We start from the raw sequence: 1011990 nt of genomic DNA, 5'->3' as shown, positions 1-1011990 counted from the left end.
CTCTCAGCCCCGTCCCCTGCTGAGGAACTGAGGCATGACAGGGTCTATTTGGGGTGGAACCATCACAAGTAGCCTTACGCACTTGGCTCTTTGGACAGAGACTTCCCTCTGGACCGCTCTAACATGGTGCCCTGTTAATGCCACTGCAGGGAACGGGCTGGATGAGTCACCACTTCACCACACCCCAACTGGATGAAAGACTATAGGATTCCACCCAAGACCTAAACCGCCAAAGCTGTGACCACAGCAAAGCCAGGCTAGCCGAAAAGAAATGGTTAGATCGGTAATCAACTATTAATGAAGGGAGGGAAGCATGGGTGACGATCCCAGCCAATGGGATGCTGTGCTGAGTGGTCAGCCAGGCTAAGTAGATGGCCATGCCCCTCCCCAGGGCCGCCACGGATTGGCTCATTTGAAGGATGGGTTAGGCAGGAACCCATGAGCCTCCGTAGTGGCTGGAGGGGACGACAACCTAAAATGGTGCTATGCATTCGGGAGGGAGAGGAGGCACCATGTTGAGCCTCACCAGCTGCTCACCAGCATGATGATAAGCAGCCATTTCCAGCACCCTTAAGAAAGTCTGATGCCCAGAATTCTTTGAGGGAGGGGAAGTGCTTTGAATGTGCATGACATCATGGAAACCAAAGATCGCATCTGAATCTCTACTACAATAGTGGAGAGCCTTGGGAAACTAAAGAGATGTCAGTGCCTTATCACTGAATAGAAGTAGGGGGTAGCAGAGAAGGAGAGGGGGGAAATCAGAATTTACTTACATTTGATAAGTCACACATATGATAACATATTAATGTGGTTGAGTCTGGTGTTATTTTCTATTTACCCCTCAACAAGCTATAATTCCCAGCACCCTTAACAAACTACAAATTTCATTATTATTATTATTATTATTATTATTATTATTATTATTAGGGGGTGCTTTAACTGTATAGCATGCATGCAGCAACAGAAAGGGTAATGGAAACCTGAAGAAGGCAGAGGCTGCCTACTGAGGCAGGACAAAGAGCTAGGGTGGAGAGACAGTCTGGTTTATCTACCTACTCCCTATGATCATAGAATCATAGAGTTGGAAGGGACCATGAGGATTGTCTAGTCCAATCCCCGGCAATGCAGAAAACCTTTTGCCCAACATGGGGCTTGAACCCATGACCCTGAAACTAAGACTTTCATGCTCGACCAACTGAGCTGTTCAGGGCATCTCTGGTCTGATGGGTAGATGGAGTGCCTACTATGTTCTTGAAGGATACAGAGAGCAGCTGACCGAAGCTCTGTGCGGTTTGAAACCCCAGAATTATGACCACCACTTCCCCAGCACCTCAGTTAAATTTTGCTTGAATATATATTCTTAGTCAAATACATTACTCCAGTATTCACACAATAGCCTTTCAGCATTTTTATATTGTCTGGATTGATATTAGCACCTAAAATATTCACATTTTATCCAAATAATTCCCAAATCAAGTACCTGAATCTTAGCTTGCCTGCACTAGGTCTAGTTCAGCTGTAATTTTCCACTATACTTTGCATATATTTAGTTGGGGGGTGAGGTGGGGAAACATTAGCATTTCTCTGCACTTGTGCATATCTTATCTAAACTATTTCGATGTGGCGAGGGAATGGAAATCTACAAAATAAATCTATTGTGTATTGGACTGGAGGAAAGACCTATGAGCCCATCAAGTTAACCAGACCATTAGCCTTTCTAGCCCACTGCCGTTGCTCACACTGAGTGGGTATTAGGAAGAGTCGCTCTCATCCCTGACTGAAATTCATTTAGTCAGCGATGTGGGGCAGCCTTTGCATGTTAATCATGCACATGATGACTCAGCTACAATCACTGGAGCCTAGTTTGTTAGGGCAAATAGGGCACTGCCCCACCAAACTCAGTCTGCCCTAAGCCACCACCCATATACTTTTGTTTAAAAACCAGTCCAGGGGGTGGTACTGTCGGTCAGCTTTTTGCTCCTTAGTGTTGCCCTAGTAAAAATCAACAAGGAGGAGGACAGGGACAAACCTAAATTAGTTGGCTCTGCCTGTCATTGGCTCTACTTCTACAGACAGCTTGGGCTCCCTGCTTTCTGCCCTACCAGTCGCAATGGGAAGAAGCCACCAGTGGGTACAATCCCACCTAATACATTTGCCAAAGCACTACTGTTGTACACCTGTAAATTGTAAAAATAAAAAAGAAAGAATGAAAGAATGAGTGAGCAACTTCCAGCAATGGCATTCTACTTTGATTTAGGATCTAGTGTTCTGGCTACACTGCCAATTAATGTTGCCCAGTTCACCACACAATTCCCAACACCATCCTTGAGCAATTGCTGTGATTTAGAAGTCTGTTAATCCCTTTTCTCAGTGCGCCTATGGCTCTATGCTCTTAACACATTTATTTACTTATTGCATTTACACCCCCATCTCAATGGAGCTCAAGGTAGTGTGTGTGGCTTTTCCCCTCCCCATTTAATCCCCACAGCAACCCTGTGAGGAAGGTTAGGCTGAGAGACAGTACAGTGGTACCTCTGGATGCGAACAGGATCCTTTCCAGAGCCCCGTTCGCATCATGAGCAGAACACACCCCGCGTTTGTGAGTCTGCGCATGTGCGGGTCACGATTTGCCACGTCTGCGCATGTGCGTGACATCATTCTGAGCGTCTGCGCATGCACAAGCAGTGAAACCCAGAAATAACCCATTCTGTTACTTCCAGGTCGCTGCGGGACGCAACCTGAAAAGATTTAACCCGAAGTGTCTTTAACCCAAGGTATGACTGTAACTGGTCCAAGGTCACACAGTGAGATTCCTGGCTACGTGAGGATTTGAACTCTGGTATCCTAGGTCCTAGTCAGACCCTCTAAGCCAGGCATCCCCAACCTGTGGCCCTCCAGATGTTTTGGCCTACAACTCCCATGATTCCTAGCTAACAGGACCAGTGGACAGGGTTGATGGGAATTGTAGTCCAAAACATCTGGAGGGTCGAAGGTTGGGGATGCCTGCTCTAAGCACTCCATCAGATGGGCTTTCTGTGTATATCTCCAAAGCGTCCCTTATTTCAACCACAGTGATGCTCAAAAATGGATTCAAATCCTAAATTTAGAGACAAGAATCAGGGCATGATAATGAATCGTGTTCAAAGGCCCTTTTTTAGACACGTCACAAAAGCATTCTGCACCTTCAGCTCCATAGTATGCTTGGATTTTGTTCTGCAATCAAATAAATATAGCTAGCAGACCTTTGTCTTGGGATGATGGAAAGGCACCATTGTTTGACATAACAGAGTTCCATATAAATTAATACCAGCTGATGCCCTAATTTTGATATTGATCTGTGCTATATCTTACATAGCTTTAACTTAATTCAACTTCCACCATCTACCCTGAACTAAAGCAAAGTCAGCAAGTGTTTGTTTCTTGAAGAAGCAAGAAAAAAAAAGAGGAGCTAGTTTTTCTAGCTATATTTCCTACTCCTATATGGTTTATTAACATATGGACATTCTGCTTTCCATGTCAACTCAGAAAAGGTTTGGCATCAACCTAGGAATAGTGATGTTCTGATATAGATGTCTAGACCATGCATATTTGAGGCATGAAGTAGTGGGTCAAAGTTTGTGACTTCTTTTTTTGACAGGAAGCAAACTTAGATTAGTTCTGAGAGTGGGTGTTTTGTGTGTGTGTTGTAACAATATCTAGTTTAGATCAAGAACTATTAGAAACTGAAATGTGGAAGGAAAAGTTAGATGACACAAAAATATTGGAATGGTTAGGTTTAAAAATGATCAAACTAGCTCATTGGACAAATGTGCTGTCACAATTTGACATTGTGTTGTACAAATTAATTCCCAACATTATTTGCCCTGTCAATCCTGATCCAAACAAATATATTGTACACCACTATATTTTGGCAATTTGAACAAGATCATCAAGCTTGCTCCGGGCATGATTTATTAGCGGAATGTAGGGGAGGTACAAATCTTGGAGTTGAGAGTGGAGAATACTTTATTACTTCCTATTCCTAAAAGATGTCACTTCTTAAAGCTGTCTATATTTGGTCTTTCTTATTACTGCAGGCAGCATGAGATCGGCACATGTCAAATTGCCTCCAGCTAGGAGATATATTTGTGGGTTACATAATGTTTTAAACAGAGAACATAAGAACATGTCTACAAGCCAATCTGTCTACAACTAATAAAGTATTCATAGCACAGTCCTGGCGAAGGATTTGAAAAAGAAGTGCCTGTCACTTATGTACAAGCATCCCGTTAGATTGTATGTATGTCGTCAAAATTACCTGTAATGTTTTGTTCCTCGCATATAGTCACTGTGGCTGCTAACAACATAATTATCTTAGGACCTATTCATATGACCACTGGGCATAGTATAACCACAGGGACAGTGCTTGGAAAGCTTGCCCATGCTAGCTTCCAGCCCATGGCGAGCCATTTTGTGCTTCTGCCACCATGCACAGGATTCAGCTGTTGGCATGCTGCCACTGCTTGATAATTTGTGTTGGCATTTGAAAAACTGAATCATTTGCATAGCCTAGTATGCAGAGGATTTCCCCAAACCTACACCACATTCACATGGGGGAAAAGACACTTGGGGAAATGATTTTGAGTGGAGAGGTAGCAGGTGTGAGAGAGCTTAAGCATCCCTCCTCTTGACATTTGTTCACTCCAAATTCTCACTCCCCCAAGCAGTATTCATCCCATATAAAGTGGCTGTGTGCAGAGTCATGTCCAATACTACTGCATGATGATACTGACACATATAGCCACTTCAAATGTGGTAATTTATTATATGCGTACATACACTTATAGGTGTGGAAACCACTGCAGCTGTCTCCACTGACCACCCAAACTGTATTTAAACATAAAATTCATTGCATGTTTTTTAAAAAATGTTTTGGCAGAACAAAATAAAAAAGAAAATGACCCAGTGAACAGGTCACTCATATGCATACACACTTCACTTAGCAAAACTCCATTGATCTGAATGCCTCTCAAACAGGGCCAGATTTAGGTTTGATGGGGCCCTAAGCTACTGAAGGTAATGGGGCCCTTTGTATTTCTAGCTGTTTTTTGTGTTGAATATATGCTGTATGGTAATTTATGGACCTAATAGGTCCATTTGCACATAACAAAATATGTATTTAATCAAGGGTTGTTTTTTTTATCTTATATTTTGGAAATGTACACCCAGTTGTTGCCTTTCCTTCCACCAAGATGGTGGGGCCCTAAGCTCTAGCTTGTTTAGCTTATACGTAAATCCGGCACTGCTCTCAAACTTTCCCCATATTCTTTCTTAAGTAATTGGAGAGAGTGACTTAAATCTTCCAAATCCTTCAGAGAAATGAGAATTCTCTGCATGTAATGCACAGGACCATTCTTCTAATCTAGACTGTTGCTAATGAAGTCATCAGAGCAATTTAAGAATATACCATCTATCAACTGCTATTCAGGTTTTGGGGGGCTTTTTTTGCACTATTTAATGCAAAATGAAACATTGGTCAAAGTGTTTTGATCTGATGTCACTGACATCTTTCCCACATCTTCCTTTCATCATTCCTTTTATCTCTCACCAGTTTTGCCACTCTAATATTCCTCTTTCACCCGTCATCTGTCTGGAATATGTTTATCCATTCTTTTTCAACCCGCAGGGGGATTCTGATAGAATATTCAGTACTTATGAAAATCGGCCTACCTTTGTAAGCTTCTCTTTCTTTGAAGAAAGCAACTGCAGAACGTTCCATATCAACTCATGAACAACAAATGTGTGTGGACACCTTGCCAGGTTTTGATTATGAAGATGTATCTGCTTCCTGCACACTTGAGGTTCTGATAGCTGTCTTTCTTCTTTTCTTTATAGCAGTGCAAAAATCCACATATATATAAAATATATAATAAAGCTATTCAAGTGGCATATTGTGACTAATTCGACTATATCGAAACAGATTACAAAAGCATTTAGCAGAAGATTTAGAACTGCAATAGTAAATGTGATGAGCAGTTAAAGAGGTATTGTCACAAGTGTAAGTATTATTAATAAATATATTGATGAGACCAATTCTTACAGAACAATGTGGGAGAAGGAAACAGGGCTGTTTATAAACTTTTTAAAAAAAAATGAGAAAAACATTTGGATACAATATTCAATGAAAATATTATCCAGAGTCCATTTCAAAAGTTGCATGTTGATTCCAATTAAAATGAAGTTAATATGACACGGCAATGTAAAGTCTAGAGAAGTTCTATATGTGATGGAAGTAGCAGAAAAATAATAGAATAAAAATGGGATGAACGAATACTGGGATTTCCACAGAAATGAAGAAGATCCCTGCATACACCAAGACAAGAAGATCCCTATGTACACTGTCCAGACTCTCTGACATGGTTATGGTGAAAAACGGGATCACTGTTGGCAGTGTCAGCAATTCAGCACCATTAATGCAAATGAAAAATGCTTTATGTGCCAATTCACTTTAATAAATATGTATTAAAATGCTGAGCAGAGATATAGCACCTAAGATTGAGCTGTTCAGTGTTGCTCTGGATCCACTTTCCCCCTAGTTTTTCCGCCCACTGGCTTGGCTTCAGTTTTAGGATGGCTGGACTTTGAGGGCATCTTTAATTATTCTTATTTTTGGCAAATGTAAAGGCCACATCACTTTTGCCCTCATTGCCACCTTATGCACAGGCAATCTGTTTCTTTAATGCTCTGCCTACTTCATCTGTTAGAGCTTGGTTAAATGCTGACACCGTGAAAGCTAGTAATGAACTCAGCTTGTGAGAGATAATATTGTTTATCTTATTGACAAAATGTATAGGCTTATTAATAGGTTTTGTATGAGTGAACAACAACAAAGACATCTTGCAGAAGGTCTTCCTTGAAATTTTACGTCTGGCAGCCAAAGAAGATAGCAGTTATACTCATTGTGATGACAGACTCATGAATCTTTGCTAAGATATATAAGGAGCATAAAGTAGGAAAGTGGAAACATGTTCAATCAATTTCAAATTAATCCGTATATTGAAAGATATCACTGGCACACACCTTCCATGGGAAAATAAACTGACAATAGCTGAAGCTGGTAAAATATTGATCTTTCTTCATATGTCTGTGGAAATGTGCTAGTTCCTTCTGGGGGCTGTTTTGAAAACTCTGTTGAAATGGTGAGAGAAAAACAGTAGTGGCCTATGGTGCAAAATATGGAGATGTGCTTTTGTGTGCATAGACACTTTTTTCTGTATGCTCTTCCTCCGCATATGCTTGAGAAGCAGAAGGGAATGTAGTCCGAGAGACTCATGGTTTCTTCTTCCTGAGAGTTGTGCTTCCCCATCCCACCTCTGTGAGAAATATAACGAAGCCTGTGTTCACACTTATGGGCTGAGCACTGGGACCTTCAAGAGGAGGTGTGGGGTTGAGGTCCAGAGCACAGCAGCAGATTGTCCTGGGACTTGGAACCAAGGGCACTAGTCTAGCCAGACTTCAGAGCATTAATCCATGTCAACAAAGCCTATCTTCTACCCCCCAGAGACAACAACAAATTATGGGAACCAGCATAACAGCAAGAAATAGGCACAGGGCTGTCACCTAGCATGAGCATACAGGGGCTGATGCTAGTTCCATTCACAATATCCCTTATTCTTCTTCGTATTTATTCTTCTTCAGGTGACTGGGAGCAAGGTCCTCAGACACTCTGGAGAAATGAAGATGGTGGAACTATCTGTAGCCTGGACCAAGGCCTTGCCATTGTTCAGTGTAAATGGTTTTTTGCGAGGGCAACTGCTGGAGACATCGGAACAGCCAGAGTGTGGTTTGGAGAAAGCAAGGGTGGAATAGAGACCCTGGAGGGAACCCTGAACGCCTTCAGGAAACACTGGGTCATAGATGAAGGACCAAAGCCTTGCAGATAACCTAGAAGCTGACTGAGAAGGACCAGCTGTGTCCACAACAGCTAGTTCTGGGCTGAGGAACCATGCCTCTGCTTGTCTTTGTTGTCTTGAAGCAATTTTACCTTCTACAACTTAATGCTGAATGTTAAGGTTCATCTTGATCCTTAAGAACACCTGAGAAGGATAAGAGACTACAAGTATGTCTCCTTTCCTGAGGACACGGGTGCTCTTGTAATAATGCACAGTTACTATAAGAGTTAAAGAAAACAAATGCAAAATTCTGTTTTGGTGGGAAGAGGGATTCAGTCAAGAGATACTGGATCTTCATCATCCCTGCCAAACGTTTTTTTCACAAGCAAGATCAACAACGTCTCTGAAAAAATTCACCTCTGTGTGAGGTGAAATCTATTTAACCTACTGAAGACTTCTATATTAGTCAAATGCATCATCCATCAGTGCAGACACAGGGCGGATTGGCCCCCAACCTCCTAACTTCCTGACTTTTTATTGATATATGCCAATCTTTATGTGTCTCAGTTGGGCTGCCTGTAAATCCACATTAGTCACTGAAAGAAAATTTTCCCTCTTAATGACTTCAGAGCGAAGAGAAGAAATTGCACAACTTCAATGGATTTGCTATTGTATCTCTTTTGATGTACATTCCTACCAGTTTATCCCACTGGATTTTATGTAGCCTAATGCAGGGGACTATAGCGTACACAAGGATCAGCAATAGGATGAAGGGTTGTTGTTTTTTTAATATGAGGAATCAAAGCAGGAGGAAGGAGAAGATCAAGGAAGAAGAGATAGGAATACCAAAAAAAGCAAAAATATATATTTTTTAAAAATAATAATTAACAGTTTATATTACTGCAGAACAGAATGACCAACAATGAGAGCAAAGGAAGGGATTCTGAATACTTTTCATTCATAATTATAACAAGTCAAAACAAATGTGTTCTGCCGCTGCACTTTCAGCATCTCCAGCAATTTTCTTTCACTGCTGTTGATCTTCTTTGGAAGAGGGAAGAAGGAACTAGCTGTAAGCTGTCTAGCCAGGGTGAGAGGCTCCATCCCCTCTGAACTGTCTCTAAAACAAATTTCTGGGGCTCCTAGGTTTGCAATTAGACCTGCACTAGCAGTTTTGGCTTTATGGCTTGTTAATTCTTATTTCACTCTATACATACGTGTTTATGTCTAGATTGTTCATTTTGTAATATGGTACTGATTCCCCTCCCCCCATGTTTTCTAAGTTGCTGGTTTTTGCCCTATTTGAATGTATTGATATGTTATTTTGTAAACTGACTTCTCTTCCCCAACCTAGTGCTTTGTACTTTGATAAGCAAATGTTTGTTGTAAGCTTCTTTGGACATGGCTCACTGTAGAATGGAGGCATATCAATAAACTCAAACAAATCAGACATACCTATCTGTATTTTTTTATTTTTTTATTTGCAACAATAACAAGAAATAAACACTATTCATTTTGGAAAATGGCAGTGCTAGCAGCATTTATGTTATATAGCTTGCTATATTTTTCATTGCTGCTACATCCCCCAAACCTAATCGACCAGCTCTTCACATTTGTTATGTTAACATCCTCTGGGTGAATAAGTAAATTCCAAATGAATAAATAGAATTTGTAAAGACTCGATTTCTCAAGCATTCCTATTTAAAGGCCAAATTGGACAGACCTGGGTCACCTCCAGAATGTCAGGATTTTGCAGGAGAGATCCAGTCATATACTGGAAATTTAGGTTTGCACTATTAGGCATGTAAGTAGTGTATAAATTTATTATTATTATTATTATTATTATTATTATTATTATTATTATTATTGCAAGAAAACACCGTTGTAACAAATCCACTTTTTAAGAAACATACGTTTCATAGTGACCTATTTAGGAAATGCTCTAAAAAGTGTGGAATGAATGGTGGATCAGTGGGAAGATGTATAACCACTAGGCAAACAAATCGAGATAAATGTCCATTGTTATCCAACTGTTGCAACAAATCCTCAATCAAGACGGGATATCACCTAACCTCTGCATAAGCTTTATGTGAGCAAATCAGAATGTGTGGTCAGTGCTAATGAATGGACATGGCCTAACGTCCCTGTAAGCTTTGTGAAATCTAGGATCTAGGATTCCAGTTTGCCAAAGTTGCAGGGGACAGGGCTGATGTTCAGCACTGCAGCAGGGAAGTGGCAGACAAGTTACTGTTTTGCCCTGGTCACCTCCTTCCACAGCTTTTACACACACACACACACAACACGATAAACATAGACATCTAGGACCCAAGTAGAACAAAAGCTGTTAGAATGAAGGGATGGGTGGGTCGCAGAGCAGAAGCAACATGAAAAGGAATGATTAAATGCCCCCTCCTATTCGCTGCTTCTTGCTGCTCTTCCTCCTGTCAATCCGCAGCTCTTTTCTACCACAAAAAGCCTACCCCGGTCCTTCTGAAAAATGGGACCTTTAAGAAATGCTAATATCTTATTGATTGTTTTCACCAAACTTACTCCACATAAAAACATTCAACATATCATTCATCACAAGTTCGTTGCTGAAGATGCTGCCGAAACACATTCTTTTGTCACACCAAGTTCCACCTGTGGAACATCTGCAAGTAAAATGCTACTAATTGTATTAAGATAACTAATAACAGAAGCAAGCCAGGACTTTATAGGAGGAGGACAAAGCTTTGCCAAATATTAGTATATAAATGACAGGTTTTAGCTGGGCCTTGAATTGCCATAGTTGATTATCTTAGTGATTTCTCAGTGGATAATGCTTGGGGGGGCAGGTATTTAATTATTAATTATTAAATAAATAACTATGCAATGCTTTGGAAGTTGGAAACACAAGAAAATTTGCATGGTAGAACTTGGAAGTGAGTTAAGGTTACAGGTGATAGTTACAAAAGGTTACAAGTAACATTGCACATGATAGTTGTGAAAGTGCCCCGCCAAAATGAATGGCAGATGTTGAATTCCCTTGGAGAACATTGCGGCCACTATAATTTTAGGCACATTGAGCACACCTTTAAAGCAATTGGCAAAGGACTCCTAAGAGAACCATCATATTGAACAATCATTATCCATAAGCACATGTTGCTCATTGTGGCATTATAAACAGTTTTCCCAGCAGCAATCCACAATTAATGGGAATGGGTGGATAATTACTATGGCGGATAATTACCATTTACACATGCTTAGTCTGTTTAGACAGGTACAAGGGAGACTATTCGAGAGGTGTTAAAACAGGTTTATTGGACAGTGAAATCCCTGTTTGTAAAGAGTATAAAAAAATGGAAGATTTTTGTGTTTAGAAAGCAGATGGAACAATTACATCAGAACTTGTAGATTTGTCTCTTCTGAAATCCATGATCTGAACCCCATCATAAGACTTACATGAAGATCTGGATTCAATTTCTCTGCCCAACAGTGGCAGAGAAGCTCAACCTTTCTTAAAGATTTTTTAATTCATATAAAATATCCATAATTTAAATGTGGATTTGGATTTGTAACATTTGGGACTAGGCGCAAGGTTCAAGATCCAGCTGTTCCTGCGTACTTATTTGCTGGTTTGTTTTATGTTACCAGAGTACCCTGATTCATCCTGATTCAACCAGGGGTGGCTAACTAGTGGCTTTCCAGACATTGTCGGAACTCCCAGCATCCCTCACTATTTGCCATGCCGACTGGGGCTTATAGGAATTGATGTTCAGCAACCTGGATATCTCAGTTGGTTAGAGCATGGTGCTGATAATGCCAAGGTTGCAGGTTTGATCCCCGTATGGGACAACTGCATATTCCTGCATCGCCGGGGGTTGGACTAGATGATCCTCAAGGTCCCTTCCAACTCTACAATTCCCTTTCAACTCTACAGCTCTATAATTCTATGAACATATGGAGGCCATAGACTCCTGAGCCCAACCATGAATTTCACTCGCTGTCATCAATGACTGTTAGTGAGAAATAATCTTGTGGCTTTATCTCTGCTACCCTGTGGAGATCTGAAGCAATGCAGCACAGAGCACATCTTATATTTTAATTTCATTTTAAGGGGAAGGATGATAAAAACTGGAGGGGGTATTCGCAGCTTGTCATCAGCGACACTGAGGGGACCAGCAGCCAATGACTAACCTTAACAGATCGGCAATCGCAATCTATACTGCTGTCATGCTCAGACAAAATTGTTGACCAAAAGAAGCAAACACTGAGCAACTTGACATGGCAGTGTTTTCTTTGAAAAATATGAAAGGAAATGCTTTTTTTCATTTTTTTAAAAAACTAGATCTTCCCCCTTGAAAACTTAGCAACAACTATATTTTCAACGTACTAAAATAGCCTGGTTCTGTTTCTTTATTTTCTGCTTGTAAACAAAGCAGTATGCATTGACAAGAATACCTAAGGCACAGATTAAACTGTTCTAATGACCACTTGTATAGGGCCTCATGTTTACTGGGGGAAGAGTAATTAGAATAATTTCCACAGATAGGTTTAAATATCCGCTATCAGATTTGCCTGCGATTACTTAAACTGTTAAGCAATTAAATTTCCACTAGCTGGGAAATGGAGAAACAAGTCTTTTAAAGCCTCTTTCTATCTGGCTTAAGGAATAAAGATAATAGGCTGCAGTTTTCTGTGACCCACTAAATGGACCATAAATATACTTTTGTCTTGAGCAAGCCACATTATTCTGATATGTATATTTGCTTTTATACATGGTTGCAACCATTCTTCCCAAATGAGAAACTGACAGCTTAATTATATATGATTGATATGGCTATTTATGGTGAGCTACTACCAGAATGAACACTAGAACCATTTTTCTTATTAGTATTTACCCAATTCCACAAAAAAAGACAATATAAAAGTAAAAGGCTGGGCTGGAATGTGTGCTTACTCCCATAGCTTGCAGCGGGGCAACTGTGAAGTTTCTAGAGTGATGACTCATAATTTACATTTTAGGCTGAATTTCTAGACCCGTGTAACTGGGAGCAAGGTCCGTTGAACTCAATAGTTCTGAGTAGACACATGTAGGATTACATGATTAGTGCTGTGGTGTGTTTATGCAAATAATTTTAGGGAAATCTATTCAACTGTATTGAAGATCTGAAAGTGGGTGTGGAATTTCACAGGGGGCTTTTCCATTTATTTCCCATTTTTCTCATGTTTCATGAGATCCCTTTTGCCATCATTGTCATTTCCATCACTGTGCACCAACTCTGGCTAAATATTGGATCCTGAACTGAATCGGACTATGGTTCCCTGGAGGTTTCCCAGAATCGGATTTAGGGCAGTGCGAGTGGTATAGTCTCACCAGAAGGACAGACAAGGAGGGAGCCTTTTCAAAGCCCGGTAAGGGAAGGAGACATGAGGGCTCTGACGGGGTCCTTTCCAAAGCCATACAAGTGCTTACTGGGCTTCTGGAAGAAGGTAGGAGGACTCTAGGATCCTGCCAGAGCGTCACTCCTCCTTCCCAAAGCCAGCTGCGTCAAATGGCCTTGCACAGGGTGACCAAGGTCCACCCTGGGTCTCCCATTCAGTCACTGATCAGCTCCAGCTCAATATAACTTTAGCAAGGTGGCATCTTCATTTACCTTCAGACTTTACCCTATACCATCCATCAGATCATGATGGAGAAACTGAAAAGTAGAATGCACTTCCCTTCCCCCTTCTTCTCAACATGATTCAGGGAAGTGTCATATATTCTTATGGCAAGTCTTAATGAGGTGTTCAAAACACTGTCTGGTTAGAATTTCCGGCATGCCCGCCAGGGCAAACAGCAGATCCCACATTAGTGGGTGCCAGCCAGGGCTGGATTTAGATGAAGAGAGGGTCTAGGCTACTCCACTTGTGAGGCCCCTCCCCACCCCCCACCCTCACAACAAGAAGAAAATGGAAGAGTGTTATAAACAAAATGGAGAGAAGCCAAGGATGATGATTGGTATTTAAAATTCTGCAATTCATAATTTCTCCTCTAAAAGACATAAGATATTATTGTTAAATACCATGGTGATGTTAAAAAAAATGCATAAAATTAACACTGAAAAACTTTTGCACTAACTGAACTTTGTAAACCTTTTGTGGAATAAGCATTATTTTTAAGAAAAATAAAGTTGTAATGTTATTCTTTAAAAAACCGCGGGTGAAGGCCTTGCCAGGGCAGTCTCTCTCTTATATACCTGCTGGGATTCTGAGCCTCTGGTATCTGACCCTCACCTGACTGTGAATAAAAGGTGGCTGGGCTCATTGTCTCGGGGTTTTTGGGGGCGGAGGTGGCAAAACTGATTTCCAATAAGTGCCCCCCGTTTATTTCCATAACCAGTCCTTGAATCTGTACTCTGAATAGTGACACCAGGGACCTAAAAGTTGCAGGGCTTGTCAGTCCAACCCCTGCACAGTCTCATCAGGGCTGACCTTAAGGCAATCGGAACAAATTGGCCAAATTGAGCCCCGTGTGCTGCTTCTAAGCCCCCCCCACACACACACACCAGGGCAATCTAGATGGATTTTATTTACAGTGGTGCCCCGCAAGACGAATGCCTCGCAAGACGGAAAACCCGCTAGACGAAAGGGTTTTCCGTTTTGGAGGTGCTTCGCAGGACGAATTTGCTATGGGCTTGCTTTGCAAGTCGAAAATGCCTTGCGATTCCTGGGGGTTTTTTTCCCCTCCCAGCCTTTTTCCCAAGCCCCTAAGCCACTTAACAGCTGTTCGCTAAGCCGCTTATCAGCTGTTCGCTAAGCCGCTTATCAGCTGATCTAAGCCGCTAATAGCCTTTTAGCAGCTAATCCGCTAATCCCTTAAGCCTTTAATAGCCGCTAATAGCTGCTAAACCGCTAATAGCGCTAATAGCGCTAATCCACTAATGGGCTTGCTTCGCAAGACGAAAAAAACCGCAAGACTCGCGGAACAGATTCTTTTCGTCTTGCGAGGCACCACTGTATATCTATAAGATTTTGCAGATTTTGGCTGTGAACTGGGGCCCTACAAAAAAAATTTAAGTTGTGCCCCACTGCTTCAAACTGGGCCCCACTGGCTAGCCCTGAGTCTCATAGCTGCTGGGCCTGAGTTACCCTGCCCTTGCATGAAATCTTTGGTTTGCAATTTTGGGAGAGGGGAGACTGTGGCACTGGGGAGAGGGCAGGCTGGCAAGGTTCCCTAGATTTAGAGGCCTGAGTTGCCCTGCCCTCGCATGAAGTCTTCGGTTTGCAAATTTTTTTTGCTGGGGAGCGGGCAGGCTGGCAAGGCCCTCTAGATTTAGAGGCCCTAGGCTTCAGCCTACTTAGCCTATACATAAATCCAGCACTGGTGCCAGCCATGCAGTTAATTAAGGCAACCCTGGAATATGGTGTGGAAGCTGTATCTAATTCAGAATGCCACAGCCAGGTTGCTGCTGCCTGGGACTGTGAGGTGTGATCATATAACACTGGTCCTCAAAGAGCTGCACTGCCTGTCTGTATGCTGCTGGGAGCAATTCAAGGTGATGACATGGATATAGAAAGCCCTAAACGGCTTGGATAAAAGATCACATCTTCCTGTATTTGCCAGCCTGTGCTTTAAAACCACAAAGGTTTTCCAGATATGTTCTAACATAGAGGTCCTGCTTGTGGGCCTATCAATAGAGATGGGGCAGTGATATAAAGCAGGGCCTTCTCTGTGGTGGCACCTCTGTATGTGGAACTCTCTCCCTGGGGAGGTTTAGAACTGCATAATAGACTGGATGAAATCCAATAAACGGTTAGTGGGTGGATCCCTCAACCAAATTGATAAAATGTGTCCTGTCCTAGATGGGGTTACACTGCCCTCTTTAAAAAAGCAGGTGAGTAGCTTGAGGGTATGTCTTGATCCAGGAAAATCAAACAAGCCCTGCCCTCTGTCCCCAAATCCAAATCCTGCTCACCCACCCTCCAGCACGGTAGCTTTTAAATAAAGAATAATATATCATACGTAGGTTGGCCCTAAGCCCTTGCTGGATAGGAGAAACTTCTTAATGGTAACCAACTGTATTGGGAGGTAGAGAAGTTTTCTTTTCCTGGAGATATTTAAACAGAGGCTGGATGGCTAACTGCCAGCGATTCTGTAGATTCCTTCCCTGAGTAAAGGTTCAGATTAGATGACCTCCAAGTTTCCTTTGAATACTAAAGTACTATTCGTTGGTACTATTTTTATATTGTCTTCTCTATACATAGTCTCAAAGGACAGGATGCACCATGTATGATTTTTAACAGCTTACACATTTTTATGTTTGTTTGGGGAGTTTCTGCATAATGTGGGGAAACAGTTAAGGAAATGAATTTTAACAACACTTTAAACAGGGAAGGCTACCTGTCTGTCTAAGCAAAAAAAAAAATTTAATAAAAATTATTAACTATACTAACTGCTTGAATTTTAAGTTGTTTGCAAGCAGCTGCTCTAGTCAAAACAATTGCACCGGAACAAAAATTGGATTCTTAAATTGTGTTCATCTTTTAACTTTATCACTATCTCATCCTCCCCCCCCAAAAAGAAACACTGATAGCAGGATGACTTTAAGGCATTCAAAATATCAACAAACTGTGAATTTCAGTAAACACATTTTCTATTATTATTCATGCAACAGCTCAGCAAGAAGGAAGAAGAAAACAGAGAGGTACAAGACAAGAAAGAGCCTGAAATAGAAAGCGCTTATTCATTTTCATAGATAGGAGAGAGAACAATTTATTAAAATCTTGATATTGTACTGAAGAACTAATTGTATGGAATATTTTGCATCTTAAAGAAAGCCGACTCCTCTCACATATTAAAGCATGTACAAAATTGTACTTTTTTGTTATTTTAATGTAGCAATATCAAATATCTAACACAAAGTGCCATAAAATACAACATATTCTGTTATTTTGGGCCTTTCCAGTCATTTCCTCTTGTTGAGAAACTACCCCAGTGGGTCTGGTTTTTGTCACATTGCCTTCAGCTACTACACATTGCCAAATAATGCAGCGTCTTTTTGCTATTATGGGATGTATCAGCATTCCCAAGCTGAATTCTGGACTAAATGCAAAGTAGTAAAGCCACAAAGTGGGCTGCACCTTTTCATGCAAACTCACTGTCATCCTGTTTGAGGATTTTTATTTCTAGAGCAGAGATGTTGATCCTTCTGTTGCTATGCCCTGCAGTGTATGTGTTTGGGGATGCCTGTAGCCTCAATGCCTTCACAAGAACTTTCCAGCGAATCATCCCTCTGGCCACAAGTCAATTCAGACTCTCTTGCTCTTGTCCTGCTTGGACATAAGGAACAGCTGCAGCTGTGGTCAAGTGACTTGCTTGTGTCAATCAGTTTGTCCCTGGAGGCATCAGGTGCAGGCAGGATTTCTGGATCTCCTGCTTGCAATGGCGTAGCGTGGGGGGTGCAGGGGGGGCGGCTGCACCAGGCGCAACATCTGGGGGGGCGCGCTCGCAGCTCTCTGCCCCTACCTGGCTCACTCACTCTCTCTCACTGCAGTGCTGGCTGTGCGAATCCGATCCGAGCCGCCGGGTCGCCGCCCACTGTGGAGGGGAGGGTGCCAGGCATGCGGTGTGGTGCGGAAAGAGAGCGAGGGACTATCTGGGGGAGGGACAGTGCAGCGGGGGGGGGCGCAAATTACTTGCCTTGCCCCGGCTGCTGACAACCCATGCTACGCCACTGCATGCTTGCCATCTCAGTGAGAGAAAAGGAGGGGAAAGGGACAGGAAGAGGGACGCAGTGGCGTAGGAAGGCCGGTGTGGTGGGTGCAGGCCACCCCGGGTGTCATCACTGAGGGAGGTGACAAAGTGGCAAAAATATGTGTTTTTGAACAAATAACTCCTGCACCCACTGCAGGCCCCTTCCTACGCCACTGCAGGAGGATTTCCAGAAACCAGAAGCATTGCTGCCTCCAACTTTGCAGGCAAAGCACAGCCTTTATGGCTAGTAGCCCTCGACAGCCCTCTCCTCCATGAATCTGCCTAATCTAGAGGCGTAGCTAGGTGAGGCGGGGGGCACTGGGTGTCACACTACAGGGCCTGCAGTGTGCCTGAGCCACTCGTCTCTCCTGAGGGGAAGGCAGTGGGCCGACTGTCTGCAAGTTCTGCGCTACTTTTTCGAGCAGCGTGGGGCTTGCGTCTGCCCACTGCCTCAGCCGCCCTACAGCTGAGGGGGAAGTTGTGGAAAGGCTCCACGCAGTGCACCCTGCCTTGGCTCATCCCACCCCCATGGACGGCTCACTCCGCTTCTGGCTGCAGGGCGCATGCACCCGAGTGGCTAGCTACACAGTGGAGGGAGGGAAGTATCCTCTCTTCCAGAGGTGACTTACTAGGTGGGGCATAGCCACAAGACTAGCTTCCCATGTGTGTCACTGCTGCTTAGAGGAGGGAGAGGTGTGAGGTGGCAGGGAGGTCAGTGCAGCGCGCATGCACTGCAAGAACCAATTCAGTGCTATTGTTAGTGCACCTGCACTGGGCCAAACTTCCTGCCACTTTGCTCCTTTCCCTCCCAGTAAGCAGTAGTGATTTTACCTTAAAATCCTGCACTTTCATGAACCTAGAATTCTTCATGGCAAAGTACTCACCTTCTCAGCAAGCTTCCAAACATGAAATAATCTGCTGAAATACACATTTGTAAACTTCATAGTTACCCTAGCCTCCTTCCTGTCTGATTCATCTGCAAAGAAGACGTTGTCCTTCTCCGAAATCTTACTGCTCCTTGCAGTGGTGGGTGATAAGATTTGCTGTCTCACTGAACAGTCTGATAAGGCTTAGGGAGGTGCAGACAAAATAGCTGGCGCATGGAGGCTGCTATATTTGCTTCAAGTTATTTTTCTCCATATGGCAAGCCAGTCATGTGCTGCAGCATCCCCACTCACAAGACAAATCAAGAGACTGGCCAAAATAAAAAATAAAGAATGCACTGGCTTCTCCTAATAAACCATGGAGACATTTAGGTTTCATTTAGAAAGCACTTTATTCCAAATGTTCCCTTACTTGATAATTGACATGTTTCATGTGATCTTTTGAATGGTGGGAAAACCATTTCTGGCAAACGAGTAGAAGTTTAGTGCTCATTTCCATGGTACTTGCTTCCAGGAACGAAATCCATTTGCAACCCTGTTAACCCGGAAAATCACGAGTGTTTTGCACTGTAGTTTCTCTGCAGTTTTAATGGATCCCACCACAGCCACTCGCATGATGAAAATCCAGCATAGATTTCTTTCCCACCGTCTTCACGGGGGAACAGAAGCATGCTTGCACATAAAGGGTTGCAACACATCTGACGACATCCACTGCAGTGTCACACCACAGCCACTGGTGTGACTGAAATCTGGCATGCCATGACAGTATATTGATCAAGAAGCCACAGTTCCATAATGCAACAGGTAGTGCACTGGAAAAAGAATGTTAGAAACCAGAACAGAAGTGCTAGGGAAGTGAACACAATAACTCTCATGTCTGAATGGACACAGGAGCAGAGGAAGAGGCTTTTATACCAAGTCAGACCATTGCTGACAATGGCTAGCAGTGATTCTCCGTGATCTGAGGCAGAAGATGCCAGGAACTGAACCTGGGACCTTTTGTATGCAAAGCCTATGTTCTACCACTGAGCTAGTGCCCTTCCCCAGTTGAAAGCAGCCTCCATTTGGCAACAGTGTTGTGTACATCAGTTCTAAATCTTGGACCTATTCTAACAAGAAATTAACTACTGTTGCTTATGTACGCCACATTGTTCCTGTAACAAGCTGGAGCAGGAAGGATAGTAAATTGCTTGTTTTGAGCTGTAAACTAGAAATTGACCATTTTGTTTGAAATTTTGTTTCTGCATCGGCTGAGTACAATGATTTGTGCTAATTGAAACGATGCCTGGAAATTAGCTTCTGTTTCACCCAGAAAACTAAATTTAGGACCTTATCTCTTGTCAGATTCAAAAGTGGGTGAAAATATATGCTTGTGTGGCTATTTCGATGCACCAAGAAAGGTCTGCAAACTTGGGGTTGTGGAGACAAGGACACTGGTGCTGAGAGTTTACTGCTCTCTGGAGAGAAGGACAAGAAAATCAATAAGATGAATTTAACCTGCCTTTTAGCCTTGGCTTACTAATTCCTTTGAACGAATTCCAGGGTAGTATTCAATGCTGGTCCTACTCAGAGTAGACACATTGGAATTAATGGGCATGACTTAGAATAATAGAATCACAGAATGGTAGAGTTGGAAGGGACCCAAAGGGCCATTTATATAGGTTCGTCATTCCAAGAGATGAACTGTGAATAGGACTTATTTGAACCTCCAGTGTCATGTTTTGCTTTGTGGGATGTTCTCAATTGTTGTGGCTTCCCTAAATGAATCAGGGTTTTGGTTCTTAGCAGTGGAGGCTGACCTTTAGGACAAGACCACCCTCTGCCTGCCCTCAGGCAGACCCCACCTGCTCCCCTGTTTATGACCAGGTTCTACCTGTCATTGGCTCTGGTTCCAACTACTGTTGGTTTTCCTGCCTTCTACGTTATGAGTCCCAATGGTCACCAGTTATCACTGTCATGTCTTTGAGACAGAGACCAAGTAAGAGCTGTGGCAATATGTTGGACACTGTGTGCCGTTAAGGGTGAATACAATCTCCTCCAGAAGCAGCAAGGCAGGAAGTGTCACTCCCATGTTCCTAGATCATAGAATCATAGTATTGATGAATTGTAGAGCTGGAAGAGATCCCAGTGGTCATCATACTATAGAACAATGGGATAATATGTCACTATATACAGCTTCCATCTTCAGATGTGACTTAGAAGTAGAGGAGCAGGGACATAAGAACACAATAAAGTGCCTTTGACCAAGTCAGATCTATTGGCCACCTAGCTCACTACTGTTGATACAGACTGGCCTCAGCTGTCCCAGGTTTCAGACATGATTCTTTCACAGCCATACCAGGAGAAGTTGGGGAATGAACCCAGGAATGTCTACATACGAAGTGCGGCCCTTCCTGGGACACTGAGCCACTCACACATCTCTTGTTGTCACTTCTTCAGAGCACCTGAAGGATCCCTGTGTGGGGTTAAACTTCCTTTTATCACTTGACCCATGAAAGAGGATTAACTCCCTAAGCTAGGACCAATTTCAGGTCTCCTTTTGGGCTTATTTTCGATCCATGTTGAAATTGTTGGTTACAATGGACTTAAGATATAATACACACTTGAGCATCCTACTCCACATGCCAAGGTCCCAGTTTATAGCTCAAAATCTACTCTAGAGCCAGGCTTCATGAACAGCAGAATCACACAAAGGAAATGTGTCTAGATGGTTTTATTTCAATGACAGTGCTTAGCTTTCTCTGAATTGCAGAGAGAGAGAGAGAGCAGTAAGATTTATAGTGCCAGTTTGAGACACTGTCCCCTGCAGATCCCTACCACCCCTACAATCTTACAATACAGAAATTTTGCTACAAACCCTGATCAAAACTATCTCTTGATACGAAAAAAATGACCACAATTTTCTAAGAAACTGACACGATTATCCTCTTCAATTTAAAGCAATTCTAGCAGTTTTTCACTTAATTTAATCCCTTTGCTTGGAGATCTCTTGATGATACTAGAACTTCTACCTGACTGCATTATGCAATATGATATGAGCCACAGAATTGCCTTATTTAAGAGCCCAGTTGCTATAGGGAGTATATGCTATATCTGTGCATGAACTAAGCGTAATATTGCTTTTGGTGCAGAATTGCTATTTCTATCTGCTGTAAGTAAAATGATGTGATGAGCAAGTTTCCCCCAAATCTTGCCATGGGCAAAGTAGCATTTGACGCATCTAGCTTTTTTTCTTACCCCTGTACCTGTAGTAGGCATATCCTATATACTATGAATGAGAGCCATAGAGTGGTTAGAGAGTCATGCAGTGGTTAGTAGGACTTGGGAGATCAGGGTTCAAATCCTCACTCAGCCATGGAGCTCACTGGGTGTCCTTGGGTCAGTCACTGCGTTTCAGCCTAACCTATCTTATGGGGGGGTGATAGTGGTGATTATTTATATTCCACCCTTCAGCTGAATATCACAGGGTGCTTTACAAATATAAGAGTTGCTGTAGGGATTAAACAAGGAGAGGCAGAATCATGAATACCACCCTGAGCTCCTCAGAGAAAAAGGTGGGGTATATAGTCATTAAAAATAAATATATACAGGCATCAACATTCACCTTGTGCATTTTTAAAAATTCTATTCTGCTTCTGTGCTCAGTTCACTCTGATCTGTGTTTTGGGTTCCAAGCTGCTCTGTATAAAACAAAGCTCTGGGTATAAAACAAAGCTCCATTCACAATAATGATAAATCTAAAAATTGGTATAACTCCTTCCCTTTGGGCCAAAATGGATAGAATTTGCAGGCACAGGATTCCCTCTGCAGTTTCTTAGGCATGAAAAACCACAGACAAATAGGTCTGGGGGTTTCATGGGAAAAGTGAAAAACAGTCGCTTTCCTTAATAATCCATTTTAATTTCATATTTTTGATGCAGTCTTTTTATTTTTACTTTTTAAAAAAATGGTTTGATGTTCTGCTTTAATAACAAGAACTAAAAATCCAGAGCTCTTCACTATTCTACAGGTAACATTTTCGACTGCTTCACTTTTGCCAAGCCCATGGACCTAGAGAAACATGGAGATATATACTGGAAAACATAGAGCTATGAGGCATAGAAAAAATAGAGTTGCACGTAGTTTTGTAAGTGCTTTGATCCAATTTGGGGGGTATTGCCATTGCACTTTGACCTAGGAGGGAGTCAAAGATCCCCAAATCACCCCAATTTGCCTTGTTATTTCGTCCCTTCCATAGAGTCAATACACACCCACAATCAGGAGTGCCAACTTGAATAAAATATTGGGGGCCCAGGTAAGCCCCGCCACAGATAATTAATCATATGACACAGTGCATGCACATCATTTGAATGGCAATCCCCATCACCTTTGGGGGGCAGCCCTCTCAAATATTTTATTGGAGGAGGTCAAAGGGACCTCTGCCCCAGGAGTTGGCTCCTATGCCCCCAATATGTGTTGCACTTTAGAGTATAACAATAGTTTCCTTTTTGCATCCTCATTTATCCATGTTCTATTTAATTTCCTTATTTCTGGAATTAAGGTAGCATTATTTGGTTCACCTCAAATCCTTATGTGTTATTACTATGAAAAAGTGGAATAAGTTTGTAGCTTCTAAGGCAGTTGCTTCAGATTATTTTGAAGACAAGATTTTTGACAGTTCCAGTGTTGTCTTTTCTAGATTTTGGCAACATTAAAAATGGGTTTGAACAGGAAACAAAATGGAATAGCCCTGCTTCTCTTCACTGCTTCTGCTCTGCAGCCTGCATAGGAATACAAAATTGGACTTATGGTATGCATGAGAACCTTTCCAGATCTTGACTTTGCTTTAGTGCCAAACCAAACACTGCCCATCCCAGAAACTAAGATGTGGCCCAAGAGAACTCTAGGCCAGCACTAGTTCCCCTGAACCACTCACTCTGACAACCGTTGTCATCACACCAGCAATCCCAGGGCTCCAAGCCTTCTTCTCTTGGGGTTCCTCAGCTGGTGCCTCCCACAAACCGATCCAAATAGGCTCCCGCTTGTGAACCAGACTTTAATGAATTCCTAATCCTCTTTAGGGGAAAAATACATGTTCAATGTTTCTGTGGTGCTAGGCAATTGGTGAGAGAATCAATGTATCCGAACCAGGCACAGGTGGCTGGGTGGTAGAGTTCCATATATAAGCCACAGAATTAACTGGCAACACTTTTATTATTTTAATAGTTTATGTTTGCCTTGGAATCCTGTCCTCCACCCCACAACCCATCATCCATTCTATATGAAGCTAACAAATGTTGTGTTTGCTAGAAACCTCTATTGAAAGATAATCACTGGCTTTCCTGATGGTGATCTGAATAGTTCTGCTTCTGTTGTTTATCCTTCCCTCTGCCAACAGTTGACAAACATTATTGGAGTTCTGCTCCATTGCAAACAATGGAGGTTGTCTTTCCCTTGTATTCAAACAGAATTGCTTTCACTGGGTACATTTTTGAACCTGTTACTAATTTAGATATTAAATTCATCTAATGAAAATCAGAGGTGAATGACTTGCCAATAAATAATTTATTTGACTAATTTAGCTTGACTAATAAACAGAAGCAGATTGCATTTTTCTCCAGTGTATTAGTTATTCAAATATATTTGACAAATTTAGCATCTTGTATGAAAAATTAAACTGCATGCAGTTTATGAATATTTAAAATATGAGCTGTTTTGGTTATAATTGGGTCAGTTCCAAAGAACATGTGACAATTGGGTCGTAGATAGTCTTGACTAACGGTGACTTTGCGAGGTTATTTGATGCAGGATGAAGAGCAGGCAGTTCACATGTTTTGAGAGATTTACTAGATATCATTTCTTCTACTGAGTTAGGTTTTGAAAGGAACACATAAAACAGATGGAGCCCACTTCATTTTCAGGTCTGGCACAAATAGTTTACTATGCTAACACATGAGAAAACAGGGTATAAAACTGTTGACATATTAGGTGGCCATTTCCCCATGAATCACAGAGAGGTTCCAGGGAGAGTGAGTTCTGAACTGAATTGTACATTCCCAGCACACACTTTTCAGATCGCTGCTCAATATATCTGGTGTAGATTTTTTTAATGATTTGCTTGTGCAGTTTTCTGGTTTTGTGCAAATCTGAGGGGTGCGTGGGCATTCTTCTGTTCAGAAGCTCACCAAAAAATAGTTATGAGCATAGATGGAAAAGGAATGAAAGCATTGAGGAAGTAATGGGCATGGTAAAGGAAGTAACAGAAAATGACAATTGACCCAGCCATCCAAAAACACCCAAAGTGTTTATATATGACCGCAAGGGAAGTAGTTTGGAGCCTGATTCTCCCCAACTTATCAGACTATTCCTATATTGGGAAAACCCAAACTTACAGGGGGAAAGCTTCATGACTGGTGTTGCTTGAGGGTAATGTCATATCAACTAGGTACATTAAATGGGAATGCAAGAAGCTGCAAGCACATAGTAAGCTGCTGTTGAAAAACCCTTAGTGCTTTAATTGTTAGTGATCTCTATGTCTATCTCTCCTATACAAATAAAAATGTAAGGCTGTTGTCACTCTGTGGTTGGCAGTCATGCCAACTCCTGTGTGATAAAGGGCAGGCAGCCAAGCAAGCAGCCCTGGTGAGAGGTGGCCCAGGTTTATTAAACCACTCTGTGAAGTGCTCTAGTGACATTTAATGAAGGGGGGGGCACTTCATAGATAGGTTTAGCAAGCTGCAGCAAAGTTTAATGGATGGGAAAGATGCTTTACACAGTGGTTTAGCAAGCTGTACTGTGAAGCTCCTCCTTTAAAAGTGGGTGGGGCTTGGGGTGAACTGTGAGAGGAGGAGTAGAAGCTAGGGCCAAGCTGTGCAGGAATGGGTGGGGCAAGCTGTGAAAGGATAGGTGAGAGAGTGGGTGAGGGGTAGAGGAAGGGGAATGATCAGGCAGGGGGAAGGCAAAGGGACTGTCAGGTAGGCAGGGTTTGTGAGCAGAGCAAGAAGGCTTAGCAGGCACACACACACATATAATAATGTACAAATATCTTTAATAATTCAACAAACAAAGTGATCATTGTCCCAGTTTCCTGTCTATCGGTTCTTTGAATCACAGCCTATGCTGAAAATACTAGAGGGTACCAGGAAATTCTAAGGTCAGTAAGAATTCTGACCAATGGTCACAGTTGTGGACTCTCCTTCCTTGGAAGTTTTTAAGCAGAGGTTGAATGGCCATCTGTCGTGGGTGCTTTAGCTGAGATTCCTGTATTGCAGGAGATTGGACTAGATGATCCTCAGGTCTCCTTACTTCTCTACAATTCTATGATTCTATGATATCTGCCCATCCCTTGTTCTTTCCCAGGCTGCTATTTGGCAGTACAGATTTAGGAAGCATGAGATTTAGTAGACTCAGTTCTCCGAGCCGAATCTTCTGTTCCTGACATATTTATGTTTCCAGTTCTCTTTTTCGGTATATATGCAGGCACTTTTTCATGGAAATTCTGAATGCCTTTACTAAAAGGTACACTTTTGAACCATAAAATGTGACAGTGGAATTGTTTTCTATTTGCAGATACAAAATAATGGGCATTCCATGGTGTCTTATTTCTGTAGGTCCCTGACAGTTCATAATACATGCATTTATACTGAGCCCAAGCAAAATCTCATTTCCATAAAAACATGTTTTCCAGATCTTTTGTTTACATGCCCAGCAACTGAATTTTCTGTAACACTTTTGTTCAGTTTAACAATCAGCTTTGACCATGCTTACCCTGTACAATATGATTATAGCACTTCTTATAGAAAATGTAATTGACAGTCTTTTCCTATGATGATAATGATTAAGAAATCAGGATATTGTCAAATATTGTAATCAGTGAATTCCCTTAAAATTCATTAAAGAATCCTGTTTCTTCACCTAACTTTTTAATTTTTGAGTTTTTATGGCTTGGGTCTCCAATCAAAAAGCTGATTGATTTTTGCCATCATTTATGTAAAGGGTTTCCATCAATGTCAATAGAAAATGCATGGTCAGACATCATGGATTAAGTCTGACCTTTCATAAATTCTACTTCCTCCATGTTCAAAAGGGATATTCTTTTCTGGAACATGAGAAAATGTTTAGATGCTTTCATCCATCAAAAATATTTTGTTACCGTATGGTTTGTTTGAATCCATATAGACCTGTATTCAGTCATTTTTTTTCTAGATTTCTGTTCTTTCAGAATATAGTAATATGACAGCAACTTAATCTAGGTTGCAACCTAATCTTACTCCACCCACAAATGCTTTTACTACATATATCTCAGTTTTTCATCCAGAAGCTCAGTTTTCTGCATTTCCAGTATATTTAACTGCAAAGAGAGAGTTTAACAGCATCAGGGGTTTTTAGTGTATTTCTGTGGGATATATATCTATAAATATAGAGTGATATATATAGAGAGAGAGATGTGTAACTAGAAAGAAGAAAGAGACATAAAAGTTTTCAATTTACATGAAAATGTTGTCCATATATGCATGAATCTTTTTGCTAAAACAGCTTTGTTTTTTTGTGAAGCTCACTTCTTTGGAAATATATTCTGTGGTGTCACAATGATTACTCCATCTTGAAAACGTCCAATAGACTCCATTAGTTTCGTTTCCAGTCCTGAACCGGCAGGCCCTTTTAAAAAATAATATGTAGACATGAGAAATATTTTACATTGGCTTTACCTATCATTTTACTTGCCCTTCATAAATATATGTAATATACAAAATTGTTAAAATCCCTGCTGCTAATCTATGGGTGGTCTGACCATCTGTATAAACTCCTTAAAAGGTGGTACCAAAAGAAAATGCCAGGTTGATCCAGCCTCCTGTTTCTAACCTGGTCAACCAGAGATCCCAGGTGTCTCTAGGTAGGACTGGAAACTTCTCCTGTCTGAAACCCTGGACAGCCACTGCCAATCAAAGCAGACAGTATTGAGCTAGATGGACCAATAATTTGACTTGGCTTCCTGGTTTGCACGTAACACTAAACCATGGTTTATTAAACTGTGGTTTATTATACCATGCCTTTGTGCTATTTGTGAAGCCAGTCTTACTTTGGTTATTAACTATGGTTCAGCCCTAGTTAACATTAACAAATGTTTAGTGAAATGTGTGACCCTGAACCCACACCTTCTACTTAAAAGGAGCCGTTACCAGCAGCTACATAGCTCCAATTTAAGAACAGCATAATACTCAAATGGCTTTCAAGACTCCAGGATGTAGAAAGCCAGGGTTTAACTATGATTTATTAACTATAGTTAATGTTAACTGTTATTTAGGTATGGATGAACCAAGCCAGTATAAGGCAGCTTGCTATGTTCCTGGAGATCTTTGTAAAGCAGGTCATAAAGGCGACAGATCCTCCCACTTCACATCTCTAGCACCTACTGTCTTGTCTGCAAGTTCATAGAATCATAGAATTGTAGAGTTGGAAGGGACCCCGAGGGTCATCTAGTCCAACCCTCTTCAATGCAAGAATCTCAAGTAAAGCATTCATAACAAATGGCCATCCAATCTTTGCTTTAAAACCTTCCAAGGGAGTTGAGTCCACTGTTGAAAAGTTATGTCTTGCCGTTGGAAAGTTCTTCCTGATGCTTAGCTGGAATCTCCTTTCTTGTAACTTGAATCCATTGGTTCATGTCCTACCCTCTGGAGCAGGAGAAAACAAGCTTGCTCCCTCTTCCATGTGACAGCTCTTGAGATATTTGAAGATGGCTATCATAACTCCTCTCAGTCTCCTATTATCTGTGCTAAACATACCCAACTCTTTCAACTGTTCCTAAGCTTGGTTTCCAGACCCTTGTGTTAAAAAATAATCAGGAAATGTTTATGAGACTGAGTATAAATGGATGCTATGTATTGATCATGAAATAAGTAGTTCAAAGTCTGATCTCTTCAGCAACAGAGTGTTCACCTGCTATCAGGTGACAAATGGGAGCTGCTGTAAAGTACATGCTTACATTCCTCTGCTTCTCAAAGCTGTAAGTGTAAAATAACCTGGTTAATGGGATGCTAAAACACCATAATCATTTTTGGCTTCTTCTTTTTTTATAAAAAGAAAAAAAACTTTAGCTAGCTTTGTCGAGATAAATTGATTTACAGCTTCATTCCTCAAGCACATAAAAGTATGGAGACACATACACTTACAATCAGAACAGCAGCAGGGCCTTTGAATACATTTTATTACTATTAAGAGTAATAGTTTTGCTTTTAGGCATCAAGCTTGAAGTATCATAGCAGAAATAAAAAATTGCTGCACCACTTGGGTGGCCAGATAGAGAAGAGGGTGGAGCTCCTGCAGCTTTAATAGTTAAGTGGAAGGGGGAAATTCAGCAGGCATAGCTAGTCATGCAGGCTATGCCTGATGAAATTCTCTTGCGTACGCTTAGCTCTTCAAGGTACTTGAGCCCCATTCTGTGCTTTTTAGTATCTTGCTACACAGGCAAAGTAAACCATTTATGCCTTAGGCTTTGTATGCATCATAGGTTTAAAGCACATTTCCCTCCCCACCCTGCAAGAATCCCAGCAACTGAAGTTTGCTAAGGGTGCCGAGAAATTTAGAGGTTCTCAGGATTCTTTTTTGGGTGGAGGGGTGCTTTAAATGGTGTGCACACACTCTTGGACACTGTCAATTGTCTAGGAAATAACTATCAAAGGAAGTGTTTCAGGCTGGTAGCATAAAGTCCTCCAGCATTATCACCATCTCCTACTTAAAAGGAGGAGTGGAGATTTATTCACTAGCAACTTTATGTTCTTAGTCCTCTGTGTGTTTTTATTGTAACCCTTGTCCATTTGGGGAGCACAGTATATTATATGTCTACTCTGAATATTTATTCTTCTGCTACAGCACAACTGAGTCGATTCTGGATGTTTCCAAACTCTCTTCATTTGTGTCTCATAAAAATAGGAAGATGTAGGCTGTTAACAAGTTGACAGTATTATTGACGTATTTGGCATCGGTATTAGTACACTTCTGTCATTTGACAATTATTTCCCTTAGCAAACCATATGGTAAAGAAAATGTTTTCATTCACCCACACATGATGAACGTTTTCTTGAAAGACACATGCTGTGTTTGCCATCCCACCACAGTTTGTGGAAGTCAGGAGCCCAGAGCTCCCCAAACTCCCAAATACTAGCAAGCACCAAATGCCTGTTTCAAACTTTATGGAGCTCCTAGTTTGCCACTTCCTCCTGACTCAAGAGATGTGTCTGCAAAGACAGCTGGACAGGCGTGCTCTGTTGGCAGAGTTCCTAGACTCCAGCCTCTGCTATTTCAGCATCTCATCATCTTTTACAGTGCAATCCTATGCATGTCTGCTCAGAGGTAACTGGCTATCGTACTGCTTCCTTAATGTTGTTGGGTTTTTTAATATAACATTATAGGTAATAAATCTGAAAGTCTCTCATCATTAGTCTGTAATTTTTGTAGACATGTTTGCATTCATCTGGCTCCCTCGTTGTGCAAGCTAGCAACTAAACAACGATGCAGTGGATGATGTTCTTTTGGTGCTTGGAAATTATGGAGTAAAGCACTGGTCCATAGAAGTGGTTTGTGCCCCCATCCTCTGAGTGCTGTTTTGGTTGGTAAGATGCTTGAGAAGGTCCCAGGCCCAACCATACTCCAAGTCAATTCCAAAAATAGTGTTCAATATGAAAGTCAGCAGTCTGATATCTCAAGGGCAAATATATTGGGCTTGGTATGTTATTGACCTCTTTCTGGGTTTTGGAGCTTTCAAGGTCAGAATTAAGCTGCCATGGGGCATTCCTAGGCCATCTGAAGCTTCTTCACATATACACAGAGCAGAGGCAGATTTGGGGCTGCATAACTAGTCCCCCCCACATGGAGGAGAGTTGAGAGGGCGCCTTCCTGCCTCCTTTCCAAAGCCACTTGCTTCAGGAAGGAGGTGTGAGGGTATTGAGAGGGTTCTAGAGTCCTCTCTCCACCTTCCCAAAGCCAGAACCTCCTTCCTTCTTCCTAAAGCCCAGCACCTTGCTTACCTTGATTAGAGAACATATGGGCTGTGGGGACATCAAATTTTGGCCTTGCACAGGGCTTCGTATTACCAAGGTCCACCCTTGCCCAGAGGCTGGAATGGCAAGCAGTCAGTGGTTTCACTGATTTATCTTCATATTAGAGGCCTTAGGGCAGCTCCACAGCCACCACAAATGTTGCAGTGAAGTAGGCATGAGCCAAAGGGAAAAAAATAAATGCAGAAGACCCAGACCAAATACAGGTGGCCAAATCAGTTTCAAACTATATAATACAACATACGCTCCAACATTTCTCCAGTGAAAATAGGGACACCCCATTCCATAATGATAATTTTACTATTTATATCCCCCACAACTTACTGGGTTGCCCTAGCCATTCTGGGAAGCTTCCAACATATATAAAAACATAAGAAGATGTTAAACATTAAAAAAGGCTACTCTATACAGGATTGCCTTCAGATGGCTTGGGGGTCAGATAACTCAAAATCTTACAACATTTCTCAGATGAAAATAGGGAAATCCTAAAATACCCTCCAACCAGCGTTCAAAACTCCCATTGTTCTAGGCGCATTTAGCAACAGGGAATTTCATTAGTGCAAGCAGTTTTGGAGCTCTTGGCGTAGTATTGCACCTAAGATTTCAGATTAAAACTGCAGAGTAGAAGGAAAGAAGGACCTTTTTCTGCCTCCTCACTTCCAGCTACTCTCTGAAGACTGGAGAAGAGACCCTCTTAAGAATATTAGGGGGTTGGGCAGAGGAAGGACTAGACCATGTGAAAAATGAACATAATATTTTAGCTGCAGTTCATTCCTTTTCAGCTTTGTATTCTTGATATAAAAAAAGCACTCCTAAACATTCCATTGTTGCGCCCATTACCTAGGTTTAAGGCGCCATTTAGCTTCTAGCTTTCATATCTCAGTTCCTATCACTGCTTCCACCATTTCTCCAGTGAAAATAGGGACATCCTAAGCCTGGCCCTCCAGCTGTTTTGGGACTACAGTTCCCATCATCCCTGACCACTGGTCCTGTTAGCTAGGGATGATGGGAGTTGTAGTCCCAAAACAGTTGGGGGGCCAAGTTTGGCCACGCCTGTAGGGAAAGCGGGACATTATGGGATCAAATCAGAAACTGGGACGGCTTCTCAAAATCAGTGATGTCCCTGGAAAATAGGGACACTTGGAGGGTTTGATACAATACTGAGCTACGTATCTGAGCTGTAACATATCTTCCTGCAGCTAAGGAGTAGCTATAGCTGTTTGCTATACAAATGAATTTATGGCCTTTTTACACATTTGGTGGTCCAATGCTCTCCTCTAAGATTGGGAGGCCTGGAAAAATGACTGCTATAGGAAACAGTTACCAGTACAAACAAATGTTGAATAGTCTGATTACAGTACAGGTGGAGCACACAAGTCTGCCTTTCATCAAAGGGCATAATTTTAGCTTCAGCCCCCTCCCCAATCAAATGTCTTGCTTCCTTCTAGTTAGTAACTTACCCAGTTTGTGAGAAGAAGCCTCTTATTGATCTCTGCAGTAATTATTTTTGAAGGATTCTTGAGATGCCAACTTGTTTAATGCCAAGTAGGGAGGAGGGAGAGAGGGGAGGGGGGAGGAGAAGTGAAACAGCTGCTTTGTGAGGTTTCTCTTCTACCCTGTGTATGTATTCAGGCATGCAAAGCAAACTTCTTTGTTGCCTTCAGACTCCTAGAAAACAGATCTGGATAAAAGAGCTCCGTCTCCAGAACACTATTGATTGGCATAACTGCTATTGACTCTTGACCTGCACTTTTCATTGATCTGAAAATGGCCCCCAATAGCAGGCGGATGTGAATCTTAAAAATGAATGAAATAAAACATTTCCTCTTCCTCTTATTGTTATTGTTGATCAAATGTCCAAATAACTCTTGGGGAATCGAACATGTATTATCGTGGGAAATAGCAAGATACTGTAGATGATAGATAGATAGATGATAGATAGATAGATAGATAGATGATAGATAGATAGATAGATAGATAGATAGATAGATAGATAGATATTCTTACCTGGGCCAATCGTACGCATGTTTCCTGACAGCTAAGTTCCATGATGCTCAATGAGCCAGTTGTGTGGGCATAGAATTGCAGCCTCAATGAAGGGGAAATGGAGGCTGGGGTGAAGCTACTCATTCATTTCCCTGTTTTCTCTGAAAGTGAAAAATGTCATGCTTCCTTTTGTTTACTGTTTATAAATTACTACTCACATCTACTCCACTTCCCACACATACAAAAAAAAAAAGGCCAATAATCATTTTAGTATGTTTGTTTGAATTTGTAATGATCCAGCAGAAAAGCCTGTTGGATGAGGCCAATGGCTCATCTAGTCCCATATTTTATTCTCAGAGTGGCTAACCACATGCCTATGGGAAGCACACAAGCAGGACTGAGCACAGGATCATGCCCCCTTCCTGTGGTTTCCAGCAACTGGCGTTCAGAAGGATGCTGCCTCTGAGTATGGAGACAGAGCATAGCCATTGAGAACCTTATCCTCCATGAACTTGTCTTCTAATCCTTTAAGACCATCTTGAGTTGGTGACTATCACTTCCTCCTGTGGCAGGGAGTTCCATAGTTTAATTATGTGCCGTTTAGAGAAGTGCATTCTTTTATCTGTGCTGAATCATCCAACATTCAGCTTCCCTGGATGTCAATGAGTTCCAGCATTACGAGAGAGAAATGGTTAGGAGAAACTAGTACAAAAAAAAATTGAAGGAAAACACATTTGCCAATCATTTAGACCAAGAGCAATCTTCCTCAGAAGGAGGGAATGTGACTATTCCGTGGAAAATTCCGCTTCCTTGAAAAAGGTTTTCATACTGAAAAGTGAAAACCTGAAAAGTGAAAAATGATTCTGTTTAATTCCTGAAAACACTAAAAATAATATAGGAATACAGGAAAATGTAATTGTACACATAATAACTTATACTGCAGTTAGATTCTGCTGTCAGAGTTCCTGGGGAAACCCAGCCAGATGGGTGTGGTATAAACAATAAATTATTGTTGTTGTTGTTCTCTTGGCATACTCATTTCATGATATCTGAAGTTCCTAATGTTAATTGTTTTATACTTAAGGATTCAAAGCATTTAAGCCTTCTCTTGCCTTATACAACTTCCTGAGTTGTTAAGATTAAAATGCTTGATTCCCATCTGTTCCCCAGCCGTCCTCCATTTAATCACACCAACGTGTACCTGCAGGAAAAGCATGCAAAATATTTCATTTCTCTTTAACAAGTTTATCAATGAGCCCCTGGGAGGCGGGGAGTGGAAAGAGGCAGACAATTATTTCTTGTAGTTGTCTGTGATCTATTGACAAATGCCTGTATTAATATATAGTCAGCTTGCATCTTTATACCACAGGCCTTAGAATTTTTACTAGGAACTGGGAATCAACATAAACATGTACAACTGCTGCTCTTGCGTCATCTAAGTCCCAGCTTTGCTTACCCCATAAGCTTTCCAGGTGTCTTAGTAGGCCTCCATAGAAGATGGAGCATAATCCCTGAGGGAGGGATCAGACTGAATGTCCATCTAATCTAGCATCCTCTCACAGTAGTAAGCCCAATGTCTATGGGAAGCCCACTGGCAGGACCTGGGCAAGCAGGAAGGACTCCTGAGGCTCAAGAACAGGAATGGGGAAACTCTGGCCTATGGATCTAATTGGGCTCACTGGGCTTCCCCATTTCACCAAGCAGGTACTGCTGTACATGTGACATCATCAGGCATGGGACATGTAGTTCCAACAATATCCAGGATTTTGAATACAAACTGCTTCCTCTGGAAAGGGGAAAGTACTCTGTTTTGGGGAGCATTTCCCCCTTTGCAAAGTCTTTAAAAGTGGTCCCAGGGAGTTTCTTTGAAGTGTGTTCCTAGTGTCAACCAGCTGACTGAAGATACTCTTTCATTGCCAAAGGAGCTTGTTGTGACCACCAGTCAGTTGTTCCGTGCTTACAGCAGCCTCCTTTGGACTTTGGCAGGTGTCAATCACCTGGTGTCATTATGATGACAGGTGATTGGCAGGTAGTCATTTCGACTCACTTGTCAAAGTTAGCCTGTGTAGGATGAGGGAGATACCAACCAGATTCCTCACCCTTATGCAAGATATATGTTACTCTGCAGTTGCTGTTTTTTATTTCTTCTTCTCCTTCTTCTTCTTCTTCTTCTTCTTCTTCTGCTGCTGCTGCTGCTACTGTTGTTGTTGTTTAAACAAAAAACAAAGCTATTGAAGCAGTTGTGAATGAGCAAAGGACGTATGGAAAGAGGCTGCTTAATAATCCTTTCTCTTTTGATCCTTTTCCTGTTAAAATCACTCTTGTATTAGCTAATTCCATTGGGGAGAGAACATAAGGCTTATCCATATCTTCCCTGGATCTTTCTTGCTATAGGTGAAAAAGCAGCTAGAGAGAAAGGTAATTCTGAGATGGAAACAACTGTAGGAAGGAACAGAGCACAGTCTTTTCCTGTTTAGATAAAGCCTGCTCCAGGCTGCTATGGGTTTAAATGAAACTTCTATGGAGGAAACAGACAGAAATCTAGTATGCGGTTGAAGCGTCAGAAGAGAAGATGGATGGGACAAAATACTGAGCATGATTTCCCAAATATTGACCATGGTCTTCTAAACACTGACCATGGTTTCCCAAGCTTCAGAGTTCTTGGTGAGCTTACAAAGTTGTCATCAACCCCAGCCCAAATTCCTAGGAATATAAATGAATATAAAGTCAAAAAATATAAATATATTACCAATGTTTATTAATCATCAATCATTGTCACTAGGAATCATAAAATGAAAAAAAAAAAATCATTTTAAATTCCCAAGGAAGGTACACTCTGTACATGCCCATGCCATTTTTGAGGCCCATAGCTCCTAATGAAAATTTTCACACTATACCTCATAGTGGCAGAGTGACCTGGAATTAAATCTATTTTAATTGTACAAACCTAAAGTTTTGGTAGGATCTTGAAACCCTCCTGAAAAAATACAAGTAGTCTGGAGATGCCGTTACTTCAGATCAAATTGTTGCCCAGCTGTTCATCTGGTCACAGTGCAAAGAAGGGCCTAACTGGTAGTATAGCACCTATCCTGTGGATCAACTTTCCAACAGAGAATATGCAGGCACTGGTGCTGGATGGCTTTCCCTGAAAGTGAAAAATGCCCTATTTTAACAGGCTCACCCCCCCCCGCCCCCTGTTCTGCTATTAACTCCCACCTACTGTTTTGATTTGGGTTTTTGGATTTTATAGGATTATATTGTATTGCATTGGGTTTTAGATGTAAACCGCTTTGGTAATGCATAATGGAAGGGAGGGGAGCAGTATAGAAATCTTGAAAAATACAAATGAAAAATACAAACCAAGTGTATTCCCTGACTCATTGAGTCCCCAAGTACAGTGGTACCTCGGGTTACATACACTTCAGGTTACATACGCTTCAGGTTACAGACTCCGCTAACCCAGAAATAGTGCTTCAGGTTAAGAACTTTGCTTCAGGATGAGAACAGAAATCGTGCTCTGGCTGCACAGCGGCAGCAGGAGGCCCCATTAGCTAAAGTGGTGCTTCAGGTTAAGAACAGTTTCAGGTTAAGAACAGACCTCTGGAATGAATTAAGTACTTAACCCAAGGTACCACTGTATTGATGGGTTGCACACGCTCAATTGTCTCCACTTCCAGAGTTTGACACACTGACGTTATTTGTGACTTATGAGAGTGAGACACTTAGAGATGTGGTACTAAGGGATAATAAGCAGTGTGAGTGTGTTAATATTAAGTAAGAGATCAGCAAGGGTGGGATGTGGTCAGTTTTAGAAGCTGACAGCAACAGTTCTGCACATCTTGATTCTGCAAGAAGATCTCCCCACGATCTCTCATTGACTTTTCAGGGGCCTTCAGTTCCACTGGGGTGAATGATCCCCTGTTGAATTGAGCAACATCAAAGGGCCCTGCAGTTCAAAACCCACATCTTTAAGGCTTTCCCTTCTGCCTTCTGAACTTGGTTCTGCAGCCAGAGAGTCCTTCCCTTTCCTGGTGTGTGCATGAGGGAATTGAGGGATGGAGGTCTGCCAAAGGAGAAGGGCGACCCCACATTCAAGCAACCTCCCCCCCCCCTTTTTTTTAAAGAGATGTCACTTGTGTGAAGGCGATCTGGTGAAACCAGAGCAAGGCAAGAGTGGTCACACTCACCCTGTCCCCCAAATTCAGAGCGGGCTAAGTTTTAAAGGGAGGGGATGTTCAGAGAAGGAAGCTTTGAGCTTGAATGAATGGAAAGGAGGAGATGGAAGGGGGGGGAGAGATACAAGCAACTGGAGCTCTTGAAAAGAAAATCGGTGTTTTGTGTGTGTGTGTGTGTGTGTGTGTGTGTGTGTGTCTTCCACATAGGCGAGCTCGCTATCTGGCTGCAATCAATGCCTTTAATTGGTGCTTTCTTGCCATCGCGGTGCCCCTTCACTCTCTTCTGTTGCTTGCGTGTGCGTGTGTGTTTTCTTTTCCCCTCTGCCTTATATATTTTGTGTGGTGTGTGTGTGTGTGTGATTTTCCCACCAACGCCACCATCCCCTCCCCTCTTTCCCTCTCTGCTCCAGCAGCACCAGCACCAGCCACCAGGACAAGTTGCTACGGAAACGGCTGCATGGCAACCGGCTCAGAGCCTGGGGTCCGTCTGCTGCTGCTGCTGCTGCTGCCGCTGCTGCTTCTGCCGCCGCCGCCGCCGCCGCCGCTTGTGTGGCTGCCTCATTCTCCCGCGCGCTTCCCTCCTCGCTAGATGGTGTGCGAGACACCCGAGACTAGACACGCTCCGGACGCGGGCAGCGAGAAGCGGCGAGGAGCGAGAAGAGGAGAGGCGGCGCGAGGAGCGGAGGGAGGCGGCAGAAGGCGAAGGCGAAGCCGGCACAGGCAGCAGCGGCGGCCGGACGAGAAGAGGCGAGAGGCGACGAGCGAGTCCGGGACGCTCTGCCGCTCGCCCGGGACCTGAGGAGAAGAAGAAGGAGAGGAGGCGGAGGAGGCGACGACGATTTCCCGCCCGCCCGCGCGCGCGCGCCTTTTTTTTCCTTCTCTTTTTCCTTCTGAGAGGAGACGAGCCCAGAGCCCGACGCCGAGCCGGAGCGCAGCGCAGCTTCTCCCTCCGAAGCAGGCATGGACATGATGCCTCTGGTCCAGGGCGCTTGTTGCTCCAACCAGTGGCTGGCCGCGCTGCTGCTGAGCCTCTGCTGCCTGCTGCCCTCCTGCCTGCCCGCCGGGCAAAGTGTGGACTTCCCCGGGACGGCCGTGGACAACCTGGTGGTCAGGAAAGGCGAGACGGCGGTGCTGAGGTAGGGCTCGCCTCAGCTGCCGCTGCTCTCCGGCTCAGGGCGGCGCGCGGCGGGGGGGGGGGCAGAGGGCGGGAAAATAACATGTGAGGGGCTGTGTGTCGTGTGTGTGTGTGTGTTGTTGTGTTTCTCAACCCCCTCATGCTCAGCTGGAGAAGTCCTGGCTGCACCAAAAAATGGGTCCGAGCCGTGGAGTTGCTGGGCAAAGAGAGAGGAGGCTCCATCCCATTTGGAAACTAATGGAGCCCCTCTGAGTTTTGTTCCCTCCTGCCTCTCCCCCCCCCCTCAGCCATGTCTCTCCCCCCCCCCCCTCGCACTTGTGGCGTTGAAAGGTGTCCTCCTCTCCCCACCGAAATGCCCCTCTTGGTGGGACTTTCAGCGGAACTTTAGCATCGCCTTTTTGTTACGCGGTGGGCTCTTTGGAGTGAGTCTTCCTCCCTTGCTCCCTCTGTGGTGTGTTTTTTTATTTATTTTATTATTATTCCCTTTCTCGTGGATTTGCAATTAGCTCTCTCCCCGGAATTACTTCGCAGCTTCTTCCTCAGGCGGGCTTCTTCTCTCAGCTCCTTGTTAAGCCTCTGAAAGCTGTAATGGCTCATCAGAGAACAGCGAACCCCCCCCCTCCCCTCGCACGCTCTCCCCCCCCCCCCCCGCCGCGTCCCCAGCTTCGCAGGCGAAGTGGCTGCAGTGCAGACTCTGGTGTGTGCGTGGTGCGCGGTGCGAAATATCTCCTTTGAGCTGAAATGTTGGAAGTTGGTGCCCAGCAGAGCGATCCGAGTGATGCTTAAAACGCCACCCCCCGTTCTTCAGAGCCTCCCTCCCTCTGGCGCTTGAAACTCCCGTCCAGATGCTTGCTGCATTATCACTGACAGTGCAGTTCCACGCATCTGACTGCTACGGTATGGGATATGTAGATTTCTCGAGAGATCTGATCCAGGGATCCATCTGTACCAAGTACCAAGCAATGCATACCGCAGTGTATTAACTAACACACGCACTTCTCTTTTTTTTTGCCTGGGAGAGGTGCCTGTATTCTGATGTTTAATTGGACCATTTCCCCCAAGCCCTGATCTATGCTGCAAAATAAAGGAGCTCCTGTTCTTCCTTTTTTTAAAAAACAAAAACAAAACAGAGAGAGAGCTTTGCGTGTGGAGATGATTTAAGAGCACACATTGCCACTTGTCTTGTAAATGCAGAGCCCCGTGCCCAATTAGTTGACGTTGTGAAACTGTAGAGAATAAGCAGACAGTTTGGTAACGGAAAGATCCAAAGGGATGCGGGGCGGGGTGGACTCTGTACCTCAGCAGCAGATGAATGCAAAAGGTCCTTACTTGCCTTTGGAATGCTAAGTTTGTTCAAAGAAGTTGGAATGGGAATCACTGATGCTCGACTAAATTTCTTTGGGATAGGGCTTGATGTTTGTAACAGGATCTGCAGTGCAACCTTCCTATGCCTGCTATATAGCACTGCTCAGCAGTAACAGTTCACTGAGGATACAGATACACTCCACTTCGGGTTCTTGGCATTTTCATGGCGATTTTCATAGGAGGATGTTAACGATGTGTATTAATTACTTTTTCAAGTATACATATTTCTGCCACCAGAAGATTGCACGGTTTACAGCAGTTTTGCAATTCCTTCCTTTTTAACAACGTTTCCATTTCATAACAACCCACTTGGCTAGTGGAGAATTTGTTTACCAGTAGCAGTCTATCGTCTATGCATCCCTCCCAGCGCCCCCCCCCCCAACTGGCTTAATTAGTCACCTGTTTTAATTTGTGCCTCCCCAGCCCCCAGCTTAATTTTTAGTGGTCGCATTTTGCACATTGCTAGGACAATTCTCTAGGGTGTGTGTGAAGGGAGGGGAGCGATTGCATGGTTTTTCTTACTACTTAGAATAAGTACAAAGATTCCTACTTCTTGTTTCTTACATGTTCATAGGTTAGTCTCTGCAGCAGTTTTAACCATGAACGACGTGGTTATAAATTGTGTTGCTTGCTGATAGTGAATTAGATTCGTAAACTAACTTCATCAGAATCCTTGCTTTTCACTTATACTGCAAAGCTCTTGCCATATATTTATTGCAGAAGATACTCTTTCATTGTTTCAAACTGTGGCAGGGGCAGCCCAGCCCTATTTATTTCCCTGACTGTTCTCATGTGGTGGATGCTGAGAACACATTCAGTGTTTATGCACCACTGGTTGACATATTTTTCATCTGTAGTAATATGCTGTAGTTACAGTCCATGGTTTTAGAATACATTGGAATTTACTCTTGTTGGTTTCCCATGCTGCAGACAGAAAGTAAATGCAACCCTAGTCTCTTTCTTTATTTGCATTGCCTCCAATGTAAAGACAGCCAAGGATCAGAGTTGATGAGCTGACTTTTCCCATTCATGCTAGGATGCAAACCAGTGCTAGTGGGCAGTGTGAATCCTTCATACATATTTTTAAAGAAACCCAATGAATTCAGAACTAAGCAACCGATGGTGCCTTTTCTCACCTAGAATTAAATGTGTATGTTATCACTGTAACATATGTATTTCTCCAAGGCCTGGCTATGACGCGGAATACATTACATAAATGCAATAGGACTTTTATGGCAAAGCGATTCTTCCCATCTTGTAAGTGGGGGAGCATGAATAGCAGCTTTTAAAACAAAATTCCACTGAGAATTGAATGCACTATACATTATTTTACCAGAGAAAGCAAAATGCATTACTGATCTACTGGGCACAGAAGAGCAAAGGCAATATTAATGTTGTTAAAATTCCTTGAACGTTTCTTGAGGAATGGCACATTTTGTGGAATGAAATACATTCCCCTTGGTATCTGTCGTGCAAGCAAAGTTTACTTCAGTGGAGCCCAATTTTCAAGGAAAGTTGATAGGAAACAGAGGAGCAACTTAGCCATTTGATGCAGACTTCCTAGTCATTCTCTGGCATCTTGTCCCTACGGGTTATGCACAGCTTTTATTTAATGCATAAAACCCAGAACACTTAAATTAATGAAAATCTACAAGAAAATGCTTTTTAGGTGTCATATTCGGGAAGCAGCCTTCTGCAAACACAGACAAGGAATGCAGAGTACATATTGCAGCTGTTTCAATGGCTCTGTTGATTTGTTCACAGGTAGTAGCTAGTGTATTTTCTTCCACTTACCCAAGACTAGAGTGTGATGGTTGGGATTAATGCATATTGCTCTGCATAAAGAAATGTATATAAATATAAGGTGATATTGTATCACATAGTTTTAACACTGTGATTCTGTATACAAACAACTATGTTTTATAAGGTTTATGCAAATATTTTGATTCTCAGAGTCAAACTGTATTTTCATGTTTAAAAAGAAATATTTTGTGTGGCCAGGGGTCCCCAAAGGAACCACACGCTTAAAATATTGCAATCAAGAAACTTCTAATTTGAAGACTTAAATCATCCAGTATAACTGCTGGTGGCTAATATTAAAGGTCAAGTGTTGGGATCTCTGAGTCATCCTTTCAGTGTTTGAGTCAGCAGTTTTGTTTTTTAATGAAAGGACGATTATGTTAATAAGGATGATATACAGGTGTTTTAATTATCTGACTGCTGAACTGTTGATAAACGTTATCAGTTAGGCATTTTAGCTGAGATGCTATAGGGATGTAATTGTGGAATGGTGGTGGAGTCTTTCTCTGATAAATCCACAAGCCAAGTGAAACCAGTAATGTCTGCGGTTGTGTCAGTGGTAGCAAGACTCTTTCTAGGAAGCAATTCTTGTAATCACCATTAGTGGAGTCCAGTGCCAGACTTCCATGTGACTTTGCAGTGTCCCATGTGGGGCAAAATGTGATGGAATAAGGATAGCTTTCTTCCAGAAGCTTGGGCTGCAATCCTATACACAGTTACTAGGGAGTAATCACCATTGAACAAAGGTGGGGTATATTTCTGAGTACACATCTGTCTAGAAATTCACTGATGAAAGGTTTAAAGGAGGGATGTGCTATATATTGTAAGTATTATCTGAGAAATTTGAAGTATTATACTTTCTACGTGCAAGCTTCAAACATCTTATGTCTGCCAGCAATCTATATTTTAAACAACTTGCCTTGTTTTATAGGGTTGGGCAGCAAGCTGAAACATAATAGCTACACAGATTGAAATAAAATCGTAGGTCTACCAAATAAAGCCACAGCTTTACAGCACCTTTTATCATTTTGTATATTTGGGTATCACAGTTCCAGTGTTGGAATACTAATATTATTGGTGATGTACACAAGGGATGGAGAACTTGCAGCCCTCCAGATGTTGTTGGACACTAGCTCCCATCACCTGTTGCTAGTGTGGACAATGGTTGGGGGTTATTGAAATTGTAGGCCAACAGTATCTGTGAGCCACAAATCTCAACCTCTGATACAACCTTGCTGGATGAAGATTATCGCTGGGAGCCATGATCTGTTCCAGCCAGCCATTTTTCTATAGCAGCCTTTTCCAACCAACCAAGTGCCATTCAGAGGCTTGGGCCTGTAGGCCCCACCACCCCTGAGAGATAGCAAAGTGCAGAGTCTTGCTCCCCTACCCCACCCCACAAGGCACACATGACTGGACTCACATGAGAGTGCCCAACAAGAACTATGGTACAGTACAGGGTATTCTGACTACAGGCTTGGATGATCAATTTTTGATTTTCATTACAACCCTGAGATCTACCGACGGGTGCAAAATGAGAACAAAATTTGGGAAAGGCTGGTGAAAATTGCTGCCTCCAAGAAAATTCGATCACAGAAAAGGATTTAGCTTCCACACCAGCAATGTTCCTGAATATTTTTAACTTTCTCCCATTTAAATGAATGGCTATGACCCACCCCATGGAGAAAAGAAACTTGTAATCCCACCCAGGCATATGTCCCATTGAATTTATTATGGCTTATTTCTGAATAGACATATATAATATTGTACTACCATACTCTGTCATTCTGAACTGACTAAAATGAATCATGACTTAGCAATAAGCATCCTGGATATTGGTTTTATGTTAGGATGTATCTCTGTGCTTCTACAATATATCATCCAGACCTGATAACAGCCCAATTGCTTCTGTGGTATAGACGCTGTTGTGATTCGGGGCATGGCCTTTGTTGGCGTACTTCAACAAAAATGAAAACCACAGACGCAAACACAGTGAATTAGTTGAATAGAATGACACAACTTCTTAATATATGTCTTAAAGCACTTACACAGTTTGTGCTAGTCTGTTCAGTTCAACAGATCTGATCTACTGCAAGAACGTAGTTATAACTAAGCAATGAGTAAGTCAAAGTTTATAGGTACCATTTTAAAAATTGGACAGACGTGCTTAGGCTTTCCATGGAGCAAGGTGTGAGGACACATGATACAGTCATCTCCCTGAATCTATGATGCTCTGGTCAGTGCCTAGATGGGAGATCAAATGGAAATCCCATGTACTCCAACTTGAGTTCCATGATGGGAAAAGTTATTCTTTCTCCCTTCCTTTTTGGTGAGCTACAACTGCCATTTTTTTTCATTTTCTACATCGTAAGTCAATAGACTTCATTACTTCCCAGTGTCACAGTGTACATAGTGGAACATGGTAAACTGCCTTATACTGAGCCAGCCATTTGTCCATCTAGGTTATTATTGCCTACACTGATGATCAGCAAAATTCTGGGAATCCAGGCAGAAATCTTTCCCAGTCTTACCTGGAAATGCCAAGGACTGAATATGGGAACATCAAAATGCAAAACATGTGTTCTGCTACCACACTATGGCCCTTAAAAGATTGTTGGGGGAAAGCTTGACTGAATTCTTGAGGGGCAGATTAAAATTAACAATCTGGTTTTGAAGTGGGACTGAAATGAAGGTTTGAAGAAAGTAGCAAATGCACCAAAATGCATATCCGCTTGGAATATGGAAGAGACATATGCTGGAAAATGGAGAACTGAGTTTCACAAAGATAACTGCTTGGCTGTGATGTTGAGGCCAAGAGGAATAAGAAAATTGAGAATCAAGACACTGCAAACAAGAAAGTCCCTATGTGATTATCATTAAATCGCACCTAATGTGTTGGTGGATTTGATTTTGGAATCGCCACGTGGTTGCAAGTTGAGCAATGTGAATTCGGACAAAAATGGAAAGTTGGATGCTAGGTATAGTAACAGGGCCATACTGATTTACTGAAGGCAGTCTTATATCTGTGGGAACATCTAAGAGAAAATATGATGAGTTTATGGCCGATTAAAATTGGACTTAGATGTTTAATTGCAGGTTCAAGTCCTGCAGATTCACTGGAAAATAACCTTTTCTGAAGTGTATCCTAAAGATATATAAGAAAATGCTAATTTTTTCCCAGAGTTGGCCATAATAATTTGTGGTGTCAGGCAAGAATCTTCGATGAAAGTGACTCTTGGCATCTAGGGATGGAAAAATTAACCAATTTCTGTTCTATCAGTTTCACACTCTCCCCTCCCAATCTTAAATTCACTTCTTCACATTTCTTCATTGATTTTCAATGATAATGATGATGATGTTGATGATGATGATTTATTGATTATACCCTGCCCATCTGGCTGGGTTTCCGCAGCCACAGGGTTTCGTCAGTAAAAAATCCTTATGAAATTATTCAGCATGTTAATGTGAATTTCTTCTAAAACCACATTTTCTGTATGCAGTTTTGACTAATGTACACATTTTGCACACAGTTTCTTCTAATGTAATGCTGGATTGCACAGTTGGGTTACCAGTTAGGGAACTGCATTAAGGTTTAGTAAGAAAGATGAGGACATCAGATGGGCCCAGGATACATTTTAGATGGATGTAAAGTTGTGTATGTTTTGTTTATATACTGCCTGCAGTATGTAATGTTGCATGCTGTTGGGGGTGTGTTATCTCACTTGTAGTTTATAATGATTCTATGGCAGTATAAGTGGGACGTGGGTGGCGCTGTGGTCTAAACCACTGAGTCTTGGGCTTGCTGATCGGAAGGTTGGCGGTTCGAATCCCTGTGACGGGGTGAGCTCCTGTTGCTCAGTCCCTGCTCCTGCCAACCTAGCAGTTCAAAAGCACGTCAAAGCACAAGTAGATAAATAGGTACTCCTCCGGCAGGAAGGTAAACGGCGTTTCTGTGCGCTGCTCTGGTTTTGCCAGAAGCGGCTTAGTCATGCAGGCCACATGACCCGGAAAAACTGCCTGTGGACAAATGTCAGCTCCCTCAATCAGTAAAGCGAGATGAGCACTGCAACCCCAAAGTCGTTCATGACTAGACTTAACTGTCAGGGGTCCTTAACCTTTACCTTTTATGGCAGTATAAATAGATCTAATTTCTCTTTCTAAATGTCTGGATATATTTGTGCATGAACATAAATCAGCATTTGGGTCAACTTCATAGGGAACTATTGGTCCGGGTAGTTAAGTATAGTACAATTATTGGCAGTAGACTGGTCTCCAGGGTTTGAGACAGCCATCTTTCCAGCTATTATATTGAGAACCTGGGGACTGAACTCTTCAGCCCTTCCCACAAAGGTAGCATTTACCAACTCTACCTGCTGTAGACTATTCCAGCTTCTTTTTCTTAAACCCTCAATAAACTTAATTCTATATCAGTCCTAAGCAACTTGTTCCATTACTCAAGTGTTTTTTTGTGGCTTAGAAACCTTTCCTACTGTCAAATTAAAAAACCTGCCTTTTTGTAATTCAATAAATTGAAGTGCATATTAGAGACGATTTAACCACAGGCTCAAGTGCCAGGTGTTTATCTGTTAATTGGCATAGATTTGAAATGAAGAAATCTTCCATAAACAGCTTCTTAACTTTAGACACCTACATGTGGCAAAAAAATGTATTAATATTTCAGAAAGATCCGCATGAATACTCACTTTGCAAATCATTCTACAAGTATAAAATAGAGGAAAGAAATTGAAGCCATTAATAAGGAAAGGATTTACAATGGAGGAAAAGACAAGATTAAATGTAGGTAGAGGAGCTAATATATCCAGGAGCATAAGAGCATGCATCAGACTAAAGCAACCTCATGGACTGCTGAATAAATGTGCATAGTTATAGGAAGATTTTGCTTGCAGCACACAGCAGAAATTTCACTTCTCTAGATATTTGATCTGGAATAAGGACCTAAATAGATGAGTCAATAACCTTCTAATCTGCATAACATTGCCATTCCACTTTTACAATCCAGTTATTTATTGAAAGAAAAGTTATAGTGCTGCTTATATCACAAAAAAATGAAAGAGCTATACTAGCATTAAATTAATGTCCTCCATATAATTTGGATTACCGCTGCCATCCTCTCTTACCATTTGGCCATGCTCGCTGGGTCTAACATAAGCTGGGAGTCCAATTTATTTAGGGGGTAGGATCAAGGTGTAAAGTCTTTAGTAGCAAGTCAAATAGTAGAATTTCTTTGAGGCTTGGTGGTGGGATGCATGCTGAAGACATATTGGAAGCTTATGGCTTTTCTGATAATTGTGTTCCCTAAATTTTGACCCACACCTTTTAGCGGTTTCTGGAATTATGATTGTCAACAGACACAATCCTATAAAATGAACACAAAAAATTGGCCGCCTGAACTGCTAGATCATACCTGTTCTTTTCTTGCATTCCTATAGTATTTTACCAGGTAAATGTCCTATACTCTGCCAGGGTGATTTTGGTAGACCAAGTAGCCATTGAATTATCCATTGACAAATAACATTTCGTATTGCAATAAGCAAATACCAGACCCTCCAAGTTCACTTTTCCAGATTTACAGAAGCTGTCACAGTTTCTTATTTGATCCCAGAGTGTCCCACTTTTCCTTAGGACATCCCTATTTTCACTGGAAAAATGTTGGAGTGTATGGAGTTATACGACTCCCGAGCCAAGGAGGTCCACATTTAGAAGACATCTGAAGCCAGCCTTGTATGGAGAAGTTTTTTTAATATTATGTTTCTATATACTTTTGTACCTTGGTTTTCGAACAGCTTAGTTCTCAAATGTTTTGGCTCCCAAAGCTGCAAACCGGTTTGCAAACAGTTTTTGGAAGCCGAACGTCTGATGGGGCTTCTGCGGCTTCCAATTGGCTGCAGGTTCTTACTGCAGCCAATCAGAAGCCGCACTTTGGTTTCCGAACGTTTTGGAAGTTGAACAGAGTTCCGGAACGGATTCCGTTCGACTTCCAAGGTACGACTGTATGTTGGAAGCTGCCCAATGTGGCTTGGGCAACCCAGTCAGATTGGTGGGGTATAAATAATAAAATTGTTGTAGTTGTTGTTGAACAAGATGTCTCTATTTTCATTGGAGAAATGTTGAAGGGTATGAAATAGTAGAGTGCCCAAGAGCTACTAGAAAATATACATATTGTAAGGAATGAAAGTTGCTTCTGTGTAGGATGTACTGTTGGGACAAAAAGATTACCTTAGGTTTTTTTCAATTACTTTCTTCTCACTGAATGGCATTAAGTGTCAGTGTCCTAAATGTTAGCAAAATAGAAGATTCAGCCTCCAGATTAAGTCTGCCTGATCAGCTGACATGCTTAAACTGCAGTATTCCCAAGGACTACAGAGAATGAATTACACTGGTTTTAATCCCATAAGGATAAGATAATCAAACTCTGTATCAAACCTGCTTTTTAAAACAGATGTGGTTTTGGCATTTTAATGCATGTGCACTTGCTGCACCAAGCACATATTTTGGTTTTCAAGTTACTCTGTAGGCCAAGAGATATCACAAGGGGGGGGGCTCTTTTAGGCCAACAGCCACCTTTCCTCTTGGGTTATTTTCCAGGGACCATGTGTACAAGGTAGGCAGAGCCAGAGGCAAAAGTGGGCAAAGCAATACATGCAGTTTTTACAACAACAACAACAACAACTTATTATTTATACCCCACCCATCTGGCTGGGTTTCCCCAGCCACTCTGGGTGGCTTCCAGCAAAATATTAAAATACAATAATTCATCAAATCTTAAAAGCTTCCCTAAACAGGGCTGGCTTCAGGTGTCTTCTAAAAGTCAGATAGTGTTTATTTCTTTGACACACTGTCATATGCTCTTAATCCCTCGTTTGCCTGGATATGGGACTATCAGAGTTCAGGGACACATTTCTACCAAGCCAAAAACACTTAAGAGGAATGTGAAACAAGGCCTGTGAGCTGTGTGCCTGGAAGGGGTATGGCCGAGGAATATGGGATAGCCAGCCTCATTTAGCCAACATGTTACAGTCTAAATAATGCCTGGAGGGGTTAAGACCGTAGAGTACGTTGTCCTGCCAGGCCTACTCCACCTTGGAAGGAACTAGCTACAGTTCCTGAACAGCTCCATTTTGGAATGTTTCAGCTCCCGAATGCCCAAAACCTGGAAGTAAGCGCTTCAGTTTTCAAATGTTTTTCGGAAACTGAATGTCTGACACAGTTTCCGCTTGACTGCAGAAAGCTCTTGCAGCCAGTTTGAAGCCACACCTCAGTTGTCGAACGTTTCAGAAGCTGAACAGGCTTCCGGAACGGATTACATTCGACAACTGAGGTTTGACTGTAATCAAGGCAATTGTTCACCCCCAATCTACCTGAGAAGCTCAATGTGTAAGGAATTCTGAGCAGGTTGCCATGTTTTACTGCCTGCGTAACATTTCATGAATGCTGAATGGAAAAGGACATGAACAAGACCTTTGAAGTGTTTGTAAGTAAACCAATTTTTAACTTACCAAACGTGGTCTTTTCCTATACTAGGGGAAGAGGGAACTCACAAGGGTGTATTTTAAAGGCCCAACAGCTTATATTTCCTTGCTTTACTTTGTTGCATATTTTGTGATTTTAAATCTCTTCTGAGTTTCTCTCATGAAAGATTACTTGCTTTAAACTTGGATCTTTTGGCATCCAGTAATTCTCCTTTCTACATACCATTTCCCGCCACCACCAACAAAGAATGGTCCTGACAGCAAGATAGAGGGACATGGAGGGCCACATTCAGACTCTGGACCTGTGGTTCTTCACTCTGGATGTATGAAGGAATGCTAAGCAATCACTTTTGGCAAAGGATTCCAGAGATGGGGTCTTGCTGTCCCATTTAACGTAAACAGTAGAGGGAGGAAATGAGAGAGTCATTTGCCTTTTTCATTTGAGTTGTGAGAAACTCTGGGCTTATTCCTGGCCCTTAAATGGCAACGACTTGGTCTGCAGTGTACAACCCATGTCCTGATAAATGCAGTAATAATGAATAAATCTCTGAATGATGGTGTGCCTTAGAATTAAGCTCTGCTTCTGTTTTGGTGGAAGTCTTCCCTTACATTGTAGGCTTTTTTTCAGAGCATGATACAGCATGAGCTGTTATCCCAGCAAATCCGTTTAGCCATCTGGACCTCTGCACTGTGTCTTTTTCACTCTCTCTCTCTCTGGTAACAGCAAGTCCCCAAGTTCTAAATATATGTGTGTACCCTGGCAACAGAATACAGAATAAAGCAACTTCCCATCAGTAAACAAGAACTGGAGATACTTTTTTTATTTGTTACCACAGCACAGCAGCCACACCAGCTGCTGCCAAAACCATTGCACAAGCTGTTGAGTGAATAGTTTAGCTGGTTGCCACAAGCCTGTGTTCACTTCCTTTGCTGTGTGAGCTTAATGAAAGCCCAGGTTTGCAGAACTTCCAATGTAGTCGTTGATTAGATTTTACAGATGGAATTTCATTAATGGTGTTCCAGTTATTTGCTTGTTACTTTTAATTGTTGACCTGTGAAATAAAATACTTGGCAGAGGATGCTGCCGAAACTTCCTGGAATCTTAGATTAAAAAGGGACACGGATTTGCCATTATGGCCCTAGTCAAGTATTGGGGAGGGGGACCTGGCATCTTCCAGATGTTGTTGGACTTCATTTCCCCACCATCACAATGTGGTGTAGTGGTTAGAGTGCTGGACTAGAGCCTGAGAGACCAGGGTTCAAACTCCTACTCAGCCATGAACCTACAGCCACTTTCTTACAGCCTAACTTTCCTCAAAGCGTTGCTGTGAGAATAAGATTGAGTGGGGGGAAAGTCTTTGTGCCACCTTGAGCCTTTTGGAGAAAAGGTGGAATATAAATACATTAATAGATAAAATAAATGCCCAGCCAACATGCATTACAAGTGGAAGGGCCACAGCCCTATACATTGGGGATGCAATACTGTATATTAGGGACATGGGTGGCGCTGTGGTCTAAACCACTGAGCCTCTTGGGCTTGCCGATCAGAATTTGAATCCCCATGACAGGGTGAGCTTCCATTGCTCTGACTCATCTCCTGCCAACCTAGAAGTTTGAAGCACACCAGTGCAAGTAGATAAATAGGTAACGCTGTGGTGGGAAGGTAAACAGCATTTCCATGCACTCTGGTTTCCATCATGGTGTCCTATTGCACCAGAAGCGGTTTAGTCATGCTGGCCACATGACCCAGAAAGCTGTATGCGGACAAATGCCGGCTCCCTCAGCCTGAAAGCGAGATGAGCGCCGCAACCTTTTTTGACTGTACAGTATATTAGCAGTAGGGAACCTACATGACCTACCATTTGTTGTTGGACTGCAAGTCCCATCATCCCCAGCCAAAATGCATAATGGTTCAGGATGATGTGCAGTTATAACTGAGTCCACAGGTTCCCCTATTTCTCTAGCAGTGCATAATCGTTGGAAAAAGAAAAAAAGCTCACCTATGTTCTCCCAACAGTATAATCTTCAAAAGATCATTTAGTTCTCTGCAAACCATCCCAGTAGGCCTATCAGTCCCCAAAACATGCTAAGTCATACTTTGATAAGCTATTTTTTTCTCCACAACATGGTATGCAGAAGCAGAAGATTTTTCTGTTTGGAAACTAAATTGTTCTTCACCTGTTCACTGCCTGCTTAGCAATATCTGCTTTGAACCTGGCTGTAAGACTGCAATTGCCAACAGGTCCTTTGAATAATTTTAGGAGAACTAGCTTGCTAACAAACCAACCCATTTCCCTATCTTTCTGCCTAGTGGGTAATTTTCTCCAGAGGTTGCAACCATGCCCTCCCTACATCGTGTACCAACACTCAATTGGGGTCACCAATGGCCAAGGATGATGGGAGTTGCAGTCCACCATATCTGGAGGGTGTCCCGTTCCTACCCATTCCTTTTAACATCAGTGCAGCCAATGAAGGTGTATTATCTGTATTTGGCTGGAGATGTCTATTTATCTGGTAACCCTTTTCTTGTAGTTTTTTGTTATTTTAAACTTCTCTATTGTAAGCTGATTTTGGCACTGGAAAAGTAATCTCTAAACACATACATTTACTCTTTCAATAAACTTTGAGAATATGATAGTGTAGGTTGTACGCTCTCATTAATTTATGTATGCCTGTCTTGTTATTTAGGACTTCAAGCTTTAATCTGTTGAACTGGTAGATCAATCAACCAGAGCTTTTATATTGCAGTTTAATGTGTGTGTCCCAATTAAGTGGAGGCAGCAGAAACTGAAAGGCACACAAGCTGCATAGACATGCCAGCTTTATTCTCTCTCTCTTTTTGTCATCTTACTTGGCATGTAAAAGGTGGCTCTTCTCCAGTTTGGTATTCAAAGCTAGTAGATATATTGCATTTCAGGGAGAATTCACTACAGTTCCTTCTAGCAATAAGAATCATAGGCAACCCAAAGAGGACAGTGTTCATTTGAAATCAATGTCAATACATCTTTTAAATCTGGGTCTTCTCCAAAACTAATGGGAAATTGAATTTGTTCATTTCTATGACTTTTTTGTGTTGGCAGTGTTCCTGTGATAGGGAAAACACAAAAATCTAGGTTTCCACATCACATTGAGGAAAAAGTAAGTATTAAAGATGGCCTTTGCTTCTACGAGCTTTTGTTTCATTTATCTTTGGAGAAACTGTGCTATTCAACAAGATGGAACATATGAAAGGATAACCTGAATCTGCAGGCTTTAAGACTGGGAATAGCTTTCCCAGTCATCACTGTAAAGATAATGAATATTCCATATTCATATACTGTAGGCGACTCCTGATGTCCTCTCTCTAATTATATACATAACAATCTAATTTTTAATACTTAAATTTTTGATGTGCTGGCGTTCTTCTTCCTGTCAATGATCTACTAAGGGTTTTTGGTTCCTTGTGCCATTAATTTTCCAAGGTAATCCCTCCCTGTTGGGGATTATTGCTTTAATACAATATTTGCAGTCTCAATAGCAATAATTACAGGGAAAGAAAGTCCTTTACCCACAATGAATTTAACCTCTTAAAGGAATATCAATTGAGCTACACATTGAGCTGTTCTACAGTTTCTGCCAACACTAGTGATTGAGTTACTTAAACATTGCACAATATTTGGTTTCCTACTGTTTAATATGTAATTATGATTTTACTACTTTGAATAATGAAGAATGAAACTATGTTAGGGGAATGAAAATCTAATAATGAAATGTAAGCTATTTGCTTTTGGGGTTGAACAGTCTCGTTCATCTAAACAGTTGATTGAACCTTATTTCTTAATTTAAGTAATGAGTGAAAAATAGTATGAAAATACACTAAGGGTGTCTGTTGCTAGTCTTTCAGATAGATGCTCATGGTGTGAAGTTAGAAGTGTGCCACACCAATTTAAGTTAGATTTACTAGGAGACAGGTATGTTTAGGATTGAAGCCTTGGGCTGCAGTGCCAATACTGTTTTCTCTAGATCATGGGATTGCTCTAGAATAAGTTTTCTGTGGCTGGCAGCATTAAGGAATCATTGGGACATTTTTGGCTTTCAAACAGGCAGCTTTTTTGTAGAACTAAGGCATGACACATGAAGGTTGTTATCACCTGTGGAAGTTTGATTGAAATTATACATAAGATGCTAACATAAATAAAGAACTTCGACAGGTAGAGATTTGACACACACTGTAATCAATATGCTGATGACACTCAACTCTTTTACTCTATTATATCTGAACCATTTGGGGCTGTGACTGGTTTCTGGAGGCAGCAGTGGGCTCAGTAAACTGAGACTAGATCCCTACAAGACAGAGGTTCTGCAGGTTGGTGATTCTCATGTCTGGGAACTGGATAGATGGCCGGTTCTGGATGGGGTTGCACCCCCATTGTAGGAGCAGGTTCCAATCATGGGGTTCCTCTGGATTAGCATTGTCCCTGTGGTTGTGTTAGTTGTATGGATTGGTTGTTTCCAGTCTTAAGGATCTCTAGTTGAGGGGTAGGATTTTGAAGATTTCTTCAGGCACTGTTCATGAAAACACCTCCAACACCCCACCCCAGTGTAATGCAGTGGATATGCTTCTCCATGGTTTTGACCAGGAAGCTGCTTTGAGGAGCTGTCCATCAGGAAACTGGAGTGGAAGCCCACAATCATGAGAATTCTGAGACAACAGAGTTTTCCATGCAAGATAGACATTTGCTCCTATGTGCAGTTTTCCTCACAGTTCTTCAAAATAGTCCCTAGACAGAGCAACAGAGATGCTTCTCTTGGTGGAAATGTGGGGACCTTTTTTGAGTCTTGGATTTTTATGTTCTAAGTGATTATTTGGGTAGACCTTGAATCATTTCTGACAATTTGAAGCAGGTGAGAAAGCTCATTCATTTCCTCTGAAGTGTAAATTGTACTGGGCCAGACATATATTGGTGAAAGAGGCTGCAAACACTTTACAGCAACTGTAGTCTATCATTGTATTTTATTCCTTCAAAATAAGATATAAAATCTTTGTGTGGCTACATGGAAATATAATAATATAAGTCAATATTTTAGCTGAAGAGAGGTTGTTGAGATTCATGCTACTTTTGTAATTTTCCCCCAGGGTGATATTGAACCTATAATTGGAAGTGGTCCAATCCAGGAAAAGTTTTGCCACTTCATTTATTGTATGTGTGAATTTGGCCCACTGATATAAGCCCATGTTGATGGATTTGCTGACCACAGAACAAGGATTATTTGTTCACTACCTCTACCACTCTGCATCACAGTATTATTGGGTTTTAATTTAGGAGAAACGCTCATTGAAGGCATTTGGCTTCAATACTTTGTCAACACTTTGTGATATATTTCTCAGATGGTGCCATGGGTACTTGAAGAGCACTTAGCAGTTATTAATTAACAAATTATGGGATAATCCTTTATAGGAAAAATGGGCTCCCATTTGAAAAGTGAAGCAAATGCCATGGCAATTACTTTTAAAACAAGTTGAAACTATGTAGGTATATACTTAAATGATGCTCTGAATCATTTCCTTCAAATAATTATATCTCAACATCGATTCTATTAACACTGAGAGATATCAAGTTAATAAATTAACTTTACAAAGATAAATTGACTTTAGCAGTCCATTGATTTCATTGAGTCTACTCTGAGTATGGTGTAGCTATCACCTGCTTGACAGAAAACACAACATTTAACATAAAAATAACACCTGTTGTTTTTGTGGTCTATGGTAAGGGTCATTGATGAATTTCATCATTTTGTATTCTGATCCAGCACCTTCCAGACTTAGTTCTGCAATAGCTTTTTCACTTCCCATAAAGACACCTCTGCTTCAGAGGGTTGACCTTAGAGGATTGGATCTAGAGAAACTTGACCAATTCACACAGTGGGACCTTTCTACATCCACACTCGCCCATTCTGGGCCTGCACCCTCGGCAGGGGTGGTTTTGCCAACACCTAAGTACAGTTCTGGATATGACTCTGGAACAACACATTGAAAAGGAAAAGGAGTAGCCCTTTGAGAGATGTTGTTCCTACACTGCCTCTCAGTAAGCTGGAAATGGTACAAAAGAACTCTTCTTTCAGTAATTTCAGTAACAGCCAGCCATAGTTTTGTCATGCAAATCCTTTTAAATAAATGTTAAGTTGTTGTGCAACAGAGCTGCATAGTTTTTGTGCATTAGCACGTAACAAATAGGAAATATTTTAGTGTGTTGTGCAGATGTTGCTACTCTAGCAGTACAAATGCAATGAAAATAATGCCATGTAAATTCAGTAATGATGTAAAAGTAATATAGATATCAAATTTCACCACAATGCCTGCTTTGATTACAGTAACTCTACACACACACACACACACACACACTTCCTCTGAGCAACAAAGCAATAATCTAAGGATTAAAACACAAATTAACTGAAGGCCCAAAACAGCAGAAAGCAAAAAGACAAGGAGCAACACAAGTGCATGAATTAGCAGCAGAATCAACATTCATGAAAAATGTGTAAGAAAGGTTGTTGTAAGAAATATCATTGAGATTACATATACACCATACATTTAAAGCACACTCAACACACATTTAAATAACACAACTTTCCCCAAAGAATCCTAAGAACTGTGTTTTGTTAACAATCTTGTAGCTCTGTGAGAGGGAACTACACTTCCCAGAGTTCTTTAGGGAAAGCTATGTACTTTAAATGCATGGTGTGGATGCAGAGCTTTTATTTCAGCTGGAACTCACCAGAACTCAGTTCTGATACCTCTCAGGTGGGCAGCACTGCCATTCTAAGAGAACAACGGAGGTGTCCATAGTGAGTTCTGGAACCTATTTTTCTAGAAAAATAGCACTATGTGGATGTAACCAAAATATTCCATCTAAAGCTGCAATCCAAAACATGCCTACCATAGGGGTTCCAACTCCCACTGAAATCAGTGAGGCATACTTCTGAACAGACAGGATTGTACTCCACATCCTGCAGGTAGATCATGCAGCCAAGAAAAGGACTGACGATCAGGTGTTCCGAAATGTGCAGGCACACTAGTAGTTAAGTTGCATATTTGTTTATCTCTAGTAGAACTAATAGGAAATGCTCAAGCTTGAATATAAAAACTTATTTGACTTTTCACGCTGCCCATACAAAACCGTTGCCAGATAAATTGACTGAATAAAAGAAAACCCTGAAATACAGACTCTGGGATTACGGTGATATTTTTTAAAAAATATGTTCCATCATATCTGAAGGAAATTGAGGGAGGAATTCTGAAGACAGTTAAACATAGGGTTTCATTTGGTATTGTGATAGGTTGCAATCAGGCAACATAGAGGTAGAGTAGGAAAAGGTAAAAACTTTGGTAATTAAAAAACAAAGCAAAGCCCTGCACCATAAACATGTTTCCTGTGCTTCCAAAATTTCTTGAGATTCTACAACTAGCCTACTCTTACTGAAAGAATGCTTTCATTGAGTGCCAAGAACAGCCTTTCAAGCTACTGGAGACTGAGTTATTGAAAGGCCGCCAAAGTCCCCCACAAATGTATCCCTTCAGCTACTGTATCTTTGGGATCTAACAAAGTTATATATTTCTCTAAATGAAGAATTCCTATATGATTGCCATCTTGATGCTCAATTCAGAAGGACAAAAATGCTTAGAGTATTTTCCTTTGCAATCTTCTGCTGAATATAATTGCTTAGTAAAACACCTTTCATCCTTGTACTTTCTCCCTCAGCCAGTGTAAAATGGTCGGATCTGCTAAACAACAAAATATTGTATTGTGTCAGCATTTAAATGCCTCACCTAAGCCTTTAGTTTATTAATATGTATACATGTGTAAAACCTGTTACTCCCTGCCACAAATAATTTCTTAAAATAAAATAAAATAAGGCGGCAACACCTTCACTGTGAATACAGGAAAAAGACTGGGGGAAAGTCTGCTTGCAGTTGCAGGTAGAATATTAAGACTTAGAAGGTTGAAGGTCTCCAACTGTGCATCAATTATATAGCTACATCCTACTGCCTTTGAACTTAAAGCATTCACAATTAATCCTTATTAGCATAAGGGTATTCCATGTAGCTTGGGAAGATGAAGGCTGAACTTATTAGCTTTGTATCCTGCTGCCAAGGTGCCATGTCAGGCTTCTACATACATGTCCTGTGGAGCTGCCTCTACCCCAAAAGCTTCAAAGAGTACATTTTCAGCTGCATATCAACTTCACCTTTAGAATGACAGGACTTCTTGAATAAACTGCAGATGTGTGCTAGTTTCACAGTTGCTCTTTGGAACCTTTGCATGGGGAGTAGTTAATATGCATTTAGGGTTGATCTTCAAGAAATTCCACCAATGCACAAGACAATGGACTTTCTTTGGTAATTCACGTCCAAGGGGTAGAACAATAGGAAACTCCACATGAATAAATTGAAGTGTCCTGTACATTCCTAATAATTGTGACCACTTACTGTTTAGTTTTGTTTTGTTTTTATTAAAAAAAATCTATTTAAAAGAACCATCCTATTTTTCTAGCAAAAAGTCTGCAAAGGTATAATAAGGGTTTCAAACAGATTTAGAAACAAAGGAGATGTAGGCAGACTTTCAGTCAGTACAGTTCCCAAGTTGTCTTTTGTCAGTTTCATTATTCCTATCTTGCATGTTCTGCTGCAGCCATGTTCTGCTTGGGATGAACTAAATATACTCAACAACATGTACTTGAGCTCTGTTGCCATTCTATAAAATGAAAAGAGAATGGAAATTTAGATTTGAGAAGTGATGGAAGAAAATATGCTTCCACAATTCTCAACTTCAAGCTGGCTCTCCAACAGCCCCCCCCCCAAAAAAAACCATAAAGTTGCAGTGCACATTCACAGTTAGTATCCAGTCTTTGACAAACAACATTAGGAGCATCAAAACTAGAACTGTGTGAAAATGAATTTCTTTCAAACCATGTGAACTTTAAGGATGTGGTGTGGTAAAGTTAGCTGTAAGTTGCCCACAGAATATGTTAATAAATAAGTTTAGCATAAAAGTGAAGATATGGATTGACCAAAACCCTTTAATTCGCAGATGGAGTGCTTTTGTTTATGGAAAGGACTGTGATTCAGCATAAGCTTTAGTGATCAGAAGGGAGCAATTTTTTTTGCTCATTTTGCCTCTAAACCCTTGCATTGTGCTGTTTATGAAGTTATTTCAAGCCTGCAGAGAAGATTTCCGGTGAGTGCAAGGGGGAATTGGCAAAACTCCCTCTGCCCTCCTTCCATTTGTGGGAGCCAAGAAGGTCCTGGATCCTACCCTACAGACACTCCATGTATAGATACCATTATATTTTACACAGATATACTAATGGTCCTAGTATGTATATGTGTGCATATTATTTTTTATTTTATTTTTTGGTGTATTCAGAATCATTTTATAGGCTTATAACATTTGAACTTGTCTTGCAGGCAAAAGCTAGTGATCGATTTTCTTTTGAGTCTTTCTGCATAGATTGCCTTCTAAAACAAAATATATAATCCGCAGTCCTTTCTCAAAACTTTGCTTGAGAGAGAATACCAACCTTGGTTCTTGACCTTTATTGTGCAGTGTGATCTATGTGGAAATGCACTCACGTTCTTTGATGTTCCTAGATCTCTGCATGGATGAAATCTCCAACCTATGCTGCAAAAAACCCACATACATCCCACAGTGCTATTTTTCTGGAAAAAGAGGTGCCGGAACTTATCACGAACTTCTCCCTTGTTCTCTTAGGATAGCAATGGCACCCACCTGAGAGGTGACAGAGCTGAGCTCCTGCTGGGGGAAAAAAAGCATTGTAACCCCAAATGCTGCTTTTATTTTTCTGAAGAAGAAAAAAACCGCTGAAGTTTACTGAAATTCTATCATTTCTTTGTAAACAATTTGCTTCTCTTCTCTTTCTCCTTTTCCTCTCAAAGCAAATGACAGATATAAAATTAATCTTGTATGTGTGTATTTTTTAGGGGATATTTAAACAGCAATTTCCATGATAAACAGCACGTAATGGATCTTGCTGAGTGGAGTGGGTGTTTAAATATTTCAAGGGAACAAGAAATCCATGGCACATACTGATAAGATTTTAGGAACAGTGTAAATAATTAACATTACTGGATAAATGACATTTTAAATTGTAGATAATTGAAATAACCCTCTAGTTCTACTATCTCAGTAGGTCAAGAGTTCATCTCTCTGCATATCTTAGTTCAGTGTTAATTGTTACCATGGCCAAGCTATTAATGCTCGAGGAAACATTTGCCAAGCTGTGGAAACAACATACTTATAATTCTGAAAATTACCCATCTATTATGGGTTTTATTCAAATGATGGTATTAGAAACCTGATATCTGCACAGCGTTTAGCACGGACCTTTGTTCAGTTATTATATAAAGAGCTTACATGTGTACATCTAATCATAAGATTTCTTGACTGTTATTTAATATGTCATTAGCATTACAGCTCTCAGATGGAGTGAATTTATTCCTATCTTCCAAACAAGATCAATAGCAACTGCAGTTTTGCAAGTGACATCCCAAATATTCCTGGGGATTTTATCCAGAAAGTATCAGAGGTGGTAGTGGGTGACCTTAGATCACCGATTTTCAAACTGTGTTTCAGGAACCCTGGGATTTCTTGGAAACTTATCAGAGGCTCCTCAGTGAGAAGATCAGTAATAGCAGACAAGCTACCCTGGATGATAGCTTGCCCATGCTCTAGATCTTTCCCTGAAATGTATAGCAGGATAACACTGAGTGTGCTTGGGATGATGCACTCACCTCACTCAAGGCAACAGTGAGTTCCTGTGCTCTGTACACACCAAGTGCACCTCAGAGCCCTCTGTCATGTGATTGTGCCTTTGGCAGATGAATTGATATGGAAAAAGTTATCTGAAGTTAGAAATGTTTTGAATACCACTGCCTTAATTTGTCTGCTCAACCTAAGGGGTATAAAAACAAATGTATACACATAAGATACATGCAACAGTTATGGAGCTACTTAATACCACTCTGTTTTGGATAAAATGGATGGCAACAATCGCTGTGCTTGGGCAAGAGGAGATTAGTTCATTCCATGAACTAATCCATGAACTAAGTTCATTCCATAAACTAAGGGGGAACTGAGAATCCTGGCTTAGTTAAAAAAGTCAGCTCCATCACTCCTGGTTTGTACTTGCCTTGTTTTGAAACACAGAAGAGTGTGTTTTCATAACTGCAATGATTCCCAACATGTAGAAGATTAATACACCACACCACCACTATTGTTGTTGTTGTTGTTGTTGTTGTTTAAATGTGTATGCTGCCTTTCCTCCCAAAGAAGTCCAGGATGACAAACAACAAAGAAAAACATTAACTAAGTCTCCCATGATATTCTCATGAGCAAGCTGGTAAAACATCCTGTGAACCTCCCTGAGTATAGGGAAGTATACAAATTATGTTGTTGTTGTTATGTCCAATTTTTGGAAGGTTACAGCACCTGCTGTGGCTGTAGAGACCAATATGGGAGAGACATGTTTTGTTTACTTTCCAGATTGCTTAGGTGCATGTTTAGGTGTGTGAAAGCTTGTGAAAGGACAGAGACAGTGATGCTCCTGATAGTGGTGGCACTGTGTTCACTGGGACAAGAAAAGGATGAGACAGAAGCAGTAAGGTTGGGAGACCTCCAGGTTGGCAGTGGCAGTCTCCCAGGCATGTGTGCATTTGTGAATCCTCCACCTTGGAGCTCCCCCAGCCCAGCCCTGGCCCCATGAGTGCAGCACTGCCTCTTCCTACCCTTCTAGATGCATAGAGTTTCAGTATTATGGTTGAGTTCACCGAGTGATGTTCTGTGGTAGCAGTTAGAATTCCCTGAAGAAGAACCCTTATTTTTATTTATTTTTAAAGTTTTCTTTTTTAAACTAGAAATATATTGCTTTAATTGTGTTTCTTCAAATTTCCTACATGTCCACTTATCATGCTTAAAGGTGTGGCAGAGTTGCAGGCCAGTACTGGCTCACCCAGTACAATCCAACATTAGACAGCTGCTTGTGGGGGTTTCCTGGCCAGCATGGAGTTAAATCGTCCTCCATGCCAGTTGGGAATTCAGATTCAAGCGTGGCTGCTCAATAGGCCAATGGCAAGCAGTCTGAGGGGTGGGCTGTTCCCAGGGGGTGGGTCAACCGAGCCAGCAGGTTTCACTTGAGTCCACTCCTTGGGTACAAAAAGCAACCTGCCTATTCCCCACATACAGTTCCTTGTTGGATCTCCTGCCCACCCCCCCCCCCATGTTTTTGTCAATAGTGTACTGTGCTTGACCTTGCTATGGACAATGTTAGTTGCCTTATTTGGGACTTTTCCATCCCATGTCTGGTGCTTTTGGCTACCTCAAAGTAATCATCACAACTTCTGGCCGTTTAGGCATTGGGTAAGCCTTAGTCTAGGGATGCAGGTGGCGCTGTGGGTTAAACCACAGAGCCTAGGACTTGCCGATCAGAAGGTCGGTGGTTCGAATCCCTGCGACGGGGTGAGCACCCGTTGCTCGGTCCCTGCTCCTGCCAACCTAGCAGTTCGAAAGCACGTCAAAGTGCAAGTAGATGAATAGGTACCGTTCTGGTGGGAAGGTAAACGGCGTTTCCGTGCACTGCTCTGGTTCGCCAGAAGCAGCTTAGTCATGCTGGCCACATGACCCGGAAGCTGTACGCCGGCTCCCTCGGCCAATAAAGCAAGATGAGCGCCGCAACCCCAGAGTCGGTCACGACTGGACCTAATGGTCAGGGGTCCCTTTATCTTTACCTTTAAGCCTTAGTCTTGGTTGGATGGGAGGTTGTATTTAGCCTTTGCCTGTCCTTCCAAACATATGGGTTATCCCGCTAAAGGGATCCCAGAGGAGTTGTTTCTGTCCAGATGCCCAGGCTGGGGCTAGGGCCATGGTACTCCTCAAGGCAGCAATCCCACGGGAACAATCCTATTTGGTGTAAGTCATAGGACCTCCTCACTTCAGGGTTGACCCCAAAATAAATGCTTCCACCAGGCACGCTAGATGTTAATGGTTATACCCAATGCCTGTGCTAAACTTGTTACATCTGTAAGCGATAAAGATGTGGCCTTATTTGACTCAAAGTATTTTGTTTTGGTTATTCTCCAATAAAGTTAGGGTGGGGATGGGGAGTGGTCGGCACCTGAGTACGCAAGCAGGATTGGCCATATTAGTTAAATAATAAATCCATGTTTTGCAATCTTCGTTGTTGTTTAGACTCTTCGTCCTCTCTCTTACACACAATAACAGGAAGTGGTACAATAATTTAAGACATCTTCTCTCATCAGTGTATATTAAATAGAACTACTTTGAATTATTCATCAAGATACTGTACTTTGCAAATGTATTATCAGACTGCTCTGTAATGGCTTTTGTAAACACCACCAGCATCAGTTTGCTTCAGTGGCTGAATATTTAAAAGAATGTGGGCTGTTTGATTCTTTCAAATGAACAATTTGCACACTAAATATATGAAAACATTCTGTCAGTCTGATGCTCAAAATCGCTGTGCAGATTGGAGCTCCACATAGATTTTAGACTGGGCATAGCTGGGCCACCAACAGGTAAAATGCAGTGATAGAAATCTTTCGCCTTGCTTCATAATTGAACTGAGGTTTATTGGAGAAAACATTTTGTTGGGATTTTTTCACACAGTGCTTCTAAAATGAATCATAGAATTGTAGAGCTGACAGGTATTCAAGGGTCATCTAGCCCAACCCCCTGCAATTAAGCAAACTGTTGGGACCTCCCCTATGGTTTTTTGTTTGTTTGGTCCGCATTTCCCTATGTTTTTCCACATGTTCCCAAATTACAAATTGATAAGGAGAAGGGAAACCATCCAAAAGTCCATCTATCATAACCTTGGTCTCCTACTGCCTTCAAGGCTCCAGAGCATGCTTAGAAGTTCCAGTGCTTATAAGAATTCCCAAAACTGTAGTTCCCATTTTCCTGTTCACAAAAGTTTCACTCAGCAGTAAAATGCTTAAAGCATACTCAGAAGCATTAATGACAGACAGGAATCATGGGCACTCAGGTCTTCTTTAAGCCTTCTTGGCTACTGATTCCCCTTTTGCTTTAGCAAATTCAGGAGGAAAGGAACGAGGAAAGCCAGCTGTGGGAATGGCTAATAGAGAGCTGGCACCAAGTCATCCTGAGTAGAACATGACTCTAACAGCTTGGGATTTTCCAAACTGCTGGACTTCAAATTCCAGTCACTGTTCCCCCCCCCCAAAAAAAAAAACCCCACCACTTTGTTATTTTTAGGAGAAATTTTATTTATTGTCAGCTGAAACAGTTTCTACAATCAAAATCCATGCAAAGGAATGCTGTGGGGATTTGTTATTATGAGGGTAATCACTTTCTTTTTGGGCACTAGCTTAATCTCTTTCTAAGGTATGGAGTGTCTTCCCTTTCTTAGTTCACTGCAGTGAACCAAGGCACAATACTCCAGCAATTATGAATGAGCTTGATGCCTCCACAATCAAACTCTAGCACTCTTTACTGCACTGCACCAAGGCCTGATCACACATAAACTCTAAGTCGCAGTTTACTTAACAAACCACAATTTCCCCACAAGTTGCCCTACAGATGACCAAAAAACCAGTGACTTGTTTCTCTAAGGTTTGCTTTGTTTCCAGCTGATCTTAGGAGTTTGGTAAGTGGGTGGGGTGGTCAAACAAATCCTGGAAGTGTGCTAGGATCCCATGCAAGGCCAAACAGAGTTGAAACAAGCCAAGCTTCATTCGCCAACAACAAACCACAGCTTCAGATCATGGTATGTTGACAGTAAACAAATCAGTTTACCTGTGGGCTGGTTCTATTCATAACACTAAGCCATGGTTTAATGAATACATAGTTATGTGTGAACAAGGCCTCGGAAAGTGCTTTTGTTATTTAGGAAAATATTTTTTGTTTGTGGCTTTGAACATTAGCTAGGTGCATAAAAAAATGTGTGGACATACCAGAATGGAAAAGGTGAGGAAGAGAGCAAATTTGAACCTGCCTGCCTATAAGATAGAGCACACATGACTTTATCATTATACACTCATCCTATCAGTTAATCCTATTTAAAATTTAGTTTTATCACAAAATTTCAGACCATTTTAATTTTTTTAAAAAATTAAACAACATACACTTGAGCACTAGGTCCTGTGGACTTGTTCCATTTCCATTGTTTTGCTTTTATGCTGTGCAGTTTTACCTGTGTGCCACATATGCTGAAAAGTTGCTGCTACATCTATATATTTTTATGAATAAATCCACCACTTTCCCTTCATTCTGCTACTGCCTTGTTTCTGTCCATTACTGTAACCAATTTGCTTTGTGATTTGCGCTAGGCATTTTCTCAAAATGGTTCGTAGGCTGTGTGGATATGACACCTATTTTCAAAATTGTTCCTGGATATTTTCAGTTGTATGGAGCTGCTGAAAGGCTTTTGCAGTGGCCCAATGCAACAAAGGGAGAAAAAAAATTTGAATGGTGAAAGCAAACTGACATATCAAACTATTTCTAAACGACTATGCAATACAGAAGGGGGGGGGGGGTCTGCAGATGGTTTTATCTGAAAATCCTGGTGCAAGTACATGAAACTAGGCCACAATGCTTGACAGTGTTAAACATAATACTTAAGATTTTGTGCAAGGACCGCAGAGACAAGTAAAAAGATAATAAGGAGACTGGTGAGATAGATTAAATATTAAGAAAAATGTTGGGGACTACACAAAGGGAAAAAGAATGCCAAATAAATCTTTTGGCATCGGAGAATTTTTTTATGTCACTGAATTTAGCATTTTAGCCCAGCCCTCTGCAAGTGAACTTTTTGTCAAATCAGCAGCACAACGCTACACATATCTTCCCTAATGAAGGTCATATTGAGTTCAATGTGTCTTACTCCCAGGAAAATGTGCAGAGGACTGCAATCATGGGGAATATGTTTCCTGTTTCTGTTGGACTGAGGGTGTACACAATTTGAGTAGCACAACTAGTACAGAAGCACACTCACCCCACTCTGTTCAAATGCACCAACCTCTGTCTCTGGGTTCTCAGTGTTTGCAGCATAAAGCAACTGTGCACACTTATGCTTGGGTGCGATTGGTGACATCATGGAACCACCCCCCACCCCCCACTGTGGAACAGGTTTTTTGACTCTCTTAAAATTGTGTCCATGTCTTTTATTCATGGATAAATAATAAGTATATATACAGCACTGGATTTTACTTTGTTTTGTCTAAGTGCATACAGCTTGCCTGGAACACTGAGAAAAGGTGCAAGGCAGCTGATTGGATCTGTTCTCAGGTTTCCTGCTTTCTTACATGCTCAGTTTAGGAGGGAACTGAGCTCAGCTCACTTCACTGCAGCAGCGGTTGGGGTGGCATGGCTGCGCCACTTACTTCACCTCCCTCGGGCCAAGTCACTGCTGCATACTGGGATGGAGAGGCAGAAGTGCAAGGTGCTACGAATTATGGAAGCCAGGCTATCTCTGCTGTGGTAGAACGTTAAAGATTTCTGACTTCCAGCTGTTAAAGGATTCCCACAACATAGCTTCCCCTCCCCACCACCTGAATTAGGCTGTTAAAATGAAGAAAGCTAGCCTTCTGTGTGAAATGACTGTGAACTCAGTTCAGTTTTGGCCCCAAAAACAAATTCCTAGGCTTAGAATATACTCAGACATAAGTTCTTCTGTAGTAGCGATGCTGCAGTGGTGCTGCAATGAGGGTCCACCAATGAGCATATGAAGATTAGAACCTCAGCAATACTTCTAGAAGTGTTTCACTGATGTAAATAGATGGCTTGTCATATGTGGGAACATGTCTACTTCACCATGGGCACCTACAATAAATCAAAAGGTTCATGGGAATTCGCTTTAAACCTGCTTTAGAATACAATCATTTTTAAAAGCAAAAGCAATTTCTGATCCTGAATTCTGGTAATGGCATAAATTGACCTGACATATACACACACACAAAAATCCACAATTGTTCATGAAAATACTTTGGATATGCCAGTAAATATTTCTCATGGCTGTGCATAAGTGGAAGGCAGAGATCAGCATCCAGAAAGGCCTAATCAATTGGATAATATCATTTAGGGATACTGAATAAATGTATGAGTGGCTGCATGCAGGCCCTTTCTCGGCAACTAGGATCTGAAGGTCATGCCATTTATCATTATGAAGCAGTTTTCCCCCTTCTGAGATGCGTCATGATGGCATTATTATAATTTGAGTGCTCCTCTACAGTGATTATAAAGGAATATTGGTATTTGAATATAATTTTCCTTATATTTAAGAAAGTTAGCATGTGCTGCTGAATGTCACAAAGAAGGGAAGGCTTGGGTAATTATTGTGACGTTCCCTTTACTGAAAGTGCTGGCTTATTTTATCAGTCCATCAAGTCAGATTTAACATTACTTGATATTTACCTATCACCTATGCTGATGCACGTTGCAGCTCAAATATTCTTTTTCTCCTTTCCTGCTGCATTATTATGATTCAGATTTTGTCCATCTAACAGAGGCATTTGAATACGCATGACTATCACTAATTGTGTGTGTCAGTCTCCCAGTTCATCTTACTAAAGATGTGTAAATGATTTACTGTTGGAATCTAGTGTGCCATAACTTGTACCAGTTGTTTTCTGTGGAAAAGAATACTTCACAAAATAATTTTCACATGTTTGGGGCTATAATGGACTCATGATAAATAAATAAAATAGTCTCATTGGTTTATAATTTGTGAAAAACAGAACAATTTCCACACTATCCCCATGCTTCCTTGAGAACTAAAAGTTGGCTTTCCAACTTTGCCCTGAATCTTAAGTGTAGGCAACCTATGGTGAATGAGAGTGAAAGGGTCTCCTTACTGTATATCTTCAAATATAAGTGAGGTCAGTTTGACAGTGAGTCCTGCTCCTTGTCAAAAGATGCCACATGATCCATTGATAGCTGGCCAATGAAAGCAAAAATTACAAGTGATGAAACTTAAGAGTATAGGAAACTGCTTTTGCTGAGTCATACCAGTGATCCGCCTAAACTCAGTATTGTCCACATATTGACCAATAGTGGCTCTCTAGGATCTGTCAGGAATCTTTTCCCAGCTGAGCCTGTACAGGGTGGATCCTGGAGCATTCTGTATATAAAGCATGTGGTTCACCACTGAATCACAGCTAGGGATGGGATATGCAGTCAATTCCATATCGCTGTCACTCAGTCAGAGGTCTGACTGTTTAATGACATTTCATCCTCTTTCCATTCCATTATATGCATTTTATATGCGCTTTTCTGCAGTTTTAAATAATGCATTTTTTAACATTTCAATACATTCACTAGTAAAATATGCATTTGGTACACAATCTTTGGGGAAAATATGCATTTTTGTGTGGACTTATTGTGCACACAAAATGCAGGGAGCCTTGAAATCTGACTTTGAGTTGCATTCTAGACCACAAGCATGCTCGAGAAAGGCAGATCAAGTTGGCCCATTGTAAATAGCAGACCAAATAATTTTCTCCCCCAGTTTTCTTTTCCCTTCCCACTTGGTGGTCTTGGGTCTGGCAGGCAGTTGACCATCCAAGCCTTATTCAGAGAGGTGCTGTGGTGACCCTTTGAGCACTAGCTGAAATAAGTCTCTTACATGGCAAGGTTGGAAGCATCCTTTAATTTGTTACACATTTGGTGTTCTTTACATTTTGATCTCATGGTAAGTTACTGCCAGAAGCAATAGCTGTATAGGTCCCATCACACAGCCCAGTTTAAGGTTATTATGTAGTGGTAAGTCTTTGAAGCACTAGATATAAAATCCAATCATTGCTGTAGCACATGTGGGATTTGGTCCTTGGGAAGTAGAGGGGAATCTTTGAACTTCCTTGCATAGCTTTTGTGAGAGGGAAATATCCTTAAGTTGGTGGTAGATAATGATGCCTCTCCTGGTGGATTTGGAACAGGGTTTCCCAAACTTGGATCTCCAGCTGTTTTGGACTACAGTTCCCATCATCCCTGACCACTGGTCCTGCTAGCTAGGGATGATGAGAGTTGTATTCCAAAAACAGCTGGAAGCCCAAGTTTGGGAAATCCTTTACTAGAAACAGTGGGGGCAGTGGGCTAAGTTAGGATTTGTTTGTTTGTTTTAAACACACTAGCAAACACATGATAAGGTACATTAACATAGTTCAAGGACAGATCTCAGCAAGGCAAAAAACACTCAAGGGAAGGGTTGGGCTGGTGAGGGACATGGCCTGGCCTGGGGAGAGTCCTAGGGGCCATATACAGAGGCTTGTTGGGGAACCCTTTTGGCCTTTCTGGGCCTGTGGTTCTCCGCTCCTGTTCTACATTGCCTGATCTGTCACTTTCATAGAGCAGGCATTGAATCCTAGAAGGCCATTTGCCAAGGATGTTTGCTCTCTCTTATCCAATTATATAAATTATTCTCATAATTACAAGATTCCAACCACTGCACCAACCATCTTTAGCTATGATATATGTGGTGAAGTCTTACAGCTCCAGCTCTGATTTGGTGAATGGAAGGCAACCCCGACACTCCCATATTTAGCTTCCTTATACTATTCAAGGTGTCCTGCTCTATTTTCTATCATGCTGATTCTCATAAAATGTTACAACACTTCAGTTTGACGGGTTAGTAATGTAAGCATTTTGATCTACCTGGTAAGAAACACTTATGGGGTGTTTGCAGAATAATGAACAAAGCAATTGTTAGATGTTTAGCTGAATATAGCTCCCATCTGTATTTGAACAGCATGACAGCTTTCTCTTATGCAGAGGTCACTAACCCTGCTTCCTGAGTGGTGCAATATGCTGAGTGAACACAGTTCCTCCCTTTCTAAACAACTTTTGCATCACACTACAAATAAAATAGTATTTGTTTATATAAAATAATGTATCTAAAATATTTCAGAACACCATTGTTGTGTACTGTAAATAATAGTAACAAAATTAACTTTTCTTGAGAAGATGTTGGACTATAGGTCTCCTCACTTGAATCTTCCACAAGCAAAAACATCTTTGTAGCAATGCCTGTAAAATATTGATTCTGGATTGGATTATTAATTGACATAAAGTTAGGCATATGCAAGCTCTTACCCCTTTATTTCCCTTGTTACTCCAACCCAATTCGGACATTATCCTCCATGCATTCATAATCACATAGAATAGGAGGGACAAGTTGGCAGGAAGGTTGTTGCAGTGTGGGCACACCAGCAGAGCCAATATGCTGCTCCTACTGCCTGCATCACGTTGACCTTCCTGCTGCCTCACTTCTCCCCTTCAATCTCCTGGTAAGCAGCAGCAGCACACTTGCCAGGAAGCCACCCTCATCCAGTGAGCCACCTTCTCAACACACATGTGAATACACATTTCTGCATGTGAGAAGCAGTGGCTGGATTGGAGTATTTATCTGTACCTGCCACATTCATTGTTCAGCTTTGCAAGAATTAAGATTCAGTTTTGATGTGCCTTCAGGGGAATGAATGGGAAGTCTGCCATGATGTTAGGCTTTCAGATTCTAGCTCTCTTTGTTATTTTCCTTCTACCATTTGATAGTGGAAGTAGAAAAATATTTTTCCATTCTTCATTATTTCGGTATGATAATGTGTCCTGGTCATATTTGCAATCTGGCTAATCCCAGATGAGTTTTAATAACTTCATATCAATGCTTTGTCAATCAATCACTGTCCTCCATTTTCTCAGATGTTTTCTTCTTCTTCTTCAAAAGAGGTTTCCATTTTTCTGCTTTGTTCTCAGGGCACTCTATTTGGCATTTTGGTGGGTACAGGCTTTTGATCTTACCTTATTGTTGCGAGGTGTCAAAGGGTGGTATTCCTTTAAACATTTCTCCAGCCCCTGTAACCTCCCTGGCTTCCTCAACTTCCTGATCCAAGAAAGCCTCATGGGAGGAGTTACTTCCTGATGGGCTTTGATTGAAGTGTGGCAGCAGGGAAGGCTGCTGATGATTTGTAGAATGAAAGAAGGGGCACTCGCAGACATCCCTTGGCCACAACAAAAGCAAGGTAAGCAGGCCAAAAACCCACCCGTGAGAATTTAGCTGATTTCCCCCCCTCTTCCCTTTGATGATTTTTGAATGCAATTCCTTTCCTCATTAACTGATGGATAATGAGTTGAGGAAAAATGTGGGAGAATTTTCTGGCACACTGCTACTTCATGTATGCTGTGAGAAAATGTGGCCATTGCTGCTAACAGCCATTTTATAGAGATGCATTTTCCCCCCCTGAGTTCTTTCGCAGAGAGGAAAATGCTGCTCTTGGATCTGTTTCAAGAGCACAAACAACATGGTTCACAGCAAATATATAAAGCACTCACTGCATGCTTGTTTGCAATCCTTGACCAAAGAAAGGTTTATAATTAGAGTAATTGTGCAGGAAGCCTTGACTTTGTCACTTATCTGCATAATGCATGTAAAGGCTGTAGTGTACTGCCGCTGTTAAGTCGAGCTGATTAATTGGAAGAACTGCATTGGTAATAATAGTCAAAGAAGGTGCAGTGGAGCAAATCAATATCCTTCAGAGGACATTCCTTGTCCTTTGGGAGTCTAGACCTTAACCAAGCTGTCACATTGCAAGCAAGGTGATTAAAATATCTCTGATTTGAGCTGATAATTTTATCCACTCATGCCTCTAATTCATAGCTGCAACACATCACATTTCAAAATGATACTTTACCTCCCATACTTATTCTAAGCTCTGCATCTTATAATCGAAATTCTGCCTTCGTGCATTTTTACAATCTCCTTCTGTAAATGTGTGGTATTTGCATGAACTTTACTTGCTGGTTGGTGTCACAGTTACTATGAAGCTGACTTATTCTCATGCTAGTGCATCTGACCAGGGATTGGGCCCTTTCTCTTTTCATTAATAGAAGCTTTCCTAATAAGAGCAAGTGTTTCTGTTTAGATGCGATCCCTCAAGATGCATTTCACCAAATATCCCTCCTGCGGTTTAAGCGTTCTGCTGATTTACATGACAGCTTTCCCCTGGCTGAACAAATGGGGGGAAATGCCTTAAAATATTCATTCTTATAAGAGATTGGTCTTGGGCTTATTAAGATTTATAGGGAAATCACTAGAAAACACTCTTGGGGTACTATGTGTATTACGTAGCAGAAGATGACAGTTCTGCAGTCAAGTGGCATTAGGTTAGGTAGAATTTGTCTTTCTAGCCCCAGGGAGCTCATAATGCTGCAGAAGGGTTCCCCACAGTTCTACATAGAATTCCTTCCTTAATGGCGACTGTACAAAGCTTAGGGCTGTCTCTTGAAATATGTATTTTAAAGCACCAACCTAGCGTGTTCAATTAAGGATAAGCAAACATGGATAAGAGGTTTAGCTGTGAGCACAAAGCAAACACAATGCTCCGCCCAATTATTTTGTCACTAGCTAGATGCAGAACTGTTGGGTTTTTTTTTTAAAAAAAGAGCTGCACTTTATCTTTGAAGGAAAGACTGCTTTTCTGGTGAGCATGTGGAAGGCCTGCATGAGAGAAAGGGATTGATGAGTAGCTTGTAGCTTGCTGCATTACTAGACAGTGAGACCACAGGGCTGCCATTCTTGGTACTTTTCTGAACTTTAGTTCCATCCTTGGACAAAATGTTTAGTAATTGGTTTGTGGGGTTAGTGACAGGCAGCATTCTGTATATTAGGTGGAATGTAAACTGAAATCCATTGCCATAATTATCTCAGTTTAACAAAGATAGCCCTATACTGTTAAGGGCCTAATTTACTAACCTGTCAATGTTAATGTCATCTCATAGAAGCAAAATTCAGAGTTTGACATGAATGTAGATCCAAAGAAAAATGTATTCTGGCCAAGCATGTCCAGTGGCCTGCTATATAGTTATCACAAGTAAACGTATTCACTAATAAAAGTGTGGATTAGTCTTAGACAGGTAGAGAACTCCCTCAGTCTCTTAATTTACTGGAATAATTCATTAGCGAGCACTTTCCACCCATGACAGTCACAGGTAAATCCCAGACTGGAACTGCTAATTAAAGTTGCAAGATGAAGGGGAGCTACTAATGAAATGCTAGACAACTGATGGAAAATGCAAGGGTAATCTTGTATTTTTTTTAAAGTGCCATTATTTATCTTCACAAATTCATAGATATATCCTGCAGACTTTGCAGTAAAATGTGCATGTAAGGATTAAGATAGCAGTAAATCTGCTACAGCTGTTGAATATTATGTGGTTTGCTAATTACAGTGGCATAGAAAGTACAGGACTTTTAAAAAAAGTATCTACAGCACTTCACAGAACAGTCATGGACACCATCCAACTGTTATTAGACATTACCGGTTGTAATATGCAACCCAGTGTGGCTCATCCTTGTTTTGAGAAGGAGCAGCACTAGGAGAAATGAAGCTAGGCATCGGACAAAATGGTGTTGGGCACAAAAAATGATGGATGCCAGCTTCATACATTGCTGATGACTTCAGCTTTGTAGATGACAAAATCATGCATTCCTCACCACTGAATGGCAGGGCAACTATTGAAAACTTCTTCCTTTAGTTGCTTCCTCTACCAAGTCAATTCAGATGTAAGAACTCCGCTGAAGAAAGTAATTCCTAATGTGATTCATATGGTAGCAACAATCATTTGTAACCCATGTAAACACTGTAGCAAATCAGTGCTAAGAACTCTCTCTTTTTTGGCTCTAGTTTGCACCCTAGATGCCTTTTATTTCCTTTTTCGTTTAGTGGCAAAAAGAGAACCTGAAGTCATGATCATCTTCTTTCCTTTCCTCTAAAAGGGCAGAACTTTTCAGATGCTGAAATTCAGTGTCCCAGGGGACAAAATGGAGCATAGCATATATTTATACATTTGATGCTTTATGTAAATACAAGCCATTCTCATGTTCCTCTCTTGCTGCTGGCAGAAATAATAGCGTACAGATCTTTAGTTTAATGGAAAAAACATAAATATTGTGAGCTGCCTTGAGTCCCTGACAGGGGAAAAGGTGGTTATAAAATAGAAGCAGCAGCAACAACAACAACAACAACAACAACAAATCTATTACATGTCACGATATTTCCAGTGAAAGGCCAGGAAATGTACGGTTAACTCATTGGAAACTAAGCAGACCAGAACTACTGTTTCGATTCTTCAGAAAGATGATGGGCCTGGATGATTAAGAAATGGACACCCATATTACAGGATAACATGGGTGATTTGCTTCTGAGTCGACATGCTTCTGAGTGGGCTGTTAGAAATACATCCAGTGTATGTTGTGGCCTTCTATCCCTCACTGCAATTTAGGTACAGTATTAACTTTCACATATCTGCTCCATGTTATTGTGAGCACCGTATGCAAGCTGCTAATTGTAAGCCAAGTGTTCATACCACAGTAAATCTTGTAAGCTTGTTTGCAACACCTAGCAAATATTTATTTCTAAAGCTTTTACCGTTTAAGGACTAATGGCAAGGACTGTGCCTACAGAATCATTAGCAGAAAATGTGATTATTGCAGCTTACACTGAAAATGATCTGAGCTCATATACTTGGCATATAAAGTAGCTGACCTTCTATTAAAAGTAATGATTGGTGGTGGTCATTAAAACAAACCTGATCAACTGCCAGGCATCTTCAGAATATCCTGGAAACAATTTGTCTTTTAATTCCTTTTGTGTGTGTTTGGTGTGTGTGTCTGTGTCTCTGTGTGTGTGTGATTTAGTGACACTTTCTCCAATGTTCATCCTCTCTCAGCTCTTTGTTAGAAAGTTCTTTATTTTTTTTAGTCCAATGACCTTAATCATAGGAGCGCTTAGAGATATGTGGCTTTTTCATAAGCACAGGGATCCAGGGTTTTTTATAGCACTTCTGTCACATCAGAAATGTTTGTTGGTGTTGTCTTTGTAAGGAGACCTTATCAAAGACTGTATTTGAAAAATCAGTTGATACATGGAAGCTGTTATCAGCAGGGGAGAAAGTGGATTTCCCCCCTCCTAGGTGTAATATGTTGTACCGTCTTGCTAAAGCATGAGAGACCTGACAAAAGTGCTTTATGTCTTGGGTATGTGTAAGCTGAACACCTCTGAAGCGGAGTAACAGCTCTTAACCTGAGCAATCCCTATTTTCAATTAGATCGACAAAATGGATAGTTGATAGCATCCAAATGAGACGGGTATGGGGAACATGTGGTCCTCCAGATGTTGGTGGACTGTAACTCCCTTCACCTCTGACCATTGGTCATGCTTGCAGGGACTGATGGAAGCTGGAGTCTAACAAACGCTAGAGGAGCACACATTCCTCATTTCTTATATAAAGACTTGTGACTATGTTGCTGGACTACAAATCTCATTGTCCCTGACTATTGGCTATGCTGGCTGAAACTTATGGGGACTGGAACTCCAACATTGGGGGGGGGGATACAAAGGGTCCCCATCCCTGATTTGGCTCCATTGTCAGGAGTATAGCTTCAGTAAATTAATTATTATTTGGTAATATTTTATTATTATAGCAGAACAAAAAACATTTGGTGTTCTGATCTCTGGTACATACAGTGTTCTGTGTGGGTTTTTTTAATGTATGAAGTGATAAATCAAATAATGTAGTGATAGTTGCAATTATCAGTTAATAAATGTGATAAGTGAATAAGTTGTTCATTAGGGTCATTTTTTGAAAGAAGCCCAAAGGTATTTGAGACATTAGCTTAATTTTGCATAAAAGAGGGGGGAAACAATTAAATATTGATGTCTAATGGATTAAGTGCTTGTGAGGAGGGGGTTTTTCTGCTTCTTCATCTTATTCATGTTCCACTCCCCTCTTGAGTGAGCTTTGGGGGGGGGGGGGGACAAAAAAATTAAGAAGAGCACAACTAAAACAGTTACACTACACATAAGCCTGATAATATCTTTGTTAACTTATGATCCAGGGCTTGAAAACATGTCCTGAAAGCCTAGGTGAACTAAAAAAAAAAGGGTTTAGTTGACCCCTGACACTTGTCAATGTGGGTGATCACCACCCTTCTTAAAGGAGGAAATTCCACAGTTGGAGTCCTGCCACCCAGAAGGCTTTTTCTCAAGGCTATTGCACCATCAGCTATGCCTGTTGGCAAGATCACAAGGACCAATTGGCCCTTGTATAGGCCAATTGGCATTATGAGATGCCTCAATCTGTTAATACCTCCCGCCACACTTTACTCATGGGGTCTATCATTCAAAAGTTTCTTCATATACATACCTAAAATAAGAAGGGTCACACCCAGTCACCTTTGGCATTTGTATTCTTAGTCTGTTTTTGGATCATTAAACCTGACAGAGCAATCACCTGCATATTAGTGGTCAAGCGCCGAGGGCTTTCTGGCGGTTCCCTCACTGTGAGAAGTGAGGTTGCAGGGAACCAGGCAGAGGGCCTTCTCAGTAGAGGCACCCGCTCTCCCATCAGAAGTCAAGGAAATAAGCAACTTTCTTTCTTTTAAAAGACATCTGAAGGCAGCCCTGTTTAGGGAAGTTTTTAATGTTTAATGCTGTGTTATGTTTTTAATATTCAGTTGGGAGCCGCCCAGAGTGGCTGGGGAAACCCAGCCAGATGGGTGGGCTATAAATAATAAATTATTATTATTATCTCCCAGCCATGCATCTTTGAGGTTTGTGAAACCGCCTTTTTTGCAGTGGCTGCCAAGCTCCAGAATTCATTCCCCCTGGATGTGTACCTGGCACCTACCTTGTCCATTTTCATTGACATGCCTTGGTGCACCTTTTCACCCAGGCTTTAGAGGATGGCTGAATGTTAGCTTTTATTTCAGTATCTGATGCTCTACTGTTTTACCTAGAATTAGTAGGTAATTTATGCTTTTCAGTTTTCTATACGATTGCATTTTTATTGTGTTGTCTATGCTCTGGTAACTTCAAGGTTAGATTACTGCAATGTGTTATACGTAGGGCTGCCTTTGAAGATAGTTCGTAAACTTCAACTACTGCAGAATTTTGTGGCCAGGTTGCCCACTGGAGCAAGACAGTTTGAGCATATTACACCGATCCTGGTCCGACTGCACTGGCTACCAATTAATTTCTGGGCCCCATTCAAAGTCCCGGTTTAGACTTATAGAGCCTTAAATGTCTCAGGACTGCAATATTTCAAGGATACCATTTCCCATATGAACCTACCTGGACCCTGAGATCATCTTCTGAGGCCCTTCTTTATGTGCCTCTTCCTCGAGAGGTCCAGAGGATGGTAAGATGAGAATGGGCCTTCTCTGCAGTGGCTCACCGTCTATGGGATGCTCTCTCTAGGGAGGTTCTCCTGGCACCTTCATTATATACCTTTAGGCACCAGGCAAAAATGTTCCTTTTTAACCAGGCCTTTGGTTGATCTGTTTGACATCCTTTTAAAATGTGGCCCTTTTCGGGGGGGGGGGCGGTGTTATTGGGTTATTGTTCTTAGTTTGATTATATATATTTTGATCTTTTCTATGAACCACCCTGAGACCTCTGGGTATAGAGCAAAATAAGATAAGATGATAAGATAAGGTAAGATACCCATTTTTTTGGTGAATACTGGGCAACAAAAAATATAATAAATAGTAAGCAAACAAACAAATGTTTAAACAGAGTTAGCCCTCATGTGTTCCACGGGGTCTACTTCCTAGAGAACATGTTTAGAATCACATGGTTAGAAGACTTTGATCCTAAGATAAAGTAACTTAAGAAAATTCAGACTACCCTGCTGTCCCAGACAAAACCCTCTCCAGGAAGGTCATGTACCATACTAAACAATCAGTGGTGCAAGGGGCAGCGGAGGAAGGGGAAGGAATCACCCCAGTTGGATGGATGGAGGTTCACTCAGGTTTACACACTTCTTTCCACTAGCAGTTCCCCTATAACAGCAAATTGAAATAGGGAAGTCTACTGAAAGTTTTTCATTCCCACCAGGTTCAGTGTGTGCTCAAGGCCTGTCAGTTTAACAGTCTCCAATCAAGAATTTTATACTGTGGTGAACAGTCAATTCTTAAAGACCAGGCTGCTCTACTGGAGTCCCTTCCCACTTGTGCTAGGCCTGCCAAGAAAAACTTTCCCATTGCTGTGTTGAGGCTTCTGCAATGAAACTGTGTGCGTGAGTGCGTGTGAGCACACAGCTGGAAAAGGTAGCATCTTCCCAGAAGATACAGCCTCAGCCTGATGATTATGGAGTAGCCTCTGCCTGCTTCGAGTGTCTCATCGAGAGCCCGTCAAGCCTGTTAACCCAGTTTCCAAAGGCTTCAGGCTGGGTAACATTGCATACTGCTGATAAAATAATGGAGAGGGTAGATAGAGACGGTGCCAACCAGGAAACTTTGAGAGACGAGGCGAGGAAAAATGCCAGCTCGAAAGCAGAACGCAGCCAGCAGATCACACAAATGGAAAGTGTTTTAGTATGGGGGAAGGTAACCTCCTGTCACAAGGGAGAGAATGAGGCTGAAAGAACAGTTTTTAGATGCAACGTAGTGAGGAAAGTCAGCGAGGAGTCTTAACAGGCTGAGTTACTCGTGTCCTGGTATAGCCTGCCTGTTCATTGTGAGCTGCCAAGAAATATTGGGTGAGAGAATGAGCACACAAGGGAACTGCTGTGAGAAGGTACCATAGAGAGAGGAGCTAATTAGAGACTTGGAGAAACAAAGAAGTGGTGTGATATATTGAGTGCAGGGGGGGAAACTCGCTTGGGGGAGCGAGTGGACTATAAAGCCTCCTGCTGCGAGGTAGAGTCCTGGATTTGTGCTGGACAATGAAGTCAAGAAGGTGTTGATGCATTTTGTGCAAGGAAAGGCATTGAGCAGATCTGTTGCTAGGATAAACCCTTCTGTGTCCTACACTGGTCATGTCAAGCATGCCTTTTATTCTCTGCTCTCATTTGCCCTTTTTCTCTTTTATCAATGGAAACCAAATGGTCTGGCCTGTGCCAGCCCCTCCTCTGTCTATGACATATGTCTCACTGTACCCTTTCTGGAGTCACTGTCACTTTCTCCTCTGTATGCATAACTCATCCCAGTGTCCCAATGTGAGAAAACATGGGCATCCCACTGGCAGGGCTTCATTTCACTGTACAAAGGGAACATGCACAAGCCATGCACAAGCTTCAGGCACATCTAAAACCATGCTCAGGTCATTTGCCTGGCTGTTGAACCAGAACACTTAGGTGACATTGCGCCTCTATTTTCTTTCACCTCTCTTTTCAAAAACTCAACCTTCTTTTACTTTTATTTCCTCCTCCCCTTGGCTACAAAACTTTTTTGCTAATTGTGTACACATATCTCATTTTTTTTTTTCAACAGGGGTCACCAATATGTTGCCCATGGGGGCAGTGGGACCCTTGAAGACTCAGGCACGGCCAAAGTCCATTTCGGGGGCCTAATCCAGCCCACTAGTCGATTTAATCTGGCCCCATATGTCATGGGGTAAAATCCTTAAAAAAGCTCAGCAACTTCAATCCTAGAAAAATTGGGGAAAAAACCTGAACAACTTTGGGATTAAATCCTAAAAAAAATAAATCTGGCCCTCTTTGAAAAAAGTTTGGGCACCCCTGCTTGAATTCTTCCCTAGTTCTCATGAAGCCCCTGGTACTCTCCCCTGGCCACACCCTTCATTAGGTCCTGCTCCATCATCCTTGAGTACTTTTGCATGGCTGGAATGCGTCATTGAACTTTTGCCTGGCTGGGAGGTGAAGAGATGTGTGTGGCTGCCAGACTTATGCATGCTTAGAGTATAGGCTACTGCATAAAGGTAAGGGCCACATCTGTCTCTCTTCCCATGGCTTCCTCTGGTTACACCTACCAATGGCATGTATATCTCAGCTTTTGTTTTAAGACTTTAATACCTGTGTTATGTTAGTTACTGCAGTCAATATATCAGTGGGGTTCATCTAGCAAGTCCCATTGGCAGAAGCCCTGCACAAGTACTTCCACTTGCATAATGGGGCTTTCATGGCTCTCTCCTCTTCCCATACACCCCCAAATTGACTTTAGGCAGGGGTGGGAGAACCCACAGAACAACGTGTAGGGGAGGAGGACTCATTCCATCTGGGAAGCTGAAATGCTTGTATAAATAAATTGTCAACCATAGTACAACACATAATTCCACCCAGGATCTAGAAGAAACTAATGAGTTGTCTACCTATTTTACACTAGAAATCTTATGCAGGACTGTTGTTAGGCACTTACAGTGGCTATGATGGCTTTGCTTTCTCTTCTCTCAAACCATAGACACAATGAAATATGTGTTGATACTTGGCTTTGCAATAAAAATTAATGATGCCAATGATATTGTGGTATTAATCTGATTGTGACACTGACCTAACCATCCTTTTTCAATGAAACCAGTCAGAGGGCAGTTAGTAATCTGTTCATCAACAAAATGTGTCCTTTGAGCAATTGATTGCTTTTGAACCTTTTTAACTGAGAAGACTGAGTGCTTCTCATGCCTCCATATAGGGAAAGAATCACTCTGCTTTATCTGTTGTTTAAAGATGGAAGGTTGATTTTGAGTTTTCTGGGGTAATTTTCACTTTTTTTTCTTTTGGAAGCTAAAATTGTTGAATTTGGATTGCCAGTTCTTGAAATATGACGCCCTAGTGTGGCCTGATGGCATGGTCCAGAAGTGGAGGACGCCACCACTTTAAGGAACTCTGTCCAAGAATCTACTTCCTCCAAGTCTTCCTGCAACCCTGTTAACTCATAAAATCATGGGATGAAATTTGGAATGGGCCATTCCCCCTTCTGCTTGCTGAATGCCTATGCAGGTGGAAGTGAGTTTCAGCTCCAGGTATGATGTAAACAGCACCTGAAGATTCAGCTAACCAGTAGGTCTCTATACTGTGTATACTTCTTACACAACAACAACCACACTTCAGGCAACCATGCATTTCAACATACATTATTTCAAGCCTTGGGACAAGCAGTGCCAATGTGCTTGCTTCTCATGTGGTCCACCCACCTGAGGACATTCCTCAAAACATTATGGAGTGATGAGGGATCCAGTTATGGAAATCCACCTTTCTTCACACCCCTGGGTGTGAACTGATTCTCTGCCAAGCTCACTAAAGCTATGTGGGAGATAGTATCTATTTCCGTGCCCTAATTTCTTCTCTTAGTTTTGCACCAAAGAGGCACCTTATGGAGCAATGTGTGGCCGAGATATGGGAATCCAGCATTTTTCACACACCCCTGGGTGTGAACTGGTCCTCTGCCAATCTCATTAGAGCTATATGGGAGGCAGTGTTTATTTTTGTGGCCTTGTCACAAGTGAGAATGGTGAGGACCAATGCACAGCTGCTCTGCCCACTGCAAAAAAAAAAAAAAAGTTCAAAAATACCACTGGAGGCACTGAAGATGGACAGCATTGGGATGGAGGAATAGCGTTCAATAGTACTGAATGCAGACACTATAGCTTTTCAGTAGAACACATGCTTTGTATGGAGGAGGGCTCAGGTTCAACCTCCAGCAATAGGTCAAAGGGCTGAACCTAGCAAAGACCTTGGAATGCCACCTCTAGCAGAATAACCAGCACCAGACTAGATGGTTCAGTGGTCTGACTCAGTTCAAGGCAGAATCATGTGACTTTGAACTTATGAGCCTGTTGTATGGGTCCCAAAAGTAGGTCCATAATGGGCTACTTATGAAGCTGTCTGCACAGCATTCCTTTTCATACTTTTAAATTTCCATATGCTTACTTTGGTTCCGGAGCTGAGCACCACTCATTTATTCCCTTCCCAACTCATTGTCAGTGGCCTATCCTGCCTTGTCTATAAAATTGCTCCCAGCTCTATTATTAAATAAATCAAACAGATATACAACGAAGTATGTTCAGCTTTTCTACACTCGTTCCCCTTTTGGCTTTCAAAATGAAAGTGGTTAACTCCCACAACGTTCCATTAGTGCGAAACAATGGTGGGATAAGATTAAAATGCCTTGTACATTAGGCACAGCTTACAATACACAGGATAGCTCTCAGAGGCTTATTGCAAACAGCAGCCATAACAAACTGCCAGAAAGACCTCCCTAGAGTCCTGGTACAGATCCCTAAGCTCTGTCATTGACATTACTGCCTGTTGTTGAGTTGCAGTCAAAGAGGGCCGTGGCAGGTAGCTGTTGCACATAATGATGCTTGGAAGGTTCAAGCTGTCATTAGGAGGCTGCCGCTCCTTTCATTTGTGGTCCACTGAGTTGGGAGCAAGCTGCCAGCCAGCAGATCTGCAAAACGCCATGCGGTAGCTACACAGCCTCCTTATTAAATACATAAGTCTTTTATTGTTTGGGGTGTCCCAAATCAATTATCATCCTGCTCTTTTCTTTTCTTCTTCTTTTTTTAAAAAGGTGCAATTTGTGGTGAATACTAATAATAAAAACACCCTTCTGTACTATTTCTTCTTACTCTTTTTTTTTTTTAAAGAAACACTTTAAAAAGTTTAATCTCCTTTCTCACCTGAACACTTTGGGGAATTTAAAACTACTTTGATATCATATTATACCAAGGCAAGTTATCACTGAATAGTCTGTTCTTCTTAGCAATAATAGTGTTCATGCACCAGCACCTGCTTCATCACTGATGGCAGCAGCTGTTTGGGTTGGGGAAAAGGAATGAAACCTTGATAGTCTCATTGCCTTTGCTATTGTGTATTCAGTTCAAGCAGCTGCTGTAACCTGGTCTACCTGGGGAAGGAAGTGGCAGGCTCCAGACGCCGTGCTGCTGTTGATCAGGCCGATCTTACAGATTTGGTTCATCTATGCAGCAGCCCCGTGCCAGGATTTCTCAATGTTTTGGGAGTGTGTGGGAGTCATTTGTCATGCAGCAATGCTCCACTCCCACAAGGCACCAGTTGTGTGCAATGGCCCCTTCTGTATGGGTGCTATGTGCATACAGCCACTGCAATTTGTCTCTGACATGAAGGCACAAAACACAGTGGGTATATAGTGGTACCTCTGGTTAAGTGCTTAATTCGTTCCGGAGGTCCGTTCTTAACCTGAAACTGTTCTTAACCTGAAGCACCACTTTAGCTAATGGGGCCTCCCACTGCCGCCGTGCCACCGGAGCACAATTTCTGTTCTCATCCTGAAGCAAAGTTCTTAACCCGAGGTATTATTTCTGGGTTAGTGGAGTCTGTAACCTGAAGCGTATGTAACCTGAAGTGTATGTAACCCGAGGTACCACTGTATACATTTATGTTATTTAACCCTCAAAGGAGCTGAAGGGTGGCATACATGGTTCTCCGTCTCCTCAATCAACTACCACCACAATACTGTGAGGAAGGTTTGGCTGAGCTTCAGTGACTATGAGCTTCATGACTGAGTGTGGATTTGTACCCTGGCCTCCCAGGTCCTTGTCTAACTCTAGAACCACTGTGCCACATGGGCTCTCACACAGCTCCCATGCAGACATACTGGCTTTCTCTTTGTGCGAGTATTGCCTGGGGGTGATCCCAGTGGCAGTATGTATGTGCTCACCAAAGTGCTCACATGGGGACCACTGCAGGCAAGCACTTGGCCTAAAGCTACAGCCACATCCTGTCTACCCACTATTGTTGTTGCGGTTAAAGAAGTGGCTTTCATCACTGTAATTCCTGCCATGTTCTAAATTGGCAAGTAAAGGTGGAGTTGCCTTGCTGTGCTCTCATAGATATTCCTAGCTATGCAGAAAGCAATGTTCTGGTTAGCCACTGCTAAGTCCTGTCAAACATTTTGGTTTCTAGGGTGTTCATATTTCTATTGCACCATCCTGGCTCTGTATAGTAATTTGTAGTCTGGTAAGTCCATAGAAAGGTGAAGCAAATGCAGACAGTTGCCCAGTTTCAAACAATAAAAGATGACAAAGCAGCAGCAGTTTCAAAGCATTGGAACACACATAAAAACAAGCAAATTAACCATGCTGTTGGCTCATCATGAGTTCTTTCTATTTCTTCAGGTGCAATGACGGTGGTTTCATGTGGTACCACTTGTGCTATTGCATTCAGTTCAGTTATGTTCTTCCCCTTCATGTGATTGTGTGGCACTATGTACAAGGGCATAATTCTGTGCATGCCAAACTGGGGCTTCCCATACTATTAATACTTCCATACACCTCTTATCATTTGTTCACTACAATTACCCAAATACTTAGCTTCTACTTGTATGGAAGGGGGTTCTACTCCTTGGTCATTTTGATTGCTTGTCTCTGTAAATTCCACAAATACATATATACACTCACAGTGCTACAATTCCTTTTTGGGGATGGTGCAACCAAAATTGTGTGCACATAGTATTCTAAATGTAGCTGCATTGCAGATTTTTAGAAAGGTGGCAGATTTATTTTTAAATTTCTTTAATACCCAGCATTAAGTTTGCCTTATTCACTCCAAGTTCACTGGCTCACCAAGACTAAGATGTTTTTCTGGATAATGACTGCCAGTACGGAACCCATAAGTCAATATCTTTTTGGCTGCTGCGTGCATCACTTAACACTTATATGTGATTTTCACTAGCAATTTTGTTTGCTATTTATACAGTTTGGGTAGTTCCTTCTGGAGCTCTTTGCAGTCCTCTTGGGCTGTCATCATCCTGAACCATTTGGTTTAATCCTCAAGTTAGGCCACTTCATTGCTCACCCATGACTCAGGATCATTTATGAACAAATTAAATAGTAGCAATCTCCGTTTCAGATCTTTGGGGATACCACTGTTTACTTCTCTCTGTCATGGGAACTTTCCATTTATTCCTACTCTCTGTTTAAGGTTGTTTAACCAGTTACTGAGCCATAAGATAATCTGCTGTCTCATCTTATGATTGCTCGGTTTAGTGAGGAAGTTTGTCAAGGCTTTTGGAAGTCCAAGTGTATTATTTAATTAATTAACCCCCCCCACCTGCCCTTCATTGCAACTGGAGCATGGTAGAATCAAATCAAATCTCCAATACACAATACAAGCAAAAAGGAAGAAATAAAAACTTTACAAGGTCAGTAGCAGCAAAAGCGATCAAAGCCCATCTTATAATGACTACAGGATTGTTCCTACCTCCATATTTTGTTATGCTCTCCAAGAAATTTAGCCATTTGGTGATACAGAACACTCTTTGCATAAATAGTTGTGATTCATCACAACAAGGCTGGTGATTCCCTGAGTTAAACAAATATAGTTTTAATAATGCTCTCTTATCAATTTATTTGGTACAGAAGTTAGGCTTGTAGGTCTGTTCTTTCATGAATCCCCTTTTTCAAAATTGGTGTTGTGGCAGTCTTCAATTCTTTGGTAAGGACACATATTTTAGTGTCTACTATATTTGCATATGAGTTATTTAAGCGCGTTTAGGGGAATATCTTTCAGCTCCTATTACTTGTTAATTCACTCTAAAACTTCATCCTTATGTTTCACATAGATCTTGGGGTACCCTTCCCACAAACTATGGTTGAGAAGTGAGACTCTATGCAACATATTCCACAAATGTGTTCTTTCCGCTTGAAGAGGGGCTTCTAATTATACCTTTTGGTGTTTCATTTCCTAGTGAATGGAATCTGAAAGGGAAAAAGAGGACTCTTCGCCAAGCCAAACATCCAAAGAATATTGAGTTAAGCCAACAATGTTTCTCAGGAAGGTTCCACATGTCTCAAGCCTAGTCACTTACTATCATCATACCTCTAAACCACTGGGTTGTCCCAAACCGGTGCACAATCGCCACTAGACCTTCTGCAAATAACTAGCATTTAGAGGTATACATAGACAGCATTCAACTTCCACATTGGATTCTAGCAGAGAAGCTGTTCTGCAGTTTTCTGCCCACAGATTTGTACTCCTAATGCATGAACAATTCAGTTCAGGGCTCATAAATGCTTGCCCTAGTATGCCAAAGCCAATCAGTGTTTTAAAGTGCAAGAAACAATTCTGGCAGACTGAACAATTATCCATATAATACTATTTCACAACAAATGCAATCATTTAAACTTTGGTCTATGTTGATTATCTGTAGAATAAATGTCAATTGCTTTCAATGTTCTGCACATGAAATACTTTCACGATCATCTGTTATTATCTCAGCAAATAATACATTTCTCTGTCAGCTATTAATGGGAAAAACCACAGATACATGACAGAAATTAACAATGGGTAGTGTTTTTCATGCACCATATGCTTAATCAGAGTCTGGTGCCACAACTGGAAACAAGCAAAGGGCCAGAACAATTCATATTAATATCATTCTGGAATGTCAGTTGATTTTCAGGAGTTACCAGCTTTTGTGTCCCAGTGGACACATTTGAGGAAGTGCCATGGATGCCAGTCTCAAAAATGGCTGCTGATATGGCATGGCATCACACAAGAAGGCAGCTATATAATAACTGATTTAAAAAGTACACAGGGCAGCCATCTTTTTCTTTGTACAATTCCCCCAGGAAAGGACTACACATTGTGGTGCACAGTTGCTTTCTGAGAGCATTTCAAAACAGCCAGAAGGGGTATTACTTGCTCTAAGCAGCTGGGAAATGGTAAAGAAATAGAAAGGCAGCCCTGGACTACCTCACAAGTACTTTTTCTTTTTAAATAAAGGTGGGTTTCCCCCGGAAGTGACACACCCCAGAGCTGGTTTTGGACACACATGACACACATGAAACCAGCATGGGACCCGAAATGGTTGGATCTGGCCATTTGTAGCTTCCAGTAGTGTGGCAGGAACAGGAGAGGAGCTTGCTTGTGCTAAGCCATAATTTGCCACAGTGTTAAGTGTGAATCAGGCCACTGAAAATAACTACAACCATTTCTGCTGAGTAGGTGGGTCTGGCTTTTTGTCAGCTGCAATGAAATAGTTTAGGAAAGTGGTGACCTGCAGGAGCTATATGAATTGCCTATTGAGTACAATGAGAAAGCATGTAGTAGTAAGTGCTAATCCCTGCATAAAATGAATTATACACACAAATCCCCGAGCAACAGTACAGTTCAAAAATCATTATGCCCTTGCATCTTACCCCATAAGCTCTCTTTATTGCTATCAAAGAAAAATTAAAGTCCACTTTGAACAGTTTTTAACTTCATTTTTCCTTCTAAAAGATTTCAGTTGTCTTTTTTTCGCTTCATCTAAGGCTGTTTCTTATACAAGCACAGTGTGTTTAGATTGCAGAGTACTATGGGAGACTTCTTAAAGAATGAAGACTCAAAGCTTTCCATAATAAGAATAGTTTCTAAACAGGATGCAGAATATATAAATTTCATTCACATCATACTTTATTTCATTGTCAATTTACATTATACGCAGTTAGCAAGATACAAATTTTTGATTTCAGCCATCTTTTGAGAGCTGCAATGACTTATATTGGTGGAACCTGGAATCATTTTATGACTGTTTCTTAGACACAGATAAATAGTAATATTAACTGAGAAGAGACCTTTTTCCTTATTCCTGTTATCCCCTTCCCTAAAGCTCTATGGATTTAAAACAATTCCAGGGAACAATTGTTTCATGGAATGGAAATATTGCTTATCTTTTCTGGCCAAACCTTTGCCGTGTTAGAAAATGGTTTGGGGCTTTGAAGTGAATATTTTATTTTGCAATTTCAACCTACCTTCACTTCTTCTTTTCAAAGCCTGTTCAGCTTATTTACTGATAAAATGTGTCACAGCTGGGGAAGACATCTATGAGTTTTTAAAGTATCCAGGAAGGCCAATGATCAAAACAGTAGAAAGATTTAAAACTCACCTGGAGAGTGCCCATGGGAAATAAATCCATGAACAACATTGTTAAGCAAATGATCTCTGGGTCCATCTATGTTGGTTTTTCACTGGGAAACTAAAGCAGAGGCTTTGGGGAAATGCTATGTGATCAATTCATCTAAATAAAATGGATTCAATGGTATAATACTTGAAAAAGAAGTGGAGGTATCCGCAATTTGATGGCTAGATTTATAGCTTCCCCTGATATTGTTTGAAAGTATAACACCTGCTGCTCAAGAACCAAGGTGATCTATTTTATTTACTTAATAGTAAACGTGCTGTTTAAGTTTAAACATCTGCCCATAAATTTCTTTGGATACAATTCTGAGGCAAAATGGGAGATACAAACAGTTGGTAAGAGATCCTGGCAATTGTTCCCAATGTCCCATCCCCACCCTGGGATATACAGTATTTTGTGTGTGGGTCACTCTATATTTTCAAAGCACCTCCAAGACACATTTAAAACACATGACTGTCCCTTAAGGACTCCTGGGAACTGTGATTTGTTAAGGCTAATGGAACTGTAGCTCTGTGAGGGGGAAAAGTTTCCAGGATTTGGGTAAATCGTGTTCTTTAAATGAGTGTTTGATGTGCTTTAAATTGGTGCAGATCTGTATTTATTAGGCTATGGAAGAATAAAAGAATTACAACCACTTCCTGCAGTATCCCAGCCAGTGTAAAACAGGCAAAAATGTTTGTAAAATTTTGTTGAGAGACACCCAGAGTGGCTGGGGCAACCCAGTCAGATGAGCGGCATATAAATAAATATACTATTCTCTACTTGTGCATGTGCTGCTGCAGATCAGTGGGGGTTTTCTCCCTTCTGTAGGGTTAACTGTGTTCCCATCCTAGATATCTTTAAAGCATGTTGAGCAGACAAACTCCTGCATTCTTAATTGCATGCCTTAAAATAATAATTTAAAAATACCCAAAATGTTTTCTAATTAGTTAACCATTTTAAATGACTTTATTAGTTGACTTACATACTAATACATTGTTGGCATCCATCTGTCTCAAGAGACAATGGAGTGCACCTTCGGGGGTGATGTTAAACTGCTATGTTAGCAGCACCAAAGTGACCTCCCCAGGACTCAAGCCTGGGCTGCATGTATGAAGGTCCTGGGCTTCCCAGATGACAAGCTCCACCCTAGCCTCACTTATGTGGTTCAAAGAAAAGCAGAGCAATATGTTTGGCACCAGCTTGGCTGCTGGAGCTGCTGGAAGCATAAGATGCCACCCAACCATCTTACGGACTCAATTCCAGATTTGTGTAGAGTTATTCTCCCAAAGATGCTCTACAAGGCAGCAGAGGTTTAGGATCAGAGTTTTCATTGCTGGACTACCTTCCCAGGTTGACGAGACCCATCATTTCCTATATACTGAGGATTGCAAAATAAATAATGCTCAGAGCTAGAGTAGAACTTAATCCGTTCCGGAAGTTCGTTCTTAAACCAAAGCATTCTTAAACCAAGGTATGCTTTCCCATAGCAGCAGGGGACTCAGTTTACAAATGGAACACACTCAACAGGAAGCAGAACATGTTCTGCTTCCAAGGCAAAGTTCACAAACCAAAACACCTACTTCCAGGTTTGCAGCGTTCTTAATCCAAGTTGTTCCTAAACTAAGCTGTTTTTAAACCAAGGTACCACTGTACTGCTTTGACTACCTTGCAAATGCTGCCTGACTACAATAGCAGCAACATTATCTTCATGCCAACTTCTAGTTCTTAGCAGTGTCGTGACCTTACATGCACATGGTTCTGTTTCCTGAAGCACCCTGTTAGCAGCATATGCATTTGAAATTACATACCACTAGCAGCATTCTAGCGTGCTTTCTGACATTAGGTTTACAGATGAAAGCCTGTTTCCTAGTGCCATTACTTTTTCATATTGAGTAGAATATTATAATAACTCTTGGTTTTTATTTTGCTTGCAGTGCACCACAAGTTGTCCTACACACACCCCAGTAGCTCTGTCAAACAGTTCCTATTCACAGGTGATTTGTAGCTGGCATGCTTGGACACTGACTATTAAGGGACCTTCAAAGGCAGCCATTTGGTGCCCTTTGACCCTCCCTGGTCCATATCGCAGACCCCTTCTCAGAAATCCAATGGTAATCCTTAAAATTTGCAGTGATCAGGCATCCAAGTCAAATGAGACTTTGAATTTTCTTCCAGTATGTTCTCAGCAAACTTTGCCCTTCTAATCCGATCCTCTTTCTCTGCAGCTATTTTTAACTATAGTTAGTGCAAAGATATTCTGTCGCAAATACTTAAACCTCACACTCATAATAGAGGCAAAGCTCAGAGTTCTTTTCTCATACTATTAGTATTATACATTTTATTTTATTTAAAAGAGAGAGGGAGAGATGAATTGCATTTTCTTCTCCAGTCAGCATGTGTCATTTACAAATTCACGATACCTTTCCAGGTTGAGAGGCTTGTTCTCCATGACAGGTGTCAGGATTGCTAGTGATTTAAATTAATATTAAAAGACAATATAGGAATGGCAGGAGAAATCTGCAAAATCTCCTTGGCCTAAGACACTCGGCTTTGGACCTCTAATGCTTATAAAATATGAATCGCTCCGAGGCAAATTATTGAAGGATTCAGAGCACTGATATGTGAAAGCACAACAAGATACAGCTGACAGTCGCTCAGAATGCAGATCCAACTCTTTTAGATACCATCTGGACACATAAGTAGCTTCCATACAAGAAGAGCACCAGGGAATTGAGTGAAGATGTCTGTGTGTTTATTGGCTTGTTTGTTTTTGTGATGAAGGGGACATTGTGCAGGGGTAGAACTTGTTTATTACTTTCAGTCGTCAATACCAGCATTTATTTATTTTTAAAGCAGCAGCATTTCTAAATACGTGTTTACAGGGGCAATTCACCCAGCGCTGCTGGTGTGCAACTGCCATTCATTTCAAGGAGTCTCATGCAGAGTACCTGTGCAAGTGCTGCTGTAATGAATAAAGTCTGTGCACCTCGGCTGGATTGCTCTTATGTTAGATAACCTGTGCATCATCAACAACAAAACCCCCTGAGGGTAATAATGGTATTTCCAACAAATAAGAGAACACTTGTACCTCCTGCAAAGTTAACTCAGGAGAATTTATAGACACGGGAAGCAAAAACAAAGTGTATTAACAAATGTTGCAGAGTGGCATGCTGATGTTCATGGTGCCAGCTTGGCATCCATGCCTTCTTTAGGGAAACTCTTTTCCATTAGCCCTCTTCCCTACATCCCCCAACAACAAGTCATTCTGTGGGCCCTGAATGTTCTCTGTTCTCACTTGGTCATTTGTGGGGAAGGGTTGCAAATTTGGGAGTTCCCTTGAGCCTTCAGATATTTCCTTCTTGTTTATATGTGGCACGTAAATTCACTATGTGATGATGGGCCATGAAATCATTCACTTCATAGAGGAGCATTCTCTTATCTAGATGGGCTTCCCACAGTTTTTTGTCTTTGACTCATTATGATTAATGCAAATATCTATGTGGTCTTTTGTTTGCATTTCCTTGGCATGGTAAAAAAAAAAGTTCCAACTGCTGCAGTGCAATAGCTTGTTAATGACGAGCCAGGTATGCTGGAAACATTATATACATAGTATGGATATTTAGCATAAAGGTTCACCATGCTTCATGCAAAAAAACCAACAACAACTTGCAGAATGATAACATAGTATACATTAACCACCAACCACTCTATTTTAAAAACATAGTAGTTAACTAAACACACACATGTATCAAAACAAGAACAACAACAAATCTAGTGGCAACAATGACAAAAACTGTTCATAGCCTAAATCTGATTTTCCTAAATAGGTAGTGTGTGGAGCAAGATCACTGCATAGAACCTCATAGCAAAAAGTTCTGAGCTAAATAAATGCCGGTAACCCAGGATCTCAATAACCACTTAAACCCACATTTTGTGCAAACTAAAGAAATTAATTCTGAAAGAATGCAGGTTACCCCAAGTATTGGGGGGGGGGGGAGGTTACCTCAAGTATAGTGGTCCAGCAGCCACAGTGAATGATTTTTGGTTATTAAAAAAATGAAGCCTAGTTGTGCTTACAGTTGCAAGTTACTGTTGTAGATACCACAAGAAATAAGTTACCTTTAAAGCCCATGGCAATCAAATTGCAAAATCTCTTCAAGACTGTGCTTCACAAACGTTTATTGCAGGTTATTTTCTCCCCCCTCAAAAAGAAAATAATCTGCACTATAGCCTGGGGGCCAATTATGAGTGTGCTGACAGCAGCAACAGATTATAGTATCATAGAATGGTAGACTTGGAAGAGACCTAGAGCATCATCTAACCTAACCTTTTAAAATGCAGGAATCACAACTATATCATACATGACAGATGGCAATCCAACCTCTCCTCGAAAACCTCCAAGGAAGAAGAATCTGCCATCTCTCATGGTAGTCTGTTCCACTGTCGAACAGCTCCTACTGTCAGAAAATTCTTCCTGATGTTTAGTTAGAATCTCTTTTCTTGTACAGTCATACCTTGGTTGTTGAATGCCTTGATACTCGTAAGTTTTGGCTCTCGAATGATCGAAACCTGGAAGTAAGTGTTCCGATTTTTGAATGTTTTCTTGGAAGCCGAATGTCCAGTGCGGCGTCCGCTATTGTTTCTGGCATGCCTGCGCAATTGGAAGCCAATCGGAAGCTGCGCCTTGGTTTCCAAACATTTTGGAAGTCAAACAGACTTCTGGCATGCATTTTGTTCAAAAACCAAGGTATGACTGTATCTTGAATCCATTGGTTTGGGTCCTAGCCTCAAGAAGAGGAAGAGAGGAAGAAATGGAACTTATCCCGGGTGCTGTAAAGTTAGCCATTGGTCAATTAAGTTGCCAACTAGTGAAGTGTACAATGAATCAGTTGCCATTGAGTTGTGTGGTGCTGCTGTATTCTTCAAGGCAAAAATCCCTTACTATCAGAGCTCATTCTGGGATGAGAAACCAAAGGACCATTTACTTTCATCACTGACCAAACCATTTTCACTTGTAAGCATTATTCTTACTCTTATTCTTTATTATTTTCCTAAGCCACCCTTCATCTGAGGATCACAGAGTGGTTTACAATATAAAAGCCCAATAGATTGGGCCAACCCATCCCAGGCATTCATGCTATCTACTTTGAGAGAATGTTCTCACCCCACCACTATCCCCCGCAATCCCGTCTTGGTCTCATTTAACTAGAGATGATGGATGTGTTTCAGATGTGCTCGTAGCATTACTGTCAGTGTTGCTATGGAAGGTCCCAGTTTCCCTAGGGACGCAATGTCTAGAAGACAGGCTTCCATTTCATTGCCTCCAATAGGCTTAAGAGGTCTGTTTACTCTTTGATACACAGATGGTTTCTAATAGAATGACTATAGTGCATACTTATTTATGGAGATGGTCCCTATAATGTCTGCCTGAAGTTAGTTCTTCCCTTTTTATGAGCTACTAGTCTTTTTAGTATCCTTTTGCTATAAATTCTCAATTATTCCTTTTAATGATATAAGGGAGGAAAGCAACTCTTCATTTTACAGTCAGTTCCTAGCTCCTGTTTATACAGATTTATGGTACTTTAATGCTGTTAAATAAAATATGTTATGTGCCACATGGTAAAGAAGTTGCAAATGCTGTCCAGTTGATTTGGGGGGGGTGCAGGGGAGCCAGGCAATGCACCCATGACAGATGATGCAGACAAGTTGTTTGTTTAAGATTCTTTAGAGTTGGATGCTTAAGTACCTTATTCATCATGTAAGCAGTGGTTTTCATTAACCAAAACCTGCAGAGCTCTATTATCTCTTTTCTCATTACCTGTGCTCTGCTGCTATTGTTTAAGGGTGAGAATACGTTTATTGACAAACCAGCTTAACATTGATTAAAGGGCATCCCATTTTGTGTGCAAATTTTATTACTGCATTTAAAGGAAAAGTATATATCCTGATGAATGAGCCCAATCTCTGTTTCTGCAGAGCTTTTTGTTGATATAAGATAAGGGCTTTAAGCATCTTGCCAGATCAGCTGCTTACAGCCATGCTAACTGGGCCTAGCTTTTGATTATACATGCAAATCAGGTAATTATCTTGTGGTTTGAAATCACATGCACATTTTTTACATGGATAATTCTGGGACTGAGACCTCAGATGTCTGCAAATCCTTTTTTATACATGCATGCCATTCACTTTGGATTCTTCCTTAAATCCCCACCATACCCTGATGGAATGTTAGCCGGAAGCTAACAAAGAATTAGGTACGCAGAATTTTCAGTCTCTCTGTGGTGAGAAAACAGTAGCTCCCTATTAGCTCTCTTTTGCAACATTTTGGTTTGTTGAGTAATAGGAATAATCTCTCCTGCAAAAGAGTAGCAATAAAAAAAAAGCTTGGAGATTGATTAAGTGCTTTAGCTTTGCTTCATTCATTAATCAAACTTGGCAGCTATTTATTGCCCTGGATAGTGCAAAGCAGTAGAGATCATTCTCCAAGCATAATAAAATGTAATATAAATAAGCGTATAGTAATATAAAGGTCTCTTATCTCTGGGCTCTAATATCGTAATAACGGGTGGTGTTACTAATATTCTTGGCCTGGATGCTTTCAAAATATGTATGTTGCTGACCTTCAGGGTACAAGTAGAATTCTGAGAATAGATTCTAAATTTACATTTGCATTAGAACAAGAAGAAATGATTGTTTCAAATATAAAAAAATGGGTTCTGATGATAATTCAACTTGATGACTAATTAAAGTTACTGTTACTGTTATATGTCACTTGGGACCCCATTAAAATGAAACACTTTACAGAGCACATAAGCAACAGAGCTGTATTCTGATCCATTTATAAGTTACAAGGGAGAGCCATCTAGGAAGGATAGGAAGGATTAGAGATTGAGCATGAGGAAATTTTAATTACTCATCTGCTTAAAAAAAGAAAATCATTCTCCCTCTGCTCACTATCTCAGCAACATCTATCAATTATTTCAGACTGGGGTGTTTTTCCTCCCCCACCCCAATCATTTCTGTTACTGAACCACTCAGAGCTTCATATTTTGCCTCTGATCCATCATGTGGTGATGCACAGGCATGGTCAAAACCTTCCTTAGTATTTTTATACGTATTTCCACTTTCCCAAAAATTACCACTCTGTGTCTGTTACATTTACCCACACAGCAATTCCACCATTGTTTCATGGGCAGGAAGTTGCAATGTCTTTACTCAACTGTTAGTTTGAATCATTGTTTCCCAACTTTTATATAGGTGCAGACACTTTACAAGGCTAGCCCTGATTTTACAGTGGGGGTAGCCAATGTAGTGCCTTCCAGATGTTTTGGACTACAACACCCATTATCCTCCATCATGGGCCATGCTAGCTCAGGCCAATGACATTTGTAGTCCAAAACATCTGGAGGGCACAATATTGGCTATGCCTACTTTACAGGCTAATGCCCTGCACAGGCACACTTTTGTAGCCCTTTCCCCCTTCCTATTGTATATAAAGCTGAGCAGAATACATGTTGCTGAACGCAACACTTGAGCTTGATTGTGGAACAACTAACAGAAGGGAGTCATTCTCCCACCCCGTCTCACCAGAAAGGAACAATAACTTTGGGGAAAACCTATCGCTATGTTTGTTATTCACAGCTGCAATTCACTACTTCAAGTGAAAACTATGGATATTCATTACATTCTTAGGGATGTTTCATTAGCCATTAGGTTTCTAAGATTTCACAGTGAAGAGGTGGGGGGAGCGCAGCCACTTCAATTGAGTTGCTTTTAAAATCATTCTTCACAGGGCTATTTTAAGAACTAGGAAAACTTTAAGCCATTGGGGATAAATGCTCAATTTCTCCTAGCTCAAAGCTGCTGTATGATACAATTAATGCATTTTTACTTTTAAAACAGACTTCACATTTGCATGTAATACAACACATGGGATGGAAAAGCTTCTGCAGTTTAGGAACAGAGCAATCATCATTCTTTATCTTAGAGATGATCGAATCCTGGGAAGCCTAGTGCTGATTTCTTCTGAATGGCTTGGACACATTGCCTTCCACATTTTTTTAGGTGGAAGTAGTGAGCTGGATGAATCCCAAGCCAAAATTAAGATTGCAGGAAGAAATATCAACAACCTCAGATATGCAGATGACACAACCTTGATGGCAGAAAGTGAGGAGGAATTAAAGAACCTTTTAATGAGGGTGAAAGAGGAGAGCACAAAATATGGTCTGAAGCTCAACACCAAAAAAAACTTAGATCATGGCCACTGGTCCTATCACCTCCTGGCAAAGAGAAGGGGAAGAAATGGAGGCAGTGAGAGATTTTACTTTCTTGGGCTCCATGATCACTGCAGATGGTGTCAGCAGTCACGAAATTAAAAGACGCCTGCTTCTTCGGAGAAAAGCAATGAGAAACCTAGACAGCATCTTTAAAAGCAAAGACATCACCTTGCCAACAAAGGTCCCTTTAGTTAAAGCTATGGTTTTCCCAGTAGTGATGTATGGAAGTGAAAGCTGGACTATAAAGAAGGCTGATCGCCGAAGAATTCATGCTTTTGAATTATGGTGCTGGAGGAGACTCTTGAGAGTCCCATGGACTGCAAGAAGATCAAACCTATCCATTCTGAAGGAAATCAGCCCTGAGTGCTCACTGGAAGGACAGATCCTGAAGTTGAGGCTCCAATACTTTGGCCACCTCATGAGAAGAGAAGACTCCCTGGAAAAGACCCTGATGTTGGGAAGATTGAGGGCACAAGGACAAGGGGATGACAGAGGATGAGGTGGTTGGACAGTGTTCTCGTCTACCAGCATGTGTTTGACCAAACTGTGGGAGGAAGTGGAAGACAGGAGTGCGTGGCGTGCTCTGGTCCATGGGGTCATGAAGAGTCGGACACGACTAAAGGTCTAAACAACAACAACAACAGTAGAGAAATAACTAATGTAAGAGATGGTTCTTGAAAACTCAGTTTGTTATTCAGTTTTTCAGATGGCACCTTCACTGCACTGGCAATTTTCAATCTGTCTTTTATGGTGGAATTAAATGTGCATAGATAAAATATGGCAGCCTTTTCTAGATCATACCATCTGAGACCAGGTGGAATTTTGCTTTTTTGCTTGCTCCTTTAAGACAGTGTAGGGACGCGGGTGGCGCTGTGGGTAAAACCTCAGCGCGTAGGACTTGCCGATCTCATGGTCAGCGGTTCAAATCCCCGCGGCGGGGTGAGATCCCATCATTCGGTCCCAGCTCCTGCCCACCTAGCAGTTCAAAAGCACAATTAAGTGCAAGTAGATAAATAGGTACCGCTTTCTAGCGGGAAGGTAAACGGCGTTCTGTGTGCTGCTCTGGTGCCGGTTCGCCGGAGCAGTTTCGTCACGCTGGCCACGTGACCCGGAAGTGTCTGCGGACAGCGCTGGCTCCCGGCCTCTAGAGTGAGATGAGCGCACAACCCTAGAGTCTGTCAAGACTGGCCCGTACGGGCAGGGGTACCTTTACCTTTAGACAGTGTGAGGCCACTGCCTTAGATATTAGGCAGGGGAGCAGTGGTAAGGTATTAGAAGGCAGAGCTGTTTGTGTCACTCATAGAATGCCTTATGCTATTTTTTTGTCCTCTGTTATGGTGGAGGATGCTGTCCCACCAGCAGTGTCGAAGTTAGATTCACCTGCTAATCCAACTAGTTTCTCTACATAGAATTGGAGAAGGATGCAGTCTTGTCCTTTGCCTCAGGTAGCAAAATTCCTTGGGCCAGCCCTGCCTTTAGATAATTTCCACCACTTTCTCCCTTCTGACATCTGTTGTTGACTGATTTAAATAATCACTTTTCAGTCAGCATTGCGAGTTTGGAGTTCAATATGTTTGGCAGGAACGTTCTGGGGCCTTGATTGAAGTCTCTGGGCTGGAACAGCTGCTCATTAGTTTTCCTATGGAAGTCTAAAATGACTACAGTAGACCTACATTGTTCATCTCTATTGTATGGCCGTTTTGTTTTGTTTTCCCTGATTGCTGTGCATATTTGGAGCTGAAAATATTTCCAAGGCCTTTGTGGCTGGATAATATTTCTTTACTAGCTAATAGCATGTCATTGTGATAGGAGATAGGAGGTGGTGGTGGGAAAAAGGAGGCCCCAGCTCTCCACCATTTGGCCAATCCTCAGCATAAAAATGCCACATACGTTTCCTTCGGCCACAAGGAAATTTCCATTGGGCTTCCCTATTGGAACCCCTTAGTGGGGAATGCTTAAAAAAAAATATATGATTGTCTTCCTACCAGGACCACTCCAAGCCATTTTGATTTCTTGCTCAGGGTGTACCGTTTGATCCAAGGGACATACCCAAGGATTCCTTGCATCATTACAGATGGATGCATTGCCGCAAGTGTATCGGAACACAGAGGGCTTTGTTTTTATGCCAAATGAGCTGCTTCCTTAAGTGACTGCTTTTTAAAATACTGTTGTATGCCACCCCAAACTGGAACCAGCTACCATATTTTTTTATTTTTTTATAAGAATATTTATATATTGCTGCATCATAAAGATATATCACTGTGGTTTGCAACAATATAAAAATAAAAAATAAAACCAAACAACAAAATCATAAAAAGTAAAAAGCCTAAAAAGGCCTTTTAAAACAAATGCCAATGAACCATTGTGAGGGATGTACAGGTATTCCTAATAGCCTGCATGGCCTGGAAGAACAGAATAGTTTAAAGCAGGCATTTAAAAGTTGGCACAGAAGGCACCCGCTGTGTCTCTTCTTAGTGACCTCTTCAAATAATTGGAATGCAGGGCAACAACTTCTTCATTTTTGCCTCATCCAAAATGTTTTTAAAGGAAATTCTATTTGGGGATTCCTAATCTATCAAACAAATTAAATGAATCCAAAAAAGTTAATAGCATTGCTTGAGGTTTGATATTTTGCAAGTGGGAACATGCACATTTTTTTTCCTGAACGAGCACATAGCAATTGATGTATTTTTCTTGCCTACTGTTTGGCTGGCAGGAGACCTGTGTTTAAAGCTAATCATATTAATAGCAACTCCAGAGAACTGGGAACTTAAAGAGTAACCTTGCTTATGATTCTTCATTTCTCACTGACAGTGCTAGAAATGGAATTACAGTGTTGGAGGAAAAATAATATGTAATTTGGCTTAAGCCCTGTGGCTAGGGTCACTAATTTTAGATGTACTGTGTCATTATTACTGTAATACTTAGAAAAACAAAGCCCAGAACAAAACAAAACAGCTGTTCTTCCGAATGTCATCAGTAAATATGGTACAGAGTTAACCTTCTCCCAAATCTGCTAAGTGTATCTGCCTGTCAAAGAAAGTGAGTCCACAACTACTTAATTTCATAATGACCTACAAGTATAGGAGTGAAAACAGAGTAAATGTCAGAGGCACTTGTAGCATGCTGATGATTCAGCTTAGGTATAACCATGCCCCTTGAAACATGAATATTTAAATCTGTTACCTACTGCCAAATGTTGATGTTATTTTTTATGGGCTTGTTGTGGTCCAGTTTGGCTATCATCTACCAGTTTCCCCATTGAATTTTCATATTTGGAGGCATGTATTGCAGAGATCCAATTTAAAGCTTTGATGCCTCAAGATGTGGAATAGGAAGACTTGCGATATGATAACTGTATCAGTGGATGTATTCAGTGCAAGCACTAAGTTAAAGTAACTTATCCATATGCTTGTTCCACTGGTGAAATATTTTGCAACAATGAAACATTGTTATGTAAGAGAACGCATAAGCAGATTGCTTGGAATTTTGTTGCACAATATTTTCAGGAGCACAGCTGTTGCATGGAATTCCTTTGTTGCACAACGTTAAAAGCCATGCATTTCCTAATGCAAGATTCATTATGCAAACAGACAGAATGTTGGATGGAACCCAATATCTCTTTTTTGTGGTCCTTTACTGAAGTGTGCTGCTAACATGAGTATGACCAAACTGCGGGAGGCAGTGGAAGACAGGAGTGCCTGGCATGCTCTGGTCCATGGGGTCACAAAGAGTCAGACATGACTAAATGACTAAACAACAACAACAACTGAAGTGTACCTGCATCATTATACAACCCTGTTTGTATGGACACATCAGTAAAGTGGGGAGGGGAAGACATAAGTGAACAGGAGAAACTGAAGCTGCTGTAGTGAATTACGTCATGCACAGCACTGTTAGAAAAGTTGGGAATTATTATTTTTTTTTAAACCCAAAACACATAGGATACTATATCTATTCCATTTTAAAAACAAGAGTAGAAAAATCCTGGAGGAAAATCAGAGGATTTAGCTGAGTTTCTCCATGCTATTTATTATGCATGGCAGAACCACCGGAGTGCAAGACTAGGTGTGAAACCCTTATTTCTATGGATGTTTCCACCTTGCTGTATGTCAACAGCACTTGTTTGCAGCATTTGCCCACAAAATGAAGTGTGCTGTTTTTGCGAGTACATTCAAACACCATTGTGCATTGCCTGCCTATTATTAGTATCCTCCAGTAGACTTAATCACATATGTTTCACAAGCAAAATCAGTGACATTTCCCTAAGTAGTGGTGTAATACAGATCTCAATAGTAGCTGCACTTGCATGCAGAACTTGCTTGAAGGTATTTTGTTTTGAGCAATGGCCTACAGCAGGGGTAGGCAACCTAAGGCCCATGGGCCAGATGCAGCCCAATCGCCTTCTCGATCCAGCCTGCGGATGGTCCGGGAATCAGTGTGTTTTTCCATTATTAGAATGTGTGCTTTTATTTAAAATGCATCTCTGGGTTATTTATGGGGCATAGGAATTGTTCATTCCCCCTCCCCCCAAAAAATGTAGTCTGGCCCACCACATGCTCTGAGGGACAGTGGAACAGCCCATGGCTGAAAAAGGTTGCTGACCCCTGCCCTACAGCTACAAGACTTCATTGGTACCCTGGACAGCTCCATGAAAGCAAAGGCTGGAGACCTTTGCGGCAAGGAATACCTTTTACCAGCTCCATCTAGTATGGCATCTGTGACCATTTCTGGGCATGGATGGCAAGTAGTCCAGCCACTTGTAACTTGTAAGATTAGACTGCCACAACGCATTTGCCTTTCTGTTGATCTGGAAACAGCAGTTTGTGCAGAATGCTGCAGAGCAATTGCTGACAGGAATGTGACCCAGTCATCATATTACACCTGTGCTCAGAGATCTGCAGTGGCTGCTGATTCAGTACTCGGCAGAGTTAAAGGTTTCATCAGTAGCTTTGTACTGGTTTATTTAAAGGACTAGCTGAGGTGGCGAGCTGGTCAGAGGGGCACCTCCACCTAATCCAACCCAGACCTTCAGTAATGGCGATTTGGATTGCTCTGTCTCACTTTTTTAAAACAAACAAACAAACACTGCTCTTATTTCAGCAACCCTGTCCAGATACATAAGTCAGTTATGTATACCTATTTTGTGTGTGTGTTATTGACAGGTATTTTGTGGAAACTGCATGGATTTTTTTTTTTAAAATTAAGCAGTTTAAACAATTCTTCTGAATGAATAAATAATGCACTGCACTTTATTACCATGGTGCTGGTACCGTTACAGCAGAACTGACATTAATGTTTGCTCCAGTTTTTTAACAAATGTTTTAAGTTGTTGTGGGGGTTTTCTGGTAAGCTGCTTAAAGGATTTCTGTCGAAATGTGGTATAATTTTTGTTAAATAAATCAGTTGAAGTCTGTTGTTTGGTGCCATAATTAGATGCCTTGTGAGCGTCCACAATATGCACTTTGGAAATTATATTTCATGAAACCGTTTCTTTTTAACTCCCTGAAGCTGAGGGTTTGATATCTGAGAAAGAAAACATTTGACAATGTGTAGCCCATTGGCTGTCAAATTATAAGAGCATGACATTTACAGTTGTTGTCCAAACCCATCTTAAAGCCAGGAGTTCAAGACTTTTTTTTACTTTCAAATAGCAGTATTATTCATCTATATGATTTGTTTGGTTAGCTTCATGTTATTGGTGATGTACATTGCTTCTGATTATATTTCAGCTCCAAATTATTACTGGCAGATATGACAAATTCTTGGCATCTCAGTTTATTATGTTTTGCACTCAGGACACAGCAATTCATTTTCCCTGTTCAAGTCACTGTGTCAGTTGTGTAGGCTTCATGATTTATTGCTGCACTTGCCTACTTTCAGTTTGGAGTGTCCGACTCTTCCCCAGATAATTTATTTTTTATTTTTTGCCTCTTCGTGTTTTTTTGACAATGTCTCAGTTTCAGAAGAATTTAAATCTTCTGGAAACCCTTTAATGTAATGCATCACCATGATCCAGTGTGATTATATTATGTAATCGTGGCCGCTTATCTTCTTTTCTTTTCTTGAGCTTTTAAGTATCTATATCCTATGTTGGATGAGAAATATTTCATGCCTTCCTAAGTTAGTTTGAACATCAAAGGAAGTTCAGATTCTAATCCAGATAATGTTGAGGTCAAGACAAATAATTTTCAAAGATAAGGCAAACAGTGAATCATACGCTAAGGCCTTTTGTAAAATGGTTTGCGTTTATTCACATTGCTTGTTCTGCAGGGATGCATGCTTTTCATGTTATACATAAAATCTGCATAGTTATGAAATAGGTTTTCGGAATCAGTCTCTGATGCTGGTTATGCTGCCACCTGCATATAATGGCTTGCTGAAGAATGCTGTTGCCTGGTGTTCACTCCAGATGAGAAATTTGAATTAGGTGTCTGTGTGGATTTAACATTTTTAATTCCTTGAAAGGAGGAAGGTTTAACTAGGTGCACTGGGGTCACATAAAGTGTGTTGGTAGAACCATTTAGCAGTTGATGTTTTAGTTATATAGTAACGTATACACTTTACACTTAAGCATCTGTTTGGGATAATGCTGGAAATATGGTTGGGAAAGGAACACCCAGACTGAGTAAAGGAGTACCTTCCTGCTTTCCAAATGGTAAGCATTAGACATGTGTTTGTAATCCATTGTGATAATGGGGGGGGGGCAGCTGGCCTAAGTTAAGTCTTTATCATTCACTACCAGATTAATGTGCTTTGTGACAGGACCCATCCAAGTAGTAATGTTCAGTGTCTGGGTACTGCATCACAAAATGCAGGGGGAGGGGTTTGTCTTAAAAAATATATATGTATCCCCCCCCCCCTTTCCATTTTCACTCCTCATTTTGCTTACTTTTCCACAGCTCTGTACCTCCACACCAGCTGGAGCTTTCATTGGGTTTATCCTCCCCTTCTAGTGGTGGTAGTAACTTCAAAATACTGTTTGTTTGTGTGTGTGTGTGTGTGTGTGTGTGTCCATCCCTCTATATCATAAACGCCAGTGTGGTGTAGTGGTTAAGAGTGATAGACTCGTAATCCGGGGAACCGGGTTCGCGTCTCCGCTCCTCCACATGCAGCTGCTGAGTGACCTTGGGCCAGTCACACTTCTCTGAAGTCTCTCAGCTGCACTCACCTCACAGAGTGTTTGTTGTGGGGGAGGAAGGGAAAGGAGAATGTTAGTCGCTTTGAGACTCCCTAGGGTAGTGATAAAGCGGGATATCAAATCCAAACTCTTCTTCTTCTTTTTTCATGCTGTAGTTCACTTGGCCACCAATAGATGGCATAAGCCCTGCAAACTATAGCATGATGACAAGTAGGAGGGCATCAGTGACAGAACAAGCATTAATGACTGTTAAGTAAGAAAAAAGCGGGATGAGAATGGGGGTGGAGACAATGTTGGGTAAGTCCTGCCATTTGGGGGAGTTAGGTGAAATGGAGGAGGGGAGAATATAGGGCTGAGATGATTTTGCCAGGAGCTGAGGCCACAGAAAGGAGCAAGAAACTATGGGGCTGAGATGATAAGGGGATGAAGAGAAAAAAAGAGAGTGAGAATATGGTACACTGAGGCAATTTGGGGCACGTGGAGAAATGGGGAGAATGAAGCAATGGAGGATAAACTGAAGCCAGAGGGAGGAATCAAGAGAGTTTAAGGTGAATGGTGACTGAGGAAATGAAGAGAGAGCCATAATATGGGAGTGGGTGGCTTGTGTGCAAGAGAAAAACCAAGACTTGATGTGCAGCAAGAGTTGAATTTTTTCAGGAGTGAACCCCAGTAATAAATAGCACACTGCAATTTTTTTGTATCAGCTAACATATTTTGTGATACTACATAGAAGATAGTCTGGGCAATCTGCTTGCCTCAGTTAATCAACACTGGTGTTCTGCTGAATTATGCCTGCTCCAGCATAGCTATAGCTTGCTACCACTTCATAACCCCAGGAGCTGTTTTGAGGGTAGGTTGAAAATATGATTGTGAAACCGAGGCAAAGTCAGCCTGTTACTAGGGTGCCTTGCCCTTCCTAGTGACATTTGTCTTTGAGCTGTGCATAATTTGCTGCATTTGTATTTTTGGAAATAAGGTCAGATGCAAATTTCTTACAGTTTCTGTGAGGCACTGAATGGAAAATATTTATGCAGCTTGGTGGCCATCTATGTAGCAGGAAGATTTCGATGCAAACACTTGCTTTTCATGGGCCAAAACCCAGACACAATATTAGAGCTCGAAAGCCAATGATATGAAGAAAAAACAGCAAATATAAAAATATTTCTGGCCTTCTAGACAAAAGCTAAAACAGCTGATGCAGTTTCGTCCAAAGAGATGTGAACATTCCTAGATTCACAACATAGCCCATACAGTTAAAGTTGGAGGTAAATTATGTGTTAGTATACACATAAATAAAACAACCAGTTGGTGTGTTGTTGTTTTTAATTGTACAAAGTCTGCACATATATCCATATATTTTGTGGCAGCCTCTCCTCCTCCTCACCTTTCTCCAACAGCCACTACATGTTGCCCAAGGGAGGAGGCCAGCAGCAGTGGCCATGGAGAGTCAACTGCTACTGCTGCCATTGCTTGGGACAAGTGCCAGCTCATCCTCCTCCCTGAGCTTGCTGGTACTGGATCTGGCAGAGGAATCAGGGACCAAATCTGGAATCAAATCAGAAACCAGGGGGGCTTTTGTTATTCCAGGACTTTTCCTGGAAACTAGGGACACTTGGAGGGTATGCAGCCGGGGAAAGAATGTGATCTTGATTACTGTGAAAACATCTTCATTCTTTTGGTAGATAATGATTTGTCTTTGTTTTAATACTCTGTAGTCTTTCTGCTAATGTTATTTTGAAAAACTTTCGTGGAATTGGGTAAGGAAAGTTTATCCATATCAACTCAAATGAACATTGATTCCTTTTCTCTGAGCAAGCACAAAGTTGTTTACAAGAAGTGGGAATAAAGTCCACAATCACCTATGCCAAATGTTCAAACTGTACATTTTTGCATGCTTATGCAAAGGCTATTTCTTTCCGAATAGTGTCCTAAGGGATTTTTGAGAACAGATGAAGCATTCTGTTAATTTACCCACACTGGGGCTTCTTATTTTGCAACACTGCAAGAGTATTGTATTATGAATGAGAACAGCTTGCTCAGAACCATGCCGTAATGTCTAGAAATAAATGAAGAAAACATGTTTGAATCAATTTGTACCCAAATCCTAGAATGGTTAGCTTTATTGTGCAATTCTTCTGAATGAAAGGAATTGTTAATTGTTGCTGGGAAGAAAGAAATTGTAAGAAAGAAGGAGAAGAAAAGTATATTGCAGGTGAAGGTCTTTTCAGAAATGAATGCTGTGGTTTGAAGAGAATTTCCATGTAGTGTAACAGAAAATTTTCAAACTCTGTTTTTCATCAGAGAAGGGCTGTTTTGACTGTCTTGTTCCACCCTCCAGCCCTAGGAGCCTTAATGGGGAGCTGCTGCCTGAAGAAAGGGCTTTGTGACCTTCAGGGTCTAGGTATTAAAGTTAAAGTGGGGGTTCCTAGGCACAAATTTGATGACCTGTGCCTACTTTGGGATCTCATACTGTTGAATTTTATCAACTAACCTATTGGTCAACTGTTATGCTCACCATGTTCGACAGTGGAATTTGCTGCCAAGGAGTGTGGTGGAGTCTCCTTCTTTGGAGGTCTTTAAGCAGAGGCTTGACAACCATATGTCAGGAGTGCTCTGATGGTGTTTCCTGCTTGGCAGGGGGTTGGACTCGATGGCCCTTGTGGTCTCTTCCAACCCTATGATTCTATGATTCTATGACCATATTTTAAATGATGAGTTCGTTTTCTAATTGTTAGTCTTATGTTGTACTAATACTAATATTTTTATTATGTGATCTGGTTATTGTACTTAAACTTTTAAAAATGTGGTATGTAAATAAACACACAATGACTATGGCCTCTGATTATAGCTATGCTTTATTCAGCACTTAGTACCATTACATTTGGGTTTGCAGGTATAAGCAAAGTCACATTCTATATGTTTAAGGAACTGGTGTCCTTTGAAATCTGAATGATGCTGTGTGTCAAACTAACACTCCATGAAACTATGCAGCCATGTTCTTAGTTAAAACAGTATTGTAGTTTAAAACCATGGTGTTTCCACTCTGCCCCAATTTTCATTTGCTTGTGTTTGTTCAAGGCTCTGCAGAAATTCACCTGCTATCTATAACGTGTTTGGTAGCACAGCTCCTTATTTCGAATTTGGCACATAGATTGTCCAGGTCAGAGCATTATTTTCAAATCTGCAACCATTTCCCCAAAAGTACCTTTTCTCAAGCCATCTGGAGATAGAGGACATTGAAAATGGTCTTCAAATCCATTTTAAAGAGTACCATTCTCTCACATCTTCTCTAGCCCTTATCCTGTGTAACGGCAGCAAGGCGCATACATGTACAATCAATTAAAAGTTGGTTTTATTCCAGAAAAACAATGCCACTTGTCTGGAGCTCTCAGCCCCCATGACTTATGGCTACCCTGATGATGACTCAACTAAATCCTCAGCGTTGTTCCTCTTCCTCCTCTTCGTCTTCCTCCGGAAACAATGTGTGAAAACGAATCTCTTCTGTCGCTTCTGTGATGTCAATTTCCCCTTTTTTTGTACCCCTCCTCTTCTGCATTCTTGCACACTGAGAGGTTTGCAAACTGGTTCGGACAAGCTATCGTCTACTAAGTCCTGTGTTTCTCTGGGCTGTGAACTCCCCCCTGCCCTTTCCTTTGATCTTCCCATGAGAAACCTCCCTTCGTCCCCTGGGCTGCTGTCCAAGTCTGGCAGCTGCTGCTGTTCACTTGCTGGCTCCAGCCTTACATCCAGGTGTTCAAAGCTTGTGATGATAGTCATGCAGGAGTGGCCTCTGTCCATTCAGGCTGCTACACTACAGACATGCTTCCAAATTCCTAGACAACACTAGGAAAGGGTTGGGGTCAGTGGGTGTGGTCCTGCTCTCTGGACTCATGTGATTAATGTCTTAACCTCCAAAATAAGACTTCTGTCACTCTGTGTACTATTGATTTGGAATTGACACCTGCTTTGTAAAACACTCTTTTTCTAAAATTTACTGGCCTATGTTTTTCTAGTTCATATTATTTTGGCCTTTCTGCAACTGTGCACTTTTCCATAGGGGCTGAAACACATTGAAAATATATTGTTGGATTACTGAAACATATTAACTAATTTTATCTTTAACCAACATGATGCTCTCCAAAGTTGTTTGACTACAACTCACATCATCTCTCTTGAGTGGCCATGTTGGCAAGGACTGATGGGAGCTGCAGTCCAACAGCATCTAGAGAAGATCACATTGGCTACCCTTGATATCATCTAAATTCTCAAGTAGAGAAGAAGCCCCAGTCTCTACTTTAAACATTATGTTTTTGGAGCAGAAAGTGGCAAGTTCTGCAGCTTGACAATTCCTATGTGACTGTGTGTCCTTGTACGGATTCTGCTATCTGATTTAGCAACGCTCTAATTTTTAGCGGGTAGCATCGCATTTGTTTTGTAGGCTTCTTAAAATGATCTGACCGTGTCGTATTTTTATTACCAGTGATTTCATACTTGATCAAGTCATTGCCCATCACCTAATGAATCTTTTATAAGTCATCCATTTTTCATTCATCAAAGGGCCCTGACATAACTGAAGCAATCCACCTGCTCCAGGGTAACTTCAGCTGTAATGCATGATAAGATGTGAAATATACCATGGCAGTGGTTATTAACATAGGTAGAGGCTACAATTGATACTGCCTTTTTATTACTGTATTGGTTTTTGAAGCATTTGGTAACCTGCATTACTACTTCTGGTTTGTGCCAATGAGAGCCACAGTGTAAGGCATGTTTATTATGTTATTTCCCTATCTATACTACTTTCAGAAATAAATTGTTTGCATGTTTCCATCCTTCTCTCTTCTTTCCATCATAACTTTTTGAAAAACACATTCAACACCAGAAGAATGCAATTCTTTTGGAAACACACTGCAGTTCTTACCCATTCTGTTTGTGTCTGACTGTTGGGTATTGCATAAATGAATATTTTCATGATTCTTATAATGATTTTCTCACAGCATAACATTAAGGCAACTTGGGCTGTTGTTGTTTTTAACAACAACAACAAACCCAAAGCAGAGCAGCCTTCATTATGCTCGGTAATTACTATACCTAAGAGCAAAAACAAATATTAATCCTTTTTCCTTGGGATAAGTAGCAAAAGAAACTGTAATCCTTACTTACACTGAAGTAATGAAACATACAAGGTTTTCAGAACAATATTAGGTGATAAAACTGTTTTTAAGGAAATACAAAAAACAACACCTGTATTGTGGGGTTGGGCAATTTAGTATTCTGTGATATTTAAAGAGGTTGCTGTATTTAAAAGCAGGGAGTGGATGGGTTTCAAAGCATGGGGCATCACTTTCTTTAGTACAACAGAAGTCTATTTTTAAATAATCTAGAATTCAAACTGTTGGGCTGCAGGCCTACATACTGAGTAAATATTTCAGTTCCTGAGGGTCCCCAGCAACCGAGTGCCTGGGTTTTTTCTAGGCCTGCTTGCATACCTACATCCTTATGGAGCCACAGTTAAGTTACTGTAGGAACAGTTGACACATTAATGAGGACACCATTTGCTGAACAAGTAATTCACTTAAAAAAAAGGTGAAAATTCAAGAAGCATCAACAAAACACAAAACACAACACAACGCAACCCAATGTTCTGTTGGTATGATATGTAAAAAGTGATATGTGGGAAGCAAACTATAATTTTGGTTCCCCATGATGGAATGCTGAGGTCAGTCAAAAATACTTAGGAGGGGGTTGCAGTCCCGTCATTGATGTCATGTACAAAACAATTTCTTCTGACAGTGATAACTATTATCCACTATAAGCAAAGTGAAAAATATTCATTTCCCAAAGACAATACCTGAACCCTCGATGTTTGTTGATGTGTGTGGTTTTTTTTTTAAAAAAACCTACCATTCTTGTGCTATGTCCATGCCACCTGTAGACAGAAGGGTCCTTTGCTAAATGTGAACATGTTTTAATAAAGGGAGAAGGGAGAGGCCTCTCCATCCTTCCTCTCATTATTAAAAAAAGCTTTGGTGCATGATTTATCACTGTTGTTTCCCTACGTAAACATTTTAGCATGCCAGAAGTCGCAGATGCAGCTGTATGCCATTTCTCAAAGAACAGAAATAAGCACAAACAATGACAACGTACAGTATGGGCAAAGGAATTAAACCACTCGTGTGAGTTCATGCACACCTCCAAGATTACTCATGCTTGTTTCTAGAGGTGACTTGAGATTTCTAAATGGCTTAATTTGACTCTTGAGTTCTCAAACTCCATATTCCTGATGCGTTGGAACTTGTCTCCTCAAATTAGCATAGGAAGCAGAGGAGTTCCAGAGAAAGTTCTATTTCCTGTGTCACCTGATGCAAACCCCCCAGGACCAGTTTAAACCCATTGCAGACAGTGAAAATGTGTCAAAATGGCACTGTGGAGGCAAGGTTCACACTTTCATGTGTTTTAAATATCTGGAGAGAACCACTGTGCATTGGGAAGGGGCAAAGTCTGCCAACATGCTCCTGTACCCAGTATGAACATCTATAAAAAGATTGGTATGGGTTTCCCATTTTGCATTCAGTAAATCAGATATGTGAATAGAGGAGTCTGTGTGTGTGTGTACACGCGCATAGTTTACAGGCTGTAAGTCCATGTGCCTATTTTTTTAAAAAAATTATTACACAAGTTTCATATACTGCTTGATGGTAATAAAACCTCCAAGCAGTTTAGAAAAAACAACAAAGCAATCAAATTATCATTAAAAACAACTACAGTGGTACCTCGGCTTAAGTACTTAATTCATTCCAGAGCTCCGTACTTAACCTGAAACTGTTCTTAACCTGAAGCACCACCTTAGCTAATGGGGCCTCCTGCTGCCGTCATGCCGCCGGAGCACAATTTCTGTTCTCATCCTGAAGCAAAGTTCTTAACCTGAAGCACTATTTCTGGGTTAGCGGAGTGAAGCGTATATAACCTGAAGCATATGTAACCTGAGATACCACTGTATTTGGAACATTAAAAAAAAAGTTTAAATCAACAATAAGTTAGAAACCAGATTAAAACACACATAAACATTCTACAGGTGTAGATAGGCCTGCCTAAACAAAAATGTATTTAGCAAGTGCTGAAAAGAGTACAGGGAAGGGTTCGGCCTGCTGTCAATAGGGAGGGAGTTCCAAAGTATGGGTGCTGTCACACTTTGAATGATTTGGTTCCCTCATGCAGAATTAGTATTATGTAGCGCCTGTAACTGTGCCAATTCAGTTCCATAGACTGAAGTGGCTGAATGGGCATATATGGATTATCGTGGTTTTGCAAGTAAACTAGCCTCAAGCTATTTAGGGCTTTATATGCTCATATGCTGTGGTCTAAACCACTGAGCCTCTTGGGCTTGCCGATTAGAAGCTTGGTGGTTTGAATCCCCACGACGGGGTGAGCTCCCATTGCTCTGTCCCAGTGCCTGCCAACCTAGCAGTTCGAAAGTACGCCAAAAAGTGCAAGTAGATAAATAGGTACGGCTCTGGCAGGAAGGTAAACAATGTTTCTGTGTGCTGCTCTGGTTTCATTGTTCCATTGCACCAGAAGCGGCTTAGTCATGCTGATCACATGACCTGGAAAAACTGTCTGCAAACAAACGCCGGCTCCTTCAGCCAGTAAAGCAAGATGAGCACCGCAACCCCAGAGTCGTTCGTGACTGGACTTAACTTTCAGGGGTCCTTTACTTTTAGCTTTTTTATACCTTCACCTTTTTTATACATTGAATAATGATATTACTTTTAGTCATGATTAGCATGGCATTGAATGTCTGTTCATCATTTCTCAGCCTTATCAGGGTGCCTCTGTCTTGAAATGTGACATTTCCTCTTCCAAATGAAGTTGTTCCATTATTTCATCTTCCAAGAAGTTCCTTTAATTTCTTATTCTCTTATTTAAGGTTATCTTAAACAACTTGGGAAGTCATGTAGAACTCAGATTTATTTCACTCGGACTTCTAATTAACAGTTATAACGGATTACATTAAAATTTGTAATAAAGCTTTCGAAAAATACATGAACACCACCCTGAGCCTTTTTGGCAGGAAAGAAGCAATACAAATTGGACCACCACCGCAACAACAACAACAAAAATAATACATGAGTATATTCAAAAAATCTCCAGATATATTTATAAATAAAATAAGTATTTTTTAAAAAAATGTTACTATACTCCAACATCAATAATAATATTTTAAAACAACAACTTTCCTTGGATCATGAATTTTGTTGTTGTTTAGTCGTTTAGTTGTGTCCAAGTCTTCGTGACTCCATGGACCAGAGCACGCCAGGCACTCCTGTCTTCGGGTCATGAATGATAAAACTCAAATTTGTATTTGTATACGTACTTAATTTTTATTTTAATTCAATCGTCTTGTTGTTTTTTTCCTTTTTGACTTGTGTATATGTTGCATATATATTGACTTGAAGTATATGTTCTTTATTAAATCAATAAAAATATATTTTTTAAAAAAAGTAATTCAGAGACTCCTTTGACAAAAAAAAATCTGGGTTTTTTTGTGGTGCATTACACTGGGGCCATCAGATGGTTCTTGGAATGTCAAGATATGTTGATAGCTCACCATAGGAGCTACTTTAGATCATTTCTGGAGCTGTTGCGTATGCGTATTCTGCACAGTGCTCTATTAAAGTTTAACTGATTGATGATTAGAAAAAAATGTATTGAGCATAAAATGCAATAGCAAATATTATTAAAGCCTGTAAATGACCTAGATATTTCTCATCGGCTGTATTACTGATTGCTTTGTTTTCATATTAAATGGAATCTAGATGTCTGGCTGTGAAGAAGACAAATTTCATTTCTCATTTGCAAGCTTTACTGAAATGGTGACAGCTATTTGAACTGGGTGATAAAGCAGATTGCATTAGGAATGAAAACCAAAGGGAGCTAAGCAAAATCAAAATATATCTTGTTTTGGACAAATATTACACTGTGTCCATAAACTTGTATTGCAGTTTAAACTAATAATTTCAAATTATGTGCAAGATCTAAGCAATTGAAAGGGCAGGAAAAAAGACTTTTCTTTGCAATTATGCTTTGCTTGCCAACAAACTGCAGATACCATGGATCTGGATGAAATCCAAAATGTTAGAATAGTCTGAGCAGAAGTCCTAGGTGGACGAGTATTGTACAATGAGTTGGGAATAATCAGGAGACTGAGATAATCAAAGGATAATTGGTGGTAATCAAGGCTAGAATAATTCCACAAACTGTATGTCAGATAATTTCTTATTCTTCATGGAAACAGTACATTCTGTTTGCCTAATTTTAATGTCCTTGTAATTATCACTGTGGTTCTTCCAACACCTGTCTGGTTGGCACACCTGATACAGACTAAATTCTGAACAAAACTGGTCATATTCAGTATGCATTTGGTGGACTATTATGTTCTAGTTTGTTTTAAAAATCTCCTGGGCACGTGTAATACTATTTTATGATTATATGTATATTATTGAGCAGCAGCTTCTGGATAGTTACAACCAGCTAGTGGTTTTCTATTTACGTCTAAAATTCTGTGTGGAACAACCAACAGCCTAAATGCTATTAGTTGATTTTGCTGGGATGTTGTTATTGGTACTGGGTGATCTCTAAGTCAAACTCTGAGTTAGTCCATTGATTTCAATGGGCTTACTCTTTGTATGACTAATGTAGACTTGTTCCACCTCACCAAGATTACCATCCTTCCACTTCCACCTATTTCCATGCATCTGTTGAGGGGTGTTGCTCAGGGCTTATGCGGTAAGACTTTTAACAATGAATGATTTAGTCATCCCCAGTTCTCCGAATCTTTGTAAAAATGTCTGCTGAATCAACTCTAAGCATAGTCAATTAAGTTCAGTGGCTAGCTGGAAGGTTATGAGGTACAAGGAAAGCTTCATATCCTTTACAGCATTGACTTTCAACTACGGGATACAATCCACAAGAGAATGATAAAGATGGAACATATATTTGATTAGTGCCTGGGTGGGAGTGTGCCTTTGAAGCACATGTATCCTACCTTGGGTTCTATGACAAAAGAAAAGTGTGAGTATAAATAAGAAAAATAAAAAAATATTGCACAATGTCTCAAGATGTATACTTACACCAAGGCCATGCTGTTCATAGTCTTTTGCTGGCTCTTGTGTGGTTTGCAGATCAGCACTGATCTATTTCTGGGTTTATCCCTGGCATTCCATTTTATCATGTTTAGCAATGGAAGCAGACACAGTTTTGTATTCTATCACACAGATGTAAAAATGGTCCATATTTTATGAGGGAGGCTCAGAAGAGAAGGCTATACATTTGTGTGAATCCATTTAATTTAATTTGCCTTTCATTGTTTGGATGCAAATTTGTTAACCTAGGCAATCAGAACAGAGCTTTGTTATCTTCAGAGCAGAAAGTAGGGCATCCTTGCCCCCTCCTGCTTAGGCCATTCTTCATGGAGTCTCCTTCAGGTAAGAGGGTGTTGGAGCAAACCTGCCCTCATTTATGGTGGGAACACAATTATCCATGCCTTCTACTGAAATCAAGGGAAGGGAAGGAAGGGGGGGGAGCAAAACAGCTAAGCATTTTTGGTCCATTATTAAGACAAACCATCTTCTTTTTACAATGGTAGTTTAATTGTCCACACCAGCTATTTCCTGCTGTTCAGCAATAAGAGCAACTAATGGCAGTGAAGTGCATTTTGAAGTATGCCATCATTATTTATGTGGCTGCTGTGGTAAATGAAAAGTACAATTTAACCTCGAAGTACAGCATGCTTATTTAATTTCTCTCTTTCCCTTAGAATTTGACCTCAGATAAGCTTAACATCTGTTCCAAAGATTTTCTACAACTATTGGCACATATGACTACTTGATCAGTGGCTCAGGAAAAACTTTAGGACAGTTCCTCCCCCCCCCCCCCCGCCACTGTGGGATGTTTGGGATTGATCTATATCATCTGTACAAATTTTCCAGTGCTGCTCACACAGCAACTTCTGTAGAGGTTTGTTTCTGCATATCTACTGACCTGTGAGATGTTCCTTCCAGTGTGCAAAGCAAATTAATTTAAGAGCAAGTATGTGACTTAAAGCTCTTTGGATGCTAACGTTCCATTTCAAAAAGGGCAGACCAACTGAGTTGGCTAGCTACTACTCCAGTGCAAAACACAAACACACACACACACACACAGAGAGAGAGAGAGAGAGAGAGAGAGAGAGAGATGACAGGGGAACAGAATGATGAATTGTCAACAGCATGAAAAGATGAGCTGGACACAGAAGGGTGAAAGAAAGGGAATGTTTCTTTTTTGTGTCCTGTGCCTGGCTTTTATGACTCACACGTAACACAGTTTCTTTGTAAAGACAGAAGTTGCTAGTGGTAGAAACAGTATTGCATGCCCAATGCCATGGGTTCAGTCACTGGCATCTAATCCAGGGTAGCTACTTGAAGGCTAGCAACTTCAAATGAGGGTAGATGGTACTGGACAGGTGATAGTTGGTCTGATTTAAGGGCTGTCCATCTTTAAACTGGTGTACAGTCAGCATGCCTGCATGTGGGAATGTGCTCACAAACTCTTCCTCACCTCCATGTGCGATAAGCATCAAAAGCCTATGGCATAGACACACTATGTCCATTTCACAGGGCTGCCAGTCATGGTAGGATCCTTATGTATATAGTCCATCCCTGCATAATCCCTTTCTTAACTGAACACATGAAGAGAAAGACAAGAGCTTACTGGAACAGTCACTCTACTGCCTGTATGCATGTTGACATTACAATGTAGCATGTGGCACTCCTTTAGTGATAATGTATTATGATGCATTACACACAACTAACAAACCACCAATTGAGAAGCAAACTAGATGTGAAGTAACACAGTTTAAAACTAAAATAAGTATTTGGAGTTACTCATTGTGTTGTCTGTTTTTGCTCCAGATGTAAAGCATGTGTAACTCCAAAGTGATTGGGGTGCATAATTCCATAAGCATTGAGTGCAGCGGGAAATGGCTTTCATCTACTACTTATTTGCACGCAGACTCAATGGCTAGTGTGGTGTAGTGGTTAGAGTGTTGGCATGGGACTTGGGAGACCTGCTTTCAAATATCCACTCAGTTCATTATATTCATAGGACCACTCACTGCCTCTCAGTCTAATCTACCTCACAGGGTTGTTGTGTGGATTAAATGAGGAGGATGAGGAGAACCATGCATGCCACCTTGAGCTCCTTGAGGAAAAAAGGTGGAGAAGAAATTCAAGAAATAAATAATCTCAAAGTGTGCACCTGCACCCTGTCTGTACAGACATTTCCCAATCCAGGAAAGGAAACCACTCGTGCATATTGTTTCCACTTGGCTTAACACCATTGCTGGGCATCTGTTACATTAGCTGCATCACATCTCTTCACTACTTTTAATAAATTCCTGCATATGCATAGAAATTTTTATAGCTTTCTGAACAATAGATTTATTGCACATAGATGGCTTGGAATTGTAAGCTAAATATAGAGGATTAAGCAAGAGAAACTTTTTAAATCAACCTCTCACACTATCCACCGTAATACAGAAATCAATTTCTGAATAGATAATATGTTCCATAATTGAAATGAAGAGTGGGAATTTTCGTCAGACTGGAAGCATTTTCTTGTATCAGGCTTACAATATACACAACAGAACAGTTACCAGTTTTGTGAAGCTGGACTAATTTTTTCCCCTTTCTCTAGGGGTGGGGTGGGGATATTCTGTACAATTAGATTCTTCCCAAAGATGTTTCAGATATGGCAACTTGCTAATAAACATAATTGCCAAAATCTACGAGTCTTTTGATGGTGATAGTTTATATTTCTCATATATTTCCAATCACATTAGAGCATCAGTCAATACGTTCCTGTGCCTTTTCCATTACCTTTTAGATAACCCAGTACCCCTTAGATAACCCAATAAAATTACAATAGGCCTTAATGGTAATCATGATGTCCTTAATAAGAACACCACTACCTGATGACAGTTCCACTATAAGCACATGCAAATCTGATTACATATCCAGCATCTAGTTTGTTTAACACCCCAGTTCGTTTTCCTTTCTATACCAGTTTCACAGAGTATGGGAGTACCCCTTCCTCCCTGTGCTTCAAAATGTATATTATTATTTCTCAGGGGCACCTAGATTTCTGGACATGTCACTAAATGTCAGTACTTAAATTATTAAATGGAGCTGTATATTAAGTATACATGCCAAACGTATAATTTTCTTCCCTTAAAAGATTAAAAAAGAACCAAGCATGAGTGCTTGTGTTGACAACACATGGCTAAGAATCATGGTCTGCTCTGCCAGAGAAATCTTTGCACTCCTAGTTCTTCTTTTGCTAACCTAGTGCCCTCCAGATGTTCTGGATTACCACTCCCAACAGCCCCTGCCAACACAAGTTGCTCTAGTACACGGATTCCAAAGTGTGGTCCATGGGCCACTAATGGTCTGCAAACTTAATTTAGGTGGTTCGTGGCACATCTGTGGGTTTGTGGTTCAGGGCAGGAGGTGGCACATGCATTGCATTAAATATTCATATTGGCTTTTTTTGTATTTTTGCTTCTTTTAGTTTTCTTTGAATTCTATGGAATTCAAACTGCACTACAACAAAATACAATATATAAGAAATGAATGAAGCAATAAAGATACAAGTAAAAATCATACAGAACCTGTCACAGTGCATTACAAGTGCAACAACAAGCAGAAAAATCATTAAGTATTTGGCCAAGACCCTCAGCAAGCTTTAAGTGGTCCATGGGAGTGGGGGATTTTGAGAACCACGGCCCTAGTGAATTTAGAAATTATGCCCTCTTAGCTGTGCTTTTACAGTTCAGTGAGTAATCATATAGCTAATAAGGCAGAAGTTTATAAGGGAAGTTTCTATTGTTATCCTGTTGGTTTGTTTTTCTTTCTTTCAGCATAAGAAATGCAAAACCTATTTATTTATTTATTTATTTCATTTATGAATTGCTTCCTATGCAACGTCTAAAAGCAATTTCACAATAAAGAACATCAACAATTAAAGCAATTTCATATATAAAAACAATTCCAAATCCAATACAGATAGAACTGGGATGAAAATCTCCACTTAAAAAGCTTTTTGATAAAGAAGGTCTTCAACAGGAATGGAAAATACAATAGAGGCGCCAATTTTCTAATGGGTCATCCGCTGCTGATATTAAATTTTTAAAGCCAAATTTCTCTCAATTAATAATGCACTATTAAAAAGCAAAGACTTAAAAGTGCCACAGTCTCACTCGTTCTTTCCCATTGTTGGCAGCAGCCCACATCTTTCCTTTTAAGACTGTTTTTGTATATATAAAAAGAATAAACAAACAAATCTTTTATTATTTTCAAATTGGCTACAGAATGCTGAAACAAAACTGAGTGAAATAACAGAATGCACTGCAGCTTTGGTACCCTTTATGTCCAGAAAGTTGTGTTTTAATATTTATATTGTTTTAATATTTAATATTATAGTGCTTTTAAATAAGCTTGTTATTTGAGACCCTCCAGTGTCCTGCCATGCCAGAGATCTGCCTAGATGGTGTGATTATAGAATCATAGAATTGTAGAGTTGGAAAGGACCCTGAGGGTCATCTAGTCCAACTTTTGTTTAGTTTTAAAATATTGGTTTCTGAATTGGGGAGGTCAAATATCCAGGGCGGAGGTTTCTAATACTTGTGTTGTTGTTTTTCTAGAAAATCAAACCCTTTTCTTAAAGAATGTGAGCAGCTTGTATGTGTAGCCAAATGATGACCTTCTTGCAGTTGTTGTGTTATCAGTGTCAATAGCAGAAGAGCGTCTTACACGGCAGCCGCAAACTTACTTACCTGGGAATTGGTCCCATTGAACTCAGTTGCGCAGTGCCATCCTTTGAAGGTGTACTATGAAGTGGTCCCTACTGAGTTTCATGGCATTTAACTCCACAAAAGTGTTTATAGGAATGCAGTCTTAAGTGGCTGTTAGAATAAGATATTTAGCCAGAGTTGATTTAGGTGAGATCAGATCATTTATTCCTGGGAGGCACTCTGATTGACTGCCCCTTCTTGACTGGCCATAGCTCATATTTTTGCAGATGTCATCCCTGACATTTTTCTATATTTTTCTCTTATCTGTGTAACATTCAATACAGCTGTTGCCAACTGGCTTGTCATCTTTCTTTTTGAAATCCCAACTCTACCTACAGTGCCTACCATCTTTTTCATACAGTGCTGGGTTACTGAGATACCTCTTACCTGACTTTTCTAGGGAATTCTAGTCCTTTTCTAAATTGAATATGGTATAGACTAGGGGTCACGTTTTTACCTCCTCCTTACCACTCTTTCCTGACTAACGGCTGATTGGCACTGTTGGAGTCTGAAAGACTCACCAGGTCCCCATCCTTCAGTAAGAGGAGGAACTGCACAGTGGAACCTTTTTTCTGCAACCAGATTGCGTTAGTGTACAATCTAGGGTACACAATCTGTGTAAGTAGTCCATATTTTTGTATGCACATTTCCTAAAGCAGAATATTTGAAATTGGGAAGGGTCTAAGGTCAGTGGTAGAGTTGAAACTGAGTTTAATTTTGCAATTTCCAATTTAATGGATCTTGAGTGTCCTACTTTGCAGAGGACTGTGCTCTGTTGTAAAGCCTGTGATACCTATATATTGGTCCTCTATCTGAATAGACCTTTATTTTGAAGGACTATCAGGCTCAGGTGCAGTTTCATGGAATCATAAAATTGTAGAGTTGGAAGGGACCATGGGGGTCATCTAATCCAACCTTCTGCAACGCAGGGATCTTTTGCCCAATGTCGGGCTCACACTCACCACCCCGAACTTAAGAGTCTCATGCTCTACCGATAGTACTTGAAACTGCCCTTCACCATTGATAGTGATATAGTGACTCAGGGCATTTGAATACTTTAATTACTTTTCCTCTGTATAATAGAGTTCATGTCTTATAACCTTGTATTGTTTAACCATTATGTCTATGTTATGAACAGTTCTAGTTGCTACCTTCCACACAGTCACATACCTGTGGTTTATTTATTTGTGTTTTATTTTATGTCTGTATTTCTTTGACAGTGATCTATACAATGGTACCTCGGGTTAAGAACTTAATTCGTTCTGGAGGTCCGTTCTTAACCTGAAACTGTTCTTAATCTGAGGTACCACTTTAGCTAATGGGGCCTCTTGTTGCTGCCATGCCGCCGCCACGCGATTTCTCTTCTCATCCTGAAACAAAGTTCTTAACCCAAGGTACTATTTCTGGGTTAACGGAGTCTGTAACCTGAAGCGTCTGTAACACGAGGTACCACTGTAATTGGATATGGACTACATGTCACCAGATACTGTTTGGTAACATTGTATTTTGCAGAATCTTGTAGAACCCTTTTTGAAAATTAATAAAATTAATAAAATTAATAAAATTAATAAAATTAATAAAAATTAAAAAACCAGCAACATCAAAGCATGACCCTACAGGTCGTAATGCAACATTCTCAACCCTATCTTCTCACCCAGATTATAAATTAAGTGCCTTTTGGCCCCCAAATTCTTCATCTTGGAGAGAAATCACAATGCCTGTGACTCCCTCTCTGGCAGCAGCTGAGCATGCTCAAGAGCCCTGGAGCATGTAGTTTCCAGAGTCCCTGGTATCCATTCTAAGAACTTGGGACTCCTGAAAAACTACAGGGACTATGGTCCTTGGCATCTGGATGCTGCCACTGCAATGAAGGTATATCTGTTGCCATAAGTAGGAACAGAAGGACACAACATTATACAGGATCTTACAAGAGGTTTCAGACCTTGTGGCACTCCTGGTGGAGATATCAGAACTGCAACAGAACCATAAAAAAACAAACATATCACGAAAAAGGTAATGCAAACATAATGACTCAACTTCCAACAACAAAGCTACCAACTACAAAAATGGGAATACAGTGCATAACAAACTAAAGCATATTACAGGTTCTTGTATATATTACAGAAACCTGGCTACAGCAAGAATTTACATCCGGTCATTTCTTGAAAATGACTTCTGGGATATCGGGGATTATTATATTATTATTATTATTATTATTATTATTATTACTTCTTAAAGTATTTGTACCCTACTCTTCAGCCAAAATGGTTCCCAGAGTAGCTTACATACAATAAAAAACTAGAGAGTCCCTACCTGCAGGCTTACAATCTAAAAAACACACAACACAACACACAAAGGGAAGGGGACAGGGAGGGAAGGGGGGGGGATCAAACTCGGATACTAATTCTTAAATAGATGTTCTTATAATAACCAACTGACACAGTTCAGGGGTAGGAGATGCCTGATGGATGATGGTGGAGGGTGCTTTGCTGAACTGAACTGACTTGGCCACCACTGATATCAGAACAAAGGAAAAGCCCTGCTGAATCAGGCCAAAGGTCCATCTAGTCCAACGTCCTGCTGTCACAGTGGCCAACTTGATGCACTGCCCCATTGCTAATTCCCAGCAACTGGCATTCAGAGGCATGGTGCTTTCAACAGCGGAGGCAGAATGTAGACATTGTGGCTGGTTAGAAGAGATAGCACCAGGCATGCTGGACAAATGTCAGTCTAAGGCAGATGCTAAACTTTATTTCCTCATATATCCCTTGGCAAATGCTGGTTCAAGCTTCTTCCAGCGGTAAACGTTATACTGTATAATATTTAGTATCCTTGCGAAATATCATGAAATACTGATTTTTAAATAATATTCAGACCTTCATCTCCAGGGTCACATTCAGGTTACAGTTGTTCTCCTCCTCCTCCTTCCCTGTCTACCTCATTTCATAGCTGTCCCATAGAGGAAATATGTAAGAGCCCAAGCATATTAAGCCAATATATTCCAGCTAAATCTCTTGATTCCTCTTCATTGCAAGAAGCCATACATGCAAAGAAAGGATTTTGGATAAGTGGACAGTGACATTTTCTCATTCTTGTTGTCTGGATCACTGCCTGCTGAAATTGAATCTGAGTGCTTGAGCACATCTCTGCTTTTAACTGTGATACGGAACAGTGTTTACAGGGAGTGGGGGGAAGTGTGCTATAAAATTCTCCTAGAGAAAGATGCTTTACTTTCCATCCCCCCTCTCTCTCCTCCCCAGTGGTCAGAGATAACCTAGTATAGTATGAAAAAGATTGGCTTTCCTTTGGTGCCTGACCAACTTTCATTCCTCATTGCCTTTCCAATCACTATTCCTTTTGTTTTCTTTGCATTGATTTACAACTGGTCCTTTGCTAGTTGAACTCACTGCTTCATTTGGTATGTGTCCTTAAAATGCCTCAAATAGGCTATCATTAGCAAAAGTCACGATCTATTTAATTATAATTTACTGGGAATGAAATGCTGGCGCTGACCTCTATCTGACATTTTCTGGGCTTGACTCATTAGAAATGGTTTAGAGATTTGCATTTGGGTATTTTTAAAAGACATATAAAGACAAAGTGGTATCAAGGACAAGGTGTCCTATGGAAGAGTTCTAGAAAGTTGCCATTTCCAATGTTTACCAAAAACGTTGCATAGAAATTCCAAGGAAACATACCCTTTTTGCTTGCTCCTGACTGTGTGTGAGTAAACTCAAGCAACCAACATGTTCTCTCCATCTCCACAAAAAAGAAAAGATGGAAGATTTTTTGGGGATTGCTGTGAGGTGCCATAAAGAGGTAGAGACACGTCTGTGTAAAAATAACCTAAAGAAAAGTCACAGAGCCAAACCAGGTTGGTGCTTATTACAACTTGTCAATATCCTTGTTAAATTGTGGTGCCCAGAAATGAACACAGCATTTCAGGTGTGGTCTGACCAAGGCAGAATAGAGTGGTGCTATTACTTCCCCTGGACATGGGTGGCACTGTGGTCTAAACCACAGAGCCTAGGGCTTGCCGATTGGAAGGTCGGCGGTTCGAATCCCCACAATGGGATGAGCTCCCGTTGCACAGTCACAGCTCCTGCCAACCTAGCAGTTCGAAAGCATGCCAAAAAAGTGCAAATAGATAAATAGGTACCTCTCCGGGAGGAAGATAAATGGCGTTTCTGTGCGCTGTTCTGGTTTTGCCAGAAGCGGCTTAGTCATGCTGGCCACATGACCTGAAAAACTGCAGACAAATATCGGCTCCCTCGGCCAGTAAAGCGAGATGAGCAACGCAACCCCAGAGTCATTCGTGACTGGACTTAACCGTCAGGGGTCCTTTACCTTTTTATTACTTCCCCTAATCTGAACACTATACTTCTGTTGATGCAGGCTAGAATTGCATTAGCTCTCTTTTTCTTGCTTCTGCTGCTGCTGCTGTTGCTGCTGCTGCTGCATCACAGTAGTGACTCATGTTAAGCTTGTGGTCTACTAAGACCCCTAGATCCTTTTCACATGTACTACTGGTAAGTCAAGTGTCCCCCAGCCTTCTATTTGTGTAGCTGGCTCTTCATTTCTAAGTGAAGGACCTTACTTTTGTCTCTATTTAAATTAATTTTGTTAGTTTTGGCCCAGCTCTCAAATCTGTTAAGGTCATCTTGAATATGTGTGTGAGAGAGAAAGCTTTTCACTTAAAACTGGTATGACATGTTTCAGCCAGCAATTCAAAGCATTTTAAGTCAAATATATGAGCTCTGGACTTACCTAGAAACATCTTCAGCCTTTACACAACCTTCAGAACACAATCTTTAGATACTCCCCATTGGTATATGCTTGTTTCATCAGGAAATGGAAAGAGTTATGCAAATTAGTGCATTTTGCTGGTTGGTATGTTAATTCTTAGATTTTCTTTCTGAAAAGCCATTAGAACCCTTCAGAATAAATCTTTCTCTTTTACTGAAAGAACAAGTGTTAAGACAGTCTTGAAAAGTGAAAAGCTGTCTTTCCCTTGCTTTTCTTAATAATACATTTTCTGTATACAAATACTATTCTTAAGAGCTAGCATATTGGTTCCATTGTAATTTTGTGTATGAGTTCTTCCACATCATACAGCACCACTAGACACTTGGCTGTTCAGTAATTGACACATCCCTTTATGAACAATTGATTTTGATTGCCTTCTCCTTGCTTTGCAAGCACAATTTGCATAGCATGCTGGTTTCAGCTTGGAAAATTATTCTGCAGGCGTTAATTCTGTGTTCTCTATAGCTTCTCAGCCTTTGGTTCTGGATTGTATCAATAGCTGTTACTTAGACACCCACCCACCCAATTTATGTGCTCTTCCCACCACAGTGGCCATGAAAGACCAAGGGCCCTGTGAGAGACAAGGTAAGACAGTGGTCACACATGTAAAATAATTTTAAAGCACATGGCTCCACCAAAAGGATTCTGGGGACTCAATTTTGTTAATGAAGCTGGGAAGTATAGCTCTGTGTAGGGAAAACCACAGTCCTTTGGATTCTTTGGGGAAACTGCTCATTATGCTGAATGCACAGCATGACACAACACTTCCTCCCCCCTTAATTACAGGCATGGGGTGGCATTTTTTGGGACCATAGTGCTGGGGAGGGTCAGTTTATTCATTCTCTTGCCCATCACACTCAAGATGGCAAGAGGTAAGCTATGAGGCTTGGCAAAACAAACACAACGTTTCCGAATAGTGCTAGTTTTGTAGTGCAGGGGTGTCAGCCTGTGGTCTACAGGCCTGATTCTGCCCAAGCATTTCCTAATGGTCACCCATCCCAGCAATCCAATTTACCATTGGTGGCATTAGCAACTGCCAGAGGAGTTGTCTTATGGGGGGAAATTGCACGTGTGTTACCTGGTCACAGTCTAGGCCACTGTGGTGAGATATAATTCTAGTTAAATTATGTCTATAAATTATAATTATATAAATTAGCACATGCAAATTTTATGCAAATCTGAATTGTCTTCTCTTTTTTTGCTGATGCTTAATGCTCCCCAGTGCACCTGGGATGCATTGTTCTGTACCTTGCCCACATTCACAAACCTACTAGAAAGAAATTATGCAAGCGCTGCTGAAGTTTTGCAAAACTCTTTTCTTTAAATCAAACATTTATATTGTGGACTGGTTGGTTAAATGGCATGAAACATGTTAGGGAGGGAAGTTATTGGCAGTAGATGTTTGTAAATCAAACCTATTTATTTATTTATTTATTTATTTATTTATTTATTTAAGTAAGTAAGTGACATTTTCATTTTCAGATTTATGCTAAAAATGAGTTGTTAAAATGGGGAGGGGGGAAAGGCACTGAGAGCAGGTTTGGGACAGCAGAAAAGAAACAATTTAGAGCGCTGGAGGTGAGGGTAAAACTGGTGTCATCCCATTTCAAGGAGAGAATTGACAGAATTTGTAATTGCAGTGACTGTAATGCAGCCACCAAAGAGACTGCCCATGTCAAGGTCATTCGTGTTTTGCTGGGATTGTCAGGTTTTGATTCATCCTCCATTGCGGTGGTATGTGACACTAGGATTGTCAACAACAATTTCATAGCAGCCTCTTGACCATTGTCATAGTATTTTATCTCTCGGTGATTCTCAGAAGTCATGTCTTGTCTAGCCGAGACAGCTTTCATACTTCAGTTCATGCTAGAAAATGATTGATATACCGCTTCTTTATTTTATCTGAGAAGCTGGTTTGCATCCAAGGTCATTTAAGGCTTCACTTTGAGGAATATTTCCCTGTTGTTTGGAGTGTGTAGATATGTGTGTGTGTTTGACATCAGGCCCGCTAATTTGCTGTCTGTTAAACTCCATTCTTCATCTATTGGGGATGCTTCCAAACCATAACAAGCTTTATTTGCAACTATGTACATCAGGCAGAAGGTGACAGTAAGCCCAAGGGGAGAGGGCCATTAGCTCAGTGGTAGAGCATCTGCTTTGCATGTAAAAGGTCCCAGGTTTAGCCTCCAGCATCTCCAGGCAGGGCTGGGGGAGACATCTGTCTTTCATCCTGGAGAGCCACTGCCATTCAATGTATATGATACAGAGATAGATAGACGAATCACTTGACTCAGAATAAGGCCATTTCCTATGTTCCTTGAGCCCACTCACACTATTGCATTTATTACCTGGCTGCGTTTTTCATGCTGCTGTTAATTTATTGAATGCTATTATTAACAAGAATGTGATGAAAAATGAAATGAAAGCATTTTGTAGAGCACTATAGAAATGATAATGTCTTCCATGTTGGAATGTATATAAAGCCTCTTTTCAAGGATGCTCCCGAGGGCAGGACTAATGGGTGGAAATTGCAATGAGGCACATTTCAGCTGAACATTAGTTACCAGATCCTTGACCCTATAATAAAATTTGTATTGTATTATTAAACATTAGGAGAAGCTTTCTAAGGGGAAGAGTTGTTTGATGGCAGGCTACTTTGGGAGGTGGTGGGCTCTCCTTTGCTGGAGGTATGGAAGCCGAGGCTGATCAGCCATCTGTCAGGGATGCTGTCATTGCAAGATTCCTGCTCTAAGCAGGAATAGACTAGATGTCCTTCAACATCATTTTCAGCTCTACAGTTATATGTTCCATATTGTTGAAATTTCACTGCCTTAAGCTTCTTGTTAGATTGTGTGCTCATATTTATGTATTGACTCTCTCCCCACCCCTTCATGCTTCCAGGTCTATCCTCAAACATTATTTTTTTAAATTGTCAGTGCAATTTAACAATTCTGTTCATTTTGCAAGTTGATAAAGATAATATGGACATGGAGTCTTCAGCAATCATTTATTCTAAAGCAGCATTCACAACATACATCGAAAGTGCTATGATATCATTTTAAATAGTCATGGCTTCCCCCAAAGAATTCTGGGGGCTGTAGTTTCTAAAGAACTGCCAGCAACCTTGTAAGACCTCTAATCCTTTCACAGAGCTACAATTCTCAGACTTCACTCCGTGAGGGGAATAAGGGTTTCCTAACAACTCTCATCACCCTGAACTAAACTCCCAGAATTTTCTGGGGGAAGCCATGGCTCAGTGAAGCTCCTGGTCTACTGGTGGTTCATAGAACACAGTTTGGAAGCCCCTATTCTAAATCACTTATGATCCCTTATATCAACCTATATGTTGTTATTATGCATGTTTACCTATTAACAGATAGAAAGCATTAATGTCCCAAACTGCATCATGATCAAGAGCCATTTGTTTAGAAATTTAATTCTCTCCTGGTTTCAATCCAGCACCCCCTTAACACCAATTGGCTTACATTCTTCTGCAGGACTGAAAATGAGATGATAGCTTTCCAGCAATGCAGTCGTACTGTGTCTGGAGATGGAGAGAGATCCATGCACCACAGGATAAAGTGTGTTTGAAACCAGCAGGATTTGAATTAAATTTCAAAACCTGCAAGGAATTCAGCTCATCCAAAGCAAAAATGATAGTTTTATTATTCCAACCTCTTGCACATGAGTGATTTGTGGCTTTTAGAGCCTGCCAATTTGCATTGACTAATCAATTGATCATAGTGATGCCACAGCCAAAGAATAGAAATTACAGACCATTAGGAAGCCTGAACAGATCTCAGAGATCTACATGTAAAAAGGCAGATCAATAGATATATTTTGAGGAAATGCAGCTCTGTAGGGGAAAATGTATTTCTTGATAGATATTGCAAGGGGCCTACAGTTAGGGTTGCATAATGTGTCTTCCAATTTTTACTCTTTTTCATTTGGGCGATCAATTTAAATCCAACTGAGGCTGGAATGTCACATTATGAAGGCAAATGTTGCTCTCAATGCCTGACCACTACCTCTGTGCAGCGTTGCAGTGGGTGGGTAATTTGCAGGCATCAGGGCTTCCACTGTTCAGCTTTCTTCCTGTAACTATTTATCTTCCACTCCCATCTCTTTTCCCCATGTGTAACTTTAGGAATGTGTGTTTGCAACAGAAGTCTGAGAGTGACTTCTACATACATTATTTCCTAAAGGAAGTGGCCCTGCCTTGAGACCTCATATTGCATGATGGATAGTCATGCAAATTATTATCATTATTATTCCTATAAATAAATAAGTGAAGTGTACATCGTTCTCCCCTTTTTGATCTCACAACAATCCTTTGAAGTAGGCTAGCCCTGAGAGGTGGCTCAGGGTCATCCACTGAGCTTCATGAATGAGAGGCAATATAAACTACTATCTGACACCTAAATCTGTTTCTGACACACACATATGCTTTAAACGATGGGGTAGGGTGGGGGAAACATTCTAAGAGTGAGGGCAGATTCTAGCCCTTCCATCCCCAGACACGCATCAGTAATGAGAGATCCCCACTGAAAAGACTTTTTTAATCGAACCTGGTAATTGTCAGTCCTAAAAGTTATCAGTAATTTCTGTCCTTTAGCTGATACATCAGTCAAGCAATCAGTCAATCAACTGATTAATGAGATATTTAAATATGGCATGTTTTAATTGGGCCTGATCCTTCTGAAAATCATTCTAATAAATGTTCTGTGTACACCTTTTGATTTTAGGCAACATGTTTAACCTTTCGTTTCAGAAGGCTTTGCCTGACAGGTTGATTTTAATGCACTGTCAATTTTTTGGGCTGGTTTGGTGGGTGTTTAAATATTGTGTTTTTATGCTTAAAGTTTAGTTTATGGTTAACAGTTTTGTTTTGTTTTCTTCAAGTTGCCTTAGTACCTTTTAAGCAATGCCTTTTAAATGGAGTCAGGTTATATACTCAGCAACTAGTCATCCAGGATAGGGGAGTCAAAGCACATGTGTAGACTAGATCTCAGACTTCAGTCTTGTACCCAGGTACTCATGCAGACATTTTACTGAAATTAATGTGAATCACCAACAGACAGCATGTTACAGGAGTTCAACAAACCCCCTGTATCCATGTTAATCTGGGAGACTTATCAAGTCAATAACCTTGAAAATGTCATCTGATCAACTGAATATTTATATTGACTTATTGATTCCTAGAGAAGAACCTACATCCTCCACCCTTTGCTTCTATTGTTATTATGAAGACCAACTCTGAATTTATTGATTTATTTTATTGATGGCATGCATCCAATAAATTAAGAAAAGTTGCTATTTTGTGTCTAGAATTGCTATTGTGTGCCAGATCTTCTTTCTTAGGGGAAAATCAGTTTTTGTTCAGAAAAAAATATATCTATTTTTTCTGCTTTATAAACAAATCTGTGACAGCAGGAATTGTTTTTAGAATAAAGTCATTGTTCTATATAACTAAAACCTAATGCAACTGTAGTACTGCAGAGTGATTGCTATAGAGTAGAAGGAATAAAAATGATTGGATGTATAATAATAATTTAAATATTTCTCAGCACTGATGAAAAAGAATCATATTGTTACAGTGAAAGACCTGGGAAAGGGCTTTGTTGTTGTTGTTTTTGGAAAACTTTCATGAATATACTCTCCAACATCTACAAAAAAATCAAGTTGATATGAAATCTACTTGAACAACCATAAACACAGTAAAAGAAAGCAAATGGGCTGAAAAGAGGATATCATTGCCTGGCAGAAATATCATTTCTCAATATGAACACTGATAGGATTCCCAGGATTAATATAACATAATAGTGTTTGTTCATGTTAATACAGGGAAAGAAATTATAAGCACTCTTTGAAAGGGAAAGGGCAGTATTCTCAAAGAGTTATGGAACTTGACTGTGCTATGTTAAGGTCCCACATTCAATATCAGATATCTAATAGTTGGCTTGGAGGATGTCTCCATCAATCAATTTTTGTAAGATCTGTCAATGAAAATCTCTCACTGCCAAAGCCTCACATTCCCTGTATATAATAATATGCCATGAGCTATAACAATGAAGAAACAGATCCTTATCCTATCCAACCTAAAATTTTATTGTAAGGGGAGGGAACAGAGGGACGGTAGGAACCTGAAGATGGCAGGAAGCAGACCAAGAATGTGTTTTCAGTTCAATAAAGCTGCTTAGGGATGGACTTGTCAATTTCCCATCCATAAAGCTATGGTTTTCCCAGTAGTGATGTCTGGAAGTGAAAGCTGGACCATAAAGAAGGCTGATCGCCGAAGAATTGATGCTTTTGAATTATGGTGCTGGAGGAGACTCTTGAGAGTCCCATGGACTGCAAGAAGAGCAAACCTATCCATTCTTAAGCCCTGAGTGCTCACTGGAAGGACAGATCGTGAAGCTGAGGCTCCAATACTTTGGGCACCTCATGAGAAGAGAAGACTCCCTGGAAAAGACCGTGATGTTGGGAAAGATTGAGGGCACAAGGAGAAGGGGACGACAGAGCACGAGGTGGTTGGACAGTCTTCTCATCTACCAGCATGTGTTTGACCAAACTGTGGGAGGAAGTGGAAGACAGGAGTGCGTGGCGTGCTCTGGTCCATGGGGTCACGAAGAGTCGGACACGACTAAACAACAACAACAATAGCTTCTGAATGTGTCCACCCACAATTCTTTTCCACACCCACATTAATCAGCTTCCAATGAAGATTTGGGTTTTGAGGATAGATTTGAAGGTAGAGGCAGGGGTGTCACAAAGTGAACGAAGACAAGAGTGAACGAACTGGAGACTTCTGGACAGAAAAAGGCCATGCATTACATTAAACAACTAGGAAACAGCCAAAATGCTGTGTAACAAACCACGCAAGTTGGAGGGAGACAAAAGTTAAGCTGTAGTTTTCCCCCTTGTGTTTTCTGCTAGGCTTGATTCTAAGCTTTATTTATATGTGTTGAGATGCATCACCTCCCTCTTACAGTATTTTATATTGACTTGTAGGAATACACAACCACCCACGCAACTCTTTTCCTTCTGTTTTGACAGAGCAGCATAAATGATCTCTGTGCAGTCTTTTAGTCTCATTTCCATTATTGGTGTTCCATTTGAGAAAAACCTTTTTTTTCCTGGGAATTCGGTTTTGTTGTTTAGTTTGGCGCAGCTTAAGTGTGTGTGCTTCAATTCCCCTTTCAGAGGGATGAAGGGTAATAGTGGTTCTACAAAGTAGGGTTTCCATAAGAGTCCTTGAGTGCTCCCAAAATGATTGTTGTGAAGGAGAAAAAAATGAAGTAGCGTCCAACATGCATTAGCCTCTTTCTAATGTAAGACTCCTCTCATTGCGAGCTAATTGCTGCTAATTGGTGAACATTTCAGCTTGCTATGAGATTGTGCCCTTGTACCTAGTTTTAGGACTATGCCAGATATAGTTATGTATGCCATCCCAGAAATATGTACATCAGGGATGGGTAACCTGTGGCCCTCCAGATTTTGCTGGATTGCAATTCCCCATCATCCTTGACTGAGGACCATGTTGGTTGGGTCAATTATGGAAATTGGTGTCTTAGCTACATATGCACTCCAACTTCCCATCCAGCACCTAATACCTAGTGCAGGCATAGGCAAACTCAGCCCTCCAGATGTTTTGGGACTACAACTCCCATCATCCCTGACCACTGGTCCTGTTAGCTAGGGATGATGGTAGTTGTAGTCCCAAATCATCTGGAGGGCCAAGTTTGCCTATGCCTGACCTAGTGTATGTGGTTTCTTTTACACTCCCCCAACTTGTCCCAATTCTCACAAAATACTTTGTTGCGTAATTCCAGTTATACAGGCTCATGTACCGGTCACTCTTTACAGCGGTTTCATTTATGTATTGTGGTTTTGGATAGAGGTGAAATGGCCAAAGAGGTTAAATGTTTCCCTGGTGCATTTCTATCAGTTCTTATTTTTATGTCCTGTTGTGCTTGTTCAATCTCTCATGTAGTGAATTCACTGTTTGCTTTGGCCAAAGTACACCACAATATGAATTGCTGACAGGTTGACACATATATGACATTATCAGGTGTGTGAGAGTGAGCTTTTGATAATATTTACATATTTCATTATTTGTAGGTAATGAAAAATCCATAAACTTATTTTACAGAGCTCAAAGTAGCACTTGATACAAAAGCATTTAAAACACTTCATCAAATAAAGAAAAAACTATAAGCAAATTTAAACCCCCATATTATAGTAAAGAAAGGAGAAACTACAAGAGTTTAATAGCTATGCAGCAGAACTGAAAGCCTGGCAAGACAGAAATGTGTTTACTTGGCATTGAAAGATTGAGAAAGATGTTGCCAGATGAATCCCCTTGTCAGAGAATTCCATATGTGGTGCCACTAGAGTAGACTAGTTCTATTTTGAGTGAATCTAACATGCTTAAACATAGTTGAGCACAAGTTATTTTTCTCTGAAGGCTTCAGAGGAGCCAAATCCATTTTTCATGTTTGCCAAGTTGTATCTGTAATGTTTAACATTAAAAAACAACAACAATTGGTCTTGGAAAAATGAATAAACACCATGTTCATATGCTATTCTAGGAAGCTGTTTAGTTATTGTTTCCCCCCATGTAATTTTGGTGTGTTCACTCCAGTCTCATGACACTGAATTCATGGGGATATTCACAACTTTAAGGTGCACACAATTAGGAAAAAGGTAGATCAGCACTATTAATATTTTTTTATTAATTTGGACACTCAATCAAGTCACCAAATGCAACACCATCCATTGCATACTAGAATGCTAGTTTTCTATGAATTTGTAAAAATGCCTTTAACACACACATGGTTTGCAATTTTTTGTTGTTTATACAAGAAACTTCAATGATTTTAAACCAAAAATAATACATATGCATGAAACAAGAGAAATGATCTTATTTCTTCCTTTTGCCAATTAATTTCAAAGTGCCAAATACTTTTATAACAACCAGCTTTGACTATAATTACTTCTACATAAATAAAGATATTTTAAAAGCAGAGATTCTTCTAAGAAGAATAAAGAAGACATAGGATTGTATCCATATTTGTGCAAGTACAAGTCTGTTCTCAGAACAGGACTTGTTTACCCTCTTCCCACTGAGTACTTCTGCACTTCCAAAAGCCTCTCTTGCAGGTAAGGGGGCTTTCAAGAGAAACCTGGGGTGTGGTATGAAGGCCTGTAGTCCCATAGAGGTCAAGGAGCATCCAAGCCAAGGTCCAGCAACATGGGTAGTTGAGCAGGCACATCTCTGCATCCCTTTTTTATATTTTGCATGCTGATTGCAGCATCTGGGCTGGATGAGGCATGCAACTTTCACCTATTCCAAGCCTACTCCAGCTGAGGAATCACACACTTCCTCCTAGAGCTAGTGAGCCCCACCTTGTCAGCTAGGGAGCTGAGCTGTGGGCCCTCAGGCTCCTAGAGTATCTCTGCTGCTGCTTCCTACACCTCAGAGCCTGCTGTCTTCATGGAGACAGGGTCCACTCTGGTGATGCTGCTCTGGTTCCTGTGCACTGATCCCCATCCCTTTGCCATCCTCCACCAACCTGTGAGTATTTCTTTCCCTATCTCCTGCTTGCCTCAGTGTGTCCCAGACCCAGCTACGCCCCTAGCTGGGATCTTCCTCCTACTCATCATCCTGCCAGTTCATGACAGCTATATGCAGCTGAAACCTTCAAGGAAACAGCTCTGAGCATGCTTAAAGCAGATACATGATTCTGAACAGTCTACCAGACTAATGGGGTTTACAATGGCAGCACTCCTGCTAGTGTTGTTTACTATGGCTGGATTTCTTTCATGACAATGGGAGGGAGGGGAAGCCTGCAAAACTATGGTTAAAGAACATTCATTTCTAGTAAAATATGAATTTATCACATTTTTTTTCTGCCTGGAGACACATGAGATGAATATCTAGGTTATAGCAATATATTTGGATTGGGAGTGGCTGAGTGACCCAGAGAGGTACTAGCAACTGACAGAAATATCTCCAGGAATCTTTCTTAGTTCAGATGGAATGATACCAGTGGGGAAGTGGGCAGAAAAGACTGTGGCTTTGAGATGTTTGGAATGCTGTAAAAACATATTTTTTAAAGTTTTTATTTTCACTTTGTAGAGCAATGCCCCAGTTTGCTTTAATGGACAGCTATTTATTTGTCCCTCTACATCAAACGCTTACATAATCAGACATCAATGTGATGGCAATGCAATGAATCCATTTATAAAAGCTTCTGAGTGTTTCATTGAAAGTCTGTTTGCTGTTGTAGGGTATACATTTTAAGGGAGAGTTACTACAGCAGAATAATATTTCATGCTATCAGTGTTTTCCAAAATCTTAATGGTATTATTTCTACAAAAGCTCACTTCCTATTCTTTTATTAATCCCAAGTATTTATTTTACTGGAAACTCTCCTATTGCTACCTAGAAGTCTATGTTTTGTAGGACACAACAATATTTTGCGCAGGAAGCCCCTCCTTCATTCCTATTGGTCAACTTCAGGATTGCTATCCCATATAATTTTTTGTCACCTTTTGCAATTTCTGTATTACCAGTTAGCTATTAGGGACAGTCCATTTGTGCATAAAAGCCATTGTTTGAATCATTCCATTGTTGAAATCTTTCTTTTTCCATTTGCCATATTTACTTGATACCTAATAATTCAGGAGAAATATGCCTACGCATTTTCTTAAACTGGTCCCTTTTTCTCATTTGAATTCCTAATTTGGCTCTTGACTTAAACTTTCCTTCAATTCTTAAAGCTCAGCTGAAATGCCCCCCAATCCATTTTCTCTACCCCGGTGAAATGGATGAATGAAAACAAAGATGGAACAAAAAGACTACCTTCCTGGCAGTGGTGGCAGTGCTTATTCTTAAAGCCATCATAGAGGTGTGTGGGGGGGGGTGAGAATTGCCCCAAATCTCAATTGAAAGGACACTATAGGTGTTCCCACATATATTCAACAAATTGCAATCTGTGCCCCACAAATAACTGGCTTCTGCACTTGTAGCCTATGTACACAGTAGTTGAGCAATACAAATGACAACTGTGCCCACTCTTCCACACAAACAAGACAGACAGTTGGCTGGGGAGGAGGCGGTGAGAGATAAGCTAACTCCCGAAACTTAAAACAGTTGTTAGGGAACATTTGGCTGATCCCTACAATTTACCCCTCAACACTTCAAACTTTGCATCCTGATATTTTACCAAATGTATCAAATATTAATAACTCATTTTGAAGTGATGTCAATATCTTGACAGCTAATCATTGAATAATCTGTGCATAAATATATATTTTTTTAGTTCCTCTTGAAATAAAAGCTTTTCGAGTGTTCACTTGGAACACTTGAAAAGCCTTGTCCAGTTCTAGGGTAGTGGGTGAGCAATCACACATTCCTACTTGGTTCTCACCTCTAGAATTTTTTACTATGGTTGTTGTATTAAAAATGTGCACACGATCTCTGCTGATAGTTTAAATGAAGCAGCTTTAAGAATGCCAGATTTGTAGTAAAGGCTTGTTTGGCTATGGAATTGTTATTTCTACATTCAATATATTTTTTCTTTGTGTATGCTATTGAGTTTGACTGTGCCTTGCCTTTCCTTCTTCCCATAGCAGCAGAGACCTGGATATTGTTTTACCCTCGCTGTTTTTAAATATATACCTGACAAATGGCAGAGCATTAGGTTCATCATTCTCAAGTAATTCTATGACAAGTGTTTGTTGTGGCAACTTATTTCTTTCTAACTTACGAAGGTTACATTTTATAGATACAGTTTGGAAAACACCAAAATGGATTCAATACCCACGAATTCCTTTAGAATAGATGATTTGCTAGCTTACACTCAAGGGCTTGAATGCTCAGATACAGTTTGGGGGTTTCTAACTAGGCTGTTTTAAAATATCCCTTTTCTGAAGCCAATCTAATCTCCAGAGAAGACAGGGCCTAAAGCAAAGCCTTCCTAGAAGATGCTAACCATTTGATAGGCCCATACGGGGAAAGCATCCCTGGGCTGATAGGTAACGATCAGCACATTCAGTGAATCCCATAAGTGAACCAGCAGCTAGTGTAGAAAGCATGGAATCGGTATAATATCTCCTGCCCTGTAACTGACAGCAGGTGCACCACCTGAAATGTCTTAACTATCTTCAAAGAGCTGCCTTGCAACATCACAGTAATCAATCTGAATGTGTATGTACAGCATTGCGTATTAATTTCAACAAGTCTTCAGTAACAACACAGCCTCGTGGTAACAATTGTTATTGCCAGAGATAGTGGAAGTAACAATATTTGTGTCACTTGGCCTTACGTAAAAATAGTTATGTAAGCTAAGTAAATATTCTATTTACTTAAAAATAGAATATTAATATCCACCTATAATTGATACTTACCTTTTGTAGACTAAGGGTGTTATCAGACTTTTTTCCTGCAACATGAATAGATGGCTACATCTGCCAGAGGCAGTCTTGCTAGACAGTAGGGAGTTTTTTTTAAGTCTCCCCCCCCCCGCCCCTGCCGCCCATGTTCAAAAGAATTCAATATCAAAATACTATTCAGCAAACAGCAGGTGGCTGATAAAGCATTTAGTACAATCCTTTGTCTTTCTGTTCCTCACTGTTGCATTTTATGGCTTTTATCCTGAAAAAAAAGTATACATTGTGTTGAATGCATCTTGTTATGATTTTTCCCCCCAGTTTGCTATATATGTGAAACCAGATGGTTTGGATATTTTTAATTGAAGCATATAAATAATGTAGCAGAAATCTGTTATCCTCATACCCTTAAGGTATCAGGTGTTTCTCATCTTCTCCTGTGGAATGTGATATTCCATGGAGAGTGGTGAAAATAGAGGAAAGCGAGCATACAGCAGCACTTGAATATAGTTACAACCCCCTTTATCTATATATCCAGGGAAGAATATGAGCTACTTGGATCATCAGATGCACATAATAAATGGAGTGGCACCTGCACGGGGTGGCATTGAAGTACTGCATCCAAGCAGAAGAAATTCAGCTCCCCACCCACTTTTCTTTTTTGCATTGTTCTCTGCTCTAACGCTCCCTGTCCTAAAAATCTTGGGTGAGTGACAATATTGTAAAAACAAATGGGGGGGGGGAATAGTATGTTTCAGGAATGCTCTTCAGTACAATTCTATACATGTCTGCAAAACTGCATATATTAACAGAAACGTACATGAGAATTCATACAATTCTTGGTGCAGATTTTTCGTTTTTAGTACAAACTGAAGCAGAACAGGGAATAACTGGACTTGGGTTAGAAGAGTGAGAAACTGAGATAAACCAAAACTGACAGATACATCCATTGCTCCATGGGAGTCACTTCCACTTAACACAGTGGGAGTTAATTCTGATTTGTACATAGGAAAGCATCACATAATGAGAATTTGAAGGTTGTTGAACACACTGGTGGAATAAGCATCTAACTAGTAAGTTGTTAACCTGGCACTAATGGCCCCAAAAATGTGGTTGTCACACAAAGTGAAGTTACGGTAACTCTTTTTTAGGGAAAAATGAGAATCTGCACTGGAGTGCCAGGCTTAATGAGCTCAACAACTCTTCTTCTTTTTAATAACTTTTATTAGGTTTTTAATAATTTTATACATATAAAACATAACCTTTTCAAACATTCAAATACAAGGTTCATTTGAACCTTCGGACCTCCCTCCCTCCTTCCATGGGAGTTTCCCCAAGCAATCTGAGACTGTGTCAACATAACACTAATTTCTCCCCATCTCTCTTAATGCCTCTTCTGGTTCTGGGAGACCAGGGGGGAGGTGAGCTTGTCACAGCAGGATGAAGAGACAACCATACTTCTTCACCAGCCTGACCCATCTCTCCCTCCCTCATGCCACTCTTCTGCTTCAGCTTCTGATTCTGGACTTCTCTCTGCCACAGACTCTTCCTGCTCACCAAGCCTACCGTAATTTCCTATTGCTTCTGACACCTGCTCCTCTGACTATCATCATCCCACCACCAATCCCCAGGGTCTGAGCCTTCTTCCCTTGGGAGTTTCCCAGCTGGTTCCTCCCACTGTTCCTCTGCATTCTACCAGCCACAGACAGCGGTATTATATGGGTTTTCTGCTTGGAAAGAATGAATTGGGGTTTTTTGGCAGGGGGCAGATGAAATTCTGGCCAGTCACAGGAATGGAGTGAGTCCTGGAAACTTACATATTGGGTGTCATTGACAGCATTTTTCTCCTCCTCTCTTCTGTTGTTTCTTTTTTATTGCAGTCTTCACAGTGGAGGAAACTGTAAAGATTTTATTTTGACAGCTCAGACTCACTTTTGTTTCACTCATAGTCCAGTAGTGTGGAATCTCTGCCCCTGGGGACTAATTAGACCCAGCAGGTCTCCCAATTTTTGGCCAAGCCATGCCCACCTGTTTTACATATATATGTCATCAGATGCAGGACAGGTAAATTCATTGTCACATCAGGTGATTGACAGGTGGACACCCTGACCCATCTGTCAGACTGGACCCACTGGAAGTGAGGGAAATAACAATCTGGTCTGCTGCTAGATCCAGGTCCCAACCCCACCCTTGCCCCATTGTGGAGTGGGGCCAGTAATGGCCATCACAATGACATGTAATGTTGCTACATCTAGTGGCAACAGCAAAAAATAACAGGAATGGATGGAGATATGAGAACATTGTAATAGTAAGGTCCCAAAAAAGATTTTGGCAAAAAATAAAAATAAATCAAAGTTTCCACGAATGGGATGGCAAATTTTGAGTGAGAGATTTTGCAGCATTTTGCCAAAATCCTGTGACTGCAGCCCAAAATCTTTTGACTTGATGATCCTCTGAATAAGAAGCATTTGAAAGGTAGGAGTTGAAAAGGCCTTTTAGAATATGCTCCTTCCGTGCAGCTTGTATGGTTATTTAAGCCTAGTCTCATTTAGCACTGTGCACAAAACTGTTCTGTTTGATTTTTTTTTAAAAGGTTTAAGTGTGCTGAACTATCATCCTCGTAAGCAGAATGAGCAAAAGAGGATACTCCCACCATGTTCCGCCCTAGTTGCTAGTGTTGGTTTCAGATGTTGCACCAAGCTCATATAAAATTGTGTATTAGCTGAAAAATGCAGCATCTTTAATTACATAAATATTTTATATTTGGGTAGATACTGTACCAGGCAGTTGGAAGAAGATGTGGAAACATTATTTGTACAGCACACTTTAGTTTCAAATCAATTCACTTTCTCTCATGTGTAAAATAGATCTTGCCGTTTTATGGAGTTCTGTTTGTCTGGCTCCATGATAAAATTCCAGACTGGTGCTGTGTTGTCTGTGTCTCGTCTTCCTTCTCTGCATTTCAGGAACATTTATTTGCTCATTATTCCTGCAGCAAATTGTTACATCTCAATGATCTTGTTAGTATCCCTTTTCATAGTTAAAGCGACAGTGGTATATAGGCCGTGTACAAGAATTTCCACAAATTGAAATCAAGACTGTCTAGAAAACATCTATTTATGATTTAGTCTTCAATATTCAGTAGAAACATTTTGTCTATTAAAAACACGCCACCTTTTATACTCCCACTTTTATAGAAACATGGACTGAGTTTCTTTACATGAAAGGTTTTATGGTAAGATGGCAAGACATTATCTTTGGCAACTGTCATTCTTGGTTCCATATAGGAACACAGAAAATAAACCTTTAATAGTCAGAAAAATGTTTGATTGATTATTCTTAAACCTCATAGGCCTAATCAGTATTAATTCATTGAGCACAGTGACATCAATGTTACTAACAGTCACTCTAGATTATTAATTTCTGAATATGCTATAACAAAAACAGAATGCTGAAAATCAAAGCAGTTGCACTATGTTATTGAAAAAAGCAAAATTATTCAAGGATGGTAAGCTAATATACTGAACTAGCCAAGGGTCAGACATAAGGAATGTTGAATGTTACATTGTGAGATCACAAAAAGATCAATTTGCTGTTGAAATGCCAATATGTTATTAAACAGAGGAGTTGTTTAATGTTGCTTTGCAAGAGTAACTTTATATCCAAATGATATAAAATGATTTCCTGCTCTGTCACTTGTTTACACATGATCATACATTGTTTAGAAACAGTATTAATAAGAAAAAAATCTGCAAAAGTTAATTTGCTCAAAAAATGCATTTGAGGAAAGCAAAAAAGGGGATATGAATACAAGTAGTTACTGATCCTGTGTTCATGACTTTACAAAATTATGTTTTTCCAGAGTCTTCCATTGGGATGTCTGCTAGTGTCCACAAACAAGCATTCTGAGATACGCAGTGATTTTGGAATCTTGCACTAGTGTTTGAAATGTATCTAATGCTGTTCTTTTAGATGTGTTTGGACTTGCACTGATGTACTCCAAGTAAAGTTAATAGAAACACATGACTTCAAATGATCAATAGATAATCCCTATGGTATAAATATAAGCAGTTTTAATAATAACTTCAGCTTGGATGTAGAGCTGGGTCTGGAAATTCATAAAGGTTCTTTCCCCCGTCCTCTCCTCCCTGAAAGGCCCATTGAGAGAGTCAGCAGACCCTCCTAAGCAGCATGGAATGTAGCACCCAGGGTTTTTGGGGTTGAGGAATCAATCAATATTGGGCAAAGACACCTCACAGACACACACAGCTCACACCACATGGTTCAATATTGTCCTCTTTTTCTTCTAGATAAACTTTGGGGGCTAAAGGGGGTGGGGAGGAAAGGAAGAGGGCCTTTTTCTGAAAGCATCTTATCCATTCACAGTTCTCAGGAATCAAACCAGAATTTGTAACAAGAGTTTTTCTTCTACCATGGGCCCCCATTTGTGGAATGTTTTCCCCCTGGAGGCTCACCTGGTGTCTTCATTACATATCCTTAGGCACCAGGCAAAAACGTTCCTCTTCAACCCTGCCTTTGGCTGATTAAACAATCTATGACCTTTAAAATATGGCAGGGGTTGTTTTTTTTTGGGGGGGGGGGTTGCTGTTGTTTTATCATTACGTTATGTATTTTGTGTTTTTATACTGTAAACCACCCTATGATCTTCAGATGAAAGCCAGTTTATAAATGTAACAAATAATTAAAATAAGCAAACATGCACTTTGTAGAAATGAACCAAAAAAAACCCACAACCCTGTTCTTGCATTGATTTTTGTTGTTCTTTCTCAGCATCATTGCTTGATGTGTGGCAACCTCACAACTCAAATGAGGTTTCTAGGAGTGTCTTGGGGAAAGCGAATGGAGATAAAGAGAGCCATTAAGTGGGGAGGGGCGGTCAATTTCCCAAGGCCTAGGGGAAAAGGCATTAAGTTCCTCTTTTTTTGGGGGGGGGAGTTATTAGAAGCTTCCAGAATACTCTACACCAATTTAATTAATGCACCCAAATTACTTGATCCCTCACTTCCATGGAAGAACAGCAATCAGTATAGTTTGGCATTTCAAGGGTAACTGCAGAGCTGTATTTTTTAAATCTATATTGAGTGCAAAATACAACGAAAACTGCTCATAAGTGTCACTTTCGTGTTCGTGGGAGGAAAGAATTCTGTGGAACATAATTTTTTGCCATGTGATGCACCGTTTCTCATTATCACACAAAACAGCATTAGGAAATGTAAAAAATGGAGCATTTCCCACACTTGGCCATGAGTAAAATGAAAGGAATCTATTAAATGTATTGTCTTAATGTTATCAGAGAGCAGGGGAAACCATGGAAAGTTGAGGGAGGGAGGTGGGGAAACAAATTAGTACTTTCCAGTCATGTCATTACATGTTGACCTTGTATGTAATGTCTCTTTTTGTTTGCACTACCAAGTTGGTTAATGCATACTAAAAGTTTATTTATTTATAAATTCAAAACCCTTTTGGTTTAAAATGTTGGTTTTAATGCTTTCCATGTTCCCTCAACTGCCAAAATGTGGAGCCATTACACCTGCTGTTAAAGGCCACATTCAAAAACCATTTCTCTTGGGAGGCATATGCTATCATCCTACCTCATGCTTCCCATTCAATACCACTTGAAGCAGTTGTTCCCTCATTATTTTCACAGTATTCCTGAAGTTCAGCTCCCATCTTTTCGCTTAGTTTTCTTAATTTTATTGTTCAGAAGTGAAATGTTCCTAAGCATGTTCCTATCATGAACCAGAGGTTTAACATCATCATTAACTGCATAGCCAAAGATTCTGGAGCATGATCTGAAACACCAGTTGTATCAATGTAACATGTAAAATGTATGTAACAGCAGAAGTATAAGCATGTGCCAAATTATCTGAATTGTTCCAATATGGTAGTTTGAGGCTGCCTATGTATAACCTCTTTCTGTGTACACAACTCTGCTCTTAATGAAATGTCAGCTCTGGTGCAATCTATGTATTTATGGTTTGTTTGTTTGTTTGTTTCTGTTTTTTGTCCTTAGCCTTTAGGACAAAGTGGGGTGTCTGTTTAATTAAATGGGGAACTCCAGACCAGTTTATAAATTTCAGTCATATATCATGTTTTATTGCTTTTAAAAAAAATCAGTATGGCAGCAATATTAAAGGAGGACGAGCAGATGGCATTGCCTAGTGAAAAGTCTTCACACAATATGATGTCGTTCTACATGTGCCTGCTAAGAATTAGTAATTTTGAATGTATTGCCTCTCTCACTTTCTGTGACTTGCTCTGTACTATGGTATGTTTGGATACATTCAGATGGAAAATAGTCTGTCAATTTTATCACATAAAAGAACAAATTTCCAAATGTTTTATCTGAGTGGGATTCTCTCCCTGCCGCCTGCAATAGTAAGACATACCACTTTTCATGACATGGGGATATTAAAACAGTTTCAAGTGACTACATTATTGGGTAATAAAGCACAGTTGTTGCCTCAAAGGGACACCAGCTAAGATGGCGTCGTTAGTGGTAGCTTTATTCTGTGCTCCGCGTTGATATATAGTTTTATCAGTATCTATCAGCACTTTTAAAGCCTTTTTTTTTTTTTTTTTCCTCTTTTTTAATCGAGCTTAGCAGTTTTAAATTATCACTCTCTTTTATTAAGTGCCAAAGGCCTATTTTTATCCAAAAGAAGCTCAGCAAGCCGCCCTATCTTCACGAAGCTGGTAACTAGCAGACGGGGGAGGCCAGCTACTCCTCTGGAAGGACGCCGAGCTTTTTATCTATAAAAAAGGAAGGAAAAAAGGAAGGAATTGAAGCTGCTATAACCCCAAGAAACACAAGGCAAGTTCAACCCGATAATTATTCCAAGGGGCTTTTGTTTTCTTTTTTCTGCTTCGTCATTCTGCCTAGCTACTTTACTGGTTACGTCGTGAGGCTGTTGAATGAGGGAGAAAGACCTAGCTGAATTTTAAACTAAACAAGGCACAGTATGAAAGCTTAAGACCAGTAATATTTTCTAACACTTTAAATGACTGATACTTCACAAGCCCCGATGTAAATTGCCGAAGAAACTAACAAGTTGGAGAGGTTGGAGAGGTTTAGGAGGCAATTTCCACAAATCGGCACTTCTGCTACTGTTTACTCCAGCTTAGAACAAAAGATAAGCCGCCGTTAAGCAAGCACCCCCTACCATACACCCATATATACCCATATACCCACTATACCCACTATGGTCCTCACCAGGAAAAAATACAAGGACCAAGGAATTTTGCCTGGGTCACCACAGAGCCCGTTGGAGCGACGAAGGAGACAAAGTAAAATTACCAGCTACTTTCCTCAAAAAGACTCGAGCAAGAGAACTCAGAATGAGAGTATCCTAGATGTAGCTATGCCTTTGCCACTCACAGTGTTGGATTGGTCAACACAGCTAAAGGACTTGCAAACAAACAACAAGAGGACAAACCATCCAACAAATCTGGCCCAAGAACTTGCCATAGCAGAGAACGCTACAAAGGCTAACACAGCCAACACACCTGATGTCAATCCTCATTTGTCACCGCTGGAACTTGGAGGTAATCTTTCAACCCAGTGGTTGAAAGCCAATGACTGCGGAACAGAAATGTGGGGTGATTATCTTCAGGAGCAGATATACCAGATTTCTAAGGATCTCCTTAACGTTAAAAAATTTTTAGCGATAACAAACGGGCTGCTCCTGACCCTAGTGGATAATTTCAAACAACATGTGAGCGCTTCAGACCAGAATACAAATCCCCTAGCCAGCCCGGACCCACCACTCCCCAGCAAACCCCGGAGAAAAAAAGCTGAGCCTAAGATGAAGAAAAGCAAAAACATGAGAAATCTAAGGCGGCTCAAGACAACTCACCGTACCTGTAAAAAATATTGGCAGAAGCTCTTTAACCTTCTTCCATCCCTTTCTACAAGTGGAACAAACAAATCCAACTCGAGTGCCATCAAAGAGACACGTAAAGTAGATACACCCATAAAAGAATCTAAATCAAGTCTTGAAGAATCAACACCGAGCTGGGACAAAGGAACTAATCCATCTGCAGTTATACCGCTCCAGAGTCCTCTTATGGCCAGCACAGAATCTGTAGACAGAGGTGAGCAGGCGACCCAAACTATTGAGGGGAACCACTCTTCCCAAGTTCGACAGATGTTGTGTCCCAAAAGAGAATGGAGTTTAGTCCTAATCCCACAAAAGCTTGTCTTTGCTAATTACCCTAAACCGCCTAGATTTTATGCAGGGTTGGACCGTATAGACCACTTTTTGTCCATTATAAGTGGCATTTTACCGGGGGTAGTAAAAGCAACTGATATAGCCGCTATAGAGTATCTACATCAAGATGATTGCTCGGTACGAGCATTGATTACTTTTTTAGATCATAATCTGGCTAGTTTCATTTTTAGAGCTAAAAACCTATTCAAAAAAGAAAGAATAGTCCTATTAAGAATATTTGAAAATAGAGCACCTGCAACCTCTCTGATGGGGCCCAAGAGCATAGGAATGGAAGTTCACAATAGGGAAAAAACCAACCACCAAAACCATCGAAATAGAAAGCATAAGTTCCAGCAGGATCATCCCCACCAAACAGCACCAAATGAAAAAAAGGAAGCCTCACATCCAACTGGCGTCGGGCCTCTCACGTGGGATAGTGAGGACTCCGCTTGGGAGGAAGAACTCTCGCTGATAAAGCGATTCTGGTCATTGCATTCTCCAGCTCAAACTGAGATCCTGAAAAGACTGGATTTACTTCGAAGCAGACTAGAAAAAAAGGATGATCAAGGTGAGACAATGAAGGACCCTTATGTGCAGCCCATATCTCCCAAATGTCTGGTGGATAAGAAGACAGTGGGAGGCACCTTTAAATGTGTAGACGTGGAATTACAATCTGAGCCCCCTGTGATGTACAATAAAGTAAGACCAAATCAAGGTGTGAAACCTCAAAGCTCCTGGCACAGCTATCTTAAATTGTCTCCGAATGAATTAGCTTCCCCCCCAACTCCAAAATCTAGCCCCAAATCACCAAGAAAAGAGGATCACTACACTCTCTCCAAGCAGTCAGCCTCGAAAAGAGCCAACGGGTGTGTTTTTTTAGACACCAAAGAATTGCTGGACATGGTGGTAACATAGATCCAGCTCCCCGAAGGGCCCGGGGCCTAAAAGTGCTGTCTTGGAATATCGCGGGTTGGCACGCCAAGAAAAATAATCAACAATTTTTGTGTTACCTTAAGCAATTTGACATCATCTTCTTTCAGGAGACATGGCAGAATGACCCTATACTTCTTAATGGGTATAACTGCCACTACCTGCCTGCCTCTCCATCTCTAAGGGGCGGCAGATCTAGTGGTGGCCTAGCTTGCTTCATTTCCACGGAGCTGGCGCATTCTTTAACAGCCCTACCCAGCTGCAATTCTTTAGCAACAGCCGCTCTACTTAGCTTCAAGAGAACTACTCTCTTGCTGGTCAATGTCTATATTCCCCCAGGTCAAAAAAACCCCGTTGTCAAGGCTACATGGGCTGAGCTAGAGGCGTTTTTAGAGCCTCTCGAATCTACTTACCCGTCTGCCCTGACTATTGTGTGTGGAGACTTTAACGCTCGTATAGGAACAGATGACAACAGCCTATACACTCATTTCAACCAATTTATGGACCCTGAAGAACAGGCGGATATTGGCGCGACACGACTGTCCAAAGATAGTAGAAGTAATTTCCCAGGTCTCTGCTTAGTGCAGGCTGCCAGACGGAGGGAACTGCTGATACTAAACGGCAATATAGAGGGGGACCGTCCCGGGGAATATACCCATTTCTCCAAGGCTGGGGGAAGCGTTATAGATTATATCCTAATCTCAAGATTTGCTCACAGCTTTGTAAGGAAGTTCCAAGTGGGCCACAATACTCTGAGTGATCACCTACCTCTAATTTTAGAGCTTGCAGGTCGGCCTTTTGACTATTCTATTGCCGAGCCACAATATATACCTTCTGTAAATTTGGATATACCTGCCCCCAAAAGACTCAAATGGTCCCCAATACTGAATGAAAATCTAACCCTCCTTCTTCAGTCAGTGGAGTTAAAGCTTATTCGCTCCGCTATTGTATCAGGCAATTCAGTAGCTGTGATTATGGAACGCTTTAAATTACTTTTGGAAAGATTGAAACCCCATTTAACAACAGTGATACATAGCTCCGCTACAAAGAGGGCAAAGGACGGAGCTAGCTGGTTTGACCTGGAGTGCAGGCAAACAAGGAGACAAACGAGAACAGCCTACCGGAGATACAGGAAATCAGGGACTGCCCTCCTACTTAATGCTTATATTTATCTGAGACGGTCTTACAAACAATTACTAAGGAGAAAGAAACTGGAAGCTGAAAGAGCCGCATGGCACAGTTTGGTTAAGGCATCGCACGAGAAAGATACTACTTGCTTTTGGCGAACCATATCTGGTCTACTGGACCAGGAGCGTACTAATCCCATCTGTACAGTGGAACCAATGGAGTGGTTGCGCCATTTTCAATCTTTGTTCTATGACCAGGAAGCCCAACATTACAAACTATGCATTCAATTGGAGGACCTACCCCATTGGCCACCAGTAACTGCGAAGGAAGTTGAGAATTTAATCGCACAATTAAAGAACAACAAGGCCCCAGGGAATGATTACATCCCTGCCGAACTTCTGAAGTCCAACATTGGCTGGTGGGCCCCCCTGCTGGCGTCTTTATTTTCTTGGATCGACTCAACGGGTTTACTCCCAGATGGTTGGACTGAGGCAATAATTATCCCAATCTATAAAAAAGGACCCATGACAGACCCGGCGAGTTATAGACCAATCAGCCTTCTGCCTATACCCAGCAAATTATATGCCAAACATCTTTATACCAAGCTAACTAGCTGGCTGGAAACTGAAGCTATTCTAGCGGAAGAGCAAGCGGGTTTCAGGCAAGGCAGATCCACCATAGACCATTGCTTCACCCTAGCCTATTTAATTGACAAATATGCCAAAAAATCCCGTGGGGTGTTATATGCAGCCTTTATCGATCTAAAGGCTGCTTTCGATTCAATTCCACGTGTAAGACTCTGGGATAAATTGAGCACATCAAGTATAGACAAAAGACTATTATTTCTGATCAGCTGCTTATATAAAGACACGGTGCTGCATGTAAGAACCTCGTTAAATGGCCATCTTATAGGACCAGTTCCTGTCAGTAAGGGGGTCAAGCAAGGTTGCATCCTGGCCCCAGTTCTATTCAACATCTACATCAATGATATGGTTAACTGTTTGTCATCTCCGGACTTCCACGCCCCCAAACTGGCTGACAAAGCAATATCAGTGCTTTTGTACGCTGACGATGCGATACTCCTATCTCGAACAAGAATAGGCTTAAATAGGCTCATAGGTGAATTCTCAGCATACTGTAGGAGAGAGCAACTTGCAATAAACTATCAGAAAACCAAAATTATGGTTTTTGCAAGGAAACACAGACAGTACAGCTGGAGGATGGATAACCAGACAATTCAACAAGTCAAAGCCTTCAAATATCTGGGTATCGTTTTCCAGTCGACCGGGTCCTGGGATGTCCATCAAAAATGTGCCAAAGAAAAAGCAGCTCAAAGTACCAAGATGCTGTCCCGCTTCTTCTACACGAAGGGGGGCAGATACATCCCAGCAGCCCTTGAAGTTTTTCAAGCAAAACCTCTGGCGCAGTTACTGTACGGGGCGCAAATCTGGACGGGGAACCACTGCTCCAGTCTTGAAACTGTCCAGTCTAAATTTCTAAGGCAGATATTCGGCGTCCCCTCCTGTGTTCCAAACGCAGCATTACGACTTGAGGCCTGCCTTCCATCTGTGGAAACTCGGACCTGGCAGAGAACATTCAACTTTTGGCTTCGTCTTAATCTGAATCCACCTGGTCTACTGCCTCTAGTAATGCAAGACCCTTACAAAAGCAAGTGGTTCAAAACTGTGCATCAAAAACTCCTTACATGCGGTCTGCATCCACAGTCCCTACTATCAATGGGCCTCATTAAAGCAAAGAGTCTAATAGGCCAGCGCCTGAAAGACATTGAACGACAAAACAACCTGACTATCCTAAAGAAACTGTGCCCATGGTATACCTACTTCCCCCCTTCTCATTTTGACTCTCCAGCCTCATATTTGTCTAAACTAACCATCCCAAAATACAGACGTGCCTTTACATTGGCTAGATGGGATGTTCTTCCCTCTGCTGTACTCGAAGGTCGTTACCAAAAGACTCCATTTGAAAAACGACTCTGCCCATGTGGAGATGGTAACACGGAAACAGTGTCCCACGTCCTTCTTTCTTGCCCCCTTTACAAAGACCTAAGGAATGAGATTATTACTCCACTCATTCTCTCCAACCCCGGCCGTTCACCAGACATTACACTGTATTTTCTATTATCTGATACGGATAGTCAGATAACAGAGAAGGTCGCGAGGTACATTGAGAGAGCCGCGAAATTGAGGACCACCATCTGAGTGACAGACTTGTTCATCCGACGGACCTCCTTTTGCCTGTTCTTTTCTTCCTTTTATCCCTATTTTCACTTTTACCTCTTGTACAGCTGTGGTCTGTTGGCTTTGCTAATAAAGTTTTGATTTGATTTGATTTGTTGCCTCAAAACCATTTAATCTATTCCGCAGCAGCTGGAAGTGCCAGCAATATTGTGCAAGTGTTGGGTAATGGGGCTGGTTGTGCAAAACTTAATTGCAAAATTATTAATGTGCTCTAAGTTGCAAATTACTGCTGACATGAAAGAAAGCCCAATACTGATTATTTGTTCAGCTGACTTGGCATGTGGTGCTGTATAACTATATATATATATTTACTCAAGGAACGAAGTTCTAATAATCAGAAATGACTTCTGTTCTTACTATGTAGGAACAATACCAAAGCAGCTGATTAATTAGTGAGCAATGTATTTATGAGTGAATTTCTGAGAGGCTAATGAAAGACTAATAGCAATGTGTCTAAAATGATGTGTAATTGGGGAAGGTTCTCTTTAAAAAAATAACACTTGGCCTTGTTTTAAATTATGCCCTTGTAGTTCCCTAAAATAATATTGATTTATACATCTTGATGCCTGGGATTTTGCAAGATAGCATTTGTAAGAAAAACCACAACTTTGTTTTGTGGGCTGGGGAAAGCACTGTATTTACACAACAATATATTCTTAGGCTATAATGTCATTTATGCAGCAAAGGGAAAGAGAAGGCAGAGCAATTTGCAAGCACATGTTGAATATGGGTAAGTTCTTTTTTTATTTAATGTCAGTGTCATTTTACTCAGCAATGAGACACATGCAAGCAAGTGAAACAAACGCAGCAACAAGTCAAATGCTAAAATAAGTGATACAGTCCATTATATATGTGTTCATATCAGATGTGAAGCACTGACTGATCCTGTAATCCTAATTGTAACGAGCTACTGTTGGCGTGTGCTCATCCATTAGAGTGTCTCCTTGTGCTTCTGCTGTGGCACATTCTGTCGGTGAATTTGCACTGGCATAGTTTGTTCAGGTGGGGAACAGTCAGTAGCTTAGCAGTACAGCATCTGCTTTGCATGCAGAAGGTTCAAGGTTCAGTCCTCAGCATCTCCAGGTGGGTTGGGACAGAAACCCCCCTGAAACCCTGGAGAGCCACTGCCAGTCAGTTTTCGGACAATACACAGCTAGATGGATAAATGGTCAGAATCTGTACAAGGCAGCTTCTTATGTCCTAGGTAGCTTTCATTCTGCTCAGGAGGTTGTAGACTCTCCTATGTTGGAGGTTTTTAAGCAGAGGTTGTGTGGCCATCTGTCATGGTCATGAATGTTTTAGCTGAGATTGCTGCTCTCCATAGTCACTTGAGCCCTTTAGGTATAAGGGACTTGAAAGGAGCTCCCTGTACGGAGATCATAGCTGTCAACAGTTCCCCTTTTTTAAGGGAAATTCCCTTATTCCGAATAGGATTCCTCGCAAGAAAAGGGAAAAGTTGACAGCTATGACAGAGATGGTGATATTATGCTGAAAATCTATGAACGGCTATGATTGTATGGCTTTATCCAAATCACATAACACATTCCTTGGTGGTGGGTAGTGGGGTGTTTTTCTGTAGTCTTTCTGAGGTACCAAGACTAAAAACTGGTTGCAGCTTTGGATTTGGACATCATGATGAAATTGTTTGCTTATCTTTTGCTCTCCTGATAAATGACAAATTTCTTCATGTAGCCAGTTCAATGGCTTAGATTCATAGCAAATTTATTTTCACTAATGTTGATTATTAGGCTGACCATTCAATGAAGATGTAGACTAAGATGAGTGGTTTTGGTAGTGCATCATTGCTGATTTAATCCATAATTGTAATTATTTTATTTTAATTAATCTTGAAGCCACAATTATTACCTTGGGAGAATATTTGGTCCTGTTTGAATTATTATTATTATTATTATTAATGCCCCGCCCATCTGACTGGATTTCCCCAGCCACTCTGGGCGGCTCCCAACTGAATATTAAAAACACAATACAGCATTAAACATTAAAACCTTCCCTAAAAAAGGTCTGCCTTCAGATGTCTTTTAAAAGTAAGAGAGTTTATTTTATACCTTTAGGTATAAGGGACTTGAAAGGAGTTCCCTGTACAGAGATGGGGATATTGTGTAGAAAATCTTAGAAAGTCTACTCCAAAGTAACTCCAGCTGAGATCAACAGGTCTTACTTCCAAGGAAGGGCATATAGGATGGCAGCCTTAGTATCCCTAGCAGATTGGCCACTTGCAAACCACAATCAAGCACCTTGCCCTGCCTCAAGTGCCTGCAGGGCAACTAATTCGTCAGTGAAAACAAATCCAGATGGCTCTAACAAGTTAGGAGGAGGGAGCAGTAGGAAAGCATTAAGGTATTTTAACGATACATGTTCATGTTAAGGATTATTTGACAACCACAAACAGCAATATATTTTAACAAGCACAAACTTTTAGACATCTTAAACAATGTGAAACCATTGCAATATATTTCTGGGGAGAGAAAGAGATGTCTAAACAGCAGGTTATCTAATTTATGGCTCTGGTCTGACTCCTATTTACAACACATTTGCAGTTCTTCACTTATGTTTTGCTCCCTTCCACAATCTTGTTCTCTTTTTCAGAGCACTGACAGTATCTCAGAGTACTATTTGCACAACTGAGCCCTCCTGCAAGCTGGTGGCTGGAGTATATTAGCCTACCATTCTTATTGCATTTTCTAATTTTTCAGAGAAGTGTACAACTGCAGAAATATTCAAAAGGCCTACCCTTGCATTATTATTATTATTATTATTATTATTATTATTATTATTAATCACCCTTTATCAGAAGATCCCAGGGCAGTGTACAAATATTAAAACTACAATACAGAACATCAGTGATGAACACAAAATAAAAACATAATATAAAACATAATGACAGACAACCTAATAATAAAATAGTTATAATAACAATCCACTCTCCCACAAATTCACTGACCATAGGTAATTTAATAGCTATAGGCCAAGGTAAAGTGGAATGTTTTTGCTTGGCACCTAAAGACATGTAGTGATGGTACCAGGTAAGCCTCTCTTGGAAGATTAGTATTCAAAAATTGGGGCGCCACCACAGAAAAGGCCTGTTCTCTTGTTGCCACCCTGTTACACCGTTTCTGTATAATACTGGGAGTTAGGGATTGGAAAGGGCCAGTCAAAAATGGATAATACATGGATATGCCAAGACTTGAGCCTGGGACCCACGGGACCCACTGAACAAAACCTCCCATGCTTTCCAGGGCTAATGGGAGCTGTTGTTCAGAAATAACTGGATGTTCAAAGGTTTCCCACACCTGTTCTGTATGATCTATGGTCCTGCCCATAGTAGTGAAGCACAAAACATCTGGTTGGTTGGACAAAACTTCTGGTGTCATTCTTTAAATACGGCAGGGCATATTTCTGAAGTCTTCACATGAAAGCTATTACACTCAGTCACAGTTAAGATAAGCTTTCATTTAATGAGTGTAATAATGAATAATATAGTTCTTTTCTGTATTATTATTCTGTTGAGTAAAAATATGTAAAAGGGATACTGAGAGTTATGTTTCCACAAGGGAAGTTTCTGTCACATCCTTTATGTTGGAAATCCCCTCCTATCTCCACAAAGCCAATGTGGAATGAATGGGGTGTGTCATGAAGGGCTATTCCTAGAGGAGGAATTGACGGAAATGGGAGACCTTCTTGCATGGGTTGCATTGCCATCTGCTCAAGCAGAATGTCCTCTGGATCCTACCAATAAAACCCCTTAAACGTCAGTTTGCTTCATCTTCCTGGAGCAGTAAGTTGCTCTTTAGAAACAAAGCACTAAAAATGGAAAGATAAACTAATATCCCCAGTTCATGACTGATAAATACTGAAATTATTTTAATTACATTAACAAGCCAACACTAGCTCATTTCTTTTCTCCTTTACCAATAAATAAATAAATGAAATTATGCTACATGGAACAAAAATTAGAACTTACAATTTATTGAACATTGGGTACAATAATGGTACTTTAAAAACAGGAAATGTAATTGAGCTAAAAAATATATACCAACCATCTATTCGACAGCCGTATCCCAAAGTGTACATTGATTTCTGTGCAACAGAATACTATTTCAGTTGTAGTTTATGGCAGATTTTCAGTCCCTGTTGTTCTTCTGTTCTTGTATCTCTTTGAGAGTCTTTAGTAAAGCTTTGCCAGGGGAGTGTATTTGAGAAGAGGAGATATTCTTTTCTGTAGAACTCGGTAGACATTTTGCTTTATGCAGACATATGGACAAGATCAGAGCTTTTTTTCTGGGGGGACGCAGGGATACACATACCCCTAAACATTTTGTGAATCAAAGTTTGACCTCATTGAGAGGCACTATTTCAATGTGAGTAGGAAAAGTGAGTAGGAGGAGAGTACCCCTAGACTTTAAAAAAACAAAACAAAACAAAAAAAGCACTGGACAAGATTGTAGAATATTTTGAATTTATGTCCATCCACATGCCTTTCTGGAGTTGTTCCAATTGTGTCCATTTAGGAACTAAGTTCAATACCAAAATAGTCTTGTGTGTTGGGCTGAGGTGGGGGTCGCCTTGGTCTATACATACTTGTTATTCATACTTCTAGTCTATTTCAGTGCCACTCTTGACTGTTTTTGTCTTGTTTTGGGAACTTGGAGCAGATTAGAGATTCTGCTTTCTCTGCTGCTCTCCAGTCTGCTTCCCTGAGGTGAAGAAGGTGGTCTCAGATATGATCAGGACTTTCATGATAATTGTCTGAGGAAACTTTGGTTTCAATGCCAGGGTGACTTGGGACCTAGGCTATTGCCATTGTGACAGTCAAGGGGCTGTCCAGACATGTTATTGGACTCTGGATCTCGTTTTCCCAACTGGATAGGAAAGTGGTCTGAAAGTGGAGGATTCTGTTATCATGACCAGTTCACTGGTCAGTGGTAGAGGACATGCTTTAGGTCAGTGGTAGAGGACATGCTTTGCATGCAGCAATTCCCAGATTTCACACCTTAGCATCTTCTTGTAAAACAGTTCAGAAAGCTGGGACATACTTCCACTGAAGGCAGCCTTGCTCAAACTGTTGCCCTCCATATGTTTTGTACTACAAAGCCCATTAGCCCCAGCTTGCATGTCCAGTAGCTGTGTATTATTGGAATTGTAGTCAAAAACATCTGGAGGGCATCAGGTAGGGGAAGACTGACCTACGGCTTTGAAGAGCTTTGCAGTCAGGCAGTTGCAGATGGTACTGGGCAAGCCATTATGGTGTGGCCTCAAAGAAAAAACACCTGATGGGCACCAGAAGTGTGGAAATATTTCTCTCATACACTTTACGGATAGCTGAATATGTGGGGTTGTTTGGGAGTAGGGAATGGATTTGTAATTTATTTTCATTTTTGCCTCATTTATTGTTCATGCAATGCCTAGAGCATAACTTTGTTATAATGAAAGAAATGCATTCATTCACCATTCAAAGTGACATCAACAAAGCAAGAGTTTATCATTGTTAACACTTTTAAAGAAGAAAATAATACAAAAGATTGTTAAAATTGGATGTAAAATGCATGGATGTTTCTCCTCTTCTATTTTTTGCTAGGTTACAAATTGTATGCTTTGACTAGAACCAAGTTTGTTCGAAATCTGTGGAACTTGATTTCCAGCAAACGTGTTTAGGATCAGAGCACTACTGGGAAAAGATTGACATGGCAAGGTTTAGAGGGTAATTGTTTTGCATCAAAAATGTAATAAGTTTGTACCCTTTGGCGATATGCTCAGCCAAGGTTCATCTGTTATAAAAATCTTAATTTTTGTGAACACTGGAAAGCCAATTCATGCCCTTAGAACGGCTAGTTAAGAAGATAAATATCTAATTAAACAAGCAGTGTTATCTACTTCAAGCAATAACTTCAGTCATGGGTGAATATATAAAATAAAAGTTTTCAAACCATCTTTATTAATTTTTTTAAACAATATGAAGACATCTGGGGAAATAGCCAAGGTTGCAGCTTTGAATTTCATTTTAGGAAAAAGCCAAATATTTAACAGACAGAGATCTGGGACTTGCTTTTTCTTTCCCTGAGAGATTATTTTTCTTCATTTCATTCTCTCCCTTGGACCGTGATGGGGGAAGATGCCTACACATCAGGGAAAACCCCTTCCTTCTAATGTTAGGTTTTTTGTGTGGATATATTTTTGTATGGAATAATGTTGAAGTGTGAGGGGGACCCCCCAGCTGTAGTCTAAAGTGCTACATCTAAGAAAAGGTTTGTCACATCACTTAATACTAGGCCCTAAGTCTTACCAGGGATGAGAAATATGTGGCCTTCCAGATGTTTTTGGATTCCAACTCTTATGCATTCCAACCTGCATGGCCAATGATTGGGGGTGATGGGAGGGCAACAGGTTCCCCATCTCTTTTGGAAACAGTGTAACTATTATTGTGGAAGTTGCAGGTGGAAGAGGCACATTTTCTGTCAGACCCACCTACTCCACACACACATAAAAGTCAAGTGAACACAGAGCATGCTTTGCTCCTTGCTTACAATCTGTATCAGTGGTCGTTTCTTTGTAGGACTCAGTAGTTCTTATCTGCTACACAGTAACCAACACGGCAACCTAACAGCCTTTGATGTAAACCCCAAATCATTGATACACTGGTGCAAGGGCTGTTGGATCCTCCTGAAAATTATCTGCCAATTCTTGCTGCCTCATCAAGCTTGTGCTGCCAAAATGGGTGCATCTGGAACACCAGGCTTCTCCAATATTCACCAGAGAGCTACGGTGTATCAGGACAGGCCCAGACTCTTTCTTTACAAGGCCTGTAGTTTACTCATCCTTCCTTCTCCACCACTTCTCTCCATTTATAGCAGCTGCTGCACAAGCTCCATAGTCTATCAGTCCATAACATTTTTATTGCTATGTAATATGGTTGTTCAAACATGATAATGTGTGAAACTGAGGCCTATCCAGCATCTAGCCTTGACTTGAAGCAAGCAGTTCTTGCACCACATGTTTTCGAAAGTGTTACTTGTGGTTAAAGGTTAAAGGAAGTAATTGGATATTACCAGCACTATATATAAAACAGCACAGAAATGGATTAAAGGAGGTCACTTCTGTCTTCCAAGATTCCCACTGGTGCCTTTGAGGGACACAGGAATACTGTGTGAACAAAGTCAGGGTGGTTTTTATACTCCATATTCCAGTGGATTGGAAATATAAAATATGTATTGCTCATCACTACTCTTCAGTTTGGTCTCTAGTGGGCTGAAGATTTCAATCATGCCTTTCACTGAGCTGACTTTGAACCGTTGTTTTTAAAAGGCACTCTCACATAGCATTCATAATTAAATGTTCCTTAATATGATCATCAAAATAGATCAACCTATGATGTGTTCAGCATTCATTTGAAATGCATCCTTATCTTTGCTATGCCCTGAGTGAGACACTTCTTTGCTAATTTATAGATTGCATTGACTTATTCAGAGCACCCTAAACAGCTTGAAATGCAGCAGTTCTTAATAAATTGATACCATAGAAAGTGGCAATTAAGTGAACAGTATTTTACTTGGAGTTCTAATGTGCACATATATATCAAAATATTTAAATTTGCCTTTTAAAAAAATAAAGCCAGATGGTTATGATTTTGGCTGTCTTTCTGACTTAGATAATGGTTTCAATTTTAGCATAATTTTCTAAGAACTAAATCCAATTGTGTAATCAATAAAAAATATGCTTTGGTAAACAAGTGAGGTCAGTGATATCCATTTAATTACACTGCTTCACCCCTACATAAGGAAAGAAGGAATATGAATAAAGTGGTGGCTCTTAAACAAATGTTGAGTGCATTCAAGATTGCAAAAAAATGTGTTTTTTTAGCTGTATTTTTTTTTAAAAAAAAGAACTCCCCTTGTTTGGCATGTGCAATTGCTTAGTATGAATGGTTTAATTTGTGCCTTTCTTAGGCTTGGTTGATGGATGGGTGAGAGCTTGCTTCAGTAGCACAAAGCCGATAGCACCGAAACCACTGCTAAAATGGAGGAAAATAGTTCTGCTGGTGACTAGTGGATGTGCATTTTGTGCCAGCAAATGAACAATTAGGATCTCACTTTAAACTCTCAATTGTTTGTGGCCACATTGGTTCCTGCCTTCCACCTGACATCATGTGGGGTGGGTGGGCATGGTTTGGGGAGAATGTCCTCATGGGCCAAACTGGGACCCCTTGGTGGGTCAAATTTAACCCGCAGGCCAGAGTTTCCAGAGTTTTGAAAAGAATTTTATGCATTTATTTGTACTGTCAATGTTAAGAAAAATAGCATGGTGGTTAATAGCATAAAAACAACATAGTTTCATCCATAAAACAAATATAAAATAAAGCACACATCAGTAGGTTAAATTAATACATCAACATCTCTAGATCACCCCTCAGAGAAACTCTGCATGAAAAGATATCAGAAGGAAACTACATCTGGAATTTGGGTCAATTCATGCCTGTCTTAAATAGTCTACTGCAAGGGCTTGGTCTGAGTGACCATACTACTATTTGTAGTACTGTACAGTTACCCTGTACAGCAGTGATACTATTAGAATATCAAAAAGGGTTCCTGCCCAAGGGTTTATAACTTATCCTTTTTTGGAAAGCCTTCATATCATATTTGAAATTAACTTATTCTGTCCAATCAATTCCATTTTGAAAAGGAACAAGGGGTGTTCTAGAACAGGCTTCTCCAATATGTTACCCTCTAGATATTTTTTGTACAATTCCCATAATCCCTGATGATTAGCCATGCTGTGTGGTAGTTGGTCCAAACCATTAACAGCTCCAGGTCAAGGAAGGCCAAACAAGAAGATTACTTTTAGATTATCCAGGTTGTGGTCTGAAGGCACATGAAGCCACCACTTTGCTGAACCTAAGAAAGTCTAGCCCTGGTCTGTGCCTGGATTGGAGACCACCTGGGAACCACATGTATGCCACATGGATCCATGATGGGAGAAAATCAAGATATAAGTGTGAGAAAAAGCAATAAATGAATAGAATAATATTGAGCGAAGGGATGTTTTAACTCAACCAGTAGAGGTTCTTCAGTGTACCATTGTAGTGTGGTGCAGTATATCTGTGGTACTATCATACTTGTCAACTGTGCTTATTTTGGACCACTGTTCAGAGAACAGCATGTTAAAACATTCCCCTCCCTTGCCAGAATGTCCCACAACACAAACTGTTTTGTAGGCTTGACACAATTTTAAAAGCCATGTGCAAAGTAGTGCTGTCTGAGAGGGGATATTTTACATTGGAGCCATTTCACATGCACCCCAAATCCATATCACTTCTTGCTTGCATGCTTTGTCTGTTCCTGATAAAAACAGAAGTCTGCCACTTATTTAGTGCTGCATTCCTTAGCATAGATAATATCTTCTGTAACCATGGTTTCACCTATCTGCATTTGCAATCTATATATTTAAAATATAGACTTTGCAGTTGGCAGACTAGGATAACACCATCTTTGTTTGCAAAAGAAAATTGATAAATTTAGGTCTAAAATGGGAGGCATTTGTCAGAAGGCCAGATGCTTATCACACTTAAACAAAAGTAACTCCATTAAACTCAATAAAGTTAATCTGGATTTATGCCAATATTATGCAGAGTACAGTTTGTTCCCTAAAGCAAAAACAGTTAAAGGGTAAAGCATTTCATTCTTACTCCCTTTCCTGGATATTATCGGTTCCTTTCCAGTTTACATTTCAGAAGTTTTCTTTTTAAAGATCGCTGGTAATTGGGGAGAAGGAGGGAGAAAATGAAAATAGAAGGAACAGAGGAATGAAAAGGGAGCAAAAACTGCAAGGCAGTGTATTGGAATGAAGAAAGCAGGTTGTACTTCCTTCCTTTCCGTGAAAAAGAATGATCTTGGACCCTGGAGAGCTTCTCAGGATTCTACACTTGCTACTATCTCTGTATGGAGTTGCTCCTGGCTGTTTCCATCTGATAATAAAAAGTACAGTATATCTCTTCTTCCATCCTGCTTTTGAGCTGTGAGCCTGAATGATGCCACAGGTTCTACTCTTGCCTTTCCTCCTGCCTAAGCTTTTGGGATCATTCAGTACCATGGGAACAATGAAAGTCGTCCAATAAGTTATGTATTAGCTGTTAGGATCGTCCTACTCTCATGTAGGACCCTGGTAGAGACACATGCCCAACTGGCATGTTCTCTCCCTCCTGGTCGGTCATTCAGGAGCTTCAAAAGCTTTCTCCAGCCTGAACATCACAGCGACTGATACCAAAAGGCATTAGCATGCTTAGGGATCCTTCAGAGTATTGGTGGTTCAAGTAACAAGACTCAGTAGCTCAGCAATTTGGCTAATCTACGTTTATTTACATATAATACACTCAGAGCATTCTGACTTAGCTTTTTCCTTTTTCACATCAGACAGCAAAGAGAAAGAAACAAAGGACAATAGTCCTACATTCTGGAACACAGTAGTACAAAACATCCTGTCTCCATCACTTCCCACACTGTGGAATGAAAACATACACCGTCATGTGATAGACAACAATCCCATGACTGCAAACACGGAGCAAGAATCCTAACATTAGCTATAGAAACATTGCAGAATGGGAAGAATAAGTTCTACTCGTGGTCTTGGCCCTGAAGGCCAGAGATATTTCACATTTCTTTCCACCATCAAGGATTTGGTGCAAAGTGCCACCCCATATTAAACCATTGTTTGTGGATTTGCTGCCTTTATAGATGGAGGTGACTGGGGGGGGGGCTCTGACTCTGCGGGGGGGGGGGGATAAATAATTGAACTTGTCCAAGGAAGGGAGAGTGCTCTTCACTATGTCACTTTCTCTTCCATCAGATCAGATGCTTCAGACCCGGTAAAGGTATGTGCAAATCCAGAAAGTCCCCACCCCCCAAAGTGAAATACCTACTGCAGATGCCCATTTGCAGTCACCAGCTGTCAGTGCTTCTAGTATGGGAGGAATCCTTATTTATGTGTATTTTAAATATGCAAGGAATGCAATGAAAATGGCATTTTCTTAAAGTCGTTGGTTTATCAAGTTTCAGATGTTTCTGCTGAAGATGAGAAGGAGAACGTTGTGTGGCAACTTTCTGCCCAAATCTTCCAGGGTTTCTTCCTTAAAAGCAATGAAATTAGGATACTAGCTGGCTCACCTTTCCTCCATAACGCTATTTAATGCCCATTCTGTTCTGCTTGTTGCTAAATTTTCATTACTATATCCTTCAAACATATGTCAAATATAATATGAAGGGTTTCCTTTAATCATCATAGGCTATTTGACTTCTTGCCTTTAATACAATGCTCATAGTGCTTGTGTGAAAGTGTATATAGCCCAAGAGGTTGTTTTCATACTGTGATAATAACACCAAAGAGAATTTCCAATAGATGTAGACACAAACAGCATAGAACCAGTCCTACTAAGTGCAGAGAGAGCCCATTTAGGAATGTGTGCTGCATTTCTGGGTATCCTACAAATACTTGTTAGTTTCTCTAAATGTGTTTTCTCCCAATGAGTCTCTCCCATTGTTCTTATCAGGCTAATTACACAATCCATATGTATGTCAGACATTGCAACTCAGACATTGTTGTACAACAGCAACACTTTATTACAGTTGTAGACCAGCATAAGGAGAGAGGGATACAATCTTTTAAAATCATTTAAAATCTTTTTTAAAAAATTTAAAAAAACAAAGCGCGCATTGAGTGTGTGTGACATCATGCATGTTTGATGTCACCACTTCGGGAAGAGTCCAACATGGCACGGCTTCAATAGCCAGTGGCTCCTCCTATCATATTCTCAGGAGGAGCCGGCCATTGAACCACACTGCTCTTGGCTCCACACTTGGCCTCCTCCACCACCTCAACATTGAGGGGGCCTGGCCCCCTCCCCACAGATACTGAGGGGTCGAAGATACCTCAGCCTATAGAGTTCGCACCAGTGCTCAAGGTCATGATCATATGGAATGATTGCAAACAAAGAAGGATGATCCTTGCCTTTTGCTCTAAAAAAATGATACATTCAGGAAGAGTTGTTGTCAGTGGAAGGGATAAGTCAGAGAGGGAGGCAGGGAAGTCATCTCTGATGATTCCAGAACTTCAATATGTATTTTCAAACTTCAGGTCTTATTGAGCTCCTGGCAGGTAATTGTGCTTCTAAGTTTGCTAAGCAGCTTTATTTCAATTTCTAGAGTAGGCTAGGCAAGTTAGCCTGCCTGCCTGGGTAGTGAGATGGGATCTATCCCACACTCACAAATATAAGATGCACTTTTCTACCTTCCCTGCTTTCTACCCTTTGCATTGAAAGGGGATGGAACAATGAATATATTTATGGAGGAAAAGGCTCTCAATGGTTACTGGCTGCGATGACTATCCTTTGTCTCCATGGCCAGAGGCAGTAATGCTTCTGAAAACCTGTTGCCTGAAACCACAGGAGGAAGGAGTGCTCTTGTACTCGAGTCCTGCTAGATGGGTCATTGACTTCATTCAGCAAGCTCTTCTAATGTTATTATGCCATTTTGTGACTAATTGCAAGGGCTGATTCAGTCTCGCGTGAGTTTGTATTGTATTTTAAGATTTTTTCCTCAGCATCTTGAACCCTCTACCCAATTCAAATGCTAGGATCCCTTTTTAGTACACTTCCAGGATGAACAGAAACTATACATTCCACATATATTTTAGGAGCTTGGTAGCTTATTTAGCCAGTTCTAATCAGTTCTCTGTCATCATATAACAAAATATGAAGAAATCTAAGCATCTAGGAAAGTTTTAACATCTAGTAGTAGGTCTGTGTGTGATGTATACTCTTGTGATTATATCAGAATGAAATTCCCAGCTTCTGAAATGGATGGAAAGAGAGCTGTAGACACTGCAGAGCTCAGGCAGGCAAACCAGGGAAAAATCCCTCCCAGTTCGAACCACATGGGATAAGATATGAGAATATTGTGTAAGATAGGCAAGCAATTATTTTCTAGTGCAGGTAAAAAGAATTTCATCCCATCAGATTATATGAAACAAGCAGAAATTGCCATGTGCTTGTAACAGCTTAGCTAAGCTTGTTAAAGAGAAAGATAGTGCCTTTAGCAAAATCTTAAGTGAATATGGCTGAAAACTGAACAGCTGCAGAACTTACCCAAGACAATGATGGATAGCGGCTGCCTACCTTGGGTACTATCGCAACCCATGCTCAAGCTAAACTAATGTATAAAATCTGTTACTTTAATGGACTGATTTAAAATGGACACCCCAAAATACAATTATGTACAACAGTATATTGGCAATGTCACTCATTCATCCTATATATTAAAAACTGAACATTTGCAGTTGGCATACAGAAATAAAACAAACTCACTAATGTGGAGAAGCATTGAAATTGATTCATTTTTCATAAAACTAAAAGACGAAATGCTAACAACTGAAGCTGAAGAGGATAAGAGCTCTGCTGGAGCAGACCAAAGGTTTATCTGGTTCAATATCCTGGTTTTACGGTGTAGAATCAGATACCTCCAGGAAGCTCTCAAGCAGGGCATAAAGGTAATACCTCTTTTTACACACTCTGCCTGCTTCCCCCAAAACTGGCATTGAGTGGCATATAATTTCAGAATATGGGGGTTCTGTTTAGCTAACCTGGCTATTAGCTGTTCATCCACCTGTGCCCCATTAATTTAACCAATCCCCCCTTTAAGCAAGTGGCAGTGTGCCCCATACATTATGTATTGCCACATATACACATCACCCTAGATTTGTGTAAGGCATGGCCATTTTATTTTCAGATCCTTTCCTAATTATTCCTAGTTTGGAATTTACCCATTTATGTTGCTACATTACTAAGCTATCGACTACCCAAAGTTTCTTTTTGTGTTTTGTTGTTGTCGTTTAGTCGTGTCCGACTCTTCATGACCCCATGGACCAGAGCACGCCAGGCACTCCTGTCTTCCACTGCCTCCCACAGTTTGGTCAAACTCATGTTAGTAGCTTCGAGAACACTGTCCAGCCATCTCGTCCTCTGTCATCCCCTTCTCCTTGTGCCCTCCATCTTTCCCAACATCAGGGTCTTTTCCGAGGAGTCTTGTCTTCTCACAAGGTGGCCAAAGTATTGGAGCCTCAGCTTCAGGATCTGTCCTTCCAGTGAGCACTCAGGGCTGATTTCCTTCAGAATGGATAGGTTTGATCTTCTTTCAGTCCATGGGACTCTCAAGAGTCTCCTTCAGCACCATAATTCAAACGCATTCAGTTCTCACCAGTGTGTATGTAATGTTAGATTTTTTTTTTTACCCAACGTTGGTTGAAAATCTCAAAACATCCCCAAAAATTGATGAGGCAGGACTTGCTGCTACAGAAACCATATTGATTCTTCTTCAGCAAGTCTTGTTCTTCTCTTTATCATTCTGGCTTTAATAACACTTTCCATCAGTTTACCCAAGGGTTGCATTTTCCTTCACCCCTCCCCCCCACAGGTCTTTTTTCTTTCTTTCAAAATTGGTGGCACATTAGTTATATAATATCCAAACAGCAAAGTCATGTCATGAGTTGGAATATACCCTATCCAGCATTTTTTATTTGTTTAAAACATTTATTGATTCAAAATAATAGTACGGCGCATGACTACCTAACCCCTGTTTCAGTTACTTATCTTAAAACAATGAAATATTTTTAAATCAAAGTCAATCAGTTGATGAATTATTGGATTAAAACTATTTCAATCAGCCACATTTTGCATATAGTATATTGAATTTAAAAAATAGTGGGAGTCACAAACAGGAATTATTATCAAAACCTTAATGAAGGTATAATAAATTTTATTTGTAAATTCAAAAAAACAAAACACATGGTCAAGTTTCCATATTCACACTTTAATCATATTAACCACTAACATTTATAAAATGTCATTTCCCACAACCATATGAAACCCTCAATTAAGTTCTTGCTCTAGATAACTGACATTCATATCTAACTTTCATTCCATTGTAAATTGCAATTTTGTATTGTTCTGGCATAGCAGTTACTATTTGTCCCCTGAAGCACTTCTGTGTTCAAGCATCCAGATGAGGCTGTTCATCCCGTGTTCATTCTGCCTCTGGAATGTGGATTTCATATGTTTCAAACAATTGCTAGTTACATGATTGTGAATCCCTTTAATAAATAGATAGGGGTGCTTAAAATAGCAAGGATAAGCCATATATACAAGACTAGATTATTCAACAATGGAGAGCATGCACTAACAAAGCCAAACCCAGAAACTGGGACCTGTGTATATTGTTGTCAATGCGAATAATACAAAATTATTTTAACAGATGGTGTCTTTCTGATTCCTCATGTTTTTTTGGGAGGGGGGGAGCAAAATGCACAGTAATTTATTTCCCTGGTTTCAGTTTACTTGTAGAGTAGATTTTGGCAGGAAACCCACAGTATAAACTATTTCCTATTGAAGCCTATGATAACCGACTTAAAAAAATAAAAGAGAGCGCTGGATTGCACCCATTCACTACAAAGTGAACAGCCTGTAAATTCCGTTTACTAAACCTTAGCTGTGTTGTCTGCCCTACTTAGCATCAAAACAAAACTATCATTTTGTGAATAACTGGATTTGAAACCAATTTGGAAGTGGCTGTGAATGCTAACAATCCCCGCTTCACATGCAGGAAACAAATTGTTTGCATGGACAAGGAATCAAGAGGCAGACACCACCAAGCACCAGGAGTGAATTGACCAAAAGGGTATTTAAACATGACATACACAGCTAGCTCCAGTGCAGAAGAGAGTTCAGTTTCCTGAAGTAAAGTACTCAAGTGAGTCAATAACCAGTCAGGACAACCCTGAACCAGAGGTAGAACTAGCTGCTCTGGCACCTGGAGCGGCGCACATGCTGTGCACTCAGGGGCGGGGCCATGGGGGACAGGCAAGCACCCCAGGGGAGCGGGGCGAGCGTCCAAGGGATGTGCCGTAGCGAGCGTTCTGGGGGTGAGCCGCCCATGGGTGTGGAGCGAACTGCCCAGGGGGGATGGAGCCAGCTGCCCATGGCGGACTGTTTCCTGGGTAGCGGGGGGGGGGGGAGCTGTGCCGCTTTGCCAGCAGCCTTCCTCCCTTCCCTGTTCCTTTTGACAGCTTGGGGGAGGCTTCCTCCCCCCCGGAAGTAGCCCGGGAGTGAGGGGCAACGGCGCACCGCCTGCCCGCGACTCCCAAGCCTCTCCTGAGCTGTCAAAATGAAGGGGGAAGGGGGGAAGGTAGATGGCAAGGCAGTGTGGCTCCGCCCCTTCCCCCGACAGCTCGGGGTAGGCTTGGGAGTCACGGATGGGCAGCACACTGAATGTCACTCCCCTCAGTGATGACACCTGGAGCGGGCCACCCATACTGCCCCCCCTTCCTCCGCCCCTGCCCTGAACATACCTTCTCCTGTTCTTCCCTTCTACTACCACCTGGTGTGAATTTCTCCTTCATCATGCTCAAAACTCAATTGCTACCCTGGAAGCATCTCTCCATCCATCATATTTGCTACATATCCTTCTGTTTTTTATTAACAACACATCACTGGTCTTCCTGCAATGAGGAACAGCCAGTTTCTTGGGAGAGCAAAGAAAATGCTCACTACCATCTAAATGTGAGGTCATCAGCACATGAGTCACAGGTGACAAGCTATTGTTGCCCAAGAAGTGACTGACACACCAGCCAAAGTTGCTGGTAGGCACTCTTTGCTATGGAGGCCACCTGGGTACCAAGAGCATCCTTAAACTGCATACCTCACCTTTCTTGCAGGAGGTGTGCCCTTTTCACATTCCCAGTATTTGAAACAGGCTTCCCAAGGTAAATCTGTTTGTGAGGCCTAACCTGGTTTTTTATTCTGGCCAAGATTTGCATAGTGGTTTTGTTGTTGCTGGAAATTATATTATGGGATTTCTGAATTGTTCATCACTTTGAACTTGAAAATGGCAAAGTTGTATCCTTTTTAAAGTATGGAGTAAATGCCAGCAGCTAATTTGATAGCAGTCATTCTCACTGGCTTGCATGCATACTGCATACATAATAATGCTCCTGCAATAAATGGGTAGCTTTCCCACCTCTTAACTCATCTGAGAGTGCATTTAAATGATCAAAATTCTACTAGGCTTGCTTTCCTTAGTCCTATTTGGGACTTTAAAGACATTCACATGGATAACCTTACTCAGCACAATTTGGGGATTCCCCTACCCTTGGCTCTCTGAAATGACTACTCTTTTTTGTCTTCTTGTGGATGGCTGTTTGTACTGGTGTGCCTCCATGGCACTACAAAGGTTTAATCTGCTGTGCCATGTATCATGCTGTAAGGAATCATTTCTTAGCCTCCCCATTCCTTCCTATTTTGTTTTAAGTGCGAGGACTTGATCTATAGATCCCATGACTTGCAGTTTCTCTGTTTGTCTATATGGTTAAAGCTGTGTACTGACCAGAAAAATGACAACTAACCAATGAATTTCCATCCATGGTAGTACAGTTAGAAGACATCAGAAGACTTCTGGTGAACATACATGATGAGCTATGCAAAGCTAAGCCATATACATTGATTGTGTAAATTCGCCCTAATTCATTGACTTGAGAATGGCAGCATGACCCATCTTGTAGACTAGTAGCAGCCACTTGAAGTCCTTGAAGAAAGCTGGTATCTCTTAGGGATGCTTCACAAATTATCAGTCCAAAGGCAGGCCTGTAGACTTCATAGACTGGTGTTTATGGCAATAGAATTGGTTCTCTCAGACACTTTAGTTGGGTGGGTGGGTGAGCTGCTTCTCTTGAACAACCATGAAAGAAAACTAGTTCCTGATCAAGGCTGCAAAGTCATAGAAAATAACTCTGTGAATCCATTTGAGATGGACTTGAATGACCCTTTGCATTCTTTGGATAGGTTTCTTGTATGAATGGAAAAGTTCTTCAGTTTAGGTTGTACAAATTTTAGCCTACATCCCTTTGACAACATTGGGGGCCATTTTAAAGTGCACACCCCTCTGCCTTTCACTCCATAGCTTGGCATGTGTTATTCTTTATATATGATGACACCCATTTTCTTGAAATCTCCAGGAAATTGTAGCAAACTTTTTTCCCCTTTTCTTTTTGCTATGCAGGTAGAAGGTTTTGTTTTTTAAAAAAAGAACTGCCTTGGAAAAAGCAAATAAGCATGTCATTTCCTAAATTTGTCGCTATTTTGTTTCATTTTCCCTTCCCCATTGTCTTCTCCCTCTATGACTGGTTGCTGAGAAGTTCACTTTGAAGGATGGATGGCTCACCAAGCTTTCTTTCCCTGTCATTTGCCAAATGTTTGTAAATGCTGAAAAGCCCAGCATTGCCAGATTCTAAAGTGATGAAACCATCTTTCAGTTCTATTTGAAATCACTGCTTAAATCCAAGGTTTTAAAAGTTCACGAATAATCAGGGGCAGGTTTGTATCATGGTTTTACCTTCAAAATACTTGTTAATGTTCAGATTTATAGAGGAGGATACCTATGTTTTGATAATTTTTGAAGCATACTCATTTCTGTATTTGAAATGTTAAGTTGCTTACATTGACCATGCTAAGCTCTGCCAGATGGTGGAGTTAAAGCACATCTGTTTCTATGGCACATGACGGATTGATGACAGCAGCACTATATTCAACTCTCTTTGACTTTTTCATCCAGGTACATTAGGTTCCTAATTTTCGCAGCTGAATTTAGCATAATCATCTGGTGTGAAATTAGCACCTTCAGGATAAACATCACCCTTCAAACCCTTATTTTTGTCCTTTGGTCTCAGTTTGTCCCCTGTCCTTTTCTTTTCTTTCTTTTTCCTTTTTTTGACAGCTAACAATACTATGGGCCAGCTTTTGAAAGCTGTAATACACAACAGGGATAGCCAATGTGGTGCCATCTCAATCATGAGTCCCAGCCAATAAATTATCTCCCCCGTGTTCCATGTAAACTGATTATCTTAAGCAATATTGTATGTGTAATCTTCAGATACAACACAGGAGGGATGGCTATCAGGTTGTTGTTTTTCCATTTCAATGTTTAAAAAATCCCAATGTTTAGTTCTGTTTCAAACTTATTTGAGTGGAGAAGATCCCTCACTAGTTTCAGACGTTAGCTGTTGGGTGATAATATAGCCAAGAAATATGCTCAGCTCTTAGTGTTGCCTGCTCAGTAAGGGATCAGCTGCTACAAGACAGAAATAGAGCACTCTTTTTCATGTAAAGTAAAAAGGTCATGAGAATCTACTCATGTACCAAAGAAAATCTGTAGTCTGTTTGAGTTGCCCTTCCATAAATGGAAGAGACTCCAGTCCAGCAAATGGTTCCATTGCCAGTAGAATTGGGCATGGTGTGATTTTTGCCAATTCTGCCTTCCTCCTGCAGCCTCCAGTGCTATTTTCCACCCTTGCAGAGCATCCCCTAGCTGTCCAGAGCAGGTTTTTGTGTGGTACTGGTGGCTGAAAGCTGGTGGAATAAGTGAAACCATTTTGTACCCCTTCTTTTAGTAGGAGCATCCCATGGGAACTTAAGATCCAAGCTTACATCTTTACACTGGAAAATAGCTTTCTATCCATCAAAATACTATTAAGTGGAAATAGACAAATTACTAATCAATCATTAGGTAAAGGTAAAGGTACCCCTGCCCGTACGGGCCAGTCTTGACAGACTCTAGGGTTGTGCGCTCATCTCACTCTAAAGGCCGGAGCCAGCGCTGTCCGCAGACACTTCCGGGTCACGTGGCCAGCGTGACGATGCTGCTCCAGCGAACCGGCACCAGAGCAGCACACGGAAATGCTGTTTACCTTCCCACTATAAAGCGGTACCTATTTATCTACTTGCACTTTGATGTGCTTTCGAACTGCTAGGTGGGCAGGAGCTGGGACCGAACGATGGGAGCTCACCCCGCCGCGGGGATTCAAACCGCCAACCATGCGATTGGCAAGTCCTAGGCGCTGAGGTTTTACCCACAGTGCCACCTGTGTCCCTTAATCAATCACTAATTTCTGTTAAATCAGAGTGTGGTATGGCCTCATATATTTTTCTGGTACTGAGTAATGTTCCTTGCTATTGTTAGTGTCTGTGTGAAATCATTATTGTGTGCTCCCCACAACCAGGACCAACAGAATATAGCTATCTCTTTGATTTTGTGCTAGGCCACATCCCATAGAACCCATTTTTGTGACAACAACCACCGACTCTCTCTCAAAATTCAAACTGTGCTGACAGGTCTAGATGTCCCCTGGGCTAGAGGAAGGCTAAGTGAAAGAAATTAGGAGCAAGTTAAATCAAAATATGTTGGGTGGTATTCATTTCAATGTTATTCAGAGTGGTCCTGCTGAAGTTATTGTTATTGAAGTTATTGAAGTTCATTGATTTCAACAGGTCTACTCTGGGTAAAATATAGTTGAATACTACCTGTTAAGTCTATTAAAAAAAAACATTTCAAAATGCACGTGTGCATACATGTGGGGTGGGTGGGGGGTGTACAATAAAATGTTAAATAGCAGTCAGATTACTTTCATGAAGAGTCAGGTCATAGAACTGGACTAGGGTACAACCTGTGGAAATAAGCATGAGACAAAAGTGAAATGGAGTTGTTTTTGCCAGGTGGTGATGGGAAGCATAACACACTCAGGCATGAATAATTAAACAAATATTCAAAATGGCATATTTAGAGAGGATTTACAACTTTTCTGCATTCATCAAAACCAATTAAAAGTTACAATCGCACGCATTGCTATTTTTTTTTTGTGGACATGGAAAAAAAATCTAGAATACTTCTAAAATGCAATTCAATTTCACTTCATGTATTGTGTTCATTAATTCATTTATGAAGCCTGTGCAGTTAATTCACTTTATCCTTTAAAGACTTATAACTTTAAAATTTTAATTACATTTCACTTCATATACCACATTCATTAACTTATTCATTTAAAAAGCATTTGTAATTTATTGACTTTATGATTTGTACAGTTACCAAAGGAAAAGTTAGTCTAATTTGTCTTCCTGGAATAACAGCCACAATCGCCACAGAGAATGAAAGGTTATTTTTTTTATTTAAAAAAAAATCTCCATGACCCCCTTTCTATTTATCTCAACATTTTAACTGCCTTATCACAATCCACCACTGCTGTAGTCCTCATCAACTCCACAAAGGTATCGTTCTTCACAAGATAATGCCATTGACCCCTGTAAATGTTCTTGAGACCACCATCTGAAATCCATTGCTTAAAGCCATGCAGAGTTGTGACACAGGAGAAGACTGTTGTTTCCAAGAGGAAGAATTCAATGGATTATTTTAAATGTCTCTTATTCCCTAGAGTTTTAGAATTTTGGCTATGTACCATTCTGTTAAGTGGTGAGATACTGTATCAATTCCAAAGCATTCTGCATTTGGCGTCCATCCTAGATTTATCACCCATCATTATTAATGCATTCTGTATTTTATAAAACAATTGTATCATGGAATGGAAACTGCCAATGTTTAAAACAATTACCATTCAAATTATAGCTACATGAGATTTTAGCATATGGTAAACGCTGTTAACTGCCACCCAAATAACCTTGCTAAGCTGAATTTTCACATAACCAGAACTTTGAATGTTTACAAAAGAACGAATAGTAAGTGAAAAATATATTAAAAGTTTGTATTTTGTAAATGGACTGGCTACAATCCAGCAAGTAAGGATAGCTGGGGATTTTCCATGGTTTCCTGTGGAGTAGCTCGCACGCATGAGCCTACAGCTGCAGGCACCATTCTCTAGATTGCAGTCATAGCTATAAGTGATCCAAAATGTGTGATTCTGTTTCAAAGGAATGCTTGAGCTTTAGAAGACCCTAAAGTTCCTGCAATGATCATCAAACATAGATGAGGCACATAAAACAGGCCTTTGACAAGCCCCAAGCCATTTCATACATGCTAACATCAAATACTCATGGCAGAAGTATTGCTTCACAAGCGAAACAATGGGAACTAGTTGTCATAGTATGCCTGCTGAAACAAAGACCAGAGGTTATTATTTTGTCCATTGTAGAGAATCAGGTATTGAGATCAAGGGTACTGGTGGGAAGAGAGCCACAATGGCAGTCTGAGGCATTATAGGTTTGTAAGCACACAAGGAGGCAGCACCTATAGCTGCAGGTTGGGGGGGGTGCTCATGTGTGTCCACAGGGATGGGTGGGTACACTTGGGTGAACATGTTGCTGCAGGGTCATAGTGTAGATGCTCAGCCCTCATACACCAAGGTCCACTTAGCAAGGGCATCCAATCCTAGGCTAGGAAGCCACTGAGTGCTGTGGCTGACATGCCTGGTAGATGATAAGTGGGATGAGAATAAATTGACCTGCCCTTACTTATGTATTGGCTCTTGATTTGCAGATCTAATTTTGTTATATTTCCATATGTATATATAACAATTCCACCAATATGCTGGCTCTTGAGTCTTCTTCAGGGTGTAGGGGCAAAGGCTACTGTTGGGAGGAGCACCACAATGACGATCATTTACTGGCTGAGACTGGCTGTCCTGTGGGGGTGTTACCTATAATGAGAGTGCTAATTATTCTGGTGTATCAGAGATTGCAAGGAGCCAATAGTGTAGCCCCATAGAACTGCTAGCTCTTCCTTGAGTCTTCGGGCTAAACAACTGAGCTGCAGGTTGAGTTGCTCATCGACTGCCTTTCCTTGCTTGGCTCCCTGATGAATTGCCTGTCAGCTTCAAGACCACCAGCCCTGACACCCATGAGTATTCCTATGGTGACAACTCTAGAATAATTCTGGAAAGAAATATTTTTCCTGCACATATGCTATTTCAGCAGCTTCCTAGATCGGCATATCCTCCATTAATCTTATCCTGCAAGCTGAACAAACTAGGCTGGAAAGAGAGAAAGACAGACAGATGCGCTTTCCATGAACATTTTTCGCAACATCAGAATGTAGTTGGCAATTTTGCAGTGATTGCTTTGAAAGGTGGAAAGTGTTTGTCTGTTCAGCATGCCCTGCCCTCACTGACAATCGGATTTGGTTTTCCTCCATCACATGTGGCATTGTGACATCACCCCATTCACTACATGGTCCCTGATTAGTTAGAATTGCCCATATGACTAATCAAGGAAGAATTTTCAGGATTAGAATCATAGTATCTTAGAATTGTAGAGCTGGAAGGGACCCCAAGGCTCTTCTAGTACAACCGTAAGCAATGCATAAATCCCAACTAGAACATACATGACAGCTGGCCATCCAACCTCTGTTTAAAAACCTCTAAGGAAGGAGAGTCCACCAATCAGCAGAAAGGGGAAACAATGATAGTAGAATAGTTAAAAATGTAATTTAGATTCTCCCCCCCCCTTTTTATGTGAAAGACAAAACTCAGACCAAATATTGTGTTTGTTCTGCAGTTTTAAGAGGCGGTGATAGAACAACCAGAGAAAGAGTCATCATAAAAGCATGTGTGTCATTCTGATTTTTTAACAACAAAAACAAAAACAACCTTTATAGATAAAATAGCAGCTTAATGTAAAGTTATTTAAATGCAATGTCTCTCTTTTTTGGAGGGAAAAAACCCTCTTGTTTTATTTTCTGATGGTGCTGGGTGGTTGTTTTTGGTTTGTGTCATGTAATAGACCAAAATAGAAAGGACTGAAGTGCTAGAAGCCCAAGGACATGATATAATACAATTGCTGGCATCAGTTTGATCACTACTAACTGGAAATTAAAATTAGAAACTTTATCCAGGAAGAAAGGGAGACAATAATCACAAATAATGATAACACATATTGCCATATTTCTGCAGTAACGTTTGGTCCTTGTACTTCTGAGATGTCCTGGTCCTGCAAAAACTCCCAAATGAAGCATGTGTTTATGTTGGCCAGCATTGGTAGATCATATACTTTATAATAGCCATTCTTTTTCTTTCTAAAATAGCACTTTAAATGTGTATATTGTTTTACAGTCTGTCTTACCTCGAGTGTTCACCTCCTCCTCCTATGCAAATTTATGCCCAATTGGGCACATGTCCAGCTCTACAAACCCATGATTCTATTATTCTATGTGTTCCATAATTGTGATCTCCCTACTGGTATATGGTGCCAATTTCCTTAGGAAGCGGGAACCCGGAAAAGATAGTGGCCCACCAGAACTGTAGAAGTGGACCATTTCTGATTCTCTATATAGAGCCTTTCTAGTGCCATGTTTACTCAGAAACCATTCTTTGATACTGTATAACCTAGGTTATAACTGCTACAAGGCAAAAGGTTGCTGGTTTTGGAAATGCAACAAATAGTTTGTGCCATCTTCTTTTAATTCCAGTATTCCATGATGAATTAAATGAATTACAAAATGCAATCTAACAGTAAAAATGTTCCCTATTGCAGGTTATTTGGTTTATTTGGCAATACTTATGCTGAAAGAGCCCTTTCTCCCTCTCCCCATATTTATGCAAAGCTCACTTAGTCTTGTCTGCTTTGTGTAGCTTCAGGCTTGTTTACTATGCCTATTATTATTTTCTTTTCCTTTATACCACTGAGAATATCTCTTTCACTTGGGGAATAGTTTGCTGGGACATGTATTTATGTTTTTAAAGGAATTGGGAAGCTATCCATCTCACATCCTGCATTTAAAAGAAAGACATTAAAAAGGCGTACCTTTCTTTTTATGATTGGTAGATAAAAACAAACCTTATTTTATTCGCTTTTACTAATAATGCTATCACTTTGTTACATATCACACGTGGGGAAATAGTCACTACAAGAAAATCCTTGCCTCAGCCTCATTTACAGAACATGAGACATGGTTATAATAAGAAATAAATGAAGAATAATTGACTAAACATTTGACTTCATGCTGAGATATTTGTTCTAAAGTGTAAACTCACTCTTGTTAGATACATCAGGGTAAAGCACAGCCTTTTCTTGACATTAGGACACCCATTAAAAGAAAGGGTGATTGACAGAATCTGATTTTAAAAGCTTCCTGATTATCCCATCTTGCCAGAGTGAGGTTAGGGCAGATTGATTTGGCTGACGTAGCAGCATGCCATCATCACGTAACTTACATGATCCCTGATTGGCTAGGTTTATCTCAGGGAGAAGCCTAAGTTTTTTGGAGGGCGTGATGGATCTTAAATCAGAAAAGAAACAGATCAAGTGACAAAGGTGTGAGCAAAGGGTGTTATGAAAGTCTCCTCCATAACTTATCCTTTGCCTTCGCCACATGTTTTTTTGATCAAAAGTAGGTGTGGCCCTAATTTCCATAGAAATAATGATGCTGTATTAGTGTATAAAAACATAGGCCAGGATCCCAAGAACTGTGGGATGTGTTCTGTACTCATCAAGGGAGCTTTAGACTTGTTTTCCCCTCAACTAGCACTGCCACTTGCAGGAGTTGCAAGGTGCTATTCCAACCATCTTAGGGACTCCACTCTGGATTTGCATAGGCTTTACTCCTTAGCCTTTTCTTCTTCAAAAGATACCCTGCAAGGCAGAGTTTCCCTTCTCCTAGAGGAGCTACCTTCCCAGATTTATGAGCCCCATCTGCTCCTCACTTCCCTCTGCACCACATGCAGAAATTGAAATAAGCTGGGCACTATTTGTATATAGCAGACTTTTTCGCTGTTGCTGTGGAGGACTAGAACCAATGGAGAAAACTGAATTTTAATTGAATTTATATTACATGCCACCTTGATAATACTGCAGGTGAACCATTAATTTCCATAGGACATAAAAGCACAATATAAAATAGTCAATACATTTAAACAATATTGCTTGAAACAAGCAAAATTCCCTATCTCTCTTGATTTAAGTGCTTTAATACTTCCTGTGTTTTTGTGTGTCTATATACATGTATTTTAATGTATGCTTTTAATAGGGTTTTTAAATGCACAAAAACTGTAGGTATGTTTATTTTTCATATTTTTGGGGTCCACTGTTACTTCAGATGTCACTGCAGATAAGCCACCTTGAAGACTGAGAATAGAAGGTGGGATATGAATATTTTAAATAAAATAAATAACTGTCCCCTTATAATCAAGTAGCACTAGGAAAAATGATGTAATGGTTCTTACTCAAGAACATTTCATTTTAAAATATTGAGTAGATGTACCGTAATTCCATGTACAGATGGAGCAAGGCTTTTGCTTTATGGTAAATTAGGAACGGGTCATAAACAATGTATGAAATCTGAGAGGCTAGCTAGAGGACAGAGAGGAATGATTGTGAGTATTTAATTATAGGGCCACTCTGTGATGTATAGAGCTGTCCTTAGCTGCTCAGGAAAGAACCTGCCCAGCATCACTTCCTTCCTACAGTAAGTATTGGTTTAACCAAGAATAAAATACTAAAGCTTCAGAGTAGAGGATATTGGGAAGGGAAATAGCCCAGTGGTATAGCATCTGCTTGCATGCTGATGATCCAATCTTCAGCCTCTAGTATCTCCAAGTACGGCTCAGAGAGAACCCAAATTGAAACCCTGGAGATCTGTTGCCAGTGAGTGTAGACCAGGGGTAGTCAACCTTTTTATACCTACCGTCAACCAATGCATCTTTCTTGATGGTAAAATTTCCTTACCGCCTACCAGTGCTCAATGAAAGGAGGATTCAGCTTATGCCATAGAACTTCTACCGCCCACCTAGAATATTGAAATGCCCACAAGTGGGTGGTAGGGACCAGATTGACAACCCCTGGTGTAGACAATACTGACCTAGATGGGCCACTTGTCTGATTTAGTATAAGAGAGCTTCCTAAGTTCCTAGTACAGGAGCACATTAGTCAGGGTCCACCCAAGAGATTTTGCTACCTAAGGTAAACGGCCAGCTGGGCCCCTGATTCCATGGATAGACTGTCTTACTTCAGCACTAGCATTTGGACAGCACCCTCCACTGCCACAGAGAGCTGCAATCTAGCTTAGAAGATGCAGAGCAGGAGGTGTGGTACATATTCTTTCCTCTGAGAGGGGGGGATGTCTGGGGCAGGGAGACACTGAGGATGAACAGCCAAGGGACTTTCTGTTGCACCCTAGCATCTGCTTCCTGAGTCAGCTTCTTCACTTAGCCTAATGCTAGGGTCAGGCCTGGTATTAGTGCACATCTGAAGGGTGTTAGGGTTTAGTGTCTAGACCTCTTTTCAGGACTCGGGTGCTGCCCTCATGTTGTTATAAAGGTTCTCCATAGCAAGAAGTATGACTTTAATTAAACCCGAGTCTGGCTCCTCTTCTTTTGGAAATTAAGCACCAAAATATCCTGCATGTGTGCTCTGTAGGACAGCCACCATAACCTTCTAAACTGGAATAAAGAAATCTCTGTAAAGTCAGTTCACTGGATTGTGACCAGACTCCAGATGAATCGTTATCCTCACTGCACTCTGTGTTTTCCACCCTGAGGATAAAATATCTCTGTTTCGTTTCTGAATGTAGCGGAACATACTACTGTTTAACTGCCTATTCAGTGACTCATTTTTGTGTAGCTCTGCCAACCATTAAAGTGTTATGGTGTTGCTTCACTTCAGGGATGCTCATCAGAGATTCATAATTTCATTAAAGAAATGTAAAAAGTAGCTAAGCTCTTGCGGTGGGGTGCGGAGTAAAGGCAACGTCATCATAACAATATGCACATTTCAGAACAGTGGCTCAGAAGTGCTTTCGCTTTGCATTGTTACACATGGCAAAAGTCTCTCTTCTGAAATAAACATCCTTTTCTGATGTTCCACTACAGAAAAGAACACAACGACAGTTCTCAGACTGACATGCCGTGTGATTAAAGACATATTGTGTGGCAGGGGAGGGGATGGAATGAATCACTTTTGGGGGTTACTCTTTTTATGTTTGTTGACAAATACTGTTTAGGTCCAGAGAAGTGCAAGAGCAACTTTGCTAATGCAACAGAGCCCTCTTTCCCCCAGTACCTTGGAAAATGTAATCCTGAAGGTCAGTAGACTTGCTGGAATGACACATAGTTCTGTGGTGGGAGGGAGAATCAACAAAAGGTAGAAGTGGCTGCTATTCATAATTAGGCGTTACTTTGGATCCATTTGTGCTAGCACAGTCATAAGACTCTTCATCTCAGAGTCATAGGTTCAAGACCCATGCTGGGCAAAAGATTCCTCCATTGCAGGGGGTTGGACTAGATGACCCCCGTGATCCCTTGCAACCCTACAGTTCTATGGTTCTATGAAGTGTGATTTTTAGATTCAGCTCAAAATATATTTTAGAGAAGTATCAGCTGCAATGGTAATATATGCAAAGTAGTGGAGACAAGGAAGGTTTTTCTGATGGCTGACTTGATATGTTACTTATTAGTAAAGTTAACAAGTTCTTTTGCAGTAATAATAAAAAAGGAGAAACCAGACCCTTTTCTTGAAAACTGGGTATATATGAAAATGCAATAGCAAGCAACAATCAAAATCAACAGTAAATAAAAGAACAATATATCCAATTGTCTAATTACATTTAAATGAAGTTTGGAGAAACCCATGTATATATTTAATAATTCCCTCAATTCAACAGAAACTTATTATGATAGACCTTATGGTATTTAAATGGATGGATACACAACTTTTCTAGAGGTATATGGTTCTCACCTCAAAATAGGAGGATAATTTTATACAAATGGTTAGTGGAAAATCCTATTTCCAGCTGTAGAATGCCCAGTTAAATGTGCAAATATATGCTTACGGTTGAGCAAACAAGGTGAAATCTGTCTAGAAATCCTTTAATCAACTAAATGTCTACAGCTTCCATTTATTATCTTTTCCAGTCACTTGAAACCTAATTGATTTACTGAAATTATTGCATATATATATATATATATATATATATATATATATATATTGCAGGGAGGCTTCTTGTCTTAGCAGAAAAATAGTGAGCCCGTCATACACTATGATTGTACCTGAGTTGAAGATGTTGGGTGCTATGGCAACTAAGTTGGTTCTAGCGAATCACTTCTCTTCTTGAGAAAAACATGCTGGATTTTTCAGTCTTCATAAAGTGTGGCTGGCTGATCATTTGTTGATGTGAAATGGTTCCTTCTTCTCTTTTCTCCCTAACAGCAATTCTGTTTTATGTGCAGAACAAAATAGGGGGGGGGTGAGTTAATTCTGAAGTTGCATTAAGGAAACTTGCTGTACTGAACCATTTCCTGCAAATCCATCATTTTCTGTTCATCGAGATCTAGGAGGTAGCTGTGCTTACCATGGATTTTAAACAATGAAATGCACAGTGTTTGGATTAGAGGCGGACAGATTGATTTTTTTTTTCTAGTTCAAAGGCAAATTATTCCAGATCACTGTGAACTCTTGGGTTAGTTTACATGTTAGCTAGAAATGGATGGATTAGTCTATTTCCAGTTCAGCGACTTTCACATGTGTTCATTCATAAATCCCTTTCATCCTGCCTGTTTCTGCATATATTTTTAAAAAAAGCTCTGCACAAAAATAAAATATTTAAATATGTATCATATTTTTTTAAAAAGCTCTGCACAAAAATAAAATACTTATGTTAGTATATGCACTTTAAAATGTATTTTATTCTAAAACACACAAAATTTTATTTTATTCTAAAATACTCAATTTTAATGTGTTTTGGTACATTTTTGGAAGGGGAAAAAGTGGTGGTGGTGGTATTGCAAAATCCAGAGTTAATTTTCAGAATTAAGTCCTGAAAAGGCAGATAAGAAGAAGAAGAAGAAGAAGAAGAAGAAGAAGAAGAAGAAGAAGAAGAAGAAGGTGGTCAAGCCACACTGGAATTCACAGAGATCAAATTCCTCAAGCATCCTACCTTAGATAGATAGGACAGGTAGAGAAAAGATAAATGTTTGATTGATAGATATTGGAGAGTTTTAAAGTTGTAGTTCTTTTCCAGACACCGAGGGCCAAACTAAACATAACAATAATTAAACAACTGGCAGTTGCATAGTTACAGAGAGGATCAAGTTCAGTGGTGGAGCACATTTTTCAGCATACAAAAGGGAACACATTAAATCCCCAGCATCTCCAGAGATGGCTGGGATGGACCCTGACCTGAACACCAGGAGACTGGCCATTGCCAGTCCTTGTCAGCAGTACTGAAGTAGATGTCTATGTTCCTATGGCTATTTTTTGCTTACTAAATATCAACTGTGAATGGGGTGGGGAATCTGGATCAGGACTTTGGTGGAGGGGTAGAGAGGGACTTAACCCTTTGTTCCCACTGTGGTCCTAATTCAGTGGCCTCCCACCCCACCCCATGGCTGCTATTTATATCTGGCAGAAAGCTCCCACTGGCACCTTTGGGGAAGCTTTGTCATGGGGCAAACAGCAGCTGTATGGGGCAGGTGATCTGGATTGGGACTGTGAATGGGGAAAAGGATTAAACCCCATACCACCCTCACAACTATTTTGCTTCAGATACCCACACATATGCACACAAACACACACCCTGCATACAAAGCTGTTGCACACTAAACAAGACAACTCACAGAGTTTATTTTCTCTCTCTCTTCATGCTTCTCTGCTTGGTTACTTTTATGATGTAATCACGTGTGTGTGTGTGTGTTGAATTGCATATTTGTGGGAGATCTGTCGTCTACTTGTTTTGCTCTTTGGTTTTCTGTAACCCTATGTATAGGTATGCATGCTCAGAAGGTTTTCATTGTTGTTGTTACTCTGTTTTTCTTCGATACATAAAGTTTTAACAAACTATTCCTAAAAAAAATTGCAGGAATCTGAAATAAGGCTCCATACATGGAACAAATGTGATCTTCCCAATCACCACAACTCAGAAATAGAACATAGTGAGAACACCCACCCAAATCCCAGCCAATTTCTTTTATATAAGTTTTTGTCCTTGTGAAATGTGTTGTTGCAGTCTTAGCAGTTTCGGCCATCCCATCCTGAGTGATTATTGGTACACCTACTGATTTTGGTCCAGCATTTTTCACGAGAGAGAAAAAAGAGAGAGCCTCTGCATCTTGTTCATGGCTCACTGGCAATAAACATCCCAGACATGCTGAGACCACTAATATTTCCTGAGCTCTTATATTATTTTGTGCTCCTTCCTTCCGTGATGAGCTGGAGTATTCATCAGAACCTGCTGTGCAAAGATTGATATTCACTGAGATGCCCAAGATCACCTGGAGGGGAGTTTATGAAATAATAATAAAAATTACTGGAGGGAAATACAGCCTCTTTATATCATGTATTTTTCTTGTTCACCTTGGTTTTCAGCTTCCGTACTAACTATACAAATAGGCACCCTTCACAGCAGCCCACTGCTATAAAACATGCTATGGCTTGGGTGAGTCAAAGTGATATCCCATGGATTTCCACATAGCCTGCGTGGGAATGACGGGAAGGAGGTTCGAGCCTAAAGACTGTGTGCTCTAGAGTTCAGTAGCTTAGCATTATGTAACCAACCACCAAGGAAGGATTATCTTTTTGCATGTGACCTTTTTAAAGAATTGCACAAAGTTAACTCTGCATCCCTCTTCGCCCTACTGCGCTAGTAAATATAAAGTGTTGCATTTTAAGTGCCACCAACGCCTCCCCTTTTGCAGTGTGGCACTTTGTGAGTTTGTATTCATTACCTCCTGCACCACTGAAAAATATAAATAAACAAGAGATCTTAGTATGTGGGAAAATATTGTGGCATTATATTGAGTGGTGGTGGTACAGATTGGGACACCCCAGTAGCTTTACTATGAGCAAGATATTGTGATCCAAATGTACTTTTTCCTGAGTACTGGTGTAAAATAGGCCTAAGTGGAGGATCCATAAACTAATGGGCAATTACAGGTGTCTTAACCCAGATTATTTGAATTTCAAGCATAGTCCTAAACACACCTGTTTTAGCTACCCTGGCTGTAACTGGTACATCAGAGCAGAAAATTTGGCCATAGCAATTTCTTTAAGGAAGGACTTACCTCTTTGTATTCTTTTTGAAAAATGAGTAGCTCCCATAGAATGAGGCAAAATATATTATTATTATTATTATTATTATTATTATTATTATTTAAAATGTGTGGCCTGCATATGATTAGGGATGGGAGGATCTGTCCATTTTAGATTCTCTTTCTCATTTTCCCAGTCTTGAATTAAGTTCTCTACATTTCTGCATCAGTTTGCAATTTCTATTTTATTTTTTAGCCCTCGTGAAAGTCCATCAGCCAATTTATCCTAATGTACATGTGACTATATGCAATTTTGCCAGCTATGCAAAACTTTTGCAAAGCAGTTTCCCCATATTTAATGCATTTTAAACCATTTCCACAAATGTTTGCATTTTGCCAAGATTATACCAAGTAGATGGTGCAACATTTCACAGTTCCTAGGAACTCTTCCAGGAAATGCTGCTGGGCCAGGAGGTATGCACAAACCCCCATTCCCCGCTCATCCCAAACATTTATCTGAAGTTATTTCTCCCACAAAAGCAGTCTCTCCATTCTGTATTTCTAGCTAACATTGTTCCTTTCCTCTTCCTTTACTCTTCTTGCTCCCCCTGCAACCCCCCCCCCCCCCGTATCCTACACAGAGACTTGGTGGTATATCATTTCCTTTTTATGTCCAGGTTCAAGATTCAATCCCAGGCATCTCTAGATAGGGTTAGGACCGTCCCCTGTCCAAGACCTGCTAAGCTGAGGCCACTCAGTGTTGACCAATGATCTAATATGGCCTAAGGCAGCTTCACATTTCCTTTCTTTCTGCATGCAGGTCAAAGTCGCAGATCATTATCAAGAGTGTAAGGTGGTGATGTCTGAATAGTACTCGACTTTATAAAAGCAGACAACTAAGATTTGTTTTCCTTCTCCAACTCTTTGGAAAAATCAAATTTGCACAGTTTCAGAGGAGGAAATATGAGGCTATTCCATTTGTCAGGTGCAGTTCCTAGGCAGTAGAATTACAAGTTTTAGTGAAAATAGGAGTGAATGGAGGGATAAGTACTGTTCACATATCTGATCCTATAGCTGTCTTGTTAGAAATGCATGTCATTGAATTCAATGGGTCTTTAGTGTCCCCCCCATCAGAGGTACTACCACTCCCCTAACACCCCATATGCGAGTGCTGTAAATAAATGTGTGGTGTGGATGTGACCTAGGTTTGCTGTTGGAGAAAGTGACATTATATATAGAACAGTTCCTTGCTGTTAGTGTTTAATCTCTAAGTATAATTTATCCATTGGCAAATATGCAGAATTGCAAGCTGAGCTCTGTCTGTCTCCCAGCCCGCCTCACACTCCTCATATGAAGGAGCCTTTCCTTTGCTAAAGTCGAATGAACTTGAACTTTACATTGACTGCTAATCCACTGCATTAATTGTTTCAATGTTTTAGGTGTTGTCAGAACCTCATTTCTGCAACACTCTTCAGATTTATTTTTTGCTATTTTCTCCTTCAGTGCATTATGGTGCAATTATGTACTTTGGATAATTGCTGTTTGCTTACTGTCAAAATGCAGAATGTGTATGAATTTTCTTGAACTATTTCTTTGTTAATATCATAAATGAGCGCGGGTATTACCGACCCCTGCAATTTATTGAGAACCTAACACAATTAAACTAAAAGGAAGACGCTTATGGAAGCGGCAGCTTCTGAGACCGCCTTGGTCCATAATGAATATAGTTATCCGGCATTGTCAGAGGTAGGGAGGAGACCCATCCTCACATAAATAGCTTATTCTCCTACAGTAGCAAATAAGCACTGGAAGCACGGTTGCCATCCATAAAGCTTGATCAATGTTATTATTCACAAACAAAGCCTTTGGTTTTACATTTTGTAAAATATTTTTTTATTACCATTGAGGTGGTGGGAAAGGTTTGAGCCTTCTGCAGATCTGTTTCTTTTTAACTATCTCAAACATGATCTGCTGAGCAAGAAAGTAGATGTTGTTCAGTCAGGTGCATGTGAGGAAGTGCTCCAAAACTGGCCACAAATCTGGCAGCTACAGCATGAAGAAATGTATACCTGCTGAAGGGCTACTGACAACCAACATTTGTGGATAATCACGATGGAGAGGGGGAAAGCAGGCTCGCTCCCATTACTCCATCTTCCATCTGATACATGGTGATCAGGACTTCTCAACAGAAACGTGCATACATTGTTTGTGAGCAAGGGCAGGGGCTATAACTTAGAGGTAGAGCACATGCTTTAATCACAGGAAGTCCCCAGTGAAGTCCCCGAGATCTCTCGCTTAAAAAGGATCAGGTATAAAATGATGGGAAAGACCTCTCCCTGGGATGCTGGACAGATTCTGCCAGCTGGAATAGACCAGGGCTTGGGAAATTAATGAATGAAGCCTACTATGCCCTGCTTTACACCCCCTGGGTTTTTGCCTATCTGGAATGTGTCCTTGAACTCCAATAGTACCTTCTGCCTGTCTGGATGGATTGAGGGCATGGAGAAACTATCCCACAGTAGAAAGGTACAATCTGCATTCTTTGCTGTACCCACTTTTGCCCTGCCCACCACTGGCATGTGGACTTCAGAAAGTTGCTTGGAAGAGAATGTTGCACTCATCTCTTGGAATAGACAATACTGGGATAGTTGAAGGAATAGCCTGACCTTGTATATCTGAATAGATTGATGCAGAAAAGAGGTCAAAAGACACTTTCCTTTTCCCCTTTCCATGCATTGACTCTCCCATTTTTGGTTGTTTACCAAGGACTCTTATTTGCTCTAGGTGGAACTGTTCTGAGCTACCTAAATGCTTTGGGGGACTGCTGGGATTCTGATGAAGTTTTCTATTTTTAACCCCCCGGTCCTTGCAAATGCTTTACTCAGGACAGTCTGACTCTGGCACTATGGATTGCTTGTTTAAGGCAGCATTAATGGGAAGCCCAAGTAAAAGCTCACATAAAAGAGCAACATGAAGAGACACTTCACTGCATTACAGTTTTTTGCAGCCATAGCACTATTGCTTCCAGGGGCTAATTGCTTTTCATTATCCTTAGTCCTACCATTTCAGCTATGCATGTTGCGGGGGGGGGGGGGGCATGCACACAGACAGCCTGTACAAGAGAGTTTTCTTAAAATAAATTAGGCCCGTTGTAACAGACAAATTACCAACTCAAAACCTAACTCTAGAAAATTGGTATGGTCTAGAAAGTTATCAAAGCATATTTAAATGTATCTGCGTCCTGCACCAGAAATGTGCAAATGCTAGTTGCTTCCACAACAGCCATGCTAGCTTGGTGGAAGTACTTTATATGATCCCCTACTCCAAGCAGAATCTTGCAAAAAAGAATTCTTTCAACACATACACACAGACATCTATACACTAATATCAGTTTGAATCTTCCTATGCTTATGATTATGTGGACCAAACAGCATCACCCATGCATGGCAGAGATCTGGCAGACCATTCTAACCCTGAAGTACACACAAACACAAATACATATATAGAGGGATGCTAATTAAAGAAACACTCCACCAAGCCCCATAATAAATCAATGGCACAGAATATTAAGAGATTGAGAAGATATTCTAGCTTTCTTTTTTTTTAGGCTTAATTGCCAAAGGTGGGTGATCTACATGGAAATTGCAGCTGAGAGAATTTGGAAAAGGCAGCTGCAATCTCCACTAAGATTGCCTCTCTGATGCAGCTGTTGGGCTTTGGAGCAGCCTCCCCTCTGGCACTGCACCCTCTTTGAGAGCATTTGCTTGGCTGGAATGTTGTCCTTGAACTCTCAGAATGCTTCATGTTTGCCTAGATGGAGGATGGAGAGGGATGTGTGAATATAGAAAGTAGCCTTGCATACAAAGGTAAAATTCACATTTGTTGTCCTGACCACTTTGGCCCCATCTGCTGCTGACATGAGGCTCCCCAAAATGTGGTCCTCAGGCTGAAACAGGTTCCACATCCCTACAAAAGAACTTATTCAAGATTCACAGACATAACAAAGCATTCTTAATTTGGTAATGCTTTTTCTTCCTTCCTCCTGGATTATACAGGATAACTTCATATAGTTAGAATTGTATTCACTTTCTTTTCTATATGGTAGCTCCCCCACCTCCAGTAAACATGCATAGGATTGTGTGGTTAAATCATTTAGCCCATATCTTCTGGAAATCAGGCTTGATCTTTTCCTGTTCTCCAGTTCTTCATCCCTCTAGGATGATGATTGTTCTTACTTTCTCATTTGCCTCGGGTCTGATTGCCCCGGATCTGATTACTTGATAGGCTTGTTGATAGGCAAGAAGTAGCTTGCAATTTGCTCCAAGTACAAAGATATTGATATTTACAAGAATATACAGGATTTTATTTTATTATTATCATTATTTTAAAAATCAATACTGCATTAGGAAGAGCAGCAGTGTAGGGAAAGTAATCTTATGGCTTAAAGCTAGAGAAAAGGTTCTAGAAAAAGGACAGAGAAAGCCTTTCGGTTAAACTTGTATATATATTAAGTCTGAACTTGTGTTCTAAAATAAACCTAGTCTAAATAGTGCTTTGCTGACAACGTGCTAAAAGTCTGAGGGCGGGGGAGAGAATTTGTTTAGCTTTTCCAAATGAGAGCACAGCAACTCTTGCATGGCTGATGTTTAACTCTGACAAAATTCCTTGACTTTTTTGTATTTTGTTTAATTTTTGCTGGAAATATTGAATATTAGACTTGGGAAAACATAAAGTTGTGTACTTTGGGAGAATCATCATGTCAAGCAGCTGCAGCCTGACAGCTGCAGACACGTCGGGTTTTCTGTTCTCTAATTAATAGCAGTCAAACTCTTGATGACTCCAGAGGAAAAAAAAAAGTTCTGGCTAAATGGATTTTATTTCCTGTCTTAAAAGCTATCGCAAATAGAAAAATTGACACAATAATAAGAGAGTTACCAATAGGCATCAAATGCTTTTCCTAATTACTAAATTGTTTCTTCCCGCAGCAGTTAGATAATCAATGTGGAATAATTGATTAGCAATAGGAAGCTAATAGTGTCTTGGTTTTAGTCATTGATAAGCTACACTTTAAAATGCACTTGGCATTTAACTGCTTCTCTACAGCTTCATCAAATGTTCACCTGTTTTCAAAATTCAAAGTGAAAGTAATGCATTAAAGGGCTAGATAATGTTTTCCCAACTAAATATGCACCCATTTCTCCCTACCCACATATTGCCCTGGTTGTGGCATGTTTTTTTTCTTCCCATTTTGATACCATTAACCAGTGAATGTGATAACGTATAACTACATAGTCAGTTGGATCTTGCTAAGTGCTGACATCACCAAGAATGAATGAAGCTGTTAGAATAGGGAAATGACACTAGTGATTGGAACACTTTTGTTACCTTTCACAACTACACACCCAAACAAATTTCAAAAAGGAGAGGCACCCTCTTCACTGATCAAAGTGTGACCCCCCCCATTGTCTTTTGGAGGAGCTCCAGTTTTATTGTAATATATTTTATTTTGTTTGCTGGAGAGTAGTTTTGAAGCTGTTTCAGTAGAGAGCATGGTTATTTAATTACAGGTTTTGTATGATCAGTGCCTGTGGATTAAAGTTTAAGGTGTAATTTGCAACATTGACACTGAAAACATCAGGGTTTTAGTGGAAACCACAGTAATCCCTGTTTGCCTGGTGAAGTGAAGGACATGAGGCAGGAGTTGATAATGCAGGTGAACTGCTAGCAAGCTGCTGGCCAGCTCTGTGGAGACTCCTTTTATTGACACAATATGCAAACCCAGGCAGATATATTTTGGGCTGTGACCTTTACACGTCTTCCAGTCCCGAGATCGTGGGGTGGTACAAAGCTATTTTGGCACCTGTTTCTACCGCGTCATTTTCCCCTTGCACAGTGTATGACAAAGGAGTCAAAGGTCTCAGAGACAAAGGTCACAGACAGGACACAGCAGACTACTGAGATCGCAAAAGGTTAGACAGAGGGCAAGATGTCCAGACAGCTGTGGCTTTATCTGTGAGGGAGAGTGTGCCCCGCTCCCCAAGGTCACGCGTGCAGACAGCTGATGCTGCCTGCGGGTGGGGAGTGTGCTCCGCACCCAGTGATCATCCCTACAGCCTGGGACTCCAAGGAAGCAGTGTTCACCATGCTGCATTGCTGAAACCCGGTCCCAGGGACCATCTTCTTCCTGCACAGCCATGGGGGTGGGGGGATGCTTGGTGCCTCCCCGCCCCCAAGCCATGCTGGCCTGGCAAGAAGGCCTGTTTAAACAGACCAAGCAGGCTGCAGGAGGAGGGGGCTTAACCAGGTCCACCCCTTTAAGAGGCCTCTCACCCTCTTGGGAAACTGCTGTGGGATTCACCACACACCCACCCAGGTTGTAAAACCTACTGGTACTTACATCTGTTATCAATGGAAGTTGTGGCCTATTTCAACTCAATACAAATCTCCTATGGTTCACTGCTGTGATGACAGTAACCTGAAAAGGATATTTTTCATATTGGGTCCTTGAATTTAGGCCCAACCTGACTTTTTTAAAAAAAAAAAAACAAAACATTGTTTATGTCCCAGGCAGCTTATTATTTTGCTCTTCCTCTTTCCCATAGGTGCCTGACTGCCACCTCTGTGCTATTGACTCCACATTCAACATTGCAATAGCCCCTGTTTGTTCCCTGCTTAGACAAACTTTTTTCCCCCTGTCCTTGCACAACAAGTAGAGTACTTAGGCAGAAACTTTGTCCTATTCTTGAAAATGCACCAAGGCAGAGAAAGTTCATCATTCTCAGCCGTGGGCATTTATAAAAAGCACTGGTAGCCTGCATTAGAGTAAGGACGGCTGGGATCGAGATAATCCCATACATCGAAAGTGACTTTGAATATGTGTTCCACTGACAGCAGCCCCAATGCTGCATAGTAAACCACATTTGAAATGAGGGGACGTTTTGTGGATCTGCTGTTCAAGGGTGGGGCTGGGGGGGTGAATTAAAGGCAAGTCACAAAGGATATATAGGTTCTTTGATAAAGTAGGTCTTTGGATTCCAAGCCACATGCCTGTTCTATACATGTGGGTTTATAAGGGCAGGCAGGGATTTCAGATGTTGGTTCAAATATCTAAGGCATAAGATATCCACCCAGTATATCCCCATCCATCAACTGTGTTCTTGACAGGGCACTGCTGAGGGTATCATAGGCCCTAGATATGTGCTTAGACCAGTCTTCCTCAACCCCAGCCCTCCAGATGTTTTGAGACTACAATTCCCATCATCCTTGACCACTGGTCCTGCTAGCTAGGGATCATGGGAGTTGTAGGCCAAAAACATCTTGAGGGCCGAGGTTCAGGAAGCCTGCTTAGACTATTATAGAAAGTGGGTCTTTAGTGTTGCAGCCCCTGCAGTCTAGAATCAATTACCAGCTGAAATCATATAGGTGCCTCATGTCACAATGCTTAGGCAACTACTGAAGACATTATTGTTTAAGAAGGCTTTACCTGAGGTGTGGTCCAGTCATGCATAAAACATCAATTTTATATCTGAAGAAGGTGTGTGTGTGTGTGTGTGTGTGTGTGTGTGTTTGGAAATTGTAGGAATGGTTTTATTGTATTTAGAGTGTGTGGAGTTGATTTTAATCTTTTTAGAGCTTATTTGTTTTCATGTTTTATTCTGTTTTTACCTTGTACACTGCTTCAGTGGCTTTATGCTATGATGTGATCTAGAAAGTTGTATAATAGTGATTAATAATCATAATAATATACTGAGGCACCATAATAATGACTAAGATTGAGACCCACCATGCCATTGTGTTCATTGCAGCTAGCATATCCAACTATGTTTGAGCAATGGAAAAATATCGGCCATATAATTTATAGTGTTACATTACAAGTTAACACTTGCAAGAGCAAGTGTGTGCTTTGGGTTGAGGAGAACAATATTATGTTTATATTTTGCTACAAGTACATAATAGCAGCCCAGCACTAATGGTTTTACAAGTGGGGTAACTGTTTCAAATTCCAGCTAGGAAACCTTGATACCTTGTTGTTTTGGGATAGGCCCAAACGTAAGCATTTCTAGTAATAAGAGCTGTGGCCAGAAATAGGGTGATTTATTATCTCTATGTGTTAGAGAAAGAGGTAGTCTTTTAAAATAAGAGCTGTGCTTCAAAATGATTGACATTATCAAGGGCTAAACCAGGCATCCGAGATGAATTAGAGAACAGAAGAAGTACAGTGGTACCTCGGGTTTCAGATGCTTCAGGTTACAGACGCTTCAGGTTACAGCCTCCACTAACCCAGAAATAGTACCTCGGGTTAAGAACTTTGCTTCAGGATGAGAACAGAAATTGTGCGCCGGAGGCGTGGCGGCAGCAGGAGGCCCCATTAACTAAAGTGGTGCTTCAGGTTAAGAACACTTTCAGGTTAAGAACGGTCCTCCAGACTGAGTTAATTTCTTAACCCGAGGTACCACTGTAACTTGAAGCAGGATCTTGAGAACCAAGTGTAAACCAGCAGGGTAGCGTGCAAGCAAGCCAGGTAGGATGCAGGGATTAGGGCAGAGCAACTTGAAGGAAGTAGAAAGAGGACACACTAGGCTCAAGTAGAGACATTGCTAAGGAGCTCTAAAGAAGAGCCACTGGACAAAAAAAAAGCTACTGGCCTAACCTGAAGGTCCTGGCACTGGGATATAAAGGTTTATACAGTTTGGGATCAGGATACCTAAAAGATCATCTCACCCATTATATATGCCCAACTGATCACTACATTCTAAAGGAGAGGATCTACTGCATATACCATCTCATCAGGAGTAGAGGTCCCTGCCATATGGTGGTGGCATCTATTTTTTAGAACTTCATCCCATTCTGTATTGGGCAGGAACTGCCTCTATTGTCTTTTTGACACTGAATGAAGACCTTCCTTTTTCTCCAAGCCTTTTAAGTAGAGTTTGTTTAAGCCCAGCAGAGGTGCCACCTTGGGCTGAAGATTAGAGGGGCAGCGGCATGTGGTGTACGCGCACCTGTGATATCACACAGGTGATGCATGGTGCACACATGTCATCAGGAGGAGAGGCATCGTTGCGAGGAAGCGTAGCCCAGTGCCATGCAGTTTCAATGGCCACAGCTCCTCTTCTCTCACGCTCAGGAGTCGTCTGCCTTTGATGCTGTGCCACACTAAGCTTGGAGGTTCAGCCTTCTCCACCCCCTCAATAATGTAGGGGGCACCTCATGAGAAGAGAAGACTCCCTGGAAAAGACCCTGATGATGGGAAAGATTGATGGCACAAGGAGAAGGGGACGACAGAGGACGAGATGGTTGGACAGTGTTCTCGAAGCTACTAACATGAGTTTGGCCAAACTGCGGGGGGGCAGTGGAAAAGAGGAGTGCCTGGCATGCTCTGGTCCATGGAGTCACGAAGAGTCGGACACAACTAAACGACTAAACAACCACAACCTGTATTAGTTACAGGTAGGTAGCCGTGATGGTCTGCCGTAGTTGAAACAAACAAAAAAAATCCTTCCAGTAGCACCTTGGTTGGTCTCTAAGGTGCTACTGGAAGGAACCTGTATTAGATCTGACATTTTTAGAATTGTTTTCATATACAAAATAGTTTAATATACTTTTTTTGCTTATTGATATCTTTATTGCTAAATGGCTTTGAGAGGCTTCACATGAAGAAATTCATAAGTGGAATCAAGCAAACAAAAAACTGTAGCTAGTTTCTTTCTTTTAAAGGGGTTTCTGGGGAAGTGAAGCCAAAGAGAAGGTCAAGTGGTCTCAGGTGGGCTTGCATTCAAAGGCAGAAAATGGCTAAGGCATGACAGATACCTGGCCATTCTGCTTTAGGACTGTATCTCCCCCTTGTGACATTTGTGGCGGGTTTTTGTTTGTGTGAGAAATATTAATATTGATGTCACATAAGCAGGGAGGCAAATTGAGTGAAGCCTGACAATTTTCTAATATTTTTTTATTCTGAATTAGGGCTAAAATATTTCTAAATGCAAGACACATCTCCAAAGCTGTCCTCTGGGGGCAAGGCTGTGACAATTTTCTGCATCGCTGTCCGGATCAAATTCACTTTGTCTGATTTGTAACAGGAGTGTGCATCGCTTCAGCTTGAAGCTGCCAAAGGAACACTTAAACTGAGACATCACACACTTCTCTTAATTTTCTCAGAAATTCATATTCAAGAATGGGTGTCTCTTCTCTCATTTGCAACAGTTTATATGAAAATGAAGCAGGAGAGGTCTATCCCAATTTATGTTGGAGTCCCATTATTTGAAAAGCCAGGGTGATATGGAAGACTTTCCACAGAAACTTTATTATCTTGGCAATTTACTCTGCTCAATATGCTGCTATTTCCCTCATGTGGCCTCTGTTTCCTTCTACTTTTTAAACATAAAATATGCTCAATTAATTCTAGCCATGCATCTTCTGAAATGTCAAAAAATTGCTGTAAGTTCTGGCCATTTCACCAGTCTCAGCTGTATGTGCCACTTTATTTTTAGCAAAGCCATGGTAGGGGAAGTGTGGGACCTTGCAGCAATTTGAATGTGTTAAGTCTGATTAGCTTACCTCTCCTAAGGGATGCAATAGATGCCTTGAGCATTAATGACTAAGTTCAGTGTTCTGTACTTAAAAGTAAGATTCATCACCTCCCTAGCTTGTACTCTAAAACTAAATGGTAATGATTAATCCTTCTCTCTCTCTCTCTCTCTCTCTCTCTCTCTTTGTTCCCAGGAATGGTAAAGGTTACCTGGTCTTTCCACAAACAGTGATGTGTGATGTAACAATAAGCAACATGTATGATCACACAGTTTATAGATTTTCTTTTTACTTGAATAAGCTACATAAATGACTGTGCCATTCATTTAAAAAAAAAATCAACAGCAGCACAATCAAAACAGAAGAGTTTGTTTATACCATGGTAACCACTGAATGCAAAATAGACCTAATGATTATGCTCCATTTAGCAATATACTAGAGTGAAAAGCAACATCTGTGGGGTGTGAAGATAGACTCTCATCAGGGTTTGGGAGGGGATTTGAAGAAAGAAGAATTTTGCTATTGTGGTAGGAATAATCCCTTCCTCTTGTGTTTCAGCAAGGCTATCATAGTTTGAAGGGGGGGAATCAGTTGATTCTCCATCTTCTTTATGCCACCGTGTGCTACAAGTTGCATCAAAGCATAGCCTGGGAGCAGAGAAGGATATGGTCTGGGAGCAGAGAAGGATATGGTCTGTGCCATTTAGCTTGTTCTTAATTCATTCCTTTCAATTCTGTACCTGCAATTTAAAACACACATGCATTCTTTATCTCAATAGGTGTATGTACATTTTGACTTAAACTTCAAAGCACTTTCTTGTGGTAGAGTACAGCCAATTCCAATGGATACCTAAGTTCTGACCCACACATCAGACTTACAGGTTTGTGTTAGATTCCCTTTCTGGATGTCAGGGTATTCTGGATGACAGGGTATTCTCATGCTGTGCTTGGTGAAAGAGGAGGAGAATCAGGTGATCCTCTCTCCAAGCAAATGCTTGCAGAACTGTACAGAAAATCTTCCTATGCAGAGCCAAAACTAGACTCTTGCTAGACTCAGAGCATGCAGTATCTAGTTTCTTTCTTACTTAATTACAGGTGGGAGTGGGATTCTAACTGGAAATGAAGCATGCGTCGGTGGGGCGGGGGTCTTATCTTTTTACTTCCCACTGTGACTGAAACAGATTTTTTTAATACAGCTTTTATACTTCCCTTCATCAAATGTTTTGGGGACATGAGATACATTGGAATTTAGCTTGGGATAGACTCTCCCAGCGCCCCCCTCCCAAACCCTATTTGTGTAATGTTTTTCAGGATTCTGGATTAGTGTTTATTCTCATTACTTTCAGTAAAGTTTAGTTATGACTGCTATGAGCTACACACAGATCTATATTTACCAAGAAGTTGCTCTCACAGGACAATTCACATGGATAATGTAGTATCACAGGGGTAGTAACAGTGGTGTTTGTATCAAACTTGAGGCAACTATGGCTTTTGTGTACTGTTCCCCATAGCCTTCCTGTACTTCTACATCTTCCTTCGCTCAGCAAACCCATTAAATTTCAAAATTGTCTCCTACTAACTTACCAATAGAATCCCCAAAGCTTTTGCTTTATTGCACTTTCCTTCTCACATTGATAAAGCTGATAAAACTTTAATTCAGAAAATCTAATTCAGAAATATCTGTATCCTTTCTTAATAGGCCTAAAAATTCAACCCCACTTTTCCCTTGTGACTTATAAATCAGCCTGAGTTATTGATCTGCCAAGATGTCCTAATGGAGTATCTATATCTTAGCTTCTGCCTGTTTCAAGCTCTGGGGGGCTGACTGTGTACTAGGTGTACTATTTATGAATTAGTAATTTTTAAAAAAATTCTGCAACTGTTAATATTGTCTATGAGTGTCAAGCCAATTAATCTCAATTGTGCAAGGCTTTCAAAGATTAATAACTTATTTGTGATTTATGCTGTTTACTGTGCAGCTAAAATATTTTAAAAAACATTATTTATATAGGAATCAGGAGCTCAAGGAAGCCCTTTCCAATCAAGCAGTATGCAACCCTGTTCCCTGTTATTATATCCAGTTTCCACAAACATACTGTTTCAGGCTTTCTACCAGAGTCTTCTGAAAAGGACTGTCCTTGGGTTGTTCTGAGGCAATACCTGAACAGAGCCTTGAACTTGACAAAATATTGGTGATGTGTTTCCATGAGAACAAAAGCCCAATTTGGGCATTCACTCCCCTCATATGTAAGCAAACTAGTGAGGAGATATGGGGACATGCTGCCATGCCCACTCCTTTCAAGAGCATCATCTGTATCCACATAAGAGCCCACCACAACTTTGGGGGTGAGGGTCTGAAGCAGGGAGCCTCCTCTATTCATGGAATCTCCTCATGAGATTTAGAATCCTGTATTGTCAGGGTTTATCCCCACTGTGGGTCAACCCATAGGTAACATTCCAGCAGCAGTTGGGCCAATCTATCATTCTTCCTTAACATGCTGAAGGACCAAAGCACTGAATAGAAAGGATGCAATAGAGCAAATGTTTAGCATGCATCAGTCCCAGATTCAATCCCTGACAATCCCCCAGTGCGACTGTCTGAAACCTGAACAACTGCTAGTCCATATAGACAATATTGAGCTAGATGCTCTGACTTAGCAGCTTCTGATATCCCATTGAATGTCCCTGCTATTTCTTAGACATACTGAGTTTGAGACCCTGGCTTGGAGTCCAACAACATCTGGAGGACCACAGATGCCCTTGTTTATACTTAGCATCTGGCTCATAGCTGTCAACATTTTCCTTTTTCTTAAGGGAAATTCCCTTATTCCGAATAGGATTCCTCGCAAGAAAAGGGAAAAGTTGACAGCTATTATCTGGCTAGGTTAGTTAATTCCTGCCAATGCCTTGTGTGCACTGAAGGAGATCATAAAGTTTGCTGAGCTTTGGCCTACATATTGCACTTGCATGTTTTGGGTAAAGTTGGTATGGTAGGCAAGCTGGTGATTGAGAGAAACCATTAGTGGTCTTCTTCCTGGAGATCTCCTGATAAGCATTCTGGGAAATTCCCTCTTCTTCCACCCCATTGCAGTCAGTGTGAAAGCAATCCTTGAAACATATCATTTTCATATACTCCCTCTTTTAAACCATCATCTGTTTTAAAGACATCATCTGTTTTAAAGACATCATCTGTCTTAAGCCTTTCTAAAACCTTGATCAAAGTAATAATGCACTTGTCCTTATCTTTTCACATGTGATTGATGGCAAGGACATCAAAAACTCTGTGGTCCAGCAAACGCCACATGAATTTAAGGGTTTGTGGGGAAATGCCATTGTAGAATTCTTTTCCTGCTTTCACCTGTGAAATATTTAGGTTTCAAGACAAATAGCTTAGTAAATCCATTTCAATCCTTCTGCAGTCATCCAATACTTTGGTAAATTATTTGCATTTCATATATAATCCCTAGCAATAAAACTCAGCGTATCATAAAAAGTGGCTCATTTGGCTTCAGCGCTGGACAGTGTAGCTCATTGTTACCATGGAAAATGGGCAAAGTAGGCAGCCTAAGCTGCTAGTTCTCAAAATGAAGGTCTGTTATGCAACTGGAGAGCAGAAATATTTTCCCAAGTGGGGTGAAAATACTTTAAAAGCATAATAAATAAATAAGGTTAGAAATTATCAGTAGTAGTGCCACTAGCCTTGTTTTAAACATGCACATTACGAAGTTTTGAAGAAGTGACTCATACAGTCAATGGAGGAGGGAAAGGGGAGCATATTATTCAAGTTGACCAATTCACTCCATTGCTTAGGCCCCATCTACACCGTACATTTAAATCAGCATTGTACCACTCAGAACAATCACAGTTTCCCCAAAGAAATCCTGGGAACTGTAGTTTGTTAAGGGTGCTAGTAGTTGTTAGAACACTCCTGTTATGCTTCCAGAGATATTATTTCCAGTGTTCCCTGGGAAGGTTGACTAATTGATTGATAAACCACAATGGTTAGGAGTACAGTCTCCTAATAACTCTCAGCTCCCTTAACAAACTGCAACCCCCAGAAATGTTTAAAGTGGTATAATACTGCATTAAATGTATAGTGCAGATGGGGGCCTTAGTCTTCGCAATGAAAATGTTTTATTTTGGACAATGACATACCATGGCTCCTCATTTCATTTGCTTCTGGAATTTTTGTTTTACGTTGTGTTTGTGGACATACACGAGAAATAGATATTTAAAAACAAAGAACGAATGGACTGATGGTTACAGTACTTTGCATTTCACTGCAGAAGGAATAAAAGGGAATGCCACACCTCTGAGTAGTGCACTTGCTGTTCATTATAGTGGGCCTTAGCAACACAAATTCAAATAAGGGCAATGTTCTATCCACTGGGACACAGAAACTAGTTAGGATTCTGGGCTTCTGCTCTTTTAATTTTCTCATAGTAATAGATCAATCTATTTATCACATAAGCACATTCAAGCTTGAAGTGAGCCCAAAGATCTGTTACCCCTTAAGTGATTAAACTAATCATTTAAATAAGCTTTCCAGATGTGATATCATATCACCTTCCCCACATTTCATAGGTAGGTTGATCAGATACAGAGAGGTTACCTGAGTTGCTCAAAGTCTCATAATGAGATAAACAATGGACTAAGTCCTAGCCTGCCTTGATTTTGATTCATTATCCTATCTACTAGCCAAGGCTGCCGTATGGTATTTAGCGATAATGACTATCCGGTTGAAAATCTATATTAATCCTTTCATAGTTTTCCCCTCAGGCCCTCCTCATCAGAACCATTAACTGTATTAAGATATTATGCAAATGCTGATCCTACTGTGGCAGTATTGTTACATCATAAATTGTGAAATCTGGAGAATAATCAATTTTCCTTCCAGAGGGATTTTTGCATTGAGATATCAACATATATAAATATTTAAATATCTCAGGGTACTGCAACATATTTTCTTCCACAAGTAAACTGGAGATCTGGTTACAGCCTTCTTCTAAATCTATTATCAGAATGTCTCCCTCAGATTGAATTGTTTCAGTCATTTGCTTATGGTTGTCAAAGGCTTCCTTATACGACGATGTCACTTTGTGTCTGTGCTTTGCCACCGAGTGTGGTCATACTATGCACCCATCACCCAGATGTTTGCAGATGTTATAAACAGTTCAACAGTTTAAATGTTAAAACAGTTTGATTTATGCTTTCCTCGGTTTTTCACATTATGCTTTACTCAAGGTAGACTATTTCAATCCACCATTTGTGCGGCTACCATTGAGGACTGTTCTGAAACTACAGTTAGTATGGCTGCTAGATTACTAACTGGGACTGGGCATTATGATCATATTACCCATGCATGGTGTAAATTGTACTGGTTCACAGGACATGTCCATGTCTACTCAAAGTGCTGGTTTGGATCTTTAGAGTTATTCATGGCTTAGAACCAGAGTATTTTGAAGTCCACCTGACTTCATATTGTAATGAGTTTGGGTGGGGAAAAGTTGAGATCCTTCTAGCCCCTGGATCCAGCAAGTGTTAAACGGTAAACCAGACTAGCTTCCTGATGAGGTGAACAAAGGAAAGGGGACTCTGCGCGAAATGACAGGCGGGGCCGCTCCCCCCAGCTTGCAGATAGTTAGAAGGACAAAGCCTGAATTTAGAGTTGAGTTGCAGTGGTGTGGACCTAGAAGCATAGCAGCAAACAGAGAGAGAGCTAGAGAGAGCCATGCCAGATCTATGCTTGAATCCAAGACTGTGGCTATGGGAGAAACATTTCCAAAAGGAAACACAAACCCTGGGTAAGTGCCTGGAACTCCATCTCACACCACTCAGAGATTGAGGTGGCAGGCAAAAATATGTATACAACACAACAATAAAATCTTCAACAGGGGCTAAATGATAAAAGCAGGGTTGTTATCAGGGGAGAGGACCTTCTAAGTAGTCATGCTATGATCCTCAAATCACAACAGTTTTTAGTTAAGGGTCTGCCCTGTCAATATCAGATAAAGGAATAATAGAAAATTGGACCAGGAGCAAAACAGGATGGGAACTGTAGGATGTTAGGAATTTTAGGAGAATGGCAATATGGAAATGAATTGAATGACACAATCGTTTGTGGTTTTATGGTAGATCAGATTGGGGGGAGATTATGCTAAGGGGACGCGGGTGGTGCTGTGGGTTAAACCACAGAGCCTAGAACTTGCCGATCAGAAGGTCGGCAGTTTGAATCCCTGCGATGGAGTGAGCTCCTGTTGCTCAGTCCCTGCTCCTGCCAACCTAGCAGTTCGAAAGCACATCAAAGTGCAAGTAGATAAATAGGTACCCCTCCGGCAGGAAGGTAAACGGTGTTTCCGTGCGCTGCTCTGGTTCGCCAGAAGCGGCTTAGTCATGCTGGCCACATGACCCAGAAGCTGTATGCCGGCTCCCTTGGTCAGTAAAGCGAGATGAGCGCCGCAACCCCAGAGTCAGTTACAACTGGACCTAATGGTCAGGGGTCCCTTTACCTTTACCTTTATGTTAAGTTTTATCAGCGTTTTGCTATTCCCAGATTATAGACTAACAATGAAAATGACATTTCAGTATGTATAATTTAAGCATTTACAGCCTAATGGTTTTCCACCACCCCCTTAACCCCCTTAACCAAGCATCGTATTACATTTGTATTTTGAGAGGTTAAGCGCAACTTTGTTGCTATCCTGCAGTTGCCTGGGTGACTATATAAATTGGATCCTTGAACATCAGAAGGCCTCTCCCAGGTTTTTCAGTGGATTGTTTAATGTGAAGGAAATAGCTGGATGCTTCATTCACCTCTGAGTTGCTCATGCAAGTCTTTTGCCTTCAGAGTTAAGGGTGACTCATTTCTCTATTAAATTTTTAAAGTGCAACAGCTCACTGGAGGGCCATAGAAAATTAATTTGAAATACACTTTGCCACCTCCTCCTTCATCCACAAACTTGGTTATTAAGTAAAATGCTCTCTCCTCATTCAAATCATTCATGTTGGGAGTTAAAATAATATTTGTTAATTAAGATTTATTGTCCTCAGCCAAAGTTGTTTGCAGCTTGAGATTTGCCCACAAGTCTCCATGGACTTTGGATCAGGTCCTCCTGAATAAGAGGCAAAATATTTATGCAAATGTAGTACATTATATGCATGTGTACTATTATTACAATAAATCACTCTTCACCCTGAGGTCCCAAGGCAGGTTACAAAAATTAAAGCACAATGTTAAGAAACAATTTGAACAAATTACAAACACGGAAATAAGGTGGGTGCTAAAAGTTTACCTCTCAGGTGCCAAAAAGAGGGGCACCTTCTGCGTTCACTGAAACCTCAAGCTTCACTTTGCCTCAGGCTTCTAGTTCTCCTGTCCTGACTGCAACTACGCTTAAGCACATTGTATTTACCACCTTTTTTACTTATGTCCCATTTCAATATTCTTTCTGTGTGTCAAATTTAATATAGTAAGCTCCTTGGCGCAAGGACCAATCCTCTTTTGCACCATATAAAGCACTATGCAATACAAACAAAGAAATATTAATAATGGCCCACAGTAAGATTTGTTTGAGTGCCCCTAGAAGTGTGTGTGTGTGTGTGTGTGTGTGTGTAAGAGAGAGAGAGAGAGAGAGAGACCCTAGTAGCTTCATATCTAGTGTTGTTCAGGAATTCTTAGTCATCAACAATTAGTGCTGTTTTCAGTTTTGAAAGCAGGGGTTAAAATCAGTTCAGTTTTGGAAGGTTCATTTTGCCATCATCATTCAAAATGGTGTCCAACTGCATCAAAACTGACATAAACCTGCTCCTTGATCTCACAAAGCATCGTGTAAAATTTGGTTGTTATTATAATTTAAGAGGTGTACTAATGTGTAAAGAACAGACAAACAACTTTATCATACAGTGGTAAAGGTAAAGGTAAAGGGACCCCTGACCATTAGGTCCTGTTGTGACCGACTCTGGGGTTGCGGCACTCATCTTGCTTTATTGGCTGAGGGAGCCGGTGTACAGCTTCCGGGGCATGTGGCCAGCATGACTAAGCTGCTTCTGGCGAACCAGAGCAAGCGCACGGAAATGCCGTTTACCTTCCCGCCTATTTATCTACTTGCACATGCTTTCGAACTGCTAGGTTGGCAGGAGCAGGGACCGAGCAACGGGAGCTCACCCCGTCGTGGAGATTCAAACCGCTGACCTTCTGACCAGCAAGTCCTAGGCTCTGTGGTTTAACCCACAGCACCACCCGTGTCCCTGCTCATACATTGGTACCTTGGGTTAAGTACTTAATTCGTTCCGGAGGTCCGTTCTTAACCTGAAACTGTTCTTAACCTGAAGCACCACTTTAACTAATGGGGCCTCCCGCTGTCGCCACACCGCCACAGCATGATTTCTGTTCTCATCTTGAAGCAAAGTTCTTAACCCGAGGTACTATTTCTGGGTTAGCGGAGCCTGTAACCTGAAGCATATGTAACCTGAGATACCACTTTATATGTCTCTGCCCCCACAAAAAATCACAGTATTTGTCTTAGTGTGATTTACAGATGGGCTTTCCTTTTTACAGTATGTTCTGAACACCTAGAAAAGTTTTGAGGTCCAATCAGGAAAGAAAGGTGTGTACACGTGGGTGGGTGGGTGCATCCTAATGTATAAGAAGCTCCATCCTAATGTGTAAGAGAGTGTGTGTAACACCCACCCACACCCAAATAGGCTAGAACTTCCAGGGAGATCCAATAGTAAAGAAAATATTCTAAAGAATCTTGGTAAATCTCATAAATAATACAACTATAAACTTTCAGTGAATTGTCAAAGGAGCTACTCTGTTCCTCCCAGTCTTTTCTCTTGTATATAATGTATAAGTGCTGCATTGCACCATTAATTTAAATAATATTTCCTTGGGTTGGTACAGTGTTCTCAGCAAAGCTCTTAAAACTGCATTCAGGGGTTGCTTGTGGCGCATTCCAAGGTCCTGTTCTCAGATAGATGAAACAGTGTATAATCAATGCAGAAACGAAAAAAGAAGAATAAAATACTGTCTGTGGTTTTTGTGGCACTGAATACATGAAAGCTGGTTGAACTCAGACCCATTGTTTTTATCAATCCAAGGATATGATAAATCAAATATGCAGCAAACCTTGAATATGAATAGAAAGATGGGGATTTTTTCTGAGGGAAGGAGGAGGTTCCACATTTCAGGATATATGAATGCAGAAACTTGTTTGTAACTAAGTTGCTGTAGAAAAACTTCAAAATGGATCTGAATGAGGACAAGTTGGCCTTGCCAGCTGACCATCCCAATAATATTTTTTAAAAGTGTAATGCATGTGTACTGTACCGGTTTTTTCAGGCTGATTTTCTGGCTCACTTAACCTGAGTAATCTATGTGTATCAATTCCAGAGTCCCGGTATACATCTTTGTTTGACATGTTGCCAAAGGAATTTGCCCTATTTTTGAAAGGTTTGTCTATTTACATGACTGTGCAGTCCAAATCCAGTTTAGCGAGAGGGAGGGAGAGAAAGAAACCCATAGGAAAGGAGAGCATGGGGTCTTGAAGTTTCCCATCCACCATTAGCACTGGGGAACAGACTGAACAGGCACACAGGAGGTCCCCTAGTCACACTCTTCCCTGCAGTGGCAAGATGGATTGTACGTCTATATAAATTACAGTCATTATTTCCAAAATTGCATCTATACATATAAATTGGCATATGCAAATGTTATGCAAATCTGCGTCCTCTTTCGTCCTCTCTTTTGGTGATGTATTTCTTCTTTCTCTCTTTTCATGTGTGGTAATGCATAAATGGCCACCCTAAGCAATGTTGTATTTCTCTTTGCATTTCGTGGTGTTTTAACTAGCAGCTAGATCTATCCGGCTTTGATCTGTGGTATCTTTGGCTAAGCGTAATTTGAAATAATAAAGCTGTTTGGCTTAATTACAAGTATAACTGAAATAATTTCTGAAGCCATATTAGAGCCAGATCCCTTGAGAACCATTTCAGCTATGAGTTTTCATACTGGCAGCCAGCAGAAAGCCTGTTTATTTGGCAGAGTTCTGCCTATAGATTGTAATATTGTATTTATCTTTTTTGTGTGTATGGGATCTGATCTGCATCCACTTATGATGATAAGCCTCTTGTTTTACAATAAGGACTACCAGGCTTAAATATTCCTGGTGGATCATGTACGGATGTTTCTGTCAGTGCTCTCGGTACAAGGGTCACCACAACACAGAGCTGAGGTCAGTTTTGTGTGTGTGTGTGTGTGTGTGTGTAAGTGTAACTTTTAAAACTAAGCCATAGGTACTTTTGCTGAGGGGACGCGGGTGGCGCTGTGGGTAAAAGCCTCAGCGCCTAGGGCTTGCCGATCGAAAGGTCGGCGGTTCGAATCCCCACGATGGGGTGCGCTCCCGTTGTTCGGTCCCAGCGCCTGCCAACCTAGCAGTTCAAAAGCACGTCAAAGTGCAAGTAGATAAATAGGTACCCCTTACTGGCGGGAAGGTAAACGGCGTTTTCGTGTGCTGCGCTGGCTCACCAGATGCAGCTTTGTCACGCTGGCCACGTGACCCGGAAGTGTCTCTGGACAGCGCTGGCCCTCGGCCTCTTAAGTGAGATGGGCGCACAACCCTAGAGTCTGTCAAGACTGGCCCATACGGGCAGGGGTACCTTTACCTTTACTTTTGCTGAATGTCTCTCTTAGCAAGTTGAAATCAAAGTCCTAACCATTCGTGCTGTTCTTCTAAAAAAAATAGAAGCCCATGTTTGCCTCATACAAAAACAGAAGTTCAGGCATCATTTATTCCAGTTGTTAATGTACGCTTGCCAGTCAAACAACCAGAAATCCTTATTTGTATGGTCTCAGCCCAAGTATGTGTATTGCACTCATATTTTCTTTTTTAAAAGGTATCATACAGATGTGTGTCTCTAGCTCTTGTTCTCTTCCTCTTGAGAGACTGTGGTTCCAGCCTTTAGTCAAAGCACATTTATTTCTGTACAAACAAAGGAAAAGAATACCTGTAGTATGGGTTCTTTTCTGTGAGGCTGCCAGATTCTTCCTGCCTTCTTTGGCAGATGTCTTGGAATGAAAAGGGGTGGGATCCAAAGCAAACTTACCAGTAAATGCCCACTGGAAATCTGTAGTTCTTGCCTTCTGCACAAAGACAGGCAGATGTTGCTAAAATGGAAGTAGGATTTGGAGGTAGCAATTGGACTATTTGAGATTTTAAGGCAGAAATTGGGTTTGGTCCCCATTTTAACACAAACCTACCTATTTCACAGTTCCTGAAACAATGCATATACTGAAATGCAACTGTCCTTTGAAATTTGCTTCTCTGGATTTTGTGATACAGTCCTCCAATAAGAAATTTGTACAGAACTGCACTTATTACTGACAATAACACACCAAAATGCATTATATTAGGGGAAATTGCTTGGACAAACGTACATATTAGGGAAAACTGCTCACAGAGCTGTGCACACCAGGAGAAATATACACTAAAATGCTGGATTTTTAAAATATAAAATCACAAGTCAATGAAACTTGAGATTGCAAAAATGCAGAAGTCACTGATGTCCATTGGGTCTGATAGGGCAGGTGTCTAGCAGTAGGCAAGTTCCCTCTTTTGACAATAATTGTAATTTTCATCTTTCTCACAATAGTTATATAGATGGATCTGTCACTTAAGCTATACTCTCTCACACCACATCTCATGCTTTTGCAACACACCTGGCACTGACATTATTTCAGGGAACTACTAGGATGGTGTGGCCAGCTTTGATGAGGGTTGTTTTACCTATCTTTCCTGGTTTACAGTCAGTTAAGAATCCAATAAATATTTAAATTTGCACACTGGATAACCTTAGTTTTAGATATCTATATGTGTACTGTTTTATTTTAGTGTTTGGTTACATAAAAATGAGAGGGCATTCCCCCCCCCCTTTGGGTATTTATAGTAGAAATTGGTTTTTTTTTAGAATTAATTTGCAAATTCTAACGCTTTCTTCCATCCCCCATATGCTCCCTTTTGTCTGTTTTCCTAAAATAGCTCCCCGAAGAGTGAAAAGACTGTTTCATTTCTATTGTGAAAATAAGCCTTATTTGTAGTTTTAAGACCTGGCAAACAACATTGGTAAATACACATTTGGGATGCATTCCAAAGCACCTTAACGTAATAGAAGATAGTAGAGAGATTTTTTTTTCCTTGTGAAAAATCAGCATGTCAGAATCAATAGCTGTGATTATCCTGCAGTAACTATGTTTAATGTTCATGGGCCATGTTCTTTAGACTGGATTACCGAGGCAACCAAGTGAGTATCTGCTGAGAGAAGATAAAGAGCACCAGTTGAGTGGAGATGACGGTTTTGCTAAGTAATCTACTTCCTTGACTGGATTCTGTAAAAAGCTAAATTCCTCTGGTAAAATTTCTTTTTACAATGAATGAATCAAATGGAAATACAGCATGAAAAATGAGAATAGGCTCCTGAGGTGCTCGGGAAAAATAATGTTCATCCTATTAACAGTGCAGGGACAGGAAATCATAAGGCTAGCTGCTAACATGCGAAGCTGTTATTAAAACCTTTGATGCAACCTTTTGGCTTATAATGCACCATTTATATCTTAAGCCTCCTGCCCCACTCCCTGCAAAGCCTGGTGGGGATAATAGGTCCTATTGTTTTATTAGAATTATGATAACAGTTAAGAAAATTGCACGTGGCTTGAGGCTTCCTGTGCTGGCTATGCTAATTTAGAACCTGAGTGCAATTGGTAGGTTTTTTCCATATCTCACAGCAGCAGCTAAAAGTTGTAGTAAATATTGTTTTACAAAAGCCAGATGATTTGAAACAACTACTAACCATTTCACTCAAATGCCTAACTCCGGCTGGGAAGTGTGTCTTGTGCATAATTTTTTGCTCTTGACGTCATTTATGCTTCAAAAGTACATAAATCTCTGTTTACTGAAATCTAGCCACATTGCTACGAGATACTTCCTAATCTGGGGAAGCTGCTGGTCCTCCCCATTCTAGCTTTTGCATACTATATTTAAACCCTTAGCAGTCCTGGAAGTTGGTGTAGTGGGTAGAGTGTTGACTTTTGACCAGGAACACCTGGGTTCAAAACCCTGCTCAGCCAGGAAGTTTGCTGGGTGAAGCTGGACCAGTAGCATTCTCTCTCAGCCTCACCTTTGCATGCCAAGGCCCTGAGTCCCACAGTTCCCCATGGATTAATGACACACAGACACAGGTATTTAGGATTATGGGCTAAAACAGGCCACAACTTTATTGGTTACAGACATGAGCAGTTTGGCTTATGCATTTGGCGAAACCAGACTATTTCTTGACTCCCACCCATCTGCAGGGAATCAAACTAAGGGTAAACCACCAGAAGGAGGAGCCCTGTGACTTACATCAAATAGGGGACCCCATTAGGGTTGTGGCATGCCCTAGTCCACGCCCAGGCTTCAGACAGGATCCACACACCCAGATCCCTTTAACAGGATACCCTTATCAAGGAGGGGCAGGTGGAGGCTACAACCTCCCCTCCATTAAACAAAGGCTTATTCAATGCCTAAGCTTACAAAGTTGTGACGATTGAACAAGGTAGGTGAAAACCAAATGGCAGGTGCATATTCGCCAAGTGGAAAAATTCCTACCCAGCTGCAACAATAAGGCGACTGACATTTCTCTCTCAGCCTCACCTGTCTCGCATGGTTGTGAGCAGGGGTGGCCTGTGCATGAGGCAAAGCGAAGCCATTTGCCTTAGGCATCAGACCCATTCCCCACCAACGTTACACTGCTGCTAGACCTGCAGGGGCTTTCTGCACCACTGACACAGCACTGTTGCCCTCACCATTGCCTGGTGGCAGCAGGACGGGCACAGCTCCAGTTGAGTGTACAGTTGCAGTGAGAGGGCTGGCAGCATTGTGGGCACAATGGCAGGGACAGGGAGGGAGTTGGATAGGGGCCAAATCTGTGAGGTGGCAGGCATTGGGTTGTGGAGGCAGAAGCACCTGCCCTATTTGTCAGAATATAAAGGGGACATATATCCTGCTCTGAGAGGAAAGGTAGAATAAGAAAAGTGCCATAAAACATAATAAAATAAGCTTTGTTAGAGCTTACCTCAAAAGATTTTGTGTATGTACTGAGACATACCAAGATCCAGGCAGAGATGTTTTGTAGTGCAATCTAGCAGAGTGGCTGAATTGAGATGCATACCAATAAGATATTTGTCCCTTGTCTTGTGGGCATTGTTTCACTAAAATTTGAAAGTGAATATACACACTACAAAACAACAACAAAAAGACCCTTTTAATAGACAGATTCTGTGTATGTGTGTTTCAATGAAATAATGTGCTTCTGGGTAACAATCCATATTCAAATTACACAGTCATAATTGTTTTGAAGAAAGCCTTGCCTTGTAGGTTTCATTCTCTATAATTTTTGAGAAGATTTGAAAAGATCAGATGACATTTCATTGAGCTGTGCCGTGTTTCAGAAGGGGGCTGGATATGTAAGTGTGTAAATGAGAGAAAGAGAATAAAACTTAACCTGTCAGTCCTGTTCGTTGTATAGTGCCATGTGGCTAGGTGGTGTTGTAGTACAGTGGCGTAGCGTGGGGGGTGCCAGGGGTGCGAGCCGCACCGGGCGCAACATTTGGGGGGGCGCAAGTCCAGAGGGAAGGGACAAGCAATCGAGGCTTGGTTGGGGGGAGGGATCGTCGTCTCCGTTTGGCCGGAGGAAGCGGGAGGGAAAAGAGCCGCGCAGCAGCTGCACCAGCAGGGAGGAGGAGGTGGAGGAGGAGGAGGTGGAGGAGCAGCAAAGCCGGGAGGAGGAGGGTGGAGGCGCCGCCTGCCTGCCGCAGGATCCAATCCGAGCCTGCTAATCGCTTGCTCAAAGAGGCAAAGGAAGAGGTGGAGGCGGAGCCACTGGCCCGGCAGGGAGGAAAGTTGGAGAGAGCAGCGCACCTGGGCGCAGCAAGGTTGGGTAGGTGCGTGCGCCCTGGCTGGCTGCCCGCCTCCCGGGCTCAGTGCCTCCATGACCCCTCCAGCGGCGATGGGAGAGATCGGGGGTCTGGGCTTCCGAGATACCCTGGAGTGAAATCCTGCTTCACCTTCTTGGGAGTCCCTCTCTTATGCTTTGGGGGGGGGGGTAGCAAGGGGGAAGAATAATGATTTCCTCCACCACCAGCCCCAAATTCTATAGTAAGAGAAATTGGGGGCCAAGCCAACTGGGGAAATGGTGAGTCTCTAACTATAGAGCTCAGGTATTTAGGAGCAAGCTGGCTCTGCCCATAGGGAGGAAAAGCACTCTGTGCAAGCTCAGAAAACCCATGCCATGCCACTGCGCGCTCGCACTCGCAGCTCTCTGCCCCTACCTGGCTCACTCACTCTCATTGCAGTGCTGGCTGTGCGAATCCGATCCGAGCCGCCGGGTCGCCGCCCACTGTGGAGGGGAGGGTGCCAGGCGTGCGGTGCGGTGCAGAGCAGAGAGAGAGCGAGGGACTATCTGGGGGAGGGACAGTGCAGCGTGGGGAGGGGGCGCAAATTACTTGCCTTGCCCCGGGTGCTGACAACCCATGCTACGCCACTGCTGTAGTAACAAATACATAAATGGCAATTACCGGTAACAAAATAAATAACTGCAGCATATAAGTGAATATTGCTGGGTTGAAAGTCCCTTATTGTTCCTTAGTCAACCCTTGGCTGAGAATTTTATAAGGGCCTGTCCAACTCACAAGCTGCAACTCACACTCTTTACTTCACACCGCTATATTAAACCAGCTCTCAGATTTAAGTTGGGTTGGTTTTACCAGAGGACTAAAGCACATACTTGACTCCACCTGAAAACAACAGGACTTAAGAGTGCTTCACTTTGGCCTTCTCTGCCTTGATGCCAAGTGGGGCAAAGTGCCCTCTCTTCCTTTTTATCAAAGGTTTGTGTGATAATTATTGACCCATTGCTTGAAGACAGGCAATGCATAAGCAAAAGCACAAGTAATTCCTCTGGAGTGCTATGAAAGAAGAGTGAAGCACGGACAGAGATGCAACGAAACTGTAAGGGATGAATGAAGGGTCTTAACATGAGAACGTAAGGAGAGCCCTTCTCAATCAAGCCAGCGATGCCATCCAATCCATAATCCTGCTCTTACAATGGCCAACCAGATACCTATGGGAAGCCTGGAAGAAGGACTTGAGCGCAGCATCAGACTCCCCTCCTGCAGTCTCCAGCATATTGCTTGTGACAGTGAAGCTCTTTCTTTTGTATTTCTCTAACATTCATTCTCAACCCTAACAGAATAGAATTAAGTCCTTCAGATCTAGTGATTGGATCATTAATATTTGATTTGTTTATACACTGTATAGGAAGCCATTAGAAAATACCCAGACCTCTTCCCTGGTGATTTTATCCCTGCTGTATTTTCCCTGGGTAGTTATATTCTTGATAATAATGACAAGTGGAGATGCTACATAGATTGAAAAAAAGTAACACTACAAACTGAAAGAGGCCAAAGAAGACCACATACAGCTTAGTTTGAGGTTGGATTGAGGTAGCTTTGTAAAAATAAGAAATAGTCATATTTAAGAGTAGGGTATAAATCCTCTGATAAATTGGTAAATGCACTGTTGACTCTTGATCATCTAGAGAGAAGGGAACATTTGTTCTTTCTGGACCACAAGACTTATTTGAGGGTTTGTTTTACAATCAAGTGGTGTATATATTTTATGAACTAAATGAAAGACTGGATTTAAGCAGTTTTAAATTTCCTCCTAGAAGTTAAATACATTGTAAACATCTCAGCTAAGCACAAAATACCACTTTGGATTAATTCAAATCTCACCCCATAACAATGTTATAAAACATGGCAAAGCATAGATAGCAGTTCAGTATTTATATTCCACAATAACATATGCTGTTCAAAATAAGCCATGTGCCTGGAACAGGTAAATATGAAGAGGAACAACTTAGTGCACAATTAATTCAGAATATCATGCCAAAAAAAAGAATGTCACATAGTTAGTGGAAGGGAAATTCTGAATGAATGAGCAAAATAGCTCCATTCCCCTTACCTGAAGAAGTATCTGATAGGAATTTTCTAAGGGAAGGAGGCAAGAAGGTCACTTGGAGCAAGGTAACCAATTGTGTGGGAGGTGGACCTGGCCAGTTTAGGGTCACTCCAGATAAACTCATCTCCTCTCACTTATTACAGTAATTGGCTCTTGATTTGCATATCTTCTTATGTTGAGTTTCAGTAAATTCACCAATTAACTGACTCTCGAGTCTTCTTCAGGTGTGGGGCAATGTAACCTTAATGGATAAAATAAAGTTACCTTATTACCTTATAGATCCTTGAATTTGCTTTGATTGATCCTAAATGTCAACCAAAACACTGTTTAATGGCCACTTAGACACTTTATTACAATCAAGGAGCATACACGTTTTGTTAAATAAACAAATGTTTTACATTAACAATGAAACACCTTTCAAACATTTTAAAAGCCATATTTTGTATTAACTGTTGTTCATTTAGGATGTGCATCACCTAGCCTTATCTAAGTCATTCCATATTTTAAGATCATTGGAATGCTTTTTGTAATCTTGTCTCAGGTTATATTGTATTCTGCATCCAGTTACTGTTTTCTTCAGAACAACCCCTGGCAAGATTTTCCCAATATACTGTTTGTTACCATGTTACATATCTTTGTGTTATTATATTGTAAACCATCCTGTGATGCTCGGATGTAGGGCATTATTAATTAATTAATAAGATATAACCAAACAAATTGGCCTAACAAAGAAAGGATTTTTGGAGCTCTGGGGAGGTGAGATTGTTTCATGTTATTATGTGCCTTTTCAGTTGCAGATTGCACCAGTTTGAGCTGAGGGCAGCTTTCTAAGTTTGAATGCCTCCTTATGTGATGGCAGCTCCTGTGTCAGGTGATTCACAACCTGCACATTAAATAAAAGATAAAATTCCGTGTATCAACTGTTTGTGAATGTTGAGCTAGCCCATATGTGCAGTCACATTAAGGCAGCCATTCTAAAGCCATTCTTCAAGAGGGTTGCTATGTAACAGGCAGGTTATGTGTCTGATTAGTATTTTTGTTACTAAGCTGTATCTACAGGTACTGCAGCGGGTTGGTTATTTATGTATATGCCTGCCATCTCTAATATAAAAAGCTTTGTAATGCCTCAATAATAAAATGCATTCATAACCACATCTTCTGTAATCACTGCAGTTCTTGAGCTGCTATTTCGCACTCATTAGCTGAAACTGCCATTCACCTATAATTTATGAGAAGCATACAATTATGTGTTATCACTACTTCAAGTGATTATTACACTGTATGTTTTTGAGATAATGGCATGCAACACTCCATGATGAATTATACCTCTATGGGTAGCTTTGCTTCTGTCATTAACTCTATTATTTTCCTAAAACCATCCTGGAGAGAATTATGTTACAAGGTTAGTCCCTCTTTGAAGTAAGAGACTTGGGTCACTGTTGATCGAATAAAAAGACACGATGTGGCATTTTATTATGTATACCCATATATCAATTATAATATCCCTATGCTTGCCATGTGCCTATAAATTTGCATTCTGTTTAAAGCTTCTGTGCTTAACACAAAAACCAGTTAAAGGTTTTTGTGTAGTACTTGTTTATTTACCAGATTAGAGTGGGGTTAGTTATTATGCAAAGAATGCAACAATGCACCGTTCTTACTGTGTTCCAATAATCTGAGAGCACTTTTATAGGGGAATTGGGGGTATTTATGTCCCTGGTTATTCTGTCCTCCTTACAGTGTTCAGAGTATGGTGAGTGCAGAACAGGACTACTAAAATGATAAAAGGATATGACCATTTTCCTGCCATAAAATGGTTGATGGCTTTGCATTTGGGAGGGGGACTTGTCTCCAGAAGAATGGTGTGCATAGGGTGAACCGAAAGAGAAATCTCTCTCACACACATGCAGATACTGACAGAACTTAGTTGGGCTTATTCATTTAAATGATTGGCAGTGGATTTAGTAGATGACATCTCTTCTACACAGAAATATCTGTTCACACAACTTTCCTCTGCGTTTCTCAGATTCACCATAATTGATTTTTACATAAAAACAAGGTGTTTGGTAATGAAAGGAAGTTCCCAAGATGAATGGTTGATTAAAGTATTTGTAAATCCATCATGCATCTCCAAGCTTTTCAGATTTAACTCATTTTCAAGTTTGCGAAACCTGAGCTGCTGGGTAGCTTAGATTGAAGGTCTTGCACAGTCACATTAGATCAGAGCTATGCAGTGATACGATTTTCTAGCTAATTATCTGATAACATATGAACATCTTAGATGAACAAATGGCTTCCATCTTTACTTGATGCTTAACGCAGATTAACAGGAAGAATGTGAATGCTTTTATTTCTATTAATTTATTTAGGGATGCATTCTGAATGCGTTCTTGTTTTCTTACCATTCCATAGCAGGTGAGATCATGGAAGAGGATACTACACACTTTTTAGTAGGAAAAAGGAAACCAATTCTCTCTTGGTTTTTCAGTACTTAGTGTGAGGCTCTCTCAATTGCGAGGGACTTTTTGAAGTCTGTCTTAAGGGGACATTTGGTAGAACCCTCAGCAGCACACTGTGACAAACTCGCAAGAAACAAACATGGCATAGTAACTGGAGTTGTCCAAACCACTGTTAGGTCTGGTTTTGTTGGATGAATTTTAGTTACTGGAACCCGATGGTATAGATATTTTAAATGTGAACTGTGAACTGTTTTATACTGCTCTATGCAAGGATGTCCCTCTACCACCTGTGTTCTTTAAAAATAAATAAATAAATAAATAAATAAGAGTATTTATTAACTTCAAGCTCATAATAAAAAACTATATCGACCATATACAATAAAGTCAATAAAATACAAATTGATTACATAAGAAAAATTTGGCTATTAATCAATATATTTGGCTTTTAGTTATTATTCTGTGTTGTTTCTTAATATTTTGTAGTGTGCCATCTAAGGAAGGTTCATTAATGGGCAGCATTGGATAAATAAGTATCAAGAAGTTGATGTGATTCAGGAATGGGGTTCTGCCCCAGCTGCCCCAGTGTTTCTGCTATATGCATGTTTTGTCTTCTCTCTGTGGCCCCACATCATTCTGTGGCTTCCTTGGCTGTGAAACACAAGTGTCTGTTCCAGTTACGCATTGTTAACTGAGATGCGCAAAGAGAAAAAAGGGCCTCAGTTAGTATGAGTGGATGATTCCAATCCTCTTGACCTAAGTCAGGCATTTGGTGTTAAATTATACAAGGCAGAGTGAAAATAAAAGGTAATTACATTAAACAGCACTCTTCAGGATTCTTTTGAAAAATAACTAGATTCCTAATCCGCATGCTACAGTGCATGTACTTGAGATAATGACATTAGCCCTGTAAATGTGAACCAGATTTCTATTGTGAAGAATAGCCTTCCTGTCGCTGCAGGAATCTTTCCATCTAAGGAGATTACAGGCCTGATCCTGAATTCTTCATCAGAATGAAAAAGCTCCTGCTGTGCCAATGGCAGGCTTGCTTTTGAACAAGGTTTAAGTCCCTGTGTAGGGTTGCCAACTTCATTTTTTTTTTCCTCCAGGGCTTCTGCACTGCTGAAGGCAGCATGTCATAATAGAAGTATAGCAGGTGAAACTTTCCTGGCATAAAGTGATTGGAAAAGGTAAATTTCTACATGCCAGGCTGTTGATAAAGGATCAAAATTAGGATGGTTGCTTTTATTTATTTAACCAAGATAATTTACTTGTTGAAGAGGATGATACCCTGAAGGCAAGTAAAGTTTGTTATGCTTCTAAGTCATGTAGAAAGGGAACAGAGCTTTGGAGAAAATGGAAGCTATCTGTTATTCCTTCTGGTTTACCTCTGACCACAGGAGTGACCCAGAAAATAATGAATACACAGAACACTTTTACAGTAGCAACAAAAAGTTTCTTAAGGGTGCAGAACTGGCAGGCTGCAAGTCTATAGAATTTTAGTGTCACAACAGCAGCTTCACTCTGTTCATTTCATGGGTTGATGTTTGTTTGTTTGATGGGATTGATACACCACTCTATATAAACTGTATGTCTCAAAACTGGTCACACAAAAAATCTCTGGACAGGGATTAAAACAATGAAAACCATAAACATTAGAATAGCATGCAAACGGCAAAGGCCTCCTGATATGAAACAGTTTCAACCTGGGCTGCATTCACATGGCACTTTATTCAATTTTCACAATATTTCCCTGTTATTTTCCACTTTATATTTGAACTTCCACACAACATAAAAGGCACTTCCAGAACTATAGTGGAACTGTGGTGAAGTATAGTGCAAGTTTAGCACTCATTTCCATTTTATTGGGAAATATGTTTCCTGGAATCAAATAACATGGAAATGAGCAGTAAACTTCCACTATATTATAGTGGCATTAGTGGCATTTTTTTTAACATGAAAGCCCAAATATAGCAAAACTTAACTGTTAAGGGAAAAGCCATGGAGATGGAATGAACTGCCATGTGAATGCAGTGTCTGAAACTTAGCAGGTATATTGTCACCATCTTCTTTCGAGGATAAGGTGAATATGTTATCAAAAAACTTAGATCCGAGTACCATGCTGCTGATGTCTTTCACTGCCTGTGATAATTGCAGTCACTCCTAAATCTGAGAAACTGCCATCCTGGCTGATCAGTTGCTGTGTCTCTTTGCGTGGAAAAGCCCACAAAGCAAAAAGGTGAAAAATAGTGATTTGGAAGATGCCTTGTTCATTGACACCAGTGGGACTTACTTCTGAGTAAACACATTAAGGATCAGGCTGTCGATGTGGCAGTGTAAGGGTGTGCCTTTGCTAATGCAATCAATATTTAGATGAAGTGATGGGGAAGACAGGTGCTTCCACAAATTAGTTTTGTCTGGGTTTACCGTAATTGGTATTCACTATTGTTCTAGCTACAGTTCAGCTTAGATTCTGAGTTTATTTGTCATGCATGTTTGGCTTTAATGGTTGCTGTCCTTAATGCAAAGTATTCTGTTGAGTTCAAGATTCAATTTCATGCTTAATTCAATTCAAGTGGCTTCGGTACCTGTCTCCCTGCTAGAAACAGACTGGGTTGGGAGACATGACATTATGTATTATGGTAGTGCTATCTGATTGTGCTGTTGCGGAAGATGAAAAATGCGCTTTTTGTTCAGTAATATATATTTTTTCCCTGCCCCCGCCCCACACTAGAAATCACTGAAATATTCCTATTATCTGTTGATATTCCCTGAAAGTCTACACATCCTGGCTGTATAGCATAACTGTCAACAAATGAAATCTTCCAAGGGGTGGCTTGCATGGTCATGGGTGAAAGGATGAAAGATGAACATGGGCATGAGTGTCCAAATTGAGAGAGGGGAAGAAGGCCCAAAAGGTCAGTTTGGAGGGTGTGGTGTCTGAGGCTGCACTGAGACATGCATTAGTTTTCCTGATTATAATGCTAGCATTTCTGTTCCATTTCCTAATGACCCTTTTACACTGCAGTACCTGTTGTGTTATGGTAACTGTGACTTTTTACCAATATACTGGCCTGCCATGTTACATTTCATTCATACCAGTAGTTGTGGTGTGACACAACAAACAACATTGTTGAACAACATAAACACCCCATCATCCATTCCACAGATGTGAGCTTCCATTCCCCCACAAAAACAACAGGAAAGAATTGTATGTAGGTATACTACCCTAAATTCCATCACTTGACTTCTGTGGTTCTTCTGGGTTAAGGGGGCTGAAATGGATTTTTTCTAGAATCAGATGACATGGAAATGGGGACTAAACATGCATTATTATCCACTAGTTTTTCAGAAGTAGCTTTTACAATTGTGGGAAAGCTCAAACATAATGCAGAAATTAGCTGTCAGGGAAACAATGGAGAAATAAAATATAGGGTTGTGTGAATGCAGCCTCACTTAAAGCAGGTTTGTGTTTGTGTGTGTTGTAGTTTCCAGCTTCAGGCTGTGTGATCTTCTGCACTGTTTAGAGTCTCACTGAATAGGACAGGCATAGGCAAACTTGGCCCTCCAGATGTTTTGGGACTACAGCTCCCATCATCCCTAGCTAACAGGACCAGTGGTCAGGGATGATGGGAGTTGTAATCCCAAAACATCTGGAAAGCCGAGTTTGCCTATGCCTGTAATAGGAAGGTGACCTGAGGTTGTTCACTGCTGTAGTTTCAGCTCTTAGGTGCAGAAAAGCTACACTGGATGAGATTCTAGTTTCCTTGCAACTCTCCAAGGTACAGGAGCCCTCTCAGAAACTGGACCTACAGATGTGTGCCAACCAAATGGCATGCAGAGGAGAAGGTCATCTGTTGTGGACAATCTTCCATGTGGAAGTATTGAACTTGCCCCCCTTTTTCTCAAACTAACCTGTGAGTCTCTTTAAACTAGGTGTTTCTAGGAAAAGTGACATCTTAAACTGATCAGGGACAGCCCTTGAGGACACTTCTCAAAACCACCTTGATGTTTGACACATGGATGATAGCATTAAAAGAACACTATCTATTGATCTCTGAGATTGAACTGCTACACAGGGGAAGAGCAGTCCCATTCAGTCACATTGTCATATATAGTGCCCTTTCCCCTTTCTAACACTGTCCAAAAAAAAAAAAGCCACTGCACTCATTGCAGTTGCACTCAACCTCAAATTCAAGTCTCCCAGTTCCAGAATTTCCCCTTCCTGCTTGAATGAAGCACCCGTAGCACTCATAAAAGAAGTCCCAAATTCTGTCTCTGGCAGCCTTCTACTTTGAGACATCTCCGCCACCTCACTTGCAAGCTCCCCTTCAAGTTCTCCTCAAAAGACTACCCTTCACATAATACAGTGACACTTAGGATGATAGAGGAAAGAGGGAAAGATGTTTTCCTCTTCTTCTGTTGCCAGTGCCACTGCTTCTTCTCTCAAATTTTCTAACACACAGAAGATTTCTTGAACTTGTCGTGATTGCAAGAGGGGAGAGTCTGGAAAGTTCTGGTAAAAATCCAAGGACAGCCTCATCTAGCAGAATATCTACTCACCTGGGGCTGCGGAGGGAGGGGTGTTTGCTGCATAGTGTGCCTATGGATGATCTGAGGGGGGCAGCATCTTCCTGCATGGCTGGGGGAAGGCATGGTCACCTGGTGCCACCCATCACCAGGCATGCCAGACCCTCCATTCTGGGCGGGCCTCACCTGCAAGGCCAATTGGGTCAGGGGCATGGGGGCTGGGCTCTGTCCACCCCTGCCATGTTTAAGAGCAGGGCCAGGTGCAGGCCGCCCTCTTTGCTGATCTTCACAGAATTTTCCACCCACCCAGTCTGTTAGGGGCCCACTCGGTGGGAAAATGGGTGAGTTGACGTATGGAGCTTACTATAGTTGACTAGTCACTGTATTCTCGGCCAGGGAAGAAGATACTTTTGCAAGCAAATTGGCCGGCTTGCAGCTTTTCGCCTACCTCATAATAACTGTCACAACTTTAGTGGATCCCATTAGAGGGGTTCAGGAGGGGTGACTCTGCCCTGGGGCTGGGGGATATATCAATATATCATCCAAAACTGGTTTGGAGTTCACATCGTGGTAACTGTTTTATAATATCTGAGCTGGCAATATAATGTGAATCACAATGTGTGGAAGGGCTCAGTGATATTTGAGCAGAGGTGTTATATGCTGACAGAGTCTCACTCCTATCTGGAACCATGCTGCAGCATTCTGTACTAATTGCAGCTTCCAGATCAAGAGCAAAGGAAGTCCTAGAGAGTGCATTGCACTAATGCAATTGTGAAGTGACTCATGCTTGAACTACTGTGGCCAAACCTTCGATTTGTGGAACTCCCACATTTAACATGCACTTGACGCCACCTCTCTCCTTTTCTGAAAAACCATCTGGAAATTAAGGCTGAACAATTAATCCAAAGGCTGGATTAACCTTTACTGAGAGGGTTTTGGATTAACTGCTTAGTCGTCCTTGCTAACTGTAACCAAGCATTAATTCAGTAGCTGCATTTGCCCAATTTCACCCCTCTCCTTTTCCCTGTTTATTTTACATTAGAAGATCTTTGCAATTAGGGTTATGCCTGTGTGTGTGTGTGTGTGTGTGTGTGTTTGCTGTAGCATGCTCCATACACAAACTATCACGATGTATAAATCATAAAAAAGTAGTGAAGAGTATAGCCATGAAATGTCTCTTACAAGATCAAAGACTCTGTGAGTCATACTATTGAAATAATAGATTCTAGGTCAGAACTGTGGTATTCTTGACTTCATTATAAATCACACATGAATATGTGCATTTTTTAAATAAATAAATCAGAGGCTGTGACCTTATTTCTATACCCAGGGGGGAAAAGAAAGCTGGGCCCCCACTGGACTTCCTTAGGCAACTTCAGCCAGGCCCTCATATTCCTGCCCACTCAATCTCTCCCATATGCATATAGAATATAGAGTCTTTGGGGTTTCCTAGTTTTTCTTTTAGATTAAACTCCTTAACATGGCTTTTTGATTGCCCAAGGAGATCCAAGATAATATCGCAAAGCCATATGATTCTTCTGAAATTAAACTCCATAGTATAAGCCAGTCCTTGATCTATGGGATACGTCTGAAATAAGTGATATCTCATTTTTCTTCTATTTGTTGACAGTGGGTATTGAAACCCTGCATAGGGTTTGCCAGTCCAATTGTAATGGCAATTGTAATGGCACTGAGACACTTATCTGAATGTTGTAAGCATGATAATTCTTTTTTTCCCCACCCATAGGTGCATCTTAGGGGTAATAACCCTCTGTTCCCAGCTCTGTTTTGTTGTTTTCCCTTTTTGACAGTATGTATTGCTTTTTTTAGCTTCATTGTAGATTTGGGGTGGGGAGAATGTTTAAAGACTAGAGTAGTGAGCATATAATTGTACCGGTAGTGTAGCCGATTGCTTCTGGAGTTATGTATTCCCCTTTTTTTAAAAAAAGGGGGTGGGCAAATTGACTACAAAGCCTTAGCCAAAGCCCATGATATTGAACATTTTGGATATAATCAACATTTTCAAAAGCCTGTTATTTTGTATCCTCTAGGCATAATCTACTGCTTTGTGATGGTCTCAAAGCTTCTGTTGCTTTTTATTCCTTTAATTTTGTGTTTCATTGTCACATGGCAGGAAATCAGGAGGGAAAAATTGTACCATCTGGATTGGCTATGATCACCAGCAAAAATGTTTGACTCTGTACAATGTAGAGATTCTCACAAGTTTTTCATTTCCATTGATCCTGCAGTGCATGGTTTAAAAGCAAGGCAGTCACTTTTATTGCAAAAGGCTTCCTACTACGAATATCGGGATTGTTGTTCTCACAGTGGGACTATGAGTATATTAAATGCTTTAGATCTGAAATCTTTGAAACTGATACAACAATGTGCTTTGAAACAAGAAGGCAGTATATAGTTTGGCATATTAAAACAAAACAAGTCCTATATAGAAATATACCCTCCGTTTTTCATTTTGCTCCCAAATATACTTCCAGAGTTTTGTGAATATTCAAAATATCATGGTCCCAGACAAATGCATGAGCTTCCTAGTCACAGTGGTTTTCAGTTTCTAGAAATATGTGGTATCACAGTTTGCACCATAAATACATGTTTTAAAGTGTTTAGAGCTGCAAGTTTTAATAGCTCAAGCAACTTAAGTTTCCATTTTTAGCTTTAAGTGATTGTACTTATTTTCTTTGTTGAGGGATAATATTGAGGCTGAAAATTAAGGCCACATGCTTGATTTTTTTACACTTTAGACTATTTTAGAACTGGTTGTTTATCGTAGTAGGAAATGAAAAATGAAATAGTAAGGGTACAATCCTGTGGCCTTTGGGAGTATTTCACTGATCACAGTGGAGCAAGCTTTTACATAAGCATTCTTATGGAGTAAGAGATAGTATAGGTTCTCCAAAACTGCCATCTTGCAGGAAGCTTTTCTGAAATAGATATCCAAATATGCATTTCCTCTGTGTTATCACAAACATGTTAGCAGTAGCTCTCAAAAGTGGCATAAATAGTTGGGTGTTTAAGCATTTCCTCCTTCTAGGAGGGGAGGGGTTGTGAGCGGGAGACGATTCCCACGTCATGCAGGGTTTTTGGCTCGGGTGGCGGTTAGGCATTGGAATGTGTTGTTGGTGTTTTGGGGGGCAAGGTGTGGCCATTGCCTTCCCCAACAATTTTGGGTATTCCGCTAAAGGAATCCGGCGGTCATGGATCCTGTCCGATGCCCATGTGGCGGGGGGCCATGGCACGACCCTCGGTGACATCAGGGGAGAGCCTATAGTTAGATTAGCATCAACATCCTGGTGGTTAACCCCTCCTCAGACTCACCCCTCTTCGAGTGGGTGGAGTCTAATGTTCCATGGTCCAATGCCTAAGCCAAGACCTTCTCACATGCTGTAATCAATAAAGTTGTGGCCTTTACCTTACCCATTAACCTTACATTCTGTGTCCACGTGTCTTTATTCCCCAAGCTGGGATCGGGTCCTCGAATCACAACTGTGTTATTTTTTTCCTGATATTATAAATAAATATGAAACTCCATGGAGAGGGAATACAAGTTCTGAAATGTTTCCTATGCACAGCTGATGCTAGCCATAGCAGAAATAAATTGGACATTTAAGCATTATGCAGTAGTATTATGTTCTATGCTTTCCCCGTTCATTCTCATCTGCTTATCACAGCAGATTCATCAGAGTCCAAGAAAACCAATTAAAGGTGAAATCCAAACCCCTGCCAGAAAGCAGTTGGTTTGAATAGAGCAGTAGATCCAGCAACACACATGGAGTCCTGCTGGATGTGTGGTGAGATGAGGAACCAAGAGATCCTTCCTCTCCATTCTGAAACACAGTCTGGAGAGTATATGCTAGCAAATTCAGCAGAGATGCTGCTGGCAGTAAATTCCAGTCACCCATAGTTTGGACAGGTACAGTTGAGAGCTCTGTGGATGCAGAGTCTCTTGCTGGCAGAACCTACCAAAGGAGGGTTGGGCTGGGCAGGGTGACACCTCTTCCTCCTCTGCAACTCCTCTAGTGCAGCAGATATGGGATTGGGGTTGCTCTGTAATTGAAACCCATTTTTGGTTGTCTGGGATATTTCTATGGTTGAAATTCAAGAAGTAACATTAGCTCTAAGACAAGTGGTGGTAGTTAAGAAGCAGATCTACGTTTATTGTCTGTGTATAATTGATACAAAACTCTTGGTGGAAATTTGGTAAATGGTTTAGTGCAACAGCTCCCCGCCCTTAGTCTAGCTGTTATGCTTTGCAGTGAATGCGTATGCATTAAAAGTTCCTGTTAAACTTTTGCTTTTCAAGCAGCAAGGAGTGGTTGAACAGAAAGAAAGGAGAGAGAGAGAGAGAGAGAGAGAGAGAGAGAGAGAGAGAGATTCTTAACACCCCATCTTTCTCTAGGCTGCTTTCCAATACTACTTTGCAATGTTTAATTTTGTGTGTGTGTGTGTGTCTGTCTGTCTGTCTGTCTGTCTGTCTGTCTGTGTCTGCACACATATGCACATTGCCATCCAGGACAAACCAGCACTATACATAAAAACCAAATACCAGTAAAGGTGCAATACAAGTTCACTGGGTGAACTTGGGACGATCAATGCCTCTCAGTCTAAACTACCACACTGCGTAATTGTTGGATTAAATATTCACTAAAATATTTAAGTATTGGGACATAGAAAGCATGCCTGGGGTGGGGGGAGTTCTGCCAAGGTAGAAATGGAGCAGAGGATGCTACAAATTGTCTCTTCTTCCCATCATCTTCATATGCAAAGGTCGAAGTCTGGGGTGGGGAAAGCCTCCATTAGCCATCATATTAGGTTCCTGAGAGCAAATGGTAGAGTTTGAATGCCACTTGCCCTCAGAAGTTGCTATGGTCTTTGGAGACCACTCTAGGTTTGCAGGAAGATACTTGGCTGCGGAATTTTACCAGTCTACTTGACTGCTGCAAAGCTGTCTCCCTACATTTGCTGCATAACAAACCCCTTGTATCTGTTGCAACAGCAGAGTGAAAGTAACATGATACTTGTCAGTTTCCATTCACAACCTTAGAAGAGGTAGTGCATCTTGCCAGGTTGCCTTCTCCAATGGTTAGGCCGGTCTCACAATCAGGAGCAATGCAAGATTGAAAAATACACTGGAACGTCTGTGCTTGACCTTTCTCTTGCCTCCCTTCTTTTGTAATAGCATCTGGTTTGTAGGTGGCAGACTAATTTCTCAAGCCTGCCATCAAGCATAATAATAATGTGGTTTGCACAGCCCTTACATTTAATAATCCATATACAAAATCTCCAAAGTACTAGAGGTGACCTATGAAAAATTCATGAATGGTAATTATGCTAATTACACATAAAAATTCAGGTAGCAAGTAAGCATTTGATCCATTTATTTCCAGCAGTTTGCCAATTAAGAAGCACATGCTAAAAGCTATGTCTCCTGAAAAATCTATGATTCGGCAGGTACCCCGGGGAGAGCTCTTACTTCCTCCTTAAACATTTGCACTTCTCTGATTTGTAGCTGTCCATTCACAGAGGAGTGCAATTATTGCTTTATGGTCTGGTGTTTTGGTTTGTTCATGGTAGGTGGTAGGTGTTTTTTAAGTTAAATTGTATGAGTTTGTCTAAATACTCCAAAAAAGTGATGTGATTGTCTTAGTTTACATAGCAAATTTTCAGCATTCAATTGTCGTCTAAGAGTAAAGGGGGAACTGCAAGAGGAGACATTATCTGTTTTGTTGTAGTTGTGCACATAGAAGCAGACTTACGCAAATCATGATTTTGGGCTGAAATTTTAGCAACCAAAACAAAGGCATCATGCACAATGAAATCAAGTTTCCTGTAGGGGTATTGACAAGAGCCCCATATAGTATATGGGGTATATAGTAAAAGCAGGGAGCAGGGAGCCAGAACCCCATCTTACCAACCTCAGTCCTAAAAGCCATGCATTGAGCAAAATAGCAAGAGGGCTGGAATTTGTGCACACATGGCTGTGTAAAGCAGAAGAAATGTTCCTGGTCCATGACAGCAATAAACCGATTGGTTGTGTAATTGGAGATCCTACTGAGATAAGTGTACAACTAACTATATTCACATGAGCCCTCTTTGCTTACGTTCCTCTCAAGGAACAATTTTTGAAGGGGACAGAGGTCATAGATCCACTGCCTTTCCAGACATCGGCTATACACACAGACTAGACGCTCATGAAGTGGGCTTATATTGTCACAACATGATGCCATAAATGTCGGAAGTCTCCATGCCTCTGTGAGCTGTTATTGTCCATCACTGAGCATTGTAGTAGGTTGCTATGCAATGATGCCAGCTCCTCGAGCCTTGGCAGTAGCTTCCCTATCAGACCCAATAAGAAATGTGTGGTTGTTTCCATTTAATAACCAGTTTTCGAGCATCTGAAAATATTTGATACAGGAAGAGCACGGCTGCATTTCTAGGAAAGGGAAAGAAAGAGGGAGAAAATATATGTGTAAACTGTGTTTTTCATATATATATACCCAGGAACGAGTGTAAAAATAGCAGCTCTGAGGAAGTCAACAGGTCACTCTGATGCACAGCAATGAACTGCAAAATCAACTTGAATTGAAATGAGGTTTCCAGGGTGTAGCATATGTTGTGATGAAGGTGCCAGGGAAGATAAAGTAGGCTACACTCTTTCAACCTGTTCAGAGTGTGTTCCAATCATTTGGAACCAGAATGAACTGCTCCCACACTGCACAGCCCAAATCAGAACAAATTAAAACAGGGCTGCTCTTACAGGTGCATCCATTAATCCCAGCACACCGTCTGGGCTGTGCTCAGTGTGTGTAGGGAGAGAAAAAACGATGCCAGGCAAAATGGTCTTTATAAACCCAAACGGAATTGCCAGAAATGGATTCATTGCACAAAGCATTGAATATTATTTTGGACCTATACCAAAAAAAGATAGATTGCATATTTAAAAAGCTCCTGTTTTATTTGACTCGAGGGAAACTGGTTGTGAAGGGACCTATCCTATTTAATAAAACAGCTCAGTCTCCCTCTGGTGGCTACTTCGCTTTTACTGACTCACACTGATAGTAAACCTGTGCTAGTCCCACCCAATATAAAAATGGAAGAAAATTCACATTTTAGGCTGTGAATTCTAAGTAGCATTAGTGAGATTAATGCACTGTAAATACTGCTGTACAGATGACGTGGTTACCACCCACAGCTATTAAGCTAACAGAGGGAGTGCTTCCACTGAATACAAATAAATAACTTTCTGAATATTCTGGGAATTGAGGTTATTATGTTTAACAGGTAGAGAGTGCAGTTGAACCTGATACAGCTCCACAATAAATTCTGTAGATTGTCTGCTTAGTGTGTTGGTGTGAAACCCAAAATTAAGCCTAGACTTATTTAGACAGAATTTGATGGATTACTTCTGCAAATGATGCATTTTGATTTCATGATTACAATCACCCTAAAGATGTAGATTTACATACAAAGTATTGCATCAAATGCAGTACTAAGTAAACATCCCATCAGTGTGAGGATGGGGAAAAGCATGGAGGCACATGGAGAAAAGAGAGGGGGAAGGTCCCATTGCACAAGCGGGAGCCCTTTGTAGATGAGACGCTGTATTGGATACCCACCAAAGTTCCCAAGTAGAGGATAATTTATTTGTAGCTAAAACTTTGCGTTTGGATGCTGCTAAAATTGTATCCTAAATTTGAGTCTAGATCTCAGGCATATCCACTCTGGTCCATTCGGACTACTATTTCAAGACCACCTAGCCTAAAACAGAAGAAGAGGGTCTGTAGTACAGTACTTGCATCGTGTATCTTGAAATCCTATAAAGATCCTATATTTAGGCTCAGCCATTGCTGCTTCTGCCTGATCCTGCTATGAGCCCCGAGTGGAGATGAAAATCAAGTGAGGAGTGAAAATCAAGTGCAGCTATAATATCTAAAGGAGCAAGCTACCCAAATCGTCGTGATCCGTCACATGATCGTGCCTTATATTGTGTCAGACTATCTAGCTCAGTCTTGCCCAACTAGCTCAACACTGACTCATAGAATTATAGAATTTTCTGGAGTTGGAAAGTACCATGAGGACCATCTAGTCCAACTCCCAGCAGTGCAGGAATATTTTGTCCAACATGGGTCTCAAACTAAAGCATAGAGGGTCTCATGCTTTATCAACTGAGCTATCCCGCATTTCCATTGAAGACAATGGCAGGGTTTTGTTTTGCCTTTTGTTAATTTTGACTGTGTAAATAATAAAATATGACTCACCATCATCCTAACTCTATCCCCCGCCCCCTGTGTGAGAGAGAAAGGGAGAGAGAGAAAAAAAAATATTCCATTTTAGAAATGTGTGAAACTGTTGCTAGTGGAGAAAACAATAAGCTTGTGGAACACAGGGCTAGATTCAAAGAACACAGAGCTCTGATGCTGCTTCAGCAACAATAAAGCTGAGCCCTGGACTACTGCAATGTACTCTACATGGGGCTGCCCTTGAAGATGGTCCAGAAGCCAGAAGCTACATGTAGTGTACAATACAGCTACTAGGTTGGGAAGTGGGATAGTCCCATGAGACCATGTGCAAGTGGTAAGTGGGGTATCCCCGTAAGACCTTGGTTCACTAGCAGCCAGTGCAGTCCTCAACTGGGCAAAATTCAAGGTATTAGTGATAGCATACAAAACCGTAAAACAGGATTCAGGTGCCTAACAGAGCACCTTTCTCAGTATCAACAGTCTTCAGCCCTATGATCAGTAGGGGAGGTCCTGTTGGTGGTACCGGCACAGGGGACTGCCCAGTTGGTGGGGACCCATGGCAGGGCCTTGTTGGTAGTGGTTCCCCTTTTGAGTCAGTCTCCTTCACGATTACATTTTAAGAGATTTTTTTTTTAAGTGCAGGTGCTGTACTCTGTGTTAACATTTTCATTGATCTATGCACAAGGGCCCCAAGTACACACACACACTGCCTTTGATTGGTCACCACCAGTTCAGAACCCATCAGTGTATACATGAAGAAATAATCTCATATTAGGGTTAAAATGTTTCATGAAACCAAGAGAATAAACTCACTGGTAAAAGAAATAAAGAATTTTCCAATCAGATATGATAAAATTGATGTCAGTAAATGTATTTTAGAAGCATATGGCTTAAATAATCACAACAGAAGGGTTTTTTTAAAAAAAACAAAACCCAGAAACTAGATTTTCTGCTGTTCACACACAGTAATCTTTTCATAAATAGAAAATCAACTTTAGCTGAACTCCTGCTCACAGAAAAGTTTCTCAAGAGACATGAGAAATATAAGGATTAATGTCGCTTCTGTCTAATGACTGTAGTGCTGGGTTTAATTAATTTTGCTGTATAGTCATTCTTTATTCATAAGGAATAATTGGTGCTTCATAGAGATTTTTTTATTAATAAATTGCATTAAGTATAATCTTCTGGTGACCAGCAAGAAGCTGAAACAACTGAAAGGAGGAAAGATGAAGTCCATAGTAAATGCTCAGTGAAAATGAATGTATAATTTGTACTTAAATATAACAAAACAATTGCACTAGGAGATATTTCTGGAAACCAAGTGATCACTTTTTAATTAATTGCGACATAACATTTGAATTGCCATATAATTTCTATTGAGGAGGATACATTCCCTTTCAGTGGTAGGTAATCTTTGTCTACTCATCCACATGGAATATGTGTCATTACATACATACTACCTTGACTTTTAGGACTATCTTGGCTATGAGACTTGTTCCCTGCCTTGCAGACCTTTTTCCAACTGGCCTGGGCAGGCAGAGCCCTGACTGACTCCAACTACAAAAGCTGAGGTTGCTGAACAGACTATTGGGCTGGGGTATTACTTGGGGCAGGGTTTGCTGCTGTTTTTTGTTTTAATGTTTTTTTATTGTATCTTTAGTATGATTTATGTGGAAATTGCTCAATTTGGTTGTAATTTTTTAAATGTTTTATTTATTGTTTATTACTACTTTTGTTACATTTTGAATTATGTAATCCCCCCCCCCACGTTTAAGCCGCCTTGAGCATAGTTTTACCTATAGAAAGGCAGTATACAAATAAAATTACATATGTAGCTATCATGCCCATTCCTAGATCCCATTCCAAATTCAAAGACCACATTCTAAAATTCTCAAGCTGCCAGAGAAGAAAGCTGCATGTTATGACATATTCAATTGATGATGATGATGATGATGACACACACTCAAGCAAAATCTACATTTATATGACAACAACTACATACATTCCTAAAGGGTTGTTTGGGATACTCCAATCTGAACAGCCATAAATAACAGCAAGTATGAATGATGAATGGCTCCCAAAATCTATTCTGTGAATTAGGTTTGATGCCCTACATTTAAAGTCCTGGTTATAGAGATCAGTTTATGGGTGGCTTTTGATTAACTTTATTTACACCATTGGATTGCTTTATTAATGTGTAAACTCCTTTTGGACAAGGGCCCTTATTCATGGAGAAACTCGTTTTAGATTGGCCAAGTAAGCAATACTGTATTATTGTGACTTTTGCAAATTGTTCTAATAAGTGGCAAGAGAGGCTGGGAGAGAGGAGAGAATGGGAACTCCAGCAGATAAAACAGCCTGCTGCAAGTCTGATGATTCCTCCTTCTAACTCTGTTTTATCTTACCCATTTCAGCTTTAAAGCCTTGATGTCCAAAGAGCTGGTTTTTATTTATTTATTTATTTATTTCATGAAGAGCAGAGAGGAAACTCTGCAACTTTCAAAACACATGTCACAGCATCTGGCTGCTTTATAGTCTTTTGAAGACTCTGCACTCAAAGCTTCAGAACTGTCCATTTGGCTGAGGAGACAGCTGTGAAAGTACCTGGCTAAACCTGTCTGCTTGAACATAGTTTTCATACGAGTTAAGATTAAATATGAAGGGAGAAATGCCTTTAATCTTTAATTTAATTCCCATCTCATGCATTGAGATCTGACTTCATTAATTTAGTTATTTGGGGGGAAGCTTCTTCAAAAGCAATGAAATGCATTGTTGAAATTGTTTTATAGTGCTGACATGACATGCTTCATTGAAAGAGAAAATGCCATATTCTTTGGCTCTAAGTATATATGTAAGATATAACTCTAGAAACATGTGCATTTAAGTCCAGGTTATCTTTGCCAGTATTCGTAGAAATGAATATGCCAAGATGATACCAGAAGGATAAGAAATCAGTGGTCCTCCTGATGTAGTTGGGCTACTGTACTCATAGCCCCAAACCATTGACTATGCTGGCTGAGACTGAGGTCAACATCTAGAGGGTCACAGTTTCCCCATTGTCATGACCATGTATCAGGAACCTTTGGAATCAGATTCTTCCTACAGAAGTATATATAAGGAAGAGATGGATCCTGTTCTTTTCCACATGAACCCACTGGCACTGTAACCTGCATCTCACCCCCTAAACCCTAATGAGATAGATCTGTCACTGGACATCGCAGACTCCTTGGAGGATCAGGGAAACCTGAGGTTCCTACAAAGAAGGCCCTGCAGCTTGAAACTCTGCTGCCTAGAAGCCCAGTGGCCACAGAAAAAGGAAGGCATTGGCCCTTTAACTAGCTAGCTGCAGCACTCAGGAGCAGACCTTTCATTTTCACTCTCCTGTCTAGATGACAAAGCTCTGCCAATTTCTTCAAGATTCTGCTGAGAGAACTTGCTTTTTCTGCTTTCAGGTAAACTATGGTCCAGGGCCAACACCTTGGTAATAGTCTGAGGTCCTAACCTTACCTTACCTTATCTGCCCATTAGTTCCAGAACCTCAGCTCTACTGACCTCCATCTTGCTTCAAAAATCTAATCCTCTGGGCAGGTACCCTGATATGAGCCCCAAGAAAAACAACAACACATAAGATATTATCAGAGAAACAGCACTGTTCCTAATTATAAATACATTCATAGTAGGAACATATGAAGATGCTTCATGTTGTATCACAAGGTTGGACCATCTAACTCACTGTTGTCTCACCATGAATATGGAAGGATGGCTCCTGTCTGAAACCCAAACATTGGGCATGCTATCAATGGCTGATGGGAGTTGGTCCAACCACATCCTTGGTTTACACAGATGACAGCAACTTCCTATTGTTTCAGACATGAATCTTTTCCAGCATCTTTGGAGATGTTAAGTATTGAATTATGTGCTCTGCCACTGACTTATGCCCTTTCCCTAAACTGCACTGGCAATTTATCACCTCTTTCTTGCCATGCCTTTTCTCTGTTTTCCTAAAATGCCTTTGTCATCTGTAAGTGTTTTGATAACATTCCCCATTGTTCTGTACTTCTTTTCAGTTTTTTTGTCCTCCCTTGTTGAAAATTAATATTATATTTTTATTCCACACTGGCTTTTCTTACCTGTGTTGGCCTATGTAGGGGGCTTATTAAGTTAGCTATTAGGTACATATATTCTAGATTCCATTCTAAAACCCAAATTCCATCTTGAAGAGCATATCCTGCCTGATTCCTATTGAGCAGGTTGAGAAGGCATTGATTCTCAAGCAATTGGATGAGCATGCTTAGGATGATGCTTCATGCATTTCCATGAATCATGGTTTTTAGAAGGCCAGTTCCAATATCGAGGTCAAGCTCAGAGCAGAAGATGCTTATGAGCAAATGCAAATTAGTCATAATTAGTCAGAAGTACCATATGTTACCCTCCATTAAGGACCTCTTGATCCATGCAGATGTATTAGGAAACTTCCTATGCATGCTCGTGCATAGATTTGATGTTCAAGGCTGGCTCAAACTGTCCTGTAACAACAATACTCAACAGCGCCAATTGGCACATAATGATCATGAAACAGACAAGGGTGTAACAGTAGAAAAGGCTTTGTTCTCAATATGCAATTTTAAGTAATTATGTTACCAATTCATCGTGCAATTTTTTAAAAATGTCTCATTCCGTACCACAAAGGCTGAACCAATGCCCTAAGGGTTGGACACTGTGTACGGAGCACAAATAATAAACTGATGGTGAGCTAAAAGCACTTTAGCACTCCATTCTTCTTCTGCATGAGTGCCTGCTACCCCATAACACATTCCTTATCCATATGGGGTTTGACTTGTCTCCCAGGATTTGATGGTGGTCTTTCAAGGGCCTCAGCCTGTTTCATCACTTGATATATCAACATGTGCTTAAAAGTTTGATGAAGTGTTGCGTATCCAATTCCTTAAGTTTTATTTTCAGAGAAAAATGATGCTCTTGAAAAAATGATGGCTCTCTTGTATGTATATACTGAAGAGTGCCTGGGGAAACCCAGCCAGATGGGTGGGGTATAAATAGTATTATTAATATTAATTATTATTATTATTAGTAGTAGTAGTAGTAGTAGTAGTATATGAATTTAAGCATGACTTTGGCAATAGACAGTGTACTGCATTTTCAGTCCATCATTCTGCACCAAAAAACCTAATGGCTTTTTCTCTCTCTTGGGAAGCTTCTGCCCCATTGATACTTTGCAAATACTGTATCCACATTTCACTTAAAATGCATCATTAAGTGAGAATGTTCCAATCATTCCATCAAAGGTGATGGATTGAATGATTTAATAAAAATGCAATTAGTCTTTTTTGCATATTTGTCAAAAACCCGAGAAATCCTTTTCAGTTTTCTGTCATTAATTAATATAATCTTTAATTCCCAATTAGCATGAATAGATTTCTCAGAAGACAGTGACATGTTGAATATCCATTTTTGAATGTTTGACCACATACCTTAACATCATAGTCACATTTTAGGTGTTTTTTTAAAGCTATATTTCTCTACTTGAAAATATATATATGGAAAGAAAGTATTTCTCTTAATACAAACCTTTAAAGACTCCTCCTGTTTTTTCCCCGGGGTGGGGGGGGGGAGGGCAGGATTGGTTTGGCAGGAGGATGAAACTGGCTGCAAATTAGATTCTACAATATACCATGTTCCTTATTTTTCAACTGATTAGTTTCATACTGTTGGCAGTAACTTACCCTGTTGAATTCAGCTTGGGATTTTGTAGCAATCTTCAGCACGGTGTTCAAACCCCTGAGGGATTGTGTAGAGATTCTGTCAAACCCTTTTCGGTGGATGTGTATTTCATTCTGTGGCTGTACTTTGTGCTCATTTAAAAGAACCACTCTTCAATTTGTAGCTGAACATTTTCAAAATGAAGTTTAGAGAGGCAGAAGTCTGTCACAATGGCCTGAGTATCGCTACTTCCCAGCATTTAATGGTCTCTATTAGTATGAATAGAGCTCCAGTTTCATCTTCTCTTGTTGCAATACCCTACGGTTTCACAATTTGTTTTCTTTTTTTAATAAACCTGCAAGATCTATACATGATCTACACATACTGCTAAACTCATCAACAGTGTTTCACTACTGAACCTTTTTCTTTCTCTATGATATGTCCATAGTTCAAAAGTTCTATCACATTGTCTAAGGGAGGAAGATTTTGTTCAGTATATAAAAATATATCTAATGTGAGTGGCATTTTGCTGGGTTACAGTTAGGTCTATTCATCCCAGTACTTTGTTTCTGAACCTTGGAGAATGTAGACAAGGTGCATCCACAACATGGATTTCTTAACCTGCAGGAATCGCTCTATTTATCTATTCAACTTTTCAAACATCTACATTATGCAATCATGGGTTTTCCTTTGTTATGGTTGCTTTGCCTTATATTGTTTTGTGTGCACTGATTGAGTTATTGCATTTCACTGTATATTTTGTCTGTATATCTTTGCCTTTGGGGACTTTAACTGTAATTCTGATACCGCTACTGCTAATAATAACTTATCCCCCTTTGGCGGAGGGGGTGGCATTCAGAAAATAGAAAGCTACTCAGCAATAGATCATCAGGTGTCATTTGCACTGGCTTGCCATTTTTGTGCAAAATTAGACTCTTCCATTACAAGTTGTAGTTCGGAATGCATCCAATTCAAAATATGTAAACATTAAACAAGTATATTATATGCCAAAAATTTAATTGCTTCTCTCCTTTGAAACCTACAGGTGTTACTTGGAAGATGGAGCTTCAAAAGGTGCCTGGCTGAACCGATCAAGTATTATTTTTGCAGGAGGAGACAAGTGGTCAGTAGATCCTCGAGTTTCAATTGCAACAGCAAACAAAAAGGAGTACAGCCTCCAGATACAGAACGTGGATGTCTCAGATGATGGTCCCTATACTTGTTCGGTGCAGACTCAACACACGCCGAGGACAATGCAGGTGTACTTAACAGTAAAAGGTATTAGTCACCCATTATATAGATATATACATCATAAGCAATCTGCTTTTCAAAAGTAAATCTATTTGGCATTCTTATGTGCTGCAACGTCGAAACGTTTAATTTACTCTTGTTTGTCTATTTGTGCCCTTCAGTTCACTCATTGACTGTCTTTCTGATGCAATTAATGTGATAATTGGCTTCTCTTTGAAAGATGATCCCATACGAATGCTGGCAATCCCAGAGTAATACTGGGGAAACGGATAACTCTTCCCCAAGTTCTACCCAATTCCTCAGGCACACTTCAGTGAATGCTGAAAATTACATTTGGATAACTGGAGCGCATACATCAGTGTCCCACCGAGCTTGGGGGCAATCACAAAATGTGTCTGGGTTTGCAAGCAATGGCTTGTGAATCCTGACATAAGCATTTGTAAGCTACTCAGTAAGAATAGGACATGTTCTGGAAAGGTGGTAAACATAATCTCTATACAGGCACTGAAGCACATGACAGGGAGGTCAGAGTTTAGTTTGCTAGGCCCACCTTCACTGGCATGCTCCCAGTATCATTGTTGTCCATGCTTTGGGACTGAAGATCTGAAGTAGGGAGACAGTGCATAGATGCCTCACACAGTTTAGAACCCTTATTATAATTATATGGGCCATAATGCCTCTGCTTGTGGAAGAATGCAAAACAATGTCTCTATCAAAGATCTGCACAAGAGGGAAGAATGATGTGGGAAAACATGGTCTTTCAATTAATATTGTGAGTGTACAAAGCACTAAATGGCTTGTTGTCCTAGTACTGAAAAGAGCACCTATCTCATTATTTTGAGCTTTATAGTTAGCAGGGGAAGCTCTGTTGCTGGTACAGCCTAGTTCTCAGCAATCTGGGACAAGTGATGGTTCCCCATTTGTGGAATGACCTCCCTAGTGCTGTCTCTCTCATTATTAAATTTGAAAATTCCTGTTTACCCAGACATGTGTTGGCTGAAATATGCTGTTCCTGGCAACCTTGAAAAAACTATGAGGCTCCTTTAGGAGGAAGGGCAGAATATAAGCTTAAGATAAATGAGAGGAAAGTGGCGGTTTTAAACAAGTACTCTAAGGGTTTTTGTTTTTTTTAAGTTTCAACAAGTTAATTGTTGGGCAACACAGAAACTAACACAAAAAGCTAACAAAATAGAACCTTTCCCCAAACCCCACTTGCTGTATTCAAACTGTAGTAAAAACTACCACTTCCTTTTCCTGTGTCACCCCTGCTCACTCTACTCAGACCTCTGCTATGGTTTTAAATCATCATGGTTTTTCCCTCTCAGTGTCTCTTAATTCTCTGCTGTTGTTTGAAATGACCACTTTCCCCCTCCCAGTTTCTCTCCACCCCCATTTTACTCTAAGCTCTGTTGTTGTTTAAAACCACCATTTCCCTCTCAGTGTCTCTCCCTTCTTTTTCACTACTGACAAACTTGCAACAGTAGTGGCAAATCACTAGTGTGACAGGGATTAGGCTAGGCAGCAGAAAATCGTACCTCTTTTGATGAACTAAGTTAGTTCTTCTAATGTCCATGTGTAAATGTAATTATTCCTTTTGAAACTGATTGGCATTTAAACCATTACTTGGAAACATTAATAAAGTGCAAGTGGGACAGATATCATTACCACCAAACAGGGTCAAACTGAAAAGAGAGTAAATGTCACAGAAAACAATGTTCTTTTCAGAGAGATTATCATCATTATGCAAAAACAAGCTGTCAAGCATACTGTTCTTCTTCAGAAAAATCTCTTTCATCCTTGTCTTGTCAATGCAAGCTCAGATGCATATTTGAAGATTGTGATTTGCATGATAGGTTTGTAGATACAATGAAAATCAATTATTGGAAGGTCCTGGATCATTTCCATACTGAGCACTACTGATGCAGATATGGTGATGTGTTTTATTTAAAAGAGACTGCAGCTCTGTGTTAATAACCATCTCAATGATCATCCATTTCCCAATGCTTGTGTGCCCTCATTAACTATTCCGAGGGACAGGTGGTTTAGGAATTAGCAATGAGATGAGGGAAGCCTTTCATCTCCCAATCTGCAGTACAAATCCGGCCCTGCTTGGCAGTGACGAGAAGCTGAGACCATCTGATTGCTGTCCATAGCTTTCATGAAATGCCTCTTCATGCTGTCAACTCACTCTCTGTAGTTAAGTCCCAATAAAACACAAGCAAGCACAACAAAACAAAAATCCAAAACCCGCCACAAAATACCTCATGATTAGCAGGAGCCTCTGGATAAGAAATGATACATGAGGTGTATAAATAGACTGTTTACAAAAGGTGTCTATATATATATAAGGTGCTTTCTCATTTTGTGACATTCCACTTATTGGATGTGCAGAATATCAGTAAGTTACATATGAAGCTGCCTTAACATAAATCAGACCTCTGAGCCACTTTGTCCAGTACAGCCTGCTCCACCCTTCCCCAGTATGGTTCCTTCCAGATGTTTGGGGCTACAACTCATTGTCCCTAACCATTAGCCATGCTGATGAGAACTATAGTCCAAAACATCTGGAAAGTACAATGTTGGGAAAACCTGATCTATTCTACCTGAGTGTGGGTGGGTGCAAGAATGGAGAAAGGAATACCAGGCATTATATGTTGCTTTCCACATTGCTTTAACAATATGGAGCTGAGCAGGTCAGTTGTAAGGGACTAACAACATGGTTACCAAGGCTACAAGGAGAAGAAACCAGGTTACGGGTCCTCCCACGTGACTTCCACTTTCAAATATAACCACATTCTACACCATGCCACAGGGCAACAGAATGTCCATACCAAATGATTTCTGTAGCCTAACAGCTGGCCCTGAAATCCATCAAGGGACTGGTGCAGTTTGGTACTTTAGAGTATGTGCCATGATCTGAAAATCTCTGGTTCAAATGTTAGCTCTCTGATAAGCTCGCTGCCGTAGTCTTTTAGCCCGCATCTGCGTTACAAGGATAATTAAACTGGCATATCTTATAGAGCAGCTGTAAGGTTACTAGGATAATATATGTACCTTGAATATGCCAGAAAAGATGAATCTGAATTACTTTTAGTTATCATCTACATCATCAATATAGGAGTCATAGTAGTATAATTTTGGCCAGTTTTTAAGGAAACAGAAATACTGTATATTTAATGTGCTTTGTTTCACATGCAACATCTTCCCCACATATTATTTCAATAAAGTATATTGTGTGGGATGTAGGTTAATTTATGCAATTTTTAATGCCGGAGCCACTGCAATTTTAACTGCCAGATCCACTGACGGGGTGGGGATTAGGATTGATATGAAACTGCTTAAAGTCAGATAATTTTATACAGTTATACAGTATATACAGAATTCTACTTTCAATTTTACTTTTTCCTAAGAACGATACCTTTTAAAACATTATGATTAGGATTGGTCAGAAGTGCCTCTTTCTTCATAGAGAAAAGTTCCATCGCGTCCTGTTCTGGCCCTTTGAAGAAGTGCATAGGGTAAAGCAGGTCAGTTGTTACAGCACCACGGATAGCACCTACTTAGATGCCTGCTCTGACAAGCGTTGGAAGTGTCCAGAGATCTTTTAAGCCTCTGCTTCCAGCCCACCTCTCCTAGGCTCCATCCCCCTTTGGTGAACTAGAGCCTCTTAAAAGATCAATGCCTTCCACCTCCCTGCACCGTTGGACTGGTGAAGAAATGTGGGAGGTACTTGGTTCCTCAGGGTAAGGAAAAGGTGCTTTTGAAGGTCCTGGCTCTAGTTATATGGGCCATGCTGATGTGGGAGCTGGTTCAAGGAGATCCTGTCTGCCAGGTTCAATGGCCCCCTGATCACCAGCATCAGTCTGAGAGCCAGGAACCCCCTTGGACTCCATAGCTGGTGACACTATAGCCTCCAAGTCATTTTTCTGGTTGCCATTGTTCTCCAGAATCGTGACATATAGGAAACTGCAAAGTCAGACCGTTAGTCCATACTACTCAGGATTGTCTACATTGACTGTCAGTGACTCCCTCGGACTCTTGTTTTCAGCTCTGCCTGGGGATACCAGGGCTTTATCCTGAGAATATAAGAATTCCTTTATTAAAATACTTAGTGTCTTCAAATTAGGTGTGTATAAAGCATAAATGTAAGCTCAAGGATAATTAACCTTGCCTTCAAAAATAGGGGAGAAATGTATCATTAGGCATAATTATTAAGTGATAGTATTTATGTCTTCTGACATTCCAAGTACAACCTAAGGCTCCATATTCTTGGTATTTGGTGCAATTATCATTAGCACTTTTCAGTTGCCCATCATATCAAAGAACCGAACTGAAATATCTTTAGTAATGTACAGATATAGATACATAACTAAAGTGGTATGTTTGACAGGTTAATTGCTTTGCATCAGATTTATGACCATCATATTTTGTGTTAGGATCATATTGAAACTTTGGAAGGAAACTTATTTTTGAACAAAAGTATGGAAGGGGATTTTTATTATAGGAAGGTGTATATTTCAGTGGTCTGTAGTACAGATAGGAAGCTGCCTTATTCCAAGTCAGACCATTGATTCATCTCACTCTGAATTGTCTCAGCTGACTGAGAGTAGCTCATGTTCTCATGGTTTCAACAGCCTTACATGGAGATATTGGGCACTGAACCTTGGACCTTTTGCAGTCAAAGTAGATGTCCTACCACTGAGTCCTATAGCCCTTCCCCAATACATGCAGAAAATTGCAGGTTTACTTGCTGGCATATCCATTTTCATTTTTTTCTGGTAGCAGTGCTTGAGGAAACTGTGCCTGAAATTCTGGAAAGCCACAGATAATATGCTTACATATAGGCTAGGTGGGCCAGTGGTCTTGCTTCATATGGCAGCACATATGTAATAATATTTTAATTTCTTAGGCCCAGGCCATGTTCATACATGTGTATGTTTGGCATTTCCTTGGCTTTCTGAGCTTGGTGGGGATCCTCATGTTATACCATCGGTTGGCAACACAGCATGTGAAGAAAACAGTCCATCAGTCATCTTAGTCTGCAGTCCTATACTAATTTATTTGGAAGTGGGGATGCCCAAATCTGTTCTCATTTTTCCAGCCTTAATTTCAGTTCTGCACATTTCCACATTAGCTTGCAAATTTTTATTTTAAAAGTCCTGGTGAAAATCCACTAGCATTTTAGTGTGACTGTCTCCTAATATGCAAATTTTTGTGGGCAATTTTGCCTAACGTATGCATTCTTGCAAAGCAATTTTCCCTAACCTAATGAATTTTAGTATGTTTTCACTGATATGTGCATTTTTGTGCACACTTTACCTGGTACATGCATGGTTGTACACATTACTTGGTGGGAGAGATGCCTTGCAAAAATCAAATAAGTGCTTTCTTGTGCATCTTGTTTCAGATCACCTTTTAAATGACAACTGATTTCTTTCCTATCCCCACCATGAAGTAAGGCCCACTGGATTCAGTGGGATGCACTTCTGGGTAGACAGAACGAATAAGATTGCACAGTTAAGTCTACTTTCTTTAAGCTCCATGTACAGTGAAGTTTTATCAGCTGATAGTATTTTCTGCTGCATTTATTTATTTCTTAACTTCTCTTCTTTGGAGAATTATGCCGTCCCAGGTGAAAAGAAATATTGTTAAGGCATATCATGTGATCCTCAAAACATCTTGTCGGCTCTGCCTGCATTAACATGCTGATCAGTTACTCTGTTCATTAGGGAAAAAAATAGATTTGCAGATATTTTTTCCCTTTTAAACAAATGCACTCCAAGCAGATACAAATCATCACCAGCAGATATTTTCTCCTTACAGTTGCATTGCCTTGAGCTTTATCTCAAGTAATGACAGCATAATTACAGCTATGTTGGGAAAACCTTTCATGCTATTTGTCCAGAAACATCTTAAATCATTTAGTGACCCATACAACGAATATTATGTCATGTGGTTCATTCCCTCTGTTGATGCAAATGAATTCTTATAGTGATTGTGATTATTTTCTTTTTAAAAAACTTTTATTTAGGAACAGAAATAATCACGATGTCCTAGTTACATTTACTATGCACAGCAGATTAGGCTGATCGGTGCAAACCCCCCACCTTTTTGTAATCTAAAATCATCACCTCCTTCCTAATTGATAAAACTATGGTGCAACACTCATTAAAATGCTGACTTTCAGTGTAAACAGACAGGGCAAAACGATATCAGATGTGCACCAGTTTTATGACTGCGAAACTAGCCAACGAGAAGCCCGTAAAACACCCATTCTGCAGTCAAGCTGGCCATTTTCTGAAGTGGAAACTGAAGTAGGAAGGGGATAGGAGGGTGAAAAGACGAAACAGAATAAGAAGTGACATTTAGCCCTGTCTTGTCCGTTTGTCTAATGGGATGTATTTTGATGAGGACACTTAGTTCTGGTATCATCACATCATAGAAAACAGTTGAATCCAGGCTTGACAGAGACTACTGATTTTACAAGATTGACAAAGGGGAAGATCTGGGTTTATTCATTGTATTGACAACTAGTGTTGCATAGCAGTCCACACCAAATCTGGCTAATCAATGTTCTTCACAATCTGAAGCCAAAGCTGCCATTCAGAATTAGATATCCTTATGACATTTTCTCTGTCTGACTTAGCTGATCCTGTTTGTGGCATGTCACTGATGCATTAGCAATCTGCTATTGTTCTATTTTTGGATTCCAGACTTTTCCCAACTGTTGGGTGTAAGCGGTTTGCCGCTGCTTTCAAGTACCTTCTGTTCAGTGGCATTTTGTTTTTTTCTGGCCAGATTACCAGTGCACACAAGGACCTGCACACATTGATGAAACACAAATGGAATCTTGCTTCGATTCTTCACATAATCACATCAGTGTTCACCACCACCACCCCTCGGTTTTGCTCCATCAATGCTCACAGGAGCTTCTTTACATTGATAATCTGTATAGGCCCGGGGCAGGGAGGAATGCAACATAAATTATCTGAAAGTTGCTGCAAATTGCAGGTGTTCTAAATGCCAGAATTCGCTTTAGGTATTATCCATGTTGAATTGAAATGAAGAGAAAGTGGAATGTGCAGCAAAGCAAACCCACAAAATATGAAGAATTCACTCTTATTTCTAGTGGCTTAAAAAACAAATTGCTGTTTTGTGCTTATCTGTTTTTAAAGAGTTTTTAAAAAACCAATGTCTACCCACAGCAATAAAAATGCTGCAGGGGCAGTTTAGAATAGTGGACTAGATACCAACAGGTGTGCCTCTGCTGTGGCATGATTGGCCTTAGCCTATGCTCATGAGGAATGGGAATCCTAGTGGGGTCACTGGGATGGACAAGAAGTTCCAGTCCTATGTGCAAAGTGAGACCCACCCAGAGTTTGCTGAGTTCTGTAGTGTGCTGGGGATACATTCATAAGGCATCCTGAACAAGGATGAGGATTGTTTCTGATAACACCACAGTGAAAACTGCTAAACAGAATGATCCTAGATTGATTAAAGAGCCACCCTGAACCAAGGATGTAGATCCCATTGTTTTGAAAGAAAAAGGATCAAAGCCTTATTTTGCTGAAATAAACAGTGTTCACTGTTGATTGTGTGCACTGCATGTTCCAGAGATTCTCTGGGAGTTTGTAGGGGCCAAGGAAGATACCCTAGGAGTTTGTCAGGGCCAATAAGGAAGAAGTCCCCTTAAATCTTCTCAAGTATACACAGCTTTGCCACTTCCTAATTAAGAGCACTTAAGCATCACTCAATGCCAATGGCTGCAAAAAAGAGAGAGAGAGATGATCTGTCATGGCTGTTGTGGAGAACGGATGAAGCTCAAAGTTACAGAAATAGCACAAAACACAATACAGTGGTATCTCAGTTTACAGACGCTTCAGGTTACAGACTCCGCTAACCCAGAAATAGTACCTCAGATTAAGAACTTTGCTTCAGGAAGAGAACAGAAATCGCATGGCGGTGGTGTGGTGGCAACGGGAGGCCCCATTAGCTAAAGTGGTACCTCAGGTTAAGAACAGTTTCAGGATAAGAACGGACCTCCAGAACAAATTAAGTTCCTGAGGTACCACTGTACCTATCTTGAGAGGAGAAATTTCTTGTTGACTTTTGTGATAGAAAAACACAGTGAATAAGGAAGTGGCAGCTAACGGTTTCTACTTGCAATGCCTTTTGGTAGACTTGTGAGCATCTCCAGTGTGTGAGAGGCAACATAAGTTACTGGAGCCATCAAAAGTTACTGGAGGGAGTGTGCTACTGGATGTAGCATTAAGTACCCTGAATTTTTAATAAATAGTTGATATTTATGAATGCAATGGAGGTCCTTGATCATCAACAGCCATTCCTGGTGTGTGTTTGTGCACAGTTTGTGTTATGTATGTGCGGTGAGTGACATGTGCATGAACTAGTATGTGGCCCTCAGAGGGGTGGTCAACCGTAATTGTATTCCTTGGACCACAAGAGTTACCCACCCCTGTTCTACACCATTATGCAAAAAAAAAAACAAGACTTGGTCAGAACTTGTATCACCACCAAAACTGTTTATTAGGCAGTTTGTAGTCAAATCTATTAGGCTCATAAATGTGGTTTTCTACCTGACAAATTTCAATGTTTCCTTAATTTAATATTTTCATTATTCAGACAGATTGTGAGTTAATTTCTGCATTCTCTGAGTCCACATACATGTTGCATGATGATTCATCCAATGTTTAACCTCTTTGCCCATGCTCCAATGTTGATTGCAGTAACCCCTTACTTTCTGAACGAACTGCAGCTGTAGCATTTGCAACAAAGATAGAATGATTTAATTTTGTACTTCAGTTACTCTTTGCCAAACTAACTGATTTAAAGATTGGATTTGAAATCATATTTAAAAATGCAAGACATAAACATATCTCATCTATAGCCTGAAATTGTAGAGCTAAAGAAAATCTCTGTCACTTGATTCATACTGGCCCATATTCCAAGTGCCCTAAGGGACAGTGATTCATTGAAGCTGAAGCCTGCCATATTTTCAGTGGAACGCCCTCACATCAGATGTTGAGGAAATAAATTGACTTTTAGAAGGCATCTGAAGACAGTCCTATATAGGGAAGTTCTTAATGTCGATGTCTTGTTGTGTTTTAATTTGTTGGAAGCTGCCCAGAGTGGCTAGGACAGCCCAGTCAGTTGGACAGCATATAAGTTGTTGTTGTTGTTATTGTTGTTGTTGAGCATTGCAAGTTGTTTGGTTGGAAGTCATGGCTCCAGGATTCAGTCACATGCATTTAATCACTGGCACTATCCACCAAAACATATGGGGGTTGGCCAAAAGCAGCCCTTGATGAATAATGCAGTAAAAGTCCATTCAACAATTATTCTGCCCCTCAGATATCTTGACTTCCTCTCAAAACTTCAGGCCAAATTGTAAACCTTCATGTTTACAACTTTGTAAAGAGTATCTAAGGCTGTGTTATGTTTGTTATTTAAAAAAAATACTCCAATTGCCTTTCATAGAAGATAGCAGAAAGTTTTGAAATGTTTTACATTTCTAAGAAACTACTTTAAGATACAGTAGCTAGAAATAACTGTGGCTTTTATGGCATCAAGAAGTTATTGTTTCTAACAAATGTCCACTATTGAGTTACTTTGGCTCCCAGTGAGGGTATAATGCAAACAGAGGCAAGGAGATTTTGAAATTCCCTTTGGAATGGTTCATTCAAGCCTTTTAGTCTGAAATGTTTGCCATGGGTTGCACTCCTGAAGGAAACAAAAATGGAATCAAGAATGGGGAAAGTAGGTAGAGAGGCAGAGCAAAAACCAATGTATGCACACATTCTATTTTGTTTCGCATTGTGTGGGGGTGATTTAGATGAGGGCTGTGGCAGCACATGAAATAGTAAGAAAAGAACTGGATAGATTATTACATGTATAAGGTTTTAAATGTTATGCCTCCTTCCAGAATGGAAAAGGTCCCAAAATATATTACCTCTCTCATCAAATTGAGCCTCAAGTGCAACAAGAGATTATCAGTGTCAAATCAGTTAGACTGAAGCCCCTTCCGTTATGTGATATTTTCAAATGGTGGCTTCTATTTTCTTTTTTAGCTTTTTTCCAGTGCTATCATTACCTCCCCACCTCCCATTTCATTTATTATCGGTGTTCTGCCATAACAGCATGCTAGGAATCTCAGCAGCTGTTTGGATTCCTGTAGCGCTGGACACATTAAACACGCTGTATGTGCCAATGACCATTCACTGGCACATATATTTGCAGCTCCTATCCTTGGTATTTTTCAGGCAGGCTCTAAAAAGTTTATCTTTAGGACTGCATTATTTATTTGAGACATTTATATTCTACCCTCTGTAGTTGCTGATCCCAGAGCGGTTTGCAACAAAAAAAATATAACATAAAAAACAGAGCAAAGCAGGAGCAGATAAAAATACCTCATTAAAATATCACATATAAATACATGCTAAAACAAACTTTAAGCATGTAGGTTGTAGTATTAGTGAAGTGGTTAAATTGTGGCCTCTGTTTGTTGTTCCTACTCCAGAATACTAAGCTGTGACTCTACAGAAGGAATTTTCATTTTATTTTGCTGAATTGTACAAAAAAGAGCAAAGAAACACCAAGATTTGTGGGCCCAGGCACAGGGAACCTGAAATCAGTGGGGCCTATATAGTGGGAAGATACAGTAAACACACAATACAAGCATCTTGGGTTCAAATAGGTGACAACTTTATTGATTACAGATACAAGTAGGTTTGGGCATGTCTCCTCCATCAACCAACCTGACTGCTGGTTGATTATTTTGCAGGGTCAATCCTGGGTTAAGGATCCCCCTATGACATAATTCAAATAGAGCTGATTCCTTCTGGACCGCTATTTTGCGGTGGCCCATCAGCTCCCAACTGGGCATGCAGACAGAAGCACCTCCCCTGGATTCCTTTAACTGGGTACTCCTGATTCTCTGAAGCACGGATGTCGGTGGGCTCCTATCACCTCCCTCTGACTAAGGAACTAGTTTAGTGCCTTATCTGCCAGCAAGTTGCAACAATTGCTGTGAGGAAGACAAAACTCTCCAGACAGGCCCAATTTGCCTGTAGGCAATTTCCTCATTGGTCAAATATGGCAATCAAGTATTTCCATAGCAAGGTCATATGAAGAACCTGTCCGCTCACCTTCTGGCAAGTCAGTATGCTAGATAGGGTGGGAGGGTGGGGGATCTTGCATCAAATTTGCTGATGAGTCCCGGCAAAGCCTCTCTATCTACCCAGTGGGTGGACCTGAGTGAAGATCAGGGGCTGAAGTCGTCACTCAGGTTCATCATGAAGCCCCACCCACCCCCTGTTTTCCTGTGATAGGCCCATTCAAATGCATCTTGTCTGTGATAGGTCTGTTTGGATACAAGTATCCCAGCAAATGTAGTTTGCCTGTGATAACCCATTACAATACAAGCCTCCCAGCAACCTGCATGACTGGAGGGGTACGGAGCATCATTTCCCAATAGTCATGTGGGGCTGGAAATTTGCCCCATGCTCAGACCACACTCATGCTGGCCCATAATCGCTGCTCACCATCATACAAAGGTAAGTGGTCCCTACAGTTGGTCATTTCCCCTTTTTGTGACAAACCTAAATGCTATTATTTATTGCTGTTATTAATAATAAGTGGGCCTGTTAGCCATTTGTTGCACAGAGGTCTCCAAACAACTTTGCCATCACAGTTTTGTGACATTGCAAACATCCTTAAGAACATTTGACTTTGAACAGTAACCCGTAAATATTTTAAAAAGTTAAATAGTTTATTCCCACTTAGCCAGCAACCAGTTCACAATATAGGTTTCATGCCATTCATCTTGTAGCGTGCATTTATGTTTGTCTCTTACGTGATCCCTGTGTATTCATAAATACAAATGATTTAGGTGTGAAGTTTGAAACAATGTGTAATGTGGGCTCCTTGGCACTACAGCAGGTTTCAAAACAATTCTCCCAATGAAACTGTTCCCTCTCAGTCCTACATATAGAATTGCAGAGGATCTGAGAAGGGACATATGTACAGCTGTCTTTGGCTGCCCACTCATACACGGTGCATAGAGAATTGTGGTCTGGGTTCTCAGATGTCATCTTGGTGTTTCAGCCATCACTGGTGACTTGGAGACATTGCCAATAAGTGTCATCCAGACTGGTGGGTAGCAGTGGAATTGCCAGGGATATTGTGGCAATGGTTATCAGTGTTGGTATGATTATGCCATTGGCTGCTAGTTTGTTTCTGGCCCAATTCAAGATGCACACACTAGTGTTTAAAGCCCTAGGATAACTTTGACTTCAAATATCTAAGAGACTAAACAAGCTGAATACCCCTTACAAAAACTACCCCTCTTCTGACTAGGAGCATTTTGAGGAGCAATTTTGTTATACTTCTTTAAGATCACTATCTTCTAATCATTTTTGCTGCAGAAAATGATGCTGACTTTGGCATCTTAACTAGATGTATATCAGATACTTAAATCAGGATCGTTCAGACTGGATTTTCCTTTGCATTATTTAAACACATTTAAGCATATTTAGCATATTTATGTGAACTTTCTATCCTCCCTTTCTGTTCTCCTTGAGGATGGATTTCAAGATCAAGCTAAATATGCTATCTGCTCTCTGTATCTGAATAAGAGCCAATTCTAAATAAATGGCAGTCCTCATCTTATCTCGTGAGTATGGCAAACAAATAATTGAGAATTCCCATTGCCCACTCTAGCTGAAATGGAAGAGAATTGGACATCTACACAGGAGAAGGAGAGATCATAGTTCATGCTTTTCTGGTCACATTTCATCTCTGTGCCTAGCCCGTGTTCTGATTTTGTCCAAACATTCAGCCCTTTTACCATATCATGCATCAAAATTCATTTATCTGTATATGTAAATACAATTTATAGATTCAGTGCGTCACTGCAATTGATGCTTTTGAATTAAATATGTCCAATATTTCCAGTGCAACGTGTGCTGCCCTTTCCCACTAATAAACCTCCCTAATGCCTCCTAAATATTAATGTATTGATTCAGTCTCCTCAATGTTTGTGAAGACTAATTTATTTCCTAAATCTAGCCAAGAGGGACTTGTATTTGGAACTAACAAGATAAATCTTACACAAATTTATTTAAAGTGGGGCAAAATAAATATGCAGAAGACATCTATAATCATACCAGCAACCACTTCCCACTTAAAACTGACAAAGCATTGCTCTTTTAAATTGCTGCTACTTGAGATGTCAGTTTGTTATAAAATTAACTTCTTGGTGCCAGCCACTGTTATCATCTTGTCTTCTCTCTCAGAACAAAAAGAGCAAGATTTAGCAAATTTGTTCTGGATTCCAAAGTAGCTCAGCAAGATTTACAAAACAATAGGAAGGCAATCCTTCTGTAAAATACATATTTACCCTCTTTTAAGATGCATCTCATGGATACATGATTGCTGGCAGTACTGTGACTGTGACTCATTTCTCTGGTACTTTCCAGGATACAAAATGGTTTACTGTCATATGTCACTTAAGCTTACAAAAAATGTATGAGTATCTTTGTGCATCTATTATTGTCTCGAAAACTAGCCAGAACCCAAAAGAATAAAAGATGCTAGTTCCATGAGACCGACTGAAAGAGGCCTTTGGCAGCCCACGGTGGCATGGAATGGAAAATGAGACTCAGGGCCTATGTTCACCTATCCAATTTACACCATATCAAAAGAGTCAAGAGGCTGTTTTCGTGGTGAGGGTAGAAATAGCTGAAATCTAGCATCTACCTGTTCCTTGTGAGTTCTGGACTAAATGCAGAGATCTACAAACCCCCTTGTGGGGATGGAAACGAAGTCATCATAGAAACTAATTCCTATGTGCAGTCACTGACTGAGGAAGCATTTCTGTGTCCATGGATTCATTTATTTTTTGACAATTTATCTACCACTTTATTGTAATATTATCTAAGTAATCTCTTTCTGGGGATCACTTGCATTTCCAGAATTATCCAGAGACTGAATAGGGCCCAATGGCAGACCAATACTTTATTCACCATACCACACTTGCCCCCATTATTTTCAGTGATTTTTTTCCCCCCACATTAGTGGAATTCTTGCCATGGTTTTCAGAATTTCTATACATAATTTTGCAGTGTTTCTAACATATGAGTTCCTGTGGGACCTGACACCATTGGTTATAACAGTGTAATTTAGCAAGGATTCCACTAAAGCAAATGTGATAATTATGTAAAATTAAAGCTGGGGAGAGGGAGGCATATTAGGTCAGTGATATATATCAGGAAGGAAATTCTTATGCATGACTGCGGATACTAAATTATGTTTAGAAGACAGAATATATAGAAAGGGGAAATAAGTTGATTTTAAAAACAACAACAACACCTTCTAGTTTTTGGAGAATGGATTGGTAGAAATGGTAACCATTTAAAAATATTTTTGAAATACCTGAATAAAGAAGGTAAAATAATTTGCTCTTTGTTGAGAGTGTGTCAGTAAGTTGTACGAAGACATTTTTTGAACTCCTTGTTCACTTACTCTCCACACTCCACCAAGGCTCAGAGGATGTTACAATACCAAAATGTCCAATAAAACATCCAAATGAAATGACTATAAAATGACAATCATTTATTTGCTGGTAGTACATCACATGTTTTCTGATGGTCTAACAAACCAGTTAAATTGGAAACTATCATGGGGAAAACAAGTCAGTTAATTAAACTGAGATTAAACTTTGGAAAAGAAGAAAGCCTGGTATGAATAGAAATGCAGACAGTGTCACAGACATCATCATTAATCCAGGCAATGTTGAACTGATTCAGAACAGTGCCACGGGTGTGTCACCTTTGTCACATGGCAGAAATCATTTTGTGAGCTATATGCCTTTTGGTGAGGTTTTTCTGGCTGGAAGGCAAAGGTCAGGATTCTGCTCTTTGATGTAAAGTTAATAGTGTCTGACACATTAAGTATCTGCACTGAAATGTTATCATCAGACAAAACCTTTTGTCAACTTTGGTTAATGTGGTATAAGGTGAAATGGCACTGGAAATAAAATCCCATTGTTTCACCGAAAAGATGTGAAGATTGCTGAGAAATTGAGTGTATCAAGCCACAGTGGTGAAGAAGAGGTATGCAGGCAGGAATGTCAAAGGAAATCATTTGTACATAGTCAAAAGTCCAGACCTAACATTGGATTGATTATTGAGAGAATCCAAACTCTGTCACTTCCAGCGTATGCTATTTCAGTATGGTTTTGTGCCTCAAACCTTCTTACACGAGGATTTTGATTGGCAAGTGTCTCTTCCTAAAAGTAATGTAGTATCTATCATCTATCTATATCTATCTATCTATCTATCATCTATCTATCTATCTAATCTATCTATCTATCATCTATCTATCTATCATCTATCTATCTATCTCATCATCATCATTATCATCAATCATCATCATCATCATATATCTAATTCCATCTTGGTTTTTACGGTTCTTACTCACTTACTTAAATTCATTTACCCTGTTATATATTGCATTGTGTGCTTTACAGAGGTCAAAAATATTTGATTGGCCTTCCTAGTTAAGCCCAAAAGTGGTGACCCAAGTTTTCTCCCTCCAATGAATCTGTCCTGAACCAGATTGTGGGAAAGACAGGTGGGTTGCCTTGGGCACTGCTGGGCAGTATGGTTGCAACCACCCAAGGTCCACAGGTGTCTTCCATGCAAGGACGATAGCCATGAAGCTGGTGGTTGGGTCCCTCAAGGTTGAGACATGGCCTCCATGTCAAGGAAATCCCATCAGTGCCTTTAGATGGAAGGAGCAACTGGAAACACCATCTCTAGACATGGTGGATTAGCATACAGAAGAAAAACTACTATGATTACAGTTTCTCATTTAATAAAAACAAAAGAAAACAGAAATCCACTGAAGCTGTCTGAGCAAATAACAACTGTTCAAGACTCTTGAAAGCCAATGTGTTTAATTTGTCTCCTCAAATAGACAAGCAGTTTAACAATAGCTTTCCCTCTGTATGCTCTACTCTCCACACCATTCTTATAACAAGAGAGGCAACCCACCTCAGGTAGCACATCTTGGGGTACCACTGAAGAGCAGCAAATGTTGGCTATTTGGATTATTACTGTATTGCTGTTTGCTTGTTTGAACTGAGTGGCACTACGTGGATTTTGTACCTCATGAACCAAAATATGTTCATGCTTTGCTCAGTATCCACTATGCACTATCCAGTGTTCCATTTCATTGTGAGGATATTGTTATATGTTTGTGGTGTGCCTGGACTCCCTTTCTAATTCTGGACCTGAAAACCCCAGGATAAGGGGCCATGTGGGCAGTTGCATGGAGTGAGAATGCAGGGAGCCAGGCGCTTGTGCTTTGGAAAACTGTGCTTAATGTTTTTGAGGTTTGTAGCTGCTTTATGAGACTGTTTACTTTTGCTGCAGGGATTCTTCCTGCAAGTTTTAGCAAATGCTGTTGATCTGTGATTTTGTTTGTTGACATGTTTCTGGTGGTGGGAACTGGTTAATGATTTTAGGAAATGTTCTGATAACCTTGTGGGTGGGTGTACAACTGTGTATGACAGCAAGGGGATAAATGTGTGTTTTTGAAAGCTGTCTTGTGCTGCAGGAAAACAAGGGAAAGAAGGAAACCCTGGAGGGATCTTGAGGAACCAGGAATTGCTTGAATGGAATGATATGTGTTCTAAATGTCTTTGATAAGATTCCTGTTACCTTATTTATAAATTTGTGGGGTGGCTAGACTTCCCTTTCTAACTCTGGACACACACCCTTCTAATTCCAGGGTGCCAGACATTGAATTCAGCATGTTAAAAAATAAGCTAGGCTGGCTTCCCAATGAAGTAACTGCCTGGAGAGATGGAGCATTAAAAGAGCACAAAGAAATGGGTAATGACCCATTGAGCTTTAATGACCCATTAACAGAGGCTCCCTGGGCTGGACATCAGATGGCAAAAGCCCCTCCCTGAGGTGAGAGATAGTTAAAAAGGTAAAGGGACCCCTGACCATTAGGTCCAGTCGTGGCCGACTGGGGTTGCAGCGCTCATCTCACTTTATTGGCCAAGGGAGCCGGCATACAGCTTCCGGGTCATGTGGCCAGCATGACTAAGCTGCTTCTGGCGAACCAGAGCAACACACGGAAATGCCGTTTATCTTCCCGCCAGAGTGGTACCTATTTATCTACTTGCACTTTGACATGCTTTCGAACTGCTAGGTTGGCAGGAGCAGGGACCGAGCAATGGGAGCTCACCCCGTCGCGGGGATTCGAACCGCTGACCTTATGATCGACAAGTCATAGGCTCTGTGGTTTAACCCACAGTGCCACCTGCGTCCCTTCGAGAGATAGTTAGCAGAGACAAAAGCCCAGTGCTTCAGGAGGGAGGGGCAGAATTGCAGTGGGAAATGAGGTAGGCAGAATAAATAAATAGTTATGATTTACAAGCTGGCAGTTTGGGATCCAGCATGGCAGCATGGCAGAATGTCTGCTGGCAGTTTGGGATCCAGCATGGCAGCCATGAGAGCAACAGAAGAGCTGCTGCTTCACCTATGGCAGAAGCAGGGGACCCTTTTGGAGTGCAGTGCTGCAAAACTCCTCTCAGCAGGCTCAGGTTGTATATGTGCGTCAATGAACCATATATCATGAAGACACCACAGTCCCCACCATGCCTCATTGTCTGAAAGAAAACACAGCCCCTGGGTAAGTGCACCTGGTACCCCTGGAATCTCATACTGCTCAGAGATTGGGGTGCATATAACAATATCATAAAAGTAGCTTCGGAATTGGGCATATAAACTTGTTTTGTTTACTCCAAACCTAACTAAGAACTTGTCACATTCTTCCTTTTGTTCTTGGGAGCACCATTAGGTCCAGTGCCTCCTGCAACCTCGTGTCATGAGCCTTCAAGCCTCCTCTTCCACCTTCCTACCCACCTGACATCCTCATCTCTCAACTCCCCTTCCATCCCACCTGACCTAAGTCAACATGTGAAAGGAGGGAGGGGGACTAGAGCTGTATGCCAGGAACTGAGGATGCTTGCAAAGCAGCTGCTTAGGATGCTGTTGTAGCAGTGTGCCAGATGTCCACGAAGAGAAGAGTGAGAGAGATGCCTCTCCCTTTCGTATTCCACTGTTGCTGAAGCAGTTACAAAGACAAGGGAGAGGCTTGAAGGAAGGAAGGCATAGGGAGTTTGAGAAGGATGATTTAAGTTTAACAGCTAAGCTGGAGAAGAATATCTGAAGTCCCCTTGTATTGAGGTGAGCAATATAGACACCAAGAGATTGTATTGCAGTGAGAATTAGGAACCCACCAATATTGGGGGGGGGGGCACCATTGTTTTCAGATTTCAAGTAGGAGGAAGAACATCTCCTGTCTATTTTCAGCCTCAGATCCATTACGCATCACCCCACGAAAAAGGCTTATGGACGTTGGAGAGATAGGATGCACTTGGTCTTTATTTAATGATAACACCTACCCTTCACTGATGAGTTGCTAGTGAAGGCTCAGTCACTCAGAAAAGGAATGGAAGGAAAATGTTTTCTCCTTTAAATGCTAAACCAGACTGGACAAATAGTTATAAAATATGTCTTCTTAAGTCTGACATCCTGCCCCCATCCCTCATTCCTTAAATGCAAGCAATATATTTACTCTTATTTGTTAAACATCCGTTTTTGGTGGTAATTACATAAATCCCCGCATCTTTCCGTTTGCAACCTTGCAAGTTAAACAAACATAATTATAAACATGCAGAACATTACATGTATCAATAAAGGCAATTAAAATGCTGGGAATGTAATTAAGAAGAAAATTATAATTTTGAGAAGCAAAATGAATTTGCTCTGGGGCATTTACATTTTGAAACAAAGGCAAAAATAATTGGAACAGTCCAGGAATGCTATAAACAGTATTTATTTACAAAGAAGGGATATCAGGTGGAAGAATGGATTTATAGCTACGAGGTTAAAGAAGGTCTCAAGAGGTTGAGGCTGTTTCCACACTGCAGGCTTGTTTTCCCATGTGCCAGGCATAGCAATTCAGTGAGCCTGATGCCTGCAAGCTACATTAGAACTGTGATGGTCTTGACTAGCTCTGGGTTAATGTATTCAGCCTATTCCAGTGATTTCAGGGAGGATGGAACAAAAAAGAGCAGCCAACTAATGGCGTTATCGGGGGGGGGGCAAAATCCCCCAAGCATGGGAAGACATCTTTTTCACACATCAGTGTCCCAGCATATGATGGTAAAAAACAACAACAACCAAGAAGGTATATTTCCTGACCAAAATAAAAAATAAAATAAAAGCCTGTACATGCAACAGTTCAAGACTTTTAATACAAATCATTTACATTCCCTGAGCATGCAACTTTAAAACACATTTCATAAAATATTGTCCAACAATAGCCAATGTCTACATTCAATATCACATAAACCATTTCAACGTATTATACACTATATGTACAAAACTTATTAAATTTTTTCAGACCACTGGTTCATACTCCCTAAGGTATATTGACACATCCAGTTTGCCCTAGACTATTATCTCACATGGCTATTCTTCCATAATCAGATGCATTCTAACCCAATAGCCTTTCCTTAGTGGCAGTGCTGCTGCATCTAATATCATTTCCCAAATTTATAGAAGGGTTCTTTAGATTAAAAAGAAAAAGAAAAACAGCACTAGCCAAACTCAATGAGAATACAATGTTTTGCTGCTGGGCTGCTGACTGCAGCACCACAGACATTTGAAGTGACGCTAATGCATCTTCTTACAGCAACCAGAATCCTTTGCCACCCTTATCTCATAATGATATTAAGTGTTTTCCCCTCCCAAAAATGAATAGAAATGTCAGTCTCTTGTGAAGAGTAGTCCAAATGGCAAGCATGCAAAGAGAAGAATTTGACCCTTTGCGAGTCCCAAGTGCTCACCCAAATTGCACACTATCAAGTCTAGCAAGATGGTGGCACACTTCCCTGTACTTCCTGGTGGTATTTTCCCTCAATGCTTTTCTCTCCCCACTTCTGGTTTATCACTGCAGATGAGAGGCTGAAGATGAAAGGCTCCACTTTTAATCTTCTAAAATGAAGGAGAAATGATTATCCCAAGATGCTTCTCTTAGTGATTCTTAAGCAGCTAAATAGAGCAATTTGGGGAAGAGATAGCTACTACTTTGCTCATAAATGCTCAGAAGCTGTCATGACCTGCATAGGCAACAACCTACAGGGATTGTTAAGGGACGCCTTACTTATGTGTTGCTCACAAACATTTTAAATAAATAATAATAATAATAATAATAATAATAATAATAATTTATTATTTATACCCCTCCCATCTGGCTGGGCCTCCCCAACCACTCTGGGCGGCTTCCATAGAAACCAAAAATACAGTAAAATATCACACGTTAAAAACTTCCCTGAACAGGGCTGCCTTAAGATGTCTTCTGAATGTCAGGTAGTTGTTTATCGCCTTCACATCTGCTGGAAGGGCGTTCCACAGGGCGGGCGCCACTACCGAGAAGGCCCTCTGCCTGGTTCCCTGTAGCTTTGCTTCTCGCAATGCGGGAACCGCCAGAAGGCCCTCGGCGCTGGACCTCAGCGTCCGCGCAGAACAATGGGAGTGGAGACGCTCCTTCAGATATACTGGACCAAGGCAGTTTAGGGCTTTAAAGGTCAGCACCAACACTTTGAATTGTGCTCGGAAATCTACTGGGAGCCAATGTAGGTCTTTCAAGACCAGTGTGATATGGTCTCTGCTGCCGCTCCCAGTAACCAGTCTAGCTGCCACATTCTGGATTAGTTGTAGTTTCTGGGTCACCTTCAAAGGTAGCCCCACGTAGAGTGCATTGCAGTAGTCCAAGCGGGAGATAACCAGAGCATGCACCACTCTGGCGAGACAGTCCGCAGGCAGATAGGGTCTCAGCCTACGTACCAGATGGAGCTGGTAAACAGCTGCCCTGGACACAGATTTGACCTGTGACTCCATGGACAGCTGTGAGTCCAAAATGACTCCCAGGCTGCGCACCTGGTCCTTCAGGGGCACAGTTACCCCATTCAGGACCAGGGAATCCTCCACACCTGCCCGCCTCCTGTCCCCCAAAAACAGTACTTCTGTCTTGTCAGGATTCAACCTCAATCTGTTAGCCACCATCCATCCTCCAACCGCCTCCAGACACTCACACAGGACCTTCACCGCCTTCACTGGTTCTGATTGAAAAGAGAGGTAGAACTGGGTATCATCCGCATACTGATGAACACCCAGCCCAAACCTCCTGATGATCTCTCCCAGCGGCTGCATGTAAATGTTGAAAAGCATGGGCGAGAGGACAGAACCCTGAGGCACCCCACCACCACTTTCTGAACACTGCCCAGGAGGAAGGAGCGGAACCACTGTATGACAGTGCCCCCAGCTCCCAGTCCCTCAATACGGTCCCGAAGGATGTTATGGTCGATGTTATCAAACGCCGCTGAGAGATCCAGCAGAACTAGGAAACAGCACTCACCTTTGTCCCTAGCCCGCCGGAGATCATCAACCAGTGTGACCAAGGCAGTTTCAGTCCCATGATGAGGCCTGAATCCCGACTGGAAGGGATCCAAATGGTCCGCTTCTTCCAGGCGTGCCTGGAGTTGTTCAGCAACTGCTCGCTGAATCACCTTACCCAAAAATGGAAGATTTGAGACTGGGCGATAGTTGGCCATCGTGGCCGCATCTAAAGATGGTTTTTTAAGAAGCGGTTTAATAACCGCCTCTTTCAGTGGGTCTGGGAAGGCTCCCTCATGGAGGGAAGCATTCACCACCCCACGAAGCCCATCGCCCAGTTCTTCCCGGCTAGCTTTTATAAGCCAGGATGGGCAAGGATCCAGGAGACAGGTGGTTGGTTTCACTCGTCCAAGCAGCCTGTCCACATCCTCGGAGGTAACAGGTTGGAATTGATCCCACTCAACTTGACTAGACAAAACTCTAGCACTCTCCCGCCCCGGCCCTGCTCCCACGGTGGAGTCTACATCTTCCCGAATCTGAGCGATTTTATCTGCAAAAAACTTTGCAAAATCATTGCAGGAGAACATGTGGCCCGTACTGGGCCCCGATGTTGCAGGTGGTTCCGCTAAATTGTGAACCACCTGAAAAAGTCTCCTGCTGCTGTTTTCTGCAGATGAAGGTGTCTGGTTTTGTTGATGCAGGTGAACCATAGTGTTTCTTCTTTCTGCACTCCTCCCAGTGGTCATTTCTCCTTGGGTCACTGCTGTGGATACATGACCTGACCGATTGTGTCCAGGCACTGTGATCGTTTGCAAGGGATTCCCATATGGTGGAGTTAATGTTGCCAGCCTTCATGTCACATTTGCAGACATCTTTGTAATGCAGAGTTGGTCTGCCAATGGGCCTGGTGCCTGAAGTTAGCTCCTCATGGAGCATATCGCTGGGGATCCTGCCATCTTCCATTCTGGGGACGTGACCAAGCCAGCATAGATGTTTCTTGAGACAGGAATGTGAACATTCAGCCAGTGTAGGCTTGGGGGAGCCCAAAATCTTCCTTACGCATCACATGTCGAAGGCATTGAGGCATTGCTCCTAGTGGATGTAAGTTGACCATGTCTCACTACCATAAAACATTGCGCTCAATACTCAAGCCTAGTAGACTTTCATCTAGGTACTGGTCATTAGTATCACATTCTCCCATACCCTTTTAGTTCTGCTGGGATTCCATCCTGTCCTGGGGCTTTCCCACTTGCTTGGGAGTTGATGGTATTCTTCAGTTCTTGGAGGGAGGGAGGGAGGGAGGGAGGAAGGGACATTCAGCTTTCCCAAGACAGACAGAGTTTGGATGCTGATAACTGTTGTGCCAGTGATCATGTTTTCCCATGAGTACAGTTCTTGGTAGTATTCTGCCCATCGCCTCATCTTCTTTCTGTGGTCTGTGATGACCTCTCCAGACAAGGCCCAAAGGCTTTTTCATGCCTTTGGACATGTTGCAAGTGTTGCTGCTGTCAGCAGCAAGTTGAATGCTCAGGAACCCCAGGCTTTGGCCAAACAATCTGCTTACATGGAGATGTAAAAAAAGCTGGGATGATAGTCAATGCCATCTTTACTTTGGTGTGATTTGGGGCAAACTTTGTTATTCCAATACGGCAATTATTCCATCTTGTCGGGACCTGAAATTTTCTACCTGAGTGTCAGAGCTGGCGTCCCCCAAACAAAGAGGCCCCAATCTCCTAACTACCCTTTTGAAAATAATGGAAAGAAAAAAAAGAGTTAACATTTACTATGGGTTCATGTAACCTAAAGGCCAGGGTGCCAAAAGAGCATAATGTTTGAACAAAGCCACATTTCTCAATCTCGGGGAAGGACAAGGAGCCTAGAGAACAGGTTGACTATGCTGCACACTGAGAACAGGTTGACTATGCTGCACTCTCTCATTAAAGAGCTCTAAGGATGGCTGCTCACAGCTGGTTTCTTAAAGGTTAAAATATTTCCCTTCAGTTGTCATCCTTCATCACAGCATGCCGCTTTTTAAAATATTTCTTTCCCCCACCCCTCCTTCCTGTGCTTTGTACCACAGGAGCCTGTGAAAATGACTGTGTGTTGCTGAAACATGTCAGTAGTTGCTTCAGAAAATTGTTGCCACTGCCTGTATGAAGAAACTGTTGCTTTTGACACTGGAGGGTTACAGTGCCTGCTGTTTTCATGCCATTTGTGTGTGAAAGAGAAAGAGACACCTATCTTGGGATTAGGGATCCAATATACACTATTCAGGTAGATCTTACTACAGAATGTGGTTACACTTGTTTACAATTTCAGCAATGTCTGTAAAGCCATAAAATATCGCTAAATAATATCTGCCTCCATTATTTCCTTTTCCTAACTTCTTACATGTAATACACACTTTATCAGAAATTAAGGAAAAGTATAGAACCTGTAAAAACAATGCATGAAAAAATACCATGAAAAAAATACATTTTAAAAATCTCTTGCTCTTCTCTGGCTTGCCTGAATATACAGTATTTTATATTGTTTTGAGAAGGTGTCTCAGGCTTTGCCAGATCTTGGTGGGAAAGGAACCATGAGAAGCTATACCTTTGAGGTGTGTTCAGTTCATGTTGTCTGGGGTATTTCAATACTGGAAGAATTCAATTTCCAGACTCTGAATTTGCTAAGAAAACTACATTTGATCACATTAGTGCAATCTGTCACCAATGTAGGATACAGATATATTGTTCAAGACACAAGTCAACCAGAAGTTGAAAGCTACACCTTGAATTTTGTCTGAAAGATTTATGAATGCTACTATATATACTGGTGAACAACAAGTGCTATGTGCTCCTAGTTACACACCATTCCAGAATGCAAGACTGTCATTCACGACCAGGTTCACCTTTTAAACTTCTGTGGTAGCACTAATTATATCTCAAGTTTAGGAAGGCATGAATAATGTTTAATAAAGAGCAGGGTGTGAAGTTTTACATTTTACATGTGCAACTGGAAATGGTTGCCTACTTACAAGGAGTAAGTGGACTCCACCCTTGTGAGATTTTCTTCTCTTTTTGTTTCCTGGAATCTCAAGGTCCACCAACTGGAGCCTATGCTATTCAGAAGCACACTGCGTACTCTGACCATAGAGGCAGAGCATAGCCATCATCGCTAGTAGCGCTGATTGCCTTATCCTCCATGAATTTGTCTTATCCTCTTTTAAAGCCATCCAAGTAGGTGACCATTACTGCCTTCTGGGAGTGAGTTCCATAGTTTAACTATGACCTGGTGTGAAGTTCGGTTGGGACCCAGATACAAATAGTATGAATGATCATATATAATGGTGCTACACATACATTTCAGCAGTGTACACACACTGCCCTTGCTGGACTGGCATAATTTGCAGAGAGCTTTCCTTTATTTAATTTAAGGGGAACAAATAGATGCAAGTAAATCTTTCCCTTTATTATTTTCATCATAATTGACTGTTCTGAATAGACAGTATATACAGTGTTCTCTCTTCCCACCCCACCCAGCCCACTCTCCCAAGTTTCTTTTTTCCTTTTTCTTACAGCTAAAACGAATGCAGTAGTTGGTTCATTAATCTGCATCATTTAGAAACAACTTCACTCAGTAAAACTGAAGACTGAAATAATAATAAAAAATAGCAAACTTCATGGGGTTTTTTACTCATCCAAATCCTCTTACAAGTGCTTATGTTGCTAATCTGTTGTTTTTTGTGATGCAAGGGGCTGGGGAGAGAGTAATGGGCCAGTTTTACATATTGTAAGCAAAAGGGGGGGAAGTACCTAGATTAGAAATTAAAAATGATTTGAAAATTTTGCAAATGTTGCTGTGTAAGTAAGATCATTTAGGGAGCTTCTTAAACTGGAGTTCTGCATGATTGAACAGAATTGTATTTGATTCAGTCTACTGTAAAACACACAAAAAAACCTGCTTCTCACAGCAATAAATAAACCAGTAATTTATACACAGCAAATGGCAGTGTAGTTTAAGGTTAAAAACAAAACAAAAACCTGCTTTTGCAAGTGTATCTTTATGCTACTCTTTCCGGCTACAATTTTACCTTATAAGAGTCACCAATTAAATTCAGCACAGTTGGTGAGAGTTGCAACTCATGTGATGTGATACAACACCTTTCTGCAATATGGCAGGCAGGCCTTTACATTGCACATCCTCTGTAACTTAGCCTTGCCTCTCTTCTTTCATTGTGGACGTAGCACCGAGACTGCGCTTGTGCCATAGTCAGTGATCCATAGTGTAGGTAATGCCCACTGATCATGTTAAATCTTTCAGCAGCCTTTGACACCCCTGGTTATCAATTGTGGGTGCAGTTGTTGCAATTGTCAGAGGCAGTGACCATCTGAACAATCTTCCTCAAGTCATTCTAGTCGTTTGTGACAGGGGAATCTCGGGGATTGATTGCTCTTTGTGACCTTTTCCTGCAGGGTCTTCTGTTGTCTGCTGTGCTTACTGTGTATATGAATCACTGGCTGAAATTGTGCAGAAATATGAAGTCCCTTATTTTCTTTTTGTCTCCCCTGTGTCCTCCCATTTACTGTGATTACCTTACCTTTACTGCGATTATTCAGTGACTATGTTGGCAGGTTGGACATTAAAACTCAATAGAAACAATGTTGCTGATGCAATTATGCCTGTTTAATCTAGTAAGGTGTTGTCATGAAAGCATGGTGACCATAAGCTTAAGTAGCTCCATCACTTTGCTTGAAAGCCTGGGCTGTGGAGGTCTTCTCAATGCTTCCATTCCATGAAAAAGCTCCTAACATTTGTGTCAGATTCAGAAATATATTAGATGGAAAGGGTTCAAAGAGAAATGTTTGACAGTTCTTGTGTGGTCATCCCTTTTTCCTTGCAGTTTCATCAATACCTGCATAATTACTGGAAGTGTTGTAGTATTCTGTTGTTTGCTTAATTTGGCCAACCTGGTTGAGAAGTAGAATTTTAGAGATTTTCTTCTGTTTAGTATAGGGATGGGAAGAATGTAGATCTGAATCTATGTTTTGATCTCTGGGTGATTTGCAGTAGACTCACAAGCATTTCCACCTCCCACCTTTTTAACAATAACAAAATGGCACCTGAATTGAAGAAAACCACGAGTGGATTTTTGTGTGAAAGGACTGTGAGATCAATACTACCACTGAAAACAATTCTTATGTGAAACATGAATTCATTTGTGATGAAATCTAGGTGTCTCTGCCCTACACACACACACACACACACACACACACACACACACACACAGAGAGAGAGAGAGAGAGAGAGTCACTATTTTGCACCTGCTCATGTTGATGAATGATGTGGGTTCTGTTAAAAGAACAAAGTATATCCCACAAGTTTGAAGTCTGCTCACCCCAGATTTAGTTGATCTTGCCCAGATGTGTTATGTGCCTGCTTTCACCCAGCCTTAAACATCACTCGCAACATGTTATTTGTATGTATTCAGCCAATTTTTTTTATTTATTTATTTTTTGTTATTCTGAACCTCTGGAATGTGGTGGGATAGATCTGACCAGGCAAGCAGCCACTCTGCTCCATTGTGCCTTTTCATTAGGTATCCTCTTTGAGATCAAATTTTACATTTGCACAATATAACTGTTAATTACATTCAGGAAGTAGCACACACAACCAAAGTATTCTATTTTTTAAAAAGACTATTCGATTTGGATTCACTGTGAGTCCTCCTGACCTTCCTACGGGTCTTATCAAAAGATTGATTTATCACACAATCTTAGCTGATAAGACAGTTCCACCCACTTCCAGGTCTCCTCTGGGTTATCCTGAAAAGCATGCATTGACTTGCTGTAAATGTTCAGTAAATTATGTACTTACTCTTCAGAGTACTTAATCTATTTTTCTTTGATGTAAAAAGCCAAAAATTATGTCTGTTTTTTCAGTTGAATAACTTAGTATGGCTTTAATATTTAAGTAGAAGAGTCCTTTTTATCCATTGTATTTTCAAGAGAATAAATTTTGAATCTTTTATTATTCTTATGGGAAGTTGCTTTTACTTAGACCAAAAAAAAATTAAAAAATGCATTTACTGTATTCTTCCTCGTAAGATCTTTTAATTGAGGAAGTCTTTCTGCTCCCGATGTACATGGATAATTCCCATTAATAATGAAGCCCCTTAGGATATGAGGCATTCCCCTAAGATGTTATAAAAAATTCAGAATGCATAGAGGGAGTCTGATGGTAACAATTCTGCTATTTTTGGATTTTACTATAAGTTATTTGATGTACCATAAATGGATCTAAAGCGAAATTTATCAGCAGTTGCACAGGTGATTGAATTAACTGGAAACATGGAAATGTGTAAATCATTTCATTTAAATTCAATCACTGAAGCACAAAAGACCAACTCTACCCTTTTAATGATGTAGATGATGAAACATTTTTGTGTGTTGTGGTAGTACAACCCTTGGATGGAACAGAATTCTGTACCTTTGAAATTTAGCAGTAGGTAAACATTTAAAAGAATACAGCATTACAAAGTGGCAGAAGCATATAGAGTGCCTTTTTTGGTGAATTGGTTTCTTCTCCAGGCATGATTTCCCATGGGATCATTTTGAAGTGTACAAAGGCATGACTAAACGCCAGCAGGTGGTTTTGCAGTGATCTACAACCAAGCCTATCTGTACCAAACCAGTTGTACATGGGTTTTGGCTCCAATGGCGGTCCAGAACAGTCCCCACCCCATTTTACAATGCTTTTTTCTATATCTGTGACATGTCAATCATGACGCAGATAAGGAATAGTCCAGGAACACTTGATGCAGCACCATTGTTCATGCTAAGCAGGTGCAGATTTGATCAATACTTTCAGCCACTGTAAGAGTGGAATAGGGCTGATTGCACCGACTCATGGCATAGTAAATTGGTTCTGAGTAGCTAGGTTTGATTGACCATTGATAGCTGTTAATTTGAATTGTGAAACGCACATTGTGGCTGAATGAGTCAGGTCCTTCAGCCTTCCTCAGTCCCAGTCCATGTTGTTCAGAACAACCAGATGCACAGAACATATTTTATTGCTACATGTAGGGATGGGGATGGGGGATTTGCTTCACACTTTCTGAAACAATGCATGAAATCAAATGCAACAATGTGTAGGAAAAAATGTACCGTATATATTACAAAAAGCTGTGCATAAAAGGTGTTTATTGGTGGAAGTAATGTACAATAACACAATAAGGGATGCGGGTGGAGCTGTGCTCTAAACCACAGAGCCTAGGGCTTGCTGATCAGAAGGTTGGCAATTTGAATCCCTGCAACGGGGTGATCTCCTGTGGTTCAGTCCCAACTCCTGCCCACCTAGCAGTTTGAAAGCACATCAAAGTGCAAGTAGATAAATAGGAACCGCTCCAGTGGGAAGGTAAACTGCGTTTCTATGCGCTTCTCTGGTTTCACCAGAAGATGCTTAGTCATACTGGCCACATGACCCGGAAGCTGTCTGCGGAAAAATGCTGGCTCCCTTGGCCTATAAAGCAAGATGAGCGTGCAACCCCAGAGTCATCCATGATTGGACCTAACGGTCAGGAGTACCTTTCCCTTAATGTACAATAATGTATAATATTAGGAGAAATTGTTTGCAAAAATGTGCATGTTGTGCAAAATTGCACCAACAATGTGCATAGAAGGAGAAATGCTGACAAATTTTCATGCAGACTTTTAAAAAGAAATGGTGGTAGCTATTCAAAGTAGCCCAACTGAAATTAATTTCAGTTTGGTCTATTCTAAGTAAAACTTAGTTGAATACTAACCAAAATTCCCAAATCAGTGTAGAAATGTGGACATCTGAAACTCGCAACCAAGTGGGGACAGCAGCCATCCATCCATCCATCCATCCATCCATCCATCTTTCTTTCTTTCTTCCTTTCTTCCTTTCTTCCTTCCTTCCTTCCTTCCTTCCTTCCTTCCTTCCTTCCTTCCTTTTAAAAAACATACCACATCTTGGTCTCAAAGCAGCTTACAAAAATCAAAACACAGGATATACAGAATGTAAAGCGTATATTGAAACATTGAAGAATAAAGCATTGGAGCAGCATTTATGGTGAAAAGGCCTCCCGAAATAATAACATTTTATTTGGTTTTGCATGGCAGCAGATAGTCAGCAGAGGGCTATTTCCTTCTCAATGTGAGACCCTTTCAAAGGGTCATCTATCCTTCAAAGGGGTGCTTTTCTAATGGAAGTTCTGGTCCTTCATACCAGCATAAAACATTCCTCCCTTTAATGGCATCTCTTACGTAAGAGTGATGAAACATAGGATTGTCAGATGACTATATGTCTTCAGTTTATGAATGCATGGGCATGTTGACAGGGAGTGACTTGTGCATCAAGAAAGAGGGCAGAAGAGGACAGGCTTGCATAAAATTTGCACATGTAGCTATGCAAATTTAGAAATAATTGCTGCAATTTAAATAGTAATAAATACATTTCACCACAGTGGGGAAGATTGTGACCAGTGACCCGCATGCCTGCTCATTCACCAGGTGTTAGCTGTTGATGAGCAATTTCAAGGTCCCCGTTCTTCCTTCTTATGATGCTTGAACCAGGAAGCCCTTCAAATAGAAGACAGCTTCAACAGCTCTCTAACAGCCCTTCAAATACAAGTCTGTCCTTTGTAAAGTAGAACACATGGTCAACCTTAGATGCTAATGTGTAGGAAACACTCCCTCAGTTTACTCCAAAATGATCCTATAAATTCTGAAACTCTTCCTGCAAGGAGAGAGACTGGGCCTGTAACGTTTCTCATGAAATAGCATCTTCTGTCCTTATACCAAAAGAAGGCTGCAGCAGATGGATCATTAGGCCAAAAATTCTGCAAGATGTAGCCTCCAAAGAAAAGTTCCATGCCTTTTATTTCTACATTTTTCTGTGAAATAATACTCCCATAAGAAGCAGCGATTGAATTCCGAGATTATTCATTACTTATGGGAAAGTGAAAATGTAATGTTTATTAGGTTAATTAACTTCTTTTATTTTTGGCTGCATGCCATCCAGTGTACCAAAACTCTCTAAAAAGACCTCTAATGCCTCTACTAAACCGCAATTTATGAAGTGTTTCCATTTATGTAATAACAGAGAAGGCTGAAAATAGGTTTGCTAGATGTCAATAAAATACACTTCTACTATTAATGTAAAATTCCTGCATCTAAGCCTTTAATAGGTAGTAGCTATGTACTGATGAACAGTGAAACTATTTCAGGCACTTGCACATGGTATTGTAGAATTGAAATGGACCGACATTCATTTTTCCTGACCTGGCTTGCTCTGCGTTGCTCTTGTTTTGCATAATTTAACTTTTTTTCTGAGCAATGTATGGGGACAAGCTAAAAATAGCCTTTCAGCTTCCAGAAAGAAACATTTTGATTCCATATAATCAGTGCTATTTTTCTAGAAAAAAGGTGCCAGAATTCACCATGAACACCACCCTCGTTCTCTTAGAATGGAAATGGTGCCCACCTGAGAGATGCTGAAACTGCGTTTGGGTGAGTTCGAGCTGGAAAAAAAGCCCTGCAAGGGGGAAGAAACACAAAAATAGAAGGAGGTCTTCTAAGAGAACATTTTTCATTGTTAAAAATGTAAACACCATTAGGACAAAATGAAAACCAGCATACCTTAACAATTCTGTAAAATATGCTTTCAAATCTTTATTGTTTGGATATAAACTTTGCAACAGATCTAGTTGCGTGGGTTTGTTTATGTATGACCAGGAAGCCCTTCCAGGGGTGGAAGCAATCAAGGACAAATAAGTCTGGTTATTGAATCTCTGTAAAAAAATACACAATATTAACACATGTAGTACAGTTCCTAACTCTTCACCACCACTTGGACAAACATGACTTAATATTTGTACCACTGGTTTCTCAGCCTCAATCTCTGATGGGGGATAATAATATTGATTCAGCTTATAGGATTGTTGTAAGCTTTACAAACTAGGTAATGAATATGAAGTGCTTTAAAGCACTAGACCAGTCTAGACCAGCGGCTTCCCATAGGCCACCTAGCAAGTTCATCGTAGAAGTGAGATTCAAACCAGAGTCTTCCACACCTCAGCCTCTTAAATCACAATCCTCTACATGTCTTATTGAGTTCAATGGGGCTTTCTCATGTATGAGAAGTATGTATGGATGTGACATAGCTTGTCATTCTTTTTCCTCTCAATTCATAAAAGTAAATACCTGAAAACTGATCCTGCTCTCAGACAAGATTCTTTCAAATCAAGCGGATTTAGTTTTTTCTATACAAGATCTTAATCTCATATAAAATGAGAAAGGGTTAAAAAAGAAAGAAGATGAAATGAATAAGAATTTATTGTAGAAGAACTAAACTAAGTAAAAGGGAAAGATTCACATATTACCTGCTTGGTGAGGGAACAGAAAACCAAGACTTGGATCATTTTTTCCCTTTGATTTTATTACTCACAAGAAAAAGGTTAGGCTATGACAAATGTGATGAAAACATATATATGCAATGCAGAGTACACATCCATGCTAATGTCACCCGTACCCCGTTTCAAAAGGTTCCCTACCTAATACAATCCAATTCACATTATCTTAATTTCCACTGTGGTGAAACATTATAAATTTGTTTCTCAGTTGCATTGTTTTCAAACATAAGTCCCTATTATTATTATTATTATTATTATCATCATCATCCCTCTCAAATATTTCCTTATAAGGAAAACATTTAACGGTTTTAGATACAGAGTAACTTTATAATCTTCAAAAGATTTCCTGACAGTGAATAATGAGCTTAACTAACCTGAACTGTCTAGGGAAAGAACATCGCCCACTGCCAGAATCAAAGCCTTGGTTATTTCCGATGCAGGCATTTGAAATCCAACATACTGAGATTTAATTTAGGTTTAGCGTTTCTAAATTTGGTCTTCAAAAAATTCGCTTCTTTGTACTCTTGACTACAGTTATGGGAAATTGCCCCAGGGTGTTTCTACAATAAGGTTCAGTTCTACAACATTGGAGTGGGCAGTAGTTGCTTCATATAACTCCTAGCCCAGCGACAAAGAAATGGGATGGTCACATAAGTATTTGTGTGTGTGGACTCTCATATGAATAACTATTTCAGCATCATTGGCCCAGACCAACCCTAACCACAGGTGAAATCTGAAAGAAAGAGGCAAGGCAGCCTTCACCAACCTGGTGGCCTCTATATGTTTTGGACTACACTCCCATCATTTCCAGCCAGCATATCCAAAACATCTGCAGGGAACAAGGTCAGTGAAGGCTGGGGTAAAGAGACCCTTTTATACTATAGTTTTCCATCTTGCGTTATGACATATCCTAAATGGGTACACGTTCAAATATTACAGGATTCTATAAATTCTAATCCACCGTCTATGTTATGTGAGATTTCTTATTTGGATTTGTTACTCTTCATATGATATTGAACAACATGTTTGTCATCTATAGCTTTTAAAGTTCATACCTCTAGTTTCTGAAACATTCACGTATATCTATATAGGAAAGAATACGCAGCAACCTTTGAGGCATAGTTATACTGAAGATGAATGGTAGAGTATCTATTAAGGCAAAATCGTTGTTGACATCCATGTGTCTCGGGAGACAATGGAAGAGTGCGCCTTCAGGGCTAAAGTCAAACTGTTGGAGAGCTGTGGTGCTTGTGTGGCTGTAGAAGCCAATATGGGAGGGAGAGACAGGTGGGGCAGATGAATGAAAAATACTATGCTGCAATATTCTGTGATGTTACTTTTTTTAGTTCTAAAGCAAATTGACATTGAACTTCTTCACAGCTCCTGTCCTTATGCTGGGCGGTGGGGGGAGCCATGGATTTAAATGGAAAACACCATCCTTTAGGATAAAGGAAACAGAGATACAATCGGGTGAAATAATGCTAGCTCTAGATTCAAATCACGATTATCGGCTATTGAGGTCCCCACAATTCATTATAACCAGTAAGATCCTGTACAAGGGTCAGAGCCCAAGCCTGCGGATGTCAATGAGCTTTGTATAAAGCTTTAAATGTGGAGGTTGTTACTGATCTCTATGTGCCAGATTAATTTAATTCTAGCTCTGTGTATAAAACTTCACTGCAGGTTTTTCAAACTAGTTTAGAAAGTTCACATAAAGGCCTTTCAAGCACTAAGCTTAAGATAGTATGGGAGCTCGGTGACCCTTTTGCTCTACAAAGTGGTTTTCATTTCTGGTTGTAGGTTCAGTTCCATAGCAGTAGAGTGTGGCCTGTCATTGTCTGTGGTCTGTAGACAGAAAAGATACTGCAAAATACCCACCTCTCCCCATTTTATGAAGCATTGTCTGCTTTCGGATAAACTGAAGTAGAGATTCAAGCATTAAAAAGTATATTCTGTAACACGTTCACTGCAGAAGTGACCTAGCATGTGAACCACTAGAGGTGGGAATTGTCTCAAGAAATCATTCGGTAACTGGGAAGAAAAGGGAAATACCTTCTTTTACATCCACTGAAGAAGAAAGCCCTTCCATACATAAGGAGAGTTACAGTAATAAAACTAGGAACATCCTTTAAGGGTTGTCTTGAAAATCCCAGTGACTGAGTATATGTAGTAAATGTTCTAAGAACTGGTGGACTTGTTGAAGACAAAAACAGAAGAATGAAATGATGACCCTGCCACCAATTAGATATCAGAAACTGAAAAGGAGTAAACAAGAGACATACATGGAAACTGAAGAGGCCTGCAGGAGAATGAAGAGCTGTCAGAGACCCAGCCAGAGGCTGAAATACAAGTGAGATAGTATTTTTAAATGCACATGAACTCATAGTTTGAACCTTTTTGTACTTGGTTTGTTTGGTTTTTTTGCATTGGGGTGGGGGAAGGGAGCAGGGATGAAATGAAAATACCCTGAAGATTGAAGGACTGGTGAACTTCTCAGAAATTTGCAGGGGGGAGAATTGGGTAACCTTATATTGAACAAAATAGCCAAGGCTTATTAATTGTTTTGTTAATACTCTGACAAAAGCATCACCAGACGTACAAACATACACTGTTTTATTTGTCTGATGCTTTTCCATAGTTAAAACCATGCTGAAGGCAGCTTACTGTATAACAAAATTATAGAATTATAAATATAACAAAAATAGTCCTAAATAATAAATAAAACACATCAAAAAGTATACAACCAAACTGAACAATTTCTACATTAAATAATAAAATCTTAAAAACAACAACAAATGCACCTCAAAAAATAATATCAATAACAGCAGCAACAAAACTCCTAAAGAATTCTGCACTACCAGGCCAGTTGGAAAAGGACTGCAAGGCAGGGAGAAGGTATTCTGGAATTCCCTGCCAATATTAATGGCTCTCCACTAATGATGAGGTTCCATGAGTCAACATATCTATGGAAACGGCAGTATGTGATGCCGTAGCATAATTCCTAGAGGTATTCTGGGATTGTTGTTTTTTCAGATGCAAATAATTTTTCCTTCCTCTTTCATAGAGGGTAAACAGATCAGTGAAAATGTGGGAGTAGGGAGCTTGAAGATGTACACAGTTGCACCAACTCCCATGATCACAGCAGTTTGAAGAACTGCAACTGTGATCACAGAAATGACTGCTGGCTATCTATGTTTATTTACTGTCTCTTTCACAGGAATGTTTCTTTGTGGTCATGTTAGGGAATTGATAAATGAACTGGTCTTATAATATGAGCATGCTTTCCTGGGTTAATAGTACATGTACCCATTTTGCCCAGACCATGGCTTAGCAGGAAAGGCCTTCTCTGCTTCTCAGAAACAGACAATTCTCATATTCAGCCTTTGACCCTATGTTCAATGCTAATTTTTAGTAATTGGTTTAAATATACAAGTAATGGTGTAGTAGGTTTCCCTATTATTTGACATGGCTGAAATTCCATATGACTTTTTTAAAACAACAACAATGGTGCTTCAAGAAACCCATACAAAGATGATCAAAGGTTTGTTCTTTACTTCAAAAATACCAATGGCTAGCAGGAAATTGATTGAGTATTCATTTGAGGAATAGCTAGCAAAAGTATGTCAGGTAGTTAAAATGACAAAACAAGTCCTTTTTGTATGTGTCAAAGACAGTATGCATCAAATACTTTTTTTAAAAAAAGAATTGGTTTACTTATTATTTTGGTGGAAGAGAAAATAAAGTGAAGATGAATTATCAGCACATTTTCTCTACAGTGCAATGTCTCAAAATAACGGTTTCCTAGATTTGATATCTTGATAGCTATATTGAAAATAAATAAAATGCTTATAACCTCAGATAATCCTATGACAGGGTAATGTGTTTTAATGTAAACCCAATACATATATATTTATTATATACACGTCTCATAGATCTTTTATCTCCAGGTAGACATAAAAAACCTTGAGAAGCACAGAGAACTGAATACCCCAGTTCCTTGCTCCTGGGTTTGTTTGTTTATTTTTTTGCCATATTTAGAGAGAGATGTTCATTCAAAATATATTCCTTTGACTGGTGCATTGTATCTCTTCATGTTAGTGTGCTCAGTAAAGAATGAACAATTTTGTTATGAGAGAAAAGTAACCTTGAACTTGAGTGAAGAGGCACTTAATGGAGTAATCCTATATATGTTTGCTCATAAGTAAGTCATTTCCTAGTGAAACCTGTGTATAGGATTGCAGCCATAAGGAGTAAGTTTATTCACTCCCTTCATAGGTCTGTACTTTTTCAACCAACCTCTAGGCCACTGGGTCTTAACTAATTTTGGATCGCAGATCCTTTTGAGAATCTGATTAAAGTTATGGACCCTCTCCTGGAATCCCACCAGTCTTGGCGTGCAACAATATTTTAAGGAGCAGGACTGTTTTTTCACCCTAGCTAAATTTTAATCAGGCTATTAGTAATAACATCATTTTGTATTTCAGGTTATTGTCTTAATCTGCACTTTGCATCTTAATTGTTGCCATTTCTTGCTATAATGTGTTAAAGAAGATTCAGCAACCTATTCCTTTCCAACTTTGCTGACTACATGCTATTCTTTTCTGCCGCTTTGTGGTTTGTTATGTGATTCATAGGTCAGTCAGCGATCAATAGCTAGAGTATAATTATGGTGTTAAAATAGCAAATCTTTTTTTGCGGGGTGTGGTGTACACTTGCCCTTGAAAGGCCTGAAAACATTTTAGCACAGCTGAGTTCATGAAAGGTTGAAAACGGAGCATTACAGCATTGTCATATTATTTACTGACAAACTCCTTGAAGAAAGCCACCAATAGTCACCTTAAAAAAAACACTGTCTTGTCATATGCATGACAATCTACTGTAGGCACATTAGGGCCACTCCTCTTTGTTATGGAACAATTACTCTCTGCATTTATCCTGGTCCTTCCAGACACTAATTGGCTATCTATTCACCTCTTGTTTGGTGAACTCCTCTCCCTTTCCAACACACACACACATCCATGTCATTTCTTTAACGACAACTTCACTTTCAGAAATCACACATTATGTGCAAATAGCGAGCCTTCTACATTTCTGTCAGTGTAATCTGGTAAATAATTAATCATCACATTAAATAACATTACTCTAATTGCATTTCCCTGAAGGGCTTCTCTACCGCCTTTCAGAATTCTGATAAGATGGTCCCTGTGAGAATCTGGATGTTCCAATAGGATAACACCTCCTTTAGGTAGCAGAAGTGGAGGGGAAGAGGAGAACTTCCTCTCATTCCTGCTTGCCCAATATTTTTCTCGCTCGTCTTTCAGCCGACTGTATAGCAACACCAACAACCGCTTCTCTCTCTTTCTCATTAGCGCCTTGCAATTGTATCTATTTCTAAGCTTTTACAGCTTGTCCATAAAAAATTGCTGCAGGCTGTGCTTCCAACGTATGGAAGATATAGTCGTATTTCGGCATGGAGACATAACTTCCAGTAGAACTAATGGGAGTTGCATTCAGCTTAAGCTCTTAAAGAGACCTAATTCGCCTGCAGCTACCAGCAGATATATGTATTATGAAGTATCACACTCATTGCCTCTACATAAAAAAGGAAAGGAAATGTTTGGGGAATTTCAGATAACATGTAATGGCTAATGAAACTGGCTAGTGTATAGCAACAAAGTTCTTGTAAAAAAATAATACCTGAGAATGTTCATATATCAAAACTTTTATCAAAATATTTCTAAGGTCTCTGAGAACCTCTGACAGCTGTTCCTCCCAAGCAAAACTCTCCATATATGCCTCAAATGTCTCTCCACATGAGAAATCATGGAGCGTTAGAAATACATAAATACTTCACTCTGCCAAGAAATTTTACCTATCATATTTAAAGGAATCTGAGGAATCATCCGCCTCAGATTCCTACAAATGTTTTGCCCATGCATGGTGTTCAGAGCTGGCTTCCATTGCACCTGAAGGAAAAATTGGTAGCAATGGGCCTAATATTAAATATTTCAAAGTGACTTCTAAATAGTATGTTTGGTTATAACGTTTCACATTCACAGTTTTCAAAAATTAAAGATTTAGGCTCAGATTCTCAAATTAGGCCAGTTGTGAAGTGACCCCTGTTCTATTTACTACCCCATTTGCAGGTGGTAAAACTGGGAGGCCATTTTGCCAATGGGAGGATTGGAGGAAAGTTCCTGGGGGGTGGGACTTGCTGCTCATTATGGTGACAGCAACTCCTCTTGACAACTCTCAATTCCCTTCCAGATGCCACCATTTATCGTGTGGCACTATGCACATTGAGCATTAAGATCTGGTGAAATCCTTATTTTCAGCCTGCCATTCTTTGAGTTACTCTTGGAATGCACAAAAAAGCCTTTTCTGTGGTGGAACACCCTGTGCAAGGAGATTAATTTAGACCCCTCTCTGCCAGTGTTCTGCCACTGACTGAAAACTGTACTTTTCCAGTAGGCTTTTAGGACTGCTTAATACTGGTTTTAGTTGTTGACTTTACTATTCTAATTAGAGGTGCCATGAAAGGGTTGCAAATTTTTAGTTATTATTCCCCTCCTGGCATCCTTTTTATTTTGTGTTCATTATGATTTGTGCTAATAAAGGTATTGGGACTGTCACACATTACTCCACTATTTTTGCACATGCACAAGTTTTGGGGTGCTCACACTGCTTCAGTTTTAGTCAGCTCGTCTCCTTAACTTTCTCCTGAAATCCCGTAACTTTTCACACCACAAATGTTCTGGTTTATTTTTTGTTCAGTTTTTATTGCACTGTAGCCCCTCCAGACAGCAACAATGTGGTAGCACCGGGGCAGCATTACAGAACAACTAATGAAGCAGGATAAATTCACTGCTAATGCACTATTATTGAGTCATGAACATGTACACCCACAATAAAAAACCAGTCTGGAGGGGCCCATAGTTCCACAGCTGGTGCTTGTTGGACTTTTTACCTTAGGTACAAAACCTATTAGACAAGCTTTGGGTATTCAGGTTGACTTGGGTGGGAGACCATTTCGTACTATGTCTTGGGCAATATGCTGATGCCACACAGCTCTACGTTTCCTTTACATCTGCAAGTGAGGCAGTGGGTGTGCTGGACCCTTGTCTGGCTTGGTAGTGGACTGGATGAGAGCCAGCAAACTGAGGCTCAATCCATGAGGCACTGTTAGTGGGTAGATCCCTAGAACAGTTGGATAGGAGGTTGCCTGCTCTTGATGAGGTTACACTGGGGGTAATGCTGGATCCATTGCTGTCACTTGAGGCTCAGGTGGTCTCAGTGGTTTGAAGTGCTTTCCATTTCTTCAAAATTATGTGGTAGCCTTGTGCTCCCATCTAGAACTTTGGCCATGCAGATATGACTTTTGCTGGCAGCCATCCTGAACCCTGAACTCTCTCTTGGCATGTACAGCCCCCTATAGATTTCAGCTTATTCTTCTTCCTTCTCCCTCTGCCTGCATTTCCTTCCTGTTTTATGACCCTGGTCATTTGTATACCCCTTTCACTGCTGGCTGGCCAGCCACCCTCCATACCTCCGAGTCTGTTTCCCCAAACTTCTGCTGACGGTGCCTATGAGAAGATAGCTAGCAATAGCATCAAAGAGCCCTTCACAGAAGGATTTCATTTCAAAACAAATAAAAGGAGAGGAAATTAAATCACCATGATGCAGGGCTGTGGATGATTGTTCAGGAGGCATCCTTAGTTACGCCAGCAATGTTTGTATAGGCATTCAATTTTTAAGCACACAAAGGATCATTGAAAAATATACAGCAGGAATTTGAATTTGGCATTTGTCCTTTTGGGTGGTGCTAGTAATAATATTACACACTATGGAAATCTGACTGACACCTTTCTTCTCTCTCTCAGAAGACAGATGGAGGTACTATGTTTTTATTGTTACTATTTTATAAACAGGCTTTGCAGACAGTGAAAACACAGCCACTTTAATTTTTATTTACCAAAAGCAACTTTTTTTAGCTTCAGTGGTGAATATGTTGCAACATCATTCTGTCTTTTTTTAATCTAGCCATTTCCCCCCAGCTTTGAAATGTGTTGTGTTTACAGTCTTCTCAGTTCTAAAATGTTGGCCATAGGTAGAGTTTCTCACGAATTGTGCACTGTTATCTCTTTAAGTTCTCTAAAATGCACTTGCTTGGTATCTCCCACTGGGTTTCTATTATAATTTCCATGCCGTAAGAGCAAAAACACACTTTAGAAAGTGGGTGTCTGAAATACAAAGGCACTTCACCACTGCTTCAAAGTGCTTGCAGCAACTTCTTGGAAGTGCATTGCCTGTTGTGTTTTATTGCTTAATTTCCAAAGTCTTTTTTTTAGTATCCATTTCCAGTCATGGCAACTGACCTACACAAAATTATTTCTCCCATAAATCTATACAGAGCAGATACACAGATTGTTCTGTACTAAAGCTATTCTTTTGTCTGAAATCTCCATTTGTCTTTGTAAACAAGCAGCTTGCAGACTTTTAAACTCAACTGTCTTTCTTTTGTGGCAATAAAATGATGTGTGTTTCCTCCCCCAGTTTAACATTTAGCTAGGCTCTCTCAGGATGAACCACTGTCGCAGGAGAGATTATAGATCCCCATAGGGCAGGGATGAGAACCTGTGGCTTTCCAGATGTTGTTGAACTGTAGCTTCAGCCAGCATGACCAGTCAGAGTTGATGTGTGGTGTACCCCAGGAACATCTAGAGAACCACAGCTTAGCCACCCTTGCCTTAGTGCAAGGTCCTATATCACGGAAAAGGGCATTTTCATTTTTTCATCCAAATTCACTCCAGCAGACATGGATGATGTGAAGGGGAGAGGTATGTAAAACCACGCACAGAAACCATAACTGTCCCAAACTACTTGTGACATGATTTCACTAAATGTTTTTATCCACGTGTTTCTCTTACAAGTGTGGAAGTATTGCCTGTGGAAGATATGCATTGCCATGGTATATTGGGAATTACTATTATTATGTAATTATCATTGTCTGCTCCTTTTTACATTTATTTTCCTTCTGACTCCACTATATGCAACACCTCCTTCCGACCATGGGTAATATAGACCTATAGTACAGGATGACACTTCATGATTCTGTTGAAGACAGCAGTTGTGTTCGTCTTTAAGACCCCACAAGACTCTGTTATTTTTGCTGCCAGAGACTAACAGGGCTTCCTCTTTTGGAATTGTCACAAATAGGAATTTTATCATAACACCAGGAACAAACCACATAATAGATCCATCTCAGTTAATATGAGCACTTTTAAATGACTGATTACCCTTCTGGCAGCTCCACTGGCTCCCTGTTTCTTTCCATACCAATATCTCATAAAATCCTATTATAATACAGTGGTACCTCAGGTTACATATGCTTCAGGTTACAGACTCCGCTAACCCAGAAATATGACCTCTGGTTAAGAACTTTGCTTCAGGATGAGAACAGAAATCACGCGGCGGCAGCGCGGCAGCAGTGGGAGGCCCCATTAGCTAAAGTGGTGCTTCAGGTTAAGTACAGTTTCAGGTTAAAAACGGACCTCCGGAACGAATTAAGTACGTAACCAGAGGTACCACTGTATTAGGTTGGAGAAATCATAGTTTTCCAAACCAGAAGCAGACAGATCTAGCAGTCTCCCATTTAAAAGGAAACAGGAAAGCAGTGCTGGAGGCTCAGAGTCCAAACAGAAGAATGATAGCAGAGGGGCTGCGTTAAACCCTTTCCTTCCTGTCATGTTTCTGCTTACCATCACCACCCCACAGATATTTTCATCTTTTTCCCCTGCAGGTGCAAAAACAACTTAAAGTGGGACACATCTGAGGGGACGGGGGGCAGGAATACCCAGATGGAAGGCTGAGCAGACCTTCCATTCCTGTGTTCAAACTGGCAGCCTCATGCACCTGCTTTTAATTGGAGAGTCGGGGAGAGAATCAGGATAATATTACACATGTCTCCAGTACTGTATGAAATCTAATTTGGTGTCTGGCATCCTCTCTTTTCTGTCAAGACTCAAGAGATCTGTACATTTGGATTCATTTCTTTCTGTCAAGAGTCCTGTGCAGATAGTTCAAATGTGTAGAAATGTTTGGATGGAGAAGTGGATCAGGGTCCCATATATGTACATGAATTTAAAGCATACAAATCATGCGTTACACTGGAATGCATACATGTAGGCAGGGATTATTATTATCCATATAAGAAAAAGGTCTCAATTCAAAGGCCTTTGCTTCTCCAAATGTATATTTCTAACCACTTCAACTGGCACAGCACCAAGATCTATGTAACTTGAGTCTGTAAAAAAGTAAGCTTTGTAAGCATTTATAATATGCGTTTATAATCAGGCCCATGCAGGGGACAGGCAGTCGGGTACACTTGCCCTAGGGCTTGGTGGGCTAGGCTGGTTAGGGACAGGGGGTGCCAGGGACCAGCTGCTGTTTTGTTTAAGTTTATAACTTTATTCTAATAAGACTCCCGCCCTGGACCTTGGACAAGCTCTGCATGGTCTGCTTATGATTTACTGCATTTATGAAAAATAAGGAAATAGTTCAAGACCCTTAGCCAGCTAAAGTAATTGTCATTTTCCCTTTTGACCAAAGGTCTTGATCTGTTTTCTTATTTTTTCATATAGTAACTTATATTGTTTACTTCTTTGCAGTAAACCAGTAGCAGCTTGTAATTTGTAGTCTGCATTATACAGATCAATCTGGTCTGATAAATGGTGATGGCGCTGATCCTACTTTTCTGTCATAAAAGTCGGGAACATGCAAGGCTATTGTCCCCTTTATCCTCACAATAACAGTGTGACTTAAATTAGGCTAAGAGATAAAGCTACAAACATGAGTCTGACCAAACTGCGGGAGGCAGTGGAAGACAGGAGTGCCTGGCGTGCTCTGGGGTCACGAAGAGTCGGACACGATTAAATGACTAAACAACAATAACAAGAGATAGAGAGTGAGTGAGTGAGTGAGTGAGTGAGTGACAGACAGAGAGACACCCTCTCTCTCTCTCCCTCATACACATACACTTACTTCAGGTGGTCTGTCAATATTTTTCTGTGCTGAAAGATCTGTACTACTGTAAACAGATAAATTGTGGTGCTCTAGAGCTTGCAGGGGGCGTGGAGAGTCAATAAAAGCTAATCCATGCAGATCAATGCTAGTGTTGTACCCACAAGCCCCTTTAGAAATTGATATGGAATGTGGAAATGGTACTATTACCGACTGGGAATTGAAGGCTTCCATGATGTGATCACATGGTTATACTTGCCTAGTAGCATCAATGTTTTATGTGTTATGATATAAGGAAAAGGAACCATCTTTGATTTTAATTTCTTCTTCTTTATGTATCATGTCCCTGGGCCTTTGAGCTGTTTGCTTTCAATATTAGTGTAAATTTAAGTTATTAGCATTGTAACATCCAGATAGATTTTTTTTTTCTTTGTAGAAATACAGAATTATTTATTAATTCTATTGCAAATTACCATTAACTAAATCAACACAGAGAGTAGGAATCTATTAAACATTCATAGATGGGTAAGGGAAGTTTATTTTGGTATCCTTAATATCTGACTCTGAATGTATGCATGATATGATTTGCAAAAATTTAAGTACAACCTTAGGGGAGAAACCTATTATTGCCATTCTTTTTAAAAAGTTATTTCTGCATGAATTTACATGGTGCAGGACAACAAGTATTCATAGGTTGATGGTTGTATGCATCAATAATAACCAAAAATAGGTTGTGAACTTGCATTTTGAGCAATTAATTGCTATAAATTGTAGCTTTTCTTTCTTTTCTTCAGCAATCAATATACTATTGGTCACATTATGCTGAATGCTGAATTACCTCTTTTGAGATATGGACAACTTATATCTATAAATATATCTTCATGATGCTGGAATGCCAAACCACTATCTGCAACTAAGAGACTGTTCCTTTGCTTCTTAACCAAAAGGCTGACTCCTCCCGGCTCCAATATCTGAGCAAAATCATTAGCTTGCAGTTGAAATTCTAATTAGAAGGGATTTTGAATATTCATTGCTGGAAGTCAATATTAATTGGAGTAAGCTGGCTACTTTGAATGTTTATAATCCTTGTAATACCTTACCAGAGTACTTCAGATTTGATTTATTCCTTATTACCAAAGACTTTAATAATAATCACTGTGTTTCATGAAGTTATTTAATAGACTCTTTAAAAAAATTAAACTCAAATTAACTTTTTATTGGATTTCACAAAAGATTTTTTTACATATTTAACCATATATGTTACCTTAACCATGGTTTTTTTTTCATCCAAAACCAGTGCTTTTTTTCTGGGGGGACACATATGCATACCCCTAAACATTTTGTGAATCTAAGTTTGGCCTCATTGAGGGGCAGTATTTCAATATGAGTAGGAAAATGAGAGTACCCCTAAACGTTTTTTAAGAAAAGAAGCACTAGCCAGAACTCACCGGAACTCAGTTTCGGCACCTCTCAGGTGGGTGCCATTGCCATTATAAGAGAATGAGGGAGGTGTTCATGGTGAGTTCTGGCACCTCTTTTTCTAGAAATATGTAACCTCCTAGAGAGGCTCTCCAGTCTTTCTTACTTCTGTGCCACACAGAGGAAATCAAAAAACAAACTGGCTATTAGTTCATGGTTAGATAGAGCTTAACCAAGAGCTTGGGTTCAGGTGTCATGCTAAGGCAAACCTTGGTTTAGCTCAGCATGGTGAGGGAGCCAAAAAGGACCAGGAAGGAACAAAGTGAATTCCAAATCTCTTTTCTCTTGTGGTATCTCTCTCTCTCTCTCATGTGTACACACAGACGCACACACTTTTGCTAGCTATGATAAGTAGCAAAAACAACAAATAGCTGAAAAGCACCCCTGCCCTTTGTCTACTAAAACATATATGGTATATGGAAGACTTTACCTCTCTCAGGAAAAATGGAAGCCTGGGGGTTTCTAGCAGACAGGTGGTAGGAGGAACTTTTATTGGCAAACAGCAGGAGGGGGGAAGGTTAAACAACTCTTCCCCAGGTTCTTTTCTACTGCCAATGTATCTGTTCCTTGAAAGATTAAAGAGGTAGCTTCACCTTGATTTGCAACTATCTGGAAGATGACAGCCCCCCTCTCCATGCTTGATTCAAATAAAGTAAAAAAATGTTAACTATCTAGTGCTGGCTTGTCTGATCGGTTTTGCTGGTAAAGGAGATATAGCTTCTAATGGAGCTTCATCGTAGAATGTGAATGAATTCTTGTGGATTTATGGGACAATAACAACAGCTCCAGACTCCTGGCTCTTCTAAAATTTGATTAAAAGCAATCAATATAAGAAGAAATGTGGTAGTTGTCCCATAAATAAAATAAAGCAGACTATGAAATCAAATAACCAAAGACTAAAATGAAACAAAGGTGGGGCTCATGCTATTGTACCCACAGTTCCAAAACCTGTCTTTCATTGTTTAACTGAGGCATCCCCCCCCCCATCCTTCTGTTTACCATCCGTGGTGAAATGTCTGTTGTCTGCTACTGTTCATTATAAGTTGCCGAAGGATCATTTATTTACACAGTACTTTGCATTTGTTACTCATTTATTGCCTAGCAATCAGCTATCTTTCCTTGAGGGGGTGCTTCTTGTTGTTGGTCCCCAGCATGTCAAACCACAGTGCTTTATATTAGGGGATATGCAGTGCGCCTCCCCATTAACACATCATTTGATAACTTTGAATGCTGTGTGAACTGCAGGCAGTGTTGTATAACATCAGAGTGTTGGACTAAGACCTGGGAAACCATTGTTCAAGTCTGCACTCAGATATGAAGTTCACTGGGTGGTTTTGAAGCCAACCAAGGTTGCTGTGATAATAAAATGGGAAAAGGAAGAACAATGCCACCTTGAGCTCTTTGGAGGTGAGATATAAATGTAATAATAAACAAATTCAAGCAGACTCTGGTCTCCAGCCTGCTTACATCCTACTGCCCTTTCCTGTTTGTGACTTCTTACTTTTTCCTCAAATTTCATATTCATACCAATGGCAGATGGAAAAAGAGTTAAATATCATACTCACAGGGCATAGTCTCAGTCCTGCTCTGGCTCTTTCGTGGCTGCTGTTTTTGGCTCTGAGCTAAATAAAATAACTTGTCTTTTCCAGGCACGCTCCTAATCATAGACTATAACACCTTTAAATGTTAGTGATGGATCCAGATAAATAAATCATGACTAACTTAAATCTTGCTCATTTCTATGGGCCTCCTCTGAGTATGACTAAGTCTGGATCCAACCCCATGAGTATCTGAAGCTGCCAAATGAGTGTGCCCTACTTTCAGCTGTCACTTAGTTTAATTGTTTAAGCTTCATTCATTTCATTTCCTGGTGATCTCTCGGGTACATCTTGCTTGAATGCTGAGAACTGGACCATATTACTTTTGGGTTAACTTTATTCCCACAGTTCTACTACTCTATGAATAGCAATGCTCTGGGGGGTGGGATCTGGCTCTTTCTAGTTCCCTATTTATTGCCCCAATGCTTCATTGCTTTGGCCTCTGTGAGCAATAGCTTTGTGTCAAATGTGTCCCTTCCAACAAAGGGAAATATGCTCTTAAGTGCATGACTCGTTAAGAGCATTAAAGTGAGGGGAAAGGAGATTAATTCCATTCTGGCAGAAAAATTAACAAACAGCAATACTGAGTCTTGCCTAATTTAGGATGTTTCTTTTCCTCCTGTTCCAGTTGGCAGCTTGAATGTAGGCCTAGCCAACCTTCACAATTGCAACTTCTCTGGAAGATACTGGCCAGCAGATCATATGAAAAGCGTTCAGAAAGAGGGATTTAATTTTTCTCTCTTCACTGCTTTCACAGCAAGTCTGATTTTTGATGTCTGCTTATGCCTCATTGAAATATCTAGTTTCTTTTTCCCCACTCAGCCCAGATAGAAGATCCAATATTATTACAGTTTTAGCCCTGGGAAGACTACCACATGCAGAGGAAGCTGGCGCCGAAATCTGTCTCCACTGGGCAGGGATTCCTCCCTTAATCAAATTGAATCATCTAATATAGGATTTGGAAACATTTGTTTGAACTCAAGTATTCTGTGACCCAGGGGATAACACTTGAAGCAGTATTGCGAGGACCTTGCATGTTTGTTTCTTTAAAAATAATAAGACAGATATTCCTCTATGGGTAGAACTAAAAGTGTGGAAATGTCAACAGAGAGCATCACATTCAAATTACTAAGCCAAATACTGATCATAACATAGTATAGCCATGGTTCCCAAACTTCCACCATGGACCACTTGAAAATTGCTGAGAGACTTTGCAGACCATATAAAGAAATTTCTACCTTTTGTAGTGGCTGTAATGTGCTGCAGTAGATGCTGCATGGTTTTTAATTGTATCTTTATGGCTTCTTCTATTTCTTGTTATTGCATTTTATTGTATTGCAACATGAATGCCACAGAAATCAAGCAGTGGCATGTTCTTACCAGACTTGTGATATGCCACCTGAATGAAGCTCACAGACCACTGGTGTATACCATAGTGTCCTATAGCATAGAGGCTAGACTGAGCTGTCAGACAAAATGTTCCTGTTTCAGGTGTCACTTCAATGAACCTGCTAGGTGATCTCAGGTAATCCTTGGGTCATCCTGCCCTGCCCTTAAAGGATTGCTGTAAGAACAACTAAGTTAATGTATGTTCTTTCAGAGTGCTGTAGAAAGGATGACGGTGATTGTTTTAACACTTATAAAGCACTGAAATGTCAAAGGGCTGTACAGATTAAAACAATCCCAACCCAATGGTTCACAGTTTCATAGAAAATGTAAAGGTGAAGAGAAATGAGGAAACAAAGGTGAGTGTAAGCATTGCAACAGTTTCTCCTTCCCTGATTGATAGATGGGAACAAGCTAATTTTACCATGCCATAATGTTCTCCCTGAGAGGCAAGGGATGCAGCCTCTCAGTGGACCTAGGTGCCCTGACTAGTGGCAGACCAAAGCATGCATTACTTCCATTCCCTAGTTCCAGGACAACCAATGCTAAATATGATTATGAGAGAGCAGTAAACACATTTTTTTAAAAACCATGAAAGCTGTTATGGGCCCTGTGACACCAGCCAGAATGGCTTGGGAATGGCAGGAGCTGTCAGAGGAGAAAAACTCAAGGGTTGAGGGTAGGGAAAGCTCAAGCAATGATGGAGAAGGGGGTCCCATGCTGCTGTTGCAAGGGAGGGAGAGTTAGCTGGGCTGATTCCTACTCAGTCTCACGAGAACAAAATGACCAGGATCACCATAGAGGCAGCTGGCCAATTGGCTAAGCCAGCTGAATTGGAAGTTGAGGGAGAGTCAAAGGGCTGGACTTAGATCCTGTTGCCAAGGAAGAGCTGTCATCTGTGCCGGCACAAACAGACCTAGCAGCCCCACTTCTAAGGAGTACTTGCTTGCAAGCACAGTCTTCTCATTTGGGAAAGCTGCATGACTGACTTGTCCCATCTACCCTTTAAAAGAGGAGCAGAAGCAGCTTGTCAGGTGTTGGGACACTGATACAAAGCCTAGCTTTGTATCCTAGAACTATGCTTATGAACCACAGGACTTTTAGCTGATGCTGAAATGGTGTGCTGATTTTATCAATAAAGCTTTTGGGGCTTTCCTGAGCTGAGATTCTGAGTCTTTCAACTAAGGATGGAAGCCTGTCAAAAGCTGGCTTTAACAAAGAAGTGCAGCACCCGACTGTGGGAAGAAGAAGAAGAGTTTGGATTTGATATCCCACTTTATCACTACCTGAAGGAGTCTCAAAGTGGGTAGCATTCTCCTTTCCCTTCCTCCCCCACAACAAACACTCTGTGAGGTGAGTGGGGCTGAGAGACTTCAGAGAAGTGTGACTAGCCCAAGGTCACCCAGCAGCTGCATGTGGAGGAGCGGAGACGTGAACCCAGTTCACCAGATTACGAGTCTACCGCTCTTAACCACTACACCACACTGGGATGCATGGGTTAACACATTTTCATAATATATGGTGCAAGCGTCATTCTTACAGGTGGCAAATAGAATGCTTAACCAAATTTATTGAGACTTTTAAACTGTTTGTTGCATCACTGCAAAGTACCTTCTGTTTCTCAGAAAAAGAGATTACAGATAGCAGCAAACCGAAGGTGCAGTAGTTTTATTGCAGTTTTATGAGGGTGCCTTGAAATTTCTATTAGCGATTCCTAGCTTTCCAGATAGAACTGTGGCTCCTTGGGAATAACCCTGGGTAGTTAAACTTCTTTTTGTCTGTAGTGCAATTATGGTCTCAGTCACTCCCTTCGTGCTGTGTACTTTTTAATATATAGTCATAGGCTAATGGAAAAGCAAACAATGGTAACCAAACTGTAATCATTTCACAGCAATAAAGGGTTAGTTGAAAATGTTATTAGAATCAAGATGGAGTTTCTCTTGATTCCTGCCTGGGAACTGCTAAAAACTGGAAAGAAAAGTGAAACTTATTAAACTGACTGCTTTGCTTCTAAGTGGCCATGTCAAAATAACTATATAGATCTGTAAGGGAAAGTACCCAAATTCCCACAGTAGATATTCCCCAAGATAGAAGCAAAGCCTCAGAAAGTGGAAGAGCCACAGTTCAGTGGAAAAGCACGTGCTCTGCATGTTTTAGGCAGATCCCAAGTTCAATCCCTGGCATTTCTTCATAGAGGTGAAAAAGACCCATCTCTTGAGCACTGGAGAACTGCAGCCTTTTGGTGCATAAAATGCTGATAGATCAGCATTTCCCAAACTTGGGTCTTCAGCTGTTTTTGGACTGCAGCTCTCATCATCCCTAGCTAGCAGGACCAGTGGTCAGGGATGATGGGAATTGTAGTCTGGTATAAGGCAGCTTCCTGTGTTCTTCCAAGGAATGTGGTGGACTGAGGACCAGACTCTATGTTAAGCCCAATGCATACTTGAATTACTTGCAAGTGTGCATGTGGAGAGAGGGGATCTTTACTGGGAATGCAGCACATGGAAGAGGGAGTTTACCTCTTCCTGCTTCATTGTGGTCAGATCTGAAACCTACCCATATTCACACAACCATACATGTATGCTAAATATGACTAGAATATTTGGGAGTAGAGGTAGGGAACGCAGCAGCACCATCCCCATGCTATACCTGTAAGTGCTTAAGGTAAAAAAATGAACATGTAGCTCCACAGCTTCACATTGGGCCAGGGATTTGATAATACATTAATGTGTAGCTTAGGCTACGTATGCACTATACCTTAAAGCACATTTGAAACACACTTTCTCCCACAAAGAATTCTGGGCACCGTAATTTACACCTCACAGAGTTACAATTCCCAGCATCCTTTAACAAACTACAGTGCCCAGAATTCGTTGAGTTGGAAAATCTGCTCTAAAGGTATACAGCGTATACGCAGCCTTAATCCGAAGGTAAGCAAAAAAGGGGACAGGGCTCCTGAGTCCTCAACTGTTTTGTAGAAGGAGGAATTTCAACAGTTGAATTCGGGCAAGCTACAGCTAATAACCTTCCTTCTTCTATACAAACTATTAAGCCCTGTCCTCTTTTGCATGTGGTCACCCTACTAAGACTTCAGGTGCTGGTGTCTGAACTATTGTGGCACTTCCTGATTATTATTATTATTTGGGTGGGGGGACTTCTGTGGCTTTCATGTACCAGAGTGTGGCAATGTTTCATTGAAAATGCAGAAAGTAGAGTGAGAGTACAGTTTGCACCTCCATTTCACAACAGACCAATTACTTAAAAATGTGTGGCTTTGGAAATTATCCTTGAAAACGAAGTGCAAATGGATATTTGCACTCACAACTACAGTTTCCTTTTCAATGCCTGTAAATATTCCTAGTTGAGAATGAAAAGGTTTAAGGTCTTATTTAGGTACAAAAATGACATCTGTGGATAGAGTAATTAGTGAATGCTCCTTTTGAATGAATGTGATTTCCATACTCACACATATGGGTGTAAAAAAATATAATATATTAAAATCTGTTTGAACAGTTTACAATCAGTCAAAATAACGGGGTGCATCCTAAAAGCATTTTGTCATCCTGGGTTCCTCTGCCCCTTCCACAAAACCTTTCCAGAAATCATCCCTAGTTAAAGCATCTCAAGACTACATTAGCACAACTATATAGACTTGGAGGGATGAAAAGGGGGAAATGTCCTCTTTATCCTTTCTCACTCCTGCAACTCTTTCTCTTCAAGCCTAGCTTCCTTCCTAGAGACAATCTAGAAGGGGAGGCAGAATTGGTGGCTTTTCAAAGCTATAGGAAAAAGGGGTGTAGTTTTGAAAGAAAGGGGGTAAAGCAAGAAGGCATCATGGTAACCCCTTCCTGTCTCTAAAAAAAGTTTCACTGGTTCAGTGGTTGAATTGTGACCCCTAAAATAGCACCAAAGCAGCCACCCTAATTTGCTATGTGAGAATGCGGTTGCAAGTTGTGGGTGGTTATGTGATGACTGTAGTAATTTAGAGACATTTTGTTACTGGAAACATCAGGGAGGGAGTTTGGTGATGATTCCTGGAGAATACTGTGAGGGGGCAAAGCCTGAGTGGCTGAAGAAGCTCCAGCAGAAAGCTGGCTGTTGTAATCGCTAATTAATGAAACCACTATGTTAACGCTTGTCTGAAGATATTGAACCCAACCTTATTACATGGTGTCAGGAGTGGAGCCGCAAGGCTTCTGAAGGAGTGTGTAGCTTTCTTCTGCCTTGGGACTGCAGGGCACTGTGGGCAAGATAGGCCCCACCCAAAAATCTGTGGCCTGGTTTCCATCCAGCAATAGAACTGCCAGCCTTCTATGGAATTTTTACAACCCCCCACCCCCTGTAGATGTCTAGAAACATCACAGAAAACTGGAGAAAGTTCAAGCAAAGATTTGAACTCTTATCAGACAGCCAGAGGGGCTGAAGGAAAATCTGATAGAGTAAAATCATCAGTACTGCATGTGATGGGGGAGGAAGCATTTACAATAATTTCCAGTCTGCAGAAGGACAAAGCGGTTGCAGTAATGTAAGCATTTGAGGAATACCATATACCCAAAAAGAGACATTTGAAAGCCATAGATTATTTACATGCATGGAGAAAACGAATGAAAATATAGAGCACCATGCTACAAAAATCCTTAGCAAGACCTGTGACTTTGAGGCCCTAAAAGGCTCTCTCATCAGAAATAGACTTATTTGTAACGTTTGGGGGAATCTAAAGATAGGAAAAAACTCTCAAGATATGTAGAGCAGCAACAGTAGTGTGGGCCTAAGCAAGAGAACTGAGGCTAGCTGAAGGGGTTGCCCATGCACTAAAAGCAGCAACAAGCACAACAGCAGTGAAAAAGGGAGTGTAGTAGGTAGAAAGCTTCTGGGAAAGTAAACAGGGCTTGAGCCATCTTACAGAAACTGACATGCAGCATAGTCAAAAACAGTGTGCTGTAGTTAGTGAAGCCTGTTGTAACTGTGGCAAGCACAGCCACTTTGCAAAATATTGTAGATCACAAGTGCTGAACCCTCAGGTGCATGTTGCTGAGCTGATACAGAAGATGCAGTTTTATGCAGGTGGAGTAGAATTACACAGCGAGAAGGGAAGGGGGGAGGAACCAATGGTACTTCCTTCCCTTCTCGCTGCATAATTCTACTCCACCCGTATAAAACTGCATCTTCTGTATCAGCCCACGGAAGTATAAGTAGCAAAGGTGTCCTTTAAGGTTGACATGGGTGTTCAGGTTAATATGTCACTCAAAGAAGATTAGGAAATACACTCAAGTTAGGCCAAAAATACACCCAACAAATATTCTGCAGTAAAGGTACCAGTAAGAAGATGCTATTTGCCAGGATCAGAGATGAAGACATTGTGTATAACTTGGAATTTATTATAGTTCTTAAACAAGTGACTCCAATCTTAGGTTTGGCAGCATGTGAGAAGTTTAACCTTATTAAATGAGTACTGGCCATGAAACCAGCGAGGAACAGGAATATAAGGCATTGATTTTGAGTTATCAAGATATATTTGAAGAACTTGGCTGCTTACCAGACAAACATACCATCCAAATGAATAAATAAATTTCCCCACTGATCCATCCATGCGGAAAAGTGCCTTTTTCACTTGATGACAGAGAGGAGCTTTCAAGGATGGAGGCTTTACAAGTCATAGGAAAGATTGAGGAACCCAAAGAACTGGTGAGCTCTCTAGTCATTGTAGAGAAACCTAATGGTAAATTACCAGTTTGCCTTGATCCCAGAAGCACTTAACAAGCCTATCAAGGGGGAAGCATTTCAAACTCTCCACTAGAGAGGAAATTATTTCACAATTTGCAAATGCCTTTTCCCTCAGTTAACTTGATGCCTCCTCTGGCTTTTAGCAGTCAAAACTCACAGAGGATAGCTCCAAACGCTGCACATTCAATATCCCCTTGGGGAGGTATCACATTCTGCAGCTCCCATTTGGTGTCAGTTCAACTTCTGAAATGTACCATAGAATCATACACATGATATATTAGCACATAGAACAGACTCTTCAGTTGATTATATCATTGTGTGAGGTTCTGCGAAACCTGAAAATGATCTGAGGCTTTGGAAAGTTCTAAGTGCAACAAGAGCAGCAAATCGGAAATTAAATAAAAAGTGCATTTGGAATCACTGAATTTTTATATTGTAATTTTATGTTGAGAAGATCTGTGGATGAAAGGCAATATACAATTTTAATAAACAACAACAACTGACATTATTGGCAGTTGTGATGTGTAATGAGGAGGGTAAAACCTGACAGGCTGGGGGTATTGAAATGATGCCATAGATCCAGTCCGAGAAAGCTATACAATGATTCCTGGGCAGGTTTCCCCTTGGAAATTGATATTGAAATTGCCATCTAAAGCAGCACCACTCTGGGCACTTTGAAAACAAACAGATGATACAGGGTGCACCAGAGGAACAAACATGGATCATATTTAAAATGGAACTTAGCAAAACCCCTGTATGTATTAAAATTCTGTGACCCTGGTAAGCCACTCAAGATTTCTTGTGGTATCTTGCAGCTGGGCTAAGTGCAGTGATTATGCAGAACCATGGTGGTAACTGGCAACCACATATGCACAGATTGAAAAAGAACTATTGAATTCACTGACCAGATATTTCACCAGTTTTCCTAAAGACAGAAGGAGCAAGTAGAAACGAATAAACCTCTGATAGTGTTGTGTGAGAAGCAGTTAAATGACTGTACTTTGAGACAGAAAATGTGGCTCCACTGTGTCTTACACACCTGTTAAATTGATGTTTACAGCTGATGCAATTTCCAGGGCCACACAACCTTCATTGTACCCAGAGCATAATTCTGATATGGAAGTGCAGGCTTCTGATAGTATAGTTACTTCCCATAGCCGACAGAAAATTATAGCAAATCAAAACAGGAACAGAGAACTAGGATGCCACAGGAGTCCTGAAAGAACTTATACATGAATCTTGGCCAGAGGACTGATGCAGCTGTGATCCAAGCCTGTGGGACTATTGGAACTGCAGGCATGACCTCTCAGTAATAGTTGGGCTGATTTTCAAAGGCAGCAAGAGGGAATGTAGGAGAAATTCGATTCACTGTGCATTTAAAGATGAAGCTATCAAGTTTGAACTTTATGAAACAATAAGCAAACTGAAACACAGCTATTCTTCTAAATTCACAGCTATCCAAAGTTTGTAGTGCAGTTCTCCAACCAAACAATATTTCAAAAATATATATATGCATCTTTTAGGAGAAAGTGTGCATAAACATGACAGTATTGGTGAAAATAACAAACAATAATGCATTATATTAGGGAATTATTTTTTTTCAAAAATGCATAAATTTGCACTAATAATTTTTCATGAGAATTAAAAAAAAACAACCACCCACAAGTTCACAAACTGAATTTAAAATTGTAAAAATGAGAAACGGAGAGAACCGAAACTGATAGCTCCCTCCATCCCTATTAGTAAGGCAGTGTTTCCAAAGACTCTCTGGCATGAAATGCTCAGAAAAGTTCATGAAAGTCATTTAGGAATTGCAAAATGTAAGAAGAGGGCATGAGGGGCCATGTAGCCTGTATATCCACACCATGTATGATAGAGAGCATATGAGAAGGTAAGTACCAAGCTCCTTACTTGGAATCCACAGACATACTAGATAGTTATTGTTGTTATCTGCATGCAGATATCTGCAATCTGAGTGGTATAAGCAGTGCATCAGTGACAGCCTGCCTGAAGGCAACGTGCCTTAGTTTTCCAGTTCTGAATTTAAGCAGGACTGGCACTCTAAATCAAAGAACATCTAGTCCCCATTACCCACAAACCAGTGGCCCCACAGAAATGTCTGTCCAGACAGTTAAAACCCAATGAAAAAAGCAACTGACCATAGAGATTTATATATAAAGCATTATTGGCTTACTGCAGTACAGCATTGAACAATGATTGGTCCCCAACACAATTATTTAGAGGTCGAAGGATAAGCTTTATACTACCCATAGCTGAAGAATTACTTACATGGCATGGCCACATCGATGTATGACAGGCATAGGCAAACTCGGCCCTCCAGATGTTTTGGGACTACAGTTCCCATCACCCCTGACCACTGGTCCTGATAGCTAGGGATCATGGGAGTTGTAGTCCCAAAACATCTGGAGGGCTGAGTTTGCCTACTGATGTATGAAGCAAGAAGCTCTGAAGAAACAGCAAAAACACATTTTTTACAAAAAAGCAAAGGAGGGCCCTGGTCTGCAACCAGGTAACAAAGTATGCATGAAAAATTACAGCTCCGCTATCTGGGAATAGAGCAGCACAGTCCAGCAGCTAATTGCACCTATGATTTAGTTCAGAAAGATCAAGGAGTGACTTTCTAGAGTAATTGTAGGTATATCACTGCCAAAAAGTGATCCAGTCATTCCAGTAGATGGGAACAGGGCAGGTTGTACATCAACACCTTTTGCGTGTTTTCAAGAGCAAGATGGAAAACAAGTTGCTCTCCAGGACAACATGAAAGGAGGCAGCGTAGAGGAAAGTGACACGTCCCAGTGGTCAGGAAGGAAGGTGAATGTTCCACAGAGACTTACAGAACCATGCTGAGAAGCCTGGCATGGAGCAGGGAAGTAAGTAGTAAGATGTACTCCTGAGTGATGTGCAAGTAGCCTCTCCTGTCCAGAATAGTTGGCTATTGGTGCTTGTTACTTTTTGTTTCGGTAAAAGGAGATGTAGAGATTATAGTAATTTACAAACATTTGTTTACAAGAAACATTGTGAGATCCCTGGAGAAAGTTGTGAGGTGGGGGAAGCTTGACTGGCTGAAAAAGCACCAGCAGAAAGCTTGTTGTTGTTGTTGTTGTTGCTGCTGCTAATTAATGAAACCACCACGTTAACTCTTGTCTCAATATATTGAACCCAAACTCAGTAGAAGGCATTTGTTTTATTCTATCCTTAATGTGAAAAGCTTGCATGCATGAGGAGCACTGATCCCACAACCCATCTGAAATCTCCCCAATAGGCTTGCTACATTTTTAGAGCCCCCAGGGGGCTCACTCGTCTTTTGGAAGGCACCCCAGTGTTGCTGTTATTTCCACATAAAGTTTCTTTGCAAACTAGGAGAATGTAATATTGGATGCTAGTACAATGTAAAAGAGAGGGGGGCACCCCTCCCCAATACTGTCATTTGGTCTGTCTTGAGCTCAGCTTCAGAATGGATTAAATGGGGTTTTGTAGTTGAAAGAAAATGAATAAGATGCAGAGCAGAGTTACCGAATCCTCAAGACACAATCAGTTTGCCAAGAATTATGCTTTTATTAATCACTAAAAAAATTGATCACAAACATGTCAGTATATAATTAAATAACAGCTTGGTTATTTTAGGAAATGGTCTGAGTGGCATTATTGTGCCACAATGCAGGTAATGATTTTTTTCAGTAGAGGCTGTGCAAGGCAAACAAATCCTGCACAAAGAAGCTCACAATATAAAACTCAAAGTATTTCTAATTAATCAGTGGAAATCTTATCTTGGCCTTTGCAGCTGATTTTGTAAGAGGTGGGTAGGTGGCAAAAAGTGTACCAAGTTGCACATTTGTTCCATGACAGGCAGGGAACTGAGGTGGGTGTATATTTTCCTTCTATCCCTTTCTGGCAGAGGTTAGGCTTGATGGACTACTAATCTAATCAGATATGCCAAATCCTATGCTCCTATCACGTTAAAAGGCTTTTAGCCATTCTAATTGAGTCAGGAAACTGGAAAGGTTTGACTGATAAATTATCTCCTTTTACAGTGGTACCTCGGGTTACAGACGCTTCAGGTTACAGACTCCACTAACCCAGAAATAGTACCCCGGGTTAAGAACTTTGCTTCAGGATGAGAACAGAAATCACATGGCGGCAGCGGGAGGCCCCATTAGCTAAAGTGGTACCTCAGGTTAAGAACAGTTTCAGGTTAAGAACGGACCTCTAGAATGAATTAAGTTCTTAACCCAAGGTACCACTGTACTTCACTTTTCCTCACCTCACCCAGCCCTGAATCCAGTCTTTGGAAAACAAATCAACAGAAATGGCAGCCTTATTTTCCTCCCTTTCTTGCTTTTTTTTTACTACCATCAAGCTACAGGCAACAAATATATCTCCAAGGCTCAGTATCTACAGCTCCCCCCTCCCCATCTCTGTTTTCTGAGTGATAAATTGGGTACAGTAATGAAAAAATGTTGGAGAGTGATGAAAGGTCTGCTGAAAGAACAAGTGCTGGCCCTTTCTCCCTCTGAATTCACCAGGAGAACGGTATGAGTCACAGAAAATGGGGAAAATCTATGGCATCAAAAATTGAAGAATGATTATCTCCAGAGAGCCTTTCTCCTTCTTCATTGACGGGAAAATTGTTGCATGACAAAATAACTCTTGGTAAGAAATGAAGACCCTTTGATTTACTGACACACAAAAATGCTTCTAAGGTATCTTTCACAGAACCTCACCATGTCATGCAAGAAACTACCTGTGAGAATGTCATCATTAAATCTTATGTATATTACCTGCCACAAGAAACCACCAGGTTTGTGGAGAGGCATTCTTCTGACTTGATACCACAGCTTGAGACTCAGCAAAGAGGACTTAGGAAGCCTACATCCACTTAATAACTTAACCTGGTCTTGTGGAATTGTTTGACTTCAGTAGCACAGGAATGGATACAATGTTCATCAGCTGAAGCTTCAAGGCTGATCTATGCCTTCTGACTCCCACTTGGAAGATGACAAATGTTTCCACACAACCAAGGATGCCAACTTAAATAAAATATTGGGGGGGAGCAGATAATCCCCACCCTACATAATTGATCACATGGCGCACCATTCAAATGGCAATACCTACAAACTCGGGGGGGGGGGCAGCACCCTCAAATAATTTATTGGGGAGGCTGAAGCCCCCTCAGCTCCTAGGAGTTGGCTCCTATGTACACAACAGACTCCATTTAGCGACTATAATTAGTAACTTCGCATATGGATAATCCATATTCCTTAAACAATATTTTCCCCATGCTGACTACCACTTGTGTACTGACCCTCTATATACAGTAGAATCATAGAGTTGTATAATTGGACAGGACACTGCATGTCATCGAGTCCAACCACCTGCAATATAGTCCCCCATCCAATTTGAAAGCATACCGGAACCTGCTTAGCTTTGCAAGTTTGCTAGCAGTTTTATTGCTGTAAAGATAAAACGTGAAGGACCTCGGATGGTTAAGTCCAGACAAAGGCAACTATGGGCTGTACTACCAGGAAGACAATATGATTTTAAAGATGCTAACAATATTACCAAACAAGCTGAATGGGCATCAACATGCAGAAGCAAAGTCAGTATAAGCAATTGCCAAGTGATGTCCATCAGGCAAAATAAAAGGTTTTTTAAAAACTATATATAAATCTAACTTCACATATATTCTGATAGAGTCTGAACTGGCTTTTACCTCCCCAGGAAAGATCTTGGATTCATGGAGTGTAAGTTTTAAAACAAATCAAGCATATACATTTTGTATCTGCTGGTTTGAATGCTTAGTATATGAACCCAGAAGTTAATTCTATTTAGCCTGTGTGAATTGGAACATTTTGGACTGTGTTGCATATTCATATGTGCATGCTTGTGTGTCCTGAACCCCAAGCCAAGGCCCACCAACAAGGACAGTTGAGCACTGCAGCTCCACTTCCCTTTTGTACTTTTGCAAGCTGATTGCAGCATCTGGGCTTGATGAGGAATATGGCCCTCACCTGTTCCAAGCCTACTCTGGCTGAGGAATCACACAACTCCTCCCAGAGCTAACGAGCCCACCTGGCCAGCTGTGGGCCCTTGCCTTCCCAGCCTTCTAGAACGCCCCTCCCACTGCTCCATATGCCTCAGAGCTGGCTGTGTTCATAGAGACAGGAGTCCCTCTGGCTCTGGGTCCTGCTGCCCTGGTTCCTGTGCACCCTCTCACCCATCCTCCAGCACCCTGTGAGTACTTCTTTCTCCATCCCCTGCTGTCCCCAGTGTGTCCCAGTCCCAGCTATATCCTTTTCTGGTATCCTCTTCCTCCTCCCTGCCAGTTCATGTCAGTGAGAGAGAAAGGATGCAATATTAAGCAACATCCCAGCATTGTATGTTATGTGCACTTGTTTTGCCTCCCCATTCTTCAGTTGTAGCAGCTGTCAGTGGTTTGTTTATGTGTATCTCCTTCTGTCTGTGTGCATTCAATTATGAACATGAAAGTGTCGCTGATGTCAGCAACATCATAGCGTAGTTGGTTGCTAGATTACAGCCTAATGGCAATTCATGCAGCCATTTTCTCACACAAGGTAACTTTGAGTCAGCTCTCCCATGCAGGGAAATCTACACGAAACCAGGTTTTGTGAATGGCTCTGGAAGGTGTGCAGCACTCCTACAACCATTATGTGTCCAGCATGCCAGATTTTCTTTTGAACCATTCACAACAAAGGGCTTTCGAATAAATTTTCGATAAAAGATGACGCCCCAATCTTTGTGTTGAGAAATGGCTCTGCTCACTTACGCTTACTGGGGAATGTGTTTTTTTGTTTTTGTTTTATCTCATTAAGCATCACATGTCATGAGGTATGCTGTTATGATTTTCATTGTATAGATGGGGTAACTGAAGAGGAGTTTGTTTCATACCATAGCACCAGCAGAGCTGGGTTGAAAGAACTGGGGATCCATGGCTGAACCTGTATGTGGGAGCTACACCAGCATAGCCCATCCACATATTCAGCATTTCAATATGGTTGACAAAATGTGCCTGGTGATTTCCATACACCTCTAGTCTGAGATTAGAGATATGACATACACCCTTTTTGAAGACCTTGGCTATTTTGAAGTTTTTTACCTTTTTAAAAAAGAAATTTGCCAAAAAACATGGATTGCCATACATCTGGGTTTTCCTGGACATTTTAGTAATTTTCGGAAATTCCCCCCGGACGTATGACAGCCCTATTCTTGGCAGTAATAAGTTTCATTTTGGGTGAAATTCCTACTGTTCACTACTACTATTATTATTTATTAAATGTCTGTCTTGCCATATGCCCATAGATCTCAGGACAGTTCACAACATATAGTTACAATATAAAAACTACAAAATACACAATAAAAATAGGAACAAAAACCAATAATCCCCTCTTCCAAAATATATTTAAATATGCCAATCAGCCGAAGACCTACTTAAAGAGGAACATCTTCACCTGGCTCCTAAAGGTGTATATTGAAGGCACCAGCCAAACCTCCCTCAGGAAGGCATTCCACAAGCAGGGAGCCACTGCAGAAAAAGGCCTGTTCTCATGTTGCCACCCTCTGGATCTCTCAAGGAGGAGGCACATGAAAAAGGACCTCAGAAGATGGTCTCAGGGTCCGGATAGGTTCATATGGAGAGAGGCGGTCCTTGATGTATGGCGGTCCTGAGCCATTTAAGGCTTTATAGGTCAAAACCAGCACTTTTAATTGTGCCTGAAAACTAATTGGCAGCCAGGCCATGATTGGTATACTGTATATGTTCAAACCACCTTGCCCTCGTGAGCAACCTGGCCATTGAATTCTGCAGTAGCTGAAGTTTCTGAGGCGTAAACACATTGCAGTAATCTAGCTCCATGGTCCATGAGTCAATATCACCGATGTAATGCAAAGGTGCATTTGAGTCAGATAGAGAGACAGGAGCAAATGTGTGAGAGAGAAAGCACAGCAAACCCCTTTGAATACCTGTTTGAACTAATTATTCTGGATAGATATATAGGCCATTATGAGTTATGCCCCATGTTTAGCACTAACTAGGATGTGAAAGCTGCTGCCAGCAATTAACAATGATTAATCTTTGTTTTGAAGCGATAAAAGTGTATGGTGACAGCTAGAAGCAGGCCCACCTTGTCATAATTAACTCAGAATGTATTTTCTATTTGATGCACTTTATAATAATCTTTTAATTGCTAATAGGCCGTTAAAGGTCAAGGCTCTTAGTGGAGGCATCATCTGGTGAGTGGCACTACAGTTCTGACCTAGCATTATTCTGGTACCCTCAGCAAGTGCACAGTTCTATACATTGCTTTTGATATGCCAGCACATACAAATTTTATTCACTTCACCGTAGTTGTTCCCTCCTTGTCCCCCCGCACCATAAAGCTGACGTTGAAATCAGTCTGCAAGGAATCCATCAGCAGTAGATAACAACATTTACATGACACTAAATTTCTAGCTGAAATCCACGGGTTTGTTAAACTACATTATCTAAACACTTTGTATAATACCTATGGCAAGGAGGAAGTTTGATGATACAGGTTAATCAAAAGCTGGGAACAAGACTACTACTACTACCTCAAAGAGGCTTCATTTTTTGCCTCGGCAATAAATTGGAAGCAAATGATAAATCAAGACACAGCCATTTTTCTTTCCAGCACAGCCATCGCTTACTCTGTCAGGCAGCCCTAGGCTAAGGCTGAAGCTACCTTTGCACATAAGGCAAATGGTGCTTAAGATGCGATAGGTGAGAACTTTTCCAAGCCCTGGTTATCAGTAAAAAATTCTGCTAAAGATCTAATAATTTAAATGCAAGGGTAAAATGTATACTGTAGCTTTATTTGGTCAATGGCTGGTTTGTGCAGGCAAAAAAAGGAAGGAAGAAATGGAGCTGGAAAAATGCAGGAGATGATGCTTTCTCTTCCCTCCATGTACTAATACGAATAAGTAGATATTGGGTGTGCTCTGTGTTTAAAATGCTGTAGCTCTTACTTGATTTATTATTTGGCTTGGGCTACTGGCTAGCCCAGGCTAACCAATGAAGCCATTCATCTGGAACTGAGGAAGAATTTGACTCTTTGAGCATAGCCAAACTAGCATATCCACATTGGGCAACATTGCTTCACGCGTACACTGAGCAAGTACACACAATACAAGCATTTATCACAATACAAAGGACACCCAAGGTAATCAGAAATTAGCCATAGGTATCCTTTGTATGGTGTAAGCAGGCTGCACTCACTGGGGAAGATTGCAATGGCACAATCAATATATGCACTTGCATTCATGCGTGTTTTCTTCCTTACACATCTTCATATGTACTATTCTTCTAATTCATTTTATGTATGTTTTATGTATTGTGACCATGTTTTGTACCCTCATTTTTGTTTATAACATCCACTCTGTCTTACTTATGGGTCCTATTGACTTGGAGATTTTTGTGCTTTACACTGGTGGACTTCAAGTCCATTTCTGGGTCCAGCTCAAAGTGCTTGTTTTAACTTTGAAATGTCTGACTCACTTATGGACAGTTCATCACATACACTTAGTTTTTTTTGACACCTAGAGGTGACTTATAAATAGAATGAATATCCAGTACATGAGATAATCTTCTGAGAACCTTCTCCAGGTCCCTTTGTCAGGTAAGGTGTGGTGGGTGGCTACGTGGAAGGGGGCCTTGGTGGTAGCACCTGCCAAATATCCTTTGTACTCTTTTCAACCCTAGGTAAAGACATTCTTTAATATTCTCTCAGACTTTTAGAGATTAGTGGCTTTTAAAATATTTTGAAGGCTTTGGTATGTTGAGAGTGTTAAGATCTGCTTATGAGACTTATTGTGTTGATTGGTTTCAATTTTTTTCTGTCTTAAAAAAATGCTGGCTTTCTCTTTTTTATGGTTTGGGGCCATTTTAGTGCAAGGCACTCACAAAACCTTGGTTAATGAGTGGCATGCAAATATTTTTAGTACATAAATTTAAACCATACCTCAATTTGCTATTAGCCACAGGAAAAGAACATGTTGGCATATGAGCATCTGCAAATATTTTTAGTAAATAAATTTAAACCATACCTCAATTTGCTATTAGCCACAGGAAAATAACGTGTTGCCATATGAGCATCTGCAAGCTTTCACCTGAAGGGCAGTTTCATTTGGGAAAACAGCATGGGATAAAGAATTAAAGCACCCGTTTCCCATTACCACAACCCTGGCTGTACCCTGGATAAATTAGGCTGGATCTACACTGACTTGTTTAACGTTATTTCCTCCTATTAGAATGTTGTTAGATATGTTATTCTAAAATGTCACAGGGCATACTTGTTAATTAAAACATTGTTTTACCTTGGTTTGTTTTGTCAAATGTAAGTAATACCCAGCCACACCATTTTCCAAAACGCTGTTTCTTTCCTGGTTGCTCTGCTCCACCCCCAGGTGTCACATTTTAATTCTTCTTTCCTTCCATGTCCTTTGTTATCTGTGGCTCGAATACTATTGGAAGGAGGTCGGAGTTTGAATGAAGTAAAAAAATATAGGTGAAACACTACATAGGGACATATGAGCAGTGTTTCACCGATATAGCAGCATAAAATGTTTAAAAAATAAGCGATAAAAAAGATAAGGTAATAACGCGTTATGAACATAAAATGTAGGACATTATCAAAACCATTCTTTAACCCTTCCTTAACGTTCCTTAACGGGTGGCGCTGTGGGTAAAAGCCTCAGCACCTAGGGCTTGCCAATCGAAAGGTCGGTGGTTCGAATCCCCGCGGCGGGGTGCATTCCCGTTGTTCGGTCCCAGCACCTGCCAACCTAGCAGTTCGAAAGCACGTCAAAGTGCAAGAAGATAAATAGGTACCGCTTACTAGCAGGAAGGTAAACGGCGTTTCCGTGCACTGCTCTGGTTCGTCAGAAGCGGCTTAGTCATGCTGGCCACGTGACCTGGAAGTGTCTCCGGACAGCGCTGGCCCCCGGCCTCTTGAGTGAGATGGGCGCACAACCTAGAGTCTGTCAAGACTGGCCCGTACGGGCAGGGGTACCTTTAGCTTTACCTTTAACGTTAAAAACCATGAGTGTAGATCTGCCCTTACTCAGAGAATAAATCAATCATTCAGAGATGGTTCCATTTTCATGGATTTTGGTGTAATGTCTGTGAATGTACCTCTGCCCTTTGAAAGTGATGGAAGAAATAGGTTCTATTATACAGTGCTGCGTTATCTCATAGAGATAGGCTTTGAAGGGGTGTTGCTTCATGTGGGCCTTGCAAAGGAATTAGTGCTCTTCAGCTGAAGAGTGGAGTGATTAGATGAACAGGATCATGTGCTATCAATTGTCTGTAGCTAGTGCTCACTCCTTTGGTGTTTCTGTCTAATGTAATGTGGTTCAACTAATCACTGAAGGCTTCTTGAGCTAGAGAGGCTCATGCATTGAATACCTTAGAGTGCTGTGTAGGCAAACAATTCCCCCCCCCCCCATATCAACCACTTTGTGTTTTAAGGATAACACTGTTTTGCCCAGGACTGCAGTCTTTGAATGGGTTGGAAATTATAAAACAATTTCAAAGAAGTCCTCTTCATTGTTTGACACCAGATGATTTAAGTGGCCTACTTGAGTCACAGACTATATCTGTCCTAATCACAATTCCTTGTCAGGGTATTAATTTTCTTGAAAAGCAGGCATTTTGGGCTTGAAATAAAGCACATTACAATACACTATTTTCAGGGCTTTGCACCCTTCATTTGTTGATTTATTTTTTTAAAAAAAAACCTGCAAATAATGTTTTTTTTCTAAAGCAGTGTATCTAAATGCATAATTACAAAAAACCTTTGCAAAAAGCCCTATTTTTAATAATTAAAAATTATTACATACTTCTCAGAAGCTTAAAGAAATGATCTATCATTAGATGGGGAAAATTATACACTTCTATATAATAATGTGCTGGTAGACTATATTCATTAACTGCTAACCTGATGGTTGACAAGGAGAAGCATGTCTTGAGTGGAAGATGCTCTAAAATACTGGCAGCCTCATATACTAGAGAATAAAGTAGACATTATCAGGCTACTTGCCTTATTATTCTACGTGGCTGGATTGTATCCAGCTTCTTCCATGAGTGGCGAATAAAGGTGTCAGTGTGTGTGTGTGTGTGTGCGCGCGCACACACACATTTAAACCTTTGGCTTTGGTGTGCCTAGAATGTAGCCTAGGGTTTACACGTCCTCTTGCCCTGCTATTTCCCCCCATGGGAAACTACTCTTTAGCACTCAATCAGAGCAAACAGCAATTTGAGTTTTATCCAATTTAGCACTAAAGAGTGGGTTTTTCGGAGGAAAGGAGCAGGGCAAGAGGAAAACCAACTGGACCCTTGCTTTCTAGGTATGGGACCAGCACAAGTGTGGGCGAGTCCCTGCTGTCCATCTGCTGCTCCACCCACACTTCCTTCTGGTCCACCACTTTTGGCCACTGGTCCCATCCAACAGTGTCAAGCCCCCCAAATATTGTCCATGAGGGAATGTGGCCCTCTGGGTGGAAACGGTTCCCCATCCTTAGTTCAGATAAATACTACGCCAAGTGGACCAGCGGTCTTATTCGGTATAAGGGAGCTACCTATTGTTCTAGGCCAACTTAACATGTGAAGCCATTGTAGATGGCATATCCCTATTTTGTATTCTTTCCATCCCTGTTTTGAACTGAAAGGATGATGACAAATAAGCACTTGTGTTCACATCACACATTAAGGTTGCACCTAAAGATCAGGGCCACAATGCCCACACCATAGAGCACCGCCATAGGGACTAAGGCTGCAGCCCTATACCAAGGAATCAGTCTGAATTAACTCAGAGTGACTTATTGCATGTGCTAGTATGTGATAATGGATAAGAGACTGGGCAACAAATGGGGAAGTTTCATTATCAAATCTCACCTCCGCCATCAACTCACAGGTGACGGTAGACAAGCCATTTAGCCTTGGCATCCATCTGCAGAATGAGGATTATAATAAGACTGGTGTTCTTCACAGTGTTGTTGTGAGCATTACAACAAGGTCTTGCATGTGAAGTGCTTTGAATTCTCAATAAGGATAATGATTACTAAGAGCAATTCAATTAGTAGAAAACACCACATGTGGCTTTGTGGTTCTGCAAAACAACTGAATTTTCAGGATAAACTGTTGTGAAGGGTCCATTAATAAGTACCTTCTGCACTGGTTAAAACTGTTCAAATGTCTCTCCCTTCCCCACCTCTCTCTCTCTCTCTCTCTCTCTCTCTCTCTCTCTCTCACACACACACACACACACACACACACACTAAATTGGTTGTAAATCTTTATGCTTTTTTATAATGAGTCTTCAATGGATAGCCTTCAGTCTGGCCGGCAGAGGACTACCTTTTGGGCAGCATACAACATTTTATATACTGTAATGCTGATATAATATTTAATTGTCAAGTGCAATAAAACTGGAAATAAATCAGAACACAAACGCACACACACAAGTTTCATAGTATATTATTGACATTCCCATGAGACGTTTAAAAGAAATTTAAAAGAAAGGGAAAAGTGGAAAACCCTTGGCTGCCAAATAAGGTTAAGTAAGGTAAATAGCAACCTCCAAAAACTTTTAGGAAGGATTTTCATTGTTTCTCCCCTGAATCATTTTTTTGAATAAGCCCTCCCACTCAATGGATTATGAAATAGATCTATATCTATAGGAACACTTTTGACACATCTCAACTTTAGGATAAAATGAGTCCTCAGACAAGATGATTCAGATACTTCTCAAGTAAACAAAAATATTTTAGTGTCAATCTCAAATTGTTTTGCATTGAGGCTGCATCAACAAAGTGCCATGAGTGGAAGAGCCAAAGCTAAACTGTTTTAATTGTACACATTTTCAAGTCATTGGATAATTTCCATATCATTAGAGCATAACTAAATATTCAGCTCTTAAACCTTCTTACCCTGAAATATAAAGAGCCATTTAAAAAATCTAGATTATGGCCTGCACAGTTTTGAATAGATTTTTATATATGCTGTAAGCCGCCCAGAGTGGCTGGGGAAACCCAGCCAGATGGGTGAGGTATAAATAAACTATTACAGTCATACCTTGGAAGTCGAATGGAATCTGTTCCAGAAGTCCACTTGACTTCCAAAACGTTCGGACCCAAAGCTTTGCTGGAAGTTCGGCTTCCGAAAATCGTTTGAAAACTGGAACACTCACTTCCGGAGTTCAATCATTTGGGAGCCTATTTGTTCGGGACCCAAGGCGTTCAAGATCCAAGGTACGACTATTATTTTTGTTATTACTTATTATTATGAAACTGTGTACCAACTTGGTGTACTCAAAGAAATGCACACACATCACTGCACTACTAAAATGAATGAGGAGCTACATGTGTGCAATGGAGGTCCATGTCTAAAAGGAATCACTAAATCAGAGCAAAGGAATTTAGGCCTCTGCTCACTTTGCAGTTTTTGAAACATTTTCAAACCTGAAACTCCATAATCACAGGGAATAAAAATGTACTTTCCCGAGGAGAGCTGTAATTCTTGAGCTTCTACCGTGAGTTCCTTAACAGGGAAAGATGGCACAAGGACTGTGCTTTGCCCACTCTTGCCTATGTGATTAATGGGTTCTGATGGGCACTTATTTTTAAGAGTCACGGTTGTAGCAGGGATAAAATAAGACAGATAGAAAATATAAGCCATGGCTTCAATATTGTTCTTGGACTTTAGCTGCTAATATAATTCGCAAGGCACGATTTCCTGCCTTCTAATGATAACAAATTGCATTTAGCTGGCATCTTTCATCACAATGGGGCCCCAAGTGCTTTATAAACTGATTTGTAAACCATAAATAATCACCCACTCATGAAATGTGGCAATAGATTGTTGGCTCAATTCGTACTGCAGCATGAACTTCAGGGCAGGGCAATGACACAAGGCAAGAGCTTATTTAGTGCCTATGGTATTGGGCATGGAAATAATTTCAGCATGGAAGATGACTATTGGAAATAGAACTTTACTACAAAAATAGGCTGAGTGCAGTTACACCACTTAACATGAAAACAGCAACCTGGTATCTTATTGCAGGAAATATAAGTTCCTGCTGTAGTGTCGTGGCTGCAAACTGGGAAACCTGTAATTTTTGCCTGTTCCATCTCATCCATATGTCCGGTATACAAAGGAGCTAAAAATGTGTGGAGTGCATATGCACCTCCACTTCTACAGTCCACATGTCTGAAGCCACATCTGCCCAGGGGCCTACTTGCATACCATCTGTGATATGTGACATGCCCTCCAACATATCCAGACCCCAAACTGGGACACTCAGCCCTGAAAAATGCACTCAAAATGGATGCCGCAAAACAGTTGCGAGTTATGCTCTGACGTCCTGCAGAAATGAAAGGTGCAGCTCATACCTACAGAGCATTTGTCCTCTATGATATACAGTGGTACCTTGGTTCTCAAACTTAATCCGTTCCGGAAGTCCATTCCAAAACCAAAGCGTGCTTTCCCATATAAAGCAATGCAAAATGGATTAATCCGTTCCAGACTTTTAAAGACAACCTCTAAAACAGCAATTGAACATGAATTTTACTTTCTAACGAGACCATTGATCCATAAAATGAAAGCAATAAACAATGTACTGCAGTCACACAATGAATCAATCAGCAGCTGAACTGGATTCCACACAGTCACAAAAACAAAACAAAAAGAGCCCTAAAACAAAAAAGCAAAATAAATAGCAAAAACAGACAGACACTCAAAATGGAAGTGTGGCACTCAAAACGGAGTATGTTCGGCTTCTGAAAAACGTTTGCAAACCGGAACACTTACTTCCGGGTTTGCAGTGTTTGGGTTCCAAGATGTTTGAGTAGCAAGGCGTCTGAGAACCAAGGTACCACTGTATATCCCTGTGTAGATGGAATCTCAGCTGTGTGGAGATCATGGGTGGGGGGCAGGAGGAGCAGTTCTGACCCTGCCTCCGCATTTTCGACCATCCACCAATGAACATTTGCACAGGAACTCAGCCACTGTACCTGCCCACTGTACCTGCAATGCAGAGATAATAATACCGAGTTTATCTTACAGGGATATTGCAAGGATGACTACGATAACATATATGAAATACTGTTAAGTGTCAGGTATTGTTGTTGTTAATAAACAGTAATCACTTCTGGTTTGTATTGGTAGCCATGATCTGTAGCTTTTATTATTCTTTATATGAACTCTGCTGTGACCGAAGAATGACTTGCAAGCACTAAATCCTTGGTTGCCCAAGTATGAGATCAAAATCAAGTTGCTACTGCTGTTATTTCTATTGCTCCTGCTCACATTTGAGATCATTTGCAAAAGGGCAGGGTTTTGCTTGCACTCCGTAGGCCTTCTTTATTGAATCATTCTTTATCAGTTTTGGAAGCAAAGGGAAATTACACTCCCACTTACTGGAGAGCCTAGGGGAGAAATGACAATATTTTAATGTCCCCCTTGCCACCGCACATTGATTTGAAGCTCTCTAGAAAATGCATTAATTTATTTAATGATTTCTGTAGCCCCTGCAAGCCCCGGCAAATATTAAAACTGTGCTAACTGCAAATGAGCTAAAAAGGAAAGCAAGATGAACTTTCTTCATCAAGCGTGCCCTTGGTTCTGCTTTAAAAAGCAAAGCAGCCCACAAACTGTTGGGAAATTATCTATTAATGTGAAGAATTAATTCCTTGTAATTTGTAATACATTTTTCATCTGCCAGCCTAGTCGACTACAAGAAAGGGGCACTGAAATAGCATACTCAAGGTTGGGCAGGTACCTGGGAGGAGGGAGGCAATGGACCAGCATTTATTTAATTGAATTGTGACATTTATATTCTGTCTTTCCTCCAAGGAGCTAAACACAGTTCCCCCATTCTATCCTCACAACAACCCTGCGGTGTAGGTTAGGCCAAGAAGTAATGATCCATCCAAGGTCACCCAGAAAGCTCCATGGCTGAAACAGGAATTGGAACTGGGTCTCTTCAGTCCTCATTTGACTTTATAAATTGTGCACCACTCTGGCTTAGAGAGGCAACACAGCAGGTCCCATCAGTGAAAAGACACTCAAGTTAAGGAAGTATGGTAGTTATCAGGGCTGGCGCAGCCATTAGGCAGTGTGAGGCTGCTGCTCACCAGCACCAATTTGGGACAAGATCATACCAATTTCCTGAAAAATCTCGGTGAAATTGCATGAGATCTTGCAGAACATGTGAGATGCTGGTGTCGGAGGCAGCGGTGTGGGCAGCAAGGCAGGGTGGCCCTTGCCTCAAGTGGCAAAATGGGATGCACTGCCCCTGGCAGTTATGACTAGCTCTGTATCAGTCTGCATTTCCTCCGCCAATCAATGGTGGTACAGAGAATCAGTGATAAGCGATCCATAGTGCCTGGTAGTGTATATGTTTTTTTCCATGAGAAGAAACTTTGCGAAATCAATACTTTTTGAACCCCAGTTTGATACCGGAAATCAGGCTTATAACAGGTATGATCTAGACTAAGCTGAACTTAGTTCTCACTGGAATCAATCAGACTTAAGTCATAACTGACTTGTTTCATGGGCCTCAACCAACCATTTGAATCCAACCCATTACCTTTGGTTACCTTTTCACTTATGTAGGTTGTTATGCATCGAGTGGCAGACCTACATTTTGGGGGCCCTAAAGCTGGAACTTTAAAAGGCCCCCTTCGCAACCAGCAATGAGGTCTGGGTAACCACTGTTATCTTGGTCAACTGAGTTGTTCCATGATGGATCACCACACCTTTACAAAATCTGTGTTACTGACTCCCAAACTTTGGGATTGTTAAAATATGTACAATAACAATCAAATTGAGCAGTGTGACACAAATGGGGTCCACTAGACCCACAACTTTTAAGCAATGTGCACTAAAGTTGCTTTTGGGGCCCCTCTGGGATTAGGGACCCTGAAGCTGAAGCTTCATTAGTTTCAAAGTAGATCCACCCCTGTCTGCATCCAGATAACTTATGAGATGAGACGCACACTGGACATGAAATTTATATTGAATTTAATCAATTCAAAATTAAAATTTCTTGGATGAAAGAAGGACTTGCTTTGAATTTTAGCAGCAACTCTAATTGCTGCTGTGCTAGGACTGATCTCAGGAGGATCAGCATGGGGATCTCTGTCAAAACTACTATAAAAGTTACAAAAACAGGGGGGAAATGGGTTTATTCTAGCACCATGTACATCATGTAAAAAAATATCACAACATACTCATAAATCAAATAGTTTATAGGCACAACACACACACACACCTAATCAAGAGTAATTGCTCAGTGGGACTTGCAACCCAACCCTCTTTATGATTCTATGATTCTATGACATGCCTACTCAAGAATTCCATTGAGTTCAATAAGGATTACTTCCAGAATTGCAGCCTTAAGCACTTAAGTGCACATTGGTTTTTAGGGTCTGATCTTATTCATGTTTATTCAGAAGGAAGTGCTACTGAGTTCAGTTGGACATTCTCACAACCTTTTATGTGTAAAGTAGGCAAAAACTCTGTGTATTTACTCAAAAGTGACCCACTGCACACAGTGGGGCTTATCCCCTAGTAAGTGTGCCTAGGACTTCAGCGTTTAATATGTTCAATGTTCTCTGCTTTGCACCTCCTGAGAATAGAAGCCAGGAATACAGCACAGTAATTGTAATTGACAGATTTAGTGATCTGGATAGAACAATCCTATAACTGGATGAATAGCTCCAAATCCATGAACATTGAAAAATGTCCAGATTTTTTTTTCTCCTTTTGGGTGATTCATATTCAAATTAGATTCCCTGCAGATATTTAGAACATGACAGTTACTGTCAGTAGACAGAAATTCTTGCCAGAAGTAATTAAAACAAAAGGGGAGAGAAAGAATGTCATTGAGCACTGCCTTCTTCCAGGACACTAACGTGCTATTTCATAATAACTGCAGCACTAGCTTATTCTCTGATTGCTGTTTTCAATTACAGCAGCAACTATGTATCCTGCTGCAATTAACAGGTTGTATTTGTATTTACATTAGAAAAGTATTTTAAGAAGCTCAGACCATGTAGCCACTATAAATTTAGATGAGTGTGTGAGGAATGTCCCCCCCCCCCCCGCTCCATTAGTATGTAGTTCTCACAAATTATGGGACGTGGGTGTCGCTGTGGTCTAAACCACTGAGCCTCTTGGGCTTGCCGATCAGAAGGTTGGCGGTTTGAATCCCTGCAATGGAGTGAGCTCTCGTTGCTCTGTTCCAGCTCCTGCCGACCTAGCAGTTCAAAAGCACCCAAAAAATGTGCAAGTAGATAAATAGGTACCGCTGCGGCAGGAAGGTAAACACCATTTCCGTGCCCTCTGGTTTCCGTCACGGTGTTCCGTTGTGCCAGAAGCTGTTTAGTCATGCTGGCCACATGACCCGGAAAGCTGTGGACAAATGCTGGCCTTTGACTAGACTTAACTGTCCAGGGGTCCTTTACCTTTTTACCTCTCACAAATAGCAGATGAAGTCTCCTGTTTCTGGAGTGTACCATTTCAGACTGCAGGTGGAAGTTCATGTGGTAGAATGTTCTTCCATGTATGGATGTGTGTATATAGATATATATTAAATCCCTGAACACAGTAGACTAGTTACCAGTAGACAATCACCACTTGCTGTTTTTCTTTACATATTCCTTTATTGATTTTGCATGCTATCCTTTTATTATGTTCAGGGGGGAAAGCACCTGGAAAGTTGATTCATAAGAAAATGCAAATAACTGCCTTGTTTTTCCTATATTTCTATGAAGTAATGATATAAATATGTCATCGATGAAGGTGCCAATTTAGCTAGAATTTGTAGCTAAGTTAGTAGAAAGCACACTGCCTAGTGATTCAGAAAAATGCTCCATTTGGGTGACATCTTGCCTTTCACACTAAATTCCAAATTCTTATTGTGGTTTAAAAGTCAGCTCACACCAATGGCTCTTTGATAATTTTCTCATGATATTATCCACTATTTCCTTCCACTATATTCAAACCGTTTAGAAGTATAGATTTTCTGCAAATCCTTTTAATTAAACCATATCCTACCCTGAGGATCTTCTCAAAATCTTCCATACCGACTTTTCCATCCTCAGCTATCTGAACATTCTGTGCTCTTTTTTTAATTTGGATTTCATACCCTTTCTGGCAAAGATCCATGTCCTCCTGCTTGCACCGAATAACCCCAAGCACACTGATGATGCTCATTAAGGGAGCTGTGTTATTACTCAATTTTGATCGTAGGCTTGCTTTGGTAGAATGTCTATATTTTCATCATGCAGCTAAAAACGAGCTATTTAAATGAAGCATCACAGTGTGCCAGTGAAAGATGAGCCCATTTTCACTTATTGCATAGGGCTATGGCAGATAGATGCAAAGCAGTTTTGAGCCCTGTGGATCCCCTTATCTATATTAGGACTTTGTCTGGTTTTTCTTTTAACCTGGGTCTTCCTGAGCTGGCCAGACCAAAATGCCGGCCAGTGCAAAAGGAAGAGTGTCATGGGGATTAGAACAAGTTGTTTGCTCCTGGGTCTGAGAGAAGGCAATGTGACCTTTTGAAAGTAGCACAACGAGGAGTAAATATTGTATGAAGACGCAGGAAGATACTTCCACGCTATGCATTGGGAATAATGAGCATGCTGTGCAGATCACAGCTGTGCTGTTAGTGGTCTGCTCTCTACAGAATTGAGTGCAGCTCTCAGACACACCATGAAATGGTTAGGCCCATTGTACGAACACCTCGGATCTTCCCTTCCTTGCTATCCGGTCTGGGTAGGAAAGAAAGAAAAAGAGTTGGTTTCCAGTTCCAGCTATATCAAGGAACTCCTGCTCCTGAAGAGTAAAGGATGCTCAGAGTATGCTCTTGCTCGAGGCTACTGAGAGTTCCCTTTCCAGGCTTGTTTGGTGTTTTGTGAAGCGCACACATTTTGCGCTTGTTAGAGCCAAATCTGAATCTTACAAAAGCCTGACCTTTCCCCCTCTATGCCATTCCCGTGACGTTGTGCTTGCTGTTCATCTAGTGTACTTGGTACCCCCCCCCCATACACCCCCCCCCCAATGCTGCCTTAGGACATCTCCACTGTTGCTGTTGAATGATTTCAAGTATTTTTGACATTTGAACACAACAATTAAGTAGTGTTGTGGCAAACTGACCGTCAGGCTTTGAATTCTGCATTTGGCATGCTCTTGCCTTCATTGAGAGGTAGCTAATCACAATGATAAGGACCTATAAGCACTCAGCAGGCATACAACATGAAGGAGAACACGCTTTGTAGGTGTGAGACTGGATCCATTGGTGCCCTTCCAGTAACTGAAAGGGGAGTCCTGTTCCTGGAAGAGTCTTTTATCCAGGCCTCTGCTAATGGAAAAGAAGGGGAAACTGTTTCCCCAAATTCCCCCTTCTCCCTCCAGGTCTTCATTCTTCCTTTCACAGAAGGTCCACTGTATCAAAGGCTGCTCTGCATAGAGAAGGATGCTGTTAGCTTCAACCCACACTTCTGCCAGGCAGATTTTGAAGGGGGTGGCATTTGTGATGCCTACAAAAACAAAACTCCTGCAATAGCCTAGGAAATAAAATACCCCAACTCTAAGCCAATTCGGTATGATAGGAATAGGAGTTGATTTTATTCACGGGCTTGTAGGGGAAAGCTCATTCATCAGTAATTCATTGCAGATAATACAGTATCATGTCTTGGGGTCTTAAAGGATTACTTAATAAGAAGCAACTGTTGAGGATAAAGAGCTGTCCTTCAAAAATCTGCATTTTGACTATTTGTTTCCCCAGTTTTAATTATTATTAACTTACAAGTTTTTTTATTGAAAGATGAGAGCAGTTTTGGTTATTTTATTTTATTTTTAAAAAGTCAAATCGATTTAGTTTGGTTCATTTGGGGCTATATAGGTCACAGCTGTTCAGTGTTTTTTTTCTTCTTTGCCACAGAATAGATTTTTACAGAGTGAATTAGAGTAATGGATTCATTTCAGGGATCTACATGGGGAATCTGATTAATAAATTATCCTTTTATGTGGAAATAATACTTCTGGATGTTTCTAATCTTGAGGATGCTTTGCAACGTATGCCAGCCCTATGAGGTCATTAAATGAACTGTGTTAAGAGTGGATTATTGCCTTTGAGGGTTAGATTGTGACATATTTTGAAATACGTTTCTATTTTGGGGAAAATGTACAAACTCATTTCAAACTGCAAGGCAGAGTAATATTATACTTGGCTGTTCTAGGAAATTGAAAAGCCGGATATTTTTCTTTCAGCTTCTTTCTGACACCCAAACTACTTACAAAGGTTCTTTCTGCTAATTTAAAAATGAAAAAGGGAGAATTGAGGGAGGCTTAATCATCCTTAGGCACAAATCTAATATAACCCTCACTTTTAAGTGATCCCCCCCCCCCTTAAAAATAAAAAATAAAAATGGATGCAGGAAGCAAATCAAGGCCTGAGTATTGTTTTCCCCACAGTATTTGAATAGGTTGTTGGTCAGAATGGGGTGAAGATCTTTGAAGAGGGAAGTGAATTCTGCTTCTGGAAATGTTGGGTCAGGAGTGAATCACCTTATTAACAAAGTGACTATCTTTCCTCTTTTCGTGACCTCTTCTTACAGCCCTTGGAATGGTTACAAAAGCAGCCATACCTTTCCTCCTGGCACTTCTCCATGGAATGACACTGTGGCCCTATTCACACCACACATTTAAAGCACCACAATACCACTTTAAACCCCGAATCCCCACGGCGGGGTGCGCTCCCGTTGTTCGGTCCCAGCGCCTGCCAACCTAGCAGTTCGAAAGCACTCTCGGGTGCAAGTAGATAAATAGGGACCGTTTACTAGCGGGAAGGTAAACGGCGTTTCCGTGTGCGGCTCTGGCTTGCCAGAGCAGCGATGTCACGCTAGCCACGTGACCCGGAAGTGTCTTCGGACAGCGCTGGCCCCCGGCCTCTTTGAGTGAGATGGGCACACAACCCTAGAGTCTGTCAAGACTGGCCCGTACGGGCAGGGGTACCTTTACCTTTACCACTTTAAACAGTCATGGCTTCCCCTAAAGAATTCTGGGAGATGTAGTTTCTTAATGGTGCTGAGATTTTTTAGGAGACCTACCTATTCACCTCCCATCCCTTTTAAAGCCATCTAAATTTGCCTTTAGCACAAACACATACATATGCATATGCACATGCACATATACATATACATATACATGTAAATATACATCAGGGAGCAGGTAATGCTGTGATCTAAGCCAGTGAGCCTCTTGGGCTTACCGATCGGAAGGTCAGTGGGGTGAGTTCCTGTTGCTCTGTCCCAGTTTCTGCCAACTCAGCAGTGCAAAGCATACCAGTGCAAGTAGATAAATAGGTACCGCTGCAGCAGGAAGGGGAAAGGTGTTTCTGGGTGCTCTGGCACTGGTCACAGTGTCCCGTTGTGCCAGAAGTGGTTTACTCATGCTGTTCACATGACCTGAAAAAGCTGCCTGTGGACAAACACTGGCTCCCTTGGCCTGAAGCGAGATGGGCGCTGTACCCCATAGTTGCCTTTGAGTGGACTTAACTGTACAGGGGTCCTTTACCTACACATACACATACACAAGGCTTTGTGCTTACTTCTACTGTTTTAGTAAGCTATACATATATTGGATTTTGCTGCTGTAATGTAGGAAGGGGAAAGGTAATCAGGAAGGTTCTTGGGAGTATGGGGGAAGAAAGAATTATGGACTCAGCATTTTATTCTGAACATTCTGTGTAAATGTGTGGTCAAAGGCAACCAGCTCCAGAATTCTTAGTCTGTAAAGTGACCACAATTGCTCAATTTTTTCCTAATACTGTATTTTACAAAGCCTGTAAATTCTATTCATTGTAAAATCAAGACTCTTTGTCTGATCAGTATGGAATTTTGCATGGAGACCCTGTGTAGTGAATGATATAATCTGAGCAATTCCTGGAGGTTAGGGGGGGGGGAGTGTCCATTGAAAAGCAGATGTACTACACCTGTTTTAGCTTCCAACTACAGGGGATCACATTAGTTTTTTTGCAACTGTTCCCCACCCCCAGCATCCAAAACATAAGACAAGTTTCTCTTTTGCATGTTTTGGGTGTGCTAAAAATTAATGGATGTTGGAGGGGGCTTTTTTCATTTGTTTAATGAAAATCCATAGCATTATAACTTTTCAAACTTGCCATTTTAAATGAGAGTATTCTTAAGCCAAATTATGCAATGCATGTCTGATAGAAACCAAGATTAAATCAGCACATTTGTTCCTGAACTAATATGTGGATTGGGTCTTAGTTGTTCCCTGCCTTCCATGCTTCTGAATGTTCGGTTGCAGTCACAACCTCACAGCAATAGAATCAAAATACTTTCAAAATGGTGTGTGTGTGTGTGTGTGTGTGTGTGTGTGTGTCTTCAGTCCTATACACCTAGGAAGTCCACTGAAGTCAAGAAGAATTAGTTGTGTGCAGACAGGGTTAACAGTTTTGCACTGTAAAAGGACATGTATAAAGATGTACTTAAATTCAAATGTTTATTTGCAGACTACTTTGGAAATGGGACGGAGCAGACTTTTGGGTGCACTGAACACATGCATGTGATACAGACTGGAAACAGACTCATTTACCCATCTATCCATCCCTACCATAATTGTGTCAGGCTTTCAAGCTTTCTCTGCTCTGCTTGTATATTTTAACAAATGGGGGTGGCAGTTGCTTTGACATCCACCATCTGTACCCATGTGGTTTTGGCCCATGAGTGAAGTTTTAAGCATCTTAACTCTTGCTATAAACTGAAGGGTTGGGTTCCTTCACGGAATATAATACATTAACCTCTGATAATGGTTAGGTTTAGAGCATGTCATTGGCAGGTAATGGGGCATTTCCCTCCCTATGGGAAATTGTTAGTAGCAAGGAGGGTTCATTAGCAATAGAAAGAGACAAAGAAGTTTCTGTTACCAGAACTGGATTGTATTCTAGTCAGAGCACACCAATTCAAACTAATGAATCTAAGTTAGTCTTGCTCACTTTGGCCCTGAGCTTTCCAGCAACAGGCCTGCACTTTAGAGCTCCATTTCTGACTGCTCTTTTTTCTCCCCAAAGCTTTCCCTATGGAAACCCACTCTTTAAAGCAGAATTGCAACAAAAGTCCATTAAGGTTTTCTGCAGATTGCCATTTGCTATGCTGCGGCGGTAAATAATGGGGTGGTTTTTTTGTGTGGGAAACCTCTGGAGCACACACACAAAAAGGTGTGTTTGGACCCAGAGCTTTAAAGTTCAGTCCGTGCCTGAAAAGTAGAGAGGTAAAGTAAGTAAAATAAGCCCCTTAGTAGAACTAGTCTTGGGTACAACCAACTGTCTGAGTGGCATGCAAAATTCATGCAGGGATTTGTACAGTCCACCTGACTTCAGTCGCAGGTGTTTGTTGGCCTACAACGAGTGTGTATCTATTACCTTTTTAATAATGTTTGTGTTTTGTATCCAACTGTGTATTTGTTCAGAGACAGGGAACTAATAAAGTTATGTCTAATAGTAATAAGACTAGCCATAAAGCGAACATAGAATCCAAGGATATGGCTGTACCGTCTGTATGATATTCCAATTATATTTTCAGCAGTTTTGATTTGCATCGCTTACAAAACATTTGCCTCGCATCATCTGCTTCATCCCGTACTCACATGCCAAACGCATGTTTTCATTTTCTCTGTCTGCATTTCTGGAGTTCTGCCAGGGATGGCCAATTTCTGTATTCTTCAGACAGCTCAAGTCTCTGGACTGCTATCTCCTTATCGTTATAAACCCAGCTGCTTGACTAAGAAACTTTTATCATTCTTTACTATAATTGTTATACAGTGGTACCTCGGGTTAAGAACTTAATTCGTTCTGGAGGTCCGTTCTTAACCTGAAGCACCACTTTAGCTAATGGGGCCTCCTGCTGCTGCCACGCAGCCAGAGCACGATTTCTGTTCTCATCCTGAAGCAAAGTTCTTAACCAGAGGTACTATTTCTGGGTTAGCAGAGTCTGTAACCTGAAGTGTCTGTAACCCGAGGTACCACTGTAGTGTCATGAGTACTTTGCAGTTCTGCATCTCAAGAAGTTTACAGACCTCATCAGTCTGGGAGCTTCTGCAGACCAGTTCCTTCCCACACTGCAAAAGCAATGTCAGACGTTCTGGGCTATGTGGGTGAAGCACAAACCCTGGCTCAGGGATGGGGAACCTGTGGCCACCCAGATGCTGCTAGACTGCAACTCACATCTTCGCTGCCCACTTGCCTTTCTGGCTGGGATTGACAGGAGTTGTAATCCAACGGTATCTTGGGGACCACGGGTTCCAGTCTTTGCTCTAGCTTCTTCTTCTACTATCATTGCCTCCGCTGGAAAGCATGCTGTAAAGCTAATATGGAAATGGACCCTTAGAGGGATAGGGCATAGATTGTTTAATTAGCCAAAGGCCTAGCAGGAGGAGAAAAAGTTTTTGCCTGCTGCCTAAAGATATGCAGTGAAGGTATCAGGCAAGCTTCCCTGGAGTGAGCATTCCACAAGTGGTGAGCCATCATAGAAAAGGTCCACTCTCATGTTACCACCTTCTGGACAGAGGAGGCACATGAAAAATGGCCTCAGATGATGATCACAGGTTGATTCATTTGACCAGGATTGCCAACTTCCTTTTAATTATTTTTTCCCCTTTCCCTGTGCCTTATAAAATAAATAAAATAAAATAGCTGCTGCCTAACAGGCAGAAATTCAGCAGATGCACAGTCTAAATACTGTACCTGTTAGCTGTCAATCTGCTGTGCAGTTTTATAACCTCTAGTGCTCTAAACCCAATTATTTTCATTTTTTAAAAAAATCTATCCATGCTGATGCTTGTTCACAAACTGTGCGTCACAAACCATACTCAAAAGTATAATAAATACACAATTTCCCTCACTCCAAACAGAGACACTGTCCCAGTCGCCTGGAGCAGAACCCACTGGCTGTCTGCAAATGGATACAGCTTGCTTTTCACCCATTTGTGGATGAGCTGCTCTGTGGCCTTCCAAGGCAGTCGCTGCCAACACTGTTTGATTAGAATCACAGCTGTACAATAAACAGATATTGTGTCTCAATCAAAGCCACAGCACAGAGCTTCCTCTATACCAATGGAGTCAGCGCTTCCAAAATTGCGTCTGCTCTTTATGGCCTTTGGAATGCCTGCTTCTTGGGGATCCTTTGCAGTCCCATCCCTCCCGCATGTTATATGTGGGGCTGCCTCTGAAGACAGTTCAGAAACTTCAGCTGGTGCAGAATTTGGCAGTGAGGTTGCTCACTGGGGCAAGAGGATTTGATCATATTACACCAATCCTGCTTGACTGCACTGGTTGCCAATTAGTTTCTTGGTCCAATTCAAAGTTCTGGTTTTGATCCATAAAGCCTTAAATGGCTCAGGATGGCCATACCTCAAGGACTGCTTCTCCCCATCTGAACTAACCTGGACCCTACGACCATCATGTCATACCCTCCAACATTTCTCCAATGAAAATAGGGATGTCCTATTCTATAATAATAATTTTACTATTTATACCCCATCTATCTGACTAGGTTGCCCCTGCTGCTCTGGGTGGCTCCCAATATATATATAAACATAATAAAACATTAAGAGAACTTTGCTATAAAGGGCTGCCTTCAGATGGCTCTGGGGTCGGATAACTCCATATCTTCAAACATTTCTTTGATGAAAATAGGGACAACCTAAGGGAAAGTGGGACATTCTGGGATCAAATCAGAAACCGGGATGGCTTTTATAAAACTAGGACTGTCCCTGGAAAATAGGGACACTTGGAGGGTCTGTCATGTGAGGCCCTTCTCCATGTGCCTCTAACATGAGAGGTCCAGAGTGTGGCAACACGAGAATGGGTATTTGCTGTGATAGCTCCCTGCTTGTGGAATGTGCTCCCCAGGGAGGCTCACCTGGAACCTTCATTACGTATCTTTAGGTGCAAGGTGAAAACGCTTCTCTGTAACCAGGTATTGGGCTGCTTAACATTCTATGGCCTTTTGAATGTATTTGTGAGAGGGTGGTTATTGGTTTGTTTTTGTTATGTATTTTATGCTCTCATTTTGTATTTTTATGTTGTGAACTGCCCTGCGATCTTCAGGGGAAGGGCAGTTTACAAATTTTAAAAAGAAGAAAGAAGAAGAAGAAACATAGATATTGCATTGTGTGGAAAGTGTTGAGTAAGGGCTGTAAAGAAAATAAGACATAGCCCACATTTCTGCATGCTGAAAGCACTGATTGCCTGCCTGAACCTAGAAACCATCTAAACTCTGGGCTGCTAGGGGCTCCAAAGTGATGTTGCCCACAGCATGATTCCTCTTGAGTGTTTACTGTGTCATCCGCTGTTATGCTGCACTGGAAATGTTAAGTCTCCTCGGGAAAAATCAATAGCTGAAATTGTGCCCACATGAAAATAATTTGTATTGTAGAAATAAACAGGAAGCGTTTCTTTTTCTTTTTTTGTTTTTAAACTGCCTCCCATATCTTGGAAACAATCTGGAGCGAATCCCCTCCTAGCTAGTGAGAAGCAGAGTTGCTTTTTATATACCTGGAAAAGAAAAAGAAAAAGAAAATGCTGAAGAGTTGCTTTTCAAGGATGCAATAGTAGGCATGTGATGTCCCTAGGCCAGGTTCAATAAACATTCCATGCGCTCCCTCCATCCTGGAAGTCTGCCTCGAATTGATTGGTGTTCGTCCGTGCAGTCTTGCAGCAGCTCTTGTGAAGAGAGCTAGTCGGAATTATTTTTATCGATTCTGCCACTATGTAATTTTTATAGAGCTGTTTGACCAGTGCGACCCGATACATATCATTACAGGGCTTTTGCTTTGTTTTGTTATCCCCTGAATGTACATGCAAAGCATCAGAACCACGCCAAAACATGATTACTAACAATTTGAGTTTTAATCTTGTCATCCCCTTGAGATTTTGGGGGAGGCATTTCCAACTCTGGAACTCATAAATGATAGGTGAAAAAGGACAAATGGGCAGTTCCTGATTGATGTGAGGACAGACTGCTAAACTTCAAAGCTGCGAGTTATGTAATAAGGATTAGAGGCTCCTGTTACAATTGCTAAATTACCAACCACAACTGCTATGATTAAACACCAACTAGAAATGCCAGTGAGGCTTGCTAAAGCTTCTGGTGTTCTTTGATCATCATAAACAAGGCATTACACAGCCCCACATAATTTTCTGACTCAGATTAAAATATACAAGGTGGCGATGTAGTTCTGGTTGATAGTGTGATCCCAGAAGTCTCTGTTCTGGTGCCTAATGCCTTGTTTCACTTAGTTTAAATGAACCTTGTAAGTTTTTGATGCCTAAACAGTCTGCTCAATATCTTTGCCTCAGGATTGGATTGTCGCCTACAATCTTGTAGAAATAATAAGAGGGGAAATGAGAATATGAACTGAAATCATTTTGATTTATGCTGTATCCTCTCAGTGCAATGTGTACCTTTTACCTGTGACCTCCTAGCTTAGTGATTTCCAACCAGTATCTTCCTACATGGTTAAGACAGTTGTTCATCCACAGTACCTCTGCTTCGTTCCTATCCCCCAATATAGGAAAGAAAGGTCTTTAAGGCACATAAGGGAAAGGGATTTGGGTAAGCTAATATTGCTTGCTAACATGCCACAAAGAACACCTAGTGGAAATATTATTGAAGTTTCATAGCAGTTACATGAGTGGGGACTCAAGCATATCCTTTAGCCAGGTGTCTTGTTTGTAGAAATTCATCGCTTAGGTGATGCTGACATGTAAGTACATACTCTCCTAGTGTCCTGGTTTTCCAGGGACAGTCTTGGAAATATGAAAGCCATCTTGGCTTCTGATTTGATCCTGGAATGTTTTTATTTTTCATGCCTGCGCCACTGCTGCCAAGCTCAGGAAAGAGGATGAGCGGGTGCTTGTTCTGAGCAGCAGCAGAAGCAAGGGAGCATTCCAGGGCCTCTCCAGGGCCACTGCTGCCAGAATCCTCCCTTGAGCAGCTTGTAGTGAGTGCTGGAGAGCAGGTGAGGAGGACGAGAAGCTTCATCCACCAAGGCAGGCAGAGGGCAGAGTTGTCCTGGGCAGGAAGAAAGGGGGAGCAAAGTGGGGCACAAGGAGTCTTGATTAAAAAAAAATACTGCTTTGTCTGTCTGTGTCTAATCTTGCCCCTTTCTAAAATATATTTATTGCTGTCTGTCTGTCTGTCTGTCTCTCTCTCTCTCTCTCTGTGTGTGTGTGTGTGTGTGTGTGTCTCCCAGGGTAATGAAATAAGACTGGGATTAAGGGGTTTCCTCCAGACAGTGGAGGGCATGTGTGCTGTGTCCTATTGGTGTGGTAGTCCTCTCCTTTCTTCTGAAGGACATGTTCTGTGGAAGAAGATGGGCAAAAATGGGGCTTCAAGGAGGGTCAGTTGGGGGGGGGGGAGAGTGAAAATGTTCCATCTGAGGAACCTGGAGGGTATGCAAATAATAAAACTGATAGTTCAAGAGACAAGAAAGGAATATTTCTAAAGTTCAAACAGGTAATTATTGTACTCCAGAAGGAGACATGAAAACGAAGCAGATATTTTCATCCAGCTTCCCCCCATTTTTATCTCTCAGTGCAACACCTCTTATAACCCAAAGCAATGCTCTGAGGCCACATTCACACCATTAATTTAAAGTATTATGATATCACTTTAAACAGATACATCTTTCCCCAAAGAATTATTGGAGCTGTAATTCATTAAGGGTGCAGAGAGTTGTTAGGGAAACCCAATTCCGCTCCCCAAGCTACAGTTCCCAGTGCGGTTTAACAATCAATCCCTCTTCACAGGGAACAAACTGCAGCTTTCAGAATTATTATTATTATTATTATTATTATTATTATTATTATTATTATTATTTTGTACCCCACACATCTGGTTGGGTTTCCCCAGCCACTCTGGGTGGTTTCCAACAAAGATTAAAAATACATTAAAATGTCACACAATAAAAACTTCCCTAAACAGGGCTGCCTTCAGATGTCTTCTAAATGTCAGGTAGTTGTTTATCTCTTTGACATCTGATGGGAGGGTGTTCCACAGGGCAGGCGCCACTACCGAGAAGGCCCTCCATTGGGTTCCCTGTAGCTTTGCTTCTCACAGTGAGGGAACGGCCAGAAGGCCCTTGGCACTGGACCTCAGTGTCTGGGCAGAACGATGGGGATGGAGACACTCCTTCAGGTATACTGGGCCGATGCCATTTAGGGCTTTAAAGATCAGCACCAACACTTTGAATTGTGCTCGGAAATGTACTGGGAGCCAATGTAGGTCTTTCTGGACCTGTGTTATATGGTCTCGGCGGCAGCCCCCAGTCACCAGTCTAGCTGCCGCATTCTGGGTTAGTTGTAGTTTCTGGGTCACCTTCAAAGGTTGCTCCACGTAGAGTGCATTGCAGTAGTCCAAGCGGGAGATAACCAGAGCATGCACCACTCTGGCAAGACAGTCTGTGGGCAGGTAGCGTCTCAGCTTGTGTACCAGATGGAGCTGGTAGACAGCTGCCCTGGATACAGAATTGACCTGTGCCTCCATGGACAGCTGTGAGTCCAAAATTACTCCCAGGCTGCACACCTGGTCCTTCAGGGGCACAGCTATCCCATTCAGGACCAGGGAGTCCTCCACATCAGTCAGCCCCTGTCCCCCAAGAACAGTACTTCTGTCTTGTCAGGATTCAATCTCAATCCATTAGCTGCCATCCATCCTCTAACTGCCTCCAGGCACTCACACAGGACCTTCACTGCCTTCACTGGTTCCGATTTAAAAGAGAGGCATAGCTGGGTATTATCCGCATATTGATGGACACCCAGCCCAAACCCCCTAATGATCTATCCCAGTGGCTTCATGTAGATGAAAAGCATGGAGGAGAGGACAGAACTCTGAGGCACCCCACAAGTGAGGGCCCAGGGCTCTGAACACTCATCCCCCAACACCACTTTCTGGACATGGCCCAGGAGGAAGGAGCGGAACCACTGTATAATAGTGCCCCCAGCTCCCAGCTCCTCTAGATGGTCCAGAAGGATGTTATGGTCAATTGTATCAAAAGCCGCTGAGAGATCCAGCAGAACTAGGAAACAGCTCTCACCTTTGTCCCTAGCCTGCCAGAGATAATCAACCAACACGACCAATGCTGTTTCAGTCCCATGATGAGGCCTGAATCCCGGATTGGAAGGGATCCAAATGGTCCGCATCCTCCAGGCATGCCTGGAGTTGTTCAGCAACCACCCGCTCAATCACCTTGCCCAATAATGGAAGATTTGAGACTGGGCGATAGTTGGCCATACTGGCCAGGTCTAAATATGTTTTTTTAAAGAGGTGGTTTAATGACTGCCTCTTTCAGCGGGTCTGGGAACGCTCCCTCACAGAGGGGGAAGCATTCACCACCCCGCAGAGCCCATTGCCCAGCCCTTCCCGGCTTGCTTTTATTAGCCAGGATGAGCAAGGATTAAGGAGACAGGTGGTTGGTTTCACACGTCCAAGCAGTCTGTCCACATCCTCAGGGGGTAACGGATTGAAATTGATTCCATGCAACTCGACCAGACAGGGCTCTAGCACTTTCCCGCCCCAGCCCTGCTCCCGAGGTGGTTGTTTGGGGGGAAGCCATGACTGTTTAAAGTAGCACCATAGTCCTTTAAATATATGGTGTGAATGTGGTTTAAGAGGTACACAATCCTTCCTGATATTGAATTGCCTGATAAGGGACAGAAACCTGTCACCGCAATGTGGCTGTTTTGTGATACCTAGCTTCCATACAAACTCCATGTAAATGTGAGTGTGCAGAACCAGAGTATTTCTGAGTCAAGCAAGAAAGAGTAATCCATAAGTAGCAAGAGGTAGTATCTGGAGCAGGTGCTACTGACATATAACGATCATTTCCAGGTACTTTGCCAGTTCTTGTTTTAGGTTTTTGCTTACTGGAAAACAACAAAATCACTTGACTTATATTATGAGTCATTCTGACATGAGTGTAATTGTGGGGGGCAAGTGAGTTTCTCATCATTCTCTCCAACATTGTACAAGATATCATCTATCTAGAGGGTTTGCAATCTGATGCAAAAACCAAAGGGCTGGGGATATTCATGAGGGATTAATAAGTGAGTAATGCAGCTACAGTGGGAATAACTCAGGCGGCAGTAGAAGAGCAATTAAGGAGAGGCTAAGTGGCTCAGGAAAGGTTTTGCTGCAGAACTGGGTTCTCCAAAGAGACTAAACAAGAGGCTGAGGGAAGCAGAGTGCTGAAGACAGGAGAGAGAGGACAAAGCTGTTCAGATTCAGGAGTTCCAGTCCTGGTTCAACAGCTGGAACTGACATTTGGGTTCCCAAAAAACACAATGTTCCATAAATTGGTCCCCATAGTAATATCTCTTCGCAAGCAGTGCACTAAACCTAGAATAATTGGTGCAGGAGGGTTTATTGCAAATAAATACAGCTGCACAGCACAGCCTACAAAGCACTTGAAACAGCTTAATATCTGCAAAGAACATGACTGCCACAATTTTTATTTGCAAGGAACAAGGCCTTCTTGGCAGTGGCACCTGCTTTATGAAGCGCTCATGCTCATCCTCAGGAAATCAAAGGGATGAGCTCCTTTGCAGTCTTCCTGTAACAAGCCAAAGCTTTCCCTGATTAGCAGGTCTCTAAGGATGAAGCTGTTGCCTATGTTGTTCTTGGTGTGATTTATTGTGTTGGATTGTTTTATTTTAAATGAATAGATTTAGGACTTTTGTTTTTATTATTGTTTTTACTATTGTAAACCTACATCTGGAGTTTGATGGTGAAAAGATACATAGTATAACAAGCCAAATAACCACCATTAAGAACACATAAATTTAGATATTATTATTATTATCATCATCATCATTTTGCACTCCCTCGGCTTTGCGCCCTGTTGCAGGGAAACTACCACTACTACCCTAAATCCAGTGCTGGCTTAAGCTACCCAAAGGCTTCTTGTCATGAAGACTATATATTACCTTCAGTGTAAGGAAAAATGTGCCTCTGAATACTAGTCAATGTCAAACGTAACAGAGGGTGCTATAGCAGTCAGGTTCAGCTTCTTGGCTTCCTACAGGAATCTGGTTGGCTACTGTAAGAATAGAATGCTGGACAAGATAGGTGATTGGTCTGAGACTTTCTCATATGTTCTTATCTCTCAGGGTTGTTGCAATGATATAATGGGCAAAGAAAAATGAAATATAAATGCAATATTAACCTACTAGGTTTTTCATAGTGATGCTCCAAAATTCAGTGCCATGTACAAAGGCATTCCTTGTTGAGTTTGGTGGGGCTTACTTCCAGGTAAGTGTGTTTAGAATTGCAGCCTGAATGTTGTATCAGCTAAAAGCTATCAAGGAAATGTATTCCTGTGTTTGTATGCAGAGGTGCTACTTTGTAGAGATATTTCCCTATAGAAAATAGGCATATAAACTTAACCTTGCATAGTGCATTGCAGAGCAAGGGTGACTGTTGTTTGGGATGAAGCTGGATTCTAACGATATCAATATTGCATCTTTAATGACATCTCTAGTGGTTTCCCAGATTAAGGAAATCTTTAACTGTGTTTCATTGTGTCGTTTCAGTTTCTCCAAAGATAAGTCATATCTCAAATGACATTGTGGTGAATGAAGGAAGTAACGTCACACTGGCCTGCTTGGCTACAGGGAAACCAGACCCTTCCATTTCTTGGAGACATATCTCTCCATCAGGTATGCTCAAAATCCACTCAATTTGATTCTCTGTCACAATGTGCATGAGGTTTTGGTGTGTTTGTGTGCGGTTTGGGTTGTTGCAGCTGTTTTAAGTTACACACAAGTCTAATATGAATTCCAAGTGCCAGGTTGTTCAGGAACCTAGAAACTTGCTAGAAAATTTGAAATATGTTACAGAATTTGATTAAAATCACTAATTGGATCATACTGGTGGCTAAAGTCCGTGATATAAATGACAGCAGTCAGAGAGCAGCTATTAGCTTTAAAATGTTATATATGTATGTTTCTGTGTGTTTTGTTTTGTTTCATTGTTAACAGACAGTTTCTGGCTTTGAGTTCCTGCCAAAATCAGTACCCTGTGGAAAGGTGAAACTGGTTAATGAGAAAGGGGGGGAAACTGCACATTTTCAAGGCTTTCTCCCCATGTTTGAGTGCCTCAGGCAAGAGATCTGAAGTTAGTTTCTAGCTTTTATCTGTTCATGCTCCACCCTACACAGGCACCCAACACACATGGCTATTTAACTATTTAATAGACTCCACCCTGGTGTTTTCTTCTCTTGCTTTCCTGTGCAAGGGAGAATGCAGATTCCAGGCAATGGAAGTGGTGCAATACAGACAGCTAGGTTAACAGCCTCAAAGGAGGTGGCAGGGAAGCTGCAAGTGGAGATTCCTGTTCAGATGATGGAAACACAATTCTGCCTTCCTGCCAGAAGCAGCATGGTATGGAATTGCAGCTCCATTGCCGGAACAATGGAGATATACTCCCTTGTCTCATAGGAACATGGGAAGCTGCCCTATGCTAATTCAGACTATTGGTCCATCTAGCTCAGTACTGTCTACACTAGGGTTTCCCAAATTTGGGAGTTGTAGTCCAAAAACAGCTGAAGACTCATCAATCCTAGCTAGCAGGACCAATGCTAGGAATGATGGGGACTGTAGTCTGAAAACAGTTGGAGATCCAAGTTTGGGAAACTCCTGTCTATACCGCAGTGGCGTAGCGTGGGGGGTGCAGGGGGGGCTGGCCGCACCGGCCGCAACATCGGGGGGGGGGGCGCTTGCACTCGCAGCTCTCTGCCCCTACCTGCCTCACTCACTCTCTCACACTGCAGTGCTGGCTGTGCGAATCGGATCCCAGCCGCCGGGTCGCCGCCCACTGTGGAGGGGAGGGTGCCAGGCGTGCGCTGCGGTGCGGAGAGAGAGCGAGGGACTATCTGGGGGAGGGACAGTGCAGCCGGGGGGGGGCGCAAATTACTTGCCTTGCCCCGGGTGCTGACAACCCACGCTACGCCACTGCTATACCGTCTGGCAGTAGCTCTCCAAGATTTCAGGCAAGATGCTCCCCATCCCTACCTAGCCATGCCAGAGATCAAGCCTTGTATCTTCTGCATGGAAACCAGATCCTCTACCACGGAGCTGCAACCCTTTCCCGTGAAACTTGCATGTTGTATGGAATTCAAGGAGAAAAGGATGGATATGTGATCTTGGAGATGCACATAAGTGCAGGAGGCACCAAGACTAATAGAGAAAGAGAGGCCTAGAGTGAGCAGGGGCAGGTGGAGGCTGCTCATCACGATGCTATCTTTGCCATCCCACCATGGGAATTAGGTGGCCCTAGAAGGAGAAGGGCCCTAAAGGGAGTGGGTGAGTAGTGATTGTTTCTCCTCCATTCCCACAATGGGAGTTGGGCAGGGGATAGGCTCAGGCAGAGAGAGGGCTATAGGCTTTACTCAGCCCTGAAACCTACTGTGTGTCATTGGGCCAGTTGTTCTCTAGTTCAGCCCAACTTACATCACAGGGAAGGTTTGTGGCAAATTAAAAAAGGGGCTTTATTGAGCTTCTTGGAGGAAAGGTGGACTAGAGAAGTAAATTGGAGATGTTGATGGACTACAGCTTTTCGTATCCCTGTCTTTGGGTGATGCTGGCTGGGGCTGATGGGAGTTGTAGTCTAGAGAGCCACAGGTTCTGTTCAGTTTCATTTGCATCCTTTGCTTCCCTTTCTTCCACATTCCTTTCTCCTCTACATTCTTTTACTCTGTTTGCCTCTTTTCCCTTCCTTCCCCCTTAACAACTAATCATCTCAGGGTGGTGACTTCTTAGGCCTGCCTTCCCCTCTCCTCTTTTTGTTCTTGCTGTATAGAGTGCCATGCATGTTGGTGACGCTAGATCAGGGGTAGTCAGTGCTGATGGACTACAACTCCCATCAGCCATGAATGGTATTGGAGAGCACCACGTTGGCTATCTCTGTGTCAGATGACTAGCATTGACAAAATGGCCACCAACTGCAACTTCAAGGAGGAGAGTTTATGTTGGGTTTAAGAGCTTATTCTGGTAGTTAGACAATATTTAGATAGTAAATCAACCTCGTATGGATGTAGGCGCTGGAGCCACATCCTAGCATGCCTAAAAGAAAGGCTAAGCAGCACTTTGCTTTATAGTGGAGGGCTTGAAAGAATTACTAATAGTGACCTTTAAAAGAGCAACAATTAAACCTTTTTAAGTGACCACCAAGGGAGTAGAAAAATCAGTTACTTCATAAAGGTGGTCTTTAACTAAATGTCAAACAAAATTGTGTTGGGAACCTTGGGGAGTCTTCAAAGTGGGAACCTAGGACGTGAACTCTCCTAAAAGGCGACACGGGGCCTTGAGTTGCATTGTGAAAATGACATTAGCAGAACCTTGCTGCCACCTTGCAATTTCAGTGCGAAGAGAAATTTGGAATGTCCCCCCACAGCTGAATTTCTGATTAAATCAGCACAGGATTTATTTATATATAGAAATATTTATAAACTGCTCTTTCATAAGATATATCAAGGCAGTAACTTAAGTCTTTTCTTCAATCCTAAACACACTTACTAAAAAGTAAGCCCCATTTAACACACTGGGACTTCCTTCTGAGTAAACAGGTGATCCTGCTGATGAATGTGGCCAACTCATTGGATCAAGAGATTAGAAATGAATAGCTTACTCCCATGAGATAGCATCCTTTGATGAATGATGTCTTCATAAAAACTTCTATTTATCTACATTGCATGAGAATTGGGACTACTTAGGTAAATTGAAACTAAAAAAATTACCTTTGGATAACAAAATCAATTAGGATTGTGCAGAAAAGATCCACAAGGAGGAACTCTGGATCCTTCCCAGTCATGGCCACCCCTTTTGCATTCTGAATGATTGGTTGATGCATGAATGTTCTACAGGAAAAAAAATGTTCTCTAGTAATCAGCCACTGGGAATAATCAGCGGAGATGAATGCAAGTTAAACACTTGTTAATACCAGATGGTGCTGAACCAATAAAGTCTGATTCAAATATTTAGGAGTTCCTGGAATGTACAGCTTTAGAATGCATATCTGGATCCTTTTCAGTAAAGATGCCCCTGCATGTTGAGAGCTAGGATAACAGGGAAGTTTTGGGTGAGTGTTCCAATATGCTTCCCTCAATCTGCAGCCTGAATAAGTATAATCCCATGAAAACTTGTGGAAAAAGTTAAAGCTTAGAAAAAGGGCACAGCAAGCTACTGAGTTTGGTCCCCTGTCCTAGGGCAGGATACCTATTCGCTAAGGCATTATAGAGATGTTTTCCCAGTCTCCTAAGAAAAAAAATTTTCAAGACTCTGTTGCTGCAAAAAGTAAAATAGGAACAATTGGAAGGGAAAAGAAATCTGATGGGTAGAGAAATGGCTGAATGTTCTCTCCCCACTTTCCACTCTAAACCAACTCACCCAGAACACACTTGCCTCTGTCATGGATGTTTTAGTTGAGATTCCTGCATTTGGGTCTCTTCCAACTCTATACAGTTCTATGATTCTGCTACAGATAGGGGTCATGGTGTCTCAGTTCTTTGGTAGAGATAATATTTAGCTTCATTTGCACAACTGCAGCCATGCAGATCCATAGAACACTTGAATTACATTTTAATGAATGAACAAAATGAATGAATTGATTACACTTAACTGAATAGTGTTCCATTTGGACATAAGTATTAACTAGAAACAGAATCATTCATTTAAAATAAGGCCTGAGAGAATGCTCCAGTTACGTTTAAACCATGTACATTCTAGCACAGAAATGCTGGTGGATCTCTCTCCAGAGAGGCATAAGATGCTCGTGTTGTGTCAACGAGGTGTGATCATGAGGATGATTTCAAGCTTGACAAAATAAATGGAAGAAGTACACCTGTTAACTTTTTTCTGAGACTATGGCAAGGAGACTATTGTTTAAGAAAAGATGCATCTGCAGTATATTTCATGCCTTGTTTAAGGCACTGGCTTCCAAGTACCTACATTACTGTATCAGCATTACTAGAGAGTTTTTTGGGGGGTGACTGCTTGGCAATCTGATATGGCTGAAATCCTGGGTCACCCTCTACCACAGAGAAAATTATGCTAGGGTAAAATAATTTATAAGGAGACAGCTTGTAGGCATCCTAAAATAGAGTCTAGAAAAACACACAGAGAGAAGCTGTGGGGGAAAAATAGAACCTTCTAGTCTAACTAAATTATCAGATAGGTAATAAAAGAAGCTGAGCTTATAGGGGAAAGAACACATGGTTTTTCATTATGTGGTGCACGTTCGATTTTTGCTTTGCTTTTGCTTTTAGTTCACTTGATGAACTAAGGTTCATTGGCACTTCATGTTTCTCCTCAGTTTTCACCTGTAATTCACAGCAGCATCCATATAATTACAAAGACTGTTGCTCTGAAATAGGGTTCATGCCTTGCATTCATAAGGTCCCACAAGTCCATTTGAAGAACTTGGAGGTAGAGGACTGGCAAAATACCTGTGCCTGGAGATATGGAGAGCTGGTATGGTCAGGTTAAATTGGCATACCTGGGATAATGTACCATTGATCTGAGCCAGTATGAATTAGTGCCATTTTTCTACCTAATATGAGAGTCAATACAGTCTCTCTTTTTGTAGTGTTCCACATTCATAACACCGCTTCAGTACAATCCTATCCATGTTCATGCAGAAGTAAGTCCACAATGTTAAGCATGCCTACAAGGGAGCAGATTAGACACAGACTATGTTCATATTAGCGTCATAACATGCAGCAAGGTTATTGCTCTTCGCTGCATTTCAAGTTACAATTTCACATTGCAAAGAGGGGGATGGGCATGTTTACATATTACCTGATGCACATTACATGCTTGGTTTCCCCATGCATGTAACACCCCACCCCCCACCCCCCCCCCGCTATTCATGAGACTGCACATTGATATGGATTGCTGCTGAAATCATGTGTACTTGGCTTCAAACACCACTGGTGGGAGTGCACTGGAGCCACAGTAAATGACAGTGTGTATACGGCCATGGAATCGACACTTCACAGTGCAAACTATAAAATGCAGTATAATTTGAAGAGGGGGAAAATAACCACTTTGTATAGTTTCCACTTGGCAAAGGTTGGTACATTGCTTTTTGTTGAGGGAAAACTGTTAGTCTAATATGAATGAAAATAAACTGTAAAGTTATTTTAACTTAGTACATAAATTAGAGCATGAGTTTTAATGGGGCATGTTTAACTTGCAGTCATTATGTAAATTCATTCATTATTATAAATATTCATTATCTGAAGCTATTATGTAAATCCGCCAAATCTACACATTTAGTGTAACACTAGAAGGAACATGGAACAGAAGCTTGTAATCTGAAAATCTTATATTGTTGAAATGTCATCTGAATAAATTGCAGGTATTAGTTATTTTGTTCTGACATTTAAGAGCAAAGTGCAACATCAATAGCTGAAGAATGAAACTGGAATCTTAAAAGAATTTGGGGTTGTCTGAGACATAATTCTGCCTCCTAACACTTGTATGCACAGCATGCTTATTATACTTTCCATTTTTTGAAAGCAAGAGCTAGAAATGTTAAGTCAGAGGAGCTGCATTGCAGCACTTGCTCTCCAACCTTCTCAAAGCCCTCCAAGGAATGAGCTACTGCAATTTCTCTTCAAACCGGCTTACACATTACCTTTATTGTTCAGCCATGTTGAAATGGCCTCCAGGTGTGATGGTTTAGCTCTATCTCACTGCAACATGTGGAGTTAGTCACCGTTTTGCCCTTCTGATCCTATGTACCATCTCCACATAGTCCCTAGTTGCTTCTGGGACAGTATGGTGCTGGCATCAAGATGCTCCAAATAATCAGATCTAAGTATCATGGTGTGGTTTTTTTATGCATGAGAGTGGCAAGAATGGCGTTCCAGCATGCAGCATCCTTTCAAGTAGTTGGGTTGTTGTTTTTCCCCTGTGATGAAGGTAATGTAAATAAAGCCCTGGGGAGCTCACTCAGTTGCTGAGCCGTTCTTGCAGATATGGTGCTTTCCCTATAACTCACTTGCACTCTGCCTTTTGAAAGCTTAACTCCACTAATACAATGAATAAACAAAATTCAGCAGAATGCCTTGGTCAGACTGGCAGAGTAGGGTGTGGGGAGAGTCAGAGAATCCTCTAGCACCTTAAAGGCTGACTCTTTATCATGGTATGAGAACTTAATTGCCAATAAGTCTAATTAACCGGTGCATGAAGACTGACTTAGACAAAGGGAAGGAAGGAAGCTAAAGGATACGAATTAATCCTCCAGTTAAAGGCCTTTTCTTGCTTTACAAAGCAGGAAAAGGCCTTTAATTGTGAAATGGGTTAATGGGCCTGGAGAACGATACTTCAGACCTTTTGCACTCATATTTCACTCCAGCTTTAACTTTCTGGATGGGTTCTTTTTATGTCTCTTGTCTTTCGTTTATTCCCATCTTATCAATTTGGTTGGACTTCCAATGTACCTAAGTGAACATAAACTTGCCTCCTTTTCTGTAAAGCATTAAAGAACGAGAGCCCCATATGCATACGGCTAAAGATAGAAGGAGCCCTATGACCCACCAGTGTCCCTGATTATGAGGAAACATCCTGTGGGCATACAGCCTTTTCCTATTAACACCAAATATGTGGTCATGATAGGGGCAATAATAGACAATACATTAATGTACAATAATGTATATTAATCCTGCATGAATGACAGTAAGATCAGAAATGGCAAGAGAGAAAAGCAAATATCCCTCCTCTGCAATGTAATTCATCTAATGCGTCTTTCACCAAGCGTTCCCTGATGTGTTAGGGGTTTTTGAAATGTTTGTCCATTCAATTCTTAATACCTGATTTCGGTGTCCATTCGGTGTCCTTAGGGGCAGTCCTTTGTGGTCTGTGCAAATAACTGAAGGGTGTTGTTGTCAGATGAGGGAACCTATGGCCTAGAAGATGAGCAGGTTAAATTATTGGAATAATAAACCAGATGTGTATAGCTTGACTAGAGAACTGGCCCTTCAAGCCAATAAAAAAATGTTTGAGCATTTGTAAAATATTAATTTTAAAGTGATGGACATGTGTGTGTTTGGTAGGAGTTGATGGTGATATCCAAACATAGGCCACAGGCACCATGCTGCTTTAAACAGCCATGGCTTCCCCCCAAATAATTCTGGGAGCTGTAGTTTGTTAAATGTGCTGAGAATTGTTAGGAGATCCCTATTCCCATCACAGAGCTACAATTCTCAGAGGGTTTAACAACCAATCCCTCTTGCTAGCCAAGTCTGGGAATTGTAATTCTTAGCACCCTTAAAAAACTGCAGCTCTCAGAATTCTTTGGTAGATCTGTTTAAAGTGCTTTAAATGTATGACTGTTTAAAGTGCTTTAAATGTATGCTGTTAATGCGTCCACAGTAATATGACATGGTTCATATGGAACCAAATTGTGCAGCGTAATCACCACTGTTTGTAATGAAAATGATATTCTCAGAAGCAGTTTACTCAGGTGACTGTAACACAAAATTTCCTACGCACACACACACAAAAAGGGTGTTTAGCATTTGGCCCCATTCATGTGAAGGAGACTGCAAGATTTCTATTTGATGCTAAATCAGGCTCATCGTTAATTCGATAGCAAGTTCAAGGGGGAGATCAATGCCTATTAGAGAAATTAAGACTCCTCTTTCCAAGAATGAGTAAAAGGTATATCACTGCTGGTACAATCTGAAAATGTTAACTCATGCCCATTGCAGATCTCAGGGGTTTCTACCCTTACCATGCATTTAAGAATAGTAGTCAGAGGTATAGGAATGGGAAGAAAAGAAGGAGTGATTAGGCATATGTAGTTCACACCTAAATCCCGGGTTCACTTGGTTGCCATGCCTTTAGTCTCACCCAAAGCAGAAGTGAAAGCTGACCATAGAAAACAAAGGAGAAGTGCAGAATTTATCAAGAATAGTGTCAGACTATGTCATATTGAGAGTTGACCCATTGAAATCAACATAGTTGTTACTCTTTCAGCCTATTGAGTCCTATTATTTCCAATAGCTCTAGCACTTAACTATCACTGAGGATGTTAAAATTATTGATATCAAACTGCCTGGGTCTCAACATAAGAACTGAAGAGAAACCTGCTGGATCATCCCAAGGGCCCATCTAGTCCAGTATCCTGTTCTCACAGAGGTCAACCCAGGGGCTTGTGGGAAACCCACAAGCAGTTAAGATGAGCTGGCGAGGCCCTTGTTGCCAGTTCTGTCAAGCTGTGGTTTGTGGAATGGAGGCACAATACAGTGGTGCCTCGGGTTACAGACGCTTCAGGTTACAGACTCCGCTAACCCAGAAATAGTACCTCAAGTTAAGAACTTTGCTTCAGGATGAGAACAGAAAATCGTGCGGCGGCAGTGGGAGGCCCCATTAGCTAAAGTAGTAGCTCAGGTTAAGAACAGTTTCAGGTTAAGAACGGGCCTCCAGAACGAATTAAGTTCTTAACCTGAGGTACCACTGTACAGGGTCTTCTTTGTGGCTACCCCTCAGCTGTGGAATAATCTCCTGTATGAAGTGTGTCTGTTTCAGACACTGAGAACTAGTAACTTAATGCCCAATTTTAGGAGTGGTAAGATCATTTTGACTCAAAATTCTAGGGTTCTGTGCCCTGAAGTACCTCTCCAGTTGGAGATGTTGTTATTTCATCACGGGTACAGTGATGTGGTTTCCACGTTACATTAACCATAGTTGAACTATAGCTCAGTGTAACTGAGTAGTGTATTGAAATCATGGCCGCTTTGCTCTTCCTCTACTCCTGCTAGGAAACAGGCAGTGGCCTGACTTGCCACATCACTTGAACCCAGACTTATGGTTTGTTTCCCTCCAGACAAATCAGAAGAGGAGGCCAAGGTTTGTTCTGTGGCAGCAGGCACAGAGAAGCAGTTTGCCTGGGATTTTAGCTTCATGTACCATCACACTGCTCATTCCCATAAAGCCAGGCCAAGAAACTGAAGTATATTAGTTTGTATGCTGTTTTGTGGTCTCCCTGCAAGGAATCTATGTCACATCCTGCTTCTTCAACATGAAACACGAGATTGAAGATCTTGGTGTGTCAGAAATACAGCAGTGGAGCCCAGTGCCCCCCCCCCCCCCGAAAAATAGGTGCCGGAACACACTTTTTAACCAAAAAAAAAGAGAGGTGCCAGTATTGCATACCCTTGAGTGCCCCCTAAAGAGGGGGGGGAGCACTGGTGGAGCCCTATCTGCAAAGCAGCCTTTCAGTTTCTGTGATGTGCCTGTGTGTCTCTATAAGAGATTGCAGCATTTCACTTCCTCTTCCTGCCTGAATCTCTTTGTCCTCTGTGTAGTGTGCTAATAATGCCTGCCCCCAATAAAAGCCTTTCTTTTTCTGCAAGGAGAGCCTTCCTAAGCGCTGAATGGCAAGTATGTTTGGCCCTAAACCCACAGGTGACTGTATGAAAAAGCAGTTTCAGGAACTATTTCACAACATGTGAAAACTTTATGATCTTACCAAGAGGTTCAAGGTTTTGTTTTGTTGTCACAAAGCAAGGTGATGTAACACAACAAATGCAACACATGTAAAGGAAAAGAAAAAAGCTGGCAATGATTTCTTTGTAAATGGCTAAAATTAAAATACACCAAGCATATCTGAATCGCAGAGGTGTGGAGGACACACGGCTACAGCTGAAAATAACAAGGGACAGAATAATAACAGTGTGCTGGGGAGCATAATTGCAACACAGCATAAAATTCCCGTAATAACACTAAACATTTGCAGTTCAGTGATATCGCCAGCCTGTGCTTCAGGATTAGCTTTGTTGCTCTTTCATCCTGGAGGAATCCCCTCCCCATTAGCAAATTTCGGTTCTGATTCTCTCTCTCTCTCTCTCTCTCTCTCTCTCTCTCTCTCTCTCTCTGTCTCTCTGTGTGTGTGTGTGTGTGTGTGTGTGTGTGTACGTGCACGTGCCGTAACTGAACTCTATCCAATACAATCCCTATTATTTCTGGACAGCACTAAAGCTCTGAAGATGTATTACACTAATGTATCATCATAGCACTGTCATTCTGACGATATATTAGTGTAATACATCTTCAGGGCACTCAAATGATGGGGCTGTCTAGGAGTTGATTCAATTCAATTACTGGACAAAAGGCATTGCTAGTCAACTGAATGGAGAAAGAGAGAGAATACTTCCTGTAGAAGCCTTGCTAGAGCGCATTAGTGCAAAAATGTCATTATGAAGGCTGCTATTGTGTGAAGGCTGCTGCCATACTCCGCACAATGATATTGAGCACACACGCCTGTATTCATGAGGAGGAAACACAATTGTACGCTGGTGAGCTGGGTTGCACTAATTCCTACAATCATGCTTTCCAAAAACTACTGCTATGTGGTTTTGGGAAATTGCTATGATCACGTAACTGTGTGTGCCATACTTCTCTGCTAATTCCCTCTGCATGATCATAGGTATATGCGAGACAAGATCAAGGATAGGCATATCGGAACTCAATCCTATTGTATCAAAGAAATTCAGCAGCAGCAGCACAGCTATAAACCCATCCTTCAGGTGGTTATTATACTGGTTTTATTTAACAGCAATCTTCAGTATCTTGGAACACTGATGCCCACTTTGCATGTTAGAGAGAAAGAATGTACACAAAATGAAGTCTGCTTGTGAGGGCACATGTCATGTTTGAAGAACTTCCATCCATGTATGCAGACTGATCTTTCTACACTGGGAATCAGACCAGGATCAGGGAGATTTAAGCTGTGAAACCTCACTGTGTGACTATAGGTCACTGCTATGTTTCAGCCTAAGCTACTTCATAGGGTTGTGCCAATAAGAAAACGGATGTGGGGGGTGGGAGCTCCTTGCAGGAAATGCAATATAAAAAATATAATAAGTATATTAAATATTGCAACAACATGTGGACTAAACTAATAAAAATGAGGGATGGCCCTTAGCTCTGTGGTAGACCAAGTGGTTCCAAATTCAGTCCCTGCCATATGGTCAGGAAGAACTGCATGCCTGTGACCCTCAGAGGTGTTACTAGTCATAGGAGACAATAATGGGCTAGATGGACAAATTGGCAGACCTGGTGTTGAAAAGCACACACTTTGTATATGTTTTTTATCCATCATATGTCCAATGACCCTTAAACTGACCACTGAATTTCAGAGGTTCCTGTTGCAGAAAAATCTCTCTCTTCCCACGACTTCCAGTTTGTTTAGCATAGACTCATAGAAGAGTTGAAAGGGACCCAAGGGTCATCTAGTCCAACCCCTTGCAATGCAGGAATCTCAGCTAAAGCATCCTGTGGCCCAAGACACCATAATGTTGTAATAGCTGGAATTATGAAAGCTAGACGGAAAACATCATAGCTCCCTTCTTGGAAACAAAGGAAGGGTGCAACTGTCCCATGCTATAGGAAACAAATGGAACAATGTGGAAACTGGGACAACTCTGGGTTTGTTCTCTTTTAAATTGGTCAGCTCCAGATTCATATTCTCTTTGTAATGGTGAGATATACAGATCATAGTGAAATAGCTGAATTTTCTAGATGACTGAAAGAATTCGTTGCAGACGTTTTCATACGTGTGTGTGTGTTATGGGGAAACAGTGTAAAACAATTCAGTGGTTTTATTTGATGAGCACTGACATACCTCCCTTATGCCATCATTATTCTGCTGGCAGGCAACAGCTTGATTATGGGCACCAGAACTGCTCTTATCTTCCAGGTGAGAGATGAAGGAATGAGGTGAAACATCTGTTCCCTGCAGCTAAGTTGGAATGGGTCTGGAGATTAGCCAGAAATCCTTCAGTGGCAAACCACGGCAGGAAGAATCAACTCTGACTTGGCCAGGAATAGCCAAAAGCTCAGAGGACTCTCATTTTTCATGTAGGAAAATAGAAAATTGGACATTAGGCCATTATGAATAATTGCCCTGGCCTGCTGAAAGCTATTTATCTCAATCTCAGTCTGTGGCATGTATTTCATATTTACTTTCTTGTCTTAGTAGGGGGAGATGAGAGTACTGGATAGCGACTATTTCATCCTTTCCCAACAGCTTAGATTGAGTATTTGTAACTGGGTAAAACTCAAAGGGAGGATTCTGCTGGTAGTAGGGTCAGATTGATTCTGGGCAGCTCCCAACAAAATACTAAAACCACACAAAAAATCATACACAAAAAACTTCCCTATACAGGACTGCCTTGAGATGTCTTCTAAAAGACAAATAGTTGTTTATTTCCTTGGCATCTGATAGGGTGGCATTCCACATTCTGTGCTGTTTTATGCCACAATATCCATAACACATTTGCCATGTGGACATTTATCCTTCCTTCCAATGCCAACATCGCATGTGACCATAGGAACATCATGTGGCTTGACTATCATTCATTCATTCCCCACCCTTTCCCCCCTGACAGGGACTCAGGGACTTATCTAGTCTAAGTCTTTAGACATCTCTGTCACTTTCTTCTGTCCTGCTTTTACTGCTTCTTCTTACAACCTGGATCATGTGCAATAATGGGTAGGAACATGATATGAGAATTCTGCAGCAGAGATGTTGGTTAGGTATGATGACATTTTGGACACACCACCTACTTTGACGTTTTCATCCCCCAAAAAGTTTTTGATTTGAGTTTCTACTGAAATGAGGCTGCATTTTAATGTTGTATTTTAATCTTGTTTTTAAGTTGTATTTTAATCAAGTGTTTTTATACCTGGTGTTAGCCGCCCTGAGCCCGGTCTTGGCTGGGGAGGGTGGGGTATAAATAGAATTTATTATTATTATTTTATTATTATTATTATTATTATTACTGACCCTTTATTCTATTGTTCCTTGTTGTTGAGGGTGAGTTGCTCTTTCTAGGTTTGCATATATTCTGCTGCCATTCTAACGCTTCGGCCTTTTTTGAAAGGCTTTTCTTAACTATTAAAAAAACCCACTAGGCTTCAATGACAAAATAATTGTAACATTTATTTCAGCATCTGTAATGTTCAGGGACTTAAGATTTGTTGTGACCAAGTAATAAGGCTTCACAAGATCTGTTAGCTCTCCAAAGCCCTAAGAATATTCTTCATTCTTTAAAAGAGCCATGTTAAAAATGGAGGGACCACCACTGGAATAGCTAGATGTGATAAGTATATATTTAACTCAGACTGAATGCAAACTTTGAGCAAGCAGCTCATTGATAAGAATAATGGCAATCAGCCTCACAGGTGCTCAGTCTTGTGCTAGTATGATGAAGCTGCAACATGTGGAATAGGTATGCTTCTGGCTAGAGAAAATACTAGGAAGATAGGGAATTCAGTATGCAACTCTCCAGGATTTCAGACAGGAGACAGCGCTACCTGGAGATGCTGGGGATTGAACCTGGGACCTGCTGCATTGCAAAGGAGATGCTCTGCCACCGACCTACAGACCTTTCCTTGATCAGTGGCAGTAAACCAGGTGTGCTGCAAGGCTAACCCAGGCCTGTGTTAAAGCAGAATGAGAACACTGCACCGGTAATGGGTTGTGACTTTAGTATTCAGAGCTCCTAACACGTAGTGAAAAGAAGGGTCTTAACCCTTGATAGACTGCTATATATGTCTACTGGGCTTTATCTGGCATCAAATTGTGAAGCCTTCATATTTGGCTTCCTGGCTACAAGCTGCAGGGGGATATTTATTGAAAATGCTTCGTCCTTGGTTGCTGCGATCTTCAGCTGTTAGCAGGAAAAGGAAGTCGGCAATTAAGCCCACACTCCTATGCATACTTACTTCTCAGTACTCCCATTTGTACCCAGGAGAATGTATTTCAGAGTCAACATGCCCAGGATCAGAGTAAACATCTTGTCACGAAGGTGAAGATGGGAAGTCTATTTCTTGGACCATGCTTGTGACATGGGAGCATTCTGAACAAAAACACGGAAGAGAATTAACTCTGTCCCTGGCTGTTTTGTTGATCTCCGGTGAACACTAAACCTTTGCACCTGTAGTGTAGGTAGCCTGACTTTTCTTCTTCTTCTTCTTCTTCTTCTTCTTCTTCTTCTTCTTCTTCTTCTTCTCTTCCACAACAGAAGGACGTCTGACCATGCTGCTATCCATATAGTGTACAGATATCCATCTGGTCTATTTGTTTCAGTATCTTATGCTATTTCCAACCGAGAGCAGCTGTTTTTATCTACATCAAGAGTATTAAAATGTAGATAGACATCCTTTATATCAAGATTCTACCTCTAAGGCAGCAAAATCAATACCCTAATGTATCCTAGCACAACAGCTGGGTAAGGATGCCATGGTAAAATGACTGTAAAAGGAAAATTCAAAGTTACTTCAGTGTATGGTGACTTTATGGATCTCAGTTATATATAATTTAGCCTGACAGCAGTTCGGCTCAATGATAAAAAGTTAATATAACTTTGAGAGTGGTGGTGGGGAATTAAACCTGGCTTTTTCAGTTTTAAAACCAATATGTACACTAGCCTCAAAACTAGCAATTTTGAAACAGCAGTGAACTGGACACTGTGCTTCTAGGAAAAATATAAATAGTCCCTATGAGTCATTTTATCTCTGAATAGAACATAAAAATATACTTTTTCAATAAAGTGCTGTTTGAGGATTGCCACTTAGTATTAAAGGGAAACTGCAGTGCAGTTTACTATAATATTTTTGATTTATTACAAGATAGAGAATGTTCTCTGGAAATGGACAGCTTTATGCTGGCATTACTGTTACTTACTATTCTCGCGTCATTGTAGCAACACCACTTTGATGATTGACAGTAATACATCAATTTAATAGCCTTAAAAGATTTGTTTCTCTAATGATGCATTTGTGTAATGATGGACCATCATTTCATGAAACTTTTCTGAATCAGCACTTAGAGGATTTGCATGGTTTGTTTTAAAATCTGTGCAGAAAGTGACACCCAGAGATGATAATTTTGTTTTTTAAAAGTTGCTATCAATCTTTATAGATATAAGGGTCACCATTAGCTCTTTAGGGTTTATGGAGATATCACAGCTTTTAGGGCAGGAATAGCCAATGTGTTGCCTCCTGGTTTTGTGGATTACAGCTGCCAACATTGCTGGCCATTAACAGTATCGGCTGGGGTTGATGGGAGTTGAAGTCCAAAACATCTGGAATGCACCTCATTGGCTGCTATCCATGGCTTAGACCAGGCTTCCTCACCTTCGGCCCTCCAGATGTTTTTGGTCTACAACTTCCATGATCCCTAGCTAGCAGGACCAGTGGCCAGGGATGATGGGAATTGTAGTCTCAAAATATCTGGAGGGCCAAGGTTGAGGAAGCCTGGCTTAGGGATAAAGTACTTTATATATCAGATGGAATCCATGGCACATGGACCTCAGGGGTTGGTACTCTCAGACAGGTGCCAAAGCTTTAGCACCTCAGAGGAACACTGCTAATCCATGAACTGCTGCTAGTATCCTCTTGAGTACAAGCTGCTGGAAACTGCTTGCGGTCAGGTCCTGCTTACAGGTTCCTCACAGGAACTGATTGACCACTGTGAGAACAGGATGCTGAAATAGATGGACCATTGGCCTGATCCAGCAAGCTCATCATATGTTACTGTAAAGACAGTCCCTGCTTTTTATTAAAAGGATGTGACCATTTATTTTAATGCAGAACTGAGGAGGCTTCGAGCCTCCAACAACAGTCAAGCGTCTTACCAAAATACACTAACAAACTCCAGGGAATTCTTCCTTCCATGCTGCCTCTGGAAGCAGGTGGACCTTCCTGAGCTGTTAACCCTCTCAAGTACTGTTGTTGCATGAACTTTTATCACAGTGGCTACCACCTGGTGCAATGCTATAGGGAAATTCATTTTCCTAGCCTCTGCCCACAGAGGAGGATTTAAGGGAGTACAACCAGTTCCATCACACCGGGCGCCTCAGAGGTGCCACTGGGGATGCCATGATTATGATTTAGAATGGAGCACACAAAGTGATAAAGGGTCATTAAGTCCAGTCACGAATGACTCTGGGGTTGCAGCGCTCATCTCGCTTTACTGGCCGAGGGAGCCGGTGTACAGCTTCCAGGTCATGTGGCCAGCATGTCTAAGCTGCTTCTGGGGAACCAGAGCAGCACACGGAAACACCATTTACCTTCCCACCACAGCGGTACCTATTTATCTTCTTGCACTTTGAAGTGCTTTCAAACTGCTAGATTGGCAGGAGCAGGGACCGAGCAATGGGAGTTCACCCCATCGTGGGGATTCGAACTGCCAACCTTCCAATTGGCAAGCCCTAGGCTCTGTGGTTTAGACCACAGCGCCACCCGTGTCCCTACACACAAGGTGGAGGGGTGCCAATTTTTGGTGTCCCACAGGGTGCTGCTAAAATTCATAATTTTAACAAAGGCCCTTTACCCTCCAGTTCCTAAAGTGGTTCAGAGTTGGTGTCCTGGACAGTAAATGGATAGCAGGAACAGATTGCAATAAACTTTGCTGGAAAATATGAGGAAATTAAATTGCACTAAATTCTACAATGGAGCCCAAGTTTGCAATGCCCTACAGTGGTAGAAAAGTAATATAAATTCAAATAAAGCAATAATACATGATACAGAGATACATGTTATGTCATTTCAGAGCTATAGATCATCAGTATTCAAGATAGGAATGACTCATACTGCAGAGCAGAGAGTACAACCCGTGACATGGGCAAAATAAATAAATAGGGAGTTGTCTGTTTTCTTTGCTCAAAATAAGCATGTTTAAAGGCAATCTGATAATTAAAAAATGCAAAGGCCATGAAAGATCTTTAAGTAACAAATTTCACAGTTTGCATCATCTGGCAATAATACCAAATTCACAGGTATTACACATCTCTTTGGGCTATTAACCAGGGGTCAGCAAACTTTTTCAGCAGGGGGCCGCTCCACTGTCCCTCAGACCTTGTAGGGGGCCGGGCTATTTTTTTTGGGGGGGGAATAAACGAATTTCTATGCCCCACAAATAACCCAGAGATGCATTTTAAATAAAAGCACACATTCTACTCATGGAAAAACACCAGGCAGGCCCCACAAATAACCCAAAGATGCATTTTAAATTTTTTAAAAACACATTCTACTAATGTAAAAAAGCACTGATTCCTGGACCATCCACGGACCGGATTTAGAAGGCAAGTGTACCAGATCCAGCCCCTGGGCCTTAGTTTGCCTACCTATGATCTTAACCCTGTGCAGGCAGACATTCTTATATACTGAAATCATTCGTGCACAAGAAGCATGCATTTTTATTTTTTATCTGTACTTGATCATTCTCATGTTCATTCATTTGTAAATGTATGAAAATTCACAGATAATACCCAACGATGCCTTCATCATGTTTCCGAGGCCTCTGGGCAGTAATCATGCTACTTTATATAGTCATGGCTCCCCTCAAAGAATCCTGAGAACCGATAAACAATTCTTGTGACGGAAAACCATGTCCATTTAGCCTATGAATTTTTGGGTTCAAGCAGGACATTTAAATAATTTGAGGTTGGGACCCTATACACACTTACCTGGAAGTAAGCCCTATTGATCTCAGTGGGTCTTGCTTCCAAGTAGCCATGCATATAATTGAGCTGCAAATGGCTTTATTAGACAATCTCCTCTTCTTCAGCAAGATTGATTTTTCATGACTCACTCAAATATGAGCATTAATCCACATTTCTTATTTAATTAACTGCTACTGAGCATTTGCTTTTACTGTTAGTCCAGTTTTCTGCACAGCATTGTAAATATCAGTAAAGTTCAACTCAGTGGCGTAGCGTGGGGGGTGCCAGGGGTGCGAGCCGCACCGGGCGCAACATTTTGGGGGGCGCAAGTCCAGAGGGAAGGGACAAGCAATCGAGGCTTGGTTGGGGGGAGGGATCGTCGTCTCCGTTTGAGGAAGCGGGAGGGAAAAGAGCCGCGCAGCAGCTGCAGCAGCAGGGAGGAGGAGGTGGAGAAGGAGGAGGTGGAGGAGCAGCAAAGCCGGGAGCGGGAGGGTGGAGGCGCCGCCTGCCTGCCGCAGGATCCAATCCGAGCCTGCTAATCGCTTGCTCAAAGAGGCAAAGGAAGAGGTGGAGGCGGAGCCACTGGCCCGGCAGGGAGGAAAGTTGGAGAGAGCAGCGCGCCTGGGCGCAGCGAGGTTGGGTAGGTGCGTGCGCCCTGGCTGGCTGCCCGCCTCCCGGGCTCAGTGCCTCCATGACCCCTCCAGCGGCGATGGGAGAGATCGGGGATCTGGGCTTCCGAGATACCCTGGAGTGAAATCCTGCTTCACCTTCTTGGGAGTCCCTCTCTTATGCTTTGGGGGGGGGGTAGCAAGGGGGAAGAATAATGATTTCCTCCACCACCAGCCCCAAATTCTATAGTAAGAGAAATTGGGGGCCAAGCCAACTGGGGAAATGGTGAGTCTCTAACTATAGAGCTCAGGTATTTAGGAGCAAGCTGGCTCTGCCCATAGGGAGGAAAAGCACTCTGTGCAAGCTCAGAAAACCCATGCCATGCCACTGCGCGCTCGCACTCGCAGCTCTCTGCCCCTACCTGGCTCACTCACTCTCTCTCACTGCAATGCTGGCTGTGCGAATCCGATCCGAGCCGCCGGGTCGCCGCCCACTGTGGAGGGGAGAGGGTGCCAGGTGTGCGGTGCGGTGCGGAGAGAGAGTGAGGGACTATCTGGGGGAGGGACAGTGCAGCGGGGGGGGTGCAAATTACTTGCCTTGCCCCGGGTCGCTGCCCACTGTGGAGGGGAGGGTGCCAGGCGTGCGGTGCGGTGCAGAGCGGAGAGAGAGCGAGGGACTATCTGGGGGAGGGACAGTGCAGCGTGGGGGGGGGGGCGCAAATTACTTGCCTTGCCCCGGGTGCTGACAACCCACGCTACGCCACTGGTTCAACTTCAACTATATAGATAAAAGATATTTATCACAATGGAAAACCATGCCTATTTAGGATCTAGACTGCTTGCTTGTGAGTCCATCCTTACATTACATTGCACTTTTATTTCTGATGACAAATGAACTGGCAACATGAGTGAATGCAGCATCTGGACAGTTCCCTCTTTGCTTTGGACTTGGTGTATGTTCATTTATGTATGTTAAAAACACAGCATAAGACTAGGGTGAGGAGAGACATAAAGTGCTTGCAGACCCATGCCCACAATAAGAAGTCAATTCAGAGGAGTGAATGAGAGAGGGAACTTACAGGGCATTGGATTGAGCTGCAAAGCTGTAGCCCTGTGTCCACTTACCTGAGGTTTCCCACTGAACTCGCACTAAAGGTAAATTAGATTGTACTGTAAAAGAAGGACTTAGATTAACATCCTCCTAATGCTTATCTTTCTCTTACACTCAGCATTTCCTGGCTATTCTCTTTTCTGTACACTCTGAAGCTCTCCCTCTGCCTTGTGCTTCCACCAAAGGATGGGGAAGTTATATTGTAGTTCCTATGCAAAATTAACTTCTGAACATGTGGCTTCCTTCCTGTACCATAAAACACAAGAGTTTAAGGGTGAAGAAAGACGTGTGTGTGCCAGGGGTGGGGGACACACATAACAACTTGATATTTATAATCTCTTTTCAGACCTGTACTTGGGACAAATATTCTAGTTCCCCACATCCAGAGTTAGCCTTGACTGATTTTTCCTACCACCCAAATTCAGGATTTTATAATTGCCTTGTGCTGCCTAAACAAATCTGCTGAGCGTGATAGTGACTCTTCTATATGATGTTCTTTGCAGCACATAATTTTAATAGATTACTATGGCATCTTCAAATAACATACACCCACGTGCGTTTTTGTTCTAAGAAACTCTGACAGACACTAATAACAGCTCTAATAAGAACTGTTGCAGGCACTCTTGGCAACTTTTTTTTTTTTTAACATGCATTTCATTTCTGAAAGTATTTGCTATTCAGTGTCCTCTCGCTTTCGCGTATTCCTCCATCGGCACCCTTTGCAGTAGCAGTTTTTTGTACAAGGTACACCCATTTTCCCTGCAGTTATTGTTTGTGGTGATATTTTTCAACTGGACTGATGACTGCTTCCTCAAGCTGGCAAGTTACGCTGCTTGTGCGGTAGTGCTATGCTGGCCTCTGAAGCCTGTCACTTCTGTCAATATTGGAGTGGCAGCAGTATTGACCTTGGCTGGAGCCGAATGTTGCTGCTCTCAAGGTTGCAAAGCAAATTCTACCAGCATTACAATCCTAGAGGCAGATCAAAATTTGAAGGCTGGGAAAAACCCTAATGTGCAGAGTTGAACTGCACCATGTTCATTATTTGCTTCCCTCATTCAACGAAGTTCAGAATTAAATGTGCCACCAAGACCCCATTCTGCACTGTACATTCACAGCAGTATCATACCACTTAAAATAGTTGTGGCTCCCCCCCCCCCCCAAGAATCCTAGGAGCTGTTGTTTGTCAACAGCGCCGAGAGTTGTTAGGAAACACCCACCCACCCCTGAGATATAATTCCCTGGTTATGGGACTGTTACATCACTTTGGAAACTGTAGCTCTGCGGGTCTCTGCCTATTCCCACAACCCCCACCCAGTGTAAAGGGCTTTGGATTGCTCTGTAAATCCCCCATACCAACCTTCAGAGTTTTAAGAGATGCTTTGAATTCTGAGGTATGACATCCACTTCATAGGCTTCATTGCAAACAGTGTCATGCAATCCATCCTATTTGTAGACAGAGAAACTGGGAGAGCCAGCAGTTCCTCAGGTGTTGGGCTCACCATCAGCAGTGTGCTCCTCAGAGCAAGGGCTAATTCAGAAGACATTCACCTTTTATATTTTCCTGTCTTTTGTTGTTGTTGCTGCTGCCATTGAAACTGGCAAGACCAACAACTTGCATGTTGGCAGCTTGGACACATTTCACACCCTCCATTATTCCCCATACCTGCTTCCATTCCAGGGCATTATCAGGGGTATATAGTGGGTAATATTCATAAAATATTCTGCATAGGAACATAGGTAGCTGCCTTATACTGAGACAGACCATTTGTTGTTATTTAGTCGTTTAGTCGTGTCCGACTCTTCATGACCCCATGAACCAGAGCACGCCAGGCACTCCTGTCTTCCACTGCCTCCTGCAGTTTGGCCAAACTCATGCTGGCAGCTTCGAGAACACTGTCCAACCATCTCGTCCTCTATCGTCCCCTTCTCCTTGTGCCCTCAATCTTTCCCAACATCAGGGTCTTTTCCAGGGAGTCTTCTCTTCTCATGAGGTGGCCAAAGTATTGGAGCCTCAGCTTCACAATCTGCCCTTCCAGTGAGCACTCAGGGCTGATTTCCTTAAGAATGGATAGGTTTGATCTTCTTGCAGTCCATGGGACTCTCAAGAGTCTCCTCCAGACCATAGGCCCATCTATCTCAGTACTGTCTGCACTGGCTAGCAGTGGTTTTCCGGGTTTCAGACAGGGTTCTCTCCCAGCCCTACCTGGAAATAATAAGAATTGAACCAGGGACCGTCTATAACATGCATAGGCAAACTAAGGCCCGGGGGCCGGATATGGCCCAATTGCCTTCTCAATCCGGACCATGGATGGTCCAGGAATCAGTGTGTTTTTACATGAGTAGAATGTGTGCTTTTATTTAAAATGCATCTCTGGGTTATTTGTGGGGCATAGGAATGCGTTCTCTCTTTTTTTCAAAATTTAGTCCAGCCCCCCACAAGGTCTGAGGGACAGTGGACCAGCCCCCTGCTGAAAAAGTTTGCTGACCCCTGGTCTACATGCAAGGCTCATGCTCTGCCACTTAAGTCTGGCCTGTTCCTAAAGTTGCCTTCTTTTTCTAGGGCCGTGGGTGGGTGGGTGGGTTCTATTAAGAGAAAAATATCACATTTCCCCCACAGAAAAATACCATCTGAGGAATTTTGGATCCAAGCGTATTTTTTGCTTTTTCCACATACACACACCCATCTGCTGCAATTTAATGCAATGCAGTGCTGCGAAACTCACTTGCTACTTCTCAGTAGGAACCTGATACCAGTATAACATAGCAAAGTGTATTCAAATACTGCTGCAACGGCATATGAAAACAGAGCGTTTTTTACTAGGCCACACTACTTTCAAGCAATGCAAAATGTAGCTTTTATTCCATTCTGGCTGGTAACATATGCTTCATTTCAAATTGATAGTAAATAATATTTTCCTGGAAATTCATTCGCCCTAGCAGAATGTAACAGCAGCCAACCACATAAACAGGAACAGCTGGCTCTTTAGCAGAAGCTTACCTTTCATAATATATTCCTTCCAAGTGAAACAGAAAAGGAGAAAACAGCATCACTCCACTGTATTTTGTTGTATCCTATTAATTGATTTCCCTGCCTCTGCCTTTCCTCATTTTTAATTATGATTTGGCAGGCATATTTTGTTTTTTTTTGCATTGGTGCTCCCAAACGAGGTCCCAGTCCTGTGCTGGGAGTAGATATGGGGGAGAAATTCAAATAACATTTAAAGCCAAATCTATCAAATTCACACCTTCCAAAACAATATAAGAACTGCATGAAAGCTGCACTTACTTGAATTTTTTGATGCAGTCTTCTGAGCAATGTTTACAAAAATGCATATATTAGGGGAAAGCGTGCATAAAAATGAAAATAACATTAAAATGCATATTAGGCAAACACGCTTGCAAAAAAATGTGCACATTAGTCAAAAATGCTTACAGAAATATTCTTCTTGGAAGAAATTCACTCTAGAATGCTGGTGGATTTTCATGCAGGATTTTCCTTTGGAAGTGAATGTAAGTACAGTGGTGCCTCGCAAGACAAAAAGAATCCGTTCCGCGAGTCTCTTCGTCTTGCGAAGCAAGCCCATTAGCGGCTTAGCGGATTAGCACTATTAGCGGCTTAGCGGGCTTAGCGGATCAGCTGATAAGCGGCTTAGTGGATCAGCTGTTAAGCGGCTTAGCGGCTTGGGAAAAAGGGAGGGGAAAGGAAAAAAACCCCGCAGGAATTCGCAAGACATTTTCGTCTTGCGAAGCAAGCCCATAGCAAATTCGTTTTGCGAAGCACCTCCAAAACAGAAAACCCTTTCATCTAGCGGGTTTTCCGTCTTGCGAGGCATTCGTCTTGCAGGGCACCACTGTATGCAAAAATAAGAAAGTGAGAGAACCAAAATGGACAGATTCATCCCTACTGAGGTAGGGGATTGTGCTTCTGACTGGCTTGGGGAGGGAGGCATGATGCTCTGACGGGGTCCAAGAGCCCTTCCACCACCTTCCCTAAGCCTGAGGCACACACATACAACACATACAATGTCACACACATACAACATCTGCCCCTCCTCACTCTTGCAAGCCAGTGCCTATGGCCCTAAAAATTTCACCACACACCACTGCTGAGCCTCACCTCTTGTGCATCAGTGTGGTGTACATTGGCTGAAGCCATACCACATCTTGCCATGGTTGCAAAGGCCTGCTGTCACCAGAGCCCTTTGAGCCCGGCAGATGAGCATGAATTCTCTTGGCCTGTGTCTTGATTTTGAATGCAGGCATGTACAGTACAGGCTTGTATACACATTTAACCCTGGACTAGAACACATTGGACATCGGAGCTGTTAACAGAACATTGCGATTCAGAAGCTTTAGTCAAAACGAAATGCCTTTCCACAGCAAATATTTGAAACGTGTGTCAGCTTTTTTTCTAGGTAAGGCGGAACCTTATGTTTTGTAAAAGTCAATATGAACTGAAGCATAATGGTGAATTTTCATCTATCCTGCTAGAGGGCTGTTCAACTCAATTGCAAAATGGGCATAGATTTATTTGATGTATGCCAAGGTTAGGTAACTCTAATCAATTATAAAGAGATGGTGTATATCGCTTCTTGTGGTAGTCATTGTTACAGTATTGCTACCTTATGTGAGGCTGTGCAATGTGCAGTTGTTTTCAGCACCTGGGAGAAGGGGTGAAAGATGTAATCGTTTGTCACCTTGATTTCAGGAATAGTTCTGTCAGCAGTTTCCTGCAACAAGCTGGTTGTTTTTACCTGAATGGAGCTTCAATCAGCTCCAATGAAATTTCCTGTACACTCTTTTTAATCTCTCTCTCCCTCTCCCCTTTAATTTCAGCCAAACCATTTGAAAGTGGACAGTATTTGGACATCTATGGAATTACAAGAGACCAAGCTGGGGAATATGAATGCAGTGCTGAAAACGATGTCTCAGTCCCAGATGTGAAAAAAGTAAAAGTCACAGTAAACTGTAAGTTGCATGTGTTTTGGAGGGGGAAAATATTTGAAATGAAAGAGGTTGGTGAAAAACAGCGTGATGCAGAAGATGCATCCAGGTAGTTGTCAAATAGTGGCTATCTGTGATGTTAGCTGCGAGAGATTAGCACCATGGCAGCAGGTTCTGTGCAAAAGCAATTGTATCTGCCTTCCCTGTTTTAACTTCTGTATGCATCCCTGTGCATGCAAATGTATAGGTAGAAGATCTCTTATAATTAATGCCTGCCACCATGCTGCTGCTTCCATGGGCATTCATTATAACCAGTTGAATGACTGGAAGGGGCACATGTTGGAAGCCTTTCTCATTGGACCAAGAGCTTTTATCTTTCCTGGCAATCAGAAGGACTTATGTTTCATGCTGCTTCTCCTTTCTGACTGGAAAGGGGATCTGACAACTGAGCATACAATCCCTGGTAGCTTACCTGACTAGGTCCCAGTCTCAGAATTGGGCTCAAGTCCTCAAATCCTGGGAAACTCTGTAAATGGTCAGTAAATTGTCCGCTACTTTAGTGTATTGTGCTTTTGACATGACTAGCTTTATTTGTGCCTATTGGGTCCCGTCTTGGTGCAAAGACAGTGAGGTAAGCAGGACCAAGGGAACAGGTTTTGCCCCTTCCCTACTGAGTGTTAGCTCAAAACCAGGCTTCCTCAACCTCGGCCCTCCACATGTTTTGAGACTACAATTCCCATCATCCCTGACCACTGGTCCTGCTAGCTAGGGATCATGGGAGTTGTAGGCCAAAAACATCTGGAGGGCCGAGGTTGAGGAAGCCTGCTCAAGACAGATCCCTTTGAATGGTGCCCTTAATAGCTATAGGGCTATGTTAAAGATGCACATTGCACCACCTAGAGGCATATGGGCTCTTCTCCTGATGCTGCATTTCATGTCACAGTGGGCACTTCACTAGACTAAATTTATTATTCATATGTTCCAGAATACGATTTGCAATTCCATTCAGACTAACAAAATCATAATTTGGGTGCTTGGTGCTGCCTCAGATTGCTGCATTCCAGGTGGGGCTTTTACATTATGCCAATCCTGTGAGTTTTTCAGAGATACTACATCAGGATGTAGTAGGCTGAATGGACCCTTGATCACATCTCAGAAGGGCAGCTTTAAAAAAAATAATCTGTGTCCTTATAAACATCTGGGGTACCTAAGTAAGTTTCTCTCCTTGCTGAGCTCTCTAGTTCCTTATAACATACAACTTTAGTTTTTCTGCAAGGTGGACACTGGAAAGTTATTTTGGAAACAGGAACTAGGTCTGTTTTTTTAACTTCTCAGACACATGGTTTCAAGACTTCTGTTGCTTGGGGCTTTCTCTCAAATACCACTGTATTATTTCTTGTCCTTCTTTCATAGACAGTGTCACCTCGCATGTTGCTATAACTTAGTTTCAGTTCCTGGGCTTCTATTCAAAGGTCTGTATTGTGTGTAATATGCTTTCAACACTATTATTAAATAAGGAAAACAATAAATAGCAATCCCAAGATGATATTGGCATAAAAAAAATGTGCTGAAGAAGTGAAGGATATTCTTAGAAGGCTTTTTCAAGAGGCAGTTGTCTGTCTCTACCTAGCAGCTCCTCACCTAGCCATTTCGTGTGAAGTGCAGAAATACTGTCAACATCTGTTCCCTACTACAAGCAATGATTCATTCTGACTAGGCAGAAGAAGAACATTCAGCAGCATTTAAGGCTAAAGCTTACTTGTATTGGGAGAGCATATGCTCTCTATAGCTATAAAAACTACTGGTTGTATCTGATTTTCATTGGACTTTAAATGTAACATTAAGCACAACTAGAAGTTTAAAGCTGCAAAAGTGCTAACTTGGCTTTGGGAAGCAGGGGAATGGACTCTAGGACTCTGTCAGAGCCATCACAGCTCCATCCCAAAGCCCAGATTTGGGAAGGCAGCACGAGGGCTGGGGGCAAGTGTCAAATGTTGCTGAGGACCATGAAAAAAGGCCTCAAGGGCCATATGCAGCCACTCAAGCTGCAAGGTGGACCACCCTGCTATAGAATGATCTATGGAGCAGTAACAAATTCTGAGCATCCAGTGGCGTAGCGTGGGTTGTCAGCACCCGGGGCAAGGCAAGTAATTTGCGCCCCCTAACTTGTGGATTTGCGCCCCCTAACCCGTGGATTTGCGCCCCCTAACCCTAACCCCCAGATGTTGCGCCCGGTGCGGCCGGCCCCCGCTGCACCCCCCACGCTACGCCACTGTGAGCATCCAACTGCTATGTATTATGTTCTTGAGAGCAATTGCCTAATATTGTTAAGTGAATGTTGAACCTCTGATCTGGATCTGATTCTCTAAAATAGATGTTACCAAACTGTGGTCTATGGACCATCAGTGGTCCATGAGCTTCATACAGGTAATCCATGGTATGTCTGGCTAACTCAGCAGTTAGTGGAAACACACTCCATTGTCTCTCAAAACAGACAGATGCCAACAATATTTCTTATATTGTATTTTACTGCATTGCAATTTGAATTCTGTGGAATGCAAGCTGCAATACAATGAAATGCAATATAAGAATTAAAGGAAGCAATAACAAATGTAATAAAAATCAGACAGCATCTAGCACGGCACACTGCAATGGCTACAGCATGCAAGTCATCATTACCAAGGGGCATTAGCAACTTTCAAAAGATCTGCAGGGGGGACTTGTGCTTTGTGCTTTAAAGCATAGCTGGTGGTCTGTAAACACCTCAGAATGCTCTGCTTTGCTGGCAAGTATATCATACTACTAGCAATGGGCTATCTCTGAGGATTCTTTTGGTCAAACTTGTTTCTTGATTATTGCCTGAAGCTGGAATGGGAGCACTGGAATCCTCCTTAGATTGCCTTGAGCTGCCTCTGTGTAATTCAACTCTATGTTGGATTGCACAGCCTGCATAAATCGAATGGTTAGTACAGTATAGTGCCTCCTTATTTTCTGTTTGAATAATCCACAGCAGTATTAATGCAGACTATTATTCATATCCTCCTTCCTCTTCTGTGAAGTCTGTGCAAATTTGCTAGCCGTCCAACATGCTTAGGGTTCCTCTGTATTCAGAAGCTGACTACATTTGATTATCACAAAAATAATAATTAATATTTCTCACTTGGGAGCATCCAAGAGACATTGCTGGCCACTTTGGGGGGTGCAGTACTGGGCTGTAGTATTCTTGCTTAAATTCTCAGAAGATGGATATTGGCATATTTAGTCTTCATAGCAGACACATTGATCTCAAACCTCTTGAAACAGTCTCAGCTTCCATTAAAAACATGAAGTTCTATTGATTCAATTTCATCTTTTTCTTTTGAATGCATGCTATTGTAACAAATAAATTCCTCAGTATTTTTATGCACACAATCCCACCCAGAATTTCAGATCTGTTCAGCTATTTGTTGGTACAGAGGTGGGGCCTCTTAATGAAAAGTATTTGAGTATCCCTTCCCCCTCTCCTCACTGAATTTAAAAACTCCTGGTCTCTAAGAAGCTGATCAAATATATTCCAGTGTCTTCCATCCATTTTCTCTCTTTGCTTCTTTTACTCATATTGGAAAACAAAATCTCATACAGTTTGGCAGAAGAGTCTCATAACAGCACAGCATATTGTGTGTTCAGGTCTTGCACTTAAATCACAGTATATTGCTACTTGTATACCTCTGGTTCTCTGACACTGGAGAGTAAACTTTATTGCCTTGCCTGCTAGATGAAAAGAAGATTTTGAGTAAACTGCTGTATTAACAAGGGGAGAGAGTCCAACTGGGGGGAAAGATCATAGTCACTTGGTCCTTTGATGTGGAAATTGTGTATCATTTGCCACTCAGCTTCCTTTGGACACATTGAATAGGATTCTGATTTCATCTACACTGCTGTAAATCTGGAGTAACTGTCTAGAAATCAATGAAGTTACACCAGATTTATGGCAGCGTAGCAAAGTCCAATTTGTCCTAATGGCCTTGGTTCTACAATTGTAATTAAAGTAGCGGTAAATATTGATGGATGGTTGAGAGTGTACGTGTAAGCCATGATTCACTGACGAAGCTTCAACCAGCAGCAACTCCTGCAAGAGAGACATTGTGATCTCTGTATCATGCAAATGAGCATATGCCTGGCAAGAGAGTTAACTCATTAGGGTGGAGCAGCCATTACACCCACCAGATGTGCATTTAGCAGAACAGCTGCAGGCAGCAAAAAGCAGCTCAGAGTCGGAGAAATGATTTGTGGGTGTGTCTGCGTGTTCATTTTCAATGGATGTGTTTGTTTTCATGTTTGGAAACAAATTCCTATAATACCCCTAATCTACTTCATTGTTTTCGATGAGTCTAATTCTGAAAGTCATATTGCTAAAACTTGTGTGGTGGGGTATATTCCTGTATACTTAGCCCTTTGACACTCAGTTTGTTTGGTGGTGGTTGGAATAGAGTGATTCTTGTTTTTTATTATGCTCATGGAATTGAACATGGATTGTCATTTGAGTTGTCTTCATTGGGAGGTAAGTTGTTGAACGTTTGTTATGGGGAGATGCTGGACTTCTTGTTTCTATGCCAATGAGATCCCTGGCTGCACCAGATGGTGCTTCTGGAATTGTACCCAAAGGGACTGTCAGGTTGCAGGCAGACCTGGAAACAGTGAAAATGCTGACTGGCCCCAGGGTAGCAGAGGAAGAGCAGCCCAAGCTAGCTCTCCAAAGGAGAATGTGAAGGGTGGAAGGGAGCATGTTGTGTGAGAGGGCATATTGGCACCCCTCCCACAATATGGTTCTCCTGGGCTTCAGGAAGAGAGGCTGCCAGGGAGGAAGAGACTAACAGTACAAGTGGAGCCCAAGAAAAGGAACTATTCTGTTTCACCTGCCTCTGGATTCCCTGCTTCTTCAGTTCATCCATAGACTCGCTTGAACCTCATAGTCAAGCCAGACACCATAATGCAGGCATAGCCAAACCTGGCCCTCCAGCTGTTTTGGGACTACAACTCCCATCATCCCTAGCTAACAGGACCAGTGGCCAGGGATGATGGGAATTGTAGTTCCAAAACAGCCAGAGGGCCAAGTTTGGCCATAATGTTATTGTCATTTTAGCAAACTATCAGTATATCTAATTTGATTCAGTTCTGCTTTCAAATGACATTCCAGGCACCAAGTGACTTTCCTGATGGGCTTTATTCAAGGGAAACTCTTTGTCAAGTATTCTGAAACATACCGTGGGAGACTTCCCATTAGCAGCAATTGCCTCCATCCTTATTTCTTCCCATGGTTTACCATCTACTATGTCCAACCATGGGACACTATGGCGTATATCTAGTGTTAGTCCTATGTGGAGTAGACTCATTGAAATTAATGAACAATTTCTGTTCTCATCCTGAAGCAAAGTTCTTAACCCAAGGTACCATTTCTGGGTTAGCAGCGTCTGTAACCTGAAGCATCTGTAACCCGAGGTACCACTGTACTTGCAGTTTAGATCTTGCTGAATCTGGAATTATTATACTCCACATTGGCTTGGTTAGCACATAACACGATGCAATGGTTTAATAAACCATAGGTTAGTTTGATTATCCAAACCTGGTCCAGTGTCTTAACCATGGTTTAGTAATACTAACAAACCAACACTCGGGAGTCATGATTTGTTGTTGGTTTATAAACCTTGGCTTATGTTAACTATGGATTAGGGTTATGTGCAAACATAGCTACACAATCACTTTGTAAGGAAACTTGATATTATTGTATCCATGTTACAAGTAAGGTTGCTGAGGTAAGTGATGAGGACTTAAACCAAGGGCTTTCTGGTCATATTCTGAGCTGCTATGTCTACACCACCAGGTATGTTCATGGTAACAGTCAAAATATTTCAAAGGTTGCAGGGACTACTGGACCAGCAGATGTAGAGAGAACAGCAGGAGGAAAATAGCAGGAGTGGCCCTTTTAGGCCTAAATTAGACAAACAGGAGATGAGGAAGTAAAACTTTACCATTTACCATACCATTTCTGCATGATTTTTTTTATTTCCAATTTAAAAGAAAAGATGTCTGGACTAAGATGCAGTTGATAATTTCCTATCATTTCAAGTTTTTGCTCTGTACTGTACAATATTGTTAAGATGCATGAGAAGCTACACTGCTGAAACACAAGGCATATTTTTTAAAATATTGAATATTCATTTCATGTAGTAAACAGCTGCTTAGCCATCCAAATGTATGCAAGAAAAATTATCCATTTTAAATTGCTTTTCAAATTTGAAGTTTTGTGGATGGATTGCTTTAAATGAGACATAAACAAGGTCTGTGAGTGCTCTTGTAGCATAAATAGTATTATTCTTCCCTACATCTACTTTTATTGCATAAATTATGTTTTCTCGAAAAATAAATGTGTCATATGCTCTTTTAATGGTGACCTTAGAAAACATGGTAAGTGTGTGGGGTGTTTCAGAGAGAGAGAGAGAACGTTTTAGAAGCATTGTGAAGTTGCTCGTTTCTCCATGTGAGAATACTATTCCAAACTGAGTTAAGACAGATAAGACTTAATACCGTTTTATTTTCCCAGGTTTTTTTTATCATTTTCTGTCAGGGAACTGCCATCAGCTCAGAGGCGAGAGGTGGAAGGGCAGTTGTGTTATAGGGAGCCTCCAAAAATCTCACAAAGCAGTTCCTCCTCTGGCAAGGAGGGAAGCCCCACCTCCAGTGGAGAGGAGATGGTGGGACCAGGGGATGCTAGGGACAGCCTCAACACCGAGCCTGAGCAAACCGGAGAGGAGGGCAGTACCCCTTTTCCAGCGCCCATTCTGCGCAGTAGGTTTAGGTGCAGGGAAGGGAGGAGAAGGTTGGGGCAGTGGCGTAGCGTGGGTTGTCAGCACCCGGGGCAAGGCAAGTAATTTGCACCCCCTAACCCATGGATTTCTGCCCCCTAACCCGTGGATTTGCGCCCCTAACCCTACCCCCCAGATGTTGCGCCTGGTGCGGCCGGCCCCCCCTGCACCCCCCACGCTACGCCACTGGGTTGGGGGGTCACGAGACTGTTATGCTGGGGGAGGTACAAGGACCGCACACTCCCAGATTCTGCTAGCGACTGAGCCAGACATGAACTTGCGACACTCTTCACTGTAAATACTTTGCACTAATAATAAAGCTGGAAAAGACAGGTCGGAGTCTTGCCTGTTTGCTCTCGAGCAACCACCACAGCACCTGACATTTTCTATTATATTTTATAAACCAAAAGCTTATTTGTAGTTGATAATCTTAACCCCTGTTGAGTCATGTATTAACTAGATTTTAATATTTTACCAGAAAACTGGCTGGTTGGTTGTACCTACAGCAGTTTCGCTGGGTCTTCAGTCTTGTAGACAAAGGGCTTTTTTTAAATAGTGAAACTAGAAAAAGATTAAGTTCTCCTATTCCTAGCAGCAGCATCATTCTGAAAATTGTAAGTAAGTGGTAGGCACCAATGTGGCTGGAAAGAAGTCAGAAGGCTGTGGGGAGGGGGAGGAGAATCTCTCTGCAAAGTTCAGGCTTCTATCAGCTTGCAGCTTCTGTGCCAGTTCACCATGGAAATATGAGCTAGGCTTTGTTTCTTTGGTGATCTGGCACAGGAACAGCAATGTGGCCGGAAGGAAGTCAAAACAATACTACAGTGGATGGAGAACCTTCTTTTAAAGTGTGAAAAGGGGAAAACCTACCTCAGTCACCTCAACTGTAGAAGTATTTTTATAAGGTTCAGTTATATTTGATGGTGTCTTTCTGGCTTTGTTTTTTAAATAAATAAGATATTTTGTGTGTGCGCGCGCGATTTGTAACTTACACTTTACATTTCATAGTAAACTGAAACAAGCTGCTGTCATCCTGCCCTTGAGATTGCCTGAGGCCTTTGCTCATTCCTTCAACTTTGTCCAAACTATGTATGTCCTAGAGATGTGGACCACCTCTGCGGAATGTTTTGCTTCAGTGGCTGAAAATAATTGGTTACCAAATGTAGAATAATTTTGTGGCATCTGTTGTCCACTGTGAGAACAAGATGCTGGGCTAGATGGATTATGTGGCCTGATCCAGCAGCCTTGTTCTTATGCTCTTATGTAACAGCACAGAATCTTGTTTTGTTATCATCTAAGTCAATAGTAGTTCTGCAGAAAAACCCGGTTCTCACATTCAATTGTGTTTTAAATTCTGTGCCCTGTAGTTGAGTTGGACATGCAACCTCACTCAGAAATACAGTATATATTGTTGTGCACCACCCGAATGCCCAAGCAGGGTGAGATCCCAGAGGTTTCAGGCGCTTACTCAGGGTTCGAGTTCTTTTGGAATGAGGTGCATTGGAGATTGTGATGTCTGGTCCATTCACACATACCTGTATATACAACCTCAGCCTATGATGGAGTGGTTCACAGCATTAACAGCCTAAGGGGACCTTGGATTCCAGCAGGAATCAGGCATGGCTCTGACTCTCTGCCTTCCCAGCCTGCTGCCTTGCTTCCAGCTTCCACCTTTTAGCTCACACAAGTCAACTGGGCTTTGTCTTTCCAACTACCAGTGAGTTGAGAGAGTGGAGCCCACCCATTTGTCATCTGACGCAGATCTGCTTCCTTTTTTACCTTAACAACCCATTACCTCACCATGAAGCTTGCCAGGCTATTTCAGGAATTAGAAGGAACTCGGTATGTAGCCTACCTCTCCCCCACAAACTCAAAACAATATGTATGTTTCCTAAAACAAAGTAATAAACATTATATTTAAAAAAAACCTTAGAAATGTTCATAGCCAGAGAAAAGTAATTAAAAATAAATACCCCTAACTATTTAAAACAAGAAGAGAAAATCTTTATTATCCTATAAAACACAACCGTCTCATCAGTAAAACATAGCACCTGAAGTATCCCTACTGCCTACTGCCATTAAATGGACAAAATCCACCGCAACCTCCATCCCTATAAAATTTAAGAAAATCTCTATGCAAGCAACTGCAGCAGCAAAACCCCCAACCCAAACTATTCTAATGTGACTTTTTCCTAGTTCTTCTGTATAGTATTTTGAGTAAAGAATAAAAATGGATCCACAGCAGCTCCCTTGCATGTTTGTGGATCTGTGTTTGTGTGTGGGTGTAACATCCCACCCCCTGCATATGCCCTGTAGACCTGAGATCTTCATGCCAGCAGAACTTTAGTTTAAGCTTCACAGGACATGGTAAATCTCAGTATCACCACATGGAGGCGGTGGGGGGGGGGCATAAAAACTTTGCCGCATGAAAATGAGGGATGAAAGTCACCTTGTGCAGACTTCACTATAACCTTATTTTCACAGACAAGAATCAGAATTCTTTCAACAGAGAATGTTTGGGTTTAATTATTTATTTTTCTTGGATACTTTGGGGTGGTTGTTTGGGGGGAGATTTTTTATTTTTTGCAGAGCAGCTTAACATATTAGCATTTCTTAGAAGTCTGTGTTGCTGTTGCTATGGCAGTTTGCATAATATTATCTATAATGCTCATTTCACTTTGAATTCAGACATACTGTACCAGTTGCTTGAACTTAATTATATATGTACTCTTAAACCTACTGTGGAAGAAATTAGGGGACTGTGGTGTGTGTTGTGGCTTTTGCTGTCGAGACGTATCATTCTTGCTTTAATCTTTTGGAAGGCATGTTCCATTGGAACGAGGGTGTTTTTTTTTAAAAAAAAAAACAAAACATTAGAGAATGGTAAGAAGCCAGCTTGGATTTCTGGAATAAATTGCAGTACAAGATCCAAAACAGTGAACAAATGAAATCCTTCCCCCACCCCAGAAATGTTGAGTTCCCTTTCACAGTATTATCTAATGAACAAATAGCACAAACAATTTTGGTACAATTATTGGAACTATGCAGTTGTTGTACACTATTTAACATTAATGAAAGCCTAATATGAAATGTATGCAGATTGAAATCTGCCACTTGTTAATCATCCTACTATATGCTTGCAAGTTGCCTACTGAACATAATCTGCCTTTTCTGTCTGATTCTCTACCAGTTGTATGAAAATATCCTTTATGTTGTCAGCCACAGTATCGGGTTGGAATTTCAGTTGAGCTGCTCATGGGCATATCTTGAATGGAGCTTGCCCAGCGTTAGGTAACTAGGTAAAGGTAAAGGTACCCCTGACCATTAAGTCCAGTCACGAATTACTCTGGGGTTGCGGCACTCATCTCACTCTATAAGCCAAGGGAGCCGGCGTTTGTCCACAGACAGCTTCTGGGTCATGTGGCCAGCATGACTAAGCTGCTTCTGGTGAACCAGAGCAGTGCACAGAAACGTTGTTTACCTTCCCGCCAGGGCGGTACCTATTTATCTACTTGCACTTGACGTGCTTTTGAACTGCTGGTTGGCAGGAGCTGGGACCGAACAACGGGAGCTCACACTGTCGCAAGGATTCGAACCGCCGACCTTCTGATCGGCAAGCCTTAGGCTCTGTGGTTTAGACTTGCTAATTCCCATGCATGCACAAGTACATACTCGAAGGGACAAAATAATACTCTTCTCTCCACACTTCTTCTAGTCTACCCATATACTCTACACATTATGAAGAAGAAGAAGAGTTTGGATTTGATATCCTGCTTTATCACTACCCGAAGGAGTCTCAAAGCGGCTAACATTCTCCTTTCCCTTCCTCCCCCACAACAAACACTCTGTGAGGTGAGTGGGGCTGAGAGACTTCAAAGAAGTGTGATTAGCCCAAGGTCACCCAGCAGTTGCATGTGGAAGAGCGGAGACGCGAACCCGGTTCCCCAGATTACGAGACTACCGCTCTTAACCATTACACCACACTGGCTCTCCAATGTGGCTATGCCAATAAAGGCCGAATGAATGACTACACACTGCATGGAAATTGACTAGTTCTTGTACTATACATGCAAATCTTGCAAGCTAACAATGCAATCCTATTCATGATTGTTCAGTGCAATTTACTATTAAATGTATGTGCATAGGATTGCAGCCTGATTCACCTTATGGGTGAGCTGATGCAATTTTCCTTCTTGAGCAATTAAGAAGTGATGCAAACAACTTCTGCTAGGAAGATACCCTCCCTAGTGAAACCGTGGAATAAAATGCAGCTGTAACTCTATGGAGCAATTCCACTTACTGCTTTTCTGATGCTTGTAATGTCCATTGTCAGCTGGACTCCCTGTGCACAATATTGCCCTGATTAATTTACAATAAGGACTGTATGCACATTGAACCCAGCATTTGAAACGAAACCCTGCAATAATGAAATGCTGTAATTCACGCAAATTGCATAAATATTGTCATTCAAATAATCAGGAAGATATGCATTTTTATTATTTTGCACGATTTATTATCTGTAATCTGAAGCCGTTCCAGAAATTTGGCATTCCCCTACTCCCCCCTCAACTGGAAATGAATTGAAGTTTAAGAAAGAGTGGATATAATTGACTAGTTGGATTGTGGGGTAAAAAATCAGTTGCCTGGGGAAAGAGATAATAGTTCATGGTAAACGCTATACTATTTCACTGTCTGTTGTCATAGGAACATAGGAAGCTGCCTTATATGGAGTGATACCATTGTGCTATCTTGCTCAATGTTGTCTACACTGACTGACAGCTTCTGTCATTTTTTTATATTTTTCAGACCTTTCCAGATTGCTATAAGGATTACAAAAACGTTATTTTTTAAAAAATAATGTTTATTCAATTGCCACATTTTGCACCATAGCCTCAGTTTTGTGTTTGAAGAAAAGTCCTGTTGCTGCATAAAACACACACAGCCCTGTGTATTTCACTGCTTGTAAGCTGCATAAATCAAGAGCCCCGTTTTTTTTAAAAAAAAAGAATGAATCTTCTGAAACTGTCCAATATTCCTCATGAGAAGTGTGAAAGAAAGTTAAAAGCCACAGTAGAAATCTAAAAGGCCTTCACCATTCTACCGTTCACATTTCTGTCCACAGACTATGTTGTGTTATCATGTAGAGCATGTCATTTTAAGACAGCAGTCTGTCAAGGTGGGCTGTCTTCTGCTTCCATGGAGATATTGAGCTGATCAGTTGCATAAGCTGAGTAGGACAAGGGATACGGCTTGGCTCCTGCTTGAAGCTAAGAAGATACTGATGGCATAACACTGCTGTTGTCACATAGAACATATAGCTTTCTATTCAAGTGGCAAGCTTTACAAGTCAATCAGAATGCCAGCAAACACATAATGTTTCTGCTGCTCTAAGGCATAAGAATAGATGCATTTTTCAGCACGAGTTCCAGGCAGTCACACTGAATAATTATGGGGAATTTGAAAATATGTTCAAAGGAATTATTTTAATTGCCTTCATCCACTGTTACGTTTCAAACAGAAAACATCAATGAATTTCTGACCTGTGCAATAAAAAGAATACTTCCCCAATGGTTGTGAAATACAGATTGGAGTAATCATTACCCCTAGGCTTTTCTGCTCTGTGTTATTTCTTTGATGGCTAACTCTGACGACTTGCTGTGGAGTTTCTTTTTCTTTACTCGATGATCTGTCAAAGAATTGCAGGTGGTGTCTCAGGCAGGCAGTCCTTTGTTTTTAGCTTGTACTAGACATCTGAAATGTCCAGAAATCTAGGCAGTGGTCACTTGTTTTCCTTCCAGAGCAATTAATTATTATTAAAAGGGGGGGGGGGACACACAAGCAAGAGCACTAGTGTACACACACACACACACGTTTCTCCCCCAACAGAGACCTTGTACTCAGCTATACAGCTGAAAATAAAACATTTTAAATGTGTTGTAAAGTGCAATATACAAATGTGAAACTAGATGGCAACAGTGAGTTATGCCAAATTCAATGTCTTTTTCAAAACGTTTTTTAGAAAAGCATTTTCACAGCGTTTTTAATGTGTGTGTGGATTCCACCCCAAGCTGTTAATTTGGATATCAGCAAATACAGTGGTACCTCGGGTTACATACACTTCAGGTTACATACGCTTCAGGTTACAGACTCTGCTAACCCAGAAATAGTGCTTCAGGTTAAGAACTTTGCTTCAGGATGAGAACAGCTCCTGCGGCGCGGCGGCAGCAGGAGGCCCCATTAGCTAAAGTGGTGCTTCAGGTTAAGAACAGTTTCAGGTTAAGAACGGACCTCCGGAACGAATTAAGTACTTAACCTGAGGTACCACTGTATATAATTGTTGAGGGTTAAATTGATATTCAATAGCAACACTGCTAGCAATCATGAAACACACAAAAAAAGATTGCACTAAATTTGGGGTTAATGGCTTGGGTTCTTTTTGGCCATATCAAACATTGTGCAAACAGAAGGCAAAGTCATGCAGTGGAGCTTTCCCTGTCTCCCCCCTCACTTTTGTTTTAGGAGTTATATGTGGAGCTGGGCTCTTAAGGCAGATTAGTGCAATGGTTGGTGCTGAGGCAGCACCACAAAGTGGGCCTCTGTAACCACAAATCGCTCCAACACTATTCAAGAAGGGGGGCGTGGTGGAATCATTTCTCAATATACACAGAAGGTCCATCGTTCCAGGGCATGTTTAAAGGCATGCAAGTTCTCCAGTTACTAAAGCTAAGCAGGTCTGATCAGTGCTTAGCAATCAAATGTATGCCGCTTTCGATTCTGGGATGAGGAAAAAGCAGGATATAAATGTAAGAAAATTAATTTTAAAAATAAAAGATTATTGTCTTTTTGATTCAAAGCCAATCTGTACATCCAGAAAAGGATTGTCGTATAGTGTTCTGTGGTCTGTTACCACTTCAAGATATAGGTGCAGAAGAATCACATGAATGAAATTTCCCCATGTTAAAAACAACAATCGAAACCATACAAAACTAACATCAAAAAGAGATGGCTAGACTTATTTCTCAGAACATTGTAGGCAAGTTCATTTAATGTGTATTCAAAGTGCTTTTTTTCTTAAAAAAATATATATTTAGGGGTGCTCTCATTTTGACTCAAGAAAATCACCATTTTATAGTTCAAATTGGGAAAAATTAATACAATAAATGGACAAAAGTACAAAGATTCACAAAATGTTTAGGGGTATGCGTACCCCTGTGTCCCTCCAGAAAGAAAGCACTGGTTATACCTCCCTTGATTTCTGTATTCCTGGACCGAGTTCTTTTTCTACAGTGAGATGTTGTGCAATGGGCATCTTGATACTTGCTCTGTGTTTGTGCTGGTCTTCTTCTCTTTTCCTGTCCCACAGGATTAATAGAAATAACGGAAAATTCTTAAACCTTGGCAGGGGAGGAGAACAACTGCAGATTTATTTAACATTGCCAATTTCCCCTGCTTGTGGCCATGTTTTTCTATGATATCTTCCAGTTAGTGAACCTAGTTAGTTAAAAAATCTTATTTCTGTAGTTGTTGCATCTGTTTGGAAATTGATTTTTTTGTGTGCTGGGATAATGGCTTTTTCTTTCTTTTTAAAAGAAATTTACTAGTCATCAGTCTAATATTCTTTGATCTGTTTCTGTCTGTGTAGCTTTCCATAAGAGCATTTTGTAAACTTGGTTTATTTTTAATGTGGAGGAGTAGGCCCTACACTTCTCATGGTTACTTCATGAAATGTGCATGTATATCAGGTACAAGGCAGTGTCAGTGAACAGTGGCTTTTCAAAATTAATAAAAAAAAGAAAGAAAACCCTGTCAGTAACGCTGATTCACTAACAAGAAAGCTGTCATGCTGTGACAGCTGCTGTCTTCACAACTCCACAATCTGTTCTATGCTAACACTGGCTTAACCCTCCCATTCATTATGTGGTAATAATGAGCAATGTCCTGAGCAATATCATTTGACTGGACGTATTGGTCTGCTTTATTATGTATATATGCCCCACAAAATCAAAAGACAGCAATAGGATGCTGCTTCTCTGCAAAACCAGTTTGTTTATACTGTCACTTGGGAATCAGGGTAAATAAATTGTCCCAATTCAGAAACTGCTCATAACACAAACAGTTTAATTGCTATGGAGAAAGCACAGAACTTTAGTCTGCAATCTTATGCACCTTACCCAAGAGTAATCTCCAGTGAACAAAGTGGATTTATTTGTTAATGTACTAGGGTAGGTTTAACTTTGTTTAATTTTTTGAGTTCTTGTTGGTTACATTTATGGTTTTAAACTTCCATTGTTATCATTGCTCATGATCTTTCAACCCCACTGAAAAGATCCGGGTTCTTTTCTTCATTTTTCACTCTTTATGATGATTTTGTCATTCAGTATCAGAGACTGCAACATCAAGCAACGGTTTGCATGTGTGAAGAAGCCATTGCAGATGAAGCCTTGACATTATCTCAGACACAATATTTTTCCGTGGAAGCAGGCAACACTCTCAGCTGTTAAGGGGGCACACCAAGTGATAGAAGTACACGTACCAGGACCACTATGCTTTATATACTGATGGTGCACACAGTTTGTAGACCTGTAGCCACTGAGACCTGTTGTGTATTCACAGGAGTTGCCAGGGTCATGGTAGTCCCAGAGGTTTACAGGTACATGCCTCAGTGGATTGTAGATATCATGCATGCATTTTGTGAAGTACATTCCAGGTAATTTTCGTCTGATTTTATATTATATTAGAAGAAGGCTGCAGTTGCCTTTAGTGAATGCCTTCTATTGTCTGTTGAAAGACACGGCTTGCAGATATCTAGAAATAAATGAAGCAATTGATGGTTGGTATAGCAACCAAGGAGTAATGTAATGATTTTTTTTCTTTTAAAAGAAAAAACCCTCCTAATTGGGGTGTGTTGCTCTGTAATCGGAGAGTATTCATTGTCCTAGCCACGTTAGATTGGAAGCGATCCCCATTATTTTCAATGGACTTTCCTTCCCAGTAATTGCAGCAAGACTTGGTCTGCAGTCCTAATCATGCTGCAAATTACAATTAGGCCAAACTGAGCACAGCTAGACCTACTTGTAAGGGAGCATGCTTAAATTTAAAATATTATTATAAATTGTCAACATTTTAGCTATACATCTCAGATACTTTAGTAATACACACAACATGGTGGAGCAGTCTGTTGTGTGGCAAGTCCCCTCCCCCCATATGAAATGAAAACACCGGACACATTATTTAAGGTTAATGGGCATAAAAGGCCACAACTTTATTGATTACAGGAATTGGAAGGTATTGGCCTTAGGCATTGGCTCCTATCAACTACCCGGCATGGGGACCGGGAAGGGTTATCCACCAGCCATGGGAGTCCTGTTGAAGTACGCCAACTAGGATCCCACGGGTGTCACCGCTTGGGGGCGTGCCGGAGGCCCTCACCTCCCTAGGTTTCGGACAAGGCAACGCCCCCCGGAGTCTTTTACCGGACTACCCTTTCTCATTGGGGGAAGGTGATGGCGTTTCCTTCCCCCCTTCATTTGCATAACAATTACCCCTGCCAATGCCTAACTGCCGATACCGAGGAAGTTGTGACGTAGGCGAAAAAACCAGATGGCTGGAAGTGCGCCAAGTGGAAAATTCCTACCAGGCCCCTTGCGGCGACCAACCGGAGTCCATAGCAAGGTCAAAGCTAGCTAAGCCTAAAGGGTGGGTGGGATGGGAAAACCGGGCAGATGGAACGGGGCAAAGAGGGCGGTCCCCAGGGGCGCCTGGCCTTAAATGGGCTAGGCCATGCCTCCCCAGCCCACCGATTGGTGGGCAGGGTCGCAGGCACGCCCGGGGAGTCCCTCGTTCTCGCGGGGGCTAAAGCCAGCCCCCGCGGGGGTGGGAGGGGGTGGGCCCGCAACCCCACCTCCTCCCAAGCTCGGAAGTGGCTTTGCCCCACATAGGGCCCCAGGTCAAAGGGGTGCAAAACTGAGAGGGTCCATAGTTGAGAAGATCCATGGGGGGGGGCAAATTTTGACCTCGTTCAGGGCACCAGATTACCAAAGGTTACGAAAGTCCATCCCTGAGTCAGAGTGTCAGACTAGGAGCTGGAAGGCCCAGGTTCAAAACCAAAATCTATCACAAAGATCACAAGGTGAGCCTGGACTACTCACTGTCCCCCAGACTAACCTACATCACAGGGTTGTTGTGATAAAACAGGGTAAAAGAGAGAGAACTATGTATGCTGCCCTGAGCTGCTTGGAGGAAGAGGAGAATTAGAATCCCATGATGTAGTGTTAAGAAAACTTGACATTCCAAGTAGAGATTAATGGTTGCTGCCATTCTTATAGTAAGGTTGTCTTACTGTGAAAAAAGCTATGCTATAACAAAAGCGTGTGCCATCTGGTCTGGTGTCATGTATTCTCCTACTAAGCTACATTATTTGGGCAGGATCTTTCTGCACCAATTCTATGATCCCCAAGCTTTATGAAATCATTCTTCCCGCGTGCCTTTGCAGCCACTTGATAAGCTCCATTTCTCCCATCTAAACAGCATCATGAAGCCCTTCCAAATTTAATTAAACTTTCTATTTCTGTTGCATATGGTGCCTGGGTTCTTTAATTAAGTGCAGTATGTTTCTCCTGGCAGATCCCATTCATATGATTCAGACTCAAAGCTGAAATAATAAGGCTTGGTGAGGTTGCAAGTTTCACAAGAACACAGGGCACATAATGAATGGTTATTATTTCCTCCCCATTCAAGGCAATGACCATTTCAAAAAGGAAGTAATAGGCTCCTATGTGATAGTCATTGGTTAATCTATTTCCTGTTGTCTGGTCTGGAGCATCTCCAGAACATTTGGCTGTTACAATCATGGTTTTATCCAGTGCCAATGGAAGATGTAACAAGAATCTTGCTTACTCAGCTAACTTTAGCATTTCTTATGATGAAAAGCATACATTTCTCTTATATCTAAGGAAAAAACGTTTTGCCCTCTTTTTAATTTTCTGTGTCAAGGGTTGTCAAGGCAGCACCCAAAATCAGGGCTGAAATAAGTATTCTAATGTACGGTATATAATAAGTTGTTGGTTGCAGTGTGTGTGTGTGTGTGTGTGTGTGTGTGTGTGTTTGGTGCCCATAACAGTTTCTCTAACTTTCAATTGAGCCTATTGGCCCCCCAAGGTTGGCAGTTCCTCCTATGTATTTGTTCCTCTAAAATAGGAAGCCTGTCCTTTCTGCAAACTAGTTGTTTTGATGTTGCAGTCTGTGACCATTAGTTTTTACAGATATGTGAAAATAGGATGCTTACCTTCCTGAAAAATTGATGTATGTTCACTTCTCTTTCAGTTCTTCACTTACTTGCCTGTAATGGATAAAATGAACACATAGTACATTACACTCAGAGTATACCCATTTCAATTAATAGGCTTCAATGACGACTGCTTTAAATCCATTTATTTCAATGGGTCTACTCTGAGTATAACTTAGTTGGATACCACTAACCGCATTCACATAACACTAGAAGCAGCGCACACTTGCCATTTCCACCCATCTGTCACAATATTGGTGCATCCTTTGCTAACATAAGCATCATGGATTTGCACTTGAATTGACTTATATTAGGCTGACTCAGGACTGTTTTTCAAGTACTTACAGATTCTGAAGCAAAGAGGGCTAAGTTGATAGCCATACAAAAAGGGGATAATTTATAGGCTTAGCTTTTGTGAAGTGTTGGTCCTTTCCTTTAAAACATTAAATGTTTGGGGATCAATATATTTAAAGGCATATTAGGTGCAACTCTTAGATATACAGGATGGGGCCTTAAACTGTGGTGCCTTTGCTGTAGATCTCTCTATCTGGGAATGTATGCTTGTTGCCGTATCAACTGACATTTTCACATCTTGTGAAGTCTGTTTTGTTCCAAAAGGATGTTGATTATTATTATTTTGGTGCTGGCTTTCCCAAGGGGTTTTTGGCTTTGTTTCATTTTGTTGCTTCATTTTGTGTGTGTGTGTGTGTGTGTGTGTGTGTGTGTATGGTTTGTTACCTGACTTGGGAGCCTCACCTTGGGAATAAAAAAGTGGAATATAAGTATTTTTATAAAATATATTTAATAAATAAGCTTTTAGGACATCTGCAATCCCAAGAAAAGCCCCCGCTGCCCATTTTGTTCTCAGCCACATACTTATAAGTTGATGGAGGAACCCTGTCTAAAAGCAGAATGATGACCATGCTGAATCAGGTAGCTCAATAGTCCATTTGGTGTTCAGTTACCTCCCCACTACTTGCTACTATTTGGTATCTGGTTAGCAAGATACAGTCAGAATGGATACAGATACAGATGCAGGCCTCTGTGCTGTTTCTGCTGCCCAACTGCAGATTGTTGATTGGCAATATCAAGGTCCCAGCTCTCCCGTCTTATTATTCTTTATCTTCACAATGGATTTGGATTGATCAGCCTTTCAAATAGAGGACTGGCCTGTGACAGTCCTTCGAATAGAGTCCTGCCCTCTGCGTGGACCCATGGCTACACAATATTAATCATCAAATAGTATGAGGAAGAAATAGGGGTTGTTTTGATTGTAGTTATAAGGACAATGTTCCATCAGCACAAACATTCCTGTTTGCCTGATCTCTCTCCACTCCAGATTTGGGGAGGGAGCAGAAGAAGGGGGCCTTGTTGTCCTAGCAGGAATCATTGTGCTGACTTCCACTAGCACTGCGGAATACTTGAATACAGCTCATAATGTTCCTGAAGAAGAAAGTTTCATTTTTGCCATCACAACTTTCATCAATTATAGTTCAGACTTTGGCAACACTCCCATTTTGCTGAGTTGTGACATTATTGCTGGGAAATTACTGTCAAGAATCCTGCTTCTGTTATTATTTGAAGAAAAAAATGGGCACTTGCAGAAATGGTGAAACTAACCAAACACATTTAAATAAAAAATGGACAAGGAAAACACCTGCAAAATATGTACGGAGACCTGAAACAACAAATATATTAGTGCAACTTGTTTTTGTGTTCTTTATTGCAATCATAATTTAATACTTAATATAAGTTTGTTCTCTACATTCCTTTAAAAAAAAAAGCCTGTGGAAGTTCATCTCTAAATGCATGGGACTAAGAACAAACTCTTTAATGAGTTCTTTGTTCAGTTAATTTGCAAAGTGGATAGGGTCATTCTGTAATGCATGTTGTAAAGAAAATGGCTTATTATATAGTCTCCCATCAATGAACACATGCAGCTTCTTCTTAAGACAGATAGTCTGCACAATAAGTACAGGTGGTAGGGATGATTGGCTGTCTGGTGTTTGATTTCCATACCAGACAGACCCCTTAGAGAACTTGCACTGGCACACAATTAACACGGAGGGGAACGGATGGCAGGGAAAGTAACCATTGGGATGGCAGCATAGCATTTAACAAGCATTGTCTGTGTCCTTAAACAGTATACAAATATAACGAAATATTATATCAAGATACCAGGTTGTATACAATGGTGCTTTTCCATAAGTTTAAAGAGTCAATAAATTCGCAGAATAATATTTGATTTAATACAGGAATCACTAACATGTTGCCTTCCAGAACTTCCAGTTGGGGTTGGTGGCAGTGGCGTAGCGTGGGGGGTGCAGGGGGGGCCGGCCGCACCGGGCGCAACATCTGGGGGTTAGGGTTAGGGGGCACAAATCCACGGGTTAGGGGGCGCAAATCCACAGGTTAGGGGGCGCAAATTCACGGGTGAGGGGGCGCAAATTACTTGCCTTGCCCCGGGTGCTGACAACCCACGCTACGCCACTGGTTGGTGGGAACTATTGTCCAACATCTGGAGCCCATTGGCTACCACTGATCTAACAAATGCCTCTGCTAACACTAGATGTGGGCAAGCATATTTTGTTTACTATTTCTGAAGGCTTGATTCCACTTTTCATTGTTTTCTCGGGCTGATATTCTTGAACAGATTAGAGGGGTTCAGGAAACTGCAAGGGAGAGGCAGAATTGGTGAATATTGCCCCTCCTCTTCCATTAGCAGGGGCCTCCGGTGGATCAGAAATTTTTCCACAAATGGAAGGACTTCAATTCCTGAAGGGACACAACTAAAAACAGCTGTTATGAGCTTTTCCTTTGATGTTGGGAATGTTCTAGATTGCCCTCTTAGTTCAATCAGGACAGCAGCAGTGAGATTGAGCCAGCGTGGCTAATGCCTCATATGGATGGCATATGTGCCCTAGCACATTATCTACAATCCTCCACATGGTAAATGTGAAGGATTTTCAGCAGAGGACGAGGGTTCTTTATAGCCAGAAGTCTGAATATTACTGATATAGCCCATGATCAGCCCTACATTAAGGCGTGATTTTTGAACAACTCATATTACTCTCCTTTCCATGACTTGACATTATATCAAATTACAGCATTTGATAACATGGCATAACATAACACGATTGGGGTTGCATCTTGATGAAACTACAAATCTTAAAGCCTTGTCTTCATTATGATCATTTTATTTACCCCCTTCAAAATAAATTTAATAAAATAAACAGGCCTAATGTTTGCATCCTTCCTTTCCACTAAAAAGAACCATATTTTCCATTAATTTGCTCCAGGCAGGTTGGGGGAGGAGTTCCAAATTTTCAATATTGCAATTACAATACATTGAGATCATGACACAATAAAACGTTTGTGCCCCATTGGGCAATTTTTGCCTTCGTTTCTTCTAGAGGAATCAATGGGACTGAGCAGTATTTAATTATGGGTGGATGGATCATGCCCTAATAAATGGTATCTTTCAGTATAATCCTCATCTGCTGCTGGCATATTTGGAAACCGGGAGCCACTTAATGTGTATCACTGATTTTATAAGCAATTTTTATAAGCAGTTATAACAATCCATTAGGCGTACCTGTGGGAAATTCATATTTTATAAGAATCTGAAATTATCTAAATTATGCATAATTAAAAACACTGATAATCTGTTAGAAGGAATAATTGTGCCTCTGTTTCATCATCATATTATGAGGACTAATTGGAGGAAATGTGTATGAGCTGCTTGAAAGAGCTATTTCTCCCCAAATTATACAGATATCTAAAGCAAAGATCTTATCACTGTGGCTGAAATCCCATGCAATAAGAGCTATTGAAGGAAGGAAGGAAGGAAGGAAGGAAGGAAGGAAGGAAGGAAGGAAGGAAGGAAGGAAAATGACCAATCCAAGAAAAACCCTCCTCAAGACTCCCAGCTGCCATTGAGGGACAAAGTGATGGGCAAATGGACACAAAGTAGATATAAAAAAGACACAGACACAGAGAGAAACAAATAATATATGTGCAATGAGGCAAATAATTTTCAACTAGAGTAAGTTCCAGGCATTCCAGAATCATTGGGCAATATCCAACCGTGCCAGTCCACTTGTACAACATGAATTCTATAAATGGGAATGTACATGTCCCACCTAGTTGGCATTTTACACTTGTGAAGGATGTTGGGCGATGATGATGATGATGATATGCGGTTACAGTTTAGCTTGTGCACAGTATGTTCAACAATGCCAACTCTCCAACATCTTGTTCTAATGCTACATTGTTCTAATGCTACACACCCATTCTTGTTTCTCCACTTACTAGAAAGATCATTTAAAACAAAATAATCTTTGTTTCAGCACATCGACAAGCAAATTGCTAAAAGAACAACCTCAACAAAATGAAAATGAAAAGCACAAATAAAAAACAGGGTCCAAATATTGCTAAATAAAGCCGTATTGCTTTATGACTTTACAATTAATTCCACAAAATGTTTGTTTAATCAGACAATGTGGTTAATCACAAAGGTGAAATTGAAAGTTAGCACTGTTGAATGCTAGCGTAAAAGTTAATAAATTCAGCTCATAATCATTATGCACATGCTAGTTATAATAATTTACTGTCCATATCAAATCTTTATAAGCATTGTAATTAAATATAAAAATGCACATTAGAATTGTAATGAGTAATTAGGGCAACATAACTAATATGCATAAAAGTCCCAAAGCTCATTAAAATGTTAAAAGATGAAACCTGGTGCAGATAGAAGAAGGATTTTTTGCATATTTTTTGCATCTATCTGAATGCCAATATACCTCCTGCACAGCTTTATCTACACTTTCATTACCTGCATATTTAAAACAGAACAGAACTCAAACATTTGGGATGTGAACAAAATTTAGCACTACTCTACCTAATATACAGTTGGAATGACAGAGACAGTTTCACTTCTAGTGAGGCTCTTTAGCCCTTTAACATAGCTGTGAGTTGTGAAGAATGGAAGAAGAGGAGGCCATGCAAAGTAGATGCCAAAAGAGATTCCTGGACAAAGAAATTTTACATATTTGCTGAAAGAAATGCTCTCATTTGTTGTGCTAATGTGTCGCTAAATAAACCCTCAAAAGCATGAACATAAAAAGGTTTCAAAGCTCATTAAAATGTTAAAAGATTAAACTTGCTATAGAATAGAAAGAAGTTACTGTTTTTTTTAGATCTTCACATTTGTTTGTGAAGTTTTCTGGGTTGGCCCTCTTTATGCTATTGACGTTCTTATAGACTGCTCATTAAGCAACAAGACTTCCGTGTTCCTCATTGGCTACAGGCCCAGATGCAAAGATCCACAAGTGCTCCAGTATACGCCTGGAGTTCTCAGCAAGCAGAATGGAGCTGTGCATATAGACATTTTGCCAGGTATAAGGCTATTGCAACATAGTGATGGGAACTTGGACTGCAAAGAAGAAGAAGAAGAAGAAGAAGAAGAAGAAGAAGAAGAAGAAGAAGAAGAAGAAGAGAAAGAGAAGCGTTTGGATTTGATATCCCGCTTCATCACTACCCGAAGGAGTCTCAAAGCGGCCAACATTCTCCTTTCCCTTCCTCCCCCACAACAAACACTCTGTGAGGTGAGTGGGGCTGAGAGACTTCAGAGAAGTGTGACTAGCCCAAGGTCACCCAGCAGCTGCATGTGGAGGAGCGGGGAAGCGAATCCAGTTCACCAGATTACGAGTCTACCACTCCCTCAGTGTGAGGGAAGGCAGCTCAGATCAGCAGCGTTATCAGCTGAGATCATCAAGTGATATCAGCGGTGCCTTGAAATTGGCTGCCCTGCTCTCGCGCAAGGAGCAATATATTGCTGCGTATTGCCGGGTCAAAATTGTTATTGCGGGGTGATTTCAAATCCGATTTTGGGCAATATACTGAAAAATTGCATGGCGCTAAAACAAACCATAAAATTTGTGATATTACCATGCAAAAATGAAAAAAAGAAATTAGTTGGGGGGGGAGGCAAGGGACCCCCTGGGTGCATTCTGCAGGGGTCTCCAGACCACTAATTTGGAACCACTGCTTTAGATCCTTTAGCTGAAATTCCTGCATTGCAGGGGGTTGGGCTAGATGACCCTTGGATCCCTTCCAACTCTACAATTCTATGACTAGGGAAGGCTGTTTTAAAGTTGTTCCTCCTGCACAATTTGCTCAACTAAAATGTCATCCAAAGCTGCAAACATGCAGGTACCATATGGGCATGTTACCCTACACTGGGCAAACAGCTGCTTTGATAGGTGGGCTGGTTTCAACCTGAAAAACTGTGAAGGTAAACGGGTTGATCCCTCTCCCAAGCCCTGCTCTGATCATATTTTCATGCCCTGTACCAGACAGTTTAGAAAGAGCGGGGAGTGGGGTGGAATCCTGCAAGTATCTTGTTCAAGCAACTCCAGTCTCCTGTCACATTTGGTCCAAGCACAATACCTGTGTATTTCTGCACTGCATGACTGGGAAGGGTAACAGAATCACAAAGGAAAACTCTAGTGCTATATCTGTCTATCTTTTGGTTTACCACATTTTCCTTCTCCTTGCCTATTGTATAGAACAAACTTTTAAAGCCATCTATTTTTAAAAAATCTTCCTGACTCCTTGGTTTTTTTTAATCTCTTTGTAGTCATTGTTTTCTGCAGTGTCAAGACATCAAATTTTAAAATGTATATTTGATTAATGACTGATTTCATCATGATTTGTTTATCTTCAAAAAGAAAATTATGACAGTGCAATATAGCTTTCTTGTGGAACTGAAGCTATATTAATAATATCCAAATAAAAACATCTTATTTGACATAAAACGTTATTGAGTGCTGCTACAGTTTCAATAATTAACAATAATAAATAGCTAGCTTTAACAAAGTCTGATTGGCTGGTAAAAAATTGTTTGGAATGATGTAGTATTACTTACTGTGTTTGTTTCCAGAGAAGAATATTAATATCAATTAGAATATTTCTAATGGCCTCACAGGAAATTTGCCAAGAACATTAGAAGGATTATAATTGCTACTTGGATTTAGTAGAGTTTAAATCATTTTTTGCCAGCATATTTAAAGGTCTGGTTCCTCCTGGCTTAGTGCAGATATATTCTAACAATAATAATATAATGGCTTTGGTCTAGGAGTGAATCCAAGCGGTTTTTACAGGTTTTCTAGGTGTGCTATCAGTGGCTCTGAAGTCTAAACTACACGTTGCAAATAAATGTGTACAATTCAAAGTGCTGGCAAAGCCCTACATGACTTAGGTCCAAGCTATCAGAAAGACTGTATTCCCTCATATGAACCTGCCTGGGTTTTGAGATCTTTGGGGGAGTCCTTTCTCTCAGCCCTGCCACCCCCACAGGCATGCTGGGTAGGGAGACGGGAAAAGGACTTCTTGGTGGCTGCTCCCAGACCCTCCCTCCCCAGAGAAGCTACACCAGCTCCCTCCTTGCTGTCCTTCTGCCAGCAAGTGAAAACTTTCTTTTTCCAACAGGCTTTTGGGAACTGACTGCTTTTAATGAAAGGGCTGGTGCCATGCTGTTTTTATTATGATTAGTTATACGTTTTAAACAGATTTTATATATGTATGTAGTTTAAAGTCTGTCAGTGTTTAATTGTATTTTAATGACTGGTTTTTCTATGTTTTTAGTGGTTCTGGTTTTTATCTGTAACCTGCATTGAGTCAAGCCAAGTTAAAAGGGTGGGGCATAAAAAGGTGAGGTAACCCAGTGGCCCATTTAAATGAGGAAAAGCCACTTCTTGTGGAGCAATTGGGAGTAGAGAGGTGAGGTTCTCTTTGCCCGCTTGAGCCTTGCACATCCTGGCTTGTTTGTGCAAGTTGGGTGGGCAGCTCACTAGGTGGGTTCAGAGGGTAGTTAATGCATATTTGTTTGAGTGGGTTGGCCCCACCACCTTGAAGGAGGTGGTGGAAAGCCCATTCCCATTTTAAAAAGCCCTCCCTGGACCCTGAGGTACTTGGCAACTGCTGTCGTACCTCAGCTCCCGAACGCCTTGGGAGTCAAATGTTCTGGCTCCCGAATGATCGAAAACTGGAAGTGAGTGTTCTGGGTTTTGAACTTTTTTTGGAAGCCGAATGTGCAGCGTGGCTTCCGCTATTGTTGCCTGCACAATTGGGAACCAATTGGAAGCCACGCCTTGGTTTCCGAACTTTTCAGAAGGCGAACGGACCTCCGGAACAGACAAGGATAGTGTGACCCTGTTGCTGCTCTTGGATCTCCCACAGCTTTTGATACCATTGACCATGTTATCCTCCTTTCTTTGTGGGTTGGGAGTTGGAGGCAATGTTTTATGGTGGTTCTGCTCCTACTTGCATGGTCGGTCTAAGAAAACAGCACTGTGGAATTATGTTCCTACATCCTGGCAACTTAGCTGTTGGGTCAGATGCAGATTTAGAAGAGCACGACCAGTTTGGTCACGTTGGGTGCAGAGCCTTGGGCACGCCACACCTATTATTTAGAATAGAACACGAGAGGCAGGGGGCGTCAAATTTTGGCATTGCACAGGATGCTGCTGAAATTGGTGACCCAAAGGACCACCCATTGCTAGGTGCCACAAGACACTATTTCATCCACAATGACAGCCATAAGAAGGTCTTGGGCACAGTGCACCCAACTTTATTTTTCTATGTTTCTGATTTACACAGAACAACTGGAAGTGGTCTAACCACTACCTAGTCAATCTACATCATTTGTATGTTCTTGTTCCCCACTCCCCTCTCAGAATGACTCGTTGCTTCAGCATGGGTTGCCCAGTTTTCCAGCAAGTCCACTCATCACTTTTGGTGCACCAGCGTTGCAGGACTGGGGCCTTGACAAGGGAACCAGGGTGCATAAGCCCCCACCTTCTATCAGAAGCTAGATTCTGACCTGCATCCTGTTTTGGCTGATGGGGATGCAGGCTGGGGCTTGGCCTGTGCTGGGGGTGGAACCAACGGAGTGGGGAGGCTTCCCTCGGGTCTGCCCCCTGGCCATTTAAGCAGCCTGCACCTGGGGCACTACCTGTTTGGCCTTTGGCAGCTGCCTCAGAAGTGATGCTTTTTCCAGCATACAAAAGCAGTGGTGGGAAATCCATGATATTTTTGCTTCTCTTGTACTTTTTTTCAGAGAAACAGGAGCTCTGTTTCATGGTGGGGACTCGGCAATACAAATTTCAGCAAAAGAAGGGGAGTAGCATATATCTGTGGTTCATACAAGACACACAAAAGAACTATTTCTTAAAGTAAGGAGAGAGTTGTGTTGTAACTGGAACTTTTCTAGCACTATTTTTAAGGGTCTTAATGAAACCAACAAACAAAAAATAACCACAAAGCAGCAGATATTCTCAGGTGTAATTTCCTCCAGAATTATTCTAAGTCTTACACATCAGTGGAAGCAACAGGGGTTTCAGATTGCTAGCCTGGTAACATTACCAATAATCTAGCCAGGAATTTAGCTACACTCCTAAAGTCATTTATACACTGGTATGCGAGTCTTTGATGACTCTCCATTAAAGTAAATAGTCAATATTAGCTCTTGCAAGCCTGCAAACAGTTCTGCATCATAAAATTCTAGTCATTTCAACCACATTTTGAAAATAGATCTATTTATGAACCACATGAACTTTTCTCTTCAAAATGCTACAGGAAGCCTGAAAACATTTTTCCCCTTCCAAAACTGGGCTTCACATGTTGTTGTTTTTTTAAAAAATCTACAAAAAGCTAGAAAATACTGGCCTATGAAGTAGCTCCACTAAAAACTCCCAGTGAAAATGTCTGGCCCGAAATTGATGCCCCAGCCTTTCACCATTCCCCAAAACCTTCCCCAAAAATAATCTGATTATGGTGAGGACATTTATACATCAGGTGATTCTTGAGAACTTAACCATGGTCCACTGGTCCAGCATCATTTCTCCAGCCCTGCTCTATGTGCTTTACTGGAAGTACATTCTACTATTATTTTATAAGTAAGACCTAGGATGGTGAGATGAAAAGGAGTGCCTGTACTTTCAGAAGTCATGTTAAACAGGAAACTGCAGTGAGTTGCAGCACATCTTCTGAACCTGCCTGCCCAAGTAAATACCCTCCAATTTTTAGAAATATAAGAGCCCTTGTGTGCTCTTTTGCACCATCATCGCCATAGTCTTAAGTATTACTCACTTTTGTAAGAATGGCAAACACATATCCTTGGATTTAAGGTGCTGTGAATGGGGAGTAGGCGTGCTATAAATGCTATATATTTATTCAAATGAGAAAAATGTGTTATTGAATTTATATTAAAATAAACGCACTGATCAACATCATTCCTATTCTGTGGGCTGAGAAATGAAAAGGCGTTGTTTTCTTTATTAAATAATTTCAAGGGGACATGGAGATGTGTGACTGCATAATGGAGGAAGATAGACTTTGAATTGTCTGCAGCAGCTTATTGATTCTTGAATGATTTCAGGACAAGCATATTCCTTTTTGGAGAGAACTGTTTTAGGACCTAAAACTTCGAAAGCGAACAGAAAATGGTAGTTATATGAAGATATATCCTACAGTTAGTTATCATGTGTGAGCTGTTGTTGTTTTTAATAGAAATGGCACCTATGGTAAAATGGTAGGTGGGCGAGAAAGTTATCCTTTACTACCTCAAAAATAAACACATGAATCAGTCATTATATGAAATTCGTCAATATCTTTCTAATTAAAATTCTTTCGTTAGGGTGTATGGTTTATTCATATTGTGTCATCAGTGCGTCTTGGAAACCTTTTTCTTTATCTAGTTATTACACTGATATCTTCCTGCCTTTCCTCTAAGAAGCTTGGCTTACATAGGTGCCTTCTTTTCTATTTTATCCTCACAGCAACCCTATAAAGTAGGTTTGGTTGATGGATGATGGGTGGCACAAGGTCAGCCAATGAACTTCGTAGCTGAGCAGAGATTGGAACTTGGGTCTCCCTCATCCTAGTCCAGCACTCTAACCACAACACCCCTCTGTCTATGCTGTTCAAACTCACTAGCATAGGAACCAACTTCTAAGGGCCAATCTCCCTTCGCCCCCCCCATAAAATATTTGAGGGGGTTGCTCCCCCCAAGTTGATGGGTGTTGCCATTCAAATGGTGTGTGTCTGTGTGTGTGTGTGTGTGTGTGTGTGTGCCGTATCATGTAATCGATTATGTGGGGCGGGGCTTACCTCCCCCCCCCCCCCCAATATTTTATGCAAGTTGGCACCCCTGCTCACTAGATACTTTGGAAAAGAGAAGTAGTTAGATCTTGCAGTCTTGAATTGTGCACACAGCACTTGGGTTATCAAAGTGTATTTTGGGTTGTCTCCAGGCTATTCAGTAAACAAAGTTGCTCTACGTGTCTCCCTGAAAGGGAAATATCTCTTGCCGGCATATCAATTGGTTACATGCGCACTGCAATACTTGGTCATGTTCAGCAGTTTGTTTGTTTTTTAATATTCCATTTATATCTTGCCTTTCTTCCACCATGGAACCCAACATGTATTTTCCAGGCAGTCACCCATCCAAGCCCTGGCCAGACCTAGACCTGCTTAGCTTCAGTAAGGCGGAGCTCTCATGTGCCTTCAAACTATATCATGGGGCACAGTAGCTTGTATCTTTCCATTGATAATCAGTAGTAACGTTGGACTATTGTGGAAAGCACTTAATGCCAGCTTCCAATGTTTCTAAGAATTATTTGGGCACATTAAAAATCCTCCTACTTTTATACTTTAAAGAATCTGAACGTGATTTACTTGCTGTTGTTCCACTAGACATATAAAAATCATAGAGACACTGACCAGGCTTCTTGACAAATCCCCTCTTTAACGCAGCTCTTCTTCTTTGGGAATAGTTGGTATCATAAAAGATTATAGCCTCTTTACATGACAAGCAGAAGGATGGGTGTGATTATTGAAGAAAGAGAATGATGAGGAGTCATAAGTTCACACATGTACAATAACATTATATCAATGGGAATGTAGCCTGGAAAAATGAATTTGTATTTATAAGTTGAGTCCTGCTTAGATAGTATTTTGCAGAACACATACATTATATTTTAAACAGAAATTATAAAATAAATTATGGGAGAGAGAATGGTCATTGCTTATGCTTCCTGGTATTCATTGGGAAATGTATTTCCCTAAACATGGATTTTAAAAATCTTAGAACGTTTTTTCTAACTGTTGCAAGTAAATGAGCATAGTGAATTGTGGAGCTTACTGTATTCCAGCGATGGCCAAACTTGGCCCCCCAGCTGTTTTGGGACTACAATTCCCATCATCCCTGACCACTGGTCCTGTTAGCTAGGAATGATGGGAATTGTAGTCCCAAAACAGCTGGAGGGCCAGATTTGGCCATCACTGCTGTATTCACTCGGCTGCACCTTTGGGGGGCAAATTACGTCATTAGATTTGATGGTGCCAGCAATTACTTTTTTAGTTTCAAGGTTTTGAAAATTGAGGAGTGCACTAGATTCGATGGCGCATTAGATTCCCATAAATACGGCAATTTGTTTAAGTCACTTATGTGGAAGGACCATAGCTTAGTGGTAGAATAGACAGTGATTAGCTGGACTGACCAATGCTATGGCTTTATCTAAGCAGTGTTTGACAGCAGGGTGGGCTTGCGCTGTTCACCTGACATCATTCTGGGATGGTGAGGTAGAAGGGTGAAGTGGCAGTGAATAGAACATGACTATGTGAAGTGTTTTAGATTATTAGTACTATTTCCATTTAAATTATTTTGGGATGATACGCTTGAGCAACAAGGAAATGAAATGTAACACGGATCAACATGTTTTACATGGCTTTGTGACGAGTGCAACTTTCAATAACAAATATTTATGTTTCCTTGTAGTTGCCCCAACAATTCAGGAAATAAAATCGAGTGGAGTGACGCTTGGAGGGAGTGGATTCATAAGATGCGAAAGTGCGGGTGTTCCTTCCCCAGCTTTTGAATGGTTCAGAGGTGAAAGGAAGTAAGTTTGACTGTCAAACCTGCTTTCATTCTTACATGTGCTCTAGGATCTGTATATTACGTGGGCAATGAATCCGAATTTGGCTCCTCACAGGAAGCAGTCAGTCACTTGCCTGCATTGCTGATATCATGCAATTATGCCACCACAAATATCATAGATATCTGGTACACAGTGGAGTGTTGCTGTAATGCAGGTAAAGGAACCCACAGAGGTTAGTTATCTTAGACTCTGTTAGGATTACCAAGAGAAAGATTGTAAAGCAACTTGCATACTTGGACATTCTACATAAATAGAATATTTATGATCAGCACAGCATCTGGTTAAGCACAACTATATTCTTCTTGCAAATTAGGCATCATGAACGAGACAACACAAAAGCTTGAATCTAAAATATTATTTCCATTAAAACCCATGAAACAAGCAAAATGTACATTTCAAATAGCCTAATAAAGACTACAACTGTTATAATGGTCTAATATATTATAATATCATTAATGTATTCAAATATGAGCCTAAATATAGATATTTTTCAGGGCTAAAGCTGATTCGTGCTGTTCTCCAGCTTGGTCTTTCCCATTGTCTCTAAAGGACGAGTTAAATCTTGTAGTGTCATAATTCCTCTGTGTAAATAACACACGCACAGGCACAGAACATAAATGCTGCCTGCTTATGTTTTTCCTCTCTGCAAAGTGGCTGGTATGTGTGTGTGTTCTGGGGGTAGGGGAGGAGATAATCTGAAATTCCAAAAATAAAGGATGGGATTTTAGAAAGGGGAGTTTGACTTTCTATGCATTTTCTTCCTCATGTGTTCCATATAGAAAACATACACTTTTAAATTAGAGGTTGATCAAGTATAATTAGGTAATTTTATATTGGGATATGTTCCACTGGGTACAGTGGGGATGCAGGAGAAGGCAGGTTTCAAAATTCCCTGTGAGTACCTCGTGACCTTGAGGTGACCAAAAAGTATGCATTAAAACAGACTCAGCAAACTTAAATTTGGATTATACCACCAGGCTGCAGCTGGCTGAAGAAGGTTCATATCTGAATTCCATGTCTTTAGAAAGTTCATTGAATGTAAAAAAGAAAATAGCATGTCAGGGAGAAAGCTTAAGTAAACCATAGTCTCAATACGGTGTAGATCAATTCTATGATATGGAGTAAATCAGCCTTAAATTCCCTGTGATAATTCCAGTGATACTGGATATTGCTAGTGCTTCTATGTTAATTAGCCCTTAGAAGCAATTAGCCCTTAATCAGTAGCATTTTCAAACAAGGCAGCCTTGTATGGGGAAGCTTTTAATGTTTGACGTTTTATTATGTTTTTGTATTGGAGCCCCCCCGAGTGGCTGGAGAAGCCCAGCCAGATGGGCAGTAGTAATAATAATAATAATAATAATAATAATAATAATAATAATAATAATAATAATAAAGTCTACTGTTTTAAAAGCTGTTTTTATCGCTATTTTAATGAATATTATACTATTTTATGTAAGCAGCTTAAGATTTTTTGAATAAGCAGTATATAAAACTTTTGCAAAATAAAAAATAATATAATGGATCCTAATCAAGTAGCATCAGTATTCAATATTCACAATTATGTTTGTCTCATCATTACTCATTGCTTGCTCTTAAGTACTTCTGAATGCTTAATTTACACTTCAGCATTCGTGAATGAATCATCTTAATATGAATTGATTTTAGACTTCGGTAAACTTGTTAATATATTTATTTTTTCTTGGTTTGCTGCTGTACCACAGTAGTGAAAAGAAACTGAGAGTTTCCATCCCTTTTTGTCAAAATGAATTAAACAGCTTCAAACACTTGAAAATTACGCAAGTGAAGTTGAATTCACAACGTAAATCACTTAGAAAAAAGTAGATTAAACAAAGGTGAGATTTCTAGAGATAATTATTCAAACCTATAATTCCTAAACGTTCATGTTTGCTCAATGCAGCAATAACTCATGCTTCAGGGTTTTGAAAAGGACTATTTGTTTCCTACTAGTGTGTTGTCTACTGCTTTGAGATGACTAAACCAAATGCTATTTTATATGCAGGGCTGTGTACTGATTAAATAAAAAATAGGAGCATTAATGTAATGTAAAATATTAAATCATCAATATGCAGCTATACTATTAATAATGATAGATACGTATTTTGAGGCTGAATGCTGGGGAGGGAATTGTACCTCTCTCCCAGATTTATGATGTGCTGCCTCAATATATCAAAATTAAATGGTAACTTGTTGATATAGGCAAGAGTTCTGCTTTCAGGATGAAATATAAGCAATTCCCCGAGTAATCAAGCATAGCTAAGTATTTTCACATTTAACTATGCCTATCCAACTTCTGAATGTGGTTACATATGTCCTGAAAATAAATGAGTCCAAGAGAAAAATATTTTTCAAATTATCCACAGTGTTTACCAATTGCTCCTTCATCTATTTCTGGAAATTCCTATGCCAAGAAGTCTCAGCCTTTGGTCATATGAAGACTCTAAATGTCACTTTTCTGACTGATGGAGTCTTCCTAAATTTGGCTTTAAAAAGAGCTGAGCGAAATTGGCCACCCAAAATTCTTCACACTGCTCAACAAGTGGCAAAATTGACCCAACAGCTTGTTGGGAGGAGGGCCCAAAAGACTCAGGTGTGGTTTCATTAGCTGTGGCATAGCTTCTTTCTTCCCCTACCCAAATATTTTGTGGCCACTGAAAGCAGCATACCAGAACTTTTCTATTGACCATCCAACCACCATTTTGCATCTCCCACAATGCATTGGATGTAGTGTAATTTCAGGGCATTGTGGGAGGAATTGGCAGAGAATATTCAGACCTTTTTCTGGTAAAATGACAGTCCTTTTCAAGTCTAAAAAACAAAATTTTCATCAAAAAATAATCTCTTCAGATATTTTTCTTTCTGAGAAATAGGGATCACTGAGTTGATAGAGTTCACCCTTCTTCTAATAAGTCCAGGGTGGAACTAATAAAGGAGTAAAGGAAATCTTCTCGATCAATCCAAGATGGAGCAGCATGTCTGTTACATGAAGCTTTCTCCTTTGCTGGAAATCTCTTCCACCTCAGTATGCAGACCCAAACTTTGGACACTCGTGCTATGCATTGATCTGTTGAGTGGAAGATTGGCCTCTCTGTTCCGGTCCACAGCTTTCTGTACACAAAATTTTCTGCAGCACTGGGGGCACCTTTCTAGAGAGCTACTTGCCTGCTAAACTTATTTGTATTTCCAGTCCGATACAAGCAATCTTCCGCAAGGATAGGAAAGGGGGGGAAGAGGGGAAATAAGCACAGTCACTAAAGCAGAAAGTTACATTAAAGAAAATACTGCTTCCCTTTTGCGTAGCAAGTGATAGGAAGGAGCAACTTTGATTATCGTTTTAAAGAAATGAATCTGCAAAATTTCCCTATAGTAAAACGGAAAGGGGTGAGTGAGCTTTCTATGGATAATATATGTGCTCTTGATGAAAAGAGAGAGTACAATCTCTTTAGAATGCAATACTACATTCACTTTGCTTGAATGACAAAAAAACTCTGCTGTGAGACTTACCTTTAAATAAACACACATAAGGTTGAGGTCTAGTCGCAGTACATACCATATACTGCTGTGCAGGGATTAATATACTTCTGCTGGGATTAAAATGTACCTGGCTGCTTCCTGACCTTCTTAAATGGGCTTTTGCTTTTCATAAGCTGCTCATTTAGTGTGAAAAAGTGAGCAATTCATAGAACTAAGGAAAAGCCATTATGATGTTCAAAAATCCGTTATGATGTGTAGTCGATGACAAAAAAAAGATGGTGGATCATCTGCATTTACCAGGTCTGTTTTTAAGAAGTAATGGTGTTATATTGGATGTGTATTTCAAGATCGTTTGATGGGTGCACACCAATTGATTGGATGGCTATCAGTAGGAGGAATAAAAAGAAATGGGAGGAAAGGAAAGGGCTTACAAGAGCAGTGGTGGAGAGAGAACTTAGCACCACTACTGGCAATAGTGCTGGTGTAGGGGATCAAGCCAAATGTCTGGAATCAGTGCAGTCTAAAATAATATGCAAACACATGCTGTTCTTTGGAGAGGAGAGCAATATTTTGCATATGCAGAAGTAGCATTTGGGCTCGTGCAAGTGCTATTGATGTGTGTAAAATGGAACAAAGTTTAACTAAACCAAGCAGGTAATAGGAGCCTTTCCTGATGATGCAGGGGTTTGTGTTGAGAGCATCATAAACGAATCAACAGATAAATGTTCGGTGGACATATGGGTTCAGTTCCCAAAGCTGCCATAGACTTGCATGGCTCTTATAATGGTTCTTAGGGTAACTGATCATATGCAAAGAGTCCATGTAGGCTGTATGCAGGCATTTAGCTGAATGCAGCTATACAATCCCAGTCTTCCTTTATACACACATCCATTGCAACAAGGGCTTCTGAGAGTTCTTAGTTTCCAAATCATCATCTTGATGAACAGGAACAACATAAGACTATTGGTATCAGTCCTGCTTTGCTTTGGAATACAAGTTCACCTGAAGCCCTTTGACCTGTCCTGTCTCCTGTTGGTGCCAGTATTCCCTACTCCCTTTGTAATGCCCAAGGAAAGCAAGAAGAGCCTTTCCTTACTCAGAGCTCTTGGGCCTAAGTCGTTTGCCAGCTTTTCTCTTGATTGCCCACAAAATGCTCCCTGAACTGAGCATCTCTTTCCAGACTATTTACCTATGGCGTTTCCCCCATACCACCTTCACTACTCACAACTGGGCTTGTCCCCTGTCAATTGGTAGGGAAAGGAAAGGTACCTTTAATCTATTTTTGAGAAAAAATGGAAAGCCCTTTGCTGTGGCAAACACCATCATATACCCAATATGGCATCACTGCCATTCCTTGTCCATGTTATCCCATTCTCTCCTCCATCCCAATCAGGTAAAAACTATTGTTTTCCATCCACATGAGAGAAAAATGCAAAATATATTTGCCTATGCCTTCTAATTGAATATTTCCCTTTTCCTCCCTTCTAGACTGATCAATGGACAACAAGGGATTACTATTAAAAGCTATAGTTCAAGATCATTTTTAAATTTCAACAATGTGACGGAGGATCATTTTGGAAACTACACATGTGTCGCTGCCAACAAACTAGGCACAACCAATGCCAGCCTGCTTCTTAACCGTAAGTCAAAAAAAGATGGTGGAAAGTATTCTTGCTTAGGCTTTTTCTTTTACCCTCTCTACACTGAAGAGGTCCACCTGCTTCATGATCTCTTGAAAAGTAGTGTTGACTCCCACACATTTCTCTGAACAATTTCACATGCATTTCATTTGGCGGTAGGTCTGGGTTGAAGTGACCCAGGATACAACAAGTTCTGTTTTGTGATTGTTTGGCTTCGTTTGGTTCAAGCAGAGTGCAAGAACATTGTACCTGGGCTGACCTGGGCAGGAGAAATCTCAGTCTTAGGGCTGGATCATACATGGCCTGGTAGGTGAGTTGTGCTTTTGCTGAGTATGGCTAAGACAAGTGCCACCATGTTTCATGGAAAAGTCTTACTCTGAAGTTCACCATACATGCCAACCAGTAGTGAATTTTGTAGGCAAAGGTCGGCCAGCTTCATGAAGTGCTTTGCAAAGCACAAGTTCAGGGCACATGAAAAAGCAAATGAAAGTTTTAATACTTTGAGTAGGCCTCAGTGTCTGCCATCAGTTCCTACTTAAGATTAATTCATTTCCTGAAAGACTGTTGTTTGATGTGTGTTACTTGCAGGTCCTAATGTTCTTTCATGTGTGTTCCGTTTCTGACACCTGTCGCATGTATGGGATATATCCCAAGGTATGAGAGGAAGTTTCTGGCTTGTACATCATTCTCTAATGTAGGACGTTGAATATGAACTTACTGGGGTTCCTATGCAAATAGGCTACGATAGTTTGCAGCCGTCTCATGAGCTCAGGTGAACAATTGTGACTTATACAATTAAGAAGCAAGTCCAATATACTAATGAGATTGCCACAAGGTTTTGCCTACAGGAATGAACTATTTATTTGGGTATGTGTGTTCTGGGAGCTGTAGATGTTTGCCATATCATACGCCATGCATAATTCTTTTAGAATTCAATTAGCTGACAATGAGCAATTCACTGACATATTTTATTGAGTGTTACAACAAATAGAATCTGACAAAAAATATTGCTCACTATTTTTTTTAAAAAAAAATAGACTTTGATTTCTTAATTAAAATGTTCATGAATAAATAAAGAGCTGGTGATACATTAGGAAGATACAAGAAATAATTGAGTGTCTGGAATGGAGTAATTAGAAAAGCTGCCAATACTGACTGAGGATATGGAGCCCCTGTTGGCCAGCTATCTTCATTCCCCTGCAGGATTGCAATTGGTGTGTGAAGACACAGCGATTTTATCATGGTTCTGTAACAAAGCCTTACTATAGCATTGGAGCAACTGATTCTATAAATGTAGAAGACAACACACCTCCGCTTTTGCAAAATTCCCACTATTGCAGAATCCTTGCTAATTAACTGTAAATTTTTGTCCCTTGAAAAGGATTTGGATATGTATATGTATGGAAGACTTCTAGTGATGGCATTTTTTTTCAACTTTAGGTGCTAAAGTAGTGGAGGTAATGTGATCCCAGGGCTGCTTGCAGTGTTTAACCACTTTCATGGTGAAAAATGTAAATGAGCAAGATTGATTTACAAGCCGTATGTTTAGGAATGCCAACTTGTTTGTATGTTTGACTTGAAACTTAGACTTGGACGCAAGGAGCATGGCCAGGATTTTGGTTGGAGGGGGGCAGGGCTTTTGTTGTGGTGGGGGGCAGAACCTCAGCTTGCTATGTATTTTTATTGATTTAGTTTGTAGCCCCCTGCCCCCTTGGCTACACCCATGCTCAGATACAAGTTGCTTTGAACTTACAATTCATTTCATAGCAGTGAAACATGGGTGCATTGCTTAGAGTGGGCAGAGTAACAGGAAAAGTGTGCTTCAGTTGCCAACCATTTTGACCCATGGTGACATCTGCAAACCAGAGAAATTGTCATGGTCACCACACATAGAAGTAACTAAGCACACACCACAATCTTTTCTATTGGCTATAACAGAATGCTTCTTTCAAGCCTGGTATCATTGGGAGGCACTATGGTCACCAGGAAAAGCTTCTTTAAAATATATATATATATATATATATTAACAGGCCAATCACATCACATTATCCAAATCACATTAGTTCCAAATTATACAGCCAAATCTTAAATTATGTTGCCAGCTTCTTATTTCTTTCTGGGGTGGAGGGTTATTAATATCACATAGTGCAAAGAAAAGAAAAGTTTTTCCCTCCACCCCCTCTTCATTCCAAACATACAGTGGTTCATCAGTTGATTTACTTATCCATCCGTCACTCCGGTCACAGAGATCCATTAGTCAGCAGTCTTATCTCCTGAGTGTTGCTTGATGTATGTGCTTTAGCTTCATTCCAATCATATGTTTCCAATTATAATTCCGAGCTAAAGCAAATCAGCACGCGCTGATTGGAACCGGCATCAGGAAGACCCGACCTCATCGAGGGCTCGTGCCAAGTGACCAGCACCCCCATCTCTCGAATCCGGGGGTGCGTTGTGGACACCGCTGGCAAGGCAGCCCCCCCATCTCCTTGGGGGGGGGGGTAGGAAGACTGCATACTTCCCATAGCAGCGTCTTAATTACCTCGTATGGGTCGGAGAGATGTTATTGTTGGCCATCTTCCAATGCGCGACCTGGTGGAGGTCACCAGGAAAAGCTTCTATGGGCAAATGTCCACTAACAGATTCCATGTTGGGGACCCCTGATCTATGCTGTAGTAGTAGTTTGTTCAGGGGCACCATAATTCCCCTTCATGAAGGAAGATGTTTGTTTTGGAAATATGTTCAGAAAGACTTCTGAGAAATACTCATACTTGTGTTTACTTAAATAGTACAGTACTCGAGACAGCTATGCTTACATTGTGTGGTCTTGTAACATTAAGTATTTGTCACAGATAAGAATAATGATGAATTACAAGTCAAGAGTTGGTGTTATTGCTGTAATGATGCACTCTTTTGTCTTATTGGTCACACAACCCTTTTGCAACTTACCTTGAATTGTTTGTTGATCACTTGTTTCTCTATGGAACTGAGAAAAAGACAACAACAACTTTGCTTTTGTTCATATACCCACACACAAAAATGTGAGAAAGGTGAATCAAGAGCCCTTGTTTAGCTAAAGTATGGTTAGTTCAGGATAAGTAACCAAGTGAATATATTAAAACAAAACCAGTCTTAGTATCTAAACATCCATTCTCTAATGGATGGATTTGATTGTGCTCACATTTAAAGGTGAACCTACCTAGTCTTCACTTTCTGAAGCAATACACAAACTGAAATAAAACTACTCTTTAAAATTCACACTTCTCTGAATTTTGCAATGCAGGTCTCCAGCTAAGTAATGTGTACACATACTAGGGTAAAGTGTAAGTATAAATGACCTGTTAGTGAAAATAACATTCAAAAGTGCATTATATTAAGTCATCTCCAAGTCGTGCACTGGGGAAACCAATATAATAATTCTGAAAATGAGTAAAAACTATAAAATAAGAATGGAATTTAAAAGCCTGCTTAAATAAAAAAAAAAAAGTATTCAGTAAGCAGCAGAAATTCAACAGTGGGCCTTTCTGATGTCAACTAGAAGGGAATTCCATAAAATTGGGCCCACAGTTCTTAACACACAGCTCCTTGTGAATATGAGCTGTCTGTCTGAGCCATAAGAAACCACAAACCATGACTCACCTGAAAGCCTCAGGGATTGGACTGGTGAATGAGGACTTTTTATTTTTTAAAAAAAATCAGAAACAGATATGTAAATGTGGAGAACTGAATTTAAGATTGGAAAATTAGAGAAACTGAAATTGACAGATTCACCCATCCCTATTAAATAGTTAACATGAGCCTGCCTGGTCTTGTAATAATCACCCTGGGATCAGGGGTGTGTAAAAGTACACAGATCTTTGTTAAGAAATACTACTGCATATTTTTAAGGTTTTGTTCCCCTGCAAAAGAGGCTTTTTCTTCCCCATTTCTTCCTCAGGCTTTGATATTCCCATATTATTATTGCAGGGTGGTCAAGGGTGCTGTGTGTGCTTTCCTTTACAGTAAACACTCTAGCACTCTGCAGGCTCTCTAGCTGCCTCCACTTCCTGATATGAAAAAGCCCAGTGGGAGGGGTTATCTCATGATGTCTTCCCCTGGGATTTAACTAAAGTGAAAGCACCTGGGAAGGCTGCAGACTACAGACCACTGGTGAGATGACCTGCAGAATGAACATTCCACAAACATTCCTCAGCCACCTCATAAATAAGGTAAGCACAGCAACAACAACAACAACAAACCCTGCATCTCACCCATGAGAATTTCACCAAACTTGTCTTTCCCCTTTGATAATTTTCAAATACAGTTTCCTTTCTCGTTCATTGTTGGAGAAAGGTTCACAAAAAATATGAGAGACAATTTTCAGTACAGCAGTAGTATAAGAAGTTGATAAATGAGGGAGGTGACCATAACAATAATTGTTTCAAAGAAGTTATAGTGCTGTGGTGTAGAAGTTCCATTGGGGATGGGTGGATGGAACTCAAGTCTAGCTACTCAGTAATGTAATTGTTTGAAGCTAAACAGGTGTGTCCCCAATTATTTCCTAAATGATAGATCACCACATGTATGCTATGCAAATAATACTACAAATGGAATTGCTGAAGCCAGCACAAATGAGGATTTCTTTAAGGCGATGGGGATCTAGATGGCAGAATAGATTTTGTGAAATCTTTCTTCAACCTTTCCAGGTAATCAGTGTCTTGTGAATTTTTTGACCACATTGCCAAGAGCACCGGGGCACAACCTGTGGCTGAATAAACAACCTATCATCAGTAGACATGAAAAACGAAGCATCTCCCGATATCAGGGATAATATAGCAAGTCACAGAATTTTAATTATTTGTGATTAATCTTCTAGTCTATTCCAACAATATTATTTCTGAAGTATATATTAATATTTTGCTTCCAATACATACTGGAAGCTTTCTGAGATAACACTGTCACTGTGTGGGTGTGTATACTGTATAGTCCCATCCTGCCATCTAGGGGCCCACCTTAAGCATTTTGCATTATTTACTTGGCAGGTTTTTTGCACAGAGCTTCCTCTGCTTAGAAAGAGGAAAAACAAAGTCTTTGCTATAAGTAAAAGCATGCATTTTATGATTCATTAAACCCATTTTCCCAAAGGAGCAAGCAGTCTTACCATATGTACCCAAGATGAAAGGGCCCGTTTGCAGAGGAGCTAAGACACAGAGACAATGAAAAAAGGAGTTAAGCATATTTAAATATGCAAACCCTGCTTCTGAATTAGCACAGTGTTGAGTTGAAACAAACAAACAACATTCCTATTCCTTGAAAACAAATCTGGAGACTGCCAGAAAACAGGGACTAACTCTGCCTTGCATAATTTTTACTTATTTTCAAACCACAGAAGCAAGGGAGCAATATTGCTGCTAAATATTCCTAAACAAAGCTGCAAATTCTGTGTGGAAAAAGCAAGTGAAATACCCACATATCTTAAAATGTGTGTATTCAGAAACCTCATGTACCCAGGGGGGGGAAGTGCTAAGTAGGCTTACAATGCAGACCATATATTTGAATATTTCTGTTTATATTTCATCTGCACTTAATGGAAATTAATCACAGGTAAATATGCATTGGTTTGCAACTGAAAATATTTTGATCTGGGTCCAACAAGGCCTCAGTGTGAGCTCAAAGCATTGCTGCTCACTCAAAGCTGTGTCTCCAGATCCCATTGATGCTACCTGCAGCCTACTCCCCATTGAACAAAATTCAGGTGGCTCATCCAGTAGGTCAAAGGGAACCACTCCACTGATGTACCCATGCAGCACAACCTCACTGCCGTGCCTCACCCCTACTGGTAAATGGCAATGCTGCTGCTGCTGCTGCTGCTTGGAGGCTATAGCTGTGGCTCAACCTCACCAGGTGATCCACTCTTGCTTCCAGAGCAGCTTATCAGGAGGCTGTGTGGAAGGGAGGCGCAGGTATGGCTGAGTAATCTGCCACCAGAAAATAGGAACTGGGGCTCTGCAAATCACTTTGATTCTACCTACAAGCAACAGGCATCTAAGTTGTAATCAATTCAAAACAACTAGGAATAACAGGCTGGTTTTGCAGAATTTATGGAAGTGTCACTGTGAATGCTTTAAGAAGCTACTTCTAAGCCACCATGCTAGAAGTCAAGGTTGAATAGCTCACCATCTGTGTCTTATTGAAAGAAATCATAAGATGTTTGATGATAGTTTGAGTACTGCTACCATTTATCACCAACAGCTTTAATTTTACTTATTCTTAATTGTTCAACATTTATGGTTTAGATTTAAGATTATAGACTTGGATCCAGTGTTACATTGGTCATTCTGAAATAAGTGAGGCAATTTAGTCACTGCATGACATGAGTTCCACTGATTTCAATAAGAAAACGCAGCTAATACCATGCACAATTATTGAAGACAAAACAGATTGAACTCTATTGGACTTAGGCAATCTTTTTATTATTAGTTATTAAATTTATAGTTATTGAATTTATATACTGCCTCAGGGCAGTTCACAGAAACTCCTGGAGCTCCTGCCAGTGCAATCGCAATCTGCCAGTCCTGTTGCCATCTTGCCCCTCCCTTCTCTCTCCCAGTACGCAGGAGTGACGTGGGCAACACAAGGTTGAGTGAGTGCCAACTTTTCCCACTTCTGATTGCACTGTAACAAAGAAAAAAAAGATACAAATGTTCATGATTGCAGCAAATAGGTACTTAGACTATAAACTTGCTTTGAAATCATTATTTTGCTATTTTATATCTTTTTTAAAAAGAAAGCATTGGTGAAGCCATTCTGTGGCCTGCATGGTAGTTTTTTGGCCCTTCACTGTAAGAATAAAATAAAATTGAGAACTACTGCCTTCCTGTCAAGCAAAGAGAATTATGCATCATAATATTTTAAAGGGGACTCAGCTGCATATACAAAAGCTTCTATCATCGCTTAATGTCGTTAAGCAGCTGTCACAGATTCATCTTAGCGCTGAATTAAGTGATCTGTTTGTATACCTATCATATGTTTTCAGCTCTTTGGGGATGAAAGGTGCCATAGAAATGTTGAGAGATGGTAATAAGGATGGCGAAATGTAAATACCATGTTGTCTTGAACATCTGCTTTAGTGGCAGAAGAAGGAAATAGATAACAGCATATTTACGTCATGTTAATTCAGTAATAAAAGCAGAACTTTTTTTGCTGAACGGAAGTTTAGAGTGAACTTGGAAGTTGCTTTGGCCCTTCTGATGGTAGGAAAGAAAAGGAGGGAGACGTATGCATTCCATATATGGAGACAAGACATATATATTTGGGGAAGAGCTGAGGCATTATTTGGCCTTTATAAAATTTATGGCATAAAGTTGCATGAAATTTGCATATTCTAATTTATATGAACAGATGCAAGATCATAAGCAAAACATTAAAGCACAAAACTTTTTTAGAAGGCGGTAAAGGCACAAGATGGGATGCGGGTGGTGCTGTGGGTAAAACCTCAGTGCCTAGGACTTGCCGATCGTATGGTCGGCGGTTCGAATCCCTGCGGCGGGGTGAGCTCCCGTCTTTCGGTCCCAGCTCCTGCTCACCTAGCAGTTCGAAAGCACCCCTAAGTGCAAGTAGATAAATAGGTGCCGCTTTATAGCGGGAAGGTAAATGGCGTTTCCGTGTGCTGCACTGGTGCTGGCTCGCCAGAGCAGCTTCGTCACGCTAGCCGCGTGACCCGGAAGTGTCTTCAGACAGCGCTGGCTCCCGGCCTCTTAAGTGAGATGAGCGCACAACCCTAGAGTTGGACACGACTGGCCCGTACGGGCAAGGGTACCTTTACCTTTACCTTTTTAAAGGCACAAGAACCTGGGCCTAGTGCAAAATACCTGGAACTGGGTCCTCAAGACCACTCATTAAAAAATGATCCTTTGGTGGGTAAAGATGCATCTGGGGCAAACTAAATGTTAGCTAAATACCTGTGTCCTTCACTGCAAATATTTTATAGTAAAGCTTCCATTTGATGACCTTGGGGGTAACCAAAGTGATGTATGGAGCATGGCGTGTTTTGTAGACCAAGTGCTACAGATCTGGATTGCTATTGTGCATTCTAGTTTGCTATGTATTGGTTTATATCAGGAGTCCACAACATGGCCCTTGTGTGCACCAGTGTACCTTCTCATCCATTTAAATCCCTTGCCCCCTTCCAGTTTCTAATTGATGTTTTCTGGCTTGGGGAAACATTCTTTGAGATGGAGTTCCTGCTGGTTTTGCCTGTGTTTTGTTTTGGGATGAGTGTCGCATTTGCCTGCTTTTCAAGGAAGAGTCATGTACACATCATGACCATTGCTTCCTCTGTGAAAATACTATTTTATCATACCCACTACAGTTTTTTTAGGTTTCCTCTGGAAAACCTATTTTTCCAGCAAGTTGCTTGAATGAAGTCTAAATGGTGGCTAGACTTTATCTGGTCTTTACTGAGCATTTGTTCTGATTTGTTTACAGAGCAGTTCTATGACAATTTCCAGATTTGTTCGTGGGGCACAATTTGTTTGTTACACACTTTTCAGTGCGTCTCCCCATCACATTCAAACTGCAAAAAGTTTGTTGTTTTGTTTAAAAGTGAATTTGTTTCATTAGGGCAACAGTGTTTTTAATCCACACTAAAGTACACAAACAAAGTTTCGGTTTGAATCCCTCCTGCAGAATATTGACAAATTGGAGGTGCCCTTAGATTTCCAGATGAATTCTTGGGCCCCAAGCGTTGGAGACCCATTGTTTACCTAGACCTAGGTAAGGAGCACCTAGAATTGGTGAGTCATCCTCAGTCACGCCCCATCACAGCCCATCTGCCCTGAAGCAAAATTTGCAGGAAGTGAGAACACAGATTCTGCTGATAGTGAAACAAAAAACCCACATCAGATTAAAAATAATAATAATTCTTAAGCTGTATTGTAAAAAAAAAAAAAATGCTGCTTAAAATAAACATCTTAATTAAGCCTCTGTGATTAGAACACTGAATCTAGTAGTGCGTAATTACACATACTATTTGAATGCGAGGTTCAAATTGCCAAATGGGCACTTAGCATCATATGGAATAAATATTGTTCTATTCTACATAATGTGTGTTTCCTATATAGGATTTGTGTGCCTTTGACATTTGCTTTATCTGTAAACAAACATGTGATTGAATAGAAACACATCACAGTGGTACATATTCTAGGAGCAGGGGTGTCGTATGGTGTTCAAAAACACAGTATTAGCATTGTGTTCATTTTTGTGACTGTATTAAGGGCTCCCCCCCCCCCCGAGCTGCTAGTCAAGGGCTTAAAAATAAATTAGGCCCATTAAAATTTCAGTTAAGCAGCACTAAACATAGAGCTGAACCAACCACAGAATATTCATTGTCATAGCTTATATTTTATTTTTTAAAAAATAAACATACATAGGAGTATGTGTTAGTTCTTGTTGATCTAAACTCCCATTACTACATTTATGAATTCAAACTCTGAAACACCATAACTATAGGATTTTATTTTTAATGAAGTTTGCCTGTATGTATAATTTATCTGTGTGGCCGATTCCCATTGAGCCCATTCAATATGTCTCCTGTGTATATTTTGCCTATGCAACGATTTCTGGAAAACCAGACTTGGGGCTTAAACCAGTGATTCTCAAAGGGTGAAGAATGCAACATTGGTGGTGAGAAGATTCAATATTATATTTTGGGATATGATTCATGTTGCTATGTAGCTGCATAGTTTTTTTTACTTTCTGGATGTCCCATGATCATATTATAGAGTAGTTGTGTTCTTTGCTATAAATCAGGGGTTGATTCATTTTGTTTTTAATGTATTTCTTATCCATAAAAAGTTGGTGTTGCGTTGCAAATTTTTATTCTGAAAGGGTGGCCCAGAGAAAAAAGTTTGAAAACCACTACCATGACTGATAGCAATTTATTTGGCTTGAATGGGTTGGGTTTGGGTTTTTTTTCTTTTTAACTACATAAAAACAGACACAGACTGAGAACACTTAGAGCTTTGTTCATTATTCATCTACACACAGATGCTAGTCTGTGCAAGTCCACCTGTCAGAGACAGAAACAGGCTGTTTCCACCCTGTAATATATGAATATATGCTGCCTCTTCCCATGCTACCATTGGTGTGGACCAGAAAGCTGCTGTCACCACACCCTGTGCAGAAGGAATAGGAAGTGTGTGTGTATGTGTGTGTTTGGAGAGCTGATAACCAGAGGAATCATAGAATTGCAGAGGGTCAACTAGTCGAACTCCTGCAATGCCCTATGTGGGGCTCGAACCCACAACTCTGGAAAGATTCTGAATAGAGAAAAAATTGGTTTAGGCACATAGAAAATAATAATAGTTGTTGCAGTATTAAGTTTTGCTCTGCTACAAATGTGTGCATCTACAGCCTCTCCCGCTGGATAATAAATAATGACTTAACACTTCAATACTTTATTGATATCCTTTACATATGGTGTCACCTGCTCTATTGAATTGTTCTTTCAGCTCTTATTTCGCTACCTGTACTAAAAATAAAATGGGGGGAGGGGGGGAGAACATGGCCATTGCTAGGAAGATTCCTTAAGTTGACTGTTTTTACAGGGATCTGGAGAATTAGTTTAAAATGTTCGTTTACTTTGCTCCACAGACTGAATGAAAATATCGTGACTATTTTATTGGCTTGTGTTGTCGTTAAATTTAAAGGTGCTTTCTTTTATTGGCTGAGATATTGTATTTAATGTGTTTGGTTTTGTGGCAGATTTTGCTAGGTTTTAGCTCAGTAACACCACTGAGCTAGCCATTTTGTCATCTCTACAAAAGAAAGGTACTCTCCAGGGAAATTTAGTTTATGTTCATGCTTTTGCTTCTGTGTCAGCCAATAACCTACAAAAGGGAAAGAAACCCACCAAGCTTTTTTTCCCCCCTGCTAGCTCTGCTCAGTTCACAAAACACTAACCCTAAAAACAAATCATGATGATATCTGGCTGCTATTTGATGTAGCATCAGGTTTGGGCTGCAGAGAACTTTCCTTGCAATTTTTGGAAGGAGAAGCCATGACTCAAGTTGCAATTCTAATAAATAGGGACTAATAAACTTGGGAACAGTTGCAGGCTATTGTAAAGTGGGGTAGGTTTACATTTAACCTTAAAAATAGCCATTGTTATCTTAAAATGGTAAAGATAAAGGGACCCCTGGCAATTAAGTCCAGTCGTGAATGACTCTGGGGTTGAGGCACTCATCTCACTTTACAGGCCGAGGGAGCTGCCGTTTGTCCGCAGACACCTTCTTGGTCACGTGGCCAGCATGACTGAGCTGCTTCTGGCAAAACCAGAGCAGCGCACGGAAACACTGTTTATCTTCCCGCTGGAGAGGTACCTATTTATCTACTTGGACTATGTGCTTTCAAACTGTTAGGTTAGGCAGGAGCTGGGTCCAAACAACAGGAGCTCACCCCGTTGCGGGGCCTCGAACCGCCGACCTTCTGATCGATAAGTCCAAGTAGCACAGTGGTTTAACCCACAGTGCAGTTTAATCCTAAGAGTTCACACAACATTGCTTCTTTCTTTAAAAAAATATATATCCATGGAATATACGCAACACAGGCCATTGAATTATTCTAATAACAATCACCACTTACACAGCTCTTTCCATCAGAGCCCTAATGTCTTTTTCAGGGATTCTCCCCTTTTTTGATTACAACTATGTGACGTGGAAATGGGGCCACACTCAATGTTTCTGCTGTTTATCCTCATTGGCCCCATTGGCCCTATGTCAGGACTTTGCGCAATGTTGTGATGTCGTGCCGGGCCCCGTCAGTACTCTTCAGAAGATGGCACCTTCTGAAAAGAACATTTTCCTTTTCTGTTCTCTGACTAGCCAAGAGTGTCAGTGATACAGCAATAAGCAGCATTGTTTTGTGTGATCAGGGCTGAACTGAAATGGTCAAAGAGGTACGTTTCATGGATGTTTTCTGCCCCCATGAAAACTGCACTATTTTTCTAGTGTTTTTTCAAGGAAGACAAAAAAATAATAATAATAAGGGGAAGAAGCACACACCAAAGCAGACATTCAGGCATTTAGATGTGGCTGTGCGACATTTTTATATGCCTGTTGTCTTTGTCCATGGAGTTTTCTTGGCAGGGATACTGTAGTGGCTTGCTGGTTCCTGCTCCAGGTGGATCACGTTTGGTCAAACCTCTCCACTATGACCCGTCCATCTTGGGTGGCCCTGCACAGCATAGCTCATAGCTTCTCCGAATTATTCAAGCCCCTTTGCCACAGCAAGGCAGTGATCCATGAAGGGAAGGACGGAAGGAAGTTGAGGCTCCAATACTTTGGCCACCTCATGAGAAGAGACGACTCCCTGAAAAAGACCCTGATGTTGGGAATGATTGAGGGCACAAGGAGAAGGGGACGACAAAGGAAGAGATGGTTGGACAGTGTTCTCGAAGCTACCAGCATGAGTTTGACCAAACAGCGGAGGCAGTAGAAGACAGGAGTGCTTGGCGTGCTCTGGTCCATGAGGTCACGAAGAGTCGGATACAACTAAACGACTAAACAACAACAACATGTGACATTTATATTACTAGGAAGAAAGAACCATTATGAAAAGAAAAAGCTTGTGCTTCTTTCCAGCATTGGGGTAAAATCCGAAATTTAAAAGACTCGAAAAGAATGGGGAAAATGTTTGTCTAGTCATATTTAGCAAATTAAACCAACAAGTATGAAATCCATAGGAAAATTGAATGCTTTTGGCAACTAAGGGCAGGTCCACAACATATATTTAAAGCATATCCAATGCACATGGCTTCCCCCAAAGAATCCTGGGAACTGTACTTGGGTGATGGCAAAGAATTGTAAATGCAAAGAGTATTGCTCTGGATTCTATCCTTTATAGCATTTTGACATCCTGAACTTTCCTCGGTGAGCAGCCTCAAAGCTGAGAGCTCGATGATTTAAGTTACATTTTCTATCTTTAGTTATAATGCTCTGAAACAGGAAAAGTACAGGAATTATATCAATGACTCAGCTAAACCTAATGAATACGTTTGATGGATTCCCCACAGCAACCGAGGAGTGCACAGCACAGCAGAAATAAAATATTAAGATCAACAGCAAAAGGGTCTGCATTTGCTTCCACTGTTTGCTTTTGGGTTTCTTACTATACTTCTCTATTCTTTTAATATATTAATGAGTAATCCTGATCAGATCCACACATGCCCATTAAGTGTCTTATATAACAGGGATAAATCATGCATGCAAATTGCACGTCTAAGTCATGAAATGGATGGCAAATGCAAAATAAAATAAATAAAATATTCTAAAGTCGAGGCACCGTTTGGTCTAGGCTTGGCCCTGCCCACCAGATCCTATATATACCATGCACACTATTTGATAAATCGGTGGTGAAGTTGTACATTTCTTCTCAAATAAAAAGAAATCCCAGGCATGAGCACAGTGAGGCTGCACAGGCTTCTAGCTTTGCAAGTGGAGTTGAATTAAGAGGGAAAGTGAGGCTTCCATATGCATCCTTGGTTGATAGTGGTGGAGCAACAGCAGCTGGCATATCGCACAAGCGTCCCATTTTTAGTGGGACATCCTGGTTCACATAAGACAACCCCAGCTTCTGTTTGGATCCTGGAATATCCTGGTCTTTTGTTAGGCATGACCCTGCTAATGAGCGCTAGAGCACCTTCCAGTCCTTCCAGTCCTTTCAGTCTGGGGCTCTGAGACAACCCTACTGACGATCCCCAGAGCACTAGACCAGAAGATCCTGCCCCTCTTGACGTCCTGATTTTGGGGACAAAAATGTTGGAGGGTATGACCTGGTTGTGGAAGAGATTGCTTTGTTACCATCTTTCCTTTGCATACACATGTATATAGCAATCACAGGTACACAAAAGACATGAGTCTGGATCTTCAGTCTGAAATTGGAGTATGCTACAACATAATTGAACAGGACGCGGGTGGCGCTGTGGTCTAAACCACTGAGCCTCTTGGGCTTGCCAGTCAGAAGGTTAGCGGTTCAAATCCCTGTGACAGGGTGAGCTCTCGTTCGGTCCCAGCTCCTGCCAGCTTAGCAGTTCAAAAGCACGCCCAAAAAATAATAATAATCCAAGTAGATAAATAGGTACCACTCCAGCGGGAAGGTAAATGGCATTTCCGTGCGCTGCTCTGGTTTCCCCAGAAGCGGCTCAGTCATGCTGGCCACATGACCCGGAAAAACTGTCTGCAGACAAATGCCGGCTCCCTCGGCCAGTAAAGCGAGATGAGCGCCGCAACCCTAGAGTCGTCTGCAACTGGACTTAACTATCAGGGGTCCTTTACCTTTACCTTTTTACAACACAATAGGTCTCATAGATTGGCAAGAAAATAAAGGGACAGTAGACCAAGGTCTATTATACTTTAATACAGAGTTTATTATAGAGATATGTAAAGAAAAAACATGCAGAATTTCGAATTGCCCAGAAGCAACTGGGTTAAAACCACAGGGCCTTGGCAGACCAAACAGGATTCCTGCTCCACTGCCCAAGCTTGATTCAGGCAGCAGAATGAGGTTGCAGCCTGGACCTGAAGCCAGTGCTGCCATTCTGTCTCCTGGGGTGCATGCACACATTAGCATGTTAGCGGCTGGGGCAATGGAACCTTCAAATTGGGATTGGAGGTGATAAGGTGCAGTGTCTTTTCACTAGGCTCTTCTGGGTGACCTGGCTCTTCATTGTTTTGATTAGCTGATAGATTAATCTGGCCATGTGATTGTTCTGTTCTTAAAAATCGGGTCTCTTTAGGAAGAAGGTTCAGGAAGGGAAACTAGATTCCTCCTTACGCTCCTTTGGGGGTAATTTGGGGCTTCAAAGGCTTGCAGCTCAAAGCTGTAGGGTCTGGGGGCAAGATAAGGACTGCCTCTGTGGCCAACTTGCCACATCCCCCTAGAGTTTTCGGGCTCTATTGGGTGGTGATGCAAGAAGGCCTTCATCCTCATTTTTAGGATGTGGCTTGACCAAGCAGGGGATTAGTTGACTTTCTAGCTGCAGACTTTTCTGATTTATAATTGGTTCCTGTACCTATAATTTCCCTCTGCATACTTGGTTTAGCATTCAGTCAAGTGGCCCTTATTCAACCCAGCAATATGAGTCCATGTCTTTATTTCAGCCCTGTGCAACAAAAGAATAGCAAGAGGGAAACAACTGTCCAAGTTCTCCCTTTTCCCTGCACACTGCAAGTGCAAAGAGAGAAAGTGTGGGTCAGTTTTGTGCTTCATAATAGGCAAAGCCATCTTTCATGTTTATATCTGTGCATCAGTGGCCAAAAAGGGTTATTGGTGGAAGCTTGTGCTATCTGCAATCCCCGTGACAGGGTGAGCTCCAGTTGCTCAGTCCCTGCTCCTGCCCACCTAGCAGTTCAAAAGCATGCCAAGTGCAAGTAGATAAATAGGTACCGCTCCGACAGGAAGGTAAATGGCGTTTCCGTGCGCTGCTCTGGTTCGCCAGAAGCGGCTTAGTCATGCTGACCACATGACCTGGAAGCTGTACGCCGGCTCCCTCGGCCAATAAAGCGAGATGAGTGCCGCAACCCCAGAGTCGGTCATGACTGGACCTAATGGTCAGGGGTCCCTTTACCTTTACCTTTAAGTGTATCAGTGGGCCCCATTTTGTCATTCATAGTTGGTCAAGGGAATGCTATGGAGATGTTGCCTTGCATGCATGTTTCTCCTCTTGAGCAGGGAATGCCTACCCTCATTTTGCCTATGAAATTTCATTCTAAGGGATTATTCTTTTTGCTTTGAATGTAACTGCATTTCAGTTGCCTTTGTTGTTTTCACTGGGAGCAATTAGGATTTCCCATCATCTCAGTGGTGCTGTTTTCTTCTTTTGCTTGGCCCTCTGATGAACGGAAAGCCTAACAGGCGATTTGATTAAGAGTAAGTGATGAAAGCAGGCAGCTTACAAGCACTCAGAAAAACTCTGTGATGGTTTGGGAATCTTAAAGAACAATATGCTAAATAAAATTAACCCTTACCATGAAGTCCACTGATAGTTTCAGTTTTGATCATCCTCTTTTCTAGGTACGAAATGAGTGCTCAAAGTTTGTTTCTTCTTCGTTACATTATTTGAAAGACACACAACGAAATAGTGTGCATTGTAACTATCAATACAGCTACATATGTGTTATGCCAGAAAGACGGTTAATAAATGTTTCATGTTTCCTAAGATAATCAGTAGTTTTTAAAGTTAATTTCTTGTCTCCTTCTGCCCGCCCTCTCACTTTATGTAAGTTCACCTACAGCTAGATAGGAAGGAGCCTTTCCAATATATCAAACTGTGCCCACGTTGATTACTCATCATTTAAGCATTACAACAGCCATGTGGGAGCTGCTTTTGGAAAGGCAGCTGCAGTTTCAGTAGCATGGTACCATTGTCTTCAGTTTTTAATAGCTATGTTGTGAACTGCCCTGTGATCTTCACATGAAGGGATGTACATAAAATAAATAAAATTAAATAATAATAAAAAAGAAACTAATAATGAATCAAGGTTATTTTCTGATGTTCCTGCTGTCTGAACTGTGCAATGGGTAGAGGGCCTTTTCAGTGGTGGCTCCTTGCTTGTGCAATATACTTTCCAGGGGAGCCCACATGGCACCTCTATCAAATCTCTCTTCTTTTTATGTGTCAGGGATGTAACTGAATCAGACTCTAGAGATGCAGGAATGCCAGCACAGAGGGAGCCAGAGTCTGGAGACAAGGGAAAGCAGTCACAGACAGAGCAGGAGTGGGTTAGTTCGACCCACCTTCATCAAGAGTTCCCAGACTCCGATAGAGCAGCAGACTCAGATAGCTCACAGGCAGAGGGAGTGGAGGAGATAGACGGCATTGAGGGGGTTGCTATGCAACCAGGAGGGAGGCAGCATTTAGAGAGCTCTTCTTTTGAGAGCGGGGGAGGGGGAATCCACCTACCTTTTCCCCTAACCAAAAGAGCTGAAAGGGTTAAAATGCCACAGAAGTACAAGACAGGAAGGACTGGACTTTGGCACCCTTCGTGCTGCGAAAGGGGAGGGGACTCAGAGTGACCAACTCGTAGCTAAAAGCTTTCTGGATATTAATTGTAAATAAATGTATCATTAAACTGCCAGAGACTCATTAATTCTTATCGAAGCTTGCTTGCTTGCTTGTCTGAGATCATTACATTATACTTCAGAAGTTGTCCTGGATATTCTCACCCAAGGATGTTCTATGAATAGTAGAAAAAAGAAAGCTGCATGTGCTTTCTTTGAGGCAGAGGTGGGACACCTTTAAAGGGGTGGCCATTTAGTTGTTGAACTCTAGCTCCCAACAGCCCCTGCCACTATGGCTTATGATCAGGGATCATCAGATATAGTCCATCAGCAACTTCTGGAGGGTGCAGGTTCCCCGTCCCAGCATTAAGGAATCTTTAGAGTTGGATGTGCTTATATCAGATGTAATTTGTTACTTGTTTGGCATTAGATAAGAAACACCAGTACTTTGTTTCGTTGTTTACAACAGAAAGGCAGCAACGAAGCAAATGGAAAATTGTTGCAAATTAGTTCATATATGTTTTCATTTATTTTTCATTGGAAAGCACCTGATCCTATATTTTATTAGCAAAAAGTCTGTTCTTCCTGAATATTGATGATGATGATGATGATGATGTTTGAGGTTCTGGGGCAGCTTACAACAACATAAGTAATGAATAAACCTGGAACACAGAAAAAAACCTGCTTGTTCCATTTTTAAGCTAAGTTCAGTCAACAACAAAATGTTTTACAGGAAGTTGGATCCAAGAAGGTACAAATGTTTTCTTTCTTCCTTTCACTGTTTATATAATTTTATAGCTATAATACCATCTTAATGAATTTGTTTTTCTCAGAATTTTATCTGGTTTATGAATTTTACCATGAAGCCCATTTCACTATGCAATTTATACAAATTTGTAACGACTCATTTGAGGGACATTGACTGTGGATTTCAATTCATCATGGATCAGTAGCACAGTAATTACACAGTAATTATCAAAGAACTTATGTGCAAATTGCCATAGTGGCAGGAACATAGGCACAGCATGAGAAAGGTAAATTACTTTTGTGTAACATCTCATTCACAAAAGACTTTTTATTTTCAGATATAATCCATAGACAATGCAGGAACATTTGTCATGGAAAATATATTATCTGAAAGACAAAATTATTTTTGATCATGTTTTAAATGGTACCAATCATAGCTCCAACTCAAGATTTAATTGTACTCCAAAATTTAGGGGAGTAGATCAGTTTTTAAAGCTAACGATACATACATTGTAAAATTGTATATCATATACTAAGTTGTATCCATGAAATGGGGACTGGTAGCAGTGGTTTGACTACCATGTATGGCATGAGGTTCTGTGAATGATATTGTACTTCACTGTGAAGGAAACAAGAACCTTGGGTTGGCACCTAGAATGCCTAGAATAAGGAGTGCCAACTTGAATTTGCAGCCCTAACCTACCTACCAGTCTTCCCTCCCTCAAGACAAAATACCTTAGGAATGAAGGAAGATGAGGTAGGAGGTGGCGGACACTTGTATCAATGTGCGAAAAGTTGTGGTTTTTTTAGAGATACTCCAGTTATGCATCAGATTCAGCCAATGTGGGGGCCCTCCTCCTCAGCAGCAAATGATTCAATGAGTGGCTTCCCTGCTGGGAGATCCTGGGACTTGTAGTCAAGTCCCATTTGCTCATTGGGAAGATGCACTCTGTGTATCATTTCCCCTAGATGAGGAGGGTGTTGTTGTTTTGTGTTGGGGAAGAAGGAAGAACAGGAAGTGTTTGATGTGGCCTGGCTATGCCAGTGGGCGTTCCCACTGATGCACCACAGACCTGGGACGTTACTTCCTGTGGTTGTAAGGAAAGTGAAAGCGTATCTGATATATCTCATTTGCAATTTTATAATCCCTCCCCCATGACTTAGTTCAGTTATAAATACCAAATGGCCTTGGTTCTATTGAATATGCAGTCACTTCAGAGAAGAATAAGCTCATAATATTCTGTCCTGTCAGGAAATCCTTTAGATCTGTTTGTTTGGTTAAAAAGAAAAAAGAAAACAGCCCCACTTACATATCCTAAACTGAATTCCCATGGTTTAGTTCAGTGAACTAAAGAAACCTTTTTCAGCAAATGTATTCCAGATTCCTTTGCAAATGTAAAGGGGAAGGCCAAGTGCTATATATTGAAATGTGAGGGAAATTTAGATACTTCTGTTTGCCCCAAGGCCATTCCATTAAGCTTTAAAAGCTTTGCATCAAATAGGCTACACACGTTTTTTTTTTATCATCCACATAACTTTTTTTTTAAAAAAATATGCAGTAGTTCTGATCAAAATTTTGCTCTTAAAGCTGAAGCAGAAGTGACTCATATTCCTATTTGAAAAACAAGGAACGGAATTATTCAGGAAAGTGACTTGGTGAAGACCAGCCCTTTAACCCATGGCTAAACTGAGATGGAAGAGAGGTGAGGCAAGGCCAACCATTTTATCACTGGGTATCTATGACACTACTGTGCATTTCATGACTATTTTGTGTTATTCAAGTTCACCATAAATGACTAGTTATTAGAACAGGCAACCTTTTCTTTATAAATAAATATAATCATGAATACAATAGATAAATACAATGGTAAATACAATAGACAGATAAAATGATAGAGACACTGTACAAGCAGTTTTCCCTGACTTCCCTAAGATAAGAAATAAATGAGATAGATCCCCAATATCCATTAATCAGCATTTATTGGTCAACCTACTAATATCTGAAAAGTGTTACCATTTATGCACATCTTGGCTAAAGATTCATCTATTAAAATCCTTTTTATTAAAATGTTAGGTGCTCTGTGTCAAGCCTGTACAATTAATACGCTAAGATTTTCTTAATTATGTGATAGCAAGGTTGAAGCAAAATAAATAGAATCAATCCAATTAGTAAAGAAGACAAATGACTAAAAAGTAGTAATGGTTTTTTCCCCAAAAGCAGTTTGGTGATCTTCATAACCATCTCCAGAAGCAAATGGCTAGGCAGTTTTTAACAGTCTACATACAATTAGGATATGTATGCCTTGGCAAGAAGGAAACAGTGGTGTTCCTATTCAGGTGGTCATAGATAGGAAACATGGTGCACAGAGGAGAGGGGTAGGGTCTGGAGCGCTGTGGATCATACCTTTCTGATCCACCATCCACCTTACAGGTACTTGGTGGTCAAACTACTGAGTCATTTCCCCTGACTCATCAGATGCTTTCAAATTGTGCAGCTAAGCGTTTGCTTTTGGGAGGGGAGAATTAGGGTTACAATTGTAGGACAGCTTACAGCATTTGTACACACACACACACACAAAAAAAATAATATAGAGCAGGGTTTCTCAAACTTAGGTCTCCAGCTGTTTTTGGACTGCAACTCCCATCATCCCTAGCTACCAGGACCACTGGTCAGGGATGATGGGGCCTGTAGTTCAAAAGCAGCTGGAGTCCCAAGCAAGTAGAGAGAAGCAGCAATTAAAACCAAGCATAAGCTGTAAACAAAAACAAAAGCATGACAGAACAGAAGGGTCTTTGACAGCCAGCAACAAACGGTGCAGGAGTGAAACATGTATATTTCATAGGAGTTCCATAAACTAGCGGCAACTATGGTTATATTGACTAATATAGTTAATGTAAGAGAAGAGAAACAGAAAGATGACTGCTTTGCTCAGAAATAGCGTTCGTACTGTAGCTTGAAAGTACAAGAGTCATATTGGTATTTAATGGAGTTCATATTTGTTTATTGTGTTGATATGTATTTATGTATATGTACAAAGTTGGTATGAAATTCGTAGTATATTATGTATATTAATAATTTTAACTAGTATCAGCCATATTTTCATATGTGATGTCTTTATTATACACCTTTGAATCTATATTAGACTAACGCAAAGTCAAGAGGTGCCCCAGAGTGGAGGAGCAGCAAGTTTCAGTGCACAGTACTCAAGGTGTACAAGTTGTTTTGGCATCTGAGGCCATTTGCTGCCACTTCACGACAACCAGATTAGTGACCTGAAGCATCTACCTCATTCTGCAGATAGGTAGGACTAGTTCTCATAAATAAAAATGATTGTTAAAAAACCCAAGCATAACAGCAGAACTTATGCTGTTACCATTTCAAGCTAGAAATCTGTAGAAGACAAAACTATGCTGATTTATTGAACACTTCAGACATACATTTTTAAATAACGGGGGAGAGAAGGGTGGACAGCAACCTGGTTTTTTGCAGTAACTGAGAAACATGTAACTAAAAAACATCTAATTTGAAAGGAGTGCTGATTAATTTGTGTTCCAAGATGAAGGGGTTTTGTGCAGAAGGCATCCCTGTAGCAAGCAATGAATGTGTCACAATTCTAATTTATATGTTTGCCTTCCTAAAAACTTGAGTTATTCCCCTACATAACTAGTTATGCAGATTTGGAAAATGACCTCTGAGAACAAGGCTGTATAATTATTGGAGTAGTGCTAATCAGATGGATTTTTAAGAGCAAAACCGCAAACAATTTTTCCTATGTCTTACATTATTCATGGACTTTCTATTTATACATATTAATGAAAGAATAAGCTTTAACGAGCAGTGAGTACTTTGTCACTTTCTTTTTGTTCTGTGCTGAACAGCTGTAAAAATAACACCTAAGCCAGCTGTTTCCTCTGACTATTCTAAGATTAGAAATAAGGATTTTAATGCACATACTGCTTACGCTTGGGAATAAGTACTTTGGCACATCTTACACATGAATGTGGTTATAGCAGCACTACAGATTCTATTAATGCTTCCTAAATGCTTATTGAATACTTTTCTCTATTTGACATAGAAATGTACTGTAGAGACAACAGGCTGTAGTTCTGGATTAAGCGAGATGCTTAAATATATATATAACAGCACATTCATTTTCTTTACAAGGAATTATCACAGCATGACTTCACCTTTACATAACAATAAAATAATTGCCTTCCTATGTCCGACCGAAGGTACATGTAGACCTGGATTTTTTAACAGTGGCTACCCTGATAACCCATGGAAGTTCGTAAACTGGATCAAAAAGTTTACAAAGTGTTGTTTAAAAATAAGATGTATGCTCTAGGATTCCCAGAGTCCGCTCCAGTCAGTCTATTTTATCATAGACTTGTTGAGTTGAAAGGGACCCCTGCATTACAGTGTTTTCGAAGCGATTATCTTTTCTCTTTGTTCACTTTCATTGTTCATAGTCTTGTCTCTCTTCTGCTTTCATGGAATCGGTCATCCTGAATCATTCTGGGATCACATCTGTTTACTTCCTAGTAAGGCCAATTGAGAATAAGAAGAATGACACAGGAGAACTCTTTCACCAATTCATACAGCCAAGTAATAATTGAAAATATCACATAGAAATTTTGAATCTACTCACAGTTTTCTGTTCCTCTTATGTTTTGTGGCTTTAAACAAGCATCTTAGGCGTTTGTATTTCTTAGCTTCATTGCCATGGTCAGATAAAAGAGGTGGGTGATATTGCTAGGCACGAACTATTCACTTGGATTGTTCATTATCTATTTTTGTTGTTCAGCTGACAGTATGTAAGAATGACTGTGCGTTGCATTTGATCTAGACCATCTCTTCCATTTGTGGAAAGGCTCCTTGTTTGCAGGTAGGGTCACAATAAAGTGGGCTTCTCCACCAATAGAAAAGGGGAGGTGATTTCCATGGATTTCCTGTTGTTTAGAAGCAGTTTCTCAGTCCCCCCCCTACAATGTTGAAGGGCCATATTATATAATGCCAACAGCCAACAAACTCCCTGTAATGATGTTGGGTATTTAGAGCTCATTATACATCTCACCATGTCCATTGTTTAAAAAACATTTAAAATATTTTTAAAAATATTAAGACATCTGTGCATTTAGTAGCACAGAAACAATATTTTTCTACTTCTACAATGAAATAAAACAAGTCATTTCCTCCCATTTTTATTTGTGTGTGCATGTTGTAAAAGCATTATCCTTCAAAGAATCTCCCTTGCAGCTTTCTGCAAATGACAGATTTCTCCTGCAAGTTAGAATGGTCTGTATTTCAAAGATAATGTGTATATTCTGATGCAAAAGCTATCCTAGTAATTGATGAGTAAACTGCAGCATAAAATGTGACACAAATGGGCAGCTGAAATTAATGTAATAGTATTTCAAGGGAATCCAACTTTATGCTAACTAATAATACACACTAAATGACCATTTTCTTTCACTTGGATGTTACTTCTTCAGCTCTTTTCCAACTAATTTTGGCTGTCAGTCCACTACCTGAATTTGTTTGCAGACAGTCCTACGAAAACAATTGTGTGTCCATAAGCTGCCAGTTATGAATTCATGGTGTTTTTTACTATACGTTCTCCACATCCATTGCAGCACTGAGGGAGGAGCTATTTGTAGGAGACTTATTTCAGACTGAAAAAAGGAAACCATAGTTTTGCAGAAAGATCTCATTCTCAGTCCTGCCCTGCACTTATCTTGCACATTGAGAACTGACCTTCTGCAGTGTGGACTGCTGACGGCATGTTGGTGGTGGTGATGTGACAGTGGGGTGGAGCTCACACAGTGAAATCGCATGATGAGGAATGCTTGGAGGTTATAGGCTTTTAAAGCAGTTTATGCTTCATTTTCCCTGATGATAAGGGGGAAAGGGTGTCACATGGCAAAATCCAGTTCAGTTCTGTGAAGAGATTGGCTGTGAGTACGATGCCTCTGAAAAAAAACAGGTCATGCTGTGATATGTAATTGAGATTAGTTGAATTTTAGTCCTGTGCTTGCCTGTTTCCACTGTAAAACCAATAACAGAGCTGTAACGTTTTCTAATCTAGCCCTTGTCTTTCCTATAGTCTTCTCCTGAGGGGTTGTTTTTCTAGCAGAATCATCAGGGGGAACTTCTAAAAATACACACAGTCCAGCCGACAGCAGTTAGTAGCTGTAGCCAGGCTGAGGAACAATCTTCATAAAAATGTCTACAGTTCTGCTTATAAGCAGCATTTTGTCTGCGGTGAGTGATGACAGGACCATTCTGCATGTTGTCACCACGCATGTAACTCTTGCTATGAATATAAACCAGTTGAGACATTCACAGAAGATAAAAAAAAGACTGAACAAATCCTCCGGCATCCTGCAGTAGATGATCAAAACACTCAGACCTACCAGCATGTACGAAATAGTCTTTATTGGACATGATGTGCTTACTAATTTTTTAATTGTTATCGATCACATAATCTTTCCTGTTTGTCCTTTCATTAAGCCCTTCTTTAAAAATAGTAACACAGCTGTGCAAGTTACTCGAGCTACAATCAATTCATTTATATTGTTGAGCACCACCCCAGTCTCTGAGTGGTGCAAGATTCCAGGAATTTCAGGTGCTTACCCAGGGTTTGTGTTTATTTGGAAATGAAATACAATGGAGTCTGTTCTATCTTTATGATATATGGTTTGTTTACAAATATATACAACCTGAGCCAATGGACTCACAGCATTAACACCCCCAAAGGGCCTTGCTTCAGATGTGGATTCAGACAGAAATTAATCATGGCTCTGTCTGTCTGTCTGTCTGTTTGTCTGTCTAGATTCCCAACTTGCTTCTTTGCTTCATGCTCACATCGCTCCAAATTCTGCCCTCAACTCTGCCTTTGTCCTTCTAATAGCTGTGAGTAGAGAGAGGACCTCCCCACCGATTTACCATCTTGCACAGAGACACTTCTTTTGTTCCTCTGAATGGATCACCAGATCACCAGGAAACTAGCTTGGCTATTCCAAGAATTAGGAGGAAGGCAGGCATTCAGCCTGCCCCCCCCCAAAAAAAACCCTCATGACAGTATCATTGTCTGCTAGCATTGATCTAATTGCTACAGCTTTAGAATGTTGACTTAAGGAACTACAGATTGTTGAAGTTTCAGAGATGGGCAATTTTCTGATACTTTCCAACTTTTACAACAGTAAATCCTATAATCGACTCGCAGGTTTGACCTGTGTATAGCGTTAGATGAGGCAGTTGCTTCAGGTGGTATATTCAGGGGCATAGCTAGCTGCTCTGGCACCCAGATTGGCGGGGACGGGGCAAGCCGTCCACAGGGGCACCATGGCAATCTGCCCAGGGGGGTGCTGCAGCGAGCTGCCCATGGAGTCCGCCTGGTGGACGCAAGCCCCACACTGCCGTTTCGGGCAGCGCAGGCCCCTGAGCCACCGTGTCACTCCCAAGGGAGACGCGTGGCTTAGGCACACTGCAGGCCAGGCACTGCGGTAAGTGCCGCTCCCCGCGGTATGCCATTTTGTCACCCCTTCAGGAATGACACCCGGGGCAGGCCACACACCCCTTCCTACGCCCCTGGGTATATTCTTAAGGAGGTGTCATATGTCATAGCTTTGCCTTTTGCTTCATTTTGTGTGAAAAAGAAAAGCAGGGGAATATGTCGTATATTATGTTGTTGCAATATAGGACCGACATCACCCTACCCAACGCAAGACTTGCAGTTCAGAATTTCAGTGGCATTGTAAGGCAATGTTGCACTTCAACTCCGGTCTGCCTTTGCATTTTGGGCCAGGTTCCACAGTGCTGCGGATGCAAGTTATCAAGAGTATGCAATGAGAAGTTGGGAGCATGGAGTACAAATATTGGGGCTACCAATTCTTTCTGTTCTACTGCAGGGGTATTGGGTCACAGTGCTGACAAAAGGACATGTTTTTGGAGCCCATACTAGCTCACTGCTGCTCACTTCCCTTGAGGTTCTTGGATAGGCTGTTATGTGAAAGTTGATGGTTGCCTGATGCAAAATGTTAAAACTGTTAACAGTATTCTCTTTACTTCACTCAGATGATGTGACTTTTTCTCTATGATAATTGGCTGCATACTTTCCATCTTCTTGAGTGGTCTGAGAAAATGTTATTAAGTGGGATGCAGTTTAACCTTCCCACAGTGTGTGCTACAAAACTCCCCCCCCCCAAAGAATAGGAAATTTGTGATATGATTGCTGTATGATTACCTATGTTTCTCAAAATGGATAAAAGCAGAATCCTTGGGCGGGGGTTGTTGGTTTTTTTAAAAAGATTACTTTGAGAAGAGAAAACAAGGCTGCTTGTACCCACAACCTGCCCCATTCACTTTGCTGAAGAGGCCAATCCATGAGAAAGGAGTGGTGAAGTTGTTTCCGTATGCTGCAGTTTTTAAGAACCCACCATATCTGTGCTTTTAAATATTTTCCTCGGTGCAAAAATCCATTTCCTAAAAGGGTGGGAGATTTGTAACTCCTGTTAAAGGAAAATCAGACCCTCTTGGGCTCGTGGAAGGAGTTTGAGGGTTCTTTGATCCTGTCATTAGTGTGCATTTATTGATAAGAAGATTTCAAATAAGTAGCTGAGTTGGTGTACAAGAATTTTGAAAATGCTTAAATCTGAAGAAGGAGGTTTTTTCCCTGGCTTGGCTCCAGACTTCGTCATGCTTAGACTGAACCCATTGAAATGATAGGTTTTAAGTTAAGTTAGTACTCATGACTAATTTAAATTCCATAGATTTCAGTGGGTCTACTTATAAGCATGACGATAAGTCTCAGCCAACCTTGTTTCTTTTGAAAGAAGCTTGGTCTCTGTTTTAATGGAATAAAGTAGATTCCGAATATGGATCTAAGAATCAAGTTTGAGAAGATAAAATATTTCCTTTCAAAATCATCGTCCTCTGTCTCGTTAGGTAATAAGGGATGGCAGAATGGTATGAACAAAGTGAAACATCATCTGTGCATGGGGGACTTCAAACCCCTCCATCTGATGGCAGCCCCTCTGTTCCTTATAGATTATAGGACTTCTAGAGTGGGATACTCCCACCAGAAGAACCATGCGCATGTTTTGGGGGGAAGGACCACAGGATTTGGGGGAAGGGATGTAGCTCAATGGTAGATGCCTCATGCTTTACATGCAAAAGGTCCCAGCTTCAATCCCTGGTGTCCATGCGGGGCAGGAAAGATTCCTGCCTGGAGAGCTACTGCTTGTCAATGTTGACAACTCTGAACTAATTGGAGCAGTCGTCTGACTTGGTATAAGAGGGCTTCCTTTGTTTCTATGCTGAAGCTTTCCAACATACACATTGCGTTCTCTGGATCCCCGGCGGCGGCGGTGGGGAGGAATGTGTTTCCCATTCTTTGTGGCATAGTAAAAGTTGCCATGATGTGCAAAACTTGTTTTAATTTATTCATTTCATTTGGCTAAAAACAGCCAATGGCCTTGTAGTACTGCTGTATTGTGGGAAAAAGAAAGAGCAAAATGGCTACTGCTCTGGATTTTCACTGGGATATATCATGTAACAAAGTCATAAGTGGATAAATAGCGAGGAAAGATTTCTGAAGATGTCTACCACTTCTGCTTCTCCCATACAGTGTCTTTTGATATACTACCCTAAGGGCATGTGTGAGGGAAAATCATTACAAGGAGGCATGGATGGCTGTAATGGGGCAGTTAAAAATTAATTATGTTTCCCATTAAAAATCGGATAGAAGCCTTAACACATGACAGATTAGACATCATGACTGTTATGAACAACCTTTTGTTCTACTGCTGGTTTTCCTGAAGGAGAAAAATGCAGTGCCTTATGTTCACATAATAGTGATATAAAAATACCACCATTTCTTTGTCTGGGCATCACTCTTTTATTTGAAATATGTTGAATCTAAGAGCTTCTTATTACAGTTGCATGAATTCAGAAAGCTGGGCATCTTGTGTATGTTTGTGGTTTGTGGAAACTATTTCCCATAGATCACATAATCAAAAACTAAACATTTGTTTCTGAAACACCCAATGGAGTAATTGGTGAGGAAGCAGAATCCAGTATCTAGGTGTTTACTCATTCTAAACATCTCTACAGAATCTGAAGACTAGTCAGTCTATCTGTGGCCCTTTTGGCACATTACCAGTATATTAACTTTGGAATCTGTTTCCTAAAGCTTGTTTTTATTGATTTATCAGTGGTTAATTAAAAACATCATTTTGTATTCTGTTTCATAACAATATTTTAGGTCTATTCCTCTCACAAATTATACAAAGCAACAATATTTACTGAGTGTAGTAATGATATTTATATTGAGAATGTCTATATCCATCAACATCCTTATGTTCATAAAAGAAATCAGTTTGAAAAGTTTGTTTAGCTGAGATCATTGCGAAACATTTGCTTAAAAGCCAGAAACTTCATAGAGCTTATCAGGGTGTGGTTTATAGGCCTGGTTTTAAGGAAATAATGAAAGGTTTCCATTTTAAAGAGGCTTCTCTGAAAGCATCTCTCCTGGAAGGAGCACCATGTATTCTGTGCTCCGATTGCTTGGCCCCATAAAGAACACGGCAGCTTCATTTTGAACCAACGTGAACTTCCAAACTGTCTTTAACAGCAGCCTGATGTGGAACATGTTACAGTAGCTTAATCTGTATGAAGCCAGAGCACACGAATAACCATGATCAGGTCTGCTTTCGTGACATAGGGTCCCAGGTGGCAAATGAATCTGATAAAGGGAACTCCTGAAAATGGATGCCAGCTATCATAGGTTGATCCAGATCCAGGGAGAGACCCCCCCAAACTGCTAACTCGGGGGACTGTCATCCCATCCAGGACTGATCACATACCTCCATCTAGGGAAACTGGTTTCCTCACCCACAATGTCGTCATTTTATCCAGATTAAGATTTGGCTTCTTTGCCATCATCAGAGAGGTGAGGAGAGCAAATGTTGAGGATAACTGTATGGCAGAACCCTCAAACTGGTAGTGTTTGATTGATGCAGCAGTTGAGGTTTTCTATTTGTGAACAGAATTATTTGAAAGAGACCTCTGAGAATTCAGCCTACTCACTAGTAATGTGAAGGAAGGGAAATGTAATGTGAGGAAGGGGAAGAGAGTCCCATTTCTTGATCCTGAAGAGCAGATGTCTGCAGAAAATTCAACCCCTACCCTGAATTCATTGGACTTCAGTTGCATCATGCATGTCAGTTCATTCAGTATCAACTCCTTGTTTCATGTAATAGCCCAGGATGCTTTTGTGCATGTAGCTTTCGCGTGCTGCAGCACTGCATCATGCTATGTGGTATTACCGTATTTTTTGCTCTATAAGACGCACCTAGTTTTTGGAGGAGGAAAACAAGAAAAAAAATTATGAATCTCAGAACCCAGAATAGCAAGAGGGATCGCTGTGCAGTGAAAACAGCAATCCCTCTTGCTGTTCTGGCTTCTGGGATAGCTGCGCAGCCTGTATTCGATCCATAAGACACACACACACATTTCCCCTTACTTTTTAGGAGGGAAAAAGTGAGTCTTATAGAGCAAAAAATACGGTAATTGTTCTCTTGCACGTATGTCCTGTTCACAAGACTTCAGATGTTTAGCTGTGAACAGGTTAAAACACCCATAAACTGATGTGCAGAAAGCACGACAAATTTCGGGAAAACTGCTAGAATTTCTATATCAAGACTTGGCAAGAATGGAAACTCTGCATCAATCTTGATGATTCCTCAAAGGCTATGAGCTGTGACTTAGTCACATGGGTGTGAATGCACAGAGGCCTCTTTTCAACGATCCCATTTGCAGGTAAAAGCAAGCAATTTCTTTTCCTGGACAACCTTTAGAAACTGATTTTGTGGAAATTTTACTCTGAGATATATATAGATTATTATGGCAAGCAGAATTGCCTCCGTAAATATTGTAAGAATGGTGTTTGCTGTATTAAATGGACCCTATAGCTTCTATAAAGTGACCAAACGGGAGGGGGAGGAAGATTAACTTTTTCAGTGTCGGAATAACATGTTATCACAGAACAGCAAGAGAGAAAATTTATGTCATCATCACCACTGAATAATGCTTTTTAAAATAAAGATAACCACAATTCCTTGGGAACTATGGATGTATTGAAGGTGTTGTGTACATTTCTTGGAGCCCTAAATCAAAGTCACATATGTACCATGCATTTAAAGTACTCTTATACCACTTGGTACCCACCACCCACCCCCATGAATCCTGGGAAATGTAGTTCATTTAAGTGTGCTGAGAGTTGTTAGGAGGCTCCTCAAAAAGCTACAATTCCCAGCACTTTTAACAAACCCAACGAAAGTTCCTTTCTACTCCATGCTGGTTATTTGGATTCCTTCTGGCAACTGAATAGTTTTTCTTCCTCTGCTAATTTCACCTCTCTCTTTTTTGGCTTTAACAGGGAATTATTATTTTTTGTAAAACACTTTTCCTAATAAGCTTCATCTTCACTGCTTAAAATATTTCACCCTCCTAATAAATCATTGTCCCATGTTCTTTGCAACCACTAACCCTATTAGGTTTTTACTAGGACCTGGTTCAAATATATTATTTATCATTTTTAGGTTGCATTAGTTCCCACGTAGAGCTAGTCACATTAACTGCAGTGTGAAGGAAGCAGTTCTGACATGGAGAAAGTATGCTCACAGAGACAGCTTCCTGTGGGCAATTAAAGGTTTTTTTTGGGGGGGGGGGTAATCTCACCCACCACACACTTGCAAAATTGCAGCTCAGTATTTAGGATGAACACATGCCATGCATGTTCATGCCAGGCCAGATTATTTAATCCACAGCCATACTCTTGAGAGTTGCTTTTGAGCACATTTGAACCAGACCAAACATTCCTTGACTCATCCTGCTCTCCCATTCCACATGGGGTTTGTCTCAGGTTGCGTTAAGCCAGTGCCACACCCACAGGACAGAAGGAGGGGAACGCGGCAGTGGTCCCTTCACTGTGCATGTTTCCAGACCCAGGCCAGTCTCAATAACATCACATGATAACAGCACGGTTGGTTCATTATCCAGCAGACCCTGTGCTATTTCTGCCTCTTGTGCCTCGTCCTGTTCTAGGGATTTCTGCTGGCTGTTTGGAAAGGCGCACTGGAGCACTGATTTCTAGCAGGGCTTCCTGCTCTACCTCCACCCCCATCCAACCCCTAATCAAGCATGGTGGATCCAGGTTTGGATTGCTCTGTAAATGTGATAGGACTGCAGCAACAGGCAATTATGAACATCTTCAAGTTACTGTACTTTCATTTCTCTAATGGATATTAATCTGTGTGCTGGATCTGCTGCATTCACTACCACACTTGATGTACAATTTCGGCTTCTGGCAGCCATCATCACTTCCGCGAACGCATGTTGTTGGTGTGCCACAGGGGAGAAATAAAACTCCTGGTACTTGTAACTTTTGTCTTGATTTGCAGGGATATTTCTTCTCCTGAGATGTAGAAGAATTCCTCCCTACCAGTATTTATACATAATTCCAATATGTGCAAAGGGTTAGGTTAACTCCCCAAGAAAGCTAATGTGTTCTAAGTGTGAGTGAAAATTTAATGCTCCTTACTTCTTTTACCGTATAATAGAGTGATGCTTGAATTCTGATCTGAAGTAATGCCATGGCGTTTCAAGTCAGCATAAGAGCAACTACGAGCTGTCTGAGCAAAAGGGAGGGAGAATTAATACTGTGGCTTCAATCCTTGGATATGATTGACAGTATATGATACGAAATAATAGCCTTTCAAAGGCCATGCATTTTAGCTTCTCAAAGGAATTGTGAAGTTACTGCATAGCAGGTCAAGGTCTTCAAGTAGCATAATTATCAGAGAAGTGCCAATCCAAAATCGTTTTCCATTTTAAAAAATGTGCTAATTTATAGGTGAAGTTGATGGTGGCTTTTCTTCTTCTTTTTTGAGAGCTGAAAGAATATATTTTACAAAAAAAAAAAGTGCTTAGAATATAATGATACACAATTTTGACATGTTTTTCATTTCAAATACAGCAGCATTTTAAAGAAATGGTCATTTGAATTTAATTCTTTGAGTTGTGTATTAGCCTGGTTTTGATTTGCGTATGCTGTGTCAGGCAGAGAGTGACAAAAATATAGATGGAAATGAAAAGTGAAAAATGGTATGTTACAATCCATTGGATACTTACTTAAAAGTAACTTGCACTAAATCAGTGTGACAATTCCAAAGAAAAGTGTTTGTGGACAATTGGACTTTGGTGTGAAAATACTGCTTCTGGTTTGAAATACTGCTACTGGTTTGTACCTTATCTATATTTATAAATCTGATATAATTTGTTTGTTGGCCATTAATAAAAGTCAATGGGTGGAATCCAATGTAGTGCAAGGAAGTGTCCCCTTGAACACACAGGGGTTTTGTTTTCTCCCCTGAAACTGCCACCCATGTGCCCCAAAATCTGCTCCAGAGGGTTGGGGGACCCTGCGGAGTGATTTTCTGTGGGGCTGCAAGGGGGAAGGAAAGAAGTTTACATTCTGCTATGCAAGCAGATTTCCATTGTACAGGGGGTGGACATTATTGAATGCCACCAATTAAATGAAATTAAAGCTGGCCTGTATTGAGAAAACCTTAAATTAATGCCTTGTTTCATGACTCACTGAGCTGCTGTGAACCTTATTTTAAACTTTCCTTTCAAATTTACTAAACCAAAATGTATGTCTCCGTTTTTGTCCATTTGATGCATTAAAAAAAAAATCCTTGATTAAATCACTGAAAGGTATTTTGGACCTTTGTATGGACAGATGCGTTTTTTAAAAAGCCCAATAAATTTTTAAAATCCGTTGTGTGAGCAGATATTACATCTGTATTCACATTAAAAGATGGATATTAAGGTGTATTTTGTATGCTGATTTCAGTCACCTACCAGACAACTTTATCAGAGAACTTCAAGGGTAGGTCAGCAAAGGCAGTTTGGCTGTAGTTTGTCTCTCAGAGTGTTTTATTTTGACTCCTGTGTCTTAGTGATGCATGAATAAAGAAACTGATGTGTCACCCATGAACACAGTTTTTGCTTACTGCATGATTTTCACAGAAAACGCCAGTCTTGGTGGCTTTTGTTTGTTTTCCTTGTTTCCTAAGTTAACCTCATAAGCATTATCTGTTGCATGACCATGACCGATGACTGTCTCATTTTGTATTTGTCTTCCATATGTGATTAATATCCAAATGTTCTTTTTTTTCTTCCTTTTCCCTTTTTGTAGAAATTATTGAGCCTACTACTACTAGTCCTGTCTCAAGCCCAGGTCAGTATCCACATACACCCCCAAAGTATGCTTGGGTACTCTCTCCCTCCCTGTCTTTCCAAGGAATGACAACATATATGTTGCTGTCATGCCAGTAGACACGCAGTTGGTGTTGAGCAGTATTACTTCTATTACTGCTGAATTGTCTCTTTCCTGTCTTTGTGCATTCACCGTTTGTGCTGCTCTTTGGGCAAATGCTATTCTGCCTTGGTAGATTTCTTTTATGAAAGCGCTTCTCTGTTTCCCTCTGTCCCAAAGATCACACAGCAGATGCAGACAGCATTGGCTTAGTGGTGAAATGCCTTGTGCTTTTTATATTCTCTTTGTGGTATTATCTGTGCTAAATTGATTGTTGGCTGTTTTGCTGGAAGCAAGGCATTTGTGTGAGTTTTCTTTTCCCCCTGGCTCTTCCTTTGTGCATATTGTGTTGGAACATCTATGACCGAATGCAGGGCTGTGCTAATGATGGGCTACCTTTTTCTGTAAAGGTTGTTCACATAGCAAAGCTTCATGAGCAGAAGTAACACAAGATGAAGAATTTTATTAATTTTAGCTTACAGAGTCAGATCTTCAGAGAGAAATGCAGATTTTCCATCTCCCGATTAATAAAAAAGACAGAATCATTCCTTGGTCTTTGAGGGCTATTCTGTTATTTACTTCCTGCCATAATTTCACTGGACTAACACCTGCAGAGGTTACTTTAGCTCTAAAAAAACCCAAAAACCCTGATGGGTAGAATGGCTATATATATATATATATATATATATATATATATATATCATAGTACTTAAGGAATGTCTTTCTTTACCTAACCTCTAAAAAAATCAGAACTGTGGAAACAGGTTCTGTTGCCAAACCAGTGCATATTTCTACAAAACCATAGCAGTGTTTTGATACAGGCATGTTACAAATCTTCAGCAAAGACTTGGCCTACCCCTGGTAGCCACAACGCCGAGGGCAGATGCTGACACCCAAATTCTAGCTTCGCAAACTTTTGAAATATGGTAGTCTTTAGTGTGGAAATTTGCCCTGCGTTGAAGATGTATAGTTTGAACTATAAAGAATGAGAGTTCCCACTGCTTCTGTAGAAATTCTCATGTGTTTTCTGTGTCATTCATGCAGTGTCTGACACAGCTGTGCAACAAACTAATCTAGCAGTGTCTTGAAAGAAACACCTAAAAGCCGTGCTTAGGGATTGTCTGGTAGTCTCACTTGCCACATAGCTGATAATATAGCTCACTAGAATTTGCTTTTTCTTTTCATTTTACCACAGTGTTATAAAAAAAAGCTATGCTATAAAACATAATTCAGCCTAAAGTTCATTTATATCCAAGTTGTTCGTTGTTTGTTTGAAAGCGATCCTCAATTGAAACATTTTGCAGGTTGAGGAGCATGTGTTCTGGTGCACTTTTTCTATACTTTTAACATTCCTCCCCATACCTACTCGTGAGCCTAAAACTTACAGTCAATCAGTAGATTTGTTGCTCAACCAAAGATCATAACAAATCTGAACAGTATAGTATTGACAAGTGGAGATCCACAAAATCACACAGTGCCATCAGATAGATTATTCCCTCCTGAGCACTGTAAAGTATTGGTGGTTCACTGCAGAGGATTTTCCAAGTTGGTGGCCAATGCCCACATAAGCTATACTCCTCTCTTCCCAGAAAGGCTACATTTTATGTCTGCTTTGTGAAAAACAGGCACATGCAAGCGGACACTATTGAGAATTCTGAAGCTTTCCCCAGAAGGACAGGGCCACAATGGGAACATAGAAGAAGAAGAAGAGTTTGGATTTGATATCCCGCCTTTCACTCCCTTTAAGGAGTCTCAAAGCGGCTAACATTCTCCTTTCCCTTCCTCCCCCACAACAAACACTCTGTGAGGTGAGTGGGGCTGAGAGACTTCAAAGAAGTGTGACTGGCCCAAGGTCACCCAGCAGCTGCATGTGGAGGAGCGGAGACACGAACCCGGTTCCCCAGATTAGGAGTCTACCGCTCTTAACCACTACACCACACTGGCTCTCGTAGACATACATGCAAAGAAGCAAGGGTTGCTATCACCTTGCATGAAGATTTAGGTGGTATGCAGCAATGCTCCTTTCAGGACTAGAAATCCTGTGGGCCTGTGATCTTCAAACTCTTAATACTGTCTTTTTATTAGTATTCCGTAATACTTTGCTTCCCCATGGCTAGTTATGTGCCAAGATTCCTTGGGAACTTCAATCTGCTGGGTAAGCCTTATCTAGAAGATTTATCTTCTAGATAAAGGCAGGATCCAGTGGCAATACCTGCTGTAGGGAGTATCCATTCATCTTACTACTACCCGCCCAATGACTAATTGATCTTTCGCTGTAGTGAGAATGCATAAATATTGTCAAGGCTACTAACGTAACCCCCTATTGCTGATGGGGTTGCCAGAAACCACAGGGACCGTAAGCATAGCTGTAATGCTTTGTAGCTTGCTTTTAGCTGTTTAAGAAAAATATTTACCCTTTACCCCATTTGTATGTCCAAAATGAACCGCTGCCAGTTGGCAAAACAAGAAGTTTCCTTCTTCAGACCTTCAGTCAACTTGTGGGTGCAGGACTGGTCCCACTCCAGATGATTGTAATTGAATGGCTTAATGCTTGAAGAAGCCCACTGATTGAACAAGAAGGAATGATGGGTTCTTAATATGGTCCCCTTTTGATTTATTTCATTCACTTCTTCTATAAGTGTTCCACAGGCAGTGGGTGTCTTAGTGGCTTCATCTCTCCACCTTTGTTGTTGTTGTTGTTATACAGATTTATTGACTGCTTCACAGCATGAAGCCATCTGCACAGTGTAGAAACAGAAAAAAACACAGGTCCTTTTATGGGCTTCCTGGTTTTTGAGGAGATTGAATGGGTTTGGTTATTTTTGTACCCTTGATTTCTTTTTTGTGTGGCATTTTCTTATTTTAAGCTGCTTTGGATGGGCCATTACACCTACAAAACAGCCCTGAAACATTTCATGGTGATGGTGATAGTAATCTGTTTCCTTATCACTCCCCCCCCCCCACACAAATAACGCGCACTACAATCCAGTAAGGAGTTAATAACAGATACGAATGGGCTTTAGTGTGTCTGAGTTCATGCTGGATCGTGGCCAGTTTATTTTAACGTTAAACAAAACAGATATTGTATCATTTTGTTTTGTCTCACTGGCGATGTAAATTGCTTAGCTTTAATGTTCGAGTTCTTTCAACACTTTGAATGTACAACTAAAATGTAGCAATCTAGGGCTGTGTGTTTTTAATAGCTGTTTATTCCTTGTCAGCAAATGAAGTTGGAGTGCAAATAATGAAGATTTATGGAGTACTTTTGAAAACAGAAATGTTTATGGGTGGCCTATGTTACACTGTTTTAGGAGGCTTTCATGAGAAAGAAGGAATCAGTGATGACAGGGGGAAATTACAGCCTTAGAAATGAGTATAATGTGTTTAAAGAGCCTATCTTGGTCCCAGTTTTGATTCTGTTTTGCTGACATCATTGGCAGAACTTCCATTTCCCATTAGTTCATCATACCATACCCAACTACCTCTCAATGATGAACACTTCTTCTTGTCATGCTAGCTGCTAATTAGCCATTGTTCACTTTCAGTCAACATCAAAAATAATTGGAGAGGGATTTCCTTCACAAACCCTGAAAAATATCATCTGGACAAAAACCATAAACATAAATGTTTGACATTTTGAGAGGCAGGCAGTACTGATCAATGTTGTTGCAACTGATGATGATTCAGAAATGCTGGCAGCAATGAAGAGAGAGAAAGGGAGAGACGACAACAAATGAACATTTTCTAGTGAACTTCAAGAATTGGCTTGAAATTCTACATGAAGATCATTGACTGACAGGCAAAATTAACTATGACTAAATGAAAAGCATTGCAAAACATGTATAATCTCCACTGAAGATAGTGTTGGGTGGAAGTTGATGCAGTGTGGAAATTTACAGCTTAAAAATGAAGAAGTTTAACATTTGCAAGCAAAGGACTGCAGAAAGCAGATTGTTTTATAGTAGATTGGCCAAGAGGAATTTATATAATTGGGAAAAATATTAATAGGAACTAGAGAACTGAACAAGGGGCCACAGCTCAGTGGTGAGTACATGATTTGCATACACAAAATCTCACGTTCAATCCCTAGCATCTCCAATTAACAGGATGTCAAGTTTCAAAGCTGTGACTACTTGCATAACCTTGGAGGACTGTTTGCCAGCTGAAACAGGCAGTTGGTCTCACTCCACATAAAAGCAGCTTAATATGCTCATAGGTTCACTATGCCAGCTATATGCAAGAAATGAAAAAACACCATGTGATCAAGAGATTTGATCAGATGAGCCTCAAATGCAAGGACGACGAGCTTGAATAAATATTCATAATGTTGTTTCCTTGCATACGGAATGCATGTGATGTATTGATATACGGGTTTAAAAATCTATTAACCTATTTTATCAGATATTATTGTGAAAGGGTGGGCGGAACCCTCCAAAACTTCATATGTATGCTAATAGGATCTGAACTGGTAGCGAATGATCAGGGACCAGAACTTGAAGTCACAGTGCCTAGCTCAATGAAGATGTCAGTGCAGTGTGTGGCAAACCCACCCCCCCTCCAAAAAAAGGGTGAATTCCATGGAAATAAAACTGCTGCTATCATAATTCTGGTACGCAAATCTATGGTGTGACCACACTTGGAACACTGTGAATTTTCTCAAAAAGGATACTAAAGAGCTGGAGAAGTTTCAGAAAAGGGCAAGCAAGATGGTCAAGGGGCTTGATCAACTTCCCTGTGAGAAACGGTTAAAACACTGGGGCTTTAGGGGGGGGGAGATGCCTATGGAACGATGCATGGAATGGAGAAAGTGGATAGAGATAAGGTTTTCTCCCGCTCTCATAGTTGGAGAACCTGGAGCCACTGATGAAGCTTCATGTTGGAAGATGCAGGACTGCCTAAAGAAAGGTGCTTCTTCAAAGACCATGTAGTTAGAACAGGCATAGGCAAACTCCGGCCCTCCAGATGTTTGGGACTACCAATTCCCATCATCCCTGACCACTGGTCCTGTTAGCTAGGGGTGATGGGAATTGTAGTCCCAAACATCTGGAGGGCCAGAGTTTGCCTATGCCCGAGTTAGAACCATGCAGTTCCCTCTCACGAGATGTAGTGGCGGTCATCAGCTTGCCTGGTTTGAGAGAGGAATAGAAAAATTCATGGAGAGTAAGGCTATCCATGGCAACTAACCATGATGGCTGTGTTGTGCCACTAGGGGCTGGAGGCAGTATGTCTCTGAATACCAGCTGCTGTGAATCACAAGTAGCAAAAGGACTGCCAAATTAAGGTGCTTCTTGCAAGCTTTCTGTTTCCATTTGGCCGCCCACAGTGCGAACAGGATGTCGGACTGGATGGGTCTTTGCTCTGATGTAGCACAACACTTTTGTCCTCTTATATTCTCAAAAAACTATTGCCTACATCTAGCCATATTTTATGTGCCGTTCGTAATTATTGTGGGGAAATAAGGATTGTGTAGCGCAGACTATTGTTGAATATTACATAATGCTGTGATTTGGATTTGTGCACCCACTGGAAATCTATTGTTAGACTATAGTCATAGAGCATGACAGCCATTCAGATATAGTTTTAAAAGTGCTTAAGGCAAGCATTCTCTCCTACTTTACAGGCTGTGGTAGATACACACAAAACAGAAGGTAGATCTATATTAAGAATAATGTTGCTTGCATTCCTGTTTTGTAAAAAGAATCCCTAATTAACTGATTGTTTTAAAACAATAAAAGTGGCATATGTTTTTCATGAAAGCAGAAAAGGAACCTTGGCATTATATAGAACAGAAACCTTACAAATGTCTGCATACTTATATGGCTGAATTTGGGATCTCATATGGGAATTCCACAAGCAGGACCTGGTGCAGCAGTGCTCTCCCAATTTGTGATTCTTGGCAACTGTTATTCAGATGCATACTGTCTCTGTCACTGGAGGTAGAAAACAGACTTCGTGGCTAGTAGCCATTGATAGCCTTAATGAAGCACGTGAAAGTATAGATGGTACCCACTTAGAGTGAATAAGGATCAGGCAGACACAGCTTTGGAGAAAAAGGTGGTGAGGTTTTATTGCCAAGCAATAAGGACCTAGTTGGAATCTCTTCCAAAGAACTGGGACCCCGAGAGACAGAAATCCTGAGGTCTTTATACCTGAGCAAATCACAACAAATCATAGATCACGAGACAATCATGAGACAGTCACGAATTGCCAGCAAAATTAGCCAATTAGCGTGCTTCTTGCCATGCTCACGGCTCCTGGTCAAGCGCAGAGTTCTACTTCTAACTTCTGCTTTCCATCGTCTGCACAAATGACGCACAATGATGCACACTCTGACCTTTTCCCCAGTTCTGACAGAACAGGGAGTTTTGGAGTTTTTGTGGTTTGGCCCTTCCTGTTCTTGTAGATCATTTTAGCCTGCATCTGAGGGGGATTCTGTACCAGTGTCTCTGATTCATGTCTTCCCCTTTGTTCAGGGTACAAGGATGTTTTCTAGGGGAAAGGTCGGTTCTAAGTTGCTGTTCCAAGCAGTTTGCAGTTAGCTAAGGCAAAAGCTTTCCTTTGATTCAAAATGGATGATAAAAATACTGTAAGCCCTGATTATATGTGAGCATATATGAATATATTGATTACTGATAACTGATTATATGTATAGCATAAGGGTAGCCCTTCTTTCCTTGCCTCATTATGATCCAAATGGACATAGGCTAGATTCAGAGGTTCTATTAGTTCCTTGAATCTTTACTTACTGACTGACTTACAGCAATTCTGTGTCTTCCAGTTAAAAATAAATAAATTGCTCTTACACAAATGGTTTTTCACCCAGTTGAAGTTTGACAGGTGGAAAAAGGGGAGTTGGTTTTAATTGATTACCCCTTTTCCCAGCAAATACCCCATGCCACCCTCACTTTTTTTTCTGGAGGGTCCCCCAACCCCTTCAAAGCAGCTTTTCAGAGAACAGAGATTCTCAGGAAGATGGGGAAATCAGTGCAAATTGGCTCCCCACCTTCTGATAATGGGATCATCCACTCAAGGGGTTTCTTGACTCAAGTCTAGGCTGTAATTAAGGCTTGTAAACATCACCTGACTGAAACTATAATTGTGATTCTAAATAAAAAAATAAAAAGCAAGCAAACAAGCCAACAAACAGCCACCTCCCAAAAATGACAGTCGTGTGTGTGTGTTACATTGGGATGCCACTAGGAATTAAAGGAAATAAAAACAAAGAGTTCTAAATAACATATAAAGAAGACATATATATGTATTATTTAAGTAGTAGCTGAATTTAACAAATATATTGTGTACCATCTTGCATTCAATCTGTGGTTTTTACAGCTATGTCTACTATCAGCCTGCTATGAATAGAACTGGCAAATCAAGAAAACAAGGAGAACATTGGCCAGGCTTCATTACATGAATGACAAAATAATTCTCTCTTTCCCCCAATAAAAGGTAAAGGTAAAGGTAAAGGTACCCCTGCCCGTACGGGCCAGTCTTGCCAGACTCTAGGGTTGTGCGCTCATCTCACTCTATAGGCCGGGAGCCAGCGCTGTCCACAGACACTTCCGGGTCACGTGGCCAGTGTGACAAGCTGCATCTGGCGAGCCAGCGCAGCACACAGAATGCCGTTTACCTTCCCGCTGGTAAGCAGTCCCTATTTATCTACTTGCACCCGGGGGTGCTTTCAAACTGCTAGGTTGGCAGGCGCTGGGACCGAACGACGGGAGCGCACCCCGCTGCGGAGATTCGAACCGCCGACTATGCGATCGGCAAGTCCTAGGCGCTGAGGTTTTACCCACAGCGCCACCCGCGTCCCCCAATACCATACCATAATACCCCCATACCAATTATAATCAATCACTGAAATATTTCAGTTAACTCTGAAACATCCTTTTTATTGTGCATTCATAAAGATCACACAGGGAGAGGGAATTCTATTGTTGAGCTATAGCTTTTCGGTCAGCAGTAATGTGGTAGCATCGAGGCAGCCTCATAGAACGATTATTAAAGCAGGTTGGTGTGTGGACATAAATCTACTAGTGGTATAAATCCACTAATTTTTGCTGACTATTGCTGTCACAGGCATGATGACCACAGTCCGGTGTGGGGTAGAACATGGAAATGAACATAGGAGATGGGTATTGGGTTGAAATTAGGCCACAACATTATTGATTACAGATGTCAGTAGGTTTGCTTAGGCATTGGGCATGTATCCAGCATCAGAAAGCCCACATGTTGGCTGATAGGAACCTAGTGGGGTCGGCCGTGCTGGAGAGTCAACCCCAATGTGGACCGGGTGCCACGACCCAACACAGGCTGCCAGCGGAAGAGGTGTTTTGGCTCGTTGGCCGCTGTGTGGACTCCCAGACAAAGTCATCCCTCTTGGGCCACTTTAATGGAGTACCTGCTCAGCTAAAGATCCAGCCCCATGCTTCACCATTATATTTATATCCTGTACTTTCCTATTCCAGGAATCATGCAATTGCTTTAAAACAACGCAGTGTTCAAATTTACATGCTCAAGTAAAACAATAGGTGACCATCAAGGCTGTGTCTAGTGCCTAGCTAAGCAACTGCTGAGTTCTAGTTCTTGTGCTGTGGCTCTCAGGGTGGTATCTACTAGTGCTTCTACTAGTGCAACAACTTGGCTGTGCATCAGACCCCCTCCCCTCCTCTCTCCATATGCCCCCTTAATCTGTTCTGGGAGTTGCCCCAACTTTCTAGAACAGTTTGGAAGCAAGGGCACACAGGGGAAAGAGAGGGAGCAGTTCAGTTGCACAGGTAGAAAACCTTGTGCTAGCGGAAGCACTTCATCGACCACTCACTTCTTTTGGTCCAGGAGATTACTCTGCAAAAAGCTTCAAAATGTTGTTATAGATCTCTTGGAAGCTATGAACATGGCCTGGTGGAACCACCTTTTCTGCCCTCCCACAATGTGTGTGGTCAATTGCAGTGTTTATTGACAGAGTTTTGTTTAGGACCAGAGTGACTCTAGTTTGCATTTCCTTCCAGAAGGGTTTGAATACCGTAGGTCAGTTGGGTCTGCCTGTGGTTGACTACATTTCCAAAAGCTGCCCATGGGTATAATGCCCAGGTGTTTAAGGTATGTTGGTATCCAGTAAACTCAGTGAAGTATTTACTGTTGGATTGGACTCTGTCTGATGGCACAGGTGGCTGTTTTAATGTTACTTAGATCATTTTTCAATTCTGCAGGTGTTACATGGGTATTGTTGTTTGTTGTTGTTTAGTCATTTAGTCGTGTCCGACTCTTTGTGACCCCATGGACCAGAGCATGCCAGGCACTCCTGTCTTCCACTGCCTCCCGCAGTTTGGTCAGACTCATGTTTGTAGCTTCGAGAACACTGTCCAACCATTTCATCTTCTGTCGTCCCCTTCTCCTTGTGCCCTCCATCTTTCCCAACATCAGGGTCTTTTCCAGGGAGTCTTCTCTTCTCATGAGGTGGCCAAAGTATTGGAGCCTCAGCTTCACGATCTGTCCTTCCAGTGAGCACTCAGGGCTGATTTCCTTAAGAATGGATACGTTTGATCTTCCTGCAGTCCATGGGACTCTCAAGAGTCTCCTCCAGCACCATAATTCAAAAGCATCAATTCTTCGGCAATCAGCCTTCTTTATGGTCCAGCTCTCACTTCCATACATCACTACTGGGAAAACCATAGCTTTAACTATACAGACCTTTGTCGGTAAGGTGATGTCTCTGCTTTTTAAGATGCTGTCTAGGTTTGCCATTGCCTTTCTCCCAAGAAGCAGGCGTCTTTTAATTTTGTGACTGCTGTCACCATGGGTATATACTACATGGGTATATACTACTCTATTCCACTTTTCTCTGGCTGTCTCTATGTCAGGGATTTCTGTGTTGCATACTGCCAGGGAAAGGCATTTCTTAAGTTTTCTTGAGAAGTTTTGGGGCATGGGCTGTTTGCAGAAGATTAGGTGCAGCTGAACACCTCTCATACCAAATCAGACCAAGATTCTTTATACCCTGTCCAATGTTCAAGCTCAGCTGACTGTACACTAACTTTGGGGAAACTAATCAATGTAGCAAGGGTACTGGTGAAAGTCACCTTCGCTTTCTTTCATGAGGAAAGTGGGATGTAAAATTTTAAATATACAATAATAAATACGTGGATTAAATCTGGTTCTTTTTATGTACATTGTTGTCTGTATTTACCATTGTGTTGGGAGTTCTTTGCTTTACTAAAATTGCCCATAGAGCCTCTATAAGAACTGTGTTGGCGTGCTTTGTAAATTTTTATTTTTGTAAGTTGAAATTACTTTTCCATTTCTTACTGCGAGAGAACATTTATTATCCACAACAAAGAGATTTCAAATGACAATTTCCTTTGTTAAAAAGGGGGAAAAAATACTACATGGATGCTAATTTGAGGCAACTGACTTTCTTTTCTTTTTATACTTTAATTCCGCAAGAAGATGAACATATTAAAACAGTTAATAAAGTAGAGCCTGCATTAACTTAGGAACAAAAGGATTTTCTACAGCGTGAAGACAAGAAACTTGAAAGGTGGCAAGTATTTCCACTAAATCCAGCATGTTATATGAGAAACAAAAAACTCAATTACATCTAATTAAGGCCACATACAATGAGTCAGAGAAGCTGTGAAGCTTAGTTGCTTAGTTTCATGTTAATAACAGTAGAAATGAGAAGTGTAAGTCCACAGTTTAGCATTATATTTGTATTCAGTATTCTATACCATATTCCCTAGACATCTGTGTTAATATTTAGTTACCCTTACTGATTCTATAGATGATGAAATGGGTCTGTAGATTTGAAAACTGGGCCTGGCAGTAATATTCATACTTTTCAAGTGTTTCTAACTTGAAATTGATTAGGAGGAGGTATCTCTGTGAAGTACTGAAATAGGGAAAAGAGTTGAAATAAAACGCTAGAAAATCAAGTAGCAGTATTAGTAGGAAATAATTAGTGACCTTTCCTAATTGGCTCATTTCATGAAGTGTTTTTTTGTATAAGTTAGTTCAATGAGAGATGTTCCATTTGTGTCTGTTATTAAGATGAAAAGTACACTGTGTGCATTTTAGTAAATTGATTCTTACCATTTTTATTCCAATTACTACCAATTTTACTTCTTCAGTATATTTTAAAACATTAAAAGATACTAAAATAACAATTTTCAGAATGAACTAACACAGAAGATACATGTTTACTTCTCTTTTTAATGCCAATTTGGACTTAAGTAATTGTTTTCTGGACTTGGTATCCTTGAAATGTGGAGTCTTATTGTGGCCAGAAATATTCTGTTTAATAAATCATGGATTTGCTGTTATGGAGGAAGATTTGCATTTGATTTTCTCAGTAATGAAAGACCTTGAACAAACCATTATCTAAGTTTCCTGTTAAGTCATCTCCCCCCACCCTGGATTTAAAGCAAGACTTTACCCAGCTGAAATCCCATTGAATGAAATAAATGGAGCAACAAATGTCAGGATTTACCTAAGTTGTAACTTTTAGCCCATACCTCTCGCCTGGGCCTCACAGTAATATTCATAATTTTCAAGTGTCTCTAACTTAAAATTGATTAGGAGAGGTTGTTTCTCTGTTTGGCTGACTCATGGGATCAAAAACTCTCACAGAGATACATGACCCCACACTTCTGCTGGGGAAAGATTATCACAATCCAAAGAGATACTGAATGCATGTTTCATAAGGGACTGTCACCCATATGATCAAGTGGCAGTGATTTTGTGTTGTCATGTGCCTAAAGAACAGCTGTATCAACTGAGGTTGGACCAAAAAAAATAAAATTCTCCAACATCTCCCAAGTGAACAACCAAGTTCCTTTCATAGAAAATATTTTGTACGGTATCAACTCATTTTATTATTCTGCTCAGGTAGGTGTTTCTGTACCTGTCAAATTTGTAGTGATTTTTTTATTGGGGGGTCAGGGAAGATACAATTCTTATGTTTTAAAGCCCTTAGGAATGATTTATGTGCTTGGTGTACAACATTTATAGACTGCAGTGCTTCACTGATGTTGAATCAGTTTCATTGGCTTGAGTGCCAAATTGCATAGAACTCAAACCTACCCATGGAACTCCCCCTGATTCATTTCAGGGTTTGAGGTGAAGTCTGTGGGCACTTGAAAAGAGGGAATTATGTTGTTGGATATTAATGGGCATATGATTCACGCCATAACAGCAAGATGGCGTGAATCATGTGCCCATTAGTATCCAAGATGGCGTGAATCATAGAACAATGATATATTGTTAATGTTATTTATTTTCTGCTTTACAACGCTTTCTGTTTTAAGCGCTGAGGAGTCGAGTTCAAAAATAATGGAACAGTAGCTTTTAGAAGAATGACAAAAACAGTTGTACTGTGGGGACTCTGGAGCAATTTATTCAGTCAACACAGATGGAAATGTTAGTGGCAAATGCAGGTTTCAAAAAGGAACGTTCTAAAATATCCAGGGAAATACCAAAAATAAAAAAGATTGTGTGATAAATGTAAATGTTTCTATACTAAAGAGCTAAATGTTTGGCTGACTCATGGGATAATGCATAAAAAGACTGGATTATTCCAGGAGACCTGTTTGGTTACAGAGAATCATAACAATATAATTCGCTTGCTCAGTGAATAAATAAAGAATCAGATCATTTTCTATCAAGTAAGGACAAGATCTGAAACAGGTCATCTGGAGTTCATTGATTAACATTTTCTAGACCTGTGTATCAAATTGTGAACAATTATAATATTAATGAGCTTTGCCACAGTGAGTCAGAAAGCTATTTTGATGCATCTCTTATGCTGTGCATAGTCCAACACATGAAAGCCACTGTTTCAAAGAGAAATTAGAATACCCAACCATTTCAAGCACCTTATGCATTATTTTGATTGATCAATTTTGCCCAGTTTTTCCTTTTGAATTGTCTAAAGATGCTTCTGGTCTCTATTAGGACACAAAAGGCTCCACAGAGTTTTGAAGTTGTGATTAATAAATATATGCTTTTTTATTTTTTATTGGTTTAGCCTCTATACACATAAGTCCACTTTCCATCTCTGGGGGGTGCTTTTGCGGACTGCCATTCCACCATGTGCTGTGACCCGACATGGTGTGGTGTGGTGTGGTTTGCTTTGGTTTGGTTTGTTGGTTACTATTGGTTTGGTTTGTTGTTTAAATTTTCTGTACTGGTTGGTATGCTATAAATATTATTGTTGTTTTAAATTGTTCTTTTTGCTTCTTACTACTCTGATAAGTCTCCCTGGGAACATAAATCTATGCTGAATGTGTTGGAAATAAATTATGCAAGTAACTTTTTAAGAAATCTGATATTGTTTTTAAGAACATTTTTCTTCAGGAATAGTGCTTTTTTCTTTCAATGACTTCTTGGCAATTCAAAGAGTTATTTTCTATCCAGAAATTTAAATGGGAGAATATTCATCACAGCCCTTGCAAAATTACTTTTGGCCATAATCATGATGGTGCTGACGATTCATGCTTCAACCTACATATCTCACAGACTTTGTTGAAAATATGTGCCTAAGAATATGCAATTTTCCCGCTTTCCTCACTTCCAACTTCACATTATTCATTACCATTACATGAAGTGGCTATAATCAACCTGTTTAATTTAGACCTTTTAAAAAATAAATCCAACCAACAGTATTTTTCTATGTGCATGCTTGTTGATATTCATAAGTCTATGTGAAAAGGAAATGAGAAAATTGCTCAACAGAAACAGTTGTCACATGCTGTAAATAAGCAATCTGGGAGAAGATAGGCAAATGTTATCATTTTTTTTCAATTATAGTAATCTCAGGTATTTCTGTAATTACAGATGGGCATACGGTTTTTGGATAAAAATGCAGTAGTTTGGTTGTTTTCAGTCTCTTAAAAACAAATCACCATCCAAATTATCTAGCTTGGGCTTTCCATTTATTTTAAGAACACTGCATTACTTCAGTAACAGATAAGCATTTGTGTGCCAGGGAGGGAGACGGGCAGGCAGGAGAAAGAACCGAAAGAGGCTCTGTATGGGTGAAATCATAGCATGGGAAAACAATCCATTGTCCCCATAGGCACCAACTCCTAAGGGCCAATGCAGTTTCGACCCAATTTTATTTAAATTTTTTTAGGGGGCTGGCCCCCTCCATATTTAAAGCCCACGATCCTCTTGAGAAGCTGGTGCTTCTGATTCTCCCCAGGTAGCCTACCTGCTGGTCCAATTTTTCACTCAACCCATCTGCATGGCAACCTAAAGAGTTGCTATGAGACCATGGTATGGAGTCTCCCACAGTGACTTGGTTGTGTGGTGTTGGCACCCCAAGCTAGGCTTCACTGAAGATTCATTTTGGCTCTTTCCTCTACAGATGAGGATCCTTCCCAAAGCCTTCCCTCACCAAGTTACGACAAATACCAATAATATACTCTTGTTGAAAGGCAAAATCCCTACAGGCAAGGCCCCACATTGAACTGTTGGTAAAATACCTTCCTAGTTCTGTCAACCAGTGGCAAACTGATGTCCAGAAGCACTGGAGCCACCTCAGTCTAACTTCCTTTTATAGCCCAGGCATAGGTTTCATCTTTGCTGGTGGCCAGGCATTGCCCACCAGAGCCAACCAAGGGTGCTGCTGGGCTCCCTGAGATGGTGGAGGCCTGAAGCATCCCAGTACCACTATCTGAGTGGTGATCTGGTTCCTTGTCTGCCATGGCAGGATGCAATCCAGTTCACCACATAAGGGTAGTAAATGCATTCGTAGGGACTTCTGGACAGTCAAGTGAAGATCTACTGTATATAAGGAATATTTGTGGCCTTATGGAACTGTAGAGTATGCTATCATGAAAAGAGACACTGGTCTGCTTGCCAGCTGGGTTTAGAGGAAGAATACATGTTTTATCCATTCTTTTCTTTTAGATATTTCTTTTGAGAATGTGGATCTGTGGCCACAATCTAGAAATTATATAGGGAAATGGTCTAAGGACTCAGTGGATTGTATCCGTCACTTTGGCTCACAATATGCTGTTCCACCAAAAGGCAAAGCAGAAGTAATTTCTCCAGGTACTCACAAGCCATGATAGTGAGAATGATCTTTGCAAAGCAGCCATCCTTAAATTGATGATAAAAGTCTAGAGGAAAGTTAGGGTCCTTAATTAGTTGATTAGAAGGTTTAGGATAGCTTGAGTAGAAAGGGGCATTGTAAAGAAGTGTGAACCTTAACAGATTAAAGGGATATAATTAGGAATACGAGGTGGGTTTTTGTAAGGTGGAGCACCCGGTGATTAAGCATCTGGGTATAGCTTTGAAAGACCATATGTTCAGTGGGGAGAGTATTTACTGAGGAAGGGTGTAATAGTTATTTAAGAAATATACAACTTGAGATTTTGAAATTAATGGAATGACTGGCAAGCTACACTGATACCTCCCTATGGGAGAAAAACTAGAGATGAAAGAAGTGCCTTATATCAGCTTAGAATGAGCATGTTCTTTCTTAATCCCTTTGGCTCATCAATCACAAAAATAATTTGAATGTCCCTACCCAAACTCATCACCCATGTTTCACACTTAGACTGATTGGGCCACAAAATCATTAAAAGTTGGTGTCCTTCTCTTCCTTTAATAAAGCCATGGCCCTTTTAATTCAATATATTTACATCCACCTTTTTTATTTCCTTCCTGTAATGCATCTATTGTATTGCACAACTGTGCATATTAGTTAAAACTAGCTTTAAAACTCCTCAGGTCAAAAATGATGATTCACTTGCCAGACGTCTCCATTAGTTCCCCATTATTTACCTCCATTTTGTACACTATTATGCCACATACAATGTTCAGACCTGCTATTCTGAGAAGAGCAAATTTTGATAATGTCACAACCATTTGGGCAAATGTAAGGGAGAAGAACAGAACAAAAGAGGAAATTGTTTGAATGGCCTTTGATGATCTGATAACTAGTTTTTAGAATGTACCATATTGACATGTAGAAAGGACAGCATGCTCAGCACAGTGCTAGGGCAAAGAGCTCCATGAATTTATTACGCAGTCCTTTAATTCACTGCAACATTTGCTTCCATAGGCAAGATCATAATCCAGGGGTGGTCAGTGAGTTTGGACCAGTGTGGTGGGGTAATGGTGCATGGTCAGGTGAGCACCACCTGACCTCCAAACAGCTGGAGCCATTGCTGCTTACCAGGAAGGAGAGGGGCAGTTCAAACACACTGGCAGGAGCACCAAATTGGCTCTGCTGATATGTTTGCCTTGTGTCAACCTCTTTGTTGCCTCACCACCATGCCTTCCTAGTAAGCAGCAGTGACTCAGCTGTTGAAGGATCGGGTGAGCACCACCACCACACCATACTGTCTGGACTACAGTTCCCATCATGCCTGGCCACAGGCTATGCTGACTAAGGCAGATGGGTGTTTTAGTTCAACAACATTTGGAGCGTAGTAAACAGGCCTTGACTTGAACAGAGAGAACCATGTAGCGCATGCTTACCCTGTTTAGGCATTTGCCTCCATGTATTCTCAGAAATTGATGCAGATCTTAAGGAGATTCTTCACACATGCAACTTAGAATTTTCCATGCAGTTGATTACTAAAAGCAGAAAAAAACAAGGGAGGAAGCCCCCCCCCCAAAAAAACCCCCACTGGGTCACCTGATTAGATAAGGTAAGCAAGAACTGCCGCCTGAAAATTCCCCCCAACCTTTGAGAATGGTTTCATTTTACAACAACCCACCTAATGAATAGCTCTCTCTCTTGTATTAAAGGTCAGTACCAGAACTTTGGATAGGGTCTGGCAGCTAATTAGCTGTCGTAAAATTGGTATAAAATGATTGGTGTGACTGACACTGCAGTCAACAATGGAGTGGCAACATTAGACAGCTGTTCTGAACACTTCCCAATGGTAGCCCCATATAGAATGCATGACAGTAGTCCACTCCAGATGCAACCAAGGCATGAATTGCTATAGTCAAGGGTTCTGTTTCTTGGCTGCTCTAGAGCAATGTTGAGTCTCCAGCTGTTTTCAGACTACAATTCCCATCATCCCTGACCTGGTCTTGCTACCTAGGGATGATGGGGGTTGTAGTCCAAAACCAGCTGAAGAACCAAGTTTGGGAAACACTGCTCTAGAGTGAGATGGGATGTTGGACTACATTATAGGGAGAATGGTTTGTTTAATATTTGTTGCTAAAATCCCAAACAAAAAGCACTTACTCTACAGAGGTTCCATTGTTTTGGATTATTCTACTCCAGAATAAGTGCTATGTGGACTGCATCTTTAAAATGCTGATTTAAAAGCCACTACTTCAAACAGCACCGTGCCCTTCATACTTGCAGAAGCAAATCTCTATTCAGGAAGTCGTAACTTATTGAATGGCCCATAAGACACAATCTGAGCCATGTCGTTTGGAAGGAGCAGGTGTCATTTTGCCTACACTGGCTTGTTTTGAATTACTGTATATTGTACCTCCTTCAGGACATTTGACTGACTGAAAGGAAAATATGTACATTGTACAAAATGCATAACTATTACTCGAAGGCACTTACATTCTTTCTCACTACCCGCATGTGTATCAGCAGGACAATTACTCTTCATCTACATGAAAGGGAATGTACTGAATAGGCAAGGCCACTGAGAAAATGATGCAAGTGCCAAAGAGATGGCAAAATCAATGGCAAAAACTAATTGTATATTGGCAGGCGGAGAAAATCCTCTTGAAGCTGAAGTCTGCTGTTTTTTCAAGAACCAGGGAATATGAATGATTTAAAAGTTTATCTGACTGGAACACATAAATATAACATGGCACCAAAGAGAGTGAAGCTATAATTCACCTTCACTGAGGCTGGTGTTAATTTAAAGGAAAGTATGTTGTCAAATGTCACTTCCGGCTGGGGTGAGGAGCCTTTCTCCTCATTTAAAGCGGGGCCAAAATGAGATACGAAATAAAATGTATCTGCTTCTAATGTGCACTTTAAAAAGATGCAAATTGTATCAGCTGGCGAGGGGAGTTGATAATTAACAGGATCAGAGTAAGTACAGAGAGGGAATTTAAACATTTCCTCCATTGCTGTGGTCTTAAGGAAAATCTCTTTGGGAGGTAGTATTATTTTATGCCAATGGGGGATCCCCTACCCGAAATCCAATGCTACCATCAGAAGAGGGATTTTCTTCAGTAGCCTTGTAAGGTAGGAAAGGATTAATTTCTGACCTGGTTTGCATTTTAAAGAAACCTGCATTTGCAAAGGAGCCTATAATTCCAGCATTTGATTCAACAGATTCTTAATATTGCATTTTAAAATTGTTGTAACCTACTCTGACACCTGATAGTGAAAGGCCAGTAAGAAATCATCATTATCTGCATCTTCATTAATTCCAGTAGTAGTAGCAGCTTTATTATTACTACTTCTGCTATGATCAACAATATACTTTCACCTATAGTTGGCATTAGAAAGAGACCCTGTTGTCAAGGGTTAGAGATGCTTAGTGATAAGAGTTTGCTCCAAACTATCTATCTATCTATCTATCTATCTATCTATACATACTATAGCCTGCTTTTTTATCATAATATTCAAAAGTCAGCTTACAAACCAAAAGAGTAATTTAGGATGCAGTTCATCAACACACTTTGTATGGATCAAGCCCTACTGAATATAGTGGGACTAACTTATGCATGGAATTGTGCAGGTAATCCAAGTATCACAAAATTCACAACCATCAAACAGAAATCATAAGGAGAAACAACAATCCAGCATTATCACTATCAGCACTTTTTGGAATAAGCATCACCACTATGGCAGTAGTCTAGAGGTGTCCTAAGGAGGGAAGCAGAATTATCTTTTTCAGTGTCAGCTGCACATTGAGCTGTTTGCTGAAAAACAGAGAAAACATTCACTGGGAATTTGAAACCCCAAGCCCAACTGATCATTGGTCAAAAGCTTGGGGGAGCGGAAATGGAACTTTGCTTCGATTGGAACTAAATTTTATTTGGCTCTACGACACTGTTCACATACCACTGAAATGTAAAACGACGCAGCAGAGTAATTTGTAAGGAAGCTTGTAAAACCGTTTTAAAATTTGAGAACTTGACTTCATTTGACATGGGGTTTTTTTAATTGTACTTTATATTTGCATTTTAACTGCTGTAAACTGCTTAGAGATCTTCTGGTGGTAAGCAGTCTAAGAATGGAAGAAGCTACTGAGTAAAATAAAAAAACAAACGTTTGAGGACTGGTAAATGGTTTTAGAACTAAGCAGATAGTTAAAGAATAAAAGTCAACATGGTACTGTCAAAATGATATTAAATAAAATATCATTTTGACAGGTTTGTCTGGAATCCAGGATTCAACACTTTGATATGAGAGCATACCTCACATTTTCATCCTTCCGCTCATCAAGTTCAACCCACAGCTTCTCAGCTGCCGGGAGGTATTTGTGCCATTTCCCATCAATATCAGCAGCCATTGGGTGAGACAGCATTAAGTTGCTGCATGGTGGAAGCCGAAACGTATAGCACAGCTGGAGGCAAAAATAGAACTCAAGATGCATTGGCTACACATGGAGAGGCTGGGGAATATGCATGCCGACCCCAAAGTGCCACCAGGGAGACAATTAGTAACATGTCACAGAAAGTAAGCCTCATTCTTGGAGTGTTTGTTCTTAAAAGTTGGAAGAGAGGCCGAGATACGTATACGTCTAGAAACTCACCGAGGAAATCGTAACATCTCGGCTTTCTTTCCTAAAGAAACATACCGCCATTTATTTGGAAGGAAAAATTCCTCAGCTAAAATGGAAAGATGGTTTTGCTGCAGAAAACAACAACATAGCAGCTCAGCTGTGCAATGTAATGCTTTGTCACAAATACCAAGGTGCGTCAGGTGAGCCCCATCCTGGGTAAAGCAGATCAAGGCTATTGTTGCACCTGCTTTAGTCACCTCCAGATTAGATTGCTGTCAGTAATCTAGGTTCTGAGGAATGCACCATAGCTCAATGGCAGAGCATGACAAAAGGGAAGAAAAGTCAAATCTTATTTGCAAGTGTGTGGGTTTCCTTGCTCCCTCAACTGGAAGGCTAGTTTAAAAGACAACACCAGTGTTTTGTGAGGGTAGGATTTAGCATGGCAGCAAGGGTTGGTGAGTGATGTGCTGTTGAGATCTGTTCTTGGAAATAATTCTGTGCCTAAGAGAGGGCACAAACCTCTTGGAATATTGATGCACTGAACTACCTCCGTTGAAGGCTTCAAGTTGTAAATATGTGTAAATAAACCCATATATCACAAAGACACTGTAGTCTCTGCTGTGCCTAATTGTCCAAAAGGAAAAACAAATCCTGGGTTAAAATGCACCTGATACCCCTGGAATCTCACAACGAGATAGGGGTGGTGTATAACAATCTTTAAGAATGTTCTGTTTTAAAAACTGCTCAGTTTGTGATTAAATTAATGCAGGTGAAATGTGGTCCTAACTGAGGTCTGGGAGATATATAGGTTGTCTTCAGGTGGCTGATACAGTAGCTAAGCAAATGACTATATAAGTGAATATTAACATGAAGACAGGATCTTACACCTAGAAATAACAGAGTAGCAAGGCATCACACCAAGTGACTTCAGAAGCAGCCTACTTGCAGATATGTTGGAATTCCTGGCTGGTGCCCACCCTTGTATATCTGAAACCCATGATTCCATAAAAGGGTTTTGTTGTGATCAACACAGCCTGGTTTAGTTGGAAGTCAAAGCTGCTTTGATATTCTCTTTAGTTTTTCTTGTACTTTTGTTTGCTTGTTTATCATCTGCTGAATTGTACAACTGAATCTCAGTTTCTGTCTATGACCTGTTGAACAACATACAAAAATATATTGGGCAATGTATGGGGTGTCTTTTGAGATTTTTTTGAGAAATCTAAGAAAAAACATCGTTGGGTGTGTTCCTAGCTGTAAAAACTCATGATATAGAAGCTACTTAGGATGGTGTTATATCTCTGATTTCCTTAAGAACAGGCGGGTCTGTTGCCCTCCATCAACCCTGAACAATGGCCACACTGGCTAGAACTGATTTTTTTCCCTGCGTCGTCGTTTAGTTGTGTCCGACTCTTCGTGACCCCATGGACCAGAGCACGCCAGGCTAGAACTGATAGGCTGTGATATACAGCAACATATGGCGAACCACAGGTATCTGAATATTTAGTTTCCAAATAGTGTTTTTCATTACCATTCTCTTGTATCTGAACTTGAAAGCAGCAGTTTTTCTTTTTAATTGTGTCTAATCTGTATCAAAACTAATGGTCAAGCAAATATAGTCCTATGATATTCAGGCAACACTGCTTACACGCAAACATTACTTCCCTCCTAAAGAAACAAATCAGGCAACCAGAGCAATTACAAGAAAGAAAGAAAGAAAGAAAGAAAGAAAGAAAGAAAGAAAGAAAGAAAAAGCTGGAGAACATTTTTGTTCTACACTGAAATAAAACATCCACTAATGAGAAATGACCCAGCTAAACTAATTATTAGGATGCAATTAAAGAACAAATTATACTCTTAAACTTTACACAGTGGTACAACTCATATACAGTGGAATAGCCCATTTTACAAATCCCCAAGTTTGCGTCTCTGCGACAACCAAATTATCTTAATGGGTGTTGAAATGACAGAGTAGATGAATGTCTTTCCCTTGAGTCATTTTCTGATAAAGACACATTGCTTAGCTGCAAGATGACAAACTATATGTTCAAAGTGACAAATCATTTAATTAAAATTTACAAGCGGTTAAATACTGTTTGACCCAAATGGAGGCAGTTATCATGAATCAATTTCAAAGGAGGGACAAGGGTGCTCAGGGAAATCGATCACTAACAGCTAAGGTACCTGGATGTATTCTGCATATCTCTACAGCCTTAAAAAAAAAATAGCCCCTCTCAGCAGGCTATGGTGCACATCTTGCAGGGGAAAAAAGATTTCAATCAAGTTGAAAAATTGTAATACTTTTTACTTGGGCGGTATTTGAGCTCACTCTAGGTCTCATGAATACTTAATGTCACAGAGTCTTCAATAAAAAGACTCTTGTATCTTAAGAGCAAATACTTCAAAATTTCATTAGTTATAGGGAGGCTTTTTAAGTGCATATACAGGTCAGTGGAAATTGCAATCATCTTTCATGAAAAGGCTGGGTAGTTTTATTGTTGAAGAATAAAGGTGGCCATTGGTTTTACTAACTATTATAGCGAATACAAAATTGTCCAGCTGGCATGCTTTATTCTTGAGTCCATCAAGCACATAATGTGTGGAACTTTCTATCATTCATATGCACACTACTGGCACACATTCCACTGAGGCTTCTGAATGTGTGATTCTCAAAACTTGTAGTAAAATGACACTTTGGAAACATCCCTACAATCTAACCTGTAAATTATATTTAGGACTGCATTATTAGGTCACATTTGGAATGGGGGCAAGGTTCCCTAAATGCTTTGTATCTGCTTTTCACTTCCTCCTTTTTATGTGTTAGGGAGAAATATATTAGTATGGAAAATAAGTTTGCGAAGTGCCATAGCCCAGTGAAAGAACACATACCTTGCTTGCAGAAAGTGCCATTTTCCAGCCCTGACATCTTTACCTGTCTGTCAGGGTAGACATTACTGAGCAAGACAGACCAATGTCCTGACTCTGTACAAGGCAACTCTCAATGTTACTATGTTGTGCAATGATACATGAAGTGTTATGTGCAAGTTTAAACATAATGTGCCCTAGAAATACTCTCAAGAAGAAAAATAGGCCAGTGCGCTTTTTATATTCAGAATTAAGCACAATATGTGTTGGAGATATTTGACAGGATTTTACACTTTTCATTTGAAATAATCCTTGCGTTGTTTTAAGTTAGCTACTTTAAAAAATAGTGTAAAGATTCTTCCTGGTGTGTCAGAGGCAGGTGATTTGTGTTGGTCATCGTATTGCTGCATTGGCTTTTAAACTTCTCTTGAATGTCTTGGTTTGAAGCAATGTCAATCCAGCCCATTTGTTGCACTACTTGGATTGCTTTGTTTGGGGAGACCAAATATAGTGAACTATGGAGAAGACCCACTTTTACTATATCAGAGATGTAAAGAAAGCACACATTTTCCTGTTTTATCAGAGGGAACATTTTAACATACAGTACATTTATACAAAGGTTTGAAGGTTACTGTGTAGTTTTTAATTTGATACAAAGAGTAATGGCTCAATGGACCTGGGAACATTCTCTACAGTCTCTCATATATCATGGGGCAAAGTGATTTGAAACAACTAAAGACCAGTCATTGGCATGTGAAAATGCACCCAGTTGGAATTCCCTTGGGATTACTTGGGGGGTTGGGTTTTGCTCACATTTTAGATATCAATGACTTCCATTTCTAAGACCAAAAGAAATATTTAATCTCCAACATGTCAGATGGACAATGATCCCGAGTCATTTGGGCTGATTTGCCCTAGGTTTTTGAAGTGATTTCTGTCTTCTTGAGGCACATTTTGGATCTGGATTACAGAGTCTGATGGAGCTGATGAATGACTTATCCTCTCTTTGGGCAGGCAGTTGGTTGAGGTGGCTTCTTTCAATGTTATGATTCAATTTTTCTAAGGAATTATCAATTTTATACCAATGGAACCATTCTTTGAGTTGGCTTGAAATGTATGTTGGACCAAAAGAAGAAGGGAGTGTATGCATCACACCCCACCACTCTCATAATATAATGTTTGGCATAGGTGTTGCTACATGGATGAAGCCCGAATCACCCAAATCAAAAGAAGGAAAGTTCACAAAATTTGACCCTTTATCCATGCAGGCATCTATGGTACCGCCTTTACGTCTCTTTTTAAGTTGTCGTCATTGTAGAAAACATATACTTGCTTGCTTCTTTGTCATGAGAACAAGATTCTCAGAATGGTTAAGTGGTCCGGACAGAGCCATGGCTTTTGCCCACAAATGCTGGAAACAGATGAGGTTGCTTCCTTGTTATAGATCCTTAGACTCCATAGAAAAGTAAAGTTCTTACTATTAAATTAGTCTGTGGTGTAAATAGGCTCGAACAGTGCTGTTTTCTAGAAAAAGAGGTGCTGGAACTCACCATGAATGCCCCTCTTGTTCTCTTATAATGGCAATGAGAGGTGCTGGAACTGAGTTCCAGTGAGTTCTGGCTGAAAAAACACACAACCCCTGGGCTCTAAGACCATAAACTTCAGCAGTTCCTCAGTAGAGTGCTCCATATCCTCCAATTTTTATTGGATGAAAATAGCTACACTCCGGTGATTATGTTGGCTGGAGTCTGATTGCCCAGAGAACACAGCCTACAGTTCACACCACAAGGAGAAACTGCACGCAAGAGCCTGAACCCCAAGAGCAACATTGCTGGATGGCATGGTTCTGCCAAGGAAAAGAACATGATGGCCGCATTGAGGGCAAATGGGGTTTGAAGCTTCTTCTGTACACCTGGATAAGCAGCACATCTTTCAGCCAACAGTGGCCCCTGAGAATAGCCAGAGCTGGACTTCATTAAGTCCCAAGCCCCACCCACTGCACTGTGCCAGATTGGCCAGGATTTGAATAAGCCGATTGTGGAAAAGCCCACCAGTCTCCTGTGGCCAGCCTGGGAATTCCCCACAGCCAGCCAACTAGCCCCAGCATTGCTCTCAAGGAAGAGGAGCCCGGCATGACAGGTCACAACAGCTGCCCACCTTGTGACCGGGTAAGCTGCCATTTCCTCTTCCTCTATTGCCTTTAAGCACCAAGTTATATAGGGACATGGATGACGCTGTGGTCTAAACCACTGAGCCTCGGGCTTGCCGATCAAAAGGTCAGCGGTTCGAAACACCACAACGGGGTGAGCACCCATTGCTCGGTCCCAGCTCCTGCCAACCTAGCAGTTTGAAAGCATAGCAAAAAGTGCAAGTAGATTAATAGGTACCGCTCCGGCGGTAAGGTAAACGGTATTTCCATGCGCTGCTCTGGTTTCTGTGTTCTACTGCACCAAGCAGCTTAGTCATGTTGGCCACATGACCTGGAAAAACTGTCTGCAGAGCAGACAAACGCCGGCTCCCTCGGCCTGTAAAGCGAGATGAGTGCCGCAACCCCAGAGTCATTCATGACTGGACTTAACTGCCAGGAGTCCCTTTAACTTTACCAAGTTAAATAGGTTGGCATGAGAGCTCTGCTCCCTACTGCCCCACTGGTAGTTTTAGTATCTGCCCCCACCAGGGAAATGTGTATGTGTATTGTGTTGTTTTTAAAAATGATTTCTGTGGGGCAATAATGTAGCTAGAATTGTGAGCAAATTGCTGTAACTCCTGGGATTTTCGGGACAGTCAGAGAGTATGGGTTTAGGTTGTATGCGGAGCCAACCCATAAGGAATATTTAAAAGCATTTTTTTGAACTTAAGAGTGGAAAAATTAGAAACTGAGAGAAACTGAAATTTACAGATGTGACCATCCCTAACATAGAACAACCCTAAGGAATAATAATAATAATAATAATAATAATAAGATTTTAACTTCAAATCCTCTGGTGAGTTCAGAAGAGTGATGGTTGCAAAGACCCAGAGATACAAAGCTTAGTGTAAGTTACTATCATTTATAAAGTGCAAGATGACTATACCTGAATGTGGCAAACCATTGAAATGATCTCGATACAGGAGGAGAACTTACCAGAGTTCCCATTGAATACATAGCTTTTCACAAGCTGTTTCATTTTAAGAGGTTGTTTACAATGTCACACTTTATTTTGAGGAAAAATTATTTCAGAAGCCAATCTTTTAGAAACGTGGAAAGAAATGTTTTACAAAAGGTCAAATGCACAAATATTTTGCATGCAAGCTACTAATAAATTCACACACACCCCTTAACAATTAGGAGTTTGGCTAATGCCTTTAAAGCTATTTACAATATTCTAAATGCAACTCCTGAGCCCTAATTACCTATAGTAAGTCATAAATAACTGACAGGGATGCAAATGCAACAAAATTCTATCAAATTAGAGTAATTAGTATCCCGGTTAAAATATCCTCGCACATTAAAATGCTCTTACTTTTCTCCAACACGACATTAACAAATGAAGGTATTATTGTTGAAGAAGCAGAGTGCCAGAAGTATATGCATAAACATCTGATAGTATGTGCAGTGCATATTAGAGTTGAAATATGTTTGTCCCCGCTTTAATTTATCACCTTGTAGCTATTGTTATAACCTGACACTTTTGTGCTAGGCATATTTATCAAAATATAACTGAGGCAGGTTGCTCAAATTTATTCTGCTGCTTATGAAAATGTGTGAGACTTGAGTATTGATCATGGATGCCGCTGCCCTCCCTTTCGGGCTGCTGAAATCACTGGGAGTGGCTGTACAGCTTCCATTCAACTCTGTTGGAGCCCTATGGAGATGAATTAACACTGCACAATGGCATAGCAGGAGCAGCCTAAATGAAGACTAAGAATTGAGTTGTAGGATAAGATGAGGCCATTGCTTTTATTTTCAAGGTGGTCGCTGTCCAAGTAAACCCATGTTCATATAAACATTTTAAGACATCTAGCATATAAACAATCATATTTCCTGCCCTTCATAGGGTGGCCACTTACGCACTGCTGAAAAAGAGGAAATGCATCACCAACAGGGTAAAATGTGCATAAGCATATACATCTATGTGTATAGATGCAACTTTAGAAGTAAGCACTATAATTAAAACACGGACGCAATACATCTCACTGTAGTGGGGAGGACTATGAGTTTGCTGGTACCTGCTGTTTATTAAACATTCATTCTGATTTGTTTGTGGGGAGCTATTCCCAACTTAACATCAATTTCCATACTGCAAAAATTCCAATCTTCTTTGGACACAGGTTTGCGGGTAGGAGTGCCAAATCTATTTTAATTCTGCAACCTGAATTTGCCAGCATGCAATTGAGAAAAAGCGGCTCTTGTTATTCTTGTAGGTAAACACTTCCTATAGATACATACTTTTAGTCATATTCTTCCTATAGATATACATTGGAATACTCAGACAATTTTTCTCTTTCTCCTTCTCCAGTATGTCTTGATTGGGATGCTAAAAGTGTAGGATGGAGTTTGTCCAGAACTGTTTAGTGCTTTAAATCAATACATTGTGGCTTCCTAGAATGAATGAGTTAGCAGGAGGTTGATGAGCAATAGTTACCTCCTTAAATCAAACGGGAGTTAGTTTTTTTTAAAAAAAAAAAAAGAATAAGTGTACCACTTTAAAGTTTAGAAAACGTTTCAGGTGACCACTCAGAACTGCATCTTTTATTGTATGCTTTGAACTTTTTGCAGAGATTTTTGAAAATAAGAGCCACAAGGCAAAAACATATTTAAATGAAGTACAATTGTCAATGGAAGCTTCCAGCAGTTTGCATTCTGCTTTAGTTTGGGTGGTAAGGATAAGGTTGATTGGTTTACACACAAGTAATGAGATTTGTGACAGGCAGAATGTCAACAAATGAAGCTTTCCCCATAATTGTATTTCCATGCTAGGAAAGGCTTACCCTGTTTAATTTGTGCCAGCCACACTGCTGTTAAAGGTACAAGGCATTATTCACTAAACTCTTGTACTTCTAGTTTTCAATGCAAACTGTTCCTGTTGGAAGAGAGAAAATCTCTTCAGCAGGGAAGATGCAAGAAACTCCTCATGTTCCTTCCTTCTGCTTGCTTCACAAGTTAATAAGGCGCTAGGCCACCTTAGGAACAGCAGTGCCTCCATATCTGTCTAATAAGCCTCCACAATTTGCTTTCTAATTTTATTTATCAATGTATGATTGACTTAGTGACTCACTTTAACAATAAAAGCTAAAGGTCCAGTCCTCTTGTGGGGGGGGGGGGGAGGATGAATGTGAATAGTAACTAGAAATTGTTCAAAGTTAGCCAACAGAATGAACCTAAATCATATTTTGTCCACCCAACAATTATTGGAACTACTTTCTGGTGTAGGTGAAGCTCCTTGTAGAGTTGGCAGTGTTTGAAGGTTTCAAAACTGTGAACTTGTTCCTTCATTATGGTTCCCTTGTCATATAATTAACCATTCATATTCAGACTTGGACCCATTCAGGAAGTTTATTATGATTACTTTGAGGAAATAGTTGATGAATTATGGAAATTGATCCACTCTGATGGGCGAATCTCACACCATTAACTAATATGAAGCAGCATGAGGTTGAGCTGCCATATGCCTTTCCCAACAGCTTATCTTCTGTTGGGAACACTGCAGTATTTTTGATATGTGACAGTACAACAATCTGTTGGTGGAAAACAGGCATCTTACCATCCATGAGGAAATCTATTTGTATCTCTCTCCAGCAATTTCCCTCACAGCCAGGATGAAGAAGCTTATAAAATGTTAGGAAGGAAGCTTAGCATAGGGATGCCAGATGAATCCACTGAAAACGGACTATCAAGTGAGTTTCCTTCTGTTTGCCCATTCAACCCCATTGCTGCACAGACTCCTGCTATGAAAGATTTGACATTAGCTCTCTTCAACAAATGTTACTTTTTCACATGCACACAATATACACAGATATGTAAACTCTTTTGCAATATGCATTATTTATATATTCGTTGTTATATGCTGATGCCTCTTTGCTTTTCTTGTTTTTGATGCTTTAGAAAGGGATAATTTATTCTGTACAGTGGTGCCCCGCAAGACGAATGCCTCGCAAGACGGAAAACCCGCTAGACGAAAGGGTTTTCCGTTTTGGAGGTGCTTCGCAAAACGAATTTCCTATGGGCTTGCTTTGCAAGACGAAAATGTCTTGCGATTCCTGGGGGGTTTTTTTCGCTCCCCACCCCCTTTTTCTAAGGCACTAAGCTGCTAATAGCCTTTTAGCAGCTAATCCACTAATCCCTTAAGCCTTTAATAGCCGCTAATAGCCGCTAAACTGCTAATAGCGCTAATCCGCTAATCCGCTAATGGGCTTGCTTCGCAAGACGAAAAAACCGCTAGACGAAGTGACTCGCGGAACGGATTCTTTTCGTCTTGCGAGGCACCACTGTACTGTGAAATCAAGGTTGTGAAAGTGGCTGCAATCCTAACCATACTTACCTGGGAGCAAACCCCATTGATTTCAATAGGAATTCTGAATAGATAACTTTCTGATGGGCCATTAGCCATTCCATAAACTTTGTATTTAAGGTACCACAAGGCTCTCTATTGGTTTTACTGCAAAAGACAGGACTCTGGAAATTCATTAACTTTGTAAATGTGACTTGCAGGGAAGGTAAATAATTTGTAAATATTTGTTGATGGCTGAGCTATGTATGTCTATTGTGTGCTAAGTAAAAAATATGTAAAACACACACACACACACACACACACACACAACCCACAAATATATCTGCACCTGCATACGGTGAAATGGAACACAAACTTGTGCAAAATAGACCAGTTGCAGCTGAATGGAAAATAACAAATGAAAGTGCAAATGGATATTGGAATGGAATGAGGCATGGCCATACATCCCTAGCTTAGCAAAGACTCCCCCGAAGCTCAAAATCCGACATACTAAAAACTGCCCATTGCCATGGATATGAAATCACCAATAGTGAAATAAAGGGCTCTGGTGGGAAGGTTTATGCAGCAATATTTGATTCTCAAGCCACCAACAGGAGAAAAATATTTTGAGGTGCAATGTTAATCAGCAAGGTCAAAGCTGCAGTCAAGGAGCAATTAGTAGATTGGTGGGTTTGGTGGGAAATCTGTGGTGCAGCTCTCCCCACCCCCTGCCCCACACATTTCAACAACTGTTCATATCATTCCAAACCTAGACCAAAGCTATAAAGCATAAAATTGCAGTTCATTTGAATCCCATACAACAGGACTAGCTAGTGTGCTGCCCTCCAGATGCTTCTGGACTCCAATTCCATTAATTATTGACCATGCAGGATAGGAGTTCCAGTCCAACAATCTCTGACGGGCACCACATTGGCTATTCCTGCCATGCAGTCATAAATAAAGTAGGTAGTGCTGATTTTCTGCACAATATGGTGGCCATTTTGAATGTTCCCTTCCATCTCCAAACCATGGATTCCAGACCAATTGCTCCTCTACCAATAGGTTCCAACACTAGCTAGGACCTATCACCCAAGGACCCTCAGAAATAGGTATATTATATTATTTAGGTAAGTTAGAACAAAGGGACAAAGAGAACCAAATCCTCTCGCCATGGCAGGCCAGCTTCAACAAGGCACACAGCACAATTGATCAGTGTTTAGTTTTATTCAAAAAATACATTAGATGTCCAAACATCATATTGCATTTGTTTATCTCTCGTTTGCCTTTGATTTCATAGACCATGGGGGGAAAGGGCACTTACTTCCTTGAATAAACTAGCTGCTGTTTCTTACACAGCAAATATGTCTTTTAAAATATTGCCGGGGGGTAGCGGGGGGGACTTTCACTAATGTCAGAAAACAGCTACCCAAACTGGGGGTTTTTTAGACCTGCAGAGTAAAGAAGGCTGAGCACAGTGTTGTAATGGCTTGGTTATTCAATTTCCCCTATAATATTGGGACAATTTTGGCCATAAGATCCACGATATGGGGGTTTGCTGAAGATGCCAAAATGAACTTTGAATATATGAAGAATTCTAAGCCCTCGTTTTTGTATATTAAAATTAAATCCAACCGTAAAAGGGCTGCTTATTTGCAGGAATTAACCTTTCTTTCCTATTAGACATGTGTTTACTCAGATTAGGTTTCAAACTATGCCCAGAGAATATCTGAGTTAATTAATTCTTAAACAGGCCAATAAATGACCTGTATATGTGAATCAGGCATTGTTTACCATATCCTGTATTGTCCTTTGTACAATTCACCTAAAAATAGATTCCTTTATTTACTTCAGAATTTTCTAGAGGGCCAATCAGATTACTTCAAAATTAGGTGTTTACTGGATGATGTAGATGAGTTTTCTACCTATAGGCTAGCTTTATATTCACTGAGCAGTGAGAAAATCACCGGCCACTTTTTTGACCAATGGGGACTGCCAAGGGGATTTTTAATTTTAATGATACTCAATTTGAGGAATTTATTTATTTTTTACAACTTGCATGTCCAAAAATCTGTGGGTGATATTCAATGCTAGTCCTACTAAAAGTTGACTCAGTGAAATTAATAAACAGGACTGGTTGAGGTTCATTTATTTCAATGAGCCTACTCTGAGAAGGACTCTGGACAACCCTATATATTTAACTTAGTTTTGGTTTACTTGCTTTGTTTGGTTTACATTGTAATAGCCATTGGATACAAACAACAAACATCTGACTGATACCATCCCAGGATTGCAGGCTGGATTTCACACAGAGACACAGGGCTGGTGGAAAAATAGACTAAAGAAACTGTACTGAGGTGTCAGTGTGTGTATACAATACATACAATGAACACCTGCAAGAAAACATTGCAGTGTATCTTCACCTGCTCTCTCCCACCTTCAGATACCCAACATTTCATGCTCCTGATGTTCACTGTCCATGTTCAAGCCCCACTGTTGAGCTTTTCGGGGGTTTGTGTGTCTTCTTAAGGCTTTTATGAGTTTTGGTACTTCTGCAAACCTCAGGGTTTCCCTGAGCATACAGACATCTACCTATTAGAGTGTGTGTGTGTGTGTGTGTGTGTGTGATGGATGAGTCACACAATAAATTATATACTGTTACTATATCATCAGAAGTATTAATTAAGCATTCCTGAATTCTAAACATCTTACCTCAGTCTGCTTTGGAAGCACATAGTTTTCATCTCATCTATGTTAGAAGCAGAACATAGTACGTTTGCATGGTTACTCTGGGATCCACAAATGGACCTATATCTCGTGAAGCAAAATGTCAGTTTTCTCCAGCACTCTGTGCTCTTAAGCTGATGCCCAGGGTGTCTCTTCAAGCTGATGCCTCAGGGTGCCCAGTTCTGTTTCCAGGTCCCACATCTGCAAAAAGCAAAAACTCCTGCACATAGCATTCCAGGTTCAGTGGAACAATTCAGGGGAGAAAATGGGGAAAGGTTCATTAACACTTCTAATGTTTCAAGTATGAAGATACCACTCCGTCACATTTAGCAGGGACTGGATTTGCCCTTCCCACATGCCTACAGAATGAAGATTAAGTGTGGGGCAAATACTGCCCTTTCTCAGCCAGTTAGCAGTTTCTGCTAGCTGGCTAGATTTATACCATTCATACTTCTAAGCTGCTGTTTCTCTGCCTGTTTCAGCTCTGTTGTTAATAAAGCTAGGACAAACCCCATATGATTGTCACATATCATTCTGGGTGTGTGGATATGGCAACTAAGCAACAAATAACAGTCTAAATAATATTTTTTCAGGGGTAGGTTCTCTGATCTAATTCTAGGATATTATCTATCTATCTTTAATCTTGCAAACTGAAGAAAATCAGCCTCTTTTCTCCTTGGTTGTAAATCATCATTAGTATTTAAAGCACAGCAAAGGCCGTAAAAATAATTGCTTGTTTTCCTTTAGGTAGTATGAAGTAGGGAAATGTTTATGTTGACCTAGTGTCTTCCTCAAATGTGTGTTGCATGTTTTAGATTGAGTTAGATTAACGATGGTCAACTCTCCACATTTTGATAAAAAACAGGCTATAATGAGCAACGGTATTGAGAATTACCTGTCGTAAAGTGTGCAATTTTCCCATTTTTCTGTCATCATTACTGGAATTTTTATTTGAGTCTTCTAAACAATTCGCCTCTGAAATACTTCCAAGAATTTTAAAAATGCCAACACTGTCTTGAAGCAGTCAAGCTTGCAGATTTTTCTGTCTCTGAAAAAGGCTCTCTAAAAAATAGAAGTCAATGCATTCCATATTTACATACAAAGGAAAATATGTGACAATGACCCAAGCCATGCCAGGAGACAATGGAAAACAGAATTTCTGTCCTGTCTTTCTTTCTCCCTCATGAGCTACCTTTCCTAACATGGATCATATACCTGCAGAATTTGCTGTCAACTTAATATGTATCATGCTGTACAAGAACTCATGGGAGGTCTACTGTGGGAGTATATAGTGATCTGTTTTTTCAACCCCATTCTTCCCTTTAGGTCTTCATCCTTGGACTTTGACTCTCATTATGCAGTCCCATTCTTACCAATATACCGTACCACTCACAATAAATTGGATAAATCTCATTTATTTTTCCATTGTTGTTTTCAAGTGCTGAAGGCTTGATTTAAAGTTGAAACCACTGTGTTCAAGTAGATAGAGTTGATGGTGGTTGTTTTTTGTAGTTCTAGAAAAAAGTAGTATCTTATAACAGGGATTTACAGTTAAATGTGCTTTGACAGGGTAAAGTACAGTGGTACCTCAGGTTAAGAACTTAATTCTTACTGGAGGTCCATTCTTAACCTGAAACTGTTCTTAATCTGAAGCACCACTTTAGCTTATGGGGCCTCCCGCTGCTGCCGCTGCACGATTTCTGTTCTGATCCTGAAGCAAAGTTCTTAAACCGAGGTACTATTTCTTGGTTAGTGGAGTCTGTAAATGAAGCATCTGTAACCCGAGGTACCACTGTACTTTGGGTTTGAAAGTAATGTGAGGGTAATCGGCTACAAATGATGGTGCGCATATTGAAATGAGAAGTTACTGTGTGGTGTCTGGTAGGAAAATGGCATTTTAAAATGTTATTTTATAAAACGCCCGCACAATAAAAATATATTAATGTATTTTCCTTTGGTACATGATTCATTTATAACATTTTTTCATATATTTCATACATTTTATTTTTTAAAAATGTGGAATTACCATAATGTACAGTATATATATGTTAGGTAAGATATAGAAAATCTAAATTATAGCAGCAGAGGAGCTTTAAATAAGGACAATGTTTCCAGGTCTGTCTTCCTAGCCACTATTCAGGCAGTGTGGAGCTGAGATTAGCAATCTGGTTTGTTTGTGTATGTAAAGAAAGTAAGGAAATTGACTGATGGATTGATGGGGTGGTTGATGCTGGGCAATTAGTTCCACTGTAGTTGGAAAGAAACTGGTCTGAGATTTGCAGATGACTGCAGTTAACCAAAAGGGGCTCCAAGAGAATACTGTTTGTTTTGGGGGAAACTGGTTGTACATGCTAGCATTATCTGACACGTGTGCTTATGTATATACAGTGGTACCTCGGGTTACATACGCTTCAGGTTACACACTCCGCTAACCCAGAAATAGTGTTTCAGGTTAAGAACTTTGCTTCAGGATAAGAACAGAAATCGGGCTCCGGCGGCGCGGCGGCAGCAGCATCAGCAGGAGGCCCCATTAGCTAAAGTGGTGCTTCAGGTTAAGAACAGTTTCAGGTTAAGAACAGACTTCTGGAACGAATTAAGTACTTAACCTGAGGTACCATTGTAGTTTTGACAGCCTGTTTGTACAACAGCCATTCTGCTAGTAGGATCCCTATTCTTGGCACTGTGCAGCAGCCAAATCCTGGGAGTGTCTTGCGCTTGAGAAATACATGGTGTGTGGGCCTAGCCAAACCCATGCCCTGCAGATGTTTTGGACTACAACTCCCATCCCCCCAGCAATTGGCCATGCTAGCTGGGGCTGATGGGAGTTGTAGTTCCATACATCTGGAGGACATGGTTTTGGTTTGCCCTATTATAGTGCATCCATGTGATGGGGTGAGCTCCTGTTGCTCTGTCCCAGCTCCTGCCAACTTAGTAGTTCAAAAGCACATCAGTGCAAGTAGATAAATAGGTACTACTGTGGCAGGAAGGTAAATGGCATTTCCGTGCGCCCTGGCTTCTGTCATGGTGTTCCATCGTGCCAGAAGCAGTTTAGTCATTTTGGCAACATGACCCGGAAAGCTATCTGGGGACAAATGCTGGCTCCCATGGTCTGAAAGCGAGATGAGTGCCACACCCCATAGTCTCCTTTGGCTGTGCTTAACCATCCAGGAGTCCTTTATCTTTACCTATACTTCTGGTACTTCTGGTTAAGAACTTAATTCGTTCCAGAGGTCCATTCTTAACCTGAAACTGTTCTTAACCTGAAGCACCACTTTAGCTAATGGGGCCTCCTGCTGCCGCCGCATGATTTCTGTTCTCATCCTGAAGCAAAGTTCTTAACCCGAGGTACTATTTCTGGGTTAGCGGAGTCTGTAACCTGAAGCGTATGTAACCTGAAGCGTCTGTAACCTGAGGTACCACTGTAGTGCAACTGCAGTTAGACTTGGAGACAGGGGAGCTTGTGTTACCACGTTCTACCAGATGTGCAACAATGTGAACTCTTCAACTTCTTACACTAACATTGCATTGGATCTCGCCCCATGTTTCCAGTGACCTTTCATCCAAAAATAAGTGAAGCCCTATAGCATTGTCCCTGGAGCTTTTTCTTGTTCAAAAAGAGAAGAGTGCTTATTGAGATTTTTTATTTACATAATAATAATTGCCTGTGAACTGTAAATTATAATCCCTTTCTGATGTACTTTGTCTGACATGGAACATAGTTTGAATCCCTTTTTTGTGTGTGAATGAAATGCAGCCACTAGATCATTAGAGGCTGTTGAGGTGATCGTGATTTTAATCAACTGAATTTTCTTGAATGGATAATACCTTGAGAGAAAAATTCAAACTACATTTTGGTTTGACTTCAGATATCCAATTCAACATTTTTTATGATGGTGTCACTAAAATTTTATTGAGAGAACAACTTTTCCCACTGAAGATTTCTGTTACTATGCAGCGTATGTTATCTCAGCTTTCAGTCGACAAGCCAAGTCAATTTAGTTTAATAATCTGGAGGCTCTTAACTTGTCAAAAGCTAAACATACAGCAGTAACCAAGCCTTCTGTCTAATTATAGCAGATGAAATTCGACATATGTACCCTTTTTAAAACAAAAATTAGTTTTTCTGACAAGGCACACCACCTGCTCTTGCCTCAATCAGCTTTCCTAAAACACAAATGGTACAGCATTTAATAGATAAGAATTCCACATTTAGTTACTTTTCAAAATAACTGAATATATGAATGTGAATGTTTATAGAAATTACAAGTACTATGCCTTCCTAAATATATATTTACAATACGTGTGTTGAGTTGTGACCAAACAGAACCACTGCATAAATCTACAGCTGTGTGGCACTGATACAAACTGAGCCACAACAAATTGTTTGGATAAGTTGGATTGATGGGGAAGTACTACTGTCACAAATTTAAGGTTTAGCTTTGTTTTATCTAGGTATGTACTTATTCGTGCAGTTTTATTTTTACTAGTAGAAGTGAATAGTACTGTAAATATTTTTAAAATCTGCAGTAAACCTGTCTACAAACATGCACCTAGTGTAACAAATATTCACCTTTTTTCACTCCAGAAACTCCAGGTGTCAGAAAAAGACCTACCCAAGAGGCTACCAATATATGTGACTTTCCAACAATATTGTTAGGTTTAGAACCCATCTTCTCTTCAAGGGCAGAAAATTTACTTCAAGGATACTGGTTAAAGGGCATAAAATAAAACCAAAACTGAAATTTCATGCCTTTTTTGATTGCCTCAACTTTTTCAAGTTCCCCTGAATCCATACATTCATTTCCTATTTCTTCCATTCCTTATTTTAAAACTGAACTTGGAAGGAACTTTTTTTTTATTACTGACATTCTAGGACAGTAATTTTAGGCCATAGTGAGTTTGGATGTTGAATGTAAATAAAAATTGCTTTGTGGGCAAGGGAAGATAAAATCTGACAAAACGCTTATCATGTGAAATTTACTGCGTAGTCTGTACAATCTGAGCAAAGTGCAGCTGTAGAAAATTTAAAATGAGGGTTTGATGTATGTACCTTACCTGCAGAACTTTATGGGATAATACATTCTCATTATACCATGATAGAATTTGACTATTCATTGTTTTCATTTTTATGCCATGTACAGAGAAGCAAGTAGCCATAAATCTGAGAGCCGAATTTGTCTTATGGCTCAAGATCGCTCTCAAAGCAATTGATCAGGCCAGTGTTACTATACCTGTGCTATATTTATATACACAGTAGAAAATTCATAATTTCAAATACAGTCAGCTTAACGTGCTTTCACTTAATCAAGATGAAAGAATGGCTGTTGCCTGTGCTCAAGCAGAATGAATTTGGGGGGGCAGTTGGTGTAATATTCTCCCATCTCACAAATCTTTAGTTCAACTCAGTGATGAAAGGTTGCTGTCCAAAATGTGTGCTTCTGACAGGTCTGTGAGGAGTGACGGAGTGACGCCACTCCCCAGCATATCTGCAGCCCTGCTAGTCTCAGCGGCTATGGCAGAAAGTGGGGTGGGGGGGAAGGATGATTGGGCTCTCTGATCTCTATGCTGGGCCTCTGGTGGCTGTGAGACTAGCTCAGGGTCCACTAGGTCCCAGGCTGACTCAACCCTGCTCCTTCCTTAGAACATCCCAGTTTAGAGCTTTCCACTTGACTTAACTAGAGGGGATACTTCCAGCATGCCTCCATCCCAAATGCATATTCAGCAGCCATTAGGTGTCTGGCTCAGCTAGCATAGCCAAGCAAAACAACAACAACAACTCCTCAAACCAATCCCACCCACCCCCAGCCTGACATTTCAGTCTTTCATTCTGCATTAGATTATTATACCAATGTTCAAAATTACGACCTTTGGGGTATCTGTATGTGCCTGATAACACAGTACATTTTTTAAAAATTAAGTCACTGTTAATCCAACATCTTTAAAGTGTGTGATATACCTCAATGTAGCCATATTAGTGTGATTTATTTGGATTACTTTTTCAGATGGGCTGATTTGTAAATAATCTGTTACTGGGTAGAGGTGAATCACAAGGTTTTTAGAAGTTAATTGTGTTTCAAGCACAGAATGGCTTCTTACAGCAGCAGGAATCAGTGATTATGCATTGAGTTCCCAAGAGTCTCAATATGAAAAGTCTGGTTGATGTTTCAAATATTTATATGTGTAATAGTCTGAGTTATGTTCTCTGTCAAATCTGACTAGATAAGAGGTTCTTGGACTCTGTACCCCCAGGGCCCACTTGACCAAAATAAATATTACTTTGGCCCATCAATCACAAAATGGTGGTTCAGGCGTGAAGTCCGTTTGTCTTCAGCTACAATGATGCACTCTTCCATTGTCCCCGAAACAGACAGATGCCAACCAACCAAATTTTTTTTGAAGATGCAAAACTTTCAGTGAAAATTATCTAGACTTTTTCTTCAGCTGCTCAGCATGGGTACCTTATCTCATCCATAGCCTAATATGAAGTATTTGGATTTAATGTAGTTTACCCTCATTGAGTTTGGTGAGTATGATGGCTGAAGTTCAATTACATTAGCTTAAATAGCCTGTAGTTTAAGCTAATAAATTAGCATCATTCTTACTGGTACAGGTGTGCATGGACCTAAATACTTCCATTTCTCATCACAAAGACTCAATTCAAGACATGTAATTTGAAGAAAGACAGGATATATTTCATTTGAACTCATGCCTTAACTATTTCTGAACCAGTCCCTGAATACCATTATTTTTGTGTACAATGCTGAAACAAAAATGTTCTGGGGACTTCTTTATTTTTTTTGGGGGGGGGATATTTCTTCCCCCACTTTCCTTCTTTTCTTCCCCCTTCTCCTTGCTTATGTGGTTGACTTGACACACCTTCCTTTTCTAACTTACTTTACTTCAACTGGATCAATCAAGTTGTTGGTTTGAGTCATGATAAATGAATAGAATCTTATATAAGAATATCAATTCTAGGTTTCTTCAGTTCGGGTCTTTTGTGCATTCCATCTTTTGATCTTCTCCCAAGGTCACTGTTTCAATTATCATATTTTGGCCTTGAAACCATAAATTATAGTGTGTGGGTTTTTTCCATTTTGACACACTTTCATCTGGTGTAAACACTCGTAATTCTGTTGTGACACTTTCTGAGTAGATTAGGTCTCCTATCTCGAGCCAACATTTTCTAATTCAGTGCTTTTATACAGACGGTTGTCCAGCTTCTAAAAAGTCATAAATCCTCAACTAAAGTGTAATATTTAGAGATTTTATCTGTAGGGCTCGATTGGGACTTCAGAACTCCATTATCATCCAATCTTTCCTCTTAAGAAACATTTTTGACATGCAGAGTTTGTTCTGACCTTCAGTCAGCTATCCTCTGTCTGTTTCAGTCCCTGCATATGGTTAAGTTTTATCCCTTGACTAAGTCCAAATGACAAGTCTGTGGTTCTTTTAATGTTCATGATTTATAATCAAACTAAGTGAGTTGTTTTGTTTTTATACAAACACCTTTGAAAAAGCCATGTGTTGTGTAATTGGTTTGCATTAATAATTGCAATGTATGTATGTATGTACCGTATTTTTTGTCCTATAGGACGCACCGTCCCATAAGGTGCACCTAGTTTTTTGGGGGGGAAATAAAGGGGGGGAAATTTATTTTCCCCCCAGGCGCGGGGCTGGGGCAGGGGAAGCTCGAGCTTCCCCCGACCCCAACCCCCAGAACAGGCAACTCTCCGCAAGCCGCGGGAGCCCAGCGCCGGGCTCCCGCGCCTTGAGGAGAGCTACCCAAGCCCTGGCGCGCCGGGGCTTCGGGATAAGAGGCACCTCTGCGCAAGCCGGGGAGCCCTCCCGCGGCTTGCGCACAGCTACCCGAAGCCCCAGCGCGACTGCTCAGCGCGCCGGGGCTTTGGGATAAGAGGCAGCTCTGCGCAAGCCGGGGGAGGGCTCCCGCGGCTTGCGCACAGCTACCCAAAGCCCCAGCGCGATTGCTCAGCAGGCAGCTCTGCGCAAGCCGGGGGAGCCCTTGGGGGACTCCCGCGGGCTCCCAGGGCTTGCGGATAGCTTCCTGAAGCCTGGAGAGGGAGAAAGGTCAGTGCGCACCGACCCCTCTTGCTCTCCAGGCTTCAGCAAAAGCCTGCATTCGCCCCATAGGACGCACACACATTTCCCCTTCATTTTTGGAGGAGAAAAAGTGCGTCCTATAGGGCGAAAAAAACGGTATGTATTTTAAAAGTTCATATCGTGCCCACCCTTTAAAAAGAACCCTGGGTCTCTTACAATAATAAAATGTAAGGCAACATAAAATGAAACCCACATTAAACAGCATTCATAATAATACAATAATAGATAGGAAGCCAGAAATTCCTGCAAACAGCAAATCAGCCAGTCCCAAGACCAAAATATAATGTATGGACAAAATAGTGGGGAGGCCCCCCGCGGGACACGATTAGCATGCCCATAAAAGTGAAAAGGCCTTTTTACATAACCAGGTTTGATTAAGCTCCTGAAAGCATATAGTGTCAAGGATAGGCAGATCCTCAACAAAAAGGAGATTCCACCGGGTGAACATCACCTCAGAAAATGCCCTGCATTTTGTCAGCACCCATTCCACCTCAGATAGCCAAGGAATCTGAAGCACGACCTCACATGCTGAACAGAGCATATGGGGGGAAACCATGTAGAAGGAGGTGCTTCTCAGTGTACTCAGATACCGTGCCATTTAGGGCTATAATTATTTTTCTCAATAGACAGTAATAGAGGGTAGTTTGTTCTCCTTTATTCGTCACCAAAAATGATGTTTAAAAGTTATCTTTCCAGTTTAAATATTTGTATGTAATGCAGCTTTACAAATTTTACGATTATACAGGTAGGAGTAGGGATAGATACTTGACAAGTACATTATGCATATATACTCCGTGAAAAACATTTCATTTTCAAGGCTTGGCTCTAACCATGCTGCTTTTGTCATCAAATTTGATGTCAATCATAAAGGAGAGATTGTAGCATGAATGAGATTTAAATGTGGATAAATCAATCTTTCTTGGGGGACCTATGACTCTTACAATAACAAACACAAGCAAACTCGGTTGAGGTTTCTTCAAGAGGACTGTCAAATTATTAGGCTCATATTGACTCTTTCCAAGGAATGGTATCTAGTTTCATTTAAAGTATATTGTCTATTATTTCCTATCCGTGGAACAGATTGCTGAAATCAGGCAGGCAAAATGTGCTGATTTCCTTGTAAAAGGGATGTGCAACACCGTGAGTCCACAGTGGTTGGGCAGAACCATTCAGAAGAAATTAGATCCCTAGACAATAATAACCTCCTGGCCAGGAAGTTATGAAAACTAATACTGTTAGCTTCTTCCTTTAATAAAGCAAGGGTACTCTCCCCCAAGGACTAAAAATGGCATGCTTGCCTATATGTGATCTATCTTTACCAATAGCAGAATTCACTAATTGAAGATAAAAACAATTTGCATTCTGAATGATAACAAGATAGTACTTTATCAAAATCCTTCTCTCCTTCATTACTTATTTTAAGGATTGGTCTTATTTCACTACATGGCAATTATACCTTCTCCAAACCTGAGGCTTATCTTGGGGGGGGGGGGAGATCCTTCTATATTAATATAACACACGTTAACACCAACATTTCCCTCTCTCTTTCAGCTATTGCAACAAAGATGTCATTAGCAGACTCAGCAGCCTACATCTAAGCTAAATTTTACTTCATCTTTACATATATCTGCTAAATAATGTAAGGTAGCAATGTTGAACACAGCACATAATGACTACACTTTATCACTTGCAACTGAATTGCAATTCCAAAGCTGCATAGTCTATCCAGCAAATATTAGGTAGTGCTTTTATCAGGAAAATAGGCATAAGTGCTTATTATATATTATTTGTCTTTCATTATCATCTGGAAAATACCAACTAGGGTAGAGTCCCACTGTGCCTAAGCCTATATTGTAACAGCAAGCCCTTTCCCCTAAAGATATATAATTGTTTGTATATGCCTTATGATGCAATGCAGGCAGCTATTCCTTTGCAAGAAGAATGGTTAAGTGATCCATGGTGGAGAGTTTTATTTAATGCCAAGATATTTATTGTGCCTCTTTTTCTTAAGCCCACAATTAGGATTTTAGGTTGATTAATAGATCCGTACAGTAGGCTAGTTCCTAGGCAAACTCCTATCCTCCATATACAGACAAGCAAGAGAGACTCTTAGAGCATTCCAGGCAGGCAAAAACACTAAAGAATGGTGCAAAGTAAAGCCAGGGATAGGGCTGGGCGATATAGCGGTATATCGTCCAACATCGGTTTGAAGTTCACATCGTGATAATTGTTTCATAACACAGTGGTACCTTGGTTTACAACCATAATCTGTTCTGGAGGTCCGTTTGTAAACCAAAACAGGTTGTAACCCAAGGTGCGCTTTCGCCAATGGGGCCTCCAAAAGAAATTTGTTTGTAATCCCCAAAAATGGGTTGTAATCCAAAAAAAGGTTGCAAACCGGGACACGCACTTCCAGGTTTGATGTGTTTGTAATCCAAAATGTATGCAAACCTAGACGTATGCAAACCAAGGTACCACTGTATTAGAAATGGCAATATATCACGAATCACAATGTGTGTAAGGGCTAGGCAATAACTGGTTTTCAACACTGCGATAACTCACCAGCTAAACACTGCAATGGTTTCAGCAGCTAAACCTCACAATATCACCAGCTAAACATTGCAATCTACCACAGTGTCTGAAATAAGGATGGAACTTTACAGAGGCGAACAGGACTATGTCCTGGCAACTTCTACTACTTAAGGGTCTAAATTGGATAAATGACATGATCAATCATCACACAGTCAGTTTCAGCAGCAGGCAAGCTGTTTCTGCCACTGTCTCCTGCTGCCACTACAAGGACTTGCAGGCCGCCACTACTGCCGCCACCACGACAAGGCCTCGCAGGCTGCCACCGCTACTGCCACTATCACCCACTGCTATGGCGATGCTTCGCAGATTGCTGATTATTGTGCCCCTGCTGCCATGCTGCTTCTGCCCTTCCCTTGCTGTTGTTGATTCTGCTGCCACCAGGCTGCTGGAAGTAGGCTTGCTGGAAGTCTGGCAGTCCCAGATTATTTGTATTCACTATGACTCATCCGCATACTTTGGATTGTGTTGAATACCACCACTTGGTAGACAAGCCCCAAACCAAAAGTCTCATTTGGATGCATTTTTCCTTGCCTGCTGCTGAAAGTGACCATGAGGTGATTGATAATATCATTTATCAGTTTTAGACCCCTAAGTAGTAGCAGTTGCCAAGACATTGTCCTTTTCGCCTTTGTGTAGCTCCTTCTTTATTTCAGATATCGTGATATATCAATATATCACAATATTGAAAACCAGTTGTCACCCAGCCCTAGTAGGTGATGGGTGTGTGGTTTGAAGAGAGCTCCAAGAATGACTCAGAGAGTCATGGAGGGAGGCATTTGGTCTCCAGGCCCAAGGTTCCCCATTCCAGTACCTGTATTAGAATGGACGAATAAGCTAACATCAAACTCTGTGTTTGATGTTTTCACATGTTTCAGGGGATTCATCTTCGGGCTGCAGTAGGAAGCCTGGGGGAGGAGGGTAATCTCCAAAAGTTTTAAAATGATTTAATGTGGAGTTTAGAAAGACAGCATGGCTAGTGTATTATCTCTTAGTGCGGTAGCACTGCTGTTGATGCCACTTGTTTGACAGGGAGATTTGATAAAGGGTATTAATTTATATACTGTATATAGATAGAGAAAAGCAAGGAACAGCTGGAGAGGTCACACAGGTCAAGACAAGGAGTCTGTGCCTAGTGGACTTCCCAGATGGCAGCACATTCCAATAGATCACTCACCACACATCATGCCTCAGAGATTTGGCAAGCTACAAAATGAACTAGCATCTGGTCTCTTAGGTTTCTTTCTCTTTCTTTTCCTAATAGCCAGACTTCCTTAAGGTTGATTTAGCCCCAAGGCAGTCACAATCCCACAACCGACACCAAGATGTTCTCATAATAAATTCTCATTCCAGGCATCATTTTAAGCTAAGCAGAATTAGGTTTCTGCTATATTTACTAGTTATTTAACAAACAGTCACTTGACCTTCACATCTAATTTGAATACTTTTAGGGTTCTTAAGAATAACATATCCGTATGTTTTCCAATTTGAGGATGATTATAAAGGGATGGGAAGTAGCACAGCTCTTTGAAATTGAAGAGATCTAACCCAAATGTCTCTCAACGTAGTGCTTTGCTGCCAACAGCCTAATTAGCAGATCTAGATGTTGCGGAAAATGAACATTCAAGAACTAAAATATGTTTAGACGATGGCTGCTAGTAAGCTATGGAACTGGTGGGTCACCTTTGGCCAAGGAGGTCATGTAGGCCGGCCCAATAAGGCCACATTAGTCGGATCAAGTAAGTCACATGTGTGGAACCAAGTTCTGGTTTTCTTCCCATCCTCCTCCCTTGCAAAAATGTGAATACTAAAGTACTAAGTGCATAACTCAACTGAAAAGTGTCCAACCTTGTTCTAGAATGGGTCCCTGGCATCACAGTAACCATACATTACAGTGGTACCTCGGGTTACATATGCTTCAGGTTACAGACTCCACTAACCCAGAAATATTACCTCGGGTTAAGAACTTTGCTTCAGGATGAGAACAGAAATCGCGCAGCAGCAGGAGGAGGCCCCATTAGCTAAAGTGGTGCTTCAGGTTAAGAACAGTTTCAGGTTAAGAACAAACCTCCAGAATGAATTAAGTTCTTAACCCGAGGTACCACTGTACTCAGAAGTAAGCCCCATTAAATTCCATAGGAATGGCCCCCAAATAGTACAGGAGCATGAATTGGTTAGTCTTAAGTGACACACATCCCCCAAACTATCAGGCCTATAGAAAAAAGATTATCCCCTACACCTCATTTCTATGCCTCTTCCCAAGATGTGGAAGGATATTAAATGGACGAGAGTGTAGGAAGCCAGGGTTAAAATAGCCACTTGTCTCCCTGGCTGTCCTTGGGCTATTCACTGTCAGTCTATGTCTCAGTGTTGTGAGGGTAATATGTGGAACAGGAGACTCATGAATACTATTAAAGGAAACCAGGCTTACTTGTTTTAATTGGTTCAACACAGAATAGCTGCTCACGGGAAGGTAGCAACAGGAACAAGCCACTTCTATTGGGGCTGGTGGCTATCTTAGGCTGCAGTTCCAACCATGTCTACTCTGAAACAAGTCATATTAAAGTCAATGAAGCATACTCCTGGGTAAGTGGGGTGAATTTATTAACTGTGTTCCTTTCACCTCCCAAAACAGGAGTTCACTGGGTTTCTCCCAAAGCAAAACAGTTAAAACTGTACACTGAAATCAATATGCAACTGATATGCAATTTAAAACATTATTAGAAGTATAATTCAGGTTAAAAGTTTCCCAAGAGTATATACTTTAATATACAGATACTGCACTAACTAAAAGCTGGTTCGGTGTGATAAACAGACAGACAGATAGATGGGAGGGGGGTTATTGGGTTGTTTTTGTTTTGATTTTGATTATCTATTTTGTGGTTTTATTTTCTGATTTTATCTTGCAAACCGCCCTGAGACCTGCGGGTATAGAGCGGTATATAAATTTATAAATAAATAAATAGTTATGTTCTCAGAACTCAACTTATTTTTGTGATGATAGGTTGTTTTAAACTGTTATTAAGATTGTGTTTAAATGTTATAACCCACCTTAGGGTGAAGGGTGCATAATTAACAGCAACAGTAAGCAATCACACTGGTGAAAAAGACGTTGGCTTTGTGCTTCAGCTGGCTTACAGGTTTGGTGGCTCTAAGATTAAATCCACATGCAGACACACTAAAAGGGGTGGGCCGTTCAGTTTATTTTTAATCATATCCATATCTATGCACCTAGAAGTCCGTTTTGTCCTGTTTCTGCATTAACAGGTAAGCATTGGGATAAGCATTTAAATGTGCACTTTTTTGTTTGTTTCTTTAAATCCTTCTCAAAATATGTATTTTTAAGCAACAGCTCTGTGTAATTAGTGCTAAAACAGCATTGCTGGGTTTTTATTTTGTAGATTTGTATCCTTCAGTTCTGGGAATAAGCCAATCTTGTGAATGCTTGGCAATACCAGGACAGAGAAGCCCCACTGATTCTATGATTTTATGAAGACAAAAGGTCTGGTGTCAACAGGTTGTGGGTGTCAGGCACTGAAGTTTGTCTTTTACCAGCTGCTGCATCCGATCTACCAGAAGAAATATGAATATTTCATTTACTTACTTTGAATTACCTTTCTAATATTACATTAAAAAATAAAAATAAAACAGATGCATTGTAGATCTGATGTGTTTGCATTTGTACAATCTGGATATGATTTATTAAGCTTGAAGTTCATATGAAGGAAAGCAGATTAGCATAATTTTCTGCTTGCTTAAGAAGTCACAACAGTCCAGATTATGTAGTAAATTGAGGAAACTGTTTTAATATGATAAGATGAAATACCACCTACAGTATGCTTGATCTTCCTAGCTTGATTTTTGATCTAAATGAAAGGTTGGTTTGTCATACTGATTTCTAATTTAACTTCGCTTTATAATCAAAGGAAGGAAAGTGTAAAAGAGAACTCCATTTGCTTCAGCAACATTCAGGTGATTAGTGAGGCCTACAAAGTGTTTAAAGCTGAGGGCATTGCTCATGCAAATGAAAGTTCCTGAATTGAGGCCTAGATTTTATATTCTGTAAATTTATTGTATTAGGTGAAGATTCCCAAGAAGGAGTTAAAGTGATGTTTTGTTCATGTCATACTCTGTGCATAATAAGAAGCAAATAACTCAACACAAATTGGAAATTGTCAAGAGCGTGACAGCTGTGCTTCTGACTTCTCTTACAAGGAAATGAGGGAAATGTTTAGGTCTGCTATTCAAAACACAATTAAATTGCCAACTCAGGGGACTGCAGCACCACAAAGCAAACAAAATGGGATGAACTTTTGCGTATTTCTTCCATTAATTTCATTGCCTCTCTTGTGTTTCATACTCTGCTAAGCTCAGAAAGGACCTTTAATTAGCAAATATTCAGGTATATTTATTTGTTATGATGATTAATGCAATATTACAAATTGACATGAAGCTCTGTTGGGTTACCTGTTATTTCTCTGATACCTTTAAAGAAAATCCTGGGAGAGGAAACTCTCTATGCTCACTCACAATATTTTCCTAGGAAAATAATTTTAGGGCTTTATAGGTCGAAATCAGAACTTTGATCTGGATCTGGAAATCAATTGGGAGCCAGTGTAATAGGGCCAGGATTTATGTCATATGCTCAGACCATCTGGCCTGAGCACCCTGACCACCAAACTCAGAACTATAAAGCACCAATTTCAATATTGCAGAAGTACCTGGATAACACAATGCATTACAAGTATTGCCAAAGAAGCATTACTTTTTCAAACTTACTTATTTAGGTCGCTGTTGAAAGATGAAAGTCCTTGATTGTCTGGAAGATGAGAGAGCATTTGTATCCGATACTGGCACCTGAAATTTAGAGAGCATGAATATTAAGATCATAGATCCTGCGGGTGGACCAGGAACAATCTAGTTCCAAGAATAGAACATAAGAAGCATCTTGCTTGATTAGACCAAAGGCATATTTAGTAGAAATGTGCGGTGGCCCCAATATTACCTTGTATCTATATGTTTCTTTTAATTCAATTTTTTCTGAGTTGCTCTGTGTTTTCTCCACTTAAATCTGTAATTCAGGTTCCGTGCCACTCTGTATAAAATGAATCTCTCTGTTCCTCATAATGGGGAATCTAAAAATCCCCCCCCCCTTTGGCCAAAGTAGGTGGAATTTACAAGCATAGAAGCCTATCCAGAGTGGATTATGTCTGCTAAATTGCAGGCAGTCTAGAGGACAATGCCCGTATCACACCTGCTAAAACTTTGTAAGAGTCACATTTTTGAGAGGGAGTGGGGGCTTGTCTTCTTCCTCTTACCTAAACATAATTAAAAGTTCGCTGAGTGGTGTGTATCTTTGCGTGTGGATTTTTGCAGCTTCAGACCTTTCCAGAGCTTGTTTGTGTCTTCCTTTGCAACATGAACCTTGCCAGCTGCCTGCAGAGTTCTGAAAAGCTCTAGGGTGGTTGCTGCTGCTGCTGTTAAAGCATAGCAATGTAGATTTTAAAAAAATGTTTAAAAACTGTTTGCCTTTTAAATAAATTTTCCACTGCTGTGTTTTAACAACAAAAATAAATAAACGCAGAGTTCTTCAAAGCTTTGCAGACATTTTGGACAGCCTTGCTTCTTGGAGCGAAGATCCTTTGCTTCTTAAACTCCTCTTCTACATGCTATGTTAACTACAGAACATGGTTTTCACCAGAGTAGAGAGTATATATGTTTCTTTTAAATTTACTTTTCCCTCCCATGTCTAAGATAATGTTTTACAGTGCAACCCTGTGCATGTTTATTTATTTTTTTCCAATGGTTGCCTTTTCTTTTTAGCTGTTTCTGTTTTAGTTGTAAGCTACCTTGGGTCCCATCGGGGAGAAAGGTGGGATATAAATAAATATAACCACAACAATGAGATTTAGGAAACACAACAACAAGAGCAACAGAGATTTAGGAAAACACAGAGAAATAAGAGCAGAAAATATGGAAACAACAGGGAGATAAAGAAACACAAAACTTTTGACTTGGGTTTATTAATGTTACCCTTTGAGTTGGGGAGGGGAGAAAGCACCCTGAATTACTTCACCTCATCTCAATATTCAACCCCAACAAGAGCTTCTACAACCCACTACCACCTAGACCAGTATCCTGCTCTCACAATAGCCAACCAGATGCCTATGGGAAGCCAGAAGCTGTACATGGATGCAACAGCCCACTTGTGATTCCCCAGGTATACATGCCTCTAACACTGAAGGCAATACAGTGGTACCTTGGGTTAAGAACTTAATTTGTTCTGGAGGTCTGTTCTTAACCTGAAACTTTTCTTAACCTGAAGCACCACTTTAGCTAATGGGGCCTCCTGCTGCTGCTGTGCTGCCACTGCACGATTTCTGTTCTCATCCTGAAGCAAAGTTCTTAACCCCAGGTAATATTTCTGGGTTAGCAGAGTCTTTAACCTGAAGCATATGTAACCCGAGGTACCACTGTACACAACAATCATGATCAGTAGCTCTTAATAAGGTAGAAAACCACCATAAACCAGCTAGTGTGAAGGCAAACACACACAAACAAAAAAGCCCATCCCTAGAATAACACGAATTGCCCAATTTACAGTGTGCCATACATACATAAGAGATTAAGAGGCGTATAACACCTGCTATTCATGTTAATACAAAGAATTTATGCCATAATACCATTTGGCCATATTTTTCACTGCTTCAGTGCATAGTTTCTTCATCCATTCAGACTTCAGAAAGTTATTTCCTGAAGATCTCAAAAAATGGCTAGTGTAGTATGAGACAAAAAACTGTTACATTTTGATTTTTTAAAAAAATATGTTACTCCTTTTCAAGGTCCCTTGATCGTGGACAGATGCTTTCTAGAGCCTTCTCCTAACACCCATCGTGATTTGAGGCAGAACAATGCTCCTTTGTGTAGGCCCGCAGCATTCTGTGCAAATGGCCTCCGTGGCTAGTGTAGTGCACTAAATGATGCAGAGATTTCCTTTCAATTCATGCCATGTGATGTGTCAGTCTTTGCCAACCAGTTCAATTGCTATCTGTGCATTCTCTTTGTTAATAGTTATTCCTGCTGGCTGCCATAAGGTCTAGCTTTAAGCTCAATTTTCAAAGAGCGTATCCAGCATTCACGACATGTAGAGGTCTGTATACATTCATCATGCAGTGGTGAATCTCAGTTGGCAAGATCTCCTCAGCTGTGAGAAATTCAATTACTGTTTGCTACTCAAAATGTGCATCAGTGGCAGTTGTCATTCTGAACTACCTGCTTCTGTTCCTCTTTGGTGTGAGAGAAGCAGGGGTGGTGGGACTTTTCTTGGAAACAGGCTGGAATCCGTCCACCGTCTTGCTCATATAATCTGCTATCATAGTATCTGACATTGTTAGAGAAATAGAGGAGTACTTCCTCCCAACGTACATTGTCATAACAGTGATGAGAAGAGTATCGGGAGAAATACTTCATCACCGTTGCCAGGCTGATGGGCCATGCGACAACAGCTGCTCCATCTGCTGCCCCAGCCTGGAGTGGCCAGGCACACATCAAAAGAGGGCCTTGATTGGATAGAGGGGAAGGTATTTAATTAGTAGTCTACAAAAGTTATCAGCACAGAGCTTGAACAATGCAAAATATCTGTTTGGAGCAGTGCTTTTTATTATTATTATTATTATTATTATTATTATTATTATTATTTACATGTGCACTAGCTCAAAAACCAGTTGAAGGCTTTTTACAAGGCATTTAAAGACACAGGTCAGAATGAAGTGCGGATTAGGTTCCTTGCGGCAAGGTCCATGACTGATTATGGCTGGGACAAAGAGAGCTTTTTCAAATTCACAAATGAAATCTAAAGGTTCAGTTTATTAGCTGAACACATGGAATTGATATGGGCCATTTTTTTAAAAAACAACTTTGGCTTTGAATAATTTGCTTCAGCAACTCGAACATTGTTTAATTCATTTTGACAACTTTGACTTTATTTAATTTGCTTCATCAGCCTCAACCCCATTTATTTCACCTGCTCTGCCTGTGTTCTGTATTCAAGCCTTTGTGCAAAATTGAGGTCAGACCTTCATTTGCATTTCTACTTCTCTCAACTTAGCCCTTGACGTGAATTGTGGGTACTTTGAATTAAATGCATTGTTGTCTATTTTGGAAGTTGATTACCAAAACATCTTGCTTTACAGATACCTTTGCTACTGCCAAAGAACTTTAAATGAAAGCTTAGAGAGTCGCACGGCTCATTTGTTTACCTTTATCTTAATGTTATAAATCAATAACAACTGCAGGTGCCCCATTTCCTTAAACACATGAATAAGAGAAAAGTAGAAATGGGTTTTGCTTTTAGATTGGCATTTTTGCTTTTTAAGTTGCGTTGGAATTCAGTCGCTATATTTTTGAGGGAACAATAATTTCCAGTGCTCAGAGACATAGACCCCAGTCTACTTGCTTTTGTGTGAGCCAAGCTGCACACACAGACAACTCTGCATCCATGTCTGTACAGTGGTACCTCTGGTTGTGAACGGGATCCTTTCTGGAGGCCCGTTCGCAACATGAAAAGAGCACAACCCACAGCAGCACGTCTGTGCACGCGCAGGTTGCAATTTGGTGCTTGGGCGCATGTGCGAAGCATGATTTTGCGCTTCTACGCATGCGCAAGCGGCGAAACCTGGAGGTAGCCCTTTCTAGTACTTCCGGTTCACCATGGGATGTAACCTGAAAGAACGTAACATGAAGCAAACATAACATGAGGTAATCACAAAGGCTCGCTCATTGCCCCATAACAGAAGGAGGAGTGAGGATGGAGGAGGAATCAGCTTTAAATGGAATTACACTGGAAATTGGCAGTTCCCACCTGCTTGAGACCACCTCTTGTACTGAGTGCCTGCTTATGTCCCAGCCCCCTGTGCATTTCTCAAAAGCTCAACTACTTATATGCAAAACGATACACAACAAGTAATACATCATATATATAAAATTTATAAGAGTCAAATGAAGAGGGAACTACTATGTACTACATTTATGCAGCATAATTTGACTAATTTGTACAGTATTTTTTTTTTTTTGTATAAGAAGATGCTCAAAAAAAGGCAAAAATTGGGTGGTCGTCTTATATACGGATAGTAAATGCAGAGGGGGGACGTGCGATTAATGGCAGCAGCAAGCAGGAGATTGGCAGCAGCGATTGGGCAGGTGATTGGTGGCTGCGCAAGGCCTGCTGCCGATTGGCTGTGGCTGCGGCAATTGAGCAGGTGATTGGCGGCTGTGGCAAGGCAGGCAGGCGATTGGCAGCTGTGGCAAGTGGGCAGGTTGGCTGTTGGTGGCGGTGAACAGGCAGACTATTGGCGGGTGCTGCGAGGTGTGCGATCGGCCGTGGCTGTGGTAAGCGACTGGCAGTGGCAGGCAGGCGGGTGAGCGATTGGTGGAAGTGACCTCCCCCACCCCACCCCCCAAAAAGCTAAACAACTTAATTTCTTACTTTTTAGTTAAATAAATAGGGGTCATCTTATACATGGGGGCGCCTTATACAAGAAAAAATACGAGAAGTATTTTTATACAGTTGTGTGCATTGTTGTATGTCTCCGCTTATGTGCTAGTTACTTTATGGAAACCTGGAGTGTGCATGCATATGATAATACATATACTGTGTGAGAATTGTGCATATTTTTAGCATATTTTTGTCAATATTAAGGAGCAAGAACACAGGAATTAAGAGGGGGGAAATCTGTGTGAATAAACTAGACATTGAGATTTTAGGGAAAACTGTCTCTAAAGAAAAGACAGACATCTTGTTTCTGAGGGCATAGTAATGTGCTGCATCTTCAAAGGCCCAGGGCTGGTGCATCAACATACTTAAATTACATTGTTATTGCATGGTGTAGCCACTAGTGCACTGAAACTTTATGAACATCTAGCTGTAGCAAGTGCATAGCTGTCAACTTTTCCCTTTTCTTGCGAGGAATCCTATTAAGAATAAGGGAATTTCCCTTTAAAAAGGGGAAACGTTGATAGCTATGAACAAGTGCCCAGAAAGGCAGGGTCTCTGATATATTCCCTACAAGTGTGGTTCTCTCCACTTACTAATTTGAAATCAGTGTGGGAGCCGGACCCTATAGGTGAACTGAATAATGATGATTATGATGATTGATTGATTGATTGATTATACCACCCTATACCTGCAGGTCTCAGGGCAGTTCACAGAATAAAATCAGAATATAAAACCACAAAGTACATAAGCAAAATAAAAACAACAGCAACCCAATAACCCCCTCCCCCCCCCCACAGACACATTTTAGAAGGGCATAGAAAGATTCTCAATAACCTAAGTTCTGGTCCACTTGTTCCTTTAAGTCCATGTCTACTAACATTAGGGAGAATTCTTTGAAGGTGGTCCACTACTGGTTTTAAACCCCGGTCTGACTAGCTTGTATGGCGAGATCAGGTTCCCCTTTATGCTGGCAAAGTTATAATGTACGAGGAACACATTGGCATATGTGGTGGAGTTGTAACTATGTACTCAAGTTCTGGAAGCACGTTGTAACAGCTTGGAGGCTGTTAGTGATATAGATATATGAGCAAACATACATAGTGGGAATGAATTATTTGGCAACATTCATGAATATTTGGTATGTTTGGTAGAAATATGAACCTTGTATTCCACTATGGAATATATTTTATGCCACTCATTCTTTTAAAGCTTTCTATGATGATTATTATGGTTATTATTTTATCATATTGTAATTTTATTCTTCCTGTTTTTATGATTGCTTTTAAGTACAGATAAGGGGAACAGAATCAGCAGCTTGCTGCAATCAGCCCTTTGGAACTTTCTGCTCTATTAGGGCTGCTTACTTTTAATGAAAGGGCTGTTGCTGTAATTTTTATTTTAACAATCTGTATGTGATCTTTTAAGAGTATACATTTTAAGTGTATATTTAATTATTATTTTTAAATGATCTCATTAGTATGCAAGGCCTCAGCTGGGACTAGTGAGATCCTGCTAGATCTCTTTTCTAAAGAGTTAATAACTTTTCTGATAATGATCTAAAAGCTTGATGATATTGCTTCATTTAAATGGTCAGTAAAATGCTCTTGTATATTTAACCTCATCATATGAGAGACCGTGAAATCTCTTTTGCTCTGTCTCTTCCCTGGAGCAATTTCCAACATTTATTTATTTAAGAATCCACCAGGTTGAAGAAGGGTTCCCTAGGTCAGCAGTCAGATACAAAGGGGCCAACAATGGATGGTGATTAAACAGTCCTAAGAAATCACATTATCATAAAAACATTGTTTTTGGGGTTTACCGGTTCTGCTGTCGTTCTCATTTAACAGAAACAGAAACTTTAACATTTAAAATCTTTCAGAACAGGAAGAAACAAAATGTGTTCAATGTGTTCAATGCGCTTCGGGGCATTGAGGATCATACATGCTCAGGGTCAAAAGCAGTGTGACAGATTAAGAAACTAAAGGAGACATTACTAAGGGAATCTGAGTTTATAAAAGGCAGTAACACATCTGCAGAGCCTCTGAAGTTGCACACACACAGACAGAGTTCACGGCTGGGTGACAGAGTGACAAATTCCTGGAAGTCTGCAAGTCCTAAAACAGCATAGCACTCAAGGTACCAGGATCAAAGCCAGGCCACAGGAGGGCAAGGAGAACACCACCTCACAGGCTCTGTTCATTCTGTGACAAGACATAGCAGCTATAGGAAGATTCAAAACTAGTCTTCAATTTTTTCATCACCACATCATCTACCACACTACTGTTAGGTCAGGATGCTTGACCACATCTCAGCTTGAATTGGCACAAACTGCCCCAAGCTAAAGATGAATGGAATTTTTAGGAATCCGGCAAAATTTGTGGGATAAATCATAGATCCACAAACCCAGAACAGCCATCCATCAAATTGGAGGTATGCAGATACCATTTTAACAGCCTTTAAAAAAAAATAATCACTTGAGCTTTTGGAGAAAGAAGGGTTTATAGCCAGAATGACTCTGTCTACCGCATGGGTTAATAGCTTGAGTGCTTGAGCATCACTGACAGAGTGAAAAATAGCAAAATGCAGATTTGCTTGGATCCCAGAATGGAGGACAACATTATTTCATTCCAATGGCAGCAGATGTTCAGTGTCGTTTCGCTGGTATAAACATCTTTATGATTCTGGATGCAAAATATGCATTTGGCAAAATGGACTGGATAGGGAATTCCGCTGACCTATGTATTTTCAACACATCATGGGGCAGATTCAAATTTCTTAGTCTACCTTTTGGAATTAAGTCAAATATTGAAGTGCTTCAACAAAATAATTATGACACATTTGGAGATACCATAGAAGTGCACATAATAGCAAATGACATGAGTGTAACAGCATCCGCACATGCGAAACATAACAAGATACTGAAAAATGTGAGAAACATGATAGAGCAGTGCTTGGCCCAAGGAGTAAAGTGCATGGAACATGTCCTCTCATCACATGTAATCAACCCTGATGACAGCAAAGTCGAGACAATCCATCCCCATCTCCCTCATGCATTGCAAAGGCTTTTGAGGATGAGCCAGATTCATGTAGAGCAGAGATGTCCAATAAGTCGATCACGATCTATTGGTAGATCCCCATGAGGTTTTGGTAGATTGCAGGTCAATCTCTGGCTCCCTTTCCTCAGTGTTCTTGAAACTGACTCCTGCCCCGCCCCCTCGCCCTACCCCCCATTGTTGTCTGATCAGTGGAAGGGAAGGCGGAGCTTTCTCTCTGTGGCTGTTTTCATTCAAAGCAATATTATTGTGAGTGACTTTTTCCCTTTGACCATCCTAATTGAAATACATCAAGACATCTAGTATAAAATGTACAGTAATTTTTTGCTCCATGTTTTCTAGGGAAAGGTCTGGGCTTTTGAGGTCCTCGTCTGAGCAATTCTCTTTTTTGTCCCAGTGCTTTCCCTGGAAACCCTTCCCTAGATCATTGCCAGATTTTAAATCTTAAATCTGAAAGTAGATCACAGTCTCTCAGGAGTTGGCCACCTCTGATGTGGCTCAGCCCTAAAACCAGCCTATGCCTCGGAATATGGACTAGAAGTTTGTTTAATCCGCATCTAGAAGTTCATTACATAGGAAGTATTGTATTTTCAAAGTCTCTGGCAAAGTATCTGCAAGATGCTTCTCTGCCTATTGTAAGATGACTGCAAAGCTATAAAAAGAGATGCTTGTTGTCAAGAACATTAGCAGGAATCTGTGGAATGACACAGATGATGTTTGTGAAGGAGGAGTTTATTATGAAAGTACAGAGTTCTGATGCAGAGTTCAGAACAGAGGCTGAAAGAGAAAGGCTGGACAAGCAAAAGAAAGCAAATGAATCCTGGACTGCAGCCATGCTGGCCGGCAAAAGATCCTCTCATCACAAAGCAGTGGTGACAAAGTAGTCATTCCAGACAAGACAAGGTGTAAAGTGCTTTGCCCCAGTAAGATCTGTAAACTATCACAGCTCAAGATAACTGCAGGTATTTCTTAGACATTTGTACCTACTCCCAATTCACTGTTCCTCCAAATACCCTCCAAGATAATTCAGCACACTTTGATGCAACCAAATTAAAAAGTCATATTTGCAAAACCTGGTGTTCCTCAAATATTTGACAGGGGACAATGTCTCTTACAGGCAAGGAACGAATACAAGCAATACAGTGGGGAATAACATATACTGCAATCTTGAGACCCCCACATTTCAGTGGACCAGCTGAGAGAGGCATTCAGACAATGAACTCAATGTTCCACAAAACAGCTGTATCAAGCTGTGATCAAACAACTTGGTTTTACTGGAACACACTGTTGAGAGCCTTGGACTGTTTTTCTGAACAGTTGCTGAAGGGTAGGATGCTATCCTTCTTCACACAGTGTACTATACCACAGCGAGCCCATTGCATCCTAAAGCAATTAGAGAAACAACAAAAGCACGACTGGGATTGAACTTCTAAGCTCCTATAGCATCGTGAAGTGCTGTTTACATGGAAATGGGCCATGGTTGGCTGCCAGCCATGTTGAATAGCCACATGTCAAGAACCATGATCATACCAGGTGGAGGCACTTACAGAGGCAAGATGCAAGGTGCCACAGAGGTACATTAAAGTTTGGTTGTGCACAATCCAGAGATTATGCACAGCCAGAGCTGTCATATGTCCGGGTTTTCCTGGACACACCAAAATGGAGCCTGGGAGGATTTTTACCGAATCAGCAAAATGTTGGGGGTTGGGGTTGGGGGAGGTCAACAACTTTGTCTAGATTTTCACTTTGGGGAATATGACAACCCTATGCACAGGCACACATTCACTTGCAGCACAATGTGTCTGAGTATAAACAAAAGAACAATGAACAGAAGGACAGTGCTGCCACCAAGCACCGAGGAGCAGCCACCACAGCTTCTGAATGCATCTGGAACTAAATACAAAAGAGCAGAACCACCCCAAGACCCTTTGCTGCCTGAAGCAAAGAACAAAAAGGCATCTCCCTCTCTCCATTCAACGTTCAGAAGTCGACTGAACTGACAACTGGATCTGACTTCAACAATACTAATGGGACAACATGGTCCTCTGCAACTGAGGGCACACGCAAGTCTATCCTCCAGCAGAGAGCAGCTATGGCGGCCAAATGGTAGTGAGAGCCCTGCACAAGAAGCATATTTCAACATTATAGAGAGCTGAGTGAAAGAAAGTTTTATGCAGTAGACTGAGCTGGTGGCAAAAGCTACTTTCTACTGGGTTAAATCCTAGAAGTGGCCTTTGACCTTAACGATAGAACACTCTTCTGCAATAATCACCATAGTTCATTTTGCCCTGTGATTTTATTTGCCTAAGATGGATGGATGGATAGATGACAGATAGACAGAGCAGAGTTTCTTGTATAAAGGAAAGTCCTACATGGGGGAAGAATTAGTATATACTAACACTTTAGGTCCAGGAAAGAACATACTTGCTCAGGCTGTGGGGAAAGTGGCTGAGAGAAGGGAAATTGTAGCAAGAGCCATTTTTGCTCTAAGAAAGAATGAAGTTCTAAAATTCTCTGTTTCACAGCCATCCTTGAACCTGTACCTTCTATACAATATGAAATAGCCCTATCTGCCTCTTGACAAAGGAATCTGCTTTGTTTTCCAGGATTCCATAATAGACAAGTGGGGAAATAAAGCATATGCATTCCCTCTTTTAAAAATGTAGTGTGTGAACTAGCCCTCATCTATATCATAAAATTCTGCTTGCTATAGAGGAATTTTAGTGGTGTAAAGGTGTGGTTTCCTTTTCAGCTATGCTTTGCTGAAAGTTGCTATTTTGAAATCTATTGGTAAAATAATTTATAGCTGATTGTAAGAAGAAAAAGTGAGGAAAGCTCAAAAAGATTCTAAATAACCTGTTTTCTTTCTTTCTTTCTTTCTTTCTTTTCCAGCTCCAAGTACAACCCAGCTTGGGATCACTGGGGGTGCTGAAGTTCTATTATCCTGCTGGTTCCTTGTGTTGACACTGTCCTCTTACACCAGCTTAATGTACCTGAAGAACATCGTTCTACAATAAATGTAAAGAACCATGAATGGCTTTTAAGGATTCTTTGAAAGTGCTGATGACTGGATCCAATCTGGTAGAGTTTGTTAAAAAGCGGCGTGGGATATAATCAGCAGTGCTTATGTGGGGATGATCGCCTTCTGTAGAATTGCTCATTATGTAAATACTTTAATTCTACTCTCTTTTTTATTAGCTGCATTACCTTGTGAAGAAGTACACATTGTCCTTTTTCTTCTTTTTTTTAAAAAAAAAAAGACGTGAGAGCTCTGAAATTACTTTTAGAGGATATTAATTGTGAGTTCATGTTTGTAATCTATAACTTTTCAAAAAAACATTCAGTCATGGTCTGCTGATTTGCAGACTGTAGTTTACATAAAAAGATCCCAAATATTGCAGTTTAAAAAAATATGTGATCTTTAAGGCTGCAATACAAACATCCATTTCCCTCTTTAAATAAGAGTCTATCTTCATTTACACAGAATTTTTTTTTTTACAAAAAAGCTAAATAATATTGCCTTTGATTCATTTCTTCAAAATTAGATCACATACCTAGATTTTCTTCTAGCATGATACTCAGATTTCAAGAATGAGCCTTGTGATATGACTGCACTGTGCAGTTATGCTTTGATTTTGATTTTCTCGTCAGTTCAGCATGGGTGTGCCTTCATAAGATACTGCTTTTCGCTTCCTCACCAACAAATGGGAGGGGAATTTTTCAATTTTATTTTTTGTAGATGCTTAGCTCAAGGGTACCGAATCTTTTCTTAAGGACAAAAGGTGCTATTGGCTGTAAAATGAACCACCATTGGGGTAAAGGAACTACTCCAAACATTGAGCACAGCAGAAAAAGTAATAGCTGGTACATTTTTCAGTCTATCAAGTTCAAAGCATATTCCAAACCTGTACAAAGCAGAAGATATCTCTCAGAGACTCCTTTGTGAATGTAACATTTCCTTTGTTCATTCAAAGTCAGAATTTTTATAAGGCTGCAGAGAAAATGACCATCCCTTTATTTTATTGTATTTTTATAATTAGTGATAAGTTCTACATATCAGTATTGTTCTTCCTATTGAATTTATACTGTACAGTATCTGGTTGGTTGGTTTATAGAACATAGTGCTTAGGTCTGGAAAATCTACAGAAGGATTAGAGTTTTGATCATACACACATGCTCTAAAACACACATGTTCATGCACACAAATAACAACAATAATTTGAATGCTACATAAGACAGATGATAACATATCAGTGCCATTTTTTCAAAAAAGCCACCGATTTGCAAAAATATACCAGTGTTTTCTCCCTTCACAAACATTTGGTTGAAGAATTTCCCCAAATGCCTGTTGTGGCTCTATTCCACATGTCAGCCACATCTCTACATGTTGTAAATGTTATGTTAAACATCATTGATGCTGCACAATCTGCAAAGGCATATGGATATAACCTTTAAAATGTCCTATTTTGTCCTCATTCATAGTTTATCTTACATGCAACATTAGAAACCAGAATGAATATATATATATATATATATATATATATATATATATATATATATTCTCAAATGATGCCTATTACATATTTATTTGCCAAAATGTCATTAGCATCGTTCTCCTGTTAGAATAACCACTGCATTTTTCTCTTTTCTGAAAGGACTTCTAATGCCCTGGTTCCTATAAGTCCTGCTTCCATGAAAGCTGACATTGAAAATAACCCCCACATAGAACTTTAGTGAAAGAAACATAGTTAGTAAAGGTTCATCTTTGAAAACAGAAGAAAAATAAGCAATCGGATAGCTGATACTCTGTATCCACTGCATATCCACTTCCAATTAAAAAAAAATGACACTTGAAAAAGCAGGGAATCTGTACAAATTTTGCTCTAGTGTAAAATAAGTGCAAAGACTTTGGTTCGAATTTATTCACAAGAACAAATAGTGAGAAATTGCTCTTTGCTACTTAATAGAAGATTCATTTGTTTTCATCAGTTCAGGATGTGTGTTAACAGTTTGCCTCTTTAATTGAAGTTGCTAAGATCTGTACTACAAAGTGCAATAACTAACTGATGATGTTACATAAACTGTTGTATCTCAGAATGAGTTTGTGTAGGCATCAAAGCTTAAAAGGGGAATTTAGCGATGACTCCGCTAACCACAGTGGTTTTAATTCAAGTAAACTGACTGTTGAATAAAGAACCGTGGTACATTAAATAATTACATCACCCATTCTAACCCTATGAAACATGGAGGAAGGATAATGTTATTGACTACATAGTAACAGTTCGCTTTTAATATCGCCATCATAAAACGTTCAACAAAGCCTGTTCTCAAAGCTCTGACATTCTTGCTGCTAGCTGGAGATTCGACACAATTATTTTACACATAAACCACTTCTAAGACCTACATTATAAATTTATTTAGCTCCTTTATTAGCTCCTGTTCTTCATGAATAAAATGTTGACGCATTAGAAATAGTACGGCTCTTTAGAAATAGTAATAAAGTGCTATATTAAGAGTGTTAGGTGACAGAACCATAATGTATCATGCAGTTTGTATTGAAGGAGAAAATACTTTCGTCTCATATCATGCGCTGTGGACCTACTGGTGTTGCGCTATGGCACTTTTTAATGGAAATATTTGACTGGACTGGTGCAATATCCCAACATTTGGGGTGACTAGACATTCAAATTTGTTAGGATGGCAGGAAGCACTGGTAACTTGCAAGGGCTGGTTTTTTGGCATCTTTGTAACGGAGGCTTTGCAGCGGGCGATGAGAGCTTATTCAGCTGTCTCCTGTGGGGTCCTACAAAGATGCAGAGAACAAGAAGTGCGAGTTGGGTGCACACCCTGTTCCTCCAAGTTGGACTGACCGAAGCCACCCTCTGTATTCCCTCTTGTATTGCAGCTTTAAAGTTCTAGAATCCATTCAACAGGTTGAAAGAGCAGGGTGGCAGAAGCTATTATCTCTGCCAGTGCTCTCTTGGGGAATAAGAAACAAGTCAAAGGTATGTCAGAAACCAAGCATATCCAGCATTGTTTCTCACAGGCACAATAGCTGTTTTAATATCATTTGCTCATCCAAATTCTATAGTCAACTGCCTTCACGATCCTCCCCCAGCACATGGAGTCTGATGATTCCTGCAGCAAAACAGGGTGACATTTTATTTTTTATTGTTGAACATGATAATACCTAATGAAAGGGACTAGTAATGTTTTTCGTTTGTGTGGGAGCAGTTGGAACGCATTATTAGCCCAGTGTTCAAACCAGCCTCTGAATTTTCATTTGCAGTTGCTGGGTGTGATTACTTTATAAATGCAAAATGCCGTAGTTGTAGAAGAAAACTTTGTGCAAACCTCTCCCTGCTTCTTCAGGAGGGAGGAGATCATAAGAACAAATCAGGGGCTGAATCTCTCAAAGTACATACTGTGATACTGGGACCAGCTCAGTAAGTGCTTTCAAGATTAGTCCCACAGAGGCTCCTTTTGAAACCATGGTCAGCCAAGGGCCTAATTCTGTCAAGACAGACACATGCATACAGTTTTGCACTGAACAGTCCCAATAATATTTAAAAAAAAAAAAAATAGCATGTGCCTGTGTGTTTATAGGATTACTCCCTAATGAAAGTTCCATACTTCTTTGGTAAATCTTTTCTATATGTTCATTGTACAATTTGGGATTTATTGGGACTTGATGTGGATTGTGTTGATTGTCACAAATTACAATAACATTTTACAGAGTTTATTAGTCCTTAAACTGTGGGGTATGTTTGCTTTCTTCTATTTCTTACATGATAATCTGTGATCATCTAGTTGATATCATCGCTGTTCATATTTTTAATCAACCACAATTATATTTCTCCCAGTCATGAAAAAATATGAAAAATAAATGGATTAGCTCCAAGTGATACAAATGAGGACTTATTATGCATAAATTGTCCGAAGTGTTGAATAGTTATGATTGTGACAATCTGTTTGGCAAATCAGGACACTTAACCACGATTGTGCTGTTGCTAGGTTAATATATAAGGTGCAAAATAATTGCGAAATAAGGTGCAATTACTGTGGTGCAGGTAGTGCTGCTAACTGAAGTAAGGGTTGTCTCAATATACATAATTTGATGGGTGGTTTAAAAGAGATTAGCTGGGAAGATAACTATTCAAAATTCAGTTGAAGTAGATAGGATTTTCTGTTCTTCACTCTTGTTTAAAATTACATTCTGTTTCAGATCCAGAAGTGTTAATAACCACAACTAAACCTGGGGTGATTTTTTTTTTTTATTATTATTTTGCACATTTTCAGAATCAATGCTCAACATTATGCTGACCAAAATACCCATCTACCCCACACAACTGTGTGCACTTAAGAATGTGTATACCAAAATATGTATTTAAATGGATAAATAATATGCCTTAACGCCTCAGTATGCACTTACTTTTAGGGACTGGATCACCCTCTTCCAGTCTGAGGAAAATAGTCCATATTCCATAATTTGCCGTGAAAGAGTTTTGTTTTTGAAAAGTCATTTTATCCCAAAAAGGTCATTCAACGCTTTCACCAATTAGACTGTGTCAGAAATTCAAAGCCATGGTGAAACTCTAACTAGAGATTGTAGGTGGGCACAGTAATATTTTCTAAGGAAACTATTAACGTTGCAATCTAGATCCTTTTAAATCTGTTGGCATTTTGCGACCAGTGATGGATTGTACCTGGGGGTTATGGTAACCCTAATGAAACTTTCACACTGTTGATTCTTGCTAGTAGATAATCATATGGTATAGACCCGGCCTGCACAAAATGTGACTCATCAAGATGAATGTAGCCCACCAACCATGTATGGCAGCTTACCAGGAGCTTCCAACAAGTCTACCTGTTGAGAACTATGGAAATGGGGATACCTGGTGGACCATGATACATAGGTGATGATGGGCTGCGTTTGGCTTGTTAGTGCACGCCATAGTGGGATATATCCTGTAGTTATAATTAAAGTACTGTGAGTATGGAACTAATGAAAACCTATTTCCGTTTTATTTGTAAAGAGTTCATTGGTGATTTATTCTGTGCACATTTTAAATGCAGTTTGCTCTCTTCTTCCTCCCTAAGCGAGATTTCCATCTTTGGTCCTTCTAGCCTTTCCAAGGATCACAGTCTTCTTCTGGCCTGCCCAATAGAGAGTGCCTCTGCTTCCAAGCAAACGAGTCCCTCTTTGCAATATGGCTGAGGAAACTGTAGCTGGATCAATGAGCCAGTCAAAGGATTAGCCAAAGAAATGGAAGTTTGAGGGAGGTAGTAAAGGGTAATAGCTGTTCAAGGCAGAAGCATGCTTGTGAAATTGTGTATGCCATATTACTGAAACATCTGTAGAACATGGTAAATAGTTTTTGAAAAGTAGCATGTGCTTTCTAGATCATTATGATGGTTTAGAAAAGCAAAGCAGGAAATATATTTTATCTCAGGCATCTTACATGCAAGGTTTTGCCTGCTTAGTACACCTCTTGACTGTGAGTGTGACAGATTCATTGTCATGCTAGCTGACTTGCATTCTGTAGCCTAATCACAGAATACACTAGCTGAAAGTTACTAAGGTAACTAACAGCACAAGCCTATCTGTGTCTACTCAGAAGGAAGCCCTGTTGAGTTCAATGGGACTTACTTCCAGGTAGGGATGGAAGGGTCTGTCCATTTCAGTTCTCTCAGATTCTCATTTTTCCAATCTTAAATCCTGTTCTCCACATTTCTGCAGCAATTTGTTTGTTTTTTCAAATCCTCATGAAAAATTTTCAGCATTTTTCTGTAAATTTATCCCAATAAGCACATTTTTGTCTGCAGCTTTGATTAATGTACACATTTTAACAAGCAACCTATCTTAATGCAATATATTAGATTTTTGTATGTAATTTCAGAAATGTATTATTTTGTATACACTTTTCCTCCTAATGGATGCAGGGCTGTTGTTTTTTCGTAAACTCTGTTTGGAGAACTGCATCCCAAAACTTGGAAAAGAACAAGTTTTGAAGATTACCTGTGTTTTGGTTCTCATACTTCTTGGAAAGCGCAAATATTCTAAATTTAAACATGAATTGAATCTAATTCCTCCTCCATCCATACTCCCAGGTAAGTATGTGTTAAGATTACAGCCTAAAATATAAAAACTACTCCATTTCACTCATTAAGGTCAACCAACTAGTCCCTTCCAGGTTCTGTGAAAGGTATTTTGTTTTCTGAAGAATGTTTGCATCTGCAAACATTTCAGTCTTCTCTATTTCTTGTTTTCCTCTCCTAAGGAAAGCCACTCTTTCCACTGACTAAATGTCACCCTAACTCAGGTCTTTGTGGAGACCTCCCAGGAAGTCAGTCCTCCTAGGAAGGGTCTTTCCCTTCCATAATCCCTCCTTTTTTATGTTAAGGCAAAGTGCTGTAAGTGACATTTGATGCTATTTCACTTTGGCCAGGATCAGAAAATCCACTCTGCTCATGATATACATTCAAGGGTGATGTGGACTTGTGTTTCTCAAAGAAATGCTCTCCCTCATGCAGCACGACAACAGACTTTGAAACAGGCCACGTAAATAGCCACGTATTTAATATTTTGATTACTGCACCTTGCTAGCACAAATACCAGTTTTGGATGTAAAGGGCGTAAAATGCAGCACATTTTGGAAAGCTATAAATACTAGAACTGCCTTGCATGCCTCATTGAGATCATGAGGTATGATACAATTAAAAAACAAACAAACCTGGATTTTGTTTTACTTTCTTCGCTGCCTCACTGACCAGCAGTATCTCTCCAAGATTTCAGGCAGAGGCTGTTTCCAGCCCTACCTGGAGATGCCAAGGATTGAACCTGGAATGTTCTGCATGTAAAACGCAAGATCTATCACTGAGCTACAGCCCTCTCCTGTGCTTATCCATATACAAGTTTGTTTACACTGAGGGGAAAATACTTCATTTTCAGTTTGATTGCTTTTAAGTCTATTCATTATTACACATGAATAAAAGCATTAAGTGCACTTTAACTGGGTTTGTTCCTGTTGACAATTTAATCCCTTTCTTCCGTCTCTCTTAAATATTTGAAGGAAAGTGGGATATTTATGCTGCCTCCTGGACAGACCTAAAAATAGTCCAGTTGACACAATGTTAACAAGCAGAGCAGGAAAAAATATATATTGAGGAGATTCTGAACGAGAACTGTTCTTCTGAAAACTAATTTCTGTTTGGGTGTGTGGGGTTTTCCATCCAGCCAATCATTTCTCTGGTGCTAAGCACTGATTACTAAGCATGAATCACTTCATTTCCTTTCCCCTAACCCTTCTGTTCTAACTTCCCCTGTAACTACTGTATCTGGGGACTCAGCTAGACTGGTAAGGAAAAAGCGGATTTATATGTGTTGTTTTTGCAATATAACATTGTGCCACCAGAGGGCGAAGTGGAGTCCTGTTTTTTCTCTACCCGTTTTCCCTGTTTAAATTTACAACGCTTTAAACTGAAACGCTTCTTTGATGTGTCTAGATCCAGCCAGGTTTCTTCCTCTCTGCGAAAATATCTATCAGCCCTTGGCTTTCGTAAGCTGGAGAATAACGCCAACTGAACACGGCTTGCAATAAATGAGGTTTTAAAAGACATTGCAAATGTCAGATCTGTTATCCGTAGCAAGGGCATTATCGGAAGCTACATTCTTTGAACCTATGATTTTTGGGATGACTTTCTCTGCCTTATTATTCCTGCTTCACACCTCACTGTAGCACAAGGTAGCAGATCAGAGTAAAAGATCAACCTGATGAAGACTCTCCTTGTCTGCCAATATACTAATTTGATGAACAGAAATAGCAGTACAACGCTGCAATCATACCCCCTTTGTCTGCTCTTTTGCAATGATTCTTCCCAACCAACAAACGGTACACCTTTGGAAATCCTTCTACATTTCCTTCAGCCACAGAAAGTAGTACTGGGTCTGACAGGCTAGAAACTGGCTCTGTATATGAATGTTCGCTAATTTCTTCCCATAATAACTATAGGAACAATTCCACTAAAAGCGAAGTACTTTTAAAAGTTCATTTATTTCAATGGGAGAATTAAGCACACACTTAAATCTCACTTATTGAAAACAATGGGCTTGTTAAAAGGGCTTAACTTTGACTGTGCAAGAGGACGATTTTGTATAATACATGCCAAAAGATATTGAACAAGAACCAGAATAATCTTTATTCTAACAATGCACAATAATAACGTATTTCGCTCTCCAAGCTACTGCATTTATAACAGAGCTCCCACTGACCTTTTGGAAAAAGCCTTAGAAGAAGCCCTAGGGATCTGTAGTACCACAGACTTTGATTTCCTCTATGTTTCCCATCTTGAGGGGAAAGTTGGACAATTTTTGCATGCATATATACACACACACACACACAAAATTATGTTTTTAAGCAAAGCTTAATTTAGCCTGGAATTTCCAAGTCTTCTAGATGTACTTAACATTTGTCGCTTTCTTCAGATGTTACTTACTGTAGCGAACCATCATCTGCTTAAAACCAAAGGTGTGAGGGGAAGACATTTCAGGAATCCACCATGAAAAGCTGACTTCACTGACTGGCCTGTTCTTCTTTCACTTCATGCTAATGAGACAGTTCCAATTTCAAGTTGGGAGGAACTACAGGAGGTAACATGCTTCATTAGGCTGTAAAATGTAAGTAGGACTGGGTGTTTTCCCCTTCCTAATTTCATCAGAAATTGCTAAAAGCATTGGGTTGTTCCTCCAGTGGAACTCCGAATTTGCATTTTTCTTCGTTAATTTTGACCTTTTGACATGTACTTTTTCACAACAACAAAAAGGAGTTAGCTTTAGGAGCAGGGGGAATCTATAACAGCTTTGCTTCCTCAGAGCAAATTAGAATTAACAATTGATGTAGCTAATGTTATGTATGGTTCATTTTTTGTGACTCCTGATCATAGGCTAAAATAATCACAGTAGCATGAGTCCACTGTGTCTGTGCCAAAGTGGTGCAACATTCTGCAGACACAGGCCATGACTCAGAAAGGTTTTTCTGGACATACAGTGGTACCTCAGGTTACAAATGCTTCAGGTTACAAACACTTCGGGTCACAAACTCCGCTAACCTGGAAGTATTACCTCAGGTTGAGAACTTTGCCCCAGGAAATTGCATGGCGGCGGCGTGGCAGCAGAGGGAGGCCCCATTAGCGAAAGCGTGCCTCAGGTTAAGAACGGTTTCGGGTTAAGAACGGACCTCGGGAACGAATTAAGTTCGTAACCCGAGGTACCACTGTATTAGACATTTTAATTGTAACATGCACACTGCTTAAAAAACAAACTGTACTTTAAACTTTCCCACATCTAAAGTGTGATGTGCAGTGTGATGTGCTGCACATGTCAAGAAAACCTATTCAAACCTGAATTATGGTTAGGGCCATGCCTCAGTGGTAGATCACATGATCCACATAGCAAAGATACCTGGTTCAGTCCCTGGCATCTCCAGGTCTAATGATTGTGTCAGGTGGTGTATAAGCTTTCCACTTGGAAACCCTGGGGAGCTGTTGCCTGTCAAAGTAGACCTTACTGGGCTAGGTAAATGAAGAGCGGTCTGGTGTAAGGCACCCCCCTATGGATTCCTCAGTATTAAGGCTGCTTCCCTTCTTACATTTGCCCCCATGGGCATATACTGCGGAGAGCCATAGCCAATCAGAAGCTCCCTGTGATATGTGCCTGCATTTGCACCTGTGACTTTCATAAAACAAAAAACAGCAACACCCAAATATTTTAGCTTGCATAGTAGGGGTATGTGCTAAAATTGGAAGAATATAAAGTAGTCTGTCAAAATGACTACATAAGGGTGCCAAAATGGCGTTTCTGGTCCGCATACACAACAGAAAATGCAAGCAGCATTATACACACTTTGTGTCCCAACGCACTGCCTAACAACCACTTGAGCAATGACCTGCGGAAAATGTGGTCAATAGCTCTCGGAGAGATATTCCTTTAGAAACCCAGTGCCTCTGATTTTAAGCTGCTTTAGCCAGTGTCTGTCAAAAAAAGTCTCTCATTTCTCTCGGTGATCTGGAAAATAAGCTCGCAAGTCAACCATGTAGAGTTTAGAATTTAAACACACACACATACACACGCAAAGCTGTGTATAGCTGACAGAGTCATCTGAAGATTTCTTCAGCGATATTTGCATAAGCAGCATCTTTTGACAGAGTTAATCAAGCAGACACATGTCTGAACCACAGGAAAGTGGGGTGCGGGGTTTTTCCAACAAACCTAACTGCACTAGAGGAATACTCATGAGAAGATGCCTTAATAGTAAGCTCACTGGTCCCTCTAACTCATTACTTGTCTATATTCACTAGCTGCAGCACTCCAGAGTTTCCAGAAGGAATCTTTTTGAACCCTACCTAGAGATACAAAAGATCAAACCTGAGACCTTCTGCAGGCATTAAAATATATGAGGATGCAGGTTTCTATGTGTATAACCTTAGCTGGATGCGGAATAGTATAAGACCTCCTAATTTAATAAGAGCCCTGATGGAATAGGCCAAGGCCAGTCTAGTCCAGCATTCTGTTCCCACAATGACCAACCAGATGCTCATAGGAAGCCCTAAGCAGAACATGAGCTCAGCAGCACATCTCAGCCTTACATTGGTGCATGTGGTTCCTGGGTTGTGTCCATGTAGCCCCGGTTTAGGCAATTGGCAACCATGGTCCCTATCTATTTTAGGAGCACAGAGTAGGAAGGGTGGTTTCAGTCCCCACAATTCATCTCTCCTCCGGAAACAATTATTGGTGCTATTGATTACATGACTGAAACTGTGTGTGCACACACTTTGACCAAGGACAATGCTTTTATATATTATTTGAAGAGTAGGCATTAATTGGGAGCATCATATTCTTATTTTTTCCCCCTTAAAGCATTCACTTTAAAGCAATCACCAGGAGACTGTTCAAACAAACCATTGACCTCAATGCAACGAACGTTGAAGTTAAGCACACCCTTTACTGCGTTCTTAGTTTAAGCCAGAACATTGAAGTATTGTTGCTTCAATTCACCCCCATGCCACAGCCAGCATTTCCTTACTATCCCTGCAACTATTTTTTGCTCCTAAGTTTAAAAGAAACTTTTAAAAAAACAGCTAGATGTTTAAAGCACTATAATAGCATGTGTATGTTCATCTTGCTACCTTTGCAAGTTACCTTTGCTACGACACACATTTCAAGAAAAGAAAGGAAAAAGCAAACAGACACTTCAATAAAAGGATGATAAGATTTGATTTTCACTCAGAAGAGTTTGAAGGGCCTGTGTTGTTTGTGACTCTACAAAACTGTCCCCCTCAAGCTGAATGTGTGAACATTGACTTTGCTCCAAGGAAGAGTTGTGGCACTAAAATACTATCTTTTATCTGAGTATATATTTATATTACGTGGATGTAGGGTATATGCTTGAAAAGGAAGTTGCTTTTATTAGAGGTGATCTGCTACATGCTTTTCAGGGAGACAGGCCTAGAGCTTTTATACCTTTTACAGTAGAAATCCTTTTATGTTTGCTGTGTTTATATTCCCTACCTGATTAACTGGGCTGGTGGGAGTAGAGTCCCATCATGGCATTCATATGTATAACTGCATGTTACAGTATCACCCCCTGGGTCATTTTGGATAAAAGAAACTTGAATAACCCTATGAATCCCATTCAGAAGTAGGAATGGAAAGATCTGTCAGTTTCTCCTCTCTCAATTTCTCCTTTCTCCAAATTCAATTCTTCGCATTTCTACAGCAATTTACAATTGAGGTGGGGGGGGGGGTTCATTAGAATTGATCAGTATTTTGCTTTGAATTTCTCTGAATAAACACATTTATGTACACAGTTTTGACTAATGAACTCACTTTTGCAAGCAATTATTTTAAAACACTGCACTTCTGTATGTTATTTCCATTAATATTTTCTTTGTAAACATTGTTTGGGGAACTACCGGTACGTCACAAAATTTGGAGAAGTGTGAATTTTAAAGGATGGCTGTGTTTTGGTTCTCATACTGTTTCAAAAAGTGTGGATGTGATACATTTGCTGTTATATGTGAACTGAATTGAATTTCTCCCCATCCCTACTCGGAAGTAAGCCCCATTCCACATTCAGTGGGACCTCTCTTCCAGGTAAATATGTAAATAATTGACTCCCGAGTTTTAAACTTCAGTGCCTTGATCCTTGTCTAACATGCAACTGCATCTTCAGACATGTTAATCTTTAGGGTGGCATCAGTGCCTTTGTCACATCAGCAGACATTTCTCCAGTCCCCACCTTCATCTCAGATCTATTTGAAAGCAACCAACCAACATACCTTAGCTAGGGAAAGGGGTAATACGGTCTTGTTGCAGATGTTCAGAAGTGTGTGTGTGTGTGTGTGCGCGCGCGCACAGAAGTAAACCAGGAAAGCAGCTGCATTAATTCATGCCCGTGTATGAATCATGGGAAGTTGCTTTATATATGAACTCAGGGCATGGTTCCATCCTGTCCAGGATTAACTACACTGATTGACTGTGGCTCACCAAGATTTCAGGCAGAAGTATTTGCCCTTCTTGGACACAGTCTATAGCAGTGGTGCCAGAATGGGCACTCAGAGCCCTCTCTGTGGGCACATGCACCATTGGTCAATCCGCGCCGTTGCTGGAGGTTGATGAAGTGGGCAGCCGTTCCCCCCCCCCCCAGGCCACTGTGGGCAGGAAATTCTCACTAGAGTTCCTCGGGCCCCCATGCCGCTGCGAGCCGTAAACGGGTTATTTTTTGCTTGTGCGAGCCAGATTATTGCCTGTTGTCGATTGGCTCCCTCTGTGTTAGTTTGGTGGCTGCCTCTCAGCATTCCCCCCCAAAAAGCTCAACAAACCTGGACCCCCCCCAAAAGCCAACTCATGGCAAACCCCCCCCAAAAAGCTCTAGGCATTCCCCTCAATGAAAGTTCAACAACAGTGTGCAACCCCCTTCTCCACCAAAAAAAAAAAAAAAGCTGAACAACTTTGTGTTGGCACTTTGAGAGAAATAATTAGGTTTTGGGTTGCAGTTTGGGCACTCTATCTCTAAAAGGTTCACCACCACTTGTCTATAGGGATTGAACCACGGACCTCTCACATGCATTGTGTGTGCTTTCCCACTAACCAATTGTCCCACACATCAACACACTGCTGAGAATGCTTCCTTTTGGAAACATTCTTGAAGCATGTCGTTAACTGGAAGCATTCATATTATGCAAATGCCCCAAGCTCTTGGATACTTTAGAATATGCACCCCCACTATTTGAGGATCTCATCATTTGGCCCATTTGCCACAAAATTCAAATTTGCACCTGCAACAATGAAGAGTAGCAAGTGTCCTTTAAAAGAGCACAAAATGGGCATTCTCAAAATTCTAACAACAGCCTAATGGCAGCTCTGATTCCCAAAGAAACCTCCACACATAGGAGGATACAGATTGCCCATAAGCACTAGATGATCATTTTCATTGTAGACTTGACACAAGTTTTCGCGGCCCAACACTCTAGCAAATGTCTGTTTAGCATCAACCCAGGCAGCACAGGTTCCTTTTAAAATGAAATTGGACTAACACCAGTCAAGAGGGCAACACTGATGAACACTTCTGCTTTCAATGTGAACAAAATAACGCTTCTTATGCCATGAATCAGTTTAAGCAAAGGGTGTTGACGTTATAACTGAAACCCAAGTTAAATACTCTAGAAAGGTTAATGGGAACAGTGAACAGAACTTTACCCAGAGGCAATGCAATGAAAGTATGTTAAAATATATACCTGGTTATTATCAGTTTCCAAAAGACATCTTTTTGTACTTTAGCTGTTGAGGAATAAATGCTGATGTTTATTACAGTCAGAAAATCCAGCATGACCAGAGTACTCTTTTTTCAAAATACAGATTATTAATCCAACTGGATTAATTTACCAGTCACATAATTGGCAATGTGACTGGCTTAATAGTAATCAACATCATCATAATCATCCATTTGCAAGGGACCTAACCTGATCAAGACTCTGGTGTGGGAGGCAGGTAGTTTTAACCCTTTGGCCCCACTCTCCCACAACAGTCCCAGTCTGTACAGAGGACCCCACAAGTGCAAGCCCCATTGAGGAGAAAACTTCCATTTGACTGCAATAGGAACTCAAAATGTACAACTCAAAACGGCAAGCACAGCCCTCCCCCCATTCTAGATCAGGACTGCAGGGGGCAAAAGGTTAACCCCTCTCTACCTCTCCCCACTGTCATTGCCGCCAGGGTCGCAGTCCGGATCAGGGCTCCCACACTTGCAATTGATTTCTAGTCAAGTTTGGCTCTGAGCCTGTGAATTGGTGCCACCTGCTCTTTGTATCTTGCAGTTTTGCCTCTTGTGCATCTGTTGCTCTGAGCAGTACACATTTAGATTATTTTCCCAATATGACCTACAATGAGCCAAGTGTATGTGTTTTCTACTCAGCAATTGATGACTCATTTCAAACATCACTACATGTATTAGTGGGAGGGAAGCTCATTCTAAAATCCACAACATGGAACCGCTTCTTTTTCCTTCCTTCCTTCCTTCCTTCCTTGTTCCTGAAACCCATGAATTCTTTCACCGAAGTAGCCGCATGCAGGATTGTCAGATTATATGAACCAATCCTTCTCCTAGTCCTTGAACTGCTATTATTTCTCAGAGCATAAAGAGGCAACTTCTTGCTATCAAGCACTAGTATTGTTGGGAATACAAAACAACTAACACATGATTCATACCATCTCTTGTTGCCAGGAAAACTGAGAACTTAGAACCTACCATGGGAGCTCCCTTTGGGCTTTCTGTACCAATGCTCTCTTCCATACCTTCATTCCATATGTGCTGCACAAACTCGATTAGACAGCTCTAATTCCTTTCAATGCATGCTGTGGTCCTAGCTGTGGCCCATACTACATCCCAAAGCCATCAGGGAAGGGGCAAGGTGGGCTTCCCTAGGCAAGCAGTTGCAGAACCTGGATGCTATATTGGGAAAGGTAGGGGGGCGGGGGGCGGGGTCAAGATGGCGACGAAGTAAGACGCGCTTGCCGGAGCTCCCCTTTCAGTTCATGCTGTAAGTTACTTTGCTCCTACTTTTCTCGAGAAGTTGGCACGATAATGGTTTGATGTTAACGCCAGGAACTCACTCTGTGGAAGCTTGCAATCTCAGCGCTATAAATCTCTTTAATGAGCTTCACTAACAACCTGATTAGCCGTAACTAGGGCAGCTTCCCTGGCCTTCCACCAGCTTTTGCTTGGCCTTTGAAGGACTCTTAGATAACCGAGCCGCTCTAGGGGTCCAGCATGACGAACCTAAAACGTGGCCGTACCTCTTCTGTGGAAGACCTTTCCTTTAATGCCTCAGAACCTATGTCTAAGATCTCGAAACCTACTGGGCTGGATTTACCACCTAAGACCGTAGAGCCTTCTATTTCATCGTTAGAAGAGTTTTTCTGCAATCTCGTGCCCCCTTCGCCTGTTACCTTTAAGCAGTTAGATTGTCTACATGATCCTGCAATGACTTCAAACAACCTTTTAAACACTTCCAAGCAGGTAGACTGTCCGTATGACCTCGCAACGACTGTAAATACTCCCTTGCCAGGAGACAAACCGCTGTTGGATATAACCTCAAGCCCAGCCGGCCTCTCTCCTCACTCCGACTCTCACTGTAAATCTTTATGCGATATAGTACACTCAGTGGAGCTGAGGACTTTGCAGAAATATTGCCTGCACTTGGCTGACGAAATAAAGGTGCTATCAGCCTCCGTCAATATGTTAGAGGGAAAACTAAATGCTCTCACCAAAACCCCTACCCCGATTTTGATTCCGCCATCAAATCACCAGGGACCTGATAATCATCAGGCACAGAGCCCAAGTAGGGGGCAGCAGCTAGTAAACCTCCAACTCACCCCTAACAATATATGCTTGAACATCGTTCACTCCCGCTTCCCCTACCATGCCTGGAGAAATTGTAAAGCTGCTGTGATCTCACTGCGAATGTTGACCAGGTCCTACTTGGCCCAGGGCGATCTCCTATCATTAGAATGGCTGCCAGAGACTCCAAAATTTAAGCGCTTGGTGCTCAAGTTCGATTCTCCCAGGCTTCCTACACTTTTGAGCAAACTTCAAAATCGCCTCAACTGGTACGGAATCTTCCCACAAAGATGCTTCTTTAACAACTGTAGGGGCATTATTGGGAAAATCCCAGACTCAGCAAATTTGGTTAGCCGACCTACAAGGAGGATTGAGGATCACGCCCGGAATTCGCAGCAACGGTCCCTCCCTATGAACCCCTTCCCACGATCTACTAGACGACCATCCCACCGGCAAGAAGGGACTGCCTTAAGGGGTAGAGCTTTGACGGATCCAGCTTTGGCCCTGCCAACCTCCCTACTGGCGGCCAAGGGGGAAGGGAGACCAGGAACAGAGGAACAAAACGATAGAGTGCACATGCAACAAAACCAACAAAACCAGAGCCTAGTGCATCAGCAGAAAAACAAAGCTCCTATTGAGACTCAACTTCATTCGAACGACAGAGAGGACTCTTTCTCCATAGAAGAACATGCCTTAATAAATCGGTTCTGGTCACTACAGACGTCAGCCCAAAGGGAAATCTTGGTTAGACTGGACACCCTGAGAAGCAGACTGACCAAAAAGGTGGCCCATGTTGAGACTACGGAAGGCTCATACACACGGCCTATATCCCCCAAGTGCCTAGTGGACAAGAGGACGGCGGGAGGCGCCTTTAAATGTGTAGATTCGGAAGACCAATCGCAGCCCCCGCTGGTGTATGGTAAGGCAAAACTAAAACAGACTGTCACATCTCCGAGTACCTGGTTCAACTATCTTAAACTCTCCCCAAATGAAATAGCTACTCCCCCAAGCCCAAACCACCCCCTTAAGTCCCCGGGAGCTATGGATAATCACTCCCCTATGCAGCAGATGCCTATTGACAAACTTAATGGGAGTGTTTTTTTAGATGTAAAGGGGTCACTGGACTCTGTGGACCCAACAAATCTACACCATGGAGGGACAGAGAATTAAAGCTGCTGTCCTGGAACATTGCAGGATGGCGCGCCAAGAAAAACAATCAACAATTTGCGATGTTTCTTAAGCGATTTGATATCATCCTCCTGCAGGAGACCTGGTACAGCGACCCCATTCTGTTCAATGGGTATTCTTGCCACTCCCTACTTGCTACTCCATCTGTGAGGGGAGGTAGGCCTAGTGGAGGTTTAGCTAGTCTCATCTCCACAGAGCTTGAACATTCCTTAAAAGCCCTCCCAAACTGCAATTCACTAGCCACGGCAGTCCTACTCAAAATCAAGAGAGATGCACTGGTAGTGGTCAATGTCTACCTGCCCCCCTGCCAAAAAAAATCTATAGTGAAAGCTAACTGGGCAGAGTTAGAGGCATTCTTAGAGTCCATAGAAACTTCCTACCCTTCTACACCGATCATAATCGGGGGGGATTTCAACGCCCGTATGGGAACTGATGATGACAACCTTTACAGCCAATATAATCAGATGCAGGACCCTGAAAGCCCAACCGAAGAATGCGTCTCACGACTTTCCAAAGATAATAAATGTAATTTCTCGGGGCTATGCCTAGCCCAGGTCGCAAAAAGAAGGGAGCTGATGATATTAAACGGTAGTAGGGAGGAGGACCACCCAGGGGAGTATACCCATTTTTCAAAGATGGGAGGAAGTGTGATAGACTATATTCTGATATCAAGATTCGCCTATAATTCTGTGTCGAAGTTTCAAGTGGGACATAACACCGAAAGCGACCACCTCCCACTAACTTTAGCGCTCAATGGCCCATCGTTTAACAAACCCACGGCTAACCTTTACTACACCCCCATCGTTAACCTGGGATTATTGGCCCCCAGAAGCATTAAATGGTCCCCCATGCTTAATACAGAGTTAACTCACCTCCTCCATTCGGAAGACGTGAAGACCATCTACTCAGCCATTGTATTAGCCAATACCGGGGCAAAGGCCATGGACTCGTTCAACGAGTTATTAGCAAGACTAAAGACCTTCCTAACAACTGAGATACTTAACTCTGTTACAAAGCGGGCAAAGGATCAAGAGAGTTGGTTTGATTCGGAGTGTAGACAAGCAAGGAAACGTCTGAGATCAACCTATCGGAATTACAGAAACACCGGAGCACCCTCGCTATTTATGGCCTATATCTACTTAAGACGAAATTACAAACAGCTATTAAAGGTAAAAAAACAAAAAGCCGAGAGAATGGCCTGGTGTAGACTAGTGAAGGCCTCGAATGACAAAGACTCAACCTCCTTCTGGCGTACCATTAGGGGGATCCTGGGCCAAGAACAGACTGGTCCCACATGCACTGTAGAACCCCAGGAGTGGATGAAATATTTCCAAACCCTCTTCTATGATGACAAAGCTCAGCACAACGATCCAAGTGCCTACTCTGAGAATTTACCATATTGGCCTCCTGTCTCCATAGAGGAGGTGGGGAAACTAATTGCCCAACTGAAAAACAACAAAGCCCCGGGCATAGACTACATTCCAGCAGAGCTCCTGAAGAACAATACCAGTTGGTGGGCTCCCATAATGGCGTCAATATTTACATACATTGATTCAACAGGCATAATCCCTGGTTGCTGGACAGAGGCAGTAATCATCCCAATCTATAAAAAGGGTCCTATGGCAGATCCAGCGAGCTACAGACCCATCAGCCTCCTCCCCATTCCCAGCAAATTGTACGCCAAACACCTCCACATTAAACTAATCGACTGGATGGAAACTGAGGCAGTTCTGGCAGAGGAGCAAGCCGGTTTCAGACAGGGCAGAACAACAATAGACCATTGCTTCGTACTAGCACATCTCATTGACAAATATGTCAACAAAACACGTGGGATTCTATACGCAGCATTTATTGACCTAAAGGCGGCCTTTGACTCGATTTCACGAATCAAACTCTGGGCGAAACTCAATGCTACCAACATCGACAAAAGATTACTATTCCTGATAAAAAGCCTATATAAAGACTCCAAGTTATATGTAAGAGCCTCAGTAAATGGGCAACTAATTGGCCCTGTACCAGCCACCAAAGGAGTCAAGCAGGGTTGCATTCTAGCCCCAGCCTTATTTAACTTATATATCAATGACATGGTCAAACACCTAACATCCCCAGAGTTCCATGCCCCCAAACTGGCCGAAAAATCAATTTCAGTGCTCCTCTATGCGGACGACGCGGTTCTCTTATCACGAACTAAAGTAGGCCTCAAAAGGCTACTAAGAGAATTCTCAGCTTACTGCAGGGGAGATCAATTGGTAGTTAATCACCAAAAAACTAAAGTCATGGTCTTCGCTAGGAGACACAGACATCACAGATGGGTGATGGACAATCAGCCAATAGAACAGGTCAAAATTTTCAAATACCTCGGAGTAGTTTTCCAGTCAACAGGGGCCTGGGAGGCCCACCATAAATATGCTAGGGAAAAAGCATCTCAAAGCGTCAAAATACTGTCCCGCTTTTACTTTACGAAGGGGAGCAGACATATCCCAGCAGCTTTGGATGTCTTTCAAGCAAAACCCTTGGCACAACTACTCTACGGGGCCCAAATCTGGACGGGAAATCATTGCCGCACACTCGAAACGGTCCAGTCTAAATTCGTAAGACAGATTCTAGCCGTTCCATCATGCGTACCAAATGCGGCCCTACGGCTGGAGACCGGCCTCCTCTCCGTTGAGACCCGGACCTGGATAAGAACATTCAACTATTGGCTTCGTTTAAATTTAAACCCATCCGGACTATTACCTCTAGTAGCACGAGACGCTCATAGAAGTCGGTGGTCCAAAGCAGTGCATCAAAAACTACTTACATGTGGCCTACAAGCACACCATCTCCTGAAAGTGGGTCTCCCCAAGGCAAAAACCATTATCGAACAGCGCTTGAAGGATATTGAGCAGCAGAATAATTTGGCCTATATTAAGAAATTTAGTGCCTGGTACGCTTATCTGCCCCCCTCCCATTTTGATTTTCGGGCACCTTATTTGTCTACCCTAACCATTCCAAAACTTAGGCGGGCCTTTACACTGGCCAGACTAAATATGTTACCGTCAGCTGTTCTCGAAGGTAGATATCAAAAAATTCCATTTGAGAACCGGCTCTGCCCCTGTGGAGCTGGCTATGTAGAGACGGCGTCACACGTTCTCTTGTCTTGCTCCCTATATAAAGATCTCAGGGACGAGACCATCACGCCGCTCCTATCGGCCATCCCCGGCCGCTCTTGCGAAGCCAAATTGTGCTCACTTCTAGCCGATCAGAACAGCTTGACAACAGAGAAGGTTGCCAATTTTATCGAGAGAGCAATGAGATTGAGAGCTGGTATCTGAATGATATCAACGTGGTCACCCGGATTCCTCGCCTGGGTTTTTATGATTATTATCATTATGTTTTATTACTATTATTTTATGACTTCTGCCAAGTTTTAAGTACTGAGATTATTAATTTACCTAGGGTTTTAATCGGTCACAAGATTTTAATTATATTTGTAATGTACTTCTGTTGTTTGTCCTTTGATGCTATGGCCTGTTGGCTATGCAAATAAAGTTTATTCTGTTCTGTTCTGTTGGGAAAGGTATTAAGCACTTTGCAGGGGCAGGATGCACAAAGCAAAAGGCAGCTCTGAGTGAAGATACTGAAAAATAATGCACAAATGGCAGTATGCACCAATGAAGCATTCTGAAAAGACACCTTTTATCCCCCAAAAGATATTAAATCCTTTTTACTGAAACGTCATCACATAGAAATGCTGTTCCTTCCAGGAAAACATGAAATTCTACACACAGTCATTAAAATCCATACGCCTATGAACTGAATCGGTAGTGACATCTGGCAAAGATTTTTTTAATTGTATCAGAATGGTGATAGTTTCATGATGACTCCGTTTCAGTTAGCATCTGAAAAATAGCAACTTAAACTTAAAAATCACCAATATTTGTAACACTGAGTGCTGCAAAATGTTGTTTTTTCCCCTGCAAACATTCTCTCCATTATTCCTGTTACCTTTCCTCTTAATCTAACAACAGTATACAGGGGATATGAGATTTTCTTTTTCAAAAACGAAAACAAATGTCTATAAACCTGTATGTGCCCCCCCCCCTCCATTGGCTTGTGATTGGAAGCAACAATAGCTCTTTTGTTTCCTTATCTAGCTTGAGGAATGGGGAAGGAGCCACTGTGAAAAGTATAAATGGCCCAGACCATTTCTCACAGAATACCTGCTGAAGTGTCATAACCTCCCTGACAAACCGTGAGAAATGAAATGGAAAGGAAAAAGTCAGAGTATTTAAAAGGAGAAAAGGAGGATTTAAAAAAAAAATTAAGGGGAGGACTCATTGCTCTTTGTGACTGTTCCGTGTACTTGTGCATACAAATCTCAGAACACTCTGGTTTGTGCAACTCCATGTTTCGGGCCTCTGGCACTGCTCCAAGCAGCAGCACTGGCTGGGGTCTGCCATGTAAACTGCCCACAATGTCCCTGTGATGCCAGGAAGCATTGTAGGAAATTAAAATGGCAACTAGATGGAGCTGCTGTTAAAGCACAGGACCAGGGCGGGGGGAAAGTTGGCCCAGGGCTGAAAAGAGCATCTCACCCAATCGTGTATCCAATTGATCATTGCCCCTGCAGGAGATCCTGCTGCCTTCTGCAGCAGATACCATATTATCAGGAATTCCCTTTCCACGCAACATAGGAATCACACCTTTAGTGTCATGGCACCTGCCCTCTGGAATCCCCCCTCCCCATCAATATTAGGTAGGTACTGTTGCATTTTTGGTGTCTCCTGAAGAACTTCCTCTGCCAGCAAGATTTTTAAGTAGAGATCTTTCCCAGTTTGCATCCGTGTTGGAATTTTATTCAAGATGTTTTCGGATGTTCTAATTGTTTAATCGCTTATGTGTTTTCCACCCTTGGCTCCTTTGGGAGGAAGGGGATATAATTTTAGTTAATTAATAAAAGAATAATTTTTTATGTGAGCCTCGCCAGGGTGTTGAGGCCCTGGTAGCTTCCTACAGATGCCAGATGATGATGCCAGCTCTCAGGCCAACCCACACCCATCTCAAAGGAGTGCAAGGGAAGTTCTGGTATATTGTTCATCAGTGCCTTGTTGAAATGAGATGCTGGTAAAGGACTTCTTGTTCCATGTGCCGATTCAATCTTCTTTCTCAAAGACACATAACGAGGCAGAGATTATTTCTCGGTAGTTGCGCCCGACCTGTGGAATGCCCTCCCATCAGATGTAAAGGAAATAAACATCTGACTTTTAGAAGACATCTGAAGGCAGCACTGTACAAGGAGGTGTTTAATATTTGAGGTTTTTTTGTGTTTAAATATTTTGTTGGAAGCCGCCCAGGGTGGCTGGGGCAACCCAGTCAGATGGGTAGCATATAAATAGTAATGGGAATGCCCTGGAATTCACAAAACAGAATACCTGAAGCACCTTCGTGTGTACACAGAACTGCTTCTGTGCACACGGTGATGCTTTGGTTTGGATCCTAGCTAAGATATTTTATTACAACAGTCCACCTTGCAAGATTCAGAGTGTTATCTCTACAGGACCTTTTCCTTTTCCTTGATTTGGCTCTTTAGCAATGTCAAAAGTATGGGGAAAGTTGTCCATAAAACAACAAACAATGGGGTAAAGTTTTGCATTTTAAGGAAAACCTATTTAATTTGCTTCCTGAAAGAACTAAATCGCAACTATCCTTTGAAATTCAGACTTCTCTGAATTTAGTGGTGCATCTCTACCAATCAAATGCTGTGTACAAAAATGTGTATATTAGCGGACAGTATACATAAAAATGCATATATTAGTGAAAGTATCATACCAGTATGGAAAAATTTCTTGTAAAAATGTTACATCAGAAAACAAAACAATCCTGGTGAATTTTCATGAGAACTTTTTAAAAAATCCAAAAATTCACACAGATATATGGTACTATGAACTTAAGGCCGGATAAAATGAGAAATGAATAAAAGCTGAAATTGACAGATTTGTTTATCCCTACATACAGGATAGTCCTGGGTCAAGTTACACCTTAGGTCACTAAAACAGGCGTTCTTTGCCTCATCCTATGTCCGATGCAAACAGGTGGGGCTATGTCTGGTGAAACTTAGCTCACCATGTGGATTAGAGATCATTTGCTGGAGTGAGGCTTTAGGCACACCTACTACAATAATGGTTGGCGCAGTCAGCAGCTGAACAGCACAGCTAAAACTGACTGCACCCTCATCTGTTCAACAGGAGATCTTCATACAGAGCAGTAAAATCTGCAAACTCTGGCCGAAGACAAGGAAACGTGTTTGATACATGGCTGGAATAATATCACGAACAGGAGACAAATATCTACACTAGTGGCAGCATTAGTAACTTTTATGGTTAAATTTTCCTCAAAAGTAGAGGGGGGGAGGTTGTGGTGAGCAAAACAAAACAAAGAAACTGAACATCTCATGACCGGATGGATATAAAACTAAATCCCAGATTCACCTTTCTCAGCAATCTTGTCATGTAACTGCTTGAATCAGGAACTTGCTATTCATTCAGTTAAGGAAATGCCCCCTTAAAAAAATGCCACCCTGAGTATTTTTAAAAAGTTGTCTAGGTATTTATAATCAAGCATTAGTTTTTATCTATGCACATATAACTCTGAGGGAGAAAACTCTGTAGATACCTAAAAAAAAATTAAAAGCAGCCTGTTTCCATATGGAGAATCCATTTATATTACGGACGTATGTTAGAGTCTGCTAATCATATTTGGTTGTCTCCGACCCCCCTCAGTGTAAATCTAGGTTGCACGGTGCATGGAGGTCATGAAGCTGAGTGCATAGCCCATTTCTAGAAGGAGAAATGTAGTAAGAAAGTTCCTCAACAATTTATTTGTGCCACATGTAGTGGCAAGATAATGGGCACAAATTAGAAGTTGTTGTTCAATAGCAGAATCTTTGTGTCACGTTGCTTTTTTGCTAATGCTAAAAAGCTATCCTCCATTTACTATTTTATCTTGATTTTCCCCCACTCAGAACCTACAAATATGGTCCATCTATATTATGCTTTTATTTCCTTTTACATGTGCTTTTCCACTCTGATATCTTATACAAATGGTGCCCTTAATGTGAGCTTCGTTCCCCACCTCAATTTAACTACCAGTTTGCCTTTACCCTTTGTGAGCATTTCTTAATAAGTGCTCGAAAAAGCAGTTTCACTCTAATGTACAAAAATTGAAAGAGGAAAAAAAAGTGCATTACTCATTTAGCTACGAATGCATTTTACAATGATTACCTACTCATTATCACACAAACAAAAGTGATCAGGTAGAAAAAGAGAGCGGGGGAGGGGAGAAATGTCATGTATCTAAAAACCACTGAAGATTAGATTCAGAGGTTAGAAGGACCTGAGTGTATGAGGGGATAACAGATCACATATGGAATGCTACCTGTCAAGTAGTTTTCTGTGGCCCTTGACTAGGTGAATAGATTCCAATTCCTAAAATATAGGGCTTTGAACCCGTACTGTGAAATACAGCACTGTAGTTTGAATTGCACCACTGGGGCAATGCCCCCATCGTAATAAAATTAAATTTATTATTATCACCATCATCATCATCATCATTATAAATTTGTATACCGCCCTTCATCCATAGATCTCATGGCACAAGTTCACAAAATACAAGATAAAAAAAAAACCCTAACAAAAACAAAACAAACCAATAACAAACCAATCTTAGCTCCTAAAATAAGTTTACTTAAGGTCGTTCATGTAAAGAAATTTTCCCATCTCATCTGAAGGATGACAAAAAGCACAATAATGATGTCTTTGGGTTTGGTTTGGTTTGGTTTGGTTTGGTTTGGTTTGGTTGCCTATATTCATGGTAATTAAACTTTCATCTAACAGGGGAACATGTGCCCCCCTACTAGGTGTTGTTGTATTCTAGTTCTTATCAAACACAGCCAGCATACAACTGCCATGGATGACGGGAGTTGTACTTCCACAACATCTGGAAAGCTACAGATTCACCACCCTTTCTCTAATTCATTATTTTAACTTTATGTGTTTTATATTCTGGGTAAATCTTAGGGACAAGGTGCTGTCATCATCTCCTAGAATGTCGTACTTCACACTGTAAATGGTTGTTTTTGTTTTTTTTAAAAAGAACACAATACAGATACAATGTGACAGGAAGAGATGCAGAAGTTTTAAAACTACGTTTGCTGGGAGATTTTTTTTTAAAAAAAATTAACAGAAAGAAGATCAAATTCAGTTCCTTGTTAATTAGGCAAAGAAAAAAAATTAGAGAATGAAAATCATTTGACATACCTTGTAATGTAATAGTGGTGTATTCCTGTAAGTACACCCTCAATACATCACAGAGCAGACAGAATGGGGCTACTTAGAAATATTGCAACGTAACCTGCACCTTTTAAAAATCTGTAGAAAGAAAACCAAAAGCTGGAATGTGTCTGCTAATAATTACGTGGTGGAGGGCAGAATGAGCTACTCCATTACAGTATATGAAATCTACATCTTTGCATATTTGTTAAGAGAACAGGTTTTGCATTTCCTTATGCATGTCAGGGCTCAGATTAAAAATTAAGCAGATATTAAAATTTCAGGCAACCTGAATTAAAAAAAGAAAGTGTTCCTAAATTTTTAATAGTTAAAATTTTAAGTAGCTCTTAATGAGCTGTAGGAAATTCTCAAAATGAATCTGAAGTTTAAATTTAATGGTAGACAGCCCAGTTGCAACTTTGGGGTGAGATGTCATCAGATGCTTGTGTTTCCTAAAAGAGTGTCTTCGGTTTGGGTTTTTAATAGGAAATGGCAAATAAAACACAAATGTTTTCATCCATTCATCCATGAATGTTATTTTATTACTGCTAACGGGACAATATTCTCCACTGCACCTGAGGGTAGCAGGCTAGCTTAGAAGGTCCAGGGCAGGCCATGTGGCCCAGTTCTGTCCTTCAACACCTCACTGCCACTCTCCGCCTCCAGCATCTGCCACCTAAGATGGCCACCTCACTCTGCCAAACAATGTGCCCTGGATCGTAATTTGCTTGCAAATTCATCCACCCTCAAGCCTAGGGTCCATTTAAAACGCACACAGACACATCAACAAAAACAACCACCTGTAGCCACCTGATGAGGAGTCAGAATATTAGTCCACCATATTCATATTCTGAAATAAGAAACTATGTAAGTGCCAAGCAGATCCTGTGAACCTTCCATTTTCGATCCCAACACCAAGTTTCATGGTCATCTGTCTGCTTTTTATATTTCCCCCAATTCTAGCTGAGTGTCTTAAACGATGACGGCTGAAAGGATCAGAATCTACCACTGTAATGTGCCCCATTTCTTATCATATACAAGAGGACCTAATGAGTCCTAAGGGAATATGTGCCTTTTAGGACAGATGCAGCTTCATTGCAAAAAAACATGATGTTCTTGCTTTGCTTAGACAGGATTTCCCTGAATAGAATTTCGATGAGGTGGTGATGGGGTGGGGGAGACTATTATTTTAAATCAGCCACATAGATTTGATTCCAGATGTTTCTCCCTTGTCTCTGCTCAGCCTATATAATCCTAAATAAACATTTTATGTACATATGGCAAAACTCCGCAGTATATATTAGAAAATAAAGAATTCATCAACCCACAGTTAATAGCCCCATAAATGTGCAATTGCCATCCTTCACAAAATGACAACACATTAAAAGTGTGTGAGAATCTCAAGTCATTTCCAAAAGGAAATGGGCCCTATTGTGGCCCATTGGGAGTCACATGACAGCTCATGAATAGAGAACAATAAACTCTATTGTTTCTATTGTTCCCCAGTCTGTTTTCACATCCAAGGCTCAAGAAGAGCAAAATAATTGCCCCTCTCATTGTTCCTGTCCTAGCACTTTTCCCTTTCTTGAAGATCAATTCCTACTTTAAAAGCCACGGGTGGTTTCATGCACATGACACCCAGGTTTTGAAGCAAGGCAGGTCGAGCAGTAATGAAGCTGGAAGCTAAGAAGTGTCTCCTCTTTTGTGGAGGCCCCATTCAGTGGCGGCTAATCTAATTTGACCGGCTTTGTTAATTTGCAGGAGTTGCTCTCACAGCTTTACCCAACGGCATTCAGGGAGAGTTAATAACATTTACCATTGGCAAAAAGTCATAAAGTGGTGAGAGGGACTAGGAGGCAGGGAGGGGAAGGAAGAGGGATTTGACAACATAAAACCATTTTGTTGGTGGGGGCAACGAGAGGTGGGGGGGGGGGGACAGAGCCAGTCTTTAAGATGGAGTCAGATTTACAGTGCAATCAGAAAGACATAAGCACATTCCAGAGTTGTATGGAATGTTATCTGGGCAGCATTTTCCTAGAGAAGCAAATGCAATTGCACTGCCAAGATCTCTGTTCTTATTTCCGAGCAAATCTTTTGAGTGCTTTCTGTTGAAGTATGTGGCAAGAGTGCACCCATCTTAGTGTCGAGTCTGTATCGGCTGCCGGCTTCCTTTCTCTGAGCTCCTGCTTTGTAATGCGATCATTTGGCACACTTGGGAAATTGTTTGAGATAAGATGCAGCCCCAGTGAAATAGACAATACAATGTATTTTTGCTTCCAGGGCATTTGGTATTTATGCTCACAATCAAAATAAAACCTGAGAGCTAACCCTTTCCCAAAATGAGCTTCTAGCAATCCAGGGCTTGTTTCTTTTAATGTTAGTCCAGCTTTTATGTTATGTTTCATTGACATCAGCTCCACTGACATCTATGGAGCTGTGCGGATTCACACACACTCCAAACTGCACCCTGTTCTTTCAAGTTTCTCCTACCCTGCAGAGTGAGAGGTTCCCCCCCCCCCCATGCCTAACAGCAGCCACTGAAGATGATGATACAGGATGCGCCTTTAAACATTATCTGCCACCTTAAGCTAAAAAGTCAAATTAATGATGGAAGTTTTAGACAGGATTCAAAGACAGCAGAATCTTATTTCCCAGAAACCAGTGCCCCCAGCCCCATGTCAATTAAGCTTCATTTGTGGAGCCCTTCCCCCAAGTCCCTATATAACAACAAATCTTAACTGGTTGGCCTGCAGCCCAGTATGTCTCTTGATAAAATCAATATGCTAAATTATTCTGCCTCCACTCTTTGCCTTCTCTGTTTTGGTCACTTTGACCACCATCACCATAAAGATTCTCCCTTGTCTGCTCACATTCATCCTTCCAACAAATAGCTCCTTCTTTCTCAGAGCACTGTATTAATTTTCCTCTCGCAGCAAACTGAGATTTACTCCACACTCAAAGAAACTGTACTGTTTCTGAATATTCTGTTGCTAGCACACTCATCCCAAACAGAACGGCCAGTCATGGACCACCGGTTGTCCAGAAGTTTCATTCAGGTGGTCTGAGGCATGTCCACACTAAATATTCATATTGATTTTTAATTCTTATTGCTTCTTTTACTTCTTACTTATTATTTTTGCATTACAAAATTCAATTTCATAGATTTCAAAGTTTAATATAATAAAATGAAATATGGGGATTTTATTTCCTATTTTGTATTTTATAATATTATAATTGCAATGAAAAGAAGCAATAAACAAGCAATTAAAAATATCGTGCAGCATCTACTACAGCGTATCACAGCCGGTACAGCAGGCAGGAAAACAAATCATTCAGTCATTTGCCAAGACCTCAGCAATTTTCAAATGGTCTATGGAGGGGGAGGTTTGGGAACCACTAGATCATAATGAACATCTCAGCCAAGAGTAGAGTGGGGACCCCTGGCTCTCAGGCCTTGCTCACCAAATAAAGAACTACAATTTAAGAGACCCATGTTTGTGGTCCTACACAACCCTGTGTGCTTAGATCTACTGCTCTAGTTGCTCTGTGTTTAAAGGGGGTAAATTCTTCAAACATCAGGCACTCTCCACTTTATTCTACATCTCTGCTGAATTTCTGTTTAAGACAATTGCTTTAACTACCATTTGGTTTCTCTGTATACTGGGAAACTATTAATAAAATTAGAAGTTCTGACGCTACTTGAAATATGTTTATGTACAGCTCGTTTCTTATAACTTATGGTTTTCAGTGCAACAGCGTCCAAAACTACTTTCCCCAAAACTTCAATAATACACACTTCAGTATTGTTATCCTATCACAGAAGCAAAATAGGGGATTGACACTAAGGTGAATTAGACTACAACTTTATTATAGCTCGCAGTGGGCTCATCTAGGCAGTTTTGTTTAGGGTGAGGTGTTCTACGACATGCCACCAACATTATAATAGTGCATCAGCGGTGGATTTGTACCAGACTGTCCAGACATCATTCTGCTTTATTAGTTGTCATGTGATGCTTCCCCAATGTTATCATATTATTGCTGTCTGGAGGGGCACTCTGGCCACCCTGGGGTCCTTTGGGAACAAGGGTTGGATATAAGTTGAAATAATAATAATAATACAGTGCATCAAAAACAGGACCCAAAAAGACCACCTTCCAAAACATTTGTGATATAAAACATCACAGGATTTCAGCAGGCAGCTACAGGGCATGCAGTGATTGGAAAAAATCAGCACTCCCATCCCACAATATCTGCAGGTCCAAATAGTATTGAAAATGGGATTGTGTCTAACTTTCCTGATACCACCATGAGCGCAGATCATATGAATACGTGACAGAAGGACAACTGGAGGGACTCAAAGTCAGAAACGTTATTTCTTGCTCTCTGCCAATCAGCTCTGTTAAAATGGAAGTATATAAACCTTACCATGAGCAGTCAGTTGAGCTCTAATGCTTATTTTTTTTAAAATAGATCATTCACATTCAAATTACAATAAATAAGTGTATATGCCTATATTATTGCAAGGTATTTCACAGAATAACATTTTTTAGCTAATGTAGTCTGAAGCAATATCATAATGGATGTATGATGATTAAGGCCTATTTACTCTTGCATTTTCTGCAGAGATCAAATGGGGTCTGTAGCCCATAATACTGATTTCATAACTGCTTACGTTTTAAAAGCTTTTTAAATCTCTTTGGGCTTCAAGTTATTTTATTACTCCATTTAATACTTCTAATACCCACAACTTTCCCTGGAGAAAACTGTTAGTTACGATATGCAGAATCTAATATAAAAGGTTAATGCTATGATTGGATAAAAACAGTGGTCCAATTCAAAGTAGCCGTGTTGAGTGGATTGGCTCCCCCACTCTCCACAGTAATTCTGCAGTAGAAATTCCTGCTTGCCACTGCCACTTGCTCACCTACTCTGTCCCTGTGGTCCAGGGAGAGGGGAGCACCAGCAAACAAGGGGAGACAGCAGAAGGAAACAGCAGCTTCTTGCTTGCTCATTTGCCCTTTTTCTCTGGGTAGCAGTGGAGACTAAGCCCAAAGGGAGAACAGTAAGTTATAGGGAGCAGCATCTCCCTACATTCCTTGAGCACTACCCAAAACTTAAACCAGCATGAATTTGATTCTCGGCTGACTGTCATGCCAGTCTGTTGTTACAGATGTGCCCTGCTAGTGTCACCAGACTTCACTATATCATCCCATTCATCTAAGTGGCTGTATACTTATTGCCACTGTTCGACACTAGAATGGACTGCCTTGGGAGGCTGTGGACTCTCCTCCATTGGAGGTTTTTAAGCTGGGGTCAGATGGCCACCTGTCATGGATGCTCTAGTTGAGATTCCCTTGTGATCCCTTTCCAACTCTACAGTTCTATGGTTCTATGTATACCTAGGTACCAAGACGCATAAACAGCCATCACTCCTTCAAGATCCATCAGTCTCATTTTATAAAATATCCAACACAGAACTTCAGGGGGATTTTTGTGCTCATAGCAAAGCCTGAATGTCTCGGTTGGAACCTAAATTTAATCTACAAGTAAGCAGACTTGCTTAGATTCTTTGAACATTCCCCCTCCCCTCAACAGAATCACAATAGTTTCCATGATAGTTCTTCAGCTTTCATATGAGAGAAGCTATATATTTTCTTTCTTTCTTCACAAGCGCCATTAAGAAATGTGAAAGGTGATTTAGCATAAAGTGGGCTTCTTTTTAAATGTCAGCTCTTTGAAGCTGCCCAGAGGTCTGGAATGGAAGCAGTTCCTCCAGCAGAGATGGATTAGTGAACAGAGTGTAAAGTGGTCAAACATACCTGATATATGAAATTCATCACATTCCTCTTTTCCCTCATTTTACCACTGTCTAAGGTGTATGTGTGTGTGTGTGTGTGTGTGTGGATACCATTCTATATATAACTGTTTAACAGTGGCATGTTAAAATGTTTCACTGCGCTAACCATATTAAATGTACTGAGTAAATACAGTCAGTGTTTTTACTGCATTCAAGTTAATAAATGTATATCCATTGGTGTGATTAACCATATAAACAGGAGTTGTGGTGCGCAAATTGGTTTCTGCTTCCCGTAGGATGCCATTAGAGTAGCAACAGCAAAAGAGGGGGGGAAGGCACTGTTGCTTTCATTAGAATTGGAATAAATTTGTTTCTCTCTGTTCACTTTGTTTCAGACACTGCATTGTGCATGAGTAATAACTTAATGCTTTACCTGCAATGCAATAATGGGGGATTCTGATGAATTAAACCAATATCCATTCAAATTAGAGCTTAGGAAAAATGCTCCCTTGTGATAATTACAAGGCAAGCCATTGTATACTCGTAAAATTTTGCTATTAGTTTGAGCTGATGCAATTGATGGGCCTATTGAAACAATTTTAGACCTATAAAGTTTAATTGTATTTCATTAGATGATATGATCCCAGGCATTTTTTCATCTTGATGGTGGTGGGAAGTCTGAATGTTGTGTGTGTGTGTGTGTGTGTGTGTGTGTGTGTTGTTCTGTTTCTTTTATCAGATTCCAACTCTGGGGATGGCCAGTTACAGATCACTGTCTTTCCTCCTTATTACGTACATCTCAGTCAGGAAAGCCTAACCCTATCCCCTCCTGCCACTGTTGTGACATACCATATCTACTCGAGTATAAGCAGACTTTTTCAGCACATATTTTATGTTGAAAAAGCCCCCCTCGGCTTATACTCAAGTGAGGGTCCTTTCAGGCTGCTCCTTCCTCCTCCTCCGCCTTTGCTGCTGTCAGCGGCAGTGGAGGAGGAATGAGCAGCCTGAAAGCAGCCCTTTTGGGCTGCTTGTTCTTCCTCCGCCGCTGCCACCACCACCAGGTTTGTGGTGTGGTGAACCAGCTTATACTCGAGTCAATAAGTTTTCCCAGTTTTTTGTGGTAAAATTAGGTGCCTTGGCTTATATTCGGGTCAGCTTATACTCGAGTATATACGGTAAATAGAGATCAATCATCTTGTTAGTGCTTCTGGCTAGCTCAAAGCCGCACCACCATTAAGAGCTGTGGGTCATGTCTTCAGAAAACATGCAAGATGTAACATCAGCACCAACCCTTCTCCATCACTTCTCTGCTTCCTAAAGTACCTTGCCAAGCACTCCTGAACCATGTTAAATTTTATTCCTTTGCAAAAGCAAGGAGCTGACAAACCCTCTTTCGTTTGGAGCCAAGGACTGAACCTTATGCTTGGTGCAGCACACATAGGAGAGTTAGGATTTATTTGCAAACAAGAGCAGGTGAACTAGAAAACGAATAGGGAACCTTTGACCTTAAAGTCTAATTAGATCCTGCAGGGATCCACAGGGCCATTTCCCCCCAAACCACACCCTCCTTAATGTCGCCTGTGACATCAGGTGTGAGGCAGTTAAAGGCATGGCTGCCAACACTTTGTGGTCCATTTGCAGGCGGTTTAAAACTGATTGCAAAGGGAATTGAAACTGGGGTCTCTCGGCACCATAAAGAAACACCTTTTGGCGTCCCTTTGCAAGCAGTTTCAATGCAAACCACTTGCAAAGGGGCTATCTATGTTGCTTAGCTTATAGGCACTGATAACCATCACTTTAAAGTCTGTTTGCAAGCTTTTCATACTGAAACTGCCACCATACCGACTTCAGATGTGAGCCCTTTCAAGAAGTCACCAGACATCTTAATGATGCCAGATGATTGACAGATGGGTGGCACTGCCCATGAGGTGAAGGCAGGATCCAGCATCCAGTTTCTCACCCCAAGCTAGAATGTCAGCTGCTAAACCTTTCCTATACATTGCTGCAGGATGAGGGGACATTACCATAACCAATTTAATTTTCATCCACGATGCCACAAGGATGATGTTTAATCTCAGAAATTGTACCACTGCATATTTCTGCAAAGCCACCAACCTTTAGATCTCTAACAGCCGCCCCTCTCTGAAAAGCCTCCAGAGTTCAAGCTGCATTGGCTCTCAGTGTAGCAGCTGAGCAGATGTGCCTTTGAGTCCTTAGCCTAACTCTCACAGCCTATGCAATTTGCTCAGCATCTGACAACAACGCCATCATATCCAGAAAGGCATTTAGGAATGCGACTTCCCCTAGACCCATGAAGGCACAAAGTGCCACATCAGTTGCGTGAGATTCCTTGTTTGGACCAACCTTTGCCAACCATCAATATGTTTTGTATGACAACACTCATCATCACCCAGCCAGCATGGCCAATACCTGAATGATGTGAATTGCGCTCTAAAGCTGCTGTGGGCCATCAATTTGGGAAAGGTGGCTTTGGACTAAGTAGCAGGTGAACTTATGAGTCCCATTTACATTAAGAAGATTGGTCTTATCATTAAAGCTTTGCCAGTGCCATAGCAGCCATCCAGATCATGCTTTGGTGTTTAATGCCACTAGTCAGGCTGTTTAAAAAACTGTCCTAGACCAAGGTTGGAGAATCTCTACAACAGCAATAGTTGTCAAGAACTAGCCTAGGAAACAACCACATAGCTCTTCTTGCTATTTACCCTCCATGCTAAGCGCACCTTCAGTTCAGGTTTCAATGATAACTAGACACACAAGAGTTCCCCATGGACTTCCAATAAAATAAATGGAGCAGGAAATCCATGATGGACACCTGTCTCTTTTTATCACACATTGAGCATTACAGTTGCAATATCTGGAGTGCCAATGGAACAATGCAAAACAGTTTAAACAATAATATGAAAACTTAGTTACTGTAGCAGAGATGCTACAGTTATCAACACCATGAAAATCTGTATACTGTAAAAGCTACATATTGTGCTGTAGAGTTGCTATAGTTGCTGATATCTAAGGATGCCATCCTAACCACACTAACCTGGGAGGAAGTCCCATTGAATTCAATAGGGCTTACTTCTGTGTATACATGTTTAGGATTGCACTGTAAATTGTTACACTTTGGCTGCAATCGTATACAGCATTACTGAAGAGAAAGTCCCATTGTACTCACTAGGACTTACTTCTGCATAGATGTGCATAAGATTGCATGTCTGCAGCTTTGAAGGTGGAAAGCGTTCAAGGCATAAGTAGCAGTGTAATAGCAACATGGTGTTTGCAAACTGCACACACAGTAATAAATCATTTCCTGATGGAACGGGTGGTAAGAGAAAATTACGCTGTCCCCTAGCCCGCTGGTTACATCTTGCCATTGCTCAAAAGGAAGGAAGGGAGATTGACAGAAACATTTATAATACCATGCAGGATTATGTACCCTTCTTGACTTGTGAGTGTATCATTTACATAAGAAGAGAATCAGATAGCAGAAATTAAAGCAGAGAAAAATGACAAAAGTGTAAAACACACCACCTCTTGGCAATTCTCCTAAGCCAGTCACTATTTAGATGCTATCGTTGGCAAGTCAAGCCATTTGTTTATGTCTTGTATTTTTCTTCATTTTTTTAAAAAAGAAATTTGGGCTGCTGGCACTGTAACATTATTTTGCCCAGACCTGCCATGCTCATGTTCATTCATAATTGTCAACAAAAATAACTTAATATGTATAGGCGATTATAATAAGAGTAAGTGCTGTGTAGGAGGAATAATGTACGCTTCACTGTCAATGCATACATGTGGAATTAAGAAACATTACTCTGGTCAAACGTTAACACATTCTATGAGCACTTTTTAAAAACATGTTTATAAAAAGTAGTGAAATAAGTGATGCGAACCGAATACTGAATGCAATCGTATTAGGAAAGTTTAAGACCCAGAGATTTTATGAAAAAGATGCCCTATTGTTCAAAAGCATAAAAATAACTGCAATTCTGCATTTTTTCAGGTTTATAAAAATGGATTAGGAATGGTGAAGTTGTAATTTGAGCTACCTGCGACATGCTTTCTTTTTGCTTTTCTAACACAGCAGTCCTTTGCATGCCTACTCAGATGTAAGGTTCATTAAGTTCAACAGGGCTTCCTCCCAGGTAAGAGTATATAGTGATGTCCTTCTGATAGGTCAGGGGAAGCCACAAGGGATGCCCACCATTTGTTTTGGACTACATCTCCCATCAGCTCTAGCCAGCATGGCCAATGGTTGAGCATTATGGGAGTTGTAGCCCACAACTACACTATGTTGGCTACCCCTGCTATTCACACTTACCTGAGACTAAGCAATCTTGAGTACCAAAAGTCTCCTTTCCAAGACAATGTGCTGTAAAATAGTAGTAGAACCAATACAGAGCATTTTGTGGAAATGCTTATTGTTCCAAAATTTTAGTGATAGTTTTTAATTGATTTAGGTGAGCAAAGTCAAGATTTAAAAAATGGATTTTAAAAGGAATACATGTGATGATCACTGATTCCTTACACATGTGGAGTGCTGTCATAGGCATGTCCGAGGCAACACTGCACATCACCAGAATGGAAGTTCCATGTGAATATCTGAGTGACTGTAGAGGATTAGAGAGGAATGATAAATGCTTATCTGGCATATCCCCAAATCTTAATCAGGCAGGTTTAGTAGTCATTAATGGAACAAGGATCCTAACACCCAGAAAGGATCAACAATGTCAAATCAAGAAAACTTTGCATGCTTCGTTTTTTAGCATAATGGGGCAAGTTCAAGAAAATGTGCATTGCTGCAATGACTGATTCATTTCCCCGTTTTAGAATAATTGACATAGAAATACCTCCTAAGTACAAAAGCCCTATCTAGCTTATATAGCAAGCTTCATTAGCCTGCTATTATATATACCATAAGGATACCTGTAGGCATTGTGTGGTTCTGAAAGTGCTGCGAGGCAGAAATGGCTTGCAGCAGAAAATTGCCAGTGTACTATCACACATGGGCTGCAATGGTTTCCAGTCTCCGGGGACTGGTTCACACAAGAGAGCATTTCTGCAGGCAGCTGGAGTTCTGCTGCTGTATTTGTTTGGGAGCACCACCACATCCACTTGCCTATTAATCCTTCTCAGCAATGCCCAGGAAACTGGTGTTTCCTTGGAACTTCCTTGTTACTCTTCTCTGCTGCAGAAGAGGGCAAGTGGGTAAGCGGTGCAACGCTGCTGAGAGGGCTGCCATGGAGTTCTCCACTTGCCTGTAGTGGCTGCAGAAAGTGACAGATGCTACAGGCAATCAGAAGATATAGGCATGGGGAACTGGTCCTCCCGATGTTGCCAAACTACAATTCCCATCATCCATGGCCATTGGCTATGCTTGCAAGGGGCTGATGGGAGTCATATTCAGCAATGTCTGGCAGGCCAAAGGTTCCCTAACCATAATACATAGCCTGGCTGATAGACTTTTCCTGGGTGAGCTGCCCTGTACAGTTGGAAGTAGTATAACTGAGCAGCAAACTAAGAACTTTGACTCTGGCAGGGACATATTTTCTCAGGGCTAATGTGCCCCAGTCAGCAATTATGAAGTTCATCTTTAAAAGAGTGGTAGAAGTACCATGCATGTTTTGTACCCGACAAAAGCATACATGTTTTGTAACCGGCAAAGCAAAAAAAATTCAGCAGCCTAAACAATAGCGGGGGGGGGGGGGAGGAACCCACATCATTTCCTTAGTACAGTAACAGAAGCAACATTTGTGCTTTTGTTGTCATTAGTTGAATGGCTTTTTAATGGATAAAGCCATAGCCGGTATCTGATAATCAGGCTACTATCAAATGTCTCTTACCAAATGCTAATTTAAAAAGCATGTTCTTTCACTGTTAGCATAAAGTGTTTTATCTCCCCACAAAGATGGGAAAAGAGTGGAAATCTGCTTCTACGAGAAATTAACAGTATTTTCTCCTGGTTTTGCAACAGATTTTTATCAGCTTGAGAAATAGTGTCTCTATTCAAAACGGAATGAGCCAATACTGCTGATGTTTTCTAGATGTGGAAGAGCAGTCAGCCTTTCTTCTTCTTCTTGGATGACTAGTAAGGGGCATTATATGTGTCCTTACATTTAACTGTTCAGGGTTTTAAAAGGGTGCATGGGGAGGGGGATCTTTACCAGGACCGCTACAGTCGTGGAGGGGAAACATAACCTTTTCTTCCCTTGGCACAGTCCTGAGGGAAATGCCTCACCTGAAGCTTGTACAGTCATACCTCGGGTTGAAGTAGCTTCAGGTTAAGCATTTTTGGGTTGCACTCTGTGGCGACCCGGAAGTAACAGAGCGCACAAATGAGAATGAATGTGAATAAAAAGGATGTTTGGAAGGACTTAAAGTCTCACACTGTTATTGTGGCTTCTTTAGATAGCCAGTGTCATCATCCACTTAGAAAGTTACTACCCCATTGATAGGATTTAAAGTCCTTGAGTTTCTCAGTGAAGTCTGTAACAAGTAGTGCATCACCCTCTGCTGTGAACATCTTTTCTCTCATAGTTTCCGCAACCTGCTGGTTTCAATCCTGTGCCCGCTTACCTGAGAGTAAGTCCCACCGAACTTGGTGGGACTTACACCTGAGTAAATAAGCTTAGGATCAAGTTACATACAGTAGAGATCACTGCATTTTCTGGTGCTGAAAGCAGCAATATCTTTTACAAAGCCCATGGCATCTGTTGGCTCATCCCACTTCCCTGCAACAGAGAGACATTAAAGCTCCTTCCCTCATCTATGTCTGCTTTACCAACTCACAGGCAGGATTTGAGCTTCATTGTTTCACCAAGGAAAAATCTCTGTACAGATTATGTTAATTCCACACACACACACACACACACACCCTCATCCTGCCAAGCACCCAAACGAATGGAGCTTCTTAGGATTGACATTCATATTACACACCCAGTGGACTGATTGACTTTCCGTGTTTGTACAGCACAGTTAGATCAACAGTTATAAGATGGATTGCTTCTCATTACAAATTCAGGATGTTCAATTAAACTGTATTAACACAGCAAACTGGGGATGTGACTTTCTTCATACAGCTGCCTTCAGTTCAAGTTCGGACTTAGCCTTTCCTTTCGAGTCGCTGGGAAGCTTACCTAGGTTTTTACACTGCAAAATCCTTTGTGAAGGTTTTGTTGCTAATGATTTCATAGTGGCTGCTGCAGCCCGGAATCTGGATATGCTTTGTATTGCACTGAGCCCTCAGTTACTGAGCTGGATTGCGGAGGCGCTGGTGTTTTGAATTGATTGTAGTTGCTGCCAGAAATGATGTGTGTTTAAGATATATTGTGTTTTCCCTTCTTCCAAGTCTGCTGCAGATGTAGGGAGACTAAGACAGAAGCAGGAAATATTGCTTATGAAATGCCCTTAGTGTTAATACCTCAAGCTTATATTTTAATTACTGCATTAATATTCTGGGATTTTGATGAGCAGCCAAAAAAAAAAAGCATTGCTGCGGGGGGGGGGGGGTCGTTTTGGTGGTGCGCCATCTGTTCCTCATTTCATAGATATATTTTCATTAGTGGTCCTGTACAGAAGGTTTAGTGCATTATCGTATGATGAGACATATTAAAACAATAAATAATTCCTGCACGATGCAGCTTAGAATTAAAAGGCCATTGTGACAACACAAACTGATTGATAACAATATATTTCTGAGCTAAATATAGCTCAGGGAAAAAAATTAAGACATTTCAGAACAAGTAATTGATGGGGTCTTCTCAGATGATTTATCAGGAACTGTGAATCAATGCTGTTGTGTGCTTGTGGTGGAGCTGTTTTTACTGTGGTTCTTTGTAATGAACAATGAATCTCAGAAACAGATAAAACTGCCTCTCTAAAGTAATTTCTATCTCACTGTAGTAATATTCAGTACTAAATTTTTGTCTGTAACCATGCATGCTGGAGGAGCCACATGTTCACATATACAGATCCTCTGACCTTCTTGCATTGCAAATCTGTCTAACGTTCACCCAAAGCAAAGTACTGAATATAAAACTTGATCCTGCAAGTTATTGTGTGCGTGGGAAGCCGACCTTTTGTGGCTTCTGCACTGTTATGGAGTCATCTCAAGGCTACCAATATGACAAATTTGAACCAGCTTCCATCAGGCTGACTTCTTCTCAGTGTAGCTGCACTTCTTTGAAGAGACAAGAACTCTCAAACAAAGAATTTTAAGCACCTGCACAAACCAAACTGTAGTTTCCACAGTATTTTGGGTCAGCCATGGCATTTAAATCAACTTGTGATTAAAATGAGGCTTCAGAATCTAGAACTTTTGAGGAATGAATGTGCTTTCTGTTTCTGGGGGGGTTCAAAAAAAATCTCAGTTATTTCTCCCCCTGATTCTCTACAACCTTTGAGGCATTTGGGGGCTTTCGGGAAGACAAGTATCTGGACCTGATGGCTTCCCGCAGACCAAATACAAACCCTCCCTCTTCACTATGACTCTCTGCCAACCTGCTTGGCCTGCACCACAAATGCTTCCCCAACTGAAGACTGGAGAAAAATATGAAGCAATTCTTTCCACCTTAATTGAGCTTCGAGGAGATAAGGGAGGACTGGCTATTCTAGGAAGCAGATCCTATGAATTTTCCATTTTTCTGGTTTTCTTGTGGGTTTACTGTTCACTACTCAGACATCCATACTCCCTAGAGTTTGTTGTCCAAATAGCTGACAGTCTCTTGCCTCTTGCCTTATGACTCACCTGTCACTCATCTCTAAGCTATGCCCTGAAAACTCCTCTTGCCAGTTCTCCACTCCAAAGATCCTCATTCCGTCCCCAGTCCTAATTGCTTTTAGTATAAATATCCCCACAAGTTCCTTCCCTGACTGGGCTCATAATACACCCACATAAGGTTTCTCACTCAGGTTAAAAACAGTGGTGCGAGAGATTTCATGGTCCTCCTTGCATTCACAGCTTCAGGATTGTGTCTATAATCATAAACAAGATGAAAAAGACACATATTTGAACAGCATATTGAAATGTAATGGGAAAAGAGTTGCATGTTCTGAACACTAGATAATTTCTGTACATACATAAGTGTTTCATCACTCCTGTTTCACCTACACTGTTAATGTTCCAGTGTCAAGTTAGCTCAAAGAACAAATGTAACCAATCACAAAGGCTGTCCTAGGCTGGGCCAATGCAAGAAAATAACTCTGGGTGCCCTTTTCATCTTTCCTGGTAAAACTTAATAGTGGAGGAAATTTGAGGCACAGTGACATCTTCTAAAACGCACTGACTGCAGAAGTCCTGTGAGGATGTACACTACTTTTAAGAAGAGCATCGATTTTAAGTCTACTTGCAATATTCTCATATTTGTTGCTCAAGCCCCACTACCCCCTCAAACGTGCAATAATAACAGTGCTAAATAAACAAACAAAAACTGTTAAAGGGCACCTTGCGTTGCCTGTACTACTCTGTAACTACAAATGGGACATCCCATAACCCCCTGACTAATACAGTTGGCTGCACTGTGGCAGCCATCCATTTAGAAGTATAAAGTCCAGCATCATCTTAGTAGACAATGCCTGTATACATACCATGCATTTAAAGCACATGACTTCCCTGAAAGACTCTTGGGAACTGTAGTTTGTTCAGGGTGCTTAGCATTATGGCTTTTTAGGGGTAAAGTACAGTTCCCAAGATTCTTTGTGGAGGGGTCCATGCGCTTTAAATGTATGGTGTGCACAGAGTCAACGTTCAGCAAACCTGCCTCTGCAGTGTTTCTACAGTTCCTGGTCTTCATTTCCAACAAATCTTTGTTTTGCAACCCTGTAAGAGAAGTGGACATTGCGTCCCTGTCTGCATCATTAAAGCATAGGAAGTTTCATATTCCATGTCTCTTCTGAGCCTCAGACAATGTAACTCCACTGGCTTAATGTAAGGCAATGGAGCCCAGCTAATTTACACCTTCTAATGATCTGGCTCAGTAACTTCCAGAAAGGAAAGATATGTACTAGCCAGTGATAATGCGGTGTTGATGCCTCTCTGTGAATAGCAAGTTTCACATTACTAATTTTGAGACTAATGTCCAAATAATGACACTTTCTGATTATTTCAAGGGTGCTTACCCTTAATTATGAACTTTTGCTTTACTTCTGGAGTACGTCAAGCTTAATTACTTGTCGTTCTGGTATATCTTTTGTCAGTAAAAATGAACCAAGTGTAGATGAAATTGACAGAAAAAATTAATTCTTCACTGAGTGGGCAAAGGGAAAAAAGATATCAAATTGTACAGGATACTGTGATGATGTGAAGGAAGAGGTTTCTACTAAATATTTTCCTGGGGCTTCTTCCAGAGAACCTGTTCACTGAGAATGGGGGAGGGGGTGTAGACATGTTGCTGGTTGGCCCGGGTCACTATTTATTGTGCATTCATTCTGACTGGATTACATGGAACTTCCCCAGACATTGCTTTTAACACACACTTTCCAGTGCATTCTCCCTTCACTTTCTGTATCATGCCATCAATAAATATCCTTTCTTTCTTTTTGGAAGTGGGCTTGTTGCACAAGAGCACAGATCTACTTTAATTGTGCAACCTAAATTAGGTGGTATATAGCTGAATCGTTCCTGCAAAATTGTTACAGCCTAGAAGTGGTAGTATTGGATTACAGCTGCCCCCATTCACTCCTTCAGCTCAACAGCTGAAATGCTCTTGGATTTCCCCAGCACAGAACTGCAATGGGCTAGTACAACCACATGCACACTCTAATGGGGCTCTCCTGTTCTAGCTCATGTCTACGTTATAAACCCTTTGGTGAGCATGCTGAGCACCCTTCCGCATGGTCAGTAGTGAACGAACACACAGAGAGAGAGAGAGAAAGAGAAAGAGAGAGAGAGCACTCACTCACAATCTTATGGTGGCAATTCTACTTAATAAACCTAAAGTCAATCTAGAACTTCACTACCTAATAGACACATAGACAATCAGCTCAAGGCATGGTAAAATTGATTCCTGGACAGTACCACTCCAGAATAAAGATGGGATAAATCACATGATTATATTTCTCCCCCCCCCAATAAAAAATTCATTGTACTTGGACATTCTAGTTTAACCTTCAGAATGAAAGGAACATCTCACTGAGATCTAGTATGTTTCACTGAGAGACAACTTTCTCACTAATGAAAATGATCCTGTTTTACAGATGGTGCAAAAAGGCTGAGACATAGGAAATATAGTCCAGCCAGTCAGTCCAAGACTGATCTGGGCTTTGAACTTTAGATTCATAGGTCCACATCTAAAAGAGTATCTACTAAACCATTCTGCCTGTCAATATATATATATATATATATATATATATATATATATATATATATATATAGCGGGGGTGGGTTCCTTGGTTGGATTTGCTATTTTGTAAATTTTACAACCATAGGAGTTAAAGTAAGATAATGCTAAAGCATTTACATTGATGACAACATAAAATCGGCATTAGCCACAATGACCTTCATCTCAGAGAGAACAGCTTAGCTCTCATGTGGCTTTCATTTATTGTCAATGGGGACATCATTGTCCACTGCTTCAAACCAATCAACTATAACTTCCAGTTATCTTTTCTGAACCCAGCAGCTATAACATTTACATATCTTCATATTTCACATGCTGCTTTTGTCCAGTCCATGTTGCCTTCATTGTTTCGGTCAATGGCACTTTTTAAAAGAAACTGTACCAAATGAACAATCCTATTAAGTTCTAATTCTTGTGATGATCAGGCCTCCTTTCAGCAACACCTATACTAAAAGTGACAGTGCTGTGTAGGGCAAAGATTTTGGGCAAGAAATGCAGAGCACTTATACAGTAGACCCAGCATTTCCAGTGAGGGAGAAACAGCATTCCATTAAAAAATGGTGGACCCCAAATTTCCCTACACTTAAAGATGGAGCTTCTCCATGTAAAACCACTTCTACAATATCATCCATGATGTCTGTGGATGATCTCTTTGGTTCTAAATTTGATAAAATACATTTTAAAAAACTCACCCCAAAGAGTAACAAGTTGAGGATTAGAAAACGATACCCTTCTCCCGTTAGATAGACAAGAGGATTCTTGTTTTTACCTTCCTGGGTAAATTACTTCCGCTATTCTAGCACATCTAATTTTCAAAATGCATTGCATGAATGGTCATCATTATTGCTATTTAACTGATGGATGACTAAACGAGAGAACATTGTGATTTGCCTAAATCCACATAATCCCAACCTCATGGCCACCTGGCCCTTCCTGGTGAGTGACAGCAATGCTGCTGCCTGGAGACTAACACTGCAGCTCCATCCTGAGCCACTCCTGCTGAGGCCCAGTTGCTCTTGATGCAGGTCCCTTGCTCTACCCAATGGACCTCAATAGCTCCCCAGTTGACTCTGCTTATTATCTACCCTGCAGAACATGGTATTTCTGGATCTTACACTGTAATATACTATGTGTGAGGGGAAATAATAGCTTGCTTTCATTGTGAACTGCACTTTATTATTAGGATTAATTTATAAAACGAGCTGTTATTGATGTTTCCTCCTTCGGACAGAGTAGCCTTTGTTGCCTCACCAAAACCTTCAAACCCATAATCAGAAAAAAAAGACTTTCAAGTTTGTTTTTTTACAATATGTAATGCGGACGACTGAGCAACTACTAGGAGAAATAGCCCAACTAAAAAATTCTTGTGTGACTGGGCTCTCTAGGAATGGGGGAGGACCATATTTCAGTGGTCAAGAATGTAAGCATGTGCTTTGTATGTGGAAGGTCTCAGGTTCAATCCCTGGCATCACCAGTCAAAAGGATCCAGTAGCAGACCAGCAGTGGGTGGTCCATTAGGGCAAAGGGGGAGGGGCCCCAACAACCTCAGTCAGCGCATGCAAACTCTAACCTGCCTTCTGCCATTGTAGAACTCAGAAAGGAGGAAGGAGATGGGAGCTAAACTAGCATAAGTCGCCTGCCTCTCATTGGCTCGACCTGCTTTTGAGTTCTCTGCTTTCCATCCCACCAGTCACAATGGGTGGCAGCCCGCAATGGCAGATGCCATGAAATGGCCTGACTGCTGTCCCTTGGAATAGGCAATACTGACCTAGAAAAGAAGAATTAACTGACCAGCATAAGGTCGCTTCTTATGTAGAAGTCTTGACATACAGAAAAAGCCCAAATTCTGCAATAGCATGGTTTATTTTAGCCTAGATACACATTGTATGTCTGATAAATTGTGAGTGCATTAATAAAAAGAAACTCCAGGTTTTTTTCCAGTCCAAGACTCTTCTTGGAGACTTAGAATTCAAAGCTATTGATGTCTAGAATGCATTCTAGGCACAAGCACTATATATGCATATCCACAACCAAGCATTCAGCAGAAAAGAACCTGGAATAATTGTTATCCTCTAATTACACAGTCACTGAACTAGAAGCCCTGCTTCATTCATAAGCATGCAGAAGGACATGGAAGAAATCCACTCTTTTTAAACACTCTGATAGTAAGCACATCCTGGTGGTTAAAAGGTGTAACGGGTTACGCCTTAGGTAATCTTGAAGCATATGCTGAAGATCGATGGCACATTTTGCTGAAATTCTAAGCTTGCTTAACCCGGAAATAAACCTGATTGAAATCAATAGGACTTACTTCCAAAGAAACGTTTTTAGACTTAGGCTGCAAAACATAAAGTGTTAACTTTGCCCTGATGGTAAAGCTAATGTAAATGTCAGTCTACAGTGATGGCTCTGTGTGCTTGCAAGCTTTGTACAGTGATTTCCACACTTCAGTGCATTTTAATGCTTAACTTATAAATCATTAGCTCAAGTCATCATTGTTAACAAAACAGATGTGTTTGATTTTTATGCTGACTTTGCTGTAAAGTAAGTTGAGTCATAAACATATAGAGCATTTCTATTGACACGTTTAAAGCATTTGCCCTTTACACTGCATGGGCTTTGCTATTTAATTATGGGATGGTTTTAGCTGGACTGCAAAATGGAATCAGTGAGTAGTGAAACCTGCCTGTAATGTAATGTTGCACACTGTGAGATTTGGCAAGTATTACACAGTAGGGCTTCTCTCGCATTTGGGAAATCATTCTGCACAAATAGCTTTTGATGGCAAAAGCTACTTAAGAGCAAAATAAGGTCAAAAAGCATTAAGGAGAATGAAGGGAGACTAACATTTTTCATCCTCACTTTCAAGCATAAAAAAACCATGTCAACAATTGACACTTAAAGCAAACATTTGCATTATAGTTTGCTTTTCTGCACCAAATAGACAATTATTTATGTTGTACAATATGATAATCTCTTTGGGCAAAGATATAATGGTGAACCCAATGATGGTGTAATGCCATCAGCGATTCTCTTGAGCACTTCTCCGTTGCTTCAGTAGATGTACAGTTTATGCAGGGTAAACGAACCTTGAAGCATTTCTAAAGCTCACATCTAATGGATAGATTTCTTAGTGGTGCTCACTGCCATACTTAAAGAAAGTCTTTTTCATATTAAAAAGTTCCTTATCTTCGTACAACAAGGTCCCAAATTTAAGAACTGGCATTTAAAAGATCTACATTTTTTTTAAATATGTAAGAAATTGTCATTAGGGCAATTACGTAATTTTGAACACTGGAGTGTATCTAATGATGTCGTCATGTGAGCAGAACAACTTCCACATGTGCACCAAATCTGCTCTGGGTCTCTCCAACCCTCTGAAGCATATTTGGAAGCGGGCAGGGAGCACATGCGGGAAGGAGAGGGAGAAGATGTTCCACTGCACAATAGGACGTTGTTGTGTTCATGCGATGACATAGCTGGATTCGACCATCTGGACTTAACGGTCTTATGGAGGCTCCCTCTTTCAGATGGTAATCTGTGCACTTCACTTAAACTTCAAAATATGGGGAACCAACCCTGCCCCCTTAGAGGGCTCTCCTGATGATTATTCTCAGTGGGGTACGCAACCTCTGCCCAAAACTCCTGGCCCGAAGTCACTGCCGAGAAACAGCATGCTTAAAATGCTATCCTACAAGGTTTTTCCCTTTCCCTTTTTAAATAAAATAATTTCCAGTCTTTGCCTCAACCACTCTTTATCTCTCTCCCCTTTGCCTTTGCAAAAAGCCAACAATTTTAAAAAATAAAAAAATCACAGAAACTTGGCTTTCTTCACTTAGGTATATCAAGAAAGATTTCTTTTTGAAACTTGTCAGAACTGATGTGTCTTGGCGAAGAAATAATGACCCATAATGGAAATAAGGTTTCATTTTATTACATCAAATCACAAAACAAAATAGAACAGAGTGAATGAAACTTGAATATCCTTTCTTTGGAGACAGGAGGCAATAGAAGGAGCAAACCGATGGAAATTTTGCTTTATGAAATTATGGCACATATAACTGAGGCATGCTGGGCACTCTGGCCAATGTTGTATTCTGTAGATCTGTATATAGTGTATATAGAACGCTGCACTTTCAGTGGGAAAAGCAGGTTCGGTTATTTTTCTATCCGCATGGACTTGGTCATATAATGCCATGTCTTCATCTTTCCACCCAAGAGACAGTGTACATATTTGCATAGCAAATATTTCATTGGCAGAGCATCCCTGACACTCGGCTGGGAGTCAGGAATACTCACATAGTCTGGCTTATGTGCACAGAAGGTGATATTAACTTTGGGTTAGTACTCTGGACCTCATTCTGTTCTAATCTTTTGGCTCACATGGGGCTGATTTGGTAAGAATCAGAAGAGAATCGATCCGTTTCCATTCACTTCAGTGTCCCAATGGTGCATGGCAAACATTGATTCTCTTTCTTTATTCATTTTCACAATAAGGAAGAGCAGTCTAAGTACTGCATTACACCTAATATATTTTGTGATGCGGTGGTGGTAGCGGGGAGAAAAGGACTTTTTCAAAGCAATGTGTCTTCAGCTAGTTATATACTTCTAAATAACAAGTGCTGGGTAGATGGTTAGAAATGATGTATCTTGCAAAATTAAACTACGTTGATTGAAAGACACAAATAATTGTAAATACACACAAGCGTGCACACGGTTTCTTCTGGTCAAGAGCCAGCCAAATGATATGTGAAGGACATTTCCCAACCATGACAGGTGAAAGCAGCACAGGCAGGGGAAATGTATGTGATAAGGATGGGCCCAATGGCATCAGATAACAATTAAAATATCAATCGCCAACATGGAAGGACTGTTCTCTACATCCTTCTGAAATTTGACTTGATGGACTCAAATTAACACTGACACCCACAAAAAAAATTTAAAAATCCACCCGGGTCAGTGCTCTTTCATACACTACATTTATTTACTCACATTGTTTACGAGTTATATTCTTCACAGTTGAACAAAGCCACTATGTTGAATCTAGAGTAAGTTAACAGTTTCTTTCTAAAAAGAAATCCCATGGCATTGATGGCTGATGCTGGAGATCAGGAGATAAAAGAGCATCTTGTATCTTCTATGTTGGGGCATTCCTGATTCATACATGCCTTTCTGCTCCCATCAGACAACAGACACTTTTGTTTAGTGATGGGCAATGTTCACATTAGTCTTTAGTGTTCTAATCCATTAGGCACTGCCTTTTTCTTTGACCTTCATTCTAGTCAGCTTCTAAGCAAGAGATACATATTTCTCCTTTTTACTTCTTCTCTTGATATATCCTCTTGACGTAATGGAAACCTTTTATTTGGAGCATAGTAAAGAAAATATAAATAGATGCCTTATTTAGATGTAGTAAGATTTTCTGAATGCCAACGGTCTGGGGTTCCAAATGTAACTTCAGGTAAAAAAGAAGAAATCTTAGTAGGGGAATTTCTTCCTGGGAATGGGATTAGGATGCCTAGGATATTACTATATGAAGTCAGTTTGACAGCAAGATAAGAAAGAAACTCTGCAAAATAAGAAACTGAGGTCAGAAAGGAGTCTTGATATTTGAACGTAGGTTAACACTTGCTGAAACCGTTACCTCAATCTAACAAATATTCTGGCAAATATACAGGCAAATATTCACTACTCTGGTATTAGTCCAAGTTTAGAAGGTTCTGTGGTTCTTCAACTTCTGTTCAGTATTGTGGGAAACTGTGGAAATACAAAAATGTTCCTAAATGGTGATTTCAATGCTGCGTTTTCACTGAACACAAAGGACTTAAAAATCAACAGAGCTATATCATTGTTGTCAAGGACTTAAGTCTCTAGAAAGCTGGTTCTTTACAAGAGAAATGCAAAATGCAAAACATCTTATGGAAACAAAGCTACTGTGCATATTGAGATGTCCATTTAAATTGATACTTCTTAATATGTGCAATTGGGAGGGGTTAATCCCCTGAAACTAAACAGGTGCTTAGTGTAATTGCAAAAGATTTCCAAAACTCTTGGTTAATATCCACGTATCATTCCTTACTCTATCATACAATGCATAGGACGAAAATCTCCTTTCATATTTAGCAGGGGGGGAATTATTCTGGTTAACTGAAGAGGATAAACTCTGAGAGAGACGATTCTATTGATGCAGTTTGACCTGAGGTTCATTGAGTCTCTAAGATTCAAAGTATCCACCATGCTGGCAAGTCTGTTGGTTTAATGCTGGAACTAACCTACAGAGAACTGTGGGCCCAACCAGAATGCAGAAAGAGCACATAGGAGAGAGCTGAACCCACCTCTTCTTGCATTTTACCTCCCCACTATTCATTACCTCTCCAGGTGTTTTGTCCCAGCCAGACTCACTCACTGCATCAGAGTCTGACTAACGTGGAAAAAGTATTCAGGCGACAGATCTGGGCTAGGTAAGCTATGGGAGGAGGGAGGCTTAGCTCTCTTCACTTGCATACTATTTTTGCTATTCAAATCTGCTCCCAATGCACATTATGCATGGCTGGAGGAGACTCACAGTCAATCAAGTCTACTGTCATCACAAATTGTCCTGAATCTAAGGCTTCGTTCTCATAAACACTTACTTGGAATTCAAGTCCCATTGAATTTAACATGGGGTTTGCCTAGATCCTAGCATCACCATGCAGGATTCAAGGGACTTTCTCCTGTCGCCTGCTCTTTAAATAGAATGACACTTGATGGGGAAAAAACCCAAATCTGTTGGTAGTTTCCTATCAAAAGCATAGAAGAAACCTTGCCGTATAAAGAGGCTTGCTACTATTGTTCTTTGGGTTGCAGCATGGCTAGAATGTTTTCTGGGAGAACATTTCCCACCCACCCCTCCTCTCTATTATATGGATAGGAAGGGAAACCATGAGACTACTGCAGAATCTATAACATGGCACCATAAAGGCTGTATTTTCCCTCCCGCAGCATGTAACCATTGACTCCTGGTTCAGATTTATACATTTTGCAGAGGACACGTTTTAAGATTAACACTAACTTTTCTATTACCACAAGGTAGTTTTCAATAAAATGGGTACATGTGGCCCTGAGCCAGAGATCCTTGTGCGCAATTAGGCTTTGCATGTGGCTAGTGCCAAGTATGGAAATCTGCATGTAGCTTTACAGACCCTGGATACAGGTGTTTTCATCCACATCAAGAAACAAACGAGAAGGTGCATTCTCATAATACTGTGAGGAGTGTACATGCACTTAAGCATGTGCATAAGACCTAGCGCACCTGCTTCCTCATCCTTGGATGATGCTTCCTTTGCTCAAATGTGATGCTATCCAGCAATGAGCTATCTGTACAGAGGGCAGGTCTCTTATGTCTGCCATTTCTGCCCTCCATCACTGGGCTCCATCGTGGGTTTGTGGTGTGCATAAAGGTGTCTCCATGCGCAAGGGCCCCTCACATGTCTACATAGAGCAATCTCTGAATTGGGGTTAATGTCTGCAAACAAAAATCAGCCTTCAACTTTTACAGAACTGCATGCCTTCAAGGCACACCGAGATACCAAATAACAACTCTTGGTGTTGTGCTGCCGAAACACAGTATTTAACATGTGGGCCATTATCTGAATTGCACATATTTGGACACAAAGAAAGATGCAAGTGTGCCACTGATCTAGCTAGAAGCTTGACATTCTAAAGTACAATGCAGAGTGCTGAGCAAATCTGATGTGTCCAATCTTCAATCAATGTACAGCATTTTATGATGCATGTAGTATTTTAAGTAGCAACAGAATATGACTTTGAGGGCGGCAGCCTATAGTAGGATATTACAGTGTTTCTCGCTTCAATGTAATATTTTGTATGGGTTTAGAGAAGATGGCCTCTGTTGTGCATTGTTTGTGAAATGTTTCTTATCCCAGAGAGGTGTATGATGTAAAATACGTCAGTGAAAAGTGTATATTTTATGTGAGAGGAAAATACATTTTATTAAAGGTAAAGCTTTGTTAGCTGTATAAAATGGCAACTGTTCAAGTGTACAGTAACTTCTTACTAATGTATGAAAATCTGTGATATTTTTGATTTGATTGTATTTGTATTGCCCAAATAAAACATTTTGGCTGTATTGTTCCCAATTCTTGCATTTCTGAAACAAGGCTAAATAAGATTCAGCTATCAATAAGCCACTAATATGAGTATTGTCATTAGCAGCATCTTTGTCAGAATAGTACTTCCCCTAGCCCCCCCAAAAAACCAAATGATTGCAAAGTCATGGCCCCAAATAAGGATGTGCACTGAACACTAGATTCAGGAAAAACCTTGATTTGGCCATTCAGAAAGTGGCCTCACTTCAGGAAAATGAAAGTTTCATGTCTCCTCGTTCACTATTATTATGGCTCCTTTACTTTTTGGAAGAATTTGGTTAAATTTGCAGGCACAGAACCCCTTCTGAGTGGATAATGCCTGCCAAATTTCAGAAGGATAGTTAGAGCTTTTATTGAAAGACATGGATTCAGCCATAATGCATACTGGAACTCAATGTCACGCGCTCTTGATTTTTCCACCAGCGCAAGCTTTTTTTCTTGCCAGACAGAACCATTCCCATCTCCTCCCCTGCACACTGTTCTGAGGATTCTTGTGACCCTCCAGAATGGACTTGGAGGAACTGCAGGGGCACACAGAGGAAGGAGAGGGGAGAAAGCCCCATTGTGCTAGTGGGAACTGGCTTCCACTTGTGCACCAGGTTGGTTGAGTCTGGGACACTGTGTTGCTCCTTGCGCCCCACCCACCTCCACTCTTATCTGTGGCCACAACTGGTGAACTAAAAGGACGTCAATTAAATCTTTTTGAGATAAAATTTACACCTTGCCAAAACTGTCTATGGCAACTCTTAATATTGGAACTGGTGACTATTTTATGCAGCCCAAAAATTCATGTAAATTTTGTACTCTATGGCATATGTATTCCCCCATGGGGGGAAAACAACAACACCCACACATTATAGTTGAATTGGTTTTTGGTTTCATGAAACCTGAATAGCTTTTTATAAAGCACCACCGGGGATTGAGGGGAACATAATCGCTGTTATCCACAGCCAGTGCAAAGTGAGAAACAAGTGGAAGTTAATAAAAGTTCATGAAACAAAAAGCACTAAATCTAAGTTGCTTGTTTATTAACAAAACCATAACATCAAAACTGTTCGAAGAGCCTGTGGGGAGATTTGGAAATGAAGGGGAGCCTGCTGAGAAAGCGTCAGCCCCATAAGATCAGAAACAGCTGTATTCTAAATGAAATTGAGCTGAAGACGTCTACCCTCTGGTAACCTCACAAATAACAAATTGCAATTGTCTAACCATATAATTTCAAGAAGAAGGCAGGCATCAACCAAATCCTTCCCATAAAGAATGACAGTCTTGTGCTTTGGATAGTCCTCTAGAAGGTGAACTATAATGGGTGTGTTAAAGATGGATCATGACTTGCAGGGATGATGCTGGAATACTGGGGTACCTTAACTGCATTTACCTTGAAAGGAATTACTTCACCTGCCCACTGAACTTCAACTCATGAGATCCCACTGAACAGCTCACAGCCACTCTGAAGCAAAACAGTGTGAAGTATGAAATGAATAAAATCCTAATAATTGCATGCTGCTTTTGCAAGAGCTTATGGTAGGGGCCTACGAATGAGGTTGCATGCTGAGACATATCAGTCCCCAGGAGACTGTGAGCAGATGTATTCTTAATGAGTCTGAGCTGATAAATTGACACTGCAGAGGGAATTGAGACAGACAGAAAGTAAATTCCCAGGAAAACTTATGTGGGTGGCACGTCCAAAAGAAGCTTCTCTGCTAGTTTCAAATGTTCTATATATTGGGGAAATGGCCAAGCAGTGACTTCAGACCATTTCATCAACTTTAGATTTAATCTGTTCTCAGAGCCTTTGCTTCTGGCCTTGACACCCTACCTGTCGAAGTCAGTCCACTAGCCAGCATAATCATCATGTCAGCCAAAAATGCCCTTCCATGCTAAGTGGTACAGGCAATATCAGCAAGGGAAAATGGTAAGAAATGTCATGTGGGACATGGAGAGCTAAAGTTAGTTGTAATAAAGCTGCAACCCTATATTCATTTATATACATGGGTAACTCATCAGAAAGGTTGTTTTCTGAGTAAATACTGACTCCAGCTACAATTGCCCTGCATGTCCCATTGAAACCAATGGAACGCGTTCGTCTTCACCAACAAGTTCTGTTGCAGTCACTGGAAGTAAGCCATAACTTTAACTTCCCAATCCAGCTAAAGTTAATTACTTATGGGCAATTTTACCTTATCTTCAGGCAAGTTATTTTGTAAGGAACCTCTTACAAGAGCCCATATTAAGCATCTGTTGATTTCAACAAAACAGTTAAATGAGCTTACATCTCTCTCACTGAAATCAATATGCCTTAAGGGCGCTTCACTTTGACCAAAGGGGGCTTCCGTCAGGATGTACACCTAAATTTAAGCACATGCCTAATACTGGATGAGGTCTCCACTGAATTTTCATTCTTTTGTATCTGCAAATTATTCTCATATTTCCTGCAGGTATGTTCACCTTTACCTGCTTCAGAATCCTTTCAAATGTGGTAAGAAAACAAGAAGATGAGTGCAAATCAGAGCGTTTCTCTTCTGATCACTGGCAGTCCTTGGTTCCTTTGTAGCCACCAGAAAAATGTAAATTAGCGCATTAAAGTTATGTTTATGAATCAGAACTTACAGCTTCAAGGTGCTTTTTTACCATGCAGGCAGTTTCCCCAGTTCATAGGTATTCTGTTGCTGTCTGTTTACAATTTAAGAGGTAGCACAGGTGTTTCTGGATACAGGCCTAATGCCATTCCCAGCCACACTGGTACCGAGAGAGTCTCTATAGAGGAGAAAATGCATCGCCTATTTTCTAGCCCAGGGGTAGGCAAAGTTTTTGTGGCTTGAGCCAGTTCACGGTCCGCAGACGCCGTGGTGGGCCAGAGTGTGCACACACTATTTCCGGCGCTCCTTCCAGCGCGGAAGAGGCGTGCGCAGCTTCCCATTGGCTGCAGGAGCTTCCTGCAGCCAAAGGGAAGCCGCCCAGCGTCACGGAAGGCGGTCCCTGCTCTGCTCCGTGCCGATTTAGTTGGCACAGGAGCCAACCGAGCAGGCAGCAGGAGTCCATGAGCCAGTTAAACGACCCCCATGGGCTGCTTGTGGTCCATGAGCCTTAGGTTGCCGACCCTTGTTCTAGCCAACTTCTTTCTGCCACCATTTGTCACCCCAACACCTCATTTTCTCTTCCTCTAACCACAATCCTTGAAAACACTCATCTAATGGCCTCCTTGCATCTTATCTGGAGCTGTTTTTCACTCTAGCAGTCAGCTAGACCCCTCCAAAACTGGTTCTTACTAGTTTTGTGGTCAGGCAGCACCCTTACATATGTAAAATTGCTCAAACTGATAATAGGTTTTGAAGAATTTCTACCTCATCAGAAACAACAACAACAACCTTAGCTTTTGTGGGGGCAAAAAGTATAATTCAAGGTATGATCATTCAAATGATACCAGAGAGCTTCATGGCTAATGAGCAGTGATATTCATCTGATAAAGGTACATGCATTGCCTGTTTGGTCATATTGTGGGTATTTTCTTTGTCTAAAAACAAATGAAGGTTTTGTTAACTGGCATATTTCCTCAACTTCGCATTTGGCTTCCTTTAATATCTGAGATAAGTACAGGGTTGTGGAGTGCTGCTTTAGAATGCATCCATTATTTTTTAAAGGATTGCCCTCTATTCCAGAATATCAGACCCACAAGGGACATTATGGGCCTTATTCCAGATTGCCACAACTCTAGTGAATCCATCAGTTTCCCACAGCAGTCCTTATTTTGGGGGTTTAGAGTAGGGATGGTGGTGAAATTTGGTTCAGTTTGTATTTTAATGTACACCTTCTGAAACAATGCATGATGGCCTTCAAAATTTGCATTTCTCTGAATTTTGTAAAGCAGTTCTCCAACCCAAACTGTGTACAGAAATGCATATACATGGGGAATGTTTGCATGAAACTGCATATAGTAGTGAAAGTGACATATGAAAATGTATTTGCAGAAATGCTTCTATTAGGACAAATGCACACTAAAATACTGATATATTTTCATGAGGACTTTTTTTTAAACAAAATCACAAACTGATGCAGAAATATGGTGAAGTCAACACTGGGAAAAAGACAAACGGAGAGAAACCACGATTTACAGATTCGTCCATTGCTAGTTTAAATTTTCAAGTTATTTTCAAACAAGCAGTTAGTACCGATACACTGATTCTCTCCCCCAAAGTCTTATAAATTGTTATCTTAAGCTTTCACCGTCTATTCTTAACTTAGTGATGGATCAGCTGAATTCCTTTCCACGTCAAGTTTTGTGTGCATTCAGTCATAGTCTGTTATGTTCCAGGTTTTGAGGATTTTTCAAAATAATGTACTTTAATTGTATACATTTAGTACAACCATTGTTTACCCAAAGTACATGTTTTTATGTGCTTTTCAATGCATTTCCCCTTAAATTATGCATTTTGAATCCTTATTTTCAATGAAGTGAGCATTTTTGTTTGCATTTCAAACAAAAACTGCACTGCAAAAATCAGAGAAGTGTGCAATCTGATCAAAAAGCTGCATTCAACCCACAGAATATGTCCGGGACTGGAAAATTTAGTTGGTTTGTATCAAATTCCAGACCAAACCAATTTCTCCTCCATTCCCAATCCCAGGTAGCAAGAATCCCACACCCTGTAGTTCCAGAACTTTTACTGACATTGCCTTCTGAACTTGTGGAACAGAGGCGGGGAGAGAGAGAGACAGAAAGATGCTTTTTTTGTCTTTATTAGACAACTGGGTTTCCTGAGACAGCGTAATGGCAGAAGCTCTTTGTAATACTGGTGTAGACTAGAAACCCTACTATCATCACAATAGGCATAAAATGATAGTTTGCAGTATCTACGGATCATTATACCTTTTTAAATGCCGCAGGGCTGAAGTCATTCATGATGCCTGCATCACCTTTTCAAGGCATGTTGCTTTTTTCATTTTTGCTTTATATATTTTCAGAGACTGACACATACTGTGAGAGAACCAGAAGGTGTACATACTTTACAGCTTCACAAAAGAATACAAAATTGCCTTCCACTCACACCGTAGACGAATTTGAGGACAGGTGCCTTCTGAAATTTTAACTAGACTTATGCAATATCATAGGGAAAGTTTCATCCCCTAGGATATCATGGTAGGCACCTTTCTGCCCCCTTGTGATTTGTCTTTTTGCTTGGGCCAGGTTTGAACCCTGCATTCCTGAAGGAGCATCTCCACCTCCATCATGCAGCCCAGACACTGAGGGCCAGCGCTAAGGGCCTTCTGGTGCTTCTCTCACGGCAAGAAGTGAGGCAGAGGGCCTTCTCAGCAGTTGTGCCCACCCTGCGGAACGCCCTCCCACCAGATGTCAAGAAAATAAACAACCATCTGACTTTTATAAGATATCTGAAGGCAGCGTTGTATAGGGAAGTTTTTAATGTTTGGTGTCTTACTGTGTTTTAATCTTTGGAAACCGCCCAGGGTGGCTTGGACACCCCAGTCCGACGGGTGGCATATAAATATTATTCTTGTCATCATCATCATTATATTATGATGTGGTGGTCCATGCTGGGTATTGCCCGTATAGCTCTGTCTCTGATTTTCTTCTCTAACATGTAGTAGCACTGGCATCAAGGTCCACAATTTCTAGGAATGATTCAAGGGAATAAATCCTCAGCTTTATTCCAGCACTAGGACCCAATTCCCCCCTTTAGTGCCTACAGTGGCTGGGATGAGAAGAGCAGCAAAGCATGGCTGCCGACTTAATCTGAGCCTCGGTGCCTTTCATTTTCAGGCACTGTTGGAACCCTCAGAATTCCTTTCCCACTATTACCGACTGACCGGCTTATTGAAAAGACATGGCTATTCCCCACCCGCTTCATCGCAGTAGTGATCCCAGGGCAGGGTATAATAAAACACAACGGGAATGACAATATCAGCCACAAATCAAAACAGAAGAACAGAACAACAACAAGAAACCAGCAGAAGCAATAACAGCAATACCACAACCAGGTCAACCATTGATATCCTCTAAAGGTCTGCTCAAATAAATGGATCTTCAGAGGACCCAGTTCACTGAGAGCTGAAAATTCAAGGAATGGGTCTGGAGTTTCCCTGGGGAAGAAAGCCCTCTCCCACATCCATCCCTAGCTATAACCCTTTGTGCCAGCAACATGTGGTGCCAAGATGTCTTTGGGGGGTGATGTATTTGGCAAGCAGGGCATATCTGTGTGACTCTGCACCATTAACATCACATAAAATGCTATTTTAACTGCTGCAGCACAAGCCCGTTCTTGCACTGCTGCGGCTGACACAGCCATTATGAGATTGGCCTGTTCCAGTTAAAGCTCCCTGTGTCTTGCACAAATGACCCCTGGGCATTTAACGCTGCAAGTAAAGGTCACCCATTTGTATCCTTGGAGGGAAGTGGCTGCCCATAACATAAACGGCCTGTGATCCTCCCTCTTGTAACACACTTCCCTTGGTTGATTGTACTCACACAAGTCAATATTTTTTAGGATTTCTGCTCCTTTCTCTATAAAAAAAAACATTTCACAGACGGAGGGCTGGAGTTGAGATGCAAGGAAATCTGAGCATCTTCGTGGAAGACACAAAGCAATAGCTGCTTCCTATGAAATCTAATTTAAACCATTAATGTGGGTCCATAAAGCAAAGTCACATCGTCGGATCCGAGTTATTTATGGCATTGGGATCTTACTGATTATGGCAATAAATAATACAGCGTGTATCACTGGGAAATAATGTAAAGTCAGTTAATCCACAGGAGAAGTGGAAGGCATTGGAACAATTCGCCTATTATTCTGGTGCAGCAATTTCATAACAGCAGCCTTCACACAATTGCGCTCTTCCAGGTAGCAGGCAATTTGGCTTCCCCCCACCTCCACCCCCCGCTTCCCTGGCTGCCTGCATCTTTTTTTCTTACAGCCCTAAGCAGCTTCTACTCATTTGTTAATATTGGGGCATGCAGGGGGAGAGATCCCATTCAGCTGCTGATTGTGCGCATGGGCCCGGCCAGTTTGGCTCAATCAAACTGGCAGGATTACAGCTCCTTTCAATATTCCCACCATGGCGCCAGCAAGATTTCAGCTTAATCCTGGGAGGCATGAGGTCAGCCTCTTCAGCCATTTCCATGCTGACAGCAGTTTGCTTTGGCTTAAACACTGGCAAGCTGCCACACCCTCTCCGCCTGAACCCCGTTAAACCACTTTCATCGTGGCTCTGCTTGGAAAAGCACAACTGGTACTTTTGCTCTCTGTTCCTCTTTTATATCCCTACAAAGCGACAAAACCAGAATTGATGGCGGTGGGGAGTGTGCTTAACTGATCCAGTTGGCTCATAGAATCATTGCAGCAGGAGCTCCTATGGCCATTCTCTTGAAAAACAAAGATGAAACCTTTCTTAAGTATGCTATTTAAGGTTTCATGTTTGTTCACAGGCAATGCACCAGAGATGCATTTAAATATTGCCACTTTGTCCTAGAGGCTAACAGTTTTTCTTCCCTTTCACAGTTCAGCGCTTAGGACATTTCAGTCCATGCCAGAACTGTGATAGAATAACACATCCTCAGCCTTCCCAAATCTGGTGCCCTCCAAATCTTGTTGAGAACCAACTCCCATCAGTCCCAGCCAGCTAGACCAATGGTCAGGGATGATGGGAGCTGTAGTCTAAGACATCTGGAAGGTGCCAAGTTCGGGAAGGCTGCCCTGCACATCGCCTGGGGAGCGTGGAGAAAATAAACAAAAGCACAATTTGTCAGGTTTCCATTGTGATGAGATAGTAAACAACACGGGTTCAATTATCCCTGGAACAGATCACATGACCTGAACTGTGTTGAGCCAAATCAATTCCTTGTAGGGCATCTTTGAACTAGGAGAAGGGCCATAGCATCGGCTTTGCATGCGGAAGGTCCTAGGCCCAACCCCAATATCTCCAGTTAGGGCTAGGAGAGACTTTTGCCTCAAACCCTGGAGAACACTGGCCAGTCAGTGTGTATGGCACAGAGCTTTTTGCATTATAGAAAGGATTGGGGCACTGACTGCAGATCCATGATAGTTTTGTTTACATGATCTCATATGCGAAGTTGGACACACCATTGGATTTGGGGGGTTTTTGTGTGTGTTTTTTTGTTATTTTTTTGCATGGGCCTGAAATAGATCGAGAAGGTCTAATTGTCATGCTATAATCTTTAGCTCATTTGTTGTCTTGGCAGCACAGAATCAGTGAGGCTGCTCCAAGCTTTGTCATCAAAATGCCCCCAAAATGCCCAAAATGGGGGTGGATTCCTCTAATGGGGCCCATGCAAGGACTTGTGCTTCCCTCTCCTTGCCCCATACAACCCCTACACACATCCCAATTAGGTTGCAGGGGTTAGTCGCACCCCAAGAACAGAACATGGAGGGCAAAAAGTGCTTGTACTGATAGAGTGATCACAGAAGCGCTACGTTGAATTCCTGGTATCCAGGCTTTGGTTTTTTTAAAATTAACAACAACAACAACACAGGTATATCAATTCTGAATTCTGATCTAAAAATTCTGTTACTGGATTCTGAAATCCACCTTATAAATTACTCAAGTGCTGACTACAGCAGTTCTCCAGGGTTCTCTCCCAGCACTTCCTGGCAATGTTGGGGACTGAAACTGGGATCCTTTGAATGCAAAGCAGATGCTGTATCCCTGAGCAGCAACACTTCACCAGGCAACAACAAGAAAGGGGAGATGGAGCAGCAAAGCTAGAACATCCCAGGGCTCATCCATGGGCTTCCAACAGCGCCAACCCCACATGCCACAGATCTTCCTCTGCTTATTTTTTGGAGAACTTGTAGGAGATGAAGGAATAGAGGATTATATATCAGAGACACTTGTTTGTTTTTTCCTTCCTTCCTTCCTTCCTTAGCACTGAAACAGCGTTTTAGCTATCACAACCAGAGAAGGGCAGGAAACCATGGCTTGCCCAGGGCTGCCCCAGTGTGCTTCAGCTGAACAGCAAAATGAATGGAGGGTTCTCACATCCAAGCCCAAAGCTCCAGTCACTCTGCTACGCTGGGCTTTAAAGAGAACATTGTAGCAGTGATATTGTACTTCTTTGTGCCCAGTATTTATCAGCTGACACCCAACTGCGCTGCTGCTGAATGCTGAACATGGGCTGACTCTTATGCAAGGATGAGTCACCTTCCCCATAGCAATATTCTGCCACCTACTTGGCAGACATGGCTACAATCTGCTCTGCACTCCGTCTTGCTGGAGTCAAAGCTTGTGGAAAGCAGCCATGCTTATTGACTGAAGCCTCTTAAGATGTGTGGCAAAGGTAAGAGGGGTTTCTTCAACTTGGCTGCTGGGGTTTTACTTCCTGTTCAATGCCATGTTTCCATGGATGCTCTTCTAATGAGAGACTTCCTTCAGGGTACATTATTTACATACAAGATACATTGCTTCTTTTCTTCTCTCTCTTATGCCCTGAGGATCTTCTACTGCAAGAGTTTTGTGTTAAGGCTTTGCATTGAGGCAACATGAAAACAAGTCACAGAATGACAGAAATCAAACCAAAATTCTCATTAATATCACACAGTAATCACAGGGACTACAAGGGCCGACCTTTCTCTGCTTGGTGGCCCCTTTTTTATAGAATAGGACTAATGAACTAACATAGCATTTATTTATTATTGTGCCTCCATTTCTGCTTTCATGCTCCCACTGTGATGTCATCTCCCCCAGTATAGTGTATGTTGATCCAGTTATGGTGTTGCTTCACATAGGTAATTTTAATTTCTTTTCATCTGCTTTATGAAACATGACAGCAAATGGTCTTAGACTGAAAGGCATGATATAAATGTAACTAAGGAAGCAAGGAAGCAAATAAAAGAATAAATGAAATGATGGGCAAAGTGAGCAAAAATAAAACTCACAATATAGGCACCAAGGTTTTGCTAAAGCGATCCTATACCCCCAGCTGTCCTGTCAGGAAAAGCTGGGCATGCCTAGCTCTCTTTTCTTGTTCTTTAGAGCACCTGGCAGACAGTTGCTAGGATGGAAGTAATTAGTATTAAATTATCGCGACTGCCATTTTCACCTGTTCCACTTACAAATCCCTGGAACTTCAGTCTTGTTCAATTAGGCTCTCACACTGCCATCTCCCACAAACACCTTTCTTTCTCTGGAATTGATCCCTAACCCAGAAATGATTTTATTAATTTAAACACACACACACACACCTCTACAAATACAGTTACGGTGCCAATCCTTAACTAGAGGCGGAAGACACTATGCAGCTGAGGACCAAGCTACATATTAAGTGTCCCTTTGCATCATCTAGTGTGCAGATTTTCTATTTTATAAAAATACAAATCACATCAGCTGAGGGGCGAATGTCAGTTAATGGAATCATAAGAGATACAGAGAGGAGCAGTTAACTTTTTTCTCCTCCACTGTGGTCCTAGGAAAATTCATTTTCTGAAGCTGGCGCTTCTCTTAATTTGGAAGGAAATTACCCATTGGCACCAGTGGGAGATTCCCACTCCCCCCATGAAAATACTAGCTTTAAAAAACTGAACCCACAGCCACTGGATGCAATGATGCCTTTAAGATAATCTATAGTTGAATCCAACTCTTCACCATCCACTTGTCATTAATCCCCTCCCAACCCTTGCTACTAAACAAAATGGGTATTTTCTATGTGCATGTGTAGAAAGAGAGTAACTTCTCAGTCCTATTCATATCACCTCAGAAGTATGTCTTATTGAGTTCTATGAGATAACATTCACAGGACTGAGGGCTTAGCCACACCTTTCCTCAGCGCTTTCCAGGCATGACCCACACTTTAAAGCTCTGTATCTCAGCCCCCCCCTTTTTTTTTTGCTCCACGATACGCCACTCTTTAAAGCTGAATCGGACCAAATGGTAATCCATTAAAAACCCAAATAGCCATTTGCTCCAATTCAGCTTTAAAGAGCGAGTTTTCGCAGGGGAAAGGGGGCGGGGGTTCAGACACAGGGCTTTAAAGTGCAAGCCTGTGAATGGAAAGAGCAGGGCAAAAGGAACGAGTGGTTGTTCTTCATGCACACTGAGGAAGCTCTCGACAAATCACAGTTTTTGGCCAAATGTGCCATAAGGCTGCGATGGCTAAAATGATGCTTTCAGCTCCTTGGAATGAAAGAAGGATAAAACAACAAATTTCTATACCATATTTGGTTGGTCTGGTTGGTGCATCTTGTGTGTTCCAAGTAATCTCACTCACATCATCTCCTACAAGCTCTCAAAATGTTAGGGAAATGGGTGCTGAATAAGCAGAGGGAGAGCAAGGGCATTGGAGTCTGACAGTGTTGAAAGCCCATGTGCATACCCTTGAACCGCATATGAAGAAAATAGCATCTTTGGCTAGGTAAAGCAGTTCTGCCTTAGAAAGGCCAATAAGTAAAAGGAAGAAAAATCCTCTACTCTCAGTTCAATGGAAATGCACTGTGCTTTTAAGTGAACCATCTCACAAGAGGCAAATGATGCTCTATGGCTGTACAGGTTGATCATGTGTATCTGCTGCTCTAAAGCACCACAGGAGAGCCTGCGCTTACAGAATGTGACATGTCAAAGCAATCTGCGCGGCAAATTTATGCAAACGTTCAAAATGTGACCTTTATCTATAAAGCTCTGGCTTTAACCAGCATGTTGTCTCATGTATTATTTCAATGCAGAGCAGTAAAAATTCGAGATGTTTTGTTACTTTTGCCTCAAATTTCGCTTCCTCTCTCCTTCCTTGAAAACTTCTTCTCTGGTTATTCTAATGAATCGAATCATCTCTGGGCTTGAAAAAGAAAGAAGCTGGGAAATCTTTAAGGCTATTTCAGGATCCAGAAGGTAGGGCAAACCAAAGCTATGCTCATTACTCAAAACTAAACCCCACTGAAGTCAATGGAGCTTACTCTAAAGCAAGTTTGTATAGAACTGAAAGTGTGATGCCACTTAGAACAGTCAAAGATGAGGATGCGGTACCTGAATTGCAGTGAAAAGCATCAGAATGCTTGTGAGCCCATGCATGCAACTAAGAGGAACACATGACCGGTCACATGCTGAATCAAAATGACACTGAATGCCCTTCCAAATCTGGTGGTAGGGTTTGGTTGTCTGCAGATGCAGAACATGCTGTGGGATTTGCATAGGTGCTCAACAAAATCTACTGCAACTCCAGAGGAATCAGGCCAAGTGAGCTACACAGTCCCCGAGTCCTGTTTACAAATCCAGGCTCCAGGTATCTTGGGCATAAGGGAGCTATGAGGCCGCCAGGCTCTGAGCAAAACTATATAAATGTTCCAGCCAATTTTGACAATGAAAGTTATGGAGTTGTCCATTTTGATTCAACAATGCACGTATATTTGGATTGCAAATCTGAAAAGCCACTTTTAGCTGCAGCCTTAGTTCCTATGGCTACCAGTGGCAATATCTGCTTTAGAACGCCTTTGATGTCCCTCCAATGGACATCAAAGTTCTTGTGTTCTGGTGGTTTCATGAGTGCTAAGAATTCACCACTGTCTACAAACCCAGCTTAAGAAACGCTCTTTGCAGGCTTTGCCTTGTTTCCTGAAGATTCACTGAGCCAGTTTTCAAACAGACCAAGGTAAGCGAGGCAAGTCAGTTCTCTTGCCATGACCTGCCCAGGTCTCTGCGTATTTATTTAGGTTTTTAGTACTGTAAGGTAGATAAGGTCAATGAACCTGACAGTTTGTTCAAGCTTTGTTTTTCTCTTTTCTACCACCCTAAATGTCATCTGCATCCCTCTCTCTCTGTGTGTGTGTGTGTGTGTCTGTGTGTGTGTGTTAAAGGCAAACAAACTGTATTGCAAACATTTATGTTCTAGGTCCTAGGAGTTTACAGTCAAACACAGTAAAACTCTGTTTCATCATTCATTATTATTTTTCATACACATATTAAACACTCACACATCCAAGCTTTCCCAAAACCTGGGTAAGAACTGTTTTTTGGGTCAAGCTGCTGTAGATGAAACAACAGCTTGACCCAGGTGGTACTTTTTGTTTCACAATATAGATCCATTTACTATCCATTTTCCTTTAACTTCATTCACCAAGCTTCCCCCCCCCCAGTATCTCCTCGCCCTACACAACTATGTATAAATTTTGATTTTTGCAGCACAGTTGACCTACAAAGATGAAAACAGCATGAGTCTGGAACATGAATTTGGCTTTATCTTTCTAGTTTCATTTCATTATGTTTTACCAATACTGTTTCTTATGTTCATTCCCTTTGTGAAGGGATTCAATGGGACACAGCCTTTGAGCTTTGTATGTAAGATCAATAGAGATCCACAGCAACAGAGTCATACACAACCAAATTGCATGAGGGAAGATGGGTTCAATCCCTCCTCCCTGGCACACCTCCCGCGCTGACAAAATTCAATTGTGGGGGGGCGGACATAAAGGCAGGAGCCAATATTTACCTATTATCCCACTTCTGGTGCAGGGAGGTGAGGTAAGCTCTTGGATAGGATTGCCCCATATACACATTTCTGCAAGCAATTCCCCCTACTATGATCATGCAATCTTCAATGTTGTTATCACCAATACATGCATGTGCCTTCTAAACTTTAGAGGTGTCTTTGTGGGGACTGCCACCAAAACGGGGAGACTAAAAGCCCCCTTTATGCATAATCCTTTGAATATAACTGTTAAAACATCAACATTTCGGCAGAATTCTGGTGATGCATCAGGGAGCTTTGCGCTGCATCTTGGGTACAATGCAGCTTGCAATGGTCACAGAGCAATCACGCCTATAGAAGCAATAAGGCTAAATTTGCTACACTAACCCTTTAAGAGGTGCAAAAACAATCCAAGTTTCTCCTATTCAGCTCTTTTCCTCATATCTTATCAGGATTTTTGTTTTGCATGTGAAGAGGCTGAGGAAAGAGATGGAGTAGATAGAGCAGGAGAAGCCAAGAGGTCTCACCACCTTTCAGCAGTGTTGAACTGTGTTGCACTCTCCAGAGTATGAGCTGGCGGCTGAAATAAGGCCCAGTATTAACAACTGAAAGAGGAGCATCTTCTCTAACTAATCAACACATTCCTTTGTTTAAGAATGCCGTGAATAACTGCACATTGCTGTTACAAGCCCAGGAATAGACTTTGAATGCACTTAACAAATGTCTGATATACAAATTATTCAGTTAATTGCACCATTTAATTGATATAGTTGAGCAATCCTTGCAGCCTTAGCTAAATTGAACTCATTTTCTCTGGTGTATAATGAATGCATATCATATTGGAAAACAAGGAGAAGATTAATATGCCATTGGAGAGGAAGAAAAAGCTGTGGAATGTTTGGTCATGTCCATTATTGCTATATTTGCCAATGAACATTTCTGAATGCGAAGCAGGTACATTATATGAGGCAAGGACAGTTCTATTAAAGAGTGTTGTTCAAGGCATTCCAATAATTTCTGTGTAGGTTTTCCTTTCTACAGGGTGTTGCATTCTTCCTGAAATGAATGGCTTGGGTTTGCATGGCACGAGTAGGAAACAGTCCAATGCCCAAATCTAAAAACAAACCACTACAACATGACCTTTTGTAGACCAGAAGACCCAGAAGAGCTGCGTGAAGCAGAGGGTGGGTGAAGAGAGCAAAGCTTGCTGCAGGCTGAAAGAAATGAACCAGCAAATAAAACCTCAGAGACCAATTGTGGAAGAAATAAGCTCGGAATGAAATGAATATAACAATTTGAAAGGCAGTGCTGCTGAGACCAGGTCAACTGATTTATATGAAATACAAACAAATTCAGACTTTCATAGGAAAAGACTCTGGTATTGACTGGGAGTTTCAAAGAGGTCTAAACAGATGCCTTACTTTACCATTCCTTTCGGAGCAGATTTTCAATTTATTTCCTTTTTGTTGTTGTTGTTTATTTGTTTGCAACAGCTAAAGTATCTTAGAGAAGCTTAACTTGACCAGTGCCTACAGACTGGAAATATTGGGGCCATATGAGGTTGCTGTGGTCATTTCAAATGTTTATGCAAAGAGACTGGCCCACAGCTTGCTTATATTTATTTTTAATTTGGAATTAATCCTCATAAGTTACATGGAAAACTTAATATGCTCATTGAATTTCTTAGATCTCAGAATACCACCATCTGGAAATGGGTGGTTTCAACTGACATTATCATCTGGCATGTTTGACAGAGAGTGTAGTTCTTGCATCTTGAAATAATTTTGGACTGCAATCGTATTCACACTTACTAGGTAGCAAGTCTCATCCAACACAGTGGGACTTCTAAGTAGATAAATATACATAGGATTGCACAGATTATTGCTGTTTGGGGCATCAAGGTCAAGGTCAATGGTGGTTCAAGACAGGGCTAATAAGCAGAAATAATGATATAAATAGGAAATGGTCAAAGCTGTAGCAATTCATGTCTTCATAATAATTCTTTACATAAAGAGCATTTAGTATGCTGCTTATTTCTTCCCACATATAACATTCACAATGCTGGCATAAACAGTGAATTGATCTGAGAAGCTGATCCAGTCTCTTAGAATGCATACTCAAGATCACTATGGCACCTTTTCTTGAAGATTTTTTGTTTGAAGACCACCTGGGAATCTTTGCCAGTTCCTGCTACTTTCTCACTTGTCTACCTCAAATGCAGACCCATACTGGCCCACAACTACCTTCATGGCATGGTTGGTGACAGTCTGACAAGGTATTACCCTCTCCTTCTGCATGACTTCCCCACCCTCCCATCACCACTTCCTTCAACATCTAACCACTTGGTTTCCAGTGAATCTGATACACTGTCAATTCTACCACTGGCCCTTTCTAACATCTGTTGAAATTAGAGGTAGAGAAAACCATGTCAGTTTCAAAAGGCATGGTTTATGTGAACCAGCACTGATTAAAAAAATATATCTGCTTTGAAGGAAAGGAAAAGAGCACACTGCTGGCAAAATTGATAAGTTCTCCCCTCCCACCCACACGCACACACACCAGCAGATGTCAATAAGGAGAGGGAAGCATTTCATGTTTACCTTGCCTTTTTCTTAACAGAGAGCAGGGAGGTGCAGGAAATGGCTATGATAAAGAGTCCATCATCGAAATGGGTATGACTCAAGGAATGTTAATCTGGGCCTAGGTCAGTGTGACCAATGAGCCACTTTCCTCCAGAAATGAGAGGTAAAATGTCTAGAGAAGCCATTCCCAATGGGTCACACAAATGGTGGACTAAAAATGCACTTCAGGCAATGTCATTTGCTCACAGGTGACCCAAACACGCAGGAAGAATAAAATACCATTCTAATTATTCCTTTCTGTATCACCATCAACAATTTTAGAAAGCTGATACAGTGGTACCTCGGGTTAAGTACTTAATTCGTTCCAGAGGTCCATTCTTAACCTGAAACTGTTCTTAACCTGAAGCACCACTTTAGCTAATGGGGCCTCCTGCTGCTGCCGCACTGCCAGAGCACAATTTCTATACTCATCCTGAAGCAAAGTTCTTAACCTGAAGCACTATTTCTGGGTTAGCGGAGTCTGTAACCTGAAGCGTATGTAACCTGAAGCGTACGTAACCTGAGGTACCACTGTATAAGCACATTTAAACTTGCACAGCAGCATGAGAGTGAGGCTCGAAAGCGCTGTAAATGGTACATGTAAAATTGATCATCACACATCTTCCATGATTGCTCTCAATAAGAGATGAATATTGCCAATTGAGGCAGAATCCTGTGGTCTACCTCCTAGCGGTAACGGAGGCTTGTTACCCACAAAAGCTTCTGCACTATTTTCCTATTGTCTTTTGAGAACAATTTGAGGTGCTTTTTTTGACCTATAAAGCATATAATGTGGCTCTTCAGCTTTTAACAATTCTTTTTCAAACAGAGCCTATTGAAGACTTCACCCCAGGGAACACTATTAATCAATCAGTAAGGCTAGATTACATAAAGAGCTTTCTTTAAAAAATGGGAGGGGGAGACAGTCCCTGACTAATACTGGCGTTTATTTCAAAATCACTGTGCTCCAATCCAGAGAGGGGCATAGGGAAAACAATGGGAGCCACAATGGGACTTTTTTGTTTTCTTTTTCCCCTGAAGTCAATCTTCCTTTCTGCACCTATCCTACACTGCAAAATGCTTTTTAGAAAAGCTGAGAAATGCTTAAAGCAGGTTGTGAAACTTGCCATATAGAAAAATGGTACTTTCTGGAGCAGGTCCACCAACTCAAAGATGAATAAGTGCACATTTTTGTTTCCTTCTACATGCACTCAGGTAGTTCTCTACCCTTTCTCCCATTTGACAGACAACCATTTACCCGAAAACCACATGATGAGATGCTCGCCTATAATTTCTGCCTACATGGTAAAGGAAACCTTAGAATTTCCTGGCATCCCCTGATTTCTGGTCAGTTCTAAGTGGTATAACAGGATTCTCCACACCACCATGAGGGCAGATGTACAGATTACCAGTATTCCATAGATTAAACTGTCCAGCATTGTAATTTATCACTTAGTGAATTGTCCACTGTACTGAAGCTAAAAAAAATGTAGTCTTGTGCTTCCCTTTTCCCCAGAGCAATTAGATGCCAGTGGAGAGCTGTAAATTATTGACTTCTCTTTTTTACACCCATTGTAATTATCCAATATATTTTGTGATTCTACAACATAGGAAGACAGCTTATACCAAATTAAACCATAGGTTTATCTAATTCAGTATTGCCTATAATGTCTATCAACCACACTCCATGGTTTCAAACAGGAGTCTTCCCAGCCTCACTTGGAGAAGTCAAAGATTGAACTTGGGACTTTTTATATGTAGAACATGTGATCTACCGCCGAGCTACAGAGCCACATTTTCCTTTCTAGATGAAAACAGTATTGGCAACATCATGTTGTTCTAGCCGACTGTTTCTCACTAAAGGGATACCCTGTGGATCAGGAAGTCATTGTGTTCCTAGCTTGCTCAGACCTACTGTGGAAACTTTGAGCTGTAATACTTGGATTAGCACCAGTCCACGACTTAAATGCATGCTATTATAGCTTGGCAACCAACTGCAAAGGAAGGCCTGGTTTCTACGGAACTATTTCATCTCCAGGTTAGATGATTGCAATGAATGGTATGTTAGATTGCAGCTAGACTGCTAACTGGGGCTGTGTAATGGAAACATATGGCGCTCCTCCATGGCTTCCAATACATTTCCTGGTACAACTCAAAGTGCTACTCCTGAAAAACCATGCATATGGCTTGGTTTCAGAACGCCTGAGGGATTGCCTGCTTCTACATCCTACCAAAACCATCTAAACAAACCTATTCCGAACACAGAAACCAGCAAAACAAAGAGAAGTGAAAGTTGTGAGGAAACAAAGTAATCACAAGTTCAGGTTTCTAGAATAGCTCCACATTTTAAAAAAATTTCAAGCAACACCTGTGCTAGAAGCACTCAGGGATGCATCCATAGGTTTCCTTTTTCTGGTGGAAGGAATGGGACCTTTGGATGCAACTCTACAATGATGCTGCAAAAATTCTAAAACAAAAACAAAAACTTTGAAGACTGTATATGACAAAAAATGAAGCATTTCCCCCATACAACGATCTCAAGACTCAGGCAGTAACTGTAATCAACAAAGGCAAGCCAGCTGTTGTCCAATATGGTTAAAAGGTGGTTGGACTCGATGGTCCTCGGGGGTCCCTTCCAACTCTACAATTCTATGATTCTGTTATTCCATAATATCTGGACATCCGCATATAGATCAGGGCAAATTTCTTCCAGCTAGGAAACAAAGACTGTAATCCTGTACCCACTTATATGGAAGTAAGCCACACAGAACTAAGTAAGATGTTAACTAATAGGACTTACCTCTGAGTAGACATGAATAAGACTGCATGGTGAGTTACAATTTTAGGAGAGTAATAGATATTGGGGACGGTCAGTTTTGCATGTACACTGAATCGCAAGGAGATTTGGGGCAAGTAAGAAGTGACATGATAGGTGTGTTGTGGGAGGAGGGGATTATTGGTTTGGTTCTTATTTTTATTATGTATTTTATGTTTTTATATTGTATTTTTATGATGCGAACCATCCTGAGTTCGAAGGATGAAGGGAAGTATAAAAATGAAAATAAATAAAATTTTAAATGTATGCGCAGCATGGGGGAAAAGAGGCTAGAGCTAAGATTTTTCTTTGTGTTTCTCGTTTTCATACTGGTTGCCCATTCAAAAGCGCAATGTCTTACACAAGAGCTTGCACAAACAGAGGGACTTCCTAGATTTCTCCACTAAATCCAAAGCAGCTTTTCAATGGGTCGAAAAGCACCTTGGATACAACCCAATGTTTTGTTTTATTTGTTTTGTCAGCTGCTTTATTTTGTAAGTTGTACATGTGGGTTGAAACAACTGTACCTTTCCTTTTCCTTTTAGAAAAAAAATGTGGGTTGTTGTTTTTTTTTACCATTAGCCCTCCATGCTGCATGAGGAAAACTGAAGGGAGTTTAAAAAGCATTTGTGATGTGGCACAGCAGACTGCCATTCAAAGGGGAAATCCCACTGGGCATGCACATGCCTGAAGGAGCTCTTTGTATCCCAGCCACTGCCTGGATGAAGAAACGTCCAGAGACATGTTCAGAGCATTTCTCTCGGCGCCCAAAGCCATTTCACAGGTAACAGCCCTAGTTAACACTGGTGTAGGAATCCACATATCCAACCTTAATCAACGAGTCGAGTGACTGCAACAATTAAATAATGCATGCACAGCTTTCCCCATCCTGGTTGCCTTTGGACATTGCTGTACTGCCTATTCACGATCTGTAGTTTCTGGAAACAATTGAAGTCGTTTTTGTTTCGACAAACTTTTCCAGCTAGATGAAAAGGTCTCTCTGCCTTAGGTGTTTGTTTTCTGTTGTTTTTAAACCCATATTCCATTGTTTTTTATACAGTTCTAAACATTATTTCATATTTTTTTTCAGGGTATGTTTGTAAATCATTTTGGGCATATATGTGGAAGGAGATTAACAACAACAACAATAATTATAATAATAATATCAACAACAACAACAATAATAATATCATCCCTAGTGGCTAGCACTGGGGGTGGGTGCTGAAATTCAGCTACATCCAGACAGCACCAGGTTAGGGAAGGCTGACCTAGGGCCTTGGTTGGAGGATAAATAAATTAGATATTCTGCTACAGTGTGTACAGTGTCTCCAAGATGCTTTTTCTTATGGAAGGGCATCATAAATTAAACAGCTTGGCACAAGGGGGAAATTCCAGACCAAGCAAACACTCCAGAGCGTGCCTAATTTTTCTCTTGAACAAAAACGTATAGCAAACAATAGATAGAAAAGAGGAGTTGCAAGAGATAACACTGTGCTAGAAAATTGTTTCTTTGAACATTACAAGCGTGTATCTTTGACAAATTGTTCCTCCCTCGGCCCATGCGCCCAAACAGGAGCAGTGCTGATTATGTTATTTCCAAGGCTTTTGTTTAGCCAAACCTATTTTCTAAGCAAGCTTCTGCAGAAGATGCTGCCTGTGTTTTGAAATGCTTCCTGGTATATTGTTTTCCTTGCAAAGATGCAGAGTCCTTGATATGATGCTTTTCTCAAATGCATGTGAATGCAGAAGTTATCAACAAAGAACTTTAATGAAAAGGAAAAGGAAAGCTCTACCTGAGCGTGAGCCAAGTCCCATTCTCCACTGTCTCTTTGTAACCTTATAGCGGAGGCATACAGTTGTTTGCCAGGTTCCCCCCATTCTACACAATACCTCTATTCATTACTCCCCAGTACGCCTCTTCATTATGAAATACTCTCAGCCCTACAGGGGCCACAGGCAGCTAGGGAAGTCTAATTCTGCAAGATTACTTGTCCATAACTTTGAATATTTAATTATACACAAAATAAGCAAGGAAAGTGTTAATATACTGCCTGCTTTTCTACTCTAAGAATGTAGGATTTCAAGGCAGAGGAAGCCCAGATTTTATTTTCGGGGGCATGTCTTCATGATAGCTAGTTTTTACTACTGTACAACGCATGGATAAACAAGATGGAATTCTTCCAATAGTCTTTTCCTTGAAGCTTTAGCTTCATGCAGAAGGCTTCATAATTTCAGATTTGAGCTTCCCATGCTGTTGCTGTAGTAGTGGATTCCAACTCATGGTTTCACAATTGCCCAGGTCAACAATGCCATACTGTTTCTTGTATCTTTTTTTTTTCTACTGCTGTGCACCATTGGTGCCTGCCAGCCACCATTTTGAGAATTCTTCTGTGTCTGGTGCATGCAAAGAGTAGGTTCCAAAATGGCCAGCTACCAAATTTAAGCCAATGGCAAGCAGAGGCACACCACAGCAGAAGAAATTAGTTTAGAGGACAGTAGTTGCAGTGAAGAGACAGGAAGGAAGGGACAGTGTGAAAGCAGCATTCTTTTCTTTGTTTGTCCGAATGCTGAACAACAAACACAGATATCAGGCACCCAAATAAAAATACTAAAATAAGTTGTTACCCAACTTATTTCTGCTCCTGTCCACCTTTGTTTTCACTATCTAGCCTACTAGGTCTCTAGCTTAGTTAAAAATAATGTGTTTTAGCTTGGTTCTCTATCTGCCCACAAACGCTGGTTGGTGTGTTGTTGTTTTTCAGAAGCCACAGTTCATTAAAAAAAAAGAGGAAAACACTTGCCGGCCTTGGATCAGTAGAAGCTACGAATCCCCAAAAGTCAACCCTACAAAAGAACTGACAGTTCATTACAGGGCTGTATGTCATCAATGAAACTGCAGGGAAGATCATTCATCTTGTGCCACCATAGCAACTGTGAATGTGTGTGAGAGAGAGAAAGAGAGAGTGGGGTAGAGAGGAGAGGCAAGGGTGTGCTTAATGTCTGTTAACTTGGTTTCCATGACAAAGACACAACTTGTATAGGAAACCCATACTATGCCCATTCTTATCATTGGCCTAAAGCAGCAAATATTGTAGAACAGTCAGGTTGTCTGCACTGTATCATAGCAAAAAGCAGGCACAGTCATTTTACAAACATTCAGAAAGCTTAAGGGGAGGGGGTATAGACATTTGCACATGCCCCTATACTAACTTAGTGCAAGGATGCTTCCATGAAGCCTAAAGACACGACAAAAATCACAGATGGGAGAAGAACGCATAAGAGCAAACACCACCTTCTTTCCTTTTCCTGCTTCATAAATCATCCTGTTTATGTAATGTGGCCAATAAAGCAAGACACAGTTAAGAAAACATTCTTTCTTTTTTTATTCCTATGAAATGGTAAAATGATTGATGTTATGTATGGAAGAGTGTATAAGGAAGACACAGCGTTGGGGGATGATTTACTGATGCCCACTGAAACGTGGGGTTTGGGCACTGTAAAATGTCAGGCATTCAAAGATATAAATGATTGAAATAATGGGGAAATGCCCTTAAAAAGAAAGGACTTGTATGTAGTAGGCAAGTGGGGGCTGGGAAGGGCATAGCAACAGTGTGTCTCCAGTACAATCCCACACTGCACACTGGGAAAAAATAGCAGTGATTTAAGAGTAGCAATTTAGCTCCAAATATCTAAAGACAGAACAGAGCTCTTCACCTTCAACAGGCAAACGCTTATCTCCCTGCCTTGGCATTTGTAAGACAATGTATTAGGGCAATGCTAGAATAATAATTACTGAGTGACTGTAAGCAAGTCGTTTTTATAAGTGTTGTGGTTCTGTTGTCTCTCCTGCCTCTACCTTCCCCTTCACAAGATAAAAGAGCTGGATGTGTACTGTATGGTGAATATGTGCAGCATAAAAATGACTTAACTGAATTTGGATTTATGGATTCTCCGCCATGTACAAGTTTACTTTAAGGTATCTCATGTAATATGTCAGGAATCATTGGGGCTGTGATGATGTCAACTGTGCCAGCAGTTTCTATAGGGAGTTTCTGTAGGTCTGAGCATCAAAACATAAATGTCATTGGTTCTGCTTTGATAAAGTAGAGGCAGGTTGGAGAAAAAAGGGGGGGAAATACAACCCCTTCACATGTTTTCTGGGAATATTAAACATTTGACCCATTTGAAAGCCCATATAGGTCATTTGGGCAAACATAATCCTTTGCAATCAATGGCGCCACCGGGAACCTAGACCTGACAACTGCCCTGAGATCTATGGCTGAAGGACAATATAAACATTTAATAAATAAATCCACAATAAAATTAAAATTGAACTGGTGGGACACCTAGGTCACTTAGGTAGTGTCTAGGAGGTCCCCGTCTTCTTCACTTGAGAAAGGAGCAGCAAACGCTTAAGCAGTGGAGATGTACCTGGGGCCTAAAGCCTCTTACCTTGATTCAGAAGGGGTCTCAGCTGCCGCAGTTGCTGCTTCACTGGGAGAAAAGTTGTGTGGTACCCTCTTCTGTTCTGGCTCTCTATTCTCCTCCTCTGCAAAGAAACAGTGGACAATAAAACATTGTGGTGTATTAGCTTCTACATTACTCAGAAGTAAGCCCCACTTTAGGTCCATGGGAATTGCTCCCTGTTAAGTGTTTCTTCCTGCAGAGGCCTAGGGCAATTGGCTCCAGAATCTGTGGCAAAAATGATGAGCCTAGCATCAGTTTCCAGCCAGAAATTATGGGGCGAGTAGTCCCTAGTAGGAAAAAAAAAATTACTCTGTTGGGATGCTGGAAATACTCACTGTAGCCTCCTCCACTGGGTAAGTTCTTGGGTTTGGCTGAAGGGGAAGAGGGTTTTTTACAGAACCCAGTTGAGCAAAGTAAAATAAATCATTCATAAAGACAGCATTTTGAAACCTGCAGCTCCAAACTTAAATGATAACAACACAGTACAGTAGTCTGTAATATAAACATAAAATGTTGTTTGCTTACATAACACTGCAGACTTGATTACAAAACACACATTTGAATATGGTGCCTGTGCTCAACAGAGCACAGACTACACCCTTTCTCCACAGCTGAAAGATGTAAAAGAGATGAGCTCTGGACAGGAAGGAAGTAGTAAGTTTTTTCCCTATTGTTCTCTTCCTGCCCTGTGCAAACAGAGGATGTGACCTCACCGAGTGCCCTCTAGGAATATGCAGGGAACTCTTATGTCTCTTAACCCTTTGTTCAGCTAGCAAACATGAAATCTTTATTTTGACTGGAGCATCATTGTACCAAATTAAATTCAAAGAAAACACACACATATTATCCCAAGCCTTTTCTTCAAGACATAGTTGCTTATTTGTTTTCTTTTGTAAGTGTTTAACCTCCCTGGGGACAAGGGTGCTGCTAGTGATTTTTATGATTGGCTAAGAAGAGGAGATGGACAGAAGCAACTAGGAAGCCTCTTTGTCACTGAGAATGTACTGTATTAATGTGATTGCGGGTGGCAGTAGGAAGATTGAACCTTGGGCTTTGGAGGCTGTTTATGACACGTAACGTGGATGGTGAAAAGTTGCTGTTTTCGTTCCCTGTGACATCATTTTGAGACTCATTGCTTGAGGCGTTCTGCTGTGCTCAGTGCTGAAAGGTTACCAAGCAGGGAGAGACATGGAGGAAAACAGAGTTGTTGCCTAGAGGCACCTGTGGAGCCATCAAATGATGGAAAGCAACTGAGATCTCAGGAATGCCTGCTCAGGAAAAGTGCTTCTGGTGATGGCAGTGACACTTTCAGACTAAGAACCTGTAAATAAATCAGGACATATGGATAGCAGTGGACTACTGGGTTATTTTTTTTCTGCACTTCTGATTGTGAAGCCTTATTTACCACGGGGATCCAGGGCCTGAGCCCATTTAGCACGCACTCCCTACCTCGGAGGAGACAAAGGCACCAGGGACCAGTTTCTTCAGAGAGAAAGGTTTTTTATTTTCGTCTGCACAGAAGGGCACCAGTGGAATAGTTTCCCAAGACTGGCACGTTGAAACAAAGGAGCATTCAGCTTTTATCACCCTCAGTTCTCCTCCTGCCCCCCCTTTACACCCAATCATATGCATCCACCTATACACCCCACCTTCTTGGAGCATGGGGGGAGGAAGGCAACCTTACATTCCTACGCATGCTCAGTTAGTGAATTACTACGTGTCCTATTCTCTCCATATACGCTCTCCATATATGTGGCCATTCTTACTAGGGGCCATCCTTGCCTAACAAGTTTAACTTGCCTAAGATACTTATCTCACTCCCTTCAATTCCCACCTGTTCTTTTGGGACAACCTAACTCCTAGGTTCGTCCAATGGGAGGGGACGGTATTCTTGCATTAAAGCAAGCACACGAGGTCCCATCATACGGGAGACCATCCTGTGCATCATATTTTGCAAACATTGCATTAAGCAGGGGATACAGAAGCAAAGAAGAAGCAAAATTAGCAGTGGTCCCATCATCACAGCAAAGAGTCCTCGAAGCCAACCATTTGGGAGGAATTTGTCTAACCAGGACATATTCCAGCCTTCCCAAGTTTGTACCAGAACGTGTGCCACCTTTTCTATGCTGGCAGCCAAATCACGGATGGCTTCACCATGATCTGAAATATTAAAACCACGTGCTCCACCAGTTAGGTTGAGGGCTGCACAAAAACCACCTTGTTTGGCCAAAATGAAAGAAACGCATTGCGTGTCACATCCAATTGCGTGGCAATTAGCCTAAGGGCCGTGGCTGTCATGTTAGCAACAATCTCTACCACTGCCTGGAGTCTGATTATGCAGTTCAAGTTATAGATCGGTTGGCTCCCTTGCCTCAGAGATTTTCTCTCTCCGATTCCAGGAGGCTGGAGCACAATGGGCCAGTATCCTTTCCGGAGGCCACTGATTTTGGCCTCAATTCTGGGAGCTGCCACCTGCAAGTGTCGCCAGGTCAGCTGAACGCCTCCTTCTAGGGGGTGCAGAGAATATCTGGTCAGGAATCCACATGGGGGGTATTAAGTAGGCTGGAAAACAGACCCCATACCATCCTCTTGGGAGGGCATGATAGGCCTTTCTGCCACACACCCAGTAAACATCCTGACCATGGGCAGATATGGTGCCTGTCAGCAAGCGGGCTAGGCATGCAGCCAATTTGGAACCAGAAAAAGTTCCTGTCTCGGACTCAGGCATGTTAGTTGGGGCTGGGAAGGTACGATCACAGTGGGAAGTGCCCACATAAGTCTGAGCATCACTGGCGTCATTTGATTTGTTGACACAAAGGCAGCAAGTGATCCTGTGAACCTGGAAAGGGACGGAATGATTCCATAACCAAGGATTCATTCCAAGGCACAGGGAGGAGTGGCATTCCTCCCAGAGCATCTACAGGGGCCAGAGTGCAAACGGCACAATTGGTCCGATTTGCAGAGAACGCAACCATCTCAGCAACCTGAATCCACTTATTATATGTGTGGTGGGCCCCCCCATGATTGCAGCAGTTGTCTGGTCACTGTGAGTGGTATTTGCATTTGAAAGGACAAAGGCAGCAGAAATACCAGCACGGGGACCCACAGTCGTATTTGAGCCATTGTATGCACGTGGAGGGCTTAGGTAAGTGCTAGAGAGTGGGCTGGGGTGTAATTACGCTGAAAGAAAAGACCCACTAGACACTCTCCTCTGCAGGGGTGGCGTAAAGCAAATCAGGCACAGGTACCTTCAATAAAGTTCAGTTATGCTAAAGGAAAGGAAAGAAAATGTAAAAATGTCCTCTTTCAATCCATGCTGGATTCTTGAGCCGTGCAAAAGTCAGCTTCTGGAGTGACGTGAGCAGGGCTGGTGGGCGTCGGGTCATCTTGGGTCTCTTCCAACAAGGCTGGAGCGATGTCTGGACGTCTGGGGTGAGTCGAAGGGGCCAATGCAGATCAGGTGTCACAGATACTGGTGACTTTAACAGCTGTAGAGAAACAGGACAGCCTCTGGCTGGTATACCTGTCCAGAAAAAAGAAAAAGAAAACACACGGCAGAACGACTGCACATTGACAGATAGCATTTGCACCTAAGGTATAGGCCTAGATGCTTGGCAGGAAACTTCACAAGCGGTTAACAGTTCTGTTCCTTGGGTTTAGTTTTGCCAGCTGAGATTTTTTTTTTCTTAAAGTCTCATTCGTGTGCTCTAAGTTTCAGAGCTCTCGTGGCCTCTAAGCCATGTTGCAAATTCCAGTTGATTTGCCAAAGACTGCCAGTCTCTGAAAAAAAAAAAAAAACACAATGCGCTCCTTGCTTCTGGCAAAGTTTCAAATTCCTCAAAGTATCAATTCCTATGGTGCAGAAGCGTTTTAATCTGAGCATGCTGCACTTCTTCAGTAGCTCCTAAAAATAAAATTCTTTCACAGAAAGCATTTACTTGCTTTTTTTAAGAAAGTCATTTCTTCAGGTTAGTGCTTGAGGCAAGGGGGGTGGGTAACCCTTGGCCTTCTGGGTTGTTTGTGGCTGAACTGTAAATCCAGACAGTGTGGGATTCAAGGTAGCTGGTTGGTAAGAATGCAGCATTTTCCTCTTGGGATAGCAGCCAAGAGATAACGCTCTGAAGCTACCTCCAAGCGCCTGGTACAAGGAGAAAAAAAAAAGCTGATGTCCTGTTACTTGCATGAATGAGAAACAGTTAGTTCAACAGTCTTTGAACAAAGGGGAGGGAAATCATTTTCAGAAACCTCATTCTGTGTGCCGAGCAACCATTGTTGGACCAGGGCCAGGCAGCTTCTGGGAACCTGCGTTTGTTGGGCCTGGTTTTTCCTAGTAAGTTTTTTCTTCCCTTCTCTTAGGGCTGGTGAGGTGGGGTTCAGGCCATGGGGTATCCCTGCACAGATCCCTGTTCTTGCCCTCTGCCTTCATCTTTCTGGAGTTCAGGGCTGGGCTTGTGGTGTGGCTGTAACGCTGAGGCTCATGGCTGGGTTTCTCAGCCTGTGGGGGTGTCGGGCGTATCGCGCGTGGGGCCTGTGGGCATTCCATTTTCCCAGTGACTTTCTTGCCTGCAGATGGCGCACTGGCTTCTTCCCTAGGCGTCTTCTGCCCCTCCCGTGGACACCCTCCGGGATTGCATTTTTGGCTGCTGGCTGCTTGAAGACAAACTCCAAATTATTTTGGCTGGGTCCTCTTCGAAAGAAGGATTCTGATTTAAAGTGCTTGGAGGTCTGTAGTCCTGGACATCAAATGACTCCAGGGGGTTGTACAGTCAGTGGGTGAGCCATCAAAGTGGAGTTTTAGCTGCCTCAATTGCAACATCAGTATTGTCCGCTGCCCTGAAGGCATTTATCTTGCGGATTTCCTCAATGGTCAGTATTGTAATCCTAGGGCTTTTAATCCCTTGGTTTTTTTAATTGTCTCTCTTTTTAACAGTTCTGTCCTATGCGGCTCTCAAAGCCTACCCTTCTGTTTCTTTCTTGTCACTTCACATCCTTGCAAGAAGCCACATCCAGCTCACTCTTTTGGATTGCTTACTGGCTCTATCTCACGCTGCTCTTTAAAATCTTCTCTTTTCTTTCTGCCAATTCACATACAGAAATACTCTTTTGGACTGCTTGCCCACTTCACCTGATTCCTTCTGAATTTCACCCTTCTCAACTTCCTCTTGTCTTTCTTCCTCCGTCTCTTTGCTTTTGGGGGTTGGGTAGGGGAAACCTCATTTAGCCCTGGTGCAGTTGCTGCATAGGGTGGAGGGGGCTAATTATCTCCTCCCTCCTCTTCTTCTGGGACTGTTCTTCTGGGACTGGCAAGACTGCTGTTTTTTCAAATTTGTAATTGTACTGAACACAGTTTGACTTGGGCAGTCACAATTCTATTTTTCCAAAGCCATGAGGGATTTTGATCCACATTGGCTTTCCAGATAGAAATGTAGGGGATTTGGTCTGGGTGGACATTGATAATATTTCTCCAGAGGGGATTGATTAATTGCAAATCAAAAGTTCCCTCAAAAGGGTCACCCAATCCCTTGTGTCGGCCAGTCCACTTCACAAAGTGTTCTGAGTCTCTCTTTCTTTAATTTGAATCCCCAATCATCATTCTTGGTGGCCGTCTTCCAGTTGTTTAGGAAGCATTCCAGAGGGGTGCATTTATCTTCCCCCGGGGAGGTGCATTTTCCTCCCGACCTCATGTCTCAACAAAGTAATCCGCTCCTAAAAACAATTTTGTCCAGGCAAACAACTTCCGCTACAGACTGTGACTTAATTGCACAATCCTGCACACGCTTGACCATGGGGCACTAAGCCCTGGTCACTCAAACATTCATCCTTTCACTGGATTACTTTGACACACTTCACACACTTTCTTTCCCCAAAAACCTCCCTTTCCCCGTTCAGCCATTACCTCCTTTTCCCGGCGGCACCTTATTGCCACTGCCAGGTGAGACTGATCAGGTCTCGTGCCCCTTTCCCTTGGGCTTACCTTTTTCTGTCTAGACCCCCTTCCTTCTCCTTCTCCTTCTCCTCCTCCGGCCGGTCCTTTCTCTCTCTCGACCGAGTGTCTCCACTCCAAAGCGGTCTGGCGGACTCCCTCCACGAATCTGGTGGAGTGCGCGCGTGGAATTCGCCAACGGCCTTGGAGCTGTTCACCGCGGTCGAGCCTGGCCTCCAGGTATTAGGGAGGGGCTGAATCCCGGAAAAGAGCCCCCAGATCTGAAGCCTTATTTACCACGGGGATCCAGGGCCTGAGCCCATTTAGCACGCACTCCCTACCTCGGAGGAGACAAAGGCACCAGGGACCAGTTTCTTCAGAGAGAAAGGTTTTTTATTTTCGTCTGCACAGAAGGGCACCAGTGGAATAGTTTCCCAAGACTGGCACGTTGAAACAAAGGAGCATTCAGCTTTTATCACCCTCAGTTCTCCTCCTGCCCCCCCTTTACACCCAATCATATGCATCCACCTATACACCCCACCTTCTTGGAGCATGGGGGGAGGAAGGCAACCTTACATTCCTACGCATGCTCAGTTAGTGAATTACTACGTGTCCTATTCTCTCCATATACGCTCTCCATATATGTGGCCATTCTTACTAGGGGCCATCCTTGCCTAACAAGTTTAACTTGCCTAAGATACTTATCTCACTCCCTTCAATTGTTTTCTGCACTTCTGAATACGCCCTGCTATTTGTTAATATATAATAAATGGGATGCAGGTGGCACTGTGGTCTAAACTACTGAACCTAGGGCTTGCCATTCAGAAGGTCAGTGGTTCGAATCCCCGCAACGGGGTGAACTCCCGTTGCTCGTGTCGAAATGTCCAGAACCACAACAGCTCGATCCCTGCTCCTGCCCACCTAGCAGTTCAAAAGCACATCAAAGTGCAAGTAGATAAATAGGTACTTCTCCAGTGGGAAGGTAAATGGCATTTCCGTGCGCTGCTCTGGTTCGCCAGAAGCGGCTTAGTCATGCTGGCCACATGTCCCGGAAGCTGTACACTGGCTCCTTCGGCCAGTAAAGCAAGATGAGCACCGCAACCCCAGAGTCGTCCATGACTGGACTTAACAGTCAGGGGTACCTTTACCTTTAATATATAATAAAAGCTGACCTCCTGATCCAGTCTGTTTTTAGTAGGCCATTGCCTTGCATCTCGCAACATTGGTATTATTTATATGATATATGTCCTCCGTTTTGAACACCCATCTTGGCTGTGAACAAATTGTCTTTATACAGAAATGCTTCAACTGTGATTTTTACTTGAGGACAACAAATATACTTGTAGGTGTTTAAAATAGGTCCCCAGCTCCTTGTAGCAGCATAAGAAAAAAGTAAGGCAGGGGAAGTAGCAAGTTGAAATATATATATATTTCATTCAAGTTCTTTCCTTAAAAACCACCAGATCAAGTTCTTGCTAGCCACACCAGTGACAGCCTTGAAGGATATATATATGGCTCTGAATGTTTAATGCTCTTGAAGTACAGCAGAAAGGAGCTAGTTTCTGAGCAGGACCAGCAGGGAAATAGAAGTCTGCATTTTTTAAAATGCAGACGTAAGTATTTCCTGGAATGTAGTTATGCTTTTTTCATTGTACGGATCGAGACAACAGATCTCCATGTAATGGGGACAGCTAGGTGAAAAGTTTTAAAATTGTTGTCACATGATAAGCGCCTATCTATTTTCCCATATGCCTAAGCCCGGCCTTGGCTGGGGAGGGCAGGGTATAAATAAAAATTATTATTATTATTATTATTAATGTTATCCATCTCTCAGTCTTCATTTGTTGACTTTTTCTTTCTTCCTCTTCACCAACCGTTTAAAGTTTTAAACTATGTTTTGCATTGTTACCATACATGCTATGTTTGCAGCTTTGAATAAAAGCAAAGTTTTTTTTAAAAGACCTGTTAAATAAATAAATAAAATATATTACAAGTCTGTGGGCAGTGTTCGTCATTCCTAATTTTATGTAACATTCTGTGCAGCACCTAATTTTGGGATTCTGTTGTCACGTTATCTAAAAACACAAGAAGAGTCCTGCTGGACCCATACCAAAGGCCTATCTAGTCTCTATTCTCACATTCTCTTCCCACAGTAGCCAACCAGATGCCCATTGGATTGGAAGCTGACAAATAGGACACGAGCACAATAGCACTCTGCTTCCTGTAATCTTCATCAAGTGATGTTCTGGGGTGGAGGTAAAGCACTGCTATAATTGTAACTAGTAGCTTTTTATAGCATTATCCTCCATGAATGTGTCTCATCCCAAAGCCATCTATGTTGGTGGCCATCGCTACATCTTTCTTCCAGCAATTCTAAGTGCAAGCTGAAAACTGTTTTTGCACCTAGCATGTCCTAATTAAATCTGTATAATGCTGCCTAGTGAGTGTGATATTAAAATGGGCTTTTCTATCATGCCTAGCAATTATTACACACACACACACACACCAAAAATCCCCCCACATTTCAGACCTTTAAACATCCAACAAGAAGAGGAATGCAGGAGAAATGAGAAGCTTATTCGCTACATCATGATGTATTAGTTTGTGCCTAACAAACTGTTTATCCAACTGATAATCAAGATGTTATTGTTGTCAATGTGGTTCCATTTGCAGCCGTTTTTCATTAAGAGGGTGTGGCCTACCAGGTAAAGGAAGGTGATGGCATGAAATGCAATGAAAAGCCATGTCAAGTCTCCAGGTTTAAATTTTTTTCAGGATTCTAGGGGCAAACAGATATTGCGCAGCTTTTAGAATTTCTTTATCTGCTGATCTGTTTGGTTAGTATAGCTTTTAATTTTATTGCATTTTGTGATTCTTGTTTGTGAGCCACCTTGAACTTTGAGAAGGAGAGGCAGGGTATAAATATGTTAAAATCATCCATCCATCCATCAAAATAATGGCTAGAGCAGCTTGTGCTGCTGGTACACTGTAACGAGAGAGTGCTTGACCTGACTTTTCTTTGGTTTATTTTGAAGGAACAAGGCATACGTCTGGTTTGCATTGCATTGTGGCATCCATGACCTCCATAACCCTCACTCTTTTTTGTGACATAGAATACAAGACCAGACTTCCTGACTCCAGAGACTGTAAGGAGGCAAATGCTGATAAGACATCAATGACATTGGGGAAAACTCCCCGTCAGGGCCAGCCCACCCACGAGACAGGGGGAGGCAGCTGCCTCGGGCACTGAAACACCAAGAAGCAGCATCCCCCATAGGCCCCCACCACCAACAGAGAAGCATTGGTGGCTTCCAGCAAGATTTCGTGAGAGTCTGTGAGAGTTCGCAAGAGCTCATCAGAACTTGCCATCATTGCTACTTCACAGGCGCCATCACACAAGCCAGGTAAGGGGTCATGGCAGCAGGGTGACAGCAGTGGGGTGGGGCAGAACCTTCTTGTTTCACCTCAGGTGGCAAAATAGGACACAATTTCCTTCTCCCAGGCCTGTCAGAGAACAAATTTTCTCCAAACATACATTAGGGTCAGCCCAGGCATGATTTATGACATCTTAAAATTAGAAAGAGAAAGCTTGTTTACTCTGAATTCAGGAATTTACGCTAGGCATCTCATGTAAACAAAATGACCATCATTAAGCACATTTGAGAAAAAAGTTACCAGCTTTTGTTTCACAATAAACTGCTATTTTCCTCCTCTTATGACATCACTCCGCCTCCCATTTTATATATCCACCTATGATATCCAAAATCTCATTTAAGGCTGCCATTCTGAGTGGCCTAATCAGCATAGCATGACTTCAACGAGGCTCAACATGCTCTACACTGCCCTCAAGGACCAACTGTAGTGCTCCATTGGATATCAGAAAAGGAACTGGTAAGATTTTGTTGCCTAACTATTTATCAGAGAGACCCTAATTCTCTCAAATACAGAGGTATTCATCCCAGATTTGGGTCCTGACCATCTTTCATTCTCTCTATTGTTGGATTGCCCTAGTTGCAAAATGGTAACTGCTTCTATCTCGATCTTCCGAGTCCATAAGTAACTCACCTACTTTTGTACTTTCTAAAGAATAAGGTCATCATTCCTTCAGCTCAGGAGTATGAATGTATTAATTAAGTGTACCTGTGGTTTTTATATGTAAACGTATTTTGCCCACATCCATTACCGTGAAATTAATTTATGTAGGCTTTCTTTCCTGTAATAAAAAATAAGTCTTGTGTCATTACATATTTAGGGGGATAAGTATGGCTTAAGCATACATTAGAACAGTACTTGATTGTTTCTCCATGCAAAAGATCTCTCCTCTCTCAAGCGATGTTTTTTTCCGGGTTCTTACATGGAGTGAAGTATCCCACATATACGTGTAACAATGCTTCCTGAGGCATATGGCTGTTCACTCTGCTGGAACAGATGGACTTTTAGTCTGATAAAGCAAAGCAATTCTTATGTCCTTAAAGATGGAAAACCATATAGACAATTCCATCTGCAAATGCATGAAGAAGAGTTGCTGTTGCAGCTGCCACATGCGCTTCAGTTTCCACAGAATATTTCTCAACTTAGCTTGAAACCTCTAGCTCTTTTCCATGTGCAGTATGTAGAAATCTTTCAGCTCTGACACTATGATATCTTTGGGGATCTAAAAAAAAAAAAATGACAATTACTCCTCCTTCAAACCGCCTTCCATTCATATTGTTCGCTGTGCTGTGCATTGCAAATAGAACATTTCCCATTAAGATGGCATCTCAACATTTCTATATATGCAGAAAGCATGTTGTGAAAAGCTTTTAATGATAGCTAATGAACCAGGCTGAGAGAGGCAATGCAAACAGTAAACAATGTTATTATGGCAATTTATAAATATCTTTCATTATTACAAACAGCTGCTCAGTCATGGTGTTCTAAAATGAATTGAAGGATAAATCTGGAAGTGATTTTCAACCAACCAGGTGTCAACTCTGTGCCTACTTACTTGTTTCTCTGATAATATTCTAGAATGTGATTAATGGGCTCTTCTTTGTGCAGAATAAGAGAGACTTATATAGTACCGTCACTGGTAAGCCAGTTGAGGATCTTGAAAAGCAGAGCAGTGTATTACTCCACTGACAGTGATATGTCAGTGGGACAATGCTGGCTTGGACAGAAATGCCCTGGACCACTTACAGAAAGTTTCATGGGTATAGCTGTTCCACTGGTGATGTTCCACCACAAGGATAGATGCAGAGCTTACTGGGTGTCAGGAGCCCAGGCTGCCGTCTTGATAACACAGCACGCAAGTCGTAATTAGCTTGAAGATTTATTGCAAAAGAAACAATCAGCCTCAGACGCTCTGTTGGAGCTTCCGTACCCTATGAATCAGTTGACCCTTCTGGGGAACTCTTCCTGCTTCTGCAGAATATCCTGAACCTATGACCCTTACCTTTCTGGTTTTGTTTCCTGGCTAATACCTTTCCCATATGTCTACTCCTTGGGCTCATTGGATTAATTGCCTCCTCTTCTGGTGAGGAAATGTTCCCCCTCCTGCTTTCTGAGTCTGCCTGTGCTTCTTGAGCGAGTTGCCTTCTCTCCTCCTGCCCTCTGCATTCCTTTCACTGTCAGGGGGCGGGGGGAGTAGACAGCCGACTGCTCCCAGGTGCCTGAGAGAAATGTGAGCTTTCTTGCTGCTGGCTGCTTCTTAACTCATGCTGTGCCTCTTTACTTGGGGCAGATGTGTTCATGACACTGGGTGTGTGCCAAGGGTGGGGCAAAGATCTTAGCCCTGTCATTTCCCTGGTGTGATCCTGAAACTGGAAAATTCCCTCCCATTGCAGTAAACAAAATTGCCCCCTCCCATCCTGCCCATAGCAAAATTTGTATATCTCCCCTCATCCTACAACCAATGTAAGGTAGGATTGGTCTGGTAATGTCCAAAATGGCAGGACTGTTGGCACTGAGAATGTTGACATGCCTAATGAGTGGCCAAATTTATGGAGAAAATGTGTCAGTGATTGTGGACCATTGTCTAATGGTGATTGTCAACGATGACAGTTGTAATTCCTTATTACAACTCACCATTACATTGTATTGGCCAGAATAAAGAGGCACAAGGGCAGAAGGTAAGGCTGTGGGGGGAAGTCAGGACTCTGCAGGTCTCCCAGGAAGGGGGATAGTCTTTCTGCCTCTTTAGATTTTCCCCCCTTGCACATATTCATGCCGGCCATGCTCAGTGCAATGGACAGGGTAATTACTTCAATGCACTGATAAGTCACAAACTAATACGCTTGTAGATCGAAAATCTAATGCACTGACAGCTTTCTTTGCTGGAGGTTCAGTGCACTTCTTAGCCAGGTAAACCAAAAGTTGTTCCTCAGATCATATTTTAATCTGAGCCAGAGAAGAAATTCCACAAGTCTCTTGCTTCTCTGGATGGAAGACAGTGAGGGTGTATGTGTAGAAACTGAACAAAGGCAAATTTTGCCTTAATTGCTCCACCCACCTTTGCCTCGAGTTGCGCCCATCACTGGCATTTGACCCTTGGAAAGTTGCCTAGAAGGAAATGCTACCCTTGGGCCAAAATAGATTTCCTCTGGAGTGTTGGCATTGACTTCCAGTTTTGCATCATCCACAAATATGATAAATAAGGTGCCAGCTCCATCCAGTTGGATCTCTTTGAAGGTACCTCACAGCACTGACTGATCCCTTTGGAGCCCGACTTGTATTTCATTTGTAGCTTGTTATTTATTGTCCTCTATTCAGAGGACAATAGATGCCCCTGTATGGCCATGGTCTTGACCTGTGTCTTCATCAGTTTTAAATGCAGCTATGAGGAAGAACGGGACGCGGGTGGCGCTGTGGGTTAAACCACAGAGCCTAGGACTTGCCGATCAGAAGGTCAGTGGTTCGAATCCCCACGACGGGGTGAGCTCCCGTTGCTCGGTCCCTGCTCCTGCCCACCTAGCAGTTCGAAAGCACGTCAAAGTGCAAGTAGATAAATAGGTACCGCTCCGGCGGGAAGGTAAATGGCGTTTCCGTGCGCTGCTCTGGTTCACCAGAAGTGGCTTAGTCATGCCGGCCACATGACCCGGAAGCTGTACACCGGCTCCCTCAGCCAATAAAGCGAGATGAGCGCCGCAACCCCAGAGTCGGCCATGACTGGACCTAATGGTCAGGGGTCCCTTTACCTTTTTATTCAGAGGACAATAGATGCCCCTGTATGGCCATGATCTTGACCTGTGTCTTCATCAGGTTTAAATGCAGCCATGAGGAAGAACAGAACAGGAGCGATTATTGTGCTACATCAGTAACATCTGAATGGCAAACAGCATACTTTCTTCCTTCAATTTTCCATATAGTATCTGCATTGGAAGTCCAGAACTAACCAGCCTAAAAGATCAGCCTGCATATTTGGATTTTATGGCTGCCGAATTGGGTTATAAACTTTTATTTTAGAAAAGGATATAAGAAAGATTTCTTGTTTTCATTATAGCCGAAACATTACTACTGTTATATCTAAATGCAGACATATCTAAACAAAACAAAACAGCATCTTCCAGTGATGAGTCTTTTTTATATATGCTTTTCCAAGCTAGCATTGAAGAATATGCAGGTGCTTTCAGAAAGAAAAAGCTGCATAAAACCCCAAACAGAAGATTTCAGATATTGTTAAAGCAGATTCACATTTTATTGCCGCAGATGTGCAGGCAGCTGTATAGAAATCCATCAATAGTTGATGCTTTTGAAGCACTGACAATCAGTCTGCGGGGAAAATAAACTAAAAAGGGCTAATCCTGGATTAAAAAGTATGCAGATTACTCTCATTTTAGTGATGAATAAAGCTGAATGAAAACCGAAAAACAACAACCCAAAACCCTATGTTAAGTAGCATAGAATGTAAAATTTGTTTGGAAGCAGTTTAATCAAGCAGACTATGCATGTCTAAAGATGACCTTGGACTCAAATACTAGCAAAGGCCATGTGTCATATTAGATCCCAGGACAGCTTTCATAGCCATGATGATGAAAAATACAATACTAGTAACCTCCTGTGTTTTGGCCATTTGTTGTGGTCCAGACCCCTGACACAGTTCCTTTCAGCCACTAGCCTTCCCACCTGAAGAATGCTATGTATCCCTCTAATGCTTTCAGCCTAAGGGCCACATTCCAATGGGTGGGGCCAGAGGGGAAAGGAGGTGGAGCTGGGAATGTGACTCTTACCTCTGTGCAGTAGCCTACATTTCAGCCACACGAAAACAATAGAGTTCTACACACACACACACACACACACACACACACCACTCCATTCTACATTCAGGTAAGCAAGAGACATTATGGCAGTTCAAGGACACCTTAAGGTAAAGGGACCCCTGACCATTAGGTCCAGTTGTGACTGACTCTGGGGTTGCGGCGCTCATCTCGCTTTATTGGCCGAGGGAGCCGGCGTAAAGCTTCCGGGTCATGTGGCCAGCATGACTAAGCCGCTTCTGGCGAACCAGAGCAGCGCACGGAAACACCATTTACCTTCCCACTGGAGCGGTACCTATTTATCTACTTGCACTTTGACGTGCTTTCGAACTGCTAGGTTGGCAGGAGTAGGGACCGAGCAACGGGAGCTCACCCCGTCGCAGGGATTCGAACCTCCGACCTTCTGATCAGCAAGTCCTAGGCTCTGTGGTTTAACCCACAGCGCCACCCGCGTCCCCCTTCAAGGACACCTTAGAGCCAAGTAAAAGCACTCAAGGAAGTTGCAGAGCAGGGTGGGTGAGACTGTGACCTCAGGAGAGGGGATGTGGTATAGGAATTGAGGCATGGCCTGGGGACAGTCCCTAGATCTGGACAGAGAGGCATGTGGGGCTTCATTTGCCTCCTCAGAAGCAGCACCTCAAGAGCTTCCTATAGTCGACAGAAGGGCTTGGTCCTAATGTGAAATGGAGCACCTAATTTTGTGAACCTCAGAGGTGATCTCACAATCTATATTTATGGTGGGATTGCCAGTCTGCAGGCAACACACAGTGGAAGAGCATCAGTGGGTAGCACAAAAAGCTTGCAGTATGGAAGCACCCTATGCCGTTAGAAGGGCCATCAGATCAATTGTTTTAAAATACATCACACTATAAATTCCCATGAAGAAGCTTTTTGTGATCTTTTAGCTTAGGTTTATCCTTTCCCTGTATTGAATTTCAGCATATGAACAGGAAATTAACTGGCCTAGAATTTGTTTATGCCCCTGACATCATCCATCCATCCATCCACCCATCCATCCATCCAAAGAAGAACATATTTGGTTACATTCAGTGCTTTTTTCTGGGGGGACGCAGGGGTATGCATACCCCTAAACATTTTGTGAATCTAAGTTTGGCCTCATTGTGGGGCAGTATTTCAATATGAGTAGGAAAATGAGAGTACCCCTAAACATTTTTTTAGAGAGGAAAAAAGCACAGGATACATTTATTCTCCCATTGGCTACTAATGGTAAGTACTTGGTGCAATGCATTATGAAAGATTATGCATTTTTGTGGTAGTTCAAGATTTCTTCTGCTTCATGCCCAAACGTGCTTCATTCTTTGTGCCCAAAATGTGCCGCTCAAGTCATTGTTTATGCTGCTGCAGCCTAACTGTGGCCTAAGTGCACCCAAGTCTTGGCAAAAGGGAGGTGAAACCCTGGTTCCAATCCCTCGTCCATTGAGGTCAATGGTAGTATTTCCTTGGGTTTACAAGGAGCTAAATTAGACAGAGACCGTAATGGTGGTCTAATGGACTGCTTTTGATCTTTGATATTTTGCATTCAGTTTCTTAACAGCAGATTTCCTGTGCCTTATTGCAAGCTACCTTTAAAACTTGACAGATGTCCTCCAGATTTTCTGAACCACAGCCCATTTCAGTGTGGTCATCATTGCATACAGTGTAGTGGCATCCCAATGCTTCCTTATTATAACATCTCTCTCCCCCTCACCTACCTTCCTCCCTTCCTTCCTTCCTTCCTTTTGCATACACTTTGCTTATTCACTGGCAACCCAGCTGTCACTATTGGCAAAAATATGGCTGGGTTGCTGTTCTTTCCCTAGTCACTTTGAATTCCTGTTGCTTTTAAATTGTGGGTGGACTTTTTGTTGTTCCTGGTATTTAAAATACTTCCTATTTTAATGTGGCTGGCACTTGGAAATCGCCCTAACCTATTAGGGACAGTGGGTGATTTAAAAAAAAAAAGGAATCACAAACATTAATTGACGAATGCACCACTGCATATATCTCGGCCGGCAGCATTAAGTATGCTGACCAACACTACACAAAACCTTTCTCTGAATTCTTTACTGGAACAGGAGAAGATGGAAACAAGCTGAGTCCTCTTCCTGGATTGCAGAGGAAAATATATTAAATTCCATTTCACACAGCTACATGCATTCATCTTACCACAACACTACACCTTGGATCAGAAGAGTAACTGAGTCATCACATAGACAAAAGCACAGGTGAAACACTTTAAAAATATTTATGCTGTATTAATTTTAACACATACACAGTGCCGGATTTACGTATAAGCTAAACAAGCTATAGCTTAGGGCCCCACTCTCTTGGGGGCCCCCCAAAAAATTAAACGGGGGAAAAAACTGGATGCACATTTCCAAAATATAAGATAAAAAACAAATAAAACCTACAAACAGCAACAGTGTTTTGTGTTGGGTAGGCTCCTATGATGTAAGTAATGGGCCCCACCTGCTAGCCTGCTCCCTAAAATATCACTGGTTTGCTCATTTATATATACGTATAGGGTGCCTATATGCAAATGGCTTTAGATGCCTATTAGGTCCATAAATTACCATATAGCATATATTCAACACAAAAACTGTTGAGTTGTGGGTGAACATATCAGAAGCGATTCTTCAAACAGCTCTTGTTTATTCACAGGCCAGAACAGAACTGAACTGAAGGGTTCAGTCAGCCTGCTTATATAGAGCTCCAGTACAACGTAACTGTAACTGTAACAATTTTCTAAAACTATCCAATCACTGAACGTCACTTTCGATCCCTTATTTGCATAACTATCTACAGTATCCCCCTGCTGGCCCAGGGTGAGAACTTCAGTACATAACAAAACAGTGACAATTTGTTGTTGACAAAGGACAGCTGGACATATAAAGGGCCCCCTTACCTTCAGTAGCTTAGGGCCTCATCAAACCTAAATCCGGCCCTACACATACATGGCAATCAATGAAATTGTTTGAAACAGTTTCTCATATAACGATTTCTTTAATCCCCATTTGATTCCTTAAAACTTCCTTCTGTGTTTCCTTTCAACATGGAGTCCTTCCCCATTAATGACGGACTAGAACTTAACTAGATGTGATGTTTATGACACAATTAATAGCAACCACAGTGTGTACTTTTAAATAACAGGCATGGGGGGGGGCATTTCTTATGAAGATCATAGCACAAGAGTAGGAGATGCAGCCTCGGTCATCATAATGGTGCTGGTGGTCATGAGAGACAGTGAAAGACAGGAAGTATGCAGCTCTGCCATGAGGTTTGCTGCTTGCCTGGTCATCGGTTCCAGGTACAATTCCCACGGACCTTCTCAGCAAATAACCTTTACACCAGCTCTATGCAGCAGGACAGATGTTCTTGCCTTTGAGAATAAAAACATACTGCACTGTATAATGCAGACTAGAATAGCATTTAGGATTTACATGTTACCTGTGGGCGGGCACGCAGCCGAGATAAGGCACTATCCAATTGATTTCCCGTAGATGTCACATGGAGAAGAGAAGAGCTGGCTACAGATCTCGGAATCACCGGTGAATAGACTAATGCAGACACTCACTGCTTGAGACATGCGTAAGTCCTAAGGACTTGCCAGACATTATGTTGAGACAGCTCTCTGCTGGCATCCTGTCTACACAGCTTTATGTGTTATGTGTATAATTTATTACAGATCCCATCATCTTTAATTTAAGATACATGCCATAGCTTTGCCATGGATTTCAACAGACTTGTGTCTGCTTATGCTAGCTGTGCATTTGAGCCAACAGTTAATTGGTTTCAGCTTCAATATTATATTAGAAAGTAGCATATAGGCCGCACGTCCCTGCATTTAATAAAACAGTGCCCTCCCCCACGGAAATCAGCAATGACAAATATGATAGTAGGATTCTTCCACTACAAAGATTTTGAGTTGCTGTAAGTGCTGGGACTTCGAATGAAAAGGTATGAAGCTATTAATGCCTATCTTAATATATATTTGGGCTTGATTTTGAAGTATATGCTAACATAGGCATTAACAACCTCATACATTTTCATCCCAATAGTCTGAATAGTTTTTTACCCAAAAAACAGATACCACAAGCAAAGTTATGCAAGGAACTTTAGACTACTGTAATGACTTTAAAAAAAAAGAGTGTATATCCTGTAAAGACAATGTTGATGAAAGACTTAAAAAGAAGTTTTGACTAGAAAAGGTGAGGAGAGAAAGGGTGGGGGTCAAAGATCAGAGAACAAGGAGGCACAACATAGAAAATCCCTAGGATTTTTGGCAAGAGAGGATGTTAGTAGGGAAGTTTTGTTGTTGCAAAATATGCAGATGGAACCTAAAATTACTGAAATGAAATGTTTATATTTTTAGCAATGGCTTTCAAACATGTTGCCACTTAATTGTATAAAACCATCTTTGAAAACAAAGATATCAGTATTTTTTTTAAAAAAGGAAATCATATAGTATATCTGGTTGCAAACATAAAAAGCTACAGATGGAGTTTTTATATACAGTTGTTTGCTCAGTAGATAGAATATTGAATCCTTCACCCATTAACTGTATCCTCACTACAAATTTGCTGCACCTGCTATTTTACATCTCGGTATATTTCATACTGAATATTTATGGCTCATTCAGAATGAAATGTGAAGGTCTCTCTCTGGCTAGTAGCAGGACAATGATGACACCTACTGGGCACAGTTGATCAGTCTTCATTACACTGACATAGCCAAAATGGCTTTGCTTCATTTTAGGGCTAGTGTCACTTAGCTAAATAAATGTTACGTCAAATAAGCAGGGGAATGCGATTAACTAACTGCATTTGAAAATTTATTTACTGACAGCGTTCTCTAAGCAGCTTACAAATAATAAAACATTAAAAAGCAAGAATTGAAATTGTGAACATGAAAACCCACTGAAGTTTAGATCTGTTTTGGACTTTTAGTGACTGTGTGTTTCTGTGCTCCCCGCCCCCATTTTCTGCTCCTGAAACCTTCATCACCCCCAGTCAGCATGGCCCGCAGTTAGGGACTATGGTCCAACAACATCTTGAGGGCACTGTGCGGGCTACCCCCAATCTGAACCAGTAATGGAGAAACTGAAATCTTTCAAATGCTGTTGGGCACTGACTGTTGAAACCTAAACCAGGAACAGCCAATATGATGCTGTCCAGATATTGTTGCACTTCTGCTCTCATCAGCATGGCATAAGGTCGGGGATCAAGGGAACTATAGTGCAGCAACAACTGGAAGGTCACAGGTTTTAATTTAACATAATAAACAGGTTAGCTGGCAGGGGTGTCAGCTTTAATAAAATAGGGGGGCAAGTAAGCCCTGCTCTGCATAACTGAGCACATGACACAGTGCATGGACACCGTCTGAATAGCAATGCCCATCAATTGGAGGGGGGCTAGCCTCCTCAAATATTTTTTTTGGGGGTGAAGACCCCTCAGCCCCTACGAGTTGGCTCCTATGTTAGCTGGAAAGGCATGCATCGCATGGGTTAAGGAGTAAGACAGCAGTGCATTAAAATCACCGTTGCAGCTGATAGAGAGCCTCACAGTATACTGAAGATGTGTGCTACTTCATTCAGTTCCTGGGGACTGAAGAAGAGAAAACACAGTTGTCAGCTTTATTCCTTGAGTAAACGGCCTAAACTTTGTTTAATATGTTATCTGTTGGAAACATTAGTAGCAATAGCATTTATTTATATAGTTCCATCAATGTACATGGCTCCGTACAGAATTAAAGTAAGAAATTCTACCCCAAAGGGCGCAAAATCTAAAACAAATATAAGCAAAACAATAAAAATCAATAGCTTAAAATGCTTGTTTCACAAGCCATTATACTGAGCATAACAGAGCTAGCTAACCAAACCTAAAGGCCTCAGAAAAAAAGATAAGTTTTTAAGTGAGATTTGAACGTATGGAGTGAGGGGGGTGCAGCCCACAAATGTTATGGAAGATGATTCCAAGCATATGGAGCGGCAAGAATGAAGATGCAACAGAGAACAAGAAAACCCTGAAACAATAAAGTCCAGAATTAGAAGAACAAAGAAAACAACTGTGTCCATAGTGGGACACCAGGGTTGGGGGATAGGAAGGAGACTGACCCTCAAGGGCTTTAAAGGTAAAGACAATAAGCTTATTGAGTATTCTAGAGTTAACAGACAGACAATGAAGTGGCTGTGAAAGAGGAGAGGCATGGTCTGATAGAAGCGCCAAGGAAATAATCTTTGCTGCAGCATTTCGAATGGAAACAAGAGGACTGTTTGTCTTTGCTGTTTATTTATAGCCTGCCCATTAAGAATAGAAATCCCTTCTCAGCAGGAGAGCTGTGCTATAGCACCAAGATAACAGAGGCTGCAGGATATCAAGGAGTCAACTCTTTTCTCTATATTTGTACTACAATAGTCTGCCATCGCACTGGCCTAGTCTGAGCTACTTTGAGGTGCAAGAGAAGCATGGATGGAACGGAGCCCTTGCAGGAATCTTCTTCAGAGGTCAAATCAGTGATGATACACTGGGCGAGAGATTTTGGTTATAACATACAATTGGCAGCATGGGAGATGTTATGGAATTGGGATTTAAAGTTCACAGCATGCTATACTCTGAAAGAAAATTATATGAAAACAATATACTGTTGGTATTTAACCCCCAATAAATTAGCTAAAATGTATAAATCAAGATCAAATGTATGCTGGAAATGTAAAGGGAATGAATGCACATGTCACATGTGGTGGACATGTAAAGTAGTAAAGGAATTCTGGGAGATGATATACAATGAGTTGGGGAAAAAAGTTTAAAATAACCTTTTCTAAGAAACCAGAAGCTTTTCTTTTAGGAATTCTAGGTGCCGAAATCCCAAGTGACCAAAAGAGATTATTCAAGTATGTGACTACAGTTGCCCAGACTTTGTTAGTTCAGAGATGGAAAGAAAACACGGTGCCTACAAAGAAAGAATGGCAGATAACAATGAGGGGCTATGCTGAAATGGCAAAACTGACGGGATGAATTAGGAATCAGGAAGACTTACATTTCAATAAGGAATGGAGAAAGTATATAATGTATTTTTAAAAAAGATATTGTAAGCAAGTAAAATCATTAGTAGGACTGATATGACACTTATAGCTAAAAGCTGAATTATGGATTAAAGATTTGATAAAATTGGAGTGACAGATGAGATGCAGGAGAAAATGTTGGCATAAGGATCCACAAAAGGGGAGAAGGGGATTAAATGGGGATTTATTGATTATACAGTGGTACCTCAGGTTACATACGCTTCAGGTTACATACGCTTTAGGTTACAGACTCCGCTAACCCAGAAATAGTACCTTGGGTTAAGAACTTTGCTTCAGGATGAGAACAGAAATCGTGCTCCGGCGGCATGGTAGCAGCGGGAGGCTCCATTAGCTAAAGTGGTGCTTCAGGTTAAGAACAGTTTCAGGTTAAGAACGGACCTCCGGAACGAATTAAGTACTTAACCCGAGGTACCAGTGTATCTCAATTGTTTTCTTTGTTGTTTGTAAACCTAAATCAAAAAACAAACTTTAAAGAAAATCTTCCTCAGAGCATGAATAAGTTGCCTTGGGAAGAGGTGAGGGAGAGGCATTGCTGACCATGGAAGAAAGAGGCAGTGTGTTGGAAGAGAGAAGCAGAAACGTTGTCCTTCTGGTGGCCCAACTGTGGGTTCAAAGAGCTGAGGAAGAAAGAACACATTGTGGTACCTGGGAGGGAAATTGAGGCACGAAGAGGGGAGTCATTGTAGCCATTGAAAGGGAAATTCTAAGGGAGCGAAACTGAGTCAGGCAATAAGTCAAGTGAGTAGAAGGGAAGCCCTTTGAACTACAAAAGAAGTGTGTCTGAAGAAGACAATATACATCCGTGAATTTCAGAGTGGTATGTAAACCGGAGTGTGCCTCAGTATCCCCAACTGCAAAGTTTCAGAAGATGTTGATGTGCCTGGGAAAGATTATGGAGAAATGATATAAAGTTCATGGCATGTACAGCACTTAAGGAGAACTATATGAAAATGATGTATAGATGGTATTTAATACTGGTTAAAATATCAAAAATGTACAAAACAAAAGATAATGTGCTGGAAGTGTAAAGAGATAGAAGGTACATTTTACCATATGTGGTGGCAATGTAAGGTTATAAAAAGTTTTGGGGAAATGATCTATAATGAATTGGGGGAAAATGTTAAAAATAACCTTTGTAAAAAAAATGGAAGCTTTCTTAATAGGTATAATTGGAACAGATATACCAAAAGAATATAAAAGTTTATTTATGTATGCAACAACAGCCGCACGGACATTGACAGCCCAACACTGGAAAGAAGAACAAGTCCCAGTTAAAGTAGATTGGCAATGTAAACTAATGGAATATGTTGAAATGGCTAAATTAACTGGAAGATGTAAGACATCAAGAAGACAACAAATATAAAAAAGAATGGAAAATGTTTATTGCATATTTACAAATGCATTGAAAAGAAGATAACACAATAGTAGAGTTTAAAAAAACACTTGTAATATTAAGGACGATGTTTGAAATTGGAAATATTTAAAGATAAGAAAATTATAGACATGTACAACATAAGAAAATATAAAAGAACTGGGGGAGGGAATGGAGGGAAGTCAAGGGATCGGAGGAATCCCAAAATATGGATTTAATATGGTATGGAAACATTTTATTTTCTATTTTTATTTTAATTGTATTTGTTTATTATGGTATGTGAAGACAATGTCTGATTGTGAAAAATAATAAAAATAATAATAAAAGAAGAAGAAGAAGATGTTGATGTGCACCCAGTTCAAGTGGACAGCAGGCAGCTTCTCATTGTGCTACTCCAGGCAGCTGCCTAGACAATCTGTATGTCTGGACCAGCCCTGCGTGGCTTATATAGAAGGCTGAGTTGCTGGTCTTCTTTGTCCCTTCTGATCCTACAATGTATTTTTTTGTTAAATTTAAAGCATTTCTAAACCACTTAATATTTTAGAAATTTTAAGTGGTATTCAAAATATCAGAAAACATTATCACAAACATCAATAAAAGAGTATTATAAAAGAGAGAAGAGCACAAACAGGGAAAACAGGAATTCAGAAATAACAGTCCCTAATCGAGTGGGTCAGGGAAAACCTGGGCAAAGAAAGATATGGGCCCCTTCAGATATGTGTTGCATTGAGGATGTATTCTGCAACATACCGTAGTTTTGACACAATAATGGTGCATTGGTGGTCGATTTATTCTGCTTTATTAGTGGCTTCCCTCGTGCTGCTATATTACTGCTGTCTGAAAGGGCTACAGCACAACAAAAGTGGAACAAAAATAAACCAGAACCTTTGTGGAATAAAAAGGTAAGAGATCTCCGCAAGAAGTTACAGAATATTAACTATAGGGAAATGAAGCAGTGTGACAGACAGACAGACAGACACACACACACACACACACACACACACACACACACACACACCTTCAGATACAAATGGTATTGATAGCGGAATCATCTATGATTCCCCCAATAGTTTCATAAGTACAAATCATCATGCGTGTACAATTAAGAGGGCATATGGAGAGGTCCCAAGCTTTTCACGGGACGCCTGAAGCAGGTGCTAGATAGAAGAACAATGGCAGAGAATATTATAAAGTTAGATTTTTAAAATAAAAAATCCAACGCTTGCTTCTTGAATATATATTACTTCAACTTTACAATCCAAAAAAAGAATATTCCTGTTACGAAGAATCAGCAGCAGGTGGGTGACTCACTTCCACTGACAGAATGACCGCGTCTGGTTTATTGTCTTCAACAAATAAAAGGATTTCTAATGAACCCCGACAGGTTATTTGGAAAGTGCTGAAGAACTAGGATCAGGTGCAGTTTTAGGTTTGTTTTGTTATTTTTCAATATTCATCTAACCTGTCAGGATCTCATCCAGATTTTTATTATATTATTTTATTTTTGGAATAATGAATGGAATTGTTTTATCAGTATTGATGCAGAGAGCATGAGGTGGAAAAAAATATACATTCCACTGAAATGCTGTCATCCAAATCTTTTGTTTAACTGACAAGAGTTGTCATGTTCTTTCGGTACCTGATGGGCAGAGTGTAAACTGATAAACAGCTTAAAATGAAATTGTCAATCACCATTACAAAGCCTCAGCTACTTTCTTCTTCAGCTGGAAAGCAGTAAGAGGCCTCAAAATTCAGATTCCCTGTGCCCCTCTGGACATAGGAAGAGACAACGAACTTTGTGAGTATGATACCGGCCTCAGGGAAAGAGGGAACAACTATTGAGGAATGACACTCGGGGGTGTATTATAATCATTCTGGAAATAGCAGTTTTTACTCCTTGTCTCAGGAGAAGAAATGTTGCTGAATAGATGCATATAAAGAGAGACATGCAGCTTCCAGGTAGGGACCTAAACACAGCCAGCCTTCAAAATTCACACTTCTACAAATTTTGCAATGCTGTTCTCCAGGCAAGTAATATGCACAAAATCATACACAATATATATAATTGTGTAATATATATTAATAAATATAACATACAAACATGTGTTACATTTGGGGGGGATGTATATTATGGGAAGCTGCATACACACCCGTGTAAATTAGTAGAAATTTGTACTAAAATGCTGTTGAATTTTCACGAGTGTTTTTTTTTTTTTTAAAGTAAACTAATGTGGAGAACTGAAAATAGGATTGGAAAATGAGAAACTAAATAAACAGATTTACTGTTCATCTCTACTACCAGGTGACCTATTTATTGTGGATTCATCCTCAATGTTTTTGCACAATGTTTGCAGGGAAGTTATATAGGACTTCAGCTGTTTATGGAGCACCCATGCCAATTAGTTTCCAGGGAGGCCACATCAAACAATTGTCCACACTTTCCAGTGCCATCATGTTCCCTACTGCAAGAAGCCAATCTTATTTCTTTTCTCTTTTGGTCTACTAAAATACCACCCAGTCCAAGCCATTTCTCTGCAATACCACACAAAACAATAGCTTCTGTGTCTGTAGCTCCTTTTGCCTCTTAAGCCAAACAGCACCATTATTATTATTATTATTATTATTATTATTATTAGCTTACTACAAAAAAATTCTCAAAGCAGCTTACATTTTTTCCAAAACACACACACAACAGCAAATTAAAATACATCAGAAGATTTAAAAACACTAACTAAAAGTGCTGATTTTGCAGTAGCATAAAAGGAGCACATCCTCCTCCACCAGACTACAACACAAACAGCACTTAAGAGTGAAGCGCTGGAATAAATTAACATGGAGTTACATGAGACTTTTATATTTAAGTACATTTAATAATCTCCCCCCTCTCAGTTTCAGTGAAGTGGCTGTATTATGCACCTTTATACTGTGCTCTGGTAAAGGCAGCCTGTTCAATGCTGGCTCCAAGATCTGGGGAGAACAGCTCTTGGGCAAGTTTCACTCAGATGGGTCCCTTTAGTCTGGAAGACACATTCTGGCATTCATTTTTTGTTCTTTTGGGATATCCCATAGAAAGAGAATGTCAGTGCTATAAGAGAAGAGTGCTGGTCCTAAGGCTCCCATCAGCTGCTCAACTTTGCCACTACCTGGAAGTGGTCCATTTGGGTACCAGAAAAGCCTTTCCTATGATGCAATCAGGAGCAAATTCTAACTTGAAGCTGCACCAGATAGGATGAGGGAGGGGGAAATCTACTTTCGGGTGGGGAAAGAGTAGGCAGGGGAAATGTCTCAAACTTCTCCCTTCTCTGTCACCTCTCTGCTCCGAATCTTACCCTGCAGAATCGCTTTTCCAGTTCAAAATATGGCCTGGCTTTTGTTACATGTATTTGTACATATTGTGCCTTTTAGGGAAACGCAGGGAAGGCTGCTATAAACATAGCATTACAGGATTTTTGCCCAGTGGGAAGCTCAGTTGAGCTCTCCTTGTTACTAATATGTAATAGCAATAATGATAGGTTGATTAAGGACCATGCCTGTATCTGCTTTTGCCAGGAGACAGCTATCAGCATAGCTTTGTTGCTCTGGAAAGCATCAATCATACAGTGCCATAATGCAAGGCATGGATAGTAGGAGGAAGCTAACTGGAGTGGGTGGACTAAGGCTGGAGACACATGATAGTCTTTTCGGAGTAATGGAGGCATCGTTGCCTGTGATGTGCACATCCATCCCATTCTTGTTTCTGGCCAAACAGTTCTACAGGTTTTGTGAGGAGATTTCACCCCTCCCATATCCAAGAATCTGCTGATGTTCTCTGCTGATTCTCCAGAGAGGAGGGGGCGGTTTTCTGCTCTCTACTTATTCTGCTCCAGCCTCACATCAAAGTGTCGGGGGGAGAGAGAGAGACTGAGTGTTAGAGAGATCGTGTGTGTAGATAAGGTTGCTGCTAAGAGCAGCTGCAGACACTCAGTGCAGTTCAGCATTTTTCGTTTAGACCTCATTTAGCTCTGTATATTGTTGTGTATTATAGTTGTAGATAGAATAAAGAAGATATTCTACAGAGCTGCTCTCCAAGTCATTTATGCTCTGCTGTACTCTGCTATACTCTGCTGTGCGACGACTGTCTTCTTGTGGAAGTGAATCTGGTGCTCACAACTCTAAGCTGTGAGTCCACAGCACTTTGACCTGTTCCTGTGCAGAAGGTGGTCTCTGGAAGTGCTACCCAGCTCGCCTAGCCCAGTCGGGGCTGAAGTGGATGAGTCCAGTTAGTGGCACTGGCCGAAGGGCGATGCTGACAGTTTGTAGTGGCCTGGACCACAGATGACGGTAGAGCAAAACAAACGAATGTCAATAGCACCTCCAACATGCCATCTTCAACTCTCTTAAGAGCTGTTTATCCTAAGGGAATTCTTGCCTTACTATAAACGTGATGTGGAGGGTTTTTCTAAATGTTTTTATTAAAACATTTCACAGAGGAGCTTTGTACGTGGTATCAGATGACCTCAGGTGTAGGGCAGGTGGGCATATAACTGACAAAAGATGGGCTCACAGACCAAATGAGAACTCCTAGTTGGCCTAATTTGACCCACAGAAGTGCCTGACATAGATGGATTAACTATCAGATTCAGTACAAGCCAGTCCTCTGTTCTAGAACCTGCAGCCTATTGTTGCAGCGTGAAGAGCTCCTGTTCAGGGTTCCAGTCAGTCAACCATGCCCTCTTTTAGGAAACTCTGTTCCATTCCATCTGCCAGCCATTGTTCCACCCACCCCCTGCCCCCTCTCCCATGGTCACTCGGTCGCATCCCATAGGCAGTCTACGGCACTGGATATTGGATAGAGGACAATTTGCTTTGCTATTTCAAAAAGAAATATCTGAAAATATTTCTCAAACCCTTTTCACTCATTGGCACAATGTGTTTCAGGAATTTGAAATGCCATATACTTACTTTTCCTTAGAACATAAATATATTTCTTGTGGCGCAGAGGCTGAGATGGTTTGGATGCCGAAAGATCTGTGTGTTGTGAAGGGGCTTGAAAAAAATCCATGTTTGTGTTATTGCTTGGATTTATTTTGTGCTTCCTAGAATCAAGACCCCATCTGCAGCTTTGGTCTGATTATTTACTGAGCTGTGTCTCACCTAGATAAATCATTTGGGGTGGAGGTGAATATATATTCATCTTGATCATTCTCTGCTTTCCAAAGTCTACAGCAAAAAAGCTTGGCCCATTTCTGTAACATTATTGTCCACGAGAGTTTACAAGCATGATAATTTATACATCTGTAAGGTTATCCACAGAAATTGTTAAGTGCGAAATTCTTGGTTTGCTGCTGTGAATTCACAAGATGTGCCTTTCATGAGCATGTTTTAATTTTATATGAGATCCATGTTTTCTCGGAAGTGATTTTCAGTTTATAAATTATACCCAAGTATAGATGTCCAAGCACAAAATACATGCAACTGTCATCAGTATTTGGGGCATGTTCCTTTTTTTAAAAGGCTACATTTAGCCTTGTTTGCCATTTTTTGAAAGACTGCATGCCTCGATTTGTGCACAAGCGCACCCTTCACACTTGAGGAGAGGTGTGTGCATTTTGTAATTGGATATCTGAATCCGGACACAAAATGAAAAGTCCTGCGACCTAAAATTAGAACTTGATCTGAAGGAGGTGGATGTGACAGCTTGATCCATAGATGCTTCCCACATATCTCTCTGCCCGTTATATGATATGTGTTTTATGAAATCCAAGCTGGGCCTTCAGTGGCTATAAAGAAAATCCAAATCTGTATTGTAAATGTCAGCTAAATTGCTGGCAAATAAAGGCCTGGGTTTTGCTGGAAGAGCAATAAGCTCAAGTGCACCGTGAGTTATTTATTTCCAAATGGGAGCCCTGCTATTGAAAATATCTGTTTGACAAGTGCAATGTGCAGAAGAAAATCATCCGTGCTGATTGGATGAGAGGTTGTTACCAATCAAAACACCACAGAGGTTAGCCAGAGAATAAGAAGCTGTAGGTTTGGAAAATTGATATAAACCATGAAATTGGGATCATGATGACACCCAGGTACATTTTTTCACATGGCCTAAGACACTGGTTAAGGGGCCACTCGTCATTTATCCCATAACCACATTGAACAGGAACCTATTAAAAGGACAGAACCTCCAAAGAGGCAGCTACTAATTAACATTGTACATGTCCCTTAGTTAAAACAGACTTATTTGTAAGTAAACTTATAAAAAGTTGTTGACTACGCATAGGCAAACTTGGCCCTCCAGATGTTTTGGGACTACAACTCCCATCTTCCCTAGCTAACAGGACTAGTGGTCAGGGATGATGGGAACTGTAGTCCCAAAACATCTGCAGGGCCAAGTTTGCCTATGTCTGATCTTGAATGTAGAGAAAGCCACTGCTGGATAATATGTCAGTATATGAAGCACTTATGAAGAACCTTAATTTTAATGCCACATCTAGCAAAGCATCCAGTGTTTAAAAAGTGGAAGGAACCATGGAGTAGGAATGAAACCTAGATAACATCGGTGCATGTGGGATCCCTTAGCAACAATATTAAAAGAAATCTACAAAAGGCAAAACTGGGGCAGTGTTTTACCATGGAGAATGACACGTGAGGCAGGCACTCCAACTGAGAAACCCTTCTCCTACCTTCTCCTGAGCTTTCCTGACAGATGCAACCAAGACCACTGTGTTGAAGCAACTCCACCCTAGTGAGTCGATTGGGAAAAATCTGTAGGTATTGTTGCTACCTTGTACGGCTAGATGCCAAGGGGCCTACAGCTCAGACTAGGGATGTGCTCTCTGCGGCATTGCATTCTCTCTGCCTGCAAACCTGACAACGGGGTAATTTTGCAATGAATCTGAATCACAAAGATCGCTGTCAATAAACCAACCAACAAACCTGCATTTATAATAAATGAAGCAAAATAAAATAAAAATCCGAGCACCGAGATTGATGACAAAGGAAAAGAAAAACTGACATGTGGGAATAAATAAATAAAAAAGAGTGCAGATATTATACTGCATGGCTGCTAAAAAATGTATTAGCATTTTTATTAGAGCTACTGCTATCTTTTGGGTTTTGTTTTGGCACATTCTCAGGAGGTATGAACTCTTCATTTAATGTAACGAGAGATTTACATGCAAGCGCTAATCTTTTATCTTTTACAACAATTACATGTTGAAGAAAATATCTTCCAAGCGATGTCAGCTTGAGTGACATGTGAGCACCCCTCTATAAGCATCTGTTACAGAAATTCTATTACTGAAAGTCTGTCACACTTTAAAATTGGAACAAACGTTGTAGGAGACCAAGAGAGTTAAAATGTTATGATGCTTTGGGGGGGGGGTATTTCCACTACTATCACAGAGAGCCCATATATGTGTGTGTGTGTGTGTGTGTGTGCGTGCGTGCGTGCGTGCGCAAATTATAAACAATAGCACATTGCTTGATGGCTTACAAAATTCACACATTTGCAAAATGCTTTGGGAACAGAGCACTAAGTAGTGTTCCTGTGAAAACAGAAGTGGAATAAATTAGCATTGTCTAGATTGGTGGATTGCTTTGGGGCTCCCTTATTTTCTTGTTTTCAGCAAGAACGTGTAGAAAGATCTCTCTTATTTCAAAGAAATGTGACTTCCCAATAATATTACATGTGCTTATGCAAAGGGGATGAAAGAGAGCATTATTACCTCTTTCAGATGAGCCACCATCACCATATTTTTTTTTTTAAAAGACTATGAAAACTCCAGTCCTTTTAGGAGGCAAGATGTGCAGACACTGTTTGTTTCATGCAAAACTAGCCTGCTCCTGCATTTCAGTGTTTTTAGCCAATGAATGAGGGTCATAGGAATGATACACGTTTAATGAAGCAGAGCTAGCCCATTAACAAAAAGGCCAGAATGACACACTCATGGTTTGGAAGAACTTCCCTGTTCATTTTTAATCATTGGGTGGATCTAAACACGGGGGGGGGGGGGGGACACCCCGCTATAAATAAGTCAGAAATTAGATTATTTTAACAAACAAAAAAATTCCTATGGGAAACGTCATTTTAAAAAAAGCCTGCTCTCTGGCACCATCTGGTGTTGCATGTTTAAAACACATTCAATTCTTTGTTTCTTTATGAAGGTACAGTAGCTGAGTCCCTTGTTTCTTTGTGTTCTTTTCCCCCGCTGGAGTAGTGGTTGCTGTAGAAATAGGGTTGCTTTTTTTAGGAAACCCCCAAACACGATTTTTCTGGTTTACTTGCCAAAGATCCAGGACAAGCCTTCTGGAAATTCCGCCCCCAGACATCACTTCTGCCTCTAAAATCCTGGTAATACCTGGGGAAATCCGGACATGTGGCAGCCCCAAGATTTTAGTGTAGTTATGACTGGGCAGTGGTGTCAGGAGATAATGAGTGAATGTAGGACAGCCCTGCAATGTAGTTCGGTGTTGTTATCCAATTGGCTTCATTTGAAAAAGGAAATGGAAAAAGGACCCCAGAAAAGAACTGCATACTTCCACCCACTGAGAAGCAATGGATTTGTACACCTAGCATGCAAGTTTGTTAGAGAGCAGGCCTACCTACTCTAGCCCTAGTCACCTGATATACCAGCTCTGTCCTGTTCTAATCAATTCCCCCACTTCAGAAAAAATCCTGCGGTCACCCACAAACCTAAGGGAAAGCCCTGCTGGATCAAACCAAAGACTCATCTAACCCATCATTCTGTATTTACAGTGGCCAACCAGATGCCTATGGGAAGCCCACCTGTAAGACACAAAAGCTTGTAGTAAAAATTATTTCAAAATACAAATGTTCCATTATGTTCCCTAGAAGGGCTGGTAGTAGTTGAAGTCCAACAACTTTTGGAAAGCCACAAGTTCCCCATATTTGCATTAAAAAAAACATCAAAACCATTATTGTTTCAAAACACTGGTGATTATAGTTTGCATGGTTGTGCCACTGCTATCTCATTAACTAATTTCAGAGAATGTTGATCCTTGTTTTCTTTCCTCCCAAAGAGTAAGATTTAGATGGCACTGAATGAGGCTGTTTTCACACAAGCTTTCCTCTGGGACAAATAGGCAAGTAGGAGCTATTCCCAGGAGTGATCAGATATGCACAAAGCAAAAGCGATCGCTTTTTTAAAAAATGTTTTTTTTAAAAAAAAATGTGCATTTCATAGAAGGGCTCCTGGCAGCTGATCTGAGAATGCCTTAATTATTCCAGATTAGACATGCGCAAACATAAAGACAACAGATAAAAGGTAATGTTTAATAACGTGAAATCAACCCAAACCACGAAGCTGGGGGGGGGGGGTAGTCAAGTTAACCGCATCAGGCAAGAAAACAGGAGTGGATAGGCAGCAGTCATAGGCTGAACTTTCTGCAGCTGAGGTGCAACATGGGGGGGGGGGGGCTGTGCATGGTGGTCACATACAAAAAAACGTAATTTTGCTGGCCATGTTCCTGATGGCTATGCACTCAGCGTTACCGAGAAAGGGGCAGTATGGGCCCTATGTCCACAGACCCTCCAAGTGCCCCTATTTTCCAGGGACAGTCCCGGATTTACAGAAGCTGTCTCGGTTTCTGATTTGATCCCAGAATGTCCCACTTTTACTTAGGACATCCGTATTTTCATCGGATAAATGTTGCAGGGTGTGGAATTATCCAACCCCCGAGCCATCTGAAGGCAGGGTTTCTAAAAATAAAAAAAAGTTTAATGTTTTATTTTTAATATATATTGTAAGACACCCGATGTGGTTGGGGGAAGCCTGTCAGATGGGTGGAGTATAAATAGTAAAATGATGATAGAATTGGACGTCCCTATTTTCATCAGAGATATGTTGGAGGCTGTGTGTCCAGGTCTCCCATGCTTTCAGGAACCCTGGATACAGGGCATGCCGTACATGCAGATGATTCCTTTTTCATGTACACTTATAAGGTCCTTCTCACAAACACCACAAGGGGCCATGGCCAACAGATGACTCAGCATCAGGTGCATGCCACAGCCCACTTCACTCCCCGCACAAATTCACTGAATGCATGAGGTTTGTAGGAACAGTTAGCATTTGTCGTGGCCACAGGTCAAGACTTCCTCAGAAGCTGAGTCCTTCAGCAACTGCAGCTCCAAGGAGATGGGTTCGTACCGCAGTCCATTCCATGTGGATGCACAGACATTGCGGTCTGCTCCCTGTTCTGAACCCTGAGTGGCTGGTTCCCAAACACCTGAGGAGATCAACAGAGCCCTGAAGAGTGATCCCCACAGCCGAAAACTCCATTACCTCAAAGAAACGAACAGTTATAGAAGGAGGCACTGATAGTTTAACTAGTGAGGAGACAACAGTTAGATAACGGGGCCATTGGTCTATGACTACTTACCCCAGTCTATGACTACTTACCCTCATAGGAGGGCTGGATGAGGCCTTTTCAATGGTGGCATCCATGCAGTAGAATTCTCTCCCCAGAGAAGCTCACCAGACACTTACCTTACGGTCTTTTTAGCAGCAGGGAAAACCTCTTTTCTGTTTCTAGGACCTTTTAATACATTTTAGCTTTAAGCTGTTTTTATTCTCTGGGACTTGTTGTTGTACTTCAGTATTCTTTTGAATTTTAAAATGTTGCAAGTCGTCCCAAGAACCCTGTTATAAATCCTGCAAATTGATAAATAAATAACCTTGCAGACGGGACCATTACTCATTCCGGAGAAGCCAGCAATCTGAACAGCTGGCCCATAGTGTGCTATCTGAGTAACACATTTGTTACAAGATGTTAGGCCTTACTTATACAATTAAAATTGAGTGGTCATTATTCTAAAATAATAACCAGTAGATAAATAAACTAGGAATTGCAGGGTCTTACAACACATTGCCTTAATGACTTAATTGGCTCAGCCGTAGGATACAGTATCTGCATACTAAATTGCGCCTACCAGAGATAGCATTTCTGGCGTTGTTTACCCAGTTATTTGCTCACCCAAAACAGTCAAACAACATCTGAGGGCCACAGGTTTCCCCATCCCTGGCTTACCCTGGGTGAAACAGGAGCCGCTCATCTTGTAAGGAGGACTTTTTTGATATTAATATTTTTATATCTTGTCAGGAGGACTTGACTCTCAAAGGATAGATACAGGACTGATTCATACATGCCTCTACATTACTCAACATAACACAGAATTCAGTTGCTTCTGACTGAACATGAGATAATTCGTTCAAGTGGATTTTGGGTTAAGTGATATATAACATGCATGAGATTCTTCATCTCAGGGTCGTGGGCCCCACGTCGGGCAAGAGAGTCCTGCATTGCAGTGAGTTGGAATAGATAAGACTTGTGGTCCCATCCAACTCTACAATTCTATGATTCTGCAACAGAAGCTGCTGCATATGGATTCTGCATATGAGACCAGTTTCACACATGTAAGTCATCCTTTAATCGAGTTCTTATTCTAGGATGCTCGATCACATTGAAGAGCCCTTTGAGGTGTGGATCACACAGCTCATTTCATAAAAGGAAGCAGAGATAAAGACTGTGCAGATATTGGATTCAGTGTTAGGCACTGAAAGAGATTTCGTGAAATCAAAGTCATTCTGAGGAAACACTCCGCATCTCATTGGTACAGTGGTACCTCGGGTTACATACACTTCAGGTTACATACGCTTCAGGTTACACACTTCGCTAACCCAGAAATAGTGCTTCAGGTTAAGAACTTTGCTTCAGGATAAGAAAAGAAATCGGGCTCCGGCGGCGTGGCGGCAGCAGGAGGCCCCATTAGCTAAAGTGGTGCTTCAGGTTAAGAACAGTTTCAGGTTAAGAACGGACCTCCGGAACAAATTAAGTACTTAACCCGTGGTACCACTGTATGTGCCTTTGCACCTCAGTCCTGACAAAAAAAGCATGTAAGAAATGTTTAAACATTTGCACTTATGTAGGAAACTTAGAACGTTGCTTTAAATCTTTTCAGAGCTAGAAATACGTGATACATTTTGGTCTGGTTCTGAAGAGTAAATATTTTACTTATTGTAAAAGTAAATATGAACTGACAGTACAAATGTAATTATTACTCTGTTGGGGGATTTGTTATTTCTCATTCCTTTGACCATTCTATTTTGAAGATACCTTTTAAAGCCTTTGCTTTGCAGGAGTCAAATCAATGGTATATGTTATCAAGAGGAAAGTACGCAGAGAGACAGCACAGTCTTCCGATTCATTTTATCGCACTTGCATTCTAAAATGCCATAATTATGGCTAATTTTGCCTTTCAAGCCCCAGCATGACTCATGCCTAGAGACAATGGATTTTACATTTTGCCAGATAGACCTGACAATTATATTTTAAAACATTTATTTTTACACCTTTAATAAAAGATAACCCTCCAAGTTAATATTCCGTCGCCACTGGGTATTAAAATTGTGTGCTGCTAAAGTGCCACCTACTGTATCAGCAGGAACAATACACGGCATGATAATGCAAGTCTTGCTCATACGTTTTGGAAGCCAACACACACTCATAGTTGTGTGTAGGATTAAGAACTGTGCAATTTGCTCCCAGAAGTCTCCCAGCCATAGGCTCAACAAAACAATCATGTGACTTATGGGATTGTCAGCGCAGTCTGCAGGGTCAGGGTCAAGCTCTGGGAGCAACTGCACACTTTCCAAGATTTGTGCATGCATTCTGTGCCTTATTTTAAGTACTCTTCTCACTTCTGAAATAATTACAGTGTTACTGAATATTCTAGGTATTAATTCCACTGATTCCTCATAGCTGTGGGACCAGGAGTAAAGCACTGGTAATACAACTTTGATGTATTACCTTTGACTACTTTTTCTGAGAAACGCAGCTCCAGTTCTGTGACCTGTTATGGGTAACTTTTGCTAGGTTTTCAGGAAACTGGATAGAGGATGTTAAGTCATATCCTGTATTAATTAGCATTTGTGAAAAGCTGTTTCTGAAGCAAGCCTATGGTCTGCTTAAAAAAAGAAAACATACAGTAGTGGTGTGGCCCTCCAGGTGTTATTGGACTACAATTCCTACAACCCCCAACTATAGGCCATGCTGACTGAGGATGATGGGAACTGGAGTCCAATGCCCTCTGGAGGGCCCCAGGTTCCCCATCCCTGTCATGGGGCAAGAGACCACACACAGGATAGCAGCATGCTTATGTGGAGCAAACCCCTTTCCTTTCCTTTCTGCCATGGTGCGTCTGCAGCCTATGCACCGTTGTGAAAAATAAAACGTGTGGATGCACCTGCCCTAACAAACCTCTCAGATTCAAGCCCCAAAGCTCAAAATGACTGAGTGCAGATACAGAAGGTGGAAAAAACATCCCTTAACAGCCTGTTTCCTTCTGGCATGCAAGCCTCTGACTGTCCTGGCGTGCTGCCTTGGCATGGATGCCAAGGGAACATGGGTGGGTGGATGTAAAGAATCTGTAATGCCCTATAAGGAGGAAGACCACACTCCCTGGTGTTCGTTCTGTGGCAGTGTCAGCAATATACTTTGAGTTATTCCAGGAGCAGTCAAAGTCTAAGTTATTGTTCTTGTCTAGAGTTCATTTAAAGGTGGTTTGCCACCAGTGATATTTTGCACCTTCCTTCCAGGACCAAGTTTCAGAAAAGATCTACCACTTTAGCAAGGCAAATTATAACCCAATGATCTCTTGGCACACTCAAAACATGTTATAACCAAATAAATGAACCAACGGTGACAACATACCAATAGGAAGCGGAAGTCAGTGTGCCAAAGACAAAAGGATATTTTTCAAGATACATGATCGAATGCAAGGCAATGTTGTCTTGTGCTATGTAGATGCTTGTTTATACATGACAGGCACCTGCCCTCACATTGTGTGCACACTAAGCTGTTCAATTATTGCTACAGCAATGTGATTCAAGACGCAATGATAGAGTTGGTGGGTAGACTAAGTCTAGTAGTATGCAATAGTAAGGAAGCCTGAGGGAACTCCAAGATTTGAAGAAATACGTAAAATATTGGATTGCTATTGTCGAGCATAGAGTGACTGTTGTGGAATGGAAAGAATAGAAAACCAAGCTGGAAGAAGGGTTGCAATGGAGCAGGGCAGGGAACCTCGCCCTCCAGATGCTGCAGAACTGCATGAATTCCAGCAAGCACGGCTTAATGGCCAGGGGTGGTGGCCGTTGTCATTTAGCACCTGGAAGACCAAAGTCCCAACATCTGCAGTGCAGCATCGTGTAGAAGGGCACAGATGTAAGAGGGAACAGGAGCATTCTGCACTGCAACGTTTTGTTGTAGGTCCTATTAGTCATCGTGTAACTTAAAATGTTTTCTGGCCGCGGAAGGGAGCTAGTTCACCTAGACTCGTCACAGGCTTCTAAGGACAGCACCAGAAACGCCAGAGAGTTGGGGAGAGTCTTTGAGATTATGTGTCTACCCCAGGCACTCCCTTGCCTACTTTACCAACAAGGAAAAAAAGCAAAGGAACTTTATTCCATCCGCCCTATGGAACAAGATACCCCTATCTGCATATAGGACAACATAATAACCAATGCAGGGAGCTGCACACTGGGAAAAGGTGGATAATCCTGAGCGGGAATCAGTGAGGAGAGACCTGAGACTCATTTCGAAAACAAAACCTAGGCGATCGAAGCTCACGTGGCAGCCTCTCCACAGCTGCCCATCTATTTAGGGGGATCCGTCAGTCATTCCAGCTCTTCCTTCCCTCCAACTCCGTATGGCAAACTTATTTCACCCAAACCATAATTCTTCCCCCGCCCAAAAAAGCAGGTTCTTCCTTCCTCCACCGCCCACCAAATCAACCCCTTTTTTGCACGACCCCGTATCTCGCCCTCCCAGCGCTGTACGGTCCTACCCCCGCCAGGTGCCGCTCTCCGCAAACCTCTCCTCTTTCCCGCCGCGCGCGTTGCAGAGCCGTCTACCCGCAACGCCTGATCCTGATTTGAATAAGTGGTGACGTGTGCGTCGGCGAGGCGCGCGAGTCCCGCAGCTCCGAGAAGCCGCGAGAGCAGGGAGCGCTTGACGCGGGGGTCAGAGCGTGAGAGTTGCGGGCCCGGCGGCGCAGGCAGCACCAAAGGCAACCCCATCACCCCGCAAGGACCCCCCTGGGGTCCTCACCCGAGGCCCATTTGCTGGCAGTGGCGCAGCAGCCCCCCTCCGCTTCGTGTCATTCCGGGGAGCTGAGGGGAAGGGGAGAGGAAGCAAGGAAGGAGCGGGACAAGACACCGGGCCGAGCCTGCCTTCCGAAATGTCGACCAAGAATTTCCGCGTCAGCGACGGCGACTGGATCTGCCCGGACAAAAAGTGAGCGGAGGAGGAGGAGGAGGCAGCGAAGGGAGAAAGGCCGGGCGGGCGAGGGAGAGGCCTGGGGCGGGACGCGGGTAGCAGTGAGGCCTCTGCCCCCGTGGTGTCGCGGGGGCCGGGGAAGCGAAGGCGCGGGCGGGCAGAGGGAGCGCGCTTTTTTCTCTCTCACACACACGCCGCTTTCCCGGGGAACGGAGAGGTAGGCCCGCGGCTGCTGCTGGGCCCGCCTTTCCCTCACCCCCTTTAATGGTCCTTTTGTCGAGCGGCGAGGCGGGGAGAGGGATGGATGGAGAAACGCGCGTCTTCGCTATGCCCGTTGTTGTTTCCGTTGCCGCCGGTCGTCCTCCTGAGCTGCTTCGTTTCCCCCTGCAGAATATTCCTGCCTGCGGGTGAAAACCCGGGAGTGGGGATTTTCCGGCCGTTCATTTGTTTGTTTATTGAGTTTGTATCCCACCTTTCTTCTAACGTTCAGCCTCATTGCAAGGGCCAGGGCTGTAGTGAGTGAGAGCACAAGCTCCAACATTAATAATAATTTTTTATTATTATTATTATTATTAATACCCCGCCCATCTGGCTGGGTTTCCCCAGTCACTCTGGGCGGCTCCCAACAGAACATTAATAATAATTATAAGAATAAAGTGATAAAACATTTATCCCATGAAAATAGGGACAGCCCAATTCCATAGCGATCACTTTTGATATTTATACTCCGCACATCTGACTGGGTTGCCCTAGCCACTCTGGGCGGCTTTGAGCATATATAAAGACATAATGAAACATTAAACTCTTTTTAAAAAAGAACACTTCCCTATACAGGATTGCCTTCAGGCAGCTCAGGAGTCAGAAAACTGCATACTCTTCAACATTTCTCCAATGCTAATAGGGACATCCCTAAGGAAAAGTAGGACATTCGGGGATCAAATCAGAAACTGGGACAGCTTCTCTAAATCAGGGATGTCCCTGGAAAATAGGGACACTTGGAGGGTCTGCAGTGAAAATAGAGACATCCCCTCCAACATTTTCCCACTGAAAATAGATGTCCTATGGAAAAGTGGAACATTCCAGGATCAAGTCAGAAATCCGGGACTGTCCCTGGAAAATAGGGACACTTGGAGGATCTGTGAGAGCGAGATAGACTTTGAAATTTTCTCCACGCAATGTGTAATTCTGTACATCTTTTATCACATGCCCCCTTTTTCTTACTCATCTCTTTTTTCTTTTGCACTGCCATTCTGGCAAAGCAAGTTCAGCTGAGTTCAGTGGGGTTTAGGCTCAATGTGCGGGATTGCTGCCTCTTAGTGGATGCTTTTCTGTTCGAAATGTGCTGCATTGCCTTTTGAAGCAAAGCAGCTATGTTTGCTATGAGGGATGCATGGGATGTTCTGTGGATGTTTTTTGACAATTGTTTTTGGAAACCTGGCAGCCTTAAATTGCCATAGCACTAGAAAGTTATGGGGTAACGACAATCATAATGTCTGCAGAAATGAAAGATAAATGTGCCAATCTCTGCTGGAACAAGTTCAAATTATTACATTTTCGAATCTCATGCTGGAACTAGTTAAAATACCATGTAGTAGTGAGCAAGCTAAGAACTTGAAAAGGCATTGGTGGGAAACTATATTGTTCAGCTGTTTACACATTTTTATCACTCATAGTATGTGTTTCAGATAGTATTTTAAAAAGCCAGTGAATTCTAAACACTTAACATATATTGGTATAAAACATATAAAATTGAGTCATTGGCTGTGTTTATGCATTGCTGAGCCATGTTTTGTTTTAACCATGGCTTGTTCAACAAACTACAGATCACCTCACCAGTGAGGAAACAAGCTCCACCTTTTTCTTTTTGCTTGCTTTCAGCTGCTTTTGCTGGGTTCAGGTATAATGCCTAGCATTTGTTAAAACAGCCCTGGTCCATAAGCCAACAGCAAATCAGTTCTTTGGTTGTCCTTGAATATTTCCACCACACTTGCCATCTTTTCCTGCCACACCAGTGTAGTGTTTTGAGAACCACTGGACTAATGCAACTGACTACAACTCTTAGAATCCTTTAACTTTGGCAGTTTAGGCTGACGCTGATTGTAGCTGGAGTCCAGCAACATCTGAGCATCACAGGTTCCTTATCACTGAGCTAAAACATGCCAGCTATAAAGCATTTTTAATATACACAAAGCTTCTGAAAGCCCTGTTGCCCAAGTGCCTTATTTAGAAGATGACCATTATCTTGCCAGAGGTAGTACAAACTCAATTTCAGTAACGGTGTTACTACTGAAATGTTTAGGTATAAAGTCATACAGTTGTAATGTTTCCAGTGAGTTATTAACATACTGTGTTGCATACCCTTTGCATGGGAGAAGAATATTAAAAAAGTTAATGAGGTGCAAGAAACATGACTTTCTTGAGACTGACTCTATATTTGTGTTTAGAAATTTAGTTTTAAAATGTAGATTGCAGTCCTAAGCATACTAACTGGAAAAAAATCCCATTAGACTCAGTAGAACTTTAAAGTTATTGTTTAGTATCATGTTTAGAAAAAATGGCTCTTCAGTCATGTTTCCTTTTTTTGAAGGTGTGGAAACGTTAACTTTGCTAGAAGAACCAGCTGCAACAGATGTGGTCGAGGTAATTATAAGTTATGCTTCTTTTGAGAGGGAAATTTATTGCAGAAACTCCAATTTATAATAAATTGTCTGAATCTTGTTAACCTTTCAGAAAAAACCACAGAGGCCAAGATGATGAAAGCTGGGGGAACTGAGATAGGGAAGACACTTGCTGAAAAAAGCCGTGGTCTATTCAGTGCTAATGATTGGCAGTGTAAAACGTATGTTTATCCTAAAGCTTTAGTTCATTTCTAATTTCTATTAAACGTGTGATTTTTCTCTTTTAATATCTAATTGTCTATTTTTAGCTATCTGTTTTTCTCCCATTTCTTTATTATCGGCATGTATTTCCTACTTTTTATGCAAACCAATCCTATGTATGTTTACTCAGAAGTAAGTCCCACTGTGCACATAGGATTCCAGTGTTATGCTTGTGCTACTGCCATATTATTTACAACCACCTGCATTATAAAAATATTAAAACATTAAAAATTCAACTATAAATTCTTTAGTTGGCAGCACTAAATATTTTAATTTCCTCTTCATTCTTAAGCACTCTTTTTGCAATTCATATTGGAAAATAAAATTGACCTAAAGGTTTTCATATAGCCTGAGATAAAAGTGCCGAAACCCGCAGCCATGTGATGCCTATTGAAAGTCAACTTTCTGAATTTATAAGCATTTATTTGTATTAGTAATTTAGTCTGAATTAGGTGGCATCAGTTTATTGGCATCTGTTTCTCTTCTCCTTTCCCTTATTTCACTGACATCATATGGGAACTGCATAATTGCACTACAGTTTGTATGTGGTAGAAGAGTATTTCCCCAAACTTCATTTTGCTGACCCGCAAAAAGAAATCAGTTTGGTTGCCTGCTGACTCGAAATACAGGGTTTTGTTTGCTTTTTCTTAATTGTACTTTGTTCAGAAGTAATCCAAGTAGGAGAATAGGTTTGTAGCGTATGTTGTTGGAATTGTTTTCACTACGCAAAACAAGTCTTCACCAATGTAGCTGCTATAAAAGGAGATTGTTGTCAGTTCTGTATTTTGATTAAAAGTTGTTGAAATATCAGTGATATTCACTATTGTATATTTAAAGTATCTTGGAAGTAATAAAATGACTCCTATAGGTCTTAAAAATGGGTTTTTAAATTTAAGGTATTGACTAGTTTAATTTCTTAATTTTTGAACCAATGTAGTTCCTGTATAACTGTCAACCATATGTTTTTCTTCCCAAAGATGTGGCAACGTTAATTGGGCCAGGAGATCAGAATGCAATATGTGCAACACTCCAAAATATGCCAAACTTGAGGAAAGGACAGGTATATGTTTCAAATTATCTAAAATAATGTTTTTAGAGATACAGCACATGCAACCATGTTCCCTCCTCCTTTGTGAGCAGCTTTTGTGATAAAGCAGTGTTGAACTTTGGGAATTGTTGGCTTGGAACCAAAAGCATTCCACACATTGCTTAATTTTGCTTTTGCTTTAGCCATTTTCTCTGGGGTTGTGGCAATTTGAAGTCAAGTTTCTGAGAGATTTGGGTGTGTCCTGGAAAGAAAATGAAAAGCTCCTGAAAGGACACCAGAACATCTCGGTAGACCATATTGGTGAAATAAGAGATCCCAGAACTTCTTCAAGAGTTACTGAGATTTCTAGACATCTTACTTCATATGTTGAGAGAACGTAGGTGAAGAGACTTGGCCTTGTTCTCAGCCCCCTTGTGTTGCTAATAACTAGACCCTTGAGATCTTTATGTGTTAAGCTGGTTTTGGTTCTGTATGCTACATTATAGCACTTGTCAATAAGTTATCTTAATGTGTGCACACACAACAAAAGGCCTTTGTCCCTCTGCCATACATAGCAAATACCACCACTACATTGATCTGCGTGTTTTGTCAATCCCCTCTTCCCAGCTCCATCAATGCTTAGCACATGCCCTTCCTCTGCCACCTCTCAGCACTAAGGAGTGCTCAGTATGAGAGTTACCACTCCCCTCTACCATTGTATCCTTGCCTCTTGCAGACCATGTGGAGTAGGAAGGTACAAGCACTCTGCAGAACATAAGTGGCTTGAGCTTTGAATACTGCCTCAGATTGAGAGGTGCCAGAGAGGAGGAAGCTTCTTCCTAACTTCAAAGGAAATGGGTGGTTGAAATGAATGCCACAGAGATGGGCAAAGCAGCTGTGGAAGGGGGTCTCCAAGTTCCAAGTGCAGGAAGAAAGCAGATGTCTTCATGGTCCTGTGCTTCATGGGAAAATCCTCTCTCCACTACCTAGTCAGTTTTGCTCAAGCATTTCTCAGTTCTTGGGAGTGCTCAGCATGTGGGAAGCAACCATCACTATCTACTGAGTAGAGCACGTGCATACGCAGCTCTCTGATCCAATTGACTTTGGCTAGAAGTGACATGTACTTACTGGTAGAGGCAGCAGCAGCAATTACACTGATCACAACTTAACACTGAGTGGTATTAGACAAGCTTGGAAAAATTGGCACTGAGACTAAGTGACCTCTCTACTCTCTGCTGTAGAAAGAAACAATGTATAAAGAAGAAAAATAGTCTTCTGTGTCCTTATGTTTGCTTTTTGACATTCCTGAAACTTCTTTTTGCAGGATATGGAGGGGGCTTTAATGAAAGAGAGAATGTTGAATACATAGAACGTGAAGAGTCAGATGGGGAATATGATGAGGTAGGCAGTATGTACCTGGTGAATGTGTATGTAATTGTCAAGACTGAGTACAGGCAACCGAGGAGCGCATAAAGCCAAAACCGTACATAGTCAAAACACATGGGTTCAATGGCAGGTGGGATTGCCAAAGTCTTTTCTCAGGCACTTGTCCCCTTTATAATTTTTCTCTTAAAAATTGCGAAGCGCATAAAGCCGAATGAGTGCAACTTAAATGTGCATAAGTTAAGTATATAGCAGTAAGCTTCGTCCAAGTACTTAAAAGTAGTTCTGTAGATGTGGGTTGTACAGGCAACCCCTGATTTGCCTGAGGGTTGCATTCCTGGCCCCTGCGTGTATTGGGGTGTGTGTAAGCCCGCTCCACCCCCTTTTCTGACTGCTTCTGGGTTGCTGCAATGTGCTTGTGTATGATCGTGCATGCATTGAGCAACAGTACACTCTCTTATGAATACAATGCAACCTCTTGCAGTTTGGTCGCAAAAAGAAAAAATACAGAGGGAAACCTGTTGGTCCTGCATCTATCCTAAAGGAAGTTGAAGATAAGGAATCTGAAGGAGAAGGAGAAGAAGAGGAGGATGAGGATGGAGATCTGTCGAAGTATAAGTTGGATGAGGTAAAACCATTCTTCTCTCGTTTCCTTCTTGGCTAAATTCACACAGCTAAACCTCAATTTTACTGCTTTTCAGAACTCATAGATGGCTAATGTGAGTGAACTAGCAATTTGGGCATTCATCCATTCTCTTGGTGCCTTCTCCCTGTGTTCAGTGGCAAACAACAAACAAGGCACGGTTTTCCTTGCCCGTCCATAAAAAAAGAAGAAAATACTGAATCTAGTTTTGGAGTTGGCTATATTCCAATACAGCCATAAAAATAAATATATTGGGGAGGTGTTAAGTATGACAGCATGCACAAATTTTAGAAGTGCTGCCTTTATTGAGAAGGTTCCTTTTCAGTATAGTTGCAATGAACTCATTGGGATCAACAGTACCCCACAAGGTAAAGTATATAAATGTATGAGAACAGTGTGTGGGGTCTACCTGACCCTACAGTTTTTTAAACATTAAAAAAAAGATATTGTGCCATTAACATGTATGCAACCATAATGGTTACAGAAGTCAGCAAAGCAATAACCATTAGTTGTAAGTTAGCTGTAACAATAACACATAGATTGCACTCATATACCTGTTATTCAAGTGCCTTATGGCAACCACCACATTTCACAACTGCAGGAGTATGAAAGAAAATGGTTACATGAAAGGTTGAGTACCTTTGAGATGATACATGCACTTGCTCTTGGTGTGAGCAGTGGCAAGCCCTACCAGTTCTTAGACTGCCTTTCTCAACGTCTCAGGCAAGTTGGCTATAATTTAGAAGCAGGTTCCTACAGGAGGCGGCAGCAGTTCTTCACATAACCAGGTACTAACCTGTATGCCAAATTGGCATAGGATAATGTATGCTACAGGAAAAGGAAGCAGTGCCAGATGTGACCCCCTCGTATTGAATTAGTAAAGACAGCACATTAGGGTTATGCATGTGTCACATATTCACAAATGTGTGTGCACGCATGCACAGTAGCCAGCTGAAATATCCAGTTTTGACAACAGGCAAATATAGATGAATATGAGAAATGCTTGTTCTTATAAAATTAATTTTTCCCTCAAGATAAATTTTATTGCAACTTGACCATGTATGTTTCATTTTTTTAACCACATTTTTCATCCTCAAATGAACTAGGAGCAACGCACATTCAGTTATTCCACTTCATCTTCACACTTCTGTGACCTAAGTTAGGTTTCAGAGGCCACCTGGTCTTCGAGTTGCCATATTTCCAAAAGTGAAAATCCAGACAAGAGTGGTTTAGCCTTTTCTTGTTTTAGCATACATGAATCTGTTTACACATCGCCGTCCTCTCTACCCAAGTGCCCCATGGCTCTTCAGACGCCACTGCAGCCCCCTCTTCTTCTGCTGCCGTTGTGGAGTGGCTGCACGTGGCAGGTGGAAGGCTGAAGGTGACATTGTGTGCGCTCTCCCCCCAGTGCCACGGGTAGACCGTGAAGTCACTGAAGCCCAGGCTGGTGGGAATGGGCAGCAGCAGTGGGGCGGGGCCGTCGCTGCCTCCATGGGGTGTCTTGACAGGGGTGGTCTTGATGTCTCCCGGGTACAGGACAACGGGCGTAGAAGGGCCCGACTGCTTGGGTATCCTGCACTACTACTTGCAGGGAAGTAGGCAGAACTCTGAAGCTGCAGTTTCTTTCCACACACGGCTTGTCACCCAAAAGTGGCCACAACCCGGACCGCCAAACATTGTTGCCATTTTCCAAGTCCGATTCCCGGATGTGTCAAGGTTTTCCCGGATGTATGGCAGCCGTAGCTGGTCTGCTTCATGGCCAAGTAAGGATTCCATCCAGGTTTCCCTGGGCTCAGGCTGAAGTTTATTTTATTTATTTTATAAATAAAGGTAAGTATGTAGCAAGTTGCTTAACTGCACCATGTTACATTGTTTTGAGGCAGGACAAAGATACATATGCCGTATAAATGAAATAGTTTTCCGAATGCTTTGTTTCTAGCAAAAATAACTTGTTGGGGTTTTTTTCAGGATGAAGATGAAGAAGATGCAGATCTCTCAAAATATAATCTTGATGCTAGCGAGGAAGAAGATTCCACCAAGAAGAAATCTACAACCAGGCGCAGCCGTTCCAAGTCTCGATCTTCTCATTCACGATCTTCATCTCGCTCATCCTCCCACTCAAGCTCAAGGTCTAGGTCCAGGTAAACGGGTACAGGTCAAGGGTAACGCCAGACAAAATGTCAGTATCTAACTTTCTTTATTTACATCTCTTGTGATTGATTTTTTTTACTTTTTATTTTTCACGGTTTGAGTTAAGTTAATAAATCTTACATAGCTAACCTGCACAGGTAGTCTGTGCTTAAACTGAGAAAATTGCAGGTGCTCACTATAAATGTCAGGGTACGTGTTAGTGTAATAGACAGTGTAAGTGAACATTTTCTTACTGACCAAGTAAACTGTAGCTTATAATTTTAATTTCATATCTCTAAACAAACAGGGTTTCTCTGTCACTCTTGCTGGTTAGGTTTGTGATGGCACCAAATATTTGATACCAGTTTTTTGCTTCATCAGAAGTACTCTTATATGCTACATTTCCATGGTGTATCAGTTGCAGGAAATGCTCTATGAACCCTGGCAAATACAACCATTCTTTGGTGATTTATAGCCTGGATAATCCAGTTAACAATGGTTATTTTCCCCCAGCATTCTGTATTCTCTGTGTTGGAAATCACCTTATGTAGCCACTGTCCTGTATATAGAATAATACTATTGAGAGAAGATAATTCTACATAATTATTGCAGAACATCAAATAAATTAAAATATTAAATTTGTCAGTTTGCTGGTTGAAACTTTGGAGAAATGTAGTTTGGTACATAATTTTTGAAGTTATTGACACTCATATGCCATTTGGGTGCTAGTTAACCCACAAATGCAATTTTAATGTCAAATGTGTTTCCTAGTGGTTATGTTCTTTGAGAGTAAACTCCTAGCAGGCAATAAAAAATGTTTCCCAAGTGGAATTGAAATTTTTAGACAAACTTCTTCATTAATATGGAACAGTGCTGCAGGAACACGTCTTAATTTGGGAATTGTGGAATCCACTGTGCCTTCATGTTTGGCTTATACATACATGCCAGGCTTCTTGAACTGCCCCTTCCTGAAAACAGTTGTTTGAAAAATAATTGTAGAATGTTCACTGGTCTATTAGAATAAGTCTTTAACTCTTGCCTTCAGAGCATCCTAGCATTTATTTTTTGACACAAATATAACATTGGAAGTTGGCTTCTTTACATTATTTACAATATCTGGTTTTCAGTTTTGAGCCAAATATTTGTTACTAACTTTTAATGTTTAAAAGTAAAATTTTAGATTTTTTTGTATATGCAGCTTATACACTGAGGTTAATAACTGATGATATTCTTAACATTTTAAGGTAACTTAATATTTTATCTTTTATTGATCAGGATCCAAAGAACCCTGAAAGCCCATGAGGGCCTTATGCTTGTATTTCTTTAATGACACTCCCTTTTTACTAAGTGGCAAACTGCTTTTAAAACTGTAGAATGTTTAGAAACCAGCTTGTGACATTGTATGGAAGTTAGGTATTCAAAGCAAAAATCTGTTCAACTAGCTTAGCACATTCTGCTTCTGTTAGCTCAAAGCAGCTTTTTGAATCCTGACCAACCACTTATTAAATGCTGTGAAGGAAATAAAAATTACTTTCGCTTCCAATACAAATTACACGGAAGAGTAGATTTCCATTTGATTCTTATATTTTTAGTCACAAAAAAATTAAAATCCTTCATGTTGTTTCAGGTCAAGAAGCTCTTCCAGCTCAAGGTCAAGATCTCATTCCACTTCCAGAGAACGTTCTAGATCTCGTGGGTCGAAATCAAGGTGAATGAGGTAGCAACCTCTCTGCTTGTCAGAGAGAGAGAGAGAGAGAGGCGAAAAGATCACCAGAAATTACTGTTTTATTTTGAATATTTTGTTCTCACATATAATTTTTGTTCAATGCAATAACAATAGTAATAGTAATGAACTTGTTATAAAAATTGTTGTGTCATAAATATACTTCACTGATGTAAAAGGCTTTAAAAACGTACCAGTCCTCTTTTCTGAGAAATCTCAATCAACAGCCGAATTTCTCTCTTTCATAGACAGCACAAAGAGAGAGGGGTCTATGTAGTTATGGACCTCACAAAACTTTTGCCCAAAGCAGAGTGGGAAATCCAGTTGGGAATATTGAATATGTGCACTGGTCTCCCTCAGACTGCCCTGATATTTTGTGTGTGTCCATAAGCACTAGGGGGGAAGATAAAGAGTTGTACCCTATGACACAGGAAGAGCATTGGCTTATGCTATACAGAATGTAGCAGCCAAATTGTTCACAGGAGCAAATGTTAGTCCTTTACTGTGAGAGCTGCACCGGTTGGCTATTTACTACCAGACAGGTTTAAGGTTTTTGTGTTCATTCACAACTTGAGTTCAAAATCCTTTGAAGACCACTTAATTCCTTCTGCTCCACCTTGATCACTGAAATAGTCTGATGGGGCACTTTTGGTGGTTCCCCACGCTCCTGAGGTTCAATTGACCTTTACCAGGAACTGAACCTTGAATGTGATAGCCCGTGTATCCTGTGGAGTTCCCGCCATATAAAATTCAATCAGGAGTCATCCCTGCTTTCTTTCAGACCCTTGTAACAGCCTTCTACCAATCCTTTCTTACTGATACTTTTACTGTTGAGTACTGTGCTTTATGTTGTATACTACCTTGTTATATTTTCTGTGAAGCTACGGTTTATAAAGTAAATGAAATACAATGTGTGAGAGCCAATGCAGTGTGCAGTCGCATGTGCCTATGCAATGCGACTTCTGTATGTATATAAGATTATTGTGGCCGTACAGTCTTCCTAATGACTATACTTGTTTTCAAAGGTCTGTGAAATGCATACAGTTATGTAAAATGTCTAAACTAATGCCTCAGCCTTTTTCTTAGAGAATGTGAAAATGTTCATTTCTCACTTTAGACTTAAATTGTTTGCTGTTGCTGAGAAGCAACAATTGCATAAAGCTGAATAATTGCTTCTTCATTGGTCTTGATCATTATATGATCAGTTCTGGTCAGTCTGTGAGTAATTTGCCCACAATCCCATACTAAGAAGCTCTTAAGGCAGAATTCTTATTGGCACAGCAGTAAGTATTTATGTCCTAATATAATTTCATTTTACATTTGCAGCATGTGTTCTAGATTGGATATATATGTAGTAGATTGTTGCAACCTCGTTATTTATGCTAGGATTAAGTCTGATTTATTTCTTAATAAAGATCCAGCTCCAGATCCGTCAGGGGTTCTTCAACCCCAAGAAAAAGATCTTACTCAAGCTCTCGCTCATCATCTTCCCCCGAGAGAAGCAGAAAGAGAAGCCGATCTAGATCTTCATCTGGTGATCGCAAAAAAAGGCGAACGAAATCACTGTCACCTGAAAGGTTTGGGTTTCTGTAGAATAAGAATGGTTCTTTAAATGTTAACTGTGGAAGGGCTAGAAAAGGAACAGTATGTTTAAGTACTGTGTGTTTGAAGATAGCTGTTTTCATTTTTGTAGATTCCATTTATCCCAGCTGATGCCATTTCTTTTAAAAGATGGTCAAACTTTTTAGTTAAATTTCTTCATATATCTACTTCTCACAAATAAATCAGAAAAAAAATGTTTTTAAAGTCCTGAAGCACTCTTAGATTTTTTCTAGATTACAAATGAAGGTATTATTACCTAAAAGTTCTATATTGATGCGAACTGTGGAATGCAGTTATGATACAGAGATGAAGTCCAAATAATTGCGTTCCCAGTTCATATATTCCCCATTTTCTTTCTCCCTCCCAATTCCCCCTCCCCAATGAAAATCACTGCAATTCAGACTTACTTGTTTGCATGCTTTCTTCCATCTTTTATCTTGCAGACACCGAAGGTCATCATCTGGATCTTCTCATTCTGGATCCCGTACAAGTTCTAAAAAGAAATAATATATTAAAACTCAAACACACACGAAAATAGTCCACTGCATGAGACATTTTTAAGAAGTTGGTGTCTTACTTGGTCAGAAGTGCTAAATCCTGCTAGTAGAGATGCATGTTTAATGGAAAACTGCAGCTATTTTAATTCATGAAACAAAATGTAATGAAATATTTTAAGCCATAAATTGCCTCCAGAAAGGTGAGTAGCATGACTTTTTTTTTCTCTAAGTGCCTGCCCCTTCTTGATTTGACTGGTTTGTTACTTCCCGGTTCTAAGACTCTAATTTTGTTGAAAAACTTTCTATGTTATGCTGCCATCCTGATTTGTCATTTAGCCTTCACGTTTGCTAGTCACAAAACTACCAAGGGGACAGTTCATTTGATGTTAATGTGCACTCTAGTTTCTAAACTGGTCCTGGCCACTCCTTCCCCACCACCAGCCATTCCTGCAAGGATCACAAAAGCTACTGTAGTATATCTTCAGATACAAATCAAGAGATACTTCAGAGAGAGAACTGCCTTCCATAAGCAAGTGTTGTGCTTTCTAAGTGAAAATAAATCAAACTAGAAAACAATTACTCTTTCAGTAGACAGGATCAAAGTAGACATGTAAGCTACCTTGTGTTGCTTCTTAGATAGGCAGCCAGAAACAAAACTTGGTTACAATTTTGCCCTGATGCTGCATCTGTGAGTACTTTCTGGTGGCATGTAACTTCCTAAGTTTCTGGCAGCCACATCCTGGCTAATCAATAGCTCTGTTTTTGCTGCAGCACAAAAAATATATGCACAGCATCTAAAGGAATGTGTAATTTTCCTTCCTACTGGAGCTTTTCAGGCATCTCTCTCTGTGTCCATTCCCCAAAAAGCTGTTCCTGAAGTACTCTCTTGAGTCATTCAATTTTAGTAGCAGAACTGGACGCTGGTGTGCCATCTCTCCCTCCACCCTCCATCACATGCATGGAATCTTTGGTTCATGCTAGAAATTGGGCCGCTAGTGTATATTAAGAAAGGGTGTGGGGCAGGGACGTAACGGGCTTACACACACTCCGCTGATGCAAGCAGGGGTCAGGAACTCAGTCCCCAGGCAAAACAGTTGTGCCCTGTACTAAGATCCAAAGCACTCAGATTTTGTGAAATGTTTTCCAAATGTGTAGAAATGTAATAACAAAATCAGTTTCTTCTAAGTCAGTAAAATTCAATTTACACTAGAAAACTATATAACTCTCCCAGAAAACACTGTGACTCTTCTAAAGTATAAATGCTTACTTAAACAAATCACAAATCATCGCATATCTTTTTGGATGACTGTAAATTTATGGCTTAAAATGCTTCATTAAATTTGTTTTACTAGCAAATATTTGTTAAATACTGACCATTCTTAAGCTCCGTTTGCTTGGGAGAAATGTGTCTTCAGTGAGATCCCAAGGTAAGTATGTTAAGGAAGCTTAGTGGTTCTAGGAAAGAAGCTGTATATCTTACTTGTATATTGGATCATCTGCATTTTAAAGCAAACTGCACAACAACAAATGGAGCAGAACTTGTCTTTATTTTATTTTTATTTTATGAACATCTTAATTTTTTTGGACTGATCAAAGACAAAGTAAAATGGTTTTGCTGTAGAAATATTTTGGATAAATTTTGCAGGAAAAAAATGCCCTGTAATCCTGTGTTGCTTTCTCTTAGGTATCTTTTCTTTTTCTTTTCTCTCTTCCTTTTTGCTAAGCATAGCTTAGGTTGCACAAGAACAAATAGTCTTTGTAACTGTGCCTCTGACTTCTTGAAAGTCTGTCTAAAAGTGTGAAAATCAGATTTGCTAGATGCTACATGTTAATTTAGTTATTCTTGTGCTTTGTATTCTGAAGTATTGTACCTAACAAGTTCTTAAACTCAGCAAATTATAGGTTAGAGATGACTGGGAAAATTATGGGTTTCATTTGGCTTGGATTAAAATGTACTGGTTTGTTCTATGACGATATAATTCTGTAGACATATGTAAATAAAGCATGTCAATCAAAGATGAAGTGTGCATATACTTGAGTTTTAAGTAACACCTGTCTGAATAATTTCAAAAATATTGAATCTTCTGCAAGTTAGTTCCATTTTGCATTCATATTCTGAGTATTTATTTAGTTGGTTAAGATCAGAGAGAGAGATGTATTATTTACACTCCTTGGCTTGCCTCCTGTGCCTCTACAGTGGATTAACTAGCTAACTTTCAGCAAAGCTCATCTTCCAAAACTGAAAGAGGTCTGTAAGAGATTGCATCATAGTAACCACCAGCAATAGCAGAGTTCTTAACCTATGCTGCATGGTGTTATCATTTAGAAATGCTTGCCTTCTATTGTTAAGACTTAAAAAAAAATTACTTAGTGGTTTTTGGAAAGTGTAGTTTCTTACATGCTGCAATATCACTATAATCCCCCCCTGTGCAATAAGAAAATTCACAGCATGCTCTTCTCAAGCACTTACTGTTCAGTTGGTTAATAGAACTGAAAATAAAAGAACACAAACAACTATCCTATGGTAGAAAGGGTTGGGTGCTAAAATAGTTAATGAGCAATTGAACAAGTCGCCTTAGCCAGAGACCATGGCAGTTAAACACCACATAAGATACAAGAAATACATACTAAATATTAAGTAAACCTAGTATTTAAAAATATTGATCTAGAACAAATTAATGCGGCATTGAAATCAATAGCCAACTTTCGTAACTTCACTGTTCTTATTTGGGGATCCTTCTGGCCCAAAGGGCAGCTGTTTGTTGCTAGGTACAGGTTGTAAGGCTGTAAAAATGTTTTCCAAAACACATTTCTGATGGGTATTCATTTTCAGAGCTGCATCTGCATTGTATCAGGAGTGTTGTAGAAGTGATCTGGAGTTTATGGGGAGAGGGAGGGGAAAATTAAAACTACACGCGTGCTCGCTTGCTCACTCACACATAATTTTTTCCTTTGTTTTGCTATATAGCACAAAAGGGCTGTCATCTCTAAACCAGAAGGCATTATTCAAAGGTATTTTCTTTGAATAAGCAGTATATGCATTTTGTTACTTAGATATTGGGATGAGATTTCTGAGGAATGGGGAAGGGGAAATGTTTCACATAGCAAAGGGAGGAGTTTCAACCCCATAGTATGTATTCCCTTAAAGCTTTATCCCTATTGCTGAGATACTTATTAGACTGCAGCCAGCTTGATCAGGCCAATTCATTCTCTCACACACCCCATCCTCATAACATAAACATTCTATGAAATTGTACACTTCAAGGGGAAAAAATCTAATAGTCTATTGTCGTGTGGGTGAGAGACTAGTTTATGTCCAGACCTGTTGTGGATGCAGGTGTGTAAATAGTGTGATGTGTACCTGTGTGTATGAGAGTGGCTAGATGTGTGTGTTTGTATATAAGAGCAGCTTTCACATTTCCCCCGGCGCGGGGGGAAGTTCTAAAGAACCCATGATGTATAATCTAAAAAGGGCACAAGTACTGCATAAATATAAAGGCTTCAACACTTTGGAAGTCCTAGAACAGGTTTTCCCAAATTTGGGTCTCCAGCTATTTTTGGACTACAGTTCCCATCATCCTTGGCCACTGGCCCTGCTTGCTAGGGATTATGGGAATTATAATCCAACAACAGCTGGAGACCCAAATTTGTTGCTGCTCTCTGTGTTTTCCCCATACAGGGTTCATTAAGGTGGAAGAGGCACCAACATCAGTCTGCGCTAGGGAAATTGAGGTGGGAATTATTACCCTCTCCTCCGTTAGTAAAGGCAAAACAGCAAAAGGTGAGGTAGCTGTTTTATTCCTGCTCACAAAGATGAAATTCTGCTGAAGTTGTTGTTTTTTTAATCTGAAGAGGGTGACAAGTAGGTTGGGAGAGTTTAAAAAGCTTGCAAAATCTTGTTTGGTTTAATGTTTTTATGAATATGCATTCATATTTATATTTATACTTTAGAGTAACTTGTCTCTTAAATGCCTAGTTCAGTACTGCTTGCATAAAGTTTATGTGCTGACTTTTGGCATTGACTTGCTACTCAGAATTATTTTATTGCTATTTGGGAGAGAATGTTGGCAGTATGTAGATACCATTGATAAGTATCTATAAATTATTGGGTCTTTTGAAAGCACAATCATAAAATGAAACGGGATGTTTCCAGTAACAGAAAAGCAGCTGAGCAATAGAAATGTATCACTTAATTTCCCTGCGGGGACAGATGCCCTCCAGGGCAGCGTTGGTGTTACTGGAATAAGGAAAATTCCTCAGACAGTTTTTACAGCTTATCGTTATAGATGTTTCCCCTTAGGTAGCTTTTTAACCCTTCTATAAATTTAAGCTTCCAATTGGATTTTATGGATAGTGTATGTTAAAAGTGATAGATAGTTTCTGCTGTAATTTTATCTTTTCCTCATTTACAGTTATAAAAATCTTGTTTTTTAAAATCATGGCAGATGTTAAGTCTTACACAGATATGACTTCGCTGATAATTATCACTATTACATACCAATTGTATCAATATGTAATAACGGCAGCTTTGGACATTGTAAAGAAGTATCAGTATCCAGAGATTCAGTCACTAATGAATTCAGCTTGTGGGAACTTCTTTTGTAAGGTCCACAGCCACTTTAAAGGTAGTTTTAGCCCACTACTCTAGTCACCGGGCAGGGAATGGAAAAGCAAAATGGTTCCTGAAGTTTGGCTGCAACAAGATTAGCCAAGGCAGCCTAAGTTAAATCTTGAAATTTGTGTTTTATAGCCCCCGCCCTATTCTGGAAAGCAAAATCCTTAGAAATTTCCAGTTTTTTTCACTGGAGAGAAGCAGTTTGAATTTTCTCTTGTATTGATGTGGATGCTAACAGTTTTTCCAACCTTTTCTTTGAAATGGTAGGATCTATTTAAAGCATCATTCAGTGAAGCCATGAGAGCAGTATTTTACATATACCTCTGAAGCTTGTGTAAAGTTAAGCTGAGATAAAATATTTTTAAAATAATATTACCGGTATTGTTTGCTCATTTTAATCTGATAGCTGTATTGGGACCCTGGCATTTGAATTCCTTAAAACTGTTTCAGTTTTAACAAGATAATGCAGCTTCTCATGTATGAGTTTACTAACTGTCAAGTGGGTTCAAAAAAGTTAATTAATCACAGTCATATCCAACAGATCACTAGATGGTGCAGTTGTTTTACTGATAGCATATACTTCTGTGCCAATGGTGTAATCCTTATACATTAAAATGGATGATTTTTCCCCCAATACAAAGATCAGGGTGTTAGTAAAGGCAAAACAGCAAAAGGTTGAGGTAGCTCTTTTATTCCTGCTCAAAACCATTTGCTCTTTTCAATAAGAAGCAGAAGGTTAGCATTTGGGCAATGCTTTTTATTTTACCTGCAATTCGTATCCTGTGTGGCTCAGGTGTTGTAAAGCTTACAAAACTGCTTACATAAAACGTAAAAAATAAAAAGCAGAAACCATAAATAGTAAATCCAGAACAACAGCAATTCCAATTACACATACTCAAATGCTCAGAAGAATAAAATAAACCTTTAAAAAGCATAATATAATATATAATACAGGGTGAGTCCTTTAAAAGAGGCCCCGTGGATAAGAGTACACGGGGCCTCTTTTAAAAGACTCATCCTGTATAAGCCTTCCAGATATTCAACCATGTATCCTCAAGAAACTGATGTCTATATGAAATATGTTCAAATATAGCCAAAGCAGTGAGGTCTTCAGACCATTGCGTGGGTATTTATCCATCAGGTCTCAAAGCATCTTAGCAACCATAAGGACTCACAAAATCCACTTTTGTTGTCATGTCATTAATCCCCATACTACAAAAACAAAAATTGTAGTACATAAAAGATTTCACCATTACACAACTGATACACACAACACAACTTCAGACTAAAAAGTAAATATCACTGGACCACACAATACGCTTCAAGGAGCCATTTTCAACATTACACCTCCCACATCTGTCTGCATTGGCCTGTGGCTTCCTATACCAAAAATAGTGTTTTTGCTGCATCGAACTTGGTTTCAAATCTAAATAAACACTCTTGTTTATATTCTAAAGCAATTTCCCATTGTTTAGGCTGTATTCAAATCCCCTGTTCCACACCTCCCTAAGTTCCTGTATGTCGACTGGTCATTTCTTCATCAGAGGGCAAACGGGCAAATTTAGCAGGGGATCAAATACTTTCCCCCCTCACTGTACATAAATACATTAAGCATTTGTAAACGAGAGTTTGGCTTTTTGTAAGGATCCACCCATTTGGAGGGCTTGAATACCCTCCAACAATCTGGAAGCTGCTGCAGGACTCAAAGCAGATGGTCCATATACGGATGTCAACAAGTGATGTGATTGAAGATACAGTACTGTCATTTGGCACTCACCAGTAACTGATTTCAGGTTGTAAAATAGGAAATTACAAAAGCATTGCATTTCAGCTTATCAGGTGATCTAATGTACATATCCCACATTCAACCCATTGGTTCTACAAACACAAGGCTGCCTATCTTCACATTTGAGTTACCAATAAAGTTAATTTAGCATGAGAATATGGGTCAAATAGTAACTGACGAGAAATAAACGCTGTGTCTCTAGCTGCCAAAACTGAAAGCGGTATAGGCCCTTTTTATTATGTGTATGCCTTCAAATATGTCCTCTGCAAAGCGCTAGACGTCTTGTAAGTGAACGCAACTCTGAAATCCCAGATCGCGCTGTTCATTCAAGTGACATAGCGGCGTCTGCAGCATATAGCGTTTCCTTGGACCACTGACGTTTTCGCAACTATAAAAATTCAGCACGTTGGGAGCCGGGCGCCTATCCGCTATTTACATGGAATGAACCCCTAAATCCGCACGTGCCGCTATCTTGGGTGACTAGGAAATGGACGGGAGTTCCTTCCCGCTAGATGGCATCAGCGCCTCTCTATACTTCTACAGTATATGATTTTTGTGTTTCCTGGGATTCGCCGCGATTGTCAAGTTCATTTTCCCGTTTTGTAGCTGCGGTTAGGAACCGCGCTTCACGAGCGATTCGACCAACCACTCTCCGATGGAGGCCAAACAGCGGCTAGGTGTGTAAAGGGGCCGCAACTTAAGCTGTCCCGAGCGGTTTCTAAGGTCGAGAAATCCTCGACGGAGCACCCGCGCTTGGCAGCCTAGTAAGTCTCGAAGCGGCGGGTATGGGCACCGGGGCTGGCAGAGGGAGGATCATCCACGGGACTTCCGACGGCGGCTTCCCTGACATCGGTCCTCGAGTTCAAAACAAGGTCTGCTGAACGGTTTCGCTGGCAGACGGAAGACCCCCTTTCCGCGCCGGGCAGGTGCAAGAAAGCGGATGTCGCCCCTCTTTCGGCGCTGCGGGAAGGCCGCCCGCCCCCGCCCCGCTGCCAGACCCAGATCAATGGAGCCGCTCGGCCGTCGGGGCTCCGCCCCCCGCGCCTGCCTTTAAAAGGCAGCCGCGGCTCGCTCTGCTCCTTCGCCCGTCTGGCTTGTGGCCGTCTAGCGCGCGCACCCAGCTGCCTTCTCGCGGGCGCCCCACCATGGGATGGGCCTGCCCCGCTGCCCGCCCCGTCCCGCTGCCCCGGCCGCTGCCGCCGCCCTCCCGACCAGCAGCAACATGACTTCCTACGGGCCCTACGACGGGCGCTTCAACTGCACGCCCATGGCGCTGCTGAGCGCCGCGGCGGCGGGCAGCAGGGAGAAGGGCAACGCCACCAGCCCGGAGGAGTGCGGCTCGGTGTCGGTGGTCTTCGCCCTGACCATGATGACCACGGGCCTGGTGGGCAACGGGCTAGCGCTGCTGCTGGTGTACCGCGCCTACCACAAGAAGCAGAACGCGCGCAAAAAGTCCTTCCTGCTCTGCATCGGCTCCCTGGCCCTGACTGACCTGACCGGGCAGCTTCTCACCAGCCCCATCGTCATCGCCGTCTACCGGGCCAACCGCGACTGGCGGGCGGTGGACCCTTCCCTGCGCCTGTGCACCTTCTTCGGCCTCAGCATGACCGTCTTCGGGCTGTGCCCGCTCTTCATCGCCAGCGCCATGGCCGTCGAGAGGACCTTGGCCATCCGCGCGCCCCACTGGTACTCGGCCCACATGAAGACGCGCGTCACCAAGGCCGTGCTGCTCAGCATCTGGGTGGCCGTGCTGGCCTTCGCGTGCTTGCCCGTGGTGGGCGTCGGGCGCTACGCCCTCCAGTGGCCCGGCACGTGGTGCTTCATCAGCGCCGGGGATCAGGGTCCCCACGTGGGCAACGTCATCTTCGCCTCCACCTTCGCCTTCCTGGGCCTCTTCTCGCTCGCCGTCACCGTGGCCTGCAACTTGGCCACCATCGTCGCCCTGGTGTGCCGCTGCCGCTCCAAAAACTCCGCGTCTCAGTCCAGGAGGCAGTGGGGCAGGATCACCATGGAAACCTTGATCCAGCTGCTGGGGATCATGTGTGTCCTCTTTGCCTGCTGGTCGCCGCTCTTGGTAGGTGGACAACCTGTCTCTTGTGTTTGTGTGTGTGTGTGTGTGTGTGTGTGTGTGTGGCGGACTTCACCGTAGAATAGCTGGCTACCCGCCACCCCCTTGGAAAATAATAATAGGGGGGAAAACCTGTGCTCAGAATAAAATATATGTGAATCATTCCTTTTTTGGACAAATGTAAATAAATACGAATCTTTATAGTTTGCATTGCGCTTTTGGAGGGCTTGAATACCTGAACACAAAAAAAGAAGTCATGAGCAAAAATAAAAAGCATAGCTTCTGCTTTTAGCCTTCTGATGAGAACAGCAAATAACTTCTGCAAAACTTCCCAAGTTTTACCATAATGCTAGAAACAGGTAGGTAGCCGTGTTGGTCTGACGCAGTCGAAATATATTAAAAAATTGTCCACTAGCACCTTAGAGACCAACTAAGTTTGTTCTTGGTATAAGCTTTCGTATGCATGCACACTTCTTAAGATCATAATGCTAGAAAGTGAGTGAGCTGGAGAGAGGGAGATGGCAATGCAAGGGAGCCTATTATTGGATGTTATGCTAAGCACTTTGTGCAGGTATATTATTTGGAAAACTTATATTCTGCCTTCCAGTTTATTTAGACGTCTTAAATGTTCTTTGAAGAGTTGTGCACACTCTTGGCTGCATCAGGCTAGAGTTGAACACTAGTTTTAAGGAAAGATGAAAGGGTTGAGAGAGCTTGCTTCCCATGTCCCTCCTGCCCTCTGCTCATTTCTTTTGCCGCTCTGGTGCTTCCAGCCCAACAGGTTTTGCAAACATTTGAAGCAGTGTGAAGAGGTTTTTCACCAGAAATTAAAGTAGGGTGACTGTACACACCTGAAGCATCTCTGCTTCTCTCATACGGGAAAGTAGGAAGCAAAGCTGCTTTAAACCAGCTGTTCATCTAGCTCAGTATTGGTGGGCAGATCTCCAAGATCTCTCCCATCAGGTTGCTACCTGTACCTTTTTAACTGGAAATGCCAGGGATTGAACTCTGTGCCTTCTGCATGCAGAACATGTGTTCTGCCACTGAGCTTCATAGCTTCAGCATTCTTTACAGTATTGATCATCTTTTCCTCCCCTGCTTAACAGTCTTTAAAAAGAGGACGAGGCATAAAAATTATTGGATTTACTCTAGCTGTTTTAGAAATGGTTGCAACATTCTAAGCCACACAAGTAATAATAATAATAATAATACATTTTATTTATATCCCGCCCTCCCCAGCCGAAGCCGGGCTCAGGGCGGCTAACAATAAACAGTACAAAAGTACAGCACAAACAACACTCTAAAATCATTCATTATAAAATTAATTAATTCAAGCCACTGGCAGCCATTGGGCCCGAGCTCCGCAAAGATTGCCGAGGGAGGGAGTCAGGCTGTGCCCTGGCCAAAGGCCTGGTGGAACAGTTCTGTCTTGCAGGCCCTGCGGAAAGATGTCAAGTCCCGCAGGGCCCTGGTCTCTTGTGACAGAGTGTTCCACCAGATCGGAGCCATGGCCGAAAAAGCCCTGGCTCTAGTTGAAGAAACGAGAGCTCCAGTTGATATTTGAGTACCAGGTTGACTTGTAACCTTTTAAAATAAATTAGAGAATAACTTGTGGAAGCATGTGGGCACCAGTTGGTGACACAAACCAGTTGCCATGCTTTTCTGTGAAAGAAAGAAAGAAAACACATGTTTTATGTGCCAAAATGCAGCTATTTCCCTATGTAAGATGGGCGGAGCAATTTAAAAGCTCCAAGCGTGGGGGGGGAGGGGTTTTTTTACTGAACATTTCTCCTGTCGCCATGTCCCACCAAGGCACCACAGACCTTCAATTCAGACTGGTCTTTGGACTTGCTACATCATAGCCTTTCGTAAAAATTGCTGCAACTGTCAGCTTTATTGGGGTTTAATGGGTACCTTTTATCTACTCTGTTTTCGCGGTTCTGATTGCTGTCTTGCATTTTACTTTGTGTGCTCTTGCCATTAAGCTACGTTGAGCACCATTTGGTGGAAAGGCAGGCTATAAACTTGACAAAAAATAAGCAAGTAGAAGCTGCTTAATCCTCTTGCTCTTCATTCTGTCCCCAGCAGGGGTTATTTTTGGGTTCTCTCAGCCTCACCAGGAGAAAAACAGCTGAGGCAAAGGGGTTTCTTGCTCATGCATCATTTTAAGTTGTGCTCTCTCTTAGAAATCAGTAGCGAACTTCCTGCTCCTGACATGTGGGTCTGTCATAATCGTGTTTAGCTTGACTGTGCTGTAGTTCTATATCAGGCTGATCTAGCAAAAGGGATGTTTGATCTTTGAAGTCTTTTCCTAGGCCCTATTTATACAGCTCGGCAAACTTCATCACTGTTAAGCTAAACATGTTCCACCCCCCAGTTTCACTAGTCCAACGCAAAGAGAGGACTGAATTTCCTCTGCTTATGAAACTCCAGAGAAGCTGTTGCCACCCATGACAGGAGAAAAAGAAAAATAACTGTTGCGGGATGTTTAGATGAGCAGGGAGAACGAAATGTCCCTCTTGCGATTCCCTTGCCACTTGCAACTAATAGTGCGTGTTGCATTTAGTTTCATGCATTTCTTATATTTCTGTCCTGCCTTGTCTCTGACATGCAGACGTGGTTCTTTCTCCCTTTTAGCTTTAAAATGCTGCTGTAGCAAAGTAGGTCCGATGTCAATGTAAGAAAACAAACAAGTAAATAGAAATAAATGAGGTTAGGTGGAGAGCAGGAACCTGTGGCATCTCAGGTCTTGTTGGACTTCAACCCCCAGGCAGAATGGTCAGTGGATGGAGATGATGGGAGCTTAGGCCCACAGGTTCCCCATCCCTGGGTTAAGAGAGAGTGCTGGAGCCAAGGTCACCCAGTGAACTGCTTGGGTGAGGCCATGTTTGCCTTATTGAAGTCTGGTTTTCTCAATGCTACATTACACTGGTTCCCTTTCTTAGAGCGGCTGGGGCAACTCAGTCAAATGGGTGGGATATAAGTAATAAATTATCATTGTGCACAAAAGCTTATAGAGAGAGCTGGGCATGCATTTTAGGCTGTAATTAAGGGCAATGGTGAGTATATCATCATTGGGCTGTAATTGAGAGCAGTGATGAGCTACCCAAAACACTGCTCTTGCATAAGCCTCCCAGACAAGCGGCACTTGCAGCAACCAGATGTTTGTCAAGCAAGAGAATGGTAGGGAGTGGCTAAATCCAGGGCCTTCGTTTCCCTTCCTGAGCAGACCAATTGTGAATATCCAGGATGGCTACATATGCACAGCCCTGAGAGATACCTGTATTCTTACATGTGCCTGCTTCCAGGACGCTAGTTGATTGCGGCGATAGTTTGCCTTTGCTCATCTGAGGTGATAAAGGATTTCTCAGGATTTACCAAGGATTTCCTGGGTGAGGAAGATCTTGTGGTTACTGCATTGGGAGGGAAGCTCGCACAAAGGTTAGAATTTTGCTGAGAATAGATTGTACCTTTGGGCACCTGTGAAGTGAGACCGAATGATTCAAGAGCTTGTGGCTCACATGTTAAATACAGCAGTGCATTTAACAGGCAACAGCATCAGCTAAAGAGGGGCTGATAATTGTGCAATGGAGGATTTAACACTTTCTTCCCCTGCTGCAGTCCTAAGGAAAACCCCTCTTCTAAAAGAAGCTGTTTGCATTAGAAGCAAACTCCCAACTTGAGAGGGAGAGATTTTCATCAAGACCACAGCAGATAAGGAGAGGGCTTAGTTTTCCACCCACATTCAGATTCACACCCTTCCCCCATACCAAACAGATTCTATTTACATAGTTTTAAAAGCAACCTCGAGCAAGTTAAATGGAGAGAGTGAGCATTTAAAGTCCCATCTAGAGTGGCCTTCAGAGATTCCTGGGTGAATGAGTACTTTGTAGAGTGAGGTCAGATACAAATGAGGTGTAGAAGGTATAAATGTCAACAGTAACCCATTCACAAACAATGTGTAAGTAAATAACCCAGGAAGCCCCATGTGGATGAGATCATTACATTGTGAAATGCATTTAAATAGATATAAAAAGACATTTAAGAACCAGAATTTTCCTCTCAATCAGGACATGGAGTGAATGTTTCTCCAGCCCTTGGGTCCTAAAATGTTGGTGAGCCCTAGGCTACAGTGCTGTATTTCTCCTCCAGCTAACACAATCATATGATGGCCCAGTTTGCCATCTGCTGAATCAAGTGCAACTTCATAGACTGGTAAACAGAAATAGCTAAAGTATTGGCTCACTTGGCCTTGGCTCAATTATAGTTCTAAGTATCAGGTGCTGTGGTTTTACTTGATTAAAACGATCTCTTCACCCATCACAGGGAGGACCAGAAATTGCAATACTGTAGATGTTTGTTAATCTTTTGGAAGAGGTAGTTGTTTAGAGAACATGTCTTTAATTTCAGTATGGGGGGGTGAAAAGGTGCTCTAACATAATTAACATGCTTATTTTAAATTAAAAAATAAGTTTCAGAAAATGAATACTAGTGAATCATGATGAATGATTACAATTAATTTAAAAGAGATCTGACCTCCCTTACGTATAATAATAGATCAAAATGTCATGTTACTGATTAATATTTTCAGAATATTATTTCAAATGTTTAGCAAATGTCCAAGCATATTTTGTTTTGTCAATATTGCCTGTACAGTAGATACAGCATAAGGTTGGAACAAATCTAGTCTAAAAACTGAACATGAGAATTCCAACATCATTTAGCACCAAGAAAGCATCAGAACAGGCACATCTCTCTCTCTCAACATAAGCTCTGGGAACCATAGGAAGCTTATACTGAGTCAAACCATCGGTCCACCTAGCTGAGGATTTTCTACATTGATTAGTGGGGGCTCTCATTGGTAATCTCCTAGCACTATGTGGAGGTGCCAGGGGTTGAATTTACGACCTTCAGAATGCAAAATGGATGCTGTACCACTGAGCTATGTCAGTTCCCTTCCAACTCTACAATTCTATGCTTTTGAGATGCTGTGTCAGTATGAACATTTGAATGAGAGAATGGAAACCATAGTCTTGAAGCTCTTCAGGGCAATGGAGGGATTTCATGACTTCAAACATGCAGAGGCCGTCAAAAGTCCTTGGACTTTAGTGTGAATGTGTCAGATACATCTCGCCATGGCCCTGCCATGCAAGCAGGGTGAAATGACCAAAGCCAGGGGAAGAAGGGGTATAATTAAGGAATGTAGGAACTGGTGTCTGAACTATGCAGCAAGGCATTTTGAAGTGTGGAGAACGTCATTTTGCTTGTCCCTAGCTAGGAACAGGGGATTTCCTATGAGGTTCAGGGCTCTAGGCCCACAGCTTTAGATATTTTACTTTTGCTGTGACTATTTTCTTCCATTCTGCAAATTGCTTTACACCATGGGGAGGCAAACTAAGGCCCGGGGGCCAGATCTGGCCCAATCTGGCCCGCGGACGGTCCGGGAATCAGTGTGTTTTTACATGAGTAGAATGTGTGCTTCTATTTAAAATGCATCTCTGGGTTATTTGTGAGGCATAGGAATTTCTTCATTTTTTTTTCTTCAGAATATAGTCCAGCACCCCACAAGGTCTGAGGGACAGTGGACTGGCCCCCTGCTGAAAAAGTTTGCTGACCCCTGCTTTACACACACTTCAGTGAATTTGCAGCTCTGAGGGAGTTATGCAGACAGATGCAATGTGGATAACCCCCCTCATTTTTAATTACCCTTTGTTCATTGCTCATAATTGCTGTTCACTGGGCCTTTGTGTTAACAGTTGCTTTCTGTGCTTGTCACAACCACACTCAGCCAACAGCTGGATGAAAGCTCTTCAAGGTGAATATCAACAAGACAACAAAAGAGAGAGAGAGAGAAAGCTCTTTTTCTGATAGTGTGACAAAAGCAACCCAGGTGTCTCATGAGTGGAAATTCACATAATAACGTGAACTTAGCGCAGTAGCAAATGACACACTCCTGCCTGTTTCTCTAGTGCCTTCAGGCTCTAGAATAGAAACAACCATTTTCTATTTCCTATATTTCTTTTCCTATAAAACAATTTTTTACTGCCCAGTCAAACCTGAATCTAATGTGTTCACATACTGAAAAACCATGATTCCTGAAAGCTTTTGCCAAACCCAACCCAGAGGCATAAACGGGAGTTATTGCATATTATGGGGTGCAACATGAGATGAAAGGAGGGAGACTAGGGAAATGGAAACCAAAGTACAGTGGTACCTTGGTTTATGAACTTAATCTGTTTCAGAAGTCCGTTCTTAAACCAAAACTGTTCTTAAACCAAGGTGCGCTTTCCCTAATGAGGCCTCCCTCCACCGATGCCCTTCCAGTGTTCGGATTCCGTTCTTAGACCGAGGTAAAGTTCTCAAACCAAGACATTATTTCTGATTTGGCGGAGTTTGTAAACCAAAGCGTTCTTAAACTGGAATGTTCTTAAACCGAGGTGCCACTGTACCATTAATTGTAGTACTGAAATTATTGGGGAAGAGATTAAAATCCCTTTTGTTTCGATGGGGTGTAAAATTTCCAGAGAGCCTAAGTGTCCAGTCTAGAGAAATCTAAGACTAACATAGGGCAGGGTTTGTGTGACTTGTTGCTTTATGTCTGTGCTAGGATAGGACTCCACTCTGTTTCTAAACACAGGAGTCCACTTATGACAGTTGCTTTTGCATAGCTGCTTCTCGGATCCGTACGAGTCCCAGCTATGTTCCTCCAGTTCCATTGAACAGTCTTGAGAAAGGCAACATGCTGGGGCTTGCGCTTAAGGAAGATTTTAAGGAGATTTCCTACGCCTGAATCCTGTGTCTTAGGAAGGGGGGTGTGGGGGTGTGGGCTGCCCCGGGTGTCATCACTGAGGGGGGTGACAAAATGGCAAGAATATGTGTTTTTGAAAAAATAACTCCCGTACCCACCGCACGCCCCTTCCATCAATACTGCAGGGGCACTCTCCCTTGAGTGATTTCCAGAAACCAGAAGTTTGCTGCCTCCAACTTTGCAGGCAGAGCACAGCCTTTATGGCTAGTAGCCTTCGACAGCTCTCCTCCTCCAAGCAGCGTGGGGCTTGCCTCTGCCCCACAGACTACAGCTGAGGGGGATGCTGCAGAGAAGCTCCACGCAGCGTGCCCTGCCTTGGCTCGCTCTTCGCTCGGCTGCAGGGCGTGCGCACCGCCCCGGGCACCCGAGCGGCTAGCTACACCACTGACTAGCTACACGTCCTAGCCAAATTTTGTCACCCATAGCTTTATGAAAGCAATAGCCAAGGAAGCCATCAAAGAAGGTAAAGTGCCCCCTCTAAATTGAGCACTGGTAAAATATAGGAAGGGATGTGGGTGGCACTGTGGTCTAAACCACAGAGCCTAGGACTTGCCGATCAGAAGGTCGGCGGTTCGAATCCCCGTGACGGGGTGAGCTCCTGTTGCTCAGTCCCAGCTCCTGCCCACCTAGCAGTTTGAAAGCATGTCAAAGTGCATGTAGATAAATAGGTACCACTCCAGTGGGAAGGTAAACGGTGTTTCCATGTGCTGCTCTGGTTCGCCAGAAGCAGCTTAATCATGCTGGCCACATGACCCGGAAGCTGTCTGCGGACAAACGCTGGCTCCCTTGGCCTATAGAGTGAGATGAGCACACAACCCCAGAGTTTTCCGCAACTGGACCTAATGGTCAGGGGTACCTTTATCTTTTTAAAATATAGGAAAGAGAGAGCTTCCTTTAAACTGGAACGAGCATATGCTCATGCTTCACTTGTGGTAGTCACTGCTTGAACTGCATGATCCACATGATGAGCAAGCTTCCATAGCTGCCTTTTTGCCACCTTGACACATATCCATATGTAGCCCTTCTGGTTATTTCCCTGTGCTTACTCTTCCCACCCCTTTCCAAATGACACCGATTCAACCTGAGATTTTTTGCACCACATGCACCAGATTTATAATGTGTAAAAAACAAACAAACAAACCCTGTCTTGTTTAAATTTTAAAGGGGGAGGTACTCTGTGATTGAATAGAAGCTTTCCTTCTCTCAGAGTAGACTGAATGCATTCACCTGACCTGAGCACTGCTTGGTCACAGAATTCCAATAAGCATCTAAAGGGAGAAGGACTTTGTACCTTTCCTGGATTCAGCTCAGGAATACCAACATGCATGTGGACCTAAAAGATTCATTCGATTAAGCCACCCCAGTTATAATAAATTTACTCAACCTCAGTCTCTCTTCCTGCCTCTTGCCCCTGAGCTCAATTTACTAAAAATAATAAGACATTAATAAGTCTGTTGCTATTCCCAAGTGCATCTAATATCAACATTATCTCTTGCTATGTTTATTTCCCTTTCCCTTGCTGCATTTTCTGTTAATCTAAGATGTACATTGTTGGCGCATTTAGAAATGGTCTGTCTCTGACTAATCTACTGTATGTTAACTATGTTATGCAGAACATAAAACCAGTGGTACTAGTCTGCTCAAAAGCAACATACAGTGATTTTAAAGGGTTTGATTTTTTATACTACACAGTGTTCAAATTTATCTTGCCTTTTGGAAATGGAACACAGGAATTCTGATCAATCATTGAAGCTTCTTCAGAATGGAGGTGATGCTTTTTTTAAAGAAGGTTTTCAGGAAATGCTGTGTGTGTGTGTGCTAAGATTAAATGCATCACACACATATTAAAAAGAACATTCTTTCTGGTGGTTTTATTTAGACAGAACAATATTAATATTGCTTCTATATATAAGCAAGAGATTAGAGATTGAGCAGAGTGAAAAAGCTGTATGCATTTGCAGTAGAAAGCCATATAAGTTGCATTGCCTGCAGAGAGGCAATGGCCAGCGGCAGCATTTTTAAATTTCATCTTGAGTCTCAGCCAGGCGCCAAATACCACTACAGTGGGACCTCGGGTTACAGACTCCGCTAACCCAGAAATAGTACTTCGGGTTAAGAACTTTGCTTCAGGATGAGAACAGAAATTGTGTGGCAGCAGTGGCAGGAAGCCCCATTAGCTAAAGTGGTGCTTCAGGTTAAGAATAGTTTCAGGTTAAGAATGGACCTCCGGAACGAATTAGGTTCTTAACCCGAGGTACCACTGTACTGTGCTTTTGGAAGTGTTCGCAATCAGGGATTTCTTAGTCGCGAAATGCACCTTGTTGTTGTTTAGTCGTTTAGTCGTGTCCAACTCTTCATGACCCCATGGACCAGAGCAAGCCAGGCACTCCTGTCTTCCACTGCCTCTCACAGTTTGGTCAAACTCATGCTGGTAGCTTCAAGAACACTGTCCAACCATCTCATCTTCTGTCGTCCCCTTCTCCTTGTGCCCTCAATCTTTCCCAACATCAGGGTCTTTTCCAGGGAGTCTTCTCTTCTCATGATGTGGCCAAAGTATTGGAGCCTCAGCTTCACGATCTGTCCTTCTAGTGAGCCCTCAGTGCTGATTTCCTTCAGAATGGATAGGTTTGATCTTCTTGCAGTCCGTGGGACTCTCAGGAGTCTCCTCCCACCATAATTCAAAAGCATCCATTCTTCGACGATCAGCCTTCTTTATGGTCCAGCTATTTCGAACGCTGTTTGGAGGCAGCAATGGAAACCACAGGAGAAGAGAGTGCTTTTGAGCACAGCTCCTGCTTGCAGGGTTCCCACAGGCATCTGTTTGTTAGGTTTGCCATACGTCAGGAAAGCTCCTGACATGTCCCGGTTTTCGGGTTTAAAAATGGTGTCGGGGGGTCGGGACCCAGTATGCATGGCAACACGACGGGAAAAGCAGCAGAAATTATTATTATTTTTATTAATTACTTATACCCCGCCCATCTGGGTGGCTTCCAACAGATTAAAAATACATTAAAACATCAGTCATTCAAAAGCTTACCTAAACAGGGCTGCCTTCAGATGCCTTCTAAACGTCAGATAGTTGTTTATTCCTTTGACATCTGATGGGAGGGCATTCCACAGGGCAGGAGCCACTATCAAGAAGGCCCTCCAAAAATTTGGAGAAACAACTCCAAAAGCTTAAAAATCACTATTTGGGGAGGTACTCCCCCCCCCCCAAAGCTCAACAATTTGGGTTTGTTCTCAAAAAAAGCTAAACAATTTTGGTGGGTTTCTAAGCTCAGCAACTTTGCGGGTGTCGGGAATTATGGCAACCCTCCTGTTTGGCCACTGTGAAAACAGGATTCTGGACTAGATGGAGTCATTAGCTTGGTCCAGCAGGCTCTTCTTATGTTCTTAGGATATTCTGGCAGTGTGGCAGTACTGCTTCCTTGCCTGCTACCAGGGTAAATGGTAGCTGTGCTAGCTACATTATATGCAGTTAACTCTGGATCCAACCCTCTGTTTTCATAACAAAAGTTGTGCAGCCTTCCCAGCATTGTGGGCTGGCTGTGAAATTTGCCTGCTGCTTAATCATGGTTCATATTGTTATATACTGAAGTTCTCACCCTGGGCCAGCAGAGGGATACTGTAGATAGTTTTCACTCAGGTCCACATATGCAAATAAGGGATTGAAAGTGACGTTCAGTGATTGGATAGTTACAGAAAGTGGTTACTGTTGCGTTGTAGTGGAGCTCTATATAAGCAGGCTGGCTGAACTCTTCAGTTCAGTTCTGTTCTGTCCTGTGAATAAACAAGAGCTGTTTAAAGAATTGCTGTCGTCTGATATGTTCACCCACAACTTAACACATATAGAGCATCCTCCCCCTCTTCAGACCTTCCTCCGATGGGTTCGCACTGGGATGGGGGCCAGCGGGGTCATGGCGGTGGGCACAGCCCTGCTCTCCCCCTCCATGCGGTGTGAATAATGTGCAGCAGAACAGCCAAATAGTGTGGGTGATATCAGCCGAGTCTCTAAAGAGCCCTTTTAATAAAAGTACCATTCAGAATTTTCAGCCCAAATGCTTTCTTTTCTGCGGAATGGCCAAGCCAATTAGTGAACCCAGGCAATATAATTGATTTTCCTTTATGTTCATTAAAATGCTAATTCGGTTTTCATTATTGCCATTGTAAAATATACTACGTTTGGGGCATAGTAAATGAACCACAGGTGCACTTTAGAATACTCCACATGGGCTTTTGGATTAATTTCTTACTATTTAAGTATGGGAAATATTTTGCCAGAGAACCCGGTGGACCTTAAAATGGGTGAAACTGATCAAGTACCTTTTAAAAGGCACTAAAATATATGGCAGCTGTGTTTTTATAGGCAGAGCTTAGTGAAGGGAAAATAGAAGAAAGAATGCCAACTAATCCATGGAAAAATAAATACCTCTTTGCCTTTCATCAGAAGGTACCCCGTGTTTGTCTGTGTTGTATAAAATAAGAGTTGGATTGCAGAGTTGTTGTAAATGCTGATAACATTTTATGGTTATTACATGAGGGAAATGGACTTACAACATAGGCACAGAATGGTGCTTTCGTTCCTCCTTCTGTCCCTTATTAATTTGGAAGTGATGGAAAATTCCAGGGGTTATGTCCAAGGTTAGTCCTACTCAAAGTAGACCCATTGAAACTGATGGGCCTGGGCAACTTTGGGCCCATTAATTTCATTGGTTCTGCTCCGAGTAAAACTTACTGGATACAATCCCAGATATACAACATAGTTGTTGCTCATTAATTGAGCTTGACTTCAAGGATAGGACTGCCAGCTCACCCCCCCCCCCGAGGAAGTCTTGTTTTGATTCATGCTAGAGTGTTTGTTGAAGGGAGTGCGATAGAAGAATGGCGTGAACACTCAGTCCATGACTCATCATACCTTATACCCTTATATCTCAGCTCAATCATTGCCATCATCTACAGGTCATCTACCAAGTTGGTGAGGTGAACTTAGTGTCATCAGCTCAGTCCTATGGAATGCTCTTCTAATATAGACTCAGTAGGCACCTTCTGTTTTGACCTGTGAACACCTGCTGGAAAAAATGTCTGTACTTTCAAGCTTATGCAGGCAATTAAGAATACATATTTCACCGGGGGCAGGGGATAAGCCCAGACTTTTAATTTCCCCATTTTTTATTGTATATGTGTATGACTGTTATAAACTGCTTTGATTTTTGTTTGTTTGTTTAATGAATACTGGTATACAAATATTCTTATAAATGCAAAATGGCTGCCTTACGTTTACAGGTTTTGCAGTGCTGAAAAAAACCTGCAAAAACTTCAAACAGAGAGAGCTGAGCATCCAACTGAGAGGACAATAGGACAAAAGAGATGCGTGCCTCTATCACAGCAATGCCTCTATCACAGCTCTCTCAGCTCTTTTAAAAAACATGGTCCACCTCAAGCCTTAGAAATTGTGAGGTGAACTCTTATCTTCCTTTGGCAGACATAAATCAAATTAAATGGCCCAGGTCACATTTTGGCATCCATAAATGCAGCCTTCTGGAATGAGGATTGGCATGTAAGAACTAATTGAAGCAGGTAGTGTTACGGTCTCATGACTGTCTTTGATCTGATAGGCTGCAGTGGTTTCAGGAAATGCCGTCAAGTGGACTATTGTTCCATGTCAAAGAATGTCTTTAAATCATTGACTCTGTCTCTACTGCGCTCATTTCCCCTCTTGTTCCCTTAGATTATGATGCTGAAAGTGACGTTCAACCACACCTCTATGGATCATTGCAGAGAATCCTGCAACTCCACCCGAAGCACAGAACTGCAGACAGAGTGCAATTTCTTCTTGACCGCTATCCGCTTGGCCTCACTGAATCAGATCTTGGACCCCTGGGTTTACCTGCTGCTTAGGAAGATCCTCCTGCGAAAGTTTTGCCAGTTGGCAAGTGCCATCTCCTGCCGCTCCCAGGAGGGATGGAAAGGGCGGCACATCATGTTGTCAGACAAAATCAGGCGCACACCATGAAGCAGGTTGCATGCCAACAACTTACCTTGCACTGCCACCTTACTGTGAATGTGGGCATCCAAGTTCTGTCTGTTTGCCTCTGTAACTGAATTGCAAGGACATAATATATTCCATGGACTAGTATTTTCAGTGTCTGCCAGAAATTGTTAACTTATAATGATATAACTAAGAAACCTGCCTGTCTTTTGAAATCCATAGCTAAGAGTGCAGCTTTTTGTGTACGTCCAAAGACATCGCAGGGATTTTTCCTACTGCATGGGAGAAGAACCTGCCATTTAAAAATCGGAACTTTGACTGTATATTCAGTGGCAATTAAGTTATTGAAGACTCAACATTTGTTTGACTCTAAAATTATTGTCAGAAATTTTCTTTGTTTCCGGTCTTCTTTTTGACTTACCCATTTAACCGAAAAGGAAGGATAATCCTTTTTCATGCTGATTCCAGAAGTGAGGGATAGGGTGGGAGTTGAGGAATCAAAAATGCTATGGTGTGGGTGTTAGTGGCTTCTGTCCTTTCCTTAAAGTTGGGAAAGTAGCAAGAGGCCTGTCAAATGCATGGAGTCACCACACTAATTACTCGTTTTCAATAAACACTAAAGGTCTTTTTCAAATGATAGTTTGTTACCTGTTGTATATTTTCACTTGTTTATGCAAGTTGCCCTTGTTATTTGCTGCTGCAGAGAATCCATGTGTCTACTCTCAGTGAAGAATTTATGTTCTGGAGAAAGCCTATTGTCCTAATATTCAAACTACAGAATTTTGCCTCTGAAAAAAAATGTTGCTTCTATATTAGGATTCTTGGCCCTGGAAAGGCAGTGCTTTTCTTCAATCTATTAGAAGCAGAAATAAAATAGCAGTTCCACAAGGCACTTAATATAATTCTATATTATACAGCTAATTACCCCCTTTTCAGATTATCATAAATACTCTATGTTATACCTCTTCTAAGTAATAGTTAAGATTATGATGATGTATTAGATTTATACCTCACACCTTCCTCCAAAGGAGCCCAGGGTTTACTTCTGCGTAAACATAATAGAAAAATGTCCTGTTCAGGAAAGACCACCTGCAACTTTAATTAGAAGATTCCTCCTTGCAGCTTCTACCTCTAACTGCCTCCTGTTCAGTGTATTTCTAGCTTCATTTCTGACTTTTGAGGAAAGGCCTTGTATCTAGCTAGTTCTTCTCTCAACTACTTTTCTTGTAAAAGAGATAAATGAGTGGAAACTGCTCTCTGCACTCACATGTTAACTCTGTGTTAAAAATAATCTGCTCAGTGTGAAGTAAGTATCATGGGAATGTCAAACACGGGCAGTTTGTTTTATTTTATTCAGGTTTTTTTGGTATTATTTTAAAGTCACATTAGCATGTATCTTTAAAATTGCTTTAGCAATGTTCTCTCCCATTTTATACGTGTTTGAGCTGCTTCATCTATCATGAGGGGAGGTAGTCTTCCTGAAAATAAATTGCTTTTAAATAGTATGTTTTTTCTACTTACTCATAACCTTTCACAGTAATTGAAAAGCAGCTGCACCATGAAAAGACAAAAAAATACTTTTCAAATGAGATTTTGGTATACTGATGTCATTCAGCATCTACTTCATGAATCATTATGAGTAAATATTTGGAATCTGAGCCAAGCAAGACTTTTCTTTTGCTTTTTGACATAGATGCTACATTATAGAAAACCTTTAGGCTGGGGTGAAGAAAGTTCAGTATAAAAAAGGTACAGCTGAGTGAGCCTGCATCCCCTAAAGCAGGTAGAGAGGACCTGTAGCCCTGCAGAAGATGTTGGACTTCTTTTCTCAACAGCCCTAGCTAGCATGGTCAATGGGCATGGATGATAGGAGTTGTACTACAGTAATATCTGGATGGCAACAGGTTACCCATTCTTTATCCTAATGGGCTAGCTAGAGCAGCCTTTCTCAACCTGTGGGTCCTACAACTCCCATCACCCCTAGCTAGCAAGGGGATGATGGGAGTTGTAGTCCAACAACATCTGGGGACCCACAGGTTGAGAACCGCTGGGCTAGAGGAAAGTTTGATATCCCTTTCTTGATTCTGAATTTAATATATGTGTGTGTGTTAATAGTTGTCACAAGAGCATGATGTTCGCAGCCTGGTGCTGGGTAGATCACAAAAATAAGCACAGGAGATGGGTATTGGGTAAGTTCCACTGAACACAGAGGAGCTTTATTACAAGTAGGCATGGATAGAGTTGTGCTTAAAGGTCCCTAAGCATCATTATGTGAGCGAGGAAGGAGAAAACCCAATAGTTATGAAGTCAGCGGCAAACTTAACCATCAAAGCTTTTACAGTGAATACGTAACCTCATTGTTCTGGCAATCATATTGTTAATTTAAGTGAAAGTGCAAATAACCACCAAAGGCACTTTGACATTTCGCGAACTGCTTCCCCTCCCCCTTTTCTTTTTTGAACGAGTCTTGTCTTCCAGACTGACGTGCTTCTGAGTTTAGTTTACAGAGACAATAAAGAACTGTCATTATTCAGTCCATAAAAAAACACAAGGGAGGGAAAGGATTATAAAGGAATCTTAGAACAATAATAGCTTAGCCGTTTTGCATCGTGAACGAAACTTAAACATGGTACGATAATCGCCCCTGCTATAGAGTAAAGCTCCTTCTGTTCAAGGTCATGCAAAGATGAATAATGGAAGAAGGAAAATGTCTTCACCCCTACAACTGACTGCCACAAAATGGAATGCTATGCAGGCACAGCTTCATGTCATTTTGTTACCTGAGATTAAATACCTGCTGAAGTCAAGGAGAAGAGAACTTAAGGCTGCTCAAGTTATCCTGGCACCTTGGTCAGAAAACCCCACAGATGGAACATAGGAAGTTGTCCCAGACAAAGTCAGATCATTTATGCATCTTGCTCAGTGCTATTGACATTGATTGCTAATAGCCGCTCTGCAGAGCATCAGGCACAAATCCTTCGCAGCCCTACCTGGAGACACCAAGGATCGAAGCAGGGGCCTCTTGCATGACCCATCCCAACTTACCCACTCCTTGACAGTAGAATTAATTAATTAATGCATACTGCACTTCCGTGACATGCAATATCAGCCGCTTGAAGCAACAGCCTAGTTTTGCCTAATGGCAGAATTGTGCCCTGTTACTTTATTGTAAGGTCAGCTCTGGTAATAAAACATGCTGCTCTGACTTGGGGGGTGGGGGGTGGAATACTGGCAAGCTAGAAGCACAGACAAAATCTTTTTTTTCTCTTTACTTTGTATGTAAAATGCCTGTGGAATGGCAAAAACCCTCTTTTTAAAAAATTCAACCCTCACTGTCAAAATATAAACCAAATCAAAGCCATCCCATATTGCCCTAAGCCCTGTGTACACATGGACCAAGGAAAGTGGAATTGTACCCACAACATCCACAGTTTATTCCAACCCCTGGACAGTGCCCATGTGTGTTCAAGGTGCATGTTCAAGGAGAACATGCACAGGCCATAGGCTTGTATCCATGTGTGCAGGGAATGAGTAGCAGAGGCAATCCCTCCCTCCCTGTCCATATACTGATTTTACACAAATATCTGGTCAGCAAGATGTTATTGTATGTGTATTTTAGCATAGCACACCAGTCTTGTGGATACATCAGTAAAAATTCTGCACTATAATTCAGCACAGCAAAGTACATCTTCATTAAAGACATTAAATACAACATTCACTGAAGTGTGTGTGTGCATGTTGACTTAAGCCACAGTCTTCAACAACCTTTGTCAACCTGGTGCTCTCCATATGTTTTGGACCTCAGCTCCCATCAGTCCTGGCCAGAATGTGGCCGGGACTGATGGGAGTTGTAGTCCAAAACATATGGAGAGCACCAGGTTGGCAATAGCTGGACTACAACAACAAGCATTGTGCTGACACTTTCAAAGGTTCAGCTCAATGCACCAAAATACAATGAAAAGCAGAATCAACTTGTGATTCACCTCTACACATTTTTTTTTAAAAAAGCTGTATAAATCTGTCCAAAGTAAGTACAATTTCATGAAGCAAAACCAAGTTTTCCAGGTGAAGGAAGTTCTTTATTCTCTCTAAACTGTTGCTTATTTCCTTGACATCTGGTGGGAGGGCATTCCACAGGGCAGGCGCCACTACCAAGAAGGCCCTCTGCCTGGTTCCCTGCAACCTCACTTCTTGCAGTGAGGGAACTGCCAGAAGGCTCTTGGAGCTGGACCTCAGTGTCCGGGCTGAACGATGGGGGAGGAGATGCTCCTTCAGGTATACTGGGCGGAGGCCGTTTAGGGCTTTAAAGGTCAGCAGCAACACTTTGAATTGTGCTTGGAAACGTACTGGGAGCCAATGTAGGTCTTTCAAGAGCGGTGTTATATGGTCTCGGCAGCCACTCCCAGTCACCAGTCACCAGTCTAGCTCCCGCTGAAGAAGATAAGGCTCAACTATTGGACCTTCAGATGAGCCACTTGAAGTGGGGAAATGTCTTGGTCTGGCCCTGATTAGAACACCAACATTCTGCTGACTTCTGGCACAGGTTGCTCATTATGTGTAAGTAGATCTGTAATAATAGATGCTTAATGGCTTTCTCAATAACCAAGGCAATTGCACAGTTGGGTTTTGAATTATCACAGCAGCTGCATCATTGTGCCCTATTCTGGATAAAATATTTCAAATGCCATTGTTCCTAATACCTATGCACATCGGACTCCAACATGAATGGAACCTGGGCTATTTTGGTTGCATTGACATCATTAAACCCTTGCATGTATACAAATCCTCAGATCACACTGTCAAAGTGTGACCTTCGTTAACTTCATGGCATAAATTATTGCATTATGCCTGGACTGCACACATAGATTTGGGTAGCCAAGGAGTTGATGAAATCAACTTATTTTCCAATCCCATGGTTTCTTGAACTGAATGCAAGAGTTTAAAAGCAGACCTGTTGGAATGAAATAGGAAAAAATGCTGCTTAACATTTTAACAAGCTACAGTTTAATGATATTTACATAGTCCCAAAGCCCTCATTGCACACCTATGCCTAGAAAAAAATTGTAAGCATGCCATAATATATATATTTTTTCATTACCTCCCTGGTATCCTTGGCATGCATTATTATGTTTCCCTTTTTATTTATGGGAACTAAGGAGCAGGTGCTCTTTTTATGATGCCCTAAAACTGCTGCTAAAAGGGAGGAAAGAGGTGTCCACAATCATCTACTGCTAGCTACAACCTCTAGGAATGAACAGTTGCTTTGCATTATTTAAGTAATAAAGGCTTAACCATTTGGTCACCAAGCTTTATCAACTTGCTAGTACTTTCTAGGTGTAATGGGTCTAACTATCTACCCATCATATAAATTTCTCTCCCTTACTGTTGTCCTTGTGATATGAAAATGAATGCAGCTGTTGCTCCCAATACTGGATACGAGGCGGACTGAGATAGACCAGTCCAACATATGACTTGTTCCTTTAAAAAAAGTGCAAATAAGATTGCGGAAGCAGGTTTCATTAAAAATATTACATAGTGATGGGAGATACTCCAGATAAATTGAAGAAAAGGAAATAAATTGAAAGAAAGACGGCATTTGTCAATCAAAAGGTAATTCATTATTCCCTCTAATAGTGAACTTGTGCCTGTTTGACAGTGAAATGGGACCACCCAAAACAAGGTTTCCTTGACTGGAAAATTAAAAGAAAAAAATGTGTTAAATAAATTAATAAATACTCTGTGTTTCTCCACTCCTAGCTAATAATTCTTTATTACTTCCCCCACCTGCTTTACATTGTACATTCTTCTCCCATCACTACATTTCAGAGGCTGATGTTTCATTTCTTCTATAGTCTTAAGGGAAGTTCTGCCTTGAGTATAGGAGGCAGTATGCCTCTGAAAATCAGTTGCTAGGAATCAGTTGCTGCACTTAGGTTCTGCTAGGGACTTCCCATAGGCTAGCCACTGTGAGAACAGGATGGTTAATTACACTGTGCCTTTGGCTTGATCCAGCAGAACTCCTCTTCTGGTCATATGCTTAGGGTTTCGGAATGTGGAACTGCAAATGATGACCAAACATTGATTAGAAATCGTATTGAGGTATGATTGTTTGCTTAATTGCCTTAATAAAGGGGCTACCTTTGAAGGTGACCCGGGAACTACAATGAATCCAGAATGCGGCAGCTAGACTGGTGACTGGGAGTGGCTGCTAAGACCATATAACACCAGTCCTGAGAGATCTACATTGGCTCCCAGTACATTTCCAAGCACAATTCAAAGACTACAGGTCAGGTTCCACATATACTGTCTTTGGTCAAGAAATTAAGCATCTAGAAGAAATCCATGACCATTGTTCAGTCCAGACACTGAGGTCCAGTGCCGAAGGCCTTCTAGCAGCTCCCTCACTGTGAGAAGTGATGTTACAGGGAACCAGGCAGAGGGCCTTCTCAGTAGTGGTGCCTGCCCTGTGGAATGCCCTCCCATCAGATGTCAAGGCAATAAGCAACTATCTTACTTTTAGAAGACATCTTAAGGTCACCCTGTTTAGGGAAGCTTTTAATGTTTGATGTTTTATTGTGTTTTTAACATTCTGTTGGGAGCCGCCCAGTGTGGCTGGGGAAACCCAGCCAGATGGGTGAGGTATAAATATCATAATAATAATAACAACAACAATAATAATCATAATCATAATCATAGTAATAATAATATAATACACCACCCAAAGCTGAGAGGAGGATGAACAAGTACACATCTTCCAGAGGCTACGGGTCTGTTTAGTGAAGACAACCAAGGAAAAAAGATCTCTACTTAGTGCAGTGCCAGATGAAGGAAGGAGGGGCTGGCTTAGTGGTTCGCTTCTTCCTTTGTCTCTCAAGATGCAGGTTGCAGCCTGTGCTGTCACACCTTCTCAAGAGAAAATGTTCTGAGATCTGCAGCTTATATCCATTTAGTTCAGAATCCAAAACCCAGTGGAATTCCTATTTGGGACTATTCAACAAATCACAGTCATCCATTTACAGGGAGAAATAAAGCTTTCATAGCATTTATACTAATCAAACTTTAAAATATGCCTAACTTTTAAAAAATGTCATGGCCCCTATATTTTGTCTGAACACAATATATTCACTGCTGCCTGATAGCAGGTATTGAGATATATAATAACTAAATGTTCTACCACTACAATTGTGTTATTCATATGATAGCTTTAACTCATTGCCTAGAAGCTCTTTGAGTTGTGATGAATAAGATGTTAAGCAAAATTGCACATTTTGTTCATTATCCTCTTTAAAATGTTACCAAGAATTTATGTATTGTTGCTTAAAAAAAAAAGCATAAGCCTGCAATTCTATGCTCATTTACCTGGGTGTAAGCCTCATTGAACTCAGTCAGGCTTACAGGACTGCACAGTGAAATATATTTTTCAGTTTAAATATATAGTCATTCCCCTAATAACTTAATTCAATTCCCGGGGCTGAAGCTCTTTGCCAATGCCATACAAGGACAGTCAAACTAAAATACTTCTTTTCAAACACTGTTTGCCATTTAACTGTGTCTTTCATTCATACTGTTTTCTCCAAGGTAAAACCCACATCCCACAACAAATTCCAACAGGTCTGCTATTAAACTCTTGCATTCAGTTCAAGAAACCATAGGGTTGGAAAGTAATTTGATTTCATCAACTCCCATAACAAATATGAAGAACAATGGTTTTGCTCAGTGTTTGGAAAGTTCATTTTTAAAAGGAATTAGTTCCAGTTCACCTCCTCCAAAAAGGAACTAGTTATGTTGCAGTTCAATCTACAGTTCAATATGCAATTCACATGGTCCTTGGCATCCCACCCACCCAGACGCCAGAACTTGGCCACAAAGGATGGGGGAGATAATTATCTGGCACACCAGCCAGATCCTTCCTCAGAAGACAAGAGTAGTCAATATGGTCTTGTCCAGATGGTGCTGGACTCCAATCATCCACAGCCAACATGGTCAATGGGCAGCATAAGGGTAAGTTGTAGTCTGAGAACACTTTGAAGGTCACAACTTTTCCATTTTGCTGTATGTCTTTCTCCCTGAGGTCTTCCTCAGGGCAGGGCAGGAAGTCATGAAACAAATATAGGACTTAGAATATCTTAACAGCATTATGCCCTGATCAAGCACTTCTCTTTGGAACATGGAAACTCAAACTGAGGAGAGCAAACGTCGTTTTTGTTACCACCCATGCACAAGAGGGTGGTATCAATAGGCATAGGGCAAGCATCCCCAAACTCGGCCCTCCAGCTGTTTTGGGACTACAACTCCCATCATCCCTAGCTAATAGGACCAGTAGTCAGGGATGATGGGAATTGTAATCCCAAAACATCTGGAGGGCCGAGTCTACGGGTGCCTGGCATAGGGGAACAAAGAACTTTAGGGCAGAAAAAAAATCAAGAAGGAAAGAACGCTACCCACCCCAATGAGAACTAAGCATGCACCATGACCACAGAATGCTGAGGGGAAGCAATGGAAGAGTGCAGGATGGAGATGCAATGGAGTACTCTTGAAGGAGTAGGTAGGTGGCTGGAACCTTATAGCGGAACTCTGCACACTGCAAGGTTTTGTTGCGGATTCCACTTTTAATCACACAGACCAGCATATTGTTCCTTGCAAAGGTTTCGCATGGAGTAGAGGCTAATAAGAAGGTCTGATGCAGGAGCAATTACACTCTGCTCTTTTGATCCCATGACAAAGAAGAAAGTGGAGCATCTCCCTCTTTGGTCCCCGGACAATTTCAATTGAATGCTGGAGCACAATCTTGCCTGCTTTGTACAAATTGTTCTTTGACTCACCTGTGTCAAGCACAAGGCAGGATAATCACAGAAGAATCTCAGGGAGAAATCTCAAGAGTTGTTGTCTGGCCTGAGGTCCTCCTACCCATTGTTACTGCTGTGATTAGATATCAGTCCCTCCGTTCCCTGCCTTCTATATCACATAAAAGCCATTTGTAAGTGGGGGGAAAGGGAAGCCATCTAATCAAGCCACCATTACTCTTCATGCCTTTTCCTGAGAAAAATGAAGTATGGGTCAATTGACACCAGAACAATTCTACATCATATATATATATATATATTCTCTAAGAAATGTGGTACATGTCTACAGAACAAGGTTTTTTTCCTGCTGAGCATCTACCCCTCCCAGTTGAACAAAATATAAGTCTGATCATGCTTTGGAAAGGAAAGGAAGAAATAAGCCCCTGTGCTGCCACTTGTTTTTGAATAAAAAAAATGAATGAGAATTCCAATGAAATTTGTTCATTTGTTCTGTTTTAATTTGTTCCGTTTTAAAATGCTTTGCATTGACAAATGCACTGTGTACAGTTCATCTAAAGGTCCCCAAGCAGGAGATAAAAGAGAGGCATGAAATTGATGTTTTGAAAGATCATTAAGGTAAGAAAATTAAAAATATAAGGGGAACCCCACTCCCCACTCCAGTATCAATTTTTACAGGATAGTCCTATACATGTCTGCTCAGGAGTTAAACCCCATTGTTTTCAATTACGATTGCTGCTAAGTAAGTAGGAATAGGACTACAGCCTCTGACGGCTTAATTTCCCTTCACACATCATGTAAGAGGTTAAGCAACAAATTGCTCTTGCTCTGTCTATTGCTACATTAGGTAAGTTAAGTCCAGCCACAGACGACTCTGGGGTTGCGGCGCTCATCTCGTTTTACTGGCTGAGGGAGCCGGCGTTTGTCTGCAGGCAGCTTCTGGGTCATGTGGCCAGCATGACTAAGCCGCTTCTGGCGAAACCAGAGCAGCGCACGGAAATGCCATTTACCCTCCCGCCAGAGCGGTACCTATTTATCTACTTGCACTTTGACGTGCTTTCAAATTGCTACATTAGCATTCATAAAAAAGAAGAGTGCTCACAATCACTTTCTTCTATCAAACACACACACACACACTGGCCTCTTGATAGATAATAGCACTGAAAACAGACTCAGGGAGAAGAGCTTCTCTTCAAAAGAATACAAACACTGAGGTTTAAGCCTTAATTGTATTCTACATTGCTACACCCACTTGTACTTCACAGAAAATTGTACGTCGATTTTACTGCCCAAGTTCATAATGACTTATCATGATAACTTTGAGAGTTCAAGCTGTTCAGCTGAAGATAAATGAGAAACAGAAGAGGTCTTCATTATAACGCATGTCACAGAGGCAGCAGAAAGCATGTCTAGGAAGTCAGAAATAGGACTGAGATCAGAGGCAAGGCTCCATTGTGTAGGTTTAAGAACTGCCCCTGCACCCATCCACAATCAGGTACAGAATCTTTGCAGGCCCCAGCCATACAATTCATCTGTCCAATGAATATGCTATGTAGTGTTGCCATATTTCAAAAAGTAAAAACCAGGACACCCCAAACATTTTTCAGGAAGACCCCAAAATTCTTGAGCACTTTTTTTAGGAACCCCCCCCCTAAATTATTCAGTTTATTATGGAAAACCCCAGAGTTGTTGAATATACACACAAAAAACCCACAATTTTGATTGACTTGCCTGAGATCCAGGACAAGACGCCACATTTTGGACACCATGTGAAATCTCAGTAATGTATGACAGCCCTATTAGGTTAGGGCACATGTACCCCATGATGTGTAAAACCTAAATACTGAGTTCTTGTGTCTACCAGTTCACTGTGGTCTGAAAACCAGAGGGATGGGAAGATACAAAGAGTATTCAAATTCACAATCTTAACCTGAGTTGTGTGGTTTGGAGTGGGACAACTTTAATGACCTCAGTTAAGAAGTAATTCACCTGCAATGATTTCCCCCCAAGAGAACTATAAGAAATGTACTGCAGCTAAGCGTTCTCCCTTTTAGAGATGCCTGGCTCCCACCCACACACTATAAAGGCTAAGTGCAACTCTTGGGGCCTCCAGGGGAGGAATCCATGGCAATTAAAGTGCTCTGATTCTATGGTGTAGACATGCCCCTGGGGCCCGTGTGAATACGCTCATAAAGCAAGTAGTTTTAATTTGTAATGTTACTGTGATCTATAACTGGCATAATTGAGATAACTGTGCATGCAAATAGTTTCCATTCTCTTCTGATGTGAAGTGGGGGACTCCCCTTATAGTTTAAATTTTCATATTACTGTGTCATCACTACTGTGATCCACAATGCAGATAACAGCAGGAGAGGAATATCAGCTGAGCATCAGCAGCACTCATGGAACTCCTTGGGTGCAATGGTTTTGGTTTTTGTTTTCCATTCATTCCTATGAGCAGAAGAATGATCTGCTGATGCAATGGAAAAAATACTGTGTGTGGATAAGGGCCAGATTCAAATTATACATTTAAAGTACATGACTTCCCCCAAAGAATCCTGGGAGCTGTAGTTTGTTACGGGTACAATGAATTACCGTAGCTCTGTAAGTAAGAAACTACAGTCCCTGTTATGTACTGAAGTTTTCACCCTGGGCCAGCAGGGGGATACTGTAGATAGTTTTCACTCAGGGATTGAAAGTGACGTTCAGTGATTGGATAGTTACAGAAAGTGGTTACTGTTGCAATGTAGTGGAGCTCTATATAAGCAGGCTGGCTGAACCCTTCAGTTCAGTTCTGTTCTGGCCTGTGAATAAACAAGAGCTGTTTGAAGAATTGCTGTGTCGTCTGATATGTTCACCCACAATTTCCATGTTAACAGTTTCCATGTTTCTTCAGAGGGATTTCATATGCTTGCTTCAGATCTGCATTGGATGTGCTTAAAATGTATGGTGTGGGCAATGGATCTGCTTATTTTTATGTTGTCAGAGCTTTTTGGTTCAAAACACTTTGGGTTGTTATTCTTGATGGGGATATCTATGTAGCTCATCCAAATGCAAATCTTCTTCTTTTACTGCTACTAGCAAGGGATATGTCCTATAAAACTGTTTTCAGAATGTTTTTGTTTTGCATTTGCATTTGTTTATTCGTTATGCATTTGCCATCCTAGGCTCCTTTGGGAGAAGGACAGGATATAACATGAGTGAATAAATGAATAAGCTAATACTTAGCTAAGTAGTATAGAATTTAAAATACTCAAGTAATTTAGAGCAATGGTTGGGTGTGGTTGTTAATGGTAGCAGAATTACCTAACACAAAAGGGTGGATATAGTGTCTTCTCCAAGGAAATATTGTTCCTTCAATAAATGTATGGGTTTATGAGGCACTGAGTTCTTTAAAGCATTCAATTTAATTATAATGGAAATGGAAGTGCTGGGCTCATAATGCTGACACATTTTCCTGCTGAAGTGACTGTGGAAGTCGACTTGTAAAAAATGGTACACTTCATTGCACAGATTGGAACTGAATCACTCTGATCTGAAAGAACAGTAGGCAATGGGTAACTACTGTATGTAAAACTCAGGACATGAATTAATTGATTGCTATATATGGCCACAGGGACCACAATCACTGTGGTTGCTCCTCCTTCCCTCTTCCTACAGAAAATGATTCCAAAACAAAGTCGGATTCACATTAAGGTAGCATTAAAAGCCATCATGCAGTTTAACAGAAACTGTTGACAGCAGTCGTCTTCTGAGACACAGGAGTCTTTCTGGAAGGACTAGTTCACCTCAACCTTGATTCCAGCCCCACCCTGATGGTATCAGAGGTTACTGAATTGTTTCTTTCTGCCTCCCAACTTACTCATGTATATACTTGTTACTTGAGAGTAACCTGGTGCTATATTCTATTTATTTATTTAAAAAATATGGATGTGCTATCTATCTATATAAAATACCAAGCTAGTGTGAAGCAATGTATACAATAAAACAGAAAGGAACCATGAAAAAATATACAGAATAATGATTAAAAGATGACTGGCTCATCTTAAGAAAATTTAAACCACTGAATAGGCCTTTCAGCACAAAGAATCTTCAAGAGACACTTAAAAGATAGCAATGTGGACCAGTGACACGTAATCCCCAAGTTTCTAGCTGAAACCAGTTGGGGTTTCTGAAACACCTATTGACTGTTTTATTTGTTTTTCTTTTCTTTTCTTTTCCTGAGGTTTGCCCATATTTGTTCAACAGCAATTGCATATCAGAATCCTGATCTGATCTCACCGTGTACTGTATCTTTGAAAATGGCAATCCAAAAAAGCTGCTCTTGGCAAATTCTCTGAATAAAAACCATCCCATTTTCCATCTTCCTGGTTCCTCCGCCCTTGACAACCGGTCAGTATTCAGTGCCCACTGGCCATACTTGGCCTTCATTGGGCTGTTTTTGAGGGCACAAGGGGTTACTCCACCCCTTAGTGGTTGGTTGGTTGGTTGGTTGGTTGGTTTGTTCCCCCCTAAAGTTTCTTAGCAGTTCTGCAAGCCTTCAGTTCCCTCAAGCCCTAGTTTATATGCTTTAAGTACCATCAACAAGACTAAAATTCTTTCTGTTATTGCCAGTGACCAACAACACCTAAAAGCATTGCTCAGCAACTTATAGCTAATAGGTAGCGCCTTGTCTTTCCATTGCTGGATCATGGCTGAGATGTTCACCACTTCCATTGTCATGAACCACAGCTAGTTTTCAAAGTGATTTTCTTAAATGCCTGCAGGTGGATGTATCACTGCTTTATATTCTAGAGATAAAGTGCAAGAAATAAGTGCTCCAGGCAATATATTCCCTTGTGGCATTACAGCAGCAAGTAATGTCCTAGATGAAATATAGGAGACAATAAAAAGTGGGGGTGGGGAGACATCAAATGTGAGAATAGCTTCCTGGAAATTATACTGACTGTAGATTGTTCTAATAGAGAGAGTGCTTAAAAAAAACCCAAAACTGTTCTTCTGCTGACAGCTATGAAAGGAAATAGTTTTGGAAGATGCCAGATAAAAAATATAGATGCCCTGCTCCAGATTTCCATGTAGATTTATGGTGCAGCCTTCTAGATGTACAGAATGTAGCTACTGCAGCCATGAGCCATACATTGCTTTGATGCACAGATACAATTCAATTCTGTGGTACGATTTTGCAGGTGGGATTCAATTACGTTGGCAAAATCAGGTTGCGCAATCAAGTGGATTTGCCACTCTTGAACAACAAACACAAACAACAGCGAATTATTTCCTGGAGCCACTCAAACCACACAGCAAATTGGGTGAGGGGTGCTCATTCTCCTCTGTGTTTTGATCATGGAAACAGGGCATAAGTCAAAAAAAGGAAAGGGGAAAAAACTAGGATTGGGAAGGGGGAGGGGAAAAAAACAAAAAACCTTGCCTCTACATTGCACTGCAGTCCCAATAATAATCAGCCTCCTACCACAACATGTAAGTAGCAGCTGGAGGAGGTGAGGCCATAGGGTGAAGAAAGAGCTGAGTGGAGGGGGGCCCCTTTCCCCATCTTTTGAACCCCCTGGGAAACTCAACAAACCTGCCGTACCTGGAACTGAATGCAGCTAAATGAGACAGTTGTGGGCAGCCTGAGACTTTTGTGGGTGAGCTGTAAGTTTATTTCGTCTGTGGTTGAGATCCCAGAGGCTGAGAAGTAAGGTGTGTCAGAAGGAAAATGAATTGATATTGATTATTATTTTTTTACATATTAGTAACTTTCTATCAATGTAACATTTTTATAAGTAACTGTGTATTTCTTAGTATGTTGCTTAAGTTGCCTGCTGTTGCTTCAGCTTCATGTACACAGCTTAGAGATGTTTTAAATATTGCTGTGAGTTTCGGGTGTTTAACTGGGTGCCAGATCCCTCTAATCCCCGGATCAAGCAAGTGTTAGAATTTAATCAAGGCTTCTAATTCTTGGAATAGGTTGGCTTCCAGTGAGGTGATAAACCTGGGTGATGAGTCATTAAGGGAGAATTAAGGGGCTTGGTGCAAGACGGCAAATGGGTGAGGGCCCCTCCCTCATCAGAGTTTAGAGAGTTGGGAACAATGATGTGGCCCAGAAGCAAAGCAGCAAGCAGAGACAGAGAGAGCCATGCCAGATCTCTGCTTGAATCCAAGGCTGTGGCTGTAGGAGAAAAAAAGACACTTTTGGGGTGCTGATACACACCCATCATAGGGCTCAAGTGGTATATATATATATGTAAGGTAAAGGGACCCCTGACCACTAGGTCCAGTCATGTCTGACTCTGGGGTTGCGGCGCTCATCTCGCTTTATTGGCCGAGGGAGCCGGCGTACAGCTTCCAGGTCATGTGGCCAGCATGACTAAGCCGCTTCTGGCGGACCAGAGCAGCACACGGAAATGCTGTTTACCTTCCCGTCGGAGTGGTACCTATTTATCTACTTGCTCTTTGTTGTGCTTTCAAACTGCTAGGTTGGCAGGAGAAGGGACTGAACAACGGGAGCTCACCCCATCGTGGGGATTCGAACTGCTGACCTTCTGATCTGCAAGTCCTAGGCTCTGTGGTTTAACCCACAGCGCCACCCGCGTCCCTATATATATATGTAGATATACAATATATCATAAAGACACCACAGTCCCCACTGCCTCATTCCCACAGGGAAACATGAAGCCTGAGTAGGCTGTTGGAACCCCAGGAATCTCACACCGTTCAGAGGTTGGGGTGTCATGCAATAATATATTAAGCAGTATAGAAATTAAATAATCAAAATCAACTCAAGTGGGGGGGGGGAGAGAAGTCATAGCTGTACACCATGCCTTAAGTGTCATGTATAGTTTGACCCATAATTGCTAGAAACCAGAAATTCTAATAGCCTAATTGTTGTGTGTGCTAATGGGTGAAGTTACTGATTTTTGGCCTGAATTGAAAAAACCAACAAACAAACCCTAAACCTGTCTCTTTCAATGAAGGCTCGTCTTTGAGAACACAGTCAGTAGAAAGTGCACAAGTTAAAACATTTTACAGACCTGTATTTTCAGATGAAAAAGACGTGCTGAGTTTTTACAAGCCCCCTATGATTAGGGGCTATGCTCTTTGATTTTCTTGCTTCACTCCGTTTGATTTTATTAGTTTCCTCTATTAGTGAAACACATATCAAATTGGTGCAGAGCCTGGCAGAATAAATAAGCTTGGGGCAGAAGTGTCATTATATTAGGAATGTAGAATAAAGCTCTCCTACACATAGGATCTTATTTAAAAGCTTGTTTCAAAGCCAATCTGGGGAAGTGTCCTCATGGGACCAATAGTTCACCAGGAATCAAGAAACTGAGTCTCATATTGCGCTGCTGCAGAAGTACAGCAAGGGAGAACGTCTCCCGAGTGGGGAGGTTTGCACTTCAGCTCTTTCACTGATACCTGCAAACATTTCAGCTTGACTGAGTAGTGACAGAGAATAGCCTATACAGTGGTACCTCGGGTTACAGATGCTTCAGGTTACAGACTCGGCTAATCCAGAAATAGTACCTCGGGTTAAGAACTTTGCTTCAGGATGAGAACAGAAATCGTGCTCCAATAGCGCGGCAGCAGTGGGAGGCCCCATTAGTTAAAGTGGTGCTTCAGGTTAAGAACAGTTTCAGGTTAAGAACGGACCTCCAGAACGAATTAAGTTCTTAACCTGAGGTACCACTGTATTTGTTTAAACTTTACAACAACATTCTCAAGATGCACAAGCTTGTTAGTTTCATTTATATGAAATCTATTTTCTTTTATTGAGCAATACTAACCCTTCTGCCGCCTCACAGCTAGGATTGCCATTGCTGGGTGGACTATCTACAGTATTTATATAGCTGTTCATGAAATCCACATTGCACTGACTGCTTTAAAAAGGAGGAAGGTCTGCTTAACAAATCTTTAATATATTTATTATTATCTTCATTCATTTAGAACGTATATATGCTGTCTTTCATTGAACTCAAGTGGAGGTGTTTCCAAGCAGTTGAACACCAGCCAGATGTTAAACAGTGTGCATCCCATTTCAGGATGAATTGAAACCTAGTTTTTTTCAGTCACAAGTCAATTACATCAGCCAATACTAGTTGAGAAAATGCAAAATAAAAAAAAGGGAGACTAATCCCTTTGGTTTGGTTTGGTTTGATGGCTAGCGGGATGCGGGTGGTGCTGTGGTCTATTTTTTATTATTATTCTTTTTATTGAGTTTCTCTTAAGAAAGGGAAAAAAAGAAAAAAATCAAAAAGAAAAAACAAGACAAATCAACAGATTAATAAACAATATCCGTATATAACGCAGGAATGACATTCATTACCATTTTTGTCCTTTTCCTTAAAACATTATATTTTAAAATATTTAAACCTTTTCCCTACACCTCCCTTGACCTCCTACCCTCCCATTTTCAGGTTTCTTAATAAGAAGTTCTTTCTTTTTTCTGCAGCTATTAATTGTTACTGGTACTGGTTTGCGCGTCGTAAGAGGTGCTGTGGTCTAAACCACTGAGCCTCTTTGGCTTGCCAATCAGGAGGTCGGTGGTTCGAATCCTTGTGACAGGGTGAGCTCCCATTGCTCTGTCCTATCTTCTGCCAACCTAGCAGTTCAAAAGCATACAGTGCAAGTAGCTAAATAGGTACTGCTGTGGCGGGAAGGTAAATGGCATTTCTGTGGACTTTGGCACTTGTCACTGTGTCCCGTTGTGCCAGAAGTGGTTTAGTCATGCTGGCCACATGACCCAGAAAACTGTCTGTGGACGAATGCCGGCTCCCTCGGCCTGAAAGCAAGATGAGTACCACAACCCCATAGTTGCCTTTGACTGGACTTTACTGTCCAGGGGTCCTTTACCTTTACTTTTATCTTTACCTGATTTCTAGAATATGCAAGTACAATTTAGTAGAGAATCTCATGTAAATGCTGCACCACAGCTCATTCAGATTGCAGTTTTGCATGATTTAAATACTGGACAACTTTTGTTTCCTCTTCTATGTTTCTTCTCCTTTCCTACTTTCCGTAGCTTTCTTTTCTCCTTAAAAATGAAGGAATGAAAGAAAGAGAATGTGATGTCACTAGTGAGACCTTCCTTAACAAATCACTTAAAAGTCATAATCCATCAGATGAAGTCCAGTTCTCTATACAGTTTGCATGGTTTAATGGAAAGGTATTCTCTCACTCTGCCTTATACTCGCTTTTAATAAGCAGTGCAACACCAAACAAGAAATGCACAAAAACTGCATGCTGATGAGTCCCTTATTTCTGAAGACCAGTCGATATTTCTTTTACTTTGCATATCTTTTCATAGCTTGGTTTGAATCTTCCTCTGCCCAGCTTTATTTTGCTTTATACCTAATGTTGAAAATAAATAACACGGGGGAAATGTAGAGCTAAACACTTCTTAAAAGCAGGTATATTTTCCACTCATAATGAAACCAAACTCATTCTGTCTTTGCAGTACCACCAACTTTTATCAAACGGCATAAAAGGAATGTCTAGACGGAGGCAGCAGAATATACTTTTTGCAAACAGTGACACACTTTGCCCTGTATATCAGCATGACATTTCAATTACTCCAGTGCTTTAAATCCAGTGTCTCAGATAAGTACTGACAATAGCACCCATATCATTAAGCACATTAGCATGTGTGATGCATTATGCCATCTGAGTGAGTAAAACGAAAACGCTGAAAAAGATGTTTTGAACACAGCATTGCAATAAATCAGAACATTATTATAGGAAAGTGTTACCTCGTGTCATAAACCAGAGGTGGGGATGGAAGGACCCTGTAGCCTTCCAGATGTTGCTGGAGTACAACTCTCCTAATTCATGACCACTGGCCAGGGCTGATGGGCGTTAGAACATATGAGGGCCTCACCCTCAGGTTCCTCACCCCTGACATAAACTTAAAATCACAGAAGCATCATAACTGAAAGGTTCTGCCAGAGCTTTACCACCTGTCTTCCAGCATGGCAAGAATTCTCAGTTTCAAGTCAGTGCACATAATGATATCAATACTAATTACTTGATTTGGAGGCAGCACCAACCTAGCAGTAGGACTCCAAAACTGGTCTCTTTAAGGGACAGATAATTATGTTTAATTTGCCTTATGTGATCAGGAGCTGATTGGTCTAATACTAATTTTACCAGACACAAGTTTCTTGTTTTAGCTAACAGAGAAACTTTAGCTAACAGAGAGCCAAAGGTGGTGTTGTTGTTGCAGCAACATTTTATTCCTAAATATGGCATTTCACATGAGGATATTTCTTTAGCCGAGTTCATATTTATTAGTGATTTGTTTCGGTTGTGTGATGCCTTTATAGTCATACTGCATATTAAGCTTTTGGAAACATCCCTGGAATGTCTACATTCAAAAAGGGGTGGGTGGGAAACTGATAGCATAAGAAAAGCCATTACACAACAAATGCTGCTGAACTAAATAACTACTAATTTGCCAACAAATACCATATAATGTGGCTGCTGCCAGGCCATTCTGAGACACTGATTTTTCAGAGGTATAACATCTTTCATTGCTTGATTAAAGGCAAACATATATTTTGAGCTACAAATGTCTAGCTTATCATTGCAGTATTTCAGCAACCAGAACATGGCTAAAGTAGAGCTGGAACTATTAGCAACAGACTAATGTGAATCCATAAAACAGAGTTTAATGGTTGAAATGCCTGCCTAATGCAGTTCCTGAGAACAGAATAACAAATCCCATTTCAGCTAATCTTGGTTGAGGTGAGCATCCCAATGCTCAAAAACTCATTTCTAAATTATTATTTTTAAAGCGATCTAGAAGTTCAGATGAAGGCAGCAGTTAGCTGTAGTGACTGTAACAATGCTGGACAAAAGAAAAGACCCAAATCAACTGCACTAAAGAACAAGGCTGGGGATAATAAGATAATCTCTATTTTTTTAAGAAGAAAAAATAGTTTTTATTATCTGCATATGATGGACCTAATAAATCATACTTTAAAATATTCTCCACTATGTTCCAGGTCAAATGGCCCCCTTTTCAAAGTTTGCCTTTAAAGATGAACAAACACAGAGCACCATTTTAAATTTTGGCTTACATCAAACTGTTCGCACTTAGGATGAAGAAAACTAGGCAGGAGAAAAGATCATCAATTTTTATTTCTTTGGCAAAACGAAATGAAATGTGGCCAGGCCAGCTTTAATGCATACTTGAGAAGTCTGAAGCCAGAATATAATTTTTATATCCTATTTCAGGATCTAATACAAATTTACCAGTTGGGCAGAAGTGTGCATCGCTGGCCACAAGTGCTGCGGGCCAGTGATTACGGAGGGATGGGGGAATTAACCGTGTGAAGACAATAAGAAAGACAGGACACCTACTTGGGATCGAAATGTTCACAACTGTGAGATTACAGATGTAGATAGGATTTGGCACAGGCATTGGGTATGTATCCTGAATCAGCCAACCTGATTGCTGGCATCAGTATTGGTCCATGTGAAAGGCTATATTTTGACACCTTTTGAGTATGGATATAGCATATTTACCGCAATTTCTCAATTCTTCCTGTTAGAATTTACTGTTGCAATGGCTGTATCCAAAATGTGGTAGTCAGAAAGAAAGAAAGAAAGAAAGAAAGAAAGAAAGAAAGAAAGAGCTAAAATTTGATACGGCTGAATTTGTGAAGCCAAGATGATATAGAAAAGTAGAGGTTGTTGCCAGATAGCATAGTTTCCCAAAAAAACCACATTCTGCAGGGCAATACAGACATGCTTTTAACAAAAATTTTATGAAAGAAATAAATAGATATTCAACAGGGACGGCAAAAAATGGTCTTAAATTAAACCAATGAAGGCTTGAATGAATTAGCAGTGAAGAAATCAGATGCATATGAGTATTCATTTTTCCAATATTTTCTTCCAAGTGTCTTGATACCAATTCACTTTTAGAAAATCTGAAGCTAATGCTAATGCTATTGCCAGCCAGAAGTTCTGAAGTTGCTTTGAGTCTCCATCCCTGGGCTTCCATCTCTTTGGCTCCAACACAAAATAGTCTGTAGATGAATTTCCTTGGCAGCATGGAGTAGCATTTGCATTTGCTGCCTGGAAGCAAAAGAAAGAAGGCAACCTCCATAAAACAAAAAAGGGAAGGGAAGCCCTTTCATAAATTGCAAAGTGCACTCCACGGGACTTTCAGCTAAGTGTACGAGAAGTGATGCTGCCTGAAGCCAGGAGGTTTGAAATATAGATAGAAATGACTCTATGGATGATAACAGGTGATATTTCAAGTTTGTTTATTTATTAGTTTAATGAGTTGAATTGCTCTTTCACCAAAGCAAATTTATGGACCTGTCATGTTTCCCAGGCACATATAAGGAGTTTTTAAAGATATACGTACCTATGTGTGTGCTGTCCACACATTAACTCTTGCTCTGGGAAACCACTCAGAACTTGGGACCAGTTTACCTATGAGACCACCTTTACCCCAGCATGTGCCCATTTGACTGCTTTGATCAGCAGAACTGGCGCTACTACAGGTGCCTCAATCGTTTAGTGTAGACTTTGCAAATCCCTGCCTATTGAGATCAAGCAGGTGCCTTCACTGTGCTATTTTAGGTGCCTGTTAAAAACATTCCTGTTTACACAAGCATACCTAGTGGCTTAGAAAGTTGAGGTAATTTTAATCTGTTTTAGTACTTTAACTTTTGTATGTTTTAAAACAGGGTTGTGAATTTTTCTTGATTTCCCTTTTTCTTTTGTAAACGGCTTTGAGGTTTTCTACAATCCAGTCATGTGTGAATCTTATGAAATAAATGAATGAGTAGTATTTTTAAAATTTGTATACTGCCTTTCTGCATCATTGTAGTCAATGCAGCTTTCAACTCGTAGAAAAACAAAGTACGCACGCATTGTCATTTTGCAACAATTCAAATTATAAAAAAAATAATCAACAAAATTCAAGAATCCATTTCACATATAATATGTGATAACATCTACAAACTATCAGCAAATGACAGTTGCGATGAATCATTAAATTAGAAACAATCAAGACTACATCATAAAAAACAGACGACATAAAATGCCACAGATTATAAAATAATGATTTGTTGAGCATCTGGATCACTCCTTTCCCATCCTGTGGGATGTGTCTATTCACAGCAGGGTGGATATTTTCCCTGTTGAGTTGCAGTTGCAACTTGAAAATACATGAGTGCAACAACAGATTGTGTATTTGAATAGATCAAAACTACAGCATGAGATATAATGAGAGCACAGGCAACGCTTTAGCATGAAATATTGGCATGTATCCAATGTGGTGCTAAGTAATCATCCCATTAGGCAAGGACTTCATTTCCAGTGAAAATCCTTGTTATTACATATTTTTACATTGCTGTTTACAGTATTTGTATGTATTTTAAAATTTCATGTATGGGTGTTTTATGATAGCCTATATTTGTAGTGCCTAATAAAGGTTTGGCAAAGAAGAAGGATTTCTGCTTGTGCAATGGGACTTCGCCACCTCCTCCGGCCATGTGCACCCCACTCTCTCTCCAAATCTCCCCTGCGAAACACTGGGGAGAAGCGAGAAAGCTCCACTGTGCAAGGTTCAATCCTTGTGCTGATGTGATAGCTACTTAGCACCGCACTGTGTACAAATCAGTGTCTACAGAATGTCCTTTTACTGTAGAATGAAAGCATGGACTCTTGTGGATGAGGAGGACAGCGAATTCGATAAAAGCATTTCCATTTCTGGTGAGCCAGCCAGACTTTTCCCATAAATTGTTGTTCCCCCAGATTGTGAATCTGATCAGAAGTCCCAGCAAATGTGGTCCAGAAAAAGCTTTGCCAAAGAAACAGAGCTTTTGAGAAGTCACATCCCATTTATAGCAAGTTACATGTGTTATTGATCTGCTTCTCTTTTGATTTGTCAGTCCTATGAGGCAGGTGATAACTGCATCAACGTAAAAACCTACAGCATACAACATTGATTTACTGCCCTGTCTTGAAGTTGTTAGGCTGTAATCGCCTGTGCTATCTAAGCACACACCTCCCTAGCTGTAGGGAGCCTGGTTGATTTTTTTTATATAAGAAGAGATGAGTCAAATGCTCACACTTTCCCTTAGGGCCACAGTGAAAATAAGACACCTGATTTCCACAGCATTCTACACATGAGAAAATGACTGCTGTTTTCACGCCCCATATAATACCTGCGTAAGCCCTGGGATCTGATAAGCTATTAGAGAGGTTTTCCCCTATATTAGCAGCAGTGGTGCATGCCAGAGGCAGGCAGCATTGCTCAGCCACCAGTGATAAGCAGCAGCCCAAAAGAGGGCTGTATGCTTCACAGCGGATGCCATTGGAAACGGTCCAGGCAGGAGCCACAGAAGAAAGGTTGCAGTAACAGTGCCTATTACAGTCTGCTGGCATCATTGTCTGCTTATCACTTCTTCATGCAATGGAGCATTAGGCAGCCCCTTCCTTCACAACATTCTAATGGCACTTCCCATGACCACATTGTTAGAATTCCTGCTCCATGATTGCAGTCATGGGATTTTTGTCTATCACATGACGGTATATGTTTTGACTCCACAGAGTGGGAAGTAATGGAGACAGGATGTTTGTGTTACTGTGTTCCATGAAGTGGGACTATTGTCCTTTGTTTTTTCTCTTTGCTGTCTGATGCTAGAGAGAGAGGGAGCCATGTCGCAGTGCTCTGTGTGTGTTTATATGGAAATAAAGTGGATTAGCCAAAATGCTGAGTTGTTGAGGTCTGTCACGCAAGCTACGAAGACTCTGCGGATCCCTAAGTGTGCCGATGTCTGTTGGCATTGGTCGCTGTGATGTTCAGGCTGAAGAAAGCTTTTGAAGCTCCTGAACGAAAGACCAGGAGGGAGAGAACATGACAGTCGGGCATGTGTCTCTGCCAGGGTCCTACTCGAGTGTAGGACGAGCTCCTGACACACATTAGCCCCACCCCTGCCAATCTGCTGCATGCTTATTGCTTCACTGCTGGCACTAAGCAATGCTAGAGTGTTAGTGCTGCCGGGAGCTGATGGAGTTGTAGATTGACCGCAGTTGTCCGTGCCTCCCATTGAAGTTGACCTGGAGGCTGCAGCTTGTATGAGCACACCCAACGTATAACACATTGTTTGTGGGATGTGCACTGGCTGCCAGCTGGCTACCAGGCCGAGTTCAAGGCATTGGTACTAAAATGTATCTCCCTATATAGCTTGGGACCAGGTTAGTTAAGAGACTGCATGATACACACAGTAGTTCACTGTGGCCTGCAAAATCTCAGAAGCTTGCTCTGCAGTTAACTCAGAGCAGGGCTTTTAGTGTGGTTGCCCCTGTTCTGTTGGAATAGCATTCCTGTCAATATATGACAGTCACTGCACTTTCTGGAAATAATTGAAGACATTTTTGTTCCAACAAGTTTTCCCAGTTGCATGAATGAGTTCCTTCATCACAAGAGTCCATTTGTTAAGGTTCTAGTCTTGTGATAGATAGATGATAGATAGATAGATAGATAGATAGATAGATAGATGAGTTTTTAACTGTTTAATTATTTTGTGTGTAAATTGCCTTGAAATTGTGGTTTAGAAAGTCATTAATAAAGTGTAATAATTATAATCTGGACAGACACAAATTGGCAACCTTTGCTTTAGAGTAAGAATCACTATTATGCAAAGAACATTGGCCAAAAAATATTGCTATGACTGATATTTTTGGATAAGCTTTTATTTACCTTGCATCCTAGCAGAAACATAAAGATGTTCAGTCCCACAGCTGCAGGTGTCACAGTATGAAGAACAAACAAGTTGAAGAAATAAACAACATTTCATTTCATAATAACTCATCCTAGAAAGGTATTTTGGCACAGAGTCCCTGGAGCTAATAGAAAGAAGGTTTTTAGAGCCTCAGGGTTAGGGTCAGTCCTCGGAAGAAAGCCATCATTCACAAAGTTTGACGTGTTGGGCTGGATGATAATCACACACTGATGCCGAGGAGAGATTTGTCATTTAGGATGCCAGCCATATGTCTGTAGAAATGAGATTTTCAGAAAACAATTTCCAGCAGCATATTATTTGTTATGTCACAATAAGATCATTACCATAATGTAACAAGCACACATTTTATTCGTCTGATAATGTAGAAATAATAATGAAAGTATAGAGCCCAATCTGCTTTTAAAAGTATTTAAAAGTTCAGCTTATACAATCCCTTTTATTCCTCCTAATTTCCTTTTTTGTACCACCTGAAACAGGTCAACTCACCAGGCAATATAGCAGGCCTGGTCCTGGCCAGAAAGATTTTATTTATTTTTTGCATATATCTCTCTCCTTTCTTCCAAGGAGCTCATGGTGGAATACACGGCTGTCCCCTTCTCCATATTATCCTCAAAATAGCCTTTTGAGATAGGTTAGGTTGAGAGTCGGTGACTGGCCCAAGGACACTCAGCCAGTTTCATGGCCAAGTGGGCATTTGAACCCTGTTCTCCCAAGTCCTAGTCCAACATTCTAACCACACAATACTGAGCTGTCAGAAGCTCCAGAGCAATACCCCAGGGTTTTGCTCCATGTTATTTTACATTTACTTGAAACCACAGGTTGTCCAGCATTTTGTGGTTTGGTGTCACCAATATGCCAATGACACTCCATATCTCCTTTCCACAGAAATCCAAGGAAGCTGTCTTGGTTCTAACCTGGTGTCTGTCATCAGTAAAGGACTGGATGAGGATGAACAAAGTGAAGCTTAATCCAGACAACACAGAGCTGCTGTTGGTCAGTCAGAAGGCAGAACAGGGGATAGGGGTTCGGTCTGTGCTGGATGGGGTAACACTCCGCCTGAAGACACAGGTTCATAGTTTGGGTGTGCTCCTGGACCCAGTCCTGAGCAGGGATGCCCAGGTCTCTGTGATGGCTCAGAGTGCACAATATGCCAGCTGCACCCATTCCTTGAGATGTCTGATTTGGCCACAGTTACATCCTGTCTGGATTACTGTAGTACATTCTACATGCAGCTGCCTTTGAAAATTACTCAGATACTTCAAGTGGCTCAAAGAGCTGCAGCCAGATGGTTGAATGGGGCTGGTTATAGTGCGTTTGTTACAAGAGCATCACTGGCTACTGGTCAGTTTCCAGGCACAATTCAAAGTAGTGGTTATGACTTAGAAAGCCCTGTATAGTTTAGGTCCATGCTCTCTGAAAGAAAGGTTCCCTTCTAAGAACCTGCTCAGGCTCTGAGATCGCTGAGGGAGGCTCTTCCACCGTCACAGATATGCTTGGTAGGGATGTGGTAAAGGGCCTTCTTAGTAGCTGCTCTCAGACTTTGGACCTCCCTTCCTAGAGAAATTAGAATGGCTGCCTCCTTGCTGTCCTTCCACAGGCAAGGGAAAACTATCTTGTTCCTACAGACTTTTGGGAACTGACTAGGGCTGTGATGTTTTTATTCTAATGATCTGTATGTTTTAATAGATCACAGACAGAATCACAGAATCATAGGACTGGAAGGGACCACAAGGGTCATCTAGTCCAATCCCCTGAAATGCAGGAATCTTTTTGCCCAACATGGGGCTTGAAACCCATGTATATATAACATTAATGTGTATATATATATATATATATATATATATATATATATACACCATACTTTTCCATGTACATATATATACACCATACTTTTTTCCCTTTAAAGTCATGCTAAAAAGTGGGGGTAGTGCAGAGGGTGGACGTTTGATTGGTTGCTGCCGTGGCTGTCAGCGGCTATTGTGCATTTTATTTGTTGCTGGGTCAATGGGTGGTGTTGATTTGCCAACGCTGCGGCAATTGGGCGGGTGATTTTCAGCTTCTGCCGACGAGAGGACAGATGAGAGGCAGATTTTGTGGCGCGTGTGGGTGAGCGGTTTTCGGCATTCCCCCCTAAAAAAAAGCTCAAAAACCCTCGGCAACCCCCCCAAGAAAAGCTCAACAACTTTGTGCCATCTCCCCCATTTTCCTAAATTTGAATCCCCAAAACTAGGGGGTGTCTTATACATGGGGACATCTTATACATCGAAAAGTACAGGATATAGCATTCATGCTTAATTGTTTTTTTTCATTATTGCTTCCCCAATTGCTTTGTTATTGTTTAGCTGTAAGCCACCTCGTCAGAGAAAAAGGTGTGATATAATTAAACATAATATTATTTATCATTTCATTATGTTCCCGACACCACATTAGCTTAAGGCAAGCACAACTGGTAAATGGCTGCAGATGGAGAGAACTGTTTTGAGCATGACTAATATCTGAGGGAGGCTACTGGCAAAAGAGATCGCCAATGGCTCAGCATGGTGCAAAGGAGCTCTGTTTCTATAACATTTCAAAGCACAGCAGTACATTTTGTGCAAAAGTGGAGTTAACTTATCAGAGTTTGAATTTAATTTAATAACATCTGTCTGGCCACATCTTAATGCCAACTGACTCTAGGCAGCCTCATCATTGCCAGGGGGGGCATTTCAAGAAGGACATTAGCACTTCCCTCATTCATAGAAACAGAAAGGATTGAGTTATGATCCAATCATCAAAATCAGAAAGTCATAAAACAACTGACTTGATGAGAAATCATATCTATCAATGTGATTTATTTATCTGAAATGTAATTTGCATCTGGATGGAAAACGAGCAAACCCTGTGGACAGAGTCTACCGATTTTATAGTTACAGCACAATAATGTTTATATGTCATTAGATCATAATTACATGGCCAGTCAAAAGATGACTCTTAGACCTTGAATTACAGAGGAAGTGTCCCAGTGCCCTCTGCAGGCAAGAGTTACTCAGAAATGTTTTCATTTCCAGAATTGTTTATTTTGTCATCATTTCTGAATTATTCAGAACCCTTCTGCTCTATACGAAAAGTCTGTCTCGAATAGTTCTACTAATCTGACCAAAAGCCTGCTACCACAGTTTTGGTGTTTTGGGAAATGGCCCTTTTCAAAGTCATTTGTACATCAAGAAACTTCTTATGTGTATACGACGGCTGTGTATACACATTACTGGGTTGAAGCACAACCAAGTCCTTCTTTTTAGCAATTTGGATTGAAGCTGGTTTGGGAACAAATGCACCAAAACACAATATCCCAAAAGAAACAGCGGGAAAGATACAGACTAGATAACAGATTGTGGCTAAGGTAGTGTGTACACCATTTCCTAAACCAGCAGTGGGAGGGCATTGAGTGCAGAGTAAACAAGAGTGTGTACAACTAGGGATGGAGAAGGGCTCTGTTTCCAATTCTTTTATAAATGGAATTTGGTGGTTCTGGCACAATCAAGTTTTGTTTGCAATGGAACACCTCTTGGATCAAGCACCTGCTTTTTTTCAATATACTCAAACATTCTCAGGTTAAAAATAAAAAGCTGCTGTAGCACATTTAGCATTTTGTTTTCCTTTTTTTGCACACACCCAGCTCTACAATAACCTTTTTGAACATCTGCAGTCAGAACTCTATACAGTATTCCAAGTGTGCTTGCACCATAGATTTGTGCAAATCCTTTTGTAATGATCCCTAAAATGGAAAAAAGTGTCCACTAGGAATGAACATGGAAAGAGCCCTGCTGAATCCAATCAAGGTTCTTTCTAGTCCAGTGTCTTGTTTCCCAGAGGCATGGCATAAAGGCAACAACCATTTCATTTAGCTAATAAGATCCCTCTTACACTTAAAATAAAAATCTCTAATAAGCATGAATTCAGTTAATGTTCTTCCAGAACTATCTGAATCTTTTAGAACTACCTTAATTTACAAAATTCATCACCTTCTTACAGCAATGAATTCTATAAGTTAATTATGTGTTGCTTGAAGATGTACTTTATTTTATCTGCTCTGAATCTAGTAAACATCAACATCCTTTTTAGATCAGAGTACAAGTGATTTCCCGAAGAAAACTGTGAAGAGTTAATGCCTACATACCTTGAGTCCAGCCTATCGTTATTTTTACTTTTGAAAATAAAAACCCACCTGGGGATGAGGTCTTCCAGGTCAAAAGAGCCAAAAGAGAAATGAATTAACATAACATGTTGTACGGATGCCTGATTATCGTCTTCCAAAGCAACTATTTTATTCCAAACTTAAAAATGGAAAGCGTAATACTGGTGGTCAACAAAAGAGGTTTAAAGACTGTCTCAAGGCAATTTTTTAAAAAAATGTAGTATAAACACCAACACCAAGTTTAGTTACACGCCCTTCTGCTGATATGCCACATAGGACCTTCTGCCTAAATCCTGGCAGTGCCAGGAAGGCGCCATCTTGACTGGGTGAAAATGGAAACACTTGGGTCACTTGGTCACGAACCATTTAGTAAATTCATAAGCTGTTGTCAGCGGCAAAGACAAGAGACGTAGTTGAAACTGAACCTTCCCCAACAAATATTACATGCCGTCGTGCTGGGATTGCCAAAATAGTTCCAGTGGGTGTGTATGCACCCACAGAGGCCTTTTCTGGAGCTTGCAGGGACCCCTTCCCACACTGAATTTAGGTTTGAAAGAAGCATTCTGTTATGTACTGAATTCAATAGGATCCAAAATGCAGCAGTCTGATTGGCCCTAGAACAATAGGATTTAGAATGCAGCAGTCTGATTTGTCCTAGAACAATGCAGCGGTATGATTGGTCCGCAGGAGCCACCCAATCCAGCTCCAGGTGGAAGTGAATCCACAACCTGATTGGCCTACAGGAGAATCCTGGAATTAGCCAATCACATGTAGCCCATTGTGTAAATAATGTATATAAAGCAGATATTGTGGGGGGACTTCCATTTCCTCCTCACCACTATGAACTGAATAAAGAGCATGAAATCCACTCTCGACTCCAAGTATATTTCACATTCCGTTGTAGGTGATACGCTATTAGTTCCTCTTGTTTGCAAATATGCCCAGGAGCTTTGTGACTCCTTCCGCAGCTGTGCATATGTTACTTCTTCAGCTGTGTTGGCTACTGCTGCTAGATAGAATCAAGGTGTTAATGGCTATGGCCTGGGTCATAGCCGCGAGTCATAATATACCCAAATTAATAATTAACAGTAATCAAGAAGAAAAATGGGAGGAAAAGATGTTTGCTTTACAAACAAGGAACTACTGAACAGGGAATTATTTCTGGTTCTTGCATATTGCCAAGGTCACACACACACACACACTCCACAGATCGGTTCTCTCCCTTCCTCCTCCAGTACTGCCACACTCCCGCAAGACCTTGAACATCTTGTCGATAATTGTTTCCATATTTGCTTGTAAAACAGACAGCCTTGGTGTACATAGCACTTTGCACAATATGCGCAGGCCAGATGGAGCTAACATAGTAATTGTCCAAGTGGACAATCCGTCCCTTATGCTAGGATTCTCTGTACAGTGGTGTTTTGATGCGTGTGAGCAGATGCCTAAGCATCTGAAGTGAGCAGCAGCTAGACAGAGGGTCAAATGCCACTGGAGGCGCAAATGAGTGCGTCAACATGTTGCTTCGTAGTTGGCGTGTTTATAGCCTCCCGTGTGATGAGAGGGAGACAGTAATGGTGGTGCTCATCTATTCATATCTAGCAGGAACAGAATCAGAAGAAGCCTTCATTGTAACTGAGAGGAAAGAGAAAAGCTACCTGCAAGCCAAACAAATTTCTTCTGTCATTTTGTTGCATTTCATAATTAGTTAATTAATGTATGGATAAAGATACAAAGAGTTGCTCAGACAGAAACCTTTGCATACCCTCCAACATTTCTCCGATGAAAATAGGGATGTTCTATTCCATAATGATGATGATGATTCTCTGGGTGGCTTCCGACACATATAAAAACATAATAAAACTATATAAGGCTGCCTTCAGGTGTCTTCTAAAGATTGTATAGTTACTTATCTCCTTGGCTCTGTGGGTCGCATAACCCCACACCCTTCAGCATTTCTCTGATGAAAATAGGGATGTCCTAAGGAAAAGTGGAAGCTTCTGGGATCAAATCAAAAACTGGGACGGCTTCTGTAAATTTGGAATGTTCCTGGAAATATCAGCAAAAGGGCGTGTAACTAAACTGCCTGGTGGTGCATTCTGACTTAGGAGAGGAAAGGACAGGAGGAAGGAAGGCTGAATGGTTGAGCTTCAAGCAACAGCAAAGAGATTTGGGAGAGAACATTTCAGTAACTGCTAATTTGCCAAGGAAAAAACAACAACAACCCTACTCTGGCCTGGCCTGTCTGTTTAACAGGTTTGATATGCATAAATAAGCTGGTAAATCTTTTCAGGCCATGGAGGCAAACATTTATCACCTGCTAATTGCGGCAGATCAAACTTCTGTTAAAATGACAGCTGGCAACCTGGCTGCTGCCAATGTAATTATACTGCAGAAAGAGATTAAGGAACTCTTGCCCTTGTTGTGGCTACAGTTCAAGATTCGCTCTTGTTCCTTCTTCAGCAGCCTCCTGACTAGGCTAGAATGCTGTGGACTGTGGAGCTCCAAGACAGTGCAGAATCTCCAAAAGGGTTGATGGGCTCTTGCTCCTTTATCAGGCAGATAGTGAACATAAAGATTTCCATTACCACAGAGATGACTAACCTGTGGTCCTCCATGTTGCTGGACTCCAACTCCCATCAGCCGCAGCCAGCGTGGTCAGAGCTGATGTGAGTTGTAGTCCAACAGCACCTGAAGGCTTTCTTCTTGTTGTTTAGTTGTTTAGTCGTGTCCGACTCTCTGTGACCCCATGGACCAGAGCACGCCAGGCACTCCTGTCTTCCACTGCCTTCCACAGTTTAATGTCCCTGTGTGCTGAAAAACACATTTCCTGTTGAACTGTGCTGTGATGCTGTTAAAAACATTTTCCCCCTGCACAAGACAGATTGAGAAGTATTCCCTATTAAGGGGGGGGGGGGAGAGACTTGAATTTTTAGCAGCACCAGAGGCTAAAAATGAAGAGAAACATAATCAGAATTTTAATTAAGGCTGAAATCTTAAAAGCATTTACTAGGATGGCGACCTTATTGAAATTCATGATACCTGCACTCAGTCAATATGTTTAAGAACAACAAATAATATGCCAGATAGAGTTTGCCTGCTCAGAATCTAATTCTTCCCTTCAATACAGTCTCCCAATATATGTTTTCTCTTGCTGTCAATGTGAATATGGGTGTTATAGTCCAGCTAAATCAACAGCAGATTGAAAAACAGCTCCGGTTCAATTCTCCATTACTATTATTGCATAGAAACCTACCCAAGGAGACTGGCTCCATTGTGCACTTGGTGATCTGTTTCTGGTCCCTTCATCAAAGGGCAGATCCACACCATACATTTAAATCACATTCAATGCACATTTTAAAACACATGGCTTCCCCAAAAGATGCTGGGAATTGGACTTCCATGGGAGGAAATCAAATTATTCACAACACTTCTGCACATGAGAAATAAGAGCCTACTGATACCAAAATACCATTCATCAGTCTACAACAGAGTATTTGTGTTCTCCCATTAATTCTCCACATATTTTAGTTTTCTCCACAGTACAAGTAAATATATTGATATATAAAGGGAACAGCACAATATTTTAGGTGCTGGTTTCCCTTCTGCATAAAAGTGAATTTCATAGAGAAGAAATGTGGCTGCCACATTAACCACCAAAATCCTATCCATTATATGCTAATATGATCAAAGACCTGAGCTCCTGTCAGCAGTCTCTCCATTGCTTTTTGCATCAACTAGAGCTTTTGGAGACTTCTGAGGGCAGCCAGAATAAGATAGCATTGCAATGCAATACAGTAGTACCTCTGGTTACGTACTTAATTCGTTCCAGAGGTCTGTTCTTAACCTGAAACTGTTCTTAACCTGAAGCACCACTTTAGCTAATGGGGCCTCCTGCTGCTTCCGCGCCGCCGCCACGCAATTTCTGTTCTCATCCTGAAGCAAGGTTCTTAACCTGAAGCACTATTCTGGGTTAGCGGAGTGTGTAACCTGAAGTGTATGTAACCTGAAACATATGTAACCTGAAGAACCACTGTAGTCCAATCTAGATGTGACGAGACAGGAAACTGTAGCAAGATGCTACTGAGGAATACAGAATGGAACAACTTTCCCCCTCTGGCTTCTTCAAACAACACCTTCATCTGGTGAATGTTTAGTATACAGTTGAAAAGGGCAACACATTTATTTGCTTCTTAATGGCATATTTGAATCACTCTCACCACCATCCACATTACAGAACGTTCCCCAGCCAATGTGTCTGCTGTTCTTGCAGAGTTGCCTTGGAGGTGAAATGCAGGAAACAGAAAAGGCCCTTCTGCATCATATCTGGCTGTCAGCTGCGGGAATCAGAGTGCCATGGAATGTGGAATGGATCCAGTACAGAACTTCTCAAAAGAGAAAAAAAACCTCACAGATGTTGGATATGAAAAATATTCTTCAAAAGATCAGTGATTAAAAACATTTTTCCTCACAATTTTGTTTTTTTAAAAAAATCTTTTCTGGGATTTAAAATGTTGCCGGGAAGTTACTGTAATCTGGGGGAGTGGGGGAGGGGGAGTGTTTGACTTTCTAGATTCTTGGAATAGGAAGTCAATGTTCTTTTGGCTAGAGTTTTCAAAGGACTCCTTCCTGAATTATTTGTAACATTTCCAGAACAGAATCTGGTGACTGACCCATAAGGCACAGTATATTTTCTAATTCTGTGTCTGCAGCATGGATGCAGCAGTTGTATGGCTTATCAGTGAGCATAACAGCAGATCTCTGCCTTTCTGAGATAAATAGAGTACATTCTGAATGATTCATGACTTCATTTTCATGCCCTGACTGACTCCAGCTACAAAAGCTGAGGCTGCTTGGGGTATTGTTTTGCGGGTTTTGTAAGGGAACTAGGAATTGTAGGGGCAAACTATTGTTCACAGGATCTTTGGGAGGGGAAAATGTTATTTAAATGTATTTTTAATGTATGGTGTGTGCACAGGTTGGGATTACAGTTTATCTTGAACACAAGATAGGGTTTCACTATAGGTGAAATATATAGATGACCATTCCGTTTTGCTCATTCATTAGAATCTAATGTAGGCACACATAGGTACATATAAAGATTAAAGACAACAAAAGTCTCTCTCAAATTAATGTTGTCATTGAATTGCTATTTCAGATTTTTGCATGGCATTATAGCCATGTCTGACCTAAAGGTGTTTAACAAGGTACTTGTGCACAAATATTTATTTAGCTTTTCTTATCAAGTACATTACCAGAGTAATCTAACTGGCTGCCCTTACAGTTACCTCGACCTCCAGCCAACCTTCACAGCTACTTGACATTTCAGAAAGAAACCAACTTTAGACATCCATATAGATTTTGACAGTGCTATTTTTCCAGGACAAGAGGTGCTGGAACTCACCAAGAACCCCTCCCTGGTTCTCTTCTAATGGCAATGGCGCCCACCTGAGAGGTGCCAGATGTGAGTTCTGGTGAGTTCCAGCTGGGGGGGGGAGCCCTGGATTTTGATTATATGACACAGTAAAAACTTTTTCGCATTCACTGGGTGATGAGATCATATCACATGAGGCAAGGAATTGGCAACAAAGAAGGAATCAACTCAAGAAGAGTTTGGATTTGATATCCCGCTTTATTACTACCCTAAGGAGTCTCAAAGCGCCTAACTATCTCCTTTCCCTTCCTCCCCCACAACAAACACTCTGTGAGGTGAGTGAGGCTGAGAGACTTCAGAGAAGTGTGACTAGCCCAAGGTCACCCAGCAGCTGCATGTGGAGGAGCAGGGAAGCGAACCCAGTTCACCAGATTACGAGTCCACCACTTTTTCTCATATGCTGTAAGTGATTATGTTTTGTATTTATATTTATTTAAGATTAGATTTTTTTTCAGACTTAAAAATATGGCAATTTTAAAAATCACAAGGCTTCTTTCGTTAAGATTTTGGGCAAGCTATATTCTTGAGTTGTTCGCTCTCTGTACGCCAATTATATATAAGTTATTTCAGAGGTTTAATCTGGAGGCAATCCTGTATACCTTTACCGAAAGGGTGAGCAGACTTCTCCAATATAGCTTCTGGCAGACTGACAGCAGTAAGCTATTGACCTCAGGAAGCAGGAAGACTTTAGAGGAGGCAAGTGTGTGCCATCCTCTTGGCTGGATCCTAATTATTAAATTTCTAACCAGAAAGAAGACCACAGGGGAAGATGAAGAATGTGCTTGTCCCAAGAAGCTGGAGAATTTAATTAGCATTTTTATGGTGGCAGTGGAATTATAAGGGAAAGGAACTAAAGTATATTTATAGGGCATTTGGAGAAGGCTTGGTAAACCAGATCCTTAACAGTTTAGAGGGATTAGAACAGCCATCTTTCACATTTGGTGCCACAGTGGTGGAACATAGGACCAATGACCTTTACAAAATAAGCAGCAAAATAAATGAGCAAACAAACATGTTGGCAGTGTAAAATCTTTCATTGGTTTCATTTGGAACAGTTTGTCTTCTGTAAGATAAAAAGTACATTTTGGTCTTCTTCGGCTGAAATTACATTAGGACTAATTGTAAGCTTGAAGCAGCACAGAAACATATTGCACATTTAATTACCAGGGGCATTAACACCACTGAAAATGACATGAAATGGAATCCTCATAATTCAAGCTGGTTTCCAAAGCCAAGAGTAGCAAATCTGCTGGGCTCCTATCAGTTTTGTGGAACCTCTAAAGCCAACGGACTGGAAGCTTGTTGGGACTTACAATGAAGAAAGGCTCTGATAAGGGACCCATCTTGTGGCTCAGAGCTTCTATTTACTTCTCAGAATGGTTCGTTTATTTAATTGCTTATTGTAAGAATTTATAGGCCACTTCCAATGCCCAAAGAGGCTTACATAAGAGCTAAGTACCACTAAACGTACCTAGACATTACGATTGGCTAAATCAGACTTCGCCTATGTTATCAGTCTTCACATTACAGAGTTGAGTAGTTTTACCATTTACCGGTACTTGTTACCTGGAAGTCGGGATAGCATATGAATGAACCATCTATGCACTTTCTAGTGCTTCCAGGCAACGCCCAAAATAGATGTCAGCATCTCATAATGGGTCCAGAAAGACCATGCAAACCCACTGCGAATGGTTACAGCTTTAGATAATAATCATACTGTAAAAGACACGTGATCTCTGTACATCATAGGTAATCTATAAATCTGGCCTGCCTATGTGTCTGGAAGTCTTAAATCTTAATCACTTTGCCTTCATAATTTAAGAAGATATTGCAACCAAACTGGTCCCATCCTGGTCTAGTGGGCAGAAGAACAAGCTTGGGCTGAGATGGCTTTGCTCCGCTATGAAGCCTTATTCAAATCTCTGTCTATCAATCTAACTTCCCTGTGGTAAGAATTTTTGAGCAAATACAATGAGACAAATCCCTACAACTGGAGAGGGACCAGAAGTCAGGGATAGAGCCCAGGCTGGAATTGCCACTTTATAAAGAAACATTAAAAGGATCAGGTGATGTGAAAAATGCCCTAGAAAGCCATTACTGGTCAGAATAAACAATATTAGGATAGATGGACAAGTAGCCTAATGTGGCACAAAGCAGCTTCCAGTTTCCTGTCTCTTGATCAATCCAGAGGAAATAAACTTATTTTACTATTTATTTTTATTATTATTAAAGGTTTATGTACAGTACTGCTTTTCACAAAATGTATCAAAGTGGTGTACAACCATGTCAACCAATTAAATTGCACAAGAAATATATACGTCATACAGTAAACCATCACAGAGTAAATAAGAAAATGAGCCGGTTGCTCAAGAGTCCAGCAATGTTAGGGTAAACAAGGATGACTTTGACTACTGGCAAAAACCTCCTAGGAGAGGTTGTTCCATAATGTAAGTTCCCACAGGGAACTTCCTCTTCTTGCTTGATGCCAAATGAATGAACTGTAGGTGCGTGGTTCTCCATGATGGTGTTTTTCAGCATGGTTTGATGGTGAATCCATAGCTGGCCTGCTTCTTAGTTCTTTTTGCTTGTATCAGTAGCTCCTGCTGTTGTAGAGGAGTGTCTGTCTTTGTGGGGAATTAATCCCTTTTTCTCTCTGCCACCATCTTCTGCCTCTTAACACTTTTCCATTTACAACATGGACATAAATCATTTTTAGCTATGTGACATGCCCTACTGGAAGCATTTCACAGGCACTAAAATGCACTCTATGCTCCAAGATGCTTGCCTGGGCTTCCACTGACTGGATTCATACAATTTACACAACTTTCAATTTTAACTTGTAGCCTTGGCTTACAGCCTGCCACACTATAACATTTATGATACAAGCCCAGCCGTCTTACTGAAGCCTGCCAGCTTACGAATGCATGCAAGAAATAGGTACAACCAAAGTCAATGTCAGAGCCGTAAAAAGAAATAAAAACCTAAACCCTACTCAGTCTTCTATAACATTGCACAGCAAGCTGTACAGCAATGCAACAAAATGAATCCATGTGCGAATTAGTTCCTGCCTTCTGAAGCATTTGTAATGCTTTAGGCATCATTTCTTGGGCTTTACAATAGTCTCTGCGGTAACAGCAAAGAAAACTCAGACTGATGCTGAAGCAAAACTCGCTGCATAATGAAGTCAGCATTTCAAAGCTGAGAACTTTTGTATGCATTTGCTTTTATGGGGGATTCTGTGCAGAAAGTGAGTAGTTTCTTGTGTTACATGATTGATGACAGTTATCAAAGAACCAATAGTATTTTGAAGTCACATGTATGGTTTAAGAACATAAAAAGATACTGCTGGATCAGGCCAAAGGCCAATCCAGTTTAGCATCCTATAGGCACAGTGGCCAACCAGGTACTTATGGGAAGACCAAAAGCAGGACCTGAGTGCAGAAGCAGCACCCTGCTTACCTATGATTAAAAAACAACAACTGGTATTCAGATGCAAACGGCCTCTCACTATGGCGGTAGAACATACCCCTCATGGGTAGTAGCTCTACACTAAGGAAATAAAAATAGGAAAGGGATCTTGTGATGTTCCAAGCCCACATTGTAAGTGTTCCCACCAGGCAGTCTCTGGTGCTAAGAGTCAACCTGGGGCTCTGAGGAACCTTTCCTTTTGCCTTTATTATTTTATTCTCATAATATACATTCATTACCACAGACAACGCCAAAATAAAATCATATATAGCAAAACCATAAGTCTCATGTGGAAAGGGGGAGTTCTTCAGGTAATTTCAAAGGTCAGCTGGCTGGTTGCACTAAATTATGTGTCTGCATTTCCACTCTCACTGAGGAGCTCTGAAGGATCTAATCTAACTCAAAACATATAGTTACATTTGAGTTTCACTGTGTAATAGTAAAGTCTGGCAATGGGGGGGGGGGGATAGGCAAGGAAAAGCCGAAAGAGGATGGGCTCTTTGCTGTTTTATCTCCTGAAGGTTGTGTGGTGCTTTGAAACATAACTACAGATTTCATTTCACTGCCATGTCATAAACGCCATTGACATCAAAGTGACAAATCTCCCCAAGACAGAGAGGGGTGGGAGATGGAAGCTCAGTAAAATGCATGTTATAGTTGTCTGCTCAGTGTCTATACTTCTTGTGGATTGCGGTTGCACTACTAAAAAAACAACCTAGCACTGTCCATACAGGCGAAGTATGCAAAATGGGCAAAGCAAGGACTGCTATGCAATGGAGAATGTGACTGAAGGATGGTATAAAAATATTTACAATAAATACATTTTTCAGGGGAACATTGGACCACATACTCAGCCAGATTTACCCTGTGCCCATTTTCTATCAGAGAGAAAGAACATTGCTGACGTTCTTTTCCTCTCAGGCATCCCAGAGAGCCCATACACCCTATGTATTCTTAGCATATTTGCCATCAGAAGCCAAACAGTTTGTGAGGAAGTTCAAACCCTCAGAAAATGGAACTGAAGGGTACAAACACAGAAGCATTCTCAATTAATTAAAATGTAAAAAAAAGAGATGGCATTTCAAACCATCCTGCAGAAAGCGACTGCTATATGAATCTTTTTTAAAAAAAGAAAAAAAAGAAAAGCTTGTTTCTCCCAAGGATGACTCCCTGCTTACAGAGATAAATGTGTGTCTGCTTAAAGACATTCTCAAGATGTTAGAGGGAACAGCCCTGCCAAGAGGCCCACATCACACAGAACTGTGCATGTGCAGATCATGATTAAGTGAAGCTTTTGCGTAGCCCTGTGACGCAGCATTAACAACAGAGTTTCATCTCCGAAATGCAGCCATTCGGAGCTGTTTTTCTCTGGCAGTTGCTGAATCATTCTTTGGGTGGATTGCAGGGAGTCTGCTGCAGCTCCTTGCTTTTAGTTATGCCATAGTTTTTCAGTTATGTAGTATAGCAAAACGACATTAATCTGGACCTGTATATTCCCTTCCCTTCTTTCTCATGTCCCATGCCATTCCAGAGAGCAACAACAAAGCCCAGAGCAATGAAGAGCTTGCTTTCTCTGTCAAAGGACTGGAGAGAGATCAGTTGCCACCCACCAGGGTCATTTGAGCATCCTGACTATCGTTGGCCCACAGGGAGATCAGAGCTACAGGAATTGCAATTCTTCTCAACTTCTTTTTCACTTAACAGCCCATATATATAACTAAGTGTTGAGCAGGGAGACACCAAGCGTCATTAAAGGGGAGTGGGGACAGAAACTCTGTCCATATTATTATTCCCTAGACAAAAAATAAAACACGACTTCCTTGTTTTGTCCTCACCTTTTGTTCCTTTTCGATTCGGACCAACAAGTTCAAAGGAAAATCTAAAAAGGACATGTTGTGTTGTCAAATGGCTCCTGGGATGCATTAAATTGTTCCATCAATCTAAGTAGGGCCATGGCAAAAAACAAAAAACCCTGAAAAAACCCTTTCATATTCTAGGAATTGCCTACCAACAGAATGATGAGCAGTGATGTCATGTTGCCAATGCTAATGAGACTTTTATGTTTGGTCATTAATTGGTTAATGTTATTTAAGAGTCTGACAGTTTAAAAAAAGCCTACACCAGCACAAACTGATGCGCTTATACAGTACTACCATTTGAATTTTATATTGATTTTTCAAGCAAAGTAAAAAGAAGTAGCTTCCAGTTGTTCTATGAAATATTTCATCATGTAAAGTAGTTATGTTTCCCAATTTTGCCGGAGTCATAAGAACCATACAGGGAATCCTCAAAAGCTGTTGCTTATCTCAAGAGCTTTGTTAAGAAAATTGGGGTGGGCCCAAGAGTCAAATAAAAGGACCGTGTTTCCCAAATACATATAGGAAGCTTGAAGCCTTAAGAAAACAAATGTGAATGGATTTTGAAAGTTCCAGTACCATTATATTTCTGTTTCCATTGTCTCCTTTGGTATAAGTTTCCCATATTCATTGTCAAATCTTGGACACTAAGTACAGAATAGATAGTTGTTCATGGGAAGAGAGATGGGAAAGATTCCAAGATCGGACAGATAAGCAGTGGGGGAACTATTACAAGCAAAATAAAGTACTACCAGTATCATTATCAATGTTCAATCCATATCATAAAAACAACTGCCATAAGATCCTTTCCTCCAGAGACTTGCAAAGACACTGGAGTAATCTACAAAGTAAACATTTCAGGATGGACAATGCAATTAAAATTAATAATTATTGTTTGTACTTTTTTGCCAAAGTGTGCACTGCTCAGACTTTGTCTGACAGCTTTGCTACAATACTTTTAAAAGCTCTCTTAACAGCACCATAAAAATGTGTTGGGCAAGATATTGTGCATTATGGATGATGGAACTGTAAACCAGGCAGCTCAGCTCCACAGCAAAACAAGTGCTCCATTTTATTTCCCAAGCTCAGTGAATAATATCTGATTCACAAAGTGTAAAAGGGACTTATTAATCTCAGCTCCTGAAACATTTGTGTTTGCTTTTTACAGGGATGCTTCCCTACCACCACACACAGAATTAGAGAACTGGAAGGGACTTCCAGATTAGCTCAGTGATGTATTCTAGAAATATTAATCCTACCTCCGGCTGCACTTTTCTACGGAAGGATACAGAAACACTGAACTTACATGATGAAAGAGAAAAGGCTGTTGGCAGTCAGTAACTCTCTTTCCCAATGGAGTGACTATGAAAGCATCAGGTTAATCATATCCCTTTGCATCCAGCACTTTACGGAAAGAACCATGACTTACTAGCAGAGCAGATGCGTTGCACAGAGGAGGTCCCAAGTTCAATCCTCTAATAAAAGTGTCAAGGAACAGGTGATGGAGAAGAGCTTTGACAGCCTGAGACCCTGTAAAGATGCTGTCAATCATAGTAGACAAACAAAATAGTCTGATTTTGTATAACATAGTACTCCGTGTTCCTTGCATTGTGACATCCCTTCTGTCCCCTCTTGCTACCTCAAGGAGAGTAATGGGAAAGGGTTGGCATCATCACCTAACATCCATGGGCAGCTGCCAAGGCCTCAACATCCTGGCAGGGCCCCCTGATGATCCCTGTCCTGCACCCCCTTAAATTACTTTCCTCAGGCCTGGCATGGTCAAGCAGCAAACTCTAGCCAGCTATTTAATTCCCTGCATTGTTCTTGGTTTGGTCAGCTGGGGGGCATTATGAGAACTTCGAAGGTGGACCGAGCTATTGACAAATCACATCCCCCCCCCCCCCAGGGCTCCCACAAAGTTGGAGGCAGCTTGCACGGGCTAAGAAGAAAAGAAGACATGATAAAAATTCTGTTTTGTAAATCTGAGTCTCTTTGCAGCTGACATGACACAAGCTTTGCCATTGTAGAACAGGGGTAGGAACATTTTTTTCAACCAAGGCCTATATTCCCTTTGGGGCAGGCATATGTCTTCTGTCCAGAAAAGCAAGAAACACGACCAGAGTTCAAAAACACTCAAGGAGAATGAAAACATAATTGGTAAGGGGGTGGCCTGGGGAAAGGGAGAGCTGGAGAGGGAATAAGACCTGGAAAACATCCCAAGGGCCACAGAGAGATACCTGGAAGACCACTTTTATTCCCATCCTGAGATTTCCCATTCCTGTCCTAGGAATCAAAGACATTATGTGTGGGAACCTACGATTTCTTCAAAGAAATGTCACCTATTTATTTAGTTTACAGAGAAGTGGAAAGAACTTGACTGAAAAGACAGACTTCCCAAGCTATGATTCAGCAGAGTTTCTGCAAGCTGAAACACAGAAGAGACTTTTAAAAATAAACTGCAGGAGCAAAATAACTTGTCTGTGTGCATTGCACACAAAACATGTACTAGAACTCAGCAAAGCACAGAGTTGTTGAAACATTTGCAATGTTTTCTTCTTCTTCTTCTTCTTCACACTGGGAGCAAGCCAGGTTATGTTCTCATAAGGAGACTGCCAAGATACACATCATATATCTCAGCTTCCAGAGATTTACAGCTTACTGCTGTCTCCAAATATGTCGCATCCTAAACACTCCACATGCCTAATGTGATGCAGAGGGAAGAGGCAGTCCCAGCTGGCCTTCCAGTGGATCATTATATTGCAGGCTGGGGTATAAGAACAATGAATAACAACTCGAGAACTAACAATATTGCTGCATGAGATGGATTAGTGGAAGAGCGGTTAGATGCTAATAATTTCAAGTTCATGTATGGCTGATGCAAATTTCCAGACAAAAACGTGCACAAAATCATGGTAGACATAGTGAGAAGTGTAAAGCCCTTCTCACTGACCTGCTAGGTTTCTATGTGCCATGGATCTGTTTATACAGAAGAAATACTGAGTCAGAATTGCTTTCCCCTTCATCTACTATTTGTGAGAACTAAGCAACCATTCCCTAACCCTACCCACATAGATGGGTACGAGCCATAGAGGCCAGAGAAAATGAAACTTGGCTATTTGAAAGGAAGAGTAGGACTTGTTTTTTTACCAGCTCTGCATAACGTGCCAGAAATAAGAGTCAACGTTCAGATGTCTGCTGCTCTAAACTAATCCTAATCACAGCGCTATCTCTTTATTAAACACTTATACAGTGTTTAATTAACGCTTATACAGTGTTATTAAACACTTAAACAGTAACTGAAGTGCTGCAAACCTGTAATTTCCACCAAACATAAGAAATGGCAAAAATTATACTTATTCCCAAACAAGGAAAAGAGAAAAAAAAACTTGAGAACAAAACTTGAGAACCTTGTGAGAACAAGACAGCTTCTTATGGTCTAGGGTGGGGAGCAAAAATTAAAGATAAAACTTTATTTCAACCAATTGGGAATCAGGGTATAGCTTTTCTTAGCTTCCTAAAGTTAGATGGCTATATTGAACCATCTTATGTCATGGTCTACTCTAGATAAAGCCTTTAAAATAGAGGAGCATAACGCTATCTGCTGATCTCAAATATTTTCTCTGATATTGGACCAACGAGGACATTGCTCCTTTTCAATGCAACCATTGCCTCAATGATTTATTAAAGTCCCAGCATACTACCCTGCAAAGCAGTTTATTATGAGAAACATCTGCTAGATAAATGCTATTGGGAAATATCTGGGAAGATCATAATTTAATTCCGATCAGGAGTCTGCAATATAATGGCTTGATAGACAGATAATTCTTAATAAGATAGGTACTTCTTGCACCCCAATGTTCCAATATTTACAAATTAAACATATAGTAAATTCTAGTATTGTATGGCATATTTCGCTTAGAGACCATCAACATTTTTAAAAGATGTTAACTAAGCAGCCAGCTAAATGAAACTTGATTGACTTTTATAAAATCACCACAGCCACCATTACACACTCCTACCAAAATGAATGGAGAAATGACTTACATATAAATATCTCACAGATAATATGGAAGTAAATGTGGAAGCACTCCACAGTTTACGGCTTGTATGTATTGTAAAGAAAAGAAAAGAAAAGAAACTGGTTTTCAGATAGTATCTAGCACCACAAATATTTATGGCCATGACAGATAAATGTTGGAGGTATGACATTATGTCTGATATACTCTGCACATGCCCTAAAGTTGAGGATTTCTGTTTCAGCATAGTAAATGAAATCAAAATAACTGGTTAGGAGCTATTGGTGGGCCCTTTAATAATTCTCTTTTGGTTATGTATAAGAAGTGCCACAATGGAAAGTGTCCTTTCATACTGTATTACAGTGTGGTATGCTGGTTTGACAGCCACAGACAGGAAGTCCCTACAGAGGGTGGCGAATACAGCACATGACATCATGCGCTGTCCTCGGAGTTCGCTAGATGACATCACGGGAGACCGCTGCCTCAGGAGAGCGAGGAAAATTCTTAGGGACGACTCACACCCTGGCCAGCACCTCGTTAAACTCCTACCTTCGGGCAGGAGATACAGAAGTATAGTCAGCCGCACCAACAGGTTAAAGAACAGTTCTTATCTGTGGGCTGTTGGGCTGCTGAATGGAAAAAAATAGTGGTGTAATTGACTTCTGACAAGCACACAGAGCATGAACAAGACTGAGTGTATGTGGGGGGAGGCTCATTTAATTTCACTGCACACAAGTGGTGTAGTGATAATAAACATTTATTATATTATTTATTATTATTAAGTGCTATTTCCTGACCACAGGGAAATGATCGCAGCCCAGATATTTATCAGTTATAAATGGAAGAAGATTAACCTGCCCTTTACTGGGGACTAGTTTTAAGGTTCTAGAAACTGGCCTACCAATATCAAATGGACTAACCTCATAAAAATTAAAGGGGAATAACAATATGGTTGTTGGGGTTTATTTATTTATTATTGGAAAGATAAAGTACAAGATGCAGTCCACCTGTATGTTATCTAAGAGCAATTTAAGTTGGGATTTTATCAAACATTTCTTTCCTTATTTACCATTTTTTCACCTTAAATGGCTTTTTTAGTTTACTTATTGGTGAATTTAGTTGGCAAAAAGAACAGACTGTCCTTATGTTTTTACCATTCGTTTCTTATATATGTCATCCTGGTATACACTGTTAGCTAACTTGTTTGATTGAGAAATCTTGTAAGGTGTGCTACATATTTACGCTATTACATTATAAGGGCACAAGGGAGGTGTTCTTGGTGAGTCCTGGCACCTCTTTTTTCTAGATAAATAGCATTCTATACAACTGTAATAAAACAAACCTCTTTTTTAAATAAAGAATCAAGAAACTTCTACTAAAATAATTTGACCTGGTTATCAGCTCAATTCACAGATCCAAAAAAGCAGTCCGAAAGCAAAATAATGTGTGCTGCTATCATTTTCATGTGGGCTTAGGTGTTTGTATGTTTTTGAGGCTATGCCTCAAACATTTTGCTGATTTGAGATTAAACACCATGAATGCAGAAGCCTATTTCAAAATGCTAAGAGTGTGAAGGCTTTTTTAAAAATGAGAATCTAATAAATCAGAACAAAATGCTATTCCTATGAGTCAAAGTAAGCACCATAAATTTAGAGAGGCTACTCAGGATATTTCACAAGTGGATAGAAATGAGCATGCTCTCAATATTTCATAGGCTCTGGGTTACTCATACGCACAGTTTCATTGTGGCCTGTTGCTGGTTGTAATCCAAACAGAATATAGTTAACAGTTCCCAGTATTAGCTGCCATGACATAAACATTAAAGATTCATCAAAGGCTCCATCGCCTGGAAGGGTCCAAATCGTCTTTAAACAAGATGATTTTATTATATTATCTCTAACACATGCACAAGTCCCATTATGGAATAATAGCATGCCAGACTTTGTGGATGGAATACATATTGTTAGGTGTTTGCTGCTTCCTTGAGCCGTGAGAATTTCCAGGGACAGCTCTGCTGGGTTTTGTTTCCTTTGGATGAAAGAGCGTCCTGGAGTCTTGAAGGCAACCTTTGCCAACCTGGTAATTTCCAGATGTTCTGGACTACACCTCCTTTCAGAGCCAGCTTTAACTGGAGTTATTCTGTCATATCAGCAGGGTTGACCTATCCAGGTCACCTGCATCCTTCTATTCCAGTAACTTCTATAGGACACAATCTCATCCAAAGGGGAACTAATATTTATTGCATTTCTTTCCCACCTTTTTCTCCTAGAAGCTGAAGGTGGTGTACATGGTCCTCCTTGTTCAATCCCCACTACAAACTGTGAGGAAAGTTAAGCTGAGAGGCCGTGACTGGCCCAAGCTCACCCAGTGAGCGTCAAGGCTGAGTGAGGATTTAAACCCAGGTCTCTTGGCTCCTAATCCGACAGTCTAACCACTACACCACACTGGCTCTGGGCAAGATAGCTTGTAGTTTTTGCAATTAATGTGCAGATTTGGATTTGGGTTTTTTTAAATGCAAATATCATCTCAGAAGGCTCATAATTAAAAGGACATCAACAGGAATGGAAGGGGAATCTGCCATTCTTTCAAATTCTCATAAGTTACTCATTGCTCTGAAACATTCCATCCTCCCTCTGAAGGGACGATGGACCATAAACTCAGAAAAATCCTTCATTTTCATCTTTCAAGGTACCACTCAATCATTTGTTGTAATTTCTGGCTTACTCTGATTTTTTCTTCTTGTCATTCTCTCATTTATTCTGTGTCCTCCTTTCTTAATGAATGAGCCTTCTGGGAGCCTCTTTCTTTTTTGTCCTTTCCCCCCGCCCCCAACATTCATACAGTACTGGGCAATATTATTAAATATCTCCAACATTACATAGCTGAACCAAATTAATTGTCTTTTCATTAACAATAAAAAATTTCTAGCCTTATTCCTTCATAATCTTGAAATTCTGGCTACATTTTCTTAGAAATGAAATTTTAATTACAAACATGGAATAAGTTCCCTTTCACATTGATACATTAACCAAGGCAGGGAGGGGATATGCCAGAGTCCAGGGTTGCCATATTTTGAAGAGCAAAAAAGAGGACACATTTGCCTACTTCAACTTTTAACTATGGATCTCTACGGTGACTCTCATAATGAAAAAGAGGACTTGTCCTGGAAAAAGAGGACATATGGCAACCGTGACTGCTTAGCTTCTAGAAGACTTATCGGGAAACATGACTTCACATAGCATGACTATTTCATTCCTATTCCCATAATAAGTTAATTTTGATGTATGGGAAAACACATAAAAATCTATACATAGCTGTTCTGGAAATCACAAAGCATTGAACAAAGTACATTGCCAAAATAGGCTGATGATCATTGCGGGAGGTTTTTATTTTTATTTTAATTGTCCTGACCAAACATTTGAACCTTATCAAAGGTTATTATGACAAGGCGGCAGCAATAGTTGTGACAGAAGTTCTCCTTTTCTTCTTTTTCCTCTTGTTCCACTTACGTAAAAGGCACAGACATAAATAGGTTGGGGAAAACATACTGGTCACATGCGAAGTGTTTGTCCCCATATGAATCCTGTTGGTCCTCCTTCATCTGATTCCCACTCCTGTGGTTCAGTATAGAGTGCTCTGGAGTAGGGCAGAGGAGAAGGCTGTTGGCTCAAGCTTGGCACACACAAAATCTACACAATTTGAAATCATAGTTGTTCCCCAGGAGAAGTAGATTTATAACTGTGTGAGGTTTCAGACCATCAAGGAATTATTAAGAAAGGTTGCTACATAATATGCTTCTTTCCATTTTTGCAAGCAAATTGAGTTTCCTTGAATTTTCCGCCCACCACCACCTGAGATTCTTGTGAGTAAAGGGACCAAGCATGCTGATCTCTTTCTTTGGGTTTGCTGTTATGATGAGTTTGTGTTTGCTACTTTGATGAGCGGTGATAATGTTCTGGCTGATGAAAATTACTCTTTTCAGAGTGGTATCATCTCACATTTTATTTAGTCAGAGCACTGAAATGACAAGCAATTGTAACCTGCTTGGTGCCATCAAATGACTGGTGGAGGACTAAAACAAAAACAAAAGCGAGCCATCAACCAACATCAACCATGTTTTTGTCTACCAGTGTTTAATATGATGCAAGACAACATCTGCTGTGGATCAAACCCTTTGTTCTATAGCGGAAAGTCATTTTTTTACATTTTTATATTACCGCTACGAAAAATTAGGGCAAATTATGTGAGTATGGGATTGCTCACATGTAGCTTTTAGAAGAAATCATGAGAAAAGGCCACCAGCCAGCAAGCTTTTCCATTAACTCCAGCTATTGAGTCCACTAATGTGCTTGCATCAATAGAAAACTGAAAATGTTGCTCCAAGCCGTCTCTCTCAGCACTGTGTGACGCAAAATGAGCAAATACTAAAAGGCATGACATTTCAGTCTCTTAATGCATAGCACAGCTCTCAGGACAAGCAATTTCTAAGGCAATATTGACAGACGATATCTTAGAAAGATGCTGGCAACTCATTGAGACCCTCACAATAATGGCTGCATTTGGACAGAGCACTAAAGCATGGTTTAGTATTATGAGTCCAAGTTTCAACAAATCTTGGAGTCGAATATTTCCTCTTCCTCATCTGACACAACACTGGAGAGAACAGAAGTTTCCACCGGGGTTGTGCAGTGGATCTGGCTGGATCCTGAACCAAATCAGGCCATTTCAAGTTGATCCAGGATTCAGCCAGATTAGGTTGTGTCGGCCCTGAATGACCCCGGGTTGAATAGGGTCCATCCAGGGCAATTGGTGGTGTCAGTGATGGACCGCCTGGAAATGAGGGAGGGAAGAGGGATGCACAGGCAGGATATATGTGTATCTCCTTCTTCTACCACCATCACCCAATCACATCACAGGGGCCCCCAGATCTGGATCAGATCAAGCTTGGGTCATCCAGGGTCAGATTGGGACCACTCCATGGGAAGGGAGTGTGAGACTGGGGACCTTGCCTATACCAAGAGCCAAAGCTCAGTAAAGCTGGGGTTGCCACACTTACCTGTTTTTTCTTCAATTGGGGTTACAGCTGAGTATATTTCTCCATGAATCATGGAGTTTTCAACGTGCCAGCCATTCCCCTCCCCCCAGGACAGGCTCCCACTAAGACTGCAAGTGTTCTACACATAGGCCACATTAAAATCTGTACATTCATTAAAACATTGTAGATTAAGGTGTTAGTAACATACTTCATCACTCACTGATTACCACCTACTGTGGGGTTTTTTTGGGGGGGTCAGTCGAAGGCAGGAGACTGTGGAGCTAGAAGACCATATTCAAATCAAATCCATCTGACATGCCTCTTTATAATCTAGCAATTACCCGATAAGCCGTCATAAACCAAATGTGCCAAGTAATTATGTATACTGCCATCCAAAGCGAAGCTCCTGGCTAATTCTGTGCAGTTTTCATTACTGCACGTAAAATGATTCAGGGATTTTATTTTATCCCAGAAGCTCAGTATCTAGTATGTTTTGCAATAAACCGCAAAAGCACGCTAAAAAGTGTGCTCTTTAAATGATAGAGCAGCCAGTGGCTAGTAAAAATGAGCATCTCAAAAATGTATTGGCACATGGCTTTGGAAGCATCTATATAGAATTCTAATATCTGCTTCTGCACACCTTTGGGAACAGAACTGTACCCATTTATTGGGACATTAGATTTTACAACTATTGTACAACTTTTCAGAAGATGCATATAGTTCATGCCCAAACTTCTCAAGAACATCAATATTGTGGGATGTAATCCACTGGGAGCAGTCAAATACAACATTTCTTGTTTTGCTAGAGTGGACATACAAGGGAATGTTTGGTCCAGCCAGTCGAAACTTCCTGTTCCTCCTGGCCTGGAGCATCGTTCCTTCTGACTAGTGGGTGGGCGTGACCTTTCCAGACCTGGTAAAAGGCCAAGGCATGCTACCACACTCTCTCTTTTCCATCTTCTTTTCGTCCTGCGAACTTCCTGGAATGAACTGCTGGCTGCCAGCCAAGCATTCCCCCAGGTCATCTCCCTTATGGGATAAACCTGTTAGTCTAAGTTTGTAACTTTAAAGCCTGCCTTCAGGGATCACACTGTGCTCTGCTTGATCATGAGTAAACTTTCTTTTTATTGCTTATGAATAAGACTGTGGTGTCTTTATTCTTTTAGGAGGGATCTTACCAGGAACATACAATTCAATCTGAGGGAGACTGAATTGCATAATAGTAAGAGGTTCTAACGAGCCTGCAACCAGATTTCTGCTGTGTGTGAGAAGGGGAATGTAGATTCTGCGAAGTAAAGGAACTTGCTAGAGCAAGTTAGAAAGGATATTAATAAACAATATATCCTCTCCTGCCACCCTGTACATTCCCACAAAGCACAAATATATGTATGCTCATAGAGTTTGGTGTATGCAGGAGCCTTTTCTTTGCCCTCAACCTCGGGAAAAACTCTGTATGCTTCTATTGTACTCAGTGCAACGCCAAGGTTATGGAAGAGAACATAGAAGCCCTTGTGCGTGCAGAGCTCTAAACTGCTAACTGGCTGAGACATGCACAGGTAGGGCTGCCAAGCAGCTAGCGGGGAACAACCAGCTGCTGTTGTTTTTCATTTTCAGGATGTAAGTTGCCAGGCAGAGGAAAAAAGCTGAGCCTTCTCCCCCCCTCACACACACAATTACTGTTTCTCTCTGACACACCAGTAATGTATTTATTTGCAATGTTTTTATTAGCAGCATCATACCCCTCAATGAACATCACGTTTTCTCCCATGAGAGCATGGCGGTCATTTTGAGTGCTGCAATTTTACACCGCAATCTCGCAACCCACCCCCCCCAAAAAAATGCTGTTTTCAGGGCCATGATCTTGTGCAGGTCAGTGAGGCCCCAGAAGACTGTGTCCTGGTTTTTCACTGAGGGGTATGTTGGAGGGTATGCAATATACATTAAAATATTCAATGTTGTTGCACATACATGCTGTACCCAAAGAGACTACTAGAGGTGGCAGGAAGCAAAAGAGCAGCAGCAAGGAGGGGTGCCTCTGCCACTTCACTGACTGTTGGCTGACACTTATGAGTAGCAAAAAGGAACCAGGCATCAGCTTAGACGGGCAGTGGGCAGCTGCCCAGCTAAGCAAAGGAGGAAGAACTCCTCTTCATCAGGCAAACAACAAAGCAGCCAGGAGGCTTTGTGCAAGCAGGGTGATTCCCCTGACCTGCAAGGCCCAACCTGCCAGCACATCCTTGTAAATTTAGTTCAGAGTGGCTAAATTTAATTATTTTCAAAAAGAATTAATAGCTGTGGCTGCAATCTTCTGGGTCACCCAGAGTGAAATGCCTTGTTCTGAAGGGTCTTCAGAGTGAGACAGAAGACAGGGGGAGCTGGAGGCCAAGACACGTGAAGCACTGCTGCCACATTAGTGGCAGCAAAGCAATGGATGAGCGGGAGGTGGCGGGAGAGAAAGGTAAGTAGCGTCAAGGGGTGAATTGGGAAATGCAATGTCTTGTGTCAGCTCTGGGTCAAGAACAGCATTCCCTATATGCATGCGTGTTACAAGACAGTGAGTGAAACTGCTTAGTTCTTTGCATTTTCCGTATGCTTCCCTCCTTGAGAATAGAGGGCTTTCCCTCTACCGCATCCTTACCACCTTGGCTGCATGCATTTTGTTGATGGTCACCAAATAGATGGCTTTAAAAGACGAGTACATACAACAAAACATCAGACATTTAAAACTTTCCTAAACAGGGCTGCCTTCAGATGTCTTCTAAAAGTCAGATAGTTGTTTATTTCCTTGACATCTGATGGGAGGGCATTCCACAGGGCAGGCGCCACTACCAAGAAGGCCCCCTGCCTGGTTCCCTGTAACCTCACTTCTCACAGTGAGGGAGCTGCTTAGAATGCCCTCAGCGCTGGACCTCAGTGTCTGGGCTGAACGATGGTCATGGATCCACCATTCTTGGGACTAGCCTCAGCTTCAGTGTTCTCCTTCCAAAGCGATTTCTTCTAGATGTTTAATTTCTTGACCAAAGACAATATATGTGGAACCTGATCTGTAGTCTATGGCTTGGCTCATTTTGGGGAGCTACCTGTTGTGCAGGTAGCTTATTTCCTAATTATGGTACAAATGTAATCTCTATTGTGTTGCAAAGTATGGAGGCCTGGTGTTATGTTTGCACAGTATTCCTTGGTGGCAGGAGACTCATAAGTATATACAGTGGTACCTCGTAAGACGAATGCCTCGCAAGACGAAAAACTCGCAAGACGAAAGAGTTTTTTGTTTTTTGAGTTGCTTCGCAAGACGAATTTCCCTATGGGCTTGCTTCGCATGACGAAAATGTCTTGCGCCTTTTTCTTAAAACCGTCAATGCATTCCTATGGGAAACCGTCAATGCATATCCCTGCTTCGCAAGACGAAAAATTCACAAGATGAAAAAACTCGCAGAACAAATTAATTTCGTCTTGCGAGGCACCACTGTATAGTAGTTGTACGCCTCACATAACAGAGCATTTTGTGTGGGCCCCATTGCTCAGGTATACAGACACCTCAATCCAAACCTCAAGTAAAATAAAACTTCAATAGTTGGCAATCCAATGCTAGATTTGCGGTTTAGTCTTGATTGACTATTATAATGATCCTTGACAACTAATTTTGAAAGGCAGTGTATAAATATTGTCAAGACAAATGAATCAAACACACAACATTTTCTGTTTGTTCATTACAATATGTAGTATCTCGGTTTGCTGGGTAGCATCAAACATATTGGACAAGTAATCAGATGTTCAGAAAAGGGAGAGGTAATCATATTACAGCAGTACTTTTCTGGGGGTTTGCAAGAAGAGTGTAGAAGATGGCGATATATGTTTTGATGATCAAAGTTAGATAGTGAAAAGCCTGTCAACATCTACTAGGAAATGCCTAATAATAAAAGTACTTTGAATTAGAGAGCTACGGCAATGTTTATAATATAAATCTTTGGAACAGCCTGATCCTTAATGAATATAAATGGCAACAAGAGTTGTAGTTTTACCGGGAAAGACATCTGTATTGTGGCTAGGATGCTGAAAGTAGAAATAAAAAGGACCATTAACAGACTACAGGTCAGATCCAATGGCTATAATTCAAACCCAGAGCTCTTGAATCCACAGCTGAGGGAATTAATATTCAAGTCTCTGAAAAACCAACCTCTGAAAAACCAACATATGTATAGGACAGGTATATCAAAATTATAGCAATGCTTTTGAATTGCAAAGTAGTAAAATGGCACACTTACATCCTTTGATCTTTGAGAAACTTTTTAAAAGCATTTGCTGTTAAAGTTGAAATAGGCAAAAAGATTATCACAGTTCAAATTATTTTCAGAGATATAAACCACAGGTAAAGAAGAATTGCAAGACATTGTCAGTGGCAATCTAGGGCCATTTCACTAGGGATTCAGTCCCATCGTATTGAGTGGGTCATGCTTCTGAGAGTAAATACACTTAAAGTGTGCAACTCAAGTACTCCTTACTGTTCTGAGCTTTTATATCACAAAACAGTAAGATAGTAGAAATATCTGTGTCAGACATGCAGTAACTAACCAGCCCACATACGTCACAGTGTTGTCATCCTACTTTCAGTTTGATATGGGGCAGATCAGTGTACAGAGAGGCACTTCGATCCTAAATCTAGACCCGATGGAAAAAAATAGCAGTTTGCATGGGGCGCTATTTCATCAGGAGAATAGCACAGATAAGATGCATTAATCACCCTGCAACCACAGTCTTAATTCAGATTGGGTGTGAGGAGTGCAGCTTCTATTTGTAAAAATGTGAAAAGACCATTCATGCATCTCAGCAACATGTCATTTAAGTGGATGGATATGAGTAGCAATTACTCCTCCTAAGTAATTGTGATCAGGATCACCAGTCTTGAGGCTTACTAGTATGGAGGTAATCATTTTACATTCCCAATTCTTGAGTTTAAGAGTATCTGAATTTGGGGAGGGGGGGGGTTGGAAGGGATAGAGCCATTTGGAATAATTTACACAAGAACCGCCACCCCCACCCACCAAAAAAATTCAGCTCTCTACGATCTCAGCGCCACCCTGCTCTCAAAACCTTTCCTAGTTTCTGCCTTTGTTTCTTATGAGCGCACTGTTCCTTTACATTATGATTATTTCTGTCTGCTGAAGCAGCACTGCAGCTTCTGGCGAAAGGTGTGCCATGCACATCAATTACTACTAATTTGATTTTCATAATCAGTAGGGATCATCAAATTATTCAGATGGCACTCTATGTTCCTCACACAGATCCCTCTTCCCTACATCTATGAAATCTGCTTTAGTCACATCTGTATTAAGGAGTAATCCAAATCAGTTACTAAAAATTGTTTTGTGAAGCTTGAAGCCTTGCTCTGCTCAGTTACACAACTACGGAAGTGATATTCGAGAGGAAAGGGAACATAGGTACACAAGAAATAAAAAGTGATGCTTCTATGAAATACAAGAGTTAACTTGCAAATAATATTTTATTTGATAAAATAAAGACATCTTATGGTTGGTTAAAGTAAACAAGTTAACCTCTACCTGAAAGAACACATTTCCTGACTCAGTTTGTTTCACAAACTTTTTTTGTTTCAATAAAACGTTTCTTGTTTGTTTGATCATTTTTCTGCCTAAGAGACTCTTAAGTTTTCCCTCACACAAGTCCCCCACATGATAAATGGTAAATTGTGAAACTCGGTGTATTTGGATTGCAGTGAGGTGTGTGTGTGCTATAATTAATTTGGGGGCAGTTGGCGGGGTGAGTCCACCGCATTATTAATTGGTGGTAAACAGAAGATCTGATACCGGGAGCTTCAGCTGCTGAACCAAATATTCAGTGGAATATTTGTGGCATCCCCTCCCAAGGGGATATAAACCTGGACATGTTCGTTTTGCTTTTTAAATAGGCTGTGAAACCCCATTTGTTTTGTGCTGAGAGCTTGGGCTGACTTCATTATTATTTAATGGTTTACACTGTGGCTGTTTTTTAAATTGCTTCTTCCAAATTGTCTAAATTGTTTTAATCTGAGCATTCTGTTGGGCTGTGAAATGTTTTTAAACTGATGTTTTAATGGTTTGTTTTTATTGGAATAAGATGTTTTAGTTATGCATGCAAGCCACCTGGGGAAGGTTGTGCCCTGAAAACTGGCACAGAAAAACAATGCTGTCAAACAGTAGCAAACTCTCTATTATAGCTCAGGCATTGTTGTGTCAATCTTCTAAGGGAGGGATTCCAGTAGTGGGCAGGGCCAGGCCAATTTAGAATCGCACACCCTTAGCACAGAGAAACACACTCACATGCAAAGCTGTCTCCATGGAAACAGAGACATATATTTAATTCTTCGTAACTCCACACTAGTATCACCTTCCATTTTTTCCACAGCCTTTTTATTTACAAGATCTGTAATCAAAAAGACAAAAAGACCAACACCCTTTATCTGCCCTGGCTGGGCAAAAGGCAACCAGCAGAAGAATGCAAGTATGAAGAATGCCTTTTGCAGCTGTTTAACGCCTCAATCTTTAAAACTGAACCGCATCCACAAAATTGCATGTCTCCAATTGCATAGGTTCCTTTTTGCATATCGACAAGGCATAAAAGCCTACTGAGATGTAGAACATGAACTCTTTCACCTCTCAGCTGCTCCTTACTGCTCTAAGGCATTAGAGGGCACTTTGCATATATCCCATGAGCAGATCAAATATTTATTAATCCAATTCCACATTCACAAGATCTGTAAGGCTTGAAATGACAGCTCTCTGACCGTCCAGCAAAGGCAGATAACTAGGTTAACTTGTTGTGTTCCCTCCAATATGTTTTATTCTATGTTCTTTCCAGCTTTCAGATTCTGAGATTCTGAAGTACTTATTCTTTGATCTGCAGTCTTCAATTGATGCAGACAGACACTCATAATTCCCCTCCATGTGACTGACCTGTTGCTCCCTTTGGGGAGAAAGTAGGAGGGGTGGGGAAAATGTTTTCTTATGTTCCTGGATTTTGTGATGTATTGCCGGAGGAACATTCTGCCTATTTATGCTAATGGGTGGAAATTTATCAACTGCCTATTTTTTTTAAAAAAACAACACCTGAGTTTATACTAATTTTTATAAGATATTTAAAGAGATATTTCATCAAGGCAGGTCAAATACACAAAAGAAAGAAATGTTTTTCTTTTGGAGTGCAAAGTGCACATATTGCTTTTGGTGCCACAGATTCAATAAATTAAAATACATATTCAATGAACCCCTTAGCCACAACATGCTCTACAGTGGAACCTCGGGTTGTGGACGTAATCCGTGATGGAGGCACGTCCGCAACCCACAGCGTTCACATCCTGAAGCGCTGCATTGGCGGGATTCGGTGATTCTGTGCATGCACAAAGCGCAATTCGGCACTTCTGCACATGCGTGAGCGGCAAAACCCAGAAGTAACCTGTTCTGGTACTTACGGGTTTCCCACTGTCTGTAACCCGAAAACACGTAGCCTGAAGCATACGTAACATGAGGTATGACTGTATATCTACCCATACATACATATGCACAAAAGGGAGGTGGGGAAAATTAAATTCAGATCACATTTAAAGACAAATCCCCCTACTCTGCACTTTCTGAAAGTATACAAAAACCAAAACACAACTATCCTTTGAAATTCACGTCTCCAATTTTGCAGTGAAGTTCTCTAGCCAAGTAATGTGTGCAAAAATACATATGTGCTGAAGTGTGCATAAAATGCATATGTTCATGAATGTGAGACATATAATAATATTTTGGTTAGGAGACACTGCTTTGGGAAAATGTGTCTGTTAGGCAAAACTGGATGCAAAAATGTGCCTATTAGGAGAAATTTGCACCAAAATGCTGATGAATTTTTCAAGAGGACTTTTTTTTTAATGCAAACATGTCGAAATGTGGGTGCCTGAACTGAAGAATGGGAAAAAGAGAAACTGTGAGAAACTGAAAGTGACAGATTTCCTAGGGGTGGTGACAGATTTGCTAAGCTTGCCATATGTCTGAAATTTCCCAGACATAACTGGTAAACAGCGTCCGAGCCGAAATCACTGAAATGTCTGGGGAAATCCAGATGTATTGCAGCCCATGTTGGAAGTATAGATTTTGGTGAATTTCATTTAAAAAATAGCTCATAAGCTCAACAACTTTGGCTGAAAAAAATTCAACAATTTTTGTGTCCAGATTTTCACTTTTTGAGATATGGCAGCCCTAGATTTGCCCATCCGTAATACACACAACTTTAAACAAACTTGCCTACTATCAAGATGATTAAAAGAACAACAGAATAGCAAAGTCCTGTGTTTCCCTAGTTTTATATACTGGGATACACCTTTCACTGTCTCATAAACAACCAAACTGATGAAATTGAAAATCTTAATAACTCATACCGAAAAAATTAAAATGCCAGATTGTTTAAAATATAAATAGCTCTAGGAAGGAAAAAGTAACTTGCACATTAATTCTGCAAGCTGTAAGAAAAAATAAATATATAATGGACAGCAATCACGAGCCTTTTCAAAAGACAGTGTTTATTCAAATGCCCAAAGCCTGGTTAAAAGTGTTTGGATTCCCCTTCAATGCAAGAACTACATTTAAGAACATTGTCTTGATCCTGTGCAACTTTGCATTCCATTTCCTAATGTGAATTGTCTGGAAAGGCCTTTTAAGGTTGCAATCCTACACTTAGTTAAGCATGCTTGGCTCAATTTACATTGGTGCTCTCAAGCATGTGGAACTGGAATAACAACACAATCCTATTCATGTTTACTCAGAGGTAAGTCTTCAGTGAGACTTGCTCCCTAGAAAATGTATTTAGGATTGCAGCCTAAATGTATGACATGCCGTCTACATTCTGATCTGAAACCTGCTAATTTATGTGAACTTAGCCATGCCCAACGCTGCAGAGGATCAGGCTGCAAGCTGTTCAGTGTTTTAGAGCTTTAAATCTGTTCATACTCTCATAAACCTTTACTCCCATTTTACAGCTGGAAAACTGAGATTGATAGTATAATCTCAAAGCTTGCCAGCAAATCGCTGCCTAAAGTAAAACCAAGACAGAACAGCCCAATACTGTGTGGAATTGGCAAGCTTATATCAAATAGTAACAGCAGGCTAGCACACACCAATTTCTGGGAAGCATGCCAGGTCCAAGACTAGTGCTTTAGGAACTGGTTCTGGACATCCCCAGTCTAATCCTACATCTTCCTTGCCTAATAGTGCTTGCAATGTGAGGATATGCTTTGAAAAAAATGACCACACCTTGCTACAGGTGCAGCAAGGTTCATTCCACAGTCTTTTCTTACTCAAGGCAGCCGCTACTCAGTGCTAACCTGGCCAGGAATAAGTCACATTGAATTTAGTGGGATTTATTAGTGACTCTGGATAGTCATGTATCTGCATGGCTGCAATTGTACGTTCCATGGAACTCAGCATGACTTAGTCAACATGCATAGGATTAGGAAGCAAATCCAACTTGCATACTTTTCTGAGAAGAAGACAAACCCAAACATAAGCAGATCTTGGGGGTCACTATTCCCACAACTATTTCTTTTACATGTCTACAGATTGGGGCATACTCATAGAGCAGGGAATTGGGGTGACAGGGATGGCATTGAAAATGAACTGTGTTTCCCATTCTGGTTCGAAATTCAATAATGTGAACATATGATGAGTTTGATCATCTCCTTGCCAGGAGAAGGAGGAAGAGAAGCAACAGCATGTCTAGAAAAAGACCAGGGGTCCCAGTCACATGGAACCAACTTCTCCTGCGTAGGTTTTATTGTAGGAGATGGACATGCCACTGTCCTAGTCAAGGGGCAGGGCTTCTTTGATGTTGAGGGCAGAACCACCAGCACATACTTGTTCTCTCATCATCCCATACATAAGAGCATGAGAAGAGCCTGCCAGTTCCAGTCAATGGCCCATCTAGTCCAGCATCCTTTTCTCCCAGTGGCCAACCAGTTGCCTGTGAGAAAAACCGTCAAGCAGCATTCGAGCATAAAAGCACTCTCTCCTTCTGGAGTCTCCAGCAACTGGAAGCATTTCTGCCTCCGGCTATGGCAGCAGAACACAGTTGTCATGGCTAGTAGCCATTGATAGTCTTCTCCTTCATGATCCCCCTCCTTGTAGATAAAAGCTACTGCTTGCCACACATTATCCATTTCAAAATGATAGGGCCGCAGCTGCTAAAGTAGAAACCCACTGTTCTTTAATCTCTGTTTCCAGCACGAGAAGCACTAAAGATCTGTATTAAAACAGCAAAATTGAGTCCTGGTAGACCCACACAGAAAACATTTATAAGAGGAGTTGAACTGTACGACAACAAATAAATCCACATGTCAACAGATGCAAGGAAAGTGGACATTAATTCAAACTATCCCAGGCACCATACTGGGATCTAAATGATCTGTAATTTCTCAAGGGGGGGGGAGCACGTCTCAGTGCAAAATAGTCCAACTAAAAGGGCTGTTTGGTACATGCAGTCAGGCAAGGACCAACAATTGTAGGATGTGAGACATTGCATTGACATGTCCATGTTAAAAGCATTTTGAGAACTCAAATGGTGACTGTTACCAGAAGGAACAAACATTGGCTAGTATATCCTGCAACATTTCACAGATAAAAATAGAGGCATACTTTGTGTAACATTGTCTTTTGCAAATATAATGCAATAGTATGTCCAGAACTGACTTCTGAGTAGAGCTGAACCATTTGTTTTTCTGTGTGTGGATAATAAAATGCCCTGAACTTTGGTGGTATTCACCTGGGCCCAAAGTCCCCACTTTTCACTCTTTAAAAAGTGACCACAATGAAGTGCTCTAGTTCGCAATTGGCCTTTGAGGTTAGACGTTTATTAGCTGGGTAATGATCTGATGGAAGCAAGTTAATTCCAGCTCTGCTTTTTTGAAAAATAAAAAATATAAAGTGTGTAGAAAGTTATTTAGTAGTAGGGATTTTTAAAGTTTAAAATGTGTGTATTGTTCCTTCTATTTTTTTGTGGTTTTGATTGTGGGCCATTTGAATGGGCATTTGCCTCCTCTGAAAAGCAGCCTAAAAACATTGCCCTTGTGCAGGACTTTCACTGTTCGAATTTGTTAGGTGGATCCTGCTCATTGGGTGGCAGTCAGCTGAGTTTTACTCAGAGTAGACCCACTGAAATTAATAGATCGAACTTAGCCATGTTCAACAATGGGTCTAGCTAGCCATTTATTTTTACTCCTAGTATTTCCTAGCTGAATTGTTGATTTTAGTTTGCAGTCAATGTGATCTGTGATAAAGGATTTGTATTATATTTTAGAATTTTGTTTTATAGGTTGTTGTTGTTTTTTTAAAAAATCCTTATGTTTTTATATGTTCCTGGCTTAGATATTTATATTAAGCAATTTATACATTCTTAAAATAGGAATTTGCAATCCAGGTACACTGTATGATTGGATAATAAAGATGGGGAAGGAGAAATGGCATCGGAGGGATTGGATTATAATGATTATAACAATACATATATAATATTTACTGTCATCAATGTTGGATGATTTTGCCATGTGCATAGCAAATATTTCGAGAAAATTGTGTGCTCATCATTTTGTGTGTCCACTTTTCATTCAAGTCTAGGTGCTATATCAAAATTGAAAAGGAACTGAGAAGAGAAATCAATTACATTTTAAATAATTCACAAAAAAGATTATAATAATGACACACCAGCAATTCTAATGAAATGTGTGTGTAGCACCTACTTTAGTGGAAAAGAAAATCAATTTCAAGTCTCCTAGAGTTGAAATGGTTCTCTCACACTGTTCTTTCAAGAATAAAAATTGCACTGTATGACAAATGGATAATCTCAAAGATTTAGCAGACTGCAGGCTACTGTAAAACATGCTGTGTTCCTGCTGCCTTTTCTGAATCATTTGTCCAGTTCCTTGTCATAACAGTGTGAGTTCATGTCATCCATACTGGGGAGCATGCATAGACTCACACATAGAATCATTAGGCCTTTGTCTAATTAAACAATCTGTGGGCTTTTAACTGTGGTGTGTATTTTTGTGTTTTTATATTGTAAACACACCCTGTTATCCTCAGATGAAAGGCAGTATTAGTATTACCACTATTATTTATTAAATATACACATTGCCCTTCATCCAAAGATCACAACAGAAAAATACATAATACATAATACATAATAAAACAAAAGCAAACTAATAACCCCCCTTCAACAAACACATTTAAAAAGCCATAGAATGTTAATCAGCCTGGTTGAAGAGCAACGTTTTAGCCTGATGTCTAAAGATATGTAATGAAGGTACTAGGCAAGCCACCCTGGGGAAAGCATTCCAGAAGTGGGGAGCCACCACAGAAAAGCCCTGTTCTTGCACTGCCACCCTCCAGACTTCTGGAAGAAGGGCCTCGGATGATGATGGTAGGGTCCGGGTCAGTTCACACGGAGAGAGGCAGTCCTTGAGGTGTTGCGGTTCTGAGCTGTTTAAGGTTTTATAGGTCAAAACCAGCACTTTGGTAGCCCATATAGTAGGGCCAGGATGGGTGTAATATGCTCAAACCATCTTACCCCAGTGAGCAACCTGGCCACCAAATTCTGCACCAACTGAAGTTTCTGAACTGTCTTCGAGTTAAAAAGGTAAAGGACCCCTGACAGTTAAGTGCAGTGGCAGACAACTCGGGGGTTGCACCGCTCATCTCACTTTACAGGCCAAGGGAGCCTGCGTTTGTCTACAGAAAGTTTTTCCAGGTCATGTGGCCACCATGACTAAGCCGCTTCTGGCGAAACCAGAGCAGCACACGGAAACGCCATTTACCTTCCCGCCGGAGCAGTACCTATTTATCTACTTGCACTTTTTTGGCGTGCTTTCAAACTGCTAGGTTGGCAGGAGCTGGGACTGAACAACAGGAGCTCACCCCGTCGCGGGGATTCGAACTGCCGACCTTCTGATTGGCAAGCCCTAGGCTCTGTGGTTTAGACCACAGCACCACCTGTGTCCCCATCGTCGAGTTAGCCCTACATATAACATGTCACAGAGGCACCTGAGTATAGAAATTAAATAAATCATCCTCATAAAGAGGAAAATGGCAAGGTTCATATTAAATGCAAACCCCAGCCCAAATGCAAGATTATTCATTTGACAGTTTCTCACAGATTTGGCTTCAAAAGAGCACAGTATTCTCAAAGGTGGCGGCAGGAATTCCAACCCTCTGTGTGCACCTGTCAACTAGGCAATGGCAGATAGTTCTATTAAGTGATAGACAAGCAAAATAACCCAGTCGCAGACCAATGAATGGCAGGAATAATAAATTAGTAATGAGATACATATATCATATACAGTCATACCTCAGGTTGAAGTAGCTTCGGGATAAGTATTTTCAGGTTGCGCGTTGCGGCGACCCAGAAGTAACGCAGCGTGTTACTTCCGGGTTTCACCGCTCACACATGCGCAGACGGTCAAAATGACGTCACACGCATGAGCAGAAGTGGTGAATTGCGACCCACAGATGCGCGGACGTGGGTTGCATTCGCTTCTGGATGCGAACAGGGCTCTGGAACGGATCCCGTTCGCATCCAGAGGTACCACTGTATAAGGTAAAGTAAGAGGATACAAAACTATATCTCAGTAGAATAAACAACCAATGTAAAACCTGTATATAAACAGAGGTAAGAAACAGCCCAAATACTGAGTGTCAGTTGAATGAAATGATAGATAAAGTGATAAATGCTCCAAATGCTATATACCAACTGAATAGCACACAGTCCAAATACCATATAGTAGACTATATAGCAGTTGAATTGTGTAAACACTAGAATGTACATATTTTCATTTCCTTACTTCTTCAGACATTAGTTTACTGGACCGCAACCAAGCTTGACTCTCTCCAAGATGTTACTGTGTTTACAATACAAAAAAAACCCCAATGATTAACAAACAAGTAGAAAGCTGTAGCCAAAAAAACAACCAATGTTGTTGATTTTACCAGCAGCACTCCAAAATTCAAGTCAGAAAAAAATTTATCCAAGGGAAGAATTATCCCTGAAATTATACAGTGAAAAGGTCATATTTCTGTAATGGAAAAACAAAGAAACTGCTGTAGAAACAACCAAAAAGAGATAGTGCCTCTAAAAGGGGGGCACTAAGATTTCAAGGGACATGGGTGGTGCTGTGGGTTAAACCACAGAGCCTAGGGTTTGCCGATTGGAAGGTCGGCAGTTCGAATCCCCACGGCGGATTGCTCGGATTGCTCCCGTTGCTCGGTCCCTGCTCCTGCCAACCTAGCAGTTCGAAAGCACACATTGCAAGTAGATAAATAGGTACCGCTCTGGCGGGAAGGTAAACGGCGTTTCCGTGCATGGTTCTGGTTTGCCAGAAGCGGCTTAGTCATGGTGGCCATATGACCCGGAAAAGCTGTACGCCGGCTCCCTTGGCCCGTAAAGCGAGATGAGTGCCACAACCCCAGAGTCATCCACGACCGGACTTAACTGTCAGGGGTCCCTTTACCTTTAAGATTTCAAAGGCAGTTCATAAAAAGCTACCGACTACAACTGTGTGTATACAGAAAATCGAATTCAGCAGCTATTACTGCTGAAAGAGAAAGAATATTATAACAGGCAATTGGTACAAATAAGAATCCAATATGATAAACAACCTCTTGGGAAAAGGCCCAGTGACTAAGAGGGAGACTCGATATCAGGGATGATTTACAGAAAGAAACACAAATCTAATTTGTCATTCAAATTCCAATGTTACACAGACTTTAATTTATGAATCCGAAACACTTCTCTCTTGAGTCTAAACCAATAAATCAGTTAGAGATACACATTTTAAAAGAGTTGACTGTACATGTTCCAGTGAAAAAATTCTTAAAGCATCCAAGGAATGACAGTGTTGTATGAAGTGCATGCTAACAGGAGCGTCAACTATCTGGATGCAAGTGTTATTTTTATGTTCAATAATCCTGAGTTTCAAATATATATGTCTCACATACAAGTTGGGACATGCACACGTGGCAATACAGTATAGGCTACATGATCTGAATTACAATTAGTAAATGAACTCAAAGCATATTTAGTGCTATCAACAAGGTTTGTGAATTTCTTTAGCTATCAGCAACATGGGCAGTATTCACAGCTAAAATGTCCCATGATATCCTGAGGGTGGGAAGTTCTATGGATCAAATCTGAATGGACCAATCACGTTGCCAAATTAGCTGTTCTTCATAATTCTGAAAGTAGAACCACGCTGCACCCAGTATATCCTGAGCCAGGTGTCAAAAAATGATCCATCTTATACTTTAGGATGAATGAACCTGAACCAATTGTGGCATCAAGTTGAGAACAGGTTCGAAAGATTTTCTCCTCAAAGTGATTCGGAAATCTCTCACAATTGGCTATTGACTGGTCCACTGTCAATGATACAACACTGGTTTGGACCAGCCAGTTTACCACTCTAAACAATTCTGTTGGGTGAATCACTGAGGATGCAATCGAGGCCAAGAAATATACTCCCTTTGCCGCCACCACTGCTGTATTGTGGGACCAGCTATGTAATTGTACCTCTGTTTGATCAGATTTATGCCTAGACTTGCACCACCAGTGTTAGTGAAAAGAACATACAAAAATGAATTGTGTTAGGGAAAATCGCTTGCAAAAATGTGTACATTACTCAGAACTGCATATAAAAATGTGTTAGAAGAAATCCATGCTTAAATGCTGAAAAAAATTCATGAGGTTTTTTGTTGTTGTTGTTTTTAATGACAAATTGCTGCAAAGTGTGGAGAACTGAATTTAAAACTGGGAAACTAGGAGAACTGAAATTGATGGCTCCATCTATCTATAATTGTGGATGAAAGGGAAAGGGGTATTTTTGCTACATATTACTGTTATTATTGTTACATTTGTTCAAATTGTGTAGTATGATTTTTTTTCTTTACTGTGTGAGTCAGTTTGAGACTCTGAGGAGTTAAAAGCAAAGTAGCAAAACAAAGAAGTACATTCTAAATTGGCAAAGAAAACAAGAAAAGGGGCACTTTTCCAGCTGTTCTTTCTTTTTCTTTTTTTGGCTAGCCAGGAGGTTCCTCCAGGTATTGGCACCCTTAATTGTCAGTAGGTTACAATTTCATCAGCAGGGCTGCCAGTTTCCTCTCACCGCAGGCACTCACAACAGGTCTTCAATCATGTTATAAGGAGAGTCATTCTCCACCTTCCCTTTCCTCCTCACATGATGCTTTCCCTCATAAACCTTGCTTTGACGAACAGTGCCTGAGTTTGCTTTCCCCCTCTTCTTCACAATTCCTTTTCCTTTTGTGACATGCTTTATAGATTGTTAGCCTTAAAGTGGGGACTGGCTTACCACTGACATTTTTAAGCTACACTGCGAGCTGGTTTTTGCTGAAGAGCAGGAACAACAACAATTTATTACTTATACCTTGCCCATCTGGCTGGGTTTCCCAAGCCACTTCCTACAAGAGATTAAAAATACATTAAAACATCAGTCATTAAAAACTTTCCTAAACAGGGAATATTTATTTATTAAACAAATAAATAAATAGGCACAAGAGAACAACCAAGGAACACCTTGGTTGTGAAGGAAGGCTGGCTAAACCATACACAGCTGACTGGCTCCAGGGGGCACAAGAAAGTGAGATCTATCCCATGGGACCTGCTGACCATCATTTAATGGCATGAGGCTTACAATACTTGAAGGGCCTCTTAGAAAACACTGACAAGAGACAATGGCTGTTAATGACTGATCTGATGCTTGTGGCCATCATGGGGCTGCCCACTCAAAGTGAGTTTCAAGAGTCCTTAAGCCACAGCCGAACCATTTGCTGCCTCCTCCTGCACCTACATTCTAGGGGGATGGGGCAAAAGCAAAGGCCAGAAGTAAACTTGCAAAGCCATCTCAATCGCCAGTGGAATTTATGAGCACTTTTACGGTGAGGACTTTTCAAGTGGCCTTCTACTCAACCACTTAAGCAAGAGAGCACACAATTACTGTCCCTCCCATTCACTGTTGCCATAGTCACCTCTCCAGAAAAGTACACACAAGGGATGTTCTCTTTGTGCAGAGTGGCGGGACAGGGAGGTGGTGATCAGATAGGGGCGAAAAGAAAGAGAGAACATTTAAAATATGGAGCTTAAATAGTAATATTAAAGGTGCGACATCTCTCAGACCATCATTTTCCATTTATTTCCTTCCTACTGTCTTGATAAGCGTACTTAGGACTCGTCTGCAGTTCTGCAACAGCATTTCTAGAAAGCATGGGTCCAAGTGGTTTTCCACTTGACTCACACTATCTAGGCACAAGTCCAAGTGGTTTTCCCCTTGCCCCACTCCTTTCCAATGGAAAACCCACTCTTTAGTGATAGTTCAGAACAAATGGCAATCCAGGGGAAACCCAAATTGCCATTTGCTCCAATTAAGTACTGAAGAGCCATTCTCCCCAGGTCAAAGCAGCAGGATAAGAGGAAGTATGTCTAAGCCCTTAGTTTTAATCCAATTCTCACTTCTTTTAGCCCCAATAATATAAGGTGAGCCTGTTGGAGCAGCCAATGGCCCATTGAGTCCAATGTTCTGTTCTCACATGACTATTAAAGGTTCAGGGGCCCTTTTCTCCTTTTTCATTTGATATAGTTTCCATGCTATGTAAGCATGCAAGCCAGTGCTGATGTGATTGTTGTTTAATTCATTTTCTGAATTCAAAAGCTTCATCTACAGTTCATCTGGTTTGGCTTTGTGGGATATAATAAATCCCACAATTTGTTGGGGGGACCTTTTGTTATTAAGTGACACACTGGACAAGTGCCTTGAACACAGAAACCCTTTCTGAAGGCAGGGAAATCATAATTATTCATAGCATTATTATTTTACATAATTTATCTTCTTCCTTTTCAGAACCGAGAGTCAATTGTCTTAGCAACTGCCCTACAATTTGTAAGTGTTTACCTGCTATACTCCGGACACTTCACACAAGCTCATATTTTATGGCTTGATTCAAATACCAATGGCGTACAAGCCACTGACAAAATTAGTACTCCAAAATATATACCAGTCGGTGTTGTTTATTAACTTGCTGCATTTGAAATACTCCATCACTTACACAGGGGAATAGATGTAAGATGTGAACAGTGGAAACAATAACCCTTCACGCCAAACGCTGTTAAAGGGAAACAGCCTGTGGGCTTAATTCAGCCAAAGGACGTGGGTGGCACTGTGGGTAAAACCTCAGCACCTAGGACTTGCCGATCGCATGGTCGGCGGTTCGAATCCCCGCGTCGGGGTGCGCTCCCGTCGTTCGGTCCCAGCGCCTGCCAACCTAGCAGTTCTAAAGCACCCCTGGGTGCAAGTAGATAAATAGGGACCGCTTACCAGCGGGAAGGTAAACGGCGTTCCGTGTGCTGCGCTGGCTCGCCAGATGCAGCTTGTCACGCTGGCCATGTGACCCGGAAGTGTCTGCGGACAGCGCTGGCTCCCAGCCTCTAGAGTGAGATGAGCGCACAACCCTAGAGTCTGGCAAGACTGGCCCGTACGGGCAGGGGTACCTTTACCATTACCTTTCTAAAGCTCTTTAACTACATGTTACAAAGTGAAAGCCCCATTGAATTCAGTGGGAATTACTCCCATTAAGTGCATTAAGTATTGCAGCCTAAATCTCTTCCAGCGACAGCCTTCATTCTTTAGAAAGATGTTCCCAATGGCTTGCTAATTTTGGCCACTCTTTTCTACAAGGCTTTCATCTCTGCAGTATTACTTTTCAAGATGGTGAGACTGCGCACCGTTTTTCAAACACGGCTGCGTCATAGATTTATAAAAGCCATTATGATACTTTTAATCCCTTTCCTAATGAACCTTCGCATGGCATTTGCCTTTCTCAACCAAGCCACTCACTGAGTCAATGTTTTACACTGGACTGTATCAGATAATTACCACATTATCACCAGCTAATGGAACCAAAGAAGTTCCATTAAGCACACATGCTGTATAAAGGGGTGGGGGGGAGAGAGAAATACCTCCCCTGTCGCCAAACTTTTTTCTCACAGGGCTCTTATGCTACACAGAAATTTAGCAAGTTTGTTCCATCACTTTATTTCCATTTCAGGAAAACCATCCCGATAAAAAATTCTGCATGTCTGCATGGCAGCTGTACAAGAGCCAGGGAAGCAGCACAGGGCCTAAAGAAGGCAAGGAACCATTCAAATATCAATGGCTAGTATCTGTGATAAGGCTAGCAATGGCTTCTAACCATGATGGCTGTGTTCTGCCTCAATGATCAGAGACAGTAATGCTTCTGAACACCAGTGTCTGGAAACAGCAGGAGGGGAGGGTGTTGTTGTGCTTGGGCCCTGCTTCCACAGTTTCCCACAGGTATCTGTGTGGCCGCTTGTGAGTACAGGATGCAGGACTTTGTCTTATTTATTTAATAAAATGTATATGTTGCTTGTTTGTTTAAAAAAACCACACACACCTCCAAGCAGTTTACAAAAAGAACAAAATGTTATTATAACAACTATTTTAAAAAATTAAAAAATTAAGTTCAGTGATAAACTACATACAGATTAAAACAATTCAACTATTGACAGGATGGGCTTGTTTTTTAAGCAGGCGCCAAACAAAGTACCGTGAAGGTGCTAGCCTGATATCAAGATGCAGGGAGTTCCAACGTTTAGGCGCTGCCACACTGCAATATCAATTTCTAGTTTGATGGGCCAGTTGCCTGATACAGCAGGCTCCTCTTCCCATCATCTTAGATCTCTTCCATTTTTAATCGTTGTTTGTAAAAACAAGATAGAATGCCACATTTCTTGCATCAGTTTCTGCTGCCGTAAATTAGCTCAAGAGATTATTTGACAAATTCTGTTGGATTAAAACTCATATTATGTGGGAATAATTATGGATCAGCGAAGCTGTGTATTTGAACAAGGTGCACCCCTAAGACCTGCAAGTTGAGAACCAAAAACAATCCGTGCCAGGGCTTGATTCTGAGCATATCCAGAGTGAATTTTCTCCCATCACAAATTAATCACAGCCCAAATGCACATATGAGTTTCGAATAGGGCTTCCTACACAGTAACCCTGACACAAATCCCCCCCCCTTTTTTTTTTGAAGAACTGGTCTGAAAAGAAGATAAGGAAACGCAACCATGCCTGTAACAAGCTACAAGTGAAGTAAGAAATCAGCCTTGATGGACTATTTATTTATTAACCTCTTACTAATCTCAAAAGTACAGCTTATCTCTGTGATATTAAAGCAGCCACAGCTGCAGACTTCTCCCACTACAACTCCAAAATACCTGACAAATTAATCTCAGTAGAATTTACCGCCTGTAAAAGAACTGCCTACTATTTATCTTAATTCTCTCTCTCTGTCTCTCTTAATCTCACATATTAGCGGTCAGGGGAAGGAATGAAGAGTTTACACGCACCTCTCACTTCAATAAACTGCAGAGGTCTAGAAAGTTGCATAGTCATGGGACAAAATCATGCAGCACATGAACCAGCATTTTGCATGTGGAAAAATGCTGTGAATATCTCTTTTGATTTAATATTTCAAAAGCATATTTTAGTTCTTCAAACCGTCAACGAAAGTTTAAAAATAGGTGGTGCACAAATATCCAGGCAGAGTGTTTGTTTGTTTACTATACATACAGCATAGGTCTCTGGGCAGTACAACCTATTAAAAGTGCAGAAGCAATCCATCATTTAAGCAACAAATAAAAATGTTAAAACCAATTATAAACAACACAAAATGCAAAAAAAGAAAAAACTAAAACACAGCCCAGGCATAGGAGCTAAGCAAAATTTAAAAGGGAGGTGGGGAGCAAAACATCTAAGAACATCGTATGACTATGCTCATCTGGGAAAGAAAAAAAAAGTCTTTGTCCAGCACCTAAAATATCATAAACATGGGGGCTGGATGAACCTTTCTAGGGAGGGCATAAATGCCAAAAGGATCCTCTTCCTTGTAATCACCCACCTCACTTCATTAGGCACTTTGAATCGAGCCCAGAAGCTGATTGGAAGTCAGAGCAGATGATGGTGCTATAACCTGGGCTGCATCTACACAGCTATACAAAAATGCTTTGGGGAAAAAGACGTTTTAAACCTCACAATGGAAAATTTCATAGAGTTCTGATTTCAGGTCTACAGCGCCAGCTGGTGTCACAGTGTTATAACGCATTTATAACTTCTTCTTTTACTAATGTAGCTGAGGCTCTGGATTCATGTTTTGGGATCAATTGCAGGAATCCAGCTAGGACACCACACTGTGCTCACATAGGCTCGTCACTGGTAAAACAGCTGAAGCTGATAGAAGGCACTGCAAGCCGTCAAGGCCACCTGAGGGTGCTTCCAAGGAATGCAAGCATGTACTGGAACTTTAGGTCTGCAGTTAACACGGATTAAAGAGCTCTGTTGCCCTTGTAAAACAAGTCCACTTGTGGCGGGGGGAGGAGAACAGACTTTTTGCAGTTAGAAAAGTGAAAAGCAAACCAGAATGAATGGAGCATAACTGTTTAACTGTTTTGTAACTTGCCCTGGAATCAAATCAGAAGGAATGCTCAATGAGATCCAGGAATACCTCAAAACTGTGAGCCTCCTCCTTTACAATTCCATCCATGGTGGAAGTGCTTTTGAGCAGTAGGACTGCTGACCCATGAGTTGGCATATGTTGCCTGTTTTGGAGAGCATTGCATTCCTCTTGAAGAATCTGGTTTGTAGCTCTGGGGTGCACCTGGACCCAGTTTTGCCCCCAGATTTTCAGTTGCAGCCAAGAGAACTTTTGAGCAGCTTAAATGGGTGTGTCAGCTGTGCCAGTTCCTAAGTAATTTGCCATGCTTACTATAAGGTGTACAGGCTACACTAGTAAGATGAAAGGAAAAAGTGGCTTTTTCTGGGGGGTTTATATACAGTTCTAACTGTAGCACCTATCTTGGAACTACTCCTAAAGGCACAATCCCAGAGCATGCTCAGTACCAACATTTCTAAAGAAACGCTTTTGTCTTTTGACCACTCAGGTGGCAACCACATAAACACACCATTTACCTTTTCCATAGTTGGGTTACTGCAAGGCACTCAGTGTAGGTCTTTGAAATGCGCTTGCAAAATGCAACAGATAGAGCTGTGACTGGGGCTTGGTGTTTTTGATCCTATAACTCTATTGCCGTTTCAGCTGCACATGTTCCCAGTCCATTCCTGCGCTCGTAGGTTGCACGCAGTTCTGAGTATGCAAAGCAAATGTTCAAACTAAGCAGTTTCGACCATTGCGATATAAAATACGGCCAGGAGAACGCTGTGTTGACAGGATGGTCTCACTTCTGCAGCACATCATCAGACAAGGCAATCCTCAGCAGCAGCAGGAATCCAGGAGTCCACAGCCCAGCAGAACTAATATGTTTCCCTTTCCCTGCAGGTTTTCTCAGTCTTACACAATGCTTCAAAAGAAGCAGAAAGCCTAAGGACAAAACAGTAAAGCAAAGTAAATCCTCCTCCTTCTCTTCCTTCACTGCAGAATGAGAAGACTAAATGAAAATAACAAGGCTGCCTTTGGCAATAATCCTCTGTCTAGTCAAACAGGGCATAAAAAGAAAACCAAAAATGTGTAGAAAATAGTGAAGATGGACACAAATCTTCATTACAAACAAAGACCCATGTGTAAGGTTAGGACATTCATTATTCAGTGGTACAAAGGCCTAATTAGGATCATCTGCACAAAGCCCTTCCAGTTTTCCATCAATTTCTATCAGTCAAATAATTTTCTAGCAGAGCCTTATTCAATATCCTTTATTAACCTCTAGGATTTCACTGGTTCTCAGTGCAGAGTCTTGAAGATAAGTCATGGAAAGAATGTAAATGCTTGGATTTTAGGACAAGATCACTAATGTGAAAATATATTGCAGTCTCCAACTTCAAGGAAATTGCTTCATTGTAAGCCCAGGAATCACCATCCCTTAAGAATTACAGGGACATTTCAAAACCGTGTCAATTTATTTACATAGATTTATGGTAGCATTTCGATTTTTATTTTATTGGGGAGGAGGGGAGATCTGGGTGACAGCAGAACAGGTTGAATAATGAGACAGGAAGTGCTTGTGGAAAAGGGACGTTGTAAATCCCAACTTGTAAATCTTCCCAAGGCCACAGTTGAAAATTAATAGAAACCTAGGGGTAACTAACAAAGAGAAGACTGATGGAGGCATAATGGTAAATTCTAATGGCACTGAAGAGGCAAAATTTGTGAGCAGCCATGTGTCACGTGATACAAGCAGTAAGACTAGAATGCAGTTTTAAAATGAATGAAAGGCAATTCCTTCATCTTCAGGCATGTGCATCATACTTCTCATTTTGCAGACCTACCCAAAATCCAACACAGAACACTACAGTGTTAACTCTACTGTTTATTTATTGACAAGTTACATTGTTTACAATTCGCATTAAATTGAAGAGCTATTCTGATTATTGTCTTGCCCCCAGAGTTCTTTGATAATGATGCACACACCTAGTAGGGGCAATGAGGGTTGCATTGCCAAGTCACAGTGGTTCAGGCGAGCACCCCAACCACTTATTGCAATGCCCAAACCAACCATGGTCTCAGCCCAGAAGAATGGACCTTTCTGCAACATTTTTGCAACAACTTTGCATGCGGAATGTTAAACAGGAAATGCTGTAATTTGGATCTGAATTTTTAATACACTGTGGGTTATAAAATATAAAATGAGACAACCATTGAAGCAGTCATTTGTATTTGTATTCATTTGAGGTTATATTTTGAACTTGAAGTGCAAATAGCCAAAAATCTTCCTTAAAAGGGCTCAGAAAAGTAAGCGAAACAAGTTTGATAAAAGCAATATTTATTGCCTTAATTAATTCAGTTGGCACATTTTTTAGTGCCATAGACAAAGTCATAAAAGGTGAAATAAATTAAAAGTTGGGCCAAGGCATATTTTTTGAAAGAAAGTGATTAAGTCAAAAAGACATGAGAAAAATAAAATACTTGTCAAAGGAATAGACTCGGAGGAGAATAGACCTTATACCATATTTTTCCTAATTCATTTTTAGGATTGTTTTTGCTAAACTTTATACTGGGCTTCATCAAGGAGATAGTAACCATAATTTTTTACAGTGTGCCAGAAAATACAAGCCTGGTTTGCACACTACTTTAAACCACAGTTAAAACTATAGCTTATGATTTCAAGGTGAACCTGCAGTGTGCCGAGGCACAAGGAGAAGATTGCAACCACTGTGCTCCTCTGTCTCTCAAGCTGCTCCTGTATTACCAGGAGCTAAGTTGTGGTTTGGCTTAGCTTAGTGTCCAAACCCAGGCTCACTGTTAGCTATGCTGACATACTAAAGAAGGCAAGGTATTTTAGAGCTCTGGCTTTTTAGTTTTCAAAACAGTATATTTCTGTAACTATCAGCTGTTGTATCTAATTTTATACGTTTAGCTTAATTATTTTGATATTTTTTTAAAAAAATAAGTATGAGCTTAGCTTCTTTGATTTAATGGAATTGACTGTGTCTATTCATTAAACATTAATTGCATTGCATTAATTGCTAAACTTTAAAGTGTTGTTTTCCTTCCTTTAAAAAAAATATTTTTTATTTTATTAATTTTCCAAAAACAACAAAAAATAAAAGCAACAATACATATTCAATCATAGAAAAAAGTAGAGTTGACTTCCCCCTATTCCCTTCCCTGGTTACATTGTTTATCATCATACCGCATGTCCATTTTAAATTATGAAACCATTAAAATTACTTATTGTCTAGACATCATGTTTTTACAAGTCTTTTTAAAATCCTGCTAATGTATTAACCAGTGTACATTGCTTCTGTATAAATGCAATAAAGTCCTTCCAATCTTCTTTAAATTCATTGTGATAAAATCTCTTCCTCTTAATTTCAATTAAAATAAAGTGTTGTTTTCAAGCAGTTTTGTTATTTCAGTTCATCCATATTATTTTACAGAGATGTAAATTGCCAAGCATGTTTTTGTTTTCTGTTCATTCATTGTAATGGTTGGTTGTGAAGGTGGGGCTTAGTTATCTTTTAATTCTGATCCACATATTGAACATGTTTCTTAAATCTGGGTTTGCTCTAATTTTCTCCTTGGTTTTACTGCAACACTGAAGCATGCTTTATTTCAGTTCAGTTATATTGTCGGCTTGCTCTGCAGTGAGAAATTTGCCTGTCTAAAACCATGGGGTTGTATCGAAAGCAGCGCCAGTGGAGTTCAGCTGGCACAGCTGCACTGCACATTCAGACATATTCAAACACTGAAACTGTCCTGCGCAACAATGATTTATTATGGTAATATCCAACTAAACTGTGGGTGGACCAGCCCTATGCCCTTATCTGTTGTTTGAGGGTCATTATGTGTCAACAGCATTTTATATCTAATTAACTTCTAGCATTGCATTCCTATTTACCACAAACAATTATAATTCTACATATAGTATCAGGTGAACAATGTTTAACAAATGACCACCACATATAAAAAATGATGAAGATTTTAGTTTATTACACCCCCGCAAAAGTGCTATTTTAACAACTTAAAATGCCATCTAAAACCATTTTAAAACTTACATTTTAAAAATGTGATCACAAAAAATAAGGTAGGCCCTGAAAGTATACGTCTCAGGTGTCAGAAGTCAAGAATAAAGAGGTCTTCAGCATTCACTGAAAACTATATACTGAAATTACCAGACTCATCTCTGTGGGAAGAGAATTCTACAGTAGATGCTACTACAAAGATGCCCTCTGCCAGTCCACCATCACCCCAAGACAGGAATGAAAAGGCCCTTTGGAGAGACTTGACTGACTGGATGTGACCACTTGGATACTATTAGGGCAATGGTAATTTTAATGCTGGTTTTAAATGTGCTTTGTTTTTATTTTAACTTTTGTTTTTTACTATATTGTTTTTGTTATTAAAAATATCCTTATAAAAAACAAAATATGTTGTGAGCCACTTTGAGTGGCTCAACTTGGAAGAAGGCAAGATATAAACACATTAGGTGGCTGTTGAAGAGAAGAGAGCCCACAGGGTATAGTGGTTAGAGTGTCTGACTAGAACTTAGAAGGCGAGGCTTCAAATCTCCGCTCTGCGATAAATTTTACTGGGTGACCTTGGACCAGTCACGTTCTCTCAGCCTTAACCACCTCACAGAGATGGGTGGTCTGTTCCAGCTACTAAAATGTATTATCATCCCATGAGATTTGCATTAAAATTCAAGAAAGAAAACCCAGCATAAAACAGCAAACATTAAAAGATCTGACAAAATGGGTGCAAATATATCTTCAAAGATAAATGGTTGACAGTACTTAGAATAAATTGGTATGGCTTGATAAATACATATTAGAATTTTCCCTGCAGACAAATTGGGCCTGTCTGGCGCTACGGCAAAAAGTGTCTGTCGTGTGTCAGTCTCTATAGCTGCAGCAGGCGCTGTAACTCTCCAACAATTTGACTTCACCCTTGAAGGTGCACTGAATTGCGCCTTGTACACCTCCTTCCAGCAATTCCTGCGGCCAAATATTGTTTTCCTTTCCTTTGGACCACATCAGCAAGGCCGAGAGAGGGTGTCCTGCCTGGGCAGCCCAGGACCTCCATTCACACTGCCCTGGCTTGTGCCCTGGAGAAGTCACTTTGGTGCTGCTAATGCAGCAAAAACAATGCAAGAGGCAGCAGCTACAAGTTATAAGCTTAACCTGATTTGTGTAGGTACAAGAGATCATCGGTGGGAGTGATCGTAGTGTTTCACTGGTCTCCTGAGACAGACGGATGCCAACTAACGCCCATATAGATCTAGGATCTATGACAGAGCCAGACAAGAAAATTACCATGTTTGCTTTATTCAAATGAGTGTCAAAGGGATGGTGAAAATTTATTAAAACTTTGAATTTAAAAATACACTGGAAGGTAGTGGTTTCAGAGTGCTGCTCTTCGAATACTTAGGATTCAATAACATGAAGTATAGGGAGAGGTTAGCCATTGTGACAATAAAATGTAATCTCTTTGTTGTGGTTAAAACCGGAAGACTTTGTTTCTGGGGTCTGATAAAACATGATTGTATTCAGCTATGTGGTTTTTTACTGAAAGCTATAAAATTGTTTTATTTCTATCATAATGGAAGGCCTGAATTTTCAAAGTTAATGTAGCAGTCTGTCTTTAATGGTGTGTCTTTGTCATTTTGGAAACACTGGGAGTGAAAATAAGAGTGGAGAAAGGAAGAGAATTCTAGAGCTGTGTTGTGTGCAAATGGGCTCTTAAAATTCCCAGTCCTATTTGTGGGCAGGGAAACTGGCAAGGGACAATTTCACTGAATGCTGTCTAGGGTGGGGAGAAATTCTCTTTAAAAAATGGTGTTGATGATCACCATGGGCAGCAATAGAAGCACAGTTTATTTCTGTAGTCCTAAGTGGGGGGAAGCTTGTATGCTTATCACCACTTGTTCTGTATCTATATCTTCATAATAATTCTCAGAGTTTTACTGATAACCTCCAGTCACATTCCCAACCATATTCTTACCCATCTTCTTCATTCATCATAATTTCATTTGTATATCACTTTTCCCACAAAAGGAATCATACTCAAAACAGTGTACAACAAAGAATATCAACCATCACAATAACCATTTCACAACAACATAATAGCAAATGCAGCAGCATAAGAAGAACAATTCACTACAGTGGTACCTCGGGTTACATACACTTCAGGTTACAGACTCCGCTAACCCAGAAATAGTACCTCGGGTTAAGAACTTTGCTTCAGGATGAGAACAGAAATTGTGCAGTGGTGGCGCAGTGGCAGCAGGAGGCCCCATTAGCTAAAGTGGTGCTTTAGGTTAAAAATAGTTTCAGGTTAAAAACGGACATCCGGAACGAACTAAGTACGTAACCAGAGGTACCACTGTACTATAAACATAACAAGATTAGCAACACTACACCTCCTGGTAATAGCAAAAACAACAAAGGAGCTTGACACTTGGTCCTATGCATGCCCTGCCCATTATATTCCTCCCAGTCCCTTTCCTGCAGCGACTCGCAAGTCTTCCAAAGGCAGCAGGTGGGGTAGCTGGAAACACCTCTCAAATGATGTCTTCTCCCTCCTCCCACCTTCTTCTTCCATTACAGGGTGCTACTAAGGACAACCTTCTCCAGGTGAACAAAATATAACAGAGCTATTTTGGGGCTGCTAGAAATGTGTTGGCAGACACCATTTTGCACCATCCACAGTGCCCCAGGCCTAGCATCATTCTGGGGCACAGGACGAACAGAGGAAATGCTGGAGAAGGTTCAGAAAGAAACAGCTCAGAACTTTTGTCAGAAAAGGGTCTTCTCTGAAATTTATGCTCAGCTCTAGCACAATCTTCCTCTCATATAGGTGAAGGCATCTCAGTAATTTATTGTTCGTTGTGGTCATCATGACCTGTTTTTCACACATGTATTTTATATCTACTTGAGACTGCGTTATACTAATCCTTGATAAAAGACTGCCAGTTGAATATGTGAACCATTTAGACATTTTTAAAAGCAACTATAAGATCTGTGGGTAGATTTCACACATGCAAATCATCACTTGACACTGCAGTGATAAGCACCCATGTGTGAAGTGGCTCATAAAAGGTTATAAAGCAATTTGAGAATCTTCTTCATTTAACAGGCTACAAAGCTCTTCATCTCTTCAGGTTGTTAAATTTTATTAACATTTAGGCAGAATTTTAAAACAAATCTATTCACCCAGGTATTTGATGGCTGAAATATATATTGCTAATGGCGACCTTGAAATTATTTAGCTGGGAGTATATTTGATTGTTGTTTTTATTTTTCTTGCTGCTTTCTTTTTTTGCAAACCTGGGATCCTTGGCAGGAATGTGGAATAGAAATTTAATTAATGGATTAATTGTGTATATAATAGATCTATGCCACTTTAAATAGTTTCTCCTGAATAAGTGGATCAAGAGAAAACCTTCTTAAAGGAAGCGTAATAGTACTGTATACTGAAAGTTATATGGTATCTTAAAATGCGGAGATAAACCATAATTTTCCATGGTCAGATTTCTGTATGAACTCCCGTTTGACTCTCTCATGATCCTTCGGTCCACATGATTTGACCTGGGAGATTAAATTGATCAACCACTGGTTTCTTAATGTTATTGATACTTATATCTGATCCATTACAACAGCTGAGTCTTTGCCTTAAAGATAGGCCTTGTTTGCCCACTGTAAACTGTTGGCTGGCATTAACACATGAAATCTTCTGTAGTTCATGCTTTGATCATCATTCAAATGCATGAAAGTATTTTAACACAATTTGAAACATCAGTAGGACTTAAAACCCAGAGGATATGTGATATTTGGTCAGACAGCACTGGTGAGCACATGAATTCCAGGTGGATTAGATTCTTCATCTTCTACTGACGTTTCAGCCATACAGACAATTTCCAGATACTTCCATAACGGACATTCAGCTTCAACCAGAACATTCTAAACTGAAATGTTTAATCCTCAAACCCTGAGAACCTGGAAGTAAATAAATCCAGGTGGCTGAGGGAAGGGAGTCCAGGTGTTCAGGTACCTCATGAGAAGCTTGTATGAGATCAAAGGAAATCTATTTTAATGCTAAACTAAAGGTCTTCGGGTAAAGAGCATTGGCACAGGCAAAAAGTAGATCTTAATGACATCTTCTTCCTCTGCCTTGACTATATGCTAACTATGAGCTGTATGTTTGAAATGGCAAGCATAATTAGAAGAGAAAGAGCAAGATAATCTCTGGTTCCTAAATGTAGATATCTGTCATGGTGCTGCCATATATTGAATTCCTCTGTGAGCTTCCACCAAACCTTAGGGCAGTATTGCACCAATTTGCAAAACAGAATACAGCTTGGTTATATTGGTTTAAGCTTATTAAAATACATTATATTATATTTTAATAGCTTTATTTGAGGGATGTCCTTAATGTGTAACTCTTGTATTCGCCTTCAAATAGCAATTGCTTTGTATATTTGCATAAATGTTAGGTACCGTAAGTGCTTTATTACATGCAGTACCTGCAGGAGCAGTTAGGCAGCTTCATTTTGTGAAACTTAATATTGCGAGGCACTACTTTAAACCAGAGATTTATTCTGCTTCTTTTTGCAAGAATAGAATTTTTTGCTGTTCAGCAGCATCGAGATTTTGTGGTTCTAAGAGCTCACTTTTATGCTGAAGGAACAGTAGTTAATCCAGCATGACTCATGTCTGAATTAGATGTTACATACCCTGACTAGGTACTTAAATGTTTCAGAGGCCCTGGCCCATTGACTAAATTTGCACATGCTAATTTATAAGCATATTTGCAGTTTTAGAAATAATCCATAGAATTTACATTTCACAGTAGGTTAGCCAAATAATCTCTTATACACATCACCCCAAAGACATACATTCTTGGTTAATTTACACCCTTCTGATCACCCAAATCAGTTTAATTCCCCCCCCCCAATTAATCCTTTGAGAGAACAGTTTGAGTTGGCTACTTTGTCAGCTTTGCACCTTGAACTTAAAAGTTTGCATGTTAGGTCACTGCCAGGTGGCCTGTATATTGAGCATGCTTCCTGATTTGTTTGCAAAGTTTCAAGGGAGGTTAATTATGTTGCCTACTTATTGAGCATTTGTTCTGATTTGTTTGCTGAGAGGTTACATGATGTTGCAATAAACAAGTGTATCCCCATAGTTTCCGGTGCATTTCCACACCACTTCCTTAATTGCAAAAGGTCCAGGTTTTTTGAGGGGAAGGAGTAGTTTGTTGACCAAGAGCACCAAATTGCACAAGCTGAATTTGCCAGTATGAGAGCTCGCTATTTGGTTGCAGCAACCCACTCCCCTCCCCTGCACCCACATGCCAAAAAAGAGAGAACAAAATGCATCCCTTTGTACTTCATGCACCTCCCTCCTCTTCTAGCAACCAGATGTAAGCACAAAATTTTAAGCCTTAAAAAACTGATAGGCAAAACTGCTAAATGATGAAACAACATAAGTTTTAACTAGGTATTTTACAGGGGAGCCACACACAGACAAAAAGTCTTGGTCAAAGGAGCCATGGATTGAAAAGGGTTAAGAACTTCTGTTCTAGTTGGCTTCTGGGATTTTTTCTCCCCAGTGGTTGGTTGGTTGTTAATAATATACAAAAAATATATAATGAGGCCTGGAGGTACAACAGCAATACATACACAGCAGCCACAGCGAGTAAAATGATCCTTCGTCTCCTAAAGGCACATATGTAGTCAACCCTAGCATATCCTGCTAAGATAGTTACAATACTCTTCAGCCGCTGAGAAACGGATTTTGCCAAGAGTTCCTTCAACTAATCCATTTCTGTTATTGCTCTTTCAAAATCCAGTTAAAGCTGAACTCAGGACCAGTGCAAATTCCTTTAGCATTTAGTATTTTTATAATACAATCTGGTTGCTGTAGGAACTAAATAGATTATATGAGCTAAAAGCAAACTGTAAGTCATCTGAATTATGCTTTCTTCCCTGATCCTTGTGATGCTTCCCGAATCTTAAAACGGGTTTAGTTTTCACTGTGTTCTTCAGCACATGTGCCCTTTAACAATGGTATAGCAGGCAGTAATTCAATGGATGTAACTTTCCTAACAGACAGTGATGGAGTCTCGGCTGAATTTCTGCTTGTCAACCTTTTCCATTAGAAGTCTCCATTACTCAATGCACCATACAATTTTATTTTCTGTCCTGTGCAATGGTGCTGTTGTGTACCCATTGCTTCTCCCTACTCTCCGTACCTGACTTTCCCCTGATGTTATTTTCCATTTCCACACACAGAGGGAGAGAAGAATGCAATTTGTTTGTTGTAATTGGCTGATTTAACAGTGAACATGGAATTATTATTTTTTACTCACGAAACAGTAAAAGCAACGGAAAAATTAGCAATAAATGCAGATGAAGATGAATAAGAAAATTAATCACCCATGAAAAGCTTGGGAGAATAAAACTGCCTTCCTGGGGCGCCAAGAAGCAAGTAAAGTATTATTGAAGGTAATATTCTACCATCAGCAAAGAGGGCCCGTCTCCAATTGCCACTTGCCTCACAAGGTGCAACTGCCCAGAATGGGGGCTTGCTATGGTTCTTTTAAAAAACAGGTACATGTGGGAAGCTGCAAACTTCCATATTAGAGCCTTGGGGCTCTCATGCTCATGGTTTAAACCCATTAATGGTCATGTAGCACATGTGCACGTTCAATTGACTAAATGCAAAAGGAGGTGAACTCCATACCTGTGTAGAAAAGGGAATTTTGGAAAGCTTGGTTTCTGCTTCTATTAAAGGTAAAGGAGCGCTGTTCTCTGTTTATTTATTATGTATTTGTTAAATCTACATTCCGCCCTTCCTCCTAAAGGAGCCTAGTGCTTAAAGCCCTAAACGACACAGGCCCCATCTCTGAAAGACTGCGTTGGTAGTATCTTGTCACCTTATATACTCAAGCAGGGCTGATGCACTCATGACCTAACTTGTCAAATTCTTCTTCTTCTTCTTCTTCTTCCAAACCCCTGTGCTTTTAAAAACAGCATGGTGAAAAGCAGGTGAGAGCTCCTGGACCTTTACAAATTGTGGGGAAGAAGGCACTTCAGTAGGTGTGGATTGTCATGTAGGCCCCACCTACTGAAATCTCTTCTCCACAACTCATAAAGGTTCAGGAGCCCTGACCTCTTGCTCACGTGGCTCCTGTATTATTGGAATGGCTACCAGGATCAAGCCACTGTGCCACTAGCCATGGAAAATTCCCATGGATGGGAAACAGAGAACCTGATGGCCTGCTATTCTTTAGGACTTTGGCTCTGCAGGTTTGCATGTGAGTGTTTCTGACACGTTCTACTCCTCCTTTGCTGTTACCAGTCCCCTGAGCACTCCAGCCTAAATACACAAGGACAATAAGTGTGCAGGAGATCATGGTTTACATGTTTATTACCTTCATTAAGCATTACCTTTGATAGGTGTGCCTGCTCTACCACCAACTTTCCCATGTTGAGTGAGAAAGTCTGAAAAGGACTTCTAAGACCTCCCAAATGAATATGCTTAGAAGCCTCCTTGGTAATTAAGTACAGTGGTACCTTGGGTTACATACGCTTCAGGTTACATACGCTTCAGGTTATAGACTCCGCTAACCCAGAAATAGTGCTTCAGGTTAAGAATTTTGCTTCAGTATGAGAACAGAAATTGTGCTCCGGCGGCACGGCAGCAGCAGGAGGCCCCATTAGCTAAAGTGGTGCTTCAGGTTAAGAACAATTTCAGGTTAAGTACGGACCTCAGGAATGAATTAAGTACTTAACCCCAATGTACCACTGTAATTAAAACCATGGCTGATTTCAGTTATGTTCATGTGTAAATTGTATATTGAGTATTTAGGAAGGCAGGTGTGTAACGCAACTTCTTTGGATTCCAATTAAACAGTGGCAGAGCCCGTTTTAAGATGTGGCAGATTCAACCAGTGGACTTAAGCGCAAAGTTATGAATTGTTAAGAAGGTTAAGTACAGAAAGTTCTCATCCACCTGAGTGCAACAGGCAACCAAGTTTACAACAGCCACAAAGGTCTTCATAAAAAAAAACATGATTAAAAAGCATTAATGAATACTGATGGTGCTAAAAAGAAAATTCACAACAATCCAGTGAACCTGCTTTATCAGAACATGAATATAAGTATGTCTTTCTTTTAGGAGTGTTGTTCTGATAACACATCACACTGCAAAGGATGGGAACACTTTGAAAGAGGGTGAACTTCATGCCCAATTGGTACATCGCTAGTTTGTGACTATCATGAATCCATGGTGTTTGGAATGGCTTTGTCACCCCTGTCTAAGTGACATAACAACGTAGTTAATTTCCTGTTCACTAAAAGTAATATCGCCCACAGGGGAAATCAGTATTGAGTGGCATTGTCACTATATTTTATGCCATAGAAATTCAAACTTCACTAGTAATGAGCAACACTGACAGCTTTATTTAGCACATCCTTTCCAAGGTTCCTGTTTCTCTCTTAAGAGCTGATTTCATTCTGCTTCTTGCCATGAAACTACTACCTGTATATTTCCCTCATTTATTAGCTTAGACAGTCTTTCCTCTGCCGTTATTCTAACCCAATTAATACCAGCATGGTGCTCTGGGTCAGCCTAATACAATTAGTGTCTAAATTTTATAGTTTATCTGAAGTTGTGCCAAGATGGAGCTTTTCATCACCAAGCTTGAGAAAGAAAACAGTGCTCTTTTCTATTTTAAGAACCCACATTCCATTTCAACAAATGACATGGCAAATTGAGTATCAGTATCTTTGTTAGCACTGCCCATACTTAGTATGCCTAAGAGACATTCCAGGAGGCCTGGAAGTGATCAGTTACTCCTGGAAAGTTTGGCAGGCTTCCTTGGAAGAACGGGCAGCAACACAATATTTAATGCACTGCTTTATAAATAACCATAGCCAGGGTCCACAGCTAAAACCATTCATGACTACTAGCAACATTGTTTTTCCTATGCCCTGAAATATACAGGCGGCATATTTCTGGCTCCAGTGCTGTCCCACGACTGGTGACCGTCAGCCACACACCATACCTATCCTATAGTTTCTGGAGAGATACTGCTGTCTGATGCATTTCTCCTCAAATGTGCTTCCGTCCAATTTGAAAAATGTAAGCTGCAGTTAAGCTGAGGTATGTACATGACAGCTTCATGAATAGGAGCTTGGGGGAGTTGCAGGAATGGGAAAACCAAACAGATATTGCACATTCGGTGATGACACCTCTACTCCAGCATGTACAGATATGTGCATATGTGACCTGAAATGTAGCAGGGGGGGGATGAATGGCCTCATTGCGTTTTAAGCCACTAATGTGTGCACAGCCATAGAAGCATAGGAAGGTGCCTTAAATTGAGTCACACCATTGACCCATGTAACTCAGATGGTCTATGCCTGCGGATAGCAGCTCTCCAGGGTTTCAGACAGGGTTCTCTCCCAGGTGTTATGTATTGAAGTTCTCACCCTGGGCCAGCAGGGGGATACTGTAGATAGTTCAGGTCCACATATGCAAATAAGGGATCGAAAGTGACATTCAGTGATTTGGATAGTTACAGAAAGTTGTTACAGTTACGTTGTACTGGAGCTCTATATAAGCAGGCTGGCTGAACCCTTCATTTCAGTTCTGTTCTGACCTGTGAATAAACAAGAGCTGTTTGGAGAATCGCTGTGTCGTCTGATATGGTCACCCACAACTTAACACCAGGCCTACCTGCATGTGCCCAGGATTGAACCAAGAACCTCCTGTCACTGAGCCGCGGTCCTTCCCAAAATGAAATGAAGAAAATACTATGGGGGGAAATGCTGATATTAAGCTGAAATGCTTGTGTTGTTAGAAGGCCTGGAAGAGTGCAAAGCTGAATTCCTCCCTCTGTTTCCACTGGTGAAATTTTGGGCATTGAGTGTGCTGACTGAGTGTGTGTACCTCCATGGCTTTGAGGGACAAGGCCCAGTTCCTTGTCCCAGGATTGCCAAATTGCAAGAACACTGCTACAATCCTTGTCCACATACTTTGTGCCCAACCCCATAGTGCTGACATCTAGAGATTCACAAAAGCTGTGCATAAAAGTAAAAGCAGGCATAGACTATCTGTGGGAACAGAAGACTTCTATTTTTATACCCATTATAATGTGCTATGGTTGGCTGGATCGAACCTCAGACCAGCTGCTTTGCACTGACTGCAGAAGAAGGAACGTAGAGTGAGAGATAGGCCTACTGCCTCTGTAAGTAGATGTAAAACATCATCATCATAGCTAGTAGTGGTTGATAGCTATATCATCCATTAATTTGCCTCATCCTGTTTTAAAGCCGTCACTAGTACTTGGGGCCACAAATTCCAACCATGCCTGCCTTGACCATCAGTGCTGTTGCCTGAGCCAGTGCAATACCAGCCTGCCTCCAGACCAGTATACTTCTCTCATGGGGTCCTCCTCCTACCAACTATTGTGATACCAATTATCTGGTTTCAATCATAGAGCCAAAGGGAAGAGCAAACTGTTGTTGTTGTTTTACTCCTTCCCCAACATAGTGGCATACATGCTAGACTGTCAGAGTCTTCAAAAACTTGAACCACCACCTTGGGGGAGGGGGAGATGGGAGTTAGCTACATTTTCCATCCTAAAATGGTGGTTTGGTGCACGGTACACTCAGCATAATGAGGTGCAAGTGGCAACATCCCAGGCCAGGCCACAATGGAGACATATTTCATGCCTTTTCTTAAATATTTAGAAGTAGTGCTTACTGTTCCATTAATTACCATATATCACTCCTGATAGCTGTGCTGCCTTCACCCAAACAATTCCATGGGAGTTTAATGAAGAGTTTGCTTACTGGACTCTGTTCTGAAGAGGCTGCTGGATCGGGCCAAGAACCCATCCAGTTCAGCGTCCTCTTCTCGCAGTGGCTAGCCAGATGCCTATGGGAAGGTCACAACAAGGACCCATGTGCAGCAGCACTCTTCCCTCTTGCAGCTTCCCGCAACTAGTATTCAAAGGCATTACTGTCTCCTGCCATGGAGGCAGAGCATAGCCACCATGACTAGTAACCATTGATAGCGCTTCCCTCCATGAACCTGTCTAACTCTCCATTGAAGCCATCCAAGATGGTGTTCATCACTCCCTCCCCTGGGAAGGTTGTTCCACAGTTTAACCATGCACTGTGTGAAAGTTCATGTATTTGTGGATTGTGATCTGCAAACTTTTTCTGATGTATATATTTGTCATGAAGGTTGAGATGTCAGTATGGAAGTTGGTGCAGATCCACATGTCACATTCAGTCACCAGTTCAGCCAAGCCCTGGGGGTTTCCTGAACTGACCTGTTTAATGAGCATTCACTTTGATTTGTTTGTGAAGAGATTAGACAACATCAGCTCTTTAGTATTTATCTGGATTTGTTTGAGAGGAGCTTAAATGACATTATCGCACACTAAAAACTAAGATCATGGTCACTTGTCCCATCACCTCCTAGCAAATAGAAGGGGAAGAAATGGAGGCAGTGAGAGATTTTACTTTCTTGGGCTCCATGATCACTGCAGATGGTGACAGCAGCTACGAAATTAAAAGATGCCTGCTTCTTGGGAGAAAAGTGATGACAAACCTAGACAGCATCTTAAAAAGCAGAGACATCACCTTGTCAACAAAGGTCCGCATAGTTAAAGCTATGGTTTTCCCAGTAGTAGAGCTGGACCATAAAGAAGGCTGATCGCCGAAGAATTAATGCTTTTGAATTATGGTGCTGGAGGAGACTCTTGAGAGTCCCATGGACTGCAAGAAGATCAAACGTATTCATTCTTAAGGAAATCAGCCCTGAGTGCTCAGTGGAAGGACAGATCCTGAAGCTGAGGCTCCAATACTTTGGCCACCTCATGAGAAGAGAAGACTCCCTGGAAAAGACCCTGATGTTGGGAAAGATGGAGGGCACAAGGAGAAGGGGACGACAGAGGACGAGATGGTTGGACAGTGTTCTTGAAGCTACTAACATGAGTTTGACCAAACTGCGGGAGGCAGTGGAAGACAGGAGTGCCTGGTGTGCTCTGGTTCATGGGGTCACAAAGAGTCAGACACGACTAAATGACTAAACAACCACAGCAGCAGCAGCACATTTCCCCCATCACTTTCCTTATTGCAAAAAGCCCAGTCTTTGGTTGGGAATGGTTTGTTTCAGAAGAGCTCCAAATCAGCTTTGATTGTGCAGCCTGAATTTGCCAGAAAGTGACTGAAAATAGTGACAGTCTGGAAGCATCCCTAGTTTCAAAGAAGGGATAAAAATGAAATACATATAATGATCCCATCCTTGAAGGCTGAAGCACAAACATTATAGTTGCTGTGCACATTCAAGACAACATTATGTGTTTCATATTCAAACTCATGCATGAAATGTCAGAAATGGTTCTGCTTCCAAAGACAATGATAGAAAGGCTTCCCATTCGAGAAGGCAGGTTGAAAGAAAACTAATTAAACAACGAGACACTTGAATAAAATTCTGTGCGCAAGATGGCAGGGGGAAAATAAAATAACAGTATAAATGGATCACAGATTCTCTTGTGGAAAGTGGGAGTATCTGGGCTCCTCCAGATGATCTATTTATTGAGCTTTCTTCCTGATTTGCTTGCACAAAGCTTATGCAGAGCTTAGATAATATCCAGTCTTTATTGAGCATTCATTCTGATTTGTTTGCTGGGAGGTTATTTGACATTGAACATTCATCTTTCATTCATTCTGTTTATACATCTTCACGTTAATCATTCATTCATGCCACACTTTTTGAAGCATTTCCCATCACTTTCCTGTTTCTTTTAAAAATGGATTCCTTGCACTAGAGTGACAGATAACCTGAATCTTCTTGAATTGTGAAAACTTAAATTTCTCAGTTTGTGCCTGAAACTCTCTAGCAAACTACCGACAATCACAAGGTGCCCTTCAGCTGTGTTATAAAGTGATAATTCTTGAACCAATTTAGAACATCACCAGCCTGCTAAAGCTTTCATATTAAAGAGCTAGAAAGGTTGAAGAACATTTTCCCCATATTAATAGTATTTCTGAGCACTGCTTCAGAGGCTAACAAATCCTAGTAACAGAACATCAGTGGATTGCAGCTTCCTGAGAGAAAGTCTGGAACCCTAGTTGATATTATCTACTGCAAACTGGTGGTGTGTGATTTAGACAATATTAGGAATCCTTAAAATATAGTTTCTCAAATATTTCCATTCAATTGTGTCTGCATTACAAACTTAAGCGCATTCCAAACCTCTTTCACTGTCATGGGTTTGAAATCCAGGACTCCTCAGGGTGGGAATAATGTTAGCTAACAAAATGTATAGCTAACAAAATCTTCGCAAAACTACAACAGCACTTCAGCTGGTTTCAGAGGTGTTTAAATATCTACAGTGTTCATGTGTCCTTATTTATGTTTTCAAAAATACTTCTATTTCTAGTTATAAAATAGCATCTATATTGATGTGGGAGGGGTTTATGCAGTGTGCCTGAAGCAAAAAAAATCCATGTGTGCATACATACAATGTTTATTCAGCATAGAAATGGAGTGATCTGACCATACTTACATGGTCTACTTTTCTCTTTACAAATATCTCTGTAGAGATATGCAGAATGAATAATCAGAACCTCTTAATAGCTACTGTATCACTGATCTGTGTTAGCTGATCCTGAGTGCGAAGTGCATTGCTGGACCAGGGCAGGAATGATCTGGTGCGAAAAATCCTAGAAATCAGTAAATGGTAAGTGGTCCACCAAAAATTGGTCTGTGGTCCACCAGTAAACCACAATCTCATTTTTGTCTACTCCTATATAAAACAATCTCCTAAAGAGATTGTTTTAAAAAAATAAAAGAATAAAGAAGCTATTGGGTTGTGGGACCACTGGGGGGGAATGTAAATAGTGTTCCTGTAAATATAAAGATGAAATAAATGTGTGCACTTTAATCATACCACTCTCAATTGTTACCTTGCCAGAGAAGGAAATGAGGTTGTTTTGACATGATCTGAGCTTTACAAATCCATGTTGGCGCAACTCATTTTCTTCTAGACACTTGCAAATCAGTTGTTCTATGAGTTGCTATAATAACTTCCTATGGTCAAAATTATTTCAACATCATCCTGCAATTTCCTGGACAATCACTTTCCCACCTTTCGGATATAGTCCCTATGTTTGCACTCACCAAGCTTTCTCACAGAATTTTCTGCTAGTTTCTTCTGAAGCCAAGGCTGCATTTGTTTTGGATACGATGACATATCTCCCTTTAGTGTAGCCAAAAGTATTTTTACTAGCTCTTTCCCACTTAGGCTGCGTTCACACTATATATTTAAAGCACACTATTCTTCCCAAAGAATCCTGGAAATTGTAGTTTACCCCTCACAGATGATGATATTAATGATGATGATGATGATTTGGTGAGGGGAGATTGCTTTAAATGTGCTTTTAATGTATGCTGTATATACAGCTTCTCAATTTTGTAAAACTGCTCTGAAGGCTAAGCAGTAAGCAGAACTGTGAGGGTTCAATTCAGATCTAGTGATATCATCAGACAGTGCAAGCTACTGGATGTTTCTGCACAGATGCAGCATGACTTTATCTGAAACACACAAGCCAGGCTGATTCTAGCTACTTGCTCTCTGCTTAATAATGGTGGGCAACAGAGGAATAGATCCTCCTTGTTCACCTCTACAAGAATCAGAACTGAAGCCACTCTATCTGGACCAGGCCTATTGACAATGGTTGAATAACAGAATTGTATTATCTCATTTGCCTTCACAACAACCCATTTAGGAAGGTGAATTTCCCAGGTCTATCCAGAAAATCAGGTCTCATTGAATCATAGAATTCTAGAGTTGGAAGGGATCCCAAATGTTATCTAATCCAACCCACTGCAATGCAGGAATCTTAAGTAGATCATACATGACAGATGGCCATCCAACCTGTGCTTAAAACCTTCCAAGGAAGGAGAGTCCACCACTTCTCATGCAAGTCTGTTCCACTGTCAAACAGCTTTTGCTGTCATAAAGTTCCTCCTGATGTTTAGTCGGCATCTCCTTTCTTGTGACTTGAATCCATTGGTCCAAGCCTCTGGAGCAGAAGAAAACAAGCTTGCTCCATCGTCCATGTGACAGTCCTTCAGATATTTGAAGATGGCTATCATATCTCCTCTCAGTTTCCTCTTTACCAGGATAAAATACCCAATTTGCTTAACCATTCCTTTGTTTCCAGATCCTTGATCGCCTTGGTTGCCCTCTTCTACACACCTTCCAGCTTGTCAAGATCCTTCTTAAATTGTGGCACCTAGAACTGGGCACAGTACTCCAGGTGTGGTCTGACCAAGGCAGAATAGAGTGATACTATGAGTTCTCTTGATCAGGACATTATACTTTTGTTGATACAGCCTAGAATAGCATTAACTTTTTTGCTCCTGCGTTGACTCATGTTAAGCTTGTGGTCTACTAAGGCCCCTTGATCCTTTTCACAGGTACTACTGGCAATCCAAGTGCCCCCCATCTTATATTTGTGCAGCTGGTTCTTCCTGCCTAAGTGTAGAACACTGCATTTGCCCCTGTTGAAATTCATTGTGTTAGTCTTGGCTCTGTTCTCCAATCTATTAAGATCATCTTGAATCCCAATTCACAGGGTGGTTTTTCCCCCTGAGAGAACTCACTAGAACTCAGTTACAGGACCTCTCAGGTAGGGGCCATTGCAATTCTAAGAGGAAGAGGAAGGCGTTCATGGTGAGTTCTGACATCTCTTTTTCTAGATAAATAGCACTGCTGATTCATGCACTGTTTGCTGACTCCCTGGGTGTGCTATTTCTTCAAGACCCTTATTCAGTCAGGAGGATGTTACTTTACCCAGCCACCCTCACAAAAAGTGCAGTTTGAGCCATGCGTACATGTCTACCTCTCTTTCACCATATCAGTAAATTCAGAAGAGAGAAAAGGAACCCCTTTCCTTTTCTAGACTTCTGCATACTCTGATTTAGCCACATTTATGGCATTGTTTGTGTCGGAATGACTTGTTCAAGTTCATGTTCCATGGCATTCTCTAGTGAATAGCTTTTATGCTGCTCTGCTATCCGCAGAGATTGTATTGTTGCTTTTTTATTATAATATTTTAGTGTTTGGGCTTAGTGTTTTGTAGCATTTTTATCTTCCTTGCAAAGCTTCACTGAAAAAAAAAAGTGTTTTGAAAAGCAGGGTATAAATATCTAAAAGAAAATGACAGAATCCACATATCTTTTGTCTTGGTAGTGCTAAGGAACCCTGATGCAAACTCCAAAAGATTAGCTGCTAATACAATGGGAGGAATTCAACTTTGTATCTTTACTATCATTCCATCAGTGCAAATATTTCTGCTTGCCTGGTGAAATCATCCCCCTTCCCCTCCCTCTGCCCACTGTTCTGGGGGGGGGGAGGGTCCTCCAACCTTTGAAATGGGGAGGCATCAGGGAGGAGGGGGAAAGTGTTGTGCTAGTGAAAACCATTCTGCTAGTGCACCACATTACTTGAATAGGCACCAATTTTCCAATTTCTTGGTTTTAAGAATAAAAATAACTGTCCTTGTAAGACATTCTAAATCTGTATCTGTTATGTACTGATGTTCTCACCCTGGGCCAACAGGGGGATACTGTAGATAGTTATGCAAATGAAGGATTGAAAGTAACGTTCTGTGATTGGATAGTTTGTATGCAAATGAAGGATCGAAAAGTGACGTTCTGTGATTGGATAGTTTTAGAAAGTTGCAACAGTTACAATTGTTCTGGAGCTCTATATAAGCAGGTTGACTGAGCTCCTCAGTTAGTTCTGTTCCAGCTTACAAATAAAGAGCTGCTTTGGAAGAATCGCTGTGTCATCTGATGTGTTCGCCCACAACTTAACAGTATCAAATGATGAGAGATTCCTAAACATTTAAAACACTTTCCAGACTGAATTTTTCTACTATCATCCTCAGATTCCCCTTCTTTTTTAACTGAAGCTTGCTGTTTCTGTATAGCTATGTAAATATATATTAATTCAATCATGAATTAGCCGAATTAGTTATCGTATAAATAGCTCTAGTACCCATCTTGAAATATATTTTAAGCCATATTTAAAATGCCTGAGCAATTTAATCAGCAGCTGTTTATGCAAATACATATTTCCATCAGTATTTGCATCAATATACTGTATCTGTGAAGAGTTGTACAGAAAAAAGCAGGGTGGCCACAACAAAGGAATGCAAACGAGATTTTAACCTTTAGAAATGTCCAAAATGTGAAAACAATACAGCTTTTAAAATGCAAGTAATCAAAGGAGCAGACTAGACAATCAGTCGAGAAGATCGGTGCACAGCTCCCATTCTTTCCAGTGGCACTTGAGCGGGAGAAAGTAGATTGTAAATTATGTACTAGCAATAGGTTAACCTTTGTATATGCTCAATTTCCTGCAGAAGACAAACCAGCTAAAATTTAGTCTGCAAATGATTTACAAAACAAAATTGTTCTTTATTTGTTGGACAAATTCTTAAATGGTATGGTGCTGTTCCTTTTCTCATGATGCTTAGTCAAGCATAGCAGTGGCAGAGAACAGAAAGGTAGATATTTATGTACTGGCTGAGAATGTCTGAACAATCACTGAAGTAATTAAAGGTAGGCTTTAAAGTGTGTGATCATGACGAATGTGAATGAATCAACAGTGAAACCCAAAAGAATGCCATTTTGGATAATTGAGAACATAATGCAGCACATGTTTTTGAACCGACAGTAAATACATCACCTTTCTTCCCCCCAGAGTTCTGATCTGGAGATATAGCTTGCAGACTACACAATGAGAGCGAGCAGTTTGAAGCTAATTCTTGTAGACTTTCACATTGGCTGCTAGATCTGTTTTATGCTGGTCAGAAGCTCTGCCAAGTCTTCGACTCGTTTGTTGCTATTTTCTAAAACAGGCAATCCAGCTGATGACAAACTACAATAGTATTCTATTTTATATAGATAGATAATTTCTAGCTATCTATCTAATACACACTATGCCCTGCCACACCTCCCTCCATTCCCTCTCTCTCTCTCTCTCTCTCTCACACACACACACAACTTGATGGAGATTACTCCAAAAATAACAATGCAAGGCTTCAGCTTCTTAGCTTATCTGAAAATGGGCCAAATGTGGTGACCTCAATGATCCTCTGTAGGTTTGCCATGAATCAGCTCTTCTTCTTGGGGAGCGGGGCTACCTACCATGCAGAAAGAACAGAATTTATGACCCAAATATGCTATCATACATGTGTTGCTCTTCTGGTGCTATAAGGAAGTGTTATGAATATGGAAGCACAATATCGTTCATCCCAATTTTCCAAGCAGGAAGAAGCACAGGGAATAGTGGAGTTTGGTTCCCTTTGCAAGGAGGTCACTCACTGGATTCTTATTGGCATGCTGTAATATCTGCAATGGCGGGACGCAGGTGGTGCTGTGGTCTAAACCACTGAGCCTAGGGCTTGCTGATTGGAAGGTCAGCAGTTTGAATCCCCACAACGGGGTGAGCTCCCGTTGCTCGGTCCCTGCTCCTGGCAACCTAGCAGTTTGAAAGTACTTCAAAGAGCAAGTAGATAAATAGGTACCACTCTGGCGGGAAGGTAAACGGCGTTTCCGTGTGCTGCTCTGGTTTCGCCAGAAGCGGCTTAGTCTTGCTGGCCACATGACCCGGAAAAACTGTCTGCAGACAAACGCCGGCTCCCTCGGCCAGTAAAGCGAGATGAGCACTGCAACCCCAGAGTCATTCACGACTGAACTTAACTGTCAGTGGTCCTTTACCTTTTCTTTTCTTTTTTAATATCTGCAATTATTTGCAAATATACAGGATAAACATAGTTGGAGACACAGCACTCCCTAGCCAGTTTATGGCTCTAATAAGGCAGATGTTTGCATGCTTGATATTTCCCATCTGCATTTTACCTGGCTCAGTTTGATTTTGTGTATTAAGAAAACCTGATACTCCTGTATGATACACATACAGCTTGTGGCATCCTGAAGTAACAGGGGAAAAGTATGGTGAGTTCCTGACTTATTAGTTTAGCTGTCGGCTGCATCCCTATGAACACTGAATCAAAGCAGTTTCCCATTTGTAAAAACCAATTAAGCTTGGTTTAAAACAGTAATGTTAAGATAATGCCTCTGTGTATTCCCAGCACTTAATTATTGCGTCCCAAATACACCGTGAGCATTAGAAATAAGAACTGCTCTTTTAAGAGTGCAGATGAAAAGTACAGAATGAAACAAAATTGTATTGGAAAATGCATTATTCCGCAGGGACACTTTTTGGAACCTGAGAATCGGCTCAGGGTGTTCAGCCTGGTGCTGAACCTGGGTTTGTTACTGTGAAATATGTGGATTGGCTATGAGATGTTTGTTGCTTAAGATCTCCAGCAGGCTGCAGAACAGGATTGCTTGCATGCATAAGATACCCTTGATTCTTTCTCCCAGTGAGCCCTACACCCCACCAGCTCAATATAAAGCCTGGGATGGAGTAGCCCTGTGAAATTAACAGTCTGAAATACTGTGTTGGGTCAAGGAATGGATGATGGGATTTGTAGTCCATAATGCATGGAAAGCTCCACATTGGCTAACCCTGTCCTAAGGCAAGGTGAAGATGTCACAGAACACAACTCAGCTGTCAGATTTTCATTATACTGAGAAATAAGATTGATTGGCAACACATCTGTGGGATAATAATCTTGCCAAGCATGTTCAAACAGTCTAGTTATGTAATATTCATTAATGCACACCTGCTTTACTGACTTGTTTCAGATCTGTTGGTTTGCTTACATTTTGTTCGTGGGAACCTCTGGACTCCTCTACAGATTTTCCACATGAAAGGTACATTTGTAGAGGAAAAAGGAGCAAAGATAATATTTGTATCATAACCATATTTCTATCTGCTTAGTTTACCTGACTGGAAGTTGAATATGCTATTGTTGACATCTATCTGTCTTGAGGGACAATGGAGTGTGCTTCCGGGGGTGAAGTCAAACTGCTGCATTAGCAGCACAAAGTGACCTTCCTAGGGCACAAGCCTGGGCAGTATGTATGGAGGCCCTAGGCTGCCTAAACAACAAGACACACACACCCTGCTCCACTGTCAGCCTCGCTGATGTGGCCCAAAGAAAAGCAGAGCAGGAATTTGGCAGCAGCTTGGCTGCAGGAGTTACCAGAAGGAAGAGTACAAGGCACCATCCAAACATCTTAGCGAGCCCACTCCAGATTTGTGTAGGGCTTGCTCCTAAGCCTTCTCTTCTCCCAAAACATCCCACAAGGCAGCAGAGGTTTAGGATCAGAATTATGAAATGATACAGATGATAGACAGACAGACAGACAGACAGACAGACAGACAGACAGATACAGTGGTACCTCGGGTTAAGAACTTAATTCTTTCTGGAGGTCTGTTCTTAACCTGAAACTGTTCTTAACCTGAAGCACCACTTTAGCTAATGGGGCCTCCTGCTGCCGCAGCATGATTTCTGTTCTCATCCTGAAGCAAAGTTCTTAACCCGAGGTACTATTTCTGGGTTAACGGAGTCTGTAACCTGAACCGTATGTAACCTGAAGCGTATGTAACCCGAGGTCCCACTGTATCTTTCATTTATAGGGAAGAGGGAGGGAATGGTTCCTAGAAATTTGAGCTAAACTAGTTCATTTAGGAAAGAAATACTGCTTCCCATCCAGGACTTTTCCTATCCTACACTTGTGCTTTTGATTCCTTATACCCAAACGTAAGATGCTTTGCTTAATATGTTCTAGAATTTTTCCTGGTTCCAACCTCAACTCGCTGCGATACCCCAAAACTTGCTAGGAAACTTAACTTTGCACCTCAGAGCTGATTATCCATCCCTCATTCCTCTTTCGGTAGCTGATTTTAGTTAGCTAAAGAAATATTTCTTGCTGGGCTCAGAAGCGGAGAGGGCAGGGCAGATGCCCCCTCCCACTTCTGGTGAGTATCTGTGTCACCATAGTCAGGAATGCACCCCTCCTCAAATGTTGTGGCTTACCATATCCTCTGGCCTCTCTATCATTTTTTTCCTGGTTATATATGGGTTCTTATTTTATATTTTCCATATATATATTGCTCAGTAACTTTGGCGTAATGGCTGTTCCATTAATAAGTTATTTTTATTAGAATAATAATCAAAATCATCTAAAAGTATTTATGCTGCCTCATCAAACAGCTCAGAAAAAGATTTCATGAGAAATAATTATTATCTAATGTCATTTGTGCAAATAAAACTTGAAGCTCAGTTTGACTTTGCTCGTGACTTTTTTGTGTTAAGTTTCTAGACTGTTTTCTTGGATGGGTCACAAAAGCTGGATAGGGCATAAAATCCATTTGGAGCAAGGACCTTGGCCAAACCACACTCTAGTCATGGTTAGCACTGTTTAAGTACAACTGTAACACTCATTAATCAAAGGGTTCAAGATAAGAGTTAGAGGCTGTTACAAAGTCATTCAGGCTGCTGCTGTTTCCAGATTGTTTGCTGCCTTGTGGTTATAAATCATTGGTCTTCCAACTAAGTTACAAGTGTCCATCCTGTTATGTTTCACCTACACCAATTATTTGAAGCTCAACAATTTTTGCAGTGAGTGCTATTTTGTCAACCTGATTATTTCTTTTTTAAAAGCAATTATTTAAGTGGCACTAAAATGCTTTTCCAGCATTACACACACACACACACACACACACACACAGTGGGAGGGTGCCATTTTGTGGTTCTCCTCGGGTGCCAAAATGTCTTGGGCCGGCCCTGTTAAGGATGCTGAGAGAATTGTTAGGAGACCCCTCTTCCCCTCATAGAGCTACAGTTCCAAGTAGGTTTAACAATCAGTCCCTCCTCCCAGGGAACTCTTGAGAGCGTGGCAGCCTTGGATGCTTGTTCCTTATGTAAGTGCCACATATGAGTGCATAGGTCCATCTCTCTCATCGAACAATGTGGGAACTGAAAAAAATAATGTCATAAGTGTTCTCAGAAAGTAAATGAAAGACAGCAGATTTGATGTTTTTGAAACATTGTGTATCTGGACGGAAAGCATGTGTTTTCTCCGTCAACAATAACAACAAAAATATCTAGAAACACCTAAAGCATTTAAAAAATCCCTCTTCTGCTTTCAGTTTTTAAACTCAGCCATTTTCATCCAGTTTCTGTGAACTGTGGACAGCTTGTAGCCATCACCCAAGAGACCCTCCAAATTACATACTGAGAAGAATGATCTCAGTTTTATAAGGAACAGAATTGTGATGGTTTTAATTGAGAATGGCAGAATCATAGAGCCCTCCTGCAGCTCTCTAACAATATAAACATAAATAATAGCTTGAATTTTATGCATAATTAAAGACAAAAACCTTCAGGAGTCATAACATATAACTGATTTTAGACTGAAGCCTCTGGGCTTTTCAGACTAAGGTTGAGCATGTGGTGCCACCAACTGGAGTTTGGTCAAATGAAGAATTTACAGACATTGCCCTTCTAAACACAAGACGCATCTTGTACTGGGGCAGGACTAGGTGCAAAATGAATGCACTTGCCGCCACTCCACATCTCTTTCTGGTATACAAATGTATAGTATAACTGTGCCTGTGCAGAGGCGATTTTCAGTGTCTGGGCATGCGCAGAAGCGATTTTCAGCGTCTGAGCATGCGCAGACACAATTTTCGGCATCTAGGCATGCACAGAAGTGATTTCTGGAGCCACAGAAGAGAGCCCCTGCGCCACGCTGTGCTGTGCTGGTTTAGCGCAGCGCGTGGGGACTTGCTGAGTGGGCAGCTCAGTTCAGGGGCAGCTCATGGGCTGCTTCCGGCCCATGGGCCTTAGGTTGCCGACCTCTGCTCTATTCCATGCTGTTCTGCACCATATCCCCCTATAACTTTTTTTTTTTTTTACTCTTGCTTTGCCTTCCCTTGCCTTGCCTCATCTTTCTTGAATCATGGTGAGCTGCCACTCGCCTCTTCTGAATGACTATTGATGGCCCATATAACCTGACCATTCTATCCGACTCTTTGCCGGACTTCACAACTTGGTTCTTAAACTTCCACTGGAAACGGGCCACACACAAGTCATGCTGATGGCATGAAAGCAGCATGATCCTATGCATGCATGTTGAAGTACCAGTAAATTCAGTGGAGTTTGCTCCCAGGTTAAGTGTGATTAGGAATGCAGCCTAAATTAAAAAATAAGCTCTGGTTTCTTGGCTTGTGAATTTCAGGCCCTCAATACTAAACAAGTTAACCCCACTGCCTGACCCCACAGTGCAAGAACAAACTGTTTTAAGTTTGGTTAACATCTGAAAATAACCCAAAATAGGATGCGTTCAAGACTATAGTACTTAAGAGCCCATAGGTATTTATTGATCTCATTTCCTATGACACTTTTTCAGGCTAAGACCTTTAAAGGGGTCTTACATACAAATGAAACATAGAACTGAAACGTCTTATTGCAATAAAACTAAACTAAAAGCATTCCACAACCCTGCACAACTCTCATTCGTATAAAAACATTTTAAACAAACTAGACGATAGCATACTGTATTAGGCATAGCTAACAGATCATCCCAAAGTTGCCTGGCATGCAGTGAAGCATAAAACACATAAGAAGAGATAATGAAAAGGCACAATCAATATTTGTATTAAGGCTTTCTACCAAAACTGCCGTAAGATAAAATACAGGTAGAGTCATTTCCAAATGAAAATCTGGAATGCTCAGGGGCATCAAAGGCATTCTGTAAAAATGTGCATTAAAACAAACATATTGCATTCAATAAAATAGCCAAGGAAGGCAGCAATTAGCTAGAAAACAGTATCTGGCACCCCATAAAGAAGTTTGTAAACTACAAAAACAAGCCAGAAAGTTATTTATCACCTTGTCCAATGCTAATCATTTGCAGTTTCAGAACATGTAAAGCATGCAGTATTAAAGATGTTCTGCATTAATAGATCACACTGCAATTGTTAGACATCATTTTTTAAAAAGCAAACAAACTGATGAGTCCAGGCAGGCCATCCTGGAGATTTCCACCAATTTTGTTTATCATACCTCTGTTAGTAGGGAATCAACTTTCTCTTATTGTACTCTGGAATTGAAATAATAAAGTAGAACAGTCCTGAACAATAATCTCATTTTCAAATATGCAGTGCTATGTTTCAGTTTTACCAGGGCAATCTGCTTACTCAGTAAGAGATAATTTACTTGTGTATTTTCTTCGTTGGAGACACAGATCATCCTACCGCTGCAATCCTATAAGCACACTCTTTGGAGTAAAGATAATTAAATTCAATGTAATTGAACAAACAGGATGGGGATGCATTCTGTAAAGCTGGAGAGCTGAATTAGTGCAACATTGGTATGGGGAAAAGTAGCTTTGCCTACCACTCTGCACATGGGAGAGGTGATACGACACAACCCAGAAACATCACTGTCAGTCCACAATCAATGTACCAGGGGCTGGTGGAGGGAAGTGTATCTTCCCAGTAACAAAATATGATGGTTTTCTTTTGGAGAAATGTGAACATTTTCTGTTTCCTTGGGGAAAGATGTCCAGATCCAACAAATGAGCAACAATTGCACAATAAGTTTGTCTTTCTAGGCTGTAAGATTGCAATCTGTTCAATGTCAGAATTTAATCCATCTGGGAATGTCACATAATATGAAATAATAAGCATCTGGTCTAGAGTTTTAACTACAGACAGAAGCACTGCCTTTGAACTCCATTAGGATATATAACATCTGTTTATTCTAATCAAGAGAGAAAATACATTGTGAAACCAGCATTTAGAAACCAGCATGTCTTTCCCCCCCAACTTCCATAGCTTAAGTTTCATTTCAACTTCCTTCCCATCCAATTCAATCAAGCTTTACTCCAAGTCAGGTAGGGAAAAGTTTATAAATTCTAAAATATCATATGCAGGTTGATGTGTATTAAAATGAAAAATACACCAACACATCCTTTCAGTTTGCTAAACCTGGCAGAAGGTGTGCCATTTGCCATTGTAGCTCACTTGAGTACTGCATTTTTTTTAGATTTTCCTTTCGAGTATTTTTATATGTAGGACTGTTTCAGTTCCATGTTGAGGAATCTGGGTGAACATGTTTGGGCTTAAAGCAGGGAGGAGATGGACGTTCATACAAGTTTGGCCCCTTATATCTCATAGGTACTGGCTCTGCTTCCAAACAGTCTGTTGAGCACAAAGATCTGAAGGCAGTTTCTAATCATATCCAGCTAGATATAGTTAGAAGTCCTCTCATGATCAGGAACTCTGGCAGTGTGGGGTAGACATATGAGGAGATCTCAGAGACTGAGTCTGCGTGTGCACATTTCCTATTTTAAAGTTACACACATTCACCCAAATACCTGGCTAAGACTTTAATACTGTTGTAAAATAAAAATGGTGGCCAAGCTGCGATTTGACTTCATTGAGAATAAGATCAGTACTTTTGCTGTTAGAACAAATTAACTGAGTCCTGGCAGACAATTAAAGTGATTTCTTTTAATCAACAGTGGCCACTAATTGAGTGTTAAGAGAATGCTAAAAGTACATTCCCATTCTTCAGCAGGCCACACTTAGTAAAATGTTCTATTCAATTATAAGAATGAATAAGGACAGGAAATGGCTTCGCATGATGTGCAATTTCTGGAAGACAAAAGCATTTATATTCATTCAGGCAGCGGGAAGTAGATATGTCATTATTATGATTACTGTTGATTTGGATTGTTCAGTGTTAATAACTCAGCAACAAGGTGCCATGGCCATAGCACAGATAGTGATTTACCGTTTTCTTAAAAAATTGAGTCTAAAGCCACAAATGTTTGCTCAGATTCTGCTCTTTAAGCAAGTAATTACTTTGAGTAATAGACAAAAACAGGTTCTCTTCTCATTCATTGCATATCAAAGACATATTCCGGCTTCTGCATTAGTTAGTTAATTATGGTTAATTTATGTTGCTTTGTGACCCTCAGACTGCACCTCTGAACGCAGAGAGTTATTACGGGGCCACACCCACATGGGAAGGAAAAATTCATCAAGCAGCTCCAGGGCTTGCTTATTTCCCCTCATTATAGGAGCACATTGGGAAACAGAAGGCTGTGGATGTTTGGATCTATGACTTTCCCCAGTGCGCCCTGGAACACCCCTGATCTGCCCTCTCACAAGTTGTACCAGTATCAGAGCTCTGACATCAGTGAGGTTTCTGCAGTGGCAAGGAGAGTTTAATGAAGTTGGATCCCTCTCTACAAGAGTAGACTGTTCTCACCACTGGGAGATCCTAAATGTCCTGTTGCTCTGGGATGCCCTCCCAGGGACCATAGGATTGAAGAGTTAATCATTGGGGAAATGTTTCAGTAGGAAAACATTAGAGCAGGCTTCCTCAAACTTGGCCCTCCAGATGTTTTGAGACTATAATTCCCATCATCCCTGACCACTGGTCCTGCTAGCTAGTGATCGTGGGAGTTGTAGGCAAAGAACATCTGGAGGGCCAAGTTTGAGGAAGCCTGCATTAGAGTATGTATTTTGCTTACCTGACGGTAATTCTTAACAATTATGACTGATTCTGTTAGGGTTGTATGTAAATGACAAGAACCATTTCCCAGCCATTTTACACCCCTCAAACTCAGCTGTTGTGTTTTGGCTGTAACATTAAATAATACATTCACACACACACACACACACACAGCAGCAGCATTCCTCTAAATACATAGACATCAGTATAAGAACCTGGCATTTAACTTCCCAGTTCTACATTGCCAGTAATCAGCTTCTAGTACCTCCCTCTTTTTCTCTCAGAAAATATTGTAAATTGGACTTTACATCTCCAGCAGAGCAGGATATTAACTTTTAGGTCTTGGAAGAAAATGAAAAGTAAATTTTGACAGGATTTTCTGCAGCAAGTTTGCCTTTAAAATAATGGTCAGAGTAGGTTGCTTTGAGTTGGTTTAAAGTATTGGCAACTGGTATTTCTTAAATATTATGAGAGTCAAAACTTTCAAGTAACCTTTAAAATGGGGGGCCTGAATGCACTCCATTCACAGCATCTCTGAAGATCTATTCTGATTTTGGTTCTATACTCTGAACGTCTCTAGAAATACTGAAAGCTGCTGCTTATGCTCTTTTCAATATTTACAAAGCAAATGTTAACTTCTCTGGGCTTTTGGAGACATCCAAAGCAAATGTTAATTTATCTGTGCTTTAATTGACCATCTGTACAAACGCGTAATAGGCCAGAGCTCACTTCTGCCAGTATTGAAATCATGGTTCCCAAAACACCAGCGGTCAGAGGTCATCATGGGCATGGGAGAAACTCCTGCTGTCAAGCCTCACATCACTTCCAACTTGCTGAGACACCTACAAGCATGCTCTGCCTTCTATTGGAAAATAATGTCAAGCCAAAGGGAGTTCATGGTTTCTTCAACAGGCCTGAGTTTGGGGCATTAGAAAGCAAAATAATATCACTTTTGATTGTGCGTCACTGAAATACCTAGGAGTACCTAAAACATATAATAGAGCCATCTGAATAACACTGACCTATTGTCATGCTTTTGTGCTGTTGAAGCAGAATATAAAAGCTGAAGTGAAGTCAGATTTAAGGATCTGAGTTAAGCCTCTCATGTGAAAAAAACAATCTGAATAAGGCTATTTAATTAGTGGACTCCATTATTTACAGTGAAACTAACTATAAAACAATGTTCTCTCCCCGCCGCCCCAGGAAACTGAACAGAAGTTGCTATAAACTCACTTTCTAAATAGTAAGATCCATGTGGCTTATCAGTAAATTGCATGGGTTTATATAGTATAAAAAGGGAGGCAATCAGTATTTTTATAAGTGGCAAGCAACAAAAGGGAATAAGTAGAAAATTGCTTTTTCAAAAATAGGATGCTGCAAGCTATGGAAGATAAGGGGAAATGTGAAACAAACACTTGGTAATGCCTGTGACAAATCAGCATTCATTATTATATTTCACAGAACCGTAACTAATATACTTAGCACACTGTATAGCAGTGCACTAACATCTGCTCAAATACAGCCCCACATGCTTGAATCATAAATATGATGGATGCTCAGGACTCCTAGCTTGAAGTTCTGTCCAGCAGCAGATTTAGATTGGTATGAAGACGATAAAGCACCTTATATATATTTCCATTTAATAGCCTAACAGTGACAGTCAGTGGCTGGTCGGCTTAGTGCTAGAGAGTTGATGTACTGCAATGGAAACTCCACCGTAGGGCTCGACAAGAGGCATATAAATAAGTGCCACTTAATTGTGACAAATTATCTTTGCATTTCTATTTTAGAAACTTTCCTATAAGTCAAAGCTGGCCATTTCTAAGAACAGCGTCTGACTAACATGGTACATGGATTACTAAGAGACAGGACAGACCATTAAAAGCAAATGTCACTTGGGGTGGGCGGGACATCAGCTGACAGACTCCAGGAAATGAGGTGCTATTTTCACTCTTCCTTTGGTTTTTTTGCTTCAATTTAGGAGTGAATGATGGTTTGAAAACTGTTTGTGAACGGACTTCCCACTGTCTCTGATCCTACTTCCAGGTTTTTAAACCAAGGTGGGAGACAACCATAAGTCATTCCACAGCAAGAGAATGGAACTTTTGGCTGCACTACAACTCCCATCATCCCTGGCAAGTCTGACCAGTGGCCAGGAATGATGGGAGCTGCAGTTCAGCAACATCTGGAGGGCCCAAGGTTCCTCACATCTGCTCTATGGCTTGAGTTAATATGTCAGTGGCTTTCGGTACAAAGGATCCTGTAACTGCAAAGGCTTTCACCTTTATTATTTCACCCTTCCCTTTTAAGACAAATCTTTCTGTATAATGTTCTGTGTTGCCTGCTGACCTGCATTCCCTGCTTTGAACTTGAATTTAAATATAGCATGTCATTCAGATATTTGTTATGAAGTTATTTGAACGCACTATTGAACGCAGATGTTGGTCCTCTTTTTATTTTCCCGTTAATTCAGCACCCAGATTGAAGGGTGGCTTGAGAAAGGCTAAAGTAGGATCACGATCTGTTCAGAGTTGTATGGGTGGTTCATAACTAAAAATCTGTTGAAATTCTGTTACGGAAAGAGTGTTCCAGTGCTTGTGGCTGAAGGGTGTGTGATAAACCTCAGTCAAGTCCTGACTTCTGTTTCAGATATGTTGGACTGCAGCTCGGTGGCAGAGCATCTTTGAAAGGTCATAACAGTGGGACAGCAGCCGCTTTACATGCATAAGGTCTCGGATTCAACCCCCTGCATCTTCAGGTGCAGCTGTCTGAAACCCTAGAGAACCAATACCAGATGGACCAATGGTCTCATGGGGCCATTCAAGATCTCAGGAGACCTTCCCAGTGCCCTGTCAGCGAGACAGAGAACTTAAAAGAACTTTATGTGATAGGAAATCCCTCTTGAACATCATGTGATGAGACAAATGGGGACCAGGGTGGATTGTCTTCTGCAAGCTAAAGTGTGTTTCTGCTTGCACAAGGCATCACTGCATTCAAGTCCATTTATTTAGAATCAGGCTGTAAAATCTAAGCATCGCGTTGACTGTAAAAGACAGCATTTACTTATTTCCTTCCTTCCCAGGTAGGAAAGGCCCAAAGGTTTGGTAACTGCTTATCTTAGGCAGTCATGGATATGATTCATGGGCTCCGAGATTACCGCATAGCTGCATAAATTGCACAGATGGAAATTTACCGGAATACACTCTACTGGATTTTATAGAGACCTGTTATGGTTTTGTAAAATGAATGGTACCGTACAAGCACCGCGCTCAACTCCAGGAGTTCAACAGTGAAAAGGTACCAGGCTTACTTTGCATATTTAGTAGGAGAGCAGTGGTCCTATAGTCTCTGAAGTTACTAGTAAAAGCCATTAGTGTAATGCCATAGGCTCTGAGCTTCAATAATTTATCCTATATGCCTTCCAAGTTTAAAGAGGCTTTCTGCTGCCATGGAAACAGAGCTGATAGGAATAAACATCCCCCATTATCAAACCAATTTAAAAACAAAAGGCATTATGAACTCCAAGTTATCTAGGTTACATTTGCCATTTTTTTATTGGCTAACAGGATGCTATGCTACTCAGCTATGAAATACCCCAGAAAGCTTGAAATTCACTGAGCAATAATAGCTGTCACAGAATATAGGCAGAAAAGCAAGCCTCGTTAACTTTGCATGCTTCAGTGAGCGATTAAAATATGATTACATTTGCATTGCTCAAAATAATGTAGCATGGCAAGTTATGGCAAGTTCGTCATAGCAATCCCTCACTAATCTCACCTCATGCCAGCCAGTTAGAAACGTTATTAATACATCTTCAATTCATATATACATGGCACTGTTCTGCACCTTTCTGTATATGGTTTAACATTAAAAACTCTGTGGGCCAAACGAGATACTACTTTAATGCATGTTTTAAAAATGGAAATAGCAGCAGCAGGGGGTCCTGAACAGAGGCAGAACCACAGGGGGCAGGTTTGAGGAGGGAAGAGTTTTTTAATGTTCCCTTTTGTTGTCTTCCTGAGGAAAATCACCCCCCTCCCAAAGCTGCCTTATTTATTACTGGCAAAGCTCTCTTCCCACCCCCAACAACAAGGGCTCCTAGATGCATTCATATGGGAGAATTAGTTGCCACCAGGCTGGTTGAGAGCCGAGTCACTGAGAAGTTGTTTTCCTTAGTTTAAGGTAGGTTTGTTTCTTCGACATTCTACTTTCAGTTAGTAGCAGTTCCTGGTGCTTTCTTTTGTGCCAAATATTGTGATTCACCATGATTTTTGGATGAATGCTTTTTAGTATATCGTTTTAACTGGTATTTTTATTGTGTCATTTTGCATTTTACTTCCCCTGTGAATTGCTTTGGGGCCCTTTTTGCTTGTGTGAAGTGAAAAATGAATCTAATAAACTAAACCAACCCTTTATAATGTTCCTGAAGGATTAAACTGAAATAGGTTGGGCCTGCTAAACCTTACTTCATCATCTACGCTGTGGTCTAAACCACCATGCCTCTTGGGCTTCCCAATCAGAAGGTCTGCGATTTGAATCCCCACAACGGAGTGAGCTCCCGTTGCTCTGTCCCAGCTCCTGCCAACCTAGCAATTCAAAAGCACACCAGTGCAAGTAGACAAACAGGGACTGCTGCAGCTCTGGTTTCCATCATGGTATTCCGTAGCGCCAGAAGTGGTTTAGTCATGCTGGCAACAGCGCAGTCTTTAGCATATGTGCCACTAGGTTGCAAAGATCCGCCCAGCACCCCCAAATTGAGTTTAGCCCCCAAATTAACTTTTATTATGATGTAAGAGTTAATTTTGCGTTCACAGCGCCGTTGAGAATGACAAGCGCCGTCGTTGAGTCTGACAAGCCCCACCATTGTGAATGACAAGCGCCGTCATTGAGTCAAGCGCCGCCATTGTGAACAACAAGCGCCGCTGCTGGCGTGGCGCATCTTTGGTAAATGAGCGCACAAAGTTGAAAGTCCTTTAGTGAAACAGTAGGTATACGTTTTGGTAATACCTAGGTAGAAGAAGAAGAAGAAGAAGAAGAGTTTGGATTTGATATCCCACCTTTCACTCCCTTTAAGGAGTCTCAAAGCGGCTAACATTCTCCTTTCCCTTCCTCCCCCACAACAAACACTCTGTGAGGTGAGTGAGGCTGAGAGATTTCAAAGAAGTGTGACTAGCCCAAGGTCACCCAGCAGCTGCATGTGGAGGAGCGGGGAATCGAACAAGGTTCACCAGATTATGGGTCCACCGCTATTAACCACTACACTACAGTACACCACACAGGTATATATGTATTTTGTTTTTCTAGCTTGATCAAAATTATTTATTATTTCATAAGAGGTAGATATTTAAGATCTTAGGCGGCTACAGCAGCGGGTTCCTGGCACCCCCCAGAATTCAGCGCCCGGGTGCCCTGCACCCCTTGCACCCCCAGGTAAAGATGGCCCTGGCTTGCAGCACGACCCGGAAAGCTAGCTGTGGACAAACGCCGGCTCCCTTGACCTGAAAACGAGATGAACACCACAACCCCATAGTCGCCTTTGATGGGACTTAACCATAGGGTCCTTTACCTTACCTTTACATCTAGAGTTTCGTTCTCACTTTGCTTATCTTGCCTTCCTACATCTGGAGGCTCACAGTTTCTCATCTGGACCCTACTCCATAATGTAATTTCCCCCCAACTAATCTGGAAGATTCAGTCCTAATACTTCCTCTCTCTCCAAAGTGGACTATTTCAGATCAAGGCACAATGGAGGCTGGCCCATTTGAGCAAGTGGGGCATAGAAACATAGGAAACTGCCTTATAGCGAGTCAGATGGCTGGTCTATCTAGCTCAGTATTATATACAGTGGTACCTCAGGTTACATACGCTTCAGGTTATATGTTTTCAAGCAGTTACATGCATTTAAGTACGTCGTCATGAGGCAAATTCAGCCAGCTTGTTTCTACAGTGGTACTTCCGGTTACAAATGCTTCAGGTTACAGACTCCACTAACCCAGAAATAGTGCTTCAGGTTAAGAACTTTGCTTCAGGATGAGAACAGAAATCGTGCTCCGGCGGCGGCGCGGCAGCAGCAGCAGGAGGCCCCATTAGCTAAAGTGGTGCTTCAGGTTAAGAACAGTTTCAGGTTAAGAACGGACCTCCGGAACGAAATAAGTACTTAACCTGAGGTACTGCTGTACAGCGACTGGCAGTGACTCTCCCAAGTTTCCAACAGAAGTCTCTCCCAGGCCTACCTGGAGATGCCAGGAATTGAAATTGAGACCTTCTGCATGCAAGGAGAAGGAGGACATGGCTCCAGCGACGCAGCAGGAGGAGGAGGCTCCATTAGCTGAAGTGGTACCTCAGGTTAAGAACAGTTTCAGGTTAAGAACGGACCTCCAGAACAAATTAAGTTATTAACCAGAGGTGCCACTGTACTATAATCACTGGTTTGTTTATACAACCTCACAATGCTGCTGTAAAGCAGTTTTGTGTTTGGCAAGTCCTCCACAGCAGACGTAATAAAAACTTCCATTGCAACTTTTGAAAGACTATTGATAGGCTTTACTTTTGAAACTTTTGAGACGTCTTCTTGTTGAAACTTTTGAAAGACTGTTGTGAGACTGTCCTTAGACATCTATTTTGAACACACGGCTTGACAGTCCTCACTACCACTGTTATATTGTACATATGAACTTTGATTGGCTTTTTCCTAGAATTTGAATGATATCATTATTCTATTATATATTCTCTACTAACGTGTTATGTTTGTATTGTTGTGATTGGTTCTTATTGCAACAGAGGGGGGGGGGTTGGTTCGTTATTGAAGTTTCAGTTTGCTGCGCTTGGGATGTAGAGGCATCGCCCAAATACCCGCATGCCATCTGGCAAAAGATAAGTGGTATTATCCACATCTCCCTTGGATAACCCCCCCCCCCCCCAGAATTTCACTTGCGCAATTATCTTCACTTCTCAGGAATTCCAAAAGGGGGCGCCTGATTTGAGGTGAGTAACATACCTCTCAGTTGTTCCTAGGTGGCTTGCGCAGTATCAGATCAGCTTTCTTGCAGTCCAGTCACTCTGTCCAGAGGATATTTTTGTGGTTTGACTCTTGCAGTGTAAAACTGCAAGCATAGAAAGCATCCATGGGGTGGGGGAACAGATGTGTGCATATGTTCCTAGCTAGGAACTCTTCCACACTGAGAGTATTAAGGATTAGGATGGCTCCAAAATTTCATCCCACAGACATCAAATATTGTCCCTACTTATAACACCTAGGCTATGGTATACTATTAAAGACAGCAAAACAGCCTAAGGCATGCAAAGGAACCAGTTCCCAGAAAAGCAAGTGTGACTACTGGACAAACCATAGGCTTAGTCGGTGCTCTTTTCCTATAAAAATGTGTTTAGGGGTACTCTCATTTTCCTACTCATATCGAAATACTGCCCCTCAATGAGGCCAAACTTAGATTCACAAAATGTTTAGGGGTATGCGTACCCCTGCATACCCCCAGGGGGGAAAAAAACACTGGGCTTAGTTAAAGCAAACCCACATGTAAGGTCAGTTGCAAATGAATCTGATGCAGCCACACCCACAGAAAAATATTCTGCCGATACAGTGGTACCTTGGGTTACATACGCTTCAGGTTACATACGACTCCGCTAACCCAGAAATAGTACCTTGGGTTAAGAACTTTGCTTCAGGATGAGAACAGAAATCATGCTCTGGCGGTGCGGCAGCAGCAGGAGACCCCATTAGCTAAAGTGGTGCTTCAGGTTAAGAACAGTTTCAGGTTAAGAACGGACCTCTGGAACAAATTAAGTACTTAACCCGAAGTACCACTGTATAATATTGAGCTTTTAACCAAGCATTCCTCCTATTAGTTTCTTCAGAGAAATTGGCCCACGCAATAATTAACTTTATAAAACTGATAAAAACAGTGCAAATGACGATGAAATTCGTGTCTTTTGTGGAAAAAAATCTTGAATGTTGTAAAAAACAACTAGAACCACCAACAACAAAAATGTAACTAAAAGATGGTTAGATAATCATAAGATTGTAAAGTTTGATTAGATCTATATTAACAAAAATTAAAAGCAGAATCCAAAGCAAATTCAATATTAATTTATTTTAGATAAAAACCTAATGCATAGGGTGCCATGCAATTGATTTTTTGCTTCATTTTCCAATATTGCACAGGAGAAATACAGTGGGAACCAATCTAAAATCCACACTTGGTATATGCAGCAGTCTTTTTTCCAAGTCGGTTATTAACGTTTAAAAACAATAAAATAAATCAGCAGCATGTATAACAGTGACAAGAAACAACCAAGTATGCTGGCATAATGGCAATTTTCTATCAAAATAATCAAGTATAATAATATTGGCATAGCCATTTCAAGACTTCAGAGCACTTCATAAACATTAGCTTGTTGTGATCCCTACAATAACCCAGTATTGTGGATGGGGGGAAACTGAGGCTGAGAGAGATTGGCTTCCCTAAGGTATGGTTACCGGGGACACTTATTTTTTTTGAAGCTGAGTAGCAACCGGGAGTCAGTAATGGGGATATTGTGGCAAAAGACCATGGGCCCAAGCACACATGCATATTGTATAAAGGTGCAAAGCCCTATTTTTGCACCCTGTGAAACATAAATGCACAGTTTTTAAAAACTGTTGCGCACAAGATACATCATATGGGGACTTTCAGCGAGGAAAAATGGCAGGCACTATGGCAGCGAGCAGCTCCTGAAGCCAGCCAGAGCCAACTGTGCTACCAGGCTGGCTCTGGGCTGCTGAGGCTGCGGCTGCCATGTTTCCTGGGAACAGATTTGCAAATCCGGGGACTGTCCCCGGGAACCGGGGAAGTCTGGTAACCCTACCCTAAGGCAAGATTCAGACCAGGGACTTCCTGATTTACAGCACAGTCTTTTAGCTATTATGCCACACTAATTTAAATATATTTATATTTAAATATAAATATGTGTGATTGGGCACAATCTTGCTGAGTGTGGACCACGGTCACCTGGGAACTACTGCTGTCAAGAAATATGGCTTTCTTTTTGTTTTTAAATCAAAGGAACCAGACAATGAAGAGATGACCTCGGAAGACACTTCTTGGAAAAAGGGGGGTTGTGGAGTCAACAAGTATTCTAGGCTTCATTTCCGGGCGTCAAAAACATCAACTTTTTCATTTTCAGCAGGAAATCTAATCCAATGGAAGTTCATGAGCAGCTGATCATCCAGTTCATTTGTATTACAGATGTGCAGGAATAAAATGTGATGTCAAGACTCCTAGTTATAGATTCTGTAATCGGGAATCTGTGGCAAGAGAAAGCAAGAGAAATTTTATCACTATTGTTCTTTAAATGACTCAACTTAATTGCAGACCAGATTCATATTGGAACACACTATGCTACTCATCCAAACTCCCAGCTGCCTTTTTCTGCTATGTTAAAGGAAAAAGAATCTGGCAGAAAAATGAGGAAGTCAGCAGAGAAAGGCATCTTGGTCACTTTGCAAAAGACGTGTAGTTGTCAGTAAAAATTCAGCATGCTTTTTGTCAGTCATTTAGCCTAAGGCTAATCTTCAGTGCCATTACCACTCAGGTAATCCCTTTTTGTCAAGTTCTCATGCTTGGTAGGCACGAGTCCTATGGCACCTGCAACAGGTCTAGTAAATATCCCCTCAGAAATCCACAGTTGTACTAGAAATGATTTGCTCTTCCTGCTCAGTTCCTTGTTTGCACTGACTCAGTCTCTCTTACACTGAGGGTGCCTCCTTAAACATGACCAAATTTCATTGACTTCCAGGACTGGACACCAACATTCCTCCTATTCTGAGCAGAACAGAAGTGCAAAAGAGCTTCCCTCTAGAAGTAACCTCAGTGGTGACTGATGTAGATGCCTCCCCGGCCCCCATCTGCATACCCACACCTCTTTGTGGTTGTGCCTCGTCTGTTGTTCTTTTCAACACATCTGCCATTATATCATGGCTCCCGTGGCAGCCATTTTGGGTTATACCCAAATTCAAAATGGGCTGCTGGCCTCAGAAGGCTGGTAGCCCCTGGAATAGTGTGCCTGTATGTGTATTTGTGTTTTTATGTATTTATGGGGACATGGGTGGCTCTGTGGGTTAAACCACAGAGCCTAGGACTTGCCGATCAGAAGGTCAGCGGTTCGAATCCCCGTGACGGGGTGAGCTCCCATTGCTCGGTCCCTGCTCCTGCCAACCTAGCAGTTCGAAAGCACGTCAAAATGCAAGTAGATAAATAGGTACAGCTCCGGCGGGAAGGTAAATGGCGTTTCCGTGCGCTGCTCTGGTTCCCCAGAAGCGGCTTAGTCATGCTGGCCACATGACTCAGAAGCTGTATGCCAGCTCCCTCGGCCAATAAAGCAAGATGAGCGCCGCAACCGCAGAGTCGGCCACGATGGGACCTAATGGTCAGGGGTCCCTTTACTTTACCTTTATGTGTATTTATAGGAGTGTATGGGCTACGTGTGAATATAAATTGGGGTGTGCACATGGCATGGAGGGGGGCAGGAACCTAGCCCCAACACCTCACTAATATGTTCAGCTAGCCTGCTCAGTAATCATGGACCTATATGGTATGTATAGTAAGATATAGTACAGGAGCTTACTGCAAAAACATTTCACTTCTTGCTACTAGCTGTGTTCTGTCAAGTTATCTGACAAATGTAACTTGAGGGTTCATCAGAATTACTATTGACTTCTAAAGCAATGGGGGGAGCTAAAAAGCAAAAACATACCCCTACATTTCTCCGTAACTGAAATCACTTACCGCGGCCTTCAAAGCTTGGTCCAGATCTTCTAACAAGTCTTCCGAGTCTTCTAAACCGACAGACATGCGGATCAACGTATCCGAGATCCCAAGGACTTCTCTGTCTGCCTTTGGGACTGAGGCATGAGTCATGATGGCACTAAACAAGAACAGATAGTCTGTCAGACCCTCCAAGTGTCCCTGTTTTCCAGGGATGTACCTGATTTAGAGAAGCCATCATGGTTTCTGATTTGATCCCGGAATGTCCTGCTTTTCCTTAGGATATATCTATTTTCACTGCAGAAATGTTGGAGGGTATGGAAATATCTGACTCCCAAGCAATCCTGAATAAGGAAGGTGTTTTTTTTACAGTTTTACTGTGTTTTTATATATGTTGGAAGCTGCCCAGATTGGCTGGGGCAACCCAGCAATGTTGGAGGGTTGGTCTGTCATTCCAGATGCAACAATTAAAAAGAATTGCACAGAGGCAGCAGAGAGGCAGCTATCAACCCATGGGCAAAATGCCAATGTATTCCCTTTTGCCATAAAGTTCTTGTTTAGCAAAGCTCAGTTTTTCCCAGAGCTCAGCCCTGGACAGGAGAAGTTACATTTGGACAGAACACAGCAAGAAAGCTTCCAAGGACAACAGTAAACATATTCAATCCTACCGAGACCCTAAAAGTTACTGGTGTGTCTTGTCAGCAGAGAGGTGGAACCTTTGCCGCTCCACTGTGTGGCATCTTATTGGCTTTTGTGGTGGTCTAGAAAGACCCAGAAACAAATGTGGATTTCCCTGATAAATGAGAGGCCCTGCCAAGAGATTCGGACCTAGCTATGTCCAGCTTGCAGTGTTACTTTATTTTTTAAATGTACCTTGTTTTCCATCACATCTAGGTCTCACAGGGACTTCCAAAATTAAAACACACAATTATATCTACAGTGGCAGCAGAACCTGGAGTGATTCTATCCAATTTGGACAGGCCAGTCTTGTTAACCAGAGGGTTCGATATAGCCACAGGATGACATCCAGGAGAAAGATTGTGTTCACTACCCTTGTCATTTTTCCTGACTATAAATCTTCCTAAGAGGGAAAGAAATGCTAGCACCAAACTCCTGTAATTTGAAAGGTGCAGTAATTTAGAAGGGATAAAGTGACGCTTCCAATCTGTACCATGTCTATCGTTAAAATACACACTCTTCAGCAGAGTTTCCTGTACCAAGCATGCCCTCCTCTGTACACAGCTTAAAACAGCAGATTGCCAGTTCATTATTTGAGAAAGCATTGATTAGAGTACCGCTACACGGCATATTATAGAGGAATAAAAACAGTAGAACTGTTCATGCCAAGATGATTTTCTTTAAACATCTAACTGGTTAAGGATCCGGGATAGATATATTATGGGATGAGTAGTGGCAGGTGGCTTGAAATCGGATACTAATAAGGACTTTAAAATAGCAAAAGAAATTAAGAAATACTTCTCATGTAATTATCTTGTTTACTGTAGTAAAATACTGCCATCCTCCAAGGTAATAAGAATTCTCACTGGTTTTAGTATTTTCAAAGGACAAATTTGCTAGTGGGATATTTTATAGGTAACAACAACAAAAGTTGAGGGCAAAATTATATGATGGTAGTAAAAAATAAATAAGGTAAAATTAAAATTAGTTATCCACGTGTTGGGAGCGCAAAAAAGAGAAATGAGACCACTATAGCTTATGTCAGTAATGCTTGGTGGCTAAAAGATACTGGGAGGAATATAATTTATTCAAGAATAAATTTTAGGCCTTTAAAATTAAGTTTAACCTAAACTTAAGTTTAACCTTAACAAAAAGTTTTTGTTTTCAACTACATTGAAGGATCAGCCCTTCAGATAAAGAATTCATAAGTAATATTTATTTACTACATAAAATAAATCTCCCTTCACTGAAAGAAAGGTGGGATAAAGTACAGTATTTGGACATTGTGGCTAAATTATTATTGTGTTCGTTAGTTTGAATCGTATTAAGTATTAGACAGATTTAAAATAAAATAAGGTTATAGTTGATTCCAACAGAGATTTCAGATTAACTTCACTTACGGATGCTCTGCCAGGCTTTCATATCCTCCTAGACTTTCAGCCAGCGTAAAAAGCTAAAACAGAGAAGAAGAATACAGAGCATTATATTTCAGCATTCATTCACTCAACTTTTCACTTGAAACTCGGTCCCTTTACAAATAAGGGCAGAGTCTGTTGCTGTCAGCTGTCTAGTCAGCTGGGGCTGAGAGGAGCAGAAGCAAACTTGTTCCTGGGAGCAAAGGGGAGCAGCTTCCTAGTGGCCTTCGTCCCCTGGCCAATGGCAGATGCCAGAATGTGCCTTCCTTTCTGCATACCATAGAGATCTTTGTGGCAAAATATGGCTTCTCCCGCAAGCCTGTACTAGGGCATGGGAAAGAGACTGTAGCTGCCAAGCCTGCACTGAATTGCTGCCCTATGGAAGGATGGCAAGAAGAGAAGGCAGCACTGTATTCAGCAGCCCTGCCCTATCCTATGGGCCCCTGAGCTCCCAGGATTCCAAAGGGGGAGAGCACAACTCCCTACCCGCTAGTTAACTAATAGTAATTGCATAAGCAGCCTTGGCCAAGCTGGTGACTACAACTCCTATCAGCACCAGAGACCACATTTGTCTCTTTGTGCCATGGCAATCTCAGATACAGGCCAGGAAAAGCTTTTCAGGTTTTCCACCTAGGAGCAAATATAAATAAATAAAAAAATCAGGGGAACAACAGGCATTCTCAGGAGCTTCTGTGAAATTTCCGTTCCCTAGAGACTCTCCAAAAACCTGTGTTTGGGCATTTTCTGGGAGTGATATACGATTCTCCTCTTGCTTGCTTGGTTTATAGCAGCCAGGGATAGAATTACAGCAATATGGGGGTAAATGACTGTGATAAACATATTACCATCTGCCCCCAGAAGGTGGATTAGGACTTTCTTGTTAGTTGTTTATGGACTGCGTGGCTACCTCCTGGTTTGGGGTGCCCAATCTGCCCTCCTCAGCAAGACCCCAATAATTTTTGTAGAAGCTGCAAAAAGGTATTAATTAGGCATAGCACTGCAGGGTAGTAATTTAAACCTATCTGCCCAGCCAAGTGCCTTATGGGGATACAAACTGCGCGCCCTCCCTGGTCATCAGATTGATCATTTTATGAGCAGGGAGGGGAAAGTTAGCCAGCCCTAAGTTTGTGGGATGTTTATATCTTCAGTTGTTGTTGAAGTACAGTAAAGCTCTTGGCTCATTCCTTGTTGTTAATTTAGGTGCCAACTTTTGGTGAAACCAAAGTATGCCTGTTTGCAGCCAGCGGGCGCAAGCCAAGATGAACGATACGCCGCTGGCAGAAATTCAGGAGAAATGACTGCACAGCAGTCTTTGCAGGAGCATACTTTTACAGTGATACATGTGGATGAGGCATTGATTTGACAAGCGTCTTCTGAGGACTCAGCACTAATGCCAGGCATTTCAAAACACCAGGCCAGTGTTACATAAGCAAGGGCTCCCCTGCTTCCAGAATTCCAGACAGGAGGGTTGGCTGGCCTTGGGTGGCACTACGTGATATCTTAGGCAAGCAGCAGTTGCCTGAATCATTTCTAAAATACTCCTTTTCCTTCCCTGTCATTAGTGCCACTTTGCATAACAAGGTTGGTTATTTACATTTGGGGACAGCCCGTCCTTTAAAGAAAAAGAAGAAGAGTTTGGATTTGATATCCCGCTTTATCACTACCCGAAGGAGTCTCAAAGCGGCTAACATTCTCCTTTCCCTTCCTCCCCCACAACAAACACTCTGAGTGGGGCTGAGAGACTTCAGAGAAGTGTGACTGGCCCAAGGTCACCCAGCAGCTGCATGTGGAGGAGCGGAGACGCGAACCCGGTTCACCAGATTACGAGTCTACCGCTCTTAACCACTACACCACACTGGCTCTCTTTAAAGCTTCCTTTAAGGGAAGAAGCATATTGCAAAGTCTTTTACAGCATCCATATCCTGACAAGGGAGGGGCAGGAAGTGCTCCTCTTTCAAAACCAATGCAAATCAGGCCTCTTTCTTACCTTTAAGTTTTTGAGAAATGTGGAGGCATTTTCAAGGTTTCCTTTAATGTAAAAGGAGATCATTCCTGGGCAGCCTGTGCACTGGCGTTGCATCAGCTCATACTGCGGGTGTGACGGCAATCCTGAAACGAGTCATGCATTATTCAGAGCATCCGGATTTAGGTTATTGTTGCTTTAAAACACACACAATCTATTAAAATATGAAGTCGCTAGTCCAAGGCATAAAATGTACTTTGATCATTGCTATGGTTCCAAGCGAGTTAAGTTTGAAAATGCTGTTTGTCAAAAATAAAAGAATTGTGGTTACAAAAGTTATATAAACTGCATTATGCAAGTCTCTCTGCAAGGTTCACTTCCATAAGGTGGAGCAAGGACCTGCTGTTACAACCCCTGATCCCATGATGACTACATATTCCAAGGGACAGCTGCCACCCCTTTCAAGGTGTCCACAGAGGTCGTGGGAGCTGCAAGGGACACCAGGGGCTGAGCCAACAGTTCAATACCTCTCCATCTTCTACATGTGTTTAAGCTTTACAAAAGGATAATGCATGAGAAGACTCGGATTTTGAATGGCTTGCCTGGGATGAGCGTGTGTAAAGAAATAAGCTGAACTATGTAAAGATTGTGAATGTGTGGTGAACATATGTGAGAAAGGAAGAAAGTGAGAGCATGGCAGGGAAATTCAAATAACAAACTGTGCCCTAGGCAGATATGGAACAAGTCATTCACAAGCACTTATTGTTTCCACCCTTTATCAGTCATTTGAGTCTTCAGAGTTACTGAGCTGGAAGAGTCCACTTAGTCATGCAGATTCTTTTGCTTCTCTCCACGCTCCAATTACAGCCAGCGGCACTTTTTTGCAAGAGCTTATATCCCCTGCCAGGTTCTGCAAAGCCAACTTACCAGGGAAGAGGACTTTCTCAACTCTTGGATCTGACTCAAGGTATTTGGCAATCGTCAGCGCATTGTGGAAATGTTGTTTCATGCGGATTTGCAATGTCTTTAAACCCCGGTTGCAAAGGTAGCAGTCAAAAGGTGATGGAACTGCTCCAAGAGCTGGAAAAGGGAAAAAAGAAACACAGAGATAACCCTCTTTGCTAATGGCTTTATTGCTGAATAGGCTTTTCAGCCCCATTGGGGAAAAGTATAAGGAGGAACTCAGCAAGACAATACTGCTGGCTCATCAAAGTATAGACATATGTTCAGAACAGAAGCCCAAACCCCAGCAGAGTTTTAATCAAAAAGTTAAAATATAGCATTCAGGTGGCATTGCACCTATTCAGGCTTCTGAGTTTTGAAACAGGAACCTCAAATTCAGGAACTGAGACATAGCCTAGCAAAATGATGTGGTTTTTAATTTAGGTCTTTGAATCCTCTCCAAGCAAAGAAGGAAACAATGATATTATATTTTTTATCACATTGCTTTCCCAAGGCCCTTGAGGTAATGTATGCATCCTTACAGCAACTCTGAGAAAGGTTAAATTGAGAGGTATCCAGTGAGCTTTAAGATTTTGTGAGATTTTGATCTAGATTTCCAGGGCCCAAATTAAACAATCCATCCACTACACTGAGTGATATATAACTACAGGCCCTCCATTTAACAGGAAGCATGAACCTTCAGGTTTGGGCAGGCCTGATAGATAATGGACTAGACAGCAGCACCACTTGCATCTCAGGCACCAACTGTTCCAGCTCAACCTGTAGATTTTAGTCAGAGGCCTCAAGTGAGGAAACACACCAGCTCAGTCTTAATTCATGTATGGCCACTGAAGGCCTTAGTAAGGCCAGAAACATGACTCCAGCACTGCAGTTTCAAATTTCCCATGAGAGCCAACTGGTTTATGGTGTCAGAATGAATCTCTTTGCTCCCAAGGAAAGTGGGATGGTAGAAAAGGCTGCACAAAATCTTTTTTTGTGGGAGGCTTTTTGACAATAAGTCAGATAAACGTGCGTAAAACAAATGACTACTGCAGAAATGCAGTTCTGAATTTAAGTAAGCAGGTATCAGAAACCTGCATTCATCACATCTTTTTGTGTACTCACAATATTGTAAAAATCTGAGCCTCTCATGGAGATTTTCGTCATTGACAGAAACCAGTCCCATTACAACATCACTGTGACCTGAAGAAACAAGGAGGCAGAAGAAAAATGGCAAATTAGCCCTCTTTAAGTAGAGAAGTCAGACATAAAATTGTAGCTGTTTCCTCTGCTTTCATTCTACGTGCTTCCTGTCTAATTAATTATACCCAATTTATAGCCTTCATGTCAACATAGATCTATGCCCACTAGGCATTTAACCACATGGTTAGAAACTACAGCACCTTTTAAATGATAAAAAACCATAAAGCAAACACAAAAAAGAAACTAAAAAACAACAGCCCATTCAAATGAAAATGGCCTAAGCTTTAAAAATGCTTAGATTACCAGTTTGTTCTTAAAAGTGAGGAAATGCCTTTTTCTGAAACCTAAATGGCAGAGGTGAGGGTTCCAGGCAGCCTTTCCTTGAGAGGGCATTTCTGTTGCAAAGTATGACACCCTATTTCTTCTTAATAGTACCATCTTCCTTGAGTGGCTTATTTTGAAGCCAAAAACTGATTATCCCTCTGCTGCCTTTGCAACCTTGATGGTGAGTACTTTGGAAAGAGGGTTGCACCAGATAGGACCCTAATGCTCAGTGGCAAAGCCACTCAGCACCTCAAAACAATTCCTTTCAGTCCTGTACAGTGCAATTTTTAGTTGGACACAATGAGTTTTTCAAACATTTGAGGAAGATTTTCTACCCCGGGGCAAGAATGAAAATGCAGAAAGACTCAAACGAAAGAGCTCCTTGTTCAGCAAGTATATATTCAATACAATACTGCCTTGTGGAGTTGTTGTTAAACTAACATCAAACAAAGTCCTCAGAAGGGAAACCAGTCTAGACAATAACCATTGTGTACATCTACTGTGTTTGGAAGATGGGCAGATGCATTATGGGCACCACTATAAATCAACCTTCCCACCCCCACCCCCCTCAAAGTGGCATGAAGAAAATAAAAACCTGAAAGTAGAAAGAAACAATAGAATGCCTTTTAGGTCTGGTAGCCTTGACTGTTTGTAATGTCGGATTGGTAAATATCATTATAACATGGAAGTTTTCTGCAACAACACTCAGGCACTTACCATTCATGTACTTGGTTGCTGAGTACATACAGATATCTGCTCCTAAAGATAAAGGACGCTGAAACAACAAAATAAACACATGAATTCAGAATTAAAAAGTACTGCTTTATTATCTGTAAACAGAAGCTGTAGGAATTTTACGCTGCATATCCCTGTTCATTGGGAACTACATAACTGGATATGGGTTTCTTAAGCAAGATGACTAATGCTAAAGTACCTTCTTGCAAGTATTCTTTCTTTCTTTGCCCTAATTCTCATAGGGAATGAATGTGGAACAACTGGTTTTAGCCAACCATTAGGGTCTGACCTAAATAAATAATAATAATAATAAATTGCATTCTTCCCCAAGAAATACTGTAACTGTCATAGCATCTCTTCTTTTCTATCCTCTGCTTCTGGCACACTGGAAATTGGACAATTGGACAATGTTTCCCTCTATTATATCAGCTAATCTATTTGGAATGTTTGGTCATGGAGGATTAGTAAAGGAGAATGGGGCTAGATTATAGACCCACGTCATCATCAGGCTTCTAATTCCATAGAATAAAGGCCTTCAATTTTACCACCCTTGTATTTTCCCCAAGCACTGTCTCAGTGTAGCTTTATTATTATTAACCATGACAGCTCTTCCTGTTTTCAAATAGGTTACTAAATTACAGACTCTGTGCCTTCATAGTTAAACCCTGTATTTTCTTTCTTCCCAGTGCAATTCCTGGGCATGCTTACTCAGAAGTAAGTGCCATTGCCTCTAATGCAGCTCAAGGGCCCTTCCAACCCTGAGGCCCTCAACCAACCTGGAAGCAGGCCTGAAAATACAAATAGGTTTTCAACGGCTATCAGGAATTTGGAGCATCCTGTGTGTGATCGGGTTCACTAACTTAGGTAAGGGAAGGAAGACAGATGGTTGATACCTTTACAGAAATATGGTGCATGTATTGGCATAAATTGGAATTAAAAGTACACAATCACATGCAACCATATGCAACTGTTTAAAAAAACCAGTATGAACATTACTGTTAAGTTAATGAATCAAAGAGATGTTTGCTTCATTTTTTTCTTAAATCGATAACGTTTTCTCCTTCTTACTCTATCATACCAGTTTCTCCTTTCTTGTGGATAATTTTGTGTTATTGGTGGCTTTACATTAGTGGTGCTAAAATATATGGTTAGATGGCTAGGTCAATATCTAGGTTATTGTTGTTTTATTTATCTTTTGGTCGTGGTTGCTGGACTTCATGCACAAGGTATAAATTAAATTTTAAAAGGAACATGTTAGTCCAATACTTGTTGAACTAGGAACGCTTTGCAACTTCTCAAAACCAGTAACAGAAACACTGCATGAACTTGGCGTAATGTACTAGCAATGACCTTTCTGTTGCTTTTGAAGCTAGTGAGCTGAAACATTTTCTCTTTGTGCTGTGAAGTCCTTGCAGTGCGTATGGCAGCAGTCTCCAGCATTTCACTATGCGGTTGGCCTAGTATGTTGAATATTCCACACCACAGGTCTAGTTGTTGACACAGCAACTCTGGGGTCCATTGAATTGCTAAAGCCATTACTTATTAATACCTGCCATATAACACTACAGAGTTACCAATGCAATGCAGCTCCTCTCAGTATAGCCACAGAAGAAATGTTAGCTAGGCTGGTAACTGGACACCTTCACTTCCTCAATAGATTCTTATATATAGCAAGAGGGGGAGGGAGATCTGATTCAGATGGGAGACAAGAACTCCAGCACATGGCTCATTTGAAGATAACTTCAAGGGCTGCTAGTGTGGTGTTGTGGTTAGAGTTCTTGACTAGGACCTGGAAAACCAGGTTTAAAGTCCCCACTTAGCTACTAAGTGCACTCAGGTCTAACCACAGTCTCTTACTAAGCTAATTCACAGGGTTGTTGTGAAACTAAGCAAGAGAGGCAGAGAACCATGTAAGCCTAACTGGAGCTCCTTGAAGGTTTAGCTATTTATCTGTATTAACAGATAAAATATAAAATTTGTTATCGCTTTGAAAGGAGTATTCATCTACTAAGAATAGGAAAAATATGTTATTCCGTTAAAGAAATGAAAGATCAGTGGATCATCAATAAAAAGCCAATACTCCACATAAAATTACGGAATTTCCATCCCACCATCCACACATCTTCTTACCAGATCAGTGACAAGGGAATGGAAGGGCTGCAATCCAGAATACATTTGCTTGGGTGTAAATCTCACTGAACACAGTGGGGCTTACGTCTGAGTAAACATGCACAGAACTATGCTGCAGCTTGCTCTAGAAAACAAGAAACATATCCCTCTATCTACCAGATTAACTTTGTGTCCCCTGTTGAGCAGGTTTACGTGCCAGAAAATGTGGTCTCATGCCGTTTCATGTTATGTGGAAGAGCCATTAAGTGCCTACACACCCTGGAAAAGTCAACCACATATCCAAAATTCAGCACCAGAGTCATTTTAACACAGAAGAGTTCATCACTGCTAGTTCCCTCCTGTGACACCATTTGAGAAGGAAAAAATTACTATATGCATGAAGCAGTTCTGGGACAGCACTGGGTAATCAACTTACCTGGAAATATGCAGACATGAAAGTATTGTCTACTGCAAGAATAACGCCTTTATGCTTATGGACAATGTCAGCGCAACCTTGAATATCAACAACTTTCAGCGTTGGATTTGTAGGAGTTTCAATCCAGACAAGCTGTTAATTTTGAGAAGACAGATGGTAAAGGTTATGAAATGATACACATGTGTATATGATCACCAATAACTTGCCTTTCTCTTCTATGTTTCAAGGAAACACTGAACGGAAAGGCTATCACATATGTTAGAATCTGAGCTTGTCTTTTGCTTACACACCCATGTGTGTGTGCACACCCACCCACCCCGCCACTGAACAGATTTTTCTGTTGTTGTGGCACATTCACTATTCCATATTGATTAATCGCAATTGGCTCCATGGAAATAACTGCCAGATTTTAAATCCTGGGCATCAAACCTGCTTTCCAATTTCACCTGCAGCCATTTGGATGTGAGCTGTGCTAGCCTCAAGTGTCTGGAAGGAACCCAGAAAACTCCCTGGGTTCTATCCAATGACCATCTTGTTGTTGCCAGAATTGAGGATCCAATCATGCATGTTTTGTTCATCAGATGAATTCCAATGGCAATCACCCAAGCTGTCATGAGGGGATAGACAAGATCCAAGTGATCCTGCTCCAATTCCTATCATACCCAATAATGTTTTCAAAAAATAATCTTCATATTACTTACACCATTCCTGCTTACATTGGCAAATGCCCACCAGGCACTTGCCAGAGATCAGGAGTGACAGCTACATGATATATCGTTGTGTTTGCCTCTTAAAGCAAAGAAGAGTTTGCTCCAACACTGTCAGTATATAAGTGATCTGTAGTATTATCACTTTAATATTTCCCTCTCCTACACATCTGCAGTCACTCCCAGGCCCTTGTAAACCGAGGAGGCTTGATATAATAAATTCATCCCAAGCATGTTGCAAACACTGTTTTATGAGCATTCCTCTGTTACCTTGGTCTCTGGTGTAATTGCAGCCTTGAGGTTTTCCAGTTTGGTGCAGTCAACAAAAATAGTTTTCAGGCCCATCTCTGATGCTATGCTCCGGAAATACCTATTGGTACCTAGGATTTGAAAAGACCCACATTTAATTAATTAAAGGTGAAAGCAATGGAAACCAGAACAAAGAAAGGAGCAACACAAGGTAGGACATTTAACGACAGCTGTGTCCAGAGTAGCATTGACAGCAAGCCCCACTGGTTTCCAGGGGTCTCACTTCCAAGGTAAGCAGATTTGCAGCCCAATCCTAAATATTTTTGTTATTAATATGTCTGCAGCCTGCCTTTTGGTCTCAAAATAGATGTGTAAATAGCATTTTCTGTTCTAAGATGGCCTCTTCATCAAATAAATCCTTGCTAGGATCAATTCCTTGGTGAAATGCTTAGGGTTGCAACCCACACCTCTTCTTTTCTGAAAGTTCAGTAAACATTACAAACGTGGATGGAATCCTTTTATCAAGCCACACTGGTCTAAACAAAGAATGTCGGCTTCTCTACTTTGCCTGTCTTCTAGATTTCATTAAGTATTCCTAGAAAGAATATTTGTTTCCCAAGCTAGCAAATTTGCTTAACAGATAATTTCGAAGTGGTAGAGGTTACATAAATCCCCCTTCCTGTTATCACGCTAGATCCTACCCTATTTGACTTCTAATTGCTCCTAGGAATAAAACTGGCACAATCACTGATATCAAATGACAGAAGGAAACATTTGGCTGGTGGTGTTGATCTAGCCATGCCCTCTTCCGCTTTTGTGGAAAACATGTTTCTCTGCTTGTACTGCTATGTGAGAGGCCCAGTCACAAGGAGAATCATTCCTAGATTACCCCTCGCTTTTAGTTATGGTAAATGGATACCTGTTTTGCTTACCCCTAAAGCTATCTTTGGCTGTCCTCCCAGAAAGCTGATGCACCAGTAGCTGCACAGTCAACAGCAGAGAGATTCTGGGTAAGGAATTTCCACCTTTCACCCAGTGAAATCATACAGTAAACGTCTGCAACTCCTATTTATTGCCTACAAGGTATTTGTTTTTTAAAGAGTATGTGTCTTGTAAGTACCATCTTCATACTCGGAAATAAATAGGGCTATTTTATCCAGCCCACAGCTTTATGGGCTTTTCAAGGGAGGTGGTTCAAAGTTGATGGAAGTAGTTTTGAAAGGGAAGGGAGGTTTAAAAGTCCACCCGACAGCTCCCGGAGTCTTTTACTGATAAACATCGGCAGATATTTTCATAAGTTGAGCCTTTTTATCAGGGTAATTTGATCATTAGAGCTCCTACTCATGCAGCAGAGACTCAGTTGAGACTTGACCCGGCGCCATCTTCCTCGCCCCCCCCCCCCCAGTTAGTCCAAGAGTATGTGTTAAAGTTCAGCAGAGGAAAACCTCGTGACAACCACTGAGCCTAGGGCTTGCCAAGCAGAAGGTCGGTGGTTCAAATCCCCGTGACGGGGTGAGCTCCTGTTACTCCTGCCCACCTAGCAGTTTGAAAGCCCGTCAAAGTGCAAGTAGATAAATAGGCACCGCTCTGGCGGGAAGGTAAACGGCGTTTCCGTGCGCTGCTCTGGTTCGCCAGAAGCAGCCTTAGTCATGCTGGCCACATGACCTGGAAGCTGTCTGCGGACAAACCCCAGCTCCCTCGGCCTATAGAGCGAGATGAGCGCCGCAACCCCAGAGTCATCCGCAACTGGGCCTAATGGTCAGGGGTCCCTTTACCTTTACCTTAGCCACATTAAAGCATTATTCACATTACCCTAACACACATCAGTGACACCACTTTATTTCAAAGGGAAAACACTGTCATAGGTGAAAATCAGTAATTATCAGTGGTTTATAACTCATAATGCAAATAATGGTAGGCAACTCGCTAGAGCTGATCCAATTCCTGGACACACCTCCATGGGACAACATCTAGAGAGTGTAATGTAGCCCACTGTGTCCCAGGACAACTGGGGTTGAGAACTCCTCGTCAGGTGAAAGTCAAGGAACCTGGTATTGGAAGCTGAAGGAAGAGAGACAGATTCAGGGTTGTATGCTACAATAGCATCTAAAGTCAGCCAAACCCAACTTGGTGGCTTCTAGATATTTTGGACTCCAGTTCCCATCAGCCCCAGCCAGCACTGGCAATGGTCAGGGATGATGGGAACTGCAGTCCAAAAACATATGAAGGGTACTAGTTTGGGAAAGGATGGTGCAAGCCATACTTTGCAAAATGGACAATGTAGAAAATAAAATCAAATAGGGCATAGGTTTGAATTTTTAAGAAGTGTTTTTAAAAAAGCAAAAAGCTTCTTAGCATGTTCAGATCAACTAATGATGAACCAAAGTATTGCATGAAAGAACACCAATCTAAAGATTTTGGAAAACTAAAGAAAGAGCACAAAAATCTATTAATTTCAAGGGCAGGATAGGTGCATTAAATCCATGTGTAACAGAGGACTAGTTAGTGCTATTATTATGCCCAGGAATAAAACTATTATTATGCCCAGGAAACAGTAGCAAGGCTTATGATGGGTCCATAATGGAAGTTTTATTTGGCATGTGACTGAGGGCTAAATCACAAATGTGTGAACACCAGTTAGTGCCTCACTGCCGGATGTGTCAACTGGCTCTGTCTAAGAAGTATTAATTAAGATAATAAGTCACACCTGTGGTGTCTGACCTGTTATAACTGCTGACTTTCAAGCCATCGTCAGTGCTGAAATGAAAGACCTAAGTGTGCAGGCTCAGGTTAATGATCTTTGAAACGCTTCTGGATTACAACCCTGAGATTACATCTAGGACTGTTAAGACCTGCCATATGCAAGTACAGCACTCACCCCCATAGACATCGTCTGTGCAAACAACAGTATCTCCTGCCTTCAGCAAGTGTGCAATGTTCACCGTAGCTGCTAAACCAGACGCATAGGATAAACCTAACGGGAAAAGGAAATAAACAAATAACATCTGACAAGTGAACAAATGAATTCTTCAATATATTTCAACTTTGTGGCAGGTGTGTGTCTCTGAACACTTAACTCGCTTTCAAAGGAGAGCTTACTGTGAATACCTTAATATGTGTGTGTGTGTGTACACACACACACACTACGTAGGATTAGATATGGGGCTTTGACACAATAGGTAACAACAATTTTATCTATAACCATTAAAGTTACCCATAATTCCAAGAATCTAGAAAAAAACCACTACATTATGGAGATGATTGTGGACATTTATGTTATGAGCTGTGTCAAACTCCAAGCATTCCACACCTGAAAATGTGGATTAGGAAATGCCTTAACAACGTGGCCAAAAGTAATTTATCCAGGTTTGATGAAATAGATAAAATACAAAGATATAGCTGCATTGTTGCATAGCATGATACCAGAATCAGAGCTAACCAAAAACCAATAGCTTCCCTTTTTGTCTCTTTTCCAAGACACTATTGTTGCACCTTATGTGTACTGTTAGCCAAAGACAATCATCATTTTTTTGTAATGAAAATATTGACAGCTTACAATACTTGGCACCATCCAGTGCTGCCACAGCCTTTTCCATGGAATCGCGGGTTGGATTTCCACAGCGGCTATATTCAAAGCCCTATGAAAGAGAACAAAAATAAAATAAAATAAGGTAAATATACATCAATAGTTGATGAAATTATTAGAGATCAAATTATTTATAATGTGCACCGGCAGTTTGGCCAAACAAATACTGAATCTCCTACTGTGGATGAAATTAGGAATTCTGTTTCCACTTTAAAAAAAATAATAATTCAAAAGAGAAAGGAAGCGGCCTCTTAGATTTCTTTGTTGTAAAATCCTGAAAATGTTTCTATATATTTCCTTCCATTTGCCTTTATTACCATCCTCCTTGGAAAAAAACATGTTATATGAAACTCAAATCATGAAAACAGATTAAATCTTGCAATCTAATGTTTCAACACAGTCAAGTCACAAGTCCCAGGGCTCCTGCACCTTTAACAGTTCTAAACAACAGCTAAAGGTACAGAAGCCCCCAATCCTTCTTTGCAGCTAGGCTTCCTATGGCAGCCACTTGAGTTTTCTCCTGAAAGAAATTTCCATACTGTTGGCAGACAGCTGGGATGAAAGCAAAATCAAACAATCATTTGGCTCAAAGACAGGTTGTGGAAGCAGCACCTGACAGTCTGACAATTTATGAGACCTGCATTTACCATGGCAAGGCTCATTTGAAATGTTTGCTCTTTGGAACATTAGCAGAGCTAATGGAGGATTTATTTCAAAAAGCACACATTCCTAGTACAATTCTGTTGCAGGTACAAAATGGGGGGGGGGGGCGGAGGGACCAGAGAAAGGAGGATGAGGATACAGGAGGAAGAGGATGCAGAAAACACACCTTGATGCAAAAACATGGCCCAAGGCTGCATCTCCTGTGTTTTGTAAGGCACCTTGCATGCCCTGCAATTAATGCTATAATAACTGTAGCCTTGGACTTTGCATTGCACAAAAGTCCAAGGTTCGATTTCCAGCATAGGCTGGGAATGGTCTCCGTCTGAAATCCCAGAGAGCTTGCCAGTCAGGGTAGGCAAAACTGAGCTAGACAGACTGACCCAGTAGAAGGCAGCTTTCCGTGTTCCTAGAGTGGACAGGAGGTCTTGGAATGGGGAACTGAAACAAGACCTAGACTGCAAGTCAGAGTTATGTGACTGGTAGGGGGGATAATCCAGATGTATGGAGCTCAGGGCCAAGACGGGAGTAAGGGGAAGCTTTCTAAATGCGGCAGAAGTGAAACTGCTAGGGAAGCAGTTTGTCCTCCAGGTTATCACACAAGCCAAGCAGATCCATTCTCTTCGGAGCATGGATGAGGAACTCCAGATGTTGTTGGGATTCCAGCTTCCATCACCTCTAGCTGATAATGGGATATGTAGACTAACATCTGGAGAACTTTAGCATAGGAGCAGAACCAATGACCTTAATGTTCAATTGCCTCCTTTTCTGTCCACTAATCATAAAACTAAAATGGCTTATGAATTTCGTACAAATTTGTTTCCTTGGCAGGGTCATGAAATGCAGGTAGGTGAGAACTGCAAGAGCAGACCAAAACCACAGGCAACTGAATCATCTTCAGAGTTTTCCACCACAGCCAGCTTCCTGCATTGCCCCAATTGATCGTTAAAAGGACTCTTCTTAGACAGAGGTAAGACTGTATTATAGTTACAGTGCCTTCTTGACTTAGCATTGATTACTTGAAAGTCTGAATATATGGGAAAATGACAAATTAGGAATCCAAGCTGGCCAGCCTTGGAGTGGGGGAGAAAACAATGCTTTCTAGTGAAACAAATTATTCTGAACAGAACACCATGTACATATTTTCCGCCTGTGGTTTTGTACTTTAACTCTTCCTGCCTGGCTAAACTCTTGTACGTCAACTAGTAAAGTATTAAGTATCTTACTGAATATACAGAAGAATACCTGTTTTTGCTACAATGGGCTAAGAGTTCTGTAGCATATTAAAGACTATGCTAAAATAAACCACTTAGTCTTTTAAGATGTCATGAGACTCTTCGTTGGTTTTATGAAACGTGGCATTTCATTGCTTTTAAAACACACAGGTTTTTTTCAACCCAAGATACATAATGAGTAATGCAATACTCTGGAAAGCTGCCGGCTTGCTTATGCAATTTCCATATCGTCTTGTGTCATGCAGAGGACAGGGTAGCAAGGCGAGTTTGTTCGGCCCTGCCCACAAGAATCTGCAGAGTTAAAAATGAGTCAGCTTTTTCTTGCTACCCAACTAGGATGATAATCCAGAAATTCAACATGGATTGAATGTGTTGGGCAAAACTAAATCAGGGATCTGCTTTTAAAACGTTTTCAAATAGCATGACAAATTTGCCGTACCTAGAAGAACAAAATGGGCTTGAAAGAAAGCAAATAAAACCCTAAATGGCAAAAAAGAAAGAAAGAGGAAATCAGTATGTACTTTATGCACAGAAATGTCATTTGGTGACTGAAATAGAACAGATGCAACAATTTCCTATCTGGAGTTCCATTGCTTGCACACGCGCGCGCCCCCCCCCCTTTGTAGCCCCCTCCACATGAGCATCTTGCTCTTCCATAATCATATAAAGCCAAAGTATATCTGAGGTTCCACATGACACTTAATAATATACTACCCATTTGAATTCTAGCATGTCTGTCTACATGACAAAGGCAAAAACAGACAGTGCATAATTTTGCCAGCAATTCCAAGTTGTTTTTAAAAAGGTTAAACATTTGCTCGCTTGTACTTGGAGGAGTCAAATTAAGAAAAAAGGTGTGGAAGGAAGGAACCATCCAACAGGGCGAGATTAAGATTCGGTCCATCAACCATGGTGGGGAAATGGAAAAGAAGGGGGTGAATCCAGTCCTCTTCAGTTCACTGCTGCCTCTTCTGAATAGCTAAATTACAGAATTTCGACCTTTATGAGACAGGTGTGGGACAGGTAATTCAGACAAGTGGAATAGCACAGGTCACTTCTCCTGCCAGTTGTGTCAACAATACTATCTGTACCAGTCCATGTTTGGACATGCATTGCTACAGAATGGGGTTTTTTTAAAAGATAGAATAGGGAAAACACTAGAATGCAAAGATGCTATCTAGATTCTCTATAATAACGAAGTGAACAAACACTATCAATTCCATAGGTGTACAAGCCACCTTAGGTTGGCTTTCTGGGATAGCAAGACATAGGCCAACTTCTGAAGACTTTGGCTTGGATCCTGAGCTGGCCTTTAGTTAATGAAAGAGCTCCTTCCAAGCATAGAAATGACTTTAACTGATGGAAAGGAATCAAAGTTAGGTCTGTTAATTTCACACTGAAATGGACGCGTCTCTTGCGTTTCAAACTAGCAGCAGAGTTTGCCTGGTTAGGACTGGGGTTAACCTCACCCCCGATATTACCGTCCCAATTAAAATCTCTCCCTCTTGAACCGCTCTTTGCCCTGGAAGGGAAGCTGCCACTGGTGCCAACCATGCAACAAAGCACAACAGCTTTGAAGGAAGGTGGAGGAGAGCAATTTTCACCAGGGCTGTGGTACAAAGTCCTCCCCACAAGCCAAAGTCCTTATCATGATCACACACCTGCAGTTGCTCTGCGGAAAAACAAGAGACAGGATTGTCTTGTTTGGCCCTCAAAATGCAAAGCGGTAAGGCAAAATGATCAAAAAGGAGGCGATGTCATCCTCTTGCCTCATAAATAGGCAACAGGTGCTTCGGCTGGACTTTCACAATTCAGTGAGGATTATCATAATGAAATGTACAATTTAGCCAATACGGGTTAGCCTTTTTGATGTAGGAATCAGTAACAGACATATACTGAAAATCTTCATAAACTGCAAGCTAGGATCTCGAGATATATCTATAGATATATCGATATATAAAGTGTGTGTGTGTGGTTTTGATAATTAGAACACAGAGAGAGGCTGCAATCATGTACACAGTTACTAGAGAGTAAGTGCCACTGAACTCACAGGATTTACCTCTGTGCAGACCTCTTTCTACCACTTGCCATAAAACCTTAGGATCGCAGCCTCTGCCTACAATCCTAACCTCACTTACCCTGTTGTAGTCTGTGGAGTTAACTCCTGAGGAAACATAGCTTGGGCTGCAGCCTTGGTTAGGCGCATTGAGCGAGAAGGAAAGGAGTTATGGGTAACTTGAAGAGCCGCCTGAGCAGAACAGACAGGTGTGTGGCTTGGGGCAGACAGAAAGAGTCGATTGACTAGATGGGGAGGGGGGGGCTGTTTTCTGAGAGCCCCTAACTAAAGCAAACAGCTCAGTCGGTAGACGCATGGGACTCTTGGCCTCAAGGTCCTGGGTTCGAGCCCCACGTGGCGCAAAAAGATTCCTGCATCGCAGGGGGTTGGACTAGATGACCCTAGAGGTCCCTTCCAATTCTACGATTCTGTGAAGACAGAGAAGGACCCCCTCCCTCCAAGTCCTGCCCTTTCCCCCCCATGCCCGGCTCTGAAGCCTTGCTTGCCCCATCCGCCTCACTCACGCTGTGCTTCCCCGGCGCCTGCTGCTTGAAGGTGGTGGCGAGGGAGATGGGGGGCACCACGGCCAGGGACTTCCATTGTTCGGGCTCTTGCCCCGCGTGGATGGCCTGCGTGGCGAAGTGCCTGAAGGGCGGCAGGAAACCGGCGTGCCTCTGCTTCGCGTTCTCCATTTCGGCGGCAAGCGATCCTTCCTTCCTGGGTGTCGGAGGAGCGGCGGCGCTGGGATCTTGGCTCTGCGGGGTGAGCTGGGGTCGCTGTGCGGATGCCGCTGGCTCGAGCACGTCCGACGGCGAGGGCGAGGAGGAGCGCTGGTGCAATCTCGGGTCAGGCTTGCCTTTTCTCTCCTGCGCGGCTCGCCGGCTTCCCTGTAGCTGGCAGGGGCAGCTGCCTTAAGGCGGGCGAAGCTCCACCCCGGCGAGCCGCCCGGCCAGTGAGTCGCCTCGCCTGGCGGTGGGTGGAGATGGGGCAGCCCTATCCCGCCACGCGCTGGCCCGGCCGGGGCCCCTCATTGGCGCGCGGCGGAGGCGCGTCGCGCCGCGACCGGGGTGGACTCGGGGTCGGGGAGCGGAGAGGGCGGCGTGGGGCCGTCGGCTGGGGCCTGGGGCGAAGGTGCACTGCCTGCGATCGGCAGCGAGCCAAGCAGCTTCGACGAAAGATAACAACAGCCCGTCCTCCCTGCAGCACACCCCCACTTGAATAAAAGATTTGGTGGGCGATCACAAGACGCACACTATTTGAATGGCATTGCCCATCAACTTTGCGGGGGGGGGCGCTGCCCTCAAATATTTTATTGAGATCTCGGACCCTAGGAGTTGGCTCCTTTGCCTCCCTGAATTCTCTGAACACGTGTCTCTCCCCCCCCCCCCCAAAAAAAAAGAAAAAGGCAAATGCAGTGCTGGCATTTTCTATTTTGAAATCGCCACTGACACCAATCAAGTTCACAAGCTGCAAGCGGTTCCAGGGTGCCCAGAGGCGGGGAGTTGGCGGCTGTAGCAGCGGCACCTGCCACAGTGGCCGAGGGAGAGTGCTGGGGGAGCAGCTAAGCCCCACACCCCCAATCTGGGACCAGGCCTGACGGTAGCTAACTCTTAAACTTGACTTAAAAACAAAGGAAATAAACTGTTTTTCTCGCCATGTATTTTTCTGCATTTCCTTTGCTTCTGAGCCCACTGCTTACAATTAGCCACCACCACCACCACTCTTGTATTTATGTATGTATGTATGTAGACTGTAGTTCTCAAAAGCTTCTGCTATGATCAGTTTGTTCATATTAGTTGTATCCAGGTAGCTTAGAGCAGACCCACTGACCTACGTTGGTCATATCCTAGTGTTGCCATATTTCAAAAAGTGAAAATCTGGACACAAAAGTTGTGGAGCACTTTTCTTTTTGCCAAAAGTTATTGAGCTTTGTCTGTGTGTTTGGTTTTTTTTTTGCAAAATCTGGAAAAAAATGAAGTTTTTGAGCTGCTTTCAAGGAAATTCGGCAAAATCTATACTTCAGACATGGTTTGCCATACATCTGGATTTTCCTGGACATTTCAGTGATTTCCACACAGACACTGCTTTAGGTGGCTGAATACCAGTTGTGTCTGGAAATTTCTGGACATATGGCAACCCTAGCATATCCACTGAATTTGGTGGATCTATCCAAGCCTATTTGGGGGCCTGGTTATGCTGCAACAGATGAACATGGCTACCCCTCTGGAAATTGCCTAATGATGTGGTGTTGGTTGTTGGGGGGGGAGATGGGGATTTACTTATTTTTTACTATAGTGCCCTACAGCCACATTTTCCAAGGCTTTAAAGTCTCAGTTCCTTTAAAATGGCAACTTCCCCTCTAATCATAGCTCCAAAATGTGTTCAATGGCACTCACTACCCAGTAGCAAGGTTTCGAAATATCAAGAGATAGGGAGGAAAATTGCTCTCCTGCTCCTGTGTTCTTAACACGAGGCTGAACTGCAGGAATCAGCATGTGAGTAATCTACTGATAAAAGGAATATGAACCAGGGGCAGTAAACAATCTAGCAATCATCATAAGAGGAGTCCCGCTGCATTACACAAAAGGCCTGTAAAGTCCAGCATTATGTTGTCATAGTGGCCAGCCAGGGGGTTAAAGGAAGCCCACTAGCAACTTGGTGGGGATCACTTACAAGCATGCTTAAAATGGCAGTCATGTTTATTATTGCAGATAAGTTGATAGAACATGGTCTTGGGCAAAGCCTTAGCCCAGCCATCAAGGATGAGTGGATCCCAATCTACAAATCCCATATTTTGGGGAACAGTTTGTGCCCATCTGAGACAGACATTTTCACCACTCCAGGGCTGCAATCTAAGAAAAACTTCTTGCTTGGACCAAGTTTCAGTTTATTCACCATCAGCCAGTTCATTTCCAACCCTAAACTCTAAAGATCCTTAGAAGGTGCTTCATAGCAAGATTGGTTCATGTGGTTCACATGGAAAAGAGAAGTGGATATAATACTGATAATCCACACCAAATCCCAGAATGCCCATGCCCAGAAGATTCATGTACATATTAACACAGGAGAGTGGAAAGTTTAGGCAATGCAACCCTTGGTTTTAAAAAACTTTCCCATCCCTTTTCTAGAGCTTTTCAGCAATGCAGGAACCATGGGAGTTCAATGCCCACAACCACTAATCACGCCAGTCATTTGATGATGACAAGACAATTTACCACACACACACAACCTTCATACTGCAATCTTATACCCACTTCCCTGGGGGTGCACCCCACTGTACTCATTTATGCTGTTAAGAACACATGTATAGAATTGTGCTTTAAATTGTTTTGGCTCTCATACTAACCAAACTTACTTGGAAGTGAATCACCCCCCCCCCCCGTGTGACTCACTTCCAAGTAAACATGATTAGGGTGGGGCTGTTTCTCTGTACAATTTTGCCATTTGGAGTACAAAGTTATAAAAGATAGAAAGAATGGGATTACATTGTTTTCAAGCAGTTACATGCATTTAAGTACGTCGTCATGAGGCAAATTCAGCCAGCTTGTTTCTACAGTGGTACCTCAGGTTACAAATGCTTCAGGTTACAGACTCCACTAACCCAGAAATAGTGCTTCAGGTTAAGAACTTTGCTTCAGGATGAGAACAGAAATTGTGCTCCGGCGGCGCGGCGGCCCCATTAGCTAAAGTGGTGCTTCAGGTTAAGAACAGTTTCAGGTTAAGAACGGACCTCCGGAACGAATTAAGTACTTAACCTGAGGTACCACCGTATTAACAATATTTGTATTATAAACAGGGACTCAAATCCTGTAGACCTGGTTACATGGATGCAGCTTTAGTGAATAAGGTGAGTTTGCTTCAGGGTTGTTCTAAAAAGTGGCTTTGTTCATGATCAAGCTGTTCTCTATTGGGTGCTGTCCAGCTCACTACTTCATTTCTAAAATGACAATGAGCAGTGCTGGAAAACTTTTCATCTTTAAGCAACAGCCTCTGATATTAAATCCCTTTCCTCTAACCTCAGATGTGTTAGGAATGGCTGTGGTTACTAAGTGCTAAGAGAAAGGCATTATGCACGTGTTTAGGTATGCTTTTATTAATTACTACTTATCTAACCTTGATACTGAAAAAAAAGATGCAGAGGTTCAGCATTGTTGAGCTGAATTCAAAGTGTGTTCTAATTGAAAATGACTTAAGAGCTGCTAGGCTTTTTTGTTTGTTTGCTGTATTAATTCTTATTCTATTAATAACATACCCTTTTAACAAATCTACTTCTCTGAGATTCAACATCTGTAAGGCTGTCAACTAACCAGAAAAGAACTCTGGCCTGTTCCTGTGCATTTAACAGCAGCTTGGTCGGCTTTCGCAGCACAGAGCGAAGTATTGCCTCCTGCTAATGCTTGAAGCTGAAGCTAAGGTTTACAACACTGTAGAGTTTTCTGGTGTTTTTTTTTTAAGTGGCAATCCTTAGGTATCTGTGTTGAGTTACTGTATTTGGCTTTCTGGAATGATCCTAAAACCGTATTTGGCTTTCTGGAATGATCCTAAAAACCTTTAGGCCTTTGAAGCCCTTAAGTCCCCAAGTATCACATGGCCTATGCTCTTAGCATGGTGAAGAATTGGAAGAAAATATAAAGCAGGCATAATGATTCCATCTCTTTGATTCCATAAACCAGTAAACAGGATAGCTGAGTAGTATATCATCTCCTGTGCATGCAGAAGGGCCAAGGTTCAATTCCTGACATCTTTAGGCAGGGCTGAGAGAGACCCCATCTGAAACCCTGGAGAGCTGCTGCCAGTCAGTGTAGACCAGGCATCCCCATACTTGGCCCTCCAGATGTTTTGGGACTACAACTCCCTTCATCCTTAGCTAACAGGACCAGTGGTCAGGGATGATGGGAACTCTAGTCCCAAAACATCTGGAGGGCCAAGTTTGGGGGTGCCTGGTGTAGACAATAGTAGATGGATCAATGGTTTGAAATTGTATAAGGCAGTTTCTTATGCTTCTGTATATCTGAATACAATATTTGCTTCCCATGTGCATGGGGGGATATTAATAAATACTTTAATGCATTATGAGCACCCATGAATTACAGACAAGGTGCTAAGTGAAGTTTTGTTTCTGACTATTCTGAGGTGAACTTCTTTATCTCAGCTGACTCATATTTCTAGTGGATGCATCAACCTGCCACAGAGTCAGCATTCTAAATCTCCTGGTGTTTGTATGACTCAGGAAACTGCAGAACTCATATTGCCTGTGACCCACTATAATAAACTGGAAATGCAGCATTGTAGTAGTTTCAAAACTCATTTTGAGTAATGCAATGAGAAATTTGAAAATGTCAATCCAATACTATTTTTTGTTGATTGATTTTTACATAAAAATATAACCACCAAATTTGATACATATATACTCAAAAAGTCCAATTTATTTCAGTGGACTTTATTGAAAGTAAGTTTGTATAGACTGCAACCTGATGCTACAAACCTGATGGAAGAAATTACATTGAAACAAGTGGTGCTTCCAGGTTAAAGTAAAGGTAAAGGGACCCCTGACCATAGGTCCAGTCGTGACCGACTCTGGGGTTGCCGCGCTCATCTCGCTTTACCGGCTGAGGGAGCCGGCGTACAGGTTATGTGGCCAGCATGACTAAGCTGCTTCTGGCAAACCAGAGCAGCGCACGGAAACGCCGTTTACCTTCCAGTCCGGAGCGGTACCTATTTATCTACTTGCACTTTGATGTGCTTTCGAGCTGCTGTTGCGGGGATTTGAACCGCTGACCTTCTAATCAGCAAGTCCTAGGCTTTGTGGTTTAACCCACAGCGTCACCCGCGTCCCACTTCCAGGTTAGCATGGATAAAATAAACCACCTTCATTTTTCAAGTAAGAATAGATCATTTCAAACACAATGGAAAGTTGAAATGTATTAGAAATGAACAAAACCAGGATTAAGTTTTACTGAAGGACGATTCTTGGAACCCAAGGAATAACAGCATTTGAAATCTTAACATCTACATATTTACTAGTAAATAATAATTGAGATCATTCCTCTTCTCCCAGGACTTTTAAATGGGGGTGAGGGTGTTGTTGTTTTTGTTTGTTCCAATGTTATGCATTTCTGTGTTTTTATATTGTAAACCGCCCTGTGATCCTCGGATAAACGGTGGTGTAAAAAATAAATAAATAATGAGGCTTTCTTCCCAGTATGTTTCGTATTGCAGTCATAAAGAAAAGAAGAAATTATGAATTAACTAGGAGGCTCGCTCCACTCGCCAACACTAACCGCCAGAGCTTCTCCCTTCCCACCCCATGCGACTACTAAGCTCACTATCCCCTACCCCAACTCTGAAGCCTTTCCTGTCTTCTATTCCGCAGCCCCACTCTGCACCCATTTCCACTGCCACCGGCCATGTGCACGTCTCCCACTCCCATGAAAATTGTGCCACGGAAAAAAGCAGGCAGATGAAACCTTCGTCCCTTCCTCTCCTGGGAGAGACTCATCTGCAAGATCAGGGGTGCCAACTTGAATAATCGATCACAACATGCGGCACACACGAACATCATTTGATTAGCAATGGCTATTAATTTTGGGAGAGGGGATATTTGGGAAATATTTTAGGGGCGGGGCAAAGGGACCTCGGCTGCCATCCTGTAAGGCCCCCAGCTGTTCCTGGGCTCCGGCTCCCACCAGCACCCCACGTGCATACACGTGGCGGAGACTGGGAGTCTGGCAGCACCTGGGCGGCCACAGGTGAGCCAGCCAGAACCGCAAGACGGCCGGTAAATTGTCGGGACTCAACGGGGGGGGGGGGACAGGCGTCTCCCCAATAAACTCAGTAGGGCTGCCCCCCCCGTCCCACCTTGCCGCTCAGAGCAGCGACCCCGCCTTCGGAACAGTCCCGCCGGGACTCTCGCCTCCTTCCCACGGCAGGCGCCGGAGGTCACCATCTCGCGAGAGCGCCTCGATCTCGCCCGGCGGAGCCGCTCCGCTCTCGCGAGACCCCTCCGACAAGATGGCGGCGCGGTCTAGCCGCTGAGAGGAGCGGCAGGTGGAAGGCGGTTCGGAAGGAGCGCGAAGCCCCCTCGGCCTGCGGGGAGTCCCTGGGCGGCGGGCGGCGAGTGTGTGCGGCGGGAAGGGGGGATGCTGCAGCCCGGAAGAGGCCCTCCGCCGCGGCTCTGAGCTCGCCGAGCCCCCCGCGGCAGCGACTGCGGCGCCGCTTCTCCCCGCCGGGGCCCCCCAGCGCCCGGGGCCGCCGCTGGCGATGACCGGAGAGAAGCTGCGCTCGCTGCGCAGGGACCACAAGCCCAGCAAGGAGGACGGGGACCTGCTGGCGCCCGGAGAGGAAGAGGCGGCGGCCGCGCCAGGCAGCGGCGGCGGGGGAGCCTTCACCGGGGGCCGGCCGGGGGCCGGCAAAAGCGGCCGCGCCGGGAGCCACCGCATCTTCACCACCAACCACCACCGGCTGCCGCTCAAGGGGGGAACCGGCGGGTCCGCCGCCGCCGAGCCGGACAAGGGCCCGTCGGCGCAGTTCCCCGTGCACGAGTGCGTCTTCAAGGGGGACGTCAGGCGGCTGTCGGCTCTGATCCGCACGCAGGGCATCGGCCAGAAGGACAGCCACGGTAAGCGGCGGGGCTCGCCCGGCCACCCTGGGAGAAGGTCGAGCATCCCTGGGCCTCCCCGGAGTTAAGGACATCCTGCTGCCCGGTCTCTCGAGCTCCGTTTTGTCCCCAGCGCGCTATGTGTCTAACGCCCCCGTTATAGGCGCCTTGTGTTTCCCCCTCCGCTGGTCATTGCCCTTATTACGTGTTTTTCGGCACTGCATCTCCCCACCCGATCTTTTCTGCAGTGGCGGGGGACGGCTGCGCACCGGCATGCTACCGGTTAAATCTCTCTATCCGTGATCACCTTAACCTAGATGCGGGTCGACCTGAGATCTCTCTTCACCTCCCTTGGCATCTGTGTCTGCTTTTACGCTTGGGCATCTCATGCCCTAAACCGATCCTGACCCAGTAAAGAAGCTTTAGTTCAGAAAGGCTTCTGGAGCGTCTTGTCTAATGAGGGACGGGTGGGGATGTTAATAAGCGTGTTTTAAAAAGCAGGAAGTAAGTGACAGAACTACTGCTATCCCAGTTTTGGATTGTGATAAGAAACACTGATGAGACCTGTGTATGTGTATATGCACACGTATGCTTGTGTAACACACTTTAGAGAGGAATTGGCTCCTGTGCTGATTTCTAAATTGCCTACAGGAATGCTGATGGGGCAGTGTACTTCCTGAACTTGAAAAACATATTATGCTTTTATTTTATCCAGTGGAAATTAGAGTAAAGGTTGACGACTCACTTAGTCATTGGCTAGCCAAATGAATACAATTTTCCTGCCTTTGAAGGCGGAACCGCCTTCATTTTTCATGTAAACAAAACAGCTAATGTGTATAAGATCTCTCCTTTCTCTCAGAGTGGATGTACCAATCAAAAGTGCAGACATGGTTATTTTCCCCCTATTTGTGATGCTTCTGATTCTTGTACAGGCCTGTGTGACTCTAATAATATACTTTGTAGTATCATGTTAGTTCTGAAGTAGGAATGAACACTTTCTGATCTGAAACAGTTGTAGTCAACCATAGTTGTTAGCAGAAATGCTTCCTTTACTAAGAGATGCCCAATGTGCAAATAGTGTTATTTGGGGAGGCTCTTCTGCTGCGATTAGATGCACCCTTGGAAGTACTACCTGTTGAATTCAGTGTATTCTGAGTTATATTGGAGTACATGCAATCTCTTCTCTCTCTGCCCATTGGAAGGACCTTAATATAAAACAAGGTTGAGGAACTTTTGGCTCTCTAAATGTTTCTGAACTACAACTCCCACCAACCCCAGCAAGCATGGCCAGTGGCCAGAGATGATGGGACATAGTTCAGCAATATCTGGAAAGCCAGAGGTTCCCCACACGTGGTAGGAACATCTCTCTTCTGAAGATAGAAAACTGCCTTTCTGGAAATTAGTCACTATTACTCAGTGGTTTGATTTTCCAGGAGAATAATTGTTATGCCACCTACAGTTTTACCTACAGCCATGAATTTGTACTTCAGCCAGTTTTTAATACCTACTAGATCTAAAGGGTATGCTTAATTTTAGTTGCATTTATTTCTATGAGAAGTTGCTATGAGTCTTTGAGATTCTTCTTGTTATTTTTACTTTGATCTTTTTATCTGGTAGAACTTTGTGTAATTTACTAAATGTCATATCAATCCACTGGAATTTTCTTAATGGAAAGAGTTATATTTATTGTTCAGTCCTAGATCCACTTACCTGAAAGTAAGCCTCACTAAATTCAATGGGATTTACATCTGAGTAGATGTAGGATTGAGGTATTAGCCTTTTATTATAGAGCATTATTAATTCAAACTGGTCCAAATAATTATAAGATTTCCAGTGAGCAAGAACTAAGTTGTAAACTAATTTTAAAAACGGGCATAGCTACCATTTTCTGTATTTGTTTATTTCAGTTTGTGGCTAAATAACACATTTCTGTTGAAAAGTTGTCATAATGCAAAGTGTGTGTCGTGGAGCTAAGCTAAATTTAAGATTGGAAACTAGCTATCATTTATCTCAAATTTTGAGTTTAAATCCACAATATTAGTTTAGTAATACAATATTATAATCTCTTGATTGATTATAACCTCTTGATTGTATTAATATAACCTCTTGATTGCTTGCTGTTCCAGCCCAATTTACTTCAGTAGGGCAAATACTGGTATTGTGGTGGCTTATCTTCTGTCACTGTTATAGGTTGTCTCCTTGCCATTTTAAGACTGCCAGCGAGATCAGTGCAGTGACACATTCATGGGCACATTTTCTTACACCATGATGGTAAGGTAGGCATAGGTTTTGTGTGATTAACTACAGCTTTGATCCATTTCCAAGAATAATATTGGAACCTCATTAGAACACACTTAATTCTGTGTCTGACTAGCAGCATCCAATTACACTGCTGTGGATGGTTATCCAGTCAGCTGAATTGTAGCTGAGGACAAAGTACATAGATTAGAAACTATTCCTTTACATAGAATCATAGAATCATAGAGTTGGAAGAGACCACAAGGGTCATCGAGTCCAACCCCCTGCCAAGCACCCTGGCATTTTGAGGTCTTTGGTCAGTCATATCTCATTTCTCACAGGGACTAGGGCAGGCATATGCAAACTCGGCCCTTCAGATGTTTTGGGACTACCATCATCACTGACCACTGGTCCTGTTAGCTAGGGATGATGGGAGTTGTAGTCCCAAAACATCTGGAGGGGCGAGTTTGCCTATGCCTGGACTAGGGAAACAAAGGTGATTTTCTTTCTTTCTTTTTATAAAAAAAAATCCTAGTTTACAAAAATACGTGCATTGTCTCTTTTTTTCAAGTTATGTTTTCTACAGATCAGTTTCATTTGTTGTGAGGCATTAGTGTTGTATGCACAAAGGTGATTTTCTGTTGGGTAAAAAGCTCAAATTGGTATTACAATGAAGACCAGGCAGTATGCATTTTCTTGTTTAGAGTTTTCCCCCAGAAAATTATGCCCTAGGATGCCAAAAAATAATTGGTTGGAGTTGTAATGAACTTCAACCTGCCCTTCAGAACAAAAGCTTCACAATAAAAACAGTTTCAGAACAAAAGAAAGACTGGATTGTAGTCCAGGAAGCTTGATAATCAGATAGACTAGCCTTTTGGTTAGATCAGGCTTAATGGGGTTGAATCTGACCTGCCTTGTTGTACTAGTGTGTGTTAGAGCATCTGACAGCCACAGAGAGAGAGAGCTGCATGTGCAATGTTTATAACACTGCCCTAGGTTAAAACAAATCAGCACTGCTGAGGCTGTGTGCACAATGATATTCCAGCAAAAACTGGCTCCTGATTTTTAGTCTATTGTACATTTTCATCAAGTAATTAAATCTGCATGTTTCTGTATTACTAAAAATAGTCTTCAAGAAAAGTGTTTATATGTTCTTATTTATATACAGCATCTCACGTCTTGTGCAAGGATTATAATAGAGAGAGAGACAGAGGGTTATATTCCAGGGGTGGTGTGTATGTGCAAAAATGTGTAGTTGAACCACTCCCTTGGAACCACCCCCGTGCTAGCACTCTTACTTTCCAGAGTTGGTGTATCAAATGGGTCTTAAACTCTGCCCCCCTCAACAAGGCAGAAAGCTTTTAAGCTCTTTGCTTACTGGGCTCTGGGTGGCTCTTGCAAGATCACATGTAGTCACCTGTGTTCCTGTGAAATCTTCCCAGAGCCTCCCAGAACCTGGTAAGCAAGGTGGAGAACTTAAAAGTTTAAGCTCTCCGCCTTCCATGCATTTAATTTGTGCAAATTCAACTGGCTCTCTGTCAACTGCGTAAAATCAAAATCCTGTAAGTTAAATGTGACAGTTGCAAATGACTATTGTAGTGAGTTTCACTTCAGAAGAGACATTCCGCCCTATGCGAGAGAAGGGGAAATGCAGCTTCTAAGATGTTGCTTGTCATTTATAACTTGTATGAACAATTAGACAATATTTTAATAAACTGCTGGTTGATCAGCAGCACTTTTTAAAGTGATCAAAAGGTTTTTTAACCCATTGCTCTGATTAAGTGTTGCAATAATAATAATAATAATAATAATAATAATAATAATAATAATATATTACTTATACCCCGCCCACCTGGGTTTCCCCAGCCACTCGGGGCGGCTTCCAACAAAATATTGTCTATTAAACATTAAAAGCTTCTCTAAACATGGCTGCCTTCAGATGTCTTCTAAAAGTCTGGTAGTTGTTCTTCTCTTTGACATCTGGTGGGTGGTCGTTCCACAGGGCGGGTGCCACCACCGAGAAGGCCCTCTGCCTGGTTTCCTGTAACTTGGATTCTCGCAGCGAGGGAACTGCCAGAAGGCCCTTGGCACTGGACCTCAGTGTCCGGGTAGAGCGATGGGGGTGCAGACGCTCCTTCAGGTATACTGGACCAAGGCTGTTTAGGGCTTTAAAGGTCAACACCAACGTTTTGAATTGTGCCTGGAAACGTACTGGGAGCCAATGTAGGTCTTTCAATACCAGTGTTATGTGGTCTCAGTGGCCACTCCCAGTCACCAGTCTAGATGCTGCATTCTGGATTAGTTGGTTACCTTCAAAAGTAGCCCCATATAGAGCACATTGCAGTTGTCCAAGCAAGAGATAACTAGAGCATGCACCACTCTGGCGAGACAGTCTGCGAGCAGATAGGGTCTCAGCCTGCGTACCAGATGGAGCTGATAAACAGCTGCCCTGGACACAGAATTGACCTGCGCCTCCATGGACAGCTGTGAGTCCAAAATGACTCCCAGGCTCTGCACCTGGTCCTTCAGGGGCACAGTTACCCTATTCAGGACCAGGAAGTCCTCCACACCTGCCTGCCTCCTGTCACCCCAAAACAGTACTTCTGTCTTGTCAGGATTCAACTTCAATCTGTTAGCCGCCATCCACCCTCCAGATACTCACATAGGACCTTCACCATCTTCACTGGTTCTGATTTGAAAGAGAGGTAGAGCTCTCTTTGCAACCCAAATACAAGCTGTCAGCAATTATTATGGATATAATTAACTGGGGGCAGGTTATTTTATGTGATCATTGGTGGAATCCCTGCTCAAGGACTATCACTTGTAAAAGAGAGATTTCCCGCCTCTCCTCCCCCAGTGCAACCGGGGGGTGGGGGGGCTCAGCAGAAACCCAAGAACGGCATGCAGAGAAGGATTGGGGAGACAATTCTGTCTGGCAATCTACAATGCTTGTGCAGATGGTATGTTCATCATAGTGCAGTGTTGGATACCACCCTTAGGGTGGTATAAGCGTTCTGCTTACCTTTTCATTCTTCTTTGATTGCATTTCTTAACTGCCATAAAAATAAAAGTTAAGGTTCTGAAGCAGCTGATTTCTCTGTCCAGTGTGAATTCTGTTCAAGTATATTGCAACAATACAATACTCATAATTCTGTTTTTACATAACTGTAAGCTGTTACTGTAATATTTTATAGTAATTATGTATTTTGAGTGACTTCAAGCTCTCTGGTTTTCATTAAGGTACTTTTAATAACATACCTTGTCTGTAAAACTGGATCTATGCAATGAATAAATAAAACATGCTGTTTAATTTTTTATTAGAATATATCCCTTATGTGTAGTGACCTACATCCGTCAGTTTTAATAACATTGGAGACTTTACAGCCCTTAATTAATTTAGAGTGACGGAATGTCACTTGATTTCTTTCTTTTTCTTTCCAATATTCTTTAATTATTCCTGTCCTCTTAATTGCCCAGGAGTAAAACTGAAGATTGACCCAATACAGATAATGTATCAAAGTGAATTGTCATGTGATTTAACACTGCTTATTCTTTATTGTCAAATTGACAATAGTAGGTTTGCTATATTTAACTCATAATTGATATTAGGACCATTTATCAGCGTGAAACTTGATGTTTTATTCAGTCTGATTACTGATTTAAAATCTTTTTTGTTTGTTTATTCATTTAAATAGGAAACACTCCTTTACATCTGGCTGTGATGCTGGGGCATAAAGGTTGGTAAGACTTCATTTATATTTGCTTTTTAAAATATGTATGCAGCATCAAACGTAGCAACTAGAGTCTCCAGATCATATTTCTCATAACATGGAAAAGGGAATAACAGAGCAAACAAGGAGAGAAATCACCTTCTCATAGTTTTCCCTAGATCATGGTGGTGGTGGTGGTCGTGGCTGTTGGGAACTGCAGTTGGGTGAAGAAGAAGCACATCTCTTTCACAGAGCCCATTGTGAAAATGCAGCCAGTGCTGTTTTACTGTGAGCTGGGGTCATGGTCACGCTTGTGCTTTTCAGTGCCCTTTGCTTCTGAATGGCAAGAGCTGCTCAGAAGGTTATGGAGAGGGACATATCTACCTTGCCCATATCTACCTTGCCCAGTCCTGAATCCTTACCATTATTACTTTATTGTGAGGGATAAGAAGGGGCACAGAGAAAAGGGTCTGTATTACCCCTTGCTTGTCTTGCAGTGACTTAAGAGAAAATTCCAAATAAATTGGAACAAAGTATGGTAGGCAGAGAAGCTATGAGACGCTGTTCAGAGCTATCTGCAAAAGTTCAGAAAAATTAATGAAGGCTGCTGTCATAATGAAGGCTAGTCATAATAATTGGTCCTAAAAGCTATAATATTAATAATGGAATAAGACTGTTCCCTCTTTTAAAATTAAAGGAATTCAACAAAGGCCATTTCAGAGTTTTTGTAGAACAGGGGACTGTGGACTCTGAGAGAGGCTTTTCCAGAGAGGATAAAATAGCTGCTAGCAGGTGCACAAGCGCCTTCATTCTCTGTTCAGGTCCTACCAGTGCAACATAATGCAGTGTACATTGCTGGCAGATGTGGAAGCTTCTAACCCTCTGCCTCTCCAGTTACTGAAATGCCTTTTCAGTATTAAATAGGTGTTGGATAGAAGATTCTCAGGTTATTAGAAATTTGTAACTCAGACCCTGTGGGATAGCTCAGTCAGAAGAACATTGGGCAAAAAGATTCCTGCATTTGCCAGTTAAGTAATTTTAGTGGAAAGTTCATTTGTTATCATGAAGGCAGTGCTGTCATAACCATCGACACTGAAAGCAGATATTCTCTGGGAATTGATTCTTGGATAAGTAGATCCTAGAAACAAGAACACTGCAGGTGCTTTCCCACTTAACGTCTGCTGTTCCCTTACTGTGAAATCGGTTGTTCTCCATTAATTTCCTTTCCACCCTTTACCCTCAGACTCCAGGATCAAACTGGTTACTCTATGAGGCTCTGCCACTACAATCTGTATTCTGCACTTAGTTCCCTATTGTCAAATGACCTCAGCAAAATTGCTTTGTCTTCCCTTTTCTACTTATCCTTGACTTTACTGCTTTTGATACTGTTGATTACCCTCTTGTGCCTGGCACTCTTCATGCCTGAGGTTTCTCTGACTCTTCCCACTAATCTAATCACTCTTTCGGCATTTCCGCTGGGAAGGAGCTCTCACTTTCTGCTTTCACCCTCTCAGTCTGCTCCTTAAGATTCATACTACATGCTCTGTTATCTTTCCTCTGATTTGCATTGTGTGTTCTTTTTTTTTTTTTTTTTTTTTTTTTTTTTTTTTTGCCAATGTCACTACCTCACCCTCTTGTTGATTTTTGTGCTGCTCAGGTTTATTTGATTCCTTCCTCTCCTTTGCACCCATATTTGGTCTTGGCACCAAAGCATCTTATTTTAAGATACTGTGGCTTCCTTTGGTGGGTGGGATGTGTTTGACTGCCTTGTATGTTGTTTGGCCTCCACCTGTCTCAGGAGGCACTGGAAGAGTATGCCATGAAGTCAAACCATTGGAAATCAATATGGGAGAGGCATGTTTTGTTTTAGTTTGGGTAGTTGAAAGTGCCTGGTTGTGCTGATGCAGGTGTACCATGGCTTTCATTTTGTTTTAGGTTTATATTCGTTTCATTTTAAGTTGTTTTGAGTTTCCTTTTTTTGTTTAAAAAGGCAGCTTTTATTTCTTGTTCAGGTAGAATAGCAGTGTAGCGTAGGATATAAAGTTCTTTGTAATTCCCAATAAATTTAAAACTGTTAGCCATAAGTGTTGTCTCCATTCCTCATTTTCCACTGGACTCCTTGGTTTACTTGCCTAGTTAAGATACAGCACCAAACAATCCCATCAGCTCAGTATACTTTGTTTAATTAGGCACGGTGGATTCAGGTTAGGTTTCCTCTATGGCAGTCAAGACTGTTGAAGCATTTCCTGTTAATCTCCTGTTGCTGTTATTTGTGTATACATAGGGAGTGAAACTGCTCTTAAATATTTTTGATTGACTTGCTCAATCAAAATAGTTCCTAAAGGTATATATCACTAAATCATCATAGTACCACAGGTTCTATCTTTTTCTCCCAACCCCCAGGAATAGATTGTGCGATGGGAGCACTGCTCAGGGGACTCTGGGAATTGTTGAAAGTCTGTCTACCTCCCTGTCCTGCTGATGGAAGCCTCTATTGGATCAGAGACTTCTGTCAGTAGAAAGACATCATTTGGATACAATTCAGACACTAGGTTGTACCTAGCTGTGGCTGCAAGACTAACCCCACTTAACCTGTGAGTGGGTGGCGCTGTGGGTAAAACCTCAGCGCCTAGGGCTTGCCGATCGCATGGTCGGCGGTTCGAATCCCCGCGGCGGGGTGAGCTCCTGTCTTTCGGTCCCAGCTCCTGCCCACCTAGCAGTTCGAAAGCACCCTTAAGTGCAAGTAGATAAATAGGGACCGCTTACTAGCGGGAAGGTAAACGGCGTTTCCGTGTGCTGTGCTGGTGCCTGCTCGCCAGAGCAGCTTCGTCACGCTGGCCATGTGACCCGGAAGTGTCTCCGGACAGCGCTGGCCCTCGGCCTCTTAAGTGAGATAGGCGCACAACCCTAGAGTCGGACACGACTGGCCCATACAGGCAGGGGTACCTTTACCTTTACCTTTAACCACCATTAAATTCAATAGGAGTAGACATAGTTAAGAATGCAGCCTAAGTCATAGAACAGATCTATTGAAATCACGTTCACTTAACAATAACCATGAGTATGACTTAGTCAGATACCACCCAATAGATTTTGCTTTGCACCAAATGCTACATAAATGGTTTCATATGCAAAATAGGTCATTGGTTAGCTTGATTTTATGTGCTGCTCAAACTTCAGTAAGTTCAAAACTTGTTTACGTCAGTATTATTTTCAAATGGCAAGTGGCTCTTCACAGAGAAGCAATCTGATGGTCTTATTTGGAAAATAATTATTGTCTCATACTTTGTTATAGAATGTGCCCACCTGCTTTTGGCCCACAATGCTCCTGTGAAAGTGAAAAATGCTCAGGGATGGAGTCCTCTCGCAGAAGCCATCAGCTATGGAGATAGACAAATGAGTAAGAAACTATTGCTCTGGTTGTCTGGACATAAATACATGAAATCCATTTAGTCATTAAGATCAGCTTACTGCAAATTGTGTCTGAAATGTGTACAGTCATACCTCGGGTTAGATATGCTTCAGGATGAATATTTTTGGGTTGCGCTCCGTGGTGACCTGGAAGTAACAAAGTGCGTTACTTCCAGGTTTTGCCGCTCGCGCATGTGCAGATGCTCAAAATGACGTCACGCACAAAGTGACGTCACGTGCATGCGCGGAAGCGGCAAATCGCGACCCGTGCGGATGCGGGTTGCATTCGCTTCAGGATGAGAACGGGGCTCTGGAATGGACCCCGTTCGCATCCAGAGGTACCACTGTAGATCATGAACACCTAATCTTGAGATAATTTGTAAAGGCAAGTGCTCATGTTAGGCATTTCTGCAGATTGTCCAGGATAATTCCAGGTCCAGCTCAAAACTCCTCATATTACTGATTCAAGCCTTAAATTATTTAAGCCACAATTTTCTGTTTTTATTACTGTATTTTAAATTGCTGTAGCCTACCCTGGAACCTCATAGTGAAAGGCAGTTAATAAATTGCAACAACAACAATGCCAATACTAGGATAGATGCAGAGATAAAGCTGTCTACCACTTAACTATGCATATTAGATCAGGAATTGCTCACAGGAGCTCTCCTCATTCATCTATTATCCCTGGTCATAATCATAGTTTAAGGTTTACACTGGTACTAGCAATAATTATGACTATATCAAGAGCAGCATTGCACCTTTGTTGTTGTTAGGTAGGAGTTAGTCAACCAGCAAGTGTTGAAATCCATGCTGTTCGGAGTTCTCATTCTTTAAGAAGGCAGTGTGGTGGTGCTACATTATCCTGCTTCTCAACTGAAATGTTCCCAAATTATAAAAACCTGACTTGCTTGATTTACGTTGCTTCTCGAGCTTTTGTAAAGATAAAGTCTTTCATGACTAATGAATATCATTTTCAGTTCAAATGTAAACTTTTAGTTTTATTTGGCACAAATTACTGAGAGTTTGATTTAAAATGCAAGCTACTCTTGCTTAATATAACGTACGTATCATTTTTTTATTTATTACATGTAACGTTCCAAAGCTGTATTTACAACTTTTGCATTGCTACTTACATAGAATGTTCAGGATGGGTGATTTATTCATTTAATTATATACAAGTGCAATAGAATACAGCATATCAAATGTTATGCTGTAGGTTAGCAGTTGAGTGTGCCTGATCAATGGTGTGTTGATGTACAGCTCCAGAACTTAAATGAGGGGTTATTTTAAGCATAAGGAGCATTAGCATTATGGTCAAAGCTGGGAGGAGCATGTTTGTACCTGAATTTGGAAATGTCTTAATGAAAACTCCCCTACAGAAACCCCAAATTGCTGTTTAAATTCCTTCAGAAAACAGTCTGGGAATTGTATGCCAGAGGTTTTGAAGAGGAAACAACATTGCTGTAACTGCTTCATTTCCAAAAGGCAAACTACTAATTGACCAGAGCCGCTTCTGCCATTAGGCAGACTATGGCGGCTGTCTCAGGTGGCAGAAGCCCCCAGTGTGGCAGCCCCATGGGCACCTTGCCCATGCTGCAGAAGCGGCACCAGTATCATCCAAAATTATGTGAAATCTTGTGGAGGGTGCAAGATCTTGTGCGATTCCAGCAAGATCTCACCTGCAATTGGTGCTGATGCCAACGCTGCTTCTCTGCCGGCAGTAGAGGTGGCCCTGCAATTGATGCTGATTTCTCTTTTGCCACCAGCCATTACAAAAGGTAAAGGCAACTCCCAGCTTAGTGGATGCTTAACATGATTGCCTTTACATTGGACTTACAGTGTGTTTATTTAGTTACAGCACTTCTAAGGAAACTGAAACAACAGTCTAGGGAAAGTGTTGAGGAAAAGCGACCTCGGTTATTAAAAGCTCTGAAAGAGGTAAGTTTGTAAGGATTTTCCCACCCACATTGGAGAGTATGGAGTCATTACTTTTCAAACAATTTGTGTGTGATTGCCATTGTGTCTTCATTAAGTGCAAACAACTCAACACAGGCCTCTATTTCTGGGGATTGCTGGCTGAATTGCATATTGCTTGCTTGTCTGCGTCTTAGAATGACTGACCTGTAAGTGACCTCTTCCCTACTTAGAGAAAGGGCTTGGTGACTGGATATGGCCTATGGGTTGTATGTTCTAAATTCCGGGTGTGGAGTTTTAGTGTTAAGTCTCTGCTATGGATCGTAATTGTGATTTTAAAAATTAAGTTTCACTGTGGAAAAAAATATGTTTCTATTTTGGTTTTAAAGACAAGTTAATAACGCGTCGTTTACATGTAGCTTCTGCATTTTGAAGTTGCAGTGAAATTGGAAGCTGATGTAAATATGTTAAAATATTTGAATAGCATTTAAACTGTGAGCCAGAGATCAGTTCCTAACATACCATAATTATTGATATAAGGAGAGAGACAGTTTCCATTTGAGGGAAAGAAAAACTGCATTTGACAGTTTCCATTTGTCATGCTAATTCCCATGGACAGAGAAGGCCTGTTTTAGAACTTTGTACATAAACTGGGTACATAAACTCAGTGGCTCCAATTCAAAGCAAGTTTTTCTGTTATATCATGCGTTCTCCAGCTACATTAGCTGCTTCTAGGTATCCCTCACCCATGTACTTTAAGAGGTACCACAGGTTCCTCATTTTGTTGATCTGGGTCAAAGTTGTTTAGCTTAGCTAGCATTTGATTCCCTTGCTTCAGAAATAACTAGCTCTTCAGAAGAATGGCTTCGTATAGCGATTATTATCTTGCACAGAAGGACGTTTTCTACAAACATAAGCTCTTGGTTAAGGAGCAGCTATCAAAAATTGTCACCTACACTGACTGCTTTCAAAGGAGAAATGTATTGCTAAAAAAATAGCTACTCTTTGAAAAATAACTTTTAAGAAGCCAAGCTGTTGTAGTAAAATAATTTATACATTATATTTGATTGCAAGATTAGCTTGATTCAGATATTGTATAGTTTGGGCTGTTATTTTGATCGTGTTACTTCTGTACTTCCGTAGATAAAACAAGTAAGACTAATTTGCACTTTTTTCTTCTTCTTCTTTTAAAAAGCTGTTAATGTGAAAAGTGTGCAAATCAAATCTTCAATTAATACACACTTACCCCAAAGTTTAGCATGTCCAAATGAAAGTTATGGTTGCTAGCATTTCCTGGGTGGGTGGACATGAAAGTAGTCATCAGTTTCTTAACATTTAACAGAAATTCTCTTTCTCTCCAGCTAGGTGACTTCTATCTTGAACTTCACTGGGATTTTCAAAGTTGGGGTAAGATTTTAAAGATATTTATGGAAATCATAGTTGTAGAGTTGGAAGGGGTCACGAGCGTCATCTAGTCCAACTCCCTGCAGTACAGGAATCTTTTTGTCCATGACCCTGAGATTAAGAGTATTGTGCTCTGCCAACTGAGCTATCCAGTCTAAATACTTATTTCTCCAGAACAGACTTGTTATTTGAAATGATTGGATTTTCTGTACTAAACTTGTTGTAGATAGTTATGCAAAAGCACAAACATAGTTGGAGTTTGATCCAGACATCTTCCACAAATCGAAAGGTTCTTTCTGTTCACAGATGGGACTCTGATCCCGTGGGGACTTGTGGCTGGGTTATTCCTGCAGATGAAAGAAAAACGTAATTTTTGTTGATTTCCCCTACATGCCCAGTGCCACTTCCTACACGGTTCCAGAAGGTCACCCAACCCTTTGGATCATATTTTCAGGGGGCATAGGGTGCTGTAGAGGAAAAGAAGAGTCTCCTCCCCACAGGACCATCAAGTACTTTGAGTTCCACTGAAGACATCTGGATCCAGCCCCTTTGTGTTTGTTAATTTTGGTAGTGCTTGATGGTGATGTAATATTTCTTGATCCCTTAAGAGATTGGGAGCATTCTCTAGATTCCCTGTAACCTCCCTCCCCGCAGTGAGGGAATCACCAGAAGGCCCTTGGAGCTAGATCTCAGTGTCTGGGCTGAATGATGGGGGTGGAGACACTCCTTGAGGGCCAAGGCCGTTAAGGGTTTTAAAGGTCAGCACCAACACTTGGAATTGTGCTCGGAAATGTACCGGGAGCCAATATAGATCTTTTAGAACCGGTGTTAAATGGTCTCAGCGGCTGCTCTGAGTCACCATTCTGGCAGTCACATTCTGGATTCGTTGTAGTTTCTGGGTAGCCCCATGTGGAGTGCATTGCAGTAGTCCAAGCGGGAGATAACCAGAACATGCACCACTCTGGCGAGACAGTGTTTAGGCAGGTAGGGTCTCGGCCAGTGTACCAGATGGAGCTGGTAGACAGCCGCCCTGGACACAGAATTGACCTGTGCCTCCGTGGACAGCTGAGCATAAAATATCAAAAGCGCTATCCTACTTGTCATAATTCAAACAACTGAAATGTGTTTTGCCACTTTTTGGTGGAAGAGATTACGTTCTTTAAATTAGTTACAGTTCTATCGGCTTCAATTCTAGTGGAGCTGCTGGATCAGACTGAAGGCCTGTCTAATCCAGCATCCTGCTTTCCACAGTGGTCAGCCAGATACCTCTAGGAACCCTATAAGCAGGGCATGGAGCAATAGGCCTCTCGTGTTGTTAATCTGCAGTGACTGGTATTTGGAGGAAAGGTGCCTGTGGGCATTGGGTGTACTATACAACTATCATGATTAATAGCTTTACATATGGCTCTGTTTTAGTTGCTTTGTTGGATGTGTTTATATATGATTTGGTTGATAGTTTTTTATTTTGTGTGTTGTATGCTGAATGGATACATTAGAAGGACATTAATGGTAACAGGGTGTCGTTTTTACCCTAAATGCAGTGCCTTTACTTTCCCGAATCCTGCCTTCTGATGCATGTAAAATATACAAACAAGGTATAAATATCAGGTAAGAATAGTCTTCACCTTTGAAGGGTTACACCGGGGATGGGGAACCCGTGGCCCTCCAGATGCTACTGGAATTCGACTCCCATGATCCTTTACCAGTAACCATGCCTACTGGGGTTGATGTGAGTTGTAGTTAACAACATCTGTAGGACTACAAATTACCCATCCCTGGACTGTACTAAATGTAATGATTTTAAAATATTGAGTTTTAATTCTGTTGCTAATGTCTTCATGCATTTCCAAATTTCATACCCTGTTGTGATGTGGGTGAGGAGGATAAGATGTAGACGCCGCGCACTGCACATTCACAGAGCCTTTTGATCTGTGTTTCCTTTGCAGTCACCTTAATGTTCCAAAACGTTGCCCTGCAGAGTGGCATTTAACATGGTGTAAGGAGTTGCAACTAAGAGGGGAAATTGCACAGCTCCCTGCTGGTGTGGAGTTGGGCTCATGAGCTTGAACTCTTTAAAGAAACTCTACAAGTATTGGAGTTTATTACAAAAAAAAAAATATTTAAAGACGATAACTGTACAAGAGTTACCAGTGGTCTGCATAGCTGTGTTTACATTGTTGGCCTGCTCATAATTGGGAATCTCCAGATAAATGGAGTTGTGCATGTTTTGCCGCTTTATCCCAGGTGCTGTGATGTGATGTTAGTGTGAGCTGACTATTAACTCATTATTGAAATGCCTTTTATTGAGAGTCATGATTCTCTCACAATTAATGTTCTTAGCTCTCAACTGGACTAATGATGAATAAGATTTATTCTGTAAAGTGGCTCGCTCTACCCCTTTGTGAATTACGTATTTGACTTTTTTAAGGCTAGTGCTTGCTTAGGGACCATCTTCAGCACAGTCTCCTTAAATCCTGTGAATATTGCATGGCTGCTTCTAAAACAAACACCTGTAGCCAAATATTGGCATAGCTGCCTGTTAGGTGATTGGATGATTCTAAACAAGTCAAGATGACTTTGGGTTTCTTTTTAACTAAAGATGTTGCTATTTAAGCAGGTTTTTGTGAAAGAGAAATTTCCACGTCTTGCTAACTTTTAAAATAAATGGAATATATATTTTGTGTAATACTGAAAGAAGCAAAATAAACTTTTTGGTCTGGCTACATGCTTAATCCAATGGAAATTGTGCACTACCTTCTTATCTGAGTGAGATTTCAGCACTACTGTTAGCTGTTAAAATTCACCTTATTGTACTGTGTGTGGAGAATTTCATATACAGGAATTCCCTATTCAGACATGTACCATCAGCAAGTTTGTTCTTCTGCTAAAGCTAAACTTCTCAGACTTACCTGCTCTGATCTTGTGAATTTACTAGAATTCTTTGAACAGAACTTGCATAGTAGTGGTGGCAGAAGTTCTCTGTTGTAGGAATATTTTCTCTTGGTGGAGACTCAAAAGATTTGATAGGACAAGATCTTGTTGTATATTTTGGGTTGTATGCAATGAAATCCGCATGGAAGGGAGTGAGCTGCCTCATCCCTGCCTCTCCCAGCATTCAGGAGACCTCGCTGGGCTGTAGCACAGGATGCTGTGGGGAAAGTGGGCAAGAGAAATGATCGCTAAAAATCGGTTAGAGGCATCTTCTGTGAGCAGAAGCTCTTCTCGCTGAAGGTGGCCACACAGTTTTTGCTGCCTTCTGTCACATTTTAGCCCACCCCATTCAGCGGATGGTTAAAAGTCATTTCGAGGGTTGTAGGCGACCCCAGTTGTGCAGGGTTCTAAATTACTCCATGAGTAGTAAGTCTACTCCATGAGTAGTAAGTTTACTCCATGAGTAGAGGAGGCTCCCTGCTTCATACCTTACCCTCTTCTTTTGGAGGGTGATGGGCAGAGTAATGCAGGGGGCAGATCTTAGCACACTCATCCCTGCTTGTATGTTGCCTTTGCACACAGATAGCACACCCAAACAGGGCTGATCTCTGTTTCAAATCTTGCTTCTAAAAAAAATAATCAAATCTCATTGGTACAATTTTGTGAACTAATATTCTGGATCAGCTGAAGTATTGGAATGTTCCCCCCTCCCCCAGGCTTGACACAACACTCATAGATTTTACTGACATGAAGTGCCAACGAGGGGACTTGAGCTTCATTTTCAACGGTGATGCTGCACCCTCCGAATCCTTTGTAGTTTTAGACAACGAACAAAAAGTTTACCAGCGAATACATCACGAGGTAAGCTGCAGCACCGCTAGTAAAATCTTTCACAATGCTACTCAAAAACAAAGCAAAATATGTTTCCTGCTGTTTTGTGCCCCAAATAAATGACTTGTTTTAAAAATGTACAAGGTAGTTGCAAGATATTGTCATTCCAGTACCAGACATGTAAGGCTGCAGTCCTCTGTGCCCTTACTTGGGAGCTCTTCCATTGAACACAGTAGATATGTATGGAGGAGGGCTATAATTCCACTGCCGTTTTTTCTCTTATGTTTAGTATTGCTTTGCAGGATACCTAGTTGCTTAACAGTTCTGCTGCAAACAATATTAAACTCCTTTCCCATATAGATTGCTAATGTCCTCCCAAAATATATTTATTACTTACGTAGCAGTGACAGTAATACGATGTACATCTAGGGTCTGAGAAATCAGAAGGCTGCAGAAGACTACTTTACGCAGAAGGTTTCCAAAGGCAACACGTGAATGTGTAGCTTTAGAAAGAAGCTGAAATGGAGAGTAATCTTGTACCTGAGAATGTACATCAATGGGAGATATGGTGTACTCATACTTGCAGTGGTTAAGACTGCTACCTAATGGAATTATTACTGGAAGGCTTCTATTTATTTCAGGCAGAAATTGGACAGGGAGAGGATACCAAATCTGTTTAAATAATTTGGGTTGTTGTTTTTTTTAAAAAAACAACCAAACCACAATTAATATTCTTCCTTTTTTTCAGGAATCTGAGATGGAAACAGAGGAGGAAGTTGACATTTTGATGAGCAGCGATATTTATTCAGCAACATTATCAACCAAATCAATCACCTTCACACGTGCCCAAACAGGATGGCTTTTTCGAGAAGATAAAACAGTAAGACTTTTTAATAACTATTTTAAGACATCCATCCATCCTGTGCTAGTGTGCCCCAGGGAAGACGTCTGTAAGGCAGGTGAAATGTGGGACAAACATATAGGTTGTCAGTTTTGCTTTCCCAGTCATCCGGATTGGGAGAAGGGAGGATATTAAAAGTTAGGGTTATAAGAAAAGTGAGTGAAATATATAAAAATGTGACATTAGGGGCAAGAACATAAGCAGTTGGCAGGTAGACAATAAATGAAAAGACTAGGTGAGCTTCAGTAGAAGTTTTGCATTTTGGCTCAAATACTTCATGTGTTTTATTTTTGTGTGTTTGCAGGAAAGGGTAGGAAACTTTTTGGCAGACTTCTACCTGGTTAATGGACTTGTCTTAGAATCAAGGAAAAGACGGGAACATCTCAGTGAGGAAGATATTCTTCGAAACAAGGCTATTATGGAAAGCTTGAGTAAAGGTGGAAACTTGATGGAACAAAATTTTGAGGTACAGTTAAAAATTCTGTTTAAATTGAACATTTAACAACAGATGACCTTTTGCTGGCCTAGTTCACATGTAATGCTAAGCCAAGCCATTGCTGAGTGTGAATGTGCATATGTGCAGGTACTCACAGCAGAAATCATGACCACTTCGGTCCACTCCCAGTCCTCTGGCTGCCACACCAGCTAGAGCTTAAGCCATGGTCTGGCTTAGCGTTACAGCCAAAACTAGGCACATGGTTTGTCTTGTTCCAGACAGTCCAGGAGTTATAGCCAAGGTTTGCTCTTGTCTTGATGCTTGTGATTTATCTGGGGGAGACAAAAAGTATTTCTTTTGCAGGTGGCTATCCTTAAGAAATGCTTACATTTTTTTACGCAGCTCTTCAGTACATGCTAACAAGTGTACATTTCTGTTTCATGTCTAAATGATTGGTTGCTGTTCATTTGTCAGGAGTGCAGTGTTCTAATGTTGGATTAGCCCCAATTTACTCTTCTTCAGATTGGCAAATGTTGGATGAAGCATGAGACACAGATGTTCTTTTAGACGAGATGATGGTAGCCTACTAAGTAGTAAAGTGCTTTGATTTACAAATAATTCCCATTTGTTTTCTTTAACAGCCTGTCAGGAGGCAGTCTCTTACTCCACCTCCACCAAACACAATTACATGGGAGGAGTACATATCTGCTGAAAATGGAAAGTGAGTATTAAATACATATAGTCTGTGTATATAGCCGCTGCTACGTATATACTTAATGTCGTTTTCAAAACATAATGGCTTGGATCAGGGTTTCACATGAATTGAGTTCTTTTCACGAGACACTCCACTGGGAGGGAGATTATTTTTCACCGATTCCTCCTTTCCCTGTGCCCTGTGAAATGTCGCCCAGGAGGACCTTAGCTGTGGGCTGGTCCACTGTCCCTCAGACCTTGTGGCGGGCTGGAGAAGCAGCACCTGGGGCGGAGGAGCTGGAAGAAGAGGCGAGGGGGCAAGTAATCCTCCTCCCCGCCATCGCTTCTCGTGGGTAGGCAGAGCGAGCTCGTCCGCTCCGCTCTCTGGCCCACAGGAGCACCAGGGCGGCGGGGGCGGGAGGAAGAGGCCGTGCCATGAAGCCAGAACCCACCACGAAGCCGAGACTCCTGGCGATGGGAGGAAGAGGCCAAGTGGTGGAGGCTCTACCAATCAAACGCTGTGCCTGGTTTACCTCAGTGCGACACAGGGACGTCTCTGCCAATCAAACACCAGTGAGGTAAACCAGGCATTTGAGAGGCAGAGGAGCTGCCGCCATCGCCGGGAGTCTTGGCTTCGTGGCGGGTTCTGGCTTTGCGGAGCGGGCCGGATTTAGGACCCAAGTGGGCCTGATCTGGCTCAGGGGCCTTAGTTTGCTGACCCCTGTTCTAGGAGGCGGCGCTGCAGGCTTCAGTGGGAAGGAAGAACTGGTGAATGTTACATTTTCTTTTCGCCAGGCATGAGTTTTGACTGAATCAGGGTCCCTTCCATGAGCAGAAGCCCATAGTGTCTGTAATTCCTGGGTTAAATCCTACATGTGCATTTTATTTGGCATTACAGTGGTACCTCGGGTTACATACGCTTCAGGTTACAGACTCCGTTAACCCAGAAATATTGCTTCAGGTTAAGAACTTTGCTTCAGGATGAGAACAGAAATCGTGCTCCGGCGGCGCAGCGGCAGCAGGAGGCCCCATTAGCTAAAGTGGTGCTTCAGGTTAAGAACAGTTTCAGGTTAAGAACGGACCTCCAGAACGAATTAAGTACTTAACCCGAGGTACCACTGTACTCTTCTGTGTTTTTAGCTTTTCCTATATTATCTGCAAACTGCCTTGAGTCTTGGTCTGGGGAAAAGGCAAGATATAAGCATTATATAAATATGCCTTCACCCCAAAGGCGCACTTTTCCATTGTCTCCTGAGAAAGACAGATGCCAGCCATATAAATACGATAATAAAATAATAATTACAGGGAATTGAAACCTTCTATTCTTCAAGCTTTTTTATTTAAAATTGTGTGTTTCAATATATTTAGTTTTATATATTAGTTTATTTTCTCTGGAAGCATACAAGCAATTTCTGCAATGAGAGTATATTTTCAATCAGAATGCATGAAGGACTCAAATATCATCTGCGCCGGGCCTTTATTGGGGTTTAAAAGTGCACATCTGTGAAATTTAATTATCTATGAAACCAGCCATGACATCCAAATTTATTGCATAAGGTGCTGTCCTTGGCTCACCTCATAGGTAGTCATTTGAAACGTTTAGTATAGAATTGAGAACAAAGATGAATATATGAAACCATTCTTCCTATTGCTGCAGTAAAGCCTTATTAATTTGAAAATAGAAATGTCTGCTTAAAGTTGCACACACAGGTTTTAGATTGTATTGACTGACCCCAATACGTTTAGGTCCCATTGTTCCAATGGTGTAAAATCAGTCCCTTTCTCATGGGAATCAGATATGTCCTTTGTATTTGGTGTGATTTATCTTGAAGAAAAGTAGTATGATAAGATCTACTCATCCAGAGATCCGTGAAACTACTCCTGAGCTCCAAATGGTTTCGTGAAAAGCAGCATTCCGCACCCTATAGCAAACAGCTTTTGAAGGATGATTTGATAATGTGTGTAGACTGGGATGTGCATGTCAGAATGCTGTTGAATGAAACTCCTATTCCATGCACATAATCTTATTGTCATTACTAGAGCTAAAGCAGCTATCTCAAATTTGGTCAGTATTAGTGGCATCAAATCAAAGGCTTTTTCATCCTAGATTTTAACTGTGACAACACTGCTGTTTAACCCTCAACTCATGATATTGTCTTTGTTTTAATGACATCTTAAACTGATTATATATGCCTCGTAGTTTTTACTTTTTCACATGCTTGACCAAATCAGAAGTGGTCTCTTCATTTTGGACTTCAATGGGTTTGGGGTGAAATGGTCATGAAGGCTTGACTAAACACAAGATGACAAGTCTCTAATATTGATGGACTTGGAGAGCTTTGGATGACTCTGGATATTTTTCAGGTGCCTCAGCATGTCCTTACTTGTAAATTTTGGAATGTGATATCTTTCTTAACACTATTCAGAGGGTTAGCTCCAGCTTTCCAGCAGCATCTCCAACTGGAGAGGACGGGGGAGGCATTTTTGCCAATTCCTCCCACCCTCCCACAGCCCCATGGGAAGATGCTGTGGAGAGTGGGAGACACCCAAACATTATCCCACCATGGGACAGGGCACTGTGGGCTTCATGAGGAAGAGTGAAGTCTAATGAGACTTTTTGCTGGATCTCACTTCCTTCCAAGATTTGAGGTAGCCCTTCTCTTTGTGGAAAGATAACTCTGGATCCAATCCCAAATGTACAAGTTTAAATGTAAATATTAAAGAACAGTTCTAAGTTTCTAAACAAAATTGCACTCAATAAAGACAGTCTGTTTCAGTATGAATTTCTTTCATACTTACACATTGGTCCAGCAGAAGTTGTTTGATCACAGAAATTAGAAAGTAACATCTATTCCTTCTTTTCCCCCATTTTTAAAGGCTTCCACACTATTTCCATTTTAGTGTCCAATGGCCAGTATGGAAAGAACTGTTAAACTAGTTATCATGACCATTGGGCTCCATGCCACACTTGCAAAATGTTTTTGAAACGGTATGAGGGTTTGCTCTTCAAAGTCAAGAGACAAATTACCATTGGGTTCATCTGAATAGCTTTTTAGATCCTAGTCCTAGATTCTTAACTGTGTGAAATCATATGGCCAAAGTGTGTATGTGTATTTATATTTTTCTCTTTTCTACAGACTTCTGTTCAGTTGCTTTAATCTGTTAGTGCCTGGGCAGCTTGCCCGCTTGGGCAGTTTTTGCTATCTGAACTCTTCCAGGCACCATTAAACAACTTCTGTCAACTTGTTTTCCTGCACAAGAGAAATGCATTCCAATTTCTTATTGTTTTTATAAATTATGTCTCTAGGGAGGTTTTAATTTTTATTTTCTTTAACTTAGAGCACCTCATTTGGGTAGGGAACTGGTCTGCAAAGAAAGCAAGAAAACATTTAAAGCCACAATAGCCATGAGCCAAGAATTTCCTCTAGGAATTGAATCGTAAGTCTCAAACTGTCCACTACAAAAGTTTGTGAAAGGGCATGTGATTTAGCTAAAATACGCTGATATGTATAAAATTTTGCTTGTTCCAAAGACTGCAGTATAATACATTGTCATAGAATAAATGGGAAAACATGTTGCCTGCCATAGGTTCACCTCTACAATGATCCAATTCTTTTGTAGTTTCTCCAATATTCTTAAATGTAAAGTTCTCAGATTTTATCCAGATGTCTCAAGTCCTCTGTATTCTGTTCTCAAATATATATATATAAAATGAAGTGTGTATGATTTATTCTGCATCTAAGAGCCAATGAGCTTTCCATGTTTTGGCAACTTTTTCAAGTAGAAGAAAAATCTGGGGTGAAGGAGGTTGAACTTTGGCTAGGAGGATTGTGGGACAAGGAATAGGAATCGTAAGGGTGGGGTTGAAGTTATGGAAGTTAATGAACCCCTGCAAGAATGGCACTGGAGGTCTTGTAAGCAACATGTTGGGTTCTGAATCCTTTCAGCAGTGTACCCATACTAGTACATTCGCTCTACTTATGATCTGAATAAGTTAGCCACTTACATAGATGCTGTGGAGGAGATGTGGAAAAAATTAATGAGAGATATTCGGAATATATAGTGACTTGGAAATGTCTAGTTTTTGAAGTGTGATGCTTTTCTAGATCTTTATTATTTGTGTGCCCTGATGGGAAGTTTTCCGACATCTATAAAGAAAAGTTCCTAAACTGGAATTTTGGAAGATTCTTCCTGTTACGATTCAAAAGGAAGCTTGTTTTAAGCTTGACGCTTTACTAACGGAGTTCTTAATAAGTTTAAATTTCGAAACCTATTGAAATCCTGAGATTTAAAACTCACCTAACATAAAATAAATGAGTGCTAAAACTCAGTTTTACCCAAAGGAGAAACAATCTGGAAATCCTCCTACCAAGTCATGTGAAGCTCGCTGCAGTTTGAATGCTCAGTTGTGACTGTCTCTGAGCTGCATTGGACCAAAGTTATGTGGGACTATTTAGCTTACTCTTGCTTAACCTACATTGTGCTAACAAAAATGGTTCAGTGTAATTACTTGATTTGATTCAGTGGCCATGAACAATAGCGTCTTTCCCTCGGCATGTGTCTTGGCTCAGTTTGCAGTGATTTGCTGAGATGACACCTCTCTTTTTCTTACAGTGCACTGATTAGGAGTGTGTGGGTAAATCCTAAAGCTGCTAAGAGATGAACTTGTTACATGTGTGTGTTTCCCCCCCCAGGTTATTGAATGTTTTAGAAGTAATTGCACCCTTCAAGCACTTTAACAAACTGCGGGAGTTTGTGCAGATGAAACTACCACCGGGTTTTCCTGTAAAGTTAGGTGAGCTGTCGAAGTGTATTTCATCAATTAAAAGGGACTGTCTGCCCTGCCAAGAACATGGATTGTATTTAAAAGCCTTTTCAACTTTGTGGTGAGAAATGCAGTGGGCTGTCACTCAGGCTTTAGCAGGAAGATAGTCAGATCCTGGAGTGAAACTAGCATGCCATTTCATAGTGTACTGAGTGGAAAGTACACAGTAATAGAAAGTGAAGTTATTGCTTGAGTAGGCAACTTAGGAAACACATTTAGCATTTGGAGATACAGTGTGTATGGAAGGGAGATTAACCCTTTTCTGTATGCCCATAGTCTCTGATGAAAATCGCTTGTTTCCATCATAGTCTTACTTCAAAACTAGTGAATTTTGGCCAGTGAGAAGTGCGGCAATAGAGTAAGGCTGGAGACAGCATTTCACAAGAGAGGCAAACATGGTTTAATATCTTAGGGCCTTGTCCCCTCTGATAAAGCAGGCTAGTAGGTTTTCCCAAATATACAAAAACTTGCAGTACTATTTATCCAACATCCAAAAACGGGATGAGTACCATATTTTTTGCCCTATAGGACGCACTTTTCCCCCTACAAAAATGAAGGGGAAATGTGTGTGCGTCCTGTGGGGCGAATGCAGGAAGCCGCGCCAGGCTCCCAAAGGTTGCGCAGAGCTGCCTGCATTCTGAAGCCTGCGGAGCGCTGAAGAGCGCGCCCGGGCTTTGCGCAGCTCTCCGCAAGCCTAGGGAGACCGGCGCGGCTCCCTAGGCTTGCGGATAGCAGGCTGTTCTGGGGGCTGGGGTCGGGGGAAGCTCGGGCTTCCCCCGTGCCAGTCCCGTGCCCGGGGGGGGGATAATTCCCCCCCCCTTTATTCCCCCCCCCAAAAAAAACTAGGTGCGTCCGATGGGGCGGTGCGCCCTATGGGGCGAAAAATACGGTATACATGACAAGCAATGATTCAGTTTTCAAGACGTCAGCCCTCGTGAACAAAATTCATCTGCCTGCTACCCAAAGTTTCTTCAGAAGCTTACTGGGTGTCATAGAAAACACAGAAGTCACACAGTCAGTGCCCAGGGATTTGCTGTGTTGTGAAGGTACAGAGTTACACCGAGTTTGTCAGTGCTTTAACATGGTTGGAGGCTAATATTGTGCTCTTTTCTTAACAAATGAGAACAGTGAGGAGTGCAAGTATTTGCTAGAAGTGTGAACAGAGTTGGACAATGAAGATTTTTTAAAATATATTTTCACTGGGCCCTTTAGGGCAATCTCAAGCTACTTTACAATAAGTTAAAAACAATTTACACATATTCCTCCAGAAAGTACCAGAACCACTGTAAACTCTGTCTCCAACCCCTCCTCTGACACGCTGTTCCAGACAGATTACCAGGAAGTTGAGCAAGTGGGCTGGTGAATCCTTTTATGCCACAGAAATGCCCTTTTCCATTGTGCATTGTGCCTTTTCTAACCTCCCAATCCTTTGCTCTGTTCTTCCTAGATATACCTGTATTTCCAACCATCACAGCCACTGTGACTTTTCAGGAGTTTCGCTATGATGAGTTTGATGAATCAATCTTCACAATTCCTGATGACTACAAAGAGGACCCTAGCCGCTTTCCTGATCTCTAACTTAACTGGAAAGTTAGCAGTAAATAAAAAGAAAATACCAGCATGCCACAAGGAGACAGGAGAGAGAGGATGCAGGCAGCCCACAGACATCTGTCTAAAAGTGGGTGAAGTACGAAGGGACAGAACTCGCTAAAATGAAACCAGAAAGGGAACACACCGTGAATCTCAGTCAGTTGTACCATATAGCAAGCATCCACCTAGTGTCTAAACGAAAGCTGGTCTCCTGCTGTGTCACATGCATTTATACATCCAGACCTGCAAGCATGATAGCCTGGCACCTCAGTAAGTCCCCCCCCCCCCAAAAAAAAAACTTACATAACAGCTATAAGGACTGTAATTTGTTCTTAATTTTTTTACGTTTCTCGGTAATAAAAGCACCCTTGGACCATTAGCATAAAGAACTAAAATGTCTTACCTGGCTATTAGCCCTTTAAAATACCCATCTTACTTAAGCTGCTCTTATAACCTTCCTTGGAGCTTTGTTTTCATATATTGTAAATTCTGTAATATTTGTTCAGTAAATTGAGTATATAGTAGAAGGAATTGATTTTCTGCAGATGAATGAACCAAATGGTAAGCATTTAAACAGTTGCATTCATTTACTGCAATACGTGTCAGAATTAGAGCCTTCACTCTGCAGGGAATAAGGTACCTCCTTTAGCACCTTAGTGCAATTCATAGTGGTGCTATTCATATTCTCTCCCCTCCCCCCCCCCCGCCAACCTATCATTTCTCCAATGAAAGTTGTTACTAATCTTATCTAAATCTGCAGATATCCCCTCTGCCCTCCCCACCCAAGCTGGTTGGAAATGTCCTTGCTATGTTCGTTGGAGAGCATGCTTGGAGATTATTAAACAGCCCACAGGTTGAATCGCTGACATTCTTTTGGGTTCCTCAGAGCCATAAAAGCTGCCCATCAAACCTACTAAACTTGTATTTGTTCTCCAGTAGTATTTGGGAATATATTGAATATATTACTACAATAATCTTGGTTTACACTTTAATTTCCCAAAGTGTAAACCTAGATGTGAATAGGGATTGCAATAGATTGGGGATGGAGAGTACAAAAATGAAAGTACAAGAATAATTAAGGTATTTCCAGCATGGGTAGCTACAGAAAAAAGAATGTTTGTTTTTATTCAGAAGGGTTTTTTTTTTTAATAAAAAAAATTAGAATCTTCATATGGTTCCACTGTATGAAACTTGAAGAGAAACTGGAAAGAATGTGTCCAGAATTGTCAGTACTATGTTCATTTGTATTCCAAGGCTTATTAGCTTCCAGTGATGTGTAAATGTACAGAAATGTAAATATTTTCAAAGGTATATTCTTTGTGCAGTCTAGTCATTTTTTTCTTCTTCTTTTGGAAACTGCTCAAGTCACTTTCAGACTTAAGCCACCATGCTAGTTAACACACCCAGTGCTGGTGATAACTTGGAATGTCAAATGGGCCGAGGTGAGTCACAGTGCACAGTAAAACCAGACTCATGAGCCACATAAGCTTTGCCAGGAAAAAGGTTTCAAGCATATTCCCAAGTCCTATAGCTTTGTACTGTTGCAGTGTGCAGAGAGGAAACTCACGAGAAAAAAAATCTTCATGACCTAAAATAGGGGCCCAAATGTTGGGCCCAATTCCACAAATACTGTAAATTTGTTTAAAGCTTCAATCCTGAGTGATGTTGACAGTGAAGACTGACAGTTCTGCTGGCTTAGTATATCAGTGTAGCTGCCATATTGTGGAAAGTTCCATTTCACTACCAGTATCCACTGTCAGAGGATATTGTCTGCCTGTAAATAGAAAATGAACTTTGAAGGCAGAGCTGTTTTGTCAATATTTTTTTTTATCTAAAAAAAATCATGGTGTTTCCCCTGCCAGATAATTTCTGTAGGAGACATTGGATTTGAAGGTGCTTGACACTTCATGTTACCTATCCTGGGAGTATTTCATAAAACAACTGAGATGCTTAAAATGATATTTACAATGCTGTTCTCACACCAATGAATGGTGTGTGGTATGGGCTTGATAGGTGATGGCCACTAAGCTGTGGAAATATGCAATTGGTCATCTCCTACATATGTAAAATGACTGGATAAATAATGCCAAAGTTGTTTTTCATCGAGTTCTACAAAAATAAATGTTAGCCCATGAACTGTTAGACTAATGTCTAACGAGTGGGTCTCCTTTCACGGTAACAAAAAACAATGAACTTTGTGCTATTCAAGTCACAACCTTGTGTCCTTCTGTGAAGAAGGGCTTAAACCGGGTGGAGGTGCTTTTGGAGGACAGAAGTGATTTCAGAGCAATGTTATTCTGTTACACCCCTACTTTAAAGATTTCAGTTTATGTTGTATTTCATCCCATTAAAAAAATTTGTAGCTACATAAAGGGAGTTTAGTTTTGTTCCAGTAGTGGATTTTCAGGAAAAAGCAGCACCCGTTGTTGCTGGCAAAACGTCTGCAAGCAGATGCATATATAAGCAGATCTCTGGTATGTCAATTCAGGTAGTTTAGCCACCCATGCAATAGGAATGTTGTACATTGACTCTGGAAAATAAACACCTCTGTAAAGGGAGCTCCATGCCCGCAGTAATATTCCCAAAGGTTAACCGCTGGATTAGGAAGTCTTGGATCTGAGATTTTGATGCTTGGTTATTAAAGAAGAGTAGACATAAATGAATCAAAATTATTTGGCACTTAGTAGTTAAGCACTTATATTTTCTGACATAGCAGTGTCACAGCTAGGAACTTCAGTTGGGCATTATTACTGTGTCCTGGAGAACATTTGAATCTTTCTCAAGGATTTTTTTTTATCTCACAAGGGTATTGGGAAAGCGGGGGGGGGGGGGGTAAATTGTGAAGCAGCATTCATGCAAACTGTGCTAAAGTATCGCAATAGAAGAACCAGAAAGAGGCCAGATTATAGGTTAAGTGCCTCTTGCATGCTTATAGGTCATTGTTGGATATTAACATCTTTGGGAAGCAAGAGTGTAAAGGAAGTAGCATTCTAAATATTTTAGACTGATGCAAAAGTATACATGAACTTGACTTTTCTTTGAGGCTTTTGAAGCTTCTCTGAAGTACCATATGTCCTCTTAGAAACCAAGCAAAGTGTATTGGTAGGCATAACTATGGAATCCTTTTAAAAAGAAACCCCTGAGCTCTTCCTTAACCAAACTCAGTTTTACTGGTCTTCCAAATTATTGCTTTAACTTGTGGCAAAGGGAATAATCTTTCTTTCCAAGCAGCTGATGTTTGTCTCCTTATTTAAGTTTTAAACTGCAGTTGGATACCTAGCAATTTTTATCAGATAGTACAACTGTGGATATAAATCTGTGCTGGAAACCTACCTTAAGTTGAAGCATAATATATTCAAAAAGTTCATTTTTTAAATATATACTTGTTGATTTTGATTCATTAAAAGTTAATTACATTATTTAAACTTTATTAACAAACTTCCTATAATGCTGCAATTTTTCTTTTGACAGTTTATAATTGTGAAAACCTAATGTCATTTTTTTTTTTTTTTTGGTATATTTCATGTGTTCTTTGTCTAATCTAAACTCACCTTCACTAATAGTGTTTTTGGTTGTACCACTTAGAATAAAGACCAAAAGATGCTGTTTGCTTTTGAGACTGAACATATGGACATTTTCAGAAATCTATATTCTACCATGTGTGGACACTTCCTCCTTATTAGAGGAAGGCTAAAGAAAAAGGATGTTACAGTGTATCACTTTCACAAGGACATTTTATTGGTCAATTTTTCAATAAAATCCTCAATTTTCAGTGCATCTTTGTTGTTTTCAGTCTCTAACTTTATGGGGTGAGCCTTATATTCATCAAGATGAAATCAGCTGAGCAGCACACTATATTGACACTTGAGTCTTTCCTTTTGAGACTAGTCAAGGAGAGACTTTGTAAAGGAGAGTGAGCTTTTTTCCCCCTCCTCAGCAGGATTCTACTCAAGTCAGCTTCAAAAATGGGTACGAAAGATCTCTTTTGGCACAGAATGTGGGAGCCAAGGAAATTCAAATCGCACAGCCAACCAGTTCATTTCAACAAGATCTCCTCAGCAGACCTACGAAGTAAAAGATCCCTCCAAAGCATTCCCCTAGATACAGAATGCTCGTTTGTGAACAGTAGCAGATTGCTCAGTTCGTGGTGTTGCCTCCAAGCTTACAGCACAAATGTGGAGGCCCTATTTGTTAAACGGTAGTATCTCCACATACCGTTTACCTGGCTAAAAGTTGATCAGTGATGGCCACCCTTTTCACGTTGCCCAAGAGGTGACAAGCCGCATACGCCAGGACCTCCCTCACAGCACGTGTGTGGAATGGTGCTGGATTAGCAGCTACCATGCGTTTCAGGAGATTGTATCATAACTGCTGTCATAACTTGAGGTCATGGTTTATACGGGATTGAAGGTCAGCTTTGACCTATACAGTGGTGCCCCGCAAGACGAATGCCTCGCAAGACGGAAAACCCGCTAGACGAAAGGGTTTTCTGTTTTGGAGGTGATTCGCAGGACGAATTTGCTATGGGCTTGCTTCGCAAGACGAAAATGTCTTGCGATTCCTGGGGGTTTTTTTCCGCTCCCCACCCCTTTTCTAAGGCACTAAGCTGCTAATAGCCTTTTAGTAGCTAATCCGCTAATCCCTTAAGCCTTTAATAGCCGCTAAACCGCTAATGGGCTTGCTTCGCAAGACGAAAAAAACGCTAGACGAAGAGACTCTTGCGAGGCACCACTGTACCAGAATCCTGTTTTGCAGACAACTTTGCTCAGGATGCAACAGCTTCAGGAATGCTGCATCAGTATATAGTCAGTCTACATCTGAGCCACACTTATTTCTACATCCAGGTTTTGAGTCACTTGCTTTTTTTATTAATGCATTTTTCAGAAGCTCGCTAAGGGGCCAAAATAGATGTTAAAAAACAATCATATTTGCATGTCTAAATAAATAAAGGCATTGGAGACCCCCCAAGCTGTTTGACAGAGAAAAGAAGCAGTTTGGGGAAAATGTTATGGCTCTCCTCTGCATTCCTAGGCTAGTTCCCCATCATATAGCTATTTTTCAAAAAACAAAACTTGGGAAGGTATGAAACTACAATCACATTTAATGCATCATCTAGTTTGGCCCTTAGGAATGCCAAAACAGTTTCAATTTACTTTTGAGACCTCAGCATAAACGGATTGCTTTTGAATTGCTTTGTATAGTCACAAATAACCACAACAATTAACCGAGACTTCTAGCACATACTCATCAGTGGAGCTATCTGAAGACAGAGCGCTTCATTATCTTCTGAGGGCACGTTACATTTTTTCTAGGAAAAAAAAGGCTGGGAGACATTCTTTATATACTTCACTATATTGAGAAAATACCTCACAGTTATTTAGAAAGTTACATATCCATAAATTCTAAGAAGTTATTCTAAATAGCAATTTTCACTGTAAAACACCTGTGGAAAAATGTCATTTTCATATGCTACTTGTGTTAAATTTATAAAATTCAAACAAATAATGTAGGTCAGGCATGGCTAACCCGTGACTCTCCACATGATGCTGGACTACAATTTCCATCATCCTAACCCCCAGCCATACAGCTGGGAGTTGATGAGAGTGCAACAGCATTTAGAGGGCCACAGGTTACCCACCCAATATGGTTACTAACATGTAACTTCTATCAGCCTTCACTGGTTATCAGAGCAAGTTTTCTTTGACAGATTGGCATTCAGAATGAATGGCACTTGGATGTTACCTCATTTTCCCACTTTTAAAAAATAGAAATACAGGTCAGGGAGTTGACATTCCAGTGATGACGAAAGCTTTAGACTACATTGTATATTTCCTCTTTTAAGGACTTGCTGTAACACTTTTTTTTCTGTTCTCCCATTCCCAAAGTAATGTGGGAAATGCCTGGAAGCAGAGTTATGCATCAGTTTATGCCTGGTCCTAAGTGGAAACGTGAATAGGAGACAAGTGAGGTAATGCCATACAAGTCAATAGCATAAATAGATACATGTACACTGTAGTACAAATACAAGTGTATATTTAAGGGTTTTATTATCAAAGTCTTGTAAAACAATTTCAGAAACTGTACATCAACATGGCACAGACTGTAGCCTACTTTTGTTTTTACCAGCACAAAAGTAAATGCTCCAAAAACGTCCAGAACTAAAAGAGGTTGCCCAACTACTTTGCATAATAACAGGAAATCACTGTGTGCAAAAGGTTACTACTTCAGTGACTGTAACACAAATTTATTAGTTTATACAACTTGCGATCAAGTACATTATCAAGTAGACTTGTTTTAAAATCATCATGTTTTAAAATTATCATGAAGTTCAATTTTTTTAAATGCACTATCCTTTTTTGCAGGGTTTTTACACATACAAACAAAATGAAATAAACGCAGGTTATGAAGAACTAACTACACAAGGTTCACTCCCTCCTGTCTTACAGAAGTTTTGCATTACTATCTCAAGAAGTCCAAGTTGTCAAAAATCAAACACACCACCTGAGAAGGATTTAGACTCGAAGTTCACCTTACATTGGGCATCAAAAAAGGCTAGTGCATTTCAACCTTGCCAAAGCCAAACAAATCCACAACAAAAAGATTTAGCCACAAGGCTAAAAAGGTTATCTATCTCTATCAGAACGTTTGTTTCCAGATGAAGCTAATGTTAGTTTCTTTGTCTACATTTAAGACCCTTAGTAGATCCACCATGTTGTAGGAGATGAGGATGTTCTTGCCACAGTTAACATGCAGCCAGTGCATTCCCTATTTTGCTCTATTACCGCAAATGAATCAAACTCTAGAAACACTATTGTAGGTGAGCTGGTTTACTAAAAAGATCATACAACACAAACAGTCCATGCCTGCCAAAGATGCATGCAGCTTTTTGCTCAAAAATGAAAAAAGCAGCACCAAGTTTAATAAGAACTGCTGGGCTACTCAATTCAGTTTGGCCAATAACAAGAATGGAAACCCAGACATCACTTTCTCTAAAGCTTTTGATGTAATTATTTAATATCAGGAGCTTTACAACCAGTTATAGTTACAGCTGTGTACATCTAGCTTAAAAGGTTAAACAAGTACAGCATAAAGGAATCACACAGGAATGACACTGATGCATGTCGGCAACTGTTTTCACTGCCAAGGCAATATTCAGTCACTCATATCCATATCCTCTTCATGATGATCATCCCCATTGACTTTGGACTCCCTTGTTGTATCTCCGCTCCCTTTTTCGGCTGGTGACTCCCTATGTTTTGGGGAAGTAGAATCTGCTGCCTTCTCCTCCTTTTTCTCTTTTTCACTATCATAGCCTTGTTCTTCTTCATCATAATCCCTTGTGACCTGCTTTGCCAAGATAAAACACAAAGCAAAATATGTAAGACATGCTTAAAGGCTCTTGGGATTCTAGGAGTAAGTAGGGCATTGCACAAACAAACAAAAAGATTTTTAAAGCATACTTTGACATCCTTGTCACTCTCTGACTTTCTCTCTCGATCCTTCTCTTTGTCTTTACTCTTTTTCTTCTTGCTTGTTGACCTCTCACGTTCATCCCTGGTTCTCTCCTTGTCTTTATCCTTTTTCTTCTCTTTTTTGTGCCTAAGGAAGTAAGATAATTCAAGAAACTGAGAAATATAGGCATTTTGTAGGATCAGTGAAATATTTCAGTTCTCCTCCCCGCCCCCCTTCAAGTAGCCAGAAGCCAAATTTGAGCAAAAAGTATGGTTATGGCAAGCTGTACATCCAAAACTGGTTCTGCCGAGGGGTGAGATTTTTGCTGGACTGATCTGTTGGTAATACTCAGATTCAAGCCAAAGAAATTTACTCTTGCCTATAATTCTATAAAAGCTAGTTTACTAAAAACCATCCAAACAATTCCACTCTCCTTAGAAGTATATAAAATTATTCACACAAAAATATCAACCGTATTGGCTACAAGCACTAAAATGAATGTAACAAGCCCTCCTATCAATCTGATTTTAGTTTTTAAAATACCTTCTCAGCCCAAAATTTTAAACTATTATATGTTTTGGAAAGGGATTTGTCTGTCTGTCTGTTCTCTATAGGTGCAGCTGCCTCTTGAGATATCATCGCCCCACAAAATGGGGATAGTGATCTTTGTAAATGTTTGGATGCTGGCTGACATTTTAAATCAAGGCAGCAGAGAGAAATGTCACTTCTTCAATTTTTGGCACAGGTTTGGTTGCTTCTCGCAATATCATCACCAAACTTAGCATGAGGGTTCCTTTGAAGGGACAGCAGACTTTGTTGCTACTTGGCACCGTTGTGAATCAAGGTGGTGGACTAAGAAATTATTTCACTCAGTTTTGGGCGTGATAGGTCCAACTCACAAACTACTGTTCCTTTCAAAAACACAGTATTTTTTGTTTCTAAAAAATCACAGGCAGCATCAGGCACTAGCCGCTAATTAACCATAAAGTAGGACAACAGTGGAGACACTAAGTAAACCAAGATGTGTACAGATATAAAAAAGAGGAAATTCTACAACTTATATGGTCACCACTTTTGACATGATGTTATATAGCAAAGAACATTTAAAAAATAACATAATAAAAGCTATAATCCTTTTAACATATCCCAGTATATACCAGTTTGCTCAAATGGCCATAATCATGGTAATCTAAGTACACTTATTAACAAAATAACATGCTCCAAGGATTTCCTTGCAACAATGAGACAGCTGCCTTCTCACTGTGTCCTTCCCAAAGCGTAAGTCTACAGTTTATGGATTTGTTAAACAAACAAACCTTTTTGGTGAAGGAGACCTGGACGGCTTTCTCTTGGGAGACCTGGGCTTTTTAGGTGACCTAGATCCACTTCTGCTTCTTCTCCGCCGTCTTTCTCTGTAATTAATAACAGAAGTCAAGATGCCTTCAAATAAACATCTCCATTGTTTTTTAGTATCACTTTAACATTCCCATCATACCCATGTTGTCTATACAGAACCAGGAGGGTCTTGAAGAGGGAGGTACAGTAACGACTTCTGTGCAAGAGAAGTCTCAGGTTGCGCGTGTGTACTCCGTCAAATGAGGATACATAAGCCTGGGGGGAGGGCGCATGGTCCCACTGTTGCTTCAACTGCTCCACTGGGGCACAAACATGGGAAAGTTAATGCCAGCTACGTAAACACTAGAAGCCTTTGTATGCTTCTGGTGCACCTTAGGAGCTGCTGCAAGTGTGAGCTTTTGTCAATAAAGAATTAACTATCGCCTTCCTTGGTTGGGTGTGGGGGGGACAGCTGACCTTTGGACAGGCTTTTGGGGGAGAAGATAAGGGGTGAGGAAGGGAAGGTAAAGATCTCTCACATCAGCTTGCTTTCTGCTCACGCAAACCCTGTGGATTTATTACTCCTTAGAAATGGAAAGTAAAAGGGGGCTATGTGTATAGGAAAGAGCAACCTGCTTACCTACAGTTCAGACTGCAAGATGCCTGCATGAAATGGGTCTGCTGGCTCTCAAAACTTTGAAAACTTACATAAATGAACTCATTAAGTTTGTTTTACATTATCTTTGTTATGTGAAGCCCTGTAGTTCAAAGAAAATGCTTTTCTTTGATATTATATAACCCTCTTTTCGTCAGTCCGATGCAGCAGGATATGCACAATTACTTTTGCAAAGTAAATACAAGTTTATAGATTATACGGCACCTGCTTGTGCTTCTGGATCGTCTGGCTGTGCTGTAACTCTTTGGTGGAGTTTTAGACCGTTTCTTCTCTTTCTCTTCTTTCTTTTTGTCTCTAAAAAACCAATTAGATAAAAAAAAGTACAAGCAGATTAGCTCTCTCACTGTCCTTGCATAATAAATTTATCAAACTCCGGTAGCTATAGCTCTGACTTTCTAATAGCCAAGATTGTAATTCTGATACTTTTCGTACTGAAGGATGTAGGGATTACCTGGGTTTGGATGTGCTCCGGGACCTTCGGACACGCTCTCTGGAATGCGACCTCCGTCGCCGAGGACTTTTAGATCGTCTCCTGCTTCTTGATTTTGAGTGAGATCGTCTCCTTGATCGGCTTCTTGACCGTCTATTGAACAGAACAATATTTAATATTCATCTTACTGTATTGTACCGTACTTTACTTACTGTGATTGAGTTGTCCCATAACCAACTTCTCAATTTATCTCAACGAAGTTGACCTTAAAAGTTACCTTAAAAGTTAGAAAAGTTGGGGCCACTAGGGGGCACATTGGAAGATGGCCGACAATACCATCTCTCCGACCCACACGGGGTAATTAAGAGGCTGTTATGGGAGTAGGCAGCCTCCCTTGTTGCCCCAAGGAAATGAGGAACACTGCCCTTGCCTGCTGTGCCCATAAATCACCCCCTAATTCGAAAGAAGGGGGTGAGGGCCCTAGGCAGAATGCCCCCGTGTGGACCTCGGCTCTCCTGGATGCTGTCTCTGATCGCGCACTAGTTGCAAGAATTTGGAATAATTAATTACAAAAGAAGCAAATGCACATATTTCAAGTGAAGAAGGGGAGTGAAGTCTGCTAATTTAAGTGACCTCTGCGAAAGACGACAACGGATTGGAGAAACAGGAATATTTTACGATGAAGATACACCAAAGGCTGGGTATGTTGACAACGGGACTGAGTGGGGGGGGGGAACCTTTTTTACTTTCCTTCTATGTGATTTACAAGAACCCATCCTCATTAGAATCGTCGGTTGAACTGACCCAAGCAGGATGATTAAGGTCTATGTGGAGATAAACTTTAACCAAAAGTATGCTTTATGGAGATCGAGAAGCAATAAGAGCTTTTGGGAATGGCGCAGCAATTAATTCGGAGTCGCCATCTTGCCAAAGGATTTATAGCCGGGAGGAAGAACGGACTTGTTTTCAGACTGCATTCCTAGTGAATATCCTCAGAGGTTTTGAGAAAGGAGGCAGATTGATGAAGATTAATGACGCTAAGACTGTTTTGATGTATGGAAGTGATGTTATATGGAAAACGTCTGGATATGGCTACTGGATAAAAAAAATAATATCCACGCAGGATTACAAACTGTTCTAACCAGCTTGCGGAGATTATCAGAGGTCACAAAGAGAAAGGAAAAATATATGAAAATAACAACAAGAGATGTGGAAAAACAATAAGAAAGGACTGGATAGTACTGTGAACATCATAAGGTTAGATTTGTGGACATTAAAACAGCAGTAAGAAGCAAGAAGTTGATTGGATCCCCTTCGGAACTTGAAATATGGGTACCCCCAACAAAAATTTAAAATTCGGCTGTGTAATTTGGAATTTATGTAATTTGGTTTGATTTGATGTGATTGGTCGGTTAATAAAAAATTATTCTTAAAAGTTAGAAAAGTTACCTTCACAATAATTGTGGCCATCTTTTGATGCAACTCTTTCCAGCACCAACCATGCTAAATTGTTAGTTTTAATATTTAAGAAATGCAGCTTAATATGTTGAATCAAGGATATAATCAGGGTTTGAGAACATGTTCTGTGCAACGTAATTTCACCCATAACCTGGTAAAAGTTTGCCCTTTTACTCACTTTCAAATCCTAGATACACAAAACTCTTTTCTACTGTCATATATTTATATAGGAGCCTAACAAGAGAAATATCCTAAAGCACTTTGATTTTGGACTGTCAATGATCCCACCTCACTAAATTTTACCTGTGTCTAGAAGAAGATGGAGTTCTCCTCCTTCTTGAACGTGATCTGGATCTTGAATGCCTTCTCTTGTCATCTTTTTTATCTGGAATTAAAATATTAAAAAGTTGGAATCCTTTCATTATCATATGACATCTATGTTTGGCTGCCCACCTTAGGGGGGCACTCTGTACAAAAAGCTGAAAGTGAATGAGTTTGGTTTTTTTTACTCAAGAGAGAAAAACCATCAATTCCTACATCTGAATTCTTTAACACAACCATTCTATGAAATTGCAAGTTTACATTCATTAAGAGATGAGGAACTTTCAAAAGATTTTTTTTAAAAGCCAAAGTGCCTAAAATCTACGAGCAGGCCAAAGTTTTGTTCAACGCTGAGATCTTAAGAGCTGCCCTGCTGGATCACATCAAAGGTTTATTTAGCGCAGGATCCGATCATCTGCAGAAGTCTATTTGCTTCCTATGAGGGGCCCATAAGCAGAGCATGTGAACAAAAGGCTTCCTGGTGGTGTTACTTAGCAAGTGGTGTTTTCAAGAGCATACTGCTGCTGATCTAGGAAGTAGCATACATCCATCATGACAAGTAGCCACTGATATCCTTATCCTCCATGAATTTATTTGCCCTTTTAAGCCCTCTAAGTTAGTAGCTAGCCATCACCGGTAGCCTTTTGTCAGTCCTGAATCTCCCAGCATTCAGTTTTGCTGGATGACCCCACAATGAAGAAAACTCTACTTCATGCATAAATGTTATACACCTCTATCACATTCTTCCTTATTCATCGTTTTTGATAAACCAGATAGCTCCATACATATTTCTCTGTAGAAGAACTGCCCATTTCGATGGGCATTGTGTTTTTCTGCTCTATGATATCCTTTTTTGAAACTAGGGCTGCACAGTCTTCTAAGTGTGGTCACACTACAGATGTATGAAATCATTATGGTCTCTGCAGTTTCTTTTTCTAAATGCTTTCCTAACTATTCGTAACACAGAATTTGCCTTTCACAACTGTTGACAGCTGAGTTGATCTTTTTCATGGAGCTGCTCACCACAACTACATAGTATCTCTTTGGGTCAGCCATTGCCAGTTCAGAAACCAGCGTATGGACAAAGATAGCACCAATTTGCCTCACTTTATACTTTTTCCCCACTGAACAGCATTTGACAATTCATTGCCCATTCGTTGACATTGGAGGATAAGGGGATATCGTTGACTCTTGGAGCTCTTCTCAATCCCATGCCCCCATTCTTACCATCCTGCAGAATTTTATGTCATTGGCATTCTAACAACAAGTAGTTTTTGTAATACAAGAAAGACAGTCAAGATCAGTTTACCTGGCTCTATAGCAGCAGAAATCAGGGATTGTGCTTCTCGTACTCGTTTCATGGCTTCTTCTATTTCTTTACTGGAGGTATCTGTTTTCAGACTTGGTGAAACGAGACCTGCAGCTACATGGTTCAGCCTAGAAACCAAAAATAAATCATTTATTTTTACTCCCTTCTTTTGAAAAAGGTAACAAAGGAACTGACAGATGATTACTAAAACAGGAGTCCCCACCCATAGGCTCATAACAGACACAACACAAAAGGAAAAAGTGATGGTAAGAAAACATTTGATTGATGACTCAATAAAACATGGGCACTAATTCTAAAAGTTTCAAAGTTTGTATGCAGTTGGGATTAAAATCGTGGCAGGAGAGAAAAAAACCAAAGGGAGAGAAGCCTCTTAGTAGAACCAATAGAGTGGTCCTGCTCCCCATCTCTGTTTATCCAAAACTGGATTAATAGGTAGCTAGTACATATATTTAACTCAATTGACCAAAAATACAAAATCAAAACTTCAATATAACCATTAAAAGCAAAAAGGCAAGTTAAGAACTGGCAACGTAATAGGCCTTGGATCCACAACAGCATTAAAAAATGTTGCTTCCTCTGTAATAAAAGATGTTGGTTTCCACAATAAAAATACTCTAGAGGCTCTCTACAAACTGACCTCCATTTCCTATGAGCATGGATCACACTGCCCCATAGTTAATGGTTTATCATGAATGCCAAGATAGCTCCCAATTTGCTCCGCTCTCCTGTAGTGTGAATGGAACAGCAAAGCATGATCCCTGGCTTAGCGCTACATCTGAACTGAGAATCATGGTTTGCTTTACCCAAATAAACCATGATCCTTTATTTGGATGTAATGCTAAACCAGGGATTATGGTTTGCTGCTCCCACTCAGACTGTGAGAGAAGCAGAGGGAAAATCGTATGTACGCAGTAAACCATTAACTATGGTTTTTCATGATGTGCATGCACTGCCATTCTCCAGGTGTGTTTTACTCTCTTTTTATCTTTTACACTGCTTCAATGGCTTTAAGCTTAAGAAGTGTCCTATAAATTTATTTTATAATATGATACAGTTTAAACATCAAAATTCAAACTTACTTTGGATCCACTGTGCTCATAAGCTTTAGTAGTTGATCTGCTGCAAGAGACTGTAAAGAAAATTAATCAAAAAATTGCTTTTAACATTGAAAGAAATTGAAAATTTGCAGAAGGGAAGGAAAGAATATCCAAACAGCCCCTAAATCTAACCCAAATGAGCAGACATTTGCAGATTAAAGAAGCGAATATGCAAAAAATAAATAAATCTCTGCCTCATGAAAGTAGTCACCTAATGTTCTCTGATAGGGTCACAGTGTTCCAGGCAAAGAACAGCAATTTTCTTTCTGACCTGTAGTGGTTAATGTCAGCACTTAATTCTCAACTGCATTGATTGAGGGCATCCAGTTTGCTGAAGAACTGGTCTTTATTTTACTGTTTGTTTAAAATGCCAAAGGTTTAACAGTTAAGCTGCTGAGTAAAAAGAGTGAGGCTAAACTTGTACTATGATTGTAGCAACTGTTTTCTAAACATTAATGGTACTTTAATCTAATTGACAGATGTGGTTCTTGTCAGTAATGTTAGATTTTAAAGTTGCAATGCACATTTAATTCTCAATTGTGCCTATAGGTTTATTTTACAAGCTAAATTATATATTAAGCTTGACTACGGGTCAAAAGTTCTTATATAGCTAGTCTCCAAGATGGATAGTTGCTTAGAAGTTGTGTTACCCCCAAGTGTGAATTCCAATGGTGGATAACTATGGGCTTTTAAAGTTAGCCAGTGCAACATAATCCTAATCTGTTTAGTGTGAAGTCAGCTGCAGAGTTTACTGAGACTCACACTTTAGAAATTTTGCTCCGGATTACAAGTTTTCTACATAACCTTTATAATAGATAGGTATGCGGCTCTAAAGATTCCAGCAATTTTCATCTGCAAAATTTTTAAAGGTAAGCAAATCTAATCAAATCTAGCCACACTAGGAAATAGGATAGTGGGGGTCAATTGACCATAGATATAAATAGAGAGCTTGCCTGCGTGATGCCCTGTTTGAGTAGAGAGAACCCCTAAAGAGAATGAGTAAGAGTTCATAATACAGAATATGCTGATGAAGTAACAATAACTAACTCTTGCAAAACTTTGGCTTTGAGGACAGGCCACATGAATACCTCGGGTTGTGAACGCGATCCGTGCGGGAGGCACGTTCGCAACCCGCAGTGCTGCATCTGCACACACGTGACACAATTCGGCGCTTCTGCACATGCGTTGAAACCCAGAAGTAACCTGTTCCGGTACTTCCGGGTTTGGCGCAGTCTGCAACCTGAAAATGCGCAACCCACAGTGTTCGTAACCTGAGGTATGACTGTACGATTTTAAACACACAATCCATTTCATTTATTTAAGAAAATCTCAATCAAATAAAACTTTTAAAGCAAAATAAAATATATACAACAACAAGCTCTGCCAGTAGGTAGTGCTACCCTGTGTTTTATATATCAAATGGGTCATATGAACATGAGTAATGATAAAGACCAAAGTTTCACCAAATGTTTTGTCCGGATTTAGCTTCACAGGCCCTGATCCATTACTGGGCTGAGATAAAGATTTAACAAATCAACTGCTTCACATGATTTATATGAAATGGAGGAATAGTGTTGGGTATCAATGACACTGTATCTCAAATATTGCATTTTCATGATGTTAAAAAGCACAGTTTAAACCCTGCAGGACTAAACAAATGTAAATTCCATGGAGTCTCTAAACAAATGGGGCTTGGGGAGATAGCTACAAATCTATAGAAATAATAGAAAGACTAATTATTGTAATTTTTATACTGGAGGTGTAATGCTTGATGTAAAATCATGTTTAACTCATTACTGAATGTTCTTGGTTAAGTATCAGTTTCATTAAATTCTAGATCAAAACAGTATATAATATCCAAAGCAGTATATAGTAGAGCCTAAACAAATAAAAAATGCTTCAAAATCAATATGAAATGTTTCTTTAGATTTGAAATTGAGATAGATACAGCAAATATTAATGTTTCAGGTATGCTGCACTCTACAGCAACTGTAAAGAAAGGCACTGTCTATTACAGATAATGCTGGATGGAGGTGTAATGCTGAAAATACCTAACTGAGACATATGGTATGAACTTCTCCAATAGTCTGAAGTTGCTGTCCATATCAATGTTGTAATGGCAAAATACTTTATATTTGCAGATGCTCATGTACTTTGAAATTATATTCCCACAGGACAGAAATTAAAGGCACAACCAAAAAATGGATACTGTGAGCCCTTAGTTGCTGAAAGACTTATATTGCAAGTCTTAAAGGATAAACACCTGCTATCTGCATGCAATGGTCTGAGGACCTTGCTGCCCTGGCTATATCTGAACATATGTCTTACAGACACCAATTTCGTGTGGGTACCTATTTGGATTATTGATACAAGGTGGCTGTACTGATGGCTACTGTACTCTTAAGGTGCACTGATGGTGGTATACATTAATAATATTTTTCATTTTCAAAAAAGTATGCTTATTTTTTTTATTTTTTCCTCCCCCCCTTGTTAAATTCACAAATTAAAAATAAACTTAAGTGAATGTGAATGTAACAAAGGCAATATACCTGTGAGTTTAAATTTGCTCCAGGAAGCCCTAGAGCAGCCAGGGCCGGGTCAAGAGTTGGAGCTCCTAAAGCAGCCAAGGGAACAGCACCAATCTATAATAAAGAGAATCAATAGAAGTAGACAGCATATTATACCAGAATGTACAATCAAGAAAACAGCTTCCACCATCTGCACAAGGAAAGGTATAGTTTTGAACAGTTCTGCATAACTTTCAAATACTGCTGTAAAATGACTTGCAGCACATTAATATGAAGCAACATAGGAAGCAGACTTATACAGGGGTAAGACTACTATAATTCTAACCTAGCATTTTCTACGCTAAATCATAGCAGCTCTCCAGCATATGAAAAAGTATTTCCGGTTATCTGCTACCTGAATAGTGATTCTCGGGATTGAATCTGAGCTTTCTGCAAAGCATATATACTATCACTCCCTGTTATCTAGCATGTGTGTCCTAGATAGGAATGCAAAGTTTGATTAATTAACCCAATTAATTGATTTAAGATTTTCAAATTAGTGAAGTCCCTGATTGACTTTAGAAATTAATGCTCTGACATTTCCCTCCTCTCCAATCCGCAGGTGATAGAAGGAAAGATGCATGCATGCGACTCATAACTCTTGTGCACTGGTGCAATTTCTAGTCTTCACCTCACCCGTTGAAATTGTTGTCTTTGAAAGGAAAGAGGACGAGCAAACCACCCTGCCACAAAGGCAAGGTGTCACAATGTGCACTTCCAAGCAGACTAATTGTCTGTATCATTGGGACTTACTTCCAAGTAACCTGATCCATAAAACATGCTCTGCTTCTTAAGAACGACTGATCTAGGCAGGTGCAGATTTAATCAATTGATTAGCTAACAGCAACTTGTACAATTAAAGAAAGTTTAATCACTTGATCAGGTGACAGTCCTAGTTCATGGATGTCTAACCAACAGCACACTAACAAGTTTAAAATAAGTTTAAGAGGCAGCTGTGATTAAGTTGCTGGGTTCTGTGGCATTCTAGCCTGCAACAGACGGACTACCATATGGCACAGGGTCAAGCCTATGCTCAATGCTGGCCTTGCTACTAAAACTACTTGTACACTTTTAACAAGATGCCATTATGGACAGGATCTAGCGCTGCTAAACTTATTGATACAGACCTATTTTAGGGGTTTTATCCAAGAAAACATGGGCAGGACTAGATTGACTTTTGGAAGCCCCAAGAAAGCAGTTTTCTGAAACCTACAGCAGAGGTTTCTTCTGTACAGCTTTGATGAAAATTTCTACAGTTAGCTTTTAGAATACTCCTCTCCCGGGACTTCTGAAGCTAGAGAGCTTTTTTCATTAACTCCAGCCTCCACAGTACAGCCCTAGTCCAGGGAAAGTATTGTGGAGGCTGTGTGAGAAATAAGAATAGCATTACTAGTATCACTCTGTGTGTTAGTGTGATAGTTCTTGTTGCCTGCCTGAAAACTGTCTTTCTTCAACCTTGTTATGCAGCCAGCTAATCCTCTCAACTAACTGCTCATGAAGAAGCACTGTTATACTGGAAGTGGGGACACCCCAGAAGACTGCAAAAGTCTCTTCTGCAACTACAAAAACTGCTAGTCTCCCCACCCCTGGCATGTCTTCCCACTTTATATTTTAATGAATAAATGGGACATCTTTGAAAGCATAACCATGAATCAAGTTTCAAACCAGAGAGTTCTTTAAAGCGAGAGGCATGGTTATCTGGATTCTTACCTGCCACAATCCTGTTATACATTTTTTCTATTTGTTTTGGTGCAATGGGTGTTATCTCAGAAAATACAGATATATACAGTTGTACATTCTAGTATACATCTCGTAAGATGTATACTTACCTGAGAAAGTGGGTTGGGTGTAGGCAGGAGTCCACCCCCCGGCAGAAGACCTGCCACAGCGTTAGCTGGTGCCAGGAGAGACAAAGCCTTAGTCTCATCAGGAATAACTCCTGCAGAGAGACAGCTTTGCATTAGAAGACACTCATCACTGATTTTTTAAAAAACCACACACACAAATACACCCAGAAAATGTCTCCCTGAAACACCACCTGAGTTTGCTGCAAGTACTTATGTTGGCTATAATACAATGTTTGATCTCTTAATAATTTATCATTAATTTGTATGCCAGAATGAAACTTCAATGTGTGAAAATTTGACTGTTCCTTTTTCTCTACAAAAGGTTAAGTTCTAGAATAAAAAAATAGCACAATACACACTACTTGTTTGTTAACACTGCCAAGATTTCATCACCTGTACTCGATTTTTAAGTCATGAACCAAACGTAAGCAAGCACAGTCGGTTCTCCAGGGGTGTGCTCTCAACTTTCAAAAGCTGTTTTATGAACAACGACTCGTGTCGGCTGCTTCACTATAAAGCACACAGAAAAATCAAGATACACAAGACAAAAAAAGTTTGATTTAGGGGTTAATAATATGGTACAGTTCACTATGATTTCTTTTACACCTACCATACAATTTTGTAAATCTTAAGCGAAGGTAAGAAAAAATGTAGGGCTTTTGCTGACATGTCACATGGATATGAAGGTCTCCACAGAGCTTCAAATAAAGGTTCTGCATATGTGTCCATGTGTATGTGTTTATGTAAATGCCTAAAATGTGGCACATTCCTTACCTGTGCAGTAAAGTACATGCTCCACTGTTTGTCATGCTTACTATACCAAGAATGCTGCTGCATATTGCCATTTCAGAAGAAATTTCTGCTCTGCAGCCTTGTAGCCTGCAAGGGACTAGTTTTACGGCCTAACCTGAATAGAGAATAACCTTACTAAAGAGGTCCAATGTGGGACAAAGAGTAATGTTGATCGTTGTAATTTTATCCAACAGCAAAAGCCCTATACGTATGGCTTAATCTGTTAATGTGCCCAAGCCCCCAATATGAGAGTTCAATAAGACAACTGTACTATATATTTGCAAATACCAGTAGCGTTTCTGAAATACATATTAAAAAGACTGCATCTCATCATAAAACATACAATATGTACAGGGCACTTAAGAGAAACTGGATAAGCTGCAGAAGAAAACTGTTGGGTGGTATTTTCAGCAGGGCCTGGTATATAGTTCAGGCTGAACCAGGGAAAAGAACTGTAAAACACAACAACAAAAAAGAAAAACCACTGTTAAATAAAGGTAATGGTTCCTTCCACCTATACTGAGAAGTGCCGATAATATAAACAAATGTATAATACACAGCACTGTTATCTTTCTTCTGTCACTGAGCTGTCATAATTTCAATACCAAAAGTTATGGTGGGAAAAGGGGGGAAGGTCATTTAGATACAGGGCATTAATGCATCAATATAAACATTATCTATAGAGATTATGGGATAATTTTGCATGCAAAATTATGTCTCAGAGGATATTATTTATGTTTACACACAAATAGTGCAACTATAACATTTCTGGCATCTAACTAAAAATCCTCTTATCCTGAGACACCTCATAGAAGATCTGCATCCATTAAGTAGTCATGCATCTGATCCTCTCATTTTTAGGAAAAAAGTTATTCAGAAATAAAACTACAATTTTTAAAAAAGCAATGAGGCCCCTCACCAGTTAATTTTCATGCGTCAAGTGTTTTTTACTGCTGCTTTGTTAGAACCATGAAATACTGCATGAATGTGTAGAAATGAAGAAAAAGAAACAGACAAAATAAACAAACATTAACCAAAGAACCTACACAACCCCACCCAAAGGCACTGTTAATACCTGAGTTCCTTCCAAATCCTTGAATTTCATAGTGAAGTTTATAGTACTATGCCTTACCGTGAACTTTGTGTAAGTCTAGAACACAAAGCAATAGCCAACACCAAGATATATGAACACACAAAGAACAGGAATGTAAGTGATACAGGGAGCTGTGATTAGCACAGTGCAGTATTTTAATACTTCCAGTTAGGTAATGTTAAACCCATCACCACTAGTTAAAAATCAAGATCTAAATTCAGCAGAGTACTTAAGCATGTGGTTCAATGCATATGAACAATCCCACTCAATTTGAAATACTTCACTGAATGATGCTTAAGTACCTAGCAGAAATGGGGTTCTTACAATATGAACCACTGATGAGTAGTTTGTTTGATTCCATAGACATGGAAGAACTGCAAGAACAAAGTAGTTCACGAAAAACCCCTAGTATTCTTATACAGTACTGTGTCCACAATTATAGTTCTCGCACAACAAACTACACAGCTGTACACATATCCTACACCACCAAATTGAGGCCCTGACAATAATAGCTACTTAAGTTGCATTAAACAAATTTCAGGAGATTCTCAAGTGATATATTTGGTTGATTTCTTAGTGCCAGATTTATCTTTCTAGCACAACGAACATTGTATATTCAAAGATACAAATATTAAACGCTTAAAACATGGTGATTCTGTAGGAGCCAAATTAAGTCTTAACAAAATTCTCAGGGCAGGACTGCTGCTATTAGAGCCAAACTAGATATGAGTGCAGCAGTCCTCCCCCAATCACATAAAAAGGGTGTCCGGGTCCATTTTTAATAATAAAAGCAAAACTGTGAGAGCCCCTGAAACCTACCCCAACCTGCTCTTACCTCCCCACAGCCCCTTTCTGCAAACATTGAGCATATTTTCAGCATCAGAGCTCAGATAAGGATAAAAACACAGAGGGACAGATTGCAAGGAAGTTAAGCTGCAGGCACAGGAAGGATTCTGTGCACTTCAGTTCTTTAACTGTTGAAGATCAACTTCCAAACTGCTCTTTCTATGTGACTGGGGAAAGTCTATGTTTAAACGCAAAGACTGTCATATCTAGTTTGGCCCTGATATGTAGATGTTCATGCAAGAACAATTATATCTCAATTGTTATTTTGTCCAAACTAAAGCAGAAGCAATTACATTCTAAAAATATTCTACTCTGAAATTTAAGACTGATCAGGATTAAAAGTTGTTTACACTACTTATAGCGTCAGTGAGGAATATCCTACAACTAGGTCTTTGCCAGGTCTGCACACTGCATATTCCTCTGCCTTGTTAATGTGTAAACATATTTTTTATAAAAACAGGTAATGGTAAGACTTGCACTACAATCTTGCATAGTTAGGCTGCTTAAATCCCACTGACCTCCATGAGATCCAGCTGCCTGTGAGTGCAGGAATTAAGTGCAAGACTACACATATTTTACTGTAATCAAGCGATTTAGCTAGTTTATCAATTAATGGTGCCTTTGAAATAGTTGTGATGAAATCTACAGAAGTTTAATAGAACTCGTTAGAAGAGCAGTCTTCTTGGTACTGAATTATTGAATTATGTTCCCAAACCCTGCTCATTGTTTTCAAATTACTGTAACACCCTAAAAATGTAAGAAAAAGAAGAGAAAAAAATGTTGTTAACAAGTGATTACACCAGGAAAACACTTGGGGACTTGAGTGCTTGCTGGCCTTTAGTTAATGTCTAGAATCCCCTGTAGCTGCAGAGGACCCCACTGTTTCAGTCATCTGGAAGGGCCTTTGCATTTGCCTTCTCCACTACAAAAATCACACACACAAATAACAGAGAGAAGAGTTTATTATTTAGTGAAATTCTAGATAATATAGCAAGGCTGAACAAGAAAATGCGGAATAAGATCTAACACCCAGTGCTCATTTAGCACCTTTGGATATATTTTCTGTCTAATTGAGATCAAACCCTTGGTGTACCAGAATTTGTACTGAGGGTATTTTTTTAGTATTATTGTCAACTACGGTAAACAGAACTTTGCCTTGTAACTGGCAGCACATTTCCACTCACTCTCTATGAGAATGAATCATTCGACAACACATGCCAAGTTACTTAATGCAAGTTATCTTGTTTAAATGTATCAGTTTTAAAAGACTGCTTATCTTGAAGGGGCCTGATGAAACAAAAATTCAAATAATGCTGCTTAGACATATCAATATTCTAAATGCCTTTGCAAAAAGACTGACAGGCAAGTTCCAGCTTTTGCTTGAATAATTCATTGTTTCACTTTTGGATAAAAGCAAGCAGTGTCAGTATACCAAGGGTTTTAAATAGGTAAATAGCTTCAATGTTTTACGTGCTAAACTTCATGCTATTAAGCTACATCAGGATTTAGTACCATTATTCTATGGCTTCATAGATCATTAAACAATTCACAAACCTTCTGCATATGGTACGACTATCAACGCTCTGTCAACGAATACAGTATTTGTCAGATGCTGAGCCACAACTGCGGAGTCAGGTTCTTGGAACTTTACAAAACACACACGGGAAGAAACAGGCAAAGGGGAGTCACTAGAAAGGAAAAAAATTGGAAGAATATTAAATGCAAGACCAACAAAATCAGTGAATTACTTGACTGAAGATGAAACTGAAAGTGAGTTGTAATGGTATTTTATTTTCATATTATACTACATTGTCATTAAATGAAGCAGCCACAAGAGGCAAGAGATCTGATGGGTATTAGCCTTCTCTACTACCATTGTGGTTTGCTGGCTGTCACTACATGCAAAAAAATAATAATCAAGAGATGCTATTACAAAATAAGGTCATACACACACAGTGTGTATACCATACTAGGGCATCATTTGGGCAGCAGCACAATACCTTTATCTCTGGAGGAAGAGACATCTAGTGGTAAAGGTTGAAAATTCATCATTTCAATTTCCTTCACCATCTAAAATTAGTTGCAGATAGATTTCAAAAGCAGGAATAGGTGACTGACATGGGATTCTGTCATGCACCTAGTCTGGGCTAATTTGGAACAAACATATTTTTCAACCCACAGAGGTTGCTAGAAGGTTTATCCTGGATGAAATGTAGCAGAACACTTCTAACAATACACCTTCTGCTTCCTGAAATTAATTAGTAAAATAATGGACCTAGTATCAGTCAAACTGGGCAATTTTAAAGTTTTAATGAACTTTGTCTAGGTTACTATCCACAAGAAGCACATTAAATATAAACAGCTTTGGAGTTGGATATCATAGACTTGTCTGAGTGCTAAGAACTTTTATAAAGCCCTCCCACTTGTGTTGTAATCTGAACTGCATCTTGTGACTATCAAGAAGGCTTTTTCCATCGTTGTGCCAAGCTTCTAAGTATGTGCCTCCCCACCCCCCAAAATAAAACAAGCATTAATTCTGATGGGCTTTCAATGTTGTCTAGAGACCTATCTCTTCACTCTTCAATAAATGCCTATTTGTGGGCTGTTAATATGGAGCCTGGGCATGATCTGGCTGGTCCACTGTGGACTGTAATGTATTTTATTGTATTGCTCTTATTGGAATAGTATTATCCTGTTAAAATACTCCAGTACTATTGATGAAGGGTGGTATAGTAGTGTTTTAAATAAACAAATAATTATATCATTATATACCACTCATAGTTTTAAATTCATAGATACACTTATTTTCAATGGAACATACTGTTGTCCTAAATACTGAGAAGTGTGAAACCTATATTACTTTCCTTAACATTTAAACAAGTGAAGTACATGCTATTGAGTTCCCAAGTCCTATCCTAAAACATTTATGAGTAATTGAATCCAATAAAAACAATTTCCAAGTAAAATTTTGAATGTGTTTGAACTTGTACTTACTTATTTTGAAGGAATTTCCATTCTAGCTAACGGTGCTTACTCCCTGATAAGTGTGCTTAGGATTGCAGCATAACTGCATTTTGCTTAATGTTTCCCCAACAGAGTATTTCAGCATGTAAGATTAATATGACCTAGGGCCAGATCCAACACCTTAGCTCTGCTGAAGCAAGGGACTTCCATGCATGCAACAGAATCTAATCACCCCTCCAGGGTTGGGGGATACTCAACTGATGCAGCCTTGGAAACAATCCATACTTTTAAAAAGTTGTATTTACTAACTGTAACTCAAACATGTCAAATCAAGATATCAATCAATTTATAGTATTATTATATTTTCCAGAAAAACATTCTACTGCCTATTTCTAAAATATAAAGGTAAAGGTAAAGGTACCCCTGCCCGTACGGGCCAGTCTTGACATACTCTAGGGTTGTGCGCCCATCTCACTCTAAAATATACTCCCTCATAAATGTACGTATATTACAGTCTTACTTTAAGTAGATATTAAAAGATTATTTTGTAAGTCCTACTGAGTTCACTAGGACTTGCTCTCAGGTAAGTGAGTATATAGGATTGCAGCCTTAGTTTAATTCACAGAAAACACTAATTGATGAGGCTGAGAATATTTATTTAACATTATGTACAGATGTGGCTCACAGAAATGAACTGTGGCAGGTGGTGACAAGACAACAGACCTTGTTTAGTCACAGCAGGTATAAATGATTTACACATGGTTTTTACACCCTATCAGACAAATAATAGAGCTCTAAAGCAAGGAAGGTTGGCTGAAGTCAATCTTCCATTGTCTACTGTATTTTTAAAAACTAAACTTCCACATGACTAACATTTGCAAAACCAAAGTGTATAAAGTACTTGGGAATTTAATCAGGACTGCACATTGCAGGGCACTTATTGAGGAGGTTCCCTCAAACTCCTGGAGAACTCTAAAAGCAATAATATGGAGGCGCTAGAGGGGGGAGGCCTTACCAATGTTCTCCTGCTCCCAGGTTTCATTTACAAACCAGCAGAACCAACATAACCTTATTTTTTGAAAAATTTGCAGACAGTATAGGTTACTGCTTTTCAGCATTATCAGTGCATGTTAACTTTAAAAATTAAACTGTATGGTTTGTAGATAGCATAATTTGGGACTGGAGTCACACAAACCTCTTGCTAGTGTGTTTATGTAACGTTGCAACTTGCACTATACGGCCATGCTAAACCAGGTAACAAAAATCATCAGTGAAATATTGCCAGGAAGGGAAATCACTTGCCAGAAGTGTAAATAAAGGCGCCTTTTATACAATAAATACCCGTATCAAGTTCAAGGGGTGTTCACAGTACAGTTCATATAACATATTGTGAACATTTGTTGGTGAAAATATAAATTTGGGCTCCTCTGGAAGAGCGGCACGTGTATTTAATAAATCAATCAATGTGTTACTGTTTCCATAAATTACGCTCAGCTGATTTCAGCTGATTGGGCTGATTTCAGCATTTTCAGTCACTAGGCTTAGGAAAAAAACCAAAAACACGGAGCTTGGGCACAATTACAAACGGGGTGGGGGCGACCCTCTTTGAGCACATCCTCAACTGAACGAAGTTGAGCGCACGGTCCTTACACACAGCAAAGTCCACTATAGATTAACTTCTCTTCATTTCGCCAGCTTAACTGTGGTGGCAGAAGTCACTCCATTGTTCCTTTCCTTTTAAACAACTTGGGAGTTAAGAAACCCTTGCAGGTCCACGGCGAAGTACTCGCCACGATACCCTCTTCTACCTGCTTCAAACCCGGCTTTAAATTACGTCTCAAAGAGGCGGCTGGGGAAAGGAACGCGAAGCGACTAATGGCGTCGCTTTCGCCCCCTGAAGAGAAGTGTAATGGCGGGGGGGAACAACTGTAGTTCCGCCAGCGCAAGATGGTGAGGCGAGACCATGGCTTTGAGAATGGCGGCCTTCGCAACCTCGCGCCCAGCTGCTCCTCCTCCTCCGTCGTCGCCCCCACCAATTTGGGCCTGGTAGGCGCGCCGCGCTCGGAAGCAGCCGAGCGCGAGGCTCCGCGGCCTCCACTAGGCCACCCTGCGGCCTAGGCCTGTATGAGGCGCGACTGCGGCGGCCATAAGCGGCCCCTGAGGGGGCGTCCGCGCGGGACTCACTCGGGAGGGAAGAGGCGCAGCTCCTCGATCTTGCCCAGGAAGCCGAAGAGAGTCCGCATCTGTTCGGAGCTGGCGCTCGGGGAGACGTTGGTGACCTGGATCACGTCGGTGCCGCTGCTTGAAGCCATCGCGCTACCTCCTCCTCCTGCCCCCGTCACTACAAACACATCGAGGGGAAAGGGGGTCGCCACGACCCTGGAGAACCGGACGGTGGCCTCCTCCTTGTGTCCCTCAGCGCTTCCCGTCGAGCTATCGCAGTCCCGTCACGCACGCAACTAACCGCCGCCGAGCGATCGTTTCGCCGCCAACCAGCCTGGGCCGCAATATCCCACAATCCTCCGCGGCCCTACCCCGCGCCTCCTCGGCGCAAGAGCCTTTTCAGTCCTGCGCCTGCTCAAAGCAAGCCGCCCAGCCGCGGTAGACACGCAGAGCTAGCGTCCTGCGCATGCCCACTCCCGCTGATTCTTTGCGCGGCGCGCGCGCGTGTGTGGGTTCCTTAGAACACTTTGTTGCGCATGCCTCGGATGTGCCTTTGGTTTCGAAGCGGTAATCGCGCTTAGGTTTTCTGCGGAGGCGTGTCGCGTTGAACGCTTTGCTATTTGCTAAGGCAGCTACTTAGCGCTGGGGTTGTAAGCTGCAGGGTTGCCTGGCTTTGGACAGGACTAACTGGAGTGAACAAGTCTTATCTCTATCTGTTTATCTCTCTGTGTGTTTAATTTGCAGCAGGGTCCATTCGCATTACAAGCTCCTTGGGTTGTTTAGCAGCCATTAGACAGAAAGTTGGACTAAGTATTTATTAAGGGTAGGGGGAAGATGCATGTTAAGTTAACTCAAAAGCAACAGAGTGAGAGAATCTCTTTGCACGCCCTCGGTGTGAGAGGTAGCAGAGGGGTTTGCTAAGACCATTGGTTGTTTATTCAGTTTGAATGATTTGTTTCTTTATACAGTACCTGGGTGTTTGGTTAAATTGGCAATAGCAATTTTGTTGCTATAGCTTGCTTGTTTAACCTCATAATAGAAATGTTGAGTTGTTCGTCGGACCTGTTTATATCATTTTTGCAAAGTTTGTATCTCGTTTTGCTCCCTTGATTGTTATTACTTTGTTTCCCACACTGGGATTGTAAAAAAACATCCGATGCTTATCGAAAGTGGAAATAAACAATGGTGCAACCCAATGTTCGCACATTATGGACTACAGTCTTACTTCTTCAGATGCTAGCCTTAGTGACTCATGTATAAAGTTATTCCTAAAGTCGGAATTTCGTTTATAACACGACTAGTATATCAGAACTCTTCCACAGGCTCAGAACAGTCTCTTAGGAAATGGTGAGCGGAATAAACAGCGTTTCATTTGTAAAAAGCTGAGGCGATGCCTGCCTAGGAGTCGCACCTTAGGCTTGGGAGACCTTCGCCTCTAGATACTAAATTTGCATCTTGCACACACTCTTCATTTTGCCCAAGGTCCATTCAATGGGGCGGCTCAGTGAGTTCTGCCACTCAGTCCACCAACTACACAGGCTCTTCTTATTTATGACTTCAGCGTGCATACTTTCAGGGAGAAAAGCCGCCGACATATACTCTATAGCCATCTTGCTGTGCTTCCCGGTTAAAATAAAAAGGCAAGTCCCGGCTCAGCTGAAGCTCCGACGGGAGCTCAGTCAGGCCTTTCCTCTGGGGCCGCTCCCCTCCCCGCGCGGAAGAGGAGGCGCCAACCGCCTACGACGCGAGCAAAGGCGGGCGGGCCCGAGTTTCAACCCGGCGTTGCGCCGCGCTCCGAGGGGCTTAGCCGGTGCGGGCAGCCGAGCGGGTCGGCGGAGACCATGTCCAGGGCGCGAAGAAGAGGCGCGGGAGATTCTCTCGCGGGCTTCAGGCGGGGCGCGGGCGACGGCGCTGCGGCGGTGCCCCAGGGGCTGATTCGGACGGCGCGGAAAAGCGGCCAGTTGAACCTCTCTGGCCGCGGGCTGACCGAAGGTGAGCGGGGCCGCCGCTTGGATTCCCCCGTCTCCACGGGCCGAGGCCGCGGCTGCCTCCGCTGCGCTGCCTTTCCTGAGGGGACCGGGCGGTCCCCACCTGTCGGCCGCGGAGGCCGCGTCTTCCCCTCAGGTCGCGCCCGGCTGCTTCCCGCTTTATTCCTGAGGAAAGAGCGCTGGTTGGGGCCCGAGCACTCCAGGGGCGTGTGCTGAGCTGAGGGCGGCTTCATTCCCTCTATTATTATTATTAATAATAATAATAGTAATAATAATAGTAATAATAATAATTATTAACTTTTTTAAAAAAAAATCCACACAATTTAACAAATGCAGTTCAGTTTCAATACAGCGTTCTCTTGACATTCTGACTCCCTACCTTTGTGAGGTTTCCATTCAAATCTTTTACCTACTGCCTTAAATACAATACTTCTCACCCCTAAAACATATAATTTGTATTACATTCATTTTATCTAGTCAGATATTTGTACGGGGTACAAATAAATATTATTCTCCTTTTTATATTTCAAATCCAGCCTGAGATTTCATTTGTCTATAGTATTTGTATGGGGTACAAATAAATAATAATGATGACTCTTACTATTATTCTCCTTCCTTTGCTTATATTTCAAATCCTGCCTGCGATTTCATTTGACCATAATATTTTCTCAGACAGTCCGAAAAGGGTCTCCCCTCTTCCACAGACATTCTGTATCTTTGGTCTCTTTATTTTTTGCTCCACTCCCTCTTGTCTACCACAGTTTGGGGGCATTTGAATGGGCATTGGCCATCATTTTATTATCCCTCTGAAGTTTTATAATGTGCCTTTCCTGTGGGGGGCTGGATGGAGGTCGGCAACTGGGGGAAGAACCCGCTTATTATTTCTTAAGCCTGGGCGAAGGGAAGAGGAGAGCTTGGGTTGCATCCAGCGCCACCCCTACTTGGAGTAGGAGCACTGAAGTTAATTAACACGAGGTTGATTGATTTCGGTGGGTTTCATTTGGGGGGGGTGAATACAACCATTTCTGCTTCATCTCAGGTTGTCTTAAAAGATGGTTGGGCAAATTCATGGACTGTCAGTGGCTACTAGCTCTGGTGACTGCCTACTTACCTCCAGAGGCAGTTCCTGGAAGTTGCAAATGGTGACTTCTTGTGGGATTCCCATAGGTTGCTGGTCGATCACAGAGAACAGGATGCTGCACTAGGTGAGCCTTAGGTCTAATCCAGAAGGGCTTTTCTTGTGTTTATTTTTCTGTCTCCAGTCCCTCCACATGTATGGCGAATAAACTTGGATACTCCAGAAGAGGCGAAGCAAAACCTCTCCTTTAGTGCTGATGAACGGTGGTGGGAGCAAACCGATCTCACCAAACTAATATTATCTTCGAATAAATTGCAGTGTCTTTCTGATGATCTAAGACTGTTGCCTGCTCTCACTGTATTGGATGTAAGTACAATATTTTTGATTAATGTTGCTTTCATATTCATATTGATGATGATGAAAAGTGGGGGAAATAGGCCTCTTTCATTCTGTAAGAGCTTTGTTGTGTTTTGTAATCTTCAGGGATATGCATAGATCTTATGTTAAAGATACATTTTTGTGTTCTTCATGCAAAAAATTTTTTTACAAAATAAGTAAAATAAATAAACACACTTTAACAACGTGTTAAATAAAAACTGGAAAGATTTAAAGAGCTTCGTCATTTATCACCATATTTTCAGACATAGTTCAGAATATAATGCGGTGGCTGATGGTAACACGGAGCAATTGATTTCTTACTTTTTTGAAGTAAGTAAAAGTGCTGACAATTTCTTTTTATTTTTAGGTGCATGATAATCAACTGACATCTCTTCCTTCTGCTATAGGAACACTGGAAAATCTCCAGAAACTTAATGTGAGGTAAATATATTGTAAAAACTTTGTACACAGAACACATTTAAGGAATGGAAAAAGTTTAAAGATCTTTAAAGTGAAGATTGAGGTGAGGAAAGTTTAAGTACATTAGTTTTTAGTTATGTGTAGATAGTAGGTTCTTGTGGACGTGTAACATTTGTAGGCTAACAGGCAATATTGTTTTAGAACAAAGTACTAATGCATTGGGAATGTGGGTGGCACTGTGGGTTGCTAAACCACAGAGCCTAGGACTTGCCGATCAGAAGGTCGGCGTTTCGAATCCCCGCGACGGGGTGAGCTCCCGTTGCTCGGTCTCTGCTCCTGCCAACCTAGCAGTTCGAAAGCATGTCAAAGTGCAAGTAGATAAATAGGTACCGCTCTGGTGGGAAGGTGAACGGCGTTTCTGTGCGCTGCTCTGGTTCGCCAGAAGTAGCTTAGTCATGCTGGCCACATGACCCGGAAGCTGTACACCGGCTCCCTCGGCCAATAAAGCGAGATGAGCGCCGCAACCCCAGAGTCGGCCACGACTGGACCTAATGGTCAGGGGTCCCTTTACCTCTTTACTAATGCATTTCTTCATAATTTTTATTTTATCAACAGCCATAATAGACTAACAGATATACCGGAGGAGCTTACCAAACTAAAACATTTAAGAAGTCTGCTTCTGCAGCACAATGAATTAAATCAGTTGCCTGATGAATTTGGACAGCTTATTAGTTTGGAAGAGTTGGTAAGTAGAGAAGGCTTTTATGATGATTCTGGTGATGTTTTGGTTACTAATATTAGTTCATTACTTGCATAACTCTTGAATGGGTACTGTTCTTTAAAGTTCTTACCTTTGATTTACCAGCCCCATATTAAGTCATTTGGTGCTTGTTTCACAGTTTTGCTATGAAAGCATTTAAATTCTATGTATGACACTGATTGCAAAAATTGTATGATTTGTCAAATCTTTTATTTTACTGTATCTGATTCATTTAAAAGTAAGCTGATTAATTATGTGTGGGGTTTTTTTAATTAAAAAAATCAATTATCTCCTTCAGAACTCTCATGGGATGTGTTGAAAATTTGACTTCTCTTTCATAAGGCCAACAATTCTGTTTTCAACTCTGGCCAATGGGATGCTTCCCAGAAGTTCACTAGAAAGGCAGTAGCCTTCCTCTTTTGTCCTCATCTCCCCACACCTTGCAGCTTTATTATTAGATTTGTTACCTGAGAACATCAAGGATCCATATAGCTATCGCAGTTAATAGCCAATAATAGACTTACCCTCTTTTAAAGATACCAGAGTGTGGCAGTCACCTTATTGTGTAGCAGTGAATACCAAATCATGATGCATGTTTTGCAAAGTACTTTATTCTGTCTGCCCAGAATCTTCAGCTGGTCAGTTTTCTTGGGTAAGACCACTAGTTCTAGCATAATTAGAGAGGGAGAAAATGTAATCCATTTTTTTCATACTATTTCCAGTTTATCATTTTTCTGTCCCTTCCCCTGTTGTCTTTTTCCTAAACCGAGAAGCTATCAATATTACACCTTGTAAGCAGGTGTAAAAATTGTCCATCATATTTGAGAAGGCTGCTCACACACAGTAATCATATTTATTTCAAACAATGTATTTCTATGATGAGGCTTATGACTGCCTTCAGTCTACCTAAGTGAATATTCCATTCATTGCTGCTAGCTATTCATATTGCTATTTTATAATCCCTTTGACATTGGAACTATTGCATTCTGGCCATGCCAAACAAGAAATTCTGAGACTTCATTTGAAAAAGAACCAGGGTGGAAATACTGCAAGTGTTGACTAATAACTGTGCCATGTCTTCATACTTAGTGCTGAACCGATACTACTTGGCTTATTTATACATCACCACAATTTTCTTACATAGCCATTCTAAACCATAACATCAATTTTTATTTTCCGCTTTCTTTAGGATATTTCCAACAACCATATTTCTAGTATCCCAACAAGTTTTCGTTTTCTGACAAATTTGGTGCTGCTCAATTTGACTTGTAATCATTTGAAGAGCCTGCCAGCAGAAATCAGTGCAATGAAAAGTAAGGAAGCCTTGAATTATGACTTGACTGGAATCTTTTTGTTGTCTTATTTTCCTGGTAGTAGGGGTTTAATGAAACTTCATTTTAAAAGTACATTACTATTTTATGTTCATTTACATCAGTGGTTCCCAAACTGGTTTGTGGATCACTAGTTTCATTCAGGTGGCCCATAGTGTGCCTATAAAAATAGAGTAAATATATATATAAAACATCAAAACTACAACAACCACACAACATCTAGCACTGTGCATACCATTGCTACAATAGGCAGATAAATCATTAAGTGGTCGGCAAAGACCCTCAACAGTTTTCAAGTGGTCCATGGGGGAAAGAGATTGAGAACCACTGATGTAGTTGAGAAAGTGTGGCACTCAGTTTTAACCAGAACTTGGTAGTCCAGCAGAACTGGTCTTCACGGTGCAGTAAGACTTTCCTGTGACAAGTTATGAGAAGACGCTTATATGTAAAGTGCTTCTGCATTGTAATCTGCATTCAATGTAAGCTATTCACAGCAGAAAGCAATAGTTTTCCTTGGCAAATGTGGGGCAGCATGTATTCAGAAATGTGTTAACAGCTATGTGTCTTTGTACAGCTAGAAATAATGGTCTGGACTGAAAGAATCATGAGCAGAGTTCTGCTCATGTAACAGGGCTTTCCCACTTGCCATTCACACTGCAGACTACCAAGCCCTCTGAAAAGTCATTCCTTATTGTTGGGACCCTCTGAGACAGTGTGTGAAACAGTGTGAAAACTCGCAGAGGGAAAAGGGGCAACTCTGCCTTGTAAGTGGAAGTGCCTTCTTGCCTACACAAGAGGGTTTTCCTCAGCTGTGAGTCATTGTCTTTTATTCCCAAGTGGCATAGCTCTTAACTAAGAATTCTGAAGATTCTAATGTAGGTATAACTTAAAAATCCAGCAACATATTCTACAGCCTTTGCATTAATTAATATTTGGCTTGGCTGGCAAATATTTGAAGACTCTTTCAGAAGTATAATAAAAAAATATATTCTTGTGTGGTGCTTGTAAAGCAACCCTATTTTTTAATTCTAATGTTTCCACTTGTTTCTCCATTTGGCATTTTGGTAGGCTGTTGTGAGGACAAGATGTTAGATGAAATGGGCCTAAGGCCTGATCCAGCAGAGCTATTCTTATGTTCCTTTCTATAGGTCTGAGACAGCTTGATTGCTCAAAAAACTATCTGGAAACAATACCTCCTGAAGTGGCCAATATGGTATCATTAGAGCAGCTTTATCTAAGGAGAAATAAATTGTGTTACCTGCCAGACCTTCCTTCATGTAAATGTTTAAAGGTAAGGTTTACTCTTAGTACATATTACCTAAAATATGTAAACTCCAATAAAAACATCTTTTAAAACAGATTTATTCTCAGTACGTTTGATGCTTGTGTGTGTATAGATTGTGGTATTGAATATTTTCTTTTCTGAAGCCTGTTGCAATTAAGGATAAGTTAATCTTTATGTTGGTGAAACTGAAATACAAGTGGTCAAGTTAATGCAGCTAGCTTCTAAAACTGGATTCTAAGCTTTGTTTTGTTTTGTGATGCTAGGGTTACATTGCATTTAACAATTAACATGGTGCTTTCAGGCAGCATTTTCTTCAAAGAGAGGGGCATCCCAGTGACACATGCACATAAAACTTTTGTTCAAGTGTGGATGGAACATTTTTCAAATGAAAACTAATTCTATCCAGATTTTAATAAGGCTGGTGAGGGCCAATCCAATGCAGAAGTCACTCTGGCTGAGTTCCGTGCAGCTTAGTAAGCGAATAATATAGCAGCTCTAATGACTTAAGTTTCTACGAGGTAACTGTAGACCAGCTATATGTCCAACAGGTTGATTGCGATTGACAGTTACCTGAATGATCGCTGTTGATTGTGGTCGACCGTGGGCTCCCTTACGATCGCTGGCTCTGCCCCCGCTTTTGTTAGAAAGTATTGCTGTTCCTGCTTGTTATTAGCGGAGCAACTGTAATCTCACCTAAAAAAATCTCAACAAATTTGGTCCCTCCCCCCAGTGACAATGGGTAGATCACTGTCATTTGTTTTATACTGGGAGTAGATCACAGTCTCTAGGGAGTTGGATGTGCGTGCTATAAGACTATCTGCTTAAAAAACTCTAAATTCAATAAATATGTAAAAATATGACTCTTGCCTCCTATGTAATAGATTAACCTTGATACAGAATTGATAGATTATGCAATTTATTCACTTTAAAAATTCTTCTAGGAGTTGCATGTTGGTGAAAATCAGATTGAAGTGTTAAAACCTGACCATCTGAAACATCTGAATTCTTTGTGTGTATTGGAACTAAGAGATAATAAGCTAAAATCGCTGCCTGATGAAATAACCCTGTTACAGGGGTTAGAGCGACTAGACCTATCCAACAATGATATTAGTAGGTAAGACTATGGGCATTATTTAGAGTGACTGGGGAAACCCAGCCAAATGGGCAAGGTAGAAATAATAATAATTACTTGTCTTCCTTCGTTTGGAGCAAGTTTACACTGTTACTGAATTTAAAAGCAAATGCTGAGACCATACTGTTTTTTGAAATACATTATTATTAATTGGTAAAGTAATATTGAACCATGAATAATGCTCTAATTAACGAGGTTCAGAATGCAGGGGCTTGGATCTTAACCAGTGGTGAAAGTTCCACTAATAGAGTGCTCCCGTCAGCAAAAGTGGGGGGAGGCATCTTTCACTGATTTCCGCATACCCACAAGAGCAGTGTCCACATGAAATTCTGCTCTGGATGATTGGGGAAATCATTCAGACCAGCAGGAGAAGTGGCATGGAGGTAACTGTGAAAATTGCCTTTCCCATCCCTTCTCTCAGGGGGATTCTCAACTGGATATTTCCTTATCAGTGAACAGAAGGAGCTGGTGACTGTTTGCACTTACTGGTAGTTTGAATCCAAGCCTGAATAACTGAACTGAGCATTGCTTCCATCTTCTGGCTTTGTTTATAAAGAGAAATCTTCTCTCTGCAGCCTTCCTTACAAGCTAGGAAACCTGTCTCAACTGAAGTTCTTGGGGCTGGAAGGAAACCCTTTAAGAGCAATCCGAAGAGATGTTGTACAAGTAAGAGCATAATTTACATACTGTCGTGAGTTGTTTCTACCCCTTAAGATTCAAAAGATGCAAGTGGTTGACAAGTTTTTTGTGCTTTTATTCTTCCATTTCAGAAAGGGACACAAGAAATTCTGAAATACCTTAGAAGTAAAATACAAGGTAAAAGTTTTCTTTGTGAGCATAAGGTTACAGTTAAATCAACTCTGGGACTAGCTAGATTAACTCTCCACAATCTTGTTATGTCTAGAAATCTATTTGTTCACACCTGGTTGCTTGCATATCTTTTCTCTTTTCCAAGTCCCACATAAGAGATGGTTTCTAGTATGTATCAGAATGAAGTACATCCCTTGTTATATAAATTCTTATATAAATAAATTCTTACATAAATAAATTGAAAACTCTTGCTCAGTGTTAATGGAACAGTGGGAAGCAATGTCCAGAGGAATCACTTGTTGACTAGATACCAGCTTAATAGTTTACTACAGTGGTACCTTGATTTAAGAACTGCTTAGTTTATGAACAAGTTGGATTAAGCTGCAAACTCAGAAGTAGGTGTTTTGGTTTGTGAACTTTGCCTTGGAAGCAGAACATTTTCTGCTTCCTGTTGAGTGTGTTCCATTTGTAAATTGAGTCCCCCACTGCTATGGGAAAGCATGCCTTGGTTTAAGAACGCTTTGGTTTAAGAATGGACTTCCGGAATAGATTAAGTTTGTAAGCCAAGGTACCACTGTATTTCTTTAAAATGAACATGGAGGTGGAAGATGCAAAGATAGCAATTGCTACATTTCCTACAGCTAGCTCTGAATGTTGAGCATGACAGTCCCCTGCACTACATAGCAAACTGCCTTACAATCTAGATGAAATTTTTGCAGCAGTTTGTGATACAATAGTTTGCTTTTCCAAGGAAAAAAGGCAAAAATATAAGTTGTGGATATGCTTAAGGTCACTCTCTGGATTGTCACATGTGACTTCAGTATTGAAGAACACTGGGAATTTATAAATTGTACCCTCCCAAAATACATTCACCAATATTTTTTGTATTACTAAGATTTATAATCCAAATGATATTAAGCCCCAATAAGTAGGCTTAGATGACTGGGTAACTTGGAATTAAAAATGACATTTCTGACTGAAGGTGATAACCTCCTTGTGTTCCTTTACTTAATAAGGAAATAGCCACATACTTAATTTTGTACACATGCTTACAAGCATGCTTAAAAGCATTTGAAAATGTTTTATTGATTTCAGATGAAGGACATACTTACAAGTAAATGTGTTCATGTCTGAGCACTAAGGCTGCTTTCTCCCTTGGTGCTGTATTTAAATTTAAATTTATGTATCTAAACATAAATACACTGAGAAAGAGAGAATGAATCTTAACTGTTTGTGCCAGAGGATTTCGAGACTAGTGTGTAATAACTAGCTGGTGATGGCACTTGAAAGGTCTGGCTCTGATATAATTTGAAAATAATTCCTTAGCTATATTTTGTATGCATACAGTGGTACCCCAGGTTACATACACTTCAGGTTACAGACGCCACTAATCCAGAAATAGTACCTCAGGTTAAGAACTTTGCTTCAGGATGAGAACAGAAATTGTGCTCCGGCGGCGGCAGGAGGCCCCATTAGCTAAAGTGGTGCTTCAGGTTAAGAACAGTTTCAGGTTAAGAACGGACCTATGGAACGAATTAAGTACTTAACCCAAGGTACCACTGTAAAAGTTAGATGGTAAAACTAATGAACTTGGGTTACTATACAGACTTAACTGCCAATATATTTCATAGTCAGGTTTTTTAAGACATGTTCCAAAATTGATCAGGAACTGTATCAGCCACATGTGATCAGAGCATTTTCTTTGTGTGATTTGTATAGCTTCCTCTTAAATAAATTATGTATTGCAGCCAAGTTTTTAGGCTATACAGTCACAAAGTTATTTTCCTGTAACACCCTGTACAATTATTTGAAATTTGGCAACGCTTGAACAGATTGACCACAAGATACTTACAAATGGAGTCCAAAAATGGTTCACTTAAAGCCACTTGCTCCATTGGTCTTGATATAGTTAAGGAATACAAAGTTCTATGCCCTAAGTCACTGATATAGATAGAACTGGATAAAACTGCAGTCCAAAATACCTTCTTACACTTGGAAGAAATATTGATATTCCCAGCCTTTTCAGACTTTCCAAAGAACAAGCCTGAGAGTCCACTAGATCCGTTGTATGAAATATTTTGAACAGAGTCTTCATTAATTATCATTGTGTCTGAACGAAGCAAACTTCATCTGCTGTAAAAACTCTTACTTTGATGATGTTCAGACTCCAAAGTGGGTAAAATTGAAATGAAAAATCATCCTAACTACTTGGCTACATTTTTAAAAATCTTCTTCAGATTTTTGCAGATTCTCATGTTTGTAAAATATTAAACATATATACTTACTTTTGCTTTCTTTAGATGATGACATAATTGGTCCAAATGGAGAATTTCCTGTGACAGCAATGACTCTGCCAAGTCAGTCAAAAATTAACCTGCATGCTATAACTGCATTAAAAACATTGGACTATAGGTAAGAGAATTTTAAGCTTATCAGCTCTAGACATATATACCGTATTGGCCTGAATATAAGCTTCACTTTCCCCCCAAATTCCGACTGTGAAAAGTTAAAGTGTGGCTTAAATTCACGACCTTACAAAAATTGGCTTTTACGATATCACTGCTGAAACAGACATATGGTAAAATGGAACAGGTGTGAGTGCCTGTGGAATTTTAAGGGAACAGCTTATATTTGGGTATTGTTCCCCCCCCCCCCCATGAATTTTAAAGGTGCGCCTTATACTCGTTTGCAGCTTATATTCAAGCCAATACAGTAAATAAAAACAAATATAATGGGCAGAATCCAACAAAGTTGTTCTGTTTTCATTTACACAATGGAACTTCCCTCTCTCCCCCTCTGTGCCCTCTCCAGATCTGCTCCAAAAGCTTTTGGGGAACCTCCAGAACAGGTTTAGAGGGTGCCTGGGGAGAGGGAGGGGAACTTACATTGTGCAGACAGAAGTCCTTGTGCTTAGAGAACTACCTTGTTGGATACCATGTGATGCATCCTTGATAGAGGAAATGGCACTGGTGCAGTTTTAATGAGGCCACCCCTTAATCATGAGTGAAAGAAAGCTCCACAAAAAATACCTGTTTTTAACTTCTTTGTTGAAACTTCTAATATTTTATAGTCTTGTAAACAGCTTAGATGTTTCCTTACAAATAGGCAGTATATAAATTTTGCTAAATAAATAAGTCAGAAGTGGCTCACTTAGTGGGGTGGAGCCACAGTGCTAGCTTCCCAGCAGCAGCAGCAGCACTTTCCAGGGGTATCTAGGTGGAGGAGAGATTGGCTTCACAGATGCACCCAAACATCCCCAATCAGGTACTGCACTATTAAATTTAAAATGCTCTCAGAATGGCTTATGTAAGATCAGTAACGAACCAGACAGTGCTACCTATGCACAGGATTTCATTCTAAAAAGTGTCTTTGGATTAGTATTGTTGAGGCTTTTTAGCTGGAGTTGCAAAGATTATAAAAACTCTAATGCATCTTTCCTTTTTTAAAAATGCTGTCTCCTTAGGATACTGGGATCTGGCTTTCTAACCATGTTTTATTTTGATATTTGAGTACAATATAATTCATTTTGCAACATGACTCTTAAAAGTACAGTGCCTTTCCTATTGGAGTTCTGGCCAATTGATAATGTTGTTATCTTTCTATTAAATAATATGACTTTTTAAATAAATATTTTCCAGTGAAAAACAGGCAGCTGTAATTCCAAATGAAGTGCTGAATGCAGTTGGAACCAATCCAGTCACTACTGTAAATTTCAGCAAGAATCAGCTGACTGAAATTCCAATAAGGTACTGTTTCTCCTATAGAAATATTGATTAAACCTGGGCTGAAGTCCATTTTGAGAGGGTATGGCGGGGGGGGGGGGACTGGAGTGAAATCACATGCATGACTGTACTTTTTGGTAGTGAGGCCCTTCTTCATGTGCCCTCTCCTCAAGATGTCTTGAGGATGGAAACATGAGAATGGGTCTTTTTTGCAATGGCTCCCTGTTTGTGGAATGTTCTCCTCAGGGAGGCTGGCCTGGCACCTTCACTACATATCTTTAGGCACCAGGCAAAAACATTCCTCTATAATGAGGCCTTTCACTGATTAAGCAATCTATGGCCTTTTAAATGTACTTATGAGGGGATTATTGGGGTAAGTTTTTTGTTCTTATTATGATATGGATTTGTTTTTATGTTGTAAACCACCCTGTGATCTTCAGATGAAGGGCAGTATATAAATTTTAGTAATCCATAATAATAATTGTAAGACCTTTCATTGGGGTGGAGGAGGGCAGAGTGGTGTTAACTTAAAAGCAAATAAACCAAGGTTTGGCCTACAGCAGAATTTAGGAAATCATCGCAATAGATACAGAGACAAGTGACCTGATTTCTACACAACACTAAACCATAGTTGAGTGTTACGTGAAGGGAGAAGAGTTACTGTTAAAGAATCCCAGTTTAACTCTACATATGAACCTAGGGGCAGTGGCGGAGCTTCAGGCTCTGGCATCGGAGCGGAGAGTAGGCGGGGGTGTGATGAGCGTCCTGGGGGCGGGGTGCGCAGCGCGGGGAGGGCAGCCATGATGGCACCCCACTGGGATTGCACTTCTGGGGGCGGGGCGCTCCCCCCACATTCCTCTTCCTCTGCCAGTGCCTAGGGGTCTGATTTGAAACAAACTGTTAAGTTTTATAACAAGCCATATATATATATATATATATATATATATATATGGTTTTGGTGTCCTCGGGTGTCTTCCCGTGTAAAAGTTGGGGTGTCTAGGCGACGTTTCGACGAGGTCTCACTCGTCATCTTCAGGCTGGTGCTTTCGGCTTCTTGTTACTGGAACAGAGCAGGATCTCAGTGTTTGAGTTCCTATAAATACTGTTGAGGAGGTGTGGTGTATAGCCTCCAATGTTCTGGGCAGAGAGGAGGTTCCCAGGCTAGTGTGCCTTTTCTTCTTTTGTTCCTTAATTACTTGAGGGATATCTTGAGTGATTTCTTGAGTGATTTCCTGAATCCCACTTAGGTGGGTCATTAGGTGTGGATTAGTTGCTAAAGCCTTCGTGTCTTGAACTCTTGAACTTTGTGAAGAGTTTTTCTGAGAAGATGGCTGTACTGCACTTGGTTGTGCTCTGGCTTGGCTTCGTGTATAGGGGCGAGCTGTGGTTTTGTGGCCTGTGCCAGCCAGATCTGTGTAGGGATTGCAGGGGGGTGCAGCATCCGGAGGTGCCACCCTGGTTTGGCTACTGGATGGTGTCTGTAATTTATCTGTGGAGAGGGTCTGGGTTTGGGTCTGGTGTGGTTGATTGGTGATGGCGTTCTGTGTGCCTCTGGATCTGGTGTCAGATTTTGTGGGGAGGGCTAATTTCCAGATGTCTGGCAAGCGGGATGTGTCGTCACGCTTGTTCATGTTGTGAGGGTGTTTCTCTATCTCGATGGCTTCCATGATTATTCTCTTGTGGTGATGTTCCATGTTAAAGAGCAATTTGGAATCTGCAAAATTAATTTCGTGTCCTGTTTCTTTCATGTGTTGGAAAAGAGAGGAAGTTTTTTCTTCTTTTTTGACGGCATTCTTGTGTTCTGCGATCCGTGCATTTATTCGTCTGTTTGTTTGTCCAATGTACGTGGCTGGGCAGACTTTGCAGGGTATTTCATAGACCCCTTGGTTTTCCAACTGAATTTTATCCTTGGGGTTTCTGAGGATATTGGCTATTTTTTGGTTGGTGCAAAAGGCTGTTTTGATATTGTGTTTATGGAGGATTTTGCTAATTTTATCTGTAGTGCCCTTGATATAAGGAAGGAGGGCTATGCCATTGTTTTCTTCTGTGTCTTGGTTTTTGGGGGGTGTTTCTTTTTGGATTAGCTTCGTAACCCTGTTTTGCTGGTATCCATTGGCAATTAACACATTTGAGAGATTCTGTAACTCAGTTGTCAAGTGGTCTTCGTCAGCCAGGCGTTTGGTTCTGGAGATGAGAGTCTTGGCTACGGAGTTTATTTGTGCAGGGTGGTGGTGTGATTGTGCATGTAAGTAGCGGTTGGTGTGTGTTTTTTTCCGGTAGATAGTGTGTCCTAGGGAGCCATCAGGTTTTTTGTAGATTAGGACGTCAAGGAAGGGAAGTTGGTTGTTGGCTTCTATTTCCATAGTGAATTGTATTTTGGGGTGTAGGCTGTTGAGATGTGTGAGGAAGCTATCCAGTTTTTCCTTCCCGTGTGGCCAAATTACAAAGGTGTCGTCAACATATCTGAGCCAAAGCACCCCCCTGCAATCCCTACACAGATCTGGCTGGCACAGGCCACAAAACCACAGCTCGCCCCTATACACGAAGCCAAGCCAGAGCACAACCAAGTGCAGTACAGCCATCTTCTCAGAAAAACTCTTCACAAAGTTCAAGAGTTCAAGACACGAAGGCTTTAGCAACTAATCCACACCTAATGACCCACCTAAGTGGGATTCAGGAAATCACTCAAGAAATCACTCAAGATATCCCTCAAGTAATTAAGGAACAAAAGAAGAAAAGGCACACTAGCCTGGGAACCTCCTCTCTGCCCAGAACATTGGAGGCTATACACCACACCTCCTCAACAGTATTTATAGGAACTCAAACACTGAGATCCTGCTCTGTTCCAGTAACAAGAAGCCGAAAGCACCAGCCTGAAGATGACGAGTGAGACCTCGTCGAAACGTCGCCTAGACACCCCAACTTTTACACGGGAAGACACCCGAGGACACCAAAACCTGCATTCCTGTACCCGTGAAAATCTACGAAAGCAAATATATATATATATATATATATTCATGTGTGTATATCTATGTATATACTGCACTGTATATATAAAAACTAAGCCATGGTTCCGTAAAAGTAAACTACTGTATACTTTGGCAAAATTATCCTCCTAGGCACACAGGATGTGAAGAGTAGAGTGCAGGTGTGTCCACATTTTTTTAAACCATGGTTGAGAGTTGCATGTGAATGTGCCCCAAGATTTCTGATACTGGCTTCTTCTAACAAACCATAGTTTAAACAAGAGGAATCCAACATGATGCCCAACAGATGTTGTGGACTAGAACTCTTATTATCCTTGACTATTGGCCATGCTGGCTGGAGGTGATGGGACTTGTGGCCCACAACATCAGCTACCGCTGGTTTAAAGTAAGCAGAGTTCCCAATTCAGACTTAATGAGTTAGTTTGAACCAGGAAGCAGGTATTTTCATATTGTGGCTGTGGCCTATCTAAAGCTGACCTAGGGCCCATTGGTTGGTCCTGCCCCAGTGTTTGAGAGAAACTAATAGAAAGTTACACAGTGGTGAATACAATCCGGTTTAATCTGATCTTTTGAAATAGCATGAAACAATTGATGAGATCAATTGCTTTATTTTTCCTTTTCTTTTTTTACAACTGGGCTGCAGAATTGTGGAACTAAAAGAATCAGTCTCTGATATCAATTTTGGTTTCAACAAGCTCTCGTCTATTTCTCTGGAGCTCTGTATGCTTCACAGACTGACACATTTGGATGTTAGGTAGGTGATTACTTAAGCCTTTGTTTATACGACATTTTTGAAGGGAATTTGTAGATTCCCTTAAAGATTTTCCACTTGATTAATGCTGACAGTTGACAGTTGAATGTTAGCCAATGTAGGTAGGTATTTTTTTTAAAAAAAAAATTGCACTGTATTTGTATTCAAGTGAATCCCAGAGCAGCTTGCAAACAGCAATGAACATAACAGTAGAACATCCCAGTTACAACACAAACACAACCATTTCAGTGCCGGAGCTATTAAAGCTTACCCTACCAAGCAGGCCTATGCGGAGCTTGTCTGAGGCCCGGACCAGAGTCTTGTTAGAATAAAGTTATAAACTCGAAAAAGAAAAAGCAGCTGGTCCCTGACAGGGGCCCCCAGCTCGCTTAACCCTCTGAGGCCTGGGGCAAGTGTATCTGCTGCCCGCCCCCTGAATGGGTCTGCTACCAAATAATACAATATATAATAATTTATTGTAATCTATAAAGCAATGTTAATAAAACAGCAGATAAAAATTAGGCTAAACCTTTTTTACATTCACCCATACCCTACTTCTTCCATTCAGTACAGGTAACTTGCATAATATGAGCCCTTACGGCAGAGCTTTCCAAACTTTTTATATTGGTGACACACTTTTTAGACATGCATCATTTTGCAATCCAGTAATTAAGTTTTACTAACAAACCAGAGGTTAAACTAACCCCTTTCCAGCCCCTGGAAGAGCACAGGAAGTGTTCGCATGACACACTGCAGCTGACACACTAATGTGTCGTGACGCAGTTTGGAAAGTTCTGCCTCACGGTGAGGCTTTGGGAAGGCAGTGTGAAGGCTCTGGCCCAGAGCCCTCATACTGCCTTCCCAAAGCCAAGTAAGCACACAGTAGCAGCTTTGTGCAGCTTGAGGGAGGATAAATAAATGGTGAATGGTCTTCTCCATTTATTTATCCCCCCCCTGCACAAAGTTGCAGTTGTGTAAGTTAAGTTACACATTAAGTTGTGAGGTACCTATAATATGCATATAACTCTTTTTCCAGATGCTTAGTCTGATGCTTCTCAGAAGCTCACAAGTGGGTCTTAACCCTCCATTTTCTCTGATCTCAGCAACTGGTAGTCAAAAGCATATTGTTCCTGAACATGGTGGTTCTACTGGTACTAATGTGCACTCATCATGTATGTTGCTTTATATGTAGGGTACATAATTTCCTATACACAAGTGATACTTTGTCATGGGAATTCACAATAGAATAGGTACCAACAGTTCTGCTTGCTTATTGAGGCAAATGAATATAAATCTTGTATTTGAAAATGGTTCAGTTAAAATACCAACTTTTAATAAAAATTAATAGTTGGTGTATTTGGTTGCTTTTTTCAACTTAGAAATAACATTTTGACATCTCTGCCTGATGAAATGGAAGCACTGACAAAACTGCAAATAATTAATCTTGCCTTTAACAGGTAAGTGGTCTTGTAGATAACTTTACCAAAATTGCTAAATACAAGGTTGGTCTTTTGTCTTAGCTTTATAGTATTACAGGACATCCCTATTCCTAGGATCTACAGCAGGCTCCTGCTTTTAGAACTTCACTCAAAAAGTCTGCTTGCCTTAGCAGTGTCCTGTTGGAAGAAGAAACTTCTGTGACACTTTAGCTTAAGTCTTGTGTGGGGAACCTGTGGGCTTCCAGATGTTGTTTTCTTATGAATGAACTGCTTCCTGAAGTGATTTTAACAATTAAAACATCAACAATGAAAACCATGTCAAAGCAAATACAAATATAGATTGGAATAAAAATCCCCTTAAAAGGAAGGTCTTCAACAGGTGCCAGAGAGACAATAGCGATGGCCAATGCTTTTTTTCTAGAAAAAGAGGTGCTGGTACTCACCATGAAGTTGTTGCAGTAAGTGCTTCACTTTTTAACAACAACAAAAAGAGAGTTGTCGGTACTGCGTACCCTTGAATACCCCCTGAAAAAACCCCACTGGTGATAGTTCCTGTCTGTTATTTAACGGAAGGAATTTCAAAGGGTAGGCACTGCCACACTAAAGGCCTGACTCCTACATCATATGGAAGAAAACAGAAATGGTTTCTGACAGAGACCGTATTTTGCAGAGCTCAGTATTCAGTTGGGTGTTTATTTTGCGTTTTATTTATTATTACATATACCCCTCCTTCCTCCAAGGAGTGGTGTATGTGATTTCCCCACTCATTTTATTTTCCCAACAACCCTGAACTGTCAAGATGATGGCAGAAAAAACAGATGAGCATCTGAGATTGTCCCATGTGCAAGCCCAGATGGCTCAGTTGGTTAGAGCATTGTGCTGATAACACCAAGGTAGCAGGTTTGATCCCCATATGGGACAGCTGCGTATTCCTGCATTGCAGGGAGTTGGACTAGATGATCCTCAGGGTCCCTTCCAACTCTACAATTCTATGATTCTAAGCCATAGCCAAGTTGCACATAATTGTGCAGAAAACTGGAGTTCTTTAAGCCAGTTAATTGAAAATGGTGAAAAAAGAGAGGCATCTATGCATTTTCAATAGCTATGGGTGAAGCCTCATGAAATTAGAAGAAGGACAAGCCCATCTTGTAATTTCATACAGCAGTGTAATTCCAATCCACCCTCTGCAAGGACACATCCAACTCCTCATGGACTCATTAGGTAACTAATTCATTCATTCATTTCAAAACTGTAACTGTTTAAAAGGACCAGTTACCCTTGTAAATCCTTCCACATATATGCATCTAGGGGAAAATACCTAAAGTGAAAGAAAAAGCATGCTTTTGAATCCTTACGAAAAAGTTGCTGAGGGAATTAGTGTTTATACATTTATTTGACTGTGCCCCTCTGGGTGCTGTTGCCTTGGAAACATTCCCCTGACCTTTTATGCCTTGGGAGAGTCAGCTCTCTAAAGAGAAACATTTTGAGCCTGAAATTCTAGCACTGTCATGAAGGCAGGGAATGAAAAAGGCAGGAAAACTCCTCAGTTTAGCAACACCAAAAGGGATAGAGAGGAAGAAACACAGTTTAAGAACCCCCACCAACTCACAAAATACACAATAGGAAAAACACAAGATCAAGTAAAGGAAAGTACTTGAGCAGAGAACAAAAGGAGCCAACTGTCACCAACTTCGGGCAGGTTGTCTGGTGAGAGGGATGACTCATGGAGAAGGCTGCAAAAGGCTTGAGCGGACCATGTTACCTTCAGTAGGAAGCATCTCTATGCAGAACGTCAGCCATTATTAGCTGAAAAATTAGAAGCTCCAAATATTGGCTTGGTTCTAGACTTTAGTTGGTTGCACATAGTTTCATTGAAAGCAATAGGATTAAGTAGTGGCTAGCTTAGAATTATAGAATCTTTTAGGTTGGAGGGGACCCATGGGTCATCTAGTCCAACCCCCTGCAATGCAGAAATCTCAGCTAAAGCATCCATGGCAGGTGACCATCCAATCTCTGCTTAAAAACCTCCAAGGAAGAAGAATCCACCACCTTTCATGGTAGTCTGTTCCACTGCCAAACAGCTTTTACTGTCAGAAAGTTTTCCCAAATGTATTAGTCAGAATCTCCTTTCTTGCAACTTGAAGCCATTGGTTTGAGTCCTACTCTCCAGAGCAGGAGAAAACAAGCATGCTCCCTCCTCCATGTGACAGCTCATGAAATATTTTAAGATGGCTATCATATCTATGTCTCCTCTTTTCCAGGCTAAACATATCCAGCTCCTTCAAGCGCTCATTGTAAGGCTTAATTTGCAGACCCTTAATCATCTTGGTTGCCCTCTGCACATGTTCTAGCTTGTCAACATCCTTCTTAGATTATGGTGCCCAGAAGTGCACACAGTATTCCAGGTGTGGTCTGACCAAGGCAGAATAGAGTGGTATTACTTCCCTTGATATGGATGCTATACTCCTGTTGATGAAGCCTAGAATAGAACTTAATCTGAATCCAACACTTGGTTTTGTAAATTAGTTCTCTAAAGGCTTCTAATAAACTCAAGTCACTTGTGCATTGGTTGTATTTACAAATTATATTCTTGGGTAGGTTATTCATAATTATATTAATGAAGTGTCTCTGGTTTTCTTCATAGATTTAAAATATTTCCAAATGTGCTGTATCACATTCCAACTCTTGAAACAATCCTCCTTGCTAATAATCAGGTTGGATCCCTGGACCCTCTGCAAATAAAGAAGTTGGACAGGCTTGGTACCCTAGATCTTCAAAATAATGACCTCCTACAAGTACCACCAGAACTTGGGAACTGCGTCAATCTCAGGTGATTAACTTCGTGAATTTTGGATAACTTTTTCCTATACAGCATATTCTAGTTGAAAATGTTCATATTTATTCTAGGAAAGACTAAACAAAGCAGTACAAATGTTCATAATGAAATCAATCTCATTTTTGTGTCATCTGACTATTTGAATAGATTAGGTTACAATTTTGAAAATGTGTACTCTTTGGATCTTTTCAGACATTGGTTGAATTGAACAAGATTCTGCTTCCCAGGATTGTATATACTCAGTAAGCATGGGTAGAATATAACTGAATATTTGAATGGATAGTTTTCCTAACCCTGTATGGGATAGAATTCCACAAACGAGATTTGTTAGAAAGCCCATGTTCAAATAAGCTCAGTCAACATGTAAGGAGCACAGGAGAACCCTGTTTGCAAAACTGCTCATCCTAACTGATGGTCCTAAATAGATGGTGATGCAGTTTTCTTTTCATGGTGCAATGCTGGAATTTTATGCATAAATCAGTGAGTGGTGAAGTGGCTCAACTGTTGAATAAAATAATAATGTGGTCTGATGCAGACAGGGAGAATTGATTGAGATGTATTCTCCTGATCCCTCGGTCCCAATTAAGGGATCAATATTGAGTCAGGGGATCATGTATATCTGCAGCATGCATTCCCCCAACCAGGTTCAGGATTTACAATAACACTAGAATTTTAAGCTGGTTTCAAATTCAATGAATTCCATCTACAAAGGTCTGAATAAGAAAAATGTAGAAATGTAAGAAAAACATTTCCCAAGTGACTGTTTAAGAAAGAGTGTTGTCTTTTCCCCCTTGAATTTTAAAGGTGCGGCTTATCTGCGGGTGCAGCTTATATTCAGGCCAATATGGTTTATTTGCCATCTTTCAACCACAACTGGACTTATTCAGGGCAAAATATTATTATCGCTTCATCTGCTTAAAAGTTCAACAGCACACTAGACTAGTGTTTCTATTCAATCTCTCACAAAGACAATACTCTAATATAAGCCGCTCCCTTAAAACTGGGTTACAGGCTGAAAATTGCTGCAGTTGGTAGAATTGTAACTCCAAGCCAATTTAAGTCTTTGATCTTGCAAGCCCGCAAAAGTTACCGTACAATCGCTAAAATCGCAAATCGCTATTCAATTGCTACAATTCCACAGCGACTCAAGCTCTCAAATCGGCAATAAAACATTTTTTTTGTTGCGTTTTACCGTATGTCTGTTTCAGCAGCAGTATCGTAAAAGCCAATTTTTGTAAGGTCGTGAATATAAGCTGCACTTTAACTTTCACAGTCGGAATTTGGGGGGCAGGGAAGTGCCTCTTATATTTGGGCCAATACGGTAAATGAGTAGAGAAGGCTTCCTCAGCCTCATGCCCTCCAGATGTGTGGGACACAATTCCCATAATTCCTGACAATTAGCCATGCTGCTTGAGGCTGATGGGAGTTGGTCTAAAACAGTTGGAGGGCACTAGGCTGGAGTAGAGACATTGCTGACTGCCATTTTTAAATAAATGACACAATAAAAGTCTTAAGATTTTCTCATTTATGAATGGCGATTGTGTGTATGCATGTACATGCGTGCACACACATACAGTAGTCTTAACTGGTTTTTGGTCCTTCTGTTAGGACACTTTTGCTGGAAGGCAATCCTTTCCGGACTCCTCGAGCTGCTATTCTTGCCAAGGGGACAGCTGCTGTGCTTGAATACCTAAGAAGCAGAATTCCTACTTGATCTGTTGTGCTTGGTTTGAACTGAAATGTGTGCAAGATCTTACCTTCTGAAGCATGAAGATCGAAGTCCTTATACATGAGAACTATTTGCTTCGTTTAGCATAAGCTGAGTGCATATGCTGGGGTCACTTTTTAAGAGCTATTTCACAAAGGACTCTTACCTTGCATGCCTCCAGTTCAAACTATGCTTGCGTACATACTTGTATGGTGTATGGGTAGGTTATTGATAGATGGTTCTATTCGTCCAGCAGCAATTCCCCTGACCATGACATGATTGTAAAAATACTGCTACCATCTAGGAATTATTGATAGCTGTATCCATGTACCCATCTGATCTCCTCTTAACCCACATATTCTATATGAACAGGTGCTGTACGTTATCCAAAATTGGATATGGTTAGAATTGTGCTATTGTGTTAATTTTTTTAAATCCTGTTTTAAACTTCCTTTTCTTTTAGCTAATTTTAAGGTCACCAAAAAAGGGCTGCCCCCCAAATAAAATAAATCCAGATCTTGATTTGCATAATATGAAGCATTTGCACCAAGCAATTGCCTGCTGAAGAATTATGGTGCTGACTTAATCACTAATGAATTGGCACATTTATCAAATTATTATTTGAAAATAAAACTCAAATTATATATCAAATGATCAGTTTCATAAATTTAACCAAATGACTTAGTGCAACTGTTTACAAATGCCAGAAATGTTTAGAAAAACTCTGCTGTGTGGAACATCACAAATGTTGGAATATTTTTTTCTGTTTTTTTACAATTAATACTTGGTTGTGTGTGCGCCTTGCAATTATTCAAGATGCTAGTTTGCCAAAATTAGCAGTTTCCATTTACTTTCCTTTTTTAAATGTTATTGCTATTAAGAACTGCTTCTTTTAGGAGATGCCCTACTTGTACAAGGATAGCTTAGTATGAAGACACATGGCCTGTGTCAGCTGTGAACACCACACACATGAATTTTCTCCTTTCTTTGCAAAAAACTGTGAAACTGGGAGTTGGAAAGGAGGAGGTATGTAGCTGCACCAGAGTATGATCTAGTATATGAAATTCTTTTAACTCTAAAACTGTTCAACCATGCAACCCCACTTTCAGATTAAATTTTTAAGACTTGTAGAAACTGGAATCTTTTTGCAAGAGGGTTATTGATGTGAATTTCCCTGATCTGTTCTTAATTTGGGACAGCCATGCCTACACCCTTAAATGTGTTGTCCTGGTCTTGCTTTTGTGTTTTTAATAATCTGTTGGGAACCACCCAGAGTGGCTGGGGAAACCCAGCCAGATAGGCGGGGTCTAAATAATAAATTATTATTATTATTATAGTAGCCCCTGTGTTATGTATAATTAGAAGCATATATACACTATTGCCCATAAGATACTTTCCTTTTCCCCAAACTTTGGGTACAATTATGAAAGCCATAGTCTGCACCCAATGAGAGACTAGTGCAGGGGTGATTAACCTGTTTTTGGAACACAACTCCCATCACTTCTGACCATTAGCCATGCTGTTTGGGGCTAATAGGAGCTGGAGTCCAGCATCATCTAGAAGGCCACCAGTTAGCTGCCCCTGGTCTCGTTGCTGTTGTGATCTAGCAACTGCCCATGTGCCACCTTCCCTTACTTAAAACATTTCCAGAAGGGAGTATGCTGGCTGTAGTGCAATTTAGGCGCTGATTGTCCTTGATATTTTGAAGCAAATTACAAAGGTGAATACTTTGAGACTGAAGGTGAGGATGGTGCAGTACTAGCAACAATTCTTGCATACTTGGATCTTTCTAAATATGTCAGTGGCAATCCTTCAGCCCCCCCCCAGTTGGTTCTACATGTTAACCCCAATCCAGCATAGCGTTAGGTGCACTGAAGCATATGTATCTGTTGGATGGTGGCAGTGGGTTCTTCTAAAGATTGTAGAGCTTTATGCTGCCAACTGGCCTAATAACATGCTGACAGCCATCCAGTACTAGCAACCATTGTACTAAACCATTCTCTGCAAGTCGAAACTCCTAGGTAGTGAGAACTACCTGAAAAGCTGACAGCGTCTTTCTATGTTGGCGAATGCATTTCTAGTTCTGTACTTCTGATGCACTTGGATTGAGGAAGTAAAATAATAATAAGAGGCCTGGCAAAAAGCTTGGTGTTGTTTCTATGAATTAGCAAAAGTGAAATAGTTGTCTTAAAAAAAAAAAGTGATTGCAAGACTCCCGCACAAAGTACTTACAATAAGGTGCCTTTATTTATACAATAGACTTTTTAATATATTATTCAAAACACTTTTTTTAAATACTGAAAAAGGTTGAGTACATCAAAGCCGAAAATGGCTCTGCTATACGCTGCACAGCATTGTTTGAGTCCCTGTATTCTTTTTATGTACAGAAAGCATCTGCAAAATGCATTCTAGACACAATATGCACCTTACCAGTTAGTGTCAATACACAAATTAAAATGGGAGCGATACCACCTGCATGTGCAAATGAAAGATAATTGATTTCACTGAATCAATAGATTTAAAATATAGCTTTAAAGTACCTTTTTGCACGTAAAATGAAGCAGCTTCCAAGTTCCAAGTTTGTATACTGCAAAGACATTGAAATACATTCACAATCTATGTTCATAGAGTAGTAAGTGGTTCTTCATTCAGCCATATTTACAATGATATTGTAATTAAACTGAAAAGTACAGTTCTTCATATAGCAATCTTTGTAACACATACAAAAATGACAGTTCTGTATATAATTTAAGCTCAAAATCACAATTTTCTCAAAATATTAATTACAATACAGCTATCTCTATAATTAAACATGTGTTTTATAAAATGGTAAAATTTGTAATAAAGTAAGTTGTTTTTGACTTGATTACAGTACTCACAAGTAGAAAAATGTAACTTAATAAGTCTTTGTCTTGCCCAGTGTTAAGCCACCTAAGCTAGCAAAGAGGCAGGAAAGGCCCCAGTTTATAAAAATTCAGCCTCTTGTGCTGAACTGGTGTGGCTTCTTGATGTTAAGAATAAAAGCTTTTACAAGAGGGCATGAAAATTCTAGATGGAGTAAAATGGTGTGTATTATACATGTTTTGTGTTTGACTTAATGCGCATCTGAAAAGTTCAAAAAGACTAGTAAGGACGACTCATTCTAAAAGTCTGAGTTAAAATTCTGCTATTGTATAGAGCGTTAGAAATCTGGCTATTAAAAATGTGTGTGCTGAGGAAAACTAGGCTTTGCCTTTGGGTGTCAGTATTGGGCTGCGCAAATATGACTACCATTGTTGTTGGGCATAGCAAAAACTGCCCTTGTTGTTCATTAACCCACCTTCACTACATGTGAATCCAATCCAAATTACTGGTTTAGAAATAGATTTTATTCTTATCTCATACTTGGAACACAATGCAATAATGAAGACCATGAGCAAAGGAAAAAATGGAACTGAAAATATTCAACAGCAATTCCTAAAGGAAGAAAAAATGTTTTGTGAAAGTGTAAGTCACTATTTGAGTTCCATCTTAATTTTGCCCCAAAAGTACATGAAAGCTGTAAACATGGAAAACCCGAATCAATGTTACTAACACTGTTGCTGTTGACAATGATACATTCTGAACATTAGCAGGGAGGTGAGCAGATTAGCATTTTGCTTATATTTCTGTGATTTGCATGATTATTTCTTAGAGAGGCATGTATTGCAGTCAGACACAGAACTCAGTACACTCACAAGTTAGCTCTGTACAATGCTGAAACTACTGGTTTTAGTTTGGTAAATGAGTAGGCACTGCTGCTGCAAGAAAGGGAAGCAGAGAGTGGTAGGGTAAAGAACACTATCATTTGTGGAACATAGCTTTCATTCCAGATATCCTAGGCACAAGGTTTGTAATAGGTTTTTGTTTTTAAATTAACTACTGTTCCATCTTTTATTTATAAATTGGTCACAAGCAGGGCTTTTTTCCCCAGCCAGAACTCACTGGAACTCAGTTCTGGCACCTCTCAGGTGGGTGCCATTGCCATCATAAGAGAAGAAGGGAGGCATTCATGGTAAGTTCCAGTATCTCTTTTTCTAGAAAAAACGGCACCGGTCACACAGGGCACCATCCAGAGGGACTTGATGCAACCAATATAGCTAAGAAGTCTGCCCTTTTTTGGGAAACATTTCTCATCTAGTCTCATTGCACACTAATTTCTGGGTGAGTTACAACAAAACAGTTTCAAATTCACAATACAGTTACTAAAATGAGGCATAGAGCCAGCCACCTAAAAATAACAATACTGGCATCAGATCTTGCTATGTGCCTGTGTGAATTACCAGGTATCTAAAACTTAACAAGATTTAGGTATCATGGAGGGGTGGTGTTGGTTCCAAAATGGAAGCATCATCACTGAGAAAGCGTGTGATGCTTAGATGGGAGATCACATGGAAATAAGATGTATGCTGACTTGAGTTCCATGAGGGAAGAAAGAGATTAGTGTAGTGGCAAAACCAGTAACGGCAGAAGTTGTTACATTTTGACTACCTATATTTGTAGTCATAGGGCTTCTGCAATTGCTGCAGCAGGTGGCTATAAGCAGAACACATGACTTTGAATCTTAATTATGGTGGTTGCCTGAGTTATCTGGTGGTCGTATGTTATAGCTCATATATAAATTAAAATTTGCATATAGGCAAGAACAATGGTTCCAAACCAAGAAGCTTTTGAATTTATTAATGCATGCAATTGTATGAGCAGACGTCTATACTGCAAGAGGCATGGGAGAAAAGCACATGATTCTTAAGAGTACTTGCCATCTACCGTTTTTAAACAAATACTTTGAGTTTTTCCCCACAAGTGTATGTCCTGCCTGCCTGCATAGATACATAACAAGCTTGTGTCACTGCCTCCATGTAGTGATGCTCCATACACATTATGTTTTCCTGAACAGCTGTTGTGCTGAATTAAAGGAATGTCAGCCTTTCCCTTTATTTTACTTACAGTGTAGCTCTAATGTGAGAGTTGGTAAATAAACCTTTAAGAACTGTTGCTAACAGAACTGGTGCCATGGCAACCAATGCAGCAGAGTCAAATTCTAAAGAAGTGTAGAATAAATGTCAACTTTTGGATTTCACTGTATTTTTAAATCATTATCAAAAATGAAAACAAATGAATTTTAAAACATAGGATCCCCATCTGGATAGGAGGACTAGTAAGTTCCATAGCATTTGAAGTTTTAGATCATTGATCTGGGATTCAAAGATCACTACAGGCCCACAGCATGCAAAAGCAATAACATCTTATTCTCCATTCTTGCTACAAAACAAAAGCAAGAACATATGATTCCCAGGCCATCTCCCTGGCTTCCATGGCAGGTAGATCAACTTTATCCCCACTTGTTAATTAAGCAACCTTAAGCAATCATTATCTGATTTAATAAAACAGTTGAGCTGAAACCACATTCTGTTTAGTCGTAAGGCTATCCTGAGTTATTTTATGGTTTTATATTTAATCATTGCCAACTGTCTTGAACCTAGGAGAAGGTGTCATATAAATATTTTAAATAGTTTAATTATAATGTATATTCAGAAACATTATTGCTTGTGTAAAGTGCTAAGAGAACTGAATTACATTAGGGCTAAACCACTTTTAATTAGCTACAGTAATGGTTCTTCTATTGATAAGCAATATTAAGTGATTTGCACACTGTTCCCCTTCATTAACTGTCACCTTGTGGATAAACTCCTACACATATTTCATCTAATAAAGCATGTTGTTCATTAAGAATTTGAGCTGAGCATGTTTTTGCAATAGGAGGGTCTGAGCTTGGAACATGGGAAATGGCATGGAAGGAGTGCACTGCAGGTTACAAATATTCAGATTAGCTGTGACTATTCTTTGTATAACCCTAAACCACGTCCCATGATTGTGGTAAAGGTAAAGGTACCCCTGACCCTTAGGTACTTTGACGTGCTTTCGAACTGCTAGGTGGGCAGGAGCTGGGAGCTCACCCCGTCATGGGGATTCAAACTGCCGACCTTCTGATCGGCAAGCCCTAGGCTCAGTTGTTTAGACCATAGCGCCACCCGTGTCCCTATGATTGTAGTAAGAAAGAGCAAATCCCCTTCCTGCTAATTCCTTTCTGGACACAATTCAAAGTTCTGGTAATTATCTTTGAAGCCCTAACAGCAAACATGGTGCACCTTTTTCAAACTGAGGGCTGCATTACCTCATGGGGAACCTTCCAGGGGCCACATGTTAGTGGCGGGTGGGGCCAGAGGACAAGTGGGCTGAACAAAGGATGTGAGACTTTTGTACATTGGACTACATTCCAGCCATGCAAACCCATGAGAAAGGCAGAGGTTTACCCAGGCAGGCACCCACTCACCCACCCACCTTTTCCTCTGTGCCTGTGCCTTAGCCCAGCTCAGAGACACGTTCTAGTTGGGCAGTGTGTGGCCTGGGGAGAATCTGAGGGCCTGACAAAGAGGTTCCTCCTCATCCCTGCCCTAAAGGATACCTGAGGGACCATCTCTCCCCCTCCTAGGTTGCCTGCTGCCTAAGATTTGCTTTGAAGGCTTCCTTCCATGTCATGTTCCAGGCTGAACATTGAATATTGGATGGGAAGTGGCAAAAAAAGCCACCTCTGTGGTCATACCCACATTATATTACCTCATTATATCATATCTCACTGTATATCTTACGCCTGCTGTGTGGTGCATCTTATCATCATCATCTTCGGCTGCGCCTGTCTTTGTTGTATTGGTTTATATGGTTGTATTATTTCAAGCTACCCTGAGTGATGCAAATACATATGAAGGGCAGGAGATGAGCTTTTCAAATAATAGTATACACACTGAAGCTCAGTTTTGCGTGTGCGACACCCTCTCCCAGCTCAGGGAGTACCTTAAATTAATCCTGTAAGGCATTGGGTGCTATTCGGTTAAGTTTTACTCAGAATAGATGCATTGAAATCAATGAAAATGATGAACTTAGACATTACTACTCTGAGCAAAAGAGTTGAACACTACCCATGAAATTTAAAAAGGCAAAGGGAGGAATTCAGTGTCTCACCATTGCGTTTGTTCTGTCAGCGCAAGCATTTTTGCTTGCCAGTCAGAAAGATCTCCCTTTCCTCTGCCCCCCCCCAGCTGTTGGGTGGCCAGAAGTAGGGGAGAGCCCTGTTGCACTAGCAGAGCTCATTGCACTGTCTCCCGCTAGCACAAATATTTAGTTGTATCAGGCCCAAAAGTTTTAAAGTGCAATTCTATAAATGTCTCCTCAGAAGAAATCCCCATTAACTGCAATGGAATTCATTCTCAGGTAAGTGGATATAGGACTACAGGTTTAATTTATATATAGATTTCATTTTAAGTGTCTATAAAAATACTATTTAATAATCCTTTATATTTGACTTTAGACTTTGTGGGAATTATAGTTTTAAATAGTTTTATTTCTAAAGCCATGAAGAACTTTGAGGCTGTGGCTGGGTACACACACTACCTTAAAAGGGCATGGCTTCCCCCAGAGTATCCTGGGAATTGTAGTTCATCCTTCACAAGGCTATTGCGGTAGATGGGTGTCATGTCTTTTAAAGGTGTGGTGTGCATGCTGTCTGTTTTTTGATGGACGGAATAATTTGTAAATAGCTTGTGTGTGCTTCTGTGTTCTGAAATTACATGACATCTAGAAATAATTAAAAATCATCTTGAAAAAAAGCTGGTACCAACACACAGAGGCTTACAATGAGAACTAATATGTAATCCCATGGAAGTTACATTTATATAGATATCCCTCCCAATGATCAGTACTAACATATATTATACATTTGGCACTATGTTTGCCATTGGTCCAGCAATTGGCAATTTCCCCCCATATATATATATATATATATTCATTTATTTATATATATATGCATATAAATTTTTATTTAATTAAACATTAGATCTGGCTAGACATATTTTACTATTTATAAAAAATATTTAGACAGTAAGCTCACGTTGAATAACTAGGTCTACTGTATTCTGGAAACTCTTCAGTAGTAGTACAGCTTTTTCATGTTCCATATGTACAAAACTGTGTCCATTTGCCTGTAACAGACAAAAGAGAAAAAATTATAACTAGATATCCATTGTGGCTACATGGGAAATACAGCTGTAAAATCAACTGAAATCCTACAAGTGTATAAAAATCAGCTGAGAAGTTATCCCAGTAAAAGCTCCATTTAAATTTTGGTTTTTCAAAAGTCTATGCAACCCCATATTGGTGTAGTCATCTATTGCTCTCTTGTTTATTTCCACCTTATACCAATTTATTTGGGTTTATAATTTTCAGTTTCCAGGGATCTGTCTCCATTCAGCAAGGGGACTTGCTCTCGGAAAGAAGCTACTCAGGTTTCAATCCTGATCACATTGGTTTCTGTGTATGCAAGTGTCTCATAAGAATAAATAACTACAACCCGCAACTCTACTTGGATGAGTGTTATCCTTGTTGGACTAATCCACATTACCTAAAGTGTATTAGTGTGGTAAAGAGAGTTGCAAGCATGAGTTCAGAGCGCTTGAGTTTGGTCAGTCCTGCCTTCCACATCGGCCCTGATGCTGGTGATCTGTTAGCCAAAGAGATCCATCCTTAAGTGCACACTGTTGCTGCTGTGTGAGGTTTAGGTCGGGGTTTGTGAAAAGAACAACTATTCAGTGACAACAACTATAATTTATAAGCTGGGCATGTTTGAGCATGCTGAGAATACCCATGTACTCCATGTAAAATTAACCCATTTTGCTTTACAGTGGTACCTCGGGTTATATACGCTTCAGGTTACATATGACTCAGGTTACAGACTCTGCTAACCCAGAAATAGTACCTCAGGTTAAGAACTTTGCTTCAGGACGAGAACAGAAATTGTGCTCCGGCGGTGCAGAGGCAGCAGGAGGCCTCATTAGCTAAAGTAGTGCTTCAGGTTAAGAACAGTTTCAGGTTAAGAACAGACCTCCGGAACGAATTAAGTACTTAACCCAAGGTACCACTGTATTTGATAATTGACTTTGTTTGTTTTTCAAAGCAAAGGCAGCAGGACCAGAGAATGAAAAAAAGAAGTGCCAGTATTGAAGTAGAAGGGTAAGATACTGCAGAAATAGTTTTGAAGTGCCAAGCAGGTACACCGGCCATGGATTTCAGAACAAACATGGTTTGCCTATTTCCATGATTTTATCTGTAACATAAAAGCTTAGAAAATGAAAACCAACTTTGTCAGGGATCCAAATTCCCTGTTAAGATTACTTGTTAATGGATACAATTGTACACATGTGTAATATGCTCTGTTCTACAAGTCATCAAATACAATGCCAGTCCAGATTAGCAAAACTCTTGTGTTCATCACATCAAAATAAAATATTTTTCATTCTTCAAGGTCTCACACCCTGAAGATTTCATCAAAGTGAGACTGCAATGCAGTTTATATAAGACTTCAGTTAAGACTTCAAAATGTTCTGTGAAGGTGAGAAGATTTGGTATATAGCATTTGTGGAAATTCAAGGGTCTGTTAAGGAAAAACTGATGCTTGGCTTGGGATGATAATTGCTTTCAAAGCATCTGAGTTAGAAGAAACCTGGAGATCTTGACTTCAACATCTTGACCCAAGTATTTGCCATATAACCAGTTTCCCCACCCCCATAGAGCCTCCTTAATCCAGATTAGCATTTCATATGCAGTAAATAGAAGCTAACACAATGGTGTCAGAACTGACCAAGATGTCTGCAGAACATAATTTTAGGGAGAGATGTCACATGCTTTGGGGGAGGTACCACTAAAGTGCCCTCACAGTCTTCACTAGTTATTAATATGCCTGAGCTTCAGAATATATTTAGGTTTCTTTCTAATAATAGGAATTCAGGCACTGAAATATCTTTTTGAGTTCTTTCAGAATGGCCGTTCATTGTGCATCATACTCATTATATCTATATTAGATTCAGCAAAATGAAATCATAACAGATTCAGAATTTGTATGTTTATTTTAGGATTTTTTATTACCACCTTCATTTTTCATTCTTAACATTCTAAAATAGTTGAAACTGTTGACATGTTTATTTCTTGCATATTAATATAATTTACCAGTTACTGATTTTCATTCCATTGTATGCACGAATTAAGCATATTTATTGCATTCTGCATCCTGTGCCATAGTTCAAACCATCATCTGCAGAAGTTAAACAACTTTGGTAAAAAGTAATGCAACAAGCCCTTATCAGATATTTCAGTTCATTTTATATGCCTGTAAGAGCAAATCCAGTGTTTTCCAAGAGACATCACAAATGCCAGTCCTTTCCCCAAGGTCCTTGACATTTCTTTAGTACCAGAGTTGGGAGATAATGGCCAAATCATGGTCTGGCTGATGGAGCTTTCCCTCTCATGTTCAAATTTCCATCCTTCTTGGTTTGCACACACCATTATTTACTTCACAATCTGTAAATTCTAATTCTGGCTTGGATGAAAACTGGTTTACTCAAGCCAGGAAAATAAGGAAATAAATCAGAGCATACGGGTGAGATTGAAACAAGCCAAATGATGGTCAAACCATATCTGAACAGCCCCAGTATTATTTTCATAGGAGGGTCTTATTCATTTCCCTATTCCTTCTTTTAAACTCAAGTCTGGTGACCAGCATTGTAGAAATGCTCACTCATTTACAGATACTTTAGTCAAAAGTTTTGACAAGGAAAGCTAGAAATGTATGTCAGAATGTATGTAGAAATGCTGTCCTGGAAAAACAGTTTATAACAATATGTCGGTGGCTGCGATCTAGTGTATTTGAATCTGTGTTACTGAATAGCACAACCCACATTTATTCAGTTTTATCCTGCCCACCTCCCAAAGGAGTCCAAGATCATCTGCCTTGGCAAACTGCAATTAAAATAGAGCTGTTTTAAAAGGTATTTATGATACTACATGCTTTATCCCACCTTTTCCTCCAAAGACCTCATTGCTGCATGCATGCTTCTCCTTCTGCACCGCACCCCCCAAAACACAGACAGACAGAAACCCAAGATAATCAGTGAGGATTTCAGTTTAGATCTTACCCAACCAAAGTCTAACACACTAGGCACTGAGCCACAGTAACTCAGTAATGTGAAGGGCAGCCACTCAAAAAATCCGAATGAGCCGATTTGCGTCCCTAAGGCACTTTTTGATTCCCAACAGATACGATCGCTGTAATTCATATTCAGAGTTATGTACACAGAACTGCAGGTCCAGACTTCCACATTTACTTCCTTCATTATGCAGAGAGCTGCCCCCCCGTATTTAACCGCCAGAGAAGCACCTGTAGATGGTGAAACGCAGGATGTGTGCGAGATCTTTCCATGCTTCCAAGGAGATGACCAGTTTAGGGTCTTTAATTAGGTCTGTGTGTACAGAGTGGTACTGGGGGGGGGGGGGACTTGTAAAAGTTGCAACACAGTGTTGAAAGTATAAGCATAATCAGGTAGGCAAGGAATAAGAAAAATTAAAATGAACAGAATGAACAGAGAGCCCACACACTAAAGAGAAAATTCTTTTATTAATTTAAATGTTTTAACAAATAGCAGGAAAATAATTTAAGAGAAAGAGTACAAATTCCAGACAGATCAAAGACATTCAACAAAGCCTTGGATTTAGTGTGCAAAACCTCAGAGGAATATTTTCTGAGAGCCAGCCTGAAGCTGGACTCCATTTAGATTTTAGGTTTGTTTTCTGTAAAGGCTGATAGTCTGTCGTGTTGCAGTAAATGGCCTTAAGTGCAAAACATCTGTCTGCATGTCCCTTTCTCGTATCCTGATGGCCTAATTTTGGCTTCCAACTGAAGGACTGAAAAACTCTTAACAGGGCACATTTCTCCATCCAGTTACCTCCAGAGTAATCCTACTGGTCTTAGGGGCGGGGGGAGGATTTCAGATGGATTGCTGACTGAAAATGAGTGAACCCATTATTATTTTTGGTTCTATTTACCTGAACATGATGCAGTGCAAAGGGCCAATAACATGTTTTTTTATCCAAGGGGTACATCAAAAGATCAGAACATGATTCCTAAACATGCAGCGTGGATCATCTGACACATGGTACGTCGGCAGGAGTGATTTACCTTATAAGCAAGCTTTCAGCCTTCCTCCTTTTACAACCTTTACCTGATAATTAGATGCAGTTGGCTACAAAAAGTATACGAACATGAGTTCTTAAGGATTCACTGGTATAATAGCACATGCTATAAGGTGGTGGCACAAACTGGGGCAGAAAAACAAAAAGGAATCCTCAATCAAATGGATTATTTAGGGCAGAATTAAAGGGCACATAAAGTATAATTCTATCGAAAGCATAGAAATCCAAATTAGAATTACAGTGAAACATAGACCCATTCAACTTTCAAAGGTGAGATGTAGTCAGTGCATCCTAGCCTACTTGGTTCCACCTTGAAGGGGCACCATTACACTTTAAGCTCACAAGGTTGTTTCCTTACAGATACCAATGTATGCCTTGGATATTGATAGCAGTATTTGATGTCAAAAGTATTATTTTTCCACTGTAGTGAAAGATGGTAATTTAAACAGAGCTCTGATAATGAACCAACAGATCATATATGATTCCTTTCCAACATAAACCTAAAGAGTAGTTGCCTTTCATAAGGACTGCATGCTGGACTTCTGGGGTTGGGAATACATGTTCCATTTTCCTATGGTCTGGCCTTGAGATATGGGTTTACTTGAAACAGCTTCAATTACTTTCTACCGTGGGAGTTATTGACATATTTGTCATTAAAAAAAAATCAGAAGGTAGTCCTGTGATGAAAAAAAGTTCTTTGCTGATGATCTATATCAATACATGAGGCAGGCAAACAATATATATTTATATCTCAAGTTCCTTAACTCAGACGTTTGATGATGCATTATAGCAGATTGAGTGAGGCATTGTTTTGTTCAGGGAGCAAGACCCTGGATTTTGAAACTGGGTTTAAGAGATATCCAGTGCTTCATGTGTACTCAGTGCCATCTGCAATAAGAACAAATATATTTCAGAACCTCATTTGCTAACTTTGGTTTACAAAAAAAAATACTTCAAGTTTATACTCATTGTGAGACTTACCATGAAACCACCCCAGGTTTGTTGACCAGTAGTCAGGGTAATAACCAGGTTCTGAAATCTGAAAAAGGAAAGTATTGTGGCTGTGGTATGGCTACTTTGCCACTGCCTGCTTTCTTGGTACCTGAATGCCAGCAGTTTATACTGAAAACCCATGACATAATCCATATGCTAAGGAACACACGTAATGGTTTAGTTCACATGACACGGATGTGCTTGATAGTTTAGCATTAATAATTCTGCGTTGGTTTCATGCCAGAGGTGAGTTCCCATGGGAAAAGTTTTTTCAGCACTAGATGTGATGGTGACAGACCCATTTGTAAAATCTCAACTTGGCCCCAGTCATATAAATGGCAGGTTTGAGTTGGAGCTGTACTGGTGTGTGGGTAAGGGAAGCTGAACTTTTGCTGTGACTGCAGTGTACCTCCCCCAGCCACTTACTCAAGCACTTCTCTCACAGCTGAGTTAACTTCTAGCTCTGAAACTCAGCTGAGGGTAAACACAGCGGAGGGGAGTGATGGCGAGGCGGCAGGTTGCTGCTCTAAAGGTAAGATGTCCTCACGTTATACGTAACTGGGGCAGGCAAGGGTTTAACCCACATCTGGAACTGCCACATGATGTTTAGTTTGGCTTTCATATCACTCTTCAATACGACTGAAGTTTGAAAAAGATCTTTCTTGGAAATAGCATTAATGCAAAACAATAAATAAATAAATATAGCTGTTGATGAACAACAAGCAAGCTCATGGAAAATGGATTAGAGAGAACAGAAGTGATGTAGAAGGTGGAACTCAACAAGTGCAGAGGAGGTTTCATTGCTAATCCAGTGTATTTTTGAATCCAACCATTCTTTCTCAAGAAGGATTTCACAAATAATGATATATTTGCAACTATTCTATCTACCTAGAAAACCAAAAAGTGATAGAATGTCTAACGATATTGCTTATTAGTAATGATATTTACAAATTAGAGTGTCTAGGAAGCTACATACTGGATAAAAATATACAAGACATCAATTATAGTAATAATTATTAAAACTTGTTTACATTAATTTTAAATAATCAATCAATAATAAATATCAAGATTGTTGGGGGGATTTTAAAGTGCTATTTCACAAATTGGAATAGGAGCTATTTCACAAAAAGGTTTGCTGAGTGGTGACTATTGGTTGTTTGACTTGATGGCTTACTATGATCCTAGAATAAGGACATGTTTACAAATACATGTTCATCACTTGCATTCAGCTATGACTTGCTGAATGAGCTATCCAAGATTAATCATTACAAACATAACTATCATTCCACCACACCTTAAACACAGTGCTTTTCAACTGAGGCATTTCCCATATTCAGCCAAGCAGAGATGTAATGGCAGGAGTGTTGGAGACCTTGGGCAAGTCACTGTCAGCCTAACCTAATTCACAGGGTTGTTGTGAGGATAAAATGGGGAGACAAAGAACTATGCATGCATCCTTGAGTTCATTGGAAGAAAGGTGGGATTTAAATAAATACTTAAGTCTGGCCAGCTTTAACTATTACAAGCTAAACTTGGATAACAAGTTGGGAAGTCATGGAAGAAATTTTGAAGCAGAAAGGTAAAGGATTCATATCAACAGAAGTTTAAGACTTTCCTTTCCACTCTCTATAGTACTGTGAAGACCCAATTCCTATGTTCATCTTGGTGTGGTCAAGTCCTGAGGAAGTGTTTACCATATCTATTCCACACTGCAAATATGCTTTTGAAATGTACTCACATATGAATTACATAAGAAACTACCCTTGTTCTCGGACTGCCAACCTGATCTCGGAGGCAAAAGTATCATGAGCAAGGCACTCCTGGGACCCAATCATCTCCTAGATAGGATAGGGCAGGGGTCTGCAACCCGCGGCTCCGGAGCCGCATGTGGCTCTTTTACACCTTTGCCGCGGCTCTGGGGCGGATACTAGCGAGGGGAGGACGCGCATTGTGTGCCCCGACACTCCCCACTGTGGCGGGCGCTGTACTAGCTGTGACGTCGCATGGGGGCGGTGCGTGCGTTAGTCACGCACCGTCCCGACGTCACCTTCCCGCCCGCTGTCAGATCGGAGGGAAGCGGCGCGCATGCAGGTCTATATTTGTTTTAAATGTTGCAATGGTTTTGCAGTTCCCAGTTTTTTTCCCTTCGGAAACGGGTCCAAGTGGCTCTTTTTGTCTTAAAGGTTGCAGACCCCTGGGATAGGGGGTGGATAAAAGCTCCTCTTCTTTCTATGCTCTGGTTTAGTCTATTCCTCAGCAGATCTTTCTGCGGTATTCAGGTTTTTTCTGCAACTGACGGATTTCAGCAGCAATACTACCAAGTATTCCTGGCAAAGGAACATACGTCTAATGCTCAGCATGTGAAACTTGCAGGGTAAAAATCTTGTGATGACACCTCAAACATGAACCTGAGAACCAGGTCTAAAGTAACAAACCAGAAAATTCAGCCAATGTGATGTAGAAGAAGGGAGCATATGTCGGCGGCCATTTTGCAGTTTATCCATCCCTCTTCCCCTCATGAAGAAGGCATAGTACTGCAAAAGGACTGCTGATACTTTGGAACATGTAAAGTTTGCATTAAGCAGTACAAGGATTTTTATTTGCGACTTTCTCCTTGTTAACTGTTACTTCTTATGTCATGAATTATCCAGATTAAGCAGCTCAATGTCCATAAGGAAATTAAGAAAAATTGACCACTTTGACTCAATTCCATATTCCTTTGCTGAAAAGTTCAGTAAATCTGACACTGCAAGCACTGCTATAAAGTAGTTCCAGATAAAGGGAAACATGAATGAGCTACATTCATCAACTTTACATTGATTTGCTATGTAGTCAATATACATCACCAGTGTTTTCTGACTTAGTAAAAGATTGAATTATTGCCTCGGATTTTGGAAAAGTTAACATTCAATCTAATTACACTGGATTATGATGGAGTGGATTTGATTATGCACACAATCTACTGGGAGCTTTCACCACTGAAATTAATAGAACTCTAGCACAACTGTGAGAAGAGCTCAGCTCTATTGTAAATTCTACTTATTTTTGCAGGGTTTATGTATCAGCTTAGGGACGTGGGTGGCGCTGTGGGTTAAACCACAGAGCCTAGGGCTTGCCGATCAGAAGGTCTGCGGTTCGAATCCCCGCAACAGGGTGAGCTTCCGTTACTCAGTCCCTGCTCCTGCCAACCTAGCAGTTTGGAAGCACGTCAAAGTGCAAGTAGATAAATACGGTAGGTACCACTCCAGTGGGAAGGTAATCGGCGTTTCCATGCGCTGCTCTGGTTCGCCAGAAGCGGCTTAGTCATGCTGGCCACATGACCCAGAAGCTGTACGCCGGCTCCCTCGGCCAATAAAGCGAGTTGAGTGCCGCTACCCCAGAGTAGTCCGCGATTGGACCTAATGGTCAGGGGTCCCTTTACCTTTTATGCATCAGCTGATCATTTTGGATGCTAGCTATAATCAATTTTAATAAATAAAACAAAAAACCCTGAAAACAGATAAACAAATTTAGACGGCATTGGACATACCGTGTGCTTCCCTGGTGTTTTCTAGATTGCGGTATTCACTACACAAGCTTGAGGGGGGTAAGCTGCAATCCCTTTCATGGGATTGCCTTTCCCCCTGTGAACTGACCCGGATGCTGCAATCCTCCTTAGAGGCCCTTCTTTGTGTGTCTCCTAAAGGAGAGGTCCAGACGGTGGCAACATGAAAACAGGCCTTTTCTGCAGTGGCTCCCCACTTCTGGAATGTTCTTTCCAGGGAGGATTGCCTGGTGCCATCATTAAATATACTTCGGTGCCAGGCAAAAATATTATTCTACTTGCAGGCCTTTTCAACTGTGGTGGGGTTTTGTTATGTATTTTTGTATTTTTCTACTGGAAACCTTTTTGCGCTTGGATAAATGATGGTTTAGAAATTTAATAAATAAAATTATTATTTTAAAATGTATTATCATTAATACATGTTTATGTTTAATTGTCTGTGCCAATCACAACACTTAAAAACAGTATAAGTTGTTTCATTTGCATTTCTGTTTCAGTGTCTTAAATTTGTTAGTATTGCCGTGTACTATAGATGCAATTGGCTTAATAGTTTTTCTGCACTTTTGGGATAACATTTCAGTCACTGATTTTTGCTGTAGTGGCATATTATGTTTTTATTTATTGTATTTATTCAATTTGTACACCACCCTATACCTTTCGATCGTAGGTCAGTTCACAACATAAAACCACAATGTAGAAAAAGCAAAGGTGACCAGGTATCAGTGGAAAAGTAGGTCACATTTCAAATTTGATGCATTTCTTTTTGTTTCTGCCCTTCTTGAAGAATGTGGGCAGTTGGGGCATTTTTTTTGGGGGGGGGGGGAGGCAGTGACATTTCCTTGCAATGTCATTTTCCCAATTACAGCAGCCCTTCTGCCAGCTAAAATTAGCCCAGAAATGAGAAAGATACATCTATACTTTATGTTTCTGCTCCCATCCAATTCTAATTATTTCTTCTTCTTCTTCTTCTTCTTCTTCTTCTTCTTCTTCTTCTTCTTCTTCTTCTTCTTCTCCTCCTCCTCCTCCTCCTCCTCCTCCTCCTCCCATGTCACTTGTAGTTTTGCCTTTAACCTTAGCTCTCTAACAGTGGTTAAAACACTGCATATGACCTCAGAATATTTTTTCTTGTTGATATTTCTAGTGAGCAAAATACTCCAATAAAATTTAGGACTTACAGTAAGTGAATGGCTACTGAAAAACTGTATCACGAGAATTCATGCCAAGTATGCAATTCCCTTACTTATTACTTTTACGCTGGAATGAAATACTGTTTCAGAGATTTGCTGATGCTGAAATATTCAGTAAGTTGAATTATTCCCATCATTATTATCTGTTTAATATATATTACCTAAGGCAATAAGATGGTGTTGCTTCAGCTTTCTGACTTACCATATGATTTAGTAAAGCCTGAAGTTGTCACAACTAATTTGATTAACATTTTTATGCAAAATTATTTTCAGACTGCTATCTTAGGTGGCAACTCAAATTCCTTAAGCGTCATACAGGCTCTGTTAAACTGACAAAGGAGTTTCTCTGGAGTTCACTCATCCTCTTCAAGCGACTGTGTGCCACTTGAGTACATTCTGGCAGGTTTTTGTGGCGAGAACACAAATATCAAACTCATCCTTGTACACTGAAGTGCTGCGCCAGTGAACCCTGCAGCCTCCAGGGCCCAGTGCACACTTTGCACCTCTGTTTTGTGCTCCACCAGATGTCTTACAAACCTCATTCCCACCAGGTAGGAGCCAACTACTACCTCAGAGGTGTCCAGTCTCTCAGCATCTTAGAACATACCAAATCACATTGACTTGAGCCACTGTAGGCTGCTCAACCTCCTGTGCCCTATTTCAAGCTTGTACCGCCAGGGGCAGCATGAAGCCTTTTGGCACCTGAGGCAAAATACCCTGCTGCTGCCCCCATGATGAGGAGCAGGCAAACTCCATAAGGGTGTCTTCTCGAGTGACTGACTTACCCTGCCTTATAGGCGGGCCAGCTCTCTGCACAATAATACTTGTAGGAAGTCCCTTTGGTGATTAGAATAATGGAACATGGAACTCATTTTTCCACCATATAAAGGGAATGTAATGGGGAAGGTGAATTATATTCAGGAGCTTCAAATAACTCTCTTAGGGTTCAACAGCAGATAAAGGTCTGGACAGCCAGTTGCTACTTAAAAGGTGAAAACAAAAACAAGGAGGGTACAATTTGCAAGGGAGAAGTGTCAAGTAGGTGCGGGTATTCAACCCTTTTCCTGTCCTCCACTTCCCCCTCTTCCTCAAACTGGGGTTGCCAAATACACTGGGGCTGGGGCTGCAGCGGAGGAAGGAGGGAAAAGCTGCTAAACTTACATCACCTACCTCTTCTCTCCGGCAACTTCTCTGCCCTGAAAATTGCACCCCCTCTGAAGTTGTTTTGAAGTGGCCAGAGTTCCATCCAGGTCTGCCAGTAAATTCTTGCTCCCCTCTTAAGGTTATCCACAGATTCACAGAACACCAGGGAAATTACATGCTCTACAAGTTACTTCAGTAATCAAACTAGTTACAGTATACTATCATCAGATAAAGCTGGCAGTAAATAACACCTGAAACAAATGTAGAAAATATCCTTTGTTTGCAAATTTAGATGTTAAGTTTATTTTTTTTAAGCATTTGTGGATTTCCTTCTTTTTCTCTATAGAAACCAAGAACATGTGCTCTTTTAATATACAGAGAAAAGGAGATGGGCCTACAGTGAACAAGAGAGAAGGAAGAAGAGATGCGCAATATTTGTACAGATAAATGAATAAGTGAGAAAGTAGGAGAATGAATGCAGGATGCATGACAGGCACCTACGGGAGTGGGGGAACAAGCACAAGAGGAGCTTGTTTTTTCTTATTTCATTAACAAAAGTTCCATTCTCAAAGAGACAAGCCATTTATAAAAGTGAAAGAAATGCTGCACAATGATCATATATTTGATATAAACTTAGTGAGTTGTTGTACTTATGGATTCGAATGCCATTCCATGGGCCAGTTCACAAAACGTATCTGTTGTGGGACCTAGCAAATTATCAAGTTAAGGACTCCCCTCTCCCATACAACTCCCTGCTTCATGTCCTGCTGGTGGTTAAACAGTTGCGTATAGGTAGGCAAGCTTATTGATCACCTAACTGTAAACCATGCTGCCAAACCAAACATTGTAACAAAAAACCCTTTAAAATAATTATTATTTAATTGACACTATTTTTCTTGTATGCCCTTTATAATGGAATGCGTTGCAATGGCAAAACTGGTGTCAGGCGACCATTGTGAATTATGATTCAGTAGGTGACCACCATGATAACTGTTATCTCAGCAAGATCCATAAATAAAATAGGCACATTCAGATGGATGCTCCCTAACTCTTTCCCTGTTGTGGACATAACATTGTGCCCTAGGAATTGGAAAGATATTGAGGCCCAATATCCTTCTGCAACTGTCCTGTTCTGCAGTGCAGACAGATGAGGGGCTTGCACAGGAGAAATCAGCAGAAAGCAGGAGGTGCTTCAGAGTCCTTCTGATATGGATATGACCACTGGAAAAAGTTGGCTGCAGGCTTGCCTTTCATTATTGCAGAAGCAACTGACTCGGACAGGAAGTGTCAAGCCTGAGCAAACCATAGCACAAGGTATCTAAATTATTTTTGCTAAGATCTGTTTTGAACAAATGCTTTAACAGTATCTCTTCCATGCTCTAATTTTAATATTGAAGAACAGCAACAAATAGTGAAAAGCATGGAAAAAGTGTAAACAAATAAAAAAAGAAATAAAAAAATAACTGTAAAAGGGAAACTTGCCCAGCACCGTCCCTGTCATTAGCAATGGTCTAAGCTACATTTTCAGTTTTGTTTTGAGCATGAAGAAAAGTAAACTGGATGTGTCCCTGTGTTAGCATGAACGTTTTGTAAATAATTCAAAAATCCCAGAGGTTGCAATCTAGTCGCACTACATTTCATTATAACCTAAAAATCAAACAAAATCCCTTCCTCAAAAATATTTGGCTCTTTTGTGTTCTTTTCAATTTTATTACCACAAAATCATAGTTAAGGGAGGAGGGGGAGAATGATGTGGATCGTTGCCCTGATCTCACCACTGTTTCTGACACCAGTTGCACACAGGCATCTCCCCAGGTGGCTTCAGTTTCAATGGAGCCAATGCAAAAAAACACACATGAAGGAGTAAAACACAAAGTTCTGTATATTAGCAATATATATTCAGGAAAACTTCAGACTGGGCAAACTTTACATTGTTTCATGGAAATCAAGTTAAAAAAAGGGTCATTCTCCAACTTGCAGAATCCAGTCCACAACTGGGTCAGAGATGTAACAAGTACCTAAACCTGCAAAGGAAGCAACTAATTCGTCTCTGGCACACTAGCCATTTTGCTCCTTCATGTGCCCCAAAGACTACTTAAGCCACCCTTTCCACCACTGGGCTCACACCTACTCACGAGGGGGTTGTTTTCACCAGTGCACATTGCCGTTCCTACCAAACCTGAATCCCCACCTGAGGTCATCTAAAGGTTACTAGGGGAAGGCAGGGAAAAGCACAATACCGTAGCATGCACATGTAAAGGAATATTTGCACTGAATCCATGCTTTTGTTAATTAAAAGATTTTGCTTACTTGAATAATCTTATCACCAGGCTGGAGCAGGTTGGATGCTGGTCCATCAGGCTGAACCCTAGTAACAAAGATACCCTATAAGTCAGAAGTAACAGAGGTTAGGAAACTATAACCAAGAACTAGGCTAAAGGTTTGTATATGAACTAAGTGGACTGCAATAATTAATATGCCTATGTGCTACACTAGCTGGAATCCAGCCTACTTGCTGAATATTACAAGTTCTGTACTAGACAACATCTACTTATAATTTAGAAAAAGAAGGCTGTGATCAAACCAACAGTTCATTGCTGAATTAAATATATGTCATGGTGCATTCTTATTTTCAGTGTTATGGATCAGAAAGCAGGACCTCTGAATCCCTACTGCACATATGTATGTTCTCCCTGTAGTGATTTGGATCTCTGCCACAAAACACGACCTCCTGCCTTATCTTGCCTATGGCCTTATCTTGCCTATCTGCCTCCATAACATCAACTGTTTTTACAAAAGAGTCTTTAAGAATGAAGAGCTATGGATCTGCACTGAATCTGCTTCCACGAAAGGTTTACAGCTCATTCCTCTGAAGAAAGTGATGTAGGATGACTTTAAGCCATGGTGCAGTGCAGGCATAGGCAAACTTGGCCTCCAGATGTTTTGGGACTACAACTCCCACCATCCCTAGCTAACAGGACCAGTGGTCAGGGATGATGGGAGTTGTAATCCCAAAACATCTGGAGGGCTGAGTTTGCCTATGCCTGGTTTAGTGTTACAGGCAAACCAGTAATTGTAGAGGAGAAAACTTGAAACAAGGCTGCCTCATGTTTATCATAACATCTAGTTCTACCAGAGGAGTTAGATAGAAACGGTGCAACCATAATTTGTAGATATATGAAATGTCAAAACAACTGATAAAGAATTTAACTATGCTACCGTAAGACAAATTAAAAATAGGCAGTATGGCATTTTAGCTACTTTAGAAATAAGGTAAAAATCAGTACATTTATCAATGCTTTAGCACTGATTGATGATTTTTATATGCTAAATGATTGCTCCTATTAACATTTTTGCTAAAATAGTATGAGATCTTGCTTAGTGTAGAGCTAGTGGAATACATCTTACTCAGAATTCATAAACTAACAGCCTAGCAAACTGTTCTTGACAGTGAATACATTCCAAAATATCTCATATTGCTTATTCATGCCTGCTTATTTGAGTTCAAAATCCATAGAATTTTTTTTTTATAATGGTTCTGAAAACATCTAAAATTTCATCTATATATAAATGTTCAGAAGTTATTGTGATTCTCCTATAACTACAAATTTCTTCAGGGTTCAGGAATATTTCCTCTGTAGGGTCCCTATCAGTGGTGATAGGTCTCAAATATGGTAGGAATGGATGACAGCTATTTACTTAAATTTGATAGCATAAAGGTATGTAATCAGAAGTACCATCATGTGTGAGCTACACCTGCCCTGATGATGCCAGTGTGAAGAGAGTGAAACAGGTTTTGCCCTTCTTGACTGCATTCCAGATTGCAGTTGTTTATTTTGTCCCAGACCACTTAGTAGAAGTCAATGAGAAGCAAGCCAGTTCCTGTTTATATAACCCTGTCCTGAGTTCTGTTTCTATAACCACAGGATGTGACAAGTTGGAAACGGACACTTCCTGTCCCACCTCTAAACCAAAAGCTGGATTTGAGAGGGAAGGAAGAAAAAAAGCAACGCTTCTGGTATGGGAAGACTGAAGTGTGCCCTGTTTAGTGAACAGTAGATAGAACTAACTTTGGAAGAGGAGGGCTGGCCCCACCCCTTGCTTTATCTAAGGCAGCTTTCCACAATCAAATGTTTTGGATCAGCCCCAGGCAGTATGGCCAATGGTTGGGATGATGGGAATTGTAGCCTCAACCATTTGAAGGGCACCAAGCTGGGCAAGGCTGGTCTAAGGCCATAATCTCAATGAAGGGCAGAAAGTAGGAAAGGAGAACTGAGGCCAGGAAGGGAACTGCTCATACTTTTCACTTCCTGCGTCCCCACTCACCAAACCTGATGGCCTTTGGGTAGTTCAGATCAGCACTTGAGACCCTAGGCATTTTTTATCACCACTGCAGAAGTGGGATAAGTGTTTGCTGAATGCCTTTCTGAATGTCCCATTCTCATTTACTGACTAACCAGGGTAGTTGTAAAAGTGTAAAATGTCTCTACAATCCCAGAATTTGCTGGCAACACGTTTTTGCAGACATTCAGTGACATGTATCCCTAGCCAAAGGATGTTTTGGGATCATAATACACAGTAGGGCAACCTGTTTTCTTCAGCTCCTTATCTTGATTACATTTTAATTGCAAGCAAAGGAACAGATGTCATGAATATCTGAACTTTAACTACCCTAAATGTTCAAACTGCATTATCTGGTCAACTAATTCAAGCAAGAAATTACTACCTTACCTTGTCAGAAGGTTTGAATGGATTTCCTTGTCCACTTATTCCTCCACTGATACTAAATCCAAGGCCTGGATTCTTTTCTATCCTTACACAAAACTAGATGTAAAAGACACAAAGGGATGCTTAAATGCATGCATTTAATTGTCACAAATTTGTTATTTTCTGACAAATGTCCATGAGGCTACTGTAGGATGATTTTTTTTTAATTTAAGAAGGTTATTTGTGGATGTACTATGTGATACAATGTAAAATGTCAACTGTGATACGATCATCAATGATGTATTCTCTTTAAGTTGCTTTTCTTACTTAAAAAAGCTGATACAATCATATTTGTTTCATGACAATTAGAAACATAATACATTAAAAGATAATTTTAAGATATAGTAAGACTGCAGAAGAAATGTTTTGGAAAATCTTCAAACTCTCCCCCCCCCCCATCAAAATGTAGTTAGATATAGTTAAAACGTAACTTTGGCAAATACATATTATTTGGATTGAAATTCTACATAGGCTATAGAAAGAGGACATCACATTTCCATATGTCTTTATGGAACTATAAATATAACTAGAATCCAAACATAATAGCAGCCAAATCAAATAAATTGCTTAACTTCATTGGGATGACTCATGTGGCCTTTTAAAATATGGTTATCGTTACATGCTGAAGTCATAATGTTGTCCTAATGTTTGGTTTTGCGAATGCTTAGGACACATTGGGATGAATACCTTCTAGGTTTCTACAACATTATTAAGGTTTCCTATAGTGAGTTACAATTTGGAGCACACCAATCTCACTACTACTACAATAAAAATCCCTCATAGTGACTTCATCACTCTGAATTCGCAGGTATGCATGAGAACTGAAATTTATAATCTACACATACATGCCTTTTTATTTAGCAATTTCAAATAACGGTAAATAGGAAAACTTTTTCACAGACTTGAAAAATAAGCCTACCTCTTTGAGACATCTTGCACACAATTCCATTCACATCTCTCATCCTCATGCCGTTCTGCTGCATGCTCACCTGTTCTGGATAACCATCCATACTCCTCTGCCCTTTAGTTTGAATGACACATCTCCCTGCTTGTGGTGCCCGAGTGCTCTGAGAAGGGATCTGGATCGGCAGTGGTGGCTGATACTGCTGGATGGTCACTTTATTCATGTTGCTCTCATATGGCTGCTCTCGGCTTCGATGTTGTAGACTTTGCGATCCCATCAGCGTCTGGATATGGCTACCTGCCTGTGGGTAACATTAACTCATTAGGCCAGGAATTTAGAAAACTGAAAAAAGCACTTTTCTTGAAACTTGTACAGTCACGTACAGTCACACACACAACAAAGTTCTTGAGTATAAACATATGAAGTTCTGACTTTTTTTCCAAAGCAGCATAGTGAAAAAGTCCCTCCTTCAGCTATATTTGAACTGTAAGGCGTAGAAAATCAATTGTAAAACAGAAAAGTGGAAAAACGTATTTGTTATTTATATTAGTACCTTCAGCTGAGTGACAATATCCTCCTTCCATCCATGGAAGGCTTCAGATGTGTGTGTGTGGGGGGGGGGGATCTTGCCGGCAGAGCAGGGAGATGACTTTTGCAGATTCCCTTCTCTCTGCTATCTCCAGGCTACCACCCACATTGTTCCAAAGGGCTCTGAATGTTCAAGAACCCCATGGGAGGAAGTACTAGGAAGAGGCTGAATTTGTAAAAGTCATCTCCTGCCCCTCTGGCTGTGGAAGCCAAGTCTGGATCACACATAACTTCTGTTGGATCATGCCTGTCGTGAGTCCCATGGTGGTCAGATGAGGAAGAGGAAGAAGCTCAGAGAGCTCAAGGAAGCTGACCTAGGGGAAGGTTGCAGTGGGTTGAGGAATGAAAACTTGGGACCCCTAGAGCAGGCATAGGCAAACTCAAACATCATCCCTGACCACTGGTCCTGTTAGCTAGGGATGATGGGAGTTGTAGTCCCAAAACATCTGGAGGGCCGGGTTTGCCTATGCCTGCCCTAGAGGAATCTGTTCTGGAGGAGGATCTCACCAGAGTAGGAAGAGGAGGTCTGAATTCTAGGGATGGTCTAGTTGTCTGTTGGAGGTTGGCTCATTTCTGTTATACTGGAAACTTCAGGTGCTACATCACCGGCTGCCAGTGCCTCCCCTGTCAGCAAAGAGCCCTCCCCTATTTTACATTTTTAAAGGTATTATCATCATCATTATTAATAATTGTATTTTTAAACCATCCACCATCTGTTTAGATCCCTGGGTGGTTTATAAAATAATCAAGGAAAATACACACACCAGAGGCAAATAATAAAATATTAAAATAATCATATAAAAGCAATCTATAGTCATAAATAACATCAGTAGTTAAAGTCTAACTATTACAAAAAATTACTGTGAAGTTGGTTTCAAATGACTCACAATGTTTAAACCATCAGCAACTATAGCGGACATGAATCTCCTGAGGTCAAATTCTTTGAAAGAAAATCAGTATTGCTAGAGCAGCATGCTCAAAAACTGAGAATGAAAGGTAAATAATTCTCATCCATTTTAATAGATTTTTTGTTTGCAAAGCCTCATATTGTCACAGCTTAGGCATTCATAACACAGCTCCTAATGTATATGGATGAACTGAAAATAAATCTTTTTTGTAGAAAAACAAAATTACTTATTCTGATTAGGGAAATAATCTCCATTGTGTAGGCCTGTTTCCCATGATTTCATTTGTATTTTATATATTCTTTTACCATCCTTCACAAAAAGTTAATTATTTCAAGCTGGGAATGCTCGACTGACAGCGCAATACAAATTGTTGGCAAAGAATGCAACAATGGATAGTGCCAGGGAATTAATCAGATTCTGGCATGTAGGGTAATCATTTAGCATACAGAATCATTGAGGAAGGATACTGAGGTGTCTAGGAAAAAGGCCTTTAAAAAACCACCATATTCTCAAACAAAAATTGGAGGAAAATGTTGACAGGTGAAGTAAGCCTGTTTCTGCCCTTCCATCCATACAAGTTAGTGATGCTAAAACACATCACAATGGATGAAACAATGGCACAAATGCAATGCTGGCAGTCAATTAATAGTAGTAAGAAGATTAGGGAATGTCTGTGAGCTTCCACCATCCTCAAAGCTAAATTGTTCCAGTCATTTAACTTTGGCATTGTCTGGCCAAGAGTCATTGGGTTTCCTAACTAACTTGAAGCCGTAGTTTCACTTCACGGTCAAGAGGGAACCATGTTTACATTAGTATCAATGTAACAATCATGATTAAAGACAGTAGGAAAATTTGCAATGAAGCGAGTTCACAAATCCATCACTCATTCCCAATCTTTTTACTATAGGAGATCACTGGCATACATCACTACCAGATTAGAGTGGCAGTATTTACGCATATACAGTACTCATTGTGTGTGGTAGTTGTTACCTTTTTAGCAACAGTTTCTGGTGGCACATCTCGCCTTCCAAGGGGATATGGATTCCATTGGCCGCCAGCAGAAACATCTTCCTGTCCATTGTCTAGAATGCTGCTCTGTTGTGATGGGGTCTATTTTTAAAATGTTAGGTAAGAGATTATTTAGTGAGAGGAACGATCAACAGTTCATTTGCCCCAAATTAGCCTTTTTGATAAACATTGTTTTTGTTTTATTTTTGATGGGGAAATATCCACACAGTACATATTATTGCATTTTATCAATATATAGAAAAGCATCAATGCTCTTTTATAACTGATCACATATTTGGATAAGACTTTGATGCACACAAAAAGTGCTTAGTAAGAAACTGGCAACACCATAAATTTAAATACACACTAAACATATCTATCAGAAGGAACATTTTTAATGTACATAGTAATACAATCTTCATGCTTCTGCTTTTTAGAAAGTGTCAACTTATTAGTAGACAATTGTACTATGAGAGTGGAAATCCCATGGCAAAGAACCATATTTTTTATCCCATCTCAGATATTGAAATCAGTATGAAAATTGCTCTAAATGTCAGAGTTAACAACGACGTTTTCTGTTCCATATTAATATTAATGCATATTAATATGCATTTTTAAAAGCTCCAGCTCAGGAAAGCACTTACGATTCTTTTAATCAAGAAAGAGTCTGATCCATAAGCCAGAGTATTTGGCTTTAAAAAGGTTAATAGGCTGCTACAGTTAATGGAACTCTCAAAGTATCACAGAAAATATTAGGCTATTGGTGAGTGTTCGTATTAGTTATGGAAATTAAATACAAATGCTCATTTTTAGTTAACAAAAGGAAAATAGTTCTATTCTGCAGACATTCAATTTGATGTTCTTGTTTATCTTGCAGCTGCTGCCCAGGGGACCTCAATCTTCCCTCCAACTGCTGGACCTGTGGCCTCTCTCTCAAGAGGTCCTTGAGTTTCAAGAGGCTTTGGAGCTGAGCACATACACTAGCAGTGGGGAGTGGGCAGGAAGCCTCAATGGAGAAGAGGCCTTCAATTTGCACAAAGAGTGCATTCACATGTCATAGTAACCCATAAACCATGGCTTACTGTGCGCAAGACCATTCCTGGAATTTTATGCCTGTCTGATAGCACTGTGGAGATACAAAACACAACCGCTAGGCTTAATGTTACATCCTAAAAAGCAAGAGTTTTGCTCCCAACTACAACTGACAGCCAAGTTTTGTTCTTGGCTTTCTGACTGATCGTGGTTGTTTGAATGAAACAAACCTCAATCTCCGGTTCAAATGTAATGCTAAGACAGGGACCATGATTTGTTTTCTTTGTGCGCTCACAGGGAGGAGCCAAACAGTCCAAGAAAGGCATGTTCATAGTAAACTATTTCAGAACACCAGAGAGAATTGAAGACCTCCATACACAACCATAAAGAATCCAAGTTGATGATTCAGAATCGCCCCTAGACAGCACAAAGCGTGGTGTAGTGGTTAGAGTGCTGGAAAAGGACCTGGAAGATCAGGGTTCAAATCCCTGCTCAGCCCAGAAACTCACTGGGTGACCTTGGGCCACTAACAGTCTCTCAATCTAGTCTACCTCACAGAGTTGTTGTGAGGATAGTATGCCACCTTGAGTGCCTTGTGATATTGGAAGTAATTATGCCAAAGAAAGGAAGGGCAGACCACAAACCCAAGCCTGATATTCTTCTTCTTATAATAAAAAAAAATGCCTATTGGTGTGTGTCCCCCTCATGCAGTAATATTGCCTGCTTAAATGTCTATATTATTTGGAAACTGAGCAACTGAACATCCCAAACTCATCCTATTAGATCTGGGTCTGGATTTGATAGAACCCCGAGAGACTAAAAACAAAGCTTATTGGCCTGAAACGTCCAAAAGAAGCAGCCTCAGAATGGGTAGAAGCTACCATTGCTGACACTCGTAAAAGGGGTATATATAAGTTCGGTTGTCAACACAGTAACAGAAAGTCACAGTAACTATGTCCTTCTCATATACGTAGTTGGGAAATGTGGCAATCGTGCATCTGCTGTTCAAATAGCACATGCTATTGTTGCAAGGTCTGTGAGATTTGGTTTTGTTACAAATACTTCTCAGCTCACGGTTGCTGCACTGCTATAGTTATGTAACTGTTATATGTCTATGTATTTTAATATCACAATATGTTTTGTACAGGTGGAAGCATTTTAGGCGCGTCCAAATAACGTGGGATCAGCAAAGTGTGGGTCCTTTCAGATCCAGAAGAGGAAAGACCAAGGGTGGAGTGGGGCAGATGTAGCGGGGCAGGGTAGGCTGTAATGGGACAGGGTGCCCTTATGTATGCTCTGTTGATGCAGGCAGGGATTGGAAATGGAACCCCTGGGCAAAATGGTCAATGCCTGTATTTTAAAAACTATGTGGTGAAAAGAGTGTTTTGTAGGTTAATACACTCTACATTGTGAGGTGCTGTTGACCCCAATAATTTATTTGTAGCTATATTGTCTTACTGGGGGGGGGAACCTCTATATTCTTTTACTGGGGTGGGGACCTCTGTATTGCTTTACTGGAAAAACATCAACAAATGCATTTTTAAAAAACTTGGAAAAACCTTCTTCCAGACATTTATGGCAGTTTGACGATTGATACAGTACTTCCCTTCTCCATCAAAGGAGGGTAAATCATGGAATCATTTAATTTAGACTAGAGGAAATCTCACAGCCTCTACGTTAGCCAAAAATTTCCTTGACTAATCCCTTCCCCCACAATGCTTAGGTAGCTGTATAATCAAAGGAAGCAATCTTACACCTTTCCTTGGCTACTGTTTTCACTGTCTAATCTTCATCAGATAAAATGACTGCATTGATGACTGGCAACTATGACTTATTACTTGATGTTTAATCTAGACTGTTTCAATTTAGATCCACTTTTTCATTCCCTTCTCTCAATAACATTTAAAAGAACAGTTTATAATTAATTTTCACACACTTAGGTTTTCCACCATCATATGTATCTCACCTACACAATCTATAAACAGGCCTAATGGTTCGTGGTCATGATGAATTCAATCTTGATTCACAAATATTTTTCAAAATGTTATTGAGATATGTCCCCACCTTAAAGGCTTAAAATACAAAACATATTTACATACAACATATATCTGATTTCACAATGGTCTACATACAGAAATGTGCTAATAAAAGATGTAAACAGGACATACATTCTGAAATTTTCATTTGAGCTATTTTGATTATAATCCAGTCTTTAACGAGACCACTGAACTACATGACCAGTAGGTCCTGGCTCCTAAGAGATCATCCTAATTGATAACATAGTTTGTGACCGAACTTGGTTGACATTAAACATCTACACCATTCTGACACCATCAACATCATTAACCAACTACAACATGAAACATGGCCCTCAGATTTCTCTGGTTCACATAAAATCGACTACATTAGTCTGCAACAAAAGAGCAGAAAGCAGCATGACTGTCACGTGGTGAGCCAATTACTTGAAGAAGCAAAGATATAAAGTCGGCAAGTTGTGTTAGCAACTTTGGTGTTTGAATTGCTTATAGGACACAAGCATGAATAGTAATGCAAATGCTAAAAAGGAAGAGGAAGGAGGGCATGAAAAAATATTACTGTGTTTTGTCTGATATATGCAGGCTATCTCATACTTACTTTCGGTAGAGGTAGCTCTTGATGCATTTGGTTTTCAAATTTAGATTTAGTCTGCAAGTTTAATGTCATGCTTCTGCCCGCATGCATTGCTGACAAACCTCCAGAGCGCAGCATGCCAAGGTTAACAGTGTTGTGCTTATAAGCAGCAGTCTGAGTAGAGGAAATAACAACCACGTGACAGGATATGAACACGCATGCTCATTAAGAGAAAGTACTGCACATATATGACTAACTTCACATGGTCTCATTTTAAGCAAACAAACAATACCAAGAAAGAAGTAGCTTTTTATGCATGCACTGAGTCAGACAGAAGCACATAGAGTGCTAGTTGTACATAAAATGATTACCATAAAAAGACATTGACAAAAAAATCAAACAAGATATATTTTCATATTCACAGAATCATAGAATTGTAGAGTTGGAAGGGACCGTGAGGGTCACCTGGCCCAACTCCCTGCAATGCAGGAATCTTTTGCCCAAGGTGGGGCTTGAACCCACGACTCGGAAATGAAAAGTTTCATGCTCTACTAACTGAGCCACTGTTTGAAATACAAAGCTGTAGTAATTTATTTCATGCAGAAGTGGGTATTATCCAGAGATTTTCTACAAACCTATGATAAAATATGCATTTCTTTTCTGCAAGTAATAAATTGGGTAGAAGTGGTTCTACTCTATATAATAGGCTTCTGAAAAATGTAAGACATTTCTGGAGAGAATAAGATTTTAAAGAGTCAAAGAAAATGGTAAAAAAAGAGTTTTTCCACATCTGTTAGTTGCTGAACGATAGAAACATCTGGCTTGCTATGGTTAGTTTCACAAAGAACCAATCAAAATAACTGCTATCAAGAGCTGCTCCAATATATTGTAGTGGATGTATACCTATTTTGAATTTACACTTCAAAAGAACTACCCGCACTATATACAGTGTGATTAAAAAGATCAGTCAGTAAATGATCTTCATGAATAAATTATTCTGGATTATATATATACAAAAAAAACAGCAATATAAAAAGTAAAATGCATTGGGCAGTATTCACCCAACATGTCCCATCAGTGCAAGCCTGTATGAGGGCTTCCGCTTGTGCCATGGGGCTGTCCCCCATCTCCTCTCCCTGCACCCCCTGAAATTGGCTCTGGGTTGGTCACAGAACAGTGCTGATGGGACACTTCCCTTGGTGCAATGTTGAATTCCACCCATAGTGAGCATAGCTGTGGAAGTACAGCTGAAACATCTGTGCTTCACCTGTCCATGCAAATGAAGTAGTACACGGATCTCTAAAGTGTCAGCCTGAAAGCAATCACAATTATCAATGGAATAAGCTTGACTCTTATGAATGCTCAGTGATTTATGGGAGCCCACTGCATGGGCAGGTTTCCACGATGTTTCTGTGATGCCCTCTTTTGCCATTCCCCCTACTCCTATTTTGCTTCTGTCAGCCGACAGGAAAGGATGTTGGTTCCCAGTAATTTTTAAAAATATATATATATTGAAACAGCTCTTTTGTACAGGGGAAATCATGCACAAAACAGTTGCATTAAAAATAAATTATAAAATTTGCCTTTGCAGGCACAGGAGGCTGGGAAAGAAAATGTGAGGAAGAGGAGCAGCCTTTCATGCCAGAGACTCCAAATTGTCACACGACTTGGGAGTGGCACACTTTTTGAAAAAATGCTGTTTTGTACAAATCTGGGATATCAGAAAACTTGTATTTAAGAAGTAATTCTGGTTTTTTTTAAATAAAGAAATGTGTATGCTTGTGTAAGGAGACCTTAAGTTTCCTTTTCCTTTTCCAAATTCTAGAAACCCCTCTGCCCACTGTACAGCATTAAAGGATTCAGGTTCAGAGCTAGAAACCAGCACCAAACCCAAGCGCAGCAAAAGAGGATTTTAACAAACATGAGGAAGAAATAAAGTAACCCTTTTCGCTTGTCTTTCCCCTGTGAACTCCAAACAGCAACACAAAACTCTTGTTCCAGGCTTGTTAGAGCCTGAACAGGACCACCCCTTAGGAGATGAGAATGCCTTGCAATGCTTTGTTCTTGATCTGAAGGCTTATTGTTGTATTTTTCTTAGTAATCAGTGTATCTGAAAGCCAGGCTAAAATTTTCATACATATTTTTTTATGATGTCTGATTTCCAAAACTGAACCAATTAAATAAATTTCTGTAGATCTTAACTGATACACCAGAATAAATATAAATTGGTTTATAATTCATCTAGTGTTTCTGCAATTTTTATTCATTCATTCTAATAGCTTTGCTTTAAAATCTATCTTGCTGTGATTTTGTAGCCTCTAGTCAGTTTTTCTTAAACAGGGGGCTGGGACCCAAGAGACGGCCATGGGTCATTTTCAGGAGAACCTCAGTGTCACAGCCTGCCCAGCGCCTTCTCACTTGCTGGCCCCACCCCCCAGCCATGCCATTGTCTTTTGATTGAACCAATGCCAACCCTAGCAACTCCTTGCATGCTAAATAATGGTGACCAGGAGTTGGAGAAGTTTGGGGAGGGTGGGGAAGAGAGAAGGGAGGTCTCACTCCTCTGAGGGGAAGCAGCCAGAGGAGGTCCTGAAGGAAATTAGAAAGGGAGATAAAAGATTAATATTTACACTCATTATGAAAAATAAACCAACTGATAATGGAAAGGATAGGGACAAGAGAATAAAGTTGTTATGGAAGGAAGTGAAGATAAAAGGACCAGGGTGAAAGGTAGAAGGAAACTGGCATGTTCAAGGGAAGGTGAATAGATTTGTGTGACAGAAGAATGGAAGAAATTACAATAGATTAGTAAAAATACTCTGAGAGGCATTTAGAAGTGGGAAAGGAAAAATATAAAATAAAAACCCTCCTCCATTTAGAGTCAGACTTAAAGCCTCTGGATTGATTGGCAAACTCTGCCTAAAGTGGAGAGGATGAGCTGCAATACTTCCAGAGCGAATGTCTATATTTTGCTTGAGGGAAGCTGAGGTATTGAACTCCTTGCTACAATGAAAATGCTATGGTAAATAATTAAACAATTTCCAAAGATGGTTTAGCTATCAACAGAAAAGTGATGTCAGCCAGCCAATCATGCCAAACTCCACTTCCACAGGCCACTATTCTACAACTTGTAGGCCTCGGTAATTTTCAACAAGTTTATGTGGGCTCTGGCGACAGCAGGGTGGTGAAATCTGAGAACGCCAGGTCTAAGCCCAAGAAATTGTCTTTTCTTTAAGTGGTTCACTGTTCTATATGACATCAGGTGTGGGGCAGGCAAGGTCTCAGCCGAAAGGGAGTCTGCAGGTACTGCTGATCAGCTGACTGGTGGCACCTACAAAGCCCTGTGTACAGGACTTCATAAGGCCCAATGATAATCTGATCAGCAGATCTTGCAAAGCACCTTGTAAAAATCTATACAAGAATGCTTTGCAAGACCTGACAATCAGTTCATTATTGGCGCTTGGCAGACTGATTTGGCCTGCTCTCCAAACCCCTTTAAATAAATAAAAACAAATAAATTGTATTACTGAATGGATAGTTCAGCTCTCAGTGAGCCACAGCTAAATTGTGAATTACCTTCTTTGAAAAACACATGATGATATCAAAAGATATGAAACAGTCTACAATTTTGGCTCCATTATGGTTATTTCTGAGTTATAATCACTTATTGCAGTCACTGAATGACAAACCAATATGTATCTGGGAGAATAAGGAGGGGTAATTTTGTGAAAGCAAATCTGAGAACGAGGTCTGTAGGCTTCCAATTTTCCAGGATGATTTCAGCATTTTTGACAGCCACATTTGGCAATCTCAATTTTCACTTATTTTATGAAAGCATCTGGTGAACTGTAGGACTAAAATTATACATGAATTGGTCTTTCGTAATTCATCTTATTTCCAATACTAGTTGACTGAAGGCAAACAGGTTCCTGAGGCTGAGGAAGGCTGTATGAGACACACAGCATTTAACGAGTACAAGGTGATGCAAATCGAAAAACAGCCAACAGGGTGAATGTTAAAGTCCCTTGTTAAGCCCCCCCCCCCCCCCGCCATTTATACAAGGCAGCAGTAAGGTTACAATTTAAGATGGAAGACCAGCTTCATAATCCTTCTCCCTTCAAACTATTCTCCCACTGAAAAGTTCCCTCTCCAGTTGCTTTTAACTTGACTGAGGAAAACATGAGTGCCTGCATTTTGGAGTGTGTGTGTGTGAGACAGATGTGCAAATGGAATAAAGTGGAAAGGTTAAGAAGCTCCTTTCCTCCTGTACTAGTCTTCCACTTCAAACTGTAGCCTCAATGGCTGCACAGTATATTAGACTTTTTTCAAAAGAAAATAATGGAACTACATGTAGTATGTAGTTTTTCTCAGAATTCCTTCCAAATGCTTTCTGGGTATATCAGTTATAAGATGTTTTATTCATTTACTTCTTATCACCATTTCAAACAATACCTCATTCTTAATTCTTCACGCTGTGGAAACTGTGTCTCATGTCAATGAATTACTCTGCACATTTACCAAATGTTAATTGACAAACACTTCCTAACATAGAAAATATAAGTTATAGTTGGTCTCTGTTGGGGCTTTACATATTTCAACCCGTTATCCTAAACACACTTGGAAATAAGTTAAATGTAAATCAACTGACTTACTTCCAAGTACATAGATTTAAGACATGAGGTACCAGAACAAAAGTAATTGTAGCTTATTTGTTAATCAATGGCTAAATTTTCTAAAAGAAATCCTTAATTATATCTGCCATGATCCAATAGTTCTGGTACATGAAGATGGTTCACACATGCATATCTGACATTGTGCACACAAGGGCATGGACTGATTCATAACACAGCCACTGAAGATTGTGCTATTGAGTTCTGTAGAGTTTTGGAGTATCCCCATTAACTATAAGCCTGCCAAAGTCAATATTTCCAATACTTTTGCTTTGGAATTTGTCTTTAATATTTTTCCTATGCACTGTAAAGGCTAGCAAATAAAACGAATATTTAAATTATAAACTATTTTTGTGATTTCCTTTAAGCTTCATAAATTACCCACTACTAGAAGATGAGATTATCATTTTTGCATTTTAAAAAACAACAGTATATCAGGGAAGAACTTTTCCAATGCTCCCCAAAGCAACCCTAATTCTAACTCATTATGTATAAACTGTAACAAAATACATTTCATGGTTTATTAATTCAGAACACAAATCCAGGAATTATTACTGGATAACATATTAATCACTGCAAGCAGATTTTTTTGATATATAGAAATATAAAAACTAAAAGGCATTAATTGCAGAGAAATGCCAAACATACCCTGTCTAACCTTCTAGCTTCTATATGTCTAAGTAGCTGTTGTCTCCAGTCAGCGGGCATTTTACCACAGCTCTCATTTCCCTTCACAGGGGTAGGCCTTGTCTTTAAATCAGTGTTATCTGACGGCTTGTCACCATAGTTACCCAAGTTATAGTCTGATGGTATCTTTTCCAACAGAGCTGCCATTGTAGGCCTAGCTGAAACTGGCCTGGTTTGGGAGGTACCATAACTCTCTGTACTGTAGCTTCTTGCAGACAATGGCCTCCTTTGAGTAAGGTTTTTAACTGGAAAACTTCCAGATTGGGCTTTCACTTCTTGATATGAAGGGTGTTCATCTTCATACCTGCCATTTCTTTTGAGGAATTGGGATTCAGACACTTGCATGCTGCTTTGGCGTTCCATGGGTCCTCTATACTGGTGTCTGTTATACCTATCACTCTGAGGCAGTTCGTGTGGTTCACTGACTCTTCTATACATTGACATATCTGTGGAACTGGCCAATGAATCTGCTCTTCGCAAAAACCCAGCCCTTGATCCCTGACTTGAGTACTGAGTGTTGACAGTCTCCTCATTAACAGAAGGCTGGGAGAATGAAAACATGTGCTCCATGGGTGGATACCCTCGGTAGGCTCTTGGGCTAACCAAATCCTTTGAGACAGTTTTAGTCTGCTGGGGAATGTACTCTGGAGTGTGTTGAAAAGGTGGCGGAATCCTCTTTTCTGCTTTCACTTCCACTGATCCTTGAGGATTAAAACTTTGGTCAAACTGGTACACTTTTTTAGTTACAGAAGGCTTTTGCTGCTGCTGCACCTTAACACTTCCATAGGTCAGCAGCTCATCATCAAGCATTGGCACAGACTGGCTACGGGACATGCTAGACATTCCATGTTCTGGACCCATCATTTTATCTGGCCTCTCATGCATACCGGCATTGTCAGTAGTAGCTGCATAGTTCTCTAGCGGTATATTATAAACTTTATATGCGCCAATGTCTATCTCATCTATACTTTGTGACTTCTTAAACCTATTCGTTTTCAAGTCCCTCATCATTGGCGAAAGCCTCTCTGTGCTCTTGCTGATAGAAATGACGTTTTTAGAAGGATCCGGGCGACAGTGAATATGCGAAAACACATTACCAAGACTTCTGTTAGCATTTGACTCATGATACTCCCACGCTGTTCCTGGAGGAAAAGTGCTAGCTATTTCTGCGGAATCTTTAACAAGATCCTTCCTTTCAGGTAAAGGGCTGGTGGTAGGGGTGCTCTCCAGCTTAGAAGGAAAGGCTGTCCTATCTTCAAAAGGGCTAGGGGTTCTTGTCCAGTTCTGCCAAGGGTTTGATGGAGGCACTTCTGATTCAGGTGTATTTCTGAGAGTAGGCTGTTCAAGTTCTAGGGGGATACCAACTATCCTGTCTTGCCTAATTAAAGGCCTGCGTCCGTGAGCAGATGTGCTTCTCGATTTAGAGCTTAAGAGGGGGTTAGCGCTTGGATTCTCGACCGTGCTCTCTTCTGCTACAAATCCCGTGTTATCATAGTGAGAGCCATCATTCCAGCTGTCAGCAAAGGTGTCGCTCATTGGACGCCTCTCGTTATGTTGTTGTAAGTTTCCTGCTGGAGCAGACTCCCGTTGACTGAGCAATGGCTTTGTTTCAAGAGGTTGAGGAAAAGATTGGACAAGCCTGGAGAAAACAAGAAGAAAGACTGGTATTAGATAAGGAAGCTATCACAGCAGAATAAAATGCTAATAAATATCTTACTATTATTGCATGCTTTGTTTAACCCGTGAACGAATGGAAGCTTTAGCTTGTTTGGAGTGGGAACAAAGAGAAAGCACACAAAAAGAGAAATATCACAATTTATATGTATATGAAAACAGCTTTGCATAAATCTAAAAATCTGCCTCCAAAAAAACCTCTGATATAAAAATCTCTATGCTAGTGACAGACAATAAGCACATAGCATTGAGCCTGCAAGCAAAGTGAAAGTCTCTTTGAAAACTGAGTCTGTATCTATGGTGGGACAAAGTTGCTTATATAGGATTTTGTATGCAATGGAGTAAATGTAGATAGTACAGAAAACCTTGATGACACGTAATCATTTTGGACCTCTTTCATTCTCGTCAGCTGAAAAATGGGTAAGATGGGTGATCTGCTATTCAACTATTGTAACCTACTCTGAAAGTTTGCAGATAGACCTGAATTTTGGGTAGAAGTTGCCAGAGTAATTTCCACCCCTAAGGCATAATTCCTCTGGGCCTTGACATGGGAAAAGGTGCCCTTCCTCTCACCTGCAAACATGGGCCTTTCTGCAGAGGTGCCTAGTTGTGGGGGGGAACATACTCTGCTCTGGATGCTCTGCTCTTCTCCCTCTCCTGCTGTTGAGGGGGCAGGGATGCTGCAACACTTACCTTTTTTTGCACAACGCTTCACTTATTTGCAGTAGTGCCAGTGTGATGTTGTTCCAAGTGCAGCAGGTTTTCTCCAACTGTATGCAATGCCAGACTTCTTAGAAGTCTTGTGTACACTTGTAGTATACCAGCTCCCAGCCTAGCAGTACTTCCTGAGACATAATGTCACATAGTCACATAGGTGTCCTAGGAAGCACTGCTAGTTCAAAGAAAAAACAAAGGCATCTCAATCATGGTGCTACTCCTGCTAGTCTGGCCCTAGTGACGTTCCTGTCTGTTTTTGTTTTAATACGAGGGTTCATATCATCATCATCATCTTTTATTTAAGCTCTTTGTACTTTTAGCTGTCTGAGATGCCTTTATGGTCAGATTCAGTGTTTCAAGTGGGGTCTACAAAGTAAACACACCTGTTACCCCACAAAGAATTATTCACTGCATCTTTAGCTGTAGTCTGCAAGGACCCCATTTTAACACGAGCGTTAGAAGACCCTGAAGATGCCTGTGAAGGTGAATAGTCTGAATAGGTGCCTGAAGAAACACTGTTATTCATGCAGTGAACTTTATCTGCTTCAGATTCATCTGTTGATTCTAAAACAAGCACAGAAAGAAATATGAAATTAATAGTTGAACAGAAGATTGAACACAGAGACATATATACAACAACTACTGTAATTAGCTTGGAAATGTGATTTCCACTTCTATATCATACAAATATAGCCAGCCATGAACTTATCCCTGGGATGTTCAAAAACACCTAAGACATTTGTACAGCAGTACCACCTCCCTTTCCCATCCATCTTCAGCCAAGATGCTGTATCATCTGACTGTATCAATCTACAATTATTGGTCGGTGTATTACTTTACTATTATCCTTATAAACATTGTGCCTTGTGAGATGGAACATTTATTTTATTTTTTTGTATTTTTAAAAGATCCATTTTCACCTTTCCTACACTTACAAACCTGACCAAACTGCTACTGTCTTGAACGCCCCACCCCCATTTTTGGCTACTGCTGAACATAATAATTAGTATTTATTTTTAATGACATATATAGCCTTCTTTATACACTATATCCAACAGTCAGGGCCAAACCAAATGTGACATGGGAGATTTCCCAATATTTATTTAAAAAAAAACAGGCACAGGGAGTTTTGTCAGGGCAGCAGTGATTAGGAAGGATTTAATCACCTTCATACCCATGCCCAATACTAGGGGTGGCCCAAGTGAGGCACTGACCCACAGTCCAGATGGTCTGAGGGGATTGTTCACTTAGTAGGCTGCTAACCTGCCCACCATTTGCTCATAATTCTTGCATAGAAGGAAGAGCCATTCATTTAAATGGGGTTTTATCCAAATTAAGAGGGCTTAGAACAGCTGCTATATTACGTTCTGAGAGTACTGAAACTACTTTAGATTTCTTTTCTGTACATTACATATGCGCCAAGTTGACCCAGGAGAAGAGAAGGCAGATAGGCAGTTTTAAGGGAGGGGGGGAAAGGCATCCACAGAGGGTTGGGGGGGGGGATGCAGGGAAGGGAGAAGAGATTCAGTTCCCCAGGCACAGTCACAGAGAGGTGCATTAAAGTGGCAGAGAAAGTGATACATGGGAGAAGAAAGTGATCAAAACGAAAATGAAGATGAGAGGGAGACAAAAAAGCAATACCAGCCAGTGTAAGGAAATAGAAGCTGAGGCAAAAAGGAGGGTGACAGAAATATTGCAATATGTGAATGTAAGCAGGCAGACAGAAAAGGTATGGGGTGGGACCAAGAATGGAAGGGAGAGTAGTTTTGAGGAGGTAAGGGAGGGGACAAGAGGCCCAGTGGTACCCTGTGTCCAAGGCCCCCAGGAACCTGGGGCCCGACCTTTTCATGCCATTTGAAGTTGCTATTAGTCTAAGGAAAGGGGGTAGGAGAGAAATATAGATAGCTGTGTATCTAAATCGACTGGCTTTGCATATTAAACATAATTTCCAATTTGATTCTGGCTAAGTGTAAAAAAGAGAATACAGTGTTGAGCACATTTTTTCTGCTGCATTTTTCATTGTTTGACACATTCAATATCTATAACGTGACTTAGTACCTTTTTTCTCTTTACCCAATAGGACAAGTTTAGGTTGGTACAATGGTGCTTCAGTCATGGAGGGACGAAGTTCCCCTATCCTCATATCATTCACAGCATGTACATATGGGTCCTGTAAAATGCAATAATATTGTGGAATATTATAAAAAGATAGCCCAGCAAGTGATACTTTAATGATGAAATTTTATCAGGAGCATGGAATTATAAAACGTCCAAGCACAAATGCTGACCAGGCAAATGTGACTAAATGTCATAGAATGCTGTTTAAAAAAGTACAATTGGTACTCATATTGACACTGCCTGCATAGGGTCAGTGGCTTGGGCTCCACCTTGCGGATGAAGGCAGAAGAAACTCTCAAGGTGTGGCTCTTAAGCCTGTTTTGTAGACTCACCAAGCTTGGAATCACACACCCTGAGCAGGGTAAAATAACAAATGGTGCCTACTTTCCTAATAATCTAGAAACACCACGGCCTGTGAGATGAGTTCTGCTTGAACTAATAGACAGACGCCTGTCTGATCTTAGGTGGGAAGAGGCTTAATTTTGTGCTTTGTGCTCACAGCTATTTTGCCTTGGACAAATGTACTGTTGGTGGTAGAGGTTTTTTTTTTAACCGATCACTACCTGCTTTTCTTGATAGTTTTCTGCCACCTTACTCTGCTACCAATTTCAGGCCTCCCCTTCCCCTTTTATATCTGAAACAGTTCCGTGTGGTAGGCTCGGTAAAGTTAATATAGGCACATAAACAGCAGTTCTTATCAAGAGATTGTGGGGAGATTCAGGGGACCCAAAGCACACAGTGTATCGGGTCGAGGAAATCCTGTGGGCATCCATGGATGGACCCATTACAGTCTGGTCTGTCCCAATTGTGCATGGGGAGGGAACTAAGGCTGCTCTGCCCTATTCCTGAGAAATGCCTAAAAATCCGCATGGAAATGTGCATTTTTAAAAAAATAACAAAAAAGTTTTTAAAGTATTGTAGACTTTTAAAAATAAGGCATCTACCTGCCCACAGCCTGGAGCTGCTAGTGCAAGCAGCTTCTTGCCACTGCGTGCTTTGAATGCAAATACAGCCAGTTTACCTAAGAGTGAGAGGACTTGATGTTTACAGGCAGGAAGCCATGTTCTTCCTGTACAATTCCCCCTGAGATAGGATGTCATCAGTTCTCATTGCTCCCAGGGGAATCTGCTGTATTTGCATTTAGAGTGCGCTACAGCAAGGAGTAGCAGACATTTGATTGCTCTGACCTCCGCCTTGCCTGTTTGGGCCGTGCCCCAGCCTTGGTACCTGACAATCAACAGCAGACCCTGCTGAGGCCTGACAATTTCTGTGTCATGCAATGCTGGCAATACCCGTTTTGTTTTATGTAGTATGAGAACTACATGATATTTGGCCCATTAATAATAATAAAAAAGAAAATCAGAAGGGCAGCACTGAAAGGTGAAGCAAATTATATCTAAGGGGGGTAAGAGGGAAGGAAAGGGGTTATAGATCAGCCTACTTCTGCTTACATACAACCCTCTGAATAAAGAGATCTATATTGTACTGATCTTAAAATAAGCTCCCGATTGTTTAAATAACACTGTCATGTTACCTCCACGGATATATCCTTTGCTGTCATTGGCCACTTGTGCTCATATTTGTCTTTCACAGCTTGTTCTGCACTGACGGTTGGTGTTGCATTCTCAGGCCTCATTCCATGGCTAGGTTTACCCACCAGATTTTGAACAGATTTCACCATATTCTTTAAATCTTCTGGGTATGGAGTTGGATAGCGCTTTAAGTTTATTTCAACCTGAGCAGTCGTTTAACAAAACAAATTAAAACCACAAATAGGAAACAAAAACAATTATTACACTTCTAGTTTTGATTATCAAGGCTATACAAAACAGAAAACACAGAGACAGTGAATTTAGGCATTTGAGACAATGTTAACATAAAACTGTGCCTTTGAAATGCTAAAGCCTATGTCATTTACAACATGGTGAATGCAGAATAAAATCCATTGGTGACTGAATGTAATTTCTTTCCCACTTGCCTAGAACTGTATAATGCAATAATACTTGGACTGAAATTACACCTTGATGTTCAGACTGCTAAACATCACTTTAATGGCTCAGGTAGAATCTAGAACTTCACTTGCATATGGGAAGTCATTCTAGATTTATAAAACAACACTGGGATAGCTTATTTGAAAAGACTGTGAGCAATCCAAAAAAGATTAGATGTTCCTAAATCCTTCGGAAATCAATAGGACTTGAGTACACTTCAATTTTAACGGATTGCATTCAATAAAAATTGAGGGCTCCCCACCTCATTTAATGGATGTGTATTTGTACAAAAGTGTGATATAATTTTTACTACAAAGGAAAAAATTGCATGTAAAGCCAAGGTTCAAATGCAGACACAAGTTAATAGGCAACCATTCAAAAAGCTTGACTGATGTGAAGAGAACAAACTATGGCAGCAACTTGCACTGAGCGTTGAAATATAATAAAGTATGCATTACAGACAAGCACATCCAAACATGGATCTCAATAGCAAATGTGAAATATTATGTTACAAGGAAATGTACAGCTCCAGTAAGAAAACTAACTAAGTGATGTGTGGAATAAAGTACTGCTATTGTTCTAATTGCCTTACAGTTGAAAGAATGTAATTGCTGCTGGTCTAACTTAATCACGTGCTTTTCTACATGACCTGGGCCATGGTATACGTAAGATTTACACATAACCTTAACAATAACTGGGATGTAAATCAAATACTACATGCACTGCAAAGGTTGCTAAGAATACAGTGTAACTAATTAACTATGTAAGGAAATTTGAGTAAAGTTAATTTATCTTAGGTAAATATTAACTTTCACTATTAAACATACTCGCAGATGTGCTAGATAGAATTAGGGTGAAGAAAATCCCATAGTTGATATTAAAAATGATAATTACCAATGAAGTCTAGACTCCCTTTCTATTCATGGTCTTTTATGTTTCACATTTAAAGTTACCTCAGAAGTAGCATGCCGCTGGGGATAAAAACCTTCCAAAGTGCAATATTCCTGGATAGAAGAATTTCTTTTTTAATTTCTACTGTCAAATTCATTTCAGCAAACAATGATACACTTGACCAAAATCAAATTTCACAAGACTCATCAGAATAAAGTTATTATGAATATTTAGAACTATTACCAAATGTATAATTTTAAATAACATAAAATTACAAACCAAATCCTATGAAACGTAGATGAATATGCAACCAACCAATCACAGGGCACACATTTCATTGAGAACTGTGCCCTTAATATTAAGGATTATTTCACCACTCTGGAAATGTCTTCATATCAGCCAAACAGACAGGTGCCTGCAGTTGATATTGCAATGCACAGATAGCCATGATGTCAAAGAAATTTTGTATGCACTTTAAACACTGTGAGTCCCAATATTACTTGCATGTTTACTGGATAAACATATGAGAATCATCTCCAAACACCCAGGTATTGAACTGATCTGTAACCATTTGATTATGTTTTAAGATAGAATAAATAGAATTAATAAAGCAGAATAATGTAACAGAAACATTTAACATGATTTCTTTTTAATATGTTTAGTACTGTAAAGGTCTAGCACCAGTGTGACTTTTTAAAATCTATTTAATACATTAAAATTGGCTTTACACGGATATTACTGACAGCACTCCTGTGGATTTTCATCTTTATTTTGAGGGGAAAGTGGGTATTGAATATGCACCTGTACGTATGTACATTTGTGTGTGTGTGTGTGTGTGTGTGTGTGAGTAAGTGAGAGAAAGAGAAAGAGAGAGAGAGAGAGAGAGAGAGAGAGAGAGAAAGAAAGAAAGAAAGAAAGAAAGAAAGAAAGAAAGGAGCCCAGATCCTGCCCACAGCTACCACTTTCAGGCCCACTTATTACTGCTACGCATCCCCTGATCACTGCCACATGCAACTCTTGAGTGCAAAAGATTATCTACCCCTGACGCAGGCAAATAGATCACTTTTCTAGTTTGTGAATTAACAAAAAATGATAAAATTAAATTTTTTACCACCATTCAGAAACACGCTTATCTTTATCCTATGAATCAAAAAACTGTGATGAGCTGAACATAAGTTCACCTGTCTACCATGACATCAAAAGTTTTGAAACCCTGTTTATCTTATTTTTAAGCAAAAGGATACCTGGCGAAATTGGCCACTGCAGCTACCTGGAACCTTGACACAAAAGCCCCTTGAAAAGGTCAAGAGCCCTCCTGCACTGTGTGTTGCAAGAGAGTACAGTAGAAGCAGGAAAACATGCCAAATCAGGCAGAGGAATCTTGCATGCTGTTGGTACAAGATTCTTCTTCCTGGTTTTGTGTGATTTCCCCCTACTACTATAGCCCCACTTGATACAGACCACGCTGCTCAGGACCTACTAGCGAAACATTGTGAAGGAGTACAGGGCTGCAGGAAAGAGCCATTGTATGAGCTGTTTTCTGCTCACTCAGCATTAGACAGAACCATATTTTTATATAAAGGTTTCTTTTTTTAATTGTTTACTAAAATGAAAACGGAAGCTGAAATGAACAAAGCCATTAAAAAGCATTATTTACTGACATTTATACAGATGTCATTTAATTGTAGAGTCTCATTGTACAAGGTTCAAACCTTTCAGGCATAAAGGCAACATTAATGGAAATGACTGTGTTTTGATTTTCAATTATATAACATTAGAAGTATAGGAAATGTTGATTGTCATGTGAAGATATATGGGAAGTGAAATAACACAGGCTAGGGCTTAACATGGAACTACTTAGCTTCTTCGCTGCTTTAAAACATCTTTTGCCATTCTCCTGTACAAAAATGTACTCTTAGTACCCTCATAAGTGTGTGTGTCCCAGAGAGCTACCAATACAGTTTTCGTGTTGCTTTCTATTTGCTAAAAAAAGTTTTATATGTTTTACTTTTTAAAGGGATATCCACAAAAAGTCTGGATTAATATCCCACTGCGTCCATACATACATTGCTCATTTTTGCGACAGTATGCTTTTTGATTCAGCAGAAGCTCATGTTAGTGGAAAGTGGCAAAGGCAATTTTAGCTCGTTCCCTTCTCTGTGCAGCTCCCCCAAATTTGTTCAACAGGAATTCCTTTAGAACAGTTATGTAAGTAGTTAAGGGGACTGCAGAAGAAAGGGGGAGTCTATGGAAAACACTTCCTTCCCTTTGGCTCACAGACACCTCCACTGGATCAAAGAACCTTCTTTCAGCAGAGGGACGTCGCTGGATACAACCCAATCTTACTTTTCATTTTAATAAAGTATTATTTTTGTTTGAGGATTATATGAAGAGTAAGGCAGTCCCCCCCCCTCTCAGATATCTGTAGGATAAAAGAGGGAAATAGAGTAAGAGCTCAAGAAAGAAAGGTGTGATTTTCCTTTATTCCTGGCAACTAACATCAATTTCAAGTCTTGTTCCAAAAACAAATGATTTGACTGATAGATGTGACTCTTGACCTCATTTAATCTCATTTTAAAGTAAAACATATTTGCCCCCAAACATCAAGGCAATGCTTTTACAAAACACCTGCTGGAAGTACTTGGTTTTGATACACATCAGAGGCACTTGCTTGCTACAATATAATCATCATGTCAAGGCCACCCCCGATTCTGAATGCAGAGCAGATTGGGCATATTTTTAATATAAAGATAGAAAACAATTTCTGTGTTATAGAATATTGTGTAAAATGCATGCTATATGGGCTGTCTTTGTTGGCTGGAAATCTAAGTAATACTTCTAGTGAACACTGAAGATACTATTGAAAAGACAGAGCTGAATGCCCACTAAGTGGTCTTCATGTTTGTTATATTATGGGCTTATGAATCCTTTCATTGGTTTTGAGAGAACAAATGCATATGAACACTGAGACTGCAAAGTTTTTTTGTGCAAGAGACAGAAATTCAAGAAAAAACATCTCTTGTACTAAGGTGACAATTTCAGCTGTCACTGAAATGTAATATTCAAGGTGTTGAAATTTTGGTGGCTGTGGAATGATTACTTGGGGCTAAATATAGCAATCTGATGAGCAATAGATCAGCCATTTTTGTGTCTTATAAAGTCTTTTGTGCCTTGTTTAAACTTCTGAAAGAAGATATTTACGTCAGGACTTGTTAATTAACTTGACTCCTACAATATTTTTTCCCTGTGCAACTGCCATTTCACATTACACTTGGCTTTTATAAAAGAATCTAACCTATTTCCCTCCCTCAATTTTATACAGAACAGAATTATCTGCTTAAAAGGCTGTTTGTTTCATCTGATGTGACAGTTCTGAGTTAGCGAATTAGAAATGGTCTTTGTGAACCTAAGCCATCAGTTTCTATTGATCACACATTGTTATCCTTTTGGTAATTGTGTCTCATAAACAGCACAGCAAGATTCACTTCTATCAGTTTCATTTCTGTTCTGCAAAACAAGATTTGCAGTGAGGCAATATCTAATTCTTACTCTCTCTATATATTTGTAAAAGTGCCAATCCCTTTAGTTCTAAATGTCACATGCTTTAAGGGGACATTATGGGAAATATCAAGAGAAGGACATCAAGAAAATATGCGTATCAGCAGGTTGACTTTTAAAGGCAAGAGCAAACTTCTGGACCGCACTTAAATGAGGCAGCCCATCAAAGAGGACTTTCTAATTGACAACTGCGGAATATGAGATTTTAACAGTGCATCTGGAAATTTCATGTGCCCTAGCCAGCAATTGAAGGTGCAATCACGGTAGTAGGAAACACAGTCAAATTTTTAAAGAGATTTGCAGTGCAATCCATTGCATGTCGAAGTAAGCACCACTGAGTTCAATGGGACTTATTTTCAGATAGGTGAGTATAGGATTGCAACCTTACTCATGTCTAGATTGGTCAAACACACACTTAACAACCACCTACTTATTTACTACAAAAAAACCAAGGATGATAATCCTAGTTACCTTAACTTTTCCTGCATTTTCCTCCTCTTCCTTTTTTTCTTCGAATTCAAAGGCAACAGTCATACGTTGCTGTCTTTGCTCCTCCCATAGAGTAGGATTAAAACTATCGCTGTCAGACTGGAAATCTAATTAGAGTAGAAATTAACGTAATAATCAAAAGATACCTAGTAATAAAACTTTACCCACAATATCAACTTAAACAACCAAATAACTCTGAACTGGAAACATTGCGCTGTGCAAATCTTAAATTATTTATTTTAAATAAATAACATCTGTGGGTGCAAATAGTCAAAAGCATGTAGGCCTCAAGTTAGCCCAGTATGAGCATGCTTGGGGCTGTGAGCTAAGGTCACTCTTGATTTTTGTCGATGCAAACATACATCCTTTCCCAGCTACCAACTTGCCTAAAGTTCAGCAAATTCATTTGATATGATGTTCTGGCAATCCAGAGCCAGTTTCTATCTTCTAACCACAATGGTTTACAGCAGAAATGAAACTTTCATTGATTACCAAGAATTATTAGCCTTTTCTTTACCATTTTTTTTAAAGCTAGCCCACCAGAAGACCACCACCCATTATCTGTCACAGGCTCATTGTATGGCATGGGGAATATTACTCTGGTACACTTTCAAACAAAGGGCCAGCAGAAACAAAACAACAATTCAGTAGCACTTTAAAGGCTAGCAAATGTATTATTACTTTCATGGATTACCAATAATGATGAAACTGACATGAAAACCTGTGGCATAATAAATGTGTTAGTCTTGAAGGGGCTAGTACTGTTCTTTTTGTTGAACTATGATCAAAGTAACCATGTCGTTGTGAGGATAAAAAGACTGTAAAACAAATTTAAAATGCTATTTAAAAAGTAGGACGCTGCAGATGAGAACTCAGTGTGCAGAGTCTATATGTAGTACAGGAGCACAGTTCTAACAGACAGTTGTCACATATTGGATTTGCTCAGGACCTACAAGTCAAATGTTTGTAGGCCTGAATTGTGTTCATTATTCGAAGCCTATCTCCCAAATTCAAAATCAGGGATAGGCAGGCAGGAGGTAGCATTTTTATTTGAAGCTCAAGGTGGTATTCATGGGTCTTCTTTTCCCCATGTTACCCTCAGTACAACCCTGTGAGATGGGTTAGGTTGAGATACAGTGACTGGCCCAAGGTCACACAGTGAGTTTTGTGGCTGAGTTTAATCCTGGTCTCCCAGGTCCTAGTCTACTTAATATCCCTTTACCTTATTTCACATTCTGGCGGGAAAAGATGTAGAACTTAATAAACTGGGGAAGGGGAACAATCTTTTCCCACAGTTTGTAAATATATTGTTAACAGTCCTTTTTCATGGGAGGATAGGGAGACAACCAGAACAGGTGGGGACCACACAACCTATCTTTAAGAAGAAAGCAACTGTGACAGCAGGGATGCCTTCTGACGCTTTTCAATTGTATTAGGTGCTGTTTGTAAAACTGCAATGCCTAAGTATCCACAGCAAGGGAGGAGGTTGGTGAGAAAACCAGAATAACTTGGCCACAGTCCAGTGACCACTCATTGGCCATGCCCCCATGGATTCCTAGCAGCCCTGCCAAATCAGGTCACTAGCTTTCATTGCTATGGTTTATCAAAAATGAAAGTTAAAAGTGGGGAAGGGAGTGGTTTGTATTGTAAAACAACAACCATCTATAGAATAATTGTTTAGAATACTTAAGTCGACATTGATTATTTAATGAATAGCTTTCCTATTTTTTGATAAGTACCTTCATCACCACGAGGTTGCTGAGGAAACATGTAGTTGGTCAGCACTCTTTGCTTTGTTTCTGGATGTGCCTCAGTCTGAAGAGGGATAAGGGCCTTGGACTGCAAATTCAAAGAAAACAACATTACAATAACGCCAAAATGATGGCATCTAAAATTATCATGCACAGTAACAAATAGTGTCCCATTACAATGAGCATTGTAATTAACATTCTTGATCAAAACAATACTAACTACATAATTTCTAGGTATTAAATTGCATTGTAATGATTAGGAAATAGCAGCTCCAACCAACAGATGGTGCTGTGTTGTTTTCTTATTACTTAGATACTGTTCTATATGCTACCACCCTTTTGTCCTAAAGAAGAAATTGTGGTATCCTTAAAACTAAGAGTATGATCCAGAAGCCTGTATACTGATTATCTGTTTTACATTTACATAAACACTGTCCTTCCTGTAACATCTCTACAATGCCACAGTTCTATCATAGATAGAAGACTCCACCCTCCTTTTATATGACAAGGATGGAGAACTGGATCCAGCCAGTGGGGCAGAACCTTACTTTCCCAAAGCTTCTATGGGCCACGTCTGACAGTTGGAAAGTGCTGCCAACCTCTGAAACACCTGGTGTCAGAATGAAATCAAACTCTGCAGGGAAAAGCATAGTACTTTGCAAGCCTTGATACTCTACTGATGTTTGTCGCTTACAACATATAGGGCTTTGTTGGCACCGGTGATCAGCTGAGAGTCACTGTCTGCAAAATCCCTTTCAGCCCAGGCATATCTTTAACTGCCAAATACCCCACATTGTATGTGATGGCAGGTGGGTATGGCTAGACCAAAATTAGGCCTGTGGATCAGAGGTTCCCCATCACCGACAGATGGTTAGACTCAACAGGTCTTGGGCTTAAGCACCCTCCCTTGTGAAACACCCATCACATTGTACAGAAGGAAATAAATACATAAAAAGGTTGCTATTTGAACTAGTAAATTCTTGCCGCCCAACATCTCACTGCTTCCCCATGTCACTGCACTCTGCCTAACAGTAGGGCTAGCACTGCTTGGTGCTTCAAAATATTTGGGGGTTTGCTGGGAGATCTGATGATACAGATGAACTTGAAGGAAGCAGAACTTGAGATGCTATGAACAATTTTGCATTATACTCATAATTTTTACACACACACACACACCCCGCCAGAAAGCATTATCTACTTTAACAGGTTTAAACACTTTTAAGTTCACCATAAATATTTTACAAATACAAATACAGCTGAGCTTGCTGCCCTTTTATTTAGCTGTTAAAATGAGAGCAGACATTAAAATTTTTACCTGGTTGTCTGAAAGCCACAAAGCTGCAAGTTCTTTAAGTTTTGTAAAAGTGATAGGCAAATTTTTCAATCTGTAAAAATAACAAAATTGGGACAACTTGAGTATTTACTTAAACATTGTCAGGATATTTATGCAGCATTTTAACAGTCAGATGACAGCAATTTCAACTTTGGTCATCCTCTTGCATTGCTTTTAAAAGACATCTTTATGGAAATACTTGATTCTTTTTCAAATAATATTTTCCCAGCTAAAAATGTATACATAATTTAATTTCCTAAATACTCAGAGAAGATTCTCTCTCTCTCTCTCTCTCTCACACACACACACGTGTGTGTGTGTGTGTGTGTGTACCCCCTACCTAATCTATTGTTATGTGTTAAGGTTTTAGCCAAGGCAGTATTCCAAACTCAAGAACACCATTGCTGCAAGGAAACCCTGCAAATGTCTTCCAGCTGCTAAATGTCTCACTTTCGACTGCTACCAGAATAAAATCCTTATGAATCACTTTCACGCTAGCATGCATTTACAAAAGAGTTAATAAAGGCTTGTGCTTTTTTTAGGAATAGCTTTCATTATTATGCTGGATATGTGCTCAAACATGAGGGCAAGCTTAGCAGTCTCCTATGAAAGTGCCCTCTCACCGCAGGGCAAGCATCTTTAAATCTGTGACACTGGGATTAATGCTTTTCCTTTGTGTCCATCATAAATCTCATTCTGACACCCTCCCTAGCCTCTTCTCTAACAACATGCAGAAATAGGGCAGTTTGGAACCTGCTGTCCTTTATATCTGTTCCACCAGAAAAGCTTTATACTTCAGAGCTCAGCTTCTATTTTCTCCAGTTGTGGTGCACATTGTCCTGACACACCAGCTTCTTGGAAACTGTATTTCTGGCATAACTCTTGAGCTGGGATTTCAGTAGAGAACAGGCACCACGAAATATTCTTAACTGGGTCCCTCTTTATGTACAGTGGTGCCTCGCAAGACGAAAAGAATCCGTTCCGCGAGTCTCTTCGTCTAGCGGTTTTTTCATCTTGCGAAGCAACCCTATTAGCGGATTAGCACTATTAGAGGTTTAGCAGCTATTAGCGGCTATTAAAGGCTTAAGGGATTAGCGGATTAGCTGCTAAAAGGCTATTAGCAGCTTAGTGCCTTAGAAAAAGGGGGTGGGGAGCGAAAAAAAATCCCAAGAATCGCAAGACATTTTCGTCTTGCGAAGCAAGCCCATAGAGAAATTCGTCCTGCGAAGCGCATTGAAAAACGGAAAACCCTTTCGTCTAGCGGGTTTTCCGTCTTGCGAGGCATTCGTCTTGCGGGGCACCACTGTATCTACTCATGCAGTTGCATACCTTCCTGTTAACCATGCACTACAACAGACTCCAAGGGGACAGAAAGACAGTCACTTTATGAAGCGAACAATAAACAGGACTAGTTCTGAGTCCAGCTTACATAGAATTGAACAGGTAGAGAGCTAAAAACACACACAAACATACCATAAATCCTACTCACTGAATCACAGGAGGAGCAATGGTTGCAGCCACTTACCTTTTAACCCTTTACATTCCATGTAACACAGGCCCCATCCAAGTACCAGAATGTTTGATTTCAAGACCCCGTAACCCTATTAGGGCACTACATTTACAAACATGGTTCATGCTAAATGAAAATTAAATCACAATATCAGCTTGCTGATTCTGTGAAATTATTCCCACTTTTGTGCTTTAAATGACTGCATGTGGGGGGAAACAAGTGCTATATAGAAAACTCTAATTAGTTCCAACAAGAAGAACAGGGATGTTTAAATTAGTTGAAGTTGAATTTTTTTTGCTACCCTTTTCAGTTAAATGAATCATAGGATTTCGGCTTTAATTACTGCAGCCTCTGGAAAATGTCAGTTGATGACATATTATTCATAAAATGACCTGAAATATTTAAGCAAAAAAAAAAAAAAGAGACTATCTGCAACATTTATCAAATGTTTGCGTTCTTCTTTATGAATTAAATGTAATTCTCATTCAGAGGAGAAGGTCATCCTGTTCTGCAAGTTGGACACCAGAGGTTTGTAGAACCTCCACTGGGAGGAACCCAGTTTTAGCTCTGCCTTCCTCCTTTGATGAAGAAGCCTCTTGTGGCTTTCTAAACCAGAAACGTTTTTGACATTTCTCTTTTCTCTCTACGCTACATGGTTTAGAGCAACTGTGTCCTTGTTCCTTCTCCTTTTTAATTACATCCATTAGTTTGTTTGTTTTTTATAATTATATTTTATTAATTTTCCATCAAAAGAAAATACAAATCACACCACATTACAACTTCTATAATTTTTTCCATTTTTAGACTTCCTTCAGCCTTTCTACCAATGATCCAAATTATATCTTCTTTAATTACACATTTCCAAATTTTGCTATTGCCTTTATGCCTACCCCCCACTTCTATTTTCCTTTTTTACAATATTTCTTATTTTGTTACAGAGCTTCTTTAAATGCCACTAACGTTATTTCATTATCACTTATACATTCCCAATACGCAACTAACTTTCCCCAGTCCTCATACATCCATTAGTTTGTAAACCTGTGGAAGATATTGTGCTATTTAATAAACTTTGTGCAGCACCTAAATAACTTTATGCCAACAATAATGTCACTGCTGCTGTTCAACTAATGAAAAAGAGAAATGCTTCCTTGAGAAAAGCTGTCTGGATCCCATGAAACAAATTAACATATCTGCACATACGTTGTTCTGTCAGCTGATAATCTGGCAATGCTTCAAGAGAAAAATGTTAGGATACGTTTTGAACAGTTCTCGGTTCAAAAGAGCACTGATTATGCAAGAAATCTAAAATAATAGAAACATTACCTGTTGTCACTCAAGTTTAAGACTCTGAGTTTCTGCATTTGTCCAATCTCATCAGGAAGAAATTCCAGTTTGTTAGAGCGCAGAGACATAACTGTTACATTCTTACAACTTCCAATCTGTAGGCGTCAAAAACAATTGTTAAGGCATGGGCTATGTCACCAGAATTGCCATCTATATAGGTAGCTTAGTTATATCTTTAAAATAACTTAATTATATATGATTTTTTACATGTTGTTTGGTGCTGATCTTGATCCTTATCAATAAGAGAAAAGCACCAAGCGGTATAAAAATTCCAGAAAATATGAATGTTTTTCTCTTTGTCTGACCTCTAGCCTAATTAAGTCATCCTAAACCTCATCCACAACTGGACCTAACGGTCAGGGGTACCTTTACCTTTTTAAACACATCCTAATTTGACCTATTTAGATCATTTATGGAAGAAACTCCATGCTCCATGGTAGTCACATTATCATGCATTAGCAATGCATAAAGTATAGAGCCTTGCAAGCACACATGGAACCCTCTTTTACAAACCACATACCTTTGCATTCATTACCCATGAAAAACTTCCCAATGTTAAGTGCACGTAAATCCCACCCACCACTTATCATCTAGATGCTACTCCCTCTATGTTATATGAAACCTACTCCCTTAATACCAAGCCTTTCTAAGTAACTGCCTCGCAGAAATGTCTGTCGGGACAGAGATGTGGCACCTTAAGGCCTCCCTTGACATCACCTAAGCTATGATGTAATGCAGTATAAGCTACTTGAAAACCACTCCAGCATATATGTCACAAGACAAGATACAGGCCACAAGGTACATGATACAGTTTATTCCCATGCCAATATCACCCATTTCTCAAGATATGCAATGTGGATGTGAGCTGAAGCTAGGCTTGAGTCTTGTATATTTTAGACATTTTCTGATGAAGTGATGTGATGTGGGAGAAGAATGTAAAAATGATCTATAGTGTTTAACAGATGTGTGGCTTGAACTCATGTCACTGCTTTGCAAATGCCTTGAATGAGTATTCCTGCATGCAAGCTACAGAAACTGCTGTTGCTTAGATTGAATGGTTCTTTATCACCATCATACCAAAGCTTTAACCAAGAACCTGGCAAAGATTGTGACAAAGAACACTGGCCTTGGCTGCAAAACCCATACTTTTGACTGACAGGAGTTGGAATTATGCTTTTAGAAACCAGATTCGTTAGTGTCAGCTGCTCTGGATTATAACACAGGTTGAGAAATTGACTTCATCTCTCCCTAGGATGGAACGTTTTCACTTTGCAGCTTTTGCCCAGATTTGATATTTGCATGGAGAGCGCCCTTTGGAACTATTTCTCTGTTCCTGCATATTTTGTCCACAACTTATACAACACTAACAGACAATTTATTCAGAGGGATAGAAGACAATGTGCAACAAACTGAGTGAAGGTAGTGTTTCAAATCTAGCATAACATAATTTATTTTATTTATTTATAAAATGTATTTCTATTCACATACAAGGTATAAAGACTTAAACCAATGCAAAATCAAAACAAATAAATACAAAAACAATATTCAATCAATAATCAGAAAGCCAAAGAGGAACAGACTCATAAACATGCAAGAATCATTTGAATCCTAACCTAAGGGTAACAAGTTGCCACCAATTGGGAGTGGATATGCCTTTTATTCTTTTAGAATGTCCTCAACCCTTTATATCGGAATGAATCCCAATACTGATAATCTCAAACTCTTGAGTGGAAAAAGCATATGCTCAACATATTGACCAATGAGAACTGCATATGATTCCAAGTTGGAAAACTTTGACCCACTATAGCGTTAAGTGAATCAACACTTTAGAAACCAAACACCCTTGAAGACAAGGCAATTTCCAAAAATGTCTGGGAGTTTTTTAACCCCAGTTTGAATAAACTGAAACACTGAAAGGCTTGCCTTTAGAAGGTCTGTTCCCACACCATTACACTGTGTAAGGAAATCAACTGTGTACTCTAGTAGAACTAGTTACTAGATACCATCTTGCAGACAAGTTAATCAATTTTGGGCATTATGTCTAACAACCTCAGCTGCACCAAACTGATAAAACCACTGCTGTTCCATTTCCAAGCTCTCAGTTAGGAAAGAGTCGCATGAAGATGAAAAATTGTAACCATAGGGTCCCAGTCTACTTGGTTTGTCATGTCTTCATACAACAGTTCTGAGAATGAAGATGGTGCACCAAGAATGACATCAGCCTGAAGCTCCTGAATGTGTTGGAAGCATCCTCAGTAAGAAAGAGTAGAAATGTGTACAGAAAGCATTGCGGCAAAGGAGTGGCCAGCATATTGACTCCTCCTTGTGGGTACTGCTCCCTGAAGAAATAAATTGTTACCTTATGGTTGTACTGGATTGTTAACTTCCAAATTGCCCTATTTTCAAAGTATGATGTAACATTTACAAGCTGATACAAAACTTTAGAAATTAAAAATGTTTGAAATTCATCATTTTTATGTAAATATTGCCCTTTTGTATTGAGACCAAACTCTGATTTGGTAATAGTGCCTTCAGTGTAAATTTATTCTGGATAAAGACAGGGAAATTTTCAAGTAATCATATTTCATAATATATCCTTACTTCTCTAGGCAGTTCAGGCAGGAAATTTTCATCTACAGCTAGTGTCCGCAGACTGTGCAAGTAGCCAATGGTGGGAGGTAGAGACTCTAGTTCATTACAGCTGCAGTCGAATTCCTCTAATAAAGATAAACTGAAACGTTAAGTACATTTGTTAGTCTATGTCACAAAGCCATCAATCATTGGGGTTTTTTAATATCTAAATCTTAACATTCCAGATCTGCAAACTATGCAAATAGACATAAGACTTTCAAATGACAAAAATATAAGTATCTTACACATTTTTGAGCTGCAGTACAAAATATGTATTTGAAGGACATAATGGAATTATATTTGGAAATGCTTTCTAGTTGAAGCAGAGAAATGGTCCATCTAGGGCACTACTGTCAACACCAACTAATAATAAAGCCACAGGAAAAGCATTTATGCAGTAGTATATGGCAAACCCATGTATATTTTCTCACGTGTATATGATTGGCAGAAAGTTCCTACCACATGTAATTATGGCAGATGTGTGTATTGGTCTCCTCCCATTTGCATATGAAGCAAAATAGACATATGCAATTTTATCATGCATAAACAGGCCCCATCAAGAGATATATTAACCATGAATCCTTTAAGTAGAAATGCTAGCAACTGAGTCTTATACTGACAAGAAATGTGCTGTAATAAAACGGCAGAAACACTTACCAGTATTACTTAAGTAATACATATTTTACAAGGGATTGTCTAGACCAATTTCAGTCTGGCTTCAGGCCCAGTTTTAGTACTGAAATAACCTTGGTTGATCTGACTGACCTGTACTAGGGGAATACAACCCTGCTAAGTCTCCTAGACTTATTGGTGGCTTTTGATAGCACTGACCACTGTTTCCTTCTGAATCAGTTCTGTAGCTGGAAGTCAGAAACATGGTGAAACAGAGGTTCAACTTCTACCTACAGGGCTGTTTCCAGAGAATGTCACCAAGACAATTCCATACTGTCCCCCACGCTATTTAAATAGATGTTACAACCATTCCAAGAGTTCTTCAAGGTACAGTGGACCTGCCACTTACATGAGGGTTCAGTTCTAAAAGTCCACATGCAAAGGCAAAATTGTGTGAAGCCAGGATCCCCAGGAACCACTCTCAACTTGTCTGGAGCAGGCCTTGCCCTCTGCCTCACTTACTGCACAAGCCTTGGGATGCTCCCAGAGCCAGGTAAGCGAGACAGATGAATCAAAAAGCTCTTGCCATTGCGTAAAGCCAGGAACCCACCCACCCCTGGTGCACCCCCCCACCCCACCTGTCCAGAGTTGGCCTTGCCCTCCGCCTCACTTACCATGCTCTTGGGACTTTCCCAGAACTTTTACACCTCATTCTCAATGCCCAGTAAGCAAGGTATCTGGGAAGGAGGCAGGAGGGCTCTGAAAGCATCTCATGGCCCTTCAAGCTCCCTCCCAAAGCCTGGTAAGTGAGGTGGAGGGCTTAAAAACGCTTTCCATGGTGGGTTTTCCCAGCTCACCATTTATCTACTTATTTATCAGCCATGCACCTAAGGTTGCGATTGTATCAGTAAAGTGAGCATAAGTTGAGGCCCACTGCGCTTGGAGTATTATTCCATAAATACACTGATACCAATCACTGTCTTTACATATCATCTGAGTCAGGAGAGGTTGTGCAGTTGTTGGACCGATGTCTGGAAGCAGTAATGGGTTGGATGACAGCCAAAACTGAAGCTGAATCCTGACACAATAGAGATCCTGTTGACAGGAGATTCTTGTGTTCAAGAGCTGGATAGATGGCATATTCTGGAGGGAGCTGCGCTCCTTCTGATGGAATCTGGAGGTGCCCTTGGATTCACATGTCTTGGAACACCTATTAGTAGCTGCAGTTTGCTTGCCAGCTACAGCCATTCTTAGACGGTGATAGCCTGGCAGCAGGCTCTTGCAGTCTGGTAACTTCCAAGTTAGATTACTCTAATATACTCTATGTGGGGCTCTGCCCTTGAAAATGGTTCAGAAGTTGGGAAAGACCACCATGGCAAGAGTATTGAGTGGTTCAGCCAGTTTAGTTCATATAACACCAGTTCTGAAGAGTTTGTACAGTTTGCCAATATGCTACTGTGCTTATTTCAAGGTTTATTGTTGACTTATAATGATCTGAAAATTTTAGGGTTAAGTTACCTGAAGGAGCACCTCATCCTATATTATCCTGCCTGCTGGAGATGCTATACTCAGTATTCCATCACCAAGTGGGGTTCATACACCTGAGACTTGTGAAGAGACCTGTGGAAAGTTGTGGAATGCCCTCCACCTTGAATTCAGGTTGGTGTCTACACTGGTTGGATTTCAGCACCAAGTTAAAACTTACCTCTTTATTCAGATTTTTAATGATGTGAGGTACTCAGCCACTGATACTTAGAGAGAGCAGTTATAATATTTATGAATTGTATACTGTTCTCAATTTTTTATTGATGTTGTTTTTAATAATTGATGTCCCACTCTTGTGGTCACTTGATTTGATGCAGGGTAAGATAAACATCAAAATAAATAAATAAGTTTCCATAATCCTACAAAATAATTCTGCAACAATTCTGTGAATTTAACTGCTAAAACAGCCTGATAAGTGGCACTCTCTATTGAAAGCTTGACTGAATTAAAAAGAAACTGTTTCAATAAATCCTGAACTACCATAATGTTATGGTTATGTAGCAGGTATAATACTGGCTACCAACTACGCAGGACAGGAGGGAAGGGGGTACACACTGACTTCTCATTAACAGAAGTATTATATTTTACAAATGACCAAGATCAAAGCTTTCCCCCATAAATTTATTGGCAACAGTAAAATAGCAAGTGCCCAATATGGCCTTCAGTTATTTACTTTGACATTCCTCAGACGAACAAATCTAAAAGCAGCTGCTCCACAACCCACAGCCCATCTGGTTCCCCACACATCTCCCCTGCAACTAGCTACTAGACCACACTAGCCTGGAGGACTGAAGTGTGTCATCCTCTTGAGAACTGCACAGTGATTCATGAAGTGGGTTGGAAAGAGAACAGCTGAAAGCTTTGTTAGGCTTTTCATTATATGCTTGCGGCTGCCAAGCTGTAATTCAAGCCAGAGGAAGTGATCATTTCTAAAGGCAGCATTCAGACAACTTGGCCCAGATCCACTTTAGGCTTGCGCTGACAGAAGATGTAGACATAGGTGACTGTGCTTTAGTAGACCACCTGGCAAAATGATCATGCTGCACCTTCAGTGATGCTACAGCCAGACAAGAAACATTATCATTTATTGCAATTCCCTTTCAGCTGCCACCAGTCCCTAGAATGGCAATACAGAATATATGGAAGAGGGGAAATGTTGAGTTTCAAACATATCCACACTAATTCAATCCCTGGCACCTTCAGTTCAAGGATCTCAGGTAGCAGGACTGAGAAAGACCGCTGTGAAACCCATCAACAATCAGAGTAGACAATACTGGGATAGATGGACCAATGGTATAACTCAGTATAAAGCAACTTTGTATGTGCTTAGGTGTAAATGAAGAAACATGTACTGCTCAGAGCAAAGGCATTCAGGATTGAAGCAAAGTGCTATCACAAAACCATTCATTACGTAAGCATTAAGGCAGCAATCTAATATCGTGTCTGTGGATGCAACAGCATTCGCTTCCTCCTTCACCCGCTTCACCTGCCCGTCCCGCACTGAGAACTGCGGGGCTAAAGGGGAGGAAAATCCTATTTGCACAGCTGAATATGTCTCTCAAATATGAAAAATGTTATAAGGACTTATGATGATATAATAACCTCTCAAGTGCAAAATGAGAATGAAACAAATTGGTCATTGTAAATTGACAAATTATGAGATGTAAATGATAATTGCTATATTCATGCCAGCCATGGTCATCAAGATTCTAAAATTATGTGGATCTCATCTGAAATATTCAGTATAAAGACAAAAATATACAAGCATCATTTCAAAATGTTAAGAAGCTTTAGGTCTAGTTAAGATACTTTGAAGATGAGCACATTTGCAAGGAAGGAAACACAGCGTGTCCTACTAATGATCAAGTGCAGTATATTTATTGACAAGTATCAATAAATATAGATAATAAAAGAGAGAGAAGGAAAAAAGCCTATTAGATCCCATTATACATGATTTATGTAGCCTGGTTGCCACTTTCCTGTGGCTGGATCCAATGCTGCTGCAGTAACAGCTAACAGAGCAAAGCTTTAGAAAATACCTAAAAATTCTAAAAAAAACTGGTTTGCAAATGTGTGGAAGACAGTTGTGGATGGTGGCACTCATGAGCTTACACCTGTGACTCATTGAGAGCTCCCTCCACCCCCTTTATTTAAATTGTCCCATCCTTCCGTGAATTTAAATAATCATTTCATAAAAGAGAAACCTTATGGAAAAATTTCCATTGCAAATTTAAATCAAACAACAACAAAAATCTTTAACATAGTTTTAGCTTGCACATCACTGAAAAGCAAGGTTCTTCTTGCAACAATTTCTGCACAGTCCAAACTGAATCATATATAAAAAATATTCATATATGACACTTTACATGATGCAACATACATTTACTGGAGTTCTCACAAAACTCTCACCAGCTAAACAAATGATAAAAATAGAACAAAACATTGTCTGCCAAAGCTATCATCTCAATAGAGTAGTAATTTATGTATCTGTTTTTTATTACCGCTCATCAAGCTCTTGCTAAACATCTGGAAAATGCTACCAAAGCTATTATTTATAAATAAATATGATTCTACAAAACACTTATTGTTTTATACTTAGTTGTTAAAATTATTCTGTAACTCCACTTAGTAAGGGAAATTTAAAAGAATCTTGATAGTCTTTGAATTTTATATTATTTTTACACTTCCAATTTTAAAAAACTGACCCAACTTTATAATTAAGGAGCAGAGTTAAGGTTTAAGAGTGCTACAGTGATTCCTTCCCTATGCTGCAATGGAACTAGATCAAGAAAGTAACAGTTTATGTACCAGAACATGTAGCTGCTGTTATGCCCTTGTCTGTTTATTTCTCACTACACAAGGCAATGAAGCTGTAAGGAGTAGGCTGTTAAGTTATCCCCCACATGTCCCACAAAAAGCAGGCATTGTATTTGTAAAGCATTTCAAAATTTTGTATAACAGAAAAGAACACCATGAACACAGCACAGCTCAAGTTAAGCACTTGTAATTCCCATCGATCTTAACAGAAGAGATTTAAGCATGTGCTCAGTTCTTCAAATGAAATCAATGATACTTAAAGAAAAACAGGTTGCTTATCTTAAACTGTAGCTCTTTGAGCAGTCATTTGTGCAGGCACATACATGGAGTTCTGTACCTGTGCGAAGTCTGAAACCTTCTGATAAACATTTTGGCAGGAAATCTGCCCAAAGCACATGTTCAAGGGGTGTAGTTCCTACATTCCCTCTCAGATACTAACGGATGGCAGTTATATAAGGAAACACTTGAGTGACAGGAGGTGTGAAAAGGGGCGGGTTGTTTGAGTGAACATATGACCACATGAACTAAAGTTGAAGGAAAACCACCTGCTTTTCTTTGGGGTCTTTGTGCAGTTTCACACATGGTAGAATAGCAAACTAATTTACCCCAAGGTGGGGCAAGTACTGACTAGTAATTGCTGAGCTCAACACAGCCCATCATAAAGAGGTACCTGCCCAAGCCTAAATATCCATAGCATCATGCCTGACAAACAAAGATGCCTGCAAAAGAAGCTGGAAATACTCTTTGAAAGGCTGTGGCTCTTGTAAAAGTAGATGTGGACTCCCATTAGTACTGGGGAGCTATGCCAGTCCATAGCAAAATTAAAGCTTACAGAAAACAACATGAGAGGCCTTGGATCAATGCAGGTAGAGTCTTTCTAGAGCCCTCAGAACACATGGGAAAGAAAAGGATCATGTTGAAACACAGCTGTCCTATCAATGTAGAAGGCTAGGTCATGATGAATGTGCAGGATGTGGAAAGATCATTCTGAGATGTTCAGATAAAACTCAGGCAAGGCAACATCCTGGTATAAGCTAAAAGCTATTTCCTCAGTGCCCCCAGCTTTTATGACTCACCAGCTGTGAGGGCACATGTACAGCCAACGCGTTACCAGTTGGCGAGGCACCCCCCCCCCATGGGAGGCCACTGATTGGCCCATTTGAGATGCAGCAGCCAGCGGGAACTCAAGCCAGATGTCCAGGTTGCCAGAGGGAACTCCCCTAACGGCCACCTGGACATATGGCGGCCAAGCAAGAGAGACTGCAGCAGGCGCCCACCCAGGAAGGGTTAAGCGTCCATTTCCCCCTTAGACAGAAAATACACATTTGTCTTGAAAACAACCTTATTGCTAAGTACATCAAATCTATAAACTTCCACCACTTACTTTCCAATGGCATTGGGGAGAATTGTGAGTTGATTGTCATCTACTTTTAGAGTTGTAAGCCTTTTCAAGAGCCCTGAAAGAGAAAGAGAGAGACAGAGAGACAGAGATGTGTTAGATATTGAAAACAGCATATTTTCCCTCTATAACTATTTTTTTTACTGTGAAGTACACCCCTTTTTCAACTCTCAATACTAGTGGTCATAGTGCCTATTCTGAGGCCAGTTTCAGCAGAAGTAACAAAACAAATGGAATAATGAATAGTATTTTTGAAATAAAGGATTCCGGGTTAGTTCAAAAGAATCCTCTTCCAGAGGTGGCTACGCAGTTGTTTCAAACATATTTTCTCATGTGATCCCTAAATTTGCAAACACAGTATCTTCTAATTGCAAAAACCACAGGGTTGAATTTAACCAAGTTCTACTCTTCGTTGACCTATTGCATCAGTAGCTAAGGCTACTTTAGTTGAATATGGACCACTGAAATTAATGTGCCCAAGTCAGCCATGTTTGTTAATTTCAGTGGTTCTATTCTGAGTAGAACTAGCACTAGATACAAGTCACGCAGTTTAACAGTGGATTGCTATTTTGTATTTTTGTACATGAAGTTTCACACTTGTGCCTGAGGACATGAATTTTAGGTAATGTGAGAAAAGCCATTCCAGAGTATTTCTTCATAGCAGGAAGCTAAATTACAGACACACCTCCCTAACACTTGTATTATAGTTAAAAATAAACCTGTGGACAGATTCTAGCATTAAAAAATAATTGCACCTCATATTCAAATATGAGTTTCTACACATAAAACTGTGATGCAAGGGAATGTGACCAGGAACGCTTTTCTGTATTATGAAGTAAAACTTCAAAACGTTATACCTGTATTCTTCATATAATTCTTAACTCTTAACATAAAAAAGTGTGTTATTTTAGAGATAAAGTTGCTAATAATAATTACAGGATAATGAATGATAGGGGAGGCAGATAAATCCTAATCTTGATTCAGAAGAAACGGACCCTTGAATCCAAACCAGCATCTATTACCACAAACCCATTTTCTTAGCAAAAACCTCTCACACATACCACACATTTAGCCAACATTTCTTTCTTTACCTATAGAATCTGGCAGTTGTTGTAGCATGTTGGATGACAACAGTAGATCTTCCAGGGCTTCACATCCTGATATGTCCATATCTATACTTTCTATCCTATTTTTTGACATATCCAAGTACACCAGCTGCTTTAACCTTCCTATAGGCTTGATGACATCACATAAGAATAGGTTGTTGGTTAGATTTACATTTTGTAGCAAGCACCAATGGTTAACAGCAATAATATTTAGAAATTAAAGTTAACAGAAAGGTAATGGTGATTATAGAAGCAAAAGTGATCTGGTCTGATGTTTCATTGGTCAAGTACGCTAGAAAAACCACTGTTCTAAATTTGTATCTAAAGATACTGCACCAATGCTCACTACTTAAATGGTGAGGTTTGATTCTTCCCAATGACTCACACAAGATAGGATCCTAAAAGAGTAATTTTTGGTATAAGTGCATCCACAGAGTCTGTGGCACAGATTGTTGCAAGGAATTGGAAGGCCTATACATACCTCCCACATTCCAATTCACCCTACTACCTTTGCTTAACCAATAAATGTGAGTTCAGAGCAGTGAGCTAACAAACCGAAAGGGGTATCTAGACAGGGATATGGAAGATACACACAGACCCCTCATCCCCATTATTTCTCAACCCCATAACTTCCAGATTGGATTACTGCAATGTGCTCTACATAGAGCTGCCCTTAAAGGCAACTCAGATACTTGTCTCACCTATTTCACAGACTTTAGGCGGCTCTCAAAATATCAGTGAAAATCATTAGTGCTATTTATAAAGATACATCTGAATAGTTCTTAAATGTAAGAATATTTCAGTGTCTTAATGCAGAAAATAAGGATGTTGCATACGGATCCTTTACTAAATTGCACCATTCCTGCGCGTGATCCTTTCATGAATTTCAGTTGTTGGATTGGAATTACCTGAGCACTACACAACAGATGGTAAGCGCTGTCGACTCTGACACTGCTAATCATCAAACAGATATGAATATGTGAAACAGAATCCAACACTTACTTTGGATATGTATAAATACATTTAGATGGTTTGAAAATGTTCTACAAGCACTAAATCACATTGCCAATTGAACTAGAGTGCTCTTATATTGAGCTGAAGTAGCAATGTTGTTACCCAAAGGCATTTTTGTAGCATATACTGTAGTATTTAAATTGAAAATGGACTTCTACATGCTATAGGCTAGGCAAAAGCTGTACAGAAAACACTACCCTCTGTTCAAGTCACAGCACAGAAATTTGCCTTAAGATGATTTACTCTGTGTGCTTGAACTAGAATTCTTATATTAAAATTCTCTTAAAATCATTGAGTTGGAGCCTAAGAACACTGATCAGAGTTCCATTCACAGATATAGCTTCCCTACTTCCTTCTTGGGAAGCTTTCAGCAGCTGACATGATAGTGATCATTATCATAATACAATCTCATCAAATTAGCATGAACATTTTAGTCCTGTTAAACAGATCTGCTTCAGCTTACAAAAAAGGGGCCCCTCCAGAACAGCACTGGATATGTTCGGGAGGGGGCTGAAGCTCAAGGGGAGAATTGACATAAGCAGAAGTGCCTTTCTTCTGGGGTTAGGTGCTGCTGGATTCACACAATAATGATTTATTTCATGCCAAACTCAATACACTGACAGCTGAAGATAGGAAAAACTATATTAAAAAAAGAGGCAAAATAGAAATAAACCATGAGTTCAATGGGCAGGGCCCCTGTGTGTGTGCATGCTTTACACATTCTCACTGTACTATTTCCTAGAACAACTTCACTCTTTAGACATCATGATCCTGTGTTACCATATGAACGCAGAAGTTATCATATACTCATCTGGCTATCATCCCCAGAACCACTCTAGATGTGTGTGATCTGCAACTAGCATGTCTATAAGCAGCATTCATCTCTTGTTGAGATGGTGTCTCACAAGCTGCTGGAGTGCATTCTCTTGTTCCACACAGAAGAATGATTAGAAATATTATTATATGGTATCTAAGTTATTTGTATCAGATCGAGATGTTCAGAAATAGCAGCAATGAGAGTCAGATTAGCAGATGCTTTGTTAGCTAGACATCCTTCAGTAGTGAAATGCATGAGGCATGCTACAGAAATATTTTTTAAAAATTGTTCATTTATGAGCAGCAATAAGGCTCTCTGAGGGCCTTATGCTACTTAGATCAATTGAAAACCCATCACCTGTTAAAGAAATAACATCTTTCAAATATGTTTCAATATAACAGAAATACATACGTAGATGAAATTTTGCAGAGTTGTGTAGTGTCAGAACAAATCAATTTAAGTTTATTATTTATACATTACTATGCAACATTATGTTAGTATCCTTGTCCAAAAACATGTTCAGTGTTGCATTTGCCTATATTAACAAGAAATGAAACTAAACAACACATGACTGTATACAATATCCATACCCCAGGCAGTGTTTGAAGTGAATTACTGTCCATCCATAATTCCTTTAGATTTTGAACTTGTTCCAGAACCTCAGGCTGCAAAAAAGTATATTTTATAAATATAACATTTATGCAAACCAAATGATATTTTAATTATTTCCAAGTGATTACCTTTTGCAAACAAAATCAGAATAGAACTATAGTTCTTTAATCTGATTACTTCATCATTTTCTTTAAGGTTGTACTTACAAGCTATTATTATGTTAAATATTACAAGTCACATTTCTGAGTGTGGTTTGGTCTAAATCCATCTACCAGGATGGATCAACTGAGAAGAAGCAGCACAGAGAAGCAATGGCTGATTTAGTATTTCAGAAACTCTGAACTGTCAGGTATTAGGAGTTAAGGCTTTTATTCTCATAGCTTCTGTGATGCTGCTGGTTTCTGAAGCAAGATCCTACATATCTATCAACCCTTCCCCATAATGTCACACAATCCAGAGTATCATGTGCCATAAATAAGAGACTTACTATTTGTATACCCTCATTATTATCCCTTGTCTGTGGACATAAAATATTTCATCATGAATTCCTTTGATTATCAATGCAAAGCAGGATCCTATGCAGCTTTTACATGTATGGAAAGCAAAATAGTAGAGTTACTCGTTTCTGCATGCAGCAGGATTCTCATAGTGGGAATTGAGGAAAATAGCATTGATATACTGAACACTACTGAACATACATGTTTTGTTATGCTTTTTAAAACAGGTTTTTCTTACCAACTCAGAAAATTCATTATTGCCTAGGTCAAGCCTCTCTAGCTGTGTCAGTTTGTGCATTGACCTGTAAAAAACAAAAGATATTACAGTAATGAGAATGTTACAATTTTACTGCAATTATACTATACACGGTGGCAAAGGTTGCATGTGCTGTTACATTAAATTTTAGAGGTAGACAGCACATATTGGATAGAATAAAGAACGTATCAGACAGGACAACAAACATTTTTGTCACATTGTTTATAATTAATGAAGAAATTCATTTTTATTTCAATATATGAACAGCAACGTCTACAATAAACTGTGATAAATGAATCCCCCTAAAGCTGATTTTAATCAGTTTTAATGTTCTTATTTGTTCCCCACCCATGTGACTGTTCTAGCCACTTTGGCGGCTTCCAACAGATATAAGAACACAATGAAACATCAAACATTAAAAACTTATAGAGGGCTGTCTTCAGACGTCTTCTAAAAATTGCATAATTATCAGCTTACTTACATAACGTAAGCAAGAAGTCTCCATAGTTACAGTTAGGAGCCTGATTAGCATTCCAAGGCATACAGGATGGTCCCAATTTATTTAAATGGAAGATTCAGTTCTGAAGATGGAAAGCCCTTGTGGATAGGAGGGTTCATATGCACAATCTAGCTCCAGCACTTACAAGGAAATGCTGGATCAGATTGCATGTTGCAAAACATCTGCAAATGGAGTAAGTTTCTCAAATGAACAGTATATTAGCTTTTATTTAAGAGTCCAATAAAGGCCATGTTCTATTACTACTTGGTGGAAATCCTAAGAGTGGAGAATGATGTTGTACTCAGGCTCTCTTTGCAAGTTTCTCATCTTATATGGCCTATGTGAAAATAGGAATGCTGGACTAGATGGGCCTTTGGTCTGATCCAGCCTGGCATTCTTATAAAAAGAATTCTGCCAAGTGAAAGTTATCTTTGTCACCACCCTTCAGTGACCTGGCACTGTGCGATTTGGAGTAAAGAGGCAGGGAGGCACAATTTCACATATTGCTTTGACCCAGCCAGTCAATCAACTGTCAGGTAAGATGAAAAACAACAACAACAAATCAGACATTAGGCATTCATTAAAGATAACAATGATAAGCCAGTTAAACCCAAGTACCTAGCATTAAAATACCCAAAGTTTATAAGCAATGTAATGCACACTGCACAGAAAATAAAAGCATAAAAACAACAGAAAGCTAGTAGCAAGTTTCATATGGGTACTGTGAAAAATTTGCATGTATGAGTGATAACAATCCCACAACAAATGCTTGTCTGTAAGCAACCATCTAAAAATTTACTAATTGGGTTTGACTGAGTAATCTCAGTTTGTTTATAATTCTTATTAACCAAGCATTGTAGATGTATGCCTCCCTTAAAGGAATAAGCTACACCTTATAAAATACATTTTCACAGGATTAGCTTTTCTTTTCTTTTCTTTTGGAACATTGCATTTATGGGTTGCCCCCAAATTTAGTTTCATCCTTAATGAGTTGAAAAATCTATTGTTAGCTATGATATCACGTTGATCCCTCTGTACTCAACTTATATAGTCATTATATTTTGAAAACATATTTTGCAAATTATTCAGTATTTATAAATAGTACAAATAAGAGACACAAATAATGTTGCAGCCTTAATACTTCCCCCTTTGTGAATACTAAAAATAAATCATGAAGGAATTTGTGAGCCATACTGTCTTTTGTTTAGTAGTAGTTTCATCATTAACAACGGATACTAATTAACAGACAATGACTGGCTTGAGGTGGGGGGGGGGAATATTTTTGAGTTTCAAGGGTACTGTTTTTTATATAAGACTGATACATTTAATGAATCCAGTTCTGCTTGCCCAAGTTCATTTCCAGAGTAATGTATAATCTGCCCATACTTGTAAATAACAAACAGAAAACAAAAATATCATATGCCTCTTGGGTACCTTCTTCAAAAAGGAAACTGATGCTGTAAAAAAGAGTCTTGAACTTTCCATTGTTCAAGGGACAGTGCAGAACAATATTTTTTATTTCTTCGAAAGCTTAGAAAAATAAAAAAAGTTCTGCTCCTTAAATGTTAAGTTCCTTCTCTGAGGCAATTACCACAGCTAAAAACAGACCAACAAGATTCTTATGGCTAGCCTTAACTAAGCATGAGGGGCAGGCACGTAACAAGCAAACTGTCAGTCAAATTTCTCCAAGTATCTTGTCAGCTTCCTCTGTTATAACCTACAGAATGAATAAAACCTGAAATAAGATGCTTCATTATTAACAATTTTGGATTTGTGCCTGCAATATATCAACTGAAATTTGTTATATGAGTGCTATTTCTCTTTCTACTTCTGCCATTTCGTTTCATTATTTTGAAAGCCTTGTGTGTTGCTGTCAAGTTGAGACTTAAATTCAATGGTAGCATGGCTTGAGCTAGGCATTTCTTTGCCTTAAATAATTAATCTGGGGTTTATACTCCATTTGTCATTTATTATTGCAAAATGGTTTGGTAACTGCTTTCTCCTCGACTTACAACCTTTCGAACCTTCTAAGCATTTTTATGTTATAGAAATTGAGGAACACTATGGAACAGCCTTACATAAGGCATGCATCTAAGTAATAACTACCACTATACTAATGCAACCAAATGCTGGTCTTGCTCTTTGAAATGGGATATAGAATCAGTGCCATAGAAGAGGCAGTAATGAGCATGCATATGTATGGATTCAGGGATCGCAAGACTTCATGGGAAGATGATCACGGTTGCACAGGAGTGGGGATAGTTCACAGGAGTGGGGATAGTATGACAGCTGGCTTCTGCTGAAGGCAGAAAGCAAGGTGGAAGTTGCTGAAAGTAAGTAAGTTTCTCTCATACATATGTGTAGAGAAGAAATAACATATTGTTGAATGGTGAGATGTTGGTAGCAGTAGTGATGACAAAGCGTGAAAATAACAAGAAAACAGTGCCCAACCTGGTGATAATCTAATAAATCATGCAGAGAGGGAGCTTCAGCCCAAGAAAAGAGAAGAGGCAGTAAGGAACACCTAGCTACTTTAAATGAATTCAAATCTCCGGGGTCTGATGAAATACATCTGGGGATACTAAAGGAACTTGCAGGTGTAATATCAGAGCCTCTGTCTATAATCTTTGAGAATTCTTTGAGAATAGGTGAGGTCCCTGGGGATGGGAGGCAGGCAAATGTGGTCCCCAACTTTAAAAAGGGGGAAACCCAGGCAACTACCAACTAGTCAGCTTGACACTGATGCAAGGAAAGGTGTACACTCAAAAAAGGATGCTGTGATTACTAAGAACTAGCACATCTTTCTCAAAAACAAGTCATGCCAGCCTAATCTTATTTCCATTTTTGAAAGAGTTTCAAACTCAGTGGATCAGGGAGATGTAATGTATCTTGATTTCAACTCAAGAAGAACAATCCCACATCAGGTAGAGAAGGATATTAGGAGGCAAAGAGTTTGTTAAAAATTGACATTAACACACAAGCACACACACAGCCAGGAGGTACTCAGAAAGTTTGCTTATCTGTAACTGTAGCTCTTCAATGAGTGATCTGTGCAGAGACATATAGGTTTTGTGACTGTGCAGGCTTGTTTTTCAGATTTCTTGAACTTGGTTCGTGTATTGGCAGGCTGCTTATCCCAGTGTGTGCACACTCAAAAGGGCATGGCCCCCACTTTCCTGCTCAATTCCTAATGGATTGCGCGCAGCGGCTATACAAAAAAAGTGAGCAAGAGCAGGCTATATGAATAGCAAACTTACCAAAGGCTGGGGAGCTGCCTAGAAAGCTCTGGGTTCAGCACAGCCCTACCAGAGGAGCATCCATTCTGGATCAAACATCAAGTCTGTAGTACCAGATGAACATAGAAAGCTGATGTAGTAACCCTTTGAGCTGAAGCAATAGTAACCAGGAAAGGAAGCTTAAATATGAAGTGCCATAATCAAAAGTAGTAAGAAGCTCAATGCAAATGGGCTAGCCCTGAGTTGAAGCAAAATAACTGAAAAACTGAATTTGGACTGCAAGCTGTTCAGTACTATGGTCAGCCATAGTTGAAAACATAAGAATATTCTTTCTCGTCCATGCTAAAGATAAGAATGTATGTTGATGCAAAGTGCTCGGATGAATTCAGGCCAGTGCATTAATACCAAACAGGATTTCCCCACATTTACACAGAGTTCCAAGACGTCAAGAAGACTCAGCATTGTGGCAAGATAGTTGGCCAATTGGTCTGAAGTTGGAGTGGTCAAGCTTGCTCCATCTTCCATGTAACAGCCCTTCAAATATTTTAAGATGGCTATCATATCTCTCAGAATTCTCTTATCCATGGGCTAAACATACCCAGCTCCTTCAACTGCTCCTCAGAAGGCTTGGTTTCCAGACCCTTCATCTTCTTAATCACCCTCCTCTGCACACGTTTCAGGGGATGCAATGGATCAATGAATGCAAGGAAGGAATGTCAAATGAATGTACCTATCTCTTTGAAATTTCAGACAGAGATTCCCCATCTCCCCTAAGAACATTTAGTACAATCTTTGATGTCTGGGTACTTGTTCCACTGCTGCCATTTAGATGAGTACCAATACCTCTAAAGGAGGAGAGGTGGGGGAAAAGTGAAAGACTCTGTCTTGAGGAAGAAAGTCAAACACTAGTGCAAGCAGCCACTGGTCAGTAATGAGGGAAGACCACACAACCAAAAAAACACCCTTAGCTACTTGCTAAACACTGGCAGGTAGATGTCCTGAAAAATGATGAAGAGAAAGTCAAAGCTGATATTTGGAAGAGTCTGATGTTTTATGTCACTTGAATGACTTCCCAACTAAGAAGCTTTCCTTCACAGAGTACAAAGAGGTCTGCTGGGAAGCCTCTGTAGCTAGGGAGGTAGGATGACTGGAAGAGGTCCTGTGCCAAAGCAAACCTTGACCAAAGCAAATCTTGTATACTGTTGTGTTGTCAAATCCATATCGCAAGCTGTATTGCAGAGTTTTCGTCCTCTATCCAAGGCCTAAGCCCTGGTAGGTTTTGAACCATAGTTCTAGTATCCTATCTCAGACCAGAGGAGTGCGCATAAGCATGTCCACGGATGCTTTTGTCAATGTTTCTGACATACAGTCAGGAATGTGGATTTGCTGTTTGCTTCCTGTTACAAAACTGAGATGTGTTCACTTCCGGAAAAGGAGGATGCCTTGTCCCACAAAAAATGTTGATATTGAGATATGCACACCATGTAGCTGGCAATGCACAATGACAGTGCCACTATGGAACACAATTTACTGTCTATGATAACCTGTCTCCTACCTCCATTATCTGTATGTGCAGTGTGAGATGTAATATGTAAGTTTCACCAATGACCAAGTTAGGTGAAGGATACTTGAAGAGGAATTCTCAATCCTTTTCTTAGACCTGATAAAGCAGAGCTGGGGAACCTTCTTCAGCCCAAGGACCACTTTATGGGGCAACTTTGCAGGAAAAGAGCCATTCAGCAAAAATGTTGAGAGAGATGCCACAAGACATATGAGTAAACCAAACCAAATTAAAACACACAATGTAAAAAGAGAATAAATACAAAATAAAATCACAAGAAGAGAAGAAAGAATTATTGGCAAACATATATTTATTTTGCCATGTGAGGATGAAGAAATAGCCAGGAGAAATATTTTCATTATGTTGCAGCGCTACCTGTAGAAAAGAAAATGATTGGGAAGGCAGGAGCCACATACCCTTGAGAATGCCCTTGAGAGGAGTGGTGTGGGTGATGGCATGTCTAGTTCTAGATTTTTTAAAAATGATGTATTTGGAAGTGAGGATCCCATATATGTGTGACTGCACAGATACTAAGAGAAACTTATAATTATAATAAATTTAAAAGGAGGTCACAGAGAAAGCAGATTGCTTCCCACAATTCAATGATTGGAACACATTTCCCCCCTGGAATATCACACATATGAAAGAGTGATCCATTGTTAGAAACTTACTGGTTTTCCAAAACACAATAATCACAGCAGAATTCAATAAAAATACAACAGAGTCTGCAACAGAATATTTTTTGAATCCTTATATATGCATTATATATTAATTTTGAGCTATTTAAGTCAGTAGATCCTATGTACTCATTAGTATAAGATGTTACAAGCATCAAAATATCCATATGGAAAAATAAACATATTACAAAGTTGTATACTAGGCATTCTTTAAATTAGTGAAAATAGTCTCACTTTAATGGTACACTACAAATGACATATTTGATTTGCAGTTTGATCCAACACCAGAATAAAGTGCTATCAAAATTATTATTTTTGATGAAGATGTATGCAATAGAACAATTGCTAAAGGTAAAACCGACAAGGAGCTTCTTCACATTTCACCTTGAAGCTCATCAGTTTCATCTCCCATGTGACGGCCTCTAAACAAATTACACAAGATCAGACATTGGCTTGCCAATTAGTTTATACTTGACAGGGGGAGGAATTCAATGTAGCACTATGGCAATCATCCCATCAGCTCAAGCTTTTCAACTTGCTGGATTGAACAATCTTCTCCCCTGTGTGCTGTTCTGGGATTCTCCTGGCCTCCGTCTCCAGCAAATTTCAAGGAAAGGGTGTGCAATAGGGAGGAAGCCCCAGTGTGCTAGCAGGCACCCTTATACTTGCTTTTACTAGAGAGACATGTTAGCTGAATCCTGCTGAGGAAATTGCATAGAATCTTGGCTCTCTGGTTTAGTGCACCTGAATGACGCAGATATTTTAAGCATCCATTTGCTGTGTTCACACTTTATCATTTTAGTACGTACATTTAATTCTCAGGTATAACCATTCTCTGGAGAGGCACCTCAAATCACAATAGCCTATTTAGCCAGGGGCAAGGACTGTATATTCCAAGAATATATTGCAGTTAGTGTCTATCTGGGGGGAAATGTCATAAAACTGAAGTCCCTTCTTGAGAGCAGGGACTTTCTCTTTGGTAATGGACTGGAAGCATAGTTGAAGAAAATATGTCATATCCCATTTCTGATACGCTTCCCAACATAGAAAGGCAATTGTGCAGGGATGCAGGAGGGCGGAAAAGGTCCCTTAGAAGACATCTGAAATGCTGTTCACATTTCAGTTTTGACTAGTACCATTTCGTTATTGTGCAGATAGTTCAAACCTGATTTAGCTTGTCATTTCTATTTGTGATTTTTTTTAACATGGGTCCATTTGTTACTGGGAATTCTACAATTTTTAAAAATAAAAGTTGTTCATATCATTTGACATATAACCAGCTTACAGTTCTCTATGTTAATGACATGCACCCACTGCAATAGCTATATGAACTCCATTCCTGCCTTTAAATATAAAAGCTGCTACACTTTATATTCACATACACATCTAACATTCTCAATATTGGAACTCACACTTCAAATGGTGCCAATGAAAGTATACACCAATCAGTAAAAAAAACAAAAACATACATGTGAACACATCTACAGATGCACATAACTAATGAATCATATCTCTGTTGCAATACTATATAGAAATTTCTAGCAAGACATTATGACTAATACAAACTAAAAAATAGAGCCTATTTAAAATTTTATAAAAATAGTGCAGTTTCTGTACAGATCATCCAAACATCAACAACGTACTTAAATCATTAGTTACTTTAGAGATATAGAAAAACATCTAAAAGTCACTCCTGTGTTGGAAAACAACATCAAAAGGACTTATCCCGCTGTCTCTGTACAAATCAGAGCTATTTTAGACAGTCTAGAATAGTGTCGAGAATAAAATTGAGTGACTTTGGCTTCTTTTCTCCATCTTCCATGTCTTACTGAAAGGAGATGCATATATTCCCTGAGGGAGATGTACCTTCTCCTGATTCAGAGGCACAATGCATTTCCCCACCAGCCCTATGGCAAACAGGATATGCATTTATGTTTCCTTCAAATAAGACTGGAAACATTTGATTAAACAGCGCAAATCACTCATGCTTCTTCCCCGGAATGTCTGAAGTGTCCTTTCAGACACATGCCTGTGCCTGACTTGGAAGTAAGCATTAGCAGAAGACCTTCTGATATTCTGTCATTAATGATTGTTATTAATTGGCTATGAGAAAAGAAGTATTTTCAGAAGCAATTTTAAGTGACAGGACTAAAGGCTTTAATAGAAACTTAACATCTTACCTATAGTTTTCCTACATTTAAACTAACACAACTTTAAATTTGTTGGTTCTGTTAATGATTATACTACTATTATTTCAGTGGCTGCATCGGCTACATTACAAATTGGTAATATTGATCTTCAAAATGTATGGCTGTGAATTGATAAAATTCCTGGGAAATGGCCCAGTGTATGTCTAAGCAGAAGTTCAAGCATGGGCAGATTCTCTTCTCATGACCATGCAAAGAAAATCTGAATATTCTAAAACACAGCAAACATTTGCATAAAGGTCAATATAGTAAAAGGCAGCCTTCATCAGCATGTAGTATCCCCAAACTGTTTTGGTTTCATAGTATAGTGTGGGAGAACTACCTCAACACAGTCTATTCGTGCTGATGCTCCTGATGCTGCCATTTCAGGTGCTCGAAAAGCTGCTGCCTTCACATCCTCTGCTGTTGGTGCCATTGTACTCTCCCAGGCGATGGGGCAAGGGGCACACTCTGGATCTTCAAATGCTAAGATGAGAAAAATCAATTTCAATGCCCAAAAGATGGAACTGCTGGAGTAGAAGAGGTGTCTAAAACTACCAAATGGCTTATGGCACTTAAGAGAGCACTAACTTATAACATTAGGAAATAATTTGAAATTAAATTTTCTGCACTTCTTACTTAATCAACTTAAAATTAATTTGGAGAGTGATGAAAATATATTTTGGTGTCTCCTGCTTGATTAAAGTCATTTAGGCCCAAGTTCAAGGGCAAAGAAAGGAGAAAAATAGTATTCCTTGAAGGGAAATGCTTTCTGAATACCTCAACTTAGTGAAAATATTCTTCCAAATATTGTATAATATCATGAAGGAAAGTAACCTAGAGCACTAAAGTAAAATCTTAGTTTTTAGCCCAGACCCTTATATATAATGTTTGATTTTGTGACTTCACCACTATGTGATTAACATGTGGCTAATCTTCCTTAAGAATGAACCCTTACATGGTGAAATCTATTATCTAAACTGAAAGGGATGCCCAAGGAAAACTTAAAATCTTCCTAATGCTTTAAATATCAGATTTCATCATAAAGAAATATTAAGCAAATAAGTTCTAAATACAAACATTACAAGAACAGGGATTCTACTATTAGACAAGTCTAATGTGTGAAAACACGTTAGGCATATTTTCCTCCGCTTGTCCCATCGCCTACAGGAAGTGTCTACATTTTATTTGAGACCCTTATCTTTTTCACTTGCCCACAATGAGTATCAATAACATAGTAAACAGGTTCACTTGCATATTCTCATAGCCATACCATTTCATTCTGTCTATAACAGGACTATCCTATACAAGTCCACTTGGAAATACCATTGAGTTGGTATAGAGTTGACGTCCTCCTTAATTTTCACCCTTTTTTCTGAACTCATGCTCTATCTTTATTAATGCATGTCTAGTTTTAATTAAACTCACACAGGAAACTATTTTGTATAACACATGTGAAACTCATTCTGTTTTGTTTTTGTTTTTTAAACAATTACACAACATTGTCAAAAACACCTAACCAGTGATCATGATTTGAGCTTGTGTTTGGGGTAGCTGACCTGACAGAAGTCACACATATACTTGTTACGTCTGAACAGAGTTACAGTACTGTGCTGTACATCGGGCTGCCATTGCCCTCAAAGACTATTCAAAAACAGGATTCTGCCGCTAAAGCTCCCGACTCTTGCTAAATGTCAGGATCAGGTCACCCACTTGCAGTACCACCTGCGCAGGCCATCAGCCCATTTCTGAACACAATTCAAAATGCTGGTTCCCTTTAAAAGCCTAAGTGTATTGGAGCAAATTACCCAAATAACTACTTTTCCCTATGCATGTCTGCTCACTCTCTGAAATAATATCTGTTCTTACAAATGGAAAAACCTAAATATAAAAAGATTAAATGACTGTAGCCAGGAAGTATGAATTTCAGGAGCAGAAACCAAGAATCCAGAATGAATGTCCTTCTCTATTAACATAATATTGTCATAATGGTGCATAAAGTAGAAGCTGAGAGAACATGCTACGGAAATAGAGACAAGGTGGTTTTCTTCATAATTGACTAAAGACAAAGCTAATATGACCTTAAAATTATTCTGAGAAAATGTCAAACACTGCAGTATAAAATTGCAATTACATAATTTCTGTAATATTATCCAAGTGATTCATCTATGCAAGTGCTAAACCTTCATGATTCCTTGAAGGGAACCTTGCCATCTGCACTGTAAAAGGTTTTACACTTCTTGCTTGTGGTTCTTTTTCTTTGTTTTTGTAGTTAGGTGCCCTTCTCATTCAAATTTCAGTTTCTCCTTCCTACACCAGGAAGAACTACACTATCTTGGTGAAAAGCTGTCAGGAGATCCATTTCAGCAATGGGTGGGGCTGGACCAAAAAGTGGTTGGCATAGCTCTTATTTTTTCAGGCTAGATCAACTGTGGGGGGTTACCCCACTGCCAGTAGGGAAAAGAAAAATGTTTCCTTTCTGTACCGTTTCAGCACATCCCTCCCACTACTGCCACCACACACACCAGTTATTCTCACCTATCCTTCACTTTAACACATGCACCCCAAGAAACAAACAATATTCACCTTTCCATTGTCATTTAAATCTGCTCATGGAAATAGGCAGAACGGAACACAACACTGTCACTTCTTCAGCTTGCCGACATTTGAATCCTTACCATTCAGATTATCTGCTTTAGACATGCAGTGCTGCTTCTTTATAGCAGCAGCAGAAAGGTGAGCAGAACACCTCCAAAGTGTTGCCAAATATCACAGAAATACTGCAAAGGGGCACTTTGTTATGCTTTGGCTGCTGTTATAATGAGAGTCTTAAATAGAGGGCTTGAAGAAGGTCAGGTGGTGCCTAAATGAAGGCGTGTGAATGCCAGGGAATGTACAGAGATCCTGGTAGCCTGTAGGTTCACCATCCCTTTCCTAAGTGTTAAATTAGTGGCCCTACATTGCATTAATCATCAAAATCTCTTTTAGTGATGTCCAATTTCTTGCAAACTCATTTTTAGTCAGTTTAATGTGCACAAAGATAGTCAATTCTCATTAAATGTTTAAGAAACTGGCTTTAATCTTGCTAAAATTACTGTATTTAAAAATAATCCTAAATCCAAATAACCTGGCAAAAGTGGTATGTGCATTCGGCTACAACTTTACAGCACTCAGAGTTGCTACCTTTTTATTGTTACATAAATAATAATATAAATAATATCCAACAAAATAGATTTGCTATCGGCAAGGATTTCTGCTTGTGCAACAAACTTTCTCTCCCTCTCCTCTCTCTGAGCACTCTCGACGTCCTCTTGAAATCTGCTCCAGATTTTGGAAGACATAGGGGTGCACAAGGAGAGGGAGAGAAGTTCCTTTGCATAGCCAAAAGTCCTTGCAGTAATGGATCTATTTACGTGGATAGCACCCAACAATCATAATAAATGATCAACAGGTAAACCTTTTCCCAACACACATTTAACTAGAAAGCAAGCTATGCCACTGGTTCCACATCCATACGACATAGGATCAATTACAATCTATCATAAATTTCAGGAGTTTTTAATTCTTTTTGTTCACACTGCTTATTAATATATTGGCAACAACATATTGATGGTAAAATGCCAGAGTACAAAATCTTCTGCAAGAGTATTAAATCCCAATACTGATTTTTATTTCAACAGGAAATATCAAGGTCATCATTCTGGACAGAAATATTTGCAGTTTCCACTGTGCAAGATCATGTAAAATAAAGAAGTTATACTAAATGAGAAATAGAATTCATAATTGTACTTCTCTGCTTTTTAAAAGTTCAACTGTGCATGAAATTACTCAAATCTGTCAAGCGGTAGAAAACTACTTGCTGAGCTGCAGCTAGATACACTAATAAATGATTTGTTATTTAATTTCTCTGATCTTAAAATATATTGCATTACTTTTCATTTTCTATTTATTGCCAATCGATTAGAGTTATGCCATGGTAAACAATTCCCAATAAACTACATTTGGCCTTTGGCTAATTAACAACTGATACCCTTTTAAATGTGTTGTGGGAGGGGATGGGGGGTTATTGGTTTGTATTTGTTCTTATTTTAGTATGTATTTTGCAGTTTTTATCTTGTATTTTTAAGTTGTCATCTGCCCTAAGATCTACAGATGAAGGGTGGTATACAAATTTTAATAATAACAACAAATGTCGTATAAAACTAAATTAAATTTGTCAGATACAAGATAAAATAAGTTATTCCATCTAAACATTTACATCAATTATATCTGTGAAAAATACTTCAGCAAAATATATGTAAAAGGAGGTAAAGAAAAAATGATTTTAACACATACATACCACATCTGAATACACACTAGATCTCTACTGCTGGCCATTCTTTTTTAATCTACGTAGGAACAACATGTGTCATCAAGGCTTTCTCTCAATATTTTTACTACGGCAATGAAGCCAACTATTGTTAAGCTTGTAGAAAGTGATTTGCCCAGGTTGCTACATAAGATACAGAGACAAAAGTGTGAGCACCCAATCTGTATATATAGCCTTCTTCTATGACTAACAATATTCTCCTATGACAAGCAGCCCTATAGAAGGTTCTGCTTCATATCAGAAGTAGTGTATCACTGTGAGGTGTAAGATGAACAATAGTTTCACACACATTGATATATATTTTTTCTCAAATGTTAGTGAATAACAAAGGTCTTCACAACTGAAAATGAAGGTTAAGTCATCAATTTCCAAGACTCCCACGATATGTTAAAATGCTGCTTTAGTCTAGATCAGGGCGACCTGAGATGAAGGACAAAATCTTGTTCCTCCACTCCACAAGTAGAATCCAAGAGGACTCAGTTGCATTTTAATTTATCAGTGATGACAGGACATTGTCTTCCACCATACCCAGAGGCGTCAAGATAGTTTAGGGTGCAAAAAAGCTCTGTTCTTCACCTCCTTGTTCCCTAGCCTGAGGCGGGTACCTTCCTCTGTTTAATGATAGGAGCAGCCTTGGATAGCACATGGGAACTTTTTAGCTCCCTCTTCCAGTGGCCATCTCAAGGATCCCTTCAAAAGGTCCCCTTTATTGTGGGTGGGGACTTAGGGTGAAACACAAGGAGCTGATGCCAGAAATAATGATCTCAAGCACATGCAGTAGTGATTTCCAGGCCAGTGTATTTTTTCAAATGCATGTAAAGATTTCTTAAAAGGTGTTAAAACTGCTGACAGTCCACAGAGAACCATCAGACAGTTGAGGATTAGTTCAGTTGAAATGCAGTTAATCTTATTTAGAAAATCAAAAGGTTATTCATGTCCTAAAACTTTCAGTTTGAAGTGGCAGTTTCATTAAAATTTGAAGCTTTGATAAACTATAAATATTCAGAGCAGGAGTTTTACCAAAAGAAACACAGACCTTGGAAAGTAGATTATGGAGTTTCCAACTGAGAGCCCGCAAGGCTAAAGTGGATGATAGAATAATTAAAGCCTATATTGTCTTAACACAAAGTGGAATCTTAAGACTGTGTATTGTAACCTGTGAAATAAATCTCTGATCAGTTCTATTAGCAGAAAAAATGAATAAAGATATATTCGTTAGTAATTTCTCAACATGAGGTTATTCCAGTAATAGAAATGCACTGAATGCAAAAAAATTTGCTCTTTTTAATGCGCAGCATGTAATTCCCTTCATCAGTTCCTCCCTCGGTCCCTAGTGTGTGCATGCATGAAAGAGCAGAGAGGCGGGACTTTTGCAGATGCATGCCATTTCCTTGACTGAGGTAAGTAGGAAAAATCCCCCCTTTTGCTTCTACTGTAAGACTAGTATGAAAGAAATAGGTGAGAGAAATTAATGCAAGAACTTGCAAAAGGAAACTATTTCTTTGATGGGACAGGAGAGAGAATTATGGAGCCATGAAGCTCACAATATGACACTGGGGTAACTGCTACAGTTTTGTTTCGGTGGATGATGTATGCTGCCCGCAATCTTTGTCCACTTTCCTGAGAATAAGTTGCATTAAGATCCTTTCTTAGTTGAACCAGAGGAGGGGGAAGCCACAGAATGGTTGACTTAGTAGTACCTCCTCCTCACAAGGGGGGAGGATTGGGACCTAAACCCCACCCACGGGACCTCCTAGATGTCCCAACAAGTGTAGGTTCTACCAGCCTCCAATGGTTGCTGCACCTCAAATAGAATGTTACAGAACTGGAGCAGGTTAAGAAAATGGCAACCAAAATGATAATGTGGCTAGGAACTACTCCTCAATGAGAAAGGGTTTGGAGATTTGGGGGGGGGGGGGCGGGACATGATAGCGCTGTATGAGATTATGCAAGAAATGCAGAAAATGGAAATCAGTAAGTTTTTATCTCTCTCTGAATATACTAGAATCCAAGGACATCCAATGCAGCTGAATGTTGTAAGAGTCAAGAAAGACACAAGTACTTCAGACAGAGTACAGATAATGTATAGATCGTAATGTATATAAAGTAATGGCCACCAACTTGGATGTTTTAAAAGGTGGGTAGACAAATTCATGGAGGTTATCAATGGTTATTAGGATGTGCACTACCAGAGAGAGTATGCTTCTGAATACCAGTTGCTGAGCAGGTCTGTTGTGTCTGTATCGCTTGCAGACTTCTCATAGCAATCTGGTTGGCCAGTGTGACAACAGCATGGCAGTCTGATCTAGCAGGGCTCTTCTTATAGTCTTAACTCCTAATCAAGTATTGTGTCTCATTTCAAGGGAAATTCAACCTTGAGTAGTATTAACATAACACTGGCGATTAAGAGATGTCATGTTATAGTGAAAAATGTCCTAGCCAATCTAATTTATATTTAATTAAAAATGTTATAGGAAATGAATTAATCTGAGATGTCAACAGGCAGGAAATTGAATGGAAATTGAGAACATGTATAACTAATTTTGGAATATTATTTTTTTAAACATTTTGTTAAACAGTACAGGCATTTCAGCAGTGAAGCAGAACCCTGTATCAGTTAGACCTAAAAAATAAAAATGGGGGGGGGGGATTGCCATAGCTTTGTGTTTAAGAACTGCTTTTTAGGTGTGCAAATACAATTTTATGCTTAGTGCACTGAAATAATTTTAGGAATATAAGCTATAATTTGTTTTTAGAAAATATCTACTTATATAGACAAGTAAATAATTAGAAATGTTATGTTGGTCAACTGCTTGGTACTGTGATACAACAAAATGTTATAAAATAGGGGGAAATGACTATCAGCAAAAAAATCCTGCAAGATGAACAAGCACAGATTGCAAATGCAAGTTGCAGATGGTGCTGGGAAAACATCCCTCAGGTCAATTCAAACTGGGCTGAGCAAACTAAGCAGGTTTTGTAAAATCAGGAAACAGGTATATGATGGGATCTGAATTTCAAAAATCCTGTTTTGAAATTCAGATGCCATAATATACCTGATGACCTAACTGGGGTTATAACAGGGTTCAGATACCTCCCAACAAATTGCTACGCTGTGAGCTTCTCTGCCCTACTCTCCATTCTCTTCAGTGTGGTGTAGTGGTTAAGAGCAATAGACTCTAGGGAACCGGGTTCACGTGTCTGCTCTTCCACATGCAGCTGCTGGGTGACCTTGGGCCAGTCACACTTCTCTGAAGTCTCTCAGCCCCACTCACCTCACAGAGTGTTTGTTGTGGGGGAGGAAGGGAAAGGAGAATGTTAGCCGCTTTGAGACTCCTTCGGGTAGTGATAAAGTGGGATATCAAATCCAAACTCTTCTCTTCTTCTTCTTCTTCTTCTTCTTCTTCTTCTTCTTCTTTTCCCACTTACCTGTCCTTATGTGGACAGCCACTAAAGAAGTGAGGTCTCTCTAGTGGAAGATCTCCTTTACTCATTTCCTAGCATCTCAGATCCTGCAACAGCAGCAGCAGAGGTACTCTAGGGAATTTACTTTTCCCAGGACACCTAACTTCTTCAAGCGGAATAAAATATCTTAGGACTAAAGTATAGAACAAAGTATCTTAGTGCGTGGGAAGGTGCTGACATCACTGGTAGGCGATAGTTAATTCAAACAGACTGTCTGCAACCAGACGTTATACTCTCCCAAGTCACTGGAAAAACAAGTGTCTTGTTTACAAAGGGAACAGGCAACTTGATACGAACTGTTCAGTTTAGTCAATCATGTTCACGTAGGATTAATTCAAACTGAAAACAGTTAAGATATAAATAAATGAGAACTGATGAACAAAGACAATGAAAGTCAGAATGATTCTATAACAGAATGTGGAGGATCATTAATTGTACCTACACAAGAGTCATTTCAAATTCCAAATTCAATTGTAACACAGGAATTGTTTTAAAAGTTTTAGTAGGACTTTTCAGGGAGATGCCCTGGTACTGACTTCTAATTAACTTCTTCTACAACCTTTCAGGATGACTGTAAAAGTGTTCAATAGACTGCTAGTGTAACTAGTAATCTAATTACTACCTTTATCTAAACAACTCCAAAAACTATAACTGAAAGTACAGTCAAATAAAATGATGCATCAAGGAAAAAGAAAACATTATATGTCTGATCAATAATTATTTAAAGTAAAATATGAACAGGTGCTTTGGATTAAAAAACTGGAGACAAGTTTTTCAATATGCAGGTGCAGCCTTCATGCAAAGATGGTGCCACACTCTTCCCACCTCTTCTATCTTTTTGATGCACATAGTAAGTAGCATGATGGTTTTCTGCACATATCTATGTGTAATATGATATGTATAAATTCTATGTTATAATAATATTTGCTATGATATACCTGATCTTCAGCAAATACAATGTAAAATGAGTTACTTACACCAAATGCATAATTGCCTAATGACTTTATCAATAATAAGCAAGATAACTGTCAATTATTAAAGACAGAATTGTGATATACACAACTTAGTTACAATATATTCTGATAACATTTCTACAAGGCTTCAATCATAAGTCTTTATTCAGGTTTATGACTCAAGATCTTTTAACTAGAACTGCTGGAAATGAAAACAGGGGTTTTTTTTCTACACACAAAGCATATGCAACTAAGTATAGCTTACTGTGCTATGACTTAAATAATAAATGCAAGGCAAACACTTCACTTTTTAATGCAATTATTTTCTGGTAAAATTGTTATCTGTAGAAAGCAGAAAAACTCTGTATAATTGTCCTTCAAAAAACTATATTTAAAGAAATGCAGATGTATAATCATGCCCCTAATGGGCATTCCATGCACAGACACGAGCAGATCACTGATGACTAGGTGGCAGTTTAGCAAAGTAACTCTGAAAGTATGCAGAAAACCATGAATTTCCATTAGTGTTTAAAAAAGAAGAAGAAGAAGAAGCATGTGCAAGAGGCAGGGAAAGTAATAAGGCTGCACATGCTCAGTTAAGAAAATTCTAAAGATAAGCAACAGTACTTGGAAGGGGTATGTACAGGTGGAAGGAAGAGAAATTGGGCAGATGTGGAAACGGGTTACACTGAATAATATTCAAGTGAAACGAGCATTTAATTCAGACCTTTGGAGGAGGCAAGTGATTGGGGGGGGGGGAGAGATTGAGAAGAACGTAAGCAAACCAAGCATTATGCTCAGCCAACCCCATAGGCATTCTAGGGGAAAGAAGATGATGGGCAGCCACAGCAATGTCCCCAACCAACATTCCTAAAATAAATAACTTAATTGGAACGACTTTCTGAAGGAAGAACTAAGCTTGTAGCAGCACTGAATATGCAGTCTGAGACGTTCCACTTAAAATACTTTTAAAAATACACATTTAATCTGCAAATAATGTTTGGAACTACTAAAACTTATTTTAAACAATGAGCATGGCAATATATTTCTGGCATAAAAAGCCATTTTTGTTGTTCACATTTGTTTAAACTATATGCACTGCAAGTACCTCCATCTTCTTGTAGAAAGACACCTTGGATACAAACTGCTCAGTACAAACTAGAAATCTTTGAACTTGTATGCTGTTTACAAGATGGACCAATAATATTTAGGTGCTCAATAATTATTTACACCAAAAAGCAAAATGCTTGCTTGAAAGTACCACAAATGATGGTTGCAAGGATATAAAGTTATGTTTTGCAAATTGTCTAATAACCTTATATCAAACTACAAGAAAAGAAAGAGAGTCATTCTATGTTCCATCCCAGTGCTACTGAATTCTTATTACAAAGAATATTGTCTTCCCAGAACATCTTAAAAATAATTTTGAAGGCAGATATCCAAAAATAAACCTCCTTCCACCTCTCATAATGTGATCTCATTCTTTTAGAAAGTGTTATTCTCATTATCTGAATAGTAGGTCATCTCACAGGACGCTGTTCCAAGGATACATGAAACAGAGACTCGTCTTTGTAGGTTAAAACACATACAAACATAAGAATCCGACAGGATCAAGCCAAAAGCTGACCTAAGTACGTGTTACAGGAAATGTGAGACTTCCGTGAAGCCACTCGCACATCTCAGCAAAAAAAGCACAAGACATGTCATAATTGCATTCAGTTTTTCCATGCCTCATTCCATTTCATTAGCTGCCATGTGTACCTTGCTAGCAATACAGAACACGGCTTTATGTGTTTCATTTCCCAATGTTACTAGGAGGATGTAGGCCACAAGCAGGCACACCCACAACCACACGCCTTTCATGATACTGCCTAACTGCATCTTACAGCAAGCTCAACTTTCAATTTCATTATGAAATTAAAATACTTAATTAAAATATAGGAATAGTTCTACAGGAGTGAAGGTATATTTCTATTCCAGCAAGTTCCCATCTAGGGAACTGAAAATTTCGTATTATAAGGGTGTGCTTTTATATTCTGCTTACTTTGATTGGAAATCCCAAAGACAGTATTTTTAACTGTCCCTTTTCAGCCAACTTTTTTTTCATGCCAGCACACACCATAAGTAATCATGACAATTTATAAACATCTAATCATTAATTCAGACAGTTGCATTATCTTCAATCAATGCTGAGCTGCAACCAAGCAACACAGTCCTCAGAGACATGTCCCCAACAGAATAATTTGGGAATTGCATTTTCAGTGAATTAGCAATGTCCTTTAGCCAACTGTTCACATTACCCCTGACCTAGGTTAAGACGATCGCCTTTCCCTGCTTAATGTAAACTACTGGATTTTTAGCTACAGTACTTGCATCTCTCTATAAATGGGACAAAATGAACAGAAAAAAATTCAAGTACAAATAGAAACTTGGCATTGTATATAGTGAATGGATGATGAAGATGATAATAAGGATGCCTCAAAATTCATGGAAAGGGGTGGCTCCTATACCCTATTGCCCTTTAAGTACTATCTTCTGGGGATACATGCAGTATGGAAGCGAATTTGTTTTGAAAAATATACTAACTAGGGTACTAATAGAAACATTTGTAGTAGGAGATAAATCCACCACACGCACGCTTTGCAATCTTTCCCCCTCATTTCCCCTCTTCAAATGACACGGTCACTGCTGCTCTCAGAATTTTACATAGGAGTAGCAACAGTCACTTTCAGCACAATCTTATGCATTTTGAATACCTTTGTAAGCATTCTATCCAACCTCTTCATCCAAATAGGCATTGATCTATTGGGGAAAGGTTTTGGTGACTCTTTCCTCCATAGATTGCAAAATATATGACTGCACTGTTGAAGAGCATCTGGACTGCATCCCGGCACTCTTTTCTTGCCCAGCAAATGATCCTGTCATCTGTCAGGTAGTGTGGAAAGGGCAGGAAGCTTTCCAAACTGCCTAGCAGAAGGTCAGCACCATAATATAACTGTAGCATCACTGCAGCCACAGCATTGACATTTCAGGCAAGGAGAGGTCACCTGACTAAATTGCAGTGCTCTTTCCCCCGTAAATGTGCCCAGTACCTGTTAGATCCTGCTGTACTCTTAATCAGAATACTCAACAGGAGTCTATAATATTATCACAGTGCCAATGTGTTGGGAAAGGATGTCTCAAATTACTCCCCAGAGGCCTACGCCCAGAATGACTGCTCACATACCGTATTTTTCGCTCCACAAGACGCACTTTTTCCTTCCTAAAAAGTAAGGGGAGATGTTTGTGCGTCTTATGGAGCGAATGTGTGGTCCCTGGAGCTGAATGGCCCAGGGGCAAAAAGCAGATCATGCTTTTTTTTGGGGGGGGGGAGAGGGAAGTGGTTGTTGAAACAAAGCTTCTGATCGTTTGCTGATCGGGGAGAGAGATAAGGGACGCTAGAGATAAAGGGGGTATATAATGTTGTAGTTGGCTACTTTTTAAAAATAACTGCTTTTTAAAGACTTATATTCAAAAGCAGGGTTTTTAAAAATAAAATAAACAAGATTTATATTTAAATAGAGTTTCTAACCGTGTTTATAGGACACCGGCAAGAGGGAAAATATGACATCTGCACAGCATATATTGGGGAGCTGGAGAATGTAACGTGTGTGTGTGTGTAATTTATATTCTTATTTATATGCATTACATCAATTATTTTGCCAAGTTTTAACATTATCAATTTCAACTCCCTTTCCCCCCTCTTTCTGCAGTTCCTTACATTTATTTTTGTCCTTTCCTGCATACTCCAAATTGTCTGAACTTATTCTTTTATTTATCTATTCTAATATCTCTCTCTCTTTTTTTTTTAACTGCAGGTTTTTACAATAATCCTGCCAGTGTCTTAATCTGTTTACAGTTTGTTTGTAAATATTCAATAAACCACTTCCATTCCTTTCTAAAAAAATTGTTGCCTTGATTTCTTATTCTTCCAGTAAGTTTTGCCATTTCTGCACACTCCATTAGTTTCTGTATCCAATCTTCTTTCGTCAGCACCTCTTCATCTTTCCATTCTTGCAGTTGTAGTTGCATACATAAATAAATTTCTATATTGTTTGAGTAGTTCTAATCCTATAATTCCAAAGAGAAAAGCTTCTGGGGGGGGTCTTACGGTCATCTTAAACATATTTTTCAATTCATTATATATAATTTCCCAGTAAGCTTTAACTTTATTACAAGACCGCCACATGATTTGTACATTTTTGCCAATCTACTGGGAGTTAGGTACCATTTATATAGCATTTTCATATAATTTTCTCTTAAATTATAACATGCTGTAAATATTATATCCGTGTTCCACAATCGTTCCCATGCTTCCATTTCTATATTATGACCAACATCTATTGCCCAGTGTATCATTGAAAATTTCACTTGTTCATCCTTTAGTCTCCCATTCCAATAACATCTTGTACATTTCAGACATCACTTTAACACTACAATTTAACAGGTCTCTTTGTAATTGGGATAGTTGTTCCCCAAACCCCTACTTCATATCCTTTTTAAATATTTCGTTCAAATGATGATATTGTAATCATGTTATTAACATTCCAGGTAGATTCTTAAACTCTTTTAAGTTAAATTCTCCACCCTCATCTTTAATTAAATTTCTATAAGTTACCTAACTTTCCGTCATATTTTTCTTTTTTACAGCTATGGCCTCCAAAGGTGAAAGCCAAAGTGGTGTTTTATAACTAGTATGTATATTAATAAAATACTTTTTTCAGTCCTTTGCTACTAACTGCAAAAAACCCCCGAAGGTTTAATAAATCTCCAATAGGCCTCAGATAGGCCATCTACAACCCACCAACATCAGTGTCCAAATCAATTTCTGCACAGAAAATTTCAAAGGGGAATATGTGTACAGCACAAATTGCCTTATTTCATCTCAATCACATTTACATCCAAAATCAAATAAAGTTTCATTTTTTATTTATAGCAGTGCATATCAAAGCCTTCTGTTGTAACAGAATGCAGAGAGAATGTTTTCACTGTTAAACTTTCCCATCCCAGAAACCTTTTTATTTAACTTGCTTTATTTTTATTTATTTAGCACAATACAGCAGGTTGGGTAAAGATCCTATTCAGCATCTTTCACTAGTCAGAGTAGATAATAACAGGAAAAATGGATCAAATGTCATGGTAATCCATAGTTTATGATTTACTAGGAATGTTTCTATGGCTCCTGTGATTTACTCCACTGCTAGTGTGGAGAATTAACTATGATCCCTGGCTTAGTGTTACATCCGAACTGAGGATCATGGTTTGTTCCACTCATAACAAACCACATTTAGTAACCCAAGAACAAACCTTCATGGTTTGTTTGGTGTGAAACAAATCAGAAGTCCTCATTCAGACTAATTGCTAAGCCAAGATCATGGTTTGTTGCTCCTGCTCTCATTACAGGAGGTGCAAAATGGGAGCCATACGCATGTTTAAAGTAAACCATTTACCATTAACAAAGGTTTACTCTGATGTATGGACACTCCCATATTGGGACAGCTTCATTTGTTCATTTGCTTGGTGAGTGAAAAAAAATTGGATCAGTGAGGGTTTTTAACTGTTTTGGCCTACAGATTCAAGGAGGATGCACAGCGGTCCTATTACAGCCATTCAAAGAACATATGGTGAGGGGAGCTAAAGTGGCCAGAGAGTGCAGGGCTGTGCATAACATCACCCAATATCCCCTACTGACCTGATTAGTTCCAGCATCAACCTTCTTGCTTTGAGCAGGAAGGACTGAAGGCATATTCTAATCTGAATATGCTTACGATCAGAAGCATAACCTGGGTTTCCTAATGCTGTAACATTATAAAGGTAAAGGGACCCCTGACCATTAGGTCCAGTCGTGACCAACTCTGGGGTTGCGGTGCTCATCTCGCTTTATTGGCCGAGGGGGCCGGCATACAGCTTCCGGGTCATGTGGCCAGCATGACTAAGCCGCTTCTGGTGAACCAGAGCAGCGCATGGAAACGCTGTTTACCTTCCCGCCGGAGTGGTACCTATTTATCTACTTGTACTCTGACGTGATTTTGAACTGCTAGGTTGGCAGGAGCAGGGACCGAGCAATGGGAGCTCACCTCGTCGCAGGGATTCAAACCGCCGACCTTCTGATTGGCAAGTCGTAGGCTCAGTGGTTTAACCCACAGCGCCACCTGCATCCCTCACCTGTAACATTATAGGCGTGTGGAAAAGATCACATTTCAAACCTTCTACCCAATATGCAAAGGCCCAAGGCTGCAGTTGGAAAGGATGGGGACACTGGAGGCAGGGATTGCATGTGTTTCAACATAGCCTTCCCATGTGTTTATGCACAAACTGATATTTCTGAACTAGCCTTATTTCGAACTCAGAAAAAATACTGCCAGAGAGATTAAAACTCCCCTTATTCACATACAAAGCCTCTCCTAGCATTACCTTTCATAATGGTGCTCAGTCTTGGTAATTGCTTGATAGTTATTAAAATGACTCTGCTGCATAATTTAAAAAAACGTTTTTTTTTTAAAGGGTTCAAACACAAATGTAATCTATGTTATATGCTCTCTGACTCATATATCCTGAGCTCTGAAATACAGATATTATGCAAATATAATCAGAGCTGCCAAGTATTACAAACAAGTTGAATACTTGTCATAAATGCAAAAAAAAAAAAAGGTTTTTCATCATAACCAGCTTTAGTAACAAGAGTTTGAAGTTGGTTTACAAACACTTATTAAGCTTGCTGGTTTAATCACGATCCTGCCTGAGCATGATAGGAAGTCCATCCTAAGTAGATGGACAGTTACCAAGATTGGGAAGTAAGATTGGTTTTCATCAGCCAGTTGAAGGCAGCTGGTACATACAAGCAAAACTATTATCTAGAATACTAGGAAAACATATTTGTGTAACGGATGTGTTTACCAATGGTTGGGTCTTACCCATAATTTATCAAATTTTGATTAAAGTTTGTTAGAATGTGTATGCTTTTTCATTCTTATCTACCTTTTACTCATTTCTGCTTATATTTATAGCCATTAATATATCCCCCAGTGGTACAATGTTCCAAAATAGAAACAGCAGTGGGAATCCCACAACAAAACAGCACAATTCATAACAGAAGGGGGGGGACGGGACAATTCTTTGAATATTTGAGGTAACTAAAATATATAAGCACTTACTTTGGTAGAGTTTTCAAGTGATTCTCTCGTAATTCCAATATTCGTAATTTAACAAGTCTAAAAGTATCAAAATTTAAAAGTATAAGTTCAAATTAGAAAGTCATTAAACATATACAAGAATTGCTAATAAGCTATTTGTTTTAAAATAAATTATGCTAGCCATATATTTGCATAAAATTTATCCAATTCACCTGGCCAACCTCTAATGAGAATCATAGCCATATATCAGTAGCTGAAATTATTTTTTGCAGATTATTTACTTAAGACAAATATGCTGACTCTTAATATTCAGTAGATATTTGCGGTTCTAGAATTTTATCTAACTTCATGACAGTGTACATCAGCTGTGATTGCCGGCTGTGCTCTTCTGGAAGATCCTGACAAACCACAGAGAACCAATTAACAAGCATAAATGCAGAATGTTGAAATAAATGTTGCTATAAATGACGGTTTATAAGGTTTATTCATTTCATAGCAAACAGAAAAATAAAAGAACATCTTACACATGATTCAAGACATCATATATTTTAGAGAATTGTAGAAAATCAATCAATGAATTTTGTTTCTGTCAGCTAAAATAATGAAATCTACAAGAAAGGATTCCGACTAAACATCAGGAAGAACTTTCTGACAGGAAGAGCTGTTAGGCAGTAGAACGGACTTCAATGAGAGGTGGTACTATCTCCTTCCTTAGAGGTTTTTAAGCAGAGCTTGGATGGCCATTTGTCATGTATGATCTAGTGGAGATTCCTGAATTGTAGAGGGTTGGACTAGCTGACCCTCATTGTCTCTTCCAACTCTATAATTCTATGATTCTATTAAAAGAGAAAATTAAGAAGAGTCCTCCTATGGGACACAAGAAAAGAGAAACTATTCTAATACTCTCTCAAGGATCCCAGCAAAACATATTCCCACAATGTTTGTCATTTTTGATAAGGATAAATACACTTGTCATCCTCTAGAGAGCAAACAATGTAATTTCATATGAAATATGCAAATACTTCCTGTGTGAATCACACACAGTTGATTCTCACATAACCACTGACAGCCTAAGGCTCTCACTATGTATCTAAAGCAAAATAAACTGATCTGCTTAAAGAAGCTAAACTACAATTTGGAAAGCTATTAAAGCTATGTAATGCATTATTATCTGGAAGAGCTAGAAGAGCTTTCGTTTGCTCATATTATTTTAACATTCATATAACTTGAACAATTCAAGCAAATTCGCACCACGTTATTATTTTTCCCCTGACGAACAAGCCAATATACTTTAGAAGTTTCTATGGCTTTATGGGTTAATGCCTCCCCTGAAATAGAACAGGAAACAACAAAAATAATAATGTGGCAATGTCAAAATCCCACTCCACATTAGTCTAACTTTTATTATTGCAAGATCCAGGTGGTATGCTAAAAGAATGCTACTACATTAGTTTAGGTAACTAAGGCGTCTAAAAGCTAGAAACACACCCTCAAATAACTCCACTGGCAGATAAAAAATGTAGAAAGTACATTGAGAAAGCAAATTATATTAGATGCTATGAGTCAGAGCTGATCCATACATTAAAGCAAAACAGAAGTGTGAGCAACTTTCAAATTGTCGTTTGTTACTTTTGCTGTAATATTTAAGCGGAACCTGAGTATCTCACCTGAAATGAGTTAAAGTGGAAAATCTGCAATCAAAGGGCTTGTTCCCATTGTGTCAAACCATGGTTTGCAGTTACATGCAAAAGCAATTGTTAACGAATGTTAACAGTTTAAAAGCAATAGGCAGCAAGTTGCCTATTTGTTCTCACATATATTTATTTTACAAGTCAGGAAACACTGCTGTTTCTTCTCATCCCCAGGAAAAAAATGCCCCATCACATTTCAACAGACCTCAGTGTCCAAACCACACTGAAATACATTTACTGGCAAATTTTATTCCATCTTTATGTTGACTGTTGTAGCAGTACTGGTGTGTCCCCCTCACTGCACAGTTAAGTAGCGGTACTGCCCCACTCCTGGTGTTGTTGATTAAAGACTGGGCCTCAGCAGTCTACTGTATAGCCTGTTGGTGTGGGGATTTAAGCTCTGATGTCATTCAGCTCAGAATTATCCCTCTTCCATCTCTATCAATCTCTCATTACAATAGTAGTAGGATCTCTTTCTCCAGGTCAGGTTACCCTAAGAAACACCAATGAAGTCTTCAATCATATAGGGTATACAACTGGATTTACTTCTGAGTAGACATGATTGCACTTCTAATTCAGAAAGAAAGTGTTATCATAGTTATCAAAAAGTAAAAACTAGAATGACAGTTTGTAAACTATCAAAGAATCATAGAACTGTAGAGCTGGAAGTGACCCCAAGGGTCATCTAGTCCAAGCCCCTATAATGTAGGAATCTCCGCTAAATCATCCATGACAGGTGGTCATCCAATCTCTGTTTAAAAACCTCCAGTTCTCCCTAATGTTTAGTCAGAATCTCTTTTCTTGTAACTTGAATCCTTTGGTTCACGTCCTACCCTCTTGTAGCAGGAGAAAACAAGCTCGCTTGATCTTCCATGCGACAGTCCTTCAGATATTTGATGATGGCTACCATATTTCCTCTTAGTCTCCTCCTCCTCCTTGGATAAAAACACCCAACTCCCTCATTCAAAAAATTAAAATCCACATGCTTTTTCATAAAAGGGAAGTGTCACAATTTGTGCTTACCTTCCAAAGTTAGCTGGAAGAAATTCCAGAAAGGCATCATTTAGGTAGAGCTGGGTCAGGTTTAAAAGCTGCGTAAAGCCATCTGGGAGCCTAAAAAACAAGTTAAAGCTTTAGCTTTCATACTGTTGTTACTATGGGAACAATATAAGTCCCTGCAGATACATATCCTAACTCACACCTTCATTGCTATACAGTGAATAGATAAAATATATTGAGCTGCTTCTTAGATCTAACATTTTGCCATCTATTGCAGCAAATGATACACTATCTTGCTCTTTTAGGTTGATATTTATGCACCTAACTATTTAATATTACATCATCCCATTAATTTGTCTGTGTAAGCTTTCTGGTAGTGGATTTAATTTTGAAATTACAAGCAAATTATATCAATGACACTTTTTACAACCTCTGGAATTAAACATTATTTTTACTGTTACCAAGAGAACATACCATTTTATGCAGAATGAGTACCATGCTCTATCTATGAAATGTGCTGCCATCCCCACCCCACCCCCACCCACAAATAATAATTCTTTTTTGGGTTGTGTGTTACATCTTCTTTGAATTTGTGTAATTGAATGACGGAGCACTTCTTGCCTGTGAGAGGTGGCAAGGTCTCCCCAGAGTCTTGTGACAGGGCTATCATGGGCAGAACAGCTGGGATCCCCTCGCAATGCCGACAGTAGTCTGAGGAGAAGGCCAGTGATATCTGCCCCAAGAAGATGCATGGATCATGCAAAGTGAGCCAGGTCAACACTAAGACAATGAGAAAACCCAACAGGGTTGCTAGATGAAATTTCAAGTTCTTCTGGTGGCCCAGCAATTAATTCCAAAAAGAAGTGAAGTGACTGCATGGGTGACAACACCTGACACCAGCACCGCCTCCCTTGGGACAATGGTCTCCATAGTGAGCAGCTTGTTGAGCTTCCACAACTATATCTCAAGCTGTTTGACAGAGTCTCAGTCCATAAAGTCGCTGGCTGCTCTGAGTTGATCACGACTCAAGTGGGTATCCCTTTCCCTCAACAGGATATGCAGAACATCGGGTAAGATAGCTGGTTTGGGCAGCAGTGGCATCTTAGGGACTCCATGGGAGGTCCACATTTCTTCTTTGGACCCAGCTCCCAGACTTGTACAAGAGCTAGAATTGGGAGTTTTCCGGTGCTAGTGTCTTGACAACCACTTTGACGGGACATGCCGTCAAATAATGACCCATCTTTCCACAGTGGTCTTTGCTCTTCATTATCCTCTGTCAGCATGGGCTGTGCCTCTACAATCTGCATGAGCTCCTCCGCTGATGCTGAAGGAGTTTCCATGCTGGATGGGAAGTACGTGCAAGACCGGTACTCTAGGCCTGAGGGAAACTCTCCCCCTTCAGTTAAGAACTTTAACTCACAACTCCATTTCTGTCAGTTCTCAAGGTGTAGTTCACATCGGTACATAAGGCAAGTTACAAGTCAGCTGTGTCACCTCTGGCTGTCAGGCCACTGAGGAGTGAGAGAGGGGTGGGACACTTCTCTATTATCCCACCTGGGCATTTCCCATAGTCTAACTCTCCAACCCCAGAACACTGGGTTCTTCCAGAGATCAGATACCTTTTGAGGCTCAGAGGGGGCAGCTTACAACCTACTGTGACTCACTCTCTGAGCTCCTCCCATTGCTCCTCCAGACTTAACCACCCACTCCGTGATACCTTCACAGGGCTCCTGACACCCTCCCTGGAAAGAACAAGTTAGTACTGCTTCCCATACAGTGGTTGATCCAATTGTCATGTCATTTATTGTTACCTATGCTCCTCCCTTGGCAACCCCAGGCATCCTGTGACAAGACCCATGAAAGAGGAACACAAAGCAGATTAAGATTCTTCTGCGAATCAGATGAGTTCGGAGACAGTTTAGTCCTGGGAAAGTGGATGGTGTTTTAAACAGCTTTATTTTGCTCCGAAGGGAGTATAGTGGGTTTGTGTAACTTTTGCATGGCATATCTTCCCCACCTCCCCAAAAGTCCATTTTTTATGTTTTGGTAAACTTTAGAACCTGCTTCATAAACATGGTGTACTCCAGAGGTCAGCAAACTTTTTCAGCAGGTGGGCAGTCCACTGTCCCTCAGACCTTGTGGGGGCCAGACTATATTTTTTGGGGAAAATGAACGAATTCCTATGCCCCACAAATAATCCAGAGATGCATTTTAAATAAAAGCACACATTCTACTCATGTAAAAACACAGTGATTCCTGGACCGTCCATGGGCCGGATTTAGAAGGCGATTGGGCCAGATCAGGCCTTACTTTGCCATGGTGTACTCTCTCTCTCTTAATTATAACACCCTTGCACTTAGAAGCTTTAATACATTGCTGTCCTAAGAGATCCCAAGAAAATTTGGAAGCTAATTAATTTATCCCTTGTCTGGCGACAGCTGTTATTTAAAGTGGGAGACTGGACTGAACAGAGGGGTACACTCTGTATTATCAGGGAACACCCTGCCCTCAGACAGAAAGGGACCCATGGTGGCTGGGAGGTGGCCATCACAATCAGCAACGTGAATTGATCTATGAAAAAAATGCAGCCAATGCAGCTCTTTCAGCACTGGCTTACTATGATCCACATGGACAGCACTGGCTGGCAAATAGGCTACCACATGGATCAATTCAAGTTTTGAAGGGCACAATTCTATGGTTCCTACCAAGGCATTCCAAGGGCTGTAAGATTTTGCAGATCACCCTCTCTGTGTGGAAAGAGAGATTTGCTAGTGGAGCAGGCCAACCCATGAAGGCCTCCTTTTTACGGTTCTCACTCCTCCAACACTGGTGCTCTAATAGCAGAGAGGGGAAAAGGAAGGTCTCTCAACATGCCAGCTTTGGAGCTGGCATACTGATTTCCATTCCCACTGAAATCAAGTTCAAGGATGAGACTGCTTATCTGATCCATTACAATCTGGACTCAGAGTCCATTTCAGAACCAAACTTTAGCCCTTTTCACCCTAATGGATTCCCTTATTGTGTGAGAGACAGGGAAATGCAACCCTGTTAATTCTGCTCAGTATCTCAGCGGCTATTGATATTGTTGACTATGATATCCTCGAGTGAGATGGGTATTGGAGGCACCATATTATTATAGCTCCATTCTCACTTTCAGGACTGTGTTCCAAGAGCAGCACTGGATGAGTACTCCATGGTCCCCTAGCACTTGTGCTACAGGGTTCCGCAAGGTATTATTCTCTCCCCAGTACTATTTAACATCTATATAAAGCCACTGGGAATGGTCATTAGGAGTTTTGGAGTAAGGTGTCACTATGCTGATGACACACAGCTCTATTTCTGCATGACATCTGAAATCAGGAAAGGATGCAAAAACTCTGAATGCAGTGGTTGCCCCCATGGGGACTAATAAACTTTGCTTGAATCCTGGGAAGGTTGAGCCTTTTTTGGTGGGTGGCTCCTGTGCCTGGGAAACAGGGAAGAGATTCAGCAGGCTTCTTCTGTTTTAATCTTTAAACATTTGCTAATAACTTTTCTCTGTTTCCAAGCTCATGCAGGCAATTAAGAAAATATCTCTCTGTACGAGTTGATCTCTGATTTTTAATTTTTATATGTTTTTTATTATACATATATTTGTTTGATTTGTATATGAGTAGCAGCATGAAAATACTTTTTAAAAATAAAAGTAAATAAATATAATTCTCCTTAAACCACTACAAGCCCCAGGGATTGCTAGGCCTCTTTCGGTTCACACCCATGTGGATTCCTAAGGCAGAGTTTATCTTTCTCAAAATTTTGAGCAAGATAAATCAATGGTCTGACTTGGTAAAAGAAACTTATCCATGTTCCTAAAAAGTGCTGGAAAATGGTTTTTATAAACTGGGAGCTTATCTTCTTCCTCATATTGGGTTCTCCATGCCATCAGCCTTAATACCCTCTTCAATAACCCTAAAAACTTACAATATTGAAATTTTGTTTGTGTATGTTTTTATAGAAATAAATCCTAATTGAAAATAAAAATACAATATAGAAAACTAAATCAGTACAACTCTTAAAATGTGTCCACCTTTTTTCCTAGCAGTCACTGCAGAATTTGCTGTAAGGCTATTTTACACTTCACTCAATTTATTGTTGTTGTTTAGTTGTTTAGTTGTTTAGTCGTGTCCGACTCTTTGTGACCCCATGGACCAGAGCACGCCAGGCACTCCTGTCTTCCACAAAAATTTCTTACATAGCTTCATTATAACCAAATGACAATTCCATCCATGTGTTATACCTTCACTTTACATTACATACATTAATATGCAAACCACTAAACATATATAAGAGGAAACATTTAACTTCATTGACAGATACTCACTTAGAAATAGGATTGACACTGGCTTCAATTATTGTTAAACACTTACAGCACTTTATATTTTCTGGGAAATCTTGGATCCCTAAAAAGAGAACAAAGATGTATGTTATCAGGGAAGGAATACAACAAATGATTGGTCTTTAAAGTACCTAAACTCTCATTTTAGTCCTAAGCAGATCACAATTCCACACATTGTAGTAATTATATCTGAGCTTTTTAAAAATTATGGGTATGGCTAGGATTGAAAGAACTCTATCAGCATGTGGAAGAACTTCTGTAGAGGGATCATATCTAACCATTTCCACCTCTAAATGCCATCCTTTATACTTCATTGGAAGTCTGTTTGAAATAAAGTATTGTGCCTTGCAAAAGTAACTACTAAGCTATAATGCCTTTGAGCACGAGCAAATAAAGTTCCTGTTTTGTTTTAAACATGCCTCATCCTTGCTTCTTCTGGGTGAGGGCTATAACATCTTGTTGCTGGTAAACAAATACACTACCACAAACAGTCAGTACCAAAACCTCTGCTGTGGAAATACAGGGATGTGCTATTAGCCAATAACACACCCTAAACAGCATCCATTTTACCCAGCAATTAATAAATTGCTTTAATCTAGAATTTAGCTAGATTATTTAATGATGTAATAATGAAGAAACTTTCTAAAGTCTAATAATCCAAGGAACTTCAGTCAAACGGCTCTTGACTGGGTGGTTGCAAGACTGTGGCCTTCTTGGCCATGAGAAGCTGAATGAGGACTGAAAAAGCAATATATGATTGAAAAATGAAGAAGAGAGCTAATTGAAAGCACACTGCAATGTTACAGGATCAGCTGGTGTTAATACATAACTACCTACAACTGCAAATTATGTGCCAATAACAGAAAGATCCCTGCTGTTCTTAAGACGTTAGTAAAGGAAGAAGAGTGCTCTGGCGGGTGCTACTGCCTTTGCTTGTACTTGTATTAATATTGTCTTTCTTCTTAGCCCATGACTCATCACTGGAACTTACTTATGTTAATTTTTTTATTACGCATGTCAAGGTTATAGCCTGTGGATGTTTATTCTGAAAATGAAATAGAGTAAATCATCTGAGAGGTGGATAAAATGCAAAGGAAGTCACCAAGCAATGACAAAGAAAAACAAAGTATCAAAGCTGAATTTATCACCCAAGGACTAGGAGACTGTCCTTATTCAAGGACTCCTTGTCTTTGAAAAGGAACAAACTTTTCTAGCAATGTTTTTTTTTTTAAAAAAATCTCCTAGCAAACACCTTTAGGTACATAGGACAGCTTGAATATATAGCACCACCTTATCCCCACCTTCTCTTCCGGTAAAGCAACCATATTACTCTTGCTGCAGGTGTATTTTGCACATTATCAGGCAGGAAGACAAACATGGCACAATTGTTGCAGGTCACTGCGGTAGCTCCCTCACAGTCCATGTCTCTTGGTCCTACATACATTGTGAGTCAGCACTCCAGGCTTTCCCCTCAGACTCCTCTGCTAAACGCCTCTGTTTACAAGTCTTTGTCATGAGAGCTTATTCACATGCTGGATTTCTTCCTGTAGCGTTCATATTAAAAGTGCAGCACAGAGGTGTAATGATGGGCAGATACAAACAAGTCACAGCTGACAAATTGGCTTCATGTTGGCAATTATCAGAAATATGGCTGAAGGTTGGCCGGACGTAACCAGATGGCGCTCTTGCCTCCGCTCCTATGGCTTGTGTTCAAAACAGCTGCTGTGCTAAAATGGTGGCGCCCATGAGGCGGCAGCAATCCATCACAGCACCAACATCTACCTTGGGATAATTTTTTTCTTTTCATTTTGCTGCTGCCGCCCTGATGCTGAGCAAGCTCTTTCCCTGTTATAGATGTGGGTCCCAATCATGATTTTCATGATTCCTTGAGGTGATCCTGAGTGCTGAAGGGAGTGGCTGGCTCGGAAGTAAGTTCTATAATGGGCAACACCAAGAGGCAAGAGGAGAAAGCTGACAGCCAATATCAACCCCTGGACTGAATGGACATAAGAAGGCAGAGGTGGGCTGAGTAAGGTTAGTGGGGCACTGCCCACTTGTCCTCATGGACTAACCTTCACTATTATCTTTTATAAAACATGTTTTTATAAAAATCTGTAGAAGGTGGAGGTTGTCTAAATATGAGTAGATGTAGAAGCCCTGGAGGCAGAGGTGAGATACCAGTGCAACCATTACCTTTGTGGAGAGTCCTGGAGATGAGGCCAATCTGAATGGGAGGGCTCTGAATTGGTAATGGTATGGGCCAATGAAGAATAGAAGACATTCCTGGTACTTTGGATGTCATGAAGTCATTGAAATGAAGGAGGCTAAGGATTCCGGTCAGAATTTTTTGTAGATCACCCAGCAATAGAGATATTTCAGACTGAGAACTGCTCTCCAGACTTTGTGGTCTTTTGGGGGAACTACAAACATGATCAAGTAAATGTCTAATGAGTATTCTTTGGTGGTTCTATTGCTGCCATCTTGATGAGATGTTGTGTGAACAGGTGTGTGAATTTGAGCTTATTTCTACGGTTTAGCATGTCATAACCATACAATTGAAATAACTAAAATATGACATGAGGTTCTCCATCATGAACCTTGCTTGACCCTGGTACCACCCTGATCTCAAGTGTCCTGAAAATATATCATACCCTGTAAAGACCGTACATGTAAAACTAGCTACCATTAAAATCTACTTAACATTCTGAATGGATGCTTTCACGCTAATGGTGGTACAGGAGGCAGACAAAGAGATAGTCTGGTTCAGTTAATCACTTACTATGATTACAGTTTTTCTTTCACCTTTTGTTAAAGCAAAACACAGAGGGGGAGCAAACAGGATAGCCAATTTTAGTCATTTTCTCACTAGGAAATTAAGAGTTCTTCCAAACTCTTGATTTGAAAGATGGGCAAAGTGAGAGTGGGCAAGCACATATTCATAATTTTGCTAGACCTTGTAAGTCTAGCAAAATATCTCAAAACTTTCATTGTTGTGTGTATGAATACATGTGAGTGTTCATGATACATGTGTAACAGCTAGACACAGTCTCTCACAATCTAGCAACTGGAGGGTGAAGCAGAGAGGGGTGATGGGATGAACCAAGGTTGAGGGGAGTTTCCGGGGTTCTTGGGGGGCGGGGAGCACTGGTTCAAGGAAAGATGCTGTGGAGAGGTTGACTTTGAAAGCAGCACCTGCTTCCCACTGTTGAAGCCATAACACTTTGTATGCTACAACACTTCCTGCCATGGAGCATGCTGAAAACTGTGGTGCATTCATGGTGGCTTCCGCTGCCGTCCTAGATATCTTCAGTAAGGTGTTGCGGATGCATGCAGGATCCTGTTATGGAGTAGTGAGAAGATCCTTCACCCATTACTTGAGATGGTTTAGCAAACATAGATGCTGCAGAAGATGCATGGATAGACAGTGCTATTGCATCATGAATAGGCCTAAGGGCAAAATCCAGTCACCTGTCAGAGGTATCATTTAACTAAGCATCTCCATCCTTTGGTAACAAGTTCTGATTTGTCCTTTGATAGGGTCTTTAAGAGGTCCATGAAATCTGTATCCAGTGTGTAATGCTTATTGGCAAAGCTGTGCTGACTTCCTGAATTGCATGGGAGCATTCCACTTCAATTTAGTGACTTTTTTGATAACCACTGGAGTGGGGACAAGTTGGCTGAGGGTCTACAGTGGCAGGAAGGGTCTGCACAGTGTCTGTTTTCTGCTGATTTTGAAAACAAGCCTAGAGTGGCTAGGGCACAGCGTAACAGTGGCATGTAGTGAGCATCTTGAAACATCTTGTCTGGTTGAGGTTCTTTAATTACGGACCCTTTACTCCATTCATCATCAACTGGTTCTGTCAAGGTGAACGGATATAAAACCGTGGGCTGGGAGGTTTTGGCATGCATGGAGTCATCTCTGTATTGACAGATGAAAAAAAGGATTAAGCAAACATGGAGCAAAAAAAATGAAGAGGGGCCAGTCTATTTCCTGTAAAAGCTACTGGTGCCATTGTCCACTAGAGGCTCAAGTAAGCCCAATGCAGTGATGATACACTGGCAAGTGAAATAAGCTGAGAAAGTTTACATTAAACTGGCTCTAAAATAAAGCAAGCATTGATCGTTGCAGAAGAGAGACGATTTTACAAAAATAAAAATAGCTGCAGCCCTAAAGGTGAACTGAACATAACATAATGTTCATTGTAATGATACATCCTGTGCATTATGTAACACTTCTATTCTGACACCATTAGACAAGCAGAGTGCCCAAATAGGTAGCAGCAAAAATTAAAGAGAATCAATTATGTGCTTTGGTGTCAGAATATATCCCTTTGAGGTTTTGTTCTGCTCATGAAACTCCCCTGGGCACTTAGAAATTGCTTAGCTTTAGTCAAGTCCTATTTTGAAGACTATATTAAGCTAAAGTCTACACAGCACACAGTTCTTCCTTCCTCTTGGATACCAATCATGCCTGATGGACATTGCAGAACTAGTCATATTCTGCAGGAAGGCACTGAGCATGGAAACACCTGGAAGTTCCTCACATGTTTCCAAATTACACCTATTGTGAGGTGGAAAAAAAGTACAGTCGTGATCTAAAGTAAGCATATGAAGCATTATGGTAGCTATGTTTTATAATTCTAGAAAAGATATAGAATTCTGTAATTAACAGTTTGTACAGAACGAAACATTGTTTCCTGGCATCTTAAATACTGGATATACAGTATCAGCAAGGATATATAGGCAAGGACATTTAATAAACTGGCTAATGCTTACAGATGTTCTCATCTCTCTCCCTCCCCCCCCCCCAAAAAAAAACCACTTTAACAAGACTGGAGGAAATATTCCCTCTCCTTCTGGTTGGTATAAAGGTCAGAGTGCTTGTTTCTCTGGAGGGAGCGGGTGGCACCGTGGTCTAAACCACTGAGCCTCTTGGTCTTGCTGATCAGAAGGTTGGCGGTTCGTATCTGCACGATGGGGTGAGCTCCTGTTGCTCTGTCCCAGCTGCTGCCAAGCTTGCAGTTCGAAAGCATGCCAGTGCAAGTAGACAAATAGGTACGGCTGCAGCAGGAAGGTAAACAGCGTTTCCATGTGCTCTGGCTTCTGTCTCGGTGTTCCGTTGCACCAGAAGCAGTTTAGTCATGCTGGTCACATGACCCGGAGAGCTGTTGTGGACAAACGCCGGCTCCCTCGGCCTGAAAGCGACATGAGCGTTGCAAGCCCACAGTCACCTTTGACTGGACTTAACTGTCCAGTGATCCTTTACCTGTTTTTTGTTTGTTTGTTTTGACCTTTCACACATAATGCAAAACACATGAGCATGGATGTTTCAAGAACATGATCATGGCTTGTGTTACTCCCCTAATTTTCCTGCTGCTGGGTGCTACGAACTAAGTCATAGCTTTACTTTGTGTGCTATCCTAAATGTCTTGTCCAGACACACTCAAGAACAAACCTTGATTACCACTCATTATTTGTCTCACTGTAATGCAAAATGTTTGTCGGACAGCATTGAGTAGAATTATTTAAGCTAACCAAAGTTTCCATCTCAGGCACAAACTCTAGCTGGTTTAAACCAAGAGGCATATACTGTACTTCCAATCACTGCTGATTTTAATGCTGTCTTTTTATACTGCTGTAACCCAGACCTAATGGTGAAAGGTGCACAAGAAATTCTAATAATAATATTAGGAATAAACTGTTCTTCAGGGTAACTGAGAATTCTTTTAATGCTGTCAAAAACAATACATGAGAAAAAGGGTCTGAAAAGAAATTAATATTTTTAGCATTCTTTCCATCTCAAACCCTGGTTTAACAAATGATAAAAATGTGGCATTTCCCCATGTGCTGATTTTACTTTATAATTAGAAATAGACATAGATGTTCATTATCAATCCATCCTACTATTGATACACACACTGCTCTCCATGTACATGGTCCTGGTTCACATGACTCAGCAAGCTTCAGTTAATCTAAAATGGTGACTCCCACATTATGCAACTGCCCAATTGGGCCCCTGTGCTTTAAATTTTTAAGTGGATTATAGAAACTCATTCATATCAGGTAGCCTTCTTCTAAACAAGGCCTTGGTTGATAAAGAGGTATTTTAAGATGAACAGCTTTTCATTATCTGAAATTTTTTTACATTGTTGCTTTACTTGTTATTACGCTCCATTTTTTAAAAAAAAACTGTTGTTAGTGCTGCTGCTATTTTAAGTCTTTTATTATTATGTTTGTATGCTCCAAAAGCTGCCTTGAGTGGGCTGGGGGCAAAAGGTAACTGATAAATTACTTTATAAATAAGCATGGTAAAGGTAACTCTTACTTCAACCTTTCCATTGGTTTAAGTTTGTGATTCTATGATAAATGAAAAGGAATGGACAGACATTTTTCCTTACCATTTTTACTGATGTCAAGTTCTTTGAGATTCACTAAACTGGCAATGCTGGTTGGCAGGCTTGAAAGGTCATTGTCTGGGATACTCAGTTTACGCAGAGCTTGACAGTTGAATAATTGCTGCAAAAACGAGAGAAAATTGGTTATGGTCCTTGCTTTAAATTTTGGTCTAGTGTTAACATTTAGAGGCAATAAAATAAAGCACATTTGCTCATGGCCAGTAAGACCCAGTGTACATGAGGTTGATCTCTAAAGAGCAGCAGAACATGCTCCCTTTACATGTCCCTCCCAAGAGTGAATCCTTCAGCTCCCAGGGAAACTCAGTGACAGAACACCTGTTTTGTACACAGAAGTCCCATGTTCAATCCCTAGCATTTCCAGATGGGCTTGCTGTCTGAAACCTTGGAGAACTGCTGCAAAGTAGTGTAGAACTGAGCTATAGGCAGCTCAGTATAAGACAGCTTCATACGTTCAGTTGCAGATTAGAGATACAGACTTCTTAATGGGAGTGATTAGAAACAACAGGCCTACCAATTACAGAAAAACTGGCACACAAATGATTAGAGGAGTGAATGATCTTAGAGACCTAAGAATAAGATATTGTGCTGGTATACTATGAAACTTAGGAGGCAATAAATCTGTTCTCCTTGTAAGATTTTGAAACCATCTCTTCACTTTTTCTGATATGTTTATAAAACTAAAAAGGGAGCAGAACTATAATTCAATGTGACCATAGTCCACAATGTTAAAATGCAAACAATGTGTAATTAATACTAGTGCTAAAATGCTGGTGAACAAACTATGGACTAACAAAACTCACTTTTAAAAAGCATTCAGTGTGAATTAGCATAGCTACCTCATATTTTATGATGGGCCCGGTCATCTATTAGCAAAGGACAAAATAAAAATATTGCTCCAGAAAGTCTGAGAGCTACTATACAGAGACCATTAATTTGGGCTGGTGAATGAAGTAGCTTAATGCAAGCCAATTTACGCTAAGAAAAGAGTTCCTTTTGGAATAATTCTGTCATCTGCTTTTCACTTTGAAAGAAATGGCAAGTAATGGCAACAATGAGGCAGAGTGAGAAATGCACTCACAAAGGAATCAAATTACTTTGAAGAGCCTTTTAAGATATACATTTTCTCAGGAAATCTTATTTAACTCTAAGAAATTATGATGGCATTGAACATTAAGGCTCTAATGGGCATAACCAACATGCAATATGTACTTATTTCTTTTACACAGGAATTCATATGCTGCTAACTGCTGAGCTTTAGGTCACCCATCTATTTTGTAGTTTTTCAGAATCCTAGCTGCACAAAAAAAAAAAAAAGTTCCCAAGGGCTCATAGACTATAGAACAGGCTTCCTCAACCTTGGACTACAACTACCATGATCCCTAGATAGCAGGACTAGTGCTCAGGTATGATGGGAATTGTAGTCTCAAAACATCTGGAGGGCCAAGGTTGAGGAAGCCTACAATAGAAGAAGCATTTGGATCTAGAATTTAAGATTATGCTCTCTGCTTTAATAAAAAGAAATAGCTCAATGGACAAACTATGTTATAGCTTGTTGAGATTTGGTGTATGGACTATGTAAATGACCTCACTGGCATAAGAAAACATATTTTATAATCAGTGTAGTGGTTCCACAGAATGAGAAGCATAGAATTAAGTTCATGTACATTTTTATGGGTACAGCTAAGGTAACTAAAAGTTCCAAGTTTTCAAACTACATGCTCTTAGCATAAGTGTTCAAAACGGAGAGGCGATGAGCTTGAAAAGTTATTTTTATTGATATCAATGCAAATCTCAGCTAGATGAATTAAGAAAAAGGCAACATTATTGTAGCATGAATCCTGGGGGCAGGGAATACCTTTTAACCTGCATTGTAACATCCTGGCAATTTTACCACAGTTGCTGTCCTGGATCAAGTGAGGAGAGGGTCTAATCTGTCTACTATCTACAGATAAACAAGCTATATTACAGCACTGCCAAAGTTATATTATAGCCCTCAAGTACCTTTCATTGTGAAGCTAAGATGGTGCATTCATATCTTACAGGAAAAAATGTAATGTAATGTTCTCAGGTTCATTATTAAATGGAAGGTGTCAGCATATTCAACAGCATTTTCTATAAAGACTTCATAGATTATCACATATTTTAATGAGGTGCTGTACTTCTCACTCAACTATCTATTACGCACAAAATTATATTGTGATGTATTTGTGGCCACATGTTAAAATTCCATGCTAGAATCTCTTTTTAAAATGTGATAGTCGAGATGACACATTTTGTGTTCTACACACACACGCATCTAGAAAGTGGAATCCCTTTTTTAAAAAAGTCTCTTTAAATTATTATTAAATAGTAACCATACATTATGATTAAAATGAAGCAATAACTCTGAACTATCTACCGACAAATTGACCTCTATCACACACCATTTCATCTCTATGAGGCAGAAAAATATGATTTGGTATCTGGAGTCTTCTCTATCAACAGATACATACAGCTGAGTAAATGACTCACTTCTCTATATCACTTTTCCTCCAACCCCCTGGAGAGTATAACTAAATTGCTTCTCCAGTTATAAACAATTGCCCGGTGGAGTGAATAAACCACTGCACTGAGCATCCAAATTTGGCTAAAGAGGCAAGAAAAGGGGAGATAGTTTAGCAACAGAACAATACATAGTTGGCAACATCTACCCAAGTCAAGCAGGTTTAAGTTCCTCCACTGAAGTCAATGAGACTTAATAATTTGGAATGAAGGATATTGTGTAGCTTTTGCTAGAGTGTAAATTTAAAGATTTGGCTCCATATAAAGCAAGGGCCACTGCAGAGGTTGTTCCCTCCCAAACAGATGCTACTTACGGTACATGGTAAGAACTAACAAACTGGCATTTGGTAATGTGATACTGGGGCACTAAGCACTACAGCAGCAATATGCAATAACGATGCCACAAAAAGAAGTGCTTTTCACGCACGTGTAAACTTTCCAAAGCTCATCCAGTCCTCAAAAATGGAAGTTGATTTGTGCTATGTTTCCCAGTGAGGATGTGTCTGTGTTTTCCTCCCATTCATTCTCTTGCAAAATTTCTCTAAAGCTATGAAAAGGACATGGAGAGCAAATCTCAAATGTTAAGAGATTTGAGGCACTATGGTGATATGAATATACAGGTGAGCTGTACGCGTCAACAAAATATCCATTTGCTATCCAGCTTCCACTTGTGCTTTCCGCAAACCTGTCCCCTTCCTCAAGTCCTTCAGTATTTGCAGAAAGAAGCAAGAATTTTTCTCATTTGCACTGTGACTTGGAGCAGATAAGGAACCGCAGCTGTTCTTGTACTATTTCTTCTCTTAACTCACTTGTGTTAAGAGTTGGGGGATATTTTGCTCTCTCCTAAACCCTCTGCCTGCTTCCAAGGCCTTGGCAAGGTGCTATTCTGTTTGCACTGCAGTTTGGAGAAGATAAGAAATAGCAAGAGGCTTCTTCTCAAAACAAGTGACAGAAGGAACTGCATCTCTCCAAGCCCACAGGTAAACGCAGAGGCTTGGGAGATAGGCAGGCACCTCTGTCATTTGCACTGCATGGAAAAGGGAAAAGACAGACAGAAAGGAAATATCTTGTTTCTTGCTGTTTCTGCAGTACAAATGACTTGGTGGGGGAGGGATGTGTGTGTGTTAGCCATCCTTCACACTAGAGGAAAGGTGAAGTTGTGGGAATCTAGTCAGTGAATGGCTTCAAATGTTATGTTTTGAGACGGAAGGGAAAGGAAAGAGAAAGGGCAAATTCCTTTACTCACACTTCCTATGTAATGATCAAAGCAGTGAGCAGTACTGTGGGCTGGTAATGAGGAGTGCAAGCTTATGCCAGATCTGAGTTTTCACATCTACTGATGGAAGAAAGCAACTGTGAAGTAGATATTGTAACAGAAAGGAGACTTTTACTCTCTTGCTGCTATGACTGTCAGTCTGGGTAAGCAAGGCCTTCTCAGGTAGACAGCCACCACATTCCCCTTCTATTCCCTCTAACCCCGGCTAGAAATGAAACCTGAAGTTACTTGATCTGTGTACCCCAGCAGCAGCAGCAAACAACATGGGATACAGGCAAGGAATGCACAATACTGTATAATAGTGCCATGCCACAATTTTTCTCATTTATACATTACAGGAAGAGATGTGAAAATGTTAAATAGGGTTCACCATGTCTAGGTCTCTAGCCTACAAAAAAATAAACATTTTCTTCATTTTAAGCAAATGACACATCATTAATATACCCATGAGCTTAGAATTTGTTGTGACTTAATTCTAGCACATTCTAGATAATTCCCAATGCATATTTCTTGAATAACATGGCATTAATAAAGGAATTTCAATTCATACACTTGGAAGGACCAAATCCACAGACCTCTTTGTCTGTTTGCAGAGCTGAAAGCAGTATTTTCTAAAAGTAGGAAAATGTGTAATTAGTTGACACAGTGAGAATATTTAGAACTCTAAATACTTGAACTCAGCAGTTTGTTTATGCCAATTTCCTTTTTTATACCGAGAGTTCCAAGCAGACCTTAAATGTTCATTCAGCAAGGCAACTGCATTTGTGTATTAGAGAAAGAACAGAGTTTACCTTAGGTAGCTCTTCAATTTGATTGGCATCTAGATAAAGCTCCTCCAATGTCCGTTCAAAGTTAAAAACTTCCTTTGGCACCTGCTGAAGGCTGCAGTGGGAGTAATCGAGCACTGAGATAATTTCTTCTTCCCCTCGAAAACATCGGCATGGCACCAGGCGACCAATAATTTTCCTTTTGGTTGTCATCTCCAAACACTGAACTAAAAGATAAAATATAGAAGAGAAATTGATTTCCAAAATCATTGTTTCTGTTGTTAGAAAAATAGCTAGTGAACATTCCTTTAATAGCATGTTTATATATAATTGGTAAATGCTAGAAATTATTGGTATAAATACAATTAGGTTTTTATAATTAAATATTATTAATGCTATAGCTGATATATAATATAAAATCCATAAAGTATTTATAGTATTTACCATATAAATGCTTAGCACATAGTATCAATATCATGTTTCTATATTTAATGTTAAAGTGTTTTCTAACTAGGTTAGTTTTTTATACAGTATATTTTGTCAGAATCCTCCCCGTGCCCACAATAATATGTTTAATCCATGCAATTTTTTTCTTGCATTTAAGGAAGCACCCACACCTAAGCAGTTATATTGACTGAACTTGATAAACATTATCTGCCCCACTTTCCATTATTCTATAAAACATCAATAATTTTAACTTGGCTTAAAATTATAATCTGGTTGCTGGTTATAGGTCACTACATTTTCTTACCATGGGAATCTGTTTTAAAGTCTTGCAGATCAAAACCCCTAAAGCCCCAAACCACCACCTAATTGTTCATTCTGGTGAAGAACACCAGATACCTCAAGGCGAAAGGATGAAGGGGGGGGGGGTAGGGAACGCTGCTATATAACAGTAAATCAGTCAACACTACAATTTAGGTCCTCTGTTCTAGCTCACAAACGCAAATACAGTTTACACACAATGCTTTTAAATTGCTTTTAGTGTTGTTGACTGCTTTGCTATGCTTTGTGATCTAGCAGTATATTAATACTTTTATGAATAAACAAATAATCATCAAAGAAAGCCCACTAAGGCAATGGGACTTTCCCCCATCTCCTTCTCCCAATGCAGCCCACACCCTCCCCCCTCCTGTGGAGGAGAGTCCAAAATAGCATGGGGGGAGGGGAGAGCAGAAGGGAGATTGTTCAATCTAGCCTTAGTGCAACACTGAATTACATCCACTGTGTGCCCTGAACTAAACCCAAAATATGCATTGCACAATTATATATTTGGAGGTTTTTTTGGTTGTTACCTACTTTTAGTCTAAACTGATCAGAGTAAGCAAACACACAAACTCTATTCATTATATCAGGCTCATTCAACAATTATTTGCAGAACTGTAAGGACCCTACTTCCAGTGGCTACTTTGCATTCATCTCTAAATATTTAAGTCAAAAAATAAATACATAATTTAATATTCAAACTCTTAGGGAAAAGGGATTTGAACAGAAAAGCTGGAAAAGCTTTTAATTTCCCTAACAAGGACCATGGTTTCCAATGGGAAAACATAAGTGCAAGGAAGCATATGATGACACAGAAGCATATGATAGCACACACACAAAAAATCTTAAATATTTGTGTACGCTATTGGAAAAGAGAATGCTCAGTTGGCACCATTCAGAGTATAAATGAACTCTGATTTCTCTCTCTCCATATAAAGTTATCATGATAATTTAATTTTGTAACATTTGAGCCACATGAACAAAAGGTACATTGTACTTATGAGTCTTCTTCTCCACCACATCTCATAATCTACCTTTTAGACAAAATAGCTATAACATAGAAGAGAGTTCAAAAGGGGGGGGGGATCCATCAGGCATGGATGGGTATAGGAGGGTCTCCACCCCCATCGTTCAGCCCGGACACTGAGATCCAGCGCCGAGGGCCTTCTGACGGTTCCCTCATTGCGAGAAGTGAGGCTACAGGGAACCAGACAGAGGGCCTTCTCGGTAGTGGCACCCGCCCTGTGGAACGCCTTCCCATCAGATGTCAAAGAGATAAACAACTACCTGACATTCAGAAGACATCTTAAGGCAGCCCTGTTCACATACGTTTTTAATATGTAACACTGTATTGTTTTTAACACTTGATTCCCCAGAGTGGCTGGGGAAACTCAGCCAGATGAGCGGGGTATAAATAATAAATTATATTATTATTATTATTATTATTATTACAGTATTTGCATAAACTACTAAATATTTATTTATCACTAGAACCCTGAAATTTACCAACCAGTGTAAGGTGCAAAATGGTGTCTCATTATTATGAGCAGTGAAACACTTAGAAATAAAGAACAGGCTTCCCCCACTAAGCATTGATTGAGTTAAATAATTTATTTTCGATACTGGAAGTGGTTTCGCTGTTCTTTCACACAAAAACCCACTTTTGGTTTTCATAGTTTCAACAGCCTCATTGGAAAAGCCTCATTTTCGCTATTGTAAAAAACTGAGAGTCAGAAACCTCAAAACTCACTCAGGGATTTGCCAGTAGATTCCAGTTTACCTTGTGCCCCCACCCCCTTGCTAACAGTGCCCTTAGGTCTTTTGCCATTTCCCTGTATTCTGGGCATTCATCAGCCTCTTTGCTGTATTCCAGTCATCATTCCCACATTACTTCTTTATATATTTACACAATAGCTTTATATATTTACACAATATATTTAACATTTCCAACTAGTCCTCTGTTCCTGGCTAGAACCTAACCAAGGTTTGGGTGATGCTAGAACCTAATGTCCTGCAATTTCATACCCTAATCCTACTTTAACCACATCTGCAGAGAGTCCTGTATTAAAGGTGCCTTTAGCACAATAAGAATCTCTCTGGTTATTATAATCACGAATAAAGACAATTCACTAAGAAATAAACCAAGGAAAACAACATAAAATGAGCAATTGAAAAATCCTCAGTGAGGTGCAAGATTCATCAGGAATATAATAATACAATCAGTAGTCAACTGATAATAATAAAAACATTTTTTTATTATTTAAGAACTCTATTCCCTTCAGCCACCTGTAACAACAAAGCATCATATATTGTATTATTTAGTATATTTATTTTCATTCTTCCTGGAAAAGCTGAAAACAACTTTAAAATCCGTAACATTGGAGTGCAAGTTATACTGCCATTGCCTCCGGGCAGAATTTATTATTTATTACATTTATATCCAGCACCTTCCTCTAAAGGAGCCCAGGGAAGCAAATATGTCAATGCAGAACTATCACAAATTAAAACTTCTAAAAAAATCACCTACTCTAAAACTAATTATTTCAGGGTTGCCAGGGACAGACCTTTCAACCATCAGATGTCTAGGTAAATAGGAATGTTTTAAAATTCATCATAAAAGTCAATAGTGAAGGAGACTGACACACCTTGTTGGGGTCAGCATTGCACAAATGAGGGGCCACCACTGATAAGGTTCTGTCATGGGTCAACACCAACCAGAAATTGTTTGTACTGGAGATGGTGCTCTGTTAGGTACTTGGCCCTACCACCTTCTCTCTCCTCTCTTGGTAACCAGCAGCAACCAGCTGTGTTGGGAAGCCAGGAGGACAATAGTGCCCCATCTGACCAGCTACTACTGCTAGTATTAATGCCTTGAAATGGGCCTGGAAGCTCAATGATGGCTGGTGTAATGCTCTAAGAACTGGTGACACACAGTCCCTTCAGGCTGCCCTACTTACCAATCTGACAGCCGCATTCTCTCACAGAATGAGAGAATCACCAGAGCTGGAACCTTTGTATTTGACCTTTGCAGGTGATGTAGACAGGTACAGTAAGAGCCAGAGTAGGGTAGTGGTTAGAGCATAAATTGCTAATCTGTAGACTTCCAGACATTATTGGGACTCTAACTCCCATCAGCAACATGGGCAAATCAGGGATGATGGGAGTTGCAGACAAGGAACATATGGAGGGTCATAGGTTAGCCACTCTCAACTATAATATCAAATTACGACTTGGGCAACCTAGGCTGAAATCTGCACTCAGCTATGAAGCTCACTGGGTAATGTTGGGGCAGATAGTATCTTTCAGTCTTGCCTATTGCACAGGATTATTGTGAGGCAGGGAGAGGGGGCATGTATGCTACCTTTTGCTCTTTAAAAGTTGTGAAATACAGTAAATGCAATAAATAAATATAGGATTGCATTCCCTTTGAAATAAAGCTGAAAGAAAATAAAAATTCATGGTATGTTTCTATGTTTCTAATTTTATTTCCCTTTTATTTTCTTTTGGATGAGGGGAATTGTGGCTGGAAGAGTGTGGCTGAGTTTGACACTCCTGCTTTTATTATAAGTTGTATGTACAGTATATGAGTCGTAATTGTTTTTAAGTTCCTGTGTTGCATTATTATGCTACTTATGTTATAAATAATACTGCCCTGTGGCCTCTTGGTGATAGGTAATATCTAAACAGATAGATGGATAGATAGATAGATAGATAGATAGATAGATAGATAGATAGATAGATAGATACCAAGTTTCCTCAAAGCACAAAACTACTCAAATAGCTGTAAGTAGCTTATTTAGCTCATATGATATCCTGTGCTAAAGGAACCTTTCTCTGCTCCAAGAATCACTCTCAGATGTTTCATTGTCTCAATCAAGTGAGAGTTCTGTCAGCCCCTAGCAATTACAAGGAGATTAACATATGAATGCTGTCAGGACAAATCCCCTTTTCTCCATCACATTTTCTCAAAATATGAAGAACAAGTGAAAGAGGCAGAAATGAGCATCAGTGAGACCGAAGTGCACCTGGTTTCATGTTTATCAGTGCCAATAACAATCTTTCTGTCTGACTGCCTTTGGCCCACGGGTATAAGTTAAAACAGAGTTCACGGAATAAAGCAATTTTATAATTTAGCTTGGCCAGATGCTGACTTTTGATGTAGCATACAGTAATTACATTTTAATTAGGAAAAGCTATCAAAGTTTAAGCATGTTTACAGTGCATGTAACTCAGTCTGAACCTTCTGAATCATTCAGTTCCCTCAAAATTGGGTGAGAAAAGGAGAAGAATTAGATATTTACAAATCAGTTTAGGTTCTCTCCACAGAACACCAAACCATATGTAGAGGAGGGAGCCATGATAACCCAACCCATAATAAAAACAACATTCAACTGATTTTACTAACACAGGGGATGGAGCAATTGGTCATAGGCTTAAGGCCGATCTAATTGGCCATGTATTTTATTAGAGGGACCTGAAAAGGGATACATTGCAAGACTATAGCACACATGCCTTACCCTTAATAGTGTCATCTTCTCAAGATCAAGATTAACTCTGAGATTTATGATTTCCAGAAATGAGTATTATTTTGTTCTTATGTAGAAAAATATATTTGTCCATTACAACTGTGTTTTCTCATGGAGTAGGAGCTATATTGTGGGAAAGTGCATTATCTCTTACTTTGCTCTTACATTGCTTACTTATCACTAGGTCTCCATCGAAAGAAGATGTTGTACACACTTCTATCCAGAAGACTTCTGTGTTGCTTTTTATATATTTTTAGAGAGTTTCTGACCTTATGTCCTGAACTTTCTGGCCCCTTGCATGCAAAGCAGCTCCATCTTAGTGTTTTTCTGAGCTTGGTATTGTACAAATAAATGCCCTTAGGATATCACAGCTTTTGTAGCTTTTCACATCATCTAAGGTTAACAAATAATTGAACAATGACATGTATTTGGAGACGTCTTTAGAAAACATACTTTCCCACAGGCATTCCAAAAGCCGCATTAACATTGCATATATTTATTCAGCAGTAAATTTAGTGCTTAAGATAAATCTCAAATGCCATTTTGATGGAAACCAGGAATACACACAGCAGAAGAAATGGGAAATGAGGTTACTTTTAATGCTGTGTAATATAGAGAAACAACATTATAGTTTTAAAATGTCAAACACGCAAAAACTATGCATTTCTAATGCTATTCCCAAATATCATTCACAATTTTTTTCACTGAAAAACATCTTATTGAAATATGTTTCTGAAAAATGTAGCTAAACAAAGAAGCAGAAGAGTTTATTTACTAGTTAAAAGTCAAAGAAGCTGCTCAGTGCAGAAGTCTGGCTTTCAGGATAAACAGAATTAATTTGGTGGTCTATAGTGCTTGTCCATGTACTTGGGGGGGGGGGGGACCCACCATGACAATCTACCCACATTTAGAATGGAAAATGAAAATAGTTTCTGAATGTGGTGGTAGCATGCTTGGTACCATTCTTTGGCCATACCATACTATGTGAATCTCCACATTTAATGCATTACTTTTTATTTGTTCTTGGCATCCGTGGAGTGCACCTTTGGGGGTGAAGTCAAACGGCTGCATTAGCAGCACCAAAGTGACCTTTCCAGGCACAAGCCTGGGCAGGGGGTTCCGTAAATACATTTACAGTCCACAATACACTTTAATTCAGTGCTAAGCATATACACATTGCCCTTTTTAATAAAGCCTAGAAAGCTGAGATACAAACGATATTATGAACTCCTTTCTTTCTCTTCTGGGTTAAAGGGAAAAAAGAATCTACAGTAAAAAAGCAAATGTAAACAATGCCATGGTGTCTGCTCTGCCTTTATAATTATCTGTAAGGCTTATCCTCTTAGAAGGACCACGTTTAATCTAGCATAAAACCATTGGTTGTAAAGAAATTAATTAAAATAAAATCTAATCTCTCTTCAATTAGAGGATCTTTTGTGCAGCAAAATAACTAATCCTTATTTCTCACTAATCAGGAGACGTGGAAGCTTTCCCTCCTGTTCAAAACCAAGTAAAAACAACATCAAAATAATAAAAGGTTTTACTTGATCTTATTAGCATTTTATTTTCAATACAGGTTTGATAAATGCCATGTACTGCCAAAGGTTGGGTAAAGAAATTGTAAGAATGTAGCAAAACTGAAATTTGGATTTTATTAACCCTACAGATATCTCTGCATTTGCAAAATTATTTAAAGCTATGTATGTAATTGAAAAAGGAATGTATCAGTTGGTGGTAAGGCTTTCAACAGCAGAATAGAAATGGAGGCACCTTTCACTGATTCCCCTCCCCATCTTCCTAAATTTGCTCTGAAGAGTCCTCCTCCCAATCCTCTGGAGCAGATTGAGGAGTGGGGAGGGGGAACTCACTGAAAATGGCTTCCTTCATTGTTCCACTGACAGAAGTCTTATCATCAGCTGCATAAAACCATTGGCTATAACCCAAGGTTCTTTTACGCCTGATAATAGTGTGTCACAGATGGTTTCAGGTATAATACATTTTTGCTATACTTATTGTGAGTCCTTTCCCGTACTATACATAAATGATGTTCAAAGAGCTGCAATCCTGAACACAATTAGATGGCTTAAACAGAAACAAAATGGATGTAAAATAAAATAATCGAGGAAAATAACAACTATGTAGAAACATTTCCTTTGTTCCTGCTGCTTTTCAAGAAATTCTCTCTACTTTTCATTCAAAGTAGTCATGGGGCTCCAGGCTCTAGAGAAACAATGGAACAATGGGCCTTCAAAAGGAATTTTGAGCCTGCCATCAAGAAACTGTTTTTGAATGTGTACCTATAGAATTAATAAATGAGATGATCACCAAACATCCATATAACATTATTCTGTCCAGCAGTTACTTGGTACATTGTGAGCTATTGTCAACTATTTACATTGTTTTTAAGTGCATTTTTCAGTAGATCTTTCCTTTTCTAATTGCCATAAGCTATATATTATATTGGTATCATCTAACAGCATATTCTACCGCAACTTACTTTTTTGACCCTTTTCAAGAGCAAACACACTTCTTTAATTCTATTGTTAGGGAAAGCAGTGGGTAGTTACAGCAAAAGTGGTGGGTAGAGAAAGGGTTAAGCCTGCACATTTGCACCTTTTCTGGTGAAAATGACAAGGAAAAGTTTTATTAACAGAAAAGCAAGTTTTGTAACATGAAAAGCTCCTGAAAAATAACAGGATAACATTTCATTGAAACAAATCTTATTGCAGTAATTTGTAAGCCATTACCTGCACGGGTTGTTTTCTCCTTTTTTTGCAAACTCATATGTGCAGTTCCAGAGTTTAGTGGAGGCTGTTAGAAAAGTGACATCTTATCTGCCTTGTTAACTGACACAAACCAATAAAAAGCAAAGTTCTGTGTCATTCTGAACCTGTACAATTGCCCACCACCAGCACCAATAAGCTGTTAACAAAACCTCAAACCCTAAACTTTGGAGTGTTGGGTACTTGTATTCTTTTAAGTCCATCCTGCAATGTTTTGAGTAAAAGTATAATTGAGGTTTAGAGAAAACTGCAAATGACTGAAGAAAAGCAAGTTAGCTTTTGTCCTGTTCTCTCCAGGCACAGGTTCACACTTAAAGGCTCCGCATCCAAGCCTTCCCTGCGAAAACCTGCTCTTCATTGCTCAACTGGAGCAAACGTCAATCGGGTTTTAAGCGGACTGATGTTTGCTCCAACTGGGCTTTTAAAAGCGGGTTTTTGTAGGGAAAGCAGAAAAAAAAGTGTGCTTGGCCTTAAAGTGTGGACTGTGCCTGGAAAGTGCAGAGGAAAAGGAAGTGTCCGTAAGCCCTAGGAGTAGGATACCACCTAGGAACGTTTTTAAGGAAGTGAAACATAAAAATGTTTCAGAAGCTTCCATGAGATTAATGGCTGCAAAAATATCCACCTCAAGTTGCTCTTCAAACATTCATGGCCACATGGATACTAGGGTAATGCACAACCTTACAGGGTTTATGGAGATACATGCTTCAGATAAATGGAACAGTAGACAATTACATGGTTGATTACATGTCTGCCAGAGCATATGGACTACCATTAGGAATCACAGAGCAGTGGAGATTTTGAAATCTGCCACCCACCCAAAATGTTAGAAAGTTTTTAAAAAGTTGTAGTGAATAGAAATTGTGTTGAAATGCATTTTCAGTGCCTATGGAAAATCTAATCTTGAAATAGAGAATGGAGAGTATAAAAACAAAGATTACTAATTTATTAAGTTTAAGTACAGCCCTTTCATCTGAAGACCACAGGGTAGTTTACAACATAAAAATACAAAATGAACACACAAAATACATAGCATAGCATAACATCACCAGTCACCCTTCCCACAAAACATTTACAAGGCCATAGATTGTTTAATCAACCAATGGCCGGGCTGAACGTTTTCACCTGGTGCCTAAAGATATGTAATGAAGGCAACCAGGCGAGCCTCCCTGGGAAGAGCATTCCACAAATAGGGAGCCACCACAGAGAGGGCCCATTCTCGTGTTGCTACCCTCTGGATCCTAGTAGCAGAGGTCACTACTATGGTGTCTACAAAGGATTTTTGTGTGGAGGAAGGTCATCATTACATTTTTCCTTCTTGGTCCCATATTGGGGGGAGGAACTGCAAAGACCAGATGATAATGGCATGGCTTTAAGCTATATTGTAATTGGAAGCTCACATTCTTGATTTTTTGTTCATATCAGATTGTCAACATTTAAATGCACTACAGTCCAAAATGTTGTGAAAATATGTCATTAGTTTCCAAATGGAGTATCATTATAGCAGAATAATTACAATGTACTCAGCAGAACAGAATGCCCCGATATTGAAAATAATCTGAACAAAACAATGGAATATTACTCAACTGGGTTTTCAGTACATAGGGGCACTTATGATTAGCCTCACACACCAAGACATTAGACAGAGAAATGAAAGTTTCATTCAACAATTATATTTTCATTAAAACATCACTGTATGATATTTCTTAATATACTACTAATTTGATCCTGCAATAAAACCACAGAAGCTAGACACAGTAGCAGAAAAACCACAGAAGCTCAGAGTGACTTATCATGCTGAAATTTCATAATATAATTTCCACAAATTTTATAAAGTAATGGCTGTCCCCTTTCAACCTGATCCACATGTATAGAAGCAAATCTTTACTTCCTCTTCTAGAGTGTACTGGACTGGGGAGGGAAATCATTATCAGAAGTAAAATAAGAATATCCTCACAAATGTAAGTACAGTGGTACCTCATGTTACGTGCTTAATCCATTCCAGAGGTCCGTTCGTAACAGGAAACCACTCGTAACATGAGGCGCACTTTCTCTAATGGCGCCTCCCGTTGCTGCCGTGCCGCCAGAGAACGACTTCTGCTCGCATCTCGGGGCAAAGGTCGCAACAAGGGGTATCTGCTTCTGAGTTAGCGGAGCACATAACCTGCAGCATTCGTAAGTGGGACGGTACGTAACACAAGGTACCACTGTAGGTACATTTTATTATTTAATGTTTCCTAATTTGAGGGTCATCTGAAGCAAACACATGAAGCTGGGGTTAACCATACTCCCCTCCCTAATGCAACTAACCCCAGTTTCATGTTGGCTAAAAATAGTGTGGCAACAGCCCTTCAGATCAAAATTAGCAATGGACAGGGGGCCCTCTGAACCCTAATACCTAAGCTGGGACCTTCAAAACTCGGCATTAATTCCTGGGCATACTGATGGTGAACATACAGACCTTTGTGATCTGGATTATATGTGATGCCACACAGTATTTTTCAGATCTTCTGCTTTCAAGAAACCCTTCCACATAAGCCTGCTTCTTGTGAAACTGACATATTTCTTTCTAGAGCACCAGGGTACTGCAGAACACCCTGTGCTAGGACACAGATAATGTGCACACAGAGTGCTTCCCAGGTCGGTAAGGACTCACTGTTGCTCTACACAAGCACATAAAAAATTCCCAGGAGGGAATAAAAAAATGATGGAAAATCTGTATTTTAGAGATGTGTTGTGCTATTAATCATACCCTCACTATGGGGATCCCTCTCCTCCCATATAGGTCCCAATGAAGCTAGTGCACAGTTTGAAAAGCACTATAATAATGTACACATTAACTGAGCAAAAAACAAATCTACAACTACTATGTAGTTTTAAACAAATGCAGATTTCATGCTATTGCACTAACGGGATTTTATTAACCATTCAACTTTTTTACAGTGTTTTTGGCCACAGTTTCCTCTGTATAATTTCTGACATGTTGATCAGCTCAGCAAGAGCTTAATAAAAGAAAACTGTGTTCATGCTGCTTAGGTCAGCAATATGAAAGTTCCATTGATAATACGAAGCACTTTTAGATTGGAAAAGACATTTTTTAATTACACAGACAACCATGAATTATTATTACTATTAGAAGCAGATATCCAGCAAAAGAAAACTGCACTTCATTATTTGTAGCACACTCAGATTGCTATTCTAATGCAAGATAATTTAAACTCATCCAGATCTGAATATTCATTTTTTAAAGCAAATACAAATACAATTACTATTAAACACTTATCCAGCATTCAACACTCAAACATATTACTTTATGTAACCTTTCCACTAAGAATATTGAGCAGTTGGCACAAGATCTTGATTTTGGTCATTAACATCTGCATCAAGAGTTCTCACATTTTCTACCATTAGGGCCTACTAGAAAATTATTAAGACCCACCAGTCATAAACGTGTTGTGCAGGGGCAGAAAATGGTGGCAGATGGAGGTGGAGTCTAGCATAATCAGCTTCAAGTCACTGACAGAATTTTCTACTGGTATCCAAGATTCATCTTTGGAAATAACTAAATTAATTGCCACAGCATTTTCCTTGCAATACAGAGTTCCAAAGCTCAGCTTTCCTGAACATAAGTACAGACATTTGTTCTGGAGATATTTCCACATTTCATGCCGAATTTTCTGACTAGGAAAGGCTTTTTCTTTTATAGTTTCTCTTCCCACCCACACATGCCTCTCAAAGCACTTTTTACCAATCTCCTATAATTTCTTCTCCCACTTCCCCTTACACATTCAACTTGTACCTTAGCCCACCCACCCACCCAAACTGATGGTTTATTTCATATTTTCTAGCTGGTACTCTTACATTCTCTGCTTCATCTTATCACACCTTTCCTCTCCCCTTCCTTTCTATTGGAGTTTGTGTACTTTGATAATGAATACTGACTTTTTAATAGCATTTTCTGCCCCCGCCCCCGCCAACACATCCTATGTCACTTGCCCAACTGAGCAGAGGAACCTTCCTCTCTCCCTCCCTGCTCCCCTCTGTCTGCCAGTCATCTTTACTCAGCATGCAAGGAGTTGTAGGTGCCAGCACCGGTGCAACTAGCTGTGGCATGGGTAGCGGGTGGAGCAGGCAAGTCATGAGTCACTGGACAGGCTGTGGCACCGAGGCACACTTCAAAGTAGCACAAGCCCCACTGGTAGGTTCCAGGCCCACTGTTTGAGCAACCCAGATCCAGACTAAGGGCAGTAATAGAAAAACACAGAAAAGCATCTAAAAGTGAAGAAAATATTCCAATAGGGTTTAATTTTATGGGTTAGGGAAATTCTGGCCCTCTCTTCTACAACTGTGGATGGATGATTTTAACTACTCGGGCCTAAAGCAGACTCTTGGTTTTGCATGTAAAAACACAGTTGGTTTTTTTTTTACTGTCAAAATGCAAACTTTCATGAAAGCAATTACAAATTATGCCATTATCTGCATGATTATTACTATAGTACAGTTTTGGTATCCTGATTTGAATCTCTGTAGTCCTGTGCAATCTGGTCTGAAGAATATACATTCTAATCTCCCTACATTCCATGTACTAACATTCTACTATTTTTTCCTAGTCACACTTAATCTTTGCAGCAATCTTGGAATAAATTGAAAAAGTGATTTCTGGCCACTATAGCATCATCTCATTCTTTTATGGAAATTGCAAAGTCCCTTATTTGCATGCAACCCCAATCATCAACCTGCTGTGGAGGCTGATTGGGGCTGGCCTTTCCTATTATACCAGTCAGTTTGACTTTAGCATGAGGACTGCAGAATTTCCCAGAAATATTAACTGCATTTCAATGGCAGTAAAATGCCTGGAGGGTGTTAAAGTACTATTATCTATTGCAGGGGATCAAGTACACAACAAAGGTGTTTAGTCACCCCATGCTTATTTCCTTTCTATACCTACCAGTATTTTCCTTCCAAGGTTTTAGTACAACTTTTTCTGTTTTTGTTCTATATCAGCTCTTCTTCCCTTTCTGAAGCTCTGCATTAGAAAATATATTATCTATACTGATAAAAACAGACCTGCAATTCCAGAAAACATTTTTAAAAAATTTATAGGAGCTTCCCTTTAGGCAGCTCTCCGGCATGGAATCTTAGAAGTGTATTTAAATTCCCCAAATATAAAAAGTTGATTAGCATGCAAAGTTGATTTCTGCATCCACTCAGTTTTCTAGATTAATAATTGGAAAATGGTGCATAGAAAATATAAAATGCAATGATGCTAATTGATGTAAACTAGTTTGCATGTTGTGCTCTTTTCAAAAAGGCCAATTCTCAGAGATGACCACAATTGATGTGGTAAAGACAAAGGGCAAACACATGCGGTACATGACTAGAGGCAAGACCTCAGTCAATCACTTCTCCCCAGCATGGGACTAACTTAGCACTTGGACAAGCAACTTTGCCCTTCACACTTCACACAGGCAGCAAACACTGCAGATTCATAAACTCTGGATTAGTTCACACACATGGCATTTTAGATTGTATCCAGTATTAGCCATACTCACAGTAGATCCATTGAAGTTAATGGACATGACCAATGTAAGGCCATGCATTTCAGTGGGTCTAGTCTGAGTAGAACTTTGTTAGTCACAACTCTTTATATTTGGGTACAGCTATATTGTGGGTTAAACCACAGAGCCTAGGACTTGCTGATCAGAAGGTCGGCGGTTTGAATCCCTGCGACGGGGTGAGCGCCAGTTGTTTGGTCCCTGCTCCTGCCAACCTAGCAGTTCGAAAGCATGTCAAAGTGCAAGTAGATAAATAGGTACCGCTCCGGTGGAAAGGTAAACGGTGTTTCCGTGTGCTGCTTTGGTTCGCCAGAAGCAGCTTAGTCATGCCCAGAAGCTGTCTGCGGACAAACGCCGGCTCCCTCGGCCTATAGAGCGAGATGAGCACGCAACCCCAGAGTCGGTCATGACTGGACCTAATGGTCAAGGGTCCCTTTACTGTTATATAAGCATAAAATGCATGAATCTCTCACCAAGTGAGGAGTGCATTCATAAATTTTAATGCATGTCTTTCTAATGTAGCAGAAAGAGAAAGGGCAGGACCCTGTTTCCAAAAGGGACACAGACAGATATGCACACACGTTTGTGCACAAAAACAGTTGACAGCATTGTGTATGATTTCTACTCAAATGTTATACTTGAGTGTAAAACATAACCAAAAAACATAACCTCCAGACTTGCTGAAACAGCAGGAGTTCCAGAAAGGGTAAACTGACTTTTACTCTAGCACAAAATCAAAACATGGTATTATACGGTATGGTAAGCAAATAAACAAATGTTAGGTTCCAGGTACACATTTACATAAGAATAATTCAGCAACCCCTGGGCATAATTAAATGAAAATTGCAGATGAGAAAAATATTGGCATATCCATTTCCAAATATTAGTCTTTCAGCTTGAGATGTTCCAGTATTTTGCTTTATGATTTAGGCCTCTCTTTGTTGCTAGCTTTCCAAATCTATGCATAAGCTTCACACCAATTAGTAATGATATTTATTTGCAATTTGTAGGACAGGTTCAATAAAAATTGCATTTGGCAAAAGCTGTAAATAACTTGCAAGAAAGTGTGAAGCATGGAAAAGTGGGAAGCTTTTGTTTTCTACTTTCAAAACTAGCTTATTTGTTTGTTTAAAAATATGGAACAATTTTCCAAATTATTTATTATAGCTAAAGTGGCTGCTTATTAGATATTGCCATTCTACTGATTCAACATATGCCAACTTCGAATAGAACATTTGGGGGGGGGGGGGGGGACCAAGAGGAAAAACGAAAGTTAAAATTAAGAGAAAAAACAACAGTAGAAAATGCAACTTCTGCCACATTTAATTGTTTTTCTAGATTATATGCTGCATATAAAAAAGAAACTGCTCCCATTTTTAAAATAAGACAAAATGAGTTTATTAGATTCTGCAGCCTCCTATTACAGCAGAATTTGGATGGTGGCCCCGTATGGAACTGGAAAGTTTTTCTAGATTATATGCTGCATATAAAAAAGAAACTGCTCCCATTTTTAAAATAAGACAAAATGAGTTTATTAGATTCTGCAGCCTCCTATTACAGCAGAATTTGGATGGTGGCCCTGTATGGAACTGGAAAGTTTTAAAATTAGTTCATGACACCATATAAACAAGTCTACTGTTAAGAAAGAGACTCTTCCGAATGTTCAGGGTAATTTACACATGTGCTCAGCATCTTCACATGCAGGGCAAGTCCCTAACTCACTGAGGATTTGAGACCCATCGGCTATCCTCATCTGGTTTATTTGGCCAGTCAAAGCTGTTTCCTGGGGTGTGGGCACTTCTGACAGCTACTAAGAGCCAAAGGTGAGAGAGCTGAGTACAGTGGTACCTCGGGTTACATACGCTTCAGGTTACAGACTCCGCTAACCCAGAAATAGTACCTTGGGTTAATAACTTTGCTTCAGAATGAGAACAGAAATTGTGCAGTGGCAGTGCGGCAGCAATGGGAGGCCCCATTAGCTAAAGTGGTGCTTCAGGTTAAGAACAGACCTCCAGAACGAATTAAATACATAACCAGAGGTACTACTGTACAGGGTGGGAACCAAACGTGGACAAACCACCCCCAAAAGGAGAATGACGTGTCCCCCACCAGAGGTACTAACCCTCCCCTAACACCCCATAACACCATTTCCATTGAAACATAATATGAGAGCAGCCTTCTGGATCAGGCCAGTGACCTGTCTAGTTCAGCATCCTGTTCTCACAGTGATCAACCAAATTCCTCTGGTAAGAACGAGCAGGACCTGAGCACAACAACACTCTCCCCACCTATGATTCACAGCAAGTGTTATTCAGAGGCTTGTTTGGTTAGACTCATAATATTCCTTTACTGTAACTTATGCTGACACAATGATACATAAGCAATGTTTACATTAGAAATAAAACAGAGCTGAGTTGAAACAGACCTACTAACTCTGCAACCTTGTTTGCAGGATGTGAAGAAAGCTTTTTATCACTGCTCCCAAGGAGGACAAAAAAAATGGGCTCACAGTCTAAGCAGTACCTTCCTATCTTCCAGTACTGTGCCAGATTGCAAGGAGAGTTCTTCGGTAACCTAAACAATACAAGGGCACTTACCAGTCTTCTAGCACTCTGTTGCAGCTTAGCACCAAAAGATAGGAAGAACCACCTGGATGCTAGGCAACCGGGTAACTCCCCCAGTCTTACTGAACAAGCAGCATCTCTATATTGCCTAGGAAACCAAATGAATCTAGCTATCTTCCAGCACAGCAAGCGAGAACAAAAAAGTGCTAATTAATAGAGCTGTGAACAGCCACAAAAGAAATGAATTTAAGGCATATTTGGTTTGGGGGCGGGATGGGAAAGAAAAGAATAATTGTAGATGCTACAAGTTTCTTGTGAGCTATATTTTGGCTTAGCTTTAACATAACGCACTGTAACATGATATTTGGATTACATGGGCATTTGGTTAGCATATAGGGGTATATATACAAAATCCTGCTTGATGAAGTTTCTAGATACACAAAGGGTTATTTAGTTTGACTAGACATGGTGTCAGACCCACACACACCTTACCTGCCCTCTCTCCCCTTGCTTTTTCTTACTGTTCACCTTTTAGTTTATGTTATTGTCTAAAGGAAATGGAGATGTAGAGAGAGAGAGAGAGAGAGAGAGAGAGAGAGAGAGAGAGAGAGATCATATGGTGCTGAACAGTGTTCCCCAATGAAGTATTTATTTATGTAAAAGCATTTATGAACATCTTAATATTTTAAACCTCTCTGGCATATCACCTTTGTGCTATCTAGTCATGCAACATTTTAAATTCCATGTGGCTTGAAGTCTGAGGCTACATTTTAGATTTAGAGACTATTGTTGAAAGGACAGCTGCAAAACAAAGGGGGGGTTAACATTTTTGAAGAGAGCGGTTAGACAACATTTGGAGGGAAATGTCATGGTCATATCTGAACAGTATGATTTGTCAACTGGATTTACATGCTAAACCTGTGAAATCTTGGGCATCTCAACACTATCAGGTTTTGTGGGAGGGATTCAAATGCATACTGTAAATTTAGCTTTGTGCAATTAAAGTGGATTAAAGTCCCCTGATGCAAGAAATGGACTTCTTGCAGTTAGAAAAATGACAGGGAAATGCACTAAAAACTATGAGATAATTATTGATGGGAAGATGTACAACCACTACATAAACAATCAGGACGACTGCTCATTGTCATAACTACCCCAGAAACAAATCAGAATGTTCAATACTGAGCAGACACCTCTGCATAAGGTTTGTGAACTCAATAAACAGGCCATTTGAAAGAGCCCACTGAAAGCTTACGTATTTGGGGGAGAAAGGTTGACCTGTAATTTGCTCCCTGATTAGTTTCCACAGAGACTCAAACACAGCAGATAACTAGGAATCTCACATCATAAACCACTTAACAGCTGTCAATTTAAAGAGCCCAGGATTCTGAACCGCACCTGAAGATGCATATTGCTTCTATTTCACATATGTCATTCAGAAAAGAAGAGCTATATCCATGACACAGCCATTGAGACAGAAAGTCAGTCAGCACTGGCCATTCCCTCTAGAAGTTCCCACCCCTGCAGCATTAACATATGCCCCTACCCCTTCACCAATGCCAGAACTAATGTCAGTAGAATTCAGTTATTGTCATATCTGTAAATCACATCTAAAATTGTACTAAAATCAATATATACTAAAGGGCTTTCATATAAAAAACATACAAATGGGACTTTCATCAGATATTGCAGGTGATCAATTAACTTAAATACAAGTAAGTTTATTTCACTCCAAAACTGCAAGCAAATTGCGGCGGGTGTAGCAGTTCGCCCTATTAAACAGTCGATAGAATTGTAATAGCAATTTCCCTAAGGAAACACAAACACATGATGAAACTATTCTAAAACAGGGAGAACCTACAGGAGGTAGGGTAGTTTGGAAGACTGGATGTGAAGTCTGTCTGTCTTGCATCCTCTTGCTTGACTACATAAAAGATTGATGGGTATGACCATAAAATGTGATGCATGAAATCACAATCTGTAGAATTATACGAAAAGCTAGATCCATGTGCTGAGCTACCCTATAAATTATGCAGGCACAAGGAATTTCTTAGTCTATGAGATTTTAATTGCTTCAGTGCTCCGCAGTCCTCCTCCCCATCCCACCCCTATCTCTCACACACATACATATAGCTCTTAAAATAATTGTACCTTCTCTGTCGATAGCCTCCACAACCTCCAGGCCCAAGCCACCTCTTCATTTTCTGAGGACACGTGATATTACACTAGTCTGCAAATTAATATTAGCTGCCAGGTTTCTATTTGACAGAACTGAAAGTAATCTGGGGTAGTCAGTCAGTGAGCCTGAAAACTATAAGGAATTTATCTGAGCATGACTATTGGGTGAAAATGTGGCACATCCCCTACTTTCTATGGTTTTTATAGAAATACACATCAAGATCTGTAGCTGCAGCAAACAGGAGATGGGAGAGAAGGGAAAGTTCATTCCCTATGTTTCTTTCCCATGCCTCACCTCTCAAAACAGGTTGCTTTGGGGATGCTTGAGTTTTGGCCAAGTTTGAGGCTTCCAGAGTGCCATGCTTCCTTCCGTAAGTGTCAGGGGCAATGTTGTCTACCTTCACTATATGGAAACAATGAAAGCCAGTTCCTTTATTATTGCTTAGCTTTGGCAGATGGGGCACTAGGATAAAAAGAAATTGTTCTTCTTGCTTGGTTCCCATTTTGCTACTTCAAAAATATTGTGTTCCCCACCATTCAATAATTCATCTGAGCCATACAAATTGTGGTACAAATAAATGCCCTAATACAGCACGATAGGTCGCCCCATGCTTTTAAAACATGCAACAACAAACCTGGAATTTCTTTAAGTTTTAGCATTACCTACTTCCTCTGGTCCATGCCATTTTACTACTCTGCTAATTCCAGAAGAAAAGGAAAAGCATAAAGTAGTTCCATAGTATTGGTTTTTATTCAATTTACTTAATGGGCACTTAATTTGTAGGTTGACATCAATTATAGCAGAGGACAAATGGGAAAGTATAATTTTTCAGGCAATTATTTATTTAAACAGAACATCCAGGCTTCTAATTTTAAGGGTAGGAAAGACTTGGGTGTGAGATCATTAGTGTTCTATATCAAGTTTATGCAGTAGATATTTTTAAATGCTTTTCTGCATTTGCCACATCTGCAACCTAGCAATAGTACGGTTGAATGACTGAATTAATTAACTTTATCTTCCCTGTGCAGAAGGATTCTTCTGTTTTGAGCATAGGCAAAGTGAACTCTATCCCAATGAAATGAGGTGTGATCATATGAACTGGGTGAATTAAATCAGAATCATTTCAGTGTTGAAAGCAATTTTTAATTCCAGACAAATAACTCACAATGTAAAAAGCAGGAGGGAGGGTAGATTGGGGAACACATTAGTATTGCCCAAAGAATTTAGGTCACCCATGCACCCTCTTCAGAAGGATGTGGTCATGCATTACTCTTTCAGAACTATATTTTAACAAATATTGAAATAAAGGATTATGATGGGTCCAGCAAACACTATATGCCTAGGACTCTTCCACTCAAAAGTGTGACTTGAGGCTGGTAGTCCAGATCTCATTCCCTGAATATCAGTAAAAGGAAACAGGGTAGAGAGAGAAATTCTACCAGACATTTAACCACTTGAAGGATTCTCTGCTTGAGACAAACAGCAGAAAATAAACCCTAGTTTCAGTTGAACAAAGGAATAAAGTCATTCAACATATCTTTCAAACTTTGCACTTCCCATCACATCAACCTGAGTTTGACTTTTCTAAACCACTCCTCAGAAATAATCCTTGAGCAGAAAAAGCTACCCTTTTCAATATGTGCCATGGATCAGCTATACAGGTGAATGACATGCTTATTATGCTAAACATGAGCCTAAGCATGTTTCCACTGGTGTTCAGTATGGCTAATTTGCATCTGTCCTGTGGGAAAGAAAAAAGGAGGGGAGCAAATACAACACAAAGGCCTGCTCCAGTTGGCTTTCTCACACCAACACAGGGCCAATGGCCAGTGGGAACGAGAGAGCCACACAGATAGGCAAAGACATCAGGGTTTGCTCTGACTGTGTGCTCCACCTTCTGTCATCACAGGGCTAACTTTACATTTTATATTAATTATTCATATGAGACTGGTATGATCATCCAAGTTGGATGCTCATCCAAATTGCCTTTTTTGTGGCTGGATTCTGTGCCATTCCTTCAGCTTCTCTTGTATGATGATTCTGTTCTAGGAGCAATGTCTGATGTAGTAAAGTTAATGTTCTATAGAAATCTTGTCTTGAGGTAAATGAATGGCTGCTTTGGTTGCAGACATAAACATCTTGCTTCAAAGAACTAAGCAAGGGTTAACTAGTGAAGTGGAATAAAGATATATCTGGTTTTCTTAGAGAAGGAATGAATGTCTGACATGTTTATTTTGAAAATTTCAGATGTTTATTTAAAGTGCCTAAGGTGTTGAATTTTTCATCACATTTTTCTTTTAGACTTTTTATAGGACCAAAGAGGTAAACAGTGCTCAAAACTATTTTTTCCAAGTCTGCAAAGAATGTTATTGTACTTGCATAGCATCTATAGTGGAATTTTTTTAGCTCAGCAGATTGAGGAAACAAAATAGGCAAGGACTACATATTCAGCATAAATAAAACTGAATAGCCTAATAGTCTAAGGCACCAGTCTTTTATCCATTTATTTGAGAGTAGTTCTCAATGAACTCAATAGGACTTACTTCTGAGAACAGGATAATGATGCAAGACATTCAGGAAATGTTCCAGGAGGTCCTCTTTTCTAAAGAAGGACCATAGCTCAGTGCTGGAGCATCTGTCTTCCATATAGAAGGTCCCAGTTTCAATCGCTGGCACCTCCAGGAAGGACTGGAAAAGACTCCGTCTGAAACCCTGGAGAGCTGCTACCACATAATTTAGATGATACTGAATTAGATAGACTGATGGGCCTGACTTGAATTAAGGTAGCTTCCTATGTTTCTAAGGCAAGAAGAGGTACAATATATGTAAAATTTCTTTTCATTTGCAGCTCAATTTTATGGTAGAAAAGAAATTAGTCACCTAGCACAAATGAATGTTAGATTTCTAATCTTTTAAATTCCAAATTATGACAGATATTAAAGTGCTCATGCTTCAAAACAAAATTAATGTACAATTCAAACAGTCATTCATGCAACATGCAACAGTCTTTAATAATATCTAAATAGCATAACAGTGAAATATTTCATTCAGAAAACGCAACACAAATACCAGTTTCTTTAAAATACTATTTTCATGAGTGTGTGTGAACAAGAAAATATATTTATCTCCAGGGTCAAATCCATGATATGAAGGAAACTGCACCTGATTTACCTATTACATGAGATATCTTGAATTTGTATGCAGACAGTGGTGATTATGGTAGGTGAGTCTTGTATTAGGGAAGATTTCCACACACCATAAACTTACATACTTGCACATAAACACTATGTAACTAAATTTTCTCTATATTTACACATCTGAATACAACTTAATCTAAATAAGCACAGGACGGCAGCCTTAGTGTTTGGCTATAAACTTTGTCATATCATTGCATGCATGTGACATGGAGTCACTGGGTTTTATTAAACAGCAGAGAACCACAAGTTTGGCCAGAAAGCATAAACCAATAATCCACATGAGTGTTGACAGCATTTTTAAAAAACCCTTGCAACTGATTTCTATCTTGTTGATGTTTTTCCTGAACAGTAGAAGTGTGTCATCTCTCCCCCACCCCCTCTTATTACTTCTCAGGAGAGCAGCTGACATTTGAGTAGATCTGCTTGAACAAGCCTGGAAAGACTGTAGTGTCCCCCTTCCAACTTGGAGGAATTATGTAATTGGCTGCAGGCTGGACTATAAAGCCACAACCACTGCTGGAGTCAAGTTTAGCATGTGAGTAGTGTGGGCTGCTTTTCTCTGCCAACACATCATTGCTATTCCCTGTCCCCAGCATCTACTGTCCAAGGCAGCCATCTCAATCTCTCAGTGGTAGGGCCAATCCTGTAACTTATCTTAACTTGGTGGAATTAAATGTACTCTCTCTGCCACAAAATTGTGCCACGTGTAGCATCAAGGAAAATGATTTTTATTTCAAGAGAACCCATTTGGGGGGGGGGGGTGTTCAGCAAACTTAAAAGGTTTCAAAATATATCGTCCTTTTATTATGTTAACTAAAACAACACCTCCAGGGGAAAGCTGCTCTTTTAAAAAGGCTTAAAAAAATATTTTTTAGAAAAATGCATATTCATGCAGTAACAATATTCTTTGAAAAGCTAGTCTCTGTGCTCTCGGCTAGGTATCTTTATTGTATTTCGCACCTAAGTATGAATGATGAAATAGAAGGATTTGATCATGTTTTCAGTAAATTTGGGTTGCTGTTCTTTAAAAGAAAAAAGATATAGGCATGTTGGGAAGATTTTGGAAAGTCATAAGAGCATAAGAAGAGCCATCTTGTCTAGTCTATTGTTTTCAAAGTAGCAAACCAGAGACCCACAGAAAACTCCACATGGAGAATGTGAGTGCAACAGCACTCTTCCCCACCTGTGATTCTCAGCAACTGGTATTCAGAGATATAATGCAAGAAGAGCTATAGCTCAGTGGCAGAGCATCTGCTTTGCATGCAGAAAGTTCTAGCTTCAACCCCTGACATCTTCAGGTAGGGTTGTGATCTGAAACCCTGAGCAGCTGCTGTCAGTAAGTGTAGACAATACTCAGCTAGACAGACCAATGGTCAGTTTCAGGGTAAGGCAGCTTCCTGTGTTCCTATTGCCTTCAACCGTAGAGACTGAACATTGGCATCCTTACTACTAGCCACTGAGAGCCTTATCTTCTATGAATTTGTCTAACTCTCTTTTAAACCCTCCAAGGTGACAGCCATCATCACTTCTTGTGGAAGCAAATTCTATACTTTAACCATACACTGTGTGAAGAAGAACTTTGTTTTGTCTGCTCTGAACCTTGCAACATTTGGCTGTATTGGATGTCCCCAATATCTTGTATTATGACAGAGGGAGAAAAACTCTACCCAGCTGCTCTGACCCCCTCTTTTGGTTGCCTTTTCCTGAACCTTTTCCAGCTCTACACCACCACAAACAGTAGTCTGAATATGGTTGCATCATAGATTTGTTCTTTCCTAGTGATCCCTAACACAGAATTCCCATTTTTTCACATCCACTGCACACTGTGTTGACACCTTAATCAAATTATCCACCACATCCCAAAAGTCAGTCCTGGTCAGTCACTGTCAATTCAGACACCATGACTGTATATGTGAAATTACCGGTATATATGTGCATTACTTTACACTCCTTTATACTGAACTGCATTTGCCATTTTACTGCTAATATGTCCCTGCAGGCCTTGCCAACCGATTTCCCTGCCTGTATCAGCATCTCCAGGTCAACTATTTTGGCCTCAAAAGGAATTAACCTGTTTCCTAAGAGCTAGGAGCTCACTGCCCCAAGCACACACCCATAATTTCTATCCAGCAGTCAGTCAGTCATACATGTGACTATCATGCCTTAAAAAGTTAGTAAATACCATACTTAACTACTGTAAAATGTTTGCATGGAGAGCTTGTTTATCTGTAAAGATATTATTTGTACAGAGTGTTTGTAATTTGCATATTAGAAGTGGTGAAAATGTGAGCAGAAAGAGAGGAACTGAAAACATTATGGAGTCCCAGAACTTCTAGTTCAAACATTGCACCCATATGTATCACTTAGCTAAGGAATAACGCATGGATTCAAAGCCTCAACCACAAATTATCCCTTTCTACTTCAGTTAGAATAAGGAATACTTTGCATTTATATAGCACTTGATTTTTTTGCAGTTCAACTTGATTCACATAATCCCATGTGTGTGATTCTTACAGCCATCCTGTAATGCAAAACAACATTCATGTCTGTATTACGCATGGGTGGCTAAGACAGAAATAATAGATTGTCCAGGACCAACTAGTAAGTGCCTGGTAGAAGCAAGGCTCAACCTGTATTATTATTATTATTATTATTATTATTATTATTATTATTATTATTATTGGAATGAATTATTATTTATTATTGGTATTTCATTCCTATCTATATTTCATTCCTATCTATATTTCATTCCTATCTATTCCTATTTATCTTTTTATAAAAAGAATATATTCAAGGCAACAGAATATACTCAAGGCAAACAGATACATAATAAACCCAGGTATGAAACATCAGTTAAGCACAGCCTCCCTGAACTTAAAAAACAAAATTATTCCTGATCCTCAGTTCAGTACAGCTAAGCTATGGTGAAGATGGTCTCAAAGAATTTGTGAAGTGTGACTAGATAAGTTAATTCTAAACATGGGGGGGGGGGGTTTACATCAAGAGTGGCTGTTCCCCTCTTAATGTGGGCACTGTGAGAGCAAGCACAGAAGAGTAGAATACCTACATTGGAGCCACATAGTGCACATACAAAACCAGCTTGAAAACAAAGCTTTGGCTTTGTTTCTTGGCCAGACTACATCTCCAAAAAGGCCTGGAACTTTAAAGATCCAGGACCACAATCTTTTGACCCAAGAGGTTTGGATCCTCTGTATATAGTGCAAAACCTTTAAAATAAAATAAAATAAACCCTCTTTCCATGAATTAAACTGCAATAAACTAAGAGAGTACACAAAAGGTCAAAGTCAAAGGTCAAAGTCATTTATAAAGAGCTCATATCCATTACACAGTTATGTGATACATCAGAATAAAATGTCAGTAAATATTGGATAGCATGCATGCATTTGCCTATGGGCTTTTTGAGAGGTCACAAAAGGTGAGATGCTGGACAGAGACTGTAATATTTGGAAGACAAATGGAAAATAATGATAGCATGGACTGAATCCTTGTCTTACGTCTTACGTCAATAGGAAGGTCTAGAAATTTTGTGATAAGTCAACCAGGAAATTCCTGTGTGAAATCTGGCAGAAATGCAAAAGTCTAATTTCAGTCAAAGGGCAACAGACAGTCCCAGGGAAGTGTGGCGAAGGATGCAGAATTGTAGAAGCATGCACCAAACAGGCTGCCGGGAAATGTCAAGCAATTCAATGCTTCAATTAGTTTCCATGACACCACTTCTACATGCCGTAAACTGATAAGTGTCATTTTGTTGTGTGCAGCAGAACAGTTATCATGGATTATTCCTTCATATGATCTCACTCTGCAAACCAGAAAAGGAAGGAAGCAATATGGAATATGCCCACCTGGGACATAGGTAATCAAAGAAACCAGCTTATTCAGAAGAAAAGCTGCTTGTGTGAACTGGTGCCGCAAGATGTGAAAGTACAAAACCACTTATAAAAACAAAGTTCAAACAATAAATATTGTTAAGCATCTGGACAGATAGTGAAGAAGAAGAAAGCACAGAAAACCACACTATCAAAGTTTCCCAAGTAGCAAGTTATGGCGAGTGCATTAAAAGTGCCTGTAACAGAAAGTGAACACTTAAGGAATCAGGAGGAAATGGTGGCATAACAAAACTGAGGGGAGGCAGGGGGAGAGAGATAGATAAAATGCATTTGTTTAAAAATTGTATGCACAGCATATATAAAGGACAAGTAGCCTTGAATTCAGCTAAAAGACTGATAAAATATTAATACACTTTCTGAAGCTCTGTCCTTAAGAGACAAGTATATCTTTTAAAAGGGAAATAATACAAGCTGCACACATGTTTTTCCAAGAAATGCAGTACTCAGAGACAGCCACTGCGGATAGAGAAGTGCTGTACCACTTTGCATTGTGTTAAGTATATTAGAAAGACTGTATAAAAGCAAAAAATGAAATACTCATTGCATGAAGAATTTCATGTTGCTGACATGACAGCAAAGGCAAAGCTGCAGGAAAAGGTTTCTTATTATGTGTGATGGTTCTTGCATTAAATAAATATCCCTTTTCACATAGGAATTCCCTTTCATCCACATATGTGGATAAAATTCAAACAGGAGAAGCCTTTTTACTTTTTAAAAAATATATAATTTTTATTTATTTTCCATTTAATATTATACATTCACATCATTATTATCCACTTTACCGCTTTGGCTCTTTAGAGCCTTTTTACTTCTAATCTTCCCTTTCAGCTCATAACAGGGCTTCTGGGTGATGTGGCCACTAGATTTTTGCAAATTTGATTAACAGGCTTATCTAAAACAGGGGGACTGTATATAAGTGGGAACTCCACACAAGATAGCAACTGTCTTGTTCTGAAAGTTTAAGTGGTAAATGTTTCTCTGGAATTTGCATGCATGTATTTGGAACCATGGAATTTATTTGGAACCATGGATGTATTTGGAACCATGGAATTTGCATGCATGTATTTGGAATTTGCATGCATGTATTTGGAACCATCAATGGGACGCGGGTGGCGCTGTGGGTTAAAGCCTCAGCGCCTAGGGCTTGCCGATCGAAAGGTCGGCGGTTCGAATCCCCGCGGCGGGGTGCGCTCCCGCTGTTCGGTCCCAGCGCCTGTCAACCTAGCAGTTCGAAAGCACTCTCGGGTGCAAGTAGATAAATAGGGACCGCTTACTAGCGGGAAGGTAAACGGCGTTTCCGTGTGCGGCTCTGGCTCGCCAGAGCAGCGATGTCACGCTGGCCACGTGACCCGGAAGTGTCTTCGGACAGCGCTGGCCCTTGGCCTCTTGAGTGAGATGGGCGCAGAACCCTAGAGTCTGTCAAGACTGGCCCGTATGGGCAGGGGTACCTTTACCTTTACCTTTTTATTTGGAACCATGAGATAATTTGTAGGGGGGAAATGTAACATTCACTTAAAGGTAAAGGGACCCCAGACCATTAGGTCCAGTCGTGGCCGACTCTGGGGTTGCGGCACTCATCTCGCTTTATTGGCCGAGGAAGCCGGCGTACAGCTTCCAAGTCACGTGGCCAGCATGACTAAACCAGAGCAGTGCACAGAAAAGCCGTTTACCTTCCTGCCGGAGCGGTACCTATTTATCTACTTGCACTTTGAGGTGCTTTTGAACTGCTAGGTTGGCAGGAGCAGGGACCGAGCAATGGGAGCTCACTCCGTCGCGGGGATTCGAACCGCTGACCTTCTGATCGGCAAGCCCGAGGCTCTGTGGTTTAATCCACAGCGCTACCCATGTCCCTAACATTCACTTAGCTTCATGTTAACACAGTGAATATTTGAAACTGAAACCAAAAAGGAACCCAAGAGCTATTTTATTTCAAAGAAGATGTGGGAAGACTGCAAAAATAATTCTCACATTATATATGGAGTTAACACAAGCAGGATAGTTGGTAAGACCAAGAACTAAAATTAGCAAAATCAGGACAATTAAGAAGACGTAGAAGAGTCAGCTAAGGCACAAGCTACATTACAGGAGACAGCATACAGAAGACATGAGTATGTCTAGCCTTGAATACTCTTTCTTTCCCCACCCTTTTGAGGCCAAGGTGGAAAGACTGGAAGCTGCCACTTTCATTTAACTACAGTTAAATGATTATTTATTGTTATACCACAATGCCCAATTTGGATGACATGGGAGAGTGTAGTTAACTAAATGCAGAAACAAAACGCTCTGGCATGTTAGAGGTGGTATGGAAAGTGCATGAGCCCAAGAAAAAGCTAGGTTCATTCATGTAGTGCTAAACTATCGTTTGGTGTTACATCCAACAATACCACTTTGGCATTGTTAGATCATTTCTCACCAGGAAAGTATAGCAGAAAAATACACTTCATTACCACTCCATCATCCAAGTAAGTCACAAATATATATTACTAAAAGACAGCGAGGCAGGAAAAAGAGGGAGATCTGCCAATACCCAATATTATTCCTGCATGAGGTGGAACATTTTAACTTGTATCCTACATACCAGTACATTTAAAATTGGGGAAAGGGGAAGAGATAGAAAAATAAGGCATGCTGAAGTTTTGCTTGAAAGTTAACTAAACTATTAAGTTTACTAAGTTTTTAAAACAAAACAAAGCAGCTAAGAATGAACCACTCCTCAGATACTGAGCTTGAAAATGACTACCTAACATGCTGAGACAAAATCAAATGAGCAGACTTATCAGTTTGCCAAAGAAATGTTTAGCTATTGCCAAGAAAGTATTTGTTATTGTGATATTTTTAAACGTTTTAATTTGAGTATTTTTAAAATTTTCTGTACTTGGACCTTACTACAAACTGTTCTGAACAGTGTTTAATGATTAACAATGCAATCTTATCCATCTATCTTCAGAAGTAAGTCCCACTGTGTCCAACTTGGTTTACTTCTTAGTAAGAGTGTCCAGGATTGCTGCCTCATTATATAAAATGGAGCAGCTGATATGAAATTTAAAATGACAACATGAACTTAAAATGTTTAACATTATTGTTACTATTATTACTATGAGTTTGTAACCATGTTTTAATCAGATTGGGAGATGAGTAGACGTCTAAGCTTTTATATAACTGGGGCAGCCACTGAAAGAGGGAGACAGTTTGATTCATCTTTCCATCTACTCATCCCGCTTTATGTAAGACATAAGGAAAGCTACACTACCAAGCCGAGAAGATAAGGCTCTATGAAAGTCTTAAAAACACTATTATCCTAAATCAGTGTTTTTGATTAATTTGAATTTATCCAGGACAGGTCAAACACTTGCTCTAGATCTAATTTAATTCAGGTTAATGAGAACCAGTAAGGTTACATTGATCTTGTCATGCTCAATACAGAAAAAGGGCTTATTTCAGTTAATTGTGTTTAATGCTCTCAGGCCAGATTCTTTGCACAAGGGACTTAGATCAGTCTACAATCAGAATGATTTGATGCTACCAGATTTCCTACATTGCCTGAAGATTTGTACTTACTTTGACCATTACCCAAAATGTAAGGAAAAGAGGAACCTACCATTCCTTAGTGCCCTTGATTATAATTCATCCTGTAAGATATTTTTATTATTCCTTCTATTCAACCTGTGAATAGGAAACTATTTGACAATGGAACCTTAGAAACAGAAAAGTGCTGAAATTTTGTTAGCATGGCCATGAGCAAACTTGTATAGTAGGGTGTGTAATCTGTCTCATGAATTAACTTGATTCTATTTACTTCACTGTACCAGCAGAGTACTATGACTGAACAGCCTTGTCCTATAGGTCTGTTAAAGTTCAAACATAAAAGCTTCCAGTAACACTTTGTTTAAGCTTGCATTTAACCAGCAGAATGAATGAAGTGTTGGATAACTGATTTACACACACGCGCACACACACACACACACACACGTTTAATTAATTCCCACCACAGAGGGAAAACATATATTGTGGTAAAGGCATTGGACTTTCACGTTCCTGAGAAAGTCAAGCTTCCAAAGAATTTACATTCCTGATAATATTTCTGTGTCACTTCTCTGCTTGAACCATTTCTACACAACATACCTTAATGGAAATCTCATTACTGAAACTGCCACCAAAATAATCTTCTGACAAGAAAAGGATTACTTGGCCCAGTGATTTAGTGCCAACATCCATTTGGGCCCACCTTATAACAAAGTCCATTTCCAATTCTTGAACTCGTAGCAACTCATGCCACCATGCAACACTTATGCGCAATAAAATATCAATTTTAGAATATTTACATAAATTCTATGGCCCCAAATGGGCCATACATGCTTAGTAAACATATGCTGGTTTACACAGTCATATACTGGTTCCATTAAAACCAGGTGATTATTGGTTTCTTTATTGCTTTCCTTTAATTAAAATTTGAACAAAAATTATCTTGTAATTACACACAGCTCATTAACAATCAGATATCACACAGTATACGTAAAAAAAAACCCTCTTCACATGCATTTTAAATCAAAGTAACCTTGTCTGAAGAGCTCTTATTTATTCTGCAATATCATTACATACAAGATGAAGAACTATAAAACATTTCACTATTCACTGTAAGGCAGCTTACAGTTAAAATAGAAGCAGCTATAATCATGGGGAAAATCAATCATTAAAAAATGATTAAACATAACATAGATCTATTAAAACACACAGAATACTACAATAAAAACATCACAACACCAGCCCATTCCTTAAAAAGAGTCAATTCGCACACATCTGTTGGAACAAGAAGTCTTCACCCGCTGATGGAAGGACAACGGGGGAAGCCAGACTAATCTCTCTAGGAAGGGGGTTTCAAAGTTTGGGAGCAGCCGATGAAAGTAAAGTTGGACAAAGATATATCTTCCTTTCACATTGTTCCGCAACTCCCAGAATCAATGTTAATTAAAGGGGATGAAACACCTTGGAAAATCTGGTTACTTCAAAATCTGAATCTATCCGTTTACAAATCTTCAGTTGTGTGGCTAGCAGACCTTCAAAGTCTGTCAGAAAAGAGGAGCTGAGCCAGTAACTTGTCAAGGTATTCTGCCAGGAGATGAGCCTGATTAACTATAAGTGCTGACTCAGAGGTGTTAAAGATCTCCTTTTTAACATTAGTCTTTTCCTATCCCAATTTCCAATTAGTTCCTGATTGCTACAGTGGTTTAATCCTGAAACCTGCTGAGCTATCTCTTTTTTCAAAATCTGCTTTTAATGCTAATCTGCACTGTAGTACTGACAAGCGCTCTCAAGTTCTGTGTTAATTTTATTCATAAATACAGTGGCCTAGACCAAGGTCAGTATATAATGAAGCAAGTAACATGTTCAGCAGCAAACAAAATTAAGCAGTTTTAAAGAGAAAGCTCTTACTTGTTTGCCATAAAAAACTAAACATATTCTGTTCCTTTGCTTTGATAAATCAGCATATTACAAGAAAAAGTAGCCTTGGAACAATTTATTCAATGAGTAGTCTACCTTCTGGAGCCAGGCCAAGGCATTTTCTGTCTCAGGTAAATGGCAAGATACCCTCCCCACATTATGTAAAACAAATGGAATACCAGTTGAACCTTACTTCAACATTGTTGATGGAACAGGATCCTCCACTGTACCCAAAGGCGGCAAGCTATCTTAGCCGGCTGACAGCAAAGTGGAAAATACTACAAATCTAAACTTTCCAGTTCAGCTCTGATATTCACATGTGCCAAAATGGCACAGTACTTGCAACTAGTCAACAGGTGTACCAGGCTTAGTAACAGAGATTATTTTTACAGAAGCAGTTTTCAAATCTATGGTCATTAGCTGAAATTCAGTCAATGAAAAGGATGGGAGGTAGGAAGTCAGATGATTTAAGGGGCACACAAAATATACCCCAAGATATAGGAAACAGAAGAATCTGGCATGACTCACTGACTATCATGCCGGAAAGATAAAGCAGAGAGTTTGATACCTGAGCCACCACCGTTTTAAGAAATTGTTCAGGACTACAGAGCTTAGGCAATAACTACTACTGTAAATAGGAGTGTCTTCAAAAGCCAGCAGACAGCCAATACTGATGAGGCCTCTTGTATTCTAGAGTTCCCAAATACTGGTGCTATGAGTGAAAAAGCCCACCTCTGCATTACCCCAAGGCAACCATCATCAGGGCATGGGAACACTAACTAGGTTCCATTTGTTGATATTAATGCCCTTATCAAGCAGTAATTACAAAAGCAAACAGCAGCTGTTAAAAATAAAATCCAGTACAACACTTTAAATAAATAACAAATGTAATTGAAACAATAAGTGATATAAAGTAATAGAATCCCAGCACAGCTCTTTACAAAGCCCATTTAAAACATAATAAAACATGGACCATGTCCCCATCTTTAGTGCCTGCCAATCTATCGATGGCAGGTCTATGAGCAGGGACTCTGACACCAATCCTAAAGGCTAGGCAGGCCCGTAACCAATCCTTCAGATGGCCTGGTTCCAAACTCCTTAGGGCTTTAAAAGGTCACTACCATACTTTATATTCGGCTCAGAAACAAGGCAGACAACTTGCATGTGTTCCAAATGCTTAACACCAGCAAGAATCAGGTGGCTGTATCATGTACGAGTTGTAGGTTCCAACCCATTTTCCAAGGCAGCCCATGTAGGGCATGTCACAATATTCTAGATGTAACCATTGTCTGTTGGCATCTGTCTTGGGAGACAATGGAGGAGTGCGCCTTTGGGGGTGAGGTCAAGATGTTAGATGGTTGTAGCCATGGGCATAGCCAAGAGAGGACAGGAAGGGACAGCTGCTCTTTCCTAAATGAATACAAATCTGAGATTCTGCCCCCGCCCTAACAAAAATCCTGCCTATGCCCATTGTTGTAGCTCCTTCTGTGGCTGTTGAGATTGATGTGGGAGAGGACAAGCTTTCTTGCATCTGGGGCAGATGAAGGAGTCTAGTTGTACTGCTGCAGATGCACCATGGCATTTCTTCTCTCTGTGCTCCTCCCAGCGGTCATTTCTCCTCTGGTATGAAAACACAACTTGACTGTCTCCAGGCACTGCGGTTGTCTGCAAGGGATTCCCACATGGCAGGGTTGATGTTGCCAGCCTTCATGTAACGTTTGCAGACATCTTTGTAACTCAGAGTTTGTCTGCCAATTGGCGTGGTGCCAGGAGCCAGCTCTGTGGACATGACCAAGCCAGTGTAGATGTTGTTGAGACAAGAGTGTGAACTTGCTGGGATATATATATATGTATATATATATAGCAGGACATATGTAACTGAGGCATGGGCCGCTTTCTCTAGATAGGGCAGATCAGCAAAGAAATGTTTCAGCTGTCTTCTGAGGTATAATGAATAGTATTCAATCTGCAGGTTTGGCCTAGAAGGTTATCAAGTTGGCAATCTGGGCATCTGCTACTATGATGGGTGTGAAGTTGGATTTTTGATGTAGGCAATTTGGACTTTTGCTAGCTTCAATTTTGGGCCTATGCAAACAGGAAATGTTCCCATGCACGTGAAGAGGACACTATTGAGACAAACTTGGATTTCAGAGATGCTACTATCGCAATCCAATGTCATTCTAGCTCCTGTGGAATATGACTGCTTCAACACCCCATGTGTACTGTCTCAGTGCCAAGAGGGAAAAGGCAGTTTGGTGGAGAAGCAAAAGAGAAGGCAATTTGGGGTGTAGAAGTCAACTGCAGAGAAGGCCTAGAAGAACTCAGAAGACCAAATGGGCAAAGCATTACAATTAGAAGAAAAGATGGCAATTCAGAAAAGATTTAAACAGCAGAAATCCAAAGAGGCACCTCCTTTTCTCAGGCATCACCCTTTTTCCTATTCTTGCTTGTTATAATGATCCCTAACCCAGGTCCTTTGCATGTGTGAGTATCCCTTCCTTGGTGTGTGGGGGAGGATTAGGGTTACTGTGCTAGTAGGATAATTATTTCACTCAAATCTCTGTTTCCAAGACTTCTATTCACAAAGAAGAGAAAGTCCTAAGCTGTTTAATACTTGATTAGGAGATAAAGCTTTGAACTTTCATTTTTGGTCTAGTTGTTTATCCTGATATCCTTGCATTCTCCTTTTGCAAAGAAGAGTTTCCATGCTGTGTGTCTCAGGCATAATCAACCCTGGTATACACATAAAGTTCACAATCTAGCGTGGATGCACTGTTCAAGAACTAAAACCTGCATCCAGCATATTAAAGCAGCAACACTTGAGCTCATCAGCATATATTAGCAAACAGCCACACATGTTTTGTTCTTTTAATGCAATAAAATGAGACAAAAACAGCTTTTTCTTATTTAATAAAGCTATGAAGCAGGCCTATTGACTATGATGACAACCCACTTAGCAGTAACGATTTCACAACATCACACTGGAAAAAGGAAATAGCCATTCCGTCATGAGCACTTTTACATTCTAAAAATTTCCATTATACGTTAACGATAAAAGACACATTTTTATCCTAGAGCTTCAATGCATATTATATATTAAATGTTGCTCTGGCACAAGCCCTAGGATTTAGGTAGCAGGAGGATTGCTTTAGTTTCCATGCTGCTGTATTTGGCACAAAAAGAACTTTGAATGTTTAGTGATCAGCCTCAGGGCAAATCTTCCACTTACAATATTATCCACTTAAAGGACTGGTTGGATTTCATAATTCAAGGATCAAGCCTCTGCAACATGCAGTATTATGCTTTGTTTGTAGAAAAACACAGGACATTTTTTCTGTCTGTGTGTTTACAACTATGACATGGGAATCTACTTGTATAATCTAACACTACAGGGTGACAATCAGAACAAGCCTCTGTTATGAGAATGTTTTAACATTCCACATCCTTATTTTGGCCATCATAATTTTAATTTGAGATGGTTGAGTGAAGAAAAAAAGAAATAGGCTGTTACCTTAAAATAACCAGATTAGACAAGTAGGGAGTAAAAAACAGTCTGCACCCAGTGTTTGCCCCGGGTGTAAAAATAGACAACTACAGTGAACAGATTACCTGCTCAACAGAAGTGACTAAAAAAAATTGGCAGTTAGATATTCAACTAAATGTTTTCTATATACTACGGATGACTAGGCTATATGAAGAAAAAGCAAGATATAATAGCAGGGTATCTGACACAAAGGCTGTTTTGCATATCCCTTAGATATGCTACATACTACAAAAGGAAGAATTAACTCACATTAGAGATAAAGAAAAAAGTGAGGATACTGTATATATTTTAATTTCATAGATTTCTATAATACACTCACATTTGAGTACGCCATACCTTTTAAGGTCAGGGTCTTTTACTCACATGCACAATATAAAATAAAAATATAGAAAATGTTATATGAAGGTATTTATACAATGGAAAGTTACCGTAATAATATTACAACTCTTCAACAAGGCTTCTTGTCACCTTAATCCTAGCATAAAGTGATTCACTTGGGATGGGGGAGTGCTAACTTATGGAGTCTAAGTGGGCAGTGTCTGACCAAGAAACAGACCTTGGAGTTGCAGTGGATAGCTGGATGAAAATTTCAATGCAGTGTGTGGCACATCTGAAAAAGTCCAATTCTATCTTAGGGCTCATTAGGAAACTTGGTTGCCTTTAAAAGGACAAATTAATGAAAGAATGAGCCATCAATGGCTACTATATAAAATGGTTATGATGGCTGTGTACTACCTATATCATCTGAGGCAGAAATGCCTCTCAGTAAAAAGGTAAAGGTAAAGGACTCCTGGACGGTTAAGTCCAGTCAAAGACGACTATGGGGTCCTGCACTCATCTAGCATTTTAGGCCAAGGGAGCCAGTGTTTGTCCACAGACAGCTTTCCAGGCCATGTTGCCAGCATGACTAAACCACTTCCGGCACAACAGGCACCGTGATGAGTGCCAGAGTGCAAAGAAACACTGTTTACCTTCCAGCCGCAGTGGTACCTATTTATCTACTTGCACTGGTATGCTTTCAAACTGCTAAGGTTGGCAGGAGCTGGGGCAGAGCAATAGGAGCTCACCCTGTTGTGCAAATTCAAACCACTGACCTTCTGATCAGCAAGCCCAAGAGGCACAACGCCACCTGATCCCCTGCCTCTCAGTACTAGTTGTTGGAGAGAAACAAGTAGAAAGGGTACTGCTATGCTCATATCCTGCTTGCCGACTTCCCTTAAGTTTCTGGTGGGACAGTGTGAGAAAGGACCCTAAGTTAGATGAGTCTTTGGTCTGATGCGGGAGGGCAAGTCAAATAGCTCAGTTGGTTAGAGCATGGCGCTGATAACACCAAGGTTGCAGGTTTGATCCCCATATGGGACAGCTGCATATTCCTGTACTGCAGGGAGCTGGACTAGATGATCCTCAGGGTCCTTTCCAACTCTTATGACTCTATAACTCTTACGCTTCTAGAGCACAAATGTGGTACTACAGAAGAAAGAAGCTAGGGAGAGGCTGCAAAAGGACTGAGATGCTAAATTGAGGGAGACAAGTTAGCATGTATTGGCTTGGTTAGGTTTAGGGTTGATTTGAGCCAATATTGATTTTAGTAGCAGTGTTATTTTTTGTTCTTATGGATAACTTTTTTAAATAAGGAGTTTTTTCTGGAACATCTTTTCAAAACTGTTGACCTTAAGTAAAATTTGTGTTTGTTTTGCTTTAAATGTCTCTGAAGCCTTATACCTCTCGACACATAATTGCCTTGCTGCTCTACCTAGCATAGAGAGACCCTATGTGAGTGTTGGCTTAATTTCTTTAAATTGATGACACATTGTTCTAATCCAGCAATATAAGTTTGGCTGGCGCCTACAATGTGGACTGGCCTCCCCAAAGAGTTGCTCCTACTTTTTAAAAAAGGGTTTCAAAATGAGTTAAGTTTCTGCAGGCATTCTTAAAGCTATAGCCTTTAAGCATTGCTACCTTACTGCTGCTTTTTAACCAAAATGGATTGTTTTATTTGATATATTATCTTCTTATTGTCAACTGCATTTTGTTGTGAACCACCTCAATATAAAAAGTCAGTACACAAATTATAGATATATATAACAAAAACAAAACTGCCACTATTTCATGTTTGCTATAATGTTCTTACACATTCACAAATATCTGACTGCCAGAAAATGAAAGTAATCAATAAGAAATAGCCAACTGGCAGGAGGAATATGTATTAAGAAACCATTTATTCAGATCTTTCAAGACTTTAAAAATGATTACTTCACTAATTATGATAATTTCAAATCAATCTTGGCTCCGAAACAGAAAAGGACAACAGTAAAAAGATAGATTCAACTACACTGTAAGTTCCACAGGGTCTATTATAATAGATGGATGGGTGGGGAAAACAAGAAAGTAAAAAATGAACAGCTAGCCTTTAGCAATATATCATTACTAACTGTAAAAATACAAATATTGACTGAATATGTAAGCATAAAGGCACTAATCATTCAGATGTGAACTTCAAATAAAAGATTAGGCTACTAATACACATTTATGCTGATATTACAACAAAATGACACAAAGAACTGAGATCCTGGATCACCAAAAATAGAAACTGGCATGAAGCTTTTGTACTAAGAATGTAGCCCCTTGGCCTCTCAACAAACATTAACCTTAAAATAGGCAGTTCTGCCAATGCCTCAAGGCTATGAAAAGATGTACATATGATGAATGCTATATATTCTAAGTGAAGGCAGAGGTACAAATGCAAATGAGAACCTTGCCCTTTTAACTACACTCCCAGAGGCTTAGTAAGAGCCATGGACAAACAAGTAACCCTGTGGAAAAATAGCAATTATTATGCTCTTTATAAAAACATAGTGATTTACTTATTTTTAACTGACTGACTCTTTAGAAAAGGCAACCTGAAAAAAAAATCCTGCTATGTATGAACATTGCTTTGAACATATTCTTCCCATTAACATACTTGGCTTCAACAAAACAAACAACAAAGCATAACTTCCCCAACCCCTAGAGGTAACTCTACCAATTCTAGCTTCTTATGCCGTAAGTATCTGGCCATGTTATCTTAGCTAGGCAAATAAGTTCATCAAGTCCTAAAAACAGACTTCTCAAGCATTTCATCCTGTTGAATATGATCACCACAAATTTACACTGTTCTGGAGTTTTCAATCTGGCACCAAACTTCAATTTCTGCTGAAAAGCTGACGGCATTGACATTAAACATATTACTTGGGACTTGAAAGGTGGGAAGAACAGCAATTACAGAACACCAATTACAGGAGCATCACAATTGAACATGGTAACATTTGAAACAGTGTGAAATTGGTTGTTCAAGAAAGTCCTGAAGGAAGAACTCTGTTTCAAAGGAAGTAACGTTAAGGTTTTCTTCCTTAGTTGAGATTTGCCTCTTGGGTATACAAATATACACATCCTTTTGTGCAGAAGTTTAAGTTGCATGCTGTCAATGTATCTTCTCTTGAATTTCAGCTGATTTTGGAAACATTGTAGTCTTAGACATGTTGACTTAACGGCTTGTATCTCAGAGAAGGTGACAATAGCAGATGGAATGTGCCACAGTCACCTACTGGATACTCTTAGTGATGTAATTAGAAATAACATCTTTTTCCTACCCACTCTGATGCATACAATATTTTATTAACTTTAAAATGAAAGATTCCCCTAATAATTTAGTTGCTCTGTCTCCCATTACTATGCAAACAATGTGCAATGTATCCAATCAAGCAATATTTTGGCAAGAGCTAATAGGCTAACCCTTCTATCTTCCAAGGATTCTTACTTTTTCAAAGCTTCCCTTGCCTGAAACATACACATCTGTATACAGTACTGAAGTTCTCAGCACATGTAAGCATGTATTATTTTCATACACCCTACATTCACCTCTTCACAGGACCAGTCCTACCATTAGGAAGATTAGCAGGTAGCTATTCCGGCACTGGATGCTGAGGTTGGGGAGCAATTCATCCCAAGTCCCCCCCCCCCCCCCCGTAACCATTTCCATTGTCCAAAGTCAGCACTGCAATGATAGCAACACTGGCTGGCAGCCTCATCTTGCTGTTGCCTTCTATCAATGTGCCACCTACAACACCATTAAGGCCTACAACCAAGTGAGGAAGCTGAGAGGTAGCCAGCATGCAAAGGACTTACATTTCAGTGGGCATCATATATGCATTTGCATTGTTTTTCTCACATAACACCTGCTGCCACTAGGGAAGCTGCTCTCAAGTACAGTTGGGGATGCTGTCCCATTGCCAGTGTTGAAATAAGATTTAACTGCCAATTTGGTCAACTGCTCTAGGTGGAACTGGGAGGGGTGGCCCTGTTCTTTGCCTGAAGCAGCAAAATGTATTGGGCCAGCTTCTTCAAAATTATAAAAGTATGTTTAAGATACATTGAAATAGTTATGAATTTGTCTCTTAACAAGGTTCTCTCAAATGATAGTTCATGTTTAATCAAACAAAAAAACTGATTCTGGTTTAAAATTTAAGCACATTAACACTGAGTTTCTTACGAGTAGCAGCTTGAGAACATCACGCTTAATTTGTTGACATACGGTTCTTGTTCCAGGGCTTTATTCACTGCCTTCTGTTCCTAAAAGTTAATCTAAAGTGCTAAATAAAATTTTAAAATAACAGTACTATATTCTACCAGACACTTGGGAAAATGGGAGAGTAACAACACAATTTCTCACTCTCAGACACTGACATGGACACACACACACACACACACACACACACTCATCATCTTGCTGATCAACTCTTGCATTTAATCATTGTTCCACTTTATCATCTCCCCTGTAAACATCATGGGGTCTGTATGCCAGCACATTTATAGGCTTTATTCCAAACTGAAGATGGAAATTGGAGCAGTACAAACCATGGCTAGCACCTGGCCTGTCACTGAATTGGAAGACAGAGATTACCATCACTAGAATGTTATCCATATTTGACAGAGATGTAGGGGTGGCATCCAACAAAGTCTGTTCATTTATTTGTTTTATTTTTATTTCATTACATTTATGAATTGCTTCCCATGAAAGATCCCAGGGTGATTAAACAATAAAAACAACTTCTGATCCAATACAGATATAGACAAGGACAAGGCTTGCTGAAAAATGAAGGTACAAAAAAGGACCAATAGACCAAAAGGACCAAAAAGGCAATAGATAAGGCATTTGTCTGAAGTTCCAAAAGGGTAAGTGCTGCCACAAGAAAGGTATTATACATACTTTGCTATAAAAGGATGTTGAAATGGACTATATTTTGGCTGTACTACACCACTATCCATAATTCACTTACTCTTGTTTTTTTTCTCAGGCTGTGATAAAGCAAATGTCTTATTGGCTGTGCCTTTAGCATGATGGGTCACTGCTAAAACAACTGCAAACAGCCACACCTCTAGTTACTTGTGAAGTCAAGTGCAATATAGTGCAATGGTGGCAGGCAAATTAATACTGCAACCCTTAATGCTGTGTATGAAAGTAAACCCCACTAAACCACTGGATTTATTTCTAAGGAATTAGGCATAGGATAAGATGCACAGTTTTATACCTAGAGAAAATAGAAAAGCAAGCCTTCAAAGTTTATGTTAATCAAACACTTTGAATTCCTTGGCTATTTTAGAATGCATCCTGAAAATTACTGCGAGGCAACTTAAACCATGGGTATCGCATAACTGGAGACACTTGCAAGTTTTTTCCATCTGTACCGATACAAACAGGTCTTGACGATGCTTTTGCTGGGTGTGCAGTTTTTATAAGCGACAGAGTTACGATCTCCCTCATACAAATTTTATGAGCTGCAATCTGGGAATAACAGCAACTTCACTCATCTATCCATCTTAGCAAGATATCTGAAAATCTTAGTGACTATACAGCAAGCATGAACAGTTTTTAAAGCATGAATTTCAGAGCTAGCTCAATCTACAATATATGCTTTGTTTGAACTGTTCATGCTTGCTGCCTGTATTCCTTTCAAATAAGAAAAGACATCTGCAGCAAAGAGTGTGATCAGAACTGCTGCACAGAATAGGACTGCTGAATTTGTTTTATCTCTATATCCTTCTCCAGTGGCCATCATAGGGTTACTCAAGAAACATCTAACCCTTGGGGAAGAAAAGAGATTCTAGATTCTGGTAATTTAGCTGAGCTCTCCCCCTGTAACTGCCACCACAGGGCCATTCAAGGATCATCTTGACCTTAGGGGGAGGTAAGATTTGGCTTTCAAAAAAGGTTCTTTTTCTTTTTAAGTTGTCTTGGCTGTTTTATTATGTACTTGCTATTGATGGTTGTGGGTTGTTTTTACTTTAAAAGAAGTAAACCATTTTGTGGATTTGCCTAAAAAGGAGTATATAAATACCTTATATAAATAACTAAACAAAAAAAAATCTGAGAAACCAAATTTGGTTAAAGAACTGCTTAAAACGGATGGAATTTACAAAATGATGGCACTAGAACCATCTATGCTGCTTATGCCAAAATATGGCTTCAGAAAACTATGAAACTGCTGCAAGGATGAATAATACATCCTGTATGTGTTCAGCATTCCTATGTAAAACATATCAAATTTCAGACATCCTATGATTTTCTTTTTCAACACAACAAGTAGAGGGACTGCTGCTACCTGATCATCACATGGACAAGTTTGAGTAAAGGTTAGTGTGAAAGACAATTTTAATAATTCTGAGGATGCCATTTTAAAAATCAGTTTATAAGTTCTATAATTTGCACTAAAATACAGTTTTACTAAGGTGCAATTGCAGAGTTACCTTCTTCTTTTATTAAAAAAAGTAGGCAACAGTTATTTTACTATTACTGTAATTTGAAGATTGCCTCCCTACCCCCCCCCCCCCACAAAATAAATAGTATAGGTCACTATAACAGTGCTGGCCAGAAAGGCATCACGTGAAGCGGGTTTTAATCATTTTTCTTACAAAAAGTAAAAATACTGTTTGTTGTTCTTTTAAAGGGAGTTTAGTAGAAATTAAAATTTACAACAAATTTAGATTGATTTTAAAGCATGCTAATAAAATGGCATCCATGGGAACAATAATGTGAAGATGTGCTTAAGTAGACGTATAGTTCACCCATCCATATGGGTGCACAAGTCAAAACCATGCTTCTTAAGACAACAGAAAAGGGGTACTAAGGCAAAATGCACCTTGGAGTTGGGGGGAAAGAACTGAATAGTAGCATGTGGCTGGATTTGCTGTGATTTTAAACAAAATAGAAGAATCACAGTGGGAACAGTAAATAACAGTTTGGTGATGATGTCATGGAGATGCTCTTTAAAAAAAATAAGTAACAAAGCATGGCAATTCCAAAGTGAACACATAGTATAGAAGCACCCCGTGATAGCAACTATGCCTGCTTTCTTGGAATGTGGCCCTCTGCCACAGATATTATGCTTTCGTCCTATGATATGCATAGGAGCTTGGTAAACAACTACTACTACTATTGAAGCCAATAAAAATCTTCATAGGAGGGACTGTGCTCTGAGTCTTGCTCACGCATGGGAACAATGCAAAAATGAACACCGCACTAGAAAATGGTGAATGTACGATGATGCATGCTGATTGTTAGGCACAGTAACTGTCATATGCACAGACTCAACGTTGTCCCTCAAATTAGAAGCAGCTCTTAACAGAGCCACAGTGTAGTTCCTGTAGACAATCATGAAGTGACCAACAAAGTTCATTTCCTATTTACATATGGTTGTGCGTGCTCTTAATCCTTATTGGGTTAAGCAGCCCTCAAATCCAGAAGCACATGAAATCAAAGGATTAAAATGCATATGCTCTGCTGCCACCTCTGCTGCTTCAACTAGTTTTAGGGAACAAATACCAGTTCAAGACTTCAGTAGTCATGTGAATCATGATACAAAAAGAGAACTATATTGGTATCATCATCTTCACTATACATAATCTGAACACAGAGAGTGAGGAACATACTTGTTCAAATGCATAGCTGTACAGATAAGAGAAACAGAGTTGCACCAGATATTATTTCAATTTGAAGAATTTAGAACAAGTAGGGGAGTTGCCTGGAATGAGATACAATATGAATAATCTAAAAGGTGTGCTAATATTATCCTTATCACAATATTACTTAACAATTAGGTAAGTGCTACAGAAACATATCAATGTTGCTTACAAAACCAATATATGTAAATAGTTGAAAACCATCTTGTTCTTACCCAGAGATTCCATCATTTTTTGCTCCTAATATCGAGTAGAAATAAGTTGTGAACCTGTAGACAAAAACAAACATACCAATGCACTAACATCAGACAGTGCCCTGGAAAACCGAACCACAGAAATGAGTGCAAGTTCTTTTAGTGGCACTGAGCCAGGGTGCACATTCTGGGAGTATTTTATTATCTGTGCTTAATTAGTTTGGGACTGTGTTCTGATCAAAGTGAGAGAATGAGGCCATAAAATACAGTCCCTTATTTTGTGGATAAAAGCATGGATGTCATCACTTAAAGCATGTAAGAAATCCAATTAAAAAGATTTTCAGTCTTTCCTAGCAGAAGTAAAACAAGTTAACTCTATTCCATCCAGATTTATAAAGCAGATATTAAATGACAGATAATTCACAGTAGAGAGTTACATTCATGTTGGTCCTAAACAATGAAGGTTTCTATGATTGAAAAAAATAAAAATTTATTTCTTGCCTCTTTCAGTTCTCTTTTCCCTTGTTTTCTTTTACCCGTGCAAGTATGGCAATGCTGCAATTCTATACACAAATACACGTTAAGTCAGAGAAGGAAAATCTGTGCCCCTCTAGCCCCAGCCAGCAGGGCCAATAGCTAGGGAATATGGGAGTTGAAGTAAACCCTCCCAAGTGTTAGTACTTACTTCTGAGTAAACATGCTTAGGATTGTATGTTCATTTGAGGACTGTTTATTCAAGCAGTAAAACAAACCCTCTCTTTTTTAGGCAGTCCTTGGCCTATCTTAAAACATAGCAAACAGAAAGCAAGGAAGCATTCCCAACGGGTCTGACTCTCAGTTTTGCTGTCCCCTCCCCAACAATAACCTTTACCTTGCACTGTAACAAATGAAACAAAAGGAACCCGTCAAGTCATGCATTAAAGAAAAATGTAAAGATAAACATTTCCCTAAACCACAGATATTTCCACATTTCATCTATCTGCTCCCACACATTAGAGCTGCCAAACTTAATTTTCAGAATTCTGTGTTCTGTTCTGTTTCGTTGGCATCTCAAAAGACAATGAAGGGCGCCTCTGTGGGTGAAGTTGTGTTCGTAGCTGTGTTAGTAGCAGCAAAGTGACCTCCCTGGGGTACAATCTTGTGTATGAAGGTCCTGGATAAGGCCCAGATGACAAGACTCATTTCAGCCTCGTGCATATGGTCCGAAGGAAAGCAGAACAATACGTTTGGCACCAGCTTGGCTGCAGGAGTTGCCAGGAGGAGGCATACAAGGCACCATCCAACCATTTTAGGGACTTCACTGCAGGTTTGTGTAGGGTTTACTCCTTAGCCTTTTCTTCTCCTGAAGATATACTGCAAGGCAGTGGATATCTCACAAGGCAGTGGAGGTTTAGATTCAGCATTATCCTTCTCCTAGATGAGCTACCTTCCCAGGTTGATGAGTCCCATCTACCCCTCACTTCCCTCTACAGCATGTGCAGAAACAGTCTTATTGACCACTGGACCCATTATTAGTCTCAATCTACCAGAGCCTGTCTTCACATGCATGGGAAGTGCCTAATTCACTGAGGATTTAAGACCTATCAGCTACCCTCATCTGGTTTAGCTGACCAGTCAAAGCCATTTCCTGGGATGTGGGTGCTGTCGCATGCTGACAGCTTCTAGGAGCTACAAGTGAGAGCTGAGTGCAGGGTGGAGACCAAAGGTAGACAAACTACCCCAGAAGGAGCATGACATGTCACCAACCAGTGGTACTCCCTCCTCCCTAACACACACAAACAACATTGTCAGATCCAATTCTCAAGAAGTCATGAAAGGCTAGTATTGCAAGCATGTTAAGGAACTGGGTTAAATTGCAGTGGCTTTCAAGAATTAGCATACATATGAGGAAGCTATAGGTGTTAGGAGATGACTTGTCCTAGTACTGACCTGATCCTAGGCTGAAAGTGCAATAAACCTGTGTAATTTTCTCCCTTGTTTCTCTTTCCACTATCTCTATGATTCATAAGTAAAATGATCATATTGAAGGTTGAGCATCTGAATTTAATGTAATGTGAAATAGCCCATAGCAGCCTTTTAAGGTAGGAACATTAAGCTTAAGCCTTGCACTGAAATTCAGTAGCACTTAAATATTTAATTTTGTCCGGATTGTACTCATAGTTTTGATAGCTAGTTGAGAGATAAAACATTGTTGATAAAACATTCAAATAAAAAGACACTTTGAATGACATGCAAATCTGAACTTCTGACTACTCCCTTTGTATTGACCTAGTTTCTTTCAGTTGTAAAAATCCTATTGAAACAATCATCTGAACAGAATATTTATTTATTTTTGCTTTCTCTGACCTGCAACAGCTGCCTGTGTTGTATAAGTAGACTCTTGAGAAGATGTGAAGAGTATTACTCTCATTTGTTCCACTTGGAAATAAATTTGTGTTTTGATGTTCAGCCTTGTGGGTTAGATGTTGTCAGAGCTGGCTCCGGGTCCCAGCTCACCAAGGACCAACGCTAGCCGATCGTACAGTAACAAAGTCTTTATTGAAGAATAGTCTCCATTTACAAGTCTTAGCGTCCCAGCCCTACGTCTGGACTTTAGACCGGCGAAGCTCTGTCTGGATCTCCGCCCCCTGTGCACCAGTTTAATACTCTAATCTTACTCCACCTCTTCCTTCTCTCTCTCTTCCTCTGGGTCTTACTACCCCCCGGGGTCTCATTCCTCCTGGACTCTTCCGACGCAGAGCTTGACCCCTCTGACTCCTCCCCCTCTCTTCGGCGGGCTTTAGGACCTGGCTCCCTACCCGGGCTGCCCACCTTGCCGCCCTCCTGTACATTTGAACTTGGCGCGCGCGCGCGTTTTACTTTCCGGATGACCGTTTCCTCGCTCCCTGACGAGGGTGTGGTCAGTCCTGCCTCACGTTCTCCCTCTGCCTGCGCGCTCCCTGATCCCGATGCCTTGGACTCCTCCCCCCTACTGCACTCTGGGGGGGACGCTGGCCCGGATTTCCAGCTGCTACTCCCTGAGTCCCCTCCTTCCCGAGGTGTCCCCCTGGGCTCTCCCCTGGCCCTGACCATGGGGGCCCCTTTCTGTGAATCCTCCGAGTCACTGGAGAGACTCAGAGACCTCGGACTACTGTCGCCGCTGACATTTCCTTCCGACTCCTCCCCCTCGCTCTCCGTTTCTTCCCTCTCCTGTGACTCTGCTCCTGAACCCCTGACATATGTCAATCTGGAACAGTCCTGAAAACTACCTACATCAATTTACTGCTGCTGTATCTTCCGCACAAGGTTAGATATGCTGAAACCTTTACCTTGCACTGTTCCAAATGAAACAAAAGGAACCCGTCAAGTCATGCATTAAAGAAAAATGTAAAGAGGGGACCTCTGTGGATGAAGTCAAACTGCTGTGTTAGTAGTCTGAATTTTAATATACTGCAGGAGTTTTACAGTTTTAAAATAATATATATTAGGACCCCCTTTGAGAGCCCTATGTTGGTTAATAAATGCAGCACTGTCTGTCTATTTACGAGAACTCTGAGGCTCTCCTCCTTCCCATATGCCAAACCATGTATATACGATGTGCATCAGAAGTATTTATGAAATTCATAAAGAAAATGGAAATAATAAAGTGAAAGGGGAAGAAAGTTTAATAAGTAAATTACTATGCAACAGTTTCCAAAGAAGTTGACACAAGCTCCAGGAATTTGCCAGCAGCATCAACATAAAACAGTAAGAAGTCCAAAGGAAAAGGACATAAGCTAACAGGTAGCTTATACCAATTTCTCTAGGGCAATCATATGGCCTATTCTCTAGAACAGCACATTTCTTTGTACTTTGTACTTAAGAAGTACGGTACACCCTTTTCTCCACTTGACTGAAGCTTACATCTTCCTATGCAGCCCAATCTACAAGTTCCAAACAAACACAAATGCCTCTCCAGTAATTAAACTCCTGGATGCATAAATAAACTCTGATGAGCACTAAATTATTAATAATTGATAATATAGACCTACTTTACTTGCTTCAGCAGCTGTGACAGACGACCACTTCACCCAGAACAAATATCACTTGTAATTACATGTACCATGACCCTAGTCACAACAGGTATCGTCTTCCTAATACACTATTTTAGAAAAGAAATATTCCATCAGATTCTGCCTAAACTTAGCTGTGAGCTGTCCTACCTGGCAAGTGTTTAGTAATCCAATCAATTCCAAGATTTTTAAGAACAGTAGTTGATTAAGATTTTTCATAAACAGTAACAATAACTAAAACAAAACAAAGGATAAAATTTATAGCTTGCAAGATAAAAATCACAACTGTTTTGAAAAAAAACCACAGATATATTGCCTCCTTTAAGGAAAAAGAGAGGAATCTAATTAATAAAATCATGTCTCTGTTCTTAGTGTCTTGGCCTGCAGTAAATTACTGTGAGGCAAGGAGTAGGGACATAAGGAATTTTTAAAAAGGGACATGAAAGCTGACTAAGCAAAGAGGGGTGTGTCTGTTTGTGCTTACAAATTATGTTAATAGAGATGTAAAGGATATTTAAAAAACACAATTTTTTAAAAAGTCTACTTTAAATTAGTTTATTAGTATGTTAGCAGGAATACTCTAAAAGCTCAGACATCTTAAAATATCATGGAAAAAGCTAAATATGAAAGTCCCTTTGACCCTAAATTTAAGCCTAATAAAAATAGCACTTCCAATTGATACATGCTATCAGTTTGCTTATTACAGTATGAGCAAGATTTTACAACATTTTTAACTAGTTTATATTTATACTTCTATGCAATATAGTAACTCATGAAATCTGAATAGTTTATTCTAAAACAGAGAATATTTACAAATTTTGGGTTGTATCCATTGCTGCTATTCCATTCAGTCAACAGACTTCTGCTTGCACAACAGAACTTCGCCCTCCTCTCCCCTGCAACCCCCACACATTAAAAAATCTGCTCCAGAGGGTTGCAGGATCCTCTGGAGCAGATTTAGGGGAGTACAGGGAGAGAGGGGAGGGAGGAAGTACTCCCACTGCATAAACTGTGCAATGGACATAATCCCAGAAGAACTAGTTTACCTACTGCTATTCAGGGATGCGGGTGGCGCTGTGGGTTAAACCACAGAGCCTAGGACTTGCCGATCAGAAGGTCAGCGGTTCGAATCCCCGCAACGGGGTGACTGCCCGTTGCTCGGTCCCTGCTCCTGCCAACCTAGCAGTTCAAAAGCACCTCAAAGTGCAAGTAGATAAATAGGTACCGCACCAGCGGGAAGGTAAATGGCGTTTCCATGCGCTGCTCTGGTTCGCCAGAAGCGGCTTAGTCATGCTGGCCATATGATCCGGAAGCTGTACGCTGGCTCCCTCAACCAATAAAGCGAGATGAGCGCCGCAACCCCAGAGTCGGCCACGACTGGACCTAATGGTCAGGGGTCCCTTTACCTTTACCTATTCTATCTAATAAATGTTGCCCTTTGGCATATCAGATACTTCTGATATATATTTTCTCTCTCTCTCTCTCTCTCTGCACTATTATTGTCTTTACTGATGTTTTCATACCAAGAAGTAACATAGCACTAGCAGTTAAGCCCCAGAAGTTTAGGTGAGGAGATTTATTTATTATAGGATTAAAGCCCCAAGTTTCAAAAAGAGAAAAACTATCAACAAAAGTTCTTTTTCTTAACACGACTATTATGTTGCTTCTTTTTCTCAATAGGACTATTACGTTGCTTCTTTTAAGTCCATCTGAGAAAAAACTGAACATTAAAGTAAGTAGGAACTGCTGCTAGATGTGGCCTAGTTTTATGAATGGTCTTACCCTTGGGAAAATGCTGATCCATACTGCTATAGCGAGGCTGATTTTGCCACACTGCTTCTTGCATCTGGGGTAGAGACATACAGTTTAGGAGTATGTGTGTGCATTCGGACACATGGGGCACCATACACTGCCCATCAACAAAAGGCAAGAGCTGGCCTGTATATAGCAGCCTAAGTCTCTGCACTTTCCACTTCCACTTGCACAGGGGCACCCAGCTAGTCCTGCTATTTGATACCAGTATGGGAGTAGCTGATGGCTTTATTGGCTGAAAGGGGGGGGGGTGTTGTGTTTTTTCACATACTTCATACTGGGAAATTGGTTTTGGCTGATTCAAACGATCAGTTTGACCGATGATTCAACAGATTTGCATTTGGTTGTTTGGCTAATACTACTAATAGAATGTTTCGGTCATGTAGACTGGAGTCTGGGCAAAATGTCTGATCCTTGGCAAAAGTCATGTTAAGGATTTGGAGGCACCCGAGGATAAAATTTACGGATGCTTTGCTTTCCCCCATGGCTTCAAATCATACTCTGTCTACATTCATGTTTGCTTGCTTGTTGAAGATCACTTAATTAATAAATGTCCTTTATATTCAATAGATATATCATGTCTTCTTTCTGGTGGGAAGGCAAAGTCTCTCTGTTATGAATGAGGCAACACCGGCCTCAGTTGCAGATTCCATGGCCTACTGTAGTCATATTCTAGTCATATGTGAGCGAGTTACAGAGGAAAGGGATGGAAAGATACATCAGCACAGCAGACTCCTTTGGGGGCTATCCCCAAGTTCTCATTATCATCATGATGCAATCCTAACAGTATTGGACCTGCATCAAAAATATGTGTAGGTGGAGATAATAGGTTGGATTCAGACTAAGTTACCAGCACTTAGGTCCCAATGAACTCACCATGAAAATTTAATAATGACTTAATTCACATTGATTTCAACAGGACTTAAGCACAATGAACAGTATGGACCAACCCAGGCTCAGTGCAGTTGTAATATCCCAAATAAATGCCACAATATTTTTGATTCTGTACAACACAGCATCAGTACATTATTGCTACAAATCCAGCTCCATTTTTCACATTATCAGTTTTATAATTTGCCTCTAAAATTTGGACCTCATCCCTTTTCTTTCTTACCCTTCAGCTTTTTTGTTTTTTGCAACTAACTGTCAAAATTTTAGCTAACCACGGAATTTAAATTATGAGATTACGAAGTATGTTAGCCCATTTACTTCAGTCTTTGCTGCACAGTGTAACATTAAAGAACAACTTTATAGATCTTAAATCTTTGCACAGACAGTGGATCACCTTGTGAAGAAATAAAACCTTTAAACTGTCATCGAGTGCTTGCACGGTTAAAAGACACACAATTCAAATGTCAAAAAGATCTAACCCTGAAACATTATATACCCCCAGGTTACAGAGCAGATTTAACAGTTTGCACAAACTCATTGCCATAAAACTCCCAAAACAATCAGATTCTGCCGCAGTTTATTTCCTATCTAAGAGTATGCTCACATTAGTGAGGATATTTTTTTAAGCATAGGGCCAATTTCCCCACACTGTGTTTCAAGCTGCATGTGCACTGAGATGTTCACATTAGAGAGAGGGTGGGGATGTCTTCCCCCGGCACACACAACCTTTTTGGTTTCCCTGCCCCTGCAATCCCACTAGAACTCCTATTTATTACACTGTCATCTGTGCTTGCATGCTTATCTATGCCTGCAAGACAGCTGTTTGGATAAGTTCACATTGCTGCTTACTCAGCATCCTGCTTTCCCATCGGTCTGAAGCTGGGGGGGGGGGGGATGCACCAAACAGCAGTATTTGTCAAGAAACCACAGGATCAATATGAATTGTCACTAACGTCATGTGAATGCAGCTTCAAAAATTAGAAGTGGGAGTGAACTGGATGTGGAGTAAGTAACAAGTAGTAATATGAATATATTCTATTTCCTAAATAGCTATCCAAACCTTGCTAGTGCTGCAGATCAGAAGTTAATTATCTAAAAGTGCAGACTCTGAGGAAGCATGCAAAATTACTATTTTTGGAAGCAAGGCTTTCATATCTACTGAATTCAAAATTTATAATTGCCACTGTGTACTTGATAGTCATGTTTATTGGGGGGTGAATCTACCATATAAGGACTGTCAAAAATAATCCCATTTAAAACTCTAGTGTGGGATCAAATTAGTTGATATGGAAATTTGTTCTGTTCTCTAACACCCACAAGTCCCAGAACATTAGTCTGAAGTGCTGGCATGAATAAGAACCATTTGTCAAATATGAAAATTCACAAGGTTGTCAAGAGTTTTAATACTGAACAATTCAGAGGTGTCTTTTTAAAAGTTTTGCATTGCAGTGGAGAGCAGTACTTTAATATGAAAATGCACGTATCATCAGATGGCTTCTAGTTGCAAAGAAAAATCCAATGTAATAGCCTAAACTGAAATACTAAGAGTTGCATGTCATTTTATACTGACCCACTAAACATACAAAATAATTTAAATTCCAAAACATGAAACAATTAGTGAAGGAGAAACATGGAAAAATATATGAACATAATTTAGACTGATTATCTTAGGCAATTTTGTTCCTGCATGTTACCTCTGTCTAGGATACTTTAACTGACTCTGAATCTGGACTTTATGGACCACTCTACACAAAACATAATCAAGATGACCCTTTATAGAAATAGAAAAGAAAGAAAGAGAAAAGGAAAGAAAAAAGAAACCTCTTTTAGTACGTATTTAATTACAACATTAAAAGTTACTTGCCACCACCTCAACAATTTTAAATAAATGTGACTTCCATGTATGCCTAGTTATTGATTATAAAATATATCAACTGTGCATTCTAAGAGCGTTTATGGGGAATTTTCTGTGCAGGGAAGTCCCATCTCTTTACATCACTTTACTTGTTGTACTTGGTTAAAGCTTTGAGAAAACCAGGAAAGCTTACATTTTGATTCTTTCTTATTGTGGTGTTGGAATTCTATCTATCAGGCTAAGCTATATGTGATGTTAAGTGGCATGTGTCTTTCCTCTGTTGTTTTCTTTTCTTACAAAGCGCAACAGTGGAGGCTGCAACTGCAATGAAAGTTCAGCCTGTGGTGTGGTGAAGGGAGCTTTTTCACCCTTTTCACAAATAGATTGGTTCTTTGCATATATATATATATATATATATATATATATATATATATATAAAACCTTTTTATCTATCACCTTTTATGTATTTAAGACGTTTGCCAAATTTTTGGAGCTGATAATAATTGTTAAGAAAGCTTCAATTTGAATTAGCCTGATCCTCCATTCCCCTTCCCCTTTCCTTTTTTATGAAGAAACCCTTCCGAGACCCCATATTTTAACTCTTCCCTGGTCTCCTTGCTGGCCTTTGTAGGACCAACTTGGCCAGTTAGCCCTGGTAATCATTTGATGTTTACTGACTAGGTCCCTCTCCAAATGACCCTGAATTTTTTAATTTTATTGACACTGACACTGCATTTATGTTGTATTTTATGCTGTTTTTAAGTCACATTTTAATCAATGTTTTATATTTGCTGTTAGCCACCCTAAGCGGGATATAAATAAAAATTTATTATATTAATTATTATTATTATTATTATTATTATTAAAGGTCCTGTTTACATTTTTAGATGAAGAGGGCAAAATAAATTGAGAGAAATCAGCCTTGAATGCTGCCTTTTATAGAAACAAGGAAATCACAAAGAATGGACACACAAAACAGAAAACTGTGATGGTAAACATGCAATATCTTATGACAAACTGTGACAGATTGGAACATTAGAACTATAGGCACATCTCTGTCTTCTAGTGGACATTTCCAGATATTGCCTTTCAGCAAGCTGCTTACGGACAAATAAAGAGCATTTTGTCAACAGAAAGGCATCCATTTACTTCACAGAGCTTTGAATTAAGCTATTAATCAGTCTATGTTTCCCATCTGTAAAGTGCCTTCCTGTAAGATTTTGCAATCAGCAGTGAGGCACAGGTTACAGCACCCTGTCCCCTTACTGACAGAATATGGAATTCTTAGCGCCCTGTCAAATGGTCATATTTCTTAAAAGGCTCAAACTGAGAGTTATAGCACTGGCATCCTTTCACTTGTTTCTTTTAAACTGCAAATCCTAACTACAGCAGGCATGGTTAGGATTGAGCTGTAAATCAGTATTTCAGACTACAGTGTTGCAGAATATAACAGGCAGCTTGCTAGTTATTTATTCTACTCATTATTTACTTACTTCTTCATAGTGGTTTCAGGGGGAATCGGCAAAAATTCATGGAAGGAGAATGAATGAAGGACAATCACCACGACACTGTATTTCACAAGCATGAAATAGCACATACTTAAATCCATCCACAGAACATCACCACCAAAAAAATCCAGTCAAAGTGAGAAATGTAGAATGGAATGGTAGTGAATATCAAAGATTTTGCTGATTTCAAAATATAAGTTATTACTGTGCACCAGTTTTAATGTTCTGGAAAACAAAAGAACTCCAGAGAGTTTGGAGTCTATCAATGATTTTCATAACTTCCATGAAGCTTGGAAGCTTGGCTGCCAAAGTACAGTACCAGTGAACATTATGCAGAGGATTCTGCACACTCAGGTCACATGGGATACTAGGCAAGTCTGCTGTGCTTCACCGTTTTCCTCTGTAAACTAAGAGTACACATTGTAAGGCACAACAGATAGTGGTGGGGAATCTCAGTTTAGGGGAAGTTTAACAGCCATTTAACTCTTGCCACTGAGATACTGCCTAATAATCTTATAATAAACCACAATTCATACTTTTAGAGCCACTATACTATATGAGCTAAGAAACCATGTCCAAAATCTAAAGCACCATTCACACAAGAGTCCAAACGCATTTTAAATAACATATTACGTATGTTGCTGGAACTTTCTCCTTTAGGATTTTTCTGCCCACCATATACTCCTGTCACAAGAATTATATAATCTTTGTTGCAATTTAAATAATTTCTTTCAGGGCCATTCCTGAATATTTACAACAAGCAACTGTTTCCTCTATATGCCTGGGTGTCATCTAAATATTTTTTTGATAACTTTTTCTTTTCTTTTCTCAAGGTTAACAGTACTTATTACTTTCAGACTTTCTTTCAGTACTTATTTCTTTCAGGACATGATTTCTACACTATTTACCATGTGCACAACTTTCCTATGAAAGATACATGGGATGCTTCAGCAATCCTGTTTCTGAATTGAGTCTTTCCTTACCACAGGTGTGTGGAGAGCGGAATTTTTCTTTACAAAATCAGATCCAAAGTTCTTTAGTGCTCCAACATACAAATGGAACTACTGCATTTGCAAGAAGTCCCCATTTCAGCCAATAAAACTGACTCATTAATGCAAATAACCATATATGTGGATCTGTGCTTCTATTGAAATGACTGATGGGTAACTTCTGCATGTTAATTAACTGCATTAGAACATAATGCTAAATCAAGGTTTACCACCGTGTTGGGGAACTTTTTTCTATGTAGGGCATTGATCAACAGGAGAAGTTAGTTAGGAGCAGTTGCCAGCTGTGATGTCATTTACTTTTACAGAACCAAGTTTCCATGGAAAGCTCCTGTTTAGAAAGCAATGAGATTGCTACATATCCACTGTTACAAATTAATGCATATATATACTTTGCCTCATGATGCTGTGAAAGACTGCTGACTGAAGATCTGAGAATCTACATGGTTTATTGCTTTTCAATTAAAAGGATAACATACAGAGTTAAACAGATTTAGAAAAACTGTAATAAAGAAGAACATATTGTGTTATATCTAGAAACGAAAAAAATGAAGGCAAATTCTAGATTTAAAAGGAACCCCCTTAACAGTTCCTTTGAAAGATGAGCCATAAAGCCCGGCTTTCCATGCCTAAATTACACCTGCTTTGCTCCTCCCCACTCACACTGGAAGTGTTACATGATCCCAACAAGGGATCCTCTCCCAGAAAACAGACCTCTGTAGCAAAGAATCCATACCATACATTATATTCATTAAACAAAACAAAAAACCAAAAAAACTTCAGACAGGTTATACACATCCTGCACTATTGCTAATGTTCACTGAGTACACACACACAAAATCAAGAGGCTTGAGGGAACCCAAAGGCTTGCACAAATATAATAAATCTTTAGCAGGGGTGGGGGAATCCTAATGAGAAAAAACCTGAGTGTGCATAGAATGCTGATTGATTGTTGGGGATGGGGACAGAAAACTAAGTGGGAGGAGGAACTGAATGAAATATTGTGAAGTAGGACATGACTGAATGAACACGAAAACTCCACATATATTACTGAAGGTCACCTTGTTACTGACTAATCAACAACTCCCAATCTGTCAGTATTACAACCTTTCTTTAGCTGGTGTTAGATGCCACTAAATGAAGGTTTCAAAGTAATGATCATTTAACTTTATACCACCAAAATACTACTAGTTCAATCAGAGATGAAACCAAGTACTACCTAGAATCTAGATCAACTGCCCTCAATCATGATGTCACTTGAGAGGAAACAAATGTCAGCTTGGCTTTCTGGCTAGCCATTATTTGTGATCATCAGGTTGAGAGATGGAGTATTCACTTACTTACACTGCACTTCTGAGAAGGTAAAATATAGAACAACTGTCTGCTGTTGTTTTGTAGGAGACCTTTACTGATTCTCACCACCTCGAAATCACATCACAAATGCAAGTATTGCAGAATGAATGTGTGTTGTGAAACTTCTGTGCACCAAAGAGCCATGACGCTTGTGGATTGATAGAGATCAGACTCTGACCAGTCTTTCCATAAACTAGAATTCTCTTATTGGAAAATAACATGAAAAATCAATTTACTGTCAAAATCTGCATTCTTCTTTAATCACTGAGTTAGATAAGATCTAATCTGAAATAACTGAAAATGTGTTAATTTTATCTCTTGTCTGTATAGGGAAATGTGCTTTGGTCACTATAAGCATGGCTCCCTTATTCAATGCCTTATTTTCTGTGAATGTGGAAATTTGCTGCATGGCTATTGCTTTTGTCAGCCTTCTCCTCTCTGGAATGGGTAACATGTTAGGAATCATAAGGAAAGGGACTGAAAATAAAACTGTCAATATCATAATGGTGCTATACAAATCTACGATGAGATTGTACTTTGGATTATGTGTACAGTTCTGGTCGCCCCACCTAAAAAGATGTTATAGAGCTGGAAAAACTTTCAAAAAGGGCAATTGAAATGATCAAGGGACTGCAGCAACTGTTCTATGAGGAAAGATATGACTTGGGAGGGGGGAGATTAGTTTAGACAAAATTCAAGTAAGGGTACATGGTAGAGGTATACAAGATTATTCATGGAATTGAGAAAATGGATAAGTTTTTAGCTTCCCCCACAATACTAAAACTTGGAACCATCCAATGAAGCTGAATATTGGAAGAGAAGCTTCAGGTCAGACAAAAGAAAGTACCTGTACTTCCCCACACAGTGCATAATTAAAGTATGGCACTCCAGCAAGATGAAAAGATGGCCAGACTTGGATGGCTTTAAAACAGGATTAGTCAAAATCATGGAAGATAAAACTATCAGTGGCTACTAGCCACAATGGCTATGTTCTACCTTGACTGTCAGAAGCTGTCTCTGTCTCTGAATACCAGTTGCTGAGAAACGTGCATGAGGAAGAGCACTGTTGCACTCAGGTCCTCCTTGCAGACTTCCCACAGACATTTGGTGAAAACAGGATGAGGGATTAGATGGGTCTTTTATCCAATCCGGCAGGGCTCTTATGTCCTTTCCAATTTATACAGATCTACCACATACTTACTTTAAAGCATGCACTCTAGTTTTGGTGGAAGAGAACTACAGTTTTAAAAAGCATGACTCTCCTCAATGTGCTTTCATCAAACTTTTTAAAAATAGAAGTGTGAAGTCATCTTAATATAAAAGCTGCATTAAAATTCAGGAAAAATAGGTCAGCTTTCCCCCCCAAAGCAGGTATAATTCCATTCAGAGCAAGCATTCTGTACAGTTAGGTTTGCTCACTGTAGTATATATTGTAGTGTTGTCATTTCTTTAAGAAGGTGCTGCTTTTGTGCTAAAAAAAATATCCACTGCAATATTTGATGAACAGAGAGAGAGAGGAGAGGGTGTTGTCATGGTAAGCCTGAATCTCTTGTTGAATCCTGGAATACAGTAAATTGATGCATAGAACCAACACCCATCTAACTTGCCAGCACAAGTTACTATGCTTTTTTCTACACTTAACACTAACAAAAAATTGTTAAATATAACTGTGATTCAAAGTGCATCCTTCCTTGCATTTCAAATGCCCACAACACTTTAACCTAGTAGAAACAAGAATAGAATTTTCTGTTGAGCTCTGTTTAGGTGAAAATGTCAGAGGCCAAGTACAAAGCATGAAAATGTTACCATGGTGACATTATAAATACCCAAGATAAGTTTATTCTTATCTCCCTCATATCAGAAAGTTATGTTTTAAGATGACTTTATAATATAAGTGGTCCCGAGTTATCAATGTGGCTCATTCTTCCAAAAGAGAAAAATCTGATTCAACTCACACCAATAGTAAAAGGAAACAAATCTTCTAAATCTCAAGGGGCTCGTGTTACACTTTGTTAGCTAGTGACCACTAGGAGAGCAAGCATAAGAGGCATACCATTCATTCCTGTTGAATCAACCTAGCATTTGATCAGTGATTTCAACACATCTACACTGGAATCAGACCCAAAGAGTTGATTCCAGCTTGAATTTCATGTGTTTTCCTGTCATATCAAGCACTGAGAGGTGTCCATTTAAGGCAGGGACTAACTTCCACCTTCATGTCTAATTAGAAAGACTAAAGAAGAAAGAAATGTATTTCCACAGAGAATGAAAGAAGAGGATTAGGAGAAAAGACATACAGGGCCCTACCCCTTTCAAAACTAAAACTTGTCCCGAGGGAGAGGAACAAGAAAGAAGTTGGGATATAGATATAGATATACCGTATTTTTTGCTCTATAAGACTCACTTTTTCACTCCTAAAAAGTGAGGGGAAATGTGTGTGCGTCTTATGGAGTGAATGCAGGCTGCGCAGCTATCCCAGAAGCCAGAACAGCAAGAGGGATTGCTGCTTTCACTGCGCAGCGATCCCTCTTGCTATTCTGGCTTTCGAGATTCAGATTATTTTTTTTCTTGTTTTCCTCCTCCAAAAACTAGGTGCGTCCTGTGGTCTGGTGCGTCTTATAGAACGAAAAATACGGTATATGATGACACAGCATGCTTTAACATAGATTTTAAAATACCTATAAAGTGAGTATTTTATAACAAAGTTAAGAAAATCTAAACTTTGTTTTCTTGCAATAACTACAATTCCCGTATCTTTATCATGTGTTGGTGTTTTCATGCAGATTGCCTTCAAGCAAGATGCAACACCAGCCTGATTAACCACAATATTTAGGAACCCAACTGCAGTTCAATGGTATGGGTATATAATGGAAAGTCAACATGGTACCCTCCAAATGTTATTGGACCACAGCTCCCGTCACCCTGACCATAAGCCATGCTGAATGGGGTTGACAGGAGTTGGAGTAACAACTGAAGGGCACCACACTGGATATCTCTGGTCTATAAGCTAGCCATACAGATGACACATTACTACAAAACATGGTTGTGCTATCTTCAAGTCAAGGGAATCAGTTGAGGAATCATTTATTTGACCGCTAAACATTACACAGAAACTGTTCCTGTTTCTCTGGTCAAACAAATGGTGAAGATGTTGGTAGCATAGGGGGGGACAACAAATTTCCCAGAAGACTTGCAAAATTCAAGGCCTCAAGATTTTTTTTTTAAGTGTTGCAAATATTTAAATATTTTCATATTATCTTTCAAGGCGATAATAAATTTGAATGGAAGAACACTGGGCTCTATTCAATGTTCTGTTTGCTAGCGCAAGGACTCTCGGGTTTTAATGTTTTACAACAAAGAAATAAACTCCAACAACTGTGCTAGCAGAAACTCATTGTATAACAGGTGTGCAATCTATTGTGCAATGAAGTTATCAGCAACCTGCTTATGAATTATCCTGTACAATAAAACATTTCACCGGTGAAACAACTATGTTGTTAAATAGCTTCAACTTGTAGAAACACAGGATACAACCCATTGTTTCTTTCTTATCCAACATGGGTATGACTAAATTTCAAGAATTATTAAAATGAGTAGCTGCTGGAATTTGGAACTTAAGTTACACAGCCTTAGTAAGTCTGAATTAAAAACAAATACATGCTAATTACCAATATTTTCCCTAATTGAGGTACCATCTTCCATACTCTTTGTAGTGCACATTCATTCGTTTTTTAATTTAGAAAAAATATTTCATGAGTTAAAAACTATATTGAGAATCATTTCTTCTATTTTCAAAATTCAAGACTGAATGTGGTCTATGTAGCAAAAATGGCGCCAACCATGCACAAGAGGGAGTGGGGAGGTCTGAGAGAATGTCAAGATTTATAAAGTCTTTATTTAAAAAATCCTAAGAGGTGGTAAAGCAAGCCCAAAGCAACCTAATGAGAACTGAGCATGCCCAGTGTGCAGAATTCAACTAAACTTTACATAATGGCAGGCACACTGTGGGCGTTTAATGAATAGGCATGGCTAAGAAGGAACAGCAAAGTAAAGTTGGGTTACAGACATCTCTTTCACATAGATACCAAAAAAGGAAAGCCATTCTGAGTCACAACCATGGGGAAGAAGAGGGTGGAGGAAGCGGGCTCTTGGTGGGTTGAAATAGATGAGTATTTTAAATGTCTCTAGTCACACCGAACAAAGAATATGAATATTTTTAATAACAGGACCACCACAGTATTGACATAAAATAACGCCAGTTAAGTTTCCCTATTTTTAAAACTAAAAGAGAACTATGATGCCCACACATAATTGCAGAGCAATTTCCACTGAGGACAGTCTGAACTGTGTTAAAATCAATGCAATTCTAGCTATCGACCCTTCCATTTTGTAGCCACACCACACTCTTTTGGTGGCTCAAATGAGAAAGCCCCAATTGTGCTATTATCTGTAGACAATGAAAAAAGAGATTAGTGTTCTGGTGTGTGTGTGTGTTTGTTTCAATTGCCCCTGAAATTATGAGATCTAACAGTCTAATCCCCTTATCTGTTTATGTATCTAAAAATCTTCACAATATGTTGTGAAGCCATAAGGTTAGCCTGTCCTCTCCAGCACTAACACAAGCCTAAATCTTGCAGAAACGTAATATGCTGCAAGGGCCCAGCACCACAGGATGGCTCACACTGACCATGAACTAGCTTGGTACTAGGGCTCTGTTCACTGCACTGCCAGAGGACACTGTGGGGAAGCAAGTGAAAGCAGTGGTGGTTGCCTCTGCTCACGCACCTTCTCTTTCCATGGACAGCACTAAAAACTGGAACTAGCAGGGCTGCCTAAAGAGAGTGTACAAACCAAAAAAGACTGCTACCTCCATTCACTTGTTCATCTTCTCTCTCTCAGGGAGGACTGGGCCCTGAGGCACTGTCAACAGAGAAAGGTCTCTCCCAGCCAACTTGCCCTCTCTTGGGTCAGTGCAACTGTGTCCAATACCCACCACCGCTGCAACCAGAGGGAGAGTGTAGGTGTGCAACTGGACAGAAGCAACTGCTCATGAAAGGAGCAATAATTTCTGCCCCTGTCCTTCTGCTCGCTCACCTGTGCAGCAAGTAGTGATTGGATGTAGGAAACCAGTACTCATTTCTGCACTGTCCAGAGTGGAGAGCAACCAAGAAGAGGCAGTAGCAACTTTCGCTGATTCACTTGTTCTGCGAAGTCCTGCTGTGTCCAACCATTCCCCATCATATCACTCCAATTGTTGCACCCAAAGAGAAAGAGAGTGAGTAGGCAGAGCCTCCCAGAGTTTGAGAGAGGCCAGCTAAGCAACCAGAAGTAATGGTAACAACCCCTTGCGGCCATCACTTGCCTAGTCCTTCCTGCCATGCTCTTAAGATTGAGGGGAACATAAGTGATTCCACAATCCTACAAGGAACAGCTTGTCCTCTTTTCCTTGCCTGTGGTCTCCTTTTACTTACTTGCCCTCCATCTGCAGGCAGCATGGCAGAGAATATTGGGCCCAGCACAGCTTCCCAGAATGAATGAACAGAAGCTGTCACTACTACCTTTACTTGGTAACCCTCTAGAATGCTGCCTGATCTCCACTGCTATGCTTGTGCCACCCAGAGGGAAAGTGCAGGTGAGTGGATGTGAATATGAGATGACTGGTTCAATGCATGAGCAATTCACTCTTCTCCACTTGCATACCTCTCCTCTCCCTCTGGAAGCTATAGTGGCAGACATTAGGTAGCAACATGGGTCCCTTTCCACAGAGAGAAACTATGCCCTACCAGTCACATCTTCCTACTTGTTCACACCCTCTCCTGGCAAGATGGGGAGTATTGTACTTACAGCGTGGTGAGAGAAACACACACACACACACACACACACACACACCACAAAAGGGCCCTCCATAGCCTGCAACCATGCTGCAAATTTTCCATGCTGCAAATTTTCCTGTGCATAAATGCCAAGTAGGAGCTTCTGCTGCTCTAACCAGCAAACAGCTTCAGCCACCTTGATCCTGTCCCCCATACCACCCCGCCCCCTCCAAATCTACACGTCTTTTAAGCGGAGGTGGGGGGTGAAGGGGAATCACAAAGCTAGGTAGGAGGAGAATATAGCTTCTTTGCAGCTCTGCTTTCTCCCCTTAGCAACCACTGCATTTCAACCGATTACCACCAGCAGCAGCACCCTCGGGCGCTTCCATCACTCCATGGCTCACCCACCGCCCCCGAACCGCCATCCGCCCCCAAACGGAGGCAACACCCAGCAGCAATTTTTGGGGGGAGGGGGTGGCGGGTGGGAGAACGGGGAAGAGCATGAAGCCACAAAGAGCTACTTCCTCCAGCTTGAATCCCGGCTTGCCCGTGCAGGGAGCCGGAGCGTGCAGCGCTTGCACTGCTAACACGCCCCTACAGCAGGCAACCGTAGGAGCAGCAGCCCCTTCCCCAAGAAAAAGGACGCAGCCCCCTGCTCCAAACATGCACATTGCAGGGAGGGGAATCTGCCCATGAGCCTTTCCGCTGCCAGCAAATGATAACGGTGGCGACAGCGATTCCCATAAAGAAATCGGGAGGTTATGGGGTTTAAAGAAAAAAGTGATAAGATAGGTTAAGGTAGAAGAATGGCGATTCCCCTCCCTTTTTTTTTTTTTAATTGCTCCCCCCCCCTTTACTAGACCACGATGCGGATACCCTTCAGGTGAGCATCTTGCATCTCCCACCCCACCCAGGTCTGGAGAACAGGTACCTTGTCAGCTGAAGTCTCTCCGCTTGCCAGTCCCCCAAGGCAACCACCCAAAAGGCAAGCTCTTCATCCAGTCAATCCTTTAGGACCGAGGCGGCGTGCGAAGAAAGTGGGGGGGGGGGGTCCTGCCGGCGCCGCCACTACAGCCGCGGAGGCAGCGATGCAAATAAATCGGTGGGGATGGGGGGGGGGCGCCTCGAACCAGCCCCTTTCCCCGGCGCATCTGCCGAAGCGGCGCGCAGGAGCGAGACTCCACAAGGGCACGCGCGCAGGAGGGCTGCCTCACATTGCCGCGGCTGGCCACGAGGAGCTCTCCGACTGCCCCTCTGCCGAAGAGAAAAGGGTCGGAGGGCAAAAACACACAAAAAGATAACCCGAGTGTGCGTGTGACTGTCAAGGCCGCCTCCTCCTCCTCCTCAGCTTCAGGCGACGGCTTCGCTCCTTCCCTCCATTCACAGGTGTAATAATGGTTGCAGAGGAGAGAGGAGGAGGAGGAGGGAAAGAAAGGGAAGCGGGAGGAGGGCTGGCGCTGCCCACATGTGGCCGAACCTCCTTCGCTGCCGGCGAAAAGCTCCCGAGGAGGAGGAGGAGGAAGAAGAGGGCGCCCCTCACGTCCGACGGCGCCAACGGAGCGAAGCAAGAGGAACCGCCTGGCGCCCTCCCTCGGGGAAAAGAGCGACCCCTGGCCGAGAGGGCGGCAGCCTGGCGCTGCGCTGAGGTGTCTGCCCGCTCCAAACCCAACACCCCGAGCGAAGGGGAAGCGGGGAGGGGGGCGGTCGGCAGGAGAAGGAGCCTCCGGCTTCAGCTTCGCCTCAGAGGCAAGAAGCCGGCGCTCGCCCTCCCGAGCGGTAGAGGGAGGGGGAGGAGAGGCAACGGCCGCCCCCACAAGGCGCGCGCGTCAGCGCTCCTCGCTAACCGCCGCTCCCCCCCTCCCCAATCCCAGCCCCCTCTTCTCGCGCGCGCGCACGCGCTCCCCGCCCCGCCGAAAGAAGAAGTGGAGTGGGCGTGGTGGAGGAGGCCCGTGTACAAACGCCCCGCCCCCCTGGCCCACGCTCTGCACGTGGCCGCCGTGGTCCCGCAGCCAAGGACACGCCCCTTCGGAAGGCTGCTTCACCTTTGCTCGTCTTCTCGCAGCGGCAGAAGCCGCGCGCGGAGCCTGGACGTGGGAGTAGCGCGCGCCTTCCCGCTAGTCTCACCCCCAGTGGTCAAGGAGCGTGGTTTCTAGAGCGCCTCGACGGTCAGTTAGTAGCTGCTGGAGACCCGCAGCCTCGCGCTGGAGGTCTCTCTGGCGCAAGCCACTGAGCAGCACTAGCAGCTGCTGAAGATGAAGAGCCGGCCTCACCATCGGCAGATTGAGGAAGCTGCTTCAGGCGGCAGATCCTGCTTCCCCACCCAGCGCTTCCACAGGAGAAGCGAGGAGAAGAGGCAGGGTGGGGTTCTAGTAGGCTCTCCTGCTGCTGCTTTCCCTCACTTCTCAGGTGGTGATGGGGAGGTACGCGCAGCAGCGCCAGTGTGCAATGGGCACCCCCTGCCCCTCAGTAGCAGAGGAGAGAAGCGGCACCAGCTTCCAGTGGCAGGTCCACCATCACCAGAGAAGAAGTAGTGGCTTCTGGGTTCTCGTTGCTTCTCTGGAAGGGGCAGGAGGCGTCCGGAGAAATCTGGCGTCACCCCATGGGTATGGTGGGTGGCAGAGGACATTGCAAATGAAGGCTGTGCGGTTTCTGAGGGTGTGGCAGGGTGATGATGCACCGCACGCTGCATCATCCATGCTGCATGGCCTCTCCCCAAGTCCATATGCTCTCTCTACCTATTGAGGGTACTTCTATCTGTTTTGCTGCCCCGCTTCCTGGGCTACACATGCATTACTGGCTTGAAATGCAGCTAGGTCATTATTTTTGTCCATTTGGATCAAGGCTGGTTTGAGGGGAAATCCAGTATTTCGTAAGAAACATATGGATTGTGGCTAACATTGTGCGTACACCACTTCCCAAACCAGTGATGAGAGGCCCCTGGATGCAGAGTAAACAGGAGTTTGCGTAGAATCCTGCTCAATCACTGACCCTACTTTTGCCTTTCAGGGACACATTTTGCAACAACAACAACAAAAATAGTGTGGGATGTGAGAGTCGCCATTCTTCTGGTCAGTCCTGTGGATAATCACTCACTGGCGCAAGCTTAGCAAGAATGAGCAAGCGTGTGGGTGCCCTGAGCAAAAATTGTGGACACTTTGTTCATCTCTCAGTGCTGCTACTGCCATGGTACCCAGAACTAAGCCATGGTTTTGCTTAGTTTTATATGCAGACCTGGACAAGTGGTTAACCCAGAACGTTTCAGATGCCAGGCTAAAACTTTTCTTTCAGGAGGCCTTTGCACCATGAATGTTGTTCTTAGGTTGCTGTTGTCTGATGTTTTAAACTGCAATATTTGTGTACTGTGTGTCAGTTTTTTCTCTCTAAGCCACTTTGAGATACATTGGAAAAGGAAGTATAAATCCTTAAAGAAATAAACAAACAATAATGTGAAACAGTTTTGCATTATCAATTGAAGCTGGTGTGTTTGTGTGTATATGCTGAATGGCTTCAGTGTAGGGACTTTGTAATATGTGAAGCGGCTCCCAGGATTTTTCAGAAGGGTTTTTAAGAAGTGATTTCTGAAATCTCTTTCCAGGAAAATTTGAGATACCATACATCCACACCTGCAACATTTCTTATGTCTGCAATTGAAATTAAAAGGCCGGTTTGATAGGTGCATTTGCTGTTTTCATAAACATATTGCAGTTCCTCCCTTTCAAATTCCAGAAGCATCCCTGTTACTTAAAGGTAAAGGGACCCCTGACCGTTAAGTCCAGTTGCAGATGACTCTGGGGTTGCTGCGCTCATCTCACTTTACTGGCCGAGGGAGCTGGCGTTTGTCCGCAGACAGCTTCTGGGTCAGGTGGACAGCATGACGAAGCCACTTCTGGAGAACCAGAGCAGCACATGGAAATGCCATTTACCTTCGTGCTGGAGCAGTACCTATTTATCTACTTGCCCTTTGACATGCTTTCAAACTGCTAGGTTGGCAGGAGCAGGAACCGAGCAATGGGAGCTCACCCCATCGTGGGGATTCGAACAGCCAACCTTATGATCAGCAAGCCCTAGGCTCTGTGGTTTAGACCACAGTGCCACCCGCGTCCCATCCCTGTTACTTTGTGTTAATATTTGAAGATTGCATTCTCTCTGCATTATGTACTATACAAAATGTTGAGATGTGTACGCTGTTTTTGAAGAACAATCAGCCGTATCCCTGTTCTTTTTTATTTTTAAAGACCCTGTATGACTAGGGGTGTTATCATACATGACATTAAAATACATTTGAGCTTTTCTCTCAGTCACACACACAAACACAGTTTTTATGTCATGTAAATGCTGATAAGGCAAGAGAGAATTTGGAAGAGCAATTGAGCAAATACAGACCGTAATGTGGTCCCTGGAGCCAACTTAAAAGAAAGCTGATTTAAACCGAAAAGTCCCCATGAGTTCATCCTGCTGTTTACCCCTTCTGTTCTTTGCTGTCCCACCTTATTTTCCCTGTTCCCCCTGCCTATTTGCAATTTTGCAGACATACTTGCTTCCATTGCCTTTCCAATCATCTAAGTAGAGCTATTGTTTCCTGCCTTCTTTTTATTTCCCCAAATTCTGTCATTGTGCTGCTGTGTTTCTCCTTCCATTCTTCTTAACCCAACCCAAAAAGTATATCAACTTTGGTGGTTCAAGGGATGAACCCCCTTCGCATGTTTTAACAATTTTTTTCCTCTCTGAAGTGAAGAATAACCACCGATCTCAACCAGAAACAGGGTTGTCAAATGGCAATGTTAAGAAAAAAGCACTGGTTGTGTTTTTTTCAGAACTTTTATTGAAGACCAAAAAAGTAAACGCAGACTGCATTCTTAGCAGTGCACTGGCATTGGCTCTGATTCAGTGCCAGTTGTGTGATTGTCTGCCTTGTCCCATTCCCCATAGTACATAGAATGGGGAGACTTATTGAAGGGGAAAATCTTGCTGCAAGGACCATTTTATTCTGGTGGATGTTTTTTCAGTCAGAGCCTATGTCGGTTACATGAGTTTTTAAATAAACAAGGAACTCCATTAAATTCAGTGGAACTGGCTGCTTGTAAACACGCATTATTATACCAGATATGTCATGTCTGCTGTTTCCTTTTTCTTATCATTTGGTTATTTAAATACATTTATAACCCTCTTATTATTATTTTTTTAAATCTTTAAATACGCAGTGTACAATATAAAAACAAACATCTTTAAAACAAAAATACAACAAAACTTCTTTAATGACATTTGGTACTTTATTTTTACTCATTTTTGGTTATTTTCTTTTGGGATGAGGACACTTGTAAGCTGCCCTGAGTAAGATTTATCATAGGTAGGTGATTATAAATGCTGAAATAAATAAATAGTATTTTCCCAGTTGCAAAATTTTAGCATTGGCATAGCAGAAGGAAATGTTGTTTTATTTCAAGAAGTTTGCTAACTGTGGGAAAATATTCCCAGCCAAGACTAGTAATCTAGAAAGGTCCCCAAGGCTGAGATGTTAGAAAAGCTTTCCTAAAATAACAGAATTCACTAAATTCTACAGAGCGATGGTAGCTGTTTTATATTTATAGTTGTCGTTTACTGTGAAAGTCAGTAACTACTGTCCAGGAATCCTACTGAATAAGAGGAACTTTTGGTTTTATCCCATCCTTGAAAAACTTCAGTGCTGGTGCCAAGAGAGAGTTTGTCAGAAGGGAGAGAGAATTGGGAATTCAGTGTTTTAGAAGTGTCAGGGAGAAGATAACTTGCCTCAACTTTGCTTTTTCAAAATGCTGATGCCAGCTGTTTTAATGGTTTCTATAACCATTTCTGTAATGTCTGCCAGGGCATTGTGGACCCTGTAGATTTATTGCCTTTGGTATGAAGCACTTGCGGGTATTTTTAACAGGAAAATTAGCGTTCTTGGACACCGCTGCAAAAGACACTAAATTATATAGCAACGAAAAACAACTGTGGGGCTACGGATGCAATCCTCACTGGGGACAGTGGGAGTATAATTCATAAACAAAAGTTCCCTTATTTCTCTAACTCTGTACAGTCAACACATGGGTAGGATAGTGGGAGTGAACCCCCTGGGTCTGCCTCCCCCTCCCATGGTTCCCATTGCCCATCTGAAGTGGGGAGCCTCATGTTCTCATGGAGGCTCCCCACATGTTTTAGAATCCTGGAGAACTAGGGTTATAAAATATATTGGGAACCACAAGCCTATGAGCCCCCTACTTTAGACAGTCATGCTCTAACTTGTGGAGGACAATGAGAACCATGATGGGAGGCAGAGCCAGTGTACTCTTTGCCGTGCCTCCCTCCCCACACCATGTGTGAACTCTACACTGTGGTGGCTAATCCTTGGCCTGCCATCCACAAACAGTTCACAACATTGTTGTTTTGTTCCCCCAATGCCCTCAAAAAAAGATGCATTTTTGAAAAATAGACTGCTGCTATTTGTCCCCTACTGTGATGGCATGAGTCCAAAATAAGATCTGCGGCCCCCAAATATTTCCCTTAAAAACTGTGGTCATTGGAAGATAATAAATATATGTACTGATCACTCCTCCACATCCTTTGCTGTGCTTCTGTGCCCCCAGAAGGTTGCTGTGACAAGGCCCCCCAAAATGTATCCTTTCAAATCATTAAAATTGGCTACAGTACTTGTATACTTCAGCCACACCCATTTTGACATGTAGCCCTTGGAGGGTCAGTCAAAAAATGTGAAGACACCCCTATTGCCATTAAAGAACACATGAAGAGGGCTACATAACAGTATTAGGTTTTGAAACCTGCCTTCAGGGTAATTAATAATGTCAGGGATAACCTGTTTTTCTACAGTTTCCAGAATAACATGTTTGCTGTCAGTGGCTGTTTGTGTTCTGCCTCCGCTGTTGGGAGGCTGTATGCTTCCGAATGGCAGTTGCCAGAAACCCCAGGAAGGGAGAGTGCTGTTGTCCTCAGGTCCTTCTTGCGGATTTCCCATAGGCAACTGGTTGTCCACTGGTAGAACAAGATGCCACCAGCCTGATCCAGCAGGTTCTTCTTATGTTCTCAACTTTGCATTAGAACTTCAAGAACGTCTTCACACATAGCATTTTATCTACACAGATAATTTCAGCAGATGGGGAAACATGCCATCTATTGTAGTTAGTGCTTGTTTCTTTTGCTACAAGTAGATGAATCACATTTTTTTCAAATTCTAGAGTTGGAAGGGACCTGAAGGTCATCTGGTCAAAACCCTTGCAATGCAGGATATCCTGCCCACAACCATCTCTGGGTGGGCTTGAACCACCAACCTTCTGGTTAACAGCCAAACACACTGACCCATTGTGCCACCTGAAAAACAGTCTCATGGATGCAGTGGCTTTATGTCAACATCAAAAATTATACTGAATTTCAGACATGCTAATATACATGTGGTTCCCCACTCTCGCTTTTCCTTCACAAGTAATTTCTATGCAGGGGGAATGTATGAAGCAGTATTACACTCATTTAAAGAGACTGAAATATTTTTCTGAATGCCTGCGAAATACTTTGCAGAACTCTGTTCCAAAGTACTTCTGCCACTGCTCAGATAAGGTTGTCAGAGCAACTTAAAAGAGATTATGGAGGCAGGAATGTTTATCCAATGTAGGGCTTTGTGTTCATATGTGAAGCTAACAAACACATTTGAGCCACTAGCATTTTATGACACTAGTCAGTGTTGTTAATTATTTGCATATATAAAAGCAGTTAGATGCATATATTGAAAATGGTGGATAAAATCATTCTTGAATGATTTTCATCAGTAAATTGAACTCGGTGGTGAAATAATTTCAGTGGTAACATTGGTGACGCTTAATACAGTCGTACCTTGGTTCTCGAACAGAATGCGTTTCGGGAGTCCGTTTGACTCCTGAAACTGTTCAAAAACCAAGATGCAGCTTCCAATTGGCTGCAGGAGTGTCCTGCAGCCAATTGGAAGATGTGGAAGCCGTGCTGGATGTTCAGATTCCGAAAATCATTTGAAAACCGGAACACTTCCAGATTTCGATCGTTTGGGAGCCGATTTGTTTGGGATCCAAGGCGTTTGAGAGCCAAGGTGCGACTGTATATCTCTGTTGCTTTGCATGTTTGTATGCTGGAAACCTGTTCCTTTTCACTTCTGTTTAAGGACACCTACAAAATCACTTAAAACAGATCAGTTACCACTCAACACCATTTAATTATCATGTCATACAAGATCACTTAACACAGATTAATTTCTCCTCAGTACCTTTTAATTACTGTGTCATACATCAGGATGGGCCCTTTCTGGCTTACCAGTAAATGTTTGCGAGAGGAATGGGAATTCTAATACATTTCAGTGATGTTGAGCATAGAACAGAGAAGCAATTATGTTAATGGAGAGCCTGAACAAACTGAAACAACACAAAGGTGTGCTCTTAAGTATTTGGTATTTACTGGCGTATTTAGATGGATTTAAGCTGCATAATTTGCTCAAGGTTATACCTCAAATTCTTGAATGCTTATCTTAGATACAGATCAAATCTATTGTTTTGGGAATTCAGGATGCTTAATCCAACTAGTTTACCTTTGTCAGCTCACAATCACCCACATAAACGCAGCAAAATATAATATGTCCTTCAGTAACTCCTAATTCTTCTAGTAGATTTATATCAATTTGTACATTCTTCTTCTTCTTTTATTAAAGTAGTAGCAAAATCTGCCACTGACTTGAAATTTATTTCTAGATTCTGCAATACATAGTTATATGTTGTGCAGATTTAGCCAAATACAAATACGCAATATGTATCTAGCATGCAGTGCCTCTTTCATTCCCAGCAGTGCACAGAGAATAACAATTCAGCTGCCCTGCTTCCTACTTGCATTTCTGTCAAAGTAAGATCCTCACTGAGGACAAAAGTACTTTCCATTCCCATCTTTTGTGCTTGTTGCAACCTTGACAATAATTTTATTGTAAGCAGTGTCTGTTAAAAATGCCACCTGACTCTCATGGTTGTAAATGTTTCATAACTTCTCAGATTGTTTGTTTTATTCTCCTGACAGCACGATACTCTGCATGCCCACTTGGAAGTAAGTCTAATTGAGTTCAATGGAACTTACTCCCAGGTAAGTGTGCACAGGATAGCAGGCTGAATATATCATTTTAATTGTCTTATCTGCTTTCTGTCTAATATGTCTGCCTCGTTATGTATTTATTTAACCCACTAGGCCCAACTCTGTTTATCTGCTGTGTCATCACTTGTTGAATTGATAATCTACAGAACATAACACTTACAGGCCTGTTGATGGACATTTTTCTATTTTGCATTTCTGTAGCGAAATATGTCTCTTTGTGCATCCTAGGCTAAGCGGCAAAAGGCCAAAGGGTTTCCCCTTTTCTGTGTCACATTTAATATAATTTAGATTTTGTTATAGATCATTTTTAGACTGCCCATCTGAAATAAAATATTTCAGGAAAATATGAGGACTTATTAATTTCTGAATGCAAAATTTATTTCTTGGACAATTCCAAGGACAGGTTAATAAACCCTTATGCTATCTTCTGTGTTGTCCATATATTTAAAATTCCTAGGACCCATGGGTTTCTCAAAAATAAGTCATGTTGGATGAATCTCATTTCTTTGATAGAGATACAAGCTTGGTGGATCAGGAATGCTGTGGATGTAATGTACCTTGACTTCAGTAAGACTTTTGACGAAGTCCCCAATGATATTCCTATAGAGAAGCTGGGAAAATGTGGACTGGATGTAACTGTTAGGTGGCTTTGTAGCTGACTGACTGACCCAACCCAAGAGTGCTCACTAATGGTTCCTCATCATCCTGGGGAAAAATGACAAGTGGGATGCTACAGGTTTCTGTCCTGTGCCTATAGTTCTTAGTGTGTTTATAAACAACTTGGATGACAGTATTGAGGGGATGCTCATCAAATTTGCAGATGACACCAAACTGGGAGGGATGGCCAGTGCTGCTGAAGACAGAATCAGGATTCAAGATAACCTTAACAGATTGAAGTAGTGGGCCAAAACTAACAAAATGAATTTGAATAGGGACAAAGGATGGTTGTGTTTCAGTTCATGCAGTGTTTTGGGAAGCACAAATTAGGCAGGTTTGCCTTTAAATGCAAACTAAATCAAATTTCTCTCCATCCCCACTTTTCATTGAAAAGAAACAAAGCAAACAAAATATCCCAGGAAAGAAACACACAACTGTGTGTAATGCGAATTTTAGTTACCCATCTCAAAATGTAACAAGTCTTTCTTTTTCAAAGCTTTGTTAGCAGTCGTGCAACCTGCACTTCATCTAGCCTTCTTTCACATGTTCGTGTTCTGGCACATTTCCCAATTTCCCCTTGTGTCTTCTGTAACACTTTGCGGATTAATCCTAGAAATTGCACCACAGAAATGTATTGCCCTGTGTTTAAAACATACCCCATGAAAGAACACAGCATATTCCTCCATTTTCACAGCAGTGTAATGTTACTGGCTGCCGTACGCACTGCTGCATATCCAGCTGGATGTTCTGCTGAGCCTTGAGCACACCACAATTACATTACAAATTGAACTAGCCTTTATTCATACATCACTGTATTTTTTATCATACATCACTTTATTTTGACAATTCGGTGGAAGAGGAAAGCATTATTTCCATTGTGAAAAGATCTGAGCAACTTCAATATTGAATAAGCTAGGGTGCATTGTCGTCTTGTGATTGTTATGCTTCCTTTGCTGGGTTGCTTGATTTCTTTGCTTTGCACTACAGAAAAGATGGGAAGACTGGGATATCCAGTCAAAATTAACTGACCCATTGAGGTTTTCACTTGTGTAAATACCAGCTCTGGGAAACAATGAGCATTTTCCATTGCATCACCCACATGCAAGCACAACTACTTGTGCCGACAGAAGTCATGTTCCTCTAAGAAAGACCCAAATTAACTTTGTTTTGGATGTGCTGTTCTGCCCTGTTGCCCAACTGGTATATGTCTAGTTAAAACCAGCCCATGATCTGCAATGGTGAAATAGTTAACAGAGAAAATGGAGTATGCTAGTGCTGTAGTTGCTACATACATGTAAGAACTGAGCAGACCGACATAAGCAGATTCTCTATAGCTTTTAAAATACAGTGGTACCTCGGGTTACATACGCTTTAGGTTACATACGCTTCAGGTTACAGACTCCGCTAACCCAGAAATATTACCTCGGGTTAAGAACTTTGCTTCAGGATGAGAACAGAAATTGTGCTCCGGCGGCAGCGCAGTAGCAGGAGCCCCATTAGCTAAAATGGTGCTTCAGGTTAAGAACAGTTTCAGGTTAAGAACGGACCTCTGGAATGAATTAAGTACTTAACCCGAGGTACCACTGTACTGTGTTTTTTTACAGCCAGACTAACCTGTGCATCTGTGCAGAGGGAAAATCTGACAAGAACCACTACATATAAACGGTGCGGCTGTGTACACACTATACTTTTAAAGCACATTCTTTCCTTCAAAGAGTTATGGGCGCTGAAGTTTGTTCAAGGTTACTTGGAATTGTAACTCTGAGTGGCAAATTACAGCACCCACAATTTGTTGAGGGGGAAATGCACTTTATTGAAATAGTGTGTACGCAGCTAGCTGAACTATGAATGTTGTTAAATTAATGCAATAATTAAAAATTAAAAGTTACCACCCTCAAAACAGAGAAAAACTGGGAAATGGTATTCAGGGCAGGGAATCTTGTCAGTTATACATGCTCAGCCAAGCAGCCACTGATGTTATATAGTGCCAAGAATCCTGGCATATAATCCATTTAGGATAAGAGAACATGATTCTTACGGATGTTCAGATAGCACACTCTCAGGTCTTCAGCTTTTAAGGCAAACTGAGATAATATTAGAATATTTAAAGTTATCTTCCTTCAGTGCTGTTTATGCCTTAAGGGGCTATCATGACAAGCTCCCTTAACATAAGAAAGACTATAGTTTTAAGCACCCTTATTTCTAAGCAACTTCCATTGAAATGAATGGGTAAAAAATGTGATCAGGCTGAAGGAGTGCTTTGCTGCAGGCTAATAAATTGCCGAAACTTTGCTGTGTCAGAAATGATTGCTGCATTATTTTATGTTGACTAGTCAGAAAGTTACACTTAACATATATCTATTTTATTTGCAAATAATTAATGGACTAGCATACAGAAAGACTGAGACAAGTGTCCATCTAAGAAGAGGTTGAAAACATCAGAGTGTCTTTGTTAATAAAAAATTATTGCCATGAAACATTATAAAGTTAATGACATTGCATTACTATTTCTGCCTCTTTATTACTCTCTGTAAGACTAAAAATTGGTTTAGGTGCTTCTTGACTTATGTTGCATGAAAATGGCATAGCCCTATCCTTGACTTATGTTGCATGAAAATGGCATAGCCCTATCCTTGTACTTTAAATAATTTTGTAGTCAATGGTGCTGCTGCCCCTATATATCATATCATATTTTGGCCTCAAATGTTTTGTCTTGTTTAAGAAGTTCCACTTAGAATCATTATGTGAAAATATGTGGAGGGGAATCTGAACACATGTCAGAAACCAGTCTTAATGCTAGGTAATTGTGTATAGATCATTCAAGTTGCATGTTAACAGGACAGCACTTTTGCTGCAGTAGCAGATGGAAGGGCCTCCCCACTCTTAGATGTTCTACTGAAGCAGCAAAGAAAGAAGCATGAGTGACTCATGCTTCTTCTGCTGATGCTTCAGTAAAATGTCCAAAGCCACATTCTGCTTTGATGTATTTCTCCCAGAAAGGGCAAAGCAGCTGACAAGGGAAGCTGGCAGAAGGGAATATGGCCCCAGATTCTATGTAATGTTTTCCTTCCATGTGAAAGTGCTGGAATGAGTTCTGTGACTGAATGCACATAGAACTTTTACATTAGACTCATTGATCCATCCCTGTATATTTTGTAGGAGATAACTGTGAGCAGCAACCAGTAAGCATCTTTCAGCCTCATGGATCATTCCTACTTTTTCCTGTACCTGCATAATGTTTTCCAACTGGGTATTTCCTATAACAGGAAACAATCCAAATATCTCCTGCAGTAGAAAAGAAGTTTTTATTGGAATTGGCTGTTGTCATATACAGTTACTGACACACACTTGTGTCCATGAAAGGGTTAACCTGAGCCCTGAGCTCCAGTTACCAAAGTGAGTGTTGCTCAGCAGGCTCACAGCAACCTCTGCTCCCCTCCTCTCTTTTTTCTCTTCGTGATTGAGCGTAGAAGGAGCCATGCAGCTTGGCTCCCCACTCAGCAAATGCTGCACATGAATGAAGAGTCTCTCTAAAATGAAATTTAATAGCCTGCATCTTTGCTAACCCAAAGATTGCATGATCCTTTTTGTAAGGAAACTAACTATTTTCTTATTTAGAACTTCCCCTCCCCTTTTACTGGCAGTAACTTTTGGAAACTCTGAGTAAAAACGTCACTTATTTGCAAAGTTAAGTCTCTGTGATTTATTTTAGCTTAAGTATTTTTGTGGCGAGTGTATGTTTGAAGGTGAATGAAGGCAGATGCAAATCTAACTGAGTTTTAATCACCATTGTGCTTGACTCTGCTATTGGAGAATAAGATCTGTCAGGGAACTGCCATCAGCTCAGAGGCGAGAGGTGGAAGGGCAGTTGGGTTACAGGGAGCCTCCGAAGAAGAAGATTGTGCAAAGCAGCTCTTCCTCCGGCGAGGAGGGAAGCCCCGTCTCCAGTAGGGAAGGGATGCAGGGACCAGAAGATGTTAGAGAGAGCCGCAACACCGAGCCTGAGCAAAGCGGAGGGGAAGGAAGTCCCCCTTTGCCAACGCCCTCTCTGCGCAGTCGGTTTGCGCACAGAGAGGGGAGAAGGGTGGGGGTCAAAAGACTGTTATGCTGGGAAAGGTTTAAGGACTGCCCACTCCCAGATTCTGTTAGCAACTGAGCAGATATGGACTTGAGACGCTCTGCACTGTAAATGGTTTTGTACAGATAATAAAGCCTGGAAAAGACAGGTGGGAGTCTTGCCTGTTCGCTCTCGAGCAATCACGCCGGCACATAACAAGATCTCTCTTCTAAACTTCTAACATTGGCCTATGGAGGGAAAATAGGTATGGTTGTGGTTGATCAAGACCTGGGATGCAAAGACTAGCTGAAAGGTGCAGGCACAATGGAATGAGCCAAAGACTCCAGCACACCATAGCTGCCTGCTGTATCCATAGGAATCTGGAGAGAATAGATGCTCCACTGAAGAATGGCAAACAGTAGGTCTGCAAAAGACGAGTGATGTGGGGTATCAAGTTCAGAAGGGGTGGAAAATAATTTTATATTGCACCCACGGTGTCAATCCATTAGGTTCACCATGTTAAATATATATTACTGAAGCTTTTTTTGTAGGTATTGTCAGGGAACTGCCATCAGCAGCACAAGAGGTGCAAAGGCTCTCTGAGGTAGAGAGAGACGTAACACCTGAAGAGGGAACCAGTAGGGGGCGAACAGGAATGTCAAGGGAAGGAGAGTCGGAGGAATGGCTCAGAGACGTTTCCAGCGAAAACAGTGGTGATGTCTCAGGTCCTCCTATAGGGACACCCGTTCCTCGCCGGAAACTGTCACGCAGAGAGTCCAGAAGACGTGTTTCCGTTAAGGAGCTTTTATGTTGGAAACGTTTCTGAAAGCAACCACTTTCGGATTCTGCTAGCGACTGACGCAGCCATGCTGGAGGGGCTCCGTCACAGGCAGAGGTTTGAGAAACTGTTCAAACTCTGAGGGATTTGCAGTTTACACACAAGCAGCTCTTCATCCCATCACAGCAATCCGAAAGTAACCGACAGCTAGCTTGTGCCAGGGAGAGGCATCATGAGCGAACCAGCCGGAACTGGAGGGGCAGCTGGAGGAGGTCCAAGCCTGGAAGAAAGGTACAGGACGTTGGAGATCCAGCTTGCCTTGCAGACGGCGAGGCTGGAAGAGAGGAGGGCTCAGGATGCAGAAAGGGGGAAGGAGAAAGCCACCCCACTCAACAGAAAGATGCCAGGATTGGTGCAGAAATTTGGGGGGGGACCCCAGAAACTATCATGCCTTTAGGACAGAGATGCAATACGCTCTCAATCTGCAATTTGATGACTTCCCTGATGAGGAATCGCGAGTGGCTTTTGTAATTAGCCATCTCGAATCAGGGGCGAAGGACTGGGTTAGACCCTTGATGGCAGCAAATAATGAGATCCTAAAGGACACAAGGAAGTTTTTTCGTGCCATGGATCTGATGTTTTCCAGCGACATTGAGCAGGGAGGGGTGCGAAGGCAGTTAATGGCTTGCAGACAGGGAAACAGGACTGTCCGTGAGTACTGGACTGAGTTCACTATGTTGATTCATAGATTGGGGTTGGACTTGTCTGCTGAGCCCATTCAGATGCTTTTCGAAGAAGGTCTGTCTTCGTCCTTGAAAGATGAACTTTCCCGGACCCCCAGAGCGGAGTCTATGGACCAGCTGACTAAAGCCGCGCTGGCCATAGGAGCGCGCCAGGAAGCGAGGGCTTTGGAGAAGCGGGAGGGGAAAGGAGAACGTTGGAGGGAGCTCCGCATTCCAGACATTCCAGAGCAGCCTTTCCCGCCGGCAGAGCCGATGGAAGTGGGAACAGCGCGTGCGCGCGCAGTTTCAAACATCGGTGAAGGGCGGAAGAAGGAGGGAAAGGGCGGGAAGAAATGTTATCTCTGCCAACAGCCAGGACACTTTGCCAGAGTCTGTCCACGGAGAAAGGAATGGCAAGGCATGGCAGGAGCTGTTGGGGGAGAGGAGGAGGAAAGCACGGAGCAAGTAAAAGCCAACGCCTGGCTGCCGTCGGGGCACAGCAGCCAGGCTCAAAAGCAGTGAAAGTGCCCTCACCAGAACCTCCCAGACCTGCTCTAGTGATAGAGGTGTTGCTAGAGCTGCCAAACGGACATCCCCTACAGATCAAGGCCCTGCTGGATTCAGGCAGCTCCTGTAATTTCATGAGTAAGGAGTTCGCAGCTGAGCACCAGATACAAACCCTCCCCTTAAGTAAACCCCTGCAGGTAACCACGATTGACGGCAGAGAGTTGTTGGGAGGAGAAGTGAACCAACAGACAGTCCCCATGATAATGAGGGTGGCAAGGCACACCGAGAGGATAGCGTTTAATGTGGCCACCTTGGGAGGAGCTCCCATAATTTTGGGGATGAGCTGGCTGGCACTACACGATCCTCTAGTGGGCTGGCACCAGAGGGTGGTCTCCTTTGGGTCAGCGCATTGCCTAGAACACTGCAAGCAGGGAAAGGATCCAGGGGGAGCCAAGCTCACCCTAGCTGGGATGGAGGTAATGAAGCAAGGGGAGGTGCCTCCGCAATATGCAGATCTGAGCAACGTATTTAGCGAAAGGGAAGCGGACAAACTGCCGCCGCATAGACCCTTTGACTGTCAAATCAACCTACTCCCTGGGGCTCAACTCCCAGTGGGCAAGCTGTACGCCATGTCAGACAGGGAGATGCAAGAGCTGAGGGAGTTCATTGACAAAAACCTGAAGAGGGGTTTCATCAGAGAGTCCCGAGCGGTGGGGGGCAGCCCAGTGTTTTTTGTGGACAAAAAAAACACAGATAAGCCGAGACTTGTAGTAGACTTCAGGGCCCTAAATGCAGTGTCGGAACCCCTGGCTTTTCCTATGCCCCGAATTGATGACATTCTGACCAGGGTAAGGAAGGGGAAGATTTTTACAAAACTGGACCTGCGGGGGGCGTACAATCTGATACGAATAAGGAAGGGGGATGAATGGAAGACCACCATGTTCACCCCTTTGGGAGCATTTGAATACCTCGTAATGCCCTTCGGTCTCCAAGCCGGCTCCGCATGTTTTCAAAGTTTTATCAACCACGTCTTGGGACCTTTGCTCTACAAGAATTGTGTGGCCTTTTTGGATGACGTGTTGGTGTATTCGGAAGATGAAGAGCAGCATGTGAGGGACGTGAGAGAAGTGTTGGGCCGGCTGCAAGCCAATCAGCTGTGGGTGAAACTGGAGAAGTGCCAGTTTCATGCCAAGGAGGTGGAATTCCTGGGGTACCGCCTGTCAGACCAAGGATTGGCCATGGATCCAGGCAAGGTCCAGGCGGTGCTGGAATGGAAGACACCGAAGACCAAGAAGGATGTGCAAAGGTTCCTGGGGTTTGGGAACTTTTATCGGAAGTTCATCAAGAATTTTGCACACTTGACGGCGCCCATCACCGACTGCCTCAGTAGCAAGAAGAAATTTGTTTGGACGGCGGAGGCGGAGAGAGCTTTTGAAGAACTGAAAAGGGCTTTCGCTTCGGAAGAACAACTTCTGCATGTGGACCTACAGAAGCCCATGAGAGTGGAGACAGACGCGTCAGACAGAGCGGTGGGGGCGGTGCTTCTTCAGCCGGGAAGAAATACGGCGGAGTGGAGACCGTGTGCCTTTTTCTCGCGGAAGCTGAATAAGTCCGAGCGGAACTACACGGTGTATGACAGGGAACTACTCGCCATTCACGAAGCGTTCCGGAGGTGGAGACATTTATTGATTGGGGCACAACACAAGGTGCAAGTGTGCACCGACCACAAGAATTTGGAGTATTGGAGAACAGCTCGAGTACTCAACCAACGACAAGTGAGATGGGCACAGGAATTTTCCAAATTCCACTTCGAGATTTGTTATGTACCAGGCCCAGAGAACGTCAGGGCGGACGCTCTCTCACGCAAACCAGAGTACTTGGAGGGGGAGGGGGCAATCGAAGAAAGACATGTCATTCCTGAGGACCGCTGGGTGTGTGGGGCGGCGCTGGTGGGGAGACGAGAACTGGTAGAAGAAACGGAAAATGACGAATATGCCCAAAATAAGCTCAGAGGTCTCAGGGGAGAGGGTGAGAGCCCGGAGGGTTTTGAAGAAAGAAATGGGGCATTGTATTACAAAGGGGCACTGTATATACCAGAAGGTGAATTGAGAGGGAGGGTACTCAAGCAGTTGCATGATAGTCCCACGGCGGGACATTTTGGACAACACAAGACCATGTGGATGGTCACCAGGGAATTTTGGTGGCCCAAGGTGAGGGAAGATGTAAAGGAGTATGTAAGAGGGTGTGACCAATGCCAGAGGGCCAAGGGGGAAAGAAGGGCGCCGGCAGGGTTATTAGAACCACTACCCACGCCAGAACGGCCTTGGGAGGCGGTATCAATAGATTTTATGACGGATCTGCCCAAATCCAAAGGGAAAACGGCCATCATGGTAGTAGTGGACCTGTTAACTAAGATGTGCCACT

General features: G+C 40.8%; 9 protein-coding genes and 6 long non-coding RNA genes across 51 annotated transcripts; 9 read left to right on the top strand and 6 right to left on the bottom strand.

Annotated features, from left to right (window-relative positions):
• The first annotated feature begins 37161 nt into the window (after positions 1-37161).
• NEGR1 (neuronal growth regulator 1) lies at positions 37162-471508 on the top strand. 2 transcript variants are annotated; one of them, XM_083448442.1, is made up of 8 exons: positions 37173-37805; positions 227616-227848; positions 315612-315737; positions 340091-340222; positions 371166-371286; positions 376306-376457; positions 409502-409543; positions 467490-471508. In XM_083448442.1, the coding sequence occupies exons 1-8, from the start codon at positions 37630-37632 to the stop codon at positions 467612-467614; spliced, it is 1107 nt and encodes a 368-aa protein (XP_083304568.1). In that variant the 5' UTR covers positions 37173-37629; the 3' UTR covers positions 467615-471508. The 2 variants fall into 2 exon arrangements, with proteins under 2 accessions (XP_083304569.1, XP_083304568.1); XM_083448443.1 differs by lacking the exon at positions 409502-409543 and having other exon boundaries at positions 37162-37805.
• Positions 161039-162761, bottom strand: LOC310679150. Its single transcript, XR_014512137.1, has 2 exons — positions 162594-162761; positions 161039-161283 (listed from the first exon to the last, which is right to left on the bottom strand). It is a non-coding gene; the product is annotated as an uncharacterized lncRNA (long non-coding RNA).
• On the bottom strand, positions 431620-542974 carry LOC310681064 (uncharacterized protein). Of its 3 annotated transcripts, XM_083448459.1 has the most exons (10): positions 541941-542110; positions 541591-541687; positions 532843-532916; positions 456831-456908; positions 454483-454596; positions 442240-442406; positions 441330-441425; positions 441055-441209; positions 437895-438078; positions 431620-432665 (listed from the first exon to the last, which is right to left on the bottom strand). In XM_083448459.1, the coding sequence occupies exons 1-4, from the start codon at positions 542034-542036 to the stop codon at positions 456831-456833; spliced, it is 345 nt and encodes a 114-aa protein (XP_083304585.1). In that variant the 5' UTR covers positions 542037-542110; the 3' UTR covers positions 431620-432665; positions 437895-438078; positions 441055-441209; positions 441330-441425; positions 442240-442406; positions 454483-454596. The 3 variants fall into 3 exon arrangements, 1 of the variants encoding a protein (XP_083304585.1); XR_014513091.1 differs by lacking the exons at positions 431620-432665; positions 437895-438078; positions 532843-532916 and having other exon boundaries at positions 439826-441209; positions 441330-441545; positions 542087-542974; XR_014513092.1 differs by lacking the exons at positions 431620-432665; positions 437895-438078; positions 442240-442406; positions 532843-532916 and having other exon boundaries at positions 439826-441209; positions 441330-441545; positions 542087-542974.
• Positions 480530-509861, top strand: LOC310681068. The gene is made up of 2 exons (XR_014513096.1): positions 480530-482616; positions 488241-509861. It is a non-coding gene; the product is annotated as an uncharacterized lncRNA (long non-coding RNA).
• Positions 542975-549680: 6706 nt separating the features above from the next.
• Positions 549681-562907, top strand: LOC310681074. The gene is made up of 3 exons (XR_014513103.1): positions 549681-549784; positions 550642-550932; positions 562615-562907. It is a non-coding gene; the product is annotated as an uncharacterized lncRNA (long non-coding RNA).
• An 11371-nt stretch (positions 562908-574278) lies between these two features.
• On the bottom strand, positions 574279-579046 carry LOC310681072. Its single transcript, XR_014513101.1, has 3 exons — positions 578838-579046; positions 574610-574861; positions 574279-574436 (listed from the first exon to the last, which is right to left on the bottom strand). It is a non-coding gene; the product is annotated as an uncharacterized lncRNA (long non-coding RNA).
• A 97-nt stretch (positions 579047-579143) lies between these two features.
• ZRANB2 (zinc finger RANBP2-type containing 2) lies at positions 579144-593385 on the top strand. The gene is made up of 10 exons (XM_083448448.1): positions 579144-579503; positions 582073-582125; positions 582216-582324; positions 583342-583424; positions 584716-584792; positions 585259-585402; positions 587386-587558; positions 589175-589255; positions 590686-590847; positions 591316-593385. The coding sequence occupies exons 1-10, from the start codon at positions 579448-579450 to the stop codon at positions 591377-591379; spliced, it is 1002 nt and encodes a 333-aa protein (XP_083304574.1). The 5' UTR covers positions 579144-579447; the 3' UTR covers positions 591380-593385.
• A 4973-nt stretch (positions 593386-598358) lies between these two features.
• Positions 598359-614140, top strand: PTGER3 (prostaglandin E receptor 3). The gene is made up of 2 exons (XM_083447201.1): positions 598359-599844; positions 612375-614140. Exons 1-2 carry the CDS (start codon positions 598921-598923, stop codon positions 612657-612659), a joined length of 1209 nt encoding a protein of 402 aa, XP_083303327.1. The 5' UTR covers positions 598359-598920; the 3' UTR covers positions 612660-614140.
• A 107217-nt stretch (positions 614141-721357) lies between these two features.
• CTH (cystathionine gamma-lyase) lies at positions 721358-743290 on the bottom strand. The gene is made up of 12 exons (XM_083448437.1): positions 742852-743290; positions 738347-738428; positions 737669-737764; positions 734812-734921; positions 733835-733966; positions 731272-731329; positions 730153-730230; positions 729013-729165; positions 728110-728231; positions 726108-726160; positions 724051-724189; positions 721358-722570 (listed from the first exon to the last, which is right to left on the bottom strand). The coding sequence occupies exons 1-12, from the start codon at positions 743017-743019 to the stop codon at positions 722544-722546; spliced, it is 1218 nt and encodes a 405-aa protein (XP_083304563.1). The 5' UTR covers positions 743020-743290; the 3' UTR covers positions 721358-722543.
• Positions 743291-749318: 6028 nt separating this feature from the next.
• On the top strand, positions 749319-778585 carry ANKRD13C (ankyrin repeat domain 13C). Its single transcript, XM_083448358.1, has 13 exons — positions 749319-749945; positions 755858-755899; positions 759168-759272; positions 761136-761221; positions 762559-762604; positions 764143-764209; positions 766249-766393; positions 767112-767243; positions 767569-767730; positions 768342-768421; positions 771733-771831; positions 773088-773188; positions 774666-778585. Exons 1-13 carry the CDS (start codon positions 749588-749590, stop codon positions 774794-774796), a joined length of 1554 nt encoding a protein of 517 aa, XP_083304484.1. The 5' UTR covers positions 749319-749587; the 3' UTR covers positions 774797-778585.
• A 2253-nt stretch (positions 778586-780838) lies between these two features.
• Positions 780839-801336, bottom strand: SRSF11 (serine and arginine rich splicing factor 11). Of its 4 annotated transcripts, none has more exons than XM_083448353.1 (13): positions 801201-801336; positions 797607-797740; positions 793304-793413; positions 791457-791549; positions 789861-789893; positions 788890-788939; positions 787790-787917; positions 786463-786544; positions 784723-784854; positions 784476-784565; positions 783577-783672; positions 782269-782407; positions 780839-782155 (listed from the first exon to the last, which is right to left on the bottom strand). In XM_083448353.1, exons 1-13 carry the CDS (start codon positions 801326-801328, stop codon positions 781961-781963), a joined length of 1410 nt encoding a protein of 469 aa, XP_083304479.1. In that variant the 5' UTR covers positions 801329-801336; the 3' UTR covers positions 780839-781960. The 4 variants fall into 4 exon arrangements, with proteins under 4 accessions (XP_083304479.1, XP_083304480.1, XP_083304481.1 ...); XM_083448354.1 differs by having other exon boundaries at positions 780839-782152; XM_083448355.1 differs by lacking the exon at positions 789861-789893.
• On the top strand, positions 782387-790818 carry LOC310681038. The gene is made up of 2 exons (XR_014513083.1): positions 782387-784994; positions 786142-790818. It is a non-coding gene; the product is annotated as an uncharacterized lncRNA (long non-coding RNA).
• Positions 801337-801680: 344 nt separating the features above from the next.
• On the top strand, positions 801681-833012 carry LRRC40 (leucine rich repeat containing 40). 9 transcript variants are annotated; one of them, XM_083448351.1, is made up of 16 exons: positions 801718-803171; positions 804430-804611; positions 804991-805064; positions 805659-805788; positions 806993-807116; positions 808283-808425; positions 809361-809533; positions 810127-810217; positions 810322-810367; positions 812662-812773; positions 814000-814107; positions 817714-817824; positions 819201-819278; positions 821905-822090; positions 822289-822338; positions 832830-833012. In XM_083448351.1, exons 1-15 carry the CDS (start codon positions 803021-803023, stop codon positions 822302-822304), a joined length of 1725 nt encoding a protein of 574 aa, XP_083304477.1. In that variant the 5' UTR covers positions 801718-803020; the 3' UTR covers positions 822305-822338; positions 832830-833012. The 9 variants fall into 9 exon arrangements, 6 of the variants coding, with proteins under 6 accessions (XP_083304478.1, XP_083304477.1, XP_083304476.1 ...); XM_083448350.1 differs by lacking the exon at positions 832830-833012 and adding an exon at positions 823705-825143; XM_083448352.1 differs by lacking the exons at positions 822289-822338; positions 832830-833012 and adding an exon at positions 823705-825143 and having other exon boundaries at positions 801681-801746.
• LRRC7 (leucine rich repeat containing 7) lies at positions 806133-995643 on the bottom strand. 19 transcript variants are annotated; one of them, XM_083448327.1, is made up of 28 exons: positions 994651-995612; positions 975471-975524; positions 932828-933030; positions 928202-928319; positions 921789-921867; positions 917453-917542; positions 914760-914816; positions 890603-890666; positions 889846-889920; positions 887410-887554; positions 886304-886376; positions 879916-880045; positions 877294-877409; positions 874443-874512; positions 873116-873215; positions 871359-871483; positions 867392-867442; positions 865982-866182; positions 864388-864499; positions 862713-862893; positions 859900-861577; positions 854606-854755; positions 850922-851041; positions 848521-848736; positions 847496-847588; positions 845075-845149; positions 831768-831858; positions 806133-806470 (listed from the first exon to the last, which is right to left on the bottom strand). In XM_083448327.1, the coding sequence occupies exons 2-28, from the start codon at positions 975484-975486 to the stop codon at positions 806334-806336; spliced, it is 4566 nt and encodes a 1521-aa protein (XP_083304453.1). In that variant the 5' UTR covers positions 975487-975524; positions 994651-995612; the 3' UTR covers positions 806133-806333. The 19 variants fall into 19 exon arrangements, 16 of the variants coding, with proteins under 16 accessions (XP_083304453.1, XP_083304462.1, XP_083304464.1 ...); XR_014513073.1 differs by lacking the exon at positions 806133-806470 and adding an exon at positions 826033-827260 and having other exon boundaries at positions 860243-861577; positions 994651-995617; XM_083448337.1 differs by lacking the exon at positions 806133-806470 and adding an exon at positions 826033-827260 and having other exon boundaries at positions 994651-995611.
• Positions 918108-982381, top strand: LOC310681036. 5 transcript variants are annotated; one of them, XR_014513079.1, is made up of 9 exons: positions 918108-918498; positions 923658-923823; positions 951479-951542; positions 954764-954904; positions 972363-972471; positions 973346-973484; positions 973848-973929; positions 981161-981212; positions 982212-982381. It is a non-coding gene; the product is annotated as an uncharacterized lncRNA (long non-coding RNA). The 5 variants fall into 5 exon arrangements; XR_014513081.1 differs by having other exon boundaries at positions 923658-923837; positions 973881-973929; XR_014513082.1 differs by having other exon boundaries at positions 923658-923837.
• Positions 995644-1011990: the final 16347 nt, after the last annotated feature.

The sequence above is a fragment of the Podarcis tiliguerta genome (assembly GCF_965153285.1).
Source record: "Podarcis tiliguerta genome assembly, chromosome: 6".
In the NCBI taxonomy this organism is placed as follows: Eukaryota; Metazoa; Chordata; class Lepidosauria; order Squamata; family Lacertidae; genus Podarcis; species Podarcis tiliguerta.
Note: the sequence above shows the minus strand (reverse complement) of the source record. Positions and strands in the feature narration are given on the sequence as shown.

Coding starts and splice junctions, on each gene's coding strand:
- ANKRD13C (XM_083448358.1), top strand. CDS start 749,588: ATGACCGGAGAGAAGCTGCGCTCGCTGCGCAGGGACCACAAGCCCAGC. Junction 755,900..759,167: donor TGTGATGCTGGGGCATAAAG/GTTGGTAAGACT, acceptor ACTTTGTTATAG/AATGTGCCCACCTGCTTTTG. Junction 762,605..764,142: donor CTGGGATTTTCAAAGTTGGG/GTAAGATTTTAA, acceptor CCCTAAATGCAG/TGCCTTTACTTTCCCGAATC.
- ZRANB2 (XM_083448448.1), top strand. CDS start 579,448: ATGTCGACCAAGAATTTCCGCGTCAGCGACGGCGACTGGATCTGCCCG. Junction 584,793..585,258: donor CAGATGGGGAATATGATGAG/GTAGGCAGTATG, acceptor AACCTCTTGCAG/TTTGGTCGCAAAAAGAAAAA. Junction 585,403..587,385: donor CGAAGTATAAGTTGGATGAG/GTAAAACCATTC, acceptor GGTTTTTTTCAG/GATGAAGATGAAGAAGATGC.
- CTH (XM_083448437.1), bottom strand. CDS start 743,019: ATGGAGAACGCGAAGCAGAGGCACGCCGGTTTCCTGCCGCCCTTCAGG. Junction 731,330..733,834: donor TCATGTCTGCATATTTCCAG/GTAAGTTGATTA, acceptor TTGTTGTTTCAG/CGTCCTTTATCTTTAGGAGC. Junction 728,232..729,012: donor TGAGAAAGTCCTCTTCCCTG/GTAAGTTGGCTT, acceptor GACTCGTTTCAG/GATTGCCGTCACACCCGCAG.
- PTGER3 (XM_083447201.1), top strand. CDS start 598,921: ATGGGCCTGCCCCGCTGCCCGCCCCGTCCCGCTGCCCCGGCCGCTGCC. Junction 599,845..612,374: donor CCTGCTGGTCGCCGCTCTTG/GTAGGTGGACAA, acceptor TTGTTCCCTTAG/ATTATGATGCTGAAAGTGAC.
- NEGR1 (XM_083448442.1), top strand. CDS start 37,630: ATGGACATGATGCCTCTGGTCCAGGGCGCTTGTTGCTCCAACCAGTGG. Junction 315,738..340,090: donor GAGACATATCTCTCCATCAG/GTATGCTCAAAA, acceptor CTTTAATTTCAG/CCAAACCATTTGAAAGTGGA. Junction 371,287..376,305: donor TGGTTCAGAGGTGAAAGGAA/GTAAGTTTGACT, acceptor CCTCCCTTCTAG/ACTGATCAATGGACAACAAG.
- SRSF11 (XM_083448353.1), bottom strand. CDS start 801,328: ATGGCTTCAAGCAGCGGCACCGACGTGATCCAGGTCACCAACGTCTCC. Junction 783,673..784,475: donor CGATCCAGAAGCACAAGCAG/GTGCCGTATAAT, acceptor TATTAATTACAG/AGAAAGACGGCGGAGAAGAA. Junction 782,156..782,268: donor AGAGTGACAAGGATGTCAAA/GTATGCTTTAAA, acceptor ATCTTGGCAAAG/CAGGTCACAAGGGATTATGA.
- LOC310681064 (XM_083448459.1), bottom strand. CDS start 542,036: ATGAATGATTTATTTTACTTTGCTCAACTGGGTTCTGTAAAAAACCCT. Junction 541,688..541,940: donor ACCCAGTGGAGGAGGCTACA/GTGAGTATTTCC, acceptor GTTTCTTTGCAG/AGGAGGAGAATAGAGAGCCA. Junction 532,917..541,590: donor GAGACCCCTTCTGAATCAAG/GTAAGAGGCTTT, acceptor CATTTCTTTCAG/CCTGCAGCAAGCTTTGCTCT.
- LRRC7 (XM_083448327.1), bottom strand. Junction 874,513..877,293: donor TTAAACTTGAGTGACAACAG/GTAATGTTTCTA, acceptor TTATTTTTACAG/ATTGAAAAATTTGCCTATCA. Junction 864,500..865,981: donor CAAAGGATATATCCGTGGAG/GTAACATGACAG, acceptor TGCATTTTACAG/GACCCATATGTACATGCTGT.
- LRRC40 (XM_083448347.1), top strand. CDS start 803,021: ATGTCCAGGGCGCGAAGAAGAGGCGCGGGAGATTCTCTCGCGGGCTTC. Junction 812,774..813,999: donor TTAAAAACATTGGACTATAG/GTAAGAGAATTT, acceptor AATATTTTCCAG/TGAAAAACAGGCAGCTGTAA. Junction 822,091..823,704: donor GGGAACTGCGTCAATCTCAG/GTGATTAACTTC, acceptor TCCTTCTGTTAG/GACACTTTTGCTGGAAGGCA.